We start from the raw sequence: 1,153,433 nt of genomic DNA, 5'->3' as shown, positions 1-1,153,433 counted from the left end.
TTTCCAAGACCAAATACTTGCTTGCATGTTAAGAAAATGCTCAGAATGAGTAAGTCTAGGGCTAACAGCACCATCTAATGACCATAACAATAACAAAAGCATGTTGCAGTTTTCCCTGTCTAAAATAAAGGGATATTCAGTCAGTCTCCGTTTAAAATTTTCATTGTTGTTGAGTCAAACAATATATAACAAGAACACAGGTTTAACTCTGGTCTGCTTCAATATTCCCTCTTCTTTCAGCTAAGAGTTTGGAAATCTGCCACTCGAGTTTCAACCTACTGTGATGTCCCTCTAGGTCTCCACTCCTCCCAAGTATCCTCCAGCATAACCAAAACCACTGAAAACTTGATATTCCTGATATTTCTGTGGGGAAGGAAACTTTTTGATGAAAGGACATCTCTATGTATCTAACGGACACAAGAAGGACTTACTTCCCCTTTTCAGGTCACCTTTGACACTTGGTGATGTCTGAGGTCCATGTTACCTTTAGTTAGGGATCAGGGGCCCAATATGACTATAAATACGTCCAAGGGAAAGAGATGAGCCAACAATGGGAATCATAACCTGCACACGCTCATCCCATCAATTCCATGTTGATATGAACAGTGGGCACAGTTACAGCAAGAGTGACTATCTAAGGTACTTACATGATCCCCTTTTCCATCGTATCTGAACACTGTACAATCTTTACTGTCTTTATCCTCACAACACCCCGGGGAAATAGGGAAGTGTTACTATCCCCATTGGGAATGCTGAGGGAGAGAGAGACTAATGGCTGGCCTCAGATGACACAGGAAGTCTGGCAGATAGGGACCTGAATCCAATTCTCCCAGGTCCTACGCTAGTGCCTTAACCACTTCCTTCCTTTTTGAGTGGATATTATACACAAGACAAAGGCAATATGACCCAAATGTTGCAAAATCACTTTCCTTTGCTGTTTCTGGAGGTCCAGAACATAACAGATTGTCTGTAAGCCAAGTACTAAGTTTAGTGGTGAAATATTTTTAATAAACTACAAATGTGGGAGATGAGGGAACAGTGATTAAAGCTGGTAACAACAGAAATGCTCTCCTGAATCCCAAGAGAAATACTTAGAGCCAATAACAGATATGACAAATAATGCTATTGTTACTCGAATCAATTATTAGACACATATTTCTGTATTTGACCAGATCTATCGCTGATGAAATAATATCCATTAGCTAACTTGTCAAAGAATGGATTATTTGCTGAGTATTCAACAAATAATTGTAGCTAGTATTCAACCAGCTCTGCTATCAACCCATAAGAATAGAGGACAAACAGATGCACATGAGGACAAATGTTGGGTGACTCAGATGTGAATATGCCTAATAGTGTTGCACACAAGGATCATTTCTCCCTGTCTGTGCATGCCTGCCAGCACTGGAATGCTGTTCTTCTCATTGCTGCATGGGTTATAGGAAACACAAGGTATGACTGTGTGGAGCCAAAAATGAAAAAATTAGTTGCAATGTCACATCAATACAGTTGTGACCACATTTGCTAGCAGTGAAATTGTTGAGGGGAGGGATAGCTCAGTGGATTGAGCATTGGCCTGCGAAACTCGGGGTTGTGAGTTCAATCCTTGAGGGGGCCATCTGGGGCAAAAATTGTGGACTGGTCCTGCTTTGAGGAGGGGGTTGGACTAGATGACCTCCTGAAGTCCCTTCCAACCCTGATATTCTATGAATGCAGTGGTGTTGGCCAGCTGAGCCTCAGGACCAGAGTCACGTGAAAAATACCCAATAGTCTGGAAGTAGGAATGAGATGATTTTTTTGGAAATAAGAAGTTTACTTCAAAATTCAGTGTAGTGTTGAAAAGTCAATGTATGTAGCTGAAACCTGCCTGGAACCCCAATAGCTTCAATGTCCTATGTTCACCTCTGGAAAATTGTTGCTCATCCAACTTTGAATATCTGACAGCTGGTCAGACACCCCTGAGGCTCTCTCAGGAACAGCCAGTTTCAGAGGATACCAGGACACCATCAGCATACATGTGCCAAGTCCTAGTGTGCTGATGAGCTCTATTCCCAAATGGCAGCACACATATCAAAACCAATATCAGAGGCCAACAACCACAGCTCTGGAAATATGCCATGGGTGAGTTAAATGAACAGAAGGTGAACACAAATGACCTCTAGACACAAAGTGGTGATAGGGAACAACTTAAAGTAGCACGGTGTCTCCTGGCAAGGGAGAGACATGACTCCAGAGGGCCACGCAGGGGCTCTAATTGAAGACTGTTAAAAGCACCACTCAGAAGAACAACAAAGGAAGGAGAGCGGTTGGATTGAAAAGTAGTCTGTAACTAAGTTAAAAATGGCCTTTGTGGAGTGCGCTTGTGTGAAGCACATCTCTAAACAGGAGCGTGTCAAAGAGTATGGCAGCTTGATCAGCACGCCAATAGGCAGATGTAAAATGACAAAGCTAAGGCAAAAGTTGTGAAATGAATGCTGATTGCGGGAGTAATTTTAAAAGCGAAGAGGGAGCAGAGAGGTGATGAAAACAGGGACCCTATAGACATCCCCATGTAGTGTGCACCCATCCTCCCACCTTCTGTGCATGTCACCTTTGTTCTCACATGGACAGAGAGTGCAAAGTGGGGTGAGTTAGCCTCAGCCGGATCCAGTTACTTGGGCTAGGTATGCCACAGAAAGAGCGAGAGCATTTCCAGCTGTTTGGCTGAATAACGTCCCTTTGGCACCTTAGACCCTGGTTTCTCCAAGTGCAGGCTTACTCCACTGAGCAGAAGGGTGGCCCACTGGTTAAATGCTAGCCTGGGACTCAGGAGATCTGGGTCAACTCCCTGCTCTGGCCCAGGCCTCCTATGCAACCTTGTGCAAGTCCCTCAGTTTCCCATCTGTAAAATGGGGATAACAGTACTTCCTTACCTCACAGCACCACGTGAGGTGCTCAGCTACTATGGTGATGAGGGCCAGATAGGTACTGTCAGGGGCTAGAGGAGGGAAAGATATGGGATATTGGTTGTGGATGCTTTTAACTTTACTGTAGCACTGGTTGGAAAAATTCCAACAAAACACTTTTTTCGTTGGAATTTGGCCGTTCATAAAAATGGAAATGTTTTGTGGAGACAGCTTGATTTTGCCAAAGTTCTGATGGAACCCAGGCTGGAAACCTTGGAAACACACCTGCTTTCCTGCCAGATCACCTGCCAAGCTTCCTGGGAAACCAGGCTTCCAGGGTCTGCAGCTTTTGGGCAGCCTGCCAGGCTGACTGCCCCAGAGTGGGGGCTTCATTTGTGGTGTTATGCATAATCAAAACAAAATCAAATGTCAGAATATTGAAATTGTCTGTGAAATGGAATTACCTTTCTCTGCCCAGCTTTACTTTACTGTGTCTAATTGTACGATACATCGCCCTGGAATTCTGCTGTGAAGAGAAAGACAAAGTTTTTGTTTCTTTTATCTATGCTTTACTATTTATTTTTCGAGGGGAGGGGATTGGATTTTTTGCAGCCTTTTCTCAATTTGTTCTGGCACACTGTCTCTCTGCTCATGCTCAAATAAATTGGTTAGTCTCTAAGGTGCCACAAGTACTCCTTTTCTTTTTGCGAATACAGACTAACATGGCTGTTACTCTGAAACCTGTCTCTCTGCAATCACTCAGTTCTATTTTCAATGCAGATCTGTGTTCTATTCCTGGTTCTATCACAGACTTTCAGTGTGACATCAGACAAGTCATTTGGAGTCAAATTTTCAAAAGTGCTTAAGTGAATTAGGCACCTGAGGCCCATATCTTAGAAGGTATTTAGGTGCTAACTTCCACCAAGTACATAAGTCACTATTTAAAATGGGTCTAAGGCTTCTCTGTCACTTAGGAGATTATGAAAAACTACCCTTCATGCCTCAGTTTCCTCATCTGTAAAATGGGGCCAATGAAGCTTTTCTGCCACTCAGAGGTCTTGTGAGGCTGCTACATTTTTGCAGGGCCATAAAATAACCTATATAGTTGTTTGGTTTTGATGGGATGATTAGCAAGGAGTAGCAAATGGGGAATGTCTAAGAAGGTTTTAAAAGTGGAGTTATGGTGTATAGCATACTGTACATTATTTCCCTAATGCTGATGCTCTTGAGTGATACCTCTTCATGTGCTTCTAATAGAATTGCTTGCATAGCTCAAGAGAACGGAAAATTTGCATTATTTTGTACTTCAGTAGGAGTGAGGATTCCACTGAGATATTATAGAATCTATTTAGCTGAAGCAGATCAGGAATTCTGCTATCACCATGTTTCTAGCTGAAAATCTCGTAGCTAATTCTGTGTGAGGAACAGCTTTGAAGATGTTTGTGTCTGTTTGGCCACCTCTCTCGCCTCTTTCTCTTTCCTAGGTGAAGTGCAGTGTTTGGATCATACAAGTAGGATTTATTTTTAAGTAGGTGACTATAGAAAAGCTGAGTACTGCTATTGTGTGACTCCAGCTTGTGCTGAGGGAGCCCAGTACCTTGCAGGTGGCACCCAGCCCCTCCCAAGATTAGATTTGCTATTAGTCAAGCTGGGATGGTTGTGGCTTGTCACAACCTTGTCACCCTGCCTGGTATGTGGCTCACCACTGAGAGGCCAATCTCAGGTCAGACAGTCAGAAAACAGGGCAGACACCCCAACTGTTTTTATATTCTATAATTAGATTTCACCAAGCCAGTAATAAATATGTGCTTCTGGATTACTGTATTAGTCTCACCATGGAGCCACATGCACTCCAGCCAAATGACCACCCAGACAAACTGAACTTAATGATGAAAGGTTATTAAAACCAATATTCACCACACGCTAGGTCCTTCCAGCCCCAAAGGGCCAGTCACATACCCCAGATCTCACCAAAGACAACAACAAAAGACTAGGAGTACTTGTGGCACCTTAGAGACTAACCAATTTATTTGAGCATAAGCTTTTGTGAGCTACAGCTCACTTCATCGATGTGAAGTAGCTGTAGCTCACGAAAGCTTATGCTCAAATAAATTGGTTAGTCTCTAAGGTGCCACAAGTACTCCTTTTCTTTTTGCAAATACAGACTAACACGGCAGTTACTCTGAAACCAACAAAAGACTAACTAAAGATTTATTAGCTAAGAAAAGGAAATGAGAGTTATTGAGAGATTAAAGCAGATAAAATATATTACAGGTGAATCAGAGTGTATAGTCCAAATGATGCAGAGTTGTAATGTCTGCTAATTTTCCATAAATTCCTCAAGGTTTCCCAGAATGGCTTTTGGAGTCCTCTGTCCAATCACCTAGGATTCCCCCTGTCAGAATCCAAGCAGTCCAGAGATGCAGGATCATTCCCAGGGTACATCTTTATAGCTGAAAACAGTCTGGCAAACATTCCTAGCACTGTGTGGGTCCATAGACTTCCCATTGTTGAACATACAATGACCGACTCTGAAGCTAACATTCTACTTCTTACGCATACACAAAGTAATCTAGTTATAGTGTTATACATAATGTAATTGCTGGCCATTCATTACAATCGGAATGGCTAAGTGGAAAAATAAGAGTATCCTTAATTAGTTTTCCACATCAAGTTAAGTCACATCTAAGCACTAAATACAGGCCTTTTGACCTAATGTTAATTAAGTAGCATCACGTACATAATGTAAAGGTAATTACATAGTTATAGGACATGAAAAAGGATATAGCAACAAAAGGTTAATTTAGTTACACTAGTATACATCAAACAGGATGTAGACAGATGAAGACAAAAACAATTAACATCTATTTAACAAGTGAATTGTCTAGATACACAATAGTACCTTTTAGCACCTCTTTGAAGGTCACCCACTAGTGAATTGCCCAAGGACTCTGATCCTAGCTTTGTGGTTAGATGTTCTGCTGTGTGTCCGTGTTCTCCCTGTGTACTAGCCCAGCTCTGCGCAGACAGCTGGCACAGCAGGCCTCGAGTGAACCGCCCAATGGCCACAAGATCCGTTAAGGTACGAAGGCATCAGGCCAGGTTTATTATCAATAAAGCATAGTAATAGCACCTGGCAGACTTTACAAGAATACTAAGAGATGTATGCCCGTTACAATGGATGCAGCTCAGTGAATGGCAGAACTTTCCATTCTCCCCTCAGCTGGACAAAGAAACTCCCTCTGAAATACTTCTTTATACCCTAATACAAACAAGTTAGTACTGCCTCTGACATAATTAGTCACTGCCCCCTGTCATGACTAGTTATCACCTTGTACATGTTGGTTCAATTAAAACATTTCTATTACGTACTGTTATTTTGACCTTATCTTTTAGAAGGGTTCAGTGTATTCCCGTTATCCTTGGAATGTTTTTGTACCATCCTTAATATCAGGGTGTTCTGGTACCACTTGATATCGGGATGTGTTTGCATGAGTATTTTGTAACTAGCACTTCTTAGAAATGTGTATGTCTGCAATATTAGCCCTGTTCTTGCCAGAGTCTGTCAACAGGTCCTACCTCCTACCAGGCCTCTAATACAACGGCTTATGTCTCAGACCCTCTTCCTATTACAAGCTGATCTGTCAGTGTCACACCCCCAGCGCAAGACTGATATATGAAAGGGGTGTCACTGACGCTTCTGAATATATCGTAGGGCTCCTCCATTCTCAATAAAGCATCAGCCAGTACACTGTCTTTCCCCTGGTTATAACTATGTCCATATTAAATTCTTGTAGGGCCAAACTCCAACAAAGTAACCTAGAATTGGTTCCCCTAGCTTGGTGAAGCCATGTTAGAGAAGCACGATCACTTAAAACAGTAAACTTTCTGAAGTACAGATAAGGTTTAAGCTGCTTAACAGCCCACACAATGGCATAGCATTCTTTCTCAATTGTAGCATAGTTTTGTTCAACTGGTGTAGGCTTTTTGCTTAAATACACAATGCTTAAGTACCCCTCTCCTTCTTGCATTAGTACAGCTCCCAAACCAATATTAGAAGCATCAGTACACAGCAGAAATGGTTTATTAAAATCAGGGCTGACTAAGACAGGCTCTTTAGACAATGTATCTTTGAGATTTGGGAAGCCTTTCTCACAGGCCTCTGTTGACATCACCTTATCTGATTTCCCCTTCGTTGTAAGGTCTGTTATGGGGCCTACTATGTCACTGAACCCCTTTACAATCCTACAGTAATAGCTGGGAAGACCAACAAAGGATTGAATCTGCGACTTTGTTTTAGCGGCAGGCCAGCTTTTAATGGCTTCTCCTTTTAAAGGGTCAGGTGGAACCAACCCACTGCCCACCCTGTGTCCTACGTAGGATTCCTCTGCAGCTCCCATTTTGTACTTGGAGACCTTGACAGTGAGGTTGGCTTCCCTTAGCCTCTGCAACACAACGCCCACTTGGTACAAGGATTTTGCCAGGAGCTACTGAAAATAGCCACGCCATCTATATATGCTTTGGCAAATGTTTGCAACCTCTGCAGCACCTCATTAATAAGCCACATGAAAGTTGCACTGGAATTCTTTAATATGAAAGGCAAAACCTTCAATTTGTATCGACCAGATTCCAGTACGAAAGCAGATTTTTCTTGGGCATCAGCATCTAAGGGAATCTGCCACTACCCATGAGTCAAATCTTAGGAATTTTTAACTCTCCACCCAGCTGGTCTAATACGTCTTCTATTCAGGGTGTGGGGTAAGGGTCAGTTGCATGATCACATTTAGCTTCCTATAATCTGCACAATGGTTATATCCCTTTTACGTACCATCACAATAGGATGACTCCCAAGGCTTTTTGCCTTTGCAATTATTCCCATTTCTAGCATGCTCTCAACCTCCTCCTGTATTTGTTTCTATATTTCCCCCTTGGCCCTATATGCCCTGCTAGGAGCTGGGTGGGGCCCAGTGGTTTGAATGGAGTGCACAATCTTGTTAGTTAAACCTGACGAGTTAGAAAAAAAAACATTTCTATGGTGCTTTAAAAGGGATAGCATCTCCTACCTTTGGGCTACAGTTAAACCCTCCCCAGACTCAGGGCATGTCTACACTACAAACTTAAGTTGATCTATGTTAGGTTGACTTACAGCCACTGCAGTAATTGCTTCAGTGATTCATGTCCACACTGCCCTCCTTCTGTCATGGTGCATATCCTCACCAGGAGCCAGGGCCGGCCTCAGGGGTCGGTGACCTGACAGGGGTGTCAGCGCCTGGCCATGGCGGGGGGAGCTTTTGGGGCGGGGAAGAGGTCAGCTCCAGTCCTGGCAGTGGTGCGAGGATCTAGGAGTGGAGGGGTCAGCCCCAACCCCTGGCCGCAGTGTGCGTAGCTCAGGGGGGGAGGGGGTCAGCCCCCGGCATCACAGAGCTGTGGAGGGGTGGGGGGGAGCAGCCCCAGGCAGGTGGCACAGGGCTCCAGCTCTCTCAGCCCCAGCTGCAGCCAGGGGGTGGAGAGGAGCTGGTGGGCAGCGCCAGGGGGTGGAGAGGAGCCCTCGGCCAGCCTGCGACCCAACAGGAGTGAGCGGGGGCAGGGGCCGGGGGTGGCGAAAAGCAGGCCGGGCCTCAGAGCCAGCCCAAGTGGGCCAGGCCAGTGCCCCTTTGGAGCCAGGGCCCGGCACCATGGTGCCACTGGCGCCATTGTAAACCTAGTACTGGGTGCCAGGACTCCAGGCATCAGCCTGGCTCTGAGTTGGGAGCCCAGGCAGTAGCCTGTCTGGGAGTGGGGAGCCAGACTCCGGGGGCAGCCGAGCTCAACCACAGGGGTGGATAATGTGTCCTCATCTTTACCACACAAATCATATTGATGGCCACCTCCCTTTCATGGTAAGCTTTTAACCCATTTAACCTTTCTTTTAACCCAGTATGTACTGTCTGCACAGCTCCTTTGCCATGGGGCTTTTTCACATTATAGGTAACTTCATTAGGCCTTTCCACTACTTCAGAGGGTCCATCCTGTATTTTGTTTTTCCTCACAGGAACTGGCATGAGCATTGTATCACCAATTTCAAACGACCTTTCCTCGGTATGCCTATCATACCAAGCGTTCTGATTTTTCTGACTTTCCTTAATATTCTGCTGTACCAAATCCATTATAATTTACACATTCTTCTTAAACTGTGACAGACAATCTCCCACTGGCTGTTCTGTGTTCTCCGTACTGCCCTCCCAAGAGTCATGAGTCAAATCTAAGGGTCCCCTGACCTGCCTCTCATACAGAACATCAAAGGGAGCAAATCCAGTAGATTCTTGGGGTACACTTCTGTACTCATACAGTAAAAAGGGGAGCAACAAGTCTCAGTTGTCCTCATGCCTGGAAATGTACATTCTAAGCATAGCTTTTAAAGTTCTATTTAATCTTTCCACAAGTCCATTAGTTTCGAGGTGGTAGGGTGCAGCCTTCAGATGCTTTACTCCACACAATTCCCATAACTTCTTAAAAACAACAGCCATTAAAATTAGTACCACAGTTTGTTAAAATTTCTTTGGGAAAACCTAGTCTGTTGAAGATAGTTAACAAAGCTGTAGCCAGTGTTTCAGCTTCAATATTAGACAATGCTATGGCTTCGGAGTACCTGGTAGCAAAATCTACCACCACAAGAATATACTTCTTTCCATCCCTGGAAGGTTTAGGAAGAAGTCCCACAATATCTACAGACACTCTGGCAAATGCCTCCCCAATAATGAGTCAAAATTGCAGAGGCACCTTGCAAGGTCCCCTTAAGCCTACACTTCTGACATAAGTCACAGCTCTTACAATAATTCCTTGCGACTGACATAAGTCACAGCTCTTACAATAATTCTTCGCCATCTGAAACATATTGGGCTAGTAAAAGTTTTGTTTTAGTCTGTCATCGGTTTTTTCTACTCCCAAATGATCTGCAAATGGCCCAAATTGGAGCAAATCTCTTCTATGCCCCTCAGGCACAACTATTTGCTTGCAAATTTCATCAGGAAGTCTCTTCTTCTATACCCCAAATTAAAAAACACAGTGAAAGAACTAAATAAGAGCCACCGTGGCTTAACAACCATGTGAAAGAAGCAGTGAAAGATAAAAAGGCATCTTTTAAAAAGTGGAAGTCAAACCCTAGTGAGGTAAATAGAAAGGAGCATAAACACTGCCAAATTAAATGTAAAAATGTAGTAAGAAAAGCGAAAAAGGAGTTTGAAGAACAGCTAGCCAAAAACTCAAAAGGTAATACCAAAATGTTTTTTAAGTACATCAGAAGCAGGAAGCCTGCTAAACAACCAGTAGGGCCCCTGGACGATCGAGATACAAAAGGAGCACTTAAAGACAATAAAGTCATCACAGAGAAACTAAATGAATTCTTTGCTTCAGTCTTCACAGCTGAGGATGTTAGGGAGATTCCCCAACCTGAGCCGTCTTTTGTAGGTGACAAATCTGAGGAATTGTCACAGATTGAAGTGACACTAGAGGAGGTTTTGGAATTAATTGAGAAACTTAACAGTAACAAGTCACCGGGACCAGATGGCATTCACCCAAGAGTTCTGAAAGAATTCAAATGTGAAATTGAGGAACTATTAACTACAGTTTGTAACCTGTCCTTTAAATCAGCTTCTGTACCCAATGACTGGAAGATACCTAATGTAATGCCAATATTTAAGAAGGGCTCTAGATGTGATCCTGGCAATTACAGACTGGTAAGTCTAACATCAGTACCGGGCAAATTAGTTGAAACAATAGTAAAGAATAAAATTGTCAGACACATAGAAGAACATAAATTGTTGGGCAAAAGTCAACATGGTTTCTGTAAAGGGAGATCACGTCTTACTAATCTATTAGAGTTCTTTGAGGGGATCAACAAACATGTGGACAAGGGGGATCCAATGGACATAGTGTACTTAATTCCAGAAAGCCTTTGACAAGGTCCCTCACCAAAGGCTCTTACATAAATTAAGTTGTCATGGGATAAAAGGGAAGATCCTTTCATGGATTAAGAACTGGTTAAAAGACAGGGGACAAAGAGTAGGAATAAATTGTAAATTTTCAGAATGGAGAGGGATAACTAGTGGTGGTCCCCAAGGATCAGTCCTAGCACCAATCCTATTCAACCTATTCATAAATGATCTGGAGAAAGGGATAAACAGGGAGGTGGCAAAGTTTGAAGATGATACTAAACTGCTCAAGATAGTTAAGACCAAAGCAGACTGTGAAGAACTTCAAAAAGATCTCACAAAACTAAGTGATTGGTAAACAAAATGGCAAATTAAATTTAATATGGATAAATGTAAAGTAATGCACATTGGAAAAATAACCCCAATTATACATACAATATGATGGGGGCTAATTTAGCTACAATTAATCAGGAGAAAGATCTTGGAGTCATCGTGGATAGTTCTCTGAAGACATCCACGCAGTGTGCAGCGGCAGTCAAAAAAGCAAACGGGTTGTTAAGAATCATTAAAAAAGGGATAGAGAATAAGACGGAAAATATCTTATTGCCCTTATATAAATCCATGGTACGCCCACATCTTGAATACTGCGTACAGATGTGGTCCCCTCATCTCAAAAAAGATATACTGGCATTAGAAAAGGTTCAGAATAGGGCAACTAAAGTGATTAGGAGTTTGGAACAGGTCCCATATGAGGAAAGATTAAAGAGGCTAGGACTTTTCAGCTTGGAAAAGAGGAGACTAAGGAGGGATATGATAGAGGTATATAAAATCATGAGTGGTGTGGAGAAAGTGAATAAGGAAAAGTTATTTACTTGTTCCCATAATATAAGAACTAGGGGCCACCAAATGAAATTAATGGGCAGCAGGTTTTAAACAAATAAAAGGAAGTTCTTCTTCACTCAGCACACAGTTAACCTGTGAAACTTCTTGCCTGAGGAGGTTGTGAAGGCTTGGACTATAACAGGGTTTAAAAGAGAACTGGATAAATTCATGAAGGTTAAGTCCATTAATGGCTATTAGCCAGGATGGGTAAGGAATTGTGTCCCTAGCCTCTGTTTGTCAGAGGGTGGAGATGGATAGCAGGAGAGAGATCACTAGATCACTGTTAGGTTTACTCCCTCTGGAGCACCTGGCATTGGCCACTGTCGATAGACAGGATACTGGGCTAGATGGACCTTTGGTCTGACCCAGTATGGCCATTCTTATGTTCTTCCCTGAAGGAGCTTCCCTAAACAATAATCCAGCTTTATTAAAAAAATCTACCCCTTCCTTCCTCAGGTGGGGCATTATTCTGTGCTGCAATTCTCTCATGTTGCAAAGAAGCATCATTTTGTTGAGCAGATATAAATTCCTTTTGTATTTCACTTAACTCCAGAACAGATTCTGGTACAACAGAATCCTTAGATCTGTCCTCAGCTGGCAAGCTGCCATTCTCAACATACAATAGCTTGGGGGAGGGGTTTACTCTCCCCTTCATAGTTCTCACTGACAACAGGCAAAGTGGAGGAATCAGATCCATACTTTCTCTGTGGTCTGGTTATAATATTAATTACAATGTTATTACCCAACCTGAAGCAAATACTCACCAGCAACCACACACCACACAACAGAACCACTAACCCAGGAACCTATCCTTGCAACAAAGCCCGTTGCCAACTGTGTCCACATATCTATTCAGGGGACACCATCATAGGGCCTAATCACATCAGCCACACTACCAGAGGCTCGTTCACCTGCACATCTACCAATGTGATATATGCCACCATGTGCCAGCAATGCCCCTCTGCCGTGTACATTGGTCAAACTGGACAGTCTCTACGTAAAAGAATAAATGGACACAAATCAGATGTCAAGAATTATAACATTCATAAACCAGTCGGAGAACACTTCAATCTCTCTGGTCACTCGATCTCAGACCTAAAGGTCGCAATATTAAAACAAAAAGACTTCAAAAACAGACTCCAACGAGAGATTGCTGAATTGGAATTAATTTGCAAACTGGATACAATTAACTTAGGCTTGAACAGAGACTGCGAATGGATGTGTCATTACACAAAGTAAAACTATTCCCCCCCACTGCTCCTCGGATGTTCCTGTTAACTGCTGGAAATGGCCCACCTTGATAATCACTACAAAAGGTTTTCTCCCCCTCCCCCCTTGCTGGTAATAGCTCATCTTAAGTGATCACTCTCCTTACGGTGTGTATGATGACACCCATTTTTTCATGTTATGTGTGTATATAAATCTCCTCACTGTATTTTCCACTGAATGCATCCGATGAAGTGAGCTGTAGCTCACGAAAGCTTATGCTCAAATAAATTGGTTACTCTCTAAGGTGCCACTAGTACTCCTTTTCTTATTACCTATCAAAATATCAGCGGGTGGCAAATTTCTAATGCCAACCACAATATCACCTTTAAAATCTTCCCACTCAAGGTGAATTTTAGCCAGAGGCACAGTCACTGAAAATTCAGCTAAAGCCAAAAGATTTATACTCCTGCCAGGCAATCTGTCTTCCTCTCTTACAAAACTTTTTGTAACCAAAGTGGCACGAGAGGCCATATCACGTCACCCTATACATTCAATGCCATTCATGTCTGCACGCCTAATGCATTCTTCACTACCATCCCAAGGCTCAGTTCTAATACAATGTATAAGGCCATTTTCCTCCTCCACAACTTCCTCTGGGACTAATATGGTAGTGTTAGCACTCACGGTGGTGGTTGTGGGTGCAGGTTGTGGTGTTGTTTTAAGCTTTGGGCCATTTGGCTTTATATGGCATGGGGTCCCAGACTGATGGCAAGCAACCGGCTTCCCCATAGGGTAAGAGGTTTTTAAAATCTGGGCTTCCCTGAGGTTTTTGAACAAAACTGGGGTTAGGTTTACTCTTAAACCCTTCATCCCTTTTAATCTGGGGAGTAGAGGGATTACCCTTCCCTTAGGGCAGTGGTTCCCAAACTTGGTTCGCGGCTCGTTCAGGGTAAGACCCTTGCAGGCCATTAGATGCTTTGTTTATCTGAGCATCCACAGGTACGGCTGCTCACAGCTCCTAGTGGCCGCGGTTTGCAGTTCCCAGCCAATGGGAGCTGTGGGAAGGGGCGCGGGCTGGGCCACCGCTTCCCGCAGCTCCCAGTGGCTGGGAACGGTGAACCGCGGCCACTGGGAGCTGCGAGCAGCCATACCTTCGGATGCTCCAGTAAACAAAGTGTCTTGTGACCCGACAGTGGTTTACCCTGAACAAGCCGCAAACCAAGTTTGGGAACCATGCCTTAGGGCTTCCGCCCTTCCTGAGCCCTGGATTCAACATATTAATCAGCTATTTCTGCTGCCTTTAACACTGTGGAAGGTATTTTGTTACAGACAGCTGCTTTGATCTCATTGGTGACTATCCAAAATAATTGCTCTTGTATAACCCAATTTAACATCTTATCAAAGTAATTATCAGCACCCACACCAGTTATCCACTTTTTCACGTAACTGTGCAGCTTATGTTCATAGTCCACATGAGTGATATTGTCAGACATTTTAAGGTTTCTAAACTTTAAGTGATAGGATTCAGGTGTGATTTTAAACCTTTTCAATACAGTTGCTTTAAAGTTCTTATATACCATATATCCTCCACCTCCATTTCATTAAATTCCTGTCTGTCTTTTCCAGTCAATCTGGTTAAAAGGACTGGCATCCACTTATTCTCTGGACTCTTGTGGATATCACATGGTCTCTCAAAGGTGGATAGGAATTCCTCAGTGCAGTCAGACACATGATAGATCGGGCAGGCTTTCTCCTATTCTCTGATGTTGAGAGGGGTTGTACTCAGAGGCTGAGGCAGCTGTTCCTTTTGCTTGTCTAGGACTTGGAGTTGGAGCTGCAGTGTGTAGGCTTCTTTCTCAGCTGCTATCAGCTTCATTTGCCTCTTGTGTACTTCCTTTTCAGTTCCAGCATTGGCTAGGCCCCTTTGCTGGGCTCTCTTCTCTGCTTCCTCTGCGTTTTTCTTCTTCCTTATTCAGAATTCCAGCATCTTTATTTCATGCCCATGTTGTTTCTTGGCTGCCAGCATCTGCAACCACATCACTTCTGCTGTAGAGGCATCTGCATTATCTGGGACATGGTGGCAGGGGACTGACTCCGTGCTTTTTGGTCATACTCCATGAGAGTTCCTGATCTGAGTTTTTCTTCTTAAAGGATAACCCACTTTGCAAGCACAAATCCTCAAGGGCTTTTCTTTCAAGATGCTCATATAATTGTGGCTCCCCCACTGTAACTAAGCTTTAACCCTTAAAACTCTCAATATCAAATTTAAACTTTAAATAGCATTGGGTTCTGATCTTAAAGCCCAATTGGTCTGTGGCATGTGAATCCTGCAAAGACTATGCCAATTGTTATGGTGCCTCAGATTTCTGACAGTCTGACCTGAGTTTGGCACTCTTAGTTGTGAGCCACTCCAGGCACCATGACAATCCTCATGTCATAAACACAGAGAAGAAGTTGGATAAAAATAACCAAATGCTCTTGCTGGAAGGTTGCAGTGTAACACTGCTTTTATTCTTAGAATCCAGAATGATAACACACTGTAATCAAAAATAGAGAGAGACAAAGCAGAGGGTCACAACTCATGCCAACTTAGGCTCATTCTTTTCAGGCTGACTCAGATGGCCCAGATTGTATAGCTTCCCTCAGAGTGTCCTAGCCTGCAAGCAGGACCAGGAAAATCCCCCACATTTACTGTGATGGCTTGTCATTTTTTTAACACAGTTTCCAATAGGTGACAGTGATTAAAAACAAGTGATGAACTCACAGTGAATAATTTTCTTGACAAATATAGCACCTTTCACTGCTGGTAGAACATTTGTGGGAAGGTAGGGATCTCCTTTAAGGATTAGCTCTTCAGATTTACTCAACAAATGTTTTTGTGGAGAGTTTGGTTCTTATAACTCTGTGAATTGACTGTGAGTAGTCTGAGAATATTTCAGACTCTACAGTCAAAACTCTGTCAATATCAGTTCCCTGTGATTGCTGATGCCTGGCACATACTGTTGGATGACTTGTGTGCTGCCCTATGTTGGGGATGGTGTACTGCCCTACGGAGGCAGAATTCCTCCTTGCATTCCCTGGGGCCCAGGTGGAAAATCCCCTGTGCTACACTCCTTCAGGGGGTGCAGCATGCACAGCGGCATGGCAAACTCCCCTGCACTTGGTCCCCTGCTGGCACACGCTCTAGACCTTACCCCTCTCTAGGCCTGCTGCTGTTCCAACTTCCTCCAGGGCTGCATAGCGGAGCATCAGGGAACCACAACAAGTTCCCTGCAGCTGCCACTCTTCCATATGTAACTTTAGCGCCCTCATGGCCAAGATGGAGTCTGCTCTGCAGGCAACTTTGGCCAAGAGAAGGCACACGCAGAAATGCAGCAGGAAAAATTCCTTCCACCCCAGGGGCACCTGTTCCAAACCCCCCAGAGTGAACACACACACCCACAGGAAAAGTACAGTGGATATAACAAAGGGAGATGTTTATTTACAGAAGGATAAGGGGAGAAAAACAACAAGGGGAAGTATAGGGGGAGCAGTAGAACAGGGTTGCATCCAAACCAAGGCCCCACAGGTCCAGTGGTAACACAGTCTGAAAGGGCAGACAGAGCAGTGAAATGAAAGAGCAGTGTGTCTGCACACAGAGTTCAGGAGTCCTGAGCAAAGACCAGTTTGATGGTGAGTCTTGGGTGCTCCTGGTTGTCTTCGACGCCAGTGAACTTTGCCCAACAAACCCCTCCAGTGCCCTCTTCTGCCAATCTCTGCAAAGCCACACAGAGCGACAACCTCCCCACTTAACTAGCTAGCAGCCTCCCTTCCTTATTCCCAGTGCAGAGTCACAAGCCCCAGTACTCACAGCCCCATGCAGCTCTGGGCGGTAGTGATACTGGGTCCAGCTCCGGCCTGTCCTTCTCGGTCGATTCCTCCCTGGCACAGTGCTCCTCCTGGCTCCTGTCCTGGGGTGTCCCCAATTGGCCGCCCTGTCCTTCCCAGGCTTCAGGCAGGTTCTCTCTGCTTCACTTTGTTCAAGGCCTCCTGGCTGCAGCCCTTCTCTCCCCCCCCTCCCCCCCCCCCCGCCCCCAGCTCCAGAGCTGTACCCCCAAGTTTTCCCTCCTTTCTCTCACTGCTCCCCCTCCCCACTAGGAAAAAGATATAAAGAGGCCATGCTCTCTAAACCCCAAGGGGTTACACTTCTATCTGAGCATGGCTTGGGCACAGTAGATAATTGGGACCGTAAGCTTTATTTGAAGTTGCACTCTTAAGAACAATTCCCCTACCTAGCACCCAGCCTGAATAACTCAGCAAGTTGCTAGGATGCCCATGGGGACAGGAATCCTGCCCTGTATCTCAGCCGTGCAGTGGAAGCACTATTATTAATATAATTATAGGACTCAGAGGCCTCCGATCTGAGATCAGGGTCTATTGTGCTAGGCACTGTGAAAACATAGTGAAAATATGTCCTCTTCCCCAAAGAGTTCACAGGTACAAATGGGTGGAAGAGGGAGAACAGTGTAATGATAACAGAACTTGGGCTGTGTGAATAGCTGATTATTTGGTTCACTGGCCAAAACAAAACATAAACAAACAAACAAAAAGTTTTGGACTGACTCAAAATGAAACTCTTCCAAAATTTTCAGCAAACTGAAAAAGTCAGATTTTTTGTTCAGAAACTTTTGCTCAGCCCAAAATGAACTGTTTGGTTTCGTTTGAATTTGTGAACATTTTAAAACAAAATGGAGTTTGTTTGGGGGAGTGGCCAGAATTCTTTTTTTTTTAAACAGTTCAATGAATTCAACATAAATTCCCAGAATGTTTTGGTCAACCCATATCTGTACTTTTCATTAAAAAAAATAAAGTTTCTGCTGAAAAATTTCAACCAGCCCTGAACCCATGTTTTCATGGCAGTCTAGCCATACACAGTGTATCATTTTAATATCTGATCACAAGTTTCGTGCTCTATAAATAAAACCAAATGCAAGCCTGATGTGATACTAATAGGAAAAAGGATAAAATTGCTAATATGTTCTGGAGTTTTTATTTTGATGTGATAGGCCATTTAGAAAAAATCAATATAGATTTTCTGTCGTTTACTTGATCCACTTCCTCTCTCATCAGGGAACTAGTCGGAAGACAAGTTCCACACTCTTGTTTCACAACTGCTGCTGTTCTTAGATGTTTATGTTGCTCCTCTAATAGAAACGCTTTGAATCATTCACTTCAGATTGCTATTACCTATTATTTTCACATCCATTTCTTATTACTCTTAGCAAAGCACCCATTTGGCAATCATTACCTGAGTCTGTGAGCAAATAATAACAAGATGTCTAGTGTCAGCAAGTAGGACTCATTACATATTGCATGCCCATATGTGTAACTGCATATGAATGGGATCTGTGCGTGCGGTTATACATTTTCAGTATGCAAATGCCGAGTCTTTGTGTGTGTGTGCTGATAGGAGATGGGCACAGGTATAATTTAGGTACCCATATTTGAAAACGTTGTCTTGCAAAATGCATGCTCATCTGTTACATACGCACAGTTCAGTTACAGCGTCTGGTCTACAGAGGCTGAGTGTCCTACAACAACTAGCAAAAGCAGTCACTCCTTTAGCTCAAGAAGCAGATACTCATTATTTTGGCACTGGAGTCCTCAAGTCAATGCTGGTGCTGATGCATGACAGCCATCGTTACAAGAGCTGGTCAAAAACTTTCCATTGAAAGGATTGGGTTTGGTTTTTTTGGCAGAATCACAATGTCTGTATGAATGTGTCAATTTTGATGATACTTTGTTCTAAAAAAATATTCAGATGAAGCATTTTGATTATGTCAAAACATTCCAGTCTGACATTTTCAGAAGAGGATGTTTCATTTTGTTGTCATGACAACTTTTTTGTGTTGAATATTTTTAAACAGAATGGAAGATAAAATGTAGAAATGAAAATGAAGCACTTCAGTTTTATCACAAGAAACCCCCAAATGAAATTTTTTCAAAAATTCCCTTTTGCAGGACACTTCAGAATGTTTTGTTTTCAGTCCAGTCTGGGTGCTGAGGAAGGCAGAATGCTTGGCGATTCTGGGGGAAAGTACCTTTTAGAGATGTAGAAAGTGCGCCTTCAATCACCCACCTGTAACCCACTAGCTCTGTGTGAGAAGTATCTTTGGGCACTCAGCCATCCACACTTGCCCTCTTTAATATATATAATGCCTTTGGTCACACCAACACTTCTCTGCACCTTAAAATCAAGAGGTGTGTGAGTCCTGGGATTCTACCTGTCCCCTGAGTATCAGGGTGTGTGTGTGTTTTTATACTTGCCCGGTATATGGTCTCTTATTTAACTCTAAAGTTAAAAAAAGAAACCGTGTCAGTTGAACCTTTGCTCCAAAAGGTAAATAAAAAGGATTTTATCGTAAACTGTAAATCAAACCATTTGTGCATTGCTAATTCAGATTGTCATGCCTACTATTTATTATATATCTTGTGGTTTCCCCACTAACTTGCTGTTAATTCAGTGAGACAAACTTACTAGGGGACTGTTACAGTACTAATGTAATTACAATCCCATAAATCATATTTGCACAGTGCTTGGCTTTCCATCCCCTTTCAATTTGTTCCTGACGCATTAGGGCATGTTTTAGTCAAGATGAGAGATTGTTTTTACAGGTTTGCTTCACAAAACAAACGCAACCACGAAAAGCATGTTCAAATCATATGATGACTCTAGCATAAAACCACAAAAGCAAGGGATTTCAGAGTTGTTATTGCTGAATTGCCATTACCTGTCTACAGTGCAGGTAAGGAAACTGTGAAATTGTAATACAGTAGCATTAGCATGTACCCCAACTGTAGACAGTGATGATCAAGGGCTACGCTGACTTACTCCTTGCCCGACCCCATTGTTACAAGTGGAAGGAATAGAGTGTAAGTCAGTATGGCCCTCAGGGATATATTCTGGCTGTTAAGTCAGAGACTGCATTGCAGGCATTCAGCGAATCTCCAGACACATTCTAGCTGACTCAGCCAGAATTCCTCTAGGGGGCTGAGGAGTGCACAACTGGAGCAGGAGCCCCACCAGCCTTCCCCAGAATGCCCTGCACACTCCTCCATGTGCCAGCTGAGCTCTACCGGCCAGAGCAGAAGGGAGATGGGCTATGGCAATAGATTTGCCCTCACCCCCTTCTATATTCTTTCAGGATTCTATCATCAGTGGCAGCACAGGACTCAGGTTACCAGAGAGGAAGTGTGAAAAATCGGGACAGAGGGTGGGGGGTAATAGGAGCCTATATAAGAAAAAGCCCCAAATATTGGGACTGTCCCTATAAAATTGGGACATCTGGTCACCCTACACAGGACTCATACAATCCTTGGAGATTGTGGCAGGAAAGACAGGTGGAATGAGTGCTTATGGAGACCCCACACACACACGCCACACCCACTCAGGGCCAGAGGAGTCCCATAAATGCTACAGTAAATGGTACTCTTTTCACAGCATAAGCACACTTTTTTGTGCCCATTGTGTCTTGACTGGTAGCTAAGGCCCTGATCCAGTGAATCATTTAAGCAGGTGCTTAAGTCCATCCCTATTCAGCAATGCACACACTTAAAATTAAGTGCTTTGCTGAATCAGGGGCCCTTGAACATTCCCTCCCCCACCCATCACTAGGAGAAGCCTGTATTACCTTGTTTTTTTCAGATCCACAGGCTCATTTGATTGCACTGGTTTTCTGTGGTCTAATTTACTTTCTCTGTGCTATTACTGTCGACTGACTGTGTATATTTAGAAAAAAAATTTAAACAAGTACTATTTATTTTAAAGACTGTAATGGCCCTTTTGGAGCGAAGCCATTATGTAGATTTTTTATATATACTTTATAACATATATCAATCCTTATTAGAGCTCATGCCATAAATACAACTGTACAAATACAGCGCTGAAGCCTGCAAACACTTGCCTCCTAAAACAGATCAGATTCACTAGGTACACTATGGTTGCTTTGCACTGCTCCAGCAATACAAAACAGCTGTAAAGCCAGCTTAACCGCCCAGTTGATTTCACGGCTTCTGATGCCAGATCTGCATGAAGCAGTCAGAGCCAACATGTGAAGCTGGACCAGTGAATTTAATATGAAGCTAAAAGGCTGCAAAATACGGAAAATAACCCAGGTGCTTCAGTTACAAGAATACAAAGGTAGTGGAGACAAATAAAATTGTTTTCTTTCTGTATTTGTACAATTTAAATGAGAGCCTGCCAAATGGATTGCTTTAAAAAAACTGATAAAAATAGTCATTCCTCATTCATGTGAAGACAAATTCTCTTTGAATCAACTCTTATCTCTGCAGGTTGCATTAAACAGAATTCAGATATGATTTATTGTTATTATTATTTATTATGGTAGTGCCTAAGAGCTCCAGTCATGGACCAGAACACCATTGTGCAAGGTGCTGTACAAAGAGGAAAAAAAAGACAGTTCATACACCAAAGAGCTTACAGTGTAAGTAATTACCCAGGGGTGTGTGTGTGTGTGTGTGTATAACTCTCTTTGTAAAAATGTTTGGGAATATTTTAATAGGGATGGAATGTAAAATTTTAAAAGCAAAATTACTTTTTTGTGCTGTGATATGTTTGTGAAATGAAATCAGACCCTTTGCCTGGAATAAGAAGGTTTTAGGCATAGCTACGTCTACAGTACAGTCAAAGGTATAATTTGCAGTGTGGGTAAGCAAACTCACTCTAGCTTTAATCTAGTCAGCAGGGAGCATGCTTATAAATAGCAGTGAGCCTGCATCAACATGGGCTTCAGCACATGCTAAGAACATAGGAATATGTATCCAGGGGTCCAGGCAGGATTGTACTGATCATACAGATGCCCCTGCCACCGTGGCTTCACTGCCATTTTAAAGCATGCTAGGTAGATTGAAGCTAACAAGGATACATCTACCCAAGCTGCAATCACCTTTTCAACTGCAGTGTAGACACACCCTTACTATAGTCACCTTAATGGAGCCACACTGATTTACACCAACTGAGGATCTGTCTCCATATGCTTAGCTATTGCATTCTTTTTTCCCTGTTCACACTCTGACACTACCCGTCCCCATTCACCTGCCACACACACCCTGGCGTAGTCTCTGATTAAAAGATTTTGATATTTTGCTATTGATGCTTAATACAAGCTTTTAAACACAGTCAGCAAAGCTTCAGTTTTTAATCTCTGTGAATTCATGCACTCTCTTGTGCTCTTCTTGAGTGTGAGCAACATGTGTGACTGAAGGGATCCCCCTACTAGTTGGATGAATGAACCTTTTCCTTGAGCTCAACTGCTGGAGATATTGTTTTAAAGCCAGAAATTCTGGATGCTCTGTCCCCGTTACTGCTGCTCTACGGAGACAGGGACATGGTTGTTGTTTTTTTCTTGTCTCTCTAAATCTCAACAAATTTACTCAGTTCCCTTTATAAGACCCTGTTACTGCACTATATCTCTGTGATATAAGGCTGCCTTGTACCTTCACTCACAACTTGGTAGCAAAGCTAGAAAGGGCTTGAATGATTTTAGAGCGAAGGTAAAATATTTTATTTACCCACCAGTGCTATCCGAAGAAGCCACACTGATGTCACTTTGTCTGATACAGTTCCTGAAAACAGTGCTTCCCAGGTGTGCTGTTATCGCATCAGACTCATTGAATAGCTGATGCAATGCAGGCATTCCGGGAACTAGCACTTTCAGGGGTGGTACTTAGGGAAGGGTGCCATGCGCATCCGTTTGTTTGATTATTGTAACTTTGTCCTTCCTGCCCCCAACGTGCTTTCAGCTCAAAGAATCTTCTTGTGTCTCTCTGGCCATGTTACTGCACTGCTGAAACCCAACACTGGCTGCCTTTGCCTCCGCACATCAAGTTCAAGATCCTGCTGCTCCCCTTCAGTGTACTGCAGAGCTTCAGCCCTGCCTATAGCTCAACTCTCATTCCATCCCATGCCCCCTCAAGCCCTACATGGCACCCAGTTTTCTCTCCTGAGAGCTGCTTCTGTCTGCTTTCCCTTCCTCCCCATTAAGACAAAAACAAATGTGAAATTAATATGCCAGGCGCAAAATAGGAGGCAGCTCCTCCTCCTGTTGCAAAACTGGGTTCTTTGGCATTGAGAGTCCCAGGACAGAGTGACAATGGGAACAGTGTAAGACTGTGTACAGTATTGCCTGTGGCACCCATGTTTTGAAGGAGATGACTGAGTTCTGCACCCGTGTGGTCGTGGAACTGCTGAGGCCTGATGTCCTGGAAGACTTTGCTATCCATATTGGATATTAACCCTACTCAGTTTGCTCAATGTCTGCAGGCCAGCACCCAGCTGTAGGACTATCCTAATGGTTACTGGTGTAACCCATCCTGACACACTCTGGGATTGGAGATAGGTGTGAGGTGAGTCACAACTCTGTCATCAGTCAGTTTAATGAGAAGGAAACATGAATAAAGTCTTTATAAGATGGGTTTCAATCACCTTTTGATCAGCTGGCAAGAGCAAGTGGGACAAAGGCCCACTTTTGTCAAAAAGTGGGGTGTGGAGGAACATGTGGGGGAGAGGGTAAGTGGTGATACCAGCCCCGCCTGGGGAGTGGGGGGAAGGGCTTGGGTGGGGGCCAGGCAGGTCTCAGGCAAGCAGCGACGCCAGCCCTGCGTGGGGATGGTGGCTCGGGCGAGTGGCTCAGGCTAGCCCCAGAGGGGGTCCCATTTTCCCTTTGGGGAATATGGTCACCCTAGACTAAACTATCTCCTGTTTGTCAGAAAGTGTTAAATTGTCTTGTCACACACCAAGAGGAGACACTTTGACCTAGAAAATTAGATAAGATGCTTCAGTCTGTGCTAAGTAGTTTCTGCTCATAACAATTTCAAAATAATAAAATAGAGTATTTCAGGTATTATATTATGTCAAAATCTGATATAACTCAATGTGATAGGACACCTCATATTATGCACTGCTACTAGTGACACTCTCAAACAAATCCTCACAGCTCCTACCACCATGAGGCAGGCAGGATTGTTATCCTTACTTGATAGAGGGAGAAACTAAGACTGAGAAAGGTGAAGTAACTTGTCTTAGATCACACAGCCGGTCAGTAGCAGGGTTTGGAATAGGATCGGGAGTCCTCACTTTCAAACTAGCTGTCACATCTTGAATTTCATACATTGAGTGATCAGAATAAAGTGCTCTCAAATGAGCTACAGACCAACAATTGTTCATAGTCATTATTCAGCAAGTCTTTTAGAAGAACTAGAACATTAGAGAGAATCATGAACTGCTCAGAGACAATTATTGGAGAGAAGCAGCAAGATCAATCACATACGTGATTGGTTACGAGGTGTATGCTTGGTCTTAAAAGAGAACAAATGGACTTGAGTCTCCTCCCTGTCAATAGCCCCTTGCCTGGCCAATCAGCATTGAGACTCTGAGAGGTAAAAGGTTGAGGGGTCTCACTAGATGTCCCAAATGATGGCCCAGGTCACCACTGAAGGGGATCACTCTCAGAGCACTATTCCAGCCCCACCTCTTTGTGAGGGCCTCCCACAATCAGAGCAAACCCGCTGGAGGGAGAGAAGCAGGTAAAATGGAAAAAGGAAGCATGAGAAGAGGAGAAAGGAGGGCAGGAAAGAGGAAAAGGGAAACCAAAAAGGACAAACCCCAATGTCCCCAATGATTCTAAGGGACAAAGTCCTAGGTAGGAAAGCAAATTCTGCTGCCTTAACCTAGTGTTTTCTGTGCCTAGAATTCAGCCAGCACCAGATGGATCATACTGTACAGGTTCCTAACATTGCTGAGGCTCTTACCTTCTAAACAGGGACATTCATTTTCTAGCAATATCAGTAACAGAAAAGGAGAAAGTTCCAAAGAGGTTTCTCCTCACGTTCACTTATGTGAATCCTACTTCTCTCTCAGTCCCCAAGGAGAGCTCTCGAGAAGCCACAGGCATCTCGGAGGTTGCCCTGTCCTGCTGGGCTGATGTCAGAGTCTCTCTGTGAGGTCACCGCCTCCCTATCACCTTTTACCAACAGCATGATGCTTTGTCCCTCAAGTACCTAGCACAGGATGTTACTGGAGACGATGGCAACAACTTGATGTAAGCTTTATTCCATCAAATATTTATTGTGTCAAAACTGGCCCCAGTGCCCAGTTAGCATTGGGCTGTAGTATAATGGACTGTGCAGGCAGTTGCTATTCTTTATTCTCTCTCCTTATTAATTTGGCTATGCATAAGGACAGTACTTTAAGCTATACTTACAAAACAACATGACAGCAATCAAATATTTAGGCTTGAGATGTGCATAATTTACACATCTTGAAGCATTTATAAGCCAAACTGGTTTCTCATGCGTCTATGCATATACACATAGGTATCTGTGACTGTACTTTTGTTTGCGTTAAATGATGTGTTTTGATTGTGCCTTGTTTGCCAAGCGAATCTGACCATGCTGCATCTGTGATCTGTTCTCATCATTATTTCCCATCTCACCAATCTTTGTGTCATCTGCAAACTTTGTTGGTAATTATTTTGTATTTTCTTCCAGGTCAAAAATATCGACTAGCACTGGACAAAGAACCAACCCCTTCAGGATTCCAATGGAAACACCCTCCCTCATTGATGACTCTTTATTAGATCTATCTGCACACACGTACACAAATGAGGGGTCTATTGGAATTTTCACCTTTGACTTCACTGGGAGCAAGGTTGGGCACTATAAGGTTGCATCTGACTGAGTTATTGCTCATTCAATTTAACAGGAACTTTTCTCACTCAAGCAGAGTTTTGCTACCTAGTTGCAAAGGAAGATGATTCTAATCATAAACTGTATGCAATACCAGAGAAGTACTCATCTGTGAATTCTGAACCCACTCCCAATTCCCTATTATTATTGCCGAGAACACCCAGCCTCTGTCACTGGAAGAGCAAAGACACCACTCCAGATATTGTTGAAAACGTACCAAGCAGCACTATGTCCAGCAAAGTAATACAACCATCAATTTGGCTTCATATGTACTTTGTCTTAGTAAATCACTGGGCCAATAACCTTGACAAGGCCAATGTATTTTCCTTATTGAATTCAACTAAAGCAATGTCTAATGTCAAACTTTTTTTGCTGGACCCCCTTTGAAAATATTTCAGGGTGTGATGAACCCCCCCCAAAGGGATAGCAAATTACTGTATATATTCATAGGAGCATTAGATGAAGCATGTATTCATTATCCCTGCAGTCAAAGGCTCTGAAGTCTCTCAGAAAGCGTAAATCAACAGCTGTCAGGAACAAATACATGGACATTTAAGAAACATGTTTTCTGGAAAAAAAATAGACAACAGGCTACAGTTTGGGGAGCTGGAAGCCTTTTTCAATGATTGTGGCAATAATCATAACATTGTCCAATTTGTGGTAATAATTATAACATTGGCCAAGGATTGTGGCTTTAGATGCAACTATGTACAAACAAGTAAATGGATACTTAATGTGAGGGGTGCTGATGTTTGTTAGGGTTACCATACGTCTGGGTTTTCCTGGACCTGACCTCTTTTTTGGTCCTCCGATCTCCATCCAGGCAGATATTTGTATTATGAAAAACCTTCCTGAGAATCTACGACCACTTCCATTGAAGTTGTGGGAAACGATCTGCCAAGAACTACTGGCTGTGTTGGACCTCGAGGTTGTAGAAGAATCCCCTAGTGCAGCGTTTCTCAAACTGGGGGTCCCGACCCAAAAGAGGGTGGCAAGGCTAGTGCAGGAGGGTCATGAGTAGGGTCACCATATGTTCAGGTTTTCCTAGCTATTATGTCTTCTTTAGTCCTCCGATCTCCGTCCAGGCGGATTTTGGAAATATGAACAAATTTCCATGATTTTTCCTTGTCTGTAGAGCCGGGTAGCTGGAGAGTGGCAGCTGCTCTCTGCTGCCCAGCTTGGAAAGCAGTGCAGCTGCCAGCAATGGTGCAGAAGGAAGTGTGGCAATACCATGCCATGCCACCCTTCCTTCTGTTCTGCTGCTGGCAGTAGCGCTGCCATCCGAACTGGGTGCCCAGCCAGTGGCCGCCACTCCCCGGCCACCCATCTCAAGGAGGAAGGGGTTTGAGGCTCTAACTCCCCAAGCCAGCCAGGGGCGCTGTGGTTACTGCTCAATAGAACCGGGCAGAGCCCTGGCTTGAAGTCCCAACTCCTTCCCCTGTCCCTGGAGGAAGAAGGGCCCAACATAGAATTGCACTGACTGCCCTGACCAAGGATGGCCAACCGTGGTGCAGGCTAGCAAATGGATCTTCCAGTCTCTGCTTTCTAGTTCTCCCCTGCACTAAGGTAAAATTGCCCCCCATCCCTCCTCATTGGGCTCACCTCCAAGATGTATTGGAGCCTGTGTCTGTTTGGGTACTCTGCCAGCAGGTTCCCCAGCATGGGAGCCAGGAGGTTTGCCAAGACCTTGTGAAGAGCCTGCAAAGGAAGGGAGAGCCATGAGTCACAGTTAGGAAAACTAGGGAAACTTCTCCTCCCTGTCACTGGCCCCCTGCTCGGCCAATCAGAATTGAGACTCTGAGGGGTGGGAGGCTGAGGGGTCTCACCAGATGTCCCGAATGATGGCCCAGGTGACCACTGGAGTGGATCACTCTCAGAGCACTATTCCAGCCCCACCTCTTTGTGAGGGCCTCCCACAATGAGAGCAAACCCCCCTAACACTTATACACCTCCTTTGTGGAGGGAGAGAAGCAGGGAAAATGGAAAAAAAGAAGCACAAGAAGAAGAGAAAGGCAGGAGGGAAAGAGGAAAATGGAAACCAAAAAGGACAAACCCCAAATGTCCCCAGTGATTCTAAGGGACAAAGTCCTAGGTAGGAAAGCAAATTCTGCCACCTTAACCTAGAATTTAGCCAGCACCAGGCGGATCAGACTGAACAGGTTCTAAACCTCTCTGAAACTCTTACCTTCTGAGCAGGGACTACAAAATTGGCAGTAGGAAAGGAGAAAACTCCAAAGAGGTTCCTCTTCATGCTCACATATGTGAATCCTAATTCTCTTTCAGCCCTCAAGGACAGACCTTGAGAAGGAGACTTGCTCCAACAAAGCCATGGGGGTCTCTGAGGTTGCCCCTGCTCTGCACCTCTGTCCTGCTTGGCTGATGTCAGGGTCTCTCTGTGAGGTCACTGTCTTCCCACCACCTTTGCCCAGTAGGCTGAGGTCCTGCAAAAGACCTTTGTGATGTCGCTGCCATACCAACCTCTTCCCTGCAAGGCTGATGTCCTGCCCTGGCCAGCCTCTTTCGGTGTGTGAGCTGCTTCCCTGCATCACCCCACTTAACTACTGCTGACTCTGGGGATCAATCAGTCTACACAGAAAAGCATCAGAGTCTTCTCCCCTTGCCACACTCAGTTTTTCATAAATTAGTAGACTTTAAGGCCAGAAGGAACCATTAGAGCATCTAATCTGATCCCCTGCATGTCCAAGTCCTCCTGTATATCACAATAGGTAGGTTTTGATCAAAGCATGTACCAGAAACGCATCTAGTGTTCATTAGAAGACTTCAAGAGATGGAGAATCCACCACTTCCTTTGGTAGTTTGTTCCAATGGTGAATCATCCTCACTTTTAAATATTTGTGCCTTATTTCTAATATGAATTTGTCTGTTTTCACCTTCCAGCCACTGGGTCTTGTTATGCCTTTCTCTGCGAGATTAAAGAGCCCTTTAATACCCGATATTTTCTCTCCATGAAGGCACTTAAACACCTCAATGAAGTCATCCCTCAACCTTCTTTTTTATAATCTAAACAGATTGAGCTCTTTCAATAGCTCACATGAAGGCATTTTTCTCCAGCCCTCCAAACATTTTATGGCTCTTTACTGCACCATCTCCAATTTTTCAACATCTTTTTAAAATGTGGACACCAAAACTGGCTCCAGTATTCCAATCTCAGACATATGAGCAGAGCAGTGAGTAGGGTAGGGAGGTGACACAGCATCAGTGAGACTAATGATGGCTTTAGCCCTGTTCACCACAGCATCACACTGGGAGCTCATGTTGAGTGCCTTGCCCAGTATGACCCCTAAATCCTTGTCAGAGTCACTGCTTTCCTGGATACAGTTTCCCATTCTATAGGTGTGGCCGGCATGCTTTGTTGCTGGGTAGATGACCTTGCATTTGGCTCTATTAAAACTTGTTTTGTTTGACTGGGTCCAGCTTACCAAGTGATCCAGATTGCTATGTGTGACTGCCCTGGCCTCATTATTTACCACTCTGCCAGTATTTTGCTACCCACACATTTTATCAGCAGTGATTTTATATTTTCTTCCAGTTCACTGATAACAATTATTTTTAAAAAACAGTCCTTGAGAGCCTCTTCAGACCCCTAGTACCAAGTGCCTGCTCCCTACAGCACAGCAAGAAAAGGCCATCCAGCCCTGGTGTTACATAGGGGCAAAGCACAGAACAAACACATGCTTAGGAGCTGTGTTATCCATAGGCTCTGAACAACATGTTGGGGTTAGCAGCTTACAAATACACTAGAGTCCTGTAGTGTAGACAGGCCCCAACTGTGTCTCAGTCTCTCACCCTGTAAATTGGGGATAATAAATGAAACCTTGATTATCTCTATTTTATAGTTGGGGAAACAGGCACACAGAGGTGAAGAGACTTGCTCTTGGTCACAAAGCCAGGATTAGAAAACGGCAGGTCTTCTGATTGCCAGTCCTGGGCCCTAGCTCTGATTATCCTGGCCTCTCAGCTCTAATTTTAGTCTCAACCCAACTAGAGGTTTTCTTCTTCTCTATGTCCCTTAGCGCCACATCACTACAGAAAAAGATTTGCCATGTAGCCATCTGGCTCCAATGGATGTGGATGCCTTTCCAAAGGACGTGCTCTGGCTCACTCACATGTTGTGGGTTTGATGGAGGAACCACCTGGTCACATTCTATAGTCTGTGTTATACAGGAAATCAGAGAAGATGGACATGATGGTCCTTTCTGACCTTAAAGTCTATGAACCTATACATTTTTTTGCTGCTAGTTAGATAACTCTGGTCATATTTTCTATCATTCACTTTCAGTTGGAACAATAAAGCTTACTACTTACTTAATACATAACACCAAATTAGCCTTCTACCTTCTCTGAGCACATGCTTTATCTTGCCTCCTTTCCCACCTCCTCCCCCACTCTCTCTTCTAACGAGCTGCCAGCAATTTGCAGTAATAGGGGGTAGAAGCAGGCAGAGTTATATAAAGAGAGCATGGGAGAGACAGGGTGAGTTAGCAGCAGATACACACTGATTATAGCGCTGTTTATTTTTATTGATGAACCACCTCAGAGAGGGGTGCATATATTGAGCACTGGAAAAACAATCACGTCTGCATCCCTAGAGTAGCGTGTTGTAAGATTTCACAAGATGAGCAGCGTCAGGGTTGGTTGGTGCTTGGATAAGTGTCCTCGAAAGAGAACAATGTGTTGTTGGGAGTACTGTGGATGTTTTAGTACTTCTGTTTGAGTCAGTTTGGAATCAATGTTCCAGCAGGGTGCTGCTGGACAGGCAGCTGTTTGGAACAGATGGAAAACGATGCTATTGACCACTCTGGTGCTGAAAAATCCTAGTCCCAGTCTCCTGACCAGATGCCAAGGTAAGAAGCTACAATCTGCCTACCCAAATCCCCTTTGAATATAGTATGCTTTCTTAAATACCTGCCCTCAACAGTTTTTCAACAGCTCATGTCAGTGCTGCATACCCCAGAGATAGCAGCATTTCAACAGATGATAAAATGGTTCCTCTTTCATGAATCTGATGCAAAACCCAGTGAAGTCAATGAAGTTGACAGAAAGACTTCCAATGAACACTGACACAAGTCCTATAGGCATTATGGATAGCCTTATTAGAGCATAACCTGATCAGGCCTTTCCAAGAGTTACTTTGTATAAGAAGAACTTACTATAAAGGTTAATCCTAGGGTAAGGCATTTATCAGCCTTCTGAAGATCCCTTGATTATGTCTGGACTGGATTTCAGGCCAGCCAGAGAAGGAAAGATTCTGGAGTTTACAGACCTTTATGATGGGCTTCATTGTAAAACAGGAAAGTGAATGTAAATAATTTTATTTATTTATTTATTTAACTGTAAATTCACTTAAATTTCAAAACAAAGTTGTATCAATTCCAAAAATTAAAAACATTTTTGTTTAGAAAATTTTGAAAGTGGGGGGGGGTCTTTCGATAATTTTTAAAATATTTTTTCAATTTTTTGTTTAAGTGGGAAATTTTTTCGCAACCATTCTTTTCCCACGAACAGTTTCGGTTTCAACAAATCAGCATTTTCGAATGAAAAAGCCGTTCATCAAGAAATTCCCACCCTGCTCTAGATCCGAGGGTTAGCCCCACTCCTGCTGCGAAGCTCCAAGTGGCCAGGACACAAAAACCATGAGCTCAGCTATAAAGTTCAAGGTGACCTCTGGCCACTTGCTTAATACAATCCAACTAAAAGGCTAGATTGCTGGATTCAGACACTGCCACTGTGAGAGCTGTTCCACTTTGTATAAATATTCATTGAGCCAGAAACATAGATTGACTCTATAACCTGGTGGGTAGGAGTCTGAGGACCAAGTCCCTGCACTGGCTGATTCAGTTCAGGGACTTGAGCTGGGGTCTCCCACATCCGAGAAGACTGTCCCAACTACTGGTTATTCTGGGGTTTCTGTCTCTCTTGTGTTTTTTCACAACAAATTTCAAATGGCCTCATTTTCCATCTGCACTGGAATGAAAACAAACTTCAAAACCTGGCAAATGTTTGCAAAACAGAATTGTTGTTTTCCAGTCAGCCCCAGTTACTGCCCCAATGCACTTTGTGGGTCATGGAGAAAAACAAATACATATTCTATGGCAGCCACTTCTAATGCCAAACTGCCTCGTGGAGCTCATCATGATAGAACCGGTAGAGGATTAGCTAGGAGCACCACTCAGCCTCACAGTTCAATTCTCATAGAGCGAAATTGTAAAATACCTTTTCTTCTCCAACAGGAAGCATAGGGTGACCAGATGTCCTGTTTTGGCTGGGTCAGTCCCCTTTTTTAAGCCCTGTCCCAGCCGTCCCAACTTTTTTGGCAAAAGTGGGCATTGGTCCTGTTGGCTCTAATCCAACTGGCAAGAACAAATTGGACAAATGCCCACTTTTGTCAAAAAGTGGGATGTGGAGGAACATGCGGGGTGGGGTGGGGGACGAGAGGTGACACCAGCCCTACGCAGGGAGGGAGGCAGGGCTTGGTTGGGGGGCAGGCAGGCCTTGAACGAGCAGCAATGCCAGCCCCAGCCTCACGTGGGGGGCAGGTGGGGCTCACGTTAGCAGCGATGCTAGCCCCTTGCAAGGGGGGGGTGGGAAAGTGGCTTAGGTTGGCCCCACAAGGAGGTGGGAAGGGCTCTCGCTAGCCCCACATGGTGGCCCATTTTCCCTTTGAGAAATATGGTCACCCTAACCCTAAACTGCTCTTAAACTAAGTACTTGATGAAAACCTCAGTTTCCACACTGACCAGTTTGAAGGAGGAGGGGGAACTTTCCTGCATCTTGCTGAGTTCTGACTGTCTAGGTACCTATAATTCCCATGTGAGTGCATCACAGACATTAATGCCATGATCCAGAGTCATTCCCCACCTATAGATACTCCTGGGGATGATTGTGATCACTAGCTCATCATGATATGTCTTGAAGAACAGTTGAGTTCCTTTGAGAATACACTAGATTGCACCAACTGGCATATTTAGAAAATGTCCATGGGAACGAAACTCCCAGCCCCTTTAAATCTCCCTCCCCGTACAGCAGGCTTGATGGTCGGAAAATTTGGGACGAGATTTTTAAAGGAATTTAGGCACCTAACTCCTGTTGAACTCTTAGCAGCTCTGATGTTTGTCCTCATTTAGGATGGGGGGATTTGAGGTTAGTTGCCAAGGGCAGGCAACAAGAGCTTTTTATGCTGCTGGCAGAGTTTAGAATTCACTCCACTAGCATGGTGATTGGTGCAAATGTACCAAATGGAGGAGAGTGAAGTTTCTGCAGCAGCTGTTTACATGATGCTTAATTCAGATGTAAGAGATTGGCTGCTTTCAGGCTAAGAAAAGCAAACCAAATATCCACTAGGAAACTAGGAAACTAGGAAACTGGAGTAAAGGTGCAAAACTCCATTATATACCCTCTTTCGAAGTATATATATACACACACACACCCACACAGGCAGAGCTGGTAATGATGCCAATCTTTAAGGTTGCCTACCACTTCCCATTATAAGACCCTCTTTTTAGTTGCTTGTTAGTTAAACTTTAACCAGTTGAGCTGAAATTTGCCATGCCAGGTGTTGCCTCTGAATGACGTTTTTTGGAATGTTACAGCTAAAAGGTTCAGCCACTTCAAAGAATGAGATTAGGAAACAATATGTTGTTTTGCCCATGTTAAAAACGTTCTTACAGCTGTTTTTGGAGGAAGGACTTGAAATTTGGCAGGGAACGGCCTCTGTGTCTGGGATGTGCCTCTGGCTGTCCCTGTGAAAATCCATCCAAAATGGGCCAAGTTATAAGGCTCTGAAAAAAATCACAGTTTGCACATGCTTACGAGAGACTAATTAGAATTTGGCGGCTGCCTGAATCAAATGCAGAGGGGACCTGGTATTGGCCACTAGTTGGAAGACAGGGTACCAGGCTAGAGGGACCTTTGGTTTGACCCAGTATGGCCATTCTAATGTTCTTATGTAAGGAGCTTGGGAGGAGAAGAAGAGACAAGTCTGAAACAGAGGAAGGCTCATGCGGACAGGGGCAGAATGGGTCACATAAGGGAGTAGGAGGATAGGGCTTGTTCAAAGACTCCATGGCCCACCTATGTTTTATAGTGAGGTTGGGGTGTGGTGGCTGCACAGGGAGGCATCTATGCCCCTGTGGAATGCAGAAGACAGCAATGCAGATGGCCAAAGTGTTCTGTAATTTTATCAGCAGTGATTTTATATTTATGTCCAGATCATTGATGAAAACATGGGATAGCTTTGGGTCTAGAACAGATCCCTATGGACCACCACTAGAAACATGCCTATTCCATGATGATTCCTCCTTTCCAGCTGCTTTTTGCGATGGGTCAGTTAGCCATTTCTTAATCCATTTAACGTGTGCTTTTATTGATAGTGCATAGTGCTAGATTTTTACTCAGAATGTTGTGTGGTGACAAGTCAAATGCCTTACAAAAATCTATTATCTCTATGCAGTTACCTTATCATCCAAATTTGTAATCCCATCAAAGAATGACAAGATCTATTTTCCTTAAAACCATGTTGATTAGCATTAATTATATTGGCATCCTTTAATTCTTTATTGATTTGAATCTCTGATCAGATTTTCCATTATTTTGCCCAAGATTGCTGTCAAGCAAACTGGCCTATAATTTACTCACATCATCCCATTTACCCCTTTAGAATATTCACACATTTGCGCTCTTCCAGTCTTCTGGAATTGCTCCAGTATTCCAACATTTATTAAAAATTAACGTCTGTGGACCAGACTGCTCCTCAGCCGATTTTTGTAGGACTCTTTAGTGCAAGTTATCCGGGCCTAATGATTTAAAAACATTTATTCCTAGTAGATTATGTTTAGCATCTTCCTTAGTCACTAGTGGACTGAAAGCAATTTATTATCCTCATGTGATATAAGTACCTCATCCTGTTTCTTTCCAAATATAGAACAGAAATATTTATTGAACACATCTGCCTTGAATTCTTTAATAATTTTATCACCTCCAGTTAGTAATGGGCCTATACCATTGTCAGGATCTCTTTTGTTCTTGAAATACTTAAAAAACTCCTCATTTGTCTTTTGCCCTGCCATCTTTAGCTTATCTTATGCATTTTCTACACTTCATAGCTTCTAATTTATATTGATCGCCATCTATGTCACTCTTTTCTCATTTCTTTTTTTTTTTTTTATTCTTTCTAATTGCTGCCTTCACTTTCCCTCTTAACCAGGATGGGCTTCTAACCAACATTGTCCTCTTTCTTGATTGTGGAATCATGACTTTTTGGCTATCTAGAAAAATCTTAAAGAACTCCCAATTCTCATGTGCATTTTTCTATCTAACTGTTCCCTCCAAATCAGCTGCTCTCAATTTTTCTCAGCTTTGAGAAATTAACCCTTTTGAAGCATCAAGAACATATTACTGGTTGGGACTGTCCTGTTTGCCTGTGTTGAATGTGATCAGGTTATGAACACTTTTGTAGATAACCATCAACTTCCAGTCCCTTGCAATCCTTCCGTCTCTGGCATGGTCCCTCCTCCTGTGACACAGCCAGTCTTCCTCTGGCATAGTTCTTCTTGATCTCTGCTTCTGCAGTGTCATTCCTAACAGTCGCTCCTCCTCCTCCTCCTCCTCTTCCATGGTCCCTGGCAGACCCTCCTTATGCAGCACAGTCCCTCATCAAGAGCTGCTGGCATCACAGCATTGTTGCATCATCTTCTGTGATGACGTATGTCAGGGACACAAGGGGCCCAGGGTGGACAGTGTTCAGGCAATGAAGCAGCTGTCCAATATTTCTTTTTATCTTCATTCTTTAGATACCACGATTAAAACTGAACAGACTAGAATGTGTGTCCCCAGGGAGGCTTTATTTACTGTACACCATCTAAAACCTGCCTCGAATTTTGGGAGCACTGTCCAACTCAGGGACACTCTTTTCCTTCTCTCTTCTCTCCCAGCTGTGGAGCAAACATTTCCCTCCCAACACAAGCACTGAGACATTGGTAGTAGCCCAAGGCATCAAGTCTTATTTTTACCTCCCATTGGGTTGTGCTTCTGCTATAACCTGTGTGGCTCCTACAGAAATTGGTGCCTTCCCTTAAAGAACTTCAGTACCACAAGTGACTTTCAGCTCCATCCTGTGGAAAGAGATGTGTTCCTCTTTCACCTGGTTGGAAAGAGTTTTTTAAAATGATTTTAAAAAATATTTTTAAGCAAAGGTCAACTCCTACCCTTCAATTCAGGGGTCAGATTGGAAAGAAAAGGTGGTGGGACTCTGGAAAAATGAGACACCACTCACAGGAGATGGTACAGACACTCAAACTATGATTGTGTCCTGCTGTCCCCTAGCGTTTACCTTGACCAGGTAACAAGGGTTAGAATAACAGCTGCCTGTTCTCCACTAGAAATTTACCATGGGTTAGATAACAAGGATTAGTTTAAAATGCAACTTGTCCCCCAGTGAAACCCAAGATCAAGGAGATTGTCTACACTAGGGTTTTGGTTTTTTTACCTCAAGTCAGTTGATTGCCAGTTAACTCAAGGGAAATCACATGCTTGTAAAGGGGTGGACGGTGTCTGTGTAGGCCCTCCCCAGACATCTGTTGCAGGATATAGACTGACAGGTTCACCCTAGCCTGAGCCCTGTGACCTGGCAAGAGAGAGGAAGGGGGAACAGGATGGCGTGTGACCTGTTCGGGGGGATGGCTGGGAGCAGAGGGGAGGGAAGCTGCTTCTTCAGTTTCAGGAGGGACAGAGGAACCATGGTGGAAGGTAGCAGAGGAGTAGATGTCAGGGAGCCAAATGTAGTGATTGAGGAAGGGGGAACAGCCCCCATTTGCTCAGTTGGCTGACTGAATTTCTTTAGGGATTAGAAATGATTGGTGGGCAAGGAAGTCAGAAATAATGTTTTATTGGTGTTATCTGGTTGCCCCCACCCCATCATATGAGAGACTGTTGAAAAGGTTCCTGATACTGCATACAATGTATTGTAGATACCATTAAAGGTATTGTGTTAGGAATATTATCTGCCCAAAGCCTTCAGTAACTCAGTGTTAAGGTTGCCCAGTGGTGCTTTGCCCCCTTCCAGAATGTGGGCGGTGGCCAAATTTAAACCTCGAAATATTAGCGAATGAAGAGTTAAAGTAACACAAATGTAAACTTCTGGAAATTAGTAATTACAAAGTTCAGGCAAACACCACTCCTGCAATTCAGCCTTAGCTCTGCCCTGCTGGAGCTGGCAGTAGCCACTGGGAATGGGTCAGCAATGGTGATACAAAGGGTAACAAACATTCAAGGGAAGTGATGGATTCTGTATCTCTTGAAGTCTTCAAAGCAAGATGTGTTCATAGATTATCAGGGTTGGAAGGGACCTCAGGCGGTCATCTAGTCCAACCCCCTGCTCAAAGTAGGACCAATCTCCCATTCTTGTCCCAGATCCCTAAATGGCCCCCTCAAGGATTGAACTCACAACCCGGGTTTAGCAGACCAATGCTCAAACCACTGAGCTATCTGGAAAATATGATCCAGCCAAACACAAGTTATTCGGCTCAACACAGGAGTAACTGGATGAAATTCTATGCCCCTGTGTTATGCAGGAGCTCATACTAGATGACCAAATGGTTCCTTCTGCCTTAGAAATCCATTAATCTATAAACACATACGAGGAAGGACTAAGAGAGCATGTCTGTTTTGTGTTCCATAGATTTGAATTCCAGCGTTTATATGCATGCATTCCAGCTGCATTTATTGTGTTATGTGTAGACTGCATTGAATAGTGGAGGGATTAGCTGGAGCAGCTTAGTGGAGCTGTGACTGTAATATGGAGAGATGCATATGTACCTTGAGGGATCAAGAATGCTTCATTTCAGCTCTGAATTCTGTGGTTTGTCAGTAGAGGTGCCTCAAAATGTCATCCTGTTATGGGGATTGTCGGCAATCTGGTGACAACTTGACAGTGGCTTCTGGGGCTTGATGAGGGTAAGTGAAGGCAATGTGTCCAAGGAATCATCAGGGCAAGGGCGAAGGGGTGGTAGATGTGATGGAAGTGGAGCTACTACACTTAGATTGTAAGCTCTTTGGAACAGGGAGCATCTTTTTGTTCTTCGTATAGCACCTAGCTCAGTGGGGTCCTCCTCCAGGAGTGGAGCTCCTAGATGCTACAGAAATATGAATAATATGTAATACTCTAAGAATACTGATGATTTCATGAACACTGTCTGTGATCTGGTCAATGAGGGGAACTTAACTGGGTTCTAAGGCCTTCCCATACGAATGCATTGTTCTAGCGTAATAGGGGGCTGTGGGAAGAACAAACAGGAAGAGTAAAACAGCACTAGATAAGGATACCCCGCACACATATGAAAGACAACAGGCAAACGGATCAGCTTCAATGACCTTGCTCCCCGCCACCAACAAGTTGCAAGCCTTGTGCTGCCAAGGCTGGGAACTAACAGATCACAGGGCTACAAATAGTTTAAAAAGTGACTTATTCCCTGGGCAGCATGGTGATCAAAAGGACCAAAATCTTTTAAAGGGGATTCCCCCTGAAGTAGGGGGAGAGAACTGGTTTGGGAGTTGAGGGAACAGATCTGCCAATCAGACCCTAAAGGTCTTAAGGGGTCTATAGGAAAACTTAGACCTCCCAGAATCCCGCTGTGAAAGACAGACTCCTGGGAAGGTGGATATGTGTATAGCCTGTTTTTATTTTTAAGACCAGTTTTCTCTTAAATGCTTTTGTTCTAAATAAATGGCTTTGCTTTAATGAGGCTGTTTGGTCACTGGGTACCAGCCAGTGCTCTCAGAGGGAACAGATTTGCAGGTGCCGGACATAAGTCAGACCTGCTAAGGTAATCACAGTTGATACACAGGAGACTGCAGTCAGGGCCCAGTCTGAGTGAGAGAATCATATGATTCCTTCCCAAGGGAGGTGAGGGCCTGAGACCTGACAGTATAGCCAATCTAAGAGACCAGGATGGGTCAGAGGTACAGTTAGCTGGGTAACTGTGACCATAACATTTACAAGCCTGGGTTGGTTTGTGTGGAGCTGGCTCAGTGTTTGAGTGTACGTACCTCCTGTTTACTATACCTAACCTAAACCCAGGTTTTGTCTAAGCAAAGAAAAGGTGTTAGATTGTGTCATACAGTGGTCATGTGCTCTGTTCCCAATGGGTGTGGCATCTGTAATGACAGAAGGCAAGTGTAACGCCAACAGACCTTGGTTGTTGGTGGGCAGGGAACCTGGGAACTTTTGGAGCTAAATGCAGGAGCGTCTACTGCATGAGCTAAAAGCCACAAGGCCCTTCGCTAAGGCTGTAGCAGACTCATTAATCTTTAAGTGGTTTTGGTGCCACTACCTGGGACAGAGCACCACACCCAGGAGGTGTGTGGGTTACACTAGTATGAGTGTTATTGACTGGATGGAGCAGCTCTCAAAGATACAGTGTTAAGGTTGCATTTAAGGGATGTTACGTACCTTAACTTTGTATTTCCTGCCCTTCAGAGGTTTCAGTTTAAGCATTCTCCATTCTGGAAGGGCACGAGACACCACTGGGTAATCTTTACTCTCTGTTATCAAAGTTTTTGGGCAGTTATATTATATATATATATATATATATATAAAATGCAAAATTTTGCAAAGGTTAAGTTTAATTGAAATCCTGGCAGTTTTATGGCATGAAATTTGCAGTTTTGCTGTTATTACTGAAGTTCAAGGTGAAAATTTAGGTGAGTGTCTGACCCAAAGCCCACTGAAGTAGAAAGACTCTCATTGACTTCAGTGGGCTGTGGCTCAGACCCTACATCATATCTGATACTGCCTCCATTGTTAAAATCAGTGCCAAAACCTGCTTCAGTGGCAGCAGAATAGAGCCACAGGAAATTAGTAAATGTTTGTATGGCTTGTATTGTTTACCTGGCACATCTCCACTGGATTCCTTGAGCAAAGATGATTTAACATAGCAGTTCCACAGCCACGACTTCTGGGTTTTTTCCCCAGAATATTATTCCTCTAGAGCAGTGTTTCCCAAACTTGGGATGCCGCTTGTTCAGGGAAAGCCCCTGGTGGGCCAGGCCGGTTTGTTTACATGCCACGTCTGCAGGTTTGGCCGATCGCGGCTCCCAGCTCCCACGGTTTGCTGCTGCAGGCCAGTGGGGGTTGCGGGAAGCAGTGCAGGCCGAGGGACATACCGGCCGCCGCTTCCTGGAGCTTCCATTGGCCTGCAGCGGCGAACCACGGCCAGTGCGAGCTGCGATCGACCGAACCTGCAGATGCGGCATGTAAACAAACCGGCCCGGCCCACCAGGGGCTTTCGCTGAACAAGCAGCATCCCAAGTTTGGGAAACACTGCTCTAGAGAGGAGACATGCTGTTTTTACTATCTGCCTTTTCACTCTGTAGGTTGACCAAAGAGGTTACCAATGCAAACTGTTCTATTGTTACTTCAGCAGACACTTTCCAAAATGACAGGTTTCAGAGTAGCAGCCGTGTTAGTCTGTATTCGCAAAAAGAAAAGGAGTACTAGTGGCACCTTAGAGACTAACCAATTTATTTGAGCATAAGCTTTCAGAAGTGAGCTGTAGCTCACGAAAGCTTATGCTCAAATAAATTGGTTAGTCTCTAAGGTGCCCCTAGTACTCCTTTTCTTTTTACTTTCCAAAAGTGTCCCATAAGAAGCTGGCAGCATTTGTCTGAAGCACACATCTTGTTTGCAGGCATTGATCCTGTTGCAAAACGGTTAAGTGGATTTTGCTGACTCATTCATGCAGGTTCCTCATTTCTCATACCCTGATATCAGGGAAGTGGGAGGGGCTCTCTGAAGGCTTGTGTTCACTGCAACAGTTAGCTCGAGTAAATATACTCGAGCATCAGCATCGCTTGAGCTTCAGCTCCTCCCGCTACCACCATGGGCTAGTTACCTTATGCTTAAAGCATCAAGTAACTCAAGCTAGAGATTTTTGCATTTGGATGGGAGTCGAGTTGGGGTAATACTGCAGTTATAACTCAAGCCAACTGTGCTGTGAAGACATACCCCTAGACCAGTGGTTCCCAAACTGTGGGTTGCACTCCAAAATGGAGTTGCACCATCAGCAGATGGGATCATAGTGATCCCTAGTGTGTGGAGGATGTCATTTTGCTCTGCACTGCAAGACCTTGTGTGTACAGTGCGTGCAAGGCCACGATGCACAGAAGACACCATTTTGCTCTACAAAATGCACACTCCACACAGCATGGCATGACTATGCACCATATGTACAAGGTCACGCTGTGTGGAGGATGCCATTTTAGAGAGCAAAATGGCATCCCACACAAGGTGTGACTTCACATATACCGTGTGTAGTGCCCCCTCTTCACCTTTTTTAATGCCAATCTGCTTACAGGTTTTGATAGACAGGTCTCGGTTCTTCTGGATCCCGCCATCCACTCAGCAGGGTGTATCTTCTTTATTTTTCCCTATAAATGTATTTGGCGGTGCCTCCACCCCCCTTGCTCCTTCATGGCAGAGTCACCAGGGCAGCTTGGGAGGAAAATTCTAACCACAAGGTAACCCCCACTTACTTGCCAAATAGTTGGAGACTCCCAAGAAATAACATAAATACATACAATGTATTCAACACAGTAATTATATTAAACAGGAGACAAATATAACATAACAGGGTAAAACACTATTTTTAGGGTCACCGGTGCCCACGCTGATAATACCCATGACTTTCCCCAGTAACGGGACCTGATGTAGCAAATGTAAGGTTAGTGTCCTGTTGGTACGCGTACTTTGTTGGGGCCCTTTTTGACCTATGACCACAATATCTTCTCTGCAGTGGTTTAGCAGGGTGTCTGACTGGCTTCAGTACAGCCCAAAGGACCTCACAAGTGGGAGGAGGTGGTAAGTCCCTCCACAGGTTTAATATGCAGCAGGTTGTAAAATCCCCAAACCCTTACTCCCTGGCTTGAGGACACAGATCAGGGAGTAGGGGGTCCCCAAAACAATTTCCCTGACTAACTAAAAAGATGGTGCACTCACAAACTCCATGAATGATCCTCAGGTTCAGAGATGACTCTGGACTCCTCAGTCACTGAAGAGGGGCTGATCTCTGCTGGCAGGGATCCTCTTCAGGCAGGAATCAGGGTGCTTCTAGTCCCACCCAGGATTTCCCCTCACCACAAAGGGGTGCAGGGGTCCAGGTGCAGATTACACAACTATACTAAAATCCAAACCGTAGTCTCCTAGCCCAGCGTCCAAGCACACTCATAGCAGGCAGAAGCCCTGAACGAGCAGTCAGAGCAGAGCTGACCACGTGGTGACTGGTCTCACCTAGGGAGCTGGGGGGCTAACTCAGCCCGGCTGGGGAAGTTTCCCAGCAAAACTCTACAAACTGGGAGTCATCAGTGGAGAAGGAAAAGCCCAGCTGAGGGATCTTGCTTTTAAGTCCCTAAAGGCCTGTTCTCGGGGGGAACCTCGGACTCACCAGCTCCCCACACAGCCACTCCTGCCCTTGCCCTGGCTGGCTCCAGACTAACTCAAAAATGTCTTTCCTGAGCTCCCTGGGAAGGGCATCTCACTCTCTATTGGTTGCCAGGCAGATTCTGAGTCTGCCTTGGCTCCCCCTCCCTACCAGGGACAGTGTGCCTCTCCCTGAGCTGCCAACGGACAGAGCCCCAGGAATCTAGGTAAGCTCCTTGGGGGTTACTCGGGTGTGCGAAGTCATGCTGTGTGGAGGATGCCATTTTACTCTTCAAAAAGGCATTCTCCATGCTGTCTGGGGTCCTGGAAGGAAATAATTAAAATGGGGTTGTGCCAGCAAAAAGTTTGGAAACCACTACCCGACTCACGGGATATAGGACGTGAGCTGAATGGTCAAGTCTAAAGAGAAGGTTTGAGAAGAACTTTGTTGTCTTATTGCTGATTTCTTTGTAAATAAAATCAAACCTGAGGATAGGAATCTAAGTTTGGACTCTGCATACGTGTTCATAGAGCAGATTGGGAAAGGCAGCTGATCACGTGTCCCTTGCAAGTACCACTTTTATACACACATTGCAAATTACACTAGCCTTTTCATATATAGGAAACAATGTTGTGAAGAGGTAACCATTGCACATGTGTAGGGTTGTTTACTTGCAGCATTTTCTCTAACTGATCCATTCAGGAGAATTATGTTGGTGGTGTGTGTATAGCCGTTCAGTGGTAGATTATTATTTCTGTCACTGAGCTCTTCTGCAGATGTGATAGACAGAAACTTTGGCAGGGGGTTATGGGGTGTGCAGAATCTCATTAGCCTTGAGCTGTAAACATACTTGTATGCCACTGAGATAAACATGAAATACAACATCCATAAACACTAAACCCCAGGGCCCAGAATGCCTCGTGAAGGTGGACTGTGTTTCTTTCATTTATGTGGATGTGAGACAATGCTACATATTAATTGAAAATTAAGCAATAGTCACTAAGCATTCTTTATAAACAACATTTGTGTTGACATTTACCTTAAATAATACATTATGATAACATCTGCTTACAACATTTTAGGAAATTTATTGCCTTCGTGTCATTTAGATAAATAATTCTTCTGTTTCTAAGTGGCAGTTTGCTGTCAACATTTGCATCTTTTACCCACATCATGACAGCTTTGGCACTTTACCTTTCAAGCCCATTAATATTCAGCAAAATATCAATGTTTGTGTTTGTGACTTATTTATTTTATCGATCCTCTATATAGAAGCCAAAAGCAAAATTAAATGAGTTCTGGCTCAGGCTAGCATGCAAAGGCAGTACCTATAAAAAATCAAACTGCAATGTATTGAGAAGATTAATTGAAGAATAGTCTCTTGGTATTAGGCTTACCACATTAAACAGATCATTTTAGAAATCATGCCATGTATGTAATATTGCATTTATCACCATGGTGGTGAAATTTCTGTTCAGCTTCACTGCCATCAGTTTTTATAGAATCTGTGTTTTGGCTACAATTCCCAACAGCCTAATTGTGTTCTTTTTCTATCTGCCCTTGTTATGCTGCCAGGAGTTTATTATGTGTAAATTAAAAATGAAAATATATCATGTGCAAAGTGTGGAGTCAGCTAGAGCATGTATCCTTTAAACTGCAATGTACATTAGTCCAAGGGCTTGTTTACACAGAGCAGGGATGTGATTTCTAAAGCTCACTGATGTGCTGCACATTAATTGGTCTGTTGGTGTGCAGTAAAGGTTCCCTACTGTGCTTCAACATAGTATTGTTTGAAACAGGTCCTGAGAGAGAAGGAGGGATCAGGGTCCCCTACAGCCTCCCCCAGCCAACAATCTAGCCACTGGTCTGCCTGGCCACTGATGGCCCTATCACAGGCCTGTTTTTCAGAAGTGAGTATGAAGCCTGATTCTAGCATGTCTTTTTAAGGTGTCTCAAGCTGGGCACCCAATTACTGAGACACCCCAAATCACCAGGCACTTTTGAACATCTTGGTCCAGTCAGGTGGTGATTAAGAATAGTGGTCTTCACTAGCAATCCAATCACTGCAGAGCTGCACCACTGAGAGTCCAATAATGGAAAATCTGAGGAAAAGTGTCGGAGTAGACAAGGGCTAAATGAAAGACTAAGAGAAAAGTATGTTCACAATGACAACAAAGATTTTTTTTATGTTCTTTGCAGACTCCTTTCTTTCCTCTTGCCAAAATAAAGTGACAGTGTGGGTCAGAGAACAAGAAGTCACAGAGATTAAGGGAAGAAGGGACCATCTAGTCAGACCTCTTATAGTACAGGCCATCAGCACCCATGTGCTTACTCAACAACCGAAATCATATGAGACTGAAAACACGATGTGGAGCTAGACATGAATCCAAAAAGCATGTGCTTGGAGAAGGAAGATAGGAGCATGGCCTGAGCAATAAAATGTTGAAAGCAAACCACAATACATGGAATATTTCCTATTTTGATGTACTGAGTTAACATTTTATGAGCCCCACCATGCAACTTTAAGAGTTTATTTTTCTCTTCACTGGGTTTTGTTGAGCCTGGAATAAACTATGAAATTTGGATTTTTTTTAATAACCCAACATTCTGAGCAAAAGAGCTAAGGAAAAATTCATGCCACTAAAGCAAATTAGAGCCTCACAGGGGTTCCTTAGTTTGCCAAGTGCCAAAAGAATATTTGTTGCCAGTAAATGCTGGGTAAATAATGTGTAACAACTTACAAATATAGTATTTGACCTATTTTGTCTCTGTTATTTTGCCTGTGTATTGATCACAGTTTTCAGCTCTACCTCTGGGCTTCTTTGTAAAATGGGTCTCATAGTACTTCCTTATCACACAGGGGTCTTGTTTGATACTCCAACCCAATGCTGCAGGATCACTGGAAGTTCAGTTAACTCCAGTGTCCAAGAGGTCAGCTGGGAAACCATCTCAGCAAAGGTCTGAAAGCCTTCTGAGAACATCAGACTGAGGGTTGTAAATGTGTTCCATGCTTGAATGCAGAGCTCTGTTTGAGTCAATTCCAGGTTCTATGTAAATATTTTATCCAGCTCCAACTGTGAGGTTTTGTTCATTCAATTCTGTAAAGTGTTGTGAGCTCCTGTGGAAAGATGAAAGGTGCTAAGAATATTAATTTATAATAAACATATACATTTTAAAAATATATTCTGAATATGACAGGACCATATCAATTTGGGCAAAGTCCATGGATTTTCCAATATTAGTATATGACTAGGGACTATATACTCCCCTTGGCTCATGCAGAGAATCCTTTGGCATCATTGGGAGTAGCATACGTGTCTCAAGGGCACCATATATGTGTAACTATGTCCTAATCGGGGACCTAAGCTAATAATATTCCTGCCCAGTGTGCAATTACGATTGTGGTCCAAACACTGCGTGCAGTACTCACTTGAGGCTTGATCCTACGCTCATTTAAGTCAGTGGAAAAGCGGCCACTGACTTTAATGGTGTAGCATCTGGAACTTGATTCTTGCAATGGGCTCAGCTAGAGTGGCCCACTGGGCCCTGTTCTAAAAGTTTACATTTCAGGATTAAGGCCTTACCCACATAAATGTAAAGGAGTTTTGACTATGTAGGATGTAGCCTTATGGTTAACAAATAGGTAAATTGCTAAAGGTTGAGAATTTGAGTCAGTATGGGAAATTTTTAGAGGCACAACTGATCTTGTCCAGTCCTTCCTACTCTAGAAACTCTGCTGGAAATGTCACAAGAAAAGATAATTTTGGTACCTTCTGATTGTGGCTTGGTCAGAAATGTTGTGACAATAAACTGTCTGTTAGTACTTTTGATTCTAGTCACAGCCAAATTTAAACCTGTGAATAGGAAAAAAATAAATAGCAAGCAAATGAAAGTTAGCTTAATATATATAAAAAGAAAAGGAGTACTTGTGGCACCTTAGAGACGAACAAATTTATTTGAGCATAAGCTTTCGTGACCTACAGCTCACTAACAAATTTATTTGAGCATAAGCTTTCGTGAGCTACAGCTCACTTCATCCGATGAAGTGAGCTGTAGCTCACGAAAGCTTATGCTCAAATAAATGTTAGTCTCTAAGGTGCCACAAGTACTCCTTTTCTTTTTGCGAATACAGACTAACACGGCTGCTACTCTGAAACCTTAATATTTATGTTTTCACAGCCACTCTAAATGACTTGGTTCTGTGGCTGGGCATTGAGTTGGGTCTGTGCTTAGTTGCATCTGGCAGTTGGTCCACTAGAGGATTACAGCTAACTACTTCTACCAGCTAACAGAATTATTTCATTATTTCAAATGATAGCTGTCTGTGATGGGGTTCAACAGTTCCAGGTTCAAACCCTGCTAATGACCCATGCAGAGTGTCATTATTACACTTATTAATTTGAAGTGATTTGCCCAGGATTCCCAAATGTTGATAACCCAGATCTCTATGCCACTATTTCTCATAAGAAGAGCATTCCAGCCTTTTCTCCTAAGAAAGTGCCAGCAATAATTTTGTTGCAAAGAAGAAAATTCTGCATAATACAACATAATTTATTTGGAAGAAATATGATGGAGGGGTTATTTTTAAATAACATAATAAATAGTTCAGCAAGAAAATAAAATGTGTTCTGAGTCTGGTAGGCTATCATCTGAAAATCAGAATCCCATGCATGAGGAGTACGAAGACAGAAAAAGGGCAGCATGAAAAATTGATCATAGGGATAGAAACCTTAGCTAGAAAACATTTTTTTCAAAGAAGAACATCTTTTGCACTTTCAAAGGGAGCTCTAACAATTGAAAAGACATTTATAGGAGACAGGAAACTAGTAGAGCTGTGTGAAACATTTATATTGAAATCTAAAGCCTGGTAAAACATGACTGGCTTCAGGTTTTGTTGCAAGCTCAGAACTTGGAACAAATTCACTGAAACTTTTGGTAAATTTTGACTAAGCTTTGAGCAAATTTGGGCTGATTTATGGGTTTTGGTGAAAAACAGGCAATACTTCAGAGAAGATCAGGGTCTAACCAGCATATTTTGGGAGGCTCAGTCAGTGGCACAGATGAGTATGGTATTGTGCAGTCTATGGAACTCTGATGTCATTTTCTAGTGAGCATTAAGTGGTCCAACTATAATATTACAGCAGTGCCCAGTAAAAGTCAGTGGGAGTTGTGGGTGCTCAGTACTTTGGAAAATTGGCCAGTTATTTACAAGCTTATTTATGGACTAACTTTAGAGGCCTGTTTTTTTTTTTAATTGACCCCTACTTTAAGACAATGGTGGGTATCTGTGAATTATTTGGTGTCACTTTTGAGAATTAGGACTTTATCATCTCTTTTTGTGTATCACTGATCTGCTTTAGAGACGAGACTCTTGGCATTCTCCTCCTTCTGTCATAGCTGAGTAACAACCATTGCATCTTCTCTTGTGACTCCGTGAAGTTAGCACCACCTGGCTTTGATATATTTCAATGAAGAGATTTCACAAGGAATCTTCACATGGCTCCTGTCACCTCAGACTGAGCTGTGCATACTTTGGGCCTCCTCTTGCAATATTATGAGGGCCATATTCTGATACTCTTACTCATGTTGAATAGCAACTTATTCTGTGAGACATCCCACTGTCTTCAAAGTTAGGTCATCAATAGGATGTCTTGCAGAGTAAGGTGACACTGGGTGTGATCTGAGAGAATAAGGCCCAGTGCAAGCAGACCTATGGATTTCAGTGAGACTGCTTGTGTTGTCAGGTACTACTCAACATGAAATCCATGGGTGTGCTATGTATTAAGGTACTAGTCAGTCTGAGAAAAGGCGACAGAGCCCAGGTCTTTTGTGTTGGACCTCTTTTCATTTTGTTAGGTTTTTTTTATTTTTTAAACTCCAGTTAGACTTTCCCTTTTGCCCATGTTGGCACTCATGCCAACCCAGATGACATAACTGCAAAGCTTTCTTGGAACTGGTGATAAATCTGCTGTCAGGTCTATTGGAACTGATTCCAGCTATGGGGTGTATCTGTATGATACTTTAAGGACTATTGTGAATGCTATTCTTGAGCTTGCTGCAAAACAGTTTGCTTCTTGCTCTAGTGCATCGTATTAGTATTTTCCCTTAACTTTCATTTAGATTGGTACCGTACATCGGTACTAATTGCATACGGAGGTGATTCATGACTTTGGGCAGCATTTTAAGGTCACTCTGAAGGAACTGAAATCTGGGGACATTTTGTGGTATTTGTGGCTTTTTCATCAGTTGATCGCAGAAGAATCGAGTCCAAGGCTCCAGGGATTCACAACTCTACTAATCAGCAGGCAAGTGCTTCCCTGCTCCAGGTTCAAAAAGCTGGACAGCTAATGAAAGTGATTTTTTTGCTTTGAACACTACTGCCAGAGTTAGTGATGCTACATCCAAAAAATGCCCTCGTTTGTCAATTTTTTTAAAATCTGAAATGGGTAGTTTTTTTTCTATTCATTCTACATCTGGACAAAGGACTGGATCCAAAATCCACTGAAATCATTACAAAGATTCCTATTGACTTCAGTGGGCTTTGGATAAGGCCCATATTGAGCTGGGATTTTAATACATTAAAGCTCACATTTAGAGGGCAGAGAAGTTAAGCTGACTGGCCTATAATTCCGCAGGTTGTCATGTTATTTCCCTTTTTATAGGGCCCTATATTTGCCCTTTTCCAGCCTTCTGGAATCTCTCCATTCTTCCATGACTTTTTGTAGATAATCGCTAATGGCTCAGATATCTTTTCAGTCAGCTCCTTGAGCATTCAAGGATGTATTTCATCAGGCCCTGGTAACTGAAGGCATCTAATTTGTCAAAGTAATTTTTAACTTGTGCTTTCCCTATTTTAGCCTCCGATACTACCTCATTTTCACTGTCATTTATTATGTTGGTCATCCAATCACTGCTAACCTTATTGATGGAAACTGAAATAAAAAAGTCATTTAGCACTTCTGCCATTTCCACATTTTCTGTTATTGTTTTCTCCCCCTCGTTGAATAATGGGTCTACCCTGTCCTTGGTCTTCTTCTTGCTTCTAATGTATTTGTAGAATGTTTTCTTGTTACCCTTTATGTCTCTAGCTAGTTTAATCTTGTTTTGTGCCTTGACCTTTCTAATTTGTCCCTACATACTTGTGTTATTTGTTTATATTCATGCTTTGTAATTTGACCTAGTTTCCACTTTTTGTAGGACTCTTTTTTGAGTTTCAGGTCATTGAAGACCTCCTGGTTAAACTAGGGTGGTCTCTTGCCATACTTCCTATCTTTCCTATGCAGTGGGATAGTTTGCTCTTGTACCCTTAATATGCCTCTGAAAAACTTCCAACTCCCTTAAACTGTTTTTCCCCTTAGACTTGCTTCCCATGGGATCTTACCTACCAACTCCCTGAGTGTGCTAAAGTCTGCCTTCTTGAAATCCATTGTCTTTATTGTGCTGTACGATTCCCTCCTACCATTTTTTAGAATCATTAACAATATCGTTTCATGATCACTTTCACCTAAACTGCCTTCCACTTTCAAATTCTCAACCAGTTCCTCCCTATTTGTCAAAATCAAATGTAGAACAGCCTCTCCCCTAATAGCTTTCTCCACCTTTTGATATAAAAAATTGTCTCCAATACATTCCCAGAACTTGTTGGATAATATGTGCCCTGCTGTATTATTTTCCCGACAGATGTCTGGGTAGTTGAAGTCCCCCATCACCATCAAATCCTGTGCTTTGGATGATTTTGTTAGTAAAAAAAACCCTCGTCCACCTCTTCTTCCTGGTTAGGTGGTCTGTAGTAGACCCTACAATGACATCATCCTTGTTTTTACCCCTTTTATCCTTACCCAGAGACTTTCAATAAATCTGTCCTCAATTTCCATCTCAACCTCAGTCTAAATGTTTATATTTTCAATATATAAGGCAACATTTTATCCCTTTTTTTCCCTGACTGTCCTTCTTGAGCAAGCTGTACCCTTCTATACCAATATTCCAGACTGGAAATATTCCAGTCGAGCATATTATCCTACCAAGTCTCTGTGAGGCCAACTATGTCATAGTTGTGTTTATTAACTAGTATTTCAAGTTCTTCCCGCTTATTACCCATATTTCTTGCATTAGTATACAGACATCTAAGATACCGATTCGATTTCCCCCCAGGTTCTCTCTTGTCTCTCCCTTATCCATGCTATAAGAGACCATGCTTTCCCCAGATTCTGACTCTTCTCCCAGATCTCTATGTTTTTGACTTACTAGTGGGCTTTTATCACCTGCCCCCATTGAACCTAGTTTAAAGCCCTCCTCACTAGGTTAGCCAGTCTATATCCAAATATGCTATACCCCTTCCTCGATAGGTGGACCCCATCTCTGCTTAGCAGCCCTTCTTCCTGGAACAGCATCCCACGGTCAAGGAAGTGGAAGCCCTCCTGGTGACACCATCCTCATAGACAAGCATTCATCTCCAGGCCAGTCCCAGCTTTTGTCAGTCAGAGGTTTAGGGACACACGGAGCATGGGGTTGCATCCCTGACCATCTTCACTAATAGACATTGATGGACCTATCCTCCATAACTTATCTAATTCTTTTTTGAAGCCATATCCCATCACAACATCCCATGGCAACGAGTTCTACAGGTTGACTCTGCATTACGTCAAGAAGTACTTCCTTATGTTTGTTTTAAACTTGCTGTCTCTTAATTTCATTGCATGATCCTTGGTTCTTGTGTTATGAGAAAGGCTAAATAACACTTATTCACTTTCTCCATACCATTCATAATTTTATAGCCCTCTATCATACCCCCCTTAGTCATCTCTTTTCCAAGCTGAACAGCCCCAGACTTCTTAATTTTACCTCATATGGAAGCTGTTCCATACCCCTAATAATTTTTGCTGCTCTTCTCTGTACCTTTTCCAATTCTAATATATCTTTTTAGAGATGGGGCAACCAGAACTGCCTGCAGTATTCAAGATAGGGGTATATCATGGACTTACATAGTGTCATTCTGATATTTACTATCTAATTATCGATCCCTTTCCTAATGGTTTCTCATATTCTGTTCGTTTTATTGACTGCTGCTGTACATTGAGCAGATGTTTTCAGAGAACTATTCACAATGACTCCAAGATCTTTCTTGAGCGGTAATGGCCAAGTTAGAACCCTCCATTTGTATATATTGTTTGGTTTATTTTTTCCATTGTGGATTACTTTGTGCTTATCAATGTTAAATTTCATCTGCCATTTTGTTGTCCAGTCACCCAGTTTTGTGAGATCTCTTTGTAACTCTTCAGTCAGCTTTGGACTTAGCTATCTTGAGTAACTTAATATCATCTGCAAACTTTGCTACCTCACTTTTCAGTCCCTTTTCCAAATCATTTATGAACATGTTGAACAGCATAGATCCCAGAACAGATCCTTGGGGGACCCTACTATTTACCTCTCTCCCTTGTGAAAACTAACCATTTATTCCTACCCTTTGTTTCTTATATTTTAATCAGTTACTGATCCATCAGAGGATCTTCCTGCTTATCCTATGACTACTGACTTTGCTTAAGAGCCTTTGGTGAGGGACCTTGTCAAAGGCTTTCTGAAAGTCCAATGACAATATATGCACTGGATCACTTTTGTCCACATGCTTCTTGACACCCTCTGATAATTTTGATAGATTGGTGAGGCATGATTTCCCTTTACAAAAGCTGTGTTGATTCTTCCCCAACACATTATATTCATCTGTGTGTCTGATAATGCTGTTCTTTACTATAGTTTCAACCAATTTGCCTGGTACTGATGTTAGGCTTACTGGCCTGTAATTGCCAGGATTGCCTCTGAAAACTTTTTTTAAAATTGCTGTTACCTTACTACCACCACCACCAGCCCCCCAGTGTCATCTGGTACAGAAGCTGATTTATGCTATAGGTTACATACTACAGTTAGTAGTTATGCCATTTCATATTTGAGTTCCTTTAGAACGCTTGTGTGACTACCACCTGGTCGTGATGACTTATTACTGTTTAATTTATCAATTTGTTCCAAAACCTCCTCGATTTACACCTCAGTCTAGGACAGTTCCTCAGATTTGTCACCTAAGAAGAATGGCTCTGGTGTGGGAATCTCCCTTACATCCTCTGCAGTGAAGACTGATGCAAAGACTTTATTTAGCTTCTCTGCAATAGCTTTATGTGCTTCCTTTTAATATGTAACAACATTTCACTTCCGTTTCCTAGCCTGGTGCAGGACTAAAGATTTAGCTGGGGGAACAACATGGAAAGGGGGTTGGGAGAACCATAGAAATAGCATAAGAGAGTAAAAGATTGGAGGTATCTAGCAATCTGGAGAAAAGTCCTTCTATCAGAAGCCATGCTGCTGCTTCTCCCTTTAGAATGTGAGTTAGTTACCTCTTGGGGGTCACAGTGCAGCCATACTCTCTCTAACCTCCTACCAGATGTTTGCTTTCCTCCTCTTAAAACAGGTATAAATCTCTATAGCCCCACACAGAGGAAGAAGAAAGTCTAGTTTCAGTCACCTTCTTCGGGGACTCCTGTTGCAAACCTCTTTAAAGGAAGGAAGATGATTTGTGCTTACTGTGGGGTGCTTTTCGGAAAGTGTTGACTATCCGGTGAAGCATCACCCCTGCTTCACAGAAGCTGAGGCTGAGAGGTTATTTGCTCATAGTTAAATAATAAGCCAAGGGCAGAGTCAGGATTAGAAGTGCAGTCTTCTGACAGAGGTGCTATACTGCCTCTGCTGAAATCCCTACAGCAACCCACCTTTGCACTAAGAGAAAACACACATTCCCCTGTGAGGAAATAATCCCTTTCTCTGACTTACCCCTTATTTTAATAGCTGCACTAAGCAGCTAGAATTGAACCTAGTTGCACTACGGTTTTGATGGTGAGCATCTTTGTACACCCATCATTTGGTTTTGAAGATATATGAATCATCCTCCTTTAGATCCTGAATGTCAAATAGGTTCCCAGGCCTTTGCCAGGAGGACATTCTACAGTACCACTCGATCCGACCTTTCCCTTCTTTTCCTGTACTTATTGACTTGCACGGAATAATACCAAGAGTTGACCCTTAAAACTACGCTCAGCATCATTCATTAATTTATAACCCAAGGCTGTGTGTAAGCCCTAGTGCCAGTTCCTTAGTGCAAAGCTAGAGAACAGGAACAATTGCCTGGTTAACCTGGCCTTGTACATCTCAGGCTAGCTACCTATGTCTGACCTTGAAAGCATTAACCAAAGTGAACCATTAAATAACATACAGCAGGGCAGGCAGGGTCATGCAGCTCTGAAAGCAGCATAAACAAATTGATTCTTTAAGCTCCATGAATGCATCATTCTGTCTCCGCTAGCACTTCTGCTATTTGCGGTACTTAAATACAATCCTTTTGTGCCCCCTAGGAGTGAATGGGAAGTTACAGGTTATATTCAATCTGAAGTTTTATTGCTTTACAGCAACAGTTGTCGCATGTTTCCCAAGATAGGTACAAAGTCAGCACTCACTGAGACTGACAGTTACAGGATTGCAAGATTTGTGATCAACATTATACGAAAGGCTCTATCAAGAAATATGTATGCAATGTTATTACACTGCCATCCAATTAGGTACCATCCCTTGAAAAATCATGAGCATTCCTTGTAGGCAACATTACAGATGTTACATTGGAATATAAATACAACATTTATTATGGCATATTGATTTTATACAGTCATTAAACTAATTTATCACACTACTACTTATGGTGATGCAAAACCAAGGGGATGATTCTAGAGCACTGAATGGCAGCAGGATCAAACCCTAACTAATGGAAAACATTTTCCAATTTTCTTTGAAAAGCAGGAGAGAGAAACCGTGCCATTTTCACTATGAAAAATCTGATTTGCTAGGTGATAGCTGTTCACCAAGGTGAAATGTTGTGCATTTTTTTACTACTATGTGTGAAAGCTCCAGATTTCTCACTAGAATAATCAACATTCAAACAAAGAATGTTGGGTGCTAGAACCCTTTATAGGAGTGCACAACTTATTTTGCTGACTCATCTTGGCAGCTGAACCAAGTGGGTCTTATTAACATACCACACACAAGGAGTTCGAGAATATGTCTTTGAAGCAGAGAGCAAAGAGCTCTACAGGGAAAAATCCTAGGAAAAGCCAACACTAGGACAGAATTTAGGTTGAGATTTGTTTCCTGAGATTTGTTTAAGATAACAAGGACAAATCACAAAAAGGTCAGTGTGTAAATATAATGTTAAGGGCAGGATAGGAAGGTCACATGATTAAAGGTATGTTTTCTTCCCCCTCCCTTCTTCAAGCTTTCTTGTGTTTACATTGTACATCAGGGTTGAACATCCATCACTTTGACCACAACCACTTGAAAGGTCAAATGCAGTGTGAGTATTGACCAATGACAATGTTTTCTTGTTTCCTTATAGAGGTTAATTAGTGTCCAGCTGACTACCTGATTCAGGGTGCATTAAAGATTTTGTCTAGACTGTGAAAAGTGATAGAACTAGTTACTTAGGGTTACTTAGGTGCTAAGTGGCATTTTAAAACATGTCAATTAGCATGTTTTAAAGCATCACTCTTTTCTCAGTCTAGACAAAACCATGGTGATGGTGGTATGCAGAAGCACCCCTGTTACCAGGTATGCCTTCTTTTGTGATTGCCTAGTCCCTAGTGTCCCACCCCATGGTGGGAATTCTTCTTCTAGGAATGTTACCCCAACATGCCTTTTTGGAAGTGGCCCTTTAAATTTAGTAGAGATGTGACTATTTTACAACTTCTCAGTGGTTTGTTGCATCTTCCTTTCATCCTGCTAGTCAGAGTTCTTATCTTTTGCTATGTTTTCCCTTTTTTACATCTAAGGAGATAGCACATCCCCATGCAGGAAGAACATTAAATATAGGGTAGTTGAAACCTTGTAAGTAGATAGGGGCCTAAACCAACTTCTAAACTCCAAGGGCTTCCAAATGTCAATAATGATGATGTTGAACTCTCTAGTGAAAATGCATAAATGTGCAAACATTTGACAGTCTGCAAATGTTAATTTTCATTTACTGCATTCATAAATCTCATATTACAAAATTAGCTCTTAAAATGAAAGCATTAACTAAGCCATACAAATATTTGTCAACTCTTATATCCTGTAATTATCATTCGGGCACTGGTACAAAACACAGTACATGACCTATATGTGAACGCCGTAGTCCATAGGAGCTGCTGTGTGCCCAGCAGCACTTCTGAAAATCAGTCCAGTAACTTAGACACCAAACTATGGACTTAGCACCCTAACTTTCAGCATCCATTGAAAAATCTTGGCCCTATATTTTTAGGTTCACTTTTATTTGTATTTCTGCATATTCATTACTGCTAAACTATTTGCTATAACTATTGCCTTCTGTATTCATTATTTGTGATTTATTTGCACGAGTATTTGACATTCCATCAACTTCCTTGAAGACAAAGATTCCCTCTTGATTGTTTGTATAAGACAAACATAAAGGACCATGAATGCTTTTGAGATTTGTTTTTGTTGAATGAATGAATGTTTGCAAGTGACTTTGTGTAACCTATGACCAGCCCTAATGATTACAGTGCAACTACAACTACTAACCTGTGCACAAAACAGAGAAATATTAAAAAGGAAAACCGTTGCTTTTACAGGGATGCAGTGAATGAAGCTTAGCCAGGCCACTGAATTTATTAGTGGGATGTAGGGTAAGGTTGCTAGATGACATTCATTGTGTGGATCAGTGTGTTGGGACAGGAATAACATGCTTTGCAATGTCACCTTTCATCTGTTAAAATATATATTGGCTGAAACCAACAGGAATGTGCTGACTGCAGATCAGTGGATGCAAGTCCCAGTGATGAGAATTGCTGTGAGATTCTTTGGTTTTGAATTCTTTTCTGCAAAGCCCAATATTTTCTATAAAATAGAGTACAAAATATATATCAGTTACCGAAGAGAAGAGCAACTTTGATCAGACATGAATGAAAGAGGAACAAGAGATTAAAGGAGCCTCAGAGGCAGGGAAGCTTTTTGTGGGCCTGAGAAAGAAAACCCTTGGCCCAAAGGATTGCTTCCCCTCCTTGTGGGTTTTCAGCTTCTTATGGTCTTGGGGAGGGGAGGTTGGGTAGAAGGGTACAGCAGACGCCCATTGGCTCCTATGCCCCTGAGGGGGAGGCGAATACTCCCTGCCCCTTTTCCCTGTCGAGGGTGCTATTCTGGAGCAACAGCTTTCCACACAGTCACCCTCTCCTCAGGATTAGAGTAGGAGCAGTATCATACTAGTTGCCTTTTGGGGGCTGGGAAGGAATTCTTCCCTCACCACCAGATTACACTGGGTGGGGTGGGGTTTTTTTTGCCTTCCTTTCAGCAGCCTAGGGACCTGGTGAGTAGGTTACGTCATAATGTGTTCATGTTGTTGCATCAGGTGCCCAGTGCAGGTATTTGTTCACTAGGGGATCCAGTTCACTGATAAACAGATTGGAATCAGGATTAGGGCAGGGTATCCCATGCCCTAGAGAAGGTGGGGAAGGGGCTGGGGTTTCTAATGTCTGGTTTAGCAAAGGGTTTCCTCATAGACCTTTGCACAGGGAGAGGGTGGTAGGGTTCCAGCAATGCTGCAGAGACCTAGTTACAGGTTTGGAGGGTGGCAGGGCTGAGGCCAGCCCTCCCCAGGTGGCACAGATTATGGAAAGAAGGATCGATGAATTATTGCTGGCTAGTTTCCCAGCAGTGTTAAATTAATAAAGTTAAACCACATTGCAGGAGTCTTGTCAGCCTTCCGGTGGTGTCCAAGACTGGGCATGCTCAGAGGCATTGCCACATACCCAAACAGCCCCACAGCCTCCTAACTCATTGTAGAATCCAGCTCAGAAATTGCACTTCTTGGGTCTAATCCTGCAACCCTTATTCATTTGAGAATCCCCTTAATGTCTGTGATTGCTTATGTAAATGAATGGCTTAATGACTGGATCCCTTGGGCCTGATTCTCAGTTACTCCATTTCTATGCTTGGGGCAGGATGGGTAAAGGTGGTTATAACCACCTTTATACTCCTCAAATTCTTTGGCCACCCAAGACCCTAAATTGGAGCTGCTTCAGAACTGCTCTAACTTACGTTTTGTTTCTCATGATCCCATATGGGCCCTGGAAAGTAGAAAATAGTTGTACTGCAGTGCATGCCAGCTACACCCCTGACTGACTTAAGCAATTCCCTACCATTGCAGGGGACTTCGTGTACCTCGGTCCTTCCTGTGGCACACAATAGTCACCTGAGGGCTGTAATTCTTTCATCTGATTCTGGTTGTGGGGCTTGATGTGGAGGTGGCTGGGTTGGGTTTAGTGGCCTGTGATGTACAGGAGATCAGACTAAACGATCTGGTCGTTCCTTCTGGCCTTAAACTCTCTGATATAGTACTTCTATCCTGGGAGCAGGGCTGGCTCAGAACCCTTAACCAGTTCAAGACTGAGCAAGGGGCATCCCTAGCATGGTGTTTCCACCTATTTAAAGCCTCTTTGCACTGCCAGTGTGGTGTGAAAGGGCTTTAGCATAACTACGAGTCAGGTCTTTTGTTTTCAAAACTTTCCATGGAATTTCTGCAGCTTACATGCTAAACTGCTTCTCTAGCTCTGCCCTTTCTGTCCCTTCATGTACTCCCAAGGTGGTTAATGCAAGACCCATCTCCTCCGCAGCTCCTGTCATCTGAACAACTGCCCCCCTCCACACTTTTTTCAGTTAGCCATCCCTTTGGAAAACTCATCAGATAATATATTTTGCCTGTGCCACAAATTTTTCTTTTTGCTACCGTTATGTCAAGGGAAGGAGTGGCAACCAAGGTGGAAAAAGTCATTTGTTTTGGGATTTTTTCTCTTAAAAGTAATTGAATTTCCTAAATACACCCTCCATAATAGTACTAATGGGTAGTAAGAAGTAGCAGTATTATTACGTCTCATATATTTTGTGTCTTGATATCATTTATATTTTATTAGCAGATAAAGTATTTTGTTTTTTGGTTATTCTCTAGGACATAGTTCTCTTCTCAGATCTGCAGAGTAGATCTTGACTCTGACATTGTCCTCTTCTTAGGTATGTGGAACTGATATTGATGCCAGTTCATTTAGAGAGCTTTCTTCTAAATTAATCTTTTGTTCACTGGGGTATTTATAACCAAGTTTCCAGGCTTCTGTGTTGTAATGTTCTTAGAACACAATGCTATCTAAATTTTAAAATTCTGATCAATGGAATGACTTGCTTGGGAACTGCTGTGTTAGCATTTACTTCTCTGACAATTTCTCTGAACAGTTCTGGAACCCCGATAACATAATCTATATGAAGCCAACTGGGAAATACCAATGTAAACGTATGCATTCCTAATTTTATGCAGAAAGGTTCACTGCATCTGTGGTCTCTTCTCTGCTGGGGAATATCCAGTGGGGTGTTCCAAAATATTGTAAATATTCTCCTTACAAAAGGGCATCAGTTAAAGCCCAGGCTTTTCTAATCAGGATGCCATTGTGATAGATGGATACAGTTAAGAACTATTCCCCAATCTGTCTTATTACCACAGCTAGGGGCCACGTAGCCACCCTCTCCCTCAGCACAGAGAGGTGTGGAAGGTCCCTCTTGCACAGAAGGCTGTCCAAGGGGCTGCATGAAAGACAAGGGCAGCCATATGTAGCAAATCCAACCATGTAGCATTATCTCCCTCTCTCTGTAGATGCCTATAGCCTCTTATATGGGAGCTCAGCTCTGTGCACCAAAGAGGGGAGAGGTCAAGACACAGTCACGATCTGCCATGTTCCCATCTCTAGGCAGCATTTTGCTCTGAGTAGCATTTTTTTTCCTTTCTCTGGCTTTAACAGACCACACAATATATGAGAGCCTGGGAAAGGTGTGGGAACCAGCCAATGGCAGTTCTGTGAGCCATGCTGCTATTGTTTGAGTGGCTAGTGATTGGGTAATATAGGGCAGTACAGATCTACCAGCGAACCTTGTGTATGACTAAAGATCCATGGGAGCAGGCGGCGCTTCATTAGTATTTCCTGTGGATTGCAGACGTATGCAAGTTTGCCAGGCCATACTGCCTGCCTCATTTCGTGATCAAACTGGACAATTTTAGTTGAGATGGAGCAATAAGATTGAAATCCCACTTCTTCCACCTCTTCATTCTTTTGGTACCTTCCCACATAGCAAATTTCTGAGCATATTATTGTACCATCTCTTAACAATATAAGAGTGACCGGGGCAAACCAGCTCCATCGTTCTATTAATGTTAGATGAAGCTGTTCATAAATCACGTCTGAATTTCCTATGTTCCATTATGGTGGAACTGCTTCTGGCAGTGCTCAGTATAATTCAACTAACAAACAAGGATAGATTTATTTTTAAATTGCATATCTACATAGTATCTATACTAAACTCTTTTGGAAAGATGCAAATAACTTAAATGCATTAATTTATATGAATGCCATTGAGTACAGGTTACAGTATATTTTAATGCTGAAAAATGTTAATAGGCAGCTTACCTAAATAATTAACACAGGCGAGCAAACAAATCGCTGAGATCTCCTCATTTCCAAATTCCAGAGTAGCAGCCATGTTAGTCTGTACTCGCAAAAAGAAAAGGAGTGCTAGTGGCACCTTAGATTGGTTAGTCTCTAAGGTGCCACGAGTACTCCTTTTCTCATTTCCAAATGCCATCCTGTCACGTTTGGAGGAGGGTAGATACATCTGCGTCTGTCAACCTTTCAAAACAGTAAGGTTGCAAGCTAAAGGCAATAATGGGAAGATTTATATTTCTTTTCTTGCCTTCCACCTAAAACAATTCACTTAATGCTGCAGCTGTAATGATGGAAGTAATAAGGGAAATGTTAATCTCTCTGAAATGGTCGAGACACGAATTACTTTAGATGAATGTTTAAATTGTGTCATTATTTTATTGAGAGATTGGAAAATGAGGAGTCAACAGATATTTCACAAATATAGATAGATATTTATTATGAATTATTATTATTTATTTTAATTAGTTCAATTTATACCAGTCGGAGTGGTCATTTCCATGCACCAAACTAGAGTTTGTTATGTCCTGCCCTTACAGGGCTGAAAATCCTATGTAAGACTTAGGACACAAGGACTTGTCTAAACATACAAGTTGCATCAGTTTAATTTAGATCAGTTTTTAAACCAGTTAGCTAAAGCAATGAAAACCACCGTGTGAACACTCTCATTTCAATTTGAATGGTTTATTTCAGTTTATCTTAAACCTGTTTCTTCCAGACTTAAACTAATCCAAAGTTAGTCAGCTTTAAACTGAACTAAGAATACCTGAAAAAAGAAAAGGAGTACTAGTGGCACCTTAGAGACTAACCAAAAATACCTGCATGTTTTTTGTGCTGCTTTAAAATGACAAGCTTAGTTAACCTAGGGCAACTTTTTTTTGTAGTCAAGTCCTGAGTCTCCACAGTCTTACAGCTCATACAGTCATTTGCACTTCTGGTAAATGAATGCAACACAGGTGCAAAAGTCTCCCAGTCTGATTCGGTAGTGTTCATACTTTTTGTTAGTCACATGGCACAGGTGGAAATGTCTACAAAGGGCAGTAAAGAATCAGTCCATTTGGGTTAAGTGGGCCCAAGCCACCTTCAATTGACTTGAATAGGAGCAAGATGAAACCCATGACCCAATTTTCCAATGCCTTGTGCAGTCACTTGCACCTAGCCAATTGGTATGCGAGTATTTTACACCAACTTCATATAGATAAAAATAACAACACAAGGCCCTGGAGAATCAGGCCCCCAGTATTCCTAATATCTCTGAGTGAGAGTACATGGGATAGGATTGTATGGCCAGTTCTTTCCTAGAAAAGGTCACAGAGTATATTGGAGCAAGGCTGTCTGTCATCCCTGTGAGAGCTTCAGTGGAAATGGGAAATCTTTGTATTTCCTTTTTTTTTAAGAGCACTTGTTTAACTAAAAAAAAATCAGATGATTTGTGGAGAAATATTTACAGAGAATGAAATCTCTGTAGCTCTGTGTCATTTTTATACTTGCCAATCCTCCCCAAGGGCAATTTTCCTCTCATTCAGAGGTTTAGCAAAAGCCATTAAAATTGGCAAGAAGCTGTCTGTTGTTAGTAATATTCCCATGTGTAATAAACAGAGAAATGTTACTTTTAATATATTTAGTTTTAGTAAACTCTTTTCACTCTCCCTAACTCCTGTTCCTCTTTAATTATGTGAATTATAAACAAGTATCAGAGTGGTAGCTGTGTTAGTCTGTATCAGCAAAAACAATGAGGAGTCCTTGTGGCACCTTAGAGACTGACAAATTTATTTAGGCATAAGCTTTCTTGGGCTAAAACCCACTTAAATTTGTCAGTCTCTAAGTTGCCACAAGGACTCCTCATTGTATAAGCAAGTATGTGAGTCACAAGTCATTTATGTAAGATTGCTTTAATTCCTGCTCATGTTTGATATTCTATAAATCTATCAATTTTTCCAGAATGAACAAGCAAGATTAGTATTTCCTGGATGTTCCATAATCTATACACTTCTTATCATGAAATCCATATCTGTGATTTAAAGGAGCAATCATAAGATTATTTATGTTGTGTCTTCCATTCGACCAATAAAAGTGCTTTACAGGCATTAAATAACTATGCCTCAAGTAGCAAAATTCCTAAGAGGCAGGAACCTGTTGAGGGCTGATCCAAAATCCACTGAAGTCAACAGAAAGACTTTTAATTAATTTCAATAGACATTTAATTCAGGGGTAAACTGAAGCACATATGTGACATTATTTGGATTGTAATCTCTTTGTGGCAGAGCAGGCCTTCTTGTCCTGTGTTTTGTCCAGTCCCTGACACAGTGGGATCATTGTCCATAACTGGGGCTCCTAGATGCTGCCGTAATACAAATATAAGTAACATCTTTGTGCAGGTGATACAGCATGGAAGGATCAGAGTCTGTGAGGAAGGCACTTCTGTAGCTTTATAAATACCCAGTGCTGACAGTATGCTTGGTGACCCAGGTGAGTAAGTGGCTCCTGCTTAAAGGAGCTTATGAGCTGATTAGACAGAGCACAGGGGGAGATCCCGTGGAGAAAGTTCTATCATAGTACAGTTATTTACCACAAACCTCTAATGGGTGAGTGATGATATTTTGTTGTTGTTGATGTGGATTTTCATTGGTAGGATTCACAAATGCAAGGAGCAGCAGCATGGAAGACATGGAGTTCTGTGTGAGAAGAATACCAAGGGCAAGGCAGGCCTTGAAGAAGATGAAGGGCAGTGAGAAGAAAGGAGAATAGGATGGAGTTAGGCAGGGCCTTGGAGGCAGAGATGAGAAGCTCAGACTCAGTACAGAAGGCAAGAGGAAGCCAGAGGAAAAACTCGAAGAAGGGTGGGGTTTACCTGGGGAGACCTTCTAATATTCAAAAGCACTTTACAAGGAATAACTAAGCACAATGCCCTTGTGAGGTAAGGTTAGAAGCCAGAAGTCCTGACTAGCTATTTCCTGCACTCATCATTGAACAGTGCTACTTAATAGGTATAATCTCCCTTGTTAGTATGTAATGCCTCATCATATTAATGTGAGTGACAAGTCTCTACAAAGGGGCAACTAAACACCTTCAACATCAAAGGGAATGGAAGAGGAACTAGAGTCATATCTCATCCATATTCCTTCCCGTCACTCCTAGGAACTAGGCCTGAATGTGTAATTTTTCTTTCCAGAATGCAAAACCACCTTCTAACAGCATGCCATATTCTTCTGAACAGTCACAAAGTAAGGTAAACAAAGATATGAGTTGCTGAGTGCTCTGAGCAGCTAAATATAACAGATTCATGGAGATCAGAAATGGGAAATACCTATTAGGTCCTCTAATCCATGCAGATTTTTCTACTGCAGGATTATTCCCTATACTATTACTGCATACTTCCTTCCCAGCCCTTACTTTCCACCCCCCGCCCTCCAAAAAAATTATAGGAAGGAGAAGACGGCAGGCTTAAACCTCCATTTTCTCCCTGCCCCTCTATCCATCCCTTGTCCTCCAATAGTTGAGCTTGTTCAGTGTCTTAATGTTACTTGAAAACTGTCTTGAGAGTTTTAAGAAGCTGAAGTGGGAGCTGGTTTAAGTAACAGTTCAATGAGAAGCAGCCCAGGTGCCTCACAGAGGGCTCTCTCCTTTTGAAAACGTCCCTTACAAATGCTGCAGGGGTGCCTTTAAATGGAAAATGACACTACCCCTCTCAAACCTGCAGTGAACTATTTCTAACCGAAATATTAATGGGAGCAGGACTGACTACAGTTTTCAGTTAATTACAAAACTTTAAAGGTTAGCTTGTAGGCAGGAGAAGAGGCAGTCTGAATCATGGGCAGAAGGAGAGGGAGGACTGCTACAGACTGTGGCTGCCTTTACAGCTGAAGCCTGTAGGGTTGTTCATGTATATTTAAAGACAATGATACTTCTGCTTCAGGTATTATCCCTGTGGGTGCTCCACTTCAGGTGCCCATGCACCCTATGTGCCTTTCATGGGAGACTTTCGGTAGCAGTGCCTACTTAGTCCACACATTCACCCTAGCTATCCTTATGCCCTATACCATGTTTATAGGGCAGTGTCGTATAAACAGACCTAAGTTCCTTCAGAACCACTCGGTTTGAGACAGAGCAACTTGCAGTGCCCATTTCTTCATACTGGTTAAGTTTTTATGTAGCTTTCCCTTTCTCTTCTGTTCGTTTGAGTGGAGTTTTTTTTCAAGAGACCTTTGTCTCTCGCCCCCCACACCTCAGTTTTATCTCCCTGTTCCCCTCCTTGGGGGGGTTCCTTCTTCCAAAGGAGTTTACTTTTTTCCTCGGGGTTATGCCTAGATCCCCCAGTATTTAAGCATTGCCTAATTTGTCAGGAGTCTCTCCCATTCTAGCTGTATGCGTTGCTTAGGAGCCACCCATGTCCCTTCTAAGGAAGGTTCAAGACAGGGAGATAAAGTTAAGGCTTCTCATCATGGAGTATTCCTTCTGTCCTCCTTTGGACCCAGGCCCAGATTCCAGCTCCTCAATACATCAGAGTTCTGAGAATCACAGTGCCTACTTGCCAGGGAGGTCTGCCCAGGAAAGTCTGTGAAGGATGATTCTAAGACTTCTATGAAGAGTAGCTCTGAATCCCTTCTGAAAAGAGTCAGGACTAAGAAGCTCTGGTCACCTCAGAGACCTGACATGTGGGAGACCTCACATCCTAAAGAGAGTACTGTTGAGGTTCCAAGATCCTCTGGTAGTGAGTGTCTTGAGAAAGTCCCATGTACCTCTAAGGCTCACAGTACCCATCATCTCTCAGTACCTAGGCTAGTCTTGGTACCATCCAAGCAGGATCAGGGCTCTAGAGACTCTAAGCTCTCTGCATCAACCAGACCAGTACCGATTCTGGTGTCAGTGGCTCCTGCACTGCCAGCGGTACCCAAAAACATGTTAGACCAGTTCTTTACAAATAAAAGTCATCCTCAATACTACCAGCATCCAGCTCTGAACCACACCAGGTTCCTGAACAGCTTCACCTGGTACTGCAGGAGTTTAGGTTCTCCCAAGGCTTGATTATTTCGGACAAACCCAAGTTACCTCTGTTGATGGGTGCTGAAAGATTCTCACACCTCATTTCTTGCCAGTGCCACACCATTTCACCAGACACTCTCTGGTACCCACTGGCATAGATGGACACCTTGTCTCAATTCCCCGATCACTTGCCCCCATCTAGACTTTGGGGAGGGTAGCTCCTTTGACTCTCAGATATCTGTTCAGACTTGTTAGATTACTAGTCCAGAGGTGCCTTTTTCAACAGCCTTTCCTTAAGAGAATCCTTGAGGCACAGACATGCATGGGCCACCCCACACTTCTTTTGGTATGAGCATTCATGGGTGCCCCCCTCCCCTTATTGACCACCCCAGTGGTCATTCTGGGATCCATGGGCTGCCTTTAGGGGGCAGTTCTCCAGAGCTCCTAACTACAGCCATGGGGAGCATCAGAGGCAACAACCCCCTACTCCTCCAGCTCTTCCATGTCAGTCACCTCCTCAAGAGGAATTTTTCAAGGATCAGGAGAGAAGGGCTGATGAGGAAGCTAAACCCCTGACTAATATCTTTCTCCTCACCTGATGAGGCAGTAAGGCCTCCTCCCCAGTCACATGCAGATGATTTTAAACTATTTCATGATCTCATTTAAAGAATTGCAGATTCTCTCCCAATCCTTTGGGAGGAGATTCATAAGACTCAACACAAACTGATTGACATCCTTCATCCTGCCTTCTCTGGCAGGGTAGCCCTGCCTATAAACTAGGCTCTGCTTGAACCTGAAAAGACAATTTTGCAGACTCCAGCTACCATACCCCGCATGTGCAAGAGGGCAGACAAGATGTACTATGTTCCCACCAAGGGTTCAGAGTTCCTGTTCACACACCCTACCCCAGCCTCCTTGGTGATTGATGCAGTCAATGACTATAACAGGCAGCACCACTCTATGTCCACCCCTCATGATAAATACGAAAAACAATTAGGCTTGTTTGGCTGCAAGAGTTATTCTTCTGCATCACTATAGTTTAGAGCTGCCAAATACCAAGCCCTAATGGCGAAATATAACTCCACCAATTATGGAAAGTTCAATGCTTTTATTGACCATCTGCCTCAAGAACAATGAGAGCAATTTCAGGCTGTCATTGATTTATAGTGAGGAGTTCACTACAGTCCTCGCTGGATGTAGCGGACACAGCACTCTCTGGCAACAGTGTTTGTTATGTGTGGGGCAGGTTGGTCAGAATGCTGTTGGGGATCTCCCGTTCAACAGATCCAAGCTTTTTAGTGAGTCCACTGAGTCCTTGCACTCTCTAAAGCAGGGGTCGGCAACCTATGGCACGTGTGCCAAAGACAGCAGACAAGTCCATTTTTAATGGCAGGCTGCTGCCTGCCGGGGCAGCAGCAGCATGCCATTAAAAATCCTGCCCTGCCCAGCCCGCTCTTCTCCGCCCCCCACCCCCTCCCGCGGGGGCAAGGGACAGGGGGCAGAAGCTTTGTCCCGCCAGCTCCCCTGCCTCGTCCCACAGTGTGCTGGGTTCCTGCCCCTCCTCCTCCTCTCCATCCCTCCCTGCTGGCCGATCAGCTGATGGCCCTTCCAGGGGGTGGGGGAGGAGTGGGGTCAGCGTGCTCGCTGCTCCCGGCGAAGGCAGAGAAGAAGTGGGGGCAGGGCCTTGGAGAAGGGGGGTTGAAGCGGGGCATATCCCCTCCAGCCCCCTGCTGTGAGCACCCCACGACCCCAGCCCTCTGCCCTGACCCCACCCTCACACACACCCAGCCCTTTGCCCTGAAACCTGCAGCCTCGCACACCCCTCAGGCCCCTGCCCTGAGCCCTGTACCCCCCTCACACACACCCAGCCCTCTGCTTGACTCCTCCCCCTGCCCCACACGACCCCAGCACCTCCACACATACCCAGGCCCCCCACACCCCATGCCCTGACACCTGCACCCCCCTCACATGCCCCCAGCCCTCTGCCCTGACTCTTGCACCTCCCACATACCTAGCCCCCCCATGCACCCACCACATCCTGACTCTTGCACCCCCCACATCCCTACCCCCACCCTGAGCACCAAACGGGAGCTCCTGCACACACACACCCCCACATTCCCACCTGCACCCCTCCCACCAAATGGGAGCTGCCCAGGTAAGCACTCCACACCCAAACCTCCTGAACCCCCTCCCTCATTCTAGCTCCTGGCCAGACCCTACACCCCAACCCCCAGCCTGCTCCTTCACCCCCAGCCCTGTGCTCAGTGCATTCCCACCGTCAGCTCAGTGCAGAGAGAGGAAGAGAATGGGCCAGAACCAGGGAGAAGGTAGGTACGCACCGTATGTGGAAAGGGCCGGGACCCCAGACCGGCAGCGGGCTGAGCGGGTCCAGCAGCTGGCATCCCGGCTGGCAGGAGCCGGCGGATGGAACCCCTGAGTCGCAGTGGGCTGAGCCGCTCAGCCCACCGCCGGTCTGGCATCTCGGCTGCCGGCCCCGCTCAGCCCGCTGCCGGTCTGGGGTTCTGGCTGCCGGCCCCTTGCCAGCCAGGGTCCCGGCCACAGGGCCCGCTCAGCCCGCTGCTGGCCTAGGTGAACGGAATCCCAGACCAGCAGTGGGCTGAGCGGGCCGGCGGCATAAGATCAACATTTTAATTTAATTTTAAATGAAGCTTCTTAAACATTTTGAAAACCTGGTTTATTTTACAATACAACAATAGTTTAGTTATGTAATATATAGACTTTTATAGAGAGAGAGCCCTTCTAAAAACATTAAAATGTATTATCGGCACTCGAAACCTTAAATTAAAGTGAATAAATGAAGACTGGCACACCACTTCTGAAAGCTTGCCAACCCCTGCTCTAGAGGATTCAAGCACCATCCTCCAATCTCTCAGTATTTACATTCCTGTGAACAAGAGGAAGTTCAGTAGGTCGCAAATCACAGTACAGAGGTTTTGCCCCATTCTGTTCTCAGTCTGCCATACACCGCTGGAGCCTCCCAAGAAGACACTCAAGCAGAGGGACTGGGGCCAAGTAACTTGGAGCGAAGTGAGGAGCACTAAAGATGTATATATTTGTCCCCTGTGGAGAAAGGATTAGTAAAACCTACTGTATCACAATTCCTACAGCACCTGGCACAAGGACAAAGTTAGTGTTTTGCCCTATAAATAAGGCTACAGTTTTGTCATGGACATTTTTAGTAGAAGTCAGGGACAGGTCACGGACAATGAACAAAAATTCATGGAAGCCATGACCTGTCCCTGACTTTTACTAAAAACGTCCCTGACAAAATGGGGAGGGAGGAGGGTCCAGCGCCCTTCCCCACTGCATCCAGCAGCAGGGAGCTGTGCTCCCCACTCCCCATCCCTGCCCAGTGGCTGGAAGCTGGGAGGGACCCCTGACTATGGGGCTGGGAGCTGGGGGGGGGTCCACCACTGCCCACGGTGACTGAGATCTGCGGGATCCTCTGCCACCCGCAGGGCTGGGAGCTGGCGGGGGGGGGGGTCCCCTGCCGCTGTGGTAGCTGGGCTGCTGCGGGAGGGTCCCCCTGCTGCCGGCAGTGGTTGGGCTGCTGTGGGGCTCCAATGTCATGAAGGTCTCTGGCAGTCTCAGATTCCGTGACTTCCACGACCTCCATGATGTACTCGTAGCCTTATCTATAAGTCTAGTGAGGAACTAAGAGAAGTCCTTGCTCATAGGGAATTTCTCTCTTGCCTTCAAATGTAGTTGTAGTTTCAACTCGCTATGAAGAATGGCACCTTGTTACTCAATATAATGACTCCCTGTGCATGTGCACATCCTCTCCGCTTGCTTTGCTGATGAAAACAAGCGTTCACTTCAGGTTTCAGGCTATATTGGCTCTGCATTTCAAACTATGACAGCCATGGATGAGCGAGCTGCGTCTAACTCTGGATCGTGCACCATCATTGATTTAATGAGGAAAGCTCCAACTGCAGAACGTTAACTGCTGTTGTGGTTAGAGGCAGGAAGAGTACAGCCGGATTTTCCGATCTCAGGTAGGGAGCACAATTAGAAAAATTACCATAACCTGAGCACATTTGAGAATGTGGTCACTGAGGCAATATTATTCTTTTCACCAGTAGATGACAGCCCACATTTCACTCCACTTCTCACCTGAAAGGGTTAAGGTAGATGGGAAGGGGCTAATTAACCTGACAGGCTGCACTTGAGGGGAAATTAGGCTGGTTAGGCAAGCCCTCATAGAAGATGGAGCCCAGCTGGACAGGAACAGGAACAGGCTCAGGTGGTCTAAAACTAAGAAGCTGAGAACAGCGTAGGTTATAGTCACTCTCTAACCTTTGAGAGGGAAAGGAAGAAACTAAGGGGAGACTAGAAGTCTTGGGGTCCTGGCCCTGGAAGAGGAGCCTGATAGAGACAAAATAGGAGCAGCCCAGGGAGACAGTAGCAAGGTTTGGGACAGTGTACACTTGGCTGCTGGTTATAGGGTCCCTGGGCTGGTACCCAGAGTAGTGGGCAGGCCTGGGTTCCCCTACCAGCCACTGGGGAAGTGGCACAGACCAGAAGACAGCCTAGGACAGTTATTCAATGGGACTTTGGTACCCTGGAAGGGGAGGACTATAGTGACCTAGCCGGAGGCCAAGCCATGAAGAGGGCCCTGCCTGTCTCAGAGAGAGAGAGGTGGCAGGGCATGTGAATGAGCAGCAGAAGTGGGTGTTGGACCTGGAAGGAGCTAATGCGCAGAGCAGCCAAGAGGAGGCCCCCTAGTGGTGAGTGAATCCCATGACAAGGTGGCAGTTGGGTCAAGTAATCCACCATTTGTGCTCTGTATTTCATTTTGTTTTTCCCTTACTGTTCTCTTTCTTTTAGACCCTTGGTGGCCAGTGGGGGTAGGGTGCTTTCTTGGCATTGTGTATGGTCAAAGATTAGAATTGTGTCAACATATACCAGCACACATGGGAAACATTCTCACTTGTGCCCAATTCTGTGTGGCCTGGAATCAGATTATTTCTGTGCTTGGGGCAAGCCTTCTGACCGGGATGGCTGTGCACTATTTCACTGAACACCATAGCAGGAAACATGCTAACACGACACAAAGTGGCACGTATTAGTGATTAGGAAATCATCTATAGGAGCATAAAGCCACCTAGGTGGGTAGCATTTGGGGGCTCTTGTTTCCATGCACTGTGTTGTAGTGAGCAGTGCCAGTGTGTGTGTTCCCCAAAGTTTGTGCCCAGAACTGCTGGAGCCACGATCATTTCTTTGTTACTCTGCATTGCTGTTATTGCCACCTTCTCTGGTCAACTGTCACTTTCCAACTGCCACAGAACCTGTGGACTCCAACATTCCATCAGGTTCTTTCTCACAGGGCCCAGTGTCACTGAACCTGGTTATATATTAAACAAAAAAGGGCTCTCAGCCACACTTGTAGCTGCTTCCATTGCTTCACACTGACTCAACAGACTCAATGACATGCAGACACAGTGACGATCCTGGAAGATTTATGTTGGTGGCAAATGAGGGATGTGTGCTGCGGTGAGGGGTTATGGGTGCTTGGGGTTATTGTGTCTGTTGGTTGTGTTGTGTGGTTGGTTTTGAAGAACAGTGGCAGTCGGGCCAAGTAATCCACCATCTGTGCAGTCTCCCTCCTGCAAACAATGACATTTGTTGCACGCAAGTTAACTCGAGAATAAGAGTCATGATTGGTTGAGTTACCTCTGATATCACAATGATGCCTATCTCTTGGCATGACATAGATGCATGCCTTACTGTAGCTGTACACTGCAAGAGGTATAATTTATAAAGTCAAAATGGCTGAGAACTTAAACACTGGCCAGTAACTGTCTGCGAATACCAGTGATAATTCAATCTGGTGATATTCTGAACAAAAATAGCCTTTAGCTATCCTTGTAGATGTTTCCACTGCTTCACACTCAGTGTATAGACATTCTAGGATTCAGAGTAACAATCCTGGAATCTTATTACATAGATTACATTAGTACCACACCATGGTAGGTGTTACATGAACATGGAGCAAGAAATAGGCCCTTCCCCAAAGAGCATATAGCTAAATAGACATGCCAGACAAAGGGTGGAAGCGGGAACAGAAGCCTCTGTTCCTTGTGACTTGCCCAAGGTCATATGGCAGGCCAGTGGCAGAGCTGGGAGTAGAAGCCAGGTCTTCTGTTTGCCAGCCCAAAATAACCTAGCCATTAGACCACACTGCCACAAGGTATCAATTTGATAATCACTATAATTACACATCACTTTTATTGCATACTTGATCATACAGCCTCACAGAAGCGCTTATCACTTCAATGATACATAAAAGGGCAGGTGCCTACCATGAAGAGTTCAGTCTAAATAACACTCAGTACAGTAAAGCAATAAAGGACTATAAATAAAAGGAGAGGGTTGGGAGGGCTGTAACATTGAACGCATTTTGAGATATCAAAGGACATATAACAAAATCCCAATCTGAGGGCAGTTAAGTTGACCTAAGTTGCATTGCTCAGGGGTGTGAAACCCCCCGGCCCCCATGACACAAGTTTTGCGCTGTCCACACTGGCACGAGATGCTCTCCAACCGACATAGCTTCTGCTTCTTGCCAAGGTGGAGTAATTAGGTCAATGGGAGAGCGCTCTCCCATCGGCATAGCGCGTCTTTACCAGACGCACTACAGCAGCATAGCCACATCAGTGCACATGTGCTGAGGTAGTGCTGAAGTGTAGACTTGCCCTGTATTATCTTTCATCCATAAGGCAGGACAGTTTGCAACAAGGGAGAATTAAGCTTAAATATGTCTCAGACCCATTGAAAGTTTGAGAGCACCTTCCTTTCTGCCTCTGCTGCCATCGAGGAAACTCTCCCAGCCAGGTGTGCTCCCACCTTTTCTCCTCTTCCTCCAATATCCATTAAGTGATGGGTTTTTGCTTGACCTTCTGAACTCCTTCCCAAGTGAGGAAGTCCAGTCCACCCATTAAATGGAGGATTAGTTACCGTCAGCACTGTGATCCATTGCCACCTTCTGCTCTTCCTTGGATTTGTTGCTGTGCCTGACTGAGGACTGTGGATTCCCATGCTCTGAGTATCCACGATAATCCACCAGTGGAAGCAGGAAGTTGCTCCTAAACATGAGCTGACTTCCTGGTTGGTGTATATGTTACCATTAAATGATGCATATGAATGAGCTGGATCAGTTGCTGGGTGAAGGCAATGTGTGAGATGCATAAAGGAAGGTATGTGTTTGTGAGAGACAGACAGATTGTATTTCATACGATTGTAATGGAAAAGGAAGAAGTAGCATCCAAAGTGCATAAATAAACTGTTGCCCAGCTCTGCTTTATGGTTGCTAAGACTTCACACTCCATCAGGTCTAAAAAGACCTCTGCTCCTTAACCAAACAGCAGAGGCTTACATACAACTGGATACCATAACTCACTAAATCTTCATCACTCTACAGATCAAATTCAGCTCTGGTGATTTGAAGCCAACAGATTTGCACATATTTACAGCAGGGCTGAATTTGGCCCATAATCTTCACTGTGTCCTTTGGCACAGCCTACATATTAACTAGAACAAAGCATTTATGTCCAAAATTCAACAGACTAAAGTTATGAGTTAGCTGAATTATGTAATAAGAAAGGGAAATGCAACTTCATTTAGAGAGCTACAGAGATAATTTAGTGTTCCCTAGAGCCTCTTGACACGATACCTGAAAAATAAGGGTTTCCTCCTCACTCTGTTTAATAACCTAGCTTTCCTAGAAACCTTCAATTCAGTCAAACAACTTAAAGCCCAATCTAGCAACTCCCCACATGGTACTGGGATATTTATAAGCAAGTTACAGCTACATTAGTTCAGCCTTTGCTAGATCTATAAATACCACTTTTGGAAGTGAGGCATCTGAAAAAACTGGGCTGCTCATCATAGTTCTCTTAGAGTATCTTCCAGCATCTAGCCTTCATATTTCTTGCTCCACAAAATAACACAGGCACTGATTAAAAAATGACCGATGCTGGATTATCTGATTCTGATTTATGGTGATCAGGAAGGATGGCTCAGTGGATATTTATACACGTTTCTCCAAAGGCCTTTGACTTAATTGTCTTATGAGCTCTTTGTGGCAAGGACCATCTCTTTTATTACAGTGCCTAGCAAAACGGGGCCCTGATCCTTTTAGATGCTATTACAGTATACATAATATTTAGTTTATCCTCAGAAATATATTAGAATTGCAAAAAACAAAGGGACACTGAGGGGCTTATTTCCAGTGGGACTCCTCAATTGAGCCCACAATATTTGCACTTGCTTTCATTTCTAGGGATGTGAGTTACAGCTGAGCTGGAAATTGTTCAAAATTTTTCCCATTTTGTATTGGGATGAAACTGAGATATTTCTCAATGTTTTGCAAAGTTCCTGCTCTGACTCAGGCAGGAATTTGAACTTGGGTTTCCCACACAATGCCCTTACCCTTCTCCCTGTCTCACATACCCATTCACAGTGAAAGTTTAATCAAAGCTGATACGTTCCCACAAAAAGTTTGTTTTGACAAATCAAGTGTTTAGCTGAAAAATTCCCATGCAGGTGTATCATGAATAAGCTTGGATGGTTTTCTGGGGGTAAACAGTGGTTGGGAGAATGAGGAAGGGCCTTATTTGGGAGTGAGGAGAGGTTGGAAAGGAACAGCCATCTGAACATAGAAATGATCCTTGATCATTTTAAACTGTCTGTTTGCATGTATAAATGTGAAGGTTTGATTGTGCAACCGACTGTGTGCACAAGTATTAGAGGACACTGAAGAGGCCCTTTGACAATTTGATCCAACATATTTTTATTAAAATATAAATCCAGATAATAATAAATGACTGTTAACTAACACACAAACAGAAGTGATAACTACACATCTCAATAAGTTAAATACCTTCTGCAGCTTCGAAGGTTTCTTTTCATTAATAGGTACATCACTGGATTTGTTCGGTTGTTATGACTTAGGACAGGTCCACTCTACAAACTTTTGCCAGCATGGCTATGTAGCTCAGAGGTGTGATTTGTGACTGACGTAGCTGTCTTAGTGTAGACTGTTATTTTGCCAGCCCGATTAACATAAGTTTCGCCATCATAAGTGGTAGTGCGGACAGCACTATGTCGGCAGGAGAGTGTCTCCCGCAGACATAGCTACTGCTGCTCATGGAGGTGGTTTTATTATGTTGACGGGAGAACTCTCTCCCATCGGCATAGTGCAGCTACACAAGCGATCTTACAGCGGCGCAGCTGCATTGGTACAGTGTGCCACTGTAAACTTGCTAGGATAGACATGGCCTAGAATAAGCTATCACAGCAGTTTTGCCAGTATAAACTGTGTCCACACGAGGAGTGCTTAACATCCCTCCAGTCATGGGGAGGGGAAGGAGCAAAAAAGCCGGGAGCCACTTCATCTTGAATGGTCCCTTGAAATATGCGTTAACTAGTTATGCTAAACAATCCATTCCACCTTGTATTTAGCTGTGACATTCTAGATATATCTACGCTGCTGCTAAACACCAGTGGCTGCCCTGAGTCAGCTGATCTGGGCTCGCAGGGCTCAGGCTGTGCAGCTGTTTAGTTGCAGTGTTGATATTACGGCTTGAGCTGGGTTCTGGGACCCTGTGGGAGGGGTGGGTCCGAGAGCCTGAGCTCCATTGAGAGTCTGAATATCTACACCACAATTAAATAGCCTGGTGAGCTTGAATCAGCTGACACGAGCCAGCTGCAGGTGTTTAATTGCAGTATAGATAGACGCTCTGAGTATGTGTCCAGACCTGAAGAAGAGCTCTGTGTAAGCTCGCAAGCTTGTCTCACTAACAGAAGTTGGTCCAATAAAAGATTACCTCACCCATCTTGTATCTCTAATATCCTGGGACTGACACGGCTACAACAATGCTACATGCTTTATTAGTTGCACGCTTCTATCATTGCCTTGATCGATGTACTTCTACAGTGTGCTGCATCCCTTGTCCCTTTCAGATTGTGAAATGTTGGGGTTGGGGACTGTTGTCCCCATTCTCCACAGTGCTAAGTGGCTGTAAAACTGCACCATTCAGATTTGGTAGCACTTTGCACAGCTGTGAAGGGATACACAAGGTGCAAGGCTGCAGAGACTCAGGCCCTGTGTCTTCTTGAATGAACCCTTCACACATGATGGGTGTGCACTGCTGCAGTCTAACTAAAGAATAATAAGGATTTGATCCAGAGCTCATAGATGAGCTATTTTTTCATGTTCCTATGGAAAAACCAAGTATGTTTTAAAACAAATAATACAAATCGTTTTGTTATAAGTTGACTGAGCTACATGATTATCATGATTTACCATTTGCATTAGCATAGTGTCTAGAAGCCCCAGTCATGGAGCAGGACCCCATTGTGCTAGGTGCTGTACAAACACAGAATAAAATGAGAGCCCCTGCTTCAAGGGGCTTCCAGTCAGGACGATAAATCTCTGCATTCAGAAAAACATAGATGGAATCATGGCACTGGGGCTTTCGTATGTAATTTACTTCAGAATTTAAACTTCTCTGTGTTGTTTTCAAACAAAATTACTTGTAGACCTTTTGGTTCACAGCATGAACCCAGGGGGATTTGGCCAGATCCCAGGAGGTGCCAAACACTCTTAGTTCCCACTGACAGCACTGGGTACGTGGGCACTAAGCACTCACTATGATCAGGCCCCCATTTCTTTGAGTCTCCAACCAGAGGGACAGAAGCAGGAGTACCAACACAGTTATGCACTACCTGCCGCCCCCTCATTTATCTCCACAGAGTTTTACTTTTGAAGCTTAATTATCAGCATCCGTGATCCTGAGCAGACAAGCTAAATGTAAATTTCATGGCAATGCAAATGCAGAATTTCCATTTCATGCTTGGAGGAGGGAGATAGGATTGTGAGACCTCATCCAATTGCAGCCCCTTCCTGAACTAATAGATCCAATCTGATTCAAAGCTGCTGCTGCTTCTGCCCTTGAGTCTATAAAATCACTGCAACTTCCCTTGCTACTTCTGTAGCTTATTCTTTGTATATGATACTCTACCCTTCCCAGTCCCCCAGAACTGATTCAGTTTCAAACACACTGGCCTCTCCCCCGCCTCCCAGGATTTTAATCCATGACCCTGTGTTGCTGCATGCAAACTCAGTCAGGTCCCTGGCCATTCAAGGGCTGTAGACTTCTAGTGAGTCTACCCATCACAGAATTAATATCACTGTGCCCTTACCCTGTCTAAGGACTCCATTGCCCTGACTGGGAAAGATCAATTTTTAAAGCGAATGTTAATCTTCTTTCTGTGCTGCTCCCATTGCTTTAGGCTGCCATCCAAATTTGTTACTGTACTGAGTTGGCTCTCTTCTGCATTCAGCACTTCCTTGTACTAAGTACACTGTGTGTGTCATGAAGCAAACAGTGCTACACAGCCCCTGAGTTACAAGCTGTTTAACACCTTCAGGGGCAGCATACTCCTATCTAAGGGCATGCCGACACTATAAGCTTAAGTCAACCTAACATAGGTTGATTTACTGCCACAGTAGTAATTACCATGGTGGTTCATGGCCACACTGCCCTTCTTCTGTGGGTCGTGCGTGTCCTCATGAGTGCTTCGCTGAGGGGTAATGAGGTGGTGGGGATGAGAGCCACAGCTCTCAGCTTCATACACAGATCCTCCTGCCCTCTCAACTCCCTGCCGGGAGCCCAGCTGCCCCCCCACCCAGGCTCTTGGCTCCCTGCCGGGAGCACAGCAGCCAACTGGACTCTGGGCATGGAGATCCATGCTGGGCACAGCCTTGCTCCCAGTGGGGAGCAGGAAGCCGAGAGCCTGCGGGGCAGCCGGGCTCCTGGCAGGGAGATCCACACCTGGAGTTTGGTCAACTACCAGGCCCCCAGGGGGGAGCTGGGAACCCTGGCAGCAGCCCAGCTGGGAGGCTTGGCTGGGGGGCAGCTCCAGCTGGGAGTGGGGAGCTGGCTTTCTTGTTAACTTCATGGCTGGAGCAGAGTTGTGAAATTGACAAGAATGACACCCAATAGATGTAAATAACCTGGTGTCTACAGGGAACACAGTGTCACCCTAATTACACCAACGTAAGCCCTATGCCTCTTGTGGAGGTGAAGTTATGTCAATGTAGTAGGGCCCTTACATTGGTGGGAGCAAGGCTGTGTACACTGACATAATTAGGTCGACATAAACAGCCTTACATTTACCTAACACTGTAGCGTAGTCCAGGCCTTAGGGCTTGTCTACACTTACAGCACCACAGTGGAGTACCTGCCACTGTAGAGCTTAGTGAAGATGCTATCTACGCCAACAGGAGAGCTTCTCCTGTCAGTGTAGGTACTCCACTTCCTTGAGAGGTGATAGCTATGTCGATGGGAGAAGCCCTCCTGTTGACATAGCACTGTCTACACCAGGGGTTAGGTCAGTATAACTGCGTTCCTCCAGGGTCTGGGTTTTCCGTACCCTTGAGTGACATAGTTATACAGATCCAAATTCCTAGTGTAGACCATGCCTTAGGTTCTTCTAGGGTCCTCATCTGAGCTCCTCACAATCTAGAATGTTTTTATCCTCACGACACCCCTTTGAAGTAGGAAGTACTATTATCCCTTTTTTACAGATGGGAAACTGAGGCATAAGAGGCTAAGTGACTTTCCCAAGGCCACAAAGGATGTCAATGCCAGAGCAGGAAATTGAATCCAGGTCTCTCAAGTCCTAGGCTAATACTGGATTATCCTTCCTCTCTACTCCTGGGGGCTAAAACATTATTTTAAAAAACACCTTCCCTTTTCCCCAGATCAGGCTACAGAAAAACAGCAGGCAGTGCGAAAAAGGCAAGGTTTGGAGAGAAAAAAGGTGATGTAAGGCAAAGAAAATACCCCTCTCCAGTATTTTATTCAGGCACTCAACTTCTTAGGGTTCTGTTTCCCTATCTGCATAATGGGGCTATTAAAACCTACAAGAAATTAAAACCTCCCTGCTTTATAAGGATGTAAGGCTCAATTTATGGATATTTGCAATGCACTTTGAGATCATGGGAAGATCCTATAGACATGCAATTTAAGTGTGAAGCATCAACAACAATGCTGATAGATATTCAGAGGGCAGAACCCTCAGAGAACCATATAATGCCAGTGAATTCCCCTGTAATTGTCTAGCAGCTCCTAGTACAATCTCGGCCTCCAAATCATGAAAACAAAATGTGGCCATTTCAGTCCAAGTATTCCAGCGTTTCTGCATTTGTGATATGAGAGATGGGGAAGAAAGATTCTTGCAAAAATACACCCTGGCATGTAAGCCATGGAGTGGGGATATGGGGGGAGAATAAATGCTTGTTCTTTGTCCTTCTCTCTCCTCCCATACTTAAATCAACTTGTGTAATGCCCCATGATCTACACCTCTGATCATTGTCTTGAGAGAGTGCATTGCATATATACTAGAGCTTGGGATACCAGAACACTCTAAAGCAACGGTTCTCTAACTTTAGTAACCTGAAGGCCCTCATTTTGATTTAAAAATTTTTATCGACCCCCCCCCCCCAAGTCCTCCACTCCGCCCCAGGCCTTGCCCCCACTCCACCCCTACCCCCCATAAGGCTCCACACCCACCCCTCCTCTTCCCTGCCTCTGTCTGCCCCTCCCCCTGACTTGCCCCCCCTCCCTTCCAGTGCCTCCTGCAGGCCACTGAACAGCTGTTCCCCAATGTGCAGGAGATGCGGTGAGGGGGAATTGATCAACAGGACCTGTGGACCCCCTGGAGTACTCTCACAGACCCCAAGGGGTCCGTGGACCCCAGCTTCAGAAATGCTGATCTAAAGGCCTGATTCTGATCACCCTTTCGCCACGGTACCTCTATTCACTTAATTACACCCTTGTGAGCAAGATCAGAATCCTGACCCCTCAAATAAATGAGGCATACTATTTGTTTCTTTTGGTTTGCTTTATGCAGAACATTTATTAGTAATCACTAAGAGGTGTGTTCAGTGCATGCAGGAGATACTGTCTTATGTCCTGCTGAGCACTCCCTTTTAATAAATAATTGAGACCGCAAAAATCCATTGCCAGGCTGCCAGATACAGCAAACCCTTAACAATTCTAGGTTACCTGCTGTTCTGCCCAAAATATGTTTAGTTCGTAATGATTTGAAGTGAACACACTGCTTTTCCTGATGACTTTGCACCTTTTTGAATTGCTTTCTCTTCCAGTGACACAGATGACTTGCTCATTTAATGACAGAAAAACTCTTTCATTTATCATTTCCTTCCCCCCTCCCTTCTTCTGCATTCTCAACTTTTTACGATCCTAGAGGTTCCATGGGGAAAGTCTGCATTGAATACATGACCAGATTTGTTTAGTAACAAATTCCTGAATATGTAACTAAATATAAACTGGTACTAAATTACCAGCAGCTGGTGAGAACATTCACTATACAGATGAATTAAGAAACAGAATTTAAAAAATAATTCTGTTTTATAGTTGTGATTAATCTCTGGGGGTTTCTGCTCTATGATATTGATGTAATATGTGAATACGCTCATAGGTGCCAACTCCATGGGTACTCTGGGGCTGAAGCACCCAAGGGAAAAAATAGTGGGTGCTTTGCATCCACCAGCAGCTCCCCCGATCAGCTCCTCCCCCAGCACCTGCCTGCCTGCCAGCAGCCCCACCAATCAGCACCTCCTGCCCACCAGTGATCAGCTGTTCAGCGGCGTGCAGGAGGTACTGGTGGGGAAGGGGAAGTGGGAGGAGTGAGGGCGGGGTGCACGCAGGGGCAGGAAGGGGCAGAGGTGGGGGCTTGGACGAAGGGGTGGAGTAGGGATCCAGCAACTCAGATGGTGCCTCTGAATGCAATATTGCTGCTGGTTGGTGGATTCCTTATATAACCCCTCCCCCCCCCGCCTTTCCTCCTAGGGTTACTCGGGAGCAGGCAACACTCACCTGTGTGCCTGGGCTCCTGCTGTTGTTGACATTAAAGAAGATCCTGAGTATCCCAGTGGTGATGTTGGAGAGGTGGGAATCCTCTATTCACCCCTCTGCTGCAGCAGTCCCTTTACTCCAAAAGGAAGTTAAAATTGGTGGTGTCTCCACTTGGCTGGCCCCTGTACACACTCAATGGCGTGCCTTGGGAACCTCCAGGAATAAACCCCTTCAACTAGTAATAATAATAACCTGCGGCACGGGTCTAACTCAAAAATACCAATTATAAATAATATACATCCAATATAGTTAAACTAGAGTTAACACACCTTTACTTAACAACTTAAAGAAACAGGGTATAACAGACTCAGATAAAATGTCACTACTAATTTAAATCCACAGGGGCAGTTGAATAAAATCAATTAACAAATATAATATACGGTAATAAATGAAACTTATCTAACTGGCATGTGTACTGCCATCATTCACCCCACCCCGCAGTGTACACCCCTCTAGATTTCAGAGTCCTAGACACTTGCTTGCGTGGGCGCGCTTGAAGATCTGAAGCTGGAACAGCACTCTGTTGGTTTTGTGTATCAGTCCAGCCAAGGCAACAAGCTGCACAACCCCTCTGACGATTGGAGCTGGCCCCACGAAAGGTCAGCAGCTCTGGGTCCTGGTTTGGTGGGAAGATCACTCTGCCTCTCCTCAGACTCAGCCTCTCTGCTGTGCCCCTTCCCGTGCAAGTACTTTCCCAAACAAGAGTGTGGTTACTCACAGTCCCTTCACTGCAGACTCACCTCAGTTGGCTCTAGCACAGCAACAGCCTCTGCCTCTTTCCCCAAGGCATCATAGAATATCAGGGTTGGATAGTCTATGATCCCATCATGGGAGTTGTAGTCTCTAAGGCTAGATTGCAGCACACAGCCTTTCCCCCCGGAACACTCCCAATAAAGTTCAGAGGCCCCTCTAGTAAAGGGTGCATACACTTATTAAACATTCTGTAGAAAAATATGTACTGCAAAAATATAACAAGAAAATTGGAATATTCAAAAGTAAGCTTCCTCCTTTCATCCACTACTGCAAAGTAACCTCTTTCACGCTGTGGCCATGTATCATAATGTGCAACAGTTATGGGCATGCTAGAAACAGGGCCGGCTCTAGGCACCAGCCTAGCAAGCTGGTGCCTGGGGCGGCAAACAGGAAAGGGTGGCACTGCGGTGGCTTTTGGCGACATGCCGGTGGCAGCTCCTCCACTTCCCTCTTCGGCGGCATTTTCCTTTGCCACTTGGGGCGGCCAAAAAGGTAGAGCCGGCCCTGGCTAGAAAGAACTATTTTCTGTATAAACGAGGAGTATGACTCAATGGTTACAGCACGAGATTGCAAGTCAAGGTTCCTGGGTTTTATTTCAGAGACCATCACCATCTCATTGTGTCATTTAAGGAAGTCATTTAACTGTTCTTTGCCTCAGTTTACCCATCCACAATGCAGGTGTAACAGCAAAATAATTATTACATGTACTTCAGTCTCAGAAGTGTTAGGTGTAATTAATAGATATTTATAAAACTCTTTGAGATTCTCTGAAGAAAAGCAATATATGTGCAAAGTATTATTATAATCATGGCCTAGTACTTAAAAAGGAAAATTGCTATTGGGTTGGATGCATTTCAGCAGAGCATAAAGTGATCCCTTTATATGATTGTATATCGGTTTTAGTTTTTAATGTGCTTTGGGATCTTTCAAGATGAAGGGTTCTATATAAATAAAAGATTATTATTGCTTCATGTTGCTGGGCCTGGAAGAGCCTTGTGGGATAATGGAAAAACAAAATTCTAACACAGCATTCCATAAATGGAGTAGAGATGATTGTTTTTTGAAGCAAACTACTCCAAGATGAGCATTTGCAGAATGACTCAGTGGCTGTCTTAATCCAGCTTTCTGAAATTTAGAATATTGACAGAGATTGGGCAGATACATGCCCAACACTGGGAAGGCAGTTCCCATTGCCAAGAGTAAATATCTTCTCTTTCTGGGAATGACATAACCTGCTAGAAATGTGAACTCAGCCTTGTCTCATTTGGGAGGTTGCATCCAGAGTGATTCTGTTTGCAATTAATGATTCCAAGAGAGGAGTTTCATTTACCGCGTGCTGGGTAATAACATGAGAGGACTCCATGCTTGCATAACTAAACGGGCTCTTTATTTAAAAAAACTAATTACAGAGATGCTGCAGCTAGCATTCCAGTCATGTGCACACAGATTTACCTCCTGGTGCCTCTCGAAACGCTTCCTTCCTGCAACCTTGGCTCCTCCCTCCAAGTTCTGTGCAGGTTGTTACAGGAAAGATCACCCAAGTTGGCAGTAGTCACTCTGCTGTAGTGGGAGTGGAATGGGTATGACATTTGCTACGTTGTTGCAGGTAATTCCTCGTAATGGGGCCAGCTTCACTGGTACATTCTGGGCGCTCCACTGATGCGTAATAGCCAAAAACCTGGCTTAGCTGTAGAAGCAGGTGGAGTAGTCTTCAAATAGCAAAGGACAATATATTCCACTATTGCTAGTGCCATATATGATGTCCACCATCTTGAGCAAAAGAGCCAGGCTCTCAGGCTGAGAGCTGTGGCTGACCCATATCTCTGGGGATTGGAGACATATTCACTAGTTAGTTACATAACATCACAGTGTTTGATTGATGGAAGTAACTATTCCGGGTTGCAATAGCATGCATTTTACAAAAAGTGGAGGTAGCAGGCCTGTCGAATATGCTTCCAGCCTTTCCCAGAACAATCTGCCGAAAAATCGGCATTTTTTTTTCTTGTGCCTAAATACATTTTGTAAAATTTCAATTCACTTTTTAAGCCGCAAAACATCCTGCTGTTTTTTTCTGCTTTCTAGCTTGAGCCTTTTTTAAAATAGGAGCATTTTGCACTCCTAGAGGTAGATGTTATTACTTTATCCCGTTGGAAAGCTGCGGTTCCAAACTTCCAGATGCTGTGTGGCATTAACGTTCGCTTTAAACTTTGGGTTCCTCAGATGAAGTCGATTAAAATCAAGACAGTGAAGTTGATGATGGAAGGAGAGTTGGGGAGAAGTAGCTGGGAACTGGAATGGAGTCCGTCTTTAAAGTCTTGATTCTGCAATCAGTCACATACATACTTTCTGCACATTAAGTCAACGGAATTACTCAAATGGTAAATGAGTATTTAGTTTTTAAACTAGCAATAGCTTTTATCCCTGGTGGTTCATTGGATATTGTATCTTAAAATGGAGCAAGGAAAAATACAAGCTATTTATCTTTCAATACTCCCCTCCCCCTGGGCCATTCCATAGATTGGTAGTGATATAAAGTCTATTAGGCTTGGCAGAACTTGAAATTTTTTATAATTTCTGCAGATAATTTTTTTAAAGCATTTGTTTTTATCTGTTTAAATTTTTACAGTTGCTGGGAAATTAGGGGTGGGGTGTCAGAAAATAATTCTTTAATGACAGGAAATGTTGAGATTCAAAAAGTTAAAGCCACCTCAATGGCGTCTCCGCTCCAGCTCCACGAATGCCGGCATTATGTTTTATATGAACTAAGGTAGGACTCGAAGTTCTCCAGCAGCATTTTTCTTTGTTTGCCCATTTGTAATTTCGATTAGTATTGATGAAAATTTTTTTTGTCAAGTTGGGTGTACACTGTAATCAATGTTTACTGAGATTTACCAATAAAAATAGAATCCTTCCAAGCCTATATATAATCTGCTATATTTACAGTACTTTAATTCATCCATTTACCAGTGTAGTTATTCCTATTAATATCAGTCATGGAACGATCACAAAAGTAAACATCTTTGGTCTTACCACTCACATCTGCCCCAGTGAAGACAATGTTGCCTACTGGATGGTGCAGTGAACTGGTACTCAGGCAATCTATATTCTAGTCCTGGCTTTGCAACTGCCTTACTGAATGATTCTGGGCAAGTCATGTCACCTCTTGTGCCTCAGTTTCCCCATCTGTAAAATGGGGATAATGATACTTATCTCCTTTATGAAGTGCTTTGAGATCTACTGATAAGTGGTATTTAAGAGCTACTAGGTGTTGAATTTATTTATTCCAAACCTTCTGGGAATGTCTTTAACTGGATTCCTATTTTTGAGATCTTTTATATAAACTTTTAGGTAAACTCTGTCATCTTGTTTTATTTATGCCTGTCTCCATCTCAGTTCAGGGTATATATTTTGTGACTTTGACCCAGCATGAACTGACAGAGAAAACATTTCAGGCTAACTGACAGTGGGTATCTTTAATCCATCCTCACCAAATGTGTATCTAATTTACTTACTTTAATCCTAAATCACAGTTGTTCATTTTCATGCCTCCACAGGAAGGCTAATGTTTCCATCTTGAGCCTTGAGAATAAACTAGCTGGAATGCCCAGTGGAAACACTGAGAGTAAGAAATGCATGCCCAGAAATGCATCCATTTGACAGCACTTGTCTTTTCCCGGAGGCCAAGGTCTAAGGTTTCTCATCTTTTTGAAGTGCTCAGCTAGGATTATGAGTTTCCAGTGGTCTTGCACTACATTTGGGAGCCCCTCATTTAACTTTGTGCACCAATATAGTACATTTCTGTGTAACCACTTAAATATGCATGCAGTGAACAGTGATGGAAATCAGACTTTGGACAAATGCTGTTTTCTTGATATATTACCAAAATTGTTAATCATTTCCAAGGACTGAAGTTTTGGGATCCTTATCCCAGCAATAATAGTCTCATTTCTGATCGTAGTCCTGACGGTGAGCCTGAATGAAGTCCCGGATCTGAACACCTCAAAATGTACTACTTTATCTCTTTTATACTGCACAAAGGCAGAGAAGCCTAATCTAGGCCAGGACCCATTGTTCTAGGCATTCTACAAGCATATCATAAATGACAGGCCTTGCTCTGAAGAGCTCATAGGCTAAAAAAGTTAGAAGTTGGGAGCTGGATCTAAATTTTGGGTAAAATTTTCAAAAATGCCTAAGTCCTATTGCAGGTGAGAGCGATACCATTTGTGGCTTATACTCTGGCCTATTAGACTTGCAGCGTGCTGTCCTGGATAATGGTATTTACCAAGTATGGAAAGCATCCACTGAAAGCCTCATACCTCTCAGTGCAGGCAATTAGCCAGCCTGTACAAATGGCTAGTGCAGCACATGAGTAAGCTGGCTGGCGTCACAATTAGTTACCCTGCTCCAATAGTTTTGGAGAGGAGGGGCTGGTGGTGATGATGGGGTAGTTAAAGAGCAGTATGGCTCTGGAAAGTGGCTATGTAAAAACAAGGGTTTCTTACTCATCAAATCTTCTCCCTCTGATTCAGAATCAGATCTGCTGATGTCAGGAGAAAAACTAAGTTCTGCTGCCTTTTGCTCTTGTTAGCACTGCAGGGCGAATGCAGCGGAGAGCTGAATTCTGTTCCTTCGTGGGCATCTACAGCATCGTTTGTGAGTTTACAATAGTCCAATCATTTACGCCTGTGCAAGAAGGAACACAACTGGAAGACTGTAAGGTTGCATGGATGTAACATAGGGTATAATATGGATGACAGAATCTGTTAATGCATGAGATGGGAAGAACTCACTTGACTTTCAGATTCCAAGGTTGGATTATAGAAATTGATAATTATAAAAACAAAAAACCCACCACCTTTTCATTTGTGAACTAAGCACATTTTCTATGGAATAATTAAGAGGCAGGAGTCAGGGTACCCATTTGACACAGCCACTTTTCTGAATAAAACCATACTTAATTTTTCTCCTTTGACTCCATCTATTACCCCTTGGTGTTTAAGTGTGTGCAACTCTTGTTAAAGTCAATGGAAGCAGTGACAATTTACACTAGGACTGTATTTATCCTCTGTATTCAGATATGGCTGAGTTCACAAATAAAATGAGTCTGGTTATCTCTGTCTAGTTCACTGTTGACATCAAGGAACGGATTTTCAAAGGCAATCTCTAAATTCTGATACTTTCTTCTAAATGAAGAAATTGTCCATGCAACAACAACATGCATTTGATTATGAAAACAACATACATTTGGTATAACTGCATGCACAAAACCATGGGATATTTTGGTTTCGCCATGAGCCATGGAGGTGATCAAATGTGAATAAAAGAAGTGGAGTGTGGTAGATTGAGGTTTGGCACACCTTGTAGGGAGAAACTTGTTTAGCACTTTCTTGCCTACAAAAAACTTGACAAAGGTTAGGCAGTGGTGTGCTATCATGCTGACAAATAGTGTTTCATATTTCCTTTTGCTCTGCTCTCTGTACCCACCTGTCATTTCTTGTGTTATACTTAGATTGTAAGCTCTTTGGGGGCAGGGACTCTTTTTGTCCTGTTTGTACAGTGCCTGGCAGAATGAGCTCCCGATCAGTGACTAATAATGCTGTTTAGCTAGTGTTATTCATCTCAATTTTGTGAGCACTAAAATTCATCCAAAAGGTATTTATTAAAAAAAATAAGAGCTGTCAGGTACAGTTATTGAATTTCTTATTTGTGAATAATGGGGGGGAAAACGGGGGGAAATTAAATACCTCAAAATGTTTTCACAAAAAGAAAAGGAGTACTTGTGGCACCTTAGAAACTAACAAATTTATTTGAGCATAAGCTTTCGTGAGCTACAGCTCACTTCATTGGATGCATGTCTTCCCTCCCGTCACCACCATCAGACTCTGCTTGTGCTGATAGACAAGAAGATGTGGTGTTCATAGGTAATTTTATTTCCATACCTATTTCTTCAGAAGAGCGGGTCTAGTTAGGAAGATTGTCTTTCAAAGATATAGTTTTAAGGCATGAATAATTTAGCAGCTTCCTGGCACACTAAATATTTATTTGTGGCACCAGTCTGGGCAGAAATGAAACAAACCAACAAAAACAAAACACATCAAAAACAAACTTTACATTGGCCAGAGGGATATTTACAGTAGATTCTGCTTAATAGCAATCCTGATATTAGCAACTTCCTGTTAATGGCAACATCCTGCTGGGAACCAATCCTGTCCCATGAATATCAATGTTAATAGCATTCAGATATTAGCAAGGCATGCTGCTTATTCCCAACTTTTTTGGGGAAGACTGGTTCCACCTGCAGGCTGGTTTGCAGGAGTTCAGTCCCAGAAGGTAGCTGTGGGATGTGCAGAACACCCCTTGCAGGCAGGTTTGCAGGGCTGCAGCCATGGAAGGAAGTGCTGGGACATGCCATCACTAGCTGCAGCCCTGCAAACTTGCTTGTGGTCAGTGCTCAGCCTCCCCCAGCCTTTCCTTCTGGGTCTGCAGTCAGGCAAACCTGCCTGCACACAAGCACAGGAAGTAAGGGGCTGTGAGGGCAGGCTGGGAGCAGGGCAGTAGCAGGGAGGAGGGGTGCAGTTGGAGCTGCTTGGTACATCTCCCTGTGCTCGGTGGGCTGCATCCTGATGGGGGACTGCATGAAGGGCGGGAATTGCTGGGATGTGCTGAGCCCCAACCCCAACCCCAAGAGAGGGCAAGGAGAGGTATGGAAGGATGCTGATAAACTGGACAGGATTCAGAGAAGAGCCACAAGAATGATTAAAGGATTTGAAAAATGCCTTATCGTGGTAGACTCAAAGAGCTCAATCTATTTAGCTTAACAAAGAGAAGGTTAACGGGTAAGTTGATTACAGTCTATAAGTTGGTACATGGGGAACAAATATTTAATAATGGGCTCTTCATGCTAAGAGAAAGGTATAACATGATCCAATGGCTAGAAGTTGAAGTTTGATGTATAAGGTATAAATAAGGTATACAAATTTTAGCTGTAAGAATAACTATTGGAACAATTTGCCAAGGGTCGTGGTGGAGTCTCCATCACTGACAAATGTAAATCAAGTTTCAATGTTTCCCTAAAAGATCTGCTCCAGGAATTATTTTGGGGAAGTTCTATGGCTTGTGTTACACAAGAGGTCAAACTAGATGATCACAACAGTCCCTTCTGGCCTTGGATATGCGATACACCCAGGCATGAAGCTTTCTTTGCTTAGGATACTCCAACTAGTACAGAATGCTGCAGTACATTTCTTCAGCAACACAGGCTATCACAGGCACATCAGATCTGTCCTCCATTCGCTCTCCACTGGTCACCTTCCCATAGAATATGCAACCCTATTCAGAGTCTCAGCCTTTACCTGCAAAGTGTTCCATGGCCTGACCCAGGATGTCTAAAAGACTGCCTAAAGCTCCGGGATGTCAGCTGACAAATTTGCTTCTCTGGCACAATGGAACTCCCTCCAATAAAGATAAAGCTTGCCTGTGTGGGAGATCAGTTTTTTCTCAGAGGCTGGTCCAAGACTGTGGAATTAACTCCCCCAGGAACTAAGAACCATCACAAACCCCACCACCTTCTGTTCCAAGGCTCATCTCTTTGACCTTGCTTTCGCTAGTATAAACACATAGCAGCAGGTATATTTATTAAAATATAAATATCCCCCCCACCTTAAAATCTACCAAAACAAGACACCCCACAGCACATGCTTCTACCCCCAGGGAGAGGACGAGAGAACAAACATATGACAGATGTGTATTCATGGTGCTTAATACTATGGTGTTGAGGATGGTATAAAAACCTAGAATAGAGTGCAACCTTAATTCACCTCATTTATGCATTTTGATGATTTTTTTAATTACAAAATGAATTATGCATTTAGTTCTGATACTGTCATTAATTATATGATCCCACAGGAGTTTTGGGGGCAGCAAAGTATTGGCAGGTGGGGCCAGAACAACCACCATTTCTTCTGATCCTCAGTTTCTTCCCACCTCTGTCTGGGATTGGTGGTGTCATGGGACTTCGGTGAATGGCTCTGCACCTTATGTGCTCTCTCTGCCCCCTTCTCACTTACAAACGTTCCCTGTAGCCAGCTCATTTACTCTGATATTTAGGGCAGGGGACTCTGTGTGTGTGTGGGGGGGGTGATTACTTCTTTGTGTCACTCACATCACTGAACTATAAGCAATTGTTCTATAAGCTGCTTAATAGCTCAGCCATTTCACATTCCATTTGCCTCCTTCAGGTCTCTCTGACCCACATCTTTGCTTTTGGTCATTGTTCCCGTAAAATCTTCTCACTGACTCATTAAGTTCTAATTTTGGAGTGTAAATTTGAAGTGTTTGTGAAGGGAAAACTGACTGCATTGGCTAGAGCCAAGCATAGTTCATGGGTATCTATAGGTTTCTTCATAGAACTCTGCTATAGAAAGGAAGGATGGTCTAGTGACCTAGGCTATGAGGGACCAGTATCAGTTCCCTACTCTGTAAAAGATTTCCTGTGGGACCTTGAGCAAGTCACTTAGTCTCAGTACCCACCAGCAGAATGGAGATAAAAGCATGCTCTACCTCACAGGGCTGTTGTGAGGATAAATGCTTTAAAAAATGTGAGTTGTTCAGTTAGGGCTACGATGGGGGACTATAAAAGTGCATTAGGTAGTGTGATGGGGCACCTGCCCCGCACTGGCCCTGAGAGGGTTAAAACTAGCCTAGGGAGGCTGTGTGGCAGGCAGCCAAAGGAGTGGCTGCCAGGGAACCGGCCAATCAGGGTGGTGGCTGAACTGGCCAGTCAGGGCCCAGCCAGCCCATATAAAACGGAAGCTGCAGACCAGAATGAAGAATCTGCTGCAGGGAGCCCTAGGGAGAAGACTGGCTTCCTACAGGACTCCTGGTGGGTTGCCAGGACTTAGGAGCTGGAGCAGCAGGAACGGAGGCTGTGGGGAAGTGGCCCGGCCCAGGGAACAGAGACAGTGAGCTAGAAGGAAGAGGCAGCAGGAAGCTGCTGTTTGCAGGGTCCCTGGGCTGGGGCCCAGAGTAATGGGTGGGCCTGCCCTCCTCTCCCACCCCCCCACTAGCGGATGAAAGAGCAGCCCGCCTGTGGACTGCCAAGCTGCTGCAAGGAGTGGCTGCACTCTTGCTGGAAGAGTCCCCTGGAAGGTGGGGGGGGAACCGAATGGTGACACAGCCGGAGGGCTGTGCCGCGAAGCAGATGCCGAGATAAAGGAGCCGTAATGGGTCTGCAGGCGGAGGTGAGGACAGCGGAACCACGACCACCCCAGGATGCACCCGCTGGGACTCAGCTAATTCACAAACTGCCCAGGAGGAGGCTCCAGTGTGGTGAGTGACCCTGTGACAGTAGATAGAAGCCCTATACAACAGCCTTCTCTAAAACATTGTATTTCTGAAGCATATTTTATGCATGCAACTGTTCCTTGTACCAGCTGCAATAAAAGATTCACATGAGCCTCTGCAGACAGAGTCAATAGGGAGCTGTCTGCCTACATGTGGTTTTCAAACACGTTTCTCATAAGGGTGTTGTGAGGCACTCATACTACAGTTATGGGGGCCATATCAGTAACTTAGTTTAGATACCAGCACATCTCACTCAAAGCCTGTCCAGAAACACCTTTCTTGAGCCTGTCCAGAGCAGAAGCTGTTAATTATAACACCAGATTTAGTGGTGGGTTTATCCACTACAGACTAGCTTAACTAATTTTCACTTGTTCTGTATAGAATCGGAACCTAAGTCTCTTGAGCCTTAGCCCATATCCTATTCAACTTCTACTCCCACTGTTTTGGCATGTCTTCTTTTGTGGGCTTAATTGTAAGCTCGGATCCACAGGATCCTATCACTTGTAAAAACAGTCACAGAACATGCAAAGGCTGACTTTTTCCCTGCCTCTTTTGCATGTTACCCAGTGATAGGTCCCCCCACCTACCTGAAAGTAGAATCAAGCTCTTTGTTTACTGCTAGGTGTGTGAAATTGTTCTGCTTGAATTTCCGAATGGTTAGCTTGCAATCCCTGCATTTTTAATTACTCAGTACTGTACACTGCATCTGTTAAGCATTCTCATTCCTTTCCATAATCTGGATATCTTGACTTCTTCCGATAACTGTAACCTCATTAGCTGCTATTCACAGTAACCAGCCAAAGTAAAATCAAGGTTGGAATTCCAAGTATGAGAACTAACAAGAGCCTTGCATATTAACACCATCACTTCCTTGCACTTGGTTCACTTTCTGTCCTTCCATTGCTGTCCTCTATCCCCTATTCTGTTCAGTTTCTTCCTATATAGTCCATGCTGGTCTGTGAGTTAAGGATATTTCCACAACTTATCCCTATATCATCAGCGCTGGACATTGTATGACTGCTCCATTTCACATGTAAATACTTTTTAGCTAAATGTTAGCTGTTAGTTGCCATTTCATAGAATCATAGGCGTTTAGGGTTGGAAGAGACTTCAGGAGGTCATCTAGCCCAACCCCCTGCTCAAAGCAGGACCAACCCCAACTAAATCATCCCAGCTAGGACTTTATGAAGCCATGTCTTAAACCTGTAAGGATGGCGATTCCATCACCTCCCTAGGTAACCCATTCCAGTGCTTCACCATCCTCCTAGCGAAATAGTATTTCCTAATATCCATCCTAGACCTCCCACACTGCAACTTGAGACCATTTCTCTTTGTTCGGTCATCTGCCACCACTGAGAACAGCCTAGCTCCATCCTCTTTGGAACCCCCCTTTAGGTAGTTGAAGGCTGCTATCAAATTCCCCCCCCCCCCCCGCACTTTCCATGTCTCTTAGAATCTAGCTTTGTTGTTCAGCATCATTTGTTCTTCCAGGTGTAGACAGAGTGAGTGGGTGATGCTACCTATATACATGTGTGCTGCAATACCTAGGCACAACGAGTTGGTGGTGGACACTCACTTTTGGGTAGGATTTTCAGAAGTGTTCGGTGTTGGCCTAACTCTGTTCACATTGGAGTCAAAAGGACCATCCTTCACTGTTCTATTACCTGTGGGTTTTTAGATATTTTTAAAAACCAGTGTGCCCATAATTAGGTCCTTAAATCCATATTCAACTACTCAGTGAAAGCTGCAGGTGCTCAGCACCTCCAAATCAGGCTGCTTATTTGAGGTGCCTAAAATGTGAATTTGTAAGCCTCATGTTTGGAGGCCCGATTTGAATATGTTCCTCTGTGTGAAAGAAAATTTCCTCTGAGAAGGACTGCCTTACCTTCCTCCAGTTGATTAAACTGATCTTTCTTGAGAGGAATAACCTTAAATACAGCATCCAATGAGTGTCTGGCTCAAAATACTTAGAGCCATTGAGAACAGAGGAAATAATCCATGACCCAAAACTTGCCACCTCCCTTAAGAAATATACTTAGCTTTTCTTGATATGTGGAGAGTGTATTTAATGACTCCTAAATTTATACAGTCAAAATCTATAGTGCTGGTGCTTTTCTACAGCATGACGATAACTCTTTTTTTAGGGGAAATGGTAAATATGTAGCTTTTTATGGCTTTCTGAGAATAAAAACTAAGTCAAATGCACTGAACCTGTTTGCAAAAGATGAACCAATGACAAAGATGTAAGGGATACCCACAAGTGCCTTTCATCAAACACTGCACAATCAATATGACACTAAATGAAATCTAGGCTGCTGGGGTAAAAATAACACATTCAAGATCACTTTGGAAATTGGGCTAAAAATAAAGATTAGGTTTTGTATTAGGATTAGGTGTCTTAATATTTTTTTTAAACAAAGGAGGTTTGGAGACACAGTGGTTAATGTCTCTCATGGGATATAGGTTTTTTGTACATGCAGCTCAATAGAAAATTTAAATGCAAAGAGAATCTTCATCTCATTCTGAACACCTGCTTTTCCCACACACAGATCCCAGTCCTGCAGCCCTCCCCAGCCTGTGTGCATTGTAATCTCTCTGAAGGCAATAGGATTGCATTTGTGCAGCTTCAGGCCCTCAGATGTGCAGGCACAACTCATTTCCTCTTGTGGGGGTTGCACCTGCATGCACTACTCAAAGGCAAAATTGCTTTCTTGATAACTGGGCACTTAGTCAAAATACAGCTGGATGCTGGGCCGCAATTAAAGGAGTGGTTAGAACAGCTTAGCTAGAGTGGGGGTGTGGGAAGATGGCTCAAAACCCACTTTCAACTCAGTCATAGCATTTAAGACCAGAAAGGACCACCAGATCATCTAGTCGGCCCTCCTGTATATCGCAGGCCACCAACACTCCCCAGCACCCACACACTAAACACAACAACCGAAATTCGAGCGAAGTGTTACAGCCCATAAGAGACTGGAGCAGAGGTCAGCAACCTTTGGCAAGCGTCCCGTCAGGGTAATCTGCTGACAGGCCATGAGACACATCTTGTTTACGTTGACAGTCCACAGGCATGGCCCTCCCGCAGATCCCAGTAGCCATAGTTCCTGGCCAATGGGAGCTCTGGAGTCAGTGCTCCGGGTGGGGGCAGCGTGTGGACACCCCTGCTCTTCTCCCTCCCCCCCCCACCCCCCCACAGGGGCTGCAGAGATATGCCTGCTGCTTCTGGGAGCGAAGTGACACAGAGGGAGGGAGGCAGAGCGGGCAGGGAGATGCCCTAGCCCTGCTACTTGCACGTCTGTGCGCTCCTTAGGGGGCAGAAATGTGCCAGCAGCCGGCCAGTTCTGGGAGCGGCGTGGGGCCACAGCATGCATGTAGCCTGCCTGCCTGAGCCCTGCTGCGCCTCTGGCTGGGACTCAAGGGCAGGTTGTCAGATATCTGTCCTGCATTTTGGGGGCCCCCCTGTCATTTGGGGTGGGGGGCCCTATGCCACCGCATGGTTTGTTTCATGGTAAATCCGCTCCTGCAGCAAGGAATACTCAAGGATAAAGGAGTTGGAGGCGCAAGTGGTGTTCTCGTCCATCCTCCCCGTGGAAGGAAAAGGCCTGGGTAGGGACCGTCGAATCGTGGAAGTCAACGAATGGCTACGCAGGTGGTGTCGGAGAGAAGGCTTTGGATTCTTTGACCATGGGATGGTGTTCCATGAAGGAGGAGTGCTGGGGAGAGACGGGCTCCATCTTACGAAGAGAGGGAAGAGCATCTTTGCCAGCAGGCTGGCTAACCTAGTGAGGAGGGCTTTAAACTAGGTTCACCGGGGGAAGGAGACCAAAGCCCTGAGGTAAGTGGGAAAGCGGGATACCGGGAGGAAGCACAGGCAGGAATGTCTGTGAGAGGAGGGCTCCTGCCTCATACTGGGAATGAGGGGCGATCAACAGGTTATCTCAAGTGCTTATATACAAATGCACAAAGCCTTGGAAACAAGCAGGGAGAACTGGAGGTCCTGGTGATGTCAAGGAACTATGACGTGATTGGAATAACAGAGACTTGGTGGGATAACTCACATGACTGGAGTACAGTCATGGATGGTTATAAACTGTTCAGGAAGGACAGGCAGGGCAGAAAAGGTGGGGGAGTAGCACTGTATGTAAGGGAGCAGTATGACTGCTCAGAGCTCCGGTACGAAACTGTGGAAAAACCTGAGTGTCTCTGGATTAAGTTTAGAAGTGTGTGCAACAAGAGTGATGTAGTGGTGGGAGTCTGCTATAGACCACCGGACCAGGGGGATGAGGTGGATGAGGCTTTCTTCAGGCAACTCACGGAAGCTACTAGATCGCATGCCCTGATTCTCATGGGTGACTTTAATTTTCCTGATATCTGCTGGGAGAGCAATACAGCGGTGCATAGACAATCCAGGAAGTTTTTGGAAAGCGTAGGGGACAATTTCCTGGTGCAAGTGCTAGGGGAGCCAACTAGGGGGGGCGCTTTTCTTGACCTGCTGCTCACAAACCGGGTAGAATTAGTGGGGGAAGCAAAAGTGGATGGGAATCTGGGAGGCAGTGACCATGAGTTGGTTGAGTTCAGGATCCTGACGCAGGGAAGAAAGGTAAGCAGCAGGATACGGACCCTGGACTTCAGGAAAGCAGACTTTGACTCCCTCAGGGAACAGATGGCCAGGATCCCCTGGGGGACTAACATGAAGGGGAAGGGAGTCCAGGAGAGCTGGCTGTATTTCAAGGAATCCCTGTTGAGGTTACAGGGACAAACCATCCCGATGAGTCGAAAGAATAGTAAATATGGCAGGCGACCAGCTTGGCTTAATGGTGAAATCCTAGCGGATCTTAAACATAAAAAAGAAGCTTACAAGGAGTGGAAGGTTGGACATATGACCAGGGAAGAGTATAAAAATATTGCTCGGGCATGTAGGAAAGATATCAGGAGGGCCAAATCGCACCTGGAGCTGCAGCTAGCAAGAGATGTCAAGAGTAACAAGAAGGGTTTCTTCAGGTATGTTGGCAACAAGAAGAAAGCCAAGGAAAGTGTGGGCCCCTTACTGAATGAGGGAGGCAACCTAGTGACAGAGGATGTGGAAAAAGCTAATGTACTCAATGCTTTTTTTGCCTCTGTTTTCACTAACAAGGTCAGCTCCCAGACTGCTGTGCTGGGCATCACAAAATGGGGAAGAGATGGCCAGCCCTCTGTAGAGATAGAGGTGGTTAGGGACTATTTAGAAAAGCTGGACGTGCACAAGTCCATGGGGCCGGACGAATTGCATCCAAGAGTGCTGAAGGAATTGGCGGCTGTGATTGCAGAGCCCTTGGCCATTATCTTTGAAAACTCGTGGCGAACGGGGGAAGTCCCGGATGACTGGAAAAAGGCTAATGTAGTGCCCATCTTTAAAAAAGGGAAGAAGGAGGATCCTGGGAACTACAGGCCAGTCAGCCTCACCTCAGTCCCTGGAAAAATCATGGAGCAGGTCCTCAAAGAATCAATCCTGAAGCACTTAGAGGAGAGGAAAGTGATCAGGAACAGTCAGCATGGATTCACCAAGGGAAGGTCATGCCTGACTAATCTAATCGCCTTTTATGATGAGATTACTGGTTCTGTGGATGAAGGGAAAGCAGTGGATGTATTGTTTCTTGACTTTAGCAAAGCTTTTGACACGGTCTCCCACAGCATTCTTGTCAGCAAGTTAAGGACGTATGGGCTGGATGAATGCACTATAAGGTGGGTAGAAAGCTGGCTAGATTGTCGGGCACAACGGGTAGTGATCAATGGCTCCATGTCTAGTTGGCAGCCGGTGTCAAGTGGAGTGCCCCAGGGGTCGGTCCTGGGGCCCGTTTTGTTCAATATCTTCATAAATGATCTGGAGGATGGTGTGGATTGCACTCTGAGCAAATTTGCGGATGATACTAAACTGGGAGGAGTGGTAGATACGCTGGAGGGGAGGGATAGGATACAGAAGGACCTAGACAAATTGGAGGATTGGGCCAAAAGAAATCTGATGAGGTTCAATAAGGATAAGTGCAGGGTCCTGCACTTAGGATGGAAGAATCCAATGCACCGCTACAGACTAGGGACCGAATGGCTAGGCAGCAGTTCTGCGGAAAAGGACCTAGGGGTGACAGTGGACGAGAAGCTGGATATGAGTCAGCAGTGTGCCCTTGTTGCCAAGAAGGCCAATGGCATTTTGGGATGTATAAGTAGGGGCATAGCGAGCAGATCGAGGGACGTGATCGTTCCCCTCTATTCGACACTGGTGAGGCCTCATCTGGAGTACTGTGTCCAGTTTTGGGCCCCACACTACAAGAAGGATGTGGATAAATTGGAAAGAGTCCAGCGAAGGGCAACAAAAATGATTAGGGGTCTAGAGCACATGACTTATGAGGAGAGGCTGAGGGAGCTGGGATTGTTTAGTCTGCAGAAGAGAAGAATGAGGGGGGATTTGATAGCTGCTTTCAACTACCTGAAAGGGGGTTCCAAAGAGGATGGCTCTAGACTGTTCTCAATGGTAGCAGATGACAGAACGAGGAGTAATGGTCTCAAGTTGCAATGGGGGAGGTTTAGATTGGATATTAGGAAAAACTTTTTCACTAAGAGGGTGGTGAAACACTGGAATGCGTTACCTAGGGAGGTGGTAGAATCTCCTTCCTTAGAGGTTTTTAAGGTCAGGCTTGACAAAGCCCTGGCTGGGATGATTTAACTGGGACTTGGTCCTGCTTTGAGCAGGGGGTTGGACTAGATGACCTTCTGGGGTCCCTTCCAACCCTGATATTCTATGATTCTATGATTCTTCTGGAGACAAGACACAAAAAAAACTCCTTTTAAAAACATCAGAAACAAGCTTCCTAAAACAAGGTAGTTATTGCTATTGTTAATTACACCTGAGACAGTAAAAAAACTGGTGAGTTTATAGCGGAAGGGAAGGGAAAGAAAGTGAATATGAGCGTGCATGTGAACCCAACATTTTGTCTAATCTTAAAGTCTTGTTCACAGTGGGAATTCAGGGAAAAACTAATTGAATTTCCATCTCTGATGCTACAACGAGAAGTGGATTTTAACTGTACAGTGCAGTAAAACAATTTAAGCGAGATTAGTCTTGGGGGGAAAATATTTCATTTGTCTTGGAGTACAAGATAGTGGCAATTTTCCATCGGTTTTATAGTGTGACTTATTCCCTCAAAAGAGCTAGTGTACAGCTAAAGAAATAGAGCGCTGAGCATAATGTGATAATCCTGTGAAGCTAAATAGAAAAGGATGCTCCTTCAGTAAATCTAAGCATTCATCAAATACTGATATGTGGGCTTGATTTTATTCTCCATCATTTGTTCTAGTAAAAGAATAGTTTAACTGTTTTTGCTATTTGTTTTTTCCAAAAAATGGAAATATGTTTGTACTTTATGATTACATCTAGTGCTATTTTCTAGCCATCTTCACTGGGAAGAAGAAGAATAAAGAGTAATAGTTAATCTGCCTGCTAAATCAAAGGGCCATACTCTTCCCCTCTGAATGCAATGAAACTTAATGTAATTATACCAGCAAGGAATTTTGGCTCAAAATATTGGTCTACCTGGTTAACTCTAATGTGTCTTCCTGAGGCATGCTGGTATGTGAAAGTATAATGAGTTCTGTACATATCTTCTCCCATCTCTCTCACTCATTCACTGTCTCCAGAAGTCCAAATATCCTACATTCTCCCACCTCTGGTCTTATGTCTTTATTGACATGGATACAAGACTGTGAGAAGGACTTTTATGTTCTGTCTTCAGTAGTCTTTTAAATTTAATGCCTTGCATATTCTGTTTATCTTTTCAGGAAGACCATTATTTCCAATGGAATTGGGTGGTATCATGTAGGCATATCATAGGTTCACACTAAAATGGGATGTACAAGACCAAATTCTGTTCTGTGGTTTTTTTACCACTCTAAATACAAACTAATTCTAATAGTCAGTGGTATTGCTCTGGATTAACATGGTGTAAAAGGCAGCCGAATTTTATACCCACTGTATGATCTTTCACTAATTTACTGTGGGTGTATGTATGTATTTCCTTTTCAATTGATTCATCTTTTCTCCCACAAATACTAATTTTTTTGTACATTGTTGTAGAGTTTTTTTTGCCATTACAGTGGCTTGTGATTCATGGCTGTGTTTAAAGCAATGTTTTCTCATCCAGTCTGATTCAGGAGACTTCTGTACTTGCTGTATGAAAATGGTTATGTTCACCATCCATCATCAGCATGGAAGTCACAGTGTGAGAAAGGTGTCACCTAGGTTAGACTTGCCTTGTCAGTCTAATCACACGGTCCCTGTTAGGACACTGCTGAGCTGCAGTAAGTTATCAACCTGCCAAATGAAGTCAGAGGTTCCAGAACATCTGAATTTCCTTACTCAAGCCAGCAATTTCTGAAAGACCAAACAGCTCTGCATACATATGGATGGGAGGGAAATATCTTGCTGGCCTCTACAAATTGCCATTTGAATAACCATGTTGATTGTTCTTCTGCTCTTTGAAGCAGACATCATGCAAAAGATTGAGGGGAAACGCATTTTGAAGGACCACTCTTCACATGTATGCAATTATTTAAAAATGCATTTCCCTAAAGCCCTTGAATCTCTCATTTCCCCTACATTTTTTCTCCATCACTGCTGATTGCCAAGATACTTGCCTGTACATTGGAAACTCTCTCTCCCTATAATCAGCTACCTGTTTCTGTTTGATTTATTTCTTCATTGATGTCATACTTAAATGTTTCTTACAGCAAAATCATGCCTACCGTGGTGGTAAATTATAATAGATGGGCTGTGACTTGATTGCAAATACTGAAATGTGACATTGCTGAGAAAGAGGGAGGTGAATTATTATTAGGAAGTACATTAGTGTCCTGAGTAAGCTTTCTAATAGCGGCAATGGAAAAGAAATCACAAAATCCGTATGCCACAGTTTGGGTAAAAGGAGGGTGTAATAACTAATGCTTACCTGACCTCAGGAGACTGCGTGTTAAGGCTTCCAAGATCTGTCCTCAACTCGATTGCTTAGCTTCTTTGTGCCCCATGCACCCTCCTGCAGAGCAGGCACAATACCTTTTTCCTATTTCAAAGGTGTGTTGGAAAACCCAAAGACTTGATTAATAAGCATCTTATGGAAGCTACTGTATGGATCCAATGTGATGTCATTGTTAAAGTGTATCTGGCAGTGGGGGCAACTCTTCAATAGTGGATCAGGTTGTTTTGGTTGGGTTTGAGCAGTCTCTTTGTAAGTGATCTGAGATTCACCACTCTCTAGCTCCAGACATGGAATAAGCTGTAAGATTGTTCAGAGGGTTTGCTACTTTGCTGATGTAGCTATGTATATAAAATGTGATGTCCTTGTGTTTTTGTGCGTTGTGCTTTTAAACATGAGTCTCCTGTGCAGATACAGGGGGCAGCTGTGAGAGCTTCCATTTTGTATTTCAGTTCACATGCAGAATGTTGCTGAGTGAGTCACTGTTCTTTTTCTTCCTCTGTCTTGGAGACTTTACATTTGTTCCTTCTTTCTTTGCTCTTTTCCTTACTCTGAAAATAAAAATTCCTGAAGCAACATGTTTGTGCCAAGTGTCATCTGATTTACTGGTGAGAGCTCTCCAATATGTTGATGCCAAATGGTTAAGACATAGTGTCTGGCACTGTCTGTGCACCATGTTGTAGAATAGTACTGCAGTTTGGAAGCTCTGTAACAGTAATTGTCCTTTTAGATTTGAGAAATTGTTTTCCCAATATAGAAATACAAATATAGCAGAACTGACCTTGGTTCTAGAATGTATCCCATCTTACAGCAGAGTGGAGTTCAAATGTAGCTTAATGTCAGCAATAGTCTGCTCTTGGAGTTTGCCAATGGTTTAAACAGTAGTGGCCAGATTCTCAGTCCTGCTATCGCACCACTTTAAACATGGCTTAAAGAGCCCCTGAAGAGTCTTTTGGTGGTCGGGGGGGAGGTGAATGCTTGGTTAGTGCACAGCTGCTGTAGTGGCCCCTATATCGGTCTCCCGGGCAGGGGGTGTGGCTGGGGTATCCCTATGCCCAGGGAATCTCTAGCTGTGAAATGGTCCTTACAAGCTGGGGGCAGCCAGCATGATGCAGTGCAGCCAATTAGGGGAGCACAAAGTGGGTACAGATCTTAGATTTAATCTTCTTCTTTTAGACTAGGAGCTGCTTGGGGCAGGGACTGTCACCTACTGTACATGTCTGTACAATTGAGACCTGGCCTGGTTAGGCAGTGGGTGCTGCCACACTATCCGTGTCAGACAGGAATAACATACAAAGCCTTGGCTACAACAGGCATGAAAGCCCAGACCCCAGCGTCTGACCCTGAATGTATTAAAAGGACAGGTAGTTTCTTGTTTGGGGGTCCAAGCCCACAGTGGGGCTTTAAACCAAGTTTCAAATACAACTATGCCCAAGCATGGTGGGTTGAAGGCTGGTGCCAATACTCAACACCATTACAAGTCATGGGGCCTGGGCCTGCCATCCTTTCTTAGTCCTTTGCCCTTGAAAAGTTGAGATTAATGAGAGTCCTGACAAGGTAAGGACTGTAAAGACTCAAGAATTGAGCTCCATGATACAGTGGTGGTAAGGAGCCATGCAGAAACACTGCTACTGTGTCATTAATGCACTCTCAACTAGAGAGGAAGGCTGGTCTTGTGCTTTGGGCCCTAGTGTAGGCCTTGGGTGATGTGGGTTCAAATCCCTTCCCTGCCAAAGACTTCCTCTGTGACCTTAGGCAAGTCACTTAGCCTCCTTGTTCAGCCTATTGTCCTCCGTTGTAAAATGGGCGACAGTGATTCCCTATATCACAAGTAGCGGTAGGGATAAATAAATTAGGCAGTGTTGCCTAGTGGATAGAGCAGCTCACTGGGGTTCAGGAGATCTGGGTTCCATTCCCAGCTCTGCTGCTGGGTGACCTGAGGCAAATCACTTCACGGCCTGGTGCCTCAGTTTTCCCATTTACAGATGCAGGTAATGATACAGATCTACTCTAAATGCTTTAATCTACTGTAAAGAGCAAAGTGGTATTATTATTCAAGACAGTGAGTTGCACATATACTGTAGCAATGAGGGCCATGTAAGTACTTTAGATTGCAGACTTGTTTTAAAAAATCTGTCTGCACTGGAGACCCAGACTGTAGTAAAGCCATAACAATTAGGGCTGTGGATTGATCGCAGTTAACTCACACAATTAACTCAAAAAATTAATCGTGATCAATCTCACTGTTAAACAATAGAATACCAATTGAAATTTATGAAATATATTTGGATGTCTTTCTACATTTTTTAAAAATATATTGATTTCTATTACAACACAGAATACAAAGTGTACAGTGCTCACTTTATATTTTTATTACAAATATTTGCACTGTAAAAATGAACAAAATAGTATTTTTCAATTCACCTCATACAAGTACTGTAGTGCAATATCTTTATCAAGAAAGTGCAACTTACAAATGTAGAGATTTTTGTTACAGAACAGTTTTGTTTTTGAGTGCAATGTAAAACTTCAGAGGCTACAAGTCCACTCAGTCCTACTTCTTGTTCAGCCAATCACTCAGACAAACAAGTTTGTTTACATTTGCAGGGGATAATGCTGCTACCTGCTTCTTGTTTACAATGTCACCTGAAAGTGAGAACAGGCGTTTGCATGGCACTTTTGTAGCCTGCATTACAAGGTATTTACGTGCCAGATACAATAAACATTCTTATGCTCCTTCATGCTTTGGCCACCATTCCAGAGGGGATGCTTCCATGCTGATAACGCATTATTTTTTTTAACTAGCATCAATTAAATTTGTGACTGAACTCCTTGCGGGAGAACTGTATGTCTTTGGCTCTGTTTTACCCGCATTCTGCCACGTATTTCATGTTATCGCAGTCTCAGATGATGACCCAGCACGTTTGGTTTTAAGAACACTTTTTCACAGCAGATTTGACAAAACGCAAAGAAGGTACCAATGTGAGATTTCTAAAGATAGTACAGCACTCGACCCAAGGTTTAAGAATCTGACATGCCTTCCAAAACCTGAGAGGGACGAGGTGTGGAGCATGCTTTCAGAAGTCTTAAAAGAGCAACACTCTGATGCGGAAACTACAGAACCCAAACAACCAAAAAAGAAAATCAACCTTCTGCTGGTAGCATCTGACTCAGATGATGAAAATGAACATGCGTCAGTCCGCGCTGCTTTGGATTGATATCGAGCAGAACCCGTCATCAGCATGGACGTATGTCCTCTGGAATAGTGGCTGAAGCATGAAGAGACACATGAATCTTTAGCTTATCTGGCATGTAAATATGTTGTGACGCCAGCTACAACAGTGCCATGCAAATGCCTGGTCTCACTTTCAGGTGACATTGTGAACAAGAAGCAGGCAGCATTATCTCCTGCAAATTGTAACCAAGTTTGTCTGAGCAATTGGCTGAACAGGAAGTGAGATTGAGTGGGCAGGTAGGTTCTAAAGTTTTACATTGTTTTGATTTTGAGTGTAGTTATGTAACACAAATGTAGATTTTTTTTAAGTTGTACTTTCATGATAAAGAGGAATTGAAATAGTATTTTTACAGTGCAAATATTTTTAATAAAAAATAAATATCAAGTGAGCACTGTACACTTTGTATTCTGTGTTGTAATTGAAATCAATATATTTGAAAAAGTAGAAAACATCCAGAAATTTAAATGATATTCCATTATTGTTTAACAGGCAATTTAAAAAATGAATCACATTGACAGCCCTAATAACAATACATCATCTCTCTTGCCAGTTCCCTGTTCAGAGTTGGTGACTTTTTTTCTTTTTTTAATAGCCTTTTTCCAAAACTCCTCATAGTACACTAGGCTGTCCTGCAGATTGATCTTTCTGAGGTCCACTGATATCTGGTCCATGTACTAAGTTTTTGGCCTCCCCCTTGGTCATCTTCCATCCACAATGTTGCAGGGGCCATCCTACCGATATAACTCTCCACTTGCTGCTGGATATTCCCATACCAACCTAACCTAGCTTCCCTCAACATGTCTTCAAGTGGAGCAACCCACATTAGGCCCCTTATAACCTGTTTCTTTTCCTAGCGGGGCTGTCCAGTCATCTGATCATTTCAACATCTTCATTTCTGTGGTGGAGAGCATATTGATTTCCTTTCTTGTGGCTGGCCAAATCTCTGTTCCGTACATTAAGAGGGGTCAAATGTATACTCACCTTTTAGCTTTACTGGCATCCCTGGGAACTATATCTGTTTGCAAGCAGTTCCTGTGAAGTTGTTGGACAGGGCGAAGGATCTTGCACTGAATTCCAGAATGATGACCTCTCTGAAACCCGGATGCTGTTTATTACTGTGACAGAATCCTGTTTCGTGTACTCAGTGAGTGCTCCCAGGAATACTTCTGAGATGTATTGAGAGAGTTCATCTTGGAAAATATAACTTTTTTATTGCACTTTTGTGGCTGAGCATAATGAAGTCTCAACAGAATTTTGAGTGAGTTGCTTTTGATTTTTTTCATTGTTTTCTCAGTGAAATTTTAAAAGCAAACATTTCTGCAGATTTGACTAACTTGTTCAGCTCTTAGACATATCAGCAATAGTAACGTCTCTGCCATATATACCCCAGCAAAACAACTCAGAGTAAATGAAAGTGATGTGACCTCTGAGTTTATTTAGGCACCTGGAAATGTCAGTCTTTTGTTGGCATTCTTAATTATGGGGTGAATATTCAAAGTGGTGCATAAACTTTAGCTTTCCGTCTCTTCCCAATAAAAGCAATGGAATGTAGTGCAGCTAAAACCATATTCAGTGCTATAAAATCTTATCCTTTGTGCACCTATGCTTAAGCATTCTTCTCACATGGAGAATGACAATAAGTTTATGAAACTAAGTTTGAGATGCTTATTTTCCAAAGCCCCACTGAACAACTCACAACAGCTCTATATGTAGTTGAAGGTGTATAGAACACCTGGGATATAAATACCATCTACTGAAATGTAGTTGATCAGAACAGAAGAATTTTGAGTAAAGGAATCGTCAGATGAGATGGAGAGACAGAGCTGGGAGTCAGTCAGTTCCTGATGGTCCATGGTTCCTCAACCTCCTAGTAGCTTCACTAGCGCATTGAACAAGCAGACAATCACCTAGGACAACCCTCTGGGTTACTTCAAAAAGAAAGGAGGGAGCAATTCTATAGCAGGGCTCGAGGAATTTGCTAGCAACCACAGATGTCATCAAAATGTCATGATCACCAGTGTCAAAGGCTGCTAACAGGTCTAAGAGAAATGAGAATAGATGCATCACCAAAAAGATGGCATTGACTAATGATACTGGTGCTGTTTCTCTACAATACCCTAATGTGAGAATAGACTGAGGTCTCCTGAGAGTAATAAGTTTGTTGTGTCCGCACCTTTCCACCAACTTTCTGAAATAACCAGTGAGGTTCAAAAGCAATCAGTCAGATAACAGGAGAGACCGAGGTTCCACCAGTGCTTGAGGCCTCTGCAATGTCAAGGAATTCATTAGATGAGAGATGCACGAAGAATTTCCCACTCCTTGTAAAGCCACATTCCAAGAAGCAACTGATTACAGGAGAATCTCAACTTTTATGTACACAAAGTTTCTGTCCCTCATGGCTGCAAGTAAAGCCTGAAAATATGAATCATTTGGACCCTTAATGGCTAGAAGGCAAATAAAAAGAAACCAAGTGGGGTTTTTTTGTTTTTTTTTTCAAATCTCACTTCTTGAGGACTCGCTCATGATTTATGAACACTTGAGGTTGGCAAGTCAACTAAAATCATCCTCCACAACATCCCTGTGAAGTAGGGGGATACTGCTATCTTCCTTTCATGAGAACTCAGTGGAGAACTGAGACACAGCTGAATCAGGGTCTGGCTGACTCCCCCAAAGTCACAGAGTCTGAGAGAGAACTGGGAATTGAATCTATATCTTCTGAATCCCATTCTACTGCCTTAACCCCAAGAACATCCTTCTTTGTTTCAGTTTTCACCAAAAAAGTTAACAGTGATCAGATAGAGAACATCAGTGTAAATGGGGTAGGAGCTGAGGTTAACATAGGGAAAGAACAAGTTAAGAATTACTTAGACAAGTTAGATGTCTTCAAGTAGGCAGAATCTGATTAAATACATCCTAGAGTACTTAAGGAACTGGCTGAAGAGATCTCTGAGCCGTTAGCAATTATCTCTGAACTCATGGAGGAAGGGAGAGATACATGAGAACTGGAAAAGGGGCAAATATAGTATTATTAATATAAAAAAGGGAATAAGGACAATCCAGGGAATTATAGACCAGTCATCTTAACTTTGGTATTGGAAAGATAATGGAGCGAGTAAACAATCAATCAATTTCTGAGTACCTAGAAGAAAATAAGATAAGTAAAAGTCAACATGCATTTGTCAAGAACAAATCGTGTCAAACCAACCCAGTTTCCTTCTTTGACAGGGTAACAAGCCTTTTGGATTGGGGGGAAGCAGTAGATGTGATATATCAAGGCTTTTGATACTGTCTCACATGACCTTCTCATAAACAAACTAGAGAAATATAGTCTAGACGAACCTACTATAAGATGGGTGCACAACTGGCTGGAAAACCTTACTCAGAGTAGTTTATCGGTGGCTTGCAGTCAACCTGAAAGAGCATATTGAATGGGGTCCCCCAGGGATCTGTCCTGGGTCTGGTTCTATTCAATATCTTCATAAATGATTTTGGATAATGATAGAGAGTACACTTATAACGTTTGCAGACAATACCAAGCTGGGACAGGTTGCAAGTGCTTTGGAAGACAGGATTAGAATTCAAAATGATCTTGACAAACTGGAGAAATGGTCTGAAGTAAATTGATTGGTCTATATTGAATTTCATTCTAAGTACTACACTAAGGAAGAAATAATCAATTGCACAAATAAAGGGTGAAATTTCTACAGTACTTCTTAGGTGGTCAAGAATCTGGGGGTCATAGTACATCACTCACTAAATGTGGGTCAATGTAATACTGTTGCCAAAAAAGTGAACATCATTCTGGGATGTTTTAGCAGGAGTGTTGTAAGCCAGACAAAGAAGTAATTCTTCCACTCTACTCAGCACTGATCAGGTCTTAGCTGCAATACTGTGTCCAAAGCTGGGCACCACACTTCAGGACCGATATGGACAAATTGGAGCAAATTCAAAGAGCAACAAAAATGATTAAAGGTCTTGAAAACCATGACCTACAAGGAAAGAATGGGCTGGGGGGGGGGAAATAGGTTTGTTTGTTCTGGAGAAGAGACTACTGAGGAGGGACAGAAGAGTTTTCAAGTACATAAAAGGTTGTTATAAAGAGGAGGGTGAGTAAATTTTTCTCCTTAGCCACTGAGGACAGGACCAGAAGCAAGGGGTTTAAATTTCAGCAAGGGAGATTTAGATTAGACATTAGGAAAAACTTCCTATCTGTAGTTAAGCACTAGAACAAATTCCCTAAGGAGGTTATGGAATCTCTGTCATTGGAGGTTTTTAAGAGCAGGTTAGACAAACACCTTTCAGGGATAGTCTAGATAATACTTAGTCCTGCCTCAGTGAAGGGAACTGAACTAGATGACCTCTTGAGGTCCCTTCCAATCCTATGTGTCTATGATTCTTCAGACAGTCCTTGGTTAGCCAAGCTATGAAGTGGCCATAGCCATCAGTGTTGGCTAGCTGCTTTTCTTGGAATAATAGCATCAGTGAAGACCTCCCTTTATACCAGTGTTACTCATGCTAGTACGTTTCAGTCGTGACAATGGAAGAGCAGCAGTGCACTCCTGCCCCTTCTGACATTGCAGCCTGTTAAATGATCCCAGGGATCACTGGCAACATCACTATCACTTATTGTGGCCATGGTCAGTCTGAGGGTGGCATGTTGGCAGATGATAGGCTGGTAGATGGGACACTTCTGTTGGTCCATGGAAAACATCTGTGCCTTAATTTAATCAATAACATTAGTCCTTCCTCTCTGTCTGGACAAATGGCAAGGAGATGTCCACTGCAGCAGTGAGGGTTACTGTGATCACTAAATAGTCAGTATTTGCATGATGTTACTTACCACGCAGTTACGTACCATGCATATTTTTCTATATGCTTGTTATAGGAAATACTCTGAATAGGGTGGGACCTGATGGAAAATACTGACTGTAAGTGATCACTGATTTAGTCTTTTCCATGCCTCATCTTCTTGTAACTTGTCAAGAGGACAAGCTGTTTGGTTTGTTTTTTTTAAATACATAGTGTGGCCTGGTAGAGGTCTGGGTTTTTCTTGCTGGATTTTTTCAGTTGTTTTTCAAAGCTTAGATAAATGGGACAACTGCTTAAGAATGCTGTTTCAGCTATGACTACTTCAGTGACAACTATAAAGGGCTTTGGGAGGTGTTTGAAGCATGGTCCAGGCAGAGCAGAGAACAAAATTGTACATGATTTGTTAAATTGCTGTCTCATAAAGACTGTTCAGTCATGTAGTAGGTAAAATCCCATCTGGTCTGTACACCCTGAAGAAACTGCTGCATTGGACATTTTTTTTTCTCTGGTGGATCTAGGTAAAAGCAGTCTTGCAAAACTCTCACGACAATATACCAGTTCATGCACAGATTAGACTTGCCCGCTCTTTGTCATGATAACTCAAAAAAATTATGCACGTTATTTGCCTAGCAAAAATATATATTAGGGCTGTCAATCGCAGTTAACTCATGCAATTAACTCAATCACTACTAAAAAAATTTATCACAATTAATTAGTTTCAATCTCACTGTTAAACAATAAAATACCAATTGAAATGTATTGAATATTTTTGGATATTTTTCTACATAGTCAAATATATTGATTTCAGTTACAACATAGAATACAAAGTGTATAGTGCCCATTTTATATTACAAATATTTGCACTGGAAAAAGATAAAAGAAATAGATTGCACTACAGTACTTGTATGAGGTGAATTGAAAAATACTGTGTCCTGAAAGTGCAACTTACAAATGTAGATTATTTTTTTGTTACACATCTGTTTTGTTTTTGAGTGCAATGTAAAACTTCAGAGGCTACAAGTCCACTCAGTCCTACTTCTTCAGCCAGTCACGAAGACAAACTAGTTTGTTTACATTTGCAGGAGATAACGCTGCCCACTTCTTGTTTGCGTCACCAAAAAGTGAGAACAGGCATTTGCATGGCACTTTCATAGCCAGCATTGCAAGGTATTTAGGTGCCAGATACGATGATCATTTGTATGCCCCTTCATGCTTCAGTCATCATTCCAAAGGACATGCTTCCATGCTGATGCTTTTTTAAAAAAAGTGTTACATTAGTGACTGAACTCCTTAAAGGAGAATTGTACATCTCCTGCTCTGTTTTACCTGCATTCTGCCATATATTATATGTTATAGCAGTTTCAGATGACCCAGCACAGTTCGTTTTAAGAACACTTTACTGCAGTTTTGACAAAACACAAAGAAGGTACCCATGTGAGATTTCTAAAGATAGCTACAGCACTCGACCCAAGGTGTAAGAATCTGAAGTGCCTTCCAAAATCTGAGAGGGACAAGGTGTGGAGCATGCGTTCAGAAGTTTTAAAAGAGCAACACTCTGATGCAGACACTACAGAACCCAACCACCAAAAAAGAAAAGGAAACCTTCTGCTGGTGGCATCTGACTCTGATGAAAATGAACATGCATTGGTCAGCACTGCTTTGGATCGTTATCATGAGCATGGACACATGTCCTCTGGAATGGTGGTTGAAGCATGAAGGGACATATGAATCTTTAGCACATCAGGCACGTAAATGTCTTGCAATGCCAGCTAGAACAGTGTCCTGCGAATGCCTGTTTTCACTTTCAGGTGACATTGTAAACAAGAAGTGGGCAGCATTCTCTCCTGCAAATTGTAACCAAGTTTGTTTGTCTGAGCAATTCGCTGAAGTGGGACTGAGTAGACTAGTAAGCACTAAAGTTTTACATTGTTTTATTTTTCAATGCAAATTTGTAAATTCAACTTTCATGATAAAGAGACTGCACTACAGTACTTAGGTGAATTGAGAAATACTATTGTTTTTTACAGTGCAAATATTTGTAATAAAAATGAGCACTGTTCAACTTGTGTTCTGTTTTGTAATTGTAATAAATATAGTTAAAAACATAGAAAAAATCCCAAAATATTGAAATAGTATTCTATTAATGTTAGAGCAATTAATCACAATTAACTTTTTTAATTGCTTGAAAGCCCTATTATATATTCACTATGGAAGAGAAGAATTTGTAAGGCTGTGTGAGAGGCTCATGAACTGAATGGCTAAGTTAAGTGCAAATTTCACTATATATAGGAAAGGCAACCTACTTTAGTGAAAGGGGCATTAGAGTGGGACTTGGAACACACACAGGTTCTATTCCTGGCTCTGTCACAGACCTATTGTGTGATCTTGAGCAAGTCACTTCATGTCCCTGTTTCCTGCCCTAGTCTTTGTCATGTCTAGCTAAATTGTAATCTCTCTGGTGTGATGACAGTCTCTTAAGATGCATCTGTACAGTGCCTAGAACAATGGGGTCCTGATCTTGGTTATGGGCCTCTAGGAGCAACCATCCTATAACCAATTGATAATAGCATGGTCACTTCTAACAAATTAGACTGTGGATGTAAATGAGTCCAGAAGCACCTAGGGAGATCATGTTTTACGGATACTATTTTCTGAAATGAAGAAGCCTTCTGAAGTGAGCTAGTAGTTAACAACATTTCATCAACCCCATCCCACAGCAAGAGCAGAAGGAAATGTCACCTGGGAGCACAGCCATTTTCTCTAGCATGTGTCGCTGCCAGAGTGTCTACTTAGGGCTTGTCTACACTTACATTTTATAGCACTCTAAATGATGCCACCAATGCCTGGTCCTGAAGCTATGCCAAAATAAAGAATGCTAGTCCACCTCCTCTCAGTCAAAGACAAACTAGTATGCTGTTAAATTCCAGGCATTTGGCTATTGGTGCACCTGTGTATCAGCCTGGCTTAACATAAATAACTTGCCTCATTTCTTAGTGGGCATGATTGTGAAGGTGAATGGTGTAAATAGGGGCTTGACAAGCAGTATTATGAAGTCAGGATGTCTGTACCAGCTAAGATAAGCAGCAACACCCTGATGCTAGGGACAATGGACAAGATAAACGTGGAGTATAAAGATCAGGTTTCACGTGGACAGACCATACTGTACAGGGATTGGTTCCTGCAAAGTAACCAAGTCAAGCCAAAAATGTGTGGTGTAATTTTTGCAAATGAAACTTGTAAATGTATATCAAGGAAGAGGTTTTTCTGTGTAACTTTGGATGTGTGGTACATCCTATACCTACTTTCCTACATTTGTGTCTGATCAACTCAGGGTGGCTTTGCTGTATGCCAAATAAAGGAACTGAGTGACTGAAACTCTGGAGTCAAACTGAGTATTTTGGATTCTGGAGAACTGGATGAAGTGTTCTCCCAGAACTGGACGAGGTCTTCTGGATAAGACGAGCGAAAAAGGTCTCAGAGGGAATCCCAGCAATGTGTGGCAGAATGTATGACTTGACTTGCCTGACAGGTCAGGGATGTAGACAACATTTTTTTGGCGGGGAGGGAAGGCTACAGTTTAAAAATAATGAACTAGTAGCTATTGACTATCATTTTACACTAACTTATTGTAGCACAGATCAGTGCCTGGTAATTCAGTTTATTCTTTTCAGTCCAGGTGAAGGCAGTGAAAGTAGACTCCACCTGGTCTCATGAGGACATCTGGCAAGAACAGTGCAAGGATATGAAGTTATGTTCAGTGCTCCAACAGATATACCAAAGGAGACCCAAACTAGAGAGATTGAATGCAGTTCAGGAATGACTATCCATTGATCCACTAGCCTCTTAATCTTGATCCCTGACTACCTTAAACATGGGTTCTCAGGAACTCAAAATCCTCCAGATTGACTCCAGAAAGCTCACTAGTTCAGTTATATCATAAAGAGGTACATGTATGGTGTATGAAGGTAACAGGATTGTTTCGCCAGCAAGCTTACAGAGATTAGTACTGGAATGCCTTCATGATAAAGCAGCAAATCATGTGGGGTATGAAAAGACACTGAGCTGAGTGTCTGATGGGGGTTGGTTGGTTGTTTTGGGGGGTTTTTTGGCTGGGCAAGACTGTAGAAAAAGGAGAGTTAGGTGCTGTGACTGCTCTCACTCAGGGGTCCTCTGGTTTAGGCTTAGTGATTTGCAGGGGGGTTGATGGTAGGAAGCCCAGGCCCTCCCAATCCACTGGGCTCTGACCCAGGGCCCTCTGAGGGCTATCAGTTCTCTGACTCCTGGGGATGCCTAAGGCAATCGTCCCTAAGCCACTTCCTACCACCTCCCTGCAATTGTCCAAAGGTCGCTCTCTGGGGACATGAGGACAACTGCCTGCTCTTGTGGTATGGCCCAGCCTCCTGGGCCAGCTCAGTCCAAGGCTTTCCCATGCTGGGGTAGTCCAAACAAAAATAAAGGGGATCAATCAAGTCCAGAGTTCATATGAGAGGGGAATGCTTCCCTCTCGGGTTGTCTCTGTAGCAGGCCTTCTCTTCTCTCAGGGATGGGCCTTTGGGCAGTTGTTTAGAGAGATTCTGCCTTCCCTCAGCTCATCTCTCCTGGAGTTGCTGGTAGTAGATCTGCTCTCTTCCCTGGTCTACCCCCAAATGAGGTGCTCCCATGCTTTAACTCCTCCTCCAGTTGGTGGACTTGCTACAGGTGCAGCAGGGCTGGCTGAGCCCAGAGTAGTTCCTTAACCCCCTGTTGCTCAGTGTGGGTTTGTACACCCCATCGCAGGAGCCCATTGAGAAAGGAGAGAAGGTGTGACTACACAACTGGAAAAAGCAGCCTGGAAAAAATCCCAAACGTACAGCTTTTTGGAGGGGACCTTACACAGTAATTAAACTGAACAACTTATCCTTGGTGATATAGGATCAAGAGCTTGCCCCTTTGTAGTGCATAGAGAACTACAAACACCTAGGAGGCTGAACCACCATTCCAGATGGATGCAGAAGACGATATGGAGGTATCCCAGCAGGTTCCTATGGCCATAATGGGAATCGGTTGTGGAGGAGGAATTGCCAGGGTGTCTCAGGACCTCAACACACCAGTCTTCAACAGAGTCTGTGTACAATGGATAGGCCTAACCCTATAGGACATGAAACCTGCACTCAACGATAATCTAGTTCTAACTGCAATTGGTGTTGCAATGTCTGAATATAGGACTCAAGTGGCCAGAGCAACATGGAAAACTGTATGGATGGCAGAGGCAGTACTGTTTCAGGTAGAGAGGGGGAAGTTGTAGTGATTAGTGTAGAGAACATCTCCACCCAACAGATGTTCTGTGTCTTTATCTTAGTTTTACGTTGTTGTCCTGTATATTAGTAAGTTGTATCTGATGGGGGGGGGGGTTAACAGGAGGTTCTGTAGCCCCAGAATTTGACAGTACTTCAGTAAGCCATTTTGTATGTTCAACCACTGCCAGCTGAAACCCAGACATCACATAGCTAGGGATAATGTTAGGACCATGAGATGCAAGGCTGTGCAGCTGCATGTTTGCAGCTCTGCTAATCCAAATGGGAGGTTGGGATAGGGAGTTTAAGGTTCCATGAAAATAGAAGCAAAGTTTGGACAGCTGTTAGTTTTAAGCACCTTTGACAAGTAAGTTTTACTGTTATGATTAGAAATGCTTTGCTGATAAGGAGAATAATAAATTGTTTTTGGCTTTTTCTAGGGAAATTGTTAGCCTGTTAGGAGCTATTATGAGTTATGTGCTTTGTTCAGAGAAAATTTATAAAAAGTTTAGTTAGAAAGTGTGTTTTGGGAGCAATCTGAGGAAGCTTTCTTTGGGCAAGGATCTGACACCTAAGTTCCCCAGCAGCTAGATGGAAGGAGCTCCCTCCCTCCCCCTGCCCAAAAGCCTGGCTGTTGATTCCTTGAAACCATTTTAACTTAAATATAAAGGTTTAAGATGTTCTGAACCTACTGCTACAGCATAGATATGTGCTTGAGGCCTAATAAAAGTTGGTTGAGGTGAAAGCACTCTTGTTTGTATCAATCATATATCAGACGGCGGTGCTGTGTCCCCATTTGATTTATTCCTGACATCACTTGGAGTGAAATAGTTAAGTTACCACTGTTTTGGGTTTTGAAACCCTGGAAACAGTTTCAATCCTGCCTGTGTGTGCTGGAATTGGTTCTAGCCAATAAATCCGTGTGATCCTATAAGTGAATAGTACACTATTTCAAAGGAGCTGAAAGAGTCAAGAGAAGTCCAGTTATTCAAAATGAAATAATGGAAATTATGGCTCTTCAAATCATGGGGGATATTTCTGAGAAATGTCTGGAAAATGGTATACAGTTGTGGTAGATGAAACGGACTACTCCAGCAAAGAGTAAGTGGCTTTATGCTTGCGATATGTGGACAATGACAAATGTTCACGAAGAGTTCATTGGATTGTACAATGTAGCCTGTACATCAGCAGAGGTGATAATCTGTAATTACAGAGATATTATTGAGTCTAAATCTAAGGATTGACAGCTGTTGTGGGCAATGCTATGATACTACTGCTAATATGGTAGTCTGAGCATCAGGTGTAGCAACCAGACTGCAACAAAAGGAACCATGAGCCACATGTACTCATTGCTATAGGTACACTTTGAATTTGGCATGCCAGGACAGTTATGAAAAATAATATTATCCTAAGAGATACTAACAACTGTTTACAAAAATCACAGTTAATTAAAAATCATCCAAATGGTCTGCTGCATTTAGGGACATAGTATATGAAGTGTTAACTACATCACATGGCATCTGTGTCATCTGTCAATCCAGAATTCACTCTCCATGCAGAAGCATTGGCTTTAGTTTCTGAGCACTATCTTGAACTGTCTGCAACTTGGGAGGTTGTGAAGGATGCAACAAAAGATCTTGTAATAAGGGCTTGAATTGGTGGCTTTGTGGCTCAAATGAAAAAGTTTAACTTCCTCTTTGGTATTCTATGTCCAGATGCCTAAATATGGTAGACAATCTGTCCAACTCTGTAATGGATAGACGTTGCAGCAAGAGAAGGCCAATCTCTTATGAAAATAACACTTCAGCCCCTCTGATCAGAGAGAAGTTATAACTTATTCTGGGAGAAGATTCATCAGAAAAGTTTGAAGTTGGAGATTTTGGGAATGTCTGAGCTTCCAAGGAAGATAAAAGGTTCCCAAGAAAATGCAGATGGAGACATATGTACCTAGCTACCTAAATTCTGCAAAGGAATTTTATATACACATCTACTTCAAAGTAATTGATTTTACAATGTCTAGTATTCAATCATGATTTGAGCACATTTTATAAAATCTTGAAACTCTTATAAGAACTCCAAATGTAATAGAAATGCAGGTTCAGAGGAGCTTCAGGTGTATGGTTCCAATTTCAACCCTGATTAACTAATTATGGAGCTTCATCTGTTGCAAGCCAGCCAACTGTCATCTTACAACAAGATAGTTTGAAGTGAGTTCAGAAACATATCAGATTGCTCAGCCAAACCATACATCAGCTGTTTTTTCAAAGCGGTGAAGCTGATAAAAATGATTTTGATGGTATCAGCCACCAGTGCTGTAAGTGAGCATAGTTTCAGTGCTCTATGCTATGTTAAAACATGGCTTTGATCCACAATGGGACAATCACAGCTCAACTAGTGTATGATTTTACATGTACACAAGGATAAAGCTGATGACTTACAGCCTATAGATGTTGTAGAAGAATTCATTTCAAGAAATGGGACTTTCATATTTATAAGTTCTTTTTAATCACGTTTATAAAAGTAATACTTTCATGAATACTTTTATAGTGAGAGAAAACCGCTTCTGTTTCTTTTATGAGTGCTGTAACGATGCTGCCTTTGGAGGACACAACTGAGAGTATTAATTCAGGACGAATTGCTTAGAGCAGGACAGTCACAGCCCCAGGCTGGTGGTTCTCCACCTCTAAGGCACACCAAACCAGCCAAACAGAGAGGACTTCTGGCTAACCATAAGTCATACAAGCAATTCCTTTAGACACTCCAGTTTCCCAATATCATCACCAGTGCCACTTGTTATGGGGATGAATGGTTATGAAAACCAATACCCCAGTAAAAGAAAAAGGGTTCTCCTGATCCCAAAGGACCAAGCCCCAGACCCAGGTCAATATACAGGTCAGATCTTACCCACAAATCATGCTGTTGCCAATCCTTTAGAATCTAAAGGTTTATTCATAAAAAGAAAAAATATAGATGAGAGCTGAAATTGATTAAATGGAATCAATTACATACAGTAATGGCAAAGTTCTTGGTTCAGGCTTTTAACAGTGATGGAATAAACTGCAGGCACAAATCAAGTCTCTGGAGTATATCCACAGTCCTTTGTTCAGAGCTTCAGTTTGCAGCAAGGTTCCTCCAGAGGTCAGAAGCAGGGCTGAGGACAAGATGAAGGAGATGCAGCAGCCTTTTATAGTCTCTTGCCATGTGGCCTCTGCTTTCTTTGTCCTAAAGACAAGCTGTCCATCACATGGTATGGAAAAACCTTAGAGTTCTGGCCATAGACATGTCCCTGCCTGCCTTGCTGAGTGATAAGGTGTATCAGCCTTCTCTCAGTGGGTCAGTTGTATAACTGATGGTCCTTAATGGGCCATAAAGCAGGCTAGGCCGTGCTGACACCAAACTGTCTGGGGTGTCACCCAGAAGCATAGCACAAATTTGAAATACAGACAGTATAGAGCCAATACTTATACCTTTAAATGCAAAAATGATACATGCATACAGATAGGATAATCATAATCAGCAAACCATAACCTGGTCTTAGACACCTTATTTTACCCCCTTGATATAAGATCTGGTGCCACTACAGGATCTTGTTTGCAACAATGATCTAGACAGTCCCAGTTTGTGTCAATAATGTCACAAGTGCACTCTCTAATTTTTGGGGGATGGCACTAAAGCCCTCCAACCCCCCAGTTGTCTATGTCCATGCAGTTTAATCAACAAGTTGTCAGAAATACAAGGTACTGCAACAGGTGACGAGTTTTCTGATTGGGATACTGTAGCTCTTTATGCTGCAACAGCACAAATGGGAGTGAGTAGAAATTGGAGCAGAACCCATTGTTTTTCTTAATGGGGAGGGGACATAAATGGCTGGTTTTAGTACTAGCTGGTACTGTCCCTCCCCCCACACAGACACTTTTTTACATACCTGAATTCCCTAATAATGGTGGAGCTATCTGCCGCTTTTATGCTAACAAAGGCCCACGTGTTCTATTATATGAGATGGAAGGAGATAGTTTGATATCAAAAGGGGCAGAAGAGGCAATAAGCTACCACCAAGCTGCCATCGATCCCAGTCACACATTCTCCTTACAGCAAACCGTCCTTGAAGAAAATAATACAGTGGCCTGTAACCAGGGTAGTGTGGTTAATGCAAGGTGAACTTGTGTTCAACAAATTATTTTTTTATTTTAACATTGCATCCACCCAGCTTAAGTATGGCATGCAACCCTTCATCTGCTCAGCATCACAGTGCCTTGCATTGCAATGTGAAGGTTGACCCTTCGGACTCTCCACCCATCTCTCACATAACACTAGAAGCTACTCCACACAGGTAAAAAGAACGAGGAGTACTTGTGGCACCTTAGGAGACCAACAAACTAACAGAGTAACATGGCTACCACTCTGAAACCTGTCTCCACGCAGGTAGAAGTCAGAGAACCACTGCCTAAAACAAGCTAAAATAGTTCATTAAGGTTTGACCTGAGCAGGTCAAGACGACAAGGAGTCCTGCATGGATGAAAGGACCCATTTAAATGCAATAGGCAGAGACATAAGCTGTAACAGTGTTACAGACAACTGGTACAGTCTAGTCCAGATGCCACCCTTAAGTCATTTGAATTTGCCAAGATGCAAATGATTCCTAGGAGAATCTCACAATTTGCATCTTGGCAAATTCAAATGACTTAAGGGTGGCATCTGGACTAGACTGTACCAGTTGTCTGTAACACTGTTACAGCTTATGTCTCTGCCTATTGCATTTAAATGGGTCCTTTCATCCATGCAGGACTCCTTGTCGTCTTGACCTGCTCAGGTCAAACCTTAATGAACTATTTTAGCTTGTTTTAGGCAGTGGTTCTCTGACTTCTACCTGCGTGGAGACAGGTTTCAGAGTGGTAGCCATGTTACTCTGTTAGTTTGTTAGTCTCCTAAGGTGCCACAAGCACTCCTCGTTCTTTTTACCTGTGTGGAGTAGCTTCTAGTGTTATGTGAGAGATGGTTACTTCCCTTCAGCATCTTGTTCTTAAAGTCATCACAACCAGCTAGATTACAGGATCTTGTAAGACACTTAGCTATGTAAGAGCCTGAGGCACACGGTATTACTATCAGAAAGTCAGTTTCAAAGACACAAACACAACATTAATTGTTTGCCTGCTGTAACAGTTGACTTTTAAACTGATAGAGGCTAATTCAAATCATGCCTTCATTAAAGATGAAAACGCGCTTGGACAATCACAATAAAAACTCAATTCTAAACCTAACAGTTTAATTTGGATGGTGCTTAACAGGCCATACCATCTCTTCTGATTGACAGAAAAATTAGTCATTAAGTGCTGATAATGTTGATTTATTTTCACCACGTATATTTTTTAAATTTGCAGCATGCTGCTCAGCCATACTAGTTGGAGAATCATAAAAATTGAATCCTGTTTACAGTTTGTAATAACAATCCCTGCCATTCCTGTAAATAATAGAAAAATATACAGCATCCAGTCAGATATGCTTTCTAAATAGGATACTAAGAAAACGCTACATTTTGGTATACTGTATAGCTTATTTTTCTGCCTCTAATTGCCAGTGGAAATTTGTTTACTGAACACAGGATCCAAACTGGGTTAGGATATTAATTTTTAACTGTCTTGTGTAAGTGGGTAATTAGACCCATTTCCAGATTCAGTTACATGACTGATGTGCACCATTATCCTAGTTGCATGTGCAAATTAGGCACACAAATGTGTTTCTAATGTGTGCATGCAGTTGTGTAGCTAATATGTTTGAAAATCTGTCTTCTAGTCTTTATTATTGAATAATAGTTTTTTAATATCTGTCTGAAGAGAGAATCTGGCTATTTTTTTACCTGATGCAATACCCACTGAAGTCACTGGAGCCTTTGCACTGATTTCACTGAATATTGGTTCATAAAACCATAGATATATAGGGCTAGAAGGGACCTTGAGAGGTCATCTATTCTGATCCCCCATGCTGAGGCAGGTCAGAGTATACCTAGACCATCCCTGTTAGGTGTTTTTCTAACCTGTTCTTAAAAACTTCCAATGGCAGGGATTCCACAACCTCTTTTGGAAGCATATTCCAATGCTTAACTATCTTTATAGGTAGAAAGGTCAGAGTAACAGCCGTGTTAGTCTGTATTCGCAAAAAAAAAAAGGAGTACTTGTGGCACCTTAGAGACTAACCATATGCTCAAATAAACTGGTTAGTCTCTAAGGTGCCACTAGTACTCCTTTTCTTTTTATAGGTAGAAAGTTTTCCCTAATATCTAACCTACATCTCCCTTGCTACAGATAAAGCCCAGTGGACATAGAGAACAATTGATCACCACCCTCCTTAAAACAGCCCTTAACTAGGGCTATTGATCGCAGTTAACTCACACGATTAACTCAAAAAAATTAATCGTGATTTAAAAAATTAATTGCACTGTGTCATAAATATAAAGAGAAGGGTAAACCCCTTTAAAATCCCTCCTGGCCAGAGGAAAAATCCTCTTACCTGTAAAGGGTTAAGAAGCTAAAGGTAACCTCGCTGGCACCTGACCAAAATAACCAATGAGGAGACAAGATACTTTCAAAAGCTGGGAGGAGGGAGAAAAACAAAGGGTCTGTGTCTGTCTGTATGATGCTTTTGCCGGAGACAGAACAGGAATGGAGTCTTAGAATTTAGTAAGTAATCTAGCTAGGTATGTGTTAGATTATGATTTCTTTAAATGGCTGAGAAAATAGCTGTGCTGAATAGAATGAATATTCCTGTCTGTGTTTCTTTTTTTGTAACTTAAGGTTTTGCCTAGAGGGATTCTCTGTTTTGAATCTAATTACCCTGTAAGGTATCTACCATCCTGATTTTACAGAGGTGATTCCTTTACTTCTATTAAAAGTCATCTTGTAAGAAAACTAAATGCTTTTTCATTGTTCTAAGATCCAAGGGTTTGGGTCTGTGGTCACCTATGCAAATTGGTAAGGATTTTTACCAAACCTTCCCCAGGAAGTGGGGTGCAAGGGTTGGGAGGATTTTGGGGGGAAAGACGTGTCCAAACTATGTTTCCCAGTAAACCCAGATAAAGTTTGGTGATGGCAGTAGAAATCCAAGGGTAAAATAATTTTGTACCTTGGGGAATTTTTAACCTAAGCTGGTAAAAGTAAGCTTAGCAGGTTTTCATGCAGGTCCCCACATCTGTACCCTAGAGTTCAGAGTAGGGAAGGAACCTTGACACACTCTTAATAAGAAAAGGAGTACTAGTGCCACCTTAAAGACTAACCAATTTATTTGAGCATAAGCTTTTGTGAGCTACAGCTCACTTCATCGGATGAATGAAAGCTTATGCTCAAATAAATTGGTTAGTCTCTAAGGTGCCACTAGTACTCCTTTTCTTTTTGCAAATACAGACTAACACGGCTGCTACTCTGAAACCTGTTAAATTTCAGTCGGTATTCTATTGTTTATTAAATATTGGTGGTTTTTCTCTTTTCAAATATATTGGTTTCAATTACAACACAGAATACAAAGTGTACAGTGCTCACTTTATATTAGTTTTTATTACAAATATTTGCACTGTAAAATGATAAACAAAAGAAATAGTATTTTTCAATTTGCATCATACAAGTACTGTAGTGCAATCTGTTTAGCATGAAAGTGCAACTTACAAATGTAGGGTTTTTTTACATAACTGCACTCAAAAACAAAACAATGTAAAACTTTAGCACCTACAAGTCCACTCAGTCCTACTTTTTGTTCAGCCAATCACTAAAAGAGAAATAAGTTTGTTTACATTTATGGGAGACAATGCTGCCCACTTCTTAATTACAATGTCACCTGAAAGTGAGAATAGGCATTCACATGGCACTGTTCTCGCTAGCATCGCAAGATATTTATGTGCCAGATGCACTAAAGATTCATATTCCTCTTCGTGCTTCTGCCATTGTTCCAGAGGACATGCTTCCATGCTGATGACACTTGTTTAAAAAAAAAAAGGTGTTTGTTTAAATTTGTGACTGAACTCCTTGGGAGAGAATTGTATGTCTCCTGCTCTGTTTTACCTGCATTCTGCCATATATTTCATGTTATAGCAGTCTCGGATGATGACCCAGCACATGTTGTTCATTTTAAGAACACTTTCACTGCAAATTTGACAAATGCAAAGAAGATACCAATGTGAAATTGTCATAAATATAAAGGGAAGGGTAACCACATTTCTGTATACAGTGCTATAAAATCCCTCCTGGCCAGAGGCAAAACCCTTTCACTTGTAAAGGGTTAAGAAGCTAAGGTAACCTCGCTGGCACCTGACCCAAAATGACCAATGAGGGGACAAGATACTTTCAAATCTGGAGCGGGGGTGGGTAGGACACAGGGTTCTGTCTATCTGTGTGATGCTTTTGCCGGGAACAGATCAGAAATGCAAGCCTTCCAACTCCTGTTAAGTTAGTAAGTAATCTAGCTAGAAAATGTGTTAGATTTTCTTTTGTTTAATGGCTGGTAAAATAAGCTGTGCTGGAGGGAATGTATATTCCTGTTTTTGTGTCTTTTTGTAACTTAAGGTTTTGCCTAGAGGGATTCTCTATGTTTTGAATCTGTTTACCCTGTCAGGTATTTACCATCCTGATTTTACAGAGGTGATTCTTTTACCTTTTCTTTAATTAAAATTCTTCTTTTAAGATCCTGATTGATTTTTCCTTGTTCTTAAGATCCAAGGGTTTGGGTTTGTGTTCACCTGTACCAATTGGTGAGGATTATTATCAAGCCTTCCCCAGGAAAGAGGGTGTAGTGCTTGGGGGGGATATTTTTGGGGAAGACTTCTCCAAGTGGTTTCTTTCCCTGTTCTTTGTTTAAAACACTTGGTGGTGGCAGCATACTGTTCAAGGACAAGGCAAAGTTTGTACCTTTTTGGAAGATTTTAACCTAAGCTGGTAAGAATAAGCTTAGGGGGTCTTTCATGCAGGTCCCCATATCTGTACCCTAGAGTTCAGAGTGGGGAAGGAACCTTGACAGAAATTTCTAAAGATAACTATAGCCCTCGACCCAAGATTTAAGAATCTGAAGTGCCTTCCAAAATCTCCGAGGGATGAGGTGTGGCGCCTGCTTTCAGAAGTCTCAAAAAAGCAACACTCTGATGCGGAAACTACAGAACCCAAACCACCATAAAAAGAAAATCAACCTTCTGCTGGTGGCATCTGACCCATAAGGATGAAAATGAACATGCTTCGATGTACACTGCTTTGGATGGTTATCAAGCAGAACCAGTCATCTGCATGGACACATGTCCCCTGGAATGGTGGTCAAAGCGTGAAGGGACATGTGCATCTGGCATGTAAATATCTTGCGACACTAGCTACAACAGTGCCATGCAAACTCCTATTCTCACTTTCAGGTGACATTGTAAACAAGAAGCAGTAGGACTGATTGGACTTGTAAGCTCTGAAGTTTTACATTGTTTTATTTTTGAATGCAGGGGATTTTTTGTACATAATTCTACATTTGTAAGTTCAACTTTCATGATAGAGATTGCAGTACAGTATTGGTACAGGTGAATTGAAAAATACTATTTCTTTTGTTTTTTACAGTGCAAATATTTGTAATCAAAAATAAAGTGAGCATTATACACTTTGTATTCCATTGTAATTGAAATCAATATATTTGAAAACATCCAAAATATTTAAATGGTATTCTATTATTCTTTAACAGCATGATTAATCTTAATTAAATTTTTTTAATCACTTGACAGCCCTACCCTGAACATATTTGAAGACTGTTATCAGATTCTCTCCTCGGTCGCCTTTTCTCAAGACTAAACATACCCATTTTTTTAAACCTTTCCTCATAGGCCTGGTTTTCTAAATCTTGTAGCATGTTTGTTGCTCTCCTCTGGACTCTCTCTCCAATTTGTCCACATCTTTCTTAAAGTGTGATACCCAGAACTGGACACAGTACTCCTGTTGAGGCCTCACCATTCTAATTAGAGTAGGACTCTTACTTTTTGTGTTTTACAAGCAACACTCCTATTAACACACGCAAGAATATCAGCCTTTCTTGCAACTGCCTCAGATTGTTGACTCATTCCATCTGTTATTTACTATAACCCACAAATCCCTTTCAGCAGTACCATTCCTAGCCAGTTATTCCAGATTTTATAGTTATGCATTTGATTTTTTTCTTCCTAAGTGTACTGTGCACTTTTTTATTGAATTTCATCTGGTTCATTTCAGACCAATTCTGCAATTTGTTGAGGTCATTTTGAATTTTAATCCTGTCCTACAAAATGCTTGCAACCCGTCCCTGCTTGGTGTCCTTTCTAAATTTTATAAACATATTCTTCACTCCATTGTCCAAGTCATTAACGAAAATATTGAATAGTTCAGGGCCTTCCATTGTTCAATACAATGTAATAGCTTTGTTTTGTGTCTCCCTCCAAATGCTCAGCTAGCTAAGCCCTTCTCTATCTGTATAACTGTGGTTTCAGTAAATCAGGGTCACCTCAGTCTTAAATTGATGGGTCTTTAAATTAGCATAAGAGCTCAAATCTTCCTTTGAAGATTATCAAGACATAAAAGTCCTTCCTCTTTAACCACAGAAAAATTTGGACTGACTAGCGTGTTCTAGAAGGACATTTAAAATTGTGAAAGGAATTTTGCCAAATGAATTTGCATCCCACCCCTTATCTGTCAATTGTTGTCTTAGATTATAAGTATTTAAGAGAAGGGACTGTCTCTTCTTACCTATATGGTGTATACAGGACCTAGCATGCTGGTGGCACCATGGCTTACATTTTCAAAAGTGCCTTGTGATTGTGGGAAATGACATCTCTGTGCCCACCTGGAGAAACTTTAAAGGAAGATGGTCACCAGAGGGCAGGTTCTCAGAGCTTTGTAAAATCAGGCTCCATCAGATCTCAGGTTGAGCACCCGGTCATTTTTGAAAATGTAGGCCTGCATAAATCACAAATTAAATGAGATTGCAAAGGATCTCCAGGGCAGGGCCCATATTGTTCGTTTTTTACTGCAAAGAGGGCCCAGGTGGTAAAATATATATATTGTTCTTTCCAGTAATCTACTTGGAGGCTATGGTCAGAGCAGCCCAGCATTCCCCAGAGTGAAGAGCTGCAATTCTGTCTGGGCATTAGGCAGGCCATGCAAGGAAGGAAAGTTTCTAAGGCCCCTTCCTCACTGCACATAAGACTGGCCTAGCCTAGGTCTTCTGTGTGATCCTTACTCCTGTTTGCTACCTTGATAACTAAAAATTAAAAATTCAATGTAGGTGGTGTGTTCATGTCTGGAATGGGAGTGGGTCAGTGGGAATGGTGCTTCTGGTAATAACCTCCTTCAGCGGAGAGGTAAACCTGCCATCTTGAGTTCCTTTGTACATTCTCCCAGCTCCTCCACTGTCTTACTAACATGGCAGACCCATGCCAAGTGGAGGAAATGGGAGAAGGCGGCCAAATAAAGTGTGTCAGCACAGACACAGCTGGGGAGGCAGGATAGGATCACAAAGGTCCTTCGTGGTGGTAGCTTTGGAAATTGTCGTGGTAAATCAGAAGTCTCCTCATAAAATCAGGAGGCTTAACAGACAGGCGGATAAATTATTAACCATCTTTATGTTCATATTGTAGATGCTCACTGATATTTGCTGCTGCTTGCCACTCCTTCAAGTCCTTCCTAACAAGCCATTCTTAACTATAAGCCTTATGCTTTCATCCACCCCTCCTCTCATGCCTCTCCTGTTAACCCGTCTAGTTTAGCTCAATGACATTTTACATATTAAATTAAGTCAATGGCACTAGCAAGGGGCATGTCAGACTTAGCAGCCCCAACTCTTTATTTTTACATTGCATTCCTTTCCCCCACACTTCCCTGGGCTGAATTTTAGCTGCTAAGAGCTAGATTTAGAAAAAAGAGCACAACACCCCACCAGCTCCCATTTAGATCTATAAATAAGGGTATGTTTACATTGCATTGAAAAACCTGCAGCTGGCCTGTGCCAGCTGACTCAGGCTTGCAGGGCTCTGTCTGCAGGGTTGTTTAATTGCAGTGTAGACTTCTGGGCTTGGGCTGCAGCCTAAGCTCTGGAACCCTTCCACTTCACAGGGTCCTAGAGCCCATGCTCCAGCCTGAGCAGGGAAGTCTACGTTGCAATTAAATAGTCCTGCAGCCTGAGCCCCATGAGCCCGAGTCAGCTGGTATGAGCCAGCTGTGTGTCTCACCTTGCAGTGTAGACAGACCCTTAATGGGCAGATTGTCAGAAGAGACCAGCTTCCCTTTAGGCACTCAGTTGACCACAATCCACTGTACCTTAGAGTTACCGTTGATCAGACACTGAGCTATCACCAACACCAAAAAGAAGATAAAGACAAGGGTTAACATCCTCCAGAAGCTTGGTGGCACATCCTGGGGATGTGATATATGCACACACTTCAAACAGCAGTACAAGCCCTAGTATTGTCAATAGCAGAGTATTGTGTGCCAGTTTGGTGCAACAGCTCCCACAGCAACCTCATTGACACCAAAATCAGTGCTGGGCTCAGGACTGCTAGCAGTTCTCTCCAATCAATTCCAATACTGTAGTTCCCAGTTTTAGTGGGCATCATACCAGCCAACATCAGGTGAGATGCTGCTGTGATCCAGGAGAACAGGATCATGGTTGCTCCAGAGCTGCTGATACACCGAGACCTCAGTTCACCACCACTCTACCAACTCAAAGCCAGGAAGCCTTTCTGGATTTATGTGTCAGTGCTAGAGACCAACAGAAAGGATGTCAGGACTCAATGGCTCAAATCATGGGCCACTTGTGATGTCTCAAACAAAGACCTGATTGAAGAACCAAAAAAAGAAGCTCTGGGATACTGCCTTTCCAGTAGGCAGTGGATTTCACTCAACGGCATTGGACAATGCACGGAAGGTGTGGCTATCTTCTCCACAAATGGAAAATCACAGAATCACCAAACTCTGACTGTGATGAGGTACAAACCATGCAACACATCATAGTCAACTGCCCCATTCACACTGACAGTGGTGGCACAAGGGAGATCCACCTAGGTACCCCAGAAGCATTAGAATGGCTTTTGGATATCAAGATTCATTTATAATCCCAGCCTGTTCCTTTCAAATGCCATATGGAAGAAGATGATGATGATGAATTCTCAACCTGGAGATTGCAAGCAGGTTTCACGGGTTCACAACCATCATCCCTGTCTTTATAGCTAGATGGAAAGAGGGGTCTTAAACTTGAGGGGTTCCTATAACATTTTTCTGTTGTAATGTGGAATCACAATATGGAAAAGGCTGAGAATCACTGATCTAGTTGGCGCCTTCAGTTTTTCCTACGTGTTTCACATCCATCATGTCACTGCCTTCTTCATATAGGTGTTTCTTGAAAATATGGTCCTGTCTGTGGGTGCTGAGCTCTGGGAAATCAGTCTCTTAGATTATAAAATCTTCTGGGCTGGGAGCTTGGCATCTTAAATGTCTGTAAAGCTTCATGGGTCCAATGATACTTAAGACATATTGTTAATATGATGCTGAACTTTTAGCGTATGTGTGAAACGTATTTCGTTGTCTTAGCCTTTATCTCCTGCTTTTGTACATTCAGTGATTATGGTAGGTCATAGCTAATCCTTAGAGATAAATTGTTTAAACTTGATTAATATTAATACTTCTTTGCTAATTAATATAGCATTTCTATTTTTACCTAATTATCTTTAAGGGATTATATTTTTTCTCTCTCAGTATTTGGCAACCCCAGAAGCTCAGTGTTTATTGATCAACACTTTACTATACATTTTAATGTAACTGCAAGGTCAGTGTAATACAGTTTGATCCTTCTTCATATTGGCAATGAATACCCAGTACAGGCAAATGAGGTTAACCTTGGCTTTAGTACCTCATGGAGATCCTTTGGAAATGTATGAAATAATGTTGCAGACAATAGTCTTACTGGTAACTTAAAAGTTCATTACAATCATGCCCAGAGATCTAATTCTAGTTAGATTTAGACTGGCAACTTCCAAATTAAGGTCTTTATTTTGCATCAGCAAATGAGGTCCATAGCATTCTGCACCACAGAAGCAAATGTGGGAGGTAATGGACCTTGACTCCATCACTGCCAAGGGAGAGTGATCTGGTGGAAAAAGCAGGAAACAAAGTCCAGACTTCTGAGTTACAGGTTAGCCACGGATTTGTTGTGTGACCTTGGGCAAGTCGTTTAACCTCTCTCCACCTTGGTTTCCCCATCTGTAAAGTGAGATGCTATCTATCTAAGCAGGGGGCTGTGAAGCTCAGTAGGAGTTTGCCAAAGCAGTTGTGTTGTTTCTAGAGGACAGGAGTAGGAGCTGGCAAAGGGGAAGGGCTCCTGCAGGAAGGAAAAAGGAGAAGGGAGAGCTGAGGCTATTTACCTTCAATCCCTGTGTGAAGACCACTGAAGTGTTCTTCTGGCATTCCAACAGTTAAACACTGAAGGGAAACCTTTGGGTTAAACATCGAGAATTGGGAAGCCCTTGATGCTAATGGGGTAAGGCCTAAATCAGATGGCCCTGGAATTAGTGCTGGAGTTTTTTGTTTTGAGGGAGTGGGTGGATCCTAAGGGAAAAAAAACTTGATGGGAGGGGTTGGTTAAAAATGGGATATGTGGATTCTCAATGCCTATGAAGTCTAGGCCCAATATTTAGGCCCCTAACCTAAGAACCTGCAGGTCTAGAGCCTGGACCCATGGGGGTTGTGGGCTGCTGATGCTGCCACATCACCAAAGGAAGCTTAGGCTAAGCTCCCAAGGAAAGACTCTGTGAAGCTGGGCTCAGGAGGAAGTACTGCTCAGCAGGACCTGAGTGGTAGCTCCTTACACTCCACTGATTGGCTGGCACCAGAACCTAAGCCAGGAAGCCGTGATGGGGAGCTGTCTGAGCAACAGCACAGCCTGCATGCATGCTTCAGAGCCTGTGTGCAGCAGACCCCAGACTCTGGCTTCTGACTCTGCATGTCTCCTGACACCTGACTCTTGGTTTGTCCTCTAGTCTGTCTTGGACTCTGACCTTCTGGTACCTGACCCAGCCTGACTCCCATATTCTGATCGTGACATCCAAGTTTGACAAATTTGTTCTTGAAGATGATCTCTAGTACAGGGGAGGCATGAGTGGAAGTGTGCGCCAGTCCTGAGATCTCATGTGATTTCAATTGAGATACTGAGAAAATCATAGACTATCAGGGTTGGAAGGGACCTCAGGAGGTCATCTAGTCCAGCCCCCTGCTCAAAGCAGGACCAATCCCCAACTAAATCATCCCAGCCAGGGCTGTGTCAAGCCTGACCTTAAAAACTTCAAAAGAAGGAGATTCCACCACCTCCCTAGGTAACGCATTCCAGTGCTTCACCACCCTCCTAGTGAAATTTTTTTCCCTAGTATCCAACCTAAACCTCCCCCACTGCAACTTGAGACCATTACTCCTTGTTTTGTCATCTGCTATCACTGAGAATAGTCTAGATCCATCCTCTTTGGAACCCCCTTTCAGGTAGTTGAAAGCAGCTATCAAATCCCCCATCATTCTTCTCTTCCGCAGACTAAACAATCCCAGTTCCCTCAGCCTCTCCTCATAAGTCATGTGTTCCAGTCCCCTAATCTTTTTTGTTGCCCTCCGTTAAACGTTTTCTGATTTTTCCACATCCTTCTTGTAGTGTGGGGCCCAAAACTGGACATAGTACTCCAATGTATTATCCATGAGCCATTTCATAGGGCATCCATGGATTGTGGTCCTCAGATTTCACTTCAGTATTTCCCTAGCTCCCAAGAGTGTTTGATTAATGATTGGTTTCAGAGTAACAGCCGTGTTAGTCTGTATTTGCAAAAAGAAAAGGAGTACTTGTGGCACCTTAGAGACTAACCAATTTATTTGAGCATAAGTTTTCGTGAGCTACAGCTCACTTCATCGGATGCATACTGTGGAAAATACAGAAGATGTTCTTATACATACAAACCATGACAAAAATGGGTGTTTACCACTACAAAAGGTTTTCTCTCCCCCCACAAACCCACTCTCCTGCTGGTAATAGCTTATCTAAAGTGATCACTCTCCTTACAATGTGTATGATAATCAAGGTGGGCCATTTCCAGCACAAATCCAGGTTTTCTCCTCCCCTTCCCCCCCCCCCACACACAAAACCACTCTCCTGTTGGTAATAGCTTATCTCCAACACACCTCTGAACAACATACTAATCCACAGAGACCTCCCTACCAACACTACAAAAAGAAGGATTCTAGGTGGACTCCTCCTGAAGGTCGAGACAGCAGACTGGACGTCTACATAGAGTGCTTCCGCCGACGTGCACGGGCTGAAATTGTGGAAAAGCAGCATCACTTGCCCCACAACCTCAGCCGTGCAGAACACAATGCCATCCACAGCCTCAGAAACAACTCTGACATCATAATCAAAAAGGCTGACAAAGGAGGTGCTGTTGTCATCATAAATAGGTCGGAATATGAACAAGAGGCTGCTCGGCAGCTCTCCAACACCACTTTCTACAAGCCATTACCCTCTGATCCCACTGAGAGTTACCGAAAGGAACTACAGCATTTGCTCAAGAAACTCCCTGAAAAAGCACAAGATCAAATCCGCACGGACACACCCCTGGAACCTCGACCTGGGATATTCTATCTACTACCCAAGATCCATAAACCTGGAAATCCTGAGCGCCCCATCATCTCAGGCATTGGCACCCTGACAGCAAGATTGTCCGGCTATGTAGACTCCCTCCTCAGGCCCTACGCTACCAGCACTCCCAGCTACCTTCTAGACACCACTGACTTCCTGAGGAAACTACACTCCATTGGTGATCTTCCTGATAACACCATCCCGGCCACTATGGATGTAGAAGCCCTCTACACCAACATTCCACACAAAGATGGACTACAAGCCGTCAAGAACACTATCCCCGATAATGTCACGGCTAACCTGGTAGCTGAACTTTGTGACTTTGTCCTTACCCATAACTATTTTACATTGGGGGACAATGTATACCTTCAAATCAGCGGCACTGCTATGGGTACCCGCATGGCCCCACAGTATGCCAACATTTTTATGGCTGACTTAGAACAACGCTTCCTCAGCTCTCGTCCCCTAACGCCCCTACTCTACTTGCGCTATATTGATGACATCTTCATCATCTGGAGCCATGGAAAAGAAGCCCTTGAGGAATTCCACCATGATTTCAACAATTTCCATCCCACCATCAACCTCAGCCTGGTCCAGTCCACACAAGAGATCCACTTCCTGGACACTACAGTGCTAATAAACGATGGTCACATAAACACCACCCTATACCGGAAACCTACTGACCGCTATTCCTACCTACATGCCTCCAGCTTTCACCCTGACCACACCACACGATCCATTGTCTACAGCCAAGCTCTGTGATACAACCGCATTTGCTCCAACCCCTCAGACAGACAAACACCTACAAGATCTCTATCAAGCATTCTTACAACTACAGTACCCACCTGCGGAAGTGAAGAAACAGATTGATAGAGCCAGAAGAGTTCCCAGAAGTCACCTCCTACAGGGCAGGCCTAACAAAGAAAATAACAGAACGCCACTAGCCGTCACCTTCAGCCCCCAACTAAAACCCCTCCAACGCATTATTAAGGATCTACAACCTATCCTGAAGGATGACCCAACACTCTCACAAATCTTGGGAGACAGGCCAGTCCTTGCCTACAGACAGCCCCCCAACCTGAAGCGAATACTCACCAGCAACCACATACCACACAACAGAACCATTAACCCAGGAACCTATCCTTGCAACAAAGCCCGTTGCCACCTGTGCCCACATATCTATTCAGGGGACACCATCACAGGGCCTAATAACATCAGCCACACTATCAGAGGCTCGTTCACCTGCACATCTACCAATATGATATATGCCATCATGTGCCAGCAATGCCCCTCTGCAATGTACATTGGTCAAACTGGACAGTCTCTACGTAAAAGAATAAATGGACACAAATCAGATGTCAAGAATTATAACATTCATAAACCAGTCGGAGAACACTTCAATCTCTCTGGTCACGCGATTACAGACATGAAAGTTGCGATATTACAACAGAAAACCTTCAAAACCAAACTCTAGCGAGAGACTGTTGAATTGGAATTCATTTGCAAATTGGATACAATTAACTTAGGTTACCTTGCATAATGACTTAGCCACTCCCAGTCTCTATTCAAGCCTATTTCCCCTTGTTTTTTCCTACCTATCCCTCCTTCCCCCGCCCCGTTCCTCAGACGTTCTTGTTAAACCCTGGATTTGTGCTGGAAATGGCCCAACTTGATTATCATACACATTGTAAGGAGAATGATCACTGTAGATAAGCTATTACCAGCAGGAGAGTGGGTTTGTGGGGGGAGTGAAAACCTTTTGTAGTGGTAAACACCCATTTTGTCATGGTTTGTATGTATAAGAACATCTTCTGTATTTTCCACAGTATGCATCCGATGAAGTGAGCTGTAGCTCATGAAAGCTTATGCTCAAATAAATTGGTTAGTCTCTAAGGTACTTGATTAATGATTGAGAGGTGTTCAGATAGTCTGGTGTGAGGGCCATATGAGTAAGTAGAAAGACATCAGTACTTGATGGGAAATGGTACAAGAAATGGGGGGATAATTTATTTTTTGGGAGAGAGCTTTTGGTCCTGTTTTTTGTAAACATGTTATGTTTGTTCCAAGAATCATGAAACTCAAGCCAGGGCCATTTTATCAGTTAAAACACTATGGCCTGAGGCTACTGGGTGATGCCATTAAGGCATTTCACCACTGTATCACTGGGTTGTTGGAGGATTTTTCCCTTCTGATTAGCAGCAAATGGCATATTGCCCTGGATAAACTAGAATGTGTCCCTGTCCTTTAAGCAGAAAAGGTATGGGGCTAGCTGGAATTTGCTACTTTATTGAGAAAACTGAAAACAGCCTTTGGGTGTGCTCATATGCTGTCAAGGAGAAGATAAGACTCCAGACATTCAATGTAAAAACATTTTGCCACCAGATTCAAACAGTTCAAGGGAACTATCAGCAATGAACACCTTCCTCCGCCCTTCACACAGTTTGTTTGCTTTACATGTTTATTCCCTCTTCGGGGAGCTCAGCAACACATTGTCGTCCTGCTGCATCTGGGTCTGACACGATGGTGACCAGTGCTAAATAAGCACTTGGGCAGATGGAGCTTCTCCAATTCCTCAACCTTCACATTTCAGTGTCTGGAATATATTCTGAAAAGTCTGGGGCTGGATTAATACTGCTGCTACTGTGCAGCATGTGTTTTGCGCTTCTTTTATTTCTTACTCGCCAAAACAGGGTGCTTGAAGATAGGCTCCTAACCCCATATTTAGGCACCTAAATCTAAGTGGCCTGGTGTTCAGAAGTGCTGAGTGCGCACAAAGCCCATTGACTTCAGCTGAGTGAGTTAAAACGCTGTAATAATAGTAATTTGTTCTTCTGTAATATCTCTCGTTGGAGGAATTTCAAGGCCTTCACAAAAGAATTAAAGAATTGAACTGCATGACATCCCTGTGAAATAGCTAAGTTAGTTTATTGATGGGTGAAATGAAAGACAGAGAAAGTAGGTGACTTGAGCAAATTCACACAGAGTCAGTTAAAGAGCTGGGAGTAGAAGCTAGGAATTGTAATTTCCAGTTTCCTACTCTAACCATTTAGTACCCTTCTCTCACTAATGCTAATATGCTCTGCAAACTACTTCAGATTTACTATCCTAATTTCCTCACATTTGGAGAAACTCCTTCTGGGGTTGTAACTACCATAATTTTTTTTCTATGCCACTTGTCAATTATGATTCCACCTCTTGTTTAAATTTACCAGACTTCGCAAGTCCTTTCTATGTGTTCCTTACATCTGTGTCTGTTAAATTAAATTAGGACGCATGTTTCTCACTTTTAATACCATGTTTAATACAGGAAGGTAATTGATCTAATATTGTGAGCACTTACAACTGGTGGAAGGGAAATGAAGGACCATCCAGCTGAAATTGCAATTACACTGCATTTTACATTAGCTTGAATCGTGTCCTCCGTTATCACTGATATTCCCCTAACAGTATAACAATGTTTTTGTCAATGTTTCAATGTATCGAGGGTTTTTTTGCAATTCTGTATTTAGGGATAAGGATACATAGCCAGCTATGGATTACTAATATATAGTAAAGTTGCCAATTCATAGACTCATAGATTTTTAAGGCCAGAAGGGACCATTGTGATCATCTAGTCTAACTTCCTGCACATCACAGGCCACAGAACCTCACCCACCCCCTCCTGCAATAGACCACTAAGCTCTGGCTGAGTTAGTGAAGTCATCAAATTATGACTTAAAGACTTCAAATTACAGAGAAGCCACCATTTTCTCTAGTTTAAACCTTCAAGTTACCCGTGCCCCATGCTACAGAGGAAGGCAACCCCCCGCCTCCCTAGGTCTCTGCCAATCTGACCTGGGGGGAAGTTCCTTCCTGATCCCAAATATAGCAATCAGTTAGACCTTGAGCATGTTGGCAAGACACACCAGCCAGACGCCTAGGAAATAATTCACCATAGTAACTCAGAGCCCTCCCCATCTAGTGTTCCATTTCTGGATTTGCTACTAGCAGTTGCAGATTGGCCATATGCTATTGTACACAGTCTCATCATACCATCCCTTCCAGAAATTTGTCAAGCTCAGTCTTGAAACCATTTAGGTTTTTTGCCCCCCACTTCTCCACTTCGAAGGCTGTTCAAACTTCAGTCCACTGCTGGTTAGAAACCATCAAATTTCAAGCCTAAACTTGTTAATGGCCAGTTTATATCCATTTATTCTTGTGCCAACATTGGTATTTAACTAAATAATTTCTCTCCCTCCCTACTATTTATCCCTCTGATGTATTTATGGAGAGAATACATATCTCTCCTCAGCCTTTGTTTTGTTAGGCTAAACAAGCCAAGCTCCTTGAGTCTCCTCTCATAAGGTAGGGTTTCCATTCCTCTGATCATCCTAGTAGCCCTTCTCTGCACCTGTTGCAGGTTTGAATTAATCTTTTTTAAACATGGGGGACCAGAACTGCATGCAAATAACAGTCTCAATAGTGGACTGTATAATGTACTAACACTTCCCTGTGTCTACTGGAAATATCTTGCCTGGTGCAACCTAGGATTTCATTAACCTTTTTCACAGCTGCATCACACTGATGGCTCTTAATCATCCTGTGATCAACAATATAGCCAGGTCTTTCTTCTCCTCAGTCATTTCCAACTGATTTATCCCCACATTATAGCAAAAATTCTTGTTAGTCCCTAAATGCATGACTTTGCACTACTAAATTTCATTCCATACTCCCACTTTCAAGGTCATCTGATCTTCTTGTATATATTCCTGTCTTTCCAACTTTGTGTCATTTTCAAATTTTATTAGCACACTCCCACTTTTTCGCCTAGGTCATTAATGAAAATGTTAAAAAAGATTGGTCCCAAGATCCATTTTTGAGGAACTCCACTAGGAACCTCCCTCCAGCCTGATATTTCACCTTTCAGCATAACCCACTGTAGTCTCCTCTTTAACCAGTTCTTCGTCTACTGCATTTCCTTTGTATAAAAAATATCAGTTATCTTCTTCAGGAAAGAGATAGACTGCGCCAGACCAGCCAATCTCTAAGCCCATCCCCACTGAAAAAAATCTCCTTTAGAATATAACATACTAACATTTTTAACTACTCCATATAATTGAATAGAAAATTATCCCTGCTATAGAATTCTGTAGAATGATTCCAAATATTTATAGAAAGAATATCTTTCTCTGTCAAATTCTCCAGGTTTTTAATCAATTTACAATTTTGTAGATTTCATCCCTATTTACATTCAATAGGAGTTTCCTATACAGGATCTCTTTGAAACTGGTCCAGAACTCATGGAAGGTATGTAGTGCCATCTTCTTTTATCTCTCCTACTTCTTCCAGTTACGCTGGGTGGACTCCCAGTTAATTCCTTTCATTTTTAATTGGGCCACAGGATTTGAAACTGGAAAATAGCTAACCGCTCAAGTCTACCCCCCTTGTGATTGCAGGACACAGTCTCCCCAGCTGAAGCTATATTGGCTGTTAAATTTATGGTGCACTTCATCTTAGCTGAGCTGCTGAGCAATAAATCACTGTGAAGCAGTAGAAAGGGTTATGCTGCAGCTGAAATGTTGGCGCCACTCCTGCAATCTGGAGGTCATACTGAGTTAAGCGCACCGTAAGCTTCCACTGTTGCTGAACAGGAGGTCAAGAAAAGTTCAACATAATTAATAGTTAAGAGATACATGGGATGGAAAAGTACTAGGCAGCATTTATTTAAGGAACTATAAAACTAGTAAGAAATAGTTAGCCTGACAGAGAGGGAACTATTAGATTCAGTCTTGGTTGGGAAAGTTTCTGAAATAGTGTTGTGATTCCATAAATGTGTGTGAAACTGTCTGAATAAAACCACATGAAACTGATTTCAGCAGCCCAGGAGCCAAGAGAGTACCAACTACTATTACTAGCTCGTTCTGCCGTATGAATGAGTGTGTTTGGGATGCTACTGACGCTTAAATGGCCAGCATGCCACGACACACTAATAATCATTCCCAGCTCTTCTAGCACTTTTCAGCAGTAGGTCTCAAAAAGCTTTACAAAGGAGTTCAGTATCATTACCCCCAATTTACAGATGGGGAAACTGAGGCAAGTGACACAATCGCTCCAGGTCATCTAGAAGGTTAGTAGAAGAACTGTGAATAGAACCCAGGTCTTCTGAGTGCCTGTCCAGTGCTCTCTCAGTAGGCCCCCCTGCCTAAGATATTTCTAAGGGGCCTGCTACTGTAGTATCAAAGCACTGCCTAAGGGAGGAATCATCACCGTACTACGGTCACTTTATATTGACTCTATCAGTGTAAAATGGCCTCAAAGCAGCCACTCTCCCCCTACCCTCAGGACGGGTGCAGAACCAACCACATGGGCTCTGTACTGCTTTGCAGAAGCCCCATACTCAAGGGTGTGCCCATAGGAATGGGGAGGGCACAGATATAGCAAAGACATTCCTATGTCCTGCTGATTAGTTGCTGGCACAAGCCCCATTGGTGCTATAGTAGCATGGAACATAGTTTAGGGAAGCACTCAGGCTTCCCCAGCTTGCATTAGGGTCCAAAACTGGGCCACACACCAGCTGAATAAGGATGGCACAAGCCACTTGCCTTTAATCCCTGCACTGGCCCTCATGCTGCCACAAGGATGAATTGGGCTGAGGAAGGGTTACTTCACGTCATCTTCCACTGCTAGTGCCCTTCCATTGAACTGAAGGGAGAAGGCTTTCCTTCCTTTCTGATGGGGGCAGGCGGATGGGATCAACTCAGTAAAGGGAAGGTGAAAGCTGCAAAGTTCAGATCTGCATGTGAAATGCCACAATGTTTCAGTGGTGTCGAGAGCTGGGGGTAAGGGGTTAGTTCATTCCAGTATAAAGTCAGGGGGTATTTTCAGAATACAAGCACGTGTTTTCCAAGCTTCCAAATGTGGCTGTGCCAGTGAACTTCCACCCTGGCGGACAGCACCATTCCATGCCTGGGACTCCCTCCCATTTATTGCTCAAATCTAATTGAATTTTGTGGCTAACTAATGGTGACCATCAAATTCACTTGACCTTTGGGAACCAAACCAAGGTCTCTGGACGGGAAAGGCTAGTACACAGAGCCACTTAACTATTGCTGTGCCATTAATGTGAAAGCTCTTCTTGTCTAGTCTGGATGCTGTGTCTCTATCTTCTAATGCAAATCCATAAAACAAAAACTACAACGTTTGAGCTGAGAGTTTTGCAGAACCATGCTCTTAAACACCTATAATGTCCTTGATAAGTATCCCTGCAAGCTGCTGGCATTCATTTGTAAACAGAATTCTATTATCTTTGCTGGAAGTTAGTTTAATATTTAATTTGATAAATCTTGTCTTAAAATTGTTTTTCTTTCTTCCCTCCATTATAAATCACCTGTCAAGGTATCCATGGGACTATAAAGCATCAGAAATAAACAAAGATACTATATTAAAATTATGATTCAGATTGCAAAAATAACAAAGGGTTGACAAATGACCTGCCATTATTTAATGTGGACATTAACTCACACAGATAGATCAAATGCCCCTTTTAGTGTGAATATATCACTTGGTTAAATTCATGCTGTCCTCACTCTATTGCAAGTGCCCAGCACGCCTTGGGTGCTATATAAAATAATGGCCATCATTAAATTCTGCCACATGTATAAAGTAGAAGTTTTGCCTCAGTCAGAACTGTGTAAAAACTACAGCATGTGGCTCACTGAATTTTCCATTTTGTACAGTACTTTTATATACGTTTTTGCACCTTCAAGAAGAGAATGGAGCCTAGAATGGAAAAACTGATCCATGAAATTTCACATTACTATAATTAATGGGGGGTATTTTTATTACTAATATAAATTTATACCGCACTTTGCAAACCTAGCAAGATATTGTCTATGCCCTAAATAACTTATGGTTTTAGAGAGACATGCCAAATCATGGATCAGTCATTCATGTTCAAAGCATCTGAAATCATTCTCTGCAATGTTTGCATTTGAGAAGAATTTCGTAATCCTTTTTTTATAACGATGATTGGCAGTACAGACCCTTGTGGCCTAAAATGGGGGTCTTGGTACACCCCTATCTTAGCTTCTCCAGTAAAGTGAGGAGGCATTGCTCTAGGTATTGAGTCAGAATGACTTCTCAGGAATTCCTTGTGTGGTTCAGAGAATATCATCCTTTGGGAGTCAGGCTGAGTAACTGTGTTGAATTTCTAACACAGTAGAAACATTCTACAGGAGCTTGTAAAGGCAGAGCAGACTCCCAAAGGAAACCTGTTCCCATTTACCCAGATAGTTTAAGGAATTAACTTTGTTGAAATCAACGTCTATGCTGAAGGTGTTATATAGCTAGCTCCGTGGCACTGGGCAGATCATTTGGGTCTTGATGCTGTAAGGTGCTGAGCATTCTAGTCCTGATCCATCAAAGCATTTAGCACAGCTTAACTGTAAGCATGGGACAGGATTGTTTATATGCTTAAAGTTATACAGTGCTTAAGTGCTTTGCTGATTGAGGGCCAGAGTGCTTAGAACCTTGGAGGATCGGGTCCTGGAATCGGACTACCTTTGTATGTTTCATGTTTCCAAACCTAATAAGTGAAGGATTGTAAGACATAATTTACAGTACTTTCTTTTCTTTAAGTGGAAGAGTCTGTGGTGGTTTGTAGTGGGGAACAAGAGCTCTCTGTTTGTGGGTGTCCTGTTTCTTCTTCAGAAAAAAACATCATTTGACTTTAACAACAAAATCTAGAAGCTACCACCTAAAACTTCTCTCTTCCTTTGTGGTACCATGTGAGAGGCTGTCAAACAAAGGTTTAAAAGACTCGATACAGGGTGAGTGAATGATGGGAATTGTTACAAAGCAAGGATTACTACATGACTTTCCCCATTTTCTTTTCCTGTGGTTTGATGGTGAACAGCAAGCAAAACTCAGTCCCGATCAAGAGAATGCTGAATCCAAATTATTAGTCACATTGCTGCAGTAAGAAAAGTAGCAGCTGGGCTCATTTTAAAAACAGAGCTGTTTGATAAAGGGAATTTTTGTCCTGTGGGAAATCCTACTGTTTCAACAATTGTTTTCTTCCCAAAATGAGACCAAAAATTTTGGAACGAAAAGTTCTGAAAAATTTTGATTCGGAAGTATCAAAAGGAGAAACTCTGACCTTTTTGATCAAAAGGAAACCGGTTTTAAAAGGTCAATGTTTTTAAAACATTGAAAATATCGATTCAAAATTAAACATTTCCATTTGAATTTTCCTACTGAAAAATTGGAACACTTCATCAATGTTGACGTTTCCCATGAAAAGTTTCAATTTCAACTAAACCCCATATGTCATCGGGGGGAAAAATGGTCACAATTATTTCAGCTGAAGTTCTACAGTGCAGGGACTGTAGCTGCCCCTGACCTTGGGCAGGTTGTGCTGGCTGACGAGAACTCCTTGCTCCATCCAGCCACACACACACACATCCCCACTCCCCACATGCACAGAGCACTTACACCTGGTTTCTGCTGGGAGCATGTCCACCCCAATCCCCATAACAAGAGATTGATGCATGATGCTTATACTCTAGTTCTTGTTTGCCCATTACTTTTGCTCCAGGTTTAGTACAGCTTCCATCCAGTCAATGGGAGTCTGCAGTTGACGTACATCAAAGTGAGTTTGGGACCTATAGCAGGATTATTTGTGCAGTCTTGTCCTCGGTCTCTCCTTGTGCTCCCCTGTCTGTAAGCATATGTTGTCTTTTGTCTTATACTTTGGCTACGTCTACATTACGAGGAAGGGGTGTGATTCCCCTGCTCCAGGACACACGCCCGCACTCGCTCCATGAGAGCTGGCATGAGTATAAGTGGCAGTGTCGCTGCCATAGTACAGGTAATGGCAGCAGAGGCACAGCTGAGCCATGCCAAGTACAAACCAGCCTAGAAACCAGCTGTCCATGCTACCATGGCTACATTCCTATTTATCCTTGCACTGGCTCTCAACGACCTACTGTGAGTGTATGTACACAAGCAGCGGAGTCACACCCTTAGCTTGTGGGGTAGACATAGACTTAGATTGTAAGCTCTTTGGGCCATGGACCATGTTTTTGGTCTGTGTTTGTACAGCGTGTAGCACAATGGGGTCCTGGTCCATGTCCTTGACAATGCCCCCCCACCCTTGCAGTGTCTTAAGTCCTGCAAGCCTTTCTGGGAGCATTCGTTTAGCTTCGTGCAATCAGTCTATGATCAGAAGGAGGCTTGGAAATCATATTGGGCTAAACAAGACTTAAAAAATAAGCACCTTGTGCCGGATCCCGTGCAGAAAGTTCCTGGGTTTGACCTTCCATGGTCATCTTGGTCAACTCTGAACCAAATCTGAACCAATCATGATAGATGCGCACATCTAATGCACAAATGGAAAATCAAGGACTCCCCAGCGTGCGAGTGTGGTTCCCCACAACGGACCATCAGACATATCACTGTCTACTGCCCAATTTATAAGTATGAAGGAGGCATTATTGCAATAAATTCTGATACTCCTGATATAGCCATTTTGCCCAATCAACTTCAGATGAAATTGTACTTGCTGTTCTACACCAGCCATACGAAAGAAGAAGAACTGGGGCAGGTAGGTGCTACAATCATACAATAGTAATAACAATCTCCTCAGTGTGAACATAATGGATTTTAATAGTATGCTGCAAATGATTCTTTGTTGGTTAAGCACCAGCACTCTACTTGGGTTTGTAAGTACTGAAGCAGTGACTTGTTTTCTAGGGCGTGTATTTGTTGTGACTGGGTGAGGGTCAAAATGTGGTTGTTAGTACATAACTTTAACTCTTCATGCTCCATCTGACAAAGTCATTATTCAGCAGACACTTTGGTAAGCCAGGATTTTCCGATAGTGGCATGTCTGGGTTCATTACTGCTTTAATTTTCAAGTGTTTAAGGACAGTTAGCCATTCTTATAATAATGTTACAAAACGCTAAAGATAAGGGATTGATTTTTTTGGTGGTTTCTATACACAGAATAATCGGTGTCCTGTGTTATGTTAGCATTTTTTCTAAGTCCCCACAGTTACTACCTTTACACCATAAAAGTACTGTGTGTGTTGAAGGCAAGCTGCCCAGTAGCGGTCACAACTCACTGTGGACACCCAAACTACCATTTCTTAGGTTAATCAATGATAATTCTGAGGACTTTATTGATCCGGTTATTAAAAATGAATTCAGCAACTTACAGAACATGGGTGCCAATCCTGTTCCCACTGAAGTTAACTGGAGTTTTGTCATTGATTTCAATCAGGATCAGATATGACTTCAGAAGGAGTACTGGCATGCAGGGTACCATGTAAGACCTGTAAGCTTGGTCAAGCTTTTGTGTTTATCCGTGGTATCAATTCATAGCAAAGGATGTTACTCTGTTACAATACAGGGACTCTGCTTTTCAGTCTTTAATCTTTAAAGAGTTGTGTTTTGTCATTTTGAGTGTTTGGGTTGGGTATTTTTAACACTATAAGCTGTTCAGACACATCAGTGCTGAAACTTCTAAATATCAGTTAGCAATGGTGTTTAGTGTTTTATACACCTACATTTATGTTAACCATCACGCTAAGCTTTTGTGATTCCCAAGAGAATTTCCAAGCACCCTGATGTACTTTACAAGTACTAGGTAATTATTATTTATCATAAGCCACTGAAGACTGGAATGAGAACAGGTGCTTGAACATGTAGGGCTCATAGGCTGCAGGTCCCCATTTCACCGGAGCTGTTGGGCACCAGTGTAGACACAGCAGCCACCTAGGCAGCAGGAGACCAGCTCCCAGACCCATCATCACACGGGCTTTTTAGAACCTTTCTTCTTAGCCACAAACAAATGCTTAATTATCACAGCTCCACCAGACCAGTATCTCCCATATACCTGTGCCATTTTGTGAATTCCCACCAGGCATTTCACACTAAAAGAAAAGACTCAGGCCCATACGCTTGGCCAGGGCCGTAATCAGGGCAGGGCAAGTAGGGCAATCACCCAGGGTGCAAAGCCATGAGGGAGAAAAAATGGGGTGACATAGGGGGGCATGCAGATTCATGTGCCCCCCCCCAGATTTCTGCCTTCTATTTAGCACACAGATTTTCAAACTGGGGGGCATGCCTGGGGGGGAGGGGTGCACCCCACAGTTTGAAAAGCATTGCCTCCTGCCAGGAGCTTGTGGATCGGAAGCTGATGGGAGCCACCTGGCCCTATCAGGCCCCTGGCTCTCCACACTGTGGGGGCAGGGCCATTGGCTGCCTGCCCAGCAGCCCTCCCTGCCTTGCTTTGCAAGCTGGGCTGCCTCTGCATGGATGGGTGCTCCCCAGGCAGGGTGGGTGGCACAGATCCGAGCTGTGCCCCAACACGCTCTTGCCTCTCCCCTGAAGGAGCCCAGTGCCAGCCCCTGCTGTGGAGCCCAGCTGGTGTGAGATGCTCCCTGAGGCTCTCTCTCACCCCATACTTTGAAAACCTCTGTGCTAAATGGAAGGCAGAAATTGGGGCGGGGGCATGTGCCCCTCCATGCATTGCATCTGGGGGGTGGGGAGGTGTGGCAAATATGGTCTCTCCGGGCACTAAAATGCCCAGTTACAGCTCTGGGTTTGGCTGCTTTCTTCTTCCAGCTCACCACACTCTGATAGTCCTCCTTTGTTCTGATCATTTGGCCTACTCCTCTGCTTATGATTATTACTTATATAATGGTAGGGCCTAACAGTCCCAACTAAGATCAGAACTCCATTTTGATAGGCACTGTTCAAGCACATGACAAGTCCCTGAGCTGAAGAGCTCACAGTATAAATAGGCACAATGGACAAAGTGGGGGAGAAAGGAAGTATTAACCCCAGTTTTACAGAAGGGGAGTAAAGACATTAAGGATAAAATTTTCCAACATATCTAAGTCCTGGAACTTAGACTCCTAAATCACTGCAGCCCCAATTTTTAAAGGTATTGAGGTATTGCTCCACTCAGCGCTGCAACACCCAACTGATTTAGGATCCTAAATGTCATATTCAAAAATGACTTAGGCACTTAGGCCCAGATTTTCAAAGGTATTTAGGCACCTAACTCCATTTACATTTAGTGAGACTCAGGCTCCTAAATGCCTGTTACTTTTGAAAATGAGATTGAGGCTCCTAAATTAATTAGGCATTACAACACTGATTGGAGCCATGCCTAATTACCTTTAAAAATCTGGGCCTTAGGCACTTCTGAAAATGTTATCCTAAGGGACGTGCCGAAGGTCATGCAGGAAATCTATCGGAGCTGGCAAATAAATCCAGATCTCCTGAGATCTAGTTTAACTGCAAGAGCATCCTTCCTCTCTCTACTTCCACCTGCTGCACTTTGTGAAACATTACGAGCTTCCCCTTTATTCCATCCAGCTACAAGTAGAATGCTCATCATCCTTCTGCTATAGAGATTTTCTTGCCTCTCACGTTTCAAATTTCTCTTTATACAGTGCAAACCAAAGAACAAAATCGCCTCAGTCCCCCAGTGTCACTTCCGCTTTTGCATGGTTCGTCATTTGTTCAAATCTAACATTTTTGTGTGAGGTAAATCAAGTCCCCAAATGTTGCCAGTCCTTCCCATTTCTCCCCCTGGGCAATTAAATACATGAATTACTTAGACTTCGATAGTTCATCAAAGGTCATCATAAGCTGCCTTGTCAAAATAACTCAATTTTTTTCCTTTTAGTGATGACATTATGATGTCATGGGAAGAACTTGCCAAAAGTGCTTTCTGGTAGGTAATAAATTCATGTAGTAAACATCAGCTCAAGTAATATTGAAAGTAGAGGCACTAATGGAGATTAGCCAAAAGTAGCTGTGTTTTTAATACTAGCAGATGTTTTGCATCCACAGCTATCATATTTCACAGCCAGCGTGTTATAATCAGAATTATTCTGAGACAATAAAAACAACAATCACACTCGCTGTTTCCAATTTGCTTATAAACCATTCTGTCTATTTGGCCAATTTCCAGAAAATCAGCTCTGTATCCCTTTACCTTAGCTATGATGAGCACCAAGGCAACCATTGGGAAAGGTTCTTATTTGCAGCAATATTCCGCACTAAACCCACATCACAAATACATTGTCTTTCCAGAAGACACTGCGTCCCCATGCAGCCTTGTAGTACTGTATACACAAACACTTTAGCAATCAAACAAATAGATTTACTGATATTTTGGGAGAGAGGCATTGTGACAGCAAAACATAACCACATACACTGAAGTCTGTTACCATCAATACGAAAACTATGGGATTAACATTTTTTAAGATGGAAAGGGACACTGTCAAGTACTGTACCTTTAACTCTGTTTAACTTGACTGCAGTTATGTTATTATTTGGCAAGTTCCATCTATACGTTTAAAGGAAGACATGGGTCCTGCCCCTAGGAAATTGTCTTCTAAATTAGAGAGATGATACAGTTTGATATATGATCAAATGAAAAGTCAGCATCAAAGCAATGTTGGTGACCTTTTTGAAAAACAAAAATCTTCACCAGATTATCATTTGAAGGCTTTATAGCAGGTATGATTTTCGGCGAGGAGGGCTGAATGATAAGGGTGGTCAGTGTGCATAATACTTATTTAGAAGTTGGTTGTCATGGGTAAAACTTTCAAAAGTGCTTAAGTGATATAGGAGCCTAGGTCCTATCCTCAAAAATGACTAAGGCACTTAAGTGCAGATACAGGCCTTGAAATCAATGGGAGTTAGGTACCTAAATGCCTTTGAGGATCTGGACCTTAGGAGCCTAAATCTCATTGCAATGTCATTTGTAAAAATGGGTCTTAGGCTCCTAAGTCACTTGGGGTATGTATGTCTATTCTGCAAAATAATGATGACCTAAGTTGTGTTGGCATACAGCCACCACAGTTGTTACATCACTTGTGCATGTCCACACTACGCTCCTTGTGTCGATGGTGCACGTCCTCACCAGTGCTTGTGGCGAAGTAACTTGCAGTGCACCGTGAGTAGCTATACTAGCGTACAACTTGCCTCCTTGCAGAGCAGGATGTTTTGGGAAGTTTTCACAATGTCTCATGGGGCCAAAACAAGTTGCGCAGGGAGCATGGGTTCAACTTCCCGTTGTGCAGTGTTCTCCATCCCATAATTGCATCTACACTCCGTAATGTTTTGTGCCTCTTTTCAAAATCCCACAAACCCACGCCTGCCTCCTTGCTGTCCACCATCTCCCACAGAAGCACGGAGCCTGCACAGCTCTGCACTGTTGTGAGGAGGAGTGCAAGCATGAGTCTACCTGGTCCTGCCGTATTTACAGAGCCACAAGATGAGCCAAAGGGACCATGACTATTCCTTGGAGGTCAGATTGCTGTGGGACATAGAAAGACACAATTTAAGACTGTTGGTGGCATTCACAGAGCAGCTTCAGAGGGTGGAGCGCTGGTTCTGGGCCTGAGAAACAAGCACTGACTGGTGGGATCACCTTGTCATGTGGGTTTGGGATGACGAGCACTGGCTGCAGAACCTTCAGCTGCACAAGGCCACATTCCTGGATCTGTGTGCTGAGCTCGCCCCAGCCCTTCAGCACAGCGACACCAAAAGTAGAGGCATTTATCAGACCCAGATGGGAATGGGTCAGGTGGTTGCCTGGTTAGCATTTAATTTCTAGAAAGGCTAAAAGAGCTCAGTTGAGGTGGAGAGTTATGGGAAGCAAGTTGGTTATTGCAGCAGGGGAATCCCAGATAGATGGCCTATAAGAGGACTGGGGAAGAGGTGCCATGAGCAGGGAGGCTCTGGCAAGGAAGCCCGTGGGCCAGGGAATGGTAGCTGCTGGATTTATGTAGAAGTTTTTTATTTTGGGGTTTGCTGGAGATTGTTGGTGCAACCAGTAAATGGTGCCCTGAAGGAAGGGCCTGAACAGCCTCTGGGTGTGGTGCTACTGTGTCCTGGGCTGGGGAAACAGGCCAGCAGCCAACAATAACAAACAGCAAAGACTTTACACTCCTCACTCTAGCCATGATGTGACGTGTGAGTTCTCAGTCTGAGGACTGTGACCCTTAAGGAGTCTGTAAACAGGTCACGGGGTTGCAACCACCCCTCCCTAGTGGCTAGATGGGAGGAGACTCCTGAAAGTCTGGGCGAGGCTGGAAGATCTATTTGCCATTGTAATATTAGTTCACAGTGCAGAAAAAAGTCAACATACCAGCAGAGACAGAACACAGCAGGGTAAGGTCTATGTCATATAGTTGACCATTTCTGTTTCTCCCTCTCCTCTCTGGCGGACTGCCTCAGCATTGCAGCATGAAGAAATGGGAAGCAATATTTTTCAGTGGTTAGGGCCAGGGCGTTAGAATTCACAATACCTACATTCTATTTCCATTTCTGCCAGTGACACATGTGACTTTGGTCCAGTCACTTAGATCAGTGTGCTCAGACATGGTTGCCTAAAAGCCAGGCACCTAAACAAAAGGCCTGATTTTCAGAGGTGCTGAGCACCTGCCACTCCCATTGACTTCAAAGAGACTTCATTACAGTGAACCATTTACAAAGAAGCAACATTTTGGGGTTAGCTGTTTGCTACTCTTTAAGGTTAGTTTTTAAATTGGATGTAAGTTTTCTGACCAAAAAGGAATGATTCCCATTACAAATAGTTTGTAATCTTCCTAGAAACTAAGACACAATCCAATGAGTATTTCTGATAGAGAAGAGTACTCTCTCTAAAACTGAGAGAGGAGAGTACTCTAGAGTATGGTGTTTTTAACTCATGTAAAAATAGAATAATAGACTCATAGATATTAAGGTCAGAAGGGACCATTATGATCGTCTAGTCTGACCTCCTGCACAACGCAGGCCACGGAATCTCACCCACCCACTCCTGTAACAAACCCCTAACCTATGTCTGAGCTATTGAAGTCCTCAAATCATGGTTTAAAGACTTCAAGGTGCAGAGAATCCTCCACCAAGTGACCCGTGCCCCACGCTGCAGAGGAAGGCGAAAAACCCCCAGGGCCTCTGCCAACCTGCCCTGGGGGAAAATTCCTTCCCGACCCTAAATATGGCGATCAGCTAAACCCTGAGCATGTGGGCAAGACTCACCAGCCAGGCACCCAGGAAAGAATTCTCTGTAGTAACTCAGATCCCACCTCATCTAACATCCCATCACATGCCATTGGGCATATCTACCGCTAGTAGTCGAAAATCAATTAATTGCCAAAATTAGGCTATCCCATCATATCATGTAGCATTTTACTAGATCTTCATATCACACTTCCAGCATATACAGAACAACTTTTTGATACAGGGAGTATATTTTACAGCAATATTTAATAGTTGTGGAAATGAAAAGCCTGGGGGTGGTCTAATTAGAATGTTTGTTTGGTTTTTTTATAGTCAGATTTAACAATTATATTGTTTCTTTTATTTTGCATTAGCTAATTGCTTTTCTAATGAGGATAACCAGAAGTGGAGTTTCTTTGAGATTGTGACGGAATGGTTGGCGTGTGTCGTGTTTCAGCTGCTCATGTCACTTTGCGTTGTATCAAACTTTGAAGTGTAATGCTGTTACACTGCCACACGCAGTAAGGCACATTTGTATTTGAACACTACAAATCCAGGGCCTGCTCCTGCTCCCACTGAAGACAATGAGAATAGGACTGGGCCTTTTAAAAAGACTCCTTTTAAATTTAAATATCAGCATTTTTAGGTGGATGAACTATCTCTGGTGGTAGTATTACTTATATCTTCCATTTCACAAGTTTATATATTGTTTGAACAATATGAACCTGATCCAAATCTATCAACGTCAATGGTCTTTGGATCCAGCCCTATATGAATCCATTCACTTCAGGATTACAAGTTCCTGAGCACTAGTTAAAGAGCCAATATAAATTAACTCTGTTGAATATTGTGCAGTATCATGTTTATTACGGTACTGTCTAAGGTCAACCAAGAATGAGGCCTCATTGTGTTAGGTGCTGTACAAACCCTTAGTAGCAGATAGTCCCTGCCCCAAGGAGCTTACAACTAAAATAGACCAGACAGGCACAGTGTGTGGGAAGGGGTAGAACACACAAGCAGAGTGAACCATGTAATGGCAGTAAATGGCATGTTAGTCCTGTGGTTTTATGTATTTATTTTTGAGGGGGTGCATTTAGGAGGGGATCAACTAAGTGGAAAGAAAAGTGAAGGGAGAGGGCACGTTGGGGGAATGGGGGTAAAGGGGAGAGGGTAGGAGGTAAGAGGATCAGGTGTGGAGTGAAGCTGAGGTTAAGAGACTGTGAGGGAGAGAGTTGAAGTAAATAGCCAATCAACACAGGACAGAGAAAGGTCCCTGCTTTGGCTGCTTCTGCAACTGCTCCTTCTGGCTGGTTCCTACCAGGAGTTGTTCCCCAAAACTATAAGGGGTGAGGGGGAGAGAGGAGGCGGCACCTGGGTCCTAGTGCTCCAAGTGTGTGTGGTTTTGGGTCTACGCATACAGTTCTGGGTTGGGGTGTGTGTTGAAGGGAGAGGTTCCCCATTTCACCACTTTTCCTCATTACTCCAGATGTTTCTATTCTGTGAAGATCTGATGGAAAAATTATTAGGGGTCTGGAACAGCTACTGTATGAGGAGAGATTAATAAGACTGGGACTTTGCAGCCTGGAAAAGAGATGACTAAGGGGGGATATGATAGAGCACGTCCCTTGGCCCGCGCCGCTTCCCGCAGCCCCCATTGGCATGGAGCAGCGAACCGCGGCCAGTGGGAGCCGCGATTGGCCGAACCTACGGACGCGACAGGTAAACAAACTGGCCCGGTCCAGCAGGAGCTTTCCCCGAACAAGCAGCGGACCGACTTTGAGAACCACTGTGATAGAGGTCTATAAAATCATGACTGGTGTGAAGAAAGTAAATAAGGAGGGAGGAGGGATAGCTCAGGGGTTTGAGCATTGGTCTGCTAAACCCAGGGTTGTGACTTCAATCGTTGAGGGGGCCATTTAGGGATCTGGGGCAAAAATTGGGGATTGGTCCTGCTTTGAGCAGGGGTTTGGACTAGATGACCTCCTGAGGTCCTTTCCCACCCTGACATTCTATGATAAGGAAGTGTTGTTTACTCCTTCTCATAACACAAGAACTAGGGGCCACCAAACGAAATTAAATAGGCAGCAGGTTTCAAACAAAAGGAAGTATTTTTTCACACAGTGTACAGTCAGCCTGCGGAACTCTTTGCCAGAGGATGTTGTGAAGGCCAAGACTATAACTGGGTTCAGAAAAGAACTAGATAAATTCATGGAGGACAGGTCCATCAATGGGTATTAGCCAGGATGGGCAGGGATGGTGTCCCTAACCTCTGTTTGCCAGAAGCTGGGAATAGGCGACTGGGGATGAATCACTTGATGATTACCTGTTCTGTTCATTCCCTCTGGGCACCTGGCATTGGCCACTGTCGGAAGACAGGATACAGGGCTAGATGGACCTTTGGTCTGACCCAGTAAGGCTGTTCTTATGTTCTAAAACAAATTGCAGCTTGAAAAATCTTTCAAAAACTTTGATGAATTGCTTTAAGAAAGTGAAAACAGTCCCTGGAATCACTCAAGTTTAGGAACAACATTTATTCAGCACATGTAGTTCTCCATGATGAACCCTTCTGAATTTTGAAAAGGGTGCCAAATGGAAGGCAGACCGCAACACACTTCCATTTACCCTGGTGACCTTGTTACAAAAGTTGCATTGCACTGTACTTGGTAACGGATTTGCATCTGAATTCTATGCAAAGTACCAAATTCTTGCTGTCAGTGACATTAATTTAAATCTGGAGTAGGTCAGTGGAATTACTTTGGACTAAGGCTAATGGAAGTGAGTGGAGAATTTGATCCAGAATCTCTTCTTGAAACTTGTAATATAGATTGATTGAAACATTATTTCAGAAATATAGTATAGTCGATACCATGACTTCAAGGCTCAATGTCATCTTAGCTCTGCTGGCATGAGTACATGACATTTATTAATAGAGGTACAGAAGGACTAGCATATTTAAATCCAGTTGATGTCATCAGCCAAATTACTTCTCCATTACTTATTGATTAAAGATGTGCTTGGCATAGAACATGTGCTTTCTTTTTCTACCAATGGGAAATAGCAAAATACAATAGCTAACCACCCAGGTAGTTATCCAGTTCCTGACACACCTTAACCAAGGCCAACTAGAAACTCCAGCTTATTCAACATGCAGCAATCCACCTCCTAAATGGGAGGCGCCATCAAAAACATATCACACTAGCATTCCTCATGCTTCAAACGGTCTTTCCCACCTGACACTGGGCTGAATTCAAACTCCTGGTTCTATTCTACAGAACTAGGACAGATTAAGTCAAGGGCCACTTTGTCATGTGTGATCCCCAAGTCAAGAGGGGGTCATCAGTAGGGCTGGTCAAAAAATGTTGACCAAACTGTTTTCCTCAAAAAATTGCAGTTTTATTGAAATCGTAATATTTTGTGGGAACACGTTGATTAAATTTTCAATGGGAAAAAGTCAAAATGAATTGTTTTGACTTTTTTGTTTTGTTTCAATCAGATAAAAACATTTCATTTCAATTCATTTCATTTAGATTTTGCTGTTCTAATAAAATATTAAGTTTAATAGATTGTGACGGTGCCATATAGGAGCTAGGTAGTATTATTTTATTTTATTACAATGTTTCAACATTCTCAAAATGAAATGTTTTTTTGTTCTATGGGAAATTTTGAAATTTCAACTTTTCATTCTGGTTTGGGATGAAAACAAATTTCAAAATGTCGTAATTTCACATGGCTCAAAAGTTCTATTTTCTGGCCAGCTCCAGTCATCAGCAACTTTAACTAGAGGGTGACTCTTCGGAACTGGGGATAAGGCATTTTTGGTACTAGGTCTAAGGTTTTGGAAACTATACTTGGTTCTTCTTATGCGCTTTAGTCTGACCACCTTTCCGAGCTCAATGCAAAACCCGCTTTGTGTGAAAATACCTAGAATATTATTATGATGTATTCGTTTGTATTCCGGCAGCACCCACAATATAAAGTGTTTTCTAAACACATATGAGAACATAGCTATGAGGACCAAGTGGGTTCTTATTGTTGTTAAGCTAGCTCACCCCTCCCTATAGAAAAATCCATAAAAGGTGCACAGCTATTATTCCTTCTAAATAAACCTTCTTGTCTGTCTCTCACTCAGAGGTGGTGCCTGACCATAAACTTTATCCTCTGGTTATTTACGTTCTGGCTGCTTTCAAGCCTTTCCTAAGGAGAATATACATGTAGCTGCTGCTCTGGTGTTGGAACCAGCAGCTGCTGGTCAAGAATGTCAAGACAGCTGCTGCTCCCAGCTGAAGTACAGTCATCTGCTGAGATGTATTTTTCATGTTTGTGCAGAGAAGGCTCTTGATTTAAGGTATCTTGGAATTATTTGAAAAGTTACTTTGAGGGTTGCTGGGTTGAACTCTGCTCTGATTGATATCCTATGCAGTCACAAAGACTTCAGTTGACTTGCGTGGGGAGTAAATCAGGACAAAATGTGTCCCATTGTTTATGCTCAGTGAATATGTGACTGAACGGAAGCTCTTTGGACCTGGCAAGCAACAGCTGTGGGGCTTCATGAGCAATTTCGACATCCTGCAAAGCATAATGCAGTGAAAAAAATCTGTATTTTTCAAACTAAAAATCTATGCTGCTAGGGACAGAGCTGTCTGATGAGCTGTAGCTCACGAAAGCTCATGCTCAAATAAACTGGTTAGTCTCTAAGGTGCCACAAGTACTCCTTTTCTTTTTTTGGCAAAAAATGGTAAATGAATTGAACTTCTTAGGTTGAAAGCGAAGAGTGCACAAGCTGATTGACTTTGTTTTCAAGGCACCTAGTAACAGTATTCTGGCTGTGATCTAGTCCTTGAGCAGCCCTGAAAGAAGCCTCTCCATATATTTATTTAAGAAAAACAATAATACAGAAACTTTGCTGAATATAAGTTTTAAAGGGAAAATTGTGGCCTTCACTATACTATACAGCAGGGGTCGGCAACCTTTCAGAAGTGGTGTGCCGAGTCTTCATTTATTCACTCTAATTTAAGGTTTCGCGTGCCAGTAATACATTTTAACGTTTTTAGAAGGTCTCTTTCTATGTCTATAATATATAACTAAACTATTGTTGTATGTAAAGTAAATAAGGTTTTTAAAATGTTTAAGAAGCTTCCTTTAAAAATTAAATTAAAATGTGGAGCCACCCGGACCGGTGGCCAGGACCCGGGCACTGTGAGCGCCACTGAAAATCAGCTCGCGTGCCGCCTTTGGCACCCACGCCATAGGTGGCCTACCCCTGCTGTATAGACATTGACCATTCTAAAGCATTCCCAATCTTCTAACAACCATAACTCCACTTCAATCCACCTGCTTTCCTGAATACAAGAGGAAAAATATTATAAGCAGGGGAGGTGGGACTCGTAGGATGCTATTTTGTCCAAGAGTGACCTGTACTGAGTGAGTGACTAAGTTATCTGTAGCTACTGGTGGGTTCATAAATGCTTTGTCCTCATGGTGCCTGGCCAGTTGTTTACCATGGATGTTAGTTAATGTCATGAATGGTTAGAAATGGCATTTTATAAAGAGCTACCTGAATCAGTGTCTAGCAACCAACATTAAGCCCCTAAAATTAGTTGACTGGTAACTTTAGTTATCACTAATGAATCCAGTCCTGCAGGTGCTCCACAGGCTGGCAGACGTGGGCCCTTTACAGGCCCAGACTTGGCTGCTGGATAACCAGTCACTTGTCAGGTTGACTGGTCACTTGTTGCATCTGTAGGTATGATCCACTGGCATGTAGGCATTAGTTGCACTGCACCATCTGCCCTGTTCCATCAGGGGATATTTCCACATGGACAGTTAGGACATGACTGCTGCTCTGTCTTGCAAAGGCCCCACTGCTGCCACCCTATGTTCCCCGGGCTGGCCTGCTGAGATCTGCTGCCCAAAGGCTCCTGCCTTTAGTGCCTGGGTGTTCCATACATGTATTCTGAAGCAGGAGAGGCAAGGGTATAATAGCCGTACGGGAGCACGGCTACATTATAGCACCTCCCTGTTAAAAAGGAGGGTTGCTGTTCCTGTTTCATTTGTCTGAACTGGGTGTAGCCTCCAAGCTTCTGATAATACGCCAATTCAGCACTTGGTTGGGAAAAGCTTGGGTATCTTGCCTTATAGGGCACGTTATTAGCCAGGTACAAAAGGTGTTACACAGCCATGTGCCATTATTTTTAACAGGCAATAATGTTTGTAACTGTTTGTGCCCCATGCTGAAGATTTAACCGCACATCCCAAAGCCCAGTGAACTGATAGTTAGGAGCCATCTTTCATACCTGAAAGGCAGATCAATGAAGAGCTGTGAGCTTTTTATTACAGCTTCTGTATCTGTAAATATAGCCAGTAGATGACTACCTTAGTGTTAACAACTGCAAGTTAAGAAGGCTTGGAAATGTAGTACCATTCTGTGCTCACCGAAGTAGAAAGGATAACTTTTCTGGTGTGATGGGGAAGTTTGAATGCTATTACAAGCCCTGTGAGCATGGAGGTTTTAAGATTACAATTCCAGAAACTGAACCAATTGAGTGATACATCAGAGACTTGAGTCTGAAACATAAGTCATGTGTGGGTCTGTGAACAGAGGTCAGACCTGTGAAAGGCATGTAAAACAGCATCCAAAAAGTCTGCACATCTTTAAAGCAACGGGCTTTAGCAAAAGCCAGGTAGATTTTTAGAGTTTCCGTGGGGTTTCACACCTATCAAAGGGCTGCATTCCATTGACATTCCAAAGATTTCTCCTCCGAGAAAATTGAGTGCAAGGAAACTGAAACAATAAGGTGAGGTTTTAATGGTCATGGATAAACACCATTCTTCCCTACCCCTCTAGCATGGGCAGTAGACAGAATGGGTGAAATCAGGGTCCTATTGAAGTCAATGGCAAAACTCCCATCGACCTAAATGGGATCAAGATTTCACCCAATAACTGTACATTTCCAGGTTTCAGAGTAGCAGCCGTGTTAGTCCGTATTCACAAAAAGAAAAGGAGTACTAGTGGCACCTTAGAGACTAACCAATTTATTTGAGCATAAGCTTTCGTGAGCTACAGCTCCAGATGATAGATCTCAGTACCAGATACCTGTTTGCCGAATGTTTGAAATGCTTTACAGAATGAGAAGATACCTGTAGATCAGTGATGTCTTATAGTGGCTTGTTTCTCATACAAACACTTCACTGCAGGCAGAGTTTCAGTATCTCAGATGAGGGCCTGTCTGACAAAAATGGTATCAGAGGGGTATATGAGATGGCAGGCGGGACTCTGTTCCACTCTTGTACATGTGAAGGGTACACTGGAATCTGTGAGGATGGGAAGAGTGTCTCTCTTAAGAAGTCAAAACTTCATTCCCAGTGGCCAATAGGGGGCAGCACCCCTTCACAGCGCACTGACACCAGTTGCTGCAGAATGGGGAATCAGATATTATTCCTTCCCCATGTAACCATTTTTCTTCTCCTCCTCCTTCCCCTCAGGTGGAGGAGGAGGAAGATCTTACTGGAGTGTGTGGCCTTCACACCTATCAAAGGGCTGCATTCCATTGACATTAGCACAGTGGAACCTGTTTATAGGGCCTGATCCAGAGCCCTTTGAAGTCAATGGAAAGATCCTCACTGACTTCATTGGGCTTTGGATCAGGCCCATAGTGAAGTGAGGCTATAAGCAGGGTGAGACTTTGCTACATAAGGGGAGTGGAAGTGCATTGAAACAAAGTTAGGAGTAACCCTGTGTTCAAGTTTGTACGGGGAGGTTACACTGTCTTTGATCAAATTCCTTTTTATTGCTGAGAAGCTGACACAGGAAGAACATAAAACAAATGTGTGCAAATCTACTTAATAAGTAGATAAAACAGGTGCATTATTACTTCACCAAGTACAATTTGCTTCATCAATGTGGTGACAGCAGCTATCTCTGATGTTTCTCAGGCTTTTACCCTAATTGTCTGGATACAGGCAAAGCAATACAGATATTCTACTATTGTTCAGCAATGCCCTTCCTCATTTGGCCCATGCTCAGCCTTCAAACATATTTCACACAACAATACAAAATATAGCTGAGACAAGAAATAACACCACTGCGAGTCTAAACCTCATCAGCATTCCACTGCATGGGAAACAAATGGGGAATGAGATAAAAAGATTAATACAGTAAGTGCTGGAAAGATCTTTTTAAAACAAAAAACAGAGGGATAAATGTCAGCCCAAGGATCAAAAGCTTATGATGCTTGGAGACAGGCTGTCGACAAGCAGAACACAGCCTGCCCATAGAGCAGCATACAAGCAATTAGAAAATGTCCAGCCTGAGAAACCTAAGTCATCTTTAAAGAGTGCCAAGAACTGATACATAATGGATTTGATTCCTCATTCCTTCCACACCCAATGCTCTCCTTGGAGTCAGAGGGAATTTTAGTCATGCCGGGAGAGTGAAATTAACCCCTACGCAGAGGTCCAGCATAAGGCCCAAACACCACTTAAATTCCACTCACCCCTTATCTGTCCAGGGGTGGTGATAGCCTGTGTCCAGGAGTGAATCTCTATCTATTTTAGGGTTTTATATTGCTGCCCATCACCCTATTATCTCAGCTCCTATCTCAGCCAGAAAACAGGCAAGGGACCTATCTAAATAAGACTGTACTTGATTTTGCTTCTGTCAAGGTTCCTTCCCCATTCTGAACTCTAGGGTACAGATGTGGGGACCTGCATGAAAACCTGCTAAGCTTACTTTTACCAGCTTAGGTTAAAACTTCCCCAAGGTACAAATTATTTTACCCTTTGCCCTTGGATTTCCACTGCCACCACCAAACTTTATCTGAGTTCCTGAAAAAACGTAGTTTGGACACGTCTTTCCCCCCCAAATCCTCCCAACCCTTGCACCCCACTTCCTGGGAAAGGTTTGGTAAAAATCCTCACCAATTTGCATAGATGACCACAGACCCAAACCCTTGGATCTTAGAACAATGAAAAAGCATTCAGTTTTCTTACAAGAAGACTTTTAATAGAAGTAAAAAGAAATCACCTCTGTAAAATCAGGATGGTAGATACCTTACAGGGTAATTAGATTCAAAACAGAGAATCCCTCTAGGCAAAACCTTAAGTTACAAAAAAGACACACAGACGGGAATATTTATTCTATTCAGCACAGCTATTTTCTCAGCCATTTAAAGAAATCATAATCTAACACATACCTAGCTAGATTACTTACTAAGTTCTAAGACTCCATTCCTGTTCTGTCTCCGGCAAAAGCATCACACAGACAGACACAGACCCTTTGTTTTTCTCCCTCCTCCCAGCTTTTGAAAATATCTTGTCTCCTCATTGGTCATTTTGGTCAGGTGCCAGCAAGGTTACCTTTAGCTTCTTAACCCTTTACAGGTGAGAGGATTTTTCCTCTGGCCAGGAGGGATTTTAAAGGGGTTTACTCTTCCCTTTATATTTATGACAGCTTCACTGGAAGAGAAGCACAAATGCTTGCAATTAATGATGTGCAATTAATGATAACACTTAAGCATGTGTTTAATTTTAAGCATATGTTTAAGTCCCATTGAGAACTAGAGTCCCATTGAAGTAAATGCCTTTGCTTAAGCATCCTTCCTGAACAGGGGTGCTGGGGAAAAAAATTAAAAGCACCTAGGTGATTTAGGATCCTAAGTTGCATTGGAAATGGTGACATTTAGGCTCCCAAGGCTCTTAGGCACTTCTGAAAATGTATCCCACTTTCCTGAATGAGGGCCTAACAGAAAGTGGGGAAGACTAAGGATTAATAGACTGAGCAGGTACCTCATTATAATATCCAATAATATCTCTTTCCTCTCTCATGCTTTACAGCTGCTCTTTAGAGTTGTACATAGGGGTGGACAATACCTTCCCTCTTGTAGACAATGTCCAGAAGAAAAAGTTACCGTGTCTCACCCCCTGCCCCACACACATGCAGTGTTTATTTACAATGCCGAACAATTGTTTTAGGAGCTCTCCAGAAGAACTTTGATAACTTGTTCAGTCAAAAGCTCGCCATTGTCAATGACAGGAATGAAACATGACAGCAGAGTAGACAGAGACATATTTCATCTGAGTCAGACACCCCTTCCAATTTTCCCTGGTCATTTATTTTTTTGGTGGCTGTTTTATTTGCGCATTTTGGTTAAAAAAATAAAGGAGAGGGGAAATCAGGGCACATAATTCCCATGACTGGAAGCATTTGGGTAACCTCCCCAATCTTTGCATCTCCTCCTGTTTAGAGTTAATGGTAGGAGTTATGGTATGGACCACAAGGGCATATATTACATGTGAACATCCGTCTCGTGTACAGCAATTGATGGATCTTGTATGTTTAATAATAATATTTGTCACTTATATAGTGCTTTCCTGTTGAAGGCCTCCAGGTGCTTTTCAAAACTGGGTGATTATTATTGTCCCTGTTTTACAAACCAGGAAGCTGAGGCACAATGTCTGTGATGTGCCCAAGGTGACATGGCTTGCCAATGGAAGAATAAGACATAGGACTTTTGTGTCGTTATTTGCAGCCCTGTCTATGCTCCATCCACTAGACCACAGCTGCCTTTGTGTTCAGTAAATCACGGGGTAAGCTTATGGGCTCTATTATAAATAATAATCCTCCATATTTATAGTTTGATGATTTGAGTTTGTGGACTGGAGCATGAAATTGTTGCAGTAGCCTGCAGGCTTCTCACAGAGACAAAGGAGAGCAAAATGAATCGCCTGGTGCAATTGTTAGGATAGGGGAGAAGTTATAGATGCTGAGCTGTATTTTAAAAGAAATTTTCAATGACAATCAATACACACTTCTCCTACTGGCCTTAAATGAAGGTCAGACACAAGAAGGTGAGCTTTGCTTCCTTTCAGGCAGGCTTCATTGACATCTGGGCATATCTGACACCTGTGCTTACCTCACCTAATCAATTCCCTTCCACTACAGGGGCCATATATATAGTGAAACCTTGGTCTCTCCTGTTCTCTGTCCATGGCACACAAGAGATTAGTCTCCTGGGGACTGAAATGTTGTAGTTACTGGGTTCAGTATGAGGTAACTGGATGAAGTTTAATAGCCTGTGATATATAGGTCAGACTAGATGATCTACTGATCCCTTCTGCCCACTAAACTACTACACAAAGAGAGGACTAAACCAGTGTTTGGACAGGAGCAGGGGTGCTCAAAGGTGATTTAAAACACTTCTGCCACCCTGCTATGCCAAGTGATCCTTGGTCTCATCTGAGCATCTGGGCAATAGCCTCCTTTCAAAAACCTAACCCATCACTGTATGGAAGGGTAATGGACTCAGAATCTAGGAATCTGAATTCTTATATCTACAACATTTCTTGTCACCAAGTACCTTAACTCTGTCACATACCAGCTCTTCAACTCCATCACAGACACCATATGTATGTTATAAAAGTATCAGTTAGTGCCAGTTACTTTTGACTTGATGACAAGAATTCCAGAATGGCAGGTGAGCCAGAGAAGGAGACCTCTGAAGGACCTATTAGGAGTTGGTGGCATTCATTTCCATTAACAGAGCTTAGAGAGATGTGTAGGTTATACTGATGTATGGTGCCTCTGACTGCTGGATGTTGGGACTGGATGACAGGGGATGTATCACTCGATAATTCCTCCTGTTCTGTTCATTCCCTCTGAAGCATCTGGCATTGGTCATTGTCAGAAGACAGCATAGTGGGCTAGATGGATCCTTGGTCTGATGCAGTATGTCCATTCTTACGTTCTTAAAAGGAAATCAACTGCTATTTAGCAGAGCTGTGTCTTTGCAATGTTAGAAAAAGTCCTACTTATTCTTATACAAGAAATTGTGGGCCAGATTTTTTAAAGGTATTTAGATGCCTAAAGATGCAGACAGGCACCTAGTGGGGTTTTCAGAGTTCCTATGTGGATCTTCAGGTAGCTAAATACATTTAAAAATCTGCTCCTGCATGATCAGATTAAGAGCAGACAAGGTGACTACAAATTGGATCACTACACAAAGGGTAAAAAACCACATTGATTTGTTTGGGTTTTCTCCACACAGCTGTTCACACCACCACCACTACCACCATAAAGACAAGACTTTTTTAGTTTAATAGAATAGATATAACTTGAAGTAATGGAATGAAACTGGATGGAGGGAAGACCAGTATAGTCTGAATATTAGTAAGTATTTCATAACACTGGACTAGCAATGGTCTTGATTACAGTCCCTCAGATAATGGAAGCTTCATCCCTGGAGTCACTTAAAACTGGACTCAAAAAAGTACTGAATATATAGACTATTTTCAAAGCTGCCAAGGGGATTTTGACATCCAGTTGCCAGGTGTTCAAATCTTCCAGGAGGCTTTGAAAACTTCAACCATATTGTGATGAAAACCCCTGCACTAGCAGCACAATGAAAGCATGAAGAGTAGGCCTCTCCTACCTCTAACGTATAGGTTTCCCTTTCATTTGTTAGATTGTACAAGAAGTGGAAGTTTCTCAAAGGCACAAATGGCAGCTGCGCTCCTAACTCACTTGGTAAGTCATTGGGAGTTGGGCACTTAACTACTGTTTGTGCCTTTGAAAATCTTCCCTGAATTCTCCAGGTTTTGATGACATTGTCTTTTATTGCCATGTACTCTGGTAACAGGCATTGGGAAATATTCTCTGCTCAGCTCATGCAGTTTTAAGTGTGAATCTCCATTCATAAGAAAATATGCCCTTAAACAGAGAAACCTGTCCAATTTTATCTCCTTAACTTTTCTGTCCTCTGAACGACATGAGTCAGTAGCTAGTGCCAGTGGGTGTGCCTGGATATTGTTTTCAGGGACTGTGTTAATGTTAACATATTCTGGCTTTTGAGGAAGAACTTTCTGTGCTATGGGATCGTGCTTTTTCCTGTTTGATGGTCTCGCTGGTACAACCAATGGAGGAGGAATGGAGGCTGGGGACATAGTACACGCAGTCTGACAAAGAGTGAAGACTTTGCTTTCCTTTTGAATTCCCTTCTGGCTGTCTGCTGTTATCGAAGCAATAATGCAGCAGCCTAAATGCCACAGTACTATACAAGTTAATAAGTGCTGGTGTTTTACTTCTACATGATATTTTTCACACTTCCAGCTCATGAGCTTTGTGTTTGATCTTTGAGCCCTTCAGCATGAGTTTTTATAGTCTCTTTAGTGTACTTGTGTGGAAAAAAATCTATTCAAAAACCTTTTGCAAGAATCTCACTGAAGCTTCCTCTTGAGGGTGCGCCAAGCACCACACATCAGCATAACTTCTACACATCACTCCAAGTTTTGTTAATGGAGATGAATGCCATCAACTCCTAATAAGTCTTTCAGAGGACTTCTTCCTTGTCCCACCTTCCATTCTCGGGTTCTCGTCATCAAGTCAAAAGTTACTGGCACTAATGGATACTTTTTTATAACATACATATGGTGTCTGTGATGGAGTTGAAGTGCTGGTATGTGATAGGGTTAAGGTGCTTGGTGAAAAGAAATATTATAGCTATTAGAATTCAGATTACTAGATTCTGAGTCTGTTACCCTTCCATACAGTGATGAGTTAGGTTTTTGAAAGAAAACTATTGCCCAGATACTGAGATGTGACCAAGGACCACTTGGCATAGCAAGGTGGCAGAAGTGTTTTTAAGCTACATTTGAGCACCCTGCTCCTGTCCAAACACTGATTTAGTCCACATCATAAATTAAATACCCTGTTTATTTCTCTTTGTCTCTCTGCATCCTAATGTCAAACAAGTTGGTTACTTCAGGCAAGGGTTAGAGTTGTAGAAGATAGGGTGTAGAGTGGAAGTGTAGAGTTAACTATGAAGTTGCTACCATTCCCTCCATAGCAAAAGGTTTAGACATAGTAGATGATGAAAAAGTCCCCCAAGGAACATAGTGGATGCTCCATTGCCTGAGTTATTCAAATTGCACTGGACTAAGCACTAGAGAATATACTTTATTATCATTATTATTATTTATTATTGATCATTATTGTATTATATTATTAATAATAAACATTTATATTACAGTAACTCTAAGAGGCACCCAGGCCATGGCTCCACTGTGCTAGCTGCTGTATGAACAAATTAAAAATAAAGTCCCTGCTCTAAAAAGCTTATACTCTTAAAAATGACATAACAGGTGGATGAGACAAACAAATGTGTTGGGGGGGAGGTCGGGGAGACAAGACAAAACAACACAAACAATTAGCAAATCAGAGGCATTACCACCTGCCTAGCCATTCCCTTACTCTAGGGAACAATCCATTACTGGGCAGTGAATAAACTATATGATGTAATTGGTCTATCCCATCTGTAAATTATTCACTCTATGCAACTTTAAAAATATGAACTTGGTTATGAGAAGGTGTTGACTTTTCCCAGCAGTAACGTTGCCAGTGGTTAGTTTCATTGTGTGTCATTCTAAACATTCCCTCTTCTTAAATAGGTGTTCCTGTTTGCTTCTTTGTTGTACACATTGTCAATATACTTGACAATTCCAAGGGGGAGGTTATTTTAAGGCACATGGGGCAGTGAGGCACCCAACTCCTACTGGATAGCAAGGGGGGTTGGGTATCTCATTTCTCTTTGTGCAAAGGAAAATCAGTCCCCTTCTTGTATTTTCTCACATGGCTGTGACTGGATGTCCTTGGGCAATAGATCTCAGTATACCAGGAATCTTATCTAAGTACTCCGATAAAGTATTGTACAATAAACCCTTACATCATTATTGATGCTTCATTTCCCTTAGAAAATCCCATTACATCTGACTTCACGAGATAAGGATTTATCAGATATACTAGGACAGCTAGTTACTGTCAGTAAATTCCATGTCTAATACCACCTCTCTTTTTTATTAAAATGTAAATTATTATTTTGTTTTATTAGCTGGTATTTCCCCCCCTAAATACATTGCATAAACATATATCAGTCACTGCCAAAGCACCAAAGCTAAGCTATGCAATGTCACTTGCAAAAACTAGACACTTACTGGCCCTCTTCCACAGAATGTAATGGCAAAGGCCCAAATTCTGTCCTCAGTTAAACCAATGTAAGAAGGAGGAACCTCACTGATGAGTATTATTATTTATTTTGTGTTGCAGTCACGCCTAGAGGCTTGATCTTTAGAATACAAGGGTACCTCAAGATTAGTGCAGATCAGTGTGGATACGTTATAGGCTGGAAGCATCCATGCAGAGCTCTCTATACTGCTTGCCTCCCCACTGTCTCTAGGTTTTCCTATCGTCCCCTTATCTCCTTCCAGCTCCATTGGAATCACATTGGCACAGACTCCTTTGCCCACCTCTGCCTCTGGAAAACATCTCAAGGGGCTTCCAAAGCAATGAGCTGGCTTAGCTTCTGTTTGCATTCATTTATTATTATGTGGTTTACAATAACGCCTTGAGCCCCAGTCAGGCATCAATGGGATGGTGGCAGGGGTTCTAATATGCAGATTGTGTGAACCCTGGACAAGGAGATGTACCTTATATCATGTTCTAAAAGTGGGGAAGTTTGGGATCACATGTACATTGAGTGGAACACCAAGAGGCCACAAATGAGAATAACTTGTTTCCCAACCTCTGTACGTGGGACAGACAGCTGAAAGCATCCCTCCTGCTGCTGTCAAAGTGAACACAGGTAAAACCTACCAGTTGTAAGGATGGGGCTTAGGAAAAGAGGTGGGATGATTAAGACCCAGGCCATTTAGGGCTTTATAGATGTTATCTAGTATAGATGAGTCACCAGCATAGAGCATGGGTGTGATGTGCTCTGGACAGTGTGCTCTACTCAAGAGATGACTGGCCAATATGGCAAAAGAGCAAATTTTCCCAAATAATATTACTATCAATTAGTTACCATCTCCAGAAGCTGATGTTTGTTAATTGCTTTACCACAGGGGTACTGCTGTGGCATGTTTGGTATTATCTAATTTGGTAAAATCCATATCTATTTAATATTGAACTAAAGTTTAATATAGTTTGGGTTTTTTTAAGTAATAACACCCAAAAATCAATGTGTTTGCATTGTTAGCTAGCCACAATGCAATAGTTAGTCCTTGTGTGTGCATGCTTTGTGTGCTGTCTGCATAAGCTATGCGTGGCACACCTACCTTCCTCTATTAAAGCACAGAAATATAGGCAGTAATGACAATTTCCAATAAGTGAACTCCGTCGTAAGTGAGTTAAATGGTATCTATTTGTTTTAATTTGGGGTTGACTCTAAATTAACCAACCAACCTTGAAAAGGGAACAGTGACCTCTTCAAATAAATTGATTGCCTTAAATTTCCAAGTGTCTTATGATTTTGGATGTCTTAAATTTTGCGTGGGCAACTTGAGATGCATTAAGTGGGTAAGAGTGCTCCTACCTGAGTTGTACTGACACTTAACATCAAAAATAAAAAAGTGACCTATTTGTTCTTAGAAACATATAATAGACTCAAGTTAGATCTAGTGGTCTACCATACCAGAAAAACAGGCTTAAGGATGGATTGTTGGCAAAAGGGTCACACTGTCAGAAAGCCATCTGTACAGTACTTTATTACATGTAGTTTTTTCCAGCAACTAACAAGTTGTTGATGTAACTTAACTAGCCACAAGACAGTGTGACAGGGTAGCTGGCCTCTTAAATTAAACTGGGCTCAGCTCTCCTGTTCCCGTCCAGTTGCCCTAGTACAGTGTAAGGAGGAGGGTGGGCTGCCCCTTGGAGTTATAAATGAGAGTCCTGAATCCTGAGAGAGAGAAAGAGTGTGTGTGTGTGTGTAGAGGGATAGTTCAGAACCCAGAGTTTAGAAAGGGATGGAGTCCAGAGTTCTGATTGCTCAGAAGACAGACAAAGCTGGGGTGAGAAGATGCCCCTGAAGGAGGGAGCAGTGAAAGTTCCCTGGTTGAGCAGTGGCACCAGATCAGGCTGGTGAAAGCAGAAAGCAATTGGGGATCACCTACAAACTTCCCCAGGCCACAGAGCCATGGTCAGAGAGAGCTGTGAAGCCTGAGAACAGCAGAGGGAGATGCTTGCTGGCTTTCTGAGCCAGAGAACTGAAGCCAGGGGACCAGAGAAGGCTGATGGCTGAAGAATGATGGAGGTTGAGTCCACTGATGTCTCCAGGCCAGATCGGGACCCTACCTGGGAAGGAAACAGAGCTGAGAGACATGGTGAGAGATGCTAGAGCGGTAGTTTGTGTTGGACTGTTGGGGTGAATGTATTGTTTGGACTGTGCTGGGGGGATTCTGGTTGATGGAAGTGAGACAGTGGGTGATAAATTAACTCCACAAAAGGGCTATTTATATGCTCTGAAGGCTGTACTCAGTTTTTCTGAAGAATCAAGAGATAAACTACAGTGAAGAGCCACTTGCAGGGCTGCCCTGCTGGCATCAGGGGATGCCTGGAAGAAGGTCACTTGTTTACAGACAGTCTTAGAGACTTACAGTGTTGCCCACTGTTGTGATTTGTATCACAAGCCTGGTAAACTCTGTTTTTTTCAAACCCCAGCTCCTAAAGTTGTGTGATCACCTGAAAACCTCAACTTTCTATTTTTAAAAAGTAAGTTTCTAGCTTTCCTGGAGAAATGCTTGGAAACATGACTTGAGTGCTCCCTGATCGCTTTTGTCATAGAATCAAGGTGAACCTGTTGCTGATGCTTTTCTCCATGGCTTTGTAGCATGGCTCATCTTAGGAAATAGCAGAAACTTGCTACTGGTTGTCTTTCTGTGTTCCCATAAAACATCTTTTTGTCTTTCTCCACAATCATTAGAGTGGCTATTAGTGTGCTGCTTACAGGACTTTGCATCTGTCCTTCGGAGGGAATCTACGGTAGTGTTCAGAGTACATTTTTGGTCTTCCTAGAGGCCAGACTCTAACAGAAGAGGTATTTTACATTCTACTAACGCCACTATTTCCTGTGTAGAGAGAGAAGAGGAGTGGGCTGAGGTCAGAGCCTTGGAAAACCCCCACAAAGAAGAGGATGACAACCCATCAAAAGAGATGCTGAGACAAATGCTTCTGAGAGGCAGGGAATGGTGCTTTATTGCCTGGAGTACAGCCGTGGGTGGCAAGGTACCTGGTTCTGATCCCAGCATTGTCATTCTCTTGCTGTGGCCTTGGGCAAATCTTTTAACCACTCTGCCTGTTCTCCCATCTGTAATCTGAGGATAATAATGTCCACCAAAGAGAGTGCTGTGACTAGTTACTGTTTGTGAAGTGCTTTGAATGTGCAAAGGTCTGTGTAAATGCTATGTTTAAATATTCCTGTAATACAGGATTATGTGAACTGGAAATAATCTTCGAATTCAGACCTTTTCAAACAGACGTTTCTCAGTTCCCAGTAAGCGATCAGAAAGTAGAGCATGACAAACAGAAAGTATTTTAAAAGCTTTCACTTTCTTTACCTTGGATCTGATATCTCCTTTAATCCCATAGTTTTTACAAGTGGCAATGAAATTCAATTTACAGAGACTAGCAAACTCAGTGGTTTAACATTTCAGATGTGTGCCATTTTCTGGAGGTATTATCCTCTTTACTGACAACCAAGTGGAGTTTAGTAATTAAACCTCAGAAGTTTAATGTGAGATTATAAAACTTCTGCCTTGAGATTTTTTTCCCCCCACAAAGGTATCCATCTGGATGCTGTTGTCTTAAAACTAATCCTTTCTCAGGGTTTGGAAATAGCTAGGATTGTGACTATTGGTTTAAAATGATAAGGATTCCCCTGCCTTTTTGCACTCTTGTTCTATGGCACATTCACTCCCACTAGAACCTTGTCACTCTTGGCCCTGTTTTTATAACCATTGTTCTATCATCTGCTACACTGCCTGATGTATATTTCTTTCCCTGCAGTCAGTAGCAGATATCAACAGTCTTCATCAGTCAGCAGGCCTGGTTTTAGGGATTTTATGTTCCCCACCGACCTGTCAGACTACTCTATCCTATCCCAATGTTTGCTTTATTATAGAGTTATTTAATTTTAATGTTCTGCCAGCGAGCTGGAGAATGTGGGGAAGAAAGCATAAGTATAAAAGGCTGATCTGGGGGCAGAAAGGGCCTTCCATCCACCTCCTGCTATACTGTGTTGTACCTGGAGCTTACTAATAAACACATTTGGTGAAGGTCCCTCAGTAGATTGGGTGTGCTGTATAATTCACCTGGAGGGCTGATCAGCCTGGGTCTTCAGGAGCTTCGCAGGGGGCAAAAAGGGGTAGTTTGCCCTAGGCCCTCTGTGATGTTCTGTACCTCAAGGGAACACCCTGCACCCCCATGGTCATTCTTATAATATGATTGTGTGGTATCCAATGCAAAGTTTATCACGTTGGGTGTTTTCGGAAAGCTCATGATGCACTGAGCATTGTTGTTATAGTAAGGTTATAGGTTGTAATTTCATGTATATAGTTGTGAGGCTGAAAATGTGTCCTCATGGCTTAAAACAAGCCCAGGCAAAAACTCTCCAAGAGCAGAGGGGCAGTTCACACCTCATCAGGGCTTGTATGGGATGAACCCAGCCCAGCCTCACAGGAACAAAGAACACTGCCCTAGGCAGCAATAAAGGAAATGTTGGACTCTTGAGTGAGTCACCCCCCTTCCTTTGGTCAGTTTGGGACTATGATGAGGTAATGCTCACATGACTCCGAAGCGGGGGGCAAAACCAAGAGGGAAGAAAGAACATAATAAAAGGGAGAGACGTTTGCCATGCTCTCTCTCTCTTTTCCACCTACATCTACAGACTCCACCACCAAGCGACTGAAGCGCTGATCAAAGGGGAGAGCCTGGCTGAAGGGCAACCAGCCAGCCTGTGATGAGAAGCATCTAAGTTTGTAAGGGCACTGAAAGTGTTAAGATCAGCTTAGAATGCATTTTGTTTTTATTTCATTTGACCAAATCTGACTTGTTGTGCTTTGACTTATAATCACTTAAAATCTATGTTTGTAGTTAATAAATCTGTTTGTTTATTCTACCTGAAGCAGTGCATTTGAAGCGTGTCAGAGACTCCCCTTAGGATAACAAGCCTGGTACATATCAATTTCTTTGTTAAATTGACAAACTCAGATAAGCTTGCAGCGTCCAGCGGGCATAACTGGACACTGCAAGATGGAGGTTCCTAGGGTTGTGTCTGGGGTCGGAGATATTGGCTAGTGTCATTTGGTTACACAGCCCAAGGAGCAGCTTACATGCTAGAGGCTGTGCGTGAACGGCCCAGGAGTGGGGGTTCTCACAGCAGAGCAGGGTAAGGCTGGCTCCCAGAGTCAAGGATTGGAGTGACCTAGCAGATCACCAGTCCAGATAACACCAGGGGAACCTCACCCCTCCACTGGAGAGGGACCCCAAACCAGAGTCACAGTGCCACTCAGGTTTGACCTGGCTTCCCGTCCATATGTGAAGGGGAAAATGGGCCAAATCTGAGTGGTGCTGCAGCCTGCGTTAGTCACTTGAAATAGCTGGAGGTATGCAATAGGCAGGGGCCAGAACAGGCTCACAGTCCCTGAGTGGCTCTGCTGTGATCTCAGCTTCAAACTGCTTCCACCAATGAAGAGGTGAGCACTTGCATTTGTAATTCATTAGGGGACATATCAAGACTTCATTCAAAGGCAGCTTCTGCTTTGGACCATCTGCAGGGTTTGAACCCAGGAACTTAATCATCTACTGGTTGAGCTAAAGGAGCTATAGCACTAGCCGATAGCTGTAGTAGACTCTTAACTTCTCACACAGAGTAGCCACAGCAGAGAGAGAGACAATCAGCCAGCATGGGTTATATAAGCAGAAAGTAAAAATGTATTGTACAACATGGATGAGAAAAATTATGGACGTCAATAAGATGTTGATATCGCTCTAGAAAGAAATTCTCTCTCCTTTCCACCCCATATATATACAAAACTCATATGTGGTCCCTCAAATCACGTTTAATGTGTGTATGAGTCAGGCACATGTTCAATTCTGCATGTGCCCTTTGAAACAAATGCCTGTTTGTATGTTGTCATATCTTCTTGGGGAACATAATTACAGAAGGGTGAGTCCTGCAAAGTGCGAGCATACAGGAGGTTTATTCTAACAACTCTGTGCTGTAACAATAGTGTTCTTCTCTTTCAGCATGGGTAAGAGTGAGATCTTAGACAACTAGAAAATGATACTGTTTCTTATCTAAGCAAATGAGCTTTCTCCCTGAAAACAAAGGTTTGTGCTCTTCCTTAAAAAGGGGGTCCAGTGACTGTCCTTGCACATAGAAAGCAATTGACATGGAAGAAAAATTATCATTAGCAAATTCTCCTGGAGATCTTCCCGGGAAAAATCTCAGGACTGAGAGGGTGAGAAATGCAATCTTCATCAGTTACACCTGACTGTCCAGGGAATTAAGCTTGTCGTAAGAACAATAACAAATGTGTTTTCTGTCAGTGGGAGATTCACTGCACAGACATGTTAAAAGTTATTTCAAGAATTGCTTTAACCCATGAAGGATGCTGTTAATGTTTCCTTATGGAGTCTGGTATGTTTGGATTTCCTGCAAGGGCACCAGACAGCTTTCTGCCTTCTACTCTCAGAAATAGTGTGATCAAGTGGCTAGAGCCCTGGACTACAGCTCAAGAAACCTAGGTTCTAGTCCAGGCTACATTGCTGACCTGCTGTGTTATGCAGTGCAAGTAATTTCTCTTTGGTGTTTCCCCTTCCATCCTCTGCCTCAGAGAGGGGCTGAAGGACTGTCTCATACTGTGTGTATGTACAGTGCCTTGCATAAATGTCCCAATTCTATTATGTGTGTTGTGGTAGCATTTAAGAGCTCTTGTCGTTGACCAGGACCCCATTGTACTAGGTGCCGAACAAACCCAGAACAAAAAGACAGTCCTTGGCCCCCAGGGAGCTTACAGTTATTGGGGCCTTGAGGTGCTACTATAATACAGATAATAATTTGTAGACATAGATATTGGCCATTAGATTGATTTGTCTTGTTCTTATGTAATGTCATGTTCCTATTGCTGTCACCCTTGGGGGCCTCCTCCTTTCCTCCATTGGGTTCTGTACTCAGTGGTGATGTCCCATCCCTGCTTAGGATCTGATCCAAAGCCACTGATGATCAGTAGAAAGACTCATATTTGCTTCAAAAGTCTTTGGATTGGGGTCATAGATAGTAAACTCTCTGGGGGTGGGATTTTAATTTTGTTTGCACAATGTCCAGTGTAATGAGGCCTGATCCTGATTGTGATGTCAGGATTGGGGGGGACCAAAGGAGGAGGATAAAGAAGGGAACATAGGCTCGGGTAGAGGAGGAGGAACCTCTGGGACTCAAAGCAGAGGGGGTACATTAGGTGGAAGGGATCCTCCTCAGGGCTAGAGAAGGTTGAGAAGGAGGCTGCTAGGCTCAAGGATTGAGGTACCTCAGGGATCACAAGGTAGGCAGAGGAGGAGGGAAATCTGCAGTACAATAGGAGAAAGGGAGGCCCTCCCTCAAGGCTTGAAGAGGTTGGATAAGGTGAGAGAGCCTCCTAGTATTCAAGGAGGCCCAGGGGATGGGGAACCTCAGGGATCAGAGGAGCAGCACTGTGGAAGTTTTTGGAAGAGCACTGTTGGGGCTCTGTGTTGCTGGGGGTGGTGGGTTTTGGAGCAGAGAGGCTGCATGTTGGGATGGAAGTTTTCTTTGTGCTCCTTTCAGCAGTGTCTGTGAGCAGGGTTTGGGGCTGCTCTGTTGCAGAACCTCATTGACAACTGGGAGAGCAATTAGGGCAACAAAAGAGTAGACCGCCTTATGCCATCCTTACTGCCTCTGAGCAGCATGTACTGAGGGAGAAAACATTATTTGGCTCCTGTCAGAGCTTTGTGATTATCCCCTTGCTAGGGGACAGAGTCTGTAATGCTTATTTATTCCCGCTTCCCATTTCCTTCAGCGGGACTACCTGTCTGAGTTAGCATGACTCATGATGAGTGAAGGCTGCAGGATCTGACCCATAGGGAAGAGCAAGATACCTGCATTATCTACAGTAAGTGAATAAACACAACTGAGGGCAGATCCAATCATTAACAAGCCCACAGAAGGCAGATGGAAATGTTTTCCATGAGGATGACATTTCCCATGAGCCTTTGCAGCGCTGTTTGTTTTCTCCATCACTGCTATGTGGGTCACATACAGACTTCTTGCTCCCGAACTGTCAGGGTGTTTTTTATCTGCCAGTCAGACTGCCTCAGTTCTACTTGCTATGCGCCTCCCTGCCTTGTTTTTGCTCATGACTGTTAATCCTTTGAGCACATGAGATATGGCACGAGCTGCATTTTTCTCCAAAACCATATTCACACTATACAGAGTAAAAGGAAACTACACACAGCTCAGAGCAAGGAATGGAACAAAGCAGATCTCTCTCCTTCCACCCCAGGAGCCTCCCCATGCTCCCTTGTGTGCAGGGAAAGAAACCCAGTGCTACACGCCCCTTCAGCAGGTGCAGCATGAACCCCACTGGGCATTGCCCCTGCAGCAGAGGCCAGTGCAAGGAGGGGAGGTACAGCTCTACCCCCCAACTCCTTGGAGGTAGACTGCACCCCAGGGTCATAAACAGGAAGCAGGTCCTTTTCCCCGCCAGACACCCTCCTGCCCCTTCCCTGTTGTGCAACTGCTGTTTTGCTGGTAGAATCTTCAGGACAGGGACTCTCTCTTAACCTTGTCTAAACAAACACTTCATTCACAGCAACCTCGGGTGTAACTCTACTCTGCACTAGCCTGCCGCATGCCAAGTGTCCACGTGGGCCCTGCTGCTCCACACTAGAAGTTCCCTAGTGCACTTCAATATACGTCCATGCAGGTTACTGAGGAGTAGATTTACACCCCAGCTTCCTGCCCTTACTGAGTGTGTGCATGTGCAGCACCTAGCGCGAATGGACCTTGATCCCGACTGGGGCCCTCCAGGTATACTGAAATAGAAAGAGTAATCATCTGTCCCTCACTGTTTAAAGCATTTTAGCAGCCTGGCAGAGGTGGAGGATATTTGATTTGTGCTTTAGCTAGAACATTGAATTAGGCTATTACTTACTTAAATGTATTTAAATTACTCCCCCATCAATCGCTCTAAACCCATTTATTTTACGTAGCACAGAAACACAGTGCAGATGGTTGTGCAGAATAGGTAGCCCAGGGGGTTCGGGAGCCTTCCCCTTCCTGGCCTTTCCAGAGGTCAGCCAAGGTCCCAGTCTTTGTGCTCTCTGATCCAATTCATCTGCTGTGCAGAGTGGGGGGCAGCAGTAGGTGAATGCACTGATCAGGTCCCACTTAGAGTCTCAGACTTGAAGGGTGCATAGCCCCTGCACTGCTCTGGACTCACCCCCTTGGGGAGGTGTGAGCAAGCCCGGCAAAGGAAGGAGATGATGAGGCAGCCTGTCATTGGGCCTGTGCTCCTCAAGAACTTGTCAAAGATCCTGAGCATCTGGCTCAGTTTGTCACTAATAACACAGGTGCTGCAGTCCATCGGGGAAAGGCTCAGGCCCATTGATTTGTCCTGCCCCTCATCAAACTGGGGGGAAAGGAACAGAACAAAAATAAGCAAGCAACAAAACACCCCTCTCAGATTATCAACAATCTCTATCACCAGCCCCTAGATAGCACTCATTGGCTACCCTGAACTGAGGTCTCGTCTCCTTTCCATATTCTGTCTTGTTAACTTGCTGCAGATGAGAACTCAAACCCCAATAGCCACTGGTAACCAACACCTCATTCCCAGGTGCATACAGTCTGCCATGACCATCCAGACCTGTAAATGAAAAACAAACAAAGCCCCAGACAGTCTCTTAAAGCACCTGCTTCTGCCGTGCTGTAGGGATCTAAGAAGAATTGTGGCTGACACTGCTAGAATTCCCACACTGGCATCTTCTACTTGTCTTCAGATTCCTCCCTACACCCATTCCCATTTCCTCAGCCCGTGCACCTGTTCTGTGAACCCAGAAGAACATAAACCTGGCAATGGCTTCTGAAGAGGCATAAAATTCCTGTAAAGTTTGCCCTGAACTTTAATTTTTGTGGTGCTGGGTTTTTGGTTTTTTTTTTTTTTTACCAAAATGTAGTTATTTCTGGGTGTGCAGGATGCTTAGGTGTGAGCATTTCACATTTTTTCCCTGTAATGCATCTTTATTTTAGGAAAAGGGAGAAAATGAGCATTTTGGCTCTGATATGTAATGTAATTGTTTAAATTATTGATATCCATGAGATAGAGCTGCTGTTGGGATGACAGTGCAGCTTTAGTATGCACTTGTATTTCCCTTTATTCTCCAATAAGACAAGCTTTTTTTGTTTATGCTTTGTGCAGTCTATCTTGCCATCCAGACAAACTGGACTTTGTGATAAAACGGTTACTTACACCAAAAATCACATCATATTTAATTTGCTTCCAGTCCCAAGAGACCAGTTACTTACCTCAGATCAGTTGGTAATCTAGATCTTACAACAAAGACAATGCTGATAGCTAATTCTGTAATAAACTAATTAAAGGTTTATTAGCTAAGAAACAGAAATGAGAGTTATTGAGAGGTTAAAGCAGGTAAAATATATATCCAGGTAAATTACAGGTTTCAGAGTAACAGCCATGTTCATCTGTATTTGCAAAAAGAAAAGGAGTACTTGTGGCACCTTAGAGACTAACCAATTTATTTGAGCATAAGCTTTCGTGAGCTACAGCTCACTTCATTGGATGCATACTGTGGAAAGTACAGAAGACGTTTTTATTTGCAAATTGGATACAATTAACTTAGGCTTGAATAGAGACTGGGAGTGGCTAAGTCATTATGCAAGGTAACCTATTTCCCCTTGTTTTTTCCTACCCCACCCCCCTTCCTCAGACATTCTTGTTAAACCCTGGATTTGTGCTGGAAATGGCCCACCTTGATTATCATACACATTGTAAGGAGAGTGATCACTTTAGATAAGCTATTACCAACAGGAGAGTGGAGTGGGGGGAGAGAAAACCTTTTGTAGTGATAATCACCCATTTTTTCATGGTTTGTGTGTATAAAAACGTCTTCTGTACTTTCCACAGTATGCATCCGATGAAGTGAGCTGTAGCTCACGAAAGCTTATGCTCAGATAAATTGGTTAGTCTCTAAGGTGCCACAGGTAAATTACAGTTTATAATTCCAAATGGCAGCAGTGACGTAATAAACTGCCAGTTTCTCAAAACTCTTTTCAGGGTATCCAGATTTTCTCTGGGGATCTCTGCTTTGCATCTGGTACGCTTCTCTGTAAGAGAGCAAACAGTCAAGAGATCCAGGATCTTTCCGTGAATCCATATTTATAGCTTATTCTCACAGAAAACAAGCTGTCAGTATCACTACCCATGTGGGCTTTTCCTCTGATGACGGAGAGTGAGGAATGCATTTTGAGCCTTTGACCTCCGATCATCACATACAATGACCACTTGCTTTGAAATGAGCACTTTTCTGTTAAAGTTCTTCATCTGCATTCCACAAGGCTTCTTGTTCATTTGATGGGTTATTTAGTTACAGGAGTATACACAATGTAAACATTTGCTACTATATTGTAACATGATACAGATAAGTAAGAATAATGCAAGTAACATCCCACTAGTTTTCATGAAGTTCAAACACCAAATACACTCTTATACATTTAACAATCACTTTGATCTATACTAACACACAGGTGATTTTGTAACCCACGCCTGCTTCACGTGCTGCTTTGTCCCCCTTTAGTGGCATCTAGAACAGTGATTCTCAAACAGGGGTACATGCACCCCTGGGGGTACACGGAGGCCTTTCAGAGGGTAGATATTTGCCTAGTTTTACAACAGGCTACATAAAAAGCACTACTGAAGTCAGTACAAACTCAAATTTCATTCAATTGTTTATACTGCTCTGTATACTATACACTGAAATGTATGTACAATATGTATATCCCAGTAGATTTATTTTATAATTGTATAGTAAAAATGAGAAAGTCAGCAATTTTTCAGTAATAATGTGCTGAGACACTTTTGTACTTTTATGTCTGATTTGGTAAGCAAGTAGTTTTTAAGTGAGGTAAAACTTGGGGGTACACAAGACAAATCAGACTCCTGAAAGGGGAACAATAGTCTGGAAAGGTTGAGAGCCACTGGTCTAGAGATTGATGATTCTGCTACAGCCTTTGCTAAGAGCCATGTTGTTTTTAGCTCATGTAGTAGAGGCTTATACAGCAAGGTTCAGAGCCCAGGTTGATCCTGCCCGCCAACGACCAGGGTCTGTCAGCCTTTCAAATTGTCCTGGGGCTCTGGCATGAGGTGGCACCTCCTTGCCGATGTCACAAATGGCATCCCGACTGAAAGTACAGGGTTGTTCTTTGTTTGTGTGAAAACTATGAAATCCCTCCCATTTCCTCCTGCGGTGTAGGAGTAAAATCGCAGCTGTCACTGAGGAAGACAAAAGCTTTCTGTTGTGAGGATACTAAATTAGCTTCAGCTATTTCAGAAAGATGCTGAAAAATCAGGTCGGATTGTGTGTGTGGGTATATACATAAAAGAGGTTGAAAGAGTGTCAATATTCTATTAGCTATTTAACATTTTAGAATGAATCACTGTAGTTTACCTTTCGTGCATCATCAGATGACAATAACCTTAGGAGTCAAATATATGATAGGTTCAACAGATTACCTCATTGTAACAAAATACTGTTTGGGATTGTTAAAGAGTATAAGTGAAACCATGACTAGGCATGACAGATGCTCCGTTGTTAGACTGTCTACTTTTAGACCTTCTTATGCTGTTAATAAAATGTTACAATTAATCTATAAACAGTGAGTAATTACTACGATCCCATCATCTTAACAGCAACCACGTGGGTAGTCAAAATCAAGGATCTCTGCAGCACACTGCATATTGTGCATTTCTTCATGTATGCATTAGCGCATGGAAATATACAAAGGCCCTGTCATGATGCACTAGAGCACCAAATCACAGCACATGGAGAGATGCTTAGGGACTCACTGCAATATTCATGCAACTATATGAGCAGTCCAGTCACACACCCCAGATACCAACTCCCTGTCTGAAGTGCTGCTTGTATCTTCCTGCACCTCTACCAGTTGTCGCAGTCCGTTCTGTTCCACTGGATCGGATATGTAATGAATACAGAAGCCTGCCTTGAACCTGTAACTTCTTGTTTCTGACCCCAATATGAGTAGTTCAAGAAACTGAATGATTCTGGAAGACTTAAACAAAATGGGGATTAACTTCTTTCCAGTTTGTAACACTCAGTATCTCAGTTTCATGGTTCAGCACTGGATCCTCAATAAATAAGTTACATTACCAAACCCAGTGTGGGCAAAGGTAAATATGTGTTTAAAATGAAGGATTTTTCTTGGAATGGGAGACAGTTAAGAGGTACAGCTTTTTGACCTACATTGTGCTGCTCTTTTTCTGGTGAGAACTATCTGAATTTTGCCAAGAAAGCCAGATGCCAAATGGGAAATCTTGCCATAGGCAGCAGTTGCAGTTAGTCACCAGTGCTCGTGGCTAGTGACTCAAAACACAAGGCTTTTAGTGATTAGTGCGTTTTTATGTAATGTTTCTTTTTTTCACTCTTGTTGATGACAAAGTCAACAATTGTTGGACTGAAAATTATCACATTTAGATTTCTTTTATGCAAAATATCTCACTGAGGCAGCAAAGTGCTTTTTATGTCACTTCATTGCCCGAGGCATTTCTTAAAACCTCTCTTCATGAGCTACTTTTCCCAATGTATGAGCACAGCTATTCATTTTTAACACACATTTTGATTTTTTTTTTAAATGAAAGAGACCTAGGCTGGGAATATTATTGGTGCTAAAAGTCCTCTTCATTCATTTTAACTCATGTAATCATAGAGATTAGAGACAGAAAAGATTTATTGGGTCACTTAGTTCATCCTCTTGCCATTACTGGATTGTCATTTAGTGCATGTACAGTGTTTTGTCCAGTTTAAAATGACTGGAATGATGCAGTTTCAAACAGTTCTCTTAAAATAATAATTCCACGCTCTCATGTTGACCTGAATAATAGGAAAAAATGTTCAGAATTTCTTTGCTTAATTATTATTATTATGTCTATCTGTACCGTTTGTACCACTGTAAGCTATTATCAGCACTTATACCTTTTCAAATTAACTCCTAACAGTACCACACAGACAAGTAACTGTGATTTTGCTTTCTGTGCGCTGCACCTTTAAATCTTTAAGAACTCTCCCTAAGGCAGTGGTCCGCAAACTTTTCAGGGTCACGCCCCCACTTACCCCTGTCCGCACCTCCCCTGCCCCAAAGTCAGGGCCAAGAAGGGGGCCATGGCTCCAAGAGGGGGGACGCAGACAGGGGTAAGGGGGCCAAGGCTGGGGTTGCATCGGGGGGGCGGGTCTGGGGCCGGAGCCAGGAATGGAGCCCCGGCTGGGGGCTGCAGCTGGGGGTGGGGCTGGGAGTGGAACCCCAGCTGGGGGCAGGAGCAGGGCCGGGAGTGGAGCCCCATCCAAGAGCTGAGAATGGGGTGTGGGAGTGGGAGTGGAGGCCAGGGCCAGGTATGGGACCAGGAGCTGGGGCCGCAGCCATGGCTACAGCCACTTTAGGTACCAAAATACCAGAATCAGGCCCCTTCAGATTAAAAAACCACTCAGCTGCCACTGAACCTTGTAGGCACCTAAACCCAATCAGCCCCTACATTTTTGCAGTCGAAGTTCCCTATAAAGGTGCCTATATTTCTGCTTCTGGACATGAGCACTGCCACCCCAGGGTGATGCACGAGCCAGGTGAAGACAGCTTTTCCTCCACCTAACTGACCTGCGGGGCCCAGTTTGGTAGGTGGGCTCACAGCTTGCCTATTGGATCAGGCCTCTATAGGTGAACTTACAAAAAATGGCCGGGGTGGGACGAACTTGAACTGGGGGGTCTCCCACACCCCAGGTGGGTACTTTAACCACTAAGCTAAAAGTTACAAGGGAGGGCTCCGTCGTCCTCCACTTCTTGCCAAAAATGGCATAGGTGCTTAACTCCAAGAGAGGGTTTGTTTGCAGCTGAGAATCACATGGAGAGTGAGGTGCCTCCCTGCAGCCTGGACTTAGGCCCCAAACTCCCTTCGGAGGTAGGACTTAGGACACACTCCTCTCTTCAACATCTCCCATTAGGTAGCTTAGGTGGACAGCAGCCTAACAAGCTGGCTTTTGTGTATCCCATTCTGAGGCACCTGTCTCCGCATTGATTGTATAGGGAGTCTCAGTCTCTGTGAATCCCAGTGTTTTTTATAGGTTCCTAAAAGTCAGGTTTGATGATGCTGAACACCTCCATGCCTAAATTTCTTTGTGAATCTAGCCCTGGGTGCTCTCTCCTAAAGACTTTCCTTTTGTTTTTGTTCTCTTGGGATAAGATGATCTAATTGAAAGCATCTGGGTTTGTTCTTTGTATGTGATGACTACCAGTCAGGGTATGTCTACACTGCAAAAAACCTCACAGCAGTGAGTCTGAGCATGGGTCAGCTGACTTGGGTACATGCTAGGTGGCTAAAATTAGGAATGTAGACATTCTGGCTTGGGCTGGATCCCTGGCTCTGAAATGGGGGGAGCGTCTCAGAGCCCAAGCACCAAGACCAGGCCCCCTTGCTGGGTTGGAGCCCAACTATCTACACTGCTATTCTTAGCTCTGTAGCACAAGCCTGAGTCAGTCGACCTGGGCTCTGAGACTTGCTGCCATGGTTCTTTCTTGTAGTGTAGGCGTACCCTTAGTGTTCATGTCCTGCTCTATTCCCCCTCCAGACATCCCTTTAGCTGTCATTTGGCTAAATATTTTATATTTAGATCTCTTTAATCTTTCCTCACAATTCTACTCCTCCAGATCTATAGTCAAGTCAATTGAGTCTTTAAGTTCCTTTCACTTTGTTGGTATCTTTGTGCAGTCTCACCGGTGCCATAGAGATAGCAACTCTTGCCTCTCTGCAACAGGATGTGGAGCCGGTGCATGTGCAGTGCAGCGTCGCAGTGTCTTTTGTCTGCACCATTTGAATTACAAAGTCATGGCTGTCTGATAGCCAGACTACTCAGATTTCTCAAGTTAGTGGGGCAGTATAGAGGTAAGTCAGAGCACAATCTGGCTCTAAGCACCCCATATTAAATGTGTCTTTGGAACTTCCAGAGAACTTTTTTGAAAAATCAGAACTAAAATTTTGACTCAGGTGTGGCATTGACTTTAGTATCTTGTAGGGCCAGAATATAAACAATTCAGTCATCTGGTACTCAATCCTCATGGAAGTGCTTTATTTTTTATTGGAAAATATTGTGCCACTCAAGCTTAGGTCAGCACAATCTTTACTATCTGTATATTTCCAGTTTCCATAAAACAGCAAAAGTCCTAGGAAAGGTGCTGACTGTTCCTGTCCCCTATATGGATTAGGGCCAGTTTAACAGGCAAAACTCTTCACTGGTTCAGTTTCTCATTCTGCAGCTGATGGCACTCTGATGTATTACAGAACTCCCTTCCTGGACTGGTGCAGGGTTTGCTTGATACCTTGTGTTCCTGGCTGGCCAATGAGTGGGATGGTAATTGCATCAGGCTTCCAGCAGATGAGGCCGTTGGTTCAAAATTTCAACCAATGGATAAAATATGATTGTGACAGCTCCTGGTGGGAGTGAGGGAGGAAGAGTTTGGAAGGTTTTGCCCCCAGTACAAGAGGGATTTCTATCTCCATCTGATTCAACAAGAATCTGGGCTGGGAACAGTGATGGGTGGAGAATCCAGTTAGGTCTCCGAAAGGAAAACAAAATTCTGGGTATGGCAAATTGGAAAATTGCACTTGGGAGAGCAGCGTTGCTAAGAGGGAGTGATCTGTCACGGAGGGTAAAAACTTGTTTGGCTTTTTACTAGGCCATTACTTGTGTGTATGTGTGTGTGTGAATCCTAGCGCCCATGGCTCACCTGCAATGGACAGGAGACTGTTGAAGTGGTCACCTGTAAGCATTCCCAGTGTTCCCCGGACAATAGTATTCAACGGTTAGTTAAATACCATCTCTGACAGGCATCTGATACTCTTCATATCTCGTGGGTGTTCACTTAAGAAAGGCATCAGTGTAGCTTATTTATGGAACCAAAGGGATCATTTCAAACTTGGGCCCCTAAGCCCCTATTTAGACACCTAAAAAAGTGGCCTAATTTGTCAAGGGTGAGCATAGGCATCTCCCATTGACAGAAGTGGCAGCTGTGGGTGCTCACTGTCTCAAATCAGGCTATGTATTTAGGTGTGTAACTTTACACACAAGTTTGAAAAGTTTGGCCTAGCACTCTTAATAGCCACTAACCCCCAGACCCTCCAAAGCCTGGAAAAAACAAAAACAGACCTTGCATTGTACCCCAAGTCAACAGCCCACTCAGCAGTAGGTCTCTACATTACCTGTGATACTAACTGGTACTGCCATTAGCGCTCTCAGTCAAAAAGCTAATAACGCTTTTAGCCTTTCTGCTACTACATCATGGAAAAGGGGTCTGGGGTGCATCCTGATCTCTTCTGGAGGGGAGTTCCACAGTCTAGGACCTCCCAATAAGTAGGTGCCTTCTATGCCTCCTGTGAGTTTCCCCTTGGGGGCTGTCAGCTGGTGTCCTGTTTGATTATAGCTCATGCAGTGGTAAACAGAGGAAGAGGCAATTCCTAAAACATCTTGGGCCTAGTCCAGTGGGGTCTCTAAAGGGTCTGATCTTGCAATGGATACAGAGCCAGTGGGGAGCATTCCCTAGCAATAAGTGATCAGGCACAATTGTAGGAAAGAAATCTTTATTAACTATGGGCAATAGCCACATTACATGCTGAGGTGCTAAAGTTCTGTGTGCCAACAACGTGGGACTAGCTTACATTCCTGAGCCTCCTGGTGCCATGCCAAACTTTGTCCCTCCAGACATCTGACCTTGTCTCTCCATTTCCACTCATCATATTTCAGGGAGCACAAGCTACACCCTTTCTTCAGTCTCTCGCTTAGGAGGTGGGCTGCTGCAACCCATGTGGGCTACACTATCAGTCCCAGAGAGAGTGCATTTGCAGACACCCAGGCTGATGGTGACAGTTGCATGTAGCACAGTGACTAGGCGCTCTTCAAAGAGGAAAGGACAGTGACTCTTTATGGGGTCCATATTGTCCCTTGAGACCACTTGAGAGATGATTGAGTCCTGGAGCACTCCAGAAATGGAGCTCTCAGAACAGGAAGAAGCTGCTCGTTATGACCATCTGCAGGAGGTTTGTTCCTGATATATGTTCACCGTTGGTTTGTCCTGGCCAATTGTAAATAACAAAAGCAGTGAAGATTCCACCTTTTCCCTTGGACTATCCCATTAGATTGTAAGCTCTATGGGATGTGGACTGCCTCTTTGTGCTGTGTTTGTACAGTGCATAGTACAAGGGGGTCCTGTACCATGACTGGGGCTACTAGGTAGTGGTGGTTGTGTTTTTGTTACTCTTGTGCCTAACTGATTTCACAATTGGAAACTTTTCCTGATATTCAGGTTACTTTCTCCTTTGTTTAATTTCATCCCATTACTCCCCTTCACCTCCTACATGCAGTGTGCTTTGCAGCACCTATTCAGTGAAGAAATATAAATCTCAACAATCTGTTTTTGAGTTTCTTATAAGTTTGGGGTTGAGAAGAGAAGCCACTAAAAAGTCCTGACCATTCCTCTCAAGTACTAGGGTGTGGTGGAGGGGCAGTTGGCTTAGGCCAGTGAGACCTGCAGCCATACACACATTACACATGGTGCATACCATTGGCAGAGGCAGGGCCACCCAGAAGGGGGACAGTATGCAATAGCCCCCCCAATTGAGAGGGCCCCCAAACTGAGTGGAATTTGCTCCGGGTTGCAATGCCACTCATTGAAATTTGGCACAGTGGCTCTTCTGTCATGCCGGAGGGCCAGCCAAGCCAAATGGAAGGGGGACACACTAAGCTGAAGGAAGAGAGTTTCAGTTGTGCATACCATGTGAGAAATTTCTGGGGCACTCCGGCTGAGACAGTTCCGTTCAGGGATCCAGGGTTGAGGAGCAGCTGAAGAACGGAGGGAGAATGGGGAGTCATTTAAAAAGAAGACTGAGAATAATAGTTCACCGCTTTCTTGTGAGTAACTTTAGCTGGGAAGTGGGGGGGTTGTTTGTTTTTTGGATGAAACTTGATAGAAGAAGAGGGAAGATTTGCTCAAATTGAAGAGATTTCATCAAAACTTTGCTCTACTGGGGTTTTTTGGTAGCTTTCCCATCACAAAAGATTATGAAATGCACCGTGACAGAGACTGGGAGGAAAAGATCAAGGCAGAAAAAAGATAATTTTCTAATTTAAACTGTTGCTTCTAGTAATCATTTGAAATGAAAAGCTGTCAGATTGCCCTGCCTAGGCTTGGGGTCATAGAAAGACTCTGCCTGAGAAATGAATGTACAGGATGTAAATCCTTTTAGTGAGTTTTTATAGACTTTCTGGGCCTGAGTCTCCATTCACATTGCTTTTACACCACTGTTACCATCTAACTCCATTACTTTCCATGGAGTTTCTCCTGATTTACATTAGTGAAAGGGAGATGAGGATCAGGCCCTCAGGTCTATGTAGCAATTAAGCCTAGGGTTAGCAGAACTGAAGTTAGCAGACCCTGGGTTTGTTAATCTAGGGCTTGAGCATCTACTCATTTGTAACGTTAGGAATTGTTGAATACTAGCTCCCAACTTGGGGATCTAGTGTCTATACCTCATTATGTGGGCCCGAGTCCAACCACCCCTAACCCAGACTTCCCAGCACCATCCTAGTATGTGGCCACTCTCGCCCTTTGGTGGTGATGCAGTGTGGGAAAACTTGACTGTTCACAAAACTTGACTGTCCAGAGGACAAAGACAGTTGGCCTGTGGGATTGCAGGATACTTTTGGCCAACTCCCAGAGCAGAAGTCCAGTGGGATTGCATCTACACTGCAAAGCAATAGAGCTTAAACCCTGGGTCCTGGCTTGACTCAGTCTCAGAACCTCCACTGCCAAGGGGGCCTGGGACCCTGGGTCCAAGCCTTAGGTTAGGGCTATTTGTGTGTAAAGGGAAGGGGGGTTGGACTTGAGCCTGAGTTTGAATCCTGCAGTTACACATACCCGCCAACACCCACAGCTGGGCTGTATCACCTGACTCAAGCTCATGGGGCTTGGGCTGCAGTGCTGTAAAATTGCAGTGTAGACATTTGGGCTCAAGTGGGAGCCCAGGCTCTGGGACCCCCACAAGGTGGGGTGGGAGGGTCCCAGAGCCTTGGCTCCAGTCCTAGTCAAATGTCTATTCTACATGGCAATTTTATAGCCCTTCAGCCTGAGCCCTGTGAGCCTGAATCAGCTCCCCTGGGCAAGCAGCGGTGTTTTACTGTAGTGTAGACATACCCTCAGTATCTGGAAAAATCAGTATTAGATTCAACTGGCCAAATTGTATCCTACGTCCCAGTGCAGAACACTCCTTGGTATAAATAGGCGCTACGGGAGAAGATGCAGGTAGAATACAGTCCTTAAAGTGCAGTCTGCATTAATAAGGTATTGGGACACTAACTCCCTGCATTTTTAATGAACTGTGTGGGGAATCTTGCTGCACAGTTCCCATTAATGCCAGGGAAGGCTCTTTGCTACACTTTGTGATTACCACTCTGAAATTTTGAGGCTAGATTTGTGTAGATTTGACCTAGGAGCACAGAGTATGTTCAGATGACTTGGAATGGGTGGATACATCTGAGTACAGTTTGTGATAAATCGCAGTGCAGTCAAACATGTTGTTGTGCCAGATGAAGTCAATGGAACCATGCCAGTTTATGCCAGATGAAGATTTGGCCCCCTTTTTGTTTGATGGATTTACACCAGTGTTACTATCTAAGGGCTCAACCCTGCAAGGCGCTGAGTACTCTGGCACCAATGTACTTAAGCCTGTGCTTCGTTGTTAGCATGTGAATAGTAGAGTGATCAGATGTCCTGATTTTGTAGGGACAGTCCTGATTTTGGGGTCTTTTTCTTATATAGGCTTCTTACGCCCTGTCCCGATTTTTCACATTTGCTGTCTGGTCACCCTAGTGAGTAGTCTTGTTGAAGTCTGTTTACTTGTGCATTATTGTTTGTATTACCATAAGCTCCTAGGTGCTCCAGTCCCCCATTGTGTTAGGCACCATACAAACACAGAACAAAAAAATCATCCTTACCCTAAGGAGCTTATAAACTGGACCACAGGTCTGAGTAGCCTATGCACAGGTGTATGGAGGGTTCCTGCCACCCTGTTTGCCCGTGGACATGCTCATCTAGCCCGCAGGGAATAACATGCAATCACTGTTGCTTCTTGGGAGGATGGGTTGGGCTGCAATCCCCTCTAACCTTTAAGAAAATGAAATGGCATTGTAAAAAAAGTTACATGAAATAGAATATCAGGGTTGGAAGGGACCTCAAGAGGCCATCAGGTCCAACCCCTGATCAAAGCTGGACCAATCCCCAATTTTTGCCCCAGATCCCTAAACAGACCCCTTAAGGATTAAACTCACAACCTTGGGTTTAGCAGGGCAATGCTCAAACCACTGAGCTATCCCTCTCTCCAACCCAATACAAGTATTTCAAGTACAAATACAAGTATTACAATAACATAGTATAGCAGGGACACTCCGTCCTTCTGTAGTTCCCAAAACATCACCATTCATTCGATTTTTATAAATAAGAAAGATGCAAGAGATCACTGAGTGGAAAATCAAAGGCAAGTTCAGCAGTCAACAGGATATAATAAGAACAAATAGAATATCTAAAGAGCATAAAGGGACCAGGACCTGCCCTTATAATACCACAAGTGTAAAATACCACATTTATTTGATAGATCTTCATTATCTCCCTGTGAAGCAATAGACTGATTAGACTAAGATTGTATTGGTGTGAGGAAGTGTTTGGGAAATGATGTGTTACTATTGTTAACTCTGAAGCACAGTGGAAACTAGCAGTGGGTTCCTGATGATACATCTGAGGAAGAACAGTTGTGAGGAGCTTTGCATAGAAACTCAGTATGAGAAAGGCTGAGAACTACTTTCTCCAACTCACTGTCTGTGTCATGCTACATAGAATCAGTCTCTTAAAGTGTAGGTGTATGTTAAGGTAGCTGCAAACTACAGACACTAACAAGCTTCCACACAGCTTGAGTTCCAGTGCAGGAGGTCAGACTAGATGACCATGATGGTCCCTTCTGGCCTTAAAGTCTATGAGTCTCTCTTGTTTACGTGGCACTGTGGTCTGCGTAGCACGCTGCAATATAGAGAACTATCTAGTGGCTGGATAATGTACTGCAAATAAACATGTTGATGAGAAACTAGCTTCCTTTTACTGTCCCCTCCTCAAGCTAGGACGCAAATGTTAAATTTCACTTGTGATCTTTCAGGTACCATGAGTCTTACTGAAGTAAACTTAATCTGCTTTTGGACCGCTATGTTTCTAAATCTTCTGTGATTGTGACAGTTTGGGAAATCTGTCTGTGTGAATTCTGGGTGATTTTACAACTGTATCATTGTGCCTCAATGTATACGGATTCAGCCATTTGCTAACAGGGACTGTGGCACATACTGCACAGACCCTACCTAGAGAGCTGTTACAGGAACATCAAGACTCATTATGAGCATACATTTGATCTAGTTGGTATTACTGAAACCTGGCAAGATGATTCGCACAATTGGAATGTTAAAATCAATGGTTATCAGCTATACAGGAAAGACCAAAGGAGAGTGGCACTGTATGCCAAAACTAGTATTGCCTGTTTCTGAGTCACTCATCTTGAATGCTTATGGCTCAAAGTCCTAACAGATAAAGCACAAGATGAGGTGTGTGTTGGCGTCTGATACAGACCACCACATCACACTAGGAAACAGGGTGACCACACCCTTATGTATCTATCTATAATGTGTAAGAAAACAGACTGCATGTTCATGGGTGACTTCAATTTGAGTGACCTGTGCTGGAAGTCTCATGCTGCCAGTACTAAAACATCGCTGGAATTTTTAAACATTATAGATGATGATTTCCTATCTCAAAAAGTGTTACAGCCAGCACAGGGGAATTCTTTATTATACTTTGTCTTAACAGAGAGAAAGGAATTGCTTACAGAACTAAAAATTAATGGTAGCTAGCTACAGGTGATCATGACTTGATCACATTTATAATCAATTTACAATGAAGTACAAACCAGTAATATATTTACTTGGTGCTTTAATAGGACTGGTTTTGCAAAGCTGAAAACAATTGAGCCAAATCAGCTGGGAGGAAGAATTTAATCAAAATATGTGAATTGTAATTGTGAATCATTTAAGAATACCTTACTAGATGCCCAAATAGCCGGTATCCCACAATTGAGGGAAAAGATTGTTAGTTTTTTAAAAGATCTGGTTTGGAAAGGAAGTGAAGGCAACTATAAAAATAGCATATAAAAAATGCAAGAAAGGGACAATTGATAGTAATGAATATAAATCCAAAGTAGGAAATTTTAGAAAATTGATAATGGAAGCAAAGAGACACGACGAGAAATCTATCACCAGCAGAGTTAAGGACAATAACAAGGTTTTTTTAAAAAAAATATTAGGAACAAAAAGAATTCTGACAAGGTCCATTTCAAGCTAGAAATGGTAAAATTATCAGTAATAATGCAGAAAAGGCCAAAGTATTCAATAAATATTTCTGTTCTGTATTGGGGTGGAGGGACAGATATACTTTCATCATATGGTGATAACACTTTCCATGCCACTAGAATCTCTAGGGGATGTTAAACAGAAGCTACTAAAATTAAACTTCTGAACCTACTGATTTAAAAATAACTTGCATTCAAGAGTTTTAAAAGAGCTAGCTGAGGAGCTTTCTGTACTTTTAATGTTGCTTTTTAATAAGTCTTGGAGCACTGGGAAAGTTCCAGAAGACTGAAAGAAAGACTATGTTGTGCCAGTTTTTAAAAAGAGTAAATAGATGACCCAGATTTTTATAGGCAGTCAGCTTGACATCAATCCTAGCCAAGATAATGGAGTGGCTGATATGAGATTTGATTAATCAAGTATTGAAGGAGGGTAATGTAATTAATGCAAATCAACATGGGTTTATGGAAAACAGATCATGTCAAACTAACTTGATACCTCTTTGGTGTGATTACAGATTTGGTTGATTAAAAATAATGATGGAATCTCCCTTCGAGTTTGACAGATGAGTTGAAGTCACTTATCGTGAGTCCTATGAAGAGGTAATAATGTTACTTAGACTTGTGTAAGGTGTTTAACTTGGTATGACACAACATTTTGATGAAAAAACTAGAATGATGTAAAATTAACATGGCACACAAATGGATAAAAAAACTGACTAGTAGGTTTCAGAATGTAATTGTAAATGGGGAATCGTCACTGAGCACATGAATTTCTAGTGGGATCCCATGGAGATTGGTTCTTGGCCCTACACAATTTGATGTTTTTATCAGTGACCTGGAAGAAACATAAAATCATCACTGATTAAGTTTTCAGATGACACAAAGGCTGGGGGAATGGTAAAGTAACGGAAGAAGACAGGACACTGATTCAGACAGATCGGCATTGTTTGGTAAACTGGGTGCAAGTAAACAATGTGCATTTTAATATGGCTAAATGTATCCATCTAGGAACAAAGAACGTAAGCCGTACTTACATGATGGGGGAGACTCTCCTGGGAAGCAGTGACTCTGAAAAAATTTGGGGGTTGTGGTGGATAATTAGCTGAATGTGAGCTCCCACTGTCAGACTGTGGCCAAAAGAGCCAAAGTGATCCCGGGATGCATAAACAGGGGAATCTCAAAGGAGCAGAGAGGTTATTTTACCACCCTATTGGGATATTGTGTCCAGTTCTGGTGCACACAATTCAAGAAGGATGTTGATAAATTGGAGAGAGTTCAGAGAAAAGCCACAAGAATGACTAAAGGATTAGAACACCTGTCTTGTAGTCATAGACTCAGAGAGCTCAGTCTATTTAGCTTAACAAAGAGAAGGTTAAGTAGTGACTTGATTACAGTCCATAAATACCCACGTGGGGAACAAATATTTAATAAGGGGCTCCTCAGTCTAGCAGAGAAAGGTATAACATGATTCAATGGCTCAAAGTTGAGGTAAATAAATTCAGACTCGAAATAATGTGTACATTTTTAACAGTGAGAGTAATTAACCATTGGAACAATTTACCAAGGGTTGTGGTGGATTCTCCATCACTGACAATTTTAAAATCAAGATTGGATGTTTTTTCTAAAAGATCTGCTCTAGAAATTATTTTGAGTTAGTTCTGTGGGGTGTATTATACAGGAGATCAGACTAGATCATCACATCATGGTCACATCAGGAGATCAGACTAGATCATCACATCATGGTCCTTTCTGGGCTTGTAATATATGAATCTATTAACATTTGAATAGGTCTACCTTGGCCATACAAAGAGTTGGCTACAGTTTTTGGTTGGTTGATTTTTTGTTTCCCCAGTCTGGACTTTAGGTGGGTGGTAACCAATCAGCAAATCATTTACTGGGGGAGGACTTCATCACCTGAGGGGGGCTTTGAGGCTGACCAACTGGGTCAGATGAGAGGGAACTGCAAAGTTATAAAAGGACAAGGTATGCTCTGAGTAGCACTCTTTTTCACAAAACAGATCAAGAAAACAAGACTGGGCAGGAGGAAGAAAGGTAGGTGGAGAGATGATCTTGGGACCTGGAAAGTACTGGCCAAAACCCAAAGGGCTCTAAGTAGTGAGGATGCTGGAGGGAGGTTTTTTACATCCACTTATGTGTTATTTTTGCAAGGATCTTTAAGTCCCTTCTGCCTTCCTTGTGAGTAAAGTGAGTGTGTTTGGAAATTCCTTTCCAGAATCAGCATGTCTGGCTTATAGTGCTGCACAGTCCCTGAAGCAGGAAACAGAAAAACAGAGGGTCCACAGTTTCTGTGGATCCCTAAGAGCATGCAGCCTTGTGAAAAGTGACAGTAGTTTCAGGGCCTAGGCAATTGGACTGTGGGGTCCCCACTGCCAAGAGGGGTATCAGACATGAAGTCTGTACTTGGAGTGTGCATCTAGGAGGCCTGGAGCTCTGCTTGGCCCCAGCAAGCCAAGTGTACATGGTTTGGGTCCAGTACAGCAACGTGGTGGGTATCCAGCAGGGGGAGCGCCTTAGGAGTGGAGCAGCCATATTTAAATTAACCCTGCATGTATCACTTTAAAATGTAATGTATTTCTAACCTTGTGCAGTTTGACTAAAGTGCCATGCCTGGCATGCAGGAAACTTGCCTGTGGAAACATAAGGTTTGTACAGAGTGTTTATGTAAAGCGAAGCCAACAATGTGCAGTTTGGAGACAAAACAAAAACCATCATATTCAGCATGGCATGAATACTAAAAGGACATTAAAGGGCAACAGCAACGGTCCAGGTCTCCCGCTGACCATGTATTATATAGTACGTTACACAACCCAGGCTCTGCTGCTGCTTCTTTTATGGCCATAACAGGGGAGTTGAACTTCTTCCTCGGAATCTGGCCCTGTGATGTGGTCCTCGATAGAGTACAGCTTCTACCGGAAGCCAGTGCCAAACACTGTATGACAGAGACAAATAGAGCCACTCTTTTCCTCCCCCGCCACCCCAAGGTATCAGAGTCAAGCAAGTAAAAATAACTTGAATTATCAGAGGCCTGCTGAGAAACCGCTGCAGAAAGAGACAAACAGAATAGCCTAGTATTACAACAAAAGTTAGGAGTTAATCATCAGGCAAATTAAGCCTCTGCACTCAGCAAGACCTAAGTTAGATGACTGAGAAACAAACCTGGAATTAAAGTGCTCCAAGAAAAGATAGAAGCTGGATCTTGGAGTGAATTTAGAGTGCTATTAAAGATGGTAGAAGCAGCTGGGGTCATCACAGACAAGTCTGAAGAGAGAGCTTTGGATGGGTATAAATGGTCACACTTAGCACAAGCCCCACTAGGAAGAACAACTGGGTGCTTAGAACCAGTATGGAGAGACCTTTTTCCTCTAGTGAAAAGACATGATTATATCTTGAATAGTAGGGAATGTGGCCTGGGTGTTCAGAGTCAGGAAAGGAAGGTTACTTGCCTCAAGCTGGAATTCTGCTATATTGCCTCTGTATCTGAGAAGAATAGACCTGTTTGGCCATGCCCACACCCTGTCATGGAATTGAGTCTTCATTGTGAAGCTTTCTGACGGACTTCAGCCACAACTGCTCCATTGGCAAAACAGAGGAGACTCAAAGGAGGAAAGTGAGTGAGAACTCCAGTTACAAGTGAATAACTCCCCCATTAGGAATGACTTGTGCAGATTCACACTTCTTTTGGGTACAGGAGCTGTGGTAGATGAGTGGAGAGATGGACTTTTTAATTGCACAGGACTGAAGGCCCTTCCAAAATGAGCACTGGACTAGTCTCCTGAATTGAGAATGTTAGTAAGTAAAGGAATGCACTGAGTTCTCTGTGATACCTTTACAGGTGTCAAACATTTCTCAAGTATACCACAGAAGTTTTCTTTAACCTAGTGTAATGTGACCTTAGGCTGTGATACTGTCATCCCTGCTGGAGAACAGCACAGTTGACATAGCCTGGTACATTCAGATGATCTCTTGGTAAAGGTTGCTTCTTCTCTGGAGTTGTCCCCCAAATGCCACAAATAACTTTGGAACTTTACAAAATGAGTTTTTGTTTTGTTTTTGTTTTCTGCCCAGACAATGATATTGTATAATGCTCTTGACATCTAACTTATTACAGATAGATTGTGAGGTTTTGGGAATATTGAATGATTAGGGCTCTAACTGTAGGGTGACCATATTTCACTATGTTGAATATGGGACATCTGGCAAAACTACTCGTGTTCAAGTGAGTTCAACAGCAATCAATCAGATTTATGCAGTACAAACATTCAAATTAACATCAAGTTGACTGAGGTGCCGTTAGAAAGAAATACTGCATAGTTGGACTCTTTTTACTTACCTTCTTATCTTTAAGGCTTTAGGGTTCACACGGGAAGGGGTGACACACACACCCCTACCTCCCCACACACATACAAGGAGAGGTGACACACACACACACTTCCATACACCTCTTTCACACAGGCAGGGTAACTGACTGACCCAACCCTCCCTACCCAGCACTTTCTGCCCTCCATGCCTGGCTGGGCCCCCGGGATGGACCCTCCTCTCCTGGTACTTGGCGCTGTGTCTTCCTGAGGCAACATGTTGGGGGAGCATGCAGAGTCACATGCCCCCACCCCCCCAGATTTCTGCCGGGGTTTCACACCAGAATGTGGCCAACAGCCACCTTTCCGCACTGTGTGGGAGGGAATTGATGGGAGATGCTTCCAGCTGCAGGGGAGAAGGGGGAGGGAAGGGATGACCTGGCCTTTGTCTTTGCAGAGTTTCTCTCTTCTCCCGCACAGTGTGGCTGGAAGCAGCTTGTTCCTTTCTGTCCACACGGTGTAGAAAGCCAGCTAACACCTCCAGGCTGCTGCTGGTCACTGACCTAAGCAAGCTGCCTCCCGCTACAGCACAGGGAGGAAGGGGTTAAGCCCTAAGGATTCGTTGTGCACCAGGGCCCAGGGAACCTGAGTGCAGGGGTTTCAGACAACCTGGCCATATAGAGGTGGCTCAGCAGGTGAGGGTACCTAGGGCAGGACCCAGGGCGGAGGAGAGGGGGTTGAAGAGGGTTGCTAAGCCCCTGCCCCGGGGAATGCTGTGGAGCCTGCAGGTTCGGGGCATGAACAGGATGGCAATCACTTCCTACCACCACCACCACCACCACCAATTTAATCAGCCCAGAGATCCAAGTGACAATTCAACCCTTCGAGTACAACTCTTTCAATTTGCCTACAGCCAAGTTGCCTGTCCAGTACAAGGGCTGGTCAGGAACATGGACTTTTGCAGTCTATGATGATTATCCCATCCCTATGCTGTTGGGGGAAGACTTGGCCAATCGTGTGAAGCCAGCCAAGAGGGTGGGAATGGTCATCCGCAGCCAGGCTAAACCAGCCGTCACGCCTAGCTCTGTTCTGGAAACTTCTACCAGGACCTGGTCAGAGGTGATGGACCCAGACCCCAGGCCAATGTCTGCAACAGCAGTAGTGGATCCAGTCCCAGAGACCCAGACAGAGCCAGTCCCAGAACTGGAACCGGTGGAACAACTAGCACCAGACCCATTGCCAGCACTGAACCCAGTACTTGCAACCCCAACACCAGAGGGCCCCACCGAACTTAAACTGGCAGCAGCTGATAACCCTACACAAGAGGCTCAGCCGGAGCCTGAACCCCAACATAGTGCACCAGCGGAGAGCGGTTCACAGTCAACGGAAACAGCCCCATCCCCTACATCGCTTCCAGAGGGACCAAGCCCAGGTCCACAATCCAACGAGGAACTGATGTCTCCAGCATCAGGGGAACAGTCCCAGACCGAACAGGAAGCAGATGAAAGCCTCCAGAAAGCTTGGACGGCAGCACGGAGCAACCCACCGCCTCTCAGCTTTTCTAATCAATCCAGGTTTGTTGTAGAAAGAGGACTTTTATACAAGGAAACTCTTTCTGGTGGACACCAGGAAGACTGGCATCCTCAAAGACAGTTGGTAGTTCCAGCTAAGTACCGGGCCAAGCTCTTGAGCTTAGCCCATGATCACCCTAGTGGCCATGCTGGGGTGAACAGGACCAAAGACCGTTTGAGGAGGTCTTGCCCATTCCCTCCCAGTGGAATGGGCAAGGATGTTTCTACCTATGTCCGGTCTTGTGAGGTATGCCAAAGAGTGGAAAAACCCCAAGACCAGGTCAAAGCCCCTCTCCAGCCACTCCCCATCATTGAGGTTCCATTTCAGCGAGTAGCTGTGGATATTCTGGGTCCTTTTCTGAAAAAGACACCCAGAGGAAAGCAGTACCTACTGACTTTCATGGATTTTGCCACCGGACGGCCGGAAGCAGTAGCTCTAAAGAACACCAGGGCTAAAAGTGTGTGCCAGGTACTAGCAGACATTTTTGCCAGGGTAGGTTGGCCCTCCGACATCCTCACAGATGCAGGAACTAATTTCCCAGCAGGAACTATGGAAAGCCTTTGGGAAGCTGATGGGGTGAATCACTTGGTTGCGACTCCTTACCACTATCAAACAAATGGCATGGTGGAGAAATTTAATGGAACTTTGGGGGCCATGATACGTAAATTCATAAATGAGCACTCCAATGATTGGGACCTAGTGTTGCAGCAGTTGTTCTTTGCCTACAGAGCTGTACCACATCCCAGTTTAGGGTTTTCACCATTTGAACCTGTATATGGCCGCGAGGTTAAGGGGCCATTACAGTTGGTGAAGCAGCAATGGGAGGGATTTACACCTTCTCCAGGAACTAACGTTGTGGACTTTGTAACCAACCTACAAAATACCCTCCAAACCTCTCTAGCCCTTGCTAAAGAAAACCTACAGGATGCTCAAAAAGAGCAAAAAGCCTGGTATGATAAACATGCCAGAGAGCATTCCTTCAAAGTAGGAGACCAGGTCATGGTCTTAAAGGCGCTCCAGGCCCATAAAATGGAAGCGTCGTGGGAAGGGCCATTCACGGTCCAGGAGTGCCTGGGAGCTGGTAATTATCTCATAGCATTCCCCACCTCCAACTGAAAGCCTAAGGTATACCATATTAATTCTCTAACGGCCTTTTATTCCAGAGAATTAAAGGTTTGTCAGTTTACAGCCCAGGGAGGAGATGACGCTGAGTGGCCTGAAGGTGTCTACTACGAAGGGAAAAGTGCTGGTGGTGTGGAAGAGGTGAACCTCTCCATGACCCTTGGGCATATGCAGTGACAGCAGATCCAGGAACTATGCACTAGCTATGCGCCGACGTTCTCAGCCACCCCAGGACTGACTGAACGGGCATACCACTCCATTGACACAGGTAATGCTCACCCAATTAAAGTCCAACCTTATCTGGTGTCTCCTCAAGCTAAAACTGCTATAGAACAGGAGATCCAGGATATGTTACAGATGGGTATAATCCACCCCTCTGGCAGTGCATGGGCATCTCCAGTGGTTCTTGTTCCCAAACCAGATGGGGAGATACATTTTTGTGTGGACTACCATAAGCTAAATGCTGTAACTCACCCCAACAACTATCCAGTGCCACGCACAGATGAACTATTAGAGAAACTGGGACGGGCCCAGTTCATCTCTACCTTGGACTTAACCAAGGGGTACTGGCAGGTACCGCTAGATGAATCCGCCAAGGAAAGGTCAGCCTTCACCACCCATGTCTGGCTGTATGAATTTAATGTACTCCCTTTCGGGCTGCGGAATGCACCCGCCACCTTCCAAAGACTTGTAGATGGTCTCCTAGCAGGATTAGGAGAATATGCAGTCGCCTACCTTGACGATGTGGCCATATTTTTGGATTCCTGAGCAGAACACCTGGAACATCTACAAAAAGTCTTCGAGCGCATAAGGGAGGCAGGACTAACTGTTAAGGCTAAGAAGTGTCAAATAGGCCTAAACAGAGTGACTTACCTTGGACACCAGGTGGGTCAAGGAACTATGAACCTCCTACAGGCCAAAGTGGATGCTATCCAAAAGTGGCCTGTCCCAAAGTCAAAGAAACAGGTTCAATCCATCTTAGGCTTGGCCGGTTATTACAGATTATTTGTACCGCTATACAGCCAAATCGCTGCCCCACTGACAGACCTAACCAAAAAGAAACAGCCAAATGCCGTTCAGTGGACCAAAGAGTGTCAGAAGGCCTTTAACCAGCTTAAAGCGACACTCATGTCTGACCCTGTGCTAAGGGCCCCAGAATTTGACAAACCATTCCTAGTAACCACAGATGTGTCCAAGCATGGTGTGGGAGCATTTTTAATGCAGGAAGGACCAGATCAAGAATTCCACCCTCTAGTGTTTCTCAGAAAGAAGCTGTCTGAGAGGAAAAGCAACTGGTCAGTCAGTGAAAAAGAATGTTACGCCATTGTCTACGCTCTGGAAAAGCTACGGCCGTATGTTTGAGGACGGCGTTTCCACCTGCAAACCGACCATGCTGCGCTACAGTGGCTTCATACCACCACGGGAAATAACAAAAACTTATTCGGTGGAGTTTAGCTTTCCAAGATTTTGATTTCGACATCCAACACGTCTCAGGAGCTTCTAACAAAGTGGCTGATGCACTCTCCCATGAAAGTTTCCCAGAATCAACTGGTTAAAATCGCCCTTGAGATGTGGAAAATATTGTTAGTCTTTATATACTTGGTAGTATATTTAGAGGTGCAGTTAGAGGTCTTATTAACTCTGTTTTTCCTAGAGCTCCAGGAAGAAATCCCAGCCAGCGTTTCACCCTATCTGTGATTTGGGGGGCATGTCATAAATATAAAGGGAAGGGTAAACACCTTTAAAATCCCTCCTGGCCAGAGGAAAAATCCTCTCACCTGTAAAGGGTTAAGAAGCTAGGATAACCTCACTGGCACCTGACCAAAATGACCAATGAGGAGACAAGATACTTTCAAAAGCTGGGGGGAGGGAGAAACAAAGTCTCTCTCTCTCTCTGTCTGTGTGATGCTTTTGCCAGGGACAGAACAGGAATGGAGTCTTAAACTTAGTAAGTAATCTAGCTAGATATGCGTTAGATTCTGATTCCTTTAAATGGCTGAGAAAATAAGCTGTGCTGAATGAAATGGATATTCCTGTTTTTGTGTCTTTTTGTAACTTAAGGTTTTGCCTAGAGGGATTCTCTATGTTTTGAATCTAATTACCCTGCAAGGTATTTACCATCCTGATTTTACAGAGGTGATTCTTTTTACTTTTTCTTCTATTAAAATTCTTCTTTTAAGAAACTGAATGCTTTTTCATTGTTCTTAAGATCCAAGGGTTGGGGTGTGTGGTCACCTATGCAAATTGGTGAGGATTTCTATCAAACCTTCCCCAGGAAAGGGAGTGTAACATTTGGGAGGATTTTGGGGGGAAAGACATTTCCAAACGGACTATTTCCTAGTAATATACTGATTAGACGTTTCGTGGTGGCAGCAAAAGTCCAAGGGCAAAAAGTAAAATCATTTGTACCTTGGGGAAGTTTAACCTAAGCTGGTAAAAGTAAGCTTAGGAGGTTTTCATGCAGGTCCCCACATCTGTACCCTAGAGTTCAGAGTGGGGAAGGAACCTTGACGGGGCAGAAGGGTTGCAGAAAGCAGGCTTGTCTCCCACCGCATGCCTAGTCTGAGTAGCAGAACAGGCTGTTGATTGACTCCCTCACTTCACAGGAATCTCCCTCAGAGATCTCCAGGAAACTGTCGTGGAGATACTGGGCAATCTACATTGCCACAGGTTCTTTGGCAGAGCTGCTTTGTTTCTTGCCCCATTAACAGCAACTTTCCTGCACCACTGTGCCATCATGGGGGGGGGGGGCGGAGAGAGGGACCATTGCTGCACACAGGCAAGCCTCATAGGGCCAGCACGGAAGCCGCAGGCTTGGAGAAGACCTTCCATTGATTCCCTGCTCACCCTCAGCAGCGAGATATCTTCCATAATGATCAGATCCTGTGGAAAGTGTGGGGACAGGAATGATAATCACACACCCCCTACAGTGCTGGCTCTCCCCAAGAGCCATGTGCCCAGTGTACAGCAGGGTCCGGGAAGAGTGATTTACCCTGCCCCTGCAGCTACTCACCATTTTGGGGGTCCTATGACTCATGTGTGCTTGCCTGGGATCAGCAAGTTAGTGACAGGTGTGTGAGTACTGGCTGTGTTTTAAATCACTGAATCAGCGTTGTCTATGTTGCAAACAATACCGCTTCTATAAAATGTTGCATTTAAACTTCACAGAGATGACCTTGGGATCCCAGCCTCCCTCTCTGTTTTCGGCAGCTGAATGGCTGTGCAGAATTAGAAAGCAGCCAAGAAGAACTAAGGAGATGTTATGATGCACTCTGCCGCCGAGAAATAGGAATTGAAGGAGTGGCAGGACAGCGAGAAGAGGGACAGAAAGGAGAATGCGGCATGCTAGAATGCTTTGAGCAGGGGGTTGGACTAGATGACCTCCTGAGGTCCCTTCCCACCCTGATATTCTATTCCATTCTATAAATGAAGCCGCAGAGAGGCTTTTAAAGGTTATGGAGCACCAAGCGGACACACTCCAGGCGATACTAGCTCTTCAAACTGAGCAGCTCCACGCCTGCCCTCCCCAGCAGCCGCTTTTGCAAAACTCTTTCCCATATGCCCCCCAGACACCACCAACATGCTCTTATCAACCTTCTGATTCCAGTCTATACCTGCGGCATTCCACTCCGCCCCCCTCACAGTCAAGCACTATGGACTCCCACTACCCAATGCACTCAACACTCATCCCTCTGCAGTTTGGCCCTGCTGAAGTACAGTACCCACTGCAATGTACTCCAAAGGAGAAGGTTGGATATGATCTCTGGACATACACAAATCTTTAGCCGTCCTGGGACCCCTTCTCCTCCTGGGACCTTCCCTACACCCATCCCGCTCCCTGCTGATGGTTTTTTTGTTAGTTTGACTCTCTCCTCTGGTTGTTGTCTTTTCATAAAAGAATTGTGTTGGTTTGAAAGCAATCTTTATTCTATTAATTGAAAGCAAAAAGAGCCCTGCAAAGCAATATACAATTATGTTAAACCCCCTTATTGCATCATGTGCACCAATCACCTCCTAGCATTACAAGCACTGCAATCCTGAGCAGAGCAACAAATATTAGTGGCTTTCAGCTTCAAATTGGTGCCTCAAGGCATCCCTAAATCTTATGGGCCCGCACTGTGCCACTCTAATAGCCCTGGTCTCTGGCTGTTCAAACTCAGCCTCCAGGCATTGAGGCTCTGCAGTGAAGCTTTCACCCTTTCCTTCACAAACATTATGGAGCGTACAGCACATGGCTATAAACATAGGAATATTGTCATCAGCCAGGACCAGCATCCCATAGACGCAGCACCAGCGGGCCTTTAAACCGCCAAAAGCACACTCAACAGTCATTCTGCACTTGCTCAGCCTTGCTTCATAAGCCATGGCATTTAGGGGTAGGCAGGGACTTCCAGGATCACAATGGGCATTTTGACTTCCCTACGGTGATCTTCTGGTCCGGGAAGAAAGTCCCTGCTTGCAGCTTCCTGAACAGGCCAGTGTTCCGAAAGATGCGTGCGTCATGCACCTTTCCAGACCAGCCTGTGTTAATATCTGTGAAATGCCCACAGTGATACGCAAGCACCTGATGAATAATTGAGAAATACCCCTTGCGATTAATGTACTCAGTAGCTAGGTGGTCTGGTGCCAGAATTGGAATATGCTTGCCATCTATCGCCCCTCCGCAGTTAGGGAAGCCCATTTGTGCAAAGCCATCTATAATGTCACACATGTTGCCCAGAGTCACGGTCTTTCAGAGCAGGATGCGATTAATGGCCCTACACACTTCCATCAACACGAGTCCAATGGTAGACTGTCCCACTCCGAACTGATTAGCAACCGATCGGTAACAGTATGGAGTAGCCAGCTTCCACAATACAATCACCATGCACTTCTCCAGTGGCAGGGCAGCTCTCATTCTCGTGTCCTTGCACCGCAGGGCTGGGGCGAGCGCCTCACACAGTCCCATGAATGTGGCTTTCCTCATCCGAAAGTTCTGGAGCTACTCCTCATCATCCGAGACGTGCATGACGATGTGACCCCACCACTCAGTGCTTGTTTCCTGAGCCCAAAAGCGGTGTTCCACTATGGTCAGCACCTCCATGAATGGCACAAGCAATCTTGTGTTGTAGCTACTATGAGTGGCAAGATCAATGTCGCACTCCTGTTGCCTTTGTAGTTTAAGGAATAACTCCACTGGTCAACAGTTCGGGATCCATTCCTGCAGCCCGAAGAGGCAGAGCGCGGAATACACAAACCATTGAAAGATGGCACCAAATGCAGACGGAAGCACAGGGATTGCTGGGATGCGAAGCAATGCATCACGTGGCACTGGGACAGGACCTAGGATGTCCCGCGACCCGCTCCGCCTTCCCACAAGTCTTAGCGGCCGAAGAGGAAGAGGTGCTCGGTGGTATAGCTGCCCAGAGTGCACTGCTCCAAATACCACTGCAAGTGCTGCAAGTGTGAACACGCTATTGCGCAGGCAGCTGACAGTGTGAACACACAACCAGTGGTTCCCCTTCGGTGCTGTCTGAGTGGTGCTGTAACTTTGCCAGTGTAGACGTGCCCTAAGAGACTGACCTACAGAGGTCACAGCAGAGAGGCAGGTGGCAGCAGAAGGTGACTGACGGGCGGCCGGTGGGAGCAGTTGGCAAAAGTGGCGAGCAGTCAGCTGGCAGGGCAGCCAGGAACAGCGGCTGGCAGCACGGTAAGCCGGAGCAAGTGCTCAGATGTTGAAGCAAGCCAGGTGCCTTCTTCCACGGGTGGAAGGTGAATTCACACAGTTGCACTTCTGAATCCAGGATCTTCACTGACCCAGAACAACCACTGTGAGTGGGGTGTGGTGAGGGAGCAGAGGGGGCACAGTAAAGGAGCTTTTGGTTGTAGAACTCAAAAATAGAAGGCACTGCCCCACGCACTCTGGGGTGGGTGTCCTGCTAGAGGTTTATGATTATGAATCCTGCTTGCAGCATTATCCCTAATTAATGTTGGGGGATTTCTCTCCTTTCATTAAAAGTTTCTTTTCTACACTCAGACTCTGTGCTTGCAAGTGGGGAAGTACTGCCTCTCAGAGGTGCCCGGGGTAGTGTGTAATTTTCCCAGGTTACTGGGTGGGGGTTCAAGCCAGTTCTATGTTGTATTGTTGAAAAGGAACCCCTAGATATTGAACCCAGCCCTGCTTGCTGCTGGCTCCACCTGGCAGAAGGGTTACAGTAGTAATAGTATAGCTGTTTAGTTTAAAAAAAATTATTTTCTCCCTTATTTTATTTAGATAGATACTAGTTAATTAATAGTTCTTACTGAGAGGTTATGCCCAGTTCTTCCAGCTTCAAATGCTGTGGGTTGTGCCAGGAGGTGATCCTAGTAAGCGACAGGCACTCCCGCTGCTTCCTTTGCCTCAGGGAATCGCACGTTGCCCAGAAGTGCAATTTTTTTCTGGTGCTGAAATCAGGAGCCAGAAAAAACAGAGATAAAGCTTCGTGTCCTCATGATGGACAGCTCTCTATGCCTGGCTTCTGAGCCAAGCCAAGGGACCCCCATATCTGCATTTCTTCTCTGTGTATGATAATATGACTCACGGCTCCTACTCCTTTCTGAAGTTGGGGGCTTGTTTGTTTTCCCTTTTGCTTCCTATCCAATTTGTCTGCACAGTGATTGTGACATTGATTTCGTATTGTGTATTCGATTGTGTATTCACAGGCATGTAGGCCACACTCCTCCACAGCACTAGGGAGCTGATCCTGTACTCACCAAAGTCAATGGGAGACTTGCCATTGCTATCAACAGGAGCAGGACTGGGTTCTTAATGTTGTGCCCATTTACTTGTTTCAGCCTGACTGTCACAGAGCTGTGATGGTAACCACACAGGGTCCCTCACCACTATGCAAAGTCCAGATACAAAAGGGTTTTCTTTGCCTGCAAGCAAAGTAGTAAAAAGGAAGCAGGGCTGAGCCTCGCATGGTGAAGTCAATGAAGCTGTGCAGCTTTACACTAGCTGAGGATCTGCCCAAGGGGGTCTGAGAAATGACATTCTCATTCCCCCACATGTGCTTTAGGGCACTGGTGCGACTGACCCACTGCCGCTGTATCTAAGAAGTGGCAGATGTCTCAGCTGCTCCCTCGCCAGCAGGGTACTGGGGGTGTGGAATTCCACTGTGTGACCAACAATTCCCACACATCTCAGTTTGCAGTTCACCCCTTGACTTCTGCAGGGGAATAACGTGTACTTGGAGCTTCCATGCCTTAGTCCACCCCCCTCCACGCCCCACACCCCTACACACACAGCAGAAACACATCATTTTCATTGCATTAAGCTTTTACAGGCCTGCCTAAGCATTTTCAGTATTTGGGATCTAAATCATTATTTTGCTGTCAAAATGTTCCATTTTCTTTTCCTTCCCCAGTCTATAATTCTTTTGTGAGTGATGACTGCATAGTTAATCAGCAATTCATTATACGGATGTCAAAAATCCAAGCCTATGCTCCTCTTTATATATTTAATAAGTGTCCTTGGCTTGTGTACAGTAATGTGTGGTATTTTTTAGATTAAACTATTGTTACTGGTTTTTAACAGGTTATACATCTAAAATGTAGTCATTGCAGGACATTGGAGACGCCTATGGATAGGAATGGATGGGGTGAGCGGCAGAAAAAACACAAGCTATGGTGAATGAACAGGGAAGTGAAGTAAACTGAGCTCTTGCTACTTAGTTCAGTCTAGCCCAGATCAGTAGTGGCTGAAAGACATTCCCCTCTGATGGATGTTCTGTGCTTTTTGTGAAGGGTTTGTTGGTTTCAATCCAGATTAAAATTATGCTGTGGAAAGAGGTGACAGCAACAGGAGACACCTAGTGGGGGAATGAGAATGAAGAAATTGATGCCCCCAGCAAGTCTCACCTTCCCTTTAAAAAATAAGTCAGACTGGCACTGAAGCTAGAATGATAGTGTATCCCAAATCCACCTCTTTATGCATATAGCATTCAGAGACCTTCGCCTGGGAAATGACGTACAGCTAGATCACACAATTCCATCTTTCACCTTTAGATTATTGTCCTAGGATTATTTTGGTTGGGCGGGGCCTCCAGTGTGAGCCTAATCTAGCTGCATTGTTAAGAATTAATTGCATTAGGTTGCTCAATTCAAAAAGATATATAAACCTGGACTGTTCATAAGTCACTACAGCAATTTTCCTCTTCATTCCAGTTCAGAAAAGTGCATTACTAAGTTAAAGGCAGTGTAAATCAGTCTACCCCCTAATGCAAAGTGTCAGCACGTTAAAAAAATATACCCCTTCTTAGCTATTCTGTGTATGTCCAGCACCTAACACAATGAGGTCCTGGCCCATAACTGGGGCTCCTAGGCACCACCGCAATACAAATAATGAGCAATAATCTTCCCATACAGAACCCAGTTCTGCCATCGTTACTCTTGTTGAGGAGGACCTTTTCCCTTAAAGTCAATGGATCAACTCATGGAGATATTCACTGCTCAGTATGGGGAAAGGAAGCAGAATCAAAGGGTCTTTCCCAGATGAGAAGACATGGATCAGAGGAGCAATGGTCTCAATTCAATCATTTGTGTTGGGTGGCTAAAACCTAACGATCCCAGAGTAGAAGCACACAAGTGATTTCAACATGATCTGACATGGGATGGTGAACTACAGCCAGCCAAGTAAGAACAGCTTTGATGCAGAAGAGCTTTTTCCTTCTCTCTCCTGGTAAGAGCAGCGTGTGATATGAATCACAGAAGGCACTGGGCTGCTATTAAAACAGGTGAAATGGTTTGATAGTAAAGCTTCTGATAGATGGGAACTTTCAAAGCCAGGAGCCTCATTTATGCGACCACTAAAACTTTAAAACGACCAAGCGACTGTCTAAATTACTGTTATAATGCAACAAAATGTATATTTATCTCTTTTTGGAAAGATTTGTTTCTTTTCAACTGGTAAAAGCTCATCAGCCTATAAATCACTTCTGTACCTATAGTACCTCTAATAATAGCATATAATCTGTCTGCTTGGGAATCTAGTACAGAAACTCTTGGTGAGAAAATAGAAAATCCAGGCAGGTCCTGAAATACAGGTGTCTGCCTTGGAGGCAGAGGCAGATAGTATAGCAGTGCTTACCACATTAGCTAACTAACATAACATTGGTTGATTGGGGATTATGGACACTTTAGACTCCATATAGTTAGAATGGAAGCTACCTGGTCATTGCAAGCCTGACTTTGATAAATACATGCCCACTCCTGACTTTGCCAAAATGAAAGTTACCCACCTGCGATTTCACCTGAGTGACCCGGTGACAGATCTGAACTCTTCTGCAAAGCTTAAGACAGAGAATAAAAGGCACTGGGGACAGAGAAGTGTTCAAAATTTTGACATTTGGAAATTTTCTTAATGTCTTTCTGGCTTGTAATATCCCCACCGCGCAAAACCCAGCGTGGTCTAGAAACACCAAATGTGTCTGTTATGATGTGGACTAGTGCCTTTAGCTAGGTATGGGGCTAGGCTGGGGGAGTTGTGTGGCTATTAGACACAAGGGCAGTATTTCTGGTAGCACAGTGTTGATGCAAGACTTAAGAAGCTTGCAGCCACTGACGGGAGACCTCCTAGAGCACAGCTCTGTGCTACAGCATGTGAACATCAATAACTCCACTATTAGTGGATGTCGGCTTCCTGCAGCTGCAGCAGCAAACACCACTGTGGCGTTCGCTCACGGCCACTAGCAGCATGGCCGAAAGAGGAATGAATGCAGAAATAGAGCTGTCTTGAGTTCTAGTCTCACTCCTGCAATCTGGTCTTCACAGTATTTTACACATATGAAGTAGCACCCCTGTAAGGTAGATGAATATCACTGGCTCAGTTTTACGGGGATTAATGGCTATACTTTTCCCCAAAACTCCATCTACTTTTTGGTGCGTCCCTTCTTGGGTCTCTTGACATAACAAACCTGCATGTTGTTGAATTGGCACCCAAAACATGGAGACACCCAATACTGGATGCCACTTTGGAAAACATGACGCTCATTGTCTCATCAGGACCCTAAGCTTTTTGCTCTGTGGCTACGTCTATGACTTCCCACCATGGGGCCTTTTGGTGCAACTGGCAAGTCACGTACAGTAAAGGCTGCTCTTAGTCCTGCTGCTGACCATGTCATCTCCTCAGCCCTCTGACTGGTGTGAGAATCAAACCCAGGCCCACTGAATGACACTCTAACGTAGTCACTAGACGACGAGGCTGACAGTCTAGCACCAGGAGATCAACGTATTTATACAACAAATCTTGCTATTGTACTAAAATGGCCCCCAGAACCATAGCGTTTGCACACCTCAATCTTTAGTGTAGATTTTCTCACAACGCCCCCTGAGAAAGAGGAAGTTCTGTTATCCCTGCTTTAGGGATGAGAAACTGAGCCCTGCAGATTTTCAAAGGTAATTAGGCATCAAAAGCTGCAGATAGGTACTTTTCAAAATCCACAAGGCATCTGTCTGCAGCTTTAGGTGCTGAAATACCTTTGAACATCTGGCCCTAAGTGACTTGCTTCCCAGGGTCATACAGGAAGGCTGTAGCAAAATGCGGACTCAAACCTAGGAATACGGAGACCTAGGCTAATGGGCTAGCCACTGCACCATCCTTCCACCTTCTACCAAACTGGCACTGATAGTCCCCTTACATTTTTATTAGGCAAGTACTGGACTGTTATACCAGTTTTAGTCTATTTATACTCTCACCGACTTGAGACCTTGCCTCTATTGTGTATAAGTGCATTGAGGCAGCCAGACAGCAGCTGGTGCAGTTGTGACAAGCCCCACTGGTATGTCTACACTGCAGTAAAACTCCTGCAGCTGGCCCATGTCAGCTGACTTGGGCACGCAGGGCTCCGGCGGTGGCGCTATAAAATTGCAGTGTAAACAGCAAGCCTCGGGCTGGAGCATAGGTATGCCTTTTACTGCACTGTAGACATACCTTCTCTTTACTCCTGGATGTAGTAGGCAGATGCTTTCTAACAAAGCCCTTTCTAACCAAGCCCTTCTAATGTTACCTGAAGAGCAAATAGAACCTGTAAAATTATGGATTCTCTTTTTAATACATGTCTGAATACTGTCATCAGTTCACTATTATTTTTGTAGATTGGTTACATCTCACCCAATTTGCTGTCCAGCTCTATTTCTTCACCAGTGTGGACACTAGTTTGGTTTGTTTGCAGCTCAGGGTTTGGTTTCGAAGGGGTGTGTAGAAGGAGGAGGAGGGACCTCCTTCTTACATACTCACAATGAGCCTGGTTCTGTAAGGTGCTGAGTATCTCCTGCAAAGTGCCAAACTCCCTGAGCTCCCACTGCACTCCGTTAGAGTGGAAGGCGCTCAGTATCGTGCAGGATTAGGTCTGCAAATTGGAGGAATAATTCAGCCGGAAAAGATGATCCAGTAGCAGTCAGCAAGGCCTTTCCCAGGAGAATTAACGTTTATTACAAGAAAGCAAGAGTAGCTGGAAAGGAAACAGAACATTCTGCAGCATGGAGTCCAATCAGCGTCTCTTACTCTGAGTGTAGAGCCCCACCTACCCACTGCCAGACTCCCTGCTCTTTCTTCCAAGCAGGATATCTTTGCTTAAATCATTCTCCATGAAGCGGGTGTTCACGTCTGAATTGTATTTTTATAGCACTGATGTTTCCCCATGTCGGGTGCTATAGCTATCCAACTGAGTAATTGGTGACTATGACATCTGGCCCTCTGTGCATGTGTGCACCCGCTGAAAAACAACGTACACAGCAAATGAAAGGTTCATTTGAGCAGACCTCCCTTCCTCTGCAAAGTAGGCTGATGTGCAAGGTGAATATTTAGGCAGCGTTGAGTATAATATTTCTACAGCAAACAGAAATATGGCACTTAACATGCTCCTTCTCTTGGTAGTAGTGCCACCTGCAGCTTCCAGTGTGCACTTTAACTAAAGACCCAGGTCCTGATTCTGACATTGCTTACGCCATCTTTCCTCAGTCTGTTGACTTTGGTGGAGTTGCTCTTGACTTTCACCAGTGTGAAGCCAGAATTGGGCCCTCCAACCTGGGTGCAGAAGGCCTTACTGGGCCTCCAGGCTCTATCACAAAACAAATCAGCAGTGATAACTGAAATGCTAGTGATACTGGCTTGCTTAAGGACCGGTGGGAGAGAAATGACATTGCAGTTTGTACTATTATGAAGGAATCCCAGCCTAAGTGAACGTGGAACCATATATGTGAGCTTGGTGGTGGTCTTTGCATTGATAAAACAGTGATCTGCTCTACAGCACCTCTTCCTTTCTAATTGGATACACCCACTAAAAATGAAACTGTGATTTTAGCTCCAGTAATGCTGTCATCTAAGCCTCTGTAAGTAACTAATGTTCTCAGCCTAAAAAATCTTAATCTCATGGACTCCTGACTTGGTTAAATGTAAATGGTTTGAAGAACATTTTTCAAGAAGGGATTGTTTGTTTTGATTATATGCTATATACATATTACTTGAACAGTTCTTATCTAAAAGCTAGGTTGTTAAGATATCATTGTACTTCCAAGAGCAGTGGTGAAAGACTGATAGATTGTCTCTGCAATGCATGAGCAAAAGAGGCAAGTTAAACATCAGGGTCTGGATGAATGATTATTTAATCTGTTTACCAATGGCAATATATTATCAGCCATTTTTGATAAATTCATTTTATCCGCATCTGCTTTTCCATAAGAATGAGGAAATTTAGCTTGATTCAAATTTCATGGTCTGAGGGAGCCTTTAATACCAATCATGCCAATAATCTATGAATATAAATAGGCTAAAGTACTAGAGATATGTGCAGAAAAATGTTATCTACCAAATGGAACTGGGGAGAGACAAAGATCTTTCTGCCTCCCTTGCAGCTGCAAAAGGGGTAGAATCTTAATGAGTTTTAAGCTAATACCCTCCCATCTCTCTCTCCTTTCGGGTATCTCTGGCTACAGTCAATCTCTGAATGGGACAGGAATTGTATGTCTCTATTCCCCTGTAAAGTACTGAGCACACATATGATGCTATATAAATAATATAACAGCATCAACTGCTAATGTCCTCTCTAGACTGCCCTAAGGGTTTAGCTGATCATGGGTACACACCATGGGCATGTTACAAAACCTGTGTGGTCTACGCTTTTTTGGTCCACAGCCAACATAAGGGCTTGAGCGTGCAGCTGACAAAGCCATGTGTAGTGGGCTTTGCAGAGTCACCTCACCCCAGGAAGACCATGAAGAACTGCGTGGGGCACATGGGGAGTGTGAGGTCTGTGCCATCCCTAGGGATCATGGAGCTTGTTGCCTCTGGTACACTGGCGCTCTTCTGTGGGCTAAGGGTAGGGGTCAAGGTGAGGCATGGCCCCAATTTCTCCTTGCCCCTTTCAGGTTGCTTTGCTCTCTGGAGGGAGTAAGGACCATATAGTCTCTGCACAGATGGACTGCTGGTGTTCTCTGCTCTTCAGTGTGCAAGAGATGATCATATCTCCCATTTGGAGACTCCCAGCTCTCTGAGCTAGTGGAATTTTCTGTATCACCATTCCAGCTCAAGATGGTGGTGAAATATAAGCAGCCACTATTTCTGCCTGCACACTCATCAATCTCTATATCAAGATTTGAGTAATACAGTTTTGGTGTTTTTGTTCCCCTCTGTCTCAGACAGACAACTGCCCAGTTAGGGAACGGGAACCATCCAAGACTACCCAGGAGCCGGTAGAATGCCTTGCTGTGGGGCAGTTCATAAAAACAGTTTCTTTCAATCCGGTTCTGGAGGCCTCCTATAGCTTCTCTGTTGGTTCGGGGAGAGAGTTATTTAGTCCACAAAATTGCTTTTTCAACATAGCAAATTTTTTAGCATGAAAGCAAGATATACTAACACACAGGGCTTTTGTAAGTAATGAGAACATGACTTGTATCAGACGTGTGAATTTCTCTCCCGCCTGCTCTGTAGTCTACTTACAATCTACTCTCCCCTTCCAGGAAGGACAGACTGCACTGGTCTCAGAAGTAGGAACCCTTTCTCAGCCAGTGGAAGGCCAACTGGGCTGGAGGGAATAGCAGCAAGGACAAGACTGATGTCCTTGAATCCTCCATTCAGTCTGTTTATAGAGGTTAGATACCAGCACGTTATTCAAATCCTTTCAGACTGTAACATTGGGGTGAGATGGTATTCAGATAGATCCTGCAAACTCAAGGCCCCATTTTCTATTCTTAATGCAGTTACCCTTACTACGTATAGAGAAAACTCTCTCTCAATAAACACCGAGGAAATATAACTTAATAGGCAAGTTAGAACTTTGTTTAAACATCTTGTTTAAATCTTGTTGTTAATACCCTACAACAACATCGATAGGTTGGATCATGTGTGCATCACAACTCCTATACTGCAATAGTAAAATAAAGGAAAATATTTTTACCACTTATTATACAGAAAAGGGCAGCTCCCAGATTTAATTTTAAGGCGCTATGTACTTGTCAGTAATTTAGTTGTTTGTTGGTGGCTGAAAATTACCAGTTTATAAACTGAGAAGCATTAAAAAAAAGGTAGAAATCTTGGCTAGATACAATGATATAGAATAGGCTATTCCTTCTAGTGGCCTTGATCCTGCAGTCATCACCCCCCAGTCACCCATCTGGCTTCAGTGGGACTCCTTATGGGTGCAGGGCTCCTCCACATGGATCCAAGCCCAGGCTCAAATGGATGCTTGTAAAATCAAAGTCCTGCTAGATGTAGCAGGAATCTGAGTGGTGACACTCATATGCCCATTTCAGAGCATTTTAAAAGTATTTAGTTGTAAAAAATTCATAAATGAGTCTAGAAAATATCTGAACCTATGTTGATTGATGAGAATTTGAGACTAACTTGACCATCTAGAAATGGCTGCTTACAAGAATTGATTAACGGTAGCATTCTCTGATCTCTCATTTCATCCAGCAATTCCCCTTGGCTCTGCTGTAATTCCTGTATAGCAAGTAATTCAGTCACAATTTTACAACCACAGCTGGTTCTTACAACTCTTAAATTAGAACTTTCCTGTCTCTCCAGTATTTCTGCTGCTTCCAAAACAAGGCTAAACTTGCATTAAACTTGAAATCTTTGACTTAAAATCAGTCTTGCTATGACAGTCGGACTTGATTAAAAATCAATGGGTCAGCCAACAACTAGCATATTAATTCACTCGAAATAACATTTAATCTCGCTTTATCCTTCCCAAAATGCAAAAGGAAAAACAAGCTACATGTTTGTCGCCATTGGTAAAAAGGTGAAAATGATCAAACAAAAGTTTGTATCGCAAATCCAAGTAGTGGTACAAAGCAAGTAATATAACTAGAATAGGAGCGAAGCAACCACGAGGCAGGGGCTTTAGAACAATACAACATCCTCATCTTGGCCTTTGAGGTGCTATGTAGATCTCTTCTGGATAGTCTCTTTGCTTCATCTTTCCACTTCGCACCTTCTGTTTGTTCCAGGTAGAGCGAACAGACTCCAGCTTCATTTGTGCCATCCCCCCCTTCACATCTTTTCTGTAAATCAGCTTTCTCAAAGCCATTCTGCAATGCACTACATTCAATGTCGAAATTGCAATTCATATAGGTTCTGAGAAACTAGTTTGGAAATCTAAGAGTAGATCTTAATTAGATTGTAAGCTCTTTGGGCAGACTACTTTTTGTTCTGTTTTTGTACAAAGCCTAGCACGGTGGGGTCCTCGGCCATGACTGGGGCTCCTAAGTGCTACTACAATACACAGTCTTCATGCTGCTAGCTTAGACAATTGTAACAATTTAGCCCAAGCTGAGTGAAGTCGTCTTCTAACGTCTGGACAGCAGAGAAGCATGTAAAATCTTTGGCAAAATACAGTGAAGCCATCTTAAGTAGGAGGGTAGTGACTATGGCTGCTTTGTGTCTGTGATATGAGCATTTGTTGCAGTTCACCCTAATTGAGTAACTCCAATGTGGCTCCCTGGGATCCCGGTCACACAGGGCAATTGCGTGGGGCCACACGTCACAGGGAGCCCCGTGAAACTAAGCTGCTCAGGCTTCACCTTCAGCCCCAGGTGACGGGGCTCAGGGCCCCAGGGTTCAGTCCCATAAGGTTGGGCTTTGGCTTTCTGCCCTAGGCTCCAGCAAGTCTAACACTGGCCCTGCTTGGTGGACCTCATGAAACCTTCTCACAGCCCAAGGGGCCCGGGATCCCTGGTTGAGAACCACTGCTTTATTGCACATTACATATACATGAAGCTATGGACCAGAATTGTCAAAAGTAACTAGTGATTTTGGGTGCCCAACATGAGGAACCACTAGGGGACTTGATTTTGAGAGTGCAGTTTCTGAGTATCAAATCCCTTTAGGGTGTCTGGAGTTGGGCACCCAAAATCACTAGTCATTTTTTAAAATCTTAGCCATGTTCCTTGGAGAGAATTGGGGAAATTATCAAGGCACAAATGGTAGTTAGGCTCCCAATTCTCGCTTCAACTCAACGGGTGCTGGACACCTCCCTCCCCTCTGTGCCTCTGGAAATATTCCCTAGGATCTACAAACTGCATAATGGAAATGGGAAATCAGTGCCCAATAGTCTGCCTGTGTTTTGGTGATGCTGTTTCACTGCCCGGCTAAAGGCAGTTAGATGAGCAAGCATAGCTTGCCCCCCCCCCCAAAATAGTAACATTTAATAGAAACAAAAATAAATTGCATTTAATAGAAACAAAAATGAATTGCATTAGAATAAACATATTTCCTTGCCCTTGAAGGGTGATTAAACTTCTTTTACTGGTGGAAAAGGGAGCTTAATAGAGTTATAGGTGTTTTAAAACTCATAAAAGAAATTTTTACATTCCCCCTTCACGGGTGAGCTGTCATCAGGCATGTGTTCGCAAGCTTATTACCTTTCGCCATTCAGAGACTGGCAGCACGGTTAGAGAGCTTTGCATGTACTCTCTTTCCTTTTTCAGAGTAACAGCCGTGTTAGTCTGTATTCGCAAAAAGAAAAGGAGTACTTGTGGCACCTTAGAGACTAACCAATTTATTTGAGCATAAGCTTTCGTGAGCTACAGCTCACTTGTAGCTCACGAAAGCTTATGCTCAAATAAACTGGTTAGTCTCTAAGGTGCCACAAGTACTCCTTTTCTCTTTCCTTTCCATGCTTCGCACCATGGGTTCATGAGTGCTTTTGCTTCCTTTCAGGGAATTCTAGCCATCTGCAGTCCTGTGTTAAAAGAGGACAAAGAATGGATTCAGGAGCTCACTCTTTTTCTTGATTCATCCAGCTCTTTATTTGCCAGATATCCAGCCCTCTAAGCTCTGGTTGGTTTTCTTCTGTCAATTGTTGAAAACTGTATTGGTGAAACTGGTGAAGACGTGTTAGGCTGTAAGCTCTGTAGGCCAGGGACTCTCTCTTCTTGTTTTATGCTTGTATAGTCCTTAGCACAATGGGGTCCTGCCCTGGCTCCTAACTGGGGATCCCCTAAGGATCCCACAGTACAAATAATATATATGTTCATGTTTTGACCAGTGGTGTCAGATTCCTGTATTGCCTAATGCTTGGAATAGGAAGTAAATGCAGCACCTGAGACATCAGAGTGTCTTTGTTTGAATGGTCACTATTGTATCTACATAACTCAGAATTTAAAAGAAATATTCCGCAAAAATATAAGGACGGGAGCTTTAGCTCTGTGGGCTACATTTCCATTGTGGAAGTGACTCTGTTCAGTTGAAAGATGGATTCCATAGGCTGAAACGGTGGAGAACTAGGGCTCCAAGCCCAGAGAGAAGTCACCAAGCACCGCTGGAATTTTCAGAAGGGGTTCGCATGCACATACCCAGAGCAAAACTGTCGGGACCTCAGCCCCTATTGAACCAGCTTCGTAAGTGGCCTGCTCTTCAAAAGCTCTCAGCACATTGAATTTTTTTTAAGTCTGCCCATCCCATGTGTGAAGTGCTGAAGCCTTTAAAAACTATTTATCAACACAGTAGCATGGTGGGAGAAGCACATGGCCTAGAAATCACCCCTGCAATGGTCTCAAAAATTCTCCCAACAAGGTCTGGAGGCATTTATTTTAAATACACTGCAGTCAACAGAAAACATACGCTTCTACACAAGTGTTGAGTCAGTTGTGCCCAGGTTTTTCTATTAAAAGATTCTGCATCATTCATGACGTTATTAACTTTCTCCCCTTCTACACTTCAATAAGCACTCTGTACACATCACACCCCACATGCTCAAACACATACTTTAGAGAGAATTTACCTTTAAAGTGCTCAGATACCACACTAAGGAAGGCAGTATATACACCTGTATACATCTATCATCTTCATTATATTTTGCTACTTATACCAGAGTTCATTTCAATAAACCTGCTAAAGAAATAAAGCAGTTTTTTTTTTTAAATCTTGGTACTGAAAATAACTTCTGAAGCGGTACAAATAACCTTAAGTCAATGTTCTTTTACAGGCTTAGCTCTGCCACAAGATAAAATATTGTGCAAATATTGTCTATGCTGACATACATCCTCAGCAAACGTCAATAAACTTGAATGGGGGTACAAATCCCAGAACTTGGCCCTATATATATAGTAAGATCAAAATGATAGTGAAATTTTATCAATGCATTATCTAGACACAAGTCAACTACACAGAATGCTAGGATGGAGCCTAGCACACGTGGGTAAAACAAACTTTGGAGAAGAATTTATTATTTTAGTTCACACAGGCTATATAATTAACAAATGTCTCCATCAGTCACAAATTCAATAAGCTCTCAGCATTCTGTATGGAGCCCAAGAATAACAGTTACTTGATGCCTGCCACTTTACTGCTCTCTATTATAACAACTCTCTAGTGTGAAATACTGTTAATTGATCAGTATGAAATATTGATCATTTTAGTGCTGCTGTAAATAAAAAAAATGATTTTGTACTTGAGTTGCAGTGAGGATATTATTAACTCCTACAATGTGGGAAGGATTTGGGGGACCCATTTGATTGGTCAATACTAGCTTCAAGCCCTGTATGTAAATCACAAACTCAACAGATCATAATTCATTAGCCTGCATACTTAATTGCTAATAAAAAGGGAAGGAAAAAAAGAACTGGAGGAAAATCTTTAACTCCATTCCCTTTTGTTGTGTGGTGGTGTCTTGTTTCAGAGGAGTATAAATACACTATGAGCTTTAGCTATGTTGGTAGCTTGATGCTGTAGCATCTTCAAAGGATCTGTCTGTTATAGCCACAGGTTAGCTGACTCATCAGTGGGCTAGCTCTTTGAAGTTGCTGCAGCCTAGAGGAGATGCCAATGTGTTCACAAGAGACTGTTCCATTAAAAGACAACTATGTTGCGCGGCTCCAAGTTCTGAAGACATTGCACTTCCTAGAAAAAGAACTGCATTTCCAGACACCATTGCAGTGTTAGTCACAGCAACTGCAAATCACCCACTGCCTAGGTAGAGGCAGGCTGAGAAGAAACTTGGCATGGTCTAGTGGCTTGACCATCACCAAGGAAACAAAGAACTCCTGGGTTATAATCTTGGCTCTTGGATATAACTTGCTTTGTGGCCTGAGGCAAATCATGTAAGCCAGCATTTTCAAATCCAGTAGCATAAATTTAAGTATGTGGCCTGACCTCCCTCCACCCCTCACCAGTGCTGACTATGCAGAGTTACCATTAAAGTACCAGTGTTCAGCATTATGATATCACAGTTATGCTAACTGTTCTGTCTCATGCTACATCTCTAGACAGATATATTTGAAGTATCTCCTATTTAGCTGCAGCATTCTCTGCTGGAGCCTCTTGCATAAGTTTCCTATTTAAACAATAAATTAAGAAGCCAAATATCAAAGGGGTTTGGTGCCTTGTGTTTCTAAAAGGGCTCCTGAAGTTTGCACTGAGAGCATCCATTCAGAATTTGTGGTGGGTTTGGAGAACCTACATTAGCGATGGGCCCTGTATTTTCAGCTGCTCCAGGCCATGCTTGGCCTTAATCTGACATTCGCCTCCACTGAAATGGCTTGCTGGGGCACGTAGCTCCAGTGGTGCTGACCTGAGCAAAGAGAACTTGAAGAGCATTGTTTGTGGCTTCAGACACAATGATCTGATCACTCTGACCTATCACTCATTCAGGATAGGTATTGCTGCTGTTACTGGTTTCGAAAACCAGGGGCTGCATCACTCACATAGCAAAACCCTTAGAAAGGGAAAAAGTAAACTCCTGGAGCTTCTCCATTCATCTTTCTGTTAGGGGGCTAGAAGGCTGTGTTGGCATGAGAGATGATTCTTGCTCTCAGTTGTGCAGAGCCTCTGGGATCACTAGAAGGGCTATGCACAGTGACTCCACTCCCTATGAGAGGCTCTGCTGCCTGGTAATGGGGTGGGGCTGATGAGCACATGCCTTGTGTGCCATTACTTCCATGAAAAGATGAGCAGGTGAGCCAGATGCTGGAGTCTGGCAGTTTGATTTCCCCCCATTGCCCATTAGGGAATATTAATATTATGGTTTTTGGCAGCTGAAGCACCCAGCATGCAAACCTCTTGCTAAAACAAATCCAAACACAAATTGAAATGGAAAGAGCACTGACATAGCAGTGATTTTACCCCTTAGCTGTTCACAAACATGCAGTGGGCGTAGTGTTGGAGAGAGAGTGGAAGCTGGCCTGCTGCCACTGTTTTTCCAGCATTGCTGACTTTTTATTGTATTTCAGCCAAGCAAAGTAATATAAGAATTTGGTCCATACTATATCAGACCCCACTGGTCTACCTAGTTCAATATCTCATCACCTACATTAGCTTCAAAGGAAAATGCCCATACCTATCTATTACTATAGTGGCTGAGTACCTCACAACACCCTGTGAGGTAAGGAAATGCTTTGATCCCTAGTTTTATGCAAGGGGAATGGTGGCACAGAGAGACAAGCTGCTAGATTTTTGAAGAGATTAGGCACCTATCTGTGTTTGAAAATCTGGCTTTAAGTGAGTTGGCCAAAGTCACACGGAAACAGAGCAGGGAATTAGGTGTCCCAAATTCCTGATTAGCATCTTAACTGCTAGATTATCCTTTCACTCTGTGGATAAATACATACCAGCTTCTGGGTAGAGAAAGTGTATCCCTATCCCTAGGCACATAGGGGTTGGCATTTGCCTTCTGTGATGGGCTTCCCATACCACTCATGGAGCCTCCTCCTGGCTGTCCTGGGGATTAGCTCTGCCAGGTGCTACACTCTCCTCAGCAGTCTCTCTACCCATCTTGCTCTCAGAGCAGCAGCTTCTGGTTCGCGGCTTGGCCCTCCTGCCAGGTCACTAAGGTCCTCCCCTCTAGGGAAATCGCAGTCCCTCCAGACCAGCTATCCAGCTGACATCTCCAACACCCTGTGCCACAACCCAGCAGCTGGTAGGGGAACCCAGGCCTGCACTCTACACTGGGTTCCTGTAACATACAGCCAAGGCCTGTACTGTCCTAGCCCTTGCTGCTGTTTCCCTGGGCTTCTTCCTACATAACTGGCCCCCCGTTTTGAGTTTACCAACCCACTCTCCTTCCTCTCAGGGAGAGGCAGCAGACACCTTCCCTGCAAGTCCCCTTTGCCACTTGCAGCTCCTAGGCTTTATACAGCCCCCTCCTGTTCCTGCCCAGCCAAGCCTGCTTCTAATTAGTGGCCTCTTTGTAGCCTATGTCTCTCTCCTGTGTGCTGCTTCATTGGTTAATTAGGCCTGCCTGGCCTAATTTACCGTCTCAGGGCCAGTATGGGGAATATACATCACATCTTCTTGCATGAAAGTTCCTATTGCTTATAAATGTATCATCAATGTAATGTCTAATCCTTTTTTAATACTACTAAACTATTGCCATGAGTTCCATATTATTCATAATATGATCCAAACAATAATAATAATGTATTTGTGAATCAGTTTTTTTATTATGGAAACTGTTTTGAAACATTAATTATATCAGTTGTTACCCGTGTCTCTTCAAATTAAACCAAAAATAGGTATATATATATATGCTTCTTGTAAATACAGTTGTGAAATGCGCACTTTGGGGAAAAAATAAAGCTAAGGAAACAGCAGATTTAGGAAAAGTAATAAAAATGCTTTTGTTTTTGTTGGAGCAATCAGGCATGACTAGTTCCAAGGTGGGATTAGAGTAACAGAAGAACCTGTGTTAAATGGGAAATAGCTCTGTTTGCTCAAAGTAAATGTAAAGAAATTGTGAGATCTTCTTAATTCATTGTTGAGAAGATGAGGCCAAAAGCCGAAGTGATGTCAGTGCAAGAATTATTAACCGCAGAGGAGTAATTTCTCCTGTCAGTGCTATGGGGATTCCATTAATGTCTATGGATTAAGCACCCTTTGTAGTAGGTTTCTGCACCCTGCTGATCCAGTAGCCATGAAACACAGCTGAGCAGTGGAAATTGCTTTAGTTAATTACTTCCCAAAGACTCGCTGCTTCTCGTCTATGCGAGAAGTGAATTAACAGCCATATTCATTGGAAGGAGTGGGATCCAAGTCATTCAGTCCTCTGGGCTTCTGCTACAGCACTGCAGCTGGGCCCCTGCAGCGCTGTTGGGTAGACACTGCCTACCTTGATGGAAGGGTTTTTCCCGTCATCGTAGGTAGTCCACCTCTCCGAGAGGTGGTAGCCAGGTCAGTGGAAGAATTCTACAGTGAGGATGAGACCAACCCAATTATGTTGCAGAGGTCACAGTATTTTTTTACAGCACTGAGTAATGTAGCTCGGGGTCGATCTAAGTTTTACGTATAGACCAGGCCTCAGTGAATCTTCTTGTGTACATTGTAAACTCTTAAGGGAATGGCTCTGTATCTTGTACAGTGCCAAGCACACTATCAGCAATTAAATAACTCCACAGTGGCTTCCAGTGGGGAATCAAATCTCATGATTTTATTTTAACTGATTTTTTTAAAGCAAAAAAAAAAACAACTTATTCCTTTATAACCTGCTCTTTGGAAGAAGGATTGTCTTTTCTCTGCGTTGTACAGAATCTGGCACAGTGGGGCCTTGGTCCTTAATTGGGGCCTCTAGCTGCTGCCATAATACATAGTAACATGACTATCAATAATGTTACTTCAATAGAGCAGCTCTCTTCTCCTTTAACACAGATGGGTGAATTCAGGGTGGACAGACCTTTAAATGTTCTTGTGTAACTTGTGCCGTCGGCATTCACATCTGACTCATCTACATAGTCTGTTGACTGCTCCCACAACCATCTGTTCACATGGCATGCGGCCCACTCAGAAACTGGTCATACCCTCGCCCTTGGATACATAGTTGCTGCCAGTGATGAGCTTAGAAAAGGCCAGCCTGCATGATACTACAAGAGACCTATCCAGCAGGGATTCCCTTCCCTGTGTCTTATGGATGAGTGTATGTGGGAGCTCCGCCTCTTCTCCCTTCTAGCTTTTTCTTAGTCCCTGCTGGTGATGTGAGAAGGCACAGGAAGTGAGTCTTTCATTTCTTCCTGAGGCCACTGAGGTCCCTGACCATTCTCTGCTCAGGGGCCCTCTCTCAAAATTAACCCCAGTTTCTAGGAAGAGCCTGCTCCTGCCCTCCTTAAATCCAACAGCAAAGCTTCCATAGACCTCCATGGCAGCAAGACAGGCCATAGTGAGTAGAGCACCGGGGTGATGTACTCACAATGGCTGGTGTTGCTTAGGAGACCAGCTGCTGTGTTTTGAGCTGACTGGTACATGTTTTTCTTTATGGAGGGTGCCACTATTCAAGTGCTCTGGTATCAATCTTGGAGGTGCAGATTGTATCCATGAGAAGGAGGCTGCCCTTCTACAGATCCACCCCAAATTAATGAGAAATGACACACGACATCATGAAGATTTTCTTTCATGTATTCGTGCCGGTCATTTTTCACCATGTTGAATGTGAACAGGAGTAGTGAGCACTGGTCCTTCATTTTTAAGGCGGGTTAGAACAGAGAGACTTATTTGAAGGGAGTAAACATCCTCAGAGGAAAGCAGGTGGCAGGTCCAATTCAACGCAACATTAATTAAATTAGAGATTCTGGTAGCCAACCGTCAACTTGTCCTTAGGTAGCTTGTAGGAACTTTTTGTATGGATTGATTTCAGAGAATGTTTATTGCAACTTTTTATTACAGCTAACAAAAGCTGGTCATATACCTTGATAAATCTTTACCTCCTACCATGATCATAAACTCTCCGTGAACAGATAGTGATTTACGCTCTGTGGTGGAATCCTCACTTTTATAAGTAGTTCTTGGTCAGTAGCTTGACCAGAAGGTGTTCATTGCAAGTATCCTGGCTGGGCTATTCAAAAGCACTCAGCATTGACCTAGCTCTGCTCCCCTTCAAGACAGTGGCAGTTTTCCCAGTGACTTCTGTGAGAGTACAATTACGACCACTGCCATCTTGGCTGACACAGCAAAGATTGAACTGATACCTCCAGAGCCAAAAGCATACGTCTCTACAGCTTGAACTAAAGAATTTGTCAATGCTGTACCTACTCCTTTTAACATACATGTTATATGTTCTCCCCTCAAGTCAGTGAATTGTGTCCAACTGGTATTTATGGTGGCCATTGTTTTATATTGATCATTTTTGGCTCTTAATATTCAGAAGTAGCAGGCATTTTATTGACAGTCAGTACCAAATCTAACTGGAGAAGCACTCTGATTACAGTATTTAATTAATTAAGGGTAAGTGCCTGAGCATTAGGGTAATTGGAATTATCAGTATTATGCAGTGTACTACTGTAAATTGTCATGCACTGAAGTCCTGCTCGCCTGACTTATGTGAGTAATCCCATTGAAGGTAACAAAACTACTTGTATGTGGGATTTCCCCCTAAGGGCATACCAGGTTGATGGGATATTTAGGTTCTGCCTTTACTGAAGGTCATATTAGCTGGGTTTTTAATCTGTTTCATATTAATATTCAGTTACAGTGTCATGTAAGTTTCAAGGTCACAAAATATCACCATAATCCTTGATTCTGTGCTCCATGCTCAGGCAAAGCTCTCATCGAAATAAATCAGTAAGAAGTATAGGATCAGCTTCTTGTTATAACTTGCTTGTCTTTAGGATCTAGCTGAGCCCTGCTTAGTAGTATGATATCTCAGCTCCACTTCCCCATTACTGTTCCTGAATCTTTCCAAGAATAGTATTAAGACTGAAGCCAAACAAACATAAAATACTACAAATAATAGATTCAAGGCTTATCTGGGTTTCTCCTCACACTGGCTGAAATGCAGTTCACTGTCTCCAAGAAAGCTAAAATAGCTTTTATAGCAGTCACAGGTATACGGCCTGGATGCAGTTTTTACCTCCCAGAACCAGCCTTGCCTCTTATACTTGAGTGAGGATCTACCCCAGGGAGGGCAGGGAGTTTCTATTAACTAGGAGTAGCTTTAAAATCTACCATGGATTCCAACATGAAGACTGAGGAGAGGATAATTGGCACAACCCCTGCCAACTCTGCCCGTGCCCCCCCACTACCAGTTTTGCTCGCTTCTGAGTTGCAACCATTTTGCATTGCCATAACCTCCGCTTGACCCCATCACCTTGACTACTGATCAGGATCTATGATGGCCCATGGACTGAATCTGCAAGCTTTGCTTAAATGCATAGCCTGATAGATTCACAGATTTATTTTTAAAGGCTAAGTGCAACCACTCTAATCATGCAGTCCAGTGGTTCTCAATATCTTCATAGTCTGACCCCATATTTCAACAGAAAAAAGTTTGGGAGCCCTCCCTCACCCCAACATCCCATCTAGCTATAAAGTAAGGGGGGATGGTTCCAAACCCTAGGCTGAAAACACCCATTGTCTAGCCTGATCTCCTGGCCAATACAGGATGCCTGATCACCAGGCCTAGATGCCACAACCACACAATAGTTGAAGATGGCCATACTGATTAAAAAACTATCTGGTTTAGAGGGGAAGTGAAGGCAGCTATAAAATATAATATAACAAAAATGGAAGAAAGGGGAAGTTGATAGTAACGATTATAAATCAGAAGTTAGGAATTATAGAAAATTGATAAGGGAAGCAAAGGGACACAAGGAGAAATCTCTGGACAGCAGAGTTAACAATTAAAAGGAGTTTTTAAATATATTAGGAACAAAATGAATCCTGGCATTGGTATTGGTCCATTACATTGACCATTGGTCAATTATTTGTCTACCTTTATGCCTTGTTCCCTGTCCTGTGCATTGAAGAAAGTGGAATGACCCAAGTGAGGTGTCAGAATCACTCAGCCCCATGATGTTTGTCAGGCTATTAGAGATTAAAGGATTTAGATCACTTAGTCCATCCACCAAGCCATGTGCATGCTAATTTCATACTGTGTATTTGTCCAGTCTAGTTTTATAGAAAATGCCCTTATTCTAGGGGTTCCCATAACTTCCCTTGGAAAGCTATGGCTAATGAACTCAGTGCTCAGAAAATGAACCAACAGCAGGAGCAAAGAGAAGCTGGAATGATATACACTTTAGTGTTCAGATCTTGGGAGAGGAAATACCCTTAATGGTATAGAGAGAAAATAAACTGTACTGCAGCAGAACAATAATAAAGATGGGAAAAGGTGGAGGTGGAAACAGTTTTCTACAAAAAACCCTATGGTGAAAAAGTAATAGGTATCCAAAAAGGGCAGGGAAATATACAGTAAGTATTAAATACAATTAAATCTAATCTCTGAAAATAAGAGAAACCAGTGAGGGTGGAACAGTCATGCAGAAATCACTATAAACTATAAAGAACATTAATCCTTCCAAAAATATATCCTGTAAGGTCTGGGAATGTTAATTATGGCCTGATCCTGAGAGGTACTGAGTGCTCATCACTCTCCTTGCTTTCATCAGGAACTGCTGGTACTTCCCGCCTTGTAAGGGAAGCTCAGCCTCTTTCAGGATCTGGGCCAAAATTAATGAGCAGTTAAGTTATTAGTAAAACAGAGGAACAAAACTTACAAGTTTATTAAATCAACCTCCAATCTGAAATCATTCCTTATGTGCCTTGTCTGGGTAAAGTGTCCAGTTATAAATGGAGGATCAGACATAACATAGTCCAAGTTAACTGCTATACTTATTTAGCACAGGAAGCAAAACACTTCAAACTTATGGTTGGGAAAGGAGTACTGATGCATCCAGCCGAAATAACACTAACCAGATGTGGCAAGATTTTCAGAAGTGCCGAGCACCTAAAACGCCACCAGAAGCTGTTGGAGCTGCAGGTTCTAAATGCCTCTGAAAATCAAGCCCATATTGTTTCTATATTCTAAGTAACTTAAAAATGTTTAACTCTCCTGAATCCTTGCTAGGCAAGTAAATATTATCCCCATTTTTACAGATCGGAAAACAAAGGCAGAAAGCTTCAAGTGCCTAAAACGGATATTAGGAGCCAAATTTAGACTCTGTTTAAAAGTAAAATCTCCACCCTAGTTGCTTCGGGTATTCTTAGAAAGGCAATGATCAAAGTCCCAGGACTGCATGGTGTAATTGCTGTATACACAAACTTCCTTTCAGATCAGTAGGATGGCAATTCTATACCACCTACCGTCAGAAGAGCTCATTTTTCTGAGAACTGTCAATGAACTAAGCCTTTACAGTATTTCACAAGGAAACTGAGGCACAGAGAAGTCATGTCACTTGCCAAGGTCATACAGGAAGTCTTGAGACAGATCTGAGAGTAGAAGCTAGATCTGCCAGACCTCCTAGCTCTTAGTCCTATGCCTTAGCCACAACACTATTCTTTCTACCCTCCTATGAAAATCAATGGCTGAATGTAGCCCACAGAAATGTATTTCAACCCCTTTGTATGATAAATCACCCTTCACTTTACGGGATAGAGAATTGATACCTCTGCTCCTACACTTCAGAGATTTCCTTAGAAAGAAAATTGTTTCCGTCTGTTTTGAGTTGTTTGGTTTAAGGTCTGGAAAAAGATAGATCTATTTACATGGAAGTAAATTTCATTTTTATTCCTAGCTGCATCCATAATCCTGTCGTCTACTGCGGTTGAAGCAAAGTTCACACGATGTGCTGCTAGAGACAGGTTTATGATTGTTTCATTAGAATTATCTATTTATTTATGGACTAGATTATCCCATCTTAAATAATGTACTTGATAGTCCCCATTGTTTGTCAGGAATATACGATGCCATCACCATTCAAAAGGTTCATTCTGAATTAATGCTCAATCCATTAGAAATAGTTTTCAATGTAGTACGTATTAGTGTTCCTCTCAAACCTCATTCATAGTCGTGACTGGAATAGCTTTCCAAGGGAAGTTATGGGAACCCCTAGGATGAGAACATTTCCGGCTCTAATAGTCTGGCTAATTCATAGGGGCTGAGTGACTCTGTCACTCTCACCCAGGCAGAGCCCTCCCACTTTCTTAAGTGAATAGGACAAGGAGCTAGGCATAGAGCTGAACAAATAATTGACTCTTTGTTTCGGTTAGCACATGAGAAAATATTCCCTTCAATTCTGAAAATGTTTAGAACTTGTGAGCAAATCAGAGAAGTCCACTTCCGGCCAGCAACGTTTGCCTGGGCGCACACCTGCATTTGTAACCTTTAGCCCAGTGATTACGGCACTTTCCCCAGGATGTGGCAGACCCAGCTTTGAATCCCCACTCTGGAGCAAGGACTTGAAGTCAGATTTCCCTGCTGCAGACTGCTCCTGGGTGAGTTGCTCTCACTTGCTCCTGCTTTTGGGGCTGTTCCACTTTGTATACATGTGTAAATATTCACTGAGCCAAAGAAGTGGTGAATGAGAATGACTTAGGATAGCCTGTCCATTAAGGCACTCACCCCAGAGGGAGTCAGTGGGGATTCAAATCTTCTCTCAGCTTGATCCAGAGGAGGGATTTGAATCCATAGTGCCTACCTCCTAGGGGAATGTTTTAATTGCCAGAGCCATTCTCTCTCTTTGGCCCAATGAATATTTAAGTATTTACGGCTTCAACAGGAGGAAGTGAGAGCACCCCACCCCAGAACAGCCTATAGCCTGGTGGTTAGGATGCTCAGCTGGTAGGGGAGTGATTTGAGTCCATTTGCTGCTCTAGAATGGGGATCGCAGGCAAATGCTCTAACTGGTGGGCGAAAGGTTATAAAGGGGCTCATACACAGAATTTGCTGGCCCTGAATAACTTTTCCCAGCTGAAACTATCGGATCAAATTTGCATATAGTTTTGAGTCAACCAAAACTGTATTTTTCAGCAAATAAATGATTTTGTCTGAAGATATTTGCCCAGCTCTAGCTAGAAGCTCTGCCTCAGACTCCCTGTATGAACCTGGGGAAAGTCCTGTAGCATCTCTATGTCTGCCATGTAGAGAGTTGTGAGGTTTAATTCTTCAGTGGTGTTCCTCACAGAGTGAGGAGCTATTCCACGTGAGAGGGGGGAAGAATCTGACTCTATGGTAGCTTCTTTTCTTACATTTTCCTGATTTACTGCTCTCCTGTCAAGGAAACCACTTCACTCCACCAGGGTTTCACAAAAAAGCTGCTGTAGTTTCCACTTTGCAGAGAAATAAATTGTAATATTTTTCCACGTTGTCAGTTTCAGTTCTGTTACTTCCAGATTCTCCTCTGCAATAGTTAGCCTTGGGCACTAAGAATCAATTCTCATCTTCAGAGACATTAAAGCAGGTAATAAGGTGTTAAGGTCTTCAGATGAAGCTGGCCAACTTTTGGCCATGTAGCAATAGCTCCGCCTCCACTAAAGAAAAAAGCTGAAAAAAATCATCCCTTGGCCCAAATCCAGTGCTTAATTTGTGCCGGGGCTTTCCAGGGCTAAGGCCCAGCACCTCTAGGCTTGGCAGTTCAGAGCCCCGGCACCTCTGGGCTTGCTGCGTCAGTTATGAAAGTAAAAAAATTACTTGAGCCCCGGCATCTAATTGGCTGAGCCCCAGCACCTCTTTCATTACAAATGAAGCACTGGCCAAATCCCATAGTCCTTTGCAGCCACAAAGAATTGTGGGATATGATTGGTCACAGAACAGTTTGTTGGCCATTCTTTGGGTTGTGGTCCACAGGTTTAAACTATTGAAAATGAAATTCTGGGCATCTAATTATCTGTCATCTCCTACTGTTGTTACCTCTTGTATCTATCTTAATATCTAGGTATTTATAGCAATGCCTTATTTCCATTGTATTTAGACCCAATCTTCCCACTCATCACCACAGGAGTTTTGGGTGTACAAGGAATGGAGGATTGGGCCCTCTATTTAGAACAAAAACTGGCAATAACTAAGGAGCATGCACAGTCTTCCCTGTATAGGTGGGAGAACGAATGGTTGCAGAACCTCTGTGCTTCCTCTGCGCAAGGGAGGCAGCATTTGGAGTGGCTATATTGGAGGGTTGAGCACAGAGGTTTGCTCTGCAGGCTCAATGCACAGGAGCTGCCCAGGAGTGGGGCAAAGATGGGATGGAGATGCAGCTCCAGTTACTGTGTGGATCTTTCAGGCCTCCCAGCAACAGAATGGCCATGTCACTGAGTTTGGCAAGGACAAATTTCACGTTGATCATAGACTTCACATTTGCATAAAAATTGTAAATATATATCAGTAAAACATTGTGTTCAACTGATATTTATACATATTGTGACCAGGGAAACTAAAGTTCAGCATTTCATTTTAATCACAGAAAAACATGGGGTTTTATGCTTTTTATTGGAGAATTTTGGGGGTTTTATCACAGAAAAACTAGGATCCCTGGTGTTCACATAATTAAAGACATAATGTGTGTGTGCAAGGGGGCCAAATTAAGGTTACACAAGCAACTTTCATTCTGGCATTTTCCTAGCTTTTGAGTACTTCACGTTGCAGCACTATTGTTCTTTTAATATTGTGTGTTTGTGCGTGCGCGGCTGTGTGTGCACATGTCTTTGTGTGCATGTGTGTGTACGTGTAATTTCCTTGATTTATTAAAACCAAACTAAATTAATAGAAAGTCAATCATGTAGCATCATTGACACCCATATGGTTCATCAGCAGGGCTGGAACCTTTAGGTCCAGTGCACAGCCCTCTGCCACTTGAGCTAAAGGAGTAATAGATAGCAGTACTAGGCGGTCAGCTGCTATGTGGACCAGTATTACAAGGGGATGGGACACGTTACCAATGGGTTTCATGGATATTTGCTGGCAGCAGCAGAAGGATGAGACTCAGGAATTTTGGGTTCCATTCCAGAGCTGGAGAGGAGTGTGAACTAGTGGGCACAGACTCTTCTGCCCATTTACCCCCAAATTTGACACCTTTTGATGTGTTCCCTTCAAACTATCTTTGTCCTACCCTTGGCTCCTTGTCCCCAGTCTCCTTGCTCAGCCAGTCCCAATTCCCCCTCCATAATATTCATCCTCTCTCTCTCTTCTCTGCCTCCTTGCACTACTCATCTAATCACAGTCTCCCACTGCCCTGTGCAGGGCTGCTTGTCCAGCCAGTCCCAGTCTCCAGCTACCCCCAGCTCCTTGTGCAAACTCAGTGCTCCCACCTTGTTCCCAGTCATCCATCTATCCCCCAACCCCACCCCACCCCCCACACACCCTGTTTCCCTCACTGTCTCTCAGTTCCAGACCCTGACTTCATCCCCCCTTCCCTCCCGGTCCGGATCTTGCCCCTCTGCATTTGAATCAGAAGGCTTCCTCCTCCAGGATGCCTCAGTGCCAGCAGGGGAATCACTGAAAGCACACGAGACACAGGCTCCCTGCTCTCAGATCCAGTGCCTGGCCCAGAGGAGCTGGAAGCAGCCATTATAGGGAAAGTCAGTCTTAGCCCCTGTAGCCTTGGGGCCAGAGGGCACATGTTTAGTCACTCTGTGGGGATGGCACATGCGCAGTCTGGTCAATACTAGGAGCTGTGAGAGGCTTGAGCATGCTCAGTGTGGACAGAATATTTGGAGATTTTAGCTTAGCTCTAGCTAGTCTCTACTGAGCATGAGCAAGCTGTGATTCTTCTCCCCCCGCCAAGGCTTATAACTTGGCCAAATCTTGGTGGATTTTCATGGGGGATGGCTGACATAAGGGCCACCCCCACCCACATTTCAAGTCCCTCTTCCACAGCATGTGCGAGGATCATGTTGCCAGAATTTTTCAATATGGGCAAAACAATGCCTGTTCCCCAGGCCTTGTTCTCCGTGTGGCTGAACTACTTTGGCTGAAATTTTCCCCCACAATCCAGGTGGAAGCAGACACCTGGCATGTCAGCCCAAATGGTTAAAGTCTGGCAAAGTTAGAAGCAACTGAAAAGGGGTCTTATAATGGGAAGGGTCGGGCAGCCCTAATAATAGGCAGAGCTATCAGCCCCGCCTATGGTGTTTGTGTAATAACATGTCAGAGGAAGTGTTTTCCATCCGGTAATTAGTTAAAATAGCCAGGGTGACCCTTTCAGTACAGAATCAAAAGCCACCCAAAAGACAAGACATTCAACCCCCATGTCAGCCTACTTTAGGGTGACCAGACATTAAGTGTGAAAAATTGGGACAGGGAGTGGGGGGTAAGAGGTGCCTATATAAGACAAAGCCCCAAATATCAGGACTGTCCCTATAAAATCAGGACATCTGGTCACCCTAGCCTACTTGCCTCCAGCCCAGTTGAACAAAAATAGCTGGACTGGTTAATGAAAAAGTCATACTAGTCAAACCAGGAAAGGGATCTGCACACACACACTGATAGATTACCAGGCAAATTCAGAAAATGGGGTTTCCTGACAGACAAGAGCAGTGAAATCAGGTCCTGACCCTGAAAACTCTTGTTTGCATGAGTCATTCTGCTGAACTGGCAGGATCAGACTAATAAAAGGGAAAGAAATAGTGACCCACACTAATTCCTCTAGTTTGGGCCATAACATACTCTTCATCTTTGTTCAGAATTCCCACCCATGTCATGTCACTTGGTACAAGTGTAGAAATATATGGCATTGTATCTTTTTCAAATGAAAATGGTAGGTGTTTATCCAAATCATTAATCCGATTTTAAAGCCCAGCAAAGGATGGGGTCCATTTCGGAAAACCCAGGTGACTTCAGGAAAACCAGGTTATGCTTCACTAGCTTGTTAAAATTCTTTGAGTTTTACTGTCAGTGTAAAGGCTGCTGTAATGAAACTGAACGCTACACAGTGCTAGGATATTCATAACGCTTTTAAACACAAATCCTTGGTTTCCAATTAAAATAACATCTAAGGGCAGAGCCATGGAGCCGGGAGATATTAGCGCAGTGCTTTAAATTAGACTAGTGCTAGAAGCATTAGGGTTTTGTTTCCTTTAAGATTGTCAGAAAAACTCCACAGAAAGCATCATTGGGACATGAGCTTTGTTACTGTTTATATTAACAATGTGCATAATGACACTGAAATCAAGGTTTTCAGGTTTGTAAATTATGCTAAAGACCAACAAATGATAATGAGCTTTGAAATTGGACTCCGAAGTAATATCTAAATGGCAAATGTGATTAAATATAGATAAACAGAGAACAATCAGTCATGGAACAAAGAACCAAAAGAGGAATTGGAAAATGGAAATGTACTGCTGCATACTGCCAAGAGAAAAGCTTTGGGAGTGCTTGTAAGAGGGGGAGAAAATCAAATCCAGGATGTCCTAGCTCAGGCTGTGGTTTCTCTAAAGAAGGCAAACAGGATTGTGGGTTGTGTTGCTAGAGAAATATAATTATACAGTAAATCAAAGGAAGTGGTAATACAGTGTTGCTATATTAGGTGCTGGTTACAGGTCACCTAAAGTGTCTGTCAGTATACCTTTGGAAGAATATAACTCCTTTTAATGGGGCACAGCATGGAAGGAGTGAAAAGTTACACATCTCAAAGCTTTGAGTTATGAGGAAAGAGAATGAAAATTAAGCTTATTCCTCACCACCTGTGATTAAAGGCGACCAGGCAACAGAGATGTTAAAATTCTCAAATGAGATTGATGAAACTGCATCAAACTAACACTTCCCGCCACGGGTATGATAACCAAGAGGGAAATGCATTCAACTCAGAAAGCTAGTGTCCAAAGGGTGTCCTGCATCACACTGGGAGTGGAGCTGTACACATAAGGGAAAATGGACATACAGTGTTCAGCAGTCATCTACAGTTGTGACATGCTCCCCGGGAGGACAGATGTTGTTTGGATTGTTGATGTTATTAACTACTTTTATTTCACTAGCATCTTGAGGCCCCAACAAGTTAGGGCCTAGGAAGAGACTGCCCCTGCAGCAAGGGTTTACAAACTGATGGGACAAGATAGAAGCCAGACTTACCCATGGTCAGTGGTGGAACCAGGAACAGAACTCAGATTTACTGACTGCTAATCTGGTGTGTCTGAATCTAGGGTCCTAGCCACAGACCCACATTGCTTTGCTAAGGTATAGAATTGGCTGTAATTTGATCCTGGGGTCTAGTCCCACCTTTTCCATAGCTTCCTGAGTAACAATCTGTATTCACAAAAAGAAAAGGAGTACTTGTGGCACCTTAGAGACTAACAAATTTATTTGAGCATAAGCTTTCGTGAGCTACAGCTCACTTTGAAAGCTTATGCTCAAATAAATTTGTTAGTCTCTAAGGTGCCACAAGTACTCCTTTTCTTTTTGTGAATACAGACTAACACGGCTGCTACTCTGAAATCTGTATCTCCATTTCTCCATCTGTCGAATGGTGGGGATGGTATTTCCCTGCCTTCCAATGGTACTGTGAAGCTTAATTCAGAGTATGTAGAGGGCTTAGAGATCCTCAGAGGACAGGTGCTGTATAAATACAGAGTATTATGCATGGATTGCCAGCCCTCACTAGATCCCACTCTCTTTCCCATGTCACTGCTATTCATGGGTCTTGCACACAAAGTGGATAAGGATCACAATGCAAAGGACAGGGGATTAGAAATGAATAAAACTAAAATTCCAGATATGGTATTGCATAATGAATGGTGACTTTCTTCTTTCTGAAAACTCTTTCCACTTTATGTTCAAATCAAACCAATTCATTTATTACCGTCTCTAAAAGAAATGCCTATTCTGCCCTCTAGATCCTAATTGCTTTTCAGATTGTGTATATCATTAGTACTGTATATCTTCATTTATGTAGTAATTGAAAGTTCAGTCATTGTTATACTCACCATTCTGTCAACATTTATTAAAATAGAGCAATTAACTATTGTCTTAAATGGAGTTTAGAGGTAAGGCTCATTGGGTTTAGACTCATTACAATTAACTGGGATGATAAATGTAAAAGTATTTTATTGAAGCTTTGTACAGAAAAGTTGTTCGAACTGATTATCTAGTGTAAATGGTCTTTCTGCACAGTGCGCTTAAACTAATGTTTTTTCTGGACCTGTTTAATAATAAAACTCTGTATCTCTAAAATGGACACTGTGAAAAACAGTAAATCTCACAACTGCTCATGTAGCATTTGAAACACCATGCATCTTGCCCGCTGCAAACCATTGTCAGAAAATGAGGATTAGCTCTGCTGCTTTTCGAACGTACTCAGACTTTCAATCCCTGCGTCCATTTCATTCTTCACCCTGGCTCCTTTGGCATTTGATTTTTCATCATACTAGTTATGAAGACCATAGTTCAAAATGGTCAGAGCAATAGCACAGAAAGGTTATTCTTCTTCTATTCCCTTGGCAAGTGCTCTCTGTGTTACCATAAATACTGTTCTGTCAGGGTTAATTGGCTCCAGTATCAGGAGGCCAATGAATTTTCAGGTTCCACAGCCCTACAAAGCATGGTACAGAAAATCCTCCTTCACCCCCATACCTAATGGTTAGGAATCTGTTACTTTGCTTTCTGTGGGTCGTAAACAGCAGCTGGTCAAACTTATGGGTAGGATTTTCAAACCTGGATGCCTGACATAAAGCACCTAAATCTAGCTTTGGCATGCAGCATGGCCAGACTTTGAGGCTGAATGCCCACCATTTTCATTTAATTTAATGGGAGTTGTGGGTGCTCTGCACATCTGAAATGAAGGTCATTTTCAATTAAGGTCCATACCATGGGTCTAGGCTAGGGGTGGCCAACCTGTGGCTCCGGAGCCACACACGGCTCTTCAGAAGTTAATATGCAGCTCCTTGGATAGGCACCGACTCCGGGGCTGGAGCTACAGGCGCCAACTTGCCAATGTGCCGGGGGGGTGCTCACTGCTCAAACCTGGCTCTGCCACAGGCCCTGCCCCACCTCCACCCCTTCCCACCCCCTTCCTGAGCCTGTCATGCCCTCGCTCCTCCCCCTCCGAGCCCCCTGCACTCCGTGAAACAGCTGATCAGGAGGTGTGGGGAGGAAGGGGGAGGCGCTGATCAGCAGGGCTGCTGGTGGGCAGGAGGCAGGGGAGGGGGAGCTGATGGGGGCTTGCTGACGTATTACTGTGGCTCTTTGGCAAGGTACATTGGTAAATTCTGGCTCCTTCTCAAGCTCAGGTTGGCCACCGCTGGTCTAGGCCGTGATTCAGCAATGTGCTTAAGAACATGCCCCGCTTCAAAGATCTGAGTAGTCCCATTGAAGCCCAATGGGACTATACATGTGCTGAAAATTTTGGCATATGGCAAAGTACCTTGCTCAATTGGGGTCTTAGGTGCTAAGTTTTAAAATATTGGCCCCAGCTCTTATAGTGTGTTCCAACTATGGTAACAAAGTTGTTGCCAGCTCTATATCAATGCTCCAGACTTCATTAAATCAGTATGGAAGACATTGCATTTGCTTCTCTCTTTGAAAGTTTCTAGTCTTTCACATAACTTCCAGAACTTTACTTAATTACTTTCCCTCATTTAAACAGACCTTTCACTATTAAAACGGTGGGTGGGGGAGGGGAAAGCAGTAGGGATATTACTAATACATAAGAAACCAGAGACTGGAGAAAAACAAAACAACTATCAAACTCAATAAATGCTCCTCTAATGGTCAGACCTTATAAAGTAGTCTCTCTGTCTCTGTCCTTTCACAGGCTTCATAAGTGCTTTGGAGGTCTGTGAGAGATCCAGACAGTATGCATTCTTGGATTCATCTTGGGAGGAGCATACTGCAGCAGCTCAGATCTCATTCGACAGGTAGGCTACAGCAGCAAACTTTCTAATACTCCTTTAGGGCAGAGTAGAAAAGCAATGGGAGTGGGGGAAGCCCCTAGATCTGTCCTCTCCCCCACCACCAACACACACACTGCAAACAAACTGATGTGCCGCTGGTGAAGGTTGTGGGTGGCTTCTTGAAAGCTGCCTGTCTTCTCCCGCTCTGCCAATAAGTCTTGAGGACTCCCAGAATGGGGTCCAAAATTCTGCTATTGCAATGCTCGCTCTGGCCTGTCCAAGGCCCTGACCAAAAAAATCAATGGGAGCTTTGTCATTGACTTCAGTGAGGTCGGGATCAAGCCCAAAAGTGCACAAGTAAAACCCGTCAATTAAGAGAACGACCTTGTTCATCATAAAAATATCATTGACGAGCTAGAAAAGTTGCCTCTGCTCTCACAAATCTGAAATGTAAAAGATTTGTGTGTCTGCCAGGTACATTTCTGATGCTGAGCAAGTGTTCAGTCTTGAGGAGACACGCTATGTGACAGTGGTAGTTTTAACAAATAAATTGGTTAGTCTCTAAGGTGCCACAAGTACTCCTTTTCTTTTTGCAGATACAGACTAACACGGCTGCTACTCTGAAACCAGTGGTAGTTTTGTTATGCAAGACTCTGGGGACCTATGTGGGAAGCAGGAGAATTGACTCTCAGCCGTGGTGTCTGACAGGAGTCAATTCTTGATGCAGAGCTGCTTCCTAAGAACTGGACACTGATGGAAAAAGCAGTTGCCCTGCATGCTGTTTAACCATCTCTGCTCCAGGACTAGTATAAATAAAACAAGTTACACTTGGCAGTATTCCCAGACTGCATCACTGATTTCTTTCCAATGGAAAATAGACCTGCAAAGCCCTGGACATCTGCTACCACTCAACAGAGGAAGGAGGGATAGTTCATTGGTTTGAGCATTTGCCTCCTAAACCCAGGATTGTGAGTTCAATCCTTGAGGGGATTGGGGCAAAAATTGGGGAAATTGGTCCTGCTTTGAGCAGAGGGTTGGACTAGATGACCTCCTGAGGTCCCTTCAAACCCTGATATTCTATGATTAATAATAATAATATCCTATGCAATTTTTAAAATCAAATTGTCTGTTCCTTAAAAGGCTTTGGCGCAATTTGAGTATAGGCAGCATATTAGCAGCATATTCCATTTCAAGTTACTCAATAATGATCACTTTATCTAAGATACTTATCTGGCCCTGATCACTGTAGTAGTAGCTGAGCCCTTCACCAACTTTAACATATTCATTCTCACAACACCCCCAAAAGATAAGGCAGTGCTGTTAACCCATTTTACAGAAGGGAACTGAAGCTAAGTGACTTGCCCAAGGTCCCACAGGATATCTATGACAAAGCAGGAACTGAACCCAGATCTCTGGCTAGCACTCTAACCGCTAGCCAATCCTTTTTCTAATGTTGCATTACTCTGTCGTGACACAGCAACAGCATCATAAGGCTCAGGAATTCAGGATTCTCTCAATAGCCTTCAGATGTAGATTACAGAATGTGGGACAAGTCTATGAAAAGTCAGGACCATAATGCCAGTATGGGAATGGACGTCACTGCTTAGCAAAGCCTCTTCCAGTGGCAGCGGGCATCGTGGGTGCCAGAGCTGCTGCTGTTCTGCATATTCATTGGGACTTGCCTAAATTCACTGATCAGCTGAATGACTTTCTTGCTGAACAATAATTAATAAAATCTAAATTACTTCAAAATTATAGGCAGAGCTTTATGTCACAGAGCAGCAACAGGAGAAAAGATTATATTTTTCATCTGTTTAATGGACAGGAACTTGAGTTAAAGATTTCATTCTCTTCAAGACAATTATGGATAATACCCGTCTTTTATTCTACTCACATTTTTATAGAATGTTTTTCATATTTTAGATACAAAAGGGGATAGTGTACAGAACAGACAGATGATAATAGTGGGGAGAAGACAAAGACATGTTCGTGAGAAGTGGGGGAAGAGAGGGAGGAAAAAGACTGAATAAAATCTTGGCTCCGTTGAAGACAATAGGAATTGTGCTATTGACTTCAGTGGGATCAGGATCCCACCCTTTGTGTGTGTACACATACATTTGAATACTGGCAGGGGGAGACTTTTCAAAGGCAAAAAACAAGAACTAGATCCCCAACTCCTAATGAAAGGCAACGAGAGCTAGGTGCCAAGCTTCCATTTGTTCCTTCAAAAACCCTGCTAAACAGGGAGCAGGAATTGACTTTTAAAGTGTTTTGTACAGCGCTGAGCACAATCCAGTCCTAACTGGAGCCTCTGGGCTTTGATTAATCAACACTGTATGGTATTGTTGAGAGTAACAATACTGTATAGTATCACTGAGAGTGAACAGTACTTGAAGTATAACTACAGAGGTTATATTATGTTACTTGTAGAGCTGGTCAAAAATTTTCCGGGGGAACAGTTTTCCATTGGAAAATGCTCATTCAACTGAATTGAAATGTTTTGCAAGGACATTTCAACTTCATTGAAAACATCAGTGGGAAATTATCAAAACATTTCTATAATGGTTGAAATGTTTCGTTTCGACTTGTATATTATAACAAAAAAAATCATTTCAACCTTATCAAAATAAAAAATATGATTAAAGCAAAATATTTCAGAATATTTTGTTTTGTGAAAAATTCTGATTTTAGCTTTTCATCTGATTTGGGATTAAACCAAATTTTGGACTCTTGGAATGTGCCATGGGATGAAAATTCCAGTTTTTGGACCAGCTCTAGTTACTAGTGTGCTGAAAGGGCAAGGTGAGTTAATGAGTTAGCAAACCAGAAGTTAGAAGAGTTACAGAGATTCATCCCCTCTCAGAGAACAGATGTCCAGAAACCTTGTAAACCTTCGTTAGTGAAACAAATATTCTGTGCAGTTTTGAATGGTTTTGGTCATATGCCACTGCATTGCTGTAACCAAGAGAAGAATTTAGCGCTTTCTAGGGAACATTCTCAGCACCATTTGCCTCTGTTCTTGAGTACCAAAATCACTGAAGCCAGCAGATTCATAGTTGTAGCAAATACGAATAAATGAAGCCAAGCTACTGGCTTCAGCAGTAAACTTCCTTCCAGCATGCCTCATTCCTCTTGTTTGGAAGAGGAATTTATATAAAATACAAAGAATCAGACTTGCCCTATCAGGCTGTGAATTCTCTTTAATCCCTGTAAATTATTCCCTTTCTCCAGCTTTCAGAAAGGCATATCATAGACTGTCTACTCTTGACACTTAGCCTTGTGTTAAAGAAATGCTAGATGCAGGTGTGGGCAGCTTTGATGGTCTGTTATAACCCAGGCATTCTGTATTTATAAAACAGACTGGAGGATTCACTGACTTACTAGATTAAATATTTCATATCCAGCTCAGAATAGAGTGACCGAAAATCATTATTAGTTATTATCTGTGAAATGTCCAAAGTGAATTGAGACTTTGTGGTCTCATCTAAATCCCTAATGGACTATAATCCCTAAACATAGGGGTTGAGATGCATTGAAATGATGTAATATCATCTGTAATTCGGTAGCTTGGAATAGCAAAGCTACTTCAGCCTGCAATGTAAATCCTGCATTCATCAGGCAATGTTTTTATACAGAATAAAGAGAGAGCAACAAGGAAACCACACGATTTAAAAAAAGAAATTGAACCAAATACTTCTATAGCTCCAATTCCCCGCCATCCTCCCGCTCCTCTGTTTGTTTCCTAGTTTGAAGTTGAATGATAATGTTTAACATTGGCTTTTATTTCAATAAATAGCACCTCCTTCTCATTAGAGGTGATTTGAATAACTCAGTTATGAGTGTCAAGAAAAGGAGAGCAGTACCACATTAATTTAGATCCCCATTTCATGCACATTTAGATCATTGCTGACTTCAGCATCTTTGAAATGAATATGTTCCTACTGGTTGCAACTTATATGGCTGGACATCTGATTATAGAAGGCTTTTTCTCAGTCTTTCATGCTATTTTTTTACTGCTAGCATTGATCTTGTGTTCTTGACTTTCATGGGAATGTTGACAGTAAAAGGGGAGCTTTGCATGAGTTAGGATTGCAGGCTCCAGCCCGGAGCGCTGTTTCACATTGCCTGCTGACATTTCAGTCACTCTGCTGCATTTTCACTGTTCAGTATCCAATCCAAGATTATCTGTGTCCATCTGTTATCTGTCCTGCTGCTTACGTGACCTGTGTATCACCCTACATTTATTTTCAAACCTAGTTCAGTTTTGTATCCATTCATTATTTGAGCTTTGTTACCTCTGTCCAAAAACTTACAGCACACACTTTCCTCTAACGTGTATTTTAAACAAGAGTAACCTGCAGATTATTATAATAGAGGGATGTGTGTATATGTATTTAAATCATGTTACGTGTTTTACACTGGGTTACATCACCTCCCCTGGGTTTATATTAACCTTGTGCTAAAGGGGCAATGGAATCATAAGAGCCAAATGATTGCAGGATGCAATGCCTCAGGAAAGCCAGATGGTCATCGCATTAATCTTTGCCCATGAACCTGTAATACAGCCCCCTTGTGCATATGCATTATGATACAGTCCTTAATTACATGATTGCATACTATTTTTCGCACAGGACCCCTGCCTCATTCAGTGCACAGAGGGGGCCTGCTCTGGGGATGGAGCAGGGCTGCGTGGTGAAGGAGAGTTATCTGTGGACTTGTCTCCTCTTCATTCAACTTGGGTGGCTTTCCTCCTCCATGCTTCATGGATACAAACGTAGGCTCCCTGTTCTGGTGCTCAGCCCAGACCTGCAGGGACAAGGAAAGTACTTCTCAGCCCCTGTGCAGATGGAATCTTCCGGGAATTTAGCTGTGAAATTCTAGCAAGCACCTGCTGAGCATGTGCAAACTGTGACTTTTCAAAGGTATAAACCTGGCCACATTTGGGCAGATTTTCATGACAGCAACAAAAGGCACATCCCTGACACAAAGGCCACCCCTTTGCTAAATGTCTTGTCCAAAGCACATGTGCTTAAGAACGTCTCAAAAAAGAGGTTGCCAGAAGTTTTCGAAAAATGTTTTTTCCCTAGCCTTGTTCTCAGATGGCTGAACCAAACAATTTACACTGGGGCAGACATCCAGCATGGAAAACTTCTTCCCAAACACTTTAAAGTTTGGCAAACTTATAAGCAACTGAAAAGGTAGGTTTTATAATAGGAAGTGTCAGGCATCCTTAATAATAGGCAGGCAGTACCAGCCCTGCAGGTATTAATGGTTGCTATTGCTAATCCATTTAAAGGGGGCATCATACTTTCTTTCCCACAACAGCTTCCACTCACTAGTGATACAGAACGAGGTCTGTGGTCACACTTCGCAGGGGATGTGGTACTATCTGGTCCCAGTGCCTGCGTTCATGCTTCCCTGCACATTATGCTCAGGGTGCAAGCTCCAGAATTCTAACCGCTACTTGTAGAAGTCAGGAAGGGCATCCTGGCCTCTTTCCTTTCCCACCCCACTCCAACTTGTGCACCTGTGCATGAGCAGGTGGATTCTTGCCCAGCATGCAAAGATGTCTCTGCATTTTTGGAAAACAAAGTAGCATCTCCACAACACCAAACTAAAGGCAACTTTCCCTGCCCCCAGAATAATTTACAAACCATTGCCCATCTCAGCCAGAGTATTACTGAAGCTGTCAAGAGAAAGGAATCCATGTAGAAACATCACTTTGCTGGGAAATATAAAACGGCAACAAGTGGGTCCCTCCTCAGCATGTCCAATACTTAATATAAAATGATGTACAACTAACCTGCAATGAGTTCAGTGCAGCAGCTCTCTTCTGGGATGCCTAATAGCAGGTATTGTGCTTGTTCTGAAAAATAGAGCTTTTTAAAACAGTGAATGAAAAAGCTATGTGGCATATCAGTTGTCAATGTGAGCATGGTTGGGAAATGTTTTTTTTCATTCCTAATTATTTCATCATAGCTTTAACTATCTCCTCACCTTAACATGTGTCTTCCAACCTATTGGCTCTCTTGACAATTAAATTTATCAAGTCAGTGACTGAGTCCTTTCCACTTCATTTTCTCCTCTTCTTTTGATACCTTTGCCCCTCTCTCCCTATGTATAGTCTGTTTCTCCAAACCCATCTTACACCCAATATCCAATTCATCTGCTCTTAAGCCGCCTCTAGAGAAAGTTCCTATTGACTTTATGGATGTCTCCCACAATGAGTTTGTCTTGTGCTCTTTCATCTCTATTTTCTTTGTCAAACAAACACTGTCTTTCCACCCGCATTAATTTCCACACCAACAAACCACATTGTCACTTGCAAACCTTTCTTAACTCTTTTTTTTAAAAACAACAACAAAAAACCAAAATCTTGTCAACATCTTCAAAAGAAGATTGACAAGATCCACGAAAATGTCCTCTTTCATCCCCTCTTCTTTCTCTCTCTGACTCTAATGTCTCTTGCTTACTGTCTTCCTCCACACTATAGACTTCATCCTGTCCTGGCTTCTGAACTCCCTTCCTCCTCTTTATCCTCTCTCTCCCCCACTCTTCTGATTCACCCAGTCAGAGTTCAAGCATGGTCTGGTGTTCCATCCCCACCTGCTTCTCCAACTAATGCCACATTTCTAAATTCATTGTACATGCCAGGTAAAACAATCACTTTGAGTTCCTTGTCCCCACCACAGTCCTGAATCCCCATCCCCTTCACCAAGACTGCTTTCAGCAAGGTTTTGAATAATCTCTTCCTGGACAAATCACAGGGTCTCTGATCCCCATACTCTGACACCTGCTGCTTTTGACACTGTGTGATGTTCTTTCTCAACAACTTGTGCTCTCCAGACTTCCACACTATTGGCTTCTCCTAGTTCTCCACATATGTCTGTGGCCATTTCTTCAGTCTCTCTTTCAGTGGGTCCTCCTGCCCTCTTCTACTTTCTGTGAGGGTCTCCTGGGCCACCTCTACTTCTCCCTTCGCATTTTTCTGTGTGATCTTATCAGCTGATGTGGCTTCAGTGAATCTTTATACTGATGACTCACAAGTGTACCTCTGTACTCCTAACTTATCTCCCTCCATTCAGTCTTGCAACACAGTCTCTGAGAGCATCAGGGTCAACTTAAACATAAGATGACCCAAAATGGACTATTTTTCCTCCAAAGCCTTCTCCTTTCTCCATTTTCTGTCATAGTTGAACACACCACCAGTCTCCCTACTGCCCAGGCCCACAACCTTTTACTCTCCCATTTTCCCTCACCCCTCGCATCCAAGCTGTGTCTGAATTCTGCTGTTTTTTCCTCCATGGCAGTCGTCATCATGGCAAAACTCAAAGGGGCATAGCTTCCTTGCAGATCAAGTGACATCACGATCGATCTCTAGCTAGGTCCTTGAGATGGCAATAAGGCAGGTTGTCCTCCTGAGATGGGCCTCTTCTTCTCTTGATTAATACTTGGAGTCTCCATAGAATTATTGCTGAGAAAGCACTTCGTACAGGAAATATGCAATGTGTAACTGATTTCTCTGCGTTCTGCACATTCAGCAGAGTTATTTGAACTTAACTGTTGCAGGAAATGCACTGTGTGTGGTCCAAACATTTGTAAAAACTAGGTCAGAGTCTAGCACTTCTTAATAGTGTGGCAGAAGTCCTAAGGCAGGAATTTTCCAGTTCCTACTAGACATTATTGCCTATTAAGATGATCTGTTGTAACCGCTGTTCTTCCCTTAGGAAGCAGTAGAGAGTGACTCTTATAAATTATCTGAGTTGAGCTCTAGGCTGAGTAAATATATATGGTAATCCTGAAAGTATCATTTTGCACCTCACTCCTTTTGTTTTAATCAAGGTTGTAAGACTCTTGTTTTGCAGGCGTTTTCCATCATCAGATCTGTGGGGCTAGTAGCAGATCTCTAAATGTGATACATACATTTTGACGGGGAGGATACAGAGAACATTTACATGGAATTGATTTTTAAAAAATAAATAAGCCAAGGTGTTTGTCACCCAGACAAAGAGACAGCTGTGTATTGTACAGCTATGTCACTGCTTCTTAAACTGTCTGTATTTGAAAATCAACGACAGAGGAAGGTGCAAAATCCCTCTGGGCTTCCTGCCATTCTATTATTTTAATCATGCTGTAACTTCATGTTCATTAAGAATACAAAAGGATTTTCAGTTATACTAAGGCCCCTTTACACCACGCTGTAGAGTAAAGGGCATTATAGTGAGTAGGCCTGTCACAGGAGGGCTGGCCCTTTTAGAGGAGTTTGATTCAGCCCCACCTGTACCTAGTCATCTTGTTTTTGGGTGATTTGGGGTTGGGGTGGTAGTTGGGTCAGGTGACCAGGCATCAGTGGGGGCGTTGCTTCTGATAAAAGGCAGCCAGATCACCTGGGAAAGACAGGCAGGGTATCTAGAGAGGCTCAAGAAGGGGTTCTCCACACCCACCACAGGGAAAAGCTTGGCTACACTTCCCTGTAGTGAGGGGCAGGTGCAAAATTTCTTAGTAGGGAATTGGTGGCCATGAGAAAGGGTCTGGTCCTTCCAGAAGGAAGTAGCCTGGATTGGACAGAGCAGATGGATAGTGAAGGAAGTTGGCACTTGTTTAGGAATCCAGGCTGGGACATCCAGTGAGAATGGGAGGTAGTCCACCTTCTCGTGCACCGGGCTGCTGAGCCCTGTGAGGGCACATAGACCAAACAGGGCAGGACCCAGCGTGAGGCTGCTGGGCATCTGTCCAGTTTGTGTTGAACTGTGCTGTATTAAGAATAAAGTAGATCCTGGCAGGGGTGGCCACTTGACTTGCATGGTGTCTGGGGCAGTTTTGAGAACCCCAAGAATGGGGAAACTAAGACAGCAGCAGGGTCTGATGCTGGATGAAGTGAAGCCTTCTTACACAGCCCTTGTCTATTACCAGATGGGTGTAAAGAGGTGATAGTGCAGCTGTCCCTCTAGACTAGAGAGGAGTCTTTTTCAAGGAGTTGTTTGCCCACCGCAGGCACCTGTCAGCTTGGCTGGCTGGCTAGTCTGGGTGTAGGGCATGCTGTGCACTCCTCACCCACTTACTCATAGAGGGGATTAGTGGGCTCTCAGTCCTCATTCCCCTCCCCCTCTCCTCAGCTAACATAGTAGTTTGAGCAGGGCTAAGCATGTGAGCCCTATTCCCCTACCTGGCTGAGTCAAAGCCTCTGTTGAGAAGGCTAGTCTGGTGGTTAGCACACTAGGCTAGGATGCTGTAGGAGCAGGTTCAATTCCCTACTTTGCCACTGATGTCATGTGTGCAAGTCATTTAATTTTTTGACTCAGTTTCTTGTCTGTAAAATAGGGACAATCATCCCTAGCTAGCAGGGGTGTTGTGTGAGGATAAATACATTCAGGAGTGGGAGGTGCTCAGATACTATAGTAACAGGGACGATAGCTGTACCACAGACAAGACTGTGACAGCCTAGCCCTTCATTTTTAAATAAAATACAGAACCTTTTCTCTGAATGTCTCTGTTGCTGCTGCAGAGTCCATGCATATGTGCACACACTGTGCAGTAATTTGATTAGGGAGACCAAGATAGTAACAATTAAACAAGTAAAGCCGCATATTTATTCTGTCAATCCGACTTGCTCACGCTTCAGTTGATAAAATTCCACCACTTGAGAGAAAACCCTGTAGCTCAAAGGCATCAGAGGGGGTGAGGAATACCTAGACGAGATTTTGGTTTGTAGGGAGCAAAGCTCCACTCTTGGAACTTTTGATTAAGATAGGGACCTTTGGCTCATGTCATCCTAATGTGCCCTAATTGACTGCTTGGTTAGTCCGAAGGATAGTGCTGTTCAGTTGATTCATGCAGGCTGAGATTTGCTCTGAATGGTTTAATGAATTTGGGCTCTCTTATTTCAGTAAGGGAAAAAAAAGTGGGCATAGGTTTGGATCATCTGGATCTGAACCCAGGTATTAATTTGAGGTATCACGTACAAAGATGCTACAGCAAGTATTTCTGGGGGTTATGTTTTTCACAGCTGGAGAGCTAGTTTCATGTTTTGGCTCTGGGCTTATGTGCATTGTGTTGGTTTGCAGGACTCTTGTCTTTAAAAAGGACATCTATTCATCCCACATTACCATCATACTGTTGAACTCAACTTGGCTGTTTGCTCTCAAGGGGTCCATGCCTGGGATAGCAAGGAGGGTTGCATGTCAGGCATGAGATATACCAGCATAGGAGTGGGGAGGAATCAGAATATCCAACCAATGTAACTATTCTTCAGCAATTCCTTCTCTGAACCATAGAATCCAGTGGTCAAAAATAGGATCTTGGAAGTGGATAGATAATGTAATATAAACCTACTGGCTCTTTCACATAACAGCCATGCCCCACTAACATACCACATTTAAGTATATTCTTAACATATATATAAAAGCACTCTCGGGAATGTATAGTATTTGCTTAGTAATTGCTCAAGCGCTGCAGAAAATGTACAAGTAGTTTCTCACTTAAATGAATAAATAAAGTGATGACAAAACTTATGGTATGATCTGATTGTACATACACACTGCTTGTCAGGTGACGCTGCAAAGCACTGAATACCTAACTCCCATTAAAGTTACTCGAGAGTATATTTACTGAGGGTAGTATTGCCTAGTGGACAGAGCACTGAACTAGGACTCAGAATACCTGGGTTCTTTTCCCATCTTTGCTGCTAGCCTGCTGAGTGACTTTGGGGAATTCACTTCACTGCTCTGTGGCTCAGTTTCCCCAGCTGTAAAATGGGGATAATTATACTTTTGGAAAGTGCTTGGAATTCTACTGATGAGAGGTGCTTTATAAGAGCTGGCTATTATTCTACAGCACCTTGCAGAATTGAGCCATTTGTTGTTGTTCATTATTTAACCTTTACATTGTGGTAGTACGTAGGTCTCCATCAGGTCAGTCTCCCATTGTGCACAGGTCTACAAACATATAGCTTCAGCAGTAGAAAACAGTTTACGTGGATGTCTTTTACTTTTAATAGAAGTAAATTTATCAGCATGTGCACAGTGTGCCCCACCATTCAACAGCATCATCAGCCAGATGTGGAGCTGGTAGCCCGCTATTGATTAAAGTCAATTGGCACTCATCAAGGATATGAGACAGTCTGAAGTTGACCACAGCTGCATTGCAGGTCATTAAAGAAAATGGCTGCACAGTTGTCCTGTCCTGTTCGAAACAGGAACGTAGTACTCTGCTGTTGAATAGCAGAGGACTAGAGCTGATGTTCAAAGTGTCAGGGTGCTCACACCCCAGGTTGAACTGGCCAATTTTCTGGGCAAGTTGTTCTGACTACTGACTTTGACCATCAACTTCCTCAAGTGGTTGCACTATATTAATGACCTGTCCAATGTCACACTGAGGTCAACGGGGTTTGAGTCATGCTGCAGGCACTGGCCATTGAAGAAAGTATTTAACTCATGTCTTTTGCTTGCATTATGCAGATGAAATACACTAGAAACCATCTTGGAAAAGCTCAGCTACAGGCACCACTGACTACAATAGGCCGCCATGAACTTCTTGTCATTCAAGACTGTGTCAGTTTGAAGGAGGACTGAGCTTGGTGGCTGCAGCAGATGTCGTCAGCATAGATCAGCTTGCGTGAGAGTGTAGCTGGCACAACTTGAGTGAGAGTGTTGATGTACACATTGAACAGGATCAGTGAAAGAACTGAGCCTTTAGGAAGGCCATTGCGCTGACACTTCAAGAACTACCGCCGTTTCCCATGTGTACTCTAAACCGCCTGTTTTGGAGAAAGAGCTCTACTATTTTGACCACTCAGCAACTTGAGAGAGTTTAAACAAAAGGCCTCTGTGCCAAACTGTGCCAAAGGCATAGGCATCAACTCCATGGGTGCTCCATGGCTGGAGCACCCACAGGGAAAAAATGATGGGTGCTGAGCACCCACCGGCAGCCCCTCTATCAGTTGCCCCCTGCATCACTTCCCATCTGTTGCCAGGCCCCCACGGTCTCCCTGCGCCTCCCGCCCACTGCGATCAACTGTTCCACGGTGTGCAGGCAGGAGGAGTGGGCAAGACATGGTGTTCTTGAGGGAGGGAGCAGAACTGGGTGGGAAGATGCCGGGGCAGGGATGGAGTGGGAACAGAGCCTAGGGCAGGGCCCCGGCATTTTGGAAAGTCAGTGCCTGTGGTCATAGGGGGTGGTCAAATCCAAGAAGATGGCTCCAGTCATTAGATTTTGTTGAAAACCATTTTTGATAAAGGTTGTCAAGGCCAGGACTTGATCTCAGGTGCTACGTCCTTTCCTGAACCCTGCCTGCTTGACTTGCAAGACATCCAAATCCGGAGCAATTCACTGGTGTCTGAGTGTTTGATCCTCCTTGAAACACACTGACAGCAAGGATATTTGGCAGTAATTTGATATGTTGTAGGGGTCCTTTTCTGGCTTAAGAATGGCAATAATCTTTGCTGGATGCCAAATACATGGTAAATTCTTCTCATTAGTGACCCGTATGTAGAAGATAGTAAGTCACTCTGATGCCTTTGGTCCAAGGTGTTTAATGATTTCCTGTAAAATGTTATCATACCCCGCCACTGTGCCTGGCTTGATGGAGTTAAGGGTCTTATCTAGCTTGTTGACCGTGAGTGGTGCTGGTTGTCTCCTACCCACATTCTGATGTCGCAGTTGGTGCCATTTGTCATATACTTTGCATTTCAATCGCTTCTCCAGCAGGACCTTTGCTACCTGCAGTAGATGGGTTGAAGTAAAGACAATATATGAATACATCAGCCTCTTGGGTTGAAATTCACCCTCTTTCCAGGTCTCTACAGAGATTCATCGATTTTGAGGCCAGAAGGGACCATTAGATCATCTAGTCTGTCCTCATGCATAACACCGGCCATAGAACTTCATTCAGTCACTCCTATCCTGAACCCATTTTGAGTGCGTATGTGGTCCATAGGGCTTGTGTGAGCACACTTTCAGGAGGGGTGAATTTCACCCTGATATTGCTAAATTTTTTGAAAATGAAACCCTCTCTGGGCTACAAATTTACAAGCATCAAATTCCAAACTCTTCCCTCCCCCTTTTAGCACATGAACACCTTTCCAAGGTGAAGATTTTATGGCACCATCGTTTGAATTTTCAAACTCCTGGGACTGAAAGAAGTGGGTACTGTTTTCTTCCAACCATGTATAAACTTGGCAATAAGCAAGGCTGGAAGCTGGCTCATTTGAAGTGCAATGGAGCAGTGGCATTTTGCGGCACTTGTCATCTTACTAATGAGCTGCCTCTCTGTAGTAGTAGGTCACATGCAAGCAGGGATATGCAAGACTTAGTGGACCGACTGTGACCTGATAGAGAGCTCATGAGTTACATGAACTTTTACTGTGGCATTGTAATGTTTTGGTGCCTATTGTTTGAGAGAACTCATTTAGAGCAATCCTTTGGATCACCTGGGGCTCTTCTCTTTTGGCCCTAACGTGTATGTTTCAGACTACAACCCTGCAACTGATTCCCAGGGATGCATATGGGTGCAGATGGTCCATCTGTATGGACCCAGTTGTATGAGCAGGGCCTATGTAACCACAGATCGGCAAGTGATCATTATAATTTCAGATGATAAAAATTAGGTAGTCAGTTCCATACTTGGCAGATCAAATGTTACCTTGAACAGATAAAGTATACTCACCTCTAGCCACATATATACACACACACTTATATATATATATATATATTGGCTGAACAATGACCATTCATTTCTGGAGTGTGGCACTTCAGACTTCTTCCCCATCCCTCAGGAAAGGTATTAGATCAAAGCTGTGCATGTCAGGGCCTGAACAGAGACTAGAATAAAGTTGAAAGCTAAGTGAAAATCTCCCAGATGGAAGAATATCATCCTGAGTTTGGATTAATATTAACTAAAACAATTTCTGACGTGTCTTCTCTTAAAATACATATATAGTTAAAGACAGACTGAAATACAATATAAGGCCAAACTGTGGAATCTTTAACTCATGTTTGATAGTACTTTTGCTCCACAAACAGTTCCATTGATTCCAATGGAATGTCATCTTGGAGTAAGATACAAATGCAGTGCAAGTAAGGATATTGCAATTGCCCTTTCAAAAGCCTGTATTTTAAAAAGCATTTCCCTAATCCTTAAATATCAAAGACTCTTATATCTATTGGGAATCTAACTTTCAGAAGAGATGAATAGCATCACTGTCCATATTTGCATTTTTTGAGCTCACTAGAATATCAAAGGGGTATGGACATAAGAAATTTTCAGACCTTTTAAATTGGTTATTAAAACAAAAAAGCAGCTTCCTTGCTCTCTTCCTTTGTGTCATTATGGGAAACATGCTATATTCTAGCATCAGCCTAACTTTGATACTTGGGGAAATATTGGAACAAATTATTAAACAATCAATTTGTAAGCATGGAGGATAATAGGGTTTTGAGGAATAGCCAGCATAGATTTGTCAAGCACAAATGAAGCCAAACAAACTGAATTTCCTTCTTTGACAAGGTTATTGTCCTAGGGTGTAGGGGGAAAGCTGTAATTGTGATAGATCTTGATTTTTAGAAAGGCTTGACACAGTCCCACATGACATTCACATAAGCAAACTAGGGAAATGGGTCTAGATGAAATTACTAGAAGGTGAGTGCACCACTGGTTGAAAGACCACACTCAAGAAGTAGTTATCAATGGTTCACTGTCAAACTGGGAAGATGTATCTAGTGGAGTCCCACAGAGGTCAGTCCTGGGTCTGGACCAATTCAATGTTTTCATTAATGACTTGGATAATTGAGTGGAGAGTATACTGGAAGGGGTTACAAGCATTTGAGGATAGGACTCAAGTTCAAAATGACTTTGAAAAATTGGAGACTTGGTCGAAAATCAACAAGATGAAATACTTTAAAGTCAAGTGCAAAGTACTTCACTTAAGAAGGAAAAAAATCAAATGCTCAACTACAGAATGGAGTAACTGGCTAGGTGGTAGTACCTCTGAAGAGGGTTGGGGGATTATAGTGGATCACAAACTGATTATGAGTCAACAACGTGATACAACTGCAAAAAAAGCTAATATTCTGGGGGTGTTGTAACAGCATGGCACCCACCTCTCACAAGCATCCCTTCTGGTTAGGTGTGTTTGTGGACTTTAAATAGTCTCAGCCCAGGTATTGGGCCATAGACCTAGCGCTTTGTCCCTGGAGGCAATAGTTTTGCCCTCCTGAGCTATTCTGGTCCCAGCTGGGGCACTAAGTAGTTCAGTTCCCATTCTGGGGTTTAATCACTGTCTGACTGTAGGCCAATTCCCCAGTGACCCATGCAGGGGGACCCAGGTCCATCCACTATTCTGGGTCCCAGCCCAGCAACCCAAAGAATAGCAGCCACATATTGCCATGTCCCTTTAACTACACAGTTTTCAGTTCCCTGGGCCACGTCTCCACAGCCCCAGACATCGCCAAAGCTTCGCCTTTACCTCAGGGCTCATCTAAGTTCAGGCCCAACAGCTAAACAGGAGCTCTTCCTCACTGGCCCTCTCCCTACCCGCACTGAGCTGTCCATAGTACTGTCATTCCCTTTAGCCAGACAGGAGCACCATCTACACTTCTTCCTTGCTCCAGCAAGGAACTGATCATCTCTGCAGCTCTTTTTATATGGCCCTCCTGGTCCCTGACTGGCTGCTCCCTGAAGCCTCTCTGATTGGCTGCTTCCCCTGCATCCACTTTAGGCTGCTTAGAGGACTCCTCTACTGCTCCTTTCCTGGGACCGGTGTGGCAGGACACTGAGGCCTAGTCCACTCTGTCACAGGTGTATTAACAGGAATGTCTATGTAATACACAGGAGGTAATTTTCCTACTCTCCTCAGCACTGGTGAGGCCTCAGCTGGAGTACTGTACCCAATTCTGGGTGGACGAATTGGAGAGCTTCCAGACGAGAGCAACAAAAATGATAAAAGGTTCAGTAGAAAACCTGACCAATGAGGCAAGGTTACAAAAATTGGACATGTTTAGTCTTGAGAAAACAAGACTGAGGGGGAACCAGATAACAGTCCAGATATGTTAAGTGCTATTACAAAGAGGATGGTGGTCAATTGTTCTTCATGTCCACTGAAGTTAGGACAAGAAGTAATGGTCTTAAGGCAGAATTAGGGTAGATATTAGGGGAAACTTTCTAACTATAAGGGTAGTTAAGCTCTGGAATAAGCTTACAAGGGAGGTTGTGGAAACCCCGTCACTTGAGGTTTTTAAAAACTGGTTGGACAAACACCTGTCAGGGATGGTCTAAGTTTGCTTGGTCCTTTCCAGCCCTACATTTCTATAATTCTATGATTTCTATGATTTTATATTCAAGAAGCAATTCTGGGGAAATTACAGCTTCTATTCAGCAAAGCACGTAAGCACATGTTTAGGTCTCATTGACTGCAAGGTTAAGCATTTGCTTAAGTGCTCTGCTGAACTAGGGCCTAGTACACCTCTTATTACGCCAAATTAGATAGTATTAAATACACAGGGCTAGTTACTAACCAAGACTGTGCCCTCAAACAGGGACCTAAGGGCATGTAAGATAACACTCTTGGATCAAGAGGAAATGGGGGGAGAATCTTGGCTCTCCCTGTTATGGTGCAGTAATGCACTGCTCCTTCCTATGAGCTGTATCCCAGGGACATAATCTAGCCCAGAGATATCAATTATGATTCTGTGTTTTGAAAGTCTTTGGTATTGTGACTGTTTTTTAATGTGGAAGTTGTGCGTTTATAAAGGTAAAGTTTCCCATTAATGCATCTCTCTGTCTTTGCCAGTGGAACTAAGGTACACAAGCTTAGTGCCAGGAGATGAAAATTATTGAAATTAATAGCAGTTGATCTTTCTCCATCTGATCTGTTTTCATTCTCTCTCTCTCTCTTTCTGTGTTATTTTTCAATGCTCACTCTTGAAAGTGAAGCTCTATCAGCTATCAGGCATCAACACTATCAGAGAGAAATTGTTGAGGTACATCGGTCTGCAATCTTTCTCATGTTGCTTGTTTTTTGTGTGTCCCTTTGCCAACCAGTGTAATGTTTTGTTCTTGTCTGTCACTGTCTCATTTTCTTTCACCCTCCCGATAATGAATGTGCTTTACAGGAGTTTGAAAGCTACTTGGGATTCTCTGGGTGCCACATAGAAAACAATGGTCTCTCTCTAAAGATAGGCTAACAAAATGCACTATAGTGGGAAAAGGTAACAAGATCTGACTCCTTCAACTGGAAGCTTTGCTCACACTGTGAGACAAATTATTTTTCATCACTTTAGAAAGAATGTTTCATGCTTAATACATTCCTGCTGCTCTTATTTACTCTGTACAAAATATATATTGTGACCATTTCACTTCTGATACATATAGCCTATGTAAGCAGAGTCTGAATGAGTTCTCCCCTGACAGCTAGTTCGAGAGGGGGAGAGACTTCAGGAGCAAACTTTATTTACATGAACACACCTACTCTGTGAAGGTATCTAGCAGACAGGAGTTGTGTAGCTCCAAGTGATCAGCTTTGGCTGGTGTTGGGTTACAAATTACTTTAGTATGGAATGCAGGCATAGGGAAATGTTGTTATCAATGTTGTTGTCTTCATTGTATGACTAAAGGGGAGCAGAACTGTGCTGAGCTTGTTCTGATTGAGGGGTCACCCTCAGCTGAATAGGAACTCGCAAATCCAGGAGCTTGACTGCCAGACTCTTGTGAAAGTAAGAGGGTAGGGGACAAGTGTCTCAGACAGGTGGTGTGGATTCTCCCTAAGGGTTCCCAGTCTGGTTCTTAACCTGTTCCTCCCCACTGTTCAAAGATAGAGCTAAATAGGCTTCATGAGGAGTCTTTTCTTATCTTAAAGTACTCAATAAGAGCTGAAATCACTTGTAGTGGGGCAGCGTTTCTGCCCAGGCTGCAAAGAACTGAAAATCACAACAGAGAGGCAGGTGGCAGCAGAAGGTGACTGAGAGTTGGCTTGCGAACGAAGAGGTGGTGAGCAGACTGAGTGGCTGGCAGGGTGGCCAGTGGAGAGGAATCGCAGCTGGCAGGACGGCCAGCAGAGAAGAACCGTGGCTGGTGGGGCGGCCAGGTGGCAAGAAACAGTGGCTGGCGGGATGGCCAGCCAGAGCAAGTGCTCAGATGGTGGAGCAAGCCAGGTGCCTTCTTCCCTTGGTGGTAGGTGAACTCACACAGATGCACCTCTGAACCCTGGGTCCTCGCTGACCCAGGAAAACCATTGTGAGTGGGGTGTGGTGAGAGAGCAGAGGGGGCACAGAAAAAGACATTTTGGTTGTAGAACTCAAGAATATGAGGCAGAAGACTGCCCCACGCACTCTCTGGAGTGGGTATCGTACTCAGAGGTTTATGATTATGAATCCTGGTTGTGGCATTTTCCCTTATTAATGTCAAGAGACTTCCTTCCTTTTATTAAAAGTTTATTTTCTACATTCAGACTCTGTACTTGCGAGTGGGGAAGTATTGCCTCTCAGAGGTGCCTGGGTAGTGTGTAATTTTCCCAGGTTACTGGGTTCAGGCTTGAGCCAGTTCTGTGTTGTACTGTCGAAGAGGAACCCCTAGATATTGAACCAGGCCCTGGTTGCTGCTGGCTTCACCCGGCAGAAGGATTACATCTACCTACAAAGTAGTGTCCCTTCATTTCTCTGTTTTATTTCTGTCTGCACAAATTGTGATCCTAATTCTGACACTCTTACTCTCATTGAGCTCTACCTTCTTCTACAGGCAAACCCAATTAAGACCCCTGATCCTGCAACATGCATATGCAAGTTTTACTCATGTGAGTAGTAGCATTGACTTCATTGAGTAAAGTTGCACACATGCTCATGGGGCTGCGGAAGTGAGGCCTAAATTAGTGGAGCTACTCATGGAGTAAGGTACTACTCACTGTGAGGAAGGGTGAGAGTTCTGGGCCTTATCTACAATTAAAAAAAAAAACCTGCCAGAAAATTAGATGAACAATGGCATGCCTATTTTTGCATGCCTAATTTTTTCTCCAAAATAAGGGAACTACCCACTTCAATAATTGGCCTCCAATAAATACATGGTTTTTTTTAAAATAATGTTGGTATCAATGGACCTATGCCAGTTTACACCAGCCCTATATAATATTGCTGTTCTGCAATTAAGGACCTGATCCTGCAATCCTTTCACATTCAAAACTCACTAACTATGTTATACTTCTATTCATTTTATTCTGCTAGGCACTTTAATGTACTAAAATGGCATTGACAAAAATCCAGGGAGTATAGTGAAGAATAAAATAAGTGTAATGTACATGGCAAGCACATATGGAATCATACATACTCCTAAATATACACAATTCCCCACCATATCTTCATTTAATTCAGAAGATTTCAAATACAAGATACACACACACTATCCATTTCTTTTTGCTTTAATTTTGTGGAGGAAAGCAAATTTCTAAACTGCTGTCAGACATACTCCTAGCCTTCCCTAATGGTTATCTAGTTAATGAAGTGTTTGGTGTGGAGATGAAGAAATGACTACAGGGTTATTGCTCAGCCCAGTCTACCATTAACTAGTGGGAATTGTGTGCCTTCAATTGGTAAGTCTCTTTAACTACTGTGTGACTATAATGCTATGCTATATTTGGAGTTTACAATATTGGGCATTAATTTTGCAGTATAAAAAAGGGTGCAAATCAAGCTAGATCTTAGTGCTATAGAAACGTTTTGATTGAGATATTTTAAAATGTTTTGCTTTTAGTATTACTTTTATGTCAGCTAAGTAATTTGTTAGTCTCTGGGAAAGCAAATGAAGTAGTTAAAAAATGAGAACATCCTGTTAAGCCTTGAACTGTAACGTTTTTGTTCGTAAAACAGACACTTAATAGGCACAGTCCTTCAGTCATCCACATGCATAACTCCAACAGACTTCAGTGGGAGTTGTGTTTCTGTAAGGACTGTGGTACTGAACCTGTAGTGATCTCAGGTACAGCTTTAGATGGCAAAGGGCAATGCAGAAATCAATTACTGTATTTCAGAGAAGTCCTCCATAATTTTAAACTGTTGGAATAAGACACTACAAATACGTCTGCGCTTATAGCATCGTGTAGAGTACTGACACTGCACACCCAACTAGGACAGAGCAGGCAACTGAACCTGGTTCTCCCACATCCTAGGTTAGTGCCCTAATCCCTGGCTCTCAAATAATTGTCTGGATAGATGTTCCAGGAGAGGTGTATCCCTGAAGTACACAAAGTCCAGTGTAGATGTACATTGAATGCCATTTAATAAGACAGCGCTGACAGAGTTACCGAATTGTGATATCTGAGACACGACAGTTATACCTTGTGATTGGGTGCACTAACCCCACACTGGACAACAAGGAGTTAAGGAACTGCTCTGGGCTCAGCCAGCCCCACCCTGTCACACCTGTAGGAAATGTACCAACTGGAGGAGGTGTTAAAAGGCAGGGAAGCAGCTTGCCTGGAGGCAGACCAGGGAAGAGAACAGACATGCAATCTACAGCTCCAGCAGAGAAGAGCTGAGAGCCAGGTGGACTCTCTCCCCATGACAATTGGCCAAAGGTCCTTTCCTGAGGGAAGGGAGGGCTACTACAGGGACAGCCTGAGAGGGAAGTATTCCCCTTTTCCTCTCATACAAACGCTGGACTTTGGTAATTCCCTTTGTTTGGTTGGACTACATGAGCAGGGGAAAGTCTTATGACTGGCCTGTCCCAGAAGGAAGAGCCGTACCACAGAAGGAGGCAGTTGCTGCCTGAGAGAGGAAGAGAGCTACCACACTACACATAGCCTCCAGAAGGTACCTTGGGGTATGTGGTCACCCTTCACGCCACCTTAACCCAGACAGTGACTCTGGGACAATCACAGGAGGGAGATAGGATGTGGCCCAGTGAGGGCAGCCTTAAGCAGCCCCCTGGCTGTCAGAGCACTGATAGCCTTCAAAGGGCCTGCGTCAGAGCCCAGTGAAGTGAGAGGGCCCCATTCCCCTACCAAGTCCTGGACCTAAGCCCTGACCACTACATGATGCTATCCTACCAACCAACCTCCAAGCAAGGACTGTTGCATACCCCTATATTTTGAATAGGAAATAAAGCCCCAGTTCAGCAAGACACACATGTACATGCCTAACTCTAAGTAATAAGAAGCCTCATTGAAGTCAGTAGTACTGTTCACATACTTTGTTAGGCATGTACTTAAGTATCTTGCTGAATCTGGCTCTAACTGCAGAATCTCCATTACACCCAGGTATTACATATCCCATCAGTAAGTGTTGCCACCTCAGCGGTTACCACAGTCAGCAGGTGGACATTTTTGCTTCACCAATGTGAGCAGGGTCTGAATGAGCATCTAGTGACGGGCTGGGGGGAGAAGACTTCAGGAACTGACCTTGTTTGCATAGACACACCCACTCTGCCTACATGCACAGCATGTTGAAGCTGCTTTGCCCAGATGATCACTTTGGCTCGTGTTGGATTGCAAGTCACTCTGTTATTGGGTGCAGGGGTAATAAAGTGTAGTGTTAAGAGCTGTGTCAAGTGGTGGGAGCTCAAGACATCCCAGAGATTGCAGCAGAGAAGGCAGTGGCAGAGTGAGCAGCTGACAGAGTAAGCAGAGCAAGCAAGCAGCAAATGGTGGAGTAAGTGAGCAGCTGGGCAACAGCCAAGTGAATTGAGAGCAGCCAGACAACAACAGCATGGCCAGGCGACAGCAGAGGCATTGCTCAGTGCCTTCTCCCCCCACCCATAGGTGGGAAGTGAATTCAGGTGAATGTACCTCGGTACTCTGGGTCTTCACTGACCAAGGACAACAATTGTGAGTGGGGTGTGGAGGAGGGATAGGGGAGTGGCATATTGAAGGAACTTTTGTTTGTTGAACTTTCTTACCGCAAGGTGAGAACCTGAGGCGAAGGACACTGCCCAACGTACTCTGGGGTGGGTGTTTTGCTCATTATCATATACTTCTGAATTATGCTTGCAGCGTTTTCCCAAATTAATACTGGGTTACTTTCTGCTTTTTATTAAAAGTTTCTTTTCTACACACAGACTCAGTGCTTGCGAGAGGAGAAGTACTGCCTCTTAGAGGTGCCAAGGGATAGTGTGTAATTTTCCCGGGTTACTGGGTGGGAGCTCAAGCCAGTTCTGTGTTGTATTGTTAAAAAGGAACCTTAGATATTGAACCTGGCCCTTGTTGCTTGCAACTCCACCGCTTTGTTAAGCAGTTGAACTACTGCTGATGTGTTCATCTCATGTTTTGATAAGTAATAGTTGAGTATTTTGGCAATATAGATTGGTTTAATCTCTCGCTTCATCCCTGTACATAATGTGGCTACAAACAGCAAATTAAAGCTGACTGCCTCTTTTTTAGCTATCAGCTCTGTTGGGGGAGTGGAGAGGTTTTTACACTTTGGAAAGAATACCGAATGTACTACACATCTAGAGCAATTCAGAGGTTCCGTCATAGACTTTCCTAGTGACGGACATGAGCAAAATCTCTTTAGATGGATAGTAAGAAAGAGAGCTTGCCTTTTTCTCTCTGTGTGGGTGTAATCAGGACCATTACCCACTGAAATTGAGTAGTAAATCTAGTGTCAACTTCAAGGTTAGTATCATCTGGGGGGGTTCCAATAAAACCCAGGTTTGCTGGGATGAAAAATTTTGACTAACTGCTGTTGAGCTACTCTTGATGTAGTTCTTCAGCCTTCTGAGCACATCTCTGGGGCAGCGTCCCATCTCTGCCTCCTTAAGAAGATTTGGGGGGGGGGGGAGGCCATTTATGCACAAAGGATGACTTTACACACACACACACACACACACACACACACACACACACACAGAGCCAGAGCAGGGGGAAAGCATGGAAGGTCTGAGGCCAAGGCATAGGGCTGCAGTGCCCCACAGCCATTCCTCCCACTCCTGGACCAGGGCTCCACAGTTCTGTTCAGCAGAGGGCTGCAGCCACTTTGGGCCACTTTCATGGGACCGCTGCAGCTGTGTAAACTTGGACCCTATAGCCTCCTCCTTGGGTCTGTTCCCTGTCCTCCCCACTGGCTAGTGGGACACCATTATGGGCATCCTTTCTCTAGCATGCAGCAGGTGCAGAGACCTTACTGCACAGACACAATCCATAGATCCCTCCCTCCACACACTCCCAGTGTGGGGCATTAGTGGAGCTGCAGCCAGGTTCACAGAACCTGACACTGCTGTCCATCTCTGTTTGCTTTGCCATCTCCCTGGGGGAGAGTGTTCCTCCCCTTCCCTGACTGCCCCAGGTAACTTGGGGATGAGAGGGGGATGGGAGCACAGATGTTCCTTCCCTTCCCCCTGCTGGTGCTTGTACCCTGTATCTTCAAAAGGATTATTGTCCCCAGTCAACCCTTCTGTTGCCCATAATTCTTAGGGGAGAGGTAGGAGTACAAGCTCCCTTCTTCTAGTCTTCTTAGAGAGGCTGCAGAGTCTGCAGCCTATACCAGCCGCCCATGTTATGGTGCAGATGGCCCTGCATGTACTGATGACATAGGAGCCCATGTAAGCAGGGGGTGGAGTTTTACCTCCCAAAAGAAACAAAGAGGAAATTGTTGGAGTCTCCAAAACCTCCCAAACACACATCCAGGCTAGGAGTGGCCATTTGCTCATGCTGACCCTCCTTCAACTTTTGAACAGTGAGTGGCACGAAGGAGTGCAGCCACACTTCACACTAGGGCCTCCTCTCAGGTGCAGGGGTGGGGGAAAGCCACCCAACCTAAATACCTAGATCATTCACGGGTGGTTGGGCGGCTCTGCTGAGCGGCCATTGATCTCCTTTATCTACACCTTCTCCAACCTCCCTGCACTCAGGGCTGGTTACTAGCTTTCTCAGCTTGTTACTTCACTGAAAGATTCTTAAAATTGCCTGCAGCATGGCTCCAAAACAGGCTTTCATGGTCCTCCTGCTGCAGGCCCTGAATCAGCAAAGCCCTTGAAAACATACTTAACTGTAAGAAATAGGAGTGGACTTAGGCATTTGCTTAAAGTTAAGTATATTGTTGCCCCTTTTCAACCTGAGTGGCTAGTCAAGGTTTGGGGCCTAGGGAGTAGAAACTGGTGAGAAGTATTTCTTTGATGTAGTTTTGTTTATTTACAAAGTCCTCTGTCTCTAAACACAAAAGGAATCAAATATCAGGAAGCAACTTCTTTTGCTCATAGCTAAGGCTGCGAGTTTGTCACTGACATCGCAGATTCCATGACTTTCTGTGACTTCTGCAGCGGCCAGTGTAGTTGGCCTCGGGGCTGCCTGAGCAGCTCAGGCAGTCTCTGGGTCAGCTGCACTGGCCACTGCTGGGGCAGTCTTGGGCCACCATCCCCTCCCTCCCAGCAGCAGCAGGAGGAGTTTGGGTGGGGAGTTCAGGGTTGGGGAACAGGAAGGGGTGAGGGCTCTGGGCAGCACTTACCTCAGGGAGGCTCCCCAGAAGCAGCAACATCCCTCGGCTCCTAGGGGGAGGTACGGCCAGGGGGCTCTGCGTGCTGCCTCCACTGGCAGACACTGCCCCTGCAGTTCCTATTGGCCGTGATTCCCAGCCAATGGGAGCTGCGGAACCAGCACTCAGGGAGGAGGCAGCGCTCAGAGCTGCATGGCTATGCCTCTGACTCCGCCTAGGAGCTGAGGGATGTCGCCACTTCCAGGGAGGCATGGAGCCAGGTAGGGAGGCTGCCAGCCCTGCCAACCTCTCCCTCCCCCTCACCACTGGGAGTCCAGAGCTGTGTGCCATCCCCTGCCCCTTCCAGCACCAATGGGGTTCCTGCCCCCTACCCAGCACCTGCATGCCGCCCCTGGGCTGCACCACCCCAAGATTTAGTTAGGGGTATACAGTATAAGTCATTGACTGGTCACAGGCCGTGAATTTTTGTTTACTGCCCGTGACCTGTCCATGACTTTTACTAAAAATATCTGACTAAAATGTAGCCTTACTTATAGAACCCACAACTCTCTTTTCAACCTGCACCCCAACCTAAAAATCTTTCTCCTGGGGCTATTGCAGAATCACCCCTGTGCTTTCAGCTATTCCTGTAGGTGCGCACACGCGCGCGCTCTCTCTCTCTCTCTCTCGTTTTAGTTTTCTATGTTCTCTGTAGCCACCCACACCCCTGGAGTAGTCACAATACCCAATCAAACCCCCCATCAACCTGGGGCTAGATTCTGGGCAGACTAATAGGCTTTATTTTATGTGTGGCCTCTTAATTGTCTCTTACAGCTGTCTTAAATGGGGGATGCATTCACACATTTTTAACTCAGTCCATAACAATATGCTGAAGTGTTTTGCTGAATTAAGGCTATGTGGCTGAAGGATTTGGTGTTCTCTAATGCTGCCTCACCTCCAATTAGATTTGAAAGGTGTCAGTGCAGCAAAACCTCTCCAAAAGAAACCAGAGAGGTTTCTCCAGCACTCTCACTTTGTAAGGCTGTATCCACTTTCTTATCTTACCACTTTCTTGGCTTATAAATGGCTCCAAGGCCTCCCGGATCCTAGCTCTCCTACTGAGACACAAATCTACTGAAATAGAGAATTCTGCCCCAGAGGGATTATAAGGGCAGGAGCCTCAGATTTATCATAATAAAGAACTGGTGAGACTGTAACTACAAATTAAAATTTTTAGCATAGATTCTGAGTGGGTGTAATTAGAGAAACCAAATTATACATGTTGGCTGGCATTCCAGAGCAGCAGGCTTTAAATGCTCAACAAATAAATTAACAGGAAGCTAGTGAAGGCATTTAACTGATGGAGTACTTGTGGCACCTTAGAGACTAACCAATTTATACTCCTTTTCTTTTTGCGAATACAGACTAACACGGCTGCTACTCTGAAACCTGTCATTTAACTGATGGAGTTGCAAGACAGCGAGAACAGTGAAAGCTAATTTCAGCCATTTTGATTACTGAACATACTTGTACTATGCCTACAGTGATATGTTTTGTATTGCCTGAGCATAGCACAAATGTTAAACAATTCACCCCCACAGTATCCCTGTGAGATAGAGAATTGAAGTACACAGAGTTTAAGTGACCTGACGCAGGTCACACATGAAGTCTGTGACAAAGTCAAGGACTGTTGCTAGATCTTCTACATTCCAAGGCACAGACTTTTTCACAAAACCACCCTTTCTCCCCAGCTGATACAGGAGAGACACCAATGAGGTTATTCAAATAATCCAACCAGAAAAGGACTATTGTGCCATCTTGTTTGCAGTATTGTTGTAGCTATGTTGGTCCCAGGATGTTAGAGAGACAAGGTGAGTGAGGTAATACCTTTTGTTGGACCAAATTGTGTTGGTGAAAGAGACAAGCTTTCAAGCTCCACAGAGCTCTTCAATCTTTCCATCTTCTCTACAATGCTTTATTCCCTCCTAACTGATTAAGACATGCTTGTAAAAACTATTGAAAGTACTGTTTTATGGCTTGTGGCTAGAGCCTGGGTTTACTCTATTGCTACACGCCAATCCAAACATCAGTAAAGAGAGTTCTGAATAGTTTTTTTTTCTTTTTCTTTTTCTTTAGTTAAGAAAGTACTTGTGTAAGTCTGTCTCTGTGCTATATTTCATGAATCTTTCCCTGACTTAATGTTACGTGGCCTTTTTTCAAGCTTGACTAACTGTATTATGGCAAAATGCTCACGGAGGTAATTGAAAGGGTCTCCGGTTCTGAATTGTGCAAAATGCTCAGAGTAAGCTAATACAGTTATTTTTTCTAATATGGTTGAAGTCACCATAACTCCCAAACAAATTCTGCTCTCGTTTTGCACCTGTGCAGAATTTCAGCCATGATATTTCAAAGCCACATTTGAATCACAAATGTTTTTAATTTTGCAGAGCTCCATCAGACATTGAGGGTCAGATTTTCATAATCCCAGGCCTAATGCCCGTGCGTATTTTTCCCCTTGCATACCTACTTTTATGCATGCAAGTATCACAGCTGCCTGGGCAAATCAGGATTTGGTTCATGCAAATGGGTGCTTAGATGGCTAATTTGTACACTTCTGGCTGTACTTGTACTTGCAGAAAATAATCATGCAAATGCACAAGCAGTAATGCACGTGAAACTCGGGCTTCATTTTATGAAGCTCCAGCCTGAGGTTTATTAGCAAACAGGGGTGAGAAGCAGAGTTCAGCAAAGATCTTTGCATGGTTGATTTTATAATAAATGCCTGAGGCCTGCAATTGATTTCAGTGGGAGTTGCTGTCTCTCTGCACCTCTCAAGATTTGGTCTGTTAGCATCACTGTAGATCAGGGGTCGGCAGCCTTTCAGAAGTGATGTCTTTCAGAGTAGCAGCCGTGTTAGTCTGTATTCGCAAAAAGAAAAGGAGTACTTGTGGCACCTTAGAGACTAACCAATTTATTTGAGCATAAGCTTTCGTGAGTTACAGCTCACTTCATCGGATGCATTCAGTGATGTGCCGAGTCTTCATTTATTCACTCTAATTTAAGGTTTTGCATGCCAGTAATACATGTTAATGTTTTTAGAAGGTCTCTTTCTGTAAGTCTATAATATATAACAAAACTATTGTTGTATGTAAAGTAGATAAGGTTTTTAAAACGTTTAAGAAACTTCGTTTAAAATTTAACTAAAATGCAGAGCCCGCCCAGACCGGTGGCCAGGACCCAACACCGGGCTGTGTGAGTGCCACTGAAAATCAGCTCGGGTGCTGCCTTTGGCACGCGTGCCATAGGTGCCTACCCCTGCTCTATATAATCCAAGGTTTCTGTCGCTTGAGAAATGGGCTGAAGCATGGGTAGAATGGGTTTCCCTTTACCTTCCTAAATAGAATGTATATAACATAACCCAAAATAATAAGCCTGTCTATGGTTGCTGTAGGAACTGCATACTATTTTCTCCTCAGGTTGCTCGCTGGCATGATAACTTTATTTGGTAATACCTCATAACATGATTGACATGTCCATGTCTCCTTGTAGAGTCAGGATAAAGGGGGTCTACAAACAACATTGCCATGGCTTACTTGGAGATAAAATACAGTGTGTGCTATCTGGTAACACATGGACCAAGTTGATATTTGCAATATAGCATGTCTCCTTCTTTCTTCTTAATGTTGTTAGCCTAATAATCTGTAACATACAATTATAATTTATTATAACTAATAGGCATAAATACTATCAAACCCAATCACAGATTCACTGAAACATGAAGAACACAGAAAAATAATCAAGCTGTGATTCTAACTCTTATGATGAATCAGAGCTCTACAAATGCTTTTTATGAATAAATACCTCAGCATGCTTTGGTGGCTCAGAAAGAGAGTATTACAACTGTGACAGGGACAGGCCAGATGGCTACAAGAGAGTGGTCGAAAGTAGATACATTAGTTCCAGGTTAAGCAGGTCCCTTTTCCCTGGGTAAGATAATAGGGACTATTCCAGAACACCCAGGAACTTTCTAGAACTAATTAAGGCAGGCAGGCTAATTAGGACACCTGTAGCCAATTGGGAAGCTGCTAGAATTAATTAAGGCTAATCAGGACACCTGGTTTAAAAAGGCTGTCACTCCAGTTAATGAGGTGTGCGTGTAAGGAGCTGGGAGTGAGAGGACATGCTGCTGGAGAACTGAGGAGTACAAGCATTAACAGACATCAGGAGGAAGGTCCTGTGGTGAGGACAAAGAAGGTATTGGGAGGAGGCCAAGGGGAAGTAGCCCAGAGAATTGTAGCTGTTGTGCAGCTGTTCTGGAAGGCACTCTAGACAGCTGCAGTCCACAGGGCCCTGGGCTGGAACCTGGGGTAGAGGGCAGACCCGAGTTCCCCGCAAACCTCCCAACTCCTGACCCAACACAGGAGCTTCCACCAGAGGTGAAGGTCTCTGAGCTGGTCCCCGACCCACATGGTGGATCAGCAGAAACTGCAGGGATTGTTCTTACTCTTTTTTCCCCATGCTGGCCAGTGATGAGGTTATCTGAGTGAACGGCAGATTTGAGCCATGAAAGTGGCCAGACTGAGGGCTGCCGTGAATCTCTGAGGTGAGCAAAATTTGCCAATAAGCGCAGGACCCACCAAGGTAGAGGAGGAACTTTGTCACACAACTAAATATTTAGGAAATCCAAATAATTCCCAGTAAGATGCTGTGTAGTATTATTATTATTATTATTAGGCTTGGCAGAATTTTATTTTTATTTTCTGTCATTTTGATGGATAACAATGTTAATTTTTAAGCATTTTTCCTGTTTTATCCATGCAAAATTATGGGCTTTAAATATTTATCTATTAAATTTTCACAGTTGCGAGAAAGTATGGAGGGAGATGATTATTTAATAACAGTAGATAGTGAGATTCAAAAAGTTAAATCTTTATAATCCTTAAAACACAAATTGTCAACATCAGATGTCCCAATATACAAAGTAAATATCCTTAAACCAAACTAAGTTTTCAAGCTGCATTTTTCTTACTTTGCCTCCTCTCGGTTTTGATTATTAACAATGGAAAGATTTTTTTTCATCAGTTTGTGTGTATGTGGTGAAATCAACATTTACTGATAAAAATCGAAGCCTGCCAAGCCTCATTATTAGTCACCATTTTTATGATACTATATGTATCCCTATTCAGGAATGCACTTAAATATGTGCTTAACTTCCATCGACTTCAGTGGGATGGAACATGCTGAATGCTTTGCTGAATCAGAGCCTTACTCTGAAAGTAAGCCTATGGGAATCCACAGCCTTACTCTGAAAGTAAGCCCAGGGAAATCCTCAGCATAAGTAAATGTACCAGAATCAGAGCAGAAGGATGCTCCAGTGGTTAGAATGCTAGTCTGGGGCTTCGGAGCCAGTTTTAATTCTGTTTGACCCAACAGACTTCCAGCGTGACCTTGGGCAAGTCCCTTAGAGCAGTGTTTCTCAATGGCCAGTCCCTGGGATCTCCCTGACACAGTTTAGGAAGGCAGCAAGCCAGTCCCTGGTATCGAAAAGGTTGAGAAACAGTGACTTAGGGCGAGAGTCACAAAGGGCCTTAGGTGCAGTAAGTTCAACATGAAGACGCCACTGGCATTCACAAAACCCCCGCTCAGCTACCACCTAACTCTGTAGGTGCTGAAGTCTCCACCATTAAAGTTCCCAAGGTGCCTATAGTTTGATAGCTGGGCAGGCATAGAGTTGCCTCAGTCTTGTCACTGCCCTGCAGCTTGGTACCTAACTCACATCTAAAGTTCCAAGGAGGGTTGCAAATTGAGCATTGCATCACTTATGGCTTGCTTGTGAATCCCACCCTGTGTGCCTCAGTTCTTCGCTTGTAAAATGGGGATAATAGCACCATCCAACCTCACAGGGATGTTGTGAGGGTAAATAAATTAAAGACCATGAGGTGCTCAGGTACTACAGTGATGGGGGGCATTTGAGTACATTAGACACGTAGAATCAGACACTAAGGAATTGCATTTCCCTGAGATGATCCACTTGGAGGGAAAACCAGATCAAAGTCAAGAGGAAGATACAAATGGAAGTGTGGGGGAGGGAGACCACCTCCACCCCTCAAAAATAGAAGGATTTCTATCTTAACACCCCACTGGCTTTGTAAAAAGAATAACCCAATACAACAAACCTCCATGAAAATGGCATTGCTACTTTATCCCACAGTCTTGCTACACTCTAAAACAGAACGTAAAACCAGCATTTATATAACACATTTATGTCTATAGTTTTTTGGAAAATGTTACAAATCCAGCAAGAAAAATCTGTCTAATTTCCATGTTCTGCAGGTAGGAAAACACACTTTTTGTCGTTTCACGAGTCATGTTTTCTTGGTTTTATCCAGAGACCCCTCAAAGTCATGATTTATGACTACATGGTTTAACCTCAAATCAGATTGTCGGAGAAGATTAGCTTTCCCTTTCTGTCCCATAATAGGCATTTAAAGCACATAGATCTTTCTATTTAACTGCAAGCTTCAGCCCCATTCAGTCAAGTTTTTTGGTTTTCCAGCGATCCTGTACATTGTACTTTAGCTTTCATAGATAACAGCTAAACCTTGCTTTGGAGAAATATGTGAATGAATAAATTTTTGATACAAAATTAAAAAACTAGAGACAGATGAACTGTACTTTAAATTTTCTGGCCACTTCATAATTTTGAATGAAAGGCAGAGTCAGAATAAAGGCTCTGATAGATGCTTGGAGGCCGAAGTCGACTGGAGTTGTCCTTCCTTGTGCATCATATTGAAGAAGTTCAATTACTGCAAAAATGCAGCTTACTGGAGTGGAACTAAAGCCCAATTCTGCAAGAAGTTCCACATGGGCAGACTCCATTGAAATCAATAGGGTGTCACACGGATGCAAGGGGCTGCCGCCTGTATGGGGCTCGTTGCAGGATGAGGACTCATGTGGTGGTGGTGGGGGGGGGGGCCTTCATCCCACAGTTTGGTAATTCTGTTAAGAACCAACTCCAAAAGTCTGAGACCGATATACTGGCAAGTCTGCTGTTGATCATTCAGAAGCTCTATTCTATGCTGCCATTGGAAACATTTCTGTGTTCATGAGTGTTGTTCCTTGCATATGAATTCAGAACACTTTCCATGGTCTGTAATAGCCCAGATGCCTTAACGGCATGATGCAAGGCCTATCCTTTCTACTGAGTCCAGTGGCAACTGGGCTGTGACTGCAGGTGGATTCTGACTGTGATTTTCTTAGAGACTTACTACATTTCTTCCAGTTGTCTGTGCTTTTTTATAGTGCTCCCTATGGATAATTGCTGGAATTAATTTATTTTAAAGTATACATTTTTAAGAGTTTGAGGGTGCCCACAGCTTAGGATGTACACACTTTTATTTACTGCACCATACATTTTAAAATAAATACTCCATGAAGAAACTTTGGTAAATATACACACTGAGACCACATTTACTTGCTACAATTGGTATTAACATTGTATAATAATAATACAGGAATTCAAGCTCTTTGAGGCCGGGCTCCCTTCTCTTTTTGTGGTGGATGCTGTTCAAATACAATGAGCCTCAATCCTGACAGTGAGGTCTGGCTCTACCACAATATCAATAATTAACAGTGGATCCTGTGATGCTGTATAAAAAGAGTGATAACCAGATATACACTACTGCTACAATCACTAATGTATCATTACGGTGACCCAATTGCACTAGATCTGATACGAAGTATATCATTTAAGGTATCAATGGAAAAGTAATGTGCTAAGTACGATAATCCTGTTTAAATGCATTTATCATCTTTTTATCTGAAGTTATGAATATTTGCCATGTATGTGTTTCTCAAACATGCATTGTGTTTCTGTGTGACACCTCGCCCCCAGACAAATTTACATTCAGACTAACCATCACTGGTTGATGGGCCGTTGAAGGGAATCAGCTCTTCAGTGAGTCTTTCCTGAGGCTGCCTCAGATAACATGGAGCGACTGGCTACCCCTAAGAATCAGTACAACATGTAAGGACATATGATCTAAGACTCCATCTTTTGCCAGTAACTTTCCATGCATGTGAGCTGAGCAATAACTTGTAAGTTGTGACATCATTGCTTTGTCTTCATTCCTGCTTCTCTCTGGACTGTGATTTTTTCTAAGGAAGCTTTGAACAAAGGATGGAATGAACCCCAACTTGTTTGGGCAAACCAGAGAGACTCATTACAAATTAGCAGATTTAACATCACTGCTATTATCCTGGTCTGCAAACTCTGAAAATGAGTTGTAATGTATATGATTCCTTAACCATTTGATAACTCTCTTCTTTTCTTTTTATATTATTAAACCTTTAGTGTTTAGTTACTAAAGGATTGGCTACAAAAGTGTTGGGGTTTTTTGGGTAAGATCTGAGCTATATATTGACCTGGGGAGGTGGCTGATCCTTTGGGATTGGAAGAACTTTATGAATCTGGTTTTCAGAACCTCTCATCATCATCATAAAGACCAGATGTCTGGGTGGTGATAAGGGCTAGATTTCCTAAGGGGACGGTGTTTTTTGGCTTCTTGTTAACCAGTGTGGTGCTACAGAAGCTCGTTTTGTTACTGGTTTGGTGAACCAAAACTTCCAGTGGAAATTAAAGAATGCAGGTCCTGCTGTTCTTAAAATAACTTTTTGTATGGAACATGGTTCCTTTTTTCAATGAAAGGCCTGATTCCAAATGTTATATGTGCGTGTAACTTCTGTTGAAATAAATGGGAGTTTTATGGGTAATGTTTCTTCAGTCCTCCCTGCACAGACTAATTCAAAATGTAACATGTCAAACAGAGCACATAAAGGGTTTTATTTGTAGAATCAGGAGTATGTGTGTTTTGATTGCTGATTGCCAATGTGTACTTCTAGGGTCTTGAAGCTGATTGTTTTTCATTTTGAATAATTCATCGCTAGAGGATCAACTGGTGTGTGTTCCTTTAATGTTAATTAGAATAAGATGGCATCTGCTTGTCCTGAAAGCCTCTTATATTGTTATTATGATGACTTTGTTATAACATCACAATGTAAATTAGTCTTTATTGATCTCTCATATGGTGGTGGTGGGGGGAAATCTAGATGAGTCTGATGTCAGCTATGGGCCTGATCCACTGACATCAATGAGAGTCTGTTCGTTGAGCTTTGGTTAGGCCCTGTATGATCTGTGCCTTTTATTCAGTAAGGGTGTTTCAAAAATTGTTTATTAAAAAGCAATTATTTCAAAGACAAAGAAGCCACATTTGTATGACTTGGTTTTTCTTTTGTAACTGCTCTAACACCTGCACTCCCTCACATGCTTCATTCCACTCATAAATAACACAATTGCTCCATTTGCTGGGCTTGGTGCAATGAGAATTTTTGTCTCAGAAAACCATGGTGGTCTCTTCTCACTCTCTGAACAAATTCTAGGATTCTGAACACTTCTTTCACGCACTGTGGGTTTTCTCATCCTCTCGCAATTCACTTCTAGGACCACTAAACTATCTCTGTAATGACTCACTCAAATAGTTAGGTATTGAAAGATAATATGCCCTGCTTTTTAAAAGGATTCAGCTAAATCATTATAGATTTTTTTTTTTAATTTTTTTAGTGCTAAACTGGATGTTACTATGTGCATTTTAAGCATTCACACTATAATACCACATTTACTTACCAATTTCTTTATACATCTCTGATCATCAGTAACTTTTTAAGTTAGCAGCAGCTCTATAAAGATAATACTATACAAGATACTGTCAGGGATGCTTGAAGATGTGATTATATTTTCTTTCAGTGTAATGAGTGATTGTGTTTCATATATATGGCTAAACAGGCTTACAAGGTAACACACCATGCCATGTAATGTCATGGCCTCTCAGGGTCTTTCTCAAAGATCTCATGTATCAGCCCCCGGTGCAGTTCTTCCAGGGGGAAGAAGTCCATTTATATCACAGTTGGCCTGGACTTTTATATATGAAGATCATGCATCTAATTTCCTCCTGATTGCCCCCTCCATTAGATTTTTAGCAGCCTCCACTATTCCTCTGAAGATGGTCTCAGTTTGCAAACCAACACGCTGGTATTGGGGCTGTTTTTAGTCTTTTAGTTACAGTCGGTGATGTAAATGTCTTCTCTTTCATCTTTTTTTTTTAAAGCCTCAGTGGTAAACCACAAAGTTTTGTAACTTATGCACTATAGGGAATAACTCAATAAAATCTGTTGCTATAATGATAAGGTAAATTATGTATGGCCCAATACAATTTGTACAGAAAGTGCAAGGTAAAATCTTTAAGACATACAATGCCTTCCATGTAGTATTTATGAGCAATTATTGCATACATTACATGGCATTTGTAAGAGATAAGGGTGAATGCCATATGACTTCATGTGAGCAGTACCTTCCCTAGAAATACAACATCTAGAATTTTTTATTCCTGATAAATTTGTTTGTGTGGGGGTAGGTCTTATAGCACTTATGCTAGATTGCTATATTTAAGGATGCAACACAACTTCCACTCTAATCCCATTTGTTCAGTTGCTCATAATTTTTGTGAACAAATTTGCTAGTGTGAAGGTCAATGAAATTTTCCATGTGTGGGCTTTTCCCAGATGTAAATTTTATTTTCATTTCCCTGTGGTTTAAAACAAATAAAAAGATACAACACAGATTCAGATACTAAATTGTGAACATGTATGAGTTTTGCTCAAAGTTGGCTTGTTTTGTAAAGCTCACTGAGAGAAAAAGAACAAGTAAGTTTTTAAGGAAATTGGCTGAATGGTTTAGATTTTGAAAGCTTGAATGCCACAGCAGGAGTTTCTGTTGAGTCCCGTTGCTCAATCTAGTGTTCAGAACACTAGGGGCACACGTGCAATAGAATCTTATGCTGCATAGTATTTAGTCCATCTGAAGGTGTAACCTAATTTGGAAGAACTTTAAAAGTATCCATAAAACCCTACAAACATCTAAAGAGGTTTGCAACATTGTAAATCCTGAAGAGGATGAAACTCTTTGGCAGGAACATGACCTACATGAATAAGTCTAGGCTGTGAGACCAGAACTCCTGCATGTGGTTTCCACTTCAAGCCCTTGATAGTGCTGTACACAGCACTTCACATTAAGGCTTGACACCACTCCTTTGACGGAGATAAATACCTTGAGCCTAGCTTGACAGATGGTAACACTTATTACACCTTGGTTTCCCCATTAGAATAACTGGGCTGATAGTATTTACCTTCCTCACAACCCTGTTCCCTAATGTAAATGGCCCTCACTTTACTGGCATTTCATCTGTTGACTTGGGAATTGTGTGGGGGAAACAATTCATCATACAGACCACTGGCAATAAACAGTTGTTAACCTGCTAACACTATGAGTCTGATTTGCAAGAGGTGTTGAGGACCCACAGCTCCACCTGATGCTAATGGGAGCAATGGGTGCTCAGCGTTTCTTCCAATCAGGCCAGGCATGTGAGCACATCCAGTTAGTCAGCAAAAAAAAGGGGGGACGTTACATGCTGGGCATCTAGCTTCCAATAAATAAGTAACATTCTACCTGTAATCTGCACGAGGTGAGGCAGGTAATGAATGCATCTACTGCCTCTCTCTACCTTGAGTTTGTGGCCTAGAGCTCTGAAGCCAAGGGAAATTGTGTAAGGTTTTACTTCTGGGGAAATTCTGCACCACTGCACACACATAGAATTCATGTCCCCTGTAGATTTTTGTTTTCTGGAGAATATAGATTCTACTGGAGAACACTGCGGTCACACCTTTTGCCCACCACGGGCTACTGTGGTGCCAGAAGAGAGGGCAGCCAGCCAGCGGCTGTGTTTCTCACAGCGGGGCCAGGTAAGGAGGCATGGGGCGGACAGAGTGAGGCACTCGGAGCTGCTAGGGGGTCACAGACTGGGATTCAGAAGGGCTAGTGGGGGAGACAGATGGGTGGGGGCTCAGGAGCTAGTGAGGTGACAGCACTGAGCCAGGGCTGAATGGGAGGGGGGGCTGCAGAGCCACAGGGTGTAGGGAGTGCAAGGACACATGAGGGAAATGGGTAGGGGGTGCAAGGATACACAGGGATGGGGCAGATGTGCCTGACTGAATGGGAGAGGCTAAGGATCAGCCAGGGTCTGCATGAGGGAGGCTCCCCAATCCCTAACAATCCCCCCCCCCCAGATCTGTTCCATACTTCTCCAACCATACCAGACAACCCTCGAGGTCTGCTTTCAGGCTCCTTTCTACTTGCTTAGCTCCTCTGTTACTCCTGACTCCTCCAAGCCTTTGTGCTGCTTCTAAAGGGTGCCAGAAATACATTTCTGTATTGTAGTTTAAATCAGTTACTCAAAGTTCTGTATTAATATGCCTAGTAAGGAATCTATTTGTCAAAAACAATTTCCTGAATCTTTTTTGTTGTTTTCTGTATTGTTACAGACATACTTGCTGACAGGTATTTTGAAATAAATTACCCAAATAATTGAAACCGGTGTGACTATATTGTGTTTATTTTGAGAAATAAAATATGCAGAATTTTGCAGACTTTTAAAATATTGTGCATAGAATTTACAAATTGTTGGCTCAAATTTCCCCCAGGAGTAAAGTAAAGTTTGTAGTAAAGTGGATTACTCAGCATATTATGGGTTGGTGTATGCTTGACCCTTTCCCTTCCCTCTTGTTTAGAGCGTGGGAGACTCCTCCACCAATACCCTATTGTTTGTTATGTAGCTGAATACAGCTGCAGGTTCACAGCCTGAAGTCCTGTGAGTAGTATGTGTTTCTTGTGCACTCAGTAATCCCTTTACAAGAATGTTGTTGTGTAACAACTGAGCTAGACAGAGGCTCACATATGACATGGTTTGGGGGACTCTTGTGAGAGGTATATAGTCTACTGCAGTGTTTAATCAACCTTTTTGTCACCAGGGACTGGCTTGCTGCCATCCTAAACAGTTCCAGGGAGATCTCAGGGACCGGCGTCAACCCACAGACTGGTTATTGAGAAACACTGGTCTACCGGACAGGGCCTGTGACTGGGAATTACAAGACTAGAGTTCTGTGCCCGGTTCTGCCACTGACCTGCAGTGCGACCATGAGCAAGTCACTTCACCTCTGTTTCTCTGACCGTGCTTTGTCTCATCCATTTAAATTGTGTGTGGTTGAGGTAGAGACTTTTAGATCTGTATCTTTTATATTGTAGTGAAATTGAGAAGGTGGATAGTCTGGTGCTGTGTTAAAGGAATCTTATCTCACTGCATCATTGGCTGTTTCTAAAAAAATGATGTTACCTCTAGACAAGAGTGTCTTTCTGTGTTATGCCAGATTGTCTACTTTTCCTGCTTGAGTCATACCCATTGCTTTATGCAAACTTCACACCGCTGGGCTTGTAGCTCTGGAAAGGGTTTAGAGAAATGGGCTTGTAGCTCTAGAAAGGGCTTAGAGAAATGTTTTCAGCTTGTTCCTCTCTTTGATATTGTATTATTGGCAGAAATTACTCCAAGAATGTTTTGACAGAGGGAAAAGGGTGTTTTTCAATTAACATAAGAATGGCCATACTGGGTCAGACCAAAGGTCCATCTAGCCCAGTATCCTGTCTTCCAGCATTGGTCAATGCCTGGTGCCCCAGAGGGAATGAACAGAACAGGTAATCATCAAATGATCCATCCCCATTCCCATTCCCTGCTTCTGGCAAACAGAGGCTAGGGACAGCATCCCTGTCCATCCTGGCTAATAGCCAGTGATGGACCTGTCCTCCATGCACTTATCTAGTTCTTTTGTGAACCCTGTTATAGTCTTGGCCTTCACAACATTCTCTGGCAAGGAGTTCCACAGGTTGACTGTGCATTATGTAAAAAAATACTTCCTTTTTGTTTGTTTTAAACCTGCTGCCCATTAATTTCATTTGGTGACCTGTACTTCTTGTGTTTATGAGAAGGAGTAAATAACACTTCCTTACTGACTGGTGTGGAGAAAGTAATGATTTTATAGACCTCTATCATATTCCCCCATCAGTCATCGCTTTTCCAAGCTGAAAAGTCCCAGTTTTATTAATCTCTCCTCATATGGCCGCTGTTCCATACCCCTAATCATTTTTGTTGCCCTTTTCTGAACCTTTTCCAATTCCGGTATATCTTTTTTGACATGGGGCGACCACATCTGCATGCAATATTCAAAATATGGGCATACCCTGGATTTATATAGAGGCAGTGTATTTTCTGACTCATTATCTGTACCTTTTTAATGATTCCCAACATTCTGTTTGCTTTTTTGACTGCCTCTGCACATTTGAGTGGATGTTTTCAGAGAACTATCCACAATGACTCCAAGATCTTTTTTGGGTAGTAACAGCTAACTTTGACCCCAATTGAGTTAACTTAAGATGGAGGCAACTCACATTTGAAGTCTAGGGTTAACAGGACTTTTTGAAGGTTTTGAGCTAATTTCATTGCAAACGTGAATTGGAAAAACACTCCTTTTTAGCCTGTCAGGGCAGAGCTCTGGTGATCTGGAATTATTGTCTTAGAATGGATTCATTTTCTGGTTTTGTCACAATCAGTGCAATAATGAAAGCTGAGGGCCAAAGCCCTTCTGAAGATTCCTCTACTTAAAGCCATGCAACACTCTTGGGACACATTCTGCTCTGTCCTACTGCTGTAAACTTGGAGTAACTCCATTAACTTCATTGGATTTACACCAGGATAACTCAGAGCATTAATTTCCTGTACATACTGTACGTCACTGTGCTTATCTAATTGTTCCATGTTTCATGGAAGGAAAATTTGGATTTAAAACACCTTGGATGAAATCCTGATCCCATTCAAGTCAATATCAGTGGGACCATTATGTTAGCCCTTGTGCTTCTCTTAAAACCAAATGTACAATATGGGCTTGATCCTGCAAGGTGCTGAGCATTCTGGCCCTGCTCCAGCAAAGCACTTAAGCATGGAATTGACTGTAAGTGCTGCAATGGGACTACTTACCTGCTTAAAGTTAAGCAGGCACTTAAGTGCTTTGCTGGGTCAGGGCCAACAGAGAATTGGGCCCATGGAATTTTTGTAAAGATATATGAGGTTGGTTCTGTAACTTAGCTGGACTCTGCTGAAACACTATGTATATATTAAACATTTTTGTTAGTGAATTTAGACAGATTGTTCAATAGAAGTATAAATGAAGAAGTGGAGAGGTGCAATAGATAATCCACCTGCTCCGTGAGAACAGCCTAAAACTGAAGAATGAAAGTCTTCAGCTGGTATTTCTCCATCAGTGGATATAACAATAATAATATAATATTGAACTACTACAATGTATCTTTTGTCTGATTATCTCAAAGTGCTTTATAAACACTTAGGAGTAGTCCAATTGATTTAAATGGAATTGCTTACACTAGTAAAATTAAATATGTGCATAAGTACTTGTAGAAATCTGGAAGTGTTGAACATAGTGATGATCTTCAAGCTACTCCCATGTGTAAAAGAGAACAAGAGTTTTTTCCAGTACCATATATCTACTAAGTACCGTTAGTCTATCAGAGTCTATTCCTGGTCTTACTGAAGTCACTAGAATCACTTGCATTGATTTAAATGGGAGCAGGACACCTGAAGAAGGTTAGATCAAAAGACTCAAAGCCAGACATCATAATGATGACGTGTCTTGTAAATTGCACTCATATTTTTTAAAAAGTCTTTGATTTCATAGTTAACAAACATAATACAATTTTCACAAGTATATGACCCTCCCACACCAATTACCACATGTAAGTTCCTGTGTTTGTTTATATTTATATCTGTATACAAATAAATATAGGAACATACATGTGCTAATTGTTACACAATTGTAGGCAAAGCTACTCTTAAACAGTGTTCTTAATGACCTATAAAATAAAGGGGTATTTAATTTAACAATTGGTGAGGTCACCAGGTATAGAGAAACTTTTTAAAGCTCTGTATGAGTGAGAGCAGAGGTAGAGGGATAAGGTTGTATCAAAGAGGACTAGTGAAGCCAGACTGAGACAATCCGAGATCTATGTTAGCTGGAGGTGGGGGGTGAGGTGTAGACTGTTACACTGTGAGCCAGAAGCAGTTGTTCATGGTCTGTGGCAAACTGGTTGGTCCCATGATAGTGACTCACCACCCTGGTTCCAGCTGCAGTGTTAAATTGCATTAAAAGACAGCTAAAAATACATTAAGGCCAAGATTTTCAAAAGCAACTTTATTGTTTTGGGAGCCCAACTTGAGGCTTTTTAAAGGGGCCTGGTTTTCCACAAGTGGCTGATCACTGAGAGCCAGGCCCATTTAAGGTTTCAGAGTAGTTGCTGTGTTAGTCTGTATCCACAAAAAGAAAAGGAGGACTTGTGGCACCTTAGAGACTAACACATTTATTTGAGCATAAGCTTTCGTGAGCTACAGCTCACTTCAGAGCTGTATTTTCCAGTGCACGCATCCGATGAAGTGAGCTGTAGCTCACGAAAGCTTATGCTCAAATAAATTTGTTAGTCTCTAAGGTGCCACAAGTACTCCTTTTCTTTAGGCCCATTTAAGTTGTTTCAGGTGGTTAACCAATAATTGAGGCATCCAAAATTACTGGTCAGTATGAAAATCGTGGCTTAAATCTTTTTCTGCTATTACTTTCTTGTGTAAGCAATTGTTGTAGTTACCTCAGGGATATTCTGTGTCCATGACGCACACTCTTCATGTTAAAATACAGATCACGTAGAACGTGTACGAGAACTAAAAGTGGTCACAAATTTTCCATTTATACTGTTTTTGATAGAAAATTTGGATTTTGATGCAATAAACTTTTTCATGAGAGGTTTCTGCTTTCTGTGGAAACTTTCAGTGTTTTTTTTTTTCAATTGAAAAACCAAAATATTTTGACTGGAAAACTGAAATGTTTTGATTTGGAAATGCTGCCATGGCACTTCATAGGAGCCATAGTTCAGTTGCCTCATGTCCCCATTCTCCTCTATGGGCCAGGCTCCCCGGTCAAGCTACAGCTCCTGTGATGCACCATAGCCAAGGACTCCCATGATGATCTCCAAGAGGAGAAACTGCAATGCATCATGGGAGATATAGTCTGACCATGGAGCCTGGCTGGTACAGGAGAATAAGAACACCTGAATTACAACTCCTGTGAGGCACTGTGGCAGCATTTCCAAATTGAATTTGTCCAGTCTTAACCTGGAATCTTTGTTTTTGAATTTCTTTTGAAAAATTGAAAATTTCTATGGAAAACTTAAATAAAAATTATTTTTGTCAAAATTTTCTTCCAGGAAAAAAAAATGTTAACCAGCTCTCTCGAGAAGCTCTTGCTAAGAGAGAATCTTTCGATTAAACAAGTTTTCCTCCCTTTTATGCATTTTCCACCTGATTTGAAAAATGTGAACAATGGGAATTTCAGAATTCTCTAAGTGATTAGGAGCACAAATCCTTTTGATATTTTGTGTGTGTGTGTGTGGCAGTTGGTCACTTTTGAAAGTCTCACCCAATTTGTACACTGCTAAAACACTGCATAATCCTGTGGATGGTCAGATTAATAGAATCACAGCATAGATCCTCCTCTCCTCCACTTATCCTACATGTGGTGCTAGATCCTCAGCTGGTATAAACCGCTTCATTGACTTCTCTGCAGCTGTGCACTGACTTGCACCGGCTGAGGATTTGAGAGTTACACTCTTAACCTGCACACTCCTGCAGAAGTGGGATCTAAGTAAAATTATTTTTTATGGACCTGTTCGAGTAAAAGACAATCAATGTATTCTTCATCTAGTCTCAGAAATATTCAAAGGAAATATACAGTGGGTGATTTTTCTGATGTTTATATAATCTGTAGAGATTATGCAACATTTTTGTTATATGCCATATATCGTGAGGTGGTTTAATACCCTTTAGGAAGACTTTCAGACACAAGTAATGTGAAGATGGAAGTCTAATTTATTGATACTTAATGGCCTTTCATAGAGTGAGATCTGTACTTGTACTGAATGAATAACCACCCTTGATAATCTTATGGTCTAAGAGGTGTGAGTGGATTATTACTAAAAGCATGCTAAGTGTTTTACTAACAAAGAGACAGGGTCCCTGGCTCAAGGGTCTTACAATCTAAGGCCCCAGGTCTGCAGGCTCCTCTGAACAAGTTGAACCATGTATCTGCATGGAGTGCCACTGAACTTAATGGGGATTCAAATGGATGCAAGGATCTGTTTCTAAGCAGACAAGGTCAGACTGAAAAAGACAAGCAGGCAAGGGAGTGAGTGAGCAGAGTTATCTGCAGGCATTCATAGAATCACAGAATATCAGGGTTGGAAGGGACCTCAGGAGGTCATCTAGTCCAACCCCCCTGCTCAAAGCAGGACCGATCCCCAATTAAATCATCCCAGCCAGGGCTTTGTCAAGCCTGTCCTTAAAATCTTCTAAGGAAGGAGATTCCACCACCTCCCTAGGTAACGCATTCCAGTGTTTCACCACCCTCCTAGTAAAAAAGTTTTTCCTAATATCCAACCTAAATCTCCCCCACTGCAACTTGAGACCATTACTCCTTGTTCTGTCATCTGCTACCACTGAGAACAGTGTAGAGCCATCCTCTTTGGAACCCCCTTTCAGGTAGTTGAAAGCAGCTATCAAATCCCCCCTCATTCTTCTCTTCCGTAGACTAAACATCCCCAGTTCCCTCAGCCTCTCCTCATAAGTCATGTGTTCCAGTCCCCTAATCATTTTTGTTGCCCTCCGCTGGATTCTTTCCAATTTTTCCACATCCTTCTTGTAGTGTGGGGCCCAAAACTGGACAAAGTACTCCAGATGAGGCCTCACCAGTGTCGAATAGAGGGGAACGATCACGTCCCTCGATATGCTGGCAATGCCCCTACTTATACATCCCAAAATGCCATTGGCCTTCTTGGCAACAAGGGCACGCTGTTGACTCATATCCAGCTTCTCGTCCACTGTAACCCCTAGATCCTTTTCTGCAGAACTGCTGCCTAGCCATTCGGTCCCTAATCTGTAGCGGTGCACTGGATTCTTCCATCCTAAGTGCAGGACTCTGCACTTGTCCTTGTTGAACCTCATCAGATTTCTTTTGCCCCAATCCTCCAATTTGTCTAGGGCCCTCTGTATCCTATCCCTACCCTCCAGCGTATCTACCTCTCCTCTCAGTTTAGTGTCATCTGCAAACTTGCTGAGGGTGCAATCCACACCATCCTCCAGATCATTTATGAAGATATTGAACAAAACCAGCCCCAGGACCGACCCTTGGGGCACTCCACTTGATACCGGCTGCCAACTAGACATGGAGCCATTGATCACTACCTGTTGAGCCCGACAATCTAGCCAGCTTTCTATCCACCTTATAGTCCATTCATCCAGCCCATACTACTTTAACTTGCTGGCAAGAATACTGTGGGGTACAGTGTCAAAAGCTTTGCTAAAGTCAAGGAACAACAAGTCCACTGCTTTCCTTTCATCCACAGAACCAGTTATCTCGTCATAGAAGGCAATTAGTCAGGCATGACTTGCCCTTGGTGAATCCATGCTGACCCATTGTATGGGTCAGTGTTTGTTTTTCTTTTCTTTGTGGTAGTTTTGTGTGTCTTCTCCTCCTCCCATTCTCACCAGCATCTCCTGGGGTTTGTTGGCCTTGTAGAAGAAGTAGGTTTGAGGGGGTGGGATGAGGGCTGTAGGTGTAGGGGCCACATGGAGGATGGCAATACTGGTTAAACATGGTATTGTATGTGTTCTTTATATACTGCATGGGTTGTCAAAACTTTTGGAAAGATCAGTTGAGATACTCTTCCCAGTGTAAGTGCCAGTTCTAGGTCAAAGTTTTAGGTGAGTTTGAATAACTCACATTAGTTGCTTGTGTCCCTATTAATAAAGCCTGGAAGCCAAAGCAGAAAGGTCTTTTCAGTGCTAACATCACAGAGGCTGTTTCTACATTGGCATTTTCCCACCATTGCATTAGCACTGATTCAGCTCCACAGCTGGTAGCAACAACAGGAGCTCTAGTTTAGACCACCATTAGCATTTTATCACTGTGTCATCTAACTTTGCTTAGAGCAGGCCTAGAGAACACAGCCTTTTTTTAACCAATTTACTCATGCTCCCCACTGTTGCACTTACAGTGGTGGAAACGCTGAAGCAAAATGCTAGCACAGATGAGGCAAAGGGGTAGGGGGCATATACTCACAGGGGACATCCTGATTAATCAGTTTTTTCATTTCGGCCTTAGCTGAGATTGTGAATGATAATGTGACTCTCATCTGTGAAATCTTCTTGAGCAGGCCTGATTGTTACAATTCTTCTCTTGCCAGGCTCTCTGCATTAGCTGTGTCCACTTCAGTGGATTCAAAAAGCTCAGCCTGGCTCCTGGCTATGACTAAATCATCTAATTATAGCATTCCCATGCTGTGCTTTTTGGGTTCATTCCAAATCCATCAACACATTGATTTTTGGAATGGCATTCTTTACTACTCTCTAGTCTTGTTTCTCAAGACCTCCTTGTTCACTGTGCTCCTTTCATGTGTCCCGGTTCTCCATCTGCAGGCGTCTCCTTTTCTCCAAGCCTTGCCTTTATTTTACTTGCCACCAGGTATTTGCCTACAATTCTCCTCCTAGATGGAGCATCCTATCCAATGAAAATTGTTTCAATCCATGTGGATTCCTACACTCTGGGTCTAATTCTCTATTGCCTCTACTTGTTGCATAGTCACTTATACCTGTGCAAAATGGGTATATACCAATACCATTCAAATGTGATTAACCCATTGTGCACCGGTGTGATTGACTACACCTGGGGCAGAAAAAGGGAGAATCTGACCATCACTGAGTTTTGTACTCCATTTGCAGTGAAGACAAATAGAAAATTTCAGTCAAAATTACATCAAATCTGCAGGGTTAAGTTGAAGACCTGCAATACCATGAAGTGCATATAACAGTGAAGCAAAATCCTAAGGAAGCCCAATTCTATGTGACAATGAGCTACCTTGGAAGGCTTATAAACATTAGCAAATCTTTCAAGGGGCCTGGTCTAAGTCTGGAGCTTGTGATGAAACCAGGTGAGTATCACAGCATTTCCAATTCTTGTAGTCATATCTCAAGTCTAGCAATATGTGGGATTTCTCTTAAAGCCCTCACTCCTGCCTTTGAGGCTGTCAGCTTTTTTTTTTTTAATATGTTTCTAGTCCCTCAAGGGTACAGAGAAAATCTGGGACATGTGTAATCTATAGGCTCAAACCAGAAGGCAAATAAAAATCTACGGTATTATTTTTTTAAACAAGAATCTCATGATTTTAAAGCCAATGTAATGAGATTTCCTTTTAAAAATAATACATTTTGGGTTCTTTTTATTTTGGGGGGGTCTAAGTAATGCCTTGAGTACTTACAGTTGAGAAAATGATTTTGCATAATTTTGAGTTGGGTTGTGAATATTTTGTACAGCTGTAACTCTGCTCCCCAAACAAAATTATTAGATGTTCTTAAAAGTAGGATTAAGACCTCTCCTTTTTAATACTGTTCTCAGCTGAGTATATATATAATCCTTTTCAAAGTGTAAAATGCCCGAGGATGTTTCAACAGTGCTTCTTAAATGACAGCATGTTTGTTCTTTTGCACTTCACTGAACAGTCTATGTTGATCTATACACTACTTTTTTTGTCATACACATTTTAAAATTAATATTTGAATTTGTGCCACTTCTGGCATTTCTGTTTGCATAGCTTGCAAAGTAAGACGTGCAGTATCATTTAGCCTAAAAAGCAATATACTGTAATTATTTTAGTTGTATTATGGTAGTGCCTTGAGACCCCCAACTGAGATAAGAGCTGAATTATGCAAAGCACTCTGTGGATACATAACAAGAGCCAGTCCCTGCCCCCAAAGAGTTTACAATGTAGACATGACAGACAATGGCTGGGAGAAAAGAAGTCCCCATATTGTCCCCATTTTGCAGATGAGGAACTGAAGCACAAAAAGTTCACTTCCTTCAGGTCTGTGGCAAAGCTGGGGACATAAGAATGGCCATATGGAGTCAGACCAATGGTCCATCTTGCCCAGTATCCTGTCTTCTGACAGTGGCTGATACCAGATGCTTCAGAGGGAGTGAACTGAACAGGGAATTATCGAGTGCTCCATCCTCTGTCATTCACTCCCAGCATCTGGCAGTCAGAGGCTAGGGACACCAAGAGCATGAGGTTGCATTCATGACCATCTTGCCTAATCGCCATTGATGGACCTATCCTCTATTCACTTAGCTAATTCTTTTTTGAACTCTGTTATAGTTTTGGCCTTCACAACATCCCCTGGTAATGAGGTCCACAGGTTGACTTTGTATTGTGTGACAAAGTATCTGCTTTTGTTAGTTTTAAACCTGCTGCCTATTAATTTCATTGGGTGACCCCAGATTCTTGTGTTATGTGAAGGAATAAATAACTTCCTTATTTACCTTTTCAACATAATTCATGATTTTATAGACCTCTATTATATCCCTCCTTAGTCATCTCTTTTCCAAGCTGAACAATGCTAGTCTTTTTAATTTCTCCTCCTATGGAAGCTGTTCAGACCCCTAATCTTTTTTGTGGACCTTCTCTGTATCTTTTCCAATTCTAATATATTTTTTTTTTTTGAGATGGGGCGACCAGAACTGCACACAGTATTCGCAGTATGGGTGTACCAGGGGGATTACCACTGGAACTAAATTCAAATCTCCCAAGTCCCAGCCAGTGCTTTAACCACAGGCTCCACCTTCCTCTTTAATATTTTGATGTTTATTAGGGCTTTGAAACACTTAAACACAACCAAAGTATTAAAAGATTCTTTAAAAGCAAAGTTCTCCTCTTGTGAACATTGAACTCTAAGCTAATTGGGGGCTGCCATTTTTTTATGGCAGTTTGGTCCAATGCTCTTTTTTTTTTTTCAGGGAAACAGATGAAATCCAAGATAAAACTGCCCATTGGTGGGGAGGACATGTAATACCGGGTAGCCCTTTGTCTGGGTGAGGGATAGAATGCAAGAAGACTTCCCTTCCTGCTCAGGGGCTTCTAGCCACCCCACGTGGGTGGCACACAGGGAAGGCAGAGCCATAGCCCTGTGTCTCTCCCCCCCCCCCCGCCACACCAGCTAGTGGAGCTGGTTTGCTGCAGCATTGTAGTGATTCTCCATGCAGCCAGTCTCTTAGTCCTAGTCTACACTAAGGGCTTGTCTCCACTACGGGGAGATTGATGCTGCTGCAATCGATGCAGCATGGGTCAATTTAGCAGGTCTAGTGAAGACCCACTAAATCGAAGGAGGAATGCTCTCCGGTCAACCCCGGTACTCCACCTGTCTGGGAAGAGTAAGGTAAGTTGACCGGAGAGTGTCTTCCGTCGATGCAGCGCAGTGAAAACACCGGGATAAGTCGACCTAAGCTATGTTGACTCCAGCTATGTTCACGTAGCTGGAGTAGCATAACTTAGGTTGACTTACCCCGGTCGTGAAGACAAGACCTAAGAAATTAGGTCGGTATAACTGCTTTGCTCAGGGGGGGTGAAAAATCCACACCCGTGAGCGAAGCAGTTAAACCAACCAACCCCCCAGTGTAGACAGCACTAGGTCGACCTAGCTTACAGCTCTTGGGGAGGCAGATTACACTACTGTGTTTTAAGTGTAGACAAGCCCTTATATCTGCTTTGTCCTGCCAGTGGTCTTCAGGTGGTAACTCCTTTAAAGAAACAAATTTTAAATACAAAAGCCGTTCTGAAAGAAGACGACCTGCCAAGTATTCAGTCTGTGAAACAACAGTGTATGTGAGAGACTGGGGAGGAATATTGCTTTTAACACTCTTTTGTGTGGCATTTACTTTTTGCAGATCTAAAAGATAGGAGGAGAGCAAAATAATAGAACTTTCTTCTATTCCACATCGTTGGCAACAGGGTTTAAGACATTTAAAATCTCCTTTTGCAGTATCCCTTCCCCCCACTGCATTTTGTAACTGCAACTGCAGATTGTTTCACCAAGGGGGCGTACTGCATGTCCCAGAGCAGCAAACTCCGCTAAAAGAATAACATGCAGCACTACCAATAAAATATGCAACTCGCAAAATATATCATTTGATTTATTAGGCAGCATCTTGCTCAGTAAAGTATGAAAACTGAGCCAGAAAACTATCGGGCCAGATCTGTAAACTTTAAATCTTAATCAGTGTGAAAAGGAAGAGCCACAGAGATGTGAACCAAAACAAAACAAAAAAAAAAAAAACCAACCCCAAACAAAAACATCACTGAGTGTATGGTAAAGTTTGCCAGTCTAAGATGCCTGATCAGTGACTGTAATGCTCAAAGTGAACGGAAGCTTACTGATGCTGCTTCGCAGGAGGAGCTGAATGACACCACTGGGAATTAAAGACTGTTTTACTAAAACAAGGGAAAACCTACTGCAAATTACAAGAACAGAGTATGGGCAATAAAATGTGAGAGCACATTGGGGAACAAGGGTTGGCCCCTGAGGAGATGGTTTCTTGCCTGGGGGACCTATTTCTGCTATTGTGTGTCCCTGGTGTGGTATATGACACTGCCAACTCCCTTAAAGCCCAGGCCACCCTACCAAGAGGGAGGAAGAGAAGCTATTACCTTCTGGATCAGGGACCAAACACTTCCCTGGCTCAGAAGTTAGAGGAGCAGCTCTAACTGTGCCTTTACCTTCTAGCTAAGCTGTTTTAGGGTTAGCTATTTCCATGACCCTATTCTTGCCCCAAAGGTCTAGAGTTGGAAGAAGAATATGTCCAGCCCCCTCTCCAAGCACACTACATGGTAGAAAGAAGAGCTCTTCTGGTTCCTGGGCTCCTCTTTGGAATGGTTGATGGAGGGAAGGAATATTTCTCTGGCCCTCTGGAAGGATCCATTTTACCACCCCTGGTGTGTGTGGTGGGGAGGGGAGGAGGGGGTAAGGGCCATATGAACAAAGGCTGTAAGGGGATCTTGTGGGCAAAACTGCCCAGGCCAAAGAATGTAATCCACTGAGTCACTTTCTGTATCACATCAGAATCTTCAGTGAGTCTCCATTAATGTGGATCCTTTGTTGTCACAGGAGAAACTGGTGGCCCAATAGACAGCCGAGGGGAGGAATTTTGGTGACTGCAATGTTCAGGTTGGGAAAGTAAACATACAGAAGGTCAGGAAATCAAAGTTGGGAGATTGAGACATTATGGGTCCTAAAGCAGCTTTAACTCAGACACATAGACTACACACATAATGGACTCGGGTCTCCCTCCTTATGTTTTATCTTATGGGCCAAATGGACCCTGGGGCAACCTCGGTGAAGTCAATGAAGTTACTGCAGGAATGAATTTGGCTCTATACTTGTAAATTTTTACCATACCGTGTCTGGGCAGTTCAGCATTACCATCCCTCTGCATTCATGAGGGAGGCACCCCAAAGCAGGCGACTGGCTTAAAAAGGGTGAGATTAATAATAGAAGTGTTGGGTTCTTTTTCTTTGCCCTAAGGTTTCTGAGTCTTCAGGGTGCCTTCGGGTCACATTTTCAAGCTTTTCTCTGCAATCGCGAGGGCTACAAATGTATTTTTGTTTAAAAAATGAAAGCTGACTTTTTTTTCTTAATTGACTCCCAGAGATGGGACTTTAAGAAAAATACCAACTACGGTGAGACTTGCAAGCATATTGTGAGTGATGGCAATGCAAAGGGTATGTCTACACTGCTTCCCCATGCAGCCCCACCCCAGCCCATCCAGCACCTGGATCATGGTACTATTTGGTCCCCAACCCCAAACTGTACAATCTAAATAGAAAACAAGTGTAACTGTTCTTAGTCCACTGCAAACAGCTGGACCCTCCCTGATTCATCCAACCCAAGAGCAGCTGGAAAATGCTTCTCTGATTCCTGCCAGTTTTTAACCTCTCTCTCTCAATGCTTCTGGCTACACGGGAATAAAATATAACTGGTCCTTGCAAACACCCAGCCCTTGTTGCAAAGAGCAATAGACGTTCGGGGCCAAAACTGGGCAGGATTCAGACTCTGGAAGATTTTGCTGGCCCCAACCCTGCTGCCATGAGCCAGGGCTCGCTGTGCTCAGAAAGTGGCCACGGTGCTGGTTATTGCAGGCGCAGGGGAAGGAGTGGGGCACGGGATCCCGCACGGGCAAGGCGAGAGGGGTCTGGGTCTGGGTCTGGCCCTGCCGGGGAGCAGCCAGGCGGGAGGGGCTTCGCCAGCGCCTCCCGCCGGTGCTCTCTGCTGCTGCTGCTGCTCTCGGGGGTGGGGGGGCAGGCGCCTGGCAGAGCCTCGCGTGCCACCTCCTGACGGTCCCGGGAAGGGCCGGAGCCCAGCGGGGGGGAGGCGGGCGCGCGGCGCGCTCGTTAACCCTTGCGCGCCCGGCTCTGAGGCCGTGCCCGGCGTGGGAGCGGGGAACACATCCCTGCGGAGCTCTCCCGGCGGGAGCGGAGGGAGCAGGGCTCTGCCCTCGCCAGGCGGAGGGCGCGGGGGGGGTCCCGGCTGCTGCCCTAACGCGCATGACTCGGGGCCTCGGAGCGGGAGCACGTTGGGGAGCGGACAAGGCGGCACCCCGGAGCCTGCCAGCGAGTTGTCTCCTCCTGCTCCCCGCCCTCTCCTCCGCCCGGGGCTCCTCTCACCTCCGGCCGGGCCGGGCCTTGTCAGCGGCAGCTGGCGGAGGCTTGCGGGCCGGCCTCTCTTCGGGCGGGACTTGAAGCGCCCAGAGCCCCAGGGCTTGCTCCGCAGGGCCCCCCGCTGCTTGGGCGCCCCGAGGGCGGGAATCCCTGGGGCAGTGCCCCGCCCTGCCGGAGCCCAGCAGCGCCCCCCGCGCCTCCTGCAACTCTCCCAAGTCAGCCCGCGCCGCGCGCCTGCCGGGGCGGAGAGGGCGCTTCGTGCTGCCGCCGAGCGCGCCGGAGCGGAGCCTTCCCCGCAAGCGGCTCCGAAGATGAACCAGACCGCCGGGGTGTCCAACAGCGTCCGCTGCCCCAGCGGGAAGGGGCCAAAGGTAAGGGCAGCTCCGCGGCGCGCCCCGCGTTTGCAGGGGATCGGGCTTCGAACCAGCCCGTTGGGAAAGTTGGGGGTTGGTGCAAAGCAGGGGAGGGAGGGGAGGTGACATCGGCTTGTGATTCAGGGCCCGGGACGCACCGTGGTGACCGTAAGACTAGGACAGTTCGCCGGCCCGGGCTGGCGCTGGGAGCGCTGGCTGCTTTAGGCGCGGTGTGTGTTTGTTTTCCCCGAGGAGGTGTTTGGGGGAGAGGGGTTTCAGCCGCGCCGCTAAGTCCTTTACTCAGCCCGTCCTCGGCATTAAGAGGTGCTCGAACTGCTCCCGTCTGATCACTTCCGTGCAGTGTGCGGCGTGGTCCGCTGATAAATAGCAGCATCAGTGTTTCCAGACCGGAGAGCTTTGCTGGAGGGATGAAACCGTGATTTAGCTGCGGGACGGTGGGTGGGCAACATGGAAAGCTCCTGAGAAGCTGGAGTTTTGACTTTCCCGTGTGTCGGTAGCGAAAGCGCTTGTCATTAGCGGGTGTGCGTCCCGCAAGCCAGTGTGCCGCCAACAGCGAAGGGAAACTGTCTCCGGCGAGGAATTATTGCAACCCAGGCAATGCGAGGTACAGCGAGAGGAGGAAATACACGAGCACATGGGGCTGTGATGTGCAGGAACGAGGGGAAGCTCCAGGGAAAGGATCCTGAGTCCGGTGAAGTGAGCTGTAGCTCACGAAAGCTTATGCTCAAATAAATTGGTTAGTCTCTAAGGTGCCACAAGTACTCCTTTTCTTTTTGTGAATACAGACTAACACGGCTGCTACTCTGAAACTTTGCTCATAGTTATTCACTGCACAGCCATGAAAACCAAACTCCTCTGTTTTTCATTTAGCCGTGTACGCGGGGAACTCCGGCATCTTGATTTCTGGAGCATCCCTGGCTGTAGCTGCTAGTCACTTCATGCAAAAAAGCACCATCTTAAACTTTCCTAGAGAGACATTGATAATCCATGTGGTATACTCCGGGTTAGCTGCTTAACATGACTTAAAAGTTTCCTTAACAGAGACAAACGCTGCTAACCACATGCTGTGCTATTTAACCAGGTACAGACACTTTGATTGCAGCATGCCTGCTCTGTTCAGGATAACCTTTCTGATGTTTCCATGTCAAGTTTTCCGGTTTTTGTAAAGAGTTTCAAATACGTGTCTGTAGCTGGAGTTTTGTATTGGATGTTCTGTGATAATGCACAATTATTTTTCCTTGTATTTTTCAACACTGAAATCATGTTCTCTTTTCTGGGCTTTATTTCATATAGTTTGATTCAGTACTGATGCTTGCATGTTCTGCAGTTTTGCTTTTTAACTAGTGGAGTTCTGACCCTGCAAGCACTTGTGCATGTTAATCTATCCTGTGTCGTAGTTCCCTAGCTGTAAAATGGGGATGTTATATTTCCCCTCCTCACAGGAGTGTAGAGAGGATAACCTCCATTCATGATTGAGTTCATGTTCATATTCACATGATGAAAGACCTATAAGTAAGGCTATGATTTAGTCCATGGGTATTTTTAGTAAAAGTCATGGACAGGTCACGGTCAATAAACAAAAATTCACAGCCTGTGACCTGTCCATGACGTGTACTATAAATACCCCTGACTAGATCTTAGCTGGGGATGCGGGGGCGCTGCTCTGGGGGGCTGAGGGGTCGCTGCTGCTGGGGGCCACCGAGGCCAGTGGCATCAGCCGCCGGGGGCCACCCCCAGGGCTGCCTACCCGCGGCTGCTCCGGCTGCTCCTGGGACCACTGCCAGGGGCTGTGGAGCTGCGGCAGCTTCCGCTCCCCCTGAGACCGCTGCTCGGGTGGTCCCTGGGGCCACCTGAGCAGCAGCCAGTGCAGCCTGCCCTGGGGCTGTTCCAGCAGCACCGGTGCAGCTGTCTGCGGGGCTGCTCGAGTGTCTGGCTGAGGAGTCGCTCCAGCAGTGGCCGGTGTGGCTGTCCGCAGGGCTGCTTTAGCAGCTGGCCCCGGAGCCAGCCTCACCGGCCGCTGCAGAAGTCACAGAAAGTCACGGAATCCATCACTTCCGCAACCTCCACAACAGACCCGGAGCCTTACCTATACGTATCTAGAAAAATTAGATGAGCTCACTGAAATGACTGAGTCTTGTAAATATTTTCAAGGCAAGGCCTCCTTTGACACCCCTGTTTTTATTTGCGTGAAAAATATTATTTATTAATTTAATAAATCATATCAAATGCTAGTCTATCATTTATTTAGTGGAGGGGGAAGAGAGGGAGTCCTATTTTTTGTTCTGCATTTTTCAGTGCCTAGTACAGTGGAGTCCTGGTCCTTGATGGGGCTCCAAGGTGTGATAGTAATACTAATTAATAATACAACAGTTTGACCCAGTAGGTCAAACCTCAGTATACCTACCAAGTAATTCATATAGTTTTAATTTAATTCAAAGACATCTGCAGCATATTTTCAAACATTGTAAGCTGTAGCTATTATTTCCTTTGGAATTGTATTTCTTTTTCAAGACAGATGACTGATGATTTAAGCTTTTTAATTAAAACATACAAACTCCATGCGTGACTAATTCTGTTGCAAGGAAGCCCTCCAGAGTTCAGACATAATATCACACAGGAAAGGGCTGACAACCTCCTGTCTCTTTAAAATTAGTTAACTTGCCTGGGATGCTAGGTATTGAAGAGCATAGAAGTTTTCATGAAGTTTATTTTTCCCCCCAAGATGTGTTGGCAGACAATGTAGATTCAGTGCCTTAAAAGAAACACGATTGCCAACTTGTTGGGAGCAAGGTCAGGCTGATTCCTGGCGTAGCTGTGTTTTTTCTCTCTCTGCAGAGTAAATCACTCAGATAATAACTTTCCTTTGCAAGATTTACAGCTTTGTATGCTACTCTGAAGCTTTGTATGGTTGCGATGAGCAATGGAGCTAACATTTTAAAGATGGAGATGCTATTAAATGAATTATAAAAGTGAATAGATTGATTCATTGATTGTAGCAATATGTAAGGATCCACTAAAACCATTTGCATCTTATTGGCAAGACCATTTGACTTCTTTAGCTAGCTTAATAAACATCTGACTTCATGTTACTCACAGTTACCACTGAAAGACTATAACTGGTTGGTACTGGTTTTGAGGAAATATTTTGTATACACATAAAGGGCATACTCTACTTGCTTTATGCCATGTGTGTAACCCCATTGCCTTCACCAGGACAGCTGGTGTGAACAAGATGAGAAGGATTTTTTCCACAATAGTACTCTTTGGGAAACATCCTCTATTTAAGGCTTCCTAAATTAGCAAATACTATGGGTATGGGGTCCACATCTGTTTACAATGAAGTCACTGGGGGAAATCTATAGATTTCAATGGAAGCAAGATTGGACCCAAGTTAGTAAAGTCTATATTAAAGGAAGGATGGTCCAGTAGTTGGGGGTTTAGCTTAGGACTTGAGAGACCTGGATTCAATTCCAATTCCCTGCCCTACCAAACTTTCTGTGTAACCTTGAGCAAGGCATGTTGCCTTTGTAGCTATGCCTACAAAGGGAGGGGCAGCCCGTGGCAATGAGTCTCAGAGGCTAGGTCGATGGACTTGCGCTGTGGTGCTAGAAATAGCACTGTAGACTTTGTGGCTTGGGCTCTCAAGTGCACCCCCCTTCCTAAGTTTCAGAGCGTGAGCTGCAATGTCTGCACAGCTATTTTTAGGACCATAGCGCAAGCTTGACTCTGTCACTCCACGCTCTGAGGCTCACTGCCACTTGCTGTGCAGCTGTCCCCTCTGTGCCTTAGTTCCCCATCTGTAAAATGGGATAATGTCACTGCACTGCCTCATGGGCTGTTGTGAGGTTAAATACAACACAGATTGAATCACTCACATACTGTGGTGATAGGAGGCATGTAAGCAGAGCTAGGCAGGAAATGGTTTTCTTATCCTGCGGATATTTTGTAGAATCTGACTTTTTTTTCCCATCTCAGGATAGGACAATAAGTCAAACTACTGAAAATATTCATAAGCTGATAGCTGAAATGTTTTTCATGTTGGCTCAATCAAATGTTTCATTTTGATTTCAACCTTTTTTATTTAACCTTTTTTTGTTAAGTATAAGTAGCTTAAATTTTGAAAGAAAATAATTTTGAACCAGAAAGCTGAAATTTTTCATTTGGAAATTGTCTGTGCTGGTTTCAGTGAATTGGTATTTTTGATGGAAAAAAACAATTTATTGAAAATTTCTCAAGCAGCTCTACCTTAGCTATCTAGAAAATAGAAAGGGATTCTGAAAACTTCCAACAGGAAAGCATTGTACCTGTCACAGATACAAGTAATACCTCCAGTCACTGTCACTGAAAGAAGCTGCGGGGGGGGGGGGGGGGGGGGGGGAATATATCTGTGTCTTGTTTCCATTGTGCCTTTGACAGGACCTTGTGCGTAGTCAGCTTCACTACTTTGCTGATGGTCAGTGTCACTTCCTGTCTCATGCACTCATGTGATGACTGCGTTCTGTAGTGCTGCCTGGAGAGTTGCTCAGGTGCACTCTCTTCCACCGGTCTTTCAAGAGGGTGTTTGGGGCCAGGAGGCTGACTCCTTTTCCCATACTCCCTGCATGGAGCTGGGGTGGGGGAGGACTATGGGGGAACTTTCTCCTTCACTCAGTCCCCTGCATAGAGCTTGGGGGAGGGGGCGGCAACCAAGGGCAACCAAACTTCACTCCCCAGTTCCCTGCATAGAGCTGGTGGGTGGGGCTAGGATCACCTTAACTCTTTGCATCTGGAATCATAGCTGGAGTGCAATGGAAAGTCTAATGGGGAGCAGCTGGGGACAGGGTCCTTCTTTCCCTGGCACTCCCCTGCAGATCCCAGAGAGAAGTTCAGAACTAAGAGTGGAGCTTACCTGAATGCCTGGTAGGCAGCAGGCATTGGCGCAGATGTAACAGATGTGGGGAATGGGTATGAGAAGCAGAGTGCTCCTTTCTCACTTGGTGAAGTGCACAAGAACCTTCCAACCATTATCAGGGAGATCGAAAAAAAGTGTATGTGAGGGGGGGAGAGAGAGGTAAATTTAGGACATATTGAGGATGTTCTCTCAGAAACCTCAATTTTTAAAGACATTAGTCCATTCAAAAAGCTCATCTCAACAGTGTCCCTTTAAGGGCCAGATCCTATGCCTTTTGAAGTCAATGGGACACTTTCCATTTTCTTCCCAGCACACTGGGTCAGATCCTATAAATGGCTAGAGTATAAATCCAAAGACTGAAAAGGTTTGAAATCACTCACAAATAGAGTAGGCATGAATGATGCATTTTGGTCAAATCTAATAATATTGCATTAAAGTTGAGCAAATGGGAACTCAAGTGGTGGAAATAGTCACTAAATGCTCCTAGTGGGACACACTTTAGGCTATTGGGGATGTTTACTAAGCATGAGCCATATCTTGGCATTAAAAATATAAGTAACAGGAAAAGTTAGTGCATTAAAGAACTGTGTTTTTTGGACAGCAATCCAAATTATTGTAACCTGACCACTCTTTAGCAATAAAGAATGCCTATGGATAACACCGAACGATTTATGCAGACTTTGTTTTGAGGAAAAACAACTGTACTAATTAGCAATACCAACTTCAAAAAAAGAGGCTGGGGAAAACAATTAAAGGGGTTTTTAAATTGCTTGCTGCCCCTATATGAAGTCCTTGCTCCCTTAAGCTTAGCCTAACTAAGATCTTCAGGACTCAGTGCGCTGTTGGTAGCTACCCTATTGCAGTGAAAAGAATACATTTCGTATATGAGGATGACAAGCTGCTAATTTGTATAGAGTGGAATCCAGAAACGTACTTTGGTGCCTGAACGCCATATTTACACATCTAAGTCCTGGGTTTAGGCACCTAAGTCCCAATTTTGGCTCCACTGTGATTCACAAAACTCTCATCAAGCCCTGTGGCCACATAAGCTCACTCGGCATCTAAGTATTTTCAAGCTCTGGGCAGGCATACTGCTGCTCCCCTCCAGGCGTCCGTGCACCTATCTCCCACATAAGCCTCAGAGTGATTCATGAACCAGAGGAAGATTGGTCACCACATACCACTTAGACATTTGGCCACCTATCTCATAGGTGGCCTCTGAGCTCATCTACCAAATTGGGTCCAGTTCAGAAATCCAGCTGTGGAGGTAAGGGGGGAACATTATCTTTTAACTTTTACCCCATTGGCTAGAGCACTTGCTTGGAATGTGGGACACCCAGGTTCAACTCCCTCCTCTACGGCAGAGGAGAGAAGATTTGAAAAGGGGGTCTCCCACCTGGCTCATGAGTGCCCTAACCACTGGACTACAGAGTTAGAGTATCTCCCTCCCTCCCACCCACCCACTCCCCGGTGACTGTTCCCCTGTGGATAAATGCTTAATACATCTTGCTGTGTCTACATTAGGGTTTTGAAATATGTTAGTTGGGGAATTTTAAATATATACGTCCTATCCTAGTCTAGTCAGTCCCTTAGTAATCACATTTCTGTCTGAACATTTTAACCTATTAATGCGATATTACAGTAACACACTGAGATCTATTTTAGGTTGGATATTAGGAAAAACTTTTTCACTAGGAGGGTGGTGAAGCACTGGAATGGGTTACCTAGGGAGGTGGTGGAATCTCCTTCCTTAGAGGTTTTTAAGGTCAGGCTTGACAAAGCCCTGGCTGGGATGATTTAGTTGGGGATAAGGTCCTGCTCTGAGCAGGGGGTTGGACTAGATGACCTCCTGAGGTTCCTTCCAACCCTGATATTCTATGATTCGGGCCCCATTGTGCTTGGTGCTGTACACACACATAGTAAGAAACAGTCCCTGCCCTAAAGAGCTTACCATGTAAATAAAACAGTAAGTGGGAGAAATGAGAATTGTTATCCTTATTTTACAGACAGTGAGCTGAGCTTTGGAGATTAAGTGACTTGCCCAAAGACAACAGGAAGTCTGTGACCGAACTAGGAATTGTTTGTTAAAAGTAACACCTAAGGCTACTATAATGACGCACTAGAAACATTTGTTTCGTGTGTGTGTATGTGTGTTTCATTTAATAGTATTTATGTAGAATCAATTTCACTCTTTCCTCTGTACAGTCAGTCAGTTTTCCCACTTGTTTGTTTGGGTCTTTCACATGGCAACAGAGGAGAGAAAAACATGTCAAAAATAGGAAAAAATGTCCAGAAAACTAAAAAAAATAAAAATAAAGAATTGACAGCCGGACTCTGGAGGGTCTAATCCTTGACACTGCTTTTATCTTTTTTTTTTTTTCTTTTCCAAATTGATGGTGTCTCTTTAATGAGTAAATGTGGGAAATGTGTTTTGCAGCTGTTGTTGTAAATTAAAAGAAGTTGCTTTTGTAAGCCTTTTAGGCAGACGTTAATTAATGCTACAATGAGGATTCTAGTATTAATGACTCCTTGTGAGGTTCTTGGCCAGAGCTTCTGTCTCATTTTATTTCAGACTTTAGAGTTTCTGCCCTCTTCATGTTCTTCCTTGTAAGACTAGTGTTTATTTTCAGTGAACTTCATATATGTGCTAGTGGGGACTCATTTGGGTCAGTTCTACTATCAGCTTTCCTCCAAACTCCCATTACCATTAATGGGAATTTTACATGCAGAACAATGGCAGATTCAGCCCCATAAATTGCAAAGAAAGTCTTTAGTCTTCCTTTTAAAAACAAAATAACCCCCTAATATATTTTCTCTTCAAGAGAAGAAGGTGACACCTTAAAATTTACTGGCAACATAAATATCTGCTAGACACTAAATAACTTTTGAAAGTTAAATGCAATGACTGGCCCATCAATTTGTCTTCCTTTATCAGTCTTTCCAGGTCTTGAACACTCCTGCAAGGGGAGGCAACATGATCTAGTGGACACAGCACTGGACTGGGAGTCATGGTTAGGCCACACCCCTGTCCTTGGCATTTCCTATTGGTTAGTTTAGGCAGCTCCCTGCTTGGTCTGTTGCAGGAGGGCTGGAACCATTTTTATAGTGGGAGTGCTGAGAGCCATTGAACCAAACTGTAAACCCTGTTTATAATGGAAACCAATCCAGGGGGTGCAGCAGCACCCCTAGTTCCAGCACCTATGGTCGGCTGGATTTTGTGAATCCCATATTTGGGCTCCCAACTCTCCCCCTGTGTTGTATAGGGAGGCTGGGTACCTAATTTGCAGTTGTGAATTCCACCAGGTGGCAGGGTTTTTAAACACTGTATAGCAATGCTCTGTGTTGCAGCACCTAAAGGTGCTAGCTAGCACACTAAAATAGCAGTGTAGATGCAGTGGCATAGGCAGTAGGATGGGGTAGCTGCCCAAGTAAGTACCTGCAGTCCCGGGCAGGATGGTATTTGGGCAGCTAACCCATCCCACTGCCTGTATCACTGCACCTACGCTGCTGTTTTTAGTGCACTAGCTTGATAAAGCTAGCATGTGTCTATGTACCTGAGCTGGGAATGACACCTCCAGCTCGAGTGTTGACATACCCTAAGTCCCCTTTGTGAACCTAGCCCGATGTGTTTGTACAGGGTCTAGTGTAATGGGGCCCTGATCATATTTGGCGCATCAAGGCATTACTATAATACAAATAATAAAAGGTGCTGATTGCATAGTCCCCTCAACTCCGCCTGACATCAGTAGGAGTGGAGGGTGCTCACGACTGAGCCCTTTAAATCTCCCACCCCCACCCCAAAGTAATCTTTCAGGAATACATTAGTGAGCCAATGTAACAATGAATGGGAAAGAAACTTAGAATGAGTCTGTATCCAGCCTGATGCAGGGGTTCATGAACTGTGGGGCTTAGAGCTGGGGAGGGGTTGGAAGGGTTAAGCACAAACTTTCCTTGAATTTCTTTCCCAAACAGGTTTAGAACTTTTTTTTTTCCACTAGCACTGTTTTTTGATATTTTGCGTGGTGCAGTATAAAGGGAGTGAGGCGCTCCTTGCCCCTGGCCTTTTCACCCTCGGTCTGAGAGCTACCCAGAGCTTGGGTTGCTATTATCTCCAGGCTCTGCCAAGTGGGTTGTAATGGGGAGGGGGGATGGTGCTCGCTTCAGCTCCAGCAGTTAATGTATTAGTGCCTGCTTCAAGCACACATCAGCTCTTGGGTTAGTGTATCACTGAACTGACCTCCAACACAAGGGGGTGAGAGAGCCCTCAGTGTATGTATCATTGAAGTTGTATGTCAGGTCAGCATTGGGAAGATTGCAGTGCTATTCTGGTCTGTGTATATCCATGGGTGCTGATATCTGCTGCTGTTTTTCATCATTAATGAGAGATAAACACATCATAAAATTTTATTGGGTGTTCATGCTAACAAAATTAGCTAACAGTTGGTGCTTTAAAAACTCAGGCAGAGCACCATCACTAGAATATGCAATGGCTTTTTAACTAGCATACAGCAGAGAGCAAATGTCTGAGAACCTAATATGATGTAACAGATTTATATTAATATTTATCTTAATAGTTAAAACAGGTGAATGGAAATTCAAGAAAAATCTTACTACCTATGCACAAATTAAGCGGCTTTTATCAGATTAAAAACTCCTTAAAGGAGCTCAGTCATTAAATAACTATGAGCTGTATTAAAGTAGTGATGTTAACTTGTAATATCGAGACTAGTGCACTACTCAAAAATAAACTAGCCTACCAACTTCAGTACTCAAACACTAAAATCAAATAACGTGAAGAAGATTTATTTTAGCATTTAAATGATTTTATGTCCCCATAAGCCAAAAATGATATGCTGTGAATATAATATGGGTCATCTAGGGCCAGTACCATTGACTTCATTGGGAATCAGACTGGTCCCCTAAGCTGTGGGGGGGGGGAGAGGGAGAGAAAGGGGACTTCATTTCAGACTCCTTTCCTTGGTTACTGGAATCTGGTTGGGTCATTTTGATATCAATGTTATATCAAGAGGGTAAAGATTTATTTATTGAAACTTCACCAATGCTGGGCCCTTTTATTCTCAGTGAATATGCTGTCTGGATAGAGTTTGATTTTTAATCTCTAAATTGTGAAGAGACTCTATAGTCCTTCATTGCCACCTTAAACAGCAGGTAACTCCACACAGGTGGGTCAATCTTTTTTTCTGTGGATAAAGTAGTCTGAGTATTAGTTAACTTTCACTGAGTAAGGTGCAGGTGGGTGTCTCTGTCTATGGGTCTGGGTACTTGTACGGCTGTCATCTCAATAGTGTCAGAAAAGAAGGATGGCCTTGTGGCTAAGGCATTGGGCTGTGATGTGAGTGTTGGGTTGATTCCTGGCATTAGGACAGTCTTCCCCAGAGACTGGGTAAGTCACTTAGACCAGTGGCTCTCAACCTTTCCAGACTACTGTTCCCCTTTTAGGAGTTGGATTTGTCTTGCATACCCCAAGTTTCACCTCTCTTAGAAACTACTTGCTTACAAAATCAGACATAAAAATAAGAGTCACAGCACACTACTACTGAAAAATTGCTTACTTTCTCATTTTTACCATACAATTATAAACTAAATCAATTAGAATATACATGTTGTGGTTACATTTCAGTATATAGAGCAGTATAAACAAGTCCTTGTATGACATTTTAGTTCGTGCTGACTTCGTTGGTGCTTTATACGTAGCCTGTTGTAAAACTAGGCAAATATCTAGTTAAGTTGAAGTACCTTGGTTGAGAACCATTGACCTAGAGTCTAATTCTGCACCATTGAATCAGTGGGAGTTTTGCCATTCCAGGATTGGGGCCATTATCTGTGCTTCATTTTCCCAGTCATAAAAAATAGGGATGATAATATTTACTTTGTGTGTTTGCATTGTAAGTTATTAGGGGCAAGGATTATCTCTTCCAGTACCTAGCTCAATAGAGCCCTGATCCCAGCTGTGGCCAGGTGGTACTACTGTAATATAAAATAATACGAATCTGAGCACCTCACACACCTTAAGGTCATTAATTAAGGGCATATAGTCTTTTTTTTTTTTTTAAGGGAAAAAAACACCTAGAAGGGACATAAATACATACAAATGTGCACAAAGTATGCATAGGAAGTTTCCATGTATCATGCCATCAGATATACAGAAAGATATAAGTTGTAGCAAACCAAAGGTATGTTCCCTGTGAAAACCCCAGAGAGCTGAAACCTGCAGATCATGGGCTGGGGAAGATCTTAAGCACTGTGATCCTTCAGGTGTGTCTGCAAATTGAAAAGGAGGCAGGGGATCAATGTGTTTGAGCCCCTTACTGTGTGAGGTCAACAAACTCTCACATGTTTGTAGATGGCCTTTCTGTGCTTGGTATTCCAGAGACATTGCTGAGAATAATTTGCTGCTACCCAAGGCAGCAGTAACTTGCAATGTATTTTTTCTTCTAGTGAGTTAGGCTGTGCTTGCAGGTTGCTAACTCACGTACTTTGGCTTTTCTCTGACTTCTCCCTAGACATCACAGACACATCCTCATGGTTGCAAATTTTTGGCTGGATATCTTATTAAAGTAGGAACTCGCTCAATGTGGCATCATCCCAAATCTGAGGTTTTAAGACTCACATGAGCTTTTGGGATGGAGTATCTGCCCTGCTCATCTGAACCTATGGAAACATATGACTTTACACAAAAAAACAATATAATAAACATTCAGTAACTGCTACTCCACGCTAATATTATGATTTGTATTGAACTAGCCCCTAGGAGTCCCAGTCTTGGGCCAGGACCCAATTGTGTGGCTGTACAAACACAGAAGAAAAAGATGGTCCCTGCTCCAAAGAGCTTAGTCAAAGCTAGTTTTGATTTGTTTGCTGGTTTGTTTTTTCATGTGCTTATACCTTAGTCACCTGAATTAAGCAGCATCAAAGTAAATATTACCAAACCGCACATGCATGCATAGCACATCTGCTAACCTTTCATTCCCTCGCGTGGTGTTCCTCACAGCTTCTTCCCTCTTCCTGCTCTACCTCCGCTGTATTTTCATGGCAGGGGTGGACGCTGCATATGCTACTTCTAATGAAGTATTTTAAAAGTGAATTTAGCCTTTGTGAATATAGTGAAATTAGTCTTGCTTCTCCACAGAACAGGTATCCTTCCCCAGCTGTCCTGATGATACCCCTCAATCCTGACTCGGAGGTGCCTTTGGGGCCCCTCTAGAAGGTGTAGCTCAGTCTCCATTCCATTTTAGTCGGTGTGGCCTGTAATCAGAGGGTTTTGTTTGTGTGTGTGTCATTTACTGCTTGCAAAAGGCCCTAGATGGACAGCCTCAGAGAGAGGAATGTTCTTTTTTCTACCACAGAAACAGCACAGCCAGTAACAGCTGTAGCTACTCCACACTGCCGTGGCAATGCGTCTAACTCTTGACCCGGAAACACTGCTAATAGATACCTGTTCACTAGGCACTGGACTGATACTATCACATTTCTTCTCACATAGGATACGGATAGGCCTCACAACTCTTGGTCACCCTGACCTGGGCCCTTTAGGATGCCTCCAATTGGACATCCAGAAAAGCAAGGCACCTAAAATTACTTGTCACTCTTGGAAATGTTGGGCCTGTTCTAGCCAGTGATCTAGGTGAAAGACTCCATAGGCTGCTGTTTACTAGCTGTTTCAAAGACTCTATTTCTGACAATGCTTTGAGTGGATTTTTTCTTGCAGATGAATGGAAGACTCCAGTGCATTACTATGACTTTAATGCAATGAACTAAATGTTATGTGAGCTCACCTTATTACGATAAAAATATCTTGTTTGAAATTACACCTTTGACACAAGAGGACTATAAGTAACCTTCAATTATTAGCCTTCCTCAGCCAAGTATTTTTCATGTTGTGGTTTCAGTGTATCTTACAGTTGATTCTACCCTGAGAAATTTCGATTGCTGACGGACATTGACACACAAAGAGATTAGAGACTTCCACTTTTTATGCAAGGGGGATTTACGTGTCTCACTCCCATTAATGTTAGTGGAGCAACACACCTAAATCTGATGTTCATGGATAGGAGAGAATAGCCACTAAAGCTTTTTCAGAGTATAAAGTATAATGATTATTAAAGAACTGGTAAATGAAAACTATGCTTCCTGGCACTTATATTTCAGTGATTGTACAAAAATGAGGCCTCCAGCCCCTTAAATTGTAGTTTGCAGTGACATTACCACAAATCACTTAATTTGTTTCAACACTCATCTATTCTAATTTCCTTGTAGGCATTTATTTGGATGGTCTCCATATCAGAATCCGCATCTGAGCACAAATATCAGTGTGTTAGCCATGAGCTGTCACTTGCAGGTTGTTAACTCATGTATTTTGACTTTTCTCTGACTTCTTCCTTGACATCACAGACACATCTCTGTTTACAGTTTTGGGCAGGGTATCTTAATAAAGCAGGAACTCATTCAATATGGCACCATTAAAATCTGAGATTTTAAGAATCTTATGAGCTTTTTTGACGGAGTTGTTTTAAGTCCTATCTCTAGCAAGGAACATGATATTTTTTTTGAGCTTGTAAACATTCACAACACTTAATGTATGCAGCTGAGAAATATCTACTTCTTGCAAAAGCTAAAGAGGCAGATGCACCCAGATATTGAGATAAAAAGAGAAGATGTAAGTGTAATCAAAGCGGAGTCCTATGTGCAAACCGGAATATATGAGCCCGAACCCTGTTCCACTCCAGATATAGGAAAGTCAATATGCATGTAATTTTCAATAATACAACATAGTTCAAGCACCCATCAGTGCATGTCAAAAAAGAGAACCATGATGCAACTGGGAAGAGGACTTGAGCACTGGACTGGAATTTGGTGAACTTTGGTACTATTCCCAGTTCTGCCACTCACCTGCTGGGTCGTGACAAGCAGTGACTTTCCCAAGGTCACCCAGCAGGCTGTCGTTAGAGTCAGGAATAGAACCCAGGTCTTTTCAGTTCCAGTCCAGTGTGCTAGGCCCCAGTGCATTCCTATATATTGCTTAAAACATGACTCAGGACTTTCAGCAATTTTATCCTAGATATCTGTGACTACTTTGTCTGTCCCACTCCCCCGCACACACTTTACCCCACCTTGCATGTGAAGAGGGGGCCTAACTCAGCGCAGGATTGGGCCTCTCTGTGTATCTCTGTATTTGGCTACCTTTGTTTTAAACTGATAGTGACTGCTACTGAATGCTCTTCTAATGAGAAACAAATGTGCTAAAATTAATATACTGAGCACCATGGCTTTCCTTTTTTAAACTAGCATTATGATTTAGCTTTTTTTTGTTTGCATGTTTGTTGTGATAAAGCCATAACTCGCCCCACTCCTTTCCCCCTCATGACAAATAACCAGCCTTGATCATAGCTGATCACAAAGCTGTCCCTTTTATTTTTTTTGTCAGATACTCAGTGTAAAAGCTTTAGTGTTTTTGCAGTTCTGTTTACTTGTGGTGTTATATTTAGCAACTGTTTTTTGTTTATTTCCAAGAAGAGGGTCTATATCGGGCTCACTTCTTTCCTCAGTTGTTTAACATATATCTTGCCATTTTCTGAATAATTACAGTGAATGGCCAAGATTTTCAAAAGTGACTGATTTTTGAGGTCTTTGATGTTTTGGCTCCCCAACCTGAGGGGAGCCTGTATAGAGGAGACAAGCTGAGAGAGATAATATCTTTTATTGGACCAACTTCTGTTGGTGGAAGGAACAAGTAGTCGAGCTAGACAGAGTTCTTCTTCATGTCTGAGGAAGGAAACTAGAGTCCAAAGAGGGTCTGATTTCCAGAAAGTGCTGAGCCTCACACCTTGTGAAAATCAGGCCCTTTTAAATGAGTTAGGCAGCCAAAATGTAAGGAGTTAAGCACCTAACCACCTTTATAAATCTGGCCTTTATCTCTCTTGAAAAATCTTGGCGAATGTGTGTGGATTGTTATTAACCATTTGGTTGATTGATTTATTGCATTAAGAGAATTTGTTGCGTCCATTTTGACAAAAAACAAATGTTCATTCTTGACATTTCCTCCTGAGGAAAGCTCAGTTTTTGAGTGTTTGGGTATCTCTTACAGGTGCAATTTATCTGTCAAAGCTGTTTTCATTATGCATTTCCTGCTGCCTGGCAAAAAAAAAAAATTTGCTAACAAAGGACATTTTAGATCAAGGCCACTAACTAATTGTGTAAAATGCATGCAGGAATGCCAAAAAATTTGAATAGACTATTTCTCCTTAAAATGTGTGTTTTTAACAGCATATGGCTTGCAAGAGTGTATATACATTTTGGTTAGCTAGGTGCATAATTACCTGTTTCTGGACTATAAGCAGCTTTCTTATTACAAATTGAGATTACGATTCCAGTTCCCTAAGGTCCAAATCTTTTTGCTCAGAGCAGTACTGCTCAGGATGCAACAGAAGTGCTGTACTTCTGCTGTGTGGTGGGAGGAGGCGGGATGTGAGATGTTTACACTCAGGGATTTCATGGACTACCTCACTGCTGCACTCTGCACCAGACCTCTAACCCCTAGCTGAAAAGCCTGGAAATGGGTCCTAGTCTGCCCCAAACCAGGAGGTCTTAGCCTTACATAGCAGCCTTTGTGTAGTTCTCTTCAAACACTGCATTTCTGGGGGATATTTTATACATGCAAAATATTCCATGAACCAGCTGCAATAAAAATTCACAAAAGCTGCCGCAGACACAGACTCAATAGGGAGGTTTCTGCCTACATGTGATTTTTTTTTTTTTTTTTTATTTTCAAACATCTTTCCACTAACTTGGAAGTCCAAATACAAAACCCAGAGCATGGAAATATGTGGATTTGTGACACATTGTACGGAACTGTCTAAGGTCTATAAAGCAATGAATGAATGACTGACTGACTTCAATCAGTGTAGTTGTTTACTGTGATATGTATAACATGTATTCTTTGTTTAATAAATAATCTAAAGTGATATTTCAATACGTGACTGATATGGTAGAAATTAGAGCTGGGCTTCAGCTAAAAAGTTCAGCTCTGGGAGTCAGAGGTGTTCAAGGCGGGGATTGTGGTTTGGCCAGTGATAGTCATGGGGGCCCAGTGCAGACAAAGCCAAAAAACCAAGTGTCCAGCCTGCTCCTCTCTGACTCAGTTTAGTGCTGCTTTACAGTGTTCTCTGAAGCAGGGAGGATTTGTGACGCTTTGGGTTTCAACACAGACAAGTAAGAGGCTATGTCACCCCCAGCCCTGCAGTTCTGGGTGCCTTACACACTGTGGTGCTGCAGCTCACAGACCTGACACTAACATCCAGTCTTACAAGCATGCAGGTCGCACCCTGTCTTCCACTGCCCAGTTACTTTTTGCAGAGTGACCCCACCACCCTCCCAGTCCTTTTTTCCCCCCTCAAAACTGTCTCCTTGCAGTGTGCAGCCTTCTCACTGAACACTTACAGAAGTTAAAGTTAGTTGCTCCTTTAAAGAGACAACACTCTACAGCTCATTCATTTAACTGGGGTTTGAGTAACACTTTTATTTCCGTCACATCACTGAACTGGTTTATTGTAAAAGTAAAACAAGTGTATTAAATAAAAAGTCCTAGGTTTTAAGTGATAGCATATATAAGGAGCAAAGGCAGAAAGGATTACAAACAAACAGTAAAAATATGCTTTTAAGACTAAAGTCTGCTTTAAACACATTAGAATCTTTGAACAAAAGAATTGTTTCCCAATAAGTCTCTTTTCAATCATGGCTGATCAGATCCTTGAGCCAGGACCCAACACACGGCACTCAAAGCGCCGGGCTCTTTGACTCGTCTGGTGAGGGGTAATTTAGGGGTTCACTCCCTCTCTCTTTATAGTCCAGTAAACCTTTGAAATGTATTCTTCTGAAATGTATCCCAGGGATGCCTTGCTGTTCGGTGTATACTCCATGCTGTCTTCGCCCCCAGAGGTGATTTTTGTAATGAAAATGTTCTTTTCCTGCAACCTCTGGTACAGATGAATAGCCCACTGAATTTGGCCACAACTGCTTTGAGGTGTTGCCCTCTTTCCTTTGTCTGGAGAAAACCTGTTTATCATCTCCCCCTGACATGCCTTGTTTAAACTCATTTTAGTCACACATTTCCACCATATTACTATGAAGTTCTTTCTGGGTTTACTGTAAATATATCAAGCAAGAATATTGATGATCAGTGAGGTTTTTAGTTTTCCAGTTATATTATGTGCCACCGTTTGGGTATATATCATGACAACAGTGTGTTAGGTGTAGTGAGTATGTCACGCCTGACAAGAATTGCTGACAGACTATTGAACGACCAACAGGCCTGTGTGTGTCAGGGTTGTGCCACACTGTCTCCACACAGGAAAGTGTTAGTCTGTCCCTTAAGCCATGCCCATTGTATGTTTTCCCAAAGCCATTTCTTATTACAGTCATGGCCTCTGGGTAAACGAGTTTAGGCTCCTAATTCTTCTGTACCATTTTCACATTTTATCTCCAAATAAACACTCCTCAATCCAAAGGCCCTATGCCCTTCTTTCTATAATAATTAATATATTTTTGCAGGCTAGAGATAAAATTGTCCAGACTAGAGCGGTCAACCTGGAGCCAGTTCTGTGTCTGACTTCAAAAAAAAAAAACAAAAACAAAACAACACTGAGGTCAGATTTTTATTATAAATCCTTCTTAACTTTATTTCTACTCTGTATCAGACATGTATTATTGACAGGCTAAAGTCTGTCATTCTCACAGCCCTACTACTAGTGTTAACTAAGGCTACTCTTCTTTAGCTAATGGGATAGAGCTCTGTGGATTTGGCGCTAAACCACCAGGGTTCTAATTCCAGCTCTGGTGTTGATTTGTCTAGTACTGATGGCGGCTGTATGTGTGTTGCTCATCAGAGCTAACTTGGAAGAGGCAGACTTCAGCAGTTGCTGGAGCCTGTTTTAACTTTAGAGTGTGATCATCTATTAACATTTGGTGCAATGCTTCAGCTTGTCTCAGTGGTGAATGTGCCATCGCTCTATCTTGCTAGAAACTCCTGACGGTGGAGTTCTGTTGGACAACCCTGAAGTTCCTCTCCAGCATGTGCAGTTAGTTCTTGCCTCATTTAACTCAGCTGTGATGTTCCTAATACCACGCTAGACTGGGCGGATAAACTTTTTGGCCTGAGGGCCACCTCAGGTTTCTGAAATTGTATGGAGGGTCGGTTACGGGAGGCTGTGCCTCCCCAAACAGCCAGGCATGGCCCAGCCCCTGCTGCCCCATCCACCCCCTCCTCTCATTCCTGACTGCCCCCCCGGGACCCCGCCTCATCCAACCACCCCTTCTCCCTGACAGCCCCTGCCTGCCCCCTGCCGCCCCATCCAGCCTCCCCCTTCCTGACAGCCCCTTGGGACCCCTGCCAACATTCAACTCCCCTGTTCCCCACCCTCTAACCACCCCGACCCCTATCCATACCCCCGCCCCCTGACCACCACGCTGAACTTTCCTGCCCTCTATCCAACCCCCTCACCGTGCTGCCTGGAGCACCGGAGGCTGGTGGGGCTACGGCCACGCCTCCTAGAGCACCAGGACAGGCAACTGTGCCACCCAGCTGGAGCCAGCCAGGCCACCGTGCAGCACAGAGCACTGGGTCAGGCCGCGGCTCTGCAGCTGCGCTGCCCGGCAGGAGCTCGCCGCCCCGCCGCCCAGAGCATTGCGCCAGTGGCGCCGTGAGCTGAGGCTGCAGGGGAGGGGGAACAGCAGGGGAGGGGCTGGGGTTTGGCCTCCAGGGCCAGGAACTCAGGGGCCGGGGCAGGATGGGCCCGATGTGGCTTGCAGGCCGTAGTTTGCCCACCTCTGCTCTAGACCCTCTCTTACTATTGCTCTTAACACACCAGTATGGAAAGATGAAAAACTTGCCCTCTTCCATATAGACATTTACAAAGCCATGACATATTCATTATGTTGCCCTTATAATGCCCAGTCCAGCTGTCATAGAAGCAAATGGCCAAAGTCCTCTGACAATGGGAGTAGGTTCAGGACCACCTTTTCTAGTCATTCACTTTTTTCATGCAAAGGACAGAATCAAGACATAACTACAAACATCTTGTGAGTATCTGGCTCCAATCCTGGAATTTCATGGGGGTGGGGGGATGGGGAGGAGAGAGGATTGCTGAGACCACTCTGAGCCTGAAGTCAGCAGGACTCTGTGATGGCACAGCACTCTATACATGGTTAAGAAACTGAAGGATTTGGGCCTTAGCATCTCTCCAAAATGTTGACACTCAATCTGAGCATTAACTCTGTGCACCAGCTTTATTTTACAAGAAAACAATTGCAGCATGCAGTACAGTCATGCACACCTTTCTCAGGGGCAAAGAAAGCAGACCACTACAAAACTAGGTCCCATAAAAGAGAAAAATATTTTATTGCCGATGGTGGAAAATTGTAGAAGTATAATTAAAGAGAGAGAGTCTGACTCTGGAAGCAAAGCCTTAAATTGTACCACTGAATGCAGTCAGTAGATCCTCAAGAAGCAATATCCATAAGGCATCGTAACACTATTCCAACACTTTCTATACATTGTATTGTAGATAAGTCATCCCACTTAGTGTATATTGTTAGAATACAGATGCCACATAAAATCATAGAAATGTGACGTATCAGAATGAAGTATATACACCTGCTAAGATCAGAGCTGAATTTGGCCCATTGATTTGACTCCAATTCTGCATTTGCTAATATGAACAAAGCTTCTAACACAATTAATAATATACAGTTAACAATACAGGGCCAGATTCAGCTTGGGTTTTTGCCAGCTTCGACTGGGATAAATCCTAGCACAAATTACCAGCAGTGGAAAGTCCACCAGTGACAGGGGAGTGGCAGCCTCCTTTCTGCAGGTCAGAGGGACGGTCATCCTTTTCTTGTCACATCCCTGTGGTGGTGGTCTTGTCTTCACATAGGACTAAATGCCATCATTTAGTTACTGGCTTGACGTAGGAGTGAGCCCTGCAGGAGCTCCACAATAGTTTGTGGATCAGAGGCACAATGTGGGCCCTGTGTGGCACAGTTTGTGGTACCACCCAAGTTCATGGTGCAAACTGGTGTAGAGATGGGTAGCTTCCCTGCTCACCCTTCATCTCCTTTTGGGGATGCATGAGGGCAAGAACTACAACAGAGCCCAGCGCCACTTACTCTCCCTGTCCATCTGTGGGCCTCTATAAGTAATTAATAGCAGGAAAAGCGCTGCCCCAAAAATGGGAGGGGAGGGCACTGCTAGGAAGAATGGGCTTGGCTGGGGAGTGCACTGACTCAGTGCCTTGACTCAGTGGCTTCTGTCAGTGGAGCTCCTATAGAGCCCCAGCTGTGGATTTAAAAAAAATGCTCACCTCTTCAGGGAAGGAAAGGTGCTGTTCACCCTACCTGTTCCTTCCCAAATGAATACTCTGCAGGATGTAAAGGGGCTTGCTGGCTCAGGGAGTTATAAATTATACCTCCTTGTGTGAGCTATGGTGAATCCAGCCCATAATAGAATGCACGGTGTGATCTGAATGCAAAGCCATTCCCTGGCATGTGTTTCCAACAGAAATGTAATTTCTTTGCTATTATTTTTTTCATTGGCCCACTTAAACTCATCTACATCTGCCTTAACCATGGGGGGCCAGCAGCCAGACATTGGGAAGTGTGCTAGCATATTTAAAGTTTACTCCTGCTGCAAAAGAACCCTTTTACATTTCTGACTGTTAATTATAAGCAGCTACTTTGATAGCAGCAAAAATAAATTAACTGTTCTCTTACCTCTCAACACGTGGCATTGAACTTGTCATTGTGTACGAATGCATATCGTAATACAGTTTGATCACAAAGTGGAATAAATGGCTAAGAATAGGCTGTTGTAAATGAGCGTATGAAAACCTGAAAACATTAATATTTGGAACTCAGTTTCTGTTGGAGTTAATGAGCATAGTGCTATAAATATCCAATTCCCATGAATCTGAGAAATGAAATATGTAAGGGTGTCAGTATTATGAGTGGCATATTTATTCATGCTGCTGATTGCATGATATTAGCACCTAGAGGCCTCTCCCAAGATCAAGGCCTCAGTGTTCTGTAGGTGCTTTTTAAACACAAGCCCCTGTTTTGAAGAGTATACAATCTAATATCAAAGATAAAGGATGGAAGAGAGAGATAAGTAACTTGCCCAAGGACTCACCCAAGGTCCCACAGTAAGTCACTGGCAGAGCCAGAAAAAGGAACCCAACTCTTCTTCCCGGTCTAGCGTTCTAGCCCTTAGACCATGCTGATTGTCTTCAATAACTACTGTGAAGCTTAGGACATTGGTACCCAAACTGTTATTCTTGGACCATTTGTACTCCATGGAGGTTTATTGGTAATCATGGAGATCTGGCAAGTCACATGTGCTGTCTCTTCCTTGCTTCCCAATGCTTCTATAGGCATCAGTGCAGAGCTTATAGATGACCTATAAATGTAGCAAGAAGCAAGGAGGAGAGGGCAGTGAATCTTCTCCTCCATTGCATTTCTGAATGCTCTATAGATTTGAAAAGGAGCTCTTCTCTGTAAGAATATTGGATTTGCCATTCTGGAACATTATTCCATCATATTCACTATCCTTGCTTTGGCAGTACCATTACCTGACACTCCAGAGGAAGGCAACATATCCCATGTCATTCATGTGGCTAATGGTGCAGGGGCCCACCTGGAGGGGAAAGAAGCCCTCCCTACTTTCTGCAGCAATCGGCAAACAACCAGACATGGAAGGCCTGATTACAATGGCTTTGGCATTCATACCTACTCATAGTAATAGACCTAAATTACCCAGTGCCCAGCAATATTAATGAGACTCTGATCCTGCACGGAGGGGAGAATATACACCTCATACAGTCTGCTTGACAGCTTAAAATACATTTTGTTCTGAGCCTGTAGGATTGCTCATACCAGGGTAAACCACTGGCAAGGTGTGTTACAGGATCCCGTCTGTACCTGATCTTCAGAAGAGATGAATCTGGGATTACTGCCCCAGCCAGAAGGTATTGCTCTTTAACACAAGATAAAGTCTATAATTCTTTGAGCTGCTCTAAGACCAGAAGGAACCATCATGATCATTTAGTCTGACCTCCTGCAGGCCACAGAACCTCACCCACCTACTCCTTTAATAGATCTATAACCTCTGCCTGAGTTACTGAAGTCCTCAAATGATACACGTTAAAGTACAGCGAATCCACCATTTGCACTAGTTTAAACCCGCAAGTGGCCTATGCCCCATACAGCAGAGGGAGGCACAAAAAACCCAGAGTCAGTCAATCTGACCTGGGGAAAAATTCCTTCCTGACCCCAAATATGGTGATCAGTTAGACCCTGAGCATATTACCAAGACCCACCAGACAGACACCTTGCAAAAAATTCACTGTAGTAACTCAGAGCATTCATGCTTTTAGTTCTGCAGGTCTCCAGTTCACGCCCCTGTGCGTGGGACAAGATGGCAGCTTGAATACTCTGAATGCTTCGAGGGGAAGGAAACCAGAGAATCACTCGACTCTCAAAGGAGTTTACACAGAAGAAGAAGAAGATAAAAACACCATATAATCTGTGGATGAACACTTTTCACAAAAGGATCTCTCCATATCTGATCTTTCAGTAGTTGTGCACATTTCCTTTGAGGACAACACCTTCAAAAGGTTAGCTCGGGAACTTAAATTCATAACAGTGCTGGACATTAAAAATCATGGACTCCACAGGGCACTGGTTTTAGGGCTCATTACAGCAATTTGTAACACACCTGGCTGCTCCTAAAGAAACAGTACATCCCAGCTTACCAGTTACACCTCAAATCACTGCTTGGCTTAACACACAGCACTTAAACAACTTTGTTAAATAAACTTTTACTTGTTTTCACTATAAAGTAGAGAGATTTGGGTGACAGCAAGTAGAAATATTGAAAACAAATGGTTACATATACAATAAAATCATAACATGCTTTCTAAAGCCTAGACTTAACAAGATACTCATTTCTAACAAAGTATTGCTCACCAGCATTTTCCAGCCAGGCAGGCTGTGATTGCTTTTTCATGAGGTGAGTCATGCTGTCTGGTTGGCACCTCTGTGAAGGATGCCAAGTGTTTTAGTACCTGTAGGTATGTTAGGTCACTCCTTTGTTCTTTTTCATAAGCCAGACTCCCCCTGATGATTGTTTTTTCCTATAGCCTCCTTCTCTTGTGGGCTTTGCAATATTTTAATCAGCATCTGGCTCTGTATGCAAATAAGCTCCCATTGTGGGAGACAGTACACAATGATCAGACAGGGAGATAAGCATCTGCTACCTCCTACTTGAAAGGGACCTGTTAGCTTTTTGTTTACCTGCCTTAACTCCAAGGCTTTGAAAACAGTTTCCAGTATAGATATCCAACATTTCAAAATGATTATGATGGCCAGTGGCTACTGGCTTTTAGATACAGACCTTACTTTTGGTGAATTTAATCTGACCCAGTGGACCCCTGTAAAACCCTATGCATCCCCCATGTCCTCTGCCAGTTAGCATCAAGAGGTTCCTGGGTCACAGTCACCACCTTCTGTTTTCAGTTCATGGAGGAGCTATGGTAGCCCTCCTCGTGGAGCCGAACACAATCTTACATAAGCTATTAATTTAAAAACAATGGACCCCAAAGATACTGCATTATATTGCAATATTGGTCACATCTCCCCTGAAGAGAGGTTATATATTATTGTGGGCTGGAATTGAATGTAACCTTAATACCAGAAGGTCTTTCAAAGAGATTGACAGATATGTCAGTTTCCTGCACGCTTGTGTGTTAATCATTCTGAATTCTAAGGAATAAAGTAGTGTTACTTTAAAACCTTACAGCCAGAGTATTTGGTGTTTTTTAATCTAACTTCTCTGTGTGTACTGTGAACATCATAATCCTGAGAAGCAGGGTCATTCAGTTGCTCGTATGGTGCAACTTTGCTCTAAAAACCCGTAGCTGGATGGTCTCGTGTTGAAATATAGTTTTTTTTTAAAAAAGGCACATGATAAAAACAATGTAATTCCACTTCTCTCAGTATCATTAAACCATTCGGCAAGGGATCCCAACCAAAAAAATAAGTTTGAGAGGAATATAGCTTGGTAAATTAGTTTGCTGCTTCCAGACGTCTGGGGACAAGAACAAAGTACACTTATCCCTGCTCAAACTGCTGAATTGAAACTGCAAAAAAAAACCCTGGACCTTTGTACTTCTGGTTTGCATTTTAATTCTGTTATCAGAACTAGTACATTTAGCATAGACTGTACATAATTATTGCTGGACAGGTTTCGAGGATGTGTGTGGCGGTATAGTCTGAATAATCCGATACTTGTGAAAGTGTTAATTCAGTGACATGTACCCACAGCAAGATTCCCTCCCCCCTGCCCATGGTCAGCCCACCAGCAAAATCAGGCAATGTCAGGTGCTTTAGGTTCACCAGCAAATAAAGAAAATGTGGAATCCAACACAACACAGTTCTGGAAATAGCACAGCACAGAAATAACTAGCACCAGCAGGCACCCTCTAGAATATAGTGCCTTCCTCAGGGCACTCCTAATTAATGGAGGCCTCCACAGCATCACCCTACACTCATATCTATGGGGGTTCCCAGTAAAAGTTAGGGCTGACCCTAGCATGGGGCTGGATGGGGGTCAGAATCAACGGCAGAGGCATAGGATTGTTGTGTGGCAGGTCTTTACCATGACAGCCTTTTGTAACCCTGACTTATGTCATGGGTCTCGGGCCAGGCAATAAAGATCAGACTTACCAGTACACCTGTGCTCTTGTTACACCTCGGTTTCCCCATTTGGGGGATAAGCAGGGGCCAGTGTGATCTGGTGGACAAATAGGGCTGCCAAGTGCCTAATCGCACAAACCCAAACACCCTTGCCCACCCCTGCCCTGCCCCTTCCCTGAGGCCACGCCCCCTGCTCACTCCATCCCCCTTCCCTTTGTCACTTGCTCTCCCCCACCCTCACTCACTTTCACCCGGCTGGGGCAGGGGGTTAGAGGGGGTGTGGGCTATGGGGCTCGGAGTGTGGGAGGGGGATCCGGGCTGAGCCTGGGGCAGGGGTTTGGGGTGCAGGAGTGGGTGTGGGCTCTGGGAGAGAGAGTTTTGATGCAGGAGAGGGCTCAGGGCTGGGGCAGGGGATTGGGGCATGGGAGGGGGTAAGAAGTGCAGGCTCCAGCCAGGCGGCACTTACCTCAGGCGGCTCCTGGAAGCAACCGGCATGTCTGGCTCCTAGGCTCGGGCGGCCAGGTTGTTCTGCATGCTGCCCCTGCCTGCAGGCACTGCCCCTGCAGCTCCCATTGGCTGCAGTTCCTGGACAATGGGAGCTGTGGAGTCAGTGCTCAGGGCGGGGACAGCATGCAGAGACCCCCCCCCCCCCCCCGGCTGCCCCCGTGTCTAGGAGCTGGAGGGATGTGCCAGTCCCTTTTGGGAGCTGCAGGGAGTCTGCCTTAGCTCTACTGTGCCGCCGACCGGACTTTTAGTAGCCTATTAAAATCTCCTGGATGGATTTCAGTAGCCACTGGGAGATAGATTCCAATTCCAGGAGACTCCCGGCCAATCCGGGAGGGTTAGAAACCCTGTAGACAAAGCACTGTACTGGCAGCAGGACACCTGGACTCTAATCCCTACTCTGCTGCTGATTTGCTGTGGGACTTTGCACAAATCACCTCACCTCTCTGTCTGTTTTGTTTCTATAGCATGACCACTCTTTGGCACTCTCACTCCTGAATGTGTTGGTGGTGATGAGCTGTAACTCCCTAATGCCTCCTGCAGTGGCATTACATCCAGGAGCATTGAAAGGGGAAACTATTGCTCCGTAAACAGTTTGAGTAAATCTGAAGCTGGGCTCAGCATCCTTGGTGCTTTCCAGTAACACTAAGTTAACAGGAATTAAAAAGGAAAAATAACTTTAATGAAAACCGCTAATGAGGGCAAGCTGCAGTTCCCTGGCCTACCCTCCAGCAGAGTCTTAAATATATGGGGAACAACAGGAAGGAAATTACCTAACTGTAAACAGCTTATTACTGTAAGTCAGCACCTGGAGAGAGCATCTGCCTTCCAATAATACTGTTAAATACACAGAAGGCAAAAAAAATCTTGCAAATATATGCATCTTATGAGGGTGAGCTACGGCACTGCGGTGTTCATGAAAGATCTCTTTATAGGGCCACTTCAGCAATCCTAATAAATCACAATAAAATAATTAGCAATCTGGGCCCATTGTTGTAGCATAGTATCATAAGGCTGAGTAGCACTAACATATTTAGTAGCCCAATTGATGTCACCAGAACTGCTCCAGTGAGTAAAAAGAATTAGTGGAAGTTGGGGATACAGAATCAGGCCCATCTATTTGTTTTTTTTCTTTCACTTCATCGTTGAAATTTTCAAAAATACTTTAGGAATCTGGATACGATAGTTTAGGAGCAGACCCTCAGCTGGTGTAAATCAGCATAGTTTCATTGAGTTCAGTGGCGCGCACTGTTCTACACTAGCTGAGGATCTGGCCTTAAACAGAATTACTTTCCATGTATGCTACTGGAAGGAAATTACTCCTTTCTCAAAAGTCAAGGATTAAAAATGAATTCTGTGCTGTTTTCGCTTGGTAGGTAGTTTTTATTAGGGTGTAGGTGGGGGTTTCTCTCTGTCCTACTCCAAGAGACCCTTATCTTGAATCTGTACAGTATTTCTACTGTCCCCGAATGAGGAGTCTGCTTGGATTTTCTCCAGTTCTGTTATAGGACTTCTCCTACATACTTTCTGGAGTATTTCTTGGAATCTTTCTTGGTGCTTCTGTGTTTATAGGTCCCCTTTTAGGTTAGGAGTCCCTCAGAAGCCCAGGTGGGGAGCCCTGAGGCTGTAGTTCAACCTGTAGCAGCTCAAGCTCTTAGCTGTTCAGGTCCCCAGTTTGATCTTTGCTGTGTCAGCCAAAATGGCAGCAATTTACAACAATTAATCTGGATAACAACAACACTACTTGCCATCTATGAAGCTTACCATTCTATTACAGAAGGCAAGTATCTGGATTCCTGTTTTACACACATGGAAAATAAAAGTTAGGAGTAGATGAAATTTTTTGGCCAAAATGGAGGGTTTAAGTGAAAATGCTATTTTGGCAACACCAAAATGTCTTGCAAATTCATCTCTATTCAATTTGAAAAAACCCCATCTTTCCAAACAAATCAAAACATTTCCTATCAACATTTTGAACACTTGAAATTTTCCTTGAGCATTTTTTTTTTAAACAAAATTTAAAGATAAAAATGAAACAGTTTGTTTTGGGTTGAACAAAATGTTGCATTTCACCTGAAATTAATTTTTTGTACTTTTTGATTTGCCAAGGTCTTAGAAAATTCTTGGGTGTTTTTTTTTGTCCAACCCAAAATGAATTTCATTTCAACTTTTCAAAATTGCCAGCAAACCAAAAGGTCGGTTATTCTCCCAGCTCCATTAAGAACTATGATCTGCTGCTCTTACTCATGTTGAGTAGCATCTTACCTTCCACGATTAATGGGATGCAGAGATGTTGAATGACTTGCCAAGCTCTATTTGTCTGAGGTGCTTCTATAGCCCCCATTGCTGTAGTTTGGGCACCTCACCATCTGTAATGTTTTTATTCTATAACTCCTGAGATATAGAAAAGTGTTATCTCCATGTTCCAGAGGAGCAGACTGAGAGGCTGTGTGACTAGCACAAAGTCACACTGCTCGTTTGTGGTAGACCAGAGATTTGAATCCAGGACTCCAAAATTTGAGGGTAGGAGCCTAACCACTGGATCATCCACGGCTCTGCAACCTTCTACACAGATTGAAACTGTAGAAACCTAGCTAGGTGTCCCTGCAAGGGTTTTCTCTGTGTAGAATGAGCTCTAGTTGAGGGGTTCTTAGCCTACAGGTTGTGACTTGGTCTGGAGTTTTATAAGCATCTTCTTATCTATCTCAATGGCTAGAAGGGAGAACTGAGTCCTGAAATGCTTTGTTATAATGTGAGGGCCATGGTGTGGAAAGGTTCAGACCCACTGATGTGACTTACTGATTTCTCAGAGGCAAGAACTGAAAAACAAACAAAAAACCCTAAAGTGTTGGGTCTGCAATCCTTGATAGAGTTCCTTGAAAGACGATAGACATGAGTTTAAGAAGTGGATGTCTTGTTTTCTCTTTACATTTGTAGATTTCTCACCCTGAACTGTTTTTATAGTTAGTTTAAATACTGCAGCCTCTGCATTCACCTTATTTTGTTCTGTACTACACTATCAAAAAGCATTGGAGCCGTTCCTAGGTGCAATAACCAAGACTAGGTAGAGTACGCTAGGAGAGGTCTTACCAGTTGCTTACAGTATATAGCAGTGCTTTTGATTTTATTATATTCTCCTAGCAACCAAACATTCTGTTTGCCTTCATTTCAGCTACATAGTGGGCTAACGGCTTTAGGGATTCTCCCCCCCACCCCCCCAATAAAACACCTTTAATCTTCCAAAGAACTCCACATCTTTTTCCTGGTCAGCATGCTAGGGCTTCTTTTATTATTATTTTTCCAGGGCATGTTTTTTTTCCTCTTTATTGGTATCTTGGACTTTATTGATCAAAAGGTCTGGCTGTAGTTTTGTTTGTTTTCCCTTTGTTTATTCCAAGCTTGTATTGGCAAATTTGCCAATCTTATCCAAGTCTTATGTGCAGATGTTGAAAATCTGGCACCCCAAAGCTTATGTTCCACCAGCAACTTTTTCCATTTCCCTCCCCACCCACAGGGCATTCACAGCAGAAATTAATTTCCCCACCCCCCTTATACACAGGGAAGGCAGAGCATTTCTGCTATTGTAGTTATAATTTATTATGGTTTTCTAAATTTTTGTACAACGAAATGTTCCTTTGAGAACAGGCAGCTTTTATAGTGAGAGCCATCTGTACAAAACTGAACTCAATTTAATTTCTGTATTTATAAAACACAGCTATCACTCACATCCCTGGACCTGTACACCATAAGAACAGACACCAGACTTCTCACTATCTTGTTATGACAGCATAGGGCTGTATGATTTAGCACTTTCCATGTGGTATAGTGAGCAAACGGCAATCTCTGTGACAACAGTCTGAGCCTGTTCTGGCTTTTAATACTTTGAGTCAGAGCAAAACTTGACTTGCCTGTGCACTACTATTTTTGTTTATGTATCCATAGTGAAGCAAAGACTCACCGGCACGGCACCTCCTGCTGGTCATCTGGGAATTAGCTCTTTTCCAGCATACAGCACACCCTCTGCAGGTTGGCGTCTCACCTGCCGCTGGCCCCGTGTCCCTCCTGGACCCTGGTGTTCCTTTACCTCAGGGTTCTGCCCTAGCAGTACCCCCTTACTCTGGATCTCCCCTCCCAGGGGAACCCCCAAGCCTCTCTCCCCACATTGGCTCAGTGGCTACTGCCAGTCATCATGTAGCCCCCACTCACTGGGGCAGACTGCAGTCTGTAAACCACTCATTACTGGCAAGGAGGTTTGGACCAGCTGCCTCTGCCTAACCCCAGGCTGTACCTCTGCAGCCCCAGTACCTGTGTAGGCCTTCACCAAGGCCTGCAGCCTGGGGGGGTTGCCAGGCTGGAGCTCCCCAGCTCCTCTTGCCTTTCCCCCAGCACTGCTCTACTCCTGGTACCCTGAGCTCCCAGGCAGCCAAGTCCTTCTCTCTCCAGAGCTAGAGAGAGACTATCCTCTAGCTTCTGGCCCACAGCCCTCTTATCAGGGCCAGCTGGTCCCTAATTGAGCTGGCCACAGCTGTGGCTGCTTCCCCAATCAGCCTAGCTTGGCTGCTTTTAACCCCTTCCCAGGCAGCCATCCCACTACAGTATTGTATTTATTATTTGTATAAAGCATAGAACATGTGGTTGGCTCTACATTGATCAGTGAAGCCAGACCCTGCCTTGAATAACACTAGGGGAAAAAACCCAACATTTTCCACAATATTGTGCAGACTCATGAAGCATGGATGCTGGTCTCCCTTCTGCGCTGTCATATCTCTAGTTCTTCTGTTCTATGCAAATGAAGGGCTGATCCTGCTGAGATGCCCCTGCTTAACTTTATGCAGGTGCATGGTCTATTGACTTCAGTGCGACTACATGTGTGTATTACGCCTTTATCTCCTAATCCTGCATGCACAACAGACTTTAGAGTTTTCTACGGTGTATAGTCTCACTGGGATCATTCAAGCATTGTGCATGGCCATGAGTGTTAGCAGGATCAGACCTTAATGCAATCCTTAAGCCTCCTGAAGTCATTAGAGCTACATATGAGTAAGCACCATTAAGTGAGTTACTGTTGCAGATGCAGGCCCTGGAATGGTGATTTTCATGAACAAGTGTGGCTGCATTTCAGGCCCCTTTCTGCTTTCAAGACTCTTTGTGGCAAATTCAGAATTGGTGTAAACTGTGACTTCACTCGAAGTGACTAACATGTGACTTGAGCTTCTCTATAGTTTACTCATTCTTGGGGTATGTCTACACCGCAATCAGAGGTGTGACTGCAGCACTTGTAGACACACTCAAGCTGGCTTTAATCCAGCTAGCTCAGATAATAGCTGTGAAGCTGCAGCAGCACCTTTGAATATGTACTGAGGGTACTGGGTGGGCAGGGCTAGCCCCCCTTCCATGCTGCTATGGCTTAACTGCTGTTGTTACTGAAGCTAACTTTGATCTAGCTAGAGAAAAGCTAGCTTGGGTATGTCTGTACGTGCTGCAATCATCCCTGCCCACTTCAGTGTAAAGATACCTTAGCTCTGGAGTTGACCCTTTGCATGGGCGTACAAGTCATATTTAAAATATTCCTGGATGAGTAGAATTAGATGCCTTTATTTTGTGGTATGTCAAAACCTTCCCAATTTCTGAATGCAATTTCAGAGTTAAAGTTGCTACAGGCTTCTTATAAGCAAATAAAAAGCACCCTCTGTTTTTCTTGTATTGAATGTTGGCAGAAAATGCAGAGTGTGTGTAGTGCATACCTAGAATGCTGTACCTTGCTGTAAAATAGGTAGGAACATGGTATTTTGGAATCAAAGGTATTGAATTGTTGCCAGTTGTTCTTGTATTGGTGCCTCTAGGTATTCTGGGGGTGGGATCTATCAATTAAAAATTCTGTCTACTTTGCATAGCCCTTGGCTTTTCAGAACTAAAATTTTATAGGTATGTTTAACATAAGAATTCAGGATTAGAGTCTCACAACTCCCTGCACATTGACATGAGATGATATGCCCCTTAGGGCAAATGCCCCAGATGGATTCACATGCTAGATGTAAGAAAACCCACCAAAGACTGACAGAAAAAATGTTAAGGTGACAATAGAAATCCCACTTGCCCAGACATTAGAAAGTGGCTGTGTATTTCTAATGGGTATTTTTATTATGCTGTTCATATTACACGTGACCTGTGGCACAGGTGTTATAAACAGCCTAAAGAAACAGACTACATAGCAGATCTTTGTCACGGTTTCTAGAGACATTAGTCTCCTTTCCACACAGTGCAGCTGCCTTTAATTACAAATGCAGGCAAACTATCAGGAAAAATAGTTTAACAATATTTCTATTTAATTTATGTTAAAATGGAATCTGTTACACTGTATTCAAAAGACCTGTATCTAAGCAATGTCTTTTAGTTTTCATTTTCAAATACAACTTCTTCCTGTGATGCTGGCCTCTTGGATAATGCCCTGAGACAGTTTCTCTAGGCAACTTGTCTTAAGCCAAGTGATTACAGGGGAGACGTTCATGATTTACGTAACTACAAAGGAAAAATGAAATTTTGGTTTATATATATATATATAGTGTGTGTGTGTGTGTGTGTGTAAAAAGACATTTTGGGCAGATGACTGATGTAATCCTACATTCCATATCCATTTCAAATGTATTAGTGGAGAACATATCTGTTTCATAGATTCATAGATACTAAGGTTAGAAGGGACCATTATGATCATCTAGTCCGACCTCCTGCACAACACAGGCCACAGAATCTCACCCACCCACTCCTGCGAAAAACCTCTCACCTATGTCTGAGCTATTGAAGTCCTCAAATCGTGGTTTAAAGACTTCAAGGAGCAGAGAATCCTCCAGCAAGTGACCCATGCCCAATGCTACAGAGGAAGGCGAAAAGCCTCCAGGGCCTCTTCCAATCTGCCCTGGGGGAAAATTCCTTCCCGACCCCAAATATGGCGATCAGTTAAACCCTGAGCATATGGGCAAGATTCATCAACCAGATACTACAGAAAATTCTTTCCTGGGTAACTCAGATCCCACCCCATCTAACATCCCATCACAGGCCATTAGGCCTATTTACCATGAATATTTAAAGATCAATTAAGTACCAAAATCATGTTATCCCATCATACTATCTCCTACATAAACTTATCGAGTTTAATCTTAAAGCCAGATAGATCTTTTGCCCCCACTGCTTCCCTTGGAAGGCTATTCCAAAACTTCACTCCTCTGATGGTTAGAAACCTTCGTCTAATTTCAAGTCTAAACTTCCCAATGACCAGTTTATATCCATTTGTTCTTGTGTCCGCATTGGTACTGAGCTTAAATAATTCCTCTCCCTCTCCGGTATTTATCCCTCTGATATATTTATAGAGAGCAATCATGTCTCCCCTCAACCTTCTTTTAGTTAGGCTAAACAAGCCAAGCTCCTTGAGTCTCCTTTCATAACACAAGTTTTCCATTCCTCGGATCATCCTAGTAGCCCTTCTCTGTACCTGTTCCAGTTTGAATTCATCCTTCTTAAACATGGGAGACCAGAACTGCACACTGTATTCCAGGTGAGGTCTCACCAGTGCCTTGTATAATGGTAGTAACACCTCCTTATCTCAACAGGAAATACCTCGCCTGATGGATCCCAAGACCGCATTAGCTCTTTTCACAGCCATATCACATTGGTGGCTCATAGGCATCCTATGATCAACCAATACTCCAAGGTCCTTCTCCTCCTCCGTTACTTCTAATTGATGCGTCCCCAGCTTATAACTAAAATTCTTGTTATTAATCCCTAAGTGCATAACCTTACACTTCTCACTATTAAATTTCATCCTATTACTATTACTCCAGTTTACAAGGTCATCCAGATCCTCCTCTATGATATCCCGGTCTCTCTCTAAATTGGCAGTACCTCCCAGCTTTGTATCATCTGCAAACTTTATTAGCACACACCCACTTTTTGTGCTGAGGTCAGTAATAAAAAGATTAAATAAGATTGGTCCCAAAACTGATCCTTGAGGAACTCCACTGGTAAGCTCCCTCCAGCCTGACAGTTCACCTTTCAGTAGGACCCGTTGTAGTCTCCCCTTTAACCAATTCCTTATCCACCTTTCAATTTTCATATTGATCCCCATCTTTTCCAATTTAACTAATAATTCCCCATGTGGCACGGTATCAAACGCCTTACTGAAATCTAGGTAAATTAGATCCACTGCGTTTCCTTTGTCTAAAAAATCTGTTACTTTCTCAAAGAAGGAGATCAGGTTGGTTTGACATGATCTACCTTTTGTAAAACCATGTTGTATTTTGTCCCATTTACCATTGACTTCAATGTCCTTAACTACTTTCTCCTTCAAAATTTTTTCCAAGACCTTGCATACTACAGGTGTCAAACTAACAGGCCTGTAGTTACCTGGATCACTTTTTTTCCCTTTCTTAAAAATAAGAACTGTGTTAGCAATTCTCCAATCATACGGTACAACCCCTGAGTTTACAGATTCATTAAAAATTCTTGCTAATGGGCTTGCAATTTCATGTGCCAATTCCTTTAATATTCTTGGATGAAGATTATCTGGGCCCCCCGATTTAGTCCCATTAAGCTGTTTGAGTTTCGCTTCTACCTCAGATATGGTAATATCTATCTCCATATCCTCATTCCCATTTGTCATGCTACCATTATCCCTAAGATCCACTTTAGCCTTATTAAAGACGGAAGCAAAGTATTTGTTTAGATATTGGGCCATGCCTAGATTATCCTTGACCTCCACTCCATCCTCAGTGTTTAGCGGTCCCACTTCTTCTTTCTTTGTTTTCTTCTTATTTATATGGCTATAGAACCTTTTACTATTGGTTTTAATTCCCTTTGCAAGGTCCAACTCTACTTGACTTTTAGCCTGTCTCACTTTATCCCTACATGTTCTGACCTCAATAAGGTAGCTTTCCTTGCTGATCCCTCCCATCTTCCACTCCCTGTATGCTTTCTGCTTTTTCTTAATCACCTCTCTGAGATGCTTGCTCATCCAGCTTGGTCTACAACTCCTGCCTATGAATTTTCCCCCCTTTCTTGGGATGCAGGCTTCTGATAGCTTCTGCAGCTTTGATTTAAAGTAATTCCAGGCCTCCTCTGCCTTTAGATCCATAAGTTCTTCAGTCCAATCCACTTCCCTAACTAATTTCCTTAATTTTTGAAAGTCAGCCCTTTTGAAATCAAAATCCCTAGTTGCAGATTTATTTTTGTTAATCCTTCCATTCAGTTTGAACTGAATTAGCTCATGATCACTTGAACCAAGATTGTCCCCTACAACCATTTCTTCTATGAGGTCCTCACTACTCACCAAAACCAAATCTAAAATGGCATCCCCTCTAGTCGGTTCAGCAACTACTTGATGAAGGAATCCATCAGCTATCGCATCTAGGAAAATCTGAGCCCTATTATTATTACTAGCACTCGTCCTCCAGTCTATATGTGGGAAGTTAAAGTCTCCCATGATCACAGTTTCCATTAGTATTTACTTTATTAAAAACATTAAAAAGGGCTCTATCCATATCCAAATTAGATCCCAGAGGTCTATAGCACACCCCAACCACTATCCCAGGGGAGGCTCTAATAGTTTTCTTCCCCAATGTAATTTTTGCCCAGACGGACTCAGTTATATCCATTTCATCGCTTCTTATTTCTTTACATTCTACCTCATCATTGATATACAGTGCTACTCCACCACTTTTACCTTTATTTCGGTCTTTCCTAAACAGCACATACCCTTCAATACCCGTAGTCCAGTCATGACTACTATTCCACCATGTTTCTGTTATCCCTATAATATCTGGTTTCACTTCCTGCACCAGTAGCTCTAGTTCCTCCATTTTGTTACCTAGGCCCCTCGCATTGGTGTACAAACATCTTAATTTTTGCTGTTTGGCCTCGCTCACATTCTGTACCCTATTAGGCACGGTCATTCTACAGCCCGTATAACCTATTAGACTGGTATCCACACTGCCCTTCCTCCTTGTATACATTCTCCTACCCACGGCTGTATCCTTTCTTACTTCGTTTTCTTCCCTCTCAATGCTAAAATCTGGCGTGGAGATTACCTGGACATCTCCCCCAGATTCCTAGTTTAAAGCTCTCTTAATCAGTTGTGCCAGCCTCCATCCTAGAAATCTATTTCCTTCCCATCTCAGATGAAGTCCAACCCGAGAGAACTGTCCTCTGTCCATGAATGCCTCCCAGTGTTGAAGGAGGATTGATGTGAGCGGTTTTACCAGGGTTGCTGAGAGCTCACCCATGGAAAGCAACTTTAAAAAGAAATACTGAAGTATTCTTTTGGTAATATTTCAAGTGCTGCCATACTAGCTAAGTTTTGGAGCCTTGTTATAGTACAACAATGGAGTCAGTGTTTAGGAATGTGAAATAAACAGCTGCCTGTAATTGCAGTCTTTCAAAGTAGAAAGATCTTTAAGGGACATATGATACAGACCTACAGGACTGGAATGAATGGCCCAGGAATTCCCATGAACATCCTTTCAAAGAGTTTCCATGAGAAAATACTTCCTCAGGAGGAGAGGCAGGCAGGAGAGGAAATTGCAGACCCAAAGCATGCTAACCTTCCATGGTGATAGCTGATTTCTTCCCACCAACCTCAGTGCTGACATAGGTAAAAGGTAAGGCTTAATGATACTTGGAGAATTATGTCCTGCACGAATATCCACCATACTTGGTGGGGAGCATTTTACAGAATGGTGGATATTAAGGCCCCACTCTTGTTCCCCTCTGACATGCTCATGTCTTATCTGAAGATCCAGAATGCTATGGACTTGGGGCAGAGAGGCTTCCATTGCACCAGGAGTGGGTAGAAGGCAGAGCATGTACAGAGCTGCTATGCCACCTTTTATACCTTCCAATCCCATTCTGTTTTTGCTCCTCTCACGCTAGTGGAAGGGAACAGAAAAATAAAGCATTAACTACCTGAATGCATCTCCCTGTGCAATGTGTGCTCTCCAAAGCAAAAGCATAAGGTCCTTTTGCCTTTTGACTTGCTTCTCTGCCATGGCACAACTGAAGAACATATGAGTGGGATTTTCTAAAGCACTTCATCTAATTATGCTCTCAGTGAAGTCAGTTTGGGTTGTATTATGAATACTTTTCAAATATCTTTATATCTACAGTTCTGTCTCTTGCTGTCAGAGACATAAGTATATTTAGCCACCTATGGAATATTTAATCCTCAGCAGTCTAATAGTTATACATTCTTTTATTACATTTTGGCCTTTGAAAATCTTGATGTGCCTTTTTTAAAGTTTGCCTTAAACTAGTAGAAAGATGGACATGCAGAGTGAAAGCTAAAATTCTAGCTTTGCCTTGTTCCATTCTCTCTGTTACAGGTATAGTTTTAAATGACCAACTTATCAAAAAAAAATCCTTTCTTGTGCTGCAAGTTCTCATAATAGGCCTTAAGAGCTTCTGTGGAGCCATTATTGTTTCTTGTGTACAAGAGATCTGTAAAATACTGACCCGGGGCTATGCTTAATGGACTGAACTCTCTTAGCATGATTTGGGAATCAGCTTATTTTCCAGTGGAACTGGGAACCTTTGCCCTCAGCGTACACACACACACACACACACACACAATATTGCAATCTGTTACTTCTTTGCTTTGAAATGGTTTCATGTTGGAGCCAACTGTTTAAAAAAGCCAAAACACTATGCACTGTGACACTATAGCTACTGTGCAGTGAGGTTAAGAAAAATTAAATTTGTATTCAGATTAAAAGAGGTATGTGAGAGGAGACTGAACGAGATATATAAAAACAAGGCCTCCAGAAGACAGCGGATGCCACAAAACCATATGACACTCAAAAACAAGAGACAGGAACTTAATTAGAACCAAGAAAGCTCTTAAGTAAAAGCAGCTTCAGCAAGTTATAGACCAGAGGGCAGTTCTTTCTGCACAAATTCAGTGAAGTTCTTAATTTTGTATTTGGTTGATACATAGAAGGGCAAGGAATGCATTGAAATGTATTAGACAGAAAAGAAAGGGAAGATGATATAGCAAGAGCCAGGAGAAATGTATTCTTTAACTGTCCAATTTTATTTTTATCACTGAAGATTCAGGATTTCTTAGGATATTAGTGTTTTGTTTTTTCAAACAAACAATGCACAATGAGCTTGTGGAAGTTATTTTCACAAGATGTGTCTTCCGTATCAGTCTGACGCTGCCACCCCCTTCTATCCAATAAACCCCTACCAAAAAAAACCAAAACCAAACAAATAAAAACACTGCTCCTAATCCCAAACAGAGCTTTTACCCTATAAATTGAGAAATACCTGACACTCCACGAAGCCACTTGGGACTTGGATATTGTTAATGATTTTACAAACAGGGCACTTAGATCCTATGCTGATGGGCAGCAGTATAAAACCCTGAGGGCTCGTCTACACAAACAATTAAACTATGGCAAGCTGGGGCGTGAATCTATCCACCTTAGCCTGCCCTGGTCTAACTATCAATGCGCACCCTGCTGATGCGGATTACGGTTGTTAATGTGCTTTGAGCTAGTTCTGTTTCAAAGTGCTCTAACGAACTGTTAACATGTGCCAGTGGGATGCACGTGGACAGTTAGACCATGACAGGCTATTGTGGGGTAGATTCACACCTCAGCATGCCCTGTTCTAATTGTTCATGTATAGAAGCCCTGAGATAGCTAGATATCATTGAGGGCAAGAGCTCAGAAAGACTTAAACAAGGACTGGTTATGTATATGAATAGCAAGAACATCCAGAGTTATATTGGTGACAGACTGACATTGTCCTGAACATCCCTTGTGGAATTAAGATAAACCTTATCAAATTAGGGCTAATAACGTTGGGGTACATTGTATTAAAAATGCAAGTTGTAGCACTGTATGTACCTTCTCTAGTAGGGAGGGGGATGCTAATGTTCTTCCTCTGTTATCAGCCCTTTAAATCCACGCCCCCAGTCAGATATGCATGTACTACTTCAAACTGGATTGCCCAGGGACCAAGAGACAAAGAATGCGCTTTCAGATAAATAGCCTGGTTTTAAAATGGCTCGGCCTTCTTCCTGACCCAGAAAATGGACAGGACCCCTGTCCTTGGAGCACCCGCAGCCCTTAGGTAGGGTTGGAAGGACTGGACCTATTGAGGCCTAATAAGACTAGGGGCTTGTTCAGAGCTGGAGCTGTGACAAACTTGTAACCACAAGGAATTTCCTTGGGTGGGGTTTGAAGGACTGCTCCTGCCAGAATTCATGTTAGAGTTGGGGTTTGTAACCATGTGGCACCTACCTGTTGCCAGTGCCCCCTTCTGATCAGGTATGTCTGCAGTCTTTAAACTGTCCTGGTATTGGGTCATGCCCCCAGGGCTTCCCCCCGGCGGCACTGGTTTCACCGCCTTGATCCGTTTTGGTCCCAGCTCTCCAGCTGGGTCTCTTAACAGTTCAGTTCCCCTTCCAGGGTTTTATCACTGTCCGAGAGGAGGACAGTTCCCCAGTAGCTGCCTATGGCGGGGGGACCCAGGCCCACCCACTACTCCAGGTCCCAGCCCAGGGACCCTACAAATAGCAGCCACATGCCACCAAATCCCTTTAACTGCACTGCTTTCAGTACGCTGGGCCACTTCCCCACAGCCCCAACCTTCACCAAAGCTTCACCCTTACCTGAGGGCTCATGTAAATTCAGGCCCAGCAGCCAGCCAGGAGCTCTCCCTTGCGGCCCCACTCCCTGCCACCACTGAGCTGTCCATGGTGCTGCAATTCAATTTGACCAGCCAGGAGCACCAGCTACATTTCTCTAGTTCCAGCAAGGTACCAACTTGTTGCTGGATCTCCAGGTTCTTTTATATGGCCCTACTGAGCTATGAATGGCTGCTTCCTGCAGCCTCTCTGATTATCTGCTTCCCCTACAGTGCCTCTAGGCTGTTTGAAGGACTCCTCTATCACTCCTTTTCTGGGGTAGGTGTGACAGGACACTGAAGCCTTTCCAGCAAGGGGCCTAGTCCACCCCATCACAGGGAAGAACTTAGGTATGCTTATTAGCATGCATGCAGCTTCATTTTTATTTTTAATGTGTTTTCTCTGTAATGCTTTCTACCTTAAGAATAGAATAGACTTGCACAGGAATTGCTGTATGGTACTATGATGGGGTTTACAGACCCCACACTAAACCAGGACAAGGCATAGAACAGTATTGGGGAAAGGCTGCCCCCTCTTCCCCCCACCACCACCACTCAGCAGGTGCAGGGCATACTCCAGGTGGAAAGAGAGTTTTTAAAAGGGCATTGGCAGCTCAGGGGAGCAGACAGCAGGAGGTGCTAGTGTGAAAGAACCCCTCCAATGCTGTGTCCTTGTTCAAGGGAGTGCTCAGATGGTGAGCTCCCCCATTACATCTCTTGTCTCTTACTATTGCCATATTGGCTTTTGGTGCCTTTCCTCTCCTGAGACTATGGAACTTAATGAGATCATGGTCTTTATTACTTAATGGCTATTTTTGATTTATTTAGTAGCTTCTCTTCTTCTGTGTTCTGAACCTAGCTATTCCAAGCAGCAATCATTTAAGATATCAAGAAAACTGCTTCTTATCTGTCCCAGTGTGATATTTGATCAGTTTATATGTGGGTAATTAAAGTCTCCGATTATTACCATTTTATTGGACTTTGTTGTCTCTTTGATCTCTCTGAAAGAAGTGTCCCTTTCCTGGTCTGGAGGTTAAAAGCATAATCCTATTAATATATTTGTATGCTTATGACTGGAGATTTTAAAATGCAATTCTCTTGACTCAGAATTCTGGTGACACTAGATTATGTGGAATTTTTTAGGTATAGTACTACTCACTGCTTTTTCACCTAATCTGTCTTTCCTATATATTTTATAGCCAGATATTACACTTTCCCGTTGTTTTTCTTTGTCATTCCACTGTGTTTAATGCTTATTATGTCAAGGGACTCTTCCCTTGCAAGCATTCTGGTTCACCTGTTTTTGCTTTCAGAGTTCTTGCATGCAGACATATTGAACCAGATTCTGAGCTGATATAAATTGGCATAGCTCCACTGAAGCCAACGGAGCTACACCAGTTTACACCAGCTCAGGATCTGTCCCTCATAGTTTATATTTTTCACATGTGCTTATTTTTATTTAAGTCCTTTGTCTGACATCTTGTTAATTTATCAGAATAAATCATGTATAATTAGGTCAAATTATACCTAACACAAGCATTACTTTGCATTTGTCAAAACTGAAATTCATTTGCTACCATGCTGCCAATTCACCTAACTCAATCAGACCTATCTAAAGTTTCTCATAGTATGTTCTAGTTCTGGCTAATCTAAATAACTGTGTAATCTGCAGATTTTGCCATCTCATAGAACATGCCATGACCTAAAACTCTGATAAATATACTGGATAACACAAGTCCTAGTATAAACCTTGGAAGAGGCCACTGTTACCCATTTTGCTATTTTGAAAAGTGACCATTCATGCCTACTCTGTTTTCTGTTTTAGCCAGTTTCCCAACCATGACAGTACTTTACCTCTCCGTTCATGACTATTCAGGGCCTGATCCCAAACCTGCTGCAGTCTGTGGGAGTCTTTCCATTGACATGAGTGGGCTTTGGATCAGGCCCTATGTTTCCTTAATATTCTCTTTCTGGGAGATTTTGTCAAAGGTTTTTTTGAAAGTCCTAATATTACATCACTCTCTTCTTCTTTATCCCCTATCTTATTGTAGAATAGAGAGTCACAATCTTTTACTCCATGGAAGTATGAGCACTGGGAACTCCCAGCTAATGAGATAGTCCCAGGGTTTGTGTTCTGCGGTGCTTTGTGGCAGACACAAGTTTTGATTCCCAGTGCTGGACTCTTTCTCTCCAGACCATTTACTTCTCCATAGCTATATAGATTTGGATCTTTAAAAGGTAATCTTCACAATGTTTAATAATTGCCTCTTTATAAATTAAGTAGTGCGTTTTCAGTTAGTCAAACATTGCATATAGGCAATTGGCCAAGAGCAAGACAACATCAGTTATGTTTAAATACCAGCATAAGAGTCAAATATTTTTGCATTCCAACCAGACCTGGTAAAATACTAGTCCACTGCCTCTAGACTGACAGGAAAATTGTGTATTGAAACTTTAAACAAAGCAAACACTGCATTAAATAAAGCATTCTCCTTTTACAGGGTTTTCCCTGTTGAGGCACAAAATTAAATAATACAGTGAAACAAGTGCAAGAGACCATCCTTTCTCAGCAGCCCCAAACTTTTGCTGTGTTTTATTGAGTGCAATTCTGCTCCACCTTTGGACACCACTTCTGTTGCAACCAAAATGTGCTGGCCCCTTGACTAGTCACTGAAGACAGATTTTACTGTACTCTTAAGGATATTTACCTCTCTTTTTATTTAAAAACTCATTAAGAAATAACTGTTGATAAAATCAAGAAGTACAGTGAGAGAGGGAGAGTGAATTCATTTTATGATGGAGGGAATTGACAGTATATAAGAACGGCCATACTGGGTCAGACCAAAGGTCCATCTAGCCCAGTATCCTGTCTTCCGACAGTGGCCAATGCCAGGTGCCCCAGAGGGAATGAACAGACCAGGTAACCATCAGTGGTCCATTCCTTGTCGCCCATTCCCAGCCTCTGGCAAACAGAGGCTAGGGACACCATCCCTGCCCATCCTAGCTAATAGCCATTGATGGACCTATCCTCCATGAATTTATCTAATTCTTTTGTGAACCGCATTTTAAAATCCCAAGTTATAAGCATACAAATATATTGATAGGATTATGCTTTCAACCTCCAGACTAGGAGATCAAAGAGAAAACAAAGTCCAATAAAATGGTAATAATGGGAGATTTTAATTACCCACATATAAACTGATCAAATATCACACTGGGGCAGATGAAGAAGCAGTGTCTTGGTATCCTTAATGATTGGTGCTTGGAATAGCTAGGTTCAGAACACAGAAGAGGAGAATCTACTAAATAAGTCAGAAATAGCCATTAAGTAATAAAGACCATGATCTCATTAAGTTCAACTGTCTCAGGAGAGGAAAGGCACCAAAAGCCAATATGGCAACAGTAAACTTTGGATAAGAGATGTAATGGAGGAGCTCACCATCTGAGCACTCCCTTGAACAAGGACACAGCATTGGAGGGGTTCTTTCACACTAGCACCTCCTGCTGTCTGCTCCCCTGAGCTGCCAATGCCCTTTTAAAAAACTCTTTCCACCTGGAGTATGCCCTGCACCTGCCGGGGTGTGGGCAGCCTTTCCCCAACATTGAATAAAATGAAAGCTTTGGGAGGGGGCTTCTGCAACAGCCATGCTGGATTCACCTAAAATAATTTGGATTAGAAAATGGCCTAGAAAGCTAATGACACTTTTCTGTTCATATTTTTATAGCCATAAGGCAGCTTCACTGGTCGCAGGGTGTTTCCCTATCAACAGGTAGGAGAGGGAGGCACACAGAAATGATATGAGAGAGGCTATAGTTATGCAGAATGCAAAGCACGGGAAGGAGGTGGAATCATGCTTCTCTGCCCATGCTCCCACTAGGCACCAGAATGGGTCAAGGCAGAGTCCAATGCTGCACGTGATGCACAAGCTGGGTACCATGGGCTGGTGCCACAGGGTTAGGATCAGGAGGAAAGCTGCTTTGTTGCCTAGCTGGACCAGGATGCTTAGCAGGAAGCAGCACAGCAATATGCTATCTCCCCAGCAGCTGACAGAACCCTGAATACACAGGTCACACCCTCTGACCCCCACTGATGAGGAATCCAGCTGGGAGGGGGGGCATGCGGCAGCAGGGAAAGGACAGTATGCCTCCTCTCTGTGTCCCCTCCTCCTATGTGCTCAGTAGTCTCAATCTACTTCAAATCCCTCCACAAATTCCCTTCCTTCAGAAGCTTTGCACCACTAATCTTATCTCTGCCACAATCTGCTCCCTCTGTGGTCCCTGACCACCAACAAAAAGAAATGTTAAAGCTAAGAATTATATGAAACAAAACAAATGTGATTTTGCTTTCCTAAAAAAAAACCCCACACTCTTCCACGACCCTGATACCCTCCCCATTGTCTGCTGTTGTCTTTTCACCCCCATTTTCTACCCTCTGTGCACCACAGCCTCTGTTATTTGTTCACTCTCTTGAATTTAGACTATAGGTCTTTAGTGCAGGGATCTTGTTATCTTTTATGTGTGAAAACTACCATGTACGCCGGGGTGGGCAAACTTTTTGGCCCGAGGGCCACATCTGGGTATGGAAATTGTATGGCAGGCCATGAATGCTCACAAAATTGGGGGTTGGGGGGCATGAGGGCTCCAGCTGGGGGTGTGGGCTCTTGGGTGGGGTTGGGGATGAGGAATTGGGGGTGCAGGAGGGTGCTCTGGGCTGGGACCGAGGGATTCAGAAGGTAGGGGAGGATCAAGACTTGGGGCAGGGGGTTGGGGCACGGGAGGAGGTTGGGGATCAGGCTCCGGGTGGCGCTTACCTCAAGCAGCTCCCAGAAACAGTGGCATGTCCTCCCTCCGGCTCCTATGCGGAGGCTCGGCCAGGTGGCTCTGTGCACTGCCCTGCAGGCGCCACCCCTGCAGCTCCCATTGGCTGTGGTTCCCGGCCATTGGAGCTGCAGGGGTGGCGCTTGGGTTGGGGGCAGCATGCTGAGCTCCCTGGCTTTCCCTATGTGTAGGAGCCGGAGAGGGGACATGCCGCTGCTTCCAGGAGCCATGTGGAGTGGGGCAAGACCCCGACCCTGCTCCCCGGCTGGAGGAGCAGGCCAAGTCCCAGACCCTGCTTCCCGGTGGGAGTTCGAGGGCCAGATTAAAATGTCTGGAGTGCTGGATGTGGCTCCCACACCGTAGTTTGCCCACCTCTGATGTACGCACATGTACTATACAATGGGTGCACTTAAAAAGGTCATTCTGGTTTTAGAAATATTACCAGTTATGGCATTTATTCTCTATATTTATAATGGAAGATCTTCAGATCTAGTGAATAATCCTAAGAGCAGGGAATAAATTCTTTGAAGTTCCTCCACCCTATAAATAATAATCAACCACCCTATTTTAGGTTCAAAAAAGAGATATAGTTTGTATTAAAAAAGCAGCCTGCTTATACTGTATCAGGAGATGTTATGCATTGTTTTTGGTAGTGCTTACAAAGAGCTAGTTGCTTTCTAAACATAAAAGAAAACCCATTCCCTGCTCTGGAAGGCTTACAAGCTGAAAAAGAGCGATTCAGTCTGCTGTCCCTTGCTGTGTACATCTAACAGGATATTGTTTCTTACTGCTCATGGCAGATGATTTCCACTCCCAAGTGCCTTTCCCATGACAGGCTGGTTTCTGAGTAGTTTGGCTGGCCTTGTTCCTCTGTTTGGAATAGTGCTCCTCCTGGTGTGGAGGTAAAGGTCTGCTTTGTCACTTGTCAGAATGATCTAGTTCTGTTTAATCTTAAAATCTGCTTTCTCACATTTTGTCAAGACAGTGCCAGCTCTGAAGGAATTATAAATTACTGTTTTATTGTATTATGTTGATTTTCTGGTAAAAGCAGATGGTGTGCCTGGTGCTGTACAAGACACAAATAGAGTTCTTGTCCCCAAGTAGTTCACAGTCTAAGGCTTTGGTCCAACACAGATTCATGCATATGCTTAACCTTAGGACACAAACAGTCCCCGGTTTAGGGGGGCTGCTCACATGCTTAAAGTGAAGCAAATGCATAAGTCTCTGCACTACTGCAGGTAGATGCAGGATAAGACAAAATGCAGTGGGAGGTGTTGAGGAAGGTGTTAACTTAGATGTATTGATTTAGTTGTCTCTCTCTTTCTCTTTCTCACTTCTCTTCTATAAAAGGTGGAGAAGGAATATGACTGACAGGTTAATAAGAACATAGGAACATAATGTGTATGGGCCTTGCAGAAGTAAAACTTCAGGAGGGATTTGAATGAGTGAAGAGTGATGGTTCTGATGCTTTGGGATTGGGAAGTCATTCTGTGCATAGTGACCAGCATAGAAGAATGTACAGAATTTTGCTGATATTTATCTAGGGAGTCTATATTGGTCCTGTACCTCCGTACATGACTAAAGAATCCTCTCATCATGTAGCCATTTTACAAACCTAATATATCTCTTCAGGCCCACATCTTCATTAAAATGCTTCCTTACTGTTTTGAGCAGTGGATTGTACGGTTCCGAGACTCCCACTTAAAGCTGGTTGAAACTGGTGTGATGGACCAGTTTTGTCAAAACTGAAACATGTCGTGGGAATGTGTCAATTTTGATGAAATTTTAGATGGGGGGGAAAAATGGAAACAATTGTTTTGACTTTCAATTTTGTTAATGTTGAAGCATTTGTATTTATTTATTTTGATTTGACTTTTATATTAAAATATTAATTTGTGTATACTGTTTGTGTGTTTATATATATATATAAAATTATTGTATTTTGAAATTATTAAAACAAAGAAAATCAGAAAAAAATCTGTTTGGAAAATGAAATTTTCTGATTTTGTTTGTTGGCGTTGTTTTAAGTTTTGCAGAAAATTTCAAAATTCCATCTTTTTGTTCCAATCTGGATTGCAAAGAAATTTCACAATATCAGAATTTCCCATGGAATGGAAATTCTGGTTTCCAACCAGCTCTGCTCCCAGTGAGCCTCCTTTCCATAAATATGCAGGATATAGGTTCCCCAGATTTCCTCTCCATTAAGGAAGTGAGTCAGATAGTTTCCACTAATACAGCCTTTGACATCAGTGGAGTCTCACAGATGTCAGTAAGAGCAGAAACTGGCTCAGTGGATATTGATGTTCCTTTAGCCAGAAGGTGATATATAGGACAGAGAGGCAGCAATAGGGGTTGCAGCTCTGTGTGTATTTAAAAAAAAAAAAAAGATCAGTTCTGGGAAAGAGGAGTACAAAGATTACGTGGGTGGTATGGTGGATGAGCCTACGAGGTTCAAATGCCCTCAAATGTTGCTGCCTTAAAAACAAATGACTGTAGCATGTGAGTTTTGAGGCTGATATCACAGTATAGGAGAATGGATAGTACTGTACTGTATGACTTCTGAGTTCTTATTAAAATGTAGATCCAGCTATCTTTGCCATCAAGTACAGTGCGAGCATTTCATTAGGTATGCCATTTGTGGAAAGTTTTAAAACCATATATTTCACTAAGGGTTATGCATCCAGTGTTTCCTTGGTTTTCAAGCCATGCTCAGACATCTTTCAAAATGAAGTGTAAATACTGATTTAGTGCCCTGCTTAAACATGCATCTCTAGCACAGACGCTACAGTATGTGTACCTGTGTCAAATAGAGAATTAAATTCACAGCTGGAGTTCAGTATAATAATTGTCTTATTTATCGGGTGCTGGCTTCTTGCTGAAAACACTTTAAAGTGTGATACAGCTATGGAAAGTGATTGTAAAAATGGTGTGGTGGGGTTCCATGTTCATTTTCTCTACGTGATGGCCTGTTGTGTCTCATGATCTTCCTTGTTCTATTTACAAGTTAAAATGATTGGGTTTTTTTTTAATTGTTACCCCATCACACTCAACCTGAGATCTGTAAACCAAGCTGGGCTCTTCTCTGCTTACATATCATCAGCAGTAATGAAGGTTCTACAGGTAACTTTTGCTCTTGGTTAATCCAGTGAAATTCCATCGAGTACGGCTAGGGTGTAACTACGTTTCAGTGGGGCTACACAGGTGAAATGGAGTTGTGATTTATCCCCATGATTAGAGCATAGTTAACAATTATTTCCTGATGTGAAAGCAAACAAAATCCATCTCTCTCTATGCCAGAATTGTTAAACACCAGCAGGACAAAGAACAGGTAAAAAGTAGTAATAAATTGAAAGACATAAAGATATTTCTGAATAGGCACAAGGAACTGATCTGTTGAGTAATTTGTGTAGTCTCTTTTCAGAGTAGAGCCATGCTTTGGGGCAGATTCTCAGCAAAGAATTTGCCCCTATATCCCAGATCCAGTTGAGCACTGGGCCATAGTTCAGGTCTGCCTCAGGGCTGCTCTGTTAGTGGTCCAGAAGGTTGTTTTGGCTTATGGGGATTGCCAAGATGTGGGGAAATCCCATCCACACCCTCTCTTTTCTGGACATATCTCTGATGCTAGGGCCCTGAAGGTTCAGGAGCTGCTATGGCATTTCTACACCACTGGACTCCTCCATCAGCCAAAGCCATGGGGCTTAATTCTTCTTGGGCTCAACAGTCCAGCACAAAACAGACTTGACTTAAACCCTGGAATCATCATAATCATAATATTCTTTTTTCAGTGCAAAAGTTTTGTAGTGCCACAGTTTGGAGCAGATTCCATCCATGTAAATTTTGAGCAGGCAGTTAGGCCTGTTGGGGATTTACCTGGATGGTTTCATATACTACATTATGCCACTGTTGTCTTGGACAGCCACATTCCACACACACAAAGAAACTTAAAGAACAATAAAATAATTTAGCCGTAGGCAAACAGTGAGATAAAATTGGGAGGGGAGAAACCAAGTCAGCTAGTCTGTGAAAGCACAGTAGTCTTGACCATCAGTGGTCTTTGAATGGCCACCTTCTGTGGTTGGTACCCTCCACCAGTGTTGAGTGGAAGGAATATTGAACTCTCCCCTCTCCCAGCTCCTGGTACGTTTGTGGGAGGGGGACTGTGAACAGGGCGATGCTTGCGGGCAGTTCTGCAGGGGCTGCAGAGGGAATCTAGCTTCTAGATGCTTTTCTTGATGCTCACCCAGATGCCTCAACGTGTCTGATTGGTGCTTCATAATCTGCAGCATCTCATCCTGCGTGGAACGCTCCTGCTCCTGGGATGCTCTCCTGCTCCCCATGTCTATGCCCAGTTTTTCGGATAAGGAAATCCTCCAGGCTCTTAGCTCCATCTCAACTGTCCCAGAGGTGTTCATTATCTCACTGAACGTGTCATCATGCATCCTCTTTTTCCGCCTTCTAATCTGCGAAAGCCTCTCTCCTGGTGTGGAGGATGCGCTGAAGGATAAGCTTTCCGCTGTAAGGCATGCAAAGCACAAGGCAACCATTGTCAGCACGTATCCTGGGTCTAGTGCAAGGTTGCTATATAAAAAATACTCCCCTTATTACACTCTCAAGCGCAAGCCAGAGCATACTCGGAATCCCTAGCTATTCAATGAAACAGTTCCAGCCATGGTGAGCATGGCTCCGCAGCAACGTGTGATAAACCTGCATCAGGAGCACAGGTGGACAGTGCTCCCTCCCCATAGCAACATGGACATTGCTTTGAGACAAGGGACGAGAATTAAGCCTCGCAAATTGCTGTCTTTGGCCCAGGCAACTCCCGGGGTGGGGGAGGAGGTGGGGAGATAGCAGCCGCAAGAGAACACAGAAAGCCTATCCACCCCTTTCTCTGAACACTGCTGGCAGTAGTCACCCTGGACTTTCAGAATCTGAGGTCTACGCCAATCCCTGCCAACCAAACCACTGGCATGTTAGGGAAAGCATGGTTGAGGGACCCAGAAGTTATCATGGGTGGTGGATCACATGCACTAGTGTTTGTGGTATGAGCACTTGTAATGAGAACTTCCCCCATTTCCCCGAGGTGACCCGATGTGATATCAGTCTCCTGATGGTAACAGAGGCTGCAAGGGAGCAGATGCTGCAAGTGTCTTGGTACAGACATGGTCCTTATGCTGCTATGTTACGTAGCGCAATGATGCCAGCAGAGTTAATACTGGAGTCGTGTGGGAAAGTGTCCTCCTGTGTCAGAAGGAAGGCAGCGCTCCCCAGAAACCTGCACAGGATTGCAGAGTACCTCCATGAAAAGTTCCTAGAGATCTCTGTGGAGGATTTGCGGGCCACCCCGTGCACATAAACGGTCTTTTCTGGGGGCCACCCTCTATGTAGCTGGAGCAGCCACTGGGAAGCAGATACCCACTGCATCTCACTTTTTCTTCAGATTATGCATAAACTATAAAAGTCTGTAACCCCTACAGTTTGATTGCAATTGCATACTTACCAGAGGTGCCTTCACCAGCATCATACTTTGCTACCATGCTGTTCTGGGACCGGCTAGGCTCCGGGGTTAAAAACAGCTCCTGGCTCTTGGGGAGAATGGATCCACTGCTCACCTGTCTCCCATTCTCCTCCTCTTCCTTGTCCAGAATGTCCTCTTTGTTGTTGCCTGAGGTGGCCCAGTACTCAGACTCCTCGGAGGTGTCCACACTGCGTTTGGGGGTAGTGCTGGGGTTGCCGCTGAGAATCGCATTGTAGAAGTGGCATGTCTGAGGTGCAGAACCAGAACAACTGTTCGTCTCCCTTGTCTTCTGGTATGCCTGCCAAAGTTCTTTGATTTTCATGTGGCACTGCTGTGTTCTCCTGCTGTAGTCAGGGACGGTGGGTAATGGAGGCTGGGGGAGGCTAAGCCTCCCCAAACCTCTGCTAAAGCTCTTTGCCACAGCCCCAGGCCTGAGCCTTGGCAGGGCTCAGAGCTCTTATGGGCGACCCGGGCTCAGAGCTCGGTGCTGGCTGGGGTTTGGGGCTCCTCCAGAGACTGCTCTGGGTGCCGGCGGTCTGGCAGGGCTGCTTAGGGCTGTGCTGGTGGGCCGGCTGGTGAGAGTGGCCGGGGGAAGAAGGGGCAGAGTGGAGGTGGGGCCTCAGGTGGAAGGGCTGGGCTTTGGGTGGAAGAGGTGAGGCAGGGAGCTAGCCTCCACGAACAGGGGGGTACACGTGTCACCCATGGCTGTAGACCTTTTCCTCTGTGCTCCGTGTGATCTTTTCGTATATGTCTCTGTTGATTTGGCTGGATTAGAACTGTGCCTGCACAGACTCTTCTCCCCATGCACCAATAGGGTCCTCCACCTCCTATGTACTCCAGGCTGGAGCGCGTTCGGGGCGTTGAGTCACCATGATCAGCTGGGCTGGTGAGCTCTCCACACTGATCAAACAGGAAATGGGAATTCAGTAATTCCTGGTGATTTGACAGGGGAGGGGCTGTTTCCTGTGTACCTGGCTGCTGTGCCGCGGAGTTGAAAATGATCTCCAAAGCAGTCACAGCAGAGCATTGTGGGACACCTTCTGGAAGCCTATTCAGTCGACTTACACAATGCTGCATCTACACTGCCTCTCTGTCAACCCATCAACATCAAATTGAGCGCTACGTCTCTCCTGGAAGTGGAGTAATGAAGCCAACGTTACAGATAACGTTACAGCCAACATTAGGCTGGCTGAAGGGATTGGTAGTGTAGACGCATACATTATTAGGTCAACATAAGGTGGCTTCTGTTGACCTAATTTTGTAGTGGAGACCAGGCCTTAGAACCCATGGGGCTGAAGAAGCCATGTTGGAAGCAGCCACAATAAAGCTGGAGTTTGTTAATTAATCTTGTGTCAAACTGAGGCCTTATATGGCAATGGATCCGACACAATGAAGCATAAAACACTAACCAGCCCTTTCACAAGAACTAAACTGTGTATGAAAGGACATAGCAGAAAAGGCTCAGAGGTCAATGACTAGGATGATTACAGGCATGGAAAGAGGTGAAGAAGATTAATTTAAAAAATAAATAAATGTGACTTCCATGCTGTGAGAAACTCTACAAAGCTGTGCAAGCCCCCCAAAAAATATTTTTTCAAGACATCAGTGGTGTGAATGGTGATGTACAGTATGATTTTGTTGAAGAGTGCTCAGTCAGTAGTGTTTAAATGTAACTCTCATTTTTCTGAATGTGCAGTATTATAGGAATTTGGTATTCTTCACAAAGAGCATAGTGGTTGCAGAACTGGATAAGATCATTAATCCGTCCAGTCTGGTCTCCTGCATTCAGCAGAGTGTGACCCACTGTGGCCCTCATAAGCACAAATCTTTCTACTGTCTGTCTATACCAGGGGTCAGCAACCTATGGCACGCATGCCAAAGATGGCACATGAGCCAATTTTTAATGGCATGCTGCTGTCTGCCGGGGACCCCAGCAGACAGCAGTGTGCCATTAAAAATCCTGCCCGGCCCGGCCTGCTCTTCTCTGCCCCCCCGCCCACTGCTCTCTCCTTTCAGGGCAGGCAAGCTTCCCCCTCCCCCGGCCTCTTCCCCCACCATGCTGGATTCCTGCCCCTCCTTCTCTCCCTCCCTGCCACCGATCAGCTGACGGCCCTTGCTACGGAGTGGGAGAGGGAAAAGTGGAGCCGCAGTGTGCTCTCTGCTCCGGGGACCTTGGGGAAGGGGGTGGAATCTGCATATCCCCTCCAGCCCCCTGCCATAAGCCGCTCAGGGCAGGGGGCTGGGAGCACCCCCATGACCCCAGCCCACACCCCCAGCCCTCTGCCCTGACCCCTGCACCCTCCCCACACCCCCCATCCCCCTGCCCTGACTCCTGAACCCCCACACATACCAGCCCACCCACACCCCTTGCCCTGACTCTTGCATCCCCCACATCCCCACCCCCACCCTGAGCATCAAATGGGAGCTCCTGCACACACATACCCCACATTCCCACCTGCACCCCTCTCACTAAATGGGAGCTGCCCAGGTAAGTGCTCCACACCCAAACCTCCTGCCCCAACCCTGAGCCCCCTCTCTCATTCTAGCTCCTGGCCAGACCCTACACCCCAACCCCCAGCCTGCTTCTTCACCCCCAGCCCTGTACTCAGCACTCTCCCACCGTCATCTCAGTGCAGAGAGAGGAAGAGAATGGCTAGAACCAGGGAGAAAGTAGGTACCTACTCTGTGTGGACAGGGCTGGGACCCCAGACCAGCAGCAGGCTGAGCGGGGCCAACAGTCGGGACCCTGGCAGGCAGGGGCTGGCGGACAGAACCCCAGACCGGCAGCGGGCTGAGTGGCTGTGGGCTGAGCCGCTCAGCCCACTGCTGTTCTGGGGTCCCGGCTGCCGGCCCCGCTCAGCCCACTGCTGGTCTGGGGTTCTGACTGCTGACCCCTTGTCAGCCGGGGTCCCGGCCGCAGGGCCCGCTCAGCCCGCTGCTGGCCTAGGGGAACAGAACCCCAGGCCAGCAGCGGGCTGAGCGGGCTGGCAGTGTAAGATCAGCATTTTAATTTAATTTTAAATGAAGCTTCTTAAACATTTTTAAAACCTTGTTTACATACAACAATAGTTTAGTTATATAATATATAGACTTATAGAGAGAGACCATTTAAAAAACGTTAAAATGTATTATTGGTACACGAAACCTTAAATTAAAGTGAATAAATGAAGACTCGGCACACCACTTCTGAAAGGTTGCTGACCCCTGGTCTATACACTATGAAACACGAAGGAGAAATTTCTTCCTGATGCATATAGATGTAAAACTTATGGCCTGAAGTATGAGTTTTGATGGGCCTTATTGCAGGGAGAAATTCTGTCCAGTGGCAAAGAAGGCATGGGAAACCCACAATGGAGAGGAAGTGTCCATGGTTGTAAAGTAGTAGGGGACAGAGCAGTTAAGCGGAGGGGCTCTGGGGCTTCACATGGAGAATGTGGATTTCAGCCTTAGCTTGCATAGCAACCAGTGTTATTGGAGATACTAGATGAAACTGAAGGCAATGGGGCCTTGACCCCAACCTGCTCAACTACTGCTGCCTGATCTACTACCCTGCTCTGAAGCAGTATGTGTAGGGCCCTATCAAATTCACAGCCATGAAAAACGCATCACAGATCGTGAAATCTGCCTCCCCCCCAACCCCCCCCCCGGTGAAATCTGGTCTTTTGTGTGCTTTTATCCTATACTATACAGATTTCACGGGGGAGACCAGCATTTCTCAAATTGGGGCTCCTGACCCAAAAGGGAGTTGCAGGGGGGTCACAAGGTTATTTTAGGGGGGTTGCGGTATTGCCACCCTTACTTCTGGGCTGCCTTCAGAGCTGGGTGGCTGGAGAGCGATGGCTATTGGCCAGGCACCCAGTTCTGAAGGCAGCACCCCATCAGCAGCAGCGCAGAAGTAAGGGTGGCAATACCACACCATGCCATCCTTACTTCTGGGCTGCTGCTGGCGGCGGCGCTGCCTTCAGAGCTGAGACCCCAGCCAGCAGCCGCCACTTTCCAGCTGCCCAGCTCTGAAGGCATTGCCGCCACCAGCTGCAGCGCAGAAGTAAGGGTAGCAGTACCACAACTCCCCCCTACAATAACCTTGTGACACCCCCCCCACACACACACACACAGCTCCTTTTGGGGTCAGGACCTCTACAATTACAACACCGTGAAATTTCAGATTTAAATAGCTGAACTCATTAAATTTATGATTTTTGAAATCCTATGATTGTGAAATTGACCAAAATGAACCGTGAAATTGGTAGGGCCCTAAGTATGTGTCCTGCTATGAAGGGCTAAGTCTCTTTCGGAAAGCATCCAGTAATTGTTATGTATCTTTCTGAAAACATCCTCAAACAATGAAATGCATGTGATACCTGTCCGGCCACTTCTGCTTCCATCAACTTTCTCAGAAGTTTAACTGACCGAAGTTTAACTGAAGTTTCTCTTGTCAGTTAAACACCTTTATTAATCTGCAGTTTAAGAAATCTGGGCGTAATGCTGATTCTTCTAGCACCCTGTTATTTTTATAACAGAGGCAAAATAAATATGGATCACCACTGTATCTGCTGCTTTCTTTTTTTTGTGTGTGATTTATTCCAACTTTTCTTCAAAAAAGCCTTGCCCTCAGTCCTCTCATTTAAAAAGATGAATGCCCAATATTTTGTAATAAACACAGTGAGAGGTATTGAATGTATACTCTGCTGATGGCTCTGTGCAAGTAAGAGAATGTTTGTTACTTGTAGTGTTGTCACTTTAAGACACTGATGGATCAGGTTGCAGATTCAGAGAGACCGGTTGATGTCCTCAGGAAGATAGATGATATGAGAGGTTAATTAATGGCACATGGTTAATTTTAGATTTAGGCGGGGCACCAGCTGCACAAATTGCAAGACAGGCTTATTGGAAGGGCAACACTGTTGAAGCTAGAGGAGCCAGATTCCCTCTTGCTGGACCAGGCTGGCATATTGCATTTCCCTGTGCCAGCCTAGTTAACGGTGCTCTTGGGGTATTCACCCAATAGGGAGTGATGTATTGGTTCCACCCTTAGCCTTTTATCTTTACAAAGAATTATAGGCGCCAAGCATTCCCAGGACCAATGGTTCCTAAATGTCCAAGTTAACACTGGTTCCTTGAGATAAGGCTCCATTCTGCAAGGTGCTGAGCACTTTGGCCCCAATCCAGGAAAACACTTAAGCACATGCTTAAATTTTGGTATGCAGATAGTTCCAGTGAAGTTGAAGCATATGCTTAAGTGCTTTTCTGGATTGGGTCCAGGGAGTTCAGCACTTTGTGGGACGGAGCCCCATGGTGATCAAGTACTACTTATAATAATAATAACAATAATTATAATTAATTCCTAGCTCTTATACAGTGCTTTTAATCAGTAGATCTCAAACCAACTGACAAAGTAGATCAGTGTTGTTCTCTCCATTTGATAAATGGGGAGACATAGGCACAGAGGTGAAGTGCCTTGCTAAGTGCACCAGGCAGGCCAGTGGAAGAGCTGAGAATAGAGCCAAACTTTACTGAGTCACATGTATATTCATGGAGTGAGTACTGCTGTCCTGCTGGGAGGAGCTACTTCATCAAGTTTGTTCAGTGGGGCCCTGTTCCCTGACCGGAGTCCTTCGGGGCTACCGAAGTAGAAATAATTGAGAAATTAATTATTAATTCCTGTTCTCCATCCCATGCTGAAACGTTGTAAAATGTAATGGGTTGGGTCACCCTGGGTGGATCCAGGAGGTGGGATTCCTTCACATGTGGATCTCCGCCTTTCAGCAGTGAAGGGGTGGGGAGAGGGGGAAGTGCCTCATTTGTGACTTCTTTGTCTTGTGAGGACTGAAGCTCTATGGACTACAGGGGGTGGAGCCAGGTCAGGAGCAGGATGGGGACGTTAAATGGAGCAGGAGAGGTGCTGCTGACACAAGATCTTTGCATAGTAAGCTTATGCTCAAATAGATTGGTTAGTCTCTGAGGTGCCACTAGTACTCCTTTTCTTTTTGCGAATACAGACTAACACGGCTGCTACTCTGAAACCAGATAGGAGTTAATATTCCCTCCTTCTGGGTCTCTTCCCTGGCTGCTGTTCTGGGTTCCACTCCCTGGGCCTTGATGGAACTAAGGTACCAGAGGAAAGCGGGACAAGCTGAGACAGGGGCTTTGCATATTGATAGCTCCTGTTAGCACCTTGTTCTTAGGATATTCCTGCTGCTCTGGAATTCAGTTGATTGAAGCAGGCAGGAGAGTGGTTTGACTTTTGTTTTGATCTGTCTCCACCGGCTGGTTGCAGGGGTTATTCCATTAGATCTGTGCTAGTACAGAGAAATACCCAGAGAATCTGTTTTTCAAACAGAAAAGGATTAATTTTCCGCCTATTAAATCCATCCAGCCATGAACCTTTTCAGCTAAAACCATTCCTTGTAAGAGTCCCATTGGTTTTGCATAGTTGTAATTAAGGGGTAATTTTTAAAATTTGTGCCAGAGGCAACAGGTACTTTCAAAAAACGTTCTCAGAGTCTCAAAGAATTGTATGTGTCATGGTGTGCCATTCTTGGAATAAACGTTGCTTCTTTAGGCAGGAGCTAAGTGTTAAGGAAAACAGAGCTTGTTGAATGGCTAAATATACTGTCATTTACTCAATAACGGAGCAGGAAAGTGAGTTCCTTGATTCTCTGTATGTACACAAGAAACCTCCAGAAAATATGTATGCAATTATAATGAGTTCAGGGGAGGATTAATGGAATGAGACAGTAGTTTACTGGTATTTAATGTATTGTTTCTCGTCAGTTTGCTGATTTTGTAAAATGTTAACTGACTTGACTGAAAAGCCATTGAGTGACAGGTGCAATTTATGACAGGTGCATCTCTTAAGCTCTGTTGCTACATGTTGCCACATATCTTTATAGGTTATCAAGGAAAGATAAACATCCAAAAACAACAGCTTTCTCTTAACTGTATTATGAACATTTTGAGAATATATAGACTAAGTTTGCCCTCTACTGGATTGCACATGCATCCGATGAAGTGAGCTGTAGCTCACGAAAGCTTATGCTCAAATAAATTTGTTAGTCTCTAAGGTGCCACAAGTCCTCCTTTTCTTTTTGCGGATACAGACTAACACGGCTGCTACTCTGAAACCTATCACTGACATTATGACCAGTTAGAGAAAAGGGACAATAATTTAGAATACACAGGCATTACTTCCTAAGAATTTGCTCACCTTTAGTATCATCTGTGCAGCCAACAGGACAAACTGGTCCCTGGATTTAAAAAAGCATGGTGTTCATCTGAAAAATGACCACATACAAAATTAGTGTCCTAGAGTATTCCTTTGTATAGACTCGAGGCCAGTCTAGATACCAGCACACAGCATTTTGGCAGAGTTAGGGGCATCCATGTATTCAAATACAGAGGTTTTTTTTAAGTGTGGGTGGGGCAAAATGGTTATAGAACCATGACAAGGAATTGTGTTGCAACCTACCAAAATTCTGTATTTTGTCACTTCCTCATTGCCAGCAAAAGGGGTTTTTTTTAGTACGTTGATGGCCTTAGCAGTGCCAGGAGACCATTCGCTAGCAAGGTTAGACTTATAGGGCCAGATGGGCCCTGAAATAAAATCTGAGCATCTTTTAAACCTTTTTTAAACCATGTTATAGCTTTCATTCCTGTATGGAAATGGTGTGGTATTTGTTATTTTAACATTCTATAGGGGTTTGAATGGGGGACATTATTATAAAAGAACTCTGAATAAATGTGAGGAAACATCCAGCCACTTCACATGATTCCTCTTAAAGAGATACTTTCATGGTAGTGAGACCTAAACATTGACTTACTCTGATTCTGGAGCCTACTTAACAGTTTCATTATAATAAAAGACTGGAAACAGCAGGAGATGTGGGGAAAAAGTACAACCACCCATTCCACCACTCAAAGAGCTGATTTCTTATGCCATTTGCTGCCTGAAACTGTATGTGGGGAGAGAGGAGAGGAATCAGGGTAAGGGAGAAAGTTAGGGAATTTTGCCTTGCTCTGGTTCTCCAATGTATAGCTGTGATCTTGTTTAAATCTCAACAGCATAATCAACTGCAGCAGGAACTTTTACATTTCTCCTAATGATGGAAGCAGGAACAAATGGTGTCAATTAAATGCAACAGCTGCAGCTGGTTGAATAATATTTGTGAGTAGTTTATTTGACAAATAATTGTTCAGGAATAAAATTTGTCATTCAGCCCACTCTAAAAATTATTTTCTAATTTTATATTTTTAATGCAAGTCAAAAAAACTATAAAAGGGAACAAATTTTGCCTTCAGTTACTCATGTCACCTCAGGTTTATGGGGTCACACAGATGTAACCAAGGGAGAATTTTGCTCTCTAACGAACAGTTAGTTGTGTGGGGCCAGATCCTCAGCTGCTCTATTGATTTCACTGAAGGTATGCTGACTTACACCAGTTGAGGATCTGCATCATTTTCCATGTCTTTGGGATTTTTCCTCCTTGGGATTGAAAAAGGGACTTGTAATGCACATTTACTGGTCTCATCCCGCCATTTCAGACTGGTTCATCACTGTGTGATTTCAGAAAGTGCTGTTTTACTACTGGTATATACATTATTTCAGAATGTTCTATTTTCTCTCGAATAGTACTGTTAGGGGGCTTATTCTTTCACCCACTTACTTCCCTGGTCCTTCTCGCATAAACAGAGAGCAACAATACCCGAAGTCCAAAGGTGCAAACAATTTGATGCTTATTGGGGTGAACTTCCAGCAAGCACAATTCCAGTTTCATAGAATCATAGAATATCAGGGTTGGAAGGGACCTCAGGAGGTCATCTAGTCCAACCCCCTGCTCAAAGCAGGATCGATCCCCAATTAAATCATCCCAGCCAGGGCTTTGTCAAGCCTGACCTTAAAAACTTCTAAGGAAGGAGATTCCACCACCTCCCTAGGTAACCCATTCCAGTGTTTCACCACCCTCCTAGTGAAAAAGTTTTTCCTAATATCCAACCTAAATCTCCCCCACTGCAACTTGAGACCATTACTCCTTGTTCTGTCATCTGCTACCATTGAGAACAGTCTAGAGCCATCCTCTTTGGAACCCCCTTTCAGGTAGTTGAAAGCAGCTATCAAATCCCCCCTCATTCTTCTCTTCCGTAGACTAAACATCCCCAGTTCCCTCAGCCTCTCCTCATAAGTCATGTGTTCCAGTCCCCTAATCATTTTTGTTGCCCTCCGTTGGACTCTTTCCAATTTTTCCACATCCTTCTTGTAGTGTGGGGCCCAAAACTGGACACAGTACTCCAGATGAGGCCTCACCAGTGTCGAATAGAGGGGAACGATCACGTCCCTCGATCTGCTAGCAATGCCCCTACTTATACACCCTAAAATGCCATTGGCCTTCTTGGCAACAAGGGCACACTGTTGACTCATATCCAGCTTCTCGTCCACTGTAACCCCTAGGTCCTTTTCTGCAGAACTGCTGCCAAGCCATTCGGTCCCTAGTCTGTAGCTGTGCATTGGATTCTTCCGTCCTAAGTGCAGGACTCTGCACTTGTCCTTGTTGAACTTCATCAGATTTCTTTTGGCTCAATCCTCCAATTTGTCTAGGTCCCTCTGTATCCTATCCCTACCCTCCAGCGTATTTACCTCTCCTCCCAGTTTAGTGTCCTCTGCAAACTTGCTGAGGGTGCAATCCACACCATCCTCCAGATCATTAATGAAGATATTGAACAAAACCAGCTCAAGAACCGACCCTTGGGGCACTCCACTTGATACCGGCTGCCAACTAGACATGGAGCCATTGATCACTACCCGTTGAGCCCGACAATCTAGCCAGCTTTCTATCCACCTTATAGTCCATTCATCCAGCCCATACTTCTTTAACTTGCTGGCAAGAATACTGTGGGAGACAGTGTCAAAAGCTTTGCTAAAGTCAAGGAACAACAAGTCCACTGCTTTCCCTTCATCCACAGAACCAGTTATCTCGTCATAGAAGGCAATTAGATTAGTCAGGCATGACTTGCCCTTGGTGAATCCATGCTGACTGTTCCTGATCACTTTCCTCTCCTCTAAGTGCTTCAGAATTGATTCCTTTAGGACCTGCTCCATGATTTTTCCAGGGACTGAGGTGAGGCTGACTGGCCTGTAGTTCCCAGGATCCTTCTTCTTCCCTTTTTTAAAGATGGGCACTACGTTAGCCTTTTTCCAGTCGTCCGGGACCTCCCCCGATCACCATGAGTTTTCAAAGATAATGGCCAATGGCTCTGCAATCACATCCGCCAACTCCTTTAGCACTCTCGGATGCAACGCATCCAGCCCCATGGACTTGTACACGTCCAGCTTTTCTAAATAGTCCCGAACCACTTCTTTCTCCACAGAGGGCTGGTCACCTCCTCCCCATGCTGTGCTGCCCAGTGCAGTAGTCTGGGAGCTGACCTTGTTCGTGAAGACAGAGGCAAAAAAAGCATTGAGTACATTAGCTTTTTCCACATCCTTTGTCACTAGGTTGCCTCCCTCATTCAGTAAGGGGCCCACACTTTCTTTGACTTTCTTCTTGTTGCTAACATACCTGAAGAAACCCTTCTTGTTACTCTTAACATCTCTTGCTAGCTGCAACTCCAAGTTTGATTTGGCCTTCCTGATTTCACTCCTGCATGCCCGAGCAATATTTTTATACTCATCCCTGGTCATTTGTCCAATCTTCCACTTCTTGTAAGCTTCTTTTTTGTGTTTAAGATCAGCAAGGATTTCACTGTTAAGCCAAGCCGGTCGCCTGCCATATTTACTATTCTTTCTACACATCGGGATGGTTTGTCCCTGTAACCTCAATAAGGATTCTTTAAAATACAGCCAGCTCTCCTGGACTCCTTTCACCCTCATGTTATTCTCCCAGGGGATCTTGCCCATCAGCTCCCTGAGGGAGTCAAAGTCTGCTTTTCTGAAGTCCATGGTCCGTATTCTGCTGCTTTCCTTTCTTCCTTTGTGTCAGGATCCTGAACTTGACCATCTCATGGTCACTGCCTCCCAGGTTCCCATCCACTTTTGCTTCCCCTACTAATTCTTCCCGGTTTGTGAGCAGCAGGTCAAGAAGAGCTCGGCCCCTAGTTGGTTCCTCCAGTACTTGCACCAGAAAATTGTCCCCTACATTTTCCAAAAACTTCTTGGATTGTCTGTGCACCGCTGTATTGCTCTCCCAGCAGATATCAGGGTGATTGAAGTCTCCCATGAGAACCAGGGCGTGCGATCTAGTAACTTCTGCGAGTTGCCGGAAGAAAGCCTCGTCCACCTCATCCCCCTGGTCCGGTGGTCTATAGTAGACTCCCACCACGACATCATCCTTGTTGCTCACACTTCTAAACTTAATCCAGAGACTCTCAGATTTTTCTGCAGTTTCATACTTGAGCTCTGAGGAGTCATACTGCTCTCTTACATACAGTGCAACTCCCCCACCTTTTCTGCCCTGCCTGTCCTTCCTGAACAGCTTATATCCATCCATGACAGTACTCCAGTCATGTGAGTTATCCCACCAAGTCTCTGTTATTCCAGTCACATCATAATTCCTTGACTGTGCCAGGACTTCCAGTTCTCCCTGCTTGTTTCCCAGGCTTCATGCATTTGTGTATAGGCACTTGAGAACCCGCTGATCGCCCCTCTTTCTCAGTATGAGGCAGGAGTCCTCCCCTCTCACGCACTCCTGCTCGTGCTTCCTTCCGGTATCCCACTTCCCCACTTACCTCAGGGCTTTGGTCTCCTTCCACCTGTGAACCTAGTTTAAAGCCCTCCTCACTAGGTTAGCTTGCGAAGATGCTCTTCCCTCTCTTCGTTAGGTGGAGCCCGTCTCTGCCTAGCACTCCTCCTCCTTGGAACACCATCCCATGGTCAAAGAATCCAAAGCCTTCTCTCTGACACCACCTGCGTAGCCATTTGTTGACTTCCATGATTCGACGGTCTCTACCCAGGCCTTTTCCGTCCACGGGGAGGATGGACGAGAACACCACTTGCACCTCAAACTCCTTTATCCTTCTTCCCAGAGTCACCATAGTCTGCAGTGATCTACTCAAGGTCATTCTTGGCAGTATCATTGGTGCCCACGTGGAGAAGCAGGAAGGGGTAGCGATCCGAGGGCTTGATGAGTCTCGGCAGTCTCTCCATCATATCGCGAATCTTAGCTCCTGGCAAGAATCTTAGTTCCTTCCTTAGTGTCCCCCTTCCCAGCTCTGACACCACAGAGCCTTACACCTGTGTCCCTGTTCCCATTCCTGCCCTTAGCCAAACATGATTCCAATTTCCCCACCACCATTCCCTGTTCCCATTTCCCCCACCGACCCACCCACCCACTCACTCACTTGCCCATTCACTTCCTGGTTGACTGCAGACTATATAGTAAAACTTGAGTTCTGCTTAGCTATACCATTTGCAAATTGGATCAATTAACTTAGGCTTGAATAGAGACTGGGAGTGACTAAGTCATTATGCAAGGTAACCTATTTCCCCTTGTTTTTTCCTACCCCCCCCCCCCCTCAGACGTTCTTGTTAAACCCTGGATTTGTGCTGGAAATGGCCCACCTTGATTATCATACACATTGCAAGGAGAGCGATCACTTTAGATAAGCTATTACCAACAGGAGAGTGGGTCTGTGTGGGTGCGGGGGAGGAGGGGGGAGAAAACCTGGATTTGTGCTGGAAATGGCCCAACTTGATTATCATACACATTGTAAGGAGGGTGATCACTTTAGATAAGCTATTACCAGCAGGAGGGTGGGGTGAGGGGAGAGAAAACCTTTTGTAGTGTAAACACCCATTTTTTCATGCTTTGTGTGTATAAAAAGATCTTCTATATTTCCACAGTATGCATCCGATGAAGTGAGCTGTAGCTGATGAAAGCTTAGGCTCAAATAAATTGGTTAGTCTCTAAGGTGCCACAAGTACTCCTTTTCTTTTTGCGAATACAGACTAACATGGCTGTTACTCTGAAACCAATCATTTTACTGAAATTTAACTAACCAATCCCAACATATTGTAACATGATTATTTAACCAATTATATCCCACCACCTTAATTAGTTTACACCCAGCAAAATTAATTATACAGCAAACAGAAACAATCACAGAACCAGACAGAGATTATACAGACAAACAATGGGGAAATGGGGACTACAGTGATAGAACAAATACAGAAACGAGGATTTCACATCCCAGCTATTGATAGGTGAATTCTTGCCAGACAGGATGCTATCAAACTAAGTTTCCTTTTATATCTTCTAGGCACTTCCCTTTCTCTGGAGGTGATCGGCATTATCAGGACAGGATTGTATTCCTAACAGCCCAATAGCACCTTATTTCAGTGTGACTAGTTTGGAATGTGAGGATGTGACCGGTCGCTTCCTAGGTTATGGCTGCCTCTGTTGCTTAGCCAAAGGCCTTAGCCTAAGAACAGGGCCTCAGACTGTCACAGTAAGAGAAGGACCTTACAACGGCAGACAGTGAATTTGATTCTTTCTTTTATACCTCTATAACTAGCCAAGTGATAAGAATACACCTAAATTCTTAGAGTATAGGCCTTTACAGACAGGCCTGAATATCTATATCCTAACAAGTACTGACTGGAAAAAAAGCATATATATTCCATCTATAGTCTGTACTATGGCCTGGAAAAGTCAGAAAGAAGTGAGATCTTAGGGCTGGACCTTTAGGTCTTTGTTTTGTTGTGTGTACAGCCCCCTACCACAGTGGTGCCGTGGTCCATGACTGGGACTCTTAGGCAATACAAATAGTCAGTGATGTAGATGATAATTAGAGTCAGGTTCCTATCATTTTATTCATGGAGTCACTTCTGAAGTCCTTCTTGAGAGCATCTACAAAGGAAAAACATGGACCCTTAATTTCCCTGGGCTGATAGCCACACTGAGAACTGTAGTGTTGACAGGACTCTTGTATCTTTTACCCCCATGTCATGTCCTTCCAGTCCAGTGGAGACCTGGGTGTCTGAATTCTCAAAGTGCAGACAAGCCTATTCAGGCAAAACGCCTATTGCCCTGGGACAAAAGAATGCCAGAGGGGCATGGGGAAGGGCTCTGGAAGCCAGAGCCAATGCCTAGGCACAGGGTGTATGGTGTTGGTTTGCTACAGATCATCTGGGTATATCTTACTAAATCATTGCCCTGCCATTGCAGGGGCCTGGAGCATTCCAGTTAAGCACTGGAACAAATCACTTACAGAGGTTGTGGAATCTTTGTCACTGGAGGTTTTTAAGAGCAGGTTATACAAATGCCTGTCAGGGATGGTCTAGATAATACTTAGTCCTGCCTCAGTGCAGGGGACAGGACTAGATGACTATCAAGGTCCCTGCCACTCCTACAAGTCTATGATTCTGAGATTGGTGGCACTGGTGCTGACTTCTATTTTTCCTGGTGGGTGATCCACCCGCCCTCTGCCCCCTCCCCTTAGGCCCTGCCCTCACTCTGCCTCTCCCCGCCCTTGCTCTGCGCCCCCCCCCCTCAGGCCCACCACTGCCACTTGCTTCTCTCTGCCGTCCCCTGAGCACCTCCCACCAGCCACTCAACCTCTGATTGGGGGCCCCTCCCAACAGCTGTGGCTGGTGGGTGCTGAGCATCCCCTATCTTTTGTTGGTGTTTGAGCCCTGGAGCATCCACAGAATCGGCACCTGTGATTGGTGGCACTTCAGCACCACCTGTTCACTCCCTGTGGAACACAATATTTAGTCTCCTGAGGGCTGTTGTGCTTTGGTGTAATTCTGGTCATTGGGCTTTACGTGGAGGTGGCTGGGTGCTGTTGAGTGGCCTATGATATACAAGAGATCAGACTAGAGGATGTAGTGGTCCCTTCCGGCCTTGAACTTTGAGATTCCCCAAGAATCTGGGGAAGCCTTGTCTGTGAGGAGGGAAGAGCAAAACCTGCTACTTTGGCAGGGTGATCTGGGGTGGATCTTCACAGAGCTTGCCTTTTCCAGAGCACTATCTGGCAGGGTTTATTGGAAGACGGTTTATGTGCAGTGCAGAATTCTCCAACAGTGCAGAACTCACAGGGAGCCATAAGAATCTATGACAGTAACGGTAAAACAGCTTTGTTGCACAAAAAAAGTCACAGATTAAAAGTCTCGTACCTCCAACTGCTTTGAGGCTAGGCTCCATTAAGAAATAGGAAGTCTTTCCTTTCCATTAGTATAAAGTTCCTGTCTCCTGCCATCTGCAGCTATGAGAAAACCAGCTTTAACGCCATGACATTTTCATGTATACAAAACCTGATACAGGCCCAGGACTGAATACTGCCACTTCTGGGCCTCAGGAGTAAATTGGGAAGTGGGGTGAGAACTTGAGAATTCTTCATTTTGGGCTAAGAAAACAAACATTTCTCTGGCAAGATGACTTTTTTTACGGAGGCTCTTTGTAACTTCTCAGTGCTTTGGGAGTTAGAGTAAGTCCCAGGGGAGATGAATTAGTGAGCAGAGGGCAGGTAAGTTGGTCAAAGGCACAGGATAAATAAAATGTGCTATATGGCTCCACAGTTTATCATGGGGTATCCAAACTAGAGGATAATATGGCTGCTTGTTATATAGCAAAAGGCCTGCTTCTTCAGGTAGGACTTGGATTTTTAATCAATGAAAGGTGTGCCACTGTCTGTAACAAGGCCATCTGGACCTCCCCAATGTGCAAACACACATGCTTGATCAGTTTATAACACTCAGGATAGTAATGCCTGATAAATGTTTAGTTTCTGAGTGTCTGTAAACCTCTGCTTTTGTTCCTGTAATTCACTGTTCCTATTCGAGTGATGTCCCTATGGGTTCTCCACTATAGGTGCAGCAGCGCCTGGGATCTTCACCAGCAGTGCCTATCGGACAGCACATGAGCACTCCCCTCTCTCTTGTGCTGTGTGAGGAATGTATCTATAGCGCTGTGTGGTCCAACCTCCCCAATTCTTTCTCTACCACCTTTGAGCTGGGATGGAATTCTCTAGCAGAACCCGCTTCTTCTATTTCCTCATAGATAGTGCCTTACCTGTTTAGTGTAGTTAGAAAGAGAAAGAAGAGGCGGAAAATACTATCTTAAGAAATAAATTTGTGTTTCAACTTTATCTTTACAGTTCTTCTCATAGCTTAGGTTTCGTTTATGCTACTTCCTGCCCTTCCCTTCTTCACACTTATGCCTGGCTCTCCCAGGTTTAAGAAGTTCATTTTGTGCGAGACCACCTTCTCGATAGTGGATGGCCACCTGCAGTGTATCCGCACGTCCCTCAAAAGTGTTCCCACTGCCTTGGCCTTAAACCCAGAGCCTGGAAGGACAGGGACATTAGATTGAAACTTCTTTTCATGGAGAACTCACTACATCCAGCATTGGACCTAGGCCCGGACTCTTCCCCAGATAGGCCCTCATGCTCTGCCAGGTAGTTGGCTGACCCCCGACTCTCCATACCCCGAGAAGAGAAAGTCATCCTGTGATCATGTGGATGACAAGAAACTGGCTTCCTCTTCCTCACACTGTGAGACACAGCCCGCTAGAACACCATTCCTGGCTAGGTCAGTGGTTTCAACCTAATTCGACAGGGGACATTGCTCCAGGGCTCACCTCTGGTACTGGCTCAAAGAAAAGGTCTAAAGACCCTCTCTGGGCAGCCCTTCAGCCCTTGGCACCGTTTCCCAGCTCTGGGGACCGAGGTGGCCCACTTGCAGGAGCCATGGCACCGAAGCCATTTCTGGCACTGACGAAGCCATCAGCACTGGCCAAGTCACCGGCACCGACCAAATCATCAACACCAAAATCTTCGGCACCGGGCAAGTCTTTGGCACTGACTAAGTCTCTGGCGCTATCTTCTGCAATTTCATGGACATATACCCTCTCTTTGGCACTGTGCATTACAACGGCACCAGTGATGCTCCTTCCCTCTCCACAAGACTTCTGATAAAGTCCTGCGAGTCTCTGACACTCCTGAGTCTCTGCTTCCTCAATGGGACCTCCTCCCTCTCTGGACTCACAATATTCCTCCCTCTCTCTGATGAGTACCACACCTCCCGTCCCCATTGAGGAGGAGGAAGAAGAGGAGGAGAGGGAGGAGGGCTCCATTGTTCCCTTGACTACTGGACAAATTGTACTGGCTTATCCTCACTATATGCAGACTATGTCTAGCCCCAATCCTGGTAGGTACTACTGTGGATGCAGCCACATGTGCCACTCCAACCAAATTGGCCATATTGGGACCCTTGGACCATGTTCAGGGCACAATTTGGGAACCCTCCCAGAGAACAAAGAAGGAGACCTACATCTCTCGCTTCTCCATGCCCTCAGGAAGTCAAACCGTTGCCGGCACCAACTGAGGAGGAAGAACAGGAAGAGGAGGCTCCCCCAACTTTTACATTTTTCCTTCTCCTCACCTGTTGAGGGGATTATGCCTCAGCCCCCTACATCTGCCGATGACTTCAGGCACATTCAAGATCTAGTCCATAGGATTGCAGACTCCCTACAGATCCCATTGGAGGAAGTCAAAGGCCAGCAGCATAAACTGATGGATATCCTCCACCCATCGGCTTCCTCAGAGTTCGCACTATTGATCAATGAGGCCCTTCTCAGACCCATGAAGGTTCTGTGGCAGACCCTGGCTTCCATCCTGCCAACCTGCAAGCACGTCAACAGAAAATATTATGTTCTGGTGAAGGATGCTGAATTTTTATTTTTGCACCTCCCTCCAAATTCTTTGGTGGTCAATGTGGTGTAGGAGAAAGGCCATCAGTACCAATCTTGACCTAGTCATCCAGACAAAGATTGGAAATGCTTGGACTTATTTGGGTGCAAGACATACTCTTCAAGCCACGCTCCAATTTAGGATTTCAAATTATGAAGCTCTCGTGGCCAAGTATAATTATCCAAACTATACCAAATTGGAGGAACTCTGCCATGATCTACCAGAGACCAAAAAGGAGCAATTACCCTTCTACTTCAACAGAATAAAACCCTTCCAGAAATCGCCATGATTATTCTTCTCCACCACCGAAAGATCCAGAGGCACTGCTATATCTAAACAACGCCTCTCTAAATGGATCTCACAGTGTATACATTTATCTTACAAACTCCACAATAGACAACCTCCTACCTCAGTCAGAACACATTCCACACGATCATTATCTACCTCGATTGCCTACCTTAATAGTGTCCCCATTGATGACATTTGTAAGGCTGCCACAGTGGCATCGGCAGACACTTTGCCTGGCACTACCGTTTTATGCATGATACTACAACGAACACTCTCCTTGGACATTCTGTCCTATCCTCGACAGTACATGTCGCTCTGAAGCCCCAGCCTTCCAACTAAGGGCACTGCTTTATAGTCACCTACTGTGGAGCACCCATAGGGACATCACTCGAAGAAGAAGAAGAGAGAGTTACTCATTCTTTGCAGTAACTGAGGTTCTTTGAGATGTGTCTCCCTATGGATGCTCCACTACCTGCCCTCCTTCTCTCTTCTTCAGAGCTGAGAACAGTCTGCAGCAGAGAAGGAACTGGGGGCGGTTGGACCGCACAGCACTATATATACATCCTGCACACAGTGTGCGAGAGGGGAGGAGGTGTGCAGTCCACCTAGCACTGCTGATGAAGATCTCAAGTCCCAGGTGCAGCGGGCGCTGCCTCACCTAGAGGAGCACCCATAGGGACACACATCTTGAAGAGCTTCAATTACTGCACAGGGAGAGTAACCCTCTCTTCTCAGTCCCTGGTCTCTCCTGAGGTTTCCTTGGAGGCTAAGCAATTACTAGTGGTTTCTTAGGCTGGATAAACTCTGATTCCAGGGAGAATTGGGTGTATAACCAAGGGTGCCAGTTGGTTCTGAGCACTAAAATCAGCAGGTGTAACTCTGACTATATGCTGGGGATAGAGCTGTCAAATTAGGGGCTTTCTATTTAAAGAACAAACAAACTTTCTGAGTAGTTTTTGCATATCTGAGTAAAGCTGCACCAGCGGTCAGATTAAGGTCTTTCCACACTTGATTTCCTAAAACACCAGATTTCAGCTCCGTCTTCTAGGATAACCAAGGATCTCTTGGCATGTAGTTGTTCTGCATGAGCACAGTTGAATGTGGAGTACCATTTGATGTGGATCCCTGCTCAGTACCAATTCTCTGTGGCAGTGTGAATGGTCTATGTGGGAGCAGGGCACAAAGAGAACACAAACTAGCTTTGGGACCGCTGGTGCATGGATCCTTTCATCCTCCCTCAACCAAATGGGAGGGGCCTGTAAAGCAAGGCAGAGGTGCTATTGGGCTGAAATAATCTCTGTGTTCTGAGAAAGAGACCCTCCCCTAGCTCACGAGTCAACTGCCAAGTGCCTGGTGCAGCTACTTTTTGGCCATACACAGGGCTCTGGATTTGACCCTCCATGTATGCAGCTCTGTTAACATGGCTACAGGTATATTCTTGTTCTGTAATCTCGGCTCCCTTTTGCAAATTCTGTCTTTGATTTTATGCAAATTTCCCCTTAACATCACTGGGAATTCAGATGCACAATATGCAGCTGCCATTAGGAGCTCAGTAATATGGATCCAAGAGCAGGATTTTGCGCATAATAAAGTAATTTTGGGTATAAAATATATTGATCGTGGTGCATATCCTGAACATTAATAATCTGCTTCACAGGTGTGCACAGCCCAAAAGGCAACAGACCCTGTGCGGTTTCACTGCATGGGAAGGAGGAGGCAGGTATGGAGAGCTCACACAGGGATCTCTAACTACCTGGACCTCCAGCAAATACCTGTGAAATCATTTTGTAGCTACTGTACGGGCTACAACAGACCTAAAACTGGAGTACCATGCATGGAGGAGTTCCACTGGTACTCTGCATCCTGGAGGAGAGGAGATTGTATGGAAAACTTTAAAAACTTTTACTGGGACAATATTTTGTGTCCTTCCACCTGTAAAGCCAAGTTGCCCTAGCACCACAAGTGCTCCAACCACTAGATCGTCCTTCCTGTGTGCTACACAGATCTCCTACTGTAATATATTTTAAAAACCTATGTACATTACCTAATAGTTTTCCTGTGCATAAAAACTTCACAGTATATTGGTTCCTTTTTTAAAGATAGAAGCAAATTCTGTGTCCCATCAGCAAGCTGTTCTTATCCCCCTTCTCATGGAACAATGATGAAGAGCTGAGATATAACAGACCTTAAACTTCTCGCTGCTCTAGGACTGAATTTTGCCCCCTCCCTTTTCCCCTCTCACTGTGGATCACAGGCCATTGTAACTTTATGGGGCTGGGGGGAATTAGACATGTGGGATAAAGGAGAAAAAAATTGTTGTGGTAGTTTGATTGTTTTAGATGGATGTTTGAAACTGCTCAAAGGTTTGGAAATGCAAATATACCGGGGGAGCTGGAGTAATGGGTTGAGTGCCGGCCAAGTTGTCAAAGGATCATAATGTAATTTCTCATAAGACTGCCATTAATCACATAGCTTTGCAATTTATCATATTGATATATAGTATATCATATATCATAGTGATATATCTAATCTCAAGAGAGGTTGGTTAAATTAAAGGAGGGGTAGTGGCGGTCAGGGTTATTCATATGTTCTTTGGCTAGTCCTTTATGTATAATGATTATACAACCCTGTGGCGGAGGGGTCGTGTTTTGCCATGTTTGTACTGTGTACAACACCCAACCTAATAGGCACAGAAGGATTCTGATGGGGGTCACTGAACACTACTATAATACCAGTAATATTGTAAATACTAATATAATCACTTTTAAGCATTTAAATTTAAGATGATTCTCTGAGTGTGGCTCTGGCCTCCCATGCATCCCAGGGGATCAGTGAAGAATGGTGATGAGTCTCAAAGCCTTTTCCATGGGGAGCAAACAGCCCTTGATGAGACAATATGGGGGGATTTCTATAAAGGAATCCCCTCAAATTCCCTTCCTAGTGAGACCCTTACCATGTTGTTGTGTTCCCCTGCCCTTCTCCCCCACCTCCTGGAGGGGATGATCTGGGCCAGTGGATATAAGTAAAAAGAAAAGGAGTACTTGTGGCACCTTAGAGACTAACCAGTTTATCTGAGCATGAGCTTTAAGTGGTGTGTAAATTCCCCATGTGCCCCTGACAATGCACCTAATTCATGACTTAGAACCCCTCCGCTGTTCCAGGCTGTGGACAAAAGTCCACTAGGGGCCAGGCTGAGACACTCAAATTAATTTGCCTTGCACGTAAGCTTGGCTTTGAATTCAGTTCTTGAGATATCACAGGCTAATGTATTGCCCCACTCTGCAAGCTGTAGTTCTCTGTTTTCACTTTTGAAAAACAGTAGCTGTAATATTGAAATGAATTCACAGGCATTATACAGAGAGGAAAATGAATTTCTCTTGCATTCCATCATATTTGCTCTCATCTAATTTATTCACCGCACATATGCATAAATCCACAAAGAAGCTGGAGTCAGCTGAAAACAGAATGGAGGAAGCATTTGTTGTGTATGCAAGATATAAAGCATTCTAAGAAGGACGTTGTGGGGGGCAAGAGTGCAGAATTGGATAGCGGTAACCTCTGCCCTAATAAGATGCTTTTCACACTGTCCTGTGCAGGAGGGGAAGGGGGAATTGTTATAATGTCTGAGCAATAGCTTTTCATTACAGCTGGCTAAAGAACACATTCATCCCTCTTACAACAAAATGCCCCCATAAAATCATATTAGGTTAAACTTTATATTTCTGCAGACATTTAAGAGGAAATGTGTAATGACTGTAATTGCAAAATCCTGCTCTCAGATTGGAGCAGTATGAATGGAAGTGCAAACCAGATTTGGTCCAGTATTGTATGATTGTTTCAGAAATTATTATTTCACTTTTTTTCTGTTAAAACATTTAAACAATTTAAGTTAATGGGGGAGGAGGTGTTAGGCAGGAGGAGAAAAGTTTTTGCATTTGTGTGGGATTGAATGGGAGATGGGCAAAAAAAAAATCTTGTGGTTTACTCATATTATTATTTTTTTAATTTAACTGTAGGTGGAAAAAGTTTATTTTTCCATTTTTATTTCTTTTTTCATACAAATATCCCCATTAACTAAATTTTTCCATGTGTTTTATAAACCAGCTATAATTTATTTTGTGAATCAGATTATCTTAAATCTAAATAGCAAAATGTAGAGGGGCTTGTGATGGGGTGTACCAGACATTTGCTGCTCCCTGCTGGAGGCCCTGCCACCTTGGCGCTCCCACTCTAAGAGGGTGCCCTGCTGGAAGGGAATAACATCAAGTTCAGACCCCCAGTGACTGCCTGGAGAGGCCTCCCATGATCAGCGACAGGCAGAACCAGTCTGAGTCGGTCCTCTGGCAACTAGAAGGGTCAGGAACAGGCAGAGGCCAATCAGAGCCCAGCAGACCACAGAAAAAGGGCTGGCTTCTTCTAGTAGGGGCTGCTTTAGGGTGAAGCCAGGACAGTGAAGGATGGCTCTCCCAGCCCTAACCCAAGTAAGCTGCCCCAGTCAGGGGCCTAACCTTGGCAGTATTTGCCTTGAACCTCTGTGGAGGACTAGTGTTTATGTTCTGGACTTCAACGCCCAGGTGGCTATTTTGAGTTCAGCAAAACCCAAAGTGAGCTTGCTCCATGGGGTACGTGGCTCAGGTGAGCCCTTGACAGAGTCTTGTTCTCATTTACACTCAGATATATTTATATTCACTTTAAGGCTTCTTTTCACTGCTAGAACAGGGCTTTATTGTAAATGAGAATCAGACCCATGTAGTACAATGCAGTTCTGAGTGCAGAATAGATTAATGGTGTGAACTGAATCCTAAATTCAAGTAAGGTTTGAGGTTAACAGTATTACCAACCTAAAAAAATCAAAAATTGTTAGTCATACCCCCGTCAAGAGATCAAAAATAATAACTCAGAACCTAAAAGGCCTTGATTGTCCCCCAAAATTATAAAATCTAAACAATTAAATCATGTTTTCTAGTCTGTGTTTTGACTTTTTAACCCTCCTCTATTCCTCTGCCAATGTTTGAGACAGAATTTGAGATTGAAAAGTCAACCTTTAATTTACACACAAAATACATACCTCTCCCTGGCTGTTCAGATGGACACTCTGCTTACCCTCTCCTTCCCCCCCTATGACGGGGGAACTACCATCCATTTTCAGTTATTGTCTTGACTCAGTAACAACACCTCTCTGTCCCCTGCTGAACCTGGGTCCCAGCAGCACCACTTCCTCAACTCCCTACTCCTCTGCCTCCTGCTGCCCTGGGACTCCCTCTCTGCTGTAGGGCTCAGTGGCATGCCAGGTCTCTGTCCTCATCCCTCAGGCTCTCCCCAGTCCTGAAAATCATGGGATCGGAGGAGCTTTTCAAGCCATCACAACAGCTCCTCCTGCAGGCATCAAAATTCTGTGACTCGCAATCAGTTTGTGAGAATTGGCAACACTGTCTTCCCCTGGCTGCTCAGAGGGGACTCCCCTGATCTGCCAAGACCACCAGGCTGGAGGAGCTGCCATTCAATCCCTCCATCTTCTACCCTATCGCTATCCTCCTGGCCCCTGCAGCCCATTCCTCTACACCCCTAAATCTACCTCCTGTCCCCCCAGGACACCCTCGTTCTCCCCATCAACCTATCACAACGTCAGTGATGTGTCCTCTCATCGCCTGAACCATAAAGAGGCAGCCTGTGGGCACAAGCTTTAATCCATTGAAACAGTGGAAGGTGATATTATTAACGGCAGCCTCACTTGAACAGACAGGCTACAGAGAGATGGTGCCTATCTTGTTGGCTGCAGCCCCATTGACAGTACTTGGAGATGGCCATTTTGAATAAGTGAAAATTCATGAGTTGGGGCTTCTCATCATGTTTTCATGATACAGTTTAAACCCCCCTCCCCCAAAAAATCAGGATGAAATCACACTAGTTGGCAATACAGGGTTAATGTTTGGTATTAACGTGCCACTTACATAGGGTTGCCAGGCGTCTGTTTTTTGACCAGAACAGCCAGTCTAAAAGGGACCCTGGTGGCTCCAGTCGGCACTGCCGACCGGGCTGTTAAAAGTCCAGTCAGCAGCGCAGTTGGGGCCTGGGGCTAAGGCAGGCTCCCTGTCTGCCCTAGCTCTGCACAGCTCCCAGAAGCGGCTGCCAGGTCCCTGCAGCTTCTAGACACATGGGCGACCAGGGAGGCTCCGCACACTGCTTCGCCCCAAGGGACGGCTCGACAGCTCCCATTGGCCGGGAACCGCTGCCAATGGGAGCTGCGGTGGCGGAGTCTGTTGGCGCAAGGGCAGCACGCGGAGCCTCCCTGGTCTAGGTAAGCGCTGCTGGGATACTGCACCCCAAACCTTCTCCTGCACTCCAACCCCCTGTTTCAGCCCAGAGTCCCCTCCCGGAGCCCTCACCCCTCCCAATACCCCAAACCTTTCGTCCCGGGCCCCACCCCAGAGCCACACCCCCAGCCAGAGGCCTCACCCCCTCCTACACCTCAACCCCCTTCCCCAGCCTGGAGCCCCTTACTTCACTCCAGACCCCTCATCCCCAGCTCAGAGTCCACACCCCCAGCTGGAGCCTGCACCCCCTCCTGCACTCTGAACCCCTCGGCCCCAGCCCAGAGCACCCTCCTGCACCCTAAACCCCTCATCTCCATCCCTACCCCAGAGCCCACATCCCCAGCCAGAGTCCTTACCCCCCCTCACTCCAACCCCCTGCCCCAGCCTGGAGCCCTCTTCTGCACCCCAAACTCCTCATCCCCCGGCCCACCCCAGAGCCCACACCCCCAGCTGGAGCCTCACCCCCCTCCCACACTCCCACCCCCTGCCCCAGCCCAGTGAAAGTGAGTGAAGGTGGGGGAGAGCGAGCGACAGAGGGAGGGGGGATGGAGTGAGTGGGGTGGGGCCTCAGGGAAGGGAAGGGGCAGGAGATGGGGCAGGGATGTTTGCTTTTGTATGATTAGAAAGTTGGCACCCCTACACTTACATAGGAGGAGGTATTAAAATCATAAACCATTAAAATCAGTTTTCAAAATTTAAATGGATTTAGGCAAGTTACATTAATAATTTTTGCTTTAATATTTCTGTTGGGATTGCACGTAGAGGCCTCTGTCAGAAATGAATGCCCCACTGTGTCTAGACCCTGTACAGACACAGACAGACGGACACACTGAAAAGACTATCCCCTGCTCCAAAGAGCTTATGGTCTTAGGCATAGATCTTGTATGTGGATCCATACCTATGCAGAGCCAATGGACTTCAGCTCTAAGTATATGACAGGAGTCAATAGGTGGATACAACAAACACATGGGGGGAGCACAAGATAGCAGTGAGACAAGTGTGATCAATGTAATAAGCAGGAGTCATTCCTTCGCTACTGTGTATTTTCAAATGTTTAGTCTTCCTTTCACATCCCATCCTTACACAACCTCAGTAATGATTAAATTTTGAACAAAATGTTTATACTTCTGTTCTGAATTTATTCATCAAGAATGTACTACTTATTGACTTCTGGTGGCCAGTCTCTCTGAATCATAACCTAGTTCCTTTGATGTAGCCTATTTCTATCAGAGAACTGTTCAGGCTATATTTCCCTTACTACGGCTTTTGTGAGGTTTGTTTGTTTTTTTGATCTCTATCTCTTTTACAGGAAGGATTTAGCTATGCTGTTTCTTTGTGATAAATGAAAGCGGGGGTAGCTCCCTTTTATGGACACCCAGCCAGCCAGTTAGCTATAAAATCCCTCTTAGGATTTGTTCTCTACTTGCTTTACCGGTAAAGGGTTAAAAAGTATCCCTGCATAGGTAAAAGGAAGGGAGTGGGCACCTGACCAAAAGAGCCAGTGGAAAGGCTAGAACTTTTTAAAATTGGGAAAAAACTTCCCCTTCCTCTGTCTGTTGTTGTTCTTGGAAAGAAGCAGAGACAGGGCTGGAACTATGCTGTAAGAAGCCTGGGGCTAGGTATGAAAAATCATCTGCATCATACCTAGAAACTACTCACTTGAAACCCTCAGATATGTAAGTAGATCAGGAAATGTCTAGGAAGTCGCAATTAGGTTTATTTCTTTTTATTTCTTTATGGCTTGTGGACTCCTCTGTGCTAAACTCAAATGCTTTTGTTTTGCTTGTAACCTTTAAGCTGGACCTCAAAAAGTTTATTCTTGATGCTTAATTCTTGTAAGTGGGTTTTTTAAATCTAGCAATAGCCTGAGTTTTCAAATATATTTCCTTTCTTTTTGTTTTTAATAAAATTTACCTTTTTTAAAAACAGGATTGGATTTTGTGTCCTAAGTGGTTTGTGCACGTTGTTTAATTAGCTGTTGCCACCAGCTAATTTCCTTTGTTTTCTTTCTCAGCTCTTCCCCGGAGGGGGTGGTGAAAGGGCTTGAGGGTACCCCACAGGAAGGCATTCCCAAGTGTGCTTTCCTGGGTTCTCAAAGTAGTTTTTGCACCTGGGTGGTGGCAGCATCTACCCATCCAAGGTCATAGAAAAGCTGTAACCTGGGGAGTTTAATATAAGCCTGGAGTGGCCAGTATTAATTTTTAGAATCCTTGCGGACCCCCAACTTCTGCACTCAAAGTGCCAGAGTGGGGAATCAGCCTTGACAACGTTTTGTATCTGTTGCTAATTCAGTCTAGAAACCAGCTATTCTACATTTTGTATGACTTTTTAAAAAATAAGTTAGGTTGGTTCACTTTGTACAGTTATTCTTAAGAGCAAATAGCTTCCCTGGTGTAAATATGCAACTGCTATTTACATAAGTCACTTTTTAGTCTTGTTTGTGAGGAATTAGGACCTGATTTTTCAGTTGTGTGTGAAACTCCAACTGAAGCCAATTGGAGCTCAGAGTGCTCAGGAAATCAGATCCTTAGTGTAGGACTGAACAGATATTTTTTTACCAAACTGTTTTTCAATGAAATATTGGGGGCTTGACTGACTTAAATTTTTCATTAAAAGTGCGTGCTTTCCACAGGAAAATGTTGGTGGTTTTTTTAATGAAAAAATCAAAATATTTTTTGGTGAAAACTGAAATAGTTCAGTTTAGAAGTGTAACCAAGATGCTTCATGGCAGTTGTAGTTCATTTGCTTCATGTTTCCATTCTCTTCTATAGTCCAAGCTCTCCTGTCAGACTACATCTCCCATAGTGCACCCTGGCCACAGACTCTTATGATGAACCACCTCCCCTCTCTTACAGGAAAGATTGTGGTACATCATGGAAAATGTAATCCAGCTAAGGGGACAGGCCTATAGAGGAGAATGCAAACATGAGGTACCCAAACTATGACTCCCAGGAGGCAAAGTGGCTGCATTTACAAATCAAAATATTTATATAGAAGAATTTTAGATGAAAATTAATGTTTTATTTTTGTTGAAATTTTCTGTGGGGAAAAAAAACACAGTTCTTGACCAGCTCCACCTTTACACCCTGTTCTAAATAAATAATAAACTTAATAAATTCTAAATTCTACCAATTTTGCATGCTGGTATTTAATAAACGTGGGTTTGTTTTTCAGATATGATAGGAGAAAATGAAGGTGCTTTGCTGTGGCTGAGTTAATTTAGATGCACTGTATAATTAGAATTATGAGCCCGGCAGGCTGTGTTGTTACTGTTACTGTTAATGTAGTAATGCAGTTAAGTTACATTTACATGTTTGTAGCTACATTGCCACACACAAGCTTATACAAGCAACAAATGTCCAAAACATCCCATGAGTTCTACTCTTCTCAGCAAAACAATTTGAACAAATTAGACTGGAAATCCAAAGTAAAATAATTCAGACAAAACCCACGGAACTGACAAAGCACATCCAAAACCCACACCATTCAATCAGTCTGCTTTTTATTACATCCCAGTCCCTAATCTTCATTTGTCCATTGTTAGTGTAATTTGAATGCTCTTCAGGCTAGTGATTTTGGCCCTGATTCAGAGCTCAGGGCAGCTTGGGGCAAAGGTGGCTGTGCAACATTTTTGTCATATGTTGGATTCTGGGAATGGCCACAGGCCAATTTGGTCCTTGGCATAAATTACAGTAGCTCAAAGGCTGCTCTATGCCAGTGGTTCTCCGCCAGGGGTACACATACCCCCGGGGTATGCAGAGGTCTTCCAGGGGGAACTCAGCTCTTCTAGGTCAGTGTTTCTCAACGGGGGGTGGGGTGTCACAGGATGGGTTTAGGGGGTTGCAAGTGCAGGGCTGGTATTAGGGCAATTGCTTGGGGCCCCCACACCTCAGGGAGCCCCACGAAGCTAGGTTATATGCCTCAGCCCCAGGTGTCAGGGCTTGGGCTTTAGCTCCAGCTTCAGACAAGGCTCACAAGTGAAAAACAGACTCAAGTATCGCACTGAAATGTAAGTACAATATTTATATTCCAATCGATATATTTTATAATTATATTGCAAAAATGAGAGTAAGAAATTTTTCAGTAATAGTGTACTGATACATTTTTGGATTTTTAGAGTCTGATTTTATAAGCAACTAGTTTTAAGTGAGGTGAAACTTGGGGTATGCAAGACAGAGACTCCTGAAAGGGGTACAGTAGTCTGGAAAGGTTGAGAACCACTGTTCTATGCTGTGCTTGCCTGCCCACGGCCCCAAGGGGCTGTATCCGAACTTGAGAATAGCCAGAGCATAGCCTTGCCCCCTTTCCCTCCACTGATCCCTGACACGCTCCCTTACATTATATAAGGGGTGGCTTGGGCCTTTGTAAATCCACACTACCCCAAGATCTCTCTGTGTAGGGGAATTCCCAGATAGCTGATTAAGCTAGTTCTCCTCCTGCTATGCCCCAGAAGAGTAACATTAAGCAGGAGGAGCAGGGCTCAGAATACCTGTCTGTAAAACACCTAGACAAGTGGTAGCATGAGTAATAAATTAACGAATTAGAGAGAGAGTGTCTCTTTGTAAAGATTGTTAGATATGTGAACAGCCAAGTTAGATCATGGTGTATCAGTTCAAATCGCTAATTTAAACAAGAGTAACAGCTAGTTCCAGCTCACCTCACACAGGGGAGTACTGTCAGTGAAGTTGCCAAATACTGTTGCAGTCAATGGAGCTTCTCACATGAGTAAGGCAAGCAGGATTTGATTCATAGTTTGGAATCCATATCTCTGTCATATCCATCCATACCTTTTTGAGATAATAGCACTTCCCTCCCTCACAGAGGTCTCTGTGAGGATAAATACATTAAAGATTGTGGGGTAGTTGGACACTAACATGATCGGGGCCATATAAATACGTAGATATATAGAAAGAGGGTCATGATAACCCATATGTTGTCTGAAGGGACCACCTAGAGGGCTGGAAACCTGTTATAACATTCGCTTTCTGCTGTAGTCATGTCATTTGTTTCAATTACTCTTTTTTTTTTTTTTTTTTACTTAACTCTTTACCCGTATTTAACTTATTGTGCCCAGATATCACTTCCGCTGCATTTAAAAAGTAAAGGGAGAAAATGTAATTATGCGTAAGTCCAAAAGACACAGAATTTAATGAAAACACAATCCCGTGCAGGATTAACCCTCATTCCCTGAGCCCAATACTGGCAGGTATAGTGTCTAATCTTTCATCTAATTAATTTTGTTAAAACTTCCATTGATTTCCTTGGGAGCAGCATTGGGCCCATAATTGTCACACTGCATAGAATCTGAACCTGCCCAAGGAGATCAGATCTTAATCCATACCTCCCAAAAGTATGTGGGTGTTCAGATCCTGGGATTTAAGTTTGTGTCCATCACTAACTGACATTAGAAAAAGAAATATTCTGCTGTTGTTTGTATTATAGAACAGAGGCTAGGGCCCTATAGGCACTAGGCACTGTAAAAACACATGGTAAAAGATAGTCCCTCACTCAGAGTTTACAGTTTACTGGAAATAAGGGATCAAGAGATGGAGGGAAAGCAGAGAGGTAAAGTGATTTGCCCGAAGTCTTGTAGCAGGTTAATGTTAGAGCAGGGAATAGGACCTAGGTCTCATAGTCCCAGGCCAGGAGACTATCCACTAGACCATGCTAGTGCTGATCTTCTCCCATTGACGTTAATGGAAGTTCTGCCATTAAATTCCATGGGATGGAAGTAGGCACTACCTGTACTAGGTACATGTAGGTAGACTGCATCTCTTGTGTTCCAAAACTTGGAGTTGCATTGATTTCAATTGCATTTAAAATTGAAGCAAAAAAAAAAAAATCTGCAGATAAGGTGGAAACAAGAGACAGCCCAGCAGCAAAAGGATTTAGCATTGTACACAAAGGTGTAAAAGGAATTTAAAATTCTTTAGTTCAAAATGCATTAACTAGCTTTATGTCAACTTGGACATGTATAAAATGTAATACAATTCAGTTTAGCCTTATTTTGTTGAAACATTTTTGTCAAGTGCAGGGTCTTTCTGGCTGATTCAGATAATTAATAGTGATTTAATTATCCAAATCTAGAATTTTTTTGTCAAAACACAAGCCTTGCCTGATTTGAAATTAGAATGTTCTAAGTGTAAGGCAGACACTAGGTCTTCTAGGATAGAGAGTCTGGCTAAAAGCTAATGGGAATTGGCAAACGTTAAATTATCTTCCTGAAAAAGCCTATATAATTTCACAAATGAAATAATTTTTTTTATAGTTTTCAGTATATTTATACGTCTATGGCTACAGTTTTCAAATGGTAATTTTTTTTCAGCTTATATTAAGATCAACACATCAGATGTGCCACAAGCCATGTAACTAGCACATGTATCAAAATAAGTCTTCATGCACAGGGTCTACTCATATAAACTCAGTTCCAGTTTACGTAGTAGAGTGGTGCCACTTTATACTAGCAGGGAATTTGTTCCACAGTGTTGTTGTATATTTAAAGTAAAGTTTTAGGGCTAGATTCTGTACCATATAATTAAATGTCAAAATACTTCAGCAGAGCCAGAGTGTTTGGCATAGTCATGGCAATATGTTAGATTCTCCATCAATGTTTGTCAAGCTAGTAATGGTAGAAGTGATTTGTTTCCAACTTGGCAGGAATTGCTACTATGATTGAACATTTGAATGAAAAGGGACTTCAATGTGTTTTGCTTTTCCAACATAGTTGTCATCAGATAATTTCAACTGTCAGACCAGTACTGGAATTGAAATGTTTTAACATAGAACATTTACTATAACAAACTTTTTCACATGTTTAAAACAAAATATTTTAATATTTTATTTCAATTACTAATAAAAATTCCTAAGAATTTTATTTTTAGCATGTTATATTTTGAATATAGTGAATGTTTTCATGTTATTCATTGTGTGTTTAATAATTTTGATTTTTTGAAGGCCTCTGTCTACGCTAGGAGAAGACATCTGATAACATAGGGTTCTTTAATTTAGCAGACAAAGGCATAACAAGATCCATTGGCTGGCAGTTGAAATTAGCAAAGTTAAACTCAAAATAAAATGCACATTTTTAAAAGTAAGAGTACTTAACTGTTGGAACAGATTACCAAATGACATGGCTAATTTCCATTACTTGGAGTCTTCTGAGTCAAGACTGCATGTCTTTTTAAAGAATATACAGATCAACCACAAGTTATTGGACTAGGTGCAGGAATCACTGGCTGAAATGCTATGGTCTGTGTTATACAGGAGGTCAGACTAGATGATCATAATGGCCCCTTCTGTATTTAAAATCTATTAATCTATCAGCAAGAATTATAAGTGAGCTTCCATATGTTATGGAAACTCAGTGATCTGGCTTCCACGGCAGAGCCAGAGGAAAATGTAACTAAGGACTGGTCTACACTAGAAAATTAAGTCATCTTAACTACGTTGCTCAGGGATATGAAAAATTCACACCCCTGAGTGGCGTAGTTAAACCGACCTAATCCCAAGTGTAGACAGCACTAGGGCGATGGAAGAATTCTTCTGTTGACCAACCTACTTCCTCCTGGGGAGGTGGATTACCTTTGTTGATGGGAGAATCCTTCCTGTCAAAGTAGGTAGCGTCTACTTTGACCTGCTACAGTGGCACAGCTGCAGCAGTGCCATTGTAGCAGTTCAAATGTAGACAAGCCCCAAGATCATCAAGCACTTTCAAGAGCAAGCTACTCAAAAGGTGATTATTTTTAGATTAGTGTTTTCCTGTATCCCTTCTAATCCCCCACACCCTGCAATGGATCCTGATTCCCAAGAGTCCTAGAACCATCCTAGGGTTCTCAAATTTTTATATAAAGTGGACCATATTTTCATACAGAAATGATTTCATAGACACCTCTTCTCCCATTCGTCATCACATCACGGATCTGTGGCAACTTCAGCAAGTTCATGCATGGAAGAGTAACATTTGGAAAATATTCCATATTTTTTTTAGCTTTTCACGGAGTTTAGCAGCTGGAAACATGGAGAGAAAATCAGCACAATGTGAGCATAACCCACGTGTTTGTACTACTACAGTTGATATTGTTTTGTTTAAGTCTAAAGAGGGTAGAAAAGCAGTGGTGAGGAAATATGGATTTTTGTTGAATTCTCTTTGCTTCTGCACTTGTGGAGAGCAAGGCAGTGTGCTTAGTTTGAAGGGCCCAGGAGCTTCTAGAGGTAGGGTGACCAGATAGAAAGTGCGAAAAATTGGGACGGGGTGGGGGGTAATAGGCACCTGTATAAGAAAAAGCCCTGAATATCGGGATTGTCCCTATAAAATTGGGACATCTGGTTACCCTATCTAGAGGAGGGGGTATGTGGTAGTTGCTGGTCATGCTCAATGTCTGTCTCTGAAGCTGTACAGAGGGTTCCCATTAAGGGAAAAAAGTCTAGCAGGTTCCACACATACACCATCTAAGGGCTGGGTCAACTGACGCTCAGTGCGGGAAAGGTTATAAATAAGGGGAGGGGTTTTTTGCACATTTCATTTCTTTTATTGAGAATAAAAATCCAACTACAGGAAGCTCTAACCCAGCTTGCCCCACCCATCCGAGTGGCATGGCATCCCCCCAGGGTCCTAGCCTCTCCAATCCATCTTCCCCTCCCTGCCATATTATACAAGACACATTTATATAAATATAGCCCCCACATACAGTCCAGCACTGGATGCCATGTCGCTGGGGGTGGAGAGGAGGCTGACATCCTTGGGAGGCCAAGTAGGGAACAGGGGCTGTGTCCTGGCAGATAATGCCGCAGATGGGGAGGTAGCTCCAGCTGGTGCAGTTGGACACAGCCCTTTGGACTCAGTGTTTGAGCAACATAGGACCAAGATCTGTTTGCTGTGAGAGCAGCATCCCAGAGCCTGTGCTATTTTGGATCCAGACTGCACATTCCCTGTCTCACAGGAAGCTGAGGAGATGCCGACTATTGATACCAGGACTGGAATTGCTGCTAGCTATGAGGATCTTTGGGCTGCTTTTGCCGAGGAGATTGAGGAGTCTGGAGGGGAACTTTGGGGCTGCCATTCTTCTCTGGCTTTGAAGAATCCGAGTGACAAACAGGCACTGCACTTTTGATGCCGCCCTGCAGAGACTGAGAAGTCATCTCTGTAAGAAGATTGGAGTGGAGGGGCAGAGGGTACTTACGTAACAGCAACAAAGTGAGGAAATCTGTGTGGGGAACACCAAGTGAATTAGTGGGTAATAGTTGTTTAAGAAAATTTTCAAATACTGGTTACAGGCAGAGGATTGTGTGTGTGAGAGAGAGAAAGAATCCTTAAGAAGTTCTTGTTTTTTCTCTCTCAGTGTTTAACTATGTGTTATACTTTCCTTTTAAAGTCCTGGAAAGACTGAGCTTTGGAATATGCTTTAGCAGAGAAGTAGGCTGAGGTACAGGAAAAAGTGGAGTGTGTTAGAGTTCTACATAATGTGACCTCAGCACCCCGCAACCCATGGCAAGAGCAGATCACCAGCAAGTGCTTCATAGGCCACAGTGTGAGAACCTCAATCCTAATCTGCTTTTGTGGGAGTTATGTTATTTACTAACTTGAATCAGATCTGAACTGCAGTCACCTCCATTCCAATCTCAAAAGCTGTGCACAAAGTGCCTTTTCAACCTTCCTTGTACCCTCTCCTGCAAACCAAAACTGATGTGAGGGCAAAGGTTTATATTTCAAACAGGTGCGAAGTAAGAGATGTGGGTGAAGTCTCTCAGACAATTTCAGACCACATCTAGCAATGCCTGTGTTGTCTAAAACCCAGAAATCAAAGTACAGGTATGTACATTTAGTGGTTGAATAGAGTGGATAAGCGAAACGGAAAGGCTGTCAGGTTCCCCACAAATTTTCAAGAAGAACTTTGAAGAATGAGAAATACGCTGTCCAGTTACTCCCTTAAGGAAGTACTTCCTCAAACAGACCATCAGTGTTAATATCAGTAACCCTTTTCTAGTGCAGTAACTTTTCAGCTCTTATACAGTACATTTTTGTAGTATTTTAGCTAGCTAAGTAATGCCTCTCATTGAATGAAATAGCTCCTGTGTTTTATGGGAAGCACATTTTAATAAAGCTAGAATGATGAGAAATGAAGGGAGAGGCTAAAAAAAAAGGAAACAGTTGGAGAATGAGAGGAAGGAGCCATTGAATGCTAACAATATTGCAGCTAATATGCCTATAACTTGGTGTGATAGGATACAATAAGATAAAATAATCAACATTCAGATGATGTCTTTCTAAGACATATTGCCATTAAAAATTCAAAATTTTTGACACAGTGGTATCTGGGTTAACAGGTTTTTTTATATTCTAACTATGAGGGATAGCCCACTATGCAGTAGCTGCTGGCAAATGTTGACTTCTTAATAGCAACCACTGTACAATCAGTTCTAGTATTCTCGAGGCAGCAGGGAGTCCCAGATGTCAGTGAAATACTTTTTATTTAACAGTTACATCAACATGGGGGGGAGGGATAGCTCAGTGGTTTGAGCATTGGCCTGCTAAACCCAGGGTTGTGAGTTCAATCCCTGAGAGGGCCATTTAGGGATCTGGGGCAAAAATTGGGGATTGGTCCTGCTTTGAGCAGGGTGTTGGACTAGATGACCTTCTGAGGTCCCTTCCAACCTTGATATATGATTCTATGAACATAATGGATTAAACCAGATTAACTGTCTGATTCAGAAAACATTTAAACCTAGTCTCTCTGCATGTCTCCTTCTATTCTACACCTTACCTCTGAACTTCCTGTTACAAGTTCTTCTTGCCCTCTAATTTCCTGTTAGATACATGTGGCTTCCACAAGATGGCACTGTACCACATCAGCCAATACTGTGAAGAGTTTATCCAGTCCTGGTCAGAAGCACAATAATGTAGCAGCTGCATGCAAATCATCACCAAACATGATAATCCACTTGTGAGCCCCAGCTAAAAAGATCTCCAGAATTCCAAAGTCCTTCAGGTCATCTGAGTTTTCACTTTCAGTGGTAGTTGAATTGGAGCTCAGTCAGTGGAACCTCTGTCCCCTTTTCACATGAGGAACAATGCTATCTTTCTTTCTCTCCTTTTATATCAAATCTTAAAGCATTGAAATGAAAGATGTGAGGTGCTGCTCTTCATTCAGATACTTATGTGCTTTGCTGAATAGGGGTAGACTTAAGCCTCTGCGTAAGGTCTTTACAGTAGTGGGCCCTTAGTCAGTTGATGCTCTGCTTCATACTGCCTGGTTATTCATGACTTAATATCTCTCTGCATAATGGTATTTTTTCCTCTTTGTTGCTGTCTGGTAAGGTACAGAAATAGGTCCCAGTGAGGCCTTTTCTTATTCATTTTTAGATATGGGTCTATGCTGCAAGATTTTGGCCCAAATCCTAAACTCTCAAAGATTAGGGGTATTTGGATCTAGGATTGTTTTATGTTTTGATATGGCCTGTTACAAACATAGGGGCAAGCTGAAAAATTCAGAACTGGATTAGGTCTTTGATTCTAAAACATTCCAAATGGTGAGGGTGTTCCAATCCATGGTTTTGGCTTGGGTACAGTTCTAATACATACCCAATTGATTTTACAGATGTAATGGCTTTCATTGTTAGACTCTAGCACTCTGTTTAGTCAATCACTTCCAATGCAGTAGAACCTCGGAGTTTCGAACACCTCGGGAATGGAGGCTGTTTGTAACTCTGAAATGTTCATTACTGAACACAACTGAACGTTGACTTTATACAGCTTTGAAACTTTACTATGCAGAACAAAAATGGTGCTTTCCTTTATTTTTTTAGTAGCTCATGTTTAACATAGTACTGTACTGTACTTGCTTTTTCTTTTTGTCTCTGCTGCTGCCTGATTGCGTATGTCCGGTTCCAAATGAGGTGTGTGGTTCACTGGTCTGTTCATAACTCAGATGTTCAGAAGTCTGAGGTTCTACTCTACTGTTATTTCACTTCATGCCTCTAATACATTGTGATCCCTTATCAAAACTCTGGATTTTTTTGTGTATCAGTCTTGCTATCTACTAGCCAGTTCCTAAGGGATCTTACCACGCTCTGCAATGGGGCCTCTGCAACTTGCAAATTAATTGGCTAAGTTTAGGTCACTCTTAAGTATTTTCTCTAGCTCTGTTAATCCTATCAATGTTTGTGTTATACATCAATTTGCAGGAAATGGAAGTTCTACTTGTTTTTCTGTGATGAATAAGCAATTTTGTTTTCCTCTGAAAAATATGCGAGAATATTGTGGTATAGTTCCCCTAGGATACCAATCCCACATCCATTGCAATCAATGACAAAACTCTCCTTGACTTCAACAGAAGTAGGTTGGGGTTGTAGATGAGTAGTCTGAGAACCATTTAAGCCAAGCCATGCTACAAATTGACCCACATTGGTGAGGGAAAGGATGCTAGTTACAATAGTGTACATATACGTGGTTGTAGCAGCTACTAGCTATCCATTGTGGCCAGGCTCCAATACTAATGCCCTGTTCAAGGTCTCCATTATTTCCTTGCAGGGTAGACTGATTTAAATCACCAACTAGAAAAATCTTAATTTAAATCACCAACTTCAATTAACTTTTCCATTTGTACTTTCTTTATTTTCTAAAGAAAGGTGCATTGTCGTTGGTTGTTGTAACCATTAAAACATGTAAAGGCTCTATTTAGTTGTAAATCAACACTAGATTTGGTACATCTTTTTGCTACTTGGCAGGGTACACTATAACTGTATACATTTATTTAAACAATCATAATGCATAATATTTTCAGGTTCTTATTATTTGTACATTTTAGTATGTTAGAAAATGTTGAGTGATATATTGCTTATTTACTAGATAATTTAACTTTTTGCTCATGATTTGTGTCTAGCTGCATTAGGATGGTAACTGGAATTTAATGAAACACAATACAGCATATTCAATTCATTTTTATTAAACAAAACAATCTTAAATGTTTAGGACACATAAACCTCTAATCATAATGTTTCATATTTACAATTAAATTACAATAAGGTTAGGCCTTAACATATTTTGTATTAAATTAAGATTTCATTTTAAACAGGTTTATTTTTAAAGAAAAACTTGTAATAAATAACAAAATAAAATGGATTTCCTCCCCCCAAAAGTATTATTCGTGTTTTATCCACCCTGCCATGCAGTATTACTCCCAACTATTTCTAACATCTGACATCTGCGTGTTGTATTATTGATCACAATTCTCCCTAATATGGTAAACCGATTGTAAGGCAGATTCTACTGATAACCTGAAACAGGCAAGCTCTTCATGCTGCTTCCCCCTCCCTCCCAACAGTATATTTCTGTTGTCAAAATACGATCATGGTCCCCTTTGTCAAAGTGAGAGCTGGCCCTCTAGGGGGTTGAGGCTCAACAGCTGCACCCTGGCATGTTCAGACCACCTTCCCAGATGAAAGGGATAAGACTTAGAGGTCATGGGGTAGAACACTGTGACTCAGAGCCAAGCCTGCTGGCATATAAAGGGCAGGCTGAATTCAGGGAAGGGAGAGGAGAACCTTCAGCCTCTCCTTGACTGCTAGGCAGAGAGCTTAGGGAGTGCAGCCATGCAGGGAGCAGGCTAGAAGCAAGTTCTCTGGAGGAAAGACTCAGCAGAAGGGAGCAGAAAGACTCTCCTTAACTTGCAAGCAGAAGGCCTGTGGAGTGAGACCTGCAGGTAACAGGCACTGCAGGAGACCCTTGGGCAAGGGAAAAGGACATCGTTTATACGTGACACTTACATTAAACTGTTTTATTTGGGAGAAAATAAAGGGTTATCTTTAAGAATGGGACTGAAATCCTGATGCTCTTGGGATTGTTTTTTAAATACACTGGCTGGTGAGTTGGTCCACTGGATTGCACCCTCAGCAAGTTTGCAGATGACACTAAACTGGGAGGAGAGGTAGATATGCTGGAGGATAGGGATAGGATACAGAGGGACCTAGACAAATTGGAGGATTGGGCCAAAAGAAATCTGATGAAGTTCAACAAGGACAAGTGCAGAGTCCTGCACTTAGGACGGAAGAATCCAATGCACAGCTACAGACTAGGGACCGAATGGCTAGGCAGCAGTTCTGCAGAAAAGGACCTAGGGGTTACAGTGGACAAGAAGCTGGGTATGAGTCAACAGTGTGCCCTTGTTGCCAAGAAGGCCAATGGCATTTTGGGATGTATAAGTAGGGGCATTGCCAGCAGATCGAGGGACGTGATCGTTCCCCTCTATTGGACACTGGTGAGGCCTCATCTGGAGTACTGTGTCCAGTTTTGGGCCCCACACTACAAGAAGGATGTGGAAAAATTGGAAAGAGTCCAACGGAGGGCAACAAAAATGATTAGGGGACTGGAACACATGAGTTATGAGGAGAGGCTGAGGGAACTGGGGATGTTTAGTCTACGGAAGAGAAGAATGAGGGGGGATTTGATAGCTGCTTTCAACTATCTGAAAGGGGTTTCCAAAGAGGATGGCTCTAGACTGTTCTCAGTGGTAGCAGATGACAGAACAAGGAGTAATGGTCTCAAGTTGTAGTGGGGGAGATTTAGGTTGGATATTAGGAAAAACTTTTTCACTAGGAGGGTGGTGAAACACTGGAATGTGTTACCTAGGGAGGTGGTGGAATCTCCTTCTTTAGAAGTTTTTAAGGTCAGGCTTGACAAAGCCCTGGCTGGGATGATTTAATTGGGGATCGGTCCTGCTTTGAGCAGGGGGTTGGACTAGATGACCTCCTGAGGTCCCTTCCAACCCTGATATTCTATGATTCTTATATCCTTAATATATATTTTAAAAAAAGCTCAACAAATGAGAATCTTTGCTATGCAAAAAGTAAATATTCTGTTTGAAATTAAGTCTTGAAATTAGTATTTGTGATCTCTGTTGCTTTCCAGCCTCAACTGTATTCAGTGGGTTTATATTTGATAAAACAAGTTCCTCCATCCCTGTTCATCACAGGTTTGAACAGAATATTTGTGAACAGGATATAGTTCTTGTGATCTCTGTTGCTTTCCAGATAGAGTCCTCCCCATCATAGTGAAACCCACGCTGCACTGAATATTTATGGTACAAGTGAGTAAAGTACTGTTCCTCAAACTAACCCATAAAAACAACAACATACAGGGTGCTATATTTGTTACCATGATAGTAGCTGAAGTTTGGAGAAATAGTCTTGTTCAGGTTTATATATAAATCCTTCTGAGCGTAAGATTCTCCCATTGATAAATGGACACAAATCTGACATCAGGAATCATAACATTCAAAAACTGGTAGGAGAACACTTCAACCTCTCTGGCCACTCAGTAAAAGACTTAAGGGTGGCAATTTTGCAACAGAAAAGCTTCAAAAACAGACTCCAAGGAGAAACTGCTGAGCTTGAATTAATATGCAAACTAGATACCATTAACTTGGGTTTGAAAAGAGACTGGGAGTTGCTGGGTCATTACACATATTGACCCATGTTAAGTATCCTCACACCTTCTTGTCAGCTTGTCTAAATGGGCCACCTTGATTATCACTACAAAAGTTTTTTTTCTCCTACTGATAAGAGCTCATCTTAATTAATTAGCCTCTTGCAGTTTGTATGGCAACTCCCACCTTCTCTGTATGTGTGTGTGTGTGTGTGTGTGTGTGTGTGTATATCTATATATCTTCTTACTATATGTTCCATTCTATGTATCCGATGAAGTGGGCTATAGCCCATGAAAGCTTATGCTCTAATAAATTTGTTAGTCTCTAAGGTGCCACAAGTACTCCTGTTCTTTTTGTGGATAGAGACTAACACGGCTGCTACCCTGAAACCTCCCATTGAGAAGTATCTTTGCCTGTAATGGGTAGATCTTCCAAAGTGCTCAGCAGCCAGTGGCTCCCTTTGAAATCTGGCCATTATGGCCTGATTCTAATAACACTTTCACTTACGTAAAGAAGGAGTAAGTCCACTGAAATATATAGTTAACACCAGTGAAAGTGAAATTGCAATGGGCTCCCACACTCAAGGAACAATAAGAGTCATATGTGTTCTGAAAGCTTACCTCTGACCCTATATAATGGTTTATATAGCATTGGACTTAACTGTGTAGTTGGGAAGTGCCAAAAGGTGCTATAATGAAGGCATTTTTTGTGCACACATTTTAACTTTCTTTGTGGAAGTCCTCTGGCTCCCACCATTTGGTCCTAAACCCAAAATAGTCACTGCTGCCAACGGCCACTGTAGCAAATGTTCTACCCTTATAAATCAAGACTTCCTGGACAATCCTTCCAATCTATTACAAGTGTGTAATAACAAAATAGACTTAACAAAATTGGAAGTGAAAAATAGGCCAGTTTCATGCAGCTCCCAGCTACCTACCTTGTCATGCCTGAGTCATGAAAGTCAATTCCTGCGCCAATAGACCTAAGTATCACGTGGAGCTATATAAAATTTGCCTTACAATGACATTTGAATAGATCGATGCATGACAGATATCCTCAGCCAGTGTCAGGAAAGGCAGTAGCCTGAATCTTGGCAACGTCTTGGAACATGATGGATACACCTGAAGGCATAAGAAAGTGTTCATCGGTAAAGAATATTTCAAAATCTCTTGGAAGATAATACAGGTGGCTATCTCTCATGTCAAGAGTTTTATCTACCTCTTCAAATTCACTAAGTAGCTTCCTGGCTCTGTGTAAGGCACTATGATGGCCAATTAAAAAAAATGATCATGCCTTTCTGTGGGGGAAGCAGACAGTGTTTTGCATCCTATGGGTCATAAACCTTTGGTAGCAGGCTGTTGACTTAGTTCTGAAACCATCCTACCCAACCTGGGGGGGGGGGGTTGGGGAGGAAGTCATGGAGCAGAACTTGCCACAAAAACAAGAATTTCAGTTTTGTAAAGGATTTTTTTCTTTTCCCAATGTACCCACTCCCATTTTTTTGTACAGCATTGGAAAACATATATACTGTAATTATATTGGCGCATGCGTAGGGTCTGTTGCCACATCACTTGGAGTTGATAACTGTGATGGGAGTAGGATCCATGGCCAATGTGGAAAAGCAATAGTGCAGTAATCCTAGCCAAATGGACCAGGAGTGTCTGTGCTGAAGGCAGTGGGGGAGAAACCTGAATGGTATCAGAAGTGAAACCAAGCATTTTGCCAGCAATCTTCAAACTAGACTCTTTTAATCAAAGCAATTGCTAGAGCAATGCCAAAGACACATAAATTAGACTTTAAATAAGAGTAAGCAGACAAAACCAATACACTGCATTATGAGAGATTGGGGGCGGGGGGAAGACTGCTGCCAGAGTTAGTAAGTGATTCTGTTGGTATATAAAATCATTCAGGAGGCAAATGGGAACTACCTACTATGAAGCATGTATCAAATACTCTGTCTTCATACATAATTAAAAGATCTGAAGATAAAGCACTCAGATGTAATAGGCAAAGCCTGATAAAAATAAAAAATGAATTAAAGAAAGCAGAAGGCAAGATTTTGGGGAGCACAGAGAAGACCTTCCAGTCAAGATGAACAACATACATTAGCTGTAAGCACTACCACGTAAAGGCAACTGAACAGACAAAATCAACAAAGCAGGGGTGAGATGTTTGTAAATCTTCCTAGATGAGCAGGGCAGACAGGCAGGGTTAGCTCTAGCACCATGTGCAATTCCCAACAATAAGAAACTGACCCAGGTGCCACCATGCTCTTCTTTTTGGAGGGTTATCCTCTAGAGCGGATAGGCTTCTGACAGCGTTACAGAATAATTTGATTTTTGCATGTGTCGGTTTCTCTGAGCACCCTGAAATGTGCGAATCCTAAATCATAGGAGCAAGGCTTCTATCAGAGCCTCTTTCAATCAACAGTTCATTTGGGTGGATAGACACTTGTTAACTGGTTTGGTAGCTGAAAGAAACAAAGTAGTTTGTAACCCACATTAGGAGATTGTGGATCTGTCTCTCCCTGTCCTGGCTGGGCCACATAAGAAGTTAATGTGTTTGCTACAGCTGCCAGTTAGGAGCCTTAGTTTTTGAGCTTGTGCTTTTAATGGTAAAGGGCCAGAATACAAACCTTTTTACAAAGTGAGCTACAAACAGAGGTTAAAGCAAAGGGGAAATATAGAGACATGCAGCTCCTCTTCCTCTGTTAAAAGAAGGAGCTTTGCCTCCTGTGCTTGGCTTGAATAGCAATGTTCCCCCCTCCTCCTTGGCGTCCTCCCTTCCGGTTTCAATCTTCTTTAACCACTGGACACAATTCTCTCTCTTTTTTCAGGGTCTTTTCCTTCCCCTTTGATTTCATACATTCTGTTATTCCTGAAGTCAGTATTCATCTGTCAGCACCAGAAGGAGCAGCAGAGTCCTGAAAAGTGAAATTGATGGGATCCTGCTTGGTTCCATTTTACTCCTCCTAGGCAGACTACTTCCCTGAGTAGTTGTATCAGTTTCATTTTCCTGCTGTTCCTAACCGCCTCTGAGCAAATTACACAAGTAGGAGGGAGGGAGGGAGAGCAGGAGCTGTTCTTCAACAGGGAATTTTTAAAATGTTAGGTAATCCAAGAATGTGTAGATCCTGATCCAAATCCAACCCTATGGTTAGGGGTGTGGTTGGTAAAGGGAGAGCTGATACGTGTTTCAGAAGCAGGACACTGTACCTTTAAAAAGCGTGACCTATTGTCATCCCTTAAAAGTAACATTTGGGCAGGTCAGCCAGTGAGCACCTAGCTTGAATCTGGCGCCCTCCTCTGGTCTAGTGAGGAGCAGACACGGCTAGGTCCAGCTTTCTATCCATTGGAGACAGTAGTGATAGCATGAGGCCCCTGGCCACGCTAAAGAGGAAAAGGAAGGGGGCGGGGCATCAATGAAAAGGTGGGGCGAGACTGGTCGGTGGACCAAGGAGTAACAGCAAGAGAATGGTGCATGTTTGGCTTTATGAAATATAGACAGTATCTGCCCCTCTCTGTGCATTTCCCAAATTGCATCCTCTCTCTCTAAATGCCACTCTTGCTGCCTACAGAAGGGTTAAACCTCACACAATATATTGCTCCTGAGCCTTGACATTTTTGGAAAGCCTTTTAGATGATCATCCCAACATTTCTCTGATGCGGCGTTAAGCAGCCTCCGGGTTTATGCTAATAGGATTGTATTGAATTTTCTGCTGTTGTATATCATCCAAATTGCCTGTTTTCAATAGCATTGAAAAAGACATGATGGGGTTTGTTTTATTTTGTTAATAAAGGAGGCATCAAAACGTAACACCCCAATACACCTTTAGGAGTCATCGCCCCTCTCTACCAGCGATTCCTTTGCCTTGCCACAAGCACCTGGGGGAGAAAACTGCAGCAGGAGGGTCATAGCATTAGAGTGACTGGACTGTAAATGAATCCTGCCTCTCTGCGTGTGTCAGCCCGAGAACAAAGTGGGGTTTTGAATGCCTGGGGTCGCCGCGGGAGGAAGGGTAGGAGAGAGAAGTGGGTGCACGCAGGCAGGCACCAGCGGGCTGAATGAAGGACAGGGGGCTTGGGCAGAGCCGCAGCAGCCAGAGGGGCTCGCAGGGGTGGGGTTAGAGGAGACAGGGCGACCCCAGAGGGCGGCTGGGCTGGGTGCGTGGAGGCCACGCAGCAGCCCCCGGGGCGGCGGGCTCCCTGCCGGGGGACGAGCTGGGGACGCAGCGGCCGGCGGGATGCGGCGGCAGCCCGAGGAGCGGGAGCCTCGGGGGAGGGCTGGGGACGTAGCCAGACTGGGTCGGGCGGGGCGGGGCGGGGCAGAGCGGAGTCTAGGCAGGCAGGCGGGGTGCAGCGGGGCAGGCTAAAGGCGCGTCACCATGGCAACGCGCCGTGCGTGCCCCCCACCCCCCGGGTAAGGCCAGGATTTACAGCCCCACCCTGTGGGCAGCCGCTGGGCGGGTCCACTTCCTGCCTAGCCGCGGCCGGGGAAGAGTTAACGCCGGGGAGGGGCGGGTCCGGCTCCCGGGCCAGACGGCGCGGTTCCTGTTTGTGCTGAAGCCGTGCGCGGCCCCTGGAAGAGGGGCGGGGGTGGGAGGGGGGTGCGCCGCCCTGTAGCTGGGTCTGAATGTGCTGGACCTCCATGCAAGTGGCGCTTCCTCTCGTCCCCGGTGTGAGCAGCAGCAGCCTGCCCGCGGACCTGCCCTCCCACCCCCCGCTCCCGGCACCGAGTGTCATTCAGCTCCCGCTCCTCAGACCCATCCCACAGGCTACTCGCAATAGCCGCCTGCTGCGTGCGTGAGTGTGAGTGTGAGTGAGTGAGTGTGCGGGGATGGGGCTGGCGCGTGTCTCTGTTTACCCGGGAGCTCTCGCCGGGCAGGAGCTGAAGCTGCTGGGTGTTGACTGAGGATCCCTTCCCCCGCAGAACGTGGCTTGGTTTTTCCTTTGCCAAAGGGGAGCAATTATCACTAGTCTGCTCCAGAGGTGGAAAGACACCCCCCGCCCCACCAAAGAGCCGCCGCAAGGGCAAGCCGGCTCTTCGCTGAAGTGCTGGGGCCGCTGGATTAAGTAACTCCCGGGGAGCCGCACTCACTCACGCACGCTCCCGCACGCAGAGCGAACATGAAGGAAAAGCCAATGATAAAAACCGCTAAAATGCAAGGAAACATGATGGTAAGTGGCTGCTGCTGCCGCCTCCAACGACTGTAAGTAATTGTGGGGCTCGTTCCTCGGGCTTGCAACTAGGCTCACTCCCCCCCTTTAGTGGAAGCATGTGGGGTGCCCCTGGCCGGCACTTCAGCCCTCCCCCCCCCCCCCCACTTTCGCTTTGCTTGGAGATCCCTCCTCTCAGGCTCGGTTGATGGTGAATCGTGGCTGTGGAGTGCCCCTTTCCTAGCAGGGTTTTGCTTAGGCAGAGGCTCCCCGTGTGCCAGGGTCCTTTCTCCTGCCCCTGCTAGGCACTGTGCCAGGGAGAGGGGGATTTGAACCTGTGGGTTTGGAGGGAGCCCCCCAGTGCCCCTCCAACGCAAGCGCCTTCTCTGCTGTCTCTGCACTCTGCTGGGAGCTGCTGCTGCCCGGACTCGTGTGGCGAGAGAAGCGGGCACAGGCTGGCTGGGTGACGGCAAGAACCTCGCGCCCCAGGATTACAAAATGTCTGGAGAAGGGGGTGAGGTGGTTTTGGGGGGAGCTGCCGAGCCGAAGTGGATCGCTGCACAGACAACTTTGATAACTTGAGGGCCGTAGTGGGGTTTTCCCTCTTCCTGGTCTGCCTCCTGCGTGACTATAGCAGTTGTCTTGATGTATGTGTTTGTTTCTCTGCACATCTGTCGTTCAGCCAACGGGGCTGGGGGGAAAACCCCCACCAAAGGCGGATGATCTCCCGGAGGAAGTGCCGGTTGCCATCTTGTGCTGCTAGAGAGATGTTTGTCTGTGTTGTCTGCTGTCTTGAGCCGCTTACGGTGTTTGGGTTTTGCTTGGTTGGGGTAATTTCTCCCCGCCTGCCCGCCCTTTGCTTGCATGAGCTGATACTCTGCCGAACTGCAGGGATGCCATGGGTAGTGAAAGTGGATTGCAGCGGTGTCGTGGCGGTCTTTGTGCTGAGCAAGGGATGCCGTGAGACGTGATGTCTTTATAGAGGACTTGGCTTCCAAAAACAACTTATTGTAAATAACCCTGAAGCCTTTTAAAGACACCTGTTGACGATTAAAAACACAAATGCAAACATGTGAGATTTGTATTCCGCGTGCCCGCCTCTTAGGGAAATGCTCCCATTTAATGTAACGGGGGCAGCACGCGTTTCCCCCCATCCTGAGACGTGTAAGAAACGGCCAAGGTGTTCTAAATCCCGTGGTGAAATTACTCATTTTTTATACTACCAGGACAATCATGTTGCTTTTTCTAGCATTAGTTTTAACAGGAGGTGCCGTGCGATGTGACCTGTGAATTCAAGTAAGGGAGCTGAACAGGAACTTCTGCAAACATTTCCCCCCTGGAATATTACCTTAAATGTGATTGCAACGTATTTTTTTTATTATGCCTGTAAAAATACTTGGTGCTGGGGTTCTCTACCATGCGGGAATCTGCTTTTTTTTCTTAAACTACTGTTGTAAAGGTCATTATAGTCCTTGACTAGAGTGATATCCACCACTAAAAGAATAATTCACCGCATGAGGTGATGCTGTCTATTAAGGGACAGTGTTAACCTAATTCACATACACAACATCACAGAATTAATAAAAACCTATAACATATTATCCTTTGGGCTCTACAGTCAAGAAATAATTGGAGGAAGAGATCCCATTACTATTACTTATTCAAACGGTTGTATCTTCTGGTGTTATTTCTCTGTGTGTCAAAAATGGATCCATCTAAGCACTTCTGTGCTAATGCATGCGAGACTAGAGTGCCTGATTTAAAAACAAAATAACATTGTAGGAGCTGTCCGCCCAATCAGAGCCTGATGCGATAGGACTCAATGGAGGTTTGGCCACTGACTTCAGGTTAGCTGGGTCTTGTTAAATCGCAGCCATAACATCTTATTGGCCACTCAACAGTCTGTCCCCCAACTCCAGTGCCAGTTTTTAATCTTGGTTTTGAAAAAATAATATTTTTAATCTGAATTGGAATGCATACTGAGAGATTTTAGGAGAGCATAATTGTTAAAATGGCATGGGTGACTTAGATCCATACTACTTAACTTTGGGGGTTTGTTTTACTTGTAGGAGAACTTGTTTCTGTTATAATTTGGCCACAAGGACCTATAATTTGGTTTGTGGCAATTGAGTGTGTAGTTAATATTTAAAGTGAGGGTTGACTTTTTTTTTTAATTTGGTGGACTCAGAATATTTTATCTAGAAAATACTGAACGGCTTTTACCTTTCCTCAAAGTAACAATTACTGGATCCAATCCTGAAATCTAGGGCAAAACTCCCATTGACTTTAATGGAAATTCTAGCAACTTCAAACTGGTGCATTTCTTATCAAGGCACACTTTTTTAAAAATGTCATTTCACTAAGTTTCATTTTACACATTTTTATTACTAGGAAAAAATGTGATCTTTGGTCATTCATATTAAAGCCTAATATTTTAAGTGTCCTTGCTAGATAATGCACATGGCAATATACTTTTTTAAAAAAAAAATCCTGCATGTAGTGTGCATGCCTGTATGTGTTGTCTGAAGTAACTCTGATTGTATTGCAGTATCTATTATCTTAATTTCCTGGCAGAATTCGAAAGGTTACTGAAAATTCAAAGCTCGCTGTTTTTTTGTTTGTTTGTTTGTTTTTTTTGACAGTTTCACTGTTGCTTTGGATCTTGACAAGAAACTAAGTACATATTGATTTTCTTCCTCTCTTTAAAAATCTCTCTTAAAATGAGATTTTTTTTCTTAATGATGTGACAGTGTGTGAAAAGCTTGACCCATTGGCCTCTTACCTCACAATGCACCCTGAAGTGTGGTGATAGCTCATGGAGTCACTACATCTGGGGATGTCTTTTTTTTTTTTTTTTTTTTTTTTAAACTTTAATTAGACCAGCCAAAAGAGAAGTCATACTTGTGAGAGTAAGATACATTTTTGTATCCTTGTGGCAGTCTTTCACAATGCGGTTTAAAAAAAAAAATTTACCTGGACAAGTGTCATTTTTATTTTACTGAATTGTTTCCTATCCATCATTTGAGCTGAGGGACTATCCTATATGGAAACACAGTTCACAGCCTTGATAATGGAGCTTTTCTTATTTTCATGGGAATGCTTTGGCAAGTGGTCAATTGTTTCCTTTTATAAACTAGGTCATATTCCATGAGCTTGTCAGGATGTTTTTCAAACTATTGTGTGGTAACAGAACTTGAATGATATTGGGCAAATTCTTTGCTCCTGTCGTTATATACAAGTATTACTTAATTTTAATTAGAACTTTATTCCCCTCGGTTCCCCCATCAATCTGAGCCAAGTCTGGCAAATGAATACTATTCCCTCAAGTAAGCATATTTTATAAATCTATAGCTCCCTGGCTTTGCAGTGGCTGTCACCTCACACATGCCAGTTTTCTTATATATTTGCAACAAAAACGATAGATGACTGTTTATTTTAGAAAAGGATCTCCAAAGTAGTGAGACCTACAGGACCAAAGTCTGCCCCCGCTTACACCAGTGAAAACCCAGGGGGCCAAATTCATGGCAGGCATAATTGCACTGAAGTCAGTGGAGTTGCACCCACATTTGCCAGTTGTGAACTTGGCACGTAGAGTTCAGTGAGAGAATGGCTTTAGTGAAGTTGTACATGAATAACGGAGGGCAGAACTGTATGTAAGGGAGAGTTTTATGACTGTTTTGTCCAAGCAATTTATTATTCAAAGGAACAGTGAGAGGAACATGCACATCAATAGAACCCGTTGTGTCTGTTAGCAACAGAGTGGTGCTGCTGTCCAGTTCTTGTTCTGAATTTCATCATCTGGCTACAGCAGAGGTCAGCAACCTTTCAGAAGTGGTGTGCCGAGTCTTCATTTATTCAATTTAAGGTTTCGCTTGCCAGTAATACGTTTTAATGTTTTTTAGACGGTCTCTCTCTATAAGTCTATATATTATATAACTAAACTATTGTCGTATGTAAAGTAAACAAGGTTTTCAAAATGTTTAAGAAGCTTCATTTAAAATTAAATTAAAATGCTGATCTTACGCCGCCAGCCTGCTCAGCCCGCTGCCAGCCTGGGGTTCCATTCACCTATGCCGGCAGTAGGCTGAGCGGGGCCTGCGGCTGGGACCCTGGCTAGCAAGGGGCCGGCAGCCAGAACCCCGGGCCGGCAGCCGGAACCCCAGACCGGCAGTGGGCTGAGCGGGGCCGGTGGCCGGGTCCTAGCCGCAGGCCCCGCTCAGCCTGCTGCCAGTCTGAGATCCCTGCCCTGCCCACATAGATGGGTACCTACCTTCTTCCTGGTTCTAGCCCATTCTCTTCCTTTCTCTCTGCACTGAGCTGAGGGTGGGAGTGCACTGAGCACAGGGCTGGGGTGAAGGAGAAGGCTGGGGATTGGGGTGTAGGGTCTGGCCAGGAGCTAGAATAAGGGAGGGGGCTCAGGGTTGGGGCAGGAGGTTTGGGTGTGGAGTGCTTACCTGGGCAGCTCCCACTTGGTGCGAGGGATGCAGGTGGGTTGGGGGGTGCAGGAGCTCCCGTTTGGTGCTCAGGGTTGGGGTGGGAATGAGGGGGGGTGCAGGAGTCAGGGCATGGGGTGTGGGGGGGGGCTGGGTATGTGTGTGGGGTGCTGGAATCAGGGCTGGGGTCGTGGGGGGGTGCAGGGGTCAGGGCAGAGGGCTGTGTGGGGGGGGGGTGCAGGGGGCTGGGAGCACCCCTATGACTCTAGTCCACACCCTCTGCCCACAGCAGCTCACAGCAGGGGGCTGGAGGAGATATGCCCTGATTCCAGCCCCCTTCCCCAAGGCCCTGTCTGTACCTCTTCTCCACCTCCTCCCCAGAGCAGCGAGCATGCTGCAGCTCTGCTTCTCCCCCCCCTGGAAAGGGCCATCAGCTAATGGGCAGCAGAGAGGCAGAGGAGGAGGGGCAGGAACCCAGCACGGTGGGGGAAGAGGCAGGGGGAGAGAGGACCTTGGCTGCCCTGCAGCAGCAGCCGGCAGGACCAAGCTTCTTCACCCTGCCCCGGTGCGGGGGGAGGACGGGGAAGAGTGGGCCGGGGCAGGCAGTATTTTTAATGGCGAGCTGCTACCTGCTGGGGTCCCGGCCTGGGTTCGGCAGCGGGCTGAACGGGGCCGGCGACTGGGACCCGGCAGGCAGCAGCGTGCCATTAAAAATCAGCTCGCGTGCCATAGGTTGCCAACCTCTGGGCTACAGTATTGTCTGTATTTAGAAAGTATCTAGACAGGTCTTAGGCTGCTGCATCACGTTTACATTTTACGATGATGAACACTGTGTATGTATATGCATGTATAGGGCTTTGTATATGTATTATGCTAATGCTTAGTTGGAGGGCTAAGGTGGTTAGGAGAGGAACATATGGAGCCTTTCACATCTTGGCTGAATTAAAATCCAGGCCACATTAGCTGTGGCCAAAAACTGTTGCTATTTAGAGGTGAATGTCAAATAGGATTAGTGGCAAGTGTTCATAACACAAGAACTCAGTTGGCATCCTTATTTAATGCCTCAGAGAGCCCAAGGATTGGACAGAGATAGAGATTGAGCTACACTCGCATCACCAGAGGACCATCCGTGTCATACTGGAGACATGTTGGTGCAACAAAATTGAGACACTTGATTTGCTACTGCCCTTTCTGCTGTTCAGTCTCTGGTCTTGTCAGTCTGGTGCCTGTCATGAGTAATAAATTCATATTAAAACAATAAAAGACATCAATGCTCTGTTGTGATTTTCCTTATTCACCATATTTCATTCCTAGGTTTATTGCTTGGAGATATAAATCACATCAGGCTGAAACTTGCCATAATGGTTCTCAGCCAGAGTACAGTTGTCTCTGCACTGATTCAGTGTAATCAGCCCATGTGGCAACTGATATATCTGGAAATCCACACATTGAGGTACATTGTGAAATCTCACACTCTTGACTGTCCCTTCACCTTGGCTTCCTCTTCTCTGAGCCCCACATGTCCCATTTCTTTAGAGCATGCAATACTTTGATCGCGCATGCAGTTAATTGTTTGTGTGCTATATGGATGACTGCTATCTTGGCTGACGCACCAAAGATTGAAGCCGGGATCTCCGGTACTGAAAGCATGAGTTTCTACAGCTTGAGCGAAAGGGCCAGGCTCCATGTCTGGGAGCTGTAACAGACTCTCATCTGTGGATCAGACGTAGAGGGGAATATGTAACACACCCTGACTTGTGGATTACACTATGATGTTATGTGCCCCAGACTGTGCAGTGCCCTAGGAAGTGCCAAAATATTCAAATTGCTGGCACTGAGGCCTAGCAGAAAAACCCCAAGACCTGCTGAGCCAGTTCTGTTGCCGTCTTACAGGTAAGTGGAAATCAGCATCTTGACACACCTAAGATGGGATGGGAGAGGAAATCTCCCTGAGAATCCACTCATGGAAATTACCCCACATCATTCCACAGGGGGACAGGTTCTGCTCCCCTGAAGAGGACATGAGACCTTAAATATCGGGATTGTCCCTATAAAATTGTGACATCTGGTCACCCTATATAGGGTCCTCACTGCTGTACTATATGAGGGTGGAGTGGAGTTAAAAGAACTGAATGAGCTGGCAGTTGCAGCATTTGCGGCTTTTTGGCCAGTGGGAGAAACCACTGCAGATGGCATGAGTTCAGCTGGATCTGAGTTACAACCAGAGCTTGTAAAACACTGAGGATTGCTGTTGTGTATGTCTGCAAGGCTTTGTACAGGAACTGCAGACCCAAAGCTTTCCCACTGCGGTACAGAGGATGTGTGGGGGTTTTTGTTTGTTTTTTTTGTTTGTTTGTTTTTTTTTTCACCTAATGTAGATAAGGCCTCATGGGTGATGTGGCCCACTGTTTTCAGGTTTTTTTTTTCCAGGTGAAATCCTCTCAAACCTGTTAAAGAACAGTTGAATGTGAAAAGCTCCCTAGTGTTTGATCAAATCTCCGTGAGTCTGTATTGTGAGAAGTAAGCAGTGTGTGTATTTTCAGTGTGCGAAGATGGTCCAGAAATGGAAAACATAAGGCTTACCTTCAGATGAAGTAAAATCATCTGCACTCATGGCTGCTGCATGCCCTGATGCAGCAGACTGCATATGTGATAAGCAAAGCGGTCAGCTCTAGTGTGAGAATCCCTTTTAGGTTGAGTTAGAATCATTTGCCTGGCACAACCTTCTATCAGCTCAGGCATGCATACAGACAGTATGTAAGTTTATTGGGGATGAATTCTGGTAACCCATTAGAGGACCTAATTCTGAAATCATTATTCAGCCTTTACTCAGGCAAAACTTCCACGAAACTTAATGGGATTACTTCTCCCATTGAACTCAATTTACCTGAGTAACTGACTTCAGGATTGAATCTAGAGACAACCTCTGATATTACAGTAAGGATTTTTCTTTATATTTTAAAGATCTGAAATAGTGAAATATACTGAATTCTCCCAAAAGAGGGGAGGGCAAGGAAAGAAAATAAAAGAAAAACAGAGCAAGTCATTTAAAAACTCAGGCGGTTACAATTTCAGGCCCTGATCCTGCAATTGACTGAACAGTCACGTATATAGTGGAGTGAATGTGGCCTCATTCTGCATGTTTTCTACCTGCAGAATCTCATCAGTCCCTCAGATTGCTCACAGGGTTTGCCAGACTCCAGGACCTTTGTTCAGCTGTGATTTTTATTGATGATGCAGATGTGTGCTAGAGATATGGCAATCAAGGATGATATCTAGCGTGTTTTGTTTGGTTACCCTTTTGCACTGATGTTATTAAAAACACAGATGGAAAATGGAATTATAGTTAGGCATGTTTCCTCTACTATAAATACTGAATGTTTTTTCTATAATATATAACACAACCAGAACATCCCAGAAATGAGTTTATATTGCTTTTTTTCTTGTGTCTAATTATGAGGATGTGAAAAACATACTTGTACTAATGTCTTCTCATCAGACTTTAAGAGGGCTGAAAGTACCTTTCATGAAGATCTAGTTTGTGAAGCAAATGATTGTAATGCGAGAATGTTACTCTTTATGAACTCTGGTTATTGATCCAGTTAAAAACAGATCTGTGGTCCATAGGAAGGATATCTGAAATGCTGGTGAATGGAGCTGTAGTTAAAAATTACAGCATGTCTTCATTTTAATAGGGCCCAGTCCTGCCTAATCTTCCCATTCATTGGGAGCTTTGCCAGTGAAGAAAGTTCAGGGTCAGTCTCATACGGTTCTTGTACTGTATTGTTTCTGCGTACTGTATTGCAACTTTAATATTTTAAATTTGTTAAAATCCCTTTTTTTAAATAAAGATGTTTTTCTAGATGATCTGGATACTTTCCTTGGATTCAAACATGTAAAAAAATCTAAAAATGAGTTACATTAAAAGTATTAACTTTTCTGTTGATCTTGTGTTTTCATTTCTTTGAGCTCTAGGAAGTTGTTTTTATAGATGTATTTTGCCTTTATAAAGGGAGTGATTCTTACTGTGTGTTTGTACAGCACCTAGCACAACAGGTACCCTGGTTGTGGGGTAGGTGTCTTTGGATGCTACCTAAGGCAAACAAATAAATACATGATATTTATAAGCAATAATGGTTAAAACAGAAATCATATACACCAGAGGCATATTCCCTATTTTGGCCTCAATTCAGAAAAATCATTGATTATGTGTTTAATTTTAAAGGGTAGCATATGCACTGGTACTTTACCGAATCGGGACCTATAAGAAGACTATAACACAGACACGACAGTCTAACATCTGTCCAGCCATCTGTCTTATAGTTCTGTACTGGTGTCCAGCACTGTGCTGGATAAGCATTTTCCAGGTTAAATAGCTTGGTGTAACAAGTTCCTTAGTGGTCTTCCTGGGATCTTCAGCTTGTTTGTTTTATGGTTATAGAAGTTCTGTTTTGGGGTTGTGTAATTTTTGCTTTTTTGCTTAATAATTGAAAACTGGTGTACTGTTGTATAGCCAGCACATTCCAAGGGATACTGTGAATACACAATAAATATCAATTCAATTCCATGTTGCTAACATGAATTTGGAACATCTCACATACATAGTGTCCACCCAGGAGTATTTACACAGGGCTATCAGTAATGGCTGTTTTAATGAATTACATATTTATTAGCCCCTAAACCCTTACCTATCCCTGGTTTGGAATATTATTTGATGTTTGAAGCTGATTCTGAGTATGTGTGGTGGTTACTTCTCATAAAGTTTAGTGTCCTCACAAGTTTCTTTGCAATGTTAATCAAAGTCCATTGTGGCAATGGCTATGGTAAAAAGTCAAAGGAATTCTGAGGCAGTGTAGGAAAATCAGGGCTGATGTTCTGAAGAGAAGTGAGATAAGGCAAAGGTATATCAAGTCAAAGGATATCCAGCCATGATGTAAAGAAAATGACTCTTTTCAGTGCAAAGGGATGGTTAGCGTTTTACCCAACAAAGAAAGGCAAGTAACACCAAAGCAAACCTATTGACAACTACCTGCAGTGTGGACAAAGTAGAAGCTATGACAGTGTTGTTATGCCAGGAACAGCCAACAAGTATCAGTTCAAGTCTTTTCATGTGTAAAAATGTAGAGAACGGAAAACTCAAATCTAGAGAGATTAAATTATGGTACAAGGAAAGGCACAATGATATCAGTGATGCCAGAATGTGCATTTAACTCTTTCTGTATTTTGGATGGGAGGCTCTTGGGTTTCTTCACAAGGTTCCCTCTTTATTGCCTTCTTACCTGTGTCTATCGAGTTTAAGACTTACAGCTTTTAACTACAGTAGAATCTCAGAGTTACGTACACCTTGGGAATGGAATTTGTTCAGAACTCTGAAACGTTTGGAACTCTGAACCAAAACACTGTGGTTCTTTCAAAAGTTTTCAACTGAACATTGACTTAATACAGCTTTGAAACTTTACTATGCAGAAGAAAAATGCTGCTTTTGCCATCTTAATTTTAATGAAACAAGCAGAGAAAGTTTCCTTATATGTCAAATGTTTTTTAATCTTTACCTTTAGTTTTTTTAGTAGTTTGTTTAACACAGTACTGTACTGTATTTGTTTGGGTTTTTTTTGTCGCTGCTGCTGCTGCCTGATTGCATATTTTTAGTTCCAAATGAGGTGTGTGTGGTAGACTGGTCAGCTCATAATTCTGAGGTTCGACTGTACGTAGAAAGCATTTTATTTTAGTGTGGGATTTGTTTTACCTGTACTCCATATTTTTAAGGATTTGTTGTGTACATTGTGACATTGGAACATAATGCTGACATCATGTCTTAATGGTTCGTGGTTGACAAATGCAGACGCTGGGGCTGAAACCTCTGCTTTTTGCTATCCTAAAGAAGGCTTGTTGCGGGTAACTGTGACCGAGGAAAGGTAAACGCTTACCAATATTAAGCAAGGTGGAAGGGATTGGAGGCCTTGCGGTTGGTAATGTGGTGTGAAACCTTTCACCTTTAGGTCCATTTGAATCCAGCCCCAGCTAGTAGCTGTTGAAAGTTCTAATATCCATTGACTGCTTGATGGTCTTAGTCCAGCTGTGGACTAGCGTCCCCATTACAAAGAGCTCCACCACAACTGGCACCTTCATTGACAGACACAGGAGGACCTGACTGGGCAAGGAAAACAAATGATTTCTCCACTCCTAGAAGTGGTCCCTTTAGAGCAGGGTTGAAACACATTGGCGAGATGGTTTGGGGGAAGTTGCATTGTCATTCCCCAGGCTGTATCTTTTCTGTGAATAAATGGGGCATCAATCACCAAGATGCTGTCATAAGCACTATAATGTAAAACAAAAACTACATCAAAATGCCAGTCAGTGTCCATGGCAAGGAAACATGGATGAAAGTCTGGGGACAGCAGCTCTTATAAAATGAGGGAAGACAAAACATCAGTGAGAGAGTCTGGTCAAAATTCTATCGTGTCAGTAAAATGATACAACTTGTGTATCCATACCAGTATGGGAGGTAGTCTGGGAACGTGGTGGTATTGTTTACTATACGCTTCTTATTTGCAAGCAGAAAAAATGTTATGTGATAGTGAGAGGAAATGCAGAAATAGTATTGTACAGAAACAACTTTATGATGTGAAAAAAGGCAGTAACAATTCCCAGCTATTAAGACGACATGCTGGTATAAAAAGCAAAAGAATATTAATGCAACTCTATTGATGCAAAGCTATAGTGTGCGAAAATATAATTGAAGGTCAGATGCCACATTTCTCCAATACAGAGATGCTTAAGGAAGCAAATACCTCCTGCTCTGGTGGGAAAGGCAAGTCTAGAGACATAACTATAAACATGAGAAAGGACAAACATATGGTAATGCAATGCTAAAGGTCTGATCAAAATGCAGATGTTCACCTGAATAGTGCGTTGTTTTTTTTTAATGAATGTGTCACTCAGCTCATATAGTCCACAAGATTCTCTTCTTGCAGCATAAACTGCCCTTGGTATCCTTTTTGATTGCAGATTCCGGTAAAATTTCATTGTTACCGGTTGGTTTGCTTGCACAGCTGCATGAACTCAAATTGCTTTGTCCAGTGGTTTCCTGACTCTTGCAGGCTGCAGTCCATGTAAGACAACTGTGACGACTTGTTTAAAATGGAAAGTTTGGGACATCTGCTCACAGATAGGCCCATTTGTAAAATGTCAGTTTTTCCTTTTTTCTACAGTGTATCCAGTCATAAAGAGAGGGAATGAAAACTACATCAAAATGCCAATAAAGGTAATACACAAAAGAAAAGAAACTTAAGCTGTGGATGTCATGGTGGCCTTAGCTTTATAAAAGTATTGATGTAACATTGTATAGTTCCTGAGAGGAAACATTGTCTTGCAGCTAAGGCACTGAACTCTGATGCTCAGCAAATCTGGGTTCAACTCCGAGCTCTGCCACAGATTTCCTGTGTGACTATGGGTAAGTGTCTTAGGCTATGTCTACACTTACAATGGTATGTATAGTACAGGCACTACCCATGTAGCTACATGCTGTAGTGAAAGGCTCTAGCAGCAGGGGAAAGGCTCTGGTGGTGAGAAGCTGCCAGAGCCTTTACTTGCTGCCATAACCTTTTCCCGCTGCTGGAGCCTTTTGCTGCAGCGCAGAAAGGCTCCAGCTGGCAGAGGCAGAGGGACACTATGCTGTTAAAAATAACAGTGTAGATGTGGGATGCACTGCTTGGGCATGTAGAGAGTCTTATAGGTGTATATGCTCTGGGGATTCAGGTGTGTAGGGCACTCTACTGTAGTCACCTAAGCTGTGCCTCACCAGCTACACTGCCACGTATACCCATGCTAGCAGGGCACGTAGGGTCTTTACACTATATACCATTATAAGTGTAGATGTACCTTTAAACTCGGTGCCTCAGTTCCCATCTGTAAAATGGGTGTACTTCCTTTGACTCTCTCTTTGTCTGTCTTGTCTATTTAGACTGTAAGCTCTTCGGGTTAAGGACTGTTTCACTCTGTGTGTGTGTGTGTGTGTGTGTGTTACCTAGAACAGGATTCCATTGTGCTAGTTTGGGGTGTTTTGAGTGGTACTGTGTTATAAGAAATTAATAATAAGCATTTGGTTGATGTATGGAAAAATTGTACATATAAGAGCAATGGACAATTAGTTATAACATTGCTCTATGCCAGTCAAAATGCACCTACAGTATCTACTGTTTTATTTTCATTTACAAAGAAAAGTAAGGAAAATATTGTATAAGTTCCATTTTTGCATGTGATTTATGTGTTTGTGTCTGTTTAGAATGTTTTTTGTCTTCTTTAATCAAAAACCTGAGCAGAGTTTTTTCATATGTGGTGGACAGCAATTTACACTTATTCCTGGACCAGACATTATCCTATATGTAAAAATAAGCTTAAAAAACCCCCAATTTTTAAATGGCTATGACAGTCTTTTGATGATGACTATTAGAAATGGTCAAAAATTTTCCAGAAGAATGTTTTTCTACTGAAAAATGCTGTTTCATCAAAACCAAACTTCCCACGAGAACATGTCAATTTTGAAGAAATTTTGTTTGAAAAAAAAAATACTCAGTTTTGTATGCAGTGTTGTAGCCATGTTGGTCCTAAGATATTAGAGAGACAAGGTGAGTGGGGTAATATCTTTTATTGGACCAACTTCTGTTGGGGAGAGAGACAAGCTTTCTAGCTACACAGAGCTCTTCTTCAGGTTTGTGTAAGCTCGAAAGCTTGTCTCTCTCCCCAACAGAAGTTGGTCCAATAAAAGAGATTAACATTAAGTTTTGAAATTTTGGAAATGAAAAGTTTTGACTTTCCCCTCCCCCTCCCCCAATGACTTTTAGCTCTCTTATTACAAAAAAAAATATATATATATATTAAATGTTGACATTTTACATGAAACATTTTGATTGACCTGAACTGAAATTTGTTTCATGTGAAATTTCAAAAATTTTTGTGTTTGGACCAATTTGGAGCAAACAAATGTTGTTTGGAAATGGAAAATGGAAATTTCAGTTACTGCACATCTCTAGTGATTATACATCTTAACACCCACATTCTCTCACACCATGCCCCATAACTCAGGCATACTGTGAAAAAATAGTAAAATAACACTGAACTGCCCGAAGAAAGCATGCTGAGTTATAATGCTATCAATTGGTATTTGTAGTTAGCAGGTTTATTATGGCAGTGCCAGTGCCTAAGGGCCAACCAAGAGTGGGGGTCTCATTGTGCTAGACACTGAACAGAGCAGTAGACAGTTCCTGCCCTGAAGAGTTTACAATTTGCATAGACAAGACAGACACAAGGTTGGGGGAATGGATATAACACAGAAGCCTAGTAACATCGTGTTACGCAATTTTTTCATCCTTTACTATTATAATGAGAGGTCACACACTTCTGTATAACCCCTATAATATCCAGCACAATATTTTAAGCGTGCATTGACTTCCATTGAATGCTTGCAATAATAAAGTGAGCAGGATTTGGTCCAGAGTGGTTTAAATTACAGTAACGAAGCTTTCACATAGTTGGGGGATTTCATTTTGTTTTCCTTCTTTTATTAAAAAAGAAAATAAATCTGCCATTTGAGATTGTAATGGGTTTGGTAGATGCCTCTGTGTTGCTGTCCCTTTGGATCTGATCTGATTCCAAAGCAATCATTCTGGCCTGCCCAGTAAAAATGCAGTGGGTGTTTTGTAGCTGTTACGATCCCTATAAAAGTGCCTGTTTAAGTCATTACCCAAGGTGTACAGAAGTGAACTGAAGTATTACTCTGTGCCTTCTTCAAACATCATGGTGTCGTTTCCAATGTATTGTTCCCAAATCTCCTTGTGGACAAATCTGCTTCAAATGTGGCCCCCAGAAGAAAGCCTACAGATCCCACACTGGGTGGTGAAATCCCTACTCAGGCTCAGGTGCTACCACAAGCATAGTCTGAGCCTTTAAACTTACCCCCGCAGAAGGGGCAGAGTCCAGCACAGGGGTGGGCAAACTTTTTGGCCTAAGGGCCACATCGGGGTGCGAAACTGTATGGAGGGCTGGGCTGGATAGGGAAGGCTGTGCCTCACCAAACAGCCTGGCCCCCACCCCCATTTGCCCCCTCCCACTTCTCGCTCCCTGACTGCCCCCCTCAGAACCTCCGACCCATCCAACCCCCCCGTCCCCTGACTGCCCCCCAGGATCCCCTGCCCCTTATCCAATGCCCCAGCCCCCTTACCATGCCGCTCAGAGCAGCATGTCTGGCTGCCACGCCGCCTGGCACCAGACACGCTGCTGTGCTGCCCTGCATGAGCGCACAGCCCCGCCACTCGGAGTGCTGCCTGCATGGCGGCATGGCTGTGGGGGAGGAGGGACAGCAGGGGAGGGGCCAGGGGCTAGCATCCCGGGCCAGGAGCTCAGGGGCCGGGAAGGATGGTCCCCTGGGCCGGATGTGGCCCATGGGCCGTAGTTTGCCCACCTCCGTCTAGCTGCATCTCCCCAGGAGGAGCACAGTGAAGAGAATGTGACTGTCATAATTCCTCCTGGTTTGCCCTTGCGCTGGGAAGCAATTTGTTCCCTCCCCCCTGCCACCCCTTTTCAGGATGTAGCATACTCCCCCTGCTTGCCCAGCCACTTCTGGCTGTGGTGAATGTTTAGGGAGGGTGGAGCCAGGGGTCCGCCCTTTCCCTACCCATTTGCCTACAGCTGGGAGTGCTGGGTGCACAGTGGGGATGGAAGATCTTATGCCCCTTACACTCCTTCCTGTAACTGCATAAGTTTGGGGCATAGTCTATAGGCCATGGTGTTGCTATCTAATATACAACAATGAGCACTTGTGCATAGAACAATTTGAACTACTTTCTGGAGGATCTGGATGGAGGTGTCCCCATTTGATCTATGTTTCTTATTATCCTTACGTTACTGACATGACATATATGGAGACGTGGTGGTGCATTGTTGCAAAACATATCATGTAAACATTTAGTCCAAAGAGCTGAATTTTGCACACTAACCATATGTTGCTGTAGACAAAAGCAGGCACTGAACATGTGCAGTGTGTGACATAACTTGGCCTTTTAAAAAGCAAAGCAATGATTTGTTTTAAGGCCACAGTGCACATAAGAGCCCTGTCTACAGGAAATGATACCTTCAGCCTTCTGTGTTATATAGGTAGAAGACCACAGATTCTGGCTGCACGGCAAGCTGACCTGACCTACTCAGAAAGCTGGATGGCCTATTGCATAAAGCCATCTTCCTCTGATGGAGTTCCAGCCCTCCACAGCAGGGACTTGTGGAGCACTCCTGTAAATGACCCTGATTATCACTTTCATAAATGATTCTGCGTTTTCCAACCTAATGGGTAATGATGTGAAAGACACTGAACAAGATTTTTAATTATAGCAAATGGAATCCATGCTCCCTAATCGGATTGCTGGATAGGTGGCTATTATTCACTGCTAAAGGTTAAAACATTAAACTTCTGCTTGTCATCGGGCAGACTATTCATAAAAGCACTGGCTAGTTGTTTGTTGTTTTTAAATTACCAGCTCTTGTGGAAGCTCGTAGATCAGTTTTCCAGTCCTGTCTGAATGTATCAAGTCAATAGGTGCAAGAGGATAGCAGCATAAGGCACAAATATCCATCATCTAATATGAATAAATCTAGGGTCAGTCATTTCAGGAGTGAACAAAAGGATCAGAACTTGTTGGTGCCTTGTGCTTTCAAAAAGGCAAACTTTAGTAGCACGCACCAGACTTGGTGTGAATTTTGTGAGATCAGAGTTAGGCTTTGTCTACACTTCCTGCCTTTTAGCAACACAGCGGTGCTGCTAAAAAGCACGCAGTGTAGCTGCTGTTTGTCAGCAGGAGAGAGCGCTCCTGCCGACAAAGCGCTGTTCACTCTGGTGCTTTTTGTCGGTAAAACTTTTGTCGTTTCGGGGTGTTGTTTTTTTTAACACCTCTGAACAACAAAAGTTTTGCCGACAAAGTTCCAGTATAGACAAAGCCTTAGTGGGTGATGCTTTTGAACCACCTTCTTTCTCTCTCCTTCCTGATGTGTGCCTCTTTCCCATTGTTTTCTTGTTCTGGTCTGACTTGGGGACTGAGTGTCTGATCTCCCACCTCCTTTGCACAGCTGCACCTTTAATTCACTGACTGTGTTTAGGCAAACCAGGTAGGACTTGTTGATAAGCGCATTTTTTGCAACGGTCATGCATTAGTGCAAACCGCCAGAGTAGAAGTGCTGGCGCAGCTTACCCTGGTTTTTAGAGTGAGCCACACTGCTGCAAATCACCTTTTAGTCTGGTGTCCCACATCTACACTAGGGATTTGCATTGGTGCAGTCACGTTGGTGCAAAAATCCACATTTATAGACAAGCCCCAATTAACCTGTCATATGTTTACCTATTTGCAAAATGGGCAGCCTAGCACTTACCTATCTCACAGGGGTGTTGTGAGGCTTAATTAATTGAGGCTTATAAAGTGTACGGAGATCTTGGATGAAAGACATTATATAAATGCTAATAACTCTTTGCCCCACTCCACCACTGCTTTTTTTTCTTTATTAGAATCAACTTGTCAGCTGCAGAGAAACTAGCACTCTGCTCTTCCACAAAAGCAACTTTGCCCACATTTCTTATTGTAGAGTGAAATTTATATTAATCAGAAGTGGCTCACACGTAGCCTTGGAGATTAGACTAAAGGCCCACAATCGCTAGTCAATTTAACTCTCAGCATGCACCATAGGTGAAGCGTATTCATAAAGGAGCAAAGTTTTGCCAGCTGCTGGCAACATTTGTCTAGTGGAAGTTAGTTGCTGAGGAAGAAATTAGTCCATGTGTATTTAAAGATTGATCTCTGATGAGGGGAGGGGCTACTTTTCTTGTCAGTCCTGGTCATTTGGTATAATAGAAGCATCTCGATACTTATATGGACCCATCACCGTAGTGTCTCAGCATCCTTGTTAAGGGTTCAGAGTTGCCTGCTGCTACAATGTGGCTGAGATTTTTCCAAAGCTCTTGATGGGATTTGGATGTCCTGTTCTAATATATTTTAATTATCCCCAGGCAACTTCGACGATGTCAGCCTGAATGTTGTGCCTTCAGAATGACCATTATTTTCTCTAAAACCTTTTCTATATAAACCTTTTGCCTTTGTTAGAATGTATTTGTTTATGCTGGTCTTTTGTGAGGTTTTAGAATAAGGAAATGGCAGGGAGGTTTGTTCATTTCAAGTTAAGGCTAAAGATGCCAGATTGATAGCCCTGAAAACCAAAGTCCATCCGCACAGCTGGGATAGCATGAGTAGGTAAATTGTCTGTCAACGTACTGCCCAGTCCAAGAGCATCAGCTCTGTTTCAGGGGATATTGCTTACAAGGTACTTCATTTTTTTCAAGCCTGTTCAGTGCTTGGCCATTCTGCTGAGATTGCCAGTAAACCATCTGAAAGGTGATGTGGAAACCTGTCCACAAGAACTGCACTGAGACCCATATCACATATGCCACCAGTGATGGTTTTGAAATATGATCCTGGTTGACCATGACTGAAACACTGATCTCAAGGGGCAAAGCAAATCTCCTAAGTCCTGACAGTCCCCACTAAGCATCTAATCCAGCTCTTGTTGACATCGATGGGTATTTTTCCCATTGATTTCTTAGTCATAAAATTTCAGTGGAAGCAGAATTGGAACCTAAGGCCCTGATTTAGCAAGGTAGCTTATGTGCATCCTTAGCTTTAAGCATGGCAGTAGTCCCACTGACTAAGTGCTTTGAATCAGGGACAAAGTGCTTAGGCTTTTCCATGACACTTATGTAGCTGCCGGAGAAACTCCAATGACAATCTCTCTTCATAACTCAAAAAGTTTTTTTTTCCTTAAAAGTTTGTATCCATCTGGACAGTTCAGTATTTTTGCTGATTTGGCTCTTAGGTTCCTTAGAGCCTGCCTCACAGAAAGCGAAGTACTGATTGCAGTTTTATTGCAGGAAGCAGGAGGATTGGGCTGTAACTTTTTTTTTTTAATTAAAGTTGTTTATTACTTATTTAGTAAGGATACTTTTAAGCTGATCCTGTGGAAATAATGACTCAAAGGGTTCACTGGGGAATCACTGCATGATTCCACAAAGATCTCAGAGTTAGTTTGAAATCATCTATCAGATATGGTAAATAAGATTTGGCATTTTTGTAAGGTCCCTTTTAAAAAAGATATATATTTTTAAAGATTATTACCCCTAAATTAATGGTTTTAACATCTACCTAGACACTTACAATTTATAATTGCAAGAATGACTGGTTTTGCACTCTTGATTTTTTCCACTGTCATTGGGCTGACAGAAGAACTGACGTTTTAGGTAGACTGCTACTTGAAGGCTGCAAAATTCTGTGAAGCAGTGTGAGTAATAATTTTATAACTTCTGTTGATGCCTCGGACAAGAATGAACTATCTGTGGGGTTTCTGCAAATACGGGGTATGCTCTCAAGAATGCACAGCTGAAACTCATGATGAATATATATTATTTACCCATGAGATCCGTCATTCTTTTTTTCTGAGTGTCCAGACTCTGACGGTAGGTAATATTATTTTTGAATTTACCGACAAATAGAAAAATTAGTAAATTAAAATAAATTCACTGTAAGAACAAACCCCCACTAAAAACACAACAAAGAAACCTTCTGTGGTGTTTAAAGAAAAAGAAAAATGCTTCCTTTTAACCATCACAGCTCGACTCTTCTGTTGCTAATTTGCAATGGGTTTGCATAGCTATAAAGAAGCACATCTATTTCATAAGGATTCTTTTACCTACTGAAAAGTTATGTTTGTAATAAAATGTAAACTGCACTTTTGCACAATTTAGGCACAGTTTTCCTCATCTAGGGCCTGATCCAAAACCCACTGAGTTTAATGCAAAGACCCTCCTTGACTTCAATGGGCTTTGGATCAGGCCCTCTGTCTCCTCCTAACCTGCCAGCGCTTGTGCATGTGAGTAACTTTACATATGAGAATAATGTAAAAGTGTAGCTGGGTTCAAAAAAGAACTAAATGAGTTCAGGGATGGGTCCATCAATGGCTATTAGCCAACATGGTCAAGGATGCAAACCCATGTTCTGGATGTCCCTAAGCCTCAGACTGCCAGAAGCTGGGAGGGAAAGACTGGGTGGATCAATCCATCTGCTCTGTACTGAACGCTCCCCTTGATGCTATGATACTGGCCACTGTCCAACGCAGGATATTGGGCTAGATGGATCATTGGTCTGACCTAGTATGGCAATTATGTTCTTAAGTGCTATTGAACTCATTGAGGTGACTTGTGTGAGTAAAGTTACTCGCCTAGGTTAGTGTCTGCAGGAGCAGCCCATTAGTATGTTTCACCATTATGTCGAGTAAACTGATGCAACTTCATTTTATATCCTTCAAGTCTTGCCTCTGTGGCAGAGATGACTTCCCTTTAACTACTTGATCCTGTATTTTAATACAGGACTGTTTAAACTAACTGTCCTGTCATTTGTAGTTGAGACACTCATTGGTTGTCAGTTAACAACACTTCCATGGTGCAGTTGCTAGTATGATACCCTATGCGCACAATTACTTCACAAATGCATTTTTCTCCATTATAAATTGGGTTCTAATAGGTTAGCCTTGAACATTTATTATGGCTTTAAGCAATGCATTTCAATTGTCTTTAAAACATTTTGATAAAGAGATCTGAAGAGCAATGTCTAAACAATTGGTGTGAGGATTTTAGTATTTCGGCTGTTTTCTTCTGTAGGCCCAATATTCAATGGAAGACACATGAAACATATCTGCCTTTGATTATTAAAGTTTAAAAACATTCATGGACTGGAATGAAGTTGAATCAGTATGCTTACTAGTGTTTGAATATTGTGGATTTTCTAATTGTGCTGATCAGAATCTCAGTACGGGCCCAACTGATCAGATTAAAGACATTTTGATCAGACATTCAACTGGACAAAGAGCGGTACAAATAAAGAAATGAGGAATATTTTTTTTAGCCTGATCTACAATTTTAGCGTGATTTACAATTTAAATTACATACTTAAAATAAAAAAATTTATAGGAGTCACAAGTGACTTGTGATTTTGGGCTGCCTCAATTTTTGAGTACTGAATTTGCAATACTTTAAAGAGGGTGTGTTTTCAGGGGAAGATGCTCAGCACTTCTGGAAAATCAGGCTCCTTTAAGGTGTGACAAGATGGCCCAAAAATTGCTAGTCACCTTTGAAAATCTTGGCCTATGGAGTAGAAAGTTATTTTACCTCTGTATTTGACACTAGTGCGATCACTGCTGGAATACTCTGTCCAGGTCTGGTGGTCACAATTCAAGAAGGATGTTGATAAGTTGGAGAGGGTTCAGAAAGGAGCCATGAAAATGATTAAAGGACTAGAAAACATTGATAGACTTAAAGAGCTTAGTCTATTTAGCTTGACAAAGAGGAAGTTAAGAGGTAACTTGATTACAGTCTCAAGTATCTTCATGGGGATCAAATATTTGATAATGGGTTCTTCAGTCTATCAGAGAAAGTATAACAAGTAGATAAACTCAGACTGGAAATAAGTTGTTAAATGTTTAACAGTGAGACGAATCAACCATTGGAATAATTTACCAAGGTTCACGGTGGATTCTCCATCGCTGACTCTTTTAAATCAAGATTGGATGTTTTTCTAAAAGATCTTCTCTAGGAATTATTTTGGGGAAATTGTTTGGCCTGTGTTATACAGGAGGTCAGACTAGATGATCACAATGGTCCCTTCCAGGTTAGGAATCTATGAATCTATACAAATCTTCTACTCCCATCCCTCATACACGCTAATATATTTTTAAGTCACTGAAAAAGGACTGGGTGACCAGTCCCAGGATAACAAGCTATTTGTTCCTTTTCATACGCTTGTACTTTTTGGTGCTGTTAGTAGAAGTTATGCTTTTTAAAAGAAAACAAACAAATGAAATTTGCTGGATGGATGTAAAAAAGGGCCATAAACTTTGAAAGGTCTCTACCAGGCATTTTTCATGTCACTCTTGTTTCTCTCCATAATTTCTACTATAACACATTATTGGAAGCTTGCAAGTACATCTAATATCCTGTGGTCTCCTCTTTTTGGCATGCAGCGATTGTTTGCATGTATGTAGAATTAGAAGAGCATGGGCTTTTCACAGTGCCTTTTAGATCCGGGGAGTGCTACAAAGTACTGAAGAATAGGGTTGCCAGTTTTGGTTGGATGTATTCCTGGAGATTTAATCACATGACATAATCTTTAATTAAAGATGAATCTTTAATTCCTGGAAACTCCAGGCCAATCCTGGAGGGTTGGCAACCCTACTGAGGAAGAACCTGGGAGTGCAGGGACTGTGTGGGATGGGCCAGTATACACACAGCCACGCTTCTGGAGCTCTATTCTCCAGCCACAGGATAGCAGTCCTCTGCACTGATCAATGGGAATGGTTCCAGCTGAGGTGGGAGCAGAGGGCTCTTGTGGACATTTTTGAAAAGGGGGAAATCCTGCCTTTTCCTCTCTGGGTGTAGAGTTCCCCCTGGAAGCAGAACTGGTGTGATTCCAGTGCTGGAGCATGTGTGTTTGTGTGTGTGATATTAAATGGGGTATAGAAAGGATACAGTCCCCTCCCCCCCCCCCCCCAGAATGTGAAAATTGGCTTTGCAGGGGGTGTCTATGCACAGTATATGGGGTGGAGGTGGAGCTGCCAGATCTGCTCCTTGATGGATCCTATTCAGTCAAATACTGTGGTGAGTACCTGGATGGATGAATCTTCCCCTTAAGGGGTTACTTCAGCATGGTGGTAGCAGCCCATCCAAAGCAGCTTCCCTGCCACTTCACGAAGTTGGGGGAACATTCCTTGGCCTTCATCCACCCGCAGCTGATCTATCCAGAGCACAGATCTCAATAGTGTTGTGGGAAGTAGCATTGGAATTCGAGCAAGATTGACGTGTTTGGAATTCATCTGATCTAATCCCTATGCAGTGTGACGAGACTAATTTCAGTCATGAAAGTATCCCCAATAGAAGGGTTGATCAGAATACAGTATTATGGGTGCTTTGCCACTGGCTGTATAGTAATGGGAACAGAGTTAGGCCAATGGAGTGTGCTTTTTGGAATTGCGTGCCTATAGGTTTACTTCAGATGGCTTCCCGGCAAAGGCCCCTCTTTCTTGTCCTGCTCACAGTTTGATTATTCTGTATGTCAATGTTCGTCTCTACATACTGGTCCAAATTCACCCTGTGTCACTAATATATATGCCCATTCAAATCTGTAGTATGATACCATTGCCTCCAGTGGGGTTGCACCAGGGATGAGTTTGGCCCATTGACCCTTATATCCTGTCAGAAAAACTGACATTCTGTTTATCTTTTCCTCTGTCTTGTAACAGAAGCTATCCACTTCCCAAAACTCAGTCTTTCCCAACACAGTCAGCACCTACCACAGCCTAATTAAATTCTGCCATTGACAAGAGACTACATGGACCTGATTTAGCCAAGCAAATCCTCTTAATTAAAAACTCGTAGAACTTGAACACAAAAGCACACTTACCTTCTCCAGCAATCTTTAAGGGATTACCAGGCTCCCTACCTGTAATTGTAGACTTGACCCCACTCCACTTAATACCCCCCCCACCACAGTTTCATTAGAGAAGGCAGGATGGGAAGGGAGCAGCGCTATCCATCCTCTGCTAAAGCAAGAAAGACAGAGCTCCCTTTCTCTCCCTGGCTTGTTTAGGCAGTGCTCTCACAGAGCCCCCCTTATCAGTGGCTGTTTCAGGCTGTTCTGTTCATTCCCTCTGGGGCACCTGGCGTTGGCCACTGTCAGAAGACAGGATACTGGACTAGATGGACCTTTGGTCTCACCCAGTATGGCCGTTCTTATGAGAGGGGAAACTTGGCCTCAGTGTCTGCAATCAGAGGGCTGGAAGTATCTTTTCTAGAAAGCAAAAAAGATAGTATTGTATTGGTGTCTGGCTGGCTTCTAGTGGAATAGCTCATCATGGACTCACTGGAATTTGTGTGTGTGTATCTGGGCAAAACACTCAGGGAGCTGAGCCCCTTTGAAGTGTCTGTTTAGGGTTCAGAGTAGCAGCCGTGTCAGTCTGTATTCGCAAAAAGAAAAGGAGTACTTGTGGTACCTTAGAGACTAACCAATTGATTTGAGCATAAGCTTTCGTGAGCTACAGCTCACTTCATTCCACTGAATGCATCCGATGAAGTGAGCTGTAGCTCACGAAAGCTTATGCTCAAATCAATTGTTTAGTCTCTAAGATGCCACAAGTCCTCCTTTTCTATTTAGGGTTGTTTTATTATCTAGCCCATGCACCAAGGATGAGATCAGTGTTCAGGTGGCTGACTGTTGTTATTTTGGTTCTTTGGTTGAGCCCTGAACATTAGAGGTGAAATCCTATAAGAGAGAGTTTTCGTTGATTTTTTTTTTTTTTTCCGGTAAAACTCTGCCTTAATTTGTAGGGACTTGGAACCACAGCCACCTGCATGTTGTTTATTTAAAAACATCTTCAAAAAAGGCTAAAATGAGGAAAACCTGCATGCAAGAAAGAATTCCGTGCACACGTGAACAGTGCTTCTGAACTTGAGTTCTGATGCTAGAATTCTGGCACCAAATAGCTATGAGCTGTGGAGTAGCTGTGGGATGGAAAAGCATTCTGGGGATTAGCATGCAAATAAGGACACAAGTGTAGCACTTCGTTTTCAAATTTCCGTATTCAGTACTGCTACAGCAAGTGTCTCTAAACTGGAGCAGAGTTTACCCACAAGGCAGATTTACAGGAGTTCTTCTTGTGTACCTGTTTAACACTGTCAGGGCTCATCACTCTAATGCAGTGACCAGTCCTGTATGCTGCTATTTCACAGCTATTTATCCCCAGTGCTCTGACATTAAAGTGTGAGGTGTACCCCAAAGCTCATGGGGCAGCGAGTGAATATATAGTTTTAAATTTTTTTTGATGAATTTAGTGCTGGTTAAAGGTACCAACTTAGTAGGTCTAGCAATTAAGTCTTCTGTTCTGCCAGAGTGCAGGCACATTATGGACATTGCAAGCTTGCAGACATTGCCTTATTGGTGTGTCTCTAGCCTGACCTGGAGGGACCAGAAGTGGACATTCTTGATGACCATCCGTGCTTGGCCTGCACTAAGAGGGCATTTGGTAATATGGACACTTGTCCGCTAGGAATTGGAGTGAGAGCGCAAACCTGCACAGCACTTAGTGCAGTAAGGCCCAGTCTGGAGTGGGGCCCTTGGATACCACAGCAATACAAAATGGATAGTAACCCCCCAACCAGCTGCTTCCTGTGTTAGTGTTTTGAGAAATCAGGGAGAGGGGCGATGGTGAAATAATCATAAGCCACTAATTAATTTAATTACATCTGAGTGACAAGTAAAGTGTAACAAGTAAAAACTTGTGAAGATCAGACAAAACATTACAATGATGCTGAATTTTAAGGCCTTTTCTTGAGGCTCTTTAAATACAAAAACTAAACTTGAAAGGATATGTAGCCCAATGTAAATGTAACTAGTGACAATTCCCTAAACTAGGGAGAGGACTTAACAATTAAGATCATAGAATCATAGAATCATAGAATATCAGGGTTGGAAGGGACCCCAGAAGGTCATCTAGTCCAACCCCCTGCTCAAAGCAGGACCAAGTCCCAGTTAAATCATCCCAGCCAGGGCTTTGTCAAGCCTGACCTTAAAAACCTGTAAGGAAGGAGATTCTACCACCTCCCTAGGTAACGCATTCCAGTGTTTCACCACCCTCTTAGTGAAAAAGTTTTTCCTAATATCCAATCTAAACCTCCCCCATTGCAACTTGAGACCATTACTCCTCGTTCTGTCATCTGCTACCATTGAGAACAGTCTAGAGCCATCCTCTTTGGAACCCCCTTTCAGGTAGTTGAAAGCAGCTATCAAATCTCCCCTCATTCTTCTCTTCTGCAGACTAAACAATCCCAGCTCCCTCAGCCTCTCCTCATAAGTCATGTGCTCTAGACCCCTAATCATTTTTGTTGCCCTTCGCTGGACTCTTTCCAATTTATCCACATCCTTCTTGTAGTGTGGGGCCCAAAACTGGACACAGTACTCCAGATGAGGCCTCACCAGTGTCGAATAGAGGGGAACCATCACGTCCCTCGATCTGCTCGCTATGCCCCTACTTATACATCCCAAAATGCCATTGGCCTTCTTGGCAACAAGGGCACACTGCTGACTCATATCCAGCTTCTCGTCCACTGTCACCCCTAGGTCCTTTTCCGCAGAACTGCTGCCTAGCCATTCGGTCCCTAGTCTGTAGCGGTGCATTGGGTTCTTCCGTCCTAAGTGCAGGACCCTGCACTTATCCTTATTGAACCTCATCAGATTTCTTTTGGCCCAATCCTCCAATTTGTCTAGGTCCTTCTGTATCCTATCCCTCCCCTCCAGCGTATCTACCACTCCTCCCAGTTTAGTATCATCCGCAAATTTGCTGAGAGTGCAATCCACACCATCCTCCAGATCATTTATGAAGATATTGAACAAAACCGGCCCCAGGACCGACCCCTGGGGCACTCCACTTGACACCGGCTGCCAACTAGACATGGAGCCATTGATCACTACCCGTTGAGCCCGACAATCTAGCCAGCTTTCTACCCACCTTATAGTGCATTCATCCAGCCCATACTTCCTTAACTTGCTGACAAGAATGCTGTGGGAGACCGTGTCAAAAGCTTTGCTAAAGTCAAGAAACAATACATCCACTGCTTTCCCTTCATCCACAGAACCAGTAATCTCATCATAAAAGGCGATTAGATTAGTCAGGCATGACCTTCCCTTGGTGAATCCATGCTGACTGTTCCTGATCACTTTCCTCTCCTCTAAGTGCTTCAGGATTGATTCTTTGAGGACCTGCTCCATGATTTTTCCAGGGACTGAGGTGAGGCTGACTGGCCTGTAGTTCCCAGGATCCTCCTTCTTCCCTTTTTTAAAGATGGGCACTACATTAGCCTTTTTCCAGTCATCCGGGACTTCCCCCGTTCGCCACGAGTTTTCAAAGATAATGGCCAAGGGCTCTGCAATCACAGCCGCCAATTCCTTCAGCACTCTCGGATGCAATTCGTCCGGCCCCATGGACTTGTGCACGTCCAGCTTTTCTAAATAGTCCCTAACCACCTCTATCTCTACAGAGGGCTGGCCATCTCTTCCCCATTTTGTGATGCCCAGCGCAGCAGTCTGGGAGCTGACCTTGTTAGTGAAAACAGAGGCAAAAAAAGCATTGAGTACATTAGCTTTTTCCACATCCTCTGTCACTAGGTTGCCTCCCTCATTCAGTAAGGGGCCCACACTTTCCTTGGCTTTCTTCTTGTTGCCAACATACCTGAAGAAACCCTTCTTGTTACTCTTGACATCTCTTGCTAGCTGCAGCTCCAGGTGTGATTTGGCCCTCCTGATATCTTTCCTACATGCCCGAGCAATATTTTTATACTCTTCCCTGGTCATATGTCCAACCTTCCACTTCTTGTAAGCTTCTTTTTTATGTTTAAGATCCGCTAGGATTTCACCATTAAGCCAAGCCGGTCGCCTGCCATATTTACTATTCTTTCGACTCATCGGGATGGTTTGTCCCTGTAACCTCAACAGGGATTCCTTGAAATACAGCCAGCTCTCCTGGACTCCCTTCCCTTTCATGTTAGTCCCCCAGGGGATCCTGGCCATCTGTTCCCTGAGGGAGTCGAAGTCTGCTTTCCTGAAGTCCAGGGTCCGTATCCTGCTGCTTACCTTTCTTCCCTGCGTCAGGATCCTGAACTCAACCAACTCATGGTCACTGCCTCCCAGATTCCCATCCACTTTTGCTTCCCCCACTAATTCTACCTGGTTTGTGAGCAGCAGGTCAAGAAAAGCGCCCCCCCTAGTTGGCTCCCCTAGCACTTGCACCAGGAAATTGTCCCCTACGCTTTCCAAAAACTTCCTGGATTGTCTATGCACCGCTGTATTGCTCTCCCAGCAGATATCAGGAAAATTAAAGTCACCCATGAGAATCAGGGCATGCGATCTAGTAGCTTCCGTGAGTTGCCGGAAGAAAGCCTCATCCATTACAAGATATTACAAGGGAGTAGATATGGCTAAGAATAAAGAGATTAAATCCAGTAAAGGATATAATTTAGGATGAATGTCAGGAAAGGTTCCTGGTGGACTAACACATTTGGTCTGACAGATCCAAAGGACAGAACCCCTGCTGTGCTGGGACAGGAAGAGGGGACATATACCTGATCTGTGGTCTAGTCGTGTGGTGCAATTTGGGGAAAGGTGTGGCAGTGACGGCTACTCCTTCCCCTGAGCAATCCTATAAAGATCCTGACCCTGTGCCAGGGTCCTGTAGTTACTCCAACCTGAGCTCTCTCCTCTGATCTGCCTACTCTGTCACCATGGATAGGGCTTCTTTAGTCCACATAGCCCTTCTCCGCTCCATAGCTAGGACTCAATTTCGGAACTGTCAGGAGGGAGCTATGTTTGCCTATGCAGCTCGCTCAGTCTTTCTCCAGTTGTCAGTCAGCCATTGGTCCCCACCAGCTAAAGGGATGTTAGTGAAGCACAGCGCACGTCTAGGGCCTACCTTAGCAATACCCTCGAGGGACTGGTTGCTATGTGCCCCTCAGTTGTGGTTGGTGGGTTGAGCGGAGGCACTTCACAGATACCTCTGATGGTTCTCCTGGCCCCGTGAGATGTATGGAGTTGGAGAGCCCAGTAAACCAGCATAACACCAACGGTGTTGGAGACAGTTTTACTCTCAGCCCCATAAAGTGCACTTTGCTGGTACACCATGCTGAACAATAATGTAAGGCTGTGACAAAATATTACATCTAATTAATTATTGTTTATTATTTGTATTGCGGTAGCACCTAGAGACCTGGTCACAGACCAGACCCCATTGTGCTAGGCACTATGCAAACACAGAACAAAATAATGGTCCCTGCCCCAAAGAGGTTACAGTCTAAGTAATTAAAAAAACTAATTGCAGACAGGAGTTAGTCACCAGCACAACTGAAGGGCATAAAATACAATTTTGAAAAAGTCATTAACAATGAGACAGGAAGACACCATCTTAAAGGTTGGTTAGACTGGAGAAAATTGAGGTCCCACTAAAAATCTGACAGTTTCAAAGTTGTTTTAAGGTAAATTCTATTTTTACAATATTTTCAGTTAATTTAATAGTCCACTAAATGTTCTGTGAAGCTGGTTAATATTTGTTGAACAAAAAGATTTTTCATTGAAAAAGGACCTTTTCCAGAAAGGAATTTTTTTTGAGAAAAAAATTGGCTTTATTTCTTTTTCCATTTTTTTTGGCAAATGTTATAAAAATGTTTTTGTCAGAATTTTCCGTTTACTAAAATATATCCACACCTTAATATCTTAGTTTAGGTTTAGTAAATGAAAAATTCTGATAACCATTTTGATAACATTTTATATAAAACTTTAGAGAAAAAAATTTTGAAAAAAAATGGGTTCATTACAAACACTTCCAAACAAACAAGCCTCTGACTGCCAAATGCTGGGACTGGATGACACTTACACTTGATAATTGCCGTGTTCTGGTCATTCCCTTTGAAGCATCTGTGATTAGCCACTGTCGGAAACGGATTACTGGGCAAGATGGACCATTCGTTTGACCCAGTATGGTCATTCTTATGTTAACATCAACATCTGAAAAATAGGTTTTCATTTTTCATTCAGCAGATTGATTAGCTTAACTAAGATTTTGTGAACATACAACTTTGTAAAAAATAGATTTTACCTTAAAACAGCTTTACAGTTGTCTACTTTTCACTGAGTTTTTTCTTGAGAACTTAATATTTTTCATTTCTAATGTATCTCCATGGAGTTTGATGACCTGCTGAAATAAAGTGCTGTAGCACTAATGGTGAATGGCAAAGCAAAGTGCTCTTTTTTTCCTTCTCGATTAGGAATAAGACAACCTTAAAGGCTTTGTTTCCACTGGGGAAATTAAACATTTTTGACTGGTTCATCTATATTGGGTGCACTGGTATTGATGGGCCACTGGCTCCTGGCACTGTTTTAAAATTTTTGTCCAGTAACCCTGCTGAGAGCAGATTTACAGTACACAGCTGTGACGGCCCATCTGTGCTAACCGTGATGGGAAATCCCAAGTGTAGACGGAGCTGAAGGTATTTTTTTAAATGTTGTTTTCTTTTTGTTTTTTATATTAGGAATATCAGATCTTGATTTTCCTTTTTGGGTTGGAGAGCTTTTCTTACTGCTCAGGTAATCATGTGGTATGTTGGGATGGTGCCAAATTATTATGAATTGCTGAGACTGTTATGAATGAATGTGGTAAGCATGAGTTTGGTATTGCTTGGTATTCCTGAATTTGCAAGAGGATTCTGGGAGCAGGATTCTCTTAGCATTAGATACATGATGTGGAAAATTACTAGAAATGCTGAAACTGCATTTGAATGGTTAATATAGGCTCGATCTGCATGTATGTTTCAACATCGAACTTTGGGGGAACCAGCTCGCCAAAGTAAAGAAGACGTAAAATCATGCGATTGGTGGGCTTGGTAGAGGCTGACCTCTGAATGGCATTGTCAAGGTTCCTCCCCCACTCTGAACTCTAGGGTACAGATGTGGGGACCTGCATGAAAAACCTCCTAAGCTTATCTTTACCAGCTTAGGTCAAAACTTCCCCAAGGTACAAAATATTCCACCCTTTGTCCTTGGATTGGCCGCTACCACCACCAAACTAATACTGGTTACTGGGGAAGAGCTGTTTGGACACGTCTTTCCCCCCAAAATACTTCCCAAAACCTTGCACCCCACTTCCTGGGCAAGGTTTGGTAAAAAGCCTCACCAATTTGCCTAGGTGACTACAGACCCAGACCCTTGGATCTTAAGAACAATGAACAATCCTCCCAACACTTGCACCCCCCCTTTCCAGGGAAATGTTGGATAAAAAGCCTCACCAATTTGCATAGGTGACCACAGACCCAAACCCTTGGATCTGAGAACAATGAAAAAGCATTCAGTTTTCTTACAAGAAGACTTTTAATAGAAATAGAAGTAAATAGAAATAAAGAAATCCCCCCTGTAAAATCCGGATGGTAGATACCTTACAGGGTAATTAGATTCAAAACATAGAGAACCCCTCTAGGCAAAACCTTAAGTTACAAAAAAGATACACAGACAGAAATAGTTATTCTATTCAGCACAGTTCTTTTCTCAGCCATTTAAAGAAAGCATAGTCTAACATGTACCTAGCTAGATTACTTACTAAAAGTTCTAAGACTCCATTCCTGGTCTATCCCCGGCAAAGACAGAATATAGACAGACACACAGACCCTTTGTTTCTCTCCCTCCTCCCAGCTTTTGAAAGTATCTTGTCTCCTCATTGGTCATTTTGGTCAGGTGCCAGCGAGGTTACCTTTAGCTTCTTAACCCTTTACAGGTGAGAGGAGCTTTCCCCTGGCCAGGAGGGATTTCAAAGGGGTTTACCCTTCCCTTTATATTTATGACAAAAGTAAAGAAGACGTAAAATCATGCGATTGGTGGGCTTGGTAGAGGCTGACCTCTGAATGGCATCATGCTAAGAGCTTAAGTGAATGATTGATGAGAGGGTAAGTGTTGACTGAGCATTGGTCTGTGTGTGCTTTGCAGTCCCTTCTAAAATATTAATTAGAGAAAACCAGTAATGAATGCCCACAGGGCATATTTCTGGGACACGTGACTCCTTTGAGAACAAAAAGGTATAAATGCTAAGCAAAGTAAATTAGTTAGTTCCCCAGTTAACATCTGAAGAGGTTCAAGACTGTGAGACAGAAGTCCTCGGGGTAACCTAAACCCTACTTCGGGGGACACTTGACAGACCAAGTGCCTGAGAGGAGAAAGAAGAGAAGAAAAGTCTCCATCTAGAACTGATAGCTATACCTGCTTTGTTTGCTAAACAGGATACTTGTGTAAGGCCAACATAATTACTGAGGGTTTATGCTTAGGGAATTGAGGCTTATTAAGGAGTGTGTGTTATGTAACCTTTACTGCTTGGGTGATTCTTTCTCAAATAAATTACTATGCATTAAACATATTGTTTTTCAAATTTTCACTGGTACTGGTAACTATCTGCCCAGCTGTGGGCCGTTAAAGATCCATTTCGACATGGTGCTGTAATCTAGTTCCTCCAGAGATCTTGCAGAGGTCTCTAGCCAAATGGGGGAAATCAGGACAACCTGGTATTTCTCACGTAATAAACAGATGAGAAGAAAATTGAAACAAGCAGCACTACGTTTGAGGACATCTGTAATGAACTGGGAAATACCAGTATTATTTTGTCGGACTATGGTGCATGCCTGTGTGTGTTTATGATGGGTTACTTGTTATAGAGTTGGATCAAAAGGGATTGTGAGGGGAACCAAGCAGGAAAGATGGAAAAAATGGCCTAAATAAGGAGTACTCTAACAAACACTGAAACAGAAGAGCCGGGGTATAGCTGGGAAAAGGTGACACTTCCTCCACCCCAGCCCTGGTGACGTCGCTGTTTTGCCACACCTGAGAAGAGAGAGAACAAAGGAAATGCTAAACCATTGCAGGACACTTGGACCTAGCAAAGGAAGCGGAGCTGGGTGAGCTAAGAGGACATATCTACACAGCAGCTGGAAGCGTACTTCCCAACATGGGCAGACAGACACACTCTAGCTCTGTTCAAGGTAGTGCATTAAAAATAACAGCGTGGCCGCAGCAGCACAAGTAGTGAGTGGCTCAGGCTAGCCACCCAAATATGTACCCAGGGGATTAGGCGGGTTTGGGCTTGGGTGGGTAGCTCAAGCTATCACCTGTGCCGCTGCAGTCACACTGCTATTTTTAGCACTGTAGCTCCAGCAGAGCTAGCATGTGTCTGTCTGCTCGTGCTGGGAAGCATGCTCCCATCTGCTGTGCAGACATACCTAGAGAGGCTGCCCAGGGTGTCAGTGAGGCCTGACAGGCTGGCAAGGAAACGCACAGAGACAGAGCCTGCTGTGAGAAGGACAGTCTGTTTCTCTCAGCTAGAGATGGGCTGAGTTGCACTTACAAAAGCTGGCAAGGAAAGATTAAGGCATAAGATAGACCCATGCATATATGCCTTTTATTGTTTTTACCCTTTGCTCCATGTGCTTTGTACCTATGGGGGAAGGAATACATGCAGCTTCATCTGGAAGACACAATCTTTGAGTCGCTTTAATCAAAATCACTGGTCGTAGGTTCTTGGAAGGAAAGGGTTGACAGGTGCCAAACACAGTTGGGCCTGTTGTATTAACATAAGTAGGAAATGAGGGCTGAAGCCCAGAGACCCAGTCCTAGAGTGGTTGGATCATGTGATTCTCCCAGGGTGAGGTGCAGGAAGCCAGGCCTGTCCCTGAAGGGGTGCACTCGAAAGGGTCGGAAAGGGGTATAAGGTGCAGTTCACTGGGTAACTGTGACCGCGTCTTTATGTAATAAAATACAGATGCTGTAGAGGGGCGACTTGACCATTCATTTCTATGTTTTCATTGAGCTAGAATCTCAAAACTTCGTACCCTCATTCATGATAAGCTGCACGATCTTGGGGAAGGAACGTACATCTGAATTTTGGCCTTTCCAGAAGAGGTCAGTAGACTTTTAGTGGATTTCAATTGTTCAGGTATCTTATTGCATTAGTCTTGAGATAGTCGTTTCTTATAGGATGCTAGTTACAGGTTCGAAACAGCACATTCCTAAGTATTTTTATATCACCAAAGGTCATCAGTCTAACAGTTTAAAAATTGAGTTTCTTGTATGCGGAGGTCAGTTTGGGTCTGAGGGTGCCAGTACGGAAAAATGAAGATCCCTGGAGGTCACCATTTATATTTATCAGGTTTTAGCCAAGCAAATAATTTCATAATGATAGTACTTTTCTATTATAGTATTTTTCATTCATAATTATATTTATCCAAGCAATTGGATCTTTATCGCAATTATTTTGGTGAGGAAACTGAGGCACAGAAGTGCGGTGACTTGCTCAAGGACACAAAACAGATCAGTGGCAGAGCTGGTACTGGAATCCAGGTCTCCTGGCTCCCAGTCCAGTGTATGATCCATTGGACTGCACTTTGTGGCCCTGATTTTTTCAAAGACTTATTCACATTCTTAAAGTTAAGAATGTGAATAGTGTCAAATGAGTACAGTGGGACTACTTGTGCTTAAAGTTAAGCATACGTCAAGTCTTCAGGATTAAGGTCACTACAGGCAGTGACCCAAACAGATGCATCCACCTGTAGTATGAACTGTCAACTGGAATATCCTCAATGAGCTGTAAAGAGTACAAACAGAAGCAGCTGTAATGAAATGCACCCCTATAGTCGCACCATTGTAATAATCTTTGTACAAAATATGCCTTGTAAGGTATTGTTTGAAAACTAATAACTCACTGGTCAATAATATCATGATGAAATATGTATAGCAACATTATATGTAAAGTTATGAATTCCCCCTGAATGATGTTGGTGGCACATGTTCAACCCACATAGCCTTGATTAGGCTGGTCTGATACCAAGCAGGTCCTAAACAAAGGAATGTGCATTTACCTCAGTTTACATATACATAGTAAACAAGGTCCTTGAAACAGCAAGAGGGAGACAAGGCAAATCTTCATGTTAGCAAACAAGAGCATGAAGCCTCTTTCCCAACAGGACTCCTTATCTCTTCCTCACAGCAGGAATGAACTGTAACAAGGGGTAACCCTCAGGAAAATGCATTTCAAAGGGGAGTGAACTATAGAAGAGCATGGCAAAACCCCAAGTTCTCTCCCTATCCACCTCTCTTTTCTACCTAAGAAGACAAAAGAACAGTCTATTGACTTGGGGAGCAGATCCTGATCGGAAATTTGGTCAACCCTGTATCTGGAAGCATGTGGTAAGAACTTCACCTTGAACCTGTCTAGTTTAAATTTGAAAGCATTTTCTCTCTGTTTCTCTTGTAACCATTTTTTACCCTAGTGCCTTATACTTGTGCTCAGTTAGACGCTATATCTTTGTAGTTAAATAGACTTGTTTTATTCTTTAATTACAATTAATTCTGTGTTGTGCATTGTTTGGGTATCTTCATTTAAGGTAGCAAATTGTTGTATGTTGATCCCCTGAGAGGGACAATGAACCTAATATATCTGGACTGTCTAGGAGAGGACTGGATGGTGCAAAACACGCATTTTGGGGGGAAAACCTGGGACTGGGAGTATGTTATGGTCACCCTGCAAGTAGTAACCAAGGCTCCTGGAAGCCAATGTGTGGCTGGTATGTGCTAATAGGCTGCTGGGGTCAGAGTTGCTGGACCAGGGCTGTGGCTATACACAGACACTCGGGGTGTGACCTGTATGCTGTTTGTGAGGAGCCCAGGTTGGGAGCTACAGACGCCAAGCATTGTGAGGCACCCCAGATTGTAGGGTAAGTGGTCATAGAACACCTCACTGGTCTGGACTGCACCCTGGAATATCACAGCAGCTTCTGGGTGTGGCTTCAGAATTCACAATTAATCTTTCAGCCTCATAACAATCAAGTGTCTCAGTGAATGGAGAGAATGAAATAGTGACAAATATTTCTGAAAACTCTCTTGAAGATTCATATGTCTGCATGTAATACAAAAAAATAGGAAATATAATACAGACATTTAATAAGTGTTCATTTTGTGCAGTGATTTGTTTACAGTGCCTTAGTTTCCCTTCAAGTAACTGTGAGCACTGACCCAAGGACCATTGAGATCAGCCGTCTTGCGTAGGAAAAGTATGAAAGTACAGTATGATCTGTAGATCTACTGAATATTCCTAAGCCAGTGATGGATTCACTTACTTTTTCCAGTCAGGAGAAATACCACTGAACTTATTAAAGCCCAAATGTGGGGCAAAAATGTAGAATGAGGGACACACAAAACATACTCATTCAAGAAACTCAACTGTGTAGGATTTATTCATTTAGTGTTAACGATGCTTTTCTGTAAACCACAATTTCATGATTCTTTATTTCTGAAATGTTCAACAGGTAAAGTGAGGGGGATGCCAAATGTGAGAGCAGCGCATGCAACTTGGGCCTGCTATGGAACTCGCTTGAATATGAATAATTATACCAGGTGTCCCATATTCAGCATAGGGAAATATGGTCACCCTAGTAAGTGGTGTAAGCTACACCAGCAAAAGCACTCTTGAGCCAGCATAAGCTGCACCTGTGCTAAGGGGAGTTTACCAGTTAACATTTCTAGTATAGACAAGGCCTAAACCAAGGGACGGTTGATAGGTATGTCAGGAGTCTTTCCCTCCATAGTTGGTGAATACAGCAATGCAGTGGAAGAAGCACGTGGTACAAGGACTTTTACTTTGTCTGGCAATCTGAGGCCTGGCCTACATCTAAAACTTCGGTTGACCTAGTTATGTTGCTCCGGGGGTGTCAAAAATTCACACCTCTGAGAGGTGGAGTTAAGCTGACCTAAGCCTTAATTCTTGTGGATCTAGCTACTACCTCTCAAGGGAGTGGGTTTTCTACAGCAACAGAAAAACCCCTTCGGTTGCTGTAGTGTCCAAGCTGCACTGGTAGTGTCGATATAACCACCTAAGAACTTGTCTACACGTGACCAGCAGAGCTGTAGTGGTATAATTTTTCTACTGTAGCTATGCCAGTCAATTTTCCAGTGTAGACAAGCGCTAAGAGTAACTTGCGTTGAAGCCTAGCTACAGCATAATAAGTTAGATGAGATTCAGTGTGAAAATTAATCAGAACACCACGGTCAGTAATGTAAAAGGTACAGCTACCTCTTAGCACCTCTGAAGTCACACTCTATACCACTCCAGGCGTGCATGAGTAATCACTGTGTGAATTACCGAGAGCAGAGCATCATTTGAAACCATTTGTTGAAAATCAGTTCTCAGGTCGGTGTTCAGTTAAGCAAGGGCCTCATTTAAACTATGTGCCAATTAATGGGATTCTACTGCATAGCCTTATACAGAGAAAGAGGTACCCCAACAAGCGGTGTATTTATCTCCAGTAGCCTCAGTTTGCCACTAAAAACACACATACCTCAGCAATTCTTTGTTCATATCCTACTGTTATAATATTTTTACCTTTACTGATTCTGTTGTGTGTTGCAGTGGGTTTGACCCTTCTGTAGGGGGTATTCTGTTCTCATGGCTGAATCAAGCACCCTGTGTATTATATTCTGCTAAATCTTTTGTTCCAGATCTGTCAGTTCATTAGAAAGTGATTTTGAGAGATGCCGAAGGAGGGGTTTCATAATATTGGTTCTGTGTATTAAGGTGCACAGTCTTCTATAATAAAGAGTAGCAAACAAAAGGAAGAAATCCTAAAGTAGGTTTGTTCACTGAAATCAAGTGAATTGCTGAGATACATTCCAATGAAACAATCCATACATGCTACCAGTTAACAGCACCAGACCTACAAGACCTACAGAGACATGAAGGTGTTCTGAGCATAAGACTAGGAGGCAGGTAATGGTAGATTTGAATCCCAGCTCTGATAGTGACACATTCTGTAGTTTTTTAGGGCAAGTCATTTAGGAACAAAGCAGGATATTGCCCTTAATCTCTGTGCCTCAGTTTCCCTCTGAGCACTATAGGGATAAAAAGAGTTACTAGGCAGATCTGTATTAGTATTAATTATTGCTGCAAGAATTCACATCAGTGAAGAGATTAAAATACATGTAGATATTGGGCCATATGTGGTTGTGGTATAAGGAGTCTCAGTTCTTAGGGAGGAAGTATTCCTTACTATTTTGTCTACACAGTGCCTAGCACAATGCAAACCTGATCACGGTTGGAACCAATAATAACAATTGTGCCCATTTATGTGGAGATTAATTTGGCCTTACACATTGTAAAGTTGTTTTATGTCTATGCCTGCCAGCACAACTGATAGACCTGGTGGTTTGGGGACTTTCTGTTGAAATTGTAGGTTCCTTAATAATGAGGAAACCTAGCACTTCACATCTTCCAAGCACATGAGAAACATTAAGTAACGTGAGCTTGCTCTCTCTCTTATTGCAACCCAGGGACAAGTTAATACAATTTTGATAATACTACTAGTAAAATGTTACACACCTATTAAAAGCAGCTGATTAGATACCTAAGCATACAAAATATGGAATGATTTAGATACCTAACAGAAGCTGCTTTTGCTTTGCTGTGGATAGCATATGATCTAGAACAGATATTGAATTTTACTTACCAGATGTTTTCATGGTGTTATGTGTTTTACTTTTGAATATGTCATCACTTCCAGATCAGAAAGGACTGTATTTACAGTACTAAAATGTATACATCAAGGATAAATGTATACATCAAGAATAAATAACTTTACTATGGTAAATGGGATCCCTTTTCAAAGGGATAATGAGAAGGAAACAGACATTTAGTTAGGAAGATCTTACACCGTCACCTGTATGTAAGATGTTACTCATTAAACATTTCGTTTATTCTCACCAAATTCAACTGTGTGATTCCCACAGGCTATAGCTTTAAACTGCTACCAGCTGATCGATCTTTGAATAACTGATGTAACTTCAGAGGCATGTAACTGAATACACTAAAGACTTTTGTCCATTACATTTTACTCTGAAAGTCTGCTTATGCAAAATCTGCCCTGATCACCTCAGAATGTAAGCATCAAGCTAAATTTGGAAGTATTCCCTGTATACTATACATTGGACAAGAAATATACACATTGTTCTCATCCCTCATTAGTCAGCAGAGCAAGTTGCTGTATAGTGCAGGGCTCTCATTTTCTATCAGAAGCTAGTATTGATCTATACAGCCTAATATTCCAAATATTCAAATTACACAGAAGTTTTCTTGAATTACAAGTATTTTCTCATATTAATCTGAAAGCAAGAACACTTGTGTTATTAACCATTGCACACTGGTACTACCTATTTCTCGGAATCTTGGCATATTAGACAATACTTCTGAGAATGATGCTAAATGTGATGAGGAACTTGTTGTCTCCAGTGGTGAGTTGGGTATCAAGATATGTGGTCTTCTCCTTAGTTAGATGCTAGTTCAGTTATTTGTACTGTGGTAACACTTAATAGCTCCAGTCATGAATCTGGACCCTCTGAATCCTAGGCGCTGTACAAAAATATGGTCTGGTGCATCCTCTGTTTCATACTGGCTCTCATTTTGTTCAAGGCAAGTGATAACCTCTTCAAGGGAAGTTTCTCTGGGATTCCAAACTCGTCACATGACTAATTTTCATCTAAGAGAAGAATTTTACCATTTTGAAACATGAAATAGTCCATTCTCCCAAGAACCAGACTCTAATATAAACATAAAAGTCAAATAACACCAGGGTGTCAGGCTTTGGAACCCTGCGTGGGGATGCAGAGCTATTCTGGTGACTCATCCAGGCAACCAGACCAAAGGGGCCTCATTAGCTTCTACACAGTATGATTAAAAATTCTGAGGGCCTGATTCACATCTGTGTGAGATTAAACTCAGGCCCTGTGTGTGTGGCTGTGGAAAGAGACAAAGTGAGCAGTATAAAGAAGAACAGAAAGAAGCCTCGCAGCCAAGAGTCCTGGTGATAGCCAGCCCAGGAGGATCTCCCCTGTGGAGGGGATCCTTAGGTGGCAGAGAGCCACTGTAGGAAGGAAAGCCTATGCCATCATCATTCACATGGCTGGCATAGAGGACAAGGCCATGACTACCTGGCAATGCTTTGCAGCCACAAGAGTCCCTTGGCAAAGTGCATACCCCTCATAAGAGTACATGAATCTAAGATTTTTAACGATGTACAGAAAAAAAAATGAAATGTTTGATGAAGGAGATTTTACATGCTCCATTTCTTGATGCCCATTATAAAGGGGAAATCTGAGCCCATGACACTTATATATTGATTACTGAATAAATACAGATTTTGTTAATTCTTATAATTGGGCTAAACCAATTCTACCAGGGCAGTTTGCATTATAAAAGCCAAACATCAAACAAATACCAACAATTGCAAATGAAGATGAGCAGGGCCCACAGAAATTCCAACAGAAGCTTACAAATAAGGTGTTTGTCTGCTCATAAAGGGCTTATAATATGAATTTTCCACGGACTTCAATGAAAGCAGCCCCAGACTCAGAGGCAAACATTGCCAAAAGATCTTGTTTAATCTATCTAGATGTTTCTTGTGAGCCCATTGTGACACTGGCAGACCAGGTGCCAACTCATGCCAAGGTACATAGGCTCTGTGATTAGATGTTCGGCTGCGTGTGTGTGTGCTGCCTCAGCTCTGTGCAGACAGCCGACACTGCAGACCTCGAGCAAACCGCCCAATGACCACTGGATCTCTCTTCCTACTACATTCCCCCACTTTTTGTCTTTTTATAGTGAGGGTCTCTTTGCTGCTTGGACCTTGGGAGAACAAGATTTCTAAGCATAAGCAAATGATCCCCAACCAGCTTAGCCTGGGTTAGCCCTAAAGGACATATAGAGCTTGCGTATTACAGGAGCTTCTATCACCCTTTGAAACCTAACTCTATAACTCGTGTGTGTGTGTGTATGTTTACCTGCTTTAACCTTGTAAATAACTCTTATTTCCTTTTCTTAGTTAATAAATCTTAGATGGTTTATTATAGGATTGGCTACAGTGTTGTCTTTGGTGTGAGATCTAAGGTACAGTTGACCTGGGGTAAGTGACTGGTCCTTTGGGATTGGGAGAACCTGAATATTATTGTGATTTTTAGTGTAAGGGACCATCTTTCACAAAGGAAAGCTTGCTTGGGTGCCAGGATAGATCGGAGTACCCACAGGGACTGTCTGTGACTCCATGGTTAGGTTGTTATAATGCCTGAGGATACTTGGTACTTGGTGAAATCTGTAAGTATAGAACTCACAAGAAGTTTGGGATTTGTGCCCTGCTTCTTAAATCCTTCCCTGAGGTTATACTTCCTCATACTGTTTAGCCACTCCAGACAGCTTGACACCCATCACCACAGTGTTTGGGTGTCTAATCCAGCCTATAACATACTCTCGCTAGTGCCATAAAGTTGAACAAATTTATTCATGACAAGTTAATGTGGCTGTGAAAGTGCTTACTCTGAGTAAGCAGTTTCCAACAATTTCCGTCCCACCATCAACCTCAGCCTGGACCAGTCCACACAAGAGATCCACTTCCTGGACACTACGGTGCTAATAAGTGATGGTCACATAAACACCACCCTATACCAGAAACCTACTGACCGCTATGCCTACCTACATGCCTCCAGCTTTCATCCAGACCACACCACACAATCCATTGTCTACAGCCAAGCTCTATGATACAACCGCATTTGCTCCAACCCCTCAGGCAGAGACAAACACCTACAAGATCTCTATCAAGCATTCTTACAACTACAATACCCACCTGCTGAAGTGAAGAAATAGATTGACAGAGCCAGAAGAGTACCCAGAAGTCACCTACTACAGGACAGGCCCAACAAAGAAAGTAACAGAACGCTACTAGCCATCACCTTCAGCCCCCAACTAAAACCTCTCCAACGCTTCATCAAGGATCTACAACCTATCCTGAAGGACGAACCATCATTCTCACAGATCTTGGGAGACAGGCCAGTCCTTGCTTACAGACAGCGCCCCAACCTAAAGCAAATACCACCAGCAACCACACACCACACCACACAACAAACACACTAACGCAGGAACCTATCCTTGCAACAAAGCCCGTTGCCAACTGTGTCCACATATCTATTCAGGGGACACCACCATAGGGCCTAATCACATCAGCCACACTATCAGAGGCTCCTTCACCTGCACATCTACCAATGTGATATATGCCATCATGTGCCAGCAATGCCCCTCTGCCATGTACATTGGCCTAACTGGACAGTCTCTACGTAAAAGAATAAATGGACACAAATCAGACGTCAAGAATTATAACATTAAAAAACCAGTCGGAGAACACGTCAATCTCTTTGGTCACTCGATTACACACCTAAAAGTGGCGATTCTTCAACAAAAAACTTCAAAAACAGACTCCAACAAGAGACTGTTGAATTGGAATTAATTTGCAAACTGGATATAATTTAACTTAGGCTTGAATAAAGACTGGGAGTGGATGGGTCATTACACAAAGTAAAACTATTTCCCCATGTTTATTCCCCCTCCCCGCCCCGCTGTTCCTCAGACGTTCTTGTCAACTGCTGGAAATGGCCCATCTTGATTATCACTACAAAAGGTTTCCTTGTCCCCCCCCTCCCCCCCCCCGCTCTCCTGCTGGTAATAGCTCATCTTAAGTGATCACTCTGCTTACAGTGCATATGGTAACACCCATTGTTTCATGTTCTCTGTGTATATAAATCTCCCCACTGTATTTTCCACTGAATGCATCTGATGAAGTGAGCTGTAGCTCATGAAAGCTTATGCTCAAATAAATTTTTTAGTCTCTAAGGTGCCACAAGTCCTCCTTTTCTTTTTGCGGATACAGACTAACACAGCTGCTACTCTGAAACCAGTTACTCTGAGTGCTCATTCAACGACGTGTGCCCTGTTATAAACCACAGACACCTGGTCGTTGAAAACATTTTTAACGCATTTGGGCAGTAAATGCCCTCATTCATTCATAACTATAAAAACGTCCTGTTAATACTGTTTTGGGTTCTTATCAGATATGAGGGATTCTCTAAAGTTTGGGTTCATTTTGGGTGAGCATTCTTGATACTTACCAGGCCTGGCTAAATCTGTTTCCTTAAAGATTCTAAAACTGATTTATCTTGTGCACAATATGTTGCTGCTGGGATTTTGCATGTTACACACTTTGCAAAAGGCTCAGGAACTCTTTTACTCTGTACTGCGGCATATGTATATGATTGAGACACTTTCTCAGGGCACCCAGAACTATGAACAACCTTCTTACCCCTTTGCCTTAGCAAAAGAGAGACTTGTGGAACTAAACTGGATGACCACTCTTTGTCACCCCAGTCTGTTAGCCTTTACTTTGCCTTGCAGATAACACTTGGTGCTCTCTAGTTCCTGGGCCTCCTGGAAGAGCATTCCCTAGGCGTGTCCAGCTCCTATCACTGGGCACTCACAGAAATTACCAAATTCACTATCTCCAAAAAGACAGTGTAAACGCCAGCTTGTCTGATTAAACTAAGAGTTCATACTTTGCTTCATATTAAAGCACTGAGAGCTACTTATGATAAAACAAAAGTTTATTAACAAAGGTAGAGATAAAAGAAAAAGAGTACTAGTGGCACCTTAGAGATTAACCAATTTATTTGAGCATAAGCTTTCGTGAGCTACAGCTCACTTCATCGGATGCATTCAGTGGAAAATACAGTGAGGAGTGATGTAAGTGATACTGAGTAAGTGTAGTGGGAACAGAGTTGATTACAAATAAAACAAAAGCATAATCTGACTAAGCATAACTTTAGCAAGCTACTATACAATCTCTTGGCTAAAGCAGTTTTCTCACCCTCTTAAGTCCTTTTGCAGAGTTTGCTGATTTTCAGTCAAACCAGGTTCCAGATCTTTCACGAATCATTCCCCTCTGCCAGGAGTGTTCCTCGGTGAAATGGAAAACAACATACCTTTTTATTTCTCCTTAAATCTCCTCCAAACTCATTGTTATGGCCGGTGAGGCTAGACAACTCCCATTCTGGTTTTAGTTTCCAGTATCATCCCAGGCTAATTTCACATTCTGTCTCCTCCCCACTTCCCCCCAGGTCAACCTGACTTTTCCTGTTGACTTATATGCAAATGCAGCTTCCTTTGTGTTTGGTTTTCTAATGCTTAATTTACATTAGAGGCAGGGAGATAACTGGTTTCAGAGTAGCAGCCGTGTTAGTCTGTGTCTGCAAAAAGAAAAGGAGGACTTGTAGCCATAAGTATTCCTTTCTTTTTAGGAAGATAACTGCCTTCCTTCATGTCTGGAGGAGAACCTGTTTCTCCCTGTGTCTGGTTTCAGACTTTTAAAGCATGATATCAGTAAGTATCCATAATTCCTTATACGGTGTTAATTCAAATGTTTCACAAAGATATTAGTAACCCTAGTGTCACTGGCTTTCATTTGATATTTTTCAAGAGTCTTCTTGGCTGAACACCATGACAGTGACAAGTTAGGTGTAGTGAGTTTGCCAGACCTGACAAGAGTTGCTGATACAGAGTAATGAACCATCAATGGGCCTCTGTGTCTCAGTGATCTACCCTGCTCCCACTTAAGGTCCATGCAAAAACTCTCAACAGTGCAGGTTCAGGCCCTGTATGTGGTTGCATTAGAGTCCAATCCTGCCATCTTTACTCAGTCGAAAACTCTCATTTACTTGAATATCTGTTTGCCTGAAAAAAAGATTTGAGACCTAATTTTATAACCCTTACCTGGTGGAGAATGAAATCCTGGCTCCATTGAAGTCAGTGGCAAAATTGCTCTTGATTACAATGGGGTCAGGCATTCACCTGTTGAATAATACAGTATCTTTATTCTGGGATCAGTTTCACAGATTTCAGGGACCACTCAAGGAGTAAGGTAGATTGCAAGTGTAGTTAGGCTCTGAATAAGGACTTCAGAATTGAGTCCACTGTATAATTTTTCAGTGTGATGCAATAGCCACCCAGGATGAGCTGTAGTAGCATAGAGCATTTCACAAACAAGCAAAGCTTGATTTTGGTTTGGTCTGACTTGGTTAGCCTTGATCAGCCTTATCTAGGCATAACTAGACAAACTGAATATTCCCAGCTCTGTTCTGTCTTTAACAGCATTCATTTTTAGAAAGTGTGACGGCTTTCTTTTTATTGCACTAATTGTACTAAAAATGTGTCTTTAATATCAGTTCACCTTTTTTGGGTGATCTGTTTTAGAGACATTACATTCGTGTAGGACAAGGTGTCTGTAGTGGGTTTGTGCCTTGGGAAGTGTCAGAGAGAAAATGTGGTTTTTGTTTTTTCTAATTTTGTAGTGCTTTGGGGAAGTATAAAAAGGCATTAAAGACAAGAACAGGTTTAGAGAGACAGGCCGATGTGCAAGCATCACCAACAGCAGAGGCAAATAAAGGACAGCAAGACAATATTGCTTTAGACAATCACTATTGACAAGTGATGATGCTTTCAATTTGTTTTATTTACATTATTAAACACACAAATGAAATGGACCTGATCCTGTAGAGCTCATTGAGCCAAAACTGCCATTGTAGTCAAGGGTGACTGAAGGGTCTGTCCCATGAATCCATTGCATTTGCATGGTGATTTCTGTGGCTTTGTAACAGCTAAACCATTATTTCATTGTACAGTGTTTGTGAATTTCAATCCAATCTGGGGAGAAAATCATAAAAATAAATGGAAAATGCCATTAGATACATTATGTGGCTCTTTAATGCTCATCTGTGTTTCCTTGATAAGTCTGAGACGCTCATTCTTGCAACCTAACCTTCAGATAATTAGGCATTGTTAATGTATTGCACATTCCAATAAATAACTTTGTTCAGAGTGGGGGACTCAGTTCAAAGAAACTTTTTTAATTCCAAATCTTCTAGACAAATTCAAGCTCAATCAAATATCCTCTACTTAATTCCCTCCCTTCTTTTTTCGCACGTTTATTTTAATGCACACTAGGAACAATGGGATTGGAAGGTGATTATTTTCCAGAGATAAGTTTGGCATGCAGTTTGCTAGGATGCTCTTATTCCACTTTCATCAGCAATTTTTTCTCCTCCTTCGTAGTACTGTGTTTTGGGAGGAAAGCTGAAGACTTCCTGCTGTCTTTCTTCCCCTCCCTCACGTAGCATTGATTTGTTGTCTGATTTAAATACGGAGTTCAATATTCAGGTAGGTAAGTGCAACATAAATAAAATGGTATCTTCTGCGGAGCCACAGGGGCTCTCTCTTCCTGAGAGCTGATATAACTTAGGACAGGCGAGGCAACCGCATAAATATTATTCGTGCCTTATCGCACCCAAACAGTAAACCACACTGGGCTGGTGGAAGACAGCTGGGCGTGGGAAGAAGAGAGGAAAACACACCCTAGGAGCTTTTGCAGCTCCAAGTTGGGGTGAAGGGTTCTAGTCAGATTTGCCTTGGTGTGACTCTGGAAAATTGGACCAGCGCTGCCCTCTTCAACACACGAGATCACCGAGTGAAAAGAGGACGGTTTTCCTGAATGGGGAGGAACGGAGATTTCATTTTGAGGATCCATCAGCCTCTGAGCAGGGGAATGGCAAGATGCTGTCTTCCCTGGGTTTGATTTCCTGACGAGCAGAGGAGGGAAGAGCGGACTCTTTGGCTGGGGAGGAGGGCATGGAAGAGAGGGACTGTTGATCTAACTGGGAAGGGGATCTCTCTCTCTCCTGCTTTGCCACAATGTCCGTGATGATTTCGGCTCACGAGAAGGTGACCACCTCCTTCTCCACAGCAGCCACAGCCGTCAGCAAGCTGGTAGGTGTCCTTCCATCTAATGCTCCCTGCAATCACAAACCGCCCGGTTCACTGACCTCTCAAATGTACCTGAACCAAGAGCTCAACAGAGGGTGCGTGTTTTGTGCAGTTGCTGCTTTTTGATCCAGGCTGTGCAGACGGAGGGAGCCACCTTTAGTGCATTGTGTAGGGAGAAACTTTTCTGTGAGCTCGGTATCCTTGCTTTGTTTCGCTGATTAGTAGCAGGTAGCTCCATTGTGGTGTGGTGTGCCTGGTAAGGGAACTTTGCTAGCGGGCGAACATTATCCGAACTTGATTCTGTCTTAAATACAGGAGCCAGGAGCAGCTCAGATAGAATCATAAAATGGAAGAATACATGAATCTCCAGGATGCAGTTTCACTGTTTCAGCGAGCCACAAATTACAATGCAAATTGCATTCTTTCCCCCTCCTCCCGCGGCATGAAAAAGGAGAGTCAGCTTAAAGCTGAGGGTGATGTATAGAGAGGTGGTGAATGGTGCGAGGTGAATTACTCCATTCATTCAAAACAGCAGCCCCAGCGTTTCTGCATTTGCGAAGTCTCCAGCTCAGCATTTCCCCCTGGCATACTGTGTGTGTCTTTCTGAAAAAAGGGAGCAGCGGGATCAAAATTGGGGTGGGGGTGGGGATCCCGCGAAGAGAGAGACCAGGGAACCCCCCAAAAGGCATCAGATTGGGATTTAATGCACAGCCTTTTCTTAGAGCACGGGTGAGACGTGGATGGCTTCTGAGAGTCCTGCTGCTTCCTTGCCCACGTGCACTTTGTGGGGCCCGTCGCGCCGTCCTGCACCATAAATCAGCAACTGATCTTATTTTCCCGGGTCTCCGACACCAGCCCCGCAGCCGGGGAGCTGTGCCCGGGGGCCATCCAAGCCCTCAACAGGCTGCATCGCGCTGCCATCTCCAGCGTGTCCTAAGTCACTGGCCGAGCGGCTCCTTTGCACCCCGGGGGGGGGGGGGCAGGCGCTCAGGCACGCGGACCCGTTAACACAGGCGGCTTTGGGGGGGCAGGCTCTGTGTCTGTAAGTCGGAAGGGCAGAGCACGCTGCTATGTGCTCCCCCCTCCCTCGCGGTGCGTGAAACTGCAGCCCAGTCCAGGGCGCCCCCTGGAGGAGTTGAGCCTCCCGTGCACGCTGCAGGGTCGTTACACTCCCCCGTTCTTTGCCCCGCTGCTGGCTGAGAAAGCCGCAGCTCGGGGCCAGCTTGGAGAGGCTCCCCCAGGCGGCAGTGTCATTCGCAGCCGGTAGATTGGAGTTGGGACGGTTTTAAATGGACAAGTTATTTGCTTGACTGCAAAGCAGCCGGGGTTCACCCCCTCCCCCCACACCTGAGCGATTTCTGCCACCAGCAAATGTTGGTGTAATGCTTGGCAATTATGATGATTGTAAAGGAAAGACCTCTCCAACGCACACCTGCTGCTCGCTGATGCTCTTAGGTGGGAGCTCGGAAGGCTGCTAAACCACGGGGTACTTCTGAGGTTATATTTGTCACCTGCAGCTCTGATCACCTAAAATACCTACAGAAAAGCTTTTTTAGAAGCCTGAGCCATAATTTTCAGGTAGGAGACAGTGTAGGGGGAAGGCACTCTTCCATACTGGGCATGAATAGCACTTGGATCACATTTCAGCACTTCCACGGCGCTTTTAATCTTCCAAGCCCTTGACTAACAGCAGCTAGTAAGTGGGTTGGAAACATGTTTGGTTTGTTTTATTTTGACTCCTACCAAGAGAAATGTATTTTCCCTGATTTTTAAACTGTTTTTCCTGTTATGATTTGAAAACAGATCAAAATTAATCTCAGGGCTTTTTCTTATTTAGTTCTTTACGGTAACACCGTAACCAAGTTGAATTTGTATCCCATCTCTCATATAAACTGCACGCTTTGCAGAGTTAAATAACAGCCAGAGCATTAAATTGTAAGTAATGGCAGAGGCAGAGACAAATTAAGAGCTGCAGGCAAGAGAAAAATAATGCTTTCTGCTGAGATTTGAAAATAGATGGTTTAGGCAACTATTAATATTATTTATATTCCATTAGCTCCTAGGTGCTCCAGGCTGGGACCACAGCCACACTGTGTTACAGGCACAGCAAGACACAGCCCTAGCCCCAAACAGTTTACAATCTTGACTGAAGACAAGATGCCACAGGTGGATGAAACAGACAAATGAATAAGGGGTGGGGGAGATGATGTAACAATAATATGACCAATCACATTGGCTAGCTGTGTTCATAGTATAGCTCCCCAGCTGCCCTAGACTGGCAGCAGCATGGCATAAGAGGGTTTAAGGAGAATAAGGTGGGGTGACTCTGGATTTTTTTTGAGGGAGCTTGTTACATCCATGGAAAAAAGCAGTGAGCGGGAGGGATACAGGAAGGCTGTGCATAAGAACAGGGGATGCAGAGAAGGTCCTCCCACTAGCAGGGCCTAGATTGTGCAAAGAGACAGAAATTAGTCTGGTGGCAGATAGATGGAGGGGAGCAATGGCAGAAAAGATTTGTGTAATAGGCTGGGGCAAACAAGAATGAGGGCATCTTGGCTCTGGAAATCATGGGGAAGCCAATGGAGTCACATTTCCAACTTCCTTTTGCAAGCCTCCCCCTACATATTTAATCATGTTGTCTGATATAGGAGTAAGTGACGGGTGAGATTGTTAAAATTAGGAGTGTGTGCTTGCACAGATACATGTGTGAGCACAAACACCCCATGTGCATGTGCAAATCAGACATTTTCATGGCCAGTTACTTAATGCAGTTGGCATGTAGGCATGCATATAACTGACTTTTACATGCACGTAGAATATTTGTGTACAAAAGTTAGTCATGGATAAATGTATGCAGGCACTTGGTCACACCTAACTATGATAGTTGGTTGCAGTTCCTACTACATCAACATCTAGACACTGTGGGCAAGAAGCACAGTTGTGCTCATCGGTAAGTCACACAGCTTTGTATAATAGAATCTGATGGAATATAGCTTTAGAATATTGCAGTTATCTATTCATTTTTTTTGTTTGTTTAATTGCAACCAAGATTGCCATAAAGACATGACTGTGGGATCCGGATCTTGGTATGACATCTGACCTGAAGTCCTGTATTACCTATATCTTTCAATAGTAGACTGTCCTTAGAATAGCACTGCATTTAGGTACAATCCCAAATCCTTGTGTGGGACTTGGACCCACAATTATCCAGCCAAAAGAGGAAAGTGTTGCCAGCTGAACCATACTGCCTTTTTCAGATGAGAGAAAATCAATATATGGAAAATGAATTAATAAAATTTCAAATATTAAATGTTTGTATGAATAGTTAATTTTGTTCATTAGTAACAAAATGTTGATCTAGTACAGTTAGATAATGTTGGCATTTAATACTCTGATCACTTTGCAAACATTTCAAGCTTAGCTCTTCACTGCTTTGTGCCTTAGGCAGTCACTAATATCCAGGTATGCTGCCACATCAGAGTGGTTGTGATTTATACTCAGTTTGCACAAGTGCATATCGTTTCATGTACTGCATGCTAGGTAATAACATAAGGGGACTCCATGTTTCTTGAACTAAACTGGCTCTTCATTAAGAGAACTATTTACAGAGATGCCAGCCATGGGCAAACGGACTGACTTCCTGGTGCCTCTCCAATCTCTTCCCTCCTGCAAACTGTGCTCCTCCTGACAAGTTCCATGCAGTTTTCTACATAAATGACTTAAGTTGCCAGGCAGCACAGAACTAGGCCCTTAATCTTATTTCTTGGGTGGAAACTAATTCATGAAGATTGGCTGCAACTCTGCAAATCTGTCTGTCATGTTCCTGGCATAAATCTAGAGAGTTAGAAATGAAACATAAATATTCTTCCTGAAGGGTTGCAATGTAACACTACTTTATTTCTTAGAATTCAGAAATCTACTGCACAGCGACCAAATACAGGGAGAGACATAGGAGGCTGCTACCTAAGGCAGAAAAGCACAACTCAACCTATGTTGCCCCAGACTGCCTCTTTTGCAGACTGAGTGCTGAGGATAGATCGCATGCTCCCCCTAGGCTGTAAGAAGGACCACAAAACCCCTTAGAATTTAAAGTGATAGCTTGTAATTTTAACAATTTTCAACATCTTCCACTGTCTATCCATCTCTTGATGTTGGTGATCTCCACAATTATCCCTTTTTGCATAAGATTATTGAGAAAGTGATGAGGTAACTTTGGTGTAATCTGGACCTTAGATTTTCTCAGTCCAGTTTTTAGTAAGAAGACTGCACTAATTTGGTTGTGGGTGTCTTTCTGTTGATTTCAGGGGGCTTTGAATCACGTCCCCAATGATGGACAAGGTCAACTTTTCTGTTAATAGCCTTTGATGTCACTGACCATAAAGTTTTGTTGACTCTTGCACAGACCTTGGTTAGTGTTGTGGAATAAGCATATTTATTCTAGGGAGTGAGTCCTTAAAACTGACTGCTCACCTGATCAGTGTCTAATTGATGGACATGTGTGGGGACAGGAAGGAATTTTTCCCGCATGTCAGATTGGCAGTGACTTGGGGAGGTTTTGCTTTCCTCTGCAGCATGTGGGTGCGGGTCACTTGCCAGGATTATCTGGATATATCTCACTTAATCAGTTCGCTGCCACTGCAGGGGCCTTGAGCACTGGTGCACTTCAGTGCCTTCTATACTCTGTCTGTGGCATGTGATAGTTTAGCCTCCTATGGGTTGTAATACTTCGGTCTCATTTCAGTCGTTGGCTGTAGTGTGCGGGTGCTGGTGGCCTGTGATACACAGGAGGGCAGACAGGATGATCTAATGGTCCCTTCTGGCCTTAAACTCTGAACTTTAACATTGGCCAAATGTACAAATTCAGGCTTGAGTATGTGGGGGAGAATGGCCTGTGGGCAGAGCCTGATTAAGATTTATTGGGGTTCTGGGCACAAAGAACATTTGAGCCCCCCACATCCCCCTCGCCATGGGGCTCCCCCTCCTGCTCCTCCTCTTCCCCCTAAGGCCCCACCCCCTGGCCAGACTAAGTGGGAGTCGGGCCATGGTAAGAGCCACCCAGGGAGCCCAGACCGCTGTGGGGAGCCCCGGACCCTCCACTTGCCCGGGTAGCATGCCTCGGGGGGCAGGGATGTGGGACATCCTCCTGATCAGGGCAGTTGGAAGGTCCAGCTCCCCACAGTGGCTCAGGCTCCCTGGGCATCTCTTCCCATGGCCTGACTCCGGCTTCCATCCTGGCCAGAGGGTAGGCCCTTGAGGGGAAGAGGAGGAGCAAGGGGCAGGGCCACAGTTCCAGCAACAGTGTCCCCCCACTTTCACACAGGTTCTAGCGCTCCTGTGGGGGCCCCCAAATTGACCAGGGCTCCTGGGCATGGTGTGTTTATCCACCACTGTCTGTGGGGAACATATTTGCATAAACCCAAATGTATTTGATACTTAGATCATCATTGTTTGTCAAATCTTAATTGTCTTGTCGTTGCTTTGCGCTCCCTCCCTCCTATGAGGTTGAATCTTATCTTAACTTAGATTGTCAGAAGCTGGGAATGGGTGACGGGATGGATCACTTGATGATTACCTGTTCTGTTCATTCCCTCTGAAGCCCCTGGCATTGGCCACTGTCAGAAGACAGGACACTGGGCTAGATGTACCTTTGGTCTGACCCAGTATGGCTGTTATGTTCTCTGCAGGACAGGGACTGTCTCAGCATTGTCAGTCCCTGCTCCTGGAGTCATGTGAGAATCTCAGATTTAATTATTTCTTTTAAAGGAAGTTCCTAGCCCCCCACACCAACTGTGGCAAAAAGCTTGCAACCGGAAAGGTTCAAAAGCCCAAAAGCAAATAAAAAGAACTCTAAAGTATAAGTGGTTTGTTTTTTTATTTAAATTATGGTTTTAAAGCCAATCTCATGATTTTGGGGTGGGGGTGGTCGGGAGACAAGCTTTATTTTTTTGCTTTATTTATTTGTTACTTTTGAAAATTTGGAGTCGGCAAATCTGCTGCCTTTCTTTTATGTGTTCATACTTGTCTCAGTGGGGCTGTGTCCTCTAGGTGCTACTACAATACAAATAATAAACAACAACTTAGTAAAACTGGCAGGAAAAGTATGGAGAAAACACACGTACACAAGACCCCAGGGGAAAAACGCTCCAGTTTATAAGTGTAAAATAATATTTAAAGTTTTTCTTCAGCATGAACATATGACATTACAACAAGGTAATAAATCTTCAGTAGACTTTTAAAAGTTTAATTGCAGCAGGTGCTATCAAAGAGATAAATCAAATATGTTATTAATTCCAGGTTATAACACATTGTTCCAGATGCACAGCATACCAATGGCTGAATTCAGAAAGCACAGGAAGGCATAAAGTGATATTTCCCTGTAAATAAATAATACAGAAATTCTTCTACTGGCTTAAGTTAACATTTATAGTATTGATATTGAGTAGTTCCTAGGATCCCCAGTCATGGTCCAGAACCTAACTGTGCTAGGTGCTGTACAAACACAGAATACAAAGACGGTCCCAAAGAGCTTACAATTTAAGTAGAACCCAGGGTTCCCAAATGCAAAGAGAATTCCACCCAGCAAACCATGCAGTTTTTGCAAAATTGTTACATTTTGGTGATGCATTTTGCCCCCCTCCACAGGCTGGGCCCCAATGCAGCTGCCAAACACTGCAGATCTTGAGGGATATGCTAGCAGGCAAGGCCATCCTCCTTGGAGAGTCTCTGGCTCTGCTTTGGTGACCTGTCTTCCCCCATGGCTCCCTGATAGCTGGATACCAACTGTGTAGAACTGGGTGCTGTGTTGAAACCACTTGAAAAGTTTGGCCCAGATTGTAGTTTATTTTAAAAATAAAATAATTAGAACCCAGAGTCTGCAGGCTCTTGCACCTGGGTAGACCACATGGCACTTTGTTGGCTTCAGTGGGATGTGCCATGGGGGCAACTGTCACCCACATGCAGGATTCAGGCCCAGTTTTGTTTTCATTTATGTGGCAGGATCCAAGTGTTGCGGGGGCTATTTTTCCTGTAAAAGTTATTGATATCACAAATCCCTAAACATGAACAAGGGGCTATAGTCCACAAACTGTAATAGGAAATCATCAACTGGTGCAGGAGAAGTAGCACCCTGCTCACAGGTCTTGGCAGATTAAAATGCTTTCATTTAAAATGTATTGGACCACACCTGGCCCCTTGATATGTAAAGTTCAAGTTTGCACGTTTTCTGTTGATGACTGGGGTTATTAAACTGTTTAAATTTTTAGGGTACATAATTTCTCCTTGAAAGCCCTGTGAAGCCATGACTATAAATATGTTCAAAAGGTGACGGTTACAATTCAGATGTACTTCAGACAGAATATTGCTTTTAAATAGATTTGTGACTTAGGAGTTCTATACTCTTGCTAAATTTAATAATATACTGAAAAAAAAAAAATCACAGGGTTATGCCTTCCATGTTCCCTGCACGTCATTCTGGGACTGAAAGGAAGTAGCACCAATACATTTCCCAAAACTTTTGCCATCTCACCAGTAGAAACTAGAAATGAAAAATCTGTTGGACGTGGCTTTCAAAAAGTGGCCTCTATTTTTGTACATGCAACTTTACCCTCACACAAATCTTTGCCCACACTTTTTATCAGTGGGGATAGAGTTTTCACATGCTAAACCCATGCCTGGTGATAGTTCACAAGTAGTTTGCATGTACAAAGGGCGATCAGGTTGTTGGCTTTATTGGAAAATCAGACCTATTAGGTCTTCTGTTACATCTGCCTTGCAAGAACACAGTGGTTCAATGACCACCACTTCTCTCCTGTTCATCCTTCAATCCCTCAGCAGCTTAGCAAACTAAACAGAAACTCAACCTTTTGCAAAGCTCTGAAATGATCAGGTAGAGATAGATATACATTTTTCCTCTTCTCATTTTGCACTTCTGGCTTCGAGCCACAGTGTGTACCAGAAGAAATGAAACTACATGAGTGAAGCTGTCTCTGCAGTATTTTCAGCTGGAAACCTTCTAAGAACCTGTTCTGCTGAGGGTCTGCTGCCACCCACCCACTCTGACTCCGGCCCTCCCCTTCATCCTTTGGCTTCTCGCCATTGTTTGCCCACCACAGCCTGATGGCAACACAGCTCTTTGGAAGCAGATATGTCTGCCCATGCTCTCTAAGTGGTGGTTGTGGGTTCCAGAAACTTTTTATCCTTCAGCATCACTCCTTGGAGAATACAGGAGTACCCTGTTCTGTTGGGGGATGTTTGTGAAGTTACCCATGCAACAGTTATCTTAAAACAAGATTTATTAAAAACAGGGAGAAAATGGAATTAAAACAAAATAAATGGTTTGCTTAACATATCTAGATGTACATTTCACAAGCTAAACAAGAGAAGGCATTCTCATCTTAGCTACAGAGACAAAATACCTTCTGTCTTTGACCCTTCTGATCAGTCTGTCAGCATTGTTTGCTATCCAGAGACCAATACCAGCTCAGATCCAGAGATTTCTATCATCAAGTCCGCTCCTCAAGTGCCCCAATCTAGGCTGCTGCCCTCACTTTCCAAAACCGTTTTCTCCAGTTACCTACATGTACAGTAAGATGTGTTTTCACTGCTTTCTCAAGCAGATGGACTATTAAGGATACAAAGACCATTTATTGATGGTAAATAGCTATATTTCAAAGGTTTAATAACCCAGCTTGGTTACGATTTTCCATAGACCATTTGCCTAGTTTCAGTCAGACCTCTAGCTAAAACCCTATAAGCAATTTTTCTTTTCATAAGAAGTAGAATTAGGGGCTCTGTTGCAGGGTATGCACACCCTGTCCTCCTTTGGGGCAGAGTGCGATCCCTCTGGGGTTACAGCCTACCAGATTGTCCTTTGGCTGAAAACCGCATGGCCTAGCAGCTGGAGTCAATATGACTGCCCTTAGGGTCAGGGCTGTGTGGCCTACTGGCCGGAGTCAGGGAAGCGGGCCGTGGTGGGGGACCTGGGCCCTCCCTCTCCATCAGGGCCCATCCCAGGGCCTAGTCAGCAGAGAATCCTATCGCAACATGCTGACCTTGCTAGGGTGATAGATACTACTCCCCTTTCCTCCCTGGGCCACTTTCTACCACGGTTCCTGAGGTAGCAGCCGCTATGCTGTCGGGACCTCTGGGCTCACTGGTGGGGTTAACTCCCTGGAACTCCGGTTCTCGGCCGCTCGCTCAGGGTAGCAGGTCACCAGTCTGGTCTCTGGGTACTCAGGCTCCTGCAGCCCCCAGCTGTAGCAGCTCCTGGCCTGGAACCTCCACCAAGCATGCTCTCTCCTCAGCCATCAGCCTAGAATGAGCTGGGCTGCTCCCTTTTATACTGTGGTAGCAGTTGGAGCATGCCCAGCACAGTCTGAAGGGCAGGATGTCCATTGCCCATAATGTGGAGTTAACCCTATCTTGTCCAGTGCGGGGTATGCACATCCCGTCACAGGCTGTTCCCCAGACTCTCGAGTACTGGTTTCCAGTGCAGTTTTATACACTTAGGAGTCTTATCTGAGGTGACCCATAACTCCAGACTTGATTGTTTTTTGCACATCACTGCTTTTAGGTCTGTCTCCATTGCACCACATCTGACTAACCGCAGCAGATTAAGAAAGAAGAGTATGAATTACCAACAGCCATAGTGAGACAAGTTTCCTTACAGCACACCAAGCCTGCTGGACTCCCCACAGGACTTGTCTCAGACACTGGTTAAATCTTCCTCTGCCAGCAAGTCACATCACTGGAGACAACAAAGGGAAACAAGGAAGCATTGCCAGACTTAGCAAGATATATTGTAATGTAAGAGGCCTCACTTTCAGGAATTGCCTCACAATGTTGCTGCTCTTAGGTTTTCAAAGAAGCCTGCAGATGAGATTTGAACATTTAACTGCCTTAGGCTCCTTTGAAAACCCCCAGCCTCAGTTTGAAAGAGGAGAAGATTTAATCATGTATTCTTGGTCCAGCTCTTACACACCTTTGAATCCGTGCCCCTGACGAACTGGGACAAGAAACTCTTCTACACAGGTCATCTCCAAGGAAGACTCATACAATGAACTGAGCCTGGAAGAATTCCCCAGGAAATTTAGGAAGCAATGGCTAAAGGGCTGAGTTCAGACCTCTTCTCTTGCTTGCTCACGTCCACTGAAGAAGCCGCTTAAATACCCCTTTTGGACCTGCGGGGGGGGGGGGGGGGGGGTAAAGGAACAGGTCTCCTCTAGAAAATATGCCTCATTTATATAAAACTGTTTGTTTTCCTGATAATTTCTCCTTTTCCAGCCTGGCCTTAGATATTTATGGGAGAATTAACTCCAATTGCTGAGAGAAGAAAAGACCAAACAGCAGGTATTTCCCAGTCATCCCTCAATCAAGGCATTACTGACGAGCATGGGATCAGCTCCAGGTTCTGAATTCTCCCTCCCACTCAGACAGAAGCCATTTATTGTCTACCATCTGGGAAGAAAGAAGTGTGGGGGAAGGAGCTGGCAAACACATTGGGAGATGGAGGGTCAGTTCTGTGCTCTGGAATTCTAAAAATAAAGACTTCTCTATAGAGAAGGACAGGCAACACTGATGGAGACTAACAGCCACACCACCCACAGATGAGAATGTAAGGGCAAACAAGGTGATTCACTACTCCAAAATCATTTACTGCTCTGTGTATTACAACATCTCACTTAAGTCAGTTGCACACAGTTGTATCCTAGATTTGTGGTTTGATATGTGTTGTCAGTGGAGAAACAGAGTAAACAGATTTTTGTGATTTAATTCGTTTTTTTATTTTAAAGTGTAAAAATAGGAATGTATTAAAAAAAAAATTAGAAGCTATGGGGCCAGTCCCTCAAAATCCATCACTTCTTATCCTAACCAGGCCTCACTTTTCTTAGAGTGTACTTGTTAGATGGTATTGCTTCTGCTAATTACCCCTCAGGTGAAAGAGTGGATGGGAATTTAGGAGGCCCTTGTATGTTTCAGCATTTCCCCTTATCTTCAGTAAGTCAACACTAACGTAATAAACCTGTTAAATAAGTAGTGCCTAAGGGCCAATGAAGAGTGGGGCCCCATTGTGTTACACTGTACTAACAGAGTAGTAGATGGTTCCTGCCCTGAAGAATTTACAGGCTGAGTAGACAAGATGGACACAGAGAAGTGGAAGGGTATAACACAAGCCAAGCAATCACCAGTAATGGTAGCAAACAGCATGTTAGTTCCACAATTTTTTAAAGTTATTTATTTATTGGGTGGATTAGTGAGGAGGTGATCAGCTAAATGGAAAGAAAAAAGGAAGGGAAAGGGAGTGAGGACAGGGCAGGAGAGAACAGAGTAAGAGGGGCAGGTGTGGAGGTAGGCTGAGGTGAAGACACTTAGTAAGGAGGATGGGAAGAAGGGATAGGACTGGAGCAAACAGCCAATGAGCGTAGGGCAAACCAAGTCCAAACAAAATTGTAGAAACCCAGACTGTTTTCAAAATATGAGAAGCATGTTTGCTACCCCTACTCTCTCACCCCTATAATCTGGCCAGGCAGACTGGAGATCCCTCTGATTCCACTCCTCCATGATTCCCGACACCTGTTATGTCTGAGGGTTCAGAAAACTGAACATTTTGTGCTAATGAACCATGCTCTGATTTGCATATTGATGAACATACTTTACTTCGGCTACCATTTATGCAAATAAATGTCCTGGTTCTGACTGACAAGTCTGTCTCATAGAACTAGCTTTAGGAACACAGGAATTGCTGTGTTCCTGGCTGGCTCCTGTATCTCACAGGCATGATGTCTAGGAAAACTCTGGTGGTTCCTTGAGGCCCTGCCCTTGGTGTCTCCTAGTCCTGGAGTGGGTGGAGGGCTGTGGTTGCGTTGATAACCCTTAGTGCTGCTGCTCACTCTCACTCACTCACTCTCAGCCAGGAAGGGATTCTGGTTGCTTTCTACCAACACTGGGAATGCCCTAGCTGGGCTGTGGATCTCTAGCTGAGTGCCCAGCTTTTGTTGCTCATTGCTTCCTGAGTGCTGTCATCCTGCCCTTGCCTGTAGCTTCCTGGCTGGGGGCTCTGTCTGGCCTACTGTTCCTCCCTTGCAGGCAGCTATGGCGTGGAAGAGATAGATAGAGTACTTCCCATTGTCACCCTTATTGTAGCTCCCAGTCCTTAGCCATAGATGGGTTAAAAGACTCTGCTCTAAGATAAGTCTCCATGGTTAGAATCCTCTTACCTGGATCGCTGTGTTTAGAGTCCCGGAGAACTAACTAATCATAGGGATCCTGCCTATAAGCAAAGAGTCACCACCTAGAGTATCTCCAGAGAGTAGCTAAAACAGGAGCCTGCCAGCCAAAGCACATGATCTGCCAGCTCTGATGCCCATCTAGCTGGTGTATGTCTTTCCAAAGGGAGATGGCCTGCATTAGGTTCTGAAGACTACTTAAAAATCTGCAAGCAGGAGATGGTTATAAGGGCAGGGATCCAATACGTCCTGAAGATATTTCCTTGTATTTGTTAATGAGTGCAATAAGGGTTTAGACACAATTGTTAATTAAATTTACTTACCGCCCCCTCCCCCTCTACCAGATTTCTCAGGAGTTCAGAGGAATCTTTGTTGGTTAAAGAAATGGATTTCAGTCTTTTCCTGAGTTTCACAAATATTGCAGTCTGTCACTGATGGACAGGAAAGTAATGCACATAGGTATTATTAGAATTTTATAATAATTTTCAAGTTACTGATCTAACAATGATCTGAGACTCTGTAACTTTGACATCAAATAACCAAATTATTCTAATGTTTCCCTAGTTTGCAACCTGGAAAGAGTAATAGATTCTAAGGCCAAAAGGGACCATTACAATCATCTAATCTGACCGCCTATATAACATGAGCCATAAGAGACTGAGATGACTTCATCAGTTAATTTAACTGCTACTTCTTGAGTACAAGATATGAAGAATGTGAGATATCTGTAGTAATTTCTGTGACTATTTTGTGACCCTCTTGTTTGCTGTTTATGGAGTTGCTTGCTAAAGGATAACTAAGAGTTAAGTAAGTCTTAGGTGGTTTTCACTGCCGGAAGAACCAAAGTTAGATGGCCTAGTCACTGGTGATTCATTGATAGTACAGGTGTCAAGACCTTTGAAGTTTTCTCTCTGTCCAAGTTAGGTACAGTCATCCCTAGCTGAGGCCCTCCAAGTGGGAAACTTTAAACAAAGAACTTGGAAACTGTGAAAAGAGCAGCCCTGATGAGGGGAGAGGCAGGGTCTGCAGAAATGCAGATGGAACACAGGGTCCTTGGCAGGGGGTACCTCTGATAAGCTGGGCTGGGATACATTTTGAGGGAAATGCTGTGGTTTAGGTAAGGGCTTGTTTACCCAGGACATTAGCATGGATCAAGCTACTGTATGAATCTACAGCACACCAGCTTGCTATGTAATACTTTGCAATGCAGACACAGCTCTAATGCCCTTAAAGTGCTGTAGTGCCGTTTGATATACTCCTGTTTCAAACAACAGTATGTCAAAGGGCATCACAGAAATTTTAGGGCACTGTTGCAGTGTCTGCATGGGATGTTACTGCGCAGCAAATCGGCATGCTGTAGATTCACATCCTATCTCGCCACGCACTAATGTTCAAGACACTATGAATGTAGGCCTTCTGTTGTTTGAACCCTTTTCTCTCTGATTGCTCTCTCTGTGGTTAAATAAATAATACTTTGTTTGAAGAAGAATTCCAGACTCACCGCATTTTCATACTGATCATGGCTCCCAAAGGGAAGTCTCTGGCAGGTGCTAAACCCAGTTGGGCCTGTTCAGGAGCTTCAGCTGGTAACCAGGGGCGCTGTAGTCTGGAGACCCAGTATAAAGGTGGGGTACATCACGGGATTCCACCTAGAGAGACGTACAGGTGCTGGGGTCTGTCATTTGGAAGGTGTTCCCAGGGAGTGATTGAGAGAGAGGTCAAAGGTATAGCTAGCTAGCCCTCTAACTATGACACAGGGCCTTATCTATATCTAGAGGGAGGGAGCAAGAGAGAGCTAATTAGCTATACTACAGTTTCACCAAGGACTTCTCCCCATATTTTCAGCTGTTTGTAGCTTATGCCAGTTATCCATGCACACAAAGGTTAGCAGCTTAGCTTGTGATAGATGACTACAAACTGGTCTTTTACTTTTCAGAATAAATTTGTTAATTATATCTTTCAGATAGTGTTCTAGATGTAACTTTGCTATACACATGGACACCCTAATAATTAACGGTAGATAAAAACCCCACACAATTTTTTCCTACTCAACTTTACCTAACCCCTTATTTGACAATAGCACTTTCCTAGCTCAAGGCTGTTTTGTGTAAAATCTGTCATTCAAGCACAGGTCATTCTAGCTATGTAATTTTGTGACTATTTTTAGTCCTATATGTGCATTCACACCGCCTTGTTAATTAGGCACTTACTCTTGGGAGGGGATTAACAAATCTGTTGGGTCTGCCAGTTGCTGACGATCTGATGCTTGATCTACAGAAGTGTCATAGACCTGTGGAATGGAAATGACCATGATTTCTTTAATGGCTGGCCGAGTAGGGGACCCTCCCAGTTAACAACAGTCCTCACAATCCAGGGAACAGTACTCTTTTGATAAGGCCAGGGATTAATGGTGGACTCTGTGAAGAGCACCTTAAGCCAGCCAGGGTTTTCTAGAAGAAAAGAGGCAAAGCATTGCATTTGAAGTACAGATTCATTGATGATCCACAGCAGTGTTCACAGGGTCTTCAGTTAATCTCAGTTTTGGAGTTGGCTGTTTTTCATCCCCTGGGTTGTATGGACCTACCTCCACTTCAGGCACTTGCACTTACTTCTTCTTCTTCTCATATACCTATTGCCTGGGTTTTCTTGATCTTCCCCATGTAGAAGTCCAGCATTTGCTATTGTAAGAGTTGGAAAAAGATCTACAGGTGTCCTCTTGCAGATGTGGAGGGTAGAGGTGCGCTTGGACCATTACATGAGTCTGGGCAGATAGTATTCCTCTGCAAAGAGATTATATATAAATGCTTTGGAGCATTTGGTTAATTTGAAAAACCCTCATGTCATTTCTAATTCTAGCTGCAAGAAAAGACATGCTTAGGGAGATCCAACAAGAAGGGTTGCCCCCTACTTCAACAAGCAGGAAAGAACTCAGCAGCCAGAGAGGAGTCAAAATCTCTGTTTTACTCAGTGGAGAAAATCTACTGTTTCTCGCTGCCTGCCATCTTCCAAGGGAAGAGGATATTCTGGCAGAGGATCTAAATTCACTCTTTACTGATGCAGAGAGAAGGGGCCCTTCACCCTTGCTGGTACTATTTTCTAAAAGATAAGTAGGGAGAAGGCCTTATAGACCTGTTTTGAAGAAGGGCAGTGATTCAGAAACTACAATGGACCAGATGCAGATTTCCTGAAGCCTGTTAAAGACTGAACGGTTGTCTGCTTGCATTTCAGAACTATTCTATTAATTCCTTGTCCACTTCCAGGGCAGAGAGAGAGGCTTCAGCAAAGATCTTCAAGATAGTCTCTAGGGCATTGAGTAGACATGCATCTATTTTGGCAGGTGTGCCACCTTTAGGTGCAGGGTTCTCCAGAGTATTCTGCAGAATTTGTAGTGTCCACCCCTACACTGTTCTCTCTGATGGATTCTCCAGTCAAATCTTATCCATCCCAGACTAGTGCTCTGAAGATGCAGAATGTAAGATTTGTATTTGTAAAGGTGATATCTACATATAAGAGGTGTGAGGTTTGGTACAGATGCAACACTTCTGGGAATCTTTAGTTATTTGTGATTAGAATGTTTTTACTTTAGCTTACTTTTGTTACAGAGTTGATAGTTGCACTTGGATGCACACTTACATCACAGGTATTTGTTTAGAGCTACCTCCGTATAATCCTTTGCATGTTTGCGCTATTCATGCTTATAAAGGCTTTGTCTAGGGGTCGGGGATCTGGGTCCAAAAAGAGCTCAAAATTCTTGGTATTATCACAGTTTCCTGTCGTGTGTGATATCAAGGTGCATCCCATCAGACCCTAGAGAGGCAAAATTTAGGTTTAATCTTCATTTCGGAGTTGCTGCAGCATACTGGTCTTGTTCTGTGGACATTTTTGTGGATATTTTTTTACAGTGATATTAATATACTCAGTTGCTCTTTTTTCTTTTAGCAGTCTGCTGTATTCAGCAGTTTGCTGAAGAGGTTTTCAATTTACCTGTATTTAAAAGCTGCTGGAGTGAGTTACAAATCAATCTAACTCCAGCTGCAGGGCTCTATGGTGGTTCATCTGTCTTTTTGTTACAGCGTAAGCAAGTGTGTCTCCAACAAGCACGTTCATGCCACACATATGCCCTGAAACTAAGAGGACACTAGTGGCTTGCCACCAAAAAAAACCTCCAAACCCAGGAGACTGAAAAGCATACAGTCCCATGCCCTTGTTACATATTTAGGGTTGTTCCTGTTCTCACTTTGCCTGGTGTAAATCAGTAGTAATACCACTGTAATCAGTGGAAATACACCCATGTGAACCCAATATACGTGAAGGTGGAAGCAGGCCTGTACTGTACTGTAATGGAGGCCATCTTAAAATTTGATTACTTGAAGTGCCAGGTGTATTCTGAGTGTGGTGGTCTGAACGTTATTGTGCCACTCTTTGTCACTGATTCCATATCAGAGGTATTCAGTTTACATGAAAAAATATATTTTTCAAATGCCAGAATTGTGAACTCCCCCTGGGATCTGAAAGCCAGGCTGGGTGCTGCTCTTCTTGAGCATTACCAATAGTAAATACTGTAATGACAATACTTAGCTATTCTGTAGCACTTTTCACCTGTAGATCTCAAAGTGCTTTACAAAGGAGGTCAGTATCATTATCTCCATTTTACAGATAAGAAACTGAAGCCCAGGGTAAAGCGACTTGTCAAAGTCACTCCACAGGCTAGTGTTGGGGCCAGGAATAGAACCCAGGTCTCCCGAGTCCCTGTCCAGAGCTTTTAAATTCTAGCTTTTAAATTCTATAGGTCAAATTATGCCTCCCCCAATTAACACCTGTGAAAATACTGCTCCCTTAAGTGGTGGTTGCACCAGGTGTAACTGACTGGGACCATAGGCGGGGGAACTAGGGGTGTGGGGGTGCTGCAGCGGGGTCCCAGCGGCTGGCCCTGCACCCAGGGTCCTGGCTGCCAGCCCCAACCTTGGCCCCCTTACCATTGTCCGGGTCCCCCCCTCCCAGAGACACAGCCCTGCTCCCTGTCTTAGATCTGGGGGGCGTGGCTAAGGATAAGGGGACTGGCTTTCAGCTCCCCCACTATTATGTGTTCCCACACCACTGATTGGGACTTAGGGTATAGTTCTGTGGATGATGCACCAGAAGGAAAAGAATCAAGCTCACATCCTCTCAGCTATGCTGACTCTGCAGGACTAATAGGCACAAAAACATCTCGTGTCACTAACATCTGCAGATCTGACTCTTAAGTCAGAGGTGGGCAAACTACAGCTCGTGGGCCTGTCCTGCCCGGCCCCTGAGCTCCCCGCTGGGGAGGCTAGTCCCCGGCCCTCCCCTGCAGTCCTCCCCTTCCCTGCAGTGACGCTGCCGCGTGGGCAGCATTCTGGGCAGCGGGGCTGCGCGCTCCTGCAGGGCAGCGTGTCTGGCTCCAGCTGGGCAGTGCAGCTCCAGACATGGTGCTCTGAGCGGCGTGGTAAGGGGGCCAGGGCTGGGGGGTTGGATCAGGGGCAGAGGATCCCAGGGGGCAGTCAGGGAGCAGGGGGTGGTTGGATGGGATGGAGGTTCGGGGGGGGGGGGCACTTGGATAGGGCAGAGGTTGGGGGGGCGGGGGATGGGGAATGGGGGGGGGTTGGATAGGGGGTGGGGTCCTGGGGGGCAATTAGGGGCGGGGGTCCCGGGAGGGGGCGGTCAGGGGACAAGGAGCGGGGGGGAGGGGTTGGATGGGTCTGAGGGGGCAGTCAGGGGGTGGGAAGTGGAAGCGGGAGCAGGGGCCAGATGGTTTGGGGAGGCACAGCCTTCCCTATCGGGCCCTCCATACGGTTTTGCACCCCGATGTGGCCCTTGGGCCAAAAAGTTTGCCCACCCCGGCTCTAAGTAAACACAGGGAGCAGATCTCCCGTGGAAGATGGCGACGTGTTTACATCACTTTTTGAAGTAAAGCCATACGTTAATGCCTCAGTCCTGGAAGTTGCTGAGTAACTTCAGTAATCTGCCAACCACCTGATATTCCCAGTGACTCTACTGGGGGATGAGGGGGCTCAGCACCTTGCCGGGTCAGGCACACTTCTGTTTTGTAAATAATGGGCTACTACGGCATTTTCCAAAACATCTTATTGGTAACCAGTAGGTGTATATGACAGTGATTCAAAACTCACTACAGCATTACCTAGCTCTTCACAGAGAGAATTTTTCTATCGCTTTTCAAGCTGAAGGCGTAGTAGGAAAAATGTATTTTTTTTTCTGCAGTGCTTTTATCCTCTGAAAAAATCAAGGTGAACTCAAACCCATCAAATCTGTGCTGAAAAAAATTTGCATGATGAGAATATGAATGCAGTCGGTGGGAAAATTCTGTTCTCTGCCTCTATACACTGAAAATACAAACCAGATGACTGAATTCTGCATCCTGGCTGTAGGTGCTTTGTGTATGTGTATGTTGGTCCTGGGTTTACACGCACTTGTTTTTACATGTATACATGGAGCACTATTGTATACATTTGGGGAGAGATTTTGGAAGGCAAAAATGGCAAGTCAGAAGGAGTGACATGTCTGACTGACATTTGCACCTTTAGAAAATCTCCTCTTGGATAAAATTTTCCAAAGCTCCTAAGTGATGTAGTTTCCTAAGCCCCTTTTCCAAAAGTCAGTGGCACTTAAGGTCTTAAGTCCCAGTTTCAAAAGTAAATTTCAGGACTTAAGATCCTAAATCACTTGGATAGTTTTGAAAATGTTACCCTTGAACTAGTGGTTGAGATGATGATATGATGTGCTTGAGATGCCTTTTTTATTTAAAATATGCTATAGAAACACCTATGCATGCTAGTAACAAAACCATATTTGGCTTGCTGTGATTTTTTTAAATGCCTGGGATTGGTTTAACACTCATAGCAGTGATAGGGGATAGCGCTGGTTAGAACCAGGGGAGACAAGAGTCAAAGTAGACACTATATTTAATGGCTGCAGTGTCTCTCTGCTCTGCGGACCTGGTATTTCTGTGACTGTTCAGTGGATAAGGGGCTGGACACTACAGGGGAGCACTTCAAAGGGGCTCAGGGACTGGGATGCACCTATGGTTAACCAGCAAGGAAAAGGAAGGGCTGGCATAGCCCAGAGGAGAGTGCTTGGGTGGCTAACAGGCTGGGGGTGTCAGGGAGCTGACACCCACTTAAGTGCAAGCAAATCTGCCTCTTGCTGGAGGCAGGGAGATAACAAGGTTACTCAAAGTCCTAGGCACTCCAAGAACTATCACACCAAGTCCTAGGCTAATGCCCTCATCATTGGCCCTGTGGCAGCATGGGTGCAAGAGCAATGTTGCCTGTACCTCAGAAGGGGGGTGCACAGTGCAGAAGGTGACGTGGTGCTAACTGAGGCACCAGCAGTTTGCACTGGCCTGCCTGGAGGGAAAGCAGAATGCAATGGAGTATGGCTGGCTCTCTGCATCTCCTTCCTGATGACTCAGCCTGAAGACTGTTCACAATCTGTGAAGAGGAGCATTTGGTCTGTAGGATCAGAATATCAGGCGTAAACACCAGTCCTCTTTCCTTTGCTGAACGTTTTAGTATATGCTCTTAGCTATCAAGGAGTTGGGTGAAGAGGAGAGACTTATTGTGTTGCTGCCTGGAAACTCTGAGGCTGGTCTGTATTGATTTAGTCATAATTGACAAAGAATACTAAAAAATTAGACCTGCTATGCTTGTTATGTCTTTCATCATAAAACTTTTATTGAGCAGCATGGGCCAATAGTAATTGATGGAACTCTATTAAACCCAGTGGTCCTGCAGGTCAAATAAAGTCTTCTCAAGCAGCTTTTAAAGATTCTGCGTAACATCCATTTGCCTATGTTTCTGCAGTGCAATTTTATTGGGTAGATAGAATGCTTTGCTCTACTGTTCCCGCATTGTTTTGTATAAAAGTGCTGGTTTTTCAGGTCAGGTGACTCTAGCATGGGTCTGGTCCTTTGGGCACATGCATAGCCCAACTTGACTGTTACATCAGAGTAGCCCTTTTAAGTCCAGAGTCTGGGGAAATTTAGTTGTCAGATGGAGCATGTGTCTGAGGGATGAAAGTGACTGGGGATCATGTGAATCTCTTGGGATTACAGAGGACAAATTTCTTGGCTTAGTGTGGAAGAGATCAGAGTTGAGAAAAGACCTGGGAAGTAGCTAGGCACAAGGCCTGCACTTGTAAAGTTCTTAAAGCAGTGGGATGCTGGCGCAGATCAGCAGGAGGTCTCGTTAGGGAGGCATGGCAAAGTTATGATTCATGATTGACAGCTGAAGTTTGAGATGAGTGACTATTATGGGGCAGTCCTCTGTCTCTCCTACCCCCCACTCAACTGCTTTGCACCTCTCCTAATGAACCTGTGAATTACTCTGACATAGATGAGGTAATTTCCCCCTGATGATACTCTCACCTTCTTGTCAGCTGTTTGAAATGGTCCACCTCGATTACATTGGCCTCATTAGGACTACAAAAGTGATTTCCACCCCTTCTTGTCAACTGTTGAGAATAGCCCACTTCCACCTTAATTGAATTGGCTTGTTAGCACTGACCCCCCACTTGGTAAAGCAACTCCCATCTTTTCATATGCTGTGTATTTATACCTCCTTACCGTATTTTCCACTCCATGCATCTGATGAAGTGGGTTTTAGCCCACGAAAGCTTATTCCCAAATAAATGTGTTCATCTCTAAGGTGCCACAAGGACTCCTCGTTGTTTTTTCTGTGGGTATTCCTGGGTGGCATAGAGCAGACATAGGTGGATTTATATCATCACAGCAGAAAGGATGTGACTGGATGAAGAGGATGTGAAGAGTGTGTCACTGTGCTCTGGCGATTCCAAGTTGTTTGAATGGCCCTGCGAATGGGCATTATAGCTGGGAACAAATTAGAGTAGCCCTGAGGGTGCTCTAACTTGTGCCCAGGGCATGCAGCCACTTTTATACCCCTTCCCCTCAGACCCTATACTATGCAGAAACCAGCTGAATCCAAGGGCCAAGCCCAGTGTCAATAGAGCAACAAAGAGAAGCATGCATTTGGCTGACTCAGCAGAGACTCTTGAAATGAAGAAAAGAAAGTAAGAAAAAAAATATAGTGAGCCTAACCCTGGCGGCCTTGCTCAGGGAAAACTCTCCTTGATTTAAATGGGAACAGTGCCAAGGATCAGGCCCAATCTTTCGGTTCCGCTATACACCTCCTGGGCAGTCCAGGGAATGCATGCACATTTAAAGGAGGCCTATCAGAAATGCAGGTACTGTGGTGTAGATTTCAACTACTCAGATACTGAACAGGAAAACAATAGTGGAACAAAAAGAAAAGGAGTACTTGTGGCACCTTAGAGACTAACCAATTTGTTTGAGCATAAGCTTTCGTGAGCTACAGCTCACTTCTGTAGCTCACGAAAGCTTATGCTCAAATAAATTGGTTAGTCTCTAAGGTGCCACAAGTACTCCTTTTCTTTTTGCGAATACAGACTAAAACTGCTGTTACTCTGAAATAGTGGAACAGTTAGTGAAGGAAGCCTGTACCACCTCGAGGAACAGGATTATCCCCTTATGCAGTGGGCTTCATTTTCAAATAGACGTCCTTGTTTTTCCACGCTCCAGTCTGGTAACTGTGTACCAGACAATTGCACTTGCACTCTGACATCATCAACAGGTGGCTTTGAAGAGTTTAGAGGTTATTGTACATCCAAATGAGAGCCCCAAATCCTCAGGGCATCGAGCTCATTGGAAGGGACTGCAGGTGTACCCAGCTATGATGGTGTGTACTTTAAGTGCCTATTTGGAGTCCAGTCCAGCTGGTGTAGCAATGGATACTTTATCTTTGACTCCAATGGGAGTAGCTCTAAATGCAGGTAGATGCCTAACTGGCCTTTTAAACCAAACTGTTGTATTTCTATATAGAAGTTATTACGTTTAAAAGCACTCACATTGGAATGCTTTGTTCTCCATTGACTTCAAATCCAATTATTGTGGAATTAATAAAAACTGAACCTCTTCAAGTGGGGTACAGCAACTCCTCACTTAAAGTCGTCCCAGTTAACGCTGTTTTGTTGTTACATTGCTGATCAGTTAGGGAACATGCTCCTTTAAAGTTGCGCGATGCTCCCTAATAAGCTTGTTTGGCAGCCGCCTGCTTTGTCCACTGCTTGCAGAAAGAGCAGCCCGTTGCAGCGAGCTGGTGGGGGCTTGGAACCAGGGTGGACCAGCAGCCCCCCCGTCAGCTCCCCACTCCCCTAAGTTCCCTGTGCAGCAGCCGCCCAGCAGGCTACCAATTGCCAGGCAGTGCAGCTGTCCCGCCCCCCACTGCCGTGTGCTGCTCCCGGGAGCCTCCTGCTCGCTGTGTGGGGGATGTGGGGAAGAGGGAGGCTAATGTCAGGGTGTCCCCCTCCCCCTTACTCCTGCCCCCCACTTACACCTTCTCCATATAGAGCAGGGTGGGGACAGGACAGGGCTCAGGACAGCGGGAGCTGCTGTCTCAACTTCCTGATTTTTTTTTACAGGCAATGTACGTAGAGTGGGTTCAGCATACTTAAAGAGGCAACGCACGTCTCTGTCTCTCTCCCCCCCACACAGGGTGTGTGCGTCTGTCTCTGCCTGCCATGCTGTCTCCCCTGCCTTGTAGCCTTGTAGTGTGTGAGGCTACATTAGCAACCAGGTGTTAATCCTTGAGGGCTCAGCCAAATGCTAGTTGTTCATTTAGCAGTAAGGCATTTCCCCGGGAAATATCCCACCCTCTGACTTCACCACCTCAACCAAGCTTCACACTCATCATTGCTGTGTACAGTATTAAATTGTCTGTTTAAAACTTACACACACACAGAGTTTGTATATATATATATTTGTCTGGTGAAAAAAATCTCCCTGGAACCTAACCTCCCCTATTTACATTAATTCTTATGTGGAAATTGGATTAGCTTAACATAGTTTCGCTTAAATTTGCATTTTTCAGGAACATAACTACAACGTTAAGAGAGGAGTTACTGTATTTTAAAGGCTGGGCCACTTCCCCAAAATGAAGTGGATTGACAGAGCAGTGGGTTGGCGCTGTGTGCTCTTGTGAAGATGGTGAAATAGGTAAATTCTAGCAATGGTTAAGTTTTACTTTGGGGGAGCTGCTAGACTTTGAAGATAGGTTAAATTTTGGGTCTGTAAACCTTGACCTTGTTTCTCTAAAAGATTTTAACTCTTGGTGTTTCTTCTCTTCTATCTTCCTAACAAAATTCTCCTCTCATTCCCTCAAAATCTTATTTCTTATAGCCTACTGAGAGTGCCTCTGCTGCTTTAAGAGAAGTTTAAAAAAAACCCCAGAATTGTAAGGCTAATTTCTTAAGGGCATGAATTATGAAAATCTGGTGATACAAGGATTTTACACAATAGACTGAAGCAAAATGAGAAATTTATTTAAATATTCACTTGTGAATGGGAATCCTTCTTTATGACTCTGTATTTATTATACACTGGGTGTGGGTGTATGCATGTGTAATGTATACGTGCATGCACACACATGGGTGTTTGTGAACACATTCATTCATACAGTACATTCCTAAGTGATCCTGGAATTAAAGCACCATCACCCAACTGTTGATGTAGTAACCAAATGCTTTTTCTTCATATGTCAAATGCTGTACAAACAACTCTAATACAAGCAACCCCTACTGATCTGCCATCTGCTTTTCTTGCCATCTCTAAGGTAGAGACGACATCTGAGAAGAACTGTCAGCTGTGAATAACTTTTTGGCAATATCAGTTGGGACTAGTGAAATCATCATGAAGGGAAATTGGTGAAACGAATGCAAAATAAGGGTCCTAAAATAGATGTTTATTCTTCCACTGTCAAGTAGGCACATGAGTCAGGGGTGGGGAAAGGCTTAATTTTTATTGCGTTTGCTTGGTGTTCTTTGTTTTTTCTTCAAATGTTTGATTGAAGTGTAATTAAATTTAAGATGAGAACACAAATTATGCATAGAGGCATGTTAAGGGATTAGCAAAATGCAGCCCATCATGTTTATAAATTATAAATGTATTATAAATTAGAACATAAGAGTCGTGGAGATGTCAAAGAGCGAGAGAAAATATTATTTATTTTCTGTAAAGTCTAGAATCCTGAAGTTTGCAAACAAAACTAGATTCAAACCGTTCGTCACCTTGTGACCAGGCTCAAATGCCGTAGGAGATGATTTAATGGCAAAAATCTTTGCATCTTCTCTGTAAGGGCTCACATTGTGTTTGTTTGAGACATGCTGCAGAAGTGAAACAAAGACATTTGTCTATTCTTAGAACGCACAGATGAACCTTGCAGTTGTCCCCATACCTCTTTCAGCGGAGAAGATCATAAACGTGGCAGGGAATAAATCTTCTTTATGCTTTCACAGGGTTATAGCTTCATACTGCAGAAGAAGAGGTGAACTACTTCTTTTCTTTTCTTTTCTTTTCTTTTCTTTTCTTTTCTTTAAGAAAGGACAATAAAAGAGAAGTAGAGGACAAAGGAGCAATGCCATTCGCTGGATTCCTGAAGAACTATAGCTGGATAAGATGGCCATTTCCATTTAATCATTTAGGTGTGATTCAGCTGCCTTTCTTTGCACACTCACTATAGCTGAAGTAGTAGTGGCTGTGACTCCATACAGGTTAACATTGAAAACAAGCAACAGGAACTTGGGAGCAGCAAGTAGAGGCTTGGTGCTCTTAATGACTGTGAGTCCATACAGGTTAACATTGAAGGTGTTGAACTATTTGAGTTTATATTTTTGTAGTTATTTTAACTGACAGACAGTGTGATCTAGAGGATGGTAGTGGGAGTTAGAGGGATCTGGGTTCTGTTCCTGGTTCTGCTAATGAGCTTGCTATTGACAAGTTAATTCACTCTTCTACGTCGGTTTCCCTTCCCACCTTTACCTGTCTTGTCTCTGTTGTAAGCAATTTCCTAAAAGGTCTGTCCCCTCTTCTGCAATATAATATTTTACAATACGGGAAATATCAAGAGATGTAGAGTTAAAGCTAGTGAAAGAAAAAAACAAGATCATTATTTGTATTTCAGTAGATTCTGAAAGCCCCAACTGAGGTCAGGGCCTCACTGTTGCCAGACACATTACAGTCTTGATATTTCGCTTGTTGTAAAACCTTATTTTGCAGAACTGGGGACATACTGTTTAGGAAATAGCAATATTCAGAGACTCCATGCCTTTGAATTGCCTTTGAGATTCCCTGCCACACTTTGGTTTGGTAACAGTACCGCTCCAGAGGGGTGTGCTGCTGTAGACTCTCCAGCTTGTACCTTCCCCTAGAACGCCATCAGGAATAACTTTGGTACAGAATCTCTGTGGGCTTGGTGGGGAGATGATGTGCAGAGAGCATCTACTCCTGCAGAGGGGTATTTTTGGGGTCTATGGAAAGGGGGGACAATGCTGCGGTGTTGGGATTTCCCTCTGGGATCCACAGGGTTTTCCTTCCCATGATTACCTTTGTTTTCCTTGCTTGCTTTCTCCCTCTTTTATTTGTTTTAGGCCAGTTGCTGGTTTTTGGACTAGCAAAGCCAAGTAGTGCAATCTGGAAGCAGCAGTGCAAAATACCATGTGCTGGTAAAACTTAACATTGATGTATATCAGTCTAAGAGGGATGTATGGGGAAATGGAAAGCATCAAATAACAAAACCATAACTAAAGCCAAATCCTGCACCCTATGTAATCCAATAGAATTGTGTGAAGCTTAAATCAGTACACATTTGATTTATATTTTTTAAAACTAGTCAATGAGGAAAAATCTATTTCCATAGATCATGATGATACATATCAGAAGCAAAATGTTTGCATTTTTTAAAAAGTAAAGGTTGATTTTTGATATAAGGAGAAAAAATCAGTTTATTAGCAATACTGAGATGAACCCAAGCGAGTGGTGTCAAAGATTGGTTTCATTCAATTCTTTTTGTGCTGCATCAGTTTGCTGCATTATTTCAATAAAGAGAAACCAGAATAATTTCAGTTGGGAATATTAGTGTATGAATGATACGGACCTGTGGCATTGACTCGGGAATAGGCTATATAGTATAAGAAATATGGAGCATTTTGTATATGTGTATGGAAAACTATTGCTTTTCATGTACGTATTAGGTTTGAAAACAGCAGGAAGAAAATTGCCCATTACAAATGTTCAGTTCACTCAGACCCATATCATTTCATAACCTGCAATGCTGTTTTTTTAAAACTAAGTTGCATCCTCAGCTTATGCCATTTATGCTGCTTCAATGGGAGCCAGGTTTCTGAAATAATTTAGATGTATTATTTTGCTACAATATGTTGTATGTCGTACTGCAGTAAAACACACTAGTAAAATGGCTAAAAATACTTTTTCCAAAGAAACATGCAGGTATTAAACATCTGCTTTCAGTAGACAAAGTAATGGTTTCCATTTGTGCCATTCCAACTTAAAATATCATGGAGAGCTTACATGGAACATGGCATGATGGATGAAGTTCATAGTGAATGAAGAGAGTAAAATATTGTTCTATTTTCTATGTAACAAAAAAGCACACTGAAAATATCAAAAGTCTTCCTGTTCATTTAGGCTGTGTGTTATGGATATCCTTTTCTTCTCATACAAATACACCAAAAAGCTGGTTCTTTGCTTTATAATAAACTCTGGGTTCAATTCAGTGCATAGGAAATCCCTACTGCCTTATGTAGTATTATTTGGCTATATAAAGTTGTCTGGGAGGACTTAGCCAACATTGGGAGATATTCATATCTCCTCCACACATTGCACAGAAGGCCTAATCAAATGCCTATGAGGTCAATGGAGAAATTCCTATTGATGTCCGTGTTTCTTGGATCAGGCCCACAGTCATCAATGGCCAGACTCAGATCCATAGATTGTAAACCAGAAGAGACTTTTGTGATCATCCACTATGACCTCCTGGATAACACAGGCCATAGGACTTCCCTGAGTAGAGCAGATCTCTCAGAAAAACATCCAATCTTGATTTTAAAATTGCTAGTGATGGAGAATCCAGCCTTAGTAGGAAGGGATAGGGCTTTTTGTACAGTGCTGGTTTTTTCTTTGTTTATTACAGTGTGTGTTTGAGGCTTTTGAATTTGTAGCATTTTGTAAAGTAGCTTTTACTCCAGATTATGAGGTGCAATCTGATACCTTTTAAAGCAAAATTTACTAAAAACAGGCACAAGTAAAAAGGTAATGAAAATTCCTTAGACCTGGGATCTTGAATACCCAGGCCGATTCTCAGGGCAAGTGAGCAGGGGGCAGGGCTCAGCATGGGTGCCAACTTTCTAGGGGGCATCATACTGTTGGACTGCTTGGTTCGTTTTTTGGGTTTTTTCGCTTTGGGGGACACACACTGAAAACATTTTCCGCACTGGCCAGCAAAACATCTAGGGCCACTTCTGTGCATGCCCATTGTCTAGATGAAGTTCTAAATCCTGACATGTAATATGCACGTTAATGCTTATATTTTGAAAATATTATAACATGTAAAAATGGGTCAAGATTTTCGACAGTGAAATTTGAATGCGGGGGACACATTAGTGTCCCCACTCAGATCCTTTTAAGGGTCTGCTGTTGGGCATCCAAAAATTGAGGGCCCCCCCCACAAAATACTAGCCACTTTCAAAAATCTTGCCCATCGTGCATGTGCATATTACACATGTAATGTGGCTTTTGGAACATTATCATAACCGTTGTACAGGCAAGGATACAATGACTTCAGACCCTCCATGTGCCCCATGCCAGGAGTAACAGCAAAAGGGTAGTTACTCCAATCTGGTACTGCACTGACATTGTTCTCCACAGAACATTTCTACCCAAAGCATGTGTTTAAGCAGGTGGTATTTGTTTGTTTGTTTGTTTTTTTAACTCTTATGCTGTGGCTATGCAGGAGGCAAAGAAAAAGTTCTTTTCCTCCACTGCAGTATCCTCAAAATCTCAGAGAGCAGATTTGTTTCATGTGGTAGACGGTCTGGTAAATCTGGACTGTCTCAGCTGTCTGAGTCTGTCCTGTTTGTGAGGAAATGGCTTGTTGTTTTGTGGATTGATCAGATTAGGGATGGGCTGTCTGTTTCTGTGGTAGCAGAGCAAGGTCGTGAGGGCACAGGCCTCATCTTCTCTGGTGAATTTCAGCCAGTAATGCTGCCTGAGATACTGGAAATGTGGGAAGAACTTAGTCCCACAGTCTTTGATTTGAATCCATGTCCTTCCTGGATGGTGAAGGCCAGTAGGTAAGTACTGAATCTCTTACTTTTTGAGGTTGTCAATGCCTCTCTTGGAAGGGGCAGGCTGCTTATGGCTTTGAAAGAGTCATTTGCACGGCCTTTGTGTAACACCGACAGGATCGAGCCTGGGACCTCTGAAGGTAAATGCATGAGCTAAAAGCCATATGGCCCTTAACTAAGGCTGTAGGGCAGGGCATATTAATCTCTAAGTGGTCTCGGTGCCACTAGATAGGAGAGAACACCACACCCTGAAGGTGTGTGGGTTATATATTTCCCCTAGATGAGGAAGCGTGTCCCAAGCTTCAGAGACTTCCTAGTTGGAATCCTGGATGAGCCCCCACTTGTAACACTGACAGACCCTGGTTGTTGGCGGGCAGGATCGAACCTGGGACCTCTGGAGCTAACTGCATGAGCCTCTACTGCATGAGCTAAAAGCCATATGCCCCTTAACTAAGGCTGTAGAGCAGACTTATTAATCTCTAAGTGGTCTTGGTGCCATTAGATGGGACAGAACATCGCACCCTGGAGGTGTGTGGATTACATTTGCTCAAGAAGTCATCACTGGATGCTGACAATCTTGCTAATTATCAATCAGTATCGCATCTTCCCTTTCTGGCTAAGGTCATGGAGAAGGTTGTGGTTAGATAAACTCTCATGATATCTAGATTACTTCGATCTCCTTGACCCTTCTCTGTCTGGGTATAGACCTGACCCAGAGACTGCATTGGTTGATGATGGATAAGGACCAGGTGTCTATGCTGATGGTATTAGATCTATCAACATTCGATATCTTTGGTCACAAGGCGTTGCTGACTCATCTGCAGACCCTGGTTGGAATGGAAGGGGCAGCTGTGTTCTTTTCCCTCAGAGATCTCAGTGGGTAGTTGTGGGCAGTTCTCTTCCCAAAGGCCCCTCAAGTGTGGGGTGCCACAGGTTGCCATTCTGTCACCTTTTCTGTTCAATGTTTATATGGGGCCCTTAGAAAGGTTAATAAGAAGCCATGGTTTGGTGTTTTCAGTATGATGGTGACACTCAGTTGTAGGTCTCTGTCTTGTCTGAGTTGGATGATGAAGTTCCACGCCTCAGCCCGTGTCCGGTTGAGACTAGGGCCTGGATGAGAGCGAGGTGGCTGAAGCTCAACTCAGACAAGACTGAGGTGGTGCTGATGGGTTGGGGGAAGCCAGCAGAAGCGGTGGTGGAGGTGATATCAAGGAATATGGCCACCATTAGTTATTAGTGTTCACAATAAGGATCAGATTACAACAGTGACCCAGTCATCTTTTTATCATCTGTGCCTGGCTGGGCAGTTGTGACCTTTCCTTTGGGATGCAGACCTCGCCACTGTTATCGCTGCTTTTGTCACCTCAACACCAGACTATTGCAGTGTGTGCTACATGGGGCCATGCACTCGATAGGGTTTATGGAGAGGGCTGCGGGTTTGCTTCCCACAGTGGTGAAGGGATGGAAAGGTGTCTCTGTAGGTGGCTGGCTGGATGTGTGCCTGTTAAATTGATTACTTCAGTGCTGCTGGAATTTTATTGTTAGGGCATTGAGAGCCTTGCAGGGGTGTCTTTTTAAAAATTATTTTAAATCTACGTAAATAAATTACTGTAGCATTTCAAGTGTCTCCATCTGCTGTTGACAATGACTCCCACCATCTCCAGAACTTCCCCTGTTTCTACTGTTCTGCAGTCATTAAAGCAGAGGGAATGGGCATGCAGTGGCTGATCCATAGTTATAATGTGATGCAAGGGACTACAAATCATGGAATAGCCAGGGTGTAGAAACCCCACCCCATGCCTTTTCCTTCCTCCAGCTATCCTGTCATGCAGTCAGCCCTAGGGCTCATGTGCTAGGTACTCTTTTTAAGGCGGGGCCTTCCAGATTAGGTCAAGGGTGGGTGGGGTGTGCTGCAGCAGAGGAGGCATGGATCTGTGGTGTTCCTATGGCAACCCGTCATCTCAGGCAGGCCCAGAATGGGAAGGGACAGTGCCTTCCCTCTGTCCCTGCACTGACAGAGATGAATTGTGGCTGCAGAATGTAAATCAGCGTAGCACATGGAGCTCCCACGGCTGTGACACGTGATCTGTGAAGCAGTGGAGGTAATACATGAGCAGGTTATGATGGATGATGCTCTGTTTACATGCTGCCTCAGTGCTTAGCTCCTTGCGGCACAGGGTCCCAAGAGAGGACACCCTCTATAGAGCTAGAAACAAATTCCAAAAGAAAAATGGAGTAAATGCCTCAGAAAGGAATAAATACCTGCTTCGAATGGGTATGTGTTGTCAAATTCGTCTTTAATCTTTTCTCAGCTAAGGCGTGGCATTAGCTACTAGCACTTGCCCTCCCTTCATACCATACATTGACTCTTTGAGCCTGTGCTGTCCTTAGCTTAGCTACTCTTTCCCTTTGCATCACTTGATTGCTTTGGTTATAGTATGCATATTGCAGATATTAATGCAAAATAATGATAATACATCCAGTAGCTATAATCATAGTAACCAGAACAATCAAATGATTCTAAAGGCCAACATGTTTCTCTGCTACACTATTGTAAATATGGAACCAACTCTGCTTAACTAAGGACAAACTCCATTGACCATTGTGGAGTTGCTGTTTTTCTGCCTATATAATGGAGAGCAGAATTTGTCTCCTAGTAAAAACTAACTAAAACAAGGGAAGTCCCATGACACATTCAATAGGGATTAAGCATGATAGTTACAGTGTTCAGAGCAGATTCTCTTTAACTAAGACCAATTGTCTTTATTAACAAATTTTGGATGGAATTAATACAATTAGGAAGCCATTATTCACATGATTGCTCCCACTGATGTCAGTGGAATTACTTGTGTGAACAACTGATCACTAATACGGGGAAGGAGTTTACTGTCTGGCCCCTGATTTTAAATTTTGATGTGGGAAAGTTCCAAATAGTCTAAACTACTTACAAATAATTGTGATGAGAGTTAAAACCTCAAAACATTTTTTTAAAAAAATTCTTTTTGCAATTATTTTATGATACTGGAGGAAAAATTGAAAACTGTCTGGGGGTCCTTATTCTTGTATATTGGCAAAGAGGAGACTTACAGGGAAGATTTTTCAAAGGCAGAAAATGCAGTGATGTGTCTGAAATCCAGTGGGACTCAGGCTCCTTCTAGTTAGGCTGAGATTACCAAAACTGCTTGAGGTGTATAGACACTTAGTTTGACAGCTCATTGAAAAAAATCAATGGAACAGTTTTGTCATTTCCTTTTGATAATGTCAAAACAATTTTCTGTTCTGTTATTAATTTTATTATATGTATATATGTTATAGTTAACATTTTAATATAATAAAAAGTTAAAACAAAAATGAATCAAAATGATAAAGGCAAAACATGTTTCAAGGGTCCTGAATCAAATTTTTTTCAGAATTTTTGTTTTGTGGAAAATTTTGACTTTTTGTTCAATGTGGAATGGAAAAAAATTAGAAATGTCAGTTTCTAGGGGAACAAAAATGCTGGTACCTGACCAGCTTTATCCAGTTTCCTTAGATCTCTTAGATATGATTGCTCTCTATAAATATATCAGAGGGATAAATACCACGGAGGGAGAAGAATTATTTAAGCTCAGTACCAATGTGGACACAAGAACAAATGGATATAAACTGGCCATCGGGAAGTTTAGACTTGAAATTAGATGAAGGTTTCTAACCATCAGAGGAGTGAAGTTCTGGAACAGCCTTCCAAGGGAAGCAGTGGGGGCAAAAGTCATATCTGGCTTCAAGACTAAGCTTGATAAGTTTATGGAAGGGATGATCTGATGGGATAGCCTAATTTTGGCAATTGATCTTCAACTATTAGTGGTAGATATGCCCAATGGCCTGTGATGGGATGTTAGATGGGGTGGGATCTGAGTTACTACAGAGAATTCTTTCCTGGGTGTCTGGCTGGTGAGTCTTGCCCACATGCTCAGGGTTTAGCTGATCGCCATATTTGGGGTCTGGAAGGAATTTTCCTCCAGGGCAGATTGGAAGAGGCCCTGGGGGTTTTTCGCCTTCCTCTGCAGCGTGGGGCACGGGTCACTTGGTGGAGGATTCTCTGCACCTTGAAGTCTTTAAACCACGATTTGAGGACTTCAGTAGCTCAGACATAGGTTAGAGGTTTGTTACAGGAGTGGGTGGGTGAGATTCTGTGGCCTGCGTTGTGCAGGAGGTCAGACTAGACGATCATAATGGCCCCTTCTGACCTTAAAGTCTATGAGTCTATCTCAGCCTTAGAATTCTAACTGATTTCTCAGGGGACATATAGAATTTTATCAGTTAAAGGCAAAAGTTAAGTCCCTGATTCTGCACAGAAGGATCTCTACACCTGCACAGACCTTTCTGCAGGATGGGGGCATGTGACTATACTTTTAATATCACACTATTCAGAAGTTTCTAACTTGAGGACCACTCCTGTTCTCATTGAAAGTGATGGCAATAGTTGCATTGACTGTAATGGTGCTGATTGGGACCGTTGGTGTGGAGTGCATTCTGTATTTGCAAAACATTGCAAAATCTAGCAAAAATTACACTGATCACCATAATCCTGGAATGTGCGATTTCCCAGTCCCCGGTCCCCAAGCTTTTAATTTTCTTCTGTTCTAGGTCCTAAGGCTTTTATAATTTATTTTTTGTTATATGTGTTTCAGTAAAACATTTACAATCTCTCTTTCATGCAAATTGTTTCAAAGGTAACATTGTTCCTGTTCTCCCAGTCGGGCCTTGGAAAGAGAATAAAGACCTGGTTCACCATTGTGTTACTCTAATTTTAAACAAACATTACATAGCATAAATCTGGAGTAATAGATTAGGTGATGAATCAGACCTGTCTGTGCTGAAAACAGAAGCGTTCAGCCCTTTGCAGTTTGGAGTGAGAAATAAATCCATTTAATATTGAAGCTATTAGAATTTTTCCCCCAACGGAAAGTTCGTTTTGTGACACTTTGCCATAGCTTAATATTATTAAATACCTCTCTCTCACCCACACGCATGCACACACAAATCGCAACCCTGCATTGCTTGGCATGAAAAATTTCAGCCCCAAGACCAACATTCTTCAGAAACTTCAGAGCATGTGAAAGCAGAATGTTTAATGGAAACTGTTTGGCATTCTCAGTTATAATGGGTGCATTCAGGCATCTGCTGTGATTCGAATACTCACACAGAGAGGAAAACTAGAAAAATTAGAAATTGTGATATAATTAAACTGAATGAACTGTAAGATAAGCACTCAAATAATACAAATGTTTAATTAAAAATTATGTGCCCCTAACATAATTCTAATACCAGAGAACCCAGAATGGCTGACATAATAATAAATGCACAATTCTCAAAGAGAGTTTTCTACAAAACATAAATCCTTCTTTTAAAATAAGGCACCGCAATAAATCACGTCACAGTGGAAACAAATAACTTATGCAAATTAGACTGTCTGAGTTGTCCTAGTATGAGGACGTCACACGTTTGTTACACTGACCTTTACATAATCAACTATATTTACAATGTTGCATGTCATCTGTTGTTAATTATGTCAATTTATTCAGATCTGTAGTTCCAAAACTCGTACCTAGATACCATGTATTAAATCTGAACTAATTGTAACCATCTGCTAAGAGACAAAATGGTCTAATTATTTTTCATTTATAGACATAAATAGAACAAACACCTATAATAATACTTCACATTTTCAGACTAATTTCCCAACACTAACCCTCACAAATCACTGTGGGCTAGGTTATATACATTTTATTCATGGGGAAATTTAAACATGCAGAATTAAAGTATCCTGGTCTAAGGTAATATTCTGGCCCCATTAAAGTCAAGGGAAATTGACAGGACCAGGATTCTACCCTCAGTGTCCAAGCCAGGATTAGAACTCAGGAGTTCTAGATGACCAGTCCTGTGGTCAGAGCACTAGCCCATGCCTCTCTCCTACCTATCATTCCTTTTGTATCGCTCAAACGTTAGTCCCATTTAAGTCAATGAGAGTTTTAATCTTGCCTTTAATGTGGCCAAGATTTGGTTCTATTCTTTTTACAAAATCATCAGAGTAGAATCTCATTACAGTGGTTGCCATTCAAGTGTTAACTATTCTCACTTTGCACACTGGAAATGTTCCCTGTGGCATTTGTGGTCTTAGCATAGAGAAGTTGGTGAATATTCTGATAGCATTAAGTACTTGAAAGGCATTTATTAAATTATCTGATGATGACTTCGGGTGCACCCTTTGTGAATTACTGAGATTTACTAAAACTGAGTATATGAGTAAACACAATCTACTAGTAAATGTTCTGTACTAAAAGTCACCCTGGTGTCAGCACTGTCTCCATATTCGGTGGGTACTTTTTTTTTTTAGGTGGACTTTGAGGGGGTTGTTCTAATTTCAGCTACCCAAGGTGGGTGAGTGAAAGCTCTCTGTAGTTATAGATTCAGTTGTTTAGTGTTCCTGTTTGCATGTGTGGTCAGAGAATGAGCAGAGAGAGCTTAATTTTGTTGCTTTTGATTTTGTATTCTAATTTGGGGGGGGAGGGGAGGAAGGATAAATGCACAATTCTCAAAGGGCGTTTTCTACAAAACATAAATTCTTTCTTTAAAATAAGGCACGGCAATAAATCACGTCACAGTGGAAATAAATAACTTATGCAAATTAGACTGTCTGAGTTGTCCTAGTATGAGGACGTCACACATTTGTTACACTGACCTTTACATAATCAACTATATTTACAATGTTGCATGTCATCTGTTGTTAATTATGTCAGTTTATTCAGATCTGTAGTTCCAAAGCTCTTACCTAGATACCACTTATTAAATCTGAACTAATTATAACCATCAGTTGTTTAGTGTTCCTGTTTCAATGTGTGGTCAGGGGCGTGAGCAGAGAGAGCTTAATTTTGTTGCCTTTTGATTTTGTATTCTAATATTTTTGGGGGGAGCAGAGAGGAAGGTGAGGTGTGCAGGTCCCTGCTGTCTGTCCCTGTTGATATTAATTTTTGTTCTGTGTTGTCTGATGTTGGCATCCAGGGAAATAGGTTCTGGTTGGGGAGGTTTATGAGGTGGATAAAGGCGGCGGCAGGGGGGCTGAACTAGGGGGTTTACAATTGCCCATCATCATGGCTCTTTGTGGGGGAGGCAAGCCTTGGAGTTGGAAGAGATTGACTGGACCAAGCCAAAACCACTTGGTATGCACTGATGAATTCATGAATGTCCTGGCAGGAATAGGTTGATCCAATCCCATCTGCTTGAAACTACAATTGTGATGAAGGCCAACACTATCCATGATTCTACCAGAGTTGTCATGAAACTCGGACCAGGTGTCAACATGGTTGTTGGAGACCACCATAGACTGTTGCTGCTGGAGTCTTTAATGCATGTGTGATATCAGTTTAGATGGGCCAGGATGTCTCATCTTGGAAGTGAAGGATTCTCTGAGCTTTATCCAGAAGATTCAGGGACATTCCCACTGGGAATTTCTCAGTCTTGTCTTTGACTATTTCAAGCAGCATTAGATCACTCCCCTATTGGGGGTTTATTATCCTGTGTATTTCAGCACAGAGGTTGCTCCGCCCCCATATCAGTGCCAAAGATAGTCTATTTCTATTCACATAAGAACCTGGTGGATTTCTGCAGTCTCCTCCCTGGTGCTGAGTTAATGGCATTACTGCTGTCTGGCTGCCAAATTGCTTCTGCCTAATAGCAGGAATAAGGCCAAAGAGGGAGTGTGAAGCTAATCACCCCATTTGCATGCTAAGGATCCAACTCATGGTCTTAGACATGCCCATTCTTGGCTCATATGCCTCCCCTTTGTCCTCCTTTGCTGTAGAGAATAGGAGAGGTGGCACGCAAGGAGTTGGGGCTTGAGACTTTCTACCAGTCAGTGCAGAGGATTGCTGTTAGCATGTACCCCATCCTGCAGCCTTTACTCCCACTTCTGCTGGAACACCAGAATCTTACTCTCTGTGCTAGTACCTTGTCAGGAGTTGCAGGATCAAGGTCCAAATTGTCGCCATCGTCATTCTGAGTGCATCTATGCAGCCTTCCAGGTTTACACATGTAAATAGCCACATGTCAGAGAGAATTACAGCTGGGTGGGAAATGGTTTTCTCATCTCAAATCGGAATGAAAAGTTGAAATCTTGAATATGTTCACAAACTGACCATCTGAAAAAAGGGATATGGTTTGGGTCAATTGAGACATTTTTGTTTTGATTTTCACCTTTTTTATTTTCAATTTTTTTTTTGCTACAATTAGCTTACATTTTGAATAAAAAAGATGTTTTAAACTGTAAGATGGAATTTGCAATTAGAACATGTCTAAGAGGGCCACTTTGATTATTTCAAAACTTTTTCCAAAAATCTTCTAAAACAAGATATTCACTGAAACTGACCCTCTCCTGCGAACCAATTCAGGTTCAACCAATCGTCATTTTCTGATGAAAAATCATTTCACAGAAAAATTCCCAACCAGTTTTAGTGAGAGTGCTTATATAATAAGGGCCAATAAGATAGAGGAGCCAGTATCAGGAATGCCAAGTACCCCCAAACCTTAGAAACCTCAATTAAATTAGCATCATGACATTCTTGTTATAACAGGCAACTTTTCCCCTTTTTTTACGTCATTCGCTCTCTTCTTTTCACACACACTGTCTCACACACCTGCATGTGCACAACTGCCTGTATAGGAAAAGGAAGATAGTAACAAAATAGGAAGATCCATGGCAGGGGGGTGGGGTTTGATTCAACCCATTAGCATAGGTTGTTGTGTCCCTTTTGAATCATTATCTGTTGTGTTTATGGCTTGTTTTTTGTTTTATTGACTATTCAGTAGGTCTCCTGCAGGGACGGGTCCTATTTATTTCCTATGGCAGAGACTATTCAAATGTCCTATGATCCTATACTAGTTTATAGCAAAATCAATGCACTGGAAATATTCTGTTTTATGGCATTCAAAGGAATGTTTTCACTTAGCCTCAGAATTTATATTTATGATGAATTTCTGAAGCATTGAATTGTGTGCATGTGCATTATTGATGTTGCCTTTTTCTTCTGCTTGATCTCATTAAAAAAAGAGAGAGAGAGCGAGAGAGAAAATCCCATTTGGTCATTCTAGTTACTCAGAAATGTCCAACCCTAGCCTTTGCTGTGAAACTAATTCTAAATGTTAAGTTCATAAATTGAAATAATTAGATGAATTACTGCAGTGTAGCTCTGTGCACAAGTACCAGTCTCACAGCACATCTTTGAGCTAATATTTTAAGAACTGCTGTAGCACCCTCAAGTGGTGATGCTGATCTTTATGTATAGCTTTTTCTAATCTTTATTTCCAGGCCTTCCATGATTCAATTTCATGCATAGTGTTGAACTGTTTAGATATTAAGTCTGATCCTGCACTCTTAGTTCAGGTAAAACGCCATTGATTATAGTTAGTCACACTGCAGTCTGAAGTGGGGGCTTGGGAAAGATTTTCTTGCAGTGCCTGATGATTTTAAGTGGCACATAAAACATTTCCTGTACCCCTGGGAACTGTTGCTGCTGCTCTTTGTGCTGGCAAATACAAATGTGCCGATCTTTAGAACACTCTACAGAAAAGAGAAAAACAAAAGCTAGGACTTTCCATGGCAAAGGACAAAGGCAGAAACTCAAGAAGGCAAGAGCACAACATCTGGAACTTGCTGAATTAGCTGCACCCTTTCAGTGAAGCTTATTGCAGTTACTTATGAAGTTTACTGTGTCTCAGTGAAGTTTTCTAGGTTCACCTATGGAGCACTGTGGTTTCAGCTTTTCTCTTGTGGCTGCCTGTTTAAGTAGGCTTCCATCCTCTGGCCCTCTGAATTTCCACTTGTAGATACCAACAAGTGGGCAAATTCTTGCCTCAAAAAATAACAAGTAGCATCCTATATTCCTGATGCCCTCTCATGGGACTTCACCCCTTTCCTAGTACCCAGAGAAGGAGGAGTCAGTAGAACATTAGAATATGAGAGATCAGGGTTCTGTTCTGTGCTCCAATACAGATTTGTGAGACCCTGGACAAATCACTTAATCCCTCCATGCTTCAGTTTCTCATTTGTAAAATGAGGATAATGATGTCTACTTACCACAAGTGTTGTGAGGCTTAATTCATGTTTGCAAACCACTTTCCAGTCCTTGGTTGAAAATAGCTATAGGCGTGCTTGTTGTCAAACAAATATTTTACAATGTCCGTTTTCTTGAGCTAGAGATAATCTCTAGACCAGCCTGGTGTTTTAGATGAAGGAATGTGTATGGTTTTATGGTCTGTGTGCCTTTTTGACCAAATGCTTACTAGATTTATGCCCTACCATTTTCAGTATATTTACAATTTGCAATTAAACACTCATATAAAATATTCTGTATAAAGCACAGATCACAATAGCTAACACTTATATTCATCTTTCAAAACACAGTATAAAAGAAAATAGTAGCGAATGTTAAAGCAAAATAGATGTTATAAACGTGTATTCCAGAGTCTGTGCAAACACATTTGAAGGTTTTAGCACTCGGGACGTGTTATCTTCTTTGACACTTTTGGTGTGTCCCTGGTTGACAGAAAGTTCAGCTCTCCTAGGAATTTTCTTAATTAGCTTGAAGATTCGATGTAATGAAACAAGCAGCTAAAACATAAGCATGTGAGCTACCGTGTTCTCCAGGTATGATGTGTATGAGAATAATTATATCCTTTAAAAATTCAGTAAAGGCACAGGCAAGTTTGTAATAACCTAACATTATAAGAATAAATTATTATAATTTTATTAACATTTTTGCATCAACAGTGTGGTGTTTTGTGGTTGGAGATATTTTTAAATGTTAATTGACATCTGTTCCTTTACTATAGCACAGAAATTCATTTATGTTTTTAACTATGTGACCCAGTCAGTCAAGATAAACCCAGGGTGCACACAATTGAGAACATAATTTGATCTATAAGTTGGGAGTTGTTTGTGTAAGAAAACATATTGCTTAGTTAAGACTGTAAGATTTACATGGGCATGGTTAATAGGCAAAAGCCAGACCTCCTTGCCTTAGGCATATAGAGCCAGACTTTTAAAGATATTTAGTTGCCTAAAGATGCAAATAGGCACTTAAGTGAGATTCTCATAATTGCCTTCGTGCCTAACTCCTATTGATTTCAAAAGCCTAAGTGCATTTCAAAATCCCACTATTCACCTGTCTGTATCTTTAGAAATCTGCTCCGTAATCCCTTCAATTGACCCACTCTGAGGGAGTGGGGTAAGTTTTTAAAAGAAAGCTTATATCCTGATACAGTAAGTGCAGGAAGATTCAGATGAGGTGTTTGAAATGAAATCTCTTCTTGTGTGACTAGCAAGTTCACTAAGTCTGATGTGCAGCTACTTGTGCTAATAAACTTCTGGTAAACCAGTAAAGGACATGCCTAGATAATCTTCCATCAGTATGTCACTCTTCTGCCCATGTCTTGTGTTCCATGAGAAAGTAATACATGTGCTTGGAGACCCACTTATAAGCCAATTTGTTTGCTGATACTTAATAACAATTGACCAAAAACATTAACAAAGCCTTCAACTAGCATTAGAGATTCTAAATTATTTCAGGCCTCATGTGACCAGGAGTTGAATAAATGGGGCAATTTGTACTTAGAAAAGTATTTATAAATGGATTAATTAATTTTTTAACTTTTTTATGAAGATGAATGGGCAGGAAAAGAACATACACCAGTAGTAACCTTCCTTCCCTTTCATATTAATAATAATGTCAGACTGATCTTCAGTTGTACATCCACGGATTCAATTTACTTCCTTTCACGCCAACAAGAAAGCTGTCAGCCAGAGATTGGGTGACAAGAAGTCCCACAAAGCACAGTGCTGTTTAAAGGAAATCTTTTTTATCACAGGGGAGAAGTCTTCAAACCAAACTATTTTATATTTTGTCTGTTCATTTTTAAAGCTCTGGTATTTCTTTGAAATGTTGTCTGGCTAAATCGCTTGCATTTCACTAGAATTTTATTTTGTCTGCAAGTTCCTTTTGGTAGGTGGCAAATTCAGAATTTTTCTGAAGTCCACTTGTTCTGTGCTGTCAATGTAATATTGATTATAGTAATATTGATTTATAAATATAAAGGGGTGGCATTGGACCATTCCAGAATGGGGAGTCAAAGAGGTCCAGACATATTTCAGGTGCTAGGATGGAGAGAGAGAGCCCTCTAAACCTGCTCGCATGTACAGCTACATCACACTTTATGCTTCTAGTCAGCAATTGAGAATGAGAATGGGAAGAATAATGTCAGTGGTATTCCTGCAATAGGGATGGAAGTGGTCCAGGTTATACAATAAATAGGGACTTTTCAAACATGACAGCGTGTAGCTTCACAGACAACTTCCGTAGATAAAAATCATCAAGGATAAGATGGAATTTTCCCCTCCATTCTTTATAAAGCTTCAGAGATAAAGCTCACATTGCTGTAAAAGCCACCTCAGCCTTTGGAGCTTCTTTATGAAGCAACATCTGATCATTTTTCCATTGATAATCTCCTTCAGTAATCACCTTAATCAGGCAACCTAACTGGCACCTCTACATGTACCCAATTCTACCATCAAATATTGGCAGAACTTTGCTGCACAGTGAACTCGTGAAGAACATACATGTTAGAGACCAGATTCCAGCATTTGCCCTGTCCTGCAAGAAAGACTCAGACATTTTTTGTACTCAAAGGACAGCTGCATCTCTCCATAACTGTTATAATAGAATAATAGAATTGTAGGACTGGAAAGGACCTCAACAGGTCATCTAGTGCTGTCCCCTGCTCTCAAGGCAGGAATGTTTAGTGTCTCTGCCTGTCTTAATGACATAGTTTTGTAGTTTCATCATAACTTCTTTCAGATAAAGGTTTTAAAGAGGGAAGTGCTTTTTCTGAGTGAGAGGAACAAGGTCAAGCACAAATCATAATTATTTATTAATTTTATTTATTTATATTGAGTAGGAGTAATAGGCATGGCTCCATTGTGCTAGGCACTGTACAAACACATTCATCCAGTCTCCTTGAACTCCCTTTGCTAGTCAGGCTTCCCAGCTGCCTCCACTGGCAGTAAGTGTGACTCTATCATTGCCCCTTGTACTCTCTTTTTCCTCCATGTCGTTTGTCTGCATTTCATCACCTCTGCACATTTGCAGAATTGTAGAAATTAGAGCTGGAAATGACCTATCTGGTCATCTAATCCATCCCAACTGGTAGGATTGCCAACTGGTAAGATTGTTCCTTACAGTACATTTCCTAATGCTTTGCTGGGGACATTTAAAAATAGATTGAAGAATGGGATTTCCATCCCTTCCCTATGGAGACTATCCTGTTCTTGGAGGATCTCACTTTGGCAAGTAGTTGCTGATATTCAACCTACATCTTCCGTCTTTTTATTTTTATCCGGTTACTTCTAGTTGGGACCTCTTCTATCTAATGTTTTTATCTATCTCAGGTATTTCTAGGATACCTGCCACTGGAAAGTGCAGCATCCCAGGTAGCATCCTAAGGTAATTCATTTTCATCCTTGGTGTTTACAACATTGCCATTGCATGTGTTGCTATGGCACTGTCTTCATTCTACCTCTTCTCAGCCATTCCTTTATCTGTTCACCTTAATCACTGAAACTCAGGTCTCTTTGGACCACCGAGTCTCATCACTTCAGACAACCATGTCTGTACAAGCATAGCAGCATGACTGTGTCACCCCCAGCCTCAAACAACTCCACTAGCTTCCACTTCAGGAACTAGTTTAAAATTTCCCTCCTTTGTTTTTAAAATCTTCTGTGGTGTAACTCCACTTAGTCTCACTGGGTTGTCTCTCTGTTCCCCATCCTGTTCCTCTGCTAATCTGCCATTAGCCTCCTCTCTGTCCACCCACACACATTATGGCAACTGCATATGAGTCTTCTCCTCTGCAGCATTTGCCATTTGAAACGGACACTCTGTTTCTTTCTGCCTCGTCAACTCTCCATCTCATTTAAAATCACTTCTGAAAACCAATATTTTCCCCCTAGCCTGTATCTCTTAATTTTTCTCTGTGAATGGTAGATCTAGGATTTTAGAATGTTGAATGGTGGAGGAAGTAGAATCAATATCCACATTAGATGCTGCTTTCAGAAAGTCTGCAATTCATTGTCTATCTCAGTGGTTCTCACCCCAGGATACGTGTACCCCTGGGGGTACGCAGAGGTCTTCTGGGGATACATCAGCTCATCTAGATACTTGCCTAGTTTTACAACAGGCTACATAAAAAGCACGAACGAAGTCCGTACAAACTAAAATTTTCATACAGACAATGGCCTGTTTATACTGCTCTATATATTATACAGTAACGTAAAGTGCGTCTATACACTGTATTGGACATGCATTTTATGTCATTTACTGATGCATGCAAGCACGTTAATGATGTTGAAGTAGTCATGGTGTGTATGTGGTTGCAATGTAAAAATGGATAGATTTTTTTTTTTAAATGAGGAGCTGGAAGCGGTGGTAGTGGCGACAGTGAAAATTGTAAGAAATTGAAAACGACTGGGGAAAAAACCCATCATCAGTTCTGCGAGGGATATATTGCTTTTGGGTTCACATCTACAAATAGCAATCCACCTCAAGCTTTGTGTTTCCTTTGAGGAGAAACTCTATCAAATAACAGTATGAACAGTGCATTTGCAATGACATTTTAAGACAAAACACTCTGTGCATGCGGGTAAGCCAGTAGAATTTTTTCAGAGAAAGCTTTCTGAGTTCCAGACTTGAGAGCTTAAAATGAAAAAAAAGGTTTCAACTATTTCCACAAAAGCACTTGAAGCTTCATATGTAGATCATTTGGCCCACTTGACATCTGAGTTCAAGTGATATTTCCCCAACATTCAACACAACTCAGCTCAACTCGACTGGGTAAGAAACCCATTCATTTTGTCAGAGGTTAGCAGCAGTAACCTCTCTGCACGTCAGCAAGAAAATCTTCTTGAGCTGTCCTCAGACCATGTTCTGCAAATGAAGTTTAATGACTTCACACTAACCCAGTTCTGGTGTTTAGTACAAAAAGAGTACACTGACCTTGGGAACCAGGCGTTGGATGTTCTGTTACCTTTTGGGTCAACATTTCTTTATGAAGTCTTATTTTCTGCTATGACTGCCGTCAAGACAAAGAGCAGAAATAGACTCAGTGTGGAGAAAAACTTGTGGCTGTCGCTTCATTGCCTCCAGAATGACAAGACTCACAAGTGAAAAACAAGCTCAAAGATCACACTGAAAGACTCACAAGTGAAACGGTTTAAATTCCAATCCATTTATTGTATAATTATATGGTAAAAATGAGAAAGTAAGCAATTTTTCAGTAATAGTGCACTGTGACACTCTTTTATGTCTGATTTTTGTAAGCAAGTAGTTTTTAAGTGAGGTGAAATTTGGGGGTATGCAAGACAAATCAGACTCCAGAACGGGGTACAGTAGTGTGGAAAGGTTGAGAACCACTGGTCTATCTCATGTGTCACATAAGCAACAAACTTTTAAGATCTTGGCTGTCCTGCGAAGAGGTCAGTTGTATTTTCTCTCTGTTGTTAGTGTCTTGGGTCAACTCTTCATGAGTGCTCATCCGAGTTAATACATTCAAATGGCCTGCGGCCATTGATGTATATCTGGAGTTTTTCAGGGGAGCAAAAGTTGAAAGAGGCCATTCCTTAGAAGCTGTAGCTACAGGAAGAGCTGCAGTTATTCTTCGCAATATATGACGACTGTAGAGCCCAAACACATTAGGGTCTGGGGAGGAGCTAGTTACTGCAGCTCCTGCCTTGCCTTCCACCGTACAACTCATCTTTTTATCCTCCTACAATTCCTGTGTGCTTTTCCACTTCCTTGCTGTCCCGTCCCCACCAATCACCCATACTCCTTGTCACTTTCTGCCTTTGGGTCTGTTTCCTCCTTGGCCATTTGTCCTCACCTTCTCTCAATCCCTTCTCCTCTTCTATTTTTTTCTATCCTACCTCTACCCCCATGCCAAATCCTGGAGCCTGTTGTTCCAACACACCCTAAATTCCCTGTGTCTGGATATCATTCCTTTCCCTCCCACATGGACAGTGTTCCCCCCGCTCCTGGAGCACTGAAGCATTCAATGCAAAGAGCCCTGGAAAACGATTATTTCCCAGCTGTACCCTCTCCATTCAGGCTTAGAAGGTTTTCTTTGCAGCCATAAAGACTATTAGCTGGACTATTAGTTGTCTGGTTAACCTTGAGGCCTGGGACAAATATTTCCTATGTCCTTCCCATTTGTCTCCCAGAATCAGCACTGTCCTCAGCTGCTTGTCTGTATAAAAAATTATTTAATTCTGACATTGTTTTGAGATGCAGTTTGCCCCCAAAAATGCTATGCAAAGTGAAGCTGAAAAGTATTGTATGCTACTCTCAGACAGCGCATTCCCCCTACAATCTTCAGCAGAATTAGTGTGAGTTTTGGGCATTCATTCAGGGTCCTGTGTTTCCCTAAACTTTAGGTATAGGGTTTAAGTGGCATTGATACTGTCAGTCAACAGCCACCTCTTTGCTCTTTCCAGAACAGCTATTAGATAAAAACTGAACAAAGTATGTCCCTGGAGATTGTTAACCTGGTGCAGAGTACTCATTCGACACAGAAAAGAGAGATTTTGCTCTTGTATTTCTTAGATGGCATAAAATCGCAAATAAATAGATGGCATAAGCCTGAGGCCATTAAATTTCATAAATTGAAAGTTTTATCTGAGCAAAACAAATTCTTATAGGAGTGGAAAAATTCTGTTTAGTGCTTGGCAAGTTGGTATTTAAATTAAAAAAAATACCGCCAGAGATGTTATCTCTAGGTAAATGAGATCCTGTGTTAAGAACAGCTATGAATTTTGTGGTGTTTCATGACACTAGAAGACAATCCTCTAATGACCAAGTGAACTATTGATGAGATTTTTGCAGAGCAGCTAGCCTCATGCTATAAAACTAGTGTGATAGCCTAGACTAAAGCTAATGTCTGTGTAGTCGGTGGACAAGGCTAGATTTTGGTGGACATTAGGGCTCCAAGAGAAAAAATGTGATGACAAATATTTTCTTTTCTTCCAAGGAGGAAAGAAAGAAAAAACCTATTCACACAATCCATTCACAAGAAGCATAAAACTTATTAGACTAAGTAAACTATGACTAGGCAGTCTATACTAGCCATAGCTTAAATCTCCAATACTTTTGTTTGTGTTCAGACTAGGGCTGTCAAGCGTTTAAAAAAATCAATCACAATTAATTGCACAATTTAAAAAAATAATCGCAATTGTGCGATTAAAAATAATAATTGTGATTAATCGCAGTTTTAAACAATAATAAAATATGATTTATTTAAATATTTTTGGATGTCTACATTTTCAAATATATTTATTTCAATTATAGTACAGAATACAAAGTGTATAGTGCTTACTGTATATTTATTTTTATTACAAATATTTGTACTGTAAAAAACAAAAGAAATAGTGTTTTGTTCAATTCACCTATTACAAGTACTTGAGTGTAATCTCTTTATCATGAAAGTTGAACTTACAAATGTAGAATTATGTACAAAAAAACTGCATTCAAAAATAAAACAATGTAAAACTTTAGAGCCTACAAGTCCATTCAGTCCTATTTCTTGTTCAGCCAATCGCTCAGACAAATACGTTTGTTTACATTTGCAGGAGATAATGCTGCTCGCTTCTTGTTCACAGTGTCACCTGAAAGTGAGAACAGGTGTTCTCATGGCACTGTTGTAGCCGGTGTTGCAAGATACGTACATGCCACATGCACTAAACATTCATATGTCCCTTCATGCTTCAACCACCATTTCAGAATACATGCGTCCATGCTGATGATGGGTTCTACTCAATAACAATCCAAAGCAGAATGGACTGACACATGTTCATTTTCATCATCTGAGTCAAATGCCACCAGCAGAAGGTTGATTTTCTTTTTTGGTGTTTTGGGTTCTGCAGTTTCCACATCAAAGTGTTGCTCTTTTAAGACTTCTGAAAGCATGCTCCACACCTCTTCCCTCTCAGATTTTGGAAGGCACGTCAGATTCTTAAACCTTGGGTCGAGTGCTGTACTATTTTTAGGTTTCAGAGTAGCAGCCGTGTTAGTCTGTATTCGCAAAAAGAAAAGGAGTACTAATGGCACCTTAGAGACTAACCAATTTATTTGAGCATAAGCTTTCGTGAGCTACAGCTCACTTCATCGGAAGCTGTAGCTCACGAAAGCTTATGCTCAAATAAATTGGTTAATCTCTAAGGTGCCACTAGTACTCCTTTTCTTTTTGTACTATTTTTAGAAATCTCACATCGGTACCTTCTTTGTGTTTTGTCAAATCTGCAGTGAAAGTGTTCTTAAAATGAACATGTGCTGAGTCATCATCCAAAACTACTATAGCATGAAACATATGGCAGAGTGTGGGCAAAACAGAACAGGAGACATACAGTTTTCCCCAAGGAGTTCAGTCACAAATTTAATTAATGCATTATTTTGTTAACGAGCGCCATTAGGATGGAAGCATGTCCTCTGGAATGGTGGCTGAAGCATGAAGGGGAATACAAATGTTTAGCATATCTGCCATGTAAATATCTTGCAATGCCGGCTACAAAAGTGTCATGCGAAGGCCTATTTTCACTTTCTGGTAATATTGTAAATAAGAAGTGGGCAGCAGTATCTCCTGTAAATGTAAACAAACTTGTTTCATTTAGCAATTGACTGAATGAGAAGTAGGACTGAGGTGATTTGTAGGCTCTAAAGTTTTACATGGTTTTGTTTTTGAATGCAGTTATATAACAAAAAAAATCTACATTTGTAAGTTGCACTTTCACGATAAAGAGATTGCCCTACAGTACTTGTATGAGGTGAATTGAAAAATACTTTCTTTTATTTATCATTTTACAGTTCAAATATTTGTAATAAAAATAATAAGGTAAAGTGAGCAGTGTACACTTTGTATTTTGTGTTATTGAAATCAATATATTTAAAAACATAGAAAAACATCCAATAATATTTAATAAATTCCAATTGGTATTCTATTGTTTAACAATGCAATTAAAACTGAGATTAATCACGATTAATTTTTGGGTTAATCGCGTGAATTAACTGCGATTAATCGGCAGCCCTAGTTCAGACTAAAAAAATCTCTAAAATGACTAGTTAAAAAGGGATATTTTGCTATTTTGAAATATCAGTAGTCCCAAGTAGTCCCAATTTTAAAGGCACTGTAGTTGATGTTTCCCCTTAAAAATAGTCTCTTACTGCTTGTGACTGTGAACATATGAAAATAATAGGAAGCTTGTTGTTTAGCTCTATTCATTTTCATACAGCGAATGCTGGCTGTAGTGTCTGGATGTCAAGTTCAAAAGTAAAAATAGAGGCATAAATTTTCTAACAAGATATGAAGGTGGAACATGAAGAACTCTTTTTGCAATCCTGAAACTTAGTCACCATGATGAATAATAGTAATATTTAATACTAAAAGAAGAGAAACAATACTAAGCCCTTTTTCTGAAAATGCCATTCCGAGAAGTCTTACACAAAAAAGATGTCTTATATTTAGCCCTAAAGGCAGTCACTCCCAACCTAATTTCTGATGGCCTAATATTGGTAGGACTCAAATGTGGGTATTAAATCATTTGCAGAGCAAGAAGAACATAAAGAAGGAATATTGTCCTACCTTTACATAAGAGCGGTCAGACCAGTGATCTCTCTAGCCCGGTATCCAGTCTTCAGACAGTGGCCAGCACAGATGCTTCAGAGGGAATGAATAGAACTGGGGAATTATTGAATGATCCATCCCGTCTTGTCCATTCCTACCTTCTGGCACTCAGAGGTTAGGGACACCCAGAACATGGGTTTGCATCCTTGACCACCCTGACTAATCACCATTGATGGGCCTAGCCTCCATGAACTTATCTAATTATTTTTTGAATCCAGTTATACTTTTTGCTTTCACGATATCTCCTGGCAATGTGTTCCACAGGTTGACTGTGTTCTTTGAAGAAGTACTTCCCTATATTTGTTTTAAACATTCTGCTTATTAATTCCATTGAGTGATCCCTGGTTCTTGTGTTATGTGAAGAGGTAAATAATACTTTTTCTTCACACCATTCGTGACTGTATAGACCTCTATCACGTGGCTCTGGGAAGAAGGATAAAGGAGTTTGAGGTGCAAGTGGTGTTCTCGTCCATCCTCCCCGTGGACGGAAAAGATCTGGGTAGAGACTGTCGAATTGTGGAAGTCAACGAATGGCTACGCAGGTGGTGTCAGAGAGAATGCTTTGGATTCTTTGACCATGGGATGGTGTTCCAAGAAGGAGGAGTGCTAGGCAGAGACGGGCTCCACCTAAGGAAGAGAGGGAAGAGCATCTTTGCAAGCAGGCTGGATAACCTAGTGAGGAGGGCTTTAAACTAGGTTCACCAGGGGAAGGAGACCAAAGCCCTAAGGTAAGTGGGGACGTGGGATACCAGGAGGAAGCACGAGCAGGAGAGCGCGAGAGGGGAGGGCTCCTGCCTCACACTAAGAAAGCAGGACAAACAGAAGGTTATCTTAAGTGCCAATACACAAATGCAAGAAGTCTGGGAAACAAGCAGGGAGAACTGGAAGTCCTGGCACAGTCAAGGAATAATGATGTGATTGGAATAACAGAGACTTGGTGGGATAACTCACATGACTGGAGTACTGTCATGGATGGATATAAACTGTTCAGGAAGGACAGGCAGGGCAGAAAAGGTGGGGGAGTTGCATTGTATGTAAGAGAGCAGTATGACTGCTCAAAGCTCCGGTATGGAACTGCCTTAAAACCTGAGAGTCTCTGGATTAAGTTTAGAAGTGTGAGCAACAAAGGTGATGTCATGGTGGGAGACTGCTGTAGACCACTGGACGAGGGGGGTGAGGTGGACGAGGCTTTCTTCCGGCAACTCACGGAAGTTACTAGATCGCAGGCCCTGGTTCTCATGGGAGACTTCAATCACCCTGATATCTGCTGGGAGAGCAATACAGCGGTGCACAGACAATCGAAGAAGTTTTTGGAAAGTGTAAGGGACAATTTCCTGGTGCAAGTGCTGGAGGAACCAACTAGGGGCAGAGCCCTTCTTGAACTGCTGCTTACAAATTGGGAAGAATTAGCAGGGCAAGCAAAAGTGGATGGGAACCTGGGAGGCAGTGACCATGAGATGGTTGAGTTCAGGATCCTGACACAGGGAAGAAAGGAGAGCAGCAGAATACGGACCCTGGACTTCAAAAAAGCAGACTTTGACAACCTCAGGGAACTGATGGGCAGGATCCCAGGATCCTGGGAGAATAACATGAGGGAGAAAGGAGTCCAGGAGAACTGGCTGTATTTTAAAGAATCCTTATTGAGGTTACAGAGACAAACCATCCCAACGTGTAGAAAGAATAGTAAATATGGCAGGCGACCAGCTTGGCTTAACAGTGAAATCCTTGCTGATCTTAAGCACAAAAGAGAAGCTTACAAGAAATGGAAGATTGGACAAATGACCAGGGAAGAGTATAAAAATATTGCTCGGGCATGCAGGAGTGAAATCAGGAAGGCCAAATCAAACCTGGAGTTGCAGCTAGCAAGAGATGTTAAGAGTAACAAGAAGGGTTTCTTTAGGTATGTTAGCAACAAGAAGAAAGTCAAGGAAAGTGTGGGCCCCTTACTGAATGAGGGAGACAACCTAGTGACAGAGGATGTGGAAAAAGCTAATGTACTCAATGCTTTTTTTTGCCTCTGTCTTCACGAACAAGGTCAGCTCCGAGACTACTGCACTGGGCAGCACAGCATGGGGAAGAGGTGACCAGCCCTCTGTGGAGAAAGAAGTGGTTCAGGACTATTTAGAAAAGCTGGATGAGCACAAGTCCATGGGGCCGGATGTGTTGCATCCGAGAGTGCTAAAGGAATTGACGGATGTGATTGCAGAGCCATTGGCCATTATCTTCGAAAACTCATGCAATCGGGGGAGGTCCCGGACGACTGGAAAAAGGCTAATGTAGTGCCCATCTTTTTAAAAGGGAAGAAGGAGGATCCTGGGAACTGCAGGTCAGTCAGCCTGACCTCAGTCCCTGGAAAAATCATGGAGCAGGTCCTCAAGGAATCAATTCTGAAGCACTTAGAGGAGAGGAAAGTGATCAGGAACAGTAAGCATGGATTCACCAAGGGCAAGTCATGCCTGACTAATCTAATTGTCTTCTATGACGAGATAACTGGCTCTGTGGATGAGGGGAAAGCAGTGGACGTGTTGTTCCTTGACTTTAGCAAAGCTTTTGATATGGTCTCCTACAGTATTCTTGCCAGGAAGTTAAAGAAATATGGGGTGGATGAATGGACTATAAGGTGGATAGAAAGCTGGCTAGATCGTCGGGCTCAATGGGTAGTGATCAATGGCTCCAAGTCTAGTTGGCAGCCGGTATCAAGTGGAGTGCCCCAAGTGTTGGTCCTGGGACTGGTTTTGTTCAATATCTTCATTAATGATCTGGAGGATGGTGTGGATTGCACCCTCAGCAAGTTTGCAGATGACACTAAACTGGGAGGAGAGGTAGATACGCAGGAGGGTAGGGATAGGATACAGAGGGCCCTAGACAAATTAGAGGATTGGGCCAAAAGAAATCTGATGAGGTTCAACAAGGACAAGTGCAGAGTCCTGCACTTAGGACGGAAGAATCCCATGCACCCCTACAGACTAGGGACCGAATGGCTCGGCAGCAGTTCTGCAGAAAAGGACCTAGAGGTTACAGTGGACAAGAAGCTGGATATGAGTCAACAGTGTGCCATTGTTGCCAAGAAGGCCAATGGCATTTTGGGCTGTATAAGTAGGGGCATTGCCAGCAGATCGAGGGACATGATCGTTCCCCTCTATTCAACATTGGTGTGGCCTCATCTGGAGTACTGTGTCCAATTTTGGGCCCCACACTTCAAGAAGGATGTGGAAAAATTGGAAAACGTCCAGCAGAGAGCAACAAAAATTATTAGGGGACTGGAACACATGACTTATGAGGAGAGGCTGAGGGAACTGGGATTGTTTAGTCTGCAGAAGAAAAGAGTGAGGAGGCATTTGATAGCTGCTTTCAACTACCTGAAAGGGGATTCCAAAGAGGATGGATCTAGACTGCTCTCAGTGGTGGCAGATGACAGAATGAGGAGTAATGGTCTGAAGTTGCAGTGGGGGAGGTTTAGGTTGGATATTAGGAAAAACTTTTTCACTGGGAGGGTGGTGAAACACTGGAATGGGTTACCTAGGGAGGAGGTGGAATCTCCTTCCTCAGAGGTTTTTAAGGTCAGGCTTGACAAAGCCCTGGCTGGGATGATTTAATTGGGGATTGGTCCTGCTTTGAGCAGGGGGTTGGACTAGATAACCTCCGGAGGTCCCTTCCAACCCTGATATGCTCTGATTCTCTGATTCTATGTCTCCCTTTAGTCTTCTCTTTCTAAGATGAACAGTCCCAATTTTTTTAGTGTCTCCTCGTATGGAAGCTGTTCTACACCCCTAATAATTTTTGTTGCCCTTCTTTGTACCTTTTCCAGTTCTAATATATCCTTTTAGATGGAGTGACCAGAACTGCAAGCAGTATTCAAGGTGTGGGCGTACCATGGCTTTATATAGTGGCATTATGATATTTTTCTATCTTAAAATATATTATTTTCCTATTGGTTCCTAACACTGTTTGCTTTTTATTTTTTTTTTGACTGCTGCTGCACTTTGAGCAGATGTTTTCAGAGGACTGTCCATTGTGACTCCACAGTCTCTTTATTGAGTGATAACTGTTAATTTAGACCCCATCATTTTGTATGTACAGTTGGGATTAAATTTTCCAGTGTGCATTACTTTGCACTTATCAACATTGAATTTCATCTGCCATTTTGTTGCCCAGTCACCCAGTTTTGTGAGAGCCCTTTGTAACTCTTCTCAGTCAGTTTTGGACTTAACTATATTGAGTAATTTTGTATTGACTGCAAACTTTGCTATCTCACTATTTATACCCTTTTCCAGATAATTGATGAATATGTTGAACAGCACAAATCCCAGTACAGATCCTTTTGAGGACTCTACTATCTACCTTTCTTCACTATAAAAACTGACCATTTATTCCTAATCTTTGTTTCCTATCTTTTTAACCAGTTACTGATCCATGAGAAGACAGTCCCTCTTATTCCATGACTGCTTACTTTGCTTAAGAGTCTTTGGTGTAGGACTTGGTCAAAGGCTTTCTGACAGTCCAAGTACACTATGTCAACTGGATCACCTTATCCACATGTTTGTTGACTCCCTCAACGAAATCTAATGGATTGGTGAGGCATGATTTCCCTTTACAAATGCCATGTTGACTTTTCCCCAACAAATTTTGTTTGACTATGTGTCTGATTATTCTGTTCTTTACTATAGCTTCAACCAATTTGCCTGCTACGGAAGTTAGGCTTGCTGGCCTGTAATTGCCAGGATCACCTCTGCAACCTTTTAAAAAAATCGGCATTACGTTAATTACCCTCCAGTCATCTGGTACAGAGGCTGATTTAAGTGATAGGTTACATTTCACAGTTAGTAGTTCTGCAATTTCATATCTGAGTTCCTCTGGAACCATCTGGTTCTGGTGGCTTATTACTGTTTAATTCACCAATTTGTTCCAAAACCACCTCTATTGATTCCTCAATCTGGGACAGTTCCTGAGATTTGTCACCTACAAAAAATAGCTCAGTGTGGGAATGTGCCTCACATCTTCTGCAGTGAAGACCCATGCAAACAATTAATTTAGTTTCTCTGCAAAGGTCTAGTCTTCCTTGGGTGCTCCTTTAGCACATCGATCATCCAGTGGCCTCACTGATTGTTTTGCCAGCTTCCTGCTTCTGACATACTTAAATTTTTTTGTTGTTGTTTAATTTTTGTGTCTTTTCCTAGTTGCTCTTCAAATTCTTTTTAGGCCTACATATTTGTATTTTTACACTCGACTTGCCAGTGTTTAGGCTCCTTTCTATTTTCCTCACTAGGATTTGACTTCCAATTTTTAAAGGATGTCTTTTTGTCTCTAACCTCCTCTTTTACTTGGTTGATTAGCCACGGTGGCATTTTTTTGGTCCTCTTACTGTTTTTGTTTTTTGTTTTAATTTGGGGGATACATTTAGAGTTTATTATGTTTTTAAATAGTTTCCATTCAGCTTGCATGCTTTTCACTTCTGTGTCTGTCCTTTTAATTTCCACTTAACTATCTTCCTCATTTTTGCGTAGTTCCCCTTTTTTTAAGTTAAATGCTACAGTGGTGGGTATTTTCCCTTGTGCAAGAATGTTAAATTTAGTTACATTCTGATTGTTATTACTGAGAGGTTCAGCTGTATTCGCCTCTTAGATCAGATCATTTGCTTCACTTAGGAATAAATCAAGAATTGCCTGTCCCCTTGTAGCTTTTAAAATGTCATTAAAAACATAAAATATTTTCTCTGAAGTAGCAATTCTGTTTGTTAAAATAATATATTTATATGGAAGGAAATGTTACTAGTTAGGAATTTGTATTATGTATACAATATTGTATCCTAAACTAGACAACCAGGAGGTTTTGGGAGGAATCATATTTGTTTTTAAGGGTCTTATTCTTGTCTTCAGTTATGTTCCCAGGATGTTGGGGAAAGACAGGATTTTTTAAGAAGGAGATTAATTTAATTAAATACCTCAGATCTCAGTATTTGTATTTTTGGAAGCGTTTATGTTTGACTTCTAAATTTATTTCACAATACAAATTACTTTCTTTACCAAAAATAACACCCCAAGCTGACTTGCTCTTTTTCTGCAATGAAACCGCATTTGTGCAATGTCTGTACAGGAGTTATTTATTGCCACTTGGATGTTACATTTCAAACACTGGCGCTTTTTCCTTTTTGGGGGGAGGATCTATCCTGTTCTCTGTGTCATCATGGTGCATATGTATTATGATGCACTGTTTCATTACATAACCACATACACAGAGCAACGTCATTCAGTGCACAGATGGACAGAGTGAATGAGGCACAGAATTAAAAGAAGAAAAGTGGAACACTCAGTTTCAGACATTGAATTGGGACTCTGCAGTGCTGGGCTCTGTCCCTGGCTTTTCAACATGGACAAGATATCATAATTAGGCTTGGTAGAGTTCAGTTTTTAGTTTTTTAATAATTGTGATGGATAATATTGATGTTTATTTTTAAGCATTTTTATATTTTTTGTCCATATAAATGTTCACAGTAGGAACACTTCTAGGGGGTGAGTCAGACAATATGGGAGGTCAGACAACAATTATTTAATGATAATAGATATTGAGATTCAAAAAGTTAAAGCTTTATAACCATTAACCACAAATGGTCAACATCACATGTCAAAATATACCAAATAAATATCCATAAATTAAACTCTAATAAGTTTGCAAGCTGCATTTTTTCCTTACTTTGCCTATCTGTAAATTTCAATTAGTATTTATGGAAATATTTTTGTTTGTTTTTGTGTGTACAGTGAAATCAATGTTTACTGACATTTACTGATAAAAATCTAATCCTTCCAAGCCGAATCATAATGTATATGCACAAGGGAGCTTAAGTTAGGTTGCATGGTCAATTTAGGTCAGAACCCTGAGACTTCTTGTGAACAGGCAGACTTCCCAGCCCTCATAGAGCCCCATTGAAGATAGTGGGGTTCCACATGGGGACAGAAATTCACCTGCACACAAGAAGTTGCAGGATCAAGGCCGTAATTCTGCTATTTCCTAACTTTTGAGTACCTGACTTTGCAATCTGAATGCTCTTTTAATGTAGTGTTTTGTATCTAGATATATATACATTACCATATATGCTGTATGTGTGGGTATAGTCCAAATTTGAATACATGAAATCTCAGTTGTCAAGAATTTAAAAAATACTTGAAAGCTATTGAAATTATATGGGCTGCTAAGGGATCTTAATCTTTCCCTTTTAAACTGTGAATTAGACCAGAGATGTTTTCTTTTTTCTGTGTCATCAGTTATTTTTCTCACTTTTATACAGTCATTCATGGCTTCTGTGCTATTTTTGCCTTTTTATTGATGCCTTTGATGCTTCCTTTATACCCATCTTGTTTTTTTAAAAAAAAAACCCAAACTATTTTTCCTTTTAGTTTGGTTCTTGTTGTTACCCTTTTTTGTTGCTGTTTGTTGCTAATAGTTCCAATTAGTCATGAGATCCCAGGAGAGTTCACTGACTTGTTCATGCAATTTTCCTGTGATCATAATGAGATTTAAATGAGGAAACTGACAAGGACTCTGGACTAATGTTCAGCTCACTGGTGACAGAACCATGAAGCAATCAGATGGACTGCTGACCTATGGAAAGTTGCGTTGGTAGAATGCATACCAAGACCTTTACTTCTAAGAGTCATGAGTTCACCTTCTAGTTTTAATTAAATGTCAGGATCTAAGTTCTGAAGATCAAAATGATTATTTCTTTCTTTCAAGTGCAGTCAGGAAGGAAGCACTGCATGTGTTTTTCCCCGATCCTGATGAGATAAGGGTTCCTTTTCATCTAAATGTTATGACTTTCCATCCCTGACTTCGAAGACATAAAAAAATAATGCATGAAAATTGTTTGGGTATAAAGTGATTTATGATCAGACTGGTGTTTTAATAGAAGAAAAGCAGGTTAATTGCACAACTGCTTAATTTTTTCTTCAAACTATAGGGTTTAAATTGTTTAAAAAGATATATGGATGATGAGGTGATTTTTGTAATCAAACTAAAAGTTTCAATAAGATCGAAGGGTTTAAAAAATTAATGATTTCTCCATGTGCTTCATTCCCTAAACTATAACCGAGGGAAAGGATTTTCTCAACAGCTTGAGGGATCTGTATGTAGGAATGGACAGGTATGGCGTATGTTGGGTGTTGCTGGTCTAAAAGGGGGTAATTCCCATAGTGGTTGGTTAACTTGGGTATCAAAGGGACGAAGAAGACTTCTGCTAGAGGAAGGGAAGGAGATTGCAACTCTGACTCCTTTTCTCTCTCCTTGGCCTCCGACTTTAAAACCTAAGCATCTGTTGCTATGGAAACCCAGGAGCCTGATGCTCAGAGAAGAGGCATTGCAACCCTCTCTGCCGAAGTATTCACACTGGACGCCAATTGCAGAACCCCCCCGTGCCCACTTTAATCGTGTGCCCATTTTCTCCTCCATTAGCTGTAGAAGTGCATTAATTAGTGGTCCCATTTAGCCTTGAAATTAACACCGCACAAAGCCCAGGTCGTTTTGTTTTGCCCTGTAACTGAAGAGAGGTGAGGGTGGTGACAGAGAGGATCCCCCCCCCCCCCCCGCAGTCGTCTTCGTCCCCCAGCCCAAACAGCTTTTGATCCGACAGTTCCCATTTGTTTATCGCAGGCTGCTCCGGCGCGGAGCACAGTTCGGGTGGATTTCCACAGAGGGGCGCTGAAGCACGTTTTAATGCAGCAAAATGAATTAATACAAAGATAGTAGGAGGCACAATATACTGGATTTAATAAAATAAAATAAATCGTGAAGAGCGTGGGGTGGGGGCTGGAAAGCTTCCTCCCCTCCCCCCCGCTAGTTTCAGAGGGATCGCATTCGCTGCTCATTGCCTGGAGCCAGAAATCAAAGCGCACAGAAACTGGGGAAGCAGCTTGGACGCCGGCTCGGCAGCCAGTGGCATCAGGCGACGCTTTCGTCCTCTCTCCCTTTCTGCTTTTTTTTTTCTTTCCCCTGGGAGTTTGCTGTGAGCCGAGCTAGGTTTTCAGGCATAGAAACTTCCCTGCTCCCGGCCGCTGGGTCCTGTCTCCCGGGCTGCGATCCGGTGTCTGTTGCTCCTTTTCAAGTTCCTTCCCGAAAAGCCACAGGGAGAGAGAGCTGGAGAGCAGCCCGCCCTCCCTGCCCAGAAGTGCAACGTGCTTTGAATGAGGCTTCCCAGTTTGCAGCCTGCTCCGCTCGGTGGCTCTCCTGGAATGCGACCTCGGAGACGCCGGCCCATCCCGGGGAGGCAGTGACAGCTGCGATCCGTCCGCCCCCCCGCCCCCCCCCCAACCCCATTTAATACAGATCCTCTCCGGCGCCATTCGCTGGGGTTCGGCGTGTCTGGGTGGCTTGCAACCTTGGCTGGTGCAACATCCCCGGGGCCTGTTCTTTGTTTTTGTTTTTGGTAATTCCCCCGTTCCCCCCCCCCCCCCAATGCTGCTGTTGAAGCAAGGGAGAGAAATAAATATGCTGTCTCCCTCCTCGCTCTGCCCTGCACCCCAGCTCCACTGATGTGCTACGGAGAAGAGCTCACTTGCGTGTAGCATGCTGTAACCCCCGCACACCCCCCACCCCCAAAAAGCGCCTCTCGTGCCCCCCCCCCCCCCGATTGACTTCATGGCTTCGCTGTACCAGCGATTCGGTGGGAAGATCAACACCTCCCGATCTTTCCCGGCGCCACCCGAGGCGAGTCACCTTCTGGGGGCTCAGTGCACCGAGGAGAACAGCGCGGCCGGCCCGCCCGCCCGCCCGCCGCAGCCGGAGAGCCGAGCCCGGTTCCAGTACCAGCCCCGGAGTGACGCCGAGGAGGAAGATGTAAGCCCCCAGCCTGGTTTGGGTTTTGCTCTGTTTGTCCGAGTGTCTCGTGTGTGTCTGTGTGTCCGGAGGTCGCTTGGCTGCCTTCTCTCTCCCTGTCTTGGTCTGCGCCCCGCTTCCCCGGCAAAGGCCGGCGAGGGTACTTTATTCCTGGCCATGTAAACAAGTCCCCACACCCCCTCGGCTCCCGCTCTCCTGGGCTGCCTGGGAATGAGCCGGGTGGGGAAGGTCGGGCCGCCGTGCAATGTGCATGGTTTGGGTGCTTTTGGAAACCGCCCGTGTAAACTGCCTCCGTGCCCCTCCGAGCGTGGCTAGAAGTTTTTGCCTGGGGCAGAACCAGAAGGCTTCGCCTTGCCCCCTTCTTGTCCTTCCTGCCCGGCTCCAGAGCCCTGCCGGGGAGAACTTCGCACCCGACGCGGCCATTTTTGTTTTGTTTTGGTTTTGCTCGAAACTCCTGGTTAATGACCCAGCGTGATGAGACGCGAGCCCCCGGAAGGTGCTGGATGCAAACTTCTCTCCCGGCACGTTCCCTCCCGCCGCTGCCGCGGGGAGTAGCGATTTCAAAGGGGGGCATTTGCATATTGCCTTAGTAACAAATGACTCATCCTGGCCACTGGCTTGCTGCTGGGACTCCTGGATGGAAAGAATTAAATCACCTTGGATCGATTGTTCCTAGTTTTTTCTTGGGGGGAGATTTAGAAAGAAGAGGGCCCCGGAAGAAGGTCCAAACAATCAATCCATCAGTTTCCCATCGCTATTTCAGACTGGCGTGCTATTATGTTTGTAAAGGGACTTCTCTGTGTGTGTGTGTGTGTGTAAACTGCAAGGGGGAAAGTCGCTGCAATTTGGAATAATATTCCTATTAAAATATTTATTTTCTCTAAAGGTAGGTTTGGAGCTGTGATCAGTATTAATTATAGAAATCACTGATAATGATCCCTTATAAGTACCGACTGAGAGCGTAGTTTTATGTCTGAATCCCTGAGATCCCTGTTGAGAGGGGGACTGCAGTGAAGGGAGTTGTGGGATTTTGGGTTTGCCCCCCCCCCCCACATGAAAACTTTTTGTAGTTGTAGCAGGTAAAGCGGATTAAGTTTTTCTAGCAGAGAGGAAAGTTGGCCTCAAAGCCTCTGGCAGGGTTTCCATTCTGTTCATTCCAAGGGCCACTAGGTCGCTGGAGATGAGTTTACTTTTCTCGGTGGCTGGTGAAATCCTCACTAGCATCCTAAACACGACACACAGTTCCCGGGGGTGGCGAGACGCCTAACATAAGGTCACGCGCACAAACTAAAAACACCGGAGACTTTTTTTTTTTAGGTGTTGATTTAAAAACTTTTCATTCTGAAACTCTTATCTCCGGCGATGTGACCCTGGAGCGGAAATGTGCCGAAACTTCAGCTCATTGGCCTCTAGGTGTCGCTACGAGAAAGCGAAGTTGCCTCTTTGTTACTGGTCTCCGGAATATCTTTCTCCTCTGGATTTTTTTTTTTTTAATTTAGCTTGGAGCGTATCTTTGTGAGTTTTCAATACGACAGATGTCTGGAACGGGTTGATCATCAAAAGCTTTGAGCCAAGAAACAAAGGGAATTTAACATGTGCAGATGATTTCTGCTGACACTGCTCTAAAAAAACCAAACAAACCCTCTTTCCCAAAGTTAAGCTCATCAGTGGAGTGATCTGTACGACAAAAATCTGCATTGCAAAGGCCTTTGAGCGGGGGGCAAGTAAAGGTGATGTATGTACACAAACAGCTCAGATTAATTCCAGAACCCACGCTGCTGGACTGCAAGGGGATTTCTTTTATTTTATGTATTTAGAAAAAGAACTTTGCCCTTGACTGCGAGAGTTAAGTGGACCATGTCAGGCAGTTAGAGCTTGGGAACTGCAATGCAAATGTAATTGATTCATAAGCTTCACATACATTTCCCTAAAGAATCATTTCGGCAGTTAAGGTTAAGATGTAACCAGAAAGGAAGTAATGAAATTTGCCTTTAGAGTGACTATTGTAGAAATATTCAATGAATATTTCTGACTCAGGTTGGGCTAGGAATTCCAAATAGTCACATAGTTGAGGTAATAACCCTCGGTTTGTTTAGATCTGTGCAGTAAATCGGCATTAATTTTTGGAAACTAGTTGTGCTAAGGGAAGGAATAATGAGACATCTTTAAGGTGGTAAAATTTAATTTTGAAAATATATTTTTTCCAAGAAGCAGAGGCACAAATTATGCTATACACCCCCCCCGCCCCCTCCGCCCCACACACTCACACCCACATTTCCCCATTCGCTCCGGAGAGCTGTGACTGTGGGAGCTGTCCCAGGTGCTGACGTGAGTCAGCTCTGCCAGGGAATAAGTACTCTCGCTTTGCACTGGGCAACTCAAACGGAAACTGGTGGCTTTATTGCTCTGTTGTGCCTTGTTGTCAGTCTGTGAAGTGTGCTCAGATATACACCAGACGGATTTCTGACCTTGGCCAGTAAACAGAAACAGAACGATTCCCCCCCTCCCTCCTTTGCAACTGAACTGGTTGCTGAATATCTGGATGACAGCGAAATAAGGCTTTCTCAGGACAAATTAATGCAGCTTTTGGCATAAAATCCCTGAAGGGAAAACAAAATTTGAGGCAGGCACAAGGACAAAACTGGGTGCATGAAGTGCAATGGTTGTGTGATTTGGTGATATATATGTGCAGAATCCACTGACACTGAAGAGAGAGAATACTGATTGCTGGCAGTTCTACTGAATTGTAGTGGTATATGATATTGCTATTTGTAATTAGGGGGAGCCTGCCCGTGATTGACTGCTAAACCCCTTTTGAGAGAATTAAATGTCTGATGTAAATTTCACAGTGAGACTGAAACTGAACGTTCAAGATATTTTTCCCAGTAGAGGATTTTTTTTCTTTTCCAATTTCAAATTAATCAGTTCAACAGTTTCTAAGTCAGAGGTAGGAAATACAAAAAAAGCTTTTGTGTGTGTATGGGGGAGGGTAATACTTCAACTAAAAATGTAGCTAAGATTTCTTTTTAAAAACCACTAAATTGTTTTATAATGTGCTTAATAATCAGGCAGACTGAGAGTTTTTGAAAAGGCTAATGATCATGATCATAAGGTTTTTATACCTTAAAGATATTTATTCTGCATTCTATATCATTAATTGGTTTTATGGGTCAATTATTATCAAGTATTTCTTAAGTATCAATACATTCCCCAGTGCTATACAAGGCAGATGAAGACGGGTCTGGCCTTTCCAACCCATGCTGTTGTTTATATGCAATATTTCCCCTTTCCTACGTATTACTTTCAGTACTAGAGGAAACTTACATGTAATTAAAATAAGAAACAAAAACCTGTATTGAAGTAATGCAAAGAGTCTGATTTGTACCCCCACAATTAAAAATGAGGAAATTTCAGAGTTAAGATTGAAACTCCTCATCCCACCATGAAGTAGCTGATGAGAGCGAGGTGAGTTTCATCGTGGAATTTGAACTTTTATAAATGAGATAACACAGTTGTCTGGATGCAATTGGTATTTTGGCATCTAAACTTCACAGTAGTTAATTCTGGTAGCTGGTTCTGCATACCAAAAAGAAACAAACATGTTCAGTGATTTGGGGCATCCTGAGAACTTGTGTAAATATTGATAAGTTTATGACATTTGTTCTTGATTTTGTTATACTTCTGTATCATCCTAAACTGCATCCCTGATTCAGTTCTCTTTGCACAAATCAATCTCCCATTGGTTTCAGTGGAAGTACTGAATTGTCCAGTTATTAAAACTGTAAAAATGAGTGGTCATGTAAACATAACCCAGATGACATAATAGTTTTGTTATTAATGTGCCTTTTCAAATTAATTTATTGGGATATGGTACAGTACCTTTGAAGATTGTAATCAAAGTCCAGAGTGTTGTAATAGCAGAGTATTAATTTATGTTCTGGCAATGTAATCACCGTTTTTTCCTCTATGAGATTCATGTTTTGTATATTATCATGTAAACAGGAAATCTTTTTAGATGCTGGCTTTAGATTTTTTCCCCCACATAAAATAGAGCTTTTTCATTTTTCCTAAGCTTACTTTTCTTTGGAGTTATAGTGATCAATGAGTTTAATTTTTGCAGGCAACTGCCAGGACGTGCTGAGTAAGATATACATGCTGATTGTGTATAACCCTGTTCCTTTTAATTACTGTGATGATAGCAATGCATTAATCAAGTGCATAAGAAATTGAGCACTTCTCTGTAATACAGAATATTGATCTATTTCATAAAGCATTGACTATTAAAATGATAACCACAGTAATCCTTTTAAAATTAAATTCCTGATGATAAATGATGTGTTAAAGCTTTCTACTGAAGTGTCATATATAGATTTTCTGTATAAAGAGCCAAATGCTGCATTCCTTTTTCATTTATTCTTCAGGTAAAACTCCTATTTTTTGCCTGAGTAAAGGATTGGACCAAAATAAAGTAGCTCTCATTTTTACTTTGAAATCTGGAATACTTTTCATTCAGTTGTATATTGAATATTTGCCTAGTTGTATAAATTGATGCTAATTTTTAAAAGAAAAAACTTAGCTATATTGTAGTTTTATAATTTTCAATAATGATAATTCAAACTGAGACTATTTTATAGAAGTGATCATTTCAGTTTTAAGTAGTAATTCTAGAAGATAAAAAGATGTGATTGCTGGTTTGAGAAGTAAATCAAAGGTTACATGTTTCATTATTGTTCAGCTTGTTTGAACAATATTACAAATATTACAGCCCCTGAAAATATTTGACATTTAATTGGTAAGATTTGCTAACACCTGCAATAAACGTGTTATTTTTCAATCCATTATTTTACTGTTGGATAAGCTATTGCTTCCCAGAAGAGTGTGTCCAGGACAATCTTATATAAAGGGTTAGGCAAGAGCTGCAGAACAACTTAAATGTCAGAAATGGCTCAGTCCTTTCCCAAACAGATGATTTTTTTTAATTGTATATATTTTGGAGTGATCATTAATCAGTATATAGTGAAGTTGTCCATATGGCCACCAAAAATCTCTGTATAGATCAGATCAACAGTTTTCTTTCTGCAGTATTTGATGCCTTCTAATGGTCTCGCCTGCAGCCTATTCTTGGTAGGCTCTAGGATGTTGGGCGCAGTTATCCTGCTCTCTGTATGTGACTGAGGCCACTAATTTCAGTGGAAGCAGGATTAGGTCCCCATTGATTCGTTCAGCCCATCTCTTTAAATTAATAAAAATGCAGTTTAGTTCTATGAAGAGTAATAATTATACATTCATAAAGTTAATCTTCTCTCTGATTTGTCTGAATGCGAGTTAATTATATATTTCATTATGTAACTTAACATTGGATAATTTAAAATTACAGCAATAGGGGCTTTTCATGTATTGCTTAACAATTGCTATATTTGGAATTCAGTGGCTTCATGATTTTTGTTGCTGGTTTAAAATTAACCTTCCTGTTTTGCAAGCCTTACTAACAGTGATCAGGCCTTTGATGTATTATGCATCTATTAAAAATCTGCTAGGTAGAATATATTTTTAAGACACAAGAATAACTATGCAAAGAAGTTGACTCATCTGTCTTGTGGTAGTGAAATGCACAGTAACTTGAATCTCACCGAGTTAGTGTACTCAGCTCAGGTCCTTCCTCCTGAGCTTGCAGGGGCTGGGAGGAATGGGAAGAGAAGGTACAGAGTCCCAGGAGGGAGTAATTTGTATTGCTTTTAAAGGAACTTTCCAGCAGACTAAAAGAAAGACGCTGGTGGGCTCCAGATGAAGCTGTATAGAGCTCTCCATTATCATGGCTTCAGTGAATGGCAAGAAATGGGGGAGAGAAGAGTGGATTCTCAGAGCTCCAAGAAAAGCTTCGAAAACTCCCCTGGAGCACTAAAGAAAGACAATCTGCAGGAGTAGAATCATTCGTATAAATGTCCTTTAAGGGCTCGATTCTACAGTCTGCATTCTAGCAAAGATCCCCTTCAAGCCCAGTGATTTCAAGTTGGTTTTACAGGGAGTTTTTACCTAAGTAAGTAAGGCCTGCAGGATGTGACTGGCAGACTGCAGTTCGAAGTATGGATTTTCACACTGTGACCAAGGGGTGGCAGCATCTCTTATTTAGTATTTTGCCATAGATCACTTAACATAGCAATTTTTTGTAGTAAGTCATGAACTATTTGTTCATATAGCCACTCCTGCATTTAATGGTTACCTATGTGTTTCTGTTTATTAAGGGCTAGTTTCCCAGATCTGCAGAAGAGGTCTGTGTAGGCTCAAAAGCTTTTCTCTCTTACCAACAGAATTAGGTTTTTTCTTGTTTGTCAATAGGAACTGAAAGCATTTTGCTCCAACTTTCCAAGAAAGTTCAGCCCCAGACAGACACCAAACCATGAACATTGCTTCTCAAAAGCTGAATATTTGGAAATGTAGAAGTATGTGAAAAAGAAGGAGACAGTGGGAAAATGCTTTGCAACCTGAACTCTTGTTATGCTGCAAACATTCATTTGTGGGAGTTTAATACATAAATACATTTGTTATTACTTATTTATTACTCAAATGAGTTCTAACCCGACGACAGCCCATTGAATTTTGCCCATCTTAATTTGATTGCTATTTATTGCTAAATCTCTCCTAATGTTCTCGTAGCTACAGATTCCATGACAAAATTACTTGTTTTTCTCCTATTTCCATTAGGTACCAGAAAAGAAAGAGGACACTTAAAAGACCAGGCATCTATTAAAGTGCAGATAGGAATGCTGTAGAAAGCCACAATGATATTTTTGTAGAACCATAAATGGCCTATAGTGAACCATGTCTCTCCAGTTCTCCTTGTTTTGCTGTTTGCTATAGTGAGTACAAAAGCATTATTGATACAGTCCTTCATTGTCTCTCTCTGTTTTATATTAGGTAACACACTGTCTATTGCTTAGGCATTTGTAATCCTAGGTACAAAAGGGGCACCTGAAAGGAATTCTAAAGGGTACTATAATGCTTCACAATTATATCTCTAATAATACAGTCTCTGCTGAAACAGCTGTTTCATTCGCCTGCAAACCACAGGGTAAACAATACTTGTCAAAACACATACAGTGATTCATTGCAAACGTTGCAATTAATGAAGACGGACACAGCCATGGTTTAATGCCACAATAACCTGATCCATTTCAGTTACGTTATGAAATTCTGCTTTGCCAGGCCTGCTTTATTACCTGTAAGCTAATTTTACTCAAAATACAGATTTAAGTGTAAATGTTATAGGTTGTCACTTATAGAGTGACATGTTAAAGAAGGCCGCATGGACTAGTGGATAGAGCCTTCGGCTGGGAGTTGAGGGACCTGAATTCTATTCCTGGCTCTTCCACTGACCTTCTGTGTCACTTTGGGCAGATTACTCCTCTCTTTCTGCCTCATATATTTAGAATGTAAACTCGTTGGGGCTTCCTGTCTGTTTGTATTAGAGAGACAAGGTGGGTGAGGTATTGGACCAGCTTCTGTTGGTGAGAGAGACAAGCTTTCAAGCCACACAGAGCTCTTCTTCAGGTCTGGGAAAGGTCCTCCAAGCCACATAGCAGCTCGCTCCACAGGGCCCAGATCTCAGCTGAGGCCTCTAGGTGGCGCTGCACAATTAAAGAAGTGCTGCCTTTTGACCCAGAAGTGTCTGCACTTCAGTGGCATGGTGAAGTAACTCTTGTATATAGAATTATAACGTGCTTTGGGATGAGAAGAATCCATAGAAATGGAAGATATTGTTCCATTGATACTACTGTGGTCCAGTCACCCATTCTGTACCAAGCAACTCTCTCCAGAGCATCACTAATTCCCAAAATATCTGATTATGCCCTGCTTGTGGTAGGTTAAAGGCCTTTCAGTCATTGCTGCGTGTCACATGCAGTGCCATGAGTGGATAATCACTATAATGCACATGTTCTTCTAGCTAAGGGACACTAATAAGCATCTGTAACTTTGAAAATGTCAGAATGAGCCAAAGTGCCGGCAATTAGATAAGGATAATGTAACAGATAATAAGAATATGCATGATGCGGGATGAGTAGTTATCAGACTATTGTACTTTGGCTGCTAAAGTGCTGTGTGTCATAAAAGCAAGTGGCTTGTTGGCTGGGGAGAACATGCTGCAAGTAGTCAGAGACGGAACCATGAGTTAATGCGGTGTAGTGACAAGGTTAACCCTAGTGAGTGTAAACATACATTTCAGGCTGTTGATGGATGGAAGTGTTGTGTGGGTTAAAAGTCATGTGCTTATAACATGAGAAAAGAAATGGGAGCAAATATGGAAGAGATGGCTGGCAGGGTGGGGTCCTTTCTTAGAAGGTGTTTCAGAGATAACTGGCTCTGTGGATGAGGGAAAAGCGGTGGACGTGTTGTTCCTTGACTTTAGCAAAGCTTTTGATATGGTCTCCCACAGTATTCTTGCCAGCAAGTTAAAGAAGTATGGGCTGGATGAATGGACTATAAGGTGGATAGAAAGTTGGCTAGATCGTCGGGCTCAATGGGTAGTGATCAATGGCTCCATGTCTAGTTGGCAGCCGGTATCAAGTGGAGTGCCCCAAGGGTCGGTCCTGGGGCCGGTTTTGTTCAATATCTTCATAAATGATCTGGAGGATGGTGTGGATTGCACCCTCAGCAAGTTTGCAGATGACACTAAACTGGGAGGAGAGGTAGATACGCAGGAGGGTAGGGATCGGATACAGAGGGACCTAGACAAATTAGAGGATTGGGCCAAAAGAAATCTGATGAGGTTCAACAAGGACAAGTGCAGAGTCCTGCACTTAGGACGGAAGAATCCCATGCACCCTACAGACTAGGGACCGAATGGCTCGGCAGCAGTTCTGCAGAAAAGGACGTAGGGGTTACAGCGGACGAGAAGCTGGATATGAGTCAACAGTGTGTCCTTGTTGCCAAGAAGGCTAAGGGCATTTTGGGCTGTATAAGTAGGGGCATTGCCAGCAGATCGAGGGACGTGATCGTTCCCCTCTATTCAACATTGGTGAGGCCTCATCTGGAGTAGTGTGTCCAGTTTTGGGCCCCACACTACAAGAAGGATGTGGAAAAATTGGAAAACGTCCAGCAGAGGGCAACAAAAATGATTAGGGGACTGGAACACATGACTTATGAGGAGAGGCTGAGGGAACTGGGATTGTTTAGTCTGCGGAAGAGAAGAGAGAGGGGGGATTTGATAGCTGCTTTCAACTACCTGAAAGGGGGTTCCAAAGAGGATGGCTCTAGACTGTTCTCAGTGGTAGTAGATGACAGAACAAGGAGTAATGGTCTGAAGTTGCAGTGGGGGAGGTTTAGGTTGGATATTAGGAAAAACTTTTTCACTAGGAGGGTGGTGAAACACTGGAATGCGTTACTTAGTGAGGTGGTGGAATCTCCTTCCTTAGATATTTTTAAGGTCAGGCTTGACAAAGCCCTGGCTGGGATGATTTAGTTGGGGATTGGTCCTGCTTTGAGCAGGGGGTTGGACTAGATGACCTCCTGAGGTCCCTTCTAACCCTGATATGCTCTGATTCTCTGATTCAGGGGATTCTGGTTTTCAGTTTCTATTGTTGCTTGTTTTCAGTGCTTTTTTTGTTTGTTTGTTTGTTTTTTGCTATTTTAGTGCCTTTGTAACATTCCAGAGAACATTTTTCTTTGAACAGTCTCATTCGCACCCTGGGTGTGCCCACAGCAAAAATACAGCCACGTACCATGCCACTGCTGTGTGTGTCCAAAATGAGCACCTCAGGGAATGTCTACACTGCAGTAAAACAGCTGTGGCTGGCCTGTGTCAGCTGAGTTGGGCTGAGACTGTGGGGCTATAAAATTGCAGCGTAGATGTTTGGGCTCAGGGACCCTCACCCCTCAGAGAACCCCAGAGCCCAGTCTCCAGCCTGAGCCCAAATGTCTACACTGAAGTTGTATAGCCCTGAATGGAGTCTAGCAGGCAGCCCATGCTACAACCTTACTACCTGTCCCTCTCCCCCATGCTTAACCCGATCTAGTGTCCATTTGTGGGGGTTGGGCAGGGCCCCCCAGGCCACCCCTTTTTGGGGTAACTTACATCTATACCAACAGGGAGCTGTGCTTGTGTTCCTCAACAGCACTCTGCCCTCTACCCTTACCCATATCCGTTTGTGCCTGGGCTCTCCAAATGTGTCCCACAGAGTTCAGGGGAGTGACATGCATGTTGCTTACACATCTCCCTTCTTGCATCTCTCTGGGCAGACTCCCTTACAACTCTGTTAATTTGGGGTGCAAGGAGGGAGCCAACACACTGGCTCAGATCATCTCTCCAGCATAAATACTCACAGAAAACGATTTAAACATTCCCTTCTTGTGATGATTTGAGCATGTGGATTTAAATTCACATTTCCAGAACATTTATAGAATCATAAAAATGTAGGGCTGGAAGGGACTTCAAGAGGTCATCTAGTTCAGCCCCCTGCGTGGAGGCAGGCCAAGTGTACCTAGGCCATCCATCCCTGCCAGTTGTTTGTACAACCTGTTTTTAAAACCTCCAGTGACGGGGATTCCTCACTCTTCCTTGGTAACCTATTCCAGTACTTAACAATCCTTATAGTTGGAAAATTTTTCCTAATATCGAACCTGAATCTCCCTTTCTGCAAACTAAATTGTTTACTTCTTGTCCTCAAGCAGAGCTCGGTTGCTCTGAATGTTCCCAGAAAGCGAATTCAAAAACGGTGCAAGCATAGTCTGAATGATTAATTTCACAATCTGAACGAGTGCTTGTGGAAGAGTTAGGAGTGGTTGATTTTTTTACAGTTTAATCAATAGCAAATTATATGCCCCAAAACAAGTTGTTAAAATCTCTCCAGTGAATACAGTGCTACATAACCCTTTATTACATCCTCCCATGTTGTGGAGCTTGCACCAAGATGAGATTCTGAAGACCTGTGCTTTCAGAAAGATATTAGAATACTGGTGGATTGGAAAGATATACAAGAAGGCTGCTGTCAGAAGGCTGACTGTGCAATTTAGTATAAAATTTAGGGAGCTGCAGTGTGAATCAGCAGGTTGAGTTTCCCCTAAAATTTCCACAACAGGCTCTTCTTTTGTTAAAGACAGATTGTGCCACTCCAACCTGAACAAGTATAATTTAATTTGAAAGCAGTGTTTTGCATTCCCTTTCACCTGATCTCAGTTGGTGACGAGCCATAAAATTTCTCCTTGGTCTACTGGAGTTCAATAGATGAGAATTTCCTAACTTGGTAAAATGATTAAAAGCACTCCAGATGTATATTATCAGTGAGGCTTCTGAGAAAGAGCTCATTCAGTGGTCTTTAGGAGCCAGGGTAAGAGGCTTTGTGAACACTGATTGAATGGGAGATTGCCAAAGTAATTATTAATAGTAGGGAAGGTTAATAAAATGTAAGGTTTTATGTTAAAATTAAATTCAAGAACAAATAATGGCATATGTGTAAGAGAGAGCTTTTACGGCTTGCTGCAGTGTATTTACATTTGACAAGGCTCAGTGCTTTTGGCAATGGTGAGAGGTAAATGTGGCTGCCTCCTTGGCTAGCAAACCTTTCCTGTACCTTCTCATTTCAAATACATTTGAAATCAAGGCAGACTGAGAAGATCAGTTTTGGTTTATTTTGTTTTTTAAATACTCAACTAAGTCTCAGCTAAGAAACCCACCTCCAGCAACAAGCCATAGGGTAAACTAAACTGATTACAGTATTCTTACATGAACTGTTCTTGATTGCAAAAAGAAATCATATCAGGATAATCACGCTCTATTCATGATATTCCAGATCCAGAAAAAAAAGGTGAAATTGCAAAACATTTGCTCAGCACTGGTGTCTAGAGGGGCATCTCCCTGCTTCCCTTTTCCCACATATTGGCCAAGATTTTCAAACTGACTAATGACTCTGGATGTCTCAATTTTTAGGAGAGACGCATTAAAAGCCTGACTTCCCAGGGGGCGGGTGCTCAGCACTTTCTGAAAATCGGCCGTCTTTTTGGTGTTTCAAGTTGGGTACCCAAAACCACTAGTCACTACTAGCAGCCCTGGCTGTTGCTTTTAGTGGAATGGATTGCTAAAGGCCTGATCCAAAGCTCACTGAGGTGAGTGGGAATCTTTCCATTGACATCCGTGGGCTTTAGCTCAGGCCCCCAATATGTATCTAGCACACTTAGCACTTACAAAGTGCTTTTCATCTGTGTAGCTCAAACAAATTAAGAAAGCTGGATCCTTCCTGAAAATGCTCAAGAGCCTATTCTAATCTCAGTACTCATGTGACCTTCAAGGACGCTCAATGGAATTATGCATGTCTTCTGAGAGGCAAGTAAGCTTTCTGTACCTAGAGTAGAGATCCTCTTTCAAAAGAGGGATAATATAATTTTCTGTGACATAGATTCTTCCCTTGTCTGGAAATTGTGGGAGTGAAGAACGTCTTTCTACCTTTTGGGGGCCCATCTGGAATTAGGCACCTGAACCTTGTCCGGTCCAGGTGGTCTCAACCTTTTTTCTATTGTGATTCCACATTCAGCGTGCTACAGTCATTGCACCAAACATGCATGTGGTGGCAGTTCCATCAGTATTTAACAGCAGGCAGTACAGCCAATGGCTGAAGACCCTGCCTCCAACCAGGAAGTGCCAAATAGAGCCAAAGCACAATTGTAGTTGCAGCTAGCAAGGGATGTGAAGGGTAACAAGAAGGGTTTCTACAGGTATGTTAGCAACAAGAAGAAGGTCAGGGAAAGTGTGGGCCCCTTACTGAATGAGGGAGGCAACCTAGTGACAGAGGATGTGGAAAAAGGTAATGTACTCAGTGCTTTTTTTGCCTCTGTCTTCACAAACAAGGTCAGCTCCCAGACTACTGCACTGGGCCGCATAGCATGGGGAGGAGGTGACCAGCCCTCTGTGGTGAAAGAACAGGTTAAGGACTTTTTGGAAAAGCTGGACATGCACAAGTCCATGGGGCCGGATCTAATGCATCTGAAGGTGCTGAGGGAGTTGGCTGATGTGATTGCAGAGCCATTGGCCATTATTTTTGAAAACTCATGGTGATCGGGGAGGTCCTGGATTATTGGAAAAAGGCAAATATAGTGACCATCTTTAAAAAAGGGAAGAAGGAGAATCCGGGGAACTACAGACCGGTCATCCTCACCTCAGTCCCTAGAAAGATCATGGAGCAGGTCCTCAAGGAATCCATTTTGAAGTACTTGGAGGAGAGGAAGGTGATCAGGAACAGTCAACATGGATTCACTAAGGGCAAGTCATGCTTGACCAACCTGATTGTCTACTATGATTAGATAACTGGCTCTGTGGATATGGGGAAAGTGGTGGACATGATATATCTTGACTTTAGATTTTGACACGGTCTCCCACAGTATTCTTGCCAGCAAGTTAAAGAAGTATGGATTGGATGAAAGGACTATAAAGCAGATAGAAAACTGGGTAGATCGTCCGGCTCAACGGGTAGGGATCAATGGCTCCATGTCTAGTTGGCAGCCGGTATCAAGCGGAGCGCCCCAAGGGTCAGTTCAACATCTTCATTAATGATGTGGTTGATGGGATGGATTGCACCCTCAGCAAGTTCGTGGATGACACTAAACTGGGGGGAGAGGTAGATATGCTGGAGGGTAGGGATAGTGTCCAGAGAGACCTAGACAAATTGGAGGATTGGGCCAAAATCTGATGAAGTTCAACAAGGACAAGTGCAGAGTCCTGCATGTACGACGAAGGAATCCCATGCACTGTTACAGGCTGGGGACTGACTGGCTAAGCGGTAGTTCCCCAGAAAAGGACCTTGAGATTGTAGTCGATGAGAAGCTGGATATGAGTCAACAGTGTGCCCTTATTGCCAAGAAGGCTAATGGCATATTGGGCTGCATTAGTAGGAGTGTTGCCAGCAGATTGAGGGAAGTGATTATTCCCCTCTATTCAGCACTGGTGAGGCCACATCTGGAGTATTGCGTCCAGTTTTGGGCCCGCGCTACAGAAGGGATACGGACAAATGGGAGAGATTCCAGCAGAGGGCAACGAAAATGATTAGGGGGCTGGGGCACTGGGGCACATGACGAAGAGGCGAGGCTGTGGGAACTGGGTTTATTTAGTCTGCAGAAAAGAAGAGTGAGGTGGGATTTGATAGCGGCCTTCAACTACCTGAAGGGAGGTTCCAAAGAGAATGGAGCTAGGCTGTTCTCAGTGGTGGCAGATGACAGAACAAGAAGCAATGGTCTGAAGTTGTGGTAGGGGCGGTCTAGGTTGGATATTAGGAAAACCTATTTCACTAGGAGGGTGGTTAAGCACTGGAATGGGTTACCCACGGAGGTGGTGGAATCTCCATCTTTAGAGGTTTTTAAGGCCCGGCTTGACAAAGCCCTGGCTGGGATGATTTAGTTGGGGATTGGTCCTGCTCTGAGCAGGGGATTGGACTAGATGACTTCCTGAAGTCTCTTCCAACCCTAATCTTCTATGATTCTATGATAAGTGTAGGAGGGGCTTCATAATGGGGGAAATCAATCTTTAATTAAACCGGCCAAATATCTTTTTAAAGAAGCCCCAGTTATTATTAGATAGGCTTTAAAATTTAGAAAAGTTTTAGTGGGGTAAAAAATGGCAGCTGGGGCCAAATTCAACTCTGCACAAGGCTATTTGACCATGTTTGTTCATGATGATCCATGGATTGCTGTTTCTGGAGACGCCATGTAAAATCCATAATATTAAGCAAAATTTCTTCTTTGAATAGATGCAGCCATCTATTCTACTTCAGTGTGTGCGTGCCCTGTGCACCAGGTCTGGAGAACTTTGCCTAGCAGTACCCATAGGGGTAGCAGTCATGCCATACAACCCTGGCCATATAAGGGTGGTGCCACCCCAACCCCTTCTGTTCCTTCTTAACTGCCTGTGGATAGAGTCAGAATGTCGGGTGGTGTTTTTTCACCTTGTGCTTTTGGTCTCAGTTTCTGAGAAAATTTTCTTGGATGTAGTAGTTAGTACCTTAGGTTAAGTTTAGTAGTATTTTAGTATTAGAGTGGTTGGTTGCCCTTTGTGATTCCCTCACCAGAGTTCACCGTCTGTTGTAGGCAGGGGGAATCCTCAACAGTGATCTCATATGAGGTGCTTGTGGTGTCTCAGTGAACAGTATACTAAAGAGCTGTGCTCCATCTGCAAGTTATTCACAAATGGTATGTCTACACAGTAATGTAAGCCTGGGCTTGAGCCCAGGCTCAAGCCAGCCAGCCCCTTCCCCCTGATTGTGTCCACAAGCTAATTGTGCTAGCCTAGGGTGAGGACGCAGGTCCCCAGAACCCTGCAGGGCTGGAGGGTCTTGTTAGGGGGCTTATTCCTTCACCCACTCACTTCCCTGGTCCTTCTCGCATGAACAGAGAGCAACAATACCCGAAATCCAAAGGTGCAAACAATTCAATGTTTATTGGGGTGAACTTCCAGCAAGCATGATTCCAGTTTCCTTCCTTAGTATCCTCCTTCCCAGCTCTGACACCACAGAGCCTTACACCTGTGTCCCTATTCCCATTCCTGCCCTTAGCCAAACATGATTCCAATTTCCTTACTCCCATTCCCTGTTCCCATTTCCCCCTTTAGCAAAACATGGTTCCAGTTTCCTTACCCCCATTCCCTGTTCCCATCTCCCCCACCCACAGGCCCACCCCCTCCCACCCACGCCCACTCACTTCCTCATTGACTACAGATTATATAGTAAAACTTGAGTTCTGCTTAGCTATACCTTAAGCAATCATTTTCCTGAAATTTAACTAACCAATCCTAACATATTGTAACATGATTATGTAACCAATTATATCCCACCACCTTAATTAGTTTACACCCAGCAAAATTAATTATACAGCAGACAGGAACAATCACAGAACCAGACAGAGATTATACAGACAAACAATAGCAAAGTGGGAACTATAATGACAAAACAATACAGAAGTGAGGATTTCACATCCCAGTATTGATAAGTGAGTTCTTGCCAGACAGGGTGCTATCAAACTAAGTTTCCGTTTACATTTTCTAGGCACTTCCCTTTCTCTGGAGGCGATAGGCATTATCAGGACAGGACTATATTCCTAAGAGCCCAATAGACCCTTCTTTCAATGTGACTAGTTTGGAATGTGAGGATGTGACCATTTGCTTCCCAGCTTATGGCTGCCTCTGTTGCTTAGCCAAAGGCCTTAGCCTAAGAACAGGGCCTCAGACTGTCACAGTAAGAGAAGGCCCTTACACCGGCAGACAGTGATTTTGATTCTCTTTTGTACCTCTATAACTAGCCAAGTGATAAGAATACACCTAAATTCTTTACAGACAGGCCTGAATATCTATATCCTAACAGGTCTGAGCCCATGTTAAGCTGGGATCTAGGTTCCAAGCCCTAGTGCTTTCCTGTGCACACAGTCCAGGCTCGAGTCGGGTCCTGGAAGTCTTCTGGATGTATCCCAGAGTTCTTGGCAGCAGTGGAGCAAAGCTGACAGGCAGGAGGCGGCTCCCGGCCACTGGGGATCATCCCTCCCCTGGCCTTGCTGAGCCAGGAGCTCTGCTGCTCCCCTACCCTGCAGAGCAACTGCTTGGTCCCACTCTGATCTCTGGCCTTTGCTCCCAGGCTCCCCCTGCCCTCCCTGGAGCTGCATGTGCAGGGGCACCTGGGCAGCATGCACTGTGAGGGTGGCAAGTGAGAGCCAGCCTCAAAACTTCCCTGCAGCCTCCCAGGGATCTCTTATCACTTTTTCCTGCAGGGATAAGGGATCCTCAGGATATATTGCCTTTGACTGAAGCAAAAAAAGGAACCCAGCTAAAATGAGAAAAAGGAATTAAAAAGAAGTTGATGGCATTTTGCCAGCTGGTAGCAACATATAATTTTTGTCAAACTTGAAAGCAAAATCACCTTAATTGAACATCCCATCTTAAAAACTAAGAATTGCAATATTTCATTTGAATAGTTTGACAGCCCTGGAGACTGATGTCCTGATTATCCTCAGAACCTGTGCACCTGGGCATTTTCCTGCCACTGTGGCTCAGCCTAGAGGTGGAGAGCCCAATTCTCAGGTGAGACGGCAGTTCAGTATAAAGCTTTCTCAAAGTGCAACCATTCTACTGAGACATCCACCAAAGCAGCTAATTATGCAGTTTATGGACTCATGCACCTTATGGGCACCTGAGTCCCCTCAATAGCACTGTTAGAAAACAGGGTGGGCAGTAGAGTTTTCCCACAGTGCACCACGTTCCTAGGGCTAGAGTGTTGACATTGCGGGGGGGGGAGGGTGCTAGGCACTCTGGTATAGGGTTACTTTGACTTGGGTCTGTGCACTGCAGTGTGGATGTCAGAGCTGGAGGTTCAAGCACAGCTCAGAAAATCCTTAACCTACCGATAAAATGCAATGTGGACAGTGAAGCCCATGTTCCCTGACTCAGGTCAGCTAACTCAAGTCCCACTAAGCCTAGACTTACATTGCTGTGTAGGCATACCTAAAGAGGACTCTGGTGGTGAGATTCTTGTGGCTGAAGCAGCACCTGCTTCAGCACTGAGGCCCATCTCTGATCAGTCACTTTCGGATGTGACAAGTGATGCTGCTCCACACTTGGGCTCTGCTGGTTCCCCCAGGAGCAAAAGAGGTCGTTCCCCCTCCTCTGGTACAACGAGAAAGAGGCCATAAAATAATCAGGACCATTCCAGGACTTGGGGAGACTCCTCCTCCTCTTTTAAGAGGACTACTGACCAGCAATTCCCTCCGGCTTGCAGGAATGGAGCAGGTCCATCTAACTGCTCCCTGGTACTGCACTGAGAGAGGCGAGACCCTGTATTGTTGACTCCAGTTCTGGCCATGGGGAATCTGCTGAGTCCCATACCAATGACACTGGCACCATCTCCAACTGTCTCCACAGTGGTGGCATACCAGGTGGCATCAGACCTTTGCCCCTCAGTCCTGGACTCCCGACTGTTTCAGGAGTTCGCTGGTGCCATGAGTCTGAGCATTTATTTCCCCATCAGGGTTGGCGTCCCCAATGTCACAAGAGAACCCCTGGGACTCTTCAAGATCCAGATTGGGGTTGTCCTCTCCCTCATCATTGGAAAAGTGCCAGAGATTGCCCTTGGATCACAATCAGTATCGAGATCAGCAACTGTTCCACAATCAGAACGGGGCTTTTGGCCTGGCGCCTACTGGCCACCAATACCTTTCCATATGCCTGGTGATCTCCTTGGAATCCTTGGGTTGCTCTTTGATCCCGGAGATCCCACTCCTCAACTTCCTCCAGCATGAGATCACCGGTCTGGATGGTGACTCCTGCTCTCAAACCTTCTCAGCCACAAGCGACTGCAGGGTCCATTCCCTCTGGATCTCTGGGACTATTCTAACTGGAACCTGTGGTGCAAGAATAGGACCCATGGTCTGCACAGCAAACCCCCTCTTCATCCTCTCTGGTTGACTGTACCATGCCAGAATCTTCCTCTCCCTCAGTGCCCGAGGACTTTAAGGTGTATCAGGACTTCTTGAGGCATTTGGCCACTATTTTGGGTATCCAAGTGGAAAACCTGCAGGAGACTGTGCATAAGTTGCTGGATATTCTCCGATCATCAGCTCAAGGGAGAGTAGCCCCCCCAATAAATGACGCTTTCTTGGACCCTGCAAAGGCCCCTGGAATACTACAGCTTCATTGCCTCCCACAGTGAAGCATTTAGAGAAGTAGTACTTCATTCCTGTTCAGGATTTTGAGGATTTTTACTCCCATCCAGCCCCTAATTTGCTAGTGGTAACTGCAGCAAATGATAGGGCATGGCAAGGGAGGTATAAGTCCACCCCTAAGGACAAAGAATCCAAGAAAATGAACTTAATGGGGAGGAAGATTTATACCTCCTCTTCCTTGCAAATGCACATTGTGCACAAGTAGGCATTGCTCTCTAAATATGACTTTGCCAATTGCGCGGCCATGTTTGAGTTTGCAGACAAGTTGCTAGAAACCTCCAAGGAAGCGTTGATGGCATTAATTGCGGAAGGCTATATGCTGGCCAAGACCTCATTGCAGTCACCTCATGGCAGTTCCTCTCCATGTCTCCTCCCCACCCCCTTACTCATCCCTCTTCAGGGGCCCTCTTGTGAGATACTGCTCCTCGAGCAGTTTCAGTCTCTGCTGGCTTTGAGGGCTGTAGAGGAGGTTCCCCGGCTGCATCAGGGAAAGGGATTCTACTCCTGGTATTTGCTGGTTTCCAAGCCCATGGGAGGGAAGAGACCTATCCTTGACCTCTGCGATCTCCACAAATACATCAGATACTTGAGATTCTTTATGGTCACCCTCGCAAATATCCTCCCCACCTTAAACCACGACTGTTTGCTGTCCTGGACCTTCAGGACACTTATTTCCATGTAGCAATCTCTGGGGTTTCTTTGGTTTGTTGTGATGGACTAACACTGCCTGTACACCGTGGTGCCTTTCAGCTTGTCTTCCACTGCTTGGGTCTTTACAACATACCTCAGGAAGAGGGGAACTCATATCTTCCTGTGTCTTGCTCAGTAGTAGAAAGCTGTCCTCCAGAGTGACCTATTCAGCCAAATGGAAGCAGTTCTCCATGTGGTCGTTAGTCTGGGCAGTTCAACTGAAACTGGCTGGTATCCAGGACCTAATGGAGCAACTGTTACACCTTCTGTCTTCTGGTCTTGCGCTTAGTTCATTAGGAGTCCACCTAGTGGGGATTTTGGCATTTCATCTGCCTATCCATTGGAAGTCTTCATACCCCGTGACAGTGAGGTTCTTGAAAGGAGTCACTCATCACCTAATGGTTAAAGAGCCGATTTTTTTGTGGGACCTTAATACTGTCTTAGCAGCTCTTATGGGATCTCCATTCAAAATCTCTGGCAACTTCCTCCTTCTTCCTTCTCTGTCAGAAAACTGCCTGCCTTGTGGTGATAACATCTGCAAGGAAGGTGGCTGAGTTACAGGGTTGGATGGCGGAGCCCCCTTACGTGCAGTTCTCTAAAGACAAAGTAACCCTATCACCACACCCTAAGTTTTTATCCAGAGTGGTTTCCCAGTTTCACTTCAGCCAAGCTATATATTTACCAGTGTTCTTCCCTAAGCTGCATTCAACCCCAGAGGAACAACATCCTCGCATGTTGAATGTCAGGCGATGTTTAGCTTTTTATCTGGACAGGGTCAAACCTTTCCGCTCCACCTCTCATGTATTTGTTTCATATGCAGACTGAATAAAGGGTCAAGGGCTCTCCTCATGGATGATATCCAGGTGGATAACTTCCTGTATCATGACCGCATATGAAGTAGCCTAGGCTATGCTGTCTCAAAGAGTGTGAGCCCATTCCACAAGAGCTCAGGCAACACTGACAGCATTTTTAAGTGACCTTCCTGATTTGGACATTTGCAGGACTGCCCTTTGGTCCTAGGTGCATAATTTTACAAACCACTATGCCACCACTGCCTCATCCAGATCAGATGCAAACTTTGGGAAGGCAATCCTGCCGTCCTTGTTTAAATATACTCTGAGCCCCATTGCCTATGAATACCGCTTGCACGTCACCCACATGGAATACACGGCTGCATCTACTCGAAGAAGAAACAGACAGTTACCTATCCGTAACTGTTGGTCTTCGAGATGTGGTACAGATATGTATTCCACGACACACCCTCTGTCCCCTCTGCATTGAAGTCTGTGATTCTGTCATTCAGAGCAAAGGAAGTGAGGGGGTCAGTGTGGCATTGCCTAGGGGAGGGGTCAGGGCCACAGGGCATGATCACCACCCCTACGGGTACTGCATGGCAAAGTTCTCCAGTTCCATTGTGAGGGGCACACACACACCTAAGTCGAACACATGTCTGCATCACATCTCGAAGGAAAACAGTTACAGGCAGGTAACTGCTTTTTTTTCTGATTTACCAGCAGTCTGATGATCTGTTTCTTAGAGAACTCTACTGTTCCTGTGGGCCAAATGGTTCCCCTTTCAGGAGAGAGACACATGGTGAAATGTTAATGGATCTTTGCTCACCATAAGGGCAGTAGCATTCACAGCCCTTTTCCTTTCCCCCATTCTATGCTGGCAAATATGGCTCTGAGCGTTTTTCTCTTTTACCTTTCTGTTATGCACTTTTATAATTTTGTTCCTCCAGAGTGCTTTGTTCTGCCTTTTCTATACAGAACAGGCTTCCTAAACGTTTCTTTACCTGAAATAGCTTTGACTATCTCACTAAATACAAATGGAGGAGCCTGGATAACAGAAAAAAACAAGGCAAATGTCACTTAAGCATTTCTTTTATGCAGCAGTACAGTGTATGAGTCACTGTCAGGGGCCCTGAGGTTTCACTTGAACATAGATTATCCAAGTCACATTAATTAAAATGGTCAGGATTACTGCAGGTAAATATTGTATCCTATCTCAGTAACACGCAGCTGGGTTTCCAGAAGTGCTCCACATTCACCTAACTCTGATCCCATTGAACTCAGCCAGCAAAATCCCACCTGTGGCACAGGAAACAGGCAGCATTTCTGAGAGACTCATACAGCCACGTCTTCAGATACAGTGACGAGTGCTACAGGAATGCCTCTGTGTTTGGTTGTGTACACACACACACACACGTTCTTAAATTTAGATATAAAATTTAGTGAGTTCAGTGGTGTTGCCTGGTTTTAGGAGGTTAATATTATTAATGTGGATAGTACGGGTTATAAGCTCGCCAGTTAATCTGATCAGAAGATAATAAGGTTCTTGACCCAGAATCAGGCTACACAGAGTTTGCGAAGGGGGTATGACAGGATGCCCACACTGAGACAAATATCGTCTTAAAGACTTTTATTGAGATAAATGGAATACTGCTCAAATAGTAGTCAAATGGTAAAATAATCAGAGTTACAAATGCGGTATTATTGTTCTAGGGGTACGTGTGATCTTAAATACTATAAACCTTTTGATTAATATAGTCACACCCTTCTTTGATAACCTGGTGGTCAGAGACAAAGGACCAACCTGACCTCTGGCATGCCAAGAGAGTTGAGGTCCAGGTTCTTGAGTGGGAGGTGCAGAGCTTAGGAGGAGCTAAGAGTTGTCAAAGCTCACTGAGAGTTTTACTTAACTAACTGACTTAAAACTTACAATTAGGAACTAACAGACTAATAGACTAATAAACAAAGAAGACTTGAAACTTAGAAGCTTTGGAACTCAGAAGCTTCCTTGACATGGTGGGTTACCGCTCTTATAGAGCTTGAGCACTCAGGCCCTCCTTTTATATCCAAACTCGGTTTCCTTGGGTGCACTTACACCATAGGCTGGTATGTCTGTATGTATTGATGACATATTCATACATATTAATGACATTAGCTCATTCTCACAACTGTTATTTTTGTCGGTTCTCTCCTTGTGGTGTACCTGTTAAGTTTTAAAGGGCATGAATTTAGGAAGCCCCCTATGCCAAGCTGCTTCAACACATCCTTTATCTATCTATGTTAAAGGTCGCAGCCATATATGCACCTTATGCTTTAGCTCATCACCACCTATCTAGGTGAAAGGTCCCGAACATGTGTATGCTAACTTTGCTATCTGGGTGAAAGGTCTCAGACACATGTATGCTAACTTTGCCTTAGCTCAACAGACAGGATGTGACTTGTAGGTCCCTTGCGTTACAGCCAAAATACTTTAATATAAATCAATAAACCTATTATAATAAAACAAATAATCAAACCCATCAGAAACTAAGAAATCCATAAGAAAAGATATATAGGCAAGCAAGCAGGCTAGTCCTATAGGCTACAGTATATAGTGATGATTTCTCTTGCTTAGCCACCTCACCTATTATTCCAGCTCTGTGGTAGTGGGAAAGGCTAATGTAGATAAGAACCCTCTCCCTTGTTGAGAGTGGCGGGGGGAAGGGGAGAGCTTGGATGGGGCAGGATGAGTACTCTATACCTGTGGGGTGGGATAAGAAAACATTGTTAACCCTTTCTATGACCATGGGAGTCTCACACAAAACAAGGTGGGGTGGGGTGTGCATACTCGTTTTTTATGAGTATGTTCAATGTGGTGGGGATCAGAAAGCTAACCAGCAGTTAGCGTTGGGGGTCAGAAAGCTAATCACCAGTTATCACACCTCAGAGGCAGAGGGCAGGGAATGGCCCTTTACAGCATGCTATGTGTGAGTAACAGTATGTTAGCCAACAGTATGTTAGCCAGTGGATAGAGTTCATGACTGAGACTCCAACCATCTGGCTTTCACTTCGTTTGAGTCAGAAGCTTTGAAAACACTGTGCAACTTTGGACAGAAGATTTTGATTTATACAAAGAAAGCTATCTGTGATAATGTGTCTGCTCTGCACTGCACTGAGGATAAAGTGTTCTTATTATATCCTATAATCTCACTGGGCTTTCTCTTCTTGATGGTTTTCGTAATCCCTGGACTAAAAGGTATTGTGACGGAAAGGATGGAAAGGATTCATCCAACAAAGAAGTCAAAATTCTTAAGCACTAACAATCATACAGGCGTTTTCTGCATTTCTGCAGATGCATTTCTGCAGACATTACACACCAAAGACTATGCAATCCAATTTGTACTATATAAAAGTGACAATGCCATGGAACACTCATCATTTTTGTAGTTATTTGGACTGGAGTTACAGTTGCCTCCAAACACATGGCTTGTTTGAGTCAATGGGACTCCATGCACACTCAGGGGTCTGCCTGCCTGCATGGAACTCCTTGAAGTGTAGGGGATGATCTGTGTAACATTACATTAAATGACCATTATTAAGGTTGCCAATTAAGCATTCAAAAATTAGAAAATATCAAAATAAAGATTGCTGTGGAACATTTAAGATGGCCCTCTTGTGTGCATATGTATCAGGATGCAGTCTTTAATTACCTGATCACATACTGCTTTTTCCACCGGACACCTGCCTCTTTCAATGACCAGAATCGTGCTCACTTAATGAGCAGCTATTCGATATTTTGTTTTCTCCTCATTGTTCAATGTGTGGCCCCGGGCCTTATCTAATGCACACTATTCAAACCCTGTTCTGAAGACAGAATTATTAATTTCCTCGTGAACTTTTTCTGTTACATCACTATAGTATCTGACCACTTCAGAAACATTCATAGAATTTATTTTCACAAACCCCCTGTGGGGGAAAGCATTATCATTATCCACAATTTATGGCTGGTGAACGGAGGCACGGCAAGATTTAATGTCAAAAGTGTTCATTAATTTCAGGTGTCTATATCTTGATTTTTCAGAGAAATGTAGCATTTTATAGCACTTTATATGTTCAGAGCACAACCCAATGTCCCACTGACTTGAGTAGCAGATGTGACCGCTCAGCACTTCTGTGAATCACATCATAGGTGTCTCAAGTTGGGCACCCAGAAAATGAGGAACACACAGTTAGTGGCCACTTGTCAAAAGTTTGGGTTAAATATCTTGCCCAATATCACACAAGGACTCTATGGCAGAGGCAGGGACAGAAGCCAGTTCTCCAAGGTCACACTCAACTGCCTAAACCACAAGACCATCCTTTCTCTTCCTGCAGTCCCCTGGCTCATTAATTACACACCTTCCAATTTCTGCAACAAATAGGGAAGGGGTCATACAAACAACAGCCTTCTTCACTACGTAACCTTCACTCCCAGAGCACCATCCATCCTGTGGCAGGGGTCCTGTGGGAAAAACAGCATGTGGTAATGTAATTTAAGATGCTCTATTTCCTAACTCTTCAGTGCTTGGCTTTGCTTGACAATAATGTTCTTTTAATTTAGTTTTCTTATATGTCATTTCCTGTGTTTTTAAAGAAGCAAACTAAAAAAAAAAAAATTCAGGTTGTGGAACCATATTGATGGCCAGATGGCTCATCAATGGGGTTAGAACTATTAGATCCACAGCACAGACTTCTGCCACTTTTGCTAAAGGAGTGACTGATAGCCGTATTATTATTTGTGTATTATCATAGCCCCAAGGTGCCTCGCTCCTGGACCAGGACCCCATTGTGCTAGACACTGTAGAAGTAAACCAAAAAAATGGTCCTTGCCTCAAGGAGCTTGGTCTCTCACATCCCAGGAGAGTGCCCTAACCATCAAGCTATAGTCAGTTGCTTGTTTTCTTGCCCAGTGAATATTGAATTAATTATACAAAGGGGAACAGCAGGCAAGAGAGAGAGAGAGAGATTGCTTCCATATTCTCTGCTGCTGATGGCATTTTACATATGTGCAAAAAATGGGAACATTCATGTCTTAAGGAGCTGGGGGGACGACCGATGTATGGGGAAAGATTAAAAGAAACACATACAGCTCTACAAAATTGTGACTCAACCTATGAGGGGGAAATAACTTTCTAGAAGTGTTTGAAGCATGTAAACAGCCAGCAGGAAGAGGGTTTTCTTATGGTCATACATGGGGGTAAAAGGATGAAAAAGAGAAAATATCACAGCTTGATATAAGGATGACTTTCTAATAGTGAGATCTATAAGGTCATGGAACAGTCTCCTAAGGAAAGTGGCAGAGATTCCACTGTGTTGCCAACCTTGAGATCAAAAATCATGAGTTGGACCCCTTCAAGAGATGAGAAATCATGAGTCAATTCCAAAAAAAAAAACCCCCCAAAAACCCATGAGATGGCCCCACATATCATGAGATTTTAAAAATATCAATCAAACCATGTGTTTTTTTCATTTGCCTTTTGACTTGTTAATCCCCCTCTACTTTTCTGCCAATGTGTGTGAGATAATTTCAGATTGTATTAACGCACAGTAAAACACACACCTCAGATTGAGACTCCACTTACCCTGTTCTCACCCCTAATATCCTTATTTTCTTGTTTTCCATAACACTTACAGCAGTCTTTCTCTTCCCTTGCATGAAATGACCTTCCATTACTCCTTAAAATACCTCCTCAAAACACATTATTTCTGCAAACCCTTCCATTGATTGCCTTAAGCTCTTACTGACACCCGGATCTGTGTGTCTGACTAGTTAGGTCTGTACAGGATTTTAATAAGCCTTCTGGGGCATAAAGGCCTGGTTATGTTTGTATTTTATGGATTTCACAGATTTTAAAGCCAGACCAGAGCATTGTGATAATCTAGTCTGACCTCCTCTGTAACACAGGCCATAGTGCTTCCCTGAATTAATTTTTGCTTCAAGTCCAATAGCTATGATTGAACTAGAGCATATCTTTTAGAAAAATAGCCAGTGTTGATTTAAAAATTTTCAGTGATGGAGAGTCCACCACAGCCCTTAGCGAGTTGTTCGAATGATTAATTACTTTCACTGTTAAAAACTTAGTTCTCATGTAAATTTATCTAGCTTACACTTCCAGCCATTGAATCTTCTTGTACCTTTGTCTGCTAGATTGAATTATCACATTTCTGATCCCCATGCAGGTACTTATAGATTTTGGTATGACACTAGGCCCATGGCTGGTGCTCGATAAATACACAATTCATGCCACTGCCACCTTCTCGTGCTCATTTTTTCACAAACCTCATCTACTGTCTTGTTAGCGTGATGAGAAACCTGCCCAGATTCTGCATAGATTCATTATGGAGTCATTTTATCGTAATTTATTTCCTCCTTCTCCCCATAATCTACGGCTATTGTCATGAAACCCAAATGAGGATTAATTCACACTGTTTAGGACTCAGCAAGGAAAGCGAACTCTCCTCTCCATCTAACTATTGGCCCTTGGGAATGATTAGAATGGAAATTCTTCTGAAGGATATTAATCTATTTTGACAAGTGGGTTCTAGCCTACAAAAGCTTATACCCAAATAAATTTGTTAGTCTCTAAGGTGCCACAAGGACTCCTTGTTGTTTTAAATCCATTTTGAATAAACTGCCCCTTCTGCTAGAATATGTGTCTGCCTTAGCTTTACCATAAAAGTTAAGGCTGAGTCTGTATTGCATTGTGAAATAATGTTAATGAAACGTCTTAAAAACCGAATTGCTTAAACCCTAGAAACGCGGAAAACTTGCAGCTAGTTCAGACTCCAGCAGTTACTAATGGATTTCTGCGTGTAGACCCCCAACCGACATTCAAGGGGAAAGAGAGAAAAGGGTTGAAAACACCTATGTCTCCAAAGCTAATAGACACAAGAGATCAAACAGATTGGAGCGGGGTGGGGGGTGGGGGAGGAAGCAGAGGAAGAGTCACAATGCAGGTGAGAAAAGGTATAACAGTAGAACCCACATGACAGAAGCAGCATCTTCCTTCCTCTGGTGTACCTGATGAGCTGCATTTCACCTTTCAGTGTGTAGATTTTGGGTGGGGAAGTCTTTGGCCTGCATTGGAAGCGCAAATGTAATAAACTGACCAGGTTAATTTTGAGCAGATTAAGGGGTCATTGCAAATTTCTTGAGGGCCTGATTTACAGAGATGCTCCTTTCAACTTCAGATAGAGTTGTGGGTGCTCAACATTGCTGAAAATTAAAGCTTGATTTTTAAGCATTTAGGTGTTTTTAAGCAAACAGATCACCAAATTCTGCTAATATTGTTGCAAAGGGCAACCCAGCCTTAAGCTGAACTCTTGCTCAACAGCGTTTCAAGTCTTGGAATGACTAGTAGAAGTGGCAAAGACCAAGTAGGTAATCTTGTCTGTCTCCCTGCCTGCTGCAGCAGGATGTTTCCTACACTATTTTCAAGTGTTTTGTCCAGTCTGATTTTAAACTATTCAAACCATGGGCTTCTCAGAAGTAGCCTGTTCCATGCTCTCTCTCTCCCCCACCCCCTTGTAACTAGCACAACAGTAAATCTAGTGGAGAGCCATACAGATCCTCAGTCCACAAAATAAACCCTCACTGATTCCAGTGGGAGATGTGTGTGCTTATCAGGGATAGGTTATGGCCCATGGAATATAAATTCTTCAAGAAGCAAGAGTTCCATTTGTCCCCATGATCCAGATTGTGGGCCTTAAGTTTTAAAAACAAACAAGCAGTGTATACATTAGTCTTTCTCTCATGCATTCAAATGGCATTAATGACCATAGGGAAAAATCTTGGCCCAGTTAGGAGTCCTGCTATTCACTTCAGTGGAACTAGGATTTCACCCCTGGCATCTAGGCATCTTTAAAGGGGCTACCAGCAAATGCCATGCATCAGCATTTGATTTGCTAGTATTCTGCCATTCTCCAAAAACTGCAGGTCTCTACATCTGCATTTATGATAGTAGATTCCTTCCCTTTAAAGGTCTGATCCAAAGCCCATTGAAATCAGTGCGGGTCTTGCCATTGACTTCAATGGTCTTCAGATCAAATGCCGTAAGAGCTTGGTTTGGCACTTCAACACCAGATTCATTCTTAGTATTGTACCACCTGAAACAGTCATACCTTAAGTACAATATACTGCCCCTGCTTGTAGGACATATGAGTGTTATCTGCTTTCATGTGATTTAATGCATCTTTTAGATCCAAATGCCAAATGTCCATTCAGGGACATTGTATGGCTCTTCCTGGAGGACTTAGGTTCTGTAAAGCAATGAATGAAATACATCATACATGGAGATGGGGGCGAGGGGCTGCAGGGACACATGGGGATGGGGAAGGAGGCTGCAGAGATCCATGGGGGTGGGGGTTAGGAGGACGGGGCAGATGTGCCTGACTGAATGGGAGAGGCTTGGGGTCCGCCAGGGTCTGCATGGGGGAGGCTCCCGAACTCTCTAACAATCCCACCCCTTCCCCCCAAAAAACTGTTCCATACTTCTCCCACCCACTCCCAACAACCAGGCTCCTCCTCTCTCCCTCAGCTCCTCTGTTACCTCTCACTCCCCCAGGCCTCTGCACTGCTTCTGACAGGTGCAGGAAATACAGTTCTGTATTGTAGTTTAAATGAATCACTCAGTTATGTATTAATATGCCTAATAAGGAATCTATTTGTCAAAAAAATTACCAGAGTCCTTTTTTTGGTCTGTATTGTTACAGACGTACTTGCTGACTGGCATTTTGAAATAAATTACCAAAATAATGGAAGCCGGCATGATTATATTGTGTTATTTTGACAAAATATGCAGAATTTTAAAATATTGTGGGCAGAATTTTTTATTTTTTTGGCACAGAATTCCCCCAGGAGTATTTATTTGTATAAAACTACTTCATTTATAACAAAGATGGGTTATTCCTCATATAATGCTGCTCTTCTCACTGAATATTATGGGCTAAATTCACTGTTGGTTTAAATAGATGTAGCTCCATTGAATTTCACCCATTTACACCTGTAATGAAATTTTCCCCATGCTTTTATTAACAGTATGGAGATACATATTGGTAGGGTACCTTCCATCTGAGGATCTCAGAGCACTTTAGAAACTACTGAATCTCAAAATAGTCCAGTTAATGTGTTGGCTGATGCAGTAAAAGATGTCTGCAAAGCCCATTTTGAATTGGACAGTGTGTCCAAAGCACATTGTGTGGGGAAAAGGAGGGGTGCAAAAATTGTTGCAAAGTTATTGCACTATTTAGTGGTGCAGTCAATGTGAGATTGGGTTTGCTGCCTCAGTGGCTCTCATGTCACCAACATGTGCCAGAGCTTAGAGAGAAACCACTGGTATCTCCAGGACAGCTTGACATGGGCAGAGCTTTGGTAGGCAGCTCCTAGGTGAGAAGCATTTTAAAAATCTTGTCAGTTTCAAGCTGCTACAGAGGTAGCATTTGCAGGATGTGCTTGAGATGTTTGGAGGAATAGAAAAGGTGAGGATAAAAGACAGGAAACAGAGAAAGAGACAGAGAGGGGAGATACACAGAAGTGGGCATGCATCGTCGCCTTGTATCCTAAGAACAGGGCTGGCATCTGTGTGAATCATAATGGATTTGTCAAGTGATATGGTGATTTGCTGCCATGCAGAGAATCTGAGATTAGAGTAAAATGGGAAAGCTGTCAGCCACATGGCCTGAAATCCATTCCTCTGCCCTGGCTTTAAGCTACCAAAATGCAATAAAAGCAACATGAATAGTATAAACAATGTAACTCCCTGAAACAAAGATTGCAGTGGTTCCAAGTCTTCCAGATGTGTCTTCAGGAGGGCTCACTAGAGAAGGCAAATCCCACAAGTGTTTTGTACATCTCCCAGGTGTAGGTTTAAAGGTCAAAGGACCTATAAGACCAGGCACAAGCAGATTAATGGCACAAGCAGATACGTGAAAAGAAGGCCAACGGGGGAAAAGAGGGAGTAATGGAAATGGAGACAAAAGATAAATAAAATAGAGCCCCATTATTTCTTCCTCCTTCCCCAATACTTTCTGTAGCACAAAGAGCATGGCTCAGCGGGCCACTGAGGTTCTGCCTGCATTAGAGAAATTTGCATCATATCCCTAATGCAGTCTTGCTGAGCAGCAATTTACCAAATGTAAATTGCACCCATGTAAGCCCTGTGTTACATTCTTGCATTTTCCCTAATACAGATAGGACCTAAGTTTCTTTTTAGAGCAATGAGACCATTCACCGTTCTAGTGCTGTACAGCCTGCTGTAATGTTGCAAACTCCAAAAGCTAAAATAATCATGCCTCAGACCCCCAAAATCACGATACTGAACCAAAAACATATGAGATTTAAAAAATATATCAATTAAATGTCTGTTGGTTTATCTTCTGATCTCTGATCTTCTCCCCTCGGCCTGTGAGAGACAATTACAGTGTTTCCTCTCTTGCAAATGTACAGTGAGCCAGGTGATTTTGGTTCCTGCTGCAGGAGCTCTCTCTAGAACAGTGGTCACCAACCTGTAGCGCGCGATCGACTGGTTGATCCTGGAGTCAGTCAGTCGCGATCTCTGGCTGCTAAAAGTCCAGCGGGTCTAAGGCAGGCTCCCTGCCTGCCCGGACCATACGCTGCTCCCGTAAGTCGCTGGCATGTAGGGTGACCAGACAGCAAGTGTGAAAAATCGGGACAGAGGGTGGGGGGTAATAGGAGCCTATATAAGAAAAAGCTCCAAATATCGGGACTGTCCCTATAAAATCGGGTCATCTGGTCACCCTACTGGCATGTCTCTGCGGTCCTGGGGAGGGGGAGAAGGGGAAGGGGGAGGTGGCTCCGTGCACTGCCCCTGCCCCCAGCACCGACTCTGCAGCTGGCCAATGGGAGCTGCGGAGGTGGCGCTTGTGGGCGCGGGCAGTGCACGGAGACTTGCTCCCCCCCAGGCGGACACAAATGCTACCCCCGCAGCTCCTATTGACCACACTTCCCGGCCAATGGGATGTGCGGAGTCAGTGCTTGGGAGCCTGCCCCCCACAGGGGCTGCAGAGACGTGCCAGCCGCTTCCGGGAGTGACATGGGGCCAGGGTAGGCAGGGAGCCTGCCTAAGACCTGCTGCACCACCGACCGGGAGCTGCCTGTGGTAAGCACCTCCCGGCCAGAGCCTGCACCCCACGTCCCCTTCTGCACCCCAACCCAGAGCCCCCTCCTAGAGCCCCCTCGTGCACCCAAACTCCCTCACAGACCCCACACCCCTGCCACAGACCGGAGCCCCCTCCTGCACCCAAACTACCTCTCAGAGCTTGCACCCCTCACCCCCTCCTGAACCCCAACCCCCTGCCCCTGCCCCAGGCTCTGCCCAGAGCCCCCCTCCCACACGCTGAACCCCTTGGCCCCGGCCCAGAGCCCGCACCCCCTTCCACACCCTAAGCTCAGCCCGGTGAAAGTGAGTGAGGATGGGGGAGAGCGAGCAACAGCGGAGGGGGGAATTGAGTGAGCGGGAAGGGGCAGGGCTTTGGGGAAGGGGCTGGGTTGATCTTAAATTCAAAAAGTGATCTTGTGCGTGAAAAGGTTGGAGACCACTGCTCTAGAAGACTGAACTGAGATCAAGTTACACAAATTTGTATAAAATGCTTCCTGATGCTGCAGAGCTTCCACCTTATCCCCAACCCCCAACTGACCATTTTAACTGGGTGCCAACATCTGCCCATCCCCCAGCCCTGTGCCCATACTTCAGTACCAGACCCCCAGCCTCACATCAATTCTATGGCACCACAGGCCCCCATCAGTTACTTTTGTGCCTTCAGTCCCTGGCACTCATCAGTGCTGCATGCGCACGCGCACACACACACACACACACACACACACACACACACACCCATGCCTGCCCCTTGCTCTGCTCTTCTGCAGCTGTGGATGCCCTTCACCATGCTCACCACTCCCTGGCCGGGGCAGCAGCTCCATCAGGGGCTGTCTTCCCTCTGTTCCCAGGCCTTGTTCTGTAGGGCTGGAGAGGAGATGGGAGGAGGAGGAGCAGAGAGAAACTGAGTCAAGCCAATTTTCTCAAGAGGGAGGATGGAGCAGAACAGATCTGAACTGCTTTGCTTATTCCACTCCCTCCTCCCACCTCCCCCACTTGAGAGAATGGTATCTCTGCTCCTCTCTGCCCTCCTCAACCCCAAAACATCTGGGCCCTGAGGGGAGAGTGGGAGAGCTCTGCCTGCCTCCCATAGCAGTTATGATTGGCTGCTTTTTCCTGGGAGATGGGAAAACAAGGAAGGCAGCCAATCAGAGGGGGCTTTCCTTTTGACAGCTCTGAAAATTGGCAAAGGCAGCCACTGGAAGTCCACTTGCAGCAGAAGCCAAAATCCCATTATTCACGGGAGCTGGTGATGCTGATTTACCAGTAGCCCTGATTCAGCAAAGCACTAACACACAGGTGTAAATGTAAGTATGTACATAATGCTATCTCTGCTCAGGAAAGCACTTAGGGCTTGTCTTCACTACCGGGGAGATGGATGCTGCTGCAGTGGGGATCGATTTAGCGGGTCTAGTGAAGACCTGCTAAATTGATGGCAGAGCACTCTCTGGTCGACCCCGGTACTCCAGCTCCCCGAGAAGAGTAAGGTAAGTTGACCAGAGAGCGTCTCCTATCAATGCAGCATAGTGAAGACACTGGGGTAAGTCGACCTAAGCTATTATTCACGTAGCTGGAGTAGCTAACTTAGGTCAACTTACCCCGGTAGTGAAGACAAGCCCTCAGTCATATCTTATGTCCCATCTATTTAAGCACATGATTAAGCACTGTGCTGAATCTGGACAAGTGTAAGCAAACTGGTGTTCTATGAATAGTAGGAGGGAGAAAGGAAAATCTGTTTTACAGGACCCCGTGAACTTGAAATTCACACACTGTCTGAAAATTGTATGCGCTTTAATTAGCAGTAACACCTAGGATCCCTGTGAGGGAGAGAAATTAGTGGGGTAGAAAAGGTTTCTCTTTTCTCAGCTTGTTTACTTTGCTCTTCTATCTTCACTGCTTTGTGGCTGGCCAGTTGCATTTCCTGCCTCTCACACTAGCATGATGACCTTGCTCCCTTTCTGCTGTTCTGAAGGGAGCTCACGGTCATGCTCTGCCCCAAATGCCTGCTGCTATTCCTGAGTTTGGGCTGGGAGCAGGGGGAGCTGGGTCTCCTTTTCCCAGGGACCACTGTAATGGAGTCTGGGAACAACAAAGGTGGTGCGGTAGCAAGGAGACACTCTTTCTCACTGCCCAGTCTCCTGGATGGGCTTGTGGGGATGTGAGGAGTCCCCTCCACTGTGCAGGGATTGACTGAGACTGAGATAGCCCTGTTATTCCCTACCTCTCCCCAAGCATTAGGCTGGGGAGCATTGGGGCAGGGGGTTAAGTGCCCTTTTTACTCCTTGGTTGCCACATGGGACTGGGGAGCAAGCAAAACTAGGGGAGCCATATTCATCCCCCACCCCCAAGTCTTCTATGCAGAATTGGGGAGCAGTGGGAGCCTTGTGGAATGGGGTGAGGAACCAGGTCAGAGGAGTAATGGGAGTTTAGATGCTGGGAGGGAGGGGCATATCCAACCGTACTGCATCTGAAGAGACCTGCAGACAGGCACATGCACAGCAGGAGAAGTGCGGGCCTGAACAGGGAGACAGACAGGACTAATGGATAGACCATGGAACTGGGACTCAGAAGACCTGGGTTCTATTCCTGGCTCAGCCAGTAGCGTCTCTGCGCCTCAGTTTCCTCATCTGTAAAGTGGGGACGATGATACTGACATCCTTTGTAAGCACTTCGAGATCTGCTAATGAAAAGAGCTAGATATTATTATACTAGCACATTTGGTGGGGTTGCTCTCTGACCTGCCTGTACTCCCTTCTGTGAGAGAGGTCATCAGGGGAGCAGGAAACCCTGTGTAAAATATTTTTAAAGGAAAATTTGAAAAATAAAAGGACAGACTGTACTATAAACAGGCTGCTCTATCAGGAAATTGAGCTTTGCTAAAGTTATTGAACTTACAATTCAAGTGGTCAGCATGGTGTTCTTGGAGGATCTGATGAAGGGGTCAGAAGCCAGTGTATGAGAAAGAGAAAGATGCTTCTCTACTGAAGTTAACACCCAGCCTGTAACAGCATGTCTAACGTGGAGCTAGCTGCTGCAGCTTCACTGAACTCCTCAGGGTAAATGTATCAACTTATTAGAGTTGCTAAGGCGAGAGAGAGTGGAGTCTTAAAGGGACATGAGCCTCATAGTGTCCCTTTAAATCCATGGCTCACTTGGAAGCCGAAACCTTGTCAGTTTCAAGCAGTTTTGGAGACCCTTGCTTTTTGTTTCACCTCTAACACATAATATTGTATCACAGCCTCTAAGGCAGCACTCCCATGGCTGCAGTCATTTACCCAGGTAAGAGTTGGAATAAATTTTCAGCAACATACTTCATACCTGTTGTTCAATCCAGAATGAGTTTTCTGCAGCTTTTTCCCCACAGTAGATCTCAGACTTTACAACCCAACATACCACATATATAACTCAAAAGTAGTTGGCAAATGCCACCTTCATGGTATTAATCAGTGTAGGTAGAATGGGTTTGCATTGTGATTCTATGCTTCAAATCAACCTGTGTGCCCCTGAGTGTGGCCAATGTACCAATGGTGGGGCACATACTAGCTTTTGGTAGAGCAGCTGTTCTCAGACATCGAATTAACGTGCATGCTAACTTGGCAGTTAATGAATGGCTTCCAAGGAGCTGTAGAATCCTAACATGAAAGGTGTTTTCTATGTGCAAGCTATTGCTAAAAATAAAATCTCATCAGCAATAAACAAGAGAGAGCCCCTAGGAGACTGGAAGCGAGGACAATGGTGCTGCGAATACAGATAAGGCTAGACTTGCTGAGACTGTTACAGGCCCAGAGAACCTTCCTGTCAGCCTCCACTCGAGGTGCCAAATCCTGCCTCAAGAAACTATTCTGGGTGGTAAACCTGCTTCATCAATCCAAAATGCCTAGCCCTCAACAGAATCTAGCACCAAGCGCTGCAAAGAACTATCAGTCTACTTCACTGAAAAGATCATGCATGTTTGGCAAGCCTTCTCAGTCAGCATGGACCTGCTCCCCTGCTGCCAGCCAACAAACACCTGCCTGCGTTCCCAGAGTTCAGTACATTTGCTCCTCCAGAAGTACTGCAGCTTGAGCCTTGACCCAAGTCCTGTACGTCTGACTCATGCCCTTCCTGAGGGATGAAAGAGCCACGAGCAACTGGTACCACTTGTGACGGAAATAGCTGATGTCTTGTTCGGGGAAGAACTCTTTCTTATCTCCTTCAAATTCCTTCCCAGTGTCAAAGCTTCCATTGCTGAGCAAGCTGAAAGAGAAGCTAGCCAAAGGCCAATGACAAGTTCATCTTATTGAATGTAATATCTTAGACCCAGCACAATCTGGATTCAGGCCAGGACATGGGTCAGAAACAGCTTTAGTAGTACTAATGGATGATCTCCTGTCAATGGATGGAGGGCAAATATCCATTCTCCTCCTCTTGGATCCCTGGGCAGCATTTGGCACCGTTGACCCATAGAATACTGCTGTATTGCCTGAGAGAGGTGGCAGGGAGTGAGTCCTACCTGAAGGGAAAAGTAGTGCTGGGTTACTGCACCCCCATAACCCTCACTTGCGGAGTCCCAAAAGGGTCAGTTCTCTCTCTAGGTCCTATTCAGTGTCTACATGCCAGCACTGGATGAACTGATCAGATTACATGGACTCAAGTGCCAGCAATGGACAGATGAAACAAAGCTCTACTTATTCTTCACACTACTAACCACCATGACAGCCCAGTGTTGGAATGAAATCAGATCACAGATTAAATATGGCCAGTTGAATCTAAACCTAAGCACAACAGAGGAGATGCTTGTGGTCAAAGGGAAGCATTTTGAAATATTTAGTATGATGCAGTATCCTTTGTGTACCCACAATTAATTAGTCAGTTCAGTCCATAGCTTAGGTGTGCTCCTGGATTTCTCACTAATGCTAAGTTCTCAGATAGTTGAATCCACCAGTAACACTTTCTTTCTACTATCTCTGGTTGGCTATGAGACTGCATCCTTCCCTGAGGGATGACCACCTGGCCTCTATTATTCATGCCTTTAGTTCCTCTCAGCTGGACCACAGCAATTTAGCATAGCTGGGCATGAAGCCTTTAGGAAACTCCAGATATTACCAAATGCTGCAGCACACCTCCTCAGCCTCACACGCTAATGGGATCACATCACACATGTCCACTGCTCCCTGTGCTGGCTTCTCATAGGCTACTGAATCAAGTCCACAGTCTTGGTCATTTTCTTCAATGCACTCAATGGCCTGGGCCCTGCATATCTAAACGATCGACTGCAACTCTCGGATGAAGGCCGTAGCTGATAACTTCGCTCGCCAGGCACAATGTAACTTTCTACACTAAGGGTAAATCTCATCTGTGTGAGAGACAGAGCTTTTTTGTACTGCCTGAGACTGCAGTACAAACTCCCCCAGGATCTAAGGACTATTGCAAACCTTATCACCTTCCACTCCAAGGACAAGGCACCCTTCTTCAACCTGCCTTCTCTACCATAAACACAGAGCAGTGTGTGCATTTAAAACCAAAACCCTACCAATCAAAACACTCTACTGCACATGCAGTTCTCCCCCTGGGGAGATGTTAGACACGTCACTTAGAGCACTAGTGGAAGTTGTGAAGATACTGTGGTGATGAGGACAGTAGAAGAGCCTATACAGAATAAAATAGTCGGTCCCTTAAATTTCAAAGTGGTGTGCAAGGTATGGGCCATGCAACTCATAATGGTGTTAGAAATGGAACAGTAAACTCTGGGTGCCTTTCTGGAAATGTAGTGACATACTAATCCCTGCCCTTGAAGTTTATGGGCCTGATTCTGTGGCCATTTAAATCAGTGACAAAGCTCCCATTAGCTTCAGTGAAGTATGACTGTGCCTATAAATTTGTAGTTTTTCCAATTTACTTAATTTATATAGTAGGCTAGTTCTAATCTCTGTCTACAATTGCAATTCAATAATATTAATTATTTTTATAAACATTCCAGTGTGTCGAGTGTTTTAGTAAAAATTTAGCACTTTCTTCTATTTTTATGAACCATTAGTAGGTGACCTTATACACAATGGAGGCCTACATTAGATGCATAATTCAAATAGAAAAATAGTCATTTTGTATTAGCCTGATATCTACTTGGGAATAGAATTTAGACAAGAATGGATTTACATATGGAGATTGAGTATGAACTTTGGAAAATGTTTTTTGCTTATGATTATATGAACAGCTAGAATTCACAAATATCTTCATTTCAGCAGAAAAGCTAGTAGCATTCTCCCTCAACAGGAATACTAGTGTGGGACAATATAAATCAACATTATACAAGCTTTTAGTTTAGAAAAAAGAAAAGAAAACTACAAACATATTTTAAAAAGCGTCTCAAATGATAACCTCAATATTTTTTTAAAAAAAATTATACCTAATCTAGTTTTCTAATTTAAATAGTGTGCCAGGTCCAGTTTCTGTGACCTTAAAAACTGTTTAGTCTTGAAAAACTTAGGTTCCTGATTGGCCAGATGTGATAAGTTTAAGGCCCTGATCCTACCAAACGTTCACACACGCTTTACTTTTGCTTTGTGACTAGTTCCATTGCATTCAGGGGGACCATCCAAAGTGCATAGAGTGAGACGTGCATAAGGGGCCTAGTAAAAATGCTTACTCTCCAGTGCTCTTTAAATGCCTGCTCCTCTTGTGCTATTTCGATGGATGGGAGATGAAAGCCTTAAGAGACTTCAGTGGCATTCTGGGACCTTGTGGTGAGTCAGGGAAAGGGGGTCGATTTAGCGAAAACAGGGATGAATCAGAAACATAATTTATGCATATAATGCTCAGGGCTGTGCATCTCTTTTGTGGAAGAAATGTGAAAATCTGTCTGGCATGGAACACACTTCCATTTTTAATGATTACCGATTGAAGTTCTGAAGCTGAAGTATGCAGAGTGCCCACCCTAAACAGCTAACTGCAAATAATGAAAGCAGAAAATCAAAGCAATGAGCAGAGACTGCACTATTGTGATTTAGTCACCAGAGGGCAGAATTTGCTGACTAGAAATTGTTGCTGGTAAGAAAAATAGGGCTTAGAACGGAACCAAGCATGAATGAAGGAGGAATTTTACTTATTTAAAAGAACTCTTTCAAATTTCCTGGGGTTCAACTTTGGCCTTACTTCTTCTTTGTAGAGTTTATGTAGTTCATTGTGGGTTTATTCCACAACATATTCTTCGGGCCCCAGTTATTTAAGCATGTGCTGAATCCGGAACTGTCTGCTAATTTTCATAAATAAATAATTTTCCTAAATCCAGGGCTGTCCGCTAATTCGCAAAAACAAATCATTGAAGTCACCCCCACACTTTTGAGGAACCTTCAAATGACAATATAATGCTACAATACAGTGCAATACAATAAAATTGCAATGCAATAAAATGAAGGGTGAAATTTCTCTCTGAGATGAGGGTCAGGAAAAAGCCTGTCTCTGACAGGGGTGAATTTCACCCACTGTGAACAAAAATAAATTCCAGGCTTCTTTGTCTAAGCATGGTTATTAACAGCAGGTGGTGTTGGAAATAAAAAGTTTGTTGACTGCATCCCTTTACTATATGGGGATATGTCTACACTGCAGTCAGAGGTATGACTGTAGCAGGTGCAGAAGTACTGGCCTAGCTTTGATCTTGCTAGCTTGAATAACAATAGCAGTAAAGCCATGGCAAGAGGAGGAGCAGCAGCATGGGCTAGCAACTCCAGTAGACATACAGCGCCGTGGGTAGGCTAGTGCATCCCATGCTGCCCTAGTTTCATTACTATGGATATTTGAACTAGCTAGCTCTGATATGTCTACACATGCTGACGGCAGCATAGACATATCCTGGGTGATCATTCCATGAGATGATATTAGATACTCCCAAAATTATTTTTGATTGCATGTAGCAAGTTGTCAGAGCTATTTCCAAAGCCAGTTTGCTTCTAGGATTTGTTTATATGTTAGCAGATTTTAACCAAGAGCTGTGTACTGGTAGATAAGTTTATTGATCAATCAGGGCTTAATAATACAATAGTTCTCTATTCTCTTCCTATGGTCATAGAATGGCTCAGCCTTGGAGCTGGGATTTAAAAACTTTTGGGGGGGGGTTCTCTTTTGGGAACTGATTTCTTTTTAAAATGTCAGAAGGAAATCTTATGTATAAGGAAGAAAAATCAACTTTGGGCCTTTCAACTTTGGCAATGTCCCTTTAATCTACTGTTTATCTCTAATACAGGAATTGACTCCATGTAGATATTCCATAAGGTTACACTCACATAGCGCATGCAGAGTTATTCAGTAGGGAGAAAGAAACTTAATGGTACAGTATAAAGAAATAAGTACTGTCCATATTCTCTCAAATATAACTGAGATGGTTAGGGTTTATATTGGGCCTATTTCTGCTCTCATTAAGTTCAAAGGGAGTTTTGTCTTATTTTATGTTTATTATTTGATGAGTTTTGTCACTGACTTCAATAAGAGCAATTAGATTCTGTGGTAATAGATGCTCTAGAAATGCCTATAACAGCAAGATAGAGAGCTGGATCAAGGGGATTAGGCATTGCAGACTATGGAAGAGTATCCTTCCATGCTTTCTTAGAAAGTGCTATCTGCCCTTGGACTTAGCACTGAACTGCTCTGGTTAGAATAAATAGAAAGATACTCAGTGAGAGGTAGATGTTCAAAGAAAAAATATTTTGAATAGAGGGGGATGTTTCTCAAGAGGAGTTTGTTCAGGTACCAACTGACGTTCTGATGTTAGCATCTGCACTTGCACCCTTGTTATCCTGGGAATCTTCTGATTCTTAGGAAGCCTTATCTCATATAAAAGAGGGATTTCTTTGCATTGGCTCTGCTAGTCCTGGCTGCAGGAGCAACAGATGCTTCAATCACTTTCTAAAAAGAGAGCCGCAGCTCTATGCAGACTGCCAAGCAAGGACAGCTGTACAGCACACAAAGCGCATGCTGGAGGAAGCAATTGAGGAGTTGTAGCCAGGTGTTGTGAATGTCACAGGATGCTGCTATACTATTTTGAAAAGTCCTATAACTATCAACTAATCTTACACACTTACATGGCCCCATTTCTGTAGCATCCAAGTGCCTCAAAATATATTTAACTTCCCACCACCCTTGGGACGTAGCACAGTGCTGTTATCCTCATTTTACAGATGGGGAACTGAGGCACAGAAAGGCGAAGTGACTGCCCAAGGTCACACAGGAAATCTGTGGCAGAGCAAGGAATTGAACCCAGTCTCCCAGCCTAGCATCTTTACCATTACACCATCTTCCTCTCTGTAATACAACTAGTGACATTAATTGTCTCTGTCTCAGGTGTTTCTAAGGCACTGTAAACACTGAGTTATTTGCACAGCTCTGCTCTTAACAGATCTGTTCATAGCTACAGATTCACAGAGAAATATAAGAATGGCAAAATGGGTTCAGATGAAAAATAGTTCCAGAACCAAATTGTGCCTGAAACTTCACTTCTACACTAAGCTGTAGATTTGTTGGAGGTTTTAGGATTACAGTGAACTGCAGTCCATTGAATATTTAAGGAACTGTCAGGCAGCAAAGTCTGTGTACAGTATAAATTAGGACTCTCTAGAGAATGAAAAGATACGTGGTTTTTCTTTTTTAAAGTAGATAGTCTACTATTGAAAAATAATGAGTAGTTGCCATAGCAATGCCACTTTCTCATGGTGCACACATACCGTACTGACATAAAAAAAGAACAGTATCAAAGAAGGAATCAAACCTAAACTTTGTGCGTTTGAATTGTATTCTCCCATCCCAAACTATCCATTTCCAAAGCAAAACTGTTTTTTTCACATTAAATAATTATTATAATTTGCACCTGATATTTGGAAAGGGACGGAAAGTTAGAAATATTGCAGACAGAAGAATGTCCAAGGAAATAAAGGCTCTATCCTTTCATAATCTGCAGGCTGAATGAAGGGAGAGCACTTCAAACTGTCAGGTTTTTCTGCCTGTTTCTATTTCTGAATCAAGTCCAGAATATACATGAAGGCTCACATCATTTACTTCGTCAGCATCTCTCAAGGCAACGTGACACACATGTTGCTTATAACTTGAGCTGTGCAAAGCATTTGTGGCAAAGCCCAAAAGCAAGGCAACTTCTTTTGGTCACAGATCCTCAAAACCCAGCCTAGATTTGTTGAAAGGATTGCCAAGTGTTGTGATTTCTCATGAAAACCTGGATTGAGTTGTAATTACGCAGAGAGACCTCATGAAACCTACATGGTCTCTACAAAAATCCAGATGACACTTGGTGATTTTGACTGAGTTTTGCTTTGGAATTTTGTGTCAGTTTGAATGAATCCAAAACTCAAACAACTGTTATGGGTCATGAACTCATGTGAATTGAAGCTGAAGAAAACTTGCAAGAACCAACACAAACTGAAACCGCTAGATGTGTTTGACCCTATCCTCTTTCACTATTTATGTCTTATTCTCTTTAAGAATCATTTACTAAATACCCAGAAATCCACAATCAAGAAAGAAAAATACTCTGGTTAAAAACCAATCTAACGTAGAGAAGTGAAAGCAGCTATAAAAAACATATTTTATATATATTCATTTATATATATATAATCCAGAGATGGGCAATCTACAGCCCGTGGGCCACATCTGGCCCATGGGACCGTCCTGCCTGGTCCCTGAGCTCCTGGCCGGGGAGGCTCGCCCCCGGCCCCTCCTCCGCTGTCCCTCCTCCCCCACAGAGACGCCACCAGGTGGGCAGTGCGGCTGGCTACGTCCGGGCAGTGGGACTGTGAGCTCCTGCTGCTCTGAGCGGCGTGGTAAGGGAGTGGTGGGGGTGTTGGGTAGGGAGTGCCAGGGGGCAGTCAGGGACCAGGGGGTAGGGAGCACGGGGCAGTTGGATGGGGCAGAGGTTCTGGGCGGGGGGCGGTCAGGGGTTGGGGAACAGGGGGAGTTGGATATGACATGGGAGTCTGGGGTGGGGGCCTGTCAAGGGACGGGGTGTGGATAGGGGTCAGGACAGTCCGGGGACAGGGAGCGGGGGGTTGGATAGGGGGTGGGGTCCCAGGGGGTCTGTCAGGGGGCTGGGATGTGGATAGGGGTTGGGGGGCAGTCAGGGGACAGAGAGAAGTGGGGGTTGGATAGGTGTGTGAGACCCGGGGGGCCTGTCAGGCGGCGGGGGTATGGATAAGGGTTGGGGCAGTCAGTGGAGAGGGAGCAGGTGGGGTTAGATTGGGGTGAGGTCCCAAGGGGTGGATAGGGGCGGGGGTGCCAGGAGGGGGCAGTCAGGGGACAAGGAGCGGCGGGGGGTTGGATGGGAAGTGGGTGGAGGCAGATGGGGGACACTTGGGGCGGGAAGTGGGGGGGGGCGGATAGGGGGCAGGGGCTTGGCTGTTTGGGGGGTACAGCCTTCCCTACCTGGCCTTCCATACAGTTTTGCACCCCCATGTGGCCTGTGGGTCAAAAAGTCCCCCCCACCCCGATATAATCAATGTTCCCTCTAATTGTTTCCATCCATGTGTGGAATGAATTTTATGTGCCCCAATATCGAGGTGATGTGTGTCCCCACTAGAAACAAAAAACCTAGATATAATGTATATTTTTTAAAGTTACCATAGGGATAATTCCTCAGCCAGGACAGGTTAGGTATTTTAGAACTCCCGACTCAAAGTATTACATTTAAGCATAAGAGAGAAATAAAAATTATGAAATGCACAGACCAGTCAAAAAACTAAAATAGCACACCTTGAAACAATAAAATTACAGATAATATATGTGCATTGCAGAAAGTACCAAGAATTAACACCAACAACAATAATACAAGTATGTGTTGGGAGGTCAGTGTGAAAGACTGAGACGGTGTGTGTGTGTGTGTGACCCAGAGACAGTGTATATGTGTGTGTGAGACAGTGTGTGTGTGTGTTGGCTACTGGGGAAGTCTATGAGAGACCATGCGCTGTCTCTTTAAGGCAGTCACTCACCAGAGGGCTCCTCCAGACCTCAGACCACAGCAGCTGCCAGCAGCTCTCCTGCTCCTGAGCCCTGTTCCCACTACCCCGCTCCCCAGAGATGGGGTACATGGGCAGGGGGGAGGTGGACACCCTGACATCAGCACACCCCCCTCACCCTCCGCTCTGCACAGGAAGCAGGACGGTCCAAGGAGCAGCTGGCCAGGGGCTCCAAGGCAGAGGGCAGGAGCAACGCAGCTGCAAAGCAGCAGGGGGAGGAGCACCTGAGCACATGCGGCCAGATGTGCGCAGCTCTGCTAGGGTGACCAGATGTCCCGATTTTATAGGGACAGTCCCGATATTTGGGGCTTTTTCTTATATAGGCACCTATTACCACCCACCCTGTCCCGATTTTTCACATTTGCTATCTGGTCACCCTAGGCTCTGCTAATGAAGTGCACGGCACCTGATTCACTCTTGGGTGGCCGCGCAACCGCACAGCTTAGAGGGAACACACATATAAAAAAATAAATGGAAAAAAAGCGGAAGTTGATAGCAATGAATTTAAATTAGAAGCTAGGAGTTGTGGAAAATTGATAATGGAAGCAAAAGGACACAGGGAGAAATCAATGGCCAGCAGAGTTAAGGACAATAATAAGGTGTTTTGTCAGTACAGTAGGAACAAAAGGAATCCTAACAGTGTTATTGGTCCATTACTAGATGGAAATGGTAGAATTATCAGTAGTAATGTAGAAAAGGCAGAAGTGTTCAGTACATATTTATGTTCTGTATTTGGGGGAAAGCCTGATGACGCATTCATATCATACAATAATGGTATATTTTTCATTACAACAATAAATTTGGTAGCTGCTATTTAACATCCTCCAAAGTTAGATATTTTAAAATCAGAAGCTCTAGATACCTTCATCTGTGATTCTAAAAAGAGTGGGTGGAGGAGTTCTCTGGACTGTTAATGCTGATTTTCAATAAGTCTTGGAATACGGGGGAAGTTCCAGAAGACTGGAAGAAGCATTTGCTCCAACCCCTCAGACAGAGACAAACACCTACAAGATCTCTATCAAGCGTTCTTACAATACCCACCTGCTGAAGTGAAGAAACAGATTGACAGAGCCAGAAGAGTACCCAGAAGTTACCTACTACAGGACAGGCCCAACAAAGAAAATAACAGAACGCCGCTAGCCATCACCTTCAGCCCCCAACTTCAGCCTCTAACACATCATCAAGGATCTACAACCTATCCTGAAGGACGACCCATCACTCTCACAGATCTTGGGAGACAGTCCAGTCCTTGCTTACAGACAGCCCCCCAACCTGAAGCAAGTACTCACCAGCAACCACACACCACACAACAAAAACACTAACCCAGGAACCTATCCTTGCAACAAAGCCCGTTGCCAACTGTGTCCACATATCTATTCAGGGGACACCATCATAGGGCCTAATCACATCAGCCACACTATCAGAGGCTCGTTCACATCTACCAATGTGATATATGCCATCATGTGCCAGTAATGCCCCTCTGCCATGTACATTGGCCTAACTGGACAGTCTCTACGTAAAAGAATAAATGGACACAAATCAGACGTCAAGAATTATAACATTCAAAAACCAGTCAGAGAACACTTCAATCTCTTTGATCACTTGATTACAGACCTAAAAGTGGCAATTCTTCAACAAAAAACTACAAAAACAGACTCCAACGAGAGACTGCTGAATTGGAATTGATTTGCAAACTGGATACAATTAACTTAGGCTTGAATAAAGACTGGGAGTGGATGTGTCATTACACAAAGTAAAACTATTTCCCCATGTTGTCAGCCTGACACTGATCTTGGGCAAGATAAGGGAATGAATGATACAAGACGCAATTAATAAATACTTAAAGGAGATTAATACAATTAATGCTAATCAACATGGGCTTATGGAACATAGATCTTATCAAGTTTGACATCCTTTCTTGATGAGATTACAAGTATGGTTGATAAGGTAATAGTATTGGTGTAATCTGCTTAGACTTCTGCAAGGCATATAACCTAGTACCACATGACATTTTGACTAAAAACCGAGAATGATACAAATTCATGATGGCACACATTAAATGGATCAAAAACTGGCTTACTGATAGGTCTCAACATGTAATTGTAAATGAGAAAGTATCATCAAGTGGGTGTGTTTCTAGTGGGGTCCTACAGGGATTGGTTCTAGGCACTATCGAGCAAAGATTTTTATAAATCCTCTGGAAGAAAATATAAAATCACAGATAAAGTTTGCAGATGACACAAAGATTGGGAGAATGGTAAATAATGAAGAGGACAGATCACTGATACAAACTGATCTGGATTGTGTGGCAAGCTGGGTGCAAGCAAACAATATGTGTTTCATTATGGCCAAGTGTAAAATCCTACATCTAGGACATTCTTACTGCACGGGGGACACTATCTTCAGAAGCAGTGACTCTGAAAAAGAGTTGGGGGATTTGGTGGATAATCAGCTAAACTTCAGCTCCCAATGCGACACTGTGGCCAAAAGGGTGAATATGATCTTTGGATGTATAAACAGGGAAATATTGAGTAGAAGTAGAGAAGTTATATTACCTCTGGATTTGGCATTGGTGCAACCACTACTGGAAGGCTTTATCCAATTCTCGCATCCACAGTTTAAGAAAGATGATGAACAATGGTACAGTGTTTAAAGAAGAGCTGAGAGAATGATTAAAAGACTGGAAAACATGCCTTATAGTGAAAGACTCTGGGTGCTCAATCTCTGTAGCTTATCAAAGAGAAGGTTAAGGGGTTACTTGATCACAGTCTAAATACTTACATGGGGAACAGGAATTCGAGACTAGAGGGCTCTTCAATGTAGCAGACAAAGGTGTAACAAGATCCAGTGTTTGGAAGTTGAAGCTAGACCAGTTCAGACTCAAAATAAGAGGTAAAATTTGAACAGTGAAAATAATTAACTATTGGAACAATTTACTAGAGATTGTGGATTTTCCATCACTGGAAAGTTTTAAATCAAGATAGAATGTTTTTTTGAAAAGATATGCTCTATTTCAAACAGGAATTAATTCAGAGGAGTCCTATGATCTGTGCTAGGCAGGAAGTCCAACTAGATGATCACAGTGGTCCCTTCTGGCTTTATAATCTAAGAATCTGTGTCTCTCTGCCACACTCTAATTCTCATGATACCTGAGCATCTATCAAATTATGTAGAAGGTCTGCTATAGACATATTCTTTCTTCTCTCCCAGTTTTCAGAAATGGGTTTTATTATTTTTAAATAAAAATTGGCACTAGTTCCAATGTATCTGAGAGATCTCTTAAAATAAACCTTCTACAATACGAATGACTTAATATTTCACAGCAAAAATTTAAAAAGTTATTAAAATAATGAATTAAGATTTTAATTTTGCAATATAAATCCTCTTTGTTTATTTCCCTTTTTTGGCACATTCAATAGCTATGATTTGGTATCTTTCACAATCATGTGTTAAATTTTACTCTTTTAGGCCCCAATTCAGAAAAGCATTTAAGCATGTTAATAACATGCAAAGAACTTAAGAATTTCCTTACTAGATCAGACCCAAGGTCCACTTAGTCCAGTATCCTGTCTCTGACAGTAGCCAGAACCATTTGCTTAAGAGAAAGATGAAAGGTTCCCTCAATAGGCAGATTTGGGATAATCTGCTTCTCTACAAAGATGCACAAGGTTTAATATCCCTTGCAAAATTTGTATCATCTTTAAGGATAGATGTAAGCATAGCATTAAAGTAAAGCATATGCTTCAGTGCTTTGCTGTATTGGATCCATGCATTTACAGGAACGTTCCTTTTTCCAAACTAGACTGATAAAAGCGGTTGTTTTCCATACTGGATTTTTTTCCCCATCTGTTTTTCACACTGAAAATCCTGAATTCACCTTACTCATTGTGTGCAAAGAATTTTTCATCCAGGGTTAGTCCTGTCAAATATTAAAGGGCAAAGCACCACCCAGAAGGGTCTGATTTAAAATCCACAAAAGCAAATTAATAGGTAAGTCCCAAACTTTCCCTAGCCTCTTATTAAAACTGTTCTAGATGTGCTATTTAAAGCCACAGCAGCCTGCTTGATAAAATACTGCTTAATGCCAGATGCTAATTATTAGTGGGAATACGCTTTTCTATAGCCCCAGGTTGTTGCAGAAAATGACAGCTCTTGCTGTTAATAAATAAAGTAATATACGAGTTCTCCTGTGGCAATTCAGTGCATACTATATACAATGAAAAGTGGATTTTTAAGGTCATTTCATTACTAATGACCTCATTGGATTATTTTTTTGTGTCTGATAATACAGTAATATATTTATTGAAAACATAAGAATATAACAAAAGAGTGGCCATATTGTGTCAGGCCATGTAGCCCAGTATTCTGTCTTCTGACAATGGCCAATGTCAGATGCTTCAGAGGGAATGAATAGAGAAGAGCAATTATTGAGTGATCCATCCTGTGTCATCTAGTCCCAGCATCTGGCAGTCAAACAAACCAACTTACAAGTGATTATTTTTTATCTGGCAAGTACACTATAGTGTCTTGAACGTTGCAATTCTAACTATATTTCTTTAGATATATTGGCGCAAATATTTTATATCTTTGGCATAGATGAAAGCTGATCTAATTGGCTGAAGAAGGTTCCAGCCCATATTTTTTCTGTACAGGTCAGAACTATATTTCCTCTTCACCAGTCATATTATTTGCTTTCCCACTCTACTTATTTTTCAATTAATCTTTTTTTTCCTTTTGTATCATATTTTTAAACGTTTCAGGAATCCTCTGTTGCTTCCAAGACACTTAGGTCTGTTTTAGATCATCCCTATGTGAGTTAAGTAAGGCTCCAGCTGCTACTGCTGCACCTGGAGCTCATTGGGAACTTGTCTTAACTACAAAAATGCTGTACATAGATCTGATCCTGGCCCCATATAAGTCAATGGGCAGTTTTGCCATTAACTTAAGTGGGAGCAGATTGGACTATAATATACCATATATGTGGCACAAAATGAGATTTAGATTTAAGGATGAAGACCCATTGGCAAATAAACTGGGGGTCCCAATGGTTCAGAATCTCTCAAAACCCCTGGCCCTGTAATAGCCCAAAGTAGGGAGGGTCAGGTCAGCATTTGTGACACTTGTCCCCCTCAAATATGTTCCTGCAACATGTGCTTGAGCTACTTCCTCATGCACCTGGTTTCACCCTTTGGTACCACTGTTACAATGAGACTTTTATACCATTAAAGATGCTGCTAAAACCTCCTGCAGCATAAAAGTGGTTAAATGATTTCCACAGGCTGCTCTCAGTTCTAGGTGACCTCTGCTGATGGTTAGCATCTCTGGGACCACTTGAGTCTCCTCACAAGCTACCCAGCTGACCCATGCTGGTTATTTTCTTCAAAGGATCACTGTTGCAGCTGTCGCTCCCTTCTGTGCAGGGAGCCTTTGAAACTGTTGCAACCCCTCCACCTCGTCAGAGTAACAAGCATTAAAATATTTTAAAAGTTAGCTCATTCATTTTGAATTTTGCTAGATTCCATGGAAATAATTTAAGTTTATGTATCTCTGTCTATTGGAACATTCCTTGGCAGTCTTGGTAGCTGAGTCATGCCAGTTGCTAGGATCCCCCAGTTTCTTGCACAAAGCTGGGCATCCGTGGTGATGGAAGAATTCTTTGTAGAGAAAACGGCTCCAAGGGAGCAGGTAGGCAGACTGGGGTGGGCTCAGATCGCCCCGTGCCCTTGGGAACCGCAAATGATCAAGCAGGCCCAGGTTCTGTGCAGTTACCTGACAAACAGCATTGTTGGAAGACTTGATCTTTCAGGGATCTAATGGGATTTGGCTCAAAGCAGCCTATAATGGGGTGTAAGGACGCCATTCAGGGTCTGGCAGGGAGAAGATTAAATATGTCCCCAGCCAGGCAATAACCCTTGTGTTCTGCAAATAGGGCAGGTTCTGCTGGTAGCAGGTAGCCTATTATTTGATGGGAGGATATAAACCACCAGCAATTAAGTTGGGAGAGGCAAAGGGCTGGAATCTGAAAACGAACTGAGAAGGGTGAGGGAGTGGGGGTTTCATCCCTCTTTTGGCCTGTGTGAGGATTGAGACAGTTTTACCACTGAGGCCTAGCTGCCTCTCTCTGTGATAGTGAGGCCAGGTCTACACTTACTGGGGATCCACGCTGCTGTGATCGATGCAGCGGGGGTCAATTTAGCGGGTCCGGTGAAGACTCACTAAATCGACTGCAGAGTGCTCTCCGGTCGACTCCGGTACTCCATCGGAACGAGAGGAGTAAGGTAAGTTGACGGGAGAGCGTCTCTCATCAGCACTGCGCAGTGTAGACACTGCAGTAAGTCGACCTAAGCTACATCGACCCCAGCTATGTTATTCCCGTAGCTGGAGTAGCGTAACTTAGGTCGACTTACCCTGGTAGTGAAGACAAGGCCTTAGTCTGTTACTTGAGTAGCACATGTGAGGAAATTGTTGTTTTCACCACAATTACACTAGGGTGGAATTTGGCCCCTCTCCTTTAGTGTGTACCATAAAGGGACAGGATATTTTTCCTATTTATCTTTTTAAATTACTCCCACCAGCTGCTAAGCCTTATGCCTCAGCACACCATGTCTATGTGTATATTAAATGATGAATGCTTGTCACTGAATGACAAGCACAGGGTTGCATTAGACATGTCTCACCCTGTAGTGTAGTAGGGTTTGATCAAAGCGATCCAGTACAATACAACAGGTAACACACTAACCCTGTGATTTTTCAGAAAAGAGATTGATTTGAGAGAATCCCATCCCCACTTCTAGCTTTCCCATTTGAGCCAGTAAGCAAGTGTCCTGTGTTATGGGCTTGTGCTACCACTCAAGAAAAAGTTATTGGAGTCATTGTGGATTGTTCTCTGAAAACATCTGCTCTACGTGCAGAGATAGTCAGAAAAGCCAACAGAATGTTAGTAACCATTAGGATAAGACAGAAAATAGCATAATGCCACTATATAAATCCATGGTACGCCCATTGCTTGGATACTGCATGTAGTTCTGATCACCCCATTTCAAAAAAGGTATATTAGAATTGGAAAAGGTACAGAGAACAGCAACAAAAATGATTAGGGGTATGGAACAGCTTCCATAGGAAGAGCGATTAAAAAGACTTAGAAAAGAGATTGCTAAGAAGGGAGATATGACGGAGGTATATAAAATCATGAACGGTGTGGTGAAAGTGAATAGGGAAATGTTATTTACTCCTCACATAACATAAGGTCCAAGAGTTACCCAATGAAATTAATAAGCAGCAGGTTTAAAACAAACAAAAGAAAGTACTTCACACAATGCAGTCAACCTGTGGACCTTGTTGCCAGGAGCTGTTGTGAAGGTCAAAACTATAACTGGGTTAAAAAAAGAATTAGGTAGATTCATGGAGGATATGTCCATCAGTTGTTATTAGCCAAGATAGCCAGGGTGTCCCTAAACCTCTGACTACAAGAAGCTGAGACTGGACGAGGGAGACTGGATTGCTCAAAATTTGCCGTGTTCTGTTCATTCTTTCTGAAGCTTTTGGCACTGGCCACTGTCAGAAGACAGGATACTGGGCTAGATGGATCAGTGGTCTGACCCAGAGTGGCCATTCTTATGTTCTTTTGAAGAATCAGAATTTCAGTCAAATTGTTTCTTACATGTCTGTCCTTAAGCCATGTTACGCAGTAATGCTTGGAAGGTAGTTAGTGATATTGTATGTATGGCGTGCCCTGAGAGGTAACTTCAAATGCTATTGACATTTCCAAACATTATTTGGAAAATAATGGAAAAGTATTAATAATTCATACTGATCTTTTGAATAATGGATACATTTTAAAAATACATTAGAGATTGTCTTCTACTGTGTCAGTAATTCAGAGTAGCAGCTGTGTTAGTCTGTATCCGCAAAAAGAAAAGGAGGACTTGTGTCACCTTAGAGACTAACAAATTTATTTCAGCATAAGCTTTCTTGAGCTACAGCTCACTTCATCGGCATCCGATGAAGTGAGCTGTAGCTCACGAATGCTTATGCTCAAATAAATTTGTTAGTCTCTAAGGTGACACAAGTCCTCCTTTTCTTTTTGTGTCAGTAATGTGGACCGAGTCTTGTTGGAACGTGAATAGCTGCTGAAAGCATTAGCTCCACTAGCTCCAAAGGAACTCTTTCTGCTTCCTCCGTGATCCTCATGCATAAATGCCATGTAGACTATAACAGCTCATGACGCCCTAGTGTCTTAAACCTGATTTTTCAACTTCATCCATTACAAACCCTGGGTGTGTCTGTAGTAGAAATTTATATTGGGAATGGGAGAGGCTGAGTCAAAGGACTCAGAAGGAGGAGGAGCATCCAAAAGAAGTGTTGAGACATCTGAAGAAATTAAAATCAATAGGCTTGGTTCTCCTCTCATTTACACTTGTGGGCCATCAGTGAAGTTAGTTCTGATTTACCTTTGGGCTGATAGTATATGAGAGGAGAGTGAGTAGCTAACACCCCTGTGTTAAATAACAGATTTGGCAGATCAGTAATAGGCTACAACATCTTTAAGAAGATTTGAGTGATTTTAGATATGAGCTTATAATTCATACTAAATGCAATCCTTCTCTGCTGTGTGGCTACTTTTCAGATGCTTCCAGGCAGATATTTAGCTGCCAACAGGATAAGACTTCAGTTTAATGATAGCTAATATCTGAAGTTTAGGATTTTGAAGTAGTCTTGTATAACTGCATACTTTGGAAGTTGTAGGCTGCCTATGACAAGAGCACTGTTTAGACCCCAGTGAACAAGGAGTTTACTTGAGCTGGACTTACTTACCCCTTTCCTTGCACAAGTGCTTAGGGCAAGGACTGTGAAATGGCTGCCTCGGAGGCTCTGCTGGGAAGAATGGGTTTACGAAGGCCAATCTTCATGCCCAAATTCACAGGGGACTTGGTTGAACCCCAAGCAGGGGAATTTTCTGTTTCTTCTCATCTTGAGAAAAAGACCTCGGTGACTGACTGTATCCTTCTGCCGATTCATTCCACCAGCCTGGACTCATCTTACAAAGCCACGTTTTAATTTGAAGAGAAAACAATTTGTACTGTAAACTATATATTTATGATAAAGCCTACCAAATGTGTGTGGCATGCTGTGAAAACAGTATTATGGTGCATTCTTAAGATGTGTGTTGCAGAAGGATGGAAGAGCTGTGCAAAACCCAAATGCCAGCTCTGCCAACATGCTCCCATTGAGTCTCTTGTGCTTCTCATGTGTAGAATGTTGCTGCAATTGCATTAATTTGGGCCAGTGCCAATGGTATATTTACATAACCTCTGCAGATCAGCAACATACTAATGATGCCTGGGCTGGTAAATATCCACTTCAGAACACGATTGCTTCTGTGTATAAGACAACCAACCAACCAACCACATCTTGCTCAGCAAACCCTGTCATTGTAAAGTAATGGGAAAGATCAAAACCTGCTCTTACAAACAGATATTCCCTACAGGTGGGTCTGTTTGCGGAGACCATCATTATCCTGGTGCTTGCTAACATTTAACTGAGCGCAGCATATGTCATTAGGTTTGTGGTGGGGTCTGTGGTGTACCAAGGAGGTTTCAGGTCAGGTGAAAGCTTCAGGTGTAGGTGCAGTGACTGTCTTTCAGGAAAAGACTGCTTTCCTTTCAAGCTAGCTGAAGAGTATAGTAAATAAAAGCAGTCTTCCTTCCAGGTTCAGTTAAACATAGTGAATGAGCCCAGATTATCGTCTGCTTGACTTGTTCATGAACAGCTACAAGAACATATTAGAAAAAGGATTTTTCCAGTGACATAGAATCTGAGCAAGTTCTTAGACTCAAAGCAAATAAAACAGGAGATTGTTGGTTGGTTTTCAGCCTCTAGATTCTTTTTTTAAGCCAGGGATGTTTGCAGTAGTTATATTACAAAACAGGAAGAGCTGTCAATTTTCTTACTCAACGGAGTGGAATGTAATAGGCTGAACATCTTTATACGGGGCAACCGGGCATTTTAAAGAGCACCCATGATGGGTCATGCATGTTTATGATCATTTGGTGGCGCTTGTGTGCGTGATATGTTGTTAGGGCAACAAGTCAAAGCTGAGGGGGTTAGAAAAATATCATATATCATAACCCATAAAAGAGATTTAAGCCTTTAGAATAATGGTGGCTTTTGCTATAAATAAAATCATGTACCAGCAACCAGCTAATTAAGATAGCTCTCCTGACTGCTTTGGGTTTCCACAGTAAAATATCAGTGAACTGGGAAAACTATGTTAGTATTGTTGTTAGATCAGGTTGAATTATTCATTGAAAATAAATTATGTAGAGAATTTAGTTCTTTTGTTTGTTTATGAATTGTTTGCAAACCAATACTGATTTCTTTGAATGTACTTACTTGTTTTCAGGGTTCATATCATGGTTTATACATGCGGGTTTTGTGCAAACTTTGACCTTTCGCTGAGTGTGACTGGTCACTTAAATCTGATGCCATTGTTTCTGTTCAATAATTGGATGACTGAACATTTTAAAAACATGATATTAAATTATTAATAACAATGCATTTCTAGCAGGAATGGTCAGATAACTAATCATGCTAAAGTTCATTAAACTTTTGGGATTCACAAACATGCTCATTAATAATCTGGTGCACGTCTGAATACTTATGAATAACAGACACAGCAAACAGTAGCAGGGTGAAATCCTGCCCCCACTGAGTTACTAGAAAAACTTCTATTGATTTCAGTGGGGCCAGGCTTTCATCCATGGAATTTATGCACAAAAACATTTGCCAGTCACTGAACCAGCTCTCACTGTTATTCCTCAAGAATCCCACTTATCCGACACGATTCATTGGCTATCTCAGTTTTCTTTCATCAACATCAGTCCCTGTAGAGCTGATCTTGCTCCCATTGAAGTCTATTGGAGCACTGCTGTTAGAACTGTATGAATTATGGATTTTCTTCAGTTTGTTGGCAATTTCAAAAAGTTGAAAAAAATCATTTCAGGTTGGACCAAAACCAATTTTTTTTTGAAATTTTCAGCAACTCAGGAAGTCAAAAAGCTTTTGTTTAAGGTCGAACTTAATGTTTTGTTTTGATAAAGTTGAAATGTTTCGTGTTGATGTTGACATTTTTGAACATTTTTTTAAGCATAAAATTAAAGAAAGTTGTGACTGGACTTAAGTGGCATCAGGATTGTGTCCTATACTTGCCGTGTTATGATCGCCACTCCCCAGACTCCACCTGGTTAATCACAGTATTCAATTTCCTCCTGGCAGCACGTTAGGCTGAGACCACAAACCGCTACTGCGGCACAATCGTTGGGTCAGGAAGAGAATAATTTAGCTAAAACTTTCATAGTAAATTATAAAATAAACTGGCACTTTGGGGTTCCCATTATGATTCTTGCTGTTTTAGTGTTAAACCTTGGGAGATTTTACTATCTGAAAATTTTAGTAATTTTTATGAAGATAATTTGTCAGTGGTTTGAAAATTGGACATCCTAGATTCATGGGGCTGCAAAACTAATGATCTCTTTCTCTAGTGCTTTGTCAAAGTCTGGTACATTGCCCGTAAGCTAGCCCCTGCATTAGTAACTTCTTTGGGATGTGCTCTGGTGATTAATAAGGCACAGTTTTGATCTTAAATTAATACACTGACTCCTTAAGAATTCTTTTGATTCAGATATGCTTTGGTGGGGTTTACAAATCCCATACTGAGCATAGGCAGAAGGGAGATGAGAGTCTTCCTGGTTTACAGGCAACCAGGTTGACCACAGCCCAGCACAACTGCCAATCATGGAGGCAGGCACCCACAATTGGGATCAATAAGGCAAACAAGCGCCGCTATAAAGGAAGGAGAACAGAGAGTGATGGGGAGGCAGAAAAACTGGGATAGCAGAAGGGCAACAGCCCCATGCCAGGCTGCCTCTAAGAAACTGGCAGGGAGACAAAGGAAGACTGCAAGCCCTGGTGTTCAAGGGCTGATTGACGCATTTTAGGCTAAGTGCATGAACTGGGCTAATTTGAGGTGACTGCAGGGAGAGCAGTTAGGAGAAAGCTGGGACCTCTCGAGAGACTGCCACTAGAGCCGTTCACAGCATGGTGCCGGAAGTGGGGTTTGCCAAAAAGGGAATCACTTACAAAAATCCCGCCCAAACAAACCCAGAACCAAAACCCACTTTCTTTCCTGCTGATATATATGCCAGAGCGCTATGGAGATAAATCAACTCCTGCAGTAGCTGGCTGACTCGCAAGCACAGCAGCAACAAGGGTAGCCACAAGTGTTTGAACAGCAACAGTTGTTACAATGGATGGCCGAGCTGACTACTGGCTGCTACTCCTCAGGGTCCTGCCACAATTAATGCATCCCACACGCTTCAGGGAACTTCTTTGACCCTGAGGCTTCCCAAGATGATGCTAGACAATGACCCGGAGTTATTCATGGTAACTTTTGAAAGGGTGTCCACAGCCTCTCATTGGTCCCCAGACCAATGGGCAAGCTGGCTCGCTGCACTCCTTGTTGGGGAAGCCCTGGCAGCATGCCAGGGACTTGACAATGCAGCAGCCCAGGACTATGAACAGGTGACCACAGCCATATTGGACCAGCTAGGCCTAGATGAAGAAACTTTCCATTAGTGTTTCTGCCACGAGCACTTACTCTCCCAAAACATGGCCGTGGGCAATGACCCAAAGGTTAAAGGACTTCTTCTGGTGTTGGTTAAAGCCAGAGTCTCAAACAAGACCCCAGATAGCAGAACTCATAGTTATGGAGCAGTTTGTAGACATCTGCCAGCAGGCCAAGACTGGGTTTGCAGACACTACCGGTAAGGCTACGTTTTAGTCACGGGTATTTTTAGTAAAAGTCACGGACAGGTCATGGGCAGTAAACAAAAATTCATGTCCCGTAACCTGTTCATGACTTTTGCTATATACTCCTGACTAAAACTTAAAACTTAAAAACTTAAAAAAGTTTTAGTTTGTAGTATACCAGCATGACAGTAAATCTGACTGTTGACTGGAACCGAGGCTGATTAAAGGTATGAATGTCTCCGGATATCCCCTATCCAGAGATATTAGGCTGAGACTAGATGTATTTCCCTGAATTCTTCAAGAAGTTTCTCTAAGCGCAGGATCACAAGGAAGGCATGCCAAAAGAAATGTCAGGGGTCCTGTTCCCTTTTAAGGACCCTGCCCTACTTACCTCTTGGCCCAGAAGGAAAAAGTCCCAGAGGGAGACATGGATAGAAAGGAAAGAGTGGAGAGAGGTGAGAGAGGCAACCCCCTCTGTAGGCATGATGGGGACCACAGATTCTGTAGTTGATCAGGGCAGTGCAGAAGGTGCTGGAGAAGGGCCTTCCACGGATCCAAACAAGACACCCCCCTGCAACTGGACCTGAAGAGATTAACAGGCTTCTGCATGGAGAAAAGAAACGGCGAGACTTTGAGCCAGGCCTTCCAATAAGTGGCAGTGATAGACAACAAGGAGATGGACCACCTGAGGGCACAGCAGTACCCTTGTTTTGCCCATGAGATGGACTTGTTATATTGCATAGATCAGGACAAGCAGATGCAGAAGTTACAGACACAATTACTCGTGCCCCATGTATATAATCATGAGCTTCTATATCTAGCACATGGAATCCCATATGTGGGACACCTTGGGAAGGATTAGACAGTCTAGGATCCTAGCACAACACTTTTGGCCAGAGGTTCTTAAAGTAGTCAAGCATTTCTACATGTCATGCTCTAAGTGGCAATTAATGGCTCCCAGGGGAGCCCCATGGGCTCCACCACTATTCCCTTTGAATGAATAGGAATTGACCCTATAGGCCCCCTAGAGAAGAGTACCTCTGGACACCAACATATACATGTTATTGTGGACTGTGCCCCCTGATACCTGGAAGCCAGGCCACTTGGGTCAATGAATGCCAAGACTATCTTTAAGGAGCTGCTGAAGGTCTTTGTGTGACTGGGATTCCCAAAGAGATTCTGATGGACCAGAGAACATGAACTCCAACTGGTGGCTGCTTTTACAAAGGTATTTTCAGCCCACCTTGAAGATACCCAGGGCCCACCATCACATTAATATGGAAACCATTAAAGTAATATGGAAAAGGCTCCACCCAATCCACAGCAAATTGACAAGTACCCTCGAGAAAGAGCTCAAGGCCATGTTAGAACGTGGGATAAAAGAAGAATCCCAGAGTGACTGGAGGAGTCCTGTTGTGCTGGTTCCAAAGCCAGATGGCTCACTGCATTTCTGCATAGACTTCAGAAAGGTGAACACTGTTCCAAAATACAATGCCTGTTCTATAGCATGGGTGGATGAATGATCAGATGTGTTGGGAAAAGTCCAGTACACCACCACTCTGGATTTGACGAAGGTGTACTGGTAGATTCCTTTAACATCAGACTCTGAGGAGAATATGGCTTTATCTATGCCACTCATCCTATTTCATTTTAAAATGATACCTGTCGGGTTATACGGGACAGTGGCTACTTTTCCACATTTGGTAGACTGATTACTCCAAGAGCATAATCAATATGCAGCAGGTTGGGATTCCTGTCCATACAAAATAACTGCTGTTCTCTGATCACTGTGGGAAGCCAGGTTAATAGCTAACCCCTCCAAGTGCGTGATAGGAAAACAGGAAGCCCGTTATCTAGGAGACGTTGTCAGTGGGTGGCATGTCTGCCACCTGGTGTACAAGGTTTGAGCCTTACAGACATACAAAACTTCCACCAGCAAAAGGAAAGTTTGGGCCTTCCTAGGCCTCATTGACTACTGTTGTTGGTTCATACCACATTTTGCCATCATAGCAGCCCCACTAACTGACCTAACTAAGGACATCTCCCCAAGATGGGTCTGATGGATGCCCAACTGGAAGAGGGCCTTACAAGAGCTCAAGGAAATACTCCGCAGACATCCACTGTTCATAGTCCAAACTTCAGGAAGGAATTTGTATTGCACACAGATGCATCAGAGGTAGGTTTGGGTCAGGGGATCCTTTCCCAAGAGGTAGATGGAGAAGAACACCTGATAATTTACATCAGCTGGAAACTCTTTCTTCACGAGAGGGTATACTTGATGATAGAGAAAGAATGTTTGGTTGCCAAGTGGGTGAGAGACAGCCTATGGTGCTACCTCCTGGGGAACGAATTCACATTAGTTACCGATCATGCCCCCTTGCGCTGGCTGAACGTAATGAAAGAGATGAACCAGAGGATCATGAGATGGTATTTGTCATTGCAGCCATATGTCATCTGGATACAGCACCAGGTAGGAAGTTTGCATTACAATGCTGATTTTTTGTCAAGAGAAGTAGTCTTTGTCAGCCAGGGCCAGGCCTCGGCCTTGAGGGGAAAGATATGTAATGGGGTTTACAAACCCCATAGATGGAAGGGAGAGGAGAGTCTTCCTGGCTTACAGGCAATCAGGTTGAGCACACCCCAGCACAGTTGCCAGAACTGCCAATCATGGAGGCATGCACCCACAGCTGGGACCAATAAGGAAAACAAGCCCAGCAATAAAGGAAGGAGAACAGAGAGAGATGGGGAGACAGGGAGGCTTGGGACAGAGGAGGTGCAAGAGCCCCATGCCAGGCTGTCTCTAAGCAACTGAAAAGGAGATACAGAAAGACTGCGAGCCCTGGAATTTAAGGGCTGATTGACTCATTTTAGGTTAAATTGATGGAATGGGCTAATTTGAGATGAACACAGGGAAAGCAGTTAGGAGAAATCTGGAACCTGTAGAGAGACTGTCCATAGAGCAGTTGACACATGCTTATACCTCTTTGTGTTCTTTGTATATAATACCATTGAAACCATTATGATAAAAAAGCCTCAGAAAGATTGTATGTTTGCATGGATGTTGTTTTCCGCTTGTGGAAAAGTGAATTATTATATCTAAAATACTGGGCTTTCTTAGTGTTCTAAGAAAACCATGCACTGCATCCTTCAGCCATCTGATAAATTCCCTGGGTCAAGAACGGTTGAATGAGTTTACCTTGATAAGTCAAAATAAAGAGGTGTTAGCAGCTCAGTTAGTTTGGTGAAGTTGCAAGGTGAAAGGAGAATGAAATTGAATGGCTTTTGAAAATGAAATGAAGGAAGGTGGGCGAGTTTGCACATCTGAACTCTGGAACCGTTCATCCTTGTTCCGGTTGCAACACTGATGAGATAATTTCCCAGACAGGGAATTGTTTGTCCCCTTCTCTGTGTATTTTTCTGTCATTTGCATTAACAGTGTTATTCATTAAATCTTATTATTACACACCACAACTCTGCACAGCACTTTATGGAGTTTTAATAAGACATAGGAGGAGATTTTTAAAGGCTCAAATGGCAGTGAAGTGCCTAACTATCTTTGAAAGTCAGTGGGAGTTAGACACTTAGTGGCATGTGTGGCTTTGAAATGCTCTCCCATGGTCCCTGTCCCAAAGAACTTACAATCTGAGTGTCCGATTCTATGGCCATGTCTACACTAGAGAACTTACAGCGGCACAGCTATACTGGTGCAGCTGTGCTGTTGTAAGATCTCTCGTGTAGCTGCTCTGTGCCGACGGGAGAGAGCTTCCCCATCGACATCATTAAGCCACCCCCAACGAACGGCAGTAGCTATGTCAGTGGGAGACACTCTCCCGGTGACATAACACTCTCCACACCAGCGCTTCTGTCAGTGTAACTCATGTTGCTCAGGGGTGTGTTTTTTTCACACCGCTGAGCAACATTAGTTATACAGACAGATGTGGTAGTGTAGACATAGCCTAAGATAGATCATAGAATCATAGAATCATAGAATATCAGGGTTGGAAGGGACCTCAGGAGGTCATCTAGTCCAACCCCCTGCTCAAAGCAGGACCAATCCCCAATTAAATCATCCCAGCCAGGGCTTTGTCAAGCCTGACCTTAAAAACTTCCAAGGAAGGAGATTCTATCACCTCCCTAGGTAACGCATTCCAGTGTTTCACCACCCTCCTAGTGAAAAAGTTTTTCCTAATATCCAACCTAAACCTCCCCCACTGCAACTTGAGACCATTACTCCTTGTCCTGTCCTCTTCTACCACTGAGAATAGTCTAGAACCATCCTCTCTGGAACCACCTCTCAGGTAGTTGAAAGCAGCTATCAAATCCCCCCTCATTCTTCTCTTCCGCAGACTAAACAATCCCAGTTCCCTCAGCCTCTCCTCATAAGTCATGTGTTCCAGACCCCTAATCATTTTTGTTGCCCTTCGCTGGACTCTCTCCAATTTATCCACGTCATTCTTGTAGTGTGGGGCCCAAAACTGGACACAGTACTCCAGATGAGGCCTCACCAATGTCGAATAGAGGGGAACGATCACGTCCCTCTTTCTGCTCGCTATGCCCCTACTTATACATCCCAAAATGCCATTGGCCTTCTTGGCAACAAGGGCACACTGCTGACTCATATCCAGCTTCTCGTCCACTGTAACCCCTAGGTCCTTTTCCGCAGAACTGCTGCCTAGCCATTCGGTCCCTAGTCTGTAGCTGTGCATTGGGTTCTTCCGTCCTAAGTGCAGGACCCTGCACTTATCCTTATTGAACCTCATCAGGTTTCTTTTGGCCCAATCCTCCAATTTGTCTAGGTCCCTCTGTATCCTATCCCTGCCCTCCAGCGTATCTACCACTCCTCCCAGTTTAGTATCATTCGCAAATTTGCTGAGAGTGCAATCCACACCATCCTCCAGATCATTTATGAAGATATTGAACAAAACCGGCCCTAGGACCGACCCTTGGGGCACTCTACTAGATACCGGCTGCCAACTAGACATGGAGTCATTGATCACTACCCGTTGAGCCCGACAATCTAGCCAACTTTCTACCCACCTTATAGTGCATTCATCTTGAGATAAGGTGGGTGAGGTAATATCTTACACTGGACCAATTTCTATAGGTGAGAGAGAAGCTTTTGAGCCACACAGAGCTCTTCTCCAGGTCTGGGAAAGGTACTCCCAGTGTTACAGCAAAATGCAATGTGGAACAGATTATTTAGCACAAGTATCAGAGTAACAGCCGTGTTAGTCTGTATTCGCAAAAAGAAAAGGAGTACTTGTGGCACCTTAGAGACTAACCAATTTATTTGAGCATAAGCTTTCGTGAGCTACAGCTCACTTCATCGGATGCATACTGTGGAAAGTGTAGAAGATCTTTTTATATACACACAAAGCATGAAAAAATACCTCCTCCCACCCCACTCTCCTGCTGGTAATAGCTTATCTAAAGTGATCACTCTCCTTACAATGTGTATGATAATCAAGTTGGGCCATTTCCAGCACAAATCCAGGTTTTCTCACACCCCCCCCACACACAAACCCACTCTCTTGCTGGTAATAGCTTATCTAAAGTGACCACTCTCCTTACAATGTGTATGATAATCAAGGTGGGCCATTTCCAGCACAAATCCAGGGTTTAACAAGAACATCTGAGGAGGGGTGGGGGGTAGGAAAAAACAAGGGCAGGAGAGTGGGTTTGTGTGTGGGGGCGGGGGGGTGTGTGAGGAAACTTGGATTTGTGCTGGAAATGGCCCAACTTGATTATCATACACATTGTAAGGAGAGTGGTCACTTTAGATAAGCTATTACCAGCAGGAGAGTGGGGTGGGAGGAGGTATTTTTTCATGCTTTGTGTGTATATAAAAAGATCTTCTACACTTTCCACAGTATGCATCCGATGAAGTGAGCTGTAGCTCACGAAAGCTTATGCTCAAATAAATTGGTTAGTCTCTAAGGTGCCACAAGTACTCCTTTTCTTTTAGCACAAGTAGTTAGCACATATCATGAGGGACCATTCAAGGTAGAGTAGCCCCTTAACACCTCTGCAGTCATAGGACAAAAAGAGGGGGTTAGTGGGTCACAGATTGTTGTAATAAGCCATAAATCCAATGTCTCTGTTCAGTCCATGTTTTTTAGTGTCTAGCAGAGTAATGAACAAGACTTCCAGGCTTATCTTTGGAAAGTGTTGTGCAGGTTTTCTTTGAGGATGAAGACTGATAGGTCAGATAGAGTGATCATTTTGTGAAAAGAACTCACCCACAGGGGATCGGGTGTTTTTGTCTTTTATCATTTGCCTGTGTGAGTTCATTCAAGAGTGTAGTGATTGTCTGGTTTCACCCACATAGTTGTTATTGGGGCATTTAGTGCACTGGATGAGGTACACCACATGTTGTGATAGGCATGTGTAGGATCCATGGATCCTGAAAGGTGTTTTATGGGGGGAGTTGATCATTGCGGCAGTGGAGATATGTCCTTCTGCTGCAAATGCAAGGTACACCTTTCCAGCCTTGCCTTTGCTAAGATAAACAAAGAGCACAGAGTATAGATAATTTTTAACAACTGAAACAAAATGCTACACTTCATGCACAATTTTCCCCCTGGGGAAAGAATGAAAGCAAGAACGAACCATGTGACTGAGTTATCACAGCACTTAATACACTTCTGGAACGTGCTCAAATACTACAGTAAAAAGGGAGGTATAAGAACCGATTTAGAATGGAACAGAATCAGAAGGGGGTAAACACACAACATGAAGAGGTAAAGCGACGGGATTAGGGGTCAAACAATATGAGTCAAAGCGTAGGGTGAGCAAATCACAGAAGTTCTGATATTTTTTAGACTTTGGGCCCAATTCTGCCCCCCTTACTCATGGTGAGTAGTCCTTTACTCTGTGAGCTCACGCTGTCCCACTGAAATTAGGCCTTGATACAGAGCTGGGTTTGGTGAAGAGGACAGTTGCTAAAAATTGCAATTAATTTTTTTTCCAAATAAACCGTTCTAAAACTTTTTGTTTTAAAATATTTTCAAAAGTATACTTTCTGCATCCATCTCTGTTAGACTGCTGCAAAGTAGCTTTTAAAAAAAATACTATGTGGCACCTGAATTTTTGGTGATTTAATCTGATCAAGTGATCTGCAAGGTAAACACGTGTTCCTGTGATTTGTTGATGCACCTAGTAATTTTGTTGCAAATATATTTCTAGCCTTCTGTGTTTCCATTTGTTCTGAGGCTACAGGTTTCTTAGCTTTTAAATAATATCACAGTATCCCCCTATTATTCAGGGTAAGATACCTGGCCTCTGTGACAGCATCATTCCCTTTTCCCCTAGTCCTTTACAATAAGTAACAATAAAGCAAGATTGCAGGTGTAAAAAGATGGAGCTCTGTCTCCTGCTTCTTAGAATGTATCCGAGCTTGGCATTTGATATGAAAGACATGAAAGTAATTGTGTGGCTGACTGCTCATGGTGACTAATTTATTTTAATCTTTTTTTCCAGTTCATGTCATATTTTTTGTAATCAGTAGGATTTTCAAGGCTGGAAACAGATTCCTGTATGGAGGAAACTTTCCAGAAGGTGTGTGTGTATGTTGTAAGATAAGCTAGATATTGAGTGTGAATTTTCCATAGTATTTCAGATTGTTCCTGTAGTGACCTCTTCCTTTCAAGGCCTCAGCAGTGTCCTTGGAATTGATGCTCTTTAAAATGCCTCAAGCCAAAGTTTCTTTTTGTAGGCAGGGGAAAGGTGGAAGAGGCCTAAACCCCTTCCAATTTGCATCTCCTTTATGGGGAAGACTTCAAATTCCCCTTCCTCCAGCAGCTCCTGAAAAGTGACCCTCTTGCACTAGCAGGTCTCCTTCAAACGGGAAGACCTGAGGTCCTCTCTCTGCTGTTTACATGCTCTATGGTGTGTTTACTGACAATCAGATTTGAATTCCACAGCAATTGTATGCAAGAAGAGAAGCTGCTGGACGTACTGGCACCTGGAGCAGTGACTACTGAGGTCGATTAAGAAATTTAAGGAAGAGGGATATGAGTGATGTGAGGGGAAAAGGGGCGGTGGTACATACCACTTACAAGGGTGTTGCCGAGGGGGCTGAATCAGAGGATCATGGAGAATGGTGGGAGGGAGGAAAGGAGGAATTCTGTTTTATTCATACAGCAAATACTGTAGTAATATGTATACCAGCAGTATTATTCAGCCACTAGATGTCTCTGGGACCTCTAAAGAGCTCAAGATAGTGTCTGTTCCATCATAAATAACAGGGACAAAGCAGGAACTCAAGCTGTGTAGAAGAAGCCTGTTTGCTTCTGTAGTTCGTAGTTGTTCTCTATATAAGATGCTGCCTGTTTGAGAAGGGCAGTGATTTTATATATCATGACAGTTACTATGTGTGGTTGTTGAAGCACCACTAAACCTATTTATTCATTCAGCTTGCAAAACTGCCATGGAAATTTACCAGTCCAGGCACAAAGTCTAATCTCCTAGCCTTAGCAGGCTGGAAAAACTAATGACATTTTACTTGTCTATCAAAAATAATTACATGTCCCAGTTGAATGGACAAGTAGAATTTGCATGACTTGATTAAATGCCTACATTTGGGGGATTCTATATGATATTGTTGTAAAGCACTTTGATATGTGTGATCAGTATAAACTAACTACTTCAATGCTGCCTAAACTACCAGGTACGTGGGCAAAACTCAGATTCATTGGTGTCTTATTTCAGAGTAGCAGCCGCGTTAGTCTGTATTCGCAAAAAGAAAAGGAGTACCAGTGGCACCTTAGAGACTAACCAATTTATCTGAGCGTAAGCTTTCGTGAGCTACAGCTCACTTCATCGGATGCAGTGAGCTGTAGCTCACGAAAGCTTATGCTCAAATAAATTGGTGTCTTATGTAGCTTTGACAGGATGTTTCTACTGAGAGCTCGTGTTGGAAGATGGCAGTTGTAGCAAACAAATTGCAGCCTAATGCCGCAATGATAAATAAACACTAATAAATGAATGTTACAACAGCATTGTGCTGAAAGACCAATATTTTCCGAGTTTTGTGTGAGGTTATTGTGCATTATGTAATCAGTGAGTAACAACAACTCAGTGAGAGATGAAGTGTGGAGCTCCCAAGGCACAGCCCAGCATTAAGAGCATTGTAGAGCCAACCTGCCCCAGGAGAGCTTGCAAAGGGGGTTGTTCCTTAGTGAGATACGATGCTTCTCTGATCTCCCTGGTGTGCCTGAAATGTGCATTCTGCTATCCTGGTCTCCCCAACTTGGTCTGCAGGCCAGTCTTGGGCAGGTGAGGTATAGCCCTGTTTCTTCTTTCCCCATGCATTGTGTGTCCCTGGGGGAGAGCGGAAGAGCAGGGTCTATGCTCTCCTGTGTACCGGGACCCTCCAATTGTAGCTGGCCCTTAAGCAGATTCTGCCAAGGAAGAAACACTGCTTCCAGTTCCTCGCCTACATACTGTCAGGTACAATCTGGCCATTTGTGTGCCATGTTCTTGATAAGGAAAGTCTTTGAAGATGGAAAGCTAATATTTGTGATGAATGTGTCACATACAGCACTGAGTAATGAGATTATCCACTTGCCAGAAGCCTTAATTGTAGACACTGAGTCAGATAATGAAAGTTTTGGAGCAATAATGGTCCAATATCAGCCACCTACAATGACTTTGAATCCTCCACGTATGCCCTTCCCTGCATACTCTAAATAGATTCCACTGGTTCTGTTCTAGCACCCTCGCCCTCCTCCAGCATCTCAATCAAAGCCAGGTTCCGCTGTTGCTAAGCCAAATCTTCCTCAAGTAAGTGCTTGCAAGTCTAATTTCTGACAAATAGGAGCTTAGTGGAGGATTTATGCAACAAAGTCTTGTATGTAGGGTAAATGAAATCACTCTATTTCCTGACATAAGTCACAGAGCACCTGCAGTGTGAATGACTGTCCCTTAAATGTCACAGGGACATTGATTATTCTGGAAACATTACAGATCTACGTCATATTACTGAATAGAATCATAGAAAATGAAAATCAAAGATAACTGTTAGCACATCAAGCCCATCTCCCTGCCAGTGATGCTGGTTTCCTGTTACTCGTCAAGCACAGTGTCCAGTAACCCTCCTCTTGGACTGCAGTTAGTGCAATACCTAGCTTGAAAGCTACCAAGCAAATATTACGCTGTTTTATAGAGAAAGGCTCTGATCAAACCAATGCATTGAAGATTTTTTTTAAAAAAAGCACCTCCTTCCATGGAGCCCAGGGTGCGGTGAATAATTCTAAACACTATAAAACAATAGAATTAATAATGATATAATAAAAGCTGTCTCCTAACACTTCAGAACAAAGGAGACAATTAGAGGAAGATCTGAGTGTGTGGAGTGAGAAGTTTGATATCAAGTAATGAGACAATATGCAGAAAATCAGTAAGTCATAAACTATTTTGTCTTGAGATTTAAACAACCCAAAAAACCTCACCCATATAAAAAGCTCGAGACCACCTAACAATTAATTGAGCTTACAATAAAATGACCACCCACCAGCATTAACTACTCATAGTTAGGTAACAAATTAGCTCAGCCAGCCAGCAGCATTAAATAATCATTCAGACATACATAACCTCAGCTGGCCAATAAATCAAAACAACTGAAAAGCTCTTTTCCCCACCACCTCCTCCAAACCCTGTCAAACACATGGCTTCTGTACAGTGTCTGGGAGGCCATCGAGTTTTGGCTATTTTGGACCCGGAGGGGGAGCCAGTCCCAGAATGAAAGGCTCTCATAGACAACACTCTGCTGGCCATTGGCTCCTAGAGGAGGGCTGTCTACCTCAAGCACCTCTGCTTGTTGCAGCTCTGGCACCGAGTGCTGGGAAGAAAAGCGAGCCCTCAAACAGGCAGCTGTGAAGGGAGAGGAAGAGTGGGCCAATGGTTAGAGCACTAGCCTTGGCTGAGGGAGACCTGAATTCAATTCCTGCCCTGCTACAAACATCTTGGGTGACCCTGGGCACCTTACTTCGGCTCTGTGCCTCAGTTCCCTATCTGTAAAGTGGGGATAATAGCACTCCTCTACCTCACAGTGAGGATAAAGACATTAAAGATTGTTTTCAGAGTAGCAGCCGTGTTAGTCTCTATCCACAAAAAAAACCAGGAGTACTTGTGGCACCTTAGAGACTAACAAATTTATTAGAGCATACATACAGAGAAGGTGGAATTTGCCATAATTAATTAGCCTCTTACAGTTTGTATGGCAAATTCCACCTTCTCTGTATGTGTGTATATATATATATATATATATATATATATATCTTCTTACTATATGTTCCATTCAATGCATCTGATGAAGTGGGCTGTAGCCCACGAAAGCTTATGCTCTAATAAATTTGTTAGTCTCTAAGGTGCCACAAATACTCTTGTTCTTTTATTAAAGATTTTGTGGAGCTCAGATACTATACCAATGGGGCCATGTAAGTATCTTCCATAGATAGGTTGGTCCCCGGTCATTGAGGGATTTCTAGATCATGGCTGAGGCTATGATTTAGTCACGGGTATTTTTAGTAAAAGTCATGGACAGATCATGGGCAGTAAACAAAAATTCATGGCCCGTGACCTGTCCTTGACTTATACTATAAATACCCCTGACTAAATCTTGGAGGTGGGGGGGGTCACTGCTGGGGGGAGGGGGCAGCCTGGGGGGTTGCTGCTGGGGTGAGTGATGGGGGGGCGCCGGGACTAGCGGCATCAGCTGCCAGGGGCCGCTGAGCAGCAGCTGCTCCAGCCACCCTGGGACCATGCCGGGAGCTGCTGAGCAGCAGCTGCTCCAGCCATACCAGCCGCTGCTCGGGTGGTCCCTGGGCCAGCTGCCTGGGGCCGCTCCGGTAGCAGCCAGTGTGGATGTCCCCAGGGCTACCCGAACAGCTGGCCCTGGAGCCAGCTGTTTGGGTGGTCCTGGGGGTAAGCCACACCAGCCGCTGCAGAAGTCACAGAGGTCGCGGAAAGTCACGGAATCCATGACTTCTGCCACCTCCATGACAGACACGGAGCCCTAATCAGGACTAACACCTTAAACTCCACCCAGAGACCAACAGGCAGCCAGTGCAGATCCCAGAGCACTAGTGTCAGATGAGATGCAAAGTGCCACACACTGCACCAGCTTTAGTCTCTGAGTGGCTTTAAGGTGTGGCCTCATGAAGAGCACACTGCACTTTGCTAATCTTGAAGTGATGAAGGCATGGATAACGGTAGCAAGTGCCACATCCGAAAGCCGGAAGGAGGTATTTGTGGCAGAACTTGTGCCCTTGTGGCCCCAAATGGTTCCACACAACTGGAAGGGTCTGCCTGCATGGATTAGCTTGCAGGATTGCAGTCTATCTTCCCCAGCTGTAGGAAATCAGGCTTCTGACCAGCTAGCCACTGTGAGAGTCTCATGATTGTTTTACATTTAATAGATAAAATCAGCCTAAAAGCACATCTGTGAATCAGTTAACAATGGAAGGCAAATGCTTCAGGAAAATGCACTTTAAAAAATATGACTGTTCGCAGTGGTTTTGAAGTGTTTAAAACTTGTCACTTTCTGAATCTGGTCTGCTCCTCAGGAGTATAGGGGAAAGAGGAGAAGGGTATAGACTCTGAAATAACAAAGGGATAAAATGCAGATTGCTAGGTGTCCCCATAAGAAGAAACACATGTTGGAGATTATGAGAGAAAACCCACAGAATAGCTAATAGCCCAGTGGCTTTTTGGCCCAAGGGCCACATCGGGGTTGCGAAACGGTATGGAGGGCCGGGTAGGCAAGGCTGTGCCTCCCCAAGTATAGGGCTGCGGGAAGGGCTATAACATGTAGATGGTTGTGTTAACCATTTCCTATTAGGATCAGTACACTATTCTCAAATGATTCCTCAGCCTTGTCATCATTAGCCAGCAATTGTGCCATCTTTGGTATTAAAGAAATGTGATATTTGATGAGGAAGTGTCTGAGTGCAGAATTAATAATCTTTAGTATGAAAGGTTTCAAAAAGCCAGAATTTAAAACCCCCACATAACAGTACCAGCCTGTTAGGCACAAGTGTCCCAGTTCAAAAGCACCAGTCTATCAACTTGAACAAAATGTGCATTGGTCACCTCAGCTCCAATTTTAGCCCTAGTGACATGTCTCGTGCAGATCTATCCAGACTGAAAAGACATGTGAACAAAATACTAACTGATCAGGTCTGCAGAACTGAGTTTGTCAGGTATTTAAACTCCCAGATATATTGATGGAAAATTCTTGGGAAATAAAATAGCAGGAGAAGTTGAGATTATAATTACTTCTATTTGTGAACACCCTTACAGGACTGTAGGACGTGATATGTAAGCGAGCACTCTCCACTGTGGCCTAAGGAGGCTGAGTCGTAAAGTGAGTAGAGTGCTGAACTGGGCGCCGGGAGACCTGAACTGTATTACTGGTGCTACTTGAGCAAGTAATTTCACTTCTGTGCTTCTGTTTGGGTTGTCTGCCGTGTCTGTTAAGGTTCCTATTGCACAATTGATAACACATGCATGGAAATCAATAGGGGTCCATGCAGGCTCAGAAGTCTGTCTACATGCTATCACTTGGAGGATTGGAGCCTTAGACTGTAAATTCTTTGGGGCAGCTGTTCTTTCTTACTATGTGTTTATACAGTGCCTAGCACAAGGGGACCCTGATCTCAGCTGTGGCTTCAATTCACTACTGTAGGAAAATATATAAACTCAACGAGGTATGTGCCCCAAGTGCTGGCAGGATTGGGCCCATGGATTGTATGTGCAGAGGTCATGGTTCTATCTGACAATATGTCTGCAATATGGTGTGTTGCCCTACTGGGAATTAGCCAATAACTTATTCCCTGGTTCATCCAGAAGATCATCATTTTCCAATTTATCCTTTAATAGAAATTAATACACGGACATAGAGAGAGTGGTTCTTCCTGGGGTGTTAAAGGATTCAATAATCTAAACGAGCCAGAGAAAACTCTAACCAACCTGAAAAGATAAGTGTGACACGGATCTTTATTCACAAGGTGTATTTACTCGGAAAGGATTTACAAAAAGTACAGAAATGTATTAAAGTTATATATTTTTTCCAGTTTATGAGAAGATATGTCACTCAGCCTGGCCTGGGGAACCTTTGAAAAGGCACATAATTGCAGAAACAAAGGTATTAAGAAAAATGAAAGCCTTGGGAAATAAATAGATTGGCTCTAGGGATGACAGGACACTGAACAATATTGTAGCGTCAAGGGTATCGCATAAAGGAGGAGCAACAATGTTGTCTTGTAATCTAACAGTTCTTTAATGCACCCTTACACAGCAGCACCTGTCTCCCCCAGAGTGGGATGCAGGCAGCACCATACCAAAGAACATTTTCTTTTCCCCTCTCCCTTTATTATAGTTATTTGACATTTATATTTTGCTAGCACTTAAAGGCTGCAGCCAGTTTGGACAGCACTGTGCTAGGTGCTGTACAAACCTACCATAACTGACAGCCTCTGCCCCAGAGAGTGCGCCAGTCTAAACAAACAAGACAGACCAAAGGTGTGAGAAAAGCAATGGTATTATCCTCATTTTTAAGTTGGGAAAATCGAGCCACACATTTCACAAGTCACACAGCAGAGGAGCCCTATGCATAGGTCAGAGGGGTCGAAACGAATGGGGGTACAGAACTGATCTATTTGGGGACTGGGGTGGATTTGATTTATTTGGGGGAATGAAGATGCTCCAATGAAAACCAAATATTCATGGATTCGGAGGGTAGGGCAGCAGAGTTATTTTTTATTCAGGCTACTAATATGAGCCCTATTTCCCATTCCCCTAGCCTCTCTCTCACCCCGTCCACTTGCAGCCCAGTCAATGGAAACCCATTACACTAAATTTCCTTTAAAATACAAATTTCACCATATTCTTAATGAAAGATCAGGAAAACCTCTATTGTGCATCTAAACCAAATACTGTACAGAAATTAACATTGCTGCAAATTATATAGAGTCTAAAGAATCAGAAGTAACATTTTTATTTTTGGAGGGGAGCTCAATACAAAAGTCAACCACCAGTGATGTGGGTTCTGTCTTAGTCCTTTTTGGAACTGTACCCCGGTTGGTTTGCTACGGGAAGAAAAGGGGGAGCTGAAGATATAGGGCATGATTTTGGGAGTTATTGATTTCCTCTTGTAATGTGCTGAGCTTTCTCACTGCCCAGTGGCTATAATGGGAACCAAAGGTACTGAATATCTTGAAAGATCAGGCCCTTTATGAGAACTATAGTACATCACACATAACTTGGAATAGTGAGTGGGGTCAAGCCTGCCAGATGGCAGCAAAAGACTGACAGTGGTAGCAATTCCAGCCAGGGGTCAGAGAACGTTTTCTATGAAAATAATCAAATGGGTTGAAACACCTGATGACTCTGTTATTGATACACAGACTCTGGAGTTCTGAGTAACACAATCAGATGGAATCCCAGGGGAGAGGGAATGCTACATGGGAAATGAACTCTAGTCAGCTGCATTTCCTTTAATAGTTCCCCCCAAGTCTATTATGTGTGTACCACATCGAATGATTATATGTTTAATTCTCCTTTCTATTTTGATTTATATGTTACCTAAGGCTGTGTTCGATTTGACAAAAATCTAGTTAAAAAGTTTATTCTTTTAATACTGTTGGGCCCTGCTTCTTCGCCGCCTTGTGCAGTTACTTGTGTCTGGGCAAAGTGAAGAGAAAACAACCTCGGAACAGACATGTAAATGACGGAGCAAGGTGTAAGGCAATGGAGAATGAGGCCATTGTTTCTTGTTGTGCTTAGGCTCCATTGAATGCACCAATTTATGTGGGTGCACAATTTAAAAAAATTGTCCCTGCAAGCAGTTTTTATGCTGACCTTTCATTTTGCATTAGAGTAAGGCAGAAACATTTATCTATAACTTTGAATTTAACAAGAATGAAGAATTGTATGTCTGTTTGTTTGTAGTGATAGAACATCTTTCTCTCCCTAAATATGACCCCGCTTTTGCAAAGTGGTGTGCACCCTCAACTTGGGAATGAGTGGATGACGAGGGTGCTAAACAGGATTGGTCCCATATAAACATAGTGTGTCCTCTTCTTCCAACAACAGAATCCCACTACTAACATCAGTTGTACCCCTCTGCCAAGTGGTAGCAGAATTCTGGGTCCTTGCAAGATGGCTTTCCAGTGGAGGAGAAATTGGTGATGTGGATTCTGGGTGTATTCTAAGTGTAATTTGTTTTATTTACACTGGATACACTCGTACTGGAACAGCATGAAGGGCAGTCCTCTCTTCCAGAAATCGCAGTCCTCACACCAATGTCTGGTTTCCAGAAAGATACTCTGCTTCCAAAATTTCCTCCAAATATAGAGACTATAACTCTCTGCTATCTGATACAGCTTCTCTCAGAGAACTGCTACACATGGCTAACAACAAAGCATTTCTTCAAAGACTAAAAACCTGCTCTCCTCCTAGGAAAAAGAAGTTTGAAGACTATGTGTAACAGAGCCATCTGGTTACTTCCACCATAGCCAAGGGTCATGTAGTTGGCTCCATTCTGTGGTCACCTCCTTCTCCCTAAAGCTAGGTTCTCTGATTACTTTCTCCCTACTGTAAGGGGACAGTGGAGACTTTGCGTTGGCTGCTCAGGCAGAACACTTTGGGCCAAAGCACCCTGGTATAAGCAGGTGAAGCCCCTACTAAATTCAATGGGCATTGGACTCGTTTATGTATACTACTCTAGTTTATACTTAAAATAAATCAATTAAGCAGGGTTGTGTTGCAGTGTCCTAGATCCCTCTGTGTGTGTGTCTGTGTGTGTGTGTGTGTTCTTGCTAACTCACAAATGAGTCCTCCAGCAATTTGTGATAACTAGAGAAATTCTGTATGAGTAGAATGGAGGATGAATGATAAAATACATCAGGTGAGATCATTGCCCTCTTGAAGTCAATAGCAAAATTCCCATTGACTTCAGTGGAGCAAGGATTTGATCCTTAATGTAGAGGGAAAAAAGATGCAGCTGTTCTAAAGTTGTGACAAAGTGATGACAAACCACTACATAGGTTTGGGACTACAAGTTGTCATCAAAGAAAAAACACCATTGCAAAATGCTCCTTCTGCCAGATGTATTGCTTACACAGAATAGTTTTGAATACTTGATTAAAAACTATTTTATCTGATCAGTAATGCAACAGTAAGGAAGTCAGTTTTGTTCTTAATCTTCAATTGATTATAGCTATAGGAATTAATATTGCCAAAGTTTGGGAGAAAATAAGGATTTTAGGACATTTTAAGGAAGAAACTAATTTACATCTATGGAAATGCCCTCTTTGCACATTCCTGTTTGCGTTAAAACAAATGCATAATGCAACATGAAATGAGGTCTGTCTACGGTGTAAATTCTGATTGCAATTGAAATAAATTCCATGTAATAGACTGTATGCTGTTCTGAAAAGTTAAATATGAGCTTGATAATGTGAAAATAAATTTGGTCTTTTTATTCTCTCTCTAGCAAACTTTAACAAATAAAATGTAATGTCCCTGAAGGACAAATGATTCAGAGAACTGAAAGCAAAAAGCCTCTATGGATTAGGGTCATGCACTCAATCATTTCTTCAAAACTTAACCATAGGTATGAGAAACACTCTTAGCTCTTTATATATCAAATCCTGGGTCTTGACTCCAGACTTTTGTCACAATTTGTTATTGGGATATAAATCACTAAACAGAAATCTCCATAAAGCCTCATTATAGAAAAGACTTCTGCTGGTGCCATTGATTGATTTGCTGATGTACTGCTTGCTCATCATTGATCTGATCAAGTCATCCTTTCAGCTTGCTAAATATATTCCACGTGCGTCAAGTAAAATTTTTAATGTTTTCAAAGCAAATAAGCTGAGAGTCAGACACACATTCATTTTCCAGTATCCAAACCTAGCTCTGGCCTAGCCAGTCAGTGCATTATAGTACTCCTCCAAAATTAGGGCCCCGATACAGGAAATTACTTAAGAACATCCTTAACTTTAAGAATGTGCTTGTGTCCCATTGAAGTCAATGGGAATTAAGCATATGCTTAGTGCTTTCCTAAATCTATATTTAGGTGCCTAAGAGTGGAAAGTCTAAAAGTGCCTAAGTGACTTCGGAGCATAAATCCCAAAATGCTCCTTTTGAACATCCCACCCTGAGGTGCCTAAATATGGATTTAAGAGTCTAGCTTCAGGCTCCTATTTTTCAAACATTTGGACCGATGTGCTCAATGTTAGATTTAATCTAGAAACAATTTCCTTTACAAAAATCAGTTTTGTGCTTTAGGAAATATTTAGACATCTATACTGCTGGGCTTGTTGCGCGGCAACTCCGTCCACAGAAGTCAGATACAGGCTGACGTGCCAGTAGCGTGCCTATGACCTCCAGCTCTTTACGCAGTGTATGGTGAACAGCTTTCTCAGTGTGGTCTGGAAATGAGCGCCTGGATAAACAGCAGTGAACTAAAGAGCAGCCCAGGCAAAACATATGAAATCATAGACACCGACTCCGTGGGTGCTCCAGGGCTGGAGCACGCACGGAAAACAATTAGTGGGTGCTTAGCACACATAGGCAGCCAGCTACTCCCTTCCTCCCCCAGTGCCTCCCATCTGCCGGTGGCCCTGCCGATCAACTCCTCCCCCTCTCTCCCAGTGCTTCCCGCCTACCGCAATCAGCTGTTCCATGGCGTGCAGGAGGCGCTGGGGGGGGAGGGGAGGAGCAGGGATGGGGTGCACTCAGAGGAGGGGGTGGAACTGGGCAGGAAGAGGTGGAGTAGGGGTGGAGCGGGGGTGGGATGAGGCAGGGCAGGGGTGGGGGCTTGGGAGAAGGGGTGGGGGTGGGGCCTGGGGTGGAGGCTTGGGAGAAGGGGGCGGCACCTGTGCATAAAATGGTGATTGAAAGAAAGAAATGTTTTGAGAACATGCCTCCTCTACAACATGCTTCACTATGTAGGAGGCACATACTCCAATGGGATCCTTTAGGGCTCCTCAGCGGGCTCCCAAGATGGCAAAAAAGCCCATGTCTGCTTCATCTACACATGGCCAGAAGAATGTAGCCTAGTGAATTGGACACTGACTGGGCACAGTGATGTACATGTTCATGATAGAGTCGCAGCGGTTGAGGCCAGAAGGGATCATTAAATCATGTAGTAGTCTGATCTCCTGTATATCACAGCCCACCCGCACCATCCAGCACCCACACACGAAACCCAACAATGGAAATTAAACCAAAGAAAATGAGACTTACCGGAGACTAGACTATGATGTACCCCAGGCAGCAAATAAAAGGGGCCCAGGTGCACCCAGTGCCCAAGACCTCTGCAGTGGCTGGAAATGATTAAGTGAGATACACCCAGATAATCCTGGCGAGTAAACCACACCCACCGAGGAAGATGAAAAACCACCAAGGTCACAGCCAGGGTCCCCTGCGGGAAAACACTTTCCAGTACTCACACATTGCAATCAGTTATACCACAAATGGAGCAAGAACTAGCCAGGCACCTGAGAGAGAATACTTGGTGCTACATCAGAGCCCTGGCCGATCCTGTGTCCCATCTCTAGCTGTGGCAATCCCACAGATGCTTCAGAGGAAGGAGATTAAAAAAACCCTCCCAGAATACATTTGGGAAGGAAATACCTTTCTAACCCTCTGCAGGTGGTTGGCTGAAACCCTGAAGCATGAGCTTTTGGAATATGATATAAACCAGAAGTGAGCCCCAGGGCTGTTGAGCCCTGTCCCACAGCATCACAAGCAACCCTGTTATATAATCACACTCATAAATTGGTCCATTTCTCTCTCTCAAAACTAATTACGTGCTTTTGTCTCCACAACTCTTGCTGGGAGGCTGTTCCAGAACCTCACCCCTGGGATGGTTAGAAACCTTCTTCTAATTTCCAGCCTGAATTTGTTCATGGCCAGTTTATATCCATTTGTTCTTGTGCCAGCGTTGTCTGTTAGCCTCAATAGCTCTTCACCCTCCCTGTTGTGGACCCCCCTAATGTATTAATAGAGAGCCATCATATCTCCTCTCACCCTTCTTTTTGCAAGCTTAAACAAGCCAAGCTCTTCCCTTCACTTCTGGGGCTGTCCATAAATTATATAACTCGCTATGGGGTGGGCGTGTCCTTAATTTTGGGTGTTTGTTTCCACATTACAAAGGTGGGGAGTCTTGAAAAATTAGCAAAAAAAATGTGTTCTGTAATTTATGGATATCACCTCTCATAAGATAGCCCACCCCCCGAGCTCCCTGATCATGCTACTAGCCTTTCTCTGAAACTGTTCCAGTTTACATTTGTTTTCTGGTCACCCACGTTCAAGAAACTATGCCCAGTATTCCAGATGAGGTCGTACCAGTGCCTAGTACAATGGTATTAATACTTCCCTATCTCCACTGGTAATACCTCACCTGATACATACTAGGAAACATTCAGCATTTTCTGTCAACATCTTTTAACAAAGCACACAAAAGCAAAACTATTAGGACTGCTAAAGCTTTGAGTTGCATTATGTAACCATTATGTACTTACCAATATTTTGCTTCTTTTAACGCATATCTAGTATCATGAAAAAGCTCCACATTGTAAAGGTTGAATAGTGGCCTCATGGTTAAGGCATAGGACTGGGACTCAGGTGATCTGGGTTGAATTCTCAGCTCTGCCACAAACTTTATGCGTCACTTCATCTCTCTTGTCAAATGGGGTAATAATACTTCCTTTCTCCCTCTCTTTGTCTGATTTGTCACTTTAAATTGTCAGCTTCTCCTTTCAGGGACCGTCCCTAACTCTATGTTTGTATATCAAGCAGTGGTCAAACAGCAGAAATAACTGCAGCATTAGTATAAACAGTTTGCCTGCTTTTCTGTGGTTTGGATTTACTGTATGTTATAAATAGCCATAGAAGTAGCTGCCACACATAGTGTACTATGTACTCAATGTGATCATCAATGATTTTTTGTCTGATAACTTAACTACTCGAAACACTCCCTATAAAAGAACACCGCTGCTAGTGAAATCAACAAACCAATGCAATGGGCTCCATTTCAGGCTAGTTAGCATTCTGAAAAGCTTCTAAAACACTCACTCACTCACTGTATACTTATTGTGGGAAGCACCTGGTAGAAAAGGTGGATTATGTCCTCCGCTCCATGCACTCATCACCAGTTCAGTTAACTTCCTGTTTGAACTGATCACTTAAGATATGGGGATATGCAAGTTTAAACCAAGTACTGAAGCTGGTGACTTAGTATTTCCGCTACTTCGTCTTAAAACTAAAATGTAAGGAGAATTTGAAGTCAAAGGAAGCAAAACTGCAACCCCACAGGTCGAGTGTCTGACTTATCAGATTTCTTTCAACAGCACAATTAGAACATTTGAAGAACAAAAATAAATAATATACCCTAGGGGCAAACACTGAATACCTGCTTTCATCCTGGGCCGAAAGATCATTTGTAGTACAGTATGTTTTCTTCCCTGCGTTCCAGAGGAACTTGGGCTGTCCTTGGACAGCTGTGCAGAAAAAGGCCGGACCTCTCCTGCTACATACCTGTGCTCCTAACGGGTGCTCCTAGAGCACTGGGCTTTTCAGAATTTGTGACTGCTTTACCATGGCCTACCTCTCTTCTCATGCAGCATGACATCTACAACATTGCAAGAGACAACTATGCAGGGTCACAACTCAAGCAAATAAGAAGTGATTTTTCTACTGTAATGTACTTGCTTTAGGTTGGATTTCTGTCAGACTTGCATTTCTCTGAAACTGTTCATCCGTCTCTTAAATTAAAGCTCCATTAGGTAGCACACAGCTTTTTCAGATGAATATTGCTAGTATTAATTCTTTTGTTTATTACAAACATTGCCACTACACATCATTCACATATGAATCTATCCTTAAATATATCCTCTACTCTAGATACCCAATTTAACATGATTATAATGTATCATTATAATTAGTCAATACATTTTCTACTTCTAATAAATACAAGCTTTGGGGAGTTTAAAGAAAAACAACAACCCCAAATATTTATATTAAATATATATTAAAGCATTCAACCATATCCAATAGAGTATCAGGTTTACCATTGACAATACAGGGATGAAATCTCTAGCATTTGGGAATTTTAATAGATTTTACTCTGGTTCTAATAGTGCACCCATCACCAGGGCATTTGAGCGCCTTCTGGAAGTGCAGTAAGTGACATGACTATTATCTGTTATATGTGATTCTTTCCTTTTTTCTCTCTTTTGCTAGGGGGAAACTTGGGTGTTGAGTTCTAAAATATTGTTATTTTCTTTAACGTGTGGTATGTTCTGTGGTTTGATTACTGAAGAGACAGTCAAAGAAGTGTGCGCTGGTGGAATTTGTGGTTCATCTCAGATGCTGTCAGGAGCTAGTTTCACAGTGTTGGTCTAGCCCCCTGAGAATGCTCAGTCTCCTATACAAGGAAGCTTTACGTTTGCAGCAGATATAGTCCCATTGTGCCTGAGGAGTGGAGTTGATATATATATATAGTTGATTGGGGTCTGTGACAGGGCGACATCCTGCTCCTGTCTTCTGCTCTGTCTATATAGACTTGGAGACCTTCAGTTGTTAGATAGCCCAGTACAGTTTATTCGTGTTTTGCTCTTTTCACCACCTGACTGATCTATACGCCATAATTATTTATCTCCTCAGTTCTCTGCCAAGGAGAGGAGAGAGAAGAGATCTCTCTACCCAGAGATCCTTTCTGGTCCTGGTTCTGGTTCTGCTAGCCTGTCTCTCTCTCCCTATGCATTTCCCTCCCATGCCTTCTTATACTTCTTGTGTTAATGGGCCAATTTGCTTGTTAGTCCTCCCCCAGTCCTTTCTAATCCAGTAATTACATCCCGTCCAGTTCACCCTGGGGGGAATTAATTGATGTTTCAGTGACCAGAGTGCTGACTCAGCTGTTGGTTCCCAGCACTCTGTCACCTACCCTTCTATTTCCTTCTGTGCGTTTACATCCTTTAGGAAGATCCCTAGAAGTAACAAAACTAAGAAGACAAAATGGTGTGTGTCTTTCTGGGTCACCTAGCCCCCAGCAGTCAGTGTATGAGGCCTCTGCGTCAAGTTGACATACAAAGGAAAGGTTGCACAGAGGACAAAATGGGACGGAAGGCGGGTAAGCAGCTCTTCACTTGGGCAATGAGTTTCCCATCTCCTGTGAACCACAACTCCTAATTCTACCCCTCTCCCTCTTTTCCCACCCTCACCCTGTCAGCGGGGCCGGGTGGGTCACAGCACTTACTGCAATTCTAGGGCCCAGGTGTGTCCAGGAGGCAAAAGAAAACAGCTGAGTCTTGGGCTGGGTTTGAGTTGCGACAGTTTCCGTTTCTATGTTCACTCCTATTGAGGGGGGTCTCTTGCCCTCAGTTACCAGAGGTGGTAAGTTGAGCCCCCACTCTTTGAAACCTGGTGGAGAACGGGCTGTCCTGAGTGGCAGAGATTCCCCCATGATTGCTGTTTGAGAAGGGAAATCTTCAACCTTACAGGTTCCTATCAACCCTTTGAGCATGAATGGAGCTATCAGCCAAGGGGAAGCATTTCAATCTATACACCTCCCTCCCCTTTGCATTTTCTTCTGTGGCTAGCTGAGATCAGATCTCATCCCCCAGATATTTTTCTTATGAGCCTGACAGTCTTACGTTGCAACAGTGGGGAAGCGTGGAATCTGGGTCTCCCTACGGGTAAGCAGGCTCCTTAGGCAACGGCAGTATTTCTGGCGTAGGGGCCTAGTAACGACCATACAGTTACCTTCCTGATGGTTGGTTCCATGTCACGATGGTTCTGTTTAGAGTATTCAAAAATATCACTTACCAAAATGCTAGTCCTTTCAGCTTATTTAAATGCAGACATTTTCAAAGCAGCGAGAATGTGTGCAATGTACGTAGGAGTCATTAAAACTCTAGTTAGGCAGAACGTCACCAGTTATCTATCTCCCTGCCCACAATGCAGAGGGCGACTAGCCTCTGAATTGCCTTCTCCAAAAAATGCCGCCATTTCGTGTTAAAATGCTTTGTTTTTTGGGCCCAGGTTTGATCACAATTCTGTGTGAATACATAATAACTCCTTTGACTTCAGTCTAGTCAATTCATGATTCACACTGGGACTACTGTCTGTTATTTGCATTGCAGTAGCACATAGGAGCCCCACTCTTGGATCAGGACCCTGTTACGCTAGGCATTGTATAAACACGGAACAAAATGACAGCCCAGGCCCTTTGTTGACTTTTACCCTACCTTCAAGTTGGAAATAAATACTGTCAAGCCAGAGCCACTTGTTAACTTCTCCTGGTAACCTCTTGTTTTCAAATATGTTGCTTTTAGCTGAGATTTGCATTTCTTTTTTCTATAATGACCCCGTACAGCTTTTTAAAATCTTTCAGACTCTAAATGGTATAGTCCAACTCGATCCAATCCATCCTCATTATTGATACCCCCTAAAAGCTATATCAATCTGGCAATTGTCTGTAGAATTACTCCTTGTCTACAAGCGCACTGGCATTTTGTATGGAAGTAGAAACATTTAATATATAATTCACTAGAGGAAATGACTATCTGCTGCAGAGTAGTTATGAGAATTACAGCCCGATGTAAATAAAGTGCAGACACAGTATTAGGAGAATTGTTAGCTATTACTGGGCAAAATATAAAATAAAATAAAATCCCAAAACAAAGCGCCTGTTCTTGTCTGCAGAGTGAGCAAGAGCTTGCTCCGGGAGACAACAACATTTAAGGAACCAGCTTGTAAATCTCTCATCATGCTTATTGCATACCCTTTGCTGGGGAGAAGACCAAGAGCTCTCATTCTCTCTTGCTCTCTCTCTCTTTCTCTTCTGCCTTTCTTTCTACGGGTGGAAATTTTTTGCCAGAAATTTTGAAAAAAAAATGTTTTATAAAATTTCCCCCCATTTCCCTCCCCCTTTTTGACACCCCACCAAATGGTTTTGGTCTGTTTGTTTTTCCTGGTTTTCTGTCCCTTTTCCTCCCTTTTACAGTTGGGGGGAAAAGGAGGAAAGTGAGGAAAAAGGGGCGGGGAATGAAAAAAATTAACCCACTTATATTTTTGCAGTTTGTTTTGTCAATGAAAAACTTGGTAAGAAATGAAAATTTTCCACAAAAAGTGTGTTTGGGGAAAAAAAGGTAATTTTCCATTGAAAAATGTTTTCAATAGAAAATGTTTCAACCAGCTCTATTATTGACCCTCCTTTTGTGTTTTTCCTCATACCTCCTCTTTCTTCTCCTTCCACCGGTTCATCTGTCCTTTTATATCCAGTCTCATTTTTCTCCTTTCTTCTATAATCTGTGTCCTAATCCTCTTCCTTCCTTTATTATTTTCTACGTGCCAAATGATAGAGCTCTGTATAGTTTGAAAGCTTGTCTCATTCACCAACAAAAGTTGGTCCAATAAAAGATATTACCTCACACACCTTTTCTTTCCAAATTGTACTGAGCATTTTCCAGATAAAGATCAAGCCAATTTTCTGTTTTAAATGTAGATTGCAACCTCTTTCAGATAGAGGTTGGGTCATCAAATGTGTTTTTACAGCACCCAATGTAATGCTCTATTTGGAGGCTCTAGGTGACACTATAATGCAAATAAATTATAAGACAAGGTCCCTACCTAGAAGTCTTTTTCTTGTCCATTTCTTTTTTTTTTTTTTTTTGCTCTCTGCCCCATCTTTTTCCTTCCATTGTTACTGCCCATCTCTCTCTCGATGCTCAGTCCTTGTCTTGTGTTTTGTACCCTCTATAATTCTCCTCTTGTTCTCTGCCTGCCCTGTTTCATCCTACCCAGCCAGGTTCCTTCCCTACTTTCCCCTTACTTCTACCTTTCCAATCTCCTCCTCTCCCCTTCTCCAAATCAAAGATTTCTGCCACCCCCGCTGATTTATCACTTGGCAATGGTGAGGAATGCGTTGCACCTATTTGCAGCGTTTAACTTATCAGCACTTATTTACAGCGATGATCCAGGGGTTAGCACGATAATGCAATGCAAATCGAAATTACATCAGGTTAGATATTATGCAATCAACTACATTAAAATTTACTGCAGAATTCAGGAAAGTCACTGGTTCAGCACCTCATCCCAACTGGCAGTTGTTTTGCCAGCCTATCAACACTTTATAACAAACAGATGCAGATAGTTCTTCTTTGAGTACACATCCCTATGGGTGCAACACTGTCAGATATGTACATGCCCATGCTCTTTTGACCAGAGACTTGTAAAAGCAGTATCCACGTCCCCACACCTGCACAGAGCAGCACCACATGCTTCCATCCGAGGGCATATGAGGAGTTGCGGGACCTGCCGTCACTCAGTGCCTTCTCAGCTGCCTGTGGATCCAGATGAAGCACTTTTGGCATCTGCTGTTCTCAGCATCCTGCCTTTTCTCACTTACAGTGAACCATACATTTTTTTATTTTCTTAAGTTTTTATTTCATTAGTTGTTATTTTTTTCTCATTTTCAGCGCATTTGTGCTTTGACATGGAGGGTCCTCGCCCCCCATCATCTGGGCTTCTTATTTACTGCTTTGGCACTTCTCTGGGTTATGTCGAAAACCCTAGAGTTCCAGCCCTGCCACAGGTCTTTTCACCAGAGCAAAGCGCACTCTAGCAGTTTATGGTATTTCTGAGACACCCACGTCCCATCACAGTGTATGTCTGCATGGGGTTTCAAAGCAGGCCTTGAAAGGACAGAGAGGCTAGGTTGAAGCTCCTCTCAATGGAATGCTCCCTTTTCCAGCAGGATCCACTTCCCTTCTCCCCGCCACATTGGCCTCAACATCTCAGGCTGCTCTGGCAATTGCCGGACCCGCAGCAACAGTTCCAGAGATGAAGATGTTGAACAAAAAGAAACATCTTTCTCCTTCCAGGGAGTCTAAGAAAAGGGTGGGTCACCCCATAAATCTGGCTCCCGGGAGACCTCGTGTCCCACAAAGGGCACCGCTGAGGCTCCAGCTGAAACCCGTACTGAGGCATTTGTATTGCCTAAGAAGCCTCAGTCTGGGAAGTCTTCTGCTAGGCAACACAGGGAAGTACCACCTCAGTACCATCTGACACCGCTTGGCACCAAACGGTCCTTAGCCACTGCAGTTGTTATGTGGTAAGCATCTTGGCTCCAGTCTCCTAGACTCCTAAGGGAAGTACAGAGGAACAGGGCCCAAGCTCTTCAGTGCTGACCTGGACCTCTCCCTCCACTCCCTTAAAGATTCAAGGGCAACATTAGACTGTCACTGTACCATACAGCATTGCCTTCAATGGGGAAGAGTCGGTAGCCAGGACACTTAACCTATTTAGGAAAAAGTCCTATCATTATTTAAACTTCCTGATTGTAGTGACTATATTTTGGCTTTGGATCATTCTGAGGTATTTACTTTTTGGCTTATGCTCTTCTCATGCGAATTGAGCTTTCTGTGTATAGAAGAGATGCAGACTACTAATATTTAACATACCCTAGAGAAGTTAATTAAAAACCCACATAGCTGAAACATAAGTCTATATGAGATACAACCCAAAGTGTTTAATATACTACATACTGCCAGAAAATGTACTTCTTCAGCAGGAACTATTCTCAATGATGCTAGACAGGCATTTAATTAAACTGAATGGAAATAATAGATTTATGTAACATTCTGGTTAGAGTTCTTCTATCTGCTGTATTTTACTAAGTATAAAATTATATGAGGAGTCCAAAGCTATTGAACAAATGTTGTGAATCTCCAGAATTTGGGATAATTTCCATAACTTTCTTTTTCTGTATTCCTAAGTACTGCTCCAAAAACCAGGGCTATATTCTGATATCCTCACTCATGTTGAGTAATGCCTTCCCCGGGGCACATTCCCAGTGAAATCAGTGGGGCTGTTTGTGGAGTAAGGTCCTATTCTGTTTGGGCGAGGGTGTCAGAATCTGCCCCTAATTATTTTAGGGGATGACATGATGTCACCTGACATGTGCAGAGAGATTAAAACTGTAATTACATTCCAAGGCCCACAGTTTTCTGAAAGTGGTAGTTTTTGGAGCAATATCAAGAGAGGGCAACAGTCTCTGCACTGTCAGAGGAATCAGAGGTAGAACATTTTTAGTGAGCTCCTGCTAATGCCTGAGATTGCAGTATCCTCTGTATTCCCAATGTGACAGTATAATGCAAAATGCCTTAGTGCTCCCCACCATTTAGCAGGCGCCTGATACTGCCTCCTTTACCTCCTCGAGTACTAACTTACCTTGCAAGTAGTCCTACTTGGGCAATAAGGTATTATTCAAGGGGAGATAAGTCACAGATGGCATCTTTGGACTGTAGAAGTTGTCAATGACCCCCTATAGGTTGAGTAGCTTTTACTCTTTCCTCCAATAGTAGTTATGAAGGAGTAAGTCAGTTTCTCGATTCCTCCATTTTGTTGCTCTTAATTGACCAAACATATCCTTGTGTGTGTCCTTCCTTTGTTATATACAGTGGCTAACATTTTCAAAAATTATCTCTGATTTTGCGTCCCAATTTGACACACCCAGGGTCAGGTTTTCAGAAGTCATGAAACCAGTGGGTGCTTCCGGTGCCCAACACCCCTGAAAATGCCACCCAAGGTATTAGAGAGGCAGAAACAGAGGCACCCAAAATCAGAAGCCCACTTTTTTAAAAACTTGTTTACTGCTGAATTAAACTATATTGTGTTTTGGGGAGCTTTGTAAAAGGACTGCATGTACTATTGAAAGAGATACGCTGGAGTACACAGTGATTTATTTCAGTCACATAGTGTAGATACTGGTGTGGTGACATTTCTTGGGTAACTCTCCAAACAAAGGAAAACAATCGAGTGCAGAAATATCACCAAAGAAACCAATCATAACAAGAAGATAAAGCTTGCAATCACCCCTTGTATGTAGGTTGATACTCTTCTTGGCTACCCCGATTTGTCTTTTACTAGATAAACATTCAACAGCCTTGTGTTCTGTGGACTTTCTTAGCTCCTTGGGGTCTACTGCCTCACCTGACTCCTCCAGATGCAGAGCTGCATTTCTAAAACCCCAAATCTTTCAGAAAGCCCAGCTCTTTTTCCAAATCTACACATGCCACAAAGAAATCTTGAAGCAAATTTTATTACTTATAGAATTGCTTTTGTTGTGTAGGATTGAGCCAGAGTTCTAACTCAACACACACAATACTGCTAAAATACACCTATACACCTTTCTTTCTTTTGAGCCTAAGACTACTTTCAAGTGACCTCTATAAGTGTGGGCTTGTACTCCTTGCCAAATTAGGTTTAAATTCCGAGGCAAGGGTTCTCTCTCGGTTTCTATAGCACGTTAATGCAGCAACTCCAGAAACATTCAAAAAGAGACTTTTTCTTGATTTAAATATGCAAAGGAAGACTACAATTAATGCAGGATTTTGATATTAAATAGCATCTATTGTCCCTTACCTTTTCTATTTTCAGTGTAGCACAGATTTTTGCATTTGCAATTCAGGAATTCCTTCCTGAATTTGGCAGGGTGGAAGCTGGAGATTTTGGTAAGAGACAGCTGGGGCTTTGGGCAACAAAACGGCATGGGAGGCATCTTGGGATTGTAGGATAAATACATTTGTTGGATTTTTTTGCTAAAGTGATCAGCAGTGAAATAGTTAACAAAGTTGACATTTCCAACCTTATCTAAGTTTCAGGGTTAACAACCGATTGAGATGAATGGAGCAGTTCAAACCCCAGAGCTATTGTTTCAAAACTGTCTATCTACAGATTGATAGATAGTTTTGAAACACCAGCTCTGGGGTTTGAACTGCTTCATCTGTGAATTGAGTGAATGCAGCAAGGTCTATCTATAAATAGATAGACCTTGCTGCATTTACCCAATTCACAGGTTTAAGGATTTCTCTGCAACCATTCAGGCTAAAAATTATGTTTCTAAATAATAATACCTAATACTTAGATTGAGGTCTACTAATGAAAACCACTGAATACTTTACAAAGGAATGTATCATTATCCCCATTTTACACATGGGGAACTTAAGGCATAGGGAGGTGAAGTGACTTGCACACGGTCATGCAGTAGGCTAGTGGCAGAGCCAGGAATAGGCCCCAGGTCTCCTGAGTCCCAGTGATATTTTGTTTTAATTTGCATGAAAGGATGCGATAGCAGCCTAGAAACTGTGCCAGTCACATTTCTGCCCATAGAGACATGATACGAAAAAAATGTTCCCAGCCAGGGTGGTAGATTGTTACACTTCACTGTGGCTAACAGGTGCAAGAGAGGGAATGAGCCATCCATGTTTTAAGTAATGTTTAGTTTTGTAATAGTGGGTTGTTTAGGTTGTTAAAAATCTCAGACCTCTCTAGCTATAAAAATGCCAATGGATTATTTAAAGTTATCAAAGCCATAGAGGGACTTATAGCTTTTGGATCACTTACGATCATTGCTCTCATCTCTGCTCTTCCATGCTAACCCCATTTATTTTTTTCTTTTTTCTTTTAAGTTTGAGTTGACATTGGCAGTGCCACTGCATGACAATCCCATACCATTGCTGCTGTCTTCCGACATCGTTATCATACCTAGGCTGCTGCTAACAAAACAGCTGCACTATTAATCTTGCATGGTATTTGGAGAATTACAGTATCCCACAGCCCCTTCGTAAAATTACAGCTATCTACTAACGAACTGCCTTCTGCAAGTGACAGCCCTGTATGATTAAAACTTACACAGCCTCTCTGGTGGTATTAATCAGAGTGATGAGTGATTGAGAAAACCAACGGACTAATGCAAGGTGCTGTTCAATGCACATTTAAGTTAATCAAGTAAAAGCAGGCAAGAGAGAGCCCCTTTCTCTCTCACACATTTTGTGGGAGCTCTAAAATAAAATTTCATACTCCCGCCTCACGCCAAACTCTTCCATTCCCTCCTTTTCCTTGTCACATAAGAAGCTTTTAAAGAATCATTTAGGATTGGATTCTGTGTTGTGGAAATTGGGGAGATTTCAGTGGGAGGAGAAATGGACCCTACATTTATAGCAATTGCCAGAAATGGTGTGGGGAAGAATCACACTCGAAATCAAGAGGCAGCATGGGTAATGGTAGGATACTGGAATAGGACTCTAGAGACCTGGGTTCTACCACTGACCTTGGGCTAGTCACTTCACTTCTCTGGGCCTCTGTTTCTCTCCCATTCTTTGTCTATCTTGTCTGTTTTGATTCTAAGTTCTTCAGGGCATGGACAAATCTCATACATTTGTACAGCACCTAGCACAATGGGTTCCAATCTGAGTTAGGGACTCTAGGTGCTACCATAATATAAATAGTGATTATTATTCTTTAGCAATTTATCTAGGGTTGCCAGGTGTCCAGTTTTCGATCAGAACATCTGGTCGAAAAGGGAACCTGGCAGCGTCCGGTCAGCACAGCTGATGGGATGCTAAAAGTCTGGCTGGTTGCAGTAACTCGCCTCTGCCACTGGGGGGGGGTGGGGGTGGGAAGAGCAGCAACTGCAGCTGGAGCCACATGGAGGAGCTGCTCTCTGCTCAGCTGTTGACACCTAACAGGGAGCAGTGGCTGGCTTCTGGACTGGGCTCCAAGAGGTGGGTGCCGCTCCCCGGGGGAGGGGATCCTGTTCATCCCCCCTTCTGCCCCACCATGCCCTGATTACCCCAGTCCTGGCCCCTCGCTACGGGGACCAAATCCGACCCCTCCCCACCCCGGCCCCTTGCTCCGGGGACTGACCCCTGCTGTGCCCCGATTGCCCCAGCCCTGGCGCCTTGCTACGGGAACCGAGTCTGACCCTTCTCCGGCCCCTTGGTCCAGGGACCAATCCGTGCTGTGCCCTGATTGCCCCAGCCCTGGCCCCTCGCTACGGGGACCAAGTCTGACCCCTCCCTGCCCCAGCCCCTCAGTACGAGGACCGACCCCTCCCCACCCCAGCCCCTCAGTAGGACTGACTGCTCCCCAGCCCATTGCTATGGGGACCAACCCCTCCCTGTCCTAGCCCCTTGCTCCAGGAACTGGCCCCTGTTATGCCCGAGCTGGGCAGGTGGACAGGCTCCACGTCAGCTCCTGCCAGCCCGGCTCTGAAGGCAGCAGGTCAGTCCTGGAAGGTGGGGGATTGAGCAATGGGGGGTGAGAGCGAGCAATGGAGGAAGGGGGAGAGGAGTGGGTGGGGGGCAGGGCCTCAGGGGAAGAGGTGGGGCGAGGCAAGGGTATTCAGTTTTCAGCTTTTAGAAAGTTGGCAACCCTAAAATTATTCCTTTTTATTTCTAGTAGGTTTGTTCCTTCCAATATCACTAGGTTGCCAAAAGCATATATTAAAGTACAGGGAACAGGAGGTGTGAGTCTCCTCTCGAACATCTGAAGGATACGGCAACCATTCAACTCTCTGAATTCTGTATTGTTCTTGAGACTTTTTTTACACATGGTTGACTCAGGTGAAAACAAAACAGCATGCCCCGAACTCAATTCAGTAGCAGTAGATTTCAGTACGATGCTCAATGGGATGCCGAGTCTCCCCTCCCATATTGCTTAGGGATCAATCCTGTGAGGTGATGAGCATGGACTTCAATGAGAGATAAGGGTCTCAGGAGACACTGGGCACCTTGAAGGATTGGCCCTTTAGCGAAACTGTGGATCTAGTAATCTCATGGCCAAACTGAAGTGAAGTATTGTTACGAAAATCAATGAGGTTGTATTCATGATTAACCATTACTGACACGGTTTTGTTTTTCTTCTCAGCTGGCTCATTGTTGTGTTTCTTAGGGTTGTTTTCAGGTACATAAGTGTTCCCTCAGCCTCTGAGTTTTGAGGTCAGCCTAGGGCCATGCTGTTTCTAGCAGTCCTCCTGATGCGGGCAGGAAGAGGTTACGCAGGGTAACTTTTCCATGCTCCTTTCTCTGTAATCTATTGAAGGTGGATTCTGGCAAAATGTAGTCTATACGTAAACATTATTTCAAAGTTATTTTTTTCCTTTGAGTGGCACAGCTGGATTTCTACAACCTCTGAAGCTTTGAATACAGGTGGTGACGATAAGCAGCTATTTGTCACACTAGAATGCCGTGCTTATGTAAACTGCCTTTTGAATGACTACAATTCTCATGGATTCTAAAATGTACTTCTGGGTACAGAAACTATTTTCATGTATTGCTGTTTAAATACTGAACTCCTGACTCTGGCAAAATAGCCATTGTTTTCAATGGGGGTTTTGTCTGAGTAGAGGGTTGAGGCATGGCTCTAGTATAGGTGTGTGTGGACTGGAGAGAAATCCACTTTGTTTACCAAGACAATATTACTATCCTAGGCCCCAGTCCTGCAAACACTGAAACCTTGCAATCAATGGGACTGTTCATCTGAACCACATTATCCATATGTATGTTTGCAGGATCAACGTGTATCACTGTTATAAAGTATGCTAGAACTCAGATTTGACTTTCACACTAGGCTGATGATAAAGTAAGTATCATTAATTCTTAGTAAAATGGACCAACCTTTGCTTCTTTGATCGTACAAAATGGGAGCTAACATTCAATGCAGGTTATTCTTAGCACCTGGAATAGGAACCCTTCGCTTACAGTTCGGAGTGCTGTCTCTTGGGAGAGAGAGATGATGAAGTCTAAGGTTTTGTCTACACGGGAACTTTGTCGGCAAAACTTGTTGTTCAGGGGTGTTAAAAACCACTCCTCCCCCTCCCCCCAGATGACAAAAGTTTTGCCGATGAACAGCGCTGATGCGAACAGCGCTTTGTCAGCGGGAGAGCTCTCTCCTGCCAACAAACAGCAGCTACACTACGCGCCTTTTAGCGGCACAGCTGTAGCAGCACAGCTGTGTCACTAAAAGGTGCGTAGCGTAGACAAAGCCTGAGTGTAAAAGAGAATAGACGGGTGTTTAGCTAAGGGTTTTGAATTCACAAGATCACTGTGCAGAGTCTTCCTTATTCAAAGTATAACATGGTGTGTTAGGTGTTGGGGCAGGGGTGGTCAAACTTTTTGGCCTGAGGGCCACATCGGGGTTCTGAAACTATATGGAGAGCCAGGTAGGGAAGGCTGTGCCTCCCCAAACAGCCTGGCCTCTGCCCCCATCCTCCCTCTCCCACTTCCCGCCCCCTGACTGCCTCCCTCAGAACTCCCGAGCCATCCAACCCACCTTGCTCCTTGGCCCCTGACCGCCCCTTCCCAGGACCCCGTCCCCTATCCAACCTCCCCTGCTCCCTGGCCCCTGACTGCCCCAACCGCTGTCCACACCCCCACCCCCTGACAGGCCCCCTGGGACTCCCACGCCTATCCAACCGCCCCTGCTCCCTGTTCCCTGACTGCCCCCTGGGATCCCCTGTCCCTTATTTAGCCCCCCCCCCCCCTTTACCATGCCTCTCAGAGCACCGGGACTGGCAGCCGCACCACCCGGCCGGAGCCAGCCATGCTGTCGAGAGCACCGGGGCAGGCCAGCGGCTCTCGCAGCCGCGCTGCCCGGCAGGAGCTTGCAGCCCTGCCACCCAGAGTGCTGAGGCTGCGGGGGAGGGGGGACAGCAGGGGAGGGGCCGGGGGCTAGCCTTCCCAGCCGGGAGCTCAAGGGCCGGGCAGGAGGGTCCCAGTGGGCCAGATGTGGCCTGCGGGCTGCAATTTATCCACCTCTGTGTTGGGGGGAAGAAAATAAAGCCGCCACAAAAGTTAAGCTTCTAAGTAAACTGCTGAAAATTGGAATGAATAAAAGCAGAACGTTCTGTTCTTGTATGTTGTGGATCCGAAAGAGGAGAGACATGAAGCAGCGTTGTTTGCAAATGTAGGAGAAGTGGCACATCCTCTTCAGTTTGATAAGAGAGAGCCAGTGAGAAATTAGAAATAGGCATGAATAGTATGAAATACCTTGTGCTTCCAGGAAAATGTTACCCATGAGAAATGTACATTTCCCAGGAAGAAGGTCACGTAGATCAGCATGTGACAGACTAGAAACTGGCTTTGAAATGGGTGGAATATGGAGATCATTGAGGCTTATTAATAAATAACAAAATCATGCTGTGTTTCCAACAATTAAAAAATAAACAGTTCCAACTTATCTTCTGCACAATAATTTTCAGGAGCCAAATTTAGGCTTTGATGGAGCAACTCTAAATGGGCTGAATAAACAAGGCACGACAAAGTGATCGATTCCTTCAGCTGACTGGTTAAAGGGTTTTACGTCCCAAGGTTCCCTGACTTGGAAATCCTGTCGTGGTGTCTGTTGCATATCATTGCAGTATAAAATTAGCCTTGGGCACATATGAAATGTAATACATGGCAACAAGCATGGCCACCATGATTTTTTTTTAAAAATGTAGTTGTGCATCCAAAAATTATTTTTTAAGGTGCACGTTAGTAGAGGTGGGCAAGTTTTACTTTACTGTGTGCTATGGGTGTCGAAAGCACACTTGTGTTCATAGATTTTAAAGTAAAAAAAAAAAAAAAAGAAATTTGGTCATCTAGTCCAGGGGACGGCAACCTTTCCGTCAAAAGAAGAAGGAGCCATTTTTTTGGTTTTGTCTTTGACCAAAATATTTCGAGAGCCGCATCACATGCAAAGCTACTTGTAGAGTTAGAATTTACCAACTAATAATTGAACATATTAAAGTTATTACTCTCACTAATACTTATAATGTGACTTCTGCTGTTTGAATTTGAATATAAACAGGAGGGGGCTGTGGGGTCTGGAAGGGAGTTTGGGTGCAGGACGGGGTTCTGACCTGGGGCATGGGGGTGAAGTGTGGGAGGGGGTGTGAGCTGCAAGCTCTGGCCGGGAGGTGCTTCCCACATGTGGCTCCCAGCTGGCAGCGCAGCAGGGCTCAGCAGGCTGCGTGCCTGCCCTGGCCCCACGCCACTCCCAGAAGAGGCTGGCTGCTGACATGTCTCTGCGTGCCCCCGCCCCCACCCCCAGCACCATCCTCACAGCTCCCACTGGCCCATTGGTGGGGGAATCTAACACTTCCCTTGGTGGTTTATTCCAATAGTTAATCACCCTCAGTGTTAAAAATAAGTGTTTTAAAATGACTGTGTATCCTAATACACTATGCAATGAACAGGCTTTGGCAGGTACTGTGGGAGCATGGAAGAAGAACAGATACTCAAGGTCAATGTTCCCTCTAATTTTTGACAGGCTGTGTGCGCAACATATTTCTTCTGTGCACATTTTGGTGTGTGCAGTGTTTCGCCGTATGCACAGGGTTTAGGATCTGTGTGCGTGCGCAAACGCACACAGCTTAGAGGAAACAGTGCTCAAGGTGTGTAGAGCTGGTTTGAAAGCAAAACTTTTGTCCCAAAGGAAAGTCTCATTTTTAAATTTGTCTAAATCCCAAATTGGGGCAACATTTCAAAATTTTTCACAGAATAGAAAGGTCAGAATCATTTTGGTTCAGAAATGTCAAGAAATTCTGCATCCAACTGTAAAGAAACATTTCAACATTCCCAAATCATAGAGTTTCATTCCAGGTTGTTCAATGGAATCAACACAATTAATTTTGGTTTGGTTCGCCATTAATCTGTGTCTCTTTGAGCCTCCTGCAGTGCCTCATGGAAGATATAGTTCTGAAATCTCATGCCCCCATTCTCCTTGGCTGGACTACATTTCCCCTGGTGAACACTCAACATGTGACTCATACAACATACTCCATTGTCAGTTTAACCAGAGATCAGAGTAACAGCCTTGTTAGTCTGTATTCGCAAAAAGAAAAAGGAGTACTTGTGGCACCTTAGAGACTAACCAATTTATTTGAGCATGAGCTTTCGTGAGCTACAGCTCACTTCATCGGATGCATACTGTGGAAATTGCAGAATTGCACAATTTCCACAGTATGCATCCGATGAAGTGAGCTGTAGCTCACGAAAGCTCATGCTCAAATAAATTGGTTAGTCTCTAAGGTGCCACAAGTACTCCTTTTCTTTTAACCAGAGCGGCAACTATGGTGCATCATAGGAAATGCTGTCCATCCAAGGAGACAGAGAATAGGGGAATGAGACACTTAAACTTTACAACTGCCACAAAGCTTTAATGTCAAAGTGATCCAAAATGTAACATTTTGATTTGGTTTGACAAATCAAGATGTTTCATTTCAGTTTTCCTGATGGAAAATGGAAACATTTTTGCAAAATACTGATTTTGGAGAAACTGTATTTGTCATTAAAACAAAACAAATAAACAAACCAAAACATTTCAGTGGAAAATTCCCAACCAGTGCTAGTGTTCAGCCTGTATGAATCAGAGTATCACCATCTGGCATGCCATTAGAGAAGTGCAACAACATGTATTTCCCTGATGTTACTGTTTGATACTTACAAGACAGACAACATGGTAACATATTGTATTTGGAAATTCATGGGAACATATTGTGAAACTTCGATAGCTTTGCAGAACTGAGGTGGAGAGGAAGATGTTATCAGTCTGAAAATAAAGAACAAACTTAAAACAGGTACTGTAGCTCTTGAAGAAAAAAAAAAAAAAAAAATAGACGAAGCACTGTAAAAGAAAAATTCCAGTTCTGCAAGACATTGAGCATCTCCTGCAAGGCATTGAACATCCTCAGTTTCTACTGAAATCAATGGGAACGGAGGGCACTTAACACCCAAAGAAACAAAAATGATTCTGGTGTAGTGGTAAAAGTTACTGTTTAAAAGTGTCACCATTTTATTCATATCTAATCGAGATGGTCAAAAAAGTGGGGTTTATTGTTTGAATTTCTTCTGGAAAAAAATCAAAATGTTCCAATACTGAAAACTTGGGCCAAAACCCAAAGTATTTTGATTTGGAAATACTGCCACGGGGACTCTTCGGAATGGTCATTCAGGTGCTTCATGCCCCCATTCTCTTCTGTGAGCCAGGCTTCCTGGTCAGACTACATCTTCCATGGTGCACCACAATCTCTCCTCTTGAAGATGCAAGGCAGTGCATCATGGGAGATCCTGTCCATTGTGCCTCATGGGAGATGTAGCCCCGCCCCTAGAGTAGAATGGGACATGAGGCAACTGAACTGTAGCTCCCATGGGGCACCACAGCGGCATTTCCAAATCTAAACTTTCTGGGTTTTGACTGAAATATTTTGGTATTTAGAATTTTTTCCAATGAAAAATCAAAATTGTTTGCAGAAGAGACACTTTTTGTGAAAAAAAATTATTCAATCCAGTTAATTCAATCAATTTAACCCAATTTTCTGTCAAAAAAAGTTTCATTTGGGAATGTTCAACTAGCCTTAGTAACTACTATTTGTATCTCTCATCTGCAGACTTTACTGACAAGAAAAAGTCTACACTACCCTTAAAGCTGCAGAGCCAATATAGCTATGGACGATGATGCTGCATTATATTATAACGTATGTAGAACACACAAAATTGTTGTCTGCATTTCTAGTTTGTTATTTTACTGATGGCAGAATTTTTATTACTGGCAGTGATTTCAGAGGCAGGTAGAGCATAGCCTGATTTGCAGATCTCAGACTGAGTTTGCAACGGTGAGAAATATCTTATTTTGACATGTAAGCTAAAGAAGTTTGATACGGAACTCATTGAAGCCTGATCCAAATCCCATTGACCTTTATGGAAAGACTCATTGATTTCAAGTAAGCTTGAGGTCAGGCCCTGGGGGATGGTATGAAACACCACAATGCTACTTTAACAGATTCACTTTTTAGAATACAACATAATTTAACAGATTAAACTGCACAACAAAGGTGGTCCTATTTTTAAGACAGCAGTATAGACTCTACAGGTACTTTTGGAAGAATTTGTGCAAAGAAAATGAGACAGAACAAATGGGAAAGCGTTTACTACAGAAGATGGCAGGCAATCTCAATTTTTTTATTGGCATGCTAACTAATGAGCCTTCTAAAGAAAGAATGCTGTGTAAATCTGCTATTGCTATAAAAGATAATAAAGCAGTGAGAGCCATTGGGTCAGTCTAATTTCATATCTTCTACATTATGCAAGAATTTGAATGCAGAAACACTGCAAAATTCTGTGTCAGATTAATAATAGATTCTGAAGAAGAACTGCAAGTACTTGGTAAATGCAATTTGAAATGCAGATTCCTCTGTACGTACAGAGGAGAGACATTAGAATTTCAAGTTGTGAAGCTTAAACTCTTGAGCTATCCTGGGTCTTGCAGCAGTAATTTGTTTAAATCTGGTGCAGAAGGTGAATACTGAAAGGTAGGGGAGGCATCTGACATAGTCCTGACCCTCCTGAGTTCATGGATTCTTTGAAGGCCCAGGTAGTTAAACAGGAAAATATTAATGTTGAACAGACTTGAAAAGGTTCAGCTGAGTTGAGATAAGTGTTTGAAAGTGTGGATACTTTTCTGAAGCTTAGAATAATTATAACAATAATATGTTTTACTTGTGTAATTAGTTAGTATTTGTTCAGCATAGTCCAGATGGAAATTTCTATGTGGGTACTGAGAATTCTGTATTTTAGCGTCTTTGGTGCTTTTCACCCAAGCCTCTCAACGTGTTGTTCATGCATCATCTAAACCCCCACTGAACCCTTGTGAGATTGGAAAGGATTATTAATTATTTCCCCCCTTTCATAAATGGGGAAGCCGTGGTTAAGTACATTATCTAGGGTCACAAAGACAGTCTATGGCAGAACTAGGATTGTAACCCAAGTCTCTTAACTCCCAGAATATTAGATTGCACTGTTTCCTATCCCAATTATCCTGGGTCTCCTTCCACTATCATCCTAACATCCTCTTTCTCCTTATTGTGTATGTCTCGGACTGTCCTGGCTTCCTTCCTATGTAATCTGCCCTGGCTCCTTCCATCTCTGCAACCAGCTCACTTTCAGCCTCTCTGGGTGTGCTGAATTAAATTTTTGAACACATGGGGGTAACAAACCCAAAATGCACTGTGTGCCTGAGAGCTCTGAGACAATACCATGGAATAGTACAGTTGTAACAAGAGTAATTAATGAGTAAAGAGTAGTTAATTGCCAGAAGCTGGGAATGGGTGACAGGGGATAGATCACTTGATGATCACCTATTCTTTTCATTCCCTCTGGGGCACCTGGCATTGGCCACTGTCAGAAGACAGGATATTGGGCTAGATGGACCTTTGATCTGACCCAGTATGGCCGTTCTTATGTTCTTAATGTACTTATTAATGGGAAAATACCACAGGGCCATGTTGTGATCAGTGGAATAGAACATGAGTGTAATTCAGGGAGGAATTTGTTCTACAAGATATATGGAAAAAAAAAAATCTATGAGCCCACAGAGCCTGATCCAGAGCCTGTTGAAGTAAATGGGACTCTTTCCACTGATGTCTGTGGACTTTGGATCTGGCCCACACCTGACTAACTCTGACTGTAAATAAGCCCTGTAGGGCAGAGGTTCCCAACCCTTTTATTGCTGTGTCCCCCTCAGGCAATTCATGTCCCTTGAACTCTTCCCCCCCCCCCCCTTTTAAGAACCAGTATTTTTGCATAGAACAAGAGGGTCTGCTCCACAGCATTGGGAGCCTGGCCAGGAAGCTCTTTGTGGGTGTTTATTGGACAGCAGCTCCCCTGGGCGGGGGTTTCAGTCCCCCGCACCACTCCGGGCCTGGGGATGCAGCTCCCTTCATTGCCACCTTTGGGCAGCAACCACCACTGTGTCCCTGGAAACCAACTGCTGGGCAGTCAAGGGCGGTGCTTTGGCCCTGTCAGGCTGCAGCTCCAGAGCCTCCACTGAGCAGGGCCAGCATTACAGAATTCAGCTGTGCCCTTCACCTAAGGTCCTGTGCAAGGGGTATCGCTGAGCACATCACTGGGACTGGAGAGGGTTGTGGGGGATGATCAGAGCAGGTTCATGCCTCAGGGGATGTCTGCACTGCAGCTGGGAGGTGTGATTCCCAGAGCAGGTAGACAGACTTGTGTTAGCTCAGCTTGAGCTAGCACACTAAAAAGAGCAGTGTGGACGTTGTGACACAAGTGGTAGCATGGGTTAACCACCTGAGCTCAGACCCAGGGGGTTAGTGGCTAATCTGAGCCATGCGGCAAAGTCCACATTGCTATTTTTAGCACGCTAGCTCAAGCAGAGCTAGTGCGAGTCTGTCTACTCGCTCTGGGAATCACATCTCCTAGCTGCAATGTAGACCATACCCTAGAGGCAAACTAAGTATTGGAGACACGAATGAAGATCCTGAAAGACAGCAGCAGAAACTTGACTGGTAGAAGAAACAGTTAGCCAGTCAGTGCAGGAATGTCTATCGGACATTGCTAATGCATGGTGACAAACCTAAATGGGAAACATTCTGAGGTGCATCATTCAGGCAGAAGATGCTCATATTTAGGAGATTATTGTTGTGATTGTGTGCTCCACTTGCAACAATATAAGAGATTCAGAAACCATACATGACCATCTTTGGGGGACTTGGCTGGCAAACACATGTTAAGCAAGACTGAAGAACATGGGGCAAAGAAAATTATGATTAAACTGAAAAAGAATAAATAGAATCAGAAACACTACCCAATAGTCATTGAAAACTGAACTTTTAACTGTAAGGATGTGGGGAAGAAAATATTATATATTGTTGTATTTGTGGACATATGCAAATCTTTGAGCAAAAAGGGCTGCTAACAAATCTCCAGCATTATAGTACATGAATTTAAAAAAGTAAATGACTGATGGGTGGAAGTTGGCTCAATTGAATTAGGAGTTGACCTACTAGAAAATGAGGCACCAGCAATAAAATAAACAAACAATGTAGCATAATTACAGTTGTGACCTTCCGTAATTAACAAAATTACTGCTTAAGATCTTAGTTGATTTATTGTACATTTTGTAGCTATTGTTTTTCTCCTTCCCCAGAAACAACAACATTCATAGACTTAGAGAGAACTAGAGATGGAAAAGGTAATTTAGATCCTCTAGTCCATAGATCTGACTGCCATGCAGCCTTGTCCAGTACTTTGTCCAGTTGGGCTGTGAATATACTCATGTAGTGAAGGATTGTTTCTTGTGTCACTCTCACTGTGAGACTGTTCTGCAGCCTAATTGATCTTGCCCTTTATTAACATTTTTGCTTCTATTCAGCTTATATTTGTATTTGCTCAATTTCATCCCATTACTACTTTTTATACTTTCTTTTACCACTCAAACTCAGTATTATCCCTCCTTTAAATACCTCTGCATGATTACTTGGTTCCCCTTAATCATTGTTTTCCCAATTCTGCTGTCCATGTTCATGTAGAGAGACGGAGTAGGTGTGGTAATATCTTCTATTCCAGTGGTTCTCAACCAGGGGTATGTGTACCCCTGGGGGTACACAGAGGTCTTGCAGGGGGTACATCAACTCATCTAGATATTTGCCTAGTTTTACAGCAGGCTACATAAAAAGCATACAAAGTCAGTACAAACTAAAATTTCATACAGACAATGACTTGTTTATACTGCTCTATATACTATACACTGAAATGTAAGTACAATATTTATATTCCATTTGATTTATTTTATAATTATATTGTAAAGATGAGAAAGTCAGCAATTGTTCGGTAATAATGTGCTGTGACACTTTTTTGTATTTTTATGTCTGAGGTTGTAAGCAAATATTTTTTAAGTGAGGTGAAACTTGAGGTACGCAAGAGGAATCAGACTCCTGAAAAGGGGTACACTAGTTTGGTGCAAATATGGATGATTTGCAGTTTTGCACCCAAACCATGCAAAACTCATGCAATTACTTGACTGTTTTGCGTGGAGTTCACTGTGAAATTATGGATTCATTGGAACCTCAAACTCAGAGAAACTCCTGTGTGCCATTGTAACAGTGGAAGTAATTCATAGACTAAAAGAGACTGGGTTTCAGCAAACCTCCTACCACACATATGGGGGTCACATGGAATCTTGAGAAGGCTGTTAACAACTGCAGTAACAGGGAGGAAAATAGAAACAGCTACTGTAGCTAATAGCTAACTGAGATCGTACTTGTAGCCAATAAATGACTCACCGATACATGAAGAGGATACTTTCACACATCTACTGAGCTCCTGTTTTCTTGTCTCAGATCAGAAGTTTAAACAATTTTCAGAAATCTGCCATTAATGATATGGCTGATAAAAAGTCATTTAAAAATCACTCTTAAGGGGTTGTTGGAAGTAAAATTCAAGAGACTGACAGCTATACCAATAAATCAGCTGAAATAAAATTATATGTATTCTATAAGTATGCACACAGATTAGATGGTATGTATATATAAAATGCATACACAAGACATATACAAGAAACCAACTGATATAACCGAGATGCAAACAGCCAAACTTATATAAGTAACAAACACATAACCAGCTGAAAAAATAACAGTTAATTTTAAAGATGAATTAAGTATACTCAAAGGGTTAGTATTCAAATATTAGTGAGTGATAATTCCAGGGACTCTGAATAAAGAGATTCTGAACGTACAGGAGATATAGTTGAGAAAGAAAAAAGTTAATGGCTGATCTTAATGGCTCAGATAATAGAACTGGCTGTTAATATACCGAGAGATAGTATAGAGTGATCAGGATAAAACAAGAATAAGAAATACAAGTAAGAACGCTGCCTTATGAAAGACCAGACAAGTAATAGAAAATAAATGCATTGAAGTTTCATGAAATTGACTAATTTGAAACATTCTCTCAAAAGAGAATTTAATATTCATTGTAAATTGAAGATTTCCAGACATCTCATACTTAAAGGGAGAGTAAGTGACAAGGGGACTTACTTAGTACGAAGAAGTGATGTACTTAAGGCACCAGACTAGGTGTCAGGAGACCTGGGTTTATTCCCCAACTCTGCTACAGACTTACAGTGTGACCTTTGGGGTGGGGGTGGGGGAAAAGACACTTACTCTGTGCCTCAGTGTCCTGTCTTTTCATTGCCTCTTTTGGGGATGACTTGTGCCCCTGAGGGTGCAGAGAGGCAGTGATCCCTGAATCTTGAATGTGGAAGGCAAATCACAGTAGAGCCAGAAGCCAAATAAAATGTAAAAGACTTTGCTTGGAATTAAATATTTTACCCACATGAATAAAACATTGAACAGCTATATGGGGAAGTGTCCCTGATCTTTCTGACAGACCAAGTAATTTTTCTGCTAATCTCATGGCTGGTCCTCCAGAGCTGAGGGCTATCACCTGTCCTAAGGAACTCAGAAGGTAACATCGTGAATTATAATAGTATGATTTTTGAAGGAATTGCTACCTTTTATGCAAACACATCCCTCTGAGGTCTTAAGTCTCATTTTCAAATGCAGTCCTCCTTAGATAAGCTACTTCTGCCAAACTTCCAAACTCATTCAGAAGATTTAGTTGAACCTCTCTCCCTTGTGAGGAGGTGCTACACATATGCAAAGACTTCCATAATAATACGTCCCCATGTCTAGATAGCCCCCCTCCCCCCTGATTGCTACAAAAATTAGGACTGTTACTACCTGCACAACTGGATGCACTACGTAGCCATATTTCCCCTTCTTTTAATTTACTTAAAACTGGGACAGTAGCACATAGCTCTGTAGTGCTGAAGAAATCTAAAGACCTGTTTGCCTGATCTTCCTGCAGAGCAAGATCTAAATTATCAGATGTCCAATAATTCCCTCAGCTGGCCTATTTAGAGCCAGGCCCCATTTTTTCCCCCTCTCAGACTCATAGTAGTCAAGATATACAACTCTGTTGTGACAAATATAAAGGCAATTCTTTCTTGGAGCTGCTGGATACAGACATACCCTGTAGTTCTTGCTGGCACTCTGACTCCCAAACTAAGAGCTTGTCCGGCAACAGGACAGCTTACAGGGCCTCCCTAAGTCCTGTCCTGGATTCAGCCATCATGGAATGGACTGTCAACTAGACCACCGGTTCCCAAACTGTGGTACATGTACTCCTGTGAGTATGCAAGACATCTCTGGGGAGGGGGTACGTGGGAGAAATTGTGTAAAGGTGGATTTTATTTAATTTTATTTATTGCACTTTCATAATAGGCTACTCAGACGAAGCTTTAAAACTGTGGAAATTTGGTACATCTTGAAATAAATTAACTACCACATTTTATACAACAATGAGAACACAGATACAGAGACATTGACGTACAGAGCCCTCACCTCCAATCACTGTACAGCACGGGTTCAGTTGCCCAACAACTGTCCAGTCTAATTGAGCTCAGAATTTAGGGGACTTGGGAGCAGGTTTTTTTTGGTTGCATACCTCGCACTATAACTATATCTGTACCTAACAGTGAAATATGGACAGATGGCTAAAGACAGGTAGTGTTAAGTAGAACACTCAAAGTGTCAGTGATGAGAAGGAGAAGGGTATATGGCCAGCTTGTAGATCTGTAAGAGGGTACTCAATAAGAAAACTTTGGGAACCTTGAACTAGACTGTAGGTCCTAATAGCGAAATGTATCTCTGTGCAGAGATTGAGGGTTACAGTTCAGGCCTATGTCTATTTAATATCAATGTGATGGACTTTCCCAAGCTGTCAATAAGGCACCCTACCATTATTTAATCATAATATTAGAGTAGAGGTGCACAGACAGTTTCAAAGAGACAAGCTAGCTAGTAATTAGTCTTTTTAATCATTGAATATTAAATAGATTATTTTTACAAGCATCTCAAAAGGAATGTAAACATAAAGGGATTAAATTGGCCTATAATAGTTTTGATTTTATCTTTAAAAAAATCCATAACTTTTCAGAGGACTCAGCAGAGATTACCTTCTCTTTTCTCCCCCCACTATTCATTGCATTCAGAATGGAATTAATGATTTTCTTAAAGGCCTATTCCCTGCTGAAGTGAATTTAGAAAAATCATCTGCCCCGACAAAATAGGCAGAATTTCTCTAAAACAAGCCTTGTATTTTTTCCTGACTGATGAACTGATCCTTGAACTTGGATGACCTGCACAAGTGCTTCAGCTTGAAAGATAGTTTTCATCTTCAGAAATTTCAGTATGAGCTTTCCAGCTGTGCAAGCAAGGACATTTTTATGCATGTGCATAGCACCACAGATAAATGATTAATTGTCCCATATGGGCTTTATTATAGTCTTGAACTCACTGAATGTGACTGGTAACTATAGCTGAAGAGGGATGATGTTTTGATGGAGACAACAGGGGAAAAGAGAAGGAAAAAAAAAAAAAAAAAAAAAAAAAAAGGTGGCTTATATATAGTATGCCATATTGTTATCTCTTCCTCTAAGCAGTGGAGAAGATTGTGGTATCTCAGATACCTGTGTGGTGACTGGTAGTAGAAGCTGACTTTTTAGTGGTGACTACTGGGCGTTTATTTGACCAGCCACTCACATTTTCTCACATTCAAATCTCTGACTAACATCTATCTGTACAGTAGCTTGTAGAGGCTTCAGTCCAAAAGGAAATTTGTTCAGCAACTTATAAGTAAGGCTAAGATTTAGTCATGGGTATTTTTAGTAAAAAAGTCATGGACAGATCATGGGCAATAAACAAACATTAATGGCTTGTGACCTGTCCATGACTTTTACTATATAAATACCCCTGATCAAAACTTAACAGCTCCTGGAGCCCTGGGGTGCTGCTGCTCTGGGAGACCCCAGGATACCGCTGCTCTGGGGGGCCCCCCCAAGGCCGACTAGCCTCTGCACTGGCCATGGGGACTGACTGCCCCCTGCCACCCGCTGCTCTGAGGTCCTGGGGAGCATTGCTTAGGCGATCTCCGGGACTGCTGCTCAGGGGCTGCCCTGGAGCCAGCCATAGTGGCCACTGCTCAGAGGCCGCTCCTGGGACCACTGCTTGGGCGCCCCCCGAGGGCCAGCTGCCTGGGCCGCCCGAGCAGTAGCCAGTGCAGGCTGGTTCCGGGGGACCACCTGAGCGGCTGGCCCCAGGGCCGCTCCAGCAGCTGCCAGTGTGGCTGGCCATAGGGCACCCAGCAGCTGGCCCCAGGGTCAGCTGCACCAGCCACTGCAGCTGCGAAAGTCTTGGAGATTGTGGAAAGTCATGGAATCTGTGACTTCTGTGACCTCCATGACAGAATTGCAGCCTTAGTTATAAGGCCTAGAAAATGAGCTTATCATGAAAGTGCACAGCTGTGATGATAACATCACACTGCTGGACTCTGAACTGTATGGAACATAGTGTTTTTCCTTTTAGCCATTTACTGTGTGCTGTTGTTTTGCTATCCTTACCTGTATTGGTTCCCATTCTGCTGCATTCACTGTGAAGCTGGGAGTAGAACTATACGAATCCGGCATAATGAAATGCAGAGATCTGCCTCCTTTTTGGTTTTGCAACCAGACTCAAATGGGGTCCAGTTTCACCAGAACCACTTCTGAAAAGTTCATCTGAAACTAGGCTCCTCCTGTGCTACACAATGTCCCTCCCTTCCATGAGACACCATGGGCACATTGGTCCAGTGACTTGCCCAAGGTCATCAGGACATTTGTGGCAGAGTCAGGAATTGAGCCCCATCTCCTGATTTTCACAAGACCATCCATCCTCTTTCTATTCGTTATCTCTCTTGCTCCCAAACATCTCTTGCTTCCAGCCTTTCCTTTACAGGTCTCCTAGTTTTCTCAGGCCAAAAGCATACATTTGAGAAGCTCTCCATAGACCTCTGCTGTTGGTTCCTTACTACCCTTTCCTCTTCTTCCATGATTCAACTTACTTTCAACATGGGAACAGCTATTAGAGATGAAAGGATGAAATGAAACATGAAACTCCAACTTTCTGGCTCCGTATGGAGATTGTGAACTTTCTGTAAAAATAAAAGGAGTACTTGTGGCACCTTAGAGACTAACCAATTTATTTGAGCATAAGCTTTCGTGAGCTACAGCTCACTTCATAGCTCACGAAAGCTTATGCTCAAATAAATTGGTTAATCTCTCAGGTGCCACAAGTACTCCTTTTCTTTTTGCGAATACAGACTAACACGGCTGTTACTCTGAATTCTGTAAAAATGTGGCATATGTCTGGAAAGTGTACTATTCCCTTTATCCCGTGTTACTTTTCATCCATTTGTATGGATAATCTACAACACTTCAGTCAAAATATTCCATTCAGTGCAGAGAACAGACACTTGACATTCAGGTAAGATTAAACAGTAAAGATCTACAGGTCACACTTAACAGGGAGATAAAAGTCTCCTGGCTGCTATTCCCATGCTCAGTGCATGCGCCCTCACAAGACTGGGTACAATCTGATCACTCTCCATTGTGAGGCAGAAGAAGAATTCTGGCAAATGTAAATTGGTTATATGAGAGACATGATGGCAAGAAAAGAAGGAGAACTCTAATTTGAGCAACACACAACAGTGCTATCTGCCTCTGCTCCAGCTTTCCTAGCGCTGGGCTACATTGTTCCTCGCATTCACATGGGTGCACAGGGAGGGTTGAAAGAGTCTTTCCCCTACCCTTATATTCTGAGCTCCTTTCTCAAGGTATCAGGGAGAATTGCAGACCCTGCTTTTGATGGAGTGCAGGGACTGCTCTCTCCATGTGCAGTTCACCCATTTCCCTTGCATAGCAGGGAGCACAGAGAGGTTGCACCTCTGTAGCCACAGTCTCTCTCCCACCTGTATCTGGGGTGGCGCAGCTTTGTACCATAACCTTGTCAGCGCTCTGCCTTCATGGCACTGTCAAGCCCTTTGCAATTTAAACACATAGCAAACTGCATTTAATAAGCAATACAGAAACAATCAGTTCTCTAACCCAGCCCAAGCTAAGGGGGACCAAACAAGATCAAACATGGGCTTAGAAGTTGCCCTCTGTGGTTTTGAATGCACTTGTGGCATTTATTTTAAAGGGCTGAAAAGCATTTCAAGTTCCAAACCAAGATGATCGTTATGATTTTATGTGATATTTTTCTGTAAAAGTTACAAGGATCCTCATTTGCCCTTCAATGATCTTAGCTGGCAGAACAACAAATCTACTTTTTATGCTTTTTCAGGCCTTGTTCAACTGATGACAATGAATGGGGTGAAATTATGTACTTCCTGTTTTTGGTGGTGGTTTTTAGCAGTTCATACAATTTCTTGACTTGTAGCAGGGTTGCTCTACCAGAAACTGAGGCAATTTGCCAAAGGCTAATGATCCAGTTTTATGATTTAGTTTCCTTAGCCAGATCCTGAGCTTTAAAGGAACTAATAAATTATTACATCACTAAAATGCTTACAAAGCCTCCCATCTAACCGCATCAGGACTTTAAGCCTGATATTCTTTTGTTCATGTTTCTGTTCCATTTTGTTTGGAATCAATACATTAATGTAAGTACTGAACAACTACTGGATTATATGACCCAGATAATTTTGCACAGCTTGCTACCACAAGGATTTATAAACAGAACAACATGATGGAGAGGCATATAGGAAAATGCAAGTTTCATTAGAGGAGAATGCTGGGGTTATGATCTGCCATTAAGCTTGATGCTCAATCAAAATGTTTTTAAGTGGGAATGGAGCCTAACGTTCTGGACACCGCTGGTGTTTTTCTGCTGCTCCAAGCAGACTCGGACACTAAGCTCTCAATTTTCAAAAGTGACGAGTGATTTTGGGTGCCTCAATTTTTAGGTCCCCAACTTGAGAGTGGAAAGGAGCCTAAGCCATTTTTATAATGTGCCCTTCTCTCTCTACACCCCTTCCTCCAAGCACCTGCAGTTATGATTGGGGCTTACCAGAGAACCTTTCAACGCCTTATAGGATGCTGAATGCGATTATAAAACATTGCATTTATATAGCATTATCCCATCAGAGGATCTTGAAAAAAATGAAGGAAGTTTAGTCTCCCAGTGCTTCTATACGAAGGTATGTTATTCTACAGGTGAGGAAACAGGCATGGAGATGTTGAGTGGTTGGGTCAATGATACATGAAGTTGGTGGGAACTGCAGGTGCTGGGCAGCTGTGAAAATCAGCCCCCTTTTAGGGAAACTAAAGTTGGCTGTAGGAGCCTAACTTTAGATCCCCTCGTTGTTCTCTGAAATGCAGTGGTGTGAAACCCACCGTTTGCAAACCAGCACTCTTCACACAGAAAAAAAATCCATTTCTTTTTAACAAAACAGCCTCAGTTGGGGTTTGTGGCCCTCATCTATCTAAATTGTTGTATTAACATAGGAATTGCCAAATTGGAATGCCATAAACTAATGTTCCATTGGGTCCAATGTTGTTTCTAACAGTGACTCACACTAGGTGTTTCAGGGGATTAAGTGCTTTAGGGGAGGAAGAGGGAGCTCCCTAAGTATCCATCCACTAACTTGATCATTGGGCCACCGCTATCAAAAATCTAGTAATAGACAGAGCCCACCAACACTTCTGCTTCTCTAGTAAACAGCACAAAGAAATATATTTCCCTGGGGAACTTCAGTATCTTACATCCACTTCTATGCACAGGTATCCTCCCTCCTCTCCTGAGCACATCCATGCACATACACCCAACTCTTGTCCTCTAAATGCAAGCAGTCCAGAAGATTCCACCAAGCTGAAAACTTGCTAGGGTATGTCTACACTGCAGTTAGACGCCTGCAGCTGGCCAGTGCCAGCTGACTCGGGCTCCTGGGGCTCCAGCTGTGTAGTTTGATTGTGGTGTAGACATTCCAGCTCTGGCTGCAGCCTGAACTCTGGGACCCTCCCACGGTACGTCTAAATGGCAAGCAGAAACGGGCAGCAGCAAGTCTCAGAGCCCGGGTCTGCAGACTTGGGCTCACGCTGTGGCGCAAAAAATTGCTGTGTCGACATTCGGGCTTGGGCTCTGAAGCCCAGGAATGTGGGTGGGAAACGACGACATAGCTATTGTAGCATCGTGGCGCAAGCCGGAATCTGTAGACCTGGACTCTGAGGCTACGTGTCCACTTCACACGTGCAGAAGCAGAAAATGGCAAGGCATCACATCGGGTGCAAAATGTTCCACCACCGATTAAAGGTGTACGACAAGAGATATTAAACACCTACTGTAAAAACGCTTTGCAAATAACAAAAAAGAGTTCAGAAAGAGACTTGAGAATTCCTAGGTAGAACAACCGAAATGTTTTTGTTAAAAACAAAATGTTACCAGATATGAGACCTAGAACTGCTGTATGCATGGAATCAGTCTGAGAACTGTAAGGCCAAATTCAAACCTGGTGTAAGTGGGTGTGACTTCACTGATATCAGAGGAGTGGGACATTCTTGCATGATGGATGAATTTGATCTATTCCATATTATGCGTTCAGACCTCGTATAAATGTTTGTTGTTCCACTGAGCTCAGTTGAGCTACTCTGATTTACACCAGCTGGTCCTAAAAGTGACTAATAATTTGGGGACCCTCAGTTTTTGTAGGCCCAACTTTAAAGGGGGCCTGAGGATGAGAGGGGGCCTGAGGATGAGAGGGCAGGTGCTCAGCACTTTCTTACTGTCTTATCAGCACCTCTCAATACTCTCTGCGGTAAGGAAGTGTTGTATTCCCTGTTCCACAGCAGGGATGCTGAGGCTCAGAAAGACTAAGAAACGTAACCAAGGTCACACCAGAAGCCTGTGACAGAGCAGGGAATTGAACTCAGATCTCTGGTTAGCGCCCCACCACTGGACAGTCCTTCTACATTTTAGATATCAGCCTTAGGGGGTCTCAAGTTGGACACCCAACACTTGAGGCATCCCAAATCTCTGGTAACTCTTGAAAATGTAGGAAAACATTCCTCCTTTACCAGTTTTAATCCAAACATACAGTTTTTCAGTGGCCAGTATGTTCTGAAATATTTTTAACAATGAAAATGATGAGGAAGTGTTGCCTTTTGTTGGCATGTGCCTACTGTCCAGAGGCTAAAGGTACAGCCTGTCACAGTTTAGGGCAACTGCACCTGTGGTTCCCTTCAGCGTTCAATGGGCTCCCACTCTTGGCTTCCAGCTCCCCAGTTGTTGCCTTGATGGGTGGAGACCTGCATCTCACTGCCTTCTGAGCCGGGTATGTCCAGCCTGAACGGTCCTAGGCCTTCACTGTGTATTCTCCACCAAGATAGTCTGCCTAAACAGACCTGCTTGCTTTCTCTTCAGAGACTGGCAATAAGTGTCAGGGCTATAGAGAGCTACGTTATCACACAGCTCTTTCTATGCTAGCCTATTTTTTCCTTAAGGTAAAAAGCATTACAGAGAAAACAATAAAAGAACCTGAACGCATGCTAGCTTCTAAGCTTACTAGTGTTCATCCCAACTCTAATATGGGCGTTGTCAGGGAAAGTCTTTCAAAACCTCACCTTTGCTGGTCTCCTTTTGGACCAGAGGTGCTGTTTGCTGGATCAGGAAGAAGGCCCTGTGTTAGTTTAAACTGAGGCTATTTATCCAAAAGTCTCTTCTTTGTTTGTTGGTCTCTGGAGAATCCTGTTAGAGCTAGTATATGCGTATCTCTCAAGTGGAGATGGCTTCAAAGGCTGATGGTGAGGAAGTTCATTAGCATCCTTCCCCTCCATACTAGAGAAGGTACATACAATGCCACAGCACATATACCACTGCATTTTTAATCCTCAGCTCTCGTCCCCTAACGCCCCTACTTTACTTGCGCTATATTGATGACATCTTCATCATCTGGAGCCATGGAAAAGAAGCCCTTGAGGAATTCCACCATGATTTCAACAATTTCCATCCCACCATCAACCTCAGCCTGGTCCAGTCCACACAAGAGATCCACTTCCTGGACACTACAGTGCTAATAAACGATGGTCACATCAACACCACCCTATACCGGAAACCTACTGACCGCTATTCCTACCTACATGCCTCCAGCTTTCACCCTGACCACACCACACGATCCATCGTCTACAGCCAAGCTCTGCGATACAACCGCATTTGCTCCAACCCCTCAGACAGAGACAAACACCTACAAGATCTCTATCAAGCATTCTTACAACTACAATACCCACCTGCGGAAGCGAAGAAACAGATTGATAGAGCCAGAAGAGTTCCCAGAAGTCACCTACTACAGGACAGGCCTAACAAAGAAAATAACAGAACGCCACTAGCCGTCACCTTCAGCCCCCAACTAAAACCCCTCCAACGCATTATTAAGGATCTACAACCTATCCTGAAGGATGACCCAACACTCTCACAAATCTTGGGAGAAAGGCCAGTCCTTGCCTACAGACAGCCCCCCAACCTGAAGCGAATACTCACCAACAACCACATACCACACAACAGAACCACTAGCCCAGGAACCTATCCTTGCAACAAAGCCCGTTGCCAACTGTGCCCACATATCTATTCAGGGGACACCATCACAGGGCCTAACAACATCAGCCACACTATCAGAGGCTCGTTCACCTGCACATCCACCAATGTGATATATGCCATCATGTGCCAGCAATGCCCCTCTGCCATGTACATTGGTCAAACTGGACAGTCTCTACGTAAAAGAATAAATGGACACAAATCAGATGTCAAGAATTATAACATTCATAAACCAGTCGGAGAACACTTCAATCTCTCTGGTCACGCAATCACAGACATGAGGGTCGCTATCTTAAAGCAAAAAAACTTCAAATCCAGACTCCAGCGAGAAACTGCTGAATTGGAATTCATTTGCAAATTGGATACTATTAATTTGGGCTTGAATAGAGACTGGGAGTGGCTAAGTCATTATGCAAGGTAGCCTGTCTCCCCTTGTTTTTTTCCTGCAAACCCCCCCCCAAAGACGTTCTGGTTAAACTTGGATTATTGCTGTGCACATTGTAAGATGAGCTGTTGCCAGCAGGAGAATGAGTTTGTGTGTGTGGTTTTTGGAAAAAAAAGGGGGGTGTGTGGGGGGGGGGGTGAGAAAACCTGGATTAGTGCTGCAGGTGACCCACCTTGATTATCATGCGCATTATAAAGAGGGGTTTCAAAGGGGGATGGGCTGTTGCCAGCAGGAGAGTGAGTTTGTATGTGTGTGGGGGGGGGGGGGGGGGGGGGGGGGGGGGGAGGGGGAGGGTGAGAAAACCTGGATTTGTGCTGGAAATGGCTCTACTTGAGGATCACTTTAGATAAGCTGTTGCCAGCGGGGGAGTGAGGTGGGAGGAAGTTTTGTTTCATGGTCTCTGTGTGTATATAATGTCTTCTGCAGTTTCCACGATATGTTATGCATCCGATGAAGTGAGCTGTAGCTCACGAAAGCTCATGCTCAAATAAACTGGTTAGTCTCTAAGGTGCCACAAGTACTCCTTTTCTTTTTACGAATACAGACTAACACGGCTGTTACTCTGAAACCTATTTTTAATACAATGTACCCTACAGGTATTAAGCCTAATTTAATAAGTTTTAATTTAATTTTGAAAGTTTATCTTGATTCCATAAGGTTTACTCAGGGCATTACAAGATATTGTCAGCCTGTCACACAGCCCATTTGGTTGTTATGCTGTTCTGCCTGAGAGACTGGCAGAGGTTGAAAATTGCTGGTCTCATTACCAAACTGATTTGGGAAATTATGGACATAGCTGAATGCATGTCAGGCTCACAAAAAGTACTAGGGAAGAGAACAGGAGTACTTGTGGCACCTTCGAGACTAACAAATTTATTAGAGCATAAGCTTTCATGAGCTACAGCTCACTTCATCGGATGCATGCAAGTACTAAGGTGCCACAAGTACTCCTGTTCTTTTTGCGGATACAGACTAACATGGCTGCTACTCTGAAAAAAGTACTAGGGTTTTCAACATGTGTGATGTACCAGGAAGATTAGAGAGATTAGGCAGGTAAAACTTTTGAAAAATTGGTTTGTAAATACGTCACTTATCAGCTGGTAAATATAATTGGCATAGGGGAAAAAGGTTGAATATCAGTAAAGGGGAAGTTTTAGAGATGAGATTGTAATGGAAGGGTCAGAAAGTTAGTCCTGTGGCCCTTCCTTGGGTGAATAAGGACTGGATTCTTTCTTTGACCAACTATGTGTAAATAGAAGACGACTTATATTCCACAAATTCACATGGCTTATAAAAATCAGAGTAATAATACTAATTTCCAAGATATATTTAGCTTGTGTACTCATGCTGGACTCCTAATTTTTCTTCGGTCATTAATGCCCCAGTTTTGTAATGGTCAAACAGAGCTTAAAAACAACAAGAAAAATACCTCAGGATAGAACAGGGTTTATTTATTTGTTGAAGTTCATTGGTCAGCTGCTTGGTTACTTCTGGCCTCTTTATGTCACCTGAGGGACTAGAAAATAGCCTGCTCTGGACAAGATTCCTATAGCATGCGGGGGCTTTGAACTTGTTACAGGGCTAGTATAGCTGATGCCTGATGTACTTGTGCACCATATTCCCACTTCCTGTGTATGGCTGGGGGAGAGGGAAGCAGGGTCCTCCGGGTGGGTGGAATTTTGACTCCTGTCATCATGCCTCAGTTAGTCAAAGCTGAGAATACCAGATTCAGGACAAACTGCTCAGATCTACCCCAAACTGGTGGTTATTCTTCCATAAGGTATACCAAGCCAGTAACACAAGTAAACTACAGTCTCACCATTCTGGTTAACAAGAAGTCAGAAATTCAGCCTCCTTAGATATCCCAGCCCTTGTTTCACCACCCAGACACTAGACTTAATGACAAGTGGTTATTTAAAATTAATTTCATCAAACAAAGGGTTCTTCTCATCACAAGAGATCAGCCACATAGCCAGGTCCATATACAACTCCAATCTTACCCAATAATCATGCTGTTTCCAATCCTTTAGTATCTAATATCTAAAGGTTTATTTATAAGAGAAAAGAAAGAGGAGAGAATTAAAATGGTTAAGGAAATCAAATACATACACTCATTACAAAACTCTTGTATCAGGCTTGAAGCGATGATGGAATAAACTGCTGATTTGTAAAATCTCTGGTAATTTAACTTACAAAAGAGTGGCAGGGTCCTCAGTCCATTGGTCAGAATGCTCCTTTTAGTGTAAGTCCAGAGATCAGAGCAGGAAAGAAGCAAAATGGAGATGCTTCCAGGGCCTTTTATACTTTCTCCCATGTGGAGGGACTACTCACAGTCTTAGTTTGTGGAGAATTATAGGCACAAAATGGAGTTCAGGGTCACATGAGCAAGTCATATGCCCTTGTATGCTCTCATGAGTCATAGGAGCAGCCATTACCCATACTCTGGCTAAGGCAACCATAGAAAGGCTCACAGGGCAGGGATAAACTTCATCTATGGCCCATTGTGTTTGTTAATGGGCCATCAGTTTGAATGGTCCATTCACAATGTGCTGGCTAGACTGGCTGTAAACTACCTGGTGGGTGTTACCTCAGGAGCAAACACATCTGACATACTGGTACATAGTCAATATTCAGAACTTCAGATATAAAAATGATACAGGCATACAAATAGGATAATCCTGTTCGACAAATCATAACTTTACCAGTGACAGCTTACATGATATATTTTGTACAAGACTTGTTGCAATTGATTAATTCCGATGAAGTGAGCTGTAGCTCACGAAAGCTCATGCTCAAATAAATTGGTTAGTCTCTAAGGTGCCACAAGTCCTCCTTTTATTTTTGCGAATACAGACTAACACGGCTGTTACTCTGAAACCCTTGATTAACAATGGCAATACTAACGATATAACTGGTCATGTGTCCATCATACAGTGTCACAACTCTGTCCCCCTCCAACACTGCCCCTGCAAAGACACATCCAGCAGCATAGCTGCACCAGTGCGCTGGGGAGAGTACTGTAGACCATGACCGGTATATATCCAGCACAGTTTTCTCTCCAGCAATGGGGAGGGAGATTGTGATTCCCAAAGTCACAGTCTCCCTCCTGAGCTGCTCCAAAGTCAACCAAGTCCCTTACTATGTGCTGGATTGCAGACTAACAACGCAGCCCTACATGATTTTATTGGGCAAAGCTTCTCTATGAACTGCTAAGGTATTTTACCACCTTCATATGTTTCCTTAGTGGGAGGGTATCAGGTTACCTGCACGTTGATACTTAGGTAAAAGGCATCTTAGAAATATCAAAGGTGGACTGTGCAATACAGTGACACAACTGGAGCCCCTTCAGTGGTAAAATGGTCAAACTACAATGAAAATCCCAGCCATACTCCATATATTGCTCTATATATGATATTTATTGTATACAGTACAATTGTGTGTCGTGTATATACAAGAGAAAAAATGAGGCTGAGTGCATAGAGGACTGAACAATGACTCAGAACACTGGGGTTCTAGTCCCAGCTCTACTAGCTAGCTGAGTGACCTTGGCAGGTCTCAGTGCCACTCTGTGCCTCAGTTTCCCCATCTAAAATGGGGATAATGAAACTGATTTCTTTTGTAAATGACTTTGAGATCTACTGATGAAGAGCACTATATAAGAGCTAAATGTTCTTAATTATTATTATATATGTAAGAGAAAGAAGATGGGATAAAAATGTCCTGGAATGGATAAATTTAATAAGATAGCTATGATATGGACAGATATTGTATGAAAGGAAAATATAGGAGGGATAAAATTAAAGCCAAATATAAAATTAAGAAAAAATATGCTGATTTGGGAAATAAGACAATGGGAAAAAATAAAAAACAAGAAAAATAAATTTTAAAAGGTAGAAATTGCTTACCAGGAAATAGGTGGCAGTAGATGCCTGTAGGGAAAGGAGAGTCTGTTAGCAACACTACCTGTATGGTATTGAATTATAAATATATTTTAAAAATGTTTGACAATTATGTCTTTCTAGAGAAAAATGCAGAAAGAATGAGGAGTACTTGTGGCACTGGAGAGACTAATAAATTTATTAGAGCATAAGCTTTCCCGGGCTAAAGCCCACTTCATCAGATGCATGTCGTGGAAAATATAGTAGGAAGATATATATATATATATACAGAGAACATGAAAAAATGGGCGTTGCCATACCAGCTTTAATGAGACCAATCGATTAAGGTGGGCTATTATTAGCAGGAGAAAAAAAACTTTTGTAGTGATAATTAGGGTGGCCCATTTAGAGCTGTTCAGACATGTAGGGCTATGGCTTACTGATTGCTGACAGTGGGTTCTGCGCTGCCCAGTAATTACATGTGAGACACTGCCCCTGCCCCTGCTGGTGCCCCAGGAACTTACAAGCTGAACAGACCGTGCAGTAGGCTTATTATATACTTGGATCTAGTACAGCAGTGGTTCTCATCTCTGATCCACCGCTTGTTCAGGGAAAGCCCCTGGCGCGCCGGGCTGGTTTGTTTACCTGCTGCGTCTGCAGGTTTGGCCGATTGCGGCTCCCAGTGGCCCCGGTTCGCCGCTCCAGGCCAATGGGGGCTGCAGAAAGCAGTGCGGGCTGAGGGATATGCTGGCCGCCCTTCCCGCAGCCCCCATTGGCCTGGAGGCGCGATCGGCCGAACCTGCAGACGTGGCAGGTAAACAAACTGGCCTGGTGCACAGGGGCTTTCCCTGAACAAGCGGTGGACCAGAGTTGAGAACCACTGTAGTACAGGCTCACAGCATTAGTGGTGTCCAAGAGAGCTTACTGGGGAAGGGAATGAAGAAAGGGAAGCAAGGCTACTGGGACACAAGAAGAGGGAGAGGCAAATGTATTCAAAGACATTTGGGGAAAGGTAGAAAGGGGACGGTGGGAATGGAGGCTTGGGAGGAGCAAGGGGAGCCAGCGAGTACATAGATGATAATGAAGGCAGCAAGAGGTTGGCACTGAGAAGAGTTTGATCAATGTGGAAAACAAAGGGTTTTTAACAAGGGAGCCATGTTGACAGAACTGAGGAAGAGGACAGGACTATACGAATTCTAGGGGAAAGGATTTTGTTAGGCAAAGTGGTATTTGTTCCATGTTCACATTTTTAGCAAATGTCAGTTTCCCTTCATAGAATCCAAAGCCTGGAGTTGTGTTCTTCATCTCTCTCTCTCTTTCTCTCTCTCCCTCAGGTCTACTGTATTTTTCTTACAAAGTGTAGTTCATCTGGTAAATGATCAATGGGTTAATAAAAGGAGGGCAGCTATTGATTTGAAGATAAAAACCACTGGACTGTTAGCACTTTTTTACTGAATGGAGCCTGAGTTTCAGGTCAGGGTGTACAGAAAAAAGGGGTGGACTTAATGTTGATCAGGCTTGGTAATATCAGCTGGGCTGCATTCTGCTCTCTTTCAGATCCCTTATCTTAATCAAGGTACTTACTGAATGTCAGTGTTTTAACATTTGTGAGCTTCAGCCTTTTGAATACAGTGAAAAGTGATTTTTCCAAAGCACATGTTTCAGGTAAAGGAGTTTGGCAAAAAGAAAAGGAGTACTTGTGGCACCTTAGAGACTAACCAATTTATTTGAGCATAAGCTTTCGTGAGCTACATCCGATGAAGTGAGCTGTAGCTCACGAAAGCTTATGCTCAAATAAATTGGTTAGTCTCTAAGGTGCCACAAATACTCCTTTTCTTTTTGCGAATACAGACTAACACGGCTGTTACTCTGAGTTTGGCAAATTAACTCTTCTCGATTATTTGCAAATTAGGCCTTTATCCTGAAATCTACACCTAGGGAAAAAGTCAGATTGAAATGTTGAAAAGCTGTCAAAGCATTTTGTATGATTCCAAACTGGATTTAATTCAGATGTAACCATAATTTCTCTTGGCTTTAATCATAATACCCAAACCACAAAGAAGAAAGCTGCAAGACCAAATAGTGTTCACCTTGACCTTGACCCAGGAATACAATGCTATTTATAAGCATTGATCAATGCAAGGGAAAGGATTGCACTGAACAATTTTCAGCCTGTACACTCAGTATAGGAAGTAAGGGTCAGAAGTTCCTATTATACTTCTGAAGGCAAGGAACTGTAAGGTGGATTGTTTTTCTGCTTAAAGAGACTGGCTCAACTATGATTAATAGATTTCATTTTGGATAACCACTGGAAACTAGATGAATTGCATACTGTACTTTCCATGACTGTAGCCTCTACTATGAACACCAATAGGAGAGAGAGGGTGGGCAGCATTAAGATAAGAACAGAATGGGCCAGGTTCTGGCCTCTTCAATTGCAGCAACTTAAAACTGAGTATCTAAGGAGGGGAATCCCTCTCCCTGTGTAGGGGAATCCCCAAGTGGCATAGGGCCAGCACCTCTTCTACTATACTACTGCTCTCCCTGTTCCAAGAATAGAGGGAGTTGCTGGGCCATAGAGGCATGGCCTGCGAGCCTCTGTGTCTGGCTGATCCTTGGCTGGACCAGAGAATTTGGTCCATTGTCATCTTAATTCACAGCAAAAACAACCTAGTTCCAGATCTATTGGTGGCCTTCATCCAGTGTCTATTCATTTCCCCCTTCTCATGTCCAGATCTTCCTTCTCCTTCCCCTTCTGAGCCCTGGAATCAGTACAAGAGTTCTGTCCCAGAGACCTGTGAGCTATGAGAACTCTGGAAAAACAGGAGGCCTGGTAGAATAGACCTCATATTGTCTTTGGGGACTGGCTGGGATACCTAGGTACAAACAAAAGGAGTACTTGTGGCACCTTAGAGACTAACCAGTTTATTTGAGCATGAGCTTTCGTGAGCTACAGCTCACTTCATCGGATGCATAGCGTATCGTGGAAACTGCAGAAGACTTCTGCAGTTTCCACGATATGCTATGCATCCGATGAAGTGAGCTGTAGCTCACGAAAGCTCATGCTCAAATAAACTGGTTAGTCTCTAAGGTGCCACAAGTACTCCTTTTCTTTTTACAAATACAGACTAACACGGCTGTTACTCTGAAACTAGGTACAAACAAAAGTGCAAATTTGACCACTGAGGTAAGAGCAGCTTTCACAGATCAGCGACTGTCAGTTCAGACCTAACATACTGCACTTCTTTGAAGACCACACTCATTCTACAACATACATATAATCAGACACTAAATCGTAAGTGAAATAATCGCAAATCGCAGATGAAAACGCTCAGAGAAGAAACGATGTGTATTGTATAAGATTTTTTGCACCATGTGATAAAAGGGCAGGATGAAGTTTCCTGCACCCCAACCATTTTTAAGACATTGATTTGTAAAGGTGCCAGAGTCCCAGCTCAGTCCTGTTGATGCAGCTTTTACTAGACAGCCATGTTTTTAATGGCATATAGCGGATATCACTTCAAGTCTTATGGCTTTGTTGCAGGCAATACAGTTACCTGAAGATTCTCGTTGCTTAAGTTACTGCTCCTTTTTTGAGGGAGGAAGGGTTATGCGACTGCTCCACTTTTCAGTATTAATTTATTTTGTCTTCATGTCATCACTGCTCTACATACAACTTAACTGCAACTACGACATTCTTAAGTAAAAATACCGCGTAGCTTCAAGAGTACATGCTAGAGATTCTTGTATCTTCTAAATCCCGAGGTGCCTATGAATATGAAATTGTTTTATCTGTCTTTTCAATATTAATTAGATTAATAACAAATTGTCAGCGTGATTGAAAATAGAGTTGGGATCCTGTCCTGAATCAATGTGATTACAGAATTTCTGAAAATCATTATTAAGGCAAAGTACTCATAAAGCATCAAATTAGATGTAATAAGTTTCTCTACCAGACATGAGGGGCTTTTATTCTTTATTAAACAAGGATCCAATCATGCTTCCATTGAAGTTAATGGTAAAGCTCTCATTGGCTTCACTGGAAGTAGGATCAGGCCTTTATCATCAAACATTAGAACAAACTTATCAAGAACTAAGGAAATCCACAAAACCAGTCTGTGACTTCTGAAACAAATACAATTTTTTCTCTTATATGTGAACCAAACTTGATAGTCATTTTAGAAATGAAGTCTTACATATAGCATCAAATTTCTTTACAGTCACAAACTGTGGGCCAAATCCTGAACTTATTCAGGTTTTTATTTCCATAAGGATTTTGCCTTCAGAAGTTCACTGATGACCCACTGGAACTGTTAGCAGCAGGATTTCGTCCCTATAGCTTCAGATCCATAGCACAGATCTATAGTTCTTTGCCTCTTGAGCTAAAGGAGAGTTGGTAGCAGTAGCAGGCTCTTAATCCTCTAGTGGACGAGACACTAGAGCAGAGGTGGGCAAACTCCTGCCCAGCCCCTGAGCCCCTGGCCCCTCCCCTGCAGCCTCAGCTCACTGTACTGCCGGCACAATGCTCCGGGCGACGTGGCAGGGCTGCGAGCTGACCCGATGCTCTGTGCTGCACGGTAAGGGGCCAGGGAGCAGGGCGGGTTGGACAGAGGGCAGGGGAGTTCAGGGGGATGGTCAGGGGGTGGGGGGGGTGGATAGGGGTCGGGGCGGTCAGAGGGCAGGGAACAGGGGAGTTGAATGGGGGCAGGGGTCCTGAGGGGCAGTCAGGGGCAGGGGTTCCGGGGTCAGGCAGGGGACAGGGAGAAGGGCTGGTTGGATGGGGCAGGGGTCCTGGGGGGGCAGTAAGGAAGGAAAGGGGGGGCTGGATGGGGCAGCTGGGGGGGCAGTCAGGGGCAGGGGTTCCGGGGGTGCTCAGGGGACAGAGAGAAGGGGTGGTTGGATGGGGTAGGGGTCCTGGGGGGGCCGTCAGGGAACAGGGGGGGTTGGATGCGGCAGGAGTCCGGGGGGTGGGGGCTGTCAGGGGATGAGAAGCGGGGGCGATGAGGGGCCGGGCCACACCCCCCTCCCCTAACCAGCCCTCCATACAATTTGCGAAACCCAATGTGGCCCTCAAGCCAAAAAGTTTGCCCGCCCCTGCCCTAGAGGGAGACATGAGATACACTTTACTAGTGTGTTTCACAAGTACTTCATGAGCACTAAATAAAAACGTTGAGATTTGGTCCTATGTACATTGAAATCACAGTACCCAGCAACACTGTGCCCCAATTAAAACTGTAGGTGAAGTTTAGGCAGGTTGAATGTAAATCATGAAGAATGATCTAGAATTTGGATAGGATGTCCTCTCTGCTCTTGAGAAAAGAGCCATGTAATGTTTAATGACCATTACAAGTGAAGACCTGTTTTTGTGTTTCGTCTGAAAGACTGACTTTCTGAACCACAGTGCTCGATTGCACCATGCTTTGGATTACTGTTGGCTCAGAAAGAAAGGTGAAACCTACTCAATCACCAAGGGCGCTTCCGGGAGCATTCTGTGGTTTTTCTTTTGTGGTCCACCTGTCAGAGTCCTGACCATAGCTGATGTCGTTTATCTGGCGGGATGTGACTAGATTGCATGCTGAAGTGATATGATTGCAGTTGTGGGTTTTTTTCTGATAGCTACTAGAGCAATCAGCTGCTATAAAGATCTGCCTCACAGTCAGTACTTGTTCAAAAGAAATAAGAATGTTCTGTAAACAAATTTATTTGCTCATTCCAGAAACGGATGGTGAAATAATGAGTTATATTTTTTACTGAAATTGAGTTTCTAATGCTCTTAATCCTTCGTTTTCCATTTGCTGAATTTATGCCAAGGAACATAATTAAACAAAGTCGAAGCTACTGCATGAAGAAACTCTTCGCATCATTCCACTAGAGATTATTTCAGACATTTTTTAATGTCTGTTCATTTCCATATATTTTGAAGCAGCTTTGGGTTTTATTAATATACGATTAAAGCAATCCCTAAGTAAGTTAAAGCTAAGCATGACAATGTTTCATACCATCACCATTTTCAGTTCATGAGTCTTCTTAAGGTTGGATGTCTGACAATAATATTTTTTTCCCTGACCTAAATCAAGCATTGGATGGATCAAGACTGCTCCCTCTATGATCTCTGTAGAGCGTGGATTTTTTTTAATGTCATGTTCAGCTATTGGTTACTTTATGCTGAGCTGTGAACTGTGTGGTTATTGGAAGCAGCATTAAAAGCTAGGGAGTGCCTCTGTTTTCAAGAATAACTAGCACTTTACTGTTTTGGACATCAAGCTGATGTAGAACATATTTGCTGCTACATAGGATACATATCTGACCTGCAGACATCAGGAATGAACAAAGCAAAATTGTCCAGAGTGAAGAGATTTAAAAAATTGTGGAGGGTGAGTGAAAAATATACATTAGCCTACTCAAAAAAATGTAATGGTAAAAAATAAATTATAAGCAGGTGATCTATTTCAGGACAAATGGCCAGCTGTATGTGCATTAGCTAATCAAACTGAACAACGCAGAATTTGATTGTATATGCTTTGTTCCTTTGCAAATTAATTTCCTTGTAACACATTTTTTGGTAGGCGCGTTTAGCATCAATTTGATATGGTATGAGAAAAGTTTTAGAGAGTTTGAAACAGAAGCAGTGGTTGTACGTAGAAAAAACTTGCGAATACCAGCCTGATTTCTTCCATGTCCTTTAAAAAATAGATTTACTGTAACCTGTGTATAGAATAGCATTTTTTCACTCTCTTTCCACTGACGCTGTATTTCAGAGCTGAGGGTGAGGCTGGTATGAAAAGTAAAACACAGTGTGAAGCAATCTTCTTAGTTTTACCTTCTTGGAAAGTGGAACAAAATAGAACTGTCAGATTGAGGGGGAAGGTTTGAAAAAGCTGAAGTATTTTTTTCTTGCCATTGATAATTAAGTATTTTTGAGATTATCAAGGAATAAATAATCTGCATTACCCACACTGGCATTATACAGATTTCAAATTTACGTTGTTATCCACTGCAATGGTCAAAGGAACTCAAATCTAATATCATAGCATCTTAATCCTAATAGCTCTTGCATCATTTGTGGGATTGTAATAAGATCACAGAGAAATCATACAGACCATTCTTTGGAATAAGTAGGCTGAATTTGATGCAACAAGTGAAATGGTTACATCTGTCACGTCTCCTGAACTATTTTCTTCAGTTTTGGTGGAACAGATTTGGGGTATTTTCTTTATTATGAATGCATATGGCATAAACAGAGATTACTTTAAGAAAGCTTTGAGATAAATTATCTGTATGTATTCAGAATATGGGAACTGTTATCACTTAATGAAACTACATGAAGTGGCTTCGATACAGTTATTAAATAGCATATATATTTTCAGTGACCTAAAGCTATTTTGATTTGCTTCACAATATTTATTTGGCTGTTTAACATTAGTTGTGATATGAGGGTGGTAAATAGATGATTTACATGATTATACAGCTATTTGTAATCAAGAGCAGAATAATATGGGATTTCCCTATTTTTAACAGTCTATCTTGCAAAGACAGTGATGTGTTTATTTAGGTATGTGTTTATAGGAAAATATGCATTACCGCTTGAGTGAAAATTACATTTTAATCACCGTACCATGTTTCAGTTGAACAGAAACTGTTTCCTCGAAAATTAAGGCATATCCATTACACGTAAGTAGACATTATATCATATTAAGTGACATGAGATAATTACTACTGTCAAAGCATAGCACTTAAACGGGCTTAGGAAGCATTTAATTGTAAGCAGGCAAGATGTCCTCCTTAAATAGAAATATTTTATTAACATATAACTTTTTACACTGTTCTGCTGCTCAACATTTAATCTTTTAGCATGGGAAAAGCTGGAAACTGTTTGTAAGAGCTATTCAATTGTAAGAACTTAAGCTTCCTTTATTTAGTGCACATACGGTACTTCCTACCTACCTGAAGCTCTTGTACCATTTCCATCACCCTGGTATCTGTTCTTTTAAAGCTACCTAGTTCAAAATTAATTTCTGGAAAGGAAAGTTTCAGTTTTCAGTTTTATTGTTTGAGGGTTTTTCCTACTTTGGACTATTCCAACTAGAAATACACCCAGGCCTTGCAGAGAGAGTTATTGTGGCTGGAATGAGACTATAATGGATGGACATTTTACCATGAAGCATTTACAGTTATAACAGACCATAATATATTTAAACAGGAGATTATATAGCTGTATAATATGGCACACGGTCCCTTCACCCACTTAACTCTGACTCTTAACTTGCTCAGTATTGATGGCTACAGTTTCACATAATACTGATCATTAACATCCCAAACAGTAGCTCTCCAGAGTTCTTCCCACCCTGTGGAATACAGTAATAAACTGAATCTAATACCAGATAAACTAAATCCTTAATTGTTTTGTGATGATGAATTCACGGGATGATTGCAGAAAGGTTTAGAGAGCCTTCTCCCTAGCTGGTGTTAATAGTGTAGCTACATTGAAACCAGTGTGGTTATGCTATTTTATGCCAATTGAGAGTGTGGTCCATATCGGTAATTATCAACTCCCCTTTTAAAATGTATTAATAATAATAATTGAATGTAGGAAGTGTTTATTAAAATAAGAAAAGTTTCGCAGATAATTCTGAAGTACTATCTCAAATTAATTAAATGAAAACAATGCTTGAATATTATCAATTATATTCACATCAAAAAAGAAAATTGTGTGTTCCTGAATAAACATCTAATTTAAATCAGCAAAAGCCAGTGAAACTTTACCTTTATCCTTTCCTCCGATGTCCACTGAAGTCAGTGGAAAGCCTCCCATTCTCCTCAGTTGAGTCTGGAATCAGGCCCCTGGGTGCACTTTGATCTCCAAAAAGTGGATGATTTATACGACAGTCGGATTTTCAAAAGTGCTCTGCACTCAGTCACTCCCACTGAGGACAATAGGAGTGACTGGATGCTGAGGACTTAAAAAATCTGGCCATATTTGTGCTGCAAAACCAGGGCACAACTAGACTAATTGAGGACAGAGGGACAATTTTACTGCTGCTAGAAATCTGAAGAAACATTTCATCAAGGCTACATTTGTCCCAAGGTTGGAAGTGGGAAGAAACCCTACTGTGTTTGATTCTGAGTGTGTTTGCTTTAAAAAAAATCTGTTTGTAGTAATTAAAAAGATTGAAGATTATAATTAATTTACATATGGGGGTGTCTTGAGGATCTATTAGTAACGTTTGTTAATGTGAGAGAAGTGTTTAGTTAACATTGTTCCGTGCTTTGATACACAGTGCTGAGTATTTAGTTATAAACAAGAAAAGGAATTGTCATGGAATCATATGAAAACTGATATGAAAGGATATAACAGCTTCTTTAAGGCCACTGCAGGCTCTTCTGTAAGCCTTTAATTAGAAAATGTTTAAAGCACTCATTATTTACTCAACAGAATACTCCACTGTGAACGTACTCATAAGCATTTAAGCGCTATTTTAAAATCAGTTTTGACCCAAAAAGCTATTTTGTGCCAAGGTTTTGAAGGGGATGTGTACAGAGTAAATATGCATTATAACTCCTCCTCCAACCCCCCAACCCCCTAGCCCTATAATTTATTTAGAAAAATACTAGTGGTGTTGGGTGAGGCCTTAGCTGCTCTTCAACATCTAGCTCAAGGAACCATCAAGGTTTCCATCAGAAGCCTCTATTTTCGCAGCTTTATAATTTGTTCATAAATCTGTTTTAAGTTGAAAATTGGTATAAAAAGCATCAGCCCTGAAGCAATTTCTCTATGTTTCTTTTTCTCTCCACCTTCAAAAAACAGCCCATGATAAACCTTGGGTTAGTTCAGGGGTGGGCAAACTCTTTGGCCCGAGGGCCACATCAAGGTGCGAAACTGTATGGAGGACCAGGTAGGGAAGGCTGTGCCCCCCAAACAGCCTGACCTCCACGCCCCATCCACCCCCACCCACTGACTGCCCCCCTCAGAACCTCTGAAGCATCCAACCCCCCCCCCCCAGCTCCTTGTCCCCTGACCGCCCCCTCCCAGCACCCCCCACCCCTAACTGCTCCCTGGGACCCCACCCCCATCCAACCCCCCCACTCCCTGTCCCCTGACTGCCCCCCAGTACCCCCTACCCAACCCCCTTTGCTGCCATGTGTGCCGCCGCTGCTGCCCCCTTACCATGCCGTTCAGAGCAGCAGGAGCTCGCAGCCCCACTGCCTGGACGGAGCCAGCCGCGCTGCCTGTGTGGCGGCATAACTGCAGGGAAGGGGGGACAGTGTGGGAGGGTCTGGGGACTAGCCTCTCCGGCCAGGCACTCAAGGGCTGGGCAGGACGGTCCCGCGGGCCAGATGTAGCCCACAGGCCGTAGTTTGCCCACCTCTGGGTTAGCTGCTTTTCAGTAATATGTACGGAGAAAAAAAGTGATGACCCTTTTGTTCCTAAATCCTCAAAACCCCTCTTATTGAAACCTTTTAAAAAATTTGGTGACACTTTTAAAAATACACCCCAATCCTTCACCCCCTCACTCCAAAAAAGGTTAAAAATTTCAGCTCACTATAGGCCCAATCCTGTATTCCTGATTTAGTGAAAACATTGTGACTACAGTGAGAGAGACAAGGTGGGTGAGGTAATATCTTTTATTGGACCAACTGCTGTTGGTGAAAGAGACATGCTTTCAAGCTACACAGCACCCTTCTTTAAGTGACTACAATGGGAGTTTTAACTGACTGCCTTTCTGTTTGAGGGATGTTGCCCTCTACTGTCTCTCTCAGAGACTAAAGGAGTTGCTCCTGATTAGTTACTAAAGGAGACCTCCCTTAGATCATGTAGCAAAGTCCTGTGGTTTTTGTGCTGAAGGAGCAGGATTCTAATACATGTTCCACTGAGGGCATATCTACAAGGAACACTCCAGAAAGTTAAGGTGAATCAACCAAAGAGCTGAAGTGAATTAAACCCCTGTGTGGAATCTCTTGCTCAGTGTTTTACTTCTTTGTAACTTTATCCTCAGTTACACTGAATTAAAGCCACTTTACTACTGAGTGAAAGCATCCAGGGGGGTGAGGAGAGAGTTCACACAGCTTATTATATCCACCTTGACTTCATATCTTTAGGAGATTCACCTTAGCTTTCCTAGGTGCCCCCAGGTAGCCAAGAGTGTGGCTTTATAAAATAGCTGTGTCCATTTCTTTGTAGCACATAAAATAATCAGCAATAGGTTGCATCTGCAACTTTGCTGAGAATTCTGTTGCATCCATGCAGTGTTCAGGGTCTGCCTTTTCCACAATAGCATAACTTCTTCATGAGCCATAACCCGCCCTGTCCAAAGGAGATGTGAGTACATAGGATAAGCTAATGGCGCAAGACTTACACATGGACATACAATGGTTTTGAAGGAAGCATGTTGAATAGAGCATCTGGTCCTTGGTTCCTCTTCCTCCTTTCCCAGTGGTGGCTGCTAAGGAGGGTGCTCACGGGACTAATGTCCACCAGTTACGTAGCCTCTCCTTAATTAAGGAGGTGCCTTTCTTTTCTGTCATCTATCAAGCAGCACCATGGAGAAAGCAACAATGGGTGGGAGAGAGTAGGAGATGAAAGGAGGGACTGGAGGGTTCTCACTCTTCAGTGCAGCACCATAGAGGGCAGGCTAGGAGGGGCCAGCAGCCTCCAGGAGACCTCCTCCTTTGGCCGCATGCAGCAGTGCGGAGATCGCACAGGTCGCCCTGCAGTCTTCTTCGGGGCAGAATCAGAGTAGCCTCCCCGGAGCATTACGCAGGCACTGAACCCTGCCAAGCCTCAGGAGCGCACCAGGGAATGAGACTGCTGAGCCTGAGCAGAGGGAGCAAGGAGGCAGCCGGTAGGGGCTGGTGGTCAGGGTGGGAAAAAGCTTTTCCTGCCCAGGGAAAGGAGTGAGGGTGGGTGTGTGACCTGGCTGGGGAGATGGGCAAAACAGAGGGAAGAGCAGTGGGAGCAGAGCAGGGAAACTATTGGGGGTGGTATCAAAATTCCTTTATTGGGGAGGAGCAAAGGGAAGACCCCCTCCCCAGGCTGATGGGTGTTGGTTAATTGATTTTATCTGGGAGATCGGAAATATTCATGGAGGGGCAGAAATGTATTGAGCGGGGTGGGGCAGTATCCAAGTCTCTTCTCCACTGGCCAACTCTTAATTTGGGCATCAGTCCCCACTTCTTAAAATCCCACATGTGGTGCATATACAGTGCAGGTCAGGATTTGAGAGCCCCCTTCCCAGTGATACGAAGCAGTACATCCTGAATTCAGTTAATCTGGGATTTAGCAAGCCAGAGAGAGATACAGGGCATGTCTGTGTGTCCAGGAGCCTCTACATTGTTTGCGGGAGTATAGGCCTGGGTCAGGACTACGGGATGAGGCTCTATATATACACCTTTGATATCACATGTTTTAAAAGTAAACAGATAATCATATTTTTACCTGCCAATACATGAGAGTCAGGGGCCTGTGTTTCTCCCCTTCAAACAGTCCATATTTTCAGTCTGTGCAAAGGAACCAGAACTCTGCCCCATTAAAATGATGCCCCAGTGTTTGTTCAAATCCACTTGGAAAGTGTTCAGAAGAGTGAACCAGTAAAACTATTAAATATAAAACAATTTTAAAAATGGCAAATAGGTTGTTTATTTCTTTCCTTTTATGATGGTGAAGATGTCAAATTATTTATCTGAGGGAGACCAGTTGGCACCACTACTTTGAATGCAATGCAATTTGCTGCAGAGAATGACGGAAAATAAAACATGCTTTGCTGTAAAACAATAATGCAAAATGTTTTTAATTGCTTTGGCTGGTAATTAGTTCTAGGTAAGAAATTAGATGCTTTTAAATAACATCAGTGTTACATTTCATAAATGTTCAGCTGGGCCCATTTCCTACACGTTATGAAAATACTGGAACACGCCTTAAATAAGCTAGTTCAGTAATAGTTTCAGATGCTGTTGTACATTGCATATTCCAGATCCTTAGTAATGTAACTATTACATTTCATACTTTAACATCTGGTTTTTAGGGCCAGATTGTGAACTCCTTATCTCACGTGTGTGAGCAGTGGACTTTTCATGTGAGTAACTGCTCACCATTGTGAGTAAAGAGTTCATAATCTGTCCTCAAAATTCAGTAGATATTCAGTGTAAAATAAATTGAGCAAACTTCTTCAAGAATTAGTGAGTCTTGTAAGAATTAGTGAACTCTGATCAGGGTGGAATAACTTAAATCACTTGATTTTTTAAAAATCATTGATTTAAATCAGACTTTGTAAATCTCATTTGAAAATATATCCTTCAGTGTTAGCTAGCAACAAATGAAAAGCTATTTACATTTTCAATACAATGCAAACGTATTGTGAATTTTTTTGTACACATGAGCCAAATTTTTTTGAAAATAAGAGCCTAAAGTTAGGCTCCAAAGGGCGATATTTTCAAAAGCACCCAAATAACTTTGGAGCACATGTTGTGTGAGGTAATATATTTTATTATTTTATTTACAGATGTTGATTCAATAACAAAAATATTACCTTACCCACCTTGTCTCTTTTAGGAGCACAAATCCTATAGACTTTGAACTGCAAAGCAACCGCTGATGGAAGAGTGTAGCCTTGTCAAAGCATTTCAGCTTTCTTAACTTGTGGAAGTCCAGTATATCAGAAGATGAGGCAGGTTGCAAATACAGCAGAGACTACTTGATTATCAAATTTGTGTTTTGAGTTTTTGTTCCCAGCAGAAGGATGTTAATGAGGTCCTGGACTTGTCTCCTTTAGCATAGGGTGAGCATTTCAAGTGTGACATCTTGTATTAGAAATCATCTCTGTGTAAAACTGAAACTCTGCTAAATAGGAAACTAACAAATGAAACAAATACAAAACAGCCACATAGCAATTTAACATTACTAAATGGGAAGAAAGTAAAGCATTAGCAACATATAAATAAAAAATATGGTTTAAATATTAAAGATTTTTTTTTGTAAATCATGACTCTTATGCACTCTGATTCTCATTCTAACAGAAGATACTAAGGGAGCTGTAGCTCATGAAAGCTTATGCTCTAATAAATTTGTTAGTCTCTAAGGTGCCACAAGTACTCCTTTTCTTTTTACGGATACAGACTAACACGGCTGCTACTCTGAAACCTGTCAAGATACTAAAAGACACCCATAACTCATCCATTTTTAATTCTTTATTGCTGATGCAGTACTAATGTGTGTTTATAACTATCACTGTTAGCAGTGAAAGCACACTGTATAAAAATAACGTTGGCATTTCTATTTAGCATTCTGATTATGAATGAAAAGATGCTGGGTTTCTGAGGTGAAACCTTGACCCCACTGAAGTCTATGGCAGAGCTCCCATTGACCTCAATAGGATCAGAATTTCACTTCTAATTTTTCCAGTAAGTGCACCCAGTTGAAAAAATGCTGTACCTGAGCTTGGATGCATTGGTTGCACAATCAGGCAGTTCGAAAAAATTTATTCTTATTTAAATGAGAATCAACGTGTTCCTAAATGGTTTAATTTATTTTTAATTGACAGCATTGGAAGCTCAAATGCTGCAGTTAGCCACAAAACAGGAACAAGTGAGCAGCTGCATTTGGAACTCCTTTGCTCTGCATCATCAGCCCTCAGTTGGAGGGACCGTTTTCGAGCACAGCACAATCTCCCTGGCCTCTCTACTGAGACTGTCAGCATGGGATATGTTGTTTTTTGTGATTTGGGCTTCTCTCCATAAGGCACTGCAGGGAGAGAGGCCACTAGTCCACTTCATGTAGGCCTCTGGTTAATTTCAAATGGGGCACTAGATAGCCATGATGATCTTCCAGTGGCTAGCATCCTGGTTCAGAACTACAGCTGTGTCTCATTATCAGGCACTGAAACTAACAGTCCTCCCCCTCCCTTTTTTTTTTTTTTGATAAATAACAAGCAAAACAGGAAACAGACCAAAGTCTTCATAAAACTTCCCTTCTTAAATGTACCGTTTAATTTTGAGAAATTTGTGAAGAGCCTACTGTTGGATGGTGAGATTGGAGTTGTTGAATTAATTGGCAAACAGATGGGCTTAATTTATTTGCATTCAGCAATAATATTTTTACCTGGGATCTTTCTCTTTTTTGTGCTGATGTGACAGCATTAAGTTATAATGCTCTGGTGATAGTATTGTGGCAAATAACGTTCTTCCTTGCTGGCTGGATGCAATATTTCCGGTGTAACAGAAATGAATGCCTGTTACTTGTTTAAATGGTTATTTGTCTGCAGTTTGGTAGCACCTGGGGGGCCCTACTGAGACTGGTATCTCATCTAGGTTGGTACCGCACAAATGGTCTGCAGGACAAGGATTGCCTCATTTTAGGCTTACAATATAAACAGACAATAAGTGAGAAGGGAAACTGAGGCACACACCGCATAATTCACTTGCCCCAGGTCACATGGCAAGCCAACGGCTGAATGACAAATAGAACCTAGGTCTCTTGACTCTCATTCAAGGCTCTTCCCATGAGAACGCACTGCCTCTCAATTAAACAGTTAGGGAGTTCTACGAAATGCATTCTATTATAGCTCATGTGTCCGAGCAACCGTGAATGGTGGGGGCGACGAAGGCCGCAGCCTGAACTGGGGGTGAGGAAAACCACAGCCTGAGCTGGGACACTGATAGGTCCTAGTGGGTCAGTAAAGGAACAGGCATAAAGATGCTAAGAGAAGCATAGTTCAGAGCAGCAGCCGATATGCTACTTCTATAGGCATAGCCTGTGCTTTCCCCACTGCTGTCCTGCAGCAACAAAAAGGTGCGCAGGGAATGGGAGGCAAAAACATCACTTACTGGCTGGTGCACCCTCTCTGGGGCTTAAAGCATTGCAGCCAGTGCTGCTTGGCCAGTCTCAATCACTTGCATTTTTGGAGTGGTGGTCATGTAGCTACAGCTGACTCCAGGGTGAGCAAATGTGGCTGGGATGCTGCCTGAAGTCTCTCTCTCCCCTCCCCAGGGCACACCAAATGGATACCCATAATTTAGCCTTAGGTCTCTCAGAACTCAGCACCAGCATAAATAGATACTGCTTCATTGGCATTGGCCCTTTGTGTTCTCTTGTTAATCATATATACACATAGGCCTATTTGTACAGTGTCTAGCTGTACTCAATCAGCCCCATAGATTATAGAATCATAAGAACAATGGGGAGTCTGGTGGCACCTTAAAGACCAACAGATTTATTTGGGCATAAGCTTTCGTGGTAAGTGGGTTTTTTACCCACGAAAGCTTATGCCCAAATAAATCTGTTAGTCTTTAAGGTGCCACCGGACGCCTTGTTGTTTTTGTGGATACAGACTACCCCTCTGATACTTGAGAATCATAAAATGTAGGACTGGAAGGGACCTCGAGAGATCATCTAGTCCAGCCCCCTGCTCTGAGGCAGGACCAAGTAAACCTAGATCATCCCTGACGGGTGTTTGTCCAGCCTATTCTTAAAAACCTCTGATGATGAGGATTCCACAACCTCCCTTGGAAGCCTTTTCCAGAGCTTAAATACTCCTGTAGTTAGAAAGGTTTTTTTCCTAATTTATAACCTAAATCACTCTTGCTGTAGCTTCAACCCATTATTTCTTGTCCTACCTTCAGTGGATACAGAGAACAATTGATCACTGTCCCCTTTATAACAGTCCTTAACATAGATGAAGACTGTTATCAGGTCCCACCTCATTCCCTCCTCAGTCTTCTTTTTCTCAAGACCAAACATCCCCAGTCTTTTAAAATCTTTTTTCATAGGTCAGGCTTTCTAAACCTCTTATCACCTTTGTTGCACTCCTCTGGATGCTCTTCAGTTTGTCCACATCTTTCCTAAAATGTGGTTACCCAGAATTGGACACAGTACTCCAACTGAGGCCTCACCAGTGCTGCGGAGAGTGGGACAAATTACCTTGTGTCTTACATATAACACTCCTGTTAATACATCCCAAAATAATATTAACCTTTTTTGCAGCTGCATCACATTTTTGACTCATATTCAATTTGTGATCTGCTATAACACTCTGATGCTTTTCAGAAGTACTACAACTTAGCCAGTTCTTTCCCAGTTTATAGTTGTGCATTTGATTTTTTTCCTTCCCAAAGTGAAGTACCAGACTTTGCACTTATCGTTATTGAATTTCATCTTGTTAAATTCAGACCAATTATCCAATTGGTTAGGGTCACTTTGAATTCCATTATCCAAGTCATTAATGAAAATATTAAATAGTACTGTACACAGGCCTGACCTCTGTAGGACCCAACTAAATATTCCCTCCCAGTTTGAGAGCAAACCTCTGATGATTACACTTTAAGTATGGTCTTTCAATGAGTTGAGCACCCATTTATAGTAATTTCATCTAGATCACATTACCCTTGTTTGCTTATGAGAATGTCATAGAGTCCCACATGTGGGACTGTGTCAGAAGCCTTACTAAAATCAAGATATATCATGTCTACTGCTCCCTCATCCACTAGGCTGGTAACCTTGTCAAAGAAGGAAATTAGGTTGGTTTAACAGCACAAAGTCAATGAGACTTGTCTTTCTACATCCCTCAAGTGCTTTTGAAAACTTCCTTCAGTAGATATTGGGCTCAAAACGGGTATGTGGGCAAAATTCGATCACTGGTGTTATACAGGAGGTTAGAGTAAATGATCTAATAGTCCCTTAGTTTTATATATGTACCTAGATAGGTAAATAGGATGTTCAAGTCCCCAGCATCCTGGGTCCCTATCACTGTAGCATTGAAGTACTTTTTATAGTCCGATAGTGAATACACCATATTTCAGTATTAACTCTGTAAAAGTTTCATATTAATTGAGGGAGACTTCAGAACTCGATTCCCTAAAAGAGAGGATAAGCGAGGCCATTTCTGCAGCTATGTTGTGTATCTCTTTGCACACCGTGCTTCAAAGAGGTGCTGCTAAGAAATATGACACAGAGAATTCCAGCTCTCGATTTCAGCTGTATTTCCTGTCAGCTCTGCCAGTATCACTTGCTTGCACAGAAAATGTGGTGTTAATGTTGAACATTATTAGGAATAAATTTAGTTATTTTTACAACAAAATAAAACGCAGCTGAGATTTTTTGTATAGGGCACTTGAATGTCTCCCCACAATCACTGAACGTATGGTAACTCGTAAATTCTTTATAGTTTAGATTCTTCTTTGACAGCTTTTTCCCCTTTAAATATGATCTAGATTTTGTTGTTTTTAAGTTTTCTAATTAGCTCCCTTTTCTTAGATGTTGCACAACCTGGTATGTGAAATAGTCACTGAAATTAGGGATGGAAGAGACCTGTTAGATAATCCCGTCCAGCTGCGAATTAGTGCAGGTTTGCTTTCTAATGTGCATTTTTAGTCTTGTGCAATCTGGTTTAAAATGTTGCAACCTATGGCTGTGATCTTGCAAAGACTTAAGCACATGCTGAACCTGATGCACTGTAATTCCATTTCAGTGGCGATATTCACAGTGCATAAAATAAGGAGACGTGTAAATCTTTATAGGATCAAGTCCTATGTAGCTTACTCGCACTGCCCTGGGATGCTTCTGTAGCCTAGTACTCTGCTTCTCACAGTTGCAGTTTTCCTTATCAGTTTCATCCCTTTATACGTTGTAAATATAGAAACAATAATATTCATATAATAAATACCTGCTCTCCAATCTGGCTTTTATCTTGTGTGCCATAGCCAAGTAGTTGAGCTTGGCCGATGTGGGTTCTGTGAGAGGAGACATCTGTGACTGGTGCTACAACTCTGGGGCTCTCTCCTACTCTCCCTGCCCTATTAGGATTTGCATAATGGTGGACCTGCCTTGTCTCACACAATGCTCAATTGCTGAAGGATGTGCAAGAAACCTCTGCAGAGCCTGAGCTTCAAATCCTCCCCCCCAACCCAGTGCTGCAGAACTGCACAGATGACACTGCATTTAGGGCCCTTCTGTGCTGCAGTGTGGAGACGGGATTAATCCATTGGTGTCTACGCCCTTCAAATATTTGTAGACTGTTATCATTTCCCTCCGTTGGCCTTCTCTTACCCAAGCTCCTGTCTGGATATTTAGCTCTTTTAATCTGTCATTGTAAATCAATACCTCCAGCCCTGGATTGCTTTTGTTGATCTTTTGTGATCTCCCACCAGTGTGTCAGTCTTGAAACATGGTGTCCAGAACTGAATGCAATACTCCAGGAATGAAATCCTGGCCCCACTGAAGTGAATGGCAAAATTCTCATTGATTTCAGTGGGCCAAGGATTTCATGTTTCACATGTTAATGCCAGCACCACATAGAAGACGATTGCCTCTCTGCTTCATGACATAATTTCTCTAAGTGGTTAGTTCAGATTTCCATTGGCCTTTCTTTGTGCCGTATAGTATTACAGATTGTTGTTTACCTTATTCTCTGCTATGAATTCCTAGGTCTCCTTCACTGCTATTGTTTCCTGGATCTCTCCTTCCTATTATGTGTAGAGCAACAAAAGTGGTCAGGGAGTTGGAGTGATAAGTGTATGATAAAAGACTGAAAGAGCTAAATATGCATATAGTGGCTTGGCTAAGTGACGACTAAGAGAGACAGGTTATAACAGCCGGCAACTATCTGAAGGACAGAAACACCAAGGAAGGTGAGGAAATATTTAGTGTGGTACATCAACGTATAATGTAGAATAAGAGATGAAATTTTAAAGGAAAATGCTGCCTGAGAGCTGCCTGGAAGAACTACTCAGCTATAGACTAGTCTCCCAAGGGAAATGACAAAATCCCTATTCCTTTATTTGAAATTTCTAAAACTGGACTGAAAGAAATACTAGAATACTGATTTTAAGGGAACAATTTTGCAGTAGCAGGGTTATGGACTGGATGATCTAATGATTCTTTTCCATCCCTACCTTCAGGGATCCGATGGTTCTCTGAATTTACCAACATCTACTGAGGATAAACACAATATAAGAGATGTTATATGATGCATTGAGAATATTCCGAACTTGGGGAATAAATTGTAGCCGCTGAAATTAATTCTGGCCTTCGTAATCAATTATTACATCTAATCATATCCTCAGCAAAGCAATTCAATATTGTTTCTCTTGATGCTTAGAAAAAAAGTTTCTACCTGTTTCTAACAGTAGTTTTTATTCCAAGGTGCTGTGATAATTCTAGTATAAACAGTATCAGTGCAGTATAACCAATATAAATATCATGGAAATGCTCTTTCTAATTACCTGTAGGAAAGACTAATATTTAGCCCTTGCACAGTGTTTTAAATTTTCAAAGTGCAATATAATCATTAACTAATTCTTACAGCAGCCTTCTAAGGTAGACATCAGTATCCTCATTCTGCAGACTGGAACAGTAGGATAGAGATTAAGGACAAAACCTTCAAAGATGGATGCCTAAAGTTTGGCAGGGTAATTCACATGGAAGTTATTGGGTGCTGCAGGTGCTCAGCACTGCTCAAAACAAGGTCACTTTGATTTGGGTATCTAAATATGGGTGTAGATACCCTATTTTAGACCTTCAGGTTGTAAAATTTATTCCTTAGACACTGGCCCAAATCTACAGGAGTCTGTACCAAAACTAGGATTAGAACTCAGAAATTCTGGCTCTGTCTTGTGTTCAAATCCCATGGATAAGGATCTCCATCCCTCTAGTGATGTCAGTTTCTTCAAAGGTTTCCCAAGGGGCTACCCATATACAATAACAATTCTCAAGGGAGAGAACATGCATTACTGCAGTGAGGGAGGGGTGTTTTGACAGAACTTCATATGCTATAGACATTGCTGGAACGGGTTTCTCTTAGTGTGAATGGGAGGCAGACGAACTCCTCTCAAGTGATATGAACACTCTGAAGGTTGAAAACCTCTCTCAGCAGTGCCAGATCTTTGAAGTGGAGACCTTCACAGTGTGAGGGAATGTTTGAAGTATGAACTCCGCTCTGCTCAGGACACCCACCCAGCACTGATCAGTGGGACTGTACAATGAATGATAACAGCTGCACCACCGTTTTTCTTTATACTTCTACATTTTTAAATGTCTCTTTATGGCTGCTGGTCTCCCAGGCTTCACGGCAGTAATATGGGGCCACTGAAGACCTCCCACTTACTAGATGAAATATTGCAAGCCATTCCTATGGTGGCATTCAGTGTCTTGACCCATACACCCGCAACTCCTTGGCATGGGGTGGGGGCACATTATCCTCTGGCTGGCTGACACTTGAAGGGTAAAAGTGTAAAGAGGCCACACGACCCAGAGCCAGATCCTGGGTTGGTGTAAATCATTGTAGTGCTGCTGATTGAATGGAGCTATGCTGGGTTACACCACCTCAAGGTCTGGCCCCGTGTCTCCCTGGCTGGTGGTATGAATAGGGAGCGTATCTGGGAAGATAAAAAGGGTTCCTGGGGTTGAAGATTCCACCATTTGGCAATTATGGGGAGGAGCACCCCGCTCTGTTTGGGAAAGCCCTCCACAAAGGTGCTGGGCAATTGCCACCTCCTATGATCAAGGACAGGAGCCTCACCACTCATCTGCCTGCACTGATAGGCTGTGCCCTTGCATGAACACAAGGTCAATGACCCAGCTTATGACTGTCGTAGTTCCCATTGGATGCGCAGGTCCAGCAGTATCATGCTACAGAGGCTGCGGTGGCAGGCATGACGTAGGTGGTCTGGCTATCTTCTGAGTAGGCTATTCTTGAGTGAGAGACAGCATCCTGTGTCTGGAAGGCCACAGATAACTAAAGCACTTCCTGTATTGGGCAAGACCAAGGGGAATGCAAGGCAATTGGGAGTGGCTCTATAATATTTTAGCAGAGAATGAAATGATACTTGGCTACAGACATTATAAAGTACTCATGGAGCACTGACATTTTTCCATAGGCAAAAATTACCCCATAAATCTATTTTTTCTTAATGTATCCTCCTTTCTCACCAGTAACCATAAAATAATTATTCTATTAAAGAAATGGAGAAGGTGATGACAACTCTTCAGGAGATTGGGTGATCTGATTGGCTGAGCATCTGTGAATGCTCTAATTGAAGCAGAATATTTAAACGTTTATTTTAAATTTCCTGTTTCAATTAGAGCCTTGCTGCAATCCATATTTAGACTTCATTTTCAGCCAGAGCCGCCATTCTTTCTGCTTCTCTTGTCACAAAACGGGATCAAGAAAATGGGTCACAGGTGTTTTGATCCTTCTCACAAAGTTCTTTGCTTTTATAGGCTCCTGTCACAACCATAATGTGTTTTCACAATCCTGAGGAAGATGTCTCGAGGTGCCAGACAGGGGCATTGTAACTTGGCCTACTGCAAAGAAAAAGATATTAGGTTCCAATAAAAAAAGATTGGTAATGTAAAAAGTGCTCTGAATGCTTTCAAGGATGCCCTGAAGAGGAGGGCATTATTGGTCAGATCTCTTACCCCAGAGAGAAAGCGCAATGTTGACTTATGAATATTGTTTCTGCATTTCACATACACAGCTTGGAAATGTCCTCCTCATAGCTTAGTATGTTATGAGGTTATTGTTAATTTTTTAGGAATATGCGATTTCCCTTAGGATGAATGACTGCATTTGAGCTACTCCTGTTCTACGCAAGTGGTGAGCAAGATCAGAATCAGGCCCCTGAAACTTCCATAAGAGTTTTGGTTGCACAACAAATGCAGTAGCAACTGCTTTGCTATTACCATGAGGGCCACTAAGGCTGATGCACAAATATAAGTTATCCCCGACCCGTGTGTAATAGTTCCCTTATGTTCAATAATGGAAAGTGTAATGAAGGGAACAGAGGTATAGGTTTGAAGAAAGTTATGCCTCAGAGCTCCAGACAATTTTCTGGTTGGCCTACATACTGTGTTTATATCTACCAATTATCCATAAATATTCAGATAGAAAGCTCCTTGCCTGACCAGAGGATCTTGAGATATAATTTATTATGAGTGCATATTCTGTTTATATAACTTTTTTTTCACTTTTGCATAACCACAGCTTCCCTGTGATATTTCAAGCCCTGCATATTTCAGAGACCCCAGGGTGATTTAGCCCATCGGGATACATTATGGATAGTTACTCAACTCATGTCTCACTTCTGCACTCTATAATAAGTACTGAGCGATTGCTCTGTGTTTATGTAATTTGTAAAATGGATCTGCTAACTAAACGTCTGACTCACTGACAAAGGAAAAGGAAAGACAAATTAAATGTCCTATGCAATGGTTAACTGCACAGCACTATTTGGGTATTAGAGATCTACCTAGCAGACTCTGGGAGCATCTGAAGCTAGCACACTTTTGAAGCTGCAGTCTCTTTATTTGTCATCACGCACATGTATCAGATACAACCTATTTTAAGTGAGGTGAACTTATGAAGGTGCAACTTCTCCTGCCCACATGGAAGTGCTGGTTGTAGAAGCCCACCCTTCTCCCTGGATCCCCAGGGATGTCCCTCTGCTGAGACTCTGCAGAATCTGTGGTCCAGAGTAACGGGCACAGGTAGTGAGAAACAAGGCACTGGCTGCTCTGTAGAAAACCCAGGTGCGGTATTAATATTGCTGAAAACCATAACTCCTGAGGAATCCTCTTTATGACAGCTCCTGAGCAGCCACAGCATCCTAGAGTCATACTGGCGAGGGATGGAAGAGTGATGTTGCTGAGGGATGTCTAATGAAACCTACCCAGTGTATTGTTTTTGTAAAGAACAATACTGATCCTTTCTTTCCGAAGAGAATTGTTCAGTAGTATATTTTACTGCAAGGTGGCTATTCCTGAGGGGTGGAATCACTTAATAGACTGGAGATTTACAGTATTTTGTTAATGTGTATTGTGACAAAGCTCTGTCCTTGTCTCCGTGGGTCCCACATTTCCTGGCAGATTTCACGAGTCTCAGAGGCTCACTGTGACCCTCCACGTAACCCTTCTCTCTCTAGAGACAAGGGTCACAGTCTACTGAGCCATTTTCATCATAAGCCAGTGAGAGAGGTGAGGAGAAGCTATCCTCCTTTGCACATTCTCTGTTGTCTCCCAGTCTCAGTGATTAATTGGGGGGATGGGGGGGCAAAGGGGGGGGAACCCAGGCCCACCCTCTACTCCGGGCTCCAGCCTAGGGACCCTAATAGTATCAGCTATGGTAGCTGACCTTTTAGAAACATGACACATACAATTCCCTGGGCTACTTCCCCACAGCAGCCCCCACTTCCTCAGGCTCCACTTCACCCTTACCTCAGGGCCTCCTTCTTTGTACCTGATATGGTGTATACTGCTCAGTCTCTCCAACAGCACAACTTCCTCCCAGAACTCCTGACATCCACACCCACCTGACTAACTAGGAGGCTTGTAACTAACTAGTTTCAGCCAGTCCCTGATTGGCTTCAGGTGTTCCAATCAACCTAGCCTTCTCCCTGCCTTCTGGAAAGTTCTTAATTGGCCCCAGGTGTCTTAATTGACCTGGAGCAGCGGCCATTTAACTTATCCTGGTTCCAGGGATTTGTTTAGCCTGGCGCTAATATATCTATCTCCCACTACTTTTCTATAGCCATCTGGCCTTGCCCCGTCACAGTATGTGCATCTCCTATATGATAGGTAGTGCAGGAGAAGACCTTTTTAATTAAAAGGCAAGATATAATGTTAGGTGGTATAAAGGGGTGACTATATATGGTCACCCCCATGGCATCAGCAATGACTCCCTCCCATAAAAGAAAACCACCTTTGCCTTTAGTTATCTTTTCTCTCTAGGGGCCAGTCTTTTTTCTCCCAAGTCAACTGATTTTTCAGAAACCACAAAATCCCAGTAAGGTGCTATAGCCTCCCCTCAGAAGCCTCGCCTGTTCTGGGAAAATGCATAGTGTTAGACACCTTGTTAATATATGTGTTCTAAATTCTATTATTGGACTGTAATTTTGCTCTTAATGTGAACAGGGACAACTTAGCAAAACAAACAAAGTTTCCCTAGGTTTCTATGACTTGTTAACCACACCCAGACAACACATTTTGAAACATGGCTTTTCCTTGTCTAAACTAGGTGCTAAATCCTGTTTAATGTATTTGTTCTCATGCCCGCACTGGGAAAACTCATCATGATGCGAAACAAGTCCAATGGATGCACATAACTCCTGTTGATATTTAACAAGAGCGACATGCAGGTGAGCTACTCTCAGTGGCTCAGTGCCTTAGGACTGGGATGCAGAGCCTCTCCCATCCGGTCCAACAGTTTACATCCAGATCAGTCGTAGCAATCCAGTTGCTGCTTGTCGGGCAATGTGAAGTGTTCCAGGTGGGCCAGTGACAGTGCCACAAATACCACCATTCTAACTGGCACTAATCACCAGCCTCAGCAGCTTGAACATTCATGGAGTCTGAACTTAAGTTAGAAATTGTCCCTCCAAAATAAGGTGGAGCCACATTGTTTGGCCAGAGCGGTCAAGCTTGTATTGCCACTGTTTTGTTATTTTGTTGATTTCAGCCTCCAGGGCTGTCAGTCTGGCACTTTACATGGGCACTGCTTTCATTTTTAAAAATCCAGCATAAACTAAGAAACCACAAGAATCTCAGGCAGGTGCTGAGAGAATACTGACCCAACACAGTTTCAGTACATTTTACTTTGCAGGTGCAGATCAAAAATTGTCCAGGGTCTCCTACAGTATATCCTGTTTATGGAGTATAGATGGAGAAATGTGGCAAAGAACATAGCTGAGCAGAGATTCTTGTATTTGAGGATGGAGACTGACTGAAATAGTATAGTAAAAACTAGACCACTCAAAATGTTTATCCTGCAGTTCTGTATCTTTGTATTCTATACACTTTGTTGTTAGGGTGTGTGAGAGCTGGGTTTTTTGAATGTTTGCTTTTGTAAGTAATAGGGTAGTTTCACTAAATCATAAATCTGCTGTCTGTTTCTTCTTTGAGGTTGTGGAGACAGATGGAGCAGATTCACTTTATATTGTGCTTTCTTCAGTGAAGCACAGCAAATTTGTAATCTGGAAAAAAAAACTGCATAAGCAGCATTGCTTATACCAAATGCTGTCCAATTATTTAGTGTGAAAATAATATTTGTAGTTCCTCCCTGATGTCTAGACTGCAGTTCACCATATCTTTTCCATAGCCCAAGTATCTTTCCTAATCTCCCTTCTTGAGTGGTAACAGCTAATTTAGACCCCATTATTTTGTATCATTCCCATAATTAGGATTAAGTTTTCCAATGTGCATTACTTTGCATATATCAACACTGAACTTCATCTACCATTTTATTGCCCAGTCACCCAGTTTTGTGAGATCCCTTTGTAACACTTTGCAGTCTGCTTTGGACTTAACTATCTTGAGTAATTTTGTAACATCTGCAGATTTTACCACCTCACTGTTTTCATCTTTTTTCCAGATCATTTATGAATATATTGAACAGCACGGGTCCCAGTTCATATCTGTGGGGGACCCCACTGTTTACCTCTCTCCATTCTGAAAACCGACCATTTGTTCCTATCCTTCGTTTCCTATCTTTTAGCCAGTTGCTGATCATAGAATCATAGAATCATAGAATATCAGGGTTGGAAAGGACCTCAGGAGGTCATCTAGTCCAACCCCCTGCGCAAAGCAGGACCAATCCCCAATCAAATCAATGAGAGGACCTTCCCTCTTATCCCATGACTGCTTAAGAGCCTTTAGTGAGGGAGTTTGTCAAACGCTTTCTGAAACTCTAAGTACACTATATCCACCAGATCCCCCTTGTCCACATGCTTGTTGACCCCCTCAACGAATTCTGATAGGCTGGTGAGGCATGATTTCTGTTTGTAAAAGCTGTGTTGACTCTTCCCCAACATATCATGATTATAGATGTGTCTGATAATTCTGTTCTTCAATATAGTTTTAAACAATTTCCCTGGTACTGAAGTGAGGCTTACTGGCCTGTAATTGCTGGGATCGCCTCTGGAGCCTTTTTTAAAAATTGGCATCACATTAGCTACCCTCCAGTCATTTGATACAGTGGCTGATTTAAATGATAGCTTACATACCAGTTAGTAGTTCTGCAATTTCACATTTGAGTTCCTTCAGAATGTTTGGGTGAATGTCATCTGGTCCTGGTGACTTACTACTGTTTAATTTATCAATTTGTTCCAAAATCTCCTTTAGTGACACATCAGTCTGGGTCAGTTCCTCAGATTTGTCACCTAAAAAGAATAACTTAGGTGTGGGAATCTCCCTCACATCCTCTGTAGTAAAGACTGATGCACATAGATGCTGAAACTAGAAGTGCTAGGGTGCTGCCAGACCCCCTTTTAGAAGTGGTTTTCATCATGTACAGGGTTTACAGTTTGATTCAATGACTCTTAGCACCCCCACTATACAAATTGTTCCAGGACCCCTGCTGATGCAAATAATTCTTTTAGTTTCTCTGCAATGGCCTCATCATCCTTGCGTGCTCCTTTAGCAACTCGATCATCCAGTGGCTGATGGTTTCTTAGGAAAACTGTGGTTTCTTGGCAAAACTGTAGAATGCACAGAAACAATGTTTCATGAATTGTGGCCTGTACTTATCTGATTTTATGGTAACATGGTGCTGGATTTTCACCTAAACTTACACTATTTTTAAAATTAGGTACCATGTGGCCATTTATGTACATATATGAAGCTTGCTTCTTTGTGTTCTGTTTATTGATTCTTTGGCACACAGTTTGCCAATCTAGATGTCACTTCATTAAGGAAAATGGAGAAAAAATAGTAAAGGGAAGGAATGAGTGGCTGAATTGGAATTCTGAATATGCAATAACAATTATATGCTTCAGATGCACATATATATATATATATATATATATATGACTACATCTGAAATTATAGGGTAGTGCAACAATTCTACATTTTAATCTATTAGTATGTGTTTAGTTTATCATCAGTATAAAACTAATTACGGTGGGCTAAAATGTAATTTTTTCTGGGTACAATTACCAGTGACAACAATGTCTGTTCTGGTCAGGTAATTGAAAAGCTGGCACCATTCCTGTCACTGAGTACAAAAGAGATGCCACCAAAAAGTATAGAAGCTTTTCGCCTGTAGTTGTAATTTGAAACGGTGCATCCTGTTTTTTTCCCTCTCATCTATATTAGACAGCTGTACAGCAATTGCTGTCAGCATGAATTGAGCAAGCTTGCAAATTGCCTTCAAAGTCATCCAAGAAAGTAACTTTATCCTTCAAAGTAACTGAAATATTATGTTGATATTATGTACAATTATTCAGATAATTTATCAGTTTTCTTCAGGACAAGTTAAGTGCACTGTGTGTTTTTATCTGGATGACTCCTAATGCATGGAAACTTGAATTATTCATAAATTGTCCTTTGGTTGCAGGAATCTTTATATAGCTTTTGTTTGCTAATGCATTTGATAGGCTTTTTTGTGCACTAACACATCTGTATATTACTAGCAGTAAAATAAATGTTAAATTATACATTCCATAGTTCTGCATTAAGAGGTTGCACAATATGATTCATCGTTTTTCCTGTCTTCCTGTTTACAGATAATTCATACTATGAAATTGTCTCAAAGTTCATCTAAAATACACCATTATTGTACAACTATAGTATCGTGTGTTGATGCAGAATTGGCACTGTTGACCATTCATTGTTAAAACAAAGGTAACACTTAAAGTCCAAATTCCAAAGCTGGGAACCTCAGTAAAACATCCAGATTCCATATTTAGCCCATAAAACTTGCATGTAGACAAATACAATTGGAGTTCATATATGTAAGTGATGGTTTGATCATCATCCAAATGCAGAACCTGAGCATCATGTAAGGGTGCCCATGTGTGAATCTGAAGTTATGAAGGCACTAGTGGACAAAAAATTAGGCCTGGGGTCCGAAATGCCTGCAGACACAAATTCAGTTTGTTTCCTTTCATACTGTACATAGTTTCTTATGGAATAAAGGGATAGCTGACGCAAAGATCCATAACTGCCTGTATATGCATGCCATAGTGAATCTATCTAGCTAGCTATTTATCTGGTTGTCATCATCCGAGTATATGATCATCTTGTAATCTGCATTGGATTTTAATTTCACAATACTTCTGTGAGGTATGGAAGAATTATTCCCATTTTACAGATTGGGAACTGAGGTACAAGGCAGACAGTGACTTTCCCAAGGTCATACAAGGTGTATGTGGCTTAGCCACCAATAGAACGCAGGTCTCCTGATCCCCAGTTCAGTGCCCTGTTTGCTAGACCTAGCTCCTAAATGACTATCAAGTAAGTTTATCAGAAGTAATAAAATGAAAGGTAAGAGGAAAGATAATGCAACAGAAAGGGGGCTAGGCTTTGTAGAGTAAATTGCAAAAGGAAGATTTTATTGTTTGAAAATAATATATAAGAATGGTGATTATTTTTTAAAATATCTTCATCTATTGTCTTAGAATTCCAATATTCTAAATTTCCAGGGGACCGTGTGGTTAAAAGTAATCAGAGAATTGTTATTAATCTCTCCTGAATTAAGAGGATGGATGGTTGAACAACCTTGGAGGGATTCCAAACCTTCATAAACTTTGTGAGTTAGGATATAATAGACTTGTTAAATCTTATCATGTTTCAATTAATCCTTAGTGTAAAGATTATTCCTTTTCTACAATTCATAATAATGTCTTCAATTGCAGAGCTCAGCAGGATATATTTAAAGAACAACTGCTTTAACTGAAGCGTATGGGCCTGGTTCCCCATTGCATTACAACTTTTGTCAGTCATTTACACCTGGGTAAGGTGGGTGTGAAATCAGTGATAGTGTTTTACACCTACCTTGTGCTTGCTTTGCATCCGTGTAATGACAAGACAAATGCTAGGGGCTCGTGGGTAGGTGGGTGTATCATTCCAACAGGAATACAGTTTCGAGATAGGAGACGAGGAAAGTGCAACCTCTACCCTACCCTTCCTGAGAGTGGACCATACATGCCCAATGCAGAGGGCCAGCACTGCTGGTCACTAGGGGGCTTTGCTCCTTCCTATCCCTTTTTGGACCCTTTTGAGTGGCTAGTGCTTTTGAGGGCACCAACTGGAAGCCGCTCTCGAGCTCTCTGAGCATGCCCCTGAGTGCATAGTAATTGTGCCAAGCCCTTGCATCTTTGGGGCAGGGACCGTCTTTGTGTTCTGTGTTTGTACAGTGCCTAAACAATGGGGTCCTGGTCCATGACTGGGGCACCTAGGCGCTGCAGTGCTATAGCAGCTAGGTGCTCTAGAAATGATGGCACAAGAGGGAAAGAGCCTTCTCCTTCTCCCCTGGCCCCAGCTCCTTTATGTCCAAGGACCAGCCCGGTTTAGTCTTGAACATATAGTGTGTTTGAAAGGTCATTTTCTTGGGGGAGGAGGGTTGGCTTTTCCAAACTAACTACACGACTAAACTCTTTCTACTAAACTGTCTTCCTGGGGGTATGATGGAACTCTGCGATGACAAAGTGTGGCCCCAAGAAAATGCTGCATTAGACAAAGTGTTAGAGTCAGATACTTCCTTCCACTGTATGGTATGAACGGGAGCAAAGGACTGGAAATCCTTTCAGACAGGGTACAAAACTCTCATGAATAGGAAAGCTCCCCCACTCCATTCAATCCTGTCCAAGCCCCTCTGTGTGAACACTATGGGGTTCTGGTTCTGCAGGTTTTGTGGGGCTATGACCACTGCAGTATGATAGATCCAGGAAGCAGTTACTTTGTATGGGGTATGCTCCCGTCCCAAACAAATGGATATACTGCAGTGAATCCCTCTTGAGAATAGTGTTATCTTCAGCTCGGTGCTTTCTAGTCCCCTTTCGAGTGAGTTAGGTGTGTATGCAGCAAAGAAGTGCCTTGAGCTTAGTCTGCATGACAAAGTTGCATCAGTTTCACTCAAATCAGTTGTTTAACTAAGTTGATTTAAAAAGTGCAAACCTCTGTGTGGACAGGCTTATTTTGGTTTAGCTTGAACCCTTTCCTAATTTAGTTAGTTAAACTAAGTTAACCTGAAATCAGTGTGTCTACTCAACCTTGTGCACTATTTAAAGTAAATTGGTTTAAAATCAAAACTTTAGCTAAAGGAGTGCAGATGAGAGATGTAAATATCGTTTAAAAAGTTAACCGTTTAAATGATTTAAAATATTTCATTTAAATGGTTAACTGATTAAAGGGCCGGCTGGTTCACCATTCCCAGCCAATGGGAGCTGCGGGAAGTGGCGTGGGTCACAGGGACGTGCTGGCCGCTGCTTCCCACAGCTCCCATTGACCGGGAATGGTGAACCACAGCCACTGGGAGCTGCGGGCGGCCGTGCCTGCGGACGGTCAATGTAAACAAACTATCTTGTGGCCCGCCAGAGCATTACCCTGACGGGCCCGTGGGCCGCAAGTTGCCCACCACTGGGTTAACTGGTTAACATTTTACATATGTAGTGCAGACAGGCCCATAGACACCAATGGTAGAATGACTCTTGAGTGAGCTGTACTGCTTGGGAGACTCTGGGCCATTGAGCAGTGCAGGAGCAGAGATGGATTTCTCTAGAGATCCTTTTGCTCTGCACTGCTAGATGGCTACACCCCTAACCACCTATATTGGCTAATAATCCTTCATACTGGACGGCAGAATCCATTGATCTTTTTTCCATGTGGTCACGTGCCCTGAGTTTTGTGTGTGTGTGTGTACTTCCCCCTCCCTTTAAAGAAGAAAGAAAAACAACAACCTTGTGGCAGGGAAAAATATGGACTAGGTCCCTACCAAATTCACGGTCCATTCTGGTCAATTTCACGGTCATAGGATTTTAAAAACCATAAATTTCATGATTTCAGTGATTTAAATCTGAAATTTCTTGGTATTATAACTATAGGGATTCTGACCCAAAAAGGAGTTGGGGAGGGGGTTGCAAGGTTATTGTAGGGGGGGTTGTGGTACTACCCTTACTTCTGTGGGGCTGATGATGATGGCACGGCCTTCAGAGCTGGGCAGCTGGAGAGTAGCAACTGCTGACCAGGACCGCAGCTCTGAAGGCAGCGCCGCCGCCAGCAGCAGCGCAGAAGTAAGGATGACATGGTATGGTATTGCCACCCTTCCTTCTGCGCTGCTGCCTGCAGAGCTGGTTCTTCATTCAGCAGCCGCCACTCTCCGGCCGCCCAGCTCTGAAGGCAGCAGCGCAGAAGTCAGGGTGGCCTGGTATGGTATTGCCACGTTTACTTCTGTGCTGCTGGCAGGGCACTGCCTTCAGAGCTGGGCACCTGTCCAACAGCCGCCACTCTCTGGCCAGCCAGCTCCGAAGGCAGCGCAGAAGTAAGGATGGCAATACTCTGATCCCCCCACGCTAAAATAACCTTGTGACCCCCCTGCAACTCCCTTTTGGGTCAGGATACCCAATATGAGAACGCTGGTCTCCCCTGTGAAATCTGTATAGTATAGGGTAAAACACAAAATAGACCGGATTTCATGGGGAGAGACCTAATTTTACGGTCCGTGACGTGTTTTTTCATGAATTTGGTAGGGCCCTAATGTGGACCAAATATCTCAGATCTTTTTATATATATTGAATTATTCTAACCTTGAATTCTGAGAGCAATTCTAATGGCATAAAAATCTATTCCTTTCAAAATGGAAAGTGCAATATCTCCCTAATATAGCAGTATGGATTGGTTGTTAACTACATTGTGCCAATTTAGATAACCAGACCTAGAATCCCTTAACTTCATAAATCATAAAGTTGGTGTGGTCATGCTGAGAAGAAGAGAGAATATTAATAAGACAACCATAAGATTTGATCGCCTCGAAATATTATTTGATTAGTTTTTATTTTAAAAAGCTAATTAGAAAAGTGACTCATATTTCACTGACTTCATCTCTTATAGTCTGTATAAGGATGTGAAAATTATTTATAAAATATCTGTGTGGAATACTAATTTTGGTATGTCTTTCTGCAAGTTCTGTTTGAACTTTATGTTATATTTACTCTTCGTATACTGTAGTGCTTTATGGCTGTGATTTTTAAAAGACACATAAGGGATTCAGACACATATTTCCCCCTGAAATTAATGGAGTAATGCATCAGAATCCAGCAGGTGACTTTGAAAATCTCAGCCCATATCTTCAAAGTATTGTGGAAACGTTAATTAGTTAATCTTTGCAACTCCCCTTTGAGAGAGGTATATACCCATTAAATATTGTATTTGTATAAGCTTGTACATCTAACATATGTACTGGAGTCAAATTATGTGTAACAAAAGGCAGGTCTACACTACCGCTTAAGTCAATGTAACTTAACGTCGCTCGGGGTGTGAAAAAGCCACTCCCTTGAGCAATGCAAGATACAGTGACCTAAGCAGTGTCCACACTGGTGCTATACTCAAATAAATTGGTTAGTCTCTAAGGTGCCACAAGTACTCCTTTTCTTTTTGCGAATACAGACTAACACGGCTGTTACTCTGACACACTGGTGCTATGTTTGTGAGAAAGCATCTCCTGCCGACATAGCTTCCACCTCTCATGGAGGTGGAGTAATTATGCTGACAGGAGAGCTCTCTCCCATTGGTGCAGCTGCGCTAATGTAGCACTTCTAGTGTAGACTGGCCCAAAGGGATGAAAGACATAATGGGCCTGATCTCATGTCTATCCAAGTCAATGGATACACTCCCTCTGACTTGGCACGAGTAGGAATCATGAGCCTGATCCATTATATAGCTATTGGTTCAATTTGTCTGACAGTGCTTCTTCTCCTGCTGTTAACTAGAGTTTGTCAGAAAATGTTTTTTCCCTGTGGAGAATTTTTGAGTGTGTGAGAAAATTCTAATACTGAACTATTTCAGACGCAAACCAAAAATTATTTTGAAATGTTGCCACAAGGCCTTCATAGAAACAGTTCAGGTGCTTTATGCTTCCCTTCTTCTCTAAAGGCCAGACTAAATCTCATTGTGCAGTAGGGTGTCCCCTTTTCGCAGTAGGTGTGCATCATGGTATATGTAGTCTGGCCAGGTATCCTGGCCCATAGAGAAGAAGGGGGACACAAAGTAACCAAGCTACATCTCCAATGAGGCAAACCAAAATATTTCCGTTTGTGGGTGTTATTTCTTGACCAAAAAAACCTTAAACAAAACAAAATTGTGTGCAGTAAGCAGACACGTCATTAAGTTAAAATCCTTATTTTTACATTGAAAGTTTTGATAGAAAATTTTTGACCAGCCCCGCTGTTAACCTAATAAGCTCTTATGCCAGTACAATTTTTTACTTTTAATACTCCTCTCCCTCCCCAAAGTAATAAGGATAATAGAGACTCCAGGCCCATCCTACTGTAGCCAGGCCCATCCTATTGTCGCCCTTCAAGTTAAATTTAAAAGACTTTTTTTTAGTTGGACCACAGAGAGAGAGAGAGAGAGAGAGAGAGAGTGAGTGAGTGCTAGAGGAAGCATTAGAATTCTGGAGCTCCTGGCTTGCAGCCCTGTAGTACACAATATTAACAAATGTTTTTTCTATTCTCTGCAAGTTATTATTCTAGTGATCCTTTGTGCGTGTGTTAGCCGATGGCCAGGGATGTTTGGTGAGGTGCCAGCTATGCCCGTTTTATACCATCCGTGACTTTAACCGCTAGGACGCACTGTCCCTTCGCGGCGGGCAGCCCGGGCTAGGCTGACGGATGCCCCAAGGTCCTAACCACCCGTGACTTTAACTGCTAGAGCTCAGAGCTCCTTCGCAGCGGGCAGTCAACACTGACTGACAGGTGCCCCAATGGCAGCACTAAGAGCCTCTCCACACCCGTGACTTTAACTGCTAGAGCTCAGAGCTCCTTCGCAGCGGGCAGTCAGGATTGACTGACAGGTGCCCCAAGAGTTTGCCCCGTGGAGGCGGCACAATTCAACGCTAGGCTCTTAGTACTCTCACCTAATGGCCAGGCTTTATAGCCAAAACGGCTGAGGTTCTTTAATTGTGTTGGCTGCTTTACAGTAAACCAGAGAAACAAGTCAGGCTTACGAACAAATGGTTACCAAAATTTATTAAGCTAGATTCTAATCATGTGGTTACAAAATTGCTAGTGCCTACTTACTTAAATGTAGAGATGTTACACACACAAACAAGTTACAAAACTGAAGCCACAATCCCAAAGAAAAAGAAACAAAGTATAGAGCTCTATTTCAAAATATGTGTACACTAAAGATAGGAGATCAGGTGTGGGTGCTTCTTACCCTCCTTGCATCTCTCGATTCCAGCGGTGCCAAGCCAGGATCGGTCACTCAATTCCGCGGAAAGACGAATAAGGGACAAGGCTTAGGGACCCTCTTAGCTGCAGAAGCCTTGGGAGGCTGTCACTTATCTGACCAGCAGATAGATAGTTTTCAGAGTAACAGCCGTGTTAGTCTGTATTCGCAAAAAGAAAAGGAGTACTAGTGGCACCTTAGAGACTAACCAATTTATTTGAGCATGAGCTTTCGTGAGCTACAGCTCACTTCATCGGATGGTTAGTCTCTAAGGTGCCACAAGTACTCCTTTTCTTTTTGCAGATAGATAGTGAAAAGCACTCAAGAATCATGGTGCTGTAGGTCCCCTACTTATACCTCTGTACTCCTTTATTCTCTTTCTCCTTTCTATGCCAAATTGGGGCTGGTCTGTCGGGGTGACGCCAGCTCTCGCAAGAGTAGTTCACACTTGCAAGAGAGAAACAATAAGTTTCGACTACTGGACATTTCTTTTATCAGGGTAAATATTTTCCCACCTAGGATGTTGGTGTGTGTGCATCATGCTGTTTTAGTAGGGGCTAAGAGCCATGTCTGTCACAGCGCCTCTGCCTGCTGTGAGCCTAATCATTGTATGTGTTCCCAGAGGCACATTGTAGCAGCACACCTGTGCTTCTCACAGCTTCAAAGGCTGTGCTGGAATTTATGTTGAGTGCCCTGTTACGTGTGTTTCCAGCAGTGCTGGTCTGGGGGGGGGGGGGGCACCTGGCTGTCTGGCTACAGCGTGGTGACTGGTACAGCCCTCAGGGGTCCGCACTGTTCTAATACACCCTTAATCTCAGTTTCCCCAATAAGGGGAAGCAGCGTTGCTAGATAGGGCTCCAGGGGAAGCTCAAAGCCAGAAGAGTTGCTCTTTCAACTCTGGCGAGTTGAGAGGAATACCTGGATCTTTCTGGAGCCTGATTCACTGAAGGCAAATGCTCTAAAGGAAATTGTCTGGGAGGTGCTCTCCACTTTCCCCTGGATGTTGAGCTGCCAATACCTAGTGGCAGTTTCTGGAAAGTAAGCCCAGATGGTGTATGATATTTCTAAATACTGGGATTTATTTTAGCCACCAGTGTGCAGGCTCTGGGAGGAGGGGGCTCCAAGTCAGTTCCTGTTCTGTGTTGCTCTCCAAACCAAAAAATGAGCCTCTCTAAGGCCTCTTCTAAACGTAAAAGTTTTGCTGGTATAGCTGTACTGGCAAACCCTCCTAGTGTAAAAAGAAAAGGAGGACTTGTGGCACCTTAGAGACTAACTAATTTATTTGAGCATGAGCTTTCGTGAGCTACAGCTCACTTCATCGGATGCATACTGTGGAAATCGCAGAAGACATTATATACACAGACACCATGAAACAATACCTCCTCCCACCCACTCTCCTGCTGGTAATAGCTTATCTAAAGTGATCATCAAGTTGGGCCATTTCCAGCACAAATCCAGGTTTTCTCACCCTCCGTCCTCCCACAAACAAACTCACTCTCTTGCTGGTAATAAAGTGACCACTGTCTTCACAATGCGTATGATAATCAAGGTGGGCCATTTCCTGCAGAAATCCAGGTTCTCTCACCCCCTCACCCCCCTCCAAAAACCACACACACAAACTCACTCTCCTGCTGGTAATAGCCTATCCAAAGTGACCACTCTCCTTACAACCTGCATGAAAATCAAAGTGGGCCATTTCCAGCACAAATCCAGGTTTTCTCACTCCCCCACCCCCATACTCACACAAACTCACTCTCCTGCTGGTAATAGCTCATCCGAAGTGACCACTCCCCCTACAATGTGCATGATAATCAAGGTGGGCCATTTCCAGCACAAATCCAGGTTTTCTCACCCCCCCCCCCCCACACACACAAACTCAGTCTCCTGCTGGCAATAGCTCATCCAAACTGACCACTCTCCCCACACTGTGCATGACAATCAAGGTGGGCCACTTCCAGCATAAATCCAAGTTTAACCAGAACGTCTGGGGGGGGGGAGGAAAAAACAAGGGGAAATAGGCTACCTTGCATAATGACTTAGCCACTCCCAGTCTCTATTTAAGCCTAAATTAATAGTATCCAATTTGCAAATGAATTCCAATTCAGCAGTTTCTCGCTGGACTCTGGATTTGAAGTTTTTTTGTTGTAAGATAGCGACCTTCATGTCTCTGATTGCGTGACCAGAGAGATTGAAGTGTTCTCCGACTGGTTTATGAATGTTATAATTCTTGACATCTGATTTGTGTCCATTTATTCTTTTACGTAGAGACTGTCCAGTTTGACCAATGTACATGGCAGAGGGGCATTGCTGGCACATGATGGCATATATCACATTGGTGGATGTGCAGGTGAACGAGCCTCTGATAGTGTGGCTGATGTTATTAGGCCCTGTGATGGTGTCCCCTGAATAGATATGTGGGCACAGTTGGCAACGGGCTTTGTTGCAAGGATAGGTTCCTGGGTTAGTGGTTCTGTTGTGTGGTATGTGGTTGTTGGTGAGTATTCGCTTCAGGTTAGGGGGTTGTCTGTAGGCAAGGACTGGCCTGTCTCCCAAGATTTGTGAGAGTGTTGGGTCATCCTTCAGGATAGGTTGTAGATCCTTAATAATGCGTTGGAGGGGTTTTAGTTGGGGGCTGAAGGTGACAGCTAGTGGCGTTCTGTTATTTTCTTTGTTAGGCCTGTCCTGTAGTAGGTGACTTCTGGGAACTCTTCTGGCTCTGTCAATCTGTTTCTTCACTTCCGCAGGTGGGTATTGTAGTTGTAAGAATGCTTGATAGAGATCTTGTAGGTGTTTGTCTCTGTCTGAGGGATTGGAGCAAATGCGGTTGTATCGCAGAGCTTGGCTGTAGATGATGGATCGTGTGGTGTGGTCAGGCTGAAAGCTGGAGGCATGTAGGTAGGAATAGCGGTCAGTAGGTTTCCGGTATAGGGTGGTGTTTATGTGACCATTGTTTATTAGCACTGTAGTGTCCAGGAAGTGGATCTCTTGTGTGGACTGGACCAGGCTGAGGTTGATGGTGGGATGGAAATTGTTGAAATCATGGTGGAATTCCTCAAGGGCTTCTTTTCCATGGGTCCAGATGATGAAGATGTCATCAATATAGCGCAAGTAGAGAAGGGGCGTTAGGGGACGAGAGCTGAGGAAGCGTTGTTCTAAATCAGCCATAAAAATGTTGGCATATTGTGGGGCCATGCGGGTACCCATAGCAGTGCCGCTGATCTGAAGGTATACATTGTCCCCAAATGTAAAATAGTTATGGGTAAGGACAAAGTCACAAAGTTCAGCCACCAGGTTAGCCGTGACATTATCGGGGATAGTGTTCTTGACGGCTTGTAGTCCATCTTTGTGTGGAATGTTGGTGTAGAGGGCTTCTACATCCATTGTGGCCAGGATGGTGTTATCAGGAAGATCACCGATGGATTGTAGTTTCCTCAGGAAGTCAGTGGTATCTCGAAGGTAGCTGGGAGTGCTGGTAGCGTAGGGCCTGAGGAGGGAGTCTACATAGCCAGACAATCCTGCTGTCAGGGTGCCAATGCCTGAGATGATGGGGCGCCCACACAAGAGATCCACTTCCTGGACACTACAGTGCTAATAAACAATGGTCACATAAACACCACCCTATACCGGAAACCTACTGACCGCTATTCCTACCTACATGCCTCCAGCTTTCACCCTGACCACACCACACGACCCATCGTCTACAGCCAAGCTCTGCGATACAACCGCATTTGCTCCAACCCCTCAGACAGAGACAAACACCTACAAGATCTCTATCAAGCATTCTTACAACTACAATACCCACCTGCGGAAGTGAAGAAACAGATTGATAGAGCCAGAAGAGTTCCCAGAAGTCACCTACTACAGGACAGGCCTAACAAAGAAAATAACAGAACGCCACTAGCTGTCACCTTCAGCCCCCAACTAAAACCCCTCCAACGCATTATTTAGGATCTACAACCTATCCTGAAGGATGACCCAACACTCTCACAAATGTTGGGAGACAGGCCAGTCCTTGCCTACAGACAACCCCCCAACCTGAAGCGAATACTCACCAACAACCACATACCACACAACAGAACCACTAACCCAGGAACCTATCCTTGCAACAAAGCCCGTTGCCAACTGTGCCCACATATCTATTCAGGGGACACCATCACAGGGCCTAATAACATCAGCCACACTATCAGAGGCTCGTTCACCTGCACATCCACCAATGTGATATATGCCATCATGTGCCAGCAATGCCCCTCTGCCATGTACATTGGTCAAACTGGACAGTCTCTACGTAAAAGAATAAATGGACACAAATCAGATGTCAAGAATTATAACATTCATAAACCAGTCGGAGAACACTTCAATCTCTCTGGTCACGCAATCAGAGACATGAAGGTCGCTATCTTACAACAAAAAAACTTCAAATCCAGAGTCCAGCGAGAAACTGCTGAATTGGAATTCATTTGCAAATTGGATACTATTAATTTAGGCTTAAATAGAGACTGGGAGTGGCTAAGTCATTATGCAAGGTAGCCTATTTCCCCTTGTTTTTTCCTCCCCCCCCCCAGACGTTCTGGTTAAACTTGGATTTATGCTGGAAGTGGCCCACCTTGATTGTCATGCACAGTGTGGGGAGAGTGGTCAGTTTGGATGAGCTATTGCCAGCAGGAGAGTGAGTTTGTGTGTGTGTGGGGGGGGGGGGTGAGAAAACCTGGATTTGTGCTGGAAATGGCCCACCTTGATTATCATGCACATTGTAGGGGGAGTGGTCACTTCGGATGAGCTATTACCAGCAGGAGAGTGAGTTTGTGTGAGTATGGGGGTGGGGGAGTGAGAAAACCTGGATTTGTGCTGGAAATGGCCCACTTTGATTTTCATGCAGGTTGTAAGGAGAGTGGTCACTTTGGATAGGCTATTACCAGCAGGAGAGTGAGTTTGTGTGTGTGGTTTTTGGAGGGGGGTGAGGGGGTGAGAGAACCTGGATTTCTGCAGGAAATGGCCCACCTTGATTATCATACGCATTGTGAAGACAGTGGTCACTTTGGATGGGCTATTACCAGCAAGAGAGTGAGTTTGTTTGTGGGAGGACGGAGGGTGAGAAAACCTGGATTTGTGCTGGAAATGGCCCAACTTGATGATCACTTTAGATAAGCTATTACCAGCAGGAGAGTGGGTGGGAGGAGGTATTGTTTCATGGTGTCTGTGTATATAATGTCTTCTGCGATTTCCACAGTATGCATCCGATGAAGTGAGCTGTAGCTCACGAAAGCTCATGCTCAAATAAATTGGTTAGTCTCTAAGGTGCCACAAGTCCTCCTTTTCTTTTTGCGAATACAGACTAACACGGCTGTTACTCTGAAACCTCCTAGTGTAGAATGCAGTTTAAAATGGCAAAAGAGACTGTTTGCTAATTTCACAAACTTTTTCACTTTTTTGCTGGTATAACTGTGTTTGCACTAGAGCTTTTCCTGGCATAGCTGTACCAGCAAAAAGTCACACCCCAACCCACGTAGATATGCCAGCAAATCTTTTAAGTGTATGCAAGGCCACAGAAGGCAACTTTGGAGACTTTTTTGTTTTTTGTTTCGGAGGAATCTCTTGTCGGGGACTGGAAGTGCGGTTGGCTTATGGTGTTTGGCAGAAAACCATAACACAGCTGCCATCTTTAAATTACAAAAACAACATTGAATCTAAAATCACACTATTGCCAGCTCTCTTGGGTTTTATCACCTGTATCGGAATTTCAGAGGGTTCTGGAGCCCATCTCACAATGACGTGAGAAGCTCCAGCCCTCTCACAATGTTCAGCCCTGCTGAAAGCTGGTGGAATCTCTCGCCCTCTGCTGGCAGTGTTCTCACGGGACAGGAGGAGGGAGCAATGAGTCCAACAATCAGTGCAGCTCTGCTCCCTCTTCCGCCATCCCCTCCTGTGAAAAACATGGATGGGATGGCGCCTCCGCTCCTCCCCCGCCTCCACCCAGTGGCACCAGGCCTGGGAGGGGGGTGAAGAACTCCTGGAGCCATTCCCCCCAGCCTGGGACAGGGGAAATGAGAGGAGACCTGACTGCAGCCCCACAGGCCTGGGAGAGTGGGGGTGAAGAACCCTAGGAGGAGCAGAGGTGAGGCTGGGGAGGTGCAGCTGATGGGGGAGGGAGGCCAGCAGAACTGATGATGGCGGCGGGGGGAGGGGTGTTGCCAGGTTCGAGAAAGGACAGTAGCTGTGGGAGGAAAGAATACAATGAAAATGAATTATTTTTAGCAGTTTGGACAACTCAATATGATTTTTAACCCCTAAATTTAATTGTAATTACAGGATAATGTCTGCATGTAGTTATCAAAATTATACAAAGAAAGAAGAATAATTTAAAATAATTCAACATACTTTGAATGTGACTGAAGTGATTATTTTAAAATAATATTTAGGGATTATAAATATAATTACAGCACTGAAATATAGAAAGCTCTGAAAGGTGGCTGATGCTGTAAAGATATTCTTGCCTGTAAAGATATGTAAATCTTTATTGGAAAACTTGATACTTAGAGTGAGCACTTTGTGTTACTTGGATGTTTGTTGTTCATTTTCCAGCTCCATTTTATAGGCCTTGTACAGTATATTTTGAAATATAGTTCTGAGTTAAATAAGTTTTTCATCATATTTTAGCTTTATCACACTATAGAGCTGCCCACTGAATACTTACGTTATATCTGTGTACAGGATGCTCCACTTTTTCCCACCAGCATGGATGCCTTCCCTCCAGCCCATCTCTCCACTTTTGAAAGGATGCGTTAGAGGGAAAATCCATCCTAATAATGAGATACTATTAACAGAAGCATTTGAATTACCTTGAAACGAGTCTCTTGCTACCTAAGACGAGACCAAATAAAATAAGACTTAACCATTTTGCATCTTCTCCATTCTTATTCTCCTTAAATATGTTTGTGTACCTCCAATATAAACAGAGTCTCCATTTGAGCAGTCAGGAAGAGGCATGTATGCAGTAAAGGTTGACTTTTCAACCTGAACTTATCACACACATGTTGCCGGAAGAGTAGAAGGGAGTTAAAAAGTCAAAAAATGGATTAAAACCATGGCTTAACATTTGTTTGTTAAATTTCATGATTTGTTGGACCAATGTAATGGTTTTTGAGGATCTGATCATTATTTTTGATCTCTTGAGGTTGGCAATACTGTTATCAAATACTCCCATTTTGAATAAAAGAGAAAAGAACTGATTCCAGCCCTACCACAGAATGTGCTAATTCTTTGTACAGGAAATAAGGTTAAAGCAAAAGCTAAGCAATGTTTGTATTGAACGGCCAAACTGCAATACTAGCACTGTTACTGAACTAGTCAGATGAGCACACACTCATGTGTGAAGGATTTTACCCACCTGACTGCAACCCTGAAATCTTGTTCTCCAAAAGATTCCTCTTACTATATTACACAAATAGAACTTAATTTGTTCTGTATGTTAAAATGCAAGGCGTTTCAATGTTTAATTCATGATCATTTTACCATATGAACTTTTTATCTCGGTCTGTGCTGCTCACGTGTTGGGAGATAGCTCTGTTATGCCTCCGCCTAGGAGGCAGAGGGGTTTGGCTTACTTTTTAAGAGGGTATTTGTGTGAGCCATTATGAGACCAAGAGACTCTCACGGTGAAATTCAGAGGTTGACCCTGTGAGGAGATGAGTGCCCCCAAGTTCATTTTGCTTTAACCAGAGTTAAGAGTGCTCAGTACCTCATGCAATTGGGCCTTGAGAGTTCATAGAGTTTAAGGTCATAAAGGACCTTAGATCATCTAGTCTGAACTCCTGTATATCACAGGCAGCTACATTTCACCCAGTTACCTACCTGTATTGAACCCAATAACTTGTTTCACTAAAGCACATCTTCCAGAAAGGCATCCAATCTTGATTTGAAGACTTCAAGAGATGTAGAAACCCACCACTTCCCTGGGCAGTTTGTACCAATGGTTAATCACCCTGACTGTTAAAAAATTGTGCCTTGTTTCTAATTGGCATATGTCTGGCTTCAGCTTCCAGCCATTGGTTCTCATTATGCCATTTTCCACTAGATCAAAACAGCCCTTCTGTACCCAATATTTTTCCTTTCAAAGGTAGTTATAAACTGTGCAGTCAAGGTAGTTATACACTGTGCAGTCAAGTTGCCTCTCCATTTTATTTTTGATAGGCTAAACAGATTGATCACTTTAAGTCTCTCAAAAGATCTTTAAGGCTCTTTCTCTAGTGCCTTAATAATTTCTATGGCTCTTTTGTGCACTCCCTCCAGTTTTTCAATACCCTTTTTAAAATGTGGACCCCAGAGGAAGTATCATAGAATCATAGAATCTCAGGGTTGGAAGGGACCTCAGGAGGTCATCTAGTCCAACCCCCTGCTCAAAGCAGGACCAATCCCCAACTGAATCAAGTATTTCAATATATGTCTTGCTAATGCTGTATACAGAGGTAAAGTCACTTCCCTACTCCTATTCACCACTGCCCGATTTATATATCCAGTAATTGCCACTCAACATGGTATAAAGTTTGATTGATAAAAGTAACTGTTCAGATGTAATTAGGGTGACCAGGTGTCCCGATTTTATAGGGACAGTCCCGATATTTGGGGCTTTGTCTTATATAGGCTCCTATTACCCCCAACCCCCTGTCCCGATTTTTCACGTTTGCTATCTGGTCACCCTAGATGTAATATATTTAGACTTTTGTAAGACATTTGGATTAATACCACATGAAATTCTGATTACAAAATCAGCACTATAAGCTATCGATAAAGCACATATTCAATGAACGGGCTAACTGTAGTTGTCAAAAAGTAGTTGTCAGTGAGGAATCACTTTCAAATGGCGGTGTTTCCAGTTGTGTTCTACAGGGATTGGAACTAGTCTGATGCTATTGAACACTTCCATCAACAATTTGGAAGTAGACATTAAAAAGATTCTGCTGGATAAAATTTGCAGATTACAGAGACTGGCAGAGTGGTAAATAACGATGAGGAAAGGGCAGCCACACAGGATAATCTGGATCATTCGGTAAGCTGGGCCCGTTCTGGTTTAAAAAAAATGTTCATCCTTAGTAGATGTTATTTAGCACGCTCCTTAGTTACTAATGGACTGGAAAATATTTTATCATCCTCATGTGATAGGAGTACATCATCCTGCTTGTTTCCAAATGCAGAACAGAAATATTTATTGAACACTTCTGCCTTTTCTGCATCCTTATTAACTGTTTCACCATCTCTACCTTGTAATGAGCCTATATCCTCACTAAGTTTTCTTTTGTTCCTAATATATGTAAAAGAACAAACCAAATACATACACACACACAAACTTCCTTCTTGTTGTCCTTAGCCCTGCCAGCCATGGATTTTTCTTTGATGTTTTTAACTTATCAATTTTCTACATTTCATAGCATTCTAATTTATATTGATTGCTATCTATTTCCACTTTTTTCCATTTGTTATATATTGCTCTTTTTTTAAATTTCTAATTGCCATCTTCCCCACTCAGCCAGGGTGGGCTTTTGGCCAAAGCAATCCTCCTCTTTGATTGCAGAATTGTGGGATTTTTTGGCCGTCTAATAAACTACTAAAAAGAATGAATTGCTGGGTCTGTAACGTCACATTTTAAACATTGTGTAATACGTTTTCAAATGAAGAATAATAACTTACGATAGCATCACCTCGAGGCCCCAACCAGGAGCAGTGTGTTAGGTGATATACAAACACATGGTAAAGTAGGAAGGATAGTCCAGTGGGACTGAGCACTGGATTGAGACTCAAGGACTGTCTAGGGGACAGTTCATTAGATCAGACAGGTTTCGGCACCCTCTGAACTTTATGGGGAGTGTTCCAGAGAAAGATCCTGTGTGCTGCAATCTAACCTTAGAAACTACAGCTCCCACAATGCCTTGGGGAAAGGGTGAGAAACTCTTTCTTCCAGGCAGTGCAGGAAGAGCAGGGGTGGACGCCATTTTGGGGAAAGGAGTGAGATTGCTGCTGTGGAGCTCTGTCCATACTAGCAGCTGCTGCTGGGAGCCTATGGGGGCTTTGATCGATCAGGGAGCCTCAGAGGCTGTTGGTGGCTTCACTGGAGCCAGGGCAGAGACTGTTGCTGTGCCTAGAGCTGACTGACGTGGGCTTGCAGTGAAGGGACTGTGAGTAACCACACTCTTGTTTGGGAAAGTACTTGCACGGGAAGGGGCACAGCAGAGAGGCTGAGTCTGAGGAGAGGCAGAGTGATCTTCCCACCGAACCAGGATCCAGAGCTGCTGACCTTTGGTGGGGCCAGCTCCAATCGTCAGAGGGGTTGCGCAGCTTGTTGCCTTGGCTGGACTGATACACAAAACCAACAGAGTGCTGTTCCAGCTTCAGATCTTCAAGCGCGCCCACGCAAGCAAGTGTCTAGGACTCTGAAATCCAGAGGGGTGTATTTTAATTTCCTTTAAGAGTAAAGGGACTGCTGCAGCAGAGGGGTGAATAGAGGATTCCCACCTCTCCAACATCACCACTGGGATACTCAGGATCTTCTTTAATGTCAACAACATCAGGAGCCCAGGCACACAGGTGAGTGTTGCCTGCTCCTGAGTAACCCAAAAAGGAAAGGGGGGAAGCACCAGCATTAATCACTGCCACAGGTACACAATCATGGATTAGTAGATAGTGCAGTGGGCTGGGTTCAAATTCCTGGTTCAGTCACAGACTTTTTGGGTGACCTTGGGCAAGTCACTTAATCTACTCTCTGCCTCTGTTCTCCATCTGTAAAATGGGGATAAGATTACTGTGCATTACAGGGTGTTGGGGTACAATCCATTAATGATTGTAATGTGCTAGGATACTACAGTGATGAGGGCCTTATTGGAAAAAAATCACAATAAGAGAATGTCCTTGTCCTGAACAGTTTACAATCTGAATGGACAAGATATAAAAAGGGTGTGAAAAACAGAATATTATCCTTGTTTTACAGATGGGGAAACAGAACCACAGACAGAATAAGTGATTTGCCCAAGATCAGAGGGAAAAGTTTGTGGCAGAGCTGGGAACTGAACTCAGATCTTTCGGGTCCTGGCCAGTGCCTAAACATAAGACCAGTCACTCTTCCTCTTGTAATATATAAATTCACAACAAATATTATTGTAATTTTTAAAAAAATATAAAACTCACCCTGGCAGTTCACTGTTCCATTGCAGGAATTGGTATTTATGGTATCGTCACTAGAAGTGGTCAGGCACGCAGCCATAGGATTAGCTTTTAAGGTTTCATCATGGTGGATGTGCCAGAATTAACAGTGCACTGCTCCTTTCTCTTTCACTATGTCCAGGCCTTTTTCCACATTGCCCAGGGCCATGGAATGCCTTCCCTTTCCTAGTTGACCAAACTACTACCCTCCCGAAACTGAAATTTTTCCTAAAGACTCAAAACTTCCGTGCTTCTCAATTAATAATACCCCTCCCCCCAATGTTATTCCCTTATCATGGCTTCCCAGTGTGTCCTGACATGCCTGTGTCTTCTAGACTGGAGGCTCTTTGGGACACTGTCTATACTTTAGCTTTGTACAGATCCAAGCATCCAACCTGATACAATGCCCATTCAATCAATGAGCATTGACTATAACAGTTGTTGGGTCAGGCCCCTATTGTTGCTTCAGTAGCAATGATAATTACAGGTCTGTTGTGTTTCATAGCATTTGTTGAGGCCAGAGGCAAACTAGACAACATAACTGATTGACTTAGTGAGATGAATTCAGCTGAGGGAACAAACAAAAACACTGTAACAGCAAGAGAGAGCAGATTGCCATCAAAGCTCTCTTCCCAGTGCTGAGTGACAGTACATTCAACCAATGACTCATCAGATTATTGCTCCTTTGGATGATCCATGATGCCATGGCAGGACAGCTACCTAGCAACTACTGAGTTGCTGTCTTTACAATTAACCCTTCAAAATTTCAACGTATGCCTCAAAGACCTATTTGTACAGACACTTCTGCTACAATTGAATCATATTCTTATTTTAGTGCGCTTTGAACAATATAGAGGGCAGGCTAGAGGACTCTTGAAAACCAACTTGGTTGAATCGGACAGGTCAGTGGAAACATGGCCTGCAAAACTTTTTCCCCTGCTCTCACCTCTTCTTTGCATTAATCCCTGAAGTGTGTACAAGTCTCCATCAGGAGTCTCTCAGTTGGACTCGCTGAAAAGCGCTGACGGTGTGAAGCAGGAATGCTGAAGGCCCAGAGGTCCAACCTAAAGAGGCAGTGAAGTCACGGGGCTTCCCCTGGAGGAAGAATGGGACCCACAGGGGGCTGGCACACTGAAGGGGTTCCTCCTAGAGACTGTTCCAGATCTGGGGCCATAGCACTGATACTGTGGATCCAAAAGAGCATGCAAACACCCTTTTCAATAAAATTTGTGCAAAATCTTTCCCTCATTCATATGACATGTTTTTCATAGATTCCAGGGCCAGAAGAAACTATTGTGATCATCTGGTCTGACCTTGTGTATTACACAGACTATAGAACTTCAACCAAATAATTCCCAGTGCATATCTTTTAGAAAACATCCAATCTTGATTTAAAATGTTCAGTGATGGAGAATCCACCAGAACCCTTGGTAAATTGTTCTAACGATTTTCATCAGGAGCCTTATAAAAAGTTGAAAAGCCCCTGCAATTTCATGTAAAATTTTGGCCAAGAGAAGGAACACTTATTTTTTAGAAGGACAGGGGGCAGGAGTTTGTATCTTTATTCATAGGCGCCAACTTCTAGTGTTCCCCAGGAATGCTCCACTCCGAGGCCCCACCCCACTCCATCCCTTCCCCCAAGATCCCGCCCTTACTCTGCCTCTTCCCACCCTCACTCCACACCCTCCCCCAGGGCCCTGCCTACCTGTCACTTGCTGCTCTCCACATTCCCCCAAACTCCTCCTCGAGCTGCCAGACAGCTGTTTGGTGGTGGCTGCTGATCAGCTGTTTGGCTGTTTTTTTCCCTGAGGGTGCTCCACACCCAGAGTACCCATGGAGTTGGCGCCTATATCTCTACTTGTAAAGTGGGTATAAGAATTCTTATGTTTCTTCCATACACAAAGTGCAGACTGACACCTTCAATCAGAAGAACCTTTAGTTTTAGATTAAAAGAACAACAAAACAGCTGTTCTTGTGTGCTTATTATTTTCTCTCTGCTTGTAAACTTTTAGCAAAGCAAAGCCTTGAATTTTTGATTATTTAAAGTTGCTAAAAACTTTTCAACACTGTCATTTTTCAGATTTACTTTGCTGACCAGAGAAGGGTGCACGATCGACCAAACACTGCATAAATAGTAGAACAGTGCAGGAAAGTGGAACTGATTTAATTGCAGCGTGTTAAACGAATGTGACTATGGTGCCATTGACTTACAGATTTATAAACTGTAGTGTTCATTGTCGGTGTAGTTAGTTGGCAAGAAAAGCCATATATAAAATCAATAACAGTGAATGGATGGTTATTGCACTAGCCACAGGTACATGTACTGACCTGTCACTTCTGGAGACCCTAGTTTAAATTTGACTTGGGTTCACAACTGAAATGAATATGATTTTTGGCCTCATCCCTAATGTGTACATACATTGGACATATATGTACTTCTTCACATTGCAAAACTAGCACTTGGTCCTTTGCTTCTAGGTCACGGCTTCAATCCAGTCCACGTTCCCTTGGACAGAATGAAGAAACTTGCCCCAGTCTGAATAGTTGTTCTATAGCCTGTGAGAAATGTGTTGGTCATGTCAGTCTAGTGACCGGTGTCCGTATATACAAAGCTATCACCATGCTTGGCACTGGTTTGGCATCCTCATTGGAAATCTCATCCTGAAACGCACAAGACTGAATACTCTCTAGGAGATAGAGAGTCGTGGTGTAGCCGTGTCGGTCCCAGGATATTAGAGAGACAAGTTGGATGAGATACTATCTTTTACTGGACCAACTTCTGTTGGTGAGGGAGAAGCTTTAGAGCTCTGTGGAGCTCTCCCACCTTGTCGCTTTAGGAGAGGCTTTCAAAAGTGGTACTTAGCAGTTTATCTCTCACTGACTTTCAGGAGGAGCTAGATGTCTAATTGTCATTTGTGCATCTGAAAATCTCCCGTGGGGCAACTGAGCCCCATTCTCGTCCCTACAGGGTGTCACTCCATCTCTTGATTGAGTTGCAATTGGTAGGGAAGGGTAGGTAACAGGTACATGGGAAAGGAAATGTAACTGCCTCTGCTGTGTGTATTCTGAAGATAAATGAAGGAGCTCAGAGTCCAGGGCTCTCATTTTATCACCTTTCACCAACTCTAAAACCCCAATAGCACTCACTTAAGTACATGCTTAATTACATGCATGTGAATAGTCCCATTGCCGTGGCACTATTCACAAGCAAAATTTTTTGCTGGAGTGGAATCTATGTTCTGTAGAGAAAAAGGGTTAGAAACCCTCCACAGTTTGATATTATGTTGCAGATCTTGCTACATCTATTAAGCAGAAGCTCAGGGCTCAAATGTTAATGATACTACAACTTAAGAAGGAGGTGATCTGGCAGAGTTGCCTGGGGAAGTTTTCATACACTAATATCTCTGCCTCTTGCCAGTGAAAATAATTTCTCATGAGAACTAAACTTTGCCTAACTCATTTAGAAATGTCAAGGAGAAAACAGAAAATCAATAATAATGAATAATATTACATAAGGAAGATCTGACTGGGAATTGTTTTCCCTTATTGCACTGATAATTGTACATTTTAAGAATGACATCATTACAGAATTCAATAGTTTAAGTATGAGAATGAATTTAAAAAGAAAAAAACCCCCAAAACAAATGACCAGATCAATAGCTTCACACACCACAAGATTAGATTCTACAGAAACTCCCAATAAACACTACAGGCTGAAATGTGATACTCCATTTTAAAATAAATTGTAGGAAATTTTGTTCTTGTGAAAGCTGTTGTCTTGACATTTCTGGAGAGTGAGTAGTGCTGTTTCTCCTCATCACAAGCACAGTATGGGCAGTGGGAATAGAAGCTTCTCTACTTGGACCTGTCTGAGAGTCAAAATTTGGACATGGAAGAAGCATCTTTCTGCAGCCATCCAACGAACAAACGCTCTCAGAAAATCTGGTACTCTATAGTGTGTTTTGTCTGTTTGTTCGGTGTGGGGTTTTTTTCCAGGTTGGGAACTGAAGAAACACTAGAAAAACTCAAATTCTTCCTCATCACTGCAACATTGTTCTTTAAAGAACTTCCTTAATTTCTCCTAAAGGCAAACCTAAATGCGCTTTAAATGATCTTCTAGTAAGTGGAGGTTGGCCCAACAATAACCTTTGACCTAGCCTCTCTCTACTCCACATGATCAAAGCAGCTTTTATTCGGCAAAAGTAAAAGTCAAGCAATGTGTTTTTGCAAATCCAAAGCATGGCTCCCTGGGTCTAATGCTTAGAATTCAGCAAGGTCTGGATTGAGCAAAGCACGGAAGCATGTACTGAAGTTATAATAATGTGCAGAGAATCTGTTCTATCCCATGGTCCAAGATATAGTTTGCCAATGGCAATTTTATAAAAATCTACACAGCTAATCTTGACTCAGTCTGCTCTCCCTGCTTGCATGAAGTTCCCATTGGGAAAGTAGGATATCTAATGTATAAATCGCTCTAATGAGCCTATTGTTATGGTTTCCAAATAGAGTTCCACCAGGCATATCTGTGAACAGAGTTTTTTCCTGTATTCTCATTAGGAAATATTTTAGAAGGAGTAGTTATTTGGGAAGTTGTAATGTTAAATACATTTATATAGATAACAAAAATAGAAAAAAGATAATATTTGAACAGATAAAACCTACTATATAAAGAAGAAAATAACAAAATTATTTATTAAAAAAATACCAGTACAGTATTGCAGCATATGTAAAAAGCTTAGCTAAAGGATGAAAGCTTACACCGAGATGAAATTTTCGTAGCAGAGGACATGCAGAGAGAAGATAAGAAACAACATACTGCATATCATATTTTTAACCAAGATTTGAATGAAAAGAGCCTCAGTTATTGGAAATGGAGCTGAGTGCTGTAACGCACAGCTCGGCAAAAGGAGTTCATCACCAGTAACAGAATTTGAATTACTTTTTACAAGATTTCCTGCATATGTCAAAAATAAATAATTGCCAATTGCCCTGCTCAGAAGAGCTGATGAGATACAATAATTTCACCTGAGTGCATAAGTGCAAAGCCAGAGACCACTTGGGAAGGATCTGTGCAGAGAGACTGAAACTTCAAGCAATAGATGCTGAGAAATCAAAATAAGTTGAACAAAAGGAAAAGTCAATACTAGCATGGTTCTGGAATGGAGGTGATCGGCTCTGAAAAGAAACTAAGGTACAGTACCACGCAGTCTAATGCATTTGTTCTAACAACAACATCCTAACAACAGTACATCTAGGAGCAAAGATGTAGACCATACTTGCAGGATGGGGGATGACTCTAACCTGGGAAGCAGTGACTCTGAAAAAGATTTGGGGGTTGTGATGGATAATCAGCTGAACATGAGCGCCTAGTGTGATGTTATGGCCTGAAGGGCTAATGTGATCCTTGAATGCATAAATAGGACTATCTCAAGTAGGAGTAAAGAGGTTCTTTTACCCCTGTATTTGGCACTGGTGCGACTGCTATTAGAATAATATGTTCTGGTGTCAGCAATTCAAGAAGGATATATATAAATTGGAGAGGGTTCAGAGAAGAGCCGTGAGAATGATTAATGGATTAAAATACATGCCTTGTAGTGAAGATTCAAGATTTAGCTTAACAAAGAGAAGGATAAGGGGTGACTTGATTACAGTCTGTAAGTATCAACATGGGGACAGATGCTTGATGAGGGGCTCATCAGTCTAGCAGAGAAATGCAATACCCGATCCAGTGGTTGGACAGAAGTTGAAGCTAGACAAATTCAGACCGGAAATAAGGTGTACATTTTTAACAGTGAGGATAATTAATCTCTGGAAAAGTTTGCCAAGCGTTGCCATGGATTCTCCATCCCTGGCAATTTTAAATCAAGATTGGATGTTTTTCCAAAAGACCTGTTCTAGGAATTATTTTGGAGAAGTTCTCTGTCCTGGTATACAGGAGGTCAGACTAGAGGGGTTCTGAAACTTCATTGCACCATGACCCCCTTCTGACAACAAAAATTACTTCACGACCCCAGGAGTGGGGACTGAAACCTGAGCCCGCCCAAGCCCCACTGCCCTGGGTTGGGGGAGAAAGCCCGAACCCCACCGCTCCAGGCAGGGGGGCCAAAGCTAACTCTCAAGGGCTTCAGGCCCTAGTCAGAGGGCCTGCAATCTGAGCCCTGCTGCCCAGGGCTGAAGCCCTCGGGCTTGGGCTTTGGCCCTGGGCAGTAGGGCTCAGGCTTCAGCCCCGGGCCCCAGTAAGTCTCAGCCAGCCCTGGCGACCCCATTCAAAGGGGGTCGTGACCCACTTTGGGGTACCAACCCACAGTTTGAGAACTGCTGGACTAGATGATCATAGTGGTTCCATCTGGTCTTGGAATCTATAAAAACACTGTGAGGTCAGGCAGTACCATTATCCCCATTGTACAGGTGGGGAAACTGAGGCACAAGCAGACTAAGTGTCTTGCTTGAGATAACAGAAGAAGTTGGTGGCAGAGCAGGGAACTGAACCTGTGTCTCAAGCTAGCACTGGACCATTCTTCTTTTTGAAGGCAGCTAGTTAAAACATTTAATTAGTTTGTTTTATCCATCTGTGGAAGGTTTATAGAATTCATATGGAAGCCAGTATATCATTTTTCCACCAACTAAAATGGGAATAATACCACGCCTGCAGAAGTATCATGAGAGTTGGCAGGCGTTTGTGAAGTGCTTTGAGACCGTCCGATGAAAGGCACTCTCGAAATGCCGGGTGTTGGAGCATGACAGCCTTTGTGATATGTGGAATGGTACATGTAAAAACTAAATGTATCCCCAGTAAAAAACACTAAACTCCATTTCAAATGGTACATTCATTTTATTCTTCTAGGAACTGGCCTATTGATGCAGCTACCCACAAGACACAATGGGAAAACTCCGATTGGCCCCAGTAGGGCCAGGATTGGGACTGTAACTCTAATAGCTGTAGCTTTTTAATAAAAAAAATAATTAATAATTAGGAAATAATTAATAAATTGACTTGTGAGAGTCAGAGTAGATTGCAGTTAAGGAGTATTGGGCATTCACTAGCAGGTATCATCCTGATCCTTGCTTGCATAAATTTAAATTCTTAAGATTAGAGTATTTCCGGCAGGGCTTGCAGTAAGTGTGCGCAGGTCAGGCTCTATAATTCCCAAGAGGCACAGGAAACAGCAAGGTGGTCTCTCGCAGTAGAGAAGGGACAGGACTCTGTTGTATTGAGTATAGAGGAGATTCTTTATGAGACAGCCAGACACAGACAGACCCTGTAGCTTTCAGACTGGCTAAAATAGCCAGCGGCACCACACAGGGGACAAGATCTGGCCAGGGGAGATTCGTCCCTACATTGGGGGATCCTGGGGTGGCACCTGTCATCCCTGAAGCTGGCACAAGCGCTGTGGACCGGGCATCCCTGTGCCTCGACAGTCACTGGCTGCTGTAATGGCTCCCTGTGGGGGCTTGTCAGCCTACTTTAAAACATGTGCTGGGGACAAACTTAACCCTCTCAATGGCAGGTCTGATGTCAAATGAATAAAATGTGTATTACTATTAACATCACTTTGTTTGGATATGTTCTTGGCCCAAATCCTTTAGGTACCTTGTTATTTGATCACACTGGAGTTTTCTTTCTTTCTTTTTAAACATTCCTTCAGACTTTCTGAAATTCTCCAAGCTGTTCTTTACTAGCCTATATGCTAGCTTAATAGCTTTTGGAGCGGTCTCTGGGAAGAAGGGGATTTTAAACTAGTAAGGAAGTCACAGTACATTATTTAGAAACAGCCTGAAAGGAAAACTTAAGACAATAAAAAAGACAAAATCTATCAGATCAGCTAGGTAGTTGGTAAAGAACACATTCTGAGAGCCCCTGGAGGGTAGATGACCCTATAAATGAAAGTAATAGACATTGTGAATATGAAGAAATGGTCCATGCCCTGAAACTTGTGACTAAGGCTACACCGGAGACACTGTGAAGCAGGGACACCCCTTTGAGCCATAGTTCATAGTTCCTCCCTGCTTGCTGGCCTGTAATAACATGTAATTAACACACCCACTGCATGGGCTCAGCTGTGCCGGCCAGCGAGCGGAGGGTTGCACCTGTTCTTCACCCGCTTGGCTCTGGGCCTGCTTTCTCCCATTCACAGTCTGGGTATGGTAGCATGCGTAATGATATAAAGGAACCTTCTTACAGAGGCATGTAGTCCATCACAATCTAGCTTTGAGAATCTCCCTGCTTAATCCACTTAATTAAATTGTGGTCAGTTACTTAATGGCTCAATCACCCTTAATTACTAAATTAATGGCTGTATATTACTTAGGGCGGTGTAATCCTTTTTCCTGCCTCTCACCTAACCTCCTGTTGTATAGCCAACAACCCTTGGATTTTTCTCATCCTACCTATTATTATGAAGGTTTACCCTCAGTATTAGCCCACATTACAACTTTTCTTTTTTTTGATGGAGGTTTTTATGCTTCTTGCATTTGTAGTTGCTGGGACAGAGTTTGGCCTCAGTTACACCAGGTTTACTCCTGATTTACACTGGTGTAACTGAAATCTGAATCTTGTCCCTTATTTCTCGTAGTATGGTGGTTATTTTCATTAACCTCATCTTCCAGGCACCTTGGACTTATCCTTTACTGGATTGCTTTTCCTTTTCCCTGCCTGCCATCCTGAAAGTACAAATAGATACTGTCCTATCCCCTACTGTTAGATACATAGATTAACTTGTACCACTGCTTTCCCAGAATTAATTGTCTGACCTAATTCTTCCAAAACATCTGCTGGCTTTCCCCCAACTCCCAGTTAAACAATCTCCCAAACATTATTCATTTTCATTATCAGCAGTCTACTTCTCTTTCTCTTCAAAGTGAAGATCATTTCTTCTTTTACAGGCTCTTCCTTGAAAGGTTCCCTAATGACTATTAAAGTGAAACCCCTTTTTTACATCCTCTCTTTTTATTCATGTATGGAGACAATGCAAATAAAACAGGCAAAGTGAGCTGAAATAACACAAACCTTTGTAAAATGCAACAGTTGGCAATTTAACTGGTTGTTGCTATTGGAATAAAGTGGTCCTGTATTCAGTTCTTAAAGAGGTTAGTGTATTGATTCAAGCATCAGCTCAAAGGCACATAAATAGTGCCAAGTGTTTCATATTTTACAGCCAGCTGAATTTGCCTCTCTGGGCTGGTAGTGCTGTGTGTCTTTCTTTAAAAAGGTCATTTCTAGAGTCCAGATAAGTCCACTGACGTTTTTTTTTTAACCTTCTGACCCAATTTATGGATTCGGATTATAGTTCTGTAATGATGTACTAGGCAGATCCAAAATAGCCTGAGAACAACGTCTTTAATGCTTTAGAGGATGCTGACATGCTTAAAAAACATCTATAAAATCAGTAGCTTTCACTATACTAAAAATGTCCCTTAAACTAGGTTCTTCTTCAGCCCTCTAGTTCTTGGGAGTTACCCCTTCCCCCGTACTCAACAACCCACATACTAAAATGTCTGGGTCATTTACCGGAGGATCAACAGGTAGCTCAAACATTCACGGCTCTCACTCTCAAGACTTTCTGGGCTTCAAGCTTGGAAACCAGCTTTTCCAACTAGTTCCGACTGTTGGAAGCCACCAATGTCACCAAAAGAAGTTTATGAAGGTTATTGGGTAGGTCTAATGCAGCCCACAATTAAAATCTTCCCTTCATTCTGCCCCAGCCTCAATTAGGTATGAAAGGAGCAGCTACATGAATCTCTCTCCCGATGAATCTAGCAAGCATTCAAAAGCATTTCTAATCTCAAAGGACCCAAAACCAGAGAGAACAAAAACAGGCTGCTCTGGAAAGCAGTGAGGCGCAACTCACCCCACCTTGCTTGAAGATGGCTTTTTCCACAATGACTCTGACTGCTTTCCTACAGAGCCCCATAGACTGCAAGCAGGATCAGAAAACCCCTTCCACCTCCCTTCACTCTTAAAGGGATAGTTTGCAATTCGAACACAATCCTTAATACACCACACAACCCTCCCTAGTGTGGGTGAAGCTATGTTGGTATAAAGGTGCTTTATACTGGTATAGCTATTCCTGTACAGAAGGGGAATAAGATCAACTGGTGGAAGGCATCGTTATTCCAGTCTAACTGCGTCCACACTAGAGGTCATGTCAATATAATACTTTTGGTAAAAAAAATCATTACATTAACTAAAATAGTTATACTGGTACAAAAACTGTGCATAGACCAGGCTTCAGACTAAGACAGTTACCATTTGGGAAACAGTAAGAAAGTAAGTGAGAGAAACACTTAGATTTTCAATGGGGGAAAAGACAAAAAGTGTGGGAAGTCTTTGTTTCATTTAATTTATGTTATTTCAAAATGTCATTATGAAATGAAACAAAAATTCTCAATAATTTTAGAAAATTCCTGCAGAGAATTGACATTTTTCAAATGAAACCTTTTTATAAATTCCATTTTCCAATCAGCTCTAATGTTAAGACTATTGAATATCTCAGAAGCTATTATTTATGTATAATTCGGTATCATCTACAGGCCTCAATCTGAGATTTATTAATTGTTTGTATTGTGTTTGTAAACTCTACATGCTATTTAAATAGATAAGATAGACAAAAGGTGGGAGACAGGAAGTGTTATCCCTATTTTACAGATGGGTAGCTGAGGCACAGAAAGATTAAGTGACTTATCCAAGTTGACACAGGGAATTTGTGGCAGAGCCAGGAATAAAACCGAGACTGCCTGAATCCTGGTCCAGGTCCTTAACCACAACATCATCCTTCCTCTGCCTGGGGTCCCATTCTGCTAGGCACAGTACACATAAATAAAACAAAGTCAATTACCATAACCAGAGTGGAGAACTTGCAATCTAGGATGAGGGCAAGATCCAACATATCCATAACAGATGTATAGAGCGGGGGCAAAAAAGGGGGTATTTGGTCGGAGTAAAGATGGGTGCCTTTCCATCAATTGCGACAAGGTAAGTGAGGTAACATCTTTTATTGGATAAACTTCTGTTGGTGAAAGGGACAGACTTTCAAGATTTACAGAGCTCTTCTTCAGGTCTGGGGAAGGAAATATAGTGTCTGAGCTAAATACAAGATGGAACAGATGGTTAAGCATAAGGGGTTCACAAGTGATACAGAAGACCACTTAAAGTGAACTGAACAATTAAGGGTTATCAGGCAGTAGGGGGGTGCAGGGACGTGTGTAGGAATTTCAGTTTGACTGCTTCTGGAGGGGCACGTTAGACACACACAAATGAAAGGTTCATGTTAACTCCCCTCCCCCTCCCAGAGTTCTCAGGACAATGCCAAGCAGCGAGGAGGCAACAGCGTCCAGCGGAGGGCAACAAAAATGATTAGGGGGCTGGAGCACATGACTTATGAGGAGAGGCTGAGGGAACTGGGATTGTTTAGTGTGCAGAAGAGAAGAATGAGGGGGGATTTGATAGCTGCTTTCAACTACCTGAAAGGGGGTTCCAAAGAGGATGGATCTAGACTGTTCTCAGTGGTAGCAGATGACAGAACAAGAAGCAGTGGGGGTCTCAAGTTGCAGTGGGGGAAGTCTAGGGTGGATATTAGGAAAAACTATTTCACTAGGAGGCTGAAGCACTGGAATGTGTTACCTAGGGAGGTGGTGGAATCTCCTTCCTTTGAGGTTTTTAAGGTCAGGCTTGACAAAGCCCTGGCTGGGATGATTTAGTTGGGGATTGGTCCTGCTTTGAGCAGGGGGTTGGACTAGATGACCTCCTGAGGTCCCTTCCAACCCTGATATTCTATGAACAGCTCCCCCGGCAGTGGCATTCTCTGTGTCTATGCTGCCCAGGGAGGAGGAAGCAACAAGAGAGCTGGCGGATGGCTGAGCTCCTCCTCTCCCCATCCCTACAGCTGCTGCTTCTCTTTCCCTGCTGCTGGAGCCCCAGTGCTGCTGCCTGCTTTGCAGACCACCTGCTCAGGTGAGCCAGGGGGTGGAGACAGAGGCAACATGTGGGGACTCCAGCAGCAGTTTTAACAGGAGCGCCATTTCACATTTTGGTAGGGGATGGCAACTTTAACCGTGATTCCAGGGGCTACTTAGATACCTGAAACTCTAGTTTTTTTGCAGGTCATAACTTAAAATTAGATGACAGGAGCATTGTACCTAATTCCTATATAAAGAAAAAAAAACAACAAACACCAAATAAAGCCATATTTAAGTTTATTTGTAAATAAACCCCCAAACCCTTACCCCCTGGCCTGAGAGCACAGTTCAAGGAGTAAGGGGTCCCCCAAACAATCTCCCTGACTCGCTAACAAAAAGATGATGCACTCACAAACTCCGTGAATGATCCTCAGGTTCAGAGGTGGCTCTGGACTCCTCAGTCGCTGCAGAGGGACGCACAATCACTGCTGGCAGGCGTCCTCTTCGTGCAGGAGTCAGGCTGCTGCTAGTGCCAGGATTTCCCCTCACCACAAAGGGGTGCAGGGCTCAATCTTTAGTCTTCCACCTCAGCGCTCAGCCGGCGGCAGCCTTGGACTAGCAGTCAGAGCAGATCTGGCCATGTGGTGACTGATCTCACCTAGGGGGAACATGAGTGGCCATACTGGGTCAGACCAAAGGTCTTGCTAGCCCAATATCCTGTCTTCCGACAGTGGGCCAATGCCAGGTGCCCCAGAAGGAATGAACAGAACAGGTAATCATCAAGTGATCCATCCCCTGTCGCCCATTCCCAGCTTCTGGCAAACAGAGGCTAGGGACACCATCCCTTCCCCAGATGGTGGAGGGCTCACTCAACCTGGCTGGGGAAGTTTTCCCAACAAAGCTCTACTAACTGGGTGTCACTTTGCAGCAGGAAAGGCTCAAGCTGAGGGATCTTGTTTTCAGGTCCTCAAAGACCAGTTTTCAGGGGGAACCCTGCATACAGGCCTGGGGCTCGCCACAAAGCCTGTCCTGCCTTTTCCCTGGCTGGCTCCAGACGGCTCCAAAATGGCTCCTCTCCTCTCCTGAGCTCCCTGGGAAGGGCATCTCACTGCCTATTGGTTGCGAAGCAGACTCTGAGTCTGCCTTGGCTCCCCCTCCCCCAGGGTCAGTGTGCTCCTCCCAGAGCTACCTGCACTCAGAGCCCCAGGAACCTAGGTAAGCTCCTTGGGGGTTACAAATGTAATTAATATGAAGCATCAAATGCTGTAATTCTTCAATCATCATGTTTGAAACAGATTCAGCATTTAGATTTTTCATGTGGAAGCAGCCCAGAGCTCTTTCCTGAATGATTCCTTTTCAATGGTAGTGTAAAAGGAGCCACAGCTGTTCTTTTTCTTTTTTTTTTTTTGATGAATTTTTAGTCTAATCAACAAGGACAGAAAGATACTTGGCTTGTCTTTTTCACCACTGTCATTCAGAGTGTATCTACACAGAAAAAGGCTAACCCATGCACTGCTTATCTGAGGTAGCTTGAATCCAGCTAGCAGAGGTAACAATAGCAGTGAAGACAGGACAGGCAGGCTTCAGCGTGGGTAGTGCAAGTCTGGTATGGACTTTGGGTGCATACTTGGCTTGCTAGCCCACTCTGAAGCCTGTGCTGTGCTGGAGTACTGGTCGATCTGTGTTGTCCAGCAACACTGCCTTCATCCCCCGTGAGCTCCGCACCTGCTGGCAGAATTTGCAGCACAGCACAGACACCCAGCTGTCCTTGAAGCTGCAACCGCTAGTGGACATGATGGCGCTGGACCAGAAGGATCTGTCCCCAGTCTCTTCCAAGGGAGAGATGAGGATGTTCCCTGATTCTCTGGGAGCAAATGAACCCCAAGACCCACTTAGCTGCTCCTAGCCCCTTCCTTTTTGTTAGCTCCCCCTCCCTCAGGAGCCTTGCCCCAGAGGCTGTTCCGCCTGAGCTGCTTCTCCAACACTCACTGCCCCCTGTCCCAGGGCACAACCATGTGCCCTCACCTCTCCCTTCTCCTGGAGACTGACTCCCTTTCCCACCCCACTGCTCCCACCAGGCTCCAACACCCCCCACCTGCCACTGGGGACCCTGTGCTTCCCCAACCACCCTGGCTGACCCCTTCCTTGCCTGCCCTACCCCCAAAGGCCCTGGGGACACAGAGAGTGTGGCCAGCTGTAGTCCTCCGAAAGCTTCACTTGCTGTGTGGTGCCCTGGTTGTGGGGCCAGGCTGTCATAGGCACTTGTTACCCCAGTTGGGGCGACTGTCCTGTGTAGTAGAATGCTACTATTGGTTAGGAGGATTGTTGCTCCAAATCATGTCTGCTGCTAACTGGTGCAGGCAGACAGCAGAGGTGGGGTGGGTAAGCTAGTGCAGTGCAGGGAACTGACCACAGACAAGATCTGTGCTAGGAGTAGGGTGTGCTCTAGGAGCAGACCTCTGGTATAAAATTCAACTCGCCCTCCCTAAACTGCACCCTTGGGCCGGAGGAGGAGTTCAGCTGGCAACTATCCACCCTGCTGCTCCTTTCTCTGTGGGCTGCAGGGCCAACATGCCTCCCCTTGTGCACACCCCTGAGGGTGTATTACAAATTGTTGTAGTGAGCCATAACCCAGTGTCTCTATTTAGTTCATGGTTTTTAGTGTGTAGCAGAGTTATGAATTTAAGTTCCCAGGCTCACCTTTTGAAGGTTTTGTGCAGGTTTCCTTTGAGGATGAGTACTGAAAGATCAGATATGGAGTGATCACTTTGTGAAAAGTGTTTGCCCACAAGTGATAGGGTGTTTTTGTTTATCATTTTTCTGTGTGAACTCACTTGAGAGCATGGTGATTGTCTGGTTTCACCCACATAGTTGCTGTTGGGGCATTTGATGCACTGAATGAGGTACACCACATGTTGTGATAGGCATGTGTAGGACCAATGAATCTTGGAAAGTGTGTTGTGGGGGTGTTGAACACTGTAACACTGCAGACATGTCTGCAGGTTTAGGTGTGTATCCCAGACATTCTCTCTGGAGAAAATTCTGTGGTATCTGAGTGTCTGGGTGTAGATAAAAGATTTCTTTGTGTATCTGGGGTGCGTGGCTCAGGTGATTGCTGGATCTGTGAAGGTAAGTGTGGTGATCTGTGGGGGTTTTTCTATAGTCATTTGTAGGGTTCCAGTGTTGAAGATAATCATAGCATCCAAGAAGTTGATGCCGGTGTGGAGTTTGATGGATGGGTGATGATTGCTGAAGTTGTGATGGAAATCTATGAGGGAGTTTAGATCTTCTGTCCAGAGGATGATTTTCATATAATTGATGTAGCTCATGTGTATCATTGGTTTTGTGCTGCATTTTCCCAGAAATTCTTCCTCCAGGTGACCCATGAAAAGGTTGGCATATTGAACTAAGTGTTTGTTTTTAAATGTGAAGTTGTTGTGGATGGGGATGAAATGGATGAATTTGGTGATATGCTTAGAGTTGATTTCTGAGCATTGTAAATTATAGGTATTTTGAGAAAGGCAGAGATGAACGATGTTGGTATATAGGGAGATAATATCATGGTAGCAAAGATAGTGTTCTGGGGGAGATTGTTGATGTTGCAGAGTTTCTAGAAGAAGTTGGTTGTATTTTGGAGGAAGCTGACACTTTGGTTGGTGAGCGGTTTGAAGTTAGTTTCTATGAATCCTGATGTTTATAGAATCATAGAATATCAGGGTTGGAAAGGACCTCAGGAGGTCATCTAGTCCAACCCCCTGCTCAAAGCAGGACCAATCCCCAAGTAAATCATCCCAGCCAGGGCTTTGTCAAGCCTACCCTTAAAAACCTCAAAGGAAGGAGATTCCACCACCGCCCTGGGTAACCCATTCCAGTGCTTCACCACTCTCTTAGTGAAAAAGTTTTCCTAATATCACAGAATCATAGACTTTAAGGTCAGAAGGGACCATTATGATCGTCTAATCTGACCTCCTGCACAACGCAGGCCACGGAATCTCACCCACCAACTCCTGTAACAAACCCCTAACTTATGTCTGAGTTATTGAAGTCCTCAAATCGTGGACTATCCAACCTAAACCTCCCCCACTGCAACTTGAGACCAATACTCCTCGTTCTGTCATCTGCTATCACTGAGAACAGTCTAGAGCCATCCTCTTTGGAACCCCCTTTCAGGTAGTTGAAAGCAGCTATCAAATCCCTCCTCACTCTTCTCTTCGGCAGACTAAACAAGCCCAGTTCCCTCAGCCTCTCCTCATAAGTCATGTGCTCCAGCCCCCTAATCATTTTTGTTGTCCTCTGCTGGACTCTTTCCAATTTTTCCACATCCTTCTTATGGTGTGAGGCCCAAAACTGGACACAGTACTCAAGATGAGGCCTCACCAATGCCGAAAAGAGGGGAATGATCACTTCCCTCGATTGCTGGCAATGCTCCTACGTATACATCCCAAAACGCTATTGGCCTTCTTGGCAACAAGGACACACTGTTGACTCATATCCAGCTTCTCGTCCACTGTAACCCCCAGGTCCTTTTCTGCAGAACTGCTGCCTAGACATTCGGTCCCTAGTCTATAGCGATGCATGGGATTCTTCTGTCCTAAGTGCAGGACTCTGCACTTGTCCTTGTTGAACCTCATCAGATTTCTTTTGGCCCAATCCTCTAATTTGTCTAGGTCCCTCTGTATCCTATCCCTACCCCCCAGCATATCTACCTCTCCCCCCAGCTTTGTGTCATCCATAAACTTGCTGAGGGTGTAATCCACGCCATCCTCCAGCTCATTAATGAAGATATTGAACAAAACTGGCCCCAGGACAGACCCTTGGGGCACTCCACTTGATACCGGCTGCCAACTAGACATGGAGCCATTGATCACTACCCGTTGAGCCCGACAATCTAGTAAACTTTCTATCCACCTTATAGTCCATCCATCCAGCCCATACTTCTTTAACTTGCTGGCAAGAATACTGTGGGAGACCACATCAAAAGCTTTGCTAAAGTCAAGGAATAACACATCCACTGCTTTCCCCTCATCCACAGAGCCAGTTATCTCATCATAGAAGGCAACTAGGTTAGTCAGGCATGACTTGCCCTTGGTGAATCCATGCTGATTGTTCCTGATCACTTTCGTCTCCTCAAAGTGCTTCAGAATTGATTCCTTGAGGATCTGCTCCATGATTTTTCCAGGGACTGAGGTGAGGCTGACTGGCCTGTAGTTCCCCGGATCCTTCTTTTTCCCTTTTTTAAAGATGGGCATTACATTAGCCTTTTTCCAGTCATGTGGGACCTCCCCGATCGCCATGAGTTTTCAAAGATAATGGCCAATGGCTCTGCAATCACATCAGCCAACTCCTTTAGCACTCTCGGATGCAGCGCATCCGGCCCCATAGACTTGTGCTCGTCCAGCTTTTCTAAATAGTCCCAAACCACTTCTTTCTCCACAGAGGGCTGGTCACCTCCTCCCCATGCTGTGCTGCCCAGTGCAGTAGTCTGGGAGCTGACCTTGTTCGTGAAGACAGAGACAAAAAAAGCATTGAGTATGTTAGCTTTTTCCACATCTTCAGGCACTAGTTTGCCTCCCTCATTCAATAAGGGGCCCACACTTTCCTTGACCTTCTTTTTGTTGCTAACATACCTGAAGAAACCCTTCTTGTTACTCTTAACATCCCTTGCTAGCTGCAACTCCAAGTGTGATTTAGCCTTCCTGATTTCGCTACTGCATGCCTGAGCAATATTTTTGTACCCCTCCCTGGTCATTTGTCCAATCTTCCACTTCTTGTCAGTTTCTTTCACTGAGAGATCCATGGACAGATATGATGAGTCTGCCTGGGTTCCCTTGTTTGTGTATCTTAGTAAGCATGTAGAAGGTGTCTGGGGTGGGTTTGTGGGGGATGAGGGTGTAAAGTTTTTCTTGGAGTTTGGGGAAAGATTTGATGATATTTTAAAATTCCTATATGAGTTGTAGGGTCTTTGAGTTCTATATAATGGGTCGTGTCAGAGTGCTGTCTGTTGGCCTTGTTGACATAATCATCATGATTAAGGACTGTGATGGCACCCCCTTAGTCTGATGGTTTGGTCACTATATGGTGCTTGGATAGGGACTGTATAGCTGTCCTCTCAGTGGTAGAGAGATTGTGGTGGATGTAATGTTCAAAGATTTCACAGTCAGTTTTTTTTCCTGAGCAACTGATATAATAATCCACTGTGTGGTTTCATCTGCTGATTCTTTTTTCTTACGACTATTGGTGGGGATGTGGGAATTGTGAGCGGTGTCATCTTTGTTGTGAAAGAATTCCATAAGGCAGAGTCAGTGGAAGAATTCACCTAGTTCTCCACATGGTATATTATATCAGGCTCTAAGGTGGGGCGGAAGTACATATATACAGTTCTTGTGAGGGGCAGTCTTGGTAGGTTGATAATGCTGGTGGGTCATGTAGCGTCCAAGAGTTGGGTCCTGGTGTCATGGTTTCTTCCAGAGGTGGTGTTCTGTTGGTTGTGGAGGAGTTGTAGTTGGTTCCACCAATTAATAATTTCAGAGCTCACAGTAGTTGCAGGTGACAGTCTCATCTGACATTAGTGGGATCGACAATCTCCAAAAGCACAATGAGCTCTGTAATAGTCTACCCCCATTAAGTACCCAGAGAGATGTCTATTTAAAATAACTAGTGTGTCAGAAAACAACTCAACCATTATCACCATCCTTTTCAAGTGCATTTTGTAGTAGGCTCAACAGAGAGAAACAGATATTCACAAGGAAGATTAATAACTTCCTAACCTGATCAGCTGTTTCACAGATTTTTATAAAATAAGAAATGAATGAAAGACTTAGTGAAATGAATGCAAAATAGAGTGAAAGAGGAAACAGCTCTGAACATAATGAAAACTCTTTTTGAACAATCTGAGAACCCACATCAAGCAAGCAAAACTTCCTTCTTCCAAAATGAGAGTGATAACAGCCCACTCCGCTGATTTGTTACTTTTGAAAGAGAAATACAGTAACAGTTTCTACATTGTCTTTCTCTTGTAGTATCCTAAAATGCAAATTTGATGAGGACAACATGTAATGTGTATGAGATTTTTTTTTTTTTGGAAGTGGTATGTTGTTCAGTATTTTTAATAGCACCATCTGTCGCAGCAGCAAGTGCCAAGCTGCAGTATTGATCTTGTCACTTTGGGGAACGGTATGATATTTAGGATTATAAAAAACATTTTTCTTTGCTCTGTTCAGATTTTTAGTTTGTATATGGAAACTGAGCTCCAAAAACCACTACTCTTCTCACCAAATCACACATACGAGTGTAGTCAAGAACTAGCATGAGCTACCAAGGGAGGCTGTGAAATCCCCATCATTGAAGGTTTTTAAGAATAGGTTGGACAAACACCTGTCAGGGATGGTCTGAGTTTACTTGGTCCTGCTTCAACACAAGGGATTGGACTTCCCAAGGTCTCTTCCAGGCTACCATTCCTATGATTCTATCTGCTTTTTCAGAATCTACAAGAGAAGTATTACTGGATCCCGAAGAACACTGTTGATAATATTAGCTGTCGGACATTAGCGCTGTGAATAATTTAATCTTGTGTACGGTATTTTATATACCACGAGTCATGGTAGCAGCCTCACCAAAAATGATGGCTAATAGTTGTCACAAGGTCATCATTGGGCATAGCTGTCTCTGTGTAAAATAGGGATTGCTATGCTGGTGAGATTTTAAATAAGGAACTCTCACAAGTACTGTATTGCTATCTATCTTCTCCTTCTGTCTTAAAGACTTAAGTAACCGGCCCCCAGGTATTTACAAGCCTCTTATCACCTTTGTATCAAAGTGTCAATCATCAACTGGATTTTGTTTTAAATCTTCATTTGGAAAAGAAAAGATGTCATACACGGCTGACTTTTGTTCCAGCTACACTCTAGAGAGAATGGGGGCATTGGAACCAGGTTGAGGTTATCAGGGAATTGGAAAGGTTAAAGCATATTGTTCTGCTTGCTTCAAAATAGTGACTCTCTTCTGAATGAAACAGTATCTAGATCCTTCTGTCAGTATGGAAACTTCTGCCTTTTGTCCCAGTTTGGGATCTGTTGAGTTAGATGCTTTTCTAAACCCATTGGGCTAAATTCTGCTTATAGTTATTTGATTGAAGACAGAGGGGCTCAAAAGGGGGAAATGCAAATTGAATTTGGCACGTTATTTTACAAGAGGTGCAGGGTTTGTGTACTTTTATCTGTAGTTCTTTCTTTGACATTTGACAGTGGAAAAATTACTGAGATTTTAATGAGGTGCCAATACTTTTTTCATTCCACAGTCTCCTTTTTATTTTTTTAAATTACACGGTGTGTTGTGGGCTAAACATAGCAGGGTTTCATTTGAGATTTGTAGAGTTAAAGTATTAGAATGGAAATGTTTTAATAGCATCTTTTCTATTAGGACTTTTCCAGCTTCTGAATGTATATTTATCCTCCACAGAGCAATTTCACTTGCAACTTCAAGGCATCACTCACACCTCCATAAGTACTGTACTTTATAGATTGTCAGTGGTTGTCATTAAACGTCTCTCTTGAAAAAAGCACTGATACAAAACATCAAATGATGGTGCTAAAATAATCCATTATGATCCCATTCTTCATTCTTGATGGGGTGAGCAATGTTCAGATGAAATCAATTTGCACAACTACGTACAAGTGGTTGGGTGCCCTTTTCTTTAAAGAGATTTACTCTTACAAAATGCAGTATTTTTTACAGGAAAAAATTGAAATCTTGTAAATGGGTTTCTAGATATAGATATAAAATATGGTGTACACAGCAGTGCAGTAAGGTCATTATTTGTGGATTTACATGCAATATTTAACAGAAATCAACTAGCCACTATAGAAAATTATACATACAGTACAGGGTAAGGGCAGTATGACAAAGATTTGATAGTGATTCCAGAGATGTCTTAAATCCCAGATATTTTTCTTCACCGCAGCAAACACACAGAGTGGAGGCTGAGGGAGACTGCCTGGAGAGGAAAGGTGGCTACAGGATAACAATGCTCCTCTGAGCAGCTGTCTCCAGCCGTTACAGAGCCGCAGAGCGGGAGCTCAGTTCCATATTGCCTAGTGCCTGGTCAGCTACACTAAGAAAATACTAATCTGCCATTCACGGGGCATGTTATCCTTATATAAAATTGTAACTTACAGTGCATTTTAAGCTACTGCTACTGTGAGTAGCTGTGACTCTCTCTCTCTCTGCAGCTTTTATGCTTTGTGGATGGCTGGCTGCAGACCGCACAGCAGCTAAGTGTTGCACGAGTCCTGGGCAGAAAGCAGCCAGCCTGAGATTCATGGGAACTGGCCTTGTTCCCACAGATGTCTGCCTTCGAAAGGAACTGACAGCAAATGCCCCTGGCAGTTAAGCTCAGTTGCCACGGCACCACTGGGGTCTCAAGCAAGGGAGGTGAAGTCTAAAAAACTTACCAAAAGTTTTCCGAAATTTTACTGAATAGTATCGGTATCAGGGTGTGACTAGAATCAGGGGCTGGTATGGAGGCCACAGGGGGTGGGTGGGAGATAGAATTTAGGGACTGGGGATCTGGGGGTGTGGAGTGGGATCAAAGGGTTGGAGGGGAGGAGATTGGGGTAGATACCCAGGGGTGGGGAGGGTTTAGGGGCCAGAGTCAGATGGGTCAATGTGAGCGGGAGATGGGCCTTGCCAGATCTGATCCCAATCCAAGAAGTTGAATTTCTGAGCGCAGTTGGTGCTTTTCTGCACACACGCCGCCCTCACCCCTGCCATATGCTGGTGCCCCCAGTTTGGCCCTTCGTTCCAGTCAGATACCTGGGTCTGAACCAGCTGATCCCATCCCACACTGTCTCAGGTGATACTAGGAGACAGTGGTGGAGTTTGGGCTCCTGGGTGTGAGCTGCACAGTAAAAAGGTTCTGACAGTGGCAATGCTATTCCCCAGTCTACCACACCCCTTCCCAGCTCCTTGGCACCCCCCTCCCACACGGCACCCCCAGAGTCGGCTCCGACTCCTAGGCATCCCCCCCACCTCTGGGCAGCATCAGGGTAGCCCTGGACAGGCAGTGCTGTCCCCACCAGCCAGCAGCAGGAGGAGCAGGAGGTCCTCCACTACTGCTATTCTCTGTGGCCAGGGAGAGGAGACCTCTGGTTCAGCTCCACACTGCCTCTGAGGCCGCAGCGGTACTACCAGCTGGGAGACAAATTTCCCCCTCTCTCCCCCACCCCCCTGTCTTGTGGAGCCCCTCTGGCAGCACCTCCAGGAAGGGTTTCTAGATGCGAGAAAATGAAAGCGGCTTCACACTGGTGGATGCCAAAAGCAGAGTTCTTTCTTTCTATCCCCTTTTATGCATGAAGGAAAACACCTTTTTTGTTGTTTTTGGCAAAACTTTAGTGCAGAATACTGTATGCAAATATAAGGGTTCTCTGTATGGTGAGGGAGCATGCACCAGTGGGCTGTGAATTCTAATGCGCACCAACATGTCGTGCACTAAAAGTTCCCTAGTGCACGTTAACATAACACTGTATAAAACAGCTTGGTGGGGAGGAGCAGGGGCATCTTGGGAAGGAGAAGAATGAGACAGGTACAAGTGGTAACTTGGGGAGAGGGCGAACAAGGACAGAATCCGCTTTGTTGGGGAGGGGAATAGGGACAGGAGAATTTCTGTGAATCTCTGTGACCAAATAAAAGTGTTGGCAGTGCTGGATTTGATCAGAAGTACATTTCCAGCTCATAGGGAAGCACTCTCATCTGGGCTGGGTTATGCTAGCTGCATGCTCCTCAGTGTGGATTTCAAATGAAGAGAAAGGGATTTCTTCTCCTTGTTATATCAAATATGGGAACTGAAAATGAGTGTATCTGTCTGATTAGAACAAAATCCCAAAGGAGGCTAATTCTGACAGTTGTCTTTCAACAGGTGAAGCTTTGTACGCTGTATATGCAGCCCACGTAGATGGGTTATACGTGGGAGAAATGAGCCCTGAATATTGTCGGGGAGATAAGCAGAGCTGTACAGAGAAGCTGAGGTGGAAGGGGCAACTGCATCATAAAGAGGATGCAGAGAAGAGCAGAAGCATTGTTAAGAGGAAAGACAAAGAAAAACATGCACTTTGAGTGGAAATTAATTAAGCAGCAAATTTAATGTGGAATTTGCGGGCATTAATATGAAAGGAAATTATCTCCAAAACATATTACTGTGAAAGTCCTTCTGTATCCAGACACAGTATATTGTGCAAATGCACAAATCCCGGCAAGCAACGAAAAGCAGCTGATCAGGAAACATATGGACATTCTAAATATGACATTCTAGCTATTCCTTAGCCAATATGATGAAATTGGCTCAGAAAATAATAGCTTGGTGACTAATATTAAAGATCACAGTTAACAAGAGATGGGTGTTAATTGTAAGGATGAAGCACAGCTTTATTTGCAAACGAGAATTTTGTAATCCTTAAGACAACATAAACTTTCGGGGGCAGGAATTGTCTCTTCTTAATTGTCCATGCTCCCCCTCAGACATTTTGGGTGCTATTGTAATGTAAGTAGTAATAATCTGGTAGAAACTGAGAAGAGAATCAAGTGGCACGAGGACAGAGATCTTCTGGACTGTAATGGCCTTTTAATGTTATAAGTCTATTAATTAAAAACAGCAACAGGACAATGAATAATGGTAGATATAAAAAAAAAGTATGTTATGGAATTCAAGCGGCACTTAAGGGATATTTTGCTTTAGCTAAGTATAGTGTGAATTATAAAATGGATTGAGTGTGACTTGCCCAATCACCTTTCACAATTTTCAGAAGTGGCCATTGACTTTGAGTGCCTGTGGTGCCCCATGTAGAGGTCTCCAGATGGGCACCTATAACGGAGGCATCCAAAACTATTGGGAAGTCTTGAAAACTTTGGGCCAAGATTACAGAGGTGCAGCAGTTGCCATTAAATACTCAGCACTGTCTCTACTGTAGTGCTTGTAGCATTTCCTGTACTTATAACAGGAAGTTCGTAGATGCAGGAGAGACAAATGCTGCAGTGCAGTAAATACCAAGGAATTTGTGCCAGGAACTGGGGGGAGAAACTCAGGCCAATGTGCAGGAGTGGAACCTTTTCGTGGCTCACACTGCACAGTTCGGGCTGCAATAGTCTTTGCTAAAAAGAAAAGGAGTACTTGTGGCACCTTAGAGACTAACCAGTTTATTTGAGCATGAGCTTTCGTGAGCTACAGCTCACTTCATCGGATGCATAGCATATCGTGGAAACTGCAGAAGACATTATATACACACAGAGACCATGAAACAAAACTTCCTCCCACCTCACTCCCCCGCTGGCAACAGCTTATCTAAAGTGATCCTCAAGTAGAGCCATTTCCAGCACAAATCCAGGTTTTCTCACCCTTCCCCCCCCCACACACATACAAACTCACTCTCCTGCTGGCAACAGCCCATCCCCCTTTGAAACCCCTCTTTATAATGCGCATGATAATCAAGGTGGGTCACCTCCAGCACTAATCCAGGTTTTCTCACCCCCCTCCCCACACCCCCCCCTTTTTTTTTCCAAAAACCACACACACAAACTCATTCTCCTGCTGGCAACAGCTCATCTTACAATGTGCACAGCAATAATCCAAGTTTAACCAGAACGTCTTGGGGGGGGTTTTGCAGGAAAAAAACAAGGGGAGACAGGCTACCTTGCATAATGACTTAGCCACTCCCAGTCTCTATTCAAGCCCAAATTAATAGTATCCAATTTGCAAATGAATTCCAATTCAGCAGTTTCTCGCTGGAGTCTGGATTTGAAGTTTTTTTGCTTTAAGATAGCGACCCTCATGTCTGTGATTGCGTGACCAGAGAGATTGAAGTGTTCTCCGACTGGTTTATGAATGTTATAATTCTTGACATCTGATTTGTGTCCATTTATTCTTTTACGTAGAGACTGTCCAGTTTGACCAATGTACATGGCAGAGGGGCATTGCTGGCACATGATGGCATATATCACATTGGTGGATGTGCAGGTGAACGAGCCTCTGATAGTGTGGCTGATGTTGTTAGGCCCTGTGATGGTGTCCCCTGAATAGATATGTGGGCACAGTTGGCAACGGGCTTTGTTGCAAGGATAGGTTCCTGGGCTAGTGGTTCTGTTGTGTGGTATGTGGTTGTTGGTGAGTATTCGCTTCAGGTTGGGGGGCTGTCTGTAGGCAAGGACTGGCCTTTCTCCCAAGATTTGTGAGAGTGTTGGGTCATCCTTCAGGATAGGTTGTAGATCCTTAATAATGCGTTGGAGGGGTTTTAGTTGGGAGCTGAAGGTGACGGCTAGTGGCGTTCTGTTATTTTCTTTGTTAGGCCTGTCCTGTAGTAGGTGACTTCTGGGAACTCTTCTGGCTCTATCAATCTGTTTCTTCACTTCCGCAGGTGGGTATTGTAGTTGTAAGAATGCTTGATAGAGATCTTGTAGGTGTTTGTCTCTGTCTGAGGGGTTGGAGCAAATGCGGTTGTATCGCAGAGCTTGGCTGTAGACGATGGATCGTGTGGTGTGGCCTGAGGAGTGAGTCTACATAGCCGGACAATCCTGCTGTCAGGGTGCCAATGCCTGAGATGATGGGGCGCCCAGGATTTCCAGGTTTATGGATCTTGAGTAGTAGATAGAATATCCCAGGTCGGGGTTCCAGGGGTGTGTCTGTGCGGATTTGATCTTGTGCTTTTTCAGGAAGTTTCTTGAGCAAATGCTGTAGATGCTTTTGGTAACTCTCAGTGGGATCAGAGGGTAATGGCTTGTAGAAAGTGGTGTTGGAGAGCTGCCGAGCAGCCTCTTGTTCATATTCCGACCTATTCATGATGACAACAGCACCTCCTTTGTCAGCCTTTTTGATTATGATGTCAGAGTTGTTTCTGAGGCTGTGGATGGCATTGTGTTCTGCACGGCTGAGGTTATGGGGCAAGTGATGCTGCTTTTCCACAATTTCAGCCCGTGCACGTCGGCGGAAGCACTCTATGTAGAAGTCCAGTCTGCTGTTTCGACCTTCAGGAGGAGTCCACCTAGAATCCACTTCCTGGACACTACAGTGCTAATAAACGATGGTCACATCAACACCACCCTATACCGGAAACCTACTGACCGCTATTCCTACCTACATGCCTCCAGCTTTCACCCTGACCACACCACACGATCCATCGTCTACAGCCAAGCTCTGCGATACAACCGCATTTGCTCCAACCCCTCAGACAGAGACAAACACCTACAAGATCTCTATCAAGCATTCTTACAACTACAATACCCACCTGCGGAAGTGAAGAAACAGATTGATAGAGCCAGAAGAGTTCCCAGAAGTCACCTACTACAGGACAGGCCTAACAAAGAAAATAACAGAACGCCACTAGCCGTCACCTTCAGCTCCCAACTAAAACCCCTCCAACGCATTATTAAGGATCTACAACCTATCCTGAAGGATGACCCAACACTCTCACAAATCTTGGGAGAAAGGCCAGTCCTTGCCTACAGACAGCCCCCCAACCTGAAGCGAATACTCACCAACAACCACATACCACACAACAGAACCACTAGCCCAGGAACCTATCCTTGCAACAAAGCCCGTTGCCAACTGTGCCCACATATCTATTCAGGGGACACCATCACAGGGCCTAACAACATCAGCCACACTATCAGAGGCTCGTTCACCTGCACATCCACCAATGTGATATATGCCATCATGTGCCAGCAATGCCCCTCTGCCATGTACATTGGTCAAACTGGACAGTCTCTACGTAAAAGAATAAATGGACACAAATCAGATGTCAAGAATTATAACATTCATAAACCAGTCGGAGAACACTTCAATCTCTCTGGTCACGCAATCACAGACACGAGGGTCGCTATCTTAAAGCAAAAAAACTTCAAATCCAGACTCCAGCGAGAAACTGCTGAATTGGAATTCATTTGCAAATTGGATACTATTAATTTGGGCTTGAATAGAGACTGGGAGTGGCTAAGTCATTATGCAAGGTAGCCTGTCTCCCCTTGTTTTTTTCCTGCAAAACCCCCCCCAAGACGTTCTGGTTAAACTTGGATTATTGCTGTGCACATTGTAAGATGAGCTGTTGCCAGCAGGAGAATGAGTTTGTGTGTGTGGTTTTTGGAAAAAAAAAGGGGGGGGTGTGGGGAGGGGGGTGAGAAAACCTGGATTAGTGCTGGAGGTGACCCACCTTGATTATCATGCGCATTATAAAGAGGGGTTTCAAAGGGGGATGGGCTGTTGCCAGCAGGAGAGTGAGTTTGTATGTGTGTGGGGGGGGGGGGGGGGAAAGGGTGAGAAAACCTGGATTTGTGCTGGAAATGGCTCTACTTGAGGATCACTTTAGATAAGCTGTTGCCAGCGGGGGAGTGAGGTGGGAGGAAGTTTTGTTTCATGGTCTCTGTGTGTATATAATGTCTTCTGCAGTTTCCACGATATGCTATGCATCCGATGAAGTGAGCTGTAGCTCACGAAAGCTCATGCTCAAATAAACTGGTTAGTCTCTAAGGTGCCACAAGTACTCCTTTTCTTTTTACGAATACAGACTAACACGGCTGTTACTCTGAAAATAGTCTTTGCTGTAGCCACATCCCCACACAAATACCCTGTAAAATGTAGCCAGTGGATAGTGCTGTAGGTAATTTCCAGCATCTATCAAAACCCTGCGCACTAGGGTGACAGGACACTCCACAGAGCACAGCTCAGTGGTATGAAGGGTGTATGGATGCCTTATATGAGCTCCTTCCATTGAGTGCAAAGCGCACCAGTGGGGAGTAGACGAGGCAAAATTAGTCCCATGCAAATCAGCCCACCTGGATGATATGCATCCTAGAAAATCATGGGCCCCTGAAAAAAAAAGAGAGTGATCTTGTCAATCTGTCCTCACCTAATAAAGGTAACTTTTGCGCCCAGTAAAATAATAGAACAAAACTTACTGAGAAAAGTTACGTGTGAATTGGCTTGGCTAGAAACACTAATACAGTAAGTGGATTGAAAACTGGCTGAAGGGATCTGATAAACATTAAACAATCTACCTACACAGAGTTGTCTACTGTGGTGCCCTCTAATCTGTATTAGGCTGGGTGTCATGTAACATCTTCATTAATGATCCTGATGGGGTAGTAAACAGCCCATTAATGAAATTTGTATGTGATGCTATATAGAGAAGAGCCTCAAACAGACAGGAAAGAAATAGTACAAAGGGAGTGGAGAAAGTAAACATTAGCAGAAAAAAACAGAAGAAAGTTCATCTTGGAATAACACAAACTAATACATTGGGGGGGGGGGGGAAATTAACTGAAATGTTGGGGAGAAACCATGACAAAAGTCATTTAGGAGGCTAGCAGGCAGGAAATTGGACATGAGTCTGCAACATGATAGGGCTCCAAAAAAGGCCAAAGCAATTGCAGCACGTGTCACTAGTCAAGTAGGTAAGAGTCCTTCTCTGTCCATTGTCATTTGACCACAGCTCGAATGTTGTGTTCAGCCCTAGCTTGATACCAAAAAAAAAAAAAAAAGAGAGAGAGAGATTTACATAGTGAGATAAGCTCAAAGAATAGTAACAAAACTAGTTAGGGGGCTGGATGAACTGATTTATGAGGCAAGATTAGAAATGCTAAATTAGAGCATTGCTAAGTGTTGGCTAAAGTGGGGGACAAAACAGAGATTTTGGAAGGGTGCTAACAGCAAGGAAGGAAAGGCAGCACTTAGGGTGCCATGAGGGGATAAGTAGGAGTAATCAAATGAAATTAAGAACGGGGAAATTTGAGCTGGCTATCAGAGAATTCTTTCTGATAGTCTCCCAGTGGAAGTAGTGGATGTCTCATCCAATTAATTATGATCAGCTGTGGCAAAACACTAGGAAAGGTACAATGGGGAAAAATCCTACATTGTCAGAATGGATTAGATGACTTATAGGGTGTTACCCTGTGGGCCTTGCTCTTGATGATACTAATTCTGCATCACTGTACGTTGCCAGAGTAGTGTTACAGGGGCTTTAGTGTAAATGAGAATCTGGTCCTATGATTCTCTTCTCTAGGAGCAGGCATCATCCCAGCATTTTAGCACTTCAGTTTCCTGTCCTATCTGGATCCAGAAATGAAAATCATTAACCGGGCATTTCAGTAACTCAAAAGGTTGGCTCAAATTCACATCTAAAAATAGGTGATTTGCACGCATCTGGATCTTAAAAAGAAAAGGAGGACTTGTGGCACCTTAGAGACTAACATATTTATTTGAGCATAAGCTTTCATGAGCTACAGCTCACTTCATCGGATGCATCCAGTGAAAATGATCTTAGTTCATCTGGTTTGCCTGCTTTCTCCTGAGTGTCCCCAAATGATGGAAGAATGTTTTGGGAATGTTCTGTAGCTAAACCTAATATTTCAAAAACTGATTTCTGAAATGAATGGGGGCTTGTGTGTGTGTGTGTGTGTGTGTGTGTGTCTCTAATCTTTCATAATGTTTTTAGGCCTCTTACCTAGGTAAAGTGCTCGCTGCATTTATTTAGCACCGTGCCTCATCACTCTTTTGTCATGTTATGCTGAGAGAGAAATAAATAATTGCCTTTTTAATATATCAGCAGGGAGGAAAATTTGAAAAAAGCATGCAAAATTAAAAAGTGTATCTAAAAACTTAAATTGGGCCAGCAGGCCAAGTAATAAATAAGCAATGCATAAATAGCAACAATGTCCTTAAACAGCATGAAAGCAACTTGGCAGTCAAGAGGTCAGTGGGGGCATTAAGAGACATGAGTGGGAAGTGACAGATGAGCTGATATTGCGGAAACCCTCCGTGAATTCTCTGCCGTCAGTATTAACAGAAAAACCTGAAGGTCACATCAGAGAGACTAGAATACATTTTCCTAGGGGCAATGTGAAATGTTAAAAGGTTTTATGATTATGCCAGAGCAGATAGTTAGGCAATTAGAACTGTTAAAAGTTGACAAGGCACCAGGTCCAGATGAATTACATCCCAGAATCGAGAAGGAAGCAGCAAGTAAAGCTCTGGCAGAGATTTTTGATAGCCCTCCAAGGATGGGGCGGTTCAAGAGGACTGAAGGGGAAGAGCGGCTAATGCAGTTCCTATATTTAAACAGTGATCAAGAGGAGATCCAGGAAATTGCATACTGCCTACAGTCTGTAGGTAGGAGTATAATGATATTGATAAAGGAGAAGCATATTCTGCTTATGCAAGGGTGTGATAATGGATTGTTTTCATGGATTCGGGGAAAGGAGCTGCTGGCTGATGAATGTGCTTGAATTTCTGAACCACATTATTGCACCAGTAGACAAAGTCAAACAATGACTATAATTTATTAGGGTTTTCTGAGAGCCTCACATGCAGAATATTGATCTATTTAATAAGCATGCGTTAGCTACTAAAAATTATTCAAAATTAGTGTAGGTCGAAAGAACAAATAGTGTCAGTAACCAGGGGCAGATGTAGCCTCCCAGGTGCTCTGCGCTAACCTCTTCTTCTTGGACATGATTTTGAATTGTAGTCAAGGAGGGGCACTGACTACCACAGCAACGCCCTCTGCCTTGGCACTGCAACAGGGTGGGGGGGAAAGCTGGAGAGCGAGCTCATCCCTCACTAACGCCACAGCAGTGGCTCCTGTCCCATGGACATGGGCCTGGCTCCCCACCCCAGGCATTGTGCACAGTGTCGCAGCACCACTCAGGCATGGTACCCTTGGTTTATGATTTCTGTGGGTGCAATGGAAGCCACGAACCCACACTGAAGCTGCCCCTGTCGGTAACATAGTTGAGGGTAAAGAGACAGTGGAAGCATGAACACACATTGGATGCTGTACTCTAGTATGAGACTTGCTTTTTAAGGACCTGATCCTGCATTTCTTACACAAAGCTCCAGTGATTTGACCTAGCGTTCCATATCATGGAGAAAGGGGCCAAATTGTGCTCTTCTTCACAGATGCTGAGGTGCTGTTCAGCTGCACAAATGGGCAGGACTTGTGATGGGCTATGCAAGGAGTGTGTAAGCCAGGCATGGTAGCTAGGGGTTGATTGGGGCTGTGGTATCTATAGCCACCATTTTGCTAAAATAGCCTCAGTTGAACAGCTCATTCTGGGTAGCTCAGCAGCGTGAGCTAGGCTGAAAATTGATCCCCTGTGTATTAATGATATTTCAAACACTGCTAAATTTGAGGCATCACAGAAATGAAAGGGCAGTAAGATAGAATGGTTGAAACCATTTGCATAAATAATCCTTCGTGAGCAAGTATTCCCTATACTTGTATAATAGGGGATGCCACTAGCACCGGTAATATTTTATCACTAAAAAAGTAAAGGAGACAACCTTTCTTAACTGCATCCTCCAGGTGGTGTTCTGCTTTCCTTTGATGTTATTAAGTATCGAAATCGAGGATTCAAATTGGTAGGTCTAATAGCACGTTGAGCTCCTGATGTGACAGTGTTCTGGCCAGAGGACAAAAATAATAATAGGAAATACAGTCACTTGTGAGCATGATAGGGAACATGAAACAGAGAGATCTGGGGGTGATCCTGGATATAACACACACATGATATGTGCAAAATGTTTGGCATTATTTTTTGGGTTTTTTTTTAAAGACAAACAACCAGGTTTGATGTAAAGCAGCCAAGATTATTCTGGCACTATCAATGGCACTAATGAGACTGCATTTGGAATATTGTCTGAATTTCTAGTCACCATATTCTAACAAAGTTGCTGAAGAAGTGTAGCAGAAGCCAGTGACAATGATTCAAGATTTAGAGGGTAGAAGTAAAGGGAGGACTGGTTAGACATCCCTGGTGTGAATGGAAGAATTGAGTTACTGTTTGTGATGTCACAAAGGAGAGGAATTGAGTAAAAGTTAAGGCTCTGATTCTGTCACCTTGAGACGCTGGGGCTACTTGCGAAGTAAGTCTCCTTAGTCCTTTTTGTGTTATAATGTGGTGTGAGAGGAAAATGGCAGTACTAATAAAGTGGTGTTGCAATAATTGGCTTAAAGTAGGAGATGGTAGGTCAGGGTTAAGGAAGAGAGAAGCTGCTATACAGGGACCTATTTATGAAACTGCAGAAGAGATGAGTACAATTGGTCAAATTATATGTCATCCTGTATTTGGCAAGGATTCTCCTCCTTCCCTTCTCACCCATGTCTTCTGTGTTACATTGCACCTGAGCAGCTGCTGTGAGTGGGTCCTAAATGTTAGAGTACTGGGCATATTAAAAGAATTGCCATTTGATTAATTAGATTAGTTTCACATTGTGAAGGTCGCCCCATCCTTGCTCAGATCTCTGTGGTTCTATTGTTTGTATCAAATGGCACAGTGTAGGAATCACTGTTGTTCTATGGCCTGTGATATGCAGGAGGGGTCTGACTAGGTAATCATAGTGGTCTCTTCTGATCTTCACAGTTAATCTCTGTCTAACTGTATTAGAATAGAAAACTTGAGTGCAGAACTAGACTTTTTCACTCCCAGGGCTGGAAAAGATGAGGCATGGCAAAGGTGTGTGCTGAATCTATGAATGCAGCTCTCCTGACTCCACCAGGTCTCCTTTGCTGAATTTAGCATCTCCTAAAAAAGGGATCCCATCTTCCATTGAACTTACTACAGAGAAGGAAAGGTTAGGAAATAAACAGGACATGTTCTAAGGATGAATGGGAGACAGAAAACCTCCATGTCCTTCCACCCTGTAGAGCAAGAAAGATATTGCAGAATTAGGGGGGATTCAGACAAGAATAATTAGGTCTTTGGAAAATTCTCACACGAAGGATGATTGAAAAGATTGGGATAATAAAATAATATAAAATAAGGACTAGTTTAGAGAAGGCGGATCAGGAACTTGTCCTTCTTTCATAACCCAAGAACAAGGGGACAGTCCTTTAAATTAAAAAGCGGAAAATTCAATGAAAGGAAATATATTTTGACATAACGCATCATTAGACTGTGGAACTTATTGCCACAGGAAGATATTGACCTAGAATTTAGCAAGCTCCGGAAAGAGGATGGCACTTATATGGATAGTAAGACTATCCAGAGTTGCTATAGTTAATGGGAACACATTTTGGAAGAGATAGTAAAGCTTCAGGGCTTAAGCCAATCTCTATCAGAGACCAGGATGAGAACTGATTAAAGGGTTTTTTTTGGTGTGTGTGGGGGAGACTCTTACACCGTGCTTCTAAAACATTTGGTACTCGACAGGATCCAGTCTGGGAATCCCAGTGTTACCTAGATAACCAGAACATCCAGGGTTATAACTATAAAATTTGAAAAATAAAGTAAACTTTTAGAAGGGGTATAAATCCTCCTTCCTGGGGATGTCCTGAAGCATTTTTCCATCTTCTTCTTCTTAGCGTACATACACTGTGCCTCAGGTGGCACGTGACCAGGATTCATCACTGAATTTGGTCCTCTGGTTGAATCATTAATTTCTCTGTCTTGGACCTGGTACTGACAGGGAATGTGACGTAAACGCTGATCCATGCCCCCCATGTTTCCCATAACTTCCTATTACAGGTTCTCTTGCATCGTCCTCTGAAGCTAGTGCTGTCTGCTGTCAGAGACAGCACGCTAGACTAGATAGACCATTGGTTTAATCCAGTATGGCAATTCCTCTTTTCTTATGTTTTGGGAGAACTTTATCAGTTGTTCAGGATGTCTTCACCCAGCAGGTATACTTGCATGGGCTCCAACTCAGGAAATTGCATTACAACACTTGGCAGATTGACACCCTCGTACCATTCAGCACTACTATGGCACAGATAGTATTAGCAGAACTAAATAAAAAAATAAAAAAGCCTTTACATTGTAAAATCTTCTTCTTATTGAAAATGAGCCTAACTTTGTTATTTTGGCCAGAGGGTCTTCGACACGCTGTAGGGATAAATGTTTTATTTTATTACAGTAGATTAAATTATGTTCTGTTCCTTTTTTACATGTTTTTTCCCACTAACAGAAAGCATGCTGTCTAAAATCTTTTATGTCTTGTTCATTTTGATTTAAAAAAAAAGAAAAGGGAAGTCTTACTTTGTGAGTGTCACAGCAATGAAACAAAGCTGTACGCAGGTGTTGCTTTGCATGCAGGCTGCAATGGAAATGTATGAGTGTATTACTATTTTAAATAGCTCTGCTACGTGAAGTGGTGATGTGCCCATACTACCTTGGGCTCTGATGTCCTCAGCTCATAGAAACTAAGAATGGTCAGTACTTGGATGGGAGACTTTCAGGATTGCCAGCCACAAGAGGTCAAAAATAATGAGCCAGAGCATCTCAAATCATTAAGAACCACAACACTTTCAAAGCAGTATGGTTTGGATTCTCTTTGCCTTTGGAGTTAATGCTTTCAGATTTCTCTCCAAAGCCATGAAGGCTAGAAACTTGTGTTTTTAAATGAAATCTGAGTTGGTCACATAATCACATGACTCCAGGAGCTGAGGCTTTAAGGAAGAGACTGAAAATTGTGATACTCATCAGGCTTGGCTGCACTGACACCTGCAAGGAAAGCCCAAAATGGAGCTTTAGAGGATGGAGCTGCAATTCAGTAGGAAGTGGTGTTCTGCTTTAAGTCACTGCTGATGGAACCAATGCCCCGTATGATGGAAAGACACTGCTGTTTGGAAGATGCACTGTCTCTCAGTAAGTGCCCTGGAAGGCATTGTGCTAGCGCTCTTTAGTGCATGGTGGTGGCCTGCACACTGCTGCTGCCTCCACAGTCGCTGCTCCCCTGGCCTGCCTATGGGGAAGGTGGAGCCATGGACTTGCCTTCTCACCTTCCCTTCCCTAATCCCTTTGGAGTGTTCTGTACCCTAAAGGGAGTGAATAGTCTATGTGCTCCCTCGACCCCTGGGACTGGTATTCAGCCTGGTCCTTTCGCAGTTCCCACAAGTGATGAGGGAGGGTCCTTACTCCCTCTGCACTCTGCACCCTGGCATGGGGCCAGGTAGGATCTGACCTATAGACTGGGAGCTTTGAGGGGCAGGGAACATCTTTGTCGTCTGTTACGTGTCATGCCCATTTCTGTTGTTAAGCTAATAATAAATAACTTGATGTGAGATGTTGGACATGTTGGACAAGACATTTAATTGTCGTGCTCCATCTCCCTACCCATGCCCCCCCCCCAATGGTCATGGTATCGCTTACCCACCTGAGCAATGGGGACTGTGCTGCTACCCTCCTTTATAAAGCACATTGCGGTGCAGCAATAAAATTTGCTATGCAAGTGCTAAGTATTGTTATAAATAATGATTGTAGTAATTAAAGCTCCCATAGTACTTATTACCTGTGGGGGGGAGGGGGGGCTGTTAGTGTACAGCCTGTTTAAATTCCACTGTGAGTAATTACTTTCTGCTTGTCACATTTTCCTATGCAGTTTAAATTGGCTATGGCAGTGTTTCTCAAGCTGTGGGTCGTGAATCCTCGGGGGGCAGGGAAGTCACACAAGGCAATCAGTGGGGTTGCAAGGTGTTGAACATTGTATTACAATTGAAAGCAAAGAAAAACTTGCTCCCCCCTGCCCATTTTCTGCACAGCCTTATCCTTCAAAGCCATGTATTCTCTGTCAAGCTCGTGGAATGAACGCAGACACACACAAATTATTCAGTCTATTCAGTGACACATGGTTTTACTCCGATCTTTATAGTAAATGTAGGAAGGTTGTGAATAGTTTTGACTTTGAATATGGGGTCACGAACCTGGAAAGGTTGAGGAACTCTGGGCTGTGGTATTCTTCACTTGCTGGCCGAAATTGTGGTCATTTGTTGAGGTGTGCTGTTGAGCAGCTGCGCAGTGTCAGTCCAACGTTGGCTGCAGTTGGGGAAGCAGTTACTGTCGGCAAGGCTGGTAAATTCTGAAAGGTGTTCTTCTGAGTTGAATGGTGACTTGGAAATGGATGCTAATAATAAAAATAATTACAAATGAAGGTTTCTGGAAAGAATCCTGACATTTTAAAAGAGCTATGTTAGAGGTCTGATCAGAATTGGTGGTGCCCTTTTAAAACCTCTTTACCTTTTAAAGCTGACACCAGTGGTCTGATCAAGTCATATCAGCTATGTGGAATTACATTATGTTAAACTACTGCTACCTGAAAATGTACATTATGGCACAATGCAATAATTGACAATTTCCCCCCTAAATGTGGCTTTCGGAAAGGAGTGATTTTAAGGGGAGGGCCATTTGAATTATTTCCTGAGTACCTAAGAGCTTAGGCTGGTAAATTCCACTTTGCAATTAGGGAATCTCACAGCTCCAGAGAACGAGGAAAAATCTGAACCCCTGTGACTATTGCTAGTCACCTGGCCTGATGTGACCGTCAGTATGCTTTTACAGACCAAAAAAAGTCAAAAGTAGAAAATGACAGGAATACGTGAATTATCTTGTGAAATTCAAGTTTCTCAGAAGCTTGTATGGTGGATGTAGAAAGTTGTGGGTTAATATTGAGTGTCCTCAATTTTTGGGGCACTTCAACCCTGCATAATGACTTAAAGAGCCATAGTTTAGTGCAATGGCCAAAGAGTACAGTTGGAAGAAGCTTTTAATCATTGTTATTAAATTAGAAGATTATTTTAGAGCTGTAATCCAGTTTTATACAGCATGATAACGCTGTTGGTAATGGTTTTGGACTCAGCCAAAGTTATGTTGAATCAACGTTTGTCATTTAACATTTCCTGAATCAAGGTAATATTCAGTGTTCCTTAATTGAATAAAACACAAAAACGTTCAGTTGGAATAAATGCAGATGTGAAATACTGAATTTCTCAAAGAAAGAATGTTTTCACTTTTGTTTAAACCAGAGCATCAGCTTATTGAAAAATGTAATTGATACTGGGTTGAATAATATTCCTAGAGTACATTAAGTGGGATAGCACATCAAAATAATATTGTATTTGGTGAAGAGCAATTTAAATAGTGCACAATTAACCATAATGGATTTCTGAAATGAAAATGAACTGACATGTCCCTATTTGTGTGGATCAGATGTTCTTCATAAATGGCTCTCTAGACAAGTTCTGCACTTTTAGTGCTAAAAATAAAGCTTCACTTTGAAATGCCCCCTAACATTAACTTGTGATGTAGCTATTATTTCTGTGGTACCAGCATGCCAGGCCCTCCACAGGCAAGGGTGAAGACTAGGGCTTTATCCCCAAAGAGTTTACAGTCTCGGGTCTTACAGCCAATGCTCATTGAAGTAAATGGGAGCAGTGCTACTGACTTAACTTGACTTTGTGTCAAGCCCTAAATAGACAATTTACAGACAGAGGATGGAACATGGGATGCAACAGAAGCCAAATCTGTTGGGTAGTGATGTGATTTTAGGGATTTTTAGTTGTTTTTTGATACCAGGTATTCATATGTTTTAAAGAGGGGTCTGAAAGGAGGAGAGGGATATCACATAGCAGACTTGCTCAGGAAGGGTGTTTCAGCTGTAGGGTGCCTCAGAGGTGAGTGTGGGGGAGAGAACCTTCTATCCTGGAAGATTTAATCAGACAGCTTGCTATTAGTTAAAAAATTAACTAATATTAAAAAAAACTAATTAACTATTATTAAAAAAATCTACCCTGAGACATTGCCATGACAGCAATAATATTCTTACTTGGATTGTAAGCTCTTTGGGGCATGGGCCATCTTTTTGTTCTGTTTGTGTAGCACCTATCAAAGTGGGTCCTGGTCCATGGTTGGGGTTCCTAGGTGTGAACACAATACAAATAATAAATAACACAATGAGTTCATCTGTTCATGCTTTAGCTTCAGTCCAGAATTTCTGCTAATACGTAGATTTCTAACACACTAACTACAATACACAATAGAAATTTTCTGAATCAATGCCTTTTTCTGATCATTTTGGATACACAGGGCCAGATTCTCATTTTATCACAAAGGCCCCTTTATATCACACAAAGCAGTGTAAAGTGGCCTTAGTGTAAACGAGAACAAGGCCCATAGTATTCTGTCCGGATAGATACAATATGTTCGTTTACTTATTAACCTTTTAATTAATCAGATATTCCTAATGATAAAATCTCAAGTCTTGTCTACAGTACAAAATCTGAAAGGAAAACATAGTTTCTGCATCTTTAAAAATAAACTGATTTTCCAAAACCACCAACAACTGTACCTTCAGTCAGGCAAAGAAAGCCTCAGAGAAGATATGGGTCTTGCATTGTGCCATAAAAGTATGCTAACTTGTATGCAAACAACCTTTACATGAAATGTAATTTTACATAGGCATGCTTATTATGAATGCAGTCTATTTACCTTATATCACTAACCACAAAGCTAAACCAGTAATCTTCCTAGGTGAGTACATAACATGTAACACACATACCTTAACCACAAATATTGAGCTATGTAATTCCACCTCTGATACCATCCTATATGAAATCACACTGAAGAAAAACATCCTTTTAGGACTGCAAGAGGCCTGTCTGAGGTTTGTGTAACACAGCTCCTTTCAAAGGGCAAGCACATACAACTACTGTCTGTGACATCTAAGAGGGCAGGGGGGAAACCTTGTTGAAAATAAAACCATCAAGTTTTGAAATCTTGTCTGTTGATTTAACTCTTAAGCAGTAATTAAATGCCTTATTCTGCTCCATTGAAGTCAGCAGGAGTTTTCCAATTGACTTCAATGATCTGCCTTTGTGCAACAAGGACATGTTTCCAACTTTAAGAAGGATCATAGCCATGAGACAAAAGCCCAGGGTATAATTTGGACATTCTACATAATTCCCTGGTGCTTGACCACTAAACCTTTTTGCCACAGCTTCCTTTCCTTGCTAGGATTATATTCACTGGGGAAAATCCATGTGTCCACTTCCTTCAATTCTTTTCCCTCACGTTAGCCCTTCTAGGGTGTCATTAGCATTTTTAAAACCATCTTTGACATATAATACTGTTCTAGTTGCTTTTAGGAAAGCTGGAGTTTCATACTTCCTTGGCTTCCTGTTGGATGCTCATTTGTAAGGACTTTGCACATTCTTGCATATTTATATGTTATATATGAGACAGATTGGGATACTGTAGAACTTCCTGTCTGTCCCCAAAGCATCTAAAACTTTCATCCTCGTGCTATTTTATAAAAATAAAAAGTGCCTTGCATTAGGTTCATTTCAGAGATGTGCTAATTTTATTCTGTCATAAACTACCTTGAAACAATGATTGAACCGTTATTTCTTCCTTGCTGCTCTTACAATATGGCAGAATGTACAGAACAATAGTATGATCAGAGAGCTTTTACTGTGCACAGACTCATCTGTGAATAGTATAGCGTGAATGTGTGCTAGTTGTCAATTCAGAGTTACATGGAGGAAGATCCTCTTAAATAGGTCATAGCAGACAGTCTCATTTTCAGTGTTTCAGAAATGCTGCAGTGCATTTTATTCATATTAATACAAACACAGGGGACCACACTGTGAGGTCCTTATGCAGGCAAACGCCAATGAGCCAATGCCTGAGCCAGACTGAGCCATCTCTTTTTAAGCAGTGCTCCCCAATGATTTCCTGATATGATACTGCTGAGCACATTCAGTGCCCACTGAAGTCAATGGAAGTTTTAGATGTTCAGTACTTTACTGGAGGTGGAATTCACCTGCCGCAGAGGATTTATAAACTGCCCATGTCCCACTTATATCCGTGAAATTCGGTTTATGTTGTACATAGGACTCATGCTGGCCCTCTGTATAAGGGCAGATATTTCACCCATGATTTAACCCAGAGCGAGTTCATCTGAATTAGGAGTGAATAAAATAAAACTAATAAATACTGTGGGATTTGGCCCCTTCTTACACCACTTTATGCAGCTGTTGGTATTGGTCAGTGTATTCAGCAATGATATATAGTAAAACTTTGCATGGCATGTGGTAAAGCATCTGCTTTCTACATGTTATCAGCTGGTTGCAGGAGTGTGGATTTAGTTTCATGCGGGATCCCAGCAGTGAAAGTGGAAATTGGTGCTATATCATTTTCCGAAAGCACTCAGCACCTTTCCAGGTGTGTCATGCTGGGCACCCAGAATCACAAGGCCATTTTTAAAATTTAGGGAAAGCGACTTACTGACTTATTTCATCATAAGAAATGAGTGAAATCTTGAGGCTTTGCCAGTAACAAGCAAACATCCTTCATTTTTTCCTCCACTGGTCAAACACAGACACACCCAGCTTCCTGTTAAGGATTCTGGGTAGAATAATCCAACAGGCCTTTCTTGTTCTATAATTAGCATTTCCACTAGAGGGCATTAAAAACACCGGGAACATACTACAGCCATCATATGCTTTTAAGATATATTCTAAAAAGCCATGTAGGCCAGACATTTGAGCACAATAGCAGCAGTGTGTATTGAGAGTGCACAGTTATATAGAGTACTTAGTGCGTTCTCCCTCTGTGCCCCTTTGTTTCACCCTTGTGTGCAGACTACTAAAGTGAAATTGCCTAAAATCTTGTTCTGCCCCACCCTCTTTGCACTTCAGAGTGCATTGTTTTTATATAGTTGATATTTCTGTGGTCTCTCTCTCTCTCTCTCTCAAAAAAAAAAAAAAAAGCGGGGGGGGCAGGGAGACATAGCAGGGGGAAGCAATATGGTCTTTTGTGTGCCTGTGAACAGGGAGAAAGAGAGTCTCCTGCAGTGTGTTTGTTGTTTGTGCACTTGAAAATGCTGCTTTTGGGGGGAATAAACTGTTAGGGAATCAGAGGAATGGTATCAAAAATGTAATAACGTATGTTTACACATAACACCTTTCAATCCTACAGGATCTCCAAATGACTGTAGCCATCACAGCCCACAGTGATAGTTCAGAGTAGGAAGTGTGGGAGAATGCCACATGCCGTTAAACTCCAGTGGGTGTTTAGATTGGTGGTGTTCAAATACCCAAATAGGATCTTTAACCAGGATGCCAGGAACAACACCCCTGTACCTCTGGTATTAAGTGAAATCTTTGACAAGCAGATGTCATTTCTGCAGCTGTACATCTCATCCCAGCGCCGAGGCATTGATTCAGAAGTGACCTACAGGAAAGTGTCACCTCCTGCATCACACCACTTCCTCTAGCACCTAGGGGAGATCTCTCAGCCACTTCAGATCTGGCTTGAGCACTCTGCTGAGCTTGTGAGATTTGTCACCTTGATCCTACCGGGTGCTGAGCCTCTCCTTGGAGGTGCTGAGTGCCCTCAGCTCCCATTGACTTCAATAGAAATGGAAGGCATTCAGCATGTTTCAGGATCAAATCTGACCTAACCCATATCTGCTATTTGTGCAACCTCATAGGACGAGGTGGTATGAGCTGCGGCTAAAGATGTCACTTTTAGGGTGGGGTTGTATATTAGACCAACAGTGTCCCTTTAATTACTTATCATGGATCATTGTATTGCATAGGTTCCACCACTGAAACCATAGTAATCTTATTGTGAAGTCAAGTATTCTTACCCTCTTTCTTGTTTTTAAGGCCAATATAAAAATAAATGAAAAGCAACAATCATTGCAATGAGGAGCATACTTCATAAAACAAAAGCTTAAATAGCTACTCACTCCAGCTGTGTCTTTTATGTACAAGGATCTCTGAGGCAATGGTATGTGCTTACATAAGATCTTTCATAACATTTACATTAAAACCACTCATCATCTTACATGCAGATAATTTATTCAGCCTATAAATCTGTACTGTTATAGATAAAATGAAGATGAACCTCTCCCCTTTCCAAGCATTAAAGAGGACAATAATAAAAGCTAATATGTTTGCAGCTGCTTAAGAGATGTGGATTCTCTGTTTTTGAGTATAGTGGGGTTTTTACCTCTCTCTTCCTTTCATTAATGGAGAGCTTACATTTCTTGCTGTGTGTACTTGGAATACTTGAGTGGTCATTTTATGGATCTCACATTTTAATAATAAATTTTAAATTGCTAGTAAATAAACCTCCAAACTAGAAACAAAAACTCCACTCAACCAACAAGGAATTAGCTCCGAACCTATCCAGAAATAAACAAGGAGGATTTTTTTCCTCAGTGAAGACTGATTTATAAGACTGGAGGGAGCCGAAGGGCAAGCCAGGCCATGAGGACCCTGTTTCACAGCTGGCACTGACATCGGGACCTCAGAACTCTCTCCCCTACAGATAAACAGCTAGAACTAGGCATCTGTTGCATTACAGCTGCCAAGGTCACTCCAGCAGGGACAGAGAAGGAGGGGAAAAGGGTAGTAAAATCCATATTATAAGCAGCAGTAACAAAATGGCAAGTGACTGTGATGATCATATGCGTGTACCTTTGGAGTTATACTGAGGTAGTGAAAAGTATTCAGTGATTCAAGGAACAACCCCAGTAAATAATCATGAGAAACTTTTTTGTAAAACATAATCCCTTTAAATTGGTGACTCCTGCATATTAGCACATATGATTAATCTTTATTTACAAGGAGCCAGATTCTCACACCAGCCAAGCTGCACACATTATCCAAATGGGTGTGGGGCAGAGATGGCTATCATGATACATGGAGTCACAGTCCATTTTAGACAAGAGACATTTATTACACAAAAATGATACAGACTACAGGCAAACAAGCAGGCTTCTTCACAGCTTGAGTCCCAGCATTGTCTCCTTTGCTTACCAGGAACCTCAGCTTGTCTGGAATTCTGTACAGCACCCAGAAACATCTAGTGGGCAGCAAGTAAACCTTGCTTTATTATTCAGCAAGTAAACCTATTATAGTGATGTTACATTGCCTTTCCACACCCACTCTCTCAATTCCAGGAGCACAGCTTAGAGCAACTTCTAAATTGTGTCAACAATAAGAGCCCCTTCGGGCTATTCTACCGGCCTAGGATTGCTCTGGCTACACCCACCACGTAGTGGATGGGGGCAGTTCAGTATCGTCCATTCGACATATAGGAATAGAAGGCTTTCTCAAACTAGTAAAAACAGTAGAAACACTTCTAAGTGTGGCTTCTGTAGCAACAGATATTTATCTAAATACACAATTAACTGACATCAGTTAAGTAAACTAGCTGAATCTATTGAAAATATTGCATTAAATAGGTTTCGTCCTAAGGCAGTTCCTGGACAGGTCATGGATAATGGAAGCCTTTTGTATTTTCATCTGTAACTTCATCTTTGAACTGTTAATGTCTCTAACACACTAGATCTTTGAAGAGCAATCTGCGTGGGTGGGCCCTGTGCCCATACAGAGTCCCACTGAAGTTGGTGGGAGTCCACGGTGTGTAGGCATCCCCAGACGCATCTTTTTGCAGGATCAAGGCCTTACAGAGACTCCAGGAGATGGATACCAAGGGCAAGGCTATTGCAAGATAAAACTTGTTTGTTCACATTATTGAACAACGGTGCTTTTCCCCCTTTCCAACGAAATATCTTTTGTGATGCAGCAGGTCCTTTAAAAACTATCAATTCTTCTTAAAAGAGGGATGTTCGTTTGTGAGGAAGGTTATAAGTGTGTTAGCTGTTCCACCGTCAGTAAGAGATATATAGGCAGCAAGTAGTGTAGAAGGTGGGATGGAAATAATGACTATAAGTACTTCTGCTGCCCTTCATAGGAGTAAAATGTGTGTCCGCTAAGCTCATCGTTAAGTGTTTCAAGTTCTCCAGTGTGACAGAGGCCATTACTGTAATATCCCACTCGGTGAGGTCAGCACGTTCATGGAGAGGGCCAGGGCACAAATTGCATTTTCTGAACAAAATAACAAATTCTCCCCATCAGAAGAAAGTCCAGAGAACAAATTAAAAGCTAAAAGAATAAACAGCCAAACTCCTCTGGTCCCCACAGACAGAAGTCCTTTTAAAGAGGTTCTTTACTCGAAGGAGTACCAAGCTCTAATTATGTAATCACATCCTGGAGTTCTGGGATCTGATTCTCTAAGGTGTGCTGGTAGTCCTTTGAGTTTCATAGGTAAGGACCCAGTGCTGTATATATCTGGGCACAGCGATGAGTCTTCTAACATCCACCCACCAGCACCAAAGGAAAGCTACAAAGTGCAGCGTCATGCCACAATGTGCCCTTTTTGCTACTGAGTGTGTGCAGACTCCTCCAAACGTGCTTTGTGAGCTCGTGTAGGGAAACCATACATTACACTGCCAGAAGAAGTGGAGGCGTATTTTGTTGGAGGGGGGACGCATTTTGACATGACAGTGGTCTTGCTAACGGGCTGCCATGCACAAATCCAACTGACTTGTTTTCCTGCTCTTGGCAATGAAGCCAAGTCCACCTGGCACTTAGGAGTAAGCAGGAGAGCTGTGATCAGGGAGGAGTGAGGTGGCTGCAGTCATTCTCTGTTAGGCCTGGAGGATGAGTGAAGCTCCCTCTCCAGGAGGCCACCGCTGCTGAGCTTAGGGGGCCCAGAGCACATTTTGGCTGAGCAGATAGCGCAGCTACGGAGCAGAGCCTCTGGGCTACTGAGCAGAGCCTGCTTCTGCAAGACCTGCCAACCTTGTGTCCTGCTCCCCTGTCTCCGCTCCGGAAAGCAGCGGCATTGCATATTGAACGCTTTCCCCTCTGCCTCCTGTGGGTCTGTTTTGATCCAAGTTTAGTCAGTCTCCTTCCACATTAATAACATTAACACATGCACAAAATAGAAATTCCACTGGCTATCTCATTTGACAAGCTCCTCTCCCTGCCCCACTGCGGACTTGACCTCTCGCGGGTTGTTTCTTGCTGGTTCTCTCTTAATTACCTTGCTAACGCTTCTTAGGTCCACAACACCACGTTCTAAAACCTTCTCCGGGAGGGTCTTTTCTTTACAATCTGCATGTGAGCTAGCACGGGAAGTAGGGGATTGTGCATGTGCTTATACACTGCCACAGATTGCCAGAGCGAGTGCTCCCTTTTGTCACATGCCACTCCTGAAGTGAGAGGAGACCAGGCAAAACAACAGTGATTGTTACTGATTAATATCACAGAGGAAATACAGAGGGCTTGGTTTGCCCAAAAGCAGACTACATGAAGTGTGACACTCAGGACTTCTGCCAAAGATGTGAATGACAGCATCCTCAGGACTAATGGCTTGGACTCAGTGGGACTGCAGGTGCTCAGCACTACACTGCATTTAGTTCCACATGTGCAATGCCATGGACTTCATCTTTCTCAATGTATTGAGGACAAATGAGCAGCTGGCTTTGGCCCAGCCAGGGTCCCGTGTAGCCTGAGGGCAGAAGGGCCGCCATGCAGCTGCTATTGCCGCAGGACGAAGAAAAAGCTCAAAAAATAATAAAAACGAAAAGCCAGCCAAATACCTCTCATGCTGCTCAGGCTCCATTGTTCACCTCCCAATCAACTGCAGGCTACAGTAGCCTCATTTGGGCCATGCCCTCTTGCTTACACGAGGGGCTGGTGGGTTCCCAGCATGTAAGGGGTGGCCTTGGAGCTGGCCCTTGGAGTGTGCAGTACAGCAGGGCAACTTTTTATCTCGAAATGGTAGATTCGGGTTGACTGAGAGATCTTGTGGATCTGTATCGAATTGTTACAGTAAAAAAAATCTTCAAAAAGTTTCATTTTGACATTTTCACAACAAAATGTTTCTATTTTTTATTCTAAATGACTCTTTGTTTCCACCCAGTCTGGTGGGTAGGGAATTCCACAGATATGGAGGGAGGGGTCAGGAGATAGCCTTTTGTAAACAGATTCCCTTAGGAATTCATTTAGGCAGGAAATAGTAAACAGGGTTGCTGTTCCATCCAGAACACACTCACCACCTTGACATGATGGGTGGCCATACAGAATAGCTACTCTGCTTCAGCCATTAAGAGATTCATAGGGATTCATGGCAATACAAGTCTTTTTAAGCCTTCAGTTTTCTCCCTCTTATTGACCCCTCTAATGTTATCTTCGTTTGGTACTGAAGTAGTTTTCGTCAGACAGGAAACGTGTCTGCACCAAGGGGGAGCTAAAATGCTGGTTCTCATTTGGTTCATAATTTCCTAACAGTGTTGGGCAATTGTCATCCCTGACTTAAGCCAACTTCCAGCTTCGTCAGACAGGATTACGAGGGTCCCATCATCATCTTTTTCTGTCGGCTCCTTCCCCCACTACACTAACTGTACAGTTGGTGTAAACTCCTTTGCGTCAACAGCCACTGGACTCTGGAGATAAAGACTCTTGTCAAGTTACAGGAGTTTGTTTAACCTTTTGTAACTCGTGACTCAGGCCAAACAACGAAGTCCAGTCTCTAACCTAGCATGGAGGTCAAGATAGAAGGCCTGAACACCACCCGTACATGAGGATTATTCTGCCTGCGTCAGTCAGTACTGTTTCTGAATGGCAGTGGCTTTTGGTGCACATGGCCACTGCCTGTTCTCATAACAGTTTCTTCTGCAACGACCTGTTTGTTGACTATCTGAATCCCGCTGTCTGGGAGGGATCTTGTCAGAGAACTGGAGGATGTGCTTGCTTTGTTGCTTCCGTGTTGTCCTAGAAGAAAGTGGTATTGCACAGAAATCTGAGAGGATGAAATCCTCCATGCATCTATGTGTGGCATTTCAAGAGGCAATGGAGATCTACAGTACATTCCAGTGGAGTGCTGGGATCTAGGTAAAAATGTCACCAGCAAAAAGCACAAGAAACTGGCTGCCAGGTGAGAGCACTGAACATGAAGTTATGGACCTAGATAGCAAAGCTAAATGTGAATTTGGATAGTTAACTAATGGACTAATTAGGACAATGAACACTTTGTGTTCTGAGGCCAAGCTTATTGGAAGAAATTAACATAACATTGCAAGTGAGGGTGGATATCTGCAAAGCTGGTGAAAACTGTGCTTAAATTTAAAATATTAACAGTGAAAGAATACGTAAATTGAAAAATGCATGCCAAGGGATGGAGGCAGAAGAAAAGGGTAAACAAACAGTACAAACCATGTTTGTTCTCAATAAGTGTCACAACACACATCACAACACACTCCAGCATAAAGGGTGTGGCATCATGCATGCAATAAACACAACCATTTTTGCAAAAGCTTGTTTTTTTAGGCACAAATTGGAAAGAAAAATAAAAGCAAAATGTATTTTAAGTACTCGTATAAAGAGGGAAAGTCAGAAGTAAATCTGTCTCAAGTTCTACCCATATCTAAAGGAAAAATAGACAAGGTCAGGTGTGAAACACAAAATGACCAAACGTTTACAAGACCTAGAGCATAATTCTAGTTGGGTAGGTGGGCGGGGTGGGGGGTGGGACTGAAAAACAAAATCGTAACAACCTAACTGTAGGGACCGTAGAACTGATATTGGTCCATGTGATGGAATCGTGATGAAAAGATTTTGTGTTACAATATCACACAGCATGAGATCAGAAATGCTAAGCATGATCCATAGTGTACATATGGCTACTGAGAAGTGTGTGAACAGAGTCCAAGATATCCTATTCTGGCTAGGTGTGGACACTGTCACTGAAGATAATTATCTAAGTGTGAGATCTGCAGTGAATACAGGGAACAGAATGCAAAGAGTCCCTGGAACCACATGAGATTCCTGATCACCCTGGATCCAACTTTGGCCCAGCTCTGTTAGAATTGAATGTGAACCTTTTGTCAGAGGGCTGCTACTTTCAGTTTTCTTTAAGAATTAGCCACTGCACAGCCTCAGCTGAGTGGGGGCAGGCAATAACATTCCGTTTCTTACAAGCTGTCCTGTATTTCACACCTATTTCATGTCCTAGTTACTCTGAAATTCAGTTTGCTGGTGGTAATGCAGAAATGCTTAGAAGGCCTTGGGTGAATTAGTGAGAGACTCTTTGGAAAAATTAGCCTGATTTTGTCCCATCTGTGCATTTAGGATCAAATTCACCATGGGTCTAAGAGGGCTCATCTCCATCAACTTCAGCGGAGTTGCACCCACGATGAATTTGACCCCAAGCGATGAATTCCTGAAATAAAAATTGGACATTGGTCAACTGCCTGCCCTAGAAATACTCTGATATTCCACTTTCTTGGTCAGCAGTCTGCAGATTCAGCAGGGGGCCAAGCGCTGGACCTTGAGGAGGGGTGTGTAACCTTTCCAAAACGCTAGAACAACTTGTAATCACATTCTGAACTACAATGTAGGATCCAGTCCAGGGCTGTGGTTCAGCTGGCAGAGGAATGGTGGCAAAGGTGGCTTTATGGCACCTGCCCCTTCATATCTGTCCAGTATTGGAGCTGATTAGAGACTGGCTCTGTGCCCAGCATAATTTAGAGCATCCTCAGAGCTGCTCTAAATTATTCCCAACTGCCTGTGGCCCCAAAGGGGCCATTCAAGAGTTTTGGTTTGCTAGATATAGCAACCAACCATATGCCCCCTTTCTCCCAGGAATGCTTCCTGTTGAGGGCTAGTTCCATGCAGCCCGAGGGATTCCCTTTATGCCAGAGGAATCCTCAGGGAGCTGGCCAAGCTGTAATGGAGCAAAGCAGCTAGAGCAAGTGCTGTGTGTAAGCTGACCTAGACAGCTGAAAGTTAGTGTAAGACAGCAACAATAACCAAAAAATTTGAAGTAACCCCCTCCAGACAGCAGGTGCCTGTGTCGGGGCAGGAGCAGAGAAGTATGCTATACCCTTCTCAAAGTGCCGGTCTCTAGCCAGTGAGGCAAAGAGCTGAGTGCAGAGCAGTTTCTGATGCATGCATGATATCTGATGGAATTTGCCCCTGAAAGGTCTGTTGTATTCTCTGTGATTTGTCCCTTCTGCGTTGGAGTGGGGGTTCAATGTCTGTGGAGTGCATTGTAACCCTTGCAATACATTTCCCTTATAGATAGGGGGTGCAAACAGATGGGCGATGGGGGCACTTCCAAGTAAGGAGATATGGGTGGGGACAGCAGTTTTTGTGGGGTATGTCACTTTCATCAGAATCTGCCCTCTCTGGACAGAGGAAAACACTGGGGGTGGGATGGGGGGTGAGGGCAGTTTATGTGGAGTGCCCTGTATCCCCTCAACATTTGCACCCCTAGATCCTTTATCCCAAACGCTGGGAATGCAAGTGGCTGCTGAGCTACATTCTCAGAGGGAGGCACATTCTGCTACAACACCAGCCGGTGCATGCGCAGCTCCAGCGCTGACTGTGTGTGGAGGTGGGGGAGTGAGGACCACATCGCTGTCTTCTAGCTCTGAGCTGCCAGTTGCTGGTTGCCAAGCAGTTATCATTGTTTCTGTGACGATTGCAGAGGCTGTTGCTAATTGAAGAAGCCCCCACAGCATCCTTCTTTTCCTGATTTTATTTTAGAGGAACAGGGAGAGAGAAAGAGAGACTGAGATTTATTGCTTTACATTTTTATTTTATATTTTTGTGGGGGTGAGGGGAATTTCTCTCTTTCTCTCTTAGCTAGTGATTAAGTGATGGACTAGTTACACATCCTTATCCCTTTAGCTTTTGTGTGTGTCCCTACACACACACACACACACTCTGTAAAACCCTGTTTACCACTGCAGTGGGGACAAATAGGTGAGCATGACTACAGCCAAGGAACAAAATGCATCAGGAAAACAAGCCCAACAACAAGAACAGGTAATGCTGTTTATTTTCCTCAACTGGAAGCAAATATAGATTTGAATTATATAGCTATCAATTTCCTGTATGATTTTTGGTTTTGTTGTTCTCTTTGGTGGCTGTTACTAAAATTGCCACCTGAGTCACTAGTCAGCGGAGGGAGGAAAGCGCTTTGGAGCAGGTGTGTGGTTCACTTGTTTGGGGCTTTTTTTGTTATGTTTAAAAGATTGCACCCTGTAATCAATAATGTATAGGTGAAGAGTGTTCTGCTCTGTAACTTCCTCCATCTGCTGCATGGGGCTGATGTTTGGTACAGTGGGATGGGATAGGGGTCCCTTGGAATAATCCAAGCTTTGCATGTGGAACTTCCTAGGCTTTTTTACAACTACTCTGTAGTTGGGCACAAAATTGCAAAAGTAGATTTCAATTGCTTCAGAGGCATGTGTGTATCTACATATTCAGTATGTATTTGCCAGATGTAGCTACAGTATAAAGTAGGCACAACTCCCATTGACTTAAATGGAAATACCAGCTGCTTACACCACATCTGAATTTGATTTGCTCTATCTTTGTGTTTGTCATTGCAGGTGTGTTTGTCTTTATATACAAGCAGAGAGTTAAAGACTTAATTTCCTTTCTGTTCCATTGTCTCTGTCAGGTTTTTGAATATGTATCTCTGCTCATCTTCATTCTGTGCTGGTAGGCAAGGGGGAAACTTTCTCTGACCGAAAAGCAGGAGCCACATCATTAGCCCTAAGTGATATGCAAGATAAGAAGGGGTGACATAAGGGGAAGTCAGGCTGAGATACAGCTAAGGACAGCAAAGGTTTCAGAGATTCTTTATATGGCAACATAGCAGCAGTTCTGTCCTCTCCACAACCCTGCTTTCCTCTACACATTGTCAGAGTCTACAGGGAAATAAAGATTAATCTTGAATTCTTATATTTTCACTGAATGCATCCGATGAAGTGAGCTGTAGCTCACAAAAGCTTATGCTCAAATAAATTTGTTAGTCTCTAAGATGCCACAAGTCCTCCTTTTCTTTTTGCGAATACAGACCAACACGGCTGCTACTCTGAAACCTATATTTTCATTGTCTCCTTAAAAGATTGGAAGTTCAGAGCTTTAATCATTGGTTAGGATAGCACAAGAGGATAATTTAAATCTCTCGGGACACAAATTAATTCTTAAAATAGTTTCTTCCTAGCTCTATACATTGGGAGCACCAAACATTTTCACTGGTGTTACATTTTAAAGACAGGTGGGGAAGGGAGAGGTTGAAATCTCATTGGGTGTCCTGCCACCAAAGGTAGCACAATCTGATATTTATTTTCAGGGTGACATTTTACTAATGGCCAGAGCTTTATCAGCTGTTCTGCTAAAATGTGAAGAAATCAACTTTGATCCTGAGAGCAGAGAGACTGCCTTTAACTAAACCTGTCATCTACAGCACACACACTCTTTTTTCATTGTTTGTTTTTGGGACATACCCATTGTCATTGCGTGCTGCAGATAAAAATGAACAAAGCTGTATGTCCAGGAGGAAGGAAAATAAAAACTGCTTCTTGTGAACAAAGGCAGCGATAGCGATTATTCTCCCCAAGTTTAGTAAAAGTGTTGATATTAGTTAGGCTCTGTTGGTTCAGAAAGTGTAAATCAGTTGCCTTTTGTAAAGGAGTCCTGCTTTTGTTTTTAAGTATTGTTACCTTCCTAATGCCATTTTGATATTGACTTGTCCCTTTGTGACCTTTCCCCATTTTTAGTGCACGGCATGTGTGTCCACCCTTTCGCATGATGCAAAGGTTCTTGATTGTTTTCAGTCAGTTATGGAATTAAGTAGCAATTCAATCCATATGGTACATTTAATCGTTGGAAAACCGTGCGTTGCCTCAGCGCAGCCCTAATGTGGGTATGAAATAGAAATATCAGGCATATAGAAATATCAGTGGATATTAGTCTTTGAATCAGTACAAAAGTTCGCCAGCTGCTATAAAATTTTTGTTTTGTTTTCCCACTGTATAAAATGATTTGACACCCTGGGCCAGATCCCAAGTTGCTGTAAATGGGAACAGCGCCATTGACTTCAGTTCAGTTGCACCCATTTACACCAGATGAGGAACTGGACCCCATCAGACTTAAGTAAGTAGTTTGTAATTGTAAAGTAGTACAGAGTTCTCCAAACATTTTCCACTGGTTATTGGTTTGTGGCTGTTCTTCTCTTGCTTGAAACTGATCAAGCTGGAGATTTTACCTGGGATAACACGACGGTGAAAGTGCTCCTCTGACTGTGTAGAGGACTGAATGTTCTATAGGAGCAGCTGCTACTGTCGTATAAGATTGTGACTGTTTCTTTTCTGCATTCCTCATTGTGACATCTTCTTGATCCGGAGGCATTCAAGTTGCACTGTTGGCAGAGGTATAGTCTCTTCCCTTATAATACTAAGCTAAACAGAAAATGGTCAATAAATGACATTGCAGGAGAGGGTGGAGAAAGTTTTTTTTTTTTTTAAAGAAAAATACAAGCAAAGGTTTTATACTTAAATCAAAACCTTTATAGTGATCTGTATGCCTGTAAGGAAAATGAGGTTGTATTGACATGAAGGTATGATTGCTCTTGAAATATGAAATAAAGAATTTGAAGCTGTACTATGTGGAGATTCTGCAGCCTGAAGAAACGAATGAACAACCCCCGCCCCGTTAATTAAAAAATGTTTATTTTGATTTTTATAACATTATATTTGAACTTATAACATTAAACCTCCTAAGTCGAGGAAAGATGCCCTCAAGCGATTTTTGATGCTATCTAAAACCCACAGTTTGTGACGGCTTTACCAAGGTGGGAGTTGGATGTAGTTTTCTATTTATGCTTAGTTACCTCTGCCACAATAAAGATTTCCCCCCACATGGTTGGAGAGCACTACATACAAGTGACTGTGCATGTTGTCATAGACCCTCATCCAAAGCCCAGTGAAGTCAGTGGAAAGACCTCAGCGGGCTCTGGTTCAGGCTCGAGAGAATACCAAAGCTTTGCCTATGCCTTTGGGGATTGCTAGCCGGACATGTGACTGAGCTCTGAAAGCTATGTTTGCATGTTAACAATTTAAACAAGTGAATATGAAGAAATAAGAAGATTCTTGACTAGTGGAAATCAGCATAACTCCACTGAAGTCAGTGGAACTCCAGTGACTTACATCAGCTGAGGATCTGGCCCAGTGACTTTAATGGTAGCCTAAAAAAAATTGCTTGTTGCATGTAGCAGACTGTGTATTTTATATATAGTTTAGTCTTATTTTCTGCTACTGTTACATGGCATTTTGTGATGTGATGGGCATGGGAATGCACATAGCTCTGTATTCCTACATAAAAATAATTGGGCCAGTTTTCATCAAAATTTGGTACTCAGCATAATGGTAAACATTTTAAACATGATGCTAGACATTTTAAAAGTCATGTATGACAGGAATAAAGAGAGAGAGAGTGAGGGAACAGTCCTTCTCTTTTGAAAAAAAACCCTGTAATTTAAAAGGTTGCTGGGTTAGCTTCATACTTGATTAATACAAATTTGATACAAAATTGATTAAGATGCTGATCCTGCTTCCGTTGTAGTTAATGAAAGTTTTGCCACTGACTTCGGTGGGAGCTGGATTTTGCTCTGACACGGACATTTCCTAGACACGCTTGAGTTAACAATGACCATTTATGCCTAGCGTGTTGTCACATGTGCTGACCAAATGTTAGATAAAAAGGCAAGAAAGAGGAGGGCTGCTTTGGGCTGAAATATATTCCCACAAGGAAATGAAATGGAGTCAGATCAATAGAATAGCTCTCTCTAATAGTCATTAAGTTAATAATTTTTTTAAATTTATTTTCAAAGGTGCCATTCTAATTTCAAATGATAGGAGTTTGAAAAGGGGTGTGGGTAGTTAATTCAGGAAACCCAATTGAAGCTCGGTGAGGAGTGGAAGGAAGGAAAGATTAATGCTCCCAATCTACCACGGCACGTTGTACTTCACAGGCAGAACTGTAGTGTGTGGTCAAAGAGGTACATTAATAGTGTCTTGTACAGTGTGCTAAAGTCTGCCTCTACTTCTGCAGGTTTGCTCGAAGAGTGCCAAAGGGCACCAGGCATAATGTGTGGCTCCAGAAGGGGCATTTCTGGACATGTGCCAGGGCCCCATCTCCTGCCAGGGTGGCTGGTTGGAGGGAGATCTGGCTAAGCCTATTTTACAGCTGTAGCACTCCCCAAAGGCCCCTTTCAAAGACACATATCTATCCAGCCAATACCAGTTGGGTTTTGTGCTGCGGCTTTCTCTCCAGTGTCACTCAGGCCAATAAGAACCATGACCAAGCCCTGAATGTGTCTTTAGCAGGAGTGGGAGACCATGACTTAGAACGGTACATATTCATATATGGGAAGTATATTCCCGAACTGAAAAACTTTAAAGGTTTGTTATTCCGAGTGATGCTACTTTAAATTGCTCCAGGCTCTGCAAACCTGATTGCTGGTCCCAGAAGTCCTCACTGATTGATGTGTGCTGCATATGCTGGGCTATACGATACGTACAACCCTGTACTGAAGGGGATACAATAAATCCGAGTCTCAGTTATTCTAAAGCCTCCTCATGCTACCCTGGCAATATAAGGTGGCCTTAAAGAGCGTTAGGCTGCTTTACATTGCCAGAGTGGTGTGAAAAGGCCATAGAGTAGCTGAGAATCAGGCACAGTCTGTCTTGTTCACGCCACGTTATAATGGAGGTTGTGAAGAGTATTCTCTCCTGTCTATTGGGCCCATCACTTTTGGTGTTGGTGTATCTTATGGGAGTTCTCCAATTGGTTTCAAGGGGAATGGATTGGGGCCTAAATGTTTCTTACAACAAGAAAGTTCTGATTCACATCCCAGGTTCCACCTGCTTGTGCTGGCAGGGCTCTGGGAGCACAACATTTAGAATAGAACTGGGGAACACAGTGGCACAAACTGTCTGTCTGCTACCCAACTTCCACAGGGGGCTAGGAGCAGTCTGGGGTGGACCAGGTGGGGCTAGGGCACCCAGGAAATGAGCTAATTCAGCACATCATCTCAGCAGCCTGGGACACCAACGCTCCTACAGAGCCTTGGCTGGAGCTGGAAGCTGTCCTTTCCCAAAGGTGAATCCCCACATGTGCATACCAGTCTTTCTAGCCAACTCGACATAATGTCTGGGCTCTGCTTACTCTAGTTGTGCAGAAGGCAGAGAGGAGTGTCCTCTGGATGCTGACATTCAAGATTAGGAAAAGAGCAAGGACGCAACTGGCACTGACTTAGACCAAAAACAAAGCTGGATTTTTTTAGTGAAAACTGTGTGTTAAATTCACATTTTAATTTTTTTTTAAAAGAGAAAACTCTTGACACGAGAATAATTTTCTCATTTGATAACTATTCCATAAACCACATTATCATACTGTAGATCCAAAACCCGACTTTCTCCAGGAAGTCATAGTGAACATTTGTGTTTTATTCCATTAATGGTATTTGATCTATTTCGCAAGAGATTAAATTTCCATAATAGGGCTCCTGAGAACACTGTATTCAAGAACATGAAATTGCATCAAACTGTGTCAGTTTTTTCAAGCTGCTAAGTTGCTGTATGGAGAACAGGCCACTAAGAGGTGGTGGAGGACAGAGATGGAAAGGAGTAAATTTGGCACATAACCATTTACAATTTTTAGTATTTAACGTGTATTGAAGTAGAACCCAGAGGCCTCAACCAGATCAGGACCTTGCTGTGTTAGACACTGTACAAATACATTGTAACTGGTAGTTGGTACATTGGGCTTGACTCTCCCCTGCTTCATCTCCCATAGTCACCCTCCACACACACAGCTGGTACATCCCTAGTGCTGCTCTGAGGGTTCCTCCCCTCTTTGGAGATTCTACTTCAGGGAAGTACAAGTGTTAAGTTGTAGTCCTGACTCCTTGGGAGGCTTAAGCAGAGATTGCCTGTTGGATGTGCACATCTCCCTGCTTAGCCATCAGCATGCTCTACTGGGACAGATCTGGTTGGCTGTTGTCCCTACCTCATTGCTGAGGAGGAGTTTGTGGGTAGCATGTGTTGCAATTTTCCCCCAGCTGCCTTTTCTGCAGTAGGATGCCTTGAGTTTGCTGCTAGAAACCAGAGGAACCCAGTTGTGCAGGTAGTCAGTTAACTAGCATTTGCAAGACATGGCTTTAAACTCCAAAAGAAAACCTGCTTTATCAAGGAAAAGGAATTAACTGGCTCCTTTTGTCCTCGTGTAGGGCATCTAGCAGCTTGGACTCAATTGTGATGCATTGGAGAAATGTTGTCATGCACTGCTGCAGTTAACCGGTGAACTAAGATTTTCTACTTTGTAGTCTTCTGACTTTAATGCTGTTCCTTTGTGATTTTTGCAATACGTTAAGTAGCCATGAATCATGATCACTTGAGACTGTGAATTCAAAACAAGGTAGTAAATTTAAAATAATTTAAATGACAAAAAATACCTTGTATTCATGTTCTTTGTACCATACATAGTAGAAAAAATCCACTGAACAAAATGTTACTCTTTAGGGTATTATCTGAAACACATCTTGTGACCAAATGCTGTGAAGAAGGAGTAGCCTAAATAAAAAAGGACAGTTTTAAAATGGGATTTAAATAAGGAAGAGCAGGGTAGCAAATCTGAGAGAATAGGCCCCATCCGTGAAATGTGGATGGGAGGGCATAGACTGGAGGAGTGAAACGGGTGGTTGAAGCAAGTCCACAAAGTGTTTTGTAAATTAGAAGGGCACTTTGGCAGTGGAGATGTTTAAAAAGCCAGTGCAAGTGCTGGAGGATGAGGGCAACTTGGCATCACTCCCTAACTCAAGAAGAAAGTTTGGCTGTGGCATTATGGGCTGCTTGACATTTAGAGAATAGACATATGGGATAGACTGTAAAAGAGGGAATTGAAATAACTACTATACAGAGTAAAGGCATGCAGGAAGATTTTGGTCAAAGAGGGTCAAGGTGAGGACAAATGCTGGCAGGATTCCAGTGGTGGCAATAAACAGACTTGCAGACAGGAAAGATGTGGGAGGCAAATGGAAGCTTAGGTTTATATATGACACTAAGGTTTCTGGAATTAGAAGCAAACAACGTTGGAGTGAAGGTACAAGAACAGAGGCATGCATCACTTTACACAGGGTAAAAGGACATTTTACTTACAAGGGAAACATCAGCATTAGGAGTGTGCAGTGCAGCTGGAAGTTGGCAAAGGCAAGACATATAGGCAGAGCTGCAGATGGGAGGAGTCAGGGATGATGGTAGAGTTGGATGGCATCCTGGGAACAGTAACATTTAAGGCTGAAGTGAGAATGTGCAGCAGGAGAAGACCTATGTGGTGGAGAGAAGAGGGTTAAAGGGAGGGGCCAGACCCTCGGCAGTTGGGGCATGGAGCAATGGACGTAGCTCCTCCGAAGCCGATGGAGCAGTGCAGATTTACATGGGCTGAGGTTCAAACCCAGGGGCTTGTGGCACTGCATAGTGAAAGGTAAAGGCTCTACCAAAAGCAAGGGAGGGGAAGGATTCTTAAAAAGGTAAGATGGAAACAGAGAAAAGAATGCTGGGGGCACCATCTCTCCTTGCTTGAAGCACTCGGGGCAGGACAGGAGGATGAATGAAAACCATTCAGAAACCGAGCAAAATGAAGGGAGAGAGGATCCAATCTCTAGAGAGGTGCCAAGCGGAGAAGGGAAGCCTCAGTCCCGTGAAAGGTGCCTGAGCAGAATGAACTTAGGTTTGCCGAGGTGGTAAAAGAGGACCAGCTTCTCCAGAAGCTTGCTGAGGAGGCTGATGGTCAGTAGCCGAGCAAGAACCAATTGTGGACACACCTCTTCTGTCCCGCAGGGAGTGATGATGACAGTAGCTGTGAGACAGGGAAAGATCAGATGAAGTGCTTGAAGGTTAGAGACCCTGGTTTATCACAAATACGAAATAAGAGGAAAGAAAATGAAAAAGACATCAAATGAAATAATACCAAAAAAATCACTTGTTACTGGAGCTGCAGTTTTCAGCCCCACCACTCCTCGGATGCTGCTGCCTACAGCAGGGCCCACCAGCCTCTCCACAGCTGGATGCATGCACTGCTGCTCCCTGCTGACGAGAACAGCTCGGCTTGAAAGGGTGCCCCTGCGTTGCCACCCTGTGCTCCAGGTTGCAACGCCATTCACACTGGTTTGGCCTGACCACCGCAGAGAGGCGGGTCCCTATTACTGGCAACAGCGCCCCAGCACTGGTGGTGTTGAAACAAGTCCCTGGCAGCCTGGCCCATTAGGGAGCTGTGCCATGTGGGGAGGGGGACCCTGTACAGCCACTGAGGCAGGGGTGCCTGGTCCATGCGCTCCTGCCCTATGCTGCGACTGCAGCTCCCTCCCGGGTAGCAGGGAAAGGGGAGAGCAGGGCTTGATGTGGGGATTTATATATGGTCATTTGAGGTATTTGATTAATGTAAATGTAATAAAAAAAGACAATATTTTAATGGATAAAATGAAATAACATGAAATTCCTGAAAAATAATTTGAACAATTATACAAATTAAAAGGATTTCACGGGGCTCTATTAATGATGGCTGTAATACAGGCTCTCCACTGCACTGCCCCTTGTGTAGTCCTTTACACCCGTGCAGCGTGCATCAAAAGTGTTACCAGCTTAGAATGGGAAAGCTTTGTACCCACACTGCACACTTTTCACAGGTGACTGTGACTGCACAAGGTAGTAGAGAATCAGGCCCTAGGTGTTTCAGGTGGACAATATGGAATGAGACGTAAGCACGTAAGAACATAACATAAGAACGACCATACTGGGTCAGACCAAAGATCCATCTAGCCCAGTATCCTGTCTTCTGACAGTGGCCAATGCCAGGTGCCCCAGAGGAAACGAACAGAGCAGGTAATCATCAAGTGACCCATTCCTTGTCTCCCATTCCCAGTTTCTGGCAAACAGAGGAAGTACTTATTTTAAAAGAGTTAATTTCCTCCTCAAGTCCACCTTATCATAGAAGGCATCTTATAGAGAAGACCAAGAGTTTATGATGATTAGAATAGTAATAAAACAACAATCTGAGACCTTAGTGTTTTCTTAATAATACTCCTGAGGTTCCCCCCGCCCCCTCTTGGCAACAATGCAAAAATGTGCGGATTTTGCTATTTATAAAAAATAGCTCAGATGAAAATAAAGGCAAATTTTATGAAAAGATTCACACTTGCATTGGCCTAGAGTATTTTAGATTACTTCTTACCTGCTGTGCGGCTTGAAATTGGAGCAATAATAAGCTTTCAGCTGAAGCAATTAGTCTGCAGTTTTTGACTCCATTACCTTCACTTATGCCTGTTTCTGAATAGCTACACTAAGATACTTAAAGCTTAGTTGTAATATATTACGTGCCAAAAGTGAATTTGCAACTTAGAAGTTGATTTATTGTTAACTTAGGTGAGCAAGATATCACTGTAAACATGGGAGTTGACTGGTGGTGAATCTATATAGTTTCATTTTATGCAGAATGCGTTTTGCATCTTTAATTTAGCATAATCATACACTATGACCAACCTCTCAACTCTTCTTGTGTAGAGCCTACAGGGACCAAATACTTAATCTCTGTATGGTTGTAAGAGATAATTAGCATATATTAAGCCATATAAGTAGGCTTGGGTATGTTGACAACCTTAAACTTTTACCTTTCCATTTTTATGGCCAAGAGCAAATAGGGTAATCTATTACATAGCATTTTCCATTTACTAACGGAGAGAAGCGAACGGCTATGGAAGGGAAAAAATATTGAAATTTAGCCATTATTAAAATGAGAGCAAGATAAGGACACAAAGACCTTGTTTGTTAGCTCTGCAAAATTGGCTTCCACAAACCAGAACTAATTCTATAGCTTGAAAGAGGCAATAAGAAGGCAGATTCTTTGTTATACTTAATAGGGACCAGAGTGGTGCTTAAGATTTAGAAACCCAGTGAAACTTTTTTTTTATTTTTGTTGTTCTGTAAGTATCAGTTTCTGTAGATGTTCCTGCTTTACTCATCATCACAGGAAATGTGTGCGTTTCTTTCACTTAGGAAGTTCTGGCATTCACAATATATTCCAGTACAGGAGAACCTAATAGTATTCAAAGCCTCTCTGGGTTGTTTTTTTAGACGTTGCAGTGTGGTTAACACAAAAGCTCAACACACAAGTATTTCTTAGAATGTTGCTCCATTGAATGGAATGGCTTTCACAGATTAATCTTGGTGAAACTTAATCAGCACAGGATTCAGTTGCATTAAATCAGACTCTTTTTCTGTGGTCTTTTCCTCTTAAGGTGTAATACATGGTTTTACATGGATTATATTGATCCTTGATTTTATTGTTGCAGTCTCATTATCATTAGAAGTTTTATTACCCCACGCTCAGAGTTAAACCACCCCGGTAAAACACAGAACAGTTGTGAATATACAGGATAACAAAATCCAAGGAGAAATTGACTGAAATAGTCCTGTAAAGTACTTAGCACATAAGGGTTGTCCATTAGTAAAATGTGTATTGATTAGTGAACCTTTTGACTTTCCTTGTTGGGAAGGTTGAAGATTTTTCAGTTCTTTATTGTTTAAATACTCAGCCATCCCTCACACGAACTGTTGGTAAAGCTCTTTCTAACTGCAACACCCTGCGGTATTTTTGTACAGATATCCCGTTCTCTTCTCACTGTTACCCCTCCATTCTCATCTCCCCTAGCCCAGCTGTTAGTGGGGAGAGCTGTTTTTTGCAGATGCACTCTTCTCCCACAATCACTGTAAATGGCAATGCTTCTTGCTCTACCTGACACACATGGCCAAAGGGGAGTTGACTGAAAGAGGAGCAACTAAGCAGATTTATTCCCTGGGCAGTGTGTGGCTCCCCAGTCTGGTCAGATGCTCCAGGCCGGGAAGTAAGACTGCAGTAACTGAAAGAGAAAAGAAGGATGGTGGAGTAGCCCAATACTTCCCAGATCCTCCAGCATGTTGGGAGAATTGTCCTTGAAATTTGCTCTAAAATATTAGATTTTATGGTATTGAGTGTCTTACCAAGGACACATGAGCATCATGACTTCACTCTGGGATCAAGAAAGAGACAGTGGACTGTAAGGGAGCACAGCCTACCCTTGTTTAAAATACAGATGTCTTTGGTACATAAAAAGAAAAGGAGTACTTGTGGCACCTTAGAGACTAACCAATTTATTTGAGCATAAGCTTTCGTGAGCTACAGCTCACTTTGTTTGGTACATAGTAACACAAACTTGGAAAACTTCCGAAGAGGAAATCAATTTAAGGTCTGATGAGAAGCCTTTTGATCCAATAGCCATTGATTTCAGTAGGTATTGGATCAAGCCTCTCAGCAAATTTTTTTTTACTAGTATGGAAGTCCCTCTGAAATAAATTGGGACCATGAGTCTGATGAACAGAAGAGCTTATTGCCAGCAACTCTTCTCACATCTGCCCATACTACTTGCATCTGGATTCTGGGCTTCAATTCAGAGTGTTTTGAATATTGGAAATGATTTCTTCTTTATACGTCTGACTGATTAAATGGTTTCCTCGTCAAAAAGTGAAACAATTCCTAATTCCTCTTCCCCTTTCCCTTCCAAAAATATATCCCACCATTATCAAACAGCGAGCCCTTTTTCAGTTTGATCAAGCACAGAATCACCCTCCATCCATCATTCTGTGGTTTTTTTTCCTTTGCAAAAGGTTTTAAATCCGGTTTATTTTATTTTCCTAAGCGTCAGTGAAAGAATTTTTGAAATAAGGGAAGGGTGAAGAACAGCACCCTTTTCAGCCACTCCAGATAGAAATAAACTCACTGGGAAACTCCACCAGTAAGACAAATACTACTTTCAGCACGTGACCAATGTCTCTTTAATCTTCCGCTGCCTGAACTCTGTTGGTGTTTTGGCTAAGGACTGAAGGATCAGGACCATTGTGTAAATTACGTAACTGGACTGATGCTTAGATATACACACCTATCACCATAGTACCTTGGTACTATATGAAAAGAAATCAGCATCACAGTATTTCCTGCCAGGAAGGCAAAAACCTTCTAGCTTCCCAGGACACTGGTGTGAGCTACTGAAAATCTGATCCTTCAACTGGCTCTGCAATGTTGTTAGTGTCTGCTTGAGCCACTTGTATGATTTAGTCTGTCACAGGATTGGTGCCAGATCTGGATTCTCCAAAATTTATATTAAGGCAGATTTCACATGGTTGGGAATTTTTCAATAAACCATTTTTGCCAAACAATGCCAATTTGTTGAAACTGAAACTTTTAGAAGACAGGGTTAGTTTTAATGACTCTCCTGACTCAAAACTTTTTTGGCAAAAATAGTTTTTGAAATTGTTGCAAGATCACATTTGGACATTTTCAAAATGGAGAATTTCGGTTCCTCAAGTTGAAATGACTTTTCGTTTTGAAATTTTAGTAATTTGCACTTCAAAAGGCTAAAAAAATTAAAAGGTCAAAATCAAAATGAGATGTTCTGAAATTATTGAAACTAAACATTTTGATTGACCTGAACCAAAAAAATGTTTTGGATCTTGATTTGTGAAAAATTTGGAGATTTCATTCACTTTTTGTCCCAATTCTGGATGGGCGAATTTTTCAATATCTCAGATTTTCATAGGACAGGAAAACCATTTCCTGCCCAGCCCTACATAAATTATGGGGTTTTGTTTTGACTCATTATAGAAGAGGGAGCAATCTGAAAAAAAAAATTAGATTCAACATAGGAAGTGTTCAACATCCTCTAGGGCTAGTATTTAAGACATGAAAGAAAACTAAGATATTAAAATGAGAAAATAAACATTAAAAACCCCACTCCAGTTTGGAGTTCAGTCCAGTCCCCTTGGTGTGAAGCTAAGACTTATCAAAGGTATTGTCTTCGCTCTGTCCCCCAGACATTTGCCCTTGTAGCCATCCCCCTGACTGCTGTGCAAGGAGAGGGGGAATCTGAGCTGGAATCAGTTTGTTCATTTGGACAGTACTCCGACACCCTGAGAGAGAGAATGTAGCTGTGGTCTACTATTATATGGAGCGTTTTGTTTAATAGTGTAGACAAGAACAATACACATGCTGGAAACATATTATGCAAGTAGATATCAGATGAACGGAACAGATCTGGATGAGCTCTCCATTGCTTCTGAATGTCCGTAGTGTGAGTGAACAGAAGTCTACGTACTTCATCCACACTATGTATACAGGTTGATTGTTCTATTCTGTTCATTCTATTCAGCTGCTTCTACCGTGCTCATCACAAGTGCCCACAGGTTGCCACCTCTAATATCCAGCAAAGTCACGTTTTGCCATTTTTCCCCTTTTCTTGAGTAAATGCTTGGTGTCAGTTAAAGAGAAACCCTTCTTGTGGATAAAAGGAATGAATTTGTTTCAAGCCGGGTATCACATACTGTTTGGCTTTTTACATTTGGCCGATTGTTCATTGGCTGTAATGCATAACTTTTATTTATTTTTACTGCTGAAATGGTTGATAAAACAGGAGATGGCAGGTGCTCTACAGAGACTGAATTTAGGTGATACTACTATGTTTATATTTCATTAGTTTTTACTGACTTGACAGCTCCCATAGAGTTTCTTTCCATCCTACAACCCTTCAATAACCACATGAAGATCGGTACATGGCCCCAAGCCAGGAGACTATTGAATAGGAGTTTTTTATATTCTTCAGCAACATGGACAATACAACTGACTCAGAAAGAGATCAGCCTCAATTAGATTTTCTTGGAGAATAATTGTCTTGGCAGAGCGAAAAAGTGAGGCCTAAGGTTGGAGTGCAAAAATGCGTGTGAGTGCTCCCTTGCTGCATTTGTGCATCCACATGCAGTAACTGGGTGCACAAATAGTGGCAAGCAATTGCCCATGCATTTTTGCATGCAGATAAAGGGCAGGACAGGGAGCGGGAATTGTCAGCCCCAGTAGTGCCAGACCCAAGTATTCAAAAAACCACAAGCGAGGCCTTAAAAACAATCCTGAGATTGGCATAAAAATCATGAAACTGTTGGTTGGGTTCTGTGATGGGGCTCAGCTCAGCACTGCGGTGCCTCCTGCTGGCTGTCCTGGGAATTAGCTCTGGTTCACTGGTGCGCCTTCATCTAGTGGCATCTTGCCACCATTGCTTCTGCTATCAGGACCCGTGTCGCTTTCAGGACCACAGTGTCTTCTTCTGGACACAGCCCTCTGGCTGTTTCCCACTTGGTTCTCCCCCCCACACACACACTTTTGGGGGGCCTCGACCGTCCTCTGTCCAGCTACTTGCCTCAGTGGCAGGCTGCAGTCCAGGGTCTAGCCACCTGTGTCAGTGGCAGCTGGGGCCAAAGGATCGGGGGACTGGGAGTCACACACTGCTTCACTTCGAACTCCCGCCATCTGTTTCCCTGGGCCACTTCCCTGCAGCCCTAGCACCTTCTTCGCCCTTGTATCAGGGCCTCAGTCTAGCAGTAGTCAGCCGGGAGTTCACTCATGCTCCCCTGACCCCACGCAGCACTGCTCAGATAATGGTGTTGTTTCTTCTCCCTCCTTCAGGGCAGCCAATCCTCCCTCCTCAAACTCCAAGGAGTGACTGAAGCGGCTCTGTTCAGCAGCTCTTCTTATATGGCCCAACCTGGCCCTGATTGGCTGTCTCTCTAAACTGTCCCGACAAGCCCTTTCCTAATTGGCTGCCTCCTGCGCAGCCTCCCCGGGCTGCGTTAACCCCTCTTCTGCCAGTGTGGAGCAGATTCCCCAACACAGGTTCTTTTTATTTACCTTCAGATGTCAAAACCATTTAGCTGCACGTGGGTCACATTTTTAGGCTTTTCTCTGCAGCCACAGGGACTAGATAGTTTATGTATTTATTTTTAAATAAAAGCGGAGATTCTTGCCTGCAAGAGCAGGGGCTTTAAGGAAAGCAACAACAATTGTGAGACTTGTGAGAGTGAGCAACACTGCAGTCCATATCTCTCCCTTTCCTCCCTTCCCCAAAAGTATTGCTATGAAGCCTCCCTGGCCCCCTTATATTCAAATGTTAAATTTGTTGCCTATTCCCTGGCTAGTGTCATTCCCCCTCTTTCTACTGTTTTGTTTGAGTCTTCAGCAGAGAGGAGAGCAGCTCAGGTAAGGATGAGATAGGACTGAAGTAGCATAGGTGCCTCCCAATGCCTTCTCTAGTGACAAAAGGCCATCCACCCTGCCTTCTTCTTACTCAGCTGGTGCTCAGGATGTTGGCAGGGGCTGTAAGTACCCACGAGTGGAGTTTACAAATGGGGAATAGCCTCAGATTTTTAAGAAACTACATGTGGGACAAATCCTGCCTTCCATTAGTCCTGTGCAACTCAGTTGAAGTCTGTGGCAGCGTTTGTTTAGAAATGGAGTTGCAGATATGGACTGGCTGGCATTCTGCATTTTAAAAAAAATATATAGAAACCTGCAGATCCTTATTTTGACAGCTGGGATTTGGCATGAGCTGACCAATTAACTCAAAAAGCCAGGAAAAAATCAAATAGCTGCGGGAAACATTGAAGGTAACAGATGAGAGAGAGTTGCCTGTAGAATCTTGATTCTACACAATAAATTAGTGCAGTCAAATGGAACTCCTACCCACTTTTCAGTGGTATTAGAGAGCTGGAAATGATGCATATTTTGGCTAGGAGATCATCCACTATCTCTTATTGACAGGCGAGTAAAATTGGAAGGAGGAAAAGCACTAATTAATCATTACTTTATGTAACCTTTACTAGAGTGTTATAGTCCTGACATTTGAATCCCACTTTGCAATGTTCATTTAAATACAGTGTGGTTTTTATGCAATGTCATCTGAGGAAAAACATGCACAAGTAGTCAGAGTGGGATTTTCAAAGGCGCCTAACAGAATTAGAGGATCAAGTCCCACTGAAAATCACAGTCTCAAATCACATTGACTCACAGAGTACACAGTAAACTCATTTAACGTAGTGTATGCCACATACCCATGGGAAAAATTGCTGAACCATGTGATAAATTGTTGGGCTCCCAGCAGCTCTTGTTGAACTCATTGGAGGCTTCTGCGGGCTCAGCACTCTTGAAAATCAAGCCTTTTTTTGGGAGCTTCAGTATGGACTTGGTAGCCCAGCTATTCTTGCCTTTAAATAGTATTCTGGTGAATTGGTCTTTATTTCCTAAATAGCTTATTTTTAAAAGAAACTAACAGCTAGCAAACTTGGGATAAATTAAATGAACTTGTACTTCACACAACCCAGTGGATAGTCAAATTCTATCATCTAAATTTGGGAAAGGGTGGATAACCTTATGGCCGGTAATAGTAAAGATGACAAAGGTAACTACATCCAGAGTTTCAGGGCAGAAGACAATATTGCTGGGGTTTGCTTTTTTCTTTGCACCCAACTGGTAATTGTGGGGGATGCTTTAAAATAACTATTCATATAACTAATACTAATATTTGAATATAAGTACATGGCTATATTGCTATAATATATCCCCTTGCAGAATGGTGTGTTATTAAACCAGCTCTCCTAGAAAAATATAAGTAGTCAGCTAGTAACATTTAGCATTTACTACCTGGAGTACTTTGTCTTGAAATCGCTTTAAAAAAATTAAATATTCCACATGACATGCCAGAGAAGTAGGTACATTGTAATATCCCTACTCGACCGATGGGGGAACTGAGACTCTGGGGTAAAGTGAATTGCCCCAAGCCACACAGCAAGGCTGTGGCATAGTTAGGAGGAAAACATGGGAGTTTCTTTCTCCCACTTTCATGCTCAAACTATGCGACCATACTTTTTTACTCCAAGTAACTCCCCACGTGGATAAGGGATATACAGTAACATTTTCAAAAGTTCATGAATGACTTTGGAGCCAAAGAGCCTACAGCACTTTGGAAAAAGGGGTTTGGGCTCCTAAGTCACTTAGACACTTTTGAAATGTTTACCCATTATATTAATTTATTAATTCAGATTTCTGTGACTTTAAATAAGATAAGATCCCAAGCTCTGGACACCTTTGGGGCACCTCTAGGGGTCTTGACAAACTTTTAGAACACACTTTGTAAAATAGACTCCAGCACAGTACCCTGCTCCCGAGATCACAGTACCATGGATAAAGCTTCCATGTAAATCCCCATCAGAGTTCCACGACAGTCCTTACCAGTGTGAAAAGTACCTTCAGGGCATGCGACAAGGCCTAACAAAGTCAGATTGTTACGTACCAAGGAGACTGAAATTAGTATGGAGTATTAATGATTGTAGCACGCAGAAGCCCCAAATACGATCAGGCTCATATTCTGATAGGCATAGTCTAAGAGCCAGTCCCTGCCCTGCCCGCTGAAATTATTACATGTGCAGTGTGTCCACAGTGCTGTGTTTGTGAAGTTCCTGAAGTGCGAGAACCTAAAATCTCAGTTGTTACGGTGTCTGGGTGAATTTTAGAGCCGTGTGTGGTGACAACAAAGAGCTGGGCTCATGTTCAGTCTGTCAGAGGTACTTACATGGCTCCTGTTACCATACTATCTGAGCACCTCACAGTCTTTATTGTAGTTAACCTTGCAACATGCCGGTGAGGTAGGGAAGTAGATTCATAGTTAATAAGGGCTATTGTGATCATCTGGTCTGAGTTCCAGCACAGCACAGGCCATAAGACTTCCTTGAATTAATTCCTGTTGCCCCATTTTACAGCTTGGGAACTGAGGTACAGAGAATCTAAGCTAATTGCCCAAGATCACACATGTCTATGGCAGAGTAGAAAATGGAATCCATGTCTCAAGTTTGGATAGTTCCCTAATCACTGGACGTTCCTTCTTCATTCTGAATTCAGTTTTTCACTTCCCTTGCTTGGTAGAGACCAGGACACTAGAATCTGTGTATACGCTCGGCTCCCTTAGGGATATCACTCTGCAGTAGTACCTGCTAGAAAGTCAAGTGTGGCATTAGTGTGCACTTTGAAGAGAGCTCCTTTTAACTCTCCTGGTGGGCAGACGGTTTTGTTGATGTGAGTCATTTGTCTGGGAAGAAGGAAGCTTATAAGGCTTCCAGAAAGGCCCAGGTTTGACCTCCTGGCTTTTATAGCCTGATGAGGTGCTCCCTTTTATGAAACTGGGGAGTACATTTAGGCCAAGAAAGTGCATGGAGGCTGATGGAGAGCGATTCCTAGCATTGACAGTAGATGCGGGGTGGGGAAGAATTTTTTAAAAAATTGATGGAGCGTAAATCCCATCATTTCACCAGAAAGCCAGACAGTCTGTCCATTTCCTTGTGTTGACTTTGGCAAAGCTGCAAATAAAACTGGAGACAATGTCTGCGATGAAATATTCTGAATGGGATTTTTTCCCCTCTGGCTCTATAAACAAAAGCAGTTGTAATGGTGGCTAGACACAACCTGTTTGCCCTCAGAGCAGCCACTCCATTTTCAAGAAGAGAAGTGTTCTGGCAGTGGGAGGACTGTGATAAATGTTGTTTTCAGGAAATACTTTCCAATTAAGAGAGATAGCTCTTTGCCTCGAACTAATGATTGCAAATTACTCCCTTCTCCTGGCTTAATAGTTCAGTTTTAAACATACTTACAATACCTGCTCTGCTCTCCTGGTTGTTTGAAGAATTTGTACTCTTCTGTAAATGGTTTTAGGGTTGAACAACATTATTTTTTTCTTGTTTCCTGATTAGACTAATTGTCAATAATAACACCCTCCCCCCCTCATACCCCCCAAAAATCTACCTGATTTTAATATACAGTTAAGATTGTGAACACCTATTAATTAGTAATGGGGAGAAGTGTTAGAACTGTAGTTATAAATGTTTGAAACCTAGAAAATTCTAATTTAAGGGTAAAGTTTTAAAAAGTACACTTCTGCAAAGTCAGGATGACCCTGCTCTGGGGCTGATTCAAGGTTGTTAAGTAAAGGAGGCTTTTGTCTGTAAGGCCACTGCCTCATTTCTTGCAGAAGTTGGAAGGTGTGTAGTGATTGAGGCAGGGGAATGCAGGAGAAGAAGGGAGGTTCTTACGGTTAAGGTTAACTGAATGTTAATTCAACTGAATACAGTTCCTATGTGATGCTGGGCAAGTCACTTAACCCAAACTTTTCCCAGGTGGTCTCTAATTGTGTCCTCCTCATTTTCTGGGTGCCCAACTGTAGACCTTGTTATCTGAAGTGCTGAGCACTCACAGCTGCAACGGAAGTCAATGGGAGCTGTTCCCTGAGAAAATAAAGTGCTATAAAATGCTAAGTACTCTGAAGAATCAGGTTCTAGGCATCTCAAATCAGGGACCCAAAAATCAGTGGAAAATCAAATCAGGGACCCAAAAATCAACTCATAGGGGTGTGGCAGAAATAAATCCATTAAGGTCTGTGAGACACAGATAGAACAGTGATGCACAACATTTGGAAATTAATTAGGAAATTAATAATGCATAGAGGTTAAGGACAGAAATCTCATAGACCTGCGCATTGGTGGCCAGGCGTAGTGATCAGAGCCATGGTGGTCAGGAATCAGAAGCCAAGTGGGAGGGCGGGAGCAGGGCTGGGAACAAGACAGGCACAGGAGTGATCACAGCTGCGGGTGTAGCATTGAGCAGCCCCTGTCTAAGTGCTATTGCTGGGTTTAACAGCAGGTTTGGCAATGCCACTCAGCAAATTGGGCAATCTGGCCAATTAGGGATTTCAGCTGCAGTTAGCTAGCTGATCCCAAGCCCAGCTGCAGGCCCACACTCCTAACAAGAAGGGACCACCAGATCATCTAGTCTGACCTTCTGTATATCACAGGCCACCAACAGCACCCAGCACCCACACACTAAACCCAACAACCAAAATTAGAACAAAGTATTAGAACCCTCAGGAGACTAGATTATTATGTGCCATAGCCTGAAAATAGGAGGGAATGAGGTGCACCAGTGCTCAAGGGCCCCATAATGACAAAGAAATGATTAATTAAGTGAGATTGTCGTAGGGTTCAGAGTACAATCCAGACCAGTGAGGGGTGTGTCACCAACCTGCCCTGTAACCCTGCAGCAACTCCTAGCCTGTGATGCTCACAGCCAGCCTACAAGCATGCAGGTCATACCTGGAGTGTCTGTGTGCTGGACAGCCCTGGTGCAGCAGCTCTGACCCCAGCAGAACTGCCCACAGCCCCACTCTGACTTCCACCAGCCTTGGTTACAACCAGCACGGTGACTCCAGCACACTCCCACTCTTGAATTTTCCCCACACCATGTGCTCTGCAATATCCAGCCCTCCGCTGGACAGTTCAGAAAAATAATTATGTTTGTTTGTTCCTTGTAAAGAGAGAAAAGAACATCACAGCTTCCTAACTGGGGTAAATCCACCCTGCCCTGCAAACACAGCACTGAGTTGGTTTACAGTAAAAAGAAAACAAATTTATTAACAACAGGATGTAGGTTAAATGATGCCAAATAAAGGACATAATGTTAGAAAGGGTTACAAGCAAATACAAGTGAAAACACTCATCTAAAAGTCTAAAATTAAATCTAGAAAGGTACATGTTTTGTTCAAGGTGGTTTTGCTGCTTCTTCCCAGCCATGGCTGACTTTCCACAGAAGTACCAGATGCTGGCTTCCCATGTCTTCCTAGGTCAAAGATCTTTGCCTGAACAGTTTTCTCATCTGTATTTAATTTCAAGAGACTTCAATCCCTCCTTGGTTGAAGGACCCACCTTTCTCAGTTTGCATGAGCTCTGGCCTCTTGTGTCTCTCTAGTGATAGATAATTTAGGGGTTCTCTGCCCCTCCTTTTTCACAGTCCAGTAAACCTTTGGAAAAGCATCTCGCTCAAAGTTCATTTACCTTGCTTCTAGAGGGAGGATGACCTCATACTGTTCTTCCCTTCCTGTGCTCTTCTCATTCCTCTGATGATTTCTATGTAAATGGGGCCTCCACTGTTTTTGGGTCACGCCTAGCTTAATTTCTTTGGAGACAAGTAGATAGCTGTGGGGTACACTGACTGGTCAGGCCAGCTGAAACTCATTACCTGACACTAGTGAGCTCCCATCCCCTCTGGCATGGGGATGCCCATAGGCTCACATCAGCAGAGCACATGGTTTGGGGAAAATTCAGGGGTGGGAATGTGCTGGGGTCACTGTGCTGGTTTTAATCAAGGCTGATGGAAGTCGGAGTGGGGCTGTGGGCAGGCTGCTGGGGTCAGAGCTGCTGAACCAGGGCTTTCTAGCACACAGACACTCATGGTGTGACCTCCATGCTTATAGGCTGGCTGTGAGTGTCCCAGACTGGGAGCTACAGCAGCAGGACCTTTCAGGCACCCAAAGTTACGGGACAGGTGGTGACACACCCCCTCACTGGTCTAGATTACACTCCATGACAGAGAGAGTCCCAGTTAATCCAGGCAAGTGACCTGTACTCTATGCTGCAGAGGAAGGTGACAACTCCCATACTCACTCTCATTCTGCCCTGGTGGAAGATTCCTTCCCGATGCCACATATGGCGATCAGTTAGACCCTGAGCATGTGAGCAAGAACCAGCTGGGCAAGCACCTGAGACAGAGTAGGCCCATGTGTCCCATCTCCAGCTGTAGCCATCCTTGATGCCTCAGAGGAAGGAGACCAAACTCTGCCCCCATAATACATGGTGGGGGGAATCCCTTCCTTACCCATGAAGGTGGACGGCTGAAGCCCAGAAGCATGAGCATTTAGAAACATAAGACACATACCGGACGGGACCTCCAGGGCTGCTGAGCTCTACCGTCTTAAGCAACCATGTCATACAATCACATTCATAAATTTGACCGACGCTCTTAAAACTAATTAAATTGTTTGCTCTCACAGCTCCTTTTGGGGGGCTGTTCCATATCATCACTCCTCTAATGGTTAGAAATCTTTTAATTTCCAGCCTGAATTTGTTCATAGCCATTTTGTATTTGTTCTTGGGTCAACATTGTCTGTTAGCTTAAATAACTCTCCACCCTCCCTAGTTCTTACCCCCACCCCCAACGTATTTATGGAGAATAGTCATTTTCCCTCTAAGCCTTTGGTTTGGTAGGCTAAACAAGCCAAGCTCTTCCCGTCTGCTGTCATAAGATAGGCCCTTATTTCCCGAAATCATCTTAGGAGCTCTTCTCTGCACCTGTTTCAATTTGAATTAATCTTTCTTGAATATGGGTGACCAGAATGTACATAGGTATTCCAAATGAGGTCTTGCCACTGCCTTGTACAATGGCATTAATACTTTGCTGTCTCTGCAAGGAATGCCTCACCAGGGACATACTAGGGTCCACGTTTGCCTTCTTCACAGCTGCCATCACATTGGTGGCTCATTGTCATCTTACGATTGACCCATGCACCCAAGTCTCTCTTGAACTCTGTCACTTCCAACTGATGAGCTCCCAGCTTGTAGCCAAAATTCTTATAATTAGGCCCTAAATGCGTGACCTTGCACTTTTTATATTGAATTTCATCCCATTTTTGTCACTCCAGTCTTCAAGGTCATCCAGATCTCACTGTATAATATTCTGATCTTCCTTTGTATTAATGCCTCCCATCTTTGGATCATCAGCTAATTCTGCCTTCAGAGCAGGGTTTGAATGGTGTGCAGTAAATAAGGTCATGGGCCACACATTGAAAAATGAGACTAAAACAAAATACTGAATAGCTGCTCATTAACTGAGTACTGTCCGTCCTGTGCACTGAATGAGGCAGGGGTCGTGTGGAAAGATTAGGATGTGATCATGCACTTAAAGATTATTATAATGCATACACTCAAGGAGTCCGAACTAAGCTTGCACAGGCAACTGTTCCTAACTTTTGAGTGCTTGACTTTGCAACTTTAACATTCTTTTTAATGTGGTTTTTGTGGGTAATATTCAACAAGGGTGAAATTTTTCAAAAGCACTCAGTATGAGCCACACTCCTCTGCGTCTGCCATTAAAGTCAATGGGTGTTTTACCATTGACTTCAGCGGAAGCAGAGTTAGGCTAGTGTTGAGTGCTTTTAAGATCCCGCACGATGACTGTAATACTGTTCTGAGAAACACACTGGTAGAAAATACCGTCGCTTACTTCAGTGTGTGAACTCTGCAAAGGACTTTTTACTCCTAAGGGTTGTTTGCTTTCTCTGTTAAAAAACAACTTCATATGTGATATTCTAAAATTTGTTGTTGGCAGTGTTTCCTGTTGTTTGCTAGTGCTTAACATAAGTGTACACAATTTCTCATATAAACCTTTCAATAACCTGACTGAATTTTAGCCTCATTGAAGTAACATAGAGTATTTTATTTGGTATGCATAGGTTTAAAGGACCTAAGGTACAGTTTTATTATATTATACTAGCACTGCAAGCCCCAAGCTATACCAGAGCCCCACTGTGCTAAATATTGTACCTACACGACCCTGAACAGCTTACAATCTAAAGAGACACAAATGGGAGAAAGGAAGTATTTCTTATTCCTGTTTTACTCTTGGGGAGCTCAGGTACAGATTTGCTCAAAGTCTTACTGGAAGCCTGAGGTAGAGCCAGTAACTTAACACAGATCTCCTGAGTCCCGGGCCTGTGCCTTAACTTCGAGACCCTCATTCCTCACTTTTCTTTTAAGAACATCATATTCAAAGTTGATGTATATGCTAAGCTATCTCCGTATCCTGTTATGGTTTTTCCCCCAACTCTTTCAGTATGCAATATACTTGAGAATATTAGGATAGTGGCAAACGGTTGCCTCCCTCTATCAACAAGACAAACATTTTATTAAAGCTAATGCTAAAAAAAGTATGTAATACATAGGTTGAGAAAAGAGTGTCTGTACATCTGGGTATAGTGCTTAGATTATCCACAAATACAGAGTTTGTTTTTAAAAGTCTTGTGATACATAGAGTACATAATCAGCAATAACCCAAATTTAGGTGAATAAATTTAAGAATACAGTTTAGAAATTAGCATTCAAGTATTCGGGTACATCACTCATGAGACGTTGTACAAAGATTTGGTTGTGGAAAGCAAAATGTATCAATGAGTGGAGATTGCCCCTTAGTAATTGATAATCAGGGTAGGTTGTCCATTTAGGAAATACAATCTATCAGGGAAGTATTTCAGTTACTTTCCTCACTGCGCTTCTCATCAGCACTCCAGTTCATCCATCCTGGTATTGTCGAGGTCCGGTGATGTGTTCTATGTAAATGTCCCTGGACCATCTGATGGCGTTCGACACCATGAGTTGCCGCATCAGCCGAGCGTAGTGTTGACTGATTCTGTGTTCTCGCAACACTCGCTCGTTATTAGGGTCTGACGATCAGTGCATCTGTCTGAACCTGGTTACTCCTAGGTCTCAAGGTGTCGGCCAGAGTGATGTATTTCTCCACCTTTTGAGTTCGGGCATCGTGGAAAGCAGGGTTCCTGTTCTCGAAGGGTACTGTGATGTCCACCATGATGATCTTCTTCCAGTCCTCGTTGGTGTTGATGATGTCTGGTTGCAGTTGGCTGTCAGTTCCGGGGATGGCGGCATTCACAGCAACCTTCCCTGTGGGTGGTGGGATGGCTCTGACCAGGCAATCTTGGATTGCGTTGTGTCTCAGCTGCCAGGCTCTGGAATGGGTCTTGCAGCTACACATGACATGGGGTAGTGTCTCTTTGTCATAGCCACACTTCCTACATCGCTTGTCCCGATTCCCGTGGTGAACGGCTCCATTCAGCAGAACACAGGCCCTGTGGATGAATCTCCAGTTGGCAAATCGTGTGAAGCTGCCCCTGGGGAGGAAGTGGTTGCTGGTGTCCCACTTGCGTGTCAGCTCAAACGCCTTGCCCTGGCCCGACTTCTACTTCAGGTTTTCCACATACTGGCAGCAGATGGCATCCTTCAGGGTCCTCTCTAGCATCGTTCTAGCTTTCGGACTGAGGATTGTGTGGTCCGTGTTCTTCACATTATTATTTTTCCCATCCCACCTGCCACATCCCTCTTTGTACTCTTAAACAATTGTAAATCAGAAGGTAATCAGTGCTGATGCTACAGCAAATGACTGACTACACAAGAAGGAAAAAGTCACAACAATATATAATTTCATGCATTGATTTTATTTATGTTGTCATGCAAACATTTTCAACATTAAGAAACAAACTGTTAATTATAACTATTTTGATATGATATATTGTGCAATGCAAGAAAAACTTACTTTTCTTAAATATGTGTTACAAATGCAAGTAGAACTAGTCTTTACAGTGAGGCATCACAATGTATATAAGACAAGGTCAGCTCCCAGACTGCTGCACTGGTCAGCACAGTATGGGGAGGAGGTGAGCAGCCCTCAGTGGTGAAGAACAGGTTAAGGACTATTTAGAAAAGGTGGACATGCACAAGTGTGCTGAGGGTGTTGGCTGATGTGATTGCAGAGCCATTGACCATTAGCTCTGAAAACTCAGGGCTATCGGGGGAGGTCCTGGATGATTAGAAAAAGGCAAATATAGTCCCCATCTTTAAAAAAGGGAAGAAGGAGAATCCGGGGAGCTACAGACTGGTCAGCCTCACCTCAGTCCCTGGAAAAATCATGGAGCAGGTCCTCAAGCAATCCATTTTGAAGAACTTGGAGGAGAGAAAGGTGATCAGGAACAGTCAACATAGATTCATCAAGGGCAAGTCATGCCTGACCAACCTGATTGCTTTCTATGATGAAATAACTGGCTCTGTAGATACGGGGAAAGCGGTGGACATGATATACCTTGCCTTTAGCAAAGCTTTTGGTAGGGTCTCCCACGGTATTCTTACCAGCAAGTTAAAAAAGTATGGATTGGATGAATGGCATATAAGGTGGGTAGAAAGCTGGCTAGCTCGTCGGGCTCAACAGGTAGTGATCAATGGCTCGATGTCTAGTTGGCAGCCGGTATCAAGTGGAGTGCCCCAGGGGTTGGGCCTGGGGCCAGTTTTTTTCAACATCTTCATTAATGATCTGGATGATAGGATGGATAGCAACCGCAGCAAGTTTGTGGATGACACTAAGCTGGGGGGAGAGGAGAGATATGCTGAAGCATAGGGATAGAGTCCAGAGTGACCTAGACAAATTGGAGGGTTAGGCCAAAAGAAATCTGATGAGGTTCAACACAGATAAGTGCAGAGTCCTGCACTTAGGACAGAAGAATCCCATGCACTGCTACAGGCTGGGGACTGACTGGCTAAGTAGCAGTTCTGCAGAAAAGGATCTGGGGATTAGAGTGGACGATAAGCTGGATTTGAGTCAACAGTGTGCCCTTGTTGCCAAGAAGGCTAACAGCATATTGGACTGCATTAGGAGGAGCATTGCCAGCAGATCGAGGGAAGTGATTATTCCCCTCTATTCAGCACTGGTGAGGCCACATCTGGAGTATTGCGTCCAGTTTTGGACCCCCCACTACAGAAAGGATGTGGACAAATTGGAAAGAGTCCAGCGGAGGAATTAGAGGTCTGGGGCACATGACTTACGAGGAGAGGCTGAGGGAACTTGGCTTCTTTAGTCTGCAGAAGAGAAGAGTGAGGGGGGATTTGAGAGCAGCCTACAATTATGTGAAGGGGGGTAACAAAGAGGATGGAGCCAGGCTGTTCTCAGTGGTAGCAGATGACAGAACAAGGAGCAATGGTCTCAAGTTGCAATGGGGGAAGTCTAGGGTGGATATTAGGAAAAATTATTTCACTAGGAGGCCGAAGCACTGGAATGGGTTACCTAGGGAAGTCGTGGAATCTCCATCCTTAGAGGTTTTTAAGGCCCTGCTTGACAAAGCCCTGGCTGGGCTGATTTAGTTGGGGTTGGTCCTGCTTTGAGCAGGGGGTTGGATTAGGTGACCTCTTGGTATCTCTTCCAACCCTAATCTTCTATGATTCTATGATAATTTTACACCTAGGTATAAGAAGTGCCTGTGCTAGCCACTGGAAGCTGTCCAATTTGGCAGTCTAAAAATGTGCTTTGAAAAAATACCTATTAGCTGTTTCCTCCAAAGGAAGCACCATTGCTTTGCTATATTTTCTTTTTCTCCACTGGTCCACTGCTTCATATCTACCATATAGAGTTGGGATAAAGCTAATCATAATACCTAGCACTTCTCTTTTGCAAAGCACTTTACAAACATCATTATCTTAATTGCTCTTCACAAAGCCCTGTAGTAATATGGTTCCCACTTGCCAGATGGACAAACTGAGATGCAGAGAGGTTAAGTGACTGGCCCAAGACCAAGGTGGGAGGAGTTGATTCAAAGGTGGATTAGAATTCAAGGAAAATGAGTAACTCCCATTGACATCAGTTGATCTCACTTACTTGAAATGGAATATATATATATATCCTGCAGGAGATACACTATTCAACTTCTCATACCATTAGACTACTACTCTCCCTCTCTGGAGCTTTCATTAGCCAGTGAGTAGAAGTTGTGAGTAGAAGTTTATATTGTGGTTGCACGTAGGAGCTAGACGCTGTACAAACACAGGAAAATATACTTATAATCTAGATAAGAAACAAGAGACAACAGGTGGAGATAGATAGGCAGAGGAGCACAAGGAAATAATAAGACAATAGGGAGAGGGAACAGGGTAGCAGATATGTGGTAAGTGTGTTACGGTGATCTACTAAAGAAGCATAGAATATTAGGGTTGGAAGGGACCTCAGGAGGTCATCTAGTCCATAGCTAACAGCCTGGAAGAAAGACCACAAAACTACAGATAAGTGAACAGAAACAAATGGGCCTCCCATGTGAAACTGAGCACTATTTTGGAACACAATGTTGTCTTCAAAGGGACTTCAAGTGGAATCCCTTCCCCTGTCTACGATTCAAGAAGAAAATCCAGAGTGCAGCTCAGAAAGGTCTATAATAGGGCTAGATTATCTAGGTAGTGGAGGCCCTACAATGCTTAATGCATGTAATGGCTATAGAATCACAGTTCAAAGGGTAAGTCAAACACCCTGCTTTCATTGTTCCTCCTTTCCAGATATTTAACCCCTTCCTCTGCTGTATGGACTTCAGTAATGTTCATTTGTAGAGCACAGAATGTCCTATTTTAACTTGCTCTGAAAGTCCTAATCAAATAATGACAATCCACAAGACCTTGAGATTTTAAATGCTAGGTGCAGAATGAGTTCAAGTAAAGCTTCCAGCAAGCTGAGAGTCTGATCTTGCCCCGACATAGGCAGGTACATGACACTGTGCATCTTATAAAATTAGCCACTAGCCATGTGTGCAAAAGAACAGTAGCTGATTTCACATGATGTGCATTGATGCATGCCCACATCTTAGAGGTGGGCCAAGCACTATATGTCTGTTAAAATTCAGCAGAATGAAATTTCAGTCCTTTATCAACCACACATCCAGGGTTATTTCTGAAAGAGGCAAGATTTCCGTTGCCCGAATGTGTTGCAATTATGTGGCTGAATTCTGCGCTTTGGTGCACATCTGTGGTTCTTGCAGTCATCCTTGGGAATGCTACACATACATCTGAAGGGAGAATTCAGCCCGTCATCTCTAAGTGCCTTTTTCAAACAGCTGATTTAATGAACTGCAGAGTGAAAATTCTGCTTTTTATTCATCTCACAACAGATTTGTGTAAAATAAAGGGAGATTTCTAGTGCAAACTGAATTATTATCATGCGTTACAAGGATCTGTTAATAATAAAGGAAATGATTACAAGATTTGGATACACTGTGTGGCTATAACTTTACCAATTTCTTCTGAAACTTTAGTTATTTACTTAGGGCTAGATTGATACGTTCCTCCCGTGCTGACTAAGGGATAGTCTATAGCAGCACCCTCCAGGAGAATCCCTGGAGAGGAATTGTGACTTTCCCTGACATCTGGAGGGAAGTAACTTATTGTAGCCATAAAAAGGATTCAGTTTTACCTCTACTTTTGTTCTGTCCCACCTCTGTTAGCTGGCGAGTTCAAGGGTCTGTAGTGGCCCAAGATTCTGCACAGAGATGACCCGGTCCTACCAGTAGTGTGTGTGTGTGTGTGTGTGTGTGGAGGGATGGGGGGCAGAGTCAGGGCACCTGGCTTCAGCAGTGTTACTGAGCATGCTCAGTCCAAGCCAAGCAGCAAATGGGGGGGAGGGGGTGACACGTGACCCTGTAAGCCCTCCCCACACATCACCTCTGCAGGCCACTGTCCACCTTTCTCTACCTCCCCCTCCCCCAGTTGCGTCAGGGAGTTTACAGAAAGTAGATTTTGCTCCTTTGCACAGCTGAATAATAAAAGGTCACTATGTAGCTCATAATGGATTAAAAATTGGGCCATCAATGGGAGTATTTAGTAAAGTGAGCAGGATTTGGCCCATTATGTACAGTAATTGGTATAAACTCTCCAGTAATTGGTATAAAACCCTCTGTGAACAACTTCAGCAAAACCCTCTAGCCAAGCCATTATAAATACAGAACAAGTGTTAATCTTGGAAACTTGGATTACGATGCATTTAATGAGAGACAGAGAGACAATTCAGTTTAACCAGTAATTGCATGTCAGCTCCATCAAATGTCTGGATTATTTAAAACTCATCTACCACAGCAAGTGATATCTGGAGCCATTAAATCCTGCTATTTGACACACCGTTATCCCTTTTAGTTACTTTGATTTCTTCATTGACTCTCAGATTTTTTCCCATTACTTACATTTCTCACTAAAACAGCATATTATCTGTCTTCCGTAAGATCTTGTACATCCGTGTTACTTCAGCAAAATTCCATCTCTTAGCATGCTGCTCTAGATGGCATTTTTGCAATTTGTAGCCAAGATCTAAATTGTTTTCTTTTACTTAAACCCAAATTGTTCTAAGATGTGGGTGTCTTGTGGAGCACTGTTGGAGTGGACTATGTGGGGATAGTGCGGAGTTGTGCTGGCCCAGGTGACAGCACTGGGATGCACTTGGCAGACAGGAAAAGCAAGCCTACTCTTATCTCTTTGGGATGGTGCACGGGGTCTGCTCTTTGAGATTTCTCTGCGCTGGGTCTGCTCTTCTGGCCAGCACATAGATTTGGATGGAACTTCCTCCCTACATCCTTCAGGATGATTTGTGAACCTGAGAGCAATAAGAGGGAGCAGCCCCTATTATCTGGAGAGCACAGGGACTACAGTTGTGATTGGCCTCTGGGTAGGAATATAAGGGTATGGGTGAGTTCTTGCAGCATTTTTCCACGGGGCCATTCCCAATCAAGCCCCAAGGAATTCTTTATTAGGGTCCAACTCTGATCTCAGAGACACAGTGATGGTTATCCATGTATTGTGAAAAAGTAGATTTGTCTGTGCTGGTTTTTGTTACAAACTACATTTCCCATCTCTCCATATATGTGATATCGGAACAGGAAGCTTAATGCAATGCAGTAAAGATTTTTTTTTCTGTTCAGTTTTCTTAATAATGCCAGGAAACTTTTGCTAGGTTTTTTAAAAAATGCTTTTAATTTGATTTTTGAAACACAAAATTAGCTGCCCGTACCCATCTAGATTCAGCAACTGCATCAACTCAGTCCAATCTATTGTTGTACAATACGAGCCCTTGTTCATTAAGGATCAACTTTGTTACAATAAAAAAAAATACTATATGAAACATGAAGGTTTCTATTGAATGTCAGTCTGACAAAGATTTCCGTATTTCCCTCCCACATCTATTACAAAGAGTGTTATATTTCTCACTTAGTAGCAGGTTGGTTTTAATTTTATTACTTTTGAAAGTGGTATGAAGCAAAAATTCACTATTCTAGCCCCTTGTGACCAAGTGACCTGAAAGTGCCTGCATCCATTTAAGCATTCCCAACCTACTAAACCGAGCCTTATTGTTTTCTGAAATTACACTGCCAGTTATAACCAATGGTATCATTAATCATTGGCATCATTATTACCGTAAAGGATTCATCTGGTGAACTTACAGTATATTTAAATTGCACAAAAAGCAGTTACACATTTTTTTCTAAATAACGAGCTTGTTGCAAACATCTAAAAAATTATGTAATCAGAAGAGACTGTCTGGCCCTGGTGATTAGTAATGGGATCATCTTTAGGGGCCAAATCTTGGTCCCACTGAATTGATGTCAGTGGACTCCCAGTTTGGCCTTAAATGACTGCCTTGAAGTTAAAGCCTGAATGGCCTTGAACATAAGTCATTATTACCCTGTAGTTATTCATTAGCTTTGTGAAATGAGTTAGGGTCTTCAGTTCAGTCCCTACTAGAATTATAATTACATTTTCTTTTAGTCTCCTATAGAGATTAGCCATTGTTTGCTAAAACAATAGCAGTGATCATGAAGTCAGTTGAAATCTTTCCATTTACCTTGATGGACATTGGATCAAGTGCTGTATGAACCAATGTATAAAGTGTCTTCTTCCCCGGCCACTTGCTGTTCTATGGGTCAGTCCTACAGACTGCTGAGCACTCCTTGGAGTGGTTGAGCATACTCAACTCTATTTACAATGGATGTTGACAGTGCTAGGCACTTTGTGGGAAAGCCGCCCCTAATACTTTCGCCCACTGATGTCAGTGACAGCAGAATCTGGCTCAGACTGCCAGAACCTATGGAGCAACCTGTTTGCATTAATGATGCTCAGGATCTCTGCACTCAGCAGTGTGCACTCCATGCTGCCTGACCGCAGTTCAAAAATGGTGCAAGCTTTCAAGAAACAGAATTATGGAATTCCAGGAAACGAATCATGGGAGTTGTTTAGTTTGACCCCAAATCCCAGAATTCCAGTAGGTTCTGGTAGGCATCTCACACTGCATCATGAGAAAAATCCTAGCATGCATAGAGGCCAGTGTCAAAACACTGCACTATGGGATATCTGCCCAGAGTGCTGTGAGGTAGTTTTGAAAAAGTCGAAGGCTATGTGGACACAGCAATTCACAAGGGAAGTCGCTTAATCCAGCATAAACAAAGCATGCGGATGCACTCTTTCATTATAGTTATTCCTTATTCGTTATAGAGGGAAAAATTATTTCAAACAAACTTCTCTGTGTAAACAAGGCCTTGGACACTGTAAAACCTAGCCTGAAGGAATGAAATTTGCTTAAAGATCTTAAAATGACATATTGCCCTCTCGTTGGAGTGGTCTGTGTATGTTTGAGATGTTATATCAACATCTCTTATGATTTTGGTTTCTGTAGGCTCAAACTTGTAAACAGTTTAAAAACTTGAGAAATCCCAAAACAAGGAGTGGCCACCTGAGCATCATGTTTGCCAAAATTAGTTTTCCTCATTGCAATTTGCCTCACTTCTTCCTCATCCCCCCATCCATTGCCACGCTCTGTCACAGCAGACACACATCTAGTTCTCTTGGCTTAAATTCATCAATGCTCTTTGGTTCAGTGACTGTTCTGAATAAATGATTCCATTGAGTTTTGTATGAATTTGTTTTTATTCATGTACTCCTAATTAGAGATCTGCTCTGCTTTGATCATCCACGTGACAAAGTTAGATCCTCATACGCCATCTGTTTGCTACCACAGTGAGAGATTTTCTTTATACATGAGTGCGAAGACATAAATGTCACATGGATTACTCCAGAAGTTGCTTCTTTTTTGTTGTCCTTAGGAAGTAAATCAATAATCACTGCCTCAGAGAGTTTATAGTCCTGGGCCCTGATCCTGCAATTGACTCCAGGTGGCTGGACCCTTGTGCCCATGCAGAGCCCTGTTTGACTTCCTTGAAGCTCCACACAGCGGATTGTGCAGATTCCACTGCAAGATCAGGGCATAAGACCTCACATTATTAATATGTATGTTGCAGTACAGCTAAAGACCACAACCAGGTTGGGCCTGTAGTGTAGGCTCTAGTACAAACATGTGGCAAGTGGCAATTCCTGCCCCAAAGATTTATAATCTGAAAGACAAGATCGGACAGGTGGATGACACAAATAAACAGGCAGAGGTGGGGTGGAGAAAGATTGTGCACATCCTATAGTATTTGTTTGTTGCCCGTATGAACACAAGGATAATAAATACTAATGATAGGTGCACAGTACTTCTAACCCAGTGGAGCAATTAAAATTAAAGTGCTATTTGTCTTCAGTAACTTCAACAAGAAACTGATATTTTTATCATCAGGAATTAGCTCCAGTAGGACAAACTTGGTATACTGGGGACACCTGTTATCGCCTGCATTGTAATGATTCTCTGTGCGTGTTGATGCTTTTGAGTTCCATCGCTTGCAAATGAGACAATGGATTTCCAGATAATACGTGTCACCATTTAGCTTAAGTTTTCACAGACTCATAATAATACACATGGTTCAACTTCTGAACTAATTTACTTATTTATTAAAGATAAAACCAAAGAAGCATTGTGTGCCCTTCCTCACCCACCACTGTTGGCTTCCTTCCCATTTCTAGTTACATAAACATATTAATTATACATTGTCTAATGAATAAATTATAAGATGTTATCACAGTTGCTGCTTTTTCAAGCCTTTACCTTACTGGTTGTACATCATATTTATGGCCAAATCCTGCATGCTTTACTCATGCGAGTAGTCCCGTTAAGTTCAGTGGGGTGACTTTCATGGTTAAAAATTACTTAAATATGGGTGGCAGGATCAGGTCCATATTTTTAGTGGCATTCAAACAGACCATTTTACTTCAATGTCCACCCAATATCTGTGGACAGAAAGTGTTAAGTTACCCATGAAAGACAGGACAACAGATCCTATTCTGTTTTAATTTGGATCTTACATATAGAAAATACAGACTACTGGAGCTTTAAAGTACCATCTGTCCTCCAGGAAGGAAGTGTGTGTGTTTTCTTAGAGGAACTCCAGATTAGCCATACTGTAAATTCAGCAATCCACTGCAGGACAAGCAAAGGATTTTTAAAAAAGAATTGGTCCCTTATTAGTTTCCATCTGATGTATAATGTAGACATGAAAGGCTGGTTGATTTATTTTCTTTGTACATAGATACATTTATAGATGCATTTTCTGCTTGTTTTTTTTAGCTTACAGATATCAGGAATTCCCTGGTTTTGTTGGAGCCAATGGAGGAGGTCTCAGGGGTGCTTTTTATGAGCTCTCACGCTTTAATTGAAAGGATCCAGACTCTTTGCTCTCTAACAAAGGCTCCCTGTCCTGAAAATGAAAAGGAGTACTTGTGACACCTTAGAGACTAACCAATTTATTTGAGCATAAGCTTTCATGAGCTACAGCTCACTTCATCGGATGCTTATGCTCAAATAAATTAGTTAGTCTCTAAGGTGCCACAAGTACTCCTTTTCTTTTTGCGAATACAGACTAACACGGCTGTTACTCTGAAACCTGTCCTGAAAATGTTAGTCATTGAAGGGCATTTTTATAAATATGATGAACTCATAAAATAAAATAATAAATTTCATTTGTTCTCTGCTCATCAAAGTTGCCATGCATCAGAGGAACCTGAATTTCTAATTTTAAAAAAACCAAGCAGGCAAGGGGAAAACAACCACCCACCCACCTTTTCAGGCTTTCTTCATACATAAAGCATTAAAAAAAGTTAAAACTCCAATTTGATTTTCCTTCAGTAGGTCACCTGTAAGACTCCAGAACTGCATGTGTCCGTATTATACATGCACGAAAGGCTTTCTATTTATATTAGATCTAAATAAGGAGCTTCCAGTTCATATATACTAAACAGAATTTATTTGTGCTTTGTGTATTTTTCATCTTACAAGGTGTGTGATTTTTTTAACCTTGTCTTCAATACTTTGCTGTTTCTTCTGGATGTTTTGGACATTATTTCAAGTATTTTTCAGCTTATTTACTGAATTTTTAGAATGTTTGCCCCAGTGTAAGGACCCTTTAACCAGCTACCAGCTGCAGTTTGAATTCAGAGCGTGAGGCTGTTAATATGGTAGTGTGGGTTTCCCTCACGGAGACAGCAGGTGTTGGCCTCAGGGCCCTCGTTGAACAGGCAGTGGAAAAGGGGTTGAGATTAAGTGCAAGTGTGAGTGTCGGTGTGCATCTCCAGGTGTTCAGAATTTATTTGGAGACTTTTTTTTCCCCAGCACATTTCAGACTGGAGAGTTTCATTCTGTTCTCTGCAGTGATGCTCTCGGTTGTAACTAACTGCTGGCATTTCATTCTCTCCTTCTGCAAAATCGTTATGGCAGCTTATCCTATAGGCTATTTTTTTACCTTCGGTTTCAGTTGTGGTGTTGTCTCTTAATGGAGCAATTCAGAAATATGAAGTACTTAATCTTAACCTGGTTCATCAGATGCAAACAAGGGGACACCTGATGACATTAAATGACAGAGTATTTAGGATCAGTGCAGTCAATACAGAAAAACTCTGCAACGTCCCTCAGAACACCATCCTTGCCACAATGGATGTCACTTCCCTATTCACTAACATCCCTCAGAGTTACGGCACAGGTTCCTGCCTGAAGTATTTACAAGCCACTGGACAGTCCTCAGATATCCATCCCAAACATATCGCCAAACTCATCCAAACACTTTGTCCAAACATTGAGAGCAGCCATGGGTACTAGGATGCCTTGAAGAAGAATTTCTGGACAAATGCACCATGAAACCAATGACATACCCGAGATACATTGATGGTATTTTCATCCTGTGGGCAGATGACTCATAGATGTCCATCACAACTTCAGTAAACATCACGCATCCATTAAACTCTGGAACATGCCCACACTAGCATCAACTTCCTGGACACCACAATCAAACCCTACAAACAACTATATACAAGAAACCCGTGGATTACCACACTTACCACCACAGATCCAATAACCAGCGCAAACACACCAAGAAATCATAGAATCGTAGGACTGGAAGGGACCTCGAGAGATCTGTAGTTCAGTTCCCTACACTCATGACAGGACTACATATTATCTAGATCATCCCCAGGTGCTTGTCCAACCTGCTCTTAAAAAGTTCCAATGATGGAGATTCCACAACCTCCCTAGGCAATTTATTTCTGTGCTTAACCACCCTGACAGTTAGGAAGTTTTTCTTATTGTCCAATCTAAACCTCCCTTGCTGAAAATTAAGCCCATTACTTCTTGTCCTATCCTCAGAGGTTAAGGAGAACAATTTTCTCCCTCCTCCTTGTAACAACCTTTTATATACTTGAAAACTGTTACCATGTCCCCTCTCAGTCTTCTCTTCTCCAGAAAACCCTATTTTTTCAATCTTCCCTCATAAGTCATGTTTTCTAGACTTTTAATAATTTTTGTTGCTGTTCTCTGGACTGTCTCCAATTTTTCCCCATCTTTCCCGAAATGTGGCTCCCAGAACTGGACACAATACTCCAGTTGAGGCCTAATCAGCACGGAGTAGAGTGGAAGAATTATTTCTTGTTTCTCGCTTACAACTCTCCTGCTAATACATCCCAGAATGATGTTTGCTTTTTTGAAACAGTGTTACACTATTGATTCATATTTAGCTTGTGATCCACTATGACCCCCAGATCCCAACTCTGTTTTTACAGCCAGTCACTCAGATACCACAGAATGTGTCCTGAGAAGAAAGTCCTGGATATTCACCTTAACACAGTCAAAACTGCCTTCACCAAACAAAGACACTGTACCAGACAAGTAGATCACATTGTGGAATGGGCCACCCAAATACCCTGGAGAGCCTGCTTCAATACAGATATAACCCCTCCAACCTCACACCCCTAGTTGTCACCTACCACTCCACACTGGAACCCATACAGGTTATCATCAAACAACTGCAACCCATACAGTGGGCAACCCATCCTGGAAGAAATCTTTCCTGTACCCCTACTTCTGGCTTTAAACAACCCCCCTCGAAGCTGATCATCGGAAGTCCATTTTGATAAATTTCATGGTCAGGGGATTTTTAAAATTGTAAATTTCATGATTTCAGCTATTTAAATGTCATGATGTTGTAATTGTAGGGACCCTGGCCCAACAGTTGTGGGGAGGTTGCCAGGCTATTGTAGGGGGGAGTTGTGGTACTGCTACCCTTACTTCTGCGCTGCTGCTGGTGGCGGCGCTGCCTTCAGAGCTGGGCAGCTGGAGACTGGTGGCTGCTGGCCAGGACTGCAGGTCTGAAGGCAGCGCCGCCGCCAGCAGCAGCATAGAAGTAAGGATGGCATGGTATGGTACTGCCACCCTTCCTTCTGCGCTGCTGCCTGCAGAGCTGGGCCCTCAGTCAGCAGCTGCCACTCTCCAGCCACCCAGCTCTGAAGGCAGCAGCGCAGAAGTAAGGGTGGCAATACCACACACCCCCCCCCCAAAATAACCTTGTGCCCCCCACAACTCCCTTTTGGGTCAGAACCCCCAATTTGAGAAACGCAGGTCTCCCCCGTGAAAACTGAATAATATAGGTAAAAGCATACAAAAAACCAGATTTCACCGGGTGGGGGGAGGGTGGTGGTGCATTTTTCATAGCCACGAATTTGGTAGGGCCCTAATCAGAAGCAAGCTCCCCGTAGAGCACTCAAAGTGGCATCAGACCTGCCACAGTGATCAATACCCCCAACAAACACAACTTTCAAGATCCGTGGAGCCTACATGTGCCCATCAGAGCATGTGATGTTCCTCAGCCAGTGCATTAAATGCCCCAATAACAACTATGTGGATGAAACCAGACAACCAGTACACTCTCAACTGAACTCTCACAGGAAAATGATAAAAGACAAAAATACCCTGTCATCTGTGGATGAACACTTCACAAAGTGATCATAGAATCATAAGTTATCAGGGTTGGAAGGGACCTCAGAAGGTCATCTAGTCCAACCCCCTGCTCAAAGCAGGACCAATCCCCACTCTTTGCCCCAGATCCCAAATGGCCCCCCCAAAGATTGAACTCACAACCCTGGGTTTAGCAGGCTAATGCTCAAACCACTGAGCTATCTCTCCCCCCATCACTCTATGTCTGACCTATCAGTCCTCATCCCCAAAGGAAACCTGCACAACACTTTCAAAAGATGAGCCTGGGAGCTTAAATTCATAGTACTGCTAGACACTAAAAATCATGGACTGAACAGAGACACTGGATTTATGGCTTATTACAACAATCTGTAACTAACTATCCCTCTCCCTTTTTTTGTCCTATGACTACAGAGGTTTTAACAAGCCACTCTATCTTGAATGGTCCCTTAGAATATGTCCTAACTACCTATGCTAAACAATCTGTTCCATCTTGTATTTAGCTGTGATGCTCTGAGTGCTTTTCCCAGATCTGAAGAAGAGCTCTGTGTTGCTCGAAAGCTTGTCACTATCACCAGGAGAAGTTGGTCCAATAAAAGATATAACCTTACCAATCTTGTGCCAGTTGGATACATACACACATGGATAAATGTGCTTGTTGGATATACACGCACAGGAGCAAACATTAAAATATAGGGGGAATTTTCCATAGAACTTACATGAGCTAGGAGTGCAGATACCAAATTCCATTACTTTTACGTAATGTCCTTAATATACAGTTCAATACAATGTTTTACAGTGAGTCAAAACAGAGCAAAGTGACTCAGTGAGGGAAGAGTGACACAGTTAGGGGCAGTCAATACAAAAGCAACTTTTCTGGGAGAAGTGAAGATTGGAGTAGGGGGGTGTAGACTAAATCAGAGGGGTAAAGTAGAGCATGACAAGGGACAGTTTTGAATCCAAGAGAACAGTCTAGATTTTGTGAATGATAGGGAGTCAGTTACTAATGCATGGGATGGATGCTCCCATATTTTGTTTTGAGAGACCATAACATTCTGACCCCACTGATTTTAGAGAATAAGGATTTAGGAATCAATAGATTGTGGGGGAATATAAGAAAAAAATAAATCAGTGAAATGTCCCTGTCCTTGGTAGAAAGAATTTTGTCTGTGAAGTCACGTATTGTATTGCATATTAAGGAGTTGGTTTCTATAAAATTAGTTCAGTATCGCACTCTTAGCATTTAAAAATAATGTATGAACTGTAACAATACTTGTAATTTATCGTATATAAGTAAAATAAACTCACTTTTGTATCCTCTTGATAAGTGATTTACTTAGCTTGTTGAAGCAAGAATGCTTTATTGAATTCCAGTAGAGACCTCCATGAATGATACATAAGATCTCACTTAATTGATCCTTTGGTCTTTCCATTTCATACTGTATTCCCTTTGCTTCCTGAATAAGATTAGTGTTATATAATATATGAACTTGCCATTTGAAAGGAACGTTGCTATTAATATTGGAGTAGTTCACAGAGGCCCCAGTTAGGATAGGGCCTCCCTTGTGCAAGGTGCTATAAACATGCATACGAATACATAGTCATTGCCCCATATGAATATGCACTCATTGCTCCAAGAGCTTGCAGTCTGTAGGCCCAAATCTCCTGCTCTTACTCACCTTCTTCACTTCATTATTTTGAGTAACTTCTTATTCCATGAGTATTTCTTTTGAAATCATACCTTCTTCTATGCTACTACTACTCAGCAGCCTTGGGAAGGGTGGCAGAATCTAGCTTGTAATGTTTGGACTGGGTATAGGAAACTGGGATCAATATGAGATTAAATAAACTTGTGTCAACTTAAAATGAAATTGGAAAATTGACTGTATCTTCCTGGGGACTGTGTGAAAGTAAGGGCTATGGAGTATGGACCCTTTCCTTCAGCACTTGGTCTCATGAATGGGTCTGGAATTCATCAGCACTGGACCCTGAGTCAAGAGTTGAGGTTTTGGCCCTGTGTCATTACTATAACCTCTAGTTTATTCATTGAATTGAATGCCTGGATCATAGGTAGCCTCGCATGGGTTTGCAAAACAGCTGGTGGCTGGCTGCTCTGATGAAGGCTGGCAGGAAGACGTACCTTTCTAATCTCAAGGTAGGTGCTCTCATGGGCTGCTTGGAGTCTGTAGGCTCGGTCCTGAGGAAGGGGTGGTGTGAAGTGGAGGCACACAGGGAAGGAATTGCAACTTTGAGTCACCGTTCCTTCCTGGGGCCTCTCCATGTGTTAGAAGAGGAGTAATCTACCACACGCCTTTTTAGGCTGCACCACCTTTGTGCACTGGGGAGGGAGAGCCGTGGTCCCCCCTATTTGCTCATGTTGGAGAGAACTGGGCACACGGGCCTGATATCTTGCTCTGCACTCAGAGCCAGGTTCTGAGCTGGTCTTACCTAGCTGTGCAGGAGGATGGGGCCTTACTGTCCGCACTCCCCTGTATGGCAGCGAAGGACCAAGGCACAATCTAGCCTTGTAGAACTACTGTGACTGCAGAGTCTCTGTTCGATTGTCAGGTAGGTTTAATTCCATGTGTACTACTGTTCAGATTCCAAATTCTATATTTGATTATACCCTTTATTTACACATTGTAGATTACAATTGGTTAACCAAGGAGTTTGCAGTAGACACTTAGGGAAATATGGAAATTAAGTGCTTCAAGGGCAGAATTAATAGGTTGCCATTAAGAGACCTAACAGGTACTTCCACAGTGTTGGAGATAATCTGAACATAACATTCAGTATGCAATAGCAGTGGCTATTCTGAGGTTATTGCATGGGAACTGGAACTCCTGTGAAGTATTCCCAATTCTGCCACATGTACTCTTGGGCCAATTGCTTATCCATGCCGTGCCTCAGTTTCCTCATCTAAAGGCTGGGTACAGTTATGCATACTTCACAGGGAGGCTTACTTAAATATTGTAAAATGCTTTGAAATTCCTAGATGAAAGGCACTTCATCAGTGCAATTGTACTATTACCACTTCACCCCAAACCTGCTCCTTTTGAGAGGTTAAGGGTAGAATATCAGCATGTTTCCTTGCAGATCTGTTACCTGATTCCAGAATTAGACCATTTCGCAGGTATGGGCATCTTACAGGCCACCTGTCCCTACTGTGTGAATGGTTCGATAATAATTCTATCTGCTCTGTTGGCCTGTGACGGTTGTGAATTGTCCTTTGTGTCTGAGGGAAGAGATAAGGAGACATTCACAAGAAGCTTTCTATTGGGAGGAATCTGAGCCTGACTGGTGTGGTACCCCTGCAATTCCTCAAACTATGTATATTTGTGATTTTCTTCTTTTACCTCCTTACTGCATCTAGAAAATGTGATGTTTACCTGTCGTTTCCCTGCCATTGTTTCAAATATGTGGGTCTGAGGGAAAGATACCAATTACTCACCTCTTCATCAGTTTCATTTACTTGGAAGAAATGGGCAATTTTAAGGCTCTCTATGGTTTAGTGTTTAGCAGAGGCAGTGTATTTCTAGCACATTTCTATTTTTGGCTTGAACATATTTTATAAATAGGAAGAGAGAGAATCTTGCAGAAACAATAACTACACAAGATGTTGCTGGTCCAGCTTTTTTTTTTTTTTTTTGCATTGATTCAGTGATGTTTTTAAAAAGGCCAGATTATTGTCACACTTGAACCATTTCAGCTCACAGAGGAACATAAAACAGCGGGAAAAGCAGCGAGTGCTGTATATTTTTCCTTAGATCTGAGCACAATGCTCCCATTAAACTTCATAGGAGATACACATAGGTCCCTCTCTGGCCAATTTGTGACACAGTGACATTATGCCGTTACAGCCCCTTGCTCATGAACACCTTCCTGTGTGACTGTTGGTCTCTACCTTACCACAGGTTGCCCTTTTACAGGAACTTTTTTCGGAGCATGCTTTTCTGGGGGCTGCCCCTTTAAATCAGGCAGAAAAGAGCAATAGCTGCCCTCAGTGCTGTTTGCTGCATCTCTTTCTTTCAGCGGTAAGTATTCTTAACTTCTCTTATGTATTTTCTCCAGTTTTCCCCTCATCGCTCCTGAGCAGATGGCACACATCTATTGTTTTCAAATGTGATGATCCCAAGAAGAAGGACGTTTGTAGTTAAAGCCCAACGCTACTGGGCCTCAGGAACCATGAATCTCATTCCCAGTTCTGCCACAGACTTCTTGTGTGCCCTAGACAATTCACCTTATGATCTGATTTTTGGAAGCACTGAGCATCTCTAGCTCTAGATGACTTCAGTAGAGGCTCAGGTTGGGAGCATTTCTGAAAACCAGACATTAAAATCTTTGTGACTCTATTTTATCACCTGTAAATTGGGGATAATATTACCAACATCTGTCACGAAGTTTTGCAAGCCTATATCCAGTAACATTTGTAATGTGAGATCAAGTATTTGATGAAGTAGGGGATAAATCTGACACATCCTCTTTCTTGCATGGGGGAGGCAGAGGAAGACTGGTAGCTTATTTTGAAATGAACTTGTAAATTGGTGGAGTGGATCATCTGGTTCAACAAAGAAAGAACAACCCTTAGGTCAGCGAGGTTTCCTTCCCGTGCTATTCTTGCGGAGTTCCAGTATGTGGGTTCCAAGATAAATAAAATAATGTATTTACACAGCTAAGAATCAGAGGAGGAGTTCCAGCTTGCAATATAACCTGGCTCTTCAATAAAATGCTGTGGCTTTCTCAAAGTTCTACAGCCCCCGCTCCCACCCCAATTTCTGCAAAGCAAGTAGGTTTCTAGCTTCCTATGTTTCCTCTTGGAGCCTGACCTGGCCTTAAATCCCCTGCCCTGGATTGTTCCTCCACCCTGTCTGCTTCTGTAAGGTCTGGCCTGGATCCCGAAAGCTGTTCCCTGTGGGGGGAACCCTATACCAGTGTGGAGCCCTGTTGACAGAAGTAGGCTTACACATGGCACAGGAGTCTGCATGTGCAGAGCTGCTTGCAGGAGTGGGGAGTCTCCACTTGGCACTGCGGCGGGACTCTCTAACCCTACACAGAGCTCGTATGTAAAAAGTATTTTTCTAAGGAAAACTAGGACTTGCGTGAGGAATTAAAAAATAATTTGCATAACTTGGTGTGTGTGCGTGTGTGTGTATTAGTGGCCACTGAAATACTGTATAAACTTTCTATGACCAAAACATGACATTAATACAAAATTAATTGTAATTAATCATAGCTGGCTGCTAATTACCTGTAAAATCTGATTAAAGGGAAAACTAAATTTACTGTAAAATAATTAGTGTTTTGATACTAAGGTTGTGTCCATGGAAATGTGCCTAGCTCCCCTTGCTAATTTATTACCAGTGATGGTTATGAGCATTTTTTTTTTCCTTGTTCAAAGGTTACAAAGACTGAATGACAAAATTAGAATAATGAATGTTTGTTTATTAATACAGCAACAGAACAAATATTGTACAGATGTTTGTAGATGCCAACATTATGATACTGTAAGAGGAATGCAGCTTTTCAAACATATTAGCATAGAAATAGGTTCTTTTCCTGTTACTTCAAATAGTTTTACTTGCACTGGTTTGTCATTCAGCTGTCAGTGGCAAGGCAACAAATCTTCACTGTGAATTGACCCCCCCAAGAAAGGTCCTGACAAATGGATCCTGAAATATTCATATAATTAAATCCCCTAAACAAACAGACTTTAATAGCTAATGGCGTTTCATAAGGCTGCATAAAATCATTTTATATTACTACAGCAGGACATTCTGCCGTGAATTTTCAAGGGAGTAGGCAGGGGTATATACCACACACTTCTGTGGTTAAGAAAAGGATCATGCGTAACGCCCTACTCCCTACAGATGCATACAATCCCACGGAGTCGCTATAGAAATTGTTCTCCAGTGAGAGTGGCGTAAGCAGATGAAAGCCCCTGTTGTGGAGAAAAGAGCATGCTACGGTCCTTTCACAGGCTTTGTGTGGAGCAAGAGTAAGCATAGGTTCTGTTACTTATATAGGGAGCTGGAGGATAACAGCAGCTTCTTGGATATGATTCCGTTTCTCCACACCTCACTAGGATAAGAGTAAATAGATGCTCTCCTATTAGCTCTGTGCCATCAGGATGTCCTTATAGCAAATTAAAGAGAAAAAACAAAATATTAAAATAGCATTACAGTTTTCAGGCAACCAACCCCCAAATAAAAGTAATTTGGAGTTCAGCCCCTTAACTCTGCCCTAATATGCCTAAAATTACAGCACAAATGGTCAATTAACATATGGTCTGATAACAAAATCTATTATGTCTACTGTGTGTGCTGATTTGAACATCTGTGCTGCAAGGTAAGGCATGGTGGAGCAGAGTTTTACTCCTGAGGGCATTCTGCTTCAAAAAATTAAAAATTCTGCAACAAAAAAATAAAAATGCTGCACACAATATTTTAAAATTCTGCACATTTTATTTGTCAAATAAATGTGGAGGCTCCAGCATGGCAGTGGGGAGCACAGGCCACTGGCTGCGCAGAGGTGGAGATCACTGTGCAGCTCCCCCCCCCCCCCCCCCCCCGGGACACGGACTCAGTGGTGAGGTTGCACCCATCCCTGACACAGTGCAAGGACCGAGCCTGCCCAAGAAACACCACAGACCTCTGCCTCTCTGTGCCAGGTGCACCAGTGTGGGCAGGCAGGCCCAGCAAGGCAGGATCCAAGTGTGGAGGGGCTTAGTGTGGGGGCAATCCAAATGTGGGTTGAGAGGGTTCTGCGTGGGGCAATTTGGGTGCAGGCGGCTCAGTGGGGGATCGGGGTGCAGGGGGGATCTGGATGCATAGGGGCTATTTGGGGATTTCTGGGTGCAATGGTAATGGGACTCTGCAGGGGGGTCCAGGTGAAAGTGGTTGGGATTCAGCCAGGAGGGGTCTGAGTGTGTGGGGGGGATAGAGTTCATCGGGAGGGGGGTTGGGTGGGGGAGTCTCAGTGGGGGGGTCTAGATGCTGGGGGAATGGCGCTCAGTGGGGTTGGGATCCATGTGAAGCTGGTTGGGGCTCATTAGTAGGGGATCCAGGTGTGGGTGGCTTGTCGGGTTGGTCCAGGTGCAGGGGGAGCAGGGCTCATCCAGGGGCTCTGGGTGTGGGGGGGCGGTGAGGCTCAGCGGGAGGATCTGGGTATGAGGGGGTCTGGATGCATGGGGGTTGGATGGATGGGGGAGTAGCTTTCTGTACAGTGATCCCTCCCTCTGCAGTTGAGGAGCGATGAGTGCAGACAGTGGGGCGGGGACGTGAGGGAGTTTGCAGAGCTTCCTACAGCCAAGGGAGAAATCTGGGGGCGGGTCTCTGCCAGCTGCCCTGGGTACCCAAAACATACTGCGGGGAGGGTAGCATGACTGCTTTTGTGGCTTCCCTTTGCTTCCCCATCAGAAAGTCATTTTTCTGTGGGGAAACAAATAAATCTGCCGGGGACCTAAATTGTGCATGTGCGCAGTGGCGCAGAATTCCCCCAGGAATGAGTTTGTTCTCGTAAAGGGTGAATGATAACATATTTAATAATAAGCATGTTAAGCCAGATTCTGCCTCTAATTACCCGTGTGTTCCCAGGGGGTTAACAGGTGTAACAAAGGGCAGAATTTAGCCTCAAATGCAAAAATATGTGTTGTGAACCAGGATTATTATGTTGGTTAAAGTGTCCTGCTCGGGGTATATTTAATGTGATATGGAGCATTTCATCTATATGTCATGGATATGACTCCGGTCCTGCTCTACAGTGACCCAAAGCAGATACCCCTCTGATGACTCGTCAGTGGCTTGTGTGAAGTGAGTTGGCAGACTCATTCCAGGCTGCAATGAGAGCTATGCACATCGCAAAAACAACCGTCACAACTGGCCCCTTGGTTGACAGCTTCAGCAGTGGTTAAAGAAACCATGACCATGGAGACTCAACTGCTCTCTTGATCTTTGAAGTGATCCCTCCCAGGTTCAGGGCTGAGCAGAATGGCAGGCTGGTGTGGGCAGTGTTTTATTTTGCTGTCAATCCTTTGCCTGTTCTGTGGATAAATGGAAGACTTCAGTCTTCAGGGCACTTTTCATGAACATTAATCTAACTAAAAAAAAGTAGTACGATACTTCAAGCTAGCAGCTTGCCTGTTCAGTTCCATAATAAAGTTAACATTGATTTTCCAGCAGTTGGGAGCCATCAAGTTGTGTAGCAAATACCTGTGTCATGGTGTGATCAAATTTTTATCTTGGTTTTCCCTTCAGTCCTTCTGGTGGTCAGACTCATTGGATTCCGATTGTTCAAATTAGATCATAAGCTCCTTTTAGCAGGGATCCCCAGTCCTGACTGGAAACTATCGCAATACAAATAGGAATGCTATGGTAGCCAGTGAAAAGCATAGAGAAGAATGAGAATGCCTTGTACTTCATCCTCAAGGGCATATTTCCAGTCGACAGTGTCTATTCTTTTTTTGAGATAGACAAGTTGCTCCCACCTTCAAGGACCTCCACCAACTGCTTTGCCAGGCAAAGCCATGCTTTGCGCTTCTGGTAAGTGGTTGTGATGATAATAACTTTTGTTATTTAACTAGCAGTAAGAGCTGTCACATGTTTCATTATAATTCTCCTGTGTAATATTGCTGAGTGCTATGGGGCATGGGAATTTAGGTCTTGTTTATAGTGGAGATTAGCCCCAGATTTCAGTAATTGGTGGTATAGTCATTCCAGTGCAAGCCTTTCATGTAGACAAGGAGAGCCACAATTGAAGTGGATGGACTTCACCCAGGCTTCAAGTAGGAGTAAGCCACTGGTGCCATGTGCAGTCTTCACTGGTGCATCAATTACTAAAATGAGGGCTAACATCCAAAGTCTCAGGTAGTAATCAGATACCCAGAAATTCAATAGATAGATACGATCTGGCCCAACCAACTGCTGTAGAATCCTTAGCACCAAACCCGCAGATGAAAATCATTTGGCACTCCTGTCTGCCCCTGGTAACCCTCACATCACAGCTGATGTAGCTGAGGCCATGTCTACACTACAGTGGCACAGCTATGGCACTGCAGCTATAGTGCAAACACTTCCTACAAAGACGGAAGGGTTTTTTCCATTGATGTAGGTAATCCACCTCTCCAGAGGTGGTAGCTAGGTTGATGGAAGAATCCTTCCGTTGACCTAACTGCATCTACAGTGGGGGCTAGCTTGACCTAACTGTGTCGCACAGGGCATGAAATTTTTCACAGCCCTAAGCAATATAGCTCGATGAATCTAATTTTTAGGTATAGATCAGGCATGAGAGGCAGCAAAATTATGATTTACAAGTAAAACTTTTCATTTCTGTGGCAGAAAAGATTTTGACAAATGGCTAAGCCTGCATTTTGTGAACATCTTCAACAGCCGTAAAAATGACTGAATAGCTTTAGATGTAAAAATTGTTTTGTCTCAGAGTCAAACCTGTAGATTGATGGCTTAGGCAATAAAAGATGCAAAATGCAAACTGACTGGAACTGCCAAGTGAACTGTTACTATGTAACTATGGACAATTTAAGGACATTTCCGTGGTAATTTAATAGGGTGAAGGACACATTTTTGTTGATAACTGGTATGAAACAGCTGGTACAATATCTAACCAGATTAAAAAATCATTGGTTATTATGGGCCGACTAACAGGATTTTAACAGTGCTCTCTTTATGCAATGGTCATTTGTTTTTGTTGGCGCATGGAGGAGTTTTTTCTTGGTGTTGAGACACAGCTCTGATTACAGAGGCTGCGATTCTTCTTTTATATAAAAGACAAAAACAGCTAATGATTCAGTCTATTAAAGTCAAACTGCATCTAAATGAGTGGTGATTCTGTGTTTGAAATCAACACAATAGGCCACTGCTAGCATTAAAATATTGATCCAGGAGCATCAAGTTGGCATCTTTCAAAAATTCAGAAGAAAAACAAAAGGGTTCAACTACAAAATTAATAAGATACTTAAAACACAGACTGAACCTCTCTCCAGTGAACCAGATTTTCTCTCTCTCTCTGTCTCTCATTCTCAAAAAAAAAAAAGGAAATTAAGCAAGCAGATACATATATATTTGAAGAGAACTATAAAAGGATCTCGTGGCAAACAGATTGTAAGCAAGGTCTATCCATTTCTTAGGCAGGAATCCAGGTAGGATTAAGCCACTTGGCTTCAAGTAGAGCAGTCTCTTCCTGGCTGTGAAAAGAGAATTAACGGGCGTGAGCTCTCTGAGCTGAGCTGGTATAAATTCCAGTATAGCTACCCAACTGCCCCCTTCTTGCTAGTGTTCTATCTGTGCCTGTACTGCTCTTACCTGCATGAACCAAAGCACCTGGGAGTTAGCAGTGCACTTGAAACATCAGCTAAATAGTAAATAGCAGGGCTGGAATGTGCAGCTAGATGAGTTTGCTGAAGGTCAGGTGGACAATTGAAGATCTTTACAAATTCTAGGGGAAGATGAGTGAAAATGAGCATGTTCTTTAATCTACTATGTCAGCAATTTCTCCTCCTCCTTTCACTCCCAAAAGGAGACAGTACTTAAAGAACCAATGCTGTCTTTCCCTTCAGGAGATTTCTGGAAATCCATTTAGCATCAGCAGTTGTTTTAAGTCTTTAAAGGAAGTATGATCAATGACAAGCCAGGGTGAAAGACAGGATTCTTAATTCAAATCATGTCCTGTCACGTGGTCAACCATCAAACTACTGCATATAAACTCTGTGTCTTTGCTGGCTTTTCCTCTGTTTGAAAGGGATGCTGCCAAAGTAAAAAAACAAACATATACTTACACAAAAACAAAACAACAACAAAACACCCAGAAGAGAGGAAGAAATTCCCATACCTCTTTCACAAATAACATTTTAGTTGATTCAGATTGAAAGAATATTAATATAGGGCCAGATTCTCAGCTGGTGTAAATTGGCATAGCTTCACTGTCTTCAATGAAGCTATAGTGATTTACAAAAGCAGAGGCTCTGGCCCATAATGTACAGTACTTTTCACTATTTACTTAATCACTCTTTGCAACCCAAGAACTTCTTAATGCCAACTGGTAATAAGCCAACAATCTGTAACCCACTAGCCCCTTTTTTTTGTCCTGTGACAACAGGGGAGTTAATGGACCCACTTCACCTTGAATGGTGCCTTAGAATGTGTGCTAACTGCTTATGCTAAACTATCTCTTTGATCTTTAATTTATCTGTGACTCTCTTAGTACCTGAAGAAGAGCTCTGGGTAGCTCAAAAGCTTGTCTCTCTCACCAACAGAATTTGGTCCAATAAAAGATATTACTTCACCCACCTTATCTCTCTAATATCCTGAGACCAGTACGGTGACAACACTGCATGTCCAAATACCATGTAAAGAATTAGGTATATATACTGAAAATATGTTCGTAAAGTGTGTAGAGACTGATCACTAGCAGGTTTTCTGTCAGACAAATTACGTCAATCCATCTATCTGTTTTCATGCAAGTTGAGTATTGTCTCATTCACAGTGGGTTTCATATCACCCATCTGAACCGAATGCAAATAAAATATTGTCAGAACTTCAGAAAGAATGGAACAGGAAGAGAAAAGTGGTGCGGGGAGAGAATCTTATCTGGAGGTTCACTTCAAAGGTTGGCTTAACTATATTTTGGGGACAGAGAGGACATCCATTAACCCTTCACTGAGGAAGTAAAGGGACAGTGGTTTTGCTTACTGAAAAGGGGGTCTCAAAGAGGCTTGGCTGAAAACACTGCAGAGGACCTTGGGTGAGATAAAACACCTTTAGACAAGAGGTTAACCTCTTAGCTAAGTTTAGTCTCTAGAAAGTGTGTTATGATTTTGCTGTATATGTAACCATTTCTTTCCATTATTCCTACTCGCTACTACTTGAATCTCTATTCTTTGAAAATAAACGTGTTCTGGTTTTCACTATAAATATATCTAAGTGCTGTAGTGTTAAGCAAAATGTTTGTCCTGAACTGCATCTTACTCACTGGTGTGTACTGTTTCTTTGGGAACAGCAGGCCTGGTAGTTCTGTGAGAGTTCAGTGGATAAGGCTGTACCCTGCAGACAATGCGCCAAGGATTCAGGGGTTGCTGTGTACAGAGAGAGAATGAGGCCTGAGGAGGCCTAGATGTCAGTGCTGTGTTGTCAGAGGCTGCTGATTTCAGGGAGCTGATCCACAGCAAGCACAGAGAAGTTGACTTCACGCTAAGGGCAGCTGGTGATGAGGTGCCTCACAACCCTGGGTACCTCTTAAGAGCATCACACTGTTTTGGCTCAGATTCTCAAAGGAGCCAACGGAATTTGGTAGTCTAGTTCCTTTAACCACCATTGGGAATTGGGTGTGTAATTCCCTTAAGTGTCTTTGAAAATCCCAGCCTTTACTTTTGGTTTTTTCCCAGCTAGGACAATGAAAACTTAATGCAGAAGCATTTTTTCCTAGTAAAACGCCTTCTTCTCAGGATACCCACACCCAACTGGTCGTTATGTGGAAAGGTGGCAAGACCATAGCTCTGACCCTGTCTCTTCACACTTCCTTTGTAGTATCACCACATCTGCTAGTTCTAGACACCTTTGGCCTCCTGCATATCAGGGGTAAAATTTTGGCCTCATTGAAGTCAATGGCAAAGCTCCCATTGATTTTAGTAGGGTTAAGGATTTCACCCCTGAGCGTGAAGAGTGATTCTGAACATAGCCTTTATACAAGGGTAGCCAAGGCTCTTTGTTCCTTCATTCCCACCGTTTTGTCACAGTCTCTCCCTGGATAGGCTCAGGTTTCTTATGCAAGATTAAAGCTAAAACAGTGTTTGAATGAATTGATTCTAATGATTTACATTCATGTGATATGGTGAATGTAAATCAGATGAACCGCTGCATCTGTCTGCCTACCTAAATAAAACCTAATGCTTGAATCAATAGAGTGAAGCTCAAGGAGATCTATTGGAAATAAACATCTCAAGAAAAGGTACTAATTCTCTTTGATCTTGAACCAATACATTTACAGTGGTTGTTTCATTAGTGCATTATGTCCCAAAGGTAACTGGGTTTGTCAGAGTCGAAATAAGATTAAACGAATCAGCTATTGTAGTTCATCTGTTAAATCACAGCACTTTGCTCTCCGTTTGTAAAATGATCTTCAGACTAATGAAGTAGGGTCAATCTCCTGCATTTTTGCAGGAACGAAATTGCCATTAATTGTATCATAGCTTTGGTAAGGTCGATAAATGTTGCCTTCATACACTGAGTATTACAATGGCAGAAAATAAAACCATTTTTCACTGTCATGGGTACAGATTTAGGATAGGGCACACATCAGAAGTCTAATTTCTACCATATAACAGGCTTCCCGAACAACTTACATTGTTCACACAAACATCAACAACCTGAAAGTGTGCTATTGCCAAAATGTGTGCAGTGGAAGCAAGAGCAGGGATTGTGCAGAGTGCAAAGCTTTGAGTCCATTGGAAGCAGTGGGCAGCTGGAGTAATCTCATAGTGTTCAGTAAAGGGCCGGATCCTAGAGCCATTCCACAGGTTCAAATGCCATTGTGACTTTAGTTAGAGTTTTGTGTGTTAGAGCAACTTTTGTGGGGGAAAAAGTCCACAGCCATCCTGTTTTGGTCTATGACTCTCACTACAGTATGTGCGGGATGGGGGGCGGAGGCGGGGGCTGATCTTTATTGAGTTTTAAATAAAATATCTTGAGCAGGTATTGTAGTGTTTAAACAATACTGAAGGCATATATTGAGTTTCATTTGCTAGCAGGTTAGTCAGGAAATGCACCCAGAAAGGGAGGAGATGTTGGAGCCTGATATTCATACCTCCTGGCAAACACTTCAAGGTATGAGACAAGACAGAGACATCCAATTTGAAGTGCACCTCTGACAGCCTGCAGAACTGTTGGATTTACCAGGCTCAGGAGACACTGGTGAGAACAAAGATCTTTGGCTGGATTTAAAAGGGGAGTCCTTGAAAGACGGGGAAGACTGAGGCAGAGACTACTGGGGACAAGTCTCACCACCTTTCCTCAGATGTTAGGTATATGGGGTAAGATAGGCCTGCCTAAGTCTTTAGGTATGATAGACATACATAAGATGCTTTTATTTTGTCCTTGCTTCCTGCTGTCAAGATTGAACAGTCAGGGGGGTGCACTCAGAAAGACCAGTGAGGAGATGCAGCTAGCTCTGTAACTGTCACAGTGAATACTTCTAATGTGCTAAATACCACAGTGTGGCCTCTTCATACAAAGTCTGATGCAGTCTCCTCATAAGATAATAAATTGTTTACATAGGCACAAAGGGAAAACTTACCTCTGGTTCAAATAGTGTATCTTGGTTTCAGCATTCAGCTTCCCCTTATGTGTGAAGAACTCCAACTGGTATCAAAAGGACGTCTTTGCAAAGTCTGTAGTAGTGACTCGAGAGTAGTGGAGTGGAGCCGAGGCATTTCTGCTTAGGTGTGTGTTCAGTCAAATCACACTAAAATAGAAGACCCAGGCCACCGATTTTTTTCTTCTTTGCTTGTGGTAGTTGCTAGATACTGTCCAAACAAAATTGTATTCGCTAGACATAGCCTGCCTTTTTATCCAGATACTGATATGGCTCTCATAAGAAGTATATGATCACCTAATTTCCCTACCCCTAAAAGCTCCCCATCTAATCTTAATTTGTTAATATACCTTGTGCAGAACAGCCAAATAGAGGAATCTGGCAAAAATGAAAGTAAGATACCTAATTCAAATATGGAAGAATAGAGGCCAAATACGAGGCTAAAGTATGCTCTCACTTGACTCACATGAGCTTTACACGGGTATATACCTTGAAGGAATTGGGTCTCAGGTTTGTTTTTTAGGTGTAGGAATTGAACATATACCAAATCAGTATGAAAAGAGAGCACCAAACTCTGGAAAGGTCAGTACACTTCAGCAAGCCAGGTTGTGTCCTCTGACGTACACAGAGAATTCCTTTGTTCTCTGCTTTCTCAGCTGAGTGAAAACCGAAGGCAGAATCTGGCTCATGAAGCAGATTGCTTCTCATCGCTATCTTCTAATTGTCTATACCTTTTAAATTTGGTATATGTCTGCATTGTACAGCTGTCGGATCTCAGGGAGGTTAACAATCAAATGTAATACTTGGGACTCAATTCTGCCTTCAGTTTCCTGGTTGCAGCTGTCATTAAAGTCAGTGGGAGATACTCACCTGTAACTGAGGGCAGAACTTATCCCATTGGGTAAGAATTGGCAATAATGTTCCGTACAGAGGTGTTTTGTTTTTGAAAATTGTGCTCTCTAGTACACACTCATAGATCCCTCTTGAAGTTAATGAAGGTGGAGTGAGCTCAATTGAGAGCAACGTTTGGTTACTGTTTTTATACCACCTGCTTACCTATCTTGAATTAAAACCAGGTAAGGCAAAGAGAATATTGTATTTGAGATCTTACATATAAAAAGGACTCAAGATTCTGAACCGTTCTACTAGAGGGGCATGGGTTTTTTACACTTTAATAATAAGAATGCACCATGTTTGTCAGCACTGCAGCAGTCTAGGCATGCTGTTAAATTCATCTGGGCAGCAGTGCTTGCCAAAAACTGGTATCCAATGGAAGCAAGTAAACAAAGAGAGGGTTTTTTTAATTATTATTTTGATTAAAAGCAAAGCACATGTGGTTGTCTTTATGCTCCTTTAGTCAGTCCCCTGCAGGGGCAAATGTGTAATAGCTGTTGTTTGAGGAGGGGAAAGGATATGTGAAAAGGGGATTTGACTCATCATTTCACTAGGACGGATTTGTTTCTAAATGCTGTGTTACTGCAGTGCCATTCCACAAAGCCAGCACCACATTCAGCGATTGTCACTGGAGACACAGGACTGGGCAATGAGGCAAATTGTATTTCTGCATGGGAGAGTGATTGTGCTAGCTGCACAGCATTCAGCATGAAGCATCCAGCATGTACAAGCCTTTGTAATGCATTTATTGTCTACACTCATTCCTCTTGGGCGTATGGTAGCAGAAGCCAAGCAACTCATTACAACCTGCAGAGGGCTCCTGGAAAGTCTACTTGCTGGGTGAACTATTAGAGTGGGTAGCTGGGAATAATACCTCATGGTGAAATAATTTAACACCTTTCTTTGCACTGTATTCTGCACAGCACTAGATTGCAGTAGCTATGACTTCATTACAGTTGCAAGCTGACATTGTTCCTTCTGGCTTTGTATCTTTAGGATTCCACATGCAGAGTCCTAATTACAACATGTTTACACTGCCAGGCAGAGCACTCGCTCATGGGGGATGACTTCAAATGCTAAAATGAGGAAAATGCTAAAATGAGGCTAAAATGCTGGTCCAGCAACTGCAGGCACAAAAGATCCAAAAGCACTAACAGTTCTTTCATGTCCCTAGTAAGAGCCTCTGTGACCCACCCCACCTGCCTCAGACTTAAGCCTGGTGCCAAAATACAGATTTACACACACCATAAAAATATAATATTAACCATACTTTGCATTTCCATAGAACCTTCCAGCTGAGGATCTGAAAGTGCTTTGTAAATGTTACAATGCTGCCAGCCTCATGTGCTCAAAAATCGAGAGCCATGTCCCCCCCAACACCATAGGACAGGATTACAAATCATGAAATTTAAGAAAAGTGATAAAAGTGTGTTCTTTTTAGTTGCTTTCTGGTTTTTGAGCCTTTAAGGATGCACGTGGGTCACACTTTCAAACGTCTCCATAACCATGAGGGAAAGAAACCTACTGTAAACAAAGAAAGCTGTGATTCTCACATAATCACATGACTCCAGGAGCAGGAGTTTTCAGAAAATGACTAAGTGGACATGATTTTCAGAAAGGCTTAATGCCCTACAGCTCCCACTGAGTTCAGTTGGAACAGCTGTTGGAGCTCTGAAAAGGCATTCAGGTACTGTGGTAGTGGGGAAGGGCATATAAAAGTATCTTAGCTAGTATGATAAATGCCATACATGAAATCCTTATACAGGACTCACGCTGAAGCCAAAATGAGTTTTGCCTGACTGCTGACTGAAAGATCAGACCCAAAGTCAGAGGAATGAAGCTGTGAAAGGTGGTAGCTCTTTATGGATCTGACTTGCTTCCACTGAGTATTCCTGAAAGTGAGGATCTCCCTCCAGCAATCAATTTTACTTTAACAAGGCGAAGCCGGAAAAAAAGTCCCTGTGTTTTACATATCATCCCACAGGACCCAGCCGTAACAAGCAATTCTATTCCCCTATTTCAAGAAATAGAGGAATTAAGGAATTGATTAAACTACGTTATTGATTGCAGATTAACTGCATTAAATTAAATGATTTCATTCAATATAAGGTGATTTTCCAAATTTACCAAATCATACATTATTTTAAACATGCATCTAAATAAAAAAAGCCAAACAAACATTTTAAATGGCTAAAAGAGTTAGAGTCAGAAAAATAACTTTCCAATCAAAATAAATAGGTAGGGTCAACTTTCAGTCTCTGTTACTCCATTACTAAAGTCAACAGAGTTACCATAGAATTACACCCGTGAAGTAAATGTTAGGATTTACTCCGTAGGGGTGTGCCAAAATAGATACCACTTAATCCCCTCCCCTCCAGAATAAACAGAAAAAATGATAATGAGATATGGGACATACCAAAAGGAGGCAAAATACATATCTTTAAAATGAACCAGAATCTAATCAAAACTAAGAGTGTAGGGGTATCTGTGGGATAAAAAACACACATCAGAATTACAAAGAGGAATTATACAGTAGTTTGCTTCTTTGAGTCCAATGATTTCTCCAGGATTCACAGTTTAGATATAAAGTGTTTCTGACTGGTGGAGCTGTCCATGCTGTCTCTGTGCCTCACTGGTGTTCTCCCCAAACTGATACATTTAAATGTTACCTTAGCTGGATGACCTTGGTGATGGCCTGCAGCCCTATCATTTCAGACTATGACAGGTCTCTAAAACTAAAGAAAAAGAGGATTCATCTGTGCCCAGAAAACCCCAGTTGTTGCTAGAAGCACGGTTTATGATTTAGTGCATTTAACATTGTGAAAGGTGTAGGACAGAAATGGCAAGAGTTGTCATCACACTGTTCCAGACATGAAGAGCCTCTTACCTGCTCCAGGTCCCTCATTGTTCCCTCTGACTCTCTATTAAGTCAGTGGGCCAGTGTAATGCTAGTTGGCATATGCTGATGGAGGTGCCATTTTTCAGATGAGATGTAAAACCCTTGTTACTGCCCATTGGTAGTTTTTTAAAGATCCATGGCTTTCCTCCCCATCCTTCCCACCCCCAAAAATATAAGGGTAATATATACTTCCCATATCTTTGCTAAGTTTCAGCTGAGATCCAGTGGGTGTTCTGTTGGCTGCCACATTACACCCCAGAGTTGGCTGGCCAATTCAGTGACTGCTGCGTTACTTCTTATCTGTCTAGGCAGACAGGGCCACAAGCAACCCCCGCTACTAAGAGTGGTGGTTAGCAGTTTTGTAAACCCTTGCTATTTTATCACAAGTCTGGCGATATTTGGTGTTTGCTTAAAGCTGCAACTCTCGTCTGTGAGTGACTATATGAAAACCTCAGCTTCCATTAAAAAGAATCGAGTCAGTGCACTTTAAAGGCCCCAAAACCAGAAGGCAAATATCAAAATTCACTATTGCACTTCACTTCTCAGCTCGGGGTTGGAAGTGCCCATGATCCTTCGTCACTCCTTGTGCTCCATGGCATGGGTTTGTAGGTCTTGGTGTTCCAGTCCTTGTGTCTTCAGAGTTCTCTTTCCATCATATCCTCAGTCTTCCACATCCTTTCTTGCTGTCCTCTTCCTCCCATGCTTTCTTTGCTGTTCATTCCTCTCCCATTCTTATCGTGCGTCCAGCCCACCGCAAACGTGCACTCTGCAACCTATCACTGACAGTCCCAAGTTTATCTTCCCCCTAACTTCCTCCATGCACACCATCTGCCTACCGCTTGCTCGCCATTCTCCTCAATATAATATTTTCTACTACCTGTGTAGTCTTTTCTTCCATATCTGTAAAACCCACCATTTCCAAACCGTAAAGCAGGTAGGGACAACAACACACAGCACAGACTTTTCCTTTCAGTTTATTACTTAATTGCCAGTCCCACGTTACTCCTGCCACCTAGTTCATTACTGCCCATGCACATTGGGTTCTTCTTTTTAATTCTCCAGATCTCTCTCCACTGGCACTAAGTACACTTCCCAAGTACACAAATTCTTGTTTCTGTTTCAGCTTCTCTCCTGAAAAATCAGCCAACAGCACGTCTTTCACCTTCCCTACTTCCATAACTTCCGTTTTCCTTGTGTTTACTTTCAAACCATGGTCTGACACAGATGCCTACTCTGATACCATGTTTACCAGTTCCTCTTTGCTGTCAGCCAATAGGGCCAGATCGTCAGCATACATTTAGTTTGCTCTGTCTCCACAGGCATGGGTCTCCTCCTAATGAACTCCATAACTGGGATGAAGTAGACTCAGTGTACTGCCTGGTCTCAATCCCACCACCACCTCAAAACTCTCTGAAATTCCATGTACTGTTACCACCTTAGCCGTTCACCCTCAACACAGCTCCTCTATCAACTCCACTTCTTGGCATCCCCACCCCATCCATCTCAATACTTCCAATACTAGCTCCCACAGAACCAAGTCATATGCTTTCTCAAGATCAATAAATGCTACGTAGGAGTTACGACCTCCATTTAACTTTCAAATGGCTGCCTCACTGCAAATATTGAATCTATAGTACTCCTTCCGTGTCCTATATTTTCCTCCACCTTGCCTCCAAAGCTCTCTCAAAGACTTTAAGAGGCTGACTTAACAGGGTGATGCCCTGATAAGTATTTGGATCATTTGTGTCACCTTTACCCTTCCAAAGAGGCAAAATCAATCCTGTTCTCCAGTCATCTGGTATCCTAGCTTAACAAACACATAGTAATCTATGAAGCCGCTTGACTCCAGGATCTCCAACTACCTCAATCATATCAACAGTTATCTCATCTTCACCATTTGCTTTACCTTCTTCATCTAAGGCTATGTCTACACTACCGCGGTAAGTCGACCTATGCTATGCAACTCCAGCTATGTGAATAACTAAAGAGCCTTAGGTCAAGTTACTGCGGGGTCTACGCCGTGGGGGGTCATCAGGAGAAACTGTCCCGTTGACTTTCCTTACTCTTCTCATTGGAGGTAGAGTACAGGGGTCGACTGGAGAGCGATCTGCTGTCAATTTGACAGGTCTTCACTAGACCCGCTAAATCGACCGCTGGTGGATTGATCTCAGAGCACTGATCCGGGCTGTAGTGTAGCTGTAGCCTTATTCAGTGCTTGGTATACCCTTCACACCTTTCACCATTTTCATATGTCCTCTTTTTATCAAAATATAATCCACCTGGGCTTTACTTTTTCTACTGTAATACGTCACCATGTCAGATTCTTTTTTTTTTTTTCAAATCATGTTTTCACCACTGAAAACCTGTTAAAGAAACACAACAACTCAACTCATTTCTCTCCTGCATTTCTTTTACCAAAGCAATATTTACCCACCACTCTTGCTGGGCTCTCTTTACCAACATGGCATTATAAATTGCCACCAACCACTAGCAAGATGTTACTCTCAACTGTAACTACCAACTCTTCCAGCTTCTTTCTAACATTCTCCTTCTCTTCCATAGGTCTACCTTGTTGTGAAGCATACACTGACATCACACAAATAACCCTACTGTCTATCATCAACCATACTGCTGTCAATCAGTCTCCTCTTCTTTCTACCCTCATGGCACCCTCAGCTGTCTCCTGAATCAAGATAATAGCTACTCCATTCATTTTCTTTTTTCTCCCGGCCAAAATATTTTAATTCCATCTTTCAATATTTTAACATTGCTACCACATCCCGTAGTTTCCTGCAGACATAGGATATGGGTTCTCCTTCTAACCATAGCCTCAACCACCTTTCCTGACCTGCCCGTAACTGAACCTGTTCCAGGTTGCAATTCCCAGATCCTTGCCAGTTTGTCTCTGTTGCCCAGAAGATGGCATGTCAGTTACTTTGAATGCAGAAGCATGTTTTAAATGACTAAAGTGTGAAGAATCCATGATACACAAAGAACCTAGGAGACAAATAGTCTGCCAGCACTGCCCCTCTTTGCAGACCCTGCAGCGGTGTTCATTTGGATTTTACCTTCTCCTAGATCAGCCGCCATCCAAAGCTTCCAAGCCCAATCCACCTGTAGCAAAGCATAGTCCACTCCTTCCTTCTAGTACCACAGAAACCTGCCCAGACTCCACCGGTTGGGTATCCACACCATGCTGTTTGTTTATGTTCCCTCCACCAACACCTTTACAGTTTTGTGCAGCAAACAATGTCCTTTGTATCCTCTGCCCTTTTCCCAAGAGAAGAGGTCTCCCTTCCTGGAGATGTTGCGGACTCTGGGCTCAGCTAGCCCATATCCTTCCTGAGCCTTTCTTATCAGTCTTAAACTGATGGGCTGATTGGCTCTTTTGCTCACCCAGCCTGCTAATTACATTTCCTTCCCCAATTAGACCTTTCTGGGGAGCCAATTAGTGCCAGGGTGATCAGAGTGTAGACTCACCTGTTAACTCCCTGCGCTCCGTCACTCTGCTCTCCTCGAAATGTTCCACCGCCCAGTGAGGGGTGATAGCTGATACTGGTGAATGCTTGGTCCTCAGAGCTGTACTTGCCACTCATTGAGTGTTACCACCCTTTACTACATTAGTATTTTCCTTTTGTGGGAGTGGCACCATAGGGGCATTACTCAAACTCCTCCAGTGAAATTGGGGGTGGGGTGGGGAATTCATTATTTATATTTTAAAAAATCAAAAATCAAAAACAATCAAAAACCCCCTCCTGACTTCTAAGCCAGTCTCAAGATTTTGGGGGGCCTGACTCGTGATTTTTGATCACTTTAGGTTAGTGATACTGGATTAGCAAGTAGGGGGGGAGAAACATGGCTTTCCTGCATTGTTGCATTGGCATCTGGACCTTGTTGAGGCCCCGCTGTAGGGTAAGGGCTCTGTTTGTGGAACTGTGGGTAGAGATTGGAAGGTGCTTCAGAATACACCATGCTCCTCTTAGCTGTGGAACGATTTCCTCGTGGAAGTCTACTTGCAAGTTACTACCATCATACAAGCAGTAACCTCTCCTACAGGACTCTGAACCCTTCTGTAGAAAGGATTTTGATGCAGCCACTGGTGAAGGAGGGACGGCATGACTACTATATGGTAGCACTGCCAAGATGGACGAGTGGAACCAATGGGCACAGTGAATGCCTTCCCCCTTGGGGCTATCCGGAGAGCCTTCTTCACCCTTTCATGGGTGACCTCCCTGCCATTTCCCTGGAGGTGAATTAGGGGGAATATCCAGCACATACTCACTGGATTTCCAAGTCCTTATGCAGGAAAAACTTTAGGGGTAGCATGGGTGGGCTTGCAGCTTGCAAAGCACTTTGGGCTCCTTTTGATGAAGTATGAGTTGGTTTGGTAATTACTCTAAAAGTGTCCACCCATGGCATACTATTTTCTTGTTGGATTTAATTGCTGTCTGATGCTTAGCTGTGTGATGCTTCATTTGTGTTTCTTCCAGCATATGTTTTCCCACATGGACAATACACCGTGCTACAGAAAATGTTAAGTAATTAATAAAACTGTATGCTTTACTTCCCTTTTCAGGGAAAGAATGATGGCCTTCTTGTCTGTTGCAGATATTAAGGCTGTGACAGTTACTCCCACTGTATTACTCACAACTTGTTTTGTCGATACTAGACCTGCAGTGCTGTTGCTAGGTTCCTAATAGTTGTCTGAACTAGAACATCTTTTACATTCAATGCTAATTTAATAGGATTTTTTGGTGTTTCATTACTCAAAACTGACAGCAAGGGATTCTGGGATCAACTTTCATGGTGCCCCTTTATAGCGTTAGAAATTTTATGTAGAGATGGTGGTCTAGTGGTTAGAGCAGTGGACTGGGCCCCAGGAGATTTGGGTCCAATTCATGGCCCTGCCACAGATGTCCTGTGTGACCTTGGGTAGGTGCTGTTTGTAACAGAGAGAGCCCTCCAGCATGAGCTCGCTTGAGACCATGTCATAGGATGTGCTCATGTGTACAGAACCCCATTAAAGTCAGTGAGGCTCCCTAAACATGCGTGACTTTACCCATAATGAAGTGCAGAGGAGCTTGCAGGTAAGAGGCCATAGCCGGGATTCAAATCAATGACTGACAGTTGAAATGCTCAGTATCCCATTACCAATATAATCTCATATCTACTACCTATTAGACAACATAATAATAATAATTAACTGTAGTAAGCAGACACTGTATATTGTATTCTACAGTTGAAATAGTCTTCATTTTCACTGATAAGAGTAGAGGTAGTTTTTGCATCTAATTAGGAAAAATTGATTCAAAGAGTGTGTGTCATTTTCATTTATGTGACAATTAAAAATGTGCCAAACATTTCAAACTGCAATTTGTGAGCAGCTAGCATTTGATATTAGTAATCTTATTTAGTATCAGATGTGTTTTAAACAGAATTTCTGTGAAACTGTAATTATATCTAAAGTACAATTAGATTAATCCCATCTGCATAACCCTTATGCTTTTCTCAGTGCGTATAATAAATATGTCCCCTGCCCACTTGTTCTGTGTAAGGGTGACAAATCAAATCCAGGAAGATATTCAGCTATGAGGAAAAGTTTACTTTTCTCACTTCAAATGAAATGCTGAAGCCATATAACTTCACTTTGTTTATTACAGAAATATTTCATTTGTCTATGCAACCTCCGATCATCACTAATTCTGAGCAGGGATAATGGGTCACCTGTATCCTGTATGAAGGAGGATATTGGTAAGAAAGCTAATCCTGTAGCTTTCCTCCCATGAAAATAAATGGTGTTACTTACAGGAGGAAGGACTGAAGGATCAGGCCCTAACACTGACAAGAATTGGACTTCATCATGAAAAAAATGAATGCAATTTAACATGCCCATGCTGGGGATGAATTAAATTTTTATTTCCTAATAATTAATATGTACTTGAAAAAAGGCCTCTCTGCCTCACTTTACCCCCCTGTAAAATGAGTCTAATACATAGTTACTGATCTGAAGGAGTATTGGGGTACTTTGACACGAGAGGTATATAGTATTAATTAGTAAGTGTTTATTTGTGGAGCACTGTGGAAATGTCAATCATTATTGTATATAAGTGCTAAGTATGATTCTTAATACATAATTGACTGAGGTGATATGAGATCAATGCTTAGGTAGTAATGCAAGAAGTCTTGCAGTTCAGCAAAACGTGATGTGTGCAGAGCAGGGTCCACACGGACAGTTCGTGTGTAGCATGCCTAGAGTGCTCTAGGTTTACACCCCAGCTTGCTGCACACTACTGTTGCTTAGACAAGCCCGGTGTGTGTTTACTTACACACACACACACACACATATCAAGATCAGTCCATATAGATATATAGTCTGGACTTAAAGTGGAATAACTTCCAGTGATCTCCAAGGGGAGTTATTCAGAGTAAGGGCTGCAGAATCTATGCCTTAGTATATTCATTAGAACTGTATGAAAATCTGTTCAGTACAGTCATGACTTCAACGACAACAACAAGGAAATCTATTCACTTAAACTAACTTTCTAAAGTGGAAAGGATTTTAAAGATCTAGTCCTAGGAGATGAGAGTAATAATTTTTTAACTAAACTCAGCCAAGCAGAAGGATCCATTTGCATGTGCAACCTGATTGACTGGCATTTCTTTAGTGCTCTGTCTTGTTTACCTTGGAGAAGGCACATTATACTCACATGCTGTTTTTAGCCAGTCATTAAACTATCTGTCTCACAGGAATATTGTGAGGTTTAAATCATTCTTGTTTGTAACTGAGCTCCTCAGATGAAGGCTCTATAGAAAGAAGAACGCAATATCGTTAGTAGTATCATATTCAGCAGTTCATGCCTAAGGTAACTCCATTGACTTCCAGGAAGTTACATCAGAACTGAGTTTGGCCCATTATTATTTCCGGTAATGAGGCTCTAATGCCAAGGGTCAAATTGTGGTATTTAGCCACTGGTCTGTGCTCGGGGTGGTCCTGAGCTGCAGCAGCCATGTTGGGGGAGTCCTGGGAAGGGTGGTGCACAAGCTGCCTGTTGCATGTGGAGATGATGGTGCAACCTGTTCTCCGTAGGGGATCATGCCCCCTCTTCTTTGCACCTCTTTTGGGAGTATGTGCCCCCCGCCAGGGTGCAGTGAGGGAGTTGTCTCTGTGCTTCCATGAGTGCAGTATGCACTGTGGGGAAGCTCCTTGGGACACTCCCCATGTGCACCCACAGAAGGCGCTGTGATAGCATGGCCCCCCAAAAAATAGCCAGTGGAGGGGGAGAGGATTTCAGTCTGCCACGATGCTCATTTAGCAGTTGACTGTAGACTGATGAGCACAGAGTCCCCCCTTTTCCAAAGATGTAGGCCCATGTTTTTCAAAGGCAGGTGCATGAGTCAGGGATCTGGATGCATGGAGTTTTGCACGAGCACAGTCCTGACATCAGTGCATGTGGTAGGTCTTTTAGACTTTTGCATGCATGCTTTTCTTAAAATGAGCACCGTAAATATTCAGATCTATCCAACATCTTAATATTAGCGCTTTGATGGTGACTTTCTCCCCCTCCATTCCAAGGTTCTGGCACACAGTGCCTATCTGTCCCTCTGTGCGTATAGAGCTGTATATCCAGAACCCACCAGTAACCTTCTGGGTAGGCCAGAGTCCAAAAGGCAGAATGTACAAGCACTGTCTTGTCACCAGACCAGCACAAAGGCCTAGTTCAGTTTTTAACTACTCATGGGGAAGCTAAATGAATTTCCCTATCTTGCTATTTTCTGATTCCAACAATTAGGAAGTCAAGTGATTTGAAGATGGTTTTAAAAATGTAGCTTGTACAAAAGCAAATTACCATGGTACTAGTAAAGTAGGCGGGAGACTATATAATATAGCATCTAAGTATGCATAATTTAGCTATTCTCCAGCTGAACGTTTGTTCAAACATTTGAGTAGTTTTTGGGAGAAAACACATTTTTCTTTAGGCAGGTTTATTCTCCCTACTAATATTGAGGAAATTTTACTCCCCAAATGGAGCTATTGTTATTTATTATCGGTGACACAGGTATCGATGCCTACAATTAAAGTAGCTGAAATACTTTTCATTATAAGACCCTGTTTTCAGTAGCTTATAACTTTGCCACACTTCATTGGCTTGGGCTGAAATTTTCCATGCTGGGTATCTACCTCAGCCTAAGGGTTTGTGGAAAGTTTCAGCTAAAATGGTGCAGCCATTTCTCAGAATGGGGTTTTGGGGAGGGGAAATCTGTTGTTTTCCCCATGTTAAAAACCTTCTTACAACCACTTTGTTGAGAAGCTCTGGCACCTCTCTGCTTTGGAGCAGTGATTTGACATTTGTCAAGGGCATGGGCAGTCTGTCCACATCCAGTGACAGGGATGTGCCTATTGCCATCCCTGTGAAAATTCACAGGCAAACTTATAAACCTCTGAAAAATCTCTGGTTGCACATGTTTGACAGAGACTTGTTAATTTGGCTTCTAAATTCTTTGAAGATTCCACCTGCATAGAGCATGCTCCATTGCCTCATAACTTCTACATGTTACTGCACTGTGTGTGTGCCATCTCACAGAGTGACTGAGTCTGCTCCATCCCAGGGCTGCTGGGGCTGAGCAGGACTTTCCCTGCAGTTGCTGCTCTCAGGAGCCACTGTGGCACCTGGAACAAAAACTGAGAGCAAGGAGACTGTGTCCCTTGTGCTCTCAGTGCTCCCCTGCAGGCATCCAGGCAACAGGGAGAAAGAAGCATCTGCCCTGGAATGACGAGGTGAGGAATTGCACCTGAGGGGGGTTAGCAAGGTTGGGAGACGGGGATATGTTGTGAAGAGGAAACTGAGAGGAGAAGCTGAGGAAGGGTGGTGGTGGGGAACTGGGATGTCAAGCTGTGTAGAGGGGAATGGAGGTGAGGAGCCAAAGGCGAGCTGTGGGAGGGATAAACAGACTGTGAAGAGCACCCAAGGTGTGTGTGTAGGGGACACTGGGATGAGGAGCTGAGGCTGGCAGGGGGGTAGAGGGATGCTGACACTGGAATAAGAGAGGAAGGATTGTCCAGTGTTTAGAGCTCCAGACTAGGACTTGGGAGACCTGGGTTTAATTCTCTGCTCTGCCTCAGGCTTCCTGAGTGGCCTTGGGTTAGTCACTTCAGGCTGGAGGTGTGATTCCCAGCCTGAGGCGACATACTCATGCTAGCTCTGATTGAGCTAGTGCGCTACAAATAGAGGGTAGTCACAGCAGCGTGAGTGGCAGGAGGAGCTACCTGCCCTGAGTACAGTCCCATCCAAGATGCTACGCACATCTTCAGCACAACTAGCCCCTCCTGCCGCTTGCGCCACCGCAGCTATTCTGTGTTTTCAGCATGTTAGCTCGATCGGAGCTAGCGTGGATGTGCCGCCTTGAGCTGGGAATTACACCCGCAGCTTGATGTGAGGACACACCCTGAGTCTCTGTGCCCTAGTTCTGCATCAGTAAAACAGGGGTAGTCCGTACCTACCTCACAGGGTGTTGATGGGAGAATATATTAAACATTGTGAGGCACTCAGTTACTATGGTGATGGGGTGGTGGTGCTGTAAGTATGAAAAATAGACAAATATCAGACAGGCTGGAGGGGCCAGGGACAGAAGGTGTCAGGCTTGGGACAGACAGGAGCAGAAGAGTCTGAGAGTAGTAGAACATGCTCCCCACAGATCCTGGAACAGAAGCTGGGATTCCTGAGTCTCCACATTCCTCTGCAATTAGCAAATATTTCTGAAACCCACAAGCAAAATGTGTCTCTCCTCTCCCTCTAGCATAGAGGATGACTGCTTTCTACTGTTATCACTTTCCTTAGCTCAAGTGCAAAGGCTTGTGTTGTGTATCTGAAGATCCAAACCTACTGATGAATCGTTTGGAAACAATATAATTCCACATGATGGTATTCCTCTTTTTTCAGTTTGCTTTTTTAAAAATCTAGGAAGTTACACACAAATACTCCATTACAAGAATGTTAAGATTGCAAAATTGAGTATTCAAAAAGTTAGGAAATGCGAGAACTAAGGTTGCCTATCTAACTTTAATTCAGCTATTTTATGATAGTCTTTAATTTCAAAAAAAGAAAAGGAGTACTTGTGGCACCTTAGAGACTAACCAATTTATTTGAGCATGAGCTTTCGTGAGCTACAGCTCACTTCATCGGATGCATACTGTGGAAACTGTGGCAGTTTCCGCAGTATGCATCCGATGAAGTGAGCTGTAGCTCACGAAAGCTCATGCTCACAGTTTCCACAGTATGCATCCGATGAAGTGAGCTGTAGCTCACGAAAGCTCATGCTCAAATAAATTGGTTAGTCTCTAAGGTGCCACAAGTACTCCTTTTCTTTTTGCGAATACAGACTAACACGGCTGTTACTCTGAAACCTGTCTTTAATTTCAAGATCACATGTTGCTTGTTCCACAGGACCGTGCTCTCATTCAGTGCACAGTTCAAGAATGGTGCTCTGGGAATGAATTGGGTTGTGTAGTGAATGAGGCTGTTGTCTGTGGGACCCTTGCATCATTTGTTGCAGTAGTTGAAAGGTGTGCAGTGAATGAGGCAGGGGATTGCAGAAAGAGAAGGGATGTTCTCATGGTTAAGGCTGGTGGAATGCTGTCCTGAAGAAGTGGATTCTATCTGCCTCTGCCACAGAGTTCTTTTGTGATGTTGGGCAAGTGTTTTAAACCAAACTTTTCACTAACTGTTCTCTGGCCACTAACAGAGTTCCTCGTTTTCTGGGTGCCCACGTAGGTCTGGTTCGTGCTCAGCACTTCTGCAAATAACTGCAGCTGACGTCAATAGGAGGTGTGCACTAAACATAAAATGTCTGTAAAATGCTAAGGTTTCTGAAAAATCAGGCCATCGGCATCTTAAGTTGGACACCCCGTATTTCACATTAATGTCTCTGTGCTTACGTTCTTTATCTTTAAAATGGGCATAATGCCAAATTACTTCACCAGGGTGTTGTGAAGATGAACTTCTTAATGTTGTGAAGCATTCAGATGCTAGGGTGAGGAGCAGCGTCGAAAAGCCCGTGAGGATATTAAGTATTCTGTATTCAGAACAGAATGTGAATGGTGTGCAGTAAATACGGTAGGGGGACACACAGGGAATAAAACTAACTATTGAATAGTAGCTCATTCAGTGAGCTTCATCCACCCTGTGGACTGAATGAATCCTGGGGCCCTGTGGGGAAAGAAAGTATATAATCATGTAATTAAAGACATAATCATGTGTCTTAATGCATATGCCCATGTGTTGAATGGGCAGTCTTAACTCTGGCGCATATATATGCACACACACACTGGAGTATCTTCAAATGTGCTAGCATTTTTAGAGACCATATGCATTAGCACTCATCTGTAGCAGACATGTTGGATATTCAGATTGTTCATATGGTGCTTTGGAGAATCTGCTGGTAATGGGTAATTTGCTGGAGATTTGTGATTTGGGGCGAAGGACAGACTAGCCATGTATTTGAGCAGATGGTGGTCATTACTTTTGCCAGTATGTGACTGCGTTTAATTATAATGGAACTGCTGAGACGGATCATTTTGGTGGGCTCTTTATTTTACATATACCTTCATAGAAAAAGGAATTAAGTATTCAAGGAGGCATGGAAAATAAAATGTCAGAGTTGCCATAAATTCATTTTAATCACATCCGTATTTAAAAACCAATTTCCAATGTTTAGAAAATCACAGTCTCACATTTATTTTCATGTAGATACTTGGCTCAGGAGTAAGAGAGCTTATTCTTCCTAATTTTACACTAGCCAGGAATTACGGTTCAGCACAATGAAAATTGCCTTTAACTGCAAATCCATCAGGCAGTACAGAGAAGAGAGTGCTTTGCACAACTGTAACAATAAAGGTGGCTGCACATCTTAGAATACAGATACAACTTGCTGTTTTAAGCCAAATTATATAGAATTAGCTTTAAGGCAATATGATTTCACCTTGGATCTCATGCTTTTTTATATGTAAATGCTCTCTTTTAATCATATTTCAGAGCAAATGTTTATGGATTATTTTATTATTGTTTTGCTGATGACATTCAAATCTACTCCTCTCTCTCCCTGAAAATGCATCTTTGGAGACAGGGAATGTGGTATCTTTGGCTGTACAATTGTGGTTATGGAATAACTTTAAACAATTAAATACGGAACTGATTAAATTGCTTCTTCTGCTCCATAACTGCATGATGTAGAGAGGAGAAAAAAATTGCAGGAACAGCTGTAATGGGGTAACGTGCATGGAAAAGGGGAGTATGTAGGATGTTTCCTTCACATATCCCAATTATTTCAGGCACCTTTCTATAGCTTCACCGACATCCTCTGACCAACAACCCATGTGAAAATGCTCCAAGTGGAAACTGTTCCATATTCAATCAGATAGATGCTGCTTAGAGTGGCCATGAGAATGGCCACAAGCTTTGAGATGTCTATTGGAGGAGTCTCAAGATTCCAGCCAGGGGCCTAGCAGTTAGTGGCATCGTGGTAACTAGCCTGACAGTACTTCCAATGGCTTGGGAAGGTGTGCCCGGATGGGATCATGGGTGGGGTTCAGTGCCGTCCTTGTGCATCCAAGAACTGTTCCTAGCTCTACATTGCCATATGGACCAGTGGTGTGAATTCAGCTGAACTCCAGCTCATACAGGAAGAGTTTGATTCTGCACTATGGCACTCTAAGAGGTGTTTTGTCATTGATTTCAGTGTTGGGCTTCAAGGGCCTAGCACCACCTTTGGGGCAGTATAAATAACAATGCACCTTTATGATTCCTTGGTGTGTCTGTCATTTTGCTCCTTTATAATGGTCATATTGTGATGGTCTCCTCTGCCAGAGATTTGCTTGTCATTCGGATGCCAGGCTAATTATGATTAAAGCCAATGAAAGTGTCACTAAATGTTTCTCTTCACAATAAAGTAGCTAGAGTAAAGTTCTTTTCCCACTAATAATTATCTGAATATCTTAATTATTGCTGCCTTGGTTGCCTTGTAGCTTGTTTTGTTACCTCTGTTTGCTGGATTACCTGCTAAATCAATGGAAGCCTTGAGCTTATCCAGGTCTCAGAAGCTAGAATTTTGCCCAAGGCTCCACTAACCCAGCCTACTCTCCTATCCAGTAGCGTATGCCAGGGTTTTGGGTACCATTCCATGTGTTTGGTTAGAATTTTGCTAGTATCCTTTAAGGCATTTCTGGAGCTTAGTCATTCTGATCTTTTAGTTATTGTGACAGACCCAGACCAGTGGGGTACAGGAGTCTGGTCCTATTGGGATCCAGGCAGTGGGCGGGCAAAGCCCGCCCACTGCTAAAGGATCCCCCCCCAGCCTAAGGGGGAGATCCACAGGACCTGGAGGCCAACTAATCACAGGGGACAACTAATGAAGAACAGGGACGGGAGTGCGGTCAAAGGGTCAAAAGAAGGGAACCGGACGGGGACACCTAGCAGAGGACCCCAGACAGCGCCCACCGCTCCTCAAAGGCGTCAAGGGAGTCGGTGGACGCCGCCCAGAGGAACTCTGCCCGGAGGCGTGAATGGACGGAGGATCGGAAATAGGCCCCGCAGTCGCAGGAGACTCCATCGGCCAACCTCCTCACCTTGGTTTTATAGATGGCCACTTTAGCCAGGGCCAGGAGGAGGTTGACCAGGAGGTCCCGCGACTTAGTGGGGCCACGGACAGGGAGTGTGTAAATAAGAAGGTGAGGAGAAAAGTGCAGCCAAAACCTCAACAAAATATTGGTGAGGAGCCAGAATAGGGGCTGCAACCTGGCGCACTCCGGGTAGACGTGTGCCAGGGTTTCCCTCACGCCGCAAAAGGGGCAGGTGTCCGGGATTGGGGTAAACCGCGCCAAGTACACGCCCGTGCTCACGGCCCCGTGTAGGAGCCGCCATACAGGAGTCTGGTCCTATTGGGATCCAGGAAGTGGGCGGGCAAAGCTCGCCCACTGCTAAAGGATCCCCCCCCAGCCTAAGGGGGAGATCCACAGGACCTGGAAGCCAACTAATCACAGGGGACAACTAATGAAGAACAGGGACGGGAGTGCGGTCAAAGGGTCAAAAGAAGGGAACCAGACGGGGACACCGAGCAGAGAACCCCAGACAGCGCCCACCGCTCCTCAAAGGCGTCAAGGGAGTCGGTGGACGCCGCCCAGAGGAACTCTGCCCGGAGGCGTGAATGGACGGAGGATCGGAAATAGGCCCCGCAGTCGCAGGAGACTCCATCGGCCAACCTCCTCACCCTGGTTTTATAGATGGCCACTTTAGCCAGGGCCAGGAGGAGGTTGACCAGGAGGTCCCGCGACTTAGTGGGGCCACGGACAGGGAGTGCGTAAATAAGAAGGTGAGGAGAAAAGTGCAGCCAAAACCTCAACAAAATATTGGTGAGGAGCCAGAATAGGGGCTGCAACCTGGCGCACTCCGGGTAGACGTGTGCCAGGGTTTCCCTCACGCCGCAAAAGGGGCAGGTGTCCGGGATTGGGGTAAACCGCGCCAAGTACACGCCCGTGCTCACGGCTCCGTGTAGGAGCCGCCATACAGGAGTCTGGTAGAAGGCAAATATACTGGCCACTGGATGAACAGTTTCCTGTTCCCTGAGTGACCAGAGCAGGGGCTGCACTACAGCAATCAGGAACCTGCAAGAACCAATTAAGACAGGCAAGCTAGTCAAGACACCTGGAGCGAATTAAGAACATACTAGAATCAATCATGGCGGGCAGACTAATCAGGACACCTGGTTAAAAAGGACCTCCCATCAGTTAGGGGAGGGGGTGCAAGGAGTGAGAAGGCGTGCTGCTGGAGGACTGAGGAGTACAAGTGTGATCAGGCTTCAGGAGGAAGATCCTGTGGTGAGGATAAAGAAGGTGTTGGGAGGAGGCCCTGGGGAAGTAGCCCAGGGAGTTGTAGCTGTCATGCAGCTGTTACAAGAAACACTGTAGACAGTTGCAGTCCACAGGGCCCTGGGCTGGAACCTGGAGTAGAGGACGGGCCTGGGTTCCCCCCATCCCCCTCAACTCCCTGTTTGAGACAAGAGGAGGTGACCTGGACTGTGGGTCCCACCAGAGGGGAAGATCCCTGGCCTATCCCCTGACCCACTAGGTGGGTCAGCAGAGACTGTGGGGATTGTTCTCCTCCCTTTCCCCATGCTGGCCAGTGGTGAGGTTAGCTGAATGAATGGCAGGTTTGAGCCACTTGGAAAAGTGGCCAAACTGAGGGCTGCCATGAATCTCTGAGGCAAGTAAATCTGCCAATAAGCGCAGGACTCTCCAAGGCAGAGGAGGAACTTTGTCACATTATATTAACCCCATATTTTTCACCCTGTATTTTTGTATAGCTATTAGAGATGGGGCTGCTGTTTGATCCATCATTTAATTTGATGGCCTTTTGAGGTTATCTGGCAGCTTCTAATGGCATTCTGCCATAGAGATTGGCAACTGTGGGGCTACAGTAGTTCTCAAGTGAAAGATTTCAGCTTGGTGCACAGGGTGGGTGGGAGGTGGAGGGGGATTCTTCCCTTGTTTAGCGTTAGGGCCATTTAGCTGAGGGAAGTGGAGCAGACCAGCCCTGGAGTGGATTCTTTGAGCCATTCTGCCATCACAGAAGAGAATAGCTAAGGCAGTGCCAACTCACAGCACTCAAGGAGTCCTCAGGGGGACTCATATTCTTTTGCTGAACACATGCACTGGAGGCCTGGGGAAAATCCTTCTTGCACCCTGTACCCATTTCTATCACAACCACATCTCAGGGTAGCTTTACCCTTAATATATATTTATGTGGTGGTATTTTAATTTTATTTGAATATGAAATTCTTTGAGATGTCTTTTGTTAATAGCACTAAACAATTTTTTATTGCAGTGCATGCAGGTAAAGGACGCTTCTGAACAATGTACATGCATAATTTTTCTGGTGATACAAACTTATTGCTAGCTGGTAAATCAACTGCTACTGTGGTATGTTTATTTTTGTTTGCTGGATAGATTTGCCTAAGCTGAAGCTGTTATGTACTGTATTCCTTTGAGCCTTATCACACCCCACAACTCTTTAATTAAACTAAAATGACAAAATTAGTTAGGCCCTACAGGAGATGGTTTTAGTCTTTGCTACTGACCTTCACTTAAGCATTTTGTACTGTATAAATATTTAAATGAGCCGTGAATCAAGATTAATGCATTAGTGGCTACCAAACCATTAACACTGCAAGGTAAAACAAGAGGTTTTACTAAACAGGGTGTGTCAATCATTAAGGATAAAGGGACAGTACTGTGTGTGAGAGCAGCACCCCGAGTGCCCTAGGCATGCAGCCCTGTGTAGCTTGTAAATCTTGGTACCTTAGGTAATAACTGTAGGGCTGTGTATCTAACTTGGTTGAAATCACTACTGTGACTGAATTCTGATTAGGTGATTTACTCCATCTCTTCCCACAATGATGATGATGACAATTTACTTTATTTCCCATCATCCTCAAAACCATAATCTGAATAGTGCTGAGAGGAGAGGGATTTGTTAGAGCGTCAGAAACAAAACATTGAAAAGAACAAAGTGCCAGAGTGTAATACAAAACTCACAGATTATAGCAGGTATTAAAAGTCTACGTTTTTTTTTTTGGTGGAGATTGGAACAATAACAGACAATAAAAGATTATGAATCCAATCCCATGATAGACTATTCAAAAGATAAAAGGAGAAAACCCAGAATCCTAATTTTGTTTACACTTTGAATTTCCGTAGCTCTCTTGAATGTAATTCGTTTACTTTACTCATTTTGTTTGGTTCTCCAAATAGTTAGAATTCTAGCTTTTGGCAAATACAACAAAGATATATATTGAGAGAGAGAGATTTGCAAACATTCTTTTGAATAATAACTGAAAATTTATTTTGGTTGCATCTTCTTTTGCTTTTCATGAACAGTTTTTATGAGTGATTTTTTATTTGCAAGGATGATGGCCATAGGAGAAAATATCACAGATATCAGTGTGAATATGTACTCAAGTGAATGGTGTGTATTATGCATGAGTATTCACACTGAAAGTGTTTGGCACTCATCTTGAAAGCCCTTTCTGAATTTTTTGAGTTATCTAGTCAGGGAGCAGAATTACAGGACTCTAGGTGACCGGTCCCTAGTCTGGAATATGAGTTCCTTATCTTCCTTGCCAAGCCTTCTCCTGTTTTCCCCTTTCTCTGTTACTGTTGACAATGTTGCCATCTCAGTGCTGCCAATGATTTTCATTTTACGTTACTCTCGCAATATTTAGTGCCTTTTTAAAAGTCCCAGCTCCTGGAATCCTCTGACTACATGAGACTATCAACTTTCAGTTTTAAAATGTAAGTTTCTAGCTTCACAGAGAAAGTTTGAAAACATGAGCCAAGTGCACCCCAAAACCCAGATAACAAATAAAATAAACTCAACTGTTACACTTTGTTGAAAATCTTGAGATTTTTAAGCCAGTCTGCTGATTTTTTGGGGGGCCTGACTCATGATTGTTGAACACTTGGGACATCCTCCCAGTCATTCAGGTCAGTGCTTTGGGGGTTCTTTTAGACTCTTCCCTCTCCCCTGCTCCACACTCCAATGCCATAGCCAAATCCTGGTGCTACTTTCTCTTCAGCAGCTCCAAGCTCTGTCCTTTATCATTCCATGCCCAGAGCCAAATCTCACATTCAGGTTGTTGCTATAACCTGCCTCGACAATGTGATGTACCTTCTTAGCCCACTCATTTAAAAAATGCAATATGAGTCAGTTGAATGTAAATTCATGACTCCATTAACTCCGCATAGTTTTCAGGGGAAGAATCTGAAGTCCTCATGATTTCAGCGATGTTACTCAAGGGCTGAAATCTGCATCCAGTGTATATGCACAATTCCCACTGACTTCCGGAAGGCACTCTGCAGTGGATAATTAGCACTTCTCGCCCTCAGGCCTCAGCTGCAGCCAGCAGTTCAGGATTTGGCCATTGGTGAGGAAAGAGAACAGCCTGTTCCTGGCCAACATTTTGTTCATCTCCTTGCTGCTAACATCTTTTGTCCACAGCACATTTTCTCATCCTCTGCCTTCTTTCTCAAATATCATGTTCCCCTGAAATATCCGTTTTCTTTCCCTTAAGGTATGGGTGCATCTTTACAAACATGTCAGCCAGAAGGAGAATGCCAGTATTTGAAATGGCCAGATTTCCTGGAGAATCCTGGAAACCACTCTTCCTTTTGGGTGGTTACAGAACAACTACTGTGATTTTAGGATACTGATAAAGATCTCTATCCTACTCCTATTGACATCAATAGCAGAACTTGCAATGACTTGAATAGGATCAGGCTAAAAGAGAGAAAATTCCAGCAAGTTACTGTTGTTAAATACAGTATCATAAGATTTACATTGATTTGTGTTATAGTCATGGTACTGTGTTGTAAAATGTTGATGCCTTTTATATTACATTTTCCAGAGTTGAAGTTAGCATTTTTTGCATTGCTTATTTTTCATAAGCAATTACTAATGTGTGATTTAAAAGATCAATTTATATTTATCCTAGGTTTATGTCTTATTTCATAGTGATTTATTTTTGTGTGGAATGTGGTTTTACGATATGTGACATTCTGGTAGCAGATTGCAGTCTCTGGAGTCCTTGAACTATTTCCAAGCAGTAAACCTGCTGGGATTTAAGCCAGTTTGGAAATCTGTCTGTTGAGTTGATGGATTATAGCCCATGTAGTGAGCACTCAGCCTCCACAAGGTTCATGGCATCTTCACCTTTAAGTATCTAATTTATGTAGAAATGCCGATAAATTATTTAGAACGACATTCTTGTTGATATCAGCAGTTCTGGAGCAAGTAAAAGAAAATGGTATGACTTTGCAAGTCATTGGAAATGTTGGCAGATCTTCAGCAATTCTTCAGAGGTTCATACTATAAATTTTTGGGAATTGAAAAACATATTCCCCTCTCTCCCCCCTAAGATTTTCCTGGAATTTATTTAGAACTCTGTTATTATGTTTTTGGAGTTATGTCAGCACCGAAACAGTAGAAATAAATTAGGGAAAAAACAAAATAAAAAAATTATTTAACCTTGGTAAAAATATAAAAAGCTTCTTTCCTTCCCTTGGTTTATTAAGTATTCAGACTTGAGTTCACATAGTGGTTAGCCAGGGAGTCACTTTACTGCACAGCTGAAAATATGTTTGGCCACCAGAATCCTAAATGATCTGTGGCCAAAATTTTCAAACTTAGATACTTAAAATGAGACCGCCGCCCCACCAAATCCATATTTAGACATCTAAATAAATGACCTGATTTTTCAGAAGAGCTGCACACCCACGCTTTTTGTTGAAGTCAACAAAAGTTTGACAATGTGACTCTGTGGACAGAATTGAGTGAAAGTCTTGGACAGAAGTCTTGTATTGTCTTGGATAAAAAGTGCAACCTATTATTATAATTTAATCATCATCCCCATAATACCATTCAAAGTTGGCCTTAAATTATATATCCAGGTAGACATGCTATACCAATCCATGCAGTGAAATATATTTTAAAGGAATATGACACAGTGCATTGATTTTCTTGCATCCTGAAATTCAGTGAAACAATCATTCAGTTCTATTTTTAGCTCAGATCCATTTATATAAAACATTTATTATTACTTTTTGTCAAGCCTAATTGAATTTTCTAAACAGGATTAAATCTTTAAACTTTGAAGTGTAACATAGTAACGATTATGACAGGCTATATTAATGTAATTTGCTCTAATTCTTGACAACAGCATTGCAAACCATTCTCTAATGGTATCACTGCACATATATCACCACTCTGTGGTCATGTGGCTACTGGCTCATGGCTTTGGGAATACTCTAATGATCTGGAAGTGTCTATACCTTTTCACTCAAGGCAGCAACTGCAAACCACAAGGGTATGATTTGTGTGTGTGTGTGCATCACAGAACAGCTGTCAAATAGCAGCTTTCAGTCCTTATTAACACAGGCAGAATTTGAACCAGCTATTTGCAGTTGTAGTACCTTGTACCCTGTTACCACTCCCCTGCGTCATCATGTTCCCCCGTTGCTATTTTTTAAGTTCTTGTTTTATTCATGTATGTATTTGTTAGGCTATTGTCTGACTAGAAGGATATATCTGTCAGCTGCAAGCAATACTCTGACAGTAATCAGTAAACACAAACAGTAAACATAGCTGTTTCTTCTCATCCTTTTGGAGTAGGCCATGAGACAGTAATTTGAGTATGTGATCCGCTCTAGGATACTGTACTGGGACATCAGTCATCAGAAGAAGATAAATGTTTTTCTAGCACTCCCTAATTCCCATAAATTGGACTGATCAACATGAACTCTCTGACCTTAAACTTCAGGATCTGATGAGAGGCGGGGAGAGACCCTCAAAGCATTTAATTATAGGGGAGTGTGGAAAAAATACTTAACTTGCTTTAAAGCATTTCACAACTTCTTGCTGTTCTCAGTCTTGGAGATATGTTGGTGATGCAGGTGAGTTTCAAGTTGTCAACATCAAACTCCTCAATTGCTGGACTCAAGGCAACGGAGTTCCTTCAAAGAGGATTTGTAATTCAGTCCTTTTCTGTTCTGAGTTTGTACAGGACATAGCAAAATGGGGTCCTGGTCCCTGGCTGGGGCTCCTGGGTGCTACCCCATTACAAATAAATAATCATTATAATAACGGAGGTCTAGGTTTTCAAGATAACTCACCTTCCCCTGAGCCACTGAAATAAAAGGCCATATTTTCAGAAGCGATGAGCACATCAGATGCTGACTTCATTTGAAAATCTGGCCCACAAGTATCAGAATGGGAGATGCTGGGTTTTGAGTACAGTACTTCTGAAGATTTGGCCGTTCATTAGGTGCCTGACTGGGAACGGAGCTCTTCTGAAAATCAGGCTCCCATTGTGGGTGCTGAGCACTTGAACATCTGGTCTCTGAGAGAATCTTCCGTGGCGCAGCCAGCACTAGTACCATCTGTTTTGTTGGTCTCTGATATGTCAGACTCTGTTTGCTGCCCCAGTCTGGGCCCCTGACATTTGGTGAGGTGGAGCCTTAATGGCACATTGGTGCACTAACAATGCCACAGCACTTTTTCTGCTAGTGGCAAATCCATCCGGCTCTCCTGCCACCTCACTTGGTAGCAGGAGGGTTATGGAGGCTTCTGATAGCAAGGACTGGGAGAGGGGCAGGAGTCTATCGATGGCTGATTAACCGGAGAGAGAAGAGTGGCTGGGTGTGGTGAAAAGGGCCGGTGTTCATATATTAGTTCTGGTTTTGCACAGTCATATTGATTTGGTCCCGCTTTGAGCAGGGGGTTGGACTCGATGACCTCCTGAGGTCCCTTCCAACCCTGATATTCTAGGATTCTGTGATTTTAGCAGTGAGATTTTGTTCTCCTGTATTTTTTCTTGGGGCCTGGGGAGTGTCTTTGAATTGGTTTCTGTGCATTCTTTTTAAATTATTTGGACTATATTAGGATCTTTCCTTTAGACGTTTGTGCATCATGTCATGTAGAAATAACCCTCTAATTCTGCAACAAATAAAGACCTGTCTGAAGACCCCAATAACTGTTTTACTGATCGCCCTTTTGATCAATAAATACCCACCTGTTGCTCAACAGGAGCTGAAATTTTTATGGTTGGCAAGAATTCTTCGAGCTTTAAGCCAAAAGGAAACTGGCAGTTGTAGCCTATGGTCCATTAATATATGGTCCAAGCAAGTCTTGGCTGTTAGACTGAAAGGGTGTTGAAATGTTTAAATCTTTCGGAGCTCTCCTAATCCAGGTAGTGAGAACTACACAAGATATTATCACCCCAGAATGAGTACATGCTAAAGTAAAGAGGTAGATATGTAATTTACCTTTTGGTTTATGAAGATGCAGTACAGTAGGGAAAAAGTAATGAAAAAGGTAATCAGTATGAGGATGGAAGTACAAGATTTATATTTCTGTTTTAATTTTTAATCACTTGCAAATCCATTAGGGAAAAGGAAATATAATATCATCAATTGATATAAAATGATATTTTCCAAAAATGTTAATGTCTGTATTATGAAGTAGCACCTGTTACTGAAAGTTATTAAACTGCATGTGCATGATATAATTCCTGTAGAAGAAATTAGATGAATAACCCATAATAAATCATATGCCACAAGGGTATGCAGTTAATATCCAGATTAATTATGTACTGATTTCTGAGTCATTATAGCATAGATTACAATGTTGAGGTTTAATTTTTCTGTAAAAAACTGATGAATTCTGATATAGTTGTTTAACTATTTATAAACACCCTGGAGATGCAGGCTAAAGCAAGACGTGAAAACGTATTACTACTACTTTGGTTTGCTTGGCACAATGGAGTGGTTAAATTTACAATATCAATCATAATAAAGCTTAATTAGAGTTTTTGGTTTCCGACTCTACCTTGTTAACATCTCTTTGTTATTTTGTTTTGAATTTTAAATTGTTTTAGAGAAAGATGTTAGTAAACTGCGGTTACTCTTTTTTAATCTCCTTGATAATTTTCTATTGAAATTGTACCACAGTGGCACCATTTATATCTGATATATGAAACTGATTTAAAAGCAGGAAAATACAATATAGATTCTGGCACCTTGATAAAGTTTTATGAGTTGTTAATAGGCAATTTGTGTCAAATGTAATTTGTTTTCTTAAATAACTATCATGTTAAAACTATACATATTCTTTTAAGGTGTGGTGATAGGACTCAGGCCCTGACTCAGCAAAGCATCCCTCGCTATTCAGGAAAGTACTTAAACTCAGCTCTAAATCCTATTGAAGTTCATGGGATTTGAGCACAGTGCCTGCCTGTATACAGATGGATTTAAGGATTTCCTGAATCATGGACATCTCTGGACCCTACGGGAATCTAGGACAAAAGGAGGCTGTTACTCTCCCCCAAGCACTATACCACATCATCATTCACCCCTATTTTATTAGGAAGGGGAGAGCATCCTATCAAAGAGATAGGGGAAGACTAACCATAGTACAGTATCATTCCTTGTTGATTAATTCCTATTTTGATGGCACTGTTTTCTAATCTATACTGAAAAGAATTTAATGGAGTATTTAATCTCATTAGAAACTCTCCATAATATGCAGTTGTTAAAATTATATTCAGATAGAGAAATCAGCAGTACCATAAGGCACAAAGCAGTTACAGTTAAACAAGAAAAAAATCAAACAAGCAAAATCAAAATACATAAAACCGCCACAATACGAGACATGCTTTAGCTGCATCAGGAATGATAATGTTTCCTTTGTCTGACCAAAACAAACAAACCAAAAAAAAACCACACAGAGGGTGAAATTTACAATGCAGAAGGACCACCCAGATCGTCTGTGTACATCAGGGAAACTCTGAGCTAACTGAATGAATGAACACAATTTGTGGGAAACACTTTCCTGAGAGAGGACATGCAGCATGACCCCAATGTCCTGAGGTGCTAGGTATGTGTTGCAAGGTGCCGAACACTTTCAGCTCTCATTGACACCTATGTCTGCTCCACTGTGCCAGTTCATGTCGAAGATATTTTCAGGATCAGACCCCGTGAAAGAAACTATTAAGCATTCCACTGTGACCTCTCTAACAGTTAGAGCTCCCGTACACGGAAGAAGGATTCTTCTCTGCAACCAATATTTTAATAATTGATAATGAAGGTATTAATGTGAAACTAAACATGATATTCATTCATGCAGCATAATAGGAGCTAATAAAATATACAGAACTTGGATCTACCTGTGTAAGATAATGGAAGACGAATAGTATGCCCAGTGATATTCTTCAAGCAGAGGTGAAATGTTCCTCTCCTGATAAAGTAATGAGAAAAGGTCTGATTGTTTGTGGTAATGACAGTTGATTAACAGTAACTGCCTGCTTGTATTACTCAAAATGATGCCCTTCCTTCCCCCATGCTGCTCACACCACAGCTGTGCTGCTGGTGGATATGGATGTAAGATTAGCTGCAATGCTGGAATTTGGGCATAGGTGCAGGTGTAACCCACACACCTCCTGGGTGTGGTGCTCTGTCCCATCTAGTGGCACCAAGACCACTTAGAGAGAGAGAGAGAGAGATTAATGAGTCTGCGCTACAGCCTTAGCTAACAGTCACATGTCTTTTAGCTCATGCATTTAGTTCCAGAGGCCCCAGGTTTGATCCTGCCCACCGACAGCCGCGGTCTGTTGGTGTTACATGGGGACTAGGCATGCTGGGGGTGCTGCTGCACCCCCTGGCCTGAAGTCGTTTTCATCAATGGCCCTCAGCACCCCCACTATACAAATTGTTCCAGCACCCCTGAACTCGGGTATTATATTAGCTGTCCTCTGTTTGCATTAGAGTGTAGACCTCTGTTGGTTTTGGTGGAGTTGGGCCTGCATATGCCAGTAGTAGGCTTTGGCCTTTTATGTTTCAGAGAAAACCAGTGAACCTGCACCTTTCCTTAGAGCCACAGCCAGCAGCCTGCTCCTGAGACTTTTCTGTTCTGCAGTCATTCCCATCTATTGATATGTTTACACAGGCAGACCCTTTAGAATTGTACAGGCAGACTGGAGAGTAGTGTGGAGAAAACTTAAAAATGCTTCTGGTTATACCAAGCCGTACCGTTCTAGGTGTAAAATCAGTTCATTCTCACACTGATGCTGACCCTCAAAGGCTCCCTCCATGCTCTCAAAATCCCTGGGGAAATGGTTTTGTTCCAGACGTGGGCAGGGCACCAGTGGAAACATGGCTTCTAAAGCAAGTTGTTCTGTCACAGGTGATAAAGAACCTGGCGACTGGGCCTCAGTGTAAATTCCCAAGCCCCCTCTGTAGATGCCCTGACAGGTTTTCCACAGGTCACAGGGCAATCCATAGGGCGAGAATCTCCTCATCTCCTCAGGCTGTGAAGAGGAAAATGAGGGGAAATGCATAGCAGTAGCTAAGGATATTTACCTGCTAATAGAGAAGGAGATGCAGAATGGCTACCTTACGGCTGCTGGTGCGTGTTAAGGCTCAGTTACCAGAGAGGCACGCTGGGAGAGGTTCCTATAAGAGGGCAACATAATAGTGTGGAGGGTCAGTATTGACCATAAAGGTGCTTATGGGCAAGGGGCTGATTTTGTGTCCCTGCCACCTTCTCTCCCGCCAAAGTGGGATGACTTGGGGCCATTACCTCAGTGGGTCCTCCTTTGAACTAGCCCTGGGCAGATTGAGTGCAGAAACCATAAAATCAAACCACTACAGTACACAGAAGACAATATTCAAAATAAACAGTCTCAGTAAGTTCTTTCAGTTGGGCTCTTCTGCTCAGATGTTTCTGCAGAAGGAGCATTTTGCCGGTTCTCAATCCAGAGAGGAAATGTGAAGGCATTTGGGTTCCATAATTAGAAGGTATTTGTGCAGGGCATAGAGCAATTTAGAAGTATGTCTGGAAATCTACTCCCTATGTGATCCAAGTTATAGCTGCTTGTGGTTTGATCTTTCAGGGCCTCTGCATTCAGAAGTACCTTTGGCTTCAGTGGGAACTGATGACATGGGTAGGTCTGTAGGATTCAGTCATTCCCACAGAGAATAATGCCATCCTGAATAATGTCCCTGATGGCAAATGTGTGTCTTTCCTCTGCAGAGTTATTAGCCAAAGTTTAAATGCCTCTAAAAAATTCTAAATGGAGATTTGATTCAAGCCTATGGCTACCTTTCTGTCTGTGGTATGCAGTTTTTTTGTTTGTTTGTTTTTGCTAGAACTCTGCCTTGTTGTGCACACAGGGTAACACAGGGGTTTGCTAAGAACTTGGAAGGTTGATTTATTTTCCAATTCATGTCTTTCACTTGGAAAGGGGCTGTGCTGTGTGACTGAGTAATCAATACAGAATGTGTGTACTGCGTGGAACTTGCATCGGGACTCTCAGCATCTGTGGAATTATGTTACTGGACCCCAGGGAAAACCACGCATCAGTGCTTATTACCTACAAGGGAGAATTCTTTTTTTTTACTCAAGCATAAAAGGAGGTACAGGCAAGAGACAAATCTGAACTCCTTTTTCTCCCAGCAGAATTCTTCTGCCAGGAGGAAGCCCAAATAAGTAGTGAAGCAGCTATTAAAGATAAATCCAATTAAGATGAGGTTTTGAAAGATTCAAAAAGAAAGCTATCTGAAGATTGTGGAATAGATGTACGGTTGTCTGAACAGAGTATAAGGCTCTTTCCCATCTCACATATTTTCATTAATTAGTCAGTATGGTCAGAATCCCTCTCCACATTGGGAGGAGATTAACTGAACAACTCATTTCTGTTGCACCTTGTCACGGTTCGGTCTGTGTGAGCACAGTGAGTGAAGCACGGGGCAAATGGCTCCAGCTATTGACTTGCTGAATATTTGTTTAGAGACGCCAAGATCCAGCTCCATCCAACTAAGGAGGAAAAATTCACTTGTAACCCACCTTCACCATGCAGAAGGTGCAGAAAACTATGAACAGATAGAAGACATCAGCTGGATTTGTGCTTATGTCAATGGGGAGTTGAGCACCAGCTATGCTGTGGTCAGAAAGCAGAGCCAGCCTTTTTCTATTCGCCGCTTTACTGTAGCAATATACTGCAGCAGATTCACTAGCGAAAGGCCAATTGCTTTTTTTTACCCCACCAGCACCAGTCGTCCAAAGAAGTGTGAGGTAAATACTTGCAAGTATTTTAGTATCATGGATTTTCAATTTCCAGACCAGATAATGGGTTCTGCCATTTCATTTTATCACAGTAACAGATGGCTGGTCCAGACTCTCCCTGAATTGATCCTCAGACCAAAGTGTAGGTAGAAGGAGTAAATGATTCATAGTGAGCAGGCAGAAGACAGTAGGCAAACAGGATGGACGCACGCATGCACCCACAGATAAGCTAAGGTCAAGGCCACACATGTTAGCAATTCAGAACATTCAGTTAGTTATGGACCCGTTTGGAGGACATGGTGTTTCTAGATGCCATATAATTATGTTAGTAGCTTATGAAGATGTAACTTCCATATCTCATGTATAACCACAACAAATTGCACTCACGTTATGTATTATCGGCATTATGTTAATGCTTAAAAATATGATCGGCATATGCACTGCTGGCCCCAAAGAACTCATCATTTGCAAAGAAATAAAAGGCAATGGGGGAGGAATGGGGAAAGGGACACATCATACAAACAAGTGTGTGTAGTTTTTCAAAGTATAAAAGTACTCATTTTTTCATATGTAATGCTTTAGAAGTAGGTTTTGGGGTATGATTTGAATGAGGTAGGGGTGAAGAACACACAAATTTCAAAAAGGGTGTTCGGAGTATAAGGGGCAGCAGGAAGAAAGGTACAGAGACAACTGTGCATGTGAGAGAGAGAAATCAAGAGTACTGAGGTTGGTATCTTTGGCTTAGCAGAGAGTGCTGAGTGGTGGGAGATATGAAGAGGGAGTAGGGCAGAAATGCTGGCTTGGTCCTGTCTTATGATGAGTCTTGAAATCAAGGGTGAGATGTTTCAAATTGATGTACAGCACCACGAGGAGCCAATGGAGTGACTTCAGAGGAGGGTGGCATGAAATGATGATCGAGAGAGTTTTGGAGGCAGCATTTTGAATGGACTGAACAGATGTGAGATTAGTATGAAGACCTGAGAGGAGATTACAGTAGTTGAGGCCAGATATGATCAGGGCTTGGACAAGTGATTTGGCCATTGGAAAGGAGAGGAAGGGAAGAATTTTAGAGAAGTCTTTCAGAAGTCTGGGTTATGGCTTGGATGCATGGCAAGAAGAGGAAAAAAGAGAAGGAGAGGATCAAAAGATTATCTTCCTCACCCTCCCCTCCCCCTGGTTGTGGGCTTGAGTCACAAGAACAGAGGATTTGTCAACAGTAATGGAGAAAAGAAGATGAAGCAAGGGGGAGGAAAGATTAGGAGTTTTGATTTGGCCATATTGAATTTGAACTGCCATTAAAACCAGAATGAAATACAGTGATCACTGAGAGATCTGAGATCAGACAGATGGCAGTGGGTCTGGAGTGCAGAGTAGACTCGAAAATCAGTGGCACAGAGATGATAGTTGATAGATGATAGCAAGTGGATACAGTCATCAATGACACGGTGACAATGGAGGAGAGGAGAGGGCCTGAGAGACATCACAGGGAGGATCTCCCCATGAGAGAAGAGTGGAGTAGAGGAAGATTTGCAGAAAGAAACAATGGAAAAAATGTGTGTGAGGGGGGAAAACAGGTAAAGAAGATATTATCAAAGGCAAGTTAGGATAGACTATCTAGGATGAGAGCGTGAGTAACAGTTTCAAAGGCAGCAGAGAGGTCAAGGGGGTTAATGGTGGGTACTGGTTCTGATACTTGGCTGGTGTGCTTCAAGACATCATTTAGCAATGGCCAAAGACTCACTTCATGCTGAAAGGTAACTGAGTCTCATTGTACACCAACATCCCTTGTAAATGCAGATTTCATGGATGGACCAAATGAGAACCACGGGCTGTTAGCTATGTGTGAGGGGTAAATTAGCTATTTATATCCTTGAAGTAAAAAGAACATGACACAGCTGCTTTATCTTGACTCACCCATGCAATCTGACTATTACCTTTGCCACCGCACAGCTATCTTGCGGCACACTGCAGTAACGCTGGTATACCGAACGCACATTAATTGTCATATTCTTTTTTTTTCCCACTTCATTGGCAAACATATAGCATGCCACAAAATGTTGCCATCTTTAATATTCCCTTTGAGAACCTAACCCCTTGGTGCAGTGAACAAGACTTGGCAGAGAGGCCAGCAGAAGGGTTACAGGCAGGGTGACCAGATGTCCCAATTTTATAGGGACAGTCCCAATACTTGGGGCTTTTTTTTTTATATGGGCACCTATTACCCCCCCCCCCCCGTCTCGATTTTTTATACTTGCTGTCTGGTCACCGTAGTTACAGGTGATTCATAGGACACGTTGTATGGAGCAGTGTAATCTTGAACAGTCTTTCACATTATGTGTTTTTACTTGGGTCTTGCAGTGCCAACATTCATGTGCTTGTAGGATAATGTTAGTCCAATAGATTCATCCCAGTGGTCTAGTTGGGAAAAATCCTTATGCAGGTTTATTCACATGTTCAGTAGAGGCTTTGCATGCATAAAGACTACCGGATCAGCTGCCTCATGATTAGGAACCAAATTCTGTCTTTAGTGGACCTACAAGCATAGGTGAAGTAGGGCTGAATTTGGTGCATGTGGTGACAACTGACAAATGTGGTTTGTATCCAAAATGATTTTATAGTGCACTAGATAAAATGCTGGGCCCTTCAGGCTGGCATAAGAAAGAATGCTGCTTCTATTCACAATTCAGCATTTTTTTTCTTTTATGATAGCCTTTTTGTAGTCAAAGAATGTAAAAAATGAAATGGATGTTGCTGGTTTTTGAGTGCATTGATGAACGTTACAATCACAATGTAGTTTCAAATTAAATTATTTTGTTCCCTATGTTAATATAAGCTTTGGTTTTCCCCAGCACCACAGCCTAATTTACAACAGAGAAAATTCCCTTTAATTGTTTTTTAAAAGTGCACTCACACCTGCTGCATTAACCTTTTCATTCCCTTATGGTATGTGTCAAAGGAAAAAGTGATTCTTCACCTCTGGGTAGTATAGACACAATACATATGAAATGCATTAATCGGATGGAGTTTCTGTTCTGCATTGAACAGATGCTACGCACACTGGGAGAAATCCTAGCTCTGTTGAAGTCTGTCTTCGGTACTTCTGTCCCCCCATCACTCAGTGAGCACCTCGCAGCACTCCAGGGCAGTGCTGAGGCACTAAGTGACTTGCCTGAGATCACACAGAAAGTCTGGAGGAGCAGGGAATTGAACTCCCATCTTCCACGTCCTAGATTAGCATCTTAATGACTGGACCATCCTTCCATTCTCTGGACATCACTCCCATTGACTTCAATAGGGATAAGATTTAACCGCTTTGTTTAGACCCCTTCTGTGACTTGGTTTCACTGGTAACTCAAATAATAGCCCCAAAATGTAAAGCTCATGCTGAGCCTTCTCCCCAAGATAAATTCGTCCTCGGATTTACTTTTCAGATAACTCCCTATGCACATACCCAGCTACCTCTGCTCCCAGGGGGCACTCCCACCTCCCTTCTGTCCCTGGTGGAGTTAAAGAGCCACAGCTGCCCCAGTGAGTTAGCAGGAACCAGTTAGTCTCTTTCAGCAGGGATCTGAGACACCTGTTAAGCGTAGGTCAGCAGAAGAGCATGGCTGGGTCTGTCACCCTGGAATGTAATGTGTATGGATGCTGAGGTGTGGTAGAAGGGTTTCAGCAGCATGGCATAAGTTTGAGATCACCTCATTGCTTGTGAATACCACAGCATGGTGAATGGGTGGGATGGAGAATGGGAACATACATTGTCTGCCCCTGACCCCCTTGGGCAACCTGCAGTGGAATTAGCAGAGCCATAGAAAGGGCTGCAGCCTGTGGAATCCCTGACAGCAAGGTTCCAGTGGAGCTGGACTGCAGAGGTGTCAGGAACCTTTGGAGCTGGTGTGGTGTTTGTATAGATGGCTCTCTCCCTCTGGTGGGTCCCCCTAGATCCATACAGCTTGGGTGTGAAAGACCCCACTCGCTGTCTGTTCTGGGGCGTGGAGATGGGACTGGTGTAGGAAACAAAGAACTTGGAGGAAACTCCACAAGCACTGCCCTTTCTTTCTCCTGTGAGTTTTCCCATGGGTGGGGCGAACTGGATCATGGGACTCAACACGTCTTCACTGTCTCCACTGTGCTGTTTTTTTCTCTTTTCCAATCCTACAGCATGTTTAAATTAGTGTAAAATCATTGTGTTCGGCCCCTGTTCCCAGTGCAGAGGGTCCTTGTTAGATAGTCCTGCAGTCAGTCACTGATCCATTCTCTTGCCTTTAAATTCCTCAGCTTGGGTGCAACAAGACATCCACCAAATTTAAAAGAAATACTTTGATAATGGAGGAAACTTCTGGTTTGAGACCAGTAGAAAGAATACAGTTCAACTAACAGCCTCTTCCAATAACGGAAGCATTTCTCTCTGGTCCATTTTTTCTCACCACTAAGAGGTTTAAATGAGTTACCATGCTGCAGGAGTGGGGATTCAAATCACAATTACAATGCACTGGGTCTGCTGTTGTGCTGTAACCGAATGGCACGGCAGCCTTAATGGAATGGATTATGTTATTTTCTAGCAGGAAAATGATGGTTTATGTGTTTTTTAATTCATTTACCCTGAACCTGTTTCCAGGGTTTTATTTTATTTCATTAAGGATATTTCTTTTAGATTAATAGTGACCAAGAACAGTGTTTCTCAGATGTAAGAAGACATGTTCCTATATTACTGTGTCACAGATAAGATAACCTGATATATGAGAGAATTAGCATATTGCTTTCCTAAGGAGAAATGACTTGCTATCTGTTTGCTGTTGTCCAATAAGTTGCTCTTTGAAAATGAAAACGAATGAGTTCTTTACAAAACTCTTTGCAATGTGCTGTAGAAGCCTTAATAAAAAAAGAAATCAATTAAAATAAACCGAGCATAAGACTTATACAGCTCTGAAGACCTTGGAGCCACTGTGTCTGATAGTGGCATTCTGTATTGAGCCAAAGCCAAAGAGCTGGCATTTCATGGCAAAGGCCCTAAAACCCTCCAATGAGTTATAATTCTTCAGATTGCATTTTTACCAAGCTAGAGCTGGACAAAAGCCTCCGGGGTCGAGACTTGTTTAAACTTCGAGACCATCGATCTGGAACATGCACATGCTGCACTTGTAACACTGTTCAAGGATAGCTGAAGAAACTGTAACAACATGCCACTCGGAAAAGAACTCAGAGGGTACAAATGTCTCAGAGCCATTTTCAATAAAGCCATAATTCCAGACTATGTTCTTCCACCACAGGGTACAAGCAGGTCCCATTGAAATCAGTGGGGGTTACTGATAACCTGCAGAAGGAAAATCAGGTGTCATTTTATTGTCTTGAGACCCAATTCTGCAGCTCCTTGCTTGAGTAGCACTTACTCAAGAAGTGCCAATGAGGAAGCACTGTTCAGAGTGATGAAGGGTTAAAGAAAAGAGCTGAGTTAGTAACTATGAGCCAAACCTTCTCAGATTCCCCTTCTTTTTAATAGGTGCTGCATGGGTGGAGTCGGGCTGCATTTCTCATCAGGATCAAGTTAATTGATCACAAGAAATAGTTCAAAACATCTTGCCCAGGTTGTTTGATATGATGTCATTGTTTCAAGCTGAATAATAGTGACCATATACAACCACATGATAGGTTTTGGTTTGCTGCATTCTCATCTTGATGATTGTGGGGGTTTTATTTGTTTTTAAGAAAATTATTTTGCAATTTTTTTTGTAAATTGTGCTTTATAATATTGGAGAATAGTGGAAATGGCAAAACAGCCTTATGTCCTACAGGCTTTTTCTCCCAAGGACTAAATACTAGCAGTAAAGGGCCTCTTGCAGTGAATGTTTTTCAGCAAGTAGCTCAGGGGTGGGCAAACTTTTTGGCCCGAGGGCCACATGTGGGTGGGGAAATTGCATGGAGGGCCATGAATGCAGGGCTGGGGCAGGGGGTTGGGCTGCGGGAGGGAGTGTGGGAAGGGGTGCGGTGTGCAGAAAGGGGCTCAGGGCAAGGGGTTGGGGCAGAGGAGGGGTGTGGGGTGTACAAGGGGGCTCAGGAAGGGGGTTGGGGTGCAGGAGGGGGTGCACAGTGTGGGAGGGGACTCAGGGCAGTGGTGCAGGGAGGGGTGTGGAGTGCGGGAGGGGGCTTAGGGCAGGGGATTGGGGTACAAGAGGGATGCGAGGTGCAGCAAGGGGCTCAGGGCAGGGGGTTTGGGTGCAGGAGGGGTGCGGGGTGCAGTAGGGGGCTCAGGGCAGGGAGTTGGGGTGCAGGGTGAAGGAGGGGTGTGGGCTTCGGCCCGGCGCCACTTACCTGGAGCAGCTCCAGGGTGGCAGCTGTGTGCACCTGGGCCAGGGTAGGCTTCCTGCCTGCCTCCCTGCTCTGTCCCCAGCCCTGCGCTGCTCCGCTCCGGGAAGTGGCCGGCATCATGTCCCTTCGGCCCCTGGGGGAGGGGGGCCAGAGGGCTGAGCACACTGCCCTTGCCTTTGGGTACCCACAGCCAGTGGGAGCTTTGGGGGAGGTACCCACAGGCAAGGGCAGTTTGCTCAGTCCTCTGGCCCCCATCCCCCAGGGGCCACAGGGATGTGGTGCCGGCCGCTTCCTGCAGTGGAGCGGGGCCTGCGGCACCACGGGGGTTGCAATCCTGCGGGACGGATCCAAAGCCCTGAGGGGCCAGATCCGGCCCACAAGCCATAGTTTTCCCACCCCTGAAGTAACTCAATAGAAATAAAGTGGGCCATTCAGGGAGTAAGATATGACACACTATGAATAATGGTGCTAGAAACTGATCTAAAGCATCCCTGAATGAAATTCAGTATTTGCCTTTTTCTTGTTGTTATGATGCACCCTCCTTCATGGTATGACACCAGATCTAGGCTTGAGTGGTGTTTTCCCAATGCCAGCACCTTTAGAATATATACAAGCAAGGCAATTGAAGCAGATTCCTTCCATAAATTATCATGAAAACCTCAACTATATGCTACAGATCTGAACAAAAGATTTGAGCCCCAAATGTCAAGTATGACGTCAAAGGATATTTTGGACAGCAAATCTTTTTTGTCTTAGAAACAGTGGAAAATGAAGATTATATTAATGGTAAAATTGCACGACAAGTAATGTATTCATCTTGTATTTTTCAAAGCAGTAAATGTTCAATGGTTCTAATAAAAATTATGCTAAAGCTGTTGTAGCTCTTCCACTGTTCGTTGATAACCTTCCATAAATTTCTGCTGCTCCCATATACTTTGGAGTCAGTCCTGTATTCTTCACACACCCTACTGCTCAATATAATTTTAGTGGGAGTTTTGGGTGCATAAAGAATACAGCATGCATCACCATTTTGACTAAATGTATATTCTATATGAAAATTAACTAAAGTACTCAATCCTTCAACTATGAATGTTGCTATTTGCCTTCAGTGGGTAAAGGTTCAGGTGCAAAATAAGGAGGAATTTTTAGCTTTCGAGTTATATTGGCTTACTTGAGTGAAACATTTCATTTAATTGAATTGGACATTTATGTAAAAAAACAAAACTTTGTGCAATGAAAATGTCATTGCATGAATAATAAAACCATTATTTTTAAAGCTGTATAAGATTTGCTGTATTGTTTAACAGGCTAGTTTAATCCCAATACAGCAGAACCTCAATAGGATCTTACATTGCAGAGAGGAATATGGTGATTCTCACTGCTTCTTGATTAAAAATTGAGAAGGTTTTCATGTGTGGCCATCAAGCTAATTTGATAATGTCATAGCTACTTTCCCTTCTGTCCTGGTTTAGTTTTGGATGTTGCACTTTGTCCAGAAAGTAACTGCATTTTGTATCTCAAACACTATGTTCGGTGAGTTTTTAAGACACCAAATGCCATGAAAGTTCTTCACTGATCACTTTTTTAAAATGATGATTATCTTGGATCAGATACTCACCCACTCTCTAACTCCTGCAACTACAGCTGCATTTTCTCCTATCCTCACTTCTTTCCAGGCCATCCAAAAGCATCTTTTTTGCCCATCATTTTTGTCCATGTCTCCCGTGCCTTTCTGTTAATTACATCCCTGGCTCCCCAGGATTCTGTACATCAAGCTTACGCTTCTTGTTCCTACCTTCAAGGTACTAGATTATGAAGCCCTTGTGTACATTTCTTAGCTGTTTTTCTCTAATGTTTCCACTACTTTGCCAGTGAAGCAAGGGTCTGCGTCCCTTTCATCTGCCTCTCTTACAAGTGTCTCTGTGCCTTCTTCCATGCTTGGAACCGCCTTCCAAACATTTCCTCACCAAACTGCTCTCTGCTCATTCCTTTCCCTCCTGAAAGTCCAGGTCTGCCATAACACCTACAAAGAAGTGACAGCGAGGGAAGTGCATTAAAAACAAAAAGCAGCTGAGTAATTTCAGCCAGCAGTACTAGGGTCTATGTGTCATTGCAGTAACACTCAGTATTGCACATTTCTCAGTTAATTAAAGTCAGAGGCAACACGTGGGGGCTTACACAGACTGAGCATGCTCAGTAACATCGGCTGAAGCAGCCGACCTCACTCTGCCCTCCCCCCACTATCAGCTGGTACGGGTTGTCTCTGTTTAAAGGTTTATTTTGTGTCAGGCAAGGTTTTGTAAAGATTTATATCAAGTCACCATCCTGCTATTGAAGACCCCTAGAGGTTAACATTCTCTCTTCCATGTGTGCACTGAAGTCTGATGAGCGCTAATGAGAAGTACATATGTTTATCAACTGGAGAGTGAGCCCCTGACTATTTTAATCCATCTACGCATTAGTATAATAATAATTACTTTATCACTCATTTGGTTTCAATTATGCTGCCAAGGTAACATTTACTTTCTTCACAGGCAGTGCAATTTTTGTATCCTAAGTGTGATGGACACCGGAGAAGCACTCAAAATGAACCTGATAAAACCGTTTTCTTCTTTCCAGCTGTCCATACCATTTACATATTAAAAACAAAACCTCTTCTGGATGCCTCTGCAGCTCTGTTATTCCAAAATTCTGTTCTCTTCGTGTCTATTTCTCAGGTTGTTTAGAAGCAAATTATTTTGAAATTAAATTAAGGGGAGGAAAACCACTACCCTTAGATAGTGGTTCTCAACCTATTTCCCATTGTGGGCCGCATCCACATACCAATGTGTTACATGGGCCGCATCCAATACTACCTGTAATGGCCCTGAGGATGTCACATGGGCCACAGCTCTGTGCTGCTTGGGCCGCAAGTTGAGAACCACTGCGTTAGGGAAATGTAAGTTGTTAAACAGCACTGGTAATGCAGCATTTTTACACTGTGAGATTAAACATCTCACTACTTCAGTTATCTCAGATTTCTTCACAGGTGTCCAGATTTACAAGCTTAATGAGATTTACCTTATTTTGAAACACAAATTCTCCATGGGTTTTATTCTCCGTTCCACTAATGTGAGGGATCGAGGCTTGGAAAATGTCCAGTGGGCACAACTGCAAATTGGAGAGTGGAATCACTGTCTCTGCTGCAAGTTCCCCAAATCACATGGAAGCATGTCCTTTCCCATTCCTTGGGACTAGAGTTTCTTAGTGTGGAGGTGCAAGGTTAGGGGAAGGGCCATACTCTGCCACACGGATCACTGGAAGCATTCAGGGAATCCTGCATGGAAGATAATGCTGATGCAGTCGATGTGATCTCCTGCAGATTCCCCCTTCTTGCCCTGAGGGTGTAGATTGGTTCAAGGCACCGAGGGCTCAGGAGAGCACAGCACAGCTAACTCCCTGTTCCTATGGAGTTAGAGTCCCAACAGCACTGTAAGGCAGCTGTGGCCAGATCGGGTGTTCTAAAATCTGTGGTATATCCCTGGATTTGGGGATATCAGCTGGTTTGGTGGGTCTTGTTCCTGCCTGCTTCATGGAGCTGTTCAAATCCCTATCTCTTCCACTCCATTTCCTGGCTCCACCATAGATCTTTCATCAGAGAGAATGATTTTGCCTCATGTTTGCAGATAGCATGTTAGCTCATATCAACTACTGAAATAAGAACAAAGAAACACTGTTGATTTCATAAGCCCTATCACTTCCAGGAATTGAGCTTTAGTTGTTTATATTCTGGTAACAGCTAAAGGCTCCAATGAGGAATCAGGATCCCACTGTGCCAGATGCTGTAAAATATCTAGGTTACAGCACAATCCAAGAGTTGAATGAAAAAAACTGGAGGTGGGGGATGATGATGTAGAAATAATCAAGCCTGCCACAGGTATGTGGCTAACTGCGCCTCTAAGCTCTCCTGGTCTCTTAAAAATGCACTTCCTCTCAGTCCTTGGACTGTTGCCTCTCTCTCACGGTGGCATCATGTGATTCTCCCACCCCTGGACCGGGCTGCCGTCCGCAGGTGCAAATCACGATGACCTCAACAGGCCTGACTTACGTTTAGTAGCTGCAGTTCTGTTGCCTCTGGCAGCAATGTCCAGTGATTAATACAGTGACCACACAGCCTTAAAGCAACATATTATTTATTTAGAACAAGCATTGCAGAGAAAAAGATCTTAAAATGATAAAATAGATTATGCTTGTGTCTATCTTACCATCTGTCTGTCCTTCTTCCATCTGGGCATCCTAATAGGCCTAAGCTTCCCACAGGCATCTCAAGATCTCTAGGGTCTAGGTGACTGTTTCTTCCTTGGACTCACAAATCATTTCTCCTTTCTCTGCTTCGAGGTGTGGCTGCTTTAGAAGGTGCTGAGTCTTTTTGATCACCTCGCACCTCAGGGAACACATCATTTTATAACTGTTTATAGCCCTTTGATCTGTTAGTTCCCAGTCTTGGCAAAACAGCTATGTAACTTCAGGTTGGAGCCTGGAAGTAGGCCATTGTCCTATAATTGCCCCTGAAGGGTTTGTTGGATGATTGCGTAGCTAGATCCATTGGGTTGCTTTCCTGCACATTTTTCCAACAGACTCCTGGTTATGCTAGACCAGTACATTCATACAGGAACTTTATCTCATTGACCAGGTCACATACCGCAGTGATTCTCAACCAGGAGTACATGTATCCCTGGGGGTACTCAGAGGTCTTCCAGTGAGTACATCAACTCATCTAGATATTTGCCTAGTTTTACAACAGGCTACATAAAAAGCACTAGTGAAGTCAGTACAAACTACAATTTTATACAGAATGACTTGTTTATACTGCTGTATATACTATACACTGAAATGTAAGTACAGTATTTATATTCCAATAGATTTATTTTATAATTACATGGTAAAAATGAGAAAGTAAGGAATTTTTCCTTAGTAGTGTGCTGTGACACTTTTGTGTCTGATTTTGTAAGCAAGTGGTTTTTAAGTGAGGTGAAACTTGGGGTATGCAAGAGAAATCAAACTCCTGAAAGGGGTACAGTAGTCTGGAAAGATTGAAAACCACTGACATACCATACCCACAACATTATTACATAATGATGTTCATAGATTATTATATAACAGCTCTATGTCTTCCACAAAGCCTGTCTAGCACAATGAGCATTAGTCATGCCTTGTCATTGTCAGTGGTCAAAGTCTTGTAGGCATTATGACAGACGGGAGTTTTAAGGAGATACCCTATATGTTTAGACTATTTCACTGACTCTTCACTCTAGCTAACTCTGAAGAGTTAACAGCTCAAGATCCAAGGGCTCAATTCTCAGCTAGTGTAAATCAGCCTAGCTACTTTGACTTCAGTGGAGCTATGCCAGTTTGCAACAGTTAAGGTTCTGGCCCTATGTTCCTTATGAACTAGTATTAAAGTATGACTGCAGTCAGAAAACAGTGCTTAAAAATGCTCTCACGGTGTGCTGTATTCATTCTCTCAGAGACTTTTGGCATTCCCTGTGCCTCTCTCTATCCGCTAAGGACCAGATTTTTAAAGCTAGCTAGGCACCTAAAGATGTACATGGGCTCTGTGTGGAATTTTCAAAAGTCCCCAGATGGCTTACTCCCATGGCATTAATTCCCTGGTTATTCCCAGCACTTTTAAAGGTATTTAAGCCCCTAAATATGAAGATAGGTGCCTCATGGGTCCTATGGGAATTAGGCATTGAGCTGCTTTTGAAAATCCCACTGGCTGCCTATTTGCATCTTTAGGCACCTAGATGCATTTGAAATGGTCTGAAGTGCTGGGAATATCTGGGAATTGCTGCAGATACAGATATTTATCAACATGTAAGGTAATGGGTACATTTTTAAGTGGTAAGTGCCACCACTGTATTTAAACAAACAATAATGAGAGACTCACCATTTTCCCATGTTTATTAACAGCATTTGCTGAAAGTCTTTTATTGTTAGCTGACCTGGAGAAGGGTCCACAGTTGTTCTCATTATAATGCTCCTTAAGCCGTATGATTATGTTAATTTCGTAAGTATGCATTTTTGTATTACCCCTTTGTTTGCTTCATATGCTGTCAGAGCTTTCAGTTAATGCTGTATCCAAATAGGGTTTTTAGAAGCATTTCTACTTAATGGTAACATTGGGCCTGATCCTCAGTTGGTATAAGTTGGCGTTGCTCCATTTTGCTCTAAAATCTTCAGAAGAATTGTCATATGTTAAAGCTAACCGTTAGCCTGTGTGTATTAGCGGCAGATGGTGTTTGGTTTCTACTTTTGGCTCTGTAATAACTTGAAAGATTGGAGGCTTGATCTCAAGACATAAAATATGCAAGGATTATTCTTATTAAAGGCTGAAAATGACAGATATAAGCTTTTCCTCTATCATTCTCATATATTCCCTTAACACCAGAGCACAAAGCATTTTAATTGTATACTTTATTTTAAATGATGACAAGAGACATACCCGCAGAGACAAAAAAAATGGTTTACTGATATGAACAAAGGGGTTCCTAAGATGAGCTCTGAGGCTAAGATAGTGTGTTACAGTTAAGCAGGGCACAAGATTCTATCCCACAGTTTCACACACTGGGCAACAGTGACGTTAAGTATAAAACTAACCCATTGCTCCTTGCTAGGAAATACATCTTTTAGCCAATCAGCGGAAGATAAGCATAACCTGGTTCCCTTTTATCATTGCAGCTAGCAGGAAGTCATGGCTTGTTGTAAAGTTTTCCATTCTGTAATCTCTGAATCTTGCCAGAGGACACTTGTAATGAGGCTGGTGTATTATCCATCCTACCTCTAAAAGTAGGTCCAAGCTTTTTAGTCTCTCCAGCACCAGAAAGTGAGGTGACTGTTTGCACTGTCACCTCTAGCGTTGGAAGCACAAGGATTGTAGAAACCTTTCCCCACAGAAGAGGCTCGCTCTTTAGCATCACTCTTCAGCTGGAATACAAAAAACTAGAAATGCACAGGGAATCTGCAGAAGGCAGGCTATTAGAAAGGGAATGGGGGAGAGATGGAAAAAGTCACTCCCTTAATTAAAAAAAAACCCACCCCAAACCTCCCTCCTGAAACCAGAGAAGAGATGTATTGATACGTTATTGTTATAGATAGTGTTATTTATTTGTATTACGGTAGTGCCAAGGAGCCCCCATCATGCACCAGGAACCCATTGCTCTAGGCGCTGTACAGACACAAAATAAAAGGTAGCCCCATCCCCAGAGAGCTTCTGATCACAGTATAAGGCAAGAAACTAAAGGTGGGTACAGACAGACAGGAGAGCACAAGAAAACAATGAGGTGATAATGGTCTGCGGGATAGGCAGCGGTCTCAGCACCCCAGCAGTCTGGGTTCAGGTTTTAAGTGTACTGCCATTATCCCCATAACAAACATTTTCTTATTGCTACTACAGTTAGTACTGTATCAGTAAGAGGTGCCCATGCTGTAGCTCATTGTAGTAGTTGTGACAAAGTGCCTCCTCTGCCTTGGTGGGTCCTGCGCTTATTGGCTGATTTGCTCTCCTCAGAGGTTCACGGCAGCCCTCAGTTTGGCCACTTTTGTGGCTCAAATCTGCCGTTGACTCAGTTAGCCTCATCACTAGCCAGCATGGGGAAAAGGAAGAAGAACAATCCCTGCAGTCTCTGCTGATCCACCTAGTGGATCGGGGAACAGGCCAGAGACCTTCCCCTCTGGTGGAACCCACAGTCCAGGTCAAATCCTCCGGTATCAAGTAGGGAGTTGGGAGGATGGGGGAAACCCAGGCCCGCCCTCTACTCCGGGTTCCAGCCCAGGGCCCTGTGGAATGCAGCTGTCTACAGTGGCTCCTGTAACAGCTGTGTGACACCTACAACTCCCTGGGCTACTTCCCCATGGCCTCCTCCTAATGCCTTCTTTATTCTCACCACAGGACCTTCCTCCTGATGTCTGATAATGCTTGTACTTCTGAGTTTTCTAGTAGTACGTCTTCTCATTCTCAGCTTCTTGTGCCTCTTGCTCTCAGCTCCTCACACACACACCACAAACTGAAGTGAGCTCCTTTTTAAACCCAGGTGCCCTGATTAGCCTGCCTGTCTTAATTGATTCTGGCAGCTTCTTGATTGGCTGCAGGTGTTCTAATCAGTCTGTCTGCCTTGTTTCCAGAAAGTTCCTGATTGTTCTGGAATCTTCCGGGCTACCTTACCTAGGGAAAAGAGACCTACTTAACCTGGGGCTAATATATCTGCCTTCTATCACTCTCCTATAGTCATCTGGCCTGACCCTGTCACATAATGCTTAGTGGCTGATAGTAACCTACAACAATTTTTCGTGATAAAGTACTAACTCATGGCTGGATTCCCACTGAACTCCACTGGAGTTTTGCCGGGAACTTCGGTGTTCATCGGAGTAGACCCTAGTTCCTGAGGAATACATTTACTGTGGGCCCGATTGTAAAATCAATCTATGAGATGACTTATGAAGTAAGATACTGCTCAGCACAAGTCAGAGTTCCATGAATAGCCCTTTATTTGTTGTATTTATGACTGTGCTCTTTATTATCATACTTCAGTTAATTAACATTTGTGAGCAGATCCTTCACAGGCCTAGAAAAGATGCCCACCTGAGGAAGTGGAAGCCCTAATCCTCATCCTTCTCCCTTTCCACAGCCCCAGGTGTGTATCTCCAGTGCTCTCACATGCCTGCAGGAGTGGTATTTTTCAACAAAACAGGCACTGCCTGGCAGAACTTTTTCTCCTGGATTGGAATAAGGTGTTTTACAAATGGCTACACCTCCTCTCTGCCTACATCATATCTCCTTGTCCTATTTACATGCACACCTGAGAGCAAGGCCTGTGGCTGTCACTCTTGCATTGAGTATTCATAATTAGATATACTACTTAGTAAACAGATGTAAATAACAGGCATTTAATTTTATGCCCGTAATTACTTGGAGTGCACGTTGTTTCCCTCTAAAAAGTTATTAAGACTCTTCCAAACCTTGTAGTGTACATTATTCTGAATACCATAAGTACATAGTATACACCTTAAATTGAAAAAATCATGTCATTTTTTACTGTTTTCTTCTCCACCAGCAGTTTAATTATTTTTAATTATAGGCATGAAGCAAGTTCTGTTGTTTCTGGTTGTATATACTTAAATTTAGGATGGGTTTGTTTTCTTTTGGTTGTAAAACATTGTAGCCTTTCACTGTGATCTGTGGCAGGTGGGCTCTATAATGAATACATCATACCCCACTGTTATTACTTAGAGGGTGCCTAAAAGTGAGATAGATTAAGAATTATTATTCAATTAATAAAAGCAAATATGTGGACCCTACCCCCAGAATTTCTCAACCTGAGGCCCCAATTCTGCAAACACATGAGGCACATTACTCAGCCCAGTGGTCCGAGAGATTTCAGTGGCACTATTCAAGTGACATTTACAGGATCCATCCCCAATTTTAGATGTGACTCAGTGAGCATGTGAGACTGGGGTCTCAGTGGGAGCCATCGGAGGTCACTCAATTAGGGTGAACTGCAAAGAATGGGGCAGACAAACCCCAAAACTGGAAGATAATTCAATACTTAGATTTACCAAGCCAGCATAAAACAGCTTCTTTATTACTTCACTGGTTGCCCCAAAACCAACAACACAGATCCCTTAAAGTAACCCAGCCTCAGTCCTCCATCCAGGTACCCGACTCAAATATGATGAAGATTTCTGAAAATCTTATTTCATCATATAAAGAAAAGTTTCTACTAATCCCAAAGGATCAGACACATTACCTCTCAGGTTATTGAATATTCCAGATCTTACCCAAATACACACATACAGCCAATTCTTATTAAATAAATTAAAATGTATTAAAAAATGAGAGAGAGAGTATGATTAAAAGATCAATATACATACAGACATAGCCGAAATGGTGAGCTTTGTAGTTGCAAAGAGTTCTTTTAGAGTTTAGTTAATAGGTTATAGTCCAATGTCCAATATCCTATTCAGAGTGGACCAGTCAGCATGGGGATCCCAATCTTGTGGCTTAAGCTTCCCCTGAATTGAAGTATCAAGCAAATCTGAGATGAACAGGATCAGGACCAAGGGTCTTTTTATACAGTGTTCTAGCATCCACTTGACCACACAGTCCAGGGTACACAATAGGCTTTTGATGTAACCTTCTATTTTCTAAACACTACCAGTAATTGTTACACAAATTAACATAGGGCAATTTATTTATTAGGCAGGCTATCACAAACTTCAAAGAGACATATGGACAATGACATTACTTCATCTAAGATTCATCTAAATGTTAATATTCCCTTTTGATCTCTGAATTAGTAACTACAGTAACAGATAGGAACTGTCTGTTTACATAGGTAGCATCTAAGATACACACAATTAATAATTTTATTAAGATGATGTTGAAGTAAAAAGAAAACGGTACAGAGTTTAAGCATAGAAGTTTCTGGTTATCAGGGAATAAGGTACAGATTATCAATGGGTGCGAAATTTGGTTTAGGAACGGGTAGCATAAGGAATACATAATCTGCAATCTCCCTGACTGGGGGTAAAAGTTTAACGGGTCAAAGTACAGACATTGAGATATGGGGGTATGTTGTTCATATAATGGCTATGTTCAGGTGTGGAGTATAATGAGTGGATATGATGATGAGGATGGATTTACCCTCATTTGGTGGGATTTAATGTTCAGTGAGTTTATGGTTCCAGTTCATATGGTCCAATGGAAAAAGTCTCTCAGTCCCTTTCCCATAGTTGATGCACGATGTCATACTGGCTCACACCTCCTAGTACTATTGGTGGCCGGTGATGTGTTCGATGTAGATGTCCTATTACCTCTAACTTCTAACAACATAGGTTTGCATTTCAAAGTTCTAGCCTATTTAGCATGCAAGGGCCCTAATTAACGTTTCTAACATGTCTTTAAAGGTTGGCTTTGGGTTAGTTAGCCTGCAAGCTGTTTAACCCTTTCTGGCCATGAGTTATATTTTGTATAAGATTCATTGCAATTAAATAACAGTGGTCGCAGTAATGATTTGCATGGTTATATTTTAATTAGTCAACGTCACAGTGAGATTCACAAACAATAAGAAGGTTGGAGTGAGGAGCGATATAGGTACTGTATGTGTTTTCCCACCCTTTGCATTATTAGGAGGGCAATTTCTCATTAAAAAATGAAAACTGCTGCTTTTACAGACTCTTCAAGACGGAGACCGTCTTTTGCGGTGCTTGTACAGCACTCAGCATGATCTTGTTTGGGGCTTGTGGGTGCTAACTTACAAATAATGTATAATAATAAACTTCCAACACTGATGGAAAGGAATAAAGAAAATAAGTCTGTTTGTGCTATGTAATTCTCACTCGTCTGAATGACACTGCTTTTCCTAGGGAACGGTATATGACAGATTTACATCAACTTTTCAAGGGGCTTGTTATGCCTACATTTTGAATAACAGCGGCCAGTAGTTGCGAACACTGTGGGTAAACTCCTGGCCCCATGGAAGCCAATGGGAATTTTGCCATTGACTTCAGTGAGTTCAGGATTTCACCCCATGACTTTATACGCTTGTTAAAGCACATACTGCAGTGCTAAACATTTTCTTAATCTTGGAATCATACAAATTGGAAAGAGACTAGATCTATTACAGTAGATCATCTTTTCCATCATCCTACTAATACACAATATTCCCTTAACTATATTCTTGATTGCTTTGTGCAATCCAGTCTTAAATGACTTAAGCAAAGGGGCTTTCTCTGGCTTCTTCGGCAGGGATCTCCACAGTCAAATGAAACCCAGTATAAGGAATTTAATAAAACCAAAAACTCAGCCTAAATTACCCCGTGCTTACTGTTATCCTGTTATTCCAAGTTATAAACTCCAGGACCATCCTAAACCATTATTCTGCTTCTTTGGGGGTTGTTGTTTTTTATATATACGAATTCAAATACTATGAGCCACATCCTCACCTGCTGTAAATAGACAGAGCTGCATTGTGAAGTCAGTGGAGCTGTACCAATGTACACCAGTTGAGAATCTGGCCCAATAAAAGGGCCTGAATCTGATCATGCGTATCACTGGTTGTATACCATATATGTAATTTCATTTCAGTAGAGTTACTTCTGAAGTAAACAGATGTAACTCAGAGAAGAGCCAGGCCTTGAACGTGTTTATACATATACAGCATCACCCACTAACTTCAGTGGAGCTACCCCAGTTAAAACACATCTTGTGCTGGTCCAGGGCACCACCCCATCCACTGAAATCTCCCCTGTCTGTGGAGGGGACATTGCTGTAAAACCATTCCCTTTTGGGAGTTACAGAATGACATTAGGGCTGGCAGAAGGGACTGGCTGGGTCAACAAGCTGGGAAGCTGAAGGTCTCACACCAGTGGGCCACAGAGAGCAAGGATGGCCTGCTGGTTAGGCTATAAGCAAGTCCCTGCTCTGCTACGGACTCCCTGTGTGACCGTGGACCAGTCTAGACTGCAGGGTATGTCTGGACTGCAGTTGCTGGGTGTAGCTGCCGCTCAGGCTGACATACCAGAGCTGGCTTGGGTCCTGGAGAGGAGAGGCTGTGGCAGGGTGGGCTGTACATCCTAGGTAATTACTCAAGAGCCTGGTCCGTGCTGCTGTGCCTTTACTGTTCTGGTACCTGAGCTAGTGATATTAAAGCTAGTTCGGGTATGTCTGTTTGGGTTGCCGACGCCCTGTGCCTCATTTCCCCATCTATGCAATGGGGATAACAGCACTGCCTGACATCACAGGGGTGTTGTGAGTGCATATAGGTTTTGAAGTCCTCACACCATCAACCAAGCTGTGCCAGTGCGAGCCACTCTCCACCAGGGAGCCTCACACACTATGTGCTAGTGTCATTGCACAGCCAGCAGGGGGAGCTCACACTGTGGCTGGAGAGGGAGTACACAACATTGTTAGATTTTTTTGTGGGTCCTGAAAAAATGGTAACTCCTTCTCAGACAGAATGTCTAAAAGACCCCACATGACTAGCCTAGCTTGAGTAGTTACAAACTAACTACTAACTACTAAGTTGGGACTGAGGATCTAGCTTGCTATGCATAGTATTAATAAGTCATATTAATATACATGGACATAAGTAATACTGGCAAGTAACATCAATACTGTCATTTGTTTAAGTAGCCATATAAATATTGCTAAATGAAAGGGCAACAGAAGCTGTACTTGATGAGCTTTTGTTTTCAGAGGGTTAGGTCTGTATATTATTATTCTAATATGGCTACCTAGCTGGCAGACTGGCAGATTTTTGGCAGGTTTGAAATAAACATGCCAGAAATTATTTTGCTGACAGCCTCCCATATTGGAGCATTTCCAGCATTCATCCAGTGCATGCCAGTGCAGTGATTCTTTTACATTCATGAAAATAGCCCATCACAGATCCATATTCTAGAGTCTTAAAGTACTGTAGGTGGCAGGGATTTATGGCTTCGAAATCATCCTAGCAGGTGGGCAACATTATGGTGCAATCATAAAGCGAGAGGAAAGCGGTAACATTTATAAGGTTTAATACGCAGTTTGAGTGAAGTGTTCTTATTTTAAAACCTACAGTAACATCTGTTTTACTTTTCTAATCCAGAAACAATTACGCTTTTATGTAAGAGGCCAGGGCAGGGGGAATGAACAGCAAAGAAAATGGGAGGGGAAAAATGAGTTTAAGGACTTTGATTTGTTTGCAGAGGTCATTTGAGGTTTGTGTTAATTCTTCACCATTAGTAGCATTAAGCAAGTGAGTTCTTCAAATGATTGACATTGTTTTAATGTTTCCTTTGAGCTGATGTTGGTATTATTGGTGCTCTGTTAGAGCGGAAATTTTATGCACTTGGTTTGTTTTCACTTGAGTAATAACCACTCAGACTCAAATGACATCACTATTAAAAACAAAGCAGCATCTTTAGGATTAACGGCCCGAGATGATTTATGAGTGGTGTCTGGTTGGTTTATTGTTTTATCTTCATGCTGGTATCTTTCAGTACAGGGCAGATTAGGCTTCTCCTCCTCATGGTGGAATCAAATGTCTCTGAGGCCCCAAATCTGAAAAGCACTTAAGCACCTGCTTCACTCCATCCCTTCCCAGGACGTGAATTAGATATGTGCTTAGGTGCTATCTTAATGGAGATGCTTTCCTGACTTAGGGCTGCAGTGGAGCGGAACTGGTGCTGTTCCTCTGTGCAGGAAGTCAGGGGGAAGGAAGAAGGGAGGAAGTGCAGGGGGTGCATGCATCTTTACTGAGGAAGGAGGGGAAGCAGTACTGGGCAGGAAGCCTGCCAGTGAAAATGACTTTGTGAAGTCACCAGTCAATCTCCCCATTCCCAGTGGAGACATAGTGTGGCTCCATTGCTTTGCAGGAAGGATTCTTTCCATCTACATGCTGCAGAAGTGGCCCAAGTGTAAGGGGTAGATTCGGCCCCAGGTGAAGTTCAGATAGCCCAAAAATCTCACTTAGTCAATGGGGAATTTCATCTCCTGAAATCATGACCTATTAAAGTCAATGGGAATTTTTGCCATTTACTTCAATGGAGTCAGGATTTCGAGCTAATTAGTTCATCTCGGTAAGGACTATATGGGTGTCACCTAAAGTCCACTGAATTATGTTGAAGCCTCTGCACTGACTTCAGTGGGATTTAGATCAGGTTTTCTGTAAATGCTGCAGGGTTTAGGCCACAGGGTTGGTGTCTGTAAGAATTGGTTAGTTTCTAGCTTTCATTTTTTAATGTACTCCATTAAATCACTTTATCTTCAGATTAAATCAGTTCCACAGAGGGCCTTAACATACCCTTTTTTTGTGGTTTCACTGTTACACACAATTAGAATGAAATCCAAAGTTAACTATAAATTCAGTACTTTGAATGCAATACATATTAATACCATTGGGCCAAGAAGTAATAAATTAATCAGTGGTAATAATAAAATTGGCAGCATAGATCAGGTTCTGAATTCTGCATGCTATGTAGGTATGTTAACATCTCAAGATTTTCCCTCTTCTAATATCATCCTACAAGAAACAGAAATGATTAGAAACCTGTTTCATGCGCCTGAGATGTATGCATCATTGGTTTTGTAATTTGTTCTTACCCTCTCTACCCGTGGTAAATGGCCCATGAAACATAAAAGAAATTTATAGAGCATATCTTTTCAGCATCAACAAATATTAGGAGGAAAGTCTATTTGAACTATACAATGAAATAACTCTGTGAAATATTTCTTAGCTCAGGTTCCTCTGTCCCTACCTGTCCCCAGGACTTTATGTAGTTACTGTGTTGAATTTCAGTTGATTGGCTGTCTGAATTCACTGTTTGTCATATGAATAACACAATAGTTTGTTTGAGTTTCCCTGAATTTTCGAGGGGAAAATCAATGGTTAAGGCAACAAACCGGCGCAATGTGCATTTCAAAAGGGGGGGAAATTTGTATACTTAAAAAATCATCTTTTTTTGTAACAACTTGAAATTAAGCTAAAGGTAGCAGAGAAAGACTTCCTAGAAATAGGCTGCTTTGGATAGGAAGGATGGCCCTATGGACAGGGCACTGGACTGAGCCTTCAGAAAACAGGGTAATTTCTGCCTCTATTGCAAACTTCCTAAGGGACCCTGAGCATGTTGCTTAGTCTCTCTCTGTCTCTCTCCCCATCTATAAAATGGGGGTAAAAGAACTTCCTTTGTCTGGCTCATGTATTTAAATGGTAAACTCTTTGGTCCAGGGACAGTCTCTTATTACATGTTTGCACAGCGCCTAGCACCCTGGGGTCCTGATCTTGCTTGGAGCCTCCAGTCACTACCATAATGCAAACAATTAACAACAAAAGATTAAATACTGGGGTAATAAAAAAGTAAGTGTGGTTGGACTTCATAGTCCCTTAATGCCACATAGGATCCCATCTGTAGGATTAGTTGCTAACATTTCTCTAGAACTACTTTAACACTTTGCAGGGTCCTGCCCCAGCTTCTGTCAGTCTGTGTCATGGTCATCTCTGTGAGCTGACAGCACTGGAAATTCTGACATGTTGGAAGAGGCTTTCTATAGGGATGGAGCTCCCACCACAGCAGCAATGCTGTGCAGACTGTCTCTGCCCCCAGAGCCCCGATTGGTTAAGGAATGGGGAGAAAGTAGGAGCTGGCCTCTCCCCGAGCCCTGGTTGGCTAGAGCCCTGGCAGGAAATCCCTTCCTACTGCTAGTTTTCCTCCCATTGAAAACCAATAAGCCATTCCATCAGAGACTGCAGGATTGGAGGAGAGAGTTTGTGCTGCAGAGTTTGAGTTCTTTTGTGAAGCCTTGAATTTATTAACATGAACTGTCCTTTTCAGTGATGTTGTGATTCTGCGATAAAGGTGTTGGAATTAGAGCTGTACCTTGGAGTGATTCCTGGGTAATTCCTGTCTTCCTAAAAACTGTATGGGAGGATTCTTCACCCCAACACAAGGGGTGGGAGTTGGGGACAACTTTCCAGAAAGAAGAGCCCCCACTGCAGTACGAAATGGCAAGTCACTGGGAAGTAACAGCTTGTTGTCGTAACCCAATATTGCTTCTTTGAAAGGGACAAAAGTATTAGAAAACACAGATAGAAAAGGCACGTGACCACAGTCCTTATGGTCCTAATCTAGTTCCTTCCCCATTACAGCATGTTCATTGTGAGAGACACTGAGAATTCAACTGCAGGATGAGGACAAGAACAGAAGTAACCCAAACTTTGTTGAATAAAGCTATTTACCTATTTTTGTTTTGTCTGTTGTTTATACTCCTCTTTTTGTTTCAGGAACTGCTGTCTAAAGACCTTAAAGGTCACTTGCAAATTAAAAAAAAATGTTTCCTTTTTTGCTCTTCTGTAATATATAAAAGACTGAGGCTTTACCAATATTTTCCCCTTGTTTTTTATGGTAGAAGTATCAGGTCTTGTCTACTGTAGTGTTGCTGGAGGACTTTATGGATGACTAGGGATTTAGTGGGATTATGATACTATTATGTGTTCAATGGGAATGCACAAGTACATAGAGTTAAGGATGTGCATAAACCTCTGCTACATTCGGATCTAAGGATGGGCAGACCTCACTTAATTCAAAGTTTTATTAATCTGTGGAACTATATCAGAGTTTTTGAAACTAATTTGAGTTTGTGAATCTTTAGTTTTCTTCCTGTAATTTTAAATCCTTTGGGTGGTGGGGGGTTAGTTTGTTTTCAGGAATTAATGGCTTTATTAAAAAGTGACAACATTTTTCTGGATAAAGGGAAGCCTCTTCTATATAGGACACAGTTCCCAATGACTTAGCTGTTCTGTACACTGTTCTGTACACAGTTCTGTATCTATTTTTATCAGGTTTTTTTCTTTCCCCTTCTCTGCTCAACCTTTTCAGTCTCTATTTGTTTTTCACTCCGATGGCTTTCTCCTCTATAATTCACCATTCTCCCTTATGTTTTCTCTCTCCTCTCTCCTCCTGCTGTCATCCTGCCCTAGGTGGAGGGCAAACCCAGGAAAGCTGGAATTTACATCAGACTTTCAAGTCATAATATTCAAGTAGATTCAATTTTAGGCAAAGTGATTCTGCCTTCCCTAGGAGAAACCAGCTGCTTTGACTTCCCCTTTTCTCTATTAACACTACGTGCCAGTTTGTTCTTACAACACTGTAAGAGCTAAGATATTTGAAACCTCAGGACTGCATATTCTCTGAAATGACCTTTTGTCTATTGTCTGTAACTATTGTCTATAATGTTTTTCTTGGCACACAGGTTTTCCTTGCTTCAGTTCCTTCTGTCACGCTGAGGGCTGTAAGACAGTAACAATTGATTGTGACTGCATTAGTATGTTGATAGGATTACAACATTCTAGCCAAATGCTTCCACAAAGTGTAAGATCTCAAATAAAATTCAATAAGTGTAGGATAAAATAAATCTTTGAAAAGTTATATTGGTCTGTGTAGCAGCATCAAGACCGACACACTGTTGGAATCATCATCTAATGTATTCCATGTGCTGCATCCAGTATGAATTTTTAATATTTAGGAAGGCAGAAAAGACACTCTTTGAGCTACATTTAGATTTTGCAGCTGGAACCAACACTTCAGAGATCAAGCTTTCCAGTGTAGGATCATGCAAAAAATATGTATGGATTTGTTGCATCCCAATAGTCCACCACATTGACTTGTTCAAATGGAGCATTAGATTAGCAGCTATTTAGAGCTTGTCTATACAGTGAGTAACTTCTCATGCAAGCCGGGATGTGAACAGCATACCAGCTTGCTGCACAATAACTCACCGCATAGAAAAGCCCTTAATCTGTGCAAGAAAATCCCCCTGAGAATGCAGAAAGGTTGGGTTTTGTGGGCAAACCTAAGCCCTAGAAGAATAAGTGCTGATACATTAACACTCCCTTTTATCTACAGTTTATCCAAGGACCTAATCCAACTGTCATTGAAGATTTTCCAGTGATTTCAATGGGAGTTGGGTCAGGCTCTAAGGCATATAAAATTCAAACATTTCCTTCAAAAGGTTTCTACTTCTAACCCATAACTATGCTTTGAATTAGGATAACACAGTGCAGTATAGCTTGCTTGTTTGCTGAAATGTTTTCTCAGGTAACTCTGGCAAACAAAATTCTACAGCTACCTTTTATAATTATACCAGGAGCTCTAACTCCTGGTACCACAAATATGGACCACATATTTCCATGGGAATGAAGGCCACAGTCACTACCAAGTGCTTCCTTTTTCCTGGGAATGAATTTAGTATTATGGTCTGTGTGGGTACCACAGGCCTTATTCTAGATTGCCAACAGAGTGACTTGGTGTGTGTTTCTTGTGGTATATTTTTTAAAACTAAAAGAAACCAGGGTTTCAGAAATAAGGAGCCCCACTTTCTAGCATGCTAAAATTCTTTACCAGTGAACTCTCCTCTGTAGGATAGCCCCAGTTTTCATGAAGCAGAGTCGTGTTCTGTAAGCTAAACTGCAGTTTGGGTTGCAGAACGTTGAGGTATCAGAGGTAGCCCATCATACAGTGTGGTTATCATGAACATCATCACAAAGGCCTTGCTGGCCACAGCCCTTACTTGGCCATGTAGGGGAATAAAAAGGAATAACCCCTCCTGGCAGGGGCCGATTAAGACCTTTAGAGGCCCTAAGCACTGAAAAGATTATGGTGCCCCCCCATATGTAATTCAAAATAAAAACAATACTATACCATAAAATAATATTTTATTTTTCGAAATGACACAAAACTTACATGTATGCTGAAATTAAAATAGCTTCTTTCTAGATTTTCTGATTGCAAAATTCTGGGTAAATTCATTGAAGCTGTCTCGATGAAGCATGTCCGCTTCCATAGACAATAGGGAAAGTGAATCAAGTCTGTCCTGACACGTTGTTCTCTGAGGGTTTTTTATTCTTTTCAGCTGAGAAATAGAGCGTTCTGTGGAGCAGTTAGTAATCATCAATGTTAGAAAAATATGTAGTGCGATCTCTACATTTGGAAATACACATTGTATATTCCATCTTTCAGTGTTGTGTCATGAAGATCAATTTGACTGAATTTCATTTTTCCTGTTTCATTAAACTTTGCGCGCATATAACAGTGGAACTGCTGTACTGCTCCACAGAGATTCATGTTCAAGTCAACAGGGTATGAGTCAACTAGCTTTTGGGAACCTTGCCAATATTGTTTGTCAGATAAGTCCATATCGTTTAGAAAATAAAATCTACTTGATACTTCTTTGTACACTTCACCTCTCCTCTTCATATGAGTTTCAATTGTATCAATTATAGTGTAGTAAGTAGATACGCAAAATTTGTCTCTAGGATTCAATGCTGTTTCTGTTGCACTGCTATCATTTGCTTATTTTTTCCTGATTCGCTTGCAGGACTGGGCTTCTTTGTAGTTAGTATCAGGCAAAATATCTTTTGATATGTCTTCAAATCTTACGAAATCACTCCTCAAAGTGTGTAAGTGGTCTGCTAATGATTGACAGAGGTCTGTACATTTTTTCAAATCCAGTTCTTTTTTTTGGAGAGCTTGACTTGTGTGGTAAAAGAGAACAGAAAAATGGGGGAAGAGTGTGTAGTGGAGTGTAAGGAAGTCTAACAAAGTTCTGATTTTTCCCATGATGACTACTTCAGTGCTTTTTTTGAAATATCAAATATCAAATTTAAAAAAAAAATCTCATTTTTTTTGGTGCCCCCTGCTTTGCTGGTGCCCTAAGCATGTGCTTAGTCTGCCTGTTGGGTAATCCAGCTCTGCCTCCTGGCTCTCCTACTGAGATTCCAGAGTAGCAGCCGTGTTAGTCTGTATTCGCAAAAAGAAAAGGAGTACTAGTGGCACCTTAGAGACTAACCAATTTATTTGAGCATAAGCTTTAGTGAGCTACAGCTCACTTCATCGGATGCAACTCTGTTTTTTCCTAGAGCTCCAGGAAGAAATCCCAGCCAACGTTTCACCCTGCCTGTGATTTGGGGGGGCGTGTCATAAATATAAAGGGAAGGGTAAACCCCTTTAAAATCCCTCCTGGCCAGAGGAAAAATCCTCTCACCTGTAAAGGGTTAAGAAGCTACGATAACCTCGCTGGCACCTGACCAAAATGACCAATGAGGAGACAAGATACTTTCAAAAGCTGGGAGGAGGGAAAAACAAAGGGTCTGTCTGTGTTATGCTTTTGCCGGGGACAGAACAGGAATGGAGTCTTAGAACTTAGTAAGCAATCTAGCTAGATATGTGTTAGATTATGATTTCTTTAAATGGCTGAGAAATTAAGTTGTGCTGAATAGAATGAATATTCCTGTCTGTGTGTCTTTTTGTAACTTAAGGTTTTGCCAAGAGGGATTCTCTATGTTTTGAATCTAATTACCCTGTAAGGTATTTACCATCCTGATTTTACAGAAGTGATTCTTTTTTACTTTTTACTTCTTCTATTAAAATCCTTCTTTTCAGAAACGGAATGCTTTTTCATTGTTCTTAAGATCCAAGGGTTTGGGTCTGTGGTCACCTATGCAAATTGGTGAGGATTTTTACCAAACCTTCCCCAGGAAGTGGGGTGCAAGGGTTGGGAGGATTTTGGGGGGAAAGACATTTCCAAACAACGCTTTCCTAATAAAAACAAACCCAGATAAACGTTTGGTGGTGGCAGTGGAAGTCCAAGGGCAAAAGGTAAAATAATTTGTACCTTGGGGAAGTTTTAACCTAAGCTGGTAAAAGTAAGCTTTGGAGGTTTTCATGCAGGTCCCCACATCTGTACCCTAGAGTTCAGAGTGGGGAAGGAACTATTGACTTGGTGAGAAGAGCAGGGACATCTTGCTCAATACTACTCCCCCCGAAAGTGAGTGGGCAGGGAAGGGGATGAAGGGTGAATAGATGGAGACTTGGCTCTGCCCTGCTGCCTCTCCCACCTTCCACTCTGCACCACAGCCAGAGAAGCTGTGTGAGAACATGAGGTTGAGTAATTTCCTCAGAGCAAGGGGGACCAGGGAGGGACTTTAAACTAGTTTTGAAAGCCCAGCTGTGACACAGGAGCTAAGACCAAGTCAGGCTTTTTTTGAAACTCATCTTTTAATATTTCATTGCCCATTCCCACTCCCAGCTCCAGTGAGCAGAAGCTACCAATGTCATTGACTGAATGATTGATTAGTTTACTTTGTGTAATGCACAGACTGTTACTAGAGAGCATGGTATGCTTGATGGAATGAAACTACAAAATTCTGCTCTGAAGTCGCAAGGATTAGACATTGCCTTTGTCTGGTTAGTGGGAGAAGTAGAAGATACTGCACGTAAAAATATCTTTGACGCTTACTGCTATTGCTAGCCCCGGCTGTCTCTTGTTAGTGCTTTTGCCATGTTTGTAGCAGTGCTTTGCAAGGGAGGAAGTGGGGAGTAGATCAAGCCCTTGCGCCATCCTTCTTCCACCTTTGCCTATTGAAGTGTAAGAACCATTTGGGTAGGCTTTGGCTGCACTCAGTAGAAGCACTGTGCAATTTGGATGCTTTCTTTCCATATATCCCTCTGTTCCTTCTGCTCTTGCTGGGCCCTGTTACAGGGAAGGACGAGTGGTCCTATGGGTAGGTGGCATGTCCTAGATTCTTTTCCTGGCTCTTCCTCTGAATTCCTTGGGGAAAATCACAAAATCTCTCCGGGTCTTAGGTTCATCACCTGAAATATGGGGATCGCAATGCAACCCTGACTCACAAGGGTGTTGGAGGCTAAATTAATTAATGTTCGTGAAGATGCTTCAAATGGAAGGCACTGGAAAATGTCAGGGCATTTCTATCTTCTCTATTTAGTTGCTATCAGTCTTGCATTTTTCAAAGCTCCTAACCTACTTTTCAGATTCTTCTTCTAATATAAATGATAAAACAGAAATTATTTGCTCCTTCTAATTATATTTTTCTTTCAAGTACAAAGCCAAGAAACAGAATAAACAGCTGAAATATAGATGTCACTTTCAGATGCTTACTGGCATGGGTTCTCAGCCTGAGTTCAAGACCTTTTGTATGCCTTGGTCCCAAACCACATTAAAGGAGGGTTCCAAAATTTTATTTTGTTGTGACATGGGGGTCACGATGTGGAAAAAGTTGAGAGCCACTGACATATAGCATTATCCCCATCATTTCTCCAAGATCAAAGGGAGAGACATTTGCATACATGTCCCACTTTATGTACCCTTGGGATGACATTCTTTGTACAAAAAAACTCTACATCACAGCAAATAGAATTAATCTTTTGAACTCCACGTGCACTTAATTTGGACAAAACAGTTTTGCTAGCAAAAAAAAAAAAAAAGGGCACCTGAAACAAGAACCAGTGCAAAGTGACTTCTCCCCACCATCATCCATAATTCTTCAAACTAGGCAAAATCCCAGATTAGTAGAGTGTCTAGATATGAAGGTTTTAGTGCTCTAGCTATAAGCCCAGATTTGCTGAGTGATTATTCAACCTAGTAAGAAAGCAGAGTCCATTGGATGTTTCAGTGCTAAGGGAAATCCAGTGGAAGCTAGGAAACGAAGGCAGGGGAGAAGGTGCAATAAATATTTAAGATCCTGTGAATGTGTATGTTTCAGTCTCTGAGTCTTTCTAAGTTAAACTTGGTTCTGGTGAACTTTGGCCTGACGATTTTCCTTAGCTGCAGCCAAAAATTTAGCATCACAAGGTCATGATCACTTCCAATATCAGCACCAGAACAAAATCGGTTTTGCACCATGATGTAGTCTATCTGACTATGATGTAGACCATTAGGTGTGTGCCATGTTCATTGTCTGGATGCTTTACGTGCTCCTAATGTGTTTGCAAGAACCAGTTTGTTATAGCTGGCAAACTCCAAAAGTCTGAATCCTCTCTCATTGGTTACCGCATTACAGAAAGGGCCACAATAATCTCACCAATCTCCCTGTGCGTCAGTACCCACTTTAGCATTCCAATCTCCTTGTACAACCAGGATATCTTTCTTGTGTACCTTATCGATGATGTCTTGGAGCTCATTGTAAAAATCTTCGATTTGCTCATCGTCATAATCTGTTGTAGGGGCGTAGACTTGTACCACTGTGGTATTAAATGGTTAAAGCAATGATCGGCGGAAAATTTGTCCCGCTGTTTGCTCTAGAGGAAGATGTAGAAACAATGACCAACAATTTCCACTCTGTAATGAATGAGACAGCAATGGACATCCTTGGGAAACATCATAAGAAAACAAAACCATGGGTCACAAATGAAATACTACAAATGTGTGACATTAGAAGAAAACTTAAGAGAGACACTTAAGAGAGCACTGAGGAAGCTGATAAATACAGAGCGATTGGCAGAAAGATCAGTAAAGGAATGAAGGTGGCCGAGGAGATACGGATTGAAAAACAATGCTCTAAAATTGCAGAGTGTATCAATAATAAAAATAGCAAACGAGGCTTCCAGGTTGTAAAAGATCTGATGAAGGAAAGATGGACCAAAGCTAATGCAATTCAAGACAAAGAAGGGAACAGTCTTACAGAAGAAAGGGACTTCATCAATAGGTGGACAAACTACTGCTCTGATCTATACAACCACCAGACAAATGGAGATTCTAGTGTCTTAGACAGCCCAGATTCAACAGAGGAGGATGACTTTCCAATACTGCGTGAAGAAGTGGACACAGCTGTGAAATCACTCACGAATGGAAAGGCTACAGGTATTGACAACATCCCAGCCAAACTGATGAAATTCGGAGGAGAAATAGTAATAGATGTACTCACCAAGATCTGCAACAAGATCTGGCAGACCGGTGAGTGGCCCTCCACGTGGACACAGTCACTAATTATCACTCTGCCAAAGAAAGGCAATCTGTAACTGTGTCAAAATTACCGGACCATAATCTTAATTAGCCATCCCAGCAAAATGATGTTGAAAGTCATATTGAACAGGTTGAAGCCACAAGCAGAGAATATCATCGCTGAAGAACAGGCTGGCTTTCGTGCTGGAAGAAGTACCACAGAACAGATTTTCAACCTTTGTGTTCTATGTGAGAAGTACTTACAACACCAGCACGACATCTACCACGTCTTTGTTGACTTCAAGAAGGCGTTTGACAGACTATGGCACGAAGCTCTCTGGGCAATCATGAAGAAGTACAATGTTGGTCGTAAGCTTATTCTTACCATTAAACAACTATATGCCAAGGCCAGCAGTTCAATTCTCATCAATGGCACAATAGGAGAGTGGTTTCGCACCACTGTTGGAGTCCGACAAGGCTGCCTTCTTTTGCCCACACTGTTCAACATCTACTTGGAGCGCATAATGACTGATGCCCTAGAAGATCACATATGCATAGTCAGCATTGGGGAGCGAACAATCTCAAATCTTTGGTTCGCTGATGACATTGATGGCCTGGCAGGCAGCGAAGATGAACTTGCCAACCTTGTGAAATGATTGGATGAAATCTCCGCAAAATATGGCATGGAAATCAGTGCAGAGAAAACCAAGCTGATCAAACATGGTGGGATCAGCTCACATATCACTGTCAGTGGACAAGAGCTGGAGACGGTGAAACAGTTCAAGTATCTGGGGGCAATCATCACTGATGAAGGATCCAAGGCAGAAATTCAGGCAAGAACTGCACAAACAACAGCACCAGTGGCAAAGCTAAAGCCAATCTGGAGGAATAAGAACATCTCCCTGGAATCCAAACTGAAACTGCCCCACGCACTGGTCATCTCCATTTTTCTGTATGCGTGCGAGACATGGACTCTTATGACAGAACTTAAATGGAAAATACAGGTAGTAGAGATGAGATGCTTCCATAAAATCCTGGGCATCTCCTACTTCGACCACGTCACTAATGAAGTGGTCAGCAACATCATCACCCAATGCGCTGGGTCATATGAAGACCTTCTGATGACCGTGAAAAAGTGCAAGCTGAAGTGATACAGCCATGTAACAAGACCATCTGGCCTATCCAAGATCATCCTCCAAGGGATAGTACAGGGGAATAGAAGAAGAGGTAGACAGAAGAAGAGATGAATTGACAACATAAGAGTGGACGGGAATGGACTCCCGGAGACTCAAGCACTGACACACAATCATCAGGGGTGGAGACGCTTGATTGCTCATCAGTGATGGTGCGCCAATGACCAATGCAGTTATGGGAGTGATGATAATGATGAATATGTATGCAGTACTTCATAAAACCCTCAGTGAGAAATGCCAGAGAGGTCGGAAACAGAACTATATGGTAAAACCTCAATAATGTCAGGCTTATCGGTAAATAGCAGTGTGGCTTTCTGAATGTTTCGGGCCAGGCTCAGAGCTGATGTGTAAGACTCGCTTCTGATGTGTCAGTGAACAGAAGGAGGTCTACGTTGATGCAGTATGTTTTGAGGAGTGAGAAAAAGGTGTAAGTCAAGGAAGGGGGTGGCCTAGTTTATCTTATATCTATTTGCAGCCTCCTGTATATTGCTTTACTTTCTGGACTCCTCTCTCTGGTGTCTTTGTGCGAGACTTCCTGAGAGTTACATTAAAACTCCTTACACGCAGACTCAGTGAGGGGAGAGTAGTGAGTTGTTACACGGTGGTAAGTGGGCGTGAGTCTAAGCGAGTCTTGGTCTACATGAAGCTAAGCTGGTAAAATATGCATGTTGGGGCGTTGTAAGAAGGTGGTGTTTACATGACTGTAGCTCCCTCTAGACTTCCCGGACTCATTCACACCCACCTGTGACTCTGGATCTTGGCCATTTTAAACGAATGTGCATCACACAGCCCTTTTGATCTAACTTTTTTCCATTTTAGATATGATGACTGCAGATATTTATGAAGTCCTATAAAGTGAGTGCCAGATGATGGCTGCTCCAAAACCTGTGCCCTGGGGGTAGGGGCACCCACACCAAATACTCCCACAAAGGAAGAAGCAATGATATGACCTCCCTCACTCTGCAAGCGCAGGGGATTGGGGAGAGGACCTTTGCATAGCTGTGAGCACTGACTAGCCCCAAGGAGGTATGCCTGGGCACTGCTGTCACAGCAGACAGAGCTGTGCTGGTAAGGCAGGGTGAGGAGGAAGGAGTATGCTACCTCCTTTTCCACAAGTGTAACAAGGGTGACTGTACAGGAGATACCCTTTCCACTCTCCCTTTGAAGCATTCTGGCTGTTCCTCCTTTAGATACACACAGTTACCCAAGGTTTCAGAGTAGTTTCAGAGAGTTACCCAAGAGGAATTATCTCAAATATGGATTTGGCCCATCATATTTATTGGTTCTATACTTTGATCGAGAGTGAATCAAATAAACACCAGAACATAGTACTATGAAATAAACTGTAGCCTGAGTGGCTGTTTGTGCTACCATGTTCACAGCGATATATGGGACAGTGTGAATATACTGGGAAAAGTGCACTGCTGTTTGGATTTTGTTGTTTGTTTCCTTGTTCTGGTGCCTTTACTTAATATTCCCTGTCCTTTGTTATTTCTAGGAGCTGGTGGGGAGTAATCCTCCACAAAGAAACTGGAAAGGAATTGCAATTGCTTTACTTGTTATTCTGGTTATCTGCTCCCTGATTGTCACCTCTGTTATACTCCTGACACCAGGTATTTATAATCTTTAACTCGCTTGCTTTCTGTTTTTCTTTTGTAATTTTGCACCTCCAAGGGCAGAGACATGATAAAGTGAATGCAAAGTAGACATCAAATAGTTTCCTATTCTTTAGCGTCCTTTAACGTTGGGTGCAGAACACTGTCCAGAACATTGTTTTATATCAGGACTCTCTAGAGTCCTGATCCAAAGCTCTTTTCAGTTGATGGAAGGATCCATTTGACTTCAATGGGATTTGGATCAGACCCCAGCTCTTTATTTTTCTAAGAATATAAAACACAACAGTGCACTACACTGCTTTGTAGTGGAGTAAATAATTTATACTTCCCAATGGGTGATCTTTAAACTTCATCTTTCAGCTGTATTCTGTATGCCTAACCTTTGTAAATTACTTCTCTTATGATAACTGCCAAGTACCAGGCAGAGGCCATAGGCATGAATTTTAATGTGACATCATTATATTTATTGATTATTACATATTTCTATGGCTCGTAAATTTCCATGGCTATTTACAGATTAGAGGTAAGATGCTTTCCCTGCCCTGAAGGACTGGCAATCCAAACAAGACAAGAGAAACAAATGTAAGACAAGACATAGCACAACAATTCAGTAACAGGAAGGTTTAGTGGCTGCTAAAGATGGAGGGTGGAAGGTTTCCCTGAAGAGATGGGTTTGAAGGAGGAAAAGAGAGGATTCTCCATGGACAAGAACAGATGGGTGGTTGCAGGCCTAGGGAGCAACATGATAAGAAGCCCAGAGCCAAAATGGGGAAAGGAGACAAAGGGAAGCAACAGGAATGAGAAGAACATAGGGCATGCAAATGCAAGCTCTGGGAGCAAGATTGCACCAAAATTTGTGTAGGTACCAGTGCTCCATGTATTCCTTAGTAAATTTGACCTACCTTCTGTGGCTGGAGTCTACAATCCCAGAGATTCTGTGTCAGCCTCAGATAAATCAAGAAATGCAGGTTTCTATTACACTAAATATGAAAATGAATTAGACAACCACTACATTATCCCTTCTGCTATTTAACTTGATACCATATTCAATTTATTTGATTTGGCCCTCTAAATTTTAAGTGTGCTGCAGAATTTTGAACTCGGTCTTCAGTTGGTGTAAATGGACATGGCACTATTGACTTAAGTATACCTATGCCAAGATCAGTGGACTGACGATCTGGGTCCTAGTATTGAAAACACACCACTGCATTGTAGGATTTATCAGACGGAAGCTGGAGGTTTGGCTAGCTGGGGTAGGGGGCAGTTGCAGCTTTTGACACCTGAAGAGGTGTAGCTGTCAGTTTAGTATTGTGGGATAAGCACATTAGCTGGATGTTTGTGCTAAAATGATCCACAGCGAAGGAGTTAAGGTTACTGTTTAAACTTCATCATTAGGTTTCAAAGTTAACACCCCATTGAGATGAATCTGTCTGTTCAGGGCACATTGAGCTATTTTTTCAGGCTTTCTGCTGACTCGGCTTGCATTATCTAGGTAGGTAGAAATTTTCCTGCACTGAATCTTCAGAGCTAGTAGTTGGTGAATAACTTGTCATTGAAGTAATCTGCTGTGACTCAAAAGACATACAGGGAACAGATATGATGAGTAAGCTCTTATTTGTACATAATAGTGTGTGTGTCTATGTGTGTGTGTGTGTGTATAAGCACATGTGTGCACACATATATACCTTTTCTCTCTTGGGATATACATATATGCATGTACATATATCATATAACTATAAGAACACACAGAGTAAATAAAATGTAGGGAAATTTTCTTATAAATAATAGTGTCCTGGACTCAATCCTACAAATGCCACCCCTATAATACCAGTAGTCCTGTTCCTGTTGGCCTGCTGCTGAAAACCTCTTCCTTTCTTTGTCCAGTTACTCTTCCCTCATACCTACCTTTAATAGATCTATCACTTACCTGGAACCAGCTCTCACTTTAGTTCGTTGCTTTGAGCCACTGCTCCAATGGCCCACTCTGCAGTGCTTCCCCCAGGCTTGCCAGTGCATAGATCTTCAGGAATCAATCAATTTCATGATGCAAATGCCCTAAGAAGGTAGAGTCTGAGGCAATTTGGGAACCCACTACAGAGTGCAGGATTACAATACAGCTTTAAGCAAAGCAGCAGTGATTAATTGTATCCATACCTAGCACATGATGGTGGGGTTTTCATGCAGGGTCAGTATCAGGACTTGCTCTTCAGAAAGAAGGGTGAGTGGTAGGTGTGGAAAAGGGGGAGGAATTGCTTAGAAGGTTAGGTGGCTGGAGCCCAGTAATTGAGGAAGAGGGTTTTATATACCTCTTTAAATTTCTCTTCCAAATTGATCAAAACCTTTAAAAAAGGTTTTAATTCTGGGTTCAATTTCTGGTTAGGCTGAGATTCATGCTGGTTCAGATGTTTAAGAAACAGGTCACTATCCCTGTTTTAAGCTAGCCCATAAATTATGAGCAGAGTTCATTACATGCCTTAGAAAGTCTAATTGGTAACAGCGGTGCTTAATTTTCAACTGCTTTTTTATTTCTTATTTTACAAAACCCTACTAAAATTGTGAGATTTCAGTGATTTATATTCCTTTAGACTTGCAGGGGCAGCATTGTCAAGTCCTGTATCTGCTTGTCTTAGCGGATATGTGCTAGTGAGTATCTGCTTGTGCAAAATTGCCCACAGAACCCATAGTAGTTTGTGGCTTCAAATTAAGATTTGTGTGAGTGCAGCTGTTTCCTCCTGCTTTGAAATGCAGGGCCAGTTCCTGCTTCGAGTTCACATCAATTAAAAAAAAAAAATCCACAAATTTTGCTTGAGTCCAGTGTTGCAGGACTGATACTTTACCAAACAATATTTAGGCCCCTTCTCACAAGAGGTGCTAGAAACTAATATGTAAAGTAAAGGCTTGCTATCAGTTGGCCCAATCCTGCAGTGCTTTCTCAATCAAACTTCTCATTGACTTCAGTACGTGTTTTGCCTAAGGAAGATCTTCAGGATCGGGCCCCGTGTTTGGAAAGCAAAGCTAGTCAATGGCTTTATGCATGTTTCCTCTTAGGGTATGTCTGTTCTGCAGCTGGAAGCATGCTTCCCAGTGCAAGACACCAGTAGCTCTGCTCAAGCTAGAGCGCTAAAAATAGCAGCATAACTGGGGATTGTGTGGGGGGCAGCTCAGAGACAAACCTGAGACAAACCTGCCCAGACCCCCTAGGTACGTACTCAGACAGCTAGTCCAAGCCATCGCCTGTGCTGGCTTTGCTGCTCTTTTTAGCATGCTGGCTCAAGCAAAGCTAGCACATGTCTGTCTGTCCATGCTGGGAAGCAACCTCCCAGCTGCTGTGTAAAGATACCCTTAGTCTTTAACACTTTCTGGAGATACACTTCAAGATGGTTCCTTTCAAGTCTGACCTTTAACTGTATACGTAAGTGCATCCAATTCCCTATTAAATTTTTAGCAGATGTCACAGGCACCTTCTTGTACAGAGATAGTGTGAAAGGCAGTCACTGTAAAGCATTAGCTCACTGGGCACTACCAGCAGCTGCACTGTCGGTGAGCCATGAACACGGCCTAGTGTACCTAGCATCAGGCAGGCTGTTCTAAAACAGTGATAAAAAAAAACCCTTGTGTGTTTTCCATTTTATTTTCTGAATTTCTATTGTTGAATTTCCTGTTATTGTAATAGCCCATAGGGGACCTGAGCATAAGTTAGAGTAGCCTTTCCAGAATATGGGGCATGCAAAGATGGCGTAAAGCCACCTTATCCTTCTGGGATATCAGTTTCTGTGTACCAGCAAGACACCAGAAATCCTGTTTTTCTAGCTGCACAAATCTGGCTTTTACAGCTCTAGGTGTGGTCTTTAAGGGCCAGGGAGTCTGGGCCCAGCCTGCCTTGTTCAATAGTCAGATCCAGGTGAGAAGGGGTCACGTGTTTCCCATAAAGGGCTGAGAGAACTTGGTTTGAGGTGGAGCTGTGGGAAGCATTAAAGGTTTAAAGGTTCCTGTGGCTGGCCCTGGAGCAGTACAGGGAGATGTAAGGGGAAAGACCTCTGGGCCCCTGCTTGGTCAGGGGAAGCTTTGCTTGTATTTCTTTGTGTTACTTTGTGAGTGTGTGGTGTTGGCTCAAGGCACCTTATTCCAGCTGCTCAAAACACAGAACAAGGTCCTTGGTTAGTCTCCAACCTGAATGTACATAGGCCAACACTAACTGAGGTTAATGTTCTCCACAGCACGTTGTGGGCTATGTAGTACCCATTAGCCCAGCCGTGTGATGGTGTTGAGTTCAAGGAGAGACTGTGCTGCAGCTCGGCTGCTCCATGTGTGTGTGATGGGGAAAATAGCACTGCCTAATCCTCGGCTCCTTTGGAGCATTAGGAGTGCCCAGGGCCCTATGGAGAGAGTGGTCCCGGGGCTGAGTGCAGTTGTCCCTGGCCTGTGTAGATAGGGAAGGATCATGCCCTCTTCCCCACACCATCCCCAGGTTCCAATTTAGAAACAAGGGAGCGTCTGTCCTTATGACTCTGCTGGAAGACCAGGGACCCAACGTATATATCCAAATGTTTGTTCCATAGTGGATTTTCCTAGTAAATAGTTTCCCCATCAGCTGGTGGCTGGCCTTGCTATTTAGGCTTTCGTAGCTCTACCATTCCTCCCCCACCTACTCTGGTTACCCTGTTCGCTGCCATCAGGTACTAAGTATTAGCACCCTGCTGTTTATCACTAATTGAAGAGATCTGTTCCCTTGAGTTCCTCAGAACCTATATTGTTGGTTTAATAAAAATGTGAAGAGCATGGAAAAATATTATTGCATAGAGGGTTTGACAGGGGATTTGTGTTAGGCTATTTCAGTTCTTGTAGTGAGTGAGGCCAAATCAAGTAAAACAATTAAAGACTCAATCATCGTTTGAAAATAGGAAAACTGAAGAACGTTATAACTTGGTACAGGATGTTTGAGCACCTGCTAGTGAAACAAAACATGTTTCACGGTTAATACGAAGTAGCTCTGGGTTGCTCAGTAGCTGTAGATCAGTGAAGTAAAAAGCCATTTTCCCCTCCCTTAATTGGCTTCAAGGAGTCTGTTTCCACTGTATGTAAATTCATAGCAAGTTAATATTAAACAGTAGTAAAGAAAATTAGGGCCACATGATATCAACACACCTCAGGCAATCAGATCCTATAGCGATGTTGCAGAAGTAGATAGACCTGCACTGGTGACCTCCAAAATTTGACTTTATTTCTGCATTTGAGGAATAAATATGTGTACTAAGGGCTGAATGAAAAATTTTCCATTTTTTTCGCCCCAAAACTGCAGGACAAAAAGGGGGGTTTCCAGCCAAAAAATTGTTGGTATTTGGTTTTTCTATGAAAAGCAATAATTTTCCATTTTCCACCCAGCTATGTACCTAATCTAGGCTCCATTGATATTACATATGCTCTTCATCCATTGGCCTGAGAGCCTCTATCATGTATTTATGAAATAGTTTGTGTAGATGTGGCATGGAAGTAACGAGACAAATGAGATGTCATGTTAGTATGGGAGTGTCTACTATGCTAATGTCTGTGTTAAGTTTCTGACCATGCCTGGTGTGAACTACATACGTCCAGTGCCAAGCTAATAACAGCGCTGTGCCCTCCTTCTAACCATCCTGACTCCTGAGTGCTTATTAAACACTGCAGACATTAATTATACCACAGATAAAATTAACTTTCCTTTAAGAATCACAAAGCTGTTGATCCTCTCTGCACTTGCTTTGGATTGTCACTAGACCTCTAATGCCGTATGGGTTCAATTTTTAATAGGGCCCACTGGAAATGTACAGAGGAAGCACTTACTTAACTCCTTGAATCCTATATGCCATATTGCATTACACACTGGAATCAGAAGACTTTTTTTTTTTTTAAAGTGTCAGTTAGCAATGTCTGGGAATCTTGATGTCACTGTTGGCAAAAAAAAAAAAGAGGAGAAAAAAAGCGCTAGATTGCTTTATTTGTACCAGTGTCATGCTAGCCAAAGTATCTCCCGGCAAATCCTAAAGGTGGGCAAGAGACTCAGAATTCAGAGCAGAAGGGAAATCATGAAAACACTGTGGTTCTTGCTCAAGAGTGCTGAGAAGGCAGCATCTAAATGCCATTGAGAAGTTCTGCCTCTTTGGCAGAATGCCCCCCTAGTTCTATTTTCTAGTAGCTGGTACAAAATCCCTCTGCAGTATAGTGCAGCAGTTAGGCCCCCGTATTTAAGTTTCACAGCATAAGTACCTTCAGTACGTGTTCAACACTACATTACAAGGGTGGGGCTGGGACTTCATAGAAGAATAAATAGTACAGGAAACCAGCTTTCCTTCTGCTTCTGCTGTTCTCCTCTTTGTCTCCTCCCCTACCCCTGTTCCACAGCAATGAGGCTAGCTGCTGAAAAGACAGCGTTTGGCCCAACCCCAGCCAGCTGTGTTCAGGCAATTAGCTGGTGCCCCAAACACCTGACCTGAAGAATTACACATCAAAGCAATCTTTGTTCTTCTTCGAGTGCTTGTTCACGTCCATTCCACATTAGGTGTGCACGCACTGCGAGCACACGCGTTGGAAACTTTTTCCCTTAGTGGCTCCCGTTGGGCCGGCGGGCCCCCTGAGTGGCGCCACAGCACCGTGCATATATACCCCTGCCGGCCCAACCCCCTCAAGTTCCTTCTTATTGTCCGTGGTGGCGTGGAACAACCTCTCTCTCTCTTTCTCTCTCGCATACAAGAGCAGTCCCTTAGCCTTTAGAGTAGCTATTATCAGTTAGTTTACATACAGATTGTGGACACTTAATTCATTAGGTGCTTGGAGGCCTCCAGCACCTGCCCCGGGCCACGGGGCGTGCCGCAGGCCTATGGCTTCAAGGCTTGTGCCACGTGCCACAAACCTATGCCAGTTAGTGACCCCCACGACTTGTGTCTACATTGCCTGGGGGACGGACATCAAACTGAAAGGTGTAGGATTTGCAAGATGTTTAAGCCAAGGACAAGGAAAGAAAGGGACTTTTGCCTAAAGCAACTGTTGTTGGAGGCCACATTGCAGCCGCCGGGCCCAGAGCGCCCGACACCGGCTCAGGCTTCCTCGGTGCGTAGTGCCCTGGAGCCATGGAGAGACCCGGCACTGGCTAAGCACCGTAAACTGTCGGCCCCGGAGCGCCAGGCTAGGCCCCGAGATCGATCGTCCTCCCCGGTGCGGCCCCCGGCACAGCCTAAAGGAAAGTGTGGTCATTCCCCGCACAGGAGGCTGGCGCCTCCCAAGGCCCCGAGCGCCGACGAGAGCGGGAAGGCCGCGGTACCGGCGCTGACACAGGCAGTCCCGGCAGCACAAGCCCCACCGAGCCCAGACCTAAGTGAGCTCAGTGCGGACGATGGGCTCGAGGGCATAACAGATCAGCCCTCCATGCCTGGCACCTTTGAGGCTGCAAAGGACCTCATCGAGCTGTCGGCAGCGAGCTCTCTCCCATATGGGGATAACCCTCCGGCGCCTATGCCTTGGGTGCCGTCAAGGTATAAGCTGGCAATGGCGTGCCGCTTGAGGACACCGTCCCGGTGCTGCTCCCGGAGTTGGTCCCAGCTGAGCTCCGACTCTGCAGACTCACACTTGCCAGCAGCCCAGAAGGAGGTTGCGGCACCGGCAGCGGGTCGACGCGCAGAAGAAGCACCAGAAAGGGCACGCCGCTCTCCGGCACCGCCCAGAGACCGGCACTGGGAGGAGTCGAGACGGCCCTCACCAGAGGTCTCCCACAGATGGTCCCAGTCCAGGGAACGCTGGCACCGGTCCCAATCCCGGTCCTGATCCCGGTCCCGGGGATACTGGTACCGCTCCCAGTCTCGCTTAGCCAGGAGCTGCTCGTTCTCCCGCCGGCGCGGATCGTTGGCACCACCATGGCCTTCGCAATGGGCGTCGCCACAGTCCGGCGCCCACTCCAGCCGCTATAGCTACCCGCACTGGGGCCCAGAAAGCAGGGACCCTCAAGGGAGCTGGGAACCTCAATGGGGGCCGCCAGGTCATTGGCCTTTCTGGAATCCCTGGGCCTATCAGGAGCGCCAAGGGGCCCCGTCCAGGGCAAGTTACTCAGTGCAGTGGTCCTGGTCCCCACACCGACGCCAGATGGTGCCGGAGGCAACAGTATCCAGGCCTCCAGCATAGACCAGAGAGTCCAGCACCGAGCCCGGTGCCGTCTCATGGACTCCCATCCCAGCCTGAGCCGGAGTCCCCTTCCACCGGAGATGGGGAGCAGGAGGACCAACCAGAGGGGATCAAGTGGCAGCTAACCTCCTCTTCTTCTCCCGATGAGGCGGTGGTGGGTACAGAGGTGTCCGGCCCTCCGCTGATAGACCATGGAGCCCACCAGGAACTGTTGCGCAGAGTCACCCAAAATTTGGGGTTGCAGGCCAAGGAGACGGTTGAGCAGGAGAACCCCATGGTGGACATTTTGAGCCCCGAAGGTCCATCCAGAATAGTGGTCCCGCTCATTAAGACCATCCAGTCTAACTATAAGACTATATGGCAGACCCCGGCCTCCAGCACTCCAACGGCTAAAGGAGTGGAGCGTAAATACTTTGCCCCATCTGAGGGCTATGAGTTCCTGTTCTGCCACCTGAGTCCATGCTCCCTAGTGGTTTTGGCGGTGAACGAAACGGAGCACCATGGTCAGCAGGCCCCAGCCCCTAAGGCCAAGGAGGCGAAACGCCTGGACCTTTTTGGTAGAAAGGTGTACTCATCTGGGGGCCTTCAGCTGAGGATTGCTAACCAGCAGGCCATCCTCAACAAGCACAATTTCAACTCCTGGGCGGTGGTGGGGAAGTTTAAGGACAACCTCCCGCAAGGTTCCCAACAGGAGTTCACGGCCCTGGTGGACGAGGGCAAGGCAGTAGCCAAGACCTCTCTCCAGGCCTCCCTGGTTTCGGCAGACGCGGCGGCTAGAACAATCGCGTTGGGGTGGCATGAGGCACTCGGCATGGCTCCAGGAGTCAGGCCTGCCCCCGGAGGTCCAGAATACACTCCAGGACCTCTCCTTCGAAGGGCCCGGGCTCTTCTTGGACCAGACAGGCTCGAGGCTGCATAAAGTCACTGGGTATGCAGACCCCGGTGACTCAGAGGAAGCCCTTCAAGCCGCAGCCTCCCCCTCAACGCTAGTACCAGCCTCGCCATAGGCATGATCCTTACTGTAGGTGAGGCAGGGATAACAGGCGATGGCACAATAACAATAATAATAATGTGCCGGGCCAGAACCAAGGCAAGTCCCAGCCGGGCACTAAGCCAGGCTTTTGAAGGTGCGCTCGAGGACAGCGTACCAGACCAGTCACCGGATCCGTCCCTTTATTTCCTGAACCGCCTGTCCCGTTTCTCCCATGCGTGGTCCATTACGTCAGACTGTTGGGTCTTATGCATGGTGCGGAACAGGTATTCACTGCAGTTCGCCTTCCTCCCCCTCCCCCCGCCCCCCGCCTGGTCCCTCTTCAGGGACCTCTCTCATGAGCATCTCCTAATCTCCTAGAGCAGGAAGTCTGCTCGCTGCTAAAGGCGGGGGTGGTAGAGGCGGTGCCTTACGGCCTAAGGGGAAAGGGGTTCTACTCCCGGTACTTCCTCATCCCCAAGGCCAAAGGGGGCCTTTGCCCCATCCTAGACCTGCGCGGGCTCAACAAGTTCCTGGTCAAGGCCCGGTTCCGCATGGTCTCTTTGGGCACCATCATCCCTTCCCTGGATCCAGGGGACTGGTGGCTGCTGGGCCACATGGCAGCATGCACGCACGTGGTCAGGCATGCCAGACTGAGACTCAGGACTCTGCAGGCATGGCTCGCTCGGGTGTACCGCCCAGGCAGGGACCCCCGGACTTGGTAGGGACAGCCCCAAGGGATGTGCTGGACTCCCTGCTGTGGTGGCAGTCCCAGCCTGTGGTTTGCAAAGGCATCCCCTTTGCTGCCCCACTTCCGGACCTGACTCCGGTAACAGATGCGTCAGACCACGGATTGGGGGCTCACCTGGGGGACCTCATGACGTAGGGATTGTGGTCCGAGGCAGAGCGGTCGCTCCATATCAACGTGAAGGAGCTCAGGGCAGTTTATCTCGCCTGCCAGACCTTTCACACCACTCTGAGTGGTCACAGCGTGACAGTTCTGAGGACAACACTACTGCCATGTTTTATATAAACAAGCAGGTCAGGGCTCATTCCTCGCCACTCTGTCGTGAGGCTGTCCTCCTCTGGGACCTTTGCATAGCCCATGCAATTCACCTCGAGGCATCCTATCTCCCGGGTGTGCGGAACGAGCTGGCAGACTCCCTCAGCAGGTCATACCGCATGCATGAGTGGATGCTTAGGGCGGACGTCGTGCTTTCGCTCTTCCACGGGTGGGGGTTTCCCCGGGTAGATCTGTTTGCCACCAGGGCCAACACCCAGTGCCCGCGGTTCTGCTCGTTCCAGGGCCGCAGCCCGGGCTCACTCACGGACGCGTTTGCGATCCTGTGGAGAGGGGGCTTGATGTATGCCTTCCCCACGCTCCCCTTGGTGCACAAGGTCCTGCTCAAGGTGCGCAGGGACAAGGCGGCGGTGATCCTCATCATCCCAACCTGCGCCCAACAACACTGGTACACATCGCTCCTAGAGCTGTCGGTGGAGGCCCCATTAGTCCTGCCCCTACACCGGGACCTCATTACACCGGACGGCAGGCGGCTTCTCCATCCTGACCTGCAGTCACTGCACCTGACGGCGTGGAGGTTCTGTGGCTAAATGCCCTGGAGAGCCAGTGCTCCCTTCCTGTGCAGCAGATACTGCTTGGCAGTAGAAAGCCCTCTACCAGGGTGGCCTATATGGCCAAGTGGAAAAGGTTCTCATGTTGGTGTGAACTGCGACAGGTGCAGCTGGGCCAGGCCCAGTGCAGGCCATTCTGGAGTACCTCCTGCACCTCAGGCAGCAAGGGCTAGCCCCGTCCTCGCTCAGAGTGCACTTTTTTAAAAAAGTGAAGTTAGTTCATATCTGAAGATACATGAAGATTTGACTTTGCATTGTGTGAAATTAGTACTGAACAATGAAAGACTTGCTCGCATATTTATGTTTGAATTCCCCTGTCTCCCTATTGTTGTATCTGAGTGTACCATTGGATGAGTTCCAGACTCAAAGGATTCTTTTTAAGTCCTTCTGCCATAGAGCAATTGCTACTGTTTTGTGGTCTTCTCTACCAAGATTTCTACCCTTTTGATGTTGAAATTGATTCTCCTCCTATTATGTGAAGATATATAGTGGAAGTCCTGACCTATTTCATGAGAGTTTGTGATGATAGCATCCAAGTTGTGTAGGAAGCATTTTTTGGGGCAGGGAAGGGAAAGCAATAGAAGTAAGCATCATCAAGAGACACAGTATGTGTGAGTGATGCTGGCCTATCCCTCTGCCGTCTACTAAAAAGTCTTCCAGAGTCTCAAAATTACGTGCATGTAATCCAGAGAGCAGCTCCGTTTTCACTGTTCTTGAGTTTTGTCTTTTTATTGTAAATGTACCTGAGTAGGGGGAAGACTTATAAAGGAGCCTAAAGATGTAGAGAGTCACTTAGTGCGATTTGCAAAAGCCAAGTTTAGGTACCTAACTCGCCCTGAAATAATTTGTAAATCCTACCAAGAACCAATCTGTATCTTTAAGTCCTAACTATCTGTATTAATCTAGATTTGTGTTTTGTTTTTCTTTTCCCACATGTGAATGTCTAATTTATGGCATAATTTAACCAGTGGTGTTAGAACAATAATTTCCATTGTTATGACAAATATATTTAAAAAACCCAAGTTTTGTTCAGAAGAAACCCATACTTTGGATCAGATCTTGCTCCTTTTGTAGTCCTTGGGACCAGGCATTGGCTCCTAATACACAGTATATATGAACGTCAGAATACTGAGCCAAATTTGACTTTACATTAAGGTCCCATTATACCACTCAGCCTGTCTACAGGGGCCTTAACATAACTGAGAATTCAGGCCATGATGTTCTCCCCTCTATTCTGAAACGTGGAAGAGCTCAGCCTGGGGAGTTATGCCATTCACAACTGTTGCGTTTGCAGATAAATTTCAAATTAGGAATAACGCCTATTTCCTTCTGAATGTTTTACAGTTGAAGATAACAGCCTGTCTCAAAAGAAAAAGATAACAGTGGAAGATCTGTTCAGTGCTGATTTCAAAATTCATGACCCAGAGGCTAAATGGATAAGTGGTGAGTCTTGCATGCACACTTGACAATAATTCTACTCTCACTTATTCTCTCCTCTCCCTGTCTTTCTCTTTCCCTCCTTTTCTCACTTTTTCTTCTGACTTGAGTCTCTAGTGTCCAAATTCTTACTCCAGCTTTCCTCAGGGTAAATGTATAAAAGATATTTCTCCATTATACACAGCATCACATATGTGTCAGTAACACCTAGAGGCCCCAATCAGGGCTGTTGGTAGGTGCCGTTCAGACATGAAGTGAAAAAAACAGCCCCTATCCCAAACAGCTTACAATCATGGTAGCTGACAAGATGCAAGAGGTGGTCAAACCAAATGGTTAGAGCATTGTCATGGTCAATCTTTATTTTACCATAAACAAATCTTCTGATTTATATTTTCATAATGTATTCCCTTGCCAAAATATTTTTTCAGGCAGAGAGGTGAAGCGTTGCTAGGCAACTAGCAACAGAGTGGTCCAGCAACAGCTGGTCTGCTCCTTGTATGTAAGCCATGTTTTCTTTTTATCCTGTCTTACAATCTATATTTTCCAGTACCAAGGGGAAGAGACAGAGTAATACCAGAATTAATGCACACCATATTTGCAGCAGTGGAAATTGTTCTACAGATGCAAATTCCAGCCCCCCACTGCCATCTGCTACAATCTAAATCAGCTCTTGCTGGAATGAAACAACAACGTGCTGTATAGCTCATTTAGGGCTGACTCTCATTAAATTGAATGGGAATCTTTCTATTGACTTAAATGGGAGCTGAACCAGGTCCTCGCTGCTGCAGTCTGCCTTTTTTTTTCTTTTTTCTTTTTTCTTTAGGGGTTCTACCCTGTGGGAGCAATTTTAATCCCCGGAGGGGGTGGGGAGAGAGATTGCCAAGGGAAACTAGGCTGGATCAGTGCATCCCCCAGTCACCCTAAGCACATCCATCTCTGGCCAGCCCCATCCACTGTTTTCTGCTGCACTAGCCGCTGGTGGAGAAGCCACTGCAGGCAGTGTATGTCACTACAACCCATCGGATACTTGCCAGAGGAGTTCTGGCTGGTGAGTGCCCTTTTTCAGGTTCTGCACGCTTGTTGGAATATGGCTCCCAGTACAGCAATCTATGGGGAGAATAAAGGTGGAAATACTTCTTGAATTTAGGAGTTCAGAAACCATTCTTCAGCATTATTATTTAACCTTTTCATGTCTAAAGGCCCCAATCAGGAGGGGGCGCCACTGCTCTGGGCACTGTACAGACACCTATTACGAAACATTCCTTGCCCCAGATGAATTTGTTTGATTTTTTTGCTTCATAATATTCTGTTTCTATGAATATTTTTGCCCCTAAACTCTGCCACTCAAATATTTGTGGGATGATAATGCAATATATTTTTTTATTGGAACAAACATCAGGAGAATTTTCCAGCTCCACTTAGAGGTTTTCAAAAAATAATTTCTTTCATGGTTAAAATGTGTTTTTCTGCACAGTAATGTTCTTTTTTTTTCCCCTGTGCAAATATAAGCTTTCCCAAACTGTGTTTGCATGCTGATACTGTCTATATGTTTTTATTAGCCTCTAATTTTTGGCAGGCATTGTAAGTCCCACATTGAATTGTTGGTAAAGGTCTGGATCCAGTGCCCACTGAAATCAATAGACTCTTTTGGACTTCAGTGGGCTTTGGATCATACCTAAATAATCTAAGGTTATATAAAAGTTAAAAAAAATGATATTAAGCTGTCATTGGTCAAGCCATTATAAACATGGCTGATTAAATGATTTTCCCTTTGGTGCTTGTTATAATAATTATGTATCAGATTCTGTTGTCAGGTACACCAGTGTAAATCTGGAGGAACTCCATGAAACCAGTGATATTCCTTTAGATTCACACCAGTGTAACTGAGAGCAGAGTCTTGCGGTAAAATACTATAATGCTCTTCATCCAAGAACCTCAAAGCACTTTACAAACATTAATTAATTATTACAACATCCCTTTGGATAGGGAAATATTACACTCTTTGTACAGCTGGTAACTGGTAGATCAGGCTTATGGTGACCAACAGCTCAGTGGAAGAGCTTGAAATAGAGCCCAGTAGTCCAAAGTTCTAGTCCATGCTTTGCTCACTCCACCATACACCCTGTGTCCTGTTGTACCCCTGTTCTTGGTTCTCAAAATGCAAGTTCATCTTCCCTCAGGACTCACTGAAGAAGCCTATTTCACACTAACACAGCTTAGTAGAAAATAGTGCTGAAAGATGTGTGTAAAAGTAGGAATTAATGGGTGGAAGGAACCCTGGTTGTTTTGGGATTCCAACAAAATAATTGAAACCATAACAGCGTCTTATATCCTTGTCCCCATTCTTCCCCTGTTGTTAACAACACAACATAAACCACTCTAATGTAAAGAGATCTGAAAACTAGATTGCAAAAATCGATGCTCTTGGCTCTTTTCACATCTACCAGATTTCCTTTAAAGGGTATTACTCTCTCGCTTTATTTTTTGTGTTGTTATAAAAGACAAGAGTTTGTTAGCCTAGCCAATGATAAGCACGTTGCATGGCTAGGAGTATTCAAATTGTCTCAATTATTTGCTTTCAAAGCAGTTCAGCCAATTAAATCTCTCAATTCTGATCCATTTGCTTCAGTGGGGTTTTTTTGGGGGGAGGGGCTTGTCTTTTCATTGATGTCAGTGGGCATTGGATCAGGTTCTAAAGCCCCAACACAAGAAGGCATCTCTCTTCAGGACAAAAATCCCTTTGAAGTAAATGGAACATACGTAAGCACTTTCCTGAATTGGGGCTTGAATGCAGAAAGTGTGTGGTTCTGACCTACACCGATGTAATCCCATTGATTTAATAGTAGTTAACAGAGAGAGTTAGTTCATGGTGTCATAAATATAAAGGGAAGGGTAACCACCTTTCTGTATACAGTGCTATAAAATCCCTCCTGGCCAGAGGCAACATCCTGTTACCTGTAAAGGATTAAGAAGCTCAGTTAACCTGGCTGGCATCTGACCCAAAGGACCAATAAGGGGACAAGATACTTTCAAATCTTGGGCCGGGGGAGGGGGGAGGTTTTTATTTGTGCTCTTTGTTTATGTGATTGTTCTCTCTTGGGACTGAGAGAGGCCAGACAGAAATCCATCTTCTCCAACCCATCCTAATCCAAGTCTCCAATATTGCAACCAGTATAGGTAAGCCAGGCAAGGTGGATTAGTTTATCTTTTGTTTTATGTGAATTTTCCCTGTGTTAAGAGGGACGTTTATTCCTGTTTTCTGTAACTTTAAGGTTTTGCCCAGAGGGGGATCCTCTGTGTTTTGAATCTGAATACCCTGTAAAGTATTTTCCATCCTGATTTTACAGAGATGATTTTTACCTTTCTTTTTTTTTAATAAAATCCTTCTTTTAAGAACCTGATTGATTTTTCCATTGTTCCAAGATCCAGGGGTTTGGGTCTTTGATGATTTTGTAACCAATTGGTTAGGATATTATTCTCAAGCCTCCCCAGGAAAGGGGGTGTGTAGGGCTTCGGGGGATATTTTGGGGGAAGATGTCTCCAAGTGGTTTCTTTCCCTGTTCTTTGTTTAAAACACTTGGTGGTGGCAGCATACTGTTCAAGGACAAGCCAAAGTTTGTACCTTGGGGAAGTTTTTAACCTAAGATGGTAAGAATAAGCTTAGGGGGTCTTTCATGGACCCTAGAGTTCAGAGTGGGGAAGGAACCTTGACACATGGTATGCCCATATCTTGAATACTGTGTGCAGACGTGATCGCCCCATCTCAAAAAAGATATATTGGAATTGGAAAAGGTACAGAAAAGGGCAACAAAAATGATTAGGGGTATGGAACAGCTTGAACTTTTCAGCTTGGAAAAGAGATGACTAAGGGGAGGTATGATAGAGGTCTATAAAATCATGACTGGTGTGGAGAAAGTAAACAAGGAAGTGTTATTTACTCCTTCTCATAACACAAAAACTAAGGGTCACTAAATGAAATTAATAGGCAGCAGGTTTTAAAACAAACAAAAGGAAGTATTTCTTCACACAATGGACAGTCAACCTGTGGAACTCTTTGCCAGAGGATGTTGTGAAGGCCAAGACTATAACAGGGTTCAAAAAAGAACTAGATAAATTCACGGAGGATAGGTCCGTCAATGACTATTAGTCAGGATGGGCAGGGATGATGTCCCTAGCCTCTGTGTGCCAGAAGCTGGGAATGGGCGACAGGGGATGGATCACTTGATGATTACCTGTTCTGTTCATTCCCTCTGAAGCATCTGGCACCAGCCACTGTTGGAAGACAGGTTATTGGGTAGGTGGATCTTTGGTCTGACCCAGTATGGCCATTCTTATGTTCTTATGAGATGAGAGTTGACCTCAGAGTGTGACATAGCTACACTTCAAGTGCTAAGAGTGCAGATCTTCCTCAGACTTTGAGTATCTCTTTTAAGTTGGTTTGTGTGTTTTTATTGTATTGGCAGATTGTTATAAGTTAGATGATTTTCTTAAATTCAAGAGAGGAGCCAAAACTGGTACTTTGGCTGTGAACCCTTAGAATTTTTGAGGAGTTGAGGTGTTTTTGAACTCATGGATGCAAACCCTAAAGGTTTTGGTTCCTGAATTCAGAGCAGCACAGGAATCTTCATGTCTCCATGACCCATCTTTAATAATTCCCCATGGTTTCCAAACTGCTGATTACAGGTGAAAAAGATCTAAATCAGCCCCACAAGATGTCTTCTGGGGGACAGGATCACAGCTCCAGCTCTCAGTGTGAGTAAGCACAGCCTTAAAGGAAAAAAATTGGCAGTTGTAGTGTGTGTAGCAATGTAAATGTAGGGAAGCAATGCGGTGGGCCAGATTCTGAGCTGGTGTAAAGCGCCACAGTGTCATTAAGTGCCAGGGAGCTGTGCTGATTTATACCAGTTAAAAAACTGTCCGTCTGTTTTCTGCACTTTCAGATCTCAGGAGCATCCCTTCCTTTACACAGGGAGACAGTGTTGTGAGTCGTGTCCAGGTGGCTAGGTCACTGAGACTTACATTTGTTCTTTGTTGCTTTTCCTTAGTGTCAAGTGCATTTCACCCCCCCCAAAAGTACATGTTTTCTTTGTGAATGGGAAACGTAACAGCAGCCACTTCACTGGTTACTGCAATTGACTGGATGGAGTGTGCCGCCAGTGCCTGCTATTTACAGGATGTTTTTCCAGCCCCAGTTGAATTAGTGTTTGCTGTGACATCTGGCAACACATGGTTATTTATTTTTTGTATTATGGTAATGTTTAGAGGCCCCAGCTGAGAGCAGGGCCTCATTGTGCTAGGCACTGTACAAACACATAGTGAGAGCTGGTCCTTGACCCAAAGAGCTAACAATCTAAACAGAAAAGACAGTCAAAGGATGAAAATCAGAGAGTACTATTATCCCCATATTACAGATGAGGCCTGAGGCACGGAGACATTGAGTAATGGAACTGAGCCCTGTTATCTTGAGTCCCAGTCCACAAGATTACCCTTTTTCACTGACATAATATTCCTCCTCCTACATGAAGAGACACAAGAGGTACAGTTTTCAGAAGGACCTGAGTCCCATTTTCAAAAGTGGCGTAGGCACTTAGGAGTCTAACTCTCATTGCAAGTCAAAGGCTTTTGACTAAGTCACAGGCCCTTTTGAAAATGTTACCTAATAACTGAGATCTAAACAAAGCAAAGCCTTTTTTTCATTATGCTGAACATCACATTAGTTTTATTGTATATTTTACTAATACAATTATAAAATAAATCTCTAGGCTCTTTTAAAGTCTGATATTGAATTTAATGATCTAGAACTAATATGTTTTATTTACCATGCTGAAAAATGTTGTCTTGTACTAGCAGCGGTAATTTATTTCAGTTTACCTTTAGTAATAATGCTCAGATCAACAACACCCTGAGAGCCTTGATGTCCCCAAGCCTATTCTGCATAATGTAAATTCATTGCACTGTATTGATAGAACCGCTGATGCATTTCAAATGATGCAGATGCATGTGGAGTAAATGAATTATTTATGGTTCACTCTGCATAAGTATTAGAACTTTTTAAGTGCTAACATTTTTCACTTTTTAAAGAAGTATGAATTAAGGTGCCACAGTGACATTCCGGGGGACTGAAGTCGCAGTGGTATAGCACAGTTAGCTGGAATTGCAAGTTTCCCCAAACTGCTCCTGTAGTGAATTTAGAGGACCAGGGGAGCGACTGAGTATGGCACCCACCCAACTCCTGTCAAAGTCAATGGGAGTCCTTCCATTGACTTCAGTGGGTGTTGGATGAGTAATTACAGGATGTTGGACTGCTTCCTGCAGGAGTGGGAGAATAGTTCATCTTCCTGGCCCAGTCAATCCCTGGTGCTAGTTCAGATGTCTTGTTTCAAATCTTTCCTCTTAAATACATCCCACTCATCTACTTTTGAAACTAAGTACATCTTAGTGTTCTCAGATGTGGGTGCTGGTAGATTAGGGCAACATACTTATCCTGGTTCTCCTGTTACTTACAGCAGTGTAAATTCAGCATTACTCTACTGGCATTAATGCTGGTGTGATTCTGGGGGGAAGTGGGAAAAGAATCAGGCCTGTTATATTTTCATTTTTGCTTGGCTCTTCTGCTATCTGAACTCCTAATTATTCAAGTTTTATTTCATTGCTTTCTCAAATGTGTTTTGCTGAGATGGCTGAAAAGAGACCTCCCTCACCCCTGACTGTGGCCAATGCTGGAATCATCATTCATGGCTGCCTATTCTTTTTCTACTCCAGTGTGCTTTTTGCCCTTTTGTGTGCAACTGCAATGTTTTGTGATGGATGTATCAAAAACCACAGGCCCATTCTTGCCCTGGTCGCATTAGGGTGAAATCTTAGCTGTCAAGTCCGTTGTCATGGTGTCTAAGTGCTTCTACCCCCAGGTGCAGAGGGTGGTGAAGGCCCTGCAATGTTGCAGATCTGCAGCAGTTTCAATGTGCTCATGGCCTCTAAGGCTTGAAGGGGAAAGAGAAGCAGGTGGGGGAAGGGTCTGAGAGGCTGCAGGTACCTCCGGTGTGCAGATACATTAGCCACAGTCCCCTATGCAGCCAGTTTTTGAACCATGGCAGGGATATCAAGCTACCTTGCCCAGGGATTGAGTATTGGGTTCCTTCCATCCCAGCCCTATTCCTTTCATGAGGCTTGTTTACTAGGGTTTTGTAAGTTTGTGTGCACCAGTTAATCAAGGAGTTTAAGCACATGCACAACTTTCAGTATGTGAGTAGTCCTGTGGAAGTCGGTGGGACTGTTCATGTGCTTAAAGATAGTTACTATTCATGTGCTTAAGTGCCCTAATGAACTCAGGCCTAATGTTGCAAAACCAGAATTAATATAGGCCCATGGTCTGTCCTGCCTGAGCGCCTGCCCCCAAAGCCATGGAGATCATTCATGCTCAGTGCAGGATGTTACAAAGGGAATCAAAGGACAAGCATATTTACACTTCTGTCATGCACCTGTTTTGTTTCGTTGCTGCTAAAGAGAAGGAAACAGGAAATCAATCTGGCCCTCCTGAAAATTAATTTAGTCTGCAGAAGCATACTGGTGTGAAGCTACAGTCTGTTCTTTCGCTTTAAATGCATCCTAGTGCATTGCAGGGGAAGGCTGTGCTTCTCTGCAGTGCTAGAAATGCTGTGATGCTACATATAGCTGTTAAATGGAAAGGCTTTGGGCATCCTTTGGCCAACCACAATTCTGCTTAGTACTTGTGTCTTATTGATAGGACTCTTTCTAGGCAAGTTCCTCCTCCTGGACCATCCGCTCCTAGGCATCATTCCCTTTAACATTATATATTATACCGTAATATTATTGTTTATGGCTGCAGTGTAATAGTATGCAATGCACTTCACAAAAAAAATTAGAACACAGCAAGGGATGACAATGAGCAAAGAGTGAGCGGGGAAGCTCTGGGGAAAATTTGGACTGCCATAGTAAAAGAAAGGGACATTCTTTTTTTGTGTATGCAGGCCAAGACTTTCAAGCTTGATGCCTAAAATAGGCACCTAACCCTATACTTAGGTACCTTGTTATATGGCCTGGTTTTCTGAAGTGTGCTGAACACCCATAACCCCTACTGACCTCAACGGTTGCTGTTGAGTCTCAGCACCTCTGAAAGTCAGATCACTTATTGAGATACCTGAGCATGGAGTCAGGTGCTTAACTTTAAGCACCCCCATTTGAAGATGTCGTTATGTCATTGCTTCATACCAGGCGGAGTGAACCGAGTCTAACCCGTGAGCCGGAAATGAGGAGTGAAGGTCAGCTTTGAAAGGCTGGATGAAAGGAGTGACTGATGAGGAGGGATTTGGAGGAGAGTAGTGTTGCATGGTGTGAGAAGAAGTTGCAGAGTCATGTCTGGGAGAGGACCAGAGAAGTTGTGAAGATGCTCTGCATTGACAAAGCTGACGGCGTGAATAGGGAACTGGGGGAAATGTAGGCAGGGTCAGAGCTTTGCAAGACCTTGGGGGTGAGGAAGAGGAGTAAAAAAGTGAAATACTGAAGGAGATTAGAAGGCAGTGCAGGATTGGCAGAACAGTGGGGCAGAAAAGATGTTTTAGGCTTCAGCAAGTTGGATAGGTTAATGGGGAGCAATGTGGGTTTCAGAGCCAGAGAAAGGGAAGTTGTTCTACAGCATTACCTAGAGAGCTTTGTGAACCTTTGCCTGGCCTTCCATCCTGGACTCGGTTAATACCCACTTTCCCTAACAACCTCCCGATAGCCTGGTCTTGCTCCCATTGAAGTCACTGGCAGGATTCCTATTGATTTCAACAGGAGCAAGATCTGAATACATACATTTCCTTAACACAAGGAGACAAGGTGGGTGAGTTCATATCTTTCACTGGGCAAACTTCCATTGGGGAAAGAGACAAGCTTTCGAGCTCTTTCACCACCTTGTCTCTCTCATATCCTGGGGCTGACATGGCTACAACAACACTGCAGTCAACACAAGGAGACAGAGAGGTGACTCCTTCTTGGGGCAGTGCTGCAGGTGGGGTCAGCAAGCAGGGTTTCTACACTTGTTACAGCTGTCAGGTATGCAAAAGCAATTACCCTGTTTCCTCTCACTCAGCAAAATTAGTGCTTTCCTCTCAAAGGAACACTCATGCATACCTCCTGCTGTGATAGTGCCTCTGAGCGAGCAATGGGTGTCAGGAGAACATTTTGGAATGGTAGCAGGTGTGGTCTCCAGGATGACTGCTTTTGCGTTATATGTTTGCTCACAGGTTTGAGGTACAGATCCATGAAAATTAAATGCCAGCTCTCCCTTTCAGTTCCTCCTCCTCATCTGTCATCTTCTACCCTTGTCACCCAAACTACATTTCCATTCTTTTTGTTACGTGGTGTGTGGCAGCACAGAATGGTTCCAGACAACGTCAAGATTATGGACTGCTAGTGTTAGTGGCTAACACATAGCTGTTGGGTGTAGTGCTTTATCTCTATAAAGTGACAGATGGACAGAATTATTGCTGTAGCACCCCATTCGCCAAGGGAGCCTCTTTATAAACAGGATAACGGAGGGGGCGGGGTAGGAATGGCAAACTACTACATTTGAGCTACTCCATTTGTGGGGGACTTTGAAAGAGCGGGATGCAGCTCCCACACATCTGTTTACAGCCTATAACACCACAAATTCAACATACGTGCTTAAGAATCTGCAACCAGTTAAAAGACAGGGCCTGATTCTCCTCTTACCTGTGGTGGTTTAAATCAAGAGTTGCTCCTTTTGAAGGCAATGCAGTTATACTGGTTTTACACTGGTATAACTGGGAAAAGAATGAGGCTTATTCTATCTAATCTATAATTTTAGAAGTCGGTGTGACTAATTGCCTACACAATGGGCATGCCTGATTTGCATGCGCACTTACCAGGTCTACACATGCAAATCAGATGATTGTGTTTGTGGTTGGTATTCACGCTAACTATACACCTAACTTCTATAGAAAAAATCAGGTCACTGATCAGCTAATTTGGATACATTGTATCGAACTAACAAATAGCTGTTTGAGCCCCTTTATCCCAACATATCAGAAACTATATCATAATGGCAACTGGTGCTATTTAACATCAACTTTTGAACAGGTCAGTATCAAAGTACAGAACTGCTTCTGAAAGGGATATGAACAACAACAAAGTCTTAGGACTTAGAAGTTATGGTGGCTCTTGTAAGCCAACGGGTCAACTCACCCGTCAGTGTCAGGGTTGTCAACTTTCTACTTGCACAAAATCAAACACCTTTGCCCCACCTCCTTCCTCCTCTGAGATCCCTCCCATCCCCTTCTCAAAGCCCCCCCCCGCTTATTCCACCCCTCCCCCCATCACTTGCTCTCCCCACCCTCACTCACTCGCTCATTTTCACCGGGCTGGCTCAGGGGGCTGGGGTGCAGAAGGGGGTGAGGGCTCTGGCTGGGGGTGCAGGTTTCAGGGTGGGACTAGAAATGAGGGGTTCAGGGTGCGGGAGGTGGCTCTGGGTTGGGGCAGGGGGTTGGAGTATGGGAGGGTGAGGGCTCTGTCTGGGGGTGCAGACTCTGGGGTGGGGCTGGGGATGAGGGGTTTGGGGTTTAGGAGGGTGCTCTGGGCTGGGACCGAAGGGTTCAGAGGGCGGGAGGGGGATATGGGCTGGGGCAGGGGCTTGGGGCACGGGGAGGGGAGTGAGGGCTTCGGTTGGGAGTGTGGGCTCTGGGGTGGGGCTTAGGGTACCAACCACTTTAGCCCACAGTTATCATCTTGAGCAGAGCGTTCCAGAAATGTCTATGTCTACAGCAGCCGAAAGGCTACCTTTTAGGTGACCCCAAGCTTTGTAGGGAACATTAGTTAGTAACTTACCGGTGTTGCCCTAAAGAAGCTCCCAAGTTCTCCACCGCTCTCTACTTCGAATCATAGAAGATTAGTGTTGGAAGAGACCTCAGGAGGTCATCTAGTCCAACCCCCTGCTCAAAGCAGGACCAACCCCAACTAAATCAGCCCAGCAAGGGCTTTGTCAAGACGGGCCTTAAAAACCTCTAAGGTTGGAGATTCCACCACCTCCCTAGGTAACCCATTCCAGTGCTTCACCACCCTCCTAGTGAAATAGTGTTTCCTAATATCCAATCTAGACCTCCCCACTGCAACTTGAGACCATTGCTTCTTGTTCTGTCATCTGCTACCACTGAGAACAGCCTAGCTCATCCTCTTTGGAACCCCCTTTCAGGTAGTTGAAAGCAGCTATCAAATCCCCCCTCACTCTTCTTTTCTTCAGACTAAACAAGCCCAGTTCCCTCAGCCTCTCCCCGTAAGTCATGTGCCCCAGCCCCCTAATCCCTACGCTGGACTCTCTCCAATTTGTCCACATTCTTTCTGTAGCGGAGGGCTCAAAACTGAACACAATACTCCAGATGTGGCCTCACCAGTGCCAAATAGAGGGGAATAATCACTTCCCTCGATCTGCTGGCAATGCTCCTACTAATGCTGCTCAATATGCCGCTAGCCTTCTTGGCAACAAGGGCACACTGTTGACTCATATCCTGTTTCTCATCCACTCTAATCCCCAGGTCCTTTTCTGCAGAACTGCCGCTTAGTTAGTCGGTCCCCAGCCTGTAGCAGTGCATGGGATTCTTCCGTCCTAAGTGCAGGACTCTGCACTTGTCCTTGTTGAACCCCATCAGATTTCTTTTGGCCCAATCCTCCAATTTGTCTAGGTCACTCTGGACCCAAACCCTGCTCTCCAGAGTATCTACCTCCCCACCCAGCTTAGTGTCATCCGCGAACTTGCGGAGGGTGCAATCTGTCCCATCATCCAGGTCATTAATAAAGATGTTGAACAAAACCGACCCCTGGAGCACTCCGCTTGACACCAGCTGCCAACTAGACATTGAGCAGTTGATCACTACCCTCTGAGCCCAACAATCTAGCCAGCTTTCTGTCCACCTTGTAGTCCATTCTTCCAGCCCATACTTTTTTAACTTGCTGGCAAGAATACTGTGGGAGACCATATCAAAAGCTTTGCTAAAGTCAAGATATATCGTGTCCACTGCTTTCCCCATATCCAATGAGCCAGTTATCTCATCATAGAAGGCAATCAGGTTGGTCAGGCATGACTTGCCCTTGGTGAATCCACGTTCACTGTTCCTGATCACCTTCCTCTCCTCAACTCTTGATTCCCTGCTGGAATTCAGACTTGGCCCAAATAATATTTTCCAGGCCCAATTGCATTTATTGAGCAGGCAGTACTAGTTGCAGATGCAGACAATTGGAAGAGCGCAGTACATATTCCTCCACTTGCCCTGTGCTGTAAAATATTAATTTCATAATAATTCAGCAATGGGGAATACCATACTCCTGGTAATTAAACTTTATATCAGATATTTGTAATTGAAAATGTGCTGGGTAAAGACTTACTCATCTAGCAAAGAAAGTCTCTTGTGACTTTCAGATCTCTTGATTGTAGTGGTGTTCAATAGCTTAATGATATAAGCCAGAATGTAACTCTTCCCCCTTTGCCCCCACCCCCACCCCCATGAGACACTATGTTGGATTTACATCATTCATTACAGGAAACTGTGGGAATTTAGAATCAAAAGAACATCACAGGGTAATTAAATGTAATCCAGTCTCAAAATATGAGCCCTCTAATCTCTCATATCTGTGAAGAATAAATTAAGAGTAGGAAAGAAGCACTAAGATGTCATGATAATTAAAGGCAAAATTTCCCTTAATATAGTTAACTTGACCCAGAAGAAGAGCCAAAAGATTTTCAGGTTGCTTTGTATCAGAATTCAAGACTATATGTCTCAAGACCTACTCTTTACGTTGCATCACATAAAAAGTTGGCATAATACCACATAGTATCAAACAATCTAGTACATCGTTCTGCCCTTCCCAGTTAGGGTACCATTTAGTTTCTGGGTAGAGATCAAGGTATTGGTTTTAACGTTGATTGTCATAAACTTCTTCAGAACTGGCTACCTCAGTGTAAGGGGGAATCCCAGCTAGATAGTGAAATAATCTTGTGGTGGTCCCAGAATGGAAAAGGGGATCTCTGAGGTAGGGAGAAATGATGATTTAGTGTAATATGTCTTCTACAAAATTGACTTCTGTTCCACTTCATGCAGTATCCATACATTTTAAATAGCCCTATAATTCTTGCACTCATTTATATGAAATATTCTCATTATTTTGTAATATTTTGGTGTTTGATACTCATTCAGATTATTTGAAGCAAAATGTGTAGAGTTACTTAGAATAAAACTTAACGTGTTCTTTGTTGGATCTAAAGGACAAAGTAAAACTTGGCATTCATTCAGGAGTGCAGGAACAATTTGTATGGGGTGTGTCTGTGCTGAGAGCTATTGAACCAAACTACAAACCCTGCATATGATGGAAGCCACTTCAAGTCAGGGGGTGGGGCAGCACCCCTCATTCCAGCACCTATTTTAGAAAACTGAAAAACAAAACTACGGCTGTCCTTTTAAGGGATGGGAGGCGTGAAATAAAATGCAGTGACAAAGTCCTGCTGGAGAGGCTACTGCCCAAAGCCTTTGACTGGCTGAGAGAAAGAGACCTGAACTTTAAAAACAAAACAGTGATGTGTCTCAGTGTGGCCAGAAAGAGAGCTAGCATGTACAGTGTTGCAAGCTCTCATTATTTTATTGTGAACCCTTGATATTTCATGTTTTACTTAAAGGCCCGAACTCCTGGAGTCAAGTGACAGCTTGAGAATCCTGGTTTTCATTTAAAAAATGTAAGTTTGTAGCCCTCATGCTTGCAGAGAAAAGCTTGAGAATGTGACCAGAGGGCACTAGAATGGTTTAAAAAATGAGAACACAAATGAAAAGAACATGATATTCTATTCATAAATCTCATGATTTTTAAGCCAGTCTCATGATTTTGGAGGGAGCCTGACTCATGATTCTTTCCTGTTGGGGGCTGGCAGTATTGCAGGTAGTCAGCCTGAAAGCATGTCTGATTTCAAGAGCTGGCAGACCACATAAGAGACATAGTAACAGTGAAGAAAATCTAGGAGAAAGGCAGTGTTGCATGCTGAAGCAAAACATGGCAATGTTCCAGACTTGCCATGGGGCTTAAGTCACATGGAATGCCTTTTCAGACTCTCATTTACCCTTGGTTGCTATGTGGGAGACTGTTACATTTTCTATCCATTCCATGAACATTTAAAAACATTCCTTCCCTCTCTCCCAGTCCTTCAACTGGTTATTCTGTGTTCTTACCATTTTAGATCATATTGACATAGCTGAAGCGAACTGATGATTTTTGTCCAATCCCTAGCAGACCAGTGCCTGTATAGAAACCCCACTGCCACGGCAGGCACTAAGGGGCCAACCTGTTGGCTGTGTCCGCAGAGACTGGAGACCGTGGAGACAGAACTGTCATCTCATCAATAGTATTGCTAGGGTTGAAGTACATTAGCAGGGCAATATGTTAACACCTTCACTGCTGCTGATGTTTATTGTACCATTTGATTTATTTATATTAATGAATTTAACATTTCATGGAAGATTTATACATAAACCAAGACCCTTATTATTCACTTGGAAGGCTCTTTCCTTTCTTCACTTTCATTCCAGAGGGCAGGATTGATTCTGTTATTAAAACTGGTACCTTACATTCAGATTTTTTTTTCTGTAAATGCAGTTCTGGGGGTGGGTAGGCAGGGGGGATTTTCGGTCCTTCTTCCAGGTTTTATTCCAAGGGAGACTTGCATGCAGACAAGTCCTTTGTGCCTTTTCCTGCAGTCCTTACTCAGGCAAAATTCCAGTTGAAACCAGTACTGAAGTAGATGGAGAATCCAGGATATTGCTGTGACAACACTAATCAATTAAACTTTATTCTTTCTGTGTTTTCATGCAGAAAGAGATGTGGAAAAAAATTCCGAGAAGTCTAATTTATGTAGGAATTAGCCACCAAGATATTAAATAGTCTTTTTTTTTCTTCCGTACCCCCCTCCCCATTTTTTCCAGATAGGAGCATTCTCATGAAAATGTCCATTCAATGGAGATGTGGGCATAAAAAAAGGAGAGATGTGGTGTTGGAATTCTGTGGCCCCACATTCGGTTTTTGTCCCTGTTGGGCAGGCAATTGAAAACATCTGATAAATGTGCCGTGCCAATCTAAAAAAGCAAGCAAGATGATAGGCTGTGTTAAGAAAGAGCATGAGAGAATAATATTGAGAATATAATGCTGTTATCTAAATTGATGGGACACACTCACCTTGCTCACAAACTACACTGGATTTGGGTCAGTCATCTAAAAAAGATACGTTGTAGCAGAAATAGAAAAGGTAAAGAGAAGGGTAAAGAAAATGATAAAGGCATCCATATAGGGAGAGATTTAAAAGATGCCACCAATTTAGTTTGAAATGGAGATGAATAAGAGGTGACATAATAGAGACATTGAAAATAAGGAATGGTATAGAGAAGGTCAGAGCTTATCATAATACAGCTATTCAGTAATTATAATACAGCCCATTTAAAACAGTTCAAAGGAGATCTTTTTTTACACAGTACATAGTTAACTTGTGGAACTCATTGCCACAAGGTCTTATTGAGACCAAGAGCTTAGCAATAATGAAAAAAGGATTGGGCATTTTTTTGAACATAATATTATCCACCACATTTAAACGACCTGTGATAAGAATTATAAGCAATATCAGCCCGCCCTCATGCTTCAGTACATAAACCAACAAGTTTGCCTGTGATTAGGAAGGAACATCCCCAGTAAGTGTGTTTTTGCATAATAGTCTGTTATGTGGGGTTTATACCTCTTAAGCAGGTACTTGCCACTGCAGGATTCCAAAATTGATTGATCTTTGATCTGATATGGTAAAGCATTTCCTATGGGAGAGAAGGGGGTTTGTGCAGTAGAGAAATTTGACGCGTCCAAGGAGAAGAAAACATTTTAGTTGATGCTATTTTTTCCCACCATAGTTGCTGTTCAGTTTAAAACTCATTAGTGTGTATGTATAATCCCAAACTACTTCTCCCAATGTGCATTGCCTTGCACTTCTTTGTGCTACCCACTTGCCTTTCTTTGCTAGGTCCTCTGCCCCAGGTCCTGTTCAATTCTTTAGCATCATTTCTCTGCATTTCTCAAGATGGTCCTATTGACTCTGTAGAGGAGTGCCCTCTTGTGGCCAATCCGACATCAATCCGTTTCCACAGGCGGTTTAACGACAATGCGTAGGTTGTTGAATAAAGGGCCTGCCTTGCATTTCAAAGGCATTAAGTTCAAATCTTTTGGCAGCTGAGTTTTTTTTTTAATTTACTTATAAACAGACTCAGATACTGTGGTGATCAGTGTGCTAGGCATACCTTGAAGTAAAGGGATCATCCAATACTGCACTCAGGGATAATGAAAACATTAATGCAGAGCTACAGGCACAGTCTAATTTGCTTGTTAATATTCAAACATTTCCTTCAATCTGTACTGCAACCGAAGCACCCTGCCGGCCTGAACATGAAGAGAAAGAGCGAAACTTCTTTTAACTGGCTTTGTGCTCTATCAGGATTGCTAACATCTGTAATGCAGTTGGGAGCAGAGGCAAAGAGGTAAGGAAACGCACAGGGGGATTAAGAGAGCCAGCCGTGGGGTCACATTTTAATGAAAATTTATTCATAGATTCTGTTTCTTCTCGGTGTCAAATGGATTATTACATTTATGGGTAACACTTAGGGTCACATGCTCCCCTGTGTGAAGCCAAGCTAAATGAGGCAGATAAGCCCCCATGCGTTCGGGAGAGAAAAGTAATGTCCCGGAGTGATGCTCCCACCAGCAGCCGACTGTTGGAGTCTCTCTGCCTGAGAACTGTGTGGATCTGGGGAAGTTTAAAAGGAGCAGCCACTACAAGGTGACCTGGCCTATGAGATTACCTGCATAGGGTACGGCTGACCCATGGACTGAGTGCCATTTAGTTTCTGGGTGGAGATCAAAGTGTTGGTTTTAACCTAGCTTGCCCTAAACAATTTAGGGCCTGGTTATCTAAGGGACAGCTTCTCTTCCCTTGTCATAGCACCACGTCTGGGAACTACAGAGGCACTTGAGCTGACCACACCCTAGTTATAAAGGGAGGGGGCCTGTGCCAGGGCATTTCCAGGCAGATTCCTCGGCTCTGGAACTTCCTGTCTGTGCTTGGTTGGTTCACCACAAACCTCACCTTTCCCCCAGGGGTTCTGTGAAGTTTGTGGGTGGTTAGAGGTGGTTTTTGCTGTTGTTATTTTGGGGAGATTTTATATTGACCTGGATAGGTTGGGCAGTTTATGGGTGTGCTTGTGTGGGGGATTTTTGTTTGTGTATTTTTTGTCTATTTTAAGTATTTTGTACATGCTGCCATATTGTTAAAGCATCCAGAGCCAGCGTAGAGGCACTTCTGTGAAACTGAAATCAGGTCCCTGTTTCTCACCCGGATCTTTAGCGAGCACAGCTTTACCAAAGATGGATACACCTGAACTACAAAGCTGGGATCCCAATCCAAACCAGGGCTGTTCTGACCTGGGGGGGTGGTTCAGACCCTTAGAGCTAGTCACATAATCTGGCTCTTAATCCGGAACTCCACCTCATCAAATTTTGGGTTTAAGACTTGGGTTTGGTCCCAGTTCTGCTCCGTATCTGGACAAACTAATCTTTTTCTAACTTGGATTTTCCAGGGTTTGGGATCAGACAAAAGATATAAATAGAATTTTGTAACTGATGTATATATTTTTCTAGGAGACCTCAGCCTCTCTTTTAAGCTTGGACATGTACATTTAAAAGGCTGCTAGATGCATGTAGATGGTGGGGGCTCTTTCCACCTTTAATTTGCCTGGGATATAATTGTTTTACTTGAATGCTGCCACTGAAAAAGCATCAGATTGTTGCAGTGGGTATGTGCTGCATTGAAGTGATGAATGATTAAAACTACTTCTTGCATAATAAAGCACACTCTGTCATGTTGTGCTTACTTAATGTACCAATGCAATGTGATATTCAGCAGTTAGCTAAATTACAGTAAATCACCTATTTAGAAAAGTTTTCGTCTTAGCTCTTCATGCAAAAAGTGCTAAAGGCAGTAAAACGATAATGACCCATAATGCCAGAAAGATAAAAATGAGTTTCCTCCCAGAATGAAGGGCTGTACTCATGTTGTTATGGGCAAGCTGTTCCCTGTTCCTAGCTGCTTCCTTACAGCAGTGTCTGGGAGTATATTAAAAGGTCGCTTATTTCTGCACTGCTGAGTAACAGCCCTCAAATAAAAAGCAGAGAGCCGAGGAATCTGCCTGGAAATGCCCAGGCACAGGCTCCCTCCCTTTTTAACTAGGGTGTGGTCAGCTCAAGTGCCGCTGTAGGTCCCAGACATGGTGCTATGACAAGGGAAGAGAAGCTGTCCCTTAGGTAACCAGGCCCTTGCTTGTTGGCAGAGAGCGGAGCTGAGTTGAGGCTGGAGAACTGTGTTCCTAATGAGCTACACGAGGGGGCACACCTCTGTGTGTCATGGAGGCCAGTTCCATTGGACATCGTTCTGTAGCAATACTCATGAGTGAGCGAGGTGGGGAGGTAAAATTGTGGGTCAGTCACGGGTGTGCCTAGGCTGCGAGCTAGAAGTTCCCTGGTACATAGGTTCTCTGATTTCCTCATCCCCCACTGCAGAGCAGCTTTGGTGCCACCCCAAAGACTGGGTAGATGGGAGGATTTCTCTCCCTTTCCTCGTTGTGTTTTTCCCAGCCTCTGACCAAGGTGCTTGGGATGTGCATTGGGTTGTGGATTCACCAGTAATTTGGGGGGGTTAATTGTAATTGTTTGTGACTACACTTCATAGAAGATTGAAAGACACACTGCAGCATGGCTGGTAAAAATGAGACCTTAATTTTATAAGGCTTCATTGCAACACTCCAGCTTTGCCCACTTTTGGGGGCGAGCTGTAGTTTTTGTTTATATGGATTACAAAGCAAGCATTTTAGCAGCACAAGGCTTAGTGAGCTTGTATCGTGTTATTTCTTGTTTGGCGTCATCTGAATCCTTGGTGCTATGCTGAGGAACACACAATGCCTGCCCCTCAGAGAAACTCTGAGTCAGCTCTGCCTCCTTTGCACTGAGTTACTATGCAAGTTATCCCACTGATTGCAGCAAGAGAGGTACTACCCAAAGTGAGCAGTTAAGCCAGAACCAGACCTACACTCTAATATATCAAAAAAATTACAGTTTCTCATATCATGAATGCAGAATAAAATCAGTATTACTTTCTAAGCTTGGCTATGCTAGTGCTTCTTCACCATCCTGTTCTTGGACTTTCTCTTCCCACTCATTGCATTTCTATTAATCTCTCTGTTGTGTTTGTCTCCCACCAGACTTTCCCGAGTTCCTTTTTCTGTTGCTTTAAATTTCCTCTTCTTTGTACTTTGTCTCATTCTGTCCTTGTTTTCTCACAATCTAATTCCTCTGCTCTCGAAATCAATCAGTGGGAGCTGTGGCCGCTCTGCACCTTGCAGGATTGGGCCCGTTTGTATGGTACTTATCTGTGCGCTGATCACAGACAGAGCAGCCTCTTCACCTCAGCCTGTCATGCTTGCTATTTCTCATCACTCAGAAAACATTGTTTTGACTGGAATTCCCAAGCCCTTCACAATTTACATTCCATGTGTGCGTGTTCAGATGTCCACGTGAATTGTTTGGCTGGAAGGTTGGCTGTTTTTAATCTGTAAGCCTATTGCAGACTCAGTGCTTGCAGGCTGCTTTATCACCTCAGTGGTTTGCTGAGAGAGGGCATGGTTACCTAGTGAATACAAATGGGTACTCCATGCTACATGCAGCATTTCTAGGTTCAAAGTTTGCAGGTTCTATTGCTATTGTGACAATAAAATGTTATTCTTTAGCATAAGAGCAGAAATGCAATTCCTCATACGCTGTAAGGCTTAAATCCCACAGGGCCTTAAATCCTCCCCCACAATGCACAGAGGCAACAGTGATCCCTTGGAGAGTTGCATCCCCCACTGTGGTGTGAACGGCTGCTGGATTTGTGTAGCCTTGGGTTGAGTGCCTTATAGACTCATAGATATTAAGGTCAGAAGGGACCATTATGATCATCTAGTCTGACCTCCTGCATAATGCAAGCCACAGAATCTCACCCACCCACTCCTGCAATAAACCTCTCACCTATGTCTGAGCTATCCTCCATCCTGTCCCTGTCCCTTTTCTTCATCCTGTCCCCCAAGCCTTCTACGCATTGAGGTGCAAGGGCCTTGGTACGCTGTGCATGAGATTTTTGAATCCCACCTTCCCCCAGTGGATGGTAACTGCACTGCTTCTCAGGTCCCTGTGTCTGCTAAGGCAGTGTGGTAGGATTTGAGCCTGAAAATAACATAAATAGAAACCTCAATGGGAAAGAGGGAAGTAAAATATTTTTCTCTCATTTAGCCTCATTCCATTCCATTGCGTGAGTCATTTATTAATTCCCAATGAATATTAATACAGTCTGTGTCTCAAACACTATCTTACAGTCCTACATCCTGGCTGTTAGCTTGTTTGATTGTAAATGCTAACCAGGTAGGCCTGATTAACCCTTGACTGGGACAACATCAGGGAAATCCCAGGTAGGGGTAGGAATTGGCAGTGGTGAGTCAGCAGATGGCACCTTTCCACTGCCATGGTGCTGAGCCACGCCTCCCTTCCCCTCACCCCCTTTCCTTCCTCCCCCCAACCCCTCACCCAGCCTCTTGGTATTAGGGGCCATTGCACTGCTGGAAGTTTTGTCTTTCAGATGCAATATAAAACCAAGGTCCTGACCGCTTGTGGTCATTAAAGATACTATGGCACCTTTCAGGAAGAGAACGGATATTAATATTGGTGTCTTGGCTCAACTCCAACTCAAATAATTACATTCTTCCTATCTGAAAAGTTCCTTTCCAGTTAGAATTGGATACAGTAATTTCACTTCCTGTGAAGCTCACTGGATTCACTGAGAGAATTCTGTAAGTCTGTCAGATATTAACTATCAGCTAGTTAATGTGGCTAACATTAGTGGAAGCGGGATCTGTTGCAAATGTGCTCCTTCATGTGAGCTGCAACGGTGAGAAATAAACAAAAGATACCTTACCTTCTTCCGATGGTCCAACAACATTAGATATGCCCAGTGAACAACTAAATCACAGCAGGTTACATTGCGTACTCCAGAATAACTTCAGCCCTGAGAAAGCTGAGTCAAACTGCTCTCATAGGGCGGTCTACAGCCTACTCTGTTGACATTGTCTAATGGTCATAGTCTTGAGATGTCATTTTTTCTTTGCGTGATTCTTGATTGGACCACTAATTAGGGCATTCTCTGTCCCAGGCCGAACCTGTCCTAACGGTTCTAATGTGACCTTCTGGTTTTTACTGTGATGTCTGAAAAGTAGCTGCATGACAATTTTAGAATTTCTATTTTTATGCCTTTCAGTCATTTGTTGTGTTTGCTGAGGTCTGAAAAGGTAACAAAAGGCTACATTATTTTGTATTTATCTGGATGAAATTCTTATTGCTCTATATCATTGAACAAGTAGTTATGCTCTCTAGAGACAAATAATGTAACAGGAAAATTCTTCTCAAAAGTTTATCAGTCTCTCATGCATCTTGTGTTCCTATCTCTGAGCTATAATATTGGATGTTATTACTGTATCAGTTTAATATTGATAGAATGGTTGTAAAACCATTATTTCATCCTGTTCTTTGACACTGATGTAAATATTTGTCCTCTAGTCCAGACTGTAATTCCTTAGAACTTCTCATGTCCGACTGTGGTCAACCTTATTTTTACCATGGGGTATCTGGAAGGATCCCCAGCACAATATTTCAACAGAGGTCAGTTATTTGGCTGCCCAACTTGAGACATCAGGAAGGCACCTGATTCTCAGACGCCCAGTGCTCAGCATTTTCTGAAAATAAGGCCCTTTTAGGATGTGTCGAGTTGGACATCTGAAAATGGAGGCACACAAAATCACTAACGAAATTTTGAGCCACAGTGCAGTGTACCACCCCTTTAAGTGGGAGCTCTGCGTTTCTTCTTGGCTCACACTAATGGAGAGGAAGCAGGATGTGCTGCAAGAGAGTACAGAGTTGACAGAGTCCTGGGTAACTAATCTAACAGACACACACACACACAAGAAAGGAAACTGTTGCTGACAAATGATGTCATGTATTGGTTACCCACAACTCTTTCAGGTTTGAAGTTAAAATTCACTTAATTTCAAAGAAATATGGATACCCATTTAGTATGGTTGCCATAAAAAGTAAATGTAATCAGAGAGTGTCATCTTTTAGATTGCTTGTGACCCCTGGGTTGTGCTTGGATATGTCCAAAGGGCATTTAGAAGCACAAATGTCCTTTTAACTATTGCCTTGTAAAACATACATTAAATTGTGTTGGCATAATGATTTCTTTCATTAGTTTCTCTGCATCTCTCATTGTGTTCTTCTGTGGAATTTTTCTGGCTAGTGGCTAAAAAGGACACAGAATATTGGGCCTTGTAAGCTGGCAGAAATCCATAATACACTGTGTAATGAGTTAAAATGTGTTAAATGATTCTCAGTGGACACTCTCTTCGCTGACAGGATCTTTTGGCAGATGATTTGAAGGGTGGCTCTGGAAGAACAAATAATTAAACTGATATAAGTCCATCTAGTCAATTGGTATCTCTATAAAACATGGACTTAGGTGCACACAGTCCCTAAAATGATATTAACTGAAGCCTTTGTTGTTGTTGTTGTTGCTGGTGGTTGTTCAAGAATATATACGTTGCTCTCCATTTGTATACAGCTCACACTGGGTTGTTTTTTTTAATCAAGGGCGAAATCCTGGGCCTGGTCTACACTTAAAAGTTTTACCAATGTAGCCATGTGTTACCAGATTTGCCCATTACTTTGGGGTTTGCTCATTTACTAGGGTTACTCTTCGTGGGGAGAGGGGGTTCTGTATTTCTATCAATGTACTGCCTGTGTCCCTTGTGTTCTCATACAGGGTTCTACTTCTCCCTGCTGCAAGTTCCCTCCCCATGGAGCTGTCCTGCAGGAGCTAGGTTCCCCAGGGCTGGGTTCTTCCAGCCCCAGAATCAGACGGACACACACACACACACACATTAACAGAGCACGTCTGAGAGGACGAGTTAATCAGCACTCCCAAGATGACCCCTTATATGTCCCTGGACTCAGTAAGCTGGGTTTAGCAGCACTTCCAAGCTGTCACCCTCATAGGCCCTTGGACTCAGCAGGCTGGATCGAGCAGCACCTACCTCCAAGCTGACAGGTTTCAGAGTAACAGCCGCGTTAGTCTGTATTCGCAAAAAGAGAAGGAGTACTTGTGGCACCTTAGAGACTAACCAATTTAGCTACAGCTACAGCTCACTTCATCAGATGCATACTGTCTTTCCACAGTATGCATCCGATGAAGTGAGCTGTAGCTCACGAAAGCTTATGCTCAAATAAATTGGTTAGTCTCTAAGGTGCCACAAGTCCTCCTTTTCTTTTTACCTCCAAGCTGTCACCCTCACATGCCATGGGCACTGCACCGGAATAGAGCACGCCTGAGCCGGCTGGGTCGAGCAGCACTTTCAAGCTGCCACCCTTATATGCCCCTGGACTCAGCACGTCCTTATCCCCGCTTTCACGTTACAATTGTTCTGGTAGTAACCCACCGGATGAGCAAACCCCACAGGGTTTTTGGGCGCTGCAGGGATCTTTAGCTTAGGTATGAGGAGCGTTGCTGCAGAGAGAGAGAGAGAGAAGCAACCAGCTTAACCATGAAAGTTATTTCTTGCTAGGTAATAACCATACAAGGGGAGTCAAACAAACAAAACAGTTATAATATTAAGTCTAACTTAAATTTGATTATAAAAGTCAGGTTTAGAAAACTATAACTGATCGCACAAGTCAGGGGCAGAAGGCTGTACTTAGAGAGAGAGCTGGGTTCTCACCACTCTGTGAAGCTTGAATCGATCGGGGGTCCCAGGTGGTGGTGGTAGCTGAAGGTCTGGAATGCTGGAGACAGGCAGAGCCCCCAGCACGATCAGTCAGGAGAAGACGAAGTCCCAATGAAACTGATGCAGATTTTGGATCCAAGCATAAGAGCACTTACTTGAGCGTGGGTAGGAGGTTTTTGTAGGGGAAGAACAATGGTTCAAGGGAGAACACTAGGTTTGTTTGTGAGTAAACTGATGGCTCAAGGGAGTATACCAAAGTTGTTTTGTTCAGGCTAGACAATAGGAATGGATCATTCCTGGCTATGGGTAGTGTTCCTTCGAGGGAGCTCACAATGCAGTTAGGCAACTTCAGTATTCTGGATACCAATAAAGGATTTATTACTAGAATTTGTCTGATAACTACTGAGGTGGGTGTGTGCAGGCATGGGTTCATTAACATCTGGAGCAGAGATTCCCCATCATGCAGTGCTTCCCTGCTTTTCTGGTCCCAGAGTTCCATGTGGTTCTTGACTTTGAATCTCTGTTCTCCATTCTGTATGCTAATGGGGATGCCTCCATGTCCCATCTTCAATACAATTGAGGCTAGGGGAGTTTCCTTAATCCTGTCACCCTTGTCTGGAAGGGTTTAGGTGGGTCTCCCACTCCCTTTTCATTGCTTTTTGTAAGTCTTTCTTCTGATCGGCTTTGGTTCAAGCAGAGGCTGTGTCAGGGTGGGGAGAGAGGTCTTTCGTGAGTCAGACAGGCTGGATACTGCGCCCTGGTTCCCGAAGAACACAGAGCTGATAGGTAACACATGTCAGTTAGGGGTCTGATTTAAAAAAAAAAATTTTAACCAAGAAAGCTACACCAGTAAAAGCCCCAGTGTAGATGCAGTTTTACTGGTATAACTGTGCTCATACTAGTATAGCTTCAACTGGTGAGAGGAACCAATTTAAGCTATACTGGTGTAAGCATTTGTATACCGATATAACTTCAACCACACTAGTTGGTCTTGCGAGTTTAACTATACTGGTGTTAGTATACCAGCAAAACCTTCGCATTGTAGGCAAGGCCTGGCTCTTTTTACTCGTACAAGGAGTTCCATGGATTCAGTGGGACTACATGCAGGTGTAAGATTAGCAGGATCTGTCCTATGTGTTTATTCAATCTAGGAGAAGTCATGATGGTACATTAGAGGTTCACTTGTTCATCTTATGTGCAGTGAAGCAGGTCTATACTGAATTCTTAGATTTAGGACAATGTGTGGGAAGGTTTAATAATTTACAGCATCAGTAACTTTAAAAAAAAAAACATATCCATGCAGATAAAAAGCCTTCAGAAGAGGAGGTGGGTAATCGTGAAGTTTCCCTTTTAAGGAATGAAGCCAACTTAGTTGTGGCCTGTTGTATTTCAATAAAGGCAAGTTCTGCGTTGTAGACATTGAGCCCTCAACAGCAAAATTTTCACCTAAGTCCAATTTTTGAAAGAGACATAGGCACTTAGGATCCAAAGTCTCCTTGACTTTCAGTGGGTTTGAATTCAATTGTTTGAGACTGTCAGTTGATTTCAGTGGCAATTAAGTATCTGAGCAGGTTAGGCACCTAAATCCCCTTGAAATAAATTGAATTCAACAGGATAGGTGCTTTTGGAAATCCTAGTAGGTGCCTTTCTGTAACTGTACCTGTAGGCCTCTAAATACCTTTGATAATCTGGTTTTAAGGCCCTTTTGAAAATTTTACTCCAAGTCCTTACCCAATCCTGCTCCATTGAAATCAATGGGAGTTTCACTGTTGATTTTACTGAAGCAGGATCTGGCCCCTGTTGTGTCCAACAAGTAGAAGCTTCATGTAAGGTTATGCACAATCCTTATGCACTGGGTAGCAGAATATCTCAAGTCCTGTGTGCGCCCTTTCTCTTACGTTCAAGTGTATAGAGTGAATAAAAGAGTCAGGGCGTGGGCAGAGGATGGCCATGTTTGAGGAGGCAGGGACTGCAGAAGGATACTCAGCCTGCTGCTAAGACTAATTCCTGCTTCCCAGCACACTCACTAATGCAGAATTGGGTTCTGTGGCATTGTCTGGTCTTCATGTCATTGTTTTTTTACCTTGTGCCAATACTCTCAGTGCTCCACACTTGTATTATATAGGGTCAGCCCATAAGGTTATTTCTGAGCACTTTTGTCATCATCAGTAATGGAGAAATGTGAATTTTTTTTAGAAATTCTTTCAAATGGTCAATTTCCTGGAAGTTGGACGAGGGGGAGGAGTAATCTAAGTGACCTAAACTTCTGACTGCTGGAAGTTGAGACTGGCTGACAGGATGGATCACTCGAAATTGCCCTGTTCTGTTCATTCCCACTGGCCACTGTCAGAAGACAGGATACTGGACTAGATGGACCATTGGTCTGACCCACTGGGACCATTCTTATGTTCTAACTCTGCTGTTCAAGAAATCCATTATATTGTGGAATAAACAGCATTATGCCTAAAAATTACAATTTTTCAGCAACATTTACACTGAATAGCAGCCACACCGAAAGGCAGATGTAAACAATGAGATTCAGTGATGACCTTTATCAACTGTAGTGACAGCTATTAATCAGACTGCAAATTCTCATCAGTTCGCTGAACAGAATTCATTAGAGACAAAGATTGCTGTGTTGCTTTTGTCTTTGATTGAGGTACGTCCCATTAAAAAGAATAGTCTTTTACCGGAACAAATCACACATTTCAAAACAAAAGCCTAATATTATTCATTGATTCGTTTGATGACTAAGATAACCTGACTAGAAGACTAGCTAAAACTTATTGTGTTTTGCCTGGAACACAGTGTGAATCAATTTGTTCTTCCTTTAAGCAAACCAATTTTCTGTTCATTAAATTGGACCCTTTATCGATGGCCTGTTCTGAATATAATAGCAAGATATAGAGCCTTGACAAATGAATGCTGGTTTTCTCTTTTTAAAATGTGTTTTAGTAGTGCTAGAAACACACAGAAGAGATTAACACAAGATTTTAAGCTTGTTAAATTTTTAGGAAAGTTTACTACTTCCAGCTATGGAATAGCATTTACATAGTAACCTTGAGGATTTACAGTTCATTAAAGCATTTTGTTTTCGTTAGGGTAAGTGTAACCAGGGAAATAAGGAGTAATAAAAATTTAGTAGAGATTTCATTAGGGAGAGCAATATAATTCTTGTCAGTTTGTGTTATGGTCTGAGAAATAAGTACTAATTATTAATAAACCTACAGACCCATTTGATTAATAATATACTTCACCTATGTGTTCAAGAGGATTGAAGTTCTGGAACAGCCTTCCCAGGGGAGCAATGTGGGCAAAACACCTAACTGGCTTCAAGACTGAGCTTGATAAGTTTATGGAGGGGATGGTATGATGAGACTGCCTACAATGGCATGTAGCCGATCTGCGACTGCTAGCAGCAAATACCTACAGTGGCCAGTGACGGGACACTAGATGGGGAGGACTCTGAATTACTGCAGAGAATTCTTTCCAGGTGTCTGACTGGTGGGTCTTGCCCACATGCTCAGGATCTAACTGATCGCCATATTTGGGGTTGGGAAGGAATTTTCTCCTGATCAGATTGGCAGAGACCCTGCAGGAAGTGACCCTTCCTCTGTAGCATGGGACACAGGTCACTTGCAGATTTAAACTAGTGTAAATGGTGAATTCCCTGTAACTTGAAGTCTTTAAACCATGATTTGAGGACTTCAATAACTCAGATGGAGGTTACGGATCTATTACAGGAGTGGGTGACCTGCAATGTGCAGGAGGTCAGACTAGATGATCATGATGGTCCCTTCTGACCTTAAGGTCTCTGAGTCAAGCTTCCAGTTGGGGGTCAGGGTTTAATAATCAATTTACTTAATTAGAAAATATCTTAATACTTTGAATGGTGTATCTGACCACACTTAAAGTTGGCCTGTTGTATACTGAATAGAATATATAATTGAAAGATCTCGCATGTTGCTACATAACACAACGAGGTGTCTGGTGGCACCTTAAAGACTAACAGATTTATTTGGGCGTAAGCTTTCGTGGGTAAAAACCCACTTTTTCAGATGCATGGAGTGAAAATTACAGATACAAGCATAAATATACTGGCACATGAAGAGAAGGGAGTACTTTACAAGTGGAGAACCAGTGACGACAAGGCCAATTCAATCAGAGTGGATGTGGTCCACTCCCAATAATTGACGAGAAGGTGTCAATACCAAGAGAAATTGGTATTGACACCTTGGTATCTCTTGGTATACTTATTTTATACATTATGCCAATTAAATTGCAACAGTATTTTATTCAAATGGAGAGGATGGGTTGCAGGCAGATATAGAAATATGCTAAGCAACATTACTTATACTAATAATGTTGTACACTTAAACAATACTTTCTATCCAGCATAGAGCAGATGGCTTTTGAATTCGGATTAGATTTAGGCTAGAATTTGAGGCCAGAATAAGGCTAGAGTTTGGATTCAGGTTTGGATTTGACAGTCTTGGAATCTTGTGAGCTGTTCTCATCAGACTTTGCCCCAAGCTGGTAGAATTCTCATGAGACTACCTGATCACATTGGGCTGAAATCTCTTAAATGCGGTTGCATCCAAAACAAAAAAAGGCTCCACTTGGCCCAGGCTAGGGTTTAAATTAGTGAAAGGAGAAGCTGAGGGAACAATCAGCTCCCTTCCTCCCCAAGCTAGTCAATGGGGGGCTAGTATCAGAGGGGAAGCTGTGTTAGTCTGTATCCACAAAAACAATGAGGAGTCCGGTGGCACCTTAAAGACCAACAGACTTATTTGGGCATAAGCTTTCATGGGTAAAAAACCCGACTTCTTCAGATGCAGTGGGGTTTTTTACCCACAAAAGCTTATGCCCAAATGAATCTGTTAGTCTTTAGGGTGCCACCGGACTCCTCAAATGAGTGGCTAGAAACTCTGTAGGGGAGGGACACCCCTGCATCCCCTCAGCGTGTATTCTCCTCCCCCTTCAACTGGGACTGTCCCAGTCATTGCTGGATCGATCAATTTCCCCACCTGTTGAGGCAGGTTTATGGCATTTTAAGACAGGAAGTGAAGAATTGCTTCCCTAATTTAAACTGGAAGGGGGAATTTAGGCAGCTAGAATAATAGCCCAAGTTCTTAATTCAGCTAGGTCTGAAAAGTGTCATGGGATCTTTTAATGATAAAGTGGTCAGGACCTCAGTTTTAGGTTTTATTTGAAAGGTGCAGTCTCCAGCAGCATGCTCTACTGGAATGCAAGGACATTACTGACTCTAGAGAAGAGATCTACCTTCAAACACCCCTTTGTGCAGTACCGTGATTTTTCTCCAGTGTTCTCCCATCAAAGTACTGATCAAGCCCAACCCTCATCTAAAGGACCCTCACAAACCTCACCACCTTCCTGTCATTGCTTTGACCTGGCTTTCTGTAAAATAAACATGTAGCACTCTCCCTCCTGCTCTGCGCATGTGTATGTGTATATAATTAAAAAATCGGAACGAAAACACTTCCCTGCACACATTTCTCCCCCTGGACAGAGGATGAGAGAACAGAAACATCACACATGTTAGTCATGTTACTTAATGCACTTCTGGAAGAAACTCAGAGAGAACAGTCATGAGCAGGTTTTTAGAACCTATACAGAATAGATTAGAATAAGTGTGGTATAAGAACACTAAATAGAATAGAAACCAGCAGTTCTTTTTGGCACAAATCCATAGTTAGTTCTACATAAATAAGCAACTTCGCTGGCTAAAATCTGTCCAATTTCCTTAATGTTCTTTTTTCTTTTTCCTGCAGATAAAGAATTCATTTATAGAAACCAGAATGGCACTGTGATCCTGCGGAATGTTGAAACAAACAATTCAATGGTATTAATAGAAAACAAAAAAATCGTAAGTATCTTCTTTAATAAGCAGAATAATTTCACAGTTTTCTTGCATTCAGGTCAATAAAATAGAAAATGACGTTTAATTTTCAACTTCATGTATTGCCAAGCAGAATACTCTGGACTAAGCAACTACAGATAATGTGAAATAGAATCTGTGCTTTCTTTATTAAGCCAGAAGCTCAGTTTCCTTCTGTTTGCAGAAAACGCTCTACTACAGGTATTTGAAGCAAGCCTTGCATATCATATGTCGCTGAAAGAGAAATACCTTAGGCTTTTACACAGTTATTTTAAAGAACTTTGCAATTATATATTTATAATTTGCTTTACACTGCTAGGACTGATTCTCTCCCCTCACCCCACACACACAAATATTTCTTCAAACACTTGGGAGATGCTGATTTCGTTTGCACAAAGTTTGAACTGGAATGAAATTATTAAAAGAAATTTTGTTTAAAACATCTGGAGCAATGTAATGGGGTTACTGCATGTCAGGTTACACGGAAAAATCAAATGGGTTATGGGAATAAGGTGTTAGTAAGGGGTTCCTGTAGTAAGTTGAGAGAACCAATTGATGCGTAAGACAGAATTGTATCTATGTAGAAGATAATGAAAAAGTTTTGTAACATTAAATCATATACCAAATTAACCCAGCATGATGACGAAGCTAACATGTTAAATACCAGAATATTATCAACACTTGCTGTAAAAATGAATAGATCAAGTTAGTAAAAGACAATTGCCTGACATAAAAAGTACACTTGTATTTACAGCGGTAATGAAAGATGAACCTCATTGTCGTTCTAAAATTAATGCTCATGCATTTGAGCTGAAGACATTCTGGATGAGAAGCTAATACTGCAAATTAATATCATTCACCACTCCACTATAGACAAGAGATCCCTGTCACTTTGGATGACCTGTTCTGCCTATCTCATCTCTACCGTGCACTCTGGTTCAGATCATTCCCACACAATTGTAACCGTCAAGGGGACACCAGAGGCATTTAAACACCTCAGTCAGGAACACGATATAAATACCTATCTAAACTGGTGTGAAAGGTGCAGAAGACCTCAAACCCCAAAACTGTATTGGAGGGAGCAGAACTGAATATCAGTGGCATCTTGCCTTCTTCTCTGATGTTGTGAAAGCCCTTCTGGAGATATAACCGTGATAGGATTAACTCTTCTAGTCATTCATCCCCTCCTGCTGCGTTTTTGAGGCCAGGCAAGGATGAGGAGACACAGCAGCAATGCTCTAATGGTTCTTAAACTTTACTGCAGCCTGCACCCCTTTGGTTCTCAAAATATATTCTCGCACCCCTTATCAAAAATTGTTGAAGTAGGTCAGTTCTTTAAACCTAGATATATTTTTATTTGTATATTACAGTAATCGTTAAAATATATAATGTTAATAAATACATAGGTTTGATTAAACAAAGTAGTTGTATTTATGTGCCTGTGCTTAATTTGTGTTTTCGATGATTTACCTTCTAAAAAAATCTGGCATGTCTCGCACCCCCAGAAAGGGCATCTCTCACCCCCAGGGAGTGCATGCACCCCAGGTTAAGAACCACTGCTACATGAAGTTGCCTTGGAAGGCAGAAAGCAAGGTGGCTTGGGGGATATTGCTGAGAGTCTGTTTCTCTGTGCAGATGCCCCAGTCCTCTGCTAATACATCCAGATATGTAGAATTTCTCCCTTTTGCTGCACCCGAATCCCTTCAGAAAAGACTATGTAGCAGAAAGCCTGCTGCCTCAAAGCTACAGTGTTTATTACCTAACTTTCCCCCCCATATAGGAGGGATTGGGCTTTCTCTTATCCATATGCACCATCTTCCCCATGCTAAGCCATTTTGCTCTAAGTTGCACTGACTGGAAACATCCTTCAAGAGGCCATTTTGCCAGCCAACAATCGCATTCCCATATGCAGGGGAATCCCCACATGGCTGGTAGAGCTGCTTTTCTGCCTGCTTTGCAGGGCTGGAATGGTGCAAAACACCATCAAAGAATCCACTGCCCTTTGGCATCAAACTTTTGTTCCTCTAAGTTTTGGTGCAGTCAAAGGTTCTTCTCCTTCCAAGATCCCAGAAATATGTCTGGTCACAAAAGCAGAACAAAGCTAAGGTACGTTTAACATAATTGCCTAACAGCTATTAAAAAGAGCACTGGAAATTGTGGACTGAATTTTGCCACCCAAAAAAAAAACAACCCCACAATAAAGCCTTGTTCAGAAACCTGTTTGGCTTCAAGAAAATACTAAAACCACATTCCATATTGACTTCACGCTGCAGGAATCTCAAATTTCCTCATACATAGTTCTAGCACAGTGTCAATGTGTTAAATATGCCTAAAAGATCTGCCTAAAAGCAATACTGAGGTACTGTCTTCAAGCTTTTTATCATTGTGCTATATCCAGCTTTAAAGGCCACATGTTTTCATTTTACCTTCACACCTTGCTACATCTCCGAGGCTGTACTGTTTTACCATAACTTTGTCCACAAGCAGACACTGCATAGCTAATTACATCAATGACTGATTCCCTGGCACCTTTACAAAGTGAACCACAGAAATTCAGTTGAACCACAGAAATTCATATCAGGGAGCTAAGAAGGGGAGAATAAATAAACCGCATCTGCCTTCAAGGACATACCACTAGTGTCCTGATGTGTGTTTTAGACCTGTGGAATAAGGGTTTGGTCGTGGTTTTCATGTTTCAGCTTGCAACAAAGCCAGTAGTCATCCAGCTCTTTCTTTGTTTAGTAGTGCAACTCTACAATACAACAAATATTTCATGCTTTCCTCCTAGGAAACCCCCATGTTTTTTTTTCCCTATTCATTTCCCACCAGCCTCAAAGGCCACATGCTGAGGTGCCTCTGTTCCCTGACAATGACTGTTGAATGGAATTTTCTCCAGAACCTATCAGTTGTGCCTTTCGGGTCAGTGCGGAGCACCGTCACACAGTATATGCTCCTTCTAATATGGCCTAAGAGCACCATCAGCCCATGAACAGACTGAGGCTTGTTTTCATCCATTCTCTGCATGACAGCACCACGTGTTGGATCTAGACCAGCAGGCTGTCTCTGTTGAATACTTTCTGCCAACTGCATATAATAATTGTTCCTATAACTGCTCTATGCTGTTATTCCCACAGAGAGCATCATCTGTGCTCTGTGTAGAGGAATAGACTAGATTCCTTTAATAGCTGACTCTTCTTAGCTGAATTCATATGAGTTTTATTTTCTATGGCTTCAAATAGCCTTTCACTGTCTGCTTTTTATTCCATAGGTTCTTAGTTTTTGGCCATACCATAAAAGAAAGATAGTCTCCAGACTAGCACTCCTTCCAACCCCCCAGTCCCCTACTACTTTGTTTTCCCCCGCAAAAATATTTAATTCTGCAGATCACCAACGTGGGTTCTCCAGCCCAATTGATGGCAGTCCATGGACCTGGTATGAGAACCCTGCTCTACCTTATTCAGATGTTACAATAACATTGTGACTTACAATAACTTTTGATGGTAAGGTATGCAGGACCTTACACAATATTCTGAATGTGGCCTCCTTTGTTTGGCTCTAGAAGATCTTCCTCTCTATTACATTGGGCCCCTGTCTCTAAACACTGCAGAGCTGTATTCGCTTACTCTTTACTGCTTTTCATGCCCTGTGCTGGAGGTTTTAGATCTGTTCTTTGGGGAAGAGCCTTTTCCCATGTGCTGTTTTATCATATAGCCACTGAAGGAACATCTAATTTTTGGTTGTTTTTCCTTTGTCTCACTACCTCAAACTGTATTGTATAAGCATCGTATCTGCTTATGCTTCTAGACTGCCTAGTTTGTCATGGATTTTATTATCCATCTTATTTACATTGACTTATTCCTTCTATCCCATCCACCCCCTTCTTTCATCCTAGTCTTGTGTCAGAACTACTTTCATTGTCTTGGCACAGATTCCTTCCTTCGCATTATTAATATATCAGCAAACAAAATCTGTCTTCGTGCTGACAGTGCTGCCTGGCACACTCCTACAGACACCCCTCTAGTCTAAACTGCTTTCACTTCTCACTGCCCTCTGCCTTTGGATAGCTCATCTGATTCTTAATGCACTCGTGCAACTCGAACCCGCTCTCTGACCTTGAGAAGGACTTTTTTGTGTGATACTGTCCGCTTGCACTATGTCCAAGATCCTACTTCATTGTGTTTCTTGGTAATATCTCAAAGAATTCTGTCCAATTTGTTATGTGGAAGAAAAGGATTTAAAAGCAAGAGGATGAAAGGCATATTAGAGTGACCTCTCTTTGGCCTTGGCAATGCTGGAGCTGGCACTGCATATTAAAACCGCAGAGGAAAGGGGAAGGGACATCCTGCACTAGACAAATTAGAAGCAGAGGAGGGAAGAGACATCGCCAGACAAGTATCAAGAGCTGCTGTATATTAACGGTAATGCTAGGGCTAATTTTAGTCATGGCCCTCAGGAAAGGCTGGCACGTAAACTACATCACCCCAGAACCAACCTTGGGAGACATGGTGACTCAGAGACCCCTGTGAGGAACAATCCCTACTCTGATTCTGCATTGCTCTCACTAGGGGTGGGTGGCAGTATGTTTTATGGTTGGCCTGTACCAGCAGTGATTTACTATTCCTCCACCCCTGTTTGGTGGCTCAAATACCTCGACCAGTGACTGGGGATAACTGGGTGGAACCAAGGCTTTTCCTATTGCTTCTCATTGACTTCCTGCCCTTCAGCTACAGGGAGGAAGTAAAAAAATAAGTAGGCCTGTTTACTCCTATGCTGTCAGCCCCAAGATAGCCTGCATAGGCATGCAAGGGGGGTTCTTACTCCATGGGGCAGGCACATAGCCCAAGTCACAATGTAGCTTTTATGCAGCACCAGCAGTGTGTTGGGCATGTCCCAGGTATAGAAGATGGCAAGGGTTCCTGCCTCAGGAGTTTACAAACTAAGGAGAAGACAACAACACAGGCTCAGCCTCTGAGGGGAAGAGAAGGACAGAGTCCTCTCCAGTTTTTACTATCCTGTGTTTTCTGTCCCCATCCTGACATGCATTTGCACCTACTTCCCACCCCATCTGCTTTTTGCATAGGACTACACATATGTGGTACTGTAGATGGATATTAGTTTGAGGGAAGGAAATGAGCAGGGGAGAAAAACACATGAGTGAGACATGGTACTGTGCCTCCACGGGGTGTGCAGGTGTAAGGGCATATGCACAGATGTGTATAATCTGTTCACCTTTTTATCAAGACAAAGTAGGATTTACAAGTGTCTTCTAAAAAAATGAAGTCAGACAATACTTCCCTCCTTCCCCCCATGACGAGCATGAAAATAGTTTGACATATGAGGCTTTAGAACTACAAAATCTCTTGTATTTTAACATCTGATTATTTTTTAGGAGTCCTTAAAGGCCATTCGCTATGAAGTGTCACCTGATCGGGAGTATGCGCTTTACGCATTTGACGTTGAACCAGTAAGTACATCGATTTCATCGACAATATGCAATTAATCACTTTTTCCCTTTGATTCTGATACAATATTTAATTTCATTCGTCATTATGAAACAAAGAAAGAAAGAAAAGCCCCGCACTGCCATAAAATATATCCTCCAGGTGTGTGTCACTGCCATCTAATAGAGGGGAAAGGTATAAATAACACCATGGGGTAACACTGTCAATGCCAGAGTTTTATAAGGTTTGGGAGCGAGATTGTAAGGATATGTCTTTGCTACAAGGATTTCTGTTCCCCTTTAGTTTAATTCTTTTCCATGACTCCTTTCTCAGTCACACTATAAATTTCTTCGTAAGAGCAAAAAGCAACTGTCAGTGTCTCCCACAACTGAAATAATACATTAATTATAGTATCACTGTTCCCAGGGCTGCAGTAAGATTGAGCTATCACTTTCATTATAAAGCCCTTTTTTCAGAGATTTATACATAAATCATCCATAAAAATTCACCCCAGGCTCCTACTAAGTTTTAGATTAGGGTTTTTTTTTATTTTTTCAAGTTAAAAAGAAAAAAACCTGTAGTTTGGTCACTTTTAAATGATCATTAAATAAGAGGAAATGAGACATTGCCTGGCTCCGGATGCTCTTTTTGGGCTTCCATAATGTTTCGTTTTCCTTTTAAACCTTGTATGTATAAAATCTGAAAGTTCTGAATGATGGGTGTGTGGTCCTATCTGGGGATGCTATAAGCACACAAGTTTTGCTTTCAGAGTTTACAGTAGCACCAGAACCTCACAGTGGAAATCATTCAATCTGTGCCTGTTGTGGAGGGGTTGTTGTTTTTTTCCTGTATAATGACATAATTACCCAAAGGACCAGCACATTTCTGCGGCTTTAGTCGAGGTTGTAGTCCTGGTTCTCATTTCACTTAGTCCAATATCTTCGCTGGAGTTATTCCTAGTCCCCCGTGGAGTAAGGAACAGGAGAGTCATGCCTGGTGCTGTTAGATAAAGGTCAGGTAAAATTGTGGTGGAATCTTTGAAGGTGATTTTAAAGGCTGCTTGATGTGGGATGCTGCCTGCTGGGAAATGGTCCTTAGTGCAGATTTCACTGTATGCTACTTTGCAACTTTTCTTACTGTACGTTTCCCCAGAAGGTTAGTACAGTTCAGAGTGAGCCATTCCAGACTTTGGAAGGGAATAGAAATTTCTCAAATTAAAAAATACTGAGACTGTGAAAACTGCCTAATGCTATGCTTACCCAAGCAAGCAGAATCTGCACCCTCTGGCTGGTGTCTCTGATAATTATGACGATATGGAGTAAAAGAGTGGATTAGATACTGCCAGTAAAAATGCTGGGCCCACATTGTCCCCTTTTGGGGTTAAACATCACAAAAAGGCTCAGGGGGAGAAAACTCCCACAATGTGTCTCAGTTTTCTCCAAATTCTTCTGAGAGTGAGGGTGGAGTTTGCATCCCTGCATAAGAAGCAGCAAAGCCAACAGATCCCCATTCTCCTGAAATCTGCACAGACCTCAGAAGATATACAAGAGGCCAGGATCCTTTTACGCAGTAGCTCTGTGACTCTACCCGGTTCTCTGTGACTTGCCCAGTTCAGGGGCCGTTGCAGATCAAACCAGGTTCCCTGTTTTCAGCAGAATTCCTGTTGTAAGGGAGAGGCAAGGTGCATTCCTTCCACTAGGCCCCTCCCCTCTCCACATTTGCAACCTCAGTTCCATGAAGGGTTCTCAATAGGCTCCCAAGCAGGAGTTTGACAGTGTTGTGGAGGTGGAGAACCCAGCCCAGGGATGGATGGTTGGATGGATGGATGGATGGATGGATGGATGGAGGATTCTGTCCGCATGCAGAAGTAAGGAGCACCATCTCTTCATGGTTTGCACTCCCTCCTGATGCCTCATGCCATCAGAAAAGGAAAATGCTAGGTTTAAGGATGGAGAGTCACCCTTTGCAAAGATGTCAGAATGTTTCACACTTGTGATTTGACAGCCATTTGTATGTAATCTGTATCTCTGCTTTTACTGCCATGATCCCTGTTTACAAATCTGGACACGTAAGTTAGGATGCTCCTTTCTAAATCTGAATGTTCAAAGGATTTTTTAGGCATCACAAGCAGTTATTTGGGCATCTAAGTGCTGATCTGCATTACCAGATGTGACATTAGGCCTCCAACCTTGTAACTTGTTCTCTACAACATGATCATATATGAGATTATTATAGCAACAGTTTCCTATTCAAGAGTATTTGTATGTTCAGTAGAAACCTCCAGTTCTTAAAGGGAGCTGCACTGGTTCCTTATTTTGCATCCTGAAAAATTATTGAATTTTGCTCTTGAGTAATGTACCCATAAACCATGTTTGTGGCTCCTTGATTAGCGGAATGTAGCTTACTATTCAATTAATTCTCCAGATTTATTGTCATTTTATATATAGACTGCAATTGTAAATGACTGCACATATTAGTAAACTTTTCTCGCTTACTGTCTTAGGATCGGATGAAATTAAAATTGTGTTGGTTTCTGTAATGCAAAAGCTCCAAGTAATTGATTCCTGGGACTTTTGGTGGTTGTTTGTGATGCAAAAGTCAAAAAGGAGATTTCAGTGAAACTGTTAGAAACATTTTCATCATATTTCAGTTTAAATCTACAAATCTTTTCAAAACAGATTTTTGCTTATACATATATAATCACTTAGCATTTGAAAATTACTAGGTTATTCTTTATATTTTTGATCATTAGAGTATGATACAGTACATTTTAGATATATGTTTTGTATTGTGACAGGGTCAGGCCAGATGGCTACAGGAGAGTAAATTTTTTTGAAGCAAAAAAGGTGTTTTTTTTTATTTGCATAATACACTTACAAAACAAAACAACAGCATATGCAATGTGTAACACAGCAACCAATCACAATTGTTTTCTTATTAGCTTCAGGGGAGGGAAGTGTTCAAGCTTGCCTGGGCCCAGAGCGGGGGGTTTCCTCGACTCTCGTGGTCTTCCACCCTTCCGAGTTACCTGGTGGCCCAGAGCGAGGGGGCTTCATCGACTCTCAAGGTCTGCCACCCCCTCGAGTTACCTGGCACCACGCCCGAGTGTCACCAACAATTCCCTCTTCTGAAAGCACCCAACAAAAGGGACAGGCTGTGGGGTGGACAACGCGGAGGGGGGCATGTGCACCCACGTGAGAAAGGACCCCTCTAAGGTGGTGGTGTCCGCAGCAGCAATGGCTGGGGCTGGGGTCCCTTACTCTTTCCCCCAATCAAAGGGTCAAAACAAAGGGAGCCGGATGGGGACACTGAGCAGAGAGCCTCAGACAGCTCCTCAAAAGCATCAAGGGAGTCGGTGGATGCCGCCCAGAGGAACTCCGCCCAGATACGTGAACGGACTGAGGATCGGAAAACGGCCCCACAGTCACAGGAAACTCCATCGGCCAACCTCCTCTCTCTGGTTTTATAGATGGCTGTTTTAGCCAGGGCTAGGAGGAGGTTAAGTAGGAGATCCCGCGACTTTGTGAGGCCATAGATGGGGAGTGCATAAATAAAAAGGTGAGGGGAAAAATGCAACCAAAAACTTAATAAAAGATTTGTGAGGAGCTGGAACAGGGGCTGCAGCCTGGCGCACTCCAAATATACGTGCGCCAGGGTTTCCCTCACACTGCAAAAGGGACAAGTATCTAGGATGGGGTTGAACTGTGCCAAGTACGTGCCCGTGCTCACAGCTCCATGAAGGAGCCGCCAACTGATGTCCCCGACAGGCCTTGGAACCAAGGTGGAATATAGGCTGGCCCACCGGGGCTGCTCACCCTCCAAAGGTGGCAGAAGGTCTCGCCACTTTGTGTCAGGGCGGGACACTAGGGTGAGGGCGTGAAGTGTGTGGAGCACAAGCGTGTATAGATGTTTCCTTGACGCAGTTTGGAAGCGTACCGGCTGCAGTTCATGCAGCCGGCTCGCCATAAAGGGCTGAGGGGGTTGATTGGGTCTACAGGGCAGGCGTCCAATTAAAAGGTCCGGCGGGCCTGGGGTAGAGGGTGGGCGGGGCGTGCCCTCGAGCAGGACCCGATCGAGGTAAGCTCTAGCAGCGGGCGGCAAAGCGGCCTTCACCTCCTGAAGTACGTGCCGGGGGGTACGAGGTCTGGAGAGCCCCATGCGCCAAGCGAGCATCAGGGGATCCAGCCAGTCTCCCTGGTCGTAGTCCAGGAGGTCTCCGACTCTCGTGACTTCTGCCAGGATCAAGCTCTGGCGCACCGAGCGGGACTCCGCCACCTGCACATGGAGCTGGGGGTTGTGTAGCAGGGGCTCCGCGAGGAGATCTGCCCCCTCAGTGGCCGCCACGGACCTGGTCGTTAAAAACCGTTTCCAAGTCCGGAGGAGGTCCTGGTAGAAGACCAGCAGCCCGGAGAGATCTCGCGGAAGACCTCCCGGACAGAGATAAAAGAGCTGCCGGTCATATTGGAGCCCTCGGATGTGGTGCAGGATGGCATGCGCCAGTATGCTCCACGCCGAACTGCCTGCACTATAAAGGAGCCTCTGTAGGGCCTGGAGGCGGAAGATGCAGACACTTCAGGCCCTGTCCTCCTTCCTTCAGGGGTAGATGAAGAACCCCTACAGGGGCCCAGTGCATTCCTGACCAAAAGAACCCCAGAATCGATGTCCGGAGGTTCGTCAGGAAACCCGGGGCCGGGACCAGGATGTTGAGCTGGTACCAGAGCATGGACAGGACTAGTTGATTAAGCACCAGTGCTCTCCCTTGGAGGGATAGACATCGGAGTAGTCCCGTCCATTTCCAGAGCCGCTCTATCACCCCACCCTCTAAGTTTTCCCAGTTCTCCGGCGGAGAGAGATGCGTGGCAGAAAGGTAAACGCCGAGGTAGAGCAGCGGACTTGCGCTCCACCGGACGGTCTGAAGAGCGGGTGGGAGGGAGCTCACCTGCCGCCAGTCTCCTACCGCCAAGCCAGAGCTCTTGACCCAGTTGACCCGGGCGGAGGAGGCTGCCAAATAGATGGCCTGGCAAGCCTCCACCCGCGCCAAGTCGCCCGAGTCCTGGACCATGAGGACCACGTCATCAGCGTACGCCGACAGGACCAGCTGCAGCTCCGGCTCCCGCAGCACCAACCCTGTCAACCTCCTGCAGAGGAGGCAGAGGAAGGGCTCGATCGCCAGAGCGTACAGCTGGCCCGAGAGAGGGCACCACTGCCGTACTCCTCGCCCGAAGCTGACCGGTTCAGTCAGGGTCCAGTTGAGCTTAACCAGACACTCTGTGGAGGCGTACAGCACCCGGAGAAATCCCACAAACTGGGGTCCGAAGCCAGACGCTCGCAGAGTATTCAGGAGGTACCCGTGGTCCACCCTATCGAACGCCTTCTCCTGATCTAGGGAGAAGAGGGCAAACGACAGACCGTCTCTACACCCGAGTTCCAAAAGGTCCCGAACCAGAAATAGGTTATCAAAGATACTGCGGTCCAGGACGGTGTAGGTCTGGTCTGGGTGGATCACGTCCGCCAGCACAGACCCTAGCCGCAGCGAGATTGGTTTCGCTATGATTTTGTAGTCCGTGCTGAGGAGCGAGACGGGACGCCAATTTTGTAAATCGCGGAGGTCCCCCTTCTTCGGCAGTAAGGCGAGCACAGCTCGCCTGCACGAAAGAGGGAGGACTCCGCTCTGCAGAGACTCGGCCCAGACGGTGACTAGGTCTGGGCCGAGGACATCCCAAAACACGCGGTAGAACTGCACGTTCAGCCCGTCCATGCCTGGAGACTTATTAGTGGGCATACGACGGAGGGCTTCCGAGAACTCGGCCAGAGTGAAAGGCAACTCTAGCCGGTCTCGGTCACTCACGCTGACCGTAGGGAACTCTTCCCAGAGCACTCTGCAAGCGCCAGGGTCGGTCGGATCCGGGGAGAAAAGACTTGCGTAGAAGGCCCGGGCCCTCCCGCACATCTCCACCAGTTCCGTGGGGGGGTGCCATCTTCTGCCAGGAGGCAGGTGATGTGTTTCTTGGCCCCCCCTCGTTTTCTCCAGGACAGAGAAGAAGCAGGAGCCGCGATCCATCTCCCGAAGGAGGCGGATGCAGGATCGAACAAAGGCGCCCCAGGCTGATGGTCCTCGAGGGCCCGGAGCTTCTCCCACTTCTCCCGGCACGCTCCGCAGGGGAGCGGGTCCTCGGGGCTGGCGGCCAGATGCCTCTCCAGCTCTAAGACCTCCCGATCCAACTGCTCTATCGCTGCATTTCTCCGTCGGCTGGTGCCCCGGGTGTAGTCACGGCAGAAAAGCCTGGCGCGCACCTTCCCCAGGTCCCACCATCACCGCGCCGAGGGAAAGGCACGCCGCTGCCCTCGCCAGGCTAGCCAGAATTCCTGGAAGGACGTCACGAAGCCCTCATCCTCCAACAGGCTGTTGTTAAAATGCCAATAGGCCGGCCCCGGCCTCTCCGCACAGAGGGAGGCTGTCACGGTGGCTAGATGATGGTCAGAAAATGGGGCCAGTCGAATGCTGGAGGAGTGGGCTCGTGAGAGATGGAAGCGTGATAAATAAATGCGGTCCAACAGGGAGTGGCTCGACCGATGGGCTTCCACCTGGACAAAGGTGAACGTGGAAGTGTCATTCGGGTGGTGGTCGTGCCAGATGTCCACTAGGGAGTGATGTTCGACTATCTCCCGGAGGGTGTCTGCGGCGGCTGGGCTCTGCTCAGTCCCCGAGCGGTCCCGTTCCTTGAGGGTGGTATTAAAGTCCCCTCCCAGGACCAGGCACTCGTGAGAATCTAAGGTACCGAGGAAGGCGGACGGCCGCTGGTAGAATTGCAGCTGCTCCGGGCCCGATGTCAGGGCATAGACGTTAACGAGGTTAACCACGAGCCCCTCCATACGGACCCAGAGATGCAGCAGGCGACCCGGCACGGCCTCAGCGACCCCTAGCACGTTGGGCCGTAGGTAGGGAGAGAACAGGGTCACCACTCCAGCCTGCCGAATCATGGAATGGCTAAAGTAGACCCTGTCCCCCCACTCAAGCCGTCAACTGTCTTCGGCATTTGAGTCCGTATGGGTCTCCTGCAGGAAAACCACAGAGTACCCTCCCTCCCGAAGGAAGGAGAGCACCTGGGACCTGCGGAGAGCCATCCTACAACCCCAGGTGTTCAACATAGCGATGGTGAGAGGTGTCATGGGGAGGGTCGGGGGGGTTCTCACTGGCAGGGATGCTCGCATCTCCCAGCGGGCCGCACAGCAGTCCGTGACCCATCCCGTAGGTGAGTAATTGTTCACGGAAGACGCGGACCCGCCAGTAGGCCACGGCATCCTGCTTCCCTGTCCCTTCACCTTCCCCCATGAGGGCCCTTGTGGCCCGGAGGATTTGAGAAAAGTCCCCCCATCGCTGGAGAGCAAGTTGTACCTTGTTGCGGGAGCCACGGACATCCTCTAAAAACTTCTGCAGCTCTCCTCGCAGCTCATGTGGGGGTGGGGTTACAATTTCCCAGCGGGGCCCTTGGTGCAGCCCTGTGGTCCACTAAAACGGACAAGCAGGGTGCGGACCCCCGATGGGGTGCCTGATGGGCTGGAGCTTCTAGGCCCGCCTCAAGCTCTGGGGCAATAGGGGGCGGTGGAGGGAAAATAGCAGCTCCTAATGGGTTGGGGCAGGAGAACACAAAGGCCGCTCCCTGGGGGTCATCAGTTGGGAAAGGGAAGAAGACAGCCCCGGGGGCAGCAATGACATTGCAGGAGGTAAATTGGATAGGGATAGGGGTAGGGGCAGGGGCAAAGGCAAGGTTCTGGATTTCGGGAGGCAAGCAGCTGGATGGTGGCACCTCCCAATCAGGCTCAAGGGTTAAGGGGGTGGGGAGGGAGCTCTCAGTGACACTGGGCGCGCGCTCTGCGGTGGATTTAGCGGCCACAGCATCAGGAGGTGGATTATCTTCTGTAGGGCCCCCCCCAGGAAGGAAGTCAATTGCTCTGCACCAACGGGGGGTGCCCCTGGTGACTCATGCCCCGGCCGCGTGGTGCCGGCTGTCACCTGAGCAGGCTCGATGGCCATCAGCGGGGTGCCATCAGCGGCTGGGTCAGTGGAGGAGTCTAGGGGCTCCTCGGAGGTGGGAGCGGAAGGAGCAGTTAAAGGGAGGGAGCATGGGGAAAAGAGGGGTGGAGTGAGGTCGCCCAGATTGAGATTTGGTGGCAAAAGGTCGTCCTCCCCATGAGCGACCGGGGTCAGATCTAAGGCCTCGATCTCCTCGAACATGGAGGAGAGGACACTTTCCGCTGCCCCGGGGTTCTCCCCGCCGGCACCCGCCACGATGGTTGCCTCGGGGTTCACGGGGTCTTCGGGTAGCGTCAGGACAGAAGGGGCTTCCTTGAGGGTCTCGGAGGAGAGGGGCTCCCGTGGAGGGGAGACACTACCCTCTGGTGCTGCCACGTCTTGCCTGGCTGACACCGGTGGATGGAACGCACTCGTGGGCAAAGCGGAAGTTTCGGCATCGGTGCCCCCCTTCCTGGTCTTCCTGGGGGCCTCCGCCTCGGGTAGATGAGGCGGAGCTCGAACCTTCCACTTCCCTCGCTTCCCCTGGACTAGGGCCCAGCCCTCCATGGCATCATCTGGGGGCTGGTTAGCAGGGGTCATGTCATGGGGTAAAGGCGATGGCTCAGGGACTTGACAGGGGGAACGGTGGGGCAGCATAAGGGAGGGAGGATTCTCCCTGGGGCAGGCTCTCTCCCATGCCTGGTGGTATCTCTGCCACCCTCCTCCATAGGCCCTGCCAGATTGTCAGCAGCGAGGGCGGAGCTCTCCCGCTCGTCTGGGTGTTGTAGGGGAGGTGCCCCTTGGGCCTGAGCGGGAGTAGCGGTGGTCCGAAGAGGATGGGGGTGGGTTCGGGTACCGGGTGGCCAGGGGCGTTGGCAATGATGGGGCCGATGTCCTGCCGGGTCTCGGGTATCCCAGGTGCCCCTCCTTCCCGGGCTAAGGGGCAGTCCCTCCGGACATGCCCCGACGCCCGGCAGAGGTAGCACCGGGCTTCCCCCGTGGAAAAGTACACCCGGTAACGGGCCCCCTGGTGGGGGACTAGGAAGGACCCTTCGAGCGCCTCTCCATCACGCGCCGCTGATGGCAGTAAAAGTTGCACTTGCCGGCGGAAGGAAAAGATGTGATGGAGGGTGGGGTCCTTGCAGCCCAACGGGAGAGGGCTGATAACAGAAACAGGTTTCCCCAGGGTGGAAAGGGCGGGTAGCAGGGCAGCACTGGGGAGAAAAGGAAGGTCAGAGGTCAGGACCAGGCAGACGCCCAGGTCCTCTAGCGGCTCTAGGGGGACAAACACCCCCTCCCCACCACCAGGCCCCTCTCCACTGCTTCCTGGGTGGCAGCCTCCGGTGCTAAGAAGAAAACGACCTTCCCGTACATTTTGGAGGCCGCCACAATGGCCGAGGGCCCCACCACCCTCGCCAACGCCCGCACGTAGGTCTCCACGTGGGGCGAGGCGGGCACCAGGAGGCATCGGACACCGTGCTTCCTTGTCATGGTGGGAAAGGGACCCCGGCCGCTATTGATGGTGGTGGAAGCGGTGGGCAGGAGAGATGACGAGGCGGCAGGCGGAGGGGCTGCTGCCGCCCGGGCATACATCCTGGGGGCTGAGGGAGGGACATCCGCAGAGCTGGTGGAGGGGGTAGTGGGGGAGGACGCCGTGGTCGGTGGCGGGGCTGCAGAAGTGGGGATGGTCCCTGCCATGGAGGGCCCGGTGGTTTTAGCGGGGCCCTTCCCCTTCTTCTTGCCCTGGCCTTTCCCGCCGGCTGGGGGGGCTTCCCTAGAGTCTGGGGAGGCGATGGGCATGGCAGCGGCGGAGGTCACCCCAGTGCCCTTCATTTCCGATGCCCCAGCTGGGGCGGTGGCAGGTGATTAACAGGAGTTGGGGTCAGGTAGAAAGGGACAAGCTGTGGGGTGGACAATTCAGGCTGGGGGGGCACATGAACCACCGTATGCTTGTCCAGAGAGTCCTGTTTGGTTGGCTGGTGCTTCTGGCCCATGCGGTGGAATCAGGGCGAGCAGCTGAGTCCAGAGGCAGATGTTGGACAGCCAAAGATGGTGGAGTGGGGGGGCGAAGATCATAGTGTGGGGGTTGGAAGGACACAGATGGATCGGGGAGCAGCTCCGTGCCACACCCCCTGTGTCCCTACAAACACAGTTAAAACACAGTCAAGGCCTCCCCGCACACGAGAGCACAGTTTGAAAGTTACTCAGTCTTAGGCCCCCTCCATGGCGATTTGTAGATTCCCCGGGCAGTGTTCCTCCGGTGGATGGCTTTTTCTCTGTCTGTTCCGGGCTTTCTTTTTTGCATTCCAGAAATGCCGGAGCAAGTGATAAGAGTCCTGTCGACCGGAGACGGGTCCGCAGACAAACAGCAAGCAGCTGGGTCTGGGGGCTGGGTCCTTCCACTCGCCCGCTCCGGGGAAGCGGGCCGGCAGGTCCCCCCTCTCTCAGGGTGGGGGGTTTCAGCTGGAAGAGCAGCAGCGTCCCAGCGCGGGTGGGCGGGGGCTAACAGCCGGCCGGCAGCCGGCCAGCACTCTAGCAACAGCAGAGAAAGGAAAAAAAACAACAAAAAGAAAAGAAAGGGGGGGAAAGCCGAAAGCAGGGGCAAAAAGCAAGGAAAGCCCAGGCCAGAGGGCAGCAGCAGGTGAGCAGGCTAAGTAGGTCCCTTTTCCCTGGGTAAGGTAACAGGGAGGGTTTTTTTGAAACAGAAAAAAAATTTTATTGTGACAATTACAAGAATTACCAAAGAACCAAATCAAAGTATGCAACAAAACAACGCAAACAGAAGGTATAACACAGCAGCTTTCAGGAGGGAGAAGTGTTCAGGCTAGCCTGGGCCCAGAGCGGGGGGGCTTCCTCGACACTCGTGGTCTTCCACCCTCCTGAGTTACCTGGTGGCCTAGAGGGGGGGGGCTTCCTCGACACTCGTGGTCTTCCACCCCCTCGAGTTACCTAGTGCCGCGCCCAGTGTCACCGATTATCTGCCCCCGAGAGTGCCCGGCAAGATGGGCACGGCTGCGGGGTGGGCGGTTTGGGGGTGGGGGAGTAGACACCCACGTATTATAGGACCCCTCCTAGATGACAGTGACGATGGTATCCACAGCGGCAACGGCTGGGGCTGGTGTCTCTCGCTCTTCCCCTCAATCAAAGGGTCAGATGGAGGGAACCGGACGGGGTCACCGAGCAGAGAACCCCGGACAGCGCCCACCGCTCTTCGAAGGTGTCAAGGGAGTCGGTGGACGCCGCCCAGAGAAACTCCGCCCGGACACGTGAATGTACTGAGGATCGGAAAAAGGCCCTACAATCGCAGGACGTTTCATGGGCCAACCTCCTCTCTCTGGTTTTATAAATGGCTGTTTTAGCCAAGGCTAGGAGGAGGTTAACCAGGAGATCCCGCGATTTTGTGGGGCCACGGATGGGGAGTGTATAGATAAAGAGGTGAGGGGAGAAATGAAGCCAGAAGCGCAGTAGAATATTTGTGAGGAGCCGAAAAAGGGGCTGCAATCTGGCACACTCTAAATATACGTGCGCCAGGGTTTCCCTCACATTACAAAAAGGGCAAGTATCCGGGATGGAAGTAAACCGTGTCAAAAACACGCCCGTGCTCACAGCTCCGTGAAGGAGCCGCCAACTGATGTCCCCGACGGGCCTCGGGACCAAGGTGGAGTACAGGCTGGCCCACCGAGGTTGCTCACCCTCCAAAGGTGGCAGGAGGTCCCGCCACTTTGTGTCGGGGCGGGACACCAGGGTGTGGGCGTGAAGGGTGTGAAGCGTGAGTGTATACAAATATTTCCGTGATGCAAGTTGAAAACTGACCGGCTGCAGTTCATGCAGCCGGCTCGCAGTGAAAGGGTGAGGGGTTTGTCGGGATCGGTAGGGTAGGGGCCCAATGGAAAGGTCCGGCGGGCCTGGGGTAGAGGATGGGCGGGGTGCGCCCTCGCGCAAGGCTCGGTTGACATAAGCCCGAGCAGTGGGGGTCAAGGCGGCCCTCACCTCCTGAAGTACGCGCCGGGGAGTACGGGGGCTGGAGAGCCCCATGCGCCGAGCGAGCATCAGGGGATCCAGCCAGTCTCTCCGGTCGTAGTCCAGGAGGTCTCCGACCCTCGTGACTTCCGCCAGGACCAACCTCTGGCGCACCGAGCGGGACTCCGCCACCTGCACACGGAGTTGGGGGTTGTGTAGCAGGGGCTCCGTGAGGAGATCTGCTCCCACGGTGGCCGCCACGGACCTGGTCGTTAGAAACAGTTTCCAGGTCCGGAGGAGGTCCTGGTAGAAGACCGGCAGCCCGGCGAGGTCTCACGGAAAACCTCTTGGACAAAGATAAAAGAGCTGCCGGTCGTATCGGAGACCTTGGAAGCGGCGCAGGAAGGCGTGCGCCAATATGCTCCACGTCGAACTACCTGCACTGTAAAGGAGCCTCTGCAGGGCCTGGAGGCGGAAAACGCGGACCTGAGTGTACAGACACTTCAGGCCCTGCCCTCCTTCCTTCAGGGGTAAATGAAGAACTCCAACAGGGGCCCAGTGCATTCCTGACCAAAAGAACTCTAGAATCAATCTCCGGAGGCGGGTCAGGAAACCCGGGGCCGGGGCCAGGGTGTTGAGCCGGTACCAGAGCGTGGACAGGACTAGTTGGTTAAGCACCAGTGCTCTCCCTCGGAGGGAGAGACATCGGAGTAGCCTCGTCCATTTCCGGATCCGCTCTATCACCCCGCCCTCTAAATTTTTCCAGTTCTCCGGCGGGGAAGGGTGCGTGGCGGAAAGGTAAACGCCGAGATACGGCAGAGGACCCGCGCTCCACCGGATGGTCTGAAGCGCGGGTGGGAGGGAACTTGCCTGCTGCCAGTCCCCCACCGCCAAGCCAGAGCTCTTGACCCAGTTGACTCGGGTGGAGGAGGCTGCCGAATAGATGGCCTGGCATGCCTCCACTCGCGCCAGGTCGCCCGGGTCCTGGACCACGAGAAGTACGTCATCGGTGTACGCCGACAGGACCAGCCGCAGCTCCGGCTCCCGCAGCACCAACCCCGGCAACCTCCTGCGGAGGAGACAGAGGAAAGGCTCGATCGCAAGAGCGTACAGCTGGCCTGAGAGAGGGCACCCCTGTCGCACTCCTCACCCGAAGCTGACCGGTTCGGTCAGGGTCCAGTTGAGCCTAACCAAACACTCCGCGGAGGCGTACAGCACCCGGAGAAAACTCACAAACTGAGGTCCGAATCCAAACACCTGCAGAGTGCTCAGGAGGTACCCACGGTCTACTCTATCGAACGCCTTTTCCTGATCAAGAGACAGGAGGGCGAATGACAGACCCTCTCTCCGCCCGAGTTCCAAAAGGTCTCGGACTAGAAATAGGCTGTCAAAAATGCAGCGACCTGGGACAGTATAGGTCTGGTCTGGGTGGATCACGTCCGCCATCACGGACCCTAGCCGCAGCGAAATTGCTTTCGCTATGATTTTGTAATCCGTGCTAAGGAGTGAGACGGGACGCCAGGTTCGTAAATCGCGGAGGTCCCCTTTCTTCGGCAGCAAGGCGAGCACCGCTCGCCTGCACGACAGAGGGAGGACCCCGCCCTGCAAAGACTCAGCCCAGACAGTGACTAGGTCTGGGCCGAGGATGTCCCAGAACGTGCGGTAAAACTCCACGGTCAGCCCGTCCATGCCCGGAGATTTATTGGTGTGCATGCGGCGGAGGGCTTCCGAGAACTCGGCCAGGGTGAGAGGCAGCTCTAGCTGGTCTCGGTCGCCCACGCTGACCGTGGGGAGTTCCTCCCAGAGCACCCCGCAAGCGCCAGGATCGGTCGGATCTGGGGAGAAAAGGCTTGTGTAGAAGTCGCGGGCCCTCCCACACATCTCCTCCGGATCCGTGAGGGGGGTGCCGTCTTCTGCTAGAAGGCAGGTGACGTGTTTCTTGGCCCCCCTCGTTTTCTCCAGGGCATAGAAGAAGCGGGAGCCGCGGTTCATCTCCCGAAGGAGGCGGATGCGGGACCGGACGAAGGCACCTCGGGCCCGGTGGTCCTCGAGGGCCCGAAGCTCCTCCCGCTTCTCCCGGCACGCTCCTCCCGCTTCTCCCGGCACGCTCCGACGGATCCTCGGGGTCGGCGGCCAGGCGCCTCTCCAGCTCCAAGACCTCCCGTTCCAACTGCTCTATCGCCGCATTTCTCCGTCGGCTGGTGCCCCGAGTGTAGTCACGGCAGAAGAGCTTGGCGCGTACCTTCCCTAGATCCCACCATCGCCGCACCGAGGGAAAGGCACGCCACTGCTCTCGCCAGGCCAGCCAAAACTCCCGGAAGGACGTCACAAAGCTCTCGTCCTCCAACAGGCTATTGTTAAAGTGCCAATAGGCCGGCCCCGGTCTCTCTGCACGGAGGGAGACCGTTATAGTAACTAAATGATGGTCGGAAAAAGGGGCCGGCCGAATGGTGGAGGAGTGAGCCTGTGAAAGATGGAAACGGGATAAGTAAATACGGTCCAACCGAGAGTGGTGTGACCGATGGGCCTCCACCCGGACAAAAGTGAATGTGGAGATGTCATCTGGGTGATGGTCACGCCAGACGTCCACTAGGGAATGATATTCAACTATTCCCTGGAGGATGTTCGCGGCGGCTGGGCTCGGCTCGGCCCCTGAGCGGTCCTGTTCCTCGAGGGTGGTGTTAAAGTCCCCTCCCAGGACCAGGCACTCGTGCGAATCTAGGGTGCCTAGAAAGTCGGACACCTGCTGGTAAAATTGTGGCCGCTTTGGGCTCATTTGCGGGGCATAGATATTAACAAGGTTGACCACGAGCCCCTCCATACGGACTCGAAGGTGCAACAGGTGGCCCGGCACGACCTCAGTGACCCCCAGCACCTCGGGCCGTAGGGTGGGGGAGAACAGGGTCGCCACTCCAGCTTGCCAAGTCGCGAAGTGGCTAAAGTAGACCCCGTCCCCCCACTCCAGCCGCCACCTGTCCTCAATGGTCGGGTCCGTATGGGTCTCCTGCAGGAAAACTACAGAGTACCCCCCTTCCCAAAGGTAAGAGAGCACCTGGGACCTGCGGAGAGCCATCCTACAGCCCCTGGTATTCAAGGTTGCAATAATAAAAGGCATCATGCGGAGGGCTGGGGGGGTGGGGGTTTCTCAGTGGCGGGGGTGTTTGTGGCCCCCGGCGGGTTGCGCAGCAACCCATGACCCATCCCGTAGATGAGTAGATCGCTTCGGAAGCCGCGGGCCCGCTCGTAGGCCGCAGCACCGCGCCTGCCTTGCCCTCTGCCCTCCTTTATAAGGGCCCTTGTGGCCTGAAAAATTTGATCAAAGTCCCCCCAGAGCTGAAGAGTTAGCTGTACCCTATTGCGGGCACCATGGGTGTGTTCTAAGAACTTCCGTAGTGCATGCCGCAGCTCATGGGGGGGTGGGGTTACGGTTCCCGGGGTATTTCCCGGTGGGGCTCTTAATACAGCCTCGTGGTCCGCTAAGGCGGGTAGGCAGGGTGCGGACCGCCGACGGGGCGTCTGACAGGCTGGGGTTATTAAATCCATTTCATGCCTTGGGGTGGAAGGGGATGGCGGGGGAAAAATTGCAACTCCTAATGGATCGCGACTGGAAAGTGCAAAGACTGCTCCCTGGGGGGAATCTGCAAAAGGCGGAAAAAAAACAACCCCAGGGGCGGCAATAGCATTGCAGGAGGGGGTAAACTGGGCGGGGGCAGGGGAGGGGGCAGGGGCAGAGGTAAGGCTCTGGGATTCAGGAGGCAAGCAGCTGAAGGAAGGTGCCTCCTGAGCAGAGTCGAGGGTTAAGGGGTAAGGGAGGGGGCTCCCAGTAATGCTAGGCGCTGGCTCCGTGGTGGTCTTGGCGGCCATGGCATCAGGTGGTAAACCACCTTCTGCAGGGTGCTCGCCCGGGAAGGCAATCAGGGGGAGGGAGCATGGGGAAAGGGGGGCTGGGGTGAGGTTGCCCAGCTCGAGGCCAGCCGGGAGTAGATCATCCTCTCCCTGGGTGACCGGGGTCAAATCTAGGGCCTCAATCTCCGCGTACACGGAGGAGAGGCCAACGCCTGCTACCCCGGGGGCCTCTCCTTTAGGGTCCGCCTCAGCGGTCGCCTCGGGGTTCGCGGGGGGTTCAGATGGTATCCGGGCAGAAGGGGCGTCCTCAGGGGTCTCGGAGGGGAGGGTCTCCCGTGGAGGGGGGGTTCTGCCCTCCAAAGCCAGTCTGTCTTCCCCTCCCGACACCAGCAGATGGATCTCACTCGTGATCGCAGCGGAGGGTTCGATATCAGTGCCTCCCTTCCTGGTCTTCCGGGGGGCTTCTGCGTCGGATGAATGCAGCGGAGCTCGAGCCTTCCGCTTGCCTCGTTTCCCCTGGACTAGGTTCCAGCCCTCCATAGCGTCGTCTGGGGGCTGGTTAGCAGGGGTCGTGTCGGGGGGGGGAGGCAATGGTTCAGGGGGGGTAGCGGTGAGGCAGCATGAGGAGGGGGGGGTTCTCCTTGGGGCGGGCCCTCTCCTATGCCCGATAATATCTTTGTCGCACCCTCCTCCATAGGCTCTGCCGAAGTGGAAATAGCAAGGGTGGGACTCCCTTGCTCGCCCGGGCGTTGTAGGGAAGGAGTCTCCTGGGCCCGGACGGGAGCAGCGATGGATTGAGTAGGAGGAGGGTTGGTTTCAGGTGCCGGGCAGCCAGGGGCGTCGGCAACAACGAGGCCGATGTCCTGCCGGGTCTCGGGGGGCCCGGGTGCCCCTCCCCCCCGGGCCAAAGGGCAGTCTCTGCAGACATGCCCGGCTGAGCGGCAGAGGTAGCACCGGGCCTCTCCGGTGGAGTAAAAGACCCGATAGCGGGCTCCCTGGTAGGGGACTAGGAAGGACCCCTCGAGCGCCTCCCCGTCACGCACCCCCGCCGACGGTAGAAGCTGCACTTGCCGGCGGAACGAAAGGACGTGACGGAGGGTGGGGTCCTTGCAGCCCAACAGGAGAGGGCTCATGACAGAGGTAAGTTTCCCCAGGGCGGAGAGAGCGGGTAACAGGGCAGCATTGGGTAAAAAAGGAGGAACGGAGGTGGGGACGAGGCGAACGCCCAGGTCTTCTAGCGGCTCTAGGAGGACGAACACCCCCCCCACCGCCAGGCCCCTCTCCACCACCTCCTGGGCGGCAGCTTCCATAGCTAAGAAAAAAACGACCTTCCCATACATCTTGGAGGCCGCCACAATAGCCGTGGGTCCTACCACCTTCGCCAACGCCTGAACGTATGTCTCCACGTGGGGCGAGGCGGGCACCAGGAGGCAACGGACACCGTGCTTCCTGGTCAAGGTGGGGAAAGGGCCCCGAACGGGCCAGACGCTTTTTTTTGTTAGAATTGCAAAATAGTTCTGAGCATGCTCAGTAGATTTTATTCTGCTTGCTCAGGAAGTGCTTAGCTAAGGAAATGTACGCAGCTAAGTTAACTTTCTAATTAGGGTCATCACCGGGGACCATGACTGAAGCAAGGTGCACAGAGCAGAACCTTGACCTCATCCCCTGTACTCCATCTGAGGTTGTAAATGAGCAGGGATAAAGCCAAGGCAGTAGTATACCTTGTGAGATGCACAGAGGCTGAGTTAAAGGCACACTGGACTAGATCCTCAACCCTGGTTAAGTCCTCTTTGCACTGATCCAGTTTAAAGCTGCCTCAATCAGGCAGCCTGTATTGTATCGTAATACAACAAAAGCAGAGTTATGTCACTAATTTCCTGACTCTTGAGCACTTAACCTTGCAACCTTTGTGCAGCTTTTTGTATAGGGTAGAGGTAATATACTTGTTTGAGAAGGGAGGAGCAGGTGGTGTTTGTATCCTGGATTCAATTTAGATTAGAGTTTGGATGTTTTAGCACCAAAATTTAAAAACACCACCATTTGAAACTTTGGCATTATTTCAACCAGGAAAGCCCCTTTTCGTTTGGGTCTGACCTGGAACGGGTGATCCGATACAAAGGCCTTAGCCCCCTGGAATTCAGTGGGGTTTGGATGGAAGGGGATATACTCACTAGCATGCTGGCTTTTCTTTGGGGTTCCTCTTTCTTAAAATATGCCTGGATTCTAGCCACGAAGTTCAGTGCCTCCGAAATGCAGAGGCATATGATTTTTTGTGCCATAGCACCTTGATGTTAAATACATCAAATCTCAAGGCCAGTTTCGCAGATTTATGCTCTGGCAGGAGGCCATACTTGGATCATGGATGTCAGGAAAGGGCACTCTTCTTCACCATTTCTTTCTTCATGTGGTCCACCCCGCTTGCCAGCTGTACTCCCGGAACACCCTCCTGAAGAGCTGACGCTGCAGTCCCTTGAACTGACCCTCCTCCATTCAGGCTGCGCATGTGCCACGCATGCAAGTTATAATGATTTGATCTTCTGCGATGCCTGTCATCAGAGAATCTCAAAGGGTCCTGCTGGTTTTGATTTCCACCCGAATTGCATGCCCAGAATGTTTATGGATAATATAGCTTTTAGTGACTGAATTTTAAAATACCCTGGCAAACAGACAGCTTTTTTGTATTCTGTCCCATATCCATAGCTTGTTGGATCTGAAGAATAATAATTTTAAAAAAATAAACCATAAACTTGTGCAAGTTCTTCTGGTAGTCTGAATAACCAGTGGAGTTTGTGTAATTGGTAATAAAAGAAATAGAGGAAAGTAAATGAGGAGAAAAGTGGTTTTGCTGAGTGACACAGTGAGATATTAAATAGAGAATACTTAATTGCTTTTGTTATGAATGGCTATTATTGTAATGTGGCGGTAAGGGGAAAAAAATTGCCCAGATCCTTTTTAAAGCTATTTGTTCTTCATTTCCAATTTAGCAGTCAATTACTGTGTGTGAACTAGTTAAGAACAATTATATCCAGGAAATCCAAGCTGATTAATATGGACCAAACTACTAGAGTTTTCTGCACAACAATTAGGACTTAGGGACTTTTATGGCTGGTACAACAGACACTATTATCTATTTTGCAGCTAAAGCAGTTCATTTTATATTGCTGAAAACTATAAAGAATTAATCATTGTAATTAGAGCTGGTCCAACTGTTGAGAATAGTTTATTTGGTGAATTCAGCCTTTTGTTCTGTTTTCAAGTTGTGACAGAGCCCATGATCATTTACAAAGTTTTTGTTTGTGTGTTTAATTTAGCATTGCATGACAAAAAGTTTGTGAACAAATGCCAGCCCCTACAGGCTACTCACAAACTGTTACACTTAGTTATTCACTGTTTGGAATGGACTATGTAAATGGCTTTACTGATCACATGATATTCCTTCTGTGGAGCCATGATTGACCAAAGCACTTAAGCACACGCTGAACTTCAAGCACAAGCAGACTTCAGCATGTGCTTTGCTCATTCTGGGCCTAGATTATTTAATTTTATAAACTACTTCTATGTCCACCCAGGAAAAAAAAAACTAGGCCATGTTGCTATTCAATTAATTTTGTTTCTTGATTAAATAAATCTCAGCTTTGGGTCTAGAACTTGTGAAAAATTGTGCCAACAAAACCGCACTCACATGAATATTTTCCAGGCCTAGATTTGTGCTTTTGACTCCAATCACACACTTACTTATTCTACTTTAAATAAACATTTAAAAATTAATAAAATAATAACAATATGTTTGTTGCCTTCAAAGCACTAATGTTTATGGAAGGATGGATTCTCCTGTCGCATTGGTGGATGTGTGTTCAGCTAGAGCTGACTTGAGTTCCGGGTTTGTTTGTTTTTATGGCTTCTCAAACGGGAAGCGAGTCCAATCCGGGATTTGAAAATAGGGTTGCATGTCTTGCAAATGTAGTCATTGTTGGGGGTGGGTTTAAGGCCTTACAAAATGCTTTCTTCTCCTGCAAAGACCTCACACACCCCTCCTCAAAAGCAATCATGGCCCCAGGGCACAGACCCCTCTGTCTGGGTCTGTCCAGTGCAACAATTTCCCAGGTTTTACTGTCTATCTTTCATGCTTTTCATGGCCTTCAAGGTGTCTTTATATCTGAGGATGGGTTGACCCTTAGCGCGGGTTCCTGTGCTCACTTGGCTGTAGAGCACGTCTTTCAGTATATGGGAGATCTCCATGCGGACCCCATGTCTGACCCAGTGAAGCTGAGCCCTGATGAGCACGCTTGCGATGCCAGGGATTTGGCATCTCTCAAGGACTTCAGTATGGGGGATCCTGTGCTGCCACTTGGTGTTGCAGGTGGATCTTAGGCAGCGAGGATGGAAGCTCTCCAGCTGTTTGATGTGGCATTGGTAGAGTGTCCGTGTCTCACAGCCATAGAGGAGTGAGGTGAACACAACAGTGAGGCAGATTTTTATCTTGGTTCTGAGGCAGACTCCATGCTCCCTCCAGGGCCTGGTCTTTGCTAGGCACTGAGTGAGCTCATCATCTAACAGGATGTTGCTGCAAAGTATGCTACCCATGTAGCAGAATTTCCTGACCTATTTAAGGGGTGTGTTGTCATTTGTGACAATGGGTTAATGGTCCTCATGAAACTGGTGGCCTGGTACTGACTGGTGCATGACCTCCATCTTTTTCAGGCTGACTGTGAAACCAACGCATTTTGAGGCATAGGCAAACTGGTCCACGATAAATTGAATGTCCTTGAGCATAAGTCACCAGCAAACAGGAGCTCTTTTAATAGCTGTTCGTTTACCTTGATTGGGCCCGGAGACACTGTAGATTGAATAGACCTCATCCAATCTGAACCAGATGTATACACCTCTATCAAAGTCCTGGAATGAAAATAAAAGCATGGCTAAAAAGACGATGACAAAGAGGACTGGAGCCATTATGCATCCTTGTTCAGTGCCATTGGTGACAGAGAAGGTTTCTGATGAGTTACCACACTCCATTACCCTGGCTATCATGCCATTGTGAAATGATGATAGCACTCGTCTTCTTTGCGCAGCCAAATTTATGAAGGAGTTTCCGTAGGCCCTCACAATTCACCACGTCAAATGCCTTCGTCAAGTCAACAAACACCATGTACACGTCCTTGTTCTGTTCACAAAATCATGTCCAGGGTTCCACAGCCAGCATGAAAGCCAAACTGTGACTCTGGATATACCGAGTTCACTAGGTGAGAGACAAGCCTGTTGAGGACAACCCATGCAAGGATCTTCCCCACTATAGACAGCAGTCAGAGTCTGTGATGGTTGTCACAGCTAGATACGCTTTCCTTCCTTTTGTACAGATGGATTGTGAAAGCATCCTTTTACTCCTAGGGCACTATACCCTGTTCCTATATAGTCCTGAAAAAGCTGGTGAGTTTTCTGACCAGGTGTGCATCTCCACATTTGTACTTTTCAGGTGGAGTACCATCAGGGCCTGCAGACATGCCCATGGACAGAGGCTTGATGTCTTCAGTATCCTCGTCTAAAGGGGCCATGAACAGCTCCTCCAGGACAGGATGCTGTGGGAGTGAGTCAGTGACTTCATCGGACTTAGTGTATTGACAGTTCAGGAGACTATCAAAGTGCTCTTCCCACAAGAGAGAATATTGCCTTTGTGAGAAGCCAGTTATCATCTACTGTGAGGACAGGGGCTGTACCGTTGGATTTGATGCCATACACAGCACAGAGACCTTCATGGAATTCCTTCATGTCATGCTTGTCAGCTGCTTCCTGCAGTCTTCTCTTCCCATCAGTGGTTCTTCATTAGCCTTAATTGGGTTTGTAGTATATGTTTGGCCTCCTTCATTGCTGATTTCTTGTCCAAGATGTAGGATTTGTGTGTGGTGTGCACGGTCTCCAGTAGCCAGTCTATCTCAGTGTCATTCTCATTGAACCACTCTTGGTGTTTCTGCCGTACAAAGCCAAGAACCTTGGATACTGAATTATAAGTGACAACTCTGAACTTCTGCCAGGTTGTCTCAATGGCTGAGGAGTTCTCTGGGACCTCAGCTAACAATCTCTAGTGTCTGTTCCAACTTTGCTTGTTTGCTGGGGTCATTCATGTCAGCCACATTGATCTTCTTTGGTGGTGTGAGGCATCTTCTGGGGCACTTTGGTGAGGAGTGTAGTGACATGATGCTTCTCACAAGCTGATGGTCTGACCAGCATCTGGTGCTTCTGAAAGAGCAGGTGATGTACACATCTTTAATGTCTTTAGACCATACAGTTACATAGTTCAGCATGTGTCGCTGTTTTGACTGGTATACATCCATGTTGTCTTATATTTGTTGGCACGCGGAGAGAAGTTGACTGTTGGAGTTTGACCTTCCAGTGCTGTGATGGCCTAGCACAATGATCCATGTGTCAGTTGATTCGCACACAAGCAGTAAAGTTTTCAAGGATGATGAGCTTGTCCTGGTGTGACTCTGGTGAGATCTTCAAAAAATATCTCATTGCTCTCATCTATGAGAGTGATTGTCTATGCGTAAGCACCGACAATGGTGGCATACTGTTCTCTGGACAAGTTTTATAAAGTCAATAATTGACTTCCTTGGGGAGCAAGTCAACCTTGCAGGCAATGTCAGACTATACCATAACCCCCACTGTCTCAGCTCTGACATCCCATGACCCAACAGTCACCCTGTGAGTCTTTGTTTTATGTCGACCGCTGAGTGGGATGGCCAGCCAGGAGCGGTAGCGGGTACGGAAAGGGCACGCTATGTTTAGGGTTCCTTTTCAGTCCCCTTTCCCCAGATCGGGGAGAGCAGCGCTGTGCCTAAAAAGGCCTGCTCTGCTACCTCAGCAGGATATGGGCTCCAGATCTGCCCTGATCTGTGGAGAATGGCCATCACCCTGAGGCTGCCAGCGTGCAGAGTTGTGATGAAGAGATTGCCAGCAGCATCCTCTGCCTGTCCCCATCACCCCTTCCCCATCACCGCAGGACTCTGGTGAGTTGAATAGGTTAAATGAATTGAATGAGTTAGCTGAACAACCTGCACTATGAATGGATTTAAGTGAGAAAGGTCTGTGCAGAGCCTTTCCCACTTTCTCATGCAAGCAGCTGGTGCAGTAGCTGCCACAAGCCTGGCAGCTAACGTGGATGCAGGATTTGTATTCAGAGTTGTCCTTCTCCTAGATGAGCCGCCAACCTGAGCTAAAGAGCCTCATCTGCTCATAAGTGTAATGCTTGGCCAGTGACTGCATATCAACAGTGCCAGAACCCAGGGGAGGGGAACAGAGGGACCATGCCCCCACTTTTAAAAGAGGAAGAATCATACCCCCCCACACACTTTTTAGCAAAAGAAACATGCCCTCCAGATTTCTGCCAGGGTTTGTGGCCAGCGCAGCCTTTCAGCACTGACCAGGCAGGAAGGGACAGGAGCTGCTTCCAGCTGCAGGGAGGAGGAGGGAGGCCCGTGGCTTTGCAGAGCTCATCCCTTCCCGTCTCCCGTCCCCCTGTGACTGTGGAGGCAGCTAACACCTCCAGGTGAGCTCTGCTTAACTCCGTTCATCCTCCTGCTTCCTGTGCTGACCTGGCAACTCCTACCTCTCCTCAGCCCACCCCTCCCTCCTCAGCCGCCAGGCAGCCCACAGGCCTGCCCGTGGCATAGGGATACCACTGGGCTGTGGTTTGTTCACAGGATGAGCCGCCCCGGTTCAGCCAGCGCGTGTCCGCACCATGTCCAACCACCTCGGGCCTGTAGGGGGTGCCGTGCTGCAAGGAAGGGCTGGCGAGCGCCGCTGCCACCCCCGCTACGTACACAGTGGTGGTGGATGTGGGCAGCACGGTGCTGCACTGCCACATCTACAACGAGGCAGCCACAGTCAGAGGCTCCAGCAGGAAGAAGGCGAATGGAGGGAAGAAGGGAGGAGGCTGCTGAGGGTAGGGGGGAGGAAACTCAGCCCTACTCACTACTACATGCTGTGGGGGTCTTCCTCTTTCCCTTTTCCTCCCCCACCCCGTTCTCCCATCCGGGCAAGGTGTACCCCACGCACCCCTCCATCTGCATCTCAAAGATGGGGCTTTGCCCTCACCCCCTCCCCTAGCCCTGCCATGCATTGGCCAGACCCAGACCCCACCCCTCCGTGGACAGACTCTGCCCTCCACACCCCCAGAGAGGGGCTTTCTTCACCTTCTTCTGGTGGTGGCTCAGACCCTGCCTCTCTCAGCGAGGTTAACTCCTAGGGTGTGGGGGCTCAGTCCCAGCAAACCCTAGCTCCTCCTCGTATAGGCTGCTCCTTTTCCCACTCCCACTAATGGCGCCACAACCAGGGGGGCCAGGAGGTCATGGCCTCCCTCCCCCCACTTCTACAAAGAATCTGGTGCCCTTGCTGCATATATAATGCAGGTTGCCCTTATATTGCCATCACAAGGCATGTCCTTCATTGTCGTTCTCTGTGTTGACACTGATGTGTTCTTCTGCGTTGTCTGCTGATAAAGACTTTGTCATAACCCTAGCAGGAAGGTTTAGGGGGTTCCTCACACTTATCCAAGATATGACCCAAGACTAATGGAGGGCGGGAACATCTCACTCTTCCCGTACAGACCTGTCAGATCTTCCCACTGCCCCAACTAATGTGCATAAATATTAATAAATCTTCAGAACATCCCTTTGGGTTAGTTAAGGACTATTACTATGATAAATATGACTGAAAATTAGGTGCTTTCACAGCTATCACCAGTAATACTGCTAATATTGTAGCCCTGATACTGAATGCAAATTGAAATAGATTTAACCAGTTCAGTTGCGTACTGGGACCTCGTTTGTAGAGATAATTATTCCCTTTTATTTTATATGGGTGTGGAAATGGAGGTTTTGGTACTTGCTCATGGAGACTAGACTGTGTGCTTTGCAGTTGCAAAAATTCAGAGGAACATTGACTATCAGCGAATGCTAATTGCTAAAACTCAGGCTAATAAAGAGCATTTAGCAAGTTTTGCCTCTAAACAGTCTTTTCTCAGATTATTGCCATTTTTATATCCAGAACATTTCAGCACCACTAAATGTGAAAAAATGCGTACTTGTTACCTACCATAATTACTCACACATTAGCTGGATAAATGACAGCAGCTTTAGCTCATACCTACGAAAATTCAGCCTTGAGAAGGTCAAACTTTTCGTCTGCTGAATTGTTTTGTGAGGATTATGTCCAGAAACACGAGTGCACGCATCTCAGGCAATAATAGTTCTCTTTTCCTGTCTCAGTGAAGGACAATAATCATTCAGTGATTTTTTTCCTCATTCTTTGGTTTGTTGCCATCAGACTCTCAGCAATTTCATGGAAACTCATAGGCCCAGGCGCCAATCCACTTTTTCTATCTGTAACGATGAATCAAGTTTTCTAATCAGTGTTGGATCCCTTCCATGGATATAGCAACTTCAGTCACTTCTTTAAGAATCAGTAACTATACATAGGTCTTATGTCATGTTTTTCATCCATTGACCACAAAGCACTTGCAAAGGGTAGTCATTAGTCTCTATTTTACAGATGAGGAAACTGAGGCAAAGAGAAGATGGAGCCAAAATTTTCAAAAGAGGCCATTGATTTTGTGTATTTTTGCTTGTACATCTTGGGACAAAAGTCCTAACTGGGACACAAGTCTCAGAGCTGCTGAGAACTGGCTGCAAGCGTTTAGCTCTTCTGAAAATCAGGACACTTTCATTTAGATGCCCAATTTAGGCACCCAAGTTTGAAAATGTTGGCTTTCATTTCTTGGACCCTCTAGTACTTTAACCACCTTATGCTTTTTTTATTCATAATACTCCATTTCCCAAGTGCAATAAAGTCACATCTTTTTGTTTAATCATGTACTTTTGTACCCTATTTATAGTGATAAGAATGAACAGAAATGCTCCAACTCCATTTACATAACAAAAGATGAGTCTTGATTGCACTGAACTATTGTATTAACAAGAGAGCATTGGAAACAGAAATGAGGTTAATTTTGTGTGTGATCATTTACTTTAGATTCAATAGCTGTGGAAGTAGCTATTATTTGAGAATACTAGAGGCCAGTCAATTGTTAAGACGCTTGTTTTAAAGTACGTTGCTTAATATTTTTAAAATTATGAATCTGATCTATTTAAAAATGTGTTGCAAAATACTCTCTACTTTTTCTAATCTCAAAATTACAATGAATAAATTCCCTGATCCCCTTTTTGCAATACTGGGTGCACAGCATGAACAAAATAGGCAATGGTGATTTTAAAAAGCATCCAACAAAGTTAATTTGAAAAGCAACCCCATGCTTTCAATTACCTTTCTGAAATGTCAAAATGGAATTGTGCAACTTGTGCAGGAAACCAGTGCTTCCCAGTCACAGTGAATTAATTATGCTGTATTGCCAATGGGGCATGAGGATTAATCGGAGGAAGTGACAGATGTTACAGCTACTACAAATTAATCACTGTCCATACAAGAATATCAATATTTCTGTCAGACATAACAGCATATGGAGTTTTACTTTACTGCATTGGTAGCATACATTAATTGGTTCAGGCTAATTAAAGCTTGATATATGTTATGGCACAGGGGAGAGAACACAAATGCACAACTCTTGAGGGACTGATGTTGCCTTTTGGGCTGAATTTTTACAGCCGTCCTTAAATTTTGTACAAATAACAGCTTTCCAAATGTCATATTTTGCAAGTTCTACAGCAAAGAATATTCAGTCAAGAATGCTCACTGCCTTTTATCTGCCTTCCTTCAGTCACTCAGATATTTATAACATTAAAATATTTAACTTGAGCCATCCTGAGATGTATGGGTTTCATCTGAGTAACCCCACTATCAAATTACAGTAACCCTTGTTGTTCCTTCCTGTTATCTGCCTCCTGTCAGTCACTCCCATTCTTGTCACATTTAAATTGGAAACTACCAGCACAGAATCATGGGAGCAGAACTGGAGGCAGGTTGGACATCTATAAGTTCTTCTGAAGGAGAAGCTGCAGAGTGATTGGAGAAACAAGCATTCAGAGCCGGTTTTGAACTACCTTTATTAATGACAAACAAGAAGAAAAGTGCACAAGTACACCCTGTAATTTACTATGCCTGAGCACCATCAGGAGGAGCTCATTCGAATTCCTGACAAAGAAAATGTGTCCCTTTATGTTCTCTTCATATTGCTTTGCCCTTAAAAGTGACCTCATGCATTGACACAGTTCAGATTGATTATGGAGCATGTCTTGTTTTAAACAAGAAGGTGGAGATTTTCACAGGTGCCCCAGGAGGTTAAGCACTCAAATCCCATTGTAATTCAGTAGGAGTTGGATGCCCAACTTCTTTAGGTTCTGCTGAAAAAAATCCAGATTAAATTTAGAATCTGTCATTTTCCAAACATGCCCTCAGGGGATGAAAATATAACTTGTTGCAAAAATGTGGTGGAAACTATGAATTCCAAATATAAGCTGGTTTTTTTTTAATAAAACAAGTATATTATAAGTGTCTAAAACAGCTCACTGGGAGGAATTCCAGGTGACATTTAATAGACAGCAGCCTTCCATTGGCTCTCCAATGGGGGCTGCGGGAAGGGCAGCCAGCATGTCCCTCAGCTTGAGCCGCTTTGTGCAGCCCCCATTTGCCTGGAGCAGTGAACTGCAGCCAGTGGGAGCTGCGATCGGCCTAACCTGCGGACGCGGCAGGTAAACAAACTGGCCTGGCCCACCAGGGCTTTCCCTGAACAAGCGGTGCCCCTAGTTTGAGAACCACTGCTCTAGACCTTTAATAATTTCTGTTGCTCTCCTCTGGACTTTCTCCAATTTGTTCACATCTTTCCTGAAATGTGACACCAAGAACTGGACACAGTTGAAGCCTAATCAACGCGGAGTAGAGTTACTCCGAAGAATTACTTCTTGTGCCTTGCTTACAACAGTCCTGCTCATACATCCCAGAATGATATTCCCATTTTTTTGCAACAGTGTTACACTATGGATGGAGGTAGGGAGGCTTTGTATGGAAATAGGGGGGCTTTCTGTAGCCTCCATGTGCCCCTAATGCAGGGGCAATCAAAGAGAAAATGTTTGTGCTCCCTAACTGAAAAGATTGAAGGGTGGCCAAAGCATGCCACGCTCCCACAGAATCCTGGATCAGCATGTTAGAATGGGGCTGTCTTGTAGCTGGAAGCATTTGCAGGGAGGAGCACATGCTGCTCCTTTACTTAGATCACAGGCTCTTCAGGGCATGGATCATCTTTTGATTCTGTGTTTTGTACAGTATCCTGCACAATGGGACCCTGATCTCTGATTGGGGTCCTTAGACACTATTGCATTGCAAGTAATAACCTCTGAAGGATATGTAGGATCCACTGCTTAGTGAGCTTACAGACTCAAGTCTGCATGCCTTAGCCCTGCATAGATAGTTTCCCTCTGGCCCTGGCTGCTGGAATTGTGCACCTCCACTCATACCCCTTGTCAGGGTTCCCCCCCCACACACACACACACACTCTGAACTCCAGGGTACAGATGTGAGGACCTGCATGAAAGACCCCCTAATCTTATTTCTACCAGCTTAGGTTAAAAACTTCCCCAAGGCACAAATCTTTCCCTGTCCTTGGATGAGTACTGCTGCCACCACCAAGTGAATTAGACAAAGATTCAGGAAAAGGACCACTTGGAGTTCCTGTTTCCCCAAAATATTCCCCAAAGCCCCTTCACCCCCTTTCCTGGGGAGGCTTGAGAATAATCTACCAACCAGATAGGTAAACAAGGTGAGCACAGACCAGACCCTGGGGTTTTTAGGACACTAAAAATCAATCAGATTCTTAAAAAACAGAACTTTATTATAAAGGAAAAAATAGTAAAAGAAACACCTCTGTAAAATAAGAATGGAAGGTAATTTTACAGGGTAATAAGATTTAAACATAGAGGATTCCCCTCTAGGCAAAACTTCAAAGTTACAAAAAACAGGGATAAACCTCCCTCTTAGCACAGGGAAAATTCACAAGCTAAAACAAAGATACTCTAATGCATTTCCTTGCTATTACTTACTATTTCTGTAAGTTTAGATGTATCATCCAGTAGGAGCTGGATTACTTGCTTGGTCTCTCTCTTTGTCTCCCGAGAGAACACACAAAACCCAAAACAAAAACCTTCCCCCACAGATTTGAAAGTATCTTCTCCCCTTATTGGTCCTTTTGGTCAGGTGCCAACCAGGTTATCTGAACTTCCTAACCCTTTACAGGTAAAGGAGGGATTTTATGCTACCCTTAGCTGTATGTTTATGACACCCCTGTCATGGCACTGGATGTGAAAACCAGGCTAGAACCTGATTCATTTAGCTGTGTTGCTCTATATGACTCATTTGATTTTCAGTAGTAGGTGAAATTTACAATAGGAGGAATGAGGATATGAATACACACTTCCCATATGAACATAGCAACATAAGAATGACCACACTGGGTCAGACCAATGGTTCATCTAGCCCAGCATCCTCTCTGACGACAATGGCCAGTACCAGATGCTTCAGAGGGAATGAACAGAACAGGGCAATTATCAAGTGATCCATCCCGTCTTGTCCAGTCCCAGCTTCTGGCAGTCAGAGGTTTTGGGACACCCAGAGCATGGGGTTGCATCCATGACCATCTTGGCTAATAGCCATTGATGGACCTATCCTCTATGAATTTATCTAATTCTTTTTTGAACCCAGTTATGCTTTTGGCCTTTACAACATCCCCTGGCAATGAGTACTTGACTGTGCATTGTTTGAAGTACTTCCTTATGTTCGTTTTAAACCTGCTTCCTATTAATTTCATTGAGTGACTAAAGGTTCTTGTGTTATGTGAAGGGGTAAATAAAACGTCCTTATTCATTTTCTCCCCACCAATTATGCTTTTATAATGCTCTATAATATCTCCCCTTTGTCTCTTTTCCAGGCCAAACAGTCCCAGTCTTTTTAATCTCTACTCGTATGGAAGCTATTCCGAACCCCTAATAATTTTTGTTTCCCTTTTCTGTGCCTTTTCCATTCTAATATATCTTTTTTGAGATCGAGCAACCGGAACTCCATGCAGTTTTCAAGATGTGGGCATACCATGGATTTATACAGTGGTATTATGATATTTTCTGTCTTACTATCTATCCCTTTCCTAATGGTTCCTAACAGTCTGTTTGCTTTTTTGACTGTTGCTGCAGATTGAGTGGATGTTTTCAGAGAACTATCCACAATGACTCCAAGATCTCTTTCTTGAGTAGTAACAGCTAATTTAGACCCCATCAGTTTGTATGCATAATGGGGATTATTTTTTCCAGTGTGCATTACTTTGCACTTATCAACATTTAATTTCATCTGCCATTTTGTTTCCCACTCACTGAGTTTTGTGAGATCTCTTTATATCACTTCACAGCCAGCTTGAGGCTTACCTATCTTGGGTAATTTAGTATCATCTGGAAACTTTTCCACCTCACTACATCCCTCCTTTCCCACATCATTTCTGAATATGTTGAACAGCACAGATCCCAGTACAGATCTGTGGCATATCCCGCTATTGACCTTTTCTCTATTTCAAAAACTGACCATTCATTCCTACCCATTGTTTCCTATCTTTTAACCAGTTACTGATCCATGACAGTGCCTTCCCCCTTATCCCATGTCTGCTTACTTTACTTAAGAGTCTTTCAAAGGATTTCTGAAAGGCCAAATACACTGTCTAGATCGCCCTTGGCCACATGCTTGTTGACACCCACAAAGAATTCTAATAGATTGGTGAGGCATGATTTCCCTTTACAAAAGCAGTGTTGATTGCTAATCCCACATATATTGTTCATCTGTGTGTTGATTATTCTGTTCTTTACTATATTTTCAACTAGTTTGCCTGGTTCTAAAGATAGGCTTACCAGCCTATAATTGCCAGTAAGAATGTTTTAGGTGTAGATGTACCATAGCTCAGTTTCTGACTGCCATCTCCATTTTAGGAAATTCACTGTTTGTGTTATTGACTGGATGCGTGAAATTAACAGCATTATAAACATATATTGACTACAACAGTTATCTAGAAACATGTAGTATCTTAAAGCATTAAACTCTTTCACTTTATAAACTAAGGGCTGGATTCTGTCTGGCCTCTTCTCCAAAAGGTCAAAGAAAACTGAGCCCGGGACAAAGAGTAAGCCCTGTGATTTGAGAAGATTCTCTTCAGCAGTTTGCACACACATAACTGAGGGCAAAATTTAGCAGTAAGTTTTTCAGTGGAAGCAGGGCAATTTTGCTTACATAGTAGAGGCCAACAAATTCTCTTACCCATTTATTCACAATTACAGATATACATCAGCAAACTCAACATCAACATCAGATCCACAGTGCTGGGGAACAGGAAAGCAATATCAAGAAGTCAGGAATAATTAGCCTGTCATGCAAGAGTACAGAGAGGTGCCGTGTATCAATATCAGCAATCTCTCTGTAAATATTTTGGTTAGCAAATTAGATTTACATCAAACAGAAAAGGGGGAATTAAAAAGAATAATGATAAAAATCTGTGCTATAAAGCTATGCCTCGCTTTGTTTGGGCAATATAACACCATTTTTCATTCTGGTTTTCTTTAACTCAACTATATTAAAAATTACCAGACACCTCAAAGGTGATTGTGATTTAAAAAATAAAACAGAAATAAACTAACTATGTATGTTCCTCCAAATGGTTGATGGCAAAGGGGTATTCAGCAAAGAACTGATTGAAAATATTCTTTTCTTATATTTGTCTGAGAAGAGAGTAGAGCGAAACCCCTTATGGAGGAGTCTTCTAGACTGTAATAGGGATGAAATAAATACAGTTTCATAGAAATTACTTTAAAAGCCTATATAACATAATAGAAAATTATATCCCTTCTATTATGGCAGGGTGGTGGTGAAGGCTTCATAGCTGCAACTGAGTTTCTATGTTAAGTCCAATTTTGCCTCCCTTGATTCCTGTGAAATACATACTTGTTATCTGGCCTGAAAATTGGTATGTAGAAGTGATTGGGTTTGTTTAAAATTCGGTCAACAGGAAGACTTTGAGACTGGAACTCAAAACAGGAAAGACGAGCCCAGTGAAAAGGCATTAGAAAGGCAAAGTTTGAGAGTTGTGAAGTGAAATTCATTCTTTTTGCTGGGCACTGCACAGATACAGAGGATATTTCTACACTGCAGCTGGAAGCGAGCCTTCCAGTCCAGGTAGACAGATTCACGCTAGCTTCACTCAAGCGAGCGTGTTAAAAATAGCAGTGTGGATGTTGCTGCTTGAGTGGTGACACAGGCTAGTCACCTGAGTCTCAGCCCACCTGACCCCCTGATCCAAGCTCAGGTGGCTACCCCTACCACCACCTCTTCCACAACATGCACATTGCTATTTTTAGTGCGCTAGCTCAAGGCATGCTGCCAGCTGCAGTGTAGACATACCCATAGGAACAGAGGGGCCCTGCTTATACTAGTTTAAAACATATTTTTTCTGATCCCCACCATCTTCCCCCCACCCAACTGAAATCAGAAAAATGTATTTAATGCCTTTCTCTAGAACACCAAATTTGGCTACATAAAGAATCCTCAGGTAAATTCAGGTGCTCAGAAACTCCAGTCTTAATGACACAAATGCGCTCCCTTGTGCTTGAGTTATGTGACTAAGTCCAGGGAATGTGTTGCCCTGTGTTTACCTTCAACAGATCTCTTTAGTCTCAGTAACTGCCTGCAGAACTTTGTCTTGATCAGAGATTGTGTTAAAACCAGTAATTAATGCCCCTCCTTGGGCAGCTAATGTCCCAGTTTTGGAAACAGGGTCTCTCTCTATTTTCTTCGCCCATTCTCTCGTTGCAAAGGGCGCTGTCCTGGGAATGGGAGAAAATCCAAAGGGTTTTCTTATATAAAAATGTGCTACAACAGCGTGGAGCCCGAGTTCTCAGCCCTAATGTGCTTAAAATGGCAGAACCCCTGCCTACCGAGTCTGGTAGTGCTGCTATGGGGGGTAAGCCATGCAGGGAGTAGTAGTATTATTTATTATTTCTATTATCCTAGCTCTTAGGAATCCTAGTCATTGACCAGGACCCAGTGGTGCTAGGTGCTGTACAAACACAGCACAAAATGACAGTCCCTGTCCACGTATAGTCTAAGAGACCAGCAGTAACAGATGGATGCACACAATGAGATAATATTGGGCAGCATGATAAGCAGTGGTCTTAGCATGGTGAATGCTGCTTCCCTCCCAGTCCCGTTCACCATGCCCCAGCAATCATCCATGTTCCTCAGGGAAGACACACCGCTATGTCACAGGCATGACACACAAGAGGTGCAGAGTGCCTGTGGTCTAGAGTCTTATCTCTCCTGTTCTGAATTCCATTCTCGGTGTCTCTGAGATGCCACTGAGCACATTAACTTTATATAAGATTTCAAAGCCAGTGCTGATCTTCCGAGATTTTCTTCCCCCTGCATATCATTCACTCCCGCTATTTTTGTATATTAAAAAGGACTTTTATACTGGAACAAAGACTTAAAAAAACAGACCATCGATGAGGATGATGATTACTCTATATCTTACTCATTTCCTTGTTGGCAGAAATTAGTGTCTAGGCCTTTCACTTAGAGGATAAAACACAAATTAGCAAACAGTTGGTTTTTTTCTTTTCTGCCAGTTTGTTTTTGTCACTCATTTCCTGTATTCTGCCTCTGACACTGCATCTAGATATTGGTGTTTCAGTTAGCATTTTAATTCTTTACCAAGCCTTGTTCCTGCTTGATTCTACAGGGAAGGCCTAATCCTGTTCTCCACATCATGAATACATCTAAGGGAGCTGCATATGAATGAGCGAAGAAATAGTCACAGAAATAGTCCAAGGTGAAATTTCCCATCTGAGACGGGGAGATGCCCTTGGCCCCAGTGTCATCCCCCCTAGGGTTGGAGAGGTGGACCTTAGCCCCTGTGCTGTCCCCAACACAGGCGGAGAGCCAGTCCTCAAACTATATACCACTAAAGTCCTGCCTCCAGTAGGACTTCAGTGGTGCATAGACCGTATGCTCTCCCTCTGTGCAGGATGTGAATTTCACTCTGCGTTATTTCTGTGAATATTTCTTGTTATTCTGCGAATAGCCTTTAAGTCCCTTTGGAAGCCTAGGTGGTATATAAACCTACTGCTGGCTCCCTGCAGAGAGGGGACATCACCTTGGGTGAATAATTTTGCATTATAAATACACTCGAGAAAATTGCAAGCTATTCAAGGACAGTTGGTGAAAGACATAGGTGATATGAATTGACTGTGATATTATGTGACTGTGAATTATTTGCCCAGCTCTAGTCACTAAGAGTATTAAAAGTGAAAGAATTATATAGATCTAATTTGGGAGGGCTTCCTGCTTTACATTCAGGCCTTGATCTTGCACTGAAATCTTCTAACCTGGAGCCCTGTACCTTTGCAGAGTCCCGCTGAAGGTCTGCAGTAGCCAAACCCAGTGCAGATTTGGGGGCCTCTGCTTTGGCAGAAAATTTACTACTTAGCTCTTATGTAGTCTTTTTATTAGTAGACCTTAAACTGCTTCACAAGGGAAGTCAGTATCGTTATCCCAGTATTACAGGTGGGAAACCGAGGCACGGATGGGGCGGGGGGGAATGGTTTGCCCAAGATCCATGGCATACTCAGCTCTCCTGAAACCCATTTGGAGCTTGCTCCATTAAGCTATTACTACTCAGCTGCATGTCTTTGTTCTCATGGCATTAGCATAGTGCTGCAGCATTTGGTTTGCAAAACGGTTTCTCTGCCATTTAAAGAAATGAATGAAAGTATTTTTTGTTAATGTTTGGTTTTGTACCACCACCACCACAGCTATCTCGTTAAATATGAAATCTTTATTTGCTGGGTTAACTCCTTGTAATGTACCTTTGGCCCTTAGTCTTGGGCCATCAATGTCATCCGATGAAGTGAGCTGTAGCTCACGAAAGCTCATGCTCAAATAAATTTGTTAGTCTCTAAGGTGCCACAAGTCCTCCTTTTCTTTTTAATGGGAGTTTTGTGACTGACCAGTCAATATAGGATCTGGCGCTAAATAGGTTTATGTGTCTGTTTGATCCTGCGTGGTTCTGAGGTTTTTGCAAGGGCCATTTAACTTCGCTGCAATAATTTTTAAAAATGCATGTGTATAGGGTTTTCTTCATTGATTTTTATTAAACTATAATAAATCTGATTTTAACAGACTGAAGCCAAATTCTTCGAAGAATTATGCAAATTATCCAGGTTTACTTTATCTTTTTTGAGTATGCTTGGAAATATTTGAGAATTTTATTGGACTAAATTCTTTCCTAGTGTAACTTCACTGGAGTCAGTGAAGTTACACCAGACATGAATTTGACCCCGTGTGTTTGGCTCTGCTAAGAACACATTAGAGCAGAAGGGCTATAAGAATCTGTCATACAGAATAGGATTAGCCTACAGGATTAGGTAAGAAACCATGTAGTCATAGGTTTCAGAGTAGCAGCCGTGTTTGTTTGTATTCGCAAAAAGAAAAGGAGTACTTGTGGCACCTTAGAGACTAACCAATTTATTTGAGCATAAGTCATAAAAGATCTATTGACTCCATAATTAAGGTTGAGCTCTCTTTTGCACTTAAAGGGATTCAACCACTTTGTTTTTCATGAAAAATACAGTGTGTCCTCCTCACAAACTTGCAGAACTTGCTCTTTGAGGACAGAATTAATTTTCTGAAATGTTTACAGGTAAATCATTTAATTAGTTAAAATAATTAAAACCTGCGTGATGTCATGAAAGGAAGAAAAGTATTTAAAAAGTAACTTATTTAAAAATCATTTAAATTTAATGTGGGACTACAGATGCTAAAATGCCTTCATCATAATGGTGTCTACATTGCATGACACCACTGCAGGGCAGAAGATTGGTTGGGTGCCTTAACTGTGCATTTCTTACATGTTTGTATTTATTTTACATGTGACCGTAACTCTGAATTGCCTGCGTTTGTAAAGCTGGGCTTTGGGATAATTACCATATCCCTGTAATGTTTTTTACCCTTAACTTTCTAATAGGCACTCTTAATCTTAACAGCATTTTAATGTAGTTTTTTGTGTGTCTAGGAATATTGTATAACCTGGTAAAATAATAAGATTAAGCTAGAGTTCTGGAATACCTTATCCTTTGTAAGTTCCTGTCCAGGATTTTATAACAGGCAGAGACACTACACCTGGAAAATCCATGCCTGGTTGTACACTGAACCTGTTGCATGCTGGAACAGAGCTTTGGGAGTTTAGTCAGTGCCATGTGAATGCTTAAACATATATGAAAAGGTTATGAACAATAAATTCCCATGCATGTCCCTGTCAGTTCTCAGTACCTTGATTGCAGATACTCCTCAGTAACCTGGAATATAACAAGTACAAAATACAAATGTAGGCAGGAAATGCTAAGAGTATTTTGAAGCTGCCATTATTTATTTACCAATAAAATATTAAACAGTACGTCTTCTCTAAGTCACTCAGTCACTGCTAGTCATTGCTATTTCCAATGGTGCCACTTACGTGCTGTGAAGGACAGGTGGCTCAGGAGCAAAAGAAGGTTTTTGTATTGTTTGGCAGGCCTACTCTGTATTAAAGGAGAACAGCAGTTGGCAGATTGGATTAACATTCTCCTGAGGGCTGGATCTGGTGTGCCAGCTGTATGTTTAATACGTGTAGGTCATACTGATTCCATACTAAATTTGTAAGGAAGAGCAGCCAGCCACTTTACCTCCGCTGCATCACAAAAAGGTCAGTCCTGAAGCCAGTGGAAAGCTCCCATTCCTACAGCATCCACAGGATGAGACTCCAGAAAGTGGGATTTGAAAACAAATATTTAAAAAAGAAAAGTATAATTATGAAATAACAGAGCATGGCACTAGAATCATAGAATCATAGAATATCAGGGTTGGAAGGGACCTCAGGAGGTCATCTAATCCAAACCCCTGCTCAAAGCAGGACCAATCCCCAATTAAATCATCCCAGCCAGGGCTTTGTCAAGCCTGACCTTAAAAATATCTAAGGAAGGAGATCCCACCACCTCCCTAGGTAACACATTCCAGTGCTTCACCACCCTCCAAGTGAAAAAGTTTTTCCTAATATCCAAACTAAACCTCCCCCACTGCAACTTGAGACCATTACTCCTCGTTCTGTCATCTGCCACCACTGAGAGCAGTCTAGATCCATCCTCTTTGGAACCCCCTTTCAGGTAGTTGAAAGCAGCTATCAAATCCCCCCTCATTCTTCTTTTCCGCAGACTAAACAATCCCAGTTCCCTCAGCCTGTCCTCATAAGTCATGTGCTCCAGCCCCCTAATCATTTTTGTTGCCCTCCGCTGGACTCTTTCCAATTTTTCCACATCCTTCTTGTAGTATGGGGCCCAAAACTGGACACACTACTCCAGATGAGGCCTCACCAATGTCAAATAGAGGGGAATGATCACATCCCATGCTCTGCTGGCAATGCCCCTACTTATACATCCCAAAATGCCATTAGCCTCCTTGGCAACAAGGGCACACTGTTGACTCATATCCAGCTTCTTGTCCACTGTAACCCCTAGGTCCTTTTCTGCGGAACTGCTGCCTAGCCATTTGGTCCCTAGTCTGTAGTGGTGCATGGGATATTTCCATCCTAAGAGCAGGACTCTGCACTTGTCCTTGTTGAACTTCATCAGATTTCTTTTGGCCCAATCCTCTCATTTGTGTAGGGCCCTCTGTATCCTATCCCTGCCCTCCAGCGTATCTACCACTCCTCCCAGTTTAGTGTCATCTGCAAACTTGCTGAGGGTGCAGTCCACGCCATCCTCCAGATCATTAATGAAGATATTGAACAAAACCGGCCCCAGGACCGACCCTTGGGGCACTCCGCTTGAAACCAGCCGCCAACTAAACATGGAGCCATTGATCACTACCCATGGATCCTGACGGTCTAGCCAGCTTTCTATCCACCTGATAGTCCATTTATCCAGCCTATACTTCTTTAACTTGCTGGCAAGAATACTGTGGGAGACCTATCAAAAGCTTTGCTAAACTCAAGGAATAACACATCCACTACTTTCCCCTCATCCACAGAGCCAGTTATCTCGTCATAGAAGGCAATTAGATTAGTCAGGCATGACTTGCCCTTGGTGAATCCACACTGACTGTTCCTGATCACTTTCCTCTCCTCTAAGTGCTTCAGAATTGATTCCTTGAGGACCTGCTCCATGATTTTTCCAGGGACTGAGGTCAGGCTGACTGGTCTGTAGTTCCCCGAATCCTCCTCCTTCCCTTTTTTAAAGATGGACACTATATTAGCCTTTTTCCAGTCATCTGGGATCTCCCCCTATCGCCATGAGTTTTCAAAGATAATGGCCAATGGCTATGCAATCACATCCACCAACTCCTTTAGCACTCTCGGGTGCAGCGCATCCGGCCCCATGGATTTTTGCTCGTCGAGCTTTTCTAAATAGTCCCTAACCACCTCTTTCTCCACAGAGGGCTGGTCACCTCTTCCCCATGCTGTACTGCCCAGTGCAGTAGTCTGGGAGCTGACCTTGTTCGTGAAGACAGAGGCAAAAAAAGCATTGAGTACATTAGCTTTTTCCACATCCTCTGTCACTAGGTTGCCTCCCTCATTCAGTAAGGGGCCCACACTTTCCTTGACTTCCTTCTTGTTGCTAACATACCTGAAGAAACCCTTCTTGTTACTCTTAACATCTCTTGCTAGCTGCAACTCCAAGTGTGATTTGGACTTCCTGATTTCACTTCTGCATGCCCGAGCAATATTTTTATACTCTTGCCTGGTCATTTGTCCAATCTTCTACTTCTTGTAAGCTTCTTTTTTGTGTTCAGGATCAGCAAGGATTTCACTGTTAAGCCAAGCTGATCGCCTGCCATATTTACTATTCTTTCTACACATTGGGATGGTTTGTCCCTTTAACCTCAATAAGGATTCTTTAAAATACAGCCAGCTCTCCTGGACTCCTTTCCCCCTCATGTTATTCTCCCAGCGGATCCTGCCCATCAGTTCCCTGAGGGAGTCAAAGTCTGCTTTTCTGAAGTCCAGGGTCCGTATTCTGCTGCTCTCCTTTCTTCCTTGTGTCAGGATCCTGAACTTGACCATCTCATGGTCACTGCCTCCCAGGTTCCCATTCACTTTTGGTTCCCCTACTAATTCTTCCTGGTTTGTGAGCAGCAGGTCAAGAAGAGCTCTGCCCCAAGTTGGTTCCTCCAGCACTTGCACGAGGAAATTGTCCCCTACACTTTCCAAAAACTTCTTGGATTGTCTGTGCACCGCTGTATTGCTCTCCCAGCAAATATCAGGGTGATTGAAGTCTCCCATGAGAACCAGGGCCTGTGATCTAGTAACTTCCATTAGTTGCCGGAAGAAAGCCTTGTCCACCTCATCCCCCTGGTCCGGTGATCTATAGCAGACTCCCACCACTACATCACCCTTGTTGCTCACACTTCTAAACTTAATCCAGAGACACTCAGGTTTTTCTGCAGTTTCATACTGGAGCTCTGAGCAGTCATACTGCTCTCTTACATTCAGTGCAACTCCCCCACCTTTTCTGCTCTGCCTGTCCTTCCCAAACAGTTTATATCCATCCATGATAGTACTCCAGTCATGTGAGTTATCCCACCAAGTCTCTGTTATTCCAATCACATCATAATTCCTTGACTGTGCCAGGACTTCCAGTTCTCCCTGCTTGTTTCCCAGGCTTCTTGCATTTGTGTATAGGCACTTGAGATAACTCGCTAATCCTCCCGCTTTCTCAGTATGAGGCAGGAGCTCTCCCGTCTCGCGCTCTCCTGCTCGTGCTTCCTCCTGGTATCCCACGTCCCCACTTACCTCAGGGTTTGGTCTCCTTCCCCCGGTGAACCTAGTTTAAAGCCCTCCTCACTAGGTTAGCCAGCCTGCTTGCGAAGATGCTCTTCCCTCTCTTCGTTAGGTGGAGCCCGTCTCTGCCTAGCACTCCTCCTTCTTGGAACACCATCCCATGGTCAAAGAATCCAAAGCCTTCTCTTCAACACCACCTGCGTAGCCATTCTTTGACTTCCACGATTCGACGGACTCTACCCGGGCCTTTTCCTTCCACAGGGAGGATGGACGAGAACACCACTTGCGCCTCACTTTATCCTTCTTCTGAGAGCCGCGTAGTCTGCAGTGATCCACTCAAGGTCATTCTTGGCAGTATCATTGGTGCCCATGTGGAGAAGCAGGAAGGGGTAGCTATCCGAGGGCTTGATGCATCTCGGCAGTCTCTCTGTCACATCGTGAATCCTAGCTCCTGGAAAGCAGAAGACTTCTCGGTTTTCCCGGTTGGGGCAGCAAATAGATGACTCAGTCACCCTGAGGAGCGAGTCCCCGACCACCACCAGCCGCCTCCTTCTCTTGGGAGTGGTGGTAGTGGAACCCGAATCCCTAGGACAGTGCATCTCATGCCTTCCAATTGGCAGAGTCTCCTTCTGCTCCCTTCCCTCAGATGTATCATCTAGTCCACTCTCCGCATTAGTACCTGTGGAGAGAACATGAAAATGTTTGCTTACCTGTATCTGCATTGCTGGTATGGACGCTCCCCTTTCTTTTTCTGGAGTCACATGCTGCCAAATTTCTTCACCATCCTTCTGTCCCCGCTGCGCAGCCTGCTCTGACTCTTCAGAATGTTGTGTCTGTAGAAGCATATACTGATGTCTGTCCAGGAAATCTTCAGTTTCTCTTACGCAATGCAGGGTCGATACTTGTTTCTCCAGACCTTGAACCTTCTCTTCCAATATGGAGACCAGCTTGCACTTTTTTGCTTCTGTCCTGTGGAAGAAGGACAAACATGGCACATCCTGTGCAGGTAACAACAGCTGAACGCTCCCCATCCATATTACCTTCCTTCTAAGAGCTTCCTCAGGTGCTCAGAGAAGCCGCAAGATGAAAGCCTCAGTGGGCTCTCCCCAGGCGAACTCCCTCTGTTCGCCGCTCAGCTGGTTCGCAGTTGACTGGCTTTTTATAACAGTCAGGCCCACTCAAGGCTCACCTGGAACAAAGCACTCCCAATTCACACTTTTCAAACAATCAAGCACACAGTCAAACTGACAAACTGTCCCTCAACAGACTCTCAGATGCTCTAGCTAGTTATGCTCTAGATAGTTCAGTTTCTACAACATTAACTGGCATTATTATCTTACAGTACTAGAGTCTATCCACATTAGTCTGGCTAAAACACTTTATTTTACTGGTTAGCACTTTACATACTAGAGCTGGGGCTGTCAGCTAATGGGGTATTCTTTAGCTTAGCTTGTTTAGAGGCATTTTATTTTGGAGCTGAGGAACCAGGGTTCTGCTCCCAGCAGCCTCTGCATGTGAGATCTGCATAGTGATTTTGTCAGTTGCTTGCAGCATGTAGATTTATTACAATAGGTTTGAGTTCTAGCCACAAAAGCCTAAAATGTACCTGGACCAAGTACCCTATGGCACAGATGGTTTTTTCACATCATGATGCCACATCACTCTGGAAGTGTTTGTGCTCCAAGGGACCAGACCCACCGTGCGGGTAGTAGAGAAGAGCTGGGCATTTCTGGATCGGCTAGTTGAATAGTGTCATGAGCCCTCTGCTATTGTGTGACGAGAAGGAGCCACCCGTCTCCACTGTCCATGCTCTGAGGATGGGCTCACAAAGTGAGGGCTGTTTTAGGCTGATGTTGCAATGTTCTAGTACTGTGTCGTACAAACCCAGAATGTTTGGTCTAAGACTACGTCAGCCCCACCATGCAAAAAAATCAGCCCCTTGCACAGACTCTTCCTGCTGTTCCACCTCTCCTTTCTCTTCCTCCCAGGCTCCATCCCATGCACAGACCATTCCTTTCTGTTCCACTTCCTTCAAAAAACTCGTCTGTTCTTCCCAGTGCTTGGCAGACTCCCTAGGAATCTCTGATCCGTTATGCTAGCATAAACCTGGAGTCTCTCCAGTGATGTCAGTGGAGTTGCTCCATGTTTACACTGGTGTAAATGAGATCAGAATCTAACCCTTAGCTTGTCCCTGACTCAGTGTTCGGTTGGGCCCTTTCCGCTGCCTAGCCCAGAAACTAGGATCCATCCTTAATCTTCTGCTGATGTTAGGATTCAGGTCTGCAGTCTTAAGCAGACTGGTTTGAGTGGACTTGGATACATTTCCTTCTCTCAACCCCAGTACAAACACTTTTTAAGTATCATTTGCTGCCGTCCCTCTCCATGTGTATGGGAGGTGACCTAGAAGCCCTTCAGCGATTGCTGTCCCCTCTACTGCTACCTGAGGTATGAGTAGCTGGTGCAAGGGAGTAAGGATAAAGGAGGGGAGTTTATGCTCCCTCGCTTCCCTTTGTGGGTGCACAGGACAGGCCACAATTTGGCCTACACCTGTAAGTAGATATAAGTGTCACTGTAACTAATATATGTGGTCCCAAATTAAGTCAAGTCAGTTTCCACAGACTATGGAGAGAATAGCAAAGATCCTCAGTGCCAGAATGCTTTGTCTGTCCATCAGTTCCAGAGAGACAACCGCAGCTAAGTACCAAGCCCACTTCCACCATTCCTGCTCTGTCAGAGGCTCTGCTCACCTCTATATCCTTCTATAGGAAGTTCACGGTAGGCTTTCTTTGTAGCAGTGAGTACATTACATGTGTTTATCCTTTTGTTTAGCCATGTGAGTACTGTGCAGTGGGACATGGGGAGATCTCCCTGCCAAATAATGCGTTTAACAGTCGCGTCTGTTTATTTGACTGTCAGGTGAGCCGAGACACAAGAGGTGCCTGACCTTGATTACGGTCTTCTTAATTTAGGATAGCTGCAAAGAATGTGCAGCGTTGCTTGAGGAATGGGATGACAGGCAGACACACACAGTTCATAGCACCATAGTTAGGGATATATTACTTGCGAAGGAAGAAAGCAAATAGGATTATCTGATGGCTCTCGCTTGGGATAGGTTGGTAGGGAAGTGCTTCCTAGTGGTCAGGGCTTAGTCCTGATGTGCAGGGGGGTTGTTGGTAGGGGAGCCTGGGCCTCCCACTCCACCAGGCTCTGACCCAGGGCCCTTTGAGGGCTATCAGCGGTCTGACAGTTGAGATGCTTAAGGTAGCCCTCCCGGGCACACTTCCTACCCGCCTCCCTGCTGTTGTCCCAAGGTTGCCATCTGTGGTAAGGCAGGTGAGGCTTATCTGTTCACACCACCTTCTGGTGGCTGTGTAGAGCAGGTCATTCTCCTTTTGCTCTCGGATAACGACCGCCTCCTCCTGTGGTATGGCCCAGCCTCCTGGGCCAGCTCAGTCCAAGGCCTTTCCCCCCACTGGGGTAGTGCAAACAGAAAATGAAGGGGCTCAATCAAGTCCAGAGTTTATATTCCCCTCAGGCTGTCTCTGCAGCAGGCCCTCCCTTCCCCCGTGGAGGGTCCTTTGGGCAGTTGTTTAGGGAGAGATTCTGTCTTCCCTCAGCTAGTCTCTTCTGGAGATGCCAGTAGCCGGTCTGCTCTCTTCCCTGGTCTGCCCTCTTCCCTGGTTTGTCCTCAAATGAGCTTCCCCCCTGCCTTTTAATTCCTTCTCTAGTTGGCATATTTCCTACCGGTGAGCCCAGAGTACTTCCTTAACCCCTTGTTGCTCAGTGTGGTGTTTGTACACCCCTGTCACAGGTGCAGAGAAAAAGCAGAATCCTCTGCCACAGAAGGAAAGGTGACACATCAGAGAGGCACCGTGATAAATACGAAAGATTAGAGAGGTGGAAAGAAAGTCTTCAATTACATGAAGTTATCCATTGGCTCTCTCTCCTTGCAAATAGCAGAGCTTCCCTGAGTTTAGGACACAGGTATAACTGCATGGATTCCACATTCTTGGATTGCAGTGACTGTCGAAGATGTAGATATTTACATAGTTGAACTGGATTCTGCAGGAAACAAGGTTCTTATGGAACTCTTGTTAGCGATAAAATGGTGACGGTGCTTTGATCCGATAATAATGATAGGTGGGAAGAGCATTACCTCACAATCTGTCGCCACCTGGAGGAGAAGCTGAGAGCCATCTCCAAAGCAGTAGGGAATGCCTCAGCTGGAGGTTGCTCCTAGTGTAATAAGTCATTCATATATAAAAGCAAGAAGAAAAATGTAATTGCATTTTATGTGTTTGAAAAGGTTAAAAGTTTAGCAGAACGTTGCCATGGTTACAGTGTCCAGTTAACAAAAGTGGATCTTTCCTGCCTATGAAGTAACATACAGTAGCCAGTACGGAAATAGGACTTCATTCACGTTTGGTTAGTAAACAGAAAAATGTTCCAAATTATGAACTGACTAATCTCAGCCCATAGAAGTCCCATGAAAATCAATGGGCTCACAGGGTGGTTTAGAATATAATTAATCATATAATGAAAATTTAGCCTTTTGTGTTATCCTGGTATAAAAATACTGAAATATTACCCAGTGGGGTGCATTGATTTGTTCCAATTCTTTAAAGAATTTAACGAAGAGGAACTGTGATGATTTTTTTTAATCTGACAATTAGTCTTTTCAGTGCAGGAAGATTTAAACCACCAGGAAGTAACAACCCAGTATTACTTCTTAGTGACTGATTGACTCAGGAACGGATGTGACAATAGAAAAGTGAACAGGCTCTTACTATGGGTCATCTGTTTTAGCATGCATAATGCACGCTATACGGAGGCAGTCTTAATAATGTGTAACACAGCCTACCACTAACACCTGGATCTTATTTCCTCTCTGAACACAGTTCTCCTGTTGATCCCTTTAGCAGATAACAAAGCAGGTCCCTTGCACCCCCACCTGTCCCTTAGTATAGCAGAGAAATATGCTGTCACTGTGTTCCACTCATGATCTTGTTTTTCTCCTTCTTGTTACTCTTAGTTTGTCAGCTTCAGAGCCTAGTTATATTCCACAGGCCTAAAGAGTGAAATGTCCCAAGGCCTCTTTTATCCTGAGTCTCCTGCATCACATTGTGGGTTACTGTTGCCAGGCTGTCAGGTCCACTCTGAAGTGGTATTAATAGTTAACTCTCTTAAAGTGCCACAGCCTCATGTGTTTGGTCTGACACTGATATATTCATTTCTGCATTGCACAATTGCAGTGAAGATAGGAAAAATGACCTATATAAATCTTCTGCTGACAAACCACATTGTTAGAGATATTAACGGAGGACTTTGCTGGCAGATGTAGCAGCTACAGTTTCACACACCATCTGAGTTTTATTTGTACTGCTTTTCTCATTTGAGAGGAAAAGGGACAGACGATTACAAGAATAGTTTGAGTCCAGTGAGGATTCAGAGCAGAGGTGGGCAAACTACGGCCCGCGGGACCATCCTGCCCAGCCCCTGTGCTCCCGGCCAGGGAGGCTAGTCCCCCCGGCCCCTCCTTTGCTGTTCCCCCTCCCCCGCAGCCTCAGTGCACCTTGTTGCTGGTGTAGTGTATTAAACTGCTCGGCGTAGGAATGTGCTACTGGTAGCAGTTATGGAGAGCAATTTACTACACTACACCGGTGCAACGCTCTTGGCGGCGCAGCTGTAGTGCCGCCAGCCACCGTTGCTCTGTGCTGCACGGTAAGGGGGCAGGGAGCGGGGGGGGGGGGTCGATAGAGGGTAGGGGAGTTCGGGGTGGTGGTTAGGGGGTGGGGAGGGTGGATGCGGTTGGGGCAGTCAGAGGGTGGGGAACGGGGGGGGGGGTTGGATGGGGGTGGGGTCCCGGGGGGGGCAGTCAGGAAGGAGGGGGGGTTGGATGGGGCGGTGGGGGGCATCAGGGTCAGGGGTTCCGGGGGCGGTCAGGGGACAGGGAGCGGGGTGGGGGTAGATGGGGCAGGGGTCCTGGGGTGGCCGTCATGGAACGGGGGGGTTGGATGGGGCCAGAGTCCCGGGGGGAGGTGTCAGGGGGTGAGACGCAAGGGGGAGGATGGATAGGGGGCGGAGGCACAGCCTTCCCTAACCGGCCCTCCATACAATTTCCAAAACCCGATGTGGCTCTCAGGCCGAAAAGTTTGCCCGCCACTGTTCTAAAATGTTTTTCCTCTTGTGAACTGCCAATAAATTGGACTTCTGAGTTCAATGACCAGTGGTGCAAGAGTAAGGTAATTGATTGCCCTTGGAGGACCCTATTGAACTTCATATTTGAGCAGGATTTGGTGAGTTACCACCCCATTGATTTTCCTTTTTTAAACTGGCCCAATGACATTCTTAAGTAATTTTTCAATTTATAAGGTGATAATTATGTTTTCAGCTTTGAGTCTCAATCCTTTCAGTTTGTGCTCCGTGTTTTTCTCGTGGGCAGATATTTCGCATACCCTGGAGCCTTAGAGTCTAAGACATTTTCTGATCCTCAGCTACTCTGTTTCTGTTTTGTTTCTGAATATTTCTAATTAGTGATTCATTTTTCTCTGAAATTTGATTACTTTTCCATCTGTAAAAGCAAATCACTTGCATGGCAGCAGAGATATCGGAAAATAGATCAGTCTTCTGTCCTTCTCTTCTAACCATTTCCTTTCCGGGATGTGGTCTGATCTCTTAATTTGGTTTCCTTTCTCTTTATGTTCCTCTTTGGGATATAATTGTATGATGCCGAATCTAAAATCTTCTAGTGACATTTTTAAAGAAGGTTAGGAAACCTTTAAAATCAGTGATGATAGGAAAGGAAACAACCATTTTATAGCCAGATTCTGGCTGGCTGTGTGTGGCTCTACTGGACGATAGGAAGAGTGGAAACACACCCATGTTAGGGGCAGCTATGACCTGACTGTGAAGCACAGGAGTAGGGGGAGATCAGCTATCTGTGCCAGAGTCTGGGAGGAAAAGAGAGTCATGCCATCCTTCTGACCCTTGGAGCACTATCAGATGCTGCTGGGGCTGTGATGAGTTTTGGGGCAGGAGCAAGGGCTATGGGCTCCCCAGTACAACACACTTAAACAAGCACTTAACTTTAAGCACTGCCAATGAATAGGTGGGGTCAAATCCATGGAGCTACTCATGTACTTCAGCAGCACATGCTCAAGTGCTTTGCTGGCCCAGAGCTTCTATGGAGACATTGTAGACACACTACCTTATTCCTCAGTGCTACGGGCTGGAAGGTGCTGGAAGTTCTACGCCTGGGTGGATGAAGGTATGAAATGAAGTCAATGGTTTCAGGGCAGAGTGTAGTCAAATCTGTATGTCTCTGAATTTTAGATAAAATAATTGCTTTTTAGGCTCTTAGGTACTGAATCTGTCTTGTCATTTGGTACCATTGCGAAGAAGGCATGCGACTGTTGCTGTGGATAATGTGGATGAGAAGTGGAAAAGACCTATGTAGCTGATTGCAGGACGATCAGCCCAATGGAGGGAGATCCTCTGATGGCATAGGTTTGGCACAGTGACTTCTGTGCCACCTGCAGCTGGCATAGGGAACATGGCTGAGGATTTTCTGTGACCTGATCCTCCTTGGGCCCATTGGTAGCAGATGTAATGTAGAGCAGCCCTAATCTTGCTCTAATTTACACTTGGGAAATGGCCTGGCACATATCCAGCCTAGGATCTAGGGAGTAAAAAGAGGTTGCTTCAAACCAAGCCTTTTTCACACACCCCTATCCTTGGTTGTGCTGCAAGCTGCTTGGGTTTAGGCAAGGATCAGGGCTGAGAGCTCCAAAGCTGTGCAACTCCTCACAATGCCCCAGGGAAGCAGATAAGTAGCATTATCTTCCCTCTTCCCCTCTTCTTGTATTGGTGCAGAACATGAGAGACCGAGAGATTTCATGGTTTACCACCAAGTGAGTCTTTGGCACAGCTGGGATTAAAACTAATGAATTCCTCTCCCTTTGTCACTCACCTCATTAAACCATGTTGTCCCTCTAAGTCAAAGTTTAGCCAACCTGTGTGAATGGAGAAGTGAACTGACCACAGGAGGGGAGAGGGTTCCCTCGTGTCCATGCAGTTAGGAAAGTCCGATACTTATCAGAAATTCTTCAGTTGTTCATTTATTGGAACATGTTTCAGAGTAACAGCCGTGTTAGTCTGTATTCGCAAAAAGAAAAGGAGGACTTGTGGCACCTTAGAGACTAACCAATTTATTTGAGCATGAGCTTTCGTGAGCTACAGCTCACTTCATCGGATGCATGCTGTGGAAATCGCACAAGACATTTTATACACAGACACCATGAAACAATGCCTCCTCCCACCCCACTCTCCTGCTGGTAATAGCTTATCTAAAGTGATCATCAAGTTGGGCCATTTCCAGCACAAATCCAGGTTTTCTCACCCTCCGCCCTCCCACAAACAAACTCACTCTCTTGTTTACCCTCTCAATCTCTGTGTCTCTCTGTACTTAACAACCTCTGTGCCTCAGACTCTGCTAATTGCTGTGGTGTTGTGCCTTCTAACATGGCTGCCTGTAATCTATAGTAACCACAGGAAAAAGCACCAACCAATGCCTTTCCCAGCAGTTGCCCTATCTGTTTGCCTGCCCACTCCATTTGTCGTCTCCTCTCCTTCTCCTTTGTGTGAGCCTGACAGTGTTCATACTGGTACTTCAACTGTCTTCAGATACGTGGGATAGTCCTGTCCTGTTTGAAAACCTGCCTATGTTAATAAGCAAGAGAGTCATGTTCTAGTCCTGAACTTAACCTGTCTTCCCCATTTTTCCCCCTTCCTAGAGGCTTTGGAGGAATATTTAGTGGTTCCGAGGCATTTTAAAGATGAACAGTGCTCAGTATTTATGGACCCTGGTAGTTTTAAATACAGGTATAAAGGGAATTATTCTGAGGACAGTTTGGTCTGACTTCACATGAAAAATCTTATAGGACATTTCCGAAATGGTTTCTAGCTTAGCTGTGCCAAGATTTTACTGTATAACTCCATGCAGCGTTTCTCCTTTGTATTCAGGATTTGCTATTCCCATTCTTTCCCTTTGGGGAATCAGAACAGCTTTATAACTTCAGTAACACTAAAGTAAAACCTAGGGACCTATGCTACCTTCAGATTCACACTGCAGCTCTCCAAGTTTAAACTTTGTGACCTCTGAGGAGACCTCAGCAAACTTAATGGAATTAAGGGCTGGGAGGGAAATACAACACTAATTAGCATTGCACCATCTCAGAGGGGTGGAGGGGACATGTTCAGCATAAATAAATGCGAAACTGCAGCAAAGTCATTTGCATTCCTGAGCCTTCTCAGGTGTGTAGTCACAAGGTAGTTGTCTAAGCTACAAGTGGTTTTGCATATCTATCAAGTAAATCAGAGACTCAGAAACCTAACACACATTAATAGGATGTGATTTTGTGATGCTCTCTGAAGGAGTTTGTGTCTGTAAAGGAATGAATGAATAGAGACAAAAGGTGCAGATTGCCATCTATAACCAATTAGATGTTGTTCCGGTGTCATACCTCCAGCTTTTGGGAGACAGCTCCCCCTACACCCTGATAGCTGCTTCCCCCTTTCATTCACTGGATTTCATGCACTGGCACAAGGCTGCAATGTTTGGGTTGCAGTTGCTACAAAGGAGTGTCTGTGTTGGTAACCCAGTAATCAGCGTGTATTAGGTTTCCCTCTCTGCCCAATCCACAAGAGGTGGGTCTGCTGAAGCCTTGTGCATCAGGCTAGCTCAAGCTATAGCAAATGCTGATATCATCTCTGGAGGTCTCTAGTTCAATCCCTGTTGGGTTAAGCAAGATGTTGGCCCTCACACTTTCATTTTTAAAAATTTCACAAAGCTCTTCTATTATTATTGTTTGACTATTTTGTAATTTATATAATGAAACCTACACTTTCGCCCTAACCCTCCTGACTGTGTCACATTAATCAGTGTCTACAATGTGAACAAAACAAGGAGCAGGATAAAGAAGGAAGGGAAGCAGCTAGATACTGCAGCCAGTTTTTAAACTAATTTCTGCAGTTGCTTCTCCTCAATTCTATAGCATCGTCTTGTATTCTGTGGCCCTGGCTGTGGCATCGCAATCAAACAGATTTTAGTTAGTGTGTGAGGATGGTAATAGGTCTGTGTTATGGTCACATCAAGGTTTCTATCACCCTTTAGGATATCTGTTGGTCTGTGGGAATAGTCAAAATATTTTGTACAAGCTAATAGGTAACTCCTGGAAAGAGTACAGTGATGTTGTGTATGTATACAGGCCTACTATTCAAGAGGCCCTCAATCTATGACAAAGTTCGAGTGCTTTATGAGCAAAGGTGGGGGCCACATAAACTAGCATTGAAATCAGAGTGATATCCCAGATGCCATGGAGTGGTCTATGTGCGTAAATGTTGACTTTTTAATGTGTTTTAAGTTAAAGCAATAGACCAGAGTTTGAAAGCCTGGATGCCTAAAGTCAGATACCTAAATCTATATTTACATACCCACATTAGCAGCCTGACTTTCACAGGTGCTGAGCGCCCATTCCTCCCACTGAGCAATCAGAAATCCCCGGGACAAATCAATTCACACTGAAAATCCGTCCATCAAGTTTTAAACCATTAAAACAAGTAGTAAATTTTCCCGTCTCAAAGGGCCTAATCCTGTGAGGTGAGGAGTGCCCTCACCTCCCAGAAAAGTCAGTGAAAGTTGAAGATGCTATTCAGCCTCTCTCAGGGTCAAACAGACCTTAAGTCATTGCTGAGCCCAAAATCAGCCAGCTTTCCTCTGATGGCTATGAAAGGGTGTTGCAGTACATACCATATCCCTGTTGTGTCTTGTTATAACCATGTCGCCTGTCTCCAACTGACCAAGGTGTCCTCATTAAGGATTGTTCTATATTTAGCCATTGCTGGGAGCATGTGCCCCTACCTTAATCAAAGACCTGGTAGCCATGGCAACGACACAGAGCATCTGGATGGATACAGTTTGCCAAACATTTTAACAAGGTGTGAGATGAATATCACACATCACCATTAGGTGAATTAATTTATCGTTCCTTTCCAGTACAGATTACAAAGTATTCATAACAGCTCCCTTGCCATAAAATGCTAGACTTTGCATTGATATGAGCCCCGTTAACATAGATTACATTACTAATCTTGTTTTCTTTTAAATTTCATTTTGCAGGTGTATCAGCATTCGTTTACGGCATATTATGTCCTCAGCAAAATACCTTTTGGGTAAGCAATAATTCAGTCTTCATTTTAAAACACAGCAATTTAAAATTCTACAAAGTAATACAAGATACAACTAATGATTTGCCAATAACAATTCTGTGCAGCAGTCTAGCATCCACTGTACTGTGTGTTGTAGAACAGAACATAACGTGAAAGAAACAAAAGTAGTCCACTTCCGGGAGAGGGCCTAGTTTTCATGCTGTTGGCTGGAATGTAGTATAAATAGCTAAAAACTGGGAAGTGAACATAAATTTGTGTACTCTGAATATCACACTAGCTACTAGTCACATGTGCAAATTTTTACCAGCAAAAATGGGGAGATACAATAGACCTGTACTTTGCTGTTATTAGAATATTGTAAGTGCAATTCTCAAACTAAAGCTCTAGTTTGCTATTCACTGTATTCTTTCACCGGTTTATTATTCCTATAGAGAGTGTCCAAACAGGTGGTAAGCATTTCTCATACCTAAAAGTCAGCTCCTGCAAAGACTTGCAAGTGTGCCTTTTGTTATGCTCCTGAGTAGTTTCAGTGAAGTCAATGACACTACACATGGCTCTTATCTAGCAAGGCACTTAAGCAATTGCTTAAGTCCCACTGACTTCAATGGGATTTTTTATTTCAAATGAGCTTAAGCATCTGCATGAAATTAAGTATGTGTTTAAGTGCTTTGTTGAATCAGGATCCTGTGAACAGTTGTGCATAAAGTTTGGCAGGATAAGGGCCTAAGTAGACAAAATGGGAGGAGGAGAAGAGATGTTCCATGCCTTTTTATAAAGTGCTGGATTGCAATATTCTATAGTACCTTTCTCCACGTGAAGCCCCACTGAAGTCAGTGGGTATTCGATGAATAAGTTACCACCAACCACAAGGAAGTGGATATCAAAATATGGCTCAAAAATTAGTTTTACATTTTTCAGTATGTTTATCCTACCATATTTTTATATGTAACAGGAAAGTAGAAATACAAAGTATTTATAATGATCTCTTGGAAAGCAATTATTAATATAATACTTTTTATAAAAATTCAAGCATGAAAGAATTTAGTCATGTCGGCACAAATTTTTAAAGGTATTTAGGTGTTGCTGTGCTCAGCATGGCAATGCCTAAACGATTTAGGAGCTTAAATATCATTTTCAAAAGGGATCTAGGTACTCAGCAGTCTAAATCCCATTGACTGCCAGTGCAGTTTAGACTCCTAGATGCCTTTTGAAGATGAGATTTAGGCTCCTAAATCAATTAGATGTTGTGATGCTGAATGCAGCAACACCTAAATAACTTAAAAAGCTGGAGCGTAGTTTTCCTGTTAAAGGTCTCTCTGATTTTAGGTTTGAAAATAAATTCCTAACTTCAGAGTATGATTTAGACCTCAGTCTGACAAACAGACATCATGTTTAGTTTCTGACAACGCTGGTAATGTGCAGACGTTGTGTCAAGGAGATATCTCAGTATATGCCCCCACTTAGTTAAAAAAGAGTTCACATAGAGAATTTCTTTCAGTGGTGTCCAGTTAACAGCCAAGAAACATCACTTTGCTTTCTTTACAGAAATTCTGTATTCTGCACATATATATATTTTAAAAAATCCCCAAATGTTAGAAACTCTCTAAATTAGCAATTTAGGAATCCAGACAGTTCCCTACTACCACAGAATCGTTCATCATCCACCCCACCAAATTTACATCTCATATTGAATCTTTATTTTGTTCTGTAATGGAACCATGCTGTTGGATGAATACTTTTGATTTCATTTATTCATTCAGTGTGAAGTGAAGATTCTGAAAGGAATATAGTGCCAGGAGGCACTGAGTTACGTAAGAGTCCTGTCTGTTTTCTCAGAGTATGATGTGTTGGTAGAGCAGGAAGATATTTTAATGGAGAGAATTGGTAGGATTGCTCTGTTTGGTGTTATGAAATGTGTTGATCACATAGTGTGATCGGGTTGTGTAAGTATATGTAGATCTCGCAAGCTCACATTTTTATCTGTATTGTAGAGCAACTAGCAAGTTGTTTCAGAGTAGCAGCTGTGTTAGTCTGTATTCGCAAAAAGAAAAGGAGGACTTGTGGCACCTTAGAGACTAACAAATTTATTTGAGCATAAGCTTTCGTGAGCTACAGCTCACTTTTTCCCCAGTGGGTAATGTTGCATGATGCGATAGTGCAATAAGTACATTGTAAATGCATCCCTTGAAGAGGGCTACTGAAGGGGAATTTATAATCTTCTAGAAATATATTTGGAATTTTGCATATGATGTAGGAAATTCTAGTGGATATAGTTAAAAGGATGGTCCCAACTGAGTGGTGTGATAGTGGGCAAGGAAAGATGATGCACAACTTAAAAGCAGTGCTTTCATTTAGAGAACAAAACTCTCGCATCACACTGGGTGGGAGAGGGGAGGGGAGGCTGTTGACCTAGTAGGGACACACACACACCTGCCTTAGAGCAGAGTATTTATTTTATTGTATTTCTTTAGATTTGACATTCCTGAACAAAGCTCTTGTAAACACTTTGAGCGCCTTGACAGCAATTAAACTTACAATAACCACCCAGCAGATTTAGTACCAATATGCAAACAAATTAATGTCACTAGCCACAGGCCTTAAATAATCAAATGGAGGGAACCATTTACCTCATCTTGCAGACAGTAAAAATGACAACTCTCCCAGAAAGCTGCTCAGCCCCAAATCCTGTCCCAGGACACTCTCATGTCCTTCTCCCAAAGCCCTGTCAGGTGCAGTGCACCCTACTTCTGCTGCAAAACGAGGCAGCCTATGTACCCTGTTAGTATGTGCTGCCAGCTGGGGGGTTTGGGGCCTGCTCATGCTTCCAAGCCAGTGGCCACAGCTTGAGCCTAGGTGGCCACATTAGCTGTGACTCCAGCCCATCTCAGTCCTTCTGTTTCTAAATGTGAATTCCACAGAATGTATACCCCATGGGCTGTGCCAGTGTAAGTTTCCCTGAACTGTCTCACCCACCTTCCTCGCCCGCAGCTCTGACCTTTCATAATGAGAGGAGTAGGTAGTTCAGCCTTCATGCTCATTCAGCCCTTGCTGCCTCTGCTGGGATTTCCTAATAAGGGAGCCAATTAGTGTCACCACTTTTAAAGAACATGACATTAATTTAATTCAATTCTCTCCATAAATTGCTTTTTTTAAGGGAAATTACTGATTTTTTTTGCTGGTTTCCTGTAGATCCTGGTTATGATTGCAACAGAGATGGATCCAAGCCACCAAAGTTTGGCTTTAGATTTGAAAAGTTTGGCTCCCAAGTTCCAGTTGGGAGCTTGACTTGGGTCCACCTCTAGTTTATAATGTACAGTTCAAGTGAAGACACTGGCAAATAGTGTGCGAAATGTCCCGATCTGGAAACCCTTACTCCTTTCAGTGCCTTTGGAGATGTATATCAAATTGTTTGTGTGAGTAAGAAAAGCGGGTTTGAGCCCCTTGTGCAGAGTGAGTGATAAATGATAGCAGAGATAAGCCTCATAGTATCTTATTAAAAACAAAGTATAAGGTTGAAGTAGAAGGGAGAATAATCCCTGCAGAGTTTTAAACCCTTCCCTTCCCCTCCCATTATCTCAAATTTCTACAGATTTTTTTTGTAGATTCAGGATAAAAACCCCCATAGATTTTGCCAAATTTCCCTTCAGATTTCCGTGGCCCACTGATGTTAAGAAGGTTTTTAGTTTTTTTATGAAGGGACTGATTTATGGGTCTATAATTGTTCTTATTTTCAAGAGTATAGGGGGTTTTTTGCTTTATTTTTTTTAAAGGCTGCTCAACAGAGCTAGAAACATGGCATCCACTACCTGTACCCCTGTTTTCTTTCTATCAAGTGTCAGAGCAGTGAAGCTCATACTGTTCTTGGGTGCCATCTAGTGGATTTGTTACTTTTGTAAAATTTATCAGGTGTTTCATCAGACACAGCTTTGTATCCCACATTTGTTTTTCTCTTACTGGTGCTGTCAAGGAACCTGATGGAAATGGCTTGTTACCTGCATTTTAAAATACTTTTGCAAAGCTTCTAGTGCAACATGATGGCTTCACTTGCCAAGCTGTCAGTGGCCACCTGTTATTATTTATTTATTATTTGTGTTGCAATAGCACTTATGAGCTCCATTCCTGGACCAGGACTGCATTGTGGTAGGCACTGAACATAAATACAATCCTATTTGTTAATTTCTGATTGTTGTTCTTTTGTTTACTCATGGGAGCATGAATTCTGCTCACTAGAGTTACTCAGTGTAATTGATCCTTGCTAGGCCCCAACTGCCCAGCCCCACAGACAAATCTTCCACTGAGATGGAAGAAATGTATGATTTGTGTACAGTCTGCAGGATGAGCACTGCATTCTTCAGCTAGATTGAAAAAATATCTTCCTGCTTGACTCTTCCCCTTGAGAACCACTTGCCAAAGTTTTTGTATTGAACTACATCATATGACTCCCTATTTCTTGTTAGATTTTATTACATGTTATTCGTGCTCTTGCTGTGTGGTGCCTATTACTGATTTACATTATTTAATAAACCAACACAGTGTTTAATGGACTGTATGTTTTTTTTGTCTTTTCCACTGGGGCTCTGCACTGGAACCTTGCACTGAATAATCACCATCTCTTGTCTAATGCTTTTTGTCCATAGCTCTCAAAGCACTTTACAAAGGAGGTCAGTATCATTATCCCTGTTTTTCAAATGGGGAAACTGAGGAGGAACTGACTTGCCTAAGGTCACCCAGCAAGACAGTAGCAGAGCTGGGACTAGAACCCAGGTCTCTTGAGTGCTTCAGAAGGCAGGTTATTGCATGAGTGCCTACTACACTGACCTCGAGGTTGTTGGTTACTGGCCGCTGTTTAAAACAGCATGCGGCACTAGCTGGACCACAGGTCTGTTCTGGTATGGCAGCCCCTATGGAAGAGGTAGCATTTGATTGTTCTTTTTCCAAGTACCTGTATCTGCTGCCTTCACCAGGGCCTAAAAAAGACACCATTTTCAGTTCTGCTTTATTTTTAAAATGCCCAAAGTAAAACTTAGCATTAAAAGTACAGTCTGTCAAACTTCCTGCTGTTCATTTGTTTCTGAGCTGATTGTTATCCTTTAGCACTACTGGTAGGAAAAGATTGCTACTGACCGCCAAGCAATGAACCCTCGCCACAATATGTGAGAGAAAAAAAACCCCAAAGCAGAATTCTCAAATGTGCTTGTAAGGCTCAGACAGGAGGAGATTTAGCAGCGATTACATTGTATGCGGAGAGGAGGGAATTGTGCACAACAGCTTCTAGGCAGGATTTACGCTTCTTGCCAGATTTATACTGTGTAACAAGAGGCAGCTGGCAGGCATATCCAAGGAGAAATCTTGGAGCACAGTTATGCTCTTCATATCCACAGTGTAGAACTCTATTCAATATTCCACACTCATCCCCCACACAGAACTCTGATTAGCATCAAGAAAAGTTCTGTGCGTGGACTAAGTGCCAAATCTGCAGTAGAGATCCCCACAATGGATAAGAAATAGGAGAATTTTGCTCTTTGTGCATCAGGGATACATTTTCAAAGCAGTGTGTGTAGGTTTCACTGTACAACTCCCACTAATGTTCAGATTCACCCTGTGTCTCTTACACCAGCTATTGATAGTAAACAGAATAAAATAAAATAAAATAAAATAAAGAAAGCCAAATCAGACTTTGTATACAGAAAGATAGTTATCACAAACACACAAGAATCTCATAGCAAAGCAGTAGAGACCTCAAATCTTTCTCGTTGAAGGACAGCAAGATTTTATCATAACACTTAGGGTCTGTGACAGGCGGAAGAAATTATTTAATATTTAGTCTCATGGCTAAAAGAAACAAAAGTACTGGGAGTAAAGAGAACTGGGTTCAGTTCCTGGCTCTGCCACTGACTTCTTTTGATTTCACCTCTTCCTTTGATTGCTACACATCACTATGGTATTTGAACACGGTGGCAAGTCAAATAACTTCACTGTGCCTCTGTTTCCCCAACTCTTAAAACAGGGATGATAATGCTATTTATCTACCACGCACAGCGGTTGTGAGATTTTATTCATTAATGTTGGAGATACTTGGATGGTAAATGCTACAGAAGGGCAAAGTACTATTATTATATCTATTTGCAGCTAATTGGATTTTAACTAGCAGAAACGAGTGATTTTCTCTCTCTCACTTAGCTATACATATATAGCTCCTCCTACAACTGTATGTAAAAATTTAGTGACGTGAAGTATGTTAAACAAATATGGAACAAATACCTTTCATTCACTTAGAAAAATCTATGCTCTCCTATCACTGCTACTTTCTTTTCTTCCTCCACTTGCCTGAGTATTGCTGCCATCATTTTTGTTGTATCTATTGTTGTTGTAGCCTGACCTCAAAAAGAGAGGTCTGTGTAAGCTTGAAAGCTTCTCTCTGTTACCAACAGAAGTTGGTCAAATAAAAAATATTATTTTTGTTGTCTTTTCAATCTAATTTACACTGTGAGCTCAGGGACCTTTGCCTGCAAAGTTCCATGCACACCTGTGTCTCTCTATAAACAATAACATCCTCATGTTGCAATAGGCTTATTTTTTATTTTGTTCTTGAGAACAGAAGAATTAGCAGTGGGTGAACACAGTGTGATAAAGCCCAGTGAAGTCAGTGTGAATCTTTCCATTCATTTCAGTTGGCTTTGGACAAGGCCCTGATAGAGATGATGTTGGGTCAATGAACTTGTTGCTATTTTAAATTGATCTGAACCTCAAACTCTACAGGCCATTGTACACTGGCTAAGTTATTACAAGGGCATTTGTTTGTTTTTAAAGCCCATTTTGTTTCCGTTAGTAAGAAAGCGCCAGCCATTTTATCCAACAGAGCCCATGCTTAGGGCAACATCCCCCATCAAGTTTCGGACTCCTTGTTGTTTTTATCCCCCATCAAGTGACTGCTCTGCAAAAGAGATTCAGATTTGAAATGCAGTTCCATTTGGATCTCTGGTGTGCACAGTTAGAGGGAAATCCCTTTCAGCAGATCAGCACCGCATCATTTCAGGAGGATTCCCTGTTCATCGCCATGGGTTGATGGTTTTTTTGTGAATCTCTTCCATCTTCCCCCAGGCTAGAGCTACCTCCCAACCCACCCCCAACTCTGCAGGGTGTATACCCTTCACCAAACTGGCCAGCACCAAATCTCAGCAGATGGGGCTGAGTTTCACTCCTTGTTTATACCCCGCATTTTAAACATGGTACAAAGACCACAGTTAGAAACAGAACAATGAAGATAGAGGAAAGTGAGAAACCATTAGATTACAGTGCCATCATTCACCACAAAGCAGGCCACACACGTTTGTAGAAGCCCTTTCAATTGTTCTGCTTTTCTGTAGCACACATCCTGAAATAGAATAGAAGAGAATGCACAGGGTTTTTCTTTTGTTTTGTTTATTTCTTTAGCTGGGACGTTTTCTGCATTTGTTTGGAGGTTGGAGGAGCTGCTTTTTTTGTTGTTTTGTTCTGTTTTGGTTTGGTTTTGTTGATGTACAAGATGCCGTGGGATTTTCATGTTACACAGAAGTAAACCAGATGCATTTCCCCAAAGGGGCCATTTGTGCGTTGGCCCCTATCACACAGTAGATAGACCCTACAGGCATGAACTTTGATTAACATTTGCAGCTATGCACACTGTAGGCTCATAAAGTTGTTAAGCCCATTTAAAATCTGGGTGCATTATTGTTCAATTATGTAACATTCTGTTTTGTGCATAGTGCATTGCAAAGCACAAACAAAGGCATGGTAGTCCTTAGAAAAAAATTGCAGCCTCAGGGCCCAATCGTACAAGGTGCTGAGCACCTCCCCACTCCTGTGGGTTTCAGTGGGGGTAAGGATGCTAAGCACCTCTCCAAACTGTGCACTAATGCATGCAATGATGTTAGTGTGTCTCATGGGCTCTGGTTCCCTTCATCAGCACCATGCTACTAGGGACTCTTCTGGCTGCTGCTGACCCTGGGAGCGGATTCTCTGTGGAAAACATAATATGGTCCCTGGTGGATGAGGCACTTTGAAACTGGAAGAGGGGAATGATACATATCCGCACCGGGTCTTCCTTCTCCCATCCCACCCCTTGGCACAGATCTTGGCCTCACAGAACACCCACCATGGAGTACGGAAGAGGAGAAGGAGCAATGGGACATAAAGGTGACTGATCTTCTCCACCATCATATATGTGAGGGAGAGATCAAGGCACAAAGGGTCCTTACGTATGCAGGGGTGCGTGTGAGCGCACACGTGGGTGAGAGGGAGAATCCCCACCATGAGATTTCAGATGTGAAGACTTCCCCTTACACACGTACTTCAGGTGTATGCATTTCTTTTGTTTGGCAGAATTATAGGGATGGAGTAGTACGTTGTTCCTTCTAAATAAGGGATGTATTTTATTAATCCAGTTTTAAAATGTATCTAAAATCAAGTTAATTGTAGCACTGCCTATCAGTGACCATGTCCTCATTAACAGGAGTCTAGTAATAATGGGTCTTCTAAATGTACATCTTGGATCTTTTGTCTGATGAGTAAACCCAGCTTGAGTCGATGGCATTTAACAGAAAGGTGTGTTCTACCATCCTTGAAACACACACACACACTCAACCCTCCAAGATTGCCTCTAGTCCTGTTGACCTGACATGGAAATGAAATCTGAAGACAGAGTCCTAGCTTTCAAAAAGATATGTAAAATACCAAGTCAGTCTTGTTTATCTAAAACTCAGTAATACAAGGTGATAGATTACATCAGACAACAAACCCAAGAATCAATCTCTTGCCAGAACTGAGGGCCTGATCCTGCTTCCAATGAATTCAAAGTTGTTGGTTTGGGGGGGGGGGGAGGAATGCGGGGGGGGATACTCATTGACTTTGGTAGAAGCAAGATTAGGTCCTTACTGATTTATCTCAACCATATCTCCTCTGAGATCTCGGTGCCCAGAATGGCTCTCTGCAGGCATTGCCTCCATGTGCTGTAATCCCAATAGATCTTACAAGTCAGTCCAGGGCAGTTGGATGGGAATCTCCAAGGCAGAAGTTCTCAAACAGACTTTCTTGGTCCTATTGGGATCCAGGAAGTGGGCGGGCAGAAGCCCACCCACTGGTAAAGGACCCCCCCTCAGCCTACGGGGAGCATCTACAGGACCTGGAACCCAAGTGATTTCAGGGGACAACTAATGAAATAACAGGGACAGGAGTGCGGTCACCTTTCTTGGTGGTAGGCAGAATTAACCACATTTAGGAACCACATCTAGGAACATCTGTAGTGGAGGGAATGAGGTGGGGTGGCAAGCAGTCCAGGGGGGAGGGGAAAGGGACCAAACCTTCCTTAGTAGAGCTGCTGCTCTAAGGAATACTTAGGTGCTGTATGTAGGAAGGTGTTGGGGCTTCACTAAGTGGTGTTTCTCAATCTGAACCAATGACCCAGCTGATTTTTAGCAGATGCAGTGCTGAGGTGTAAATACGAGGTTTGTTGTTCCTAGGATCTTCCAGAGATCACTTCTGAAGTATATAGGTTTTACATCAGGGTCTCTCTAGCCCCTTCCCTCCCCATTTTCTTATTTGGGAGGGCTGATCTTCACATTTTTATTTATTGTTTGTATTGTGGGAGCACCTAGGAGCCCCAGTCATGCACCAGGACCCCTTTGTGCTAGGCTCTGTGTAAACACAGACCCAAAAGAGGGTCCCTGCCCTAAGGCGCCTACAGTCTAAGACAACTGGGAACAGATGGATAAGGACAGATGCGGGAGTGCAAGTGACCGGTGAAGCAATATTGGTCAGGGTGACAGGCGGTGGTGGCAGCACACCAACAGGCTAGCCGTTGTCAAGATGTCCGTAGGCGTCACGGCAAAGGAGCTTTTTGAGAAGGGATTTGAAGATGGAGATGAATTTCGTGGATCACCTCGCAAACATGTGGTTTGCAGCATGGGAGAAAGCGCGAAGGTGCTTGTTTGAAAAACTGGCAAGTGGGCAGTGGAGGCTGATGTCATGGGTCAATGGGAGAAGACACACGGCTACTGTAAATGTACGGTATCCCACATAGTCCTACTCGCTTTAACATTTCTAGTCTCCCTCTCAGGGGAGTCCTTTCAAGGTCTGGGTTTTATTGCTACACCTCAGCTGTTGATTGCTAACCTGACTTATTTGAGACCCTGCTGATTCCCGTGGAAGATTCACCTTCTGCCTCATGGAGATCCAAGACTAGATAGCTGCAAAAACTTAATGGAGTTAAACACCAGTCAGAGAAAATGGCTTTTAAGTGGCTTATTTTGTCCCTTGGAGACTGTCACCTCTTCACCGTCCCTTTGTGTGGACTAGATATGAATTCCAGCAGTGGAACCAAAAGTTTTTTTTTTAAATCTCTGTCATATACACTTTCGAGATGTCACATGAGGAACATAAAGACCATTTCCAGCATCTGCAGATGTTTAGAGAAAACTAGAGATTCCAGTCAATGCCTCCATTCCTCCAGACTAGATTACTGTAACTCCTTACCATTTCCCAATCTCTGCTGGATTTTTAAATCACCTCCAGTGTTTTCACAATTTCACAACAAAGACCAGCCTGTGCCATGAATTTTACATCATTCCGAATGGACATCCACTGGCTCCTGCTATGACAGATGATTGATTTTAATGTTGTATTAGCATTTTTGCCAGGTTTTGCTTGGCCTACTGCCAGATATTACATTGTTGTATGCGTTAGCCACACAGACAGACTGTAGTCAGCTAGGCTGATTAGACTCCTTACATTTGTGGCTGAATTTGACTGGGTTGCTGACTCTGTTGAGCAAACTTTTTTTGTTACCTGGTGCTTTTGTGTTTTATGCTCCATGTCTGGAATTCAGTGCCTGTGGGTGAAATGTGTGGTATCCCTGGTTGTTTTTAAGACCAAACCACAGATCTGCTATATAGCTGTGCTTGAACCTTCAATGGGTTTCATTTGCTTTCATTTCCTGCATTTTCCTTTAATCATTGAAAAACACTGCTTGGGGCTTACATGAAGTGGGCTGTACAATAAAATGTTGGGTTATTTCTCAAGACATTTTAAATCTGTTTGGGGGTGTGTGCTTGCATACGTTCATGTGCACACACACATACATGCACGCTTAAAAGAGAAAAAGCCCAAAAGAGCTCAGGAGAGGTTTTCCAATCTATTTAAGCACTTACATTAAAATGTGGGGTGAGGAGAGGGGTCCTAGTGCTGCATCTTCAGATAGTCTAAGTCCTTGATTAATTGTTCCAGCATGTCTTTGATTCCCTTCAATATTTTGTTTTCTTCTCTCTCTCTCTTTCTGGGCCTTTCTGTAGATCTGTGTGTCTCCTGGGAAGTGTTTCTCTTTCTGACATCTGTCTCTTCTCCTCCTTTGTGTACACTGAAGTAAACAAGTCATTTAATTGTTTAACAATGTCTTTTCCATCTGTTAGAAATAACCTTCCTATCTCTTGGAAGATTTGCTTTTTCTCTCAGAGTCACTACTGTACCTTTGGTTCTTTTGTACTTGGACACATTTTTAGTTCCCGTAATCTCTTCTACAATGATTTTTGTGTTCCATCTTGCTTTTCTTATCATACTTCACACATGCTTGACTGTATAGTCTTCACAGTTCTTTAGAGTCCTTCTGCTCGTACACATCCACCATCCTGTTTGGAACAATTTAGCAGTCTCTCCTCTAGAAAGACTTAGGCCTAGCATAGCAGGTTTTAAACAAGTCAAGATAGAGGTGCATTGGGGATGTTTGCACACCTGCCCCATCTTCTATCTGGTTCAAAACAGTGAATATTGTTCCCTCATTTCCCAAGCACTAAAATCAATCACAAGTTTAAGGGACTAAAGAAGAGACAGTAAACCTTTAATAGGAGTGTTCTCAGTGATTTCCAGGTTTGGAAATGAAGGCGAATGTAAAGAGTGTTTGGTTACAGAAAAGGATAGTGTACAATAAAAATAGTATAAATGTGTAATGGAAGCGGTTCATTAATAAACATTGTATGAACTAACTAATAGTGCACGAAGATTTATCCAAAATCACCCATTTTCAAGCCAACATCCTGTACAAATGAGACCACAAGGGAAGGTTCAGAAAAAACTGCAAGGCCTACATACATGTAGCTGTGAGAAACACAGCATCTTCAGAGAGGCCTGAATGATTGTTATAAATGATAGTTCTATACTCCTGGGGAAAATTCTGCACCACTGCATGTATGCAGAATTCATGTCCCCTATAGATTTTTTTGTTCCCCACAGAAAATAGATTCTGCCAGCAAGGCACTGCAATTACACCTTTCACCCACCAGGGGCTGATGTGGTGCCAGAAGAGAGGGCAGCAGGCTCAGGGCCTGAGCAGCCAGCCACAGAGAGGGAGAAGGAGAGGCTGCTTTCCTCACAGCACCCTGCCCATGGGGCGAGGTGAGGAAGCAAGGGATATGGGGGAAACAGACAGAGTGGGGCACACAGGGCTGCTGGGAGATCACATAGCCTGGGGTTCAGAAGGGCTAGTGGGGGGGACAAACTGGGGCAGGGGCAAAACAGCTACTGTGGTGACAGCATTGAGCCAGGGGCTGAATGGGAGTGGTGGTGCATGGACATGTGGGAGTGTGGGGGTGCAGGGCCACATGGGGTCAGGGGGAGGGGAGTGGCTGAGTGGAAGTGCAGGGACATATTGAGACAAGAGGGTGAGAGGTTCAGGGACACATAGGAACAGAAGAGGGGGATGGCTGAGTGGGGGAGCAGGGACACATAGGGATGGGGGAGAGAGAGTGCAGGGACACATGGGGATGGGGGGCAGATGTGCCTGACTGAATGGGAGAGGCTAGTGGTCAGCCAGGGTCTGCATGGGGGAGGCTCCCCAACTCCCTAACAATCCCTCTCTCCCCCTCAAAAAACCCCTATTCCATACTTGTCCCACCCCCACCCAACAACCCTCCAGGTTCACTCCCAGGCTTATTCCCAGCAATTACTTCCTTGTCCTTCAGCTCCTCCATTACCCTGACTTCCCCAAGCTTTTGCACTGCTTCTGAGGGGTGTGGGAAATAAGTCTTGTATTGTAGTTTAAATAAATTACTACTCAAAGTTCTATATTAGAGAGGAGGGATGGTCCAGTGGCTAGAGTGCTAGTCGGGGATTAAGGAGACCACCACTCCACCAATGGCTTCCTGTATAACTTTGGGCAAGTCACTTTATGCCTTAGTTCCCCATCTGTAAAATGTCACAATAGTCTTTCCCTATCTCACAGCTGTGGTGTGAGGCAGTCCGATAATACAGTAATGGAGTCCAGCTGCCAAAGAGAGATTTTCAAATGAGCTCAGGATCAGATTTCCAAATGCTTGGCACCCACAGTTGGGGCTGGATTTTCAAAAGGGCTCAGGACCCATTCTGCTGTGGAGCCCTTCTAAAGATCTGGCCCATGCTGCTCCTCCATGCCATGGCGACGCACTGCACTGAGCAAGCTGTTGCTCTCTGGTTGAAGTCAAGGGTTAGCACTGAAAACAGTTACTTTGAATGCACGGCTTATTAAATCCTGCAACCACACAGTATAATTTGCTATCCGTTATCTTTGTAGTTGGAAGCACAAGGTTTGGAAATGAATTAGCGCAACTGCAGCAATGTTTTTGCTGCTTTTTAAACTCTGCAAACATCAGATAGTCGCAGCCCATCTAAACGATTTAGGAGCTAGTTCAGTGGATAACGTTCTTTTGTCTTTAAAAATAGGTGTGAGAGAGAGAGAGGATGACTCTTCCTGCTTTGTCACTAGCACAGCACCTTTTTGGTAGAGCGAATGGTGGTCTTGTCTTTCTGTGTTGTGTTACCCCTTATCAGTTACCAAAGCTTGTTTATGCTGCAGTTCTCATTGTAATAGAATTTAGCTCTCCTGAAAGATGATGCAGTGAGCAGAACTGACATGACTTGTCTGTTATTGGTCTGAATTATTGGCTAGAATTGATATGCATGTCCCTCAGCTCCAAATGCTTTCTTTGACGTGTTGCTGGCTTGAATTCTTGTAGTTTGTCCAATCTGTTCATTTGAGGGGAATATTTTAGTATTATAATATGTGACAGACCCAGACCAGTGGGGTACAGGAGTTTGGTAGAAGGCAAATATACTGGCCACTGGATGAACAGTTTCCTGTTCCCTGAGTGACCAGAGCAGGGGCTGCACTACAGCAATCAAGAACCTGCTAGAACCAATTAAGACAGGCAAGTTAATTAAAACACCTGGAGCCAATTAAGAACATACTAGAATCAATCATGGCGGGCAGACTAATCAGGACACCTGGTTAAAAAGGATCTCCCATCAGTTAGGGGAGGGGGTGCAAGGAGCAGGGAGTGAGAAGGCAAGCTGCTGGAGGACTGAGGAATACAGGCATGATCAGGCTTCAGGAGGAAGATCCTGCGGTGAGGATAAAGAAGGTGTTGGGAGGAGGCCCTGGGGAAGTAGCCCAGGGAGTTGTAGCTGTCACACAGCTGTTACAAGAGACACTGTAGACAGTTGCAATCCACAGGGCCCTGGGCTGGAACCCAGAGTAGAGGGTGGGCCCAGGTTCCCCCCATCCCCCTCAACTCCCTATTTGAGACAAGAGGAGGTGACCTGGACTGTGGGTCCCACCAGAGGGGAAGGTCCCTGGCTTATCCCCGGACTCACTAGGTGGGTCAGCAGAGACTGTGGGGATTGTTCTCCTCCCTTTCCCCATGCTGGCCCGTGATGAGGTTAGCTGAGTGAACGGCAGGTTTGAGCCACTAGCAAAGTTGGCCAAACTGAGGGCTGCCCTGAATCTCTGAGGCAAGCAAATCCGCCAATAAGCACAGGACCCACCAAGGCAGAGAAGGAACTTTGTCACAAATATTTTACATGTCTTATTGGCACAGGTGAAAAATTGGCCTTAATAATTTGTGTAACAAGTGGTTGAAGTGTGTTTTTCCTCTCAGTAAATCACAATACAATTTTTAATAATTTATCAGCCTGCTATGTTTCTGCCACACAAAGAGGCTACTCTCTGTTGGGGTAACCAAAATGGCTAACCACATTGCTAGAGTTTTGACAGAAGTGGCCGGCTAGCGGCTTAGGCATAAAGTACATGTAACCCTAGAATTAATCATAAAGAGCTGTGAAGTTGTTCCATTGTGGTGACTGGGAGCTTTGTGGCTGATTTTAATGGGAACAGAGAGCACTCAGGATAGAGTGAATCATTTACTTGCTCCCCAGCTCAGATCTTTCAAAAGCAACTAAGGACTATGATAAGCCCTTTATAACCAAACTTTGCAGGATGGAAGCAGAATTTGCCCTGCTCCAGGAGACATTCTGCCTTTGGAGGGCAAAGGCCGTACGAATGCCACAGGGGTCATGCATGCTATGCTGGAGCAGCAAATGTTATGCATCTTTTAAAAATGAGTTCAGCGACTTCATAGCTTTCTTTGACAGTGTAACAAGCTTTGTGGATGGGGGGAAGCAGTAGCTGTGGTATACGGGCAGTCCTCTGACTTACGACACAATTGGTTCCTGATAATTGCGTCATAAGTCGAAACATCGTAACTTGGAGCCACAATCTACTCCAATTCAGAAATGTCGTAAGTCCCGTTTGTCATAAGTCAAACGTTGTAAAGTCGAGGACTGCCTGTATCTTGACTTTAGTAAGGCTTTCATACTGTTTTGCATGACCACCTCATAAACTAACTAGGGAAATACAACCTAGATGAAGCTACTATAAGATGGGTGCATAATTGGTTGGAAAACCGTTCCCAGGGAGTAGTTATCAGTGGTTCACAGTCAAGCTGGAAGGGCATATCAAGTGGGATCTGGCAGGGATCAGTTCTGCATCCAGTTTATCAATCATTGAATCTTAGGAATGGCAGGGGCCTGAAGAGGCCAATAATTTAGATAATGGCACAGAGAGTACACTTGTAAAGTTTGTGGACGGTACCAAGCTGGGAGGGGTTGCAAGTGCTTTGGAGGATACGATTAAAATTCAAATTGATCTGGACAAACTGGAGAAATGGTCTGAAGTAAATAGGATGAAATTCAATGAGGACAAATGCAAAGTACTCCACTTAAGAAGGAACAGTCCGTTGCACACATACAAAATGGGAAATGACTGCCTAGGAAGGAGTACTGTGGAAACGGGTCTGGGGGGGCAGAGTGTATCGCAAGCTAAGTATGAGTCAATAGTGTAACACTGTTGCAAAAAACGCGAGCATCATTCTGCGATATATTAGCAGGAATATTGTAAGCAAGACACGAGAAGTAATTCTTCCACTCTACTCCACGCTGACTAGTCCTCAACTGGCATATAGTGTCCAGTTCTGGGCACCACATTTCAGGAAAGATGTGGACAAATTGGAGGAAGTCTAAAAAGCAACAAAAATTATTAAAGATCTAGAAAACATAACTTATGAGGCAAGATTTAAAAAACTGGGTTTGTTTAGTATGGAGAAGAGAAGACTGAGAGGGAACATGATAACAGTTTTCAAGTACATAAAAGGATTGTTACAAGGAGGAGAGAGAAATTTTCTCCTTAACCACCAAGGATAGGACAAGAAGCAATGGGCTTAAATTGCAGCAAGGGTGGTTTAAGTTCGACATAAGGAAAAACTTCCTAACTGTCAGGGTAGTTAAGCTCTGGAAAAAATTGCCTCGGGAGTTTGTGGAATCTCCATCACTGGAGATGTTTAAGAGCAGGTTAGACAAACACCTGTCAGGGATGGTCTAGATAATACTTAGTCCTTGCCATCAGTGCGGGGGCTGGACTAGATGACCTCTTGAGGTACCTTCCAGTTCTATGATTCAAGCAGTAGGCCACCAGTGCATGTGGCAAGGGGCAAGGCTACGGCCTTGGTTACAGCCACATCCTATCATGCCCCATTTGCGGGTCCTGCATTTCTTGCTCTGTGCAAGCCCTGGGTTTTAGCTGTCCTCTGGACAGGTGCACAAGGGAAGGGCTTACTCTACCCTCATTTGTACACCCATGCAAGAACAGGTGGAACCTAGCTGTACATCTCTTTGTCGCCAGTATATCTACACCCCAATACTGCAGACCTTACACTGAGAGAACACTCAGTGAGGAAAGAAAGTTTTTGGCTAATTAAAAAGAGCAGGATCAGGCCCTTATATATAGCCTCAGCCACAAAATATAATGCATGTGAACTTACTGTGTTTTCCCGTCTAAAAGGGAAAAGGGCACACATTTTTAGACATAATTGGATTTAACTGGTGGTGTCTAATTATTGCCTTTCATTTCATTGTATTGTAAAAGAGGCAAGAGAAAACAATGTGTTTAAGGAAGGAATAAAAGTCATACACGTGAAAGAAGAGAGGCAGTGTGGTCTAGTGGTAGAGCACTGAATTGAGACTAAGGACACCTGGATTCTATTCCCACCTTTACCACTGGGCTGCTCTGTGACCTTAGGCAAGTCACTTTGCTGCTCTGTGCCTCAGTTTCCCCATCTATAAAATGGCAATAATGATACTGACCTCCTTTGAAAAGCACTTTGAGAGCTATTGTGAATAACACTATATGAAAGCTTTATTAATATTCTTATTTATAGAGTTGTTATATAAATAAAAAGGGTTGTAATAGCAACTTCAAAGTATCAAAAATAATTATTTGCATTGAATATAAGCGCCATCAAAACAATAGGAGACAGCATGATGCCTGTGATGTGACAAGTTAACATTGTGCAGCACTGACATTTACAGAAGCGCACTATTTTTATTGCATTTGCCATGTCCACTGATGTCCTTCTCTAAAACAAAGGTAACAGGAAAAGCATTTCAATTTTATTTTTAAAAGATTGAGATTCAGTATTATTAACAGCTTTTCCCCTGAAAGCCAAGCTCTATATCAGTTTATGAGGTAGTAACAGAGATGCCAAAGTTCTTTGCCATCATGTTCAAAAGAAAATTATCAGGCAGAAAAGCCATGGGATGAAGAAGATGAAATTATATTATATCATGGCAGTGTGTTTCAGAACTGTAATTATTGTTTGTCCTTTGTGGATATCACAAGTGTTGATAAATATAATTATTTTGTTTGCTTTCCCTTGACATTGGTAGAACTAATGTATTTCAGTCTTGTATGAGTGAGAAGAGGTATTTGTCAGCTGATCCTACCCACACTTGTTACCAGAAGTAGTGCTGACTACATGTTAAGTAGTCATTGAAATCCAGTAGTAAGTGCTGGCAGGTTCTAGCCAAAGAAACGGACGCAAATGCATGTGAAGGAACTTCAAAGTAGGGAATGCACAAGTTTAAAGGATGAAACTCTAGAGACTGAAATCTTTGTTTTTTTTGCAGGGACCCCCAGAGTTTGTATCCACCTGAAGTTAGTAACGCAAAGCTTCAGTATGCCGGATGGGGGCCAAAGGGGCAACAACTGGTAAGATAGCACAAGCATGGAAATGAGTTTATATGAACACATACCATTGTAATTTTGCAAAATAATTATAAATAGATATTGTGCCAACTAGACCCTTTTCTCTTAGAGCCATTCTTCACAGGCTGATTTCTTACAACCAACATAGCAGATATAAGTCTGGAGCGTTTATGGGATATTGTCCTCACACTATTAAAATCCTAACTCATCGCTGAATGTTGTGGCCCCAACTTTTCAAAAGTGGGCATGCTAGGTTGTGCCTTTCCATCAGCACACACCCAACTTGTACATGCTCAATACACTTGTACACTCAAAGCATGGGGATACATTGGCATTTTGTGCCTGCACATACCGTTGCTCATGTGCAAAATATCAAAACATATGTTTGTTGACAACAACCCAGTGAAGCCATGATCCCCTCAGCGCTACTGCAGTGTAAATATTTAATAGAAGAAAGTATTCCATAGGCAACGTCACCAAAGCTTTGTTTTCCACTTATCTAGTATAAATTGTCTCCTTTCATGCTGGCTCTGCCCTGCTCCAGTACAACCCTTCCTCAAGTCCCTTCCGTTGTTCAGTCCTGCATGTTTCTAAAAGGAGTTGAATTAGCAACAGCACCTATAGCATCTGTATAGGGGCTGTTCTTAATATTAAGAAATGTATGTCATTTATTAATACTCTGTAGTAGGAAAAAATGGATTTAGTTCAAACTGCTGATTATTTGAAATATAGAAAATGAGCTCTTTGTCAATAGCGACTTGAGATCCTGGATTTGATTCTCCTGGTGTCCTGCGTAGGGCAAACTTCTCTACACCGGTCTGCCAATATATCTTAGGTGAAACATCCCTGCTTCATGAGAGGTTTCTGCTTCCATGGAGCGTCTGTAATTATTTGGGCAGACCCAGAATGGGTAGCTGGGACATGGCAGTTTAAGGCTAAAATGTATTGACAGACCTGTGTAGAGATGAGCTATGTGTACACAGCAGCTTCCACAGAGCTACTGAGAATTTGCACCCAAATTTGGCCCACCATGGCTTGGGAAATGGACAAACGTAGACAAGGACCCAAATCTGCAGGGGTGAAAAAGGGAGCCCTCATGGAGTGCATTGTTCCCAAAATTGTCATGGTCTCTTTGTGGCTCAGGCAGGTTTCCACGCGGTGAGAGTTTGTGCAAGCTCAACTATGTCAGTTCACAGCTCCTGCCATCTTAGGCGTGTCCTTCCTTAGAGCAAGAATCCCCTGCCCTCATTTCCTGGTGCAAATCCAATATCTAAACTTTTAAAGAGTCAACTGTCACTTCTCTCAGAAGGCACAATTAAAAAGGGGCAGCCACAAGTTCTGTTAAGCAGGCAGTGAAGCCGTGATGTTTTTGCTTTTATAAAAAGCCTGTTTTAACCTTTGCAGTCTGATAGGCTTTCCATGTGGTAGAGCAGGAGGAGGAAGCCATGAATGTCTTTGATAGCGTTCTCTAGAGAACTTAACACCTCTCGTGTTGAAATTGTACCTTCTGGGAGAAAGTGTTTGTAGCCGGTTCTAAGGATTTGTGATCTGCCAGAGGCATTTGTGCTACTGCACGTTCAAATGGGCTTTTACACAGAAAATTAAGCTTGAAAAGTGGACAGGGGAACCACACTTGTTTTCCTCTCAAGGAATATTCTCACAGGCTAGCTGTCAAGATGTTCAATATGTGGCATTGCTGGAAGGAAGATGGCTTCCAAAACACTGAAGGAGCCTTAGGTACTACTGTGGTTCATGACAAAGAAATGATAGCAGCTGCCACTGCCGGTGTCTAAGTCCTCTCTTCAGCACTGCAGCTTGTAGGAGACACAGGAATGACACTTGTCTTCCACTTCACCTGAAAAGTCAGCTGTGACGCAGCTGCAGGCCTAAGAGTTACTGCGCAAAGAGCCCAGCAATACTGATGCAGGGGTTTTCCCGCATGTGAAAAATGGTTAGAAAGAGATTCCTTTTCTCACTGCACACACTCACACACCCTTCTCTCACTCCATCTGCCATGTGTACCATTGAACGCCTTCAGGATGTTGACCTTGTGGCCACTGTGGTGTGGATTGTACTGGCACATGTGAGGTTTGGGTTTGAGAGAGCGCTTTGGACTCCCGACTCGTGGAAATGTGGGGTGTTCACATTGATGTAACTCCATTGACTTCAGTGGAGTTGCTCCTGATTTCCACTGGTGTGGAGAATCAGGCCCTACTGTTCCCAAGGTGTGAAGAATCTGCTGACAGTCTTCTTGAGAACATCTTGCTGTCTTATAAGAATAAATTTTTTTGGTGACCTGAGTGAAATGACTTGGTGAGCCTCATTCTATTGGCTTCCTGTGCTATACATACACTTTGTGCTGATAAATAGCAGATGGCTGCTTCCAGAGGTAAAAATGTGGCACTTTTTATAAGGTATAAACAATAAGGTACTGGTGGGGACCTTTAACACAAGAATGAGAACACTGAAAGAGGAAAGCTTGTAATACCATATGTGTAAAGACATTTTCATTAATAAGGAATTAACTGCCTTTAGAAAAATTGAAGAATAGAACAAAAGAAGGGTTTTTTTTCCTGTTACTTAACTGTTTAATTTTTATTTTAGTACAAAGTGAGCTGTTCAAAACATAACAAAACCTGGACTCTTCTAATCTGAAAGACAAGGCAACCTGAATTGTGCTTGGGCCATTTCCTATGTCATGAGTGTATCTTCCTTTCTTCAACAGATTTTCTGCTGGGGTCGATCACTATAGTTACCTGCTATTCACTCCTAGAATCATAGTGTAATACTACTACCCATTACTTTAGATTTATCTGATGGTCATCAAGGCCAGCCCTCTGTACTGAGACAGGCGTCGAGGACTGAGACTATCCCTGAGAGGTGTTTGTCCAAACTATTCTTTAAAATCTCCATCAATGGGGATTCCACAATGGGCAATTAATTTGCATCTTGGAAAAAGGAACATAGCCATACCAAAACCCAGACTGACCCTCCATTCAGTTCAATATCTTGTCTCTACCAACAGCCTATAATGAATCCTTCATGGAGAAATGAACAAATTCCATATCATACCTCCCCAATTGTTTAAGATGCAACATGAGACAAAATCTCTTCCTCTCTTCACTGGTGATCATTTAGGGCCTGATCCTGCATCACTGTTGCCAATGGGACTTTTTTCCTTTGACTTCAGGAAGAATGGGATCAGGGGTTTAATGCATTAGGATTGGTAGTCCTTATCCTGACTAGTGTAACTGCAGATATTCTTTTATATATAAGTGTCTAACCCCATTATGAATCTTGCAAAGATATTTACATCAACAGCCTCCTGGAACAGCAAGCTAATTATGTGTTTCATTAAAACAGTATTTCTTTTTGCCCCTTCTAAATATGTTGTCTTCTAATGTAGTTGTATTTTTGTCCTTGTATTTTGGGGTGAGTTAAGTCGAAGCTTTTATACAGGGGTGAAAGTAAGTCGAGTGACTTACCAGTTCTCTGGGACCAGCTCTGGCCCCCAGAAGGGGTGGGGCTTAGGGTGGAAGGGGCGGGTTTGAGGTGGTCAGAGCCAGCCCCAGCCCACTCTGTAAGGTCAGTGCCTCCCCCGCCCCCACCGGGGTAACAGCAGCAGCCCGGGGCTCCCCTCTTCTACCGCCCTGGCCTTTTAAATAGCCGCCGGAGCCCTGGGGAAGCAGCGGGGCTCCAGGGGCTATTTAAAGGACCGGGGCGGCAGAGGCAGCTGGAGCCCCGGCCTTTAAATAGCCCCTGCTACCCCAGGGCTCCGGAGGCTATTTAAAGGGCCCGCGGCTCCCCTGCTTCTACCACCCCGGTCCTTTAAATAGCCGCCGGAGCTCTGGAGTAGCGGCGGCGGGGCTCCAGTGCTATTTAAAGTGCCAGGGCGGTAGAAGCAGGGGAGCCCCAGGCCCTTTAAATAGCTGCCACAGCCCTGCAACCGCTACCCCAGGGCTCCAGCAGCAGGGCTCTGGAGGCCCTTTAAATTGCCCCCTGGGGAATCCAGGCTGCCCCAGTATGGTGCACCGGCTCTTGCCGGTATGCCGTACCGGCGTGTACCTGCTTACTTTCACCTCTGCTTTTATATATACTGTGCATTTTATATACCTCTAGCTTATTGCTATTTTTGCTCTGTTCCTTGCCAAGCTAAATAATTTTAGACTTTTAAACACAATGTTGTTGTTAAAAGAAAAGGAGTATTTGTGGCACCTTAGTGAGCTGTGGCTCGCGAAGGCTTATGCTCAAATAAATTGGTTAGTCTCTAAGGTGCCACAAGTACTCCTTTTCTTTTTGCGAATACAGACTAACACGGCTGCTACTCTGAATGTTGTTGTTTTCAAAAAATTCAAGTATGTAGTCAGGCCTTGAGATGCACTAATGTAGACTTTCCAATTACATAAAACAAATCAGTAACATATCGTGGCATAGATGCCCAGGAGAAAAGGGCAGGATAAAGAAGATGGGGGGAAAAAAACATTCTGTGTTCCTTATTCAATATTCCAAAACTACTTAAACTGCACCAGTGTGTATTGGTCATCTGCTTCCCAGTGGACATAATGCCTTCTCACAGGGAAGCAATCCAGACTCCAAAACCAAAGGATCTGTTTTTTCTCTTTGAAAAAGGTTGGTAAGGTTCTGAGAGTTACACCCAGTCTCTCACACATTAAGAGGAGAACAGACTATTTGATTGTTTATTTCACTTGAGTCTTCCCAGTCTTCGTAAACTCCATGGACTCAGTCTGCAGCTGTGCTGAGCTTATACTTGGTGCAGTTGAGAGAAGTGAAGGGATGGGGGAAGATGGCTACCTGTGAGCCTCATTTCTGCTCCCCCAATCCTGGCCTGATGGAAGCCCAAAATGGCCCCTGGAGTGACTCAGATCTGCTCCAAGCTGTGTCAGCTGTAGGGCCGCCATTAAGTGTTTTGTCACCCGGCGGTGGGGGGAATGTTTTTAATTCTACCCACCCACCCCCACTCACCAAGTCACTCTCCCAAAGGTAACAAGAAGTCTGGTGGCACCTTAAAGACTAACAAATTTATTTGAGCATAAGCTTTTGTGGGTAAAACACCACTTCTTCAGATGCGTGGAGTGAAAATTACCAATTCAGGCATTATTTAATGACACATGAAGGGAAGGGAGTTACCTCACAAGTGGAGAACCAGTGTTGACAGGGCCAATTCTATCAGGGTGGATGTAGTCCATTCCCAATAATTAATGAGGAGGTGTCAATTCCAGAAAAGGCAAAGCTGCTTTTGTAATGAGCCAGCCACTCCCAGTCCCTATTCAAGCTCAAATTAACGGTGTTAAATTTGCAAATGAATTTTAGTTCTGCTGTTTCTCTTTGAAGTCTGTTTCTGAAGTTTTTTTGTTCAAGTATAGCTACTTTTAAGTCTGTTATAGAATGTCCAGGGAGATTGAAGTGTTCTCCTACGGGCTTTTGTATGTTACCATTCCTGATGTACGATTTGTGTCCATTTATTCTTTTACAAAGGGACTGTCTGGTTTGGCCAATGTACATGGCAAAGGGGCATTGCTGACACATGATGGCATATATCACATTGTGGATGTGCAGGTGAATGAGCCTCTGATGGTGTGGCTGATGTGGTTGGGTCCTCTGATGGTGTCGCTAGAGTAGATATGGGGACAGAGTAGGCAATGAGGTTTGCTACAGGGATTGGTTCCTGGGTTAGTGTTGGTGTGGTGTGTAGTTGCTGGTGAGTATTTGCTTCAGGTTGGGGGACTGTCTGTAAGCGAGGACTGGCCTGCCTCCCAAGGTCTTTGAGAGTGAGGGATCGTTTTCCAGGATAGGATGTAGATTGTTGATGATGTGCTGGAGAGGTTTCAGCTGGGGGCTGTACGTGATGGCCAGTGGTGTTCTGTTATTTTCCTTGTTGGGCCTGTCCTGTAGAAGGTGATTTCTGGGTACCTGTCTCGCTCTGTCAGTCTGTTTCCTCACTTCCCCAGGTGGGTATTGTAGTTTTAAGATTGCTTGATAAAGATCTTGTAGGTGTTTGTCTCTGTCTGAGGGATTGGAGCAAATTCGGTTGTATCTTAGGGCTTGGCTGTAGACAATGGATCATGTGATGTGTCCTAGATGGAAGCTGGAGGCATGTAGGTAGGAATAGCAGTCAGTAGATTTCCGGTATAGGGTGGTGGTTATGTGACCATCACTTATTTGCACTGTAGTGTCCAGGAAGTGGATCTCTTGTGTGGACTGGTCCAGGCTGAGGATGATGGTGGGGTGGAAATTGTTGAAATCCAGGTGGAATTCTTCAAGAGCCTCTTTCCTGTGGGTCCATATGTTGAGGATGTCATCAATGTAGTGCAAGTAGAGGAGGGATGCTAGGGGACGAGAGCTGAGGAAGGGTTGTTCTAAGTCAGCCATAAAAATGTTGCCATACTGTGGGGCCATGCAGGTATCCATAGCAGTGCCACTGACTTGAAGGTATAAGTCGTCCCCAAATCTGAAATGGTTGTGGGTGAGGATAAAGTCACAAAGCTCAGCCATCAGGTGTGCCGTGGCCTCATTAGGGATACTGTTCTTAACAGCTTGTAGTCAGTCCTCATGTGGAATATTGGAATATCCCAAAAGTGCATGCAAAAAAACTTGACAAATAACTGCAGATTTGGCAGCCCTGAATGTGATGATTTGGTGCCTAGGACAGACAGCCTTGTTGCCTGTCCTGAAGGCCAGCCCTGATCAGCTGGAGCCAACTGTTATGCAGGCCAGGGCTCTGTCAGATCACCATCCCTGTCAAGGTTCCTCCCCCACTCTGAACTCTAGGGTACAGATGTGGGGACCTGCATGAAAAACCTCCTAAGCTTATCTTTACCAGCTTAGGTCAAAACTTTCCCAAGGTACAAAATATTCCACCCTTTGTCCTTGGATTGGCCGCTACCACCACCAAACAAATACTGGTTACTGGGGAAGAGCTGTTTGGACACGTCTTTCCCCCCAAAATACTTCCCAAAACCTTGCACCCCACTTCCTGGACAAGGTTTGGTAAAAAAGCCTCACCAATTTGCCTAGGTGACTACAGACCCAAACCCTTGGATCTGAGAACAATGAAAAAGCATTCAGTTTTCTTACAAGAAGACTTTTAATAGAAATAGAAGTAATTAGAAATAAGAAATCCCCCCTGTAAAATCAGGATGGTAGATACCTTACAGGGTAATTAGATTCAAAACATAGAGAACCCCTCTAGGCAAAACCTTAAGTTACAAAAAAGATACACAGACAGAAATAGTTATTCTATTCAGCACAATTCTTTTCTCAGCCATTTAAAGAAATCATAATCTAACACGTACCTAGCTAGATTACTTACTAAAAGTTCTAAGGCTTCATTCCTGGTCTATCCCCGGCAAAGACAAAATATAGACAGACACACAGACCCTTTGTTTCTCTCCCTCCTCCCAGCTTTTGAAAGTATCTTGTCTCCTCATTGGTCATTTTGGTCAGGTGCCAGCGAGGTTACCTTTAGCTTCTTAACCCTTTACAGGTGAGAGGAGATTTCCTCTGGCCAGGAGGGATTTTAAAGGGGTTTACCCTTCCCTTTATATTTATGACATGCCCCCCAAATCTCAGCTAGGGTGAAACACTGGCTGGGATTTCTTCCTGGAGCTCTAGGAAAAACAGAGTTAATAAGACACATGCATCTCTAAATATACTACCAAGTACATAAAGACTAACAATATTTTCTACATCTCAAGGACGATTTTAACCAGTTGATTCTGGGAAACTTTCACGGGAGAGTGCATCAGCCACTTTGTTAGAAGCTCCTGAGATGTGTTGGATGTCGAAATCAAAATCTTGGAGAGCTAAACTCCACCGAAGAAGTTTTTTGTTAGTTTCTTTGACGGTGTGAAGCCACTTCAGTGCAGCATGGTCGGTTTGCAGGTGGAAACGCCGTCCCCAAACATATGGGCGTAGCTTTTCCAGAGCGTAGACAATGGCGTAACATTGTTTTTCAGTGATTGACCAGTTGCTTTCCCTCTCAGACAGTTTTTTGCTGAGGAACACTACAGGGTGGAATTCTTGATCAGGTCCTTTCTGCATTAAAACTGCTCCCACACCACGCTCGGACGCATCTGTGGTTACTAGGAACGGTTTGTCAAAGTCTGGGGCCCTTAGTTACAGGGTCAGACATGAGTGTCGCTTTAAGCTTGTTAAAGGCCTTCTGACACTTTTCGGTCCACTGAACAGCATTTGGCTGTTTCTTTTTGGTTAGGTCTGTCAGTGGGGTGGCGATTTGGCTGTAGTGCGGTACAAATCGTCGGTAATAACCGGCCAAGCCTAAGAAGGATTGAACCTGTTTCTTTGACTTTGGGACAGGCCACTTTTGGATAGCATCCACTTTGGCCTGTAGGGGGCTGATAGTTCCTTGACCCACCTGGTGTCCAAGGTAAGTCACTCTGTTTAGGCCTATTTGACACTTCTTAGCCTTAACAGTTAGTCCTGCCTCCCTTATGCGCTCAAGGACTTTTTGTAGATGTTCCAAGTGGTCTGCCCAGGAATCTGAAAATATGGCCACATCGTCAAGGTAGGCGACTGCATATTCTCCTAATCCCGCTAGGAGACCATCTACAAGTCTTTGGAAGGTGGCGGGTGCATTTCGCAGCCCGAAAGGGAGTACATTAAATTCATACAGCCCGAGATGTGTGGTGAAGGCTGACCTTTCCTTGGCAGATTCATCTAGCGGTACCTGCCAGTACCCCTTGGTTAAGTCCAAGGTAGAGATGAACTGGGCCCGTCCCAGTTTCTCTAATAGTTCATCTGTGCGTGGCATTGGATAGTTGTCTGGGCGAGTTACAGCATTTAGCTTACGGTAGTCCACGCAAAAACGTATTTCCCCATCTGGTTTGGGAACTAGAACCACTGGAGATGCCCATGCACTTTCAGAGGGGCGGATTACACCCATCTGTAACATATCCCGGATCTCCCGTTCTATAGCAGTTTTAGCTTGAGGAGACACCCGGTAAGGTTGGACTCTAATTGGGCGAGCATTACCTGTGTCAATGGAGTGGTATGCCCGTTCAGTCAGTCCTGGGGTGGCTGAGAACGTTGGCGCGTAGCTAGTGCACAGCTCCTGGATCTGCTGTCGCTGCATACGCCCAAGGGTCATGGAGAGGTTCACCTCTTCCACACCACCAGCACATTTCCCTTCGTAGTAGACACCTTCAGGCCACTCAGCATCGTCTCCTCCCTGGGCTGTAAACTGACAAACCTTTAATTCTCTGGAATAAAAGGGCTTTAGAGAATTAATATGGTACACCTTAGGCTTTCGGTTGGAGGTGGGGAATGCTATGAGATAATTAACAGCTCCCAGGCGCTCCTGGACCGTGAATGGCCCTTCCCACGATGCTTCCATTTTATGGGCCTGGAGCGCCTTTAAGACCATGACCTGGTCCCCTACTTTGAAGGAACGCTCTCTAGCATGTTTATCATACCAGGCTTTTTGTTCTTTTTGAGTATCCTGTAAGTTTTCTTTAGCAAGGGCTAAAGAGGTTCGGAGGGTGTTTTGTAGGTTGGTTACAAAGTCCAGAATGTTAGTTCCTGGAGAAGGTGTAAATCCCTCCCATTGCTGCTTCACCAACTGCAATGGCCCCTTAACCTCACGGCCATATACAAGTTCAAATGGGGAAAACCCTAAACTGGGGTGTGGTACAGCTCTGTAGGCAAAGAGCAACTGCTGCAACACTAGGTCCCAATCATTGGAGTGCTCATTTACGAATTTACATATCATGGCCCCCAAAGTTCCATTAAACTTCTCCACCATGCCATTTGTTTGATGGTGGTAAGGAGTGGCAACCAAGTGATTTACCCCATGAGCTTCCCAAAGGTTTTTCATAGTTCCTGCCAGGAAATTAGTCCCTGCATCTGTGAGGATGTCGGAGGGCCAACCTCCCCTGGCAAAAATGTCTGCTAGTGCCTGGCACACACTTTTAGCCCTGGTGTTGCTTAGAGCTACTGCTTCCGGCCATCGGGTGGCAAAATCCATGAAAGTCAGTATGTACTGCTTTCCTCTGGGTGTCTTTTTCGGAAAAGGACCCAGAATATCCACAGCTACTCGCTGAAATGGAACTTCAATGATGGGGAGTGGCTGGAGAGGGGCTTTGACCTGGTCTTGGGGCTTTCCCACTCTTTGGCACACCTCACAAGACTGGACATAGGTAGAAACATCCTTGCCCATTCCCTCCCAGTGGAATGACCCCCCCCAAACGATCTTTGGTCCTGTTCACCCCAGCATGGCCACTAGGGTGATCATGGGCTAAGCTCAAGAGCTTGGCCCGGTATTTAGTTGGAACTACCAACTGTCTCTGAGGATGCCAGTCTTCCTGGTGTCCACCAGAAAGAGTTTCCTTGTATAAAAGTCCTCTTTCTACAACAAACCTGGATCGATTAGAAGAGCTGAGAGGTGGTGGGTTGCTCCATGCCGCCGTCCAAGCTCTCTGGAGGCTTTCATCTGCTTCCTGTTCGGTCTGGAACTGTTCTCTTGATGCTGGAGACATCAGTTCCTCATTGGATTGTGGACCTAGGCTTGGTCCCTCTGGAAGCGATATAGGGGATGGAGCTGTTTCTGTTGACTGTGAACCGCTCTCCGCTGGTGCACTATGTTGGGATTCAGGCTCCGGCTGAGCCTCTTGTGTCGGGTTATCGGCTGCTGCCGGTTCAGGGTCGGTGGGGCCCTCTGGTGTTGAGGTTGCAAGTACTGGATTCAGTGCTGGCAATGGGTCTGGTGTTGGTTGTTCGGCTGGTTCCGGTTCTGGGACTGGTTCCGTCTGGGTCTCTGGGACTGGATCCACTACTGCTGTTGCAGACATTGGCCTGGGGTCCGGGTCCATCACCTCTGACCGGGTCCTGATAGAAGTTTTCGGAACAGAGCTAGGCCTCACGGCTTGTTTAGCCTGGCTGCGGGTGACCGTTCCCACCCTCTTGGCCTGCTTCACATGATTGGCCAAGTCTTCCCCCAACAGCATGGGGATGGGATAATCATCATAGACTGCAAAAGTCCACATTCCTGACCAGCCCTTGTACTGGACAGGCAACTTGGCTGTAGGCAAATCGAAAGAGTTGGACTTGAAGGGTTGAATCGTCACTTGGATCTCTGGGTTGATTAAATTGGGGTCCACTAAGGAAGCATGGATAGCTGACACTTGTGCTCCGGTGTCCCTCCACGCGGTGACCTTCTTCCCGCCCACACTCACAGTTTCCCTCCGCTCCAAGGGTATCTGGGAGGTATCTGGGCCTGTGGACCTCTGGTGCGATTCCGGTGCAATGAACTGTAATCTGTTGGGGTTCTTGGGGCAGTTGGCCTTTACATGCCCCAGCTCGTTACATTTAAAACATCGTCCAGCTGACTGGTCACTGGGGCGAGGAGGGTTGCTGGAGAACGGGGTGGAGGGACGATAAGGGGTCTGGAGGGTTCTTTGGGAGGTAGGTGGGGCTTTGGGCGGCCCCCGGTAATAGGGTGTGGTCTGGGGTTGTCCCTTCTGGTCTCCGCTCCAACTGCGACCAGTTTTCTTCTTCTCTGCCACCTCCACCCATCTGGCTCCAATCTCTCCTGCCTCGATTACAGTTTTGGGCTTCCCATCTAGGATGTATCTTTCTATTTCCTCAGGAACACCCTCTCAGAATTGTTCCATTTGCATTAGGAAGGGCAAATTTACTGGAGATTCAACACTTGCTCCGGATATCCAGGCATCCCAATGCTTCACAATGTGGTAGGCATGTCGGGTAAATGACACGTCTGGTTTCCACCTTAGGGCTCTGAACCTCCGACGAGACTGCTCGGGTGTTATCCCCATTCTGACTCTTGCCTTGGATTTAAACAGTTCATACTTGTTCATGTGTTCTTCAGGCATTTCAGCTGCCACCTCAGCTAAGGGTCCACTGAGCTGCGGCCTCAGTTCTATCATGTATTGGTCAGTAGAGATGTTGTACCCAAGGCAGGCCCTTTCGAAGTTTTCTAAGAAGGCCTCAGTATCATCACCTGCCTTGTAGGTGGGGAACTTTCTGGGATGGGGAGTGGTACCTGGAGAAGGATTGCTAGGGTTTATTGGTATATTCTGCTGAGCCTTTACCTTCTCCATCTCCAGTGCATGCTTCCTCTCTTTTTCCTTCTCCTCCTCCTCATGCTTCCTTGCCTCCATTTCCCTCCTGTGGGCAGCCTCCTGTACCTCCTTCTCCAGCCGCATGAGTTCTATCTGTCTTTCATGTTCCTTTTGTTTTTCCTCAGCCTGAAATCTGGCTAATTCCATCTTTTGTTGTGCCGTGGATTCTGTCATCCTAACCTCTCTGTTTTTAACTAACTTTACACCCGAGGTTTAGAAATAAACAAACAAAACTTGGCTGTAAAATTTTGCTGTGCTGGAATAGAATACCTATTCTCTGATAGTGATTGTCAGCCTACAAAAAAAAAAGACAATTCCCTTGTCTCTGCTCTGGGCCCAAATCAAAGCAAAAACTTCCAGCTACTTTGAAACCTGTTTACCCAGCCCAAAGAAAAACCAAGTTTCCTTTTTAAACTTGTGCTCCTTGTAAAAAATCAAAATCCAAAAAAACAAAACAAAAACCCTGCCACTTTTGTCTCCAGGCAAATGGGTAGAACACCCCCCCCCCTTCTATTTACTTTTAGGGAAACAAAACACTCTGGGTTGGAAGACTGTGAATTTCCCTGCAGGAGTTAAGTACCCTGCCTCCAGGCAAAGAAAACCTGCAATTCACAAAGATAATCCCCTTTTGTCTCTGCTTGGCCACAAAGCAGAGAAAAACAAGCTGCTTTCTGGACTTCCTTTCCAAAGGAAAAAAAAATCTCTTTTTAAAATCTGTATTTCTAGTTCAAAAAAATCTCAACTGGATCTCAAAATGATTTCAGGTTAATCCCACCATGCTGCCACCATGTCAAGGTTCCTCCCCCACTCTGAACTCTAGGGTACAGATGTGGGGACCTGCATGAAAAACCTCCTAAGCTTATCTTTACCAGCTTAGGTCAAAACTTTCCCAAGGTACAAAATATTCCACCCTTTGTCCTTGGATTGGCCGCTACCACCACCAAACAAATACTGGTTACTGGGGAAGAGCTGTTTGGACACGTCTTTCCCCCCAAAATACTTCCCAAAACCTTGCACCCCACTTCCTGGACAAGGTTTGGTAAAAAAGCCTCACCAATTTGCCTAGGTGACTACAGACCCAAACCCTTGGATCTGAGAACAATGAAAAAGCATTCAGTTTTCTTACAAGAAGACTTTTAATAGAAATAGAAGTAATTAGAAATAAGAAATCCCCCCTGTAAAATCAGGATGGTAGATACCTTACAGGGTAATTAGATTCAGAACATAGAGAACCCCTCTAGGCAAAACCTTAAGTTACAAAAAAGATACACAGACAAATAGTTATTCTATTCAGCACAATTCTTTTCTCAGCCATTTAAAGAAATCATAATCTAACACGTACCTAGCTAGATTACTTACTAAAAGTTCTAAGGCTTCATTCCTGGTCTATCCCCGGCAAAGACAAAATATAGACAGACACACAGACCCTTTGTTTCTCTCCCTCCTCCCAGCTTTTGAAAGTATCTTGTCTCCTCATTGGTCATTTTGGTCAGGTGCCAGCGAGGTTACCTTTAGCTTCTTAACCCTTTACAGGTGAGAGGAGATTTCCTCTGGCCAGGAGGGATTTTAAAGGGGTTTACCCTTCCCTTTATATTTATGACAATCCCCTTCTGCCCACCTCCTTCCTTCTCTTCTCTTACATGGGTTGGAAGGGACAGGTGACGTGAAGCCAGCTGCACTGGCCTTGTACCAGCTGAGGATTCCCCTGTGTTGAGAGGAAGGTTGTCTCCCCCTTCAGCACAGCTTTCCAGCTGGTGTGTGCTGCTTCAGGGCAATGGGAGTGGAGGGTCTGGCCTCTGTGATTTATGCTTTTTGTGGCTATTTTTTTAAAATCCCTTTCTTCACATTTCTCCTGGGGGAGCTTTCAGTCACTAACGTCAGCTACAATGCTGTCAGCTATTACTCTGTCTTGTGTGCCTAATTATATTAAAGAGAGAGAGAGAGAGAGCTGAAACAGAAACAAACTAAATGATCTGCATTCTTTGTAAAAATCCTCTCCCAGGAGCAATTTCCCTTTGCCCACGTTTTCTTTTGTCTTTTCCTGTTATGTTACCTGTCTGTTTTAGATTAAAAACTCCTTAGGGCATGGTCCATAGGATCAATTTATAGGAGCTTCTTACTCATCTCTGCAAAGTGCCATGCACACCAGTGGAGCTATCTAGATAATAAAAAATACCATAGCTGAGAAAATCTACTTGAGTTACAAAACGAAAGTGCAAATGTATTTCACTTCTGACCTCTTGAAACAAACGTTTCGCAACAACTCTTCCTCCACTGTTTGAAAATGAAAAATCCACTAACTGATAAAAGCATTTCAGTGTGTACTACCAGACTGGTGTAAAAATCAGCCACTAGCCCAACACTAGGGGAGTCAATAGAAGGACTCTCGTTAACATCATTGGATGCTGTAATAAGTCTCAGCTGAGAAGATATTACTTAAATACAGGTGACTTAATGGGCCTAATTCTTTATCGTCCTGCATCCTGTGTGATCATTTTTGCCTGGGCAAAGTAAATGCAAAGCAGTGCTATATCAAAATGGTAGTGCGTTATGTTCACTTTCCACTGGTGTAAATGACTGCACAAGGTGCAGGGCAATAGAGAATCAATCCCTTTCATCACGCACCCTGTAGCCTTCACCCTTTCTCCAGTGTCACACCATCATCCTTCAGCTTGTAATAGTACATTGCTAGCTGGGTTTAAATTGATAATCTGTATTTCTGTCAGACTATTGAGATGCAATTTTCTAGAGATGTGGGGAGCTTGATGGTAGATGGCACTAGAAGTATCATGGGATAATCTGTTCATTTGTGGCATCTTTGCCTTATTTCATTTATGCCTGTCTTCCAGGAAGTCTTCTTCCCTTCATCCCACAGATATTGGTACCCATGACCCATCTTCCTTCTCTCTACCGTCCTTCTCTCTTGATTCCAGTGTTATTCTGTCTGGCACAGAAACCCCTATAAATTGATCCCATTGGACTATTTTCTCTCTCTCAGTTTGTAGCTTTAAGGTTTTAGGGTGAAATTCAGCCTTGTGCAGAGGTCTCACACAAGGCTTCGATGGTACATAGCCCTCATGAGAATCATCAGCACAGATAAATGTCCCCCTTGGTGAATTCAGAGATCTTGAACGACGTGAGACTGACCAGCCTAAAGCCCTCTATTTATCCACAGGACAGGTGTAATATGAGCAGCAGCAGGCCAGGCTTCCCTGCCAACTTGTTTCAGCTCTGGCCTAGGGAACCACCTTTAGGAGTGAGAGTGTCACCAGGGGTCAAATTCACATTTAGGCACTGGAATAAAGGTGCCCAAGAAATGCAGTGGAAATTGGCCACTTTTATCTAAGTACTTAAATAGGGATTTAGGTGATTACATTCACATGCACACACAGGTTTGAAATGTTTGCCCTAAGAATGTGTATGGCTGCTGCTCTTCTGGCTAAGGCACAAGCAACAGGGCTTCTGTAATTAGTCTGCTTAGAAATAGTACCTGCAAAATGTGCCTCACAAGTTGAAAGCACTTTTCACAAGAGGTGTTCAACTCCCATTTTTAAATCAGATGGATTTCTGATATGCTGCTATTTTCAGATTTCTTCTGTGAGAATTCATAGCTGTCTATCCAAACAGATATTCATGGTACAGTCACATATCAGATGCTGGGGGAGCAATTCTGTGGAGTCCTGCGGCCGGGAGTTATAATCCAAATGTTCTCTCTTCCTCTGATTATACTACTTGTTCTAGGCTGAAGATAGGTGATTTATGATGGTGCTCCCAGCCCGGTCTGTTCTTTGCCGTTTCCACTGTCTTTTTAAATTGCATGAAAGATGTGGAAGGGGATTATATCTGTCCCTAGCAGCTAAACACTTTTTTTTTGCTCTGGAGTTTATTACAAATCCACAGGATGGTCAAAATTCATCCCTCTTGCATTTCCACAGAAGTCAGTGGAGCTTTTCAAATGTAAGCTCTTTGGTTTTTACTTTTGTGCCTTGTACAGCATTGAGCATGAAGTCAGTGCTAAACAAATTGATGATGATGCTGGAAGCTGTAGTAATTCCAAGAAGAAATCTCAAATTCACTAAAATTCTTATGCCAGGGAAAAAAAGCAACATACATCAGCCAGTGGCAGGTTAAGGTTTTGTAGAAGCCCTCAAGCAATGAACATCAACGCAGATGAACAGCTCCCTGTAATTAATGGCACTGTATAGAAAGTGCAATGTGGATAAGACTAAAACAGGAGTTCAGGTATATATTGAAGAGTTGAATCACAAAAGCTACTGCACAGGACTAGGACATGCCTCTTTAATTTCTCCATATGGCTGGCATTGAATTAGTTCAGCACTAGTACGTGTCCCAGCTAGCTGGGTTTTTCAGTGGCACAATGCTGGTTAAGTGATGGCACCTGGAACTAAACTGGACTGACTCCTCTAATTAGCTTCTGTCTGCTTGCCTGAATTCGTGCCTGTCCATCTGGCTTAGTTCCAGGCGGAAGTGCCGAGCAGATATCAAGTGAGGGAGACCTCTTTCACAGGAGTAAGTGAATAGTCTCTTGTTGCTTCTAATCCAACAGGGCCTCTGATCTGCAGTGAGAATATAAATCCTGTAGGTATGTTTGTTTCCAGCATTATATCATTAATTTTTCATGCTGCTGTTCTCTTATATTTTCCATTGCGATGACATCTGAATCAATACTGAGCTGCAGTCTACTATATGTAATTAGTCTGGTTTGGTTTGCTTGTTAGGGACAAGGAGAAAAAGGTAGCCTTTCCGTAATGGCTAAATCTGTCCTGTTTGAATGAAACATTATGGGGCAAATCTGAAGCCTAGCAGTCAGCTGATATAGACAGACAGGGACCTAGGGCAAATGAGCAGGGGTGGAGGAAAAGATTCTCTGCATGGGGTTCTGTAGCCAAGTGATTGGAGCAGTGTACACAGTTCCTCACCCAGTTCTTCTGTCATGTGGAAGAGAGGCGGATAGATGCAACCATGGATCATCCAATCTGTCTCTTCCCCTGCCATGCCCTGAACACATGGTACTTCCTGATCCCCAAGTCCAAGGAAGGTATGAGACCTGTCCTTGATCTCTGCAGTCTCAACAAGTACATCAAATACCTGAGGTTCCACAAGGTTACCCTAGCAGCTATTCTCCATGCACTGAATGACAATGACTGGTTTGCAGCCCTCAATCTCGGGACACTTACTTCCCTGTGGCACTTTTCCCAAGTCACAGGAGGTTTCTGACATTTGTAGTGGCAAGTCAGCATTATCGGTACAACATGCTTCCTTTTGGTCTGTCCTCTACTCCATGGGTATTTACCAAATGTATGTCTGTGTAGCAGCATATCTCAGAAAAAGAGGAATTTATGTCTTCCCATACCTGAACGATTGGTTAGTGAGAGGCAAATCCAGAGAACAAGTCCTTGGCCATGTCCGATTCACACTATGTCTCTTCTATCATCTGGGCCTGATTTTGAACAAAGGAAAGTCTATATTAATACCACCTCAAAAAATCAAGTTCATTGGGGCCCTACTAGGCCCTAGGAGTTCAAGAGCATTTCTGCTGAATGAATGATTTCAAGTAGTTCGTCACCTGTGTCTGGCACTCCAGTCTCAACCTTCAACTATGGTCTGCATGTACCTGAAGTTACTAGGTCATATGGCTGCCTGCACTTACCTAGTCCAGCATGTGAGATTGCACCTTCTTCCTCTTCAAGTGTGGTTGAAGCTGGTCTGTCACCTGAGTTGTCAGTTGTTGAACAGGCTTGTCGGAATGTCTTCAGCAATCCTGGACTCTCTGGAATAATGGACAATTCTAAGCAATGTGTGTCAGCGTGTTCTCTTTGCTTATCCTCCACCAACCAAGACTATAGTCACTGCGCTTACATAATAGGTTGGGAAGCACATTAGTGACACTGAAAATTCAGGTTTTGTGTTTGTAATAGGAGGCTTTCTTTCATATCAACATCCTGGAGCTCTGAGCTTGCCGAGTGTTTCAGGATCACATCAGTGTCACAGCGGTTCATATACTCACTGACAGCACCACTGTAATGTATTATGTGAACAAGCAGGGAGGCACTCACTCCAACCAGCTCTGTCAGGAGCCAATAAATTTTGACAGTTCTGCATCAAGGATAGCATCATTCCCGCAACCCCCCACTTACTTACCAGGGGTCCAGAATTACTTAGCTGATCACCTCACTGGAAATGTTTCAGAGTAACATTTGTCCCAGAATCAGGAGTGGTCTCTGAAGACCAGTGCGTTCAGGTCCATCATCAACGAGAGGCAGTGGGTCTCAGTCCAGGCTCCTTAACCGATACTTTCCATCTGAATAGGGGATCAGCTCTGATGTATGACTTTCACCCATACCACTCATTCCTCATCTTATTCTCAAACCAAAGTTGGATCATGCCAAACAAAATCTCATTGCACCAGCTTGGCAGAGACAATGTAGGTTCTATGACCTATTCAGTCCGATCTCCCATATCTCTTTCTCCTGATCTACTGACTCAGCACCATGGTCGAGTTTTGCATCCAGTGCTGAGCAGAGTACACCTCACAGCGCGGATGCTGCATGGCTAGATGAGTAGGAGGCATATTGTTTGGAAGCTGTTAGACAAATGCTACCCAATAGTAGAAAATCCTCCACTAGAGCTACCTATTCCGCCAGGTGGAATCAGTTGTTGATTTGGTTACTAGCCCGGGGTATTCAACCAAGGCTAGCCCTCATTCAGGAAATTTTGGAGTATCTACTACACCTTCAATCCTCTGGTCTGTCTCTCAGCTCCTTGAGGGTCCACTTAGTGGTGATTTCAGAGTTCCGTCTTCTGATCCAAGGGAAGTTAATTTTTTTTGAACTCCATGGGAGCAAGATTTCTAAGAGGAAATTACTCATCTCCACCCGCTGGTGAAAGAGCTAGTTCCCTGGTGTGGCCATAATACTGTGTTAGCTTCCGCTTGAGGCCTTGGTGACTTGTTCTCCATCAGCTCCTGTGCTAGAAGACAGTCTTGCTTGTTGCTTTAACATCTTCAAGGAATGTAAGTGAGCTACAGGCCTCAATGGCAAAGCCCCATATATGCAGACCCTATAGTCACATTCAAAATTTTTGTTGAAAGTGGTTTCCCAATTTCACCTTAACCAAGTAACAAACTTACCAGTAGTCATTCCTAAACCATGCTCAAAGGCAGATGAACAGCAACTTCATACATTGGATGTGAGACAATGCTTGGCATTTTACCTAGAGAAGACTGTGCCTGTGTTATCTCCTATATGGATCAAATGAAGGGCAGGCAGTCTCTATGCAGTTGATTTCCGGGTAGATAACTTCCTGCATTACAACATATGAAGTCGTTCAGACCACATCTTCGCAGAGATTATGAGCTTATTTGACAAGAGCCCCAGTGGTATCAATAACATTCCTCAGTGATGTTTCAGTATTGGACATTTTTAGGGCTGCTATCTGTCTTCCATACATATTGTTAACAAGCACTATGCTATTACCACTGTGTCTAGGTCAGATGCAAACTTTCATTGTTTAAGTAGACTCCGAGCCCCACCTTCTCTGAGTACTGCTTATGAGTCACTTGAGTGGAATACACATCTGCAACCACTGGAAGAAGAAAAAATGGATACTACCTGTTGTTCTTTGAGATGGTGGTGCAGATGTATATTCCATGACCCACCCTCCATCCCCTCTACATCAGAATCTCTACTTTCAAACTTCAGTGTGAAGGAATTGAGCCGGGGGTGGGTGGGAGGGAGGCATCAGGGTAACACTATCTTAAATATCCAGGAGAGGAGCTAAGGGTCAGATGGCCCAAACACAGTCCCTGTTGGAACTGCTAGTCAAAGTTCCCCAGCTTCGGTGTGCTGGGCATGTGCACACCTAAGTGGAATACATGTCTGCACCCACATCTCAAAGAACAGCAGTTACAGTACAGGCGAGTAACGGTTTTGTCCAACAGGCCTGAAATATAATGCCAATTCTTTCTTTGGGTCTGTGCAGAAGTATTTCTAGCACTTTATGAAGAAGTAGTTGGTTGAAGCTGGCCTTCAAAGTAAGTGTTTATGAAATTCAGTGTTGCCCCTTGAAAGTTACTATTTTGCACCATTAAAATTGTCCCCTTTACCAAGAGGGGTAAAATACAATCTTCTCTGTAACCAAAAGAGCATTGACTTAGTATATTATCATAACAGCTGTTGTTGACGGGATAGCCCAAACGGAACGAAAGAGTGAAATCGAATGGATTGTTGAATAGTCTTTCAAGAGCAGTAGTGGAGGCCTCACCTTCATTAGGTGCAATCAGAACCAAACTGGACAAAGCCACACAAAATATATACCATAGGGAACAAGCTAGTACTAACAACTGAATGAAATAAGCAAGTTGACCTAACAGACATAGGTGATTTCCATTTCTAATTACTTTGTGTGCAAGGGATGTCATGTGAACTGTCCAAGATCATTTAGCATGTTGGTGAAGAAGCCCAGAATCTCAACTCTCCGTTCTGTATGCTAGCCACTAGAAAGTGCTTTCTTCTTAGTCAGACATTATAATGTAATAAAATATTTTCAACGAAACAGTGTATCATCCCAGATGACAAAATCTAATTTACAATGGTGCCCTACATAGCCATCTGGTATTAGGTTACAGAACAACAAGGTAATCCATCATGCAAAACTTAAAAGCACAATCAGAGTTCCATACTAAAGGGCACACTTACATATATACACTTCAAATAACGTAACAAGGCAGTTATAAATTAAAATAACCATATTAGAAACCGTGACAGGGAATTTCAGTCAGCCGTGGTTCTATGATAAGATATAGCATAAAACTCTCTTTTCAGTTCTGCAAGAAAGAAAACCTCATATTTTTTAGAAATTTCCAAAAGTACTGTATCTGTTTGTTTGGCTGGACACCGAAAATTATAGGCCTGATTAGGATTCATACAGCTTATGGAATAGCTTGCTCACAAAATATAAATGTGAAATCCACTGCAGTCTATAATGATGAAATATCTAAAATTAAAAGAAACTTGCAGAGGCATGTGGAGAACATTAAAATAATATACACAGACTAGCCTGGGAGTGCCAGGATAAAAATGCAGCCCCTTCAGGCATGATCTGAGAGGGAGAATTTTGGAAGATAATGCCAGGTCATAGAGTTCCATGAAATTGCTCTTGCTGGATCTGACATAGGACTATGTATCATGCATATCAGTTTTGATAGTTATGGATTCTCACAGGAGAACTTTGAAAAGTGCAGCATGTCACAAATCCTTCTGATTTCAAAAATTTAACTGAAAGTAGGTGGCTCAATTGCTCCTTAAAAATGGACTTCCAGGATCTGTGTCTTAATAAGAATAAAAGCAGAGGTACATCTCTTCTTGCTAAGGAGCAATTGAGCCACCTACTTTCAGTTACATAAATGGGGCTTTCAGAGCTAAATCTCAGGATGAAGAGTTGTGACTTTGATCTCAGTGAAATTATCAATATGTGATTGATCACATGGAAGCTTTGCATGGGACCACCCGTGAAAATGGTAGTGGAAGGCTGGACTATGTAGTTTATAAAGAAACATAAATACCATTGAAAATCCCCTCCATCCTACACCTCCATCTTAATCTGGTATATTTCTCTTTCCTACCATGCAAAAAATTGACCATTTTGGTAAAAAAAAATAAATAAATAAAATAATTTCTGGAGCTGTGATGTCTTACCTCCATTTTCAAAACTTATTCCCCCCCCCCCCGGCTGTCAAATTTAAACAGCAATCTTGAAAAGCTAATTGGAAATGCTAGGTGTCAGCAAAAGTCATGCTCATTAGTATTGAATTTTGTCAGTGAAAACCAATGTTACAATTTTGTTGTAATCTATCTGAAGAAATGATAAGATCTGGCATAATTGTGTCAAATGCATAAAGAACAACACCAGCAGCAGAATGTATTAATAGAAGCCAGCTGAACATCAAAGGTTGGATTGTTTTGTAGATCCAGAAGAAAAGATACATCAGTGAAGTGCTTATTAAATAATGCATACTCAATCAGCAACAGGCTTTACAACTGATTGCTAGTTGATCATATAGGTTTATAATGCTGTCTTTGATGGGAGACTAGTGAAGGCAAAGTGACAAGACATTTTCGGTACAATATTTGTAAGATTTCTTTTGTACCCCAAAGTAAAAGCACTCGTGATTCTCTGATTTGCCTCAAGGTGCGTTATGGGCAATGATGGGCAAACTCTAAATCTGTCACCAAAACAAAATAGCAAGGACCTTTTTCTCTTTGTTTTTCATTTTCATGGGCCTCTGTAGGTACGTCTACACTGCAATTGGATACCCGGGGCTGGCCTGTGCCAACTGACTCAGGCATGTGGGGCTTGGGCTAAGGGATTGTTTAATCACAATGTAGCTGTTCGGGCTCGAGTTGTAGCCCGAGCCCTGGGACCCTCTCACATCACAGCATCCTAGAGCCTGGGCTCCAGCTCAAGCCTGAACATCTATACCACACTTAAACAGCCCATTAGCCAGAGCTCCGTGCCTCCAAGTCAGCCATGGGTTTTCAACTGCAGTGTCGATGTATCCTGTGTTTCCAGGTTTCATGCAGGAGTGGAAAAGCCAAAATACCCGAGACAGGCTATCGTCAGAGTATTTGACTGGAAGTGGGAAGTACTAGAAATCTCGAGACCGCCTGTTCTTCATATGCAGCCATGGGACCCAATCTTGCTCCAGCTGAACTCAGTGGCAAAACATCCATGGAGTTCAGTGCAAGCAGGTTCAGGCCCCAGCTTTGCAGAAATAAGAGAGTCAGATAGTTAGGTTAAGTGTCTGTGAGGATAAGGACCTGGCCCAAGACGTGGCTCTGCCACGGATTTCCTGGATGACTTAGGGCAAGTCATTTAGTGTGCGTAAAGGGGATAATATTTCCCTACCTTCCAGGAGAGGGGTATGTGAGGATATATCTGTTAATGTTTGAATGGCTTTCAGATGCTGCAGTGAGGGAGACCATATATAAATAAGTACATAACAGTTACACAGTTGAACTCATAAACCTCAGAGGCCTAACATTTTTGCTCTGATATGGTTGACTAAAATAAGTAAACAGAAAATGCTGAAGTGTTTCCTGTGATGTATTAGGTAAGTTATTTCCAGTAGAGATAGAGACGTCTTAATACCACTCTATAAGGCACTGGTAAGACCTGATCTGGAATACTGTGTACAGTTCTGGTCACCCATGTTTAAGAAAGATTAATTCAAACTGGAACAGGTGCAAGAAGGACTACTAGGATGATCAGGGAACTGGAGATCCTATTTTATGAGAGGAAACTAAAAGAGCTTGGTTTATTTAGTCTGGCAAATTGAAGGCTGAGAGGGGACTGATTAAGAACATAAGAATGGCCATACTGGATCAGACCAAAGGTTCCTCTAGCCCAGTATCCTGTCTTACAACAGTGGCCAGTGCCAGAATTGCTCCCTATAAGTACGTTGGAGGAGGGGGTAAACACAAGGGAAGGAGACGAGCTGTGTCAGCTAAAGGACAACACTGGCACCAACATAGATGGGCCATGAATAAATTTAGGCTGGTCATTATAAGAAGACTTCTAACTATTAGAGGAGCAAGGCTCTTGAATAGCCTCCCAACAGTAGTGGGGGTAAACAACCTAACTAGTTTTTATGTGACAGGGTTGCCTGCGATAGCTGGAACTGGACTCGATGATCCTGTGTTCCTATGGGTTTTGATGAAGCCTTGTTCTATATCCAATTGTGGGATTGCTCACATGTGTAACTGACAGAACAGTAAAAACAAGACTGCTGCCAAATGTGTGGAACAAAGAAACTTTAAAAATTATTTTAGTTACAATGATTTTATTGAAGGTGTTCTTTGTGACAGTAGTAGGTAAAATATTTTCAGGCAGAAGTGTAATTTTGAAGTTGATTTGGCCTTTTAAGTTATTTGCCCAAGGTCAAACTGGTAGTTCAGGGGAGAGCAGCGTTTAAAATTTGAATCTCCTGACTTCCAATCTTAATTGTTTAATCATTGTGACATAATAACTGTAGGAAGGCTGATTTTGTGATTAAGGCATTGGATTGGGAATCAGGAGATGCAGGTGTAATTCCTGGCTCTTCACAGAATTCCTGGGTGACCTTGGGCAAGTCTATTAAACTCTCTGTGCCTCAGTTCCCCCATCGATAAAATGGGACTAATAGTACTTCCTTCCTTATATCTTTTGTCTGTCTATTTAGAGTGTAAACTCTTTGGGGTAGGGGCTGTGTCTTTCTCTGTGTTTGCACAACAATTAGCACTGTGGGGCCCTGATCTTGGCTCTGGCCTCTAGTGCTACCACAATGCAAATAATAAATGATCATGACAACGCAGCCTATATGTGCTGAAACTTTCACCGCCTCTATGGAATTTGTGTGAGCATTCCATATATAGAGCATAGAGTCCACAGAGCAATCTGTTGTTTATTCTGCTAGAACAGTGCTCCTCAAAGTGGTGGTCCGTGGACCAGTGCCGGTCCACGAGCCGTCGGCTGCTGGTCTGCATGCACGTTGGAAAAAAAAAATTGCTGGTCCCCCACATCAGATAGCTTGAGAAGTACTGTGCTAGAAGACTCCCTCATGCAAACTAGTTTGCCAGTTTTAAAAGAGTTCTTTAGGGGGAAAAATGAGTCATTAATGCTAAAAACAAGAGAGAGAGTGCAATGGAACTAGCAAAGTCTAGATGTAGGGCAGAATGCTGACTTGCTTATACATTTCCCTTGATTATCCATGGGACCTGTTAGTTCAAAGTCTTTTCAATGTATTGGCATTTGGGGGCTGATTTGAGATGGTATTCAATTTTAAAATATCAGAAATACCAAGAAGTTAGGTCTGTCTGGTACTCTCAATAATGTCAAAGCCCAAGCATGTGATCAGGACTAAAACCCTGATCCTTCAGTTGGATCTGTGTGGGCAGATGCTTAAACTGGACAGAGACCTGTTGAAGTCAGTGGGCTCCTGTGTGGGGATGGTTCTCCTCCAAACGCAGGATTAGAGCACAGATATGAGGCACACAGAGAGAAATAAAAAAGGAGAGCAAGAAACTTAAAATGCCACAGGAGGTACCCTCTAACTTGTATGAGAAGTCCCCTGTAACAATGTCAATAATATAATGCTATAAAGAGCCAGAACACCAGGCTTGTGCTTGATGGCGATAAATTTGGGTAATGTTGCTCATTCAGCTGACAGGCTATAAATGTTGGAAATTATAGGGAAAACAGAACATCAACTTAGAATCCTGCCCTCAAATTGGAAAATAAATAGAAGCAGTAAAAAATACATAGGAGTAAATACATTTTTCTGTCGTCTTGTGAGGAAATTGGAAATACTCACCTATGTTTGGTTTTTTTTGACAAGGAGCAGGGATTGTAGTGCTATAAAAAGAGACAGGTTATGAAACAGCACTGCTCAGCACTGGCTGGTACGTTACATTAAAGAGATTCTTATCAGTAGGTTCATAGAATGTCACATATTCAAAAAGTTCTAATTATTCCACTGTTTTCATTACTAAAGCTTAATATTGTTAATACCGTGGTAGGTCCAGTTCAGCCAGAGAAAGTGCACTTAGAAGCCTGAGAATGACCGCAGAAATATTAAAAACCGGAGTTTTCCGTAGCCATGTTCATGAAGAAGCCTTGATGTGTTTTAAATGAATCAGGCAATTTTGCTGCAGTTAGTTTAAACAGTAATACTTTTTAAAGGGCTTAGATCTGAGAGTGTATGCTTCGTATAGATCTTCCTGTGCTATAGACTTTTGCTACTTTTTGGCACCCTTTTTCCTGAGGCAGGAAGGAAGAGATGGCCTAATCTTATCTCGCTGGAAAACTACCAGAATTTTCATACTGGATCAGACTGGTCATCTATTCTAGCCCAATGGTTTTCAACCTTTTTTCATTTGCGGACCCCTAAAAAATTTTGAATGGAGGTACAGACTCTTTTGGAAATCTTAGGCAGAGTCTGCAGACCTCCAGGGGTTGAAAACCACTGATCTAGCCCAATATTTTGTCTGCAACTGTGCCCAGCATCAGATGTCTCAGAGGAAAGTGCAAGAAATCCTGCAATAGGCAGTTCTGGAATAAACTGCCCATAGCAATAGTTTCTCCCAGTTTATATCAGGTAGTGGTTTACTGGTATACTGATGCCTAGATGCGGGAAGGATTTTATCCCTTCCAGAACTTTTGGGGTAAATCCTGTTCCCATTGAAGTCAGTGGCAAAAATCCGATTGACTACAGCGGAGCCAGGATTCCACCCTTGGCATTTTTTTTAAAAAAATCCTTATTATAGTATCTGTGAATGTTTTTGTTATCTGTATAAATAGAGGCCCAGTTCTTTGAACCCTGCTCTAAGAGAGGGTTTTCATGTCTTTGATACCTGTGCCAGTAAGTTCCATAGGTTAATTATACATGGGGAGGGGAATCATTTTATCCATTTTAAATTTTTTTTCCTCTGTTTCATTTAATGTCCTCTTGTTCTTGAAAAGGGGTGAATAGTAGTGCTCTGTCTACCACCTCTGCACCATTTGTTCACCTGTCTACCCTGTTTACCACTTTCCCATCTTTTCATGTATTTATACCTGCTCCTGTATTTTCCACTCCATACATCTGATGAAGTGGGTTCTAGCCCACAAAAGCGTATGCCCAAATAAATTTATTAGTCTCTAGGTGCCACAAAGACGCCTCATTATTTGTTAGTTTGTGGATCTTTATTATGTCCCACCCCATTGTTCTTCTCCATTCTAGAGCAAACTGCCCCAGTCTTTTCAGTCTGTCCATGTATGGAAGTTTTTAATTGCCTCTATTCATGCTGCATGTTTATGAACCCCCTCTTTTTCTGCTATTTTCTTTTAGGGAATAAGTTGACCAGAATGGATTGCAGTATTCCAAATGGAAGCATGTTAATAATATTATAATATGTTCTGCTTTATTTTCCATGCTATTAATTATGCATCTTAACATTTTGCCTGCTTTTTTTTACCATTGTGACAGTTTCCATAGACTATCCACAGTAAAAAGATGGATAATAATGCATTTAATGCATACACGTAAATCCCACTGCAGTTGAGTTTACACAGAAAAAGGAAAGGGCACCAGTAAATTTAGTGCTTAAGTCTACTCCCATTGAACTCAGTGGGAGTCAAATCAAAGCATCTAATTTCCATGCATTATGTTAGAGTTGAAATATACTACTTTATAAAGTAAGCATAAAATGTTGTTTTACAAATAATTCTCATCATGTACTGACTAATTCAAAGGAATCTGGTTATTTTCGATATATTTCTCTTCTAATGTAAAAAAATTGAAAATATTGTAATGGTATTTCATAAAATCATCTAATATCTCTGTAACCTGGGATATGGAGTAAGGTAAAGACATTTCTTTTTGATGGATAGTGAAAGTTCAAAAGCTTTTTCTTAATTTATAAACTACATTACACAGAAGTCTTCTATGTGCTGCTTCAGTTATGTTTTATCTTGATTATGGTTGACATTTTCAGGGTACAAGGCACTGTAGTTAAGAGGATAATTTTAAATTCTCTATGAGGTGCTGCAGTTTGGCTCTGAATTATATGGAAGTTACTTTAAAGTAAAAATACCGTATTCGTTTTCCATTGCAGCTCTCTGGTGCAGTGTGCACACTGATTAGTGTAGCAAAGCTCTGAAAGATGCAAGAAGTGAAGAAATATAAGCATATTGCTACTCGGCTTTGTTTACTTTTCCTGTAGATTTGTTTAAAGGTAAATAACATACAAAGTATGGCAAGCCCTTCTGTTTCAATTGCTGTGAAACTCCGAGCAAGGAACATGTTATGTTGCATCACTTGAATAATTTCTTCTAATCTGAATGCTTGATTGGATGATCTTTGCAGAAAAGAATAATAAATCTCATCTACAGGGGACTAAATGGAATCTTTCTATACAGTGACAAGGCCCCCAGAATATACTGTGTTCATTACTATTCATCATACCATAGAAAGGAGGATGTTGTCTGGGAATGTAGAATTGTAAGTCTGCAAGTACCTGATCCATCTCCCTTTGATGTGACTGGAAAAACTCCTATTAACTTCTGTAAGAGTTGGGGTGAGCCTAACAGTCAAAATCTAAGGCCAAAATTTTCAAACATGGGTGTCTAAACATGGGTGTGTAAACCAATAACTTCACCTGAATGCATAAGAGCTGGGAGTCTGGGGGAACCCCCATCCTCTCCTGTCACTGGGAAGAGAAGGTGTTGGCAAAGTGCCCAGAGGCCAGTTGTAATCTGTCCCTTTCCCTTTTGGGAGGCTCTTCTGTTCAGAAGTGTCTTCATCTAGGTCTGGATATAACCTAGTGCAATGTTTATGCTACCACAATCTAAATAAATAGCCATAATACTAACCATTAATGGTGCACTGCCCTGTGTCTTTGGTACTTACAACATTGCCGAAACCCTAGACAACTATGAATGCGGTTATCTATCTTAAGTACTTATGTGGCCCCTATTACCTTAGTATCTGAGCACCTCACAGTCTTTAATGCATTTATCCTCACAACACTCCTGTGAGGTAGGGAAGGGCTGTTATCCCCATTTTACAGATGGGGAACTGAGGCACAAAGAGAGTGACTTCCCTGAGGTCGCACTAGAAGTCTGTGGTGGAGCAGGGAATTGAATCCATGTGTCTCAAATCCTAGGCTAGTAGCATAATTACCGGACTGTCCTGCCTCTTTCACAGCAGAGATTGGGAGTTGCTAGAAGCTGACCAATCCTGGAGAGAGCTATTGTGGAGAGCAATATAATTTTTTAAAGAACCACTCCTACACACAAGGGAATTGTGGAGCAGGTTGAGTGAAGGAAGGGAATTTGTACAACACCCACAACGTACCCTGCCCTGAACCCGCTACCTCTGCCACTGGGACTGCAGAACCTACAGGAGTTGCCACACCCCTAATGCCGATATAAATTCTGTGCAACAACATTTTTCATTATTAATATTCCTTAGGTTGCAGTAGCACCCACGATGTGCTAGTTATTTGACAGATGAAGACACAGACCTCCTGCCCACACACACGCACAGTGGCCACAATTTGCTCTCTTTAATGCAAATTAGCTGTAGTCGTTTGGGCTCCTTGCTAGTTTACAGTGTGTCTGAGCAAAGTTTGGGCACCTCTGGGCTTGACTCTGTAAGTCAAGAGTAGCTTCACTGAAGTCAGTGAATGGATTTATACCGATGGCGATATGATCATAATCAGGTACCCTGGTTCTATGTGGCTTAGAGTTTGATTTGTGTTCAGTTTTCGTGACCACAGCATCACTTTGATTTTTTTTTTAATTTCATCCACGAGGGAGAGTGCTGGTTTTAGAAGTGTAAAAGAAAAATCCAGTATTCTTCTTACAGTATGTTATTCTGCTTAGTTCTGACTTTTTGTGTGCATCTAAACTTCAGCATGTGCAAAATTGTTAGTTAATATAACAGTCTGTGCACAGTACCTCTCATTTGTTTTATCTTCATACTAAAAATAAAAATAAAGGCAGGAGAGAGAGAGGAGAATTTAATATCTGTCACAGCATATTTTTACTTTCAGAATACATTAATTGGATACAGCTCTTTTTAGCTCAAATACTCAAGTAGGCTGAAAAAGAATAAAACAAGTTACAGTTTTAGTTCTACTTTTTACCCCAGGCAAATTCACCATAACAGCTGCTGAAATTAAATTTGGATCTATACTTGCTTTTGGCAGCTTTGTAACTCATCTCTGGTTGAAACACTATTGTAATAGGATGTGAAACATGAATTGAAAGCAAATATTTTTTCCAGTTCTACCTTTTCATAAGTACAGTGTAAGAAATTACATTCTTGTATCATGGAAAAGATACTTAACATTTGTTCCAATAGCATTAACTGTATAAAAATCCCACCCTTAAACGTCCATTAAATGTCATTAACAACTTGTCTTTCCAACTGAATTGCTTTGTTGATACTTCTGTGCCTTGCATCTCTGCAGCCTGGTAGAATGAAGTTTAATAGTATTTTTCAAAGCAAGATGTTATTTTTAAAAGGATGAAACTTGCTACACAGAAAACAACCCCACCCCCCACCCCACCCCAAAAAAACATCCCTTTATTGCATGTGACAGTGATACAGGAAACAGTGTTTAGCCAGAGATAAGGACAAAGATTGAGGCCAAGGACCAAGATTTTCAAGAATGTGTGCTTACGGTTTTGCTCTTACGTCCATATTTAAACACCTAAATAAGAGGCCTAATTTTCAGAAGAGCCCAGCATCCACCAGGTTCTGTTGACTTAAGTAGGATCTGTGAATGCTTGGTACTTTGCAAACCAGATACTTAGTTAGGAGCCTAGCTGTAGGCTTGAATTCTTGACTGTTCATAAACCCTTGAGGTGTGATGCTGCAAACCTTTACTCATGCCAGTAGTCTTTACTCATGCAGGTAGTCCCACTGACTGAGTAGAGCTACCTGTGTGAGTAAAGGTTTCCAAGGTCAGGCCCTTTGGTCCTGACCAGTCATTGTCATTATAGGAGGACAGACTAGATGATCACAGTGGTCCATTCTGGCCTTGGAATCTATGAATTAAGGATCCCCTGTCACCTGTCTCAAGAGTATGCATATTAATGTTCATGTCCTCGCCAAATTTCAGTCTGGGTAATTACCTTCCGACAACCTAAAATTACCCAGTAATTTCAATAGGGTGTGGCAGGAGATTTCGCAGCCCTTTCAATATGGGCCACATGTTAATAGAGAATCTAAATTGTCTTGAGGGCCACCTTCCAAGCCACTAGTAGTCACACAGCCCACTTCCCCTCCTATTCAGAAGGACATGTCATTCTTGTAGCATCTACAGCCAGACCTTGCATTGAAATCACTATTAAAAAAGTATTTAATACACCATCAGCTATCTTTTAAGGAAACACATTCATCTACAGACAAGGAGAGCCAGCCTTCTGTGACCAGCCAGGTCTCCACACAGCAAACGTTCTTCAGACCACCAGTGGTCTATGCTCCATGTTTCAGAAACTACTAGGAGGATATGGTATTTTTCACTTCTTGCCCTTAAGCTGTAGATCATTGCTGTTTAACTGCCATATTTCATTATCTAAAATGATGACAATGTTTTAGTAATGAGTGAAGAAATACTTTAACGGGTTCTGTTAAAGTCAATGGAACTATGCCAACTTAAATCAGCTGAGGAGCTAGCAATATAGTTGATAAAAGGCTTTGGGATCCTTTTTTGTTAAAAGTTGCTGTAGAAATGTGATCTATCACCATGTACTGCTGATTGTTGTGAAAGCAATGCACTGTTTTATAATGGACTGCCTGCTTACCAGTGTTCTCTTTTCCTTTTCCCTTCAAATTAGATATTTATCTTTGAGAATAACATCTATTACTGTGCTCATGTGGGGAAACAAGCCATCCGAGTGGTCTCCACTGGAAAGGAAGGTGTTATTTTCAATGGCCTCAGCGACTGGCTATATGAAGGTAGGACACAACATTGAAGGCTGCAGTTAGTTATGAGTTTAAGCTCTAGATTTGCAGTATGGGGTAAAATTAGAAGTGAAACATTTGACTTCTCAGGACTGTGGCCCATTAGTTGGAAATTCAGCTGTTCCAACAGTTAACTGAAGTGCTGAACTGGGAATAATGTGAGAGGATGTAAGAACTGTATTTTCCAGGGCTTCCCCCCTGTTTCAAGGACGATAAATCACAGGGTGTTAATGAACAGAACAGTTTCATTACGTAATGGCACCTGCAATAACTCAAGGTTTCCATCAGACGTGCTTATTTTCTAATCACAGTAAGTGACAGACGTGTGTGTGGGGAAGGGGTTAGGGGGATAAGGGTGAGAAGTTAACAAAAAACCTCTGATTTAGATTTCTAGAACCAGGTGCTCTGGCCCTTTTGTACCAGACCAGGTAGCACAAAGAAGCTGGAAGCTGTGCAGATCTAGGTAGCTGAGAATTTCCTTGGCATGGGGAAGTCCTCAGCTGGCACAGAGCCAGTGCAGTTGACTCCTACTCCACGTAATGGTCCCATAAGGGCAGGAGGGCCATAGCTAATACAATGTTGCACGCCTGCTATTCTCAGTTGGCAGATGTCCCCTTGTGTGCCACTGCTAGCTGGCATAGTGTAGAGCAACCCCTAGGCTATTCTACATTGTGCCAGAGTTAAGGCTGGTAAGGAACTGGCCTCAAGAACCAGAAAACTAAAACCAGCCCTTTTTCAGTCATCACTCCCACAGACTCAGGGTCCTAAATTGTACGCACACGTCGTGGAAGTGTTTGCTACCTGTTTGTCATTGTTTTTGATGATTAAATGTACGTTGAAGCTGAAATACTTATGCATCACAGAATACTTAACCATTAACATTTTCCCTGTAATGAGACAAGGTGATATCTTTTATTCTGTTGGTGAGAGAGACAAGCTTTCGAGCTTACACAGAGCTCTGTGTCTCTCTAATACCTGAAGATAAACATGGCTGCAATGACACTGCATGGAACATTTTCGCTGTAAAGCATTTTGCAGTTAGTCAGAGTGGCTGATGGGGTGTTGCAAAATGCTGATTTAATCTAATTTTTCCTAAAGAGATGAGGTTTCCTTGTTGCGACTCTGAAGGTCAAGTGTACATATCAGTATCTCTGTTTTGCTGATAAACAGCATTTAGTACATAAGGTCTTCTCAAAGTGCGCTGCGTACAGGGCATAATGCTGACAGAAGGAGTTTATCATGTCAGTGAACTCCGAGTGATCAAGCTAGCATACAGTGATGCTGATGTTATGCTGACACACGTTTTTATTCAATTAATGGATTGCTTGGGTTACTTCTTACATGACACTGATTTTCAGTTTTGTCCTTTATAAAAAATTTCTTGTTAAAGCTGTGTTAATTTACTGATAAAATAAGTGATTCTGTGATCAAATACAATGTAAATATACAGGGCCTGATTCTGCTTTCCTTACACTGAATAGCACTTACAAAATAAGTAACCCCACTGAAAGTGCTACTCATTGGGAGTAAGGGTTGCAGAATCAGGTCCACAGTATCCATTTATTTCTTGGTAATTTCATTGTTATATGATGATCATACTTAAGCCTTTTGTCTGTGATGCTAAGTGTCACAGACTGTGTGACTGAAAACAGTTTATATTTGAATAATAGAGTGACCAGTCCCCACGAAAAGGGTAGAGAAGGGTCCAGAGCAAAACCCTAGGTAGAAACACCCGCTAAGTTTTGAGGTGGAGTTCAGAATCTGAGTTTTGCAGACCTGTCTCTCTGGTCTAGCCCATAAGACCCACACTCCTCAGGGAATTGAGAGCAGAAGAACCAGGGAGCAGAGAGCTCTGTGCATCTTAGGAGCTCTGGATGGTCTCTGGTTCCCAGCTGGTCTCCATAAGTGAGCTCCCTTCCACATTGCAGCATCCCCCAGGCTTCCTACCTTGATTCCCTGTCTTCCCATGAGCCTGATGTGATCTCCACTGGGTTCTACAGATTTAAAAAGTCTGTAGGAGGTAACGCTGGGACTGGAAGTAGGAATCAAGATATTGATTGCTGGGGAGCAGAGAATTGATGACTGGGTGAAACCAAATGGACAGTAAGCAAGCAGGAGGGCTAAAGGATCTGGTGTGCCCAGGGCAAGTCTGTGGAGCTCAGGAGCCCTGTAGGCACACTGAATTTGGGTTGAGTGGGAAGTCCAGAGGAAGTTAGGAGCTCAGTAGTACTAAAGGAATCACCAGGACCAGTGGAAGTTGGAGTCCAGGAGTGAAATCCTGGACCTATTGAAGTCAATGCGAATTTTAACATCAGTTTCAGTGCAGCCAGGGTTTACCCTAGCTGCCTGCATTGTGCTGTGCTGTAATATCCCTGCTGATGGCAGCCACCTTCCCACTACTAATATGTGCTCTGCAGTACTGCCTTTCTGTAATGAGCCGAGCCAAACCAAAACCATGAATCCAAACATGCCTAAATGTGAAGCTAATTGAAATCTGAGCAAAGAGCTAAATTTTGCATCTCAGGATCATCTCTTAGTGCTCTGCCTTTTTCACAGGTTCCTATAGCAATGTCTCCCCCACCTCTCCTGTGTAGACAGGCCAGATGTTCAGTACCATATTTCTAGTTGTTTGTGCTGTTAACATCTCAGCAAGTTCTTGGGGTGGATTCTGAAAAAATGCAAAGATCTCACTCCATCTGTACAAATATATGCACCATATAGTCAGAGAATGAGCTACAGTGAAGGCTGCAGTATTGGCATAAAGAATGAGAGTGTTCTCCTTTTCTCTTGTGTTCTTGTTGTCACTGATGTTTATGACCTCTGATAATGTTAGCAGCTGAGGCTCTACTGAGTAGTCATTTGGGTGATGGTTACAATTTATGACCTATTTAGTACCTTCTCCAAATGCAGTACAAAAAACTTCCCAAATTTCAAATTTAAAGAGTAGGATTATAAAACCCTTTTGCAGGTAGTCTGCATCTATTGGTGTGCCCCTGCTACTGGTTAATACAAATGACAGCCCCCAGAGGGACCGTTTTTCTTCATAACGTGATTGCTTTTGTCACAATAAAAGAGGTACCGTCTAGTATTAATCAGATGGTTTTGGTAAATCCGGAAGCAAAAGCAGCTTTAGAGTGGATTTGAAGGGGGTTTTTTCCTCCCCTATAAAAATGCAGAAATTCATTGTGATTCACTTTAAACATTTGCTTTTGTAAATCTGCCAAAGGGGAAAAACTTTCTTCAAGGTACTTATGCTGAACTGTTGTATCTTGATAATATAGTGAAAAACATTTCAAATCAATCAGAGCTGATGTAGCAGCTTAATCTACTTAGTGCATTTAGCTGGAAGGTTGTGGGCTGATACATAGATTACTATAACATGAAAGGCTAGATTAAGCATGGTTTTTATGAAGCTAAAATAAACATTTCTAGTGCTTTGGTATAGTCTGTTATCACTTTTTTCTGCCATGCTGTTTACATGTCTAATGTAAAAATGAAGTTATAGCATAGAAGAAAGAGAACAGATCCACGGAGGTATTCCAGGTATCTATGTTGGATGCCCCTTGCGAGTCCTGGGGCTGTAAACAAGCTATGTATATACATGAGTAACCACTACAGAATGGTGTAGTTTGTTATGCGTGACCACTGTCAGTTTGTGTGTGTCTGTGTGTTAGAAACAGTGAAATGTAAAGATAATGTTTAAAATAAATAGAGGCATGATTGAAAGTGTTTTCTGTGAAATGGAGTGCTATTTTGACAAAAGCAGTGTACACGTCCATAAAAAATGTAGTGAATTTTAGAATGCATTGCACTCATGCATTTTGTTATAACACGCTCTGACAGCAAAACCTAATATTCTCACCCCCATTGTTATTAATGTCTCTTCATAACTGTCAAAATTCTGAACACCTGAAGATATTGTCCAGAGGTCTTGATAAGTCAGAGGATGAGGGGTCATGGGACCCAGGCTCTGTTCTTAGTTCAGATGAGCTGTGTGACCTTGGAAAAGTCGTAACGTCCTTGAACCTCTGTTTCCCCACTTGAAAACAAAGAGATAAAAATATTTCACAACCTCACATGTTGTGAGGCTAAAAAGGGCTTAATTGTTCTGAAGTGCTGAGAATACTGTGTTGCTAAGTACCGTAGAAAGGCCTATGAATAAATACATGCCGACACACTACTGCAGTACCTGTAATGAACAGTTTGTGGTGTGTAAGTGCTGTAGTTCAGGCCCAGTATACAAACCACCAGAGAAGTTACACTGCAGAAAAAGGAGTTTATCATAAAATCACTACCTGGCCTTCTTTAGCCAGTCTATAACCACAGTGTTCTCTAGAAGCTGGAGTCACTTTGTGCTGCTAGATATGTGGCCTCGTACTGCTTGAAGAATGTGAGGGGATTTAAAAGAGACAAGGTAATGTACCAACTTCTGTTGGTGGAAGGGACAAGCTTTCAAGCTTCATAGAGCTCTCCCTTGGGCCTCTTTAAAACATGAACTTCATTCATTTGTTGGCTATGCTCTGGAAGAGTGGAGGCATGGATTTTATTTAGGCTCTTATCTAGGTCTACCCTGTTTATATACCATCAAACTGAGCACTTCCTTTTTGTTTTTTGTGTACATTTCCTTGGATATAGAAAGTAGCCCCTCACAAAGTGATAGAAGCTGCTTTGTGAGTTGATATATATGGCAGCGTGACAGAGTATACCTGGCCTTTGCGGCTCCATACAAGAAGCCCTGCAGTCCTACCATACCCGGACCCAGGAAAGGACCAGTGAAGATGGTCGTCCAAGCCTGCGTAGGGAGGCAGCCAATCGGAGCCCAGCTGACTCAGATAAAAGGAGCTGTGGGACCTTAGCAGTTCAGTTCCTGGTGGTGACCAGAAGGGCAAGAAAGTGTGCTCCTCTCTGGGCCAACAGATCTCGAGGGACAACCAGAGTGTTTCTGGCTGCATTTGCTTAAGCTGGGTTTGCAGGGAGAGAGGACTAAAGTACCTTAGCCCTGAGGTAAGGATGAAATAAATGGGGCCAGATAGAAGGAGGCCCAGAGAAGAAGCAGCAACGAACTGAAATCGAGCAGTGCGTAGCTGCTATTTATATGGTCCCTGGGTTGGAATCCAGAGTATTGGGCAGGCTCAGGTATCTGTGCCAGCCACAAGTAAAGTGGCATAAACCCCAGGTAGGAGACAGGCCTTATTTTAGGCCAGAATAAAGGGTCAAATTTAAAGGGCTCAGAGGCAGGGCTGAAGACCCTAGTGAGAGCAATAGGCTGTTATTTTTTGGCCTCTTTAATATCCCGGAAGGGATTCATTTGGACTTCGTGACTCAGCCAGATGCCCAAGCCAGGGAAGACCCACTAAGGTCAGCTGGCAGCTTGCAGGTGGCACCAGGGACGAGATGAGAACTACAGTACCACATGCAGCCACTAGGAGGTGCTCAAGAGGTGAGTGCTGCCCATTACAGACAGACTATGTGATTTTTAGGGACCTTGTTTTCCAGCGGGTTTCTTCCCCATCTGGTGTGGCTGCCAAAGGGGATGATCAAGCAGCAAGTTGACCTGTGAGTCTGTCATCCAGAAACTGACATCCTCAAGTAGACAGGTTTGTGTTGGCTCGACTTTAAAGCTAGCCCTGATTTTCTGGTTACAACACCAGGATATTGGTGTTTGTCTTAATTGTGAGAAAGGAAGCACCATATCTGTGGCACTGGGCAGCAACAGCATCTTAAATGTCAATCTCTTACAGACTTTTGTACAGTAAAAGATACTTGTACCCACAATTTACAATTGAACCTCTGTTCTTTTGTTGAGTTTACACAAAGCAACTGTTATTATATTTTATTTTTGGCTAGCAGAGTAGAGAGAAAAAAAAATGAAAAGAGATTATTTTACTCAGCAGTGACCTTTACATAGGTTCATAATCCACAGTTTGTCTGCATTGAATGTTATCATTGCTAGATACTGTAATGTAACTTTGCAGTGACACCTGGTGGGAGAGGCCAGGATGTCATTCTCATTAAGATTAAATATCTTATAACCATACAAAAATTTGCTGCAAGATATTGTAAAATAGTCCCAATGTCTGCCCTCAGATGCATCTATGCAATTCCTCCTAAACTCGAGGCAACTGCTTATACACAGGTGCTGGCAGAATCTTGCCCATGTAAGTATGCACCCTTTCCTGACTTTAAAAAGACAATGCAGGATGTAATTATGAAAAGTCTTCCTCCAAAATTTAATCAACATCTTGCAAAAATTAGAGAGTATAGTAAATCATGTATGGTTGTCTTAGAGATGCAGTCCTTCACAATATCTGCCAAGTCATATAGTGTTTACTTTGAATCATAGAATCATAGAATATCAGGGTTGGAAGGGACTTCAGGAGGTCATCTAGTCCAACCCCCTGCTCAAAGCAGGACCGATCCCCAATTAAATCATCCCAGACAGGGCTTTGTCAAGCCTGACCTTAAAAACTTCTAAGGAAGGAGATTCCACCACCTCCCTAGGTAACGCATTCCAGTGTTTCACCACCCTCCTAGTGAAAAAGTTTTTCCTAATATCCAACCTAAATCTCCCCCACCGCAACTTGAGACCATTACTCCTTGTTCTGTCATCAGCTACCACTGAGAACAGTCTAGATCCATCCTCTTTGGAACCCTCTTTCAGGTAGTTGAAAGCCCCCCTCATTCTTCTCTTCCGTAGACTAAACAATCCCAGTTCCCTCAGCCTCTCCTCATAAGTCATGTGTTCCAGTCCCCTAATCATTTTTGTTGCCCTCCGCTGGACTCTTTCCAATTTTTCCACATCCTTCTTGTAGTGTGGGGCCCAAAACTGGACACAGTACTCCAGATGAGGCCTCACCAATGTCGAATAGAGGGGAACGATCATGTTCCTTGATCTGCTGGCAATGCCCCTACATATACATCCCAAAATGCCATTGGCCTTCTTAGCAACAAGGGCACACTGTTGATTCATATCCAGCTTCTCGTCCACTGTAACCCCTAGGTCCTTTTCTGCAGAACTGCTGCCGAGCCATTCGGTCCCTAGTCTGTAGCGGTGCATGGGATTCTTCCGTCCTAAGTGCAGGACTCTGCACTTGTTGAACCTCATCAGATTTATTTTGGTCCAATCCTCCAATTTGTCTAGGGCACTCTGTATCCTATCCCTCCCCTTCTGCGTATCTACCTCTCCTCCCAGTTTAGTGTCATCTGCAAACTTGCTGAGGGTGCATCTTGCTGAGGAAGATATTGAACAAAACCGGCCCGAGGACCGACCCTTGGGGCACTCCACTTGATACCGGCTGCCAACTAGACATGGAGCCATTGATTACTACCCGTTGAGCCCGACAATCTAGCCAGCTTTCTATCCACCTTATAGTCCATACATCCAGCCCATACTACTTTAACTTGCTGGTAAGAATACTGTGGGAGACAGTGTAAAAAGCTTTGCTAAAGTCAAGGAACAACACATCCACTGCTTTCCCTTCATCCACAGAGCCCGATATCTTGTCACAGAAGGCAATTAGATTAGTCAGGAATGACTTGCCCCTGGTGAATCCATGCTGACTGTTCCTGATCACGTTCCTGTCCTCTAAGTGCTTCAGAATTGATTCCTTGAGGACCTGCTCCATGATTTTTCCAGGGACTGAGGTGAGGCTGACTGGCCTGTAGTTCCCCGGATCCTCCTCCTTCCCCTTTTTAAAGATGGGCACTACATTAGCCTTTTTCCAGTCGTCCGGGACTTCCCCCGATCGCCATGAGTTTTCAAAGATAATGGCCAATGGCTCTGCAATCACATCCGCCAACTCCTTTAGCACTCTCAGATGCAACGCATCCGGCCCCATGGACTTGTGCACGTCCAGCTTTTCTAAATAGTCCCTAACCACCTCTTTCTCCACAGAGGGCTGGTCACCTTCTCCCCATGCTGTGCTGCCCAGTGCAGTAGTCTGGGAGCTGACCTTGTTCGTGAAGACAGAGGCAAAAAAAGCATTGAGTACATTAGCTTTTTCCACATCCTGTCACTAGGTTGCCTCCCTCATTCAGTAAGGGGCCCACACTTTCCTTGACTTTCTTCTTGTTGCTAATATACCTGAAGAAACCCTTCTTGTTACTCTTAACATCTCTTGCTAGCTGCAACTCCAAGTGTGATTTGGCCTTCCTGATTTCACTCCTGCATGCCCGAGCAATATTTTTATACTCCTCCCTGGTCATTTGTCCAGTCTTCCACTTCTTGTAAGCTTCTTTTTTGTATTTAAGATCAGCAAGGATTTCACTGTTAAGCCAAGCTGGTCGCCTGCCATATTTACTATTCTTTCTACACATTGGGATAGTGTGTCCCTGTAACCTCAATAAGGATTCTTTAAAATACAGCCAGCTCTCCTGGACTCCTTTCCCCCTCATGTTATTCTCCCAGGGGATCCTGCCCATCAGTTCCCTGAGGGAGTCAAAGTCTGCTTTTCTGAAGTCCAGGGTCCGTATTCTGTTGCTTTCCTTTCTTCCTTGTGTCAGGATCCTGAACTCGACCATCTCATGGTCACTGCCTCCCAGGTTCCCATCCACTTTTGGTTCCCCTACTAATTCTTCCTGGTTTGGGAGCGGCAGGTCAAGAAGAGCTCTGCCCCTAGTTGGTTCCTCCAGCACTTGCACCAGGAAATTGTCGCCTACATTTTCCAAAAACTTCCTGGATTGTCTGTGAATCGCTGTATTGCTCTCCCAGCAGATATCAGAGTGATTGAAGTCTCCCATGAGAACCAGGGCCTGTGATCTAGTAACTTCCATTAGTTGCCGGAAGAAAGCCTCGTCCACCGCATCCCCCTGGTCCGGTGGTCTATAGTAGACTCCCACCACGACATCATCCTTGTTGCTCATGCTTCTAAACTTAATCCAGAGACTCTCAGGTTTTCTGCAGTTTCATACTTGAGCTCTGAGCAGTCATACTGCTCTCTTACAGACACCACTGCTCCCTTACAGACACTACATACTGCTCCCCACCTTTTCTGCCCTGCCTGTCCTTCCTGAACAGCTTATATCCATCCATGACAGTACTCCAGTCATGTGAGTTATCCCACCAAGTCTCTCTTATTCCAATCACATCAAAATTCCTTGACTTGGCCAGGACTTCCAGTTCTCCCTGCTTGTTTCCCAGGCTTCGTGCATTTGTGTATAGGCACTTGAGATAACCCACTGATCGCCCCTCTTTCTCAGTATGAGGCAGGAGCCCTCCCCTCTCACGCGCTCCTGCTCATGCTTCCTCCCGGTATCCCACTTCCCCACTTACCTCAGGGCTTTGGTCTCCTTCCCCCGGTGAACCTAGTTTAAAGCCCTCCTCACTACGTTAGCCAGTGAGGAGGGCTTTAAACTAGAGCAGCATCTTTCATGGTTTTAGTATTTTAAGTACCTGAAATAGACATTTTTCCTTTCTTAATGTAGACTGGTGTCAAATGAAGTATTCATACAGGAGTCTTGTAAAATTTTGACATTGATAGCGTGATAGATACAGGAAAGTTATTAGAGTCTGCTGAAAATATTATCTTGATTTGTCTGCTTATATGATTTTTAACTTCATAATATTAGAACCGTGAGTCCCTCTTACCTGAAACCGAGAACTTTCATAGTCAGTTTATGCATGAAGTTGAAGAAGAGCCAAGTACGACGACAGGTGTAAGTGAATTACTCCTAAAATTGCTGCTTGGTATCGCCAGAGAAAGAAAACGGACATTGTTATATTTCACACTAAGAGGTAAACCATAGCCAATAAACAGTAACCACACAGTGTGATGGGGCAGGTGAAGGAAGAAGAATTAGCCTGAGTCATCTCTGATGAATTATTCTCCGAAGGAGTGTCTGTCAAAAGTGTGTGAACCATAATACCCAGGGCTCCAGAGACAAAGAGAACATAGCCCCTGTGGGAATGTCAAATGGGGCAAGAGAATCCATTTTGAGAATGTATGCTTAGAGTCATTGGTTCCAAAAGAGCAATGAATGGCAAGATTTTTGAATACCTTAACGTCTTTACTCATCCAGAGCACTCTTCACTGTGGGAGATGTAGAAATTCCACAGATCTTCCTCTAGCATAAGGAGGCAACCATGACACTGGGCCCTTTGAGTTTGTGCTTGAAGGTACCCCCAAGTTATAATGCCACAGAGTATGTGTCACACCTGGGAATCACCAGATTGCAAGAGATTTGATACCTAATGAACAGGGATGTTTTGTCAGGCTGTCTTAATAATGCCAATATAGTTCCAGGGGAGTTGCAAAGAGTTCAGCCCATACTGTTTTATAGCTGGTTATTGAGTGGTTGACTGTTGGGGCATGGCCGGAAGCCTACATTTTCCATCTTTCTCTATGGCAGCAAAAATATAGCACTGCTGGAATGATATTCTTAGAAAGCTTAAATACAAAGTTTCCCCATGTTGTGTGGGGGCATTATTCATGCATTGTCAGATACATATCCATCATTAGGTTTATGTCACTACAGCAGCAATTTAGTTTGAGGTGGGTGCCTCCCACTGTAAAGAATTCTGTTTCAGGGAAGATTGATCAGATTTGGGACAGTCTTTCCAAAGCATCATGCACCGTACTGTTACTGGAGGGAAAAGGCAACTCAGTCTTCACAAATCAAATTTCATCCAGTCATGCAGTCAAAGGTTCTTGATGCATCAGAAGTTCCTCGTTCTACTTGATGCATGAGGTAAACTTCAGTTGTCAAGGTGAGTTATGCATTATAGTTTGCATCAGATGGATGGGGTCCTTGTCCTTCTCAGCTGGTCAAAGCCAGTGAAGGCTGTCTGGGCCATTTACCCTGTGAATGCCTGCATGGAAAATAGAAAGCCCTGAAGAATTTTAAACATGCTATTACCTGGTCCTTCCTCAAAAAATTGCACTGGGCAGCAACAGCCTTACCAACTTCAGCCCTTTTCTGAGGAAGGTCATTTGGAAAGTGGTTGCAGGCCAACTCAAGCTACAACTGTCACCCTCTAATTTTTTGGATTCCCATCATTTGGGCTTCAAGAGTGACTTTTGGAATGAAAACAGCATTATTTGCCACTCAGTGATCTCTTCAGGGCGTGGACAGAGGCCAGATGTCCATGCTGATATCACTAGATCTGTCCACAGACATCAGTGCTGCCAGTAAAGAGGTATTCAACTAATGAACCTAGTGAAGATTATTGCTTTGAGACAGCTCACTCCTTCCTTTCATTGAGGTCTCAGAAACTGGGGCTTTGTCTCCAAAAGAACCCCAAGCGGTAGAAATTCTGATGTCAGCATTATGCTAATAACCTTTTCTGTTTTCCTTTACTGTCCTAGCATGGGACAGAGATAAGGACCGATTGAAACCCATCTGACTTAGACTCAGTCCAGATATGGCAGAAGCTTTGCTGGACTTGCAATGACAAAGTTTGTTCAATGAACTGAGGGTGTTTTCTCACCAGGCATGCCACTATAGTTAAGGTTGACGAGACTTTTCTGTTTAAAGAATGTCTTTTCTCGGTGTTCTAAAATCTGTATGGTTACTCAGATTGCCTTGGAATTCGGTGTTCCTCATGGGAGTATGGAGTATGGGTAAGAGATCCAAATGTGGGGTAATTTAACCAAGGGATTCCTGAGACACAACTCCCCAAATAAACAGCTTTTCTAAGGGTATATTCTGTCCATGTTCTTTTACCTAGACCTAGAGATCCAGCCACAGCTCTGAACCTGGCACAAGGGTCTCACTCGCTTGAGGGTTACCTCCAGAGAGTGCATGGCACCCACTAGCCCTGTGGGGGAGCAAAATTCAGAACAATATTAGAAACGACTTTGACTCTCCTGCTAGACTCTTGACTAAGGGTCAACCAGATAGGTCACACTTAGAGCGAGGCTAAGAAGATTTGTAGGTGGAAAGCTTGCACTGCAGGTGGATAGCTCAGAAGAATAAACAGTAAGCCTTTGATTCTGAACTCACCCAGCCAGTGACAATTTGAGACTCACCTTGGGCAGAAATCTGGGAAAGGTTGGAAGGCATATTGCTAAAATCTGTCAGGGATTTTTGGGGAGGGGCGGAGGAGAGGCAGGTGAACTCCAGCTATCTCAGAGACTGCCTTCCACTGTACCCAGTTATGACAACTAATTTGGAGGCCGTGTTTTGGCTAGCTTCCTCTTGAGTGCAGCTCAAGGGAATCAAGGCAGGTTGTTGTTGGGGACAGACCCTCCTGCCTGGAATTCTGTCCCTCCAAAAAGAGTCTATGCCTCAGCCTGGCTGCATTCAAGGTGAGATATAAAATTAATCTTTCCAATTGGGCTCTCCTAGTCAATCATCTAGCTATTACCCTCCCTCTTGCTTCTCTTCAAGGAAAATGAGTCAGCTACTGCAGAAAGGCACGGAGTAGGTGCTCTTTATTCTCATGATATTTGGCTCTTCATAAATGGTTTATACTGTGGGTAGATATCACAGTGATAGGAGATTTGTAAATATTTGCAGCAATAACAGAAATAATATCAGCATATACTGCTGCTGCTATCCAGAAGTGCCAGTATTTTGATGTTTTGAAGCAAACCTCGCATTGACTGCTTTAGTTGCTGCAATTTAAGAGAGAGTCTGTTTAGCTGTTTGATTAAGCAGGTCACTAAACTTATTATGGACATCCCGGACATTAAAATAGGATGTATCATATCACATACAAGAGGCTGAATTCTTCCTAGATACATCAGTTTAAATCTAGAGTAACTCCACTGACTTCAGTGGATTTCCTGTGGATTTACAATAGTGTAACTGAACACAGAATTTAACTCCCAAACCATGATCGAGTCTCTTGTCCTTTGCAGTAGTATTACATTGTAACTTTAATGGAGTTAGCTCCTGGTTTACACCAGGGTAACAGGAGAATCAAGCACACTGTTTGCAAATAGTTAACCCAAGTAGATAACCATTGTGATGCTTAAGTGAATTAAAAATATTCCCCAAGATATGGTATTTAGATTAATCTCTGAAGGGTGAAAAATATACCTACCTGTAGGTATTTGAAGTTAGTTAACATCTCATACAGTCAAAGAAGAATATTCTTGAAAAATGTAATGTTTAATGTTGCACAATATGACTATTTTGGGTTTCAGTTCGATTTTAATCTCTTTCTAATGTCACTTGTATTAGCCCCAGGTTGAATACAGTCCTCGACATTTCTGATGATGCTTTTGTTTTTGATTAAATAAATAATATACTAGCGCATTTAAATATTACCAGCTAGATTTGCTGGCTGTCATACTAAGTCTGGAGTAAATCCATTGAAGTCAGCAGATTTCCTCTGGATTTTGCACCAGTGTAACTATAAACAGAACTTTGTTCAAGTTATAATATTTATGTTCTCAGTTCACTATAGGCATAGCTGCACAGGCTATGTTTTAAACTTAGACATTATTCCTAGAAAAAGATGTATGACTGTTACATGCCACCTTGTGGTAAACTCACATAATTATAGGAGCTTCATTTTTTCCCCCTGTAATGTTAATGATTTGATCTGAAGATGCTTGTAATAAAGCAGAAGAATAACAATTGTATCCAGACTGGACCAGAAATTTGTGTTTTAAAAATACATGTATGGCACTATAAACATACAACATTTACATTGAACAATGCTTTCCACTTATGATTTTTTTCTGCATATTGATTTTTTAACAAACTTTGATCCAAACCCCTCTGCAGGAATTTGTGGGTAAAACACATATTTGTCATGTTAGCTATGGAATAAATAAAATTGGGGCATTTCTATGTATAGAAAACTATTTCAGGTTATTTTAGAAGATGTTATGGCTTCCTCTCTGCAATTAGACTTGTGACGACTCAGAGGATTACAAACAGAGGGTAAAACAAAAATAAATGTATCCAAATTAAAATAGGTGAAGGCTACATGTGAGAGTTAGGAAAATTTTGCTGAAGAGGGTGAAATCCACCAGAGAATTGACCTGCTCATTTCTACTGTAAAGTCTGTAAAATCAAAAAAGCATCCAGAAATTATGATAAAAGTTGGGGAAAAAAAAATCTGTCAGCCCAAGGTTATGCAATTTGGACACACTATCCTTGCTACCTAAAAACAATGATGTAGAGTTTAAAGAGCTACATCTTGAAGTCCCCAATATCAAGCTAAAAACATTCACAGGTCACAGAGTTTCTTTGAGTGGAAAGCCGCAGGTGGCAGTGACCTGTGAAATGTACAAGGCAAAGTTACTATTGTATGTCATCTTGGGATCAGGTGTGGCCCTGCAAAGTTGAAATTGACTCTTTCCTCCTGCTGTGCTAAACTCCTAAGCTTCCAACCATACTCTGCTGTGTTTTAAAAGACAGAACAGAGGAGGCATTGAAATGACTGAGAAGTATGGATGTTATAGAGAATGTATATTATTCAAAGTGATCTGTACCAAAAACCACACGGAGTTATTTGTTTCTATAGTGACTATAAAGTGACATTAACGAGGAGATGGAGGTGACTCATTACCATTTACCTACAACCAGAAGAACTGGATTCTTGAAGCTGCCCTCTCGCTGACACACCAGCAATAAATAACAGATAAAGCATCCAGAGATTATATCACCATCAATGCTCAATTAGGTTTATATTGCCATAAGTAACTACCATATGGCATAGCTTCCACACCAGCTGTTTTCCAGTCATCAGTAGATATTAGTCTACAAAGGACACTTGTGCAAAGTTATGTTGATGTTTAACAGTGATTAGAAGAAAGGAGAGAACTAACACATTTCAGAGGCTGTCTTAAAACATGTAGATTAGTATCCAATATAAGGGGCCAGATGTGGTCTGACTGCACTGTACCACTCTGGGGACACTGAGTGGCTGTGAATCCATCTTAACTGGCTGGTTACACTAGGTTTATGGTTGTTTTGTGTCACAAGATTGGTAACTGGAATGTAGTTGAAAAAGTCCACAGCCATATTTTTAACTCACAAACCCACCATCCATCACGTTGCATTTACTGTGAATGCTGAGGGAATCCATCCAGCACTATCATCGGTGGAAGCTGATGTAAAAGGCTCTGCCCTAAAATATGTGTAAAAGCTGCAGCCACTGCTTGGACATTTTAAATTACCACTGAAATATACTTCTACTGCATCCACAGTGGTAAACCTCTGAACAGACTAGAATAGTTTAGGTTACCTGGGAGTGGACTGAAATCTGAAAGGAGTTTTCACACACCAGCTTTTATTGTCCACTGATGTAGAGCCAGTACTGCAGCTCCGAGAGTCAAGTGACATAGATGATTGTTAAGCCAGTGCGGAAATGTCTGCAGGCAGTCTCCAGCAGGAGGCCATTAGCAAGAAGAAGCCTCCTGGCCCCATACCCACCTCCAGAGCCGACCCGATTCCCTGCTTTGGAGGTATTGCTCTGACTCTGCTTGGAAGTGGAAGGAGGGCTATGCTGCTGCTCTTGCCATGTCTTCTCTGCTGCATCGGTGGCCCCGAGGCCCAGTATAGAGTGTGAGTAGGGCCCAGGGTCCTTTAATTCAGCCCTGCAATGTGACGTCTTAGTGCACTGTGACCAGTTACACTTCCTGCTCATGCTGCTTCATTCAGCCTGGGAGCACTTTATCTCTCATGCTGACCAACGTGGAGATCACTCTCTCCTCAACACACCCCTTTCAGCAAAATTATGCAGACTAAGCAAGAGGTTTTAGCTATTTTTTTTTAATATGGCTGGAAATTTAGCGAACATTCATCTCTGATCACAGACCATTTTAGGACCAAAAAAAAAAAGAAGATATTCTAGTTCTAGCTGCATTGAGATGCCAGTGGTGAGAAGTCTAAATGATGGTCCATTTGAATGATATCCGATAGCACTTCAACACAAAATGCTGCTCTTGTTTTACCTTTGGATGATTCTGTGGCATACTGTTATGCTTAAGGCCCAAAACAATGTCTAGATCTACATTGTTTTGGTCTACTAGGGTGCAGTGCTGCAGACAGAGCCACTCTATGCTTGTGTAAATGCAGTTAGCCATAATGAATGCAGCTACATCCACCAAACGATTTCCTCTTGCCCTATGCTCATAGGCCTAAATAAGGTAAATATGCAACAGGTGCAGTTACAATTCTAGCATGCATGATATTATATCGCTATTCTGTTAGCAACAGCATATTTCCATCAGTGTGATATTGATGCCTGGGAGTAAATGTGTCAGAGAAGAAAATGGACACAAACTTCATGTGTTATAGTCCTGTTTATATTTCTAGCCCAGGGCAAAAGTGTGTAGTGTGATCAAATGCTGCTGCAACTTTGTTTGACATATATACATTCAGCAGGGTATTAAAAACTCACTACAGCATAATAGCTTTGTCACATGTCAGAACATATTTCTCTTCACAAAATGCACTGAGCAGAAGGCAGTGCTGGGTTGTTGTTTTTCCCCCCTCTTATTCTAATTAAGTTCCTTGTTCAGTGTTAGAAGAAAGTGGCTCCTTCTGTGATTATTTTTGTACTGTAATCATGTTAGAGGACGGGGCCCAGAACTCAGGGCCAGGCAGAAGGTCTCAGAGAAGCAGAGTCCTGGACACAGAGCAGGGGACAGAGGGCACGGGGACCTCAGTCCAAGGCAGTGGAAGGGGAAAGGGGGACAGTGCTTGGGATCACTGGGGAGAGAACCTCAGCGATTGCCTGAAGAGAGGCAGAGTCTTGGTTTTTGAACCCAAGGGGTTACAATTGTGTTTATACCAGGGAATATGAATTAAGCCAGCACAGCCTGAAAATTGGGCAAGGCTGGGCAGAAGGTGGCGTAGACATTGTGGCTGGTGAGCACTGGCACCCAATGGCTGTTGATTCACTGGCATTGTGGCATTGTGGCTGGTGATTCACTGGCACCCAATGACACCTTCCATTGGTGGAGCTTCAGTGCAAGTTAAAGCTTTCCACCCCCTCAGTGGAAACCCTGAGGGAAGGCAGAGGGGGGAGCTGCACCTGCCCTCCCAAAGCACAGGAGGTTAGCTAACACAGAGAAGTGCAATTTACATCAACAGGGTAAACTGAGAGCTTCCGTACAACGCTGACACCTGTAACAAATGAGCACCCTCCTTCTACCAGCTTTACTGAATCTCGCCCTGAGTGTTCTTGAAATGGTCCTGCAGACATTATGCCTTGAATTGGATTGCCATAGTTGAATATAACCAATTAAGCCTTAAATTTGTGATGTATGAGCAGAAAAAAGTGGGTTTTGGCTAAGAATAGTTAGGATTTTAATTTCAGTCTGAGAAGTGTCAGCAGTATCCCAGAAAGTGCAGAAAGTGAGGGTTAAGTGATATGTCAGTATATCAGTGCCATCTTGTAACTGAAATTGTATTTTTAAATACACACAGCAATCATAGTAATTAAAGACCGTGCAGGTTTACTCCTTGCCATTGTTTGCTAATGTTTTGTCCAGTCTACCTTTAAATCTCCTATGCAACAGGTTTTCTACCACATTCCTTTCCACTCCTCTCTTTATTATTTTCTCTCTGTGCCTTTGCCTTTCTCTTTTGTGCTTCAGGCCTTGCTCTTTTCATGAGTCATTTTTAAACTATTTTTGAAATAATTGAAATTAGTTTTTAAAAAATTATATTACAGAGAATAAAGGAGAAAAGGATTGAAGGAGAATGGGACAGACTGTCCACATCTTGAAAGGAAGGAGTTAACACAGGGAGACAAAAGAATGCATTGAGCAAATAAAAATAATTCCAAAGTCATCATCTCAATTTTGGGTTTAGTTGCAGGTTTGGGGAACTTGTAATATTGCATTAACTGAAAGGGAAAAGCTACTAAATAACAGTGTTTAGTGTTCTTTGAAATGAAATATAGTTTATTTGAAAAAAGAAACCCATTATATTTTACTAAATTTCTAGAGGAAATGGAAAGCAGCCACCTAAAAGATTGTAATGGCCACCTGCTCGGATAATAATGATTCTGGATAAGAGGTAATGAAATAGGAAATCAGAAAAGTAACCTGTTCCCTTCTCCATTAAGAGAAAGATGGAAGTTATACTGCCACCTTGTGGTAAAAATATTGCAAGTTAGGAAACAGCACTTGGATGCTATGCTTTAGCATCAATTATTTGACATAAACATTCCAAATTATTATAATTCTGAATGATTATGTTGGAAAAATCTAATATGTAAATAACATCACCCTGATTAGAAATGGGAAGTAGTGCAAGGAAAAAGCTCAGTTTGCTTATTGATTAGTATATGCTTTTTACCCTAATTTTAGTTCAAATCTCTACCTCTTGTATTAAATATTCCGTGGGGAGAGGGGGGGAAGAGAGCAGAGTGTGGAGAAGAATAAATAAATTGTTCTCTGTTTTAAAATGAGGACATTTACAGGCCTTCATGAATACAAAAATCCATCATCATGTTATTTGTCTTTTGCAATTGTTTCCAAGCTTCCCCATGAATTTTGATTTTCTCAAATACTGCATGTAGTTCTGGGACACTTTCCAACTCTATCACAGTTAGAAACATAGGGCCTCTGAAGCATCAGCAAAAAAAAAACCTGGAAAATTCTCTGCTTAAGAAATACTATTGCTCATATATAGTGTGTTCTAAATTTCTCTTCTCTCTCTTTGTTTCTAGGAATATTAGTATTAAGAAGAGGATTTGGGTTTCCTAAGTATTTGTAAAAAGAACAGGAGTACTTGTGGCACCTTAGAGACTAACAAATTTATTTGACCATAAGCTTAAATTTGTTAGTCTCTAAGGTGCCACAAGTACTCCTGTTCTTTTTGCGGATACAGACTAACACAGCTGCTACTCTGAAACCTAAGTATTTGTGTGAGCCTGTGCTTTTCCTCCAATTTCAGTTCATAATCCTTTGTGCTGTAACAGCTGGTTGCTGTGGAACTTATTGTGATGTCAGACAATTATGGTTTCTGAACCTGATGAGCTCTTAGCAATCCTCTTTTCATACCAATTTCATATCAGATTATTGCTGACTTCTGTGCTAGCGTGTGCAGGCAGGAAGGACAAAATGAACCTCTCCACTGGCACCTTCCTGAAAAAGGGACAGGCCCCAGTTGTTCACTGTCTAGCTTCCCACGTGTGTTAGCTAACCCAAAGAGGGTGGGGAAGAGATGGAGTAATGGTGAGGTGTTTCCGTGCTGCAGTGCTTATTAGAGTTAGGGTAGCCACCTGGTGACAGCAAAGAAATAAATCTTTCCTGAAGTGAATTTTCTGGAAATCATTACATTTATTGCATTTATTTTGATTTTTCCAGCCCGTTTCAGGCTCTAACCACATCACATTATTCAGAACAAAACATACAGTACATATTTTTAAAAAAATGTTTAATTATTGGACTGTCCCATGTTAACATGGTGATTATTATGTCCGATTTTATAGCACACAGCAGCATGCTAGGCACCATGAAATACCAAAAGGGAGACGAGATGCATGCCCCAAAGAGCTTAAAAGCTACTTTAGACATGATGGCTGAGATTCTGTGCCACACCTCTAATAGACTGGGCACATTTTCTGTAAAATAAAAGGTAGGAGACATATTTGGGGGAATGTAGGTAAAGAAGTTATCTTTCATAATTTGAATGGACTGAAGTTGAAACAAATGTTTACCGAGCTGAATTTTGAATATTGTGCCTTCTAAACTGGAGTTCAAAAGTTAAGTACATTTTGAAAAATTAGCATATTTCTATAGGTTTTATTCCACTACAAACAGTTGATATATCCTGCACGTTGTTTAGACAAGCATAGTTTAACAGTTCCTACACATGCCAACACACCCCTTGCACTTACAGGCCCCAGTGCATGCTAATGTCGCATTTCTGTAGCTATCCCATTATGATATGCACCTTCTGAAACATCAACAGGCAGGGGAGCTGGAACGATTTGTATAGTGGGGACGCTGAGAGCCATTGAACCAAACTGTAAACCCTGTATATGATAGAAACCACTTCAAGCCAGGGATGGAGCAGCACCAGCACCTATCTCCACTGGTAACAATTCATGCCCAGCTTTCGGAGATTGGCTCCAGGATATTAGCTTGGGTACCAGTTCTCCACTGTATTTGATACAACTCATATTCTCTGATGAGTGTAGTGTGGGATTGTTGCAATTTGCCTGCATCCACACCCTGGCTTGAAAGTGAGTTCTTTGGATACAATAGTACAACATATCACTTGTTAGTGGCAGGGCCTCTGGTGATCAAATGGTTGGAGAACAATGCCACCTATGCCTTGTTGCAGCTCTCCTCATCAAGTAAATTGTACATGCTGCAGATGAACTTTTCTGCTGAAATGCTTGTTTCATTCTATCAGTCATCTTCCACGTTTCTTAGAAGTCCATGTTTCTCCATGAATGTTGTCCAAGAAGTTTTCTTGCTGTGCCCAGCAATATGGGAAACAGTGTCTTGGCGTGTCAGTGCATGGAAGAAAAATATTGTTTCTATGTCTGCTTGAAAAACTACAGGCAGAAGCTTCTCTCGAATAGCATGAACAGGATTTTTTTTTATGTTCCAGCCTTCATCCACAACTTGCTTCCAGGTACTTTATCGTAGTGTGCCACTAACAGAAGAAGATGATCAGTGTCTTGTGCTGACACAGTGACATAGTTATCATGTGTATGCATGCAGTGCAATACAATCCTGGTGTCCACCTCTTCGTGGTCAGCTTGCAACTGAGTTGTGTCCAGAGCTGGGTTTGATGATTTAACCATATTGTCTTTGAACCCTCCGGATATGACAATTGTTTTGTGTTGTGGAGCATTGTCTAGGAGTTCTTCAGAGGCGAAGCAAGCCAGACCAGGCTTCTTTGTGGGATGGGCCAAGAAGTCTGGCCATCTGTTAGGAAGTGGACCAGATCTATCCTCAGTGATTTTCTGACTTGACCTAGGAGCTTCAGAATGCTTCTGTCGCATAATTCCTTTAATAGAATCCCATCTTAACCTATCAAAAGTTACATCAGTCCTGTTGACATGCTGTCCAGAATGAAGAACCGACTCAACAAAAATGTTTACAAGGTCACCAAAGGTTGTACATGGAAGAGGTTTTCCTGGTACCATTACAAGTGCTTGGCCATCCATCACCACAGAGGATGTTCAGGGGAACAAAGGATGTGTCTGGTTAAAACATTTATCATAACATTTATCCAACTCTAAAACACTTGTACCTGAGCAAGAGCAAAGGGAATGCAATGTTTTATGCCGACCCATTGTCCTTCCCGCATTATTGGCACTAATGATGCACTGTTCTTTGAGACGATCAGCCTTTTCTTTTCTTTTTTCTTTTCAACTGCATAGTGGGAGGAAAATGTCAGAGTCCTTGTCTTTTTCTGTGGGTCACAGAATTTAGTATGGGGGCTTCCCTCCTTTGGCATCATGAGCCTTTCCTGAACAAAGCTATTCAGTTGCTCATGGCCAAATACTTTTGTCATCAGCAGAGCTTCCTGAATTGTTTCTGTAGCCAAATCCTTCATTGCAATGTTTTGTAGTATGTCGGAGGCTGGCTCACTAGTGAATAATTCGAATCTTTGAAGGTCATTAACATTTTATTTTCATCAACGTGATCACACTGCTTTCGTGCTGGTGTGGATTCATTGCAAGTCATTAGGTCAGCAAGTTCAAGACTGAATAATTATCTGGTTTGGGCTGCAATTTGGGCATGAAGATTATACAAGAGAGCCCATAGGCTGAGGCCACTCTTGTGATACCTATAAATCCTGCCCCCCCCCTTTTTAAAAACCAGTGGTATTGAGCCACTCTTGGGTGTGAACCAGATCTACCTGATTTAAGTCTTTGTTTGGATCTTTTCACAACCCATTTGCCCCTATAGAACTCTTCAAATACCCCCAGAGTGAGCTGGTTCCTTTTTGCTAAGTTCACAGATCCCTATCGAGCCAAATTTGTGTGGTCATATCAGTAAAAGAACAGGTTTCAGAGTAACAGCCGTGTTAGTCTGTATTCGCAAAAAGATAAGGAGTACTTGTGGCACCTTAGAGACTAACCAATTTATTTGAGCATAAGCTTTCGTGAGCTACAGCTCACTTCATCGGATGCATACTGTGGAAAGTGTAGAAGATCTTTTTCTTTTTCTACATTTTCCACAGTATGCATCCAATGAAGTGAGCTGTAGCTCACGAAAGCTTATGCTCAAATAAATTGGTTAGTCTCTAAGGTGCCACAAGTACTCCTTTTCTTTTTAGTAAAAGAACAGAAGCATTCTTTTGAAGGCATGCAGATGAAGCTCCCAGATTCAATCCTGTGGAGCTCTGGTGAAGAGTATGAGGATGCATACCATATCTATGTACTAACATCGGTACTGGAAATTGGGATGGCTGTCTGTGTTGCTCAGCACAGATGATGCCATCTGGTGACCGAAAGTTGCTGATGACAGAAGAGACACTAGGTTATTGTGATCTTCTGCAGCATCAGATTTTGCACAATCCAGGAGTTTTTCTTTGAGTTTCTTGTCATTTTAGCTGTAGATAGCTCAGAGGTTCTGGTAATAACAGTTGCCTTGTTGCCTGCAGAGTGATCTTGTGAGCACAAGATGGCTTTTGCATAATTTTTACCAGCAATTACATACTAATCATTCATCTACCTAAAATTCCACTTTCAGTCCACACACTTGACAATCCAGAATCTTGTGTATGCTTCCCCAGGTCTTTTAGGAAGTTCACTGATATGTGTAGACCACCTAAGTGTGGAATCAGGATATCTTTATATTCTTGTACCAACCATTTTAGCTCCATCAGAGCAGGGAAGAATGTTTGATCAACTGTCAAGATTACATGTTTCTGTTGAAGATAATGTGTGACTTGTGCAAGTCTTTTCACGACAATATTCAGTGTATCAGCTTTATGATCTGGGGACTGAATGAGGCATGTAGCCATATGTAGGTAATGGAGAGTTATTGTTACTGTGCTTTTTATTAAAACTTGTCCCGCCAGATTTTGGATTTTCAAATTGACGTTTAAGGAAAAATGCCATATTCTGTGCTTGTGCTTTCAAAACTGACTGGAAATCATTTGTGTCGATTTAAACCATTCTGCCAAGACATCTTCATTGAGTTTTGGTTCTGCTTTACCTTATGTAATATGAGCAGGAAAGATGGTGTTCATTACATCTGGAACATTCAAAGTAACATTCTCTGTGGGCTCAATGTTCTGCATATCAGATTAGATGTGAGTCCTTTCTTACTGTGTGGCATGAAATGTGTTTTGCTCATCAAGTATACACTCATTTATATCAATGTTCTCTGCAGTGAAATGGATAAATCTTTCTTTAACCAAGTTTGATGGGATCACTGTTCCATACTCATTCATTGCCATCTTGGTCAGTGCTGAGACAGCTCAAAGTATGTCCTTATAGCTAATACAATGCTCAGCAATTTGTAACATCTGGACATGTTGCCATATGACTTGCAAATGAACATGGGACCTCTACACCAGCTTCATTTGAGAGAAAACAGTAACAAGCTCATACCTATGGAAGTTCCACAACAGCTTTTTTCTGCCCAATGTTTTAATTCATTACTAAGCTAGACCATGGCCAAGACAGTACCATTATGAATGGTTTCATGCTTAGTTTTTGTCACTTTTCTCAAAAAAAAAAAAAAGTATAGCAATTAGGGTGGTATTTCCCTTTTGAGGCTATAAGGTCACTTATCCCAGCTCCACATACACTGAACTAATGTTCATACTCTCCAGTGTCAAATATTTGTTTGTTCATTTTGAATGTTGTTACAGAAGAAAGTTTTTCTTTGGAATTTCCATGCTGGCAGAAAATGCAAAGACTCTAGTTCACAAGAGGGACCTTGCTTCAAAGTACTCTCAAGTTTTTGGTGATTGCAACACAAGATTGGGTTTGCAGTTCACCCTTACTGGTTGATGAAGCAGCTTGAATGGATTTATGATGTCTGCCAATTTTACCTTTTATCTGTGTACATTGTATAGCTGTTTTTATGCCAAAGTAATTATTGCTTTTATTCAGATTGAAGAGCTCTTAGAATTCTACCGGTTGCAACTGTATTTTGGAAATGACTGAGTTTCTGCCTTGCATTGGTTCCCTCTTGTATTGTAGCCAGTCCCTGTTCACGAGAAGCAAAAACGTTGTCCTTTTTCACTTGTTGGCAATAATGCATTGTTCATAAGATACTGTAGAGGGACGCGTCAGGTTCAAACTACCTCCATGATTCGTCTGTGGAATACCTGCTGATGATAATAAATATAATTAATAACGATCATATGAATATGAATAAATAACAAATATATAATAAATATTTACCAGTATATAGCTTATGCCATGGCATTGGTATCCAAATCAAAACTCAACTCACTTACACTGTAAGCAAAAGTCAGCTATTTTTGAAAGAGGAGAACTTACTGAAATAAACTATTTCGTACTATGTGTATCATACTGTGTGTAATGCACAGCGGTGCATTTAACTCCTTCCCATATGAAAAATACCTGAAAAGTAGTTAGTTTGCTTAATCTTAAATGTCGTCCTTACTGCAAAACCAACAAAATTCAAGTGCGTGTCATCACGTGACCAGAGGAAGCTGAGAGTATGTTCTTCAAGAGAGATCTATCCCTGCGTTTCCTGAGACCATGATATTCGAAATTAAGAACATATTCCATATTTAGTACCTCTCCTTTACTTTCTATTTATTTTTTAAGTTACAAATGGTAGCCATTTTTTTAACTTATCTTAAAGTTCAAAATTCAGCTTGATAAACATCATTTTCAGATTAAGCACATTCAAATGGTGAAAGAAAACATGTTTACCAAGTTTTCCCTGGAAAAGCTTTCTGTTTCATTAATACAGATTTATCTGGGAATTTGGCATACTCTAGAATAGGCACAGCACAAACTTGCAGCCCTGGGGGAAGGTGGCTTTAAATCACATTTGCACCCTCCATGTTCCAGGGGCTATCCCCAGATGTAATTTAGACAACCCTTGAGGCCTGTTCGAGTTACAGCAGTCTCCCAGGCTGCCCTGTAGTATGGGTCACAGTACTGTGGAGATTCCAGGCTGCACTGCTTGCTACCACCCTGCCCCCACCTTCACCCTCACCCATGACTGCAAGTGCCTTGTGCTAGAGTTAACAAGGGGGAGCCTTATAGCTGACTTCCTCAGTGCCTGCTCCAAGGAAATCCTCTCACAGCTGGATATGGGGCTTTCATGGCCCCTTTGCGCTGTTCCTGGCCTTTTACCTAGTATACAGAGGTCAGAGCAGCAATGGGATTGTAGTAGAAAGGGCAAGGGCAACTTCAAGGAGATGACATGGTTACTGGGCAAAGGCTAGCGCAGAGCATAAAGGAGCAGAGAGGGTCTTGTAAATCTGCCAGACCACAAGCACAGTACAGCCTTCAGCTCTCAATATATCAAATCAACTCTGTCCTAGTGCCCACAAACAGATGTATTTAGTGGGCAACAGTGTGTGTGAATTAACTATCGACCAGTGAAGTCACTGCTCAGAGAATCCCCATCAACAGAACTGGTGGGAAAAACCACTAAAAAAACATTGAGAGGGATTTTTTTTTTAAATTTTGTATATTTTTAAAAATAATTTTGACAGAAAATTTCACTCAGCTCTGTTGCGGGTGGGAAAACCTGCAAAACTTGGACAAAAATGTTCATTTTCATTAAAAAATAAATTATTATTATTTTTTGCTTTTTTGTTTTTGTTTACAAGTTGCATTTTCAATTGAAAACTTGACATTTGGAAATTTCTACCACCTCTATCCATCAGCCTTGTTCTCTGCATAGCAGAGACCTGCAGCCAGATCCAGGAATTGAATATCACTGGTGGAAACTCTGGTTTTAGGCCTCCACTGGTGGTAAATCCACTTGGAGCACAAGATGCTCACTGCTCATGTACGGTGCTTGGAGCTGGTTAGCACAATCCCTGTAGTATATGAGGCCATCCCCAGAGAGGGAGAGGTCTGGTTGGTGGGGATGCACTCATTCAGTGCCTCTCTTATGCATCCTCTGCCAGAAGAAAGGTGTCCTTTGCATTCCAAAAACTATCCTCATGGCTAAATCTCTCGTCTGCCCCAGGAGGTGTAATTTGTACCTCCTTCTAGCTTCAGGACCCAGGGATGAATCTTGATCCTACTCTAAATACTGGGTTCCCGTCAGTGCTTTTCTCCTCACATCTCCACTTTGATATTCATGCATTGTCTTCTCCTGGCTAAGCATGGATGTTTGAATAATATTCCCTAAATATGCCTCCCATATACAATGGGGATCTGGGCCAGATCCTCAGCTAACGTAAATTGATGCAGCGTTCATAGAGATGATTTTTGACTGGTACAACTCCAGACCAATGTGATTGATCATCGAGAGGGATGGTTTGGGTTCTTTTTACAACTTATTTGGCAAACCCTTACATTGTGAAAAAATTGTTTGTAAGCCAATGGGTGGGTGAACTGCAGGTGTGCGGCCCTCTGAAAAGAGGCTACTTTTATTTAGGAGCCTAAATATGAATTTTAGGTGTATAACTTCAGTTAATCAGTTTAAACTTGTGGCTCATGTGTCTTCCCAGTAAGCAATTGAGCTTGGGAAGTCAGGCATTCATCAGGAAAGGCTTTCTTCTCTCAGTGCTTTAGTGAGAGTCTGGAAGAATGCAAGAAAGTCAGTAATCTCTCAAAAGAGAAAGGGGAGCTTCCAGTGGATTACTCTGGCTCTGTTAGCATAGAGCACACAGTAACAGATGAGAGGTGGGAGTAATAAGATTGAAATGTAGACATAATATCAATTTTCTTTCAGTGTGAGCTGCCATTCAAAAGTTCTGTACTACGTGATCTACTCATTATAGAGGCCCAAGATTATCTTTAATAAGCAGATCATGTAGTACAACAATTCTGAATGGCAGTTCAGACTGAAAGAAAATTGCAAGAAGAACGGACTATTCGTATGATGGAGGAAAGCATACTTTTTTTCCCTTGTTTTTTTTAGCGGGATAATGTTATTGATACTGTATCACAGCCAGACAAAAGGGGCAGATAACAGCAGTGTACTTTGAAGAAAGAAGTATTTCAATATTCTGCCTTTAAAGGGACACTGCAAGGTCAAATTAGGCACCAAATTTAGGGTTTTTAAAAAAGAAATTAGGATTTTTTATTAATTGTATAGAACATTATGAAAGTATATAGGACTTTTCCATAAGGGTTGGTTGTTTCACTCTTTATACCCTTTATATGTATCACTGTGGTTACTTCACTGAGGCATTCCTCGTCACTTTCTGCTTCAAGTGTAAGGTGCATTTCTTTAATCTTGCTTTCACTAAAAGAAATACATAGCAACATGTATATTAAAAAAAGAAGAGGAAAACCCTACCTAAACAAAATACTCCCCTGCTCAAACTTCTCTCCCTGGGGAGAGGATAAGAGACCAAACAACACATGACAATATTAGTCGCATAGTTTAATGCACTACTATGGCGATGAGCATGGTATAAGAACCTATATAGAACAGAACACACTTTACTGCCATTAACCCTAATGCAGCACAGTATTGTTCAAACCAACAAGACTTTTGTTTCTGTATCAGACTGGATGTTCTCCATTATGATCTGTTTTCCTTCTGCCTGGGTGTAGATGACTAGTGCAGATTCTCTGAAAGATTTGTACCAAGTAATAGTCATTGGTGGAGGGGGACTGGATCCTGCCTCTCCCACACCTTGGGGGAGTTCTTTGACCACCAGGCTACAGAGTTATTCTCATGTTTCTGCTTTCTCCTCTTTGGACCAAATGACTCTTTAAGAGAGGGCGGGCACAAGCATGACAGTGACTCTGTGGACTGGTCATTAGAGCACTCACCCGAGAGGTGGGGGATCCAGTCCCCCTGCTCTAATGACTCTTTAATCATTTATCCAAAGTGTAACAAGAGAAAGTGAGTGCCCCCTACATCATAATAGTGGTTAGAGCTCCGGCTCCTGAGGGGGGGAGACCTCTGCTCAAATCCTTTCTCTCCTTCAGACAGAGGAGGAAATTGAACTTGGCTCTCTCGCATCCTGGGTGAGTACTCTAACCACCGGTCTAAATGTTATGAGGTAGGCACCACCATCGGGCCTCACATATGACTTAGGTGGCTGAGCACCTCTCTTCCCCATGTGTGAGAATTGCTCTGGGGCTTAGGTGAGAGATAGGTGCCTTGGTGCTTACCGGGAGACAGCAGTGCATATGCTCAAAAGCAGAAACATAGGTGGCAGGCAACTTTTAGTGCACAAACTTAGGTGCTGAGTAACTTTAGGCACCTACCAGATTTGGCAGGGGATTTTGTTCATTGACGTGGAGCCAATACTAGGACTTAGGCACCTAACTCCTTTTGAGCATCCAGGCCTTTATCTTCTAGAAGAAGAAGGTGTATCTTAAAAAGCACAATGGTGATACATTTTATAACGATATTGCAAAAGCCTAGCACTCTATCCGTATTTTAGCAGCTGAAATGTGCTAAACGAGGCCCAAGAGATCATTTTGCTGTCTGACTTTGTCTTGAGTTGGTCGTTTAAATTAATGGAAATGATGTGCTGTTTGATGGAAACAAGGAAGGGTGTAAGACAGATGTGTGCTCACGTAGTTTTGCTGTGTAAATATCTCCGTTTTGTTTTTAAGTTGCTAGTGATGAGTTATGCTAGAAATCCATGCAAGGCTGTGAAGGAAGTGTTTTGGACCTTATAAATACTTTACAAGACTTCATTGACCAAGAATAGCATTGTGGCATTACATCACTGTATGTTAGAATGGAAACTAAGGGCAGGGTCCTCAGTTGGTATAAATCAGCAAACTCCGTGGGGTTACGCCTCTGTACACGAGCCAAGAATCTGGCCTTAAAATTGTGCTATGCCAAGTTTCTAAATACATAATACACGGGTATACAATTTGCAGGCTACTGGTCAGCAAGGAGGCTGAGGTTATGGCAATACAACATTATTAGTTGTTTGTAGCTAATGAGCATGCATTTGTAAATGGACATTAAACTCTCAGTGAGTATTTCATACAAAAGTCTCTAGCTACTTTAAATTGAAAATAATAAAAATCTGTCTCATACAGTGGATCACACATAAGCTCGTCTCTATTATTTTTAACACATTTTACAATATTCCAGCTGAAATTTTCTAAGCGTGATGCATGATCAAGATAAAACCTCACACCTTTCATGCTGATGTGAAATAACCAGAATTTATAACTACAGAGTAAAGCAGGTAGTCACTAGGGGTGAGAGTGAGCGAGAGAGAAATATTCCTTTGAAGACATCAGAATGATAAATCATTGCAGCCATTTTTGAGGCACATTTACACATACTGATCTGTATTCCCCTGGAGCCCAGGGCGTATATACCAGGGACTGTCCCGAGCCGTTAGGTATTGGCTAAAGGGAACATTTAGTCAGCCTGCAGCGTGCTAACTTATCCAGGGGAAAAGTGTTGTCGTGAAAATATCATCATAGTGATCCAGGAAAGTTTAAATGTTAACTCTGCTTAAAGTACACACAGTATTTTGTTTTCCTCTGTTGGCAGCAATGCAGGTAGAACTCAGATCCAAATGCTTCAAAAATAACAACACAAATTAAAGGAGAATCAACTTTAGCTATTAGCATAGGGGCTGGGTGCATGAGTCAGCGGTTCTGATTCCATCTGATAAATGACAGTGGTTCACATCCACAGGAGTCAGGGCGTTGCAACTGTAGTAATTTGTGCTTTTATAATGCTTTTCGTCCAGACATCTCAAGCACTTTGGAACATTAGTGAAACCTCAGTGAGACAGGCAGATCAATGATTAACTTGTTAGCAAGTTAAATGTTATTGCTGTTATTTATTATTTGTTTTGCAGTAGTGCCTAGGAGTCCTAGTCATGGGCCAGGACCCCATTGTGCCTAAGCGACGTACAAACCCAGAACATAAAGATGGTCTCTGCCCTGGAAAGCTTCTGATCTGAGATGGATACAGATAGATGGACGGGAGAGCACAAGGAGACAGTATTGGTCAGCATGATAGACAGTGGTCTCAGCACAGTCTTTGCTCATTAACATTTCAGCGCAACACATTACAAAAAGTAGTGGGCAGAGCCATGCCTGTCTGCAACAGATCAGTTGTGGTATATGCTCCATCCTTGGATTCATTGGGCCCCTCACTGGGAGTTTCCCTGTTGGTCTTCATTGTTATTATTGTTTGTACAGCAATAGCACCTACAGCTACAATCAAGGGGCAGAGCCCTGCTGTGCTAAGCACTATAAAGTCACACTGTAAAAGGATGGTCCCTGCCCCAAAGAGCTCAGTCAAAATTAAGACAAGGTGGATGACACAAACGAACAGAAGTAGGAAGAGATAACAATACAGTCAGCAGGAGGTCTCAGCTCACCTCCTTCCTAGCCAGCTTCATTGTGTGTTTTATGCATTTTTCAAAAGAATGGACCTTCTGTACAGAAGTCAGCTGCGACCCTGCTGGAAACAGGAAATGCCTTGTTTTACCATGGAAGAATATCAGATATTTTATTTTATTATTTCTATTGTGGTAGCAAGTAGGAGCGCCAGTCATGGATCAGAATCCCATTGTGCTAGGTGCTGTACAAACACAGAACAAAAAGATGGTCCTTCCCCCAAAGAGCTTACCTCTTCTAAATGTTTGTGCAAGTAAAGGTCTCGCTTTGTCACTTTTCCTCATGCTGTGGAGTTACTTCACTCTGTGAGGGTGGCAGAACTGGGCCTTCAATGCCTTAGGAACCCAGTTCTTTTGTTTTCATTCTCTGTCTCCCTTGTTGTTGTTTCTTTGTTTGTTTGCCTAGTTATTGTAAAGAGATTTTTAAATGTCCACTCCAGGGATGCACTTCAATGCAGTCCTTTAGAGCATTTATGAATCCTATGAATGACTGTGCTTCATCCAAGTCCACCAAATGGAAGAGATGTATGCACACAAGGTTAAGTTGTATGTACTGTTTTGTGAGGGGCTGTACACGTTTTCTGCTCCGTTCTCTTGGCCCTCCTATTGTATAGCAATAGCAGGCTTCAGCCGCATTTTCATACAAGCAGCAAAGTTGCAGGTACAGAAGGGATTTCACTGAGTGGGCACTTTAAACAGAGTAAATAAAATATATATTTTTGAATTTAAAAACTAAGCATGTGTTTTTCTGGATAGGAATGGGTTTCAGCATCTGCTTAAGGACTTTTTCTGAACTGGGGTCACACTGTCCTCCTCAGAAGTGGGTACATACTCGTCGGCTCTAGTATGTGTTGACATACATCAGATACGGCTGCAATAGTGTATAACTCTGGTTATTTCTCTCTCGCTCTCTCTCTTTCTCTCCACCTTTGGCAATGACTTGCTCTATAGTGATGACAGTTTTCATCTTGATAATATATCAGGTTTTGGAGACTGGGCATAGTGCATTTTAGAAAAAAAAATCCCAGAGGTTAGTTTTGTTCTTAGAGGGACAGATCATGGCTTGGTTGTGCAGAGGTAAGAAGAGATGTATGATCCCCACTTTCCTGTACAGCCTCCTCACATGTCCAGTGCAGTCATGAGCAGATATAAGGGGTGGTATGTCCATTACTCTCCCCCAATGCCCCTCCATACAGGTGAGCAGAGAGGATCAGGGATAGGCAAGGCCGTGGTTTCAGCCCCTACATGCCGGCTGGTGCAGCTGAGTTGGTATGTGGGATGATAATCTGCTACTGGTAAACCTCAGTAGTAGATTACTTTCTCCTGGGAACAGGGAGTAGATGATGCCTCTCTGACTTACCATCCCTTCGATGGGCTTTTCCTGGCTGCACTGCCACTCCATTCACAGGGCTAGGAGTAAAGAGACAATCTAGCAGGATTTATATTTTCCAGAGCAGCGGGAACAGAAAGGATTTCAGTGGGCGGATATCCTCATATAAATCCTTTTCTCATTAATATGTGTTTACCTGATTCCATAGTTGGGGACTCCCAAGACTTGCACAGAAGAGGAATGGGAACTCTGGTCATTTCTGGGGCATGAAATATTTCTCCTTCAGTTGCTGGGAAGCCTTGTTTTCCAGAATGCGTCAGACCCATTTTATTTCCAGTTTTGCTGCACAATTCATGCACAGGACAATAATGCAGTAAGACATGAAATGATTTCCCAAACCTCACAGTGTTCTGGCGTGCTGGTCTCTTTTATGGCACCGGGATTGCTCTCCAGTCACCAAAGGCTTTGGAGATGAGTGCTGCGTGAGGCATGAGTGCTAGTAAAGAGTGAACATGGATTGGCCCCAGACAGGCTCAAAAGCACAAGACTCTGTTACCCCTCTCTTTGCCTGCATCACCGTAAATGGGTTTATTGATTGCAAAATTGTCCATCTCTTTTTGGGACCCTGCCATGTCATTACTGGACTTGATCGCAGAGTCCATCTCCAATGAGTGAACGTAGCACAAGCTTAGGGCAAATTCTCATTCCTTTCCAATGTTTGTAACAATTATTGTATTAAGTTCATGTTTTCTCTTGATGGGCTTTGTGCACAGAACTTGAAAAAGTTATGTACCTCTTATCACCCCCTGTCTCCATGCCCTGCCCCAGTTCGTCCTGCCACCATGGAACTGTCCTGAAATGTGTTTCCTTTGTGAATTATCTGTTGAATACAAGCCACATTATTCTAATGAATGCCATGAAACCACAGTCACCAATCTAGAGCCTAACTATTTCATGCCATCAGTATAAAAATAGCATTTTAATAATACATTTTGCTATTATTTAAAAAGATGGCTATTCTGGCACACTGCTATGGACTCAATCCTGATCTCACTCCTATATTACACCAGTATAACTCCCTTGACTTCAGTAAAGTTACTCCTGATTTACGCTTCTGTTCGATCATATCAGGCCCATAGCCTTTACTCAGATAAAACTCTCATTTGACCAGAGCCTGAATCCTTATTCAGTGCTGAAGATAATGGGAGTTTTGCCTGAGTAAAGACAGCATAACCTCTGAGTGAGGGTTTCATGTTTTGGCTCATAGGATTCTGCTTTGCCTTGGTAAGGGCTTCAGGACTGTATCAAGGTCTATTAATATGCAACAATTTCCCATTTTACAACTTTGGACCTAATGGTGCAACCGTTAATGACATATTTTAGCACTTATACCAGGTGACCTATTTGAAGTGAACAGGATTTCCTGGGTGAAGGAGTGCTATGCAGATTGAGTAACAAGTTACTCACCCAAGTAGTTTTGACTTCAAAGAGGGCACCTTGTGTGAGTACTAATAACAGTTCCATTGACTGTAGAGTCAGGTTCTGTAATAGCAACCTGCTGCCGTTCAGCCTTCTTGTCTTTCCTGTTCCTTATGAAACTTCAGGGGAGATTGCAATATTTCAGGAACACAAGTGCCCCACAGCAATCTTTTAATGAATTTTGGATCGTTGAATTCAGGGGGTTTTGTGATTGCTAACTTTCTCGTATGTCACTTGCAATTGGCACTGGTCCCTTGTGTCAAGCTCTGCACCGCATTGTTTTTCGTTCTTAAAGCCTACAAGTCAGCCAGGCAGAGTCTATAACCCTTTTATTTAAAGGGAAAGCGGCAGTGAAACCTACTCATAGTGAGTTTGAGTAGATTAAACCTCTGTTCATTGTGAAAGCCCCAATTTGTTTCATTACATTGCACAGATAAGCAAACTGTATTTCCAGCCACAGCAAAGCTGTTATGTGGAAGGAGAAAGACTTCTCTGTAAGGGGATCTACTGTCTTCCAGTCAGATGTGCAAACATCACTTCTGTCTCAGTTAAGTCTTAACAACTGAAAACTATGACAGGCCTGGCCAAACCATGGCTCGCGAGCTGCATGTGGCTCATGAAGCCCCCCATGCTTCCCCAATTCTCAGCTTACCAGCCTGAGGGGCAGCTCGGGGCTCCTGCCATGTGGCAGGGTGGTGGGGATAGGGGTTTCTGCCCTTTGGGGAGGAGGGTGTCAGGGCTTTAGCCCCACGCCCTGGGAAGCACTGCCCTGTGGGGCAGGTTGTATATGTCTTGTGGTTCTGAAGATTATCGTATGCGGCTCCGATGGTCAGTAAGTTTGGCCACCCTTGACTTTTGATATGACCTCCTTGCAATGAACGCCTAATACTATACCAATAAAGAGTGCTTGTGCAAAGTATTGCAAATCCTCAGAGGATTTCTGCCAGCAGAAGGCTACTATATATTCAATACCTCTATCTCACAAGCTTTCATGGAGAACTGTCAACAGGCCATAGGGTTTATGTTTGTGCCAAGTGACGGGAAATTACATTCTTACTGTGCATTAGCAATACACAAGCAGATTGCCGCTTTGAACTGGGTTTTCCAGGTGCGCGTGCTGTTTTGGAATGGATGTTAGAAATGAGAATGATTCATTATGAAATCTGTAATTAACATCCTTACTTTCATAATTCATTCATTGTTTGATTGTCGCCAGGTATCTTGGCAGATGAGAGTCTCACTTGTTCCTAAAATATCTTCTATGCATTGATCTGGCAACAGTGATTCAAGAGAGATTTTACAGTGACAGTGATGGATATAAACCGGGGGAAAAGATAGCTTGTTCAGCATTGAGTGCCATCCTGAGAAACACTGTGGACATGAATCCATCACATGCCTGAATGTATTTAACAGCAAACAGCTATGGCTGTTCAGAGACTGTGAACTGACTGATCTCCTCCACTGCAAGGCATGGACAAAAAGCCAAAAAAGGGCTGGTTGAAAAGAGCAAAAGTGGAAAGAAAGAGAATTGTACCTGCCTGAAGGGCCATGTCTTCCTATGTGATAGTACAGGGCCTAACACATCAGATTCCCAATCCTGATAGGGACCTCTGAGTGGACTGCTAAGTAAATAAGAACAGCACTGGAAAGGAGAGTCAGATCTCAGCAGAGGTGGGATTATTCGTCTCCCCACAAAGAAACGTTTGGTTTCCAAGTGAAATCCTTGAAGAAAAAATCCCCCCTCCATGATCTCTTTGTCTCCTGGAGTGGGGCTATTGGCAGTACAGTTCTTGTGTGAGCCAAGACAGCGTGGAGGCACAGACATGATTCACAGCCCCCGTATCTGTAGGGCGGGGCCTGACTTTGAACTCTGTGGAATTTCAAGGCTCCTCAGCCCTCTGAGCATCTGCAGCCGCTCCCCCCAGTGAGAAGAATCTGTTCATCCCTCCACGCCTACACCATGGGTAGCACAATGTGTTTCTGGCCCTTTTTTCTTTTTTGTGTTTGTTTCCAGGGATGGGGGAGCTTTTGACCCACCCTGATTACCTGGTTAGTACAATTACATGTCAATAAAACGTCCACAGCCCAGTTCTTCTCTCCCATATGTACGCCAGTGGGAGCTGCAGGATTTATCTGAGGGCACAATTAGGTCCTTAATGGGTACCATCAGCAGTTTAAGCCCTCCAAAAGTTCTGAAATCAAGGATGTTTGCCAATTGCTTATCGATAATCCTCCTCGGTGCTAATGATCTCACATGCAACATCACATGATAATCCTCCTCGGTGCTAATGATCTCACATACAACATGACCTGCTGTATTTTATGTAGCTGACTCACAGTCCATTTCTGAGAGCTACTGCCTCTTCCATTGTATAACATGCAACCAAATGGGAGGAGAATTCCTAATAGGCCACACAGAGCTTTTTAGAACAGCAGATCTGAGGTGGTCCAAGTCAGTGGGGTTGGAAAACCTTTGCTATCTGTAGACATCTTGGTGGCTTCTTAAAAGAGTTGTTGATCTCAGTCCAGTACCTAGTGGACAGGTGTTCACTTGGTAAAACCGTCATCCCAGTTGGCACTGATAGACTGCCAATAAGAATGCCTCAGGAGAGAGGCTAAGAACTACATGGACTCAGCACTCATACTCTGTTGGTCAGGATTCAGGCAGGTTGAGGGGCAATGTAAGGATATGCAGCTGCTCAAGCTGTACCTGTTCTGTGGACTCAGTCTGGCACCAAGAGTGAATGGTGCACATTTAAAATAAGTGCATCCAAAACCTGTTGTTATCAACAACAATGCAGAAGAGGCAGAAGTGTCCAGTAAATATTTCTGTTCTGTATTTGGGAAAAAGACAAATCTTGTAGTCTCATCCTATGGTGATAACACTCTTTCCATTCCACTAGTATCTCTGCAGGTTGTTAAACAGAAGCTATTAAAGTTAGCCATTTTTAAATCAGCAAGTCCAGTTAACTTGCATCCAAGAGTTTTTAAATTTCTGGACGAGGAGCTTGCTGGTCCATTAATGTTGATTTTCAATAAGTCTTGGAGAACTGGGGAAGTTCCAGAAGACTGGAAGAAAGCTAATGTGCCAACTTTTAAAAAACAGTAAAAGGGATGACCTGGGTAATTATAGGCCTCTCGGCCTGACATTGTTCTGGGGCAAGATAATGGAGTGGTTGATATGGCCAATCCGTTATCTTGTGTTATGAGAAGGAGTAAATAACACTTCCTTATTTACTTTCTCCACACCAGTCGTGATTTTATAGACCTCTATCATATCCCCTTTCAGTCGTCTCTTTTCCAAGCTGAAAAGTCCCAGTCTTATTAATCTCTCCTCATATGGAAGCAGTTCTATACCCCTCATCATTTTTGTTGCCCTTTTCTGTGCCTTTTCCAATTTCAATATATCTTTTTTGAGATGGGGCGCAGTATTCAAGATGTGGGTGTATTGTGGATTTATATAGAGGCATTATGATATTTTCTGTCTTATTATCTATCCCTTTCCTAATGTTTCCCAACATTCTGTTACCTTTTTTGACTGCCACTGCACATTGAGTGGATGTTTTCAGAAAACCATCCACAATGACTCCAAGATCCCTTCCTTGAGTGGTAACAGCTAAGTTAGACCCCAGTATGTCAGAAAACTATACTCTAGCAATTAAGTTGGGGACATTCTATGCCCTGTGTTACACAGGAGGTCAGACAAGATGATCACAGTGGTCCCTTCCAGCCTTGGAATCTATGAATCTTTCACTTTAGAACTTGAGTCTCTCTGTCATTTCTGTGATAGACCTAGCAGCATATCAGGGGTTGGTGGTTTTGGTGATATTCCTTCTTAAAATACATTAAGAAATTTAGTACTTGTGGCACCTTCGAGACTAACAAATTTATTTGAGCATAAGCTTTCGTGAGCTACAGCTCACTTCATCACATCCGATGAAGTGAGCTGTAACTCACAAAAGCTTATGCTCAAATAAATTTGTTAGTCTCGAAGGTGCCACAAGTACTCCTTTTCTTTTTGCAGATACAGACTAACACGGCTGCTACTCTGAAACCTGTCATTAAGAAATTTGTGCTTTGTGGGTTTTTTATAGAGAATATGGGCTAGATCCTGCCCTCTGCTGGGGGGAAGGAGAGAATATCAGCAGCTTCTTTGCCTATGGCTCACCGTGGCTAAAGCAGCAAAGCACAGTCTCTTGCCAGCATGCAGAGACCTGGCCAGCTAATGTGCCAACCTGCACACAACGTTCCCCAAGAGGGCATGGTCTACAGATTATGAAACATGTCTAGCTTCCCACCCAGGCCCAGCTACCCTGTCCTGAGAAGTACTGAGCACCCACAATCTCATTCAAATTAACCTCCACTCAGTATCAATGAAAAACAGGCCATATGCTTATCTTGTGAACAACAATAAGCCCTAGTCAGCTGCAGGTAGGACTACACTGTGCTTCTTCTCAAAGCAGCAGTCAAGGGCACCCCAAAGTGTATCCCGCTGGTCCACCCTGAAGAACTCTGCCCTGGCTGGTAAGATCCCTGTACCAAAGGAAGCACTGCTCACACTCTGCTCCAGCCAGGGCAGGATTTGGCAGCGCAGTGGAGACCAGGATGATAGCTAACCTACAAACACCATTAGGTGATCGGCTCCACACTACGCATGTTGGCTGGGTTGATAAATAAACCCCTTCTTTGCCTGTCACTTTTCAAACGGGGGAGTCCACATAGTCCTCTTGATGAATACTAGAGACTAATGAGAATGTTGTGTGTCAATGCCGGGGACTGGAAGGCTCCCTGAGCGGAAAACAATGTGTTCCAGATAATTAAACTTCATGACTAAGAGGAGATTAACATGACATTTTCAGCCCACACCTTTCTTGTGCTTGAGGGGATACACAGTGACCCAGCTGTTCTCATTTCCCTGAGATTATGGCTTTTAAAATCCTTAGGCCTGCCACTCACATCCAGGCATTTCCTAAATACAGGCTGTTGGTTCTGCTCTGTGCCTCATAGGGATGGCCTCTCTATAGCACTGCTGCCACTTGGCTGTGAGTTCCTCAGAGCCGGGACCTTTGTTGTTTAAAACTGCCTGGCTCGAAAAACACGCTCTACACCAAGGATCTCAAACTCAAATCACCACGAGGGCCACATGAGGACTAGTACATTGGCCCGAGGACCACATCACTGACACCCCCGGCCCGCTGCCCCCAGCCGGGCCCCCCTTCCACCCCTTCCATGAGGCCCCACCCCTGCCCCGCCTCTTCCCACCCCTTCCCTGCCCCCATTCCAATCCCTTCCCCAAAGTCCCCACCCCAACTCCACCCCCTCTCTGGCCCTATTCCAACCCCTTCCCCAAATCCTTGCCCCTGCCCCGCCTCTTCTCCGCCACTTCCCCTGAGCACGCGGCTCCCTGCTCCTCCCCCCTCTCTCCTGGAAAGCGCTAAGTGCCTCCAAACACCTGTTTGGTGGTGGGAAGCACCTGGAGATAGGCAGAGGAGTGGGGACGTGGCCTTGGGGGGGGGGGGGGGCGGGTGAGAGGAGCTTGGTGGCCATAGGAAATAACGCGTGGGGGGGAGCGGGGAGCTTGGCTGGCTGCAGCAAATAACTCCGCAGGCCGTGGACACTACACCAAGGACACTACAGAAATTACGAATGCTTATGGAATTTTCCAAAATGAACCTGGTGTCCTTTCGTTTGGTGTTTATTTTTCAGGTTCTTTAGAATGTATGTGTTTGGGAAGGGGTCTGGGGCACGACCTGGTTGTCAGTAGTGCAGCTCTGCCTCCCCCTCACTTTGCACAGATGTTCAAGGGAAGGGCTGCTTGGAAGAGTGGGAGAATGCCTTTTTGGAGGTTGGGCTCTGCACACAAGATTCATAGGACTGGATGGAACCCTAGCACAATGGGATCCTGGTCTATGACTAGGGCTCTGAGACAATATGATAATACTGTTAATGATGATAAGTAGGAGCGTTGCCAGCAGAGCGAGGGACATGATTGTTCCCCTCTATTCGGCATTGGCGAGGCCTCATCTGGAGTACTGTGTCCAGTTTTGGACCCCACACTACAAGAAGGATGTAGAAAAATTTGAAAGAGTCCACTGGAGGGCAACAAAAATGATTAGGTGGCTGGAGCACGTGACTTATGAGGAGAGGCTGAGGGAACTGGGATTATTTAGTCTGCAGAAGAGAAGAATGAGGGGGGATTTGATAGCTGCTTTCAACTACCTGAAAGGGGGTTCCAAAGAGGATAGATCTAGACTGTTCTCAGTGGTAGCAGATGACAGAACGAGGAGTAATGGTCTCTAGTTGCAGTGGGGGAGGTTTAGGTTGGATATTAAGAAAAACTTTTTCACTAGGAGGATAGTGAAGCACTGGAATGTGTTTCCTAGGGAGATGGTGGGATCTCCTTCCTTAGAGGTTTTTAAGGTCAGGCTTGACAAAGCCCTGGCTGGGATGATTTAGGTGGGGATTGGTCCTGCTTTGAGCAGGGGGTTGGACTAGATGACCTCCTGAGGTCCCTTCTAACCCTGATATTCTATGATTCTATGATAATCTGGGAAGATTCTGTCTTTCCTTTCCTATAGTACATTCACCATTCCTTGGGGATTGCATTTTTTTAAAGTTACTGCAGCATAATGCTTGATTCTGATATCATGCCAGTGTAAATCAGGGTTATGTCCACCAAAGTTAGTGGTGCTACATGAGTATAAGTGAGATCAACGTATACCAGTGGTATAGAAATACCCTAGACAGGCTGAGTCAGGCACTACCTATATAATATGTATTACCTTGACAATTTTGTGCGCACAGTAGGGCACATAAAATTATGGAGTCGGTGTTATTCTGGGATTACACCAAAGTAACTGAGAGAAAAATCTAAGTGAGCATGGCAGGAATATGACGCTGTGATCTTTGGAAACAGTCAGCACAATATGTCTCACTGAAGACCTATCTGAACAATGCATTTTCCCTAACAGAATAAAACAGCCTGCTTTAAGACTGTAAAATGGTAATCTAGTTGGATGTGTGGTGGGTGATTTGAGATGATCTAATAATTGATTTTTAAAAAGATGGCACTTGTCAAATAAGCATTTGTATGGGTTTGTATGGGTTTGTTATTTCAGTGAAGACCCCTGTGGTTTCCCTTATCTCAGAACTCTTTGTTTTCTCCCTTTGCAGACCCTCTTCCCTTTCTCTGATCGCTCTTCCTCTTATCTTCTTTTGATGGTTCTTACTGACAAATTCTTTGAGTTTTCTCTCCTAATATAAGATGTGGCCTTTCTTAGGCTTTAATTTCCTTTTGTTTAAACTTCCTTTTTATTCACAATTTTAATAAAACAATACAGTGTTTTCAGTGCACCATCTGCAATATACTCCATAAATAAAACTGCTGATTTTCCTTGATCAGCTGTCACTCTTACTGGGTTTAACACATTAGCAATCAAAGTAACAACAGAAGAAAAGGAAAGTCTCTTAGACCGAGAACATTTTGCATAACTTCTTATGGGAAAATTAATATATGCTGAGATTAATTGATCTATTGACAGCAAAGTGTGTGAAGAAAAAGAATCAAAGTATTTACTTTCTGTCTATATTATCACCTGTGGTCATGGCTTTCTTGGTCCTTGTTTTGATTTCCTACTGAAAGAGAGAGGACATGAGCTTTGGTGCATGAACAGAATAATCATGTGAAAGATATGGATTTCTTGGGGGGTGAGGAGGCGATAAATAAAAACTCCTTCAATCCATTTCACCCTCCTTAGAGGTTGCTTCTCACCTTTTGAGATGCAAAAGGCTTCTGCTTGTGTAGTTGCAGTAAAAAACATAACCCTGACTGCTGAGCCATTTCCAGGGAAGGCTGGTGTGAATTGGGGTAGTTCCACCGAAGGTAATGATGGTGTATCAGTTTATACCACCTGAAGATCTGGCCCATACAGCTTAATAGAGTTCATCACAGCATACTCCAAATTCAAATCTTTAGAAGCTTTCTTGTCTGCCACAGACGTGAGTCTATACTTTAGTTATTACATCTAAAAAAAAAGAGAGAGAAAATCTTGGCTTCTTTATTCCTCGCAACCTTCCCTGCTGGGTATGCTGATAACAATCATAGAAATTAAGGATAGAAAAGACCTTGGGGGCAATCATGCATTGATTTGCACTATCCTGAAGAAGGGCTTTGTAAATACCTGCAGGAGAGCTGCATTCTGTACAAATCTCCACTCAGTACAATGCTCCGCTCCATATGCACTGGTACAAATTGAAATGTGGGTATAGAGTGAGGGTGACCATGGTTGGAACTCCTTCCATGTGATCCTGCCCCCCTGAAAGCTGATGTATATCGGTCCCTTCCTGTATAACTAGCCACTCCAGCTCCGTTGCAGGAGTTATGGAAGATAAGCAGCAAAGGCAGAATGGCTGCTTAGGGGAATATCTTCCCTGCACATCACCTGCATCATCTGAAGCTAGGATGTTTAGCCCCGTACTGTGTTAAGCTGTCTGCAGATAGCATGGAGACCTGTAAGTACTCTCAGCACAGCAGTGGCCCAGGATGTTGGCTCTTTCAAAATACAACAAACATGAACTGATGTTAGTGTTTAGAGCTGGTCAAAAACTGTAAACACAACTGCATGAAAAATGTCAACATTTTGGAATTATTTTCATTTTCCAGGGTTCAAAGCTGACCTGTGGGGTTTTTTTTTAACTATTATTATTGGCCCGGGGGGAGGGAGGGAGAGAAAGAGGGTTGGATTGATGGATCGATCGATCGATTGATTGATTAGAATGTTTAGGTTTTTTTCTATGTATTTTTCTGTTTATCTTTTTTCACTTTTTGGTTTGTCCTTCTATTGCCTGTTTTGATTTTTTTCCATTTTTTTTTCTTTTTCAATTCATTTTTTTAAATGACTAGGATGGAGGGAATAGGGGGGCAGGAGGGAATAAAGAAGAAAAAGATGAAATATAAAATTGATAACTGGAAAGATAGAGAAAAATGTCGCCAACAATGCTTTTTATGGCAGCTCTAAGGGTGGAGTGATGGATAGGTGCTTAACCCAAATGCTGCAGACAGTGCCAGCCAGCACCTAGAGTGAAATGATGATGATCACATTCTGCATGGATGGACAAAGGACAGGCGCTCCCTATGAGCTTTCTCCTTCCAGTGCACTCATGCGAGAAAAGGAATAATTTGTCCCACAATTTCAGCTCTTATTCAGGCCAACCTATTCCCTGACAAGATATCAGGACAGGAAGGTCTTGTGTCACATCATGTCATTGCAGAATTGGGTTGGTAGCTGAAACTGACAATCACACAGAAAGGGGTGCCCTTTTCATTCCTCAGCAAAGAAACTGATCCTGGATGCAGTGGAGCTAGGTTGCGGAGCTCATTTGGATCCCCTATAAATTCCAGGAACTTGGTCTCTGGACAACATGAGACAGTTTATGAAAGTTTTGGAGCTCAGGGCACCTGTATGGCATTCCTACCTGTCCTTGAAACCCCAATAATAGAAGTCTTTACATACAGCACGAGAGCTGTGCACTACATAAACAAACAAAGGGTGCCTGCTCCTTGCCATTCTGCTTGTAAGCCATCAAATTCAGGATCTGGTGCCAGCAGAACAGGGTATCCCTGATGACCTTCATCTCCCAGGAGTTAGCAACAGCCTAGCAGACACCCTGAGGAGCTAATCCATAACTAATCCTGAATGGTCCCTGCAAAGCTCCATCATAGGAGCAATAATCCATCTTTGGGAATCTCTTATAATAGACTTGTTCGCCAACAAGGAAAAGAGCAATTGTCAGAACTTTTGCTTCAGAGGGGGCCTGAGAGCTCAAGACCAGTGGAACAGATGTTCTGTGCCTTTCCACCAATTCCCCTGATTCTCACGATGATTTCCAAGATCAATAGAGACAAAGCCATGATCATTCTCAAAAAGAAAAGGAGTACTTGTGGCACCTTAGAGACTAACAAATTTATTTGAGGATAAGCTTTCATGAGCTACAGCTCACTTCATCGGATGCATGAAGTGAGCTGTAGCTCACGAAAGCTTATGCTCAAATAAATTTGTTAGTCTTTAAGGTGCCACAAGTACTCCTTTTCTTTTTGCGGATACAGACTAACACGGTTGCTACTCTGAAACATGATCATTCTCGTAGCTCCATACTGGTTGAGGCAGTTTGGGCTGACTGACCTCTCATAGATGGCCATTCCAGCTTCCAGACCACTAAGATCTCACAGCACCATGGCCAGATGCTCCAGCCAGACCCAAAGTGACTGTACCTGATTGATGGCCTGCCCATTGGCTGGCTGAATATGATGGACAGGTGCTGCTCCGTGCAGCTCCAGAAAATCCTGGTACGGAGCAGGAAAACATCTACCAGGAAAATGTACTCTAAATGGAAGAGGTTCTCGATATGAGCAGCCCTGCACAGTTAGTACCTTATACAAACTCCAGCATCAAAGACCCTGGACTATATATTACTCTTAAAGCAGGCCAGCCTTTTGTTCAGCTTGAGTAAGGTGCAGCTGGTGGCAATTTTGGTTTGCCATCTGCCTGTGAAGTCGTATATGATCTTTGCTTACCCAACATTATCAAAAGTTTCTCACACTGGGAACTACCCCTGCCTGAGACTTCAGTATGGTCCTTCTGAGGCTCATGGACTCTCCCTTTGAACCTGTCTTAGAAAGCTCCATGCATTACATTACTCAGAAGACTGTTTTCCTGGTGACTATCAATTCAGCCAGAAGAGTGAGCGAGCTTCGGGCACTTATGGCCAAACCTCTCTATATGATGTTCCATAGGGACAGGGTGATGCTGAGAGCTCACCTGAAGTTCATTCCTAAGGGGGTCTCAAAATTTAATCTAAACCAGTCAACTTGTCTGTCTTCTTCCCAAAGCCACACTCGGCACCATGAGAAAAGAAATTACACACATTAGATGTGTCCAGGACTTATTAAGTTGACAGGTTAAGTCATTCTATTTCTATCCATGGGACAGGATGTTCTAAATATTAAGCTGTCTCATTACAAAGGAAACTGGCTGATGCACCTCTCCCCCCAAACATCAAGGCTCATTTCTCTAGAGCAAAAGCAGTATCCTCTGTCTGGTTCAGGAATGTGTCAGTATTGGAAAGTTGCAAGGCAGCAATATGGAGTAACCTACTGACTTTTGTCAAGCACTGCACCTTGAACTTAGGCACCAGGTCAGACGCCACATTCAGGAGAGCAATACTGCAACCGCTGCTTCATTGATACGCTGAAATGCTTCGTTCCCACCATCCTGAGGGGATACTGCTTGCCATTCACCTACGGTGGGTTCCACACTGACACACACGTGAAGAAAGATTTCTTACCCTACAGTAACCATTGTTCTTCCAGATGCTGTAGTCAGTGTGGATCCCATTAATCACCCTCCAGTGATTTCAGATACCATGGGCTTCAAGCTGTGAGAGAGCCGAGGGAGGGTCGCAGGAGCCCTGCCCTTTATGTTTTCACATGGACGCATGAGGAGGCAGAGAGTGCATGCACAGCCCCAGTGGACCCTGCTAGCCAAAGATGCTGATCCCATGTTGCTGTACAGTGGGATCGATGTTTACAACATCTTGAAGATGCACGGTTGCTGTAAGGTTAGTAACCGTTCCTTATGTTCATGAGGTGATTATGAATACGAAGAATAAAGAGGCCCCCACTCTCTGATACTTACTTTATATTCATAAATACGTTCTCTGCTTTGCTAAAGCTAATTGCTCTTTCTAATAATGGCAAGATCCTGGCATTGTTTCAAGGCAAAGGTTCACGCAATTAAATCTCAGCAACAGAGGCCTACAAAATGGCCACTAAAACCTCACTTGGCATGTGACCTTCAGCTGAACTGCTTCATTAAGCCTGAGAGCTTGGAGAAAATGTTTGTTGAATAAAGTCATTCCTAATTAATGTGAAAATGTCAAAGATTTGTCTGCCATCCTTTTTACCCCTTTCCTTCTAATGCTCAATTATGTCTCTAATGAGCTGCTAACATAAAAAGCCAAAAGCCGTATTTTAATAGGACAATACAATGAAAATATTCCAACAACATTTTGCCAAGTAGATCTATGCTGCTGTTTGTAATATTTCATATTTCTTACTCACCCTCCCAAGCTTGTACTGGGAAGGTCTTGGGTTGTCATTAAGTTATGATTATTATTAGTAGAAGTAGTAATTATTTACATTGGTTGCCATCAAAACCTTTTCAATGCTGCCTTGTATAACTGGACAGCAACCACAATCTCAGTGTTTGCAATGTCCCCTATACTTAGGGAAACATTATCCTTAAACATAAAGGAATATTGCCAATACTGTCCTAATGTATCTAGCTACCACAGGCAACCTAAAAAGTTGTAAGAATGACTGCTGTATGTAGCTTTGTATAGTGTTATTAATTTTGTTGTATTAAAATTGAACATGTTGCCTTAAGATATCAAACAAGAAATAATGTCCCTGTCCCTTAGACGTTCCAATCTGACAAATGATTTGAAAGAAGGTGAAAAGAATGGGCCCAAACCTACTCATCGACTTAGGCAAAAGCCCACTGAACTCAAGGGAGTGAGATTTGACTCTTGATGAAAATAGCCTGAGAACGTTTGGGTAAAATGAATAACAGTTATTTACCCCAAGGCTGCATGATTATCATCTGTTCAAAAAAGGTTCTCTTGATCCATTTGCCAAATTATGTAGTGGGATTTTGTTATTATTTCTTGTTTTATTTGAGCATTTAGGGACTAGGATGAGACAACCAAGGTCTTTCAATAATATATACATGAAAAAATATTTTAAAAGTTATAAAGACAGTTTACGCATAGTAATTACTCTAGGTAACATGTCTAAATTCTTTCCCCATAGAACAATAAACAGCATTCTGTGATGATCACTCTCTCAGTTAGCTTGAAAAGAATAAATCCTTGATCACTCTATACACCCCCATTTGTGAGCGGGTACCTGGATGGGCCATGTCATAAATATAAAGGGAAGGGTAACCACCTTTCTGTATACAGTACTATAAAATCCCTCCTGGCCACAGGCAAAACCATTTCACCTATAAAGGGTTAAGAAGCTAAAATAACCTCACTGGCACTTGACCCAAAATGACCAATGAGGGGACAAGATACTTTCAGATCTGGAGGAGGGGGGAACAAAGGGTTCTGTCTGTCTGTGTGATGCTTTTGCTGGGAACAGATCAGAAATGCAAGCCTTCCAACTCCTGTTAAATTAGTAAGTAATCTAGCTAGAAAATTCGTTAGATTTTCTTTTGTTTAATGGCTGGTAAAACAAGCTGTGCTGGAGGGAATGTGTATTGCTGGTTTTGTGTCTTTTTGTAACTTAAGGTTTTGCCTAGAGGGATTCTCTGTGTTTTGAATCTGATTAGCCTGTCAGGTATTTACCATCCTGATTTTACAGAGGTGATTCTTTTACTTTTCTTTAATTAAAATTCTTCTTTTAAGAACTTGATTGATTTTTCATTGTTCTTAAGATCCAAGGGTTTGGGTCTGTGTTCACCTGTACCAATTGGTGAGGATTATTATCAAGCCTTCTCCAGGAAAGGGGGTATAGGGCTTGGGGGGATATTTTGGAGGAAGATGTCTCCAAGTGGTCTCTTTCCCTGTTCTTTGTTTAAAACGCTTGGTGGTGGCAGCATACTGTTCAAGGACAAGGCAAAGTTTGTACCTTGGGGAAGTTTTTAACCTAAGCTGGTAAGAATAAGCTTGGGGGGGTCTTTCATGCAGGTCCCCACATCTGTACCCTAGAGTTCAGAGTGGGGAAGGAACCTTGACCTGGTGGCAGAGTGGTGGGATCATTTTGAACCAGAGATCATTTTGAACCAGAAGCACAGCAGGATTTTAAAAGGTTTTGTAAAAGGTGATTGCAACTGTAGATTCTGTCTCTCTGCCTGGGGGACAGAGCAGCAGGCATAACAAAAGGATTTTTCTATAGGCTGTGAACAGCTATCAGAGACAAAGGGTATCAGGTTACAGCACAGCAAAATTTTACAAGCCAGGATGTAAAATTTGTTTTCTTTCTAACTCTTGGGTGTAAAGTTAGTTAAAAACAGAGAGGTTAGGAAGACAGAATGCAATGTTCAACAGAAGCTGGAATTAGCCAGAATTGAGGCTGAGGAAAGACAAAAGGAGCATGAAAGATGGGTAGAACTCAGACAGATGGAGATGGATGCACGAGCGGCCAAAGAAAAAGAAATGGAGGCTTCCCACCAGAGAGCTATGGAGGCAGCGAAAGAGGTAGAAAAAGCCCAGGAGGCTGCCCACCAGAGAGCTATGGAGGAGAAGGAAAAAGAGAGGAAGCATGCACTGGAGATGGAGAAGGCAAAGGCTCAGCAGAATATATCGAATAACCCTAACAATCCTTCCCCAACAATCCACAAATGGGAGCGACTGTGTCCACATTATGATGAATCCAGTGATATTGCTGAATATTTTCTCAGCTTTGAGAGACTGTGCACATTCCATAAAATTCCTGAAGCTCACAAGATGGCCACATTGGTTGCAAAATTGACTGGAAGCGCTCTGGACATATTAAACAAAATGCCTATTGAGGAGGCTTCTGACTATAATAAATTCAAGGATTTGGTTTTAAAGCAATTTCAAGTTACACCTGAAACTTACAAAGTAAAATTTCGAACCCTTAAGAGAGGGCCTGGACTAAGTAATGTGGCTTATGTAAACCAGATGACAGATCTGTTTGATAAATGGGTCAACGGACGGGCTGTAACTAACTTTGGAGGAATGCAGAATTTGATGATACAGGAGCAATTCCTGAATATTGGAATTCAAGGAGGATATAAATCAGTGTTTATGGGATAAGAAAATGGCCTCAGCAGGAAGTCTTGCTTCTTACGCTGATCAATACGAGCAGTCCCAGACCGCCAGAGAGGCGGGACAAGCCGGAACATAACGGGTGAAGGAGGAGAGAGGAACAATCCTGGTCGCAGTTGGAGCAGATACCAGAAGGGACACCCTCAGACCACATCCTACTACCGGGGGCAGCCCAAGGGCCCAACTACACCCTAAGGCACACTCCAGACATCTTACCATCCCACCACACCATTCTCCAGCAACCCACCTCGCCCTAGTGACCAGTCAGCTGGGCGATGTTTTAAATGTAACGAGCCGGGGCATGTAAAGGCCAATTGCCCCAAGAACCCCAACAGACTACAGATCATTGCACCAGAATCACACTAGGGGCCCTCAGGCCCAGATGCCTCTGAGATACCCTCAGAGCAGAGGGAAACTGTGAGTGTGAGCGGGAAGAAGGTCACAGCGTGGAGGGACACCGGAGCACAAGTGTCAGCTATCCATGCTTCCTTAGTGGACTCCAATTTAATCGACCCAGAGGTCCAAGTGACGATTCAACCCTTCAAGTCAAACTCTTTTGACTTACCTACAGCCAAGTTGCCTGTCCAGTACAAGGGCTGGTCAGCAACATGGACTTTTGCAGTCTGTGATGATTATCCCATCCCCATGCTGTTGGGGGAAGACTTGGCCAATCATGTAAAGCTAGCCAAGAGGGTAGGAATGGTCACCCGCAGCCAGGCTAAGCAAGCTGTCACACCTAGCTCTGTTCCGGAAACTTCTACCAGGACCCGGTCAGAGGAGATGGAGCTGGACCCCATGCCAACGTCTGCAACAGCAGTAGTGGATCCAGTCACAGAGACCCAGACAGAGCCAGAACCGGAACCGGCAGAACAACCAGCACCAGACCCACTGCCAGCACTGAATCCAGTATTTGCAACCCCAACACCAGAGGGCCCCACTGAACCGGCACCGGCAGCAGCAGATAACCCTACGCAAGAGACTCAACCAGAGTCTGAACCCCAACATAGTTCACCAGCAGAGAGCGGTTCACAGTCCACGGAAACAACCCCATCACCTCCATCGCTTCCAGAGGGACCAAGCTCAGGTCCACAATCCAATGAGGGACTGATGTCTCCAGCATCAAGGGAACAGTTCCAGACCAAAACAGGAAGCAGATGAAAGCCTCCGGAGAGCTTGGACAGCGGCACAGAGCAACCCACCACCTCTCAGCTCTTCTAATCGATCCAGGTTTGTTGTAGAAATAGGCCTTTTATACAAAGAAACTCTTTTTGGTGGACACCAGGAAGACTGGCATCCTCAGAGACAGTTGGTAGTTCCAACTAAGTATCAGGTAAAGCTATTAAGCTTAGCCCACGATCATCCTAGTGGCCATGCTGGGATGAACAGAACCAAAGACCATTTGGGAAAGTCGTTCCACTGGGAGGGAATGGGCAAGGATGTTTCTACCTATGTCTGGTCTTGTGAGGTGTGCCAAAGAGTGGGAAAACCCCAAGACCAGGTCAAAGCCCCTCTCCAGCCCCTCCCCATCATTGAGGTTCCATTTCAGCGAGTAGCTGTGGATATTCTTGGTCCTTTTCCGAAAAAGACACCCAGAGGAAAACAGTACATACTGACTTTCATGGATTTTGCCACCTGATGGCTGGAAGCAGTAGCTCCAAGCAACACTAGGGCTAAAAGTGTATGCCAGGCGCTAACAGACATTTTTGCCACGGTAGGTTGGCCCTCTGACATCCTTACAGATGCAGGAACTAATTTCCTGGCAGGAACTATGGAAAGCCTTTGGGAAACTCATGGGGTGAATCACTTGGTTGCCACCCCTTACCACCATCAAACAAATGGCATGGTGGAGAAGTTTAATGGAATTTTGAGGGCTATGATACATAAATTCATAAATGAGCACTCCAATGATTGGGACCTAGTGTTGCAGCAGTTGCTCTTTGCCTGCAGAGCTGTACCACATCCCAGTTTAGGGTTTTCACCATTTGAACTTGTATATGGCCGCGAGGTTAAGGGGCCATTACAGTTGGTGAAGCAGCAATGGGAGGGGTTTACACCTTCTCCAGGAACTAAGTTTCTGAACTTTGTAACCAAGCTACAAACCACCCTCTGAACCTCTTTAGCCCTTGCTAAAGAAAACCTAAAAGATGCTCAAAAAGAGCAAAAAGCCTAGTATGATAAACATGCCAGAGAGCATTCCTTCGAAGTAGGGGACCAGGTCATGGAATTAAAGGTGCTCCAGGCCCATAAAATGGAAGCATCATGAGAAGGGCCATTCACAGTCCAAGAGCACCTGGGAGCTGTTAATTATCTCATAGCATTCCCCACCTGAAACTGAAAACCTAAGGTGTACCATATTAATTCTCTAATGGCTTTTTATTCCAGAGAATTAAAGGTTTGTCAGTTTATAGCCCAGGGAGGAGATGACGCTGAGTGGCCTGAAGGTGTCTACTACAAAGGGAAAAGTGCTGGTGGCGTGGAAGAGGTGAACCTCTCCATGACTCTTGGGCGTATGCAGCAACAGCAGATCAAGGAGCTGTGCACTAGCTATGCGCCAATGTTCTCAGCCACCCCAGGACTGACTGAACGGGCATACCACTCCATTGACACAGGTAATGCTCACCCAATTAAAGCCCAACCTTACCAGGTGTCTCCTCAAGCTAAAACTGCTATAGAATGGGAGATCCAGGATATGCTACAGATGGGTGTAATCTGCCCCTCCCGCAGTACATGGGCATCTCCAGTGGTTCTAGTTCCCAAACCAGATGGGGAGATATGTTTTTGCATGGACTACCATAAGCTAAATGCTGTAACTCACCCAGACAGCTATCCAATGCCTCGCACAGATGAACTATTGGAGAAACTGGGACGGGCCCAGTTCATCTCTACCTTGGACTTAACCAAGGGGTACTGGCAGGTACTGCTAGACGAATCCGCCAAGGAAAGGTCAGCCTTCAGCACACGTCAGGCTGTGTGAATTTAATGTGCTCCCTTTCGGGCTGCAAAATGCACCCGCCACCTTCCAAAGACTTGTAGATGGTCTCCTCGCAGGATTAGGAGAATATGCAGTCACCTACCTTGATGATGTGGCCATATTTTCGGATTCCTGGGCAGAACACCTGGAACATCTACAAAAAGTCTTCAAGCACATAAGGGAGGCAGGACTAACTGTTAAGGCTAAGAAGTGTCAAATAGGCCTAAACAGAGTGACTTACCTTGGACACCAGGTGGGTCAAGGAACTATCAACCCCCTACAGGCCAAAGTGGATGCTATCCAAAAGTGGCCTTTCCCAAAGTCAAAGAAACAGGTCCAATCCTTCTTAGGCTTGGCTGGATATTACAGGCGATTTGTACCTCAATACAGCCAAATCACCGCCCCACTGACAGACCTAACCAAAAAGAAACAGGCAAATGCCGTTCAGTGGACTGAAGAATGTCAGAAGGCCTTTAACCAGCTTAAAGCGACACCCATGTCTGTCCCTGTGTTAAGGGCCCCAGACTTTGACAAATCTTTCCTAGTAACCACAGATGCATCTGAGCGTGGTGTGGGAGCAGTCTTAATGCAGGAAGGACCGAATCAGAAGTTCCATCCTGTCATGTTTCTCAGAAAGAAGCTGTCTGAGAGGGAAAACAACTGGTCAGTCAGTGAAAAGGAATGTTATGCCATTGTCTACGCTCTGGAAAAGCTATGCCCATACATTTGGGGATGGCGTTTCCACCTGCAAACCGACCATGCTGCACTACAATGGCTTCATACCACCACGGGAAATAACAAAAAACTTATTCGGTGGAGTTAGCTCTCCAAGATTTTGATTTTGACATGCAGCACATCTCAGGAGCTTCTAACAAAGTGGCTGATGCACTCTCCCGTGAAAGTTTCCCAGAATCAACTTGTTAAAATTGTCCTTGAGATGTGGAAAATATTGTTAGTGTTTATACACTTGGTAGTATATGTAGAGGTACATGTGTCTTATGAACTCTGTTTTCTCCGGGAGCTCCAGGAAGAAATCACAGCCAGTGTTTCATCCTCTCTGTGATTTGGGGCGGGGGGGGGTGTCATAAATATAAAGGGGAGGGTAATCACCTTTCTGTATACAGAACCAAAAAATCCCTCTTGGCCACAGGCAAAACCCTTTCACCTGTAAAGGGTTAAGAAGCTGAGATAACCTCGCTGGCTCCTGACCAAAATGACCAATGAGGAGACAAGATACTTTCAAAGCTGGAGGGGGGGCAGGGGAGAACAAAGAGTCTGTCTGTCTGTGTGATGCTTTTGCCAGGAACAGATCAGGAATGCTCTTCAGAACTTCTGTTAAATTAGTAAGTAATCTAGCTAGAAATGCATTAGATTTCCTTTTGTTAAATGGCTGGTAAAATAGGTTGTGCTGAATGGAATGTATATTGCTGGTTTTGTGTCTTTTTGTAACTTAAGGTTTTGCCTAGAGGGATTCTCTATGTTTTGAATCTGATTACCCTGTCAGGTATTTACCATCCTGATTTTGCGGAGGTGATTCTTTTACCTTTTCTTTAATTAAAATTCTTCTTTTAAGAACCTGATTGATTTTTCATTGTTCTTAGATCCAAGGGTTTGGGTCTGTGTTCACCTATACAGATTGGTGAGGATTATTATCAAACCTTCCCCGGGAAAGGGGGTGTAGGGCTTGGGGGGATATTTTGGAGGAAGATGTCTCCAAGTGGTCTCTTTCCCTGTTCTTTGTTTAAAACGCTTGGTGGTGGCAGCATACTGTTCAAGGACAAGGCAAAGTTTGTACCTTGGGGAAGTTTTTAACCTAAGCTGGTAAGAATAAGCTTAGGGGGGGTCTTTCATGCAGGTCCCCATATCTGTACCCTAGAGTTCAGATTGGGGAAGGAACCTTGACAGGCCACACGGAGAATGCCACACTCAGGGCACACTGCAAGAAATAGGGCAGACAATCCCCCAAACTGGTGGTTTATTTATAATTAGATTCACCGAGCCAGTAACAAAAGAATAGTACCACACTGGTTAACAAGAAGCCAAACACAGTCTCCTGTAGGCAACCCAGCCCTTGGCTCCCATCTAGACAACCAAGTCTAATATAATGAGAGGTTACTGAAAACTCTATTCACTATACTTATAGTTCTGCCAATCCCAAAGGATCAGACACTCACCCTAGGTCAATATGAGTCTCAGATCTTACCCAATAACTGCACTGATGCCAATCCTTTCCTAACTAAAAGCTAAAGGTGATCGAAGAGTTAAAGGATCGTATACATTCAAGTGATTTTCAGGGTCCATAGTTCAGTATCAGAGCAGTGATGTTATAGCTACTGGTTTGTGAAAGTCTCTCTGGAATCATCCCAAAAGGTTTGAATCAAAATGCAGTTTAGATGTAGAGTCTGATAGAGTCTTTTCATGAGAATTCCAGGGTAATCCAGGTAACTACTTGGTGACCTGGTACTATGGTTTAGACTTTCCCTGTTAAAATTTAAGCAGACCTGAGATGAAAAGATCAGGCCCAAGGTTTCACCTTTATAGCTGAAGTGGGCTGTTAAGTGTTTTGAGCACAGCGTGTAACTGAGGATTCTTCTTTGTTGAGCACACATTATCTCATCACTTTGAAGTTAACATTCTAGTTACGATGCATACACAGGTAATCCAGTTATACTGTCTCACATCTTTGATTTTAAGATTAACTGACCCATCCACATACATGGTGTAAGGAAATTAAGACATGGCAGGGAATTAGCATCCACAAGCTAATCTGGTTACATTGTTAAACTTCTAACAAGATATAGGTAAACACAGACCAATGGATCATACACAGGTTGGCTGGTCTGTCAGTGTCACACTGTGAAAAGCCCAAAAAAACACTTAAAAGTTATGTGTGTCTGTGTTTAGTGACAACAGTGCAGATCTGGCATATGGGGACTCTGTGAACCCATCCCTATGCACAACAGAGGAAGGTCATATTCTGGTCAGACCAGAGGATCTCTTTGGAGTGGTGTGGTGCATGGATCCAGTGGACCAAAACCCTGTATGACCAAAGCTCTGAATGTTTTCACTCTTCTTCATAACTTCTAGTTTCCAACACTCTCTCTAATCCTGTCTGTAAAGAGGCTTTCAGCTTTTAGATGCATACAAAGGCTGTAGAAATCACTCTTTAAGTCCTAAACTTCTCTATTTATTGGCATTTGGAAGACACTAACTTGACTTCCTAAAGTTCCAGTTTTGTGAAAGGTAATAATCTATTTTCTTTAAGAGGTTTAATATCGTATGAGTGATCCTGACTAAAGCACAGCAGAAGGGATTGCATGTCCTGTACAGATTACTGTACGGGAAGATAGGTTTTGTTCTTTTGATGTGAGACTAAGAATCACAGATTCTGTAGAGCTAAAGCTTCTAGAGAATTCAGCCCTAAAAGGCACAGCTATATAGGCAGACAAGCCCTGGCTACTACTACAGGTTCTTGGAATTCATATTAGGTAAGCATTAGAGGTGGTTCTGGGCCTGGCATGTTGCAAGACACTGTCTTTCTGATTACCATTTTGATTTCCCACCAAACACACACACACACACACACACACACACTTGAATTATGACATAATTTTTGTGGCTCGTGTCTGAACAACCAGTAGATATTACGGCATTATACGTGTATGTATATATATATATATATATATATATATATATATGCCACCTGAAAGTCTGGAGTCTCAGCATTCAGTGCTGTGAAGCATTAATTCCTGACTCCAGCAGTTTATAAAATACTGGTTTGAAAAAATTGTCAGAAATGAAGTGGTAATAAAATGCAAGATGGTAATCAGAATGACATGCTTTTAGTATGTCAGTAGCTTATGATGTGCCAGTGTCACCAGCCCTCTTCAGACCAGCAAACTTTTCCAAACCTGGGAGCAGTAATTAGAAAGATAAAAATTTCAGTCCTTGACATGTGCTTGTATCTATGTTTCAGTGCTATAGCAATTTAAGACCACTAATACCTCCTTAAAGAGAATAAAATCTCAATCTCAGAAGCATTTTCAGTAGTCCATAACAGCTATGAAATATCATCCTTTTTGTTGCCAGCAATGAGCTATAGGCCCAAACTCTCAATATACTTATACATGACATTATGTACAGTATGTACTTAATATGTACGTTCACATATCTGTGTACCATATACCTAACACAGCGACAGCAGTGCCTTTTGTGGTGTCATGGGCATATGTGCCTGATAATTTAAGCAACCTGATGTTTCTTGAGCAGTATTTATGCCTAGTAACCTATATGTTGAGAATAATTATTATCAGTTGTGTTCATTAGTGATATCGCATAATTTAACGAGCATTTTTTACTGATTTTCCTGTTGCATCCTCCATGTGCTATGATTAGACTAGGATCTTTAGCTCTATGCTGTTTGGTTTCATGTCTAATAGGTGCTTTTTTCTTTTTAAATTAGAGGAGATCTTGAAGACTCATATAGCACATTGGTGGTCTCCTGATGGCACCAGGTTAGCATATGCAACAATAAATGACTCCAGAGTCTCTACTATGGAAATTCCAGTCTACACTGGCAGCCTTTACCCTACTGTTAAAACATATCATTATCCAAAGGTAAGGGAAAATATAAACAAACAGTCAAAAGGTTTTGAATTTTTCATGGTTTTGTTTCCAGGTGACTCCGATATGGTAATATATAATAAAACATATTCATAAGCAGTGCAATGAACAGAGAAAAGATCGTTCATTCCCCATTGAACTGTTAAACTGTGGTCTTCATTATTCTTTTGCTGCCTTCGTAAAAGTACATTTTTCTGACACTGCTAGTAGTCATTCAAAAAAGTAAAAAGAAAAAATAGTCTAAACTCTTTCTCCCTCTTGTACCTGGACAAAATTAGTTGGGTTTTGATGCTAGATGGGGACTACATCTGAGAAGTTGCAAACAAAATTATGATATTTGTTGGTTTTGTGCCTTTACATCAAAAGGGCAATCAGGAAAATTTAGTACTTAGACTTTCCTGTAAAATTCAAGATGGGATACTAGACAGGACAGATAGTCAGGCCTCTGAAACACACCACAACTTAGCTTTAGGGAGACAAAATGAATTAGGGATGAAAAGGGCCAATCCTGCATTGCTTTGCAGAGCCCTACAGAAGATTGTCGCTGCAGGTGAACAGCATCTGGTGCAAATCTCAAGCCAGTGTGGAATATTATTATTACTTTCTGCTGCAGTATAGTATGTTGTACTGTACTGCACAGCTGCTTCCTGTAGACATCTCACTTTGTGTGGTGGTCCCCTCAGATCTCACATGCTAAGCCAAGTCAAACCCAGCTACTCCTGAAGATAGGAGACATCAAAAGAATACATAGATGCTGCAGGAAGTGGTGCTGATGATTCAGCAGGAGGCGCTCTTTCACATAAGCCAGCATTTAACCAATGTCCGACATGGGGCTAAAGGATACCCTGCCATTTTCAGATAAGGCATCAAATTGAGATCCTGACCCTCGTTACTAAAAATACCATGACATTTTTCACAAATGTGGTAGATGTTATTGTCAATGTTCTAGCCAAATTTCAATGTGGGCCATTACATCCGACCATCCTAAGTTCCTCACACTTCAATGCCTGCTCAAAACTGTTGTATGCTTTTTCTGTGCATTGTTAAACAGTTTCTGCTTTCCAGCCCAAGGGTGGTTGAACTTCATAAAATAAGATATTTTTGTGTATATTATGATTACAATGCATTTTAGGATCTGTTCAGATAAAAGGTTTTATCTATAAATGTAAGGTGTTATTTATTGTCATTTTTAATTTCCAGGCTGGAATGGAAAATCCAAGCATTTCTTTACATGTCATTGGTTTGAATGGCCCTACCCATGATCTGGAAATGACTCCCCCTGATGATCAAAGAATGAGGTATGTTGCTTAGTATGTTATACAATTGCTTTACTTCAAAGATTACCTTTATAAATATTAATTGTACAGCCTTTTCCTCCACTGCTATTAAATGATTTCATTCTGTGCAAATAAAAAAAAGTAACTACTTGAACCACTTGAAAGTGATTTTTCTTCTTAAGTGTGATTTTGTATAAAGGTTATTTTTGTTGGTTTGTTTGTGTGTTTTTTCTCCTTAAAATCATTTTGCTCAGGATTAGCCTGAGGGCTGTTCTGAGGAAACTCTGTAGACTGCGCTAAAATCTGCACAACAAATTCATTTAATGTGCTGATTTTAACTGTTGTAAAGACAATACCTTAATTACAATTTTCACCACATATCGGAGAGCTCCAAACTAGACATTGGGACAGACATATAACCACTGCAGCGCAAGCACGAAACTCAGCTAGTTTGGCAATCAAACATGAAAATGAAACCAGGAAGGCTTTATGCAAATGTTTTTTGATCCAAGAACGTATCATCAAAACTAGAAGCAAAATTTTTTGCTGTTTCTGCATAGGCTTGAGTTTTTAGAAAGTAAAGCCCCAGTTCAACAAACTAGTTAAAAATGTGCTTATCATTAAGCATGTACTTAAGTTTATTACTATTCAGCAAAGCACTTAAAAACCTTACTGGGATTTAAGCATATTTCATGGCAAAAAACTATGTTAACACAGAGTTAAGGTTGCTTGGTGATATGTCATCCCCTTGCAGAACACTAAGTTGAGCAAAACAACAAACTTCTGAAAACCAGGAAATGCACAGTTGGGTTGCCTATGTAACCTAACTCTGCCCTCTTTCAGAAGGGCCCCAGTGTGCCCCGTTAACACACGTACCTTTACTCTGACCAGTCTACAGTTTCTGAAATGTACAAGCTGCTCACCTTTTACAGCCCATCGATAGTTTGCTCTCTAGTGCTGTGCAAAAAAAATCCACCCAGAAACTTTTTGGAAAATAGCTCTTCCTTTTGGGGCCTATGTTTCTGGAACTCCTGGCTCAACTGATGCCACATTTGGGTCACTAACCCTATCTTACACACCCATGAGGCATAGAAAATTTCACAATAATCCATGTCGGCATGCGGATTTCAGGGTATTTTAAAGTGTCTTCCTTTGCATAGGAAGGATAGAGGCACAACACAGACATAAGGCTCCTCTAAAAGGGCATCTGCAGCATAGGAAGCTCTGAAAGGTGTGAACTGGCTCATTCACCTCAATGTGGTGTTCTCAGTTGAATGAGAACACCCCTTGGAGATTACTACAACCTGAAACAATAGCTCTGAGACTTGTGAACTACTCCATTCATCTGAGTAGGTTTTCCCCTCCAGCTCCTGAGTGCTTTAGAGCCACCCTATGATATGAATGAAATATGCCTGTTCTCAGCTCCCCGCTCAAAGGGCAGGATTTCCGCAGATCCTGGCTCACATGGATGCAGGGAGGGAGCCTCAGACTCTCTCAAAAGGGCAAGCCCTGCCCCCTCAAAACCCAGCTCATGTGATGGAGAGTGGGGGTCCAACCCCTACTGGTGGGCACTGGACTCTCAGACACTGGCATACACACAGGGGCAGTGAGAGGGGCTGAGGCACCCCCAGAGGGGCAAGAGCCCCCCAGAACTGGGCATACAAACAGTAGACAGAGCAATGTGGCGCCCCCGCACCTATTCTGCCACAGTCCTCCTGACACTTGTACCTCATCCCCTTCCCAGTGTCTCACTCCTCCACTCCCACCAACTCCCACGCCTCCCTCACCTAAGTCCCAAACCTCTCTGCCCTTTTTACTCCTGGGGGAATTCTGTGCCACTATATGTGTGCAGAATTCATGTCCCCTGCAGATTTCTTTGCTTCCATGGAGAAAAATGAGTTCTGATTGGGAAGTGAAGGGAATCCTCATGAGCAGTCGTGCACCCCATCCCATCAGCACGGGCATGTCATTTTGGGCACCCAGAGCAGCTGGCAGAGAGATAAATCACCGTGGGGGTGGGAGGTTGGGGCTGGAGATGCCTTGGCTTGTGGCTCCTACCCTGTATCGGGCTCAGCTGCTAGTCCCAGCTTCCCCTGCAAGGAGTGGCCACGGCTGGGGCCGGCTAAGACCCACCCTCAGAAACCTCCCCCAGCTGCAGGAAGCTCTGCACCTCCCCTTTACCCTCTTCCCCCTGCTTACTGCCCCCATCGCTCCTCAGCTGCTGGGGGAGGGGTCACTGTACTGGGATCTGCTCCCCTGTTCACCCAACCCCCGTGCACCCAGACTCTCCCATGACCGCCCCCCCCCGCCGCCAAACCTCACCCCCCTGACCTGGACCACCCCAATGAGCCCCCCCCCCCTCCACAGACAGATCCCTACCCCACCAAGCCCCCCTCTCCTACACCCACCCACCACTGAGCCCCCCACACCCAGACTCCCCCGCTGAACCCCAATCACCTTCACCTGGATCCTCCGGCAGTGTCCCATTGCCCCTTCACCCGGAACCTCCCAATGAGCCCCTGTGCATCCAGATACCCCCTGCAACCAGATCCCAACACTGAGCCACCCACATCCAGATTGACCCACACAGAACCCTCACACCCCACACCTGGATTGCCCCACACTAAGCCCATCCACTTCAATCCTGCTAGGCTGAGCCTGCCTGCCCACTCCTGGTGCACCTGGCGCAGAGGAGCAGGGTCGTGGGGTGTTTCTGAGGCATGGGCGGCCCTTGCACTGTGCCAGGTTTGGGTGTAGCCTCACCACTGAGTCTGTGTCCCATGATCTCCCACCTCCATGCTCCCCACTCCCAATTTATTTATAGACAAAATTTGCAGAATTTTGCAGAAAATTAAAATATTGTGTGCAGAATTTATATATTTTGGTGCAGAATGCCCCCAGAGTACTTTCTGTATCAACACCCCATTTATCCCCCTTCCCTTACTGCATCGCCAAACACCACTCTCCCAATTTCCCCACTCCTCCACCCCCCTAATGCCCCTTCTCCCACCCAGGAAACATTCACATGTCTAATTTTGTCCCCAGATACTTTCATTACATTCCCCCTCAAATAAAATTGCCACCCATGACTCACTAATTGTAGCCACCTCCAGGCACTCAATCCAAAATGCCTTTTGTCTTATGTGGGGGCTTGTGATTAACTTATCCTTCATTATGTTAATTGAAGGGTAAATTCATGGCCATCAATCTTAACAAGGTCTGTGACTCATCCAGTCATCAGTTCCTCTCAGGTTAACAATACAGCAGTTGAAGGAAACTGGGATTTTGTTTTGTTTGTTGGGGCAGGGAGGAAAGGAGCTGTAACTCAGGAACTCCTCAGTCAGATGACCCCAAATCTGAAACACTAACCATACCCTGCACTCCCATCAGGCACAACAAATTTGAAATCAGTCTGAGTAACCATTCGAATTCTTGAGCACTTATAAAGGTCGAGCTTTAAAGCACATACATTGGTGGGAATGGAAACGCTCTAGCTGTTTCTCTGAACTGGCACGTACACACTGTAAAAAACATTAGTTTTCTTAAATACTGGTCTCAGTTTGGGTCCCCAAATATTTAGTGAGTGCCATGCACTTCTTTGGGTAAAACTTGACAAATTGAAACCATTTTGACTCAAATCACTTCAATAGTTTGCTCTCTAGCTCTGCACAAAGAAAACCCACTGAGAAACTTTTTGAAAATTGCAATCTTTTCAGGGGCTGTGTCTCCAGAACCCCTGGCTCAAATGACCCCAAATTTGGGTCACTAACCCTACCATGTACGCTCCTGAGGCATGCCAGATTTCAAGGCAATCTGACTAATCATGGCAATTTCAGAGAACTTATGTACAAAGGTTGACTTTTAAATAGAAGTCATGATGTAATCTTAACTATGGTGACACTGCTACACCACAATAACTCTTAAGTGCTTAGCTGACCTGGGGCCTATGTGTTGTGGTTTCTTGGACACTTGAAAACAAATCATTATACGGCTATAAAGAACAGTGTAATGTTTTGGCATAAGAATTTATTATCATAATCAGTCTGCCTTCAGGGGAGAAGAGTTCTAATCTGCTGCTTTAGCTCAAGTTTGATGCAGTCACCTACAAAAGCCTGGAGGCCAAATCCTGATTTCATTTATGCTGATGTAAATCAGGAGTTAGTCCACTGACTTCAGTGGATTTACACCAGTAAAACAGAGATCAGAATCTGGTTCCATGCCTACACTGCCACTAATGGTCCCTCTCCAAATATTAACAGAGCACTTTGTGTGAATGTCAAATACAATTTGTAAAGATCTCTTCCTCCAGGATATTAATTTGTGTATGGTCACCAGACAGATATACTGGTACCTCTGGGATATTTTTAATTAGATGTTGGACCTCCAAACAAAACCACACCAGCCAGTAGGCACTGCACAAAGCAGATGAAAATTGCCTGTTTGCCGGGGGGAGGGGAGTGTAGTGGGTTAATCTTTATTGTGCATGAGAAATATAAAAGGCCAGATTCTGATACCGTTACACAGGTGGAGTAGTTCTGTACTCCACAAGTGGTCCCAAACCAATAGAACTATCTGTGGAGTAAGATGTCCTTCAATTTGTTTTATTATAGTCTATTTGATTCTATATCTTATTCTAATCTATTGTAGGCTTTTAAACTGTGCTAATCACTAGTATCTGAGCACCTTCTGGTACTCCTTCAGTGTAAGGGGTATCAGAATCTTCCCCATGGTGTTTTTCGCATTGTCATTCTAAAGTGTTACATTACAGATCCATTTATACTACCAAGACAGAAGTGTCACCAGTGAATACACTCAAAAACATGCAGAACAGGACTTGTCTTGTAAAAACAATTTCAAATGTGCATGTATCGAGCAATGGCTCAGTATAATGTGATACCTTAAGACCATTGTTACTGTCATTTTTCTGTTGGACTGGTGATTGGGAAATAGCATTGTCTGTATGCAAAGAGGTGCAAGCTAAAATTCTTTAACATAGTTGTATTGTTATAACAGCTTGAAACAGTTTATAGAACTGCCACATCTTAGTACTCTAATAAATATGTGTCGTGTGGGGTTTAGCTATAACAATCATGGACTAAAATAATTTATTTGATATAATTCATATTATACAATGGTGCAAAATATACAAAAATTAATGACTCTATGTATTTCATCAAAAACATTTCCAGAGCATAGTACAAGTGGTTCTGCTAGACTCAGGGGTACATTGTCATTATGCATATATTGTTCTGAAATGAAGGACTTTTTTGCATTTTATTACTGTGATTGCATTTTATTAGAACAGACAGTGGGGATCTCCTATAGAATTAGGGTTTGCCTACACTTGAAACATTGCATCACTGCAGTTGCGCAGCTGTAGTTTTTCAGCGTAGACGTTACCTATGCCAACAGGAGGAGTTGTCCTCTCAGCGTAGGTAATACATCTCCCTGAGAGGTGGTAGCTAGGTCGACGGGAAAATACTTCTGTTGGCCTAGCGGTGTCAACACCGGAGGTTAGGTCAGCTCAACTGTGTTACTCAGGGGTGTGGATTTTTCACACCCCTGAGCAATGTAGTTGGATCAACTCAATGATATAGTGTAGACCAGGTCTTAGTCACTGAAAAGAGTTTCAGGGAGGAAGGCAGTGTTTCTCACAAGTATCTACAAACAGAGAAGTCAGTATAAATAAAGCTAACGCACACGCAATCGATTCACTTAGATATATGCAGTCAGTGGCGCTTCCTGGTGTGCTGGGGGATCTTCTTAGTGTGGGGTTCTCCTCAAAGGAACTGGAAGAGCTAGTAGTAAAAATGCAAATTATTTTCCATGGGAATTTTAAGAAATTTTCTTTTTTTCCTCCTGAAGTTTCCCCCCCCCTCAAAATTATTTTTTACATCAAAAAACCAAAATTGATCAAAGACAAAGTTTTAGTTTCCAAATACTGTTTTTGTTAAAATTTTTCAGGTTTTGGTAAAAACAACTGGCTTTCAAAACTTGAAGACTGAATATTTTTATCAAAACAGAACAATGTTACCAAAAAAAATAAATAAATTGTCACAGAAAATTTTGGTGTCTGTTTTTTGTTGAAAAGCCAGAAAATTTGGACCAAAATAAAAATATTTTGTTGTTGCAAAGCAAGCTCATCACAAAAAAAAATATTTTGATGAAAAATATTAAACCAGCTGTAGCAAGTAGCCTGATCAATCAGCTAGTCATCCTGGGAGCACGGTAATGGTCCCATCTCCTATCTGCCCCATAAGTGTGCCTCAGTGGTGCATTACAAGAGCAGACACTTGAGTGCAGAGACTGCGATTGCATCTGGCCCTTGCACAGGTCATCAAAAAATAAACTAAGAAAGGAGCCCAGTCACTAGAATCTGAGGTAGGAACTGACTGCACATGCTTTGAGATCACAAAATGGAAGGTTGTGTGCCATTTTGCCAGGCAAGATTTCACCGTTTTTTGTGATGGCTGACATTCCTATTATTAAGTGCACGCACAATTTGGATTTTAGATTCCTAGCTGCAAACCATACATGTAGTTATGGGAATGTAAATGTCTCATGATGAAACAGTGAGATGATTTCTGCTATGAGAAGCAATGTGATCCTCTTCAAAGGGGTCCATATATTTCCTGAAAGACTTCTAAGCCTTTCAGGAGAATTTCCTGTGAGAACAAATGAAATTCATTATTATTGTTGTTTATTACTATTCCATCTGTATTACAATAAAGAATCGGGGGCCCATTGTGCTGGGTGCTGTGCAGACAATAGTAAAAAGGTGATCCCTCCCCTTGTGAGCTCACAATCTAGGATTGTGATAGGATGGACTAGGTGGATAAACAGACAAATGTCAGGTGGGGGACTCAATAATGCAAGTGGAGAAATGAGGAATCCTCAACACTAAAAAGGAGTTTCAGTTTGCCACTTGCCTAGTTGCTAAGTAAGAGGAAGTATGATCCAGTGCTTAGCATGGGACTTTGAAGACCTAGGGCCAATTCCATGCTCCACTACAAACTTCCTGTGTGACCTTGAGCAAGTCACTTGGTCTCCTTGTATCTCAGTCCCCCAACTGTAAAATGGGGACAATAGCATTTCCCTACCTCACAGGGAGGTGCTCAGATACTACGGAAATGGAGGCCACATAAGTACTTAGATTGCCAGCTGGTCGTGTTCTGTAGGCAATGCGGCAGAGATAAGTGATAGGGAGGGAATTTGAGGTTGCACTCCCATCTTCATTTTTTGCAAGGGAGACAATATTGGACCTGAACTAATACGTGTAGTTTCTAAGCTAAGAGCTTTAGTTGTTACATCCCAGCCAGCTTGTGTGACATCAAAATTTAACATAGAATCATAGAATATCAGGGTTCAAAGGAACCTCAGGAGGTCATCTAGTCCAAACCCCTGCTCAAAGCAGGACAAATCCCCAACTAAATCATCCCAGCCAGGGCTTTGTCAAGCCTGATCTTAAAAACCTCTCAGGAAGGAGATTCCACCACCTCCCTTGGTAACCCATTCCAGTACTTCACGACCCTCCGAGTGAAAAAGTTTTTCCTCATATCCAACCTAAACCTTCCCCACTGCAACTTGAGACCATTATTTCTTGTTCTGTCATCTGCTACCACTGAGAACAGTCTAGATCCATCCTCTTTGGAACCCCCTTTCAGGTAGTTGAAAGCAGCTATCAAATCCCCCCTCCTTCTTCTCTTCCACAGACTAAACAATCCCAGCTCCCTCAGCCTCTCCTCATAAGTCATGTGTTCCAGCCCCCTAATCATTTTTGTTGCCCTCCGCTGGACTCTTTCCAATTTTTCCACATCCTTCTTGTAGTGTGGGGCCCAAAACTGGACACAGTACTCCAGATGAGGTCTCACCAATGCCGAATAGAGGGGAACAATCACGTCCCTCGCTCTGCTGGCAATGCTCCTACTTATACAGCCCAAAATGCTGTTAGCCTTCTTGGCAACAAGGGCACACTGTTGACTCATATCCATATCATGTCCCCCTGTATCCTATCCCTCCAGCGTATCTACCACTCCTCCCAGTTTAGTGTCATCTGCAAATTTACTGAGGGTGCAATCCACGCCATCCTCCAGGTCATTAATGAAGATATTGAACAAAACCGGCCCCATGACTGACCCTTGGGGCACTCCACTTGTTATCGGCTGCCAACTAGACATGGAGCAAATGATTGCTACCCGTTGAGCCCGATGATCTAGCCAGCTTTTTGTCCACCTTATAGTCCATTCATCCAGCCCATACTTCTTTAACTTGCTGGCAAGAATACTGTGAGAGACCGTATCAAAAGCTTTGCAAAAGTCAAGGAATAACATGTCCACTGCTTTCCCCTCATCCACAGAGCCAGTTATCTCATCATAGAAGGCAATTAAGTTAGTCAGGCATGACTTCCCTTGGTGAATCCATGCTAACTGTTCCTGATCACCTTCCTCTCCTCAAAGTGCTTCAAAATTGATTCCTTGAGGACCTGCTCCATGATTTTTCCAGGGATTGAGGTGAGGCTGACTGGCCTGTAGTTCCCTGGATCCTCCTTCTTCCCTTTTTTAAAGATGGGCACTCCATTATTTACTTCAGATTCTCAAAGGGATTTACAGAAAAATGCTCCAATCAACAATTTGTCCTAAATGAATAGTTACTCTTGCTTTTTTAATATTTTTGTTTATAGTTTACTTGTTGCCAAACCTGCTGCTGACTGTCATTTTTTTAAAACAATTTAATTTTGCGTGACTGTTTTCCCCCCACCTAGGGAATGTGCTACTGCTGATACTGAGTAAAATCACAATTTACTTCAGCCACTGAATTTCCAGGACACTATTACCTTGCCCAAAGGTGCCCTGTCTTCCAGCATTGTGCATGCAGCTGAACTCGTTCGTTTTTTCCCCAGCCAAATTCATGCTCTAAATATTGCTGAAAGCTACAAAATTAATTTCCAGCTTGTTATTTTGCTAGACAAACAGATCGTTGTTGCTTTTGCCCTTTCTCTGCACTATGTATGGGAATTGTTGCCAGAATACTCTCTAGTGACACAGCACATTAATCCCAATGAGAGCAACAACTCCTTATACATATCTTATAGCAAACAAATGAACTCATAAAATTTTTATAGACTGCACACTATGAAAAGTCATTGTATTATAATTTAAAGGTGCTTTTGGCCCACACTCCTCCAGTATATTATTGTATCTCTACATTTGTCAGTTCAGCAAGAGTCTCGCCCTTTAGATTAATCCTTCTGTGACTGAAGATGGAGAGTTGTGATTGCTACCACTAACTGGCTAAGAATTTGCACTTCCTATTATAGTTATTTGTTTACACATCTCCTCCATTCCACCCCAGCCTGCTTGTTTGTATCATCCAGTTGTTGCACCTTGTCTTTTATAAGCTCATTGGGGCAGGGACTGTCCTTTATTATATGTTTGAATAGCACCTTGCACAATGGGACCCAACCTGGTTGTGTTCCCGAAGAGTGATCGTAATGTAAATGATTAGTAATAAGAAGATGGTGACAGAGGTTGTGGGCCAGGTTCTGATGTAAACTGGTGCAGCTCCATTGACTTCTTTATACAAATCTTTGCTGTGCTAAACACCTACAGTCTGATTTTCCACTCCGTAAAACTAGTTTATTTTCAGCATGGCTCCACTATTAAGCCACTATAGTTTCATACTGGTTGTAGAGGTCTGTTTGAATGGGGGATTAATTTGTTCTTTAACTGAGTCAGACCTCTTGGGCCAGAGTCCCCAGAATCTATAAACCATCTCTTTCTATTTCTCCCCAGACCCTAACAGGCATTTTAACTAATATGCATATTTAGAGGCCAGTAGTTCTATATGAGAGTGGAAATAGTCCATGTAATTTGTTTGTTTGGTCACGTATGCTTGAATATGTAGCCCAATGCACTTTCCACCCATTCTTGGGAGGTTCTGAATAACATGTGTGGTGCTGTGTTGGTAGATCTGACCCCTCTATTTGCACAGCTGGCAAGCAGAGTGGGAAGTTGCAGGTACATGCATAGCCCCAAAAATGCCATTTTCAGGTGTTCATATGAATGCATAACTAGCCCTAGGAAGATCAAGACAGAGATGTTCTAATAACAATAGACTTTTCCTTTCCTGTCCATTCATAGTACGATCCACAAACCCCAGTGATCTGCTGAGCTGCAAAATCTTGTGGCATTAATATCTCTTGCACGTACTTTAGTGATGTAAGTGATCACTGCGGCAATACTAGCTGAGTGCATTTACATGTTTCCAGGGACTACTACATAACCATGGTGAAATGGGCAACTAGCACCAAAGTGGCAGTAAATTGGCTGAACAGGGCACAGAACGTTTCTATCCTGACGCTGTGTGATGCTACCACTGGAGTCTGCACAAAGGTAGGAAAGACACTTAAAAGAAGATTGTTTGACCTTCCGTATTTGTAATCCCCCTGGGGAGAATATCCTTCAGTTCTTTTATCTGAAAGTGGGTCACCGGACACACAGTACTTTATGTATAGATAGAATATAAGAGATGTATACAATATTTACTGTGCAAGGGGTATGGGCTGATTGTGGCCCCGTACAGAAAAGCTAGGCACAATCCAGTTCTAGCTGTACAATATATATGTGTATTTATATATAGGGGGAGAGAATGTAGGTGCATTCTCTGTCACACACACACTCACTCACACACACACCCCTACTATTTTTAACTTGGGTGTCCTTTTTAATATCTGAGCTCAATAGAAATATACATGGGTTTGTCTATACATAGTTTTGTACCAATTTAGTTAAATTGCTGCAATTCCCTCATGTGGGCACTTTTATACAGACATGAAGACATGTATATCACTATAGTTTGTTTCAGTACCAACATATAAACAACTTTTAACTGGTATAACTACACCACACTATGGGGATGCACCAATTTAACTAATTCGGTTTTTGAACTAGTATAGTTAAAGTCAGTGCAAACACTATGTGTAGACAAGGCCCCACACAAAGTTGCTGGGAACAGTGTAACAACAACTAAATTGCTATCTTTCTTTAGGGAGTAATGTATCTGTTGGGTTCCTTTTTCTGTCAGTAGGATAACATGCCTTCCCATATGCTCTCTTGCTTGTTTATCAGAGAGAAAAAATAGAGGACAAAAAGAGCAGCCCAAGATTACGTTCTGAAACAGCATGCTTGAACAGTTTCTCGCTGCTTGTTCACCCCTGTTCAAATTCAGTCAAACTGCTTTCTGCACCGATGAACAAAATGTAACCTGTGCAAATTACGCTCTTTAATTATGTCCTTTCATTTTAGAAACATGAAGATGAAAGTGAAGCCTGGCTACACAGACAGGTAACAGTGATCTTCTCTTCGTGATTATATTTTCAAATGTTTTTTCCCCCAAGAGAAAAAGCTTATTTTTGGATCTCCAAGTGGTACTTTGATATCATGATGGTTCATATTATAGAAGGAATTTTCTTAACAGAATATACAAGCTCTTCTTGTTGAAGTAAGGGGCATCTTCACCTAATGTATCTGAGACGCCCTCTTACATAGCAGACCACAGTGGCTGGAAACATAATTCCCAGCATATGTTGAACTTGAATTTAAGGAACCTGAAAAACAAGTGTTGGGCGAAATTCACACAGCACACAGTCTGTCCCCTAGTGAAGTCCCTGATTAAGCCTTATTTTGGGGCTTACATTGGATTTAAGTTGTGTATTGGCCTTTTGCTGGCCCTCCGCACAGGGTAAATTCTACCTATTGCCGTTAAATGATCAAAAGTCAAATTTTCAGAAAGGATCCAAGTGACTTAGGAGTCGTAAGTCCCATTTTCAAAAGTCACTTAAATGTTTAGGAGGCAAAGGGTAAAATTTTCAAAAGCACCTAAGTTGTGTTTTAAAATCAAAGTGACTTAGTGCCTAAGTTACTTTTGAAAATGGTACTTAGGCTCATAAGTCTACACTACGCACCATTTCTGGCAGCATGAAAGGTATGTGTAGCTGCACAAGTCAGTGAAAGGCTCTGGCAGAGGGGAGGCAGCAGGGAAAGGCTGAGCCTTCCCTCATTGCGTCCCCCATTTCAGAGCCTTTCCCCACTGCCTCCCTGCTGCCGAAGTCTTTCCTCATTGATGGAATCTTTACCCTGGCAGGGAAAGGCTCCAGCAGTGGAGAAATGATGGAGTCCTTCCCTGCTGTCAGAATCCTTACTTTCAGCAGGAGTCTTTTCCTCCAGCAGGAAATAGTTATTATATGAACGTTATAATGTTCTGTAGATAGCCCTTACCTAGCTCCAGCGAGACACTCATTTCCAGGAAGCAAGGGCGACAATCAAAGTGAGAAATTCATTCTGTAGAGAAAGCAATGGGAAAAGCAGGTACCTCTGAAGGCTGGTTTTCAATGAGTTTCAGTCGTGGTTTATTTACCTATTTCTTGTAAATATAACTTTGTCTTAAATTTAACTTTTTTAAATAGGCAAGTGGAATCCAGGGTGAAATCCTGACTATATTGACTTCACTGGGACCAGGATTTCAAGCCAGGAGTTTTACATAGAGAGAGAGAACTGACAACACCTCCTACTTTGGCTGAACATAGATCTACCCCTGATTTTGTTCCCCTGGGGTTGCACTCTTCACACCAGTCCTCCTATTTCCATAGCTGCCTCAGCTCAGCCTTGGTCCTATAATGAAGAATGTTGTTGTGTGTTACAGTGAGATATTGAAAACCTCATTCAACCTCCCTTGTTCCCATCACCATGGCAAGATGGCCCTAGCAATGGTTTTCTCATAGGTAGTTAGTATGCAGCATCAGTTACATTTTTCAATAACACCAGTACTCTGGGAACCTTACAAACAAGTTTGGCTTTTTAATCCTTTACGCTCAACCTTCAGTGAGGATTTTGTATTTAGAACCAATGAAGGATAAAAAATGCCTAGCTACCTTGGACTTCATTTCTGCTGCACTGCTATCGCCTTCAAGTTCCTAGTGACCATGGTGCGCAGCAGGGATAGAACTCAGAGCCTCATGATTCACAAGCATAGGACCCTTCTGCCTGAGCTAAAGGGGAATCCCTGTCTGGTGTGAGCAGCATGGGGCTAATGGCACTTAGTTGAGCAGTTCTGATTCCATCCAGTGGAGAGCAGGGATACACATAGACAACACATACTATTCGCAAAAAGAAAAAGAGTACTTGTGGCACCTTAGAGACTAACCAACTGGTTAGTCTCTAAGGTGCCACAAGTACTCCTTTTCTTTTTGCGAATACAGACTAACACGGCTGTTACTCTGAAACATACTATTCGGTTAATCAGAGTATTTATGTCGTGTTCTAATATTGTTGGGGGTGGACCCTCTGGCCTCAGAGATCGACATCGGAATGTTGAACCCAACCTCACAGATCAGTGGGGGAAAAGGAGGCTCAAGGAGTGGGGATTCTGGTCCCTTAGCTTCGGGGATGAAATTGGTACGGGAGGGAGGAAGCTGGCTCCCATAGCTCCAAGGATAAGCAGGGATGGGGGTGGTGAGGTAGCTTGCCATGAAAGGGGGATGGTTCTCACTGACATTAAACCAGAATACAAACATTTCAGCAAATCCCCCAAATCCACAATCTCACTGAAAGGTGAACTGCAAAGGGTTAAAAAGCGACACTCATCTGTGAGAGTCCCATACCATCGCTGTTACGGAAAGCTGCCATTCTTGGCAAGCAAATAATTTATGGGGCCATCATTCTGGGAATTAGGGAGATACTGTATATATCCAACAAAAATGAACATCTCGCTGAAACCCACATGACGAAATTATTCATTGTGGGACCCGGGGTCAACTGGGTCAAGCAGACAAATAGCAGGATTGTCCTGAAGAGGGTAAAGGGAGCGGGGAGGGCATCACAGGAGTTATAGGAGATGGACGGGGTAGTTCAGATTATCTGTTTCTGTGTGAAACTCCTAGACCCTTTGCCTATAAAATGAACAAGAGCAAATTCATTCAAAACAAAACTATATGTATCAATAAATAAATACACATTGACCCTTACTTAAACCAGCTTTCAAAGCTCCCTGCTTTTCTCCACTCATCTCTATGCAGAATTATTATAATTAGTTAGTATGGTAGCACCTAGAGGCCACAGCTAAGATTGGAGCCCCATTGTGCTAGGCACTGTACACAGAAATAATAGGAGATAGTCTTTGCACCAAAGGATTTGCGGTCTAAAGAGACAAAGGGTGGGAGGGAAAGACAGAGGTGAAGTATCTTACTTGAGGTCACACAGCACATCAGTGGCAAACCAAGGAATGGAACCTCACTCTCTCAAGTCCTGGTCAAGGTCCCTGTCCTCTGGTTCGCCCTGCCTCTTAATGAATCAGTAAATTCTTCCTCCCCCCAGTTAGCCTTGCTTCCTGAAAATGGTTGCATCCAGAGTTAATTTTACTTTTTATTTTCATCTGCACCATGCTAATTTTTCTTTCAATGCCAATTTTAGTATTTTTATACTAGACTGTGTGAACCTAAAATGCATTTCCTTCCGGTTCATTTTTTCTCTTTATATTAATAAGATGAAAATACTGCACACATCAGCTTTAACTCAGGCCAGGTTTGTTTTCAAGATCCTTAGTGCTGCTCTATACAGTATGAAGATTATATCCCCAAAATCTCTGTCCCAGTGGCCTCTTTTTGTGTGTGTCCATACTGAGTCTCTGCAACACAACTACAGGTTCTTAAAAAAAACTGACTATATTAAGGGAGTTTTTCCATCAGCAGATGCAACAAACAGACCACTCATAACCTCAGAGGAGTACTGATGAAGATCAGTAATCATTTGTCTGATGTATGACTTTTCTCTGTACCTGGAAATAGATTCAAGTAATCTGTTAAACCAGTCTGTACAAAGTCTACTTCCACTGCCAAGAGAAATGCTGCTACAATAGTACAAATTTGTATAAATAGTACAAATTCTGTACCTTTCTTGATTGGTACAGCTCTATTGACTACAATCGAAGTGTGCACCAGCATAGAATTTGGCCCATGGTGTGATAGTAGTTTGCCAGTGGTTTTTTTAATCTTCTTAGCATAACTCTGGAAATAATCATATAGATTTCATACTTAAAGTTCTAGAAACTATAAGAAGCAGGTGAGACTTATTTCATGAAATTTTGCCAAGCGAGAGATGGTCGTACTTTTACAATCTTCTAGACAGGTAAGGAAGGAAAAATAAAAGGAAACCTGGCAGGTTAGGCCCAAAATTTAGACTTTGTAAATCTAACACTAATAGAAAGTGAAATACCCAATGAATGATGAGGAACAAAGTAAAATAAAGCAAGAATGCTGTTGCAGCATTAAAAAAATTTAAAGGATTCCTTTGTTGTTAATGCAAATAATTAATCTATAACATTAAAACAATCCCCAGTATGATCAACTTATTATTATTGATCTTGGTTGGTTCTGCTTGGTGTTTTGACATGTGTTAAGAATGAGACCAGAATATCTGCCATGGCAGATGTGTCCATTGGGTGGCTGGTGGAACACACAAGGGCCTTACTGAAAGAATTGCTCCATTGAACAGTACTCAGAGAGGGGGAAACTTATGGGACTTAACAGCATACTGAATATGCAAAGAGTGCCCCAGGATAGACAGGGATGGTGGAGCCTTGTTCGTACTCTAAGCAACATCTGATGGCGTGGGAAGGAAGGCTTCAGATTCTTCCTAAATTCATTTGATATGCACTTTTGGGAGATTAAATTTTGTACTTTAGTAACCAGCCTTTCTGCCAGTAAGAGCTAGAACAAAGGAGGTGCAACCAGCCGAATGCCATGATATATCGAGCTAATGATTTTTGCCACCCTCAGGGACCATATATATCAAAGTCTTCTGCATTCCCTTGTAGTCTACTACACAACTATCTCCCCCAACAGAAAGGTCCCAGCCGCTCATGGATTCCTACAGCAGAAAAGAAAACAAAACAGTCTTCAGAAAAGAACTAGTTGCTGCCCTGCAGTGTTTGATTTCCATGCACAGCACCTTGTCTCTCTCTGACTGAAAGTTGCAATAATGGGATGAAAATCAATCACTAGGTTCACCTGGGAACCTTGAAGCAAAGACAGTTTTAAAAGACCTTCTTTCTTTTTATTTTTTCGCCTCCTCCCTCTTCCCCCTCCTCCCCCCCGGGTAAATAATTTTGTGAATTAATCATCTGTGAGAAGGTAGGGAAGGAGACAGGACTTAGACTCTGAAGTACAGGTTGGTGATGTTTCTTTAAGAAAATGTATGTGGAATGATACACAGCCCAGTGCAGTTTTTCCAGCTGAGTAAACAAGATTTGCTAGGCACACACTGCTAAGTCTATGTTTATTAAAACGCTTCATTCCTGTTGCCCCCAAACAAACTTCTCTGGAGGCATATAGGTTTTTTCTGCTTTGCAAATGGGGATTGCCTTTGAAGCCAAGAATGCTGCCTTACTGTCTGTCTCCCTTTAATTCCACAGGAGGCTAGCTGAAAGATGACTGCTTCTCAGGGGATACAAAAACAAGGGTTTTCAGAATTTCAGGGCTCATTTTTCCCTGTTTTGAGGGGGCTGTTTCTTTGTTTTAGGTGGTTGTTAGAAGTCCTCTGTGGACAGTTTTAAAAAACACCAAGAAGCCCAAACTAGTGAAAATTAAACCCGCTCAATTGACATTTACAGAATGAAGAGCCAATCTTTTCCAAAGACGGACGGAAGTTTTTCTTCATCCGAGCCATTCCTCAGGGGGGGCGAGGAAAGTTCTACCATATTGCCATGTCATCGTCACAGGTGAAACAACCATTATTATTCTTTTTACTGCTGACTAGAACATTCCATGAACATAAGACCTGTGTTTAGACCCAAGATATGTCAAGGTGTCTATAGAGAATTTGAATCCCTCTGTCCATAAGGATGAATACCTTAACTGTGCTAAATGCTAGTAGCATTTCAAGCATAGGAGAAACAAGAGTTTCAAGTGATGCAGTTTGCTTAGATTTATAATTAAAAGGTCTTCACATTTCAAGTAAAATTCAAAGAATGTCACTTTTGGGTTTTTTTAAAACAAGCTTCTCCTCCATTATTCCTAAATAAGTGGCTCTCTGCACAATCATCTGAGGTTATTATCCAGAACCCATGGGCAGAAGAGGATCACAGGAAAGGACTTGAATCTGTATTCTTTATGCTGGGCCTAATTAATTCCATTATCATCAATGGAGTTATGCCAGAGATTAATCTGATTCAGTATATTTAAGTGTGTCTGCAAATTCATAGCAATACAGTACTTTGGGGGAATCACAAATTAGTGATTACTTTTAACAAGTCATGGAGGAGTCTTGAGGGCATCATGTTTTGAGAAATAAAAAGAGAGGTTTTTTAGTCGTGTTCAAGTGTCGTCTTTTCAGAAAAAAGAAAACACACTTTTTTCTTTTTTTTTTTTTTGGCAGCCCAATAGCAGCAGTGATAACTTACAGTCCATTACATCTGGTGATTGGGATGTGACAAAGATTCTGGCATATGATGAAAAGAGGCATAAAATGTAAGTAAAGAAGTCGGTGTAAGTAACAAACCAAACAGGCTTTCATCTTTTAGTTCTGGCTCTAGAGTTAGCTAGTCTACAGTAGCCATCTTGAAAGCATCAGAAGTGTGTGTGCATGAACAGCTAGATGTACAGACAGCAAGAGAGGGCTGTCTACGTCTGTTCGTGGCTTAATCTCTAGTTTACAATCTAGTGTTTCAATGAAGTCTTGCCTTCGTTTGTTCCCTCCCCTACCACTGACTTTGTGTGTTTAATAATCAATCTCATTTTGATATTTGACACACAGAAAGAAGCCTGGTTTACATATATATATATGTGTGTGTATGCTTGTGTGTGTGTGTGTGTTGCTATGTTTCTTCATCAACAACATTTGATACAAAATTTGAAGAGAGAGTTCTGTGTTCTGTGTTGGATGGCTTTGCTCTTTTAGTCCTCCTAGTCTTGGAAAAAATTCTGTTTGACACACACGAAAACTATTGTAATGAACAAACATTTTTGCTCGGTAAACTGCCATCTTGTTTTTACAGTTTCCCTCATTTTCACCTTGATCCTTTGTTAGTGATGTTCCAGTTCTTGCTGTGCTTCCCATTGTCCTAAATCTCAGCAAAATACCATAGAAGAAAGCACTCTGAAAGGGTTTCCAGTTCACATTGTATGGAGTTGCTCTTTCAGGCAAAGTTTCAATGAGATGCAAGATGCTGAATTCTAGACTTCTTAAATTTAAAATGATCTATTATCTCCAGCACTATCCCTCATTGGCACTAAATAGCTGAGTCAAAAGGCATTAGCCCATCCCAAACACTGAATGATAATTAAGGGCCCAATTCTGGAAGGAGCTAAAAATGCCCACAGTTTCTGTTGACTTCAGTGTGAGCTGAGGGCTAAGCTGGCATAATTACTCACATTTCAATTTTAACAGCATGTGATATTTGTGGTTTGACTGCACAATGTGCGAAATCTACATATCCAAGTAAGCCCAGTTTATAGGAAATAGACCTGCTGGATTGGGTACGCCAGCCATTATGTTATTCAGTCCTCCTCTCCCACCCCCCACTAAAACAATATCTGCTCCTGTGGGTCATCACCACCCTTGTAAAGCTTATGGCCTTTGGCCCCCATGGAGATATCAACCTTGACTTTGCACTCTGAATTGAAGTTGGCCACCCCTTGCATATCCAGCTAATTCACGGACTGAAACAGTAATGATGACCTCAGAAAGCTGGTGCTTTCACTACTTATCACACAGAAATGGAGCTGGCTAGAGTGTCTCTGTGGAGGGCTTGTCTACACTGGCAATTTACAGCGCTGCAAGTTTCTCGCTCAGGGGTGTGAAAAAACACACCCCTGAGTGCAGCAAGTTTCAGCGCTGTAAAGCGTCAGTGTAAACAGCTGTGCTCCCAGCGCTGGTAGCTACCCCTCTCGTGGAGGTGGTATTTTTTAGAGTGCTGGGAGAGCTCTTTTCCAGCACTCTGCTGGGACTACACAAGCCATGTTAAAGTGCTTTTGTTGCTAGTGTAGACCAGCCCTTAGACAATGACATTCCTCTCAAGTCAAGGCTATATCTTCCCTAATGGTTGGAATCCCCTCTTCAAGCTGAGGCTCTCAATGGGTTTTTCAGGTGCCTGAAGCCACATAGCTGTTCAAAGAATCATAAGTGATCAAATGTTTTGGGAAGAGGGGTGGGTTGCTTTTTTAAAATCTCTAGATAAAAAAAAATCTATTTAAAGGTACGGTGCACTGTAAAGCTTTATACCTTGTTGGGGTAACTTTTCTGTGGTGAAAAAAGAGGTCAAGTTTTCTTGCTTCATATCACTTAAGACCACTTTTATTTTGTATAGTATGTATTCCTCACATATTACACATATTATTATTTTAACACACTGACTTATTGCATACTTCTTTACAAGCAATTACAATATTATGTATAATATATAGAGGTAACAAAGCTTCCTTAATGAGTCCTTGGTTTTGCTTATTCAGTGGATGCAGTAATTTTGCTGCTATCTTCTATTGAAATGCTTGGTCATGTTCCCACAGCATTTCTATATCAGCTTGGTTTCTGAGAGACACACCAATTTTAAACAGTCCGCTTCCTCTGGCAATTCTATTAAGTTTCTTTTGGTGTAGTTGCCCTCCCACTTGGCAGTCTTATGCATTCTAAAGTGTACATTTTTGTTTAGAAACTTTTTTCAACAGTTTTTAACTATATTGCACTAAATTTTAGTAGGCATAATTCTTTAGGTAGACCTACAGACCTGTAAAATGTAATAACACTGACACATACATAAAATGAACATTTTTGTACAATATTTCCTTAATAGGTCTTAACCCTAAACCCTTTGGACCTATTTTTAGTCTAAGACATTTTAATCTTTTTTTTTCTTACAAAACTCCACCATATAGTTTTTGTTTTTACTCTCTTAGTAAAATGTATTTTATACCACAGATAAACAGAACTTTTGAATAGGATTTCTATAGTTGGAGGTTTTGTCATGTTTTTGAATGGCCACTGCACCATTCAAAGTAGCTCTTTTATTCATAATTAATAACTTGTTAAAAGAAAAGAGAACTTGGATGGTACTTTCAAATAGGTTTTTGGTGATTGGGCTTCACTACTTATATTTACTGCAACACTCCCCAACTATTTAATTGCCCCAAAACTCTGCAGTGTTCATTTGTGCAAAAGATACTTTTAACTTCACACTCTGTCCTTAAATCACTTACTTATTTTCCAAAGTGACACATTTCTCAGCTGAATTCTTTCAGCAGCTCTAAACTTATTTTTTAATGTTTTTTCCCACTTGTTTCTTAATGTAGTACACTTTGCTTGCAAAGCTGTGCTCGCTAAATACAGTCCGTGAAGGATGGCTGCTTTTTACTTTGGATTTATGCAAATAGGTAAAAGATATTGTTTTCTCCCTGACCTTTCAGGAATCATTTCCATTTAGTTTATTTCCTTCTTTACAACTTTCATTTGCTTTTAATGCCTTTTACACTCATCCCTTAAAATGGCACATTTCATTTGTAAAGTTTTAGCCACGAGAAATAATCCACGTGAAACTTCTGTCTTGATTCGGGTTTTCTTTACCTTAGGGAAAAAAGAAACTAAATACTATTTTTTCATGGCTGCCAATGGGTCCTATTTTTTAACATTTCAGTGGCATTCAACAGACCTCTACTGTTCTCTGACAAGTGTTCTTTTACATAGGTACTGAAAGTAACTCTCTAATGTCCACTTTTATTTTGTTTTAAAAATGCCTCGTTAGACTGCACAGCATATGCCTTATGTATCTCTTGGTGCTCTTCCAGCCCATTCTTTTCTCTCTCAAAATTTCCCACATAATGGTTAGCTATTTTACTTCTCTATGCAGGGCTTTTATTTCCTGGATTAGTTCCTGCAATAACAAGCTTTTTGCTTCTCCTTTCTGCATTTTTTATTTAGCACTATTCGTTGGCGTTCCTTTTCCACCCAGTCTCCCCCAGTACCTCTCTGGGAAATCCATAAGATTTGCCCTTAGATTTAACCTACTCCTCTGGTGCCCTGGAAACCACCTCAAATTTAAAGCCTTCCAATGCCATTGCTAAACTGATGGTTTGTGATCCTTGACAGTAAAGTGACTCCTATAATAAACTGTATGTTACTTGCTCAAGATGAATGGATCCGATCTGAGTCCCAGCACCACTATGTTGGGGTTGCCTCTGAGACATCTTCCATTCAGTTCCCCCAGAACTCAGTTTGACTTTGGTCTTGACGCTTAGGTTCCTTTATTTGACATACAGAAAAGCTTCGCTGAGTTGATTAGACTTAAACGTAGAGGGTGGGTACAGGGTATACCACACAACCAAAGTTACACAGCAGCCCCCTTCCTTTATATACCTTTACACATTACATTGCATCAAATGTTTTGGGATTGGCTTGGTCACTTTGCTGGAACCAATCCCTGTACCGCATGCTCTGTCCATTCACTGTCCATGTACAACTCATTCTTTACTTCATCTTTAAGTTCCCGACTTATTGTATTCGTTGTTATCTTGTCCACTGTAAATGGCTCCCTGAGTGTTCCTCCCCTATCTTAGCTGGTAAAGACATTCTGCTTCCATTCCAACCTGCTGATCCATTTACCAGCCTAATGCTGTCTCCCAAGAAATGAGGCCTCACCCTTGTCCAATTACTCGTGTCAAGCCAAGCCTACATACCTGAATTCAGGGGGTTTTTGCATGGAGCATTTTTCCCTTGAAAATGTATCATGTATACTTCTGCACTGAAATATTTTTGTTTTTATTTTTAATTGCAGTGCAGTTTACAAAACATTTCCTTGATTCTGTGCTGAAGAGAGGTCCTTTCTGATTGGTTTTCTGATTCAGTGAAACGGAGAAGTCACATATCCTTGCAGTTTGCTTCACAAGATCAAGGAAATGTTCAAAAGATGGGCGTGAGGATGGAGATGCTGTTTAATAACATATTTGTAAATTCCCTTCCAAAACTCTATTTCTCACTACTGTACTTTGTATTTTTAGTTACTTCCTCAGCACAGAAGATTTACCAAGACGACGACACTTATATAGGTATGTTTTTCAGTTCTTTCATAGAGATCATTTTCCAGTTATCCCTCTATGAATGAGATCATGACAGAAGATGGATTGTGCCCATCATTACTGACATTGTTTATTCTCTGATTGAAGCTAAGGAATAAACATGAGCATGTCACCAAGTGGGAAAGAGGTTTGCAACCAAATATGAAATGCTTGAAATCTGAGCATTTTCTCATTTCATTGCCCATTAGAAATTGGTCCCATTCTAAAGCAAATGGCACATTAAAATGGAAACATTTTCAAACAAAATTGTTATGCACTGCAAAAAGTTGCATCATTGCATACATTTGTATTTTTCACAATCACGTTACTGTTTGTATGGAAATCTAACCAAACCACAGAAGTTCTGGTACTTGAAAATAGACAGAACAAAATTGCTGAACATTTGTGAATGTTTTTCTGCAATTTCATGTGGCTCCAATATGTTCTCAGTAGTGGTGTAATAGGTAAACAATGGTTAGCTTACGTACATGGTATCTATATTACAGCTAATAAATATGACACTGTGTGAGAAGGAAAAAGGAGTAAAGAACAAAAATTCCATCCTAGAAAATGCTTGTTTCAATTGCCAAGAGGCTTTAGGAATCCAGCCTTATTTTTTCTCATACAAGATTTCTAAGCACTGGAAAATGCACATTTATTAATTCTCACAACACCCTGGTCAGGAGGGAAGTATTATTATCCCCATTTTACAGATGAGGAAACAGAGGCACATACTGACAGTTAAGTTTGTTGTATTCCTCTCTTTTAACATCCTTCCTTCATCCCATCTTGTGGTATTTTTTCCTGCCTTGGAAGCATCCACAATGAAGGGAAGGGCCGTGCTAGCTTCATTTGATACGATATTGTCAGTATATTTACATCCTGCAGTATGATGTTATGTTTTTTTCTCTCAAGCAGGGAAGGGACTACAACAAACTGAATTGCCAGTCATTTAATTTTTTCCTTCATTCTTAAACCTCTGTATTTGCCCACTGCTGTCCACAGGGCTTTGTGAGAGTCTAGGGTATTTTCAGCATTTTTTAATTAAATAAATCATGCTGAGTCTGTTTGGGCCAGTCGTTTGTACTGGAGTGAATAAAATTCAGTGTGAAAGCTCAATTCAGGGAGAATTCTTCACAGGAAACAGTGGCACAATTTACATTGCTTCCACCTTGCCACACCCCACTAGCCTTTAAAGATAGCTCATGTAGTGAACTGATTTATGTAAATTGTCATAGCCCCATTGAAGTCAATAGAGCTATGACAGTTTATATCGGCTGAGGATCTGGCTCTCAGTTTTTAAATTCAGAGTTAGTGAGTCACACTGGGATTCCTCTCCTGAAGAAAAGTGTGAGCTGGAGAGAACGCAGGAACGGGAGCCAGCGACAACTGTGTGGTGACCCTAGCTCTGCCACTGACCGTTCCTGTGGTCTTGAGCAAGCCACACAGCTGCTCTGCTTCAGTTTTGCTATCTGTGAAATGGAGTAATAATCTTGACATGCCTCACAGAGGTGTTCTAAGGATCAGTTAGGTAATGTTTGTAAAGCATTTTGAAGTTGAAAAGTGCTATAGATGTGCTAAGTATTATTTATTATTTGTTAATAAATGGTAATTTAGTCTTTAACCAGCATAGTGCTCTTGAGCACACACACAGGTGAAATTGTGTACTTCAAAAACAAAGCAGGCAAAACATGATCTTTTCTTTCTACCTGGATGTTGTGGTTAACACTCCATGACCCACTCTTTGAATGCCAAGGGAGAGGATTGTCTATTAGGTAGCCACTAGCAAGTCAGAAAAACTGCCTTTTAAAGACAAGATCTCTAGTTCTCCTTTGTCTGCAATAAACATCATCTAGCATAGAAATAATCCCTAGTTTCATGTCTGTTCCCTGAATTAAAACGTGTTCCGTTTATATTGAAAGTTCAGTTGCATCCATCATTTTCTGGAAAGCTGTAGCATCTAACATAACTACCTGCCATGCACAAAAGCCATCAATACCCTTTAATATCTTTTCAATTCTGGCAACCGCCCCTTCCCCCCTCCCCCCCAACAATTTAGCAATTTAGAATGCCTCGTCTCTTAGTATAGCTGAGCAAGTTATGTTCCTTTTTTCTGGTGCAATGAAGTTTAAAAAATGTAGCTTCAAGATAACCCTCGCTCAATTGACCTTAATGTACTTGTATTAAACTTTTTCAGTGCAAACACAAATGGAAACTTCAACAGGCAGTGTCTGTCCTGTGATTTGATTGAAAACTGTACTTATTTCAGTGCGTCATTCAGTCACAACATGGAGTACTTCTTACTGACCTGTGAAGGTAAGTTTCTTTTATTATTAAGGATAGATTTTAGAGCAGGCAATAACCAAGCTCAGTATATACCTTCGAACTGTGACTAGCAGCACAAAAGTCTGTTGCCTTCATAGAATAGAATCATAGAATATCAGGGTTGGAAGGGACCTCAGGAGGTCATCTAGTCCAACCCCCTGCTCAAAGCAGGACCAATCTCCAATTAAATCATCCCAGACAAGGCTTTGTCAAGCCTGACCTTAAAAACTTCGAAGGAAGGAGATTCCACCACCTCCCTAGGTAACGCATTCCAGTGTTTCACCACCGTCCTAGTGAAAAAGTTTTTCCTAATATCCAACCTAAACCTCCCCCACTGCAATTGGAGACCATTACTCCGTGTTCTGTCATCTGGTACCCCTGAGAACAATCTAGATCCATCCTCTTTGGAACCCCCTTTCAGGTAGCTGAAAGCAGCTATCAAATCCCCCCTCATTCTTCTCTTCCGCAGACTAAACAATCCCAGTTCCCTCAGCCTCTCCTCATAAGTCATATGTTCCAGTCCCCTAATCATTTTTGTTGCCCTCCCGCTGGATTCTTTCCAGTTTTTCCACATCCTTCTTGTAGTGTGGGGCCCAAAACTGGACACAGTACTCCAGATGAGGCCTCACCAGTGTCGAATAGAGGGGAATATAATCCATTTTGCTTGATGATTTAAAAAAACACATTTTAAGGGGAAAAAGTCTTAATCCTAACCAAGGGCAATGGTTCTCTCTAATTCAGGCTTTAGTGATTTCCTTGATCCATTGTAGTGTGTTATATTGTGACATTATGAATTTAGTGACTGTTTATTTTGAAAGATTCTTTCAGTTTCAAATTCCTTGTACTTAAAATGGGAATACACCTGAACCAATAATCTCAACACAGAGGTAACTTTAACTGTCACTACTGGTCCAAGTTTTCTGTCCTTTTTTAGATAATTATATTTTTAAAGAAAATTGTTATCTGGGTTTGTGGGAAAAGATGGGTAGGAGGGATTTGAAGAAGTGGGGAGGTTGATTGGCCTACAGAATCAGAGCGTTGAAGAGATTGGGAGAAGGGTGTCACAGTTGTGTTTGACTTTAATAATGTTCTGTGTACTCAATACCTTTGAATTACCTTTTTAAAGACATATTAGGAATAAATGCAGAACTCTACAACTTTCTAATGCAGTCACCACTTAGTTCTACCAAATTACATATAAACGTAGGGCCAGATTGCAGGGCCCTTACTCACCTTGGTGAGCAATTACTTAAACCAGTAATCCCACTGAAGTGAATGGGGCTGCTTAAGTGAGTAAGCCAAAATGAGGAAGGACTTCACGATCTCTTTACTGTGGTTGCAGAGTAAAAAGGGTTCTTAATTCTGAGGAGTTTGTAATCCTATAGTAAACATGCAAGGACTAAGGGCCTGGTTTACAAAACCTCAGGCATCATGCAAATAGTATGTGTGTGTGTGTGTGTGTGTGTGTGTGTGTAAATATCCAGTTTGTGTGCACAGTCATGATGTAATTGTCCAAGTGCAGTCGGGTACCTTATTTTTTTTTAATGTCAGCAAGCTGTCAGTCAGGATGTGAATTGCGCCTTGTCTAACTGTAAAGCGCTTCTTGTGAGCCAAGAATTGTCATGTTATAATCAACTCCAAGGACAAAGAAATATTGAGGATGCTACATGAGGAAATAACCAGAAGCAATGTGATGAAACTGAGAAAGGGAACAGTTAGAATGAATATCAGGCAAAACTTACTGAGAGATATGTAAGGCTATGGAGTATTCTACCCGGGGAAGTGGTATAGGCCCCATAATTTATGACAGTTGTCATACGAGACTAGATTAAACATTAGAAAATACCCTGTAGGGAGCATCTCTGCACTGTCGGTGTGGTGAACTAAGTGGCCTCAGGGATAATTTCCACTTGTAATTTCTGTGAATCTATAACAATGGAAGATTTTTACACTGGAGTATAATTGACTGGAAAACGTATAGTAGTACAGTAAATACCATGTTGATCAGGTTTGTCTTTTGACAAGGAAAGCTGTGTACATTTTTTTTAAAGTGTCAGTTTCAAGACAAGCTATCAGTAATTGCTGATAACATTGCCCATTTTCCCTTTTTATAGAGGATAAATGTTTTAATACAATTAGAAGCACATGTGAATAACAAGATTATGGTTCTTATCAAACCCTAAGTGTTGATAAGTTCCTATTGCATTAGAGCCAATCTACAATAAGGCTGCTGTAATTCTTTGAGAGATTTATACAATTTATTAGAATATATGTCCCTACAGTAATAAATTACCCAAGTACAAAAGATCATCACTTTCAACTAAACAGCTCTGGACCAGCTCCACAGCTAGTGTAAGTCATCATAAGTCTATTTACTTCAATGGAGTTGTGCTGATTGACACCCACTGAGGATCTGTCCCTCTGTGTTCTAATTGTACAGTACTATGTTCTCAAAATGTAATCCCAATTTAAATGTAAAAGTCAGCCCTTAACTATGGGATCACCACTGACATCTCCATAATGAGATAGGCTGGGAAAATATATGCATATAAGAAAAGACAGGGGTCCCGATTTGGCTTTCCCATACATTGGTTTTAGATCAATGTCAGTCCACTGACGTCAGTGGAGTTACTCCTGATTCACACTACTGGAAGTGAAAGGCATATCAGGCCCTTTATTTTCAACCAGCGTACAAGGAAAACATTGTTTTGCAGCAGGTATGGGCAAAATATCAACAATGAGGCTTTGAGCTGTCTAAGATATGCTGAATATGTGGAGGCATTTCATAATTTAAGCTTTTTCTTTTGCAACGTATCCATCTACATTACACTTCATATTAAGTGGCACAGAGAGCTTGTTGGTCTTTATTTTCCTGTTACTCACAGTGGTGAAAATCAAAAGTAACTCCCTCAGAAGTCAGTGGAACAACACTAGTGTAAAACTGGTGTAAGTTAGAGGAGAATCTAGCCTCTTCTGTTCTATGAGTTTGAATAATATGAGAATTCTTTTTTCATGGTGCTTTGTCATAATTAGCATGAATCTGGCCCCGCTTCGGTATCCAAAATGTTTTTTTTATTGCTGCTGGATAGCTCAGATCCAGGGGTTTTGGAAGGAACTTCCTGATAAGTAAGTAGCCATACCTCCCTGTGTGTCCACGTATAAACATAGCCCACACAGACATAAAACTACTTAAATGAGCATGTTGGAGGAGCATTGCCTTTCCCCTCGTAGAGAGCTTTGAGGTTGACTCTGCAGCCAGCCACTTTTGAAGAAGAATGCAAGCGTCTTTCTAATGTCTTTGCCTGTCTACGCTTTCCAGGCTCCAGACATTTCTATGTTCCAGTTCTTGAGTCTAGATTATGCTAGTCACAATATGTTGCACCTGTCTACATCTATCCGTGACTAGTGATCAGTGGCACTACAGTGCAAGGGCCATTAAAAGTCCAGTCGGCGGCATCAGGGCTAAGGCAGGCTCCCTGCCTGCCCTGGCTCCACACAGCTCCCAGAAACGGCTGGCACATTCCTGCAGCCCCTAGGCACAGAGGCAATAAGGGGGGCTCCGTGCACTGCTCCCTCCCCCAGTGCTGGCTTTGCAGCTTCCATTGGCCAGGAACCGCGGCCAATGGGAGCTGTGGGGGCAGCACCTGCGGGGAGGGGTAACGCACAGAGCCCCTGGCTCTTGCATCTAGGAGCCGAACATGCCGGCTGCTTTGGGGAGTCACTCACAGCCAGGGCAGGAAGACCCTGCCATAGCCCCGCTGCACTGCCGACCAGGAGCCACATGAGGTAAGTGACGCCTAGCTGGAGCCCACATCCCGAACTGTCTCCCACACCCAAACCCCCTGTCCCAGGTTGGAACCCTCTCCCAGAGCCCGTATCCCACACCTCCAGCCCTCTGCCATACCCAAAGTCCCTCCCAGAGCCCACACCCCCTCCCGCACCCACCCACCCCCCCAGGTTGGAACACCCTCCTGCACTCCCGGAGCCCGTACCCCCTCCCACATCTCAACCCCAGCCCTGAGCCCCCCTCCACACCCAAACTCCCTCCCCGAGCCCACACCTTGCACCCTCTCCCGCACCCCAACCACCTGCCCCAGCTCTGAGCCCCTTTTGCACCCCAAACCCCTCATCCCCAGATCCACCCATGAGCCAGCATCCCCAGCCAGAGCCCGCACCCTCTCCTGCTCCCCAGCTCTGTGTCCGCTCCCGCACTCTGAACTCCTTGGCTCCAGCCCAGAGCCCCCTCCTTCACTGAAACCCCTGATCCCCAGCCCCACCCCAGAGCCTGCACCCACAGCCAGAGCCCTCACCCCCTCCCACACCCCAACTCCCTTCCTCAGTCCGGAGCCTCTGCCCACACCCTGAACCCCTCATTTCTGGCCCCACCCCAGAGTCTGCACCCCCAGCCAGAACCCTCACCCCCTCCCGCACCCCAAACTCCTGCTCCAGCCTAGTGAAATTGAGTGAGGGTGGGGGAGAGCGAGCGACAGAGGGGAGGATGGAGTGAGTAGGGGCAGAGCCTCAGAAAAGGGGTGGAGAAGGGGCAGGGCCTTGGGGCAGGGGGCGGGGCAAGGGTGTTCGGTTTTGTGCGATTAGAAAGATGGCAACCCTAGTTGTCCTGTTGGAATAAGTAATCCACCTCCCCGAGATGTGGTAGCTAGGTTGTCAGAAGAATTCTTCCATCAGCCTAGTACTGTCTACAGCAAGGGTGGGCAAACTATGGCCTGCGGGCCGGATCCGGCCCCTCAGGGCTTTGGATCCAGCCCACGGGATTGCCCCCCGTGGTGCTGCAGGCGCAGCGCCGGCACCACATCCCTGGGGCTCTGGCTGGGGCGGGGCTCCATGCGTTGCCCTTGCCTCCAGGCACCGCCCCCCGCAGCTCCCATTAGCTGGGAACGGGGAACCACAGCCAATGGGAGCGTCAGAGGAGGTACCTGGGGGTGTGGCAAGGGCAGCACATGGAGCCCCGTGCCCCCCCTTCTCCAGGGGCTGCGCAGGGAAGTGGTGCCGGCCCCTTCCCGGAGTGGTGCGGCGTGGGGCCAGGGCAGGCAGGCAGGGAGGCTGCCCTGGCTCCGGTGCGCACTGCTGCCACCCCAGAGCCGCTTTAGGTAAATGGCACCGGGCCAGAGCCTGCAGCCCGAGCCCCTCCTGCACGCTGCCCCCCAACTCCTTGCCCTAAGCCCCATGCCTGCACCTCGCACCCCTCCTGCACCCCAACTCCTGCCCTGAGACCTCTGCTGCACCCTGCACCCCGTGCACCCCAACTCCCTGCCCTGAGCCCCCTGTCGCACCCTGCACCCCTCCTGCACCCCAACCCTCTTCCCTGAGCCCCCTCATACACTCCGCATCCCTCCTCTGCCCCAGTCCCTTGCCCTGAGCCCATTCCTGCACACCGCACCCCGTCCTACACCCCGTACTTCCTCCCACACCCCAACCCCCTGCCCCGGCCCTGCATACAATTTCCCCTCCCAGATGTGGCCCTCGGCCCAAAAAGTTTGCCCACCCCTGGTCTACACAAAGACTGAGGTTGGCTTGACAGTGCTGCTCCTGGGATGTGGATTTTTCACACCCCTGACTGACATAGTTAAACTGACCTAATTTTCTAGTGTAGACCAGGCCTCAGTCACACTCTCTGACCCCTGTAATGTGAACACACAAATGGTATGGATGGGAGGGGGGTTAACTGCATTTAAATTTCTCATTGTGATGATGGTATTTTCTCCCCTAGAATGTGCTGTGAAAACTCAACGGTTGTATAAAGAGGGGAAAGTGCTTGTGTACAGTGAAGAAAATGAAAGGCATAAAAATGACAAGGCTTGGCTAAAGAAAGCAAGTTACTTTTGGTGTCTGTAATGGGCTCCATCCTGCAAAGTGCTGAGCCGTCTGACCCCAATCCAGGAGAGCACTTAAGCACATGCTTTACTTTACTCTCATGAATAGTCCCATGAACCTTGCAGCGTCAAGCCCTATCAAAGGATATCCCTGTAGCCGCACTCCCTGCCAGTGGTCAAAGGATCCTTCCCTCACTCATTACCTTAACCTAATGGCATTGCCAAAGGACCAATGTAATTAAGATTGTGCATGATGCTGGGAGGGAGGGAGAGAGGCACAGCCTGTTTTGTTTGCATAGGAAATTGTATACTTCTCCATCAATTGACTTCAACAGGCTTGATTCTCCTGTCTTCTCTCCGACAAAAATCCCTTTGAAGGCAACGGGATGTTGCCCACGTAAGGACAGCAGGGCCCAGCCCAGTACAATTTGGGAGGCAGGATCTTCCCCAAAAATGGTTAATGTTTGAGATTGCAGAAACAAGATTAATTGTGAGGGAAACCTACGGTGCACACATACGTTATTGCCAATTAGCACATAATAAAAATGATGTGGATGCATGCAGTTCATGAAACACTTAGCAGCCCTCAAATTAAAGCACTTCAGAATCATACATTATCAGGAAGGAATTAAATTATTTATTTAAGGATGACACAAAGAAAACGGATAGATAGACAGAAGGGTGGGGAAACTAAATGAAGGAGAAGCAAAAGCTATTGTATTTTTCTCAGAAATGTCTCTGTGGTTGGTAATCACTCACTGGAGTACACAATATCCTATTATTTATTAAGGGTGCAATCAGTGACTAGGGGAAAAAAAAGTCAGCTTTTCTTAGGAGAGACACAATACCACCTCACCGTGAGCTAGATGATGGACCGCTTTATCTGCCTCCATTGAATCCCAAATCCATTCTCCTTTCTCAGTACTAATATGTTTGTCTGAAATATTTGCCATTAAGCGTGATCTGTTCCAGCTCTTTTGGAAGACAATCTCATATGGTTTCTCTGCTCCCCAACATCTTCTGTGTTGATATGCTTGAGGGGTAGTTCTTACAGACAGTGTAAGCTGGATATGAGTCAGCAGTGTGCTGTAGTGTTGTGTGGCACCGTTGGGCTATCGGCCATCCTAGGCCCCGCAGATGTGGGTTCTAGTCCACCGGGCCTTCCAAAGCAATATAATTTTCATATGCTTTTGCAATATGAGTCAGCAGTGTGCCCTTGTTGCCAAGAAGGCCAATGGCATTTTGGGATGTATAAGTAGGGGCATAGCGAGCAGATCGAGGGACGTGATCGTTCCCCTCTATTCGACACTGGTGAGGCCTCATCTGGAGTACTGTGTCCAGTTTTGGGCCCCACACTACAAGAAGGATGTGGATAAATTGGAGAGAGTCCAGCGAAGGGCAACAAAAATGATTAGGGGTCTAGAGCACATGACTTATGAGGAGAGGCTGAGGGAGCTGGGATTGTTTAGTCTGCAGAAGAGAAGAATGAGGGGGGATTTGATAGCTGCTTTCAACTACCTGAAAGGGGGTTCCAAAGAGGATGGCTCTAGACTGTTCTCAATGGTAGCAGATGACAGAACGAGGAGTAATGGTCTCAAGTTGCAATGGGGGAGGTTTAGATTGGATATTAGGAAAAACTTTTTCACTAAGAGGGTGGTGAAACACTGGAATGCGTTACCTAGGGAGGTGGTAGAATCTCCTTCCTTAGAGGTTTTTAAGGTCAGGCTTGACAAAGCCCTGGCTGGGATGATTTAACTGGGAATTGGTCCTGCTTCGAGCAGGGGGTTGGACTAGATGACCTTCTGGGGTCCCTTCCAACCCTGATATTCTATGATTCTATGAGTGCCGTGAGAGGGCAGGGAAGAAATGCAAAGAGAAGGTAGACTTTTAGCCAGAACAAAAAGCTCTCTCTTCTGATTCAGATGTCAACTCTGCCAACACAGCTGTCACTAAATAGCCTTGGCCTTGTTGCAGTAGGTCAGAGCAGTGATATTATTGAGAGCAGTGATATCATTCCCACTCTTCTTGGCAAATAAATGTTGCAGATGTAGGACCAGATGCTCAGATCCAACCAAGCTGTGCTTGACACAAGAGCTTAAGGGTTGTGGGAAGCCAGGATACAGCTGGGTGCAAGTGCACCTTAGCTAATACCTGCTTTTCCTAACCATGTCCCCTATTCCAGTGGTGAGGATGGGGTAGCATTGAAGCCACTGTGGTGACCCCACAATGCTGGAGAATGTCCCTAGACATGAGAAATCCTGCTGGGGGCAGTAAAGCTGGTGTTAGAGCTCCTTTGTGCTGCCAGATCACACCAATGAATCAGACCCATAAAGCAGAGAACAGGAGATGTAGAAGCAGAGGACAGGGAATGCGTTGCAACATATGGGACTCCCTGGAGAGAGTGATTGATACCAATGTAGAAGCAGCACACTCAAATTAATGATAGCCTGCATCAAATTTCAAATGAACTTGTCTTAATTGGTCATGACATTGAGGCATCTGGTACTGTGTTCATCATCATAGCCAGATTATTATAGTTATTTAATATTTATATCGTGGTGTGCCCTGAATCCCCAGTCAGAATCGGAGCCTCATTTTGCTAGGTGTCAAACACACCCAAAGGCAGGGTCTCTGCCCTCAAGGGTTTATAATTTAAAATCCCGTACCTACACATATATATACATTTACTGTTCTGTTCAGGGTCTTATGCTATGCCAGTGAATGCACTGTGGTATCTAAGCATCTGTTGGAGTTCAGTGGAGCTACACATGTGCCTAAACTTACTTGTGTATGTAAGTGTTTGCAGGACAGGGGTCTAAGAAGGCAAGTACATATATAGGGCCATGGGGAGGAATATAGTCAAATACTGTAAGGGACCGGGGCGTCGGCAGTTTTGCCTAGCGATCACAGCTGGGCTGGGGTCCACATGCCAAGAGCAGTAGTTGGTGAGCAGGGGTTGGAGGAATCACTAGAGCCAGGTTCAATAAGCAAGAGACGGGTCAGGGTTAGAGGCCAGAGATCAGAAGATGAGGTGAAGTCTGGAGTCACATCAGGCCAGAAGTCTGTGTGGTTGCCTAGACAACATCCTGGGCCTCCTGCCAGGGTTAAATAGTGTGCTTGGCCAATCAGAGGGGCGCAGGGTATTAGCACTCTGAGTCCTTTGGGCGGTACTTCCCACAGCGCCTACTCTCCACAGTTCTCCATTGCTGTAGTGTTGTGTGGCACCGTTGGGCTATCGGCCATCCTAGGCCCTGCAGATGTGGGTTCTAGTCCACCGGACCTTCCAAAGCAATATAATTTTCATATGCTTTTGCAATTTTTAAAAATGTACAACTAAAATAAATGCAGACTATCCCCTTCAACTCCCTGGAGCCACTCTCAATTAGCTGATTAATGCCAGAAACCATAGGAGAGGCTACCCACATCATCCATGCTGACGTGGCAAAAGACACATTCAAGAGTAACAGTAAAACCTGGGGTACATCTATGATCGAACGCAGGTTATTGCTATAATGAGTGAAGATGGTAGAGAAAGTAATTGGGAGTCTTTACAGGCTATGACAGATGTCAGACAGAGCGGGGAAAGCGTAAGACTAACGAGTACCTGTTCAGAACGTATAGAAGTTATTGTTTAAACCCTATACAGAATATTTGCCATTTTTATGTTTATTAGAATAAAATCTATGTGCTACAAGCTTAACGTTTACAGAGTCTCCCTGTAGCTATAAACACTTAAGCTCTTTCAACTGTTTCCTGAGGACTTAATTTATCTTCTTACCTCCCTGTAGGAAGAGCCTAATATATCATATTTTTAAGGAACACGCAAACATCTGGAAAGTGGAGCACACAAGTACAATAGATACTTGCTGTCTCCATTTTTCAAGTTTATGTCTAAGCATTTGAAAAATGTCTTCGTTATTCTGCATTCATTTTATTTTCTAGGCGATTGTTGGAGTCGTCAAAAGCTTTCACTACCAAGTTGTGCTGACTCAGCTGTTTTAGAACATCCCAATTCCTAGGGGCCCAGCCACACTAGAGTTTTAACCATGTTGTAATTCAGCACTGTCCAGACCATGTTTTAGCAAGTTTGTGTGGAATCATTTGATTACATCCCTAAGCTTTACAACATGTAACATTGGGTTACAACAATGGGTTTACAACTGCTCCCCAATCCCTCACCCGGGGCTCAGGTCCCGGCCGCCGGTCATGGGATTGTTTCTCAAAACAATGTGGACAGAGAATTTTTACTTAGAACTGTACTAGGCAACCTCCCTAGTAAAAGGGGCTTAAGAAGAAGTTGGACTTGGTCAGGAAAGTGGGCAAGTTAGTTGATTATTGTGTCAGCATATGTTGCTAACTAAGCATGCAATATTGTGTGAGATGAACCTAGATAGGATTCTGGTAGGCGTTAATGTTGTTTGTATGCATGAGGATCAGAATATGGCACTGCATAGTCCAGAGGTTTAAAAGACCAGTGATGGTCAAAGGATACTTGTGAGTAGACACAGAATTCACACCATTGCTTGTACTGTTATTCTTTGCCAGGTGACATTACTGAAAATCAGCTGGCTTCAACTTTCATTTCTATCGACCATTAGTATCACATTAAATTGTGTATGTATTTTCAGTAAGTATGTACGTTAATATTGAGCCAATAATTAGGGCCCTACCAAATTCATGGTCCACTTTGGTCAATTTCATGGTCATGGGATTTAAAAAAATCTTAAATTTCATGATTTGAGCTGTTTAAATGTGACATTTCACAGTGTTGTAACTGTAGGTGTCGTGACCCAAAAGGGGGTTGTGGATGGGGGATCACGAGGTTATTGTAGGGGGGGTCGTGGTATTGCCACCTTTACTTCTGCACTGCTACTGGCAGTGGTGCTGCCTTCAGAGCCGGGCTGGTGGAGAGCGGCGGCTGCTGGCCGGGAACCCAGCTCTGAAGGCAGAGCCAGCACCAGCAGCCGCGCAGAAGTAAGGATGGCATGGTATGGTATGGCCTCACTTCTGCGCTGCTGCCTTCAGAGCCGGGCTGGTGGAGAGCGGCGGCTGCTGGCCGGGAGCCCAGCTCTGAAGGCAGAGCCAGCACCAGCAGCAGTGCAGACGTAAGGATGGCATGGTATGGTATGGCCTCACTTCTGCACTGCTGCCTTCAGAGCTGGGCACCGGCTAACAGCTGCCACTCTCTGGCCATCCAGCACTGAAGGCAGGCAGAAGTAAGGGTGGCAATACCATGACCCCCCCCACAATAACCTTCTGATTCTCCCCCGTCCCCTCCCCCCCACAACTCCCTTTTGGGTCAGGACCCCTAGTTTGAGAAACCTTGGTCTCCCCTGTAAAATCTGTATAGTACAGGGTAAAAGCTCATAAAAGACCACAAATGTGTCACCGTCTGTGAATTTAGTAGGGCCCTATTAATAATGGATTCAGTGTTGCTTGAGTAAGGACCCCCGGATTTGCTCCAGTACTACAAAGGTAATTCCAGTTTAAGATTTTGCCCTTTTTAGGTGTCAGTGTTTTGCTATCTCTCTGTTTAGCAGTTACCAGTTTCAGATTTAAGTTCACCAGGCTTGCATGTATTACTAATAAAAGATAAATTAAAACCAATAAAGCATTTGGATTTATTGATGAATTTTACTGTAACAAAGCAACATTTTATGTTAAGCTCCTTTTTCCAGATTGAAGCAGATACAGTTTATCAGCACATCTTATAATGCTGGGTTTTGCGAGCTTTCTTCCGGAAAGCCAACTAAACCTCTGAATAATCTGGGTTTTAATGTTCACGTATCTACTCAGAAAAAATATATTAGTTTTAATGAGTGGCCACCCAGCAAACTCTGATCTGTAAGATTGTAACAAAAAGTTGAGCAGATGCTTTATCCTGTAAGGGTCCCATATGAAGTGCTGAGTTCCTTGTTCCCCTTTAACCATTGGAACAATTTATCAAGGATTGTGGTGGAGTCTCCATCACTGACCATTTTTAATTCAGATTGGATTTTTTTTTCTAGCAGCTGTGCTCTAGGAATTGTTTGGGGGGGGGGGCAGTTGGGTCGAGGCCTTGTTACATATGAGGTCCGACCAGATGATCACAGTGGTCCCTTCTGACCTTGGAATCTATAAATCTTTAAAGATTCTCTACATCTTATGGTTATCAGGCACTTATTCTTTGACTCCTTTCCCAGTTCCTTCATTTAATCAAACCTTTTAACCTACACTTTTGGGGCCAGAGCCAGTGTCCATGGAAGTCAATGGAAAGACCTGAGATCAGGCCATTTATTCATAGATTCATAGATATTTAGGTCAGAAGGGACCATTATGATCATCTAGTCTGACCTCCTGCACAACGCAGGCCACAGAATTTCACCCACCACTCCTACAAAAAAACCTCACACCTATATCTGTGCTATTGAAGTCCTCAAATTGTAGTTTAAAGACCTCAAGGAGCAGAGAATCCTCCAGCAAGTGACCCGTGCCCCATGCTACAGAGGAAGGCGAAAAACCTCCAGGGCCTCTTCCAATCTGCCCTGGAGGAAAATTCCTTCCCGACCCCAAATATGGCGATCAGCTAAACCCTGAGCATATGGGCAAGATTCATCATTTGATACCACCTTAGACGCCAAGGTGACAGGAGCCGTAGAAAAGTCTAAGGTTCTGTCTACACTGCAATTAAAAACCTGCAGCTGGCCTGTGCCAGCTGACTCGGGCTCATGGGGCTCAGGCTAAGGGGCTATTTAATTGCAGTGTAGACATTAGGGCTCAGGCTGCAGAATGGGCTCTTGGATTCTGCAAAGTGGGAGGGTCCCAGAGCTCAGGCTGCAGCCCAAGCCTGAATATCTACAATGCAGTTAAACAGCCCCATCGCCCGAGCCCCACGAGCCTGAGACAGCTGGCACAGGCCAACTGTGGGTGCCTAACTGCCGTGTAGACATAACCTTAGATTGTTTTAAGGCTCCTCCGAGTCAGTGGAACCAGTTCTTAATCCAGTATTCTGTATCCAAAACCTAACCACACTTACTAATGTGTTGTACCAAGCATTGGATAGAAAACTTGTATATCACTCTTTCAGCAATATGGTTCCCTAACCTTAAAATCTGATTGCTTTTAGTAGTTTTTCCCCTAAATCTCATTCTCATAAGCATCAATGAGTAATGCTGAGAGTAATGGTGAAAATGCACAGCTTGGGGGGTGGGAATATGTTGAGCTTGACATATTTCACACAGCAGCCAAGACTTTAGGCAAATTAGAGAAAGCAATAGGTGGACTGACCTTTTTATCCTCTTCATGATTTATAATAGAAACTAGTCTTAGTTTTGGAGCATCTGCTGATGCTCTAAATCCCATGCATTCTGAATGTGGACCTGTCCAGTGGGCATAATCACAAAATATGCATAAATTGCAGGACAGTCTCTAATTAGGCTTGGCAGAATTCAATTTTTTAAAATAATTTGGTGGATAATACTGATGTTTATTATCAAGCATTTTTCTATTTTTATCAGTTTAAATGTTCAGAGTTGTAAGAAAGTACAGAGGGTCTGACAATAATTATTTAATGAGAGTAGATGTTGAGATTCAAAAAGTTAAAGCTTTAAAACCATTAAAACATCAATTTTCAGCATTAGATGTCAAAATATACAAAGTAAATGTCCTTAAATCAAACCTTAAGAAGAAGCATTTTTCTTACTTTGCCTATCTCAAAATATTTTTGTTTTCGTTTGTGTGTTTATAGCGAAATCGACGTTTACTCACATTTACCGATACAACTCTAATCCTGCCAAACCTAGCTCTGAGCTGCAAGTGTTCAAAGGCATTTAATTCATGTTTCTGAGGGTGAAAGGATAGTTTAGTGGCGAGGACTCTAGCCTGAGAGTTAGGAGACATGGATTAGATTCCTGACTATGACACAAACTTCCCATTTGACTTCAAGCAAGTCACTTAATGCCTCAGTGTCCCATCTGTAAAATGAGGATAATACTTCTCTAGCTCACAGTGCTGTTGGTGAAGCTAAAATCCATTAATGACTGTGCTCAGACACTGTGGTAATGTGGGGAATGTAAGTATCCAGATAGATAAATTATAAAAGAGCAGTTCTGTAAGATTCAATGAGTCTTGAATCCCTTAATTGCACAGAAACCTACCTAACAGAAACCCAGCTATTAACACGCAGCCCAAGGTTCCTGTAACAAAAGCAGCATGCTGGATGATTCAACCATGCAGCAGTGAAGATTTAACGAGGTTCAGTGGTTGCACTCATCTGTTTTTAGCTCACTGCCTCAGTAGCAACTCAATAACCATGCTGTAATTACAGAGCAAACTTTAATAACTATGGGCCTGATCCTCCAAGGTGCTGAATGGTCTTAACTCCCACTGGCTTCAATGCGGGTGGAAGGCACTTAGTGTCTCATAAGAGATTCTGAGCACAATGCCGGATTGGATCTCAGCATGAATCAGCAGCTTGTATCATCACATTAAGTGCCAATAGGTGCCTTTATGTATGTATGTGAAGTTCAATAGTCTCTTGAGCAGGGATTGAGATTTCAGTCACATCTGTGTTAAAATAAAACAATTATGAGAACTATAACACGTTATTTTAAGTTTCACTCTGCCGTCTTACTGTGGTGGTATCATTATCGATGACTTGTCTGTGTAGTGTCCAAAGTGTGCTCAGAACTTGACAGAACACATTCAAACACATATGCTTTGCCCTGAAGTGCTTACAATCTAATTGTAGATATGCTGCAACAAGTGAGGGAAGGATGGGGTGAGAAAGGAAGAAAGAACAGTACTAAGAACACGCAGTTACTCTCGCTTGGTATGTGCAGTTCTCAATGGTTCTGTCTGTGAGGGTCTGTGAAATTTAGAGAATTCACTCCTTTCTTATAGGTGACACAGCAGGTGTGAGCTTTTAGGAAAGATTTGAATAAGGAAAAGGCAGTTGTTTGGCAAACAAGGATTGGGCGATTGTTCCGTTTACTGTATCAAGATTAAGCTGTTTGAGCCCCTTTCTGTTATTGACGGGCCTGGAAAGTGAAATTACTCTTTAACCTCTACTTCAGGCTAGGGGGGAGGCGCATCCGTTGGCCAATGTATTTTATTGCCGCTTGTTTGTGTCAGACTTTCACTCCAGGACTGTTCACAAGCACTAAATGAACAGAAACAAAATCCAGATTGAATCCCTTCTTCAACTCAGTTACATAGAAGTTCTACTGTCAGGCAGTGTCTAAGAGGAACGTGGTTTCGTGTCTTCTAGCAACATCATACAATTACAAATGGTGATGAGAAAGCATTTTGGAGTAAGAGTCTGTGAAGCATTTCCTACTTAGATTCAGGTTAAAGCTTTTTAAATGTTGCTGGGCCAGCTAGGACATCTGAAGCTTGGGATTTAGGGTAACCTTCGGCAGGGACCGTAATAGATGTGGTCTGCACAAGTGTAACTTGAAGCTGAAATAATCACTGAGGCTGAGACAGGAGTTTAATTGACAGCCAGTAGCTGATGAATAAAGAACTACAACGGACATGCTTATGTGTCAACAAAGGTAAAAGGTTGGCTCTCAAATTTAGCAAAAGTAGCGAGAGCCAGCTATTGTTATTATTACTATTATTATTTATTTTTTATTATTGTAGTTGTTGTATTACAGTCACATCTAGAGACTCGAGTAAGATCAGGACTCCATAGGCTGGCGACGTATATATTGAGAGACAGAATGCCATTAGGAGATTAAAATCCAGACTAGTCCAACTAAGGGCTTGTCTGCACGGAGACACTCAGGGGATGCCTACTCTACAGCAGCACAGCATAACATGGCTACACGAGTGCTCTTACGCTGTGCCGCTGTGAGCTTGTAAGGGTAGACCTGGCCATGGTTAGGTCGACCTGGCCTTTGGTGTAGGTGCGGCTAGATTGACAAAAGAATTCTTCCATTGACCTAGCTACTGCCTTTTGGAGAAGTGGATTAACTGCATAGTTGGAAAGGCCCATTCCATGGATGTAGGAAGTAGCTACACAATGGTAGCTCAGCAGCACAACTGCAGCACCATACCTGTGCCACTGTGGTGGCTGTCATGTAGACATGTTCTCAGTGTCCTCACATAGGCAAGTCCTAAGGCTGGGAGGGGAAACTGAGGCACAGAGAGGTGAATTGACTAGCCCAAGGTCATGCAGCAGGTCAGTTTCAGAGCTGGGGAGAGCCCAGGTCTTCTGAGCCCCAGGCCAGGGCACTTGTCTCTTCTATCCCCATTAAAGTTAAAGAGCATTGCAGGTCGGCATCTTATTTTATGATTCCTAGTGTCTGTCAAGACACTGTATTAATAATTGTGTTGTAGACAAGACATGGGGTAGGATTTTAACCTGCAATCAATTTGTCTTTAAAAATAAATAAATAAAGGCAGTGCTGATGAAAACTATGGAATAAAGGGTGTTGGAAACTGAAGTCCTTTATTGAGCTGTAGGTTATGGCTTGAGCAGGAAGCAACAGTGCTGGAGCTTTTCCATGTTTCCTCTGCCAATCGGCCTCCATGATGGTAGTGTCAAGACAGTAGCTTAATCTCCAGGCCTGTTCAGTCCATGCAGCCTGTCAAGGCTGATTTCCCACTCTGGCACTTTGAGTGCAGAAAGTGGGGGCCTACAAGGATTCTGAACATTAATACTGGCCACTCCAGGCTTGTATTAAACTCCCAAGGTTACAGCTTCTCTCTGACCTTGGATGGGTAGATGCTACCACCACCCAAATGCAAAACCCCTTGGAACCCAGGAAGGCGCACTTGGGAATTCCTTCCTGTGGGGTACCCTCAAGCCCTTTCAACCCCACTCCGGGAAAGAGCTGAGAAAGGAAAACAAAGAAATCAGCTGTTGCCACCAGCTAACTAAAAAACATGTGCACAAACCTTTTAAGACACAAAAATCCAAATCCTGTTCTTAAAAAAGGTAAAGTTTATTCAAAACAAAAAAGAAAGAAAATACATCTGAAAACTCAGGCTATTGCTTGATTTTTAAAAGAGCAATTCCAAAAATTAAACACTCAAAATCGTTTTCTGGGGGTTCAGCTTAAAGGTTACAAGCAACAAAAGCATCTGGGGTTAGCACAGAGGAGTCCACAAGCCAATAAGAAAAAAAACAGAAATAAATCTAATCGCATCTTTCTAAACTTTCTTGATCTACTTACATATCTGGGTTGTTAAATAAGTAGTTCTAGATGTGATCTAATGATTTTCATATCTGGCCTTCAGCGTCTCACAGCATAACTGCTCCCTATTCCCCTCTTTCCCGGAGAACAACAACAGCACACCAAGGGAAAGCTTTATTCACAATTTTAAAAAGTTCTAGCCTTCCCATTGGCTCTTTTGGTCAAGTGCCCACTCCCTTCCTTTACCTGCAGACTTTTTTAACCCTTTACAGGTAAAACAAGCAGAGAATAGCCACCAAGAGGGACTTTATAGCTAACTGGCTGGCTGGGTGTCCATAAAAGGGAGCTACCCTTGTAATGGCAGACAGCTAAAAGGAGACAATTTTTTAAAGTGCTTATATACCAATGATAGAAGTCTGAATAATAAAATGGGTGAACTAGAGTGCCTCGTATTAAATGAGGAAATTGATATAATATGCATCACAGAAACTTGGTGGAATGAGGATAATCAATGAGATACAATAATACCAGGGCACAAAATATATCGGAAGGACAGAACAGGTTGGGCTGGTAGGGGAGTGGCATTATATGTGAAAGAAAACACAGAATCAAATGAAGTAAAAATTGTGAATGAATCAAACTGTACCATAGAATCTCTATGGTTAGAAATTCCGTGCTCTAATAATAAGAATATAGCAGTAGGGATATATATCCGACCACCTGACCAGGATGGTGGTAGTGACTGTGAAATGCTCAGGGAGATTAGAGAGGCTATTAAAACAAAAAACTCAATAATAATAATAATGGGGGATTTCCATTATCCCCATATTGACTGGGTACATGTCACCTCAGGACAGGAGACAGAGATAAAGTTTCTGGACACCTTAAATGACTGCTTCTTGGAGCAGCTGGTCCTGGAACCCACTAGAGGAGAGGCAATTCTTGATTTGGTCCTAAGTGGAGCACAGGATCTGGTCCCAGAGGTGAATATAGCTGGACCACTTGGTAATAGTGACCATAATATAATTAAATTTAATATCCCTGTGGTAGGAAAAACACCATAACGGCCCAACACTGTCACATTTTATTTCAGAAAGGGGAACTACACAAAAATGAGGAGGTTAGTTAAACAGAAATTAAGGGCTACAGCACCAAAAGTGAAATCTCTGCAAGCTGCATGGAACCTTTTAAAAGACTCCATAATAGAGGCTCAACTTAAATGTGTACCCCAAATTAAAAAACATAGTAAGAGAACCAAAAAAGCCACCGTGGCTAAACAACAAAGTTAAAAGAAGCAGTGAGAGGCAAAAAGGCATCCTTTAAAAAGTGGAAGTTAAATCCTAGTAAGGAAAATAGAAAGGAGCATAAACACTGGCAAATGAAGTGTAAAAATACAATTTGGAAGGCCAAAAAAGAATTTGAGGAACAGTTAGCCAAAGACTCAAAAAATAATAGCAAAAAAATTTTTAAGTGCATCAGAAGCAGGAAGCCTGCTAAACAACCAGTGGGGCCACTGGATGATTGGGGTGCTAAATTGAGCACTCAAGGACAATAAGGCCATTGCGGAGACACTAAATGAATTATTTGCATTGATCTCCACAGCTGAGGATGTGAGGGAGATTCCCAAACCTGAGCCATTCTTTTTAGGTCACAGATCTGAGGAACTGTCCCAGATTGAGGTATCATTAGAGCAGGTTTTGGAACAAATTGGTAAATTAAACAGCAATAAGTCACCAGGACCAGATGGTATTCACCTAAAAGTTCTAAAGGAACTCAAATGTGAAATTGCAGAACTACTAACTATAGTCTGTAACCTATCATTTAAATCAGCCTCTATACCATTAGCTGGAGGATAGCTAATGTGACGCCAATTTTTAAAAAGGCCTCCAGAGCTGATCCCAGCAATTACAGGCCTGTAAGCCTGACTTCAGTGCTGGGCAAACTGGTTAAAACAATAATAAAGAACAATATTGTCAGACATATAGATGAACATAATTTGTTGAGGAAGAGTCAACATGGTTTTAGTAAAGGGAAATCATGCCTCACCAATCTACTAGAATTCTTTGAGGGGGTCAACAAGCATGTGGACCAAGGGATCCAGTAGATATAGTGTACTTAGATTTTCAGAAAGCCTTTGACAAGGTCCCTCACCAAAGGCTCTTGCGCAAAATAAGCTGCCGCGGGATAAGAGGGAAGGGGCTCTCATGGATTGGTAACTGGTTAAAAGATAGGAAACAAAGGGTAGGTATAAATGGTCAGTTTTCAGAATGGAGAGCGGTAAATAGTGGTTTCCCCCAGGGGTCTCTTCTGGGACCAGTCCTATTCAACATATTCATAAATGATCTGGAAAAAGGGGTAAACAGTGAGGTGGCAAAATTTGCAGATGATACAAAATTACTAAAGATAGTTAAGACCCAGGCAGACTACGAAGTGCTACAAAAGGATCTCTCAAAACTGGGTGACTGGGCAACAAAATGGCAGATGAAATTCAATGTTGATAAATGCAAAGTAATGCACATTGGAAAGCATAAGACCTACTATACATATAAAATGATGGGGTCTAAATTAGCTGTTACCACTCAGGAAAGAGATCTTGGAGTCACTGTGGATAGTTCTCTGAAAACATCCACTCAACGTGCAGCAGCAGTCAAAAAAGCAAACAGAATGCTGGGAATAATTAAAAAAGGCATAGATAATAGGACAGAAAACATCATGTTCCCTCTATATAAATCCATGGTACGCCCACATCTTGACTACTGTGTGCAGATGTCGTCGCCCCATCTCAAAAAAGATATATTGGAATTAGAAAAGGTTCAGAAAAGGGCAACAAAAATTATTAGGGGTATGAAATGGCTTCTGTATGGGGAGAGATTAATAAGACTGGGAATTTTCAGTTTGGAAAAGAGACGGCTAAGGGGAGATATGATTGAGGTCTATAAAATCATGACTGGTATAAAGAAAGTAGATAAGGAAGTGTTTACTACTTCTCGTAACACAAGAACTAGGGGGTCATCAAATGAAATTAATAGGCAGCAGGTTTAAAACAAATAAAAGGAAATATTTCTTCGCACAACGCACAGTCAACCTGTGGAACTCCTTGCCAGAGGAGGCGAAGAGCATAAACTGGGTTCAAATAAATTCAAGATAAATTCATGGAGGATAGGTCCATCAATGGCTACTAGCCAGGATGGGCAGGAATGGTGTCCCTAACCTCTGTTTGCCAGAAGCTGGGAATGAGTGACAGGGGATAGATCACTTGATGATTACCTGTTGTGTTCATTCCCTCTGGGGCATCTGGCACTGGCCACTGTTGGAAGACAGGATACTGGGCTAGATGGCCCCTTGGTCTGACCCAGTAGGGCCATTCTTATGTTCTTACCCCCCACCCTTCATTTATCACACAGCCGCTCTGCTGAGATTGCCAGCAGTCAATGCTAACTGTAAGGGGAGGTGATTTGCGGTGTGGTGGCATTTCTGTGGAAACCACTAACCAACTGAACTGGGAGTCAGGATACTAGGGTTCTATTCTGGCCTCTGCCACTAGCCTGCTGAGTGACCTGGGGCAAGTCACTTTGCCTGTCTGTGCTTCAGTTTCTTTTTCTATGACACTGGGATGATGATACTGACCTCCTTTGTAAATCACTTTGAGTTCCAATGATGAAAAATGCTATATAAGAGCTAGGTATTGTTATTATAGTAATCAAACAGCCACTATATAAATCCATTGTACGCCCACACCTTGAATAGTGCATGCAGTTCTGGTCACCCCATCTCAGAAAAATTATATTAGAATTGGAAAAGGTACAGAGAAGGGCAACACAAATGATTAAGTTTCCATATGAGGAGAGATTAAGAAGGCTGGAACTTGTCACCTTGGAAAAGAGAGAGCTAAGGGGAGGAAATGATAGGGGTCTATAAAATCATTAATGGTGTGGAGAAAGTGAATAAGTAAGTGTTATTTACTCCTTCACATAACACAAGAAGCAGGGGTCATCCAATGAAATGAATAGGCAGCAGGTTTAAAACAAACAAAAGGAAATATTTCTTCATACAACGCACAATCAACCTGTGGAACCCCTTGTTAGGGGATGTTGTGAAGGCCAAAACTATAGTGGGGTTCAAAAAAGAATTAGATAAGTTCATGGAGGATGGGTCCATAAATGGCTATTAGGCAAGATGGTCAGGGACACAACCCCATGCTCTGGGTGTCCCTAGCCTCTGACTGCCAGAAGCTAGGAGTGGACAATAGGGGATGGATCACTGTATGATTGCCTGTTCTGTTTATTCCTTGTGAAGCACCTGGCATTGGCCACTGTTGGAAGACAGGATACTCGGCTAGATGGACCATTGATTTAACCCATAAATGATCTGGAGGATGGTGTGGATTGCATCCTCAGCAAGTTTGCAGAGGACACTAACCTGGGAGGAGAGGTAGATACGCTGGAGGGTAGGGGTAGGATACAGAGGGACCTAGACAAATTAGAGGATTGGGCCAAAAGAAATCTGATGAGGTTCATCAAGGACAAGTGCAGAGTCCTGCACTTAGGACGGAAGAATCCCATGCACCGCTACAGACTAGGGACCCAGTGGCTCGGCAGCAGTTCTGGAGAAAAGGACTTGGGGATTAGAGTGGATGAGAAACTGGATATGAGTCAACAGTGTGCCCTTGTTGCCAAGAAGACTAGCGGCATATTGAGCTGCATTAGTAGGAGCATTGCCAGCAGATCGAGGGACGTGATCGTTCCCCTCTATTTGGCACTGGTGAGGCCACATCTGGAGTATTGTATCCAGTTTTGAGCCCTCCACTACAGAAAGAATGTGGACAAATTGGAGAGAGTCCAGCGTAAGGATTAGGGGACTGGGGCACATGACTTACGAGGAGAGGCTGAGGGAACTGGGCTTGTTTAGTCTGAACAAAAGAAGAGTGAGGGGGGATTTGATAGCTGCTTTCAACTACCTGAAAGGGGGTTTCAAAGAGGATGGATCTAGACTGTTCTCAGTGGTAGCAGATGACAGAACAAGGAGTAATGGTCTCAAGTTGCAGTGGGGGAGGTTTAGGTTGGATATTAGGAAAAACTTTTTCACTAGGAGGGTGGTGAAACACTGGAATGCATTACCTAGAGAGGTGGTGGAATCTCCTTCCTTTGAAGTTTTTAAGGTCAGGCTTGACAAAGCCCTGGCTGGGATGATTTAGCTGGGGATTGGTCCTGCTTTGAGCAGGGGGTTGGACTAGATGACCTCCTGAGGTCTCTTCCAACCCTGATATTCTATGATTCTATGAACCCAGTATGGCCGTTCTTATGTTCTTATCAGATGATCATGACTTTCAGTCACTGTGAACCACAGCAGGAATTAAAGCCATCAAACATCTTATTCACAACCATGTATATGATTATCATCTGTTTGCCTAGTATTCCCTTGTTTTCTAGTGCACACAGTGCATATAGTAATGAAGCATACCACAGCTAAATTGAAATTAAATATAGGTCGGAACTACCCTTGGCACAAGTCTAGAGTGCTGTAAGGGGAGGAAAGATGGTATATTGTATTCTGTATACTGTACCTTTGTATTCTGTCATCCTCGGGTTAGTGGCACTAGTCATTTACCCGGGCACATGGGCAGCCCCAGCCAAGTCCCATTTCTTCTGGGGGCTGGGAGAGGGATTTAAAGTAGGCACCATTATTCCACTCTTAGGCCATAGCAGCAAAGCAGACTTAGCAGGCCAAAGAATCTGAGACAGGTGTGTAAAAGTGAAAATAAAATGTCACTGCATCTCACACTGAGATGATGATCTGCAGAACTTTGTGCATGACAAAATAACAGGGATGCTTGTTTCCCATCCTGTAAAATACTAAAGAAGTGCAGCAGTAGGATTCTTGGCTGGAAGGACGCGTTGGTTGCTGCTAGTGTATTAGGTCACTGAGTGACTGTTATCTGTTGTGGCCAGAATGGTTTCCTACACAAGGACAATTATGAAGATTCTTTTTTTTTTTTGTATACCCAATAGCAGGAGGCTGTAATTAGTGCTTCAAGGCAAATGGTGACCTTTTGGAACTTTTCCTGAGGCTTGTGAAGCTTAAATTAGTTTCTGATGTTTGAAAGCTTGCACAGACTTAATCTCTGGGTCCCATTTACATTATAATTACTGCATGATTCACATTTGCATTCACTTGTCCCTAGTTCCAAAGGACCTGTATCCTTAACCGTTAAGGATGGCTTCGTGTCTCCAAGCTCCTTTGTGTATGGCTCTGTGTCAAAACTCCTCTGGGTGAAGGAAATAAGCAGTGTGCCCTCCTCTTTCAGTGTAGCATTGCTTCAAAATATAAGGCTGATGTGAAAGTCTCTTTCACACATGCAGAAACCCTCCTAGGAGCTTTTCCTGCAGGAAAAAAAATAGGATAGTATTAGCTTGTTTGGTTTTTAAAAGAGAACATCTGTTCTGTCAGTCGTTTACAACATAGTTATTAAAGTAGTCTGAGATTAATTAAAATTGTCACTTTTGTGGATGTTCAAATTACATTTCCGCTTTCTTTGATCAGGCTTTCATTTATCTGTTATAAAATATTTCATTGTAGTGTTATGCATCATTAATTTTGCGTAAATTACCCTTAATTGTTCTCTGACAGGGATAAAATGTGAATAGGAAATGATGCACAGGAGTGTTTAATAAAAAAAAAAAAAGGATGAACACTAAGAGCTCCATATAGTTTCCAGTGTTATAAAACCAGAGCATTTATGGGATGAGAAATGAAAATCCCATCACTCCCAGATTCTGAAAATCACTCCATTCTGAAAATGGTGCAGTTACTCGTTTTACATAGTTTGATCCTGTTTTGTTCTTTAGTTTTGCTTTGTAAATATGAGCCACCCCAAACCACCCAAACATTGTTTGTTTATAGCCAGGAATCTTCATTGCTTGGTTGCTCTGTACTATTTTTATATATTTAAACTCCACTCCAGGGACATAAATGACCATGACAACAGGATCCCCATGATGCTTCAAATAATGAATCTTCACAAATCAGGCAGTGGCATCTTGCACTCTGAAAATTATTTTCAGCTATATGAGCGACCTTGGATGAACTCATTATTCTTGAGTGTACAGTACAGATGTTACTAAAGCTTGCTCTAAGGAAAACTGCTTCATTTACCTAGACCACCTATTAGGTTTATCGTTGGCTTTTGTTTCTGGTTGCGAGATACACGTTTAGCATCTTTTTAATGCAGTCAAGGACATTTTAAATCCTGGGAATCCATCTGAGGAAGAATAGATTAAGATATAAACCTGAAAAGCAAGGTTTATACCTTTTCAAGTAAGGATGATATCCAGCATTGGATATCGAGCTAGGAAGCTATTATTTTGTTGTAGGAGAAATTTTCTTATGGAAGAGAATAACTTAAGATGGTTCTTTAAATCAGCTATGCTAGTTAATTGCAAGAATCTGGCGAGCTAAATAGAGGCAAGTGCACATGCAACTGTACATTTAGGAGTACATCTCTCTCCTTTGCACCTGCATTTGTTTCATTAGTGCTAATGAGTTACATACGTGCTTTGAAAAGAGAGTATCTCCTGAAGGATATGATCATGAGGAAACACCCTTTTCTCCTGCATGAACTTGGTTGTACATTATGTACACAGGCACACATCACAAATATATTGGCCAGTGAGAAATGTTCCATGCAAATGGTGTTTCTCTTAATATTAGCATATTGAATGCTATAACAAACTCCAGTATATTTGAGAAATACACCCAAATGGTAACCTGTGCTCCAAACCGACTCCTGAGCTTGGGGAAAGCTTGGCTTAAGACTCCTTGCATAAGCCTAACTTGATAAAGGACCCAACGCAGAACATGTCTGATTCTGAACTTGGGGAAAGTTTGGATCACAGTCTGAACTTCACAGCTCAGGCCCAGCTCCCAAGCCTGGGTTGGAACAACAATACTGGATCCAAATGTTTTATTTTATTTCAGGGGATGTGGGGAGAAGGGTTTTTAGGATCCAGCTGTGAATGACACAGCTCACTCCCCCTCTCTATTATATACATAGCTGAGGCCTCAGTAATGGTGGAGGTGTAGCTCTGTGCCCTCTGCTCCATGCCAGATGTGTCTGAGCTGCATGCCCCCTTCAGATGCATGTGCCCCTGGTTTAGGGACCCTTTTCTATCTGACCTGATCACTGGGAGTGTGTGAAAGTGCCAATGACTTTTCCTAAGGATCGCAAATTATTCAGATTCCTCCTTACAGCTACCTACAAATATTAAAACCATGGCCACAGATCACTTGATAGGCGAGAGATCTCAGATCAGTGTGTGACTGGAGAGGAGAAAGAGCCATCCAAGTTGCTCCTGAGGGCACTGATACCATCACAAGCACCTGCCCAGCCATTTTCCTGCAGCAAAACTGGCTCCTCACAAAATCTCTCCGATTATCTGTGAAACTGGTTTATTTTCCAGAAAACCTTGATTTTTTTCAAACTGCCCTGATCCCACAAATGCTTATTCACGTCAGTAATCTCTCAATGAGCTCAATGGGGATATTCATAGATGTAACGTAACTCAGGTTCCTGAGTGCTTACAGGATCCACGGTCAATACTTGTTTAAATTTTACTCACTCAGTTGCCCTCCAGACTCTTCTTTATCTGGACAAGTAGGTGTGTCTGTACTTCAAGCACGTAAGCACAGTATCTCCATACAGTAGTACAGAAGCCTGCAGCCCCGTCAGTGTTGAATGAACACCTCACTGTATGTTACATTAAAACAAGACAGGAGTGATGATTATTTTTCCAGACTAGACACAGATAAGAAAGTAAAGATTAAAAAATGAAATGTCTTGAGAGAGGGTGAATAGCAGCATAAATCTCTGTTTGATGTTTGTGATAACAAGGTTGCACAACAAAACATCAGAAAAATTTGTCTGTGGCACTGACTAGGCAATACTGTTGACCGGACAAAGATTTTAATTATAAGCAGTGGCTCAGAAGACTCCCCATGCCTTTATTTATTAGTATGATAATATCACCCGATGTATGAACTTTATGCATTATGTATAAATAATTCATGAATTAGCAAATAAAGAGATCTGGAATCTGTACGCGGAGATGGCTGATGCCAATTATCTCACTTCTGCAGAGCCAGACCCTCTCGGTTCACATTGTTTGCAGCTGCTCTTTTAAATCATTCATCAGCGCTTAAGAGATATGCTGGTGGTGCTGGGAGAGACCATTTGAATTTTCATTGTTTACACACTGTGAATTTAGCTTCTGGTCTGAAATTATCTGCCACAGTGAAGCCTCTGAGAGAATACAGATGAAAAGAATAGGACAAGCAGCATCTCTTACTTTTAAATATATATATATATATATATATATATATATATATATATATATATATTCTTGATTATTTTTCTTTTGCAATTTTATATCTTTTTGTGGTTGCTGTTTAATTTTAATTTTGAATTGTCAAATTTTTTCATGCTGCTCAGAGCATGGAAGAATCAGAAACATTTTCAAAACTCTCTCACAAGTTTCTGTATGAACGCATGACAAACGTTTTGCTCGTGGAGGTGTTGTGTGACAGAATGTGAGTTTTTGGTTTTTAATTTAGCAATCTATTCTTTTCCACCTAAACACCTAGGATTGTCTCTTGGTGTCAGTTTTAAAGCTGAATTTCCCATTGAGAATAACGATAAAAGCTGCTTTAAAAATGTGCCATGGTCACTAGCTTTTTCTTGTCAAATTACTCAGTTATTCTGTTCATACTTATTTTCAGAATATTGCCAGTACAGTACATACAGTACTCTAAATTTATAACATAAGAACATCTATACTGGGTCAGACCAATGGTCCTTTTAGCCCAGTATCGTGTCTGACAGTGGCCCAGATGGGAATGAACAGAACTGGCCAATTTCGAGTGATCCATCCCGTCATCCAGTCCCAGCTTCTGGCATTCAGAGGTTTAGAGATTTCTGGAGCATGGGTTGCGTCCTTGACCATCCTAGCTAATGGCCATTGATGGACCTATCCTCCATGAACATATCCAAGTCTTTTTTGAATCTGGTTATACTTTTCACCTTCAAAACATCCCCTGACAATGAGTTCCACAGGTTGATTCCACATTCTGTAAAGAATTACTTCCTTTTGTTTGGTTTAAAACTGCTCTCTGATTAATTTGCCCTTGTCATTATGGTGACGTGGCTTAATGTTACTTCCAGCATGGGTAAGGACTGTGATTGTGTTTGTATGAAAGGCTATGTGAGAAAGCCAAATTATTAGTTTTATTAATTGAAATCCTGTTTCTGTAGTTATGGATTGATATAGGATCATTAACTACAGTACCATTTAGGAACACCCAGCATATTACATTTCATGTGCATGTTCCCTAGTGAAAATCTTCAGGCCTGATTCCCCTCTCACCTATGCCAAATATAAATCAGGAATGGAGACGTCAGTGACTCTGGAGTCAGTGGGGTTACATTGATATAAAACTGGAGCCAGTGAGAGGAGAAACAGTCTGTTTATATGACAAACTCATGTTATATTGGCTTCCTTTTGATACTGGTGGGAAAGCACACTCTGCAGATTGATAATTGCTGTATCGTTCCATGACTATGCTTCTTTCCCACCCCCTTTCAGTCACTGGGCACCCCCAATCCCTGCACTTCCCTACGGCCTGTGAAGGTGTTTGGCTTTTCATGGGCCATGCAACGAGTGGGAGGCTCCATTCTGGCCCACAATAAGAAGTTTGATATAGTCTTGGATTATTTTGGCCTAATTCTGATCTTCTTTGCACCGCTTTTACCCTGATGGAATTCCACTGATTTACATGAATTTGCTATTCTTGATTCTGGACTCGATCCTGTGAAGTGCTGAGTGCCTTCAACTCACTCTGAAGACAATGGGTGGGTACTAAAGGCCTCAGTATCTCTCAGAATCAGACTGTCACAGGTGCTAAGCTCCCATGCAGTGAAGCACTAAAGTACATGCTTAACTTTAAGCACATGCCTAAGGCCATCTGTATTTGGCAAAGTACTTAAACAGGTGCTTAATTTAAGCATATGCTTAAATCTTATTGGGATTTAGGCATATACAGTACTTAAGTGCTTTGTTTATTCAGGGCCTAACTGAAAGCAGAACGAGGCCCTGGTATATAGCAGGGAGAAGGGGGAACACGCCCATACATCAGTACTTATTTAAAAAAATTAATAAATAAGTGGAATATGTCAGGACTCAGGAGTCCCAATCAAACTTCCATTTGAAAGGGCTCCAGAGAGAGAGACAGTACCGTGCAAACTGTGCCCTCGCTCTGTTTCTGTCATCTCTGAATATTTCATCGAACAAATTAGATTTCACTATTAGATCTGTAAATGACAGCGGATGGCATTTGCCAGATGGTGTGTGTATTGTAACTGTCACATCATTATAGGTTTAAAATTAAAGTATGGGAAAGCAGCTAATGAACATACACTATATAATTTCTAGAATTCAACTCCGCAATGGTAGACATTAGCCACTTAGCGCATTGTGTGTGGTAAAAAACAGTTACATTTAACAATTTTCCACATTTTTAACTAGGCTAATTTCTAAACTGGTTTGTTCAACTTAGTTTAAAAGTCAACAGTGAACAAGATTATTTACTTCGTGCCTGAAATTATAGGGTTTTTTTTCTTGAAAACTTATACCCTGGCCATATCTAACAGATGGAATTATGAGGAATACTTAACTAAATGGTCAGGAATAAACTCTCAGATTAACTGGGTGACTCTATTCAATATACTATGTTGACCATTACCATTTTTTTCCACTTGCAAAAAACAAACAAACCACAATTGAGTACTCTAATTCTTTTGGATTGTGGATATATTTTTTTCAAATGCCTTTATTTGATATTACCATGAAATGAGAACCTGGGTGAGAGCTTTGCTTAGCTTTATAATATTTGTTTGGGTGGAGTGCAACAGAGAGAGAGAGACCACCCAAATAAAATTATACATAATATATGTATTGTTGCTAAACTACATAACTGGATTGTTACTGTTTATCTTTTGACTTCTCACAGTGTTGCCAATGCTAGCACAAAGAGGTACAGAAAGAGAAATCAGAATATACATCATGTTTCTCACTTGCATTCTCTTCTTTGTATAAAGGATATCTTTATTAGTAAGAGACTGATCCAGCTTCCACTGAAGTGAATTGAAAGACTCCCATTGTCCTCAATGGAAATTTGATCAGGCCCTTTTTGAACAGTACTTTAACTTAGTTTCACTCTAAAAGCCTTGGTTTGGTGATGGGGGGGAGGAGAAGCTTTATAAATCAATATGTTTAGTATGTCATTGTATATCAGTAACTGAAAAGCTGCACCACTCTCTCCAGTAATATTTAGCACTGTGTTTGAAATCGACTTTCTATACAGCTTGCTACCAACAAAACAAAATTACTAGCCTCTTTCCATGCTCTGTGATGATTCCGTTTCATTCTGAAACCATTTAGCAAACAAAGAATGAAGGAATCACTTTGTTAATGAAGAAAGTTCGCTGTTGACAGGGGCTGAGAATCAGACCAGCCATATCAGTCAAACTGTACAATGAATAAACCTACTGTGCCTTCATTCATATCTGTGCTGCACAAATGGCAAACCTGTCTGAAATGAAGAAACATATAAATTTGGCAACAGTATGTTTTCTCTATATCAGAACCTGATCTCATTTACACTGGTGTAAATCTGGAGTAACAGCATTGCCTTTAACACAGTTGGTGTTTGATTTACACCAGTGTAATTGACATCAGGATCTGATCCACTTAATTTGATTGATTCCTTGTGTTCTCTATGAAGAAAAAAATACCACACTTTTGTGTTACTTTGTCCCTTTCTGCAATACATACAGTGCTGTAGTCCTCAACAACATTAAATCTAGTATTTTCTGTGTCAAAAGGCACATCATAGCCCATGTATTTTTATATTGCATGTAAAGCACTAGCGGTAATCAGAAAACGATAAGTATTTTGCATGAAAATTTCAGAACGAAAAGTAAAAAATAGTTTGGTTTGGTTTTTCAAAATTTTTTATAGGCTAGGTGTACACTTTTGCTGGCAGAATAATGTTGGTTAGGATGCAGGGTTTTTTTTTAAAAGGACATAGATATAGCTCTTGTGTAGACGCAGTAGTGCTGGCATAAAAGGGCTTTTTTCGTGTATAGCTTATATCGATTACCAAACCAGTATAAGCTATACTGACAAAAGCTCTTTTCTGCTAGGATATGCTGCACCTACATGAGGAGGGTTTGCTGGCATGGCTGTACCAAGACAGTTATACTGGTAAATCTTTTCTAGCATAGACCTGACCATAGAAATTTTCCGATTTTGCAGTGAAAAACTAAAAATGTTCGGTTTTCTGTCCCTGATCCTTTTTTGTTTAGAAAAAAAGTGACAAATGATTGTGGGTGCTTCAAGTTTTGGGGCTCTGAAGTTGAGACACCTTAAAAGGGAAAGGTTCTCCAAGGGCGAATGCTGAGCACCATCCAAAAATCAGGCCCCTCTGAGGTGGTTAAGTTGGCCACCCAAAATAATTTAGTCACTTTTGAAAATCTTGGCCTGTCAGCTGGAACCCGCCATCCTCTCCTGGTAGCACCCACAGCAGGGGACTAAGAAGCTGGGCAACTCTGCAACATATCCCTCATGTCATTAGCAGTGGGCAGGGTTTGCCTCTGGTATGGAACACGCTACACTTCTATCCCAAGCACAAAGGGATTCTGAGTGATCTGCAGGAGACAAGACCCCTGTGTCTCCATAGCAGCTCTGGGTCCCGGGCAACCTACCCCAGTATATTTCCTGGCAGCTGAGTTCCAGTAGAGCCATTCTACCAGGACCTCCTCTGGCCACAGCTGCCCTTGGAACACTCCGATGCAGGGAAAACAAAGAAACAATGGTGCTGCTGAATGGATTTGTTGTTTTTATTTTTAATCTTGAATGTGTACTTCAGGGATTGATCCTGCAAAGTGCCGAGAACCTTCCAAATTGAAGGTCAGTTAATTTCAGTGGGACTGCTCATGTGCTTAAAATTAATCCCATGCCTAAGTGCATTGCTGGGTGGGTGCCAGAGTTTTCAGCACTTTTAACGGATCGAGCCCTTAGCTGTACAATTGTTAAAGCGTATCTCCAGCTCACTTTCCACGTGCTTACTGGCCATGCAACTCAGAGCGTGCTGCGCCCTGCAGATCACTTGACATTTGAAATTATCAGCACAAGGGGAAATGCCAAAATGAGCCCCTGCCAATGCCACCTTAAAGACAGTGATGGGATAAGGTTTCTGACAAGCCTTCTGCTGGGTTTCCCTACACAGCCAGATTTAAACGTTGCAACCTCAGCAGCTTGCACAGCCACATAGCATGCATGATTTGAATTGGAAATATACACTGTATGTGCTTCTAGCAAAACCATGCCACTAAGAGTTGAGCCTGCACCAGCTGCAGGGAAGGGAGCAGTACTGACCACGAACCTGGCACTGTAGCCAGTGCCACAGAAAGGTTCAGGATGGAAAGTGCTGCCAGGAGCATCTTACTGTCTTTCCATAAAGCTAGCATGTATTCTACTGCCAACCATAGTGTGCACACAGGGTGGCTGGGAGTATGGCCACTATCCCCTTGCTGCTGTGATCCACCCCGTGTTATTGTTCCCTCTTCCTATTGCCTGGGTGCAATAATGGGAGATGACAAGGAACATAAGCTAGTTTATCCATTATGGGGTTTCTTCCTCATCAACACTGCTAGTGACAGGATATTGGGCTTGTTGAACTGCTGGTATGAACTAGTATGGCGGTTCCCACCTTTCTGCCCCTATCCCTACCGCTCCTCAACATACCTTCCCACACGACTCCTCCAGCAACAAAGGGCAGGATTTAGACTTCACTGCCAGTTCTCCTGCAGAGTTATGGCCAACTTCTCTGAGAAAGTCACTCCCTGCAGTTGGCAGGTCTTGGTACAGCACTTACCACAATTTGTACAGCACTTAAGGACACTGGTTGTGGCCTTTTGGTGCTACCTCAATATAAATATTAAATAATACTCCTCCTCTTTACAAACTGGCTGATATCATATTGCACACAGCTATGCACTGCAGTTCTAGGGTGAACCTTTTGTATTATTGGAACGTACCTGGTGTTTGATTTTAAAAAACATACAGCATCTGTGTAACAGCAAGTATTAGCCAGGGCACATAAAATGTAAACGTTCTGTGCAGTGATGTTTGTGTGTCATTAGAATAAATTAAAAAGCAAATGATTTAATTGTGTTTGTGCTAATTAAAATATTTACAAATTAGAGAGAGATGCATTTATTGTCCCATTGGGAAAGGGCCTTGAAACCTCGCATGTCTTGGAGTCTACAGTGCTGTCATTTATTCATAGACTGCTGTGCATACCTGGGTGATTTGCTTTTTAGATTACTCTTCCATGACATGTAATTCTCAGGAGCCTCCAACTTCAAGGGATTCAAAAACAGGTTTACATGTACACATATGTATGTGTGTGTGTATTTTAACCAAATGCCTTTCTTTCCCCTTCTTTTCTAGGTCCAAGAGTTCCAATTGTGACTGTTCACAACACGACGGATAAACAAAGTAAGTACTGGGCTGTATTTTGTATGTCCTCAAAGAAAAGCAGTCAGGCAATGTAATAAAATAAAGCCATTCTCCATTACTTTCAACAGGGAGTACCCAGACTTTGTCTATATGTGGGCCACACAGACATCTTAGCTGGAGCTGAAGGGTTGAAACTAATGTATATTATACTGAGCAGATTGCAAGGCAGGTTGTGTGCCTTGAGTAAAGCTCATTGTGCTAGATGCGCAATGTGCATGTTTTAATGTTACCTCGTCCTCTCCTCCCCTGCTGTGTGTTTTATCTACCTGTTGCATGTTTTTGGAGCCTAGACTGAAAAGGGCTGTCTTTCAGTAAGGGTTTGTACAGCCTCTAGGACGGGGAGCCCTGGTTGCTGAGAGAAGCCCTAGGCACGACTGTAGTACAAATAATAAGCATTAATAACAGACTGCTGGGGAAGTGTAGCCAGCAGAGACCACAAGTTGCATCCGACAGTGCTTATCTTTACTGTGGAATGTGGCCCAAAGCTGAGCAGATGTAGCTCCCAGCCAGATGGAGCATCGCCTCCTGGAACTGTCGTCTCCAGGGGTCACACCGCCATAGTAAACTAAATGCAACCACACCTGAGCTTCACTGGCAGTTCTTACTCCAGACTTAAAATTATGGGCTGAACACATGAGCAAACTAACCAGGTTTTGTAGCACCGTATCCAATGGCTATTGGATTCTGTTATTCTGCTCGCTGTCAGCTTTCAAGTAGTAATGAATAGTTATAAGAATTACTAAGGGGAATGATTTTCAAGGGCACAAAAGGCAGTTTGGGGCTCAACTCCTACTGAAAGCCAATGGGAGTTGAGACCTAACTTCCGTTTGTGTCTTTGAGAATTTGCTCCTGAGTTATTTATTCTAGTGGCATGTAGGTGGATAACATTGTAGCTAAGTACTTACTTGGCCTCCATTACTGTAGTGTCTGAGCACCTCACAATCATTAATGTATTTATCCTCACAACAACCCTGTGCGATAGGGCACTGCCATTATCCCCATTTTACAGATGGGGACTCAGGCACAGAGAGGCTAAGTGACTTGCCCAGGTCACACAGGAAGTCTGCGGTGGAGCAAGGAACTGTACCCAGGTCTCCTGCATGCTAGGCCGTCACTCAGACCATTGCAGTTTAATTTCTGCAGTTACCTTCAGAGAAATATTTCTAGAAATTTTACTTATATGTTTGCTGATCAAAAGCAAATTGGAAATCCCAGTCATCATTATAATTGCAGAGAGTTGCACAATCCAAATATATCTCCTTGTTATTCTTTCATTAATCTCATACTATGTCATCATGGAAAAGACATGTTTAACAACCAGTTGATGGAGTGATAAAAGCCATTACCATAGGTACCTACCAAGTGTGTGTGTGGTGGGGGGCAGTTATCTATTGATTCAATCACCAGACTTGGACTACGGAGTTCTGGATTCTATTCCCAACTCTGGGCAGTTGTTCCAAGCATAGAGAATAGCATGGAAGAAACTGTGAAGCCAAGGGTTTTATCAAATAACATGCCTAGACTTGAGCAATCTTAGGGTGTGTCTACACTTTGAGCTGGGGGGTGATTGCCAGCTCAAGGAGACAAACCTGCACTCACTCTGCTCAAGCTACTGTAGCTAGGGTGACGCAAGCAGTGGGAGGGGCTAGCGTACTTGAGGTGGCTAACCCCTCCCACCATTCCCTCTGCTGTGGCTACACTCTGTTTTTAGTGCGCTAGCTTGATCAGAGCTAGTGTGGGTATGTCTCCTTGAGCTGGGAATTACACCTCCAGCTCAAAGTGTAGACACACCCTAACATTGTCTTTATGGACCTGATCCTGTACTCCTTGCTCAGGTAAATCTCCCATTGAAAACAGGATCAGGCCCGATGCAGTATCATGATGTGTAAAGAAAAACAGAAGGCTTCCATCTGTTGTTTCAACGTTTCGTGTGTGTATGTGTGATTTCATTCTTCCTGCTCTCTCAATGTGCTTTGCTGACAATGTGCCGTTCAACTACTTCTCTCCACACCCCACCAGAAGAGTCTTGTACGTAAGCAGAGCTGGCAGGGCACAGCCACAGATGTGTAGCTGAATGATTTAAAATCTCTTCCTGTAAGAACAGGTTTCAGAGTAACAGCCGTGTTAGTCTGTATTCGCAAAAAGAAAAGGAGTACTTGTGGCACCTTAGAGACTAACCAATTTATTTGAGCATAAACTATGGTCAAATAAATTGGTTAGTCTCTAAGGTGCCACAAGTACTCCTTTACTTTTTCCTGTAAGAATGCAACTGTGACTGGGTAAAGTCATGGCTGGAGAAGGCATGTAGTTTAGATTCATATGGGTGTTTGGGGGAAAAGCACAAATAAAATCAAGGTTTGCTTGTCGTATGGTTTAACGGAAATATAAGAGGGTGAATCAGAGTGGAAAATGTCCTATTTGATATATATTGTAACTTTTGTTGTTAAGCTATAAGCACTGAGTAGAATAGTATGCTTCATTTGGGAGATTGCCAAGGAAGATATATTGTACACTGTAACAGAGTCCGATGCCTTCTGAGTGCCGCCACGTGGCCTGCCTCAGTTTCCCCTCTTGGTTCCTCAAATAACTCAGACTTCTCCGTGTTCAATAATACCCTTCCTTTCAGCCTGGTTTTATTGGCAAAAAAGCTAAAAACAACACAAAAAGTCTTCTCTTTCCCACCCCTCACCTTAAACTGGGCACAGCTCCTCCTTTCTGAGGTACTGTCTCAAAACTCCCTGCCATCTCATGGCCCCTTCCTTCCCCCCCCCCCCCCCCCGCCCCCCCTGCAAAGAACCTGAGCCCAGGTCTTCCTGCCTGGAAACTTCCCTGGTGTCTCAGGAACTTCCCTGCTTAAGCAGGCCACTCCCAGCCCTTCCTAGCTGGAGCAGCTCCCCTTGTCTCACAATCTTCCCTGCAGGAGCCTTTCTCACTCTCTGCTACAGTTTCCTCTTCCTGTTTCCTGGTCTCCTGGCTCTTTGTAAAGCCCTCTGTCAGGCCCCATTGAGAGGCTGTTAATGAGGCACAGGGGGGCTGGACCATTTCTCTCTCAAAGGGCCAAATCCACCTGTGATGTACATTTAACCATAATTTATTCCCCTTCCCCATCTCCAATTAACTGTTTAAAATGAAAAGTTTTCTTTATGATGAAATTCTTAATACAGACAGCACAGAAATCAGCAGCATCCCATCTCTGAGAGCCTTGGCAAAAACAGAGCACTGGGCTGGGATTCAGAACACCTGGGTTCTATTCCAAGCTCTGCCACTGGCCTTCTGGCTGACCTGGGGCAAGTCCCTTCACTGCCCTATGCCTCAGTTTCCCCATATGGAAGGTGGGGCTAGCGATACTGACCTCCTTTGTAAAACATATTGAAATTCTGGATGAAAAGCGCTCGGTAAGAGCTAGGTGGTGCACTTCTCTCTGACGCATTCCTGGTGGAATGGTACGGACACGAGCAGCAGGAGCTAACCAAGAGCAGATCACCCCTTCCTGCAAGAAGCATCTGGGGTGGGGAAAAGAAACTCCATGAGGTTTCCCCAGATCATTGTGTCTGATAGGGAGGGTTTGTCCCAGATGGAATGGACAGAAGGGTTCTGCCTTTTCTCGCAGATCCCCCAAGATCTGTGCTGATCTCCACCAGAAGCACAGCACCACCCACCCCCTCTAGCTCTGTTGGACATCCTGAAACCTTCAAGGGACCCTTTCTGGGAGTCACCCCTAATGGGTGTTCCCCAGCATGGCTACCCTGAAACTACCTTTAAAGAAGGGTTGTCACCATGGACTGAGCTGGGTAGAAAACTTATTCCGGCCTAGGCCTTCATTTATTTTTCTGCGCATATATTGATGGTTTCAGCGGTGGGTGTGGGAGAATGATGTAATTATCCCCAGGCTTGTGGAACTCCCTTTCTGGGATCCAGGGCAGAGCAGATGGAAACAGTGCTGTGGAGGCAGGACAGAAGCAGATCCAAGTACAGAAGGAATTCCCAATGTGTGGAGCTGGGCCCAAATACCAACTGGTACTTTCTGATAGATACTAAATGCTAAAACAGTCAAAGAGGCTCAGAAAATACCTCTTTACATGTCAGCTAAATAATATTGAGAACATATTACAAACATGCTGTTTCTTTAACCTTAACACACTGTATAAGTATCTACCAGCATCTGAGCCTCTCTGTGCTCTCTACAGCTATAATGAGACATCCACCCATTTTGTCCCTGATGGAGGCTTTGGCCTGACTCCTCCTTTGCACCAGTTTAAGTCAGGAGTTGTCCCACTACAGTCAGGGGAGTTACACTGGTGTAAATCTGAAGCAACTGGGAGGAGCAGCAGGGCCATAGAAAAAGCCAAACTTCAGCCCAGGCAATCTCTGTGTTTCCTCAGGCTACCCAGTCCTAGGAAGCTACAGCATTAGGCTGTCAGAAACATTTCCACAAGTCAGGGATTGCTTCATAACTCTGGGAACTGCAATTACAAGAAGGCTATATGAGCCCATCATTAATGAGTAATAGTATTCCTGATCTCACCCTCATGCCTAGCGTATAATTTTTATGCAACTCATACAGTATTGTTTGGTCACTGTTAAACCTAGGCCAGTTTTTCATTTTGTTTCTTACAGAAGAGGTAAGGGGGTGAACCACTCCTAGGAGAGGGGGATCTTCTGGAATAAGCTTCTTCATTTTACCTTTTAAGTAACTGAGAAAATGGCCTGCTTTAAATCTGCTTATTTTATGTTTCTGTCAATGTCAATGAGACTAAGAGCATGACTAAAACAGTCAAGATTTGGCCCTGATTTTGGACTTTAGCATGGAGGTGATTTAATTTTTGGACATTCATGAGCCTTTTTTGGCTGTTTTTTTCTCTCCATTTTCTTTTTCCTTTTATGTAGATAGTTTGATTTTCCCATGGCTTTAGATGTGACTGACTGCATATAACAGCATATACCTTCTAGTGCTCTCATGATATTGAAAACAGTGTCATAAATGACTATTATGTGTATAGCATGAGAGCTGTCATGGAACGGAAAAAGCAAATAAAATACTTGACAGAAGTGGCATAAAACATACTGAGAATGTCGATGTATATTGAGAGTTATAGATGTATAGTATTTATTGCACAGGTAATTAGATAGAGGAGTGCACAAAACTCATCCTGTTTGCTAAAATGCATGATTTCTACATTTGATTAGCATTTCCCCTGGCTCCTCATTTTCTAGCATTTTGTTGCTTCTAAAGAAAGGAGACAATTATGACAGTTGAATTTACTCATTTAATTTAAGGCCATTACTCTATAAAGGGAGTTTGTCTCAGTATTCTGCAATAATCTGATAACAATGAGTCACGCCAAATATTATAGAGTGCTTACATTTAATTAAACACTGACCATTTGTACTTCACAGATGAGGGTTCCCTGTAGTCCTAAAGCAGAAAAGAAAGTCCTTTAGGAGATGTGCCAATCTTTTCTTATTTCCTTCACTCTGTTCCTGCCTTTCTCTAGATGCAATTATATGAACAAATAAAATGGCTTTACTGAACTCCCCTGTGTGGCAGACCTCTTTCTGCTGATAAAGCTAGTTGTGTGGGCCATAATTAAATGAGAATCCTAATATTTAACTAAACTTAATAGTCTGTTGCTTTGGAGCTTTTGTGGGAGTTATGAATTCAATAGAGATGATCCAGGCTTTTCAGAAACATGTTGAATAGTCATTGAACCATTATAGCCACTTGCTGAAAGATCTGTGAAATGTATTAACTGGTAACGGCATGTTTTTGTGCTGTGCCTGCTTTTCTATTCACTGGAGATGGGCATGACTAAATGTGATTCAGAACATGATTATGAACTTCCTACAGTATTATATTTTCAGGAGGGCCTGAGGGAGTAGTATCCATAAGCATAAGTGTCATTAAAGTGCTGTTATAGTCAATAAAATGTGTAATTGGTGTTGGGAGTTTCCACATTATATTTTACTCAGTGTCTTCCAGATCAAATAGACCATGTTTATTATCATTTCATAGGGAAAAAAATTTCTGTGTCAGACACTCAGCTTACAGAAGATGAAGTGTTCGTGGGGTCCAGATTTCAAGAGGGATGGGGTCAGAAGGATGGGCCCCTGCTGGAGAAAGTCCTTGTATGGGGAAGCTGAGTCCTCAGTACACACAGATGAGGTTCATAAATCAAGCCTGCTTCAGCCAGACTCTGGTTACGAGAATCAAAAGGCACTAACCCTTGTCAGAACCCACTGTATCAAGGAAAGGAGGGAAGGTATCAACTGGCTCCCTGCACCCATGACACAGAAAACTTACCCAGGGCCAAGACATTAGGGTCCAGGCGTGTGGTGCAGAATCTGGGAACCTGGGAGTTTTACAGCTGGACATGAAAAGGCTGATTGAAGGATGCTAGGGGGCAGGCGAGTACTTGGTTGAAGGCCTGCTGTTGCAAGGACCACTCCTCTGACAAAGTGGTTTCTGGCACAGCCAGTCCATTGGAAGATTCAGAGAGCTGGGTACATGCAGGGCTTTGAAGGACCCCAGAGGAAGAGGACATTGGATTCTCCCTGGAATGGAACATTCTTGTCCTGTCTTGATGATTCAGGTTGGCCACCGTGGTTGTGTTGTCCAATGTGGTCAGGATTTGGCTGAGGAAGGAACTGGAGAGACAATCTCTGACAGTCTTGAGCTCCAGGGAGTTGCTGTGGCACTTTGTTTCCAATGGCCTGACTCTGATGAGTTGTTAGATGCTAGAGGTCTTGAAGTAAGGCAAGGCCTGTCCAGCCTTCACTTGCTGAAGGAAATGAATTAGGCCTTCTCTGTCGAGAGGGAAGAGAGCAAGTCTTGCCAGAAAGGCTAAGAATGGAACCTGGCCTGCAGCAAAGCCATGCATGATCAGACACAGTTGCTCCATGTTGGGATGTGTCTCCTGGCCTCCTCTCCACTTAGCACACATTGCTGCTGAGAACCTTGAGAGCTCTTCAGCCAAGCAGCCACTCAGCTGAGTGCAGAGGGCCATTGTTAAGCTGTTCTGGAGAGAAGTCGCTCGGCTGCTGGCCTCCTGCCTGGAAGGGAGGGGCAAGCTGGAGATGAACCACCCCATGAGGGCGAGAGAATTTGGTTCCAGAGCAGGAGGGAGGTTGCTGCTCGGCAGGAGGCAGCTCAGCGTTCAGGTACAGCCTGGGCAGGAGGGAAGGGGATGCCACCTGGAGAATAGCTGATCAGGAGAAGGGAACAGCTCAGCAGGAGGCAATGGAAGAGCCACGAGGAAGATGTCACCCTAGGCAACTGCGTGATATGCCTATAAGATAGGGCCAGTCCTGGCACCAAACACCCATGAATCCCATGGAGCCACATGGGCTCAGAAACTGGGACACTCAAGTTTGGTGGGACACTTGAAAATGTAGGGCTTAGGCCTTAACCACTAGATCCCCTCCATAACACAAGCGCTGTCTGTCTGTGTTGTCTCTGTGCATGGCTGTCTGTCTGTCTGATTCAGAGCATAGTGCTGGTCCAAGGGAGATGTTCAGAATGTGAACCAACTCTGCTGCAGTTTGCGGAGCTGTGTGGTAGACGATGAATGATGTTCTGTTGAGAGCTTTCATTGACTCTTAATTGTTTCAGATTGATTTCACATGCCTGGAGAACTCTCGAACAGAATATCTTCCCCTTGAGTGAAAATCTCAACGAAAATATATCTGCACCAAAAAAATCCTCTTCTCCCATTCCATTTGAACTGCAGAGCGAGCTCTTAAAATGCATCGATTCAACCGTAATCTTCTGTTGTTTTGTCTGAGGCAAAAACACTGTTACAGCATCTAGACTTAGAAGGCTAGATCCTCAGCTGGTGTGAATCCACTTAGTCCTTTTGATTTCGGTGGACGCCAGTTTATACCACCTCTTGATCTGGGGCAAAGGTGGTTTTTATTCCTCTCAGGTAATAGAGCCCATAATAATTCTTTGGATCTGAAGCATGTTTCAGAAATATTGCAAGGTAACTACTATATTTTAGCTGTGCATCTCTCCTCATGGACTTCAGAGGGGACAGTGTGTCTAGAAGGAAAATATTTGTTTTAAAAATATTAGGGGCATGGGCAAAATGTTAAGTTGTCCATGAATAACTCCGGAGGGTTTGTGTGGTTTTTGTCCTTATTCTTTCAGAAACCTTTGAGCTGGAGGTAAATGAAAATGTGCAGCTGGCTGTAAATGACAGGCAAATGCCTAAAGTGGAGTACATGGAAATCAAGATAGATGATTACAGTAAGTATCTCTTTTCGCCTTCCACTATTATTGTTGTGAAATGGCACAGTATCTCGACTGGATTGGCAGGAGGAAAAATTATTGTGGCTGTCAGTGATGTCGTCCAGTTTGGGAAGCACTTAATTGGGAAATGCTACATAGAAGGAAGTTATTCTGGAGACAGGAGTTGATGAGGATGGACGAGACAGAAAGAGAAAAGGATAAAAATTAGCTTTTATATAAAAAAAGTAATTGACACTGGGAGATGACATGATGTGGATCAGCTGTCCATTGCAGGGTGTGTTTGCTGTAATATGATTGGTTTATTAGTTACAATATTCCATTTCAAACCTATTGTATGTGCTTACTAGCTACAACTGTGGCAGTCTCTCAGTACAGAGCAGTAAATTGCAGTGAATCAAGCAGCAATTACCAATCAGGAGACATGCATATAAGAAATTTTCAGTCTCAGTGATTTAAAATTTTTCATAAAACCCATGTAATTTGATAGAGGTTGGAAAAAACAGCTGTACAAGAAAAGGAAAGTCCAAAATCTTATTTGCAGCAGAGAAGAATGACACTTGGAGCAGTTTACAAACGCAGCTAGTTCTTTTTTGTGCCACTCCTTAATTAAATATTCCCTCCACATCTGTGTGCAAAAGAGGCGAGACTAAAGGAAGGGGATGGGGACAGAGATACAAACAAATAAACCTAATATAGACAAAGGTAGGGCCAAATAGTTCAGATATTTTCCACCAGCCCCCTTAGCTGCACCTGCAACATTTTTAAGAGTGTCAGTTTTGTTACATGGAAACTCCACATTTGAAATCCCAAAATATGTAATGGCTCCCAGAGATTCTCATTTCTGCGTGGCATTTGTGTGGCTATACTTGACAATTTGGAAGCAGTTAAGGAAACAGGGCTGAAAACATGTTCCTTGATATTTTCCCTATGATGGGATTGGTCATACTAGAGATTTTCTTCAAATGCAGAGTACTGTAATAGAAAACATCCATTCAGATACGATATAGAATGACACTTACACGGAAAGGAATGAGAGATACTGTGTTACTGCGTAATCTGGACCAGTGAGTGGTGTTATAAAATATGAGGCCAAAAGCCGAGTGGCTGTAGCTGTTTGAACACTGCAGTAATTACCTAAAATGCTCTGCCTCAATCATTGATATTATGAAGAGAAATGGATGCATAGAAATAAGCAAAACAGAGCTGTGCATTTCCTGAACATTTTGGGCAAAGATAGAACATCAGTGACAGCCTATCATAGACAACTCTATCCAGACCCTATGAGCCATTTCATAATTATATTTTGAATTGACTATAAATAACTCAAGAACTGTGGCTAACATTATTAACTGTAGTTGTTGGTGAAAGTATCTTCTGCTGATCTTAACTAGCCTGTTTTTTGTGTGTAACAAATACAAGCTGACTGTATTTTTTCATGTGCCTTCACCATGTATCCAAGGTCTGCCCGAAAGGCGTCACAGTAACGGGAGCACTGTGTGCCATGTTTTATGTATATTTAAAGTCAAATGGCTGACTCTCTGACTGTCCCTGGGCCATTGATCCAATTTGCAGTCCATTAGCATTCAGATGGAATAAGTAATTAGACTGAGTCTCACAAAATGATTGCAGAACAAACCACTTAAACCTAGTGCTTAAACTGTATATTAATTCTATTGAAAATCCTGCTAATACTGATTTAATTGCCATGCCTTTGGTAATCTGGATTATAGTTAATATTTTAAAAACAAATGCAGTCTCATTAATGCAGAAAGCATTTGTGTGGGAGCACTTTCATATACCGGTTGGTGGTCAAGAAGAGCATCTCAGAGAACTTAAATGAAGTTTTAGGAGGTATCATTGCACAACTGGGGCCTAACTCAGAAGTCACAGATTTTATACCAGTGTAACTCTGTCAACTTGGAGTTACTCCTGATTTGTATTATACCAGAGGAAGTGAGATCAAAATCAGGCCCCTGGAATTTAGGATTAAGAGGCAAGTCCATCCCCTAACTGTCTTGAAGCCCCTAAAGCAGAAAAATTCTGCCTGTCACATCAACAACCATGTTATTTGGCAATTGTACCTTACATTCCTTTTGTCTCAAGCTATTGTTACCCTCCCTTTCTCTGCCTCCCCAAAATATTGATTCTTGGCAGTGTCACTCATCCAGCTGCCTAAAGGGAAAATAATAGCTATTGCCAGATGTTAATTGCCTGTTGTGTAAGTGATGCATGACTAAATAGCTCACTCTAGGTTTAAATTTCTTGTCACCTCAGCTATTACGGTCCGGATCTTATCCTTGATTACATCTGTGTTTTTAGGGTTTTATTTACCAGAGCATCTTATTAAATGCTGTTTTATTTCTGTTGATAATGGCCACAACATTGTAAAAATCTGTGATAGTTATCTCAACATTCCCATATTAAATACTTCTTGTTGTTTGTTACTTTTGCCTAGAATTGCCAATGCAAATCTTAAAGCCAGCAACCTTTGCGGACACCATACACTATCCTTTGCTACTGGTTGTGTAAGTTTTCTTATTTTTATTTGTAATCTGTAATTCTTATTTTCATTTGTAAAAGCAGCCAAGATCAGAGCCACGGTGGGGTAGGTGCTATACAAACAGAGGATAAAAGATGATCCATGCACTGAAGAGTTTACAATCTAAGGCCCCTATTCTGTAAAGAATTATAGACAAGCTTAATTATACACACTCTGCGCATTGCCACTGACTTAAGGGAAAACATACTGCATTTTTAAGAGATCTTTTACAGCTAGCCAAGTGCAATGTTGGGTACCAACCGCACACAATATTCCCTTTATGCTATGCCAACTTCTTTAGACTGAGGGTACGTCTACAAAGCAAGTAGGATTTCACGGCAGTACCTCTCAGAGCCCAGGTCTACAGACTTTGCTACAGCCCTAAAAATAACTGGGAAGACATTCAGGCTCCGTCTGTAGCTATTTTTAGTGCATAGCATGAGCCCAAGTCCGTAGACCCATGCTCTGAGACTTGCTGCCATGGGGTCCAACTTGCTGTGTACACGTACCCTAAAGACCTTCATAGTTAAAGCTAGAATGATAGCAGACCCAAAACCTTTGGGATCATGCTATTTCAGGATGATAAAGGAGATGTCTTCAAAAGGAGGGCTGCCTACAAAAGAACTGGTCAAACAAAAAAAATCAGCAATTTTTTTTAAATTCACATCCTGCTCCCTTTTGGGTGAAGCTCAGGGGACAAGCTATAGAGTTTCCAATCTGCTACAGGAATGTGGAACTTCCTTAAAGATCTTCAAATAGATTTTTCACTGAACAATTTGTGTCATCTCTTCGCCACAAATAACAGTGCTGGCTCCACTCCACTCTTCCAAATTGGTTATTATCTCTCTCAAACCTGGCTACAAACACTGTAAATTGCCTTGGGCAAAAATGGACAAGGCCTTAATGAAAATTCACTTTAAACCTAGCAGAGAGTTGTGAAATCAGCTTTTCTCAATACTGCAACTATTACAAGGGATCATTTTTATTTAACTTGAACCCACGGCACACCACTCCCCCCCATGGCTCCTCAATAGTGTAATATCTGTGGATCTCTTAGCAGGACTGGGTGAGCCCACTCACATTAGAATACTACATTAGGGGATGCATTGTCTTCCTGTTAAACTGTGGCAGTCACTGTTGGGGAATAGTGGACATGTTTACTTTTTAATGGGCTATTATAGCCTCTGCAAAAGCTTAAATCTATAGTTACTCTGCCGTGTAGTCCTAGAAATAGCAGTGAATAACCAGCCACCTCCATCCAAATGGTGCCTTCCTCATAGCAGCACCAAACTATTAATGCCATCTATCCCAACAACTGAACTATCCTTACAACTAGTCCACTGAGTCATTTAGGCTCAGATCTGCAAAGATTTTCAGGCACCTAACTCCCATTGATTTCAAGCATGGATGCACTTTGCCAGGAGAAAGGAGTCTGATATAGGAACGAAGGAGGCAAAGATGCATTGCGAATGAATTCCAAAACACCATCCTGCAGCTTCTTTCAATGAAGGATAAAAACACTGCAATAAACAGGCTACCACATCACAAAATTACTTCAGCAAAAATGTACTTCATTATACAAGTGCTTGAGGAAGATTGGTACTCATCAAGCTAATGACACTTGGTTAGGCTGCCTCTGAAAGTGGATGCTCCTGGGTCTTTGTGGAAAAAATGCAAATAACTAAAGTCATGTGCATGTTAAAAAATTGAGAGAAGTTTTCTTGTGTTTCTGGGAGCCCATAAAAGGAACTGAAGAAGGTGAAAATGCCAGTATCCCTAGTCATTTAGAACTAACTCCACAAAATTTCCTGTCCCTTGCTTACCCTATTTCTGTGGGTGCACTGTAATTTCTGCTTTGTATGGAGAATTTGAGAAGTTTGGGATGCTCAGCTAAGCGCTGTTTGCAGTGTTTGTGTGGTCATGTGTGTTTCTTGTGATCATTTAGGACTAAGTGCCCCCAAAGAGCATGTAATCTAAGTCCTTGATCCTGCAAAGAGAACTGCATTGGTGGGACCCGATTTGGCGGGTCGGTGGAAGAAGTCTGATTACACAGTTCTCTTCCAGGACCAGGATTTCCCTGAGAGAGAGCCCTATTCGTCTGATCACCCTGACTACCCACTGCAACCAGAGCTGAACTGTTATTAAAGTCAATTGTTTTATCACCAGTTTGTTTTTTAATTTGCTTTTCCCTTGTATCTATTTTAAGCAATAGTGACATCAAGTGTCTGACAGTCACATCTGTAGCCACTATCCGACACTCCTGCAGGAGAGGGGAGGTTTGCAATGGGTGACAGGAGTCTAACGAGTCAATAGGTTTTCCTCCCCAAATTTTCTGCCATGCTCCCAGGCTAGGCCCTCCCAGTTAACCTCCACCAGCAACCCCACAAGAGTTCAGCCCCTACAGACTGGAGGGATGAGAGAGAAAGAAAGAAATATAGATTGGGGCCAGCTCCTCAAGTGGCGTATAATGACATAACTCCATTAACTTCAGTGGAGCTATGCCACTTTGGCCAAGTTGAGGATCTGGCCCATTTATGTTATGCTTCCTAGTTTCACAAAATGCTCCAATATCCTGGTGGTGGTTGTCATAAGAGAATCTAGATAGATAGCTGAGAAAACCTTCCTGCAGCCTCCTCACCTGCCTCAAAACCCATCCCACACACCAGACCTGCCTGCGGCAGTGCTGTATGAAGACAGAGATCATGGCTTTCTCATTAAAATCGATGTCACCTTATAACGCTTGTAGCATCGGTACAAGCTGCTCTGCAAACTCACCTTTAAAAGGAGAGACTATGTTGTCACTTTTAAAAGAGATTATGTAGCATGAAAAGTCTCTAGTCTTAGGCAGCCTTGACATTGTTCCATTGAGCATGAGTAAGATGCATTTGTTTTGTCTCTGTTTTTGTTTCAGTGACGGAACACCTGGTAGCCAGAGTGTAACAGAAAAGTTTGAAGTGAATTGGGAAAGCGTGCTGGTCAGCTCCCACAATGCAATTGTGATGAAGTTTGATGGCAGGGGCAGTGGATTCCAAGGCACTAAGTTGTTACATGAAGTTAAAAGAAAATTGGCCCTTTTGGAGGAGAAGGATCAGTTGGAAGCTGTCCGGTGAATGACACTGTCATTATAAAAATTAATTGGATTTATCATTGAAATGTATTCTCAAAGGCTCCGCAGCTGTATCTGGACACTAGAAAATACTCTAAGGCCCTGATCCTGCAAAGAGAACTGCATTGGTGGGACCTCACTGAAGTCAACAGGGATCTGTGAGGAAGGGGTGGGAAAAATCTGCTTACACAGTTCTCTTCCAGGATCAGGGTCTCCCTGAGAGGGAGCTCCGTTCATCTGATCACCCTGCCCAGGTGCTGCAAGCAGAGCTGAACTGTTGTTAAAGTCAATTGTTTTATTGACTTTATAGGTACCACTCAGTGATGCATCTCCTCCTATTTGAATACTGTTGTGTAAACAATTGAAGAAATGTGATAAATTGAAAGTACAAATACACTCCTGTATATTTCAATATGGGGAGTAAAATGTCAGCTAAATAAGAATTCCATTTATAAGCCAAAAAACTTTTTCTGATGTTAACATTAATAAAAATGTAGCTGAAGGTCTTAACTTTTAAAAGTTCAAGGGTCTGCTTTAAAATATTTGGGGGAAGGAGAGGAGGAGGAATATTTTTTTTTAAATGGTTGGGTTCGGTTGAAGGCTCATTCAGTTGTTAAGAGAAGGATCTGTTGGAGGCCTGTGAGATCTTCCTCAGAGGTGTTGCCAAACCATCAGAGTAATGCATGCTAGGTGACTACAGCAATAGCTTAATACATAGGAATGGTGGTTCCGTGCCATTATGAAGCTAGTTCGGTTGATAAAAATATATACTTGGTCTCTAAGGAAGTGGGCCCATATATGGATGATGCTAATGTTTGTTATAATAAATAAACAAACAGCCTTTATTAAGGCTAATAATTTGGCATCAAAATGGTGGATTAAGATGTTTAAGGATTTACGGAAAGATTATTTAAATAACATTCTGGGGACTGTATTAAAGATGACTATGAATGTTTCTGAAAAACATACAAAAAAATTTTCTAACATTTTTAGTCTTACAAATAACTTACAATGATGTATTTGCTTATAATTACTTATTTGCTGCACAGGTAGAGACTTTGGCTAATTTAAATATTTAAACATTGTTAAATGAAGCTATCTGCCCCCTGCTTATGTTCAAGTCCTATCCACTTACTTTACTGGGGGGGGGGGGGGGGGAATTCCCTACTGCTAGTACTGCAGATACAGAAAAGTTAGCTAGATTCTCTGCTTCCCCGTCCATCAGAAACGTTCTGATTTCAGACTCTGTGCCACTGGGAATAAATAACAGAAGGGGCAGAAAGAATACCGTTTGATTTTCCGTGCCTGGATTAATTTTGCAGTGCTTGCAGTTGGGAAAAAAAATCCACCTTCTGACTTGTCAAGTGAAGATATTTTTAATTTAATTGCAAGACAATAAATATGGGACCCTGTACCGTTTGCAGAGTTACTGTTCTAAGTATTTCATACCTTAAGAATGCCGTTGGAACCAGGTATAAGTATGAATTTTGTCATTGGTTCTACAGGTAAGATGTTGTACTTCCGTGATCCAATCAAAATTAACGGAAATTAGGGTGTACCTGGTACTTTTTGGCTCACAGGAGGTGTGTTCTGCATGATGTACCTGGAATGTTCCATATCAGGCATAGGGTTAAAAGAGCAAGAACAAATCAAACAGAAAGCTACATGAAAGCGGTAGCCATCAGCGTGAGTTTGGATTAGCCTATATAATTCGCTTGAGGCTTGGGTAATACAACCATCCTAAACTCATGCTGATAAAATCTTCAAGCCACACAATGCCATCATGTACAGTATTCCATTCCTCCTTGAACTTAACTATTTCTCATCTGTTTCATATTTTAGGATAATGTTGAAAGAACATTATATTGATAAAATGCGAGTTGCTGTATTTGGGAAGGTAACATTTTCCTGTGATTCCTACCCTCTGTTATTGTTTGCTGATGTATTTAAGCACTTGCGCTTAATCTTGATTTATTGAGTGTACTTGTGGTGGTGGTTTTGTTTTTTGAGACAGGCTACTTCTTGCTTAGAGATTCTAAAGATGAGAGCTTTCATTATATCAGCCCATTTGAAGTGAGCTGTAGCTCACGAAAGCTTATGCTCAAATAAATTTGTTAGTCTCTAAAGTGCCACAAGTCCTCCTTTTGTTTTTCCATTTATCAATGTTTCCTTTGAAATTATCTTGAAAAGGAAAAACATCTATTATTTGTGAGGAAAAAATGCTGTCAGATATGAGAAGGGGATTGTTAGAAGAAACTATTGTTGCTATCCGTATAGAGGGTCAGTGGGTGAAAAGTGCTGAACAGATCACAGAATCCCTGTCTCAGAGACTGCTTACCAGTTCATAGCAGCTACTGAAATGCTAATAACAGGTTTGCTATTGGCACTATTTCTGAAGGGGTTGAGGAAAGGAGATGGATTCTTGGCTTGGTACCAGTTCATTCAATCTGAGGGGAAACATACTAAGGTTGACACTATAGAATGAATGTACCATTGTAGCTTTGAAAACTCAGACCTTACACCCCAAAAAATGGGAGTTTTGCCCAAGCAGGGACTGCTGGTTCAGGGTCTAAGTGTAACCAGTGCGAGTCTGACTGTGTGCTCTGTTTCAGGTAGATGAGACACATCCAGAATCTTTGCTGGCACTTTGGGCATTGCAGTAACCAAATTCAATACCAGTGACTGATGTTTTTTAGAGGATGTTGCAGTTTTACAGACTCTTATTTAACCACACAGATACAGGGCCCAATCCTGGACACAGACACATACAGTTATATTGATGACACAAGTGGTCCTCATAGGCCAGATCATCCCTCTCCTTTGGAAGAGCACACAGGAGGGGGCTCTGGGGAAAGTTAAAATTGCCAAGAGGAGCTAGGAGACATAGGCTATGGGGCCCACTCTTGAACCTGGCGGTTCCCCAAAGATCCAGGGAAGGCTTGGCCATCTGTATGTACCCTCCTATACGTCTGCACTATCAGGGACTCCTATGGCCACCGCTTTCCTTAGAGACCCTGACTGAGTTAACTTTCCCTCCCATGCACTCTTCTCACCCTGGTCTGATGAGTGTCCACACCTCTTCCTGCACAGAGATCAGACTGCAGAGGTGCCTGATATCTTTACACAAGGGGGAGGGTCCCCTCTCGTGTACACATCTGCAGGCAGACACTCTCGGTTTATAACCTTTAGCCAGTGATTAGAACACTCACCCAGGATGTGGGAGATCCAGGTTCAAATCCCACTTCCTCTGACAGGCGTGGAGCAAGGATTTGAATCTAGGGCTTCAGCCTCTCAGGCAAGTGCCCTAATCAGTGGGGATTTGAGGTATGCTGGAGTGGGTCTCATTCAGTTGCTCCTGCTGAAGCTGTTCCACTTTGTATGAAATACTTAGTAGTCATAGGCCAGAAAGCGTGAGAATGACTGTTAGGGCATCCCCCTGGGCCATGGAAGGCCCAAATTCCAGTCCCCCTTCCAATGCCTATGTAATTGTTTATACAAGTGAGCCTATGTAATTGTTTGTACAAGTTTCCATAGGCGAGATTAAGAGAGACCCTCCGCAGAAAACCCCACAGCCCAGTGGTTAGGATGCCGCCACCTCTGTTCTGGGTGAGGCCCACAGGCGAGATAGGGGGGAAACACCTAGTTTGAGGAACCTGCTTGGGCAGCAGGACTGAGGCAGCTCTGCACATGCCCAGCAGCAGAAAAATGCAGGTGCCATGGGACTTTCCCAGTGGCAACTTAGGGGCCTAGGGATGTAGGTACCTGCAGGGTTAGGCAGCAGCTGAGCAGGGTTTGAAGATCTAAATTTTGGATTTAGGTGCCTAAATCGCTTAGTGGATCTAGGCCAAAGTTATTCAAGTGCATAAATGGTTGCAGGATCAGGCCCATAGTTAGGACCCAGGCTTCCACTACTTACGTGTGCAAAACTCCCACTGAAGTAAAAGGGAAGATTTGCCTGTGTAGGGCCTGCAAGAATCCGGCTTTAGGAACTGGCTAGTTTAGTAACTCTTTTGTGGGGCTGTGGCACTGGTTTAGAACTCTGTTTCCCATTCGTTAGACTGTGTATTGAAAACACCACTGCCCCACGTAGGTGCACACAATGCTCGCAGGTTTGTCAGAACGCACCTCACCGTGCCCCAGTGCGTCTCAAAGTAGCTACCAGCCCGTTACACTGGGAAGCAGAGTTGAATGGTTTTTAATCAAATAAACACTCTGTTCTGCTGTACCTTGGCCTGGTGGGATTTTGTGTCATCTAATGGCGGTGAGGGAGTTTGTGTGCGCTTAACACCCAGGCTAAGACATTATCTTGTATTAGTTGGGCTCAATTTACAGCTAATCCCCACAGAGCCACAGCGGTGGCTCAGGGTATGTCTGTACTGCGGTCAGAGATGTGCCGGCAGCATGTGTAGACATACCCAAGCTTGCTTTGATCTAGATAGCTAAAATGGCATTGCAGCTCCTGCAGCATGGACCAGGTGGGGTTGTATAGCCCATGCTTCAGCCTGCGTTACCGAGCTGTCTAGAGCAAAGCGAGCTCGGGTATGTCTCTGCATGCTGCAGTCGCACCTCTGACTGCAGTTTAGACATACCCTCAGATTATAAGCATTCTAGGCAGGGAGCCATTTCTTTGCTGCATGTCTGTACAGAGCCTAGCACTATGGGGCTGGCACCTCTAGGTGCAATACAAATAAATATAAACAAAGAGACTGTATGCTATTTGTCATAAGGCACCCACGGGGTTATTGGCCCTCAGATGTGCCTGCCTGTATGATGCGTTAACACAGCGTTGCATCGTGTCAGCATGGGCATGGTTCTTGGTAACACTGACTGATGTGTGAGACGACGGCTTTGGTGCCCAGCATTTCTGCATTCTCATTGACACATGTGCTGTTTGTCTGTCTGTATTCTAGGATTACGGGGGCTATCTGAGTGCTTTTATTCTCCCAGCTGGTGAAGACAATCAAGTGTTCACGTGCGGAGCCGCTCTTTCTCCATTGACAGACTTGAAATTATACGGTAAACACCACTCCCCGGAGGCCACAAAATGCCAGCTCCTAGCAATCAGAGACATTCCCACCCTCCCCTTACTAGGTCTCCCTTCTCGTTGTTTCTTAAAACCTGGCTTCTGCCTCTCCCGGGGTCTTTGGTGTTTGTCTATTTCAAGCCAGACTGTGAACCCTTTACTCCCATTGTGAGCAGTCTCCTTCACTTCAATGGGATGAGTCCCCTGCATAAGTAAGTAAGAGGTCTACAATATGGCCTCAGACAGTAGGGTCCTTAAGGTAGGGACCCTTTGTCCTTCTGTGTCTTATACCATGCTGAGCACACATGAAATAAAGAGTAACAATGGTAATGACTGCAAAGTGTGGCCATCCACATTGCCACTGCATACCCTAGTAATTCTAGAAACTCACCCGTAATAGCATAGATAGAATCATAGAATTGTAGGATTGGAAGGGACCTTGAAAGGTCAACTAGTCCAGTCCCCTGCACTCGTGGCAGGACTAAGTATTATCTAGATCAGGGATTGGCAACCTTTGGCATACAGCCCGTCAGGGAAATCTGCTGGCGGGCCGATCGCGGCTCCCACTGGCCACGGTTCACCGCTCCAGCCCAATGGGGGTTGGGGGAAGGGTGGCCAGCACGTCCCTCGGCCCGCACCACTTTCTGCAGCCCCCATTGGAATGGCGAACCACGGCCAGTGGGAGCTGCGATCAGCAGAACCTGCGGACGCAGCAGGTAAACAAACCGGCCCGGCCCGCCAGGGGGCTTACCCTGAACAAGCAGCGCCCCTAGTTTGAGAACCACTGCTCTATGCCATTATCTAAATCATTGATGAAGCTATTAAATAGAACCGGACCTGGAACCGATCCCTGCCAGATCCCACTCATTATGCCCTTCCAGCATAACTGTGAACCACTGATAACTACTCTCTGGGAACAGTTTCCAGTTATCCATCCACCTTATAATAGCTCCATCTAGGTTGTATTTCCCTAGTTTGTTTATGAGAAGGTCATGCGAGACAGTATCAAAAGCCTTACTAAAGTCAAGATATACCACATCTACCACTGTCCCCCATCCCCAAGGCTTTTTACCCTGTCAAAGAAAGCAATTAGGTTAGTTTGTCACGATTTGTTCTTGACAAATCCACGTTGGGTGTTACTTATCACCTTACAAATGGGTGATAAATACATACAAATGTGTCATAAACACAACCCAGACACTTATCAAAAAGGTTTGTTCAGTATTAGGAAGAACTAGGGCTTGAGCTCCAAACTACTCCACCCTGTTTAACGTTATACATTCTGACTAGATTTTAAAGCAGCCTGCGTCAGCTTGTGCATGCAAATGGACACATTTGCCTAGGTTGCAGACTCACCTTCTGATGGAGCTTTGTGAGCTTGATAAATGGTTTGGTCACATGTTAAATGAAGGCTTTTGAATAAGGTCTAAATAGAGACTTACCAGCCCAGTTCTGTGCATGGGCAGACTCCTGCACCCGCCCAACGACCCACTGGGGAGCCCCATAGAACCTTGCTCATGTGGAGGGCCTTGTAGGATTTGGGCTTTATTCATTGAGTGTCACACCTGCTGGGTCTGCAAATTCTCACTATTGCTTGTATCAGCCCATTGGAAACTCAAACTTGAAATCTTCTTCCAAAGGCCAAATATTCCCATCATCATTTGCAAAGGGCTGCTCCCACTCTGATCTAAGGCCACCTTCTAGCCTCTCCCATCAAAGCACACCTCTAAGGGGAAGCTATCCCATTCCCATCCAGTAGACCTATATAGGGATTTTCCTGTTAGCTGCTGGAAGGCACAGCAACCTCCTTGCCTCCCCTCCATTCTCTCCTTGGCTGGCTACTCAGTGAGACTGATACTCTCTCACTTTGCACTGGTGTAAATCAGGAGTAGCTCCATTAAAATCAAGGTGCTACTCCTGCGTTAGGGCCCCTGCAACTTCCGCTGAAGCTAATGAGAACATTCCGATTGACTTCAACTGGAGTTGGATCGGCCATTAGGTGAGAGCAGAACAAAATTATATAACTTGTAGCTTCCAGTGTATTTCAGTTGCATTCAGAAGTCAATAGCAGAGCCCCCCCGTGACTAATGCAATACCTCTCTATATACATTCATGGGAAAGGCCATGTAGCACAGTGGATCATTGGTAGCTGTATGTTGCAAAGGTTTGGCATTACAAATGTGTTTTGACTATTCTTTTATTAGAATTAAGTTTTCTCTATCAACGTTATTACAGACGGAGTCATTCATTCTGATCACATTTCTAAAACAAAACAAAAATGAGAGTCTTGTTAAGTCTACATTTCTCATTTAATGAAAGCTGAGTCAGGAAATGTGGCTTTTATTTTTGGAACGGGCTGCACTGGAGTGAAAACCGACCAATATGTTCTCCTTATTTCTTTTCAAGCTTCTGCCTTTTCTGAAAGGTATTTGGGACTACATGGCATTGATAACAGAGCATATGAGGTAACTGCATGGAGTTGAGCACAGAGCTTTGAGCCAGTGTGCGCACTTTCATGACAAAATGTAAACCTTTAACTTTTTAACCCTGTCTTCTTATGTACAATTTGGGGGAGGAGGGAAATACCAAAAACAGTGCCTGCGAGTAATAAAAAGGTCTTTGTTGGCAAGTTATTTTGGCTTTAAGTCTACAGACTGACTAGCTGTTTTGGTTTCCTTGAATTTAACAGTAAAGTAATTCATAGCCTTGTCATTCATTAATCCTCAGGCTACCCCTCTAAAGCAGGTAGGTATTATAAGCCCCATTTTACAGGTGGGAAATCTGAGGCAGAGAGGTTGAGTGACTTGTCCATGGCCACAGGACAAAACAGTGTCAAAGCCATGATTAGAACTCTGTTCTGGTGCTCAGCCCATTAGATCATGCCTTTTAAGCTACAGTCCATTTAAAGTCCCTTTAACATTTCACCCCAGGATGAGCTGCTGATGGTGGTAAGCACAGAATGGGTATTTCAGAATTCTGAAGCTTGAGATGGTGGTAAGCAGACCTCTGGGCTTGGGTCGTGCAGGGTTTAAAATGAAGATAGCTCATTAATTAGGGTGTGATTGTTTAGGGTGAGAGGGAGGCACAATGGGTGTGAATGCTTCAGTTATTCTGAAGAAACTAGAAAAGAGTAGCTACATGGAGGGAAAGGGTCACTGAGCTGTGTCTGTAAAGTGCGGAAAAATTGGTGCTAACCCTGCACACAGCCCGATGAAATGGATTTTGCACAGGCATTCACCACTGGTGTTTGAAGAAATTGCCCACTTCACAACAAAGAAAAATCAGCCAGAGCCCCTGTGCGCCTCCTTCAGAGGTAGGGCTCGTGGGTAGGTGATCCATATAGTGAATTCACTGGCCTTCTGAAATTTCACAAGCGTAGTTAGGCCATGGTAGGTTTTTTTTCTAGAAATTTGAAGGCAAATGAATCAAAGTGAAAGGGGTTCCAAAGCAATCAGTGTTCTCATTTGGATGTAGTGCGAAATAGCTTGGCTGTATGTTTCTGAAGGTTGGGGTGAGTAAGTACGGGTACTTTTGACTAGCTTGGGGAGGGTACTATTTAACTGTTAAACGCCATTGACTGTATCTGTGGAACATCACAGTGTTCTAAGTGTGGCCTGCTATGCCAGACACTGATGTAACGTGTGCTTCCTACACCACAACTAGGCCATGTACTCTCTAGGAATCAAGGAGCACAAGACTGCCCTTTCCTGAGCCATGGAACTGTGATGTGGAATTTATAAAGGCTGCTGATGCAGACTTTATAAACCATATTATTCTCCTGGAGGCAATGTTATAACAAAGGGAGCAGCATGCGGGGAACTAGATGAGAACCAAGAGTCTGTGTGGAAGGATGTTCCCTGCTGGGTTTTTTTTTTCACCTGTGTATGCTTACATTCAGGTTTCCATTTGTTTCCTCCCTCCCCCATGTCTGCTTGATAACTCTGTTTACTGCTTAAATGCAAATTAAAGCAAACACACATTCCTTTGTTTAGTACAGATTTGTTTGCTGACTTCTGCCTGGGTAGGGTAATGAGGAAGATGTGCTAATAACATCAGAATCTTATTTGAAAACTCATAACTTGCTTGTCAGCATTGTCATGGTGAAATATATATAGCAATCTAAGCTATAATTAAGTTATGATACCTCACAAGGCATACTTTGTACAAAGATTATTACAATAGTGTGTAGGGTGTGAGTGCAGGGGTGCATCCATCACACCCACCATCTACAGTTGGGGCAGGATTGGTCATGAAGGGCAGGAAAAGGTTAGACAAATAGACAGCATAGTTCCTCCTCCATTCTGCTGCTGTAATGATTCAAGCCGCCAAGAGGAAGAGGTTGCAATGATATCAGCTTGTTATTCTGGTGATCAAATATAAAACAGAGTTAAGTGCTACTTTGCTATGTATACAGAAATCACTCATTTCTGGCATGATGCTTAATCTTACCTGCAACTTTTATCTTCACAGATCACCAAATTAGCACACAGAGTCTCATTACTGAAAGATCAAAAGTTTTTGATCATTCATGCCACAGCTGATGGTAAGTGAACTCACTATTTTAGTGCGATACATTGCGTAGTTTATGAGACTCTGATTTTTTTTTTAATTAAATTTGCCACTTTTATGCATTTATTGATACTAATCTGATTTTACAGAAAAAATCCATTTCCAGCATACTGCAGATCTTATTACACACCTAATTAGGGCAAAGGCTAATTACAGCTTGCAGGTACAGTATATGTATGTTTCCATTTTTCATACTTAAACAGTCACTTTGCACTTTGAACAGAAAACAGATGTTATGAAGTAAGCTTTAGAAAGTCCTCACTGTATATACAATACAATATAAAAATACAAATAGAACAGTAATTCTAAGTTATATGTATATTATATAGTTCCTCTCTCTCTCTCTCTCTCACACACACACACACACACATTATGATCACTATTTAGATTTGGCCCAATTCTGCAGTTGTTAGAGCTCCATTCGTATGTTCTTACGCTGGGATTTTCAAAGGAACTTGGTATTCAACTCCTGCTGACTTTCAGTGAGAACTAGGAGCCCAGCTCCATATTCTCCTTTGAAAATTACAGCTTTAGAAGTCTGTTATAATCAACTGGCATTCATATAATATGTACAAAAGTTGCCTGTTAGATCTGAATTAAAAGCATAGTTGAGATTATGTAGGACAGTTCCTTTACAGAGTTATCAACGTTCCTTCTAACAAAAAATAAATTCCTTTTTCAACAAGTTTACATTCAACTTTTTAAGTAATGAAACTCTTTTAATTTATACTGCAAGGAGTAGATCCTAAGGCCTGGTCTACATAGGACTACATTCATTTAGTTCAACTGGTGGATACCCCTGTGTGGTCACCCTAAGGGCAGGTCTACACTACAAAGTTTTGTCAGACTAGCTATGTCAGTCAGGAATGTGAAAAAAACACCGCCACCTCCAACCGGCATAGTTATGCTGGCAACACTCCCAGTTCATGTCCTTCAGGAAGCTGGTGGTACAATGACAGAAAAACTCCTTCTGTCAGCATAAGCTGCAGCTACACCAGAGGGCTCTGCTGGTATAGGTATTACTTTCAAAGCATTCGTACTGTAGCTAAGGCCTATTTAGGTTTAACTTAAACCTGATCAGAATCTACTTTTAAATTGAAATAAGAGTGTCCACACAGACGTTGGCACCAATTTAACTAAACGGGTTTAAATACAGTCTGTTCGGTTAGCCAGTGCAAGACAAGCCCTAAGCGCCACACGCTAGTGTTTGTATTGATGCTGATTAGCTAGAGCTGGGCCCGAGCTGCAGAGGTCAGCCCTGGCTGGATCCCAGGTGTTCAGATCTGGGACTGCAGTTCGGGCCCCTCTCTAATCTTAACGTAAAGCTACTCATGGCCTCCTTGGTTCCTTTGCAGATATACCCTGACGAAAGCCATTACTTTAACAGTGCAGCTCTCGAGCAACACTTGTACAAGTCCCTTGTCAGTTTCTTTGTGGACTGTTTCAAAGTTCAGGACAAACTCCCCATAGTCACACTGAAAGAGGAGGAGGAGGAGGAGGATTAACCCTTTTGGTTCGTGCAAAGCACAAGGCCGTTCTTTATAACAATATGCAACTGAATCATTTTCCTGGAGAAAGAAATGTTATGTTGTTAGCATGTGTTTAAACGAAACTGAAAGCAGCTCGCCTGCTTGACGGACAGCGACGCCTTCCTGAATGGAAGAACATTGAGCATGATGAACTCAGCAGAAACTGCTGTCTGACATGAATCCGTCACAGACATCGCCGTCTTCTTTGCCACAAAATGACTTCTGGAGTAAACGGCTCTCAAGAAATTGGACTTGAAGGACCACACCAAGAAACTACCTTGAGGACTAGAAGGTTAAATGGCCCTTTTGCATTCAAGAAATGAAGCAGTAGCAATGAAATACATCATCTCTTTTAGGGTTACCATAGTTAGCATCCCGTTGTGTCAGATAGAACTTAATAAATGGAAAAGATTATAGCACAATTATTTTAAAGGTACTGATTCATACATATTTGCCTGCTCTCCCCCATGTTTAGAAGATTCATCACTGCTATGGGGCATACAGATTCTGATTATATCAAGTATCACTGTAGTTACACTAATGTTTAATTAGCCTCATGTAATTAATTACTATTTTATATTGTTTTTACCTGTTCCTCTTTACATTTGATCTCATGCTCACCTTATCAGCTTCACCACTTGTCATGGATGTGGAAGAAAACATGCATTGAACTAACTAGACCAGTGTTTTTCAATTGCTGGGTCATGACCCTAGAGGGGGATACAAAAGGCAATCAGGAAAGGGGGGGCGCCAGGTGTTAAATTTTTATTACAATGTAAAGCAAAGTAAATCTTGTTCCCTCCCTCCCGGCACCCGCTTACCCTTCAATTATTCTCTGTTAGCCTCTCCAAGCACACGCTTAAATAAATTATTTTGGGGCAGTTCAATGGCTTGTGTTATACAGAAGGTCAGACTTGATGATCACAGTGATCCCTTCTGCTCTTGGGATCTATGAATTTAGGCTTAGCTTTGATATCATTTTTACTCTTAAGTAAATGTAAGGGGGTTGCAAACATTTGTTACTTTGAATAAGTGGTCAGAAAAGATTGCGAACCGCTGATCTACACTCTGGTAGAGGGAGTTTGTATCAGATACTTTGCTGGTCGTCTTGTGAAGCATTAAAAAAGAAATCAGTATGGATAGATTTATTTCACATGCTGTCTGCAGCTTAGTTTTGATTTTGGATTCCAAGTCAATGATTATCACATTCCACTTTTAGTTATGTCTTCTGCTTGCAGGAGGTTTGTAAAATCAGAGCATCTAAAATCATACTGGTCTGTGCAGGGGTGGAAAACAATGTTTAAAAACCCAGGTGAAAATCGTTCAAATCTCAAAAATCATTCCTTCACCTCCAGTTACCATATCATAAAGATTTTGGCTAGTGTTGCTCCTTGTAAGATATTCTGACCAAATGTACAGCCAGGATTAATATTGTATATTTCATTTTGTTGTATATAAAGGAATGTAAGTCAGTTATTTGTCAGGTCTCCAATCCAATATTAGTCTTGTGTTGAGCATGCACACTATAACCTTCCTTTGCTGATCAGGACTCTTTAGAAGTACTAGCTTGGAAATATATCAATTAATGTAATTTCTTTTCTTGTTTTGACAACTTGAATGTCAGCACCGGTTTCTACATTTTTACACAGTACTGTGGGTAAACTCACATCCTGACAGCAATGATGATGTATCCATTGTGCTCCTTAATGTGTCAAGTTTTTTTTTATTTTAATCTCTAAGCTTTGACTGTTGGTTGTAGTTAGACCATCCTGGACACTATACTGGTAAATCACAGAAGCAATCTAGTTTGGTTTGGGGGGGGTTTCTTTAATTTACAGTGCATTGATATTCTGCGAACAGGAACTACAGTATAAATCTACTTTACTCGGCAGTATGTCAAATAGACAATACGAATGCTGGGTGTCCAGGTTTTACTACACTAAATGGGCTCAAAAGTCTGAAATGAACTGGGTCGGAAAAACATCAAATCTGCTCTGTCCGCAATCTTTTGTAGGAGGACATTTAGGATGTGGCATGGTAGTGTTCGTTCATCCATGAAATAAAACATTATTTTACCACCCTGCTTGCTACTTTTTGGTTTTTAGTTAAGTACTTAGATAATAGTTACCATAAGTGTGATTTCTATCTGAGTTGGAACCCAAGCCCCAGATGAAAAGATGCAATATATAGCATCTCAATGTGACTGCAGAAAACCACTTACTGAGCACATCACCCTAAGGAGTGATTGCTGTTTCTGAGGAAGACATGAAGTGCTGTGTAGAATGTGTTCAGTCCAAAAGAACCGGCTAATGCAGGGGCGGGCAAACTTTTTGGCCTGAGGGCCGCATTGGGTTTTGGAAATTGTATGGAGGGCTGGTTAGCGGATGGGGGCATGGCCCGGCCCCCACCCTCCCCTGCTTCTGGCCCCCTGATGGCCCCCCCCCGGGACTCCTGCCCCATCCAAACCCCCCTGTTCCCTGACGGCCCCCCCTGGGGCCCCTGCCCCATCCACCCCCCCACCCCGCTCCCTGTTCCCTGACTGCCCCTGGAACCCCTGTCCCTGATTGTCCCCTGCTGCTCCATCCAACCGCCCCTCACTGACTGCCCCCCCCCCGGGACCCCTGCCCTAGTCAACCCTCCTGTTCCCCGCCTTCTGACCGCCCTGACCCCTATCCACCCCCCCACCCCCGACCACCACCCCCAAACATCCCTGCCCCCTTATCGCACTGCCTGGACCACCGATGGCTGGCGGTGCTACAGCTGCACGGCCCGGCTGGAGCCAGCCACCCCACAGCACAGAGCACCGGGTCAGGCCAGGCTCTGCAGCTGCGCTACCTGGCAGGAGCTCGCCGCCCCGCCGCCCAGAGCATTGCGCCAGATGCGCAGTGAGCTGAGGCTGCGGGGAAGGGGGGAATATCGGGGGAGGGGCCGGGGGCTAGCCTCCCGGGCCAGGAGCTCAGGGGCCGGCAGGAGGGTCCCGCGAGCCTGATGTGGCCTGCGGGCCGTAGGTTGCCCACCTCCTCACGAAAGCTCATGCTCAAATAAATTGGTTAGTCTCTAAGGTGCCACAAGTACTCCTTTTCTTTTTGCGAATACAGACTAACACGGCTGTTACTCTGATACCTGTGAGGGCCTCTGTTATTCAACCATCTTTTCTGACAACTGTGCTCTTCGATGTACATTCTCTTTGTCTCCCAGAAGAGTCATGAGTGTCCTTTCTACCATCCACCCCATTAACCTTGGGGCCACCCCAATTCTTGCCTGCCTGCAGCTGAACAGCAAGGACATGGGCCAGTAGTCTCAACTAGGGAAGCTTGGCCAAATGGACTTTTAACATCAAGGACAGCAAGTTGCAACGAAGACCACAAAAGAGTGTTTAACTCTGTTGCCATCTCTCCCCTGTCTCTTCTGCTTGAAGAACGACGGTTTTCAGGTTAAAGTCAAAGGACTGAGAGTGAGAACGTGCTATTCCAACACTGATTTCCTGTGTGATTATGGGCAAGTTACCTGTGGGTGTGTGGGTGTCTATCAGTAAAAGGGGAATGATACCCATGGCTACATGGCATTGAGTTCCTTGGTTACTAGGGAAGGGCTACATTTTCCTCACATCTTATATGTAGCCTCTGTCAAATTGGAAAAGAATCCTTTATTGTTATAAGCGCTGGTGTAAATTGAAGAGTTTTCTCCCATTACAAGCCTTGGCTATCTTCCCTCCCCCTTACATACACACAAATGTTACACACTACCCTCCACCTCAGGCTGCTACCTCAAGGGGAGTTGGAAATCTGCATGCCCAGAACTCATCATTCCACCACAGGATTTTTTCCCTGTTATCCCTTTAAAAGCTTAGGGTCAGGTGCTTGCTCCTGGAATAAATACGGAGGGGGTGGATGGCACATTTTGCAATGGCATCTTGCTAATTGTTTAGGTCACATGGCCTAAGCTCAGAATGATGTGACATTATCTGATTCAGTGTGCTGGACCCTATCTCTGAAGGAGTGCAACAAGCAGATTTCACAATCAACCAAGGTAATGGTGGACAAAGTCATTTTAATCTCTGCTACCAGCAATTCAGGCATCAAGAAGATTTGTCATTGCTATGGGCGTAAGGAGTCCAGTTATCCAAAGTATTGCTGTAGTTACACTACAGTTTAATTAACTTTATGTAATGAATTACTATTGCATTGGCTGATCGAAGTGAGCTCTTACCTTCAAATTGATGGCAGTTTTGTCTGGCTGGAACTTTTGAGCATTGCCTCTGATCAATTCCAAAAATTCAAGGACCATTCAAAGCATGGATTGAGCAGAACCCTATTGATTTGGGGGAACTAAGGGACACAGAGCCCCTGCCAGCTGGTGAGCAAACCCAAACATCTTTGTAACTGTCTATAGATAAAAAAAAAAACAGCGGTTGATGGCAGCCATTAACATCTTCCAGCAAATCCCTCACTCCCCACCCTCCAGCCACCATATCTCAGCTCTATTCACCCTCCCAATATAGTTTAACTTGTTGACTCCCTGAATGACTTACCTCCCAGACAGAAAGACAAGAAATAAGAACTGGGGGGAATTGTGGCACATACAGAGCCCCTGCCTTGGTGGGAGAGAATGGAGGACCCTGTCATGGAAGAATGGGGGAGGCATACGGACCCTTGCTAAAGGAAGAGAATGGGGGTAGGGAACATGGATACTCAGCTGTGCTGTGGCACGGGGGACCAACAGGGCAGGCACACAGCCATTGGCAGGGGGAGGGGGTAAGAACAGAGGGACACAATGAGCACTTGGCCTGAGCGGGGGTGTGGGTTTGTACAGAGTCTCTGAAATAGAGAGCGGAACATAGTTTTTGTGAAGGGAAATAATGCCTCACCAACCTATTAGAAATCTTTGGGGGTGGGGAGGTTAGCAAACATGGACAAGGGTGACCCAGTGGCTATAGGAGCTGTACTGGGATCAGTTCTGGTCAACATACTCATAGGTGAGCTGGAAAAGGGGTGTAAGCAGTGAGATGGCAAAATTTGCAGGCAGTACTAGATTACTCAGTTCAAAGCTGACTGCGAAAAGTTACAAAGGGATCTCAAAAAACTAGGTGACTGGGCAACAAAATGGCAAATGAAATTGAGTGTTGGCAAATGCAAAGTTATGCACATTGGAAAACATCATCCCACCTATAGATACAAAATGGTGGGGTCAAAATTAGCTGGTACCGCTCCAGAAATTGGTCTTGGAGCTATTACAGATAGTTCACTGAAAACAGCTGCTCAATATGCAGCAGACATCAAAAAAAGCTGACACTGTTAGGAGCTATGAGGAAAGGGCTAGCAGATAGGCCAGAAAATGGCATAATGCCACTATATAAGTCCACAGTATGTCCACACCGTGACAACTGCATCCAATTCTGGTCAACCCATACCAATCAAAAGATATATTAGCCTTAGAAAAAGTACAGTGCAGGGCAACCAATATGATTATGGGTATGGAACAGCTGCCATACATGAAGAGAGTAAAAAGACTCAACCCTTTCCGTTTTGAAATGAGACAACGAAGGGGGATATGCTAGACAGCTATAAAATCAAGACTGGTGTGAAGAAAGTTGAGGGAACTGTTATAGACGCCTTAATATAGCACAAGAACTGTGGGGGGGTCACCCAATGAAATTAATAGGCAACAGGTTTAAAGCAAACAAGAGGAAGTACTTCTCCATACAATGCACCGTCAATGTCTGGAACTCATTGCCAGGGGATGTTGTGAAGGCCAAAAGTGTAACTGAGTTCAACAATGCGTTAGATAAATTAATGGCGGACAGGTCCATCAACAGCTGTTAACCAAGATGGTCGGGGCACAAACCCCTGATCTGGGTGTCCCTGACCAACATGAAATGAGCCATTCCTTGTCGTCCAGTCCCAGGGTCTAATTGCTCTGTTCTGAAGCCAGGCTACTGGGCGAGCTGGGCCATGGTCTGCTTTGGTACAGCCAGTCGTATGTAATGCAGGGAACCCCTGGTGTGCCCAATGAGAGGCGTTGACAGAAGCAGCGGCAAGTGCAACCCTCGAATACAGTGTTCACGTGTTGCTCTGTGTTCTTTAGACTCATGCTCACCTATTAGCTCCCCTCAGGCCCCCTACAACCCTTCTCCAGGGCAAACAATGCCCCTCCCCCCCGGCCGCACCGCAACCTGTTGCGGGCTAGAGGACTGGTGCACCGTGGTGTAGCGGGCCGGCATGTTCACTCCCTGGCTGGTGGCACGGGACACTCACTTCCCTGGTCTAGTTGAGAGGGAAGCCTCATATCATCCGCTCTAGCCTCCTGCAAGGGTTTCACGGCTCTCGCTCTCTACCCACCCCTTGACTCCAGTTGTGCTACGGAGGGGGCCCTGTTCTTGCACCCAGCCCATATGTCATCACAGTGCTTCTGCTTTGTCCAGGCATCTGGGCGCCCATTGCCCAGCTCCTGTACCTAGGTTTGTCAATTTTGGTCAGATGCATTGCTGGAGGTTCCATCACATGACATAATTTTTAATTAAAGATTAATCTTTAATTCCTGCAGACTCCAGGACAATCCTGGAGGGGTGGGAACCCTACCTGTCCCCAGTAGCGCCTCCTCCTGGAGCAAGGCAGACGTACCAAGGAAGGGGATGCACTGGTTGTAGAGTGCGCGAAGGCCCCCACACAGCAGCAGACCCTGGTGCCCCGGCACAGCTGAGCAATGCAAGTGTGACACTGTCCAAACAGGAACTGCAAACCAAGCTGTGCAGTGCGGTGCAATGCCGCTGACAATACTAGAGGCAGGCTGGCTTAGTGGCTAGAGCTCTGGAGTGGGACTCAGTCTGAAGACCGGGGTCGGGGGGGGCTTCCTCACCCTGCCACTGACCTGCTGGGTGACTAAGGCCACTTCTCTATGGCTCAGTTTCCCAGCTGTAAAATGGAACTAATGCTACTGCCCTTCTCTGTAAAGCACTTTAATAATAATAATCCAGAGATTTCAAAGCACAGCTAGACTGTACCCTCACAGCATGACAGACATTGGCTCTGTGATGTGGGGGGGGGGGGGGTAGAAATAACAAGTGGGAGGAAGAACATGGCCTCAGTTTCCTATTTTAGTAATTGTATGGGTTTAAAACTCATTTTTCTCAACAAACATCCTCTCCCTTTCCTGTTTGCATCCCTCTTTCTGACCTGGAACACTTTTTCAGCCCGGAGCATCAATGCTTTCTCTGGTCCACTGCTGACCCCTCCTTGGCCTCACCACCGACAAATATGAATAAAGCTGGAAAGCATGCCCATGGCCCCCTTGCAAGGCATTGGCTATAAATAAAAACCAGGGCCAAAATCGATAAAGTGCTCCAGCAATATCCACTTCATTCCTTGGGAGCGTTGTGTGGTTTGTATTTATTCCCTCTGTGGCTGATTCGCAAGGCCCAGTGAGTCCTTTTCTAGTGTAGCCCCCGACAGGAGCCTGGCTGCTTCAAGGATGCATTTCAATGCTTACTGGCCCCTCCCCAGTTTGCTTTGCAGCCCACCCGTTTTATTTAATTGTGTACCTTTGGCTGCGTTGCTGCAGAGCGGGATTGTTCAAAGAGGAGACAGGGGCTGGATACAGTCTTTGGAACCATAAACCAGCTCGTGCACTGGTCACGGACTTGATGGCTACAATGAGTCTGGCCAGTCAGTGTCCTGACAGCCACCCAGCACCAAGCACAGACTGGGACACTGCACACCAGCTGTGGATTGGTCACATTAAGGGCACTGGATTAGCTTTCACCTGGCCCACGCTCACGCTGTGGCTCATGGTACAGTAAAGCCACACTGACTCAGGCAGGCATTTGTTCAAAGAGCAGGGCTATTAAGAATGTCCCAGATAAACCCCCCACCCCACCCCACCCCCCGCCCAGATCCTGAATTTATCCAATACACTATTGAAAATTAGAGGAACCTACCTCCCCATGGCACACCTTGCCAGGCCTCATACGCTAGGACTCATTCCTGTCACCATTCATTCAGCACGAACTAGCCTGGGCCTGATCCAGTTTCCATGCGAGTCAGGCTGGCTGTGGAGGTGAGAGCCTGGGGCACCGCAGGGAGGAGGTGTGAAGGCTGGTGCAGGGGTAGGGCTGGGATACCTGGGGACGAGCTGCAGAGTTGAGGGGGCCAGATAGGAACCGGGAGGGGAAGCGCAAAGTTCCAGTGGGGTACAAAGCACTGGGCTTACAGCAAATTTCAGCTTACAACCCCATGCGCACAGTCTCTTCCGTCCGGCTGTTTGCCCGCCCCCTCCCCCCCGCTCCCCTTCACTGCCTTCATTCATTCAGTCCTTCCCGCCCCACTGACTCCCTCTATACAGCCCATGCCCCACATGCATCATGCTGCCTCTGCTCTCCCTGTGCCACATACCCTTGCCCCCATGTGACCATGAGGGGGAGGGCGAGTCCCGGGGGGGCGGGGGGGCAGGGACAAACAGGACTGAGGGAGTGCTGAGATGACAGAGCCTTTTCTTTCCCACCACTATTGCGCTCAGTGCAGTCAATTACCCCAGTAGCATGAGGCATAGGCGCCAACTTCCTCTGTTCTCAGGGGGTGCTCCACCCCGCTCGACCCCAGGCCCTGCCCTCCCCAACCCCCCCCCAAACCTCCACCTCTTTGCTCAGCCTCTGCTCACTTGGCACTTTTCCTGATTTGCTGGGAAAGCCAGACACCTGCAGCGAACACATGTTTTCACTGACGTCTGCTTTTAGCAGGTAAAGCCTCGAACCAGACTTCCCCTGGTGTCGGGCGGGCGGGGGCAGGGATATCAGGCACTGCCAAGCTAGTGGAAGGTAGACGAGCATTCACTCGAAGGTTAGGTCTAGCCTTGGTGCCTGGGCCGGGTGGAGGGGGGCAATTACCTGCACGACTAGATGTATCCACACTAGCGCAAGGAGCACTACGGTGCTAAACTTGGCGGTGTAGCCATGGTAGCCCAGGCAGTGGCGAGCAGCGGCATAGGATACCTGCCCTGAGTACAAACCCTCCCAGGCCCTGTGGGCACGTACAGTATGGTTCAGGCACCGCGGGCAACAGCTCGGGCCAGCTGCTCTAGTGCTTACACAGGGTCAGGCAGCTAGCCCAAGCCACCGCCGCCTGAGTCCAAGCCTGCCCAGTCCCTGGGCATGGATTCACACAGGACTCTCACAGCGGCCCGGGCTGCTGCAACCACACCGGTATTTTTTAGCACACTGGCTCAAGGTGAGTGAGCGTGTGTAGGTCACCCATGCAGGGAGTTACACCTCCCAGCTGCAGTATAGCTGTATCGAATGCATCGTTAATAGCAGCCTAATGACGCCATAGTCACCAAGGGGCCAGCACTGCCTTGCACACAGGGCCACTGGAACGTGGCCACCGCAGCAAGAGTGACAGACCTTAACGAGACCTAATGCAAAGGCACAGGGTGCGATTGCTTAAATTGAAGGATCCACTCTGTTCGCTGGATCAGAGAGGTGCCCCTCAGAAGAGCAGTTCTGAGTCCTCCCAGTAGAGGGCAGTGGTGCACACGAGGCAATACCTGGCATGTCACACCTTTAAAGGCACACATTTTAGATAAGGCATTCTCCCAGCCTTTGTGTGAGGGGCATGCATTTAAATCCTCAATTTAGAGAGGGAGAAACTGAGGCAGACAGTTTAAGGCTACCCTTTTCAAACATGGGTGCCTAAAATTAGGCACTTACATGCATGGCTATCTAGCCAGGTTCTGGTCTAGTCTTAACATAGCCATCATGGCCTGATTGTCAGCGGTGCTGAGCGCCCACATCTCTCACTGGCCTCCGGTGGGATTTGGGGCTGGGGCGTGGGGGGCGGTGCTCCAAAGGTCAGGCCATTTCCGGGTGACTAAACATAGATTTTTTAGGTGCTTCACTGTTAGTGCCCAGGCTTGAATTGTTTCACCCAAGTGGCTTGCTCAAGATGCGAGAAGGACACAACTGCAGCACCAGGAAGGGGATTTAGCAGGTCCTGGGCCCCTGTCCTATGCTCAGACCACTATCATCTTTAGTGTCCTAGTTTGTTGAACTCAAGGTATGACATTCTGTAAACTGAAACTGGGGTGAGGGCACCTAAGTAACTGGGCTGAAGGGAAATATGTCTCATGGAGCTGCTTCTGCTCTTACTCCCCACAGACATAATTCACATGGACCCAGATTCACAAAAGTTAGGCTTCATTGATTTCATACGGACATGGATTTCAATGGGAGTTAGGAGCCTAAAGACCTTTGTGGAGCTGGGCCATAATCCCACCTAAAAATTCATGTGCTGCCTATGAACTGGAGCTTTGGTTTTTCATAAATGTGTAACCCTTCTGCCAGGTGGAGCCGGCAGCACTCAGGGCCTGGTTCAATACCTAGGGGTTCCTTTTCAATAATACAACACAGAACCGGCTCGAGTCCCCACCCAGTAACCTGGGAAAATTACACACTACCCCTGAGCACCTCTGAGCGGCAATACTTCCCCTCTTGCAAGCACAGAATTTGAGTGTAGAAAAGAACTTTTAATGAAAGGAGGGGTGTCACCCAACATTAATTAGGGAAAATGCCGCAAGAAGGAGTCATAAACCTAAAACAGTGAGCAGGACACCCCCCCCCCCCCAGAGTGCGTGGGACAGAGCCTTCTGCCTCATGTTCTTGAGTTCTACAACCAACAGTTCCTCTATTGCACTGTGCTCCCTCACCACACCCCACTCACAGCGGTTGTCCTTGGTCAGAGAGGACCCAGGGGTCAGAGGCGCATCTTTATGAGTTTACCTCCCACCCAGGGAAGACGGCACCTTGCTTACGTCGCTATCTGAGCACTTGCTTTGCCTGGCCGCTCTGCCAGCCACGGTTCCTCTCCGCTGGCTGACCCACCAGCCGCTTCTTGACTTGTCAGCCGCTCGTTGCCTGACAAGCCGCTTGTTCGGCTCACCACCTTACCAGCCACTTTCTCGCCAGCTGACTGTCAGTCACCTTCTGCTGCCACCTGCCTCTCTGCTGTGACTTCTGCACATCGGTCGCTTAGTAATTGTCAGCTCTTTTCAGGCTGGGCAGAAACACTGCCCCAGCTCAAGTGATTTGGGCTCTCAGTGATTTTTTTTAGCTCTTAGCAAGCTGGGCAGAAACACAGCCCCACCACAGCTGATTTCAGCTCTGATTGAGCGTTTAAAATAACAGGGAGGCTCCCAATGAAGCCTATTTAGCTCTTTCTTTGAACAGTGGGGAGGAACAGGTTAAACTAAACTTGGGACCCTTGAGGAGAGGCCACATCTTCTGGCTAGGACACCTGTGCCCACGCCTCTTATTTTCACAGGGCTCTAGCATTGGAGCCCCTGGCTTAATGAGGTCCTTTCAGCTGTGGGTGCCCTCATTTGGGGCAAATTAAGCACAGTTCTCTTCCCCTTTATTCATACAATAATAAGCCCTAGGGTGGACACAATTGTACCAGCATAAAAGTGCCTTATAGCAGCATTGCTCATTTGCCGTACTATACAGGAATGAGCTATCCTGGCATACGCACTTTTAGACACACAAGCTCTCACACAGCCAGCACACTTAGGTCCCTTCTGCACTACATCTAGCCATGGTAACAAGCTGTTTGTTAAATTAATGGGTTCTACTAATGCGGTTGTTGTGGTTTCTGCCAGTGGCTGGGAGAGGGCAGCAAACGTTTAAGACATTTATAAAAAGAACATTTAACAAAGTGCCGTCCTGTGCCCATCAATCAATGTGACCAGGTTAGCAGAAACTATTTCAGTAAAATATTCCTTTCTGGGCACAGCTGCATACTGGAGTCAGGGCCAGACACAGCTGTGACTGGAGACAGAGCAGACTGTACACTGTGGAATAACAAAACACAAGAACAAACCATGCTCCCATGAACCATGCTTCACCTTTAAACTTTAATGAGGTATATAAATTAAAAAGTGTCTCTTTTTGGTACAGCGAACATTATACAAATTGCGCTCGGTGTCCTGAGATCTATTCCTTCATACTCACTGGAACAAACACACAGGACATACGTTTCTCATGTTTGCAGCAGCTGTTGTCAAAGTCCTGAAATGTAATTTGTGCTGAGCAGCCACAGGTAATTTGAACTGACATGCAATTTGTCTTGAGGATTGGCAGCTGGATTGCACAATCATTAAAATACCTACTACCCACTGTCTCCTTCAGGATGATGTTCTAATAAGATAACTCCTCTGCTATAGCTTCAGTAAACCCTCAAAACTCCAACAGAAACTAGCACACCGGACCCACGAGTCCAGCAAAGCCGCTCTCTAGTAGTATCCAGCCACTTTGTGTCTACAATGGCCTGTGCATGTTTACCATAGCTCATAGGAAAGCCTCTCTGACATACAGGCTCTCCAACTGCTACTAAATACCACCCCATCAGCTCATTCATTTGTCAATCAAAACCCTTCTCTGTGATGATGAATTGGTATGCAACCTGTTATACCAATCAGATCCATGTCCAGCTTTAAAAAATGGTTTCCCATTGTAAAGCTCCAAATTTCAAAGAAATTTGGCTTTTGAGACACTGAGTGCTGTCAGGGAGATGGTGTCATGTTTAATATCTACAGTCCTCGCTTACAAGCCTGCCAAGATACTGAGCTGGGGCAGCCCACCTATAAGTAGTTTTCAAGAGTATCCCTCTGAATGGGATAGTTCTCTATCAGATATACATTATTACAGGTTTCAGAGTAGCAGCTGTGTTAGTCTGTATCCACAAAAAAAGCAGGAGGACTTGTGGCACCTTAGAGACTAATAAATTTATTTGAGCACAAGCTTTCGTGGGCTACAGCCCACTTCATCGGATGCATGCAGTAGAAAATACAGTAGGATGCTTTTATATACACAGAGAACATGAAACAATGGGTGTTACCATAGACACTATAATGAGAGTGATCAGTTAAGGTGAGCTATTACCAGCAGGAGAGAAAAAAAACTTTTTGTAGTGATAATCAAGATGGGCCATTTCCAGCAGTTGACAAGAATGTGTGAGGAACTGTGGTGGGTCGGATGGGGGGGGGGAATAAACATGGGGAAATAGTTTTACTTTGTGTAATGACACATCCACTCCCAGTCTTTATTCAAGCCTAATTTAATGGTGTACAGTTTGCAAATTAATTCCAATTCAGCAGTCTCTCTTTGGAGTCCGTTTTTGAAGTTTTTTTGTTGAAGAATTGCCACTTTTAGATCTGTAATCGAGTGACTAGAGAGATTGAAGTGTTCTCCGACTGGTTTTTGAATGTTATAATTCTTGACTTCTGATTTGTGTCCATTTATTCTTTTACGTAGAGACTGTCCGGTTTGGCCGGTGTACATGGCAGTGGGGCATTGCTGGCACATATCACATTGGTAGATGTGCAGGTGAACGAGCCCTTGATGGCGTGGCTGATGTGATTAGGCCCTAATAATGTAGTGATTATTACAGTTATTAGCTCTTGTCCCAGGGTTTATCACATCATAAATGCCTCCTATATTACAACTCCATTCTCGCCAGTTCCACACCACAGTGTTTTGTGAGAAAGGCTCTGGAATGTATCACCCCACAACCAGTGATTACTGCAGGAGTTGTGGAAATAACTTACGGCTCCCTTTACCTCCTAATGACTCTTTGTGGTTTAAGAGGGCAATGCTAGCACTAATATTAATTAGTTATGCAGACTTTGCCTGTGTTTTGCATGCTTCATGATTATTATTAGTAGCACCTACAGACTCTGACCGTGCTCAGGATGCTATTGTGCTAGGTGCTGTACAAACATCCAATAAAAAGTCCCAGCCCCAAAGAGTTTGCCATCTGTATAGAAGAGACAATATAGACTGGAAACAGCAGTGCAGACAAAGGAAACCTGGCCAGGTCAGGAATAGGACCGTGGTCTCTTACCGCTCCAGCCAGTGCCCGGTTTGACTGGACCGCACGGTCTCTGCTTTAAAGAGTAACTCACCATTCACTTCCCTTTGAGAACCACAGCATTGAACCCTGCTGCATGGAGATACTGTTGCTTCTATATCTTCAGCTACAGTAAGCTATAAAAGCACAGAAAAAGCTGACCTATGTGTCCAAAGCATGAGATCTGTTTGCTAAGCCATCATGTCAAGACAGGCTTTGAGTTGTGGAAATTGCACTGCTTGTAGCTTTTAGAGGTGCTTGGCGCAGCAGGAAATACACACATACAGAGATCAGTCGAGAGCAACAAAGATAAGGAAAGGTGCGTGGTGTTCTTACCTTGGAACGATCAGCCCAGCCAGGGACTGTACCCACACCCTCCACCCATAAACACTAATGGGAAAGTGTCTTTTGACTGAGAATTGGAAAACTTTAAACCTTATGAACTGTAGGGGAGTTATCCTTGCCTAGCAGGAAAGGGATGGACTAAATGACCTAATCAGCTCCCTAACTGCTCTGATTATATAATTCCAAGGAAACTGAGCTGGAACGAACGTTCTCTATAGCCACTAGTGGCAGAATATAAATGATTTATTGTCATGCAGCACATATCAACAGCAGACAAAAACTCAACTCACACTTCTCCGTCAGTGTCTGCAACCTCTGTTCCAATAAGCAGAATGCTGAGTCACATCTCAGAGCAGTGCACTTTCAATAGATGGACCACCCTTATTTTTAAAACACAATATCCACAATTTCTCCAGTCTGCCCCTCCAAAACAAACTCTCCCTCTCCAAAGTACTTAATTGAAGCGAGATCTGTGGCCCCAGTTTTTGCTTTCCAATGCCCATAAGTTTTTGACATGCTGGTAGATGCTGCAGCCATATGTACTTTAAAGATAGGTTCAAGGCTACATTTGCTTTTCTGGACAAATGTTAACTGTTATATGATACCTACAGTTAGTGAAGGATTACAAGGCAAGCATTCCCCAGTGAACAGAGAGTAGGGACTGGGACATAGGAACCTAGGTTCCATTCCTACCTCTGTCACCGGCCTGCTGGGTCATTGACCTTCTGCAAGTCACTGTGCCTCCCTGTGACTCAGTTTTCCCATCTGTAAAATAGGGATAACGATATGTGTCTCCTTTCTAAAATGCCTTTAGATCTATGGATCAAATCTGCTCTACAACAGTAAGAATACCTAGATCTTATAGTAGAGAGACAAGGTAGGTGAGGCCATATCTTTTACTGGACCAGCTTCTTTTGGTGAGAGGGACAAGCTTTCGAGCTTACACAGAACTCTTCATAGCTCTTATAGAACATTTTTCATCAATAGTTCTCAAAGGGTTTTGCAATGGAGGCATATATCATTATCCCCACTTTACAGATGAGGTATTTGAGGCACAGAGAGAGGCAAAGTGACTTGCCCAAGGTCACCCATCAGGCCAATGGCCAAGTCAGGTATAGAACCCAGGTGTCCTGAGTCTTAGTCTAGAACTCCATCCACTAAGAGATAGATATTATTGTTAAATAAGTTAGGGGAGAAATCAAAATGAAAGTGCAGGTAAACAATTTAAAAAAAAACAACGGTTTCTGTGTCTACTGAATCCTAAGAAGTCAGGTTAATGCCTTAGACACATTGTGTGGGCAACTCCTTTGAAAGAGAGAGACATGGGAGCGTCTATCGGAGAGTGAGTGTTTTACCAATAAATAAATATTAATTACAAGACAATATTAAAGTGAACAAAATCCCCAGCTTTGTTACAGACTCCTTGTCATAATGATAACCAAAGAATTCAAACGTTTCCTATTATATATTGATCTGTTACACTTTTACACAGACAGGAAAGCTTCTGGGTAGTAGGATGCCATCTGCTGCTTCAAAATGTTATTTTCTTGTTTCCTGTTCCTTACAGGATCATTCAGGCATGTGACTTGTACATACTGGGGTGGGTGGGGGGCACAATTTTGTATCGAACTGAGTTTATTTGCAAAGGAAAACGTGTTGGTTAATGAAACAGAATTTGCCCAGAGAAAAAAAATTGACTAAAAAGTTTTGAGATAGGGCAAGCCTGGTTTGGTTAATGAATGAGAAGAAGAGGAGGAGTTATAGAATAAATGAGGCATCTCAGAGAACACACACAATATTTACACTATATCATGCTTTGAAAACAATATTGGAGTTGGTGTAATTTTCAGTTTAATCCTGGGATTCAGTTATAAATGCAATTCTCTGCTATTAAAACAATAACTATTCCCCTGAGCCAATGCAACATCCTGAAATATAGACGCAGCACGTCATTTTAAAGTCTGCAGAGTGAAGAACAAATTAAAATACTCTGTCAGATCTTAGGAACTGGAGTTTAAACCTTCAAGCAAGGTTGATAAAGTCCAGGCATACTCAACACCACAATGGAAGTAAAATGAAATGCATGGTGTATCATAGTCACTGAAACTCAGGCAGTAATAAGCATCACACTGGGCTCACTGCACTGGCTAATGCATAATTTATCTGGCTTCATAAATATCAAAACACACCACAGCTGTTAGTACTTCAGTGCAAAACTGGCTAATATTCTTTCAATTATTCAGGAGCCCATCTTAGGGAATCAGTTGACTCCTCCAAAGCTGCATTTTTAGAAAGTATCAATTACTCAAGTGTTGCAAGGACATGATGCCACACCAGCTCTAGCGTCGCCTTGCGGAAGGTACAGTGACGAGAGTTCGAAAGTTGCTTCTCCTGCTGAGTGGGCTCGCAGAAGTCTGCAGGATCCTGCAAAAATCCTGGTTGCAATGCACTGGCACAGCCCAGAGGAGCCCACTCCAGGACAGTTTCTAGGGAAGTTTTTAAAAGGCTTGCTGCTGTAAGGCCTAGCTTTAAAGTAGCTGCTATAGCATCGCTAACCGAAAGGGTGCTGAATTATTCAATAATAAAGTGAATCACCAAACAGGTGTATTTTCCAAAAAGAGAGGGGAGAGGTTAACAGGACTTTGGGGAAGGCAATAATTTAAAGTTAAATATCCAGAAGATATCGACTGAACTGTTTTAAACAAACACACAAGTATTCAAAAGTCCATGGTTAGTTATGCCCGTCCAACCTTATTATTGAAACAGTAGTTGTGGCCAAGCAGGATGTTCCTGAGAGTATTTCCATCCCCTTAGGGAGGATATTTAAATGCCACAATGATTGCGGCTTTAGAAGTACCGAAGACAGGGACTGGCAATAATGACTGATTGGTTATCTGAGGTCAGGGTTTTGGTTACAGTATCACACAAAGAACAAGGAGTCTGGTGGCACCTTAAAGACTTACTTGGGCATAAGCTTTCATGGGTAAAAAACCCACTTCTTCAGATGCATGGAGTGAAAATTACAGATACAGACATAAATATACTGACACATGAAGAGAAAGAAGTGACCTCACAAATGCTGACTGGGCCAATTCGATCAGGGTGGATGTAGTCCACTCCCAACAATAGATGAGGAGGTGTCAATTCCAGGAGAGGCAAAGCTGCTTTTGTAGTGAGTGACCAACACACAAACACCAGTTCCAGGGGATTTGGACATTTCTGATCATTCACTGGGTCAGTAAAGTATATCCTCATTTTTTATTTTACTATCGACTATTCTTTTAAAATATGATGGTCTGTCAGGAAACGTATTTATATTTTCACTTTATAATACAGTCCACACATTAGACTCAGTACACAAAACCAAATATAAAACATATGCAAAACCAGGTCAGATTAATCCATTGCCAACAAAAATGACTAGACCAGATTGAATTTTTGTCAAAAAAAGTTTTTTTGTTGAAAATTTGTCTTTTTTTCCATTTTTACTAAAAACATAATTGAATTTTTTAAAATCAGAATGATCAAAAACTGGATTTTCTGTCACTAAAATTTGTTCAATAATAATATTGATGTACAATTATTTTGTAAGGAATGCAAAAAAAATTTTGAAAAACAAAAAGAAAACATTAAGCTTCCAAATGTTTCACATGACCATTTTTCCATTTGTGGACCAGCTCTCAAAATAACACAAACTCACCACCCAGCTACAAGAAAATAAATGGAACTAAAAATCATCCCAACTCCTGAGAGAGAGCCTGGGTAAATACATAGGCCTTGCAACTTCCAGGAAAGTCAACAAACTCAGGCACTGCTTGGTGGACCAATTGTCACAAGTGCCATAGCAGAGAGCTGTCCTGCCTCCGCTCTCCTGATGTTTAAAATCTCAGAGCTGTCAGAGCAGGTATTCCAATGGATCTCATCAGCCCAAAAGACAGGCAGTCTCTAAAGCGTACAGGATACATACCATAAAGGGCTTTTTCAGATTCAAACAAATGCACTGAATTGCACCTAGAATCGAACTGAAAGCCAAAGCAGTCTCTGGAGTATGCAGGGAAAGAAATGGGTGAAAAGCTGTACAGAAAGTTGTATAGAAGAGTTGGTGTTTTAAAAATAAAATCACAATGGGCATTTTTCACAGCAACTCTTCAGTGGAGTGGGGGAGGATTGTACTTCTTTTCCTGTGGACTGTTCTAGCCCAGGGCCATCTATTCAAAAATGCCTTCTAATTTTGAGTGCCCAGCTTGAGACAACTTGGGCTTGACTTCCCGAGGCATTGACCACCCACAGCTCCTGCTGACTTCATTTAGAGTTTTGGATGCTCAATACCTTTGAAAATCACATGCAAGGCACCTCAACTGTGAGGCATTGGAAGTCAGTGACCACTTTTAAGATTGTTAGTCTAAGTGTCTGGGCTAGAAAGTTTAATTCCCAGCTTGAGTAGACATACACATGCAAGCTCTGGTCGAACTACCACACTAAAAATAGAACAGAAGAATGGCCATACCTGGTCAGACCAAAGGTCCATCTAACCCAGTATCCTGTCCTCCAACAGTGGCCAATGCCAGACACTTCAGAGAAAATGAACAGAACAGGGCAATTATCGAGTGACCCATCCCCGTTGTCCACTCCCAGCTTCTGGCAGTTTAGGGACACCCAGAGAATGGGGTTGCATCCCTGATCATCTTAGCTAATAGCCACTGATGGACTTATCCTCCATGAACTTATCTAATTCTTTTTGAAATTCATTTATACTTTTGGCCTTCACAACATCCCCTGGCACCAAGTTCCACAGATTGATGCTGTGTTGCGTGAAGAAATACTTCCTTATGTTTGTTTTAAACCTGTTGCCTAGTAATTACATTAGGTGACCGCTGGTTCTTGTATTATTTGGAGGCACTTCCTTAGAGGTGCAATTGTGACAGCATGAGTGGCAGGAAGAGCTACCTGCCCTATGACCCTGTCAGAGAGCCTAGGGTCCCCAGGCAGCTAACCTGTCCCGCCACCCATGCTGCAGTGGCTACACTGATATTTTTAGCATGTGTGGGTATGCCTCCTCTAGCTGGAAATTATACCTTCCAGTTCCAGCAGAGACATACCCTTAGAACAGAGAGCTCACAATGAAGTAAGCACTGTTGTATCTGCTGTGGGATCTATGCACTCGGGCTACACATAGAATTCATTTCCTTCAGTGATCCTTTCTCTCCTTTACTATCTCCCTCTTTGTTTGGTCTTGAAAAATATTTAGGAGTAAATGGTTTCAGAGTAGCAGCCGTGTTAGTCTGTATTCGCAAAAAGAAAAGGAGGACTTGTGGCACCTTAGAGACTAACCAATTTATTTGAGCATAAGATTTCGTGAGCTACAGCTCACTTCATCGGATGCATGGGAGTAAATTCATAGGAGTAAATGGGAAACAGACACTAACTCCTCTGTTACAGAATTTGCTATAAAAAAGAGATGCCTGTATTTCTCTCAACAGATAATAGATAAAGTGCTGGTAGATGGTTCTCAAGAATACACAGTATTGTCCCTGGACTTTGTGGGACCAATGCAATGTCTTGCTGTGCACTGCAAATGGCTCTATGTGTGTGCTTTCCTGCTACTCAAAGCAACAGAGCACACTACCTTGCATATAATGGTAATGCGGTGTAATAGACTGGGTTTTTATAAAGACTTTAAAATAAACTGGGTACTCCATATTCAAACCCCCGCAATGAGTAAAAGTGAAAAGTCTCACTGCAACAACTGCACGGCAGGATGGACAGATCACCCACATAGAATAAGAACTAGACCAGACTTTTAGCTATGTCTAACCAATTTGAGGATCTGGAGCTAAACTTTGTGGCTGAAGCCCATTTTATTCCCAGAGTCCTGATCATGGTCCAGCCCCTAATGATCTGGGGTTCGGCAGTCTGCATCAGTGCTGCTAATACAGAGTCCCAATAGTATATGCTGTTCTGCCCACTCCAGTGCTCCAAGACCTCTTGCTCACTCTCCCAAGGCCTGGTCATGCATCACTGGGAGGTTTGCCATGCCTTCAGTGGGAACAGGAGCAGATTCCTGGAACTATGATGCACTCATGGCTGTGAGCAGGTCCCTTTATCTCCTAGCCCATCTCATATTTTTTTGGCAAGTGGCAGTTTTCTGGTACCATTACTTTTGCAAGAAAAATAATGTCCTATATTTTGATTAAGAGCATTTCCCTTCAGGACCTGAAAGGACAAGTCAGCAGGGAGACAGACACCTGCTGCTAGGCACAGCTCTTGCAAGACAGTGGCATAAAATTTTCAGGCAGATGTTCCCAGTTGGGCATCTCAAAGCCCATTCTCAGACCTCTATCCCTCCCCTTAGTGAATAAATCACTCAGCCTAGCTAGTGGTATCTCCAACAACAGGGCAACAGGCAGTCACCTAAGATGCTGAGCTTATCAGGAAATCTGACATTACCAGGGAGAAATGTTAGTCTTAAATTTGTGCCAAAGAGGACAAAAGAAAATAAGAAAAAAATAGCAGAATAGTCTGATATACAGTGACAGAATATGGGCATAAGTGAGACTTGAGTGCTGTTCAGGTGTGAATTTCACCTGCATTTTATCTCCTTTGGTAGGTTAACAAATAATTTCTGAATCAATCCCAGGTTTTTTTTAATGTATTTGTTCACTGTAAATATTCACTAAATACCATGGGGGAAAATTCTTACTATGTAGATTGTAAACTCTTTGGGTTAGGGACTGTCTTCTTGTTATGAATGTATGGCACAATGGGGCTCTGATCCCTGACGGGGGTCACTAGGTGCTACCATAGTACAACCATTAATAATATTGGTTGCTCAGGCTATTCACTTGGGTTATATTTGCCATTCACTATTCATGTTCTGCGGATGGTCACCTAAGTCACATGATATTTACTCTGATCCCTGATTGGATGATAAAACTTTCTGGAACGGAAATAAAATAAATTTTGAATAAATTTAATTTGATCTGAATTTCTGGAGGAATAACCATTTGTGCTAAAATGCTGGACACTTTCTGGAATCATGAACATTTTCACAAAGAACTGGAGATTACGCAAATACTCACAAACAAGGACTGAATCACAGATGGCTTAAGGGGCACATAAGTGGTGGACAGGCCTTGCGTAGAAAGTGAATTTCACCCAGAACGAACACTCATAGTTTGAACGGCTCCGCTTTGTAGTACAGATGTTGTCCTGATATTGTCCTAAAAACTTCTTGAGGTTGTTTACTTCCAGAACAGCTACCAGGAAACATTTTTTTCCTTTTACCTCATTCATTCGTCACCTTTACTATACAGTGCCGTCATGTTACAAAACAGAAGAGTGTTCCCTGCTAGCTATAAAGCGGGGGTGATCATAGCCCCCCTGAACCCTACCCATGAACCCCAAGCTAAGAGCCATTCTGCTCTTGTATTTACAATATTCTCTGCATTGTTCTGCTCTAACACTGACTTTCTCCAGCCCCTCTTTCAGACTAACAGGAACTGTTCTGCGCTCAGAGACATATTTGGAGACATGTTTTGTATTTCAGAGACCTGAAAAATATATTGGGTAGCACCTTCCAAGTGGTACTTTCAATCCATTTAAATTCACACTGTGACACTTCAAGACTCCACGCTTCCAAGAGGCTGTAACAGTCCCCCTTGTGCCCATGTCCAGCAGGTGTCCTTCACCAACCTGCATACAGTCATGACAAGCATTAATAGAATACGACATAATGCTGAGCAAAGGACTAAAATGCTAGGATACTGGGAGGCTATTAATGCACGGGGCTGCATTTTGCTATGGTCAAGGAGCTTCATTTCCAGAATGATTACAACTCTCGGCCCCTCATGATGAGAGTGTCTTTGCACTGAGTGTGAATTTTGCATGAGGTGCACTGTTCACCCACTGAGCTTCTCAGCTTGGGAATGCCCTTCTGGTGCCAAGTCTACAAAGGGTTAAGACAATTGCAGGTATAGGGCTAGGCTCCTATTTTCTTAGCCAGAGGCACATTGGAGGGGACGTACTACAGCGAAAGAGCCAGACAGAAGTACTCCTAGGCTGTCTCGGGGCGGGGGGCGGGGGGGCATGCTGCAGTGGCAGCGAGGCCCGCCCCTCCCCCCCCCCCGCATGAGGTTCGGTATGAGCCCAATGAACAGCCACTGACTAGTGCAGAGGAATAGAACCGTGGTCCCACCCTCAGCATTCCTCGTTCCCTTTAGGGCAACTAGCACTAGCAGCCCTGTTAGCAGGGAGTGGGTCATGTGCTCCTGAATGGGCTTGTGCCAGACCACTGCAAAGTGGGGCAAGGGAGGGGAGGCGCCGTGTTCCTCCTGGTGCACCTCTGTACAGGCAGGTACCATCTGGTCCATAGACTAGAGATAAGCCTGAACTGGCACTCTGTGTCCAAACAGCCCTGAATTTGAGGGGGCTGAGGGACTGAAGGGTCACCAGTTCTGAGGTCGACAACAAATACTTGAAGCCAACATTCACATAAGGGGCCAGAAATAAGGCTGCAGGGACAGTCTCAGCTGTCAACTTTCAATGCAATTTAACATTCTTTTAACTTTTTAAAAAAGTAATAATTGTATCTATATATCAATTCTGCGAACATATATACATACATACATATACCGAAAATAATAATGTTGTCTCTTTTTCCCACTTAGCAAGCAGTAGCAAATGTCTGGGCCTTGCAGGCTGGCTGCCCAGTGGCCAAAGGAAAAAAAAAATCAAAGCAATTTTAAGTGTCATAAACAGCCAGCCAGGAAATCCCCACTGTCAGAGATTTCAGTCCAACATCAGTGCCCAGTTGCCAGGGAGAAACTGCAAACTGCATTAAGAATGGACTCCAGTCAGAGACCCAGGCTGAGAGCAGACTGCTGCTGCTGCTCACACAGTTCCCTCTCCCCAAAACCCTGCAGAAGAAAACTATCACCACACAGCATGCCTCCCCAAGACTGAACGTTGCTTCACATGCTAAGAAAAAGAACTTGGAAGACCATATTTAACCTCACCATCTGTTGGCACCTGCCATAATAGTTCAGTCGTACAAAGTTCAAATCCAGAATTCACACCATCAGGTGCTATCAGGTTAGCACTGCAGTGCAGCACCACGTAGCACTAAGCAATCCGTTTATGTGAGGATTCTCAGCCCCCTTTTCACTGTGACAGAACAGCAAGTCCAGTGCTGTGTTCAGAGCACTGTTTATAATCCTGATGGGGAATACACTTTACTAACGTAGCTACTTCTTAAAAATGACACGGACTAGCAACCTACATGCTTCCAGGCAGCATATGAACATATGGCAGTTGCTGTGCTTCTTCTGAACTTCACAGCCCTTTCATCCTGCAGGGCTCCATAATTATCAGCTTCTTTGTATATGCATCAGACCACCTTAACTTCAGCAAGATACACAAGGAGAGCTAGCAGGCAGGCAGGCTGGCATCTGCTATGGCCCATAGCCCAGTGGCTGTCTGCACACTGTCAGCTGCAGTAAATAAACACTAGCTTCTTTAAGAGCATTTGCAAAACCTTCCATTGTCGATGGAGTCCATTTGCTTAAATGCTAGGCTAATCTGAGTTATTTTCAGGAGATTTCCCTGGCTGCTTATTGTGGAGATGAATGGAGGTCAGTAATTCCAGGCTACTGCTTGCTTTATTAATGCCTTTTTTCCAAATCCATAAGCTTTTTTCAACAAAAATATTTGGAGTAATAGGGGAAATAAAATACCTGGATTCAGACAATTTCTTTTAAAAGAACAACAACAGGCCATATTCTGCACTGACTTACCCTCAGGGGATTGAAAGGTCACCAATTCTGAGGTCGACAACAGAGTCACAGACTATAAATGGGTGCAGAATTTGGCCTAGACGCATGTTTTGTCGGAATGAGCTAATGTCACAACTTTGTATAGACCAGCTCGTAACACCATCACCTTGGTGTTGTCTGCTGACCCACAGTCAGTTGTTTGTGTGGAGAGGTTTATATTCTATCCAGGGAGCAGCACACAGGCTGCTGTTTGAGTGCCTTAACTTACACCTTCTGGGTTATATTTGTAGAACCTAGAGCACCCTTGAGCACTTCCAAGTGCTAACGCTATGCTCCCCAAGCCCCATCCACTTGGAGCATAGGAGCCCCCTAGAGCTCAGGGGACTTAGGCACAACCAAACACCAGCTTTGAAAATCCCCCTGGCACCCAATGCCTCAGATGTTATCACAATGGGGACCACATGGCTATTGACACCATCATGACCTTTGAAAATGTAGACCTAGATTTAGATATTTTGGGTTATCTAGGGGACAGAGGAGCTCATTTCTTCTTATAAGAAACATGACTGAGATCTGTTTCACCTTCTGCGGCCATTTAATCCCTGGATTAACTCCCCAAGAAGTCCTGTTATTAAAATGTCTTCTAGGGAGCTAGAAGGTAGACAGCTGAATGGTGGCACTGTAAATCACAATAGACTGTGAAAAGAGGAATGGAGTGAGTCATGGTGTTTTGCCTTTGCCTGTTGCTGGGTCTTTCTCTATATATTTGTCACTAGACAACCCTACAGGAGCTCCATTGATTACAATTTTGATGAAAACTTTGCAAACATTTATTGCTGTTTTTCAGTCCAGGTTAGGTTTTAAAAATGGGAAATTTCAATGAAAAATTTCATTCCCCAAAATGTCAATTTGTTTTAACGAAAATAGGGTTGGGTTTTTGTTTTTTTTCATTTTCCCACTCACTCTAACCCCAGGGCTTTAAATTAACCCTCTCACAATTTTCATCAGCACTCTATGGTTTACACAGTGAGGGTCAGCGAAAGCAGAGCTCCCCTGCACTTCAGTTCAGGGTACCTGAGAAATCCAGAGTAGAACTGGCTGAAACAAGTGCAGATGCTTGGATAAGATGAAGGACAACAGAAACCTTGAGATGGGGGTTGCAGATTCAAACCAAGGACTTTGAGGAGCTGTAAGTGATTTTGGGGACCTCTGTTTTCAAGTGCCTAACTTGAGATTTAGAAAAGCTGGACGAGCACAAGTCCATGGGGCCGGATGCGCTGCATCCAAGAGTGCTAAAGGAGTTGGCGGATGTGATTGCAGAGCCATTGGCCATTGTCTTTGAAAACTCATGGTGATCGGGGGAGGACCTGGACGACTGGAAAAAGGCTAATGTAGTGCCCATCTTTAAAAAAGGGAAGAAGGAGGATCTGGGGAACTACAGGCCAGTCAGCTTCACCTCAGTCCCTGGAAAAAATCATGAAGCAGGTCCTCAAGGAATCAATTCTGAAGCACTTAGAGGAGAGGAGAGTGATCAGGAACAGTCAGCATGGATTCACCAAGGGCAAGTCATGCCTGACTAATCTAATTGCCTTCTATGATGAGATAACTGGTTCTGAGGATGAGGGGAAAGCAGTGGACATGTTATTCCTTGACTTTAGCAAAGCTTTTGACATGATCTCCCACAGTATTCTTGCCAGCAAGTTAAAGAAATATGGGCTGGATGAATGGACTATAAGGTGGATAGAAAGCTGGCTAGATTGTCTGGCTCAACGGGCTCATTGGCTCCATGTCTAGTTGGCAGCTGGTATCAAGCAGAGTGCCCCAAGGGTCAGTCCTGGGGCCGGTTTTGTTCAATATCTTCATAAATGATCTGGAGGATGGTGTGGATTGCACCCTTAGCAAGTTTGCAGAGGACACTAAACTGGGAGGAGAGGTAGATACGCAGGAGGGGAGGGATAGGATACAGAGGGACCTAGACAAATTAGAGGATTGGGCCAAAAGAAATCTGATGAAGTTCAACAAGGACAAGTGCAGAGTCCTGCACTTAGGACGGAAGAATCCCATGCACCTCTACAGACTAGGGACCGAATGGCTAGGCAGCAGTTCTGTAGAAAAGGACCTAGGGGTTACAGTGGACGAGAAGCTGGATATGAGTCAACGGTGTGCCCTTGTTGCCAAGAAGGCCAATGGCATTTTGGGATGTATAAGTAGGGGCACTGCCAGCAGATTGAGGGACGTGATCATTCCCCTCTATTCGACATTGGTGAGGCCTCATCTGGAGTACTGTGTCCAGTTTTGGGCCCCACACTACAAGGATGTGGAAAAATTGGAAAGCGTCCAGTAGAGGGCAACAAAAATGATTAGGGGACTGGAACACATGACTTATGAGGAGAGGCTGAGGGAACTGGGATTGTTTAGTCTGTGGAAGAGCAGAATGAGGGGGGATTTGATAGCTGCTTTCAACTACCTGAAAGGAGGTTCCAAAGAGGATACATCTAGAACGTTCTCAGTGATGGCAGATGACAGAACGAGGAGTAATGGTCTCAAGTTGCAGTGGGGAGGTTCAGGTTGGATATTAGGAAAAACTTTTTCACTAGGAGGGTGGTAAAGCACTGGAATGCGTTACCTAGGGAGGTGGTGGAATCTCCTTCCTTAGAGGTTTTTAAGATCAGACTTGACAAAGCCCTGGCTGGGATGATTTAGTTGGGGATTGGTCCTGCTTTGAGCAGGGGGTCGGACTAGACGACCTCCTGAGGTCCCTTCCAACCCTGATATTTTATGATTCTATGATTCTATGAGATGCCTAGAAGGGGCATGATTTTCAGCACTTCTTGAAGCCAGGCTGCTTTAAACTGTCAAGCTGGGCATCCAAAATCACTAGTCATCATTGTTGAATATTTAGGCAATGGTTTTTTAATGGTCTGATTTTGCTCACAGAACAGCACTGGTGGAGCATTAAATACAGAGCAAACAAATCACATATTAGTTGGGCTTTTGGTCTAATAAATGACTTTGTTACTTTAAATTTTGGTAATGTAATATACAATAATAACTAGGACTGTAGCCTAAACTGAAGCCATCAGTCTTTTGTCTCTATGCATCTCTCTTTAGAACTATATCTAAGGTCAACTGCAAATGCTCATTCTTCCACTGGCGATAAAAGTTTACTTTTAAACTCGGGATTTTTAATTTTCTTGTTTCTTACTGTTTGGCTGTCTCAAAGACTGAAGAATTACTCTGCAATTGAAATTGGTTAAACTGAAGCCTATAATCATGGAGTCATTTCATGGTCTCATTTCTTCTAGCCTGCCCATTTACCATTGATTGCCATGGGACGCACAACAAATCGTTTGCAATAGGGAGTTCAGAATTGCATTTTGTCTGGAATAAACCTTGATTGGTCGCATTGTGCTCATAACTGATCAGCACTGCCCTGCCTCATCTTTTCCATGCTGAAAGCAGTTAATCATGTCTCCACCGCTTAAACCTGAAGCCCTTGGAGTGCCCTTTTTTGCTGAGCTGCTGGGATCAAAAGCATGAACACTCAAGGCAATCAAAAGTCTGTGGGCTCAGCTAGACTTCAGCTACATGGGTGTAGCTGCTATTAGCTTTGTGGGAATAGCACGCACCCCTCCTCCCCCCAATGTAACTGAATGCAGAGTGGAGCTCTATATGGGCTACTTTAGGGCACTGCTCTGAACTCCGTACTTGGGCAAAACTCCAGCTGGATTCAGTGGGAGTTCCTCATCAGTAAAGGGTTTGGAGATGAGCCCTCGGACTAATATTAGTGGCTGTTCTTCCTTCTTCAGTCTCTTCCTTAGCTCCCAATCCCGTGAGTTTCTGAGTACCCCCAGTCGCCATTAACAACATATATTTGTAGGGTGTAATAAAGCCCCTTCCAAAGACAAAAATTTGGCAAGCTATACGTAGTCAGTTCATAATCTTTTGTAGTGTGTCAATGCACCAGGCCCCTAATCATTTTTGTTGCTCTGAATTACAGATTGTCAATGTCTTCTTGGTAAAGAGGGGCTCAGATTTGCATATAGATTATGTCACACAAGACCCATACAGAGAAAGCACTATATGTCTCTGGGACAGGAAGTGATGGGGATATCTTAGCAGCCTACAGCTATACTGGCTTTTTGGGGAGAGGTGGGAGGGAGGGTCTGTCATTACTCCTTGTAGAATCACATATGAAAGGATGAGAGAAGGTTGTGAGAAAGGGTGATTTTGAGATTAGGGCATTGGAGTGAGACTCAGAAGATCCGCATTGAGTTCCCACCTCTGCCACAAAAATCTTTGCCCAGATTTTGGCAAGTCACTTGATCTTGCTGTGCCTCATCAGTAAAAATAATATAACAATACTTCCTTCTTTCCATAGTCTAGAGGACTACAGGGTCACACACTTTGCCACTCATGTAGACTAAGCACTGTGTTATCTGACTTTTTAAGTACAAATGGCTTTTCAGATCTAAGGACCCTCTGAAAAGATACTGGGGGGAGGTGGCAGAATCTGAGCATGGCTGCCCACAGAAACTGAGAACTTAGATATGGAAGCTGAGGCTGGAAGAGTTGGGACAGTAATGAATTCTCCATGAGAACAGAATGGTTGAAGTCTACCCCAGGTTACAGACTCCACAGACACAACAGATATTCGTTAAGAGCCCATAGAGGAAAGCAGTTCCTCCTGCTTTGCTGAGAAAACACTGGGCAAGGAGCGAGAGCTCCAGCGTATCTGGCAGGGGCTTCTTGCCCACCTACTCAGGGTTTAACTGATATTTGGTGCTGGGAAGAAATTCCCCCACCCCCACCCCGGTCAGATTGGCAGAGACCCGTGGAGGGGTTTGGCCTTCCTCTTCAGGGTGTGGCAGGGGTCACTTGAGGGTTTGAAATAGAGTAATTGGTGGATTCTCTGTAACTCGGAGTCTTTAAATCAAGATTTGAGACTTCAATAACTCAGCCAGAGGTGTGTTGGGCTTCTTACTGGAGTGGCTGGGAGACTTCTGTGGTCTGCAATGAGCAGGATGTCAGACTAAATGATCATAATGGTCCCTTCTGGCTTTAAAGTCAATGAGATTAGGATGGGAGTAAAATTGATCAGGATTGTGAGGTGAAATGTCCTGACAGAAAAACACTATGTTAATATTACACTCCTGTTGTTGTGCTCGAAGGCGTTAATGGCTGCCATCAATCAGAGACCTAGTTAAAGCTGATGGTTGTACCGCTCCATTTCCCCTATTCTCTCACAATGCTAGGGCTCTGCGTGACCTCGTTCCCTTCCCCCCATATCTGGATCTCCCATTTTCTGCCCTTGTAGGCCCGGGCTCTGGGCAGGAGTGGTAGAAGCTCCACCGGTGCCCGAACCATGGCCCCATCCCCTGCGCCGCCCCTTCTCCCCAAGTCCCTGCCCCCTGCTCACTCCTATTCTCCCCCTCCCCACATTGCTTACCCTTACAGCTGGTAAAAAGTGATAGGGCCATGGCCTCCTGTTCCGGTGCCCCAGGCTCTGTGTGTGTCTCTCTTTTTTCTCCACCTTCCCCCTATATGGGAAGGAAGGGACAGACAGATGGTGCCCTCTGTGTGTCTTTCCTTCCTCCAACCTTGGAGCAGGCTTCGGGGAGGCAACACACTAGGAAGAGGAAGGAATGAAACCTCCCTCGCTGCCCTCTACCTCTGTCTTCCTCTGCTGGCTGGTGGGTGGCTCTCCGCAGGCAGATCAAGGAGTAACTGTTTAAATGTGAATGGCTTTTCTAATTTTACAGTTTTTACCAAAATCAACAGGATTTTGCTGATTGATGCCGAGAAAAGTTGCTAAAATTTTGCAACTGGTATTCGTAAGTTTTCATGTTACATCAAGTCAAACAAATTCCTAGATTCCAAGGCCAGCAGGAACCATTGTGACCATCTTGTCTGATCTCCTGTAAAACACAGCCCATAGGATTAATTAATTCCTATTTGAACAGACAGAAATGTTGAATGTAGGGAGCTAGCCAAAACTCAGTATTTTCAGCTTGTAAGAAATTTAGAGATTTCACAGTTTCAGTTTTGATCCGAACTGGACCAAAACCAAATGTTTCAAAATATCTTGCAAACTGGCAATCTGGGAACAAATTTCTTTCAGAACACTTGACACATGGTGTTTCCTAAATGAAATATGTGTCCCATAACTGAAGATGACATGCTTGTCAGTTTTATTGTTTCTATTTATGGCAGCCTCAGGGCTTCAGGCAGTCTTCATGGCAGGGCTGCCATGGACCCCGGAAACCCAGGCTCCCCAAAAGCCTGCCAGGAGAGCTGGCAGGAAGCCAAGCAGTTTTCTGTCTGAACCCTGCCTATGATGCAAAGAAAGTTTGTCAAACCCGGCTAACTTTTGCAAGACACTTCGGGTTCAACAAGGTAGCATTTTCTGACGAAACTCTGAGAGCCCCTCTATACAATATTGTAAAACAAATAATAATAGAACTTGTTACCTTGAAACATTTTTTTCTGTATTATCAACACCAAGTTTCTCTCTGCACTGATTATCTGTTTAGTTTTTGCCCCATTCAGCTATACTCTTCCCCCACATCCATTACCTTGCATTTTTCCAAGCTGAATCTCATTTTCCACTTAGATTTCTAACCTTCTCCTAATTTTCCCCCCATCCTTCATGACATTTTCAGCTCTTCTCAATTTATTATCATCTGCTAATTTCATTAATTTGCTGTTGTGCCCCCTCTTCCAGAACATTCACGTGCATAAAGTAATGGAGACTCGATTCTGATTAGGTCTCCAGGGTGAAATAATGTGAAAAAAGATTGGCTTTAACACCAGTCCTTGTGCTACCTTATTACATACCTTTCCCCACAGTTCAATACACTGCAGTGTATCATGATGTTTTTATGTGTGTGTCTTTCAGCCAGTTTTCAATCCATCTGAGTTTTCTATTAGAATTCATTTCGGGTGTAAGATTTTTTTGATGCTCTCTCAGCTACTTTACTAGCAGCCCGATATACTGCATAACATCCACATTCCTTTCAATCACTAAGGCATGAATCCTGCAAGCACTTTGGCACATAATTCAAACAGATAAAGTTACTTTGTAATTCCATTTAAAAACTGGGCAACATCTTGACCTTACTGAATGGAATTTTGCCACTGACATCAATGGGGCCAAGATTTTACCCAGTGTTTAAACAGGGGAGTTTGGTCCAGCCTATTATAGAAACAAACCAGCTGTGAGTCCTCCTCCCTTAAAGATTTTGGCATGGGCCTGTCTCAGATGGTTGTAAGAATAGCTCTCCTATTCTTCCAACACTGCCATTATCCAATTCCATTACTGTGTGAAGGACGTTTGTGACACAACCAAAGGAAAAAAACTCACGTGTATATATATAATCCTGCCTAATACACTTATGAAATGAGAATGTTATTAAGGCAGAGAGGAATTAATCCACGATGCTGATGCTGTGCCTTGCTGAAGAGGTGCCTCGCTCAGAGAGTGCTAATTAAAAGAAACACTTTCTGCATAAGAGAGCTCTTTTGCTGCAGAGGAAATAAAAATTTTCTGCTCATTTTAATCAGACATTGACAGATTGCATTAATCAGGTGCAACAACATTTTGTCATTGTCTTCATGCTATAAACCTGCAGATCACTCTGTCTTATTTGTTGAATATCCTTAACACTCACTTTGGGGCATGATCCAAAGCCCAATGAAGTCAGTAGAAAGGCTCCCACTGACTTCAATGGGTTTTGGATTAGGCCTTTGTTGAACAAAGAAAACATGCATTTCTGTCCCAAACCCTAAGGCAGTAGTTCTCAACCAGGAGTACATGTAGCCCTGGGATACGCAAAGGTCTTGCAGGTGGTACATCAACTCATCTAGATATTCGCCTAGTTTTACAACAGGCTACATAAAAAGCACCAGCAAAGTCAGTACAAACTCAAATTTCATACAATGACTTGTTTATACTGCTCTATACACTATACACTGAAATGTAAGTAGAGTATTTATATTCCAGTTGATTTATTTTATAATTGTATAGTGAAAAATGAGGACGTCAGCAATTTTTCAGTAACTGTGCTGTGACACTTTTGTATTTTTCTGTCTGATTTTTGTAAGCAAGTAGTTTTCAAGTGAGGTGAAGCTTGGCGGTAGGCAAGACAAATCAGTCTCCTGGAAGGGGTACAGCAGTCTGGAAAGGTAGAGAGCTCCTGCCCTGTGGGCTCCACAAAGCTCTGAAGCATTTGCATGATTTGTAGGTGGGCAGAGTTCTAAAAGTTCTCCAAAGGCTTGATCCCACTTCCACTGAAAGCAGAGTTTTGCCGTTGACCAGAGTGGGAACATGAGCCGACTGCAAAAGTGGGGTTTTTATAAATTCCAAAATTTGCTCCACCCCCTCCACAGGACAACCCCCTTCGTATTCTGGATTTAGCCCCACTAGTTGCTGATGCTTCTCCCTTCAACTCCATGAAAGTGATAACATTTCCCTTTTCTCCTGACTTCATACTACAAGTGTAGCGATGGAGAGACGTGCCAACACCTCAGGAGATTTATTTAGCCTTTTCCAGCACTGATTTGGAACTCTGGGTGCTATACAAATATTAAAGCCTAAATAATTTTACACACATATATCCCAGCATCACTAGGTAAAAATCCAGCACATCACTGTGCCAGAGCCTGAGCTGTTGTAAATCAATGGAACTAAAGCATGTTACATCAGCTTAGGAGCAAGCCTATGGTCTACAATGGCAATGACTTTGGGGATCTCTACATATACTGAGATAGTAGCATTTTTGTCTCTTTCTCTCCCTCCCCCCCGTCTTCCCACCCCAAAATCATGCTTATTAACAGGTTTCAGAGTAACAGCCATGTTAGTCTGTATTCGCAAAAAGAAAAGGAGTACTTCATAGTGAGCTGTAGCTCACGAAAGCTCATGCTCAAATAAATTGGTTAGTCTCTAAGGTGCCACAAGTACTCCTTTTCTTATTAACAGTTAAGTCTTTGAATGGTATGAGAGAGACACTTATCTAAGGTACTTCTCTGTCCACTAGCACTATAGTAGCTGAGCACCTCACAGTCTTTACCCTCACAGCACCCTCGTGAAGTAGAGCAGGGCTATTATCCCCATTTTACAGATGGGGAACTGAGGCACAGAGAGACTAAGTGACTTGCCTATGGTCACACAGGAAGTCTGTGGTGGAGAAGGGAACTGAAGCTAGTGCCCTAACCGCTGGACCAATCTTCCTCTCCGTAACAACACTCGTTCGTAATCATAATATCATATCAATATCATAATCACACTGCACAGCTGCCCAAGGCGTTGTGGGATTCGCATTGCCAGAGCTGTTGTGAAGGGATTCAGAGAAACTGTTTGGAACAGCTCAGAAACTCATTTGCCCAGAACAATTTAGATAACGTATAGCTGGGCTGAAGGGTTTCCCCCCAAAGATCACCCTGCAGTTTCTGAGTTTCAGGGAGCCGAGCAGTGTCTCATGGCTTATTGTTTTGCTTTTCTGCCCTGCAGTACCCTGCAAACAAAACAAGTTATCTACTAAGGCCTCTCGGTGGAAGAAGGCAGCAAGTGGAGAAGGAGGCAAACTCACTTGGAGGGGGGTTGTGGAAGTGGGAGGATTCAGCCCCATGACATGCTCCTTCCTGCCTCCCAGATCTTATAGAAGCCCCTCAGCCTATGCTTTGTGGAATGAGGGCTCCCAGGGATATAGGGAGCTGAGGATGGATCTCTCTGCAGCAGGCCACCCACCCAGATCTCTCTCCGTACAATAGCCCAAGCAAATGTGAATGTTGCTGCCAGGAGCCATTAGCTTCCCTGTGGTCACCTCCATCGTTACTGAGGCACAGGGAGGCAACCAGCTTATTAAAGAGGGAGGATCGCCATCAGGGCAGCACAGAGACTCCAAGATCCATCATCGTCATCTATCCCTCGATACGAAAAAAGTCATTGGTGAAGGGGAAAAAAAGTCATTGATGAGACTTAAGATGGCTGAGGAGTCCAATCCGTGCTCTCCAGGTTTTTCCACATATGTGACAGCCTGCAGAGCACATCTGCTGGCCGGGATGCTGTACACTTTCCTTCCTCCTCTGCCGTTTCTCAGCCTCTTGAGCAAGGTGATTCTCTTCAAAATGGGCTGAGGCATGATGTATGATGCAATGCCATGGCAGTCTATTGCCAACCCGCTCTTCCCAATTCGTGAGGTCAATGCCTCCTTTTTTAAGATATATTTTCAGGGTGTCCTTGTCTTGTTTCTTCTTTCCCCCCGCGGGTCCTCTTACCATGCCTAAGTTGAGAAAAGAGGACTTGCTTCAGAAGACGAGTATCAGCCTCTGCACACCATGGCCAGCCCAGCAAAACTGATGTGTCATAATCTTTGCCTCGACACTGGTGATGTTAGCTGCGAATGCTGGCATTAGTGCGACGGCCTTCCCATCTGATACAGAAAACCTTCCTAAGGCAGTGCTGGTGGAGGCAGCTGCCTGCCCTGCTCCTGCTGGCCGCTGCCCCCTCACTGCACTCTGTATCTTGCGGACTGAGCGTGCTGAGGAGCCGCAGCACCTCTCACTCCGTTGCACACACTGACACAGAGGGACAGCGGCCGGCAGGAGTGGAACACATTGCCACCGCCACGGTGATCCCATGGGCAGGTTTGTGGGGGGACGGCCGGGGTCAGGCCAGAGCAGACATCCACTATGCAGCCTCCAAAACTTTTCCCTCCCCATGCAGACTCCACAAGCGGGAATCTTGCAATGTTTTCTAGGCTCTGTCCCCTTCCTGTGGATGTTTTCCATGACAGGGTGCAATATGGTCCACACAGGATCAAATTCTACCTTCAGTTACATCCATATAGTCCCAGTGGAACTTGTTTGGTCCTGGGTTTCCTGACAAACTCAGAACTTAGCTCAGCTTCTATTAATTCAAGCTCAGGACTGGGAGTTAGGAGACTTGGATTCTATCTCTGGCCCTACCTGTGTGACCTTTGGTGATCACATAACCTTTCTGAGCCTCAGTTTCCCCCATCTGTAAAATGGCATGTATCTTACGCAATGTTATAGCCTAGCTAATAATATGCCAGATTCCATTCTCAATTACACCACGGTAAATATGGAATTACATACACACACAAACTATGGTAAAAGAACATTATTAAGACTGCAAAGTCAAACACTCCAAAGTTAGCAAATGATGGAATTAAGGTTGCCTATTCTACCTTAATAAAACCCCTGGTGCATATGCATTGTAATACAGTGTCTAATTATGTGATCCCATATTTCTCCAGAGGACCCCTTTCCCAGTGCTCAGGATGGACAATGCTAACCGGATGAGCAGCTAGCCAATATTTTATTTTTGCTTCGCTGTTCAGTGTAAGGCCCTAGGCTTTATTATTTTCCTCAGCAGCTTTTCTGTGGTGCTCCTCACTTTGGTATCTGAATGCTTCACAAACATTAAGGAATTTATCTGAACAACACCCCTGTGAGGTGAGGTCAGGGAGTATTTTACAGATGGGGAACTGAGACAGAGAGAGACTGAGGTAAAACTACCCACTAATTTTGGGTGTGCAAGCTGAGATGCCTAGGCCCTGATTTTCAAAGTATTTAGCATTATATAGCACTTAATATGTGCAAATCCCAACTTTCATTGATTTCAGTTGCAGCTGTGAGTGCTCAATGGAAACCGTGTTTACATATAAAAAATAGAATGCGATCATGTAATTAAAAACTGCATCATAATTCATATGCATAGGGGAGCTGAATTAAAGTTCCACAGGTAACCTTAATTCTGGGATTTCTTAACTTTTGAGTGCTTGCCTTTGCAACCTTACTGTTCTTTTACACAGTTGGTATGTGTGTGTCATTTCCTAGGTTTTTCAGTTAGCTTTCAAAGAAAACAAAAAAAAAATCCACCAAAAATTCCATCATCTTGTTGCAAATTGACACCCACATGGGTCATCAGTGGGGATGGAACCTTTAGCTCCACCACACAGACCTCTGCCACTTTAGCTACCAGAGTAACTGATAGCAGTTGTAGGTTGTCATCCTCTATGCAAACCAGCACTAGAGGGGGATGGGACACTTTGCCAGTGGGTTTCACAGGTATTTGCTGACAGCAAGGAATGGTGAGACACAGGTATCTTGGGTTCCATTCCAGCCTCTAGTGGGTACAGACTCTTCTGCCCATTTCCCCTATGCTTGACCCATTCTACCTCATCCACTCTCAGTCTGTCCCATCTCCCGGTTCCTCGTCAGAGTCCCATTCTCCTTGCCTATCCAGTCCCAGCCTACATTCCTCAGGCTTCCTCAGTCCCAGATAGTCCTAGCCTAGCCCTCTGGGCTTGCTGTCCAAGTCCCAATTGCCCCTCCCCTCCCCCCCTGGCACCTGCTCTCTCCCTCTCCACAGGTAGTTCCTGTCTTTGCCCAACCAGTCCCTAATCCCCTCCACACACACAGACCACCTCCTCGTTCCCAGTCTCCTTGTTCAGCCAGTTCTAGTTCCACCCGGCACCCCAGCTCCTTATCCCATCCATCTCCCCCCAACCTCACAGGCTCCCAGCCCCAGCCTCATCCTTCTCAGTTTACCCCCGCCTTCCTCCCTGGCTCCTCCTCCCAGTCTCTTTGCCCAGACACTCCCATTTCTCTCCCACACCACAACTCCTTGTGAGGTTGTGAGATCCACCTCTTCTCTACCCACCCCTATTGCCCCTCATTGTTTCCTAGTCCCAGTCTCCTTCTTCAGCTAGTCCCAGTATCCTCCCCATCTCCTTTCCAGAGCTCAGTGTTTCTCCCAGCCAACTGGTTCCCAGTCCCACCACCACCCCTATTTCCCTCACCAGCTCTCAGTCTCAGTCTCCTTTCCAGCCAGTTCCAGCCTCCCCTCCCCATCCAGGTTCCAGTCTCAGTTCAAGTTTCTTCTTCCCAACCCCGTCCAGCTCCAAATCTCACCAAATAGTATTGCCAACATTGTATTTCAAAAATATGAGACAGTTTTCCGAGCACTCTCACCCCTTCAGGCCGACCTCATGGAGATGCACTGATTTTTTTTCAAGGAGGGAGACCTATGAAATGTGAGGTGTCTAGTTTATAGATTATTATTAAGCAGTACTTGTCTACATACACCAGGAGTATTTCTTTCTGCTTTTTGCTACACTCCTGATCCTGCTGAAGAAATCTTTTCAGGATAACTGGAAAGATATGCAAATTTGGAGTTCACTTTTAATTAAATCTACACTGCATCTCTGTGTTCTTCATCAGATCATTTATTCCCCATTAAGGAAAAAAATCCTCTCAACAAACATGTTTGACCTTGGTACACTAAGTACAAACGGTACAATTTAGAACAAGTTTTCCAGGTTTTCTTTTCAGAAACACATCCATCCACTTTGCACTCACAGATTTGGAAATGTCTTTTCTTGATGTTTCAATCCTATTTTAACTGGTGCAGAATTCCTCATAGATTCACATTTGTGATTTCCTTCATTTTGAGTGCTTCTTTTACCTCCTCAGGTCTGAAAACTAAGCTTCTCGTAGAGGCCAATGGGATTCAGCTTCATCATTACATTGTCAAAAGAGAAATCAAACCAATTACCAATGTACTAAAGCACAGAGTCATAAGACTTAATGAAGCCTTGCTTTACCTTCACTTTTTCGTTCTGATAGTAGTTTTTCCAATCAGTTGTTTAGCTTGGAATCCAAAAAACTATCCTCTTTCTGCTTTAGCGTCTTCAGCTTCAAATGGTACATCTCTGTGCACACATCAGTAACACAGTTTTGGTTCCTCCAACTTCATCAAAGACACAAACCACATCGTGTCAAAAACAATGTAAATTTCCAGAATGCAGGTGTAGTGCCCCTTATCTACCCAGTTACCTCCTTTAGTGTCAATCTCCTTATGGGTTCCGATGGACAGGCCTGGGTTCTTCTGGATCCCATCACCCACTCAGCAGGGTGTAACTTCTTTTTCTTCCCATATGAATTTATTTGGCGGTGCCTTCACCCCCCCTTGCTTCTTCCAGGGGTCACCAGGGCAGCTTGGGAGGAAAATTCTAACCACAAGATAGCCCCCACTTACTTGCCAGATAGTTGGAGGCTTCCAAGAAAGAACACACATACATACAATATATTCAACACAGTATCATATTAAACAGGAGCTAAATATAATGTAACAGGGTACAACGCTATTCTCAGGGTTACCAGTGTCCATGCTGATAACACCTGTGAATTTCCCCAGTCACGTGATCTGATATAACAAACGTAAAATTAGTGTCCCGTTAGGACGTGTATTTTGTAGGGCCCTTGATGACCTGTGACCACGATATCTTCTGTGCAGCAGTTAGCAATGTGGCGGACTGGGTTCAGCACAGCCCAAAAGACTCACAAGTGGGATAAGGTGGCAAGTCCCTCTGCAGGTTTAATAGGCAGCTGGTAACAAAACCCCCAAACCCTTACCCCCGGCCTGAGGACACAGTTCAGGGAGTAAGAGGTCCCCCAAACAATCTCCCTGACTAGCTAACTAAAGGATAGTGCACTCTCAAACTCCATGATGGATCCTCAGGTTCAGAGGTGGCTCTGGACTCCTCAGTCTCTGCAGAGGGACGGACAATCACTGCTGGCAGGCGTCCTCTTCATGCAGGAGTCAGGCTGCTGCTGATGCCAGAATTTCCCCTCACCACAAAGAGATGCAGGGCTCAATCTTTAGTCTTCCCCCGCAGCGCTCAGCCGGCGGCAGCCCTGGACTAGCAGTCAGAGCAGTGGTGCCATGTGGTGACTGATCTCACCTAGGCAGCCAGAGGGATAACTCAGCCTGGCTGGGGGATGTTTTCCCAACAAAGCTGCACAAACTGGGAATCACCTTAGAGTGGGAACAGCTCAAGCTGAGGGATCTGGCTTTCAGGTCCCCAGAGGCCAGTTCTCAGGGGGAACTCTGCAAATAGGCCTGGGACTCCCCAGCTCCCCACGTAATCAGTCCTGCCCTTTCCTTGTCTGGCTCCAGATGGCTCCAAAATGGCTTCCCCCTCTCCTGAGCTCCAACTTAAGGGCATCTCACTTCCAATTGTCCAGGCTAGCTCTTCTTCCCGGGCTTTCCCTTGTCAATCATTTGACTCTGCCCCTTCTTCTGATCAGGCACACCTGCAATCCTCCCCCAAACCAACAAGGGCCCTTGCTGTTCTAGGTAATGTCTCTCCTCTCTCGGTTGCCGAGCAGACTGAGTCTGCCCTGGGCTCCCCCTTCCTTCCAGGGTCAGTATGCCTCTCCCTGAGCTACCAGCACACAGAGCCCCAGGAATCTAGGTAAGCTCCTTGGGGGTTACACAGGTATATTTGTCATCTTCAGTAAAAAAAAGTTCTTTTAAAGCTACAGGCCAAAATTCCCTGAGTGACTTGAAGTAGGTTGTAATTGCTATCCAGTTTCTCAGAAGTTGGCTGACTCTGAGGAGGAACAGCCATTTTGTGCTCACATGTTGCAGTGCGTCTGTCCATTTGATTTCAACAAATGCAAAGAAACTTCTGAGTTCTTTTCTGCGCTTTGCAGACACGAAACAATGGCTGTAAATTTTCAACACAATGATTTCTATGTCAGCTGACAGCTGACCACTCGCATGTTTGCAAGTATTGTGGGCTAGGCATGCGGGGCAGTTCGCCTTCATAATGCAGTCATTTTCAGCACATAATGACTGACAAACCAAGTTGTGTTTGCTATAGCTCACATTTGCATGATCAACGTATGCAGTAATACAATTAATGTTAAGCCCGTGTTTCTCTAGGCAATTCTTTACAGCCTGATGAATGCTTCTTGCAGATTCTTCACTGTCTTCAGAAAAAGTAACTTGCACATTGGAGACATCTTTCCATTCAATTTGTTTGGGGCAACAGTCATGACAGAAAAATACCCAGGCTGTTCTGGTGGTGGTGTTAATAAATCTCATAAAAATCCCTCACAGATTTTTGAGCAAAAATATTGGTCAAAAATTCAACCTTGGTTCTTCTACAAGACAATTTGTTAGCAACATTTGAATTGCAAATCATTTCACTAGCAAGCTTATTGCTATATTCCATGCTGTTGTGACTAAGGATGGTTTTAACTGTGTGGTAAACAGTTTCACACAGTTGCAGGAACTGACAAGTTGGCTCTCTAGCTCCCAGCCTGTGGTGTCTAATGTCACCAGATCGGGGCTTCCTGAGTACTTCCTGTTAGTTACGGAAGGGACAGGAGGCTGCAGCCTTTACTGCAGTGCACGTTAGAGCCACAGGGTACCTGATGTGGACCTGGCTCCTGTGTTTAGTTGTACTGAGAGGGTGACTATGAACAGTGTTCCCCAAGGGACTGGGAGGAGGAAGGCTCTCTGGCCCTACCTCTGCAAAAGATGATCCGCTCGTAGGGGATCTTCTTCTTGGTCTCCAGGCTGGAGCAGCTCCAGGACTGGTCCCAGAACTGGTGCCAGCACTCAGAGATGGAGATCAGGATGCCCTGGATGGCAGAGGCTGTCACATTCGAGTTGCACACACCCACCTCCAGCTACCTGGTCTCACCACCACTCAAATTTGGCTCAGTCACTGCCTGGGCCAAATCTGACTGGTGTTACAACCCTGTGCGCCAGGTCATGTTGCCAACCAGACAGCAGCACTTTGCAAAGTGAGGTGCCAGCACACCACTCCCCGTCCTAGTTGAAATACAGGATAAAAGGCACCTCGTATTAATTTAGTACTGAGCAGCCAATTCTTTATTTCAATAAAGGACATCCTTTATACTACGGGACTACTGGCAACCCTGTCACCAGACTCCTGGACCAAAATACTCTTTTTCCTCTCCCTGCTCTGGCGTTTGTCCCCACTTCATTTGAATCAGATGCCTTCTTCCTCCACGCTGCCTGGATGCCAGCACAGGGGTCACTCAGAGCGCAGGACAGAGTCTCCTTGGGTCTCATTTCCAGTGCCTGGCCCCACTCTGGCCTGGAGCAGCTGGGAGTTGCTATTACAAGGAAAGTCCAGGTTAAGATCTCATCTCATCTAAGATGAGGGGATCTCATCTTAGTTTGCCTGTAACCTTGGGATAGAAGGAGCATTCTCAGTCACTCTGCGGGGCTCATGCTTGTGCAGTTTGGTCAACACTGCGAGCAATGAGAGGCTCGAGTATGCTCAGAAATGATGGAATTTTTGAAGATTTTGCCTGTAAAGCTTTAGCAAGTCTCCACTGAGCATGCACCAACTGATTTTTCACAAGCTTATAAATAGAGCTGGGTGAAATATTTTGGTCAAATAGCAAATCCATGGAAACATGCAGTTTCAGGGCAACTGAAACTATTCTCGAATTGGGATCAAATTTGGCAAATGCATAGAACATAAGAACGGCCATACTGGGTCAGACCAAAGGTCCATCTAGCCCACTATCCTGTCTTCCAACAGGGGCCAACCAGGTGCCCCAGAGAGAATAGATTTAGCTGAATAAAAAATGACGGGAAAATATTTTGAAAAGTTAGAAGTTAGAGAGACAAGGATGGTGGGGTAATATCTTTTATTGGACCAACTTCTGTTGGTGAGAGAGACAAGCTTTCCAGCTACCCAGAGCTCTTCTTCAGGTCTGGGAAAGTTACTCTGCGTGTTACAGCTAATTACCAGGTAGAACTGATTTTTTAGCATAAATAGTTAGCACATATTGTAAGGGACCATTCAAAGTCCACTCTGCCTTGAATAGTCCCTTACAATATGACTTGGGTTTGAATAGAGACAGGGAGTGGCTGGGTCATTACACATATTGAATCTATTTCCCCATGTTAAGTATCCTCACACCTTCTTGTCAACTGTCTAAATGGGCCATCTTGATTATCACTGCAAAAGTTTTTTTCTCCTGCGGGTAATAGCTCATCTTAATTAATTAGCCTCTTATTCCACCTTTTCGTGTTCTCTGTATGTATGTACATATCTATCTTCTTACTATATGTTCCATTCTATGCATCCGATGAAGTGGGCTGTAGCCCACGAAAGCTTATGCTCAAATACATTTTTTAGTCTCTAAGGTGCCACAAGTCCTCCTGTTCTTTTTGCATAGTAGTAATCCCTCTAGCACATGTGATTTTTTTTTTTTTTTTTTGAAAATCAGCTGTGGTTGAAATTTCAACTCACCTCCTATTTTGAGCAGAACATTTTTTAAGAAGATGCTGCAATTTCACAAAATCAAAACCCTCTAATATTATTACACCCATTTGATTAAGGGCAAATGCTCAGAGAAATTAGGTGACCTGTCTAAAATCACACAGCCTATCAGTGGCAGAGCTCTGTTTAGCACCAATCAACAGATTGACCACTGCTTTGTACAGTCATTTAACGCCTGATCCAAAACACTTTGCAGTCCATAAGAGTCTTTCATTAACTTCAGTAGACTTTAGGTCAGCTCCGTATGTCTGTTCTAGGTGGGTATAAAATGCTACCACTTGAGCAAGAGGGTGAGAATTCTGGTCTGGTAGCATTTTACGTCCAGTTTGCACAAGTGTGTTAAATGACACCACAAGAACAGTGGGGAATCTGGCCCAAGATCCTAACTCACCGTCCTGTACTTTAACCACTAATGAAGACGACCTCTCTTCTAGTACTCTGTGCTTCTGGGAAAAAAATCAACAATCGAGAAGTGCAAAGGTATGCAGGAGATTAATCAAAGTTAGCCATGTTTTTTTGAGCTCTCAGTAAACATTTATTTTGGGAAACGTGTTCTGGATTAGAGCAAAAACTCGAATACTTTTACCTAACCCAGTCTGCCCTGAATCAGTAACAATGATAAAGCCAATAATTTGACAGGTTTCAGAGTAGCAGCCGTGTTAGTCTGTATCCGCAAAAAGAAAAGGAGGACTTGTGGCACCTTAGAGACTAACCAATTTATCTGAGCATTCGCTTTCGTGAGCTACAGCTCACTTCATCGGATGCATTCAGTTTCGTTTCAGTGTCCATCTCCCCATGATATCAGGGTAGGTTTATTTTATTTTAAAGAGCTACTTCCAACATCCCTGTGATGTGCTATCTTAGCTCCATGTAGGGCAAGAGAATAGGCACTGTATGTTGCGCTAAGTGTGCATCTCAGTTTAGGGTCAAGCTGCGTGCCAGAGGCATAGTCAGAAACCAATGCACGGCACACAAATGTTATTGTAACGCTGCATGTGCTTGAAGCACACTCACTCTGTTTCTCTCTCGGTAGCCTCCCCCAACAGCCAGAGCCTTAGCTTAGATCGGTAGTTCTGCCTTCACTTTCTTGAGGCAACGTTCAAGACACAATGGTGTTTCTTTGAATGAAAAGAGCTTTCCAGTGAGCCAGTTGTTATTTTGAACTGTGGGCGGAAGAGCCAGGAGAGGATCTCATCTTAGTTTGCTCCTGGTTGCCAGAAGCACTGTCTTAAAAAAAAAAAAAAAAAAAGGGCAAGACATTCCAGGCTCCAACTGAGTGCCAGGAGCATCTGTGGAATCAAACACCCGCTCTAGGAAATGGAAGGCAAAGTTAACAGGTGAGTATTTTGGACTGGGTTTCTGGAAAGCCTCATCTTTCCCATTGCTCCTCTCCCACACTCTCAGCTCCACATGGGGAAGAGTTAAAATGTGTGTTAAAGGAGGGAGCTGTGTGTGTTGGGGTTTCTTCAGCCCCGTCTGCTGGTGGTTTGATGCCTGCCAAATGACCTAACTTGATGCAGCTGATACAGAGATGCATGCTGGTGGAAGACTGTTTGGGACAATATCGCTGCTGTTGCTGCCATTGCTGCTTGGCCGTATGTCTATCCTTCTCTGCACTGAGACAAGACATTAAGGGAGCTCAGTTACTGTGATGATGTGTGTGGCATAACAGACAAAGGTAGATAGGTATAGCATGAGAGAGGGGCATAATTTTCGAAGTAGGGTGCATGGAATTGCATGCACGTAATCATGCAAGGCTGCAGCATGCCTGCAAATATTCAAAGTTCTTGCTTGCAGTATGTGCATGTTCAAAAGGCGCAGCGTGAGCACATAAGTATGGAATGTCCAATTGTAGGAGCACAGGGACAATTCTGAAAATGAGGCCCCAGGAGGGAAAATGGGCCCAAACTAGAACACAGGACCTCAACCCCCAGGAGCTTTGGGGAAGGCTAGATGGATCCCAACTTCTCAACTTGGACCTATTTCTCTTTTAGAACCAACCACATCCTTGTGTTTATGCTCTGTCAATCCAGGGCCAGATTTCCTCTCAGTTACACTGGTGTAAAATAGGAGTCAGGGACAAATTTCTTCTCAGTTACATTGGTGAAAATCAGGAGTGAATGGAGTTAAAATGGTGCAGGTGAAAGACGAATCAGTCCCTAGATTGTCTGGAAGGAGTGGCTCAGTGGCAGAAAGCTTAACATTTCCCAAGTAAAAGCAGAATGAAGAATCAAGAAAAGAATGATAATATAAGTAGCAGAAATGAGTTGGAGAATGGGGGTAAGTAGATGGAGGAGAAAGAAGAATTGAGAAGAAAGCAGCGGATGGCTGGGTTGAAGTCACACTTTCCAGGAAAGTTCTATACCCTTCTGTCTCTAGCAGGACCAAAATTCCAACACTGGAAACCCCAAAGGATGGACCCTAGACATGTGAATTACCAACAAGTCAAATTCTTGACGGGGTCACTATCCCAACACTGCAATTTCTGACAGTAGTTCCCAATTCCGTCTCACCAGCCCCCGGGAATGAAAGATATCTTTCCCTCAAAATGATCTTCCCTGGAACCCAATGTGACATCACAAGGAGCCGCTGCAGGTTCCCAAACCCTCAGAGAAGCAGAAGACCCTCTGGTGGTTCAGCCCCTCTGGAAATGGCCATGACATGTTGTGCACATATATCGATACAGGATCATGCATTGATAACGGCTTCTTTCTGAAACCCAATGAGAGCTTTCAAACTGGGGACTTTGGTGTAGGGCTTTCTGTCAGGTCCTGCCCCTTGGAAACAAGAGTTTGTCTGATGTATGTTCATTTGGGAGTTCACCAGTACTGTCTGGACAACAGGAAGATTTTACTCAATTACATATTGTAATGGGAAAAAAAAGAAAAAAAAAAAAAGCCCTGGAAGCAGCCTGCACCTAAATGCTTCTTTAAGGGAACTCTGAACATGTCCATTAATCACTGCAAATAGGGAGTTTGAGGAAATGAAAGCCTTCTCAAAGAGAGAAGAACTAACTCTGTAAACATATGGGGTTAGATGTAGGGGATCGTGAATGTGTGCGTGGATATGCGCATGCACCTCTGCCGTCTACAGGACAGAATCAGAACTGTTTCACTGAGAGTCTAAACAATTTGAGCCAATGAGCTAAAAGAGATTCTTTGGTAGCACAAGTGGTATTGGCCTGTACTTTTGAGCACAAGGATCCCTGCTGTATTCCCCTCTCTGTGTAAAGTTCTGACTTGCTATGGTGTCTAATGTAATAACCATTAACTGTCAGGATACCAAGGATTGCAATGTACAAACCTAAAGGTGGCTGTGTCAGCCACTGGTTTCACTGTCCTTGAGCAGGTTCATAATTACCAGTACAGTCCAGCTGAAATATTATGGTAGCCTAAATTGCCTTGAAAAATAGTTCTTTTATAAACTGAAAAACCAGCTTTAATGTGGGTTCCTATTCTGGGTGGTATGGACCACACGTTCAGGCCTTTATCGTGAAGCAAATGAGCATCACGCACCCGTATGCAATTTTCTTTATAACTTTGCCATCAGTCACAAACCATCAGCCCCTGGGAAACTCCCAACTAGTACGGAATGCTGCAGCTAGTCTCCTCAACTACTTGGGCTACTGTAAGCACATCAGACCTGTCCTCCTCTCACTACACTGGCTCCCCATAAATATAGAGTCAAATTCCATGCTCTCAATGAACACGGGCCCAGGGTATCTAAAAACAAAAGCTGTGGGATGAAGACTGTGGTTGATGACTCTGCTCTACAGGCACAATGGAGCTTTCTACAATAAGGGCAAAGCTCATCCGTACGGAAGACTGAGCTTTCTCAGGAGCTGGCCTGAGACTGTGGAACGAATTCCCACAGAAAGTAGGAGCCATCACAGACCTCACTACCCTCTGCTCCAAGGGCATGCTGGACTTCTTCGTCCTTCCTTCACTCACAGACACAGAGCACACTGTGTACCTTCAAAACAACAGACATACCCAGAACAAAACCCTGCCCAAACAAAGCACTCCGCCAAACACACACACCACTCCCCCTGTAGAGAGGATGAGAGAATGAACCCCATATGACAGCTGTTAGTCATGATGCAGAATAGCACAACTGGAAGGCCCTCAGATACTATATAAAATAGAACAGGACCTTGAAGACCATTCCAGTAAGTCAGGGCATAGTTGAGATTGTTCTCTTTGAGAATCTTCCCTTTAATGTAAAGCATAAATAAAAGAAACAAATGAATCCAAGGCTGTCCGCTAACACATGCAATTTGGGAGGTTTTTACCTTTCTAAATCCAAGGCTGAATCGCCGTCAAAGCCATTGTTTGAATTACAACCACACTGTGAAGAGGAATAGATCTAACCAGCTGTTCCAGCAAAGAAATATGCTCCTGCTCAGTGCTACTTGTAAATAAACTGCCTCAATAATTAATTGCCAGCAGAGACATCACAACAGAAAAAAACCTCAGGTGATTTTTTTTTCAGTAACATTTAAAAAAGCAGCAGTACACACATAGCTAGAAAAGCTGAATTTAAGAAAAAATAACCAAAAACCAACCCTCCCCCCAGCCCACAGCTCTTCTTTAAAATGAAATATTGATGGTGGTGGAAGGCACTGGCCTCTCTGACCTAGGTTAGAAAGGACAAGGTCTCAGAAAGAGGCTCCACCCACATGATACAAATATCCACCCCTCAGTGAAAGGGGAGGAGCCAAAAATTAATGAGGGTCAACTGAGAGGGAGCGTGAATAAAGAAAATGGAAGGGAGGGGAGGAGAAAGAGTGCAGGGTCAGACATGGAGAAGAAGGGGTGGGGGGGACGGGATGGGAAATCACTGTTGCTTTGACAGTCCTGGAGATGGAAGTGCCCAGATGCAGTGAGCAGCCACACAACAGACAGTGAGAGCTTCGCTTGCCAATATGCCCCGCATCCACCCACAGCAGTAGGAAAAGTGGAACTGAGTAAAGACTGATAAGTTTTCTGGTGGCTAGTCAGAAAGAAGGAGGGAAGCTCTGCTTCAATCTCCAGCCAAACGGCAGAAGTTTGGCTGGTCTGAGGCATGGATGACCAAGTCCCACCAGAAAACTGTGGCCACCGTCCTGTCAAAATATGCCCTGCATGAAAACTGTGTCCTCTTGGCTACTGTGAATATGACAATATGATGGCCGCCGTCTTGGCCGATACAGTGGGGATTGAACCTCCAGAGCTAAAAGCATGAACTGCTACATCTTGAGCTAACAAGTCAAGGTTGCCTGTGCTGTAACAGACCCATTTCCTCTGTGGATCAGGAACACACAACCTGTAACACACACCCTTCTCTGAACATACCTAGTGGGCACGTGCCAGGTGGATGCACGTGCACACTGGGGAAGTGAAGCCTCTGCCAGGCCCCTGCCCCCTTTCCCTCAGTTTCAGTGAATGATTAACTCTCCCATCCACACTGTGACAGTGCGGGGCTACTGCAATGATGGGCGTTTGCAGCTCTTGGAGAACCTTCTCATCCAGGCTCTTTAGCGCTCACCATGGAGCGTGAACTATATCTGGACACTCACAATGATGGCGGGGGGATCATCCAATTAAAAATGATAGATCCATAGGAAGGCACATTTTGATAGGAGTGGGGAGCCCATCAAAATGTGCCCACCCACCCTCATTTTTCACCCAAGGAGGGGCTCCTCATACCTGTCAAAATACACAACCCTTCATTACATTGCCAGAGCTTAAGATGGCAGCCAGGTCCATTTTGATGGAGGGCACATTCTGACATGACAGCACTCACCATCGGGGGGAGAGGGCTGCTGTACAGTTATTCACCAGACAAGGGTAGTGCAATGCACAGATCAGGATGTTCTAGGACTTACAGGCTGATTGCACGAGTGTTGGAACCAGCTGAACAGAGTGCAGCCATGGATTCTCTGTGCAAGAAAGAGCAGCTGCTTTTGTTCATTACAAAGATGGAGGCATAGTCTTTCATTAAGACAGACACAATAAAGGTTTGCGAGAATCCCCTCCAGAGGCCTGCCACAGGGTACAGAGAGCAAGCCATGTGGCCACTCCCTGAAAGCAGAGCTAATGAGAAATAAATGCACCAAACTAGCAGGACTGCAGCTGTCACTCGTAAACTCCAGCTACAGAAGGTCTCCATTAAAGGAACAGGAGGCAAATTGGAGAGAGGCCTTTGAAAAAGAAATGGCAAAAAGGCACTAAATCTTATATCCTTTAAAAGAAGAAAATTGCACTTAATTTTACTAGTCAAAAATCAGCTGCTTACAGTACATGGCAATGTACCAAGTTAGTGGCCATCTGGAACCTCCTGGTTGTCCTTACAGTGAAAAATTTGATCACTTGGAACTTCATGGAAACATCTGGGATAGAACACAGACCCTCCTGTCCCAGAAGCACAGGTCCCTAACACATGGGCTAAAGAAAAGTCTCCCTCAGCTGTTAGGAGTATAGGGTCTCTGGCACTTTTAACTGAGCTGTTCTGATTCTTTCCAGAGGAGGGTAGTGCATGCATGCATGAGTGTTGTCAGTTTAGCCATTCTCCAACCATCCTGTAAATCCAAACACACACCCCTAATTTCAATTCCTGGGGAACACTCTGCAGCTGATGGTCCAAATCCTGGCCCCTATGCTAATCCTGAGTAAAAAAGCTTGGTGCGGAGATACTCTGCATGGGACAGAACCCCCCCACTTCACCCAAAACAAACACAAAAGAGACAGCAGAACTACTCCATAGCCATTACTGCAAGAAATTGGCTTAAATTTTTGTTCTTAATTTCATCCCATTACTCCTATTTTAGACTCTTTATTACATTAGAAATTAATTTCCTAAATATAGTTGAAGATGTAAGGCCAGATTCAGAGGTGAGTGTCTGGAAAACTGGTTAAAATCTAGATAATGGTGTAACACGCTGCCAGAGGCTGGAAGAGAGGTGGGTAGCCTCTGAATTTGGTTTATGTAATAATAAGATAGTGAGACGAATGTGGCAAAGATGGATTGGTATATGCCTCGTGCTTTGGAATGATTGTGTTTCAAAACTATGCACTTAATAAATGGGCTTATTTAAACTGATCATATTTAAAAGAACCAACAGAACAATTTAATACTTAGAATCCTTTTATATACTTGTTTCAGAGTAGCAGCCGTGTTAGTCTGTACTCCTTTTCTTTTTATGTGTAACCCTTCTGCCCGTCAGAGTTGGCAGCAACAAGGGCCAGGTTCAATATCTAGGGGATCCATTCCAATAACACAATGCAAACCAGCTCGAGCCCCCACCCAGTGACCTGGGACAAATATATACCATCCCCGCTGGGCGCCTCCAAGAGGCAATACTTCCCCTCTCGCAAGCACATAGTCTGAGTGTAGCAAAAAGCGTTTTAATAACAGAGAGAAACAATGTGGCATTATGTTGGGGAAACACCACCGACAGGATTCATAACACAACCCATGAGCAAAAACCCACCCCAAGCAAATTGGGGCATGCCCCTTTCCCTTTGGTTCTTGAGTCCAGCAACCCCAAATCACCCAAAGTCCCAAAAGTCCAATGAACCAAAAGTCTCTGTCCCTGGTCAGGGCAGCCCCAGAGTTCGAAAGTTTATCTGTGGAGCTTTACCTCCCAACCTGGGTGTAGATGGGACGGGGGTAAGAGGCACCTTACATGATCTGAAGCTGACCGCCCCACAGCTCCATAGGCCTTCGCTCCGCTCCGCTCTGCCAACCGCCCCACGAACTCCTTCGCTCAGCTCAGCTCCGCGTCCCACCAGCAGCTCCTGCCGTCCCACGAACTGCTCCACCAGCCGGTCCACAAGGCACTCCAGCCGTCCCGCAAACTGCTCCACAATATAGCTTCAGGCTCCCCCACTACTTAACACAACGCTCAGTGATTTCAGCTCTTAGTCAGTTCAGCTCTTAATCATAGAATCATAGAATATCAGGGTTGGAAGGGACCTCAGGAGGTCATCTAGTCCAACCCCCTGCTCAAAGCAGGACCAATCCCCAATCAAATCATCCCAGCCAGGGCTTTGTCAAGCCTGACCTTAAAAACTTCCAAGGAAGGAGATTCTACCACCTCCCTAGGTAACGCATTCCTGTGTTTCACCACCCTCCTAGTGAAAAAGTTTTTCCTAATATCCAACCTAAACCTCCCCCACTGCAACTTGAGACCATTACTCCTTGTCCTGTCCTCTTCTACCACTGAGAATAGTCTAGAACCATCCTCTCTGGAACCACCTCTCAGGTAGTTGAAAGCAGCTATCAAATCCCCCCTCATTCTTCTCTTCTGCAGACTAAACAATCCCAGTTCCCTCAGCCTCTCCTCATAGGTCATGTGTTCCAGACCCCTAATCATTTTTGTTGCCCTTCGCTGGACTCTTTCCAATTTTTCCACATCCTTCTTGTAGTGTGGGGCCCAAAACTGGACACAGTACTCCAGATGAGGCCTCACCAATGTCGAATAGAGGGGAACGATCACGTCCCTCGATCTGCTCGCTATGCCCCTACTTATACATCCCAAAATGCCATTGGCCTTCTTGGCAACAAGGGCACACTGCTGACTCATATCCAGCTTCTCGTCCACTGTAACCCCTAGGTCCTTTTCCGCAGAACTGCTGCCTAGCCATTCGGTCCCTAGTCTTTGGTGAATTCAACTTGTAGTAGGGGAGCCTCAGTGCTGGTGCACTGTTAGCCCAAAGTGAGCTCAGCAGCCTGTAACTAGACTTCTAATGAAATCAAAATTAGCTCTGATATTCCACAGTGGAGAGAGGAGGAAGTGCAATTAGCATATAAGGCCCTCACCCAGGGGCCCATGCCACCAAGTATTAATACTTGTCCCCAGCCTCTCTCCATTCACAGAGTTTTGGAACCCATGACCCTTGCCTAGCGAGTGCCACTTAGTTGATAGTGAGTCCCTCCATCATAACAAAAGGCCAAGTACAGTTCTAAGCACAGTTCCCGTAATCAGGGTAATAACAATTTATTCTTCCTGCCCCAATAACAGAGACACTGGGGATCCCACAGCAGCCAAAGTGACCATTTGGGCAGCTATGGCCTCATTCTAGGCGCGGTGGGTGTGCCTATGCAAATGAGATCGGCCCCTGAAGTTCTTTTCCACAACTTGCCACACCTCACCGCCAGATGTCAGGGTGGAGTTCATCCTGACACTGCTTACATATGTACTTGGTTATAATTGTGAAAGAAGAAAGGTGAAGAAAAGACCCAAGGATATTGTACCTGATTTAGAGTCCAACTCTGTTTCTCATGCTTTGGTGTATGACAAGGTTGGATTCACTGTCATATACACCCTTTGTTAGTGAACCAAACCGTTTTTTTAAAATAAAAAGCTGAACGGACACAGCACTTAAAACTCATGCCCTGCATGTTCTAGGATTCTTCGGAATGCAAGTTAAAAAGTCAATAGAAAATAAATAGAACAAAATGACACTGAAATGAGAGATTATAAACCAGAGTGGTGAAAACACATCCCAATCAGGGTTACAATTACTATATATAAAATGAAATGCAGAGGTAACTATGCACATCAAGCGAATGAAATTATCCCACAGACTCACTACTAGCTAATGAAATTGCCTACTTAGTATACATTAACCAAGCTGCATCTCAAATTCCAATACAATTGCATTAACACAAACACATAAATGTTCTATCACTAGTGAAAGAGCAGGGATCCTCCTAATTCTCACCACTCAGCTAGAGGGAGACAGGTTAATATTATATCCTAACTACTGCAGACATGAGCCCAAGGTACAAAGCAGAGAGATTAGAATTTGAATTTAACCAAGGTTCAGGAATATTCGTATAAAAGGTTCTGGTCCATCTCTCAGTTATGCCCACAGCAACTGACTGCAGAGATTGGAAACCATAGGACACAGTGCATTGTGTGTCCTGCTGGTAAACTCAGATGAACAAGCTCGTAACTATGTAGCCCTAGTGTGAAAAGCAATTCTATACCAATGACATCGTGTGGTTCCACATTTATGGTTTTTCAGTGATTCCACGTCAGATTTTCTCAGGTTATAAAAGTAAAAGATAGTGTCTTTACTTTGTGCTGGCCCTGCATATTTCACCTGGAATACAGAATTCAAGCCAAGTTCTTTCTGGCTCATGGATCACCAGCAGTAATATTCTGCAGCTGGAACTTCATTAAATAACAATTCTGTTGATTACACTATAAACCAGAATAGAATACAGCTCATAGTCCTGCAGAGATAATATAGCTCTGGGAGTAATAGAAGTGAATTTAAAAAAACAACAACAAAAAACCTATTTTTTTTTTATTTTTTCTTTTTTTCTTATTTTTACTTCTAAAGTATGACTGAATACAGATAGGAAAGTGACATGATGAGTGAGGAGGTGAGATTTCTACACCCTCATTATTCTGACTACAGTCAGAGAGCCCTATTTATTTTGATGAAAACTGGAAAAACCTGATTTCTCCTGGTATAAAACAGATTAGTCACCTGTGACTAATACACCCAGAAGGCACTTTCTGGGGAGTCAAGCATCTCTAGTATTTGCTATGAAGAGGAAGATATGAAGTCTTCCAGCTTATGGGTGATCTAACGTTTTGAGCACATGCGATCAGGTGGATTAGGATAAGGATAGTTAATCATGTCGGGAATCACAAGAGTTAGACATAGAAACTGTCTAATGAATGATCCAGATTTTCTTCCTAGCAATGCAGGATTGTCCCAGTTTTAAATGATCAATTATTTTGCCAAGGCTAATTGTAAGTGTCCCAAGTGAGGCAGCTTCCACCATTTCCCTTTGCAGATTATTCCACAGCCCAATAGATCATACAGTCACTCCTTTGCTTCAGTTTACCCATTTGTAACACAGACATAATTGGCCAAGTGAAGCCAGGCCCTACATTCAACTCTATGGCATTTCTCTCTGTTGCTCTGTAACACTATAACTCTTGAATGGTGTATCCAATCAATTCAGAAATCTCAGGGAACTTTCTCAGCATCAACGGGAAGAACCCTATTGATTTTGATGACGACTGGAAAAGCCTGATTTCTTCTGGTGTAAACCAGATTAGTCACCTGTGCTTTGCTGATGATATTGACCTGGTTGGATTGTCACAAGAAGAGCTGCCAAAATTGCAAGAAAGAGTAGCCGTGGAAGTAGAAAGGTTAGGCTGAAAGATATCACACAAAAAGAGAAGAAGAAGATGGTGACATTTAAGTCTGTTGTAAAGGTGAAGCTATTGCTACCCCAATCTGAGGATGCACTGGACTGTGCTGAGCACTTCAGATACCTGGCTAGTATGACTACTAGTGATGCTAAACATCATATAGAGATCCGACATAGAATAGGATTCGCAACTGCTGCTCAAGTGACACTCGGCCGCCTTTGGAGAAACAAAGGTGTTACCGTGAAGTGTAAGATGCAACTGCTGCTGTCTCTTGTCTTCAGCATCTTGCTATATGCACGCGAGATATGGATGCTAAGGAAACAGGGCATTAAGTGGCTTTCTGCCTTTGAATTGAAATGGTACAGATGATTGATACACATTAGCCATATCTTGGAATGATACTAGATATCATCAAGAGGATCAGACAAAGAAAACTTGAGTTTGCGGGATGTGTGGGCTGGATGGAAATGGAGGAAGATTTCCAAATACCAGAGATTGGTACTAGCTGTCAGAGGCACACCTGGCAACTATGGTTTGACGATGTGGCTGTCTGGACAGGATGTGGTATGGCGCACTTCTCAAGGCTGTGTGTAGACTGTGAAATGTGGAAGGAGATTGCTGGCCAATGACTCCCATGTGTTATATTTTGCTGTTCATTGTGATGCGACTTTACAGTGCTTCGCACTGGGAGAGAAGGTCATGTCTAGGGAGAGGAAAATCAGTCCCACAGAGTGCCCGTTTTGGAGCCATCAGGCGGAGGAATCTCTCTGGTGCCTCCTGCGGCTGCCTACACATATCACAGGCAGCAGCTTAATATGCTGCTCTCACCACTTAGTACACAGCTTGGCCTACAGAAGCAATGAAGTATGAGACGCCCTCATGATACCAACTTTCAAGTGTGTAGAGATCTCTGGATGAAAAGTGCTGCAGAGCAACTAAATATTGCGGATATCACTGACAGCCAGCTTCATTGGTGTCCTCCTGTCCAGTGAAAGCTGGAGTTTGGGTGCTGTATTGCTGTTGAAATTCAGCTGGAGTTTGGTGCCTAATCATTTCAAATCTGAAAATCCCATGCTGCAGCCCTAAGTAGCTACCTAAAATGTTCAACCGTTAACAACCATCTATATCTTTTCACAGTTTAAATACACTCAAAAGCCGACGTGTTTCCTGTGAAAGGATGGGTTTCAGATTACACGCTGAGCAACATGAAGTTTCACATAGTCCTCAGATTTCTAATTGGCATTTATCAGGACTTTTTTTTTCCAAATCCTGCCACTCACCTAAACAGCCAAGCAATCCATCTTCCAGAAATCCTGACTGAAAAGGTTGGCTTCATGGACAAATCCATAGCCCCATCGGCTGGAATTAGAACTGAGGTCTGGTCAGCATTTGGAGGGGAAAATGCAGGTATTATGGAAGTGCTGACCCCCCCGAGTCAATATATTAGCATGGCTCTAGTACAGCGGTTCTCAAACTTCATTGCATTGCGACCCCCGACTTCTGACAAAAGTTATTATATGATCCCAGGAGGAGGGACTGAAGCCTGAGCCCACCTGAGCCCTGCCACCCCGGGTGGGGGGATGGGGAGGGGGCAAAGCTGAAGCCCAAGAGCTTCAGCCCCAGGAGGGAGGCCTCTAGCCTGAGCCCCGCCACCCAGGGCTGAAGCCGAAGCCTGAGCCCTGCCAACCAGGGCTGAAGCCCTTGGGCTTCGGCCTCGGGCAGTGGGGCTCGGGCTTCAGCTTTGGCCCCAGGCCCCAGCAAGTCTAATGCCAGCCCTGGAGACCCCATTAAACAGGGTCATGACCCACTTTGGGGTCCAGACCCACAGTTGGAGAACCGCTGCTCTAGGAAGGACCATGCTGCTGGAGGGAGGAGCCATCTTTTAAACGAGGCACAAAGGTTAGGCCCTTACCATCAGAGGTCATTAAAGAACCCCTGCACTGTTCACAAAGTCAGAAATATTAATCCCATTTTCGGAGGCAAATTCGAACCTGGGCAACTACTGTACGTGCTGCCTACAGACATTCCTCATCTCGCTTCAAAGTTATTCTTTGCCTCTCTCTCCCACAGATGCAGAACAGACACTGTGAGCCATCCCAGAAGGGACCACTTTTCACTAGTGGGTGAAGCAACCTTTCTACATACAGCTCTTTGAGTTGAAGATTGCCACATCAGATAAAAAGGCCTATGAGTCAATCTCCTCTGCTTATTTGATTAGTTCAGTCTTTGATGAGCCAAAGAACTGGCCTCCATTTCCCACATATCCATCTTGCTTCAATCTCAACCCTTCAAGGTCAGTTAAAGTTTTCAAAATGTATTTGAAAAAAGTTCTATCTCCTGAGCAAACATTTCCATCTCCTGGACACGGCCTCATGTTAATAGCGTAGAGTGTCTTTCAGCCTGTCCTTATGACTGATTCCCTGCTTGGATCCTATTATCACTACTCACTGGGGACACCAGGTATGTTTGAAAGGAGCCAAGTCTTCCAGCTTGTCAGTTCTGAGATATGTCGCCTCAGGCGGCTCGAGATCTTGTTATTCCTTATTCCTTATGTGGTCTATGGCTAGCTGCAGCTCTCACCCCTTCCCTGCACAAATGTCTTCATGTTTCAGCTGCTGCCATTTACAAAGGGATGATTTGTCTGCCTCTTCGGACACTGAAGGCCTTTATATTACACACACAACTTTATTCAAGGCTGAGGAGCTGTGAAGTACAGTCTGAGGGCAGGAGGCATTGTTGTCTCATGAGAACCAATAATAAAACCATATGTAAATGCCATTCAAATGCAGGCAGCAGTTGCAGGTCTGCACCCTGATGTGCCGGTTTTAATTTCCTGAATTTATTTAATTTCCTGGATTTATTTTTAGTTCTTCATCAACTCTATCAACACATTAGTTTTCTCTCTCTCTCCCCCCCTCCCCCCCACAATGCTGTGGTCTCTAGGTGCAGCTGCCAAAACCAGCACGTCAATAGCCATTCCAGGTGCCTACGTGCCAGCCCGAGCACCCAAAAGGAGGACTGGGTGCCTAAGTACGAACTTTTGGTTCAGTGTGTGTAATATGGCCCATTTACCTAGAACAGGGGCAGGCAAACTTTTTGGCCTGAGGGCCACATCGGGTTTCTGAAATTGTATGGAGGGCCAGTTAGGGAAGGCTGTGCCTCCCCAAACAGCCAGACATGGCCCGGCCCCTGCCCCCTATCCGACCCCTCCTGCGTCTTGCCCCTTGACACCCCCCCCCCCGGGATTCCTGCCCCATCCACACACCCCTCCCCATTCCCTGTCCCCTGACCGCCCCAGACCCCCCGCCCCTGACTGCCCCCCACTGCCCCATTCCCCCCCCGACTGCCCCCCAGCACCCCTGCCACCATTCAAGCCCCCTGTTCCCCACCCTCTGACCACCCCAACCCGTATCCACACCCCCGCCCCCTGACCACCACCCAGAACTCCCCTGCCCTCTATCCAACCCCCCCCCGCTCCCTGCCCCCTTACCGCGCTGCCTGGAGCACCGGTGGCTGGCGATGCTACAGCCACGCCGCCTGGAGCACCAGGACAAGCAGCCGCGCTGCCGGGCTGGAGCCAGCCAGGCCACCGTGCAGCACAGAGCACTGGGTCAGGCCGCGGCTCTGCAGCTGCGCTGCCCGGCAGGAGCTCGCAACCCCGCTGCCCAGAGCATTGCGCCAGCGGCACCGTGAACTGAGGCTGCAGGGGAGAGGGAACAGCAGGGGAGGGGCCGGGGTTTAGCCTCCAGGGCCAGGAACTCAGGGGCCGGGCAGGAGGGTCCCATGGGCCGGATGTGGCCCGCGGGCCCTAGTTTGCCCACCTCTGACCTAGAAGCATGATGCCCCAGATTTGCCAAGTTATGCAGATACAAATGTACAGAAATTTGCATATGCAGTTTACAGCAGCAGTACCTGAAATGCACACACTGATCTAGTATTTGCATGTGAACATGGCAAGCTGTACTTCAGGGCATAAGTCAAACTCCTGCTACTGTTGGGTTAGGTAAAACCTTTCCATGTGACCAGGTTATCCTATCACTGCCTACTTCAGGGTTCTTTTGCACCTGGCTCTGAAGCAGCTGATTTATCTGGGGGGTCTGATCCAGTCCGGCAATTCCTATGTGCCACGCTGGCCATTGGCACGCATTGTGCACACGCATATCGGGCATGCGTGTGTATCAATTAGACATATGCAAATTTATGCATGTGGTTGCGGGCACCTTAACTTTAAAAATCTGGCCCCCAACAAATAAAGGTGGGACTGGAACTTACTGACCCACATGTGTTTGTTAGCAGCACACCTGGCATCAATATTATAAATGAGGTTTAAACTGTGAAATACCAATAGGGAATGTTTAAGGAAGAGCTAGGTGAGCCTGTATGGTAACAAAGGGAATGCCAACAGGATGGCTTTGGGGACCTGGGGAGGGTCTTGGAGATCATTCCAGCGAATGGAAAAGAAAAAAAGAATGATTCTGCCAGCCAATGGTAAGGAGGGGAGGGATTTGGAGTCACCCAATCTGCCAGAGGGATGGGTGGCTGTTTATATTCAACACTCTTTATTCAAACAGACTGGGTACTGACCCCACATGTTCAAAGGATCAGGGCTTATGAGATCAAACTTTAAACTAGGTTTCAAAGGATAGGTGGGCAGCTCTCGATTCAGCTACATGCCATGTACTTCCAGGGTAAATAGTCAGAGGGAGGACAGACCTGCAGGCTGGGCTGCTCCAAAGCATTGGCTGCAGGGTCACTCCTGACAGAGTTGGTGCCACTGCTAACCAAGCCCATTGCCCAGCTCTGCCAGCTGAAAAGGGGCAGCGTCGGGGGTGACCTGAATGCTGCTGTGGGATAGTCTTCAAGGGAAGTGGTGGGTCGTTTAGGACTGGACTGAACCCAACTCCAGGAAAACCTACAAATAGGGAACAGTGCTTCATTGGCTGGGGAAAGGGGAGACCTAGTGGGTCATCTGGTTTATGGCCAGTTTCTAGAACTCTCCCATGAGCACTCTCCAAGTGGGATTTTGACACCGGAGGTAAATCAGACAGATGTGGCCTGCTGTGGCGGGGTAAACCTGGTCCAATAATAGTCACAAAGAATTTGACTGCATTTTTTAAAATCAACGGTTTTGGTTCTGTTATTTGCAAATAAACGTTTTCCACTCCCTGCCCAGCCCTAGAGAGGCTCAGACACCTATTAGCAAGTTATTCATTATCCTTGTCCTGCCCTGACCCACTGGCCAGTAATTCGCTCATTAATACTTCCACCCCCGCTTTCTGCCTGCTCTGCTGGGGGGATTGTGAGATCAACAAGCCAACCCACTGCTTTGTTTTCCTTTTCTCTCCTTCCTCCACTACCCTGAGGTCATCACTAGTGCCAATGCAGTGCAATGCCAGAGCTCCTTACTGGCCCCGGTACACAGCACAGATGCAATGTAACATTATTATATTATAGAATTATTTAAGGGATATGACTAGACTCCTCATTACAGAGATTGAGGAGCCGTTCAGTTTCAGAGCGATGTCACTGGAAAGCTGTATTTCACTACAACGAACATACAGCTCGTCGGTTACATCTTATCTGTAAAAGATACCCTATTAAGGAAGTGATCAATCAAACAGGAATATTTTCAACCTAAGGCTATTTATAAAATAGTCAGGCAGACCCAGAGCTTTAAAAGCTCTTCAGAGATGACAGGAGCAGAGGCAATGCGCCCTCTAGTGGAAATCTGCCATTAAGTTGTCATAAGACGTTTGTTTATAAACATTTGAAATCTTATTTGCTAAGTCCAAAAAATGACCCATATAGAAGGCTGAAGAGACAGCCTAGAAATCCCTCAGGCTTTGCATTGTGGTTTCCCTGTCATCAGAGCCCCTGGATGGGCATGTTCTAAGCTCATAATTTCCAAAGTAGCACCCCATCCCCTCATTCAATAGAAGTAACAGACATGCTAGTCAGAGCTAGAAAAAAACCCCAAACAAATCATAATGCTTATCAGCTGCATAGAGTCCTCTGGCATTCACCCTCACCAGCCTTTACTGTCTAATTTTTACTGCAGTAGCATTTAGAGGCTCCAGTCAAGCTTGAGGTCCCATTGTGTTACCAGTCATATGAACAGATGCAGGCACAGTCCCTCTGCCCAAGAGCTTACAGTTGAAGCTGGCAAATATACCCAGTGATACAGTCAAAATATGGACCACTTTTTAATATACATATCTATTCTTAAATGATAAATCAATACAGATCAGCTATATCCAATTGCCCCTCAGCCTCTTTTGAGTGGTCAGATTTCTAGGGGGATAGCAGAAAGTGTGGGTGTTGAGGGTGGGGATTTGGAGGAGGAAAGTGGAGTGAGTTGGTGGATTGGTCTGAGGAAGGCATTTCATGAATGGAAGGAAGCATGTCCTCATTTACAGAAGTAGAGGACAACTGAGTCATCACGTTGGGTATCACTGCTGGAGAGAAGGAGACAAAGGAATGATGGAATGAGAGACAAGAGTAGATAAGCAGGGAGGGGCTGAGCTGGGAAGGGCCCTGAAGACAAAGGGAAAAAAAGCTTAAATGTGATGCAATAGAAAGGGGAGAGCCTATAGAGGGATTCAAAGAAGGTATGGGAATGGTGATATGGTCAGAGAATTAAGCAAGGAAGACTATCCTGGTAGCTATGTTTGGAATGGACTGTAGGGGACAACTGTAGGGGCCAGTGTGGGTGGGAGGGGGCAAGAGAGGAGGAGGCTACAGTAGTCAAGATGGAAGATGAGGAGGGCCTGGCTGAGATGTATTTTAATGGTGTGGACGGAGAGAAATGGCTGGTTCTGAGCCTCCTAAGCATCTTCCAGCTGGTTTTACAGATGAGGAAACAGACAGAGAAAGATTAAGGGGCAACATGACCAAGGCCACCAAAGGAGTCCGTGTCAGTGCCAGGATTAGGATTCCTGGCTCCCAATCCCATGGTTAGTCAGATAGATCGGATGCAGTCGCACCACAGCTGAGATAGAATTCAGAGGGCAGCTTTTACATAGACATGATATGGTGGGAAATATGAATGACGTTCAGTCCTGGCAGAGAACAGGTATAAAATCCCTGACTCAAGCAGAGATGCACCTATCTGCACCCGGGCTGAATCTGGTCTCAGAGATGTTTGAAAAAGATTGTGGGGAAAACCTCAAGACTACTTGCCCAGCGTTTTTCAACCCATACAGTTACAATTTCTGGAAGTGAACTGTCTGAGCCCAGGATGAGTAATTCAGCCTATCATCTGTACTTACAGTATATGGCACCTTCCACACAAGTTACTCAGATTGCTTTATTAGCACTAATGAATAAAGTCTCATGCCACCTCTCTGTGGAATGATGGGCCCTGTGTTATGAATGAGGAAACTGAGGCACAGCCAGGTGAGCTGTGACTAGCGCAAGGTCACACAGGGAGTTTGTGATAGACTTAGGGATAGAATCAGGTCTCCTAGCTCCAATCCTGTGCCTTAAAAACAAGACCACTCCACTTCAGCCAATGGATACAGTAGACCGGCAACTCTCAGAAAGTTCTGTTTGGATACATCTATGAAAATTTGGCTGCTTAGCTAAACTAGACTGGTCTAGCAATAGGACTGAAAATTTCGCTAGGGACCTGCTGTTATCAAAATCAGTGGGACTTCTTGTGTGCTTAAAATTCAGCATGTGCTTTACTGCTTCGCTGGATGGAAGACTCAGTGCCGATTGTGTTGTGTCTCTCATTTTATAAGAATTCAGTGAGGTGAACCATCTCATCTGTTAGGACTGTCTTTACTTTGCCAACTGATGTGTTGCAGATTCATTATGATGGGTACATCTCTTGTGGCTGGCAGATATCTGCTAAAGCAAGAGTGGTGGTGGTGGTGGTGGCAGTGTGTTGTATTTAATAGTTATTACATTATTATATTTAAACACAAGGACTCCACATTATGTCCTAGGAAAGTGTGACAGCTATGGTGTAATTTTTAGTGTTAGCCCTGATCCCATAAAAGGAGCAACTGAAAGGAAAGACAGGCCCTGAAGAAAAAAATCCTGTTCAAATAGTCCCTGTTTGTTCAAACACGTCCAACCCAGGATGGCATAAAACAAACCAGAAGTGCAATGCGTCCAGTGGGTATTGCCACTCTTGGCTTGATGCCCTAGGCAAGGGCTTTAGGATTTTGGCCAAAGAAACTAAAAACAAACACCAGATGGCAGCAAAGGACACGTTGTGGGGAAAGCATGGCCTTGAATACATTCCCATTTTGTCTTGTGGTTACAAGCGTCTCCCACCCTAAATATTATCCTCTGGTTAAGCTTTTCATGTTGATTAGGAGCTCAGATCCCAATGGAGAAAGTTAATGGGATTTGTGCTCCTAAAACACTTAGGTGCTTTGGAAAATCCCACCCAGAGTCCATCAGTGTTAGGCCCCTTTCTCTAAAAACCACTGGCATTTTAAGGACAGAAGGATTAACGAGTTATACTAAATGGCAAATAAAGGAAAAGGAAAAAAAATATGTTGAATTATGAGAACTAAGGCTGAACTGCATTTATGTAGACTCACTATACATGGACCTGCATGGAAACACCCGTGAACTTAGTAGAGGGATGGAGGAAGCAAACCTGGAGCTGAGCCTATCTAAGCGAGGCAAACCAAACAACAGCTACAGGAAAGTTCACATCCAGATGTTGCTGAGGCCCATCTCTAATAAATACCCCACTTTTTTAAAGACTTTCAGAAAGCCAGTGGCAGTTATCGTTCAGGATGAGCAGAAGAGTAATGTAGCTACCCCTTGAGAGGTGGAATTTACGGGTTTAATGGCATGCTACCCTGTAGAAGCTCCCAGGAGAAAATGAATTCACTTAGGTTACCTCCAGTGCCCATTCTTTTAAAGGAGGGAGAGACTGTGAGTCTCAAGATTTTCATAGGTGACTAGTCATTTTGTGTGGCCCAGTTTGGGGGTGCTCAGCTTGAGACACCTTAAAAGGGCCAGATATAAGGAAGGTGCTGAGCACCCTCCTTCTGCAAATCAGACCCCTTTAAGTTGACCATCCCAACACTGAACAAAATCACTAGCCACTTTTGAAATTCTTCCCATCAGATTTTCCGCTGGCAAAGGAGAGGTTTTTTTATTTATTGCTGAGAAGGCTGAATTTCCTACTATAAGATGGCCCATCTGTAATATTTAGATGCAAACATAATCCTAAACATCTGTTCTCTGTACATCTCTAGCTACTTTCCTGTTTTCTACTCTCTCGTCTTCCTAGTAGCATTCTTACATTGCTGACAGGAACTAATTTATTCAAGTTTAGAAAGACTTGGCAGAAGTGCTAGTGTTTATTCTGTTAGAAGACTCTCTTTCCTTACTACCCTCAACATCCTAACAGCTCTAGAGGTTGTTTCTGATGGCAAAGCTTTGCAAAAACATAAAAACAGGGAGAACATGTTAACTCAGCCTACAGAAGACAAGGCAGCATCTTTGTCAAATGATGCCAATGTGTTCAGTGCTGCAGCTGTAAATTTGTATGGGCAAAATTAAATTAACTACAGGACTAATTTTTAAAAATGTTCTAATCATGCCAGCAATGCACAAATAAACTGTAGAGTACAAAATGTACAACAAGACATAATTAGGTGCACTATTTATTTCAATTAAGGTGTATTATTAGACATAATATTCAGTATCCCTAGGGATGATGCGTCATTAGGTCTCCAAAGGAATATATGCAAACATCCTCTTGTGCAATGAGTCCACTCCGCATACTGTGTATTCTGTACAATAAGTACAAAAACAGGACAGCTGCCACCTCCTCAGTGATGTGTGGGAAATAATTGCTAGGTGACCATGAAAAATATAGTTTTGTGAAAAATATTACAGGGAAGGGTTGGATAGGAGACACGCAAATCTTTCAAGGTTACATATTCTAACCTAGTCTCCTAGATCAATGGGGACTGAAAGTTGCCAGCTGGCAGCTGTCCAGCAGCTGTCTCAGGCAAGGCCCTATGGACAGATGTCCAGACTGTGGTTGGCATTAACTGCCAGCAAGAGTGCTGTTCTCATACAGAGATGCCAAGTATTGAATGAGCATTTAGACAGAACTATGGTCTTGCCCCTACAGGAGGCCCTTCCGGGCCATGGTTGGGATGTGTTGATGGTGCAAAGTGGGGAGGGTTGTGTTCTTGCCGGCTAATGAATAGAAGGTTTGATCCTGCAGGGGGCTGAGTGCTCTGGCCCCAATCCAGCACATGACTTATCCCACTTGAGGCAAGCACACATTTACGTGCTTTGCTTGATTAGGGTCAGGTGTTCAGCGTCTTGCAGGACTGAGCCCAAAGAAAGAACTTCAGAGCTGGCTACCTGATTACCATCCAAAACACTGAAGACATTTGAGGCCAGACTCTGACCCCATTGAAGCCTATGGTAAGAGTCCCTTTGACACCAGTAGGACTGGGTGTTGCCTCTTTATATCAACATTTCAAAAACCGACCCCAACACCGCTGACATTTTTCTTGATAGCTGGGGGGCTGGTTCTCTTAGTGTTTCACTTCTGGGATATGAGAATACAAGATATGGCTCAGTTCTACAAGTGCCTCTTGCACTGAGGTCAATCCAAATATTGTCCAATACGGATTGCAGGATTGGACCCCCCGCCCAGGAGTAGGGGGAATTGGCAATACTATATTCGACATTATGGGATGTCTGTAGCTGA

General features: G+C 43.5%; 1 protein-coding gene and 2 long non-coding RNA genes across 9 annotated transcripts; 2 read left to right on the top strand and 1 right to left on the bottom strand.

Annotated features, from left to right (window-relative positions):
* Window positions 1–132,203: 132,203 nt before the first annotated feature.
* LOC122464357 lies at window positions 132,204–145,593 on the bottom strand. The gene is made up of 3 exons (XR_006288305.1): window positions 145,528–145,593; window positions 141,935–141,937; window positions 132,204–132,379 (listed from the first exon to the last, which is right to left on the bottom strand). It is a non-coding gene; the product is annotated as an uncharacterized LOC122464357 (long non-coding RNA).
* A 133,312-nt stretch (window positions 145,594–278,905) lies between these two features.
* DPP6 (dipeptidyl peptidase like 6) lies at window positions 278,906–1,091,506 on the top strand. 7 transcript variants are annotated; one of them, XM_037891092.2, is made up of 26 exons: window positions 278,906–279,508; window positions 802,084–802,198; window positions 814,296–814,394; window positions 844,114–844,208; window positions 849,610–849,684; window positions 900,491–900,543; window positions 918,838–918,919; window positions 950,416–950,536; window positions 1,005,974–1,006,128; window positions 1,007,335–1,007,432; window positions 1,017,679–1,017,802; window positions 1,018,715–1,018,753; window positions 1,024,074–1,024,181; window positions 1,024,838–1,024,929; window positions 1,029,448–1,029,495; window positions 1,031,702–1,031,820; window positions 1,064,344–1,064,391; window positions 1,072,559–1,072,657; window positions 1,075,116–1,075,185; window positions 1,078,111–1,078,305; window positions 1,080,148–1,080,202; window positions 1,083,216–1,083,321; window positions 1,085,735–1,085,793; window positions 1,087,799–1,087,871; window positions 1,087,987–1,088,060; window positions 1,089,253–1,091,506. In XM_037891092.2, the coding sequence occupies exons 1-26, from the start codon at window positions 279,449–279,451 to the stop codon at window positions 1,089,400–1,089,402; spliced, it is 2,412 nt and encodes an 803-aa protein (XP_037747020.1). In that variant the 5' UTR covers window positions 278,906–279,448; the 3' UTR covers window positions 1,089,403–1,091,506. The 7 variants fall into 7 exon arrangements, with proteins under 7 accessions (XP_037747020.1, XP_037747019.1, XP_043397501.1 ...); XM_037891091.2 differs by lacking the exon at window positions 278,906–279,508 and adding an exon at window positions 476,239–477,355; XM_043541566.1 differs by lacking the exon at window positions 278,906–279,508 and adding an exon at window positions 476,412–477,355 and having other exon boundaries at window positions 1,087,799–1,087,875; window positions 1,089,253–1,089,270.
* LOC122464775 lies at window positions 384,910–389,619 on the top strand. The gene is made up of 3 exons (XR_006289126.1): window positions 384,910–385,078; window positions 385,178–385,230; window positions 389,118–389,619. It is a non-coding gene; the product is annotated as an uncharacterized LOC122464775 (long non-coding RNA).
* Window positions 1,091,507–1,153,433: the final 61,927 nt, after the last annotated feature.

The sequence above is a fragment of the Chelonia mydas genome, chromosome 2, assembly GCF_015237465.2.
Source record: "Chelonia mydas isolate rCheMyd1 chromosome 2, rCheMyd1.pri.v2, whole genome shotgun sequence".
NCBI classification, from domain to species: domain Eukaryota; kingdom Metazoa; phylum Chordata; order Testudines; family Cheloniidae; genus Chelonia; species Chelonia mydas.
Note: the sequence above shows the minus strand (reverse complement) of the source record. Positions and strands in the feature narration are given on the sequence as shown.

Excerpts from the sequence above, each read along its gene's own strand:
- DPP6 (XM_037891091.2), top strand. The coding sequence starts at position 477,158 with ATGGCTTCGCTGTACCAGCGATTCGGTGGGAAGATCAACACCTCCCGA. Across the intron at positions 950,537-1,005,973 it reads CAGCGACTGGCTATATGAAG|AGGAGATCTTGAAGACTCAT; the intron begins GTAGGACACAAC and ends TTTTTAAATTAG. Across the intron at positions 1,031,821-1,064,343 it reads CTTCTTACTGACCTGTGAAG|GTCCAAGAGTTCCAATTGTG; the intron begins GTAAGTTTCTTT and ends CTTCTTTTCTAG.